Below are 1,153,433 nucleotides of genomic sequence, written 5' to 3'. Positions count from 1 at the left end.
CATGGAGCCCTCAACTAATGCCTGTTGAAAATAGGAGCAAACACCCATACAAAAACACTGAGTCCAACTAGAACCCAGAAGCAGATGGAGAGGACAAGGCCATGCGGTAGAAGTACATAGAGACAGTTTACCTGAACAAGGAGGAGCTAAGGGCCACTAGACTGATAGCTGGGAAGCCAACAGGGGACTGACTCGGACCCCCCTGAATATGGGTCTCAGCCAGAAGGTCTGAGCAGTCTAAGAGACCTCAGACAGTGGAGCCAGGATGTATCCCTGGTGCACAAAAGGACTTTGCAAACATATCCCCCATGGAGGGATAACTGCCTTATTTTAGAGATAGGAGAGAAGCCCTAGTCCCTACTTCACAGGACCTGTCAGATCTACATGACCCCAACTGGATGGCATTCCCCTACATATGGTATTGTGGTGGGGGGTTGGGAGGGGAGGGTGTTTAGAGTGCATGTGAGAGGGCAGAGAGGGTAAAAGGGAGGGAAAGAGGGAGGGAGGGCTGGAGGGGAGGGAGGGAAGGAGGGAGGGAGGAAGAGGGAACTGGGATCGACATGTAAAATAATAAATTAAATTTAAAAAATGCTTTGACTCCAAAATTTAAGTTGAAGAACAAGTTACTGGGGAAAAGGATTTCTATTTTTGTTTCCACAGAAAATGAAAAGATGTGGATTCCTTCCAGACTAATGTGGTTTGATCATGCCAGACCGCCTGAAACAGAGTACAAGCTGATTCTACATTCCAAACAGCTGGACAAAACAGCCCTACAGACTACACCTAGGATATCTGAATCTTCTTCGAATTCCCCCAAGACAGCGCCCCTTACCAGCAGGAAGTAGTTTGGAAAGAACGACGCCCAAATTCCCAAATATTGTGTATAAATGTTTGTTTTCATTTAATTGGACTTTGTTATATAAAATTAAATAAAAATTATATTTAAAAACCCTGTCTTATAAAAGGAAAAGAAAACAATAAAAATAAAAGAAATAGACTAATAAAAAAGCCATGCAAAGATGCAAAATACACAAAGAGTCTGGGTACTCTATGGTATGTGTTGTCTTTGAATTGTTTGACAACTGAGAAGTGCTATCACCAACAGCTAAAATACACTTGATTATCAATGCTGCTGAATTAATCCATCTACATATTTTTTAAATGCTTTGACTTCAAAATTTAAATCTAAGGATGTGTTAGTTTGGAAAAGATTTTATTTGTGTTTCCACAGAAAATGAAAATCTGTGGATTCCTTTCAGACTAACATGGTTTGATTAAGCAAGACCCCCTGAAACAGCGTCCCAGATGGTCCAACAACAAAATATTTGGGACAAGGCAGCCTTTCAGAGTACAGCCAGGATTTCTACATCTTCTTATGATCCCCATGACAGCGACCTCTACCAGAAGGAAGCAGTTTGGAAAGAAAGGCACACAAATTCCCAAATATTGTTTATAAATGTTTGTTTTCTTTTAAGTGGGGTGGATATAAATGGTTAATAACCACAACAAATCTTTTTAAAGGTAAAAAGGGGATTATGGTATAGATATCAATGCTTTGTTTTGAAATGAATTTTCATTTATTGATACAATTTAAGGTCAATTTTGTGAAATGTTTATATCTCCTCTTGTTTAGGTATTGTGTTTACATAGCTCATTTAGAAATGTAATGTATAATTTAACATTCATTATAGATAGTTACCTGTAATAGTCAAAACTTAAAGTTATGTTAGTTAGGTTTTCCAGAGATGTATTTGAGATAATAGACATTCTTCAAACATTTCAAAGACCCACAGAATATAGCATTTAAAATGGTTTAGAGCTTTTCTTAACAGTGAGGAACAACTGCTCCTGGCAACACCACCTGCATCAGAAAGAAAGAAGAAACATGTTATAATGTTTCCTTCCAATATGGCAAGAATAACCATTTGGGCAAGATACTGCTCTTGTCTGGACTGTTTGACTTTATGCTGTATAAACTGGACATGCAAAACCAACAGGAAACTGAGTTCTGATACAAGATGGACATTGCTACAGGCTTCCTGCTTCATGGAAGTAGAGTCTGCCAGACACTCTGCAGTACACAGAGAAAAGTTACTGACAAACTGACAATACAGATGGACAGTTTAAAGTTTCCTGCTTTGCTGAGGAGTCTGCCAGACACACTATGTCCTATAGGCTGAAGATGAAACATTACAGAAGAACTTCGGGTGACTGACCAGGCAGTGAGTTGTCTCTGTCATTTCTAGAGTTTATATATTATCCTTCTGTAGTCTTTGAAGGAGTTGAAACAGTTAGTTATGGTTAAAGTTTTCCTTAGTTAGGATTAAAAATAAATTATGTATAAGATTTTCCACTCACAGAGATAGGATAGATGATAGAATATTTTCTTTAAAAAGTACTAAATGTTAATGGACTAAATATTGTTAACTGGTTCTTATTTGATAACTGTTTTGTTATATATTTTCTATGTTAAGGTTGAAACCCTTCTTTTAATTTTAGACAGAAAAGAGTATATGATGGGAGATGTCATTCTAGAACTATGTTTCTCTTAATGGATAATGAGTAAAGTCCTGTTGACCAATAGGAAAGCAATATAGGTGGGACTAGGAGACTAGGAGGAGAGAGGAAGTAGTAGGGAGGATATCCAAGTTGGAGGACAGACAGAGAAGAATACCAGCCCCACTCTCTGGTAAGACAAAACCATGTGGAAGTACTTAGATTAGTAGAAATGGGTTAATAATTAAGACAGGGGAGCTGATAATAAATTAGTAACTGGCCAACAGAATTATATCTAATACAGAGTCTCTGCATATTATTTGGTGCTGGCACAGCAGTGTGCCAGTCCAACAGGGAAAACATACTCATAACAAAGTAACAAATAGCCTGGCAACATATGCCCATTGTTGCAAAAATAACAGGAACATCATAGAAATTATCAACCACATCTTGATTGTCCGTAAGACCTATTCCACAAATGAAAACCATACTTGGTACTATTATTAGTCCCCAAACCTCTTGATAGACTAGTTCTAGTTTCTAGTTGAAAACATATTATTCTGTTAAATGGAAAGTTTTAAGAAGACTCCTAATAACAAATACCCATATATAATAAATTTTTACCCATATATGGAAGCCTGATAATTTTATTCCTAGAGATTATGCATCTCTCAACCCTCAGAGAAGCAATTTTTTTTGCAATAGATAATGATTAACACAGAATTCCATAATTAGCCAAGATTCAGAGGCTGAAATGCTTATCCCTACGTGGTACCATGGCTTCTTTTCTCACTTCTCAGGGATTGACATGGAAGAGGGGATGGGAATAGTGTAAAAGACATTGGTATTAGATGACTACACAGCAAGGCAGCTGCACAGATGAATTTAAAGCACAATTCACAAGATCTGTCCAATCCCAATCCAGACTCACTCCCAGTGATGAGAGGAGTTGTGCAGAAAGTCTAATCACTATTCAAGGAGCTATTGGCAAATAATATCCACTGGAAGTGGAAAATTAAGTTTTTCTAAGTCTATAGTCTCTGAAAGTCCACCACACTCCAGTGATAACTTACACAATAGAATATTTGGGTAACAAGAATCTATTTTAATGGGTAACAAGAAAATGACATGAAGTTGAGTGAGTAGAGAGAAGTTGGATCTGGGAAGAGTTTCTGAGAGGGAGATTGAATAGAATCAAAATCAAAACACTTTGAAATTCTAAAATTATCAATAAAAATATTTTTTGTTATTGTTTTGGTTTTTCAAGACAGCATTTCTCTGGGTAGTTTGGGAGCTTATCCTTGTACTCACTCTGTAGTTCCATTTGACCTGGAAACAAAAGTAGAAATCCTTTTTCCCAGTAACCTGTCCTTAGACTTAAATTTTAATGTCAAAGCATTTTAAAAATATATAAATTGAGTTACTCCAGCAGCATTTCTTTTAACAGTCGTTGTTATTTCCTCTGCAGTCAAACCATACAATAACAATATAATATCGTTCCGTGTCCAGATTTTCTCTGTGATTTTCATCTTTATGTGGCTTTTTATTACTCTCTTTATTCTACTTCTATTTTTTTTTTTTTTGAGACAGGTTTCTCTGTGTAACTAATATCTGCCCTGGAATTAACTCTGTATTCCAGGTTTACTTTGAAATCACAGAAATCTGCTTGCCTCTGTCTCCTCAGTGCTAGATTTAAAGGTGTGTGCCACCACACCCAGTTACTCCTTTTTATTATTCTTTTGTAAAACATTGTATCCTGTTTATTTCTCTCTCCCAAGCCTACTTATATTTTAAAACACACTGTCAACCTTTAGAGGTTTTTCTTAATCTGAATCTGTCTTTACTGTAAATCTTTATCTTTTTGTAGCCACCTGTCTTTTATCTGGTAAACAACAATATTGCTAAAATGAAAGTCATAGCTGTATTAGCCACTGTCTATCAAAGATGGCAGCGGGTACTTTTACTGCCAGACCTGAGAGCTGTGTTCACTGCCTTGGTCTATGCTGCCATCCAGCAGCATGTTGCCAGCTTGGAGATGTGGTAACTATCATTGCCAGCTCTTGTACACACCAATAAATTCTTATCAGAGCTCTTTAAAAGCCTTGAGGTTTTTTGCCTCTTATGGTGAGTCAGGAAACCTCCCTTAAAGGAGCCACACAAATTTCTGTTTCTCTCTAGTAAAACAGAGAAAAAAAAAAAATGCTGCTACCAATAAGTCTTGCTTGTCTTTGTTCTTTTGTTTCTAAAACCCTTTCTTAAGCTTTTCTTAAATTTTAAGTTGAAGTTCTTATTAGTCATGTTGAAGGTGTCATTATGCTATGAGTAAGGTTTTTCTGTCAGCCTGGACCCATTCCATGCCAGCCCCAAATAACACACAGAGATGCTGTATTAGATATAATTTTATTGGCCTGTTACTATCATTTCTTATTAGCTAGTGCTGTCTAAATTATTAACCCATTTCTATTAATCCAAGTACTTCCACGTGGTCTTATAATACTGGAGAGAGGGGCTGGCATTCTTCTTTCTCCCTCCTCCATCTCGAATCTCCTCCCTACTACTTCCTCTCTCCTCCTTGTCTCCTAGTACCATCTATCTTCCTTTCCTATTGGTCATCGGTGTTTTATTCATTAACCAATAAGAGAAACATATTTACAGAATGACAGCTCCCATCATTACTGACATTTTAGGTTTTACAGCTCAGTTAGATTGATGGTTACTTCTTTCTCTTGTAGCATGCATGGTACCTTCCAGCACTATGAAAGCTAGCCAAGAGGGATGTAGCTTCCATGCATGTACCAGTTTAATTTCATAATGTTCTATGTCTTATAAATACCCCACCTTGAAAGGGACCAATACTGTCCCATCATAGCCTATGACTCAGTTATGCAGCATCTTCCCTGACAGGTCTTACATTCAAGATCTGGAGAGTAACATATACAACCTCACTGGTCAATAATTCTGAAAGAGGCCATTTACCCCTAGAAGTTGCACTGTTCCTCCATTTTAACTCTCTCTCTCTCTCTCTCTCTCTCTCTATATATATATATATATATATATATATATATATATGTCCTTCTGCAGTATTAGGCATCCATATGACATGCTCAAATGTCACAGATGGTTAGTGTCATATATTCCTCTCTATATCTCTCCTACTACCCTGCCCTCCCCTCTTATACATCAATTTATCCCTTTCCATTCCATTAGTTCCCCTTTAATTGTTTATACCAGGTTGTTCTATTTTCCCCCTTTGAAAGACCTCATGTAAGATTTTAATTAGTGGGCACCAGAACCATTAGTTTTCCTTTCTGTATTTTTATTTGATATATGCCCTATTCTTATTTCTTCACTTTTATCTTTACTAACACTTTCCAAGTTTAAGAATATTTTTGAATCAGAAGTGAATAACTTGAAATATACAACATTTTTAGACACATGAGATACATTGTCTCTGTAAACTTTAGTGACTTTGTTAGTTTAATAGTAGAAAAGATAAAATCTTATTCCTTGTTGTCTTTGAAGCAACCAACCAGCTGTTACTTATTCACACCCTTTGCTTTGTTTAAAGTTATGACCAGAAAGCACCATCTGGACTCCAGGCCTTTTTGCTTCTACCTAATATTTGAAAGGTAGAAGTCATACCCTTAGTTTTATCTGGCCTTATGTTTTATAGTATTATGTTTTTCTGAGCAACTGGGAAAAAAGGTTAATATGCCTTTTATTTCATACTTTAAGTGTAATCTCTGTCATTTTCTACTTATTACTTTCGGTAGCAGAAGTTCACTCCCTGAGCAGTGTAATAACAATCACATTGTTAACTCTTGAAGTGAAATCACCAAATTTAACTCTTGTATCCTTTCAAAATTTCTTCAAATGTAGGAAATTATTCAAAATGTTATTCTTCTTTGCAAATGAATTATTATCATTTCACAAAACTCTGATTTGCTTCTGGTAAAAGTATTTTCATTAACTATAGAATCTCATTAGGTGGAAATCCATGGATCGATGTTTAACTTTGAAAAAATTTTTACTTTGTTTTATTTCTTTTTGCCCAATGTGCAGTGGCACTTTCTCAAAGACATCTCAGATTATTTTCTCATTCTCTCTAAATAAGCTGCTATAGTAATTATTTAATATATATATATATATATATATATATATATATATATATATACCTTTGGTCATTGCATGATACATTCACTAACTTACTTGTACAATTCTTGCCTTTTAAATGTAGAGGAAGAAGCTACTACAGAGCAATGTGAGCTGCTCCTCAGCTCCATATATGCAGTTCTTTTTAGTTCCTTAAAAACTTCTTTAAAAATGGTTTCAAAGGGTTAGAGTTCATGATGGCAGAGTCATGGAAGGAACATGTAAGATATGACTTCCTTATCTTGATTAGAAAGTTGTAGGAAGAGAAAGAAAGAGGGTGGGGAGAGGGAGAACACTGAGAATGGCATGAGTCTTTTGAAACTGTAAAGACAGTTATCAATGACACATTACTCCAACATGGCCACACCTTCTAATCATTCTCAAACAATTCCACCATCTGTGGACCAAGGATTGAAATATATGAACATATGGAAGGCACTTTCATTCATACTACCACATTAGTACATAATTCTTCATCCTGTTTTAGTCACTGTTTTCTTGCTATGAAGAGACACCACAAACAAGGGAACTCTTATAAGCAAAACATTTAATTGGAGGTGGTGTGTTTGCTTACAGTTTCAGGGGCTTAATCCATTATCAACATGGCAGGGAATATGAAAGCATGCAGGCATGATGTGGAGAAGTAGCTAAGAGCTATGTTCTAATAAATAGGCAGAAAGGAATAACAAGAGAGAGAAAAATGAAGGAAGGGGGAAGGAGAGAGGGAGAGAAGGGCAAAGGAAGGAAGGAAGGAAGGAAGGAAGGAAGGAAGGAAGGACCCACCTTGTGTGACTTTTGAATCCAAAAGCCCATGCTCGGTGACAAACTTCCTCCAACAAGGCAGCATCTACTCCAGCAAAGCCACACCTCAAATCCTTCTCAAGTAGTGCAACTCCATGATGATTAAGAATTCAAATATATGAGCCTTTGGGAGCCATTTTTATTCAGGCCAGTATGGTCTCCTTTCAGTTCTATATTGAAAGACATTGTAAATATTCAGAATGATGTAAATAGCCTGTCAAAATGCTCCCAAAGTCTTCATATCTTCCCAGCAGTTCCAAGAGTCCCTCTGGCTCCACAAATTTGTTAAAGGTGGCACCATGAGTCCATATATATATATATATATATATATATATATATATATATATGTATATGTATATACATGTATATGCATATATATATGTATATTTGGTGGTTGTTGATATTGAACAACATAGTATATTCATTGGCCACTTTATCATTTATTTTGAATTACCCATTATCCTATTCTTATTGTGTGTCAAATATTTTATAACTTATGTAGATGGTGTTCATTATCCTAATTTTTTCTTGCAACCATTTGCTTATCACTTAATTTCTCATGTGTTTATAGAATATCTCTAAGGTTTGCATTTCTATTCTCAGCTGTGCTTCTGATGGGAAAATTAATAAGGCCACTTTTCTCATGGGCCTCATGTGTAAGTATATTTCCTAGGCAATAGTCAAGACTCAGCACAGTACAGTGAAGTCTCATACTACTGAGAATGATGGAGAAGATAAAATACCAGGTTTGGAGACATAAAAATAGTATGTCTCTGGAGGCTTGTGAATTCTACCTTTGAAATGATTAAACTCAATCTCTCTTTATCATGGCTCATTGACTCTGTTTATTGGCTAACAGTTGATCCCCAATTCACTAAAGTTGGAGGAAATACTAACAACAAATGTTGCTTTATGTTCCTTTACTATTCCTGAGAGATACTTCATGTGTTGAAACACATAAATTTCATAACACACTTAAGTTTCTTAAGTCTATACTATATATTCCTAGGGACAGATAAATATCTTAATCATTTAAAAAATGCCTTTAGTACCAATGAAATAGCTCAGCAAATAAGAACATTTGTCAACAACCTTGATCCTGTTGACCTGAGGGCAGTCACCAAGATCTACTCATAAAGTTGAAGGAGATAATCAACTCAACTGTCTTCTCAATTTCATATGCATGCTATGTCAAATATATGTTCAGACAAAGACAACAGAGTCAGGGAAAATTATGTCTAGAATGGTTAACCACTACTTGAGAATTTGAATAAATTTCCTTAGTTTTTTTCAGGACTAAATTTTCACATCTCTAAAATAAGATTTACTTGGTATTGTATGTTTTGAGTGAAATCAACATGTAATATCTGATATTAATTACTTTTAAAAATAAAAACACAAAAAAAACAAGAAAGAAAAAAGAAAATAGTGTGTGAGGATGTTCTAAACACATGATGTGTATGTTGGTAAATAGAACTTGATTCTCTTGCCTTTGGGTTGGATATGAATCTCACATTCTTTGCAAGTGACTCAGTGGTCAGAAGCAGAACAACTTGAGATACAGGTGACCCTTATGTGGAATAATTATCACCATCAAGGTTCTTTATTATTTTTTCACTGACAAAGCTTTTTATTTTTGAAATTTCTCTCATAAAATTGTTCTCAGTACCAGTCGTTAAGGAATGTAAGACAACAAGCCCTTTATCATCACATATTCAGAAACCTTAGGCAGCATTCCTCAGTTTCTAACCATGTTGAAAAACTTCTCTGTGAACAGAATGGATGAATTTCTTTTTATACAACATAATTTCTTTATTAAATCTTGGGGAATTTCATACTGTGTACCCCAAATCCCCTCACGCCCTCTTCTCCCCACTGCAGGGGCTCCCCAAATGAAATATAAAGAGAAGTCAAGAAAATACAAAATAAGCAAACACAAACAGAAAACAAAACAAAACAAAAACCCTATTTATGCCTCCTTCATTTTACCTCTCCAACACCATTTCATTCAACCTGGTACCTTTTGGAACCATAGTATGTCACATAGCATGCCCTTTTGTCCATTCAGTATTACTCATTGCAATGAGTCATCAATGGATCCTCAATGAAATTTCTTTCATTTATCCCAAAGCCACCCTGAGACATGAAACCCTGCAGTTATTGTTCCACAGGACCAGTCCCTTTAGAAAAGCCAACAGGTCCCTACATGGCATAGGTGTTAAGGTGGGCCTACTAGGCCCAGGTAATGGCATGGATGGTAGTTAAGCTGGTCAGTCCAGGCCACCAGGGACCCTCTCCTCAAATGAGGGGCAGAACCCACCCCGCAATGCACATGCCATCAATGTCAGTACACTTCTACCTATGGTGAGCTCAGCATGGCTCTCTGATACCATCATGCATGATTCCCAAGGCCCCATGTAGCAGCATGGGCCACAAACATCAACACAGTCCCCAGCTTCAGCAGGACCAGAGACTCGGACATGGCCCTCAGCAACAACTTGGAACCAGATGACACCTTGGTTCTAAGAGGAGGTATAGGACACTGAGATCAGGGTGGCTTTGGTTGTGACACAGCTCCTGGACACTGAGAAGGCCAAAGGTTGTGGCCCACTTGAAGACTGTGGATAGTGTCTGATGAGAACTTGCTTATTAATATTAGCAGCAAGGAATAAAACCTAAAACTCTATCCAATGCTACTATTTCTAGCAAAAGGCTCCTCTGCCACCCACCTAATTATATTAAATACAGAAAAAATTAAGTAAATATTTTAATTAATTTTTCCAGATAATTGCAATTAAGTAGTTCACACTTAGAAAAAGAAATCTTAGAAACGATGTGAATCTTAGAAACAAAACTACACACACACACACACACACACACACACACACACACACACACATATATATATATATATATATCAGACCCAGTTCTCTCTCCCTCCCTCTTGCCCTCTCTCTCACCTTCTCATGCCCCCCATCCACCTTCCCCTCCCTCTCCCCCCTACTCCATATGTATGGTGATGCCTTCCAGGAGGGGTCATCTAAATCAGTCAAGTCATTGGGAGTAGGGACTAGGACTTCTCTCCTTTTTCTAGGTTAAGGGAGTATCCCTTTATGGGGGATGTGCCCCCAAAGTCTTTTCGTGCATTGGGAATACATCCTGGTTCCACTGTCTGAGGTCACTTAGACTGCCCAGGACTTCTAGCTGAGACCCATGTTCAGGGGGTCTGAGTCAGTCCCATGCTGGATTACCAACTATCAGTTTGGGGGTCCCTTATCTCCTCCTTATTCAGGTCAGCTATATCTATGTGTTTCTGCAGCCTGGTCTTGTCCTCCCTCTCTGCATCTGGATTTTAGTTTAGCTCAGTATTTAGTTGTGTGTGTCTACTTCTGCTTCCTTCAGCTACTAGATGAGGGTTCCATGATGGTGGATAAGTTAGTTGTGGATCTCATTATTAGGGAAGGGCATTTATGTTAGCCTTTCCACTGTTGCTCAAATTGTTAGTAGGGGTCAGTCTTGTAGGTATCTGGACATTTCTCTAGGTTCAGTTTTCTTTTCAAACCTCTAATGGCTCCCTCTTTTATGGTCTCTCTCCCTCTCTCTCTCTCTCTCTCTCTCCCATCTTGTTTGTTCCTCCCCTGAATCAATCATCCTAGTCCCAGGTGCTTTCCTCTCCTCCTCTTCTCTTTCTCCTAGTTCCTTCTCCACTCACTGCCCACCCCCCAATCCCCATGTGCTCTGTAGATCTTGTCTCTTTCCCCTTCTGTGAGGGACCATATATGAATCTTTTAGAATCATCCTTTTATCCTAGTTTCTCTGGATATGTAAATCATAGATTGGTAATCCCTCACTCTGTATATAAAATCCATATATGAGGAAGTACCATGTTCCTCTTTTTGTGACTGGGTTACTTCACTCGGGATGGTTTCTTCAAAATCCATCCACTTGCATGCAAATTTTAAGATTCCACTTTTTTCTGCAAAGTAGTATTTCATTGTGTAGATGTATCACATCTTTATTTTTTAATTAAATAAAAGCTAAGAGTATGGACTGTGATCAATATTCAGAGTATTACTGTTCTCATAAGTGCCTGAAGTTTCAAACAGAGAATTTGTAATAGAAAAGGGAGATAGACTACACTGAAATAAAAGAAAAAGAGTGTGGGGCTTTGGGCTTTGTCTGAACTGTTCTCATAGAGTTATTCAGAGCATAGAAATGTCACCTGGAAAGACTTGTACTTTCTTTTCAACACTCACTAAAACAAAGTTGTATTTTTGCAAAATTTTCTAGCATCTTCAAATATACCTACATTTGATTTCAGATTGAACAAAACATATTTTAAAGAGAGAAGAAGCTCAAAAGAATTTCACTTTATTTTGAATGAACAAAGAGAACAATGTGTAAAGAAGCCAGTGACTATGATCACAAAGGAGAACAAAGGTTTTTAATTTATCATGTCAAACTGCAGGTTGAAAAGAGCCCTGAAATTATAAGCTAGACAAGGAAGTAAGAAATCTTTTTTTTTAAATGAATTATGTGATTCTCTGTTTTATTTTCCACTGCCAAAAACAAGAGCAACAGGTCTCAGAGGGGGGAAAAATACAAAACAAAACAAAACAAAACAAAAAAACAACCAGGCAATTAGTATTCTTCTGAAAGATTCATTTAGCATAATTATATCCTATTCATTTCAATTTCTAAACTTCTCATGATAAGGAAATATGCTCATGAGTGACAGAGCCAAAACTCTAGGAGTCAATAGCTTACCCTTCATGTGTGTTTTAGCATCTTTGTTGCTGTGCCGAACACATGACTGAACAAGCTGACAGGAGGAATTTTTTTTTTTTGACTGACTATGTCCCAAGTTTTCATCTGTCATAGTGGAGAGAGCATGAGCGAACAGAGGGCCATTAATATTATGATGGCCAGGGAGAACAAAAGGGAATTTTCACCTCAGCATAGAGAGAGGCAGAGAAAGATTTAGGAAGAGGCCAGGTTACAATCCCAGCATATGCTTTCCAGAAAAATGCCTTTTTTCCAACTAGAACTCACTTTCTTATTTCCATCACTTCCAGAAAAATGTGACCCTATGATGAAGCTATTATGTATATTACAATGCAAAGAAACAACTACTTTTCAAAATCTCATCAGCTGCTAACAAAACCCTCAAAACTTGAGCCTATCTGAGACATAGTATATTTAAACCCTAGCAGAATGAAACCACTGATCATAGTGAAATGTAAAAAGCTGAGTCACATTTCCTTAATAACAGCAACAGGATAGAATTGTTCCTAAGTACTCCCTAACAATACACTTTTGGTTTTTCTTTTTTCTTTGTTTTTTTCCCTGCTCACTGATGAGAAAAAGAAAACAGAATTTATACATGAAAGAACAATGCTAGCTGTTTCATTTGTTGACTACTATATTTCCTGCTGATAAAGATGATTGCTATGAATGACTAATGAGACATTAAGAGTCTGAAGTGCAAGAACAAAATACAAGATATGTGTCTCTTCTTTTGTAAGTACTTGGATTTAGCAACTGAGAGAAATGAAACTGATCTTTATTTATTTATTGTTTTTTAGTTCTACATGGTTTTCTACTTCAAAAAGTGGCCCTCTTTCTCTGAAGGTAGATGAAAATTCTTCTGCTATGTGATAAATTCACCTAAAATGCCAGCTATAACCTCTGGCATGTCTCATTTCATTTAGATGGATAACTGAGACTTTTTGATTGATGTTTATTTTTTTTTTCATTTACAGCACATGGCTAAAGTGAATGAATGTCTTGATTCTAAAAAAAAAAATAAGATTTAAGATTTTTTTTGCCTCAGTTGATACCTAGCTTACACATTTATGTTCTTTGTCCATGCTTATGGGAGTTAAGATGTCTGTGAATTCCTCTAAATTGAAAGCTGAGTATTTATGTGAAAGAGACTATTTAGGGCTTATGATTAAGAAATATTGTAGACCTTTTGTCAATGTCATAATGTATTAGAGCAAATTCTGGCCCATCATGCTGTAAAGAAGTCAGAGCCTTCAAGCTGACTTTATGATTTAATAACAACTATCAGGATTATGACAGACCAGAGGTAATGCTCCACTCACAACTTCAAACTTTAATGATTTATCATAGAAGACAAGAGACCCCTGGATCTGAGACCAATGAAAGCATGACAGCAATCTCTGGAGACAAAGCGTCATTGAAACATTCTAGTACTATGGGTGTCATAGGAAAATCTGTTGTGTACAAGACAATAGTAGTGAATGAGGCAGGTTGAGTAGCTTAGATGGTAGAGAACATCCTGGGACCAATTGCAGAGAATTCACAAAAATGTGTTCTATATATAACTTAGGGTAGAAATATTTACACTGTGGCATTTGTACCAGCAACATAAATGTCCCCTGGGAACTTGTTAGAAAGGCTATTTTTCTCTTTATCTCAGGCTTGTAGAACCAGAAAAAAAAAAAGAAAAAGGGAAAAATACAACCTAGCAATCTGTGTTTTAACAAGCCTCTGGAAGATCCAGTATGCACTGAAGTGTTAGAATCATTAAAAAGACCATGCAAGAGCCAGGATTCATAAACAAAAGAACTGTGATCCTGTTACTGCTTCATACAATGTTATCATTGCTAAAATAATTTTCTAGCCATAGGTTGAGAATTATGTAAGATACTCATTGATACTGTTTCTTAATTCAAAAACTACTAATTGAACTGATTAATTCTAATAGTATATATGCACAAGAAGTAGCATTGAATGAAGGGACTATGTGCCTTGAAATACCAAAAAAAGCAGCAAAATCTCCCCGAGAACTTAGAATCCACCATGGCAAAGGAAGCAGATAAAGTAAAAGCAGACTTTTTGCTCCCTCAAATCTAATTCCTAGCCACATTCCCAAGTCTGCAACTAGACATCTCTTGGAGCCTCCCCCATACTAATCTCCAGTAAACCTGAAAGATGTTCTCTCCCAACCATTCCTTCTTACATTCAACACATTGTCTCAGCCCCAAACTTTAGCAGGTACATATGTAAGAGAAGTAAGCAGGCTAAGTGAAAATTTTCCTCTCCCCCTCCATTCCCACAAAATTATTTCCCTAATCTCATCCTCGGCTTGTAAATAACCTTCTGTGTAGTGCATCTTAATTCTGTAGCACATTCACAGAGGACTAACTAAGCAAGTCCTGTTGGAATACCCTGTTTTCACCTCACATGAAGCCTCTCCACTGTCACCATCCAATCCCAAGTCTCCGGTGGCAATAGCCAGAAACATGTTATACCTGGAGAAAATACACACAATGGTATCATTAGAAACTGAAAAGGTTTTTGTGAAAATCCAACACCCCTTCATGATTGAGAGATTAGAGGTACTAGGGATAAATCCCAATACAAGAAAGGTAGTTTATAACAAACCTACAGCAAATATAAACATGATTGGAGGTAAACTTAAAGCAATTTTCCTAAAATCAGACACAAGAAAAGATAGTACACTCTTTTAATACCTATTTAATATAGTACTTAGCTGAAGAAATAAGACAGCTAAATATCAAGAGGATACAAATTGGTAAGGAAGAATTCAAAGTATATTTATTTGTAAATGACATGATAATACACATAAGTGCCCCAAAAATTATTTGCCAGAAAAATCCTGAAGCTGATAAACACCTTCAGTAAAGTAGTTGGATGCAAAATTAACTCATAAAAATCAATAGACTGGATATATACAAATAGCAAATGGTCTGATCTGAGAAAGAAATCATGGAAACAATACCTTTCACAATATCCTCAAATAATATGAAATATCTTGAGGTATTTCTAAGCAAGTAAGTGAAAGACTTCTATGATAAAAACTTAAGTAATTATAAAAGAAATTGAAGAAGATATCAGAAGATAAAAATATCTCTCATGCTCAGGAATGGGAAGAATATATATATAGTAGAAAGAGCCATCATACCAAAAGTAATCTACATATTCAATGTAATCCCCATCAAAATTCCAACACATCTATTCACAGATAACACAAGGACAATCATCAGTTTCATATGGAAACACACACACACACACACACACACACACACAAAACAAACATACCAAAAGGAAACAGGATAGCTAAAATAATCCTGAATAATTAAAGAACTTCTGGAGGCGTTATCATCCTCTATTTCAATTTACACTACAAAGCTATAGCAATAAAAACACAAATCAGACACATGAAACAATTGAATTAGGTTGAAGACATAGCCACAAATCCACACACCTCTGGATACCTGATTTTTGATAAAGAAGCCAGAAATAAATACTGGATAAATGAAAGCTCCTTCAACAAAAGGTGCTTGTCAAATTGTATGTCTGCACATAGAAGAATGCAAATGATACTTATCAACGTGCACAAAACTCAACTCCAACTATATGTAAGAATTCAATGTAAAACCAGACACATTGGCATTGAACTATTTCTGAACAGAACACTGATAGTACAAGCACTAGGATCAATTTTAATAAATGGGACTTCAGGAAACTGAATAGGTTCTGTAAGGCAAAGGAAAATTTCATTTAGTCAAAGTGCCAGCCTACACAATAAGAAATGCTTTCTATCAACTCCCTATCTGAAAAAGGACTAACAACCAAAATATATAAATATCTTAAGAAACAATATATATAGAAAACAAATAATTCAATTAAAACTAGGGTACAGATCTAAGCAGAGAATTTTCAACAGGAAAAAGTCAAAACACACAAAAATTATTTAACATTCTTAGTCTTCAGGAAAATGCAAATAAAAACTACTTTGCGAGTTTATCTTACACTTCTTGGAATGGCTAAGATCAACAAAACAAGTTACAGTTCATGCTGGAGGGATGTGGAGCAAGAAGAATAATCACCCATTATTGATGGGAATGCAAACTTGTACAGCCAGTAAGGAAAGCTGCATGTTACTTCTTCAGAAAGATGGGAATCAATCTACATCAGTATCCAGCTATATCAGTCTTGGGCACACACCGAAAGGATCCTACCACAGACATGTTTGCTTTGTTCATTGCTGCTCTATTTATGATATCCAGAAGCTGGAAGCAACCAAAATGTCCTGCAACAAAAAAGTGAATGAAAAAATTGTGGTACATTTACATAATATTACTCCTCACCAAAGTAGGAAATTTTAAACTGTCTACCTGTATTGGCAGTTTGTCAGTCATTTTTATCTGTGTCCTGTAGACTGTCTGGCAGACTCTTTCATGAATCAGGAACCTGTAGCACTGTCTATCTTGTTTCAACAGTCATTTTTCTATGGGTCCTGCATGTCCAGTTTATGTAGCATAAAGTCAAACAGTCCAGACAAGAGCAGTATCTTGCACAAATGGCTAGTCTTGCCATATTGAAAGCAAACTCCATGATGAATTTCTTTAATGTCCATATTCCTTTTTAACACAGGTGGTGTTCTTATTAGCAATGTTGAATGTGCCATTTGTTAAGAGTATGTTTTTGTTTTTTGCCTGCCAGTCTGGTCCTCCAGCCACACCAGCCCCAAATAACACACAGAGACATTGTATTAGATATATGTTGTTGGCCAGTTACTAGTTTTTCTTATTGGCTACCTCTATCTTAAATATTAACCCATTTCTATTAATCTAAGTATTTCCATGTGGTCTTATTTTACCAGCGATAGGTCTGTCTACTTATCTTACTAGAGAGACAGGCTGGAATTCTGCTCTGCCAGTCCTACATCTTGAATCACCTTCCAACTACTTCCTCTCTACTCCTTGTCTCCTAGTCCCACCTATCTTGCTTTCCTGTTGGCCAATAGTGCTTTATTTATTAACTGATATGAGAAACATATTTACAGAATGACATCTCCCATCACTATGCAATTCACAGAAGCACAGAGGGTAGGTATGAAGTCATTAATGTGTCTAGAGGGAACAGATAGATCTCCTTAAGAAAGAGAAATGGAATATATATGGATGAAATGTGGTGCTAGAATGGTAGGATCAACTGGAGTGAGGGGTAAACTGGATTATTAGAGGGATACTGAGAGAGACAACTAAAATTAAAGGGCATTTGAAAGGTAGTATGGAAACCCAACAAAGAACACACTTCTTAAGTATGTAAATTTTAAGGCAAGCTAAATGAAATTACCAAACAATTTTAGGAGACTGAGCCTCAACTGGCCTTCTCTTAATACCAAAGCTTCCAGTACTGAGATGGGGTTATATCTAATTGAGTTTTTGGCCAAAGGGATCCCATGGATATCCCCAAACTATAGTTTGTTCTCTACAATCTTTTATCAAGGCCCTATCACTAAATATACCTACATAACTCATTGAATGTGGTTATATCAAGCTGATGCCTTCATAGAGTCTTCACCCCTATGGTCAAGAGAACCATAAATACCAAGCCAGTGAGTGAGTAACCCTTTTTGATCATGAAATTGTGTTGTGTACAAAACTTGTGAGAGTAATCAACCATATTTGATTTGACTTAAGGCCCACTCTAAAATATGACCTGATATTGTTTGAGTTACCAAACACCTGAGATTGGTAGCCTAGGGACTGAGGGTAAAACCAAATATTACAGGTCTAAAAAAAGAAGAAAGAAATAAACTTCTAATGATATTCTGCCATATGCATACATTAATGAAACTTCCATCTGCAGTAGTTGGCAACAAATGTACAAACCCACAGTCAGACATGCTGAGAGAGAGAGATAGAGAGAGACAGAGACAGAGAGAGTGAGAGTGAGAGAGAGAGAATTTGGATCATACAGCCCCAATGGTATGTCTCCATCAAAAACCCTCCCTCAGAAGTTAAGGGAACCCATGGAAAAGAATGTTTAGAATGTGGAAGAGCCAGAGGGGATAGAGCACAGCAAAAGGAACACCCTCAGAAAGCAATATGAGACAAGGCAGCATGCACAGGACCTGCAGAGATCTGAACCAGGGCCTATGCATTTAAAGTATAGCTTCCAGATTACTGTTTTTATGAAATTCCTGAGAGTATGACTGAGTAGATCTCTTATTCTTATAATTTTTCACTCTTTTGTCTTATCCAAGTATGTTTTATCTTATCATATTTTATTTTGTATTATTTGAAGAAAAGGAAGGAAGCAAGAAAGAAAGCGATGAAGAAAGGGAGGAAGGAAGGGAGGGAGGGAGGGAGGTATGGAGGAAGAAAGGAAGTAGGAAAGAAGGAAGGAATGAAGAAAAGAAGACATAGCCACTATGGTAAAGGTTAAGACAATAACTTTCATTTATGCCTCCTGGGAGAGAAAAAAATAAGTTTTTTCCAATGGAATGAAAGTGGATGTATCCACCACTCCAGGATGGGCCTCATGTTCATGAACAGTTGACCCATATATAATGATCTCCACATATTGTACCTGTGTGTGTTTTGATTTGCTTACATTTTATGTTTGGTTTTCTTTTTTCTTTTTTTGATTTTTGGTTTTGGGTAGTGATTTATCTAGTTTTATTATTTTGGAAGGGTTGCTGTATTGTGTTTTGTTTGTTTTTGAGAAAGAACGTAAAATTTTGTGCATTGGGTAAGGGACAAGAGAGGATCTGGAAGCCTTGGGTGAGGGAAAGAATATAATCAAACTATATTTAAATTTAAAAAGTATTATATAAAATATGCAATAAAATAATTTTACAATAAAGCTTTAAAAAGCACTAACATTTAAAATTAGTTTTGAAATATCAAAAATTAACTTAATGGTCATAATATAATGTAGAATGTTTTTCCTCACACTTAATAAAACATCAGCCTCACCTAAGATTCATTTTCTTAAAATATCTTAGAAGAATTCATCCCTGAAACCAATTAGACTGGGTACTCCAGGAAATGTGACATCATTATGTAACTTACTAGTGAAAAATATTTGATAATGAATGTATTATTAAAATATAAGGAAGCATCATTTACCAAATTTCATTATGGATATTTTCTTTAGTGAAATTGAAATTTTAGATATAATATGATCATGTTGTAGATATGAAGTTCCAAACCATTACTTCCTAGAATTATTTTCAAATTAAATACAACTACTTTATATGAAGATAAGTCCTTAGCAATTTTAGAAATATTTCTTGATTCTTATATCTAGCATAAATGTTGTTAATTTAATAGTGTATTCACATAGCTCCCATCAGCATTTCTAAACATAAAATCTAGAGACACAATTTCTGCAGAGTAGAGTAAACTAACAATATTTTTAGAACTTTTTTTTCATACAAGTTGCTCTAAGATAAAGTAAGGAAGCAAGAAAGAATGTAAACCTTAGATTATAAAGAACGGGTTCATTTTCTAAAAAAGATGTTAATGTCTTAGATAATTTATAGTATTTGACAAATTATCTTTTACAATATAAGAAATTTAATGTTTTAGGAGCCTTCTTACATTTGCAAAATAGAACACCATTGTGGATATACGAATATCCACAATTTGTATGCTTCAATTTTTAATTCTTTGTAGTAGATTCACAGATGTGTGCACTCTTATATAGGATTATTAACTGAACATTCCTGATTCAGCATTCTTTATCTCAGGTCAATGATCTACTGCCAAGAATACACTAAGTGGCAATTACACTACCAGAGTTGACAGAAGTACTTCATTATGATCATGAGTTTAAAGAACAGTGGTTACAATGTGTAGCTGTCAGCTGTTATTGTCTCACCCAGTCTGACAGTCAGCTGGCACTAGTTGATGGATGGAGGAAGACATGTACCGCAAATGGGGATTTTCTTGACAATTGTGATCTATAGACACGCCTATGGAGCATTTTCTTGATGTCTGATTGTCTGATTAATGTATATGGACCTTGTTTATTGTGAGTAGTGCCACTCCTAGGTAGGTAGTTTCAGATTGTTTAAGAAAGTTTCCTGAACAAGGAAGCAAACTAGTTAGCAGTATTCCTCTAAGATTCCTGCCTCTGATTCTTCTTATGCTCCTGCCCTGGCTTCCCTCCATGATCTGAAATCATAAGCCTAATAAACTGTTTCCTCCTTTAAGTCATTAAGTCATGTGGTTAGATTGTGCTGAATAGTTTTGTTTTTTTGTTTGTTTGTTTGTTTTTGTTTTTTTTGTTTTTGTTTTTTTTACAACTTGATGTAAGCTGAAGTCAATGGTGAGGAGGAGGACCGCTATAGGCAAGACTATAGGGCATCTTCTTAGTGATTGATGTTGGAGAACCCAGCCCATTGTAGGTGCAGTCACTTTTGGGCTGATCGTCTTGGGTTCTATAAGAAAAAAGGCTGAGAAATCCATGAGAAACAAGACAGTAAGAAGTACACTTACATGGCCTCAACACCAACTCCTACACCCCTGCCCTGCTTGAATTACACATGAGTAGAAGAATAAGCCAAATTCTTTCTTCTCCAATTTTCTTTTTATCATGATGTTTCATCAAAGAAACAATAGCAACAAAAGCAGTATTTTCTCATAGTAACAGATAATACTAGGACAAATCTGTGGTGGTTTGAATAAAAATGACTCGTGTATTTGAAGGCTTATTCATTGGGGAATGGCAGCACTTAAGAAGATTAAGAAGTATGGCTTTCTCTTTCTTTTCTTTTTTTTTTTTTTTTTTTTTTTTTTTTTTGAGTAGGTATGGCCTTGTTGGAGGAAATATGTCACCAAGTGTAGGTTTTGAGGTTTCAAAAGCCCAAGCCAGTCCCAGTGACTCTCTCTATTTCTGTTTTCTGTGGATCCAAATTTGGAACTCTTTTCATGTATTCCTTCATGCTGCTACACTCCTTCCATGATCTTCCATGATGACGATGGACTGAACTTCTGAAACTTTAAGTAAGCTTCAATTAAATGTTTTCATTTATAAGAATTGTCATGGTTATGGGGTCTCTTCACAGTAATAGAATATTAACCATTACAAAATCATAAACAAAAATAATAGGAAAAAACAGGCTAAAAGAAATAATGTATATTTGGTACAAAGTAAAGATAATGTTAAATATTAAAAAAAATCAGTATTTTTTTTTCAATTTTAATAGCCTGAGTACCTCAATTTAAAATTTGAAGATTAGTTAGGAGACTATATTAACAAGCCTAACTCAATATTTTTCCACAGAGTTAAAATATATTACAAACTTTAAAAACAAGTTTAAAGTTGAAATAAAAATGTTAATACTGGTCTATAATCCTAAAAATTTAGTTTTGAACTTCTAGTCATATACCAAGTAAAGTGAACTCTAAATAAGACAGCTTTTAAAAGAAAAGGAGGAAATTCTGCAGTGATAGTGAATATTACTAGTATTAGATTATTTTTAAAACTGTGAACTTCTTTGAAATTAGTATTGAAGTAAAAATAACAAACCACAAGAAAACTAAAATAAAGATCAGCCTGAAAGTTTTTGATAAAAATGGAGAAAGGATAGTGATTTACCTGTTGGCCTAGCACATATTTTTCATTTTAGACATTGCTTTAGCTTAAAATACTGCACTCAAGGATACAGAAGAAAGTACAATGGTTCTTTTCTTTACAACTTTGAAAGAATAGGGCAATGGGGCTGAAAATCAGCTGACAGAATGCATCTCCAGAAAAAAATGCATCACCAGAAGCAAATGAACTGGTAGTGATGGTTCCTTGTGCCTGTAATTCCAGCACTAGTGATCATGGTAAGGATAAGGGATATATGCGGGGTGGGGGGGAGTTAAATGGCATCCTTGCCTACAGAGTTTAAAGCCAGACTGAGCTACTTAAGATCCCATTTCAGGAGATTTTTATTCATTTCCCCTTCTCTGGGGGAATATGTATGTCTCTCTTACGGTTTTCTTTGTTCTGTTTTAGGGTTCTCTGGCATTGTTGATTGTAGACTGGTAATCATTTGCTCTATGTCTAATATCAATATATGATTGAGTAAATACCATGTTTTTCTTTCTGTGACTGAGTTATCTCACTCAGGATGATTTCTTCTAGTTCTATCAATTGGCCTGCGAATTTCAAGACTCCATTCTATTTTTTTTTTCTACTGAGAAGTACTCTCTTGTGTAAATGGTTCCACATTTTTCCCACATTTTCTCCATCCATTCTTCAGTTGAGGGGCATCTAGGTTGCTTCCAGGTTCTGACTATTAAAAATAATGATGTTATGAACATAGTTGAAAAGATGTCCTTATTGTTTGAATGTGCATCTTTTGGGCATATGCCTAAGAGTGGGATTGCTTCATCTTGTGGTGGAGTGATTCCCATTTTCCCGAGGAACCACCATACTGATTTCCAAAGTGGCTGTACAAGTCAATCAGTGGATGAGTGTTCATCTATCTCCACATTCTCTCCAGTATAAAATGTCATTGATGTTATTGATTGATTTTAGCCATTCTATCAGGAGCAAGATTGATGACTACCTTATATTCCATCCTAGAGCCTTCATCCAGTAGCTGATTGAAGCAGAAGCAGATACCCACAACTAATCACTGAGCTGAACTCCTGGAATCCAGTTTCAGAGAGGAAGGAGTAATGAGCAAAGTGGTTAAGACCAGGCTAGGGAAACCTGTAATGAGTAGGTTTGTTTTCCTGGCAGCCTGGTCCCACTTCAATGCCAGCACCAAATAACACACAGAGACAATGTATTAGATAAAATGCTGTTGGCCAGTTACTAGCTTCTTATCAGCTAGCTCTGTCTTAAATATTAACACATTTCTATTAATCTAAGTATTTCCAAGTGGTCTAGTCTTACCGGAGAGAGGGGCTTGCGTGTTTCTCTCTCCATCCTCTATATTCAATCTCCTAACTACTACTTCTGGAATTCTCCTTGTATTCTGGTCCCAAATATCTTCCTTTCTTATTGGCCAATAGAGCTTTATTCATTAACTAATAAAAAAAAATATTTACAGAATGACATCTCCCATCACCTCCTCTTTTCTGTCTAAAATATAAAGAAAGGTTTTAACCTTAACATAGCAAAATATACCATACATTAGTTATCAAATAAGAATCACAGTAAACAATATTTAGTCTGTTAACATTTAGTAAGATTTAAAGAAAATATTCTATTATCTATCCTATCTTTGAGAGTCTAAAGTCATATAGGTAACTTTTCTTTAATCCTAACTAAGGAAATCTATAACCATAACTATCTGTCTTCAACTTCATCAAAGAACACAGAAGGGTAATATATAAACTATAGAGATGACAAAGACATCTTGCCTGGTCAGTCATCCAAAGTTCTTCTGTAATGTTCCATCTTCAGCCCATAGGCCATAGTGTGTCTCACTGACTCCTCAGCAAAGCAGGAAACTTTAAACTGTCTACCTGTATTGGCAGTTTGTCAGTCACTTTTCTCTGTGTCCTTTAAACTGTATGGTAGAGTCTTCTTCCATTAAGCAGGAACTCTGTAGCAATGTCCATCTTGAATCACTTTTTTATGGGTCCTGAATATCCAGTTTTTACAGCATAAAGTCAAACAGTCCAGACAAGTGCAGTCTTGCCATTTTGGAGGTAAACTTTAGAACGCGTTTCTTAGATGACCATCTTCCTTTCTGACGTACGTGGTGTTGCCAGGAGCATTTATGTCTCACTGTCAAGAAAAACCCTCAACCATTTTAAATGCCACATTCTGTAGGCCTTTGAAGGGTTTGAAGAATGCTTATTTTTCTCAAATACATCTCTGTATATCTAGAAATCCTAACTAACTTAACTGTAAGTTTGGCTATTTTAGGTAACTATCTATGATCTGTGTTAAATTATATGTTACATTTCTAAATGAGCTATATAAACACAATAGCTTCACAAGAGAAATATAAATATCACAAAGTTGACCTTAAATTTGTATCATAAACGACAGTTCATTCCAAAACAAAGTAATCACACACACACACACACACACACACATATATATGTGTAATGGGGGATTGTATATATATATACAATCCCCCATTACCATTAAGGAGACTGGTTGTGGTCATTAACCATTTATAACCAATCCCATTTAAATGAAAACAAACATATATAGACATTATTTGGGAATTTGGGCATCGTTTTTTCCAAACTGCTTCCTGCTGGTAGAGGACGCTATCATGGGGATCAAAAGAAGACACAGAAATCTTGGCTATAGTCGCAAATGTTTTGAATGTTTGATCACCTGGGACTCTGTTTCAGGGGGTCTGGCTTTATCAAACCACGTTAGTCTAGAAGAAATCCACAGCATTTCATTTTCTGTGGAAACAAAAATAGAAATCCTTTTCCCCAGTAACCTGTCTTAGATTTAAATTTTGGAGTCAACACATTTTTAAAATATATACATTGAATTAATCCAGCAGCTTTTTTTTAAAAGTTGTTATTTCTTCAGCAGTCAAACAATTTAAAGACAACAGAATAATGTATAGTATCCATATTCTTTTTTTGCTTCCCATCTTTAAGTGTTTTTTTTTTATTACTCTATTTCTTTTATTTTTTCATTTTTTTGAGACAGAGTTTCTCTGTGTAACTTTTATCTGTCTTGGAATTAACTCTGTATACCAGGTTTACTTTGAAATCACAGATATCTGCTTGCCTCTGTCTCTCGAGTGCTTGGATTAAAGGCATGTACCACCACACCCAGCTACTCTCCTTCTTTTTAAAACTATTTTATTCTTTTTCTCTCCCAAGCCTATTTATATTTTAAAATACACTGTGAACCTTTAATAGTTTTTCTTATTCTTAATCTGTCTTTAGTGTTAATCTTTAGCTTTTTCTGGCCACGAGTCTTTGGCAGATAAACAACAACATTGCTAAAATGAAAGTCATAGTTGTTTCTGCTCTGGTTTATCCAAGATGGCTGCCAGTACTTTTATCGCCAGAACTGAGAGCTGTGCTCACTGCCTTGGTCTATGCTGCCATCCAGCAGCATGCTGCTGGCTTGGAGATGTGGTCACTGCCATTGCCAGCTCTTGTATACATGATTCAGTTGTAAGCAGAGTTCTTTAAAGCCTTGTGGTTTTTTGCAGGTTATGCTGAGTTAGGAAATCCCCCTTAAAGGAGCTGCACAAGTCTCTGCTTGTCTCTAGCAAAACAGAGTACAACCAAATTAAAAGAAAAAAAAAATTCTCCTATCAAGAAGGCTTGCTTGTCTCTGTTCTTTTGTTTCTAAAACTCCTTTTTAAGCTTTTGTTAAGTTTTGAGTGGAAGTTCTCAAGTCCGCTTTCGGTGCCATTATGTTAAGAGTAGGTTTTTCCCTATTGGTCTGGTCCCACTACCATGCCAGATTAACACATAGAGACATTGTATTAGATACAATGCTGTTGGCCAGTTACTATTTATATTAATCTAAGTTTTTCCATATGGTCTCATCTTACCAGAGAGAGGGGCTGGCGTTCTTCTATCTCCATCCTCCATGTTCAATCTCCTCCCTACTACTTCCGGAATCCTCCTTGTCTCCTAGTCCTGCCTATCTTCCTTTCCTATTGGCCAGCAGTCCTTTTCTCATTAACCAATAAGAGAAACATGTTTACAGAATGAAATCTCCCATCAGAAACCCTCAAAAACCACTGACCTGAACTAGGGGGAGCTCATGGATCCCAGACTAATATCTGGGAAATGAATAGAGTACAGACCCAGACCCCTTGTGTATGGTTGTCAGTTAGCAGGCCTGGAATGTCTATGGGACCTCTGGTAGTGAATCAGTATTTATTGATAGTGTACAAATGGACTTTGGGAGCCCATTCCCTATAGAGGGATACTCACTCAGCCTAGGTACATGGGAAAGAGCCTGGGCCCTGCCCCAAATGATGTGACAGACTTTGATGAGTAAAAAAGCGATGGGAGTTGGGGTAGTTGGGGAGTATGGAAGGATGGGGGAAAGAGGGAACTGGTATTGACATGTAAAACAAGATTGTTTTTAATTTATATTTAAAATGAAGGAAAGAAGGGTAGAACCTGTCTAATAAAAAACAGGGGACTTTACTACCTCACAAAACTTTCTTTATGCTGAGATATAAATGGTAATTATTTATTTTTGTGTCAATTTTTTGTACAATGGAATTCTATTATTTCATTTATTTATGGGCACAGTGTAATACTTTGGTATATTTATACTATGTATTATGATCACCTTATCAGAAAAAAGGAACTATTATGTCTCCTGAAACAGAAATTGCTTAAAATGCTTTATTTTAGTTCTGTATGTAACATCTAACAATCTACCATTTACTTAGCATTGATGGCATTTATCAAAACTCCTTTTGTTTATTCTACCCTATCTTTCTAGCATCTAATGATATCTATTCCATTCTGTCATTGTATTCAGGAATAGGCCACTTAAATTAATAATTCCAGGTCTGTGTTACCACAACTGCAGGAATAGAGCATGGGTAATAAAATGTGCTAAATTTATACAAGGAAATATTATTCAGCTGTTAAAAATGAAAATATGAAATTTGCAGATAAATGGATAGAGCTAGAGAAAGTTGTTCTGAAATAAGCAACCCATTTCCCTAAACACAAATATTATATCTATTCATTTACATGCATATGTTAATTTTTAAGCCTTCAACAGTTGTGTTACAATCCATACTACCACAGAGGTCAGGTATAGAATAAGGTATTGGGGGAAGGAAAAGATCTCCCAATGAAGGGAAATAGAATGTTCGTTTAGCAGAGTAATGGGGTGGGGATGGGAACTAGAGTAGGAGAATTAAATTGGTACTGGGGATAGAAGAGGGGGGAAAGTGAGGTAATATGGGAGGGACACCTAACACTAAGGCCATTTGAGGAATCATATAGAAACATACTAATGCAGAAGCATTTTAAAAATATATATGCATATATGAAAAAATCTAAAAGGAGTTACCAAGTAGCAAGTAGAAAATGGCACAACCAAGTATCTTTACCATCATAAGAAAAGTCCAACTCTGTGAATGCCTTATGTCCAGTTGAGTCATTGTCAAAGGAGTTCCATGAAAAGCCCCAAACAACTCAAGTTATCTTCATAAATTTTTCATTAGTCTCTATTTTGATTGGAGTAATTAGGTATCTTATTGAACATTGATAGATTGAGTTGGTGCTTAAAAAGCTTCTTTATCTTCATGGTACTGGAAAGTACTGTGCACACTACCAGAGGGAAAAAGTAACCACTGACCCAGCTACAAACATTTTATTATACAACAGTGACTTGTCTGCACAATACATTGCTGATGAGAGATGCGATTCTGTAAATATGTTTCTCATACTGGTTTAATGAATAAAACACTGTTGGCCAAAAGGAATGCAAGATGGGCAGGACTAGGAGACAAGGAGGAAAGAGGAAGTAGTAAGGAGGGTAAAGATGGAGAGTCTGGAGAAAGCAGAATGCCAGCCGGCTCCCTGGTAAGAGAAATGCACAGATCAACAGAAATGGGTTAATACTTAAGACAGAGCTAGCTGATAAGAAACAAGTACCTGGCCAAAAGAATTATATCAAATACAGAGTCTCTGTGTATTAATTGGGGCTGGCACGGCAGAGGGCTGAAAAACGATGTATCTAGCTACAAAGAGATGTATTTGAGATAGGCATTCTTCAAACCTTTCAAAGACCTACAGATATGGCATTCAAAATGCTTTAGGGTTTTTCTTGATAGTGAGACATAACTGCTCCTGGCAACTCCACCTGCCTCAGAAAGGAAGATGGACCTTGAAGAAATGCGTTATGGAGTTTGTTTTCAATATGGCAAGACTAGCCATTTGGACAAGATACTGCTCTTGTCTGGACTGTTTGACTTATGCTGTATAAACTGGACATGCAGGACCCATAGAAAAGTGATTGCTGATTCAAGATGGACATTGCTACAGAGTTCTTGCTTCATGGAAGAGTCTGCCAGATAGTCTGCAGGACACAGAGAAAAGTGACTGACATACTCCCAAGACAAGAAGACAGTTTAAAGTTTCCTACTTTGCAAAAGAGTCTGCCAAACACACTATGGCCTATGGGCTGAAGATGGAAGATTACAAAAGAACTTCGGGTGACCAGGCAGAGAGTTGTCTCTGTCATTTCTAGAGCTTATATATTACCCTTCAGTGCTCTTTGAAGGAGTTGAAGGCAGATAGTTATGATTATAGTTTTCCTTAGTTAAGATTAAAGATAAGTTACATACAGGACTTTAGACTCACAAAGATAGAATAGATGATGGAATTTTTCTTAAATCTTGATAAATGTTAATGGACTAAATATTGTTAACTGTGATTCTTATTGGATAACTGTTATGTTGTATATTTTGCTATGTTAAGGTTAAAACCCTTCTTTTTATTTAGACAGAAAAGAGGAGATGATGGGAGATGCGATTCTGTAAATATGTTTCTCATACTGGTTTAATGAATAAAGCACTGTTGGCCAATAGGAAAGCAAGATAGTTGGGACTAGGAGACAAGGAGGAAAGAGGAAGTAGTAAGGCAGGTCAAGATGGAGAGTCTGGAGAAAGTAGAATGCCAGCCGGCTCCCCGGTAAGAGAAATACATAGATCAGCAGAAATGGTTTCATACTTAAGACAGAGCTAGCCGACAAGAAACAAGTACCTGGCCAACAGAATTATATCAAATAAAGAGTCTCAGTGTATTATTTGGGGCTGGCGCAGCAGCAGGACAAGACCAGGCAGTGGGCAAAAAACCTTACTCCTTACACATTGCTTCAGTAGTGTCACAAATGTCATGGGAGATAATAAATATTCTCCTATTGCATTAAAGGGACACATCTTGTGATGGAACCCACACCTGACACTGCTCAGTTCATCAACCATTATATCTTCTGTTGATTCTCCCATAGTGAGTTTCACCATAATTTGTTATTATGTACATATATTAAAACCCTAAGCTTGTTTAATTCACAAAACTATTTAAAACTTGGTCTATCTATATCGGGTCTGCTTCTTTCTTAGAAAGCTGTCTTGGCATGTAGCAACACCTTTATCTCTCATTCATCATAACTTATTTTCATCAATATTTAGTACTCTCTTTACAGTGAATCTCTAAATCATCACCTTTTTTACTTATCTACCATATCTCATCTTCCTGTATTTAACTCCTAGATAAATATTTTATGTCTTTTATGGCATTAAAAATACTCCAATAAATTAATTAGATTGCCTTTGTGGAATTTTGTATATATAATACCAATTTAGTTTACTCATATTAAATTATTCAATATCCATGACACTTTTTGAAACACATATAAGGCTACTTACATTTTTTTTATTGCAGGTACTAATAGGTATATAAAGGCAGCATGCACTGGTTTTACATTATTTTAAAATGAGTATGCCTGAATTATTTGAAGCAGATCAAACATTGAAACTACACATACCTTCAATTGCAACTTTGCTGAACTTACTTTCTTTCCCATCAAAAAAACCTCAGGAAAGAACCCAAAAATGAAGTAATGATTAATATCATATGTAGATTTAGTTGGCAGATTTTTTAATCACATTTTAAATAACTGTTGAAAGATTTTGAAAAATATATCAACCATGGTGTTATTTAGATATATACTAATATATCCTGGATAAAAGGCTGAAACTTAAAGTGTATTTAGAAACTTATTTGTGTCTGAATATCTGTAATTGCTCTATGATGAGTGTGAGATAGTTAGTTAAAACTCTTCATTGAAAATCTGTATCATTTATTGACAGCATTCTGTAGCATCTAATGTTATTTGATGTTTAAAAATTTAATGCAGAGCATGACTCAGGTCATTTGAAGACTTCTACTTTTCTCCTGGGTTAGCTTTGTTTAACATCTGTCAAAATCACTGAGGCTTAGACATCAAATGCAGATGCCAGTGCTTAATAGCACTTTAAAAATAAGAGTGATTTTTTAAAGCATAAATTTGTTTAATTAGGCCTCTGAATGTCTAGTGGCAAAACCACTGATCTTTTGATCCTTCTGTTGATGGCTTACTTCTTCTTAAAGTAACTAAGAAAAAAAAAATGGCCACATAATTATTTGGCTATATTCCAGTGAATGCATTTTCAAAAACTAGAATATTGACTTTTATTTCCACTCCTCTGGGTGGTAATAGAATTTGTAGCAGTTGAGAAATGTGCTATATTTCTGTCATTCAGGACTTTCCTGTCATTTTTGTTATTTAAACTCTAGTAAGGAAAGTGACTATGGCCGTTCTTTTTGCAACTGCAAAAATATGTTCGCTCTTCTCTGTCTCTTGTACATAGTTCTATTTTAGCTTTCCTATTTTTTCTTTTCTATCATGCTTCCCATGCCAAAAAAAGCAGAAATAAAAATGAAAAGCAGTGGGTGCATGCAGAGTATACCCTCAACACTCAAGCTGCCTTCCACGTGTCCCTTGCTAGTGAATTTTATGCACGAAAAACTCAGTCTGTTGCACATCTGTCCTCAGTTTTACCCATACCCTCACGCTTATCTCCCATGTAGCTGCAGTTCATCAAGCCTCTTGAGCAGGTTCAGCACAAAAGTGGACTGTTACCTCAAGCCAGAAAATGATTTTTTTTTCAATTGCTATCTGCTGATAAAGGAATTTTCGGGCTTTCAACCTTACATTATTTACGTACTACACAGACCATAGTATTAAGGATGAGATAATAAATTCTTTAGCTTTAAAGTAACAAAATAAAAAGGCTATGGGATTTCACTAATAATTTCTTATGACAAAGGGCAATAACTTCCAGAAAGAAAAGGAAAGCTAAAAGTCTGTTACTGAATAAAACTTAATTTTGAAAAGATGGTATTAATATAATGTTTAACCATGTATTTAATATTGCTTAAATTGATGCTTTAGACCCTATAGACTTAACTAAAATATATATAAATTTAAGCCAAGACTACCAGTCATACTGTGTTTTTATTACAGGTCAATTATATACTGATTATAAAATTTTACATTAATACTAAATATTGCAATAGAGTAGCAGAAGATACCAGATAATAAAAAATAAAACTTGAGCTTAAATAATGCCAACATATTAAAATCCTTTTAACTCTAGAGAAAGAAAAGTTGAAATAGATTAATTTTAGATATTAAGAAACAAACACAGTATTAGAAATAATGCTGCTATAAACATAGTTGAACAGATGTCCTTGTTGTATAAATGTGCAACTTTTGGGTATATGCCTAAGAGTGGAATTGCTGGGTCTTGTAGTAGCCTGATTCCCATTTTACTGACCAACCTCCATACTGACTTTCAATGTGGCTGTAGGAGTTTGCACTCCCATCAGGAGTGGGGGAGTATACCCCTTTCTCCACATTCTCTCCAGTATAAACTGTCTTCAGTGTTTTTGATTTTAGCATTCTGACAGGAGTAAGATGTTATCTCAGTTGTTTTTATTTGCATTTCCCTGATGGCTGAGGATGTTGAGCACTTTCTTAAGTGCCCTTCAGCCATTTTTGATCCATCTATTGAGAATTCTCTATTTAGTTCTGTACCCAAGATTTTAATTGGGTTATTTGGTGTTTTTGTCATTCACTCTTATATGAATTTTAGACATAGAGCAAAGGATTACCAGTCTACAATGCACACCACCAGAAAAGCTAGGAAACAAGAAGGATTTTAAGAGAGACATACATGTCTCCTGGAGAAGGGGAAAGGGACAAGCTAATTGGGAGCATGGAGGAAGGTGAGAAGAAGTTAGGATGAAGAGTAGGGGACAAGTGAGCATGAAGGAGCAGGAGGATATTGAGTCAGAGAAAGAATAGAAGAGATAAAGAAAAAAGATACCATAATAGAGGGAGCCATGATAGGTTTTAAAAGATATCTGACACCGAGGAAATGTCCAGAGATCTACAAGAATGACCCCAAATAGCAATATAAGCAATAGTGGAGATTCTAACTTAAATGTTCTTCCCTGATAAATAGATTTTTAACTGCCTTATATGCCATCCTAGAGCCTTCATCTAGTAGCTGATGGAGGCAGAGGCAGACACCCACAGCTAAACAATGAGCAGAACTCTTGGAATCTAGTTGTAGACAGGGAAAATTGGTGAGCAAAGAGTTCAAGACCAGGCTGAGAAACCCACAGAAACTGCTGACCTGTACATGAGGGAGCTCTGAATTCCAGTCTGATAGCTGGGAAAACAGCATAGGACCTACCCAGACACACTGAATGTGGATTTTAGTTAGGAAGCCTGGGAAGCCTATAGAGCCTCTGGTAGTGGATCAGCATTTATCCAGAGTATATGAATGGAGTTTCCACATAAAGGGATATTTCCTGAGCCTAGACACATGGAGGAGGGCCTGGGCCCCGATCCAAATGATATTACAGACTTAGAATACTCCCCATGGAAGGGCTCACCCTCCTTGTGGAGCAGAAAGGTGATGGGATAGGCTTTGCTGGGTGGGGGTATAGGGCAGGACAGGCTGATGTGGAAACTGGGATTGACATGTAAAACAAGCATGTTTCAAAATTAAACAAACAAGCATATATATATATATATATATATATATATATATATATATATATATATTACTCAGCCAGGTATGGAGATTAAAAGAAAAGCTATACTCCTACGACTGGAGAAATGAAGGCAGAGGATCAAAAAAGTCATTCTTAGATAAATCCTAACTTAAGGCTAGGCTGAGATACGTGATACACCCCCTTCTCCAGTCTCAAAACAGCAACAACAAGAAGAAACAGTCATATTAAATTATATTTTCATAATAGTAACTCTAACACTTGTCATAAACATCACTGTGTATCCTTATATATGAGTTAAAATTGCTTTTAAGTTACAAAGAACCAATGAACTTTTGGATTAATGATGACTCAAAGGACTATGCTTTAACATGTACATATATAGATAACTTCACACATTATTTCATATAGTAAACTATGTCACCAGAGTTCCTCTTAATTCTAGAAAGAAAAGTCTAGTTTAACCATGAGGGCCATATCCAAATGTCCATTTATTAGAGTCATTTATTGTATGTGAGGTGGGTGCATGGCATGGCATGTATGTAAAAGTCAGAATTCAATTTTTAGGACTCAGTTCTTTCCTTATACCATGTAGGTTCAGTATAATCAAGCTCAGTTCATTGAATTTGGGAAGTGAATCCCTTAACTTGATGAGTAAGCTTATCAGCCTAAGGTAGTTTTTGACTCTAGAAGATACATAGTTGTTTTATTCCATCTACATTTATATACATTTTCACTTGTAGCCATTATTCAGATTTTTTCACAACCTACCCACTTGTTTTTGCTTGTAACTTCTGCCAGAATGACATACAGAATCTCAGTGACAGACAACATATTTTAACCCCCCCCACACACACACGTGTTTCAAGCTATATATATTACATATACAGTAAAATATGAGATGACTTCACAAATCAAACACACTATCAACAGGGATATTGACAACAAAACAATATTTACTTATCAGAAATACACAAAAGTTACCAGGAACCCAAAAATGTGTTTTTGAGTATGGATGAGGAGTAGAGTGGGCAAAGTCACTGGAATTTAATTAAAAGGAAGGAACATCAGATGAATTCTTCTGCCCGGTGTTAGAAGGCAGTTTTATTCTTGCTTTGAAATTTAGATGAGAACATATAGAATGAATCCATGTTTTAAAATTATTCAGGAACATATATACTATGGTCAAGATATTTTAGCAACAATCCAATAACAAAAATATTCTAAATATATGGTAGGTTGGTGTCAGAAGCGGAATTTACCTGGGTTTTGCCCCCAGGCGGCATAAGCCGCCCCCCCTCCCCCACCTTCCCCAACGGGCAGGGTTTAACCAGGTGGACTCACCACAGCTTTGGGACATTTGCCTCTTCCTTACTGCAAAGGAGATCTTTGCCGCTAAAGCAGACCTGAGAAGGCACTTACAGCTTAACATTTTTTGCCCATTTCCGCACGGGACTTTGCATTCGCGCAGAGCCTCTGGGCGGCACCCGCCCGGCGGCACCCGCCTGGCGGCACCCACCCGGCGGCACCCGCCCGGCGGCACCCGCCCGGCTTGCACGCGTTTCGTCTTGTGTTACAAGTAACTCCAAAAGTCCCCTTTTAACAAAATTCTGCTTGCCATAGTTTGTTAAGAACTTTTTACAGGAACCGGGATCAGACGAGCCTGGGCGGCTAGGCGCTATTTGATGACACACCTCCAGGCGTAGCTACCACAAGCGGAGATATACAACTAAAAGCATCAAAGTTCCAGGACAGCAGAATTACACCTAAGGTAATTGTAACATCCTTTGCAATTTAAGCTGATATAAAATCTGAGATAAATTGTTCTATAACTATGGCAGATAATTTTACTATGCAGAACTTTAGGAATTATTTTACTTCATATGTAGAAGGGATTTTAGCAGAAGAAACTTATGACTGGACCAATATATACTTTTATTTTGTAATAGCAATGGGTTTCATCATTAACATGATATTCTTAAAGAAATGGTTTGAGATTACAGCAAACAATAAGGAACTTGTACAAACCATGGGAGACTTAGTAACAAAGATTCGAAACATTGAAAATGATAGAATTCAAAGCATAGAGACAAGGATTCAAAACATTGAAAATGATGGAATTCAAAGCATAGAGACAAAGATTCGAAACATTGAAAATGATAGAATTCAAAGCATAGAAAATATAGAAAGAAAGATTCAGAATATTGAAGATGGCGTTGGCGAGCTGAAAGGTATAATTTGTTTAATGTCAGATACTTCAATAACCAGAACAGAAACAATGCAATGCATTAACAAACTAGCAGAAACAGCCCACTCCTGGTCGGAGGAAGCTACTAATAAGTTTAAAAAACTGGAACATCAGATAGAAAGACTAGATGACAGAATCTCTTCCATGTCTGAGGATAATGGCAAGCTAGCAGATAGAACATTGTTTCTGGAAGGCAGTTTACACGCCATTCAGATAATATCTAAGGATGATAAGATTAAAAACATGGAATCATTTGTAGTTGGAGAAAGTAAGAAACTGACTGATACAATGAAGTCTCTAGAAAGTTATTTGATTCAAGAAGTTCAGACACTCAAAGAAACAATGGTGAATAGATTTCAGGCTTTAGAAGACCTTCAGTCTGATACATCAGAAGAAGAACTACAGGTAATAGGGCATGAAAAAGATTTAAAATTTTCCACACCATTTAGGATCAGGGGAGCTTTCCCTGTATCTATTCATGAAAAGCCAGCAACGAAGAAACATCCAAAAGGTGTCGTTGCATATCAGTGGGAACCAATACGTATGAAAGATTTAAAAGGTATAAAGGAAGCAGTAGTCTCTTATGGCATGCATTCACCTTATGTGAAGCAATTAGTAGAATCATGGGCATGGAATAACAAGGTAACCCCTAAGGATTGGGATCAATTAATATCAGCTGTCCTTGAAAGCGCCTCTCAAATAGAATGGAGGGCTTTATGGAGAGAGGAAGCAAAAGCTCTTGAACTTCAGGGCTTAAAGAAAGGGTATAAAGCTCCCCAAGATAAAATTCTTGGTGAGGGTCTCTATGCTGACCCAGAAACCCAAGCTGCCTATGATGAACACATCTTGTCTCTATGCAGTACAGCAGCTTTGAATGCTTGGGATAAGGTTCATGAATTAGGAGAGAGAATAGAACCTTATACCAAGATAAAGCAAGGACCTAGAGAACGTTTTAGTATCTTTTTAGAAAGATTATCTAGGGCAGTACAATTAGAGATAGCAGACATAGATGCTAGGCGAATACTCATAGAATCTTTAGCTTATACGAATGCGAATCCTCAATGCAAACAGGTGCTTTGGCCTTTAAAAATGCGATCAGCACCCTTGGATGAATGGGTCCTATATACAGGCAACATTGAGTATAATGACAATAAGACTGAAGCATGGATAGGAGAAGCCATATCTAAAGGTCAGAGAAGATATCAAGATAACAGAGTTCCTTACTATGGTGACTTAGAAGCTTGGGTAGGAGAAGCCATCCCCAAAGGTTTGAAAAGATATCATAATGTCAGATGTTATAACTGTGGTAAGATAGGACATCTAAAAAGAAATTGTAGGCAAAGCTTCCCTAGAAGTAACACCCCCAGGAATGAATCAAACAGAAGGCCTCAGCCTTCTGGGTTATGTAGAAGGTGTGGCAAAGGCAGACACTGGACAAATGAGTGTAGATCGACCAGAGACAAGCAAGGAAACCCTTTACCATCGGGAAACTCCTTGGGGGCCTCTCGAAGGCCCCCACATCACAGGTGGTTCGAACATTCCCAGTCACAGTGGAAGACAATCTCCCACAGGACAATTAGAAAATTCTGTGCCTATTATAAAAACTCATACTGCTCTGGATGAGGAACTAGTGACGGAAGTTGAATCAAACATGACAGAAGGAAATGAAAAACGTATATTTTGGCAAACTGCTATAAATAGTCATAGGCCTAGATTGATAGTTAAGATGAATAATAGACTGTTTGAGGGTCTGGTGGACACTGGAGCTGATGTAACTATCATATCTAATAAATCTTGGCCTCAAAGATGGCCCCTGCATGAGGTAAATGTTCAATTCTTAGGGATTGGAACCCTGGCTCAGGTAAAACAAAGCACGAGATGGATTGACTGTATAGGACCAGAAGGACAGAGAGGGAGGTTGAGACCATATGTGGCTGATGTAGTGATAAATTTATGGGGTCGTGATCTATTACAGCAATGGAATACACAGATTAACATTCCTCCTGTATTAGATAGGAACCATAGACGACCTCATGATTGTGGAAAGAATACTGTTAAGTACTATACAAGACAGAGACCAAATATCCAGGCAGTACAAAAACAAAATACAAATGCTGAACAAACAGAGGAACCAAAAGCCCTACCTTTAAAATGGCTAACAGAGGAACCTGTCTGGGTAGGACAATGGCCTATGACCTCTGAGAAGTTAGAAGCTTTAGAAAGCCTGGTTCAGGAACAGCTAAATGCTGGACATATTGAGGAATCAACCAGCCCTTGGAATTCTCCTGTATTTGTGATCAAAAAGAAATCTGGTAAATGGAGAATGCTTACAGACCTGAGAGCCATCAATAAAGTTATCCAGCCAATGGGCTCTCTACAGCCTGGAATGCCCTTGCCTTCTTTGATACCCAAAGAATGGCCTATTATAGTTATTGATTTAAAGGATTGCTTCTTCACTATACCTTTACAAGAACAAGACAAAGAGAAATTTGCCTTCACGGTACCTAATTATAATAATTCTCAACCGGTGAAGAGATATCAATGGAAGGTTTTGCCACAGGGAATGCTAAATAGCCCCACCCTGTGCCAATATTTCGTACAAAAGCCGTTAGAAATAATTCGTAAACAGTTTCCACAATCCATAATCTATCATTACATGGATGATATATTGTTAGCTGACTCTAAAGGAGAAATATTAGAAAAAATGTTTGAGAAAGTAAAGGAAGTTTTACCTCGCTGGGGATTACAAATTGCACCTGAAAAAATACAAAAAGGAGAGTCTATCAACTACTTAGGATATAAAATAGGTCTACAGAAAATTAGACCACAAAAAGTACAGATCAGAAGAGATCGCTACCAGACTCTTAATGATCTTCAAAAATTACTAGGAGAGATTTCTCAACTGCAAACCATAATTGGAGTAGAAGGGCATGATTTGAAAAACTTGAAAATGGCCCTAAAAGGAGATAAGGACTTGAATAGTCCACGAATACTATCAGCTGAAGCTGAGAAGGAATTAGAATGGGTAGAAAAGAGGATACTAGAAGCACATGTGGACCGTGTGGATCCAAACCTAGACTGTATTCTGGTTATATTACCATCTAGAGAATATCCTTCAGGGATTTTGATGCAGAGAGAAGATATCATATTAGAATGGATATTCCTACCACATAAACAGAATAAAAAACTGAAAACATATATAGAAAAGATCTCTGACTTGATTATAAAAGGTAAATTAAGACTTCGTCAGCTAATAGGAAGGGACCCAGCAGAAATTATAGTACCTTTAACTAATGAGGAAATTTCTTCCTTATGGAAAGATAACGAATATTGGCAGAGAGCTTGCAGTAACTTTTTGGGAACAATTAGCAACAACTATCCCAAAACTGAGAGAATCAAATTCATAAAGAAAACGATTTGGATTCTTCCACGCATTGTAAGAAAAACACCTATTTCTGGAGTTCATACATTCTACACTGATGCAAATAAATCAGGTAAGGCAGGATATAAATCAGGAAATATTAGTAAAGTGGTTCAAAGCCCTTACAATTCTGTACAAAAGGCAGAATTGTATGCCATTCTCATGGTACTTATGGATTTTAAAGAACCCCTCAATATAGTTACTGACTCTCAATACGCAGAGAGAGTCGTTTTACACATTGAGACTGCAGAATTTATTCCTGACAATACAGAATTAACTTCATTGTTTATACAGTTACAAGATACTATCAGAAAGAGGACTCATCCTATATATATAACACACATCAGATCCCATACGGGTCTGCCAGGTCCTCTAGCACAAGGCAATGATGAAATTGATCGTTTATTGATAGGAAGTGTGCTAGAAGCCTCAGAGTTTCATAAGAAACACCACGTGAACAGCAAAGGTTTAAAAAAGGATTTTTCTATCACTTGGGAACAAGCCAAGGAAATAGTAAGGAAATGTCCTACTTGCTCATTCTATAACCAAACTCCTTTACCACCAGGCAGTAACCCTAAAGGTATAAATAGGAATGAAATATGGCAAATGGATGTGTTTCATTTTGCAGAATTTGGAAAATTAAAATATGTACATCACACTATAGATACATTTTCAGGGTTTCAGTGGGCTACTGCTCTGAGCTCTGAAAAGGCTGATTCTGTTATAACGCACCTTTTAGAGGTAATGGCCATTATGGGCATACCTGCACAAATAAAAACTGACAATGCTCCAGCATATGTCTCCAGCAAATTGAAACAGTTTTTTGAGTATTACAAGATAAAGCACATAACTGGTATACCACACAATCCTACAGGACAAGCAGTGGTTGAGAGATCCAATCGTACTTTAAAAGAAATGCTCCATAAACAGGCAGGAGGAACCAAAACACCCAAACACAGATTACATAATGCTTTATTAACATTAAACTTTCTTAATGCTGATGAAAAAGGAAAAACAGCTGCAGAAAGACACTGGACAATAGAAAAAACTTCTGAACTAAATCAGCCAGTGTATTTCAAGGATGTACTGACCTCAGAATGGAAAGCAGGATATGTGTTACGTTGGGGTAGGGGTTTTGCATTTGTATCTACAGGAGAAGAAAAACTATGGATACCATCTAAGTTAATCAAGATCCGAGTTGAACAAGAGAAGCATCTTAATGAAGAGAAATGACAAGTCATCCAACAAACTAGGTCCTATGAGGTGTGCGGAGGCCTCTCAAAGGTAGGGGAAGTGTTCTGTTCTTGTTTTTACAGGAAAACAGAGAAAACCTATCATCAAACAGCCAAAAGACACTGAACATGTAGGTGCCTACAGAAGAGAAGACAGCTCTTCAGAAACAATCACTTAAGGAAGCAGCACTGAAAGGAATCTGATATATGGTAAAAAAAAAAAAAAAAAAAAAAAATTTAATTGTAGTAAACTATTTCTATATAGAAATCTATTTCTCTCTATTATCTAGTATTCCTGAAGTCCCAAATTTTGTAAACCAATGCTGGCTTTGGAGTTGGATTTGGCTTTCCTTCTCTAAATTCAAGCATGTTGTTAAGATTAAATTCATGGTTTCTGCCTTAAATCAAGAAGCCAATTGGTGTAAGGCAGAAGAAACAAAATCTGGGGACTCATATCTTATGCAATTTTCTCTCTGAAATCCTAATTTTCTCACATATTTTTAATGCTTATTGTTGTCTTTCCCTAATGCATACCTTAAAACTTGAAAATTTTACTTTAATATTGATGTGTAACTTTTCCACAAGGAATAATAACGATTCCTAACAGCAGTCTTTGAACTTTCCGGAAAGAAGATGGGGCCCCACATCATCATTTCCACTTGACTCATCCTGATGCATCAGAACTACAAACATCACCCTAAAACCGGTTTGAGACTGTTTTGCTCGAGACAACTCATGACTAGCTAGCTGTAATGGTGCACCTTTTTATTACACCCTGGCCAGTTTCAAATAGAACTACAGTCAAGAATTTTCTGCCACACAGTGACTAACTACATATGTCACAGCCAGTTCTGTTGAGAAATTTGGTTGCTAAAAATTTTCTTCCTACAGGATCCATTGGAGCAATCATCGTCCCATTTCAGCAGGAAGTAATCTTAATATGACTACGCCCCCTTTCCCTACCCTTGGAAATTTGGGATAATAGTCATCGTCTTTGGGTTGGTTTTAGTTATTTGGGATTGGGTGATGCTTACACTCGGGTTTATCTTTTAGACAGGAATAGGGAATGGTGGGTAAAGGTATGGTTTAGATGGGATATAAGTAGATTAGCCTATTTCCTTGAGAATTTGAGTTTGAATGAGATAGTATTTTACAGCTTACATTGTTATGCATTCCTATGTGGTAAGCTATGTAAAATTAAGTTTATATTTTGTTATATTGTGTTAAATGTTTCCACTTATAATATTTATGCACATTATTTTTTACCATATTCTATGTATGTATACTTTTCTTGTGTTCAAGACATTTTGTATATTGATACAATTTGGGATATTTATCTTGCTGCCCTTTATAGTTCTACCTCTTGTCTTGACACTTATACTCTACCTCTATTTTAGGGATTTACATGTAGGTATATGTAAATAGTTATATTGTTTAAGTATTTGTTCCTGCTTTACTCAGGAAAGTTTTAATCAGTCTTTTTAGCTAAGTTCCCGAGTATTATAGATTATCTTCACTCACATTTCCTGTACCTATGAGATTAGTCAGATATAGATGCTTAATCTTCAATCCTTCATAGACATGCAGAACATGGCATTTAAATGTTTTAATATTAGTACTCCTTTGACATGAGACACTGTTGCTCCTGACAGCACCGTGCATTTTCCCGAAAATATGTTGGACACTGTTGTTGCTCCTGCTGGAGTTCAATCTCGCCTCAGCTAATGGCCTGTTGGGCATAGAATTGCCCCCACCTTGACCACTGATTTGGACATGCAGTCCTATGTGCTTGCAGGAGACAAATATAGAAGACTGCTTGACCTTGCCAAGTCAGGGTAAGACAGCCATTCTATTTCCCTGCTGTTGTTGTGGTCTGTCAAGTTCTCTTGGCCTTAGCCAAATCTGGGTGTACCAACGTCGCTGTGAGACCTAGGGTGACTGTTCAGGTGGCTTGCTGTTTCTGTCCTTGCTGCACCGTTTTGGAAGTTGTCCATCCGCATTTCCTGTCTACTCTAGTATTGTTATTTTCCTTCTCAGGTCTTGATGAGGTTGAAGATTAAACTATCACAACTATTATTCTCTCTTCCTAGTTAGATATATTAGGTACTAGACTTACGTTTTCCAGCTTAGGACAACTCTATTGTAAACTCCATTATGCCCTCACCCTAGGACTAGATATGTAGGTCATTTTGTTCTCGATTTTCCTTTTCTTAGAGCACACTTGTTATTCACTGTTTTGTATATAGTTTTGTATTAAGCCTAAATCTTTTCTTTAGACTAAAAGGGGAATTGTAGTGAGGTAGTCCTTCTGTAGCACTGACCACGCCCATTGGGGGGTGGAGCGATGGGCGGAGGTGACCTGAGGAAGGAGGTCGGAGGGGGCCAGGAAGGCGCTCTCTTTCTGGCGTGACTCGGACAGGAGAGGATCGGGTTGAATTTCCTGGTGTTCATCTGTCTAGGTTGTAAGTTATTTCTCCCTGAATAAACATCTATTCGGCCTATTTGTTTATCCTGACCCTTATTTACCGCAATAGCCATTATTCAGATTTTTTCACAACCTACCCACTTGTTTTTGCTTGTAACTTCTGCCAGAATGACAGACATACAGAATCTCAGTGACAGACAACATATTTTACCCCCCCCCACACACACACGTGTTTCAAGCTATATATATTACATATACAGTAAAATATGAGATGACTTCACAAATCAAACACACTATCAACAGGGATATTGACAACAAAACAATATTTACTTATCAGAAATACACAAAAGTTACCAGGAACCCAAAAATGTGTTTTTGAGTATGGATGAGGAGTAGAGTGGGCAAAGTCACTGGAATTTAATTAAAAGGAAGGAACATCAGATGAATTCTTCTGCCCGGTGTTAGAAGGCAGTTTTATTCTTGCTTTGAAATTTAGATGAGAACATATAGAATGAATCCATGTTTTAAAATTATTCAGGAACATATATACTATGGTCAAGATATTTTAGCAACAATCCAATAACAAAAATATTCTAAATATATGGTAGGTTGGCTTTATGCAACCCTACTCTACAGCACAGCAAGATCTTTATAAATATATCCTTGACACTGATGCCCACATTGGAAGAGAAGAGTACATTCAGACCCTAATAATTACACTGTTACCAACCTAAGGTTTGAATATGAAATGTCCCCTAAAAGTCTCCATTATTGTGTGTAATATACATGACGCAGCAATGTTTAGAAGTAGTGTGTGAAGAGAGAGAATGGGACACAGGGGCCTTGACTCCATTAATTTGTTGATTAATTGATGGGTTCATAATTTAATAGGCAGTGATAGAAACTTAAAATGTGGATTCTAGTTGAAGAGAGTGGGTTTTTGACAATGAACATTTAAAGACTATATACTGTCCTTAGCTCTTTCTTCCTTCTATTTTGCTTGCTGGAATAAATGTCACTACTTATCATAGAAGCATGTTGTTAGAGCCATTCCACATTGTGTATGGCCGGTTCTCCTGTGACCTCAAAAGATATGCACTTAGTGTTGCCTGGAAGTCACATTTTTGTCCTCTAAATGTAGAATTTAATTAACCTTCATAAGACATAAGCAAGCCTGCAGTTTTCCATATTCCAAATGCATTTTAATTATTCATAATCACTTTAAGGTAGTAAGTTAATTTATATGGAAAACTGAGTGCTGGGGATGCTTGTCCTGAGACTGGGGTAATGTTCACCTTTGTTGCATGGAGCACATATGTATGATTGAAGAGTTGATAAAACTTCAGGTTACTGTATCCAGACAGCAGGCCCATGATGTTAATTATGGGCCAGCATCTTACATTTGGGGACAATAATTCAACTGATCAATTGCCTGAACTACTATTAAGTTTGAATCACAAGTGAAAAAACATAGGCCAACACCAATTCTCACATCTCATTCAGAAGAGATTAAAAACTTATTATAAGTGATATTTAAAAATTGAATTTATAGGCATTGATTTCCCCTTTAAGGTTTTATATTATTGAACTACCAAAGCTATATGCACAAAATGTAATTTCTTAATCTACGAATTCAAGGACAATTTCCCAGGGAAACCTCAGAATGAATACAAATGATATAATGCCTAACTGCACAGACACAATTTTAAGATAAACTTAACTTTGGCATAGTTGATGTACATACTATTTCAAATTGAATATGCTTTTTATACCTATGAAGCAAAAGTTTAAATTTTTATATATATAAATTTATTCCTTCCAAGATAACATAGAATGAACACTTTAAAATGTCATGGTTCAGCCCTAATTTCTAATGGCATTATATCAGAAAAGTCTTTATATAGACAAATCTAAATAAAATATTAAAATTTGGGTCTTAATATGATAGGAGTGATGATACTATAAGAGTTAAAAAAGCCTCATGTCTATCTCATTTTCCCTTCCTTTCCATGATGAGTAATATTATTTTATGATTTATTATATTTATTTATGCTGTGGAACATTTGTTTAATGATGTGTTGCATTTTTTATATTGCATTTGTTTAATCCTGTGAAACTGTTGATGTGTAGCATTCTTTTATATTGCATTTGTTTAATTATGTGACACTGTGTTTCTCTGCCTTTCTGGAACACCTGATGGTCTAATAAAGAGCTGAACAGCCTACAAGATAGGAGAAAGGCTAGGTGGGGCTAGAAGGAAGAGATAATGAATAAAGGAGGAAAAGAGATGAAAATAGATAAGGAACTAGAGAAGGAAAAGAGAAAGATGTTAGAGGCTAGCCCCCAGCAACATAGCCAGCCATGGAATAATAATGAAAGTAAGACATACAGATGTAAGAAAAGGAAAAAGCCCAGAGATAAAAGGTAGACAAGATAATTTAAGTTAGGAAAAGGTGTTTGCAAATAAGCCAAGCTAAGTCTGGGCATTCATAGGTAATAATAAGCCCCCTCTCACCTCGTGTGTGTGTGTGTGTGTGTGTGTGTGTGTGTGTGTGTGTTTACTTGGCAGCTGGGAGGCAAGTACCCCCAAAAGAGAAATGAGACAAAAAGTAGAAAAACAACCCATGTTTCTCTTCCATTCTCTTATTTTTTTTATTCTTCCCCTACCTTTTCCTTTTTTTATTCTTTGATTACTAATCTGTTTCCTTTTCCTCCCCTATACTTCATTCTTCTCCCCTTCCCCTCCCTGTCTCTTCATTTCTCTTTCCTTCATCTCCACTTTCTTTTCTCTTCCTCTCCCTTGTCTTCCCCTTACCTCCATAATTCTCCCCCTCCCCTGTCCTTTACTTCAAGTATGTTCTTTTTCTCCCACCCTCCTCCAATTCTCTCCCTGTAATTTTCTGTCTTCATACATAGATGAACAAAAGACACAAGAATATACAATTTTGAAAGTGTCCAAACCATAAGCCAGTAAGAAATCTGTCTAAAAGTTATCACTGATAGGGCCTTTATCCTGAATGGTCAGCCTCTGAAGCCAATGAAAATAAAAGATGTGCTGTCTGTACCATGCTTTCTGTGGTTTGTATGGAAGCATGAAAAGACAGGCAAAGAAGATGCAGGTTATTTTCCTTGCCTTAAATCTCACAGCAATCCCAAATATTTAAGAAAATTTATTTTTCATTACCATAAAATCCACAAATCTTTTTGATGTCATTGCCTTTTCTCAACCACATGTCAAACTGCTACGTATAGCTATACCTATGACCAACATATTCATTCCAGAATCCTGGCATAGAGAAAACCCTATCATAGGCATTCTACATCTTGTGATAGATGGACAAAAATTGTGAGAAACAACCAGTTTCTTTAAGTTTCATGTTGAAATTACACACTCTACTTCTCTATATGTCACTGTCAAAGTAAGCAATAAGATTACTCTTTATATCTAGTGGCTGAATTTTAATGGAGGATAGTTCTTGTACTGGGGAATGGAACAAACCTTCAACTAGCATGCCAAAGAAGCAAATGAAACAAAAGGCTCTCAGTAAGGGCAGTAACAGTACCAGCTAAAGTCAAATCAAACTTCCTATATATGCTCACATACAAGAGATTATTAAATATATGTAGGAATATTATAGTCTTATAAAAGAATGAAGGGTATAATCACAAAGTGATATGATGACAGAAACATGTGATGGGGATGTCCTTCTGTATATATGTTTCTTCTATTGGTTGATGAATACTGTTGACCAATAAGACAGGATGATAGTCAGGGTAAAAAGACAAGGAGAATTCTGGGAAAGGTGGGCAGGGGGAGCCTGCCAAAGTCAGTTGCCATGTAGACAACAGAGGAGTAGCAGGTCTGGACCCTTTTTTGTTAAGACCATGAGGAAATACATATATTGATAGAAATGGGTTAATAATTAAGACAGAGCTAGCCAATAAGAAGCCCTAGTCATCAGCCAATGGTTGTATAACTAATATAGCACCTGTGTGTTTCTTTGAGGCTGAAAATAGTGGCAGGATCTGGCAGGACAAAAAAAAAAAAAAAAAAAAAAAAAAAAAAAAAAACTGGCAACACATATGAGAGGGAAAATAAAGTTCTTACCTCCCAAAAGTAATGTCCATGTCATTTGTGTATCAAAAGAAATCCAAGAAGAGGTACACCCAACTCCTCATTTGTGTGAATGAAAACAAATAGAATTAATCACATATTATCTGGAGATGGATTTGGGATAAGATGGAAATAACATGAGAGATGAGAGATAAGATGTTTAAAATGATAAACAGGGATAAAATCTCTAGCAAATGTGAATTATTATATGATTTCATGAGCATTAAAATACTTTTGGAGACCTAAAAATAAGTTAATATTTTAAAGAAGCAATAAGTAAATTTACATTGTATGCAAATAGTAAATTTAAAAGTTGTTAAAAAAAAGTAGCAAAGAAGGGGTGTGAAATAGTTACAAATGAATTAACCTATCAACTTTGGCCAAAACATTCAATTATGAGCTTCCAATATTAATTCAAAAGGAACTATATACAAGCATTGTGCTGTAGTCAGAAATTTTCTTCACAAGGGTGTAGATCAATAGTTGGAAATCTATTAGTATTAAGCAAATAATTGACTATATTTGGCTCATAAAATGAAAAAATACTCAAAGACAAAAGTAACCCTGAAATATTACATGAGGTTCAATTACCATGGTTTAAATGCTTAGCTTAAAATATATGTGAAGAGGCAAATGTAGGTAAGAATGTGAATTTATTCATACATATTCTCTAGGTCTGTCTTGCAACAGAGCTTTCAAAGAGTAAGCTTGCCTTGATACTAAATATCATTTATTGGCAATATTGAGGGAGTCTTGAAGAAATGGATGATGATAGGACATGGGACAGAACAAAAAAGATGATGCTATCAGAATGTAAGTATCAGAAAAGCTTTCTGGGAGAAAAAGAGGGCCAACTTAAAGAACTTCAAAATGGTAAAAATACAGAAGTGGATGTGGCAATGTAGTATTAATATTATGGGGAATAATATAAATGAGTTCATGATTACCTACAATTGATGGATTAAGCAATTAAATGTCGAGAAACATATTTTTTATGGAAATCCAAGTAATAAATTTTGAAAAATAAATCTTTATTACATTATCACAGTAAGAGATATAGATAAAATATCAGTAAAATATACTAAAATTAGTTAAAACACTACCATGAAAAATGGAGTGTTGTTGAAGTCGGTCAGACAAGTAGTTCTCACTTTTTAGTGAGAATAGGAAGACATCACCTAAAACAGAAGATCAAAATCATCATTGTGCTAAAAATATTACTCACATTTTTGTGCCCTTGAAAGAACAGATTTAGGAGAGAAAAACATTTTGTATGTGAAATTCTTGACAAAGATACACAGTTTCAATCCTATCCTGAGAAAACATCAGACATTCTCCAATTGAGGAGTGATCTACATAGTAAAATCCAACAGTGTTAAGGTTACAAAATAAAGTAAGACAAAGAACTATGGAAAGGAATTTGATAATGGGATTTAGAGGAGATATGACAACTAAATGCATGGTGTCTGACAGAGGAAGTGCCAACAGCACTATACTCACTGCTTCATGATGCGAAGTCTTCCAGACACCATACAAGTATTTATGTAATCACACATCTTCCAATGAAATTATAAATAATGTATTTACCTTCACATGTTAACTTCTTTTTGCCTAATTCGTGACATCAAAATTGTTTTATTCTTATACTGCAAAATTATTTTCTTTCAGATCATATTTATTTATTTATTACTAATTTTTTGATTTTTTCAAGTCAGGGGTTCTCTGTGCAATAGCCCTAGCTGTCCTGGAACTAGCTCTGCAGATCAGGCTGGCCTTAAACACACAGAGCTACACCTGCCTCTGCCTCTCAAGTTCTGGTATTAAAGATATGTACCACATAAGATCTGCTTCTTTCAAATCATTTATAAGGTATTTATTTTGTTAATTTTCCTTTCTCCAAAAAATTGCATTTGCATACACACTCTTGGAATAACCATCAGTTTCTGTTATATTTATAGGCAGAGTCTCTTTTTGAGTAGTCATTGTTTTTCTTTTGAATTATCTCTGCAAATTTTCTTATAATGCTGCTTCAGTTATGAGTTTGTCTCTACCACATCATCAAAATTGTTCTTTACAAAGTAGCATAGACTTGATATTCTCAATCAATAGCTATCATAATGCTTGACATAACAGAAATCAAGGTGATCTCCTTTACTTAAGTTTATTCTTCTTTTTCTCTATTTATGGTTGAACACTTTTTTAATTTTTATTTTATATATCCATACCAGTTCTCTCCTTCCCTCCTTCCCTCTATCCATCCCCCTACCTCCATTCTTATTCCCCTGTCCCCCACCCTACCATGTTCCCCAACCACCCTCCACTCACACTACTCACACCACTCCCCCCACTCCACATGTAGGGTGATGCCTACCAGAAGGCGTCATCTAAATCTGTCAAGTCATTTGGAGTACAGGCTAGGACATCCATGGAATACCCCTCCACGGGGAATGTGGTCCCAAAGTCCTTTTGTGCACCAGGGATATATCCTGATTCCACTGTCTGAGGTCACTTAGACTGCCCAGGCCTTCTAGCTGAGACCCATGTTCAGGGGTTCTGAGTCAGTCCCATACTTGATTACCAGATATCAGTCTGGGGGTCCATTGGCTCCTCCTTGTTCAGGTCAGCTGTCTCTATATGTTTCTGTAGCCTGGTATTGTCCTCCCTCTCTGCATCTAGATTTCAGTTTGGCTCAGTGTTTAGTTGTGGGTGTCTGTTTCTGTTTCCATCAGCTACTAAATGAGGGCTCTATGATGGTGGATAAGTTAATTGTTGATCTCATTATTAGAGAAGGGCATTTAGGGTAGCCTTTCCACTGTCACTCAAAATGTTAGTTGGGGTAAGTCTTGTAGGTTTCTAGACCTTTCTTTAGGTTCAGTTGTACCTTCAAACCTATAGTGGCTCCATCTTTTTCCTAGTCCAATGTGCTTTCCTCTCCTCCCCTTCTATTCCCCTAGTTGCTTCTCCACTCACTGACCCCCACTACCAATATTCTCTGGAGATCTTGTACCTTTTCCTTTCTGTGAGGAAACTTACATGAAACTCTTAGAATCCTCTTTGTATTCTAGTTTCTCTGGCGGTGTAAATTACAGGCTGGTGATCCTTTGCTTTACGTATAAAATCCATATATGAGCGAGTACACACCATGTTCCTCTTTTTGTGACTGGGTTACCTGGTTAATGATGGTTTCTTCAAGTTCCATCCACTTGCCTTTGAATTTGAAGATTCCATTGTTCCCCCCCACCCCCTGCAGAGTAGTATTCCATTGTGTAAATGTGCCACATCTTCTTTATCCATTCTTCAGTTGAGAGGCATCTAGGTTTCTTCCAGGTTCTTGCTATTCAAATAATGCTTCTATGAACATAGTTCAACAGATGTCTTTGTTGCATGAATATGGATCATTCAGTTAAATGCATAAGAAGGGGACTGCTTGGTCCTATGGTAGTCCCATTTTCCTGAAAAACGCCATACTGATGTCCAAAATGGCTGTACAAGTTTGCACTCCCACCAGCAGTGGATGGGTATCCCCTTTCTCCACGTCCTCAACAGCATAAGTTGTCATTGGTGTTTCCAATTTTAGCCATTCTGGCAGGTGTAAGATGGTATCTCAGAGTTGTTTTGATTTGCATTCCCTGATAGCAAAGGATATTGAGTACATTACATTCTTAAGTGTCTTTCAGCCTTTTTGATTTCCTCTATTGAAAGTTCTCTATTCAGTTCTGTACCCCATTTTTTAATAGGGTATTTTGGTGTTTTGTTGACTGTCAGTTGTAGGATTGGTAAAGATCTTTTCCCAGTCTGTGGGTTGCTGTTTGGTCTTGTCAACTGTGTCCTTTGTCTTACAGATGCTTCTCAGTTTGAGGAGGTCCCATTTATTAACTGTTGATCTCAGTGACTGTGCTAATGGAGTTATGTTGAGGAAGCAGTCTCCTGTATGATTTTGTTTCAGGCTACCTCCCACTTAGTCTTCTAAGAGTTTCAGTGTGGCTGGTTTTATGTTGAGGTCTTTGATCTATTTGGACTTAAGTTTTGTGCATGGTGATAGACATGGGTCTACCTGCAGTCTTCTAAACATCATTATCCAGTTGTTCCAGCACCATTTGTTGAAGATGCTTTCCTCCTCCCATTGTATACTTTTAGCTGTTTTGTCAAAAATCTGGTGTTCATAGGTGTGTATGGGTTAATGTCAGGATTTTCGACTTCATTTCATTGGTCTACCTGTCAATTTTTGTGCCAACACCAGGCTGTTTTCAGAACTATAGCTCTGTAGTAGAGCTTAAAGTTGGAGATGGTGAAGCCTACTAAAGTTCCTTAATTGTGCAAGGTTATTTTGGATATCCTTGTTCTTTTATTTGTCTATATAAAGTTGATCATTTTCTTTTAGTTGATCATTTTATTTTCAAGGTCAGTGAAAACTGTGCTGGCATTTTAATGGTGATTGCATTGAATCTGTAGATTGCTTTTGGCTATATTGCCACTTTTACTGTTTATCCTACCTTTCCAAGAGCATGGGAGATCTTTCCATTTTCTGGTATCTTCTTTAATTTCTTTCTTTAAAGACACAACGTTTTTATTATATAGGTCTTTCACTTGTTTGGTAAGCATTACCCCAAGATATTTTATGTTGTTTGTGGCTATTGTAAATGGTGATGTTTCTCTGATTTCTTTCTCAGCCCCGTGTTGTTATCTCTGTATAGTAGGGCTACTGATTTTTTTTTTTTTTTTGAGTTTATCTTCTATCCTGCTAATTTGCTGAAGGTGTTTATCAGCTGTATGAGTTAGGGTTATTCTTCTTGTGCCACTGTAGTCACCCTTGAGAGTTCCACTGCCTAGCCATTGAATCTCCTCTTTTCTCTGTCTCATGTTATTGGTGGTCTCTTTATGCTTCAAATTTTTAGATTTCATATACAATTTAATAGCTAAATATGTATCTCTACTTTGAAACATTCTCTTGAATTTTAGTCCTATGTACTTCCCAACTACATGTTTGATGTTATGGATGTCAAGAAGCTATCTGAATGTCAGAATGCCTATCATCCAAAACTGATTCATGTGCTGGTTCTCTGATTGCAGCGGGGGAATTACTCCTTTCATCTTTCCTTCTCCTCATACTGTGTGGTAAACATGGAAGAGAAGTCTCATCTACAGAGATTTGTTGGATTCATTATGTAATGTCATTATTTATTTTTATTATAATATCTGATTATATTTTATTTATTTATAATATTTATTATATTTATACTATTATAATATTTATTATAATATTATAATATCTCCAGGAGAGAGAGGAGGTGTGATAAATACACAGGGAGGAACTTCAAGGAAGCAGTCCCAACTGAGCCTTTAGTGAAATGAGAGAGAAAACAATAATATGGGCAGATTCTTTTAGCTCTACAAGAATAAAATGTAAAATGTCAGTTATGAAAGGGCTTTGCTTTGTAGTACAACATCACTAAGATATGGTAAAATGAAAACACAAATGGGGACTTGTTTCATAAAGCATCCTAACCACACTGATACTCAGGCATATGCTAACAGTCTCTCTAGGAAAGTCTTCACAAAATATAAAGTTTAAATATGTATGGTATATACCTTAAATCCAGTCTAGCAGGTGACCAAACTCAGCTCTCTCAAAACCTCTATTGTAGGAAATTAAGTCTAGAAAAGCTAGAACCCCTCTGCATACCCTGCCCCTACTTTTCCATATCTGGCATGTCCTTATGCAGAGTAAAGATAAATTAACCTTTTAATTGTTAGTCTAATTGCATGACATTTGTTGAAAAAAAAGCAAAAATTCTCAAGTGATACAAATTTCTTAAACATCTTAAAGTATTAATACTTTATCTCAGATTCCATAAATTTCCTATTTGTTCTAATAAATTTGGTATTTTTCTGAGTAAATAAGTCTAGATCTCCATATTAGAAAATATTTACCATATATCTTCAGGACCCTATGTGGAATTCTGTATGAGAGTGATACCCATGGGTTCATATTTTATTCCTTGACCAGTAGGGAGTGGCACAATTTGAAAAGGATTAAGAGGTACTGCCTTAATGTGGGAAGTTGTCATTGAGGGCAGGTTTTGTGGTTTCAAAAGTCCAAGCCAGGTCCAATATTTCTCTCTTCCTACTGACTGTGGAACTGAATATAGAACTCTGCTAATTCTCCTGCATATCTGACTCTGTGCTTTTATGCTTCCTGACATGACAAAAATAGACTAAACCTCTGAACTATACACTAGCCTCAATTAATTAAATGCATTCTTTTATAAGTTGTCATGGTCATAGTATCTCTTCCTATCAATAGAACAATGACTAAGACACCCTCCCTCTTTTTCAAGTACTTGATGAAGACTGAATCTTCAGACTTAAATCTTCAACAATTCTAGCTAAGTACTTGCCTATTAACCTTGGGTCACAATGGAAGATGGACATCAAAGAAACTCATTATGGAGTTTACTCCCAATATGGCAAGAGTAGCCACTTGCTCAAGAAAAGCTCTTGTCTGGACTGTTTGACTTTATAGTGTATAAAATGTACATACAGGACCCACAGAAAAGTGACTGTGGAAACAAGATTGACATTGCTGCAGGGTTTCTGCTTCAAGGAAGAGTCTGCCAGACTTTCTTGAGGACAGAGAGAAAAGTGACTGACAAACTGCCAGCACAGATGAGCAGTTTAAAATTTCCTGTTTTGCTGAGGATTCTGCACAATGGCCTATGGTCCAAATATAGAACATTACAGAAGAACTTTGGGTGACTGAACAGGAAACCAGTAGTCTCTGTTAATTCTAGAGTTTATATTATCCTTCATTGGTCTTTGATGGAGTTGAGGACTGATAGTCATGGTTATATTTTTCCTTAGTTAGGATTAAAAATAAATCCCATATAGTACTTTAGACTCATAAATATAGGATATCTTTAATTCCTTATAATTCTAATGGCCTGAATACTGTTAACTATAGTTCTTATTTGATAACAGTTTTGTTATGTATTTTAATGTTAAAGTTAAAGCACTTCTTTTAATTTAGACAGAAAAGAGGAGATGATGAGAGATGTCATTCTGTAAATGTGTTCCTCTTATTGGTTAATGGATAATACACTGTTGGCCAATAGGGAAGCAAGATAGGTGGGACTACAAGAGGTGTAGGATTCTGGGAAATGTAGGACAGGGTCACAATGTAAACCCAGGAGGAGAGGATGTGTGAATCTGGCATTCTCTGTAAGATAAGACCATGTAGAAATGCATATATCAATAATTATGGGTTAACAATATAGACAGAGATAGCCAATAAGAAACCCTCGACATTGGTCAATAGCATTATAATTAATACTATGTCTCTGTATATTATTTGGGGGCAGAGTAGGACCAGGCTGGTAGGAAAGTGCTTGTAACAGTTTATGTTGATGGTATTTATTTAAAGTTGCTTCTCCATTTGCTCTTGAACATAAAAATAATGATGTCCAGGGAGATATATATATATATATATATATATATATATATATATATATATAATATTCTGTCGGGAAATTATCATAGTATATAGAAGATGGTCAGTCAATAAATAGCTGTGTAATCAATGAACAAGTGAAACAAAAATCAGTTCTATGTCAGTAGAAAAGATAAGTTTTATCTCAACTTTCTTTGCATCTTAAAAATAATGACATTTTATAGGTAATAAGTATTGTATTCACAGGGATAATAGTAGTTTTCTGTTCAAAATAATGTGCTTTTCTGAAGCAATTTAATGTTTTGTTAGGCAAAATATATGTGATAGTTAAAGGATAAAATTAAAAGTAAAATTGACCACTAGTTTCCAATGTTTTCACCATTGTTATTTTTACTGAAATTTTGTTTTCAATGTACACACATGGATCAAAAATATCACCCTCAAATGAGAAGATTAGTTCAAGATCACACTTGGGCATGGCATGGTGGTGTATCCTGTATTCCTGGCACTCTGAAAACTGAAGGTGGGAGATCTTGAGCTCCAGATCAGACCCTGTCCCAAAAAAACAAACAAACAAAAGACAGTTTAAGTACTTCCTAATTAGTGTTCTAATTTTCTGCAGCAATTAGAATTAGTGACAGAGTTTTATGTCTTTCTTTTTATTTACGTGTGTGTGTGTGTGTGTGTGTGTGTGTATGTACATGCTTATGGAAATCAAACACATTGGGTTCTCCATATCTGTCACTTCTTGAGCAATATGACTTCTTAAGAGCTGAGTCATCTCCCCATCATGTAATTAGACATTTTAAGCAATCGGGGGTAAGCAATTTTCATGTAGTTTACAAGGCTGTAATGTAAAATGATGGTGTTAGCAAGGCTGATTTCTTCTATAACTCTGGAGGAGATCCTTTTTGTCTCTTCACCTTTGAAGTTCTTGGTTTTTGTGATTCTGTCTCCACAGCCTCGTGTTTTTTGTTTTGTTTTGTTTTGTTTCATTTTTTTTTTTTGTTCCCAAGTGGCTTTCTCTTCTCCCTCTCTCTTATCTCTGTTAAGCACTTATTTTTAAAACTTATTAAAATGTCCAATGAGAATTCACCCTAAAATGCTTAACTTAGTTTTACTTATGAAGGACCTTTAAGCAGATAGTTCCAATCCTTGGGTTCAGGTATTAGGTTAGCATGTCCATCAGCTATACACACTGTGAGTGTGTATAAACATTGTGGATATAATTAGAAGTTTTTTTCCTAACATTTCTTTTCTGTGATCCTATCAATTCTGCCTCTCACTTGCCATAATTTTATGTATATGTGAAGACCACCAACATTGTCCCACTATACTATTTCTTGCCTTCAAATATACTTGATGATAGACAAATGATCCAAACCACAAAAAAGCTTTTAAGCCTGGAAGTAAAGATTTACATTTTATGTTGTAATGCACTTTAGTATTAGTGGTAATCATTTCAATTATTTTCTTAAGGTACTTAAAGTTTTCTCAAAGTATGATGAATGTACTTAGGCTGAAGACATGTCTAAATGTATAAAGGAGTCTGTAAAAATTGAAGCAAATGCCAATTTAATATGTGAAGCTGGGCACTTGGCAAAAAGGCTGTGACAATGTATGTACTGAAGATGAAAGACTGCTCACTGGGTAGCAGTTTTAATGAACTGACCCAGTGTATAAAAAGATAATTAGAGTCATAATTATATAGCAGTAATTCATACTTGAAATTACATGTGGATACCCTACAGTAAAATTCTAGAATTACTGCTTGGATCAATATAACCCTTAAATGAATATAAATGCTCACTATTTTTGTGAAGACAAGAGACCAGACCACCTCCCTATCTTTTCTTACAGGCAATGCTGACTGAGAGGAATGCTGTGAGGGTGACCATATTTGGTTCTGTAAAAGAGATTTTTTTTTCATAGCAGCTGAGCTAAAGGTGGAAATCCTTGTTACCTCCTATGACTTCATCCCTGTGGAAATAGTTTAAGTACCCAATGAGATATCTTTAAACTTAGTTATAATATTTTTTTTAAATTCTTCTTGACATGGTAGCACAGCAAAGCACAGTACTACCATAATTGCAGATTTGGTAGGTAGAGATAAGAAGATAAGGCATTCAAGGTCATCCTTGCCTACACAGAATTCAAGGTCAGCCTGTGCGCTTGGAAATTATTCAAATTCCCTACCACCTTATGTATTTCCATAGAAAAGATTACCTTAGAAGAAAGTAGGACTCTGAGTTCCCCTAAAATCTCTTATATTTGGTATAAAGCTCACTACGACACCAGAGAATACAGGAAAGGATCCCACAGAAGATGCATGTGTCACTGGAGTGGGCAATCTACTAGCAATTTAATGGGTGGAAATAATTTGTTTTATCCCAATAAATATATGGAAATATTATTTTTCTTTAAAAGTTTACTTCAGTCTGAAACAACTGGTAGTTCCTTGAACTGATCAACTTGAACTGTGGCACCAGAAAAGCACAAGTGGTTTGAACAGCAAACATTTATCACAGTGTAGGAATAATGTCAGGTTCTTCTTTCTAGCTTAAAGAATGCATCGAATTGTACTCTATGTCACACACAGGAAGGCAGAGTAGACCTGGAGAGAGAGAGGAGAGGAGGAAGTGGAGAGGAGGAAGACTTGGGGGGGGGTTGGATAGAAAGTAGTGATTTGTGATCTCTCTACATAAAAATAGTCTCATTCAGTTTCAAGTTTCTATCCAACAAAGCGATATAAAGTACTTGCACTCATTAAATCTTATCACACAAAGGGTTTAAGATGTTGCCAACATTGGAAGCACACAGATTCTCTTCATTACTTCAATTTTGTGTTCTATCCTTTAATCCATTTTGAGATACATCATTTAATTGTTATATGTGTACATGTGTGTAAGTCCATGCACCTCTGCTTGTGTGTGCAGGCGCAGGTGCAGGTGCTGGTGCACATATGCACTTGTGTGTAAAGGCCAGAGGGTGAATTTGCTTGTTGTTTCCTAGGCACTGCCAAACTTTCTTTCCTTCCTTCCTTCCTTCCTTCCTTCCTTCCTTCCATCCTTCTTTTCTCCCTTCATTCCATCCTTCCATCCTTCCTTCCTTCTTTCTTTCCTTCCTTCCTCCTTCCTTAATTTCTCATCCTTTCTTTTGTTCTTTTTTTTCTTCTTTTTGACAGTGTCATTCAATGAACTGGAACTCAACTCTTAATCTAGATGACCTGGCTATCTAGCCCAGGGATTCCCTGATGATAATTCATCAATGTAGGGATTATGAAAGCACACAAACATGCATAACTTTAAAAAGTGGAATCAATGCTCAACTCAACTTCCCACAATAGAAAGGTTAGCACTCTACCTACTGAGTGCTACATTACCAGACAGATAAATGATTTCCTCATGAAATTGATACTCACGGATGTCTAGTCTATGAATCTGCTCATACAAGAACCCTTCATTAGTTTATTTACATCTCATGTCATGCTTATAAATTCATGATTGATTAATTTATTGTACACAAACTGCATGCATGGATATTGTAATAACCCCAATTCATGGTGGCTAAGGACAACTCCATTTTGTGCTAGGTACTCATTTTGAATTCCTAAAAGATAAAATTCCTGGCAAATTTACCCTCCCTGGGGAGCAGAAAGGGGATAGGATGAGGGTTGAGAAGGGGACAAGGGAGGAGGTAAGGGTAAGGGTACTTGGATTGGCATGTAAAACAACCTTATTTCAAATTTAAATTTAAAAATATTATCATTAAAAAGTAAATACAAATTAATCAAAAATAAAAACTTAGTGGCAACTCTAACTCCTTTTCCCCCTCCCTAAAATTGTAAAACGGCAATGATTTAATTAACATTTTGCTCTGGCTTTTGTAAACCCACTTATCACTGTGTACCAGGGAGTGAAATACCTTCTTTATGGACATATACAGGGGGGAGAGAGATAGATCCTCACAGCTAAGGGGAATAAAAGCAGTTTCTTACTAGACTACACACACATTCTACATAAATGAAATGATTGTAGTGCCTCCATTTAAAAATCTTACCTCTAACTTCTCCATAACATGCCTTCAATTTGGTTGTCACCCTCCTAGAAGTTATCAATAAATTCATGGAATTATAATTTTAATAAAATCTGTGGTCTTTTTCTGGTGGATTTGAACTCCATAACATCTTAATGCAAAAAACAAGGTCTCTAGACTTAAATAATGCCCAATGGCACATGTCACATGTCTGAAACTGTGACTCTAGCATTGATCCCAAGTTACCTGATCTCCCAACCTAGCTTCCTTTGGGTCATGATAGAATTGTTTTGAAGCATACCATTCAAATTTGTTCTTCATCTCCATCTTTGTGTTATATTGCTTTGTTCCCCCTAAACTGTCTCCCTTTATTTTTGTACAAATGAACTTTCTATAGCATACTTGATTCCTTTGCCAAGTGTTATGTGTTCCTTATGCTGGAGAGGACATAAAGCTCTCTTTGTTACTGTAATAGCTGACAGAAAACCAAGGAGGAGTAACTGAGAGATGTGAATGACAAAGAGGAAAGGCCTAGGAAGAAAGGTGTTACAGGCAAATGAAATATCCACAGGACAGGGAAGGAAATGCAGTGACTCTGTTCCTTGTTTCTAGTTCCTTAACGGGGGCATCACACTGGGTCTCAAGTGCACTGAGCCTGTGACAGTGAATGAGGTGAAGCTAAGTTTGCTTTCTGAAAGGCAACTACTATGAGGAATATGTCTTAAGGTGGGACAGCTGTAGATCTCATGGCAGGGGGACAAACATGCCATTGGGTAGAACTTAAATGGGAAGTGGGGAGAGGGAAGAGAAAGAAAAAGAAAGACAGAGAGAGCATGAGAGAGGAGAGACAGAGAGATAAACAGAGATCAGTCTACTTCCTCAGAGAGATGGTGGAAACAAGAGTAGAAGTGGGCAGAACTTGCTTCTTAAAGGGAGCTCTACACCAGCATACAGAGCCAGGGTACTGCCTGCCATGCACAGAGGGAAGAAACACTGTGTCAGGTCCCCAAGGGGTAGATCCAGGTTTGCCAGGATTATTGCAATTATTTCATTTCATTTGCACAAGATCTTCACTGCATTGACACAGAAAGTGTCAAGAGCCAAGCAAGCAAACAAGAACTGTGTCAGGTCCCCAAGGGGCAGAGCCAAGCTTGACAGGATTATTACAACTACTCCATTTCATTTGGCAAAGTTCTTCACTACATTGACACAGAAAATATCGAGGGCCAAGTGAGCAACCAAACATGGCTTTTTCTACTTCAAATATTACTCACATTTCTAGAGCAGCATTACAGCTATTCTGTAGACTTTAAATTTCTTTACTACATGGAAATAACAACTGTTAAAAGAAATACTCATGGATTAATTCAATTTATATTTTTTTTAAAAAGGCTTTGACTTCAAAATTTAAGTTCAAGGACAGGTTACTGGGGAAAAGAATTTCTATTTTAGTTTCCATAGAAAACAAAAAGCTGTGGGTTCCTTTCAGACTAACATGGTTTAATCAAGCCCTACCCCCTGAAATAGCAGTGTCCCAGGTGATCAAACATTCAAATCAGTTGGGACAAGGCAGCCTTACACACTACAGCCAAGATTAATGCACCTTCTTAGGATCCCCATGATAGTGCCCCCTACCAGCAGGAAGCAGTTTGGAAAGAATGATGCCCAAATTCCCAAATATTGTCTGTAATTGTTTGTTTTCATTTAAATGGGGTTGGTTATAAGTGGTTGATTACCACAACCAATCTTTTTGAAGGTAAAAAGGGGATTATGGTATAGATACTAATGCTTTGATTTGGAATGGATTTTCATTTATTGATACAATTTAAGGTCAATATTGTGATGTATAATTCTTCTCTTGTTTAGATGTTGTGTTTATATACCCCATTTAGAGATGTAATGTATAAATTAGTACACATTATAGATAGTAACCTTTGATAGTCAAAACTTAGAGTTAAGTTAGTTATGTTTTCAAGATATATTTGGAATGGATATGCATTCTTCAGAGCTTTTAAAGACCTACAGAATATGGCATTTAAAATGGTTTAAGTTTTTTGTTTGTTTGTTTTGTTTTGTTTTGTTTTTTAACAATGAGGCACAACTGCTCCTGGCAATGCCAACTGCAACAGAAAGGAAGATGGACCTTCAAGAAACACGTTAAGGAATTTGCTTTCAATATGGTAAGACTAGCCATTTGGACAAGGTACTGCTCTTGTCAGGACTGTTTGACTTTGTGTGTATAATTTTAACATGCAGGACCTACAGAAAAGTGACTGCTGATACAAGATGGACATGGCTACAGTGTTCTTGCTTCATGGAAAAGTCTGCCAGACACTCTGAAGGACATAGAGAAAAATTACTGACAAACTGCCAATACAAGAAGGCAGTTTAAACTTTCCTGTTTTGCTGAAGGGTCTCCAGATACACTATGGCCTTTGGGCTGAAGATGGAACATTACAGAAGAACGTCGGGTGACTGACCAGGCAGTGAGTTGTCTCTGTCATTTCTAGAGTTTATATACTATCCTTCTGTGGTCTTTGAAGGAGTTGAAGACAGATGGTTATGATTACAGTTTTTTTTAGTTAAGATTAAAGAGAAGTTATATATAGGACTTTAGACTCACAAAGATAGGATAGATAATAAAATGTTTTCTTTAAATCTTGCTAAATGTTAATGAACTAAATATTGTTAATTGTGATTCTTGTTTGATAACTGTTGAGTGATATATGTTGCTATGCTAAGGTTAAAACCCTTCTTTTTATTTAGACAGAAATGAGGAGATGATGGGAGATGTCATTCTGTAAATATGTTTCTATTACTGGTTAATGAATAAAGCACTGTTGGCCAATAGGAAAGAAAGATGGATGGAACTAGGAGGAGAGAGGAAGTAGTAGGGAGGAGATCCAAGATGGAGGATGGAGAGAAGAATGCCAGCCCTTTCTCCTGTAAGATAAGACCATGTGAAAATACTTAAATTAATATAAATGAGATAATATTTAAGACGGAGATAGCCGATAAGAAACTAGTAAGTGGCCAACAACATTATATCACATACAGAGTCTCTGTGTGCTATTTGGAGTGGCATGGTGGTGGAACCAGACTGGCCAGCAGGAAAAACTTTACTTATAACTGTATGATGCTTAAATCTTTGTAATGTCCATTTAAATAAAGACACAACCTTATGGCACTCGGTTCTGCAAGCTATAAAACCTTGAACCTCCTGCCAGGATAGTTTATAAATTGTGATTCATCTTGTAGACCCCTTTAGCAATCTTTGGTGTTAAACTGGTCCTCTCAACATCAGTGCCTTTCCAGCCTCCTTTGCACCCTTCAATTAGAAAAGGGCTACAGGGATTTCTTTGAGTTTTACTGTTCCACCTGTGCTACTGGAGAGTCTCCAGAAAGGGTCTTTTGATCTGCTGCTTAGCAGAGTGGGATGGGCAAAATCTTAGCATTTTAATCTTCATTCCCTATGTCAGTGAAAATAATCATTCTTTCTCATAATTCAAAGAGGCTAAAGGCTCAGCAGGTTTCAATTCATTATATTTTATCTGATGGATGAACATCTTCAAAGCAGAAATTGAACTCTGGGAAAATGAAAATTCGGGTAGTTGAGCCAGACAATAAAACAGAAGAACCCCAAACTAACTGCCAGTGCTCTTCTGTTTGACGCCAGAATATCACAACCAGAACTACAAAGTACTTTTCATTATCTTTCTTTAAAATGATTCTGTACTATTACTGAACATGTTATTCTCAAACATTTTTCTAAAAGTTTAATAGGCATAAAGAAAAAATTGTACAAATTCAGGGTAAACTCTGATTTTAAAAAGAAACTTTAAAAAGAATCAAGTTAGATTAAGAATGAATTCAGTGACTAAGGGGGTTAAAATGATTTATTTGAATATAATGTCAGGAACAGGGCAAATGAAGACAGAAAAATCATGTTTATGTTGAAGAGTTTCCTTTTGAGAAAGAACACACAATTTTTGAATATAAATAAAAAAACTGCAGAAGTATTTTGTGAGAAATCTGAAAAGATGTGAAATATACATTGGTTAAATTGGCAGTGGAAAATGATTTAGATACAAAAGAAATGGGTGACAAGATAAGTAGGACAGTGAAGATTCCAAGAAAATGAATGACAAAGTAATACTCCCGGAAGAAATGAGATATCACTGAAGTTCCCTAAATGAACATACAGGTATATTTAGAATTTCTTATTCTATCTGAAGCAGACATGAATCACAATCTCATAGAAATCATTTGAAGAGTAGCTGGTCTGCTGCTATTAGTATGGATAATGTAGGCTGTTCTCAATTTCTGCTAACAAAGATTGTTTGTTAGTAAAATTGGTAAAGTAGGAATTAAAGATATAATGACCAAATAGGTGGCATTTACTGATATTAACATTTTGCTTATCAATGGTTTAAAAAAGGTAACACATATTACCTTCATTAAAATTGCATATCAATAATTCAATGATTAGAACAACTATTATACTATTTTATATATATATATGTATGTATTTTAGAATAATTTTAAATTTATAGAAAATAGTAAATAGAAGAGGATGTATCCATATGTTCCTGCTAACATATGACATGAGTATAATTAGTACATACACTATTCAGGAAGAAAGGAAGGGAAGGAGTAATGTAATAAGACTGAGAAATATAGAAATTATGAAGAATTTGCTCATTTTGTCAGCAAAGGTGAAAATACTAGGGTTTGTATTCTGGTACCTGAAAATCCAAGAAAGCAATGTATTTCTACTTCAAAATTTATGCTAGGATAGTTAGCAAAAATAAGTGCAGGGCATGATCAGTGTTCCATTTTGAAAATCTCCAGACATACATGTTTATAATTTATCTTAACTAATATCTTTTCTAGTTTCCAAATTATTGCATGCCAGAGTGTTGGGGGTATAAGAGGTAATCAGGTTAAGTTAATTTACTGGTTCAAATTGAAGAATATTTTACAATGGATTATGGCCATTATTTAGATATTTCTTTTTAAAAAATTGAATATTTTGAGCCCTTTAATTTGGCTTCTGGTTTTTTTTTTTTTTTTTTTTTTTTTTTTTGTTTTGTTTTTGTTTTTGTTTTTTCTTCAGACTCCCCACATTTCACTTTCTTATGTCTGGTCTAGTAACTGAACACTCATCTCTATAAATGAATATGAAATGGATCCAAATATCTGACAAAAGAAACATTAACATGGAATAAACTTATTTCCTCTCATAGTTTAAAGGGATGAAGTCCATCATGGAGGGAAAAGCAAAATTCAAGGAATTCTGTCTGTAAGGTGTAACTCATGACTGGATTCCTCACTTTAGCTGCTTGCTAGTGAATGCCTGGACATGTTAATATTTTGGTGGCTACATGATATCTCCCAAGTGGCTTCCCTCTGTGTTCTCTCTCCAGAAATCTCCTCTTTTGATAGACCTGCCTATATTTCCTACCTGGCAACTGGCCAATTGGTGTTTTATTCTTAAACCAATAAGAGAAACATACCAGGTCAATTCCCATCACTTCCTCTTTTCTGTCTAAAAAAGGAAGTTTTTAACTTTAACATAGGAAAATATATATATAACAAAACAATTATCAAATAAGGACTATAGGTAAAAATATACAGTTCATTTATATTTGGAAAAAATTAAAGAAAATACTATGACTTCTATCCTATCTTTGTGAATACTAAGTTTTATATTTAATATCTTTTATCATAATTAAAGAAAAGCATAACCATAACTCTCTGTTTTCAACTCCATCAAAGAACTCAGAAGGATAATATATAATCTATAGACTTAGGAGATATATATTGCTGACTGGATAATCAAACAAAGTTCCTCCGTAATGTTAGAGCATCCCTCTTTAGCTTATAGGCCTAGAGTGTTTAGGAGACTTCTCAGCAAAGCAAAAAATCTGAAATTGTCCTTCCTGTATTGGAAGTTTGTCAGTCATTTTTGTGTGTTCTGCTTAATATTTGGCAGATTCTTCCATGAAGCAGGAACCCCAAAGGACTATCCCATTTTGGTTTGGCAAGTTCAACAGTCACTTTCCTGTAGGTCCTGCATGTCTAGTTTGAACAGCATTCTGTCAAGCATTCCAGGCAAGAGCAATTTTTGTCCATATGAGTATGCCTTCCATGTTGAAGGCACATTCCATAACAAGTTTCTTTGATGTCCATCTTCCTCTCTGAGATACTTGGTGTTGCCAGGAGTAGTTGTGTCTCATTAATATGAAAAACAACAATAAGCCATTTTAAATGCCATATTCTGTAGGTATATGAAAGGTTTTGAGGATTACCTATCCATTTGAACTATATCTCGGTATATCTAGAAAACTTAACTTACATAACAATAAATTTTGACTATTATAGGTTAATGTCTATAATAAGTATTTAATTTAATATTACATTTTAAAATGAACTGCATAAACACAATACCTAAACAAGAGTAGCAATATACTTATAGAAAACTTGACCTTAAATTTGTATCAATCCATATCATGGTATTCATTTCTATCTCATATTCTCTTTTTTTTTGTTGTTGTTCAGAAAGACATTGCTGGTGATCATTAACCATTCTAAGTGACCCCATTTAAATGTATGCAAAAGTGAGTAGTACATTTATAAACAATATTTGGAAATGTGGGCATGATTTTCTCCAAACTGCTTGCTTCTGTTTGGGAGTACTGTTAATCACAAGGAGATCCTGAGAAAACCCAGAAACATGGCCAAATCCTGGCTGTATCAACTCATCTGCTTTGGATGTTGGATCACCTGGGCCACTGCTTCAGGGGGTCTTGTGTGATCAAGACTGGAAGAAATCAACAGATTTTCATCTTCTGTGGAAACAAAAGCAGAACATCCTTTACAAAGCAACATGTCTTTAGACTTAAATTTAGAATTCGTCCAGAATTATTTATAAGCAAACATATTTTTGCAGCTGTTGTTCTTTCCTCAGCAATCAATCAATTTGAAGACAACACAATAACATACAGTATCCAGGCTCTCTGTATATTTTCTATCTTTGGGTAGCTTTTTGTTGTTACTCTTTCTTTCTTTCTTTTCTTATTCTTCTATTTTTTTTCTCACTCTGTAGACCATTCTGGCCTTGAATTCCCAATGATCCTACTGTCCTTACTTCCCCAGTGCTGGGATTAAAGGCATGTGCTACTACACCCAGCTACTCTATTTCCTTTTTAAGGAAATTACTCTCCCAAGCCTATGTATATTTTTTAAACATATTGTAAACCATTTAGAGATTTTTCTTCATCTGAATCAGTCTTTACTGTATAGCTCTATCTTTTTATGACCACATGAATCTTTAATCTTTTAAACATCATGGCTACAATTAAGGGGGAGACTTTGGCTCTTGGGTCCAATAAGTTAGGCTTAATAACTTGGCTGAGGTACATTTGCCACCTCTTACTCCTTTAGAGGCTACTTAGTATCTCCCCTGTAGCTTCTCTTTGTGTTCCTCTCCCCAGAATTCTCCTCTTCTGGTAGCTCTGCCTATACTTCCTGATGACTACTGACCAGTCAGTGTTTTATTTATCAATCAATAAGAGAAACTTATAAAGAAGGACATCGCCTATCAACGCAGTCCTAGGTTGTGTGCAGTCCTTGGTTGAGTGAAGTCATGGATTCAGTGAAGTCCTGGGTTTAGTGGAGTCCTAGGTTCTCTACAGTCCTGGGTTCTCAGTGAAGTCCAATGTTCAGTATAGTCCTATTAAAGTCGTCTCACATGTAGGTACTATCTTCTCAGACACTCTCTGCACAGGCTTCCTATTTTCAAATTAATTTTATTTTCACTGCTGGTGCCTTTAATGGTTAGTATTCTTCCTGAAGAGACTTTGTCCATTGTCCTTGTCAAAGTCCATCACTGTTTTTTTCTTTGTTTGTTTTGGTTTTGTTTTATGGCAATCTTTCATTGGATAATTGTAGGGATGTTTTCCAACTTCAATCACAAGTTTAATCATATTCAAGGTCCTTTCCTTTCCAATCTGTACAGTTTGGTTTTCTTTCCTTTTTACCTCTTTGTACTTGACATTCTGCTAAAAGCAGCAAGCAGTGACCATGTCAACATAAGGATGTTATTCATGTCTTAAGATTTCCTCTGCCAAACAATTTAGTCCATTGTTTTCAGGGAAATTATGTTCAGATACACTATACAAAATTAAAATATGCCCATCCTTTTTTTTCAGAATATAAAATAGTCTCAATCTCAATATAGTCTCTGTTTTCAAGAACTTAAGAGTCACCCTGCATTCATACCACTACAAGGTTTTCCACACTCAGCTAGCTTATTTATATTACACTCTGATAATAGCATGATATTTATTTCATAGCCCATAGCTCCAGATTATTCCACATTCCTCTTGCAAACTTATTCTAGAATTTTGCAAATGTTATGGTCAGGCTTATTCCTAAAACCAATTTCTATTTTAACTTCTTTTCCTACTAACTGAAATAAATATCAGCAGTGACTGACAGAAGCAGCTCATGGTGTAAGAGGATAATTGATGAGAGATGCCATTCTGTAAATACGTTTCTCTTATTGGTTAATGAATAAAGCCCTGTTGGCCAATAGGAAAGCAAGATAAGTGGGGACAAGGAAGTAGAAGAAAATTCAAGATGTGGGGATTTGAGAAGAAAGTCTGGACCTTCTCTCTGGTAAGATAAGACCACATGAAAACACTTAGATTAATAGAAATGGATTAATATTTAAGAGAGAAATGGCCAATAAGAAACTCTATATATATAATACAGCATCTCTTTGTGTTATTTGGGGCTGACTCGGCTCTGGGACCAGGCTGGAGGGAAAACTGCCCCTAACAGATAATCTCCATGGTTTAGGGAAAGGTTTGGCAAATGAATCTGTATCTGGCAATAGAACCTAAGGACTGGGATCCCTCACATTTGAGCAGACTAGGAAGCAGAGAGTCTGGGCCAGAGTTGAGCTATGTTAGAACATTCACCCACAGAGTCTTCATGTCCAAAATATTCTCAAAGCAGATTTACCAGCCAGACATTTGGTGTTCAAACACATGGGTCCATTGAAACATTAAACACTCAGGCCACCTTAACAAATTTCTATCAGCTTTCATATTTGTGCACATTTGTTCAATATCAAACTAAACATGAATTTATAGTAAAGATTCCTTATTTTAATTCATTGTATGGATCTATATGGCCATTTCCCCGTGTCTCTCTGTAACATTCAGCTCAAAGCTGTAGAAATTTTGGCTCTCAAAACAATAACTTATGGAATCATCCTGGGTATCCACAGATGGATGAGTAGATAAGGGGAACATAGTTTATATTCAGAGAGAAATTAAATTCAGCCATAATGAGTTACAAAATTATGTCATTTGTAGGGAAATGAATGCAACTGGCAATGATCATGCTAGACAAATTCAAGCAGACTCAATAAGGCAAATATAAATTGTAGATAAAAACAAAAGAACATGAAAGTAAAAGGAAACAGTGGGGACAATGAGATAAAGATGAGGAATTATGGGGTGAATATGATCAAAGTACGTAATATGCTGCCAGTGCTCTGAAGGTATCTCTATGATATTCTCTGTGATAACCCAATGAAGTTCTAGTAGGACAAACAAATAATGTTTTATCCAATTCTACCTCTGCTATGGCTGCTGATTCCTAATTTGCACCTGGACTCTCAAAATTCATTAAAAATCACATTTAAAATTTTTGGTGTATGGGCATTGTATTCACAACAATCCATATTGCTTCTTTTAAACCCCCTCCAGGCGTTCTCCCAACTCTATCTCAAAGTCATGGCCTGTTTTTCTCGAAATATTTTTGTTATACACACACACACACACACACACACACACACTTATATATACATACATACATACATACATACATACATACATACACCCATCTAAGTAAATTTTGTGCTGCCAGACTGTATGTTTTTAATACTATTAACTTGGTATTGGAAAAAAAATTAGGGGATTGAGACAATAAAGTACTTGCCGGAAAAGTAGAATCATCTGAGCTTATCTCCAAGAAATCTTTGAAAAGCCAGATGTCAGCACACCTGTTATCCCACCCTGGAAAACAGAGATGTGGTTGTTCTATCCAAATCAGTACAACCTACTTTGAGTGAGAGATCCTGCCTTTAAAAACAAAGAAAATCAAAAACAAAACAACTATAAACAAAACACATCTCTAGTTGCAAGATATCTGATGCACTCTTTTGAGCTCATTGGTATCAGTCATGCATGTAGTGCACATACATACATACAGGCAAGACACTCATCCATGTAAAATAACAAACAAATACAAAGCAAATAAAAAGAATACAGAAGTTAGAATAAATGTGAAAGACACCTGACACTGACATTTCAAAACTGACATTCTACAAATTCATGGGAGAACACCCACATATCCACTTACACAAGACATTCATATCACAACACATGTGTATCCACACACAGTTATACACAGGAATTGAAAATATTTTATTATATTATTCAAAGTTATAGCAGGAAGATCAGAATAATGACTCATATGGGCTTAAAGAAAGATAGAACCAGACGTTTTGTGAAGTACTCTGACATTATTGTTTTTAAAGTAGTACTAAAATACCTAAAGTAAGCAAGAATCCAAAAAATTCTAAGCCACAATGAGCTGAGTAAGGCATGGTGTAAAAGTAGATAGATGAAGCAAAGGAGAACATAGCAATGAGGCTGGAAATAAGCAAACAAATTGGGATAGGTTAACAAATGAGTTTCAAGTTCAAAAAATAAGTAGACAAAATTGCATCTCTACCACTTCTCTCCCTCTGTCCTTATGTATGTGGAAAAGTACTCACTTTCAAAAACAGAAGAGACTTACGAAAAAGCCAAAGCTTGGAAGAAACAGAACTTCAAGCAAAACTAGATATGAAGTCATCATTAAACAAATAAAACCACCTCTGCTTGCCATGTGAATATACTTCACTTATATCTTCATGTGTAAGTGGAAAGCTAATTTTATTGACACAAGAATAACACTATGAGAAACAGGATGTTTGAAATGACCATGCTCAATGCTAAATGAAGTATGAATAATATCAATCAACATTCAATTAACAAAATATATCATATTCCATAAGGTTTTCTGATTGTCATAGCTCAATAGGATCTATAATTTAACATATAACATGTTCACCGCACAGAGCATTATTTGATATACCAAGTACTAAATAATTTACTCAAAATTACTTCAAATAATTTTTGAAGTCCAAAGAAGATATCACCCAAATCAAGAATGAAGTGAACAAACAAAATTGTGAAAATGTAAAAAAAGGTGAATTTAAGTCAAACCGAGTTAGTGTAATCAGAGGATTTTTCAAGAAAACCTGTTTAAGGTTCTTCTACCACTTCTGTAGTTATAATGAAGCTCATTAAAATAAATATTTGATAATGCATAAATGAATAAAGATGAAATGAATAAATGAATGGAAAAGGAACATAAATATTAAATGGTGAAAATGAAATTAATAATTCTCTTGATAAATCAGCTTCTCTTCACTTGAGTTTTCTAGGCTTCTATACAGAAAAATGCCATCTAAAATGGTCATTTTGAATGGATAATTGCAAAGAATTTCTCTGGAAAATGAATTTACTTACACATAAGTATGTATACTTATGAGTATAAACAAGATAATCAACATACTCTAAATGTACATTCTTATTATAGTTAAATAATATGTCCACTATGTTAGCAAACCCCATTTGTCTGTTCATAATTTTTTGAGATGGTGATTTACTTATGTTTCTGAGATTAGGAGACAATTTCCTTCAAGTGCTTTCTTCTGAGGACATAAAACTTAACAGTTTGTTTCACTGCTTCTACTCTCATTCTTATCTATAATGAACACTTCCCATTATCCCCTGTATAGATTGTTTGGTTTAGGTTTAAAAAGAAAATGCTATATTGATAGCAATCATGCTATGTTGTATGGCCCAAAACAAGAGAATGATTGCTGTCTGCCTTTTAAGTGCCTCCAATTTTATTTTTATCTATAAGTAAATGTCTTATAGGGGAGTTATTTAAATCCAATAATACATTTCTTTGTTACAATGAGGGTCAGTGACAGATATTATTGGGAAATGGGGCTCACTATATTTTATAAGAAGATGCATGTAGTATCTGGAGAGAAATGTCATCACTTGTTAATTTGATGAGTGAAGTTCAGACTCTGCTCATATGCACAGATAGGCCTGGGCTGTGGTTAGAAAAGCTGTCATTTAGAGCTGTAGTGAAAGCTTCTATATCCAAATAAATGCATAATCATAATTTTCAAAATTCTATATTGACACACTGATCTTTGTGCATTTTATAACCCATTTTACATAACTACACTGTCTACCAAATACCCACTATCTTCAGGAATTCTGCTGGGATCACACAAAAGATCACCACAGATTGGCCTATTGATCATTTATCTTTTATCTTAGAAGGAAGGCATAGGGAGAATCATTAGATTCTCACTTGAGTATCCAGTTGAATACAATTCTACCCCAATTGTAAGTAATATTGGGGTGGGGCTAGAGAATATGGATGGAGATGAAAAAGTGGAGTGGGTCTCAGATATCCAGCCATTAGGAAAGCATCACATAACTTGGTACAGACTTCCCATTTTGGTTACTTTAAGGTTCCCCATCTTTACTCCTGCCCACAACTCCTCACACACTTTTCTGCAAGATTCCAAGACTCACTGATTACCCAGATGAAATTGTGGGGAGCTTCCAGGGATTGTCTTTGGTATGTTAGCAGAAGACAGTTTTTATGATTCTCCCTGGGAAGGAATTTGAGCAACACATATTTAGTGATAATTATAGCTTTATTTTTAATATCACTTACACTGTTATTATATAACCAAATACAAGTGGTGTATTTTTTTAAACTAAGCAACTTAGTTAAAAGGCAACCTTGTCCTTCTGCTAGGTGTGCAATTGGCTCATGGCACAATTGCTGAAATATTTTTATGATTTGTCTCTCTGTGTTCCAATTTCAAAACCATCAACATATTTTAAAGGGTTATTTATTTGTTTCATAAACTATTAGTCCTTTATCCAGTAACTGGTGGAAATAAATGCAGTAGTCCACAACCAAACATTAAGACAATCTCAGGAAAACCTGCTAACGAGAATAGGGAAGGATTGTAGCAGCCAGAGGTATAAAACACATCAAAAGAATACCCACAGAAACAACTAACCTGGCTCATAGAAACTCAGAGCCTGAAGCAACAGCTAGGGTGTATCCATGACACTGACCTGGGCCCTTGACATGTATATGACAGTTGTTTAGCTTGGTCTATTTGTGAGACTCCTAACAATGGAGCAGAGTCTGTCAATAATGCTTTTAAGACTAATGTTATTAATACTGGATTGTCATGCATAGCAAAAATACAACTCACATGCTTAGTCTTACTGCAACTTAACATGCCATGTTTTATTGATACCCATGGGAGACCTACTCCTTTCTGAACATGCATAGAGTAGAGGAAGGAGGAACTAGAAGGAGAAGAAAAAGGGGGAAAAGCTGTTGGGATGTAAAATAAGTAAATTGATTAAATAAAAATTTGTATTTCTTTTAGTTACTAATTTCCTATTAAATACATTCAGAGATATAGTTATCATATATTGGCTAAAATTCGTGGTAATAAAATCTAATATCTTAGAACACTAATTCCTCCCCTGAATAACCACTGTATTCCAAAGACTTTAGATATTTTTGCTATTTCTGAGACATGCTCTCTGGTATCCCAGACTGGCCTCAAATCTCTGTGTAGCTGAAAACTTAGCTTGAGTTCCTGATCCACCTGCCTCCAACTCTGAATGAATGAAGTTATGAACACAAACCACTAATTGTTTATGTAATATTGGACTCAAAGCCAGGGTATTCTGAATACTAGGCAAGCCCTCTCTCATTGAGCCATACTTCTCACTCCATTTCCAACACTCCTGTAACTGCATATGTGTGTACCAGGCTTATTTCTCTGCTTATATATTATCATATTTAAAGAATAAAAGAATAGTGTTATACTATATTACTTACCATTATGTTATAGTATACACTGATATCTTTTGATTTTATGACTTTGATTGGTATTTCCTTCTAAATATTTATAAATTGTATGAGTTTGTTGTAATGTTTAGAAATTAAAGTCTGTTTAGATTTTTGTTTGCTGAACATGTTAATTCTACTAATTTTTGAGGTGGGAACCAAACACAGCTAGAAAGGATGATCTCTTTAAGAAACAGTACTAGGAAAATTTGTGTTTCTATGTGCAAAAGAATAAAATTGGATCTTTATTTTTTTTTATGCAGATAGAGTATTTTTTATTTAATTTTATATAACAAAGTCCAATTAAATGAAAACAAACATTTATACACAATATTTGGGAATTTGGGCGTCGTTCTTTCCAAACTACTTCCTGCTGGTAAGGGGCGCTGTCTTGGGGGATTCGAAGAAGATTCAGATATCCTAGCTGTAGTCTGTAGGGCTGTTTTGTCCAGCTGTTTGGAATGTAGGATCAGCTTGTACTCTGTTTCAGGCGGTCTGGTGTGATCAAACCACATTAGTCTGGAAGGAATCCACATCTTTTCATTTTCTGTGGAAACAAAAATAGAAATACTTTTCCCCAGTAACTTGTTCTTCAACTTAAATTTTGGAGTCAAAGCGTTTTTTTTTTTTTTTTTTTATTATTTTACATGTCGATCCCAGTTCCCTCTCCCTCCCTCCCTCCCTCCCCCCAAGCTCTCCCTCCCTCCTTCCCTCACTTTTGCCCTCTCTACCCTCTCCCATGCACTCTAAACACCCTCCCCTCCCAACCCCCCACCCCAATACAATATGTAGGGGAATGCCATCCAGTTGGGGTCATGTAGATCTGACAGGTCCTGTGAAGTAGAGACTAGGGCTTCTCTCCTATCTCTAGAATAAGAAGTTATCCCTCCATGGGGGATATGTTTGCAAAGTCCTTTTGTGCACCAGGGATACATCCTGGCTCCACTGTCTGAGGTCTCTTAGGCTGCTCAGACCTTCTGGCTGAGACCCCTATTCAGGGGGGTCCGAGTCAGACCCCTGTTGGCTTCCCAGCTATCAGTCTAGTGGCCCTTAGCTCCTCCTTGTTCAGGTAAGCTGTCTCTATGTACTTCTACCGCATGGTCTTGTCCTCTCCATCTGCTTCTGGGTTCTAGTTTGACTCAGTGTTTATGTATGGGTGTTTGCTCCTGTTTTCAACAGGCATTAGTTGAGGACTCCATGGAGAAGTTAGTTGTTGATCTCACTCTCAGGGAAGGGCATTTATGATAGCCTTTCCACGTAAGCTGAGATTGTTAGTTGGGAACAGTCTTGTAGTTCCCACGACCTTTCTTTGTGTTCAACTTTATCTTCAAACCAATATTGGCTCCCTCTTTTATGTTCTCTCTCTCTGTCTCTGTCTCTCTCTCTCTTTCCTATTTTCCATTCCTAACCAGGCTCAATCCTCCTGGTCGCACATGCCTTCCTCTCCTCCCTCTCATTTTCTCCTACTTCTCTCCCCATTAGCTGTCCTCCCCCACTATACCTGAGGTCTGGGGGACTTGTCCCTTCCCAGTTCTGTGAGGGACTTTATATGAATCTCTTAGAATACACCTTGTATCCTGGTTCCTCTGGTGATGTGAATTATAGGCTGGTGATCATTTGATCTAGTTCTAAAATCCATATATGAGTGAGTACATACTGTGTTCCTCTTTTTGTGACTGGGTTACCTCATTCAGGATGGTTTCTTCAAGTGCCATCCAATTGCCTGCGAATTTCAAGATACCATTACTTTTTTCTGCAGAGTAGTATTCCATTGTGTAGATGTGCCACATCTTCATTAACCATTCTTCAATTGAAGGGCATCTAGGTTGCTTCCAGGTTCTTGCTATTACAAATAGTGCTGCTATGAACATAGTTGAACAGATGTCTTTGTTGCATTGATGTGAATCCTTTGGGTATATGCCTAAGAGGGGGATTGCCGGGTCCTGTGGTAAACTAATTCCCATTTTCCTGAGGAACCGCCATACTGATCTCCAAAGTGGCTGTATGAGTTTGCACTCCCACCAGCAGTGGAGGAGTGTTCCACATTCTCCACATCCTCTCCAACATAAGTCATCACTGGTGTTTCTAATTTTAGCCATTCTGGCAGGGGTAAGATGGTATCTCAAAGTTGTTTTGATTTGCATTTCCCTGTTAGCTAAGGATGTGGAGCATTTTCTTAAGTGTCTTTCAGCCTTTTTGATTTCCTCCATTGAGAATTCTTTCTTCAGTTCTGTACCCCATTTTTTAATAGGGTTATTTGGTGTTTTGTTGACTAGTTTCTTGAGTTCTTTGTATATTTTGGAGATCAGACCTTTGTCGGATATAGGATTAGTGAAAATCTTTTCCCAGTCAGTGGGCTGCCGTTTGGTCTTGTCAACTGTGTCCTTTGCCTTACAGAAGCTTCTAAGTGTGAAGAGGTCCCATTTATTAATTGTTTCTTTCAGTGTCTGTGCCCCTGGAGTTATGTTCAAGAAGCGGTCTCCTATACCAATTTGTTCAAGGGTACCTCCTACTTTCTCTTCTAAGAGGTTCAATGTGGCTGGATTGATGTTGAGGTCACTTAAATAGACCTATAACCCGAAATGAAATAGAAGCAGTCATCGAAAGCCTTCCAACGAAAAAAAGTCCAGGGCCAGATGGATTCAGTGCAGAATTCTACCAGACATTCAAGGAAGAACTAATACCACTACTCCTCAAACTGTTCCACAAGATAGAAACAGAAGGTTTATTGCCAATCTCTTTTTATGAGGCCACAATAACTTTGGTACCCAAACCTCACAAAGACACAACTAAGAAAGAAAACTACAGACCAATATCCCTGATGAACATCGATGCAAAAATACTCAATAAAATAATGGCAAACCGAATTCAAAAATACATCAGAGAAATCATCCACCATGATCAAGTAGGCTTCATACCTGGATTGCAGGGATGGTTTAACATACGAAAATCTATCAACGTGATCCACCATATAAACAAACGGAAAAAGAAAAACCATATGATTATCTCCCTAGATGCAGAAAAAGCCTTCGATAAAATTCAACACCCTTTCATGATAAAGGTATTAGAGAGGTCAGGGATAACAGGAACATACCTAAACATAATAAGAGCAATATACAGCAAACCAACTGCCAACATCAAACTGAATGGAGAGAAACTTAAGCCAATTCCTCTAAAATCAGGAACAAGACAAGGCTGTCCTCTCTCTCCATATCTCTTCAATATCGTACTAGATGTTCTAGCTAATGCTATAAGACAACAAAAGGAGATCAAGGGCATCCAAATTGGAAAGGAAGAAGTCAAACTGTCTCTCTTTGCAGATGATATGATAGTTTACATAAGCGACCCAATAAACTCTACCAGGGAACTCCTACAGCTGATAAACACCTTCAGCAAACTAGCAGGATACAAGATAAACTCAAAAAAATCAGTAGCCCTATTTTTTTCAGACGACAAAGAGGCAGAGAAAGAAATCAGAGAAACATCACCCTTTACAATAGCCACAAGCAACATAAAGTATCTTGGTGTAACGCTTACCAAACAAGTAAAAGATCTATATAATAAGAACTTTGTGACTCTAAAGAAAGAAATTAAAGAAGATACCAGAAAATGGAAAGACCTCCCATGCTCTTGGATAGGTAGGATAAACATAGTAAAAATGGCAATCTTACCAAAAGCAATCTACAGATTCAATGCAATCCCCATTAAAATCCCACCACAATTCTTTACCGACCTTGAAAGGATAATAATCAACTTTATATGGAAAAACAAAAGACCCAGGATAGCCAAAACAACCCTATACAATAAAAGAACATCAGGAGGCATCACCATTCCTGACTTTAAGCTCTACTACAGAGCTATAGTTCTGAAAACAGCCTGGTATTGGCATAAAAATAGACAGGTAGACCAATGGAATCGAATTGAAAATCCTGATATTAATCCACGCACCTATGAACACCTGATTTTCGACAAAACAGCTAAAATTATACAATGGGGCAAAGACAGCATCTTCAACAAATGGTGCTGGCACAATTGGATGAGGGTGTGTAGAAGACTGCAGATAGACCCATGTCTGTCGCCATGCACAAAACTCAAGTCCAAATGGATCAAAGACCTCAACATCAATCCAGCCACATTGGATCTTTATTTTTTACAAATAAAAAATATCAACTCAAAATGGATAAAAGACTCAAACTTGAGATCTGAATATATAAAACTCCTGCAATAGAATACCACAAGAATTTCCTTGACATTGACCATGGCAATGAGTTATTGTTTTAGATAATTCAACAAAACCTTAGGCTACAAAGTTAAAATAAATACATGAGACCACATCACATTAAGAAATGTCTGAATAGGACAGTAGTTGATCATGGAAATGCAATGGCAGCTTACAGTGTGGGAAATACACACCAGGGATTTTGAAGAAATGAATACATTTTGTAAAATATTTCAATACATTAGCTTCGGGAAAGTTGATGATCACAACATTTATAGTCTCTCTATATTTTTACCATTTTTTCAGTGCCAAGTAAGTTTGGATATGCACTAATTTAAAATATTTATATATTCATGAGCTTTTATTAAAATAAAGGGGTATTTCTTAGGGCTAATAATATTTTTCCCTCATCTACTTCAAATACTTGTAAGATTTAGTGGTGAAAGTGTGCATAGTAGTCCACACACATACACACACACATACACACACATACACACACACACACACACACAAACAAACCACATAGTTTTGACCATTAGGACTTTTTTAATCATTTGAGTACATACACACACACACACACACACACACACACACACACACACACACTGACACACACATATACACATGACTTCTGGCAGCTGAGAGTAAATATATATATTTTTGGGGGCTCATTATGATTTTTGACCCAAAAATATATATTAATAATGGACTTACTGAAAACTGTGTCGATCTGGCTGAGTTACAATAAGCCACTGCAAGTACAATTCACTATTTCTTTACAAGTGAGGAATCCAATCCATCTAAAAATTATTTTTTTAAGTTCTATATTTCTAGCACTCTGATAGCATTTACCATTGTTGAATCAATCATGGAATTATAATACTTTATACTTAAAAATATTTCCTTCTGTAGAACATTTTTCCTCATTCTACTTATTTTTAAGATGTTTATGTTCATAATAATATAAAAGTTTATGAATTATATATATTTCTACCTTATAACACCTTTAAATCTATTTTATATAAAAAACAATATTTATTAGTAAACTTACTAGAGTTTTTCAGTTTTAATTGGATGAGTAAGAACTTGTAGCAGTGCTATTCAGACACAAAGATAAATAGGTGTCAGGAGGATACTCCTAAAGATACAGTGACTGGTTCAGCTGTGGATCAGTATGAAAAGGGAGTGTGTTCTCAACATGAATCATTCGGACTACTCCCTGAATGGTGGATGTTAATTGATTTAGAGTTTCACCTCATATAATTTAATTGGAGAAAGATAAAATTCATTAAATTTCAGTATGGCAATATGACTAACAGACTACTGGTAGAAAAACAAGTCAACCAAACAATGTCAGATAGTTACTACCCTGGGACATTACATTTTCCCAAAGCTAGTGAATTCTGCTTAGATATTGCCTAAGACAGCATGAACACAGCAACTCTTATAAAAGAAAGCATTTAATTTGGACTCACTTGGTGTTTTAGAGGTTTTGCCTATTGCTATCATGTAAGCAAACACAGTACAGGAGAAGTAGCTGAGAGTTTTATATAGGATCTGGAGTCAGGAAGAAGAGAGACACTGTGCCTGTCTACCTCAATGCCTATCCCCAATAGCACACTTCCTCCAACAAGGCCACACCTCCTAATCCTTTCAAATAGTGTCAATTCCTAAGCATTCAAATACAAAAACATATGGGGGCCATTCTTATTCTAGTTACCACATTCTACTCCCTGTCCCACATAGGATTTCAATGCAAAAAATAAATGCTATCCAAGTTCAAAAGTCCCATTGTCTATCACAGTCTCAACAAGGTTTAAAATTCCAAAGTTTAAAATGTCTTCTGAGACTCATGGCAATATCTTGACTGTAACACCGTGTAAAATCAAATTGAAAAGGCAGATCATATAATTCCAACATGCACCAAATAAACATTGCCATTCCAAACTTGATTAAAGGAAGTACAATAAAGAAATGCTGGGCCAAAGCAAGACTGGAAAACAGGTGTATATTCTTCAAACTCTGCACCTCTCATGTCTAATGTCAAAAAAAAAAAAAAAAAAAAAAATTCTTCAAATCTCCAACTCCCTTTGGCATTGTTGGCAACAGCACATGTCTCTTTCTTGGGCTTGTTCCATACTCAGTGGCAGTTCTTGTTAAACATCCTGTGACTCTGCCATCCCCAACATCTTGGGGTCTCTAAGGCAATCTAGGCTTCACCAACACTACTTCTCACAGTCAATTCCCTAAAACTTCATGGTGGAACACCAGTGATATCCTGACATTAGGGTATTTCTTTAGCCATAGAGATTTATTCCATGTTTCCTTGTCTCAAGCTGCCAAGTTCTGTTGGTGCTGGGATAGGGAATGTTCCCCTTGTTCAATTACATGTGCATCAACTTCATCATTCCATTGGTTTCTTTCACTGCTTAATGTTTTTTTTCATTCCTTTCATGACTTGAAATCTTACTTGGCTGGAGTCTTGCCCTAACATATCTAATCCCCTTACTTCATTTAACATCAGGCTTTTACTTCTACTCCCCTTATTTCATTTAACATCAGGCTTTTACTTCTACTCCCCTTATTTCATTTAACATCAGGCTTTTACTTAAAGTTTTTATCTCTTTGAACCCTGGTCTTAATCCATTACACTTCTTGGTGCTCTTCTATTCCTCCAACTCCTTATGATTACTTGCTCCGCCTTCTCCTTTTCATAGGAAATCTGTGTAACAGTTACCACTAATAACCATACAACACAATTATAATAGTAGGCTGTCTTGAAATCTTGTATTCCAACAACATTAATCCAATACTGATTGATTTCTGGGCCACTTCTAATATTCTTCTCTGAAACTTCTTGAACTGGACTGTCAATCTACATTCTTGTCAACACCATCTTCCTCACTCCTGATAGTGTGGCCCATTAAGCCCTGCTTAAAGCATTCAAGGTCCTTGAGTTCACACCCTTTCAAAAACATTATCAACATTATCACAGCAATACTCCACTCCCTGTTATCAATCTCTATCTTGGTCTTAGTTATTGTTCTATTGCTGTGAAGGTACCAGGGCCTTGACAGTTCTTATAAAGGAAAGCATTTAGTTGGAGCTTGCTTACAGTTTTAGAGGCTTAGTTCATTGTCATCATAGCAGGGAGCATGATGGTATGTATCTTACTGGAGAAGTAGCTGAGAGTTCTATATCTAGATTCACAGACACCAAGAAAAGAAAGCCACTGGTTGTGGTTTAGGCTTTTGAAAATCAAGGCATACCCCAATGACACACTTCCTCCAGTAAGAACACACATCCTAATCCTTTCAATTATATTAGCCTGTGGGGCCTGTTCTTATTCAAACTACTATAGAGGTTGCTATAGTAATGTGAGTTCCAGTGCTTACTTACTTACTGAACCAAGGTCATCTGATAGAGCCTATAAGAAATGTAACCAGTCTGGGATGGAGGGGCTCTAATAAAACTGAGGCTGACAAGTTTATTGGAAGCAATCAGACTTTTTATGCCCTCATCAAACAGAATACAATGATAGTTGCCAGGATCAATATATTGGTAGTTGCCAAGATACATTGTTATTTGCAAGTTATACAGGGTATACAAGATTAATGCCTAAGAGGGAGCACAGAGAAACATGGGTGTTCTGAATGTTTCTGTGCCTGAGGTAGTTCCTCAATTTCTCAGAATCTGAAAGGCATACATGCCCAAGGAACCACAGACTCTAACCTGAAAAACCTATAATGCATGCCTCTCAATACAGCTAGGCCAGGCCAACTCCATAATTCCCTGCATAGTAATTTATAATCAAGAGATTCTACTGCTGTCATATGTTTCTGTCTTACTCTTGAATCCATGTTCTCACATTTTCTGTGTCATGGCAGCCTTCAGTAAACAAATCTACTTCTTCCATCAACTAAAACAATGGTTAGGGAGATGGCTCTCACCTTCACATACTTGACTTGGCATCTGTATCCACACACAATAATTAATACCACAATTAATAATAATTTTAAGAATTCTCTTAAATGTCATATCTGAAAAAGAAAATAGATTTTTTGAAATACTAAACATCTGGGTTAATTTCAATTTCTTAGAAAATATACACTGATTTAGGAAGAAAATGATGGCTTAGAATGGAACAACCTATTTGTACTGAACTTTCCAGAATCCAAAGTTCATTTTTTCTGTGAGTCTCTGTTGTTGGGATGGACATGAGTATATCCACAAGCAGTACAGGCTTTGTTTGACATCTTCAATAAGTGCTGAGGACACTTGTGAATTTTTACTCTTGGTTGTTAGAATGTAATATATATATATATATATATATATGTGAATCTCATAAACCTCAGTAAGCCTAAAGAATTCTGTACTGAATTGAAGCATTACTCCTTGTAAGTAGCTTAATCTCTTGGGAAAGATTGTGTTTCATTTAAAATGAAATCAGAGTAGAAAAGGATAAAAATCTGTAATTCTGTGGATCCCAATTAAATATGTAAATAAATAATACAAAGAAACTGAAATAAAACCACAGTGATAGTTCCTTCTTAAACCTTTTAAAGTACTGGTCTAAAATGGACAGGGAAACTTTTGTTATACCCCCTCAAAATATACTATTATGGAATTGCAACTTTTTTAGCTATTGATTTCTAAGATTGTTTAGGCACAATTTCACAGTAAATTATGTCTCACTTGACCAAAGAGTATAGTACTCTGACTCAGTACTGTAGACAAAAGCTTAACACAATGACTGAGGAAATCAATACCTCTCTCTCCACAATAATGGCTCAGCTATGAGCAGCAGGATGGCAGTGTAGTACATTAGCTAACATGTGACAGAAATGAGGAATGAACTGGCTGGAGATGTCTCATGAACTTGAGTGATGTGAAAGTGCATAAAAGTGTATGCTATCTTGATATTTGTGAAACTGTCCCCATAACAGAGTGAGGACTGCTATTTTTGACAACTTTAATTATATTGTTTATTTTTGTTTTGCTTTGACTGTGCTAAGGTAGTACCCAGAGATAGGACATACAAGATCCGAGCTTCGGCTTGTTTGTTTTTCAGCTAATAAAGTGTGCTGAATAGGAGCAAATTGTCTAACAAAGGTAAATTATTCTTATTACTACCAGCCTGCTACCCCCTTCTGTGAATTCAATAAAGCTGATTTTTTTCTAAAAGTAAATACAAATAATTATTTTTGAAATGAACATCTAGTTAATGTATTAAATAATAATTTAACTATAATTACATGGCCTTACTATAAAAGTTTAAGCTTCTTATATTCTCAAATACCAATATAAATTTCTTCTATTAAATAAATATATTATTTGAGAACAATTTTAGAGAAAACATAATACATTATTAGTGGAAATTGTGAACTACAGTATTTTTAAAAAATAGCCAATTTGTAGATGTGAGTGACACAATGGAATCTGGTCAGTTTTTTAAAAATAGTTTTTAAGCCTAAAGTCCATTGTAGATACCCAAGATGTCCTGTTTTACATTCTGAGTTAAAACTATTGTGGAAGAATGACACTAGGTATCATTTCCTTTGTCTTTACAAGTTTGTTTGATTTATAGGACAAGCTTCAGTTGAATACAAGGCCTCTCTTTGTTATAAAAATTTCATTATTGCATATATTTCAAGTCAAACTTGTGTAATATTTTTACTTGTCAATTTTCTTCAAATAAAATTTATTTCATAGCATCCAAATAGAAAGCTTCACTTACATAAGAAGAAACATTTGACTATCATATGGTTAATGAAGAGAAGGCTGATTTTAGTTTAGTAGTTTGGTTCAAAATGTCCCAGAGTCCTTAGAGAACTCCTTTCCTTGTGGATTATTTTACCAGTAATATAGGTTTAGATATGAATATATAACACTGATATTGATTATAATGACAAAGTTGCTGAAAATGCTGTCTGTGGTGATATGTTATAAAGGTCAGACAATCATGATATACTCCTTTAATTCCAGCAATCATACTGGCAGACCATATAGACATGCAGAGGTGGCATATACCTTTAATCCCAGCACTCAGGAGCAAGGCAGATGGATCTTTCTGAATTCAAGGCCACATTGACCTACAGAACAGAAAGTAATAGAGCTCATGCCTTTAATCTAAGCACTAGGGATGTGGAGACAGGAGTGATATGGGAGGGCAGAAAAATAAATATGAAAAGGAGGATACAGGAATGGAGAATTTTTGTCTCTGAGGATTTCTGGAGAAGATTACCATTTCAGCTTGGTAGAAGTAAGATATACTGGCTTGACTGCTTTGCTTTTCTGACTTCAGCTTTAAGCTTGAACCCCATTATCTGTTTCTGGGTTACAGCTCATGTTACAGCTGTCTCTTTGTATTTCATTATAATGTAATTTTCTTTAAGTAAATGCAGAGGTTTTATAATTGGGCCTCTTTGAATTTCCTGCGTGGATTCTTCCTGTCGGAAAACTTGGCCTAACTTCATATTTCAGTGATTTCACTTGTTAGTTCATCCACAGCTATTTCATAATCTACCTCTAACCTCAGGCAATGCATGTAACTCCCCCATAAATTTGTACAATGAAATGCATACTTATATGATAGACTACTGTGATCCCAGTATAAAACAGCATTTAGAATGACACAACATTCAGGAAGCCTTACATCTTAACTCTCCCTATAGCTCAATTTCAATACTACTTTTTCTATAGAATTCAGTCCAAGTCTCCAGGCCCTATATCACTTTGAAACCTTCAGGAAATTACTATATGGCAGGATAGAATCTTCCCAAACATAATTTAAATGTTTATTTTCAAGTCGTATTTGGTCAAGTTGAATGTAATCTCTTAACAAATAAATCTGTTTTGTTCTTTGCTTGATGTTTGATTGGGTACACTGTATCTTTTATAATAATATTCTTACCACTATAGCTAATAATATTTACTGCCATCCAAATGCATCTAACCTCTCCTTAGTACATACTTTCATGTTATTGCTCTGCCCATATTATTTTTTCCTGATAATAATATAGTTTTATTTTTACACATGAGTAAGAACATGTTTATAACATTTTATTTAGCCACTCTTTCATTGATGAACCATATGTACTGCCTATTATGAGTATCACAATAATAAGAAAATGAATAAATATTTTATAGAAATAAAAATAATTCACATGAATAGATACTGTTGGAAAGAGGAAATTTGAGTGGTATACAAAATGATGAAACAAAAACTCAAAATTTTTAGTCACCAGGGATAAGTATATCAACATTAATACCAAAAGGTAGGTTATCTACCCCATTTAGAAAGTTTTTTTTTTTTTTTACATATTGATACCAGTTCCCTCTCCCTCCCTCTCTCTGTCCCTCTTTTCCTCTCTCCCCCTTCACATGCACTCCAATCACCCTCTTCTTCCATCCCTACACAAACACTCCACATGTAGGGTGATGCCATCCAAGAGGGGTCATCTAAATCTGTCAAGTTATTTGAAGTAGCGACTAGGGGCACATCCCCCATGGAGGGATACTCTCTTAACCTAGAGACAGAAGTTCTAGTCAGTACTTTATATATTTTTTTTAATCATTATAACCACATTGATGTGGCTTTTGTGTTTATATCTATTTTACCAATAGGATTGGTAACAGATTTGGGAAGACTGAGTCATTTGAGCAATATCAAATAATCACCACCAGCAACTATAAAAGATCAGAGTATCCATAACACTCCACAGCATAGGTCACAATACTTTTGGTTGAAACTATACCTTCCTGATACCAAATATAGGCTCTTTATTGGCTATTATCCTTGCTGTCCAGCCATTCTGTCCTAATTTTCTTCTAGTTGGTGTATAGCACACAATACCCACTACTGCCAGGGAGACAGGTGGTGATAGGTTATAATTTGAGGTGAACTTTATGCATAATTTAGGCAATTTCTTTTCTTTCCAATTAAAACATAAAAGGTAAATGGACTATGTGAAATTAGTTACATGTAAATGTTTTGTTGGATTTTTCTGATAAGTTTATGATTTTTATTTTATGAGTATTTATCTTATTCATATCTGTGCACCACACTTGTGCAATGTTCATGGAATTCAGAAGATGGCATTAAATATTCCAGAACTGGAATTTCACATGTTTGTTATCTGCCATATGAGTTTATTATAAAAATAATGAAAATTAAGGAATTTAAACTGGACAATTATTTTTACTCTACTTCTATAATCATCAGCTACATCTCCCAGCACAAAAGACAGAGATTCTTGTTACGCAAAGACAAAAGAACCATGAGACTTAGGTCTTTAGGGACCTCCTTCCTGTGTATTCATTTGTGAGGTAAAGCATTTTGTATATGATTCAGAAGAATTCTCCAGAGCTGATTTTGGCTCATGATTTCATCTATCAGCTCCTTGATATTTACTTATCTAAAATAGTATTGATTGAATTTATTTTAACGGTAAGTAAAACAGGAATATAGGGAAAATATAACCAAAGACTTAAATAAAAGTGTATGACATATGGATGCAAATGATAATAGCAACACTGTCATAAATGAATATACTTTTCACGTGCATCATAAATATTACAAGTTAGATATGCAGGGTTATTAATTGTATTTGCTTATCTATCTAGTGAATACTTATTCATAAAACTGTATCCACATACAGGTGGCTTCTCCATAGATAGATATTAACTATGGTTAATCAGCTTTTATCATTAATGAATTGTCTGAGATAATTTACTTCCAAATAAAACAAGTTATTTTTTTTCACAATTTTAGATGCTTCTGTCTAAAACTTGTGGATCTTTTTCTTTGGATCTGAGGTAGAATGTCAGAAACAAATGCTCATCTTATCAGTCATGTAGTGAAGAGAGAAAGAAGACAAGGCAGAGAAAGGGTTTCCAATATCTATGATTGACAAACTTCTCAGGATTACCTGCTCAACGAAGTTCGGGAGAACGATAAATTGATATATGGACCATTGGAGGGGATAAGACATCCAAAACATGCATCTGCCTATTGTTACTTCTGGAGTCTAAGTGACTTCAACCAGACTCCTGCCCTAGACACCACATAAATTGCATCATCACTGCAATCCTAGGCATTCTCCAAGTTTCCCTGGGAAGCTACTCGGTCTTGTGAATCTCTATTTTGCCTGCATTCTCACATTAAACATTTTGTGCAGTAGACTGGGGCTGATCTTGCCCTCACCTCAAAGTAGAAGTAAGAAAATACCAGGAAAATTAAAGAGAATAACCTTCCCTGTTTCCTATATTATCTGAATATCCTCAGTGAAAAATCTATTTTTATTTTTTTCTTCTGGAATGAAATACCAATATGAAAGTGCTCTAATTTAGTTCATGCACAAAGATGAAAGAAAATGAATATTTATGTCCTTCTTTACTTAGGAGCTGAAGCATTTTGGCAGCTGCTCAATTTACTAGATAGGCTGTTAGAATAGTCACCTGACTCAGCACTTTCATTCAGGTACAGGGTTGCCTAATGTTCCTGGCCTCCTGCCGTAATGTGGATGCATAAGTGGGTAATTCAATGGATATACCAGTTATTTTGTCATCAAGAACAGGCTCCATACTGACTTGAAGTCATTTCCTTAATTATAATTTCTCCCTTCTCTCTTATATATGATCCTTAAATTAAAACTGACTGTCTTCCCTTAGTTCATAGCAGGCCTCATGCAGGCCTTTAAGTAGATAGGAAGAATAAAACAGATGTTAAATTTGTTCCTCACCTAGAATACAAGTAATACAAACAACATGATTAGCCTAGAAAAAGTTGTCAATTGCATTTACAACAATCCTGTTTTTTTCTAATATTATTATTGATTACTATTCATTGCTATAAAAAATTCTCATCTATTACATTAATATCACATTGTTATTTATCACATGACCTGGAAAATTAAGCAGCATAGTCCATCAATTTATATTATAAACATTTTATGTATATTTTTATATTTCACACTGTGTATGAAGTTGGGTATATATATGAGTTCATATGCAGAAGCCAGAGGAGGAAGTAAGTGTTTTCCATTATTAATTCTCAATTAAGCAATACAAGAAGCATTTCTCATTGAACTTAGAAAACAGTTTGCCATCCAGGATCTTGGCTACTAAGCACTTGAATTCTTCATGTTGTTTTCACCACCACCCACACTGTAGATTTGAGGCTATGGCTGAATTTTAAAAGGGTGCTGGAGATTTGATTTTATGTCCTGTTTATACAGCAGATAGTCTCACCTAGCAGCCATCACCCAAGTCCTATTATATGTTTCTAATAACTTAAGAATTTCCTGATACTAGCTGAGAAAGAAATCAGAGAAACACCACTTTTTACAATAGCCATAGACAACATAAATTATATTGTGATAATGCTAATAAAACAAATAAAAGGCCTTTATAATAAGAACTTTGAGTCTTTAAAGAATGAAATTAAAGGAAATACCAGAAAATGGAAAGATCTCCCATGCTCTTGGGTAGGTAGGATCAACATAGTAAAAAGGGCAATTTTGCCAAAAGCAATCTACAGATTCAATGTAATCCCCATCAAAATCCCAGCACAATTCTTAGACCTTGAAAGACCAATACTCAACTTTATGTGGAAAAACAAAACACCCAGGGTAGCCAATACAACCCTGTACAATAAAGGAACTTCTGGAGACATCACTATTCCTGACTTCAAGCTGTATTATAGAGCTATAATCCTGAAAACAGCTTAGTATCTGGGCAAAAATAGAGAGGAAGGCCAATGGAATTGAAAACACTGATATTAACTCACACACCTATGAACACCTGACTTTTGACACAGCAGCTAAAATTATACAATGGAAAAAAGAAAGCACTTTCAAAAAATGGTGCTGGCATAACGGGAAGCTGTTGTTGAAGACTGAAGATAGATTCATACCAATAGCCATGTACAAAACTTAAGTCCAAATAGACCAACGTAAGTCCAGCCACACTGAATCTTTTAGAAGAGAAAGTGAGAGGTACCCTGGAATGAGTTGATACAGGAAACCACTTCCTGAACAAAACACCATTATCACAGACACTAAGATCAACAATTAATAAATGGTACATCCTGAAATTGAAAAGCTTCTGTAAGGCAAAGGACACAGTCAACAACAACAACAAAAAAAAAAAAAAAAAAAAAAAAAAAAAAAAAACCAGCAGACCAGACCACAGAATCAGAAAAGATATTTACCAGTGTCATATCTGACAGAGGGCTGATTTCCAAAATATACAAAGAACACAAGAAGCTACTTACTAAAACATCAAATAATCCAAATAAAATGTGAGGTACAGAACTGAATAGGGAAATCTCAATAGAGGAATCTAAAATGGTTGAAAGACACGTAAGAAAGTACTCATCATCCTTAGCCATCAGGGAAATGCAAATCAAAATCATTCTGAGACACTATCTTACACCTATCAGAATGGCTAAAATAAAATAAAACAAACAAACAAACAAAACAAAGATAAAAGATAGTTTATGTTAAAGAGAAAGTAGAGAAAGGGGTTCACTCCTTCACTGCTGGTGTGTGTGCAAACTCATACAGCCACTTTGGAAATCAATATGGTGGTTCCTCAGGAGAATGGGAATCAGTCTACCATAAGATCCAGAAATTCCACTCTTAGGCAAATACCCAAAAGATGCACATTCATACAAGGTTGTCTGTTCACCTATGTTCAAAGTAGAATTGTAATAGCCACTATATGGAAGCAATATAAGTGCCCCTCAACTGAAGAATGGATGGAGAAAATGTGGTACATTTACACAATGGAGTACTATTCAGTGGAAAATAAACAAACAAAAACCATGGAATCTTGAAATTTGCAGGAAAATGGATGGAACTAGAAGAAACCATCCTGAGTAAGGTAACCCAGTCACAAAACGACAAACATAGTTTATACTCACTCATATATGAATTTTAAACATAGAGCAAAAGATTACCAGCCTACAATCAACAATGCCAGAAAAGCTAAGAAACACTGAGGTCCCTAAAGAGACATACATGGTCTCCCAGAGAAGAGGAAAGGGACAAGATCTCCTGAGCAAATTGGGAGCATGGGGAGAGGGTGTTAGAGAAATAGAAGGGGAGTAGAGGAGAGGAGGTCATGAGGGAGCAGGACAATTGAGTCATATAAAGAATAGAGGGGAATAAGAAAATAGCATAATAGAGGGAGCCATTATAGGTATAATGAGAAATATGGCACTAGGGAAGTTTCCAGGGTTCTAAAAGGATGACCCCCAAATAACAGTCTAAACTATAGTGGAGAGGTTACCTTAAATACCCTTCCATGATAATGAGATTGATGACAACCTTATATGCCATCCTAGAGCCTTCATCCAACAGCTGAACTGAACTCTTGGAATCCAGCAGAGAGGGAGAAGTGATGAGCAACGGAGTCAAGACCAGGCTAGAGAAACCTACAGAAACAGCTGACCTGAACAAGGAGCAGCTCATGGATCCTAGTCTGATAGCTGGGAAACCAGCGTAGAAGCAATCCAGACCTGAAAGTGGGTGTTACTTAGGAGGACTGTGCAGTATGTGACCTCTGGTTGTGGATCAGTGTTTATCCCTAGTATACAAATAGACTTTGGGAGCCCATTCCACATAGAGGTATACTCTCTCAGCCTAGACATATGGAGGGAGGGCTAGGCTGTGTCCCAAATGATATGACAGACTTTGAAGATTCCACCATAGAAGACCTCAACGTACCTGGGGAGCAGAATGGGGATGGGATGAAGGTCAGGAGGAAGCCAGTGGAGGAGGGGAGGGAGAGAGAACTGGGATTGACATGTAAAACAACCTTTTTGCCAATTTAAATTTAAAGAAATTATCAAAAAGTAATTTCCTGATAGTAATTTCTTTTTATTATTATTTTACATGTCCATCCCAGTTCCATCTCCCTTCCTTCTTCCCTTCCTCCTTCCCTCCCTCCTTCTCCCCCTTCACATGCACCCTGACCACCCTCCCCTCCCATCCTCCCACCCCAATTCCACATGTAGGGCAATGCCTTCCAGGTGGGGTCATGTAAATCTGTGAAGTCATTTGAAGTAGGGACCAGGACTTCTCTCCTATCTCTAGGTTAAGGGAGATCTTCCCTCCATGGAAGATGTGTCCACAAGGTCTTTTGTGCACCAGGAATACATCCTGGTTCCACTTTCTGAGGTCCCTTAGACTGCTCAGTCCTTCAAGCTGAGACCCATATTCAGGGGGTCTGAGTCAGTCCCATACTGGAATTCCAGCTATCTGTCTGGGGGTTCCTTAGCTCCTCCTTGTTCAGGTCATTTGTCTCTATGTGTTTCTGCAACCTGGTCATGTCCTCTCCCTCTGCATCTGGATTCTAGTTCGATTCAGTGTTTAGGTATGGGTGTTTGCTTCTGTTTCCAACAGGTAATAGATGAGGGCTCCATGATGGTGGATAAGTTAGCTGTTGATCTCACTAGAAGTCCTTATGTACCTATTCCACATTATTTTTAGTGCAGGGTTCAATTAACCCAGAAACAAAATAGTGTCCTGTTTGTAAAGAACATTCAAAAAGTCTGTTTCTTGTGTCATTTCTTACGAATTTATGTTGTGGCTCTACAAGCTTAGAATTGCCTCTTCCCTGTACATTTCTTTTACAGGAATGTACTTTTGATGTTCTATATAACTATGCACACTCAAGAGGTCCTCTAATTTTGAAAAAAAAACACAAGTTTTTTTCATTTATCACCTTATTACTGTATTCCAAGAGAGAATATAATATACAAAATTGGTCACCTGATGGATAGGGAATATAGGAGACTCTAGGATATATTTTCTTTTCTGGTTGAAGACCTCTGACTTATTTTTGTTCCAGTTTCTGAGAAAACACGATGATCAAGGATACTTCCAGAAGAAAATGTTTTATTTTGTGTTCAGAGTTCCAGAGGGTTAGAGCATAGTAGTATATAAGTAGGTATTGCACTGGAACAGTAGCTTAAAGCTCAAAACTTGATACACGAATATGAGTCAACGAGAACTGTGAATGGTGTGACCTTTTTTGAAATCTTAGCATCCACTATCTCTGACACTCTCAAACTCACACTTCCTAATCCTTCCCAAACAGTTCCCCCAGCTGGACATCAAACATTTATATATTTGAGCCTATGAGAGCAATCCTCATTCTAACCATCACATTTCTAAAAAGCTATCAAGTGGGCATCTGAAAACACAAAAATGCTGGATGAAGAGGTCTCCATCCATAATGTTTTCCAAGATAAGGAGAAGACCTTTAATTAGCAAGGAAGCAGGCTTGTTAATAACTTCCATGTGTATATGACCTAGACTATGTAACTAGTTATACGATAGCTCTGGATAAGGGGTAAAGATGATTAATTAATGACTCTAGTCAAACTCTCTCAAATTTTAGGTAGTAAGAAGTGGAAAATTCATGTCTCTTTGTGAGAGCTTTGAGAGGCCCCTCTGCTTTTTGTGTCAGTTGCTGGTGGGAGAGAGTATTAAGAGGGGTGTGAAAATACTTTTGTGTCAGTTCCTGCAGGGATAAGGATCCAGTATGGTTAGATCTACTATAGGCCACCGATTTTCTCCTTGAAAATGTAATAATTTCTTAAGTAATGTAAATAGTGCATCAGTCTTGCAGAGATACATTGGCACTTGTGATTTACTTAAGTCAAGGACTTAGTGTCTCACTGGCTATATTTATTGTTTCCCTTTATCCTTAGAGCTTCCCTTGCAGTTGAATACACCCCTTTTTCATTCCAGCATACTTTAACTGTCAGAAATAATTGTTACCAATTTAAATTTAAACTTTCTTATTCCTGTGACTCCAGATGTTGGCTTCATTTAGAGGCCAAATTTAATAAACTCACTACTGCTAAGCTATAGCATGGAACATGAATTTTTTTGTGGTAATCCTAATGCTTTTCCTTTACTCAAAAAGGTATGCATTTATAAAGTTTTTCCAATGATGTTAATTATCAACTTTATAAATTTTGAGTAAAATTGTATAAACAGACCATTTAAATCATAGTTTTAAGATAAGAAAATATTTCTAAACTTTCAGAAAGATTGCTTTCATTTCACCTACAGAAAGCCATCCTGCTCTTAGAAAAGCATGGAATAATCTATACCTGTAAATTCTATTAGCTAAATGCCCAGTTGAATCCTGTCTTGACTTTGCAGGTTTCAGGGAGTCTGGTTGGCAGTCATCCTGCTCATATTCTAAGAATTTTCCAATAAAGCTATGATTGCTGGTAATCTGTATTTCCTCTGGTCACCGAGTGGCTGAGGTTCTGTTTCCCAATTCTCTGAACTCTTCCTTCTTACAATTTAGATATTTGTCCTTACCATAAAAATGGAATTCCTCCACTTCATCTTGTACATAGTATTGACTTGTCAGTTCATCAGTGATTTAGTTCGCAGGAACATTAACGTGATCCAAATATGAATTTTAATATTTTCATCTAAACATCTGTCCAGTGCTTTTTCATTTTTCCTTCATTGTCACTCTCATCTTTATTGCTATGAATAGAAGTGCACTTTATTGTACATGTGCATGTTTGTGTGTGTGTGTACACATGTGAGTTGTTTTTTTTTTTTTTTTTTGCAGGGAAATATATAGGGGTGTGTGTGTGTGTGTGTGTGTGTGTGTGTATGCACATATGGGCGTGTGTTTAGCTCAGTGGCTGACATCTGAGCCTTCAATCATCTTCTTGAATTTTTGAGATATTGTCTCTCAGTGAACTTAGAACATGCTAATTGCCTATACTAGTGGCCAGGAAGCTCTAAATATCCTCTTGTTCACATCATCTCCAATTCCCTACCTACATTCATGTTAGATATTGAAAGTGTGTGTGTGTTTGTGTGTGTGTGTGTGTGTGTGTGTGTGTGTGTGTGTGTGTATGCACTTGGTATCCAAAATCAGGACTTCCTATTTGTTCAACTCCCTTCCTCTTCCAGTGCTTTCACTTTTATTTTTATACATAGTACTTTTTAAAATTTTTACTTTATTTTCCTATTTTAATTTAATTTAAATTTGAAACGAAGTTGTTTCACATGTCAATCCCACTTCCCTCACCCTCCCATACTACCTTATCACCCCCTCCAATCCCCAGTCCATCCTCTTTCTGCCTCCCAGGGAAGGTGATGCCTTCCATGGGGAGCCTTCAAAGTCTGTCATATCATTTGAGGCAGGGACTAGGCCCTCCCCCATGTGTCTAGGCTGAATAAGTAACCCTCTATGTGGGATGGGCTCACAAAGGCCATTCATATACTAGTGGTAAATAGTGATCCATTATCAAAGGCCCCATAGACTGTCTACTCCTCCTAAATAACACCCACAAGCAGGAGATCTGAGTATGTACTATGCTGGCTTTGCAGCTATCTGACTGGGGTGTATGTTCTTCTCCAGCCAGGTCTTGACCTCACCATGAAAAGGCCAAACCTAAGAACAGGTATGGAAGAAGGTGAAGAAAGCGCTTTTACTTTTAACCTTTACAGTTCTTGAGTGTTCTTTAGACAGGAAGCCTGTGCCCATTCACCTTTGAAGAAACTCATAGGTAGGTAGCTGCCCTGGATTGTCTCTCCATCCTGTTGGTGGCTAAAATACCATCTAAACAGTTTCTTGCATGAATGAGAGATTTGCCAATGGCTCTACTTATAAGAGAGGATTTAAAGTTGAACGTTAAGGTTGAACTCCGAGTTGTTTGGGGAGGGAGAGGAACTTATTGTACCTCATTTCGTAATACCAGAATCCAATATCTCACATTTCCTCCACCCCTGCAGCATGATTTCTAGTTTTACACTGGCAGGTGCTGCAGTTTCTTTGAGCCTGCTGCACAACTAATTTTCACCTCTTCAAACCAGCCAACTCCCAAAATAACATCAGCTTCAAAATATGGCCTCTATTTGCCTGGACATTTTAATGTGCATCTTAAAATTCAGAATAATATTGTTATTCTCATGCTGGTTGATAAACAACAAAAATCAAACACCCACAAACCTTTCTTTGAATTGAAGTAGAAATGTTTTGGGTATACTCACTTGGCATTTCTTTATATTCATATTTATGGACACATGATATTATTTGAATTTGTGCTCTCTAAGTTCATTTTAAATGTATGCCAACTTATAATGTTTTCTGAGATTTAAGAAGTATTATTTAAGGAAATTAGATACATATCTAACATTTTTTTTCAAAAAGATCAGTAGCTGGATTGAAGAATAAAATATTAGCAGTTAGTATATTTGATAACATTTTTAAAAGCCTTGTGATTTATGTCTATAGTCTGGATTTGAGATTAGCAGAACAAATTTGATCTAGAACTCTAAAGGAATTTCTTAGATGTGCTAGCCCCATGTCTGATGGCAATAACAAGACTTTAAAATAACAACCTTTTGTGAAGGCATTGTAAGACATTCTATTCATTTTTTTTCTGTTGTTAGGGTTTTATTGTCCTGATTCAGAGTTTGTGGATTCTTTCGTCTAGAAGAAAACTGCTTGATGGCCCAATTTTGAAATCTAATTGCATTTTCTTGTGCCAGTAGCATAGTCATTATTATTCGTATCACTCAGAGCTGTTTCATTATCTGATAAGAAAAAATATTCCTCATACTTAACTTTCAATTGTCAATTTTGCTTATTTATGTTCTCAGCAGGCATTATCTTCACTTCCTGCAAATGGGAATTCATTTTTTCCATAAGATAGTTACCATTCTTCTAATTTATCTGCCTTGATTACTTAATATTGACACTTCTGGTTCTTATTTGTCTGTTACTTTTATTATTTTAATTACTTTGTACATGACCTAAGGGGTTCTGACATTTCTGATAGTTAATAAGTGCAGCAAAGAAAAGTCAGCCAAATGAACTGAAATATTAATAGTATCCAGCCTCAAGAGTTCCTGAAATTGAAAAGATGACACCTTTATTGGGTTTATTCATATTTAAATGAGAAAAAACATCATACTAAAGATTCAAAATGTACCTAGTATTCACCCATGTACCATGCTATAACTATTTATAGAACACATAAGGGATTTCTGTGGTGATGTATTTTCTTTAGCCAAAAGAGCAACAATGGAGAAGGAGCAGAAAAGGAACCAGAAGTTCATGTATGTCTGAAATACCAGCTTGGAAAAAGATCAACTAGTCAAGTCAGTAGCAGTTATATCTTCCCTTTTGGTAAAGGGTGATGCGATAACAATCACTGAAAGGTACAATGTACTCTCTGGAAGAGACATGTGATAATAAAACAACAATTAACTCCATGGGCTGCATCTGTTTTTAACTACAACACTGCTTCCTGAAATCATAACTATACCACAGTCTCTATATATTATATTACAAGTATAAAAATCAAAACAAAACCATTGTATAACATCAGAACACACTTTTCTAACACATATGTAGGTATTGGGTTGGAAAGTCAAAAAAGAAAACAAATACAATGTTGGCTATGCAAAATCACAGAAGGAAAAACTATTTTCAAGCACACAGACTCACACAATTCAGTTATAGGACCTTTATTAAGATTTACTTTTATTTTTTGCATGTCTATGTGTTTGTGTGTGTGTACGTGTGTGTGCTTCTGTGCTCATTCAAGTCTCTTTGTGCAGGTGCCTACAAGGAGCAGAAGTGGGTGCTGGATTACTGGGAGCTGTAGTTAAGGGCAGTTGTGAGCCTAATGACATGGGCAGTAATAGAAACATGACTCTGAAACAGCAGTAAGAACTCTACAGCCTGGAACTATGATTGTTTATCATTATGCATTTGCTATTGGCTTATACTTGTATACTTTAATTTTAATAAAACATTTTGTAAGTTTTTGGTTTTGAAGTTCAGTCTTGATGTTGTAGCCTGGACAATCTTTTATGACACATTGTAGCTCAGGCTCACCTAACAACAGTAAGTGACTTCTGTCTTCACTCTCTCAGTTGGCTGAATTAGAGGCAGTTGGTACCATACCCCACCATTCATTTCTGTACTTTGTGACACTCTTAGTGTAACTTTTAGTGGAAATTTTTTTTAACGTTTCAAAAGAACCATGAGATTTCCTTAGAGTACATTAAGACAAAAGATATGAAAAAATAATTAATTCAGTTTGTTGAACTGACAACAAAATCAATCCATTTTCTAAAAGGTGAATTTATAGATAGACATATGGAATTATAAAAAACTTGTTGTAGAATATGTGTGTGTGTGTGTGTGTGTGTGTATCATATATATTATTTGGTGCTATATAGTCATAACTCAAAAATGGTTTTTATATTAAAATACTATATTTTACATATTTTATATAGAAGACAATTGATGTTTTAGCAAGAAATATTTTCTTCTGTTACAATTAATGACTTGATATCAAGGTAAAAACTTTCATCAAACTTATCTTAGTTTTCTAAGCTATTTGTCCAAATTTTTCAGTAATCTAATAAGCTTGCATCTACCACTTAAATTTAGTTTCTAGTCTTAGATTTAATGTGGAATCTAGAAATACAGGTATTAAATTATCTTCTGATATGCACAGACATAATATATGCTGTCCCACGCTACCATCTCGCCAGCAAGAATGACGCGGCACACTCAGGATCCTTCTGCAGTAAAGCTTTAATGCATCTTGAGAGGGAGAGCATAAGCTTACAGAGCGGAGACCCCAAACATCCAAAACCCAACCCTTATATAGGTTTACAACCTTCGCCTCGGATGTGTCACCTCCTGATTGGCTGCAGCCCATCAGCCCATATGACACCACAGGAGAGGCAGAGGCCAAGGGAGGGAAAATCACCCTTCACCTGTGCACTGACTTGTTTACTCTCAACGCCAGCCAGAGGCAGGCGCCATCTTGTAATGGAGAATGCCGGGATGGCTCCCTACAATATGCGGGTAAGTGTAACACAGGTAAATGTGTTATGGTTTAGTTCTTGTATTCAAGAAACACTAAAGGACAATTGACTAATGTAGAGATACAGAGCTGACTTAAGATCCAGACTCCTCTTGAGTCAAGTGAGGTGAGAGTTGGGATATAAACGCTTAGCATACCAAACATAGATGGAAGCATACTTACTCTATTTGTGTTTCAATATTCTGCCAGAATTTGGTCTTGAAGATAAGGAAGAAGCTCATGAGTTCAATGAACTGTGCTCCACTGTTCTGCTTACTGAGGAAATGTTTGTGGCGATATTCTTCTTTAAATACAACAGAGACATTGTATAATACTGAAGAGACATCTCATGTTTCTTTATGAGGTCTGAGGGTGGTGAGATTATGAGATAACTGTCTAATCTTACATATGAAAGTTCTGCAAAATAAAATGCCTCATGCAGTTGTCCCTGCCCTCTGTGTCCTGATTTATGTGATACTGCTACCCATAGTTCCCAACACTCCAGATGTTGATGGACTAACACATGACTTCACTTCACAGTGTATAGTATGCTTTACTTATTCCTTCCAGTGCATTATTTTGACACGAATAATGACTTTGAAAGTGGACATTTCAGATATGATACAAAATAAAGAGATGATTTATACTTTGATAATATCAGTTTTCAAACTGATAAAATATAGTGATGTGAAGGTCAAAATGGTTTGCAATTTAAAATGGAATACTGTCTAAGGAGTGATACATGATTCCTCAGGTTGTGAGATTACAGAGTAAGAAATCTGTGATTTCAGTTGGCTGTAAGTTTGGTTAGTATGACTACCTACCTCTGTCCAGTATAAGTATTGTAATTATTCTATGAACACTAATAAGCCAGAGCCTTATTAGCAGACTAGGAACAGGGACACTGCTGAGTCAGTTATTCATTTTACAAATTTATGAATTACCTGTTCTGTATTAATATGATAATAAAAAAGACAGGTATGTCTCTCCTAATTTGTCAAGTAGTGGCAGGCAATAAATTAACAAAATTTTTTATGGAATCTGTCAAATTCAATTGCTGCATTTAATAACAATTTGTTACAACCATCATAAATGAACTCAGTGTGATCTATGCTTTGTATTCCCTTCAATATGGTGTAGGTTCCAGCTAGGAGTCCATGGTGACACACTAAGAGGCCTCTTTAAAAAGTTAAAAACCTTTCTCTTCTCTACATTAGTGATCCATTGTTCTGAGTGACTGAGTGACAGTGTTCTGACAGTGTCTGCAAGCACAGAAGCCAGCTATTTGATACATTGCATCTAGCAAAGTCATCTACCTTGGAACCTTATTTGTAAGAAAGGAGGTGGAGATGAAAATATAAAATGATAAATGAAACATGAAAACTGCCTCTTGGATCTTTGGTGATAGAGTGAAAGAGACCTGTACTGGTGCCATTTAATGACAGTTCAGCAATTTGGATCTGGCCGCATTCATTCCTAATTTAATGAGTGTATCTTCTATGATACAATGAGTTTTAAAATCTCTGCTGGAAATTTTTAGTATTTCTCCTTAAATTACTAACTAAAAGTCTATAACCTGCCTGTCCTCTGCCGATAGTGAAAAAATAGTTGCATACATGTCATGCTTGAATAAGAATTCTGTAAACAATTTAGACTGCTTTGAATAGTTTCATAAATTGTTACATCAAAGCTTGGGAAATAGAAGAAAATCTGTACATCTCTATTGCTTTTGCCCCATGTGAAGGCACACACACACACACACACACACACACACACACACACATATTTAAAAAGGAGCAACTATGTCAACACTAGCACTTCCGTACCCATTCAACTTCCCCATTTGAGTTTGCACATCACTGGCCCCCATCTCATCCTTTATCCAGTTGGTTGATCCTTTAGCATTGCTTGTATTTATATTAGCCATCTGATATGTTGAAAGACAGGGTACAGTGAGCAAAAAGTAGCCGTTAACCATATAGCAGAGATCAGGGAAGAATACTTATAATTCCAACAACTAAAATAAGTAAAGAGTGTTCAAAAATCAGATATACCATATAATCACAAGAATACTTTATTATTAAAATGCTACAGCTCAAAGTTCTCTAGAAAAAAAATAACACATTATTCAAGGATGCGGGACATTCAACTTGTGACATACAGTTTAAGAATATAATACCTTATATACAATACATACTGTCAAGTTCATACCATGTAATTATTTGTCATAGCAATTATACTAATTATGATGGGTATAATTTTAAATCAAAATATAAACTATGCCTAAAATGGAAGATACAGATTTGTTCCATTTCTTTGAAAAGTGAATATGTTTGTGTGTAGTACATAATATAGCATAATATAATTATTCAAATTTGTATTTGGAAAATATTGGAAAAAGCAGAGCATGTAAAGGGATAGGAGAGATCCTAATGTCATTGTACCTGAAAGAAATGACCCATGACTCTGCATGCTATAACTGAAAGAAATATGTACTGAGTCATCAAGAAATTTTTAATATAATTGTTTTTAAAAAGTATAGTTTCAACTTATTTTATAACTTTTATTACTCATAGTCAAAATGGTTGGAGTCATCAGTTGTTCATAAAAGCTGTTTTCCTCCCAGAATAAAAGTTTTCAGCCTCTTTTCCTTTGGTAATCACTTATAAGTTAATTACATTTTGATCAAGAATATTGAAAAAATGGCATATTTTTTCAAAATGAATTGTCTTATTTTAAAACCATCCACATGAGTTAATGAAATGACTCAGTGGATGAAGGCATTTGTTGCCAAACCAGATGACTTGAATTCAATCCCTGGGATCTGCAGGAGAAAGGGGAGAACTGACTCCCAAAAGTTGTCCCTCGAAACCAAACACACATACACATAAAAGTAAATGACTGTAAAATGATTTAATTAGCCACTTTGAGCTCCCTCCGGCAAGATCCCTGACCCCCCAAAGCACCTCTGATATAGAAAGAAGCCTCAGCTGGAGAGTTCCAGTTTCCAGAGAGATCCCAATATCCTGCAAAAGCTTCCCAAGTTACAGCTCAGCCTTTGTCTTCTTCCATGAGCCATTAGCTAGAGGTGAGTCTGGGCCCTATTGGGGCAGCTTCTCCCCTATAACCTCTCCCATCCCCCCCCACGAAATCCCTGGGTTGGCCCCTGATCCCACTGTTCCTGTTTCCTGTCCCCATCGAGAGCACCCTTGGAGCTCTGATACACCCACACCCTTCCCAACAGCAAGTCTGACCCTCCTACCCTGTACCCTACCCTGCAAACTGTTCTGCCTCTCCGGTTGAGCACTGGGACAGAGGGTGGAGCCAACAGTCCACTCTACTTTGGAGACTTCTCCAAAGCAACTCTGAACAAAGGAGCCGTGCGTATTCATGGGGAACCACCCATAATGTCCAACTGCTTGGTCCCTGACCCCATTACAGTCCTCTAGTGGAGTCCTTGACCCCTCCCGGAGTTCTGCCTATCCCTGTGGGTCCACTCTGAGTTTCCGCCTGCAAGATCCCTGACCCAAAAGCAGGGCCTCAGCTAAAGAAAGAGGCCTCAGCTGGAGAGTTCCGGTTTCCAGTGAGATCCGACTATCCTGCAAAACCTTCCCAAGTTACAGCTCAGCCTTTGTCTTCTTCTGACAGCCATTGGCTACAGCCATTAGCTAGAGGCATCTTCCACTGGATCCTCAGCCCTGACCAAATCCCAGGGTCCCTGACTGTGGAGAGACCTCCTATAGAGCTTGGACCACCCAGAGCTACAGATATTGAATCTATGACCCATATAAGCCCAACAGGGCAGTACCATAGAAAGAGGGGGAGACCCCACCAACACCTACTGGAAGAAGCTATGGGAAGACAACAACACAAGAAAATACCTAACAACAAAAAGAAAAGCATGCCACCACCAGAATCTAGGGAATCTACACCAACTACAAAGGAACACAAAACAAAGCAGAGGAAGCAGAAGGGAACAACTAAAAAATTACATTCATAAAAATGATAGAGGTCCTGAAAGAAGATGTGAGAAAATCCCTTAAAGAAATGAAGAAAAAAAGAAAAAAAAAAGTGGAAGAAATGAACAAATTCCTTAAGGAAAGTAAAGAAAGTCCAGAAAACCAAGAAAAAACAATTAAGCAGGAAAAGAAACAGTTCAAGACTGAAATAGAGAAAATAAAGGCAACACAAACCGAAGGAATGCTGGAAATAGAAAAACTGGGCAAAAAATCTGGAACTACAAACGCAAGCATAACCAACAGAATTCAAGAAATGGAAGAGAGAATCTCAGGCACAGAAGATAAACTAGAAGAAATAGATTCATCGACAAAAGAAAACCATAAATCTAACAAATCCTTAACACAAAACATCCAGGAAATTTGGGACACCGTGAAAAGGCCAAACCTAAGAATAATAGGCATGGAGGAAGGTGAGGAAGCCCTGCTCAAAGATGCCAAAAACATTTTTCAACAATATCATGTAGGAAAATGTTCCAAATCTGAAGAAGGACATGCCCATGAAAGTACAAGAAGCATACTGAAGTACAAATAGGCTGGACCAAAGAAAAAAGACTTCTTGACATATAATAATCAAAACACCTAGCATACAGAATAAAGAAAGAATATTAAGAGCAGTGAAAGAAAAAGGGCAGGTAACATATAAAGGCAGACCTATCAAAATTACATCTGACTTCTCCTTGGAAACACTCAAGGCCAGAAGGTTCTGGATAGATGTTCTACAAGTATTAAGAGAACACGGATGCCAGCCTAGGCTACTATATCCAACAAAACTCTCAATCACTATAGATGGAGAAAACAATGTATTTAATGACAAAAGCAGATTTTCCCAATACTTATCTACAAATCTAGCCCTACAGAACATATTAGAAGGAAAACTCCAACCCAAGGAAGGTAACTATGTCCACAAAAAATGTAGGCAAGAGATAATCCATCTACACCAGAATTCAAGGGTAAACCAGGACAAATATATTCACAATACCACTGCCAACAAAAACCTAAAACAAACAAGCATCAACAATCAATGGTCCTTACTCACCCTCAACATTAATGGTCCTAAATCACCTATAAAAAGACACAGGCTAACAGAATGTATACGAAGAAAGAATCCATCCTTCTGCTACATAGAAGAAACACATCTAAGCTTCAAAGATAGACATTACCTCAGGGTAAAGGGTTGGAAAAAGATTTTCCAATCAAATGGAACCAAGAAGCAAGCAGGAATGGCTATCCTAATATCTAACAAGTTAGACTTCAAACCAAAGTTAATCAAAAGAGGTAAAGAGAGTCATTTCGTATTCATAGCAGGAGAAATCCATCAACACAAAGTCTCAGTTCTGAACATCTATGCCCCTAATACAAAGGCACCGACATTCGTAAAAGAAACACTACTAAAACTCAAAGCTCATATAAAACTCACACACAGAGTGGGAGACTTCAATATGCCACTGTGAACACTAGACAGGACCACAAATCAGAAACCCCACAAAGAAAAAAATAGAACTAACAGAAGTTATGTCTCAACTGGGGTTAACAGACATCTATAGAACATTCCATCCAAAGACAAAAGAATATACCTTCTTTTTGCTCCACATGAAACCTTCTCTAAAATTGACCACATACTAGGTGACATAACAAATCTCAACAGATACAAGAGAATAGGAACAGTCCCCTGTATCTTATCGGACCCCCATGCTTTAAAATTGGAATTCAACATCAACACAAACAGCAGAAAACCTGTAAACTCATGGAAAATGAACAATGTGCAATTGCACCACACCTGGGTCAAAGAAGTAATAAAGAAAGAAATTAAAGACTTTCTAATATTCAACGAGAATAAGGACACAATATACTGGAACTTATGGGGCACCTTGAAAACAGTGCTACGAAGGAAGTTCATTGCACTAAGAGCCCATATCAAGAAAACAGAGGGTAGTCCCATAAGAGAATTAACAGCACAGCTGAAAGCCTTAGAACAGAGAGAAGCAAACTCACCCCTTAGGAGTAGATGCCAGGAAATAATCAACTTGAGGGATGATATCAAAAAAATAGAAACCAGGAAAACAATACAAAAATCAATGCAACGAAGAGTTGGTTTTTTTGAGAAAATCAACAAGATAGAAAAACCTTTATCCAAATTAATGAAAAAGCAGAGGGAGAACATGCAAATTGACAAAATCAGAAATGAAAAGGGGAACATAGCAACGGACATAGAGGAAATACAGACAATTTTCAGGTCATACTTTGAAAATTTGTATTCCACAATAATTGAAAATTCATAGGAAATGGATAAATTTCTGGATAATTATCACTACCAAAATTAAATCAAGATCAGACAAAAACTTAAATAGGCCTATAACCTGCAATGAAATAGAAGCAGTCATCGAAAGCCTTCCAACCAAAAAAAGTTCAGGACCAGATGGATTCAGTGCAGAAGTCTACCAGACATTCAAGGAAGAAGTAATACCACTATGCCTCAAACTGTTCCACAAAATAGAAATAGAATGTTCATTGCCAAACTCTTTTTATAATGCCACAATAACCTTGGTACCCAAGCCTCACAAAGACACAACTAAGAAAGAAAAGTACAGACAAATATCCCTGATGAACATCGATGCAAAAATACTCAATAAAATAGTGGCAAACCAAATTCAAGAATATATCTCAGAAATCATCCACCATGAAAAGTAGGCTTCATCCCTGGATTGCAGGAATGGTTTAACATACGACAGTCTGTCAATGTGATCCACCATATAAACATACTGAAAAAGAAAACCCATATGATCATCTCCCTAGATGCTGAAAAACCTTTGACATAATTCAACAAACTTTCATGATAAAGATCTTGGAGAGATAAGGGATAACAGCAACATACCTAAACACAATAAGAGCAATATACAGCAAACCAACTTCCAACATCAAACTGAATGGAGAGAAACATAAGGCAATTCCTCTAAAATCAGGAAAAAGCAAGGATAACCTCTCTCTCCATATCTCTTCAATATCATACTGGAAGTTCTAGCTAAAGCTATAAGACAACAAAAGGTGATCAAGGGGATCCAAATTAGAAAGGATGAAGTGAAACTGCCTCAATATGCAGCTGATACGATAGTTTACATACTCAACGAATAAACTCTACCAGGGAATTCCTACAGCTGATAAACATCTTCAGCAAACTAGCAGCATACAAGATAAACTCAAAAATATCAGTAGCCCTAATTTTTTCACATGACAAAGAGACAATGAAAGAAATCAGAGAAAAATCACCCTTTACAATAGCCACAAGCAACATAAAGTATCTTGGAGTAACGCTAACCAAACAAGTAAAAGACCTATATAATAAGAACTTTATGTCTCTAAAGAAAGAAATTAAAGAAGATACCAGAAAATGGAAAGATCTCACATGCTCGTGGATAGGTAGGATAAAGATAGTAAAAATGGGCAATCTTGCTAAAAGCAATCTACAGATTCAATGCAATCCCCATTAAAATCCCACCACAATTCTTCACTTACCTAGACAGATAATAATCAACTTTATATGGAAAAACAAAAGAACCAGGATAACCAAAACAACCCTATACATTAAAAGAACTTCAGGAGGCATGACCATTCCTGATGTTAAGCTCTACTACAGAGCTATAGTTCTGAAAACAGCCTGGTATTGGCATAAAAATAGACAGGTAGACCAATGGAATCGAATTGAAAATCCTGATATTAACCCACACACCTATGAACACCTGATTTTCGACAAAACAGTTAAAATTATACAATGGGGCAAGAAAGCATCTTCAACAAATGGTGCTAGCACAATTGGATGAGGGTGTGTAGAAGACTGCAGATAGACCCATGTCTGTCACCATGCACAAAACTCAAGTCCAAATGGATCAAAGAGCTCAACATCAATCCAGCCACAGTGAACCTCTTAGAAGAGAAAGTAGGAGATACCCTTGAACAGATTGGTATAGGAGACAGACACTGAGAGCATCAATTTATAAGTGGGACCTCTTCAAACCTTGAAGCTTCTGTAAGGCAAAGGACACAGTTGACAAGACCAAAGGCAGCCCAGAGACTGGGAAAAGATCTTCACCAATTTATATCTGACAAAAGGCTGATCTCCAAAATAAACAAAGAACTCAAAAAATTAGTCAACACAACACCAAATAAAACTATTAAGAAATGGAGTACCAAACTGAAGAAAGAATTCTCAATAGAGGAAATCAAAAAGGCTGAATGACAATTAAGAAATTGTTCCACATCCTTAGCTATCAGGGAAATGCAAATCAAAACAACTTTGAGATACCATTTTATTCCTGCCAGAATGGCTAAAATTAGAAACACAATGATACCCATGTTGGAGAGGATGTGGAGAAAGGGGAACACTCTTACAGTGCTGGTGGGAGTGCAAACTCATATAGCCATTTTGGAGATCAGTATGTTTCCTCCGGAAAATGGGAATTACTTTACCACAGGACCAGACAATCCCCCTCTTAGACATATACCCAAAGGATCCACATCCATGCATCAAAGACAATTTTTCAACTATGTTCATAGCAGCACTATTTGTAATAGCAAGAACCTGGAAGCAACCTAGACGCCCCTCAATTGAAGAATGGATAATGAAGATGTGGCATATCTACACAATGGAATACTACTCTGCAGAAAAAATAATGGTAATTTGAAATTCGCAGGCAAGTGGATGACACTTGAAGAAACCATCCTGAATGAGGTAACCCAGTCTCAAAAAGAGGAACATAGTATCTACTCACTAATATATGGATTTTAGACCTACAGCAAAGGATCACCAGCCTATAATTCCACACCAGTAGAGGAACTAGGATACAAGGTATATTCTAACAGATTCATATAAAGTCCCTCACAGAAAGGGGAAGGGACAAGTCCCCCAGAGCACAGGGGAAGTGATGGGGCAGCAAACGGAGAGAGAAGTAGGAGAAAATGAGGGAGAGGAAAGGAAAGCAAGTGCGACCAGTAAGATTGAGCCCGGTTAGGAATAGAAGACAGAAGAGAGAGAGAGAGAGAGAATAAAAGAGGGAGCAGGGAGCCAGTATTGGTTTGAAGATAAAACTGAACACAAAGAAAGGTCTAGAGAACTACAAGACTGCCTGCTGCCAACTAACAATTTGAGCTTCCATGGAAAGGCTACCTTAAATGCTTTTCCTGGGTTGTGAAATCAACAACCAACTTATCCATGATGCCCTCATCTAATGACTGTTGGAAACAGGAGCAAACACCTATACATGAACACTGAGTTGAACTAGATAGAACCCAGATGCAGATGGAGAGGACAAGGTTAGGCAGCAGAAACAAATGGAGACTGCTTACCTGAGCAAGGAGGAGCTAAAGGTCCCCAGACTGATAGGTGGTAGCCAGAATGGGACTCACTCACGCCCCCCCCACCCCGAATATGAGTCTCAGTCAGAAGGACTGTGCAGTCCAAGGGACCTCAGACAGTGGAGCCAGGAAGTATCCCTGGTGCACAAAAGGACCTTGCTAACACATCCCCCATGGAGGCATATCTGCCTTAACCTCCGGACAGGAGAGACGCACTAGACCCTACTTCTCATGACCTGTCAGATCTACATGACCCCAACTGGATGACATTCCCCTACATATGGAATTGGGGTGGGGGATGGGCATGAAGTGTGTTTAGGGTGCATGTGAGAGGGCAGAGAGCTTAAAAGTGAGGGAGGGAGGAAGGGAGGAAGGGAGGAAGAGAGAGGGAACTGGGAACGACATGTAAAAAAAAAATACACTGACTCAAAAATTTAAGTTGAAGGACAAGTTACTGTGGAAAAGGGTTTATATTTTTGTTTCCACAGAAAATGAAAAGCTGTGGATTTTTTTCCAGACTAATGTGGTTTGATCAAGCCAAACCTCCTGAAACAGAGTACCAAGTTATCCAACATTCAAAACATGTGGACAAAGCAGCCTTACAGACTACAACCAGGATTTCTGCATCTTCTTAGAATCCCCCATGACAGGCCCCTTACCAGCGGGAAGTAGTTTGGAAAGAACGATGCCCAAATTCCCAAATACTGTCTATAAATTTTTGTTTTCCTTTAAATGGAGTTGGTTATAAAAATAAATAAATAATGTCTAGAGAACTACAAGACTGCTCCCAACTAACAATTTGAGCTTCCTTGGAAAGGCTATCATAAATGCCCTTCCCTGAGAGTGAGATCAACAACTTACTTATCTATGGAGCCCTCAACTAATGCCTGTTGGAAACAGGATCAAACACCCATACATAAACACATAGTCGAACTAGAACCCAGATGCAGATGGAGAGGACAAGACCAGGCAGCAGAAACACATAGAGACAGCTTACCTGAACAAGGAGGAGCTAACGGCCACTAGACTGATACCTGGGAAGCCAGCATGGGACTGACTCAGGCCCCCCTGAATATGGGTCTCAGCCAGAAGGACTGAGCAGTCTAAGGGACCTCAGACAGTGGAGCCAGGATGTATCCCTGGTGCACAAAAGGACTTTGGGAACACATCCCCCATGGAGGGATAACTGCCTTAATCTAGAGACAAGAGAGAAGCCATAGTCCCTACTTCACATCAGCTGTCAGTTCTACATGACCCCAACTGGATGGCATTCCCCTACATATGGAATTGGGGTGGGGTGATGGGAGAGGAGGGTAGTTAGAGTGCATGTGAGAGGGCAGGGAGGGTAAAAGGGAGGGAAGGAGGGAAGGAGAGAGGGAGGAAGAGGGAACTGGGATCGACATGTAAAATAATAAATTAAATTAAAAAAAATGCTTTGACTCCAAAATTTATGTTGAAGGACAAGTTACTGGGGAAAAGGATTTATATTTTTGTTTCCACAGAAAATGAAAAGATGTGGATTCCTTCCAGACTAATGTGGTTTGATCAAGCCAGACTGCCTGAAACAGAGTACAAGATGATCCTACATTAAAAACAGCTGGACAAAGCAGCCTTACAGACTACAGCCAGGATTTCTGAGTCTTCTGCGAATCCCCCATGACAGTGCCCCTTACCAACAGGATGTAGTTTGGAAAGAACAAAGCCCAAATTCCCAAATATTGTCTATAAATGTTTGTTTTCATTTAAATGGACTTTGTTATATAAAATAAATTAAAAAATTAATTAATTAATTAATTAATTAAAATAAAGACATAAACAGCTTGCATAAATATTTGTAACCTAGCATGTTAGTACATATATGACATGTATATAGTATAATGTACAAATGTATATTTGATATATAAATATAATATATGTTATGTATAAAATATATAAGTATTTTTGATGCAATATATATTTAGTAATTGTATTATAGATATGTTACTTGATGGTTGTTTTTTCAGTGTTTTTCCTTTAAGTTCTGCTAAATTGCTCTTACTTAGTTTGCCATATAGAGACCAGTTTGGATGAAAACAGAGGTAGAGAGGATCTGGCAGTAATTGTATTATATGAAAAAAATTGTACATAAAAAGAATTAGGTACTTCCATTTTCACAAAATCTGAAGAGTTGTCACTAGAAAATCATTCTCTTCACTTTGTTAATGGCCCATCCATGAATTCTATATTGTCTCATATTAATGTCAATACCCAGGCACCAGATGTTAGGTTTTGTTTGTGTATTTTTCTGTTTATTCCTCTTAGTCATTTTTCTTTATAGGTTATCTAGCATTCTTATGAAGAATATGCAGCAATATTTTAAATTCTTTCTAACAACTTTCACTCCAACAGGAGACGTTAACCTTTTAAAATTTATTGTAACTTCCAATAAAAATAATTTTTCACCATCACAAAGTTTGAGAGTCTCTTTGGTTTTATTTTACTGTTTGTGATAATTTCAATTTCTACTTGCTTCCTTTATTTGGAAATTAAATAACTAATATTCATTTCTGTTCTCTTTTTTTTTTTTTTCACAGAGTGGCTCTCTTTGTGGCATTCATCTACTATTGACCTACTGTCCTATACTATATGCTTATTAGAATTAAGAATGTAATAACTCAACTTTAGAAGAGGTCATCTATTAATTATTTATAATTTTCAACTAAAATATAATTAAATCATTCTACCCTTACTTCTCCTTTCTCCTATCCCTTCCATGACTCACCTCTTTTACTTCTCAGTTTCATGCCTCTTCATCTTTAATTATTGTTGTTACATATTATGTAAATGAGTAAAATAAACCTGCTGAGTTTTCTTTAGTGTTGCTTACATGTGTGTTTTCAGAGCTGATGTATTGTATAAACCATTAGGGAGACTGTCTCTGGAGAAGATGAATTCTTCATCTCTCAGCATTCATTAATTATCTGTAGCTTTTCATCTAGGAGCCGAGTCTCATCATATGTCCCCTTTTCAAGTTGGCCTGTCTATTGGTGTTGTCATGGGTCAGGTCTTATTTACTCAGCTGTTCTGTTGAGGTATCATAAGTGTAGCTTCCTTTTCATTTATAGGTGACAAAATCTTCAAGCAGACTTTGTGGTCCTCTGCTATCACAATCTCCCTGCCCATTCTTCTGTTATGTCCTCTGAGCCTTAGGTGAGCAGTTGGTGGAATTATTTGGGAAGGATATGGGTTATGGCCTTGTTGGATTATGCCTGTCACTGGCAGCTTTGTTTTGGTTTCACAAGTTTATATCAGTCCATTTAGCACTCTACGTCTCATGCATTTGGATCAAAATATAGCTGTAGAAACCAAACAAATCACTTTTTTCTAGTTGCCTTTGTTTTGGTGACTTATCACAATAGAAAAGTAACAGAGACACTTGCATACCAGGCCCTATTACAGCTCTAGGCATCATAGAACTACTCCTCCCCTCGGCAGCTTCTGTAGCTATAGCACTTTCTGATGCTATAGAGTGAGTCCTGTGCTAGGAGACTTGTGGGTTGGATCCAAATGGAGTTCTTTTTGTTCTGTGCATAAAATTTATGGTGTCTTCAACAATAAAGACTTGCCTTCAACTTCTGGGAGGCAATCATATATTATCCAATAGTAAGTATAATCTGGTTCTTTTACTTCCTTAGGCTTCATGTCCAAAATGGAATTAAGTTCATCAACTTTGTGACATATGGCACCCAAACTACATACTGAATAAGCTCATTTATCTGATAGCCCATTCCACCTTCATTTTGCATTCCAAGAAAATGAAGCTCAGGTAAATTAACACCAAATATTGTGATCTTGAAAGATGTGATATACTGAACTTTGAGAGAACTTAAATTCAGGCCCCACCAACCATCTCAGACTGCTAAAAAATGTCTGTAATCCATAGTCTATGATGCCTCTAGCCTTGACTGCACTCAAACTAATATGGAAACAGCTACATACAGATACAGAAATATACATAAATAAAATATTAGAAAACATTAAAATTATCATCCTGCTGTCACAGATACTAATGTTTTAACCTACAGTTGCTTTTTTTTTTTTTTTTTCCAGTTGGACAAGTGTTCAGGATATTAGACTTTACCCATTTAAAAACAAAAGGAAAATTTAATTAAAATAGTTTTAAAAGATAACAAATCCAGACATGGTGGTGCATACCTTTAATCATGGCATTCAGAAGGCAGACATGGGCAGATCTCTGTGAGTTTGAGACCAGTCTGATTGAAATAGTGATACCTTTTTTAAAGAACCAGGTAACTGGATATCACCATTACATACTGATCCTCATTCTGTAGAGATGGTTATGCTACCTACTCATTCCCTTGTGCTTTTTTCTTAGCTGTTAGCTGTCCAAATGTCATTGAAACTTTCTACCACCCATTTTTAAGGTATGTATTTGCTTTTAAAAATGTTTTTATTTTTTACTCTTGAAGAAATCACACCCTTTAAATCTATAAGTTCTATATTATTATGGTTCACCCCAATTACTTTTTAGCTCAGATGTTCCTGTTTATTCAATATGAAAAAAATATCTATCTAAGTATTGTGAAGAGTCCTTAAAAATTCAATTAACTTTCTTTAATGTATTTTATGTATCTATGACATCAAAGAGCCACATTACTGCAAATTAGTTTTGATGATAGCCTTTTTTACAGCCATTATTTATAGGACAAGAAGAAGTCAATTTCAATTTTGTTTGTATGTTGCAGTGAATTGCTGTTCTTAAATTTTAAAAGTAATAATTAATATGTAAATACATAAGTGAACACAGGTAGAGGAAATAGCTAAAGACTTATTTCTAAATATTCTATGCCAGTAAGACAATGAATGCATAACAGTTCCCATCCATTTGGCATCATTACAGGGATGCCATTGAGTATACGAATATTTTATCAATTTTATCTTAAACACATATAGTACTTTTGAGATTCATAAACAAAAGTAAGAAAATTACTCCTATCATAGCATAGTGCACATCTTCCAGGCCCATAAACACTGGCAACTTTGGCATCTATATTCCTTCAATTTCATTTATTATACAAGTAGAAAAACTAAATCATTTGGTGGGGGCTTTAAAAAGATTTGGAGTATCTGGATATGGACTGGAATGCTTTAATCATCAGTAGTGACAGGGTTTGACTTAAAAGTATAGAAAAGGCCACGTCTTGCATTTCTAGAAATGTTACATTGATTTTTCTGACACCTGAATAATACTAACTTCATCACACCTTTGGCAGAATGTGTGTTAAAGAAGTCAGACATTTTTTTGTCTGATTGCTTTAAGTTATTTTTAATAAAAACAGAAAACTTGAGTGCTGAAAGGGCCAGTGGTTTGGTGTCAGTCCACTGTGAAATATGCAGGTCTTCTCGGAGATATTGGCACTAGAAACAAGGATAAGGTACACATTTCCTGGTATCTAAAGGGTGTGAAAGGAATTGTGGAAATTGAGTTTTGAGAGACGGGTAGAACACATGGGTGATTTATCATCCCAACTATCTTTCACCTCCACTTGAAACAATGAATCTAAAAGGCAATCTGTCTTTGTCTGGGAGAGGAAGAATATGGTGATTTAACACACAATACAATAGACAGGGATAGCTGTGCCATTGGTCAAGAGTAGTTGAAGGAGAAATGAGTTCTATTCATGGCAAACCTATCTGGGGATTCACAGTTGTCAGTAATTCCAGCAACTTCATTTTCAGTAATGTACACTCATGTACCCATACCCACACACAAACTCAACCATAGGCATACATTTAAAAATTAAATCTTAAAAGCATAGTTCATGGAGATTTGCTAATTTCTGTTAAAAAAAGAAAAAGCTTACTAGATTAGGTTGGAGTGTATCTCTCTAATCTCATGACGCAAGAGACAGAGGCAGGGGAAGACCTATGAATTTTAGGCCAAATTGAGGTCAGCATAAGAAAACTGATAACAGAGAGGGAGAAAAGAATCTGGAAAGAAGGCAGGGGATCCCTTCCAAGAAAATTTACTTTTGTTATATATGTAAATACATGAAGCTATGCGAGTATGTGACACTGTCACTCACAATCCCACAATTATCCTGCTTAATAATAGAGATGATTTGAGTCACTGAGCATCGGGTGTCATTGGGCAGGTGTCTATGTGTCTGTGTATATGTGTGTCTATGTCAAGACAATGCTTGACTTGTCTCAGACAGCACTTTTTTATTGAAACATTTTTGTATTTTTATTTACATACCAAAACCAGTTCTCCCTCCCTCTTTCCCTTTCTCCCACACTCTCATGCCCCCTGACCACCCTCTCCTCCTAGTCCCCCCCAACTCCGCATGTAGGGTGATGCCTTCCAGGAGGGGACATCTACATCTGTTGAGTGATTTGGAATACAGACTAGGCCTCTCTTCTGTCTCTACTTAAAGGGAGTATCCCTCCATTTCCTGGTTCCACTGCCCGAGGTCACTTAGACTGCCCAGGCCTTCTAGCTGAAAGCCATGTTCAGGGGTTCTGAGTCAGTTTCATGCTGGATTCCAAGCTATTAGTTTGGGGGCCATTAGCTCCTCCTTGTTCAGGTCAGCTATCTATAAGTAATTATGCAGCCTTTCTTATCCTCAATTTCTGTATCTGGATTCCAGTTCAGCTCAGTTTCTGGTTGTGGGTCTCTACTTCTTTTTCCATCAGCTACTACATGAGGGCTCCTTGATGGTAGATAAGTTAGGCGTCGATCTCATTATCTGGAAAGGGTATTTACAATAGTCTTTCTACTGTTGCGCAAATTGTTAGTTGGGGTTGGTCTTATAGGTCTCTGGACATTTCTCTAGGTTCAGTTTTCTTTTCAAATCTATAATGGTTACCTCCTATTTGCTCTCTCTCTCTCTCTCTCTCTATATATATATATATATATATATATATATATATATATATATATCTTTCTGTCTCTCTCTCTCTCTCTCTATCTCTCTCTATCTATACCTCCCCTGACTCAAACATCCTAGTCCTACATAATTTCCTGTCTTCCCCTTCACTTTATCCTAGTTGCCTCTCCACTCATTACCCCCCCACACACACACTTAGTTTAGGCTCAGGAGATCTTTTCCCTTCCTCCTTCTGTGAGAGCCCTTATATGATCTCTTAGAATCCTTCTTTTATCCTAGCTTCTCTGGTGGTGTTAATTATAGGTTGGTGATCCTTTCCTCTATGTCTAAAGTCCATATATGAGTGAGTACATACTATGTTCCTCTTTTTTGCGAATGGATTACCTCATTCAGTATGGTTTCTTCAAGTTTAATCTACTTTCCTGAGAATTTCAAGATTACATTGAATTTTCCCCACAGGTATTCCATTGTGTATAAGTGCCACATATTCTTTACTCATTTTTCAGTTGAGGGACATCTAGTTTGCTTCCAGGTTCTTGCTATTAAAAATAATGCTTCCACAAACATAGTTAAACACATGTCTTTGTTGCTTGGATGTGGATCATTTGGATATATGCCTAAGAGGGGGATTGCTGGATCCTGTGGTAGACTAATTCCCATTTTCCTGAGGAACCACCATACCGATCTCCAAAACAGCTGTACAAGTTTGCACTCCCACCAACAGTGGAGGTGTGTTCCCCTTTCTCCACATCCTCTCCAGCATAAGTTGTCATTGGTGTTTCTAATTTTAGCTATTCTGGCAAGAGTAAGATGGTATCTCCAAGTTGTTTTGATACATAAGGCTGTTGAGCACTCTAAGTGTCTTTTAGCCTTTTGATATACTCTATGGAGAATTCTGTATTAAGTTCTGTACTCCATTTTTTAATAGGGTTATTCGCTGTTTTGTAGATTAGTTTCTTGAGTACTTTGTATATTTTAGAGATCAGCCCTCTTTCAGATGTAGGATGGGAAAAGGTATTTTCCCATTCTGTGGGCTGTTTTGTCTTGTCAACTGTGTCCTTTGCCTTACAGAAGCTTCTCATTTATTGATTGTCCATCTAGTGTCTGTGCTACTGGAGATATGTTCATGAAGCAGTCTCCTGTACCAATATATAATGTTCAACGGTACCTCCCACTTTCTCTTCTATGAGTTTCAGTGTGGCAGGATTTATGTTGAGGGCTTTGATCAATTTGGACTTGACTTTTGGGTATGGCAGTAGACATGGGTCTATATGCAGTCTTCTACACACTATCATCCAGTTGTGTCTGTACTATTTGTTGAAATGCCTTCTTCCTCACATTGTATACTTTTAGATGTTTTGTTAAAAATCAGGTGTTCATAGGTGTCTAGGTTAATGTCAGAAATTTTGATTTGATTCCATTTGTCTGCTTGTCTATTTTTGTGCCAATACCAAGCTGTTTTCAGGACTATAGCCCTGCAGTAGAGAATAAGTCAGGTATGCTGATGACTCCTGATGTTCCTTTATTGTACAGGGTTACTTTGGCTATCCTGGGTCTTTTGTTTTTCCATATAAAGTTGATTATTATCCTTTCAAGGACAGTGATGAATTGTGCTGGTATTTTAATGGGTATTCCACTGAATCTGTAGATTGCTTTTGGCAAGATTGCCATTTTTACTATATTTATCCTACCTATCAAAGAATGGGAAATTTTTCCATTTTCTGGTATCTTCTTTAATTTCTTTCTTTAAAGGCACAAAGTTCTTGCTATATGGGTCTTTCACTTGTTTGGCAAGTGTTACCCCAAGATATTTTATTGCTTGTGGCTATTGTAAAGGGTGATGTTTCTCTGATTTCTTTCTCAGTCCCTTTGTCATCTGTATATAGTAGGGCTACTGATTTTTTTTTTTTTTTAGTTTATCTTGTATCCTGCTAGTTTGTTGATGGTGTTTATCAGCTGTAGGAGTTCCTTGGTAGAGTTTTTTGGGTCGCTTATGAAAACTATCATATCATCTGAAAATAGTGAAAGTTTGATTTCTTCCTTTCCGATTTATATCCCCTTGACTGCCTTTTGTTGCCTTGTAGCTTTTGCTAGAACTTCAAATACAATATTGAAGAGACATGGAGAGAGAGGACAGCCTTGTCTTGTTCCTGATTTTAATGGAATTGCCTTAAGCTTCTTTCCATTCAGTTTATGTTGGATGTTGTTTTGCTGTATATTGCTTTTATTATGCTTAGGTATATTCCTGTTATCTCTGATGTCTCCAAGATCTTTATCATGAAATGGTGTTGAATTTTGTAAATGGCTTTCTCAGGACCTAGGGAGTGTTTTATTCTTTTTCAGTTTGTTTATATGGTGGATCACATTGATAGATTTTTGTATGTTAAAATATCCCTGCAACCCAGGGATGAAGCCTACTTGATCATGATAGATGTGTTCTTGGATTCAGTTTGCCAGTATTTTATTGAGTATTTTTGCATCAATGTTCATGAGGGTTATTGATTTCTAGTGTTCTTTCTTAGTTGTGTCTTTGTATGGCTTTGGTACCAACATGATGATGGCTTCGTAAAAAGAGTTTGGTAATAAATCTACTGTTTCTATTGTGTGGAAAAATTTGAGGAGTATTGGTATTAGTTCTTCCTTGAACTTCTGATAGAATTCTGCACTGTAGCCATTTAATCCTGAGCTTTATTCAGCTGAGAAGTTTTTGATGACTGTTTCTATTTCATTAGGGGTTATAGGTCTATTAAAGTTCTTTATCTGTTCTTGATTTAATTTTGTATGTGACATTTATCCAGAATTTTGTCCATTTCTTTGAATTTTCTAATTTTGTGGACTACAGGTTTTCAAAGTATGAGCTGAAAATTGTCTGGATTTCCTCAGTGTCCATTGTTATGTCCCCATTTTGTTTCTGATTTTGATAATTTGCATATTCTCTATTTGCTTTTGAGCTAGTTTGGATAAAGGTTTGTCTTCCTATTGATTTTCTCAAAAAACCAACTCTTGGTTGCATTGATTCTTTTTACTTTTTTACTGTTTTCTTGGTATCTACTTTGATTTCAGCCTTCAAATTGATTATTTCTTATTTCCTGGCATCTATTCCTGAAGGGTGAGTTTGCTAGTTTGTGTTCTTTTTTTTTTTTTTTTTTTAACTTTTCTTTAAATTTACTTTATGTAACCCAGTCCATTTAAATGAAAACAAATATTTATAGACAATATTGGGGATTTTGGGTGTCGTTCTTTCCAAATTACTTCTTGCTGGTAAGGGGCACTGTCATGGGGAATTCGAAGGAAATTCAAAAATCCTGGCTGTAGTCTGTAAGGCTGCTTTGTCCACCTGTTTTGAATGTTGGATCATCTGGTACTCCGTTTCAGGTTGTCTGGCTTGATCAAACCACATTAGTCTGGAAGGAATCCACAGCTTTTCATTTTCTGTGGAAACAAAAATATAAATCCTTTACTGCAATAACTTGTCCTAGAACTTAAATTTTTGAGTCAGAGCATTTCTTTTTATTTAATTTATTATTTTACATGCCGATCCCAGCTCACTGTCCCTCCTTCCCTCCCTCGCTCACTTTTGCACTCTCTGCCCTCTAACATGTACACTAAACACACTGCTCTCCCACCCACCCCCCAATTCCATACATAGAGGAATGCCATCCAGTTGGGGTCATGTAGATCTGACAACTCATGTGGAGTAGGGACTAGAGCTTCTCTCCAGTCTCTAGGTTAATGTGGTTATCCCTCCATGGGGGATGTGTTCCTAAGGTCCTTTTGTGCACAAGGGATACTTCCTGGCTCTACTGTCTGAGGTCCCTTAGACTGATCAGCCCTTCTGGCTGAGACCCATATTCAGGGAGGCATGAGTCAGTGCCATGCTGGCTTCCCAGCTATCAGTCTGGAGGCCCGTTAGCTCCTCCTTGTTCAGGTAAGCTGTCTCTATGTGTTTCTGCCCCCTGGTCTTGTCCTGTCAATCTTCATCTGGGGTCTACTTCCACTCAGTGTTTAGGTATGGGTATTTGCTCCTGTTCCCAACAGGCATTAGATGGATAAGTTAGTTGTTGGATAAGTTAGTTGTTGATGTCACTATCCGGGAAGGGCATTTAACATAGCCTTTACACGGAAGTGCAAATTGTTAGTTGACTGCAGTCTTGTAGTTCTCTAGACCTTTCTTTTGTTCAATTTTATGTTCAAATCAATATTGGCTCCCTCTTTTATGTTGTCCCTCTCTCTCTCCTTTATTCTATTCCTAACTAGGCTAAATCTTCCTGGTCGCACTTCCCGTTCATTTTCTCCTACTTCTCTCTCCATCTGCTGCTCCCCCACTTCCCCTGTGCTCTGGGGGGGGGGAACTTGTCCCTTCCCGGTACTGTGAGGGACTTTATATGAATCTCTTAGAATATACCTTGTATCCTAGTTCATCTGGTGGTGTGAACTATACGCTAGTGATCCATTGATCTAGGTCTAAAATGCATATATGAGTGAGTACATACTATGTTCCTGCTTTTGTGACTGGGTTAACTCATTCAGGATGGTTTATTCAAGTGCCATCCACTTGCCTGCGAATTTCGAGATACCATTATTTTTTTTCTGCAGAGTAGTATTCCATTGTGTAGATGTGCCACATCTTTATCCATTCTTCAATTGAGGGCCATCTAGGTTACTTCCAGGTACTTGCTATTACAAATAGTGCTGATAAAACATAGTTGAGAAGATGTCTTTGTTGCATGAATGTGGATCAATTGGGTATATGCCTAAGAGGGGGATTGCTGGGTCGTGTGATAACTAATTCCCATTTTCCTAAGGAACCACCATACTGATCTCCAAAATGGCTGTATGAGTTTGTACTCCCACCAGCAGTAGAAGAGTGTTACCCTTTCTCCACATCCTCTCCAACATGAGTCATCATTGATGTTTCTAATTTTAGCCATTCTGGCAGGAGTAAGATGGTATCTCAAAGTTGTTTTGATTTGCATTTCCCTGATAGCTAAGGATGTGGAGCACTTTCCTAAGTGTCTTTCAGCATTTTTGATTACCTCTATTGAGAATTCTTTCTTCAGTTCTGTATCCCAATTTTTAATAGAGTTATTTGGGTTTTTATATATATATATATATATATATATATATATTTATTTATTTTTTTATTTAATTTTATATAACAAAGTCCAATTACATGAAAACAAACATTTATACACAATATTTGGGAATTTGGGCGTCGTTCTTTCCAAACTACTTCCTGCTGGTAAGGGACGCTGTCTTGGGGGATTCGAAGAAGATTCAGATATCCTAGCTGTAGTCTGTAGGGCTGTTTTGTCCAGCTGTTTGGAATGTAGGATCAGCTTGTACTCTGTTTCAGGCGGTCTGGCGTGATCAAACCACATTAGTCTGGTAGTCTGGAAGGAATCCACATCTTTTCATTTTCTGTGGAAACAAAAATAGAAATCCTTTTCCCCAGTAACTTGTTCTTCAACTTAAATTTTGGAGTCAAAGCGTTTTTTTTTTTTTTTTTTTTTTTTTTTTTTGATTTATTATTTTACATGTCGATCCCAGTTCCCTCTCCCTCCCTCCCTCCCTCCCCTCCAGCCCTCCCTCTCTCCTTCCCTCCCTTTTGCCCTCTCTGCCCTCTCACATGCACTCTAAACACCCTCCCCTCACAACCCCCCACCACAATACCATATGTAGGGGAATGCCATCCAGTTGGGGTCAGGTAGATCTGACAAGTCCTGTGAAGTAGGGACTAGGGCTTCTCTCCTATCTCTAGAATAAGGCAGTTATCCCTCCATGGGGCATATGTTTGCAAAGTCCTTTTGTGCACCAGGGATACATCCTGGCTCCACTGTCTGAGGTCTCTCAGACTGCTCAGACCTTCTGGCTGAGACCCATATTCAGGGGGGTCTGAGTCAGTCCCCTGTTTGCTTCCCAGCTATCAGTCTAGTGGCCGTTAGCTCCTCCTTGTTCAGGTAAGCTGTCTCTATGTACTTCTACCACATGGTCTTGTCCTCTCCATCTGCTTCGGTGTTTTAGTTCGACTCAGTATTTATGTATGGGTGTTTGCTCCTATTTTCAACAGGCATTAGTTGAGGACTCCATGGAGAAGTTAGTTGTTGATCTCACTCTCCGGGAAGGGCATTTATGATAGTTATTTGGTTTTTTGTTGACTAATTTTTTTGAGTTCTTTGTTTATTTTGGAGATCAACCCTTTGTCGGATTTAGGATTGGTGAAAATGTTTTCCCAGTCTGTGGGCTGCCTGTGGGCTGCCTTTTGGTCTGTCTGACTGTGTCCTTTGCCTTACAGAAGCTTCTAAGTTTAAAGAGGTCCCATTTATTAATTGTTTCTCTCAGTATCTATGCCCCTGGAGTTAGGTTCAAGAAGCAGTCTCCTATACCAATTTGTCAAGGGTACCTCCTACTTTCTCTTCTACGAGGTTCAATGTGGCTGGATTGATGTTGAGGTCTTTGATCCATTTTGACTTGAGTTTTGTGCATATTGACAGACATGGGTCTATCTGTAGTTTTCTACACACCCTCATCCAATTGTGACAGCACCATTTGTTGAAGATGCTGTCTTCACTCCATTGTATAATTTTAGCTGTTTTGTCGAAAATCAGGTGTTCATAGGTGTGTGGGTTAATATCAGGATTTTCAATTCGATTCCTTTGGTCTACCTGTCTATTTTTGTGCCAACACCAGGCTGTTTTCAGAACTATACCTCTGTAGTAGAGCTTAAAGTCAGGAATGGTGTTGCCTCCTGAAGTTATTTTATTGTATAGGATTGTTTTGTTTATCCTGGTTCTTTTGTTTTTCCATACAAAGTTGATTATTATCCTTTCAAGGTAAGTGAAGAATTATGGTGGGATTTTAATGGAGATTGCATTAAAAGTGTAGATTGCTTTTGGTAAGATTGCAATTTTTACTATGTTTATCTCACCTAACCAAGAGCATGTGAGATCTTTCCATTTTCTAGTATCTTCTTTTATTTCTGTCTTTAGAGCCACAAAGTTCTTATTATATAGGTCTTTTACTTGTTTGGTTAGCGTTACCCCAAGATACTTTATGTTGCTTGTGGCTATTGTAATGGGTGATGTTTCTCTGATTTCTTTCTCTGTCTCTTTGACATCTGAAAAAAGTAGGGCTACTGGTTTTTTTGAATTTATCTTGTATCCTGCTAGTTTGCTATTGGCAGTTGGTTTGTTGTATATTGCTCTTATTATGTTTACGTATGTTCCTGCTATATCTGATCTCTCCAAGACCATTATCATGACAGGGTGTTGAATTTTGTCGAAGACTTTTCCAACATCTAGGTAGATACTCATATGGTTTTTCTTTTTCAGTTTGTTTATATGGTGGATCACGTTGATAGATTGTCATATGTTATACCATCCCTGCATTTCAGGGATGAAGCCTACTTGGTCATGGTGGATGATTTCTCTGATGTATTCTTGAATTCGGTTTGCCAGTATTTTGAGTATTTTTGCATCAATGTTCATCAGGGATATTGGTTTGCAGTTTTCTTTCTTAATTGTGTCTTTGTGAGGCTTGGGTACCAAGGTGATTGAGGACTCATAAAAAGAGTTTGGCAATGAACCTTCTATTTCTATTTTGTAGAACAGTTTGAGGAGTAATGGTATTAGTTCTTCTTTGAATGTTTGGTAGAATTCTGCACTGAATTCATCTGGACCTGAACTTTTTTTTGTTGGAAGGCTTTCGATGACTGCTTCTATTTCACTGCAGGTTATAGGTCTATTTAACTTGTTTGTCTGTTCTTGATTTAATTTTGGTGATAGTTATCCAGAAATTTGTCCATTTCTTTTGAATTTTCAATTTTTTTAGAATACATGTTTTCAAGGTATGAACTACAAATTGTCTGTATTTCCTCTGTATCCATTGTTATTTTCTCCTTTTCGTTTCTGATTTTGTTAATTTGCATTTTCTCTCTCTGCTTTTTCATTAGTTTGGGTAAAAGTTTGTCTATCTTGTTGATTTTCTCAAAAAAAAAATTCTTCATTGCATTGATTTTTTTGTATTGTTTTCCTTGTTTCTATTTTATTGATTTCATCCCTCAAGTTGATTATTTCCTGGCATCTATTCCTATGGGGTGAGGTGGCTTCTCTCTGTTCTAAGGCTTTCAGTTGTGCTGTTAACTCTCTTATGTGACTATCCTCTGTTTTCTTCATATGGCACTTAGTGCAATGAACTTCCCTCGTAGCACTGCTTTCAAGCTGTCCCATAAGTTCAGGTATGTTGTGTCCTCATTCTCATTGAATATTAGAAAGTCCTTAATTTCTTTCTTTATTTCTTCTTTGACCCAGGAATTGTGCAATTGCACATTGTTCAGTTTTCATGAGTTTGCAGGATTTTTTCTATTTGTGTTGTTGTTGAATTCCAATTTTAAAGCATGGTGGTCCAATAAGATACAGGGGGACTATTCCTATTCTCTTGTATCTGTTGAGGTTTGTTATGCCACCTAGTATGTGGTCGATTTTTAAGAAGGTTCCATGTGGAACAAAGAAGAAGGTATATTCTTTTGTCTTTGGATGGATTGTTCTATACATGTCTGTTAATCCCAGTTGAGACATAACTTCTGTTAGTTCTTTTGTTTCTTTGTGGGGTTTCTGATTTGTGGTCCTGTCTAGTGTTGACAGTGGTGTATAAAGTCTCCCACTCTAAGTGTGTGAGTTTTTATATGAGCTTTAAGTTTTAGTAGTGTTTCTTTTACAAATGTGGGTGCCTTTGTATTAGGGGCATAGATGTTCAGAACTGAGACTTTGTGTTGATGGATTTCTCCTGCAATGAATATGAAATAACCATCTTTATCTCTTTTGATTAATTTTGCTTTGAATTCTAACTTGTTAGAAATTAGGATAGCCATGCCTGCTTTCTTCTTGGTTCCATTTGATTGAAAAATCTTTTCCCAACCCTTTACCCTGAGGTAATGTCTATCTTTGAAGCTTAGATTGTTTCTTGTAGGGGAGAGGCTGTCCCACTTGGTCCCAGACTCCTCTAGCCAATGGCTGGTGGAAGAGGACAAAGGCTGAGCTGATAATTGGGAAGATTTGCAGGATAGTGGGATCTCACTGGAAACTGTGACTTTCTAGTTGAGGCCTCTTTCTTTAGCAGACAGTGCTTCTTTGTGTTCTAAGGCTTTCAATTATGCTGTTAATTCTCTAATGGGATTATCTTCTGTTTTCTACATGTGGATACTTAATGTAATGAAGTACCCTCATAACACTACTTTTAAGGTATCTTATAATGTCTGGTATGTTGTGTCCTCATTCTCGGTGAATTTTAGTAAGTCCTTAATTTCTTTCTTTATTTCTTCATTGACCCAGGTATGGTGCAATTGTGCATTGTTCAGTTTCTATGAGTTTATAGTTTCTGCAGTTTTTGTTCTTGTTGAATTCCAATATTAAAGCATGGTGGTCTGATAAGATACAAGGGACATTCCAATATATATATTTTTTAATCTCTTGAGGGTTTTTATGTCGCTTAGTATGTGGTCAATATTAGAGAAGGTTCCATGTGGAACAGAGAAGAAGTTATATTTTGTTTTGTTTAGATAATGGGAGATGTCATTCTGTATATGTTTCTCATACTGGTTAATAATAAAACACTGTTGGCCAATAGGAAAGGAAGATAGGAGGGACTAGGAAACGATGAGGAAATAGGAAGTGGTAAAGAGGAGCCAAGAGGGAGAGTGGGGAGTATGCTGGCCGGCTCCCTGGTAAGAGAAATACATAGATCAACAGAAATGGGTTAATACTTAAGACAGAGCTAGCTGATAAGAAACTAGTACTGGGCTAACAGATTATATCATATACAGAGTCTCTGTGTGCTATTTGGGGCTGGTTTGGCAGCGGGACAAGACCAGTGGTGGTGGGTGGAAAAACCGTACTTCTTACATTTAGATAGAATGTTCTATAGCTATCTGTTAAACCCAATTGAGACATAACTTCTGTTAGTTCTTTTATTTCTTTGTTAAGTTTCTGACTAGTGGTAGTGGTCCTATCTAGCGGTGAGAGTTAGGTGTTGAAGTCTCCCACTATGAGTGCATGAGGTTTTATGTGCCCTTTAAGTTTTAGTAGTGTTTCTTTTATGAATGTGGGTGCTTTTGTATTTGGGGCATAGATGTTCAGAATTAAAACTTTGGGCTGATGGATTTCTTCTGTGATGGATGCAAAATGACCATCTTTATTTCTTTTGATTGATTCTGGCTTGAAGTCTAACTTGTTAGATATTAGGATAGCCATGCCTGCTTGCTTCTTGGGTACATTTGATTGGAAAATCTTGTCCTAACCCTTTACCCTGAGGTAATGTCTGTCTGTGAAGCTTAGATGTGTTTCTTGTATGCAGCAGAAGGATGGATTCTGTCTTCATATCCATTCTGTTAGCCTGTCTCTTTTTATAGGTGAGTTAAGACTATTAATGTTGAGGGTGAGTAAGGACCATTGATTTTTAATGCTTGTTTTTTTTAGATTTGTTGTTGGTGGTAGTGTGAATATATTTGCCTTGCTTTACCCTTGGGTTCTGAGGAACTGGGATTATCTATTGTCTGTGTCTTTGTGAGCCTAGTTAACTTCCTTGGGTTTGAGTTTTCATTGCAGAACCATCTTAGTGCGGGATTTTTAGATATGTATTGTGAAAAATCACTTTGTCTTTAAATATATTGTTTTATCTATCTATAGTGATTGAGAGTTTTGATGGTTATAGTAGCCGGGCTTACATCTGTGGACACTTTTACTTGTAGAACATCTATCCAGGACCTTCTGGCCTTGAGAGTTTCTATGGAGAAGTCTGGTGTAATTTTGATAGGTCTGTTTTTATATGTTACCTGGACTTTTCCCTTTACTGCTCTTAATATTCTTTCTTTATTCTGTTTGTGATGTGTTTTTATTATTATGTGTCTAGGGTTCTTTTTCTTTGGTCCTGTCTATTTGGTATTCCCTATGCTACTTGTACTTTCATGGGCATGCCCTTCTTCAGATTAGGAAAGTTTTCTTCAGTGATTTTGTTGAATATGTTTTCTGCACCTTTGACTTGGTGCTTTCTTCTATGCCTATTATTCTTAGGTTTGATCTTTTCATGGTGTCCCACGATTTCTGGATGTTTTGTGTTGAGGATTTGTTGGCTTTATGGTTTTCTCTGGTCGATGAATCTATTTCCTCTAATTTATCTTCAGTACCTGAGATTCTCTCTTCTATCACTTGTATTCTGTTGGTTATGCTTGTGGTTTTAGTTCCCGATCATTTGACCAGTTTTTTCTATGTCCAGCATTCCTTTAGCTTCTGTTTTCTTTATTTTCTCTATTTCAGTTTTCAAATCTTGAACTGTTTCCTTCACCTGTTTAATTGTTTTTTCTTGGCTTTCCTTACTTTCTTTATGAGTTTGTTTCCTAGATTCTGGTGGTGTCATGCTTGTTTTTCTGTTGTTAGATGTTTTCTTATATTGCTGTCTTCCCATTGCTTCTTCCAGTGCATGCAGGTGGGTTGGCTCTCTCTCTTTGCTACTTCCCCAGTGGGCTTACTTTGGTCAGAATTTCAATGGCTGTAGGTCTGGGTGTCCAAGCTCTTTAGGAGTTCTCTCCTCAGGCAGGGCCCCTACAATGAGGGTCAAAGATCAGACTCCAGAAGAGGTCCAGTGATGGGGGTCAATGATCCAGCAGGTAGGGACTCAGAATTTTCCTGCGGGACATGGGCCTCAGAACTCTGGCAGAGGACTAGAGGTTGGTGTCAGAGATCAGGCTGGCAGGGATTCAGGGTGGTCCTGTGTGGAAAGGTAGGTCTTGTGTGCTCAGAGGAGCTGTAGGAAGTTCCCCAAAGGAGTTGACAATGTTGGATCTGCCCTCTGTTCCAGTACTCCACCAGAGTAGTGGGACAGTGGGCAGGGTATGGCACATGGTGAGGGAAGGCAGGTTCTTCAGGTGGGGGGGCATTATCAGAACACCAGGAGTGCTTTTGCTAGGGACAGGAACACAGGGGGGAGTGAGATTTGTGGCCAATCCAGGGATTTCTCTTGGAAGGGTGTGGGGGGGTGGATTTAACCCAAAGTGGTCCCAGACTCACCTCAAGCAGATGCCCAGTGATGGGGGTCAAAGATCTGGCAGGCAGGGACTAAGCACGTTCCCGTGTGGATAGGTGGATCTCTGGCTGTGACCTGGAGCTCCAGCAGAGGACTGGAGGGCATTGGGGGCCACATCTTAGGCAGGCAGTGATTCCCCAGACAACTTTTTTTGTAGTTTAAGTTCTTGATCAATAAAAAGGTACATAAATATGAAAACCATAGATATTAGAGAAGGGATAAGATAAAAAATAATTTCATAAATAAACTATGAAACTCTTTATAGAAAAAATAATAACAGTGTATCAGGGAAGTTCACTTTAACAAACACAAAGGCAGTGATGACATAAGTAAAAATGAATGTGCAACACCTAAAGGAAATGATGGGGCTGCTTGAAAATCCATCTATCACTTCCCTTTTTAATGCAGTAACAAAGTGAAACAAGCAATTAAATACCCTTGTATTCATGTGTTTTCTTTATTTATTGAAAAATTATACTAATATTTCATTTCTAATATAATTAATGTAATTTAATGAATATAATGCTTATGTAATAATAAAATAATATGATTCCTAGATTATATGATGTTAATACAATTATTAATTTAACTTCTCTGATTATTTTAAACACATTAAACACAAGAGATTCATTTATTCTGGATAGTTAAGAATATTTACCATTCTCTATGATTTTGATAAAAAAAATTACATGTCTACACTACAACCAATGCATAATACTGTTGAGCACATTCTTGGGGAACATATTACCAATTACCCAAACAAGGAATGGAGCTTTCGAGTCAGCAGGTTTCTTAGCAGATAATGTTGAAACAATTGTATTCAGAGTTGCCTCTGGGCACATCAATTATTCAAGTGAACATCTCTCATATCTTCCATTAGAAATAGGGATGGGTATACATGATATCTAAGTTATAAAATCCTGCCTTTCATTATTTGTATTTAATCTGCAGTATGCTTACATATTTAATAAAACACATGCAGGTTCTTTGTGCTTGGGAGAATTGACAATCTTAATTTGTCTCTGTTTTCCCTAAATCCTCTCCATTGTCTGACACCTCCACGGTAGTCTTTTATACCAGGTCTGGCTAGGCTTCCTATTTGAAAAAAAAACATTATTTTTTAATTAAAATATTTTTATGTGTAGTGATGTTTTTCCAGGATGTATATCTATGGACCATGTTCATTAGTCTCTTAGAATTGGAGTTCCATACCGTTGTAAGCTACCATTTGCATGCTTGAAATCAAACTTGGCTTCTTTGGAAGAACAGCCATTGTTCTTAACTATTTAGCCTTTTCTCTAGCCCCTGCCTGGCTAACACTGAGTGTACTAAAGCATTGGGTATAATTTTGTTATAGATTTTAAAAAGGATATCACTACTAGCAATCAAATAATGGGTGAAATGATATTTCAAATAAATGCATTCATGATTCCTAGCAAAACTTAAATACTAATTAGGAATAAAAGAATACTATATTAAATATTCTGTACTATCTCTCAGTATGAGTAGTTGGATCAGACTAGATTCCATTTGCCTAACAAACGCCGGACATATACTCAGTCGACTTCAGAAGTCTGTAGACAGAGATTCTTCCTGGTCCCACAGCCCCAAGTAAACACACAGAGAGTTATATTAAATATGAACTGTTTGGGTAACTGCTAGGCTTCTAAATGGCTAGCTCTCTTTTAATTATTAACCAGTTTCTATTAAACTATGCATTGAGACAAAGCTGTGGCTTACCCATAATGTGGCATGTTACTCCTTCTGAAGCATGGCATCTCCCTAGTGACATCTCTCTGCCTCTTCTCTTCAGAATTCACCTGATCTGGTAACCCTTACTATACTTCCTGCCTGGCTACTGGCCAATCAGTATTTTATACATCAATCAATAAGACAGACATATATACAGAAGGACATCCTCCATGAGGAATTAGAGTTTTAAAGATTTTCTCCCTATTTTCAGAAAATGCATTTATCAAAAAGAAAAGAGCATTTGTAATTCATCATCATTACTTAGTAAAGAAAGTGTATTAATTGTCAGAGACTGTTTCCACAAAGAAACTCCAAAGCAGATGGAGTTTGTAGAAATTGAAGTACAAAGTTGAAATGTCAACAGAATATCACACAGATCATTAAGTGACAACCTCTGTGATTCAGCAGTCACCTTTGGCCAGAGGCTATATCATTCCAGGTTCTGATCTCTGTGTTACCATGTGACAATCTTACTACAAGCAAATGGTTTGGGAACTATCTTATTTCAGTGTGTCCTCATTTTACTTATTTACTTAGTTAAGAAAAATTAATTATTTGAATGGAGATCACAAGGACCTGGGACTCAAGAGGAATCCAAATTAAAATACTGTCAACATTATCAACAGAATTACATCCTGGCTGGACAATCTCACTAATCCACTGATTTTTGAAAAACAATAAATCCTCCACTTTTGTATCTATGCATTGGGTTCATTTATTCCACATCAATAATTGATATAGAAAAGCGCTGAGATTGTGTGGGTACATTTTAAAGAAGTAGATTAGTTGACTTTCAGTTATCTGGGATGAATAGGGTTATCTCCAAAGGTGTCCAGCAGAGGTCACTGTCTCAAATGTAGGCATTTCTCTATCTTCTCATCACTTTTCAATTAGACATTCTTTTCTTTTAGCACAGTTCATCAGGTTGTTTAATGTGAGACATGAAAATCTAATATATCAGGTTTATAAACTTAGTAAATTTAATTCATGTGTATTGTTATTTGGATAGATAACACAGTAAAACCTGTTGTTAATTTATAAGGTGATTTATGATAGGACAGAGCAATTAATTTTTATGTTAACAATAATAATAATAATAATTCTATGTAGTGATTCCATATAGCTGTATATTAGCTTTACTTAATGATGGAAATATAAAAGAGCATAATGCATTCATAGTACATGTATTTCTGTATACACTATAGAAAAAAACTCCAATTTACATACAATGGTAATAAGATAATGAACAAATGAAATGTATCTTAATGTGGAAAAGATCCACTAAAATATCTTATTTTAAATGACATATGTTGAAAAGAAGTTGAAAGCCATCTTCCTATAAATAAATAAATAAAACTTCTAATTGTATTCCCCAAGATTTGGGTTTATCTGTAACTATTGAGACAGTATAATTACTTACTTTTCAATTGTTTTCATATGAATTATTTTTTAGAAGAAATATGTATTACCAAATGGTATATTTTTATCTGTTTTCTTCCTCGATTCTAAAGAATGTTTAAAGCTCTTGTTGCTTGGCTGGTTTTATTGAGCATACCACAGGGGGCAGTAAACACAAACATAAAGTATATGTTTTGAATTGGACATAGAAGACTGCCCTGGCTTCTATTGAAACTACAGTGTTTCATGCCAAAGGCCTTATTTGAAACAAAAGGAAAAGTTATGATCACCTAAATAAGGCAAAAAAAAAAAAAAAAAAAAAAAAAAAAAAAAAAAAAGTACAGAAGGTGTACTGTTTACTAATGGAGAGATAGCTCAGCGCTGTCCATTATAGACTCATGAAAATATTTGCTGTAAGTATTCGCAGGATAGAAGGAATAGTGTGAAATGAATAATAAGTCAACAATTTTCTAATGTCATAAACTATAAAGAATAATATTGATATAAATGATTTGTAAATGTATATCTCTGCAGAATACTCTGTGACACTTTATCCCTTTTCATCTTGAACTTTCAGTGATAATTCTCATTTCATGGAGTATTCCATATTTTCATTTTATTGTAAACTTGCTGTATTAGAAGGTAACAAAGAGGAATAGTCACAAAAGGCTAACTGTTTAGAGGAATAAAATTCCTAAAGTTAATTTTGCACTAGATATTTTAAAAATGTTTTCAATAAAAATTACATAATTACAGAATTGCATAACTGACATTTATCCCCTGCACTTACTTCTAGTACCCTCCCTCCAAACCATTCTATGTCCCCCTACTTTCAAGTTGATAGCCTGTTTTTCTTTATTATTATTGTTACACACGCAAATATACACACACATATTTATATCGGTTCATGTTTATAAAATATGTTTCCAGATGATTTTTTTTGTTTTTGTTAGATGTTTCTCTAAACACTAGTATTATATTTATCCCCTTCATTACTCTCTCCAATACTCTACATATTAACAAGGCTCACATACTAGAAGTTGAAAGAACTTTTAACTTACTCCCATTGGAAATAATTATTCACTAATAGTAAACTCTAAAACTCTTACATACACATGTGTTCTAGGCACCTAAATAATAGAACTTTTTAACCAGAAACTAGAAACTCTTATCCAAATATATGTTCTGAACATATATTGTCAGGGGAAAAAATTGTAAACTCTACAGAAGTTTCAGAGGAAAGAAACAGTAAAGATCCACTCTGATAGCTTGGAAACCAGCACAGGCCCTACCCAGGACCCTGAATATGGGTGTTAGTTAGGAGGACTGGGAAGTCTATGGGGCCTCTAGTAATGGATCCATATTTATCCCTAGTATATGAACAGCCTAGACACATGGGGGGAGGCCTAAACGCTATCTAATGATATGACAGATTTTGAGGATCCCCAATGGAAGGCTTCACCCTCCCTGGGGAGAAGAAAGGGGATGGGATAGGTGTTGGGATGGGGGCAGGAGAGGATGGGAGGGAGAGGTAACTGGAATTGATATATAAAACAAGCTTCTTTAAATTTAAATTGAAAATATTATCATACAAATTAAAAAAAAAAAAGATCTACTCTGGTTCTATCTTCCATTGTGTTTTGTCAGGTTACATTGGATGTAGTTAGTCTGCTTTGAATCAAATAGAGTCAACAAAATGATCCACCAGATCTTGGTATCTTGTTAAACACAGATTCTAATAATAATCATATAAGGTCTTCTTTATGACTCATTTTGATATTTATTTACAACTCAGTTCTTAACACTATTTCATGACTTTATACTTTACTTCTGTAATCCTCTTTGTTTTATTGGAGTTGATCTTGGAGATAGACAATGACAATTTTCTTTTTCCTTGCCTATACATCCATCATGCTTACTGGGATACATAAGAGATTTAAAATTATTTTATCTATGTATACCAATTTTATGAGCAAAATAATTGCTTCTTAAAATAAAATTATAAAGACAAATTGTTATTAATAAATGTCAAAGTTAATTACATTAAAATTTCTACTGTTCTTGAAAATATATTAAATATTAACTTATAAATAATACAATGTAGCATTCAAAATCAGCATGCTGCCAGAAAAAAATAACTGGTACTGAGCCTTATTCACACTAAATGTAGTTTTAAATAGACATATGCACAAATATAATTGCAATATGGCTTAATTTACATAAAATTTCAGATGAAAATTATACACACTCATAAATGTGTACATTATATACCTTTAAATATACACATTATATAACTATGCATATACATATATGTATACACACATAGATAAAATACCTCCAAAAATCACAAATTTTAATACAGGAGAAAAAAGAAAAATGATACTTTATTAATACATGTCATGATACAGCTTATAGTCATGATATTTGAGAACTGATCTTATAATTTGTTTTTCTCTTCTGTGCTTATATGATTCTACCCAAACAATACTTATTGAAAATTCCTGCTGTTATAGGCTTAAACTTTTTTAAACACTTAGACATAGTCATCTTTCCAGTTCTATACAAGAAACATAGGGATGTTTGTGACAGTACTACTCAGGCTTATGGGTGTATATAGCAATGAACGGCACCATAAAAGCTGTTCATAAAAGCATGGTTATGGTCTCAGGGTGAACCCTAAGGGTTGCTTCTTGACAAGTCAGGGTTTCTGAGTTAGGTACTATTGGCTGGTTGCCTGGCTGTGCTTAGAGCTACTCAGTGTTATTTCAAATAACAAACTTGAATTTCAAGTTCTGGTCCTAGTATTTACCAGAAGAGAAAGAACAAAGTAGGTGGTAGCACTGTCTGTTTCGGGTTTGTACAAATTCCACTGTGTTCCTGATGTATTACATTGATGGTGTTTTGTTTACCCCCATTCATACTACAGTTCCTCTTGGTACTTCAGAATTTATGGGAAGATCATAAAAAATGCATGGGATGAATCAGTATCAGTACTCTGATGCCCATTAGTTTTCCTTCATCCTGAATGTTCATCTAAGTTACTTATCAATCTGTTTGAGTGGGTTTTCTCTGCATTTGACTTAATTCCTATCTATTCCCTATGGATATTTGTTTTATAGTGCTGCCCTACAGTCTGTACAATGGCTACCAGACTTGATTTTCCTGTTTATATTATTAACTATTTCCACGTTTTTATAACTCAAGCAATTCCTCAAAGAGGTAGGATTTCTGTGTTTCTTTCTTTGGTATCTTCTTGTCTACATACACATTAACTAGCCAGACAGGCAGATAGATAATTAGATACAAAACAAAATAAATTATAATTACATATGATCAATCAATGGATCATAGACAAATAAGAAAATACATCAAAGAATTGTTACCGTAGATAGATATACTGATATATATATTAGGGTTACAAATGTTACATATGGTAGTTGCAGATTTAAATGTCAGTTCCTTTATCCTACTTTAATAACAAGTTCACAATCATATATTACCTCTTTACAGAAAGAGTTTTGATGCTATAGAATTCTAGAAACTAGCCATCTAATTTGTAGTTGTTCTGTTTATTCTTCTGGAAAAGTTCCAGTACTCTGTGGAGAATATTCTCCAGAAGATCCTTCCATTTGAAAGTTTATATTAGAGTTTTATTGTAGAAGCTTTCCCAGAAGTTCATTAAGTTCAAGGGTCCTCCTGGAGTGCTTTCACATGGAAGCTGCATTCCAGCTCATTTTACAGTCTCCCAAATGCAAGAGAGACATTATGACCTCTTTGTAGGAGTGAGGGTGTCTCTCATTGTGTGTCTTCAATAGGTGATACACTAAACATTTCAATAAGTTGTCTGCTATGCTAATTATACATGGAATATGAATGTGGAAAACATTTTGAGCCTATCCAAAGCACCTTAACTAAACATGCTTCTTTGTTCCATACTTCTTCTATCTTAAGTGCTCAAATCATTTTTCAGTAATTGAAGACAGACAAATTATATAATATCAAACTTTCCAAAATGATTGATTAGCTCCTCTAAGTAGGACCACATGTTTAATTGCTTTATTCTCTGTAAACTACTTCCTATGTATATATCTTAACCCTTGTTAACTTCAGCTTCCTAACTGCCATATTGAATTTTTAAATGAGGCTTATATTATGTAATGTTTTCCATGATTGATGTAAACATGTTGAATGATACAAGAGGGCGTGTGAATCCCTGAGGACATTGTCTGCTTGGCATATGTTAATACTTAAACTCTTGCTTTTTAATTGCTTGACATTTTAAAAGGCATTCATTCATAAATGCACTAGTAGTACACATATGACATTTATCTGTCATCTACCATCTTTGCTTTTAATACCTGTATTTATAAATATAAATTTGGTATTGAAAAATAACATATTCAGAAAAGTAAACCACAAATAAGCAATGAAAGTGACTTCTTTCTCTTAATAAACCCAAGATCTTACAAAAGTTTAATTTTGCAATTTAAAATTGTTGGTTATTGTAGTATTTAATTCACCAAGGAAAGTTTATCCAGGAAAGGTATGATATGTTATAATTTGAGGTAGAGTAATCAGAGGAGTGTCTTCAAATGCAGCCTGTATGACCTACAACACTGTAAGAAGGTCCACTTGAATACTATCTTACTTGCCTTTCCAGTTTCAATGACAAAAATAACATAACAAAGGCAAGTTAGGAGAGAGATGGTTTATTCTACTTCATAGTTCCAAGGTAAAGACCATCATAAGTGGGAAGTCTTAGCAGGGAAGACACAGTAGCAGGAGTGCAACAGAGGTGAACTCATTATATCCATTATTAGAAATAGAGAACAGTAATGCATACATGCCTGTGTTTAGATTTGATTTCTTTATACACATTCTAGGACACATCCCAAGAAATGCTGCAACTCAAATTGAAGGGAAGTCTTCCCATATCAGTTTTAAGTTAACACAATTAAGAAAATCCTAATTAACACAATTCCTTGTTAGTATTTTTAGCCAGGATCTCCCTGAACACATAAGACTTCCACAAATTTAAATCAGCTCAAATGGCATCATGAATGAGAATTCATCAATTTCTGCCCCTATTTGATGAGGTGTCAGCAATTGATGCCTACGGGAATAGGAAAAGTCATTTTTGTTCAGGAATGAGGGTTTGGGGAGGTTACACATGCTTCAGTCAAGGTTAACCCAACATCCTTGCATAGACAAGCAGCAATACATGTACTTAGTGGATAAAAAGAGAGAAAAAAAGAGAATGAATGAAATTGGTAGTAGAAAGTTGTGTGGTCTATAGGGATGAAATTGAATTGTGACCATGGAGGTAGATCTGATGCAAACAGATTCTAAATGTATGAATACAAAGTCTAGTATTTAAAATATTGAAAACCCATCACAAAACAAAAGGAAAATATATTTAAATGGTGGAAAATAAAGTAAAAAGGAAACACTTAGTAAGTTATACCCTATAATCATATTTTCATTGTGTATGCATTCAAATTAGTGTGTATGAGAAAGAAGGGCACAAAGAAAAGTGCATATAAGGTAAGAAGAACTTGCAGGCACCACCCTATATCGGGCTTTCTTTTAGTCCATCAATCAGCTCTCAAATTATGACACAGAGACTTCTTATTAGTTATGAATGTTCAGCCTTATCTCACAGTTGTCCTATTATCTCTTATAACTTAACATGTTTCTCTTGATCTATGTTTTGCTTTGGAGCATTTTACCTTTCTTTCATTTTAAATATCTTATTTGCACTATGTCTCCTGTTTGTCTGTTGGGTAGCTGCCCAGCTTCTGGCCCCAGGCATGTCATTCTCTTTCTCCCTAGTTCTCAACTCCTCAAAATTAAATTTTTCCTTCTATTTATTTTCTTTCTGCTCTCCATCCCTGCCAATCCTTCTCCTGTCTAAGTATTGTCCATTCAGCTTTTTTATTAGAACAATTAGGTACCAAAGGATGGCAAGGTGAAACAGCAACAAATTTTTACATAATTAAATAAATGCAGTAGAAACAAAGGTAAAAAATGTTTACATCAATAAAGTTTGCATAAAAATGTAATACACCTTTACATATTTAAAGCAATATCCTGCAGTATAAACAAATGTAACATTTCTTTGCATAGTTAAAATAATACTTCAGACTTCATTGACTCCCTATGGGAAGCCTCACCCTCTCTGAGGAATGGAAGGGACAGTGAGGTAGTGGGAATGCGGAGAGAGCAAAAGCAGTGGGAGGAGTGGGAGCTTGGATTGGTATCTAGAATGATAAAATATAGTTTTAAAATAAAACAAATGATAGAAGACATATATTCCACAACACAACCCCAGTTAGATAGAGTCTCCTAAGTCTATTTCCAATGGAATGAGTCCCATTAGTGGAGGCAATCAATGCACTCAGGTCCCTCTTCCAATAACAACTCAGGAAACCATTCTCCTCCCCATTTCACTACAAAGGACACAGAGCTTCAAAAAGTGAACTGTCTACAGAGCATCTGGGATTCATACTGAAATCAGAGGCCACATTCTCTCCACAGCCTCATTCTGCCTTCCCCTGAAAAGCAAGAACTCCTGGGCAAAGTACACACCTTAGTTTTGCTATGCTATGTTCTGCTGTCACCTGGGACAGTGACCTGCTAGCATATCTTCATGGAATTTTGTTGAAAGAGTCAAATGAATGGCAGAAGAAAAAAGTTTGATGGAAATAAGGTCAATACTTTAAAGGCCTTTTAATTCTGCACACATACAATTCTGAAAGTTCAAAATTATGACATTTGATATTGGACAAAATATATTTCTCCTAGAAATAGCTACAAAAATATGTAAGGGAAAGAATCCTATCTTAGCTTTCTCTTCTTCTCCAAGTAGTTTCTGAGTTGATGAGTAGGTTTATATCAAGGGTCAAATGGAACCATGCACATAGAGTTACATAGTTTACTTTTGGGTCAGTATATGAAGGATTTCTAGATACCAATGTACTCTCTCTCTCTCTTTTGCTCTCTCCATATATATATATATATATATATATATATATATATATATATTCTAAATATATCTTGGAAAATTAGTGTGGGGCTGGTGAGATGGCTCATAGGTTAAGAGCATTGGCTGTTCTTCCAGAAAGCCTAGGTTTGATTCCAGGAGGACACATAGCCCCTCATTTCTCCAGTTCCAGGGGATCCAACATCCTCTTCTGGTCTTTGGGCAACAGGCATACATGTTGTGCCTAGACACATTTGAATGTATAACACGCATACCTACAAGTGAAAGAAATTTTAAAACTTACTATAAACTGCATATATAACAACAAATAAACAAATGTGGATGCTATTTTTCCATTAATTAAACCAAAATAATGCATTTTATATCTATCTTTTATATAAATGTATACAGATAAGAACTGTAAAAACTAAGTCTAGGGAAGTTCAACAAATTCAGTTATCAGGAGAATTAAGAGTATTCTGTTGTTAATGTTACCTAATCTCTAGGTTCAGAACTGTGAACTAAGAGTTTGACTTTGATAAGGATAAAAGGAAGACTGAAGTCTAGTGAAAATTCAATAAATGGTATTTATTACTTTTTTAATAATATGTCAAATGAATATTTTTTCTTATATTGAAAATAAAATTTCACTTACCCCTCCTCCTCCCAGTTCTTACTCCCCATCCCGTCATGTAAGGCAAACAGGCATCCAAGGAATAGTAAGAAATTAAAATATGATAGATAAAAATCAAAAAAATTGAGATATGACAAAACAACTGAACAAGGAAAAGACCCAAAGACAAAACAAAAGAAACACATACAAGCACAGAGATAACGTTGTTACAAACAGGAATCCTAAAAATTCCAAACCAAGAGCAATAATATATATGAAAAGGACCTGTAGAGTAAAGGCATATTATTTATATTTATCAATACATTTTTATATATGAAAGAAGATATATGTTGCATACATATGCTATCTTTCAGATGTTTTATATAAACTAATCCAGAATAAGAAAACAAGCTCTGCAGAGGCTGAATGTTTTTCTTTCATTTCAACCTGCCATACCAACAAATACACACACACACACACAGAGAGAGAGAGAGAGAGAGAGAGAGAGAGAGAGATTTCCTTCAGACAAACCCTGAGAGTGAGCCCAAGAGATTTCCTGCTTAATTCTTTGCCAAACAAAACCTCTAGACTTTTCTAATTCATTCCTGTATACACCCAAGAGGCAGAATTGCCTGGCAAGCACTGCCTGTGGTCTGTAAACCATGCTGACCTACAAAGCATAAAGCAAGCCTGGATCTTTCAAGGATTCTATCAAAGGTTTTATATATAACACAGGCTCAGAATGAAGCAGAAAATTCAGCATGGTCGATGGATAAACCTCATGTTTTCACAGTCAAAATGTGTCAATACCTCTTTCTCCAGTGTCAGGAAGAGAGAATAAAGAAGGTCGTGTCAAGTACAGCTTTGTGAATGTGTGCAGGACAAAGTAATCCAAACAGTCCAATTATATGAGAAATAAATTCAAGTAGCAAAAATGCAAAGATGCCCTTGACTTCATGACCACATATGTGATGACTTGGACTTAGTATGCAGCCGGTTCTCACTTTTTCTGTCAGGATCCCACTGTAGTACACTCCAGTGTTATCTTCCATGTGCTGACATGCAGTCATCTTGATATCAGGTCTTCTTTAATGCTGGGCCTCGTGAGAGTGAAAGAGGCTTCTCTGCTCTCCTGTTGTCTTCAAAGTTGTCTTCCCTAGAAAGCCACACTGGGAATTATTTTCAAGTTCTTTTCTTTACAAATACTCATCAATTGCTTTTTTTCAAAATGTCAGCTTTTTGCCTCAAGCTTTTTTTCTTATTGGCTGTCAGCTTCTGAAAAGAATATGGGAAGTGCACTTAATACCACAGTTACCTACAAAATCCCCAAGGTCAGACAGGATCAGATTCAATGTCTTAAACTTTCAGGATGGCAACTCTCTTGGCTCACATGCTAAATACAAAAACAAAGTGCTTGACTGACTTGATGGCGCAAGGAAGCAAAGGCATCAAGTAAAGACATAAGACAAAAGAGCTCCTTAGAACCAGAAGTCACTGTTTGGAAACAAGACTCCGGGCTGTGTGCCGGTGACACCTCCAAACAGGAGTTAACTAGATATTAGACATCCAAGGGCTATCTCACATTGAGTCATAAGATTGGAGCTATAGCAAATCATGAAAGAACATACAAGCATTAGGAGTCAGATGATTCCTTAATTATGAAAAGAGTGTTACTCTTTGTATATATTAAACATAGCAACAAATTCCTATTGAGCTAATCCATTATTGAATATTATCAATAGATCAAAAATCTGAAGGAGTATTCTGCTCTTCAACTAACCTAAAAACAGTTGTCATTTTGCTGAGGTCCAGGTATTGTTCTTTGATCTATGAAGATTATTAATAGTTGAAACAGACAGGTACCTAAGGCACTGGACTAAGATATACTACAGTTATATCTTACTAAAACTGAATTTTTGAGTTTTTTTTTTTTGTTTTTTTTCTTTTTTGTTTATTTTGTGAGAACTAGACTTGTAGTAACAAGGCAAAAGACTCAATTCCATATCATATCCATCATTTCTAATCCCACATCCATATTTCCAACCAAATTTTGAATTTCTACTCTGCAAAACTATTGTGCTTACTGCCCTCATGGGCAACTGTACAGGGGATCATTGCTAAGAGTTACATAACTGTATGATACTGAGTTATCTTTACAGATGTATAACTAGATATTCCTGTCTTTTTCATCCACCCTCCAGTAAAGAGATAAGTACCAGGGGATCCTTCAGCCCACCTATCCCTCTTTATATGCCTGACATGAATCTGCCACACTATTCCTGCCACTGAATCCCCCAGAAGGAAGTGAAGGCAGAAGAAAACATCCACCCCCTGATTTCATTTCTGTCTTGCCCCTCCAACCTTCAGTAGAGTACAGAGGGACAGAATCCACCTGTACCCACTGGAAGAAGAGATGGAAAGACAGCAGTATAAAAACACACCCAAATACAGAAAGACTTATATGACATCACAAGAGTAATGAGATTCCATACCAGCAAGACATAAACATCCCAATGCAGTTGAATCAGAAGAGAATGACCATAAAACAAATTCATAAAAATAATAGTGGCCCCAAAAGAGGATATGAGAAAATTCCTAAAAGAAATGGAAGAAAAATCAAACCAAAAAAATGAATGAAATAAGAAAATCTCTTAAAGATAACAAGGCCAAGAAAAAGCAATCAAGCAGACGAAGGAATCAATGCAAACTGTTAAGAAGTGAAAACTGAAATAGTGACAATAAAGGAAACACAATCTGAGGGAATGCTGGAAATAGAAAAGTTGGGCAAAGGATCAGGTACTACAGATACAAGTATAACCAACAGAATTCAATAGATGGAATACCAAGTGTCAGATGTTGAAGATACACAAGGAAAAGTAGATTCATCAATCAAATAAAATTTTAATTTGGACAAATCCCTAACACAAAATATCCAGGAAATATAGGATACTATGAAAAGGTAAAACCTAAGAATGATAGGTATAGAATTAGATGAACAGACCCAGCTTAAAGGTTCAGGAAACATATTTAACAAACTCATATAAGAAAAATTCCCCAACCTAAAAAAAGATATGCTTATGAAAGTACCAGAAGCTTACAGAACACCAAATACACTGGAACACCAAAAAAAAGTACCCTTGCCACATAAGAATAAAAATACCAAACACAAACATACAGAATAAAGAAAGAATATGAAAAGCAGCAAAGGAAAAAGGCCATATAAAGGAAGACTATCAGAATTATACCTGACCTCTCCAAGGAAACTCTGAAAGCCAGAAGTTCTTGGATAGATGTTTTACAAACACTATTAAACCACGGATGCCAGCCAAGACTTACCCAGCAAACCTCAGAATCACTATACATGGAGAAAACAAGATATTCCATGACAAAACCAGATTTATACAATACATATCAGCAAAATCAGCCCTACGGAAAGTTCTGCAAGGAAAACTACAACCCAAGAAAGTAAACTACACTCACAAAAGCATAGGCAATAGATAACCCCAAAGGAAAAACCAGGGTAAGCCTACATACAATACAACCACCAAAACAAATTCAAAACTAAAAAGAATTAACAATCAATGGTCCTTAATTCTCTTAATATTAATGATCTTACCTTACCTATAAAAAGACACAGGCTAACAGAATGGATAGGAAGACAGAATCCATTTTTCTGCTGCAAGAAACTTCAAGGACAGACACTAGCTCAGAAAGAGCTGGGAAAAGATTTCCCAATCAAATGGACTCAAAAAAACAAGCTGGAGTAGCTATTCTAATAAAGGACAAAGTCTCAATTCTGAACATCTATGCTACAAATCCCACATTCATAAATGAAAAATGACTAAAACTCAAATCAAACATAAAACCTCACATACTTATAGTGAGAGAATAAGATACCTCACTCTCACCACTAGACAGGACAACCAGACAAAGCTTAAAAAGGTAACAAAAGAACTAGCAGAAGTTATGAAACAATTGGGTTTAACAGATATCTATAGAACATTCCATTCAAACACAAAAGAATATATCTTCTTCTCAGCTCCACATGAAACCTCCTCTAAAATGAATAATGTACACAGCAACATAGCAAACCTCAACAGATTAAAAAAGAAAGAAAGAAAAACAGAAAAGAAATTGGAATAACCCCCTGTATCATACCAGACCACCATGCTTTGAAGTGTAAATTCAACACAAATTGCAGAAAGCCACAAATTCAGGGAAAAGGAACAATTCATAATTGAACCATTTATTTCTTCAAGGAAGAAATAAAGAAAGAAATTAAAGACTTTGTAGAATTCAATGAGAATGATGAAACAACATACCCAAATTTATGGGACATATTATCCTAAAGAAAGTTCATAGCACAAAGTGCCCCCATGAAGAAATTAGAAAATAGTCACATTAGAGAATTAATAGCATAATTGAAAGCACTAGAACAAAAAGAAGCAAACTCACCCCAGAGAAATAGATGCCAGAAAATAATCAATCAAATTGAGGGCTGAAATAATAAAGTATGGGGGAAAAATACAAAGATTCAATGTAAAAAAGAGTTGAAAGAGTTGGTTCTTCCAGGAAATCAACAAGATAGAAAAACATTTATCCAAACTAACAAAAAGTAGAAAGAGAACATACAAATTAGGGAAACCAGAAATGAAAAGGGGATATAACAATAGACACTGAAGAAATCCAGAGAATCGTCAAATCATACTTTAAAACCTGTACTCAAAATTTTCGAAAACTTAAAGGAAATGAACAATTTTCTGGACAGATATCACTTCCCAAAATCAAGCCAAGAACAGATAAGCAATTTACAGAGATATATAACATCTAATAAAATAGAAATAGTCATCAAAATCTTCCAAACAAAAAAGTTCAGGGCCAAATGGCCTCACTAGAGATTTCTACCAGAAATTCAAAGAACAACTAATACTAATACTCCTCAAATGTTCCACACAATAGAAGCAGAAGGGTTATTGCCAAATTTTCATTTCAAGGCTATGATTGCTTTGTTACCCAAGCCACACAATGACACAACTAAGAAATGAAACTACAAATCAATATCCCTCATGAACATTGACGCAAAAATACCTAATAAAATACTGACAGAAGAAACTCAATAACATATCAGATAAAACATCCATGACCAAGTAGGTTTCATCTCAGGGATGCAGGGATGATTCTACATACAAAAATCCATTAGTGTAATCTACCATATTAAAAAAAAATAACTGAAAAAGAAAAACAATATCATCATCTCACTAGATACAGAAAAAAAAACCTTTGACAAAATTCAATACCACTCTCTTCAATATTACACTTGAAGATCTAGCTGGAGCAATGAGAAAATAAAAGGAGATCAAGGGAACACAAATTAGAAAGGAAGAACTCAAATTTGCACTGTTTGAAGATGATATGATATTTTACATAAGTGGCCCAAAACCTCAACAAGAAGATCCTACAGCTAATAAATACTTTCAGCAAAGTGGCAGGATACAAGATAAACTAAAAAAAACTAGATGTGGGCATGTAAATGACTACAGATAAATCCATATCTATTGTCATGCACAAAATGTAAGTGCCAATGGATCAAAGACCTCAACATAAACTGAGATTCACTGAGCTGCTTAGAAGAGAAAGAGTAAGGTACCCTTGAATGAATTGGTACAGGAGACAGCTTCCTTAACAAAACACCAGTAACACAGGCAGTGAGATCAACAATAATAAATGGGACCTTTTGAAACTGAGAAGTTTCTGTAAGGCAAAGACACAGTAAACAAGACAAATCCACAGCTCACAGAATGGGGAAAATCTTCATCAACCTCATATCTGAAAGAGTGCTGATCACCAAACTCAAGAAGCTAGTCAACAAAACACCAAATAATCCAATTACAAATTAGGGTACAGAACTTAGAATCTCAACAGATAAATCTGAAATGGTTGAAAGATTTTTATGTGCTTACCATCCTTATCCATCAGGGAAATGCAAATCTAAACAACTCTGAGACATCTTACTCATGACAGAATGGCTAAAATCAAAAACTCCAATAACAGTTAATGCTGGAGAAGATGTGGAAAAAGGGGAATACTTCTCAACTGCTGGTGTTAGTGCAAACTTAACAAGCCACTATAGAAATCAGGATGGTGGTTCCTCAGAAAAAATGGGAATCATTCGACCATAAGAGCCAGCAATCCTACTCTTGGACATATACCCAAAAGATACAAATTAATGCAACAAGGACCTCTCTTCAACTATATTCACAGCAGCAGTATTTTATGCCCTCCCCCAATAATGAGATTGATAACTACCCTATATGTCACGCTAGATTCCCTCATCTAGTAGCTAATGGAAACAGAAGCTAAACACTGAGCAGAATCCCTGGAATTCAGTTGCTGAAAAGGAGAAGTGATGAACATAGGGATCAAGACCAGGCTAGAGAAACCCACAGAAACAGATGACCTGAACAAGGGGGAGCTCATGAACCCAGACTGATGGCTGAGAAGCCAGCACAGGATCGACCCAGATTTCCTGAACACTGGTCTCAGTGAGTAGGCCTGAACAGTTTATGGGACCTCTGGCAGTGTTACCTGGATGTGTCCTTAGTGCACGAAAGGACTTCAGTAGTCCATTCCCTATGAAGGCAGAATATTCCCTTAACATAGAGACACAGGGAAACCCTAGGCTCTACCCCAAATGACTTCTTAGATTTTGATGTTCCCTCATGGAAGACCTTACCCTCCCTGGGGAGTTGATGGTAGATGCCATTCTGTAAATATGTTTCTCTTATTGGTTAATGAATAAAGCCCTGTTGGCCAATAAGAAAGCAAGATAGGCAGGACTGGGAGACAATGAGGATTCTGGGAGTTGTAGTAAGGAAGAGTAAAGGTGTAGGGACTTGAGGAAGAGGTCCTGATGCTCCAGTAATATAAGACCACATGGAATTACTTATGATTAATAGAAATGGGTTAATATTTAAGACAGAGCTAGTCCATAAGAAAAGCATCTCTGTGTGTTATTTGAGGCTGATGGGGCTCTGGGACCAGGCTATTAGAAAAATTGCTCACAGCAAAATGGTGCCTGTAATGTGATACTAAGTACTTCTACTTAAAACTTGACAAAAGCTTTAAAAGAGATTTTAGAAACAAAAAGGACAAAGACAAGCAAGGTTTCTTGGTGGCATCATTTTTCTGGGTTGGACTCTGTTTTGCTAGAGACAGAGACTTGCACAGCTCTATTAAGGGAGGATTCCTGACTCAGCATAAGAAGAAAAAACAAAATAAAATGCAGGGCTTTTAAGAAGCCCAGCTAACAATTGAGTGGTGTGTACAAGAACTGACAGTGGTAGTGATCCTATCTCCAAGCCAGCAGCATGGTGCTTGAAGGCAGCAAAGAATAATCTATGAGCATAGCTCTCAGTGCTGGCAGTATAAGTACACCTGCCATCTTGGATAGAACTTGGCTAGTACGGCTGTGGCTTTCGTTTTAACAATGTTGTTTAGCAGATAAAAGACTCCTGGCCAGACAAAGATAAATATTTACAGTAAAACAGTAAAGATAGATTCATATTAAGGAAAAAAAAACCTCTAAAGGTTTTCAGTGTGTTTTAACATACACATAAGCTTGGAAGAGAAAAATCAAACAGGATAAGGTTGCATAAAGAAACATAGAAAGAAAGAGAGTAGCTGGGTGTGGTGGCACTCACCTTTAATTCCAGCACACAGGATGCAAAGGCTAGCACATCTCTGTGATTTCCAAATGAACCTGGTATACAGAGTTAATTCCAGGACAAGCAAAAGTTACACACAGAATGCCTGTCTCAATAAATGGAAAAAAAAAACTAGAAAAAAAATGGAAAATACACAGATTCAGGATACTGTATGCTATTGTGTTGTCTTTAAATTGCTCAGTTGCTAAGGAAGGACTAACTGCTAAAACACACTTGATTGTCAATGCTGCTGAACTATTCCAATTTATATGTTTTAAAAATGCTTTGACTTCAGAATTTAAGTATAAGGATAGGTTACTGGGGAAAAGAATTTCTATTTTTGTTTCCACAGAAAATGAAAAGCTATGGATTCCTTCCAGATTAACATGGTTTGATCAAGCAAGACCCCCTGAAACAATGTCCCAGGTGATCCAACATTCAAAACAGCTGGGACAAGGCAAACTTACAGACCACTACAACCAGTATTTCTGCTTCTTCTTAGGATCCCCAAGACAGTGTGCCATAAAAGCAGGAAGCAGTTTGAAAAGTACAGTGCCAAAATTCCCAAATATGGTTTGTAAATGTTTATTTTTATTTAAATGGAATCAGTTATAAAAGGGATTATAAATTAGAAATGAATACTTTGTTTTGGAATCTATTTTCATTTATTGATAAAAATTAAGGTCAATTTTGTGATAAGTATATTTTTCCTCTTGTTTAGGTGTTGTGTTTATATAGCCCATTTAAAATGTAATGTATAATTTAGTACAGATTAAAGATAGTTACCTATAATGCTCAAAACTTACAGTTAACTTAGTTATGTTTTCCAGATATACAGAAATGTATTTCAAATGGATAGGCATTCTTCAAACCTTTCAAAGACTGACAGAATATGGCATTTATAATGGGTTAGAGATTTTCTTAACAGTGAGATACAATTACTACTGGCAATACCACCTGAGTCAGAAAGGAAGGTGAACATTGAAGAAACTCATTATGAAGCTTACTTCCAAGATGGCAAGACTAACCATTTGGGCAAGATACTGCTCTTTTCTGGACTTTTTGACTTTATGATGTATAAACTGGATATGCAGGACCTACAGAGAAGTGACTAGTGAAACAAAATAGGCATTGCTGTAAGGTTCCTGCTTTATCGAAGAGTCTGCCAGACATTCTGCAGGACACAGAGAAAGGTGACAGACAAACTGCCAACAGAGTTGGGACAGTTTGAAATTTCCTGCTTTGCTGAGAAGTCTGCCAGGCACACTATGGCCTATAGGCTGAAGATGGAACATTACAGAAGAACTTCGGGTGCCTGACCAGGCAGTGAGCTGTCTCTTTAATTTCTAGAGTTTATATATTATCTTTCTGTGGTCTTTGAGGGAGTTGAAGACAAATAGTTATGGTTATAGTTTTCCTTAGTTAGGATAAAAAATAAGTTGCATATAAGACTTTAGACTCATAAAGATAGGACAGATGATAAAATACTTTCTTTACAACTTGCTAAATGTTAATGGACTAAATATTGCTAACTATAGTTCTTATTTGATAACTGTTTTGTGATCAAGACAGTTTACTAACATTACTTTATTATGTTAAAGTTAAAACCCTTCTTTTTATTTAATATTTAATATTTAAGACAGATCTAACCAATAATAAACACTAGTAACAGGACAACATCTTTATCTCTAATACAGCATCTCTGTTTTTTTATTTGTGGCTGATGTGGCTCTGGTACCAGGCTGGTGGGAAAAATGCTTGTAACAAGGAGTGGGTTGTGGATGGGATAGGATGGGTCAGTGTGGGTTATGGGAGTATGCGATTGAGACAGAATTGAGATTGATATGTAAAATAAGAAAAAATATTTAAAATAAAAGACACCCAAATAGGATGAGATATGTAACTTTATGTGAGTGTATAGGTATGTTATAACTATTTGTAACTACATCATTCTATATAATTATTATATTACTATGCTATGTTATGCTAGATATTATGATCATGTTTTTGTATTTGTAAAATGTATGTAGTCATATAAATCTATATGCAAATTCTACACATTGCAATTGTGTTTTTGAAAACCTTTAAGATTAAATTGTCAGTCTATATTTTGCTATGTCCTTGTAATTCATAAAATTCTAGGACTCATGAAGGCAAGAGCAATACAAATTTTCTTCGGTATAATATTGTTGTGCTTTGAAATGCATGCCCAACCCTGTAATTCCAAATGGATAAACTTTGCTTCTGCATTCTAATATCTCCAAGTAGTTTTGAATTTGGTGGCTTAGTAATTCCATTTCTAGTGTTACATGTGAGTGAGGTCAATTCTCCTCAATCTCACATCCATAGAACAATTTGAAATTTTAAATGTAGAAAAGATATGAGAATGAAATATAACTAATGGAATATGAAAATGTAAGGTCACTCTTTCTATTAGATGTATTTTTCCTGGAATTTGTTCTGTAACTATACTACATATGTTTACATGAAATAAATATTAATATTATTCTTAATATGTTTACTTCACTTCTCAGTTTTTGCATTTAATTCAATAACTATCAATATGGTAATCATAACAGGAAAAATATCTCTGGGAATCTCAACCATTTAATTTTCATATTTTAATTGTACATGTAGGAGTGATTTTTTCGGTATATATGTCTGCTTATTATTTTCATGCCAGCTGCCAAAAATGGGGGTCTTTGGATCCCCAGGACCTGGAGTTATAGATAGCTGTGAGCTATGATGTAGGTACTTGGAAACAAACTTGGGTCTTCTGTAAAAGCCACTGTTCTCAGATACTTAGACCAATTTTGAACTTCCAGTCGCCAACTCTAGTAATCTTTAAGAATGTAAGGTATTTTCCAACCCAAAAATTTGACAGTATTTATATTATGTAATAGTATATTATATGTTTTATCACAAAGGTCCCTAAAATATTGGCCAAGTTACCCATCAAATCCATGTTTTTATGCATTTAAGAGGTCAATAAACCACAAGAAGCATCTGACACCAATGTCCATACTGGAAGCATGTACTCAACAACTTGCAGGTAACAAAGGAACCATGAACAATCTGACAGATAATGGAAGAGGAAATATGTTGGAGAGACTGTTGGCTCAGAAACAGAAGCAAAACAGACAGTGAGCAGAGTTTCTTTTTTTCTGAGAACCATGGATGCTGAAAACACTGAACATTAGTTGCTATAGTTTATAGATGTAGCTTTGTTAGAAGAGTACCACCTAGCATACATGGAATGCATCTCTAGAATTTCATATGTTAGGTATAGTGGAACATGCCCATTCTTATAATGTATTAAAGGTAGAAACAGGAGAACTATCTTTTGCTATGCAGGGAGACAAAGGCCAACTGGGATATACAAGACACAATGTACTGTTATTTTGTGGAAACTGGCTTTGGGTCAATCTGACTGTGTGACCACTGGGACCATCACTTTTCTGATTCCATACTCTTATATGTCCAGGAATTAGGACTCAGAATTTTTCTTTGTATACTCTGCTTCTTTTAATTCCTACTTAGTGAACAGAACTAGTCAGCTGGCCTTGAACACAAATTTAGAGTTCTATGATTCTTCTTGTTTCTGTTAAGTTATGCACACACACACACACACACACACACACACACACACACACACGCACACACACATGCATGCACACAAACCTATGTATTTATTACAAGTATATATGTCAAATTATTATATACAGAAATTACACGTTAAGTCAAACAAATATATATTCCATATATATTAAGACACATATTTATATATTACATGTATGTTAAGTCACACACATATACATATATATGTATGCTTCAAGCTGCAAACATCTCTCACTGAATTGACTGAGGAAGAAAAGTACTATTAACTGCAACAACCATAATTCAATTGCAATCTAAAGTTTGTTTCTCAGTCAGAGAACTGCTTAGATTACCTTTGACTGGAGACAGGGCTTATGTTTTTTCCCTTTGTCCATCTGTCATTGTCCCTCCTTATGTAAGTTGTAAGTGCTTCTGATCTCTCCTATAATTTAGCAGGAAACCAATATCAAAATATCCACAGTACACAAATAGTTTAAGAAATGCTTCCATGGAATACCATTGTGGAAGGGCTGGAGATTTTTTGGTTTAGTTTCTCTTTAATGACAACTCTCATTACATGGAGAGAGCATGGTCTTAAACTATTACACATACTTTTTTCACAACCTGATCCTAAGGTCCTATTCTATAGCATATTTGGGTTCTTTTGAACTTTTAAAAAGTGACTCCAATGGCAGGGGTTTGAACCCACTGGGAAGGAGATTTGCTTAGCATGCACTAACTTCATAAACTGGAAATAGTAGTTTGTGAAAGAAGCAGGAAATATCATCTTGGTCTTAATACTACCATTTTGACTTCAGACTCTGTTTTATCTGTAGGGTGAAATGAAGCTCATCTTCCCATGCCATAGGGAATCTGTGAAATTCCCAATGGCTGATCAGCATCCTCCCCAAAGTATACAAATAATCTTTCTGCATCTTTAGATCTCAATAAATATCATGGTTCTTCCTAACAACAAAAAGAACAAAGTTGATTGGTTGGACTAAAAGGTTTACATTTAATTCAGTTGACAATGACAGAACACACAAGAAAATTCATTATCTTTGTTTTCTGATTGATGAACATTGTAATCATAACTTGGGAACTAATATTTGTGAATTTTATGCTTATAAACCTGCCTTCTGCTCATGTTTACCACGAGGAAAAAGGTTCCTGAGTCCTTGTCCTGCAGCCCTGATAAATCAATGACTTGCTTATGTGGAGATTTATTACAATGTTTGGAAACCGTAAGCATTGTCTCTCTCCTTCCTCATGGTGCACAACAGAGTAGGTGTAACAGTTCACACTGGTAAATTCAACATTGAAGAGGTGGAGATAGGAGGTCAGAAGTTCAAGGTTATCAATCAAAGTTATGTTCAATTCAGTAACAGGTTATGTGCCAGTCTGTGATATAGTTGATTCAAGAGAGGACAAAAAAAAAAAAAAAAAAAAAAAAAAAAAGCAACTCCTTCCTACAAACTGAATATTCTATGACAAGTTCCATATTGCTTACTCTGCATTTATATACTTTTGACCTCCCAGGAGATCCCAGGAGAATATCACTATGTACGATGATCCAGTTCTATAATCTGGAGACATAAAAGTTTATCTGTGTGAAGTGAGAACCTGACCTGGGAGGGAGATTGAAATAATGATGGCTCTTTCCAAATAAATCTCCTGTTTCTTCTTCATATTCAATCCTGCCACTAAGGTCACATAATTAAAATCTAATGATATCTTGTTTAAAATTTTATGAGTACTTCCTTTGAATTAAAGCATCTATTATAGATGAATACCTTAATCTAAACTTTCCAACTTAAGGCCCTGTTGAACAGGTTGGTAATGAGCTTACTTTATTTGAAAAATAGTGATTTCCCTGTATATGGCATCTTTAACATTAAATATCTTTGATATTACATATAAGAAAATTTTACATATGACCACATTATACATCATCAGAGACATGTGTAGGTATATACATCCATACATGTACACCAAAAGATTATCAGAATCTGTAACTTAATTCACACTGTATCTTTCATAACTTTTCATTATGACATTACACTTCTCAACTCCCCCCGCCCCGTTCTTTTAGTTCCTACTCCATTTAGACATTATTTTAGCTCTAAGCCAAACATTAAGATAAAACATCTCAATTGGTACAGATTATGTATTTTTTGCACATGTATGTGGAAATTTGATGTGGATAAAATACACTTGAGGTTATTGATATTTCCATTTAGAGTTGATTACTATAGAGCTTAGATATCAGACTAAAATATTATTCAACACACTGAGTTGAGGAACCTATCTTTAAGTTGAGTGGGAAAGAAATGTGTGCAATTTTTTTCAATAATGAACACAATCTTAGTCATTTTCTCAATATTTACATACAGTTAGGGTTATATTTTAAACATCTAGTAAATGTGCTTGTGTTCTTAAATAATCATAAGTTCTATTTAAATGTCTTGATGATGTCATCCCAAGAGCAAAGCGTTAACACACACATGCGCGCGCGTGTGCGCGCGCACACACACACACACACCCCTTTTAAACACAAGAAAGATGGGGTTGTCTTAAGCCAGAAACAGGCTCTCAAAAGAAATAAGACATGTTGGCAAGTTTCTTCCAAACTTCAAGCTTCCATAAAAAAAAAAAAAAAAAAAAAAAAAAAAAAAGGCTATATGTAAGCAACTCAGTTTCAAATGATTGATACTCTAGAAAGTTGACATATAAACATAAGGAAAAACTGCCATGGACCCTTACTACATAAATGTATGAAATTTTTCTTCACATAATCAGTTGAAGAATCAATCGTGAAACTAGAATAGAAATTATGGTAGAGGACACTATCCTCCCTCCTCAATTTTCTATAAACTGTGGCCAGATCTTCAAGGGTCACTTGTTTCAGGACCTCTTTGGACATAAGAGATACTGCAGAGAATCATGTATTTACCACTTTCCAGAAGCATCTAGGCCACCAAATCACCTAGCCTCGGGTTTGCCAGGTCTGTAATGAGTGTTTTAACAAGCCACCCCACTTCACTGAAACTAAATAGGTGTCAGTAGCAGAATTAGTGTAGTAAGATGGCACATGCCAGCTACCCCTCAGCTGCAGTGGTGCCCCAAAATAGAATGTGGACTTCAGTATTAACCAGCAGTAACAAAAAAAAAAAAAACAGCAATAATGGAACACTAAGTTAAGTTTAGGGCTCATATAGCTTAGAGATCACCTACATTTCAGTGAAAAACTGAACAAACTAAGAAGGGAAGACTTCCATCTCAACTGACAATAGCAATTAACTGATGTGACCAATGAGGTGACAAAATTTTAAGATTACAATGATCTTAAAGCAGCTATCATAAAAAAATGCCTTATGAGGCATTATGAACACAACACAAACATGTGGGAATACAGAAAATCTCAGTCAATAAATAAAAGATATGAAGAGCCTAAGGAAACTTTTAGAAATACAAAAATCAATAACTGAGAATAAAACTCAAAGCACTGGCTCAGCAACAGGAAGAATGGCACAGAAGAAACAATGAAGGTATAAGCAGACGAGCAGAAAAATAAAGAGAATACAGGGGAAAAGAGTAAAACAAAACAGATCCCAGAAGAGCTGGAGGACTTTAAATAAACTGCCCAAACTCTATTGACATCTACAAGAAGAGAAAAGTGATACGTATTCAAAACATGAAGCTTTAGCTTTACATAGCTACCAAAAAAATCCCCACTATCAGCTGCCATTAGTCTTAGACCTGCCTTCACCCAACTGGAGAGGTGACTGCAGGGCCTACTCCTACCCACCTATCTCTACTCTACTGGTCCACTCTGAGTTCCCACCAGCAACATCCTTGACCCACAAAGCAGAGCTTCTGCTAAAGAAAGAGGCTAAAGAAAGAGTGCCAGTGTCCAGTGAGATCAGACTATCCAGTAAAACTTCCCAAGTTTCAGCTCAGCCTTTTTCCCTTTATGCCTGCTATTGGCTAGAGCCATTGGCTAGTGGCATCTTCTACTGGATCCTCAGTCCTGACCTCATCCCTGGGTCCCTGTGTGTGGAGAGACATCCTATAGTGCTTGGACCACACAGAGCTACAGATATTGAATATCAGACCCATATAAGCCCACTGGGAAAGTACCATACACAGAGGGGGAGACCTCATCAACACTTAGTCGAAGAAGCTGTGGGAAGACGGCAATACAACAAAACACCTAACAACAAAAATACAAGCATGACACCATCAGAATGGAACTAGAATGGAACACAACAACAAAGCAGAGGAAACAGAAGGGAATGACTTAAAAATTACCATCATAAACTATAACCATAGAGGCCCTCAAAGAACATGTGAGAAAATCCCTTAAGGAGATGGAGGAAAAAACAAACAAAAGAGTGGAAGAAATGAACAAATTCCTTACAGAAAGTAAAGAAAGTACAGAAAGCCAAGAAAAAACAATTAAGCAGGTGAAGGAAACGGTTCAAGACCTGAAAACTGAAATAGAGAAAATAAAGGCAACACAAACCAAAGTAATGCTGGAAATAGAAAAACTGGGCAAAAATCAGGAACTACAGATGCAAGCATAGCCAACAGAATTCAAGAGATAGAAGAGAGAAACTGGGGCACACAAGATAAATTAGAAGAAATAGATACATCGACCAAACAAAGTCATAAATCCAACAAATGCTTTACACAAAACATCCAGGAAATGTGGAACACCATGAAAAGCCTAAACCTAAAATAATAGGCATAGAGGAAGGTGAGGAAGCCCCGATCAAAGGTGCTGAAAACATATTCAACAAAATCATAGAGGAAAACTTTCAAATTTGAAGAATGACAAGCCCATGAAAGTACAAGGAGCATGCTGAACCCCAAATAGGCTGGACCAAAAGAAAAAAAAACCCTTGACATATAATAATGAAAACAACTACCATAAAGAATAAAGAAAGAATATTAAGAGCAGTGAAGGAAAAAGGACAGGTAACATATAATGGCAGAACTATCATGTTACACGTGAATTCTCCATGGAAACCCTCAAGGACAGAAGGTCATGGTTTGATGTTCTACAGTATTAAGAGAACACTTATGCCAGTATAGGCTACTATATCCAGCAAAATTCTCAATCACTATACATGGAGAAAACAACATATTTAATGAAAAAAACAGATTTTCCCAATATGTATCTACAAATCCAGCCCTACAGAAAATATTGGAAGGAAAACTCCAACCCAAGGAAGGTAACTACACCCACAAAAACGTAGGCAACAGATAATCAAACTACACCAGAAACAAACGGTAAAGCAGAACTAATATATTCACAATGCCACTGACAACAGCAAACCTAAAACAAATAAGCATCAACAAGCAATGGTCTTTACTCAACATCAACATTAATTGTATTAACTCACCTATAAAAAGACACAGGGTAACAGAATGGATACAAAGACAGAATCCATCCTTCTGCTGCATACAAGAAACACATCTAAGCTTCAAAGATAGACATTACCTTAGGGTAAAAGGTTGGGGAAAGATTTTACAACCAAATGGAAATAAGAAGCCAGCAGTCATAGCTATCCGAATATCTAACAAGTTAGACTTCAAACCACAATTAATCAAAAGACGGTCATTTTGTATTCATCACAGGAGAAATCCATCACCACAAAGTCTCAGTTCTGAACATCTATGCCCCTAATACAAAGGCACCCACATTTGTGAAAGAAACTCTAATAAAACTCAAAGCTCATATAAAACCACACACACACTTATAGTGGAAGACATGAATACACCACTCTCACAACTAGACAGGACCACAAATCAGAAACTCAACAAAGAAAAAAAGAACTAACAGAAGTTTTGTCTCAAGTGGGGTTAACAGACATCTATAGAACATTCCAACCAAAGACAAAAGAATACCTTCTTCTTTGCTCCACATGGAACCTTCTCTAAAATCGACCACATACTAGGTGGCATAACAAACCGCAACAGATACAAGAGAATAGGAATTGTTGCCCTGTATCTTATCAGACCACCATGCTTTAAAATTGGAATTCAACAACACAAATAGCAGAAAACCTGTAAACACATGGAAACTGAACAATGTGCAATTGCACCACACCTGGGTTAAAGAAGAAATAAAGAAAGAAATTAAGGACTTTATAATATTCAAGGAGAATGAGGACACAACATACACGAACGTATGGGAAACCTTGAAAGCAGTGCTACGAGGGAAGTTCATTGCACTAAGTACCCATATGAACAAAACAGAGGATAGTCACATAAGAGAATCTACAGCACAACTGTAAGCCTTAGAACAGAGAAAGCATATTCACCCCATAAGAGTAGATGCCAGGAAAAATCAACTTGAGTGCTGAAATCAACAAAATAGAAACCAGGAAAACAATAAAAAAATCAATGAAACAAAGAGTTGGTTTTTTGAGAAAATTAACAAGATAGACAAACCTTTATCCAAATTAACTAAAAATTAGGGAGAAAATGTGAATTAACAAAATCAGAAATGAAAAGGGTAACATAACAATGGACACAGAGGAAATCCAGTCAATTTTCAAGTAATACTTTGAAAATCTGTATTCCACAAAAAATGAAAATTCAAAGGAAATGAACAAATTTCTGGATAAATATCACTTCCCCCCCCAAAAAAAATTTAATACACTTATAACCTGCAATGAAACAGAAGCAGTCATCAAAAGCCTTCCAACTAATAAAAGTCCAGGGCCAGATATATTCAGTGCAGAATTCTAGCAGACATTCAAGGAAGAACTAATATCACTTCTCCTCAAACTGTTCCACAAAATAGAAACAGAAGGCTCATTGGCAAACCCTTTTTATGAGGCCACAATAACCTTGGTACCTGAACCTCACAAAGACACAACTAAGAAAGAACACTACAGACCAATATCCCTGATGAACTTCGATGCAAAAATACTCAATAAAATACTGGCAAACCAAATTCAAGAATACATCAGAGAAATCATCCACCATGACCAAGTAGGCTTCATCCCTGAATTCAGGGATGGTTCAACACATGAAATCTATCAATGTGATCCATCATATAAACAAACAGAAAAAGAAAAACCATATGATTATCTCCCTAGATGCTGAAAATGCATTCAACAAAATCAAAACCCTTTCATGATAAATGTCTTGGAGAGATCAGAGATATCAGGAACATACCTAAACATAATAAGAACAATATACAGCAAAAAAAAAAAAAAAAAAAAAAAAAAAAACTGCCAACATCAAACTGAATGAAGAGAAAATTTAGCCAATTCCTCTAAAATCAGGAATAAGATAAGGCTTCCGTCTCTCTCCATATCTCTTCAATATCATACTAGAAGTTATAGCTAATGCTATAAGACAACAAGAGGAGATCGAGGGGATCCAAATTGGAAAGGAAGAAATCAAACTGTCTCTATTTGCAGATGATATGATAGTTTAAATAAGTGAGCCAATAAACTCTACCAGGGAACTCCTACAGCTGATAAATACCTTCGGCAATCTAGCAGGATACAAGAAAACTCAATAGAATCAATAGCCCTACTTTTTGCAGATGACAAAGAGACAGAGAATTAAACCAGAGAAACGTTACCCTTTACAATAGCCACAAGCAACATAAAATATCTTGGGGTAACACTTACCAAACAAGTAAAAGACTTATATAATAAGAACTTTGTGGCTGTAAATAAATAAATAAATAAAAATACCAGAAAATGGAAGATCTCCCATGCTCTTGGATAGGTAGGATAAACATAGTAAAAATGGCAATCTTGCCAAAAGCAATCTACAGATTCAATGCAATCCCTATTAAAATCCCACCACACTTCTTCATTGACCATGAAAAGATATTTATCAACTTTATATGGAAAAACAAAAAACCCAAGGTAGCCAAAGAACTTCAGGAGGCATCACCATTCCTGACTTTTAGCTCTACTACAGAGCTATAGTTCTGAAAACAGAGTGGTATTGGCATAAAAATAGACAGGTAGACCAATGGTATCGATTTGAAAATCCTGATATTAACCCACACATCTAGGAACACTTAATTTTTGACAAAACAGGGAATATTATACAATGGGGTAAGGAAAGCATCTTCAACAAATGGTGCTGGCACAATTACATGGGGGTGTGTGTAGAAGACTGCAGATAGACCGATTTCTGTTGCCATGAACAAAACTCAAGTCCAAATGGATGAAAGACCTCAACATCAATCCTGCCAAATTGAACCTCTTAGAAGAGAAAGTAGGCGGAACCCTTGAACAAACTGGTATAGGAGACTGCTTCCTGAACCTAACTCCAGGGGCACAGACACTGAGAGATATAATTAATAAATGGGATCTCTTCAAAGTTAGAAGCTTCTGTAAGGCAAAGGACACAGTGGACAAGACCAAAAGGCAGCCCACAGACTGGAAAAACATTTTAAGCAATCCTATATCTAACAAAGGGCTGATCTCCAAAATAAGCAAAGAACTCAAGAAACTAGTCAACAAAAAAATAAATAACCCTATTAAAAAATGAAGTACGGAACTGAAGAAAGAATTCTCAATAGAGGAAATCAAATAGGCTGAAAGACACTTAAGAAAGTACTCCACATCCTTAGCTATCAGGGAAATGCAAGTCCAAACAACTTTGAGATACCATCTTACTCCTGCCAGAATGGCTAAAATTAGAAACACCAATGATGACTCATGTTGGAGAGGATGTAGAGAAATGGGAAAACACCTCCACTGCTAGTAGGAGTGCAAACTTGTACAGCCATTTTGGAGAACAGTATTGTGGTTCCTCAGGAAAATGGGAATTAGTCTATCACTGGACCAGGCAATCCCCATCTTAGGCATATACCCAAATGATCCATATCTATGCAACAAAGACAGCTGTTCAACTATGTTCATAGCAGCACTATTTGTACTAGCAAGTACCTGGAAGTAACCTAGATGGCCCTCAATTGAAAAATAGATAATGAAGATGTGTCAAATCTATACAATGGAATAATACTCTGCAGAAAAAAAAATGGTATCTTGAAATTCGCAGGCAAGTGGATGGCACTTGAAGAAACCATCCTGAATGAGGTAGCCCAGTCACAAAAATAGGAACATATTATGTACTCACCCATATATGGATTTTAGACCAAATCAAAGGATCACTAGCCTATAGTTCACACCACCAGAGGAACTATGATACAAGCTGTATTCTAAGAGATTCATAAAAAGTCCCCCACAGAAGCAAGAAGGGACAGGTCCCCCAGAGCCCAGTGGAAGCCGGGGGGGGGGGTCACGGCATGGAGAGAGAAGTAGGAGAAAATGAACAGGAGGAAAGGAAAACAAGTGCGACCAGGAAGATTAAGCCCATTTAGTAATAGAAGAAAGGAGAGAGAGAGTGAGAGAGAGAAAACATAAAAGAGGGAGCCAATGTTGGTTTGAAGATAAAATTGAACACAAAGAAAGGTCTAAAGAACTACAAGACTGCTGCCAACTAACAATTTGAGCTTCCATGGAAAGGCAACCATAAATGCCCTTCCGGATAGTGAGATCAGCAAGTAAAATATCCATGGAGCTCTCTTCTAATGCCTGTTGGAAACATGAGCAAACACCCATATGTAAACTCTGCATTGAATTAGAACCGAAATGCAGATGATGAGGAGAAGACCAGGTGGCAGAAACACATAGGGACAGCTTACCTGAACAAGGAGGAGCTAACGGGCCACCAGACTGATAGCTGGGAAGCCATCATGGGACTGACTCAGGCCCCCCTGAATATGGGTCTCAACCAGAAGGACTGAGCAGTCTAAAGGACCTCAGACAGTGGAGCGAGGATGTATCCCTGGTGCACAAAAGGACCTTGTGAACACATCTTCCATGGAGTCATAACTGCTTTAACCTAGAGACAGGAGAGAAGCCCTAGTCCCTACCTGTCAGATCTACATGACCCCAACTGGATGGCATTCCCCTACACATGGATTTGGGGTGGGAGGATGTGAGGGGAGGGTGGTTAGAGTGTATGTGAGAGGGCAGAGAGGGTAAAAGGGAGGGAAGGAGGGAGAGAGGGAGTGGGGGGAGTGAGAGGGAACTGGGATCGACATGTAAAATATAAATTAAATAAAAAGAAATGCTTTGACTACAAAATTTATGTTCAAGGATAAGTTACAGGGGAAACAGATTTCTATTTTTGTTCCCACAGAAAATGAAAAGATGTGGATTCCTTCTAGACTAATGTGGTTTGATCAAGCCAGACCACCTGAAACAGAGTACCAGGTGATCCTACCTTTAAAACAGCTAGATAAAGCAGCCTTACAGACTATAGCCAGAATTTCTGCATCTTCTTATAATCCCCCATGTCAGTGCCTCTTACCAGCAGGAAGTAGTTTGGAAAGAACGATGCCCAAATTCCCAAATATTGTCTATAAATGCTTGTTTTCATTTCAATGGACTTGTTTATATAAAATAAATTAATTAATTAAAAAATTTAAAAAAATACATTGAACACCTGAAAGACTAATATAACACCCCCAGAGTCTAGAGATTCTACCCTAGCAAGACCTGAACAACCCAATGCAGATGAAACAGAAGAGAAAGTCCTTAAAAGCAACTTTATGAAGATGATACAGGCCCTCAAAGAGGAAATGAGAAAATCCATTAAAGAAAAGGAAGAAAAAAATCTAACCAAAAAATGTAAGAAATAAAAAATTACCCTAAAGAAAACATACAAACAAACCAAAAAAAAAAAAAAACAAGTGATGGAAACAACTCAATACTTGAAGACTGAAATAGAGACAATAAATAAAACACAGACTGAGAGAATGATGGAAATAGGAAAGGTAGGTAAATCATCTAGAACTTCAGATGCAAGGATAACCAACAGAATACAAGAGTTGGAAAAGCAAATCTCAGGTGTTGAAGATACACTAGGAGAAATAGATTCATTGATCAAATAAAATCTTAAGCCCAACAAATCCCTAACTAAAATATCCAGGAAATATAGGACACTGTGAACAAATAAAACCTAAGAATAGTAGGTATAGAAGAAGGTGAACAAACCCAGCTTAAAGATGCAGGAAACATATTCAACAAATTCATATGAGAAAACTTCTCTAACCTAAAGAAAGACATGCCTATGAAAGTACAGGAAGCTTACAGAATATGAAATACACTGGACAACATAAAAGTCTTCTTTCCACATAATAATCAAAACACCAAGCACAAGGAATAGTGAAAGAATATTAAAAGCAGCGAAGGAAAAAGTCCAGGTAACATATAAAGGCAGAGCTATCAAAATTAAACCTGACTTCTCAATGGAAACTCTGAAAGCCAGAAGTCCTGGATAGATGTTCTACAAGCACTAAGAGACCACGAATGCCTGTCCAGACTACTATAGAATGCAAAGTTTTCAATCACTATAGATGGAGAAAACAAAATATTTCATGACAAAACCAGGTTTAAATAATACATATGCATAAAACCAGCCCTACAGAAAGTTCTGGAAGGAAAACTCCAACCAAAGGAAATTAACTACACTCACAAAAATACAGTCATTAGATAAACCCACTTTACCAAAAGACAAAAGGTGGTATCCACACACAATACCACCATCACCAACAAATTTAAAACAAACAAGAATCAATAATCAATGGTGATTAATGTACCTCAATATTAATGGTCTCAACTCACATAAAAATACACAGGCTATCAGAATGGGTACAAAGACATAATCCATCCTTCTTCTGCATACAAGTAACATACCTCAACTTCAAAGACAGATGCTACCTCAGCAAAAATTTTCCAACCAAATGGACCTAAGAAACAAGTTGGTGGTGTGTTCCTAATATCTAATATTTTAGACCTCAAACTAAAATTAATCAAACGACATGAAGAAGAACATTACATATCTGCCTCAAAATAAATCCATCAATATGAAGTATCAATTCTAAACAAATATGCCTCAAATACAAAGACATCTACACTCATAAAAGAAACATTATTACCACTCAAATCACAAATAAAGTCCCACTTATAGTGGAATATTTCAACATCCCATTCTCACCACTGGACAGGACTACCAGTCAGGATCTTAACAAATAAAGAAAGTAAGGGAAATTATGACCCAATTGTGTTTAACAGACATCTATAGAAATTTAATCCAAAACCAAAAGAATACACCTTCTTCTCAGCACCACATGGAACCTTCCCTAAAATGCAGCATATACTAACCAACAAAGCAAACATCAAGAGATACCAAAAATTGGAATAATCCCCTGTAGCTTATTTGATCACAATAGTTTAAAGCTAGAATTAAACAACATATATTGCAGACATCCAACAATTTCATGCAAGCTGAATAATATTCAATAGGATAACTCCTGCTGAAACAAGAAAAAATAAAGTGAAGACTTCCTAGAATTCAATGAAAATGAAGGCACAACATACCCAAACTTATGGGACATTTTGAATGCAGTGCAAGAGGAAAGTTCATAGCACTAAGGGCCCACATGAGGAAACTGCAGATTTTTTACACTAGAGACTTAACAGCACACCTGAAGTCTCTAGAACAAAAAGAAGTAAACTCACATAAGAGGAGTAGATGCCAGGAAATAACCAAATTAAGGACTAAAATCAATAAAGTAGAATCAAAGAATCCAGGTAAATGAATCAATGAAAAAAAAAAAAAAGAGTTGGTTCAAAAAATCAACAAGATAGACAAACTTTTATCCATGCTAACCAAAAGGCAGAGGGAAAAAAAACATGCAAATTAACAAAATCAGAAATGAAGAGGGGACATAATGATGGACAGTGAGGAAATCCAGAGAAGCATCAGGTTATACTTTGAAAATGTTTATTCTAAAAAACTAGAAAATTTAATGGAAATGGATAATTTTCTGGGTAGCTGTCACTTATTTATTGAAATTAAATCAAGAACAGATAAGCAATTTAAATAGACCTATAACTCCTAATGAAATAGAAGCAGAAGCAGTCATTAAAATTCTCCCAACCAAAAAAAAAAAAAAAAATCCCAGGGCCAGATGTTTCCAGTATAGAATTCTACTAGAAATTCAAAAAGATAGCAAAACAATCCAGTACAATAATGAAACTTCCAGAAGCATCACTTTTCTTGCCTTCTAGCATTATTACAGCAGCTATATTAATGAACCCAGCTTGGTATTGCCACAAAAACAGGCTGGTAGACCAATAGAATCAGATTGGATACCCTAATATTAAACCACATGTTTGGATTAGTCTTTGTGTGGCTGCAATCCCAGCAACCCGAGTGTCCCAGGACTGTACCCGAGTCGGGGAGTATGGATGAGGAAAAGGCTAGCTATAGACAATAAAGAAAATACACAGAGGCAGAATAAAGTTCAGGAGGGCAGATCAGTCAATACTGAAATGCCAAGAGTTTATTTTTCACTAGTCTTATATACCTTATCCAAAAAGGGGAATATAGTTTCATGTATAAAGAACAAACAAACTTTTCTTCCTCACTTATTCTAAGGATTCAGTAACTACACCTTTGCTGCAACTTCTTGTTCCCTAGCCTTGAGAGTCAGGAGTAGCCACACCTCAGATTCAACTTCTCTTTCCCTAGACTTCAGTGTCAAGTAGCCACACCTCAGATTCAGGTCTGTTGTTATTTAGACTAAGACAGCCAATCATCCTACTGCAGCCACACCTTCGCTCTTTAGGTATTATGACTCTCTGAGGACACTTTTGAACTCTCTGTCCATGTGCCAAGATGGAGTGCAACTATCTTTATGGACACCCATACCCACACACCTGTAAACACCCAATTTTTGACAAATAACCTAAAATTATGCAATGGAAAAAGAAAGCATCAACAACAAATGGTGTTGGCATAAATGGATGCTGACATGTAGAAGATTGCAGATAGATCCATATCTATTGTCATGCATAAAACTTAAGGCCAAATGGATCAAAGACCTCAACATAAATCCAGTCCCAATGAACCACTTAGAAGAATGGGAGTTAACCTTAAACAAATTGGTACAGCAGAGCACTTCACTTAATAATGGGACTTCCTGAAACTGAGATGCTTCTGTAAGTCAAAGAACACAGTCAATAAGACAAAATGGCAGCCTACCAATTGGAAAAAGATTTTTACCAACTCCACATCTTTCAGAGGGCTGATTTTCAAAATATACAAAAAACTCTAGAAACTAGTCACCAAAACACCAAAACTACAATTAAAAAGTGGGATACAGAACTCACCCTGGCATGCCAGACCATCAACAGCCATCCCTCCTCTCAGTCTTGTCCCTCTTAGGCCCTCTGCTTGAGGTGAGTGTTTGTCTAGCTCAGGCCCAACACCCCCACTTTCTCTTGGGAACTTTCTGTGTCAGCTTTTTGTATAATGTGCCCAAACCACCACCCCGGACCATCTGGAGTCTACCTTCACCCCAATCTTGGACCCCATATTCCCTCTGCTTGAGAATTCCAAGAAAGCTTGGACCACCCAGAGATACTGACCGCAAAGTCCTGCCCACCTATACCCATCAAGAAAGAAGAGAGAGACCTCACCTGCACCCACTGGAAAAGGGATGGAAAGAAGGCAGTACAAGAACACATTCAACAATAGCAATATGATACCACCAGAATACAAGGAGTGTACAACAAGAAACATGAATGCAGATGAAGCAGAAGACAATGACCTTAAAAACAACATTGTAAAATGTTGGAGGCCCTCAAAGAGGATATGAGAAAATCCTTTAGAGAAATGAAAGAAAAAAAACATTGGAAGAAACACAGAAAAATACAAATCAAAAATTGCAAGAATCTCTTGTAGAAAGCCAGAGGAAAAAATACCAAAAAGATGAAGGAAACAATTCAAACACTTCAACATCTGGAAACTAAAATAGAGAGAATAAAGAAAACACAAACTGAGGGAATGTTGAAAAGAGAAAAGGTGGTAAATGATCTAGAACTACAGATGCAAGAATAACCAAGAGAATACAAGAGAAGGAAGAAAGAATGTCAGGTGCTGAAGATAAGCTAAAGGAAATAGAATTATCGATCAAATAAAATCTTAAATCCAACAAATACTTAACACAAAATATCCAGGAAATGAAGGACACTGTGAAAAGACCAAACCCAAGAATGATAGGTATAGAAGAAGGCAAAGAAGCCCAGCTCAAAGGTGCAGAAAGCATATTCAACAAAATCATAGAAGAAAACTTTTCCAACCTGAAGAAGAGCATGCCTATGAAAAGACAAAAAGCTTGCTGGACACCAAATAGACTGGACCAAAAAGAAAAGTCCTCTTGCCACATAATATCAAAACACCAAGCATAAACAATAAGAAAGAATATAAAGATCAACAAAGAAAAATTGCCAAGTAACATATAAAGGCAGACCTATCAGAACTACATCTGACTTCTCCTTGGAAATGCTGAAAGCCAGAAGGTCCTGGATAGATAGTCTATAAACAATAAGATATAAAAGATGCCAACCCAGACTAATATCTAGAAAAACTCTCACTATAGAAGGAGAAAAAAAAAAGATATTCCATGACAAAACCAGATTTACACAATACATATCCACAAATCCTACAGAAAGATCTGGAAGGAAAACTCCAACCAAAGAAGTTAACTATACTAAGCAAAACCAAAACAAACCAATAATAAAAAAAAACAATGGTCTTTAATTTCCCTCAATATTAATGGTCTTAGTCTGCTTATAAAAAGACATATGTTCATATGTTAACAGAATGGATATGAAGACAAAGATAAAACCCATTATTCAAATACAGACACTACGTAAGAGTAAAGAGCTGGGAAATGGTTTTACAATTGAATGGATCCAAGAAACAAGTGGATGTAGCTATACTAATATCTAACGAATTAGAATTCAAACTAAAAATCAATCAAAAGAGATAAAGATGGTCATTTCATATTCTTCACAGGAAAATTAATAAAGGACAAATTCTCAATTCTGAACATCTATGACCCAAATATAAAGGTACCCAAATTTGTACAAGAAACATAACTAAAACTCAAATCCCACATAAAACCTCACACACTTATAATGAGATGTCAACACCCTGCTCTCACCATTAGTCAGGACTACTGAACAGAAACTTAACAAAGAAACAAAAGAACTAAAAGAAGTTATGATCCAACTGGGTCTAACAGACACCTACAGAACATTCCATCCAAACACAAAAGAATATACCTTATTCTCAGCATCACATGGAACCTTCTCTAACCACAAAATCAGCAACATAGCAAACCTCTACAGATACAAAAAAAAAATCAGAATAGCCCCCTGTATTTTGTCAGACCAGCAGGTTTTAAAGTTAGAATTCAACAACAACACAAATTGCAGAAACCCTACAACTCATGGAAACTTAACAATGTGGAAATGCACAATTCCTGGGTCAAGGAATAAATAAAGAAATAAATGACTTCCTAGAATTCAATGAGGATGAAGAAACATATCCAATCTCATGGGACACCTTGAAAGCAGTACTAAGAGGAAAGTTCATTGCACTAAGTGCCTACATTGAAAAAAAAAAAGGAGAATAGTGACATTAGATAATTAACATCATAAAAGAAATATCTAGAATAAAAAGGAGCAAACTCAACCTGAAGAAGGGAGGAGTAGATGCTAGGAAATAATCAAATTGAGGGCTGAAATCAATAAAGTAGAAAAAAAAAGAAAAGAAAATAATACAAAGTATCAATGTAGCAAAGAGTTGGTTCTTCCAGAAAATCAACAAGAGAGACAAACCTTTTTCCAAACTAACAAAAAGCAGAGAGGGAACAAAAATTAGCAAAATCAGAAATGAAAAGAGGGAAATAACAACAGACACTGAGGAAATCCACAGAATCTTCAGGTCAAACTTTGAAAACCTGTACTCAAAATATGTTCAAAAATTTGAAAAAGCAGACAAAAATTTGGATTATTATCACTTAACAAAATTAAATCAAGAACAGGCAAGAAATATAAACAGATCTATAACCCCTAATGAAATAGAAGCAGTCATCAAAAGTCTCACAAAAAAAAAAAAAAAAATATCCAGGGCCAGATGGCTTCAGTGCAGAATTCCACCAGAAAATCAAAGTACAGTTAATAACAACACTCCTCAAAGTGTTCCACACATCAGAAACAGAAGGGTCATTGCCATACTCTTTTTTCAAGGCTACAATTACCTTGTTACACAAGTCACACAAAGACACAACTCAGAAAGAAATACAGACCAATATCCCTCATGAACATTGATGCAAAAATACTCAGTAAAATACTGGTAAATCAAACCCAAGAACACATCAGAGAAATCATCCACCATGACCAAGTGAACATTAGATCACAATGTAGGGATGGTTCTACATAAAAATGTCTATCAGTGTAATATACCATATAAACAAACTGAAAAAGAAAAACCACATGATCATCTCACAAGATGCTGAAAAAGCCTTTAACAAAATCTCACACCTCTTCATGATAAAGGTCTTGAATGAGATCAGAGATAACAGGAACATAACTAAACATAACAAAAGCAATATAAATTAAACAAATAGCCAACATCAAACTAAATTGAGAGAAACACAAAGTGATTCCTCGAAAATCACGAATACAAGGCTGTCCATTCTCTCCATATATCTTCAATATTGCACTTGAAGGTCTAGCTAGAGCAATGAGACAAGAAAAAGAGATCAAGTGGATACAAATAGGAAAGGAAGAGGTCAAACTTTCGCTACATGCAGATGATATGATAGTCTACATAAGTGACCCAAAAACTCCAACAAGGAACTCCTATAGCTGATAAAACTCCTTCAGCAAAGTGGCAGGATACAAGATCAACCCAATCAATCAATCAATCAATCAATAAATCATTAGCCCGACTATATACAGACAATAATTGGGCTGAGAAAGAAATCATAGAAATATCACCCTTTACAATAGCCACAAACAAAATAAAATATCTTGGGGCAATGCTAACCAAACAAGTGAAAGACCTGTATAGCACAGAGTTTGAGTCTTCAAGAAAGAAAGTAGATACTAGAAAATAGAAAGATCTTCCATGGTCATTGATAGGCAGAATCAACATAGTAAAAATGGCAATCTTGCCAAAAGCAATCTACAGATTCAATGCAATCCCCATCAAAATCACAGCACAATTCTTCACAGACCTTGAAAGGACAATAGTCAAATCTATATGTCAAAACAAAAGACTCAGGGTGGCCAGAACAACCTGTACAATAAAGGAACCTAAGGAGGCATCACCATCTCTGACTTCAAGTTCCACTGTAGAGTGATAGTCCTAAAAACAGTTTAGTATTGGCACAAAAATAGACAGGTAGACCAATGGAATCAAATTGAAAATCTTGATGTTGACTTATACACCTACCAACACCTGATTTTTTACAAAGCATCTAAAATTTTACTATGGAGAAAGAAAGCATCTTCAACAAATGGTACTGGCATAAGTGGATGCTGGCATGTACAAGAGTGCAGATAGATTGATATCTAGTTTCATTCACAAAACTTAAGTCCCAATGAATCAAAGGCCGCAACATAAATCCAGACACACAGAATGTCTTAGAAGAGAAAGTGGGAGCTACCCTTGGATGAATTGGTACAGAAGACTGCTTCCTGTAGCACAGACAGTTAGATCGACAACTAATAAATAGGTCCTCCTAAAACTGAGAAGCTTCTGTAAGGCAAAGGACATAGTCAACAAAACAGCAGCCTACAGAATGGGAAAATATCTTCACCGGCCCCATATCTGACAGAGAGATGATCTCCAAAGTATACAAAGAATTCAAGAAGCTAGTCAACCAAACACCAAATAATCCAATTAGAAAGTGGGGTACAGAACTAGAGAATTCTCAATAGTGGAATCTAAAATGGCTGAAAGACACTTAAGAAAGTGCACAAAATCCTTAGCTGTCAGGGAAATGCAAATCAAAACAAATCTGAGATGCCATCTTACACTACTCAGTATGGCTAAAATGAAAACACCAATGACAGGTTATGCTGGAGAAGATTTAGAGAAAGTAAAATACTCCCCTACTCCTCTTAGGCATGCAAACTTAAACAGTAACTTTGGAAATCAGCATGGCAGTTCCTCCAGAAAATGGGAATCAGTCTACCACAAGACCAGTCAATTCCACTCTTAGGCATATACCCAAAAACTGCAAATTCATGCAACAAAGATATCTGTCCAACTATATTCATAGCAGTACTTTTTTTTGCAATAGCTAGATCCTGGAAGCAACCTAGATGCCCCTCAAGTAAGAATGGATTGGATTGAGTAAATATGGTACATTTACACAAGTGAGTACTACTTATTGAAAAACCAAACAAACAAAAAAAAAAAACAAAAACAAAAACAAACCTTGAAATTCTCAGGCAAATGGATGGAACTAGAAGAAACAGTCCTGAGTGAGGGAACCCAGTCACAAAAGGACAAATTTCGTATGCACTCACTCATATATGGATTTTAGACATAGAGCAAAGGATCACCACCCTACAATAAATACTGCCAGAGTAGCTGGGAAACAAGGAGGACCAAAAGAGAGACATATATGACCCCTCACAGAAGGAGAAAAGACAGGATCTCTTGAGCAAATTGGGAGCAGGGCAGGGAAGGAGAGGTAGTTGAGAATAAAAGGGGTAGAAAAGGAGGGGAGAGGAGAAGGTGAGGTTTCAGGAAGAATGAATCATGGGAAGAATGGAGAAGAACAAGATAGGAGATACCACATTAGAGGGATCTATTATAGGTTTAAAGAGAAATCTCGCACCAGGGAAATGTCCAGCGACCTACAAGAATGACCCCCAAATTACAATCTAACCTATAGTGGAGAGGCAGCCTCAAATGTCCTTCCCCAATAATAAGATTGGTGACTCCCTGTAGCCAATGGAAGCAGAAGCAGACGCCCACTGATAAACACTGAGTCGAACTCATAGGGTCCAGTTGCAGAGAGAAAAATGATGAGCAAAGAGTTCAATACCAGACTGGAGAAACCGACAGGAAGAGCTGATCTGAACAAGGGGGCCACCAGCATAAGACTGACCCAGATCCCCTGAATGTGGATCTCAGTTAGTAGGACATGGCTATCTATAGTACCTCTGTCAATGGACCCAGGATGTATCTTTGTGCAGGAACAGACTTCAGGAGCAAGTTCCACATGGAGAGATACTCCCTTAGTTTGGAGACATGAGAGAGTGCCTAGACCCTACTCCAAGAGACTAGACAGACTCTGATGATCCCTCATGAAGGGGTATGGGATGTGATGGGAGGTTATTTGGGAGTCAAGAGAGGATGTGATAGAGAGATAGTGAACTGGGATTGATATGTAAATTAAGAAAAAATATATTCAATTAAAACAAGAGAGAGAATAAAAAGGAAAATATTCAAGTGTCAAGAGCAAGAGCTGATAAGATAACTAAAATAATTGAATATAAATTCCCAGCAGGGTCTAATGTTTCAGAATGCTACCAGGAAATTAAATCATATTCTTCTCAAGTATCTATGAAACATATGCCAAGGCAGTATATATCCTGATCTTTCCTTTCATTCTCTCTCTCTCTTTATATGTATAGTTAATATATTAAATATATTAACAATACACATAAGCACACACACACACACACACACACATATATAATATGATAGCATGTATATATAATATATATATATATATATATGAAATCATCTACTATATAGTCATAAATAATGATGAGGAAATTATCAAGTCTCCTTGTTTATTATAGAATGAAACCACAAGTAAATAACAGAAACTTTTTTTCTTTTATTTATATTTATTTATTTAATTTTTACTTTACAGGTTGATCCCAGTTCCCTCTCCCTCCCTCACTCCCTGACTCTTACCCTCTCTACAACCTCACATCCACCCTGAACACTCTCCCCTCCCATCCCACCACCCCAATGCCACATGTAGGGCAATGCCATCCAGGTAGGGTCATATAGATATTTCAAGTCATTTGAAGTAGAGACTAGGACTCCTCTCCTGTCTCTAGGTTAAGGCAGTATCCCTCCATGGGGGATGTGTCCACAAGGTCCTTTTGTGCACCAGGAATACATCCTGGTGCCACTGTCTGAGGTCCCTTAGCCTGCTCAGTCCTTCTAGCTAAGACCCATATACAGGGGGTCTGAGGTAGTCCCATGCTAGATTTCCAGCTATCAGTGGGGGGGCCATTAGCTTCTCCTTGTTCAGGTCAGCTGTCTCTATGTGTTTCCACAACAAGGTCTTGTCCTCTCCCTCTGCATCTGGATTCTAGTTTGATTCAGTATTTAGGTATGGGTGTTTACTTCTGCTTCCAACAGGTACTAGATGAGGGCTCCATGATGGTGGATAAGATACTTGTTGATCTCACTATCCAGGAAGGGCATTTATCATAGCCTTCCCACTGTTGCTCAACTTGTCAGTTGGTGGCAGTCTTCTAGGTCTCTAGACATTTCTTTAGGTTAAGTTTTCTCTTCAAACCAATAAAGGTTTCCCATTTTATGTTCTCTCTCTCTGTCTCTCTCTCTGTCTCTCTGTCTCTCTCTCTCTGTCTCTCTCTCTCTCTCTCTCTCTCTGTCCCTCTCTCCAGCCCTCTATTTCTACCCAAACTCAATCATCCTAGTCGTTTGTGCTCTCTTCACCTCCCCTTCTCTTTTTCCCATTTCTTTCCTATTCACTGACCTCCACACTTCCCATGTACTCTTGAGGACTTGTCCCTTCCCCCTTCTGTGAGGGACTCTATATGAATCTCTTAGAATATACCTTGTATCCTAGTTCCTCTGGTGGTGTGAATTATAGGCTGGTGATCCTTTGCTCTAGGTCTAAACTCCATATATGAGCAAGTAATACAATGTTCCTCTTTTTGTGACTGGGCTACCTCATTCAGGATGGTTTTTTCAAGTGCCATCCACATGCCTTTGAATTTCAAGACACCATTATTTTTATGCACAGTAGTAATCCATTGTGTAGATGTACCACATCTTCCTTATCCATTCTTCAATTGAGGGACATCTAGGTTGCTTCCAGTTTCTTGCTATTACAAATAGTGCTGCTATGAACATAGTTGAACATATGCATTTGTTGCATGGATATGGATTATTTGGGTATATGCCTAAGAGGGGGACTGCCTGTTCCTGAGGTAAACTAATTCCCATTTTCCTGACAAACAGCCATACTGATCTCCAAATTGTCTATACAAGTTTGCACTCCCACCAGCAGTGGAGGAGTGTTCCCCTTTCTCCACATCCTCTCCAGCATAAGTTGTCATTGGTGTTTCTAATTTTAGCCAATCTGACAGGAGTAAGATGGTATCTCAAAGTTGTTTTGATTTGCATTTCACTGATAACTAAAGATGTTGAGTACTTTTCTTAAGTGTCTTTCAGCCTTTTTTATGTCCTCTATTGAGAATTCTTTCTTCAGTACTGCACCCCATTTTTAATAGGGTTATTTGGTGTTTTGTTGACTAGTTTCTTGAGTTCTTTGTATATTTTGGAGATCAGCCCTTTATCAGATGTAGGATTGGTGAAAATCTTTACCCATTCTGTGGGCTGCTATTTGGTCTTGTTCGCTGTGTCTTTTGCCTTACAGAAGCTTCTAAGTTTGAAGAGGTCCCATTTGTTAATTGTTTCTCTCAGTGCCTTGCTCCTGGACTTATGTTCAGGAAGCAGTCTCCTATACCAATTTGTTCAAGGGTACCTCCTACTTTCGCTTCTAAGAGGTTCAATTTGGCAGGATTGATGTTGAGGTCTTTGATCCATTTGGACTTGAGTTTTGTGCATGGCGACAGACATGGGTCTATCTGCAGTTTTCTACACACCCTCATCCAATCGTGCCAGCACCATTTATTGAAGATGCCTTCCTCGCCCCATTGTATTCTGTTAGCGGTTTGTCAAAACCATGTGTGGGTTAATATCAGGATATTTCATTCGATTCCATTGGTCTACTTGTCTATTTTTATACCTATTCCAGGCTGTTTTCAGGGCTATAGCTCTGTAGTAGAGCTGAAAGTCAGGAATGGTGATGCCTCCTGAATTTCTTTTATTGTACAGGGTTGTTTTGGCTATCCTGGGTCTTTTGTTTTTCCATATAAAGTTGATTATTATCCTTACAAGGTCAGTGAAGAATTGTGGTGGGATTTTAATGGGGATTGCATTGAATCTGTAGATTGCTTTTAGAAAGATTTCCATTTTCAATATATTTATCCTACCTATCCAAGAGCATGGAAGATCTTTCTCTTTTCTGGTATCTTCTTTAATTTCATTCTTTAGAACCACAAAGTTTTTATTATATAGGTCTTTCACTTGTTTAGTAACTGTTACCCCAAGATGCTTTATGTTGATTGTGGCTATTGTAAACGGTGATGTTTCTCTGACTTCTTTCTCAGCCTCTTTGTCATCTGAATAAAGTACGACTACTGATTATTTGAATTTATCTTGTATCCTAGTTTGCTGAAGGTGTTTATCAGCTGTAGGAGTTCCCTTGTTGAGTTTTTTGGGTCACTTATGGAAACTACTATAACGTCTGCAATTAGTCAAAGATTAACATCTTCCCTTCCAATTTGGATCACCTTGATCTACTTTTGTTGCCTAATAGCTTTAGCTAGAACTTCAATAACAATATTGAGGATATATATATAGAGAGAGGGTAGCGTTGTTTTGTTACTGATTTTAGAGGAATCACCTTAAACTTCTCTCCATTCAGTTTGATGTTGGCAGTTGGTTTGCTGTATATTGCTCTTATTATGTTTAGGTATGTTCCTGTTATCACTGACCTCTCACCTTTATCATGAAAGGGTGTTGAATTTTGTCAAAGGCTTTTTCAGCATCTAGGGAGATGATCGTGTGTTTTTTCTTTTTCTGTTTGTGTATATAGTGGATCACATTGATCAATTTTTATATGATAAACAATCTCTGCAACCAAATGATGAAGCCTACTTGTTCATGGTGGATGATTTCTCTGATGTATTCTTGGATTATGTTTGCCAGTATTTTACTGAGTACTTTTGCTTCAATGTTCATCAGGGATATTGGTCTGTAGTTTTCTTTCTTAGTTGTGTCTTTGTGTGGTTTGGTTAACAAGGTGATTGTAGATTCATAGAAAGAGTTTGGTAATGACCCTTCTGTTTCTATTGTGTGGAACAATTTGAGGAGCTTGGGTATTTGCTCTTCCTTGAATTTCTGGTAGAATTCTGCACTAAAGCCATCCGGCCATGGCTTATTTTGTTTGAAAGGCTTTCAACGACTGCCTATCAGTCATCGAAATATACGTATAGGGGTTACTGGTATATTTAAGTTGTTTGTCTGTTCTTGATTTAATTTGGGTAAGTGAAAGTTATCAGAAAATTTGCTCATTTTCTTTGAATTTCCATTTTTTTTTTTTTTGGAATACAGGCTTTCAAAGTATGATCTGAAAATTGTCTGTATTTCCTCTGTGTCCATTATTATGTTCCCCTTTTCATTTCTGATTTTGTTAATTTGACTGTCCTCTCTCTCTGCCTTTTCATTAGTTTGAATAAAGGTTTGTCTATCTTGATTTTCTCGAAAAACCAACTCATTGTTGCATTGATTTTTTGTTTTGTTTTTCTGATTTCTATTTTGTTGATTTCAGCCCTCAAGTTGATTATTTCCTGGCATCTACTCCTATGGGGTGAGTTTGCTTCTCTCTGCTCTAAGGTTTTAGTTTTGCTGTTAATTCTCTTATGTGACTATCCTCTGTCTTTTTCATATGGGAACTTAGTGCAATGAACTTCCCTCATAACACTGCTTTCTAGGTGTCCCATGAGTTGTGGTATGTTGTGTCCTCATTGAATTTTAGAAAGTCCTTAATTTCTTTCTTCCTTTTTTTTTTTTTTTTTGACACAAGTGTGGTGCAATTGCACATTGTTCAGTTACCATGAGTTTGCAGGTTTTCTGTTATTTGTGTTGTTGAATTCCAATTTTAAAGCATGGTGGTCTGATAAGACACAGGGGACTAATCCTATTCTCTTGTATCTGTTGAAGTTTGTTATGCCACCTAGTATGTGGTCTATTTTAGAGAAGGTACCATGTGGAGCAGAGAAGAAGTTATATTCTTTGTGTTTGGATAGAATGTTATATAGATGTCTTTTAAACCCAGTTGAGTAATAAGTCCTGTTAGTAATCTTGTTGCTTTGTTGAGTTTCTGATTGGTGGTCCTGTCTAGTTGTGAGAGTGAAGTATTGAAGTCTCCCTGTATAAGTGTGTGTGGTTTTATATTAGCTTTGAGTTTAGTAGTGTTTCTTTTACGAATGTGTGTGACTTTGTATTGGGGACATAGATGTTCAGAACTGAGACTTTGTGTTGATGGATTTGTCCTGCGATGAATATGAAATGACTGTCTTCATCTCTTTTAATTAATTTTGGTTTGAAGTCTAACTTGTTAGATATTAGGATAGTCACAACTACTTACTTCTTGGGTCCATTTGATTGGAAGATCTTTTCCATATCCTGTACCCTGAGGTCATGTCTAACTTTGAAGATTAGATGTGTTTCTTGTATTCAGCAGAAGGATGAATTCTGTCTTTGTATTCATTCTGTTAGCCTGTGTCTTTTTATAGGTGAGTTAAGACCATTAATGTTGAGGGTGATTAAGGACCATTGATTGTTGATGCATGTTTGTTTTCAATTTGTTGTTAGCTGTTCTATTGTGAATGTATTTGTCCTGCTTTACCCTTGCTTTCTGGTATAATGAGATTATATGTTGCCTACATTTTTGTGGGTGTAGTTAACTTCCTTGGGTTGGAGATTTTTATTTCAATACTTTCTGTAGTGCTGGATTTGTAGATACATATTGAGAAAATCTGGTTTTGTCATTAAATATCTTGTTTTCTCCACCTATAGAGATCGAGAGTTTTGCTGGGTATAATATCCTGGGCTGCCATCTGTCGACTCTTAGTACTTGTAGAACTTCTATCTAGGACCTTCTGGCCTTGAATGTGTCCATGAAATAATCTGGTATAATTTTGATAGGTCTGCCTTTATATGATACCTGTCCTTTTTCCTTTGCTCCTCTCAATATTCTTTCTTTATTCAGTATGGTAGGTGTTTTGATTATTATATGTGCAGGGGTCTTTTTTTATGGTCCACCCTATTTGGTGTTTGGTATGCTTCTTGTATTTTCATGGGCATGTCCTTCTTTAGATAGGGAAAGTTTTCCTCAATGATTTTGTTGAATATGTTTTTGGCACCTTTGAGCTGGGCTTCCTCACCTTCCACTATGCCTATTATTCCAAGGTTTGGCCTTTTCATTGTGTCCCACATTTCCTGGATGTTTCATGGTAAGTATTTGTTGGATTTATGATTTTCTTTGATTGATTAATTTATTTCCTCTAGTTTATATTCCCTGCTTGAGATTCTCTTTCCATCTCTTGAATTCTGTTGGCTATGCTTGTGTCTGTAGTTTCCAATCATTTGACCAGTTTTTCTATTTCCAGCATTCCTTTGGTTTGTTTTGTCTTTATTTTCTCTATTTCAGTTTTCAAGTATTGAACAGTTTCCTGTTTAATTGTTTTTCTTGGCTTTCTGTACTTTCTTTACTTTCCTTAAGAAATTTGTTCATTTTTTTCACTCTTTGTTTTTTCATATATATATATATATATATATATATATATATATATATATATATAGTCCATTTAAATGAAAACACACATTTATAGACAATATTTGGGATTTTGGGCATCATTCTTTCCAAAATACTTCCTGCTGGTAAGGGGCGCTGTCTTGGGGGATTCGAAGAAGATTCAGATATCCTAGCTGTAGTCTGTAGGGCTGTTTTGTCCAGCTGTTTGGAATGTAGGATCAGCTTGTACTCTGTTTCAGGCGGTCTGGCGTGATCAAACCACATTAGTCTGGAAGGAATCCACATCTTTTCATTTTCTGTGGAAACAAAAATAGAAATCCTTTTCCCCAGTAACTTGTTCTTCAACTTAAATTTTGGAGTCAAAGCGTTTTTTTTTTTTGTTTGTTTGTTTTTTTTAATTTATTATTTTACATGTTGATCCCAATTCCCACTCTCTCCCTCCCTCGCTTCTTCCCTCCATCCCTCCCTTTTACCTTCTCTGCCCTCTCACATGCACTCTAAATACCCTCCCCTTATACCCCACCTCAATTCCATATGTAGGGAAATGCCATCCAGTTGGGGTCATGCAGATCTGACTGGTCAATTGAACTAGGGACTAGGTCTTCTCTTCTGGCTCTAGGTTAAGTCAGTTATCCCTCCATGGGGGATGTGTTCACAATGTCCTTTTGTGCACCAGAGATACATCCTGGCTCCACTGTCTGAGGTCACTTATACTGATCACTCCTTCTGGCTGAATCCCATATTCAGGGGGACCCAAGTCAGTGCCAAGCTGGCTTCCAGATATCAGTCTGGTGACCCGTTAGCTCCTCCTTGTTCAGGTAAGCTGTCTCTGTGTGTTTCTGCCACCTTGTCTTTTCCTCTCCATCTGCATCTTGGTTCTAGTGCAACTCAGTGTTTATGTATGGGTGTTTGTTCCTGTTGCCAACAGACATTAGTTGAGGGCTCCAAGGATAAGTTAGTTGTTGATCTCACTCTCCAGGAAGGGAATTTACTGTAGCCTTTCCACAGAAGCTCAAATTGTTAGTTGACAGCAGGCTTGTAATTCTCTAGACCTTTCTTTGTGTTCAATCTTATCTTCAAACCAATATTGGCTCCCTCTTTTATGTTCTCTCTCTCTCTTTCTCACTCTCTCTCTCTCTCTCTCTCTCTCTCTCTCTCTCTCTCTCTCTCTCTCTCCTGTCTTCTATTCCTAACAGGGCTCAATCTTCCTGGTCACACGTGTTTTCCTTTCCTCCCCCTCATTTTCTCCTACCTCTCTCTCCATTCACTGCCCACCCCCACTTCTTCTGTGCTCTGGGACTTGTCCCTTCCTGGTTCTATGGGGGAATTTATATAAATCTCTTACAATACACCTTGTATCCTAGTTCCTCTGGTGGTGTGAATTATAAGCTGGTGATCATTTGCTTTATGTCTAAAATCCATATATGATTCCTCTTTTTGTGTTCCTCTTTTTATGACGGGGTTACCTCATTCAGGATGGTTTCTTCAAGTGCCATCCACTTGCCTGCTAATTTCAAGATGCCATTATTTTTTTTCTACAGAGTAGTATTCCATTGTGTAGATTTGCCACACCTTCATTAACTGTTCTTCAATTGTGGGGCATCTAAGTTGCTTCCAGGTTCTTGTTATTACAAATAGTGCTGCTATGAACATAGTTGAGCAGATGCCTTTGTTGCATGGATGTGGATAATTTGGGTATATGTGTAAGAGGGGGATTTTTTAAATAGGGCTATTTGGTGTTTTGTTGACTAGTTTCTTGAGTTCTTTGTATATTTTGGAGATCAGCCCTTTGTCAGATATAGGATTAGTGAAAATCTTTTCCCAGTCTGTGGGCTGCCATTTGATCTTGTTCCCTGTGTCCTTTGCCTTACTGTAGCTTCTAAGTATGAAAAGGTCCCATTTATTAATTGTTTCTCTCAGTGTTTGTGCCCCTGGAGTTAGGATCAGGAAGAAGTCTTTTATACCAATTTGTTCAAGGGTACCTCCTACTTTCTCTTCTAAGATGTTCAATGTGGCTGGATTGATGTTGAGGTCTTTGATCTATTTGGACTTGAGTTTTGTGCATGGTAACAGTCATGGGTCTATCTGTAGTCTTCTACACACCCTCATCCAATTGTGCTAGCACCCATTTGTTGAAGATGCTGTCCTTGCCCCATTGTATAATTTTAGCTGTTGTGTCAAAAATCAGGTGTTCATAGGTGTGTGGGTTAATGTCAGGATTTTCACTTCAATTCCATTGGTCTACCTGTCTATTTTTTTGCCAATACCAGCCTGTTTTCAGAACTATAGCTCTGTAGTAGAGCTTAAAGTCAGGAATAGTGATGCCTCCTGAAGTTCTTTTATTGTGTAGGGTTGTTTTGGCTATCCTGGGTTTTTTGTTTTTCCATATAAAGTTGATTATTTTCCTTTCAAGGTCAGTGAAAAATTGTGGTGGGATTTTAATGGGGATTGCATTGAATATGTAGATTGCTTTTTGGCAAGATTGCCATTTTTACCTTGTTTTTCCTACCTATCCAACCAAGATTATGGGAGATCTTTCCATTTTCTGGTATCTTGTTTAATTTCTTTCTTTAGAGCCATAAAGTTCTTATTATACAGGTCTTTTACTTGGCCAGTTAGAGAAAAGAGAATCAGGTAATCAGGTGATTAATTAGTCTTCTTCATCTTGCCTGAACTTGTGTCCTTTCACTCTTTTCCATCCTGGAATCAAGTGTCTATACTATTGGGTGAACTCTTCATTATCTCAGTCTTTAATGTGTATGTTTTATTTATCAGAGACATTTTCTATTACTTATAACCAAAATCACTGATTAGTAAATCACAGAGAAGAAATGGTTATTGGGTCTATTGATGAAAAAAAATTCTTCTAAAGCTAAGGAAAACAATTTTGTCAGCTAATGACTCATAATGAAGGATTTTCTAATTGAATTATCAAACCTTCTCCCCTGGAATAAAGTTTTTTTCAAAAACAAGACTATATAAAATGGACTTGCACCTATTTTGGAACAATGAGAAAAAAAAAGAGGAATAACAAAACAATGGAGTTCATTGGCTATTTTTAACAATTGCAAAGATGAAATTGGCTAGCTCAAAACAGTAAATTCCTAGTACACAGCCTGAAATCACGATTTTTTTTCTGTAATCATGTTAAAGCAACATTTGTGGGTCTGCAAGACCCAGGAATCCAATGCAAGAACTAAGCTTACATAGTCTGCCAATTTTTTATACCCACTGAACTCAGATAATTACCAAGTCTCTTATGGGATAGTTAGGACCTTTGATCAGAATAGGGCTTGAACTGAAAAACTGGTATCAGACATAAATTGAAAGAATTATAAGACATTGTGTATCCACATGCTCATGCCATAATTCTGCCATTTGACACAGTCTTTCATTTCCTTGATGAAAAATTTCCTTTCTTATATTAATTATTAAATTTTAAAGAGTTGATTATTATCTTAATTTTTGCCTTTTACCCATTCAGTTATGCATAGTATAAGCATTTTATCAACTTAATTTGTAGACATGAAAACATGTGGAACGCTTCAGATAATTCTGTTCATTCAAATACCTAAAATGTATTCAATTTATTCATTGCTTTCAGTTGAAATATGTTAGTATGAGACATAGATATTCAGTTTATATAAATAAACTATAAAGTTTATCTTTCATTGATGAGCTTCTCTTTTATATGTTCTCAACAATGACCCATAAAATCAGGCACAATGAAGTAAGAATGCTTTTAAACTGTATTAATAGTTGTTGATTTTGTTTTTTCTGTTGGTGGTAGTATGAATGTACATTTAGTATTATAAACTGGCTGAAATATTCAATTGAACTTGACTCCCTTATAAGAGACAAAGCAGTATTTATCATGAGATGAAGATGGTCATCATGATAATCTAATGCTCTGAGTTCATTTGTCAGTTAACTGGTTAGTGTTTCTTAAAACATGTTTAAAATAATCTGAAGCTTCGATTATTAAAGATAGACAAGGTTTCAGAAGAATTACAAATTATCAATATATATGCCAAATATATATCTAAACTGATAATGTTTCAACTTCAACATTATCCAGGCTTAAGATTATAGACAGGAGAAGAGATAATTAAAAGTTTATTTAATGATACAGGCTGATGTGCCTTTTGCCAACTGCAATATGTTACCACCATGAAAGATACTGGGTTACATTGGAAAGAAGATGACTATGAAATTCAGTAGCCAGAGTGTGAAATGGCAACATCATTTAAGCCAATTTAGGTAACTAGAATTAAGTTTTAGTAGATTCTTCTCTGAGAAGGGAATCTAATGGAGTTGGCACATGAAAAGAAATTTATGAAAGGCCAGACGTGATCATCATGCTGAAACATTGCTGACAGTCATTCTAATTCCCACATCTGTATGAATTTTTGAATAAAATTACTTAGAACCAAGAAAATTTGAACCAATTGAGAAAGAGTATGATATTATGTTCAATAATTAAATCAATAAATTATCAGATATAGAATTCCAGTGTGATTCCCCTTCAGACAGGATAAATGATAACAGTATTTGGTGCACTGGGTATTTGAACACTTCTCTTTAATATCATCGTAATGCAAGAGTTTCAAGTTAAAATAGGTTTAGGCAATAATTTTATAGGATTTAGAGAAATCCACATTGGTTCTATGAACATTATTTAAGGATGCATTAGTTTGTTTGAAATATTTTATATAAATTATCAAGTAAAGTCCCAGTTGCTATCAATAAATAAATAATATCATGTTTATTTATCTTAAAACATTAAAGGCATGAGCCAGGTGATGGTGGCACATATCTTTAATCTCAGCACTCAGGAGGCAGAGACAGGTGTATCCCTATGAGTTTGAGACCAGCCTGGTCTACAGAACAATTTCCATGACAGGCTCCAAAGCTACACAGAGAAACCCTTTCTCAAAAAACAAAAAACAAAAAAACAACAACAAAAAAAGAAAGAAAGAAAGAAAGAAAGAAGGGAAAGAGAGAAAAATTTAAAGATATGAAAGACATGAAATGGTGAATCTTACTGCTTACTGACTATTTTAATTATTTACTCCTTGGACTGAATACAAAATTTAGGTGTGCTATGAAAAGTGGTATGACATTAGAATTTTTACAGTAATCATAAAGTAAATTTGATTGGGAAACTGTCATGCTAGGATTTGTTTCCATTTTCAGACCACTCCAGATATATATTTCACAGATTTTGATATAGAAAAGATAAATATTTTGCCAGGCATCATGTATTTCCCAGAATCAGACTGGTTACACATTTTTTTATATTGTCTTAATGTTGTTTCTAACCTTCAGGTCAGATCTAGAGATAATTAATTATATATAATTTTATAGTGTATTATAGGATTTCTTCTTCAGTTTCCTTTCTATTGCTATGATAAAGACACCTTCAAAAATAACATGGAAAGAAAAGGCTTTATTTCATTTCTACTTCCCCATCACAGTCCATCATGAAAGAAGTCAAGGCAGGAACTTGCTAATAGGGAGGTAGGACCTGAAGCAAAGACTATTGAGGAGAGCTACTTGTTCCCATGACTTACTCAGTTTGCCCAGAGATGGCACTATCCATAATGGATAGGGCCTTCCCACACCAACCATTTAAAAGATCCATAGACTTGCATGCAGACCAATCTGATGGAGGCATTTTCTGAACTGAGGTTTTTTTCTTCCCAGGTGATATGGTGATATAAACTTGTGTCTAATTATCATAAAAAAACACTAGCCAATACAGTTTTCTACATTAACTTCTTCATTATTATGGGAAAACCAAAGTAGTTTATGCTGGATGTGTCCTATATGGCTCAATGTGGTCTTCATGGAGGAGATCAAGCTCTATCAAAATGTAGGGTTGCAACTGAATTCCAGGAATTCAGCTCACTGTTTAGGTGTGGATATCTGCTTCTGTTCCCATCAGTTACTAGATGAGGGCTCTATTATGGAAGATAAGTTAGTTATCAATCTCATTATCAGGGAAGGACATTTAGCAAGGCTAGGCTACAGAAACCCACAGAGACAGCTGACCTGAACAAGGGGAGCTAATGGACCCCCAGACTGATAGCTGGGAAACCAGCATTGAACCAACTCAAACCACCTGAATATGGGTCTCAGTTAGAAGGCCTGGGCAGTCTAAGGGACCTCTGACAGTGAAACCAGGCTGTATCCCTGGTGCATGAAAGGACTCTGGGAACACATTCCTCATGGAGGGATACTCCCTTAGCCTAGAGGCATGAGGGAGGGCCTAATTCCTACTCCAAATGACTTAATACTTTGATGATCTTTCCTGGAAGGCATCAAGAGGAATGGCATAGAAGGGGGCTCAGGGTGGCATGAGAGAGAGGGAGGAAGAGGGAACTGGGATGTATATGTAAAATAAGAAAAAATAATTTAAAAAAAAATTAGGATTGCAAAAGAAAAATCAAACATGTTACACTGAGAATTTTTGAAGATCAGTTTCACATACTCAAAGAATAACTGCTATTTTTACTTCTGTTCCTGGTTTAATTTTAGAAGGAATGACATCATTGTATTTTAGTTAAAAAGCCATACTTTGAGTGCGTGCTGGTAACTTGCACCTAACTGATATGGGCTATCTTATGCAAGCATCCGTAATGCAGGCAATTCTTCATTTCTTTCTTGAAATGAGTGTAGTTCTCCTGGCAATATTATTCCAACACATAAGTCTCATCCTGGGAGAGAAGTAATACAGTCAACCCTTAACAATGATTTATTTTTAAAGACTTCAGTTTGGGCTTTTTTTATTTTCTTTTAATTTAGAAGTGATATTATTTCACATATCAATCTCCATTCCCTCTCCCTCGCATCCTCTCACACCCCCACCAATCCCCAACCCACTCCCAAACCACTCCCCAAGGGTAGTGAGGCCTTACATTGGGAACCCTTAATCAGAGCACAATATTTGCATCTAATGTAAATACTGTATTGCCAAAGCTTCAAGAAAGTGTGTTCCTAATCTGAAGCAAATAGAAATTTTTTTAGGAAGTGAAAGAGTCTTCTCCCCTAGTCTCCAAATTGGCATTATTTACTGGGCTAGTGAATGATTGGGCCAGAGATATCAGGGAAAGGCCTGTGTGATCAAGCTTAAAACTGAGCTGCCATTCAGGCCCAGATCCAGTTCTTTGACTCAGTACACCACATCTAATCTAACTGCAAGATGATGCAGTGAGTGGAAATCTAGTCCTGCAGACCCAGATGTCATTACTGAATAGGACCAGTCCTAGACTCAGTGATCAGTCTTTATGGATGTAGCCATAGCTGGCTTGCTTTTCTGAGAGAGAGAAAGCACAGGGCAGTGGTGCTATAGGTAGCATAAAAACAAAAGATTGAACCCAGGGAGCTTTGAGGCAGCAGAGAGAGAGGACTGGGAGGTGTGCAGCAGTCAGAAGTTGCATGGACCCTGCCTCCAGATGTTCTACCTATCCACAGGATCACACTGATTCTAGGCAACAGCAGTATACTCAAGCTGAATCTCAATAACAGCCCAATATTTATTTGTGTTGCATCTAAATGCAGGAACCTAGCAACAAGAAATAACTCATTACAAAAAAATATTTGCATGTAAAGTTGCTCTGTATCTACAATATCACTATGATGAACAAATATGACATGGAGAGATGGGAAAGATGGAGGAACTAAACAGTGAGTGAGTGGTGGAAGGAGGTATAAGTGGAGATGTGATGGTATGACAGTGGTGATATGAGTGGAGGGGTTGTGCACATTGGTCATGAAGTTGCTGAGTAAGGTTGACACTGTGGTATACAACGGCCTAGAAATTGCGCTCCAACCCAGGCCCAAAAAACTTTGTCCAGTTGCATGATCATAAAAATGACAGGATGTCCAAGATGAAGAAGGATTCATTTTCTGGATTGGACTGCCTCAAAAGATGTCTTTGGACTAGGCTGTCCCTGCAGGTCACTTTTGTAATCAATGATCTGCTGACACAGGCATGTTGAAGCCAAAAGATCATGGGGATGTTTGTGGTGTTACAGCAACAGGGAGGCAGGTTGATGCTCCTACCTCTAGGGACCATATTGATATGAGTGGCCTGTGCTGTCACCAGAGACCATGGTAACTTCCAGGCTTATACTGCCACCCAAGGCCATATCTGGGTCTATAATCCTACTGATGATGGGGTCTCTGTTAATATCTATGGCCTGTGTAACCACTGAAGGACATGGATGTTCATGGCCTAGGGTGCCCAATGCATTTATGGTGATATCTATAGGTCATGCTGCTTCCAGAGACCATATTGATATGAGTGGCCTGCGTTAGTACCTGGAGCCATGCTGATGCCTGGGGTTTGTGCTACTGCAGAGAGCTGTGTATAAAGTGTAAACGATTTGAAAGGCATTAAAAGATAATTTGATAATGCAAATTAGAATAGAAATAAATTATGCATAATATTTTGAATTCAAAAAGATAGCATAGATAATGGTGTATTTTCTCTGCATTTGTTAAATGCAAATGAACTAGACATTATTGACAAACTTATTGCCTTTATATATTGTATATGCTGTTTTTCTTATTATATATAATTTTTCTTTTCTTAGTTGTAGCATTCTTTTTGTATTAGACAAAAGGGGTATTGTGGCTATATATTATTTATAATTTATTAAAGCTTGTCTGGGGATTCAGAAAGCAAAGCTATCCACAAAGCAGTGGTGATACACGCCTTTAATCCCAGCAGCCATACTATCTATCCATGCAGTAGTAGCACATACCTTATTCCCATGACTCAGTATTAAGAGGTAGATGGAGCTCTGTTCGCTCAAGGCCACACTGACTATACCAAATTGATCCAGTCTTGAAAGAAACAGTATACACAAAGGTGATCTTAGCACCTGGGACCACACGACTTTAATGCTATCACTGAGAAGAAATAGGACTATTATGGCTGGGCGAAGAAATGAATAAAAAGCTGGAGGTGACAGGAACCTCTAAGGATTTCTGGAGACAGGATTGCCATTTCAGCTGGATAGAGGTAAGGTCTGCTAGCTTGGTTGCTTTGCTATTTTGATCTCCAGTGGTTTTAATAAATCAAAAACAATATATCACCACATGTTTGATCAGGCTCCACTGAGTATATGGGCAACACAAATTAGATTTGCGTTTTGGGATGCTTGTTTTTTTTTCTTTTTCTTTTGCTCTTTTGGAGAAGGGATGTCTCTCAGGTGGGATAGTATATCTGGAAAGCTTGGGAATTGAGGATGTTGTGGGTTCATACCATGAAGTTCTCTAATAAACCATAAAATGGGAAAATAAAAGATACTAGGGAAGAAAATTCTGAGCAGACATAATGGACCCAGGCAATACAAGCTACACTGATGACAGCCAGAAGCAATCTCAAATGTAGGGTAGTACTGTTAACCATTGGGAGTATCCTAAAGAAGATAATACTTGAACTCCATTGAATGCTGGAGGAAGTAAAACATTTATTTTCTTTTCTAAAAAAGCCACTGGGTTTAGATTTATGTCTATGCCCATCATGCTTCTGCCAGCCTTGTAATTTATAGATTCACTAAATGTTTTTATATGCCATCCATTTTATAGGTAAATATTTCTTAGGAGACTGTTTAAATTACTATTACAGTAAACAAGATCATTCTCAGTGAGAGAAAAATACATGTTCTTTTCTTCAAAAGCCATACCTTTGTATGGAACCAAAGGATACTATCAGAAAAGTTTTTTCATGATTAAAACAAATGTTCTAAATGACAAAATCTTGTTTTACACAGTCAAAATTTATCTCCATTGATTATAAATTAAAAGGGTGGGCAGTAGTCATTTTGAAGCAGGTTCCTAGTTACCCATACCCAAATATTCCACACTTCTGTGTAATTCATTTCCCTCAAATATGGGCTAGATATAAGATTTTAATAAACAGAATATAGTAAACTTATAAGACAACATGTTAACAAAGTTAATCATACACTGTGGCTTTAGTCTTGCTAATGACTATTTCTCCACCACATACTACAGATAAAGAGCTGTGTGTCATAGTGGGGTCATCACTTTTGTGGTGCCCATATGGAAATGAATTAAAACTTTCTTTCCATATTAATACATTGCCATATGAAGAACTTAATTCTGTTACCTAAGTAGTTATTACAAAAGTGTTTTCTCTGCTAGAGGCTACAAATGAGATTATAGCCTAGAACCTTCTGAGTTACAGCCTTTACAGATCCTTAGAAGGAAGACTCAATTAACATGTGCCTAAAATCCTGTGCCACTTGGAAACATAGCTGTTGTTGCTAAGTTCTAGGGTTTTAAATCTTTGTTAGTAGACAACTAACAAAGTACCGCAAAGAGATGGTGTCATTATATACAGCAATGAACATTGGCACAATTATTATTTCATCATACTTTAGAAAGAACAGAAAAATATTTATGTTTGTTTCAGATGAAATGAAAGGTCATAAATACTATGGTAGTCAGAAAGGATTTGGCTCCCAAAAAAAAGTGGTACTATTATGAGGTATGGCCTTGTTGGAGTAGGTCTGGTCTTATTGGAGGAAGTATATCATTTGGGGAACGGGTTGCAAGCTTTGAAGTCTTATATATGTTCAAGTCAGGCTCAGTGAGACAGTTCATTTCCTGCTGCACACACAAGATTGTAGAGCTCTCAGCTACCATCCAGCAGCATGTCTACTTGTATGATGCTATGTCACAATAATAAGGGACTGAATATCTAAACTGTAAACTACCAACAGAAAAGTTAAATAAGACAAATACCAACATTATAAATCCCATGATATATGATAAATTATCTCAAGTGTGACTTGTAAAACATGTGAGGTAAAACAATGTCATCTAACCATATCTCTCGTACCAAAACAGCTATATTTTACATTTTCATAGGCAACACTGCTTTTATTTTCTCCTGACTACTGCCATAGATTGGTGCTACATTGTTTTAAATATTTCACACCCCTAGTCCTTTCTCTCTCTTTCTGTGTGTGTGTGTGTGTGTGTGTGTGTTTGTATTTGTGTTTGTGTATTCCTTTTTCATACGTAATGTGTGTGTAGTATCATGTCATCTTCTGAAGTCATCTTAATAACCATATGAAATTTATTCCTATGATACTTTAAAAGGTAATGATTGATAAGTTTGTGATTTTCTTATAACAATCTGAGTTGTCTAAGTAGTATAGACATGATGCTAGACCTTAATTTAGAATCTAATACTTTTTTTCTGTAAGAGTTGAGGAAAATCTCACAAGAAGGATGTGGCATGTTGTTGCTCTAACAGTTCTAAACTACACCCCTCACTGTGTCCTTTACAACATGAATTACATGGTGTCAAGAAGTTAACATGTATTTGTTATGCTACAGCCTAGCTGGACTAATTTTGCTATGGAAAATGACATTGTTATATTGCGGTTAAATAAAACAAATAGGCCAAATAAATGTTTATTCAGGGAGAAATAACGTACAACATAGACAGATTAATACTAGCAAGTTCCACCGGAACCTCTCCTCTCCACGACCCGCCAAAAAGAGAGCGTTCCCCGGTTCTTCCTCTGATCTCTTTCCACAGGTCACTTCCACCCATGGTTCCACCCCACAATGGGCATGGTCAGTGCCGCAGAAGGAGACAAAGTAACTATCTCACTACAATTCCCCTTTTAGTCTAAAGAAAAGATTTGGGCTTGATACAAAACTATATACAAACCAGTGAATAACAAGTGTGCTCTAAGAAAAGGAAAATCGAGAACAAAATGACCTACATTTCTAGTCCTAGGGTAAAGGCATAAGGGAGTTTACAAAAGAGTTGCTCTAAGCTGGAAAACATAAGTCTAGTACCTAATATTTCTAACTAGGAAGAGAGAATAATAGTTGTGATAGTTTAATCTTCAACCCGACCTGAGAAGGAAAATAACGATACTACAGTAGACAGGAAATGCGGATGGACAACTTCCAAAAGGTGCAGCAAGGACAGAAACAGCAAGCCACCTGGACAGTCACCCTAGGTCTCACAGCAACGTTGGTACACCTAGTTTTGGCTAAGGCCAAGAGAACTTGACAGACCACAACAACAGCAGGGAGATAGAATGGCTGTCTTACCCTGACTTGGCAAGGTCCAGCAGTCTTCTATATTTGTCTCCTGCAAGCACATAGGACTGCATGTCCAAATCAGTGGTCAAGGTGGGGGCAATTCTTTGATCAACAGGCCATTAGCTGAGGCGAGATTGAACTCCAGCAGGAGCAACAACAGTGTCCAACATATTTTCGGGAAAGTGTACGGTGCTGTGAGGAGCAACAGTGTCTCATGTCAACGCAATACTAATATTAAAACATTTAAATGCCATGTTCTGCATGTCTGTGAAGTGATTGAAGATTAAGCATCTATATCTGACTAATCTCATAGGTACAAGAAACATGAGTGAAGATATTCTGTAATACTCAGGAACTTAGCTAAAAAACTGATTAAAACTTCCCTGAGTAAAACAGGAATACTTAAACAATATAACTATATACATATACATACATATAAATCCCTAAATTAGAGGTAGAGTAGAAATGTCAAGACAAGAGGTAGAACTATAAAGGGCAGCATGATAAATATCCAAAATTGTATCAATATACAAAATGTCTTGAATACAAGAAAAGTATACATACACAGAATATGGCAAGAATACATGTGCATAAATTGTATAAATATACGAAATGACTTAAACATAAGTAATAATATACATACATAGAATATGGTAAAAATAATGGGCATAAAACATCATAAGTGGAAAGATTTCACACAATATAACAAAATATAAACTTAATTTTACATAGCTTACCACATATAAGAATATATAACAATGTAAGCTGTAAAGTACTATTATCTCACTCTTACTCAAATTCACAAGAAAATAGGCTAATCTACCTATATCCCATCTAAACCATACCTTTCCCAACCATACCCTATTCCTGTCTAAAAGATAAACCCGAGTGTAAGCATCGCCTTCCATATACAACCCTAAATGACTAAAACCAATCCAAAGAAGATGACTATTATCCCAAAATTCCAAGGGTAGGGAAAAGGGGCATCGTTATCTTAAGGTTACTTCCTGCTGAAATGGGATGACCATTGCTCCATGGGATCCTGCAGGAAGAAAACTTTTAGTAACCAAATTTCACAACAGAACTTACTGTGACATATGTAGCTAGTCACTGTGTGGCAGAAAATGCTTGACTGCAGTTTTATTTGAAACACTGGCCAGGGTGTAATAAGAAGGTGCACCATTACAGCTAGCTAGTCATGAGTTGTCTCAAGCAAAACAGTCTCAAACCAGTTTTTTGTGATGTTTGTAGTCCAGATGCATCAGGTTGAGTCAAATGGAAACGATGACATGGGTCACATTTCCTTTGAGAGAGTTCAGAGATTGCTGTTAGGAATTGTTATTATTCCTTGAGGAAAAGTTAAACATCAATATTAAAACAAAAATTACAAGTTTTAAGGTATGCATAAGGTATGCAAAAATAAGCATTAAAATTTATGTGAGAAAATTATGATTTCAGAGATAACACTGCATATAAGAAATGAGTCCCCAGATTTTGTTTTCTTCTGCCTTACACCAATTGGCTTCTTGATTTAAGGCAGAAACCATGAATTTGATCTTAAAAATATGCTTGAATTTAGTGATGGAAAGCCAAATCAAACTATAAGCCAGCATTGGTGTACATGAATTAGGACTTCTGGAATACTAGATAGTAGAAATCAATTTCTGTATAGAAATAGTTTACTAGAATTAAATATTTTTTACCATATAAGAGATTGTGCTTCATTAAGTGATTGTTTCTGGAGAGCTGTCTTCTTTTCTGTAAGTGCCTACATGTTCAGTGTTTTTTGACTGTTTGAAGATAGGTTTTCTCTGTTTTCCTGTAAAAACAACAGAACACTTCCCCTACCTTTGAGAGGTCTCCGCACATCTCCTGTGACCTAATTTGTTGGATGACTTGTCATTTCTCTTCATTAAGATGTTTCTCTTGTTCAACTCAGATCTTAATTAACTTAGATGGTATCCATAGTTTTTCTTCTCCTGTAGATACAAATGCAAAATCCCTATCCTAACATAACATATATCCTGCTTTCCATTCTGAGGTCAATACATCCTTGAAGTACACTGGCTGATTTAGTTCAGAAGTTTTTCTATTGTCCAGTGTCTTTCTGCAGCTGTTTTTCCTTTTTCATCATCATTAAGAAAGTTTAATGTTAATAAAGCATTATATAATCTGTGTTTGGATGTTTTGGTTCCTCCTGCCTGTTTATGGAGCATTTCTTTAAAGTACTATTGGATCTCTCAATGACTGCTTGTCCTGTAGGATTGTGTGGTATACCAGTTATGTGCTTTATGTTATAATACTCAAAAAACTGTTTCAATTTGCTGGAGACATATGCTGGAGCATTGTCAGTTTTTATTTGTGCAAGTATGCACATAATGGCCATTACCTCTAATAGGTGTGTGATAACAGAATTAGCCTTTTCAGAGCTCAGAGCAGTGGCCCATTGAAACCCTGAAAATGTATCTATAGTGTGATGTACATATTTTAATTTTCCAAATTCTGCAACATGAAACATATCCATTTGCCATATTTCATTCCTATTTATACCTTTAGGGTTACTGCCTAGTTGTAAAGGAGTTTGGTTATAGAATGAGCAAGTAGGACATTTCCTTACTATTTCCTTGGCTTGTTCGCAAGTGATAGAAAAATCCTTTTTAAGCCTTTGCTGTTCACGTGGTGTTTCTTATGAAATTTTGAGGCTTCTAGCATATTTCCTATCAATAAATGATCAATTTCATCATTGCCTCATGCTAGAGGACCTGGCAGACCCATATGAGATTTGATGTATATTATATATATATAGGATGAGTCCTCTTTCTGATAGTATCTTGTAACTGTATAAACAAAGAAGTTAATTCTGTATTGACAGGAATAAATTCTGCAGTCTCAATGTGTAAGACAACTCTCTCTGTGTATTGAGAGTCAATAACTATATTGAGGGATTCTGTAAAGTCCATAAGTACCACGAGAATGGCATAAAATTCTGCCTTTTGCACAGAATTGTAAGGGCTTTGAACCACTTTGCTAATATTTCCTAATTTATATCCTGCCTTACCTGATTTATTTGCATCAGTGTAGAATGTATGAACTCCAGAAATAGGTGTTTTTCTTACAATGCAGGGAAGGATCCAAATCGTTTTCTTTATGAATTTGATTCTCTCAGTTTTGGGATAATTGTTGCTAATAATTGACAAAAAGTTACTGCAAGCTCTCTGCCAATATTCATTATCTTTCCATAAGGAAGAAATTTCCTCATTAGTTAAAGGTACTATAATTTCTGCTGGGTCCCTTCTTGTTAGGTGACGAAGTCTTAATTTACCTTTTATAATCAAGTCAGAGATTTTTCTATATATGTTTTTAGTTTTTTATTCTGTTCATGTGGTAGGAATATCCATTCTAATACGATATCATCTCTCTGCATCAAAATCCCTGAGGGATATTCTCTAGATGGTAATATAACCAGAATACAGTCTAGGTTTGGATCCACATGGTCCACATGTGCTTCTAATATCCTCTTTTCTACCCATTCTAATTCCATTTCAGCTTCAGCTGATAGTATTCGTGAACTATTCAAGTCCTTGTCTCCTTTTAGGGACATGTTCAAGTTTTTCAAATCATGCCCTTCTACTCCAATAATGATTTGCAGTTGAGAAATCTCTCCCAGTAATTTTTGAAGATCATTAAGTGTCTGGTAACGATCTCTCCTGATCTATACTTTTTGTGGTCTAATTTTCTGTAGACCTATTTTGTATCCTAAGTAATTGATAGACTCTCCTTTTTTTTTTTTTTTTTTTTTTTTTTTTTTTCAGGTGCAATTTGTAATCCCCAGCAAGGTAAAACTTCCTTTACTTTCTCAAACATTTTTTCTAATATTTCTCCTTTACAGTCAGCTAACAATATATTTTCCATGTAATGATAGATTATGGATTGGGGAAACTGTTAACAAAGTATTCCTAGTGGATTTTGTACAAAATATTGGCACAGTGTGGGGCTATTTAGCATTCCCTGTGGCAAAACCTTCCATTGATATCTCTTCACCAGTTGAGAATTATTGTAATTCTGTACCATGATGGCAAATTTCTCTTTATCTTGTTTTTGTAAAGGTGTAGTGAAGAAGCAAGCCTTTTAATCAATAACTATAGTAGTCCATTCTTTGGGTATCAAAGAAGGCAAGGGAATTCCAGGCTCTAGAGAGCCCATTGGCTGGATAACTTGATTGATGGCTCTCAGGTCTGTAAGCATTCTCCATTTACCAGATTTCTTCTTGATCACAAATACAGGAGAATTCCAAGGGCTGGTTGATTCCTCAACATGTCCAGCATTTAGCTGTTCCTGAACCAGGCTTTCTAAAGCTTCTAACTTCTCAGAGGTCATAGGCCATTGTCCTACCCAGACAGGTTCCTCTGTCAGCCATTTTAAAGGTAGGGCTTTTAGTTCCTCTGTTTGTTCAGCACTTGTATTCTGTTTTTGTACAGCCTGGATATTTGGTCTCTGTCTTGTATAGTACTTAACAGTATTCTTTCCACAATCATGAGGTCGTTTATGGTTCCTATCTAATACTGGAGGAATGTTAATCTGTGTATTCCATTGCTGTAATAGATCACAACCCCATAAATTTATCACAACATCAGCCACATATGGTCTCAAACTTCCTCTCTGTCCTTCTGGTCCTATACATTCAATCCATCTCGTGCTCTGTGTTACCTGAGACAGGGTTCCAATCCCTAAGAATTGAACATTTACCTCAAGCAGGGGCCATCTTTGAGGCCAAGATTTATTAGATATGATAGTTACATCCGCCCCATGTCAAGTAACCCTTCAAACAGTCTATTTTTCACCTTAACTATCAATCTAGACCTTTGACTATTTATAGCGGTTTGCCAAAATATACATTTTTTTATTTCCTTCTGTCATGTTTGATTCAACTTCTGTCACTAGTTTGTCATCTAGAACAGTATGAGTTTTTATAATAGGCACAGAATTTTATAATTGTCCTGTGGGAGATTGTCTTCCACTGTGACTTGGAATGTTTGGACCACCTTTGACATGGGGGCCTTCGAGAGGCCCCCCCCAAGGAATTTCCCAATGGTAAAGGGTTTCCTTGCTTGTCTCTAGTCGATCTATACTCATTTGTCCAATGTCTGCCTTTGCCACACCTTCTACATAACCCAGAAGGCTGAGGCCTTCTGTTTGATTCATTCCTGGGAATGTTATTTCTAGGGAAGCTTTGCCTACAATTTCTTTTTAGATGTCCTATCTTACCACAGTTATAACATCTGACATGTTGATATCTCTTCAAACCTTTGGGGATGGCTTCTCCTACCCAAGCTTCTAAGTCACCATAGTTAAGAACTCTGTTATCTTGATGTTTTCTCAGACCTTTAGATATGGCTTCTCCTACCCATGTTTCAGTCTTATTGTCATTATACTCAATGTTGCCTGTATATAGGACCCATTCATCCAAGGGGGCCAGGACACGTTATTCCCACTTTGTCTCTGTTTGAGCTCTATTACTATCATTTGGGATAGTCTATTATTAGGTATTATAAGCCATCTCAACCAAAAAAACAGAACTGGTAGAACACCTAAAGTATTCTTCAGCAACTCTACCACAATAAATGTATATGTAACTTCTTCAATCTGACTCACTCAACTTAAGCTCAAATAACTCAAATAAGATTTATAAGAAATATAAAAGATTGTTATTTGAAGTTATTCAACTTTGGAATGGTTTGTTGTAAAATAGTAGCTGTAAAAAACAATGATATTTAGTATGAAAAAAAATATTCTTAGTGTATTGATGTCCTCACTAAATAATCAAACAACTCTGTGGTCCCTCAGTTTTAAGATTACAAATGAAAAATTTGAATTTTGACATTCTGTTTAAAAAATCTGACTTTTCAAATAGCCTGTTTTATGTGAGTAAAATATAATTATATTTCAAAAATCAAGCCAAATTTTTTATATTTTTCATATAAGTCTTTTTTGATTGGCATAACAGAATGCATAAACATTTAGTCCATCTAATATATAAATGTCATTAGTTGGCAATATTTATTACATGCTTATTTTTTGTCAGGCTCTCTACTTAGTCTTGCTTCTCATTTTTAATCTTTGGTGATACCCAATCTGTGCTTACTACAGGAAATTCATATATACTCAAGATGTAGTTTAATTAAGGATGAACCAACAGAGCATGGGTTTTCTCACACTTCTTCAGAGTCAGTTTGTAGAATGCCAATACCCAGAGCTGTTATATCATTTAACAGTGGCCACTTCAGCAGCAGCTGCAAAACAGATCAGGAAGGGTATAGTATCAAAATCAATAGCAGGACTCTTCCACAGGGATGTCTGCCAGGAACAGCTGTGCAGAACAGCTGAAGATGTCATATTTCCTGTAACTAGAGTTATAGATGGTTGGGAACTGACTTCTAGGAGAGCAACAAGTGCTCTTACCCTCTGAGATATTTCTCTAACCCCTTATAGTTATTCTCAATGATCTTCAGGATTATCTATGGACCATGTCTAAACATGAATAACAGTGAGCTTGATTCCTATAGTTTGAGATTTACCAGGTCTGCATTTAGTTTCAGAAATTTGTACTTTTGATAACCACCTTTTCAGCTTCATGGGCAGACAAGATTGGTTAACAGTGTTTTAGATGCTTAGGTGGAAGAAAACCCCCATATTGTTTTATATGAGGCAGCAAGAAAACATGTAGCTCAACAGCAAGTTTTCAAGACTGACTCAGCCCAGCCAGATGTGCTAGCAAACGAGGAAGTAGCAGTTGTATGTCAAAAGGGAAGCAAAAAAAGCCAGTATGTACTCAAGAGAATTACTATCTAGTAGGCAAATTAAGCATGTAAATACCTTATAACAAAATGATATGCAAGTTATATTCATTAGTGATAAACTCTATGTCACAAATAATGTACCTGTCATCATGAAAGAAAGACAAAAAACACTTTCCTTTTAGAGAATTTAACCAAGAAAGATCCTGCTACAGACCACAGAATAATGCACTGAGAGTTCAGGGCATACTTCAGGGGCCTTCCCATCAAAGATGCATATCTCATAGAGATATAGACCTCATTTAGCAAGACTAAAGGAATATTGTCACCAAAAGTGCATGGATGGAAATAACTTATTTAGCAAGGGGAAAGAATTTACCTTCTTTTGAATGTGTTAACCTGTCCTTAGTGCAGACTTTTTTGCATGAATACCTCTTTCCCTCACATTACAGCTTGGGAATTCTTCCCACATCACTACAGTGTGTTGTTATGTGGATGATATGAAAGATAACTTTTCATTTAGCTATATAAAATTTGATATTTAGAATATATACTGGGCCATGCCTCATAACTGGATCAATTTGTCCCACAGAACTGTGGATGCTTAACAGCATGCCATGTTCTCTTGCTCAGACTATTGCACACAATTAGATGACTTTCACCCCAGAGTAATTTCAAACAAGATTAAAGACTTTTTGTAAAAGGAAAACTTTACAGTTTCTACAACGTCAGAGTCACAGATGTCTACCAAGAAAAGCAAGCTAATTCATCACTGGCTAGTCTACTAACAATAGACCTGTCTCAAAGTTGTCATTGGACACTGTGCTCTTCCATATCTGGTCATTGTTTTGCTCCTGTGGTCTTAAACCCATGTGTTGCCATGGCAAATGGCTTAGCTCCTTAGCACTTGCTCTAGGAATGTAATTTTGACCAATGAGAGAAATTCTATTATCACTTCAATGCTTTTGAAAAAGAACAGTTTTTAGAATAGAAGAGTTAGAACTAGCATAGGGAAGTTTGAAGTAGGACTGCATTATTAGGGTAGAAAAAGAACAAAATGAAAAGGACATGTATTTGAATCCATGTGTATTTTTTGCTGATGCTGAGTTTCCAGTTTTCTAAGTTAGAGAGAAATTTGTAGACGGGAAATGTTGACCTATCATTTCTATTTGGATATTATTGAGAATGTTGTGGGATAGTGGGTCTAATATATGGAAGATGCTTAACTTTCACTAAATTATTAAATTAACAATGATCAAGATTATGGTTGTTTGTTATGTGACCTATCAACTCAATCCTAAATAAAATTATCATAATGTACATAGTTAAAAAAAAGAGCACATGAAATAAATATCATGACCCTCAGATTGTGAGTGAAGTTACTATAAAAATCTTTTATGCCTCCCTTTGCTCCTGAGAAGTATTTCACCTTTCAACCCCTGGGTAGGGGATGGACAGGTCTCTTACCATTTACAGCATTCCAGATTTAAATTCTCTACTTCATTCTTCCTGTGCCTTTGTCCCCTGCCCACCTGGTGTATGATTCCAAATCATTGTCTATTTTGCTAATCTGTTTGTCCCTGTGTCTATGTTTATTCATGCCTGCTTCAGTCTGTGTGAATTTGTGTCTTTGTGTCTGTCCATTTTGTCTTTCTGAGGAGTAGTGTGACTCTGTGAATGTATATCTTATGACTGTGCATGTATCATTAGCTAACAATGAACTCTCTGTATTTACTGAATAATATAGAAGGTACCACACTGGAAGGAATGGGATATTTGCAGAAATATTCCCCCACATTGTTCAAGGAATTAAGTCACTGGCTCTAATTGGTAGAATTGAAGCAATTAACAAACATCATTTTTTAGCAGCTAATACCCACAAATGGTTGTCTATTTTATTTTATTTTATGATAGATTTTAGGAAGTTATTTTCAATTTCTGTATTGCTGATTTCCTAAATTTTTCTGGGTCATAGGCATGTAATAATACACAATTTAAGATTACAGCTAAGCATTCCTTGAGGTTGTTAAAGTTGATTACCTGGAAAATCCAAGGTAAGTAAGATTGGTTATTACATTGTTCCAAATAAAGACAGATTAAACAAGCAGTTTGAGTACAAAATACACTAGCACCCTTAAATCTTAAATGACCTTAGGGTGTTTTATTTATTCTCACTGGTAGGTCCAGTCTTTTAGAATAGAAGAAATATTTTAATAATACTGCATGGCCACACTCTGGAGTAGACTGTTATATCAAAAGATTAAAAGAGTGGAAGGGAATTAGAGAAGGAATCATCAAATTTCCAGGGTGTAGAGGTCAAGGATGACATCAATAGTCCTGGGTTTTGAAGGATGATTAAGTATGGAAGGCATTTCAGGTGGAAGGAACCATATGTGCAAAAATGTAAACAGAAAAAGGCTATTCGAGTGTATGGTTAAAACAAGTTCACAGTACACAGCATTAGCAAGAGAGAAGGAATATAAAAACCAAACAAAATGAAGACAGATAATGAAATAGCTTCTATTCTTAAACTACAAAATCTGGAGATTATCCAAAATTCCATGAAAATTCAATTAAGCTATACAAATATTTCTTAGAAGAAAATGAACTATCAGATACAATTGAAGGACTATTCTATATTTAATGCAATATATGTGCCCTATGACTATAAGTGTAAGCAACAAACTACATCATCTTTTTAATATTCATATATTAAATCTAGAACATCTAAGAAGATGAATATTGGAGGAGGTACTTGGGAGAGATAATCAGGTTTAGAGGAACCATGATAAGATTAACATCTCTAAAGGGAGAGATAACACAGATCATTTTGTTCTCTGCCCTAGGAGGACATAGTCAGGAATTATAATAAGAAAATCAGGCATAGGATCCACATTAACCATTATCACTGTGATGATTGAAACAAGCAAGCAAAAACACCCAAGTATTTTTTGTTTAATTCGCCAAATTTATGGCAATTTGTTAATAGTAATATCAAATAGCAGAAGAGATTGTTTTTCTTATATCTCATTCTGTGAAATAAATAAAAAAGCAAGGGTAGGAGCCAGAGAAATAAGAAAATGAGAATTCCCTGATCAAGGCTGTCAGGGTTGATGAAGCCTATTACTGTTATCTATCTGATTATATTTGCTATGACATCATATTGAAAGTTTCAAAAAAAGACTACTACTGTTTCCCTACCACTCAATATGATTCATGGGTAAGTGTATCATATGAATAATATGGACACAGATGTGAAAATACTATTATATCAGAGGGCAGGTAAATGGCAAACAGAAAAGCCGCCATAGTCAGGAATTAAGATGGAGAAGCAATAGAAATGAATACTGTTAGGATTAGGTAGGTTATTATTAGGTAGGTTTAATTACTCTTCCATGAGACACACAATAACTGTAAAATACCTATCACACTCTCATTTCTTATATTCTCTCCATTCTTTCACAGACCTTCTCATTTAAGGGCTATTTCTATGCATACAGTATTCCCAGTGTCAAGATTCATGAGGTCAGATGTGAAGATGAATTTGTTGGTTAAGCTGTTCTCTCTTAAGGGCAAGAGGCTTAATCATATATTTTTTTTCTTGGTTCTGACCTTGTCTTGTCTCGAAATGAATCAATGAGTCAAGCTAGGAATGATAAATCATGAATAAATGATTTATGTGTTGCTTGATCAAATATGATAGATTGTATGGATGCTTGACTATTACTGCATATAAAGATTTATATAATATACATATGACTGTGGATTGATGAAGGAATTGATAGTTTTCTCCAAGGATAAAAATCTAGTGTCACATGGTAAATGTTATTCATAGTGGGATAGTCTTGGATAGAATAATGATAGCATAGTGTCAACAGAATGTGATATTTTCAAATAATGAATATATTAATTTCCATACTCTTCATCATTTCTTTCCTTGTTTTTTTTATCACCACTGTCATCATCATTGTCACCATCAACATTTTCATTCTTTGTCTCTGTCTTTTCTCTGTGATTCAGGTTTTTTTTTAATTAGATCAAAGTACTATCAACAATAATTCCAATCCTTTTAGACATAGTTACTGTCTTCCATCTTCTCATGAATCTGTGTTCTTAGGCACACACACACACACACACACACACACACACACACTTGCATATGCAATGAATTGATAAAAAAAAAAAGAGGTGTTATTTTGGCAAATTGGTTCATGTGTCCTTGAGAATTGAGAAGCCTCTGTAACTTCAGTCAGCAAACTGAATCTAACAATAGCTGAACATCTCAGTTCCACTGTGAGATCTCAGACACTGAGATCAGTGTTCCAGCTCAAATATGGCCAGGAGAAAAAGATTAAGGCCAGATTTTTGTGTTCTTCTGTGACTTGTACGGTAGGATGAAGTCTACCACATTTGCTTTACACAGTCCATGACTGACATTGTAATGCAGTTACATCATATGTTCATTAACAGCAATGTGTGTCTGTATCTGATGAATGGGAAACATCTTTAGATATCTCTTATTTCACAAATATATTTGAAATAATATTTCAGTATGATTTATAGTAGGTGAGATTTCTAGTAGATGTTGTGACCTTTAATGTGTATAGACTGGTGGCAAGTGTAGTCAAGAAATTTGAGTTTGTAAAAATGTCAATACCACAGTTATTTATACTGTCTTGTGAGCACAGTATAGATAACTATGCTCTTGAGAGCATGAATTTTGCCCATGTGTGATAGTTAGTATTGACTGTCAACCTGACAGGCTCTAAAATTACCCAAAACAAAACCCCCTGAGCATGTGTGTGAGGCAGTGTTTAAATTGATATAAAAAAATGAACATTATGTGCAGGCAAAACTGTTACATAGCCTGGAGTTGTGGACCGAATAAAAAGGAAGCAGAGAACTGAGCACCAGTACCAGCATCCATCAATCTCTGCTTCCTGACAGTGGCTTCAGTATAATTATTTGTTGCCTACTCCTGACACCAGTCCTTCCAGACCTGATATGCCATAACCTAGTCTTGTGAGCCAAAATAAACAATTTCTCCATTTATGTTGCTTTTGAACAGATATTTTAACAAAGCAACAACAAAGTAACCTAATATACCATGCATCCCTGGTAAGGTAAATCTGGAAAATTTTCCTAACAAAAGGTTATTTAGCCACTTCTTACCTAAGGAGGCAGATAATACACATTTAGGGGCAGATATTAACACAAACAATTTGATGCTGTAGATTTTTATGTTCAGTTCTTTGGCCTTTGCTTTTGATCACCATTGTTCTCTTTTATAATTTCTCCATTTTCCTCTACTCTGCAAACTCTTAGAGTTCTGTATTTTCTAATGACTCTTCTGATCCACCAACAAATCTTTGGCTTTCTTTCATTTGTTTGGTTTTTCTCTAATTACTTTTTTTTTTTTTTTTTGCCAATATTGGAAATTCAGCATTGTTATGGAAGATTAAGTATATCTGCTCTTTGGGATGGAAAGCTAGCTACATGATTTCTTGAATTTTCAGCATTCATGTCATGGTACTTTGGACAAATTCTTGTTTTTGTGTTCTTCTTAGAAATTGGTGCAGAGCCTGATGTTTTTGATTTTAGCCATTCTGAGAGGAGTAAGATGGTACCTCAGAGTTGTTTTGATTTGCATTTCCCTGATGGCTAAGCACTTTCTAAAGTGTCTTTCAGCCATTTTAGATTCCTCAATTGAGAATTCTCTATTTATTTCTGTACTCCACTTTTTAATTTGATTATTTGGTATTTTGGTAACTAGCTTCTTGAGTTCTTTGTAGGGAAATGTCCAGAGATTTGCAAGGATGACCCCAACTAACAATCTAAGTAATAGAGGAGAGGCTACATTAAATGCCCTTCCCCAATAATGAGATTGATAACTACTTTTATGCCATACTAGAGCCTTCATCTAGTAGCTGATGGAAGAAGAAGCAGACACCCACAGCTAAACTGAGCTGAACTCTTGGAATCCATTTGCAGACAGGGAGGAGTGATGAGCAAATGGGTCAAGACGCTGAAGAAACACATAGAAACTGCTGACCTGAACAAGTGGGAGCTCATGGACTTCAGGCTGATAATTGGGAAACCACCACAGTTAGTTGGGAGGACTGAGTAGTATATGAGGCTCTGGTAGTGGATTAGTATTTATCCCTAGTATACAAATGGACTTTAGGAGCCCATTACACATAGAGGGTTACTCCCTCAGTCTAGACATATGGGGGAGGGTCTTGTCTCTGCTCCAAATGGAAGGCCCCACACTCCTTTGGAAGCAGAAAAGCAATTGAATGGGGGTTGGTGGAGTGACCAGGGAAGGACATGAGGGTGGGGGAAACTGGGATGGATATAAAAGACAAGCTGGTTTCAAATTTAAATTTTAAAACTTATATAAGAAATAAATTGGTGCAAAGTTTTGAGTACAACATTCTATTTTGTCATTCAAGAAAATATCTAGATCATCACCTCTCCTTCCCTGATCTATACACCTATGAATGTAATATGATGACAATAACACGTTTAATGAGCATATTATATTTATTCTAATATAGGTTAAATTAATTAAACACACTAGATCATTTCTTTTTCTTTTTGCAGACCTGCTAGGCTTGGGGTTCTACAATGTTTACTTGTTAAATTGAACCTTTTATTCACTTGACCATACCAATCTTTAAAATTTGAGTTGCTACTCAACTTACTATCAGAGCTTCTCCTTGCACTAGTAGTTAAAAATATTCCCCAAATTTAAAACAATATTTCTGATTACTTCTGGCTTTATTTGCTGTTGCATATTTAAGTTGTGTATTCTGTTAGATAAGTAGGCATAAAACAATTATATTTCATTACTTTAGGTAAGTATTTAGAATATATAAAAACTAATTATTACAGTCATTTATTCATTCAATATCTCTTCATTGAACACTATGCTGTTTAGATTTATGTTGTCATTTTGGTTTTGTGAACCTGACAATAAACTAGAGTCACCTGGGAAGAAGAAACTTCAATTATAAATATGTTCTAGAAGATAGACCTATAGGCAAGTGGCTTCAATGTCATTATCTTTTTTAATGATAATGGATGTCTTCATGTTGCTTTAGGTATAATGTTGTGCAAAAAAATAGTGGTTTGTTTCTAGTCCTTTGTATATGATATTCTTTTATAATCTTACATTTGGTCTGAACTCCAGGAGTTCTGCAAAGTTACTTGCTGTCCATGGTGTTTCATTCAGTATAAAGTAAGGGGGAAACAAACATTTTGATTTGTCCTCAGTTTAAGAAGAAATAATTATTTTTCTACAAAAGATTTGAGACATAGATATTTGAATATTTTATTCATAGAGATATTTCATCTGAAAATAAGAGATTAAATATAGCATTGATTTGTTCCTTAAATGAGTCAACTAACTGATGAAAATAGAAGGTAAAAAAATCACAGAAATGCATGCAATAGAATAGTGCATCATGGATATTTTCCACGTTTCTTATTTTTGTTTTTCAGACATGGTCTCACTGTGTTGTCCAAACCATCATGATAAAGTCCATATTTTCAAAGTAGAATGTACAGTGCTTTCCAAGGAATAGATGTAGAAGCACCTATTTATGAGGATAAAAGTCATATTGGTGAAGAAATTAAAGTAGCATGAAAGAATTTCCTTCTCATTCTATACCTTGCAGCATCTCTTTCAGGAAGAGGAAAACCAATAATGATTAGACTGTCATGGAAGGGAAAGCTTTCTGTGAACACACATATATGATGAGTATTCTGTATTTTTCCTCTTGTTTCTTCAGGAGAGATTATATCATCAAATGGACTGCTCCCAGCAACTACTATTACATATTCTTAGATAACTAATTGAGTCTATCCATCTACCTATCCAATATAGATCTAGATTTGTGAGGAACAAAATGATGATTAAATGAAAGGTTTATATCCAAGTCGGAATAAATCACACATAAAAAGTAAAATTATATTTACCATGAAAATCCCTAGTAGAAAAGTTCAAGTATCTATGAAAATCAAACTAAATAAATAAATAAATAATGATATTTGACATTTTTCATGGTAAAATTTTTACATAAAGGAAATTTTAACTGCAATCTAACAATGAACAGAAACTAGAAAACAGGGAAGAGAGTACTTATGGCTCTGAGAACATGTGAGGAATGTCACAGAGAAGCTTCACATGATAGATCCCATAGGTTCTTGTGCTTGAATACTTAGACCGTAATAACTAAAACTGTGTGGTAAAGATTAGGAGCTGTAGCCTTGTTGGAAAAGAGGTGTCATTGGGAAAGGGTTTTGAGGTTTCCATAATCTCAGAGTGTCTCTTTTCTCTGTTACTTGCTTGTCAATCAAGATGTCATCTATCAGCTGTTACATTGTTCTGCTTTCATAGACTCTACCCTCTAAGACAATTAAGTGTTTTCTTTATGTTATTGCCTTGGTCATGGTATTTTATCACAGCAATAGAAAAGTGATGAGGAGAGTGGGAAAATGGGGATGCTTAGCCAAAAAGAAAATATCATTGAGACTGCACGGCAAACCAGAAATGAATATAGGGCCAAAAATCCAGAAGATGGCACAGGACATGTATTGAGTTAATGAGACATAGAAGTATGGTTAAAGAACAGTTTTCTGTGAAACTTGGAAGATTACATTGACTTTTTTTTTTTTTTAAGTGGTGCTTCTATGCAATTACAGCCTTTTTAAGGAATATATTGTGGGTTTATTTTTGAAATTCAATTGCATTTTGTTCTACCTTTTTGAGTTTTATTTAGGTTTATCTCCTCTCAGTGATTTTTAAAGTGCCACAGCTTGTTTATGTAGACAAATCATTCCCTCAGTTGTGCAGATCAGCGAGACCTTAAAGTGACTCAATACTCTTGAGTTATCCTAGATTAGATGTTCCCCCACCTGCTCCTCTTCAACTGCCATTTTCTTCTCCTTTTCTGTCTTCAAACTCTTAGCTGATATTTTCCTTATGAGACATTAGTTTTAAACAGTTTGATGTCATTTGACAGACTTAAATACTCATTGAACTACAGTCACAGGCTTAGACTAAGTCCATGGGAATTAAACTAAACCTCATGTTCATTTGGAGATCAAACTCTTAACTAGTATTTATGCAGCATGTCCACGGTATGATAATGTTCTCTTTCTTAGCATTTCTCATAATTTCAGACTCATGGTAGAATCAACAGACCCCAGCAGACCCAAAGTAGCAGATTCAGAGTGACAGAGGATGCCCTCTGGCTTGCCTCATGAAACTTTTCCAAAGCAGAAGTGACAAAATTCCATATTTAATGTTCATTATTCACAATGCTACAAGCAGTAGAAGCTTTATGCTTTAAAAAAATATTTATCACTATATGTTAGTTTTAGTATATGTTAATTCACCCCCCCCCCCAATGAATCTCCTTTGAATCAGGGAGGGAACAAATCAGATAAGGCTGCATCAGCTGGGAAATGTAGCTTTAAAAAACTCCAGTCATTTAAAAGAGCTGTTAGGTCTCCTAAGAGCCTTTGCTTGAATGATTGACATTGTTTTTGTCATTCTGGACTAAAAAAATGAATCTGTTCTCTGGTAGAGGCAGCTCAGTCCTTCCAAGTGTTGGGATAAACAAGCATTTGTGAAAGAATTCTCATCAAAAGGTGGAGAAATTGCATGAAGGATTTTCTCCTAACACTAGATTTCTAAATATGGCTAGCAATATTTTTTTTTTCATTTCTTCTGTGTTCACATGATGAATTCCATTGAAGTTTCTCGGTATTTAACAATGTTGAGAGTGACCGTGACATCAGTAATAAAATACTAGCCCATGCTTCTGTATATCCAAACAAGTGTCTATTCAACACTGATGCAGAGATGACATATCTTTCTGATAAAGCTACAAACATACACAGAACAACAGTGACCCCAAATATGACATTTAAGTATATTAGTCACATACAAATGTATATAGCCAATTTTATGTAAACCCTGTAAGCTAGAGCCTGATAAGCAATGATCAATGCCTAGAGAATTACTGAGTGACTAAGATAGAGGGGGGAGGGAGGAAGGGCCAGTAAGAGGGGGGGTGCTATTAATAAGAGAAACACAGAGGAAGGAATGAGACAGAGAGCAGAGAGAGGGGGTGTGACAGAGAGAGGAAGAGAAGGGATAAAGAGAAGGAAAGGCAGGAATGGAGGGAGAAAGAGGGAAGGGGAAGCAGGGAAGAAGGGAGGTAGGGAGAGAGAAAGAAAGAGAAGAGAAAGAGAGAGAGAAAGACAGAGAGAAAAGGATGGAGACAGAGAGAGCATAATGTATCAAACACACTCATACATACCTTTGTTGCCCAAGGAACAACACATACATCACAGATGAATGAAACATACTGTTGGTGCCTAGGGATAGCTGGGCCTATGGAGAAAAGCAACTGGCATTTTTCTGTGAGTCTTGGAGGAAATATGAAATCTGGGGCTCTGTCCAAGGAGAAAAGAAAGGAAGATGCTCCAACATAACAAGCTCTTAGAGGAGTCAGATTTTGTGTATAAGCTGTTTTTGAGCACTGTAATACTTTTGACAGTCTCAGGATACAGCTGCCCTCATTCTTGTTTTTCTGCTGAGTATGACTATCATCCTGATTCTTCTACCTCTCCCTCCTAAGTATGGGATTAGAGATATGTACCACTACTGATAAACACCCTAGGACACAAACTAATTTTTAGTTCACTTCCATTATTTAATATTTAAATTAAATGAGATAATTTTAAAGTTTCACACTTTAGGTTTTTCTGGCTCCTTCCTGCCAACTTCCTTTTCCTTTTCATAAATTTTCTTTTCAAATATTTTATTTTTTTTGTGTTGTTGTTTTTATTTATTTATTTATTGATTTTTTTTAATATAACCAAGTCCATTTAAATGAAAACAAAAATTTATAGACAAATATTTGGGAATTTGGGCATTGTTCTTTCCAAACTACTTTCTGCTGGTAAGGGGAGCTGTCATGGGGGATTTGCAGAAGATTCAGAAATCCTGGCTGTAGTCTGTAAGGCTGCTTTGTCCAGGTGTTTTGAATGTAGGATCACCTTGTACTCTGTTTCAGATGGTCTGGCTTGATCAAACCACATTAGTCTGGAAGGAATCCACATCTTTTCATTTTCTGTGGAAAGAAAAATATAAATCCTTTTCCCCAGTAACTTGTCCTTCAACATAAATTTTCGAGTTAAAGCATTTTTTTAATTTAATTTATTATTTTACATGTGATCCCAGTTCCCTCTCCCTACCTCTCTCCTTCCCCCTCCTTCCATCCCTCCCTCCCTCCTTCCTTCCCTCCCTTTTACCCTCTCTGCCCTCTCACATGCACTCTAACCACCCTTCCCTCCCATCCCCCCAACCCAATTCCAAATGTAGTGGAATGCCATCCAGTTGGGGTCATGTAGCTCTGACAGGTCATGTGAAGTAGGAACTAGGGCTTCTCTCCTGTCTCTAGATGAAGGCAGTTATCCCTCCATGGGGGATGTGTTGACAAGCTCCTTTTGTGCACCAGGGATACATCCTGGCTCCACTGTCTGAGGTCCCTTACACTGCTCAGTCCTTCTGGCTGAGACCCATATTCAGGGGGGCCTGAGTCAGTCACATGCTGGCTACCCAGCTATCAGTCTAGTGGCCATTAGCTCCTCCTTGTTCAGGTAAGCTGTCTGTATGTGCTTCTGCCACATGGTTTTGTCCTCTCCATCTGCATCTGGGTTCTAGTTCGACTCAGTGTTTATGTATGGGTGTTTGATCCTGTTTCCAACAGACATTAGTTGAGGGCTCCATGGATAAGTTAGTTGTTGATCTCACTCTATGGGAAGGGCATTTATGATAGCCTTTCCACGGAAGCTCAAATTGTTAGTAGGCAGCAGGCTTGTAGTACTCTAGACCTTTCTTTGTGTTCAGTTTTATCTTCAAACCAATATTGGCTCCCTCTTTTATTTTCTCTCTCTCTGTCTCTGTCTCTTTCTCTCTCTTTCCTGTCTTCTATTCCTAACTAGTCTCAGTCTTCCTGGTCGCACATGTTTTCCTTTCCTCCCCCTTATTTTCTCCTACTTCTCTCTCCATTCGCTGCCCCCCCCACTTCCCATGAGCTCTGGGGGACTTGTCCCTGCCCAGTTCTGTGAGGGACTTTATATGAATCTCTTAGAATACACCTTGTATCCTAGTTCCTCTGGTGGTGTGAATTATAGGCTGGTGATCCTTTGATCTAGGTCTAAAATCCATATATGAGTGAGTACATACTGTGTTCCTCTTTTTCTGACTGGGTTACCTCATTCAGGATGGTTTCTTCAAGTGCCATCCACTTGCATGCAAAATTCAAGATACCATTATTTTTTTCTGGAGAGTAGTATTTCATTGTGTAGATGTGCCACATCTTCATTAACCATTCTTCAATTGAGGGGCATCTAGGTTGATTCCAGGTTCTTGCTATTACAAATAGTGCTGCTATGAACATAGTTGAACAAATGTCTTTGTTGCATGGATGTGAATCCTTTGGGTATATGCCTAAGAGGGGGATTGCTGGGTCTTGTGGTAAAATAATTCCCATTTTCCTGAGGAACTGCCATACTGATCTCCAAAATGGCTCAGCAATTAAAGGCTAGGCTCTCTGATGTATTCTTGAATTTGGTTTGCCAGTATTTTATTGAGTATTTTTGCATAGATGTTCATCTGACATATTGGTCTGTAGTTTTCTTTCTTAGTTGTGTCTTTGTGAGCCTTGGGTACAAGGTTATTGTGGCTTCATAAAAAAAGAGTTTGGCAATGATCCTTCAATTTCTAGTTTGTGGAACAGTTTGAGGAGTTGGTATTAGTTCTTCCTTGAATGTCTGATAGATTTCTGCATTGAATCCATCTGGCCATGGACTTTTTTTGGTTGGAAGGCTTTCGATGACTGCTTCTATTTCATTGCGGGTTATAGGTTATTTAAGTTGTTTGTCTTTTCATGATTTAATTTTTGTAAGTGATAGTTATCTAGAAATTTGTCCATTTCAATTGAATTTTCAATTATTGTGGAATACAGATTTTCAAAGTATGACCTTAAAATTATCTGGATTTCCTCTCTGTCTTTTGTTATGTTCCCATTTTTGTTTCTGATTTTGTTAATTTGCATGTTCTCTCTCTGCTTTTTTGTTAGTTTGGATAAAGGTTGGTCAATCTTGTTGATAGTCTCAAAAAACCAACTCTTTGTGGCATTTATTTTTTGTATTGTTTTCCTGGTTTCTATTTTGTTGATTTCAGCCCTCAAGTTGATTATTTCCTGGCATCTACTCTTACGGGGTGAATTCATTTCTCTCTTTCTAAGGCTTTCAGTTGCACTGTTAATTCTCTTATGTGACTATCTTCTGTTTTCTTCATATGGGCACTTAGTGCAATGAACTTCCCTCGTAGCACTGCTTTCAAGGTGTCCCATAAGTTCACGTGTGTTGTGTCCTCTTGTAGTGAGATAGTCCATCTGTGGCACTGAACACGCCCATTGAGGGGGTGGAGCCATGGGTGGAGTGACCTGTGGAAGGTGGGAGGGGAGCCAGGAAAGGCTCTCTTTTTGGTGTGACTGGGACAGGAGAGGATCAGGTTGAATTTCCTGGTGTTCATCTGTCTAGGTTGTAAGTTATTTCTCCCTGAATAAACATTTATTTGGCCTATTTGTTTATCCTGATCCTTATTTAACCGCGTTATCTGGTGTCAGAAGTGCTGATTTACCTGGGTTTCACACAGGCAGCAGAAGCCGCCTCCCCTCCCCCACCTTCCCCAAAGGGCAGGGTTTAACCAGGTGGACTCAACACAGCTTTGGGACATTTGCCTCTTCCTTACTGCAAAGGAGATCTTTGCCACTAAAGCAGACCTGAAGGCACTCACCGCTTAACGTTTTTGCCCATTTCCGCACAGGACTTTGCATTTGCGCAGAGCCACTTGGCGGCACCCTCCCTGCTTGCGCGTTTCCTCTTGTGTTTCAAGTAATTCCAAAAGTCCCCTTTTAACAAAATTTTGCTTGCCATAGTTTGTTAAGAGCTATTCTACAGGGACCGGAATCAGAAGGATTGTCCGCTGCTAGACAATATTTGGCGGCACACTTCTAGGCCGAACCAGGATCAGACAGGCCTTGGCGGCTAGGCGCTATTTGGTGGCACACCTCCAGGTGTAACTACCACAAGCTGAGATCTACAACTAAAAGCATCAAAGTTCAAGGACAGCAGAATTACACCTAAGGTAATTGTAACATCCTTTGCAATTTAAGCTGATATAAAATCTGAGATCAATTGTTCCATAACTATGGCAGATAATTTTACAATACAGAACTTTAAGAATTATTTTACTTCATATGTAGAAGTGATCTTAGCAGAAGAAACTTATGACTGGACCAATATGTACTTTTATTTTGTAATAGAAATGTGTTTCATCATTAACATGATATTCTTAAAGAAATGGTTTGAGATTACAGCAAACAATAAGTAACTTCTACAAACCATAGGAGACTTAGTAACAAGGATTCAAAATATTGAAAATGATAGAATTCAAAGCATAGAGACAAGGATTCAATACATTGAAAATGATAGAATTCAAAGCATAGAAAGTATAGAAAGAAAGGTTCAGAATATTGAAGATGGCATTGGAGAGCTGACAGGTAGAATTTGTTTCATGTCAGATACCTCAATAACTATAACAGAAACAATACAATGCATTAACAAACTAGCAGAAACAGCTCGTTCCTGGTCAGAAGAAGCTACTAATAAGTTTAAAAAACTGAAACATCAGATAGAAAGACTAGATGACAGAATCTCTTCCATGTCTGAGGATAATGGCAAGCTAGCAGATAGAACATTGTTTCTGGAAGGCAGTTTACACGCCATTCAGATAATATTTAAGGATGATAATATTAAAAACATGGAATCATTTGTAGTTGGAGAAAGTAAGAAACTGACTGATGCAATGAAGTCTCTAGAAAGTTATTTGATTCAAGAAGTTCAGACACTGAAAGAAACAATGGTGAATAGATTTCAGGCTTTAGAAGACCTTCAGTCTGATACATCAGAAGAAGAACTACAGGTAACAGGGCATGAAAAAGATTGAAAATTTCCCACACCATTTAGGGTCAGGGGAGCTTTCCCTGTATCTATTCATGAAAAGCCAGCAACGAAGAAACATCCAAAAGGTGTCGTTCCATATCAGTGGGAACCAATAAGTATGAAAGATTTAAAAGTTATAAAGGAAGCAGTAGTCTCTTATGGCATGCACTCTCCTTATGTGAAGCAATTAGTAGAGTCATGGGCATGGAATAACAAGGTAACCCCTAAGGATTGGGATCAATTAATATCAGCTGTCCTTGAAAGCTCCTCTCAATTAGAATGGAGGGCTTTATGGAGAGAAGAAGCAAAAGCTCTTGAACTTCAGGGCTTAAAGAATGGTTATAAAGCTCCCCAAGATAAAATTCTTAGTGAGGGTCTCTATGCTGACCCAGAAGCCCAAGCTGCCTATGATGAACATATCTTGTCTCTATGCAGTACAGCAGCTTTGAATGTTTGGGATAAGGTTCATGAATTAGGAGAGAGGATAGAACCCTATACCAAGATAAGGCAAGGAACTAGAGAACGTTTTAGTATCTTTGTAGAAAGATTATCTAGTAAAATTAGACATAACAGACATAGATGCTAGGCAAATACTCATAGAATCTTTAGCTTATGCGAATGTGAATCCTCAATGCAAGCAGGTGCTTTGGCCTTTAAAAATGCGATGAGCACCCTTGGATGAATGGGTCCTATATACAGGCAACATTGAGTATAATAACAATAAGATTGAAGCATGGGTAGGAGAAGCCATATCTAAAGGTCAGAGAAGATATCAAAATAACAGAGTTCCTTACTATGGTGACTTAGAAGCTTGGGTAGGAGAAGCCATCCACAAAGTCTTGAAGAGATATCAACATGTCAGATGTTATAACTGTGGTAAGATAGGACATCTAAAAAGAAATTGTAGGCAAAGCTTCCCTAGAAATAACATTCCCAGGAATGAATCAAACGGAAGGCCTCAGCCTTCTGGGTTATGTAGAAGGTGTAGCAAAGGCAGACACTGAACAAATGCGTGTAGATCCACCAGAGACAAGCAAGGAAACCTTTTACCATCGGGAAACTCCTTGGGGGGCCTCTCGAAGGCCCCCACATCACAGGTGGTTCGAACATTCCCAGTCACAGTGGAAGACAATCTCCCACAGGACAATTATAAAATTCTGTGCCTATTATAAAAACTCATACTGCTCTAGATGACAAACTAGTGACAGAAGTTGAATCAAACATGACAGAAGGAAATAAAAAAATGTATATTTTGGCAAACCGCTATAAATAGTCAAAGGCCTAGATTGATAGTTAAGATGAATTATAGACTGTTTGAGGGTATCCTGGTCACCTGGGCTGATGTAACTATCATATCTAATAAATCTTGGCTGCAAAGATGGCCCCTGCATGAGGTAAATGTTCAATTCTTAGGGATTGGAACCCTGTCTCAGGTAAAACAAGCACGAGATGGAGTGAATGTATAGGACCAGAAGGACAGAGAGGGAGGTTGAGACCATATGTGGCTGATGTAGTGATAAATTTATGGGGTTGTGATCTATTACAGCAATGGAATACACAGATTAACATTCCTCCAGTATTAGATAGGAACCATAAACGACCTCATGATTGTGGAAAGAATACTGTTAAGTACTATACAAGACAGAGACCAAATATCCAGGCTGTACAAAAACAGAATACAAGTGCTGAACAAACAGAGGAACTAAAAGCCCTACCTTTAAAATGGCTAACAGAGGAACCTGTCTGGGTAGGACAATGGCCTATGACCTCTGAGAAGTTAGAAGCTTTAGAAAGCCTGGTTCAGGAACAGCTAAATGCTGGACATATTGAGGAATCAACCAGCCTTTGGAATTCTCCTGTATTTGTGATCAAAAAGAAATCTGGTAACTGGAGAATGCTTACAGACCTGAGAGCCATCAATCAAGTTATCCAGCCAATGGGCTCTCTAGAGCCTGGAATCCCCTTGCCTTCTTTGATACCCAAAGAATGGCCTATTATAGTTATTGATTTAAAGGCTTGCTTCTTCACTATACCTTTACAAGAACAAGATAAAGAGAAATTTGCATTCATGGTACCTAATTACAATAATTCTCAACCGGTGAAGAGATATCAATGGAAGGTTTTGCCACAGGGAATGCTAAATAGCCCCAACCTGTGCCAATATTTCATACAAAAACCATTAGAAATAATTCATAAACAGTTTCCACAATCCATAATCTATCATTACATGGATGATATATTGTTAGCTGACTCTAAAGGAGAAATATTAGAAAAAATGTTTGAGAAGGTAAAGGAAGTTTTACCTTGCTGGAGATTACAAATTGCACCTGAAAAAATACAAAAAAGGAGAAAGGAAGAAGTCAAACTGTCTCTATTTGCAGATGATATGATAGTTTACATAAGTGACCCAATAAACTCTAAGAGGGAACTCCTACAGCTGATAAACACCTTCAGCAAACTAGCAGGATACAAGATAAACTCAAAAAAAAAAAAAAAAAACAGTAGCCCTACTTTTTTCAGATGACAAAGAGGCAGAGAAAGAAATCAGAGAAACATCACCCTTTACAATAGCCACAAGCAACATAAAGTATCTTGGTGTAATGCTTACAAAACAAGTAAAAGACCTATATAATAAGAATTTTGTGACTCTAAAGAAAGAAATTAAAGAAGATACCAGAAAATAGAAAGATCTCCCATGCTCTTGGTTAGGTAGGATTAACATAGTAAAAATGGCAATCTTACCAAAAGCAATCTACAGATTCAATGCAATCCCCATTAAAATCCCACCACAATTCTTCACCAACCTTGAAAGGATTATAATCAACTTCATATGGAAAAACAAAAGAGCCAGGATAGCCAAAACAACCCTATACAATAAAAGAACTTCAGGAGGCATTACGATTCCTGACTTTAAGCTCTACTACAGAGGTATAGTTCTGAAAACAGCCTGGTATTGGCATAAAAATAGACAGGTAGACCAATGGAATCGAATTGAAAATCCTGATATTAATCCATGCACCTATGAACGCCTGATTTTTGACAAAACAGCTAAAATTATACAATGGGGCAAGGACAGCATCTTCAACAAATGGTGCTGGCACAATTGGTTGAGGGTGTGTAGAAGACTGAAGATAGACCCATGTCTGTCAACATGCACAAAACTCAAGTCCAAATGGATCAAAGACCTTAACATCAATCCAGCCACATTGAACTTCTTAGAAGAGAAAGTAGGAGGTACCCTTGAACAAATTGGTATAGGAGACCGCTTCTTGAAAATAACTCCAGGGGCACAGACACTGAAAGAAACAATTAATAAATGGGACCTTTTCAAACTTAGAAGCTTCTGTAAGGCAAAGGACACAGTCGACAAGACCAAAAGGCAGTCTAATGGCCTGTTGGGCAAAGAATTGCCCCCACCTTGACCACTGATTTGGACATGCAGTCCTATGTGCTTCCAGGATTCATATATAGAAGACTGCTTGACCTTGCCAAGTCAGGGTAAGACAGCCATTCTACCTCCCTGCTGTTGTTGTGGTCTGTCAAATTCTCTTGGCCTTAGCCAAATCTGGGTGTACCAACGTGGCTGTGAGACCTAGGGTGACTGTTCAGGTGGCTTGCTGTTTCTGTCCTTGCTGCACCTTTTGGAAGTTGTCCATCCGCATTTCCTGTCTACTCTAGTATTGTTAATTTCCTTCTCATGTCTTGATGAGGTTGAAGATTAAACTATCACAACTATTATTCTCTCTTCCTAGTTAGAAATATTAGGTACTAGACTTACGTTTTCCAGCTTAGGACAACTCTATTGTAAACTCCATTGCCCTCACCCTAGGACTAGATATGTAGGTCATTTTGTTCTCGATTTTCCTTTTCTTAGAGCACACGTGTTATTCACTGTTTTGTATATAGTTTTGTATTAAGCCTAAATCTTTTCTTTAGACTAAAAGGGGAATTGTAATGAGATAGTCCCTCTGTGGTACTGACGACGCCCATTGGGGTGGAGCCGTGGGCGGAGTGACCTGTGGAAGGAGGTCGGAGGGGAGCCAGGAAAGGCTCTCTTTCTGGTGTGACTCGGACAGGAGAGGATTGGGTTGAATTTCCTGGTGTTCATCTGTCTAGGTTGTAAGTTATTTCTCCCTGAATAAACATCTATTTGGCCTATTTGTTTATCCTGGTCTTTATTTAACCACGTTATCCTCATTCTCGTTGAATATTAGAAAGTCCTTAATTTCTTTCTTTATTTCTTCTTTGACCCAGGTGTGGTACAATTGTTCAGTTTCCATGAGTTTGCAGGATTTCTGCTATATGTGTTGTTGTTGAATTCATATTTTAAATTTGTGTTGTTGTTGAATTCATATTTTAAAGCATGGTGGTCCGATTAGAAACAGGGGAATATTCCTATTCTCTTGTATCTATTGAGGTTTGTTATGTCACCTAGTATGTGGTCGATTTTAGAGAAGGTTCCATGTGGAGCAGAGAAGAAGGTATATTCTTTTGTCTTTGGATGGAATGTTCTATAGACGTCTGTTAACCCCAGTTGAGACGTAACTTCTTTTAATTCTTTTGTTTCTTGGTTGAGTTTCTGATTTGTGGTCCTGTCTAGTGTTGAGAGCGGTGTATTGAATTCTCCCACTATAAGTGTGTGAGGTTTTATATGAGCTTTGAGTTTTAGTAGTGTTTCTTTTATAAATGTGGGTGCCTTTGTATTAAGGACATAGATGTTCAGACCTGAGACTTTGTGTTGATGGATTTCTCCTGCGATGAAATGACCATCTTCATCTCTTTTGACTAATTTTGGTTTGAAGTCTAACTTGTTAGATATTAGGATAGCTATGCCTGCTTGTTTCTTATTTCCATTTGATTGGAAAAATCTTTTCCCAACCCTTTACCCTGAGGTAATGTCTATCTTTGAAGATTAGATGTGTTTCTTTTATGCAGCAGAAGGTTGGATTCTGTCTTCGTATCCATTCTGTTAGCCTGTGGCTTTTTATGGGTGAGTTAAGACCATTAATGTTGAGGGTTAGTAAGGACCATTGATTGTTGATGCTTGTTTGATTTAGGTTTGTTGTTATATATATATATTAGCTCTGCTTTACCCTTGGTTTCTGGTATAGTTGGATTATCTGTTGTCTACATTTTTGTGGGCATAGTTACCTTCCTTAGGTTGGAGTTTTCCTTCCAATACTTTCGGTAGGGCTGGATTTGTAGATACGTATTGGGAAAATCTGGTTTTGGCATTAAATATCTTATTTTCTCCATCTATAGTGATTGAGAGTTTTGTTGGATATAGTAGCCTAGGCTGGCATCTGTGTTCTCTTAATACTTTTAGAACATCTATCCAGGACCTTCTGGCCTTGAGTGTTCCATGGAGAAGTCAGGTGTAATTTTGATAGGTCTGCCTTTATATGTTACCTGTCCTTTTTCCTTCACTGCTCTTAATATTCTTTCTTTATTCTGAATGCTAGGTGTTGTGATTATTATATGTCGAGTGGTCTTTTTTCTTTGTTCCAGCCTATTTGGGGTTTGGTATGCTTCTTGTACTTTCAGTGGGCATGTCCTTCTTCAGATTTGGAAAGTTTTCCTTGATGATTTTGTTGAATATGTTTTCGGCACCTTTGAGCTGGGCTTCCTCATCTTCCTCTATGCCTATTATTCTTAGGTTTAGCCTTTTCATGGTGTCCCACATTTCCTGGATGTTTTGTGTTAAGGATTTGTTGGATTTATGATTTTCTTTGGTCGATGATTCTATTTCTTCTAGTTTATCTTCTGCGCCTGAGATTCTCTCTTCCATCTCTTGAATTCTATTGGTTATGCTTGTGTCTGTAGTTGCCGATTTTTTGCCCAGTTTTTCTATTTCCAGCATTCCTTCAGTTTGTGTTGCCTTTATTTTCTCTATTTCAGTTTTCAAGTCTTGAACTGTTTCCTTTACCTGGTAATTGTTTTTTTCTTGGCTTTCTGTACTTTCCTTAAGGAATTTGTTCATTTCTTCCACTTTTTTGTTTGTTTTTTTTTTTTCCCCTCCATTGATTTAAGGGATTTTCTCACATCTTCTTTGAGGGCCTCTATCATTTTTATAATGGTAATTTTTAAGTTGTTCCCTTCTGCTTCCTCTGCTTTGTTGTTGTGTTCTGTTCCAATTGTTGTAGATTCCTTAGATTCTGTTGGTGTCATGCTTGTCTTTCTGTTGTTAGGCGTTTTCTTGTATTGCCTTCTTCCCATAGCTTCTTCCAGTAGGTGTTGGTGGGGTCTCCCCCTCTCTCTATGGTTCTTCCCTGGTGGGCTTATATGGGTCTGATATTCAATATCTGTAGCTCTGTGTGGTCCAAGCTCTCTAGGAGGTTTCTCCACAGGCAGGGACCCAGGGATGGGTTCATGGATGAGGGTCCAGGAGAAGATGCCAGCAGGTACTCACAGTGGTACTCACAGATAGGCGGATGTCTGAGAGGGGCCCAGGACTCCATCAGAGGACTGGAGGTTGGGTCAGAGAACAAGCAGGTGGAAATTACGGGTGGTTCCACATGGATAGTCAGGTCTCCTTTGTTCAGAGTTGCTCTGAGAAGTCTCCGAAGTAGGGTGGACTGTTGGCTCCACCCTCTGTCAACCAGTCCCAACCAGAGCATCAGGACAGTGGGTAGGGTAGGGCACAGGGTAGCGGGGCAGGCTTGCGGTGAGGATAGGTGGGGTGTATCAGAGCTCCAAGTGTGCTCTCGATGGGGACAGGAGACAGGAGCAGCAGGATCATGGGCCAACCCAGGGAGTTTGGGCAGAGGGGGGCAGAGATGTTAGGGGACAGGCAGCCCCTATTGGGCCAAGACTCACCTCTGGCCAATAGCTGGTGGAAGAGGACAAGGGCTAAGCTGAAACATGCGAAGGTTTTTCAGGATAGTCGGATCTCAAAGGAAACTGGAACTCTCCAGCTGAGGCCTCTTTCTTTAGCAGAGGCCCAGATTTGGGGGTCAAGGATCTTGCCTGCAGGAACTCAGAGAGGACCTGCAGACATAGGCAGATCTCTGTGAGGGGCCCGTGGCTCCAGCAGATGACTAGAGGTGGGGTCAAACACCAAGCAGGTGGAAATTAAGGGTGGTCCCATGTGGATAGTCAGGTCTCCTTTGTTTAGAGTTGCTCCGAGAAGTGTCCTAAGTAGGGTGGACTGTTGGCTCCACCCTCTGTCCCAGTGCTCAACCAGAATGGCAGAACCTTGGGTAGGGTAGGGAACAAGGTAGGGTGGCAGGCTTGTGGTGGGGATGGGTGGGGGTGTATCAGAGCTCCAAGTTTGCTCTCCATGGGGACAGGAGACAGGAGCAGCCTCAAATATTTTTTATTTTTAATATTTATTTATTTATTGGAGGATGTCTTGTAGACCAGGCTGGTCTTGAATTCATAGACTTCCACCTGCTTCTGATGCCCAAGTTCTGGGATTAAAGGCCTGGGCCACCAATGCCCGACCAAATATTTTATTTTAATTAATATATGTACTTCATTTATATAATTTGTTTCCCCTCTACCCTCTTCTGTTTCACCCTTCTTGCTACTCTTTCTGAAAATTATGACTGCTTTTCTCCTTGCTGAATCGACTTAGTATGTCTCCCATGTTTACATCTTCTGGTATCACTATTTGACAATTAGTTAAGGTCTCATTCCAGGAAAAAACTAATTCCCGCTCTCTGTAATCATTAACTCTTTGGAATTCTTCATGTGGAGATGGGGCCATATCTGATTTCTTGTATCCACATTGGATGTCAACAGTTGTCAGTGTTCTAGTCTTGTTTATGTAATTGTATTGTTGAGATGCCATTGGCCCAGATTCTCTGTAATGTAGAGAAGGCAGTCTCAGTAGTAGTGCAAATACTCTGGTGACCGCAACCATTTTGCTACCTTTTCCACAAATGCCCTAGGTATAGCAGTAGCATCTATATTTATAAATTGGGTCTGAGCACCATACAAGCAGTTGATTTGTACATTTTTGCTACAAGCTTCAAGATCAAGATCACACAGTAATTATACAGCCTTCATATCATGAGATCACTTAGAAGAAATAGGGATTATTTGACAGATAAAACCAGTACAAAGTTGTACCTGATTTATAATGAATGAATTGACTGTTTCTTGCTGTAGATTATTCCTGTAGCTTATTCCTTTGTGTAACAAACTTGGGGTTTATTTCCCTCAGTTAAGCACCATGTGATCATTTACTGAGGACAAATTTCTCCCATGCATTTGGAGTTTTACTGACTTCACTCCCTTGCTATGTGTAAATGCCTGTTCTCCATTAACAGGTCCTAGTTTACTGATTATACTCCTTTGCTATGTGTGAGACCTGTTTCCCACTATCATGTCCATGTTCCCCTCTCCATTGTAATAGCTAGACAGAAACAGAGAAACTGAACAGTAATTTGTATATAAGAAGACGTCTAATTTTTTTTTTTTATTTTGTATTCTCCACTTTGATGAATGTATTTACCATCTGTAGGAATTTTTAGTGGAGTCTTCACAGCTTTCTAAGTATTTAATCATAGCATACACAACAAAGATACTTTAACCACTTCCTTTTGTAAAGAGTAAGGTTTTTCCCCACTGCTGGTCTGGTCCTGCTGCCACGCCAACCCCAAATAATGCACAGAGATTCTGTATTTGATATAACTGCTGGCCAGTTACTTGTTTCTTATCGTGAAAAGCACAAACCTAAGAATAATAGGCATAGAGGAAGGTAAAGAAGCCCAGCTCAAAGGTGCAGAAAACATATTCAACAAAATCATTGAAGAAAACTTTCCCAATATGAAGAAGGGCATACCCATGAAAGTACAAGAAGCATACCGAACACAAAATATACTGGACCAAAGAAAAAAGACCCCTCGACACATAATAATCAAAACACATAACAAACAGAATAAAGAAAGAATATTAAGAGCAGGGAAGGAAAAAGGATGGGTAACATATAAAGGCAAATGGGAATCAGTTTACCACAGGTCCCAGGAATCCTCCTCTTAGGCATATACTTAGACACCCTGAACATGGGTCTCAGCTAGAAGGACTGAGCAGTCTAAGGTACCTCAGACAGTGGAATCAGGATGTATTCGGGATGCAGAAAAGGACTTTGTGGGCACATCCCATCACCCATGGAGGGATACTCCCTTAACCTAGAGACAGGAATGAAGTCCCAGTCCCTGCTCCAAATGACTTGACAGATTTAGATGACATCTCCTGGAGGGCATCAACCTACATGTGGAGTGGGGGGGGGGGATGGGAGGAGAGGGCAGTCAGGATGCATGTGAAGGGGAAGGGAGGGAAATAGTGAGGAAGGGAGGTAGGGAGAGCAAACTGGGATCAATATCTAAACTAAAAATAAATATAAAAAATATTAAAACAAACCAACAAACAGATAACATTATCACTGTACTGTGTTGTTCTCATCATTCTGTGTTTTAAATACCATATGTCTCTTTTTGGTGCATCTATGTATAAGACTGTAATATCCTATCATTGGATATTTCTTTATGTACAAAATGTCACTCCACTCACTCCTTATCTTTTCTGATAAGTTTATGTTTGAAATATTTCTCTCGGATATTAGAAATGCTAGGCCTATTTTTTTTTTTTTTAGTTCTGTTTTCTTAGAATAATTTTCCCCTTTTACCCAAAGGTGGTGTCTATTGGTCTATTTTTAGTTATGTGGTACACTTCTTGGTTGCAGTAAACATATGTGTCATTATTATTAAGAAATATTATTGAAAATGTATATTAATTCTTATCATTTTCTGCTTTTGGCATTATATTAGACATAGTTGATTTGTTGTTGTAAAGATTTTTTTGCACATTTTTGAGCATGTTTAACCTACCCTTCATATCTTAGTATTAATTCAATAACATTTTGTAGAGCTGTCTTATGGTCATAAATCCTCAAATCTGTCTCTACCATGGAACTTTTCCTTTCTCTTTTAATTATGACTGATGGTTTTGCTGATTAAAATAATCTAGGCTGGCAATTTTAGTTTATTGAACATTTGTTCAATACCTTCTGGATTTTGTGGTCTGAAATAAAAATTAACAAATGATGAATCTGGTATTATTTTGATGGCCCTGTCTTCGTATGTGACTTTATTTTTCTCTCTTTTTCTTTTCAATATTTTTTATTCTCTAAACTTACTGCTTTGACAGATATTAGATATGGGTATTTATTTCCAGGTCCTGTCGTTATAGAGTTCTTTATGCTTTATGGAGCTTCATTTCTTTTAAATTATGGAAGTTTTCTTCTCATGGGGTTCCTATGCCTTTGATTTGTATCTCTTTCATGCAAATGATTTGAACACATAATATTCATAGGTTTCAGCATTTTATAGTTTTCCAGACATTTTTCTATTTTATTAATTTATTATTTTGATAATTTACTTGTTTATTTTTTAGATTTGATGTTTCTCTACGTCTGATTCTCTCTTTTCCACTTGACCAAGTATATTTGGTAATGCTTTCCTTTATTTTTAGTTGAAATTCATGAATTTTTCATTTCAAGTTTTATTTCATGTTGACTTTCCTTCTGTTTTCATTTCAAGCTAAATGGAGTTTGTAATTTCAGGAGCATACCTTTTGTAAATTTAGAAAATTCTCATAGGTAATGTTATGGAGTGTGGAAGAGGTGTTCAGAATTTTTCCTCAGGTAATGAGTACTGATGGAATTTGCATTGTGAATCTCAGATCCATTCCAGAAGAAGCATGGCTAGCATGGAGTTGGGGCTGGGTATGTCCAAGACAGTTTTGAACTCATGGTCCTTAGGCATGTCATAGGTGGGTTAGAGTAGGTCTAGTATTACTCCCTGTAGGAGGAGAGTCTTTGGGTCTCCAGGATAGATAGAGTTGAAGTCATGAATCTAGTATAGAACCTTCCTGAAAAAGAGGTACTCAAAGTGGAGCAAGGAACATGAAATTAATGACTTTTGAATGCTGCTTTTGCATTTTGCTACTTTGATGAATGATTTTGTCACCTAGAGAAATTTCCTGTTGAAGACTTAGTGGTCATTTATTAATACAAAAAAAAAAAAAAAAAAAAAAAAAAAAAACATATCATCTGTGGATCAGGGCATTTTAATTCATCCTTTCTTATTTGTACCACCTTATCTCAATATGAAATAAATAATTTAATCAGGGTCATAATCTATTTACATGAGATGAGTAATTAAAAAATCTCCCAACTATGAAAAGCCCAGGATGAGATTAATTCTGTGAAGAATTCAAAGATGAGCTAATACCAATATTTGTTATATCAGTCAGTTAAATAGCAAGTGAAGGAACATTTCTAAATTGTTATGACAAAGGTAGTTCACCCTCATACAAAAACCAAACAAAACCCAAGGAAATATAAAATTATAGGTCAGTAAGTATTACTGATGAACATAGATTAACAAGTTCTTATAAAAATATAAACAATATTCAAGAATATGTCAAAGTGAGTACCTACCATGATTAAGTAGGCTAGCTTAATCCCAGAGATGGTTTAGTATGTATAAATCAGTAAATGTAATTCACTACACAAATGAACTAATGAACTAAAGGACAACAATCACATGATCATGCCATAAGCCTTTGTTAAAATTTCAACATCCCTTCATGTTGTCTTGAAAAATGTAATCACACCCAACTGTTCTTTGTACAATATCTATCTGTATGATTTTCACAGTTATATTTTATTAGTTTCTCATCTATAGCATGAAATAATAAAATCTATTGTGCGAGCAACTCTAAAGATTAAAAGATACCATTAATATCTTCCTATGTTTCATAATGTTACACAGTGGTAAAAACCTAGCAAACAACATCCACAGTGCAGCAGAACACTGCATAAAGAAATTTACCCTAATAAAACCATATGGAAGTCCAGTGAAGCCACCGTGTTGCCTTCCACATATATCTGCTCTGCTCAGTGTTCAATACTCTTCGCTACTATTGCTAAATCAAAATGTGAAACTGGCTGAAGAACTAGAAACGCACACTGTGTTGGACATGTGTATAACACTTGGGCTAAAATAGGCACTTGCTTCATGTTTAGTGAATAAGTGACTAAATGGATGGAATTTGCTAGAGAATGTAAAAAGGTATCATTCTCTAGGTAGTAAATTATTTGCAGCATTTTACAAAGTGTTGTTTGAAGAAGCAAATATTTTCTGTGTTTAAAGGGGTACAGGTTCTTTAACTTGATCTTAGAATGTATTCGACACTGGAAACATGAAATGGTATAATATGAAAACAGAGAAAGTTCAAGCTAAGGCTAGAAAGCAAAGGATAATAAAAGTCTAAGAGGACTCCCCCCCCCATAAGGACAATGGGGTACCAGGTTTGATGTGGGAATCATTATGAAAAGGTATCTCACTAAAAAAAAAAAAAATTAAAAAATTTAAAATACTGTATGTAACAAAAGCAGACATAATGAATTTGCTCCTGTGTTTTCTACATTTTATTTTTAAAATTTATTTTAAAAAGGATAATGTCATTATATATATTCATTGCATTTATAAATCATAACATGTTATTTTAAAAATGCTTTCATTTAATAGTCCTACATTTTTAATTATGTACAAATATTTAAGTAATGAAATACAAAGTATTCAGTCATTCTTAATGGATTTGGCTATCAATCCATTTTATCACTGTAAATCACATCATATTGAATAATTTGTAATTACACAAAGTGGTATATACTCAATTGAGATCACACTTGGAAAACATGCAAAATCCATTCAGTTTTATATGGACATTCACACATAGACATTCAATCATATATAGTAATTGTAAAATGCAGACATATACCTTATAAACTACTGTTATTAAAAATCAAGGCAGACCAAATGACTTTAGCATTCTCTAAGCAATGAAGTTTATCAGTCTCAGAAGATAATAATGTTATCTTGAACAAAAGCTAAAGAAACAGTTAGGTTCAGCTTATTAATGGGCATACCTCATAAAGAAGTGATTATTTTTAATTATAGTACATTTATTTGGAAAAACAGCATTTAGATTTTCTCCCAAATGGAACTATAAGTTGTATCCTGATGATTTGAATTTGTAATTCTAAGATTATATCTTTTGATATTATAGCACTGGCAAATATTTTTTACAAAATTTATCCATTTAAAAGTTGTTTAATTACATATACCATTTTAAAGCTAAAAATACTAATTACTTGTAGATATGAATATTGAAATTCTATGTAAAAAATATTAACAAAATGTCATGCAATCTTCTTGGTGTCTATAAAACAAATTAGAACTTCAGAGTGCCCTACGAAGCTTTTTGAATCTTGAAATATTTTTTCAAATTAGCAAGTTAAAATGTATGTGATATATTTGCTATTAAACCTTCTGTTTGCAGTATACACACTCAATCACCTAATAGAGTTTGGCTTATCCACTAAATGGAATTATTTATAACATTCTTGGAATATAACTATATGAGTTATACTTAACCATCTGGATATTTTGCTTCTTGAGGACAAGCTGCAATGGTATAGTGAAATATTTTGTTTGTTTTTATATTTGACTTCCCCTATACAAAAATGTAAAATCATACTTATAAATTAGTTGTGTTTTGTTCTAACTTTCAAAGTAAGGTTCATTAGTAGTATATAAAATTTGCTATTATTAATATTAATAAATTTTCACTGTATGTACAGATAACACATTCTCAAATGGCTAAGAAATCCCAAAGGTAAAACCCAGGTATTAACCTTCTGCATAGCCACACATTGAAAATATATGTAATCTCTTGAAGGAGCTATAAAGTTTTAGTTACTGAAAAGCATAGATAATTAAATAATTATACATTTTGATGAAAAAATAGATGCAGCCCATTAAAATAGGGACTCGGATTCAATGTCTTCAATGAAGTTCTATACAGATGCCAAGTCTGCAGTTTAATTACAACAAAAGACCCCTATCGACATTAATGCAGCATAATCATTCATAATAACGATTGCATATTAATCTCCTGAGCTTGCAGAACTATGGCCCATGACATATGGCATAGGACAGGCACCTGTGTGTGTGTGTGTGTTTTTTTTTTTGTGACTGAGGTTGTGCATATTAATTAGACCCGAGAAAAATGTCTGTTTTCCTCTGAGAATAGCTACTCCAGTGCTTATTGGCTTAAGCTATCAAAAGAACAAGAATGAATACTGTTAGGCTTTGTGTAGTCATTAGAGATTTCTCTGGGTGCAGGCAGCCAATGAATGGCTTGTGGTGTAATTTTTGATTGAATCCTGGAAATACTCAAGCAGAACAGTCATGTGTTTCTTTGGCTTTGGTGAGTGGTTTAATACCTCAATATCACCACTTTATTTATTGCAAGCTTTGTAATTGTATATCCAAACACATAACAATATAACCAGAAACATTACAACGAGAGTCCCTAAATCTGCCTCAGTTTATGCCTTTACTTTTAAAATCCTGATCCAGTTTTGATCTGAGGTTATAAATACCTTTAAGGAACATATCACATTAGCTAGGTGATGGTGGCACATGCCTTTATTCCCAGCACTCGGGAGGCAGAAGCAAGCAGATCTCTGTGAGGTTAAGGCAAGTGCCTCTTCTACAAAGCTACACAGAGAAACCCTGTCTCAAAAAATAAAACAAACCTAAAATAACAAAAAAGAAAAAAGAAACATGTCCCCTCACAGTAAGCCAGGTTATGGGATTCTTAACCTCTTTATGCTAAAGGCACTTTTATTGTACATCTTTGGATGATAATGGAAAGGTATTATGGAGTAAAACTCTGAATGGTTTACAGATGCATTTATGTTGAATAGATGAATTCTAAAACCACTAATGCAGAAAGGAGATGTCTAATACCATTTCTAGAGTTTATCTAGAGAGAAAATACAACATATTTCTGCATGGACATGGTGATGGCCAGCAGTATTCTACATTACAACTTTCAATTCTTCATATCTATGTCACTTCTTATTCAAAATTCAATAAAACAAATCCTTTAAACTAGAAGATATTCACACTTAATATAGTACTTTGAACTCTGAAATGCTTTTTCACATTTCAGAAGAGCAAACTCTATTGAGCCATTTTCTTTTAAGTTAGCAGTTTAAACTCATGGGGCAGATCTGCATTTGTTAGCATAGCTAGACAAATAACATGTGTTTCTTTTCCCATCCCTAGGCTATATTCTCAGTCCTGTATTGAAACATGCTAGAGAGTAATTTATTAGAAAATGGAAGATCATCTCCCTTCTTATCAATATATGTATTGGCAGTTAATGGCTAAAGCATACCTCAGTAACATATTAAACCAATGAGATGAGAAGGCAAAGTAGAATACTCAGATAAAACTTAACTTACTCAGGAATTAATTTCTCATACTATGGAGTGTCTGAGAGGATCTTTATTAGCTAAGTCTACAATTTATCCTGCAAACAACCTTTTTTAAAAATTTCAGCAAGATAGTAACAGATGTTTCATTTGTGTGATGCTTATCTTTCTAGCTAACAAACCTTCTACATTCTATGTATTTATTTAAGAAGTTGATTGTTTGGAGTTTTGAAGTCCAATATATAGCCATTGCCCAACACTGTTGTTCTCTCAGTGACATATTAGACATTTAGAAGAGGATATTAAGAGATTAGTGGATTCAGGTTTGGAATTCCAACCTGAAGCCTAGTTGTTCTGATAGTATATAACTGCTTGCTTAGTTTTCCTGTTTTTCTCAATGTTTTAAACTTACACAGGCATATCATTACTTGGGTTGACTACAGCCACTGAAGATTATGTATACTGCTTTTTTACTATTTTGCAATTATTGTGAAGTGGCTCCCATCCAAGGCTATTTATTGATGAACTAGCTAAGGCTGTTCATATGTGGGAAGCATATAGTGAAATGTTGTATCACATTATGTTTTCAAATCAAAAGAATTATGTTCCTTGCAGTGCCTGGTGTAAGGGATGCCACATTGACATTACAGGTTTCTTCTGGAAAGAAAAAGTAAATTTTAAAAATATTAATCTGAGAACTCTGAACATGTCTCATTAAACACATTCCTTCATTCTTAAATGAATTGTTGTATATAGTTAACTAGAAAAAGAAACCAGAAGTAAAGCATGTCTAGACCAGTGCCTGCCATAGCCGGCATAGATGTTAGCTACTTCTGGTACTTTTATTGATAAAACAGGTCAACCTTTGTATTATTACACTTTGCTCGGGGTTTATTTTGTTCATGTGTGAATATGTACAATGCCTCTACAGATCAGGTGGGGACATTGGATCCCTTAGTGCTGGACTTTACAGGAATTTGTGACTTTCCTAAAATAGGTGCTGGAGAGTGAATTCAGGTCCTCCTGTTTGAGTTGCAAATGTTCCCATCTTCTGAGCCATTTCTACAGCTGCTTGTTTGGAGTTTTAATGATGGAATTTTCAAACTCTTTGGGATCCCTCATCAATGTGACTTTTTTTATATTTTCATAGGCTTTCAAGAGTTGTTTTAGGATAAAAGATTGATATAGATTAGAAATTACTAAAATAGATAATATGGCATCATAGAATAGACACTCTCAAAAACCTTTACTCAAATGTAACATTTCAAAAATCACTGATATAGATGGTAAAAGTTCCCAGCTAACATGTCCCTACAATAACATTCCACTCAGCATCTTCTTTCATGACCTCCTTAAACTTCAAATTCTAGGTTCAGATTATCTGGGAACATTTTGTCAAGTACAATCAAAGTGTGAGCTTGCCTGGCATTAAAATCATGTACCCTGCCCACAGCAGTATCTGACTTGGGGGCTGGTTTTAAAGAATACACTAGAAAGGTCATCTATAATAAAGACAGTGCACACTGGACAAGAAAGTCAGGAAGCTTAAAAATCTAAGCAGTTTTAGCCACTCTGAATGAATGTCTATGTACATGTTTCTATATCATCTGTCTTCAGGTGCTACTGCATGTAATTGGGATAGTGGTGATTTTATGATTAAAGGGGAGATCCTCAACCTTAGTCTAGACTGTCAATTGGGCTCCCTTTTCTCTCTAATACTGGGACAATAATTATGGATATACTGCTTAGATACAAATTCACAGGACATAATGTTCACTTTTTCATGGAAAATGGATTGTGTACATTTTTTTACCTCCTGGGAACAATGCTATATGAAGTATATTGAGAAGTAGTTGATACCTAGATGTCTCAGTATTATTTTGAAAATACTACTGGTTCACCTACCACCTGCCATTACCTTGTTCAGTAATACCTTTACTTTGGAATTCTGGGGGAATTTAATATGCAATGTATCTGAAGAAGTCTTGAGGTAATCATGTCATACCTGTAATTCTATGACACAAATCTCAGAGCTCAGTGAAAACAAAAATGTGGAGCAGCATCTGTAGGATTCACAGATACACTGTGTTTTAAATGTAATTTAATCTTTTCATGTGCTCTCTTAAATGGTCTCATAAAATAGGTATCGAAGGGTTAACTATGATTTTCAAAGAACAAATTCAATATATTTAGAAGGAATACAGGACTCATGTGTGATTAGATTTACCTATGCACAAAATCTTTAAATAAAAAATCTAGAAGACAGTGATTGTCCTCAATGCTTTTTTTGAATTTTTGTACTAAAACAAGTTAGGGTTTTGATCTAAGATGATAATCCACCAAATGAAAAGTATTTTGTCATTCACACAAATAACTGCATGACCTTGGACTTGGTGATGAACGCCCCTGAGAAAAGATTTGATTCTCTGGCAGTATAAGCATTCTGTCTCCCTTTACATGCTAATATCTGCATATGATGGGAAAGAAGCAGCAACAGGATAGCAATGCCCAGACCCATATGCTGCCTTACCATATGCACTCAAACAGGTACAATTAAAATAATTACATTAAATAAGTACATTTTAAAAATACAATATAGTTTCATTTCTCCTATGAAAGTGTATGTACACAGGCACTTCAGAGACTACATATTTCTGCTGGAATTGTCTAGGTATTTATCCCATTTCTCTGGTTCTAGCACACAAATATTACAAATTCTGGGAAGAGCTGATGCTTCTAAATCACTAAGTCAATGATGATTCGTTCTTTTCACTCAATTCTAGCTTTCTCTTTAACTCACCTTACTTTTATGTCCATCCAAAAGTAAAGACTGAAACACACATAGGTAGCCTCAGAATTTCCTTGGCATGTGTAATGCCAATTGTTTCAGGATTGAAATTGGCAGGTAATGTCATAAGAAATATTCTGGTGGTCTATTCCCAAGGCCAAACTGCATTTCTCAATACAAGAAAAATAGTTTTTAAACAAGTGTGTTTAAAATGTAGGCTAAAAGTTTTGCTTGTCTATAACAAGGAGGAATTTTTTAGTTTGAAGGGACTATGGATTGTGGATCTCTTGAATGAAAGTGCTAAATACAAAGTCTGTCTCTTACATGATAGATTTTTTTTTAACAAGTGGCATGCCTATTTACTGTTTTTATCTTTGTCACTGTGATGGATAACAAAGGTAGAAGTATTAAATTTTTTCCTGCATTTATAGTATTTGTTGACAAAAACAAACATCTCTTTTATAGTAAGGTTTGTTTAGCCAATCATATAAAACATTAAGATGCATTTGAAGAAAATTTTAGCTTTTAAAATACAAACTGTGCTATTTTTCCGTTGAAGTTATATAGGCTTCTGTTAAAACCATTTTATAACAAGAGGTTGTAGGAAAGATGTAAGGGGGAGGAGCAGACATTAGCCTATTCCCTGTTTCTGTCATTACATCAGAAACAAGAGAAAGTAAAGTAAAAACTGTGCTCTTCCTTGTCAAATGTACAGCATTGCTAAAGTTCACGTAACATCAACTGAACCAATTTAAGGTTTTCAAAACTTGTTGTCTCAGGAAAAATTTGCATTTAAATTGCTCTATCCAGTTTCTTGGGGGTTCTTCCCCTTGGAATGTTTATGGCTCTTTTTTTCATTAGTGCTTACAAAATACAACTTCATAACCAGTGCATTACTACATCTAGCTGTGTCAAGAAGAGGAAATTCATTTTCAAATAGAAACATTCAAAGTGGATCAGGGTATCAATTACTCATTCAAAACGCATTATTTCTTCATATTGAAGAGTTAATAGAAAAGTTGTCTCAAACCTCATCAGGTCTCCATGTCTGACATAGAAGTTCAGCCACTGGAGATTTCACAAGTGAGAATGCTGACATTCCTCCACATTCCACATGTCCATAGTGGTGAGGATGTCAAGAACATCTTAACCCTCCCACCAGATTTTTTTTATTTATAAAAATACAGCATATTTCTCTATAATAGATGATTGCTGTTACATACTGAAGTTGGGATATAAGAAAATACTTAATATATGCAAAATGTCCTTTCTCATGTAAATTTAAAATTAGGTACACAAACACACACACACACACACACACACACACACACACACACACACACACACAAAACAAAAACCAACCCAACAAACACAAGCAAAAAATAAAACAGAGACATTTCTGTGTAATAGTAAACAAACTTTAAAAAATGAAAAATACTGAGTATTTTCTCAGTTCTTTTCAACCAAGACATTCTCAAACACATCCAATCCTGCTTTAAAAGAAACTTGAGCTGAATTAATGCTATTTAGCACATCAGAGAGGGCCTCTTGAAAGGTTTCATTGGATGCCAGCGGACTGCAGTGCTCCCAAGCCTCCTTGAGAATGGAAAACTGGATTGTCTTCCCATCAAGGTGGTACAGGATATTTCTAAAAGAAACATGAAATAGTAAATGTTTATTCACAACTATCAAAACTTTATCAGAAATAGTGTAATAAAGCAAATAATGTCTGCAAAATAATGAAGAAATTATAAATAATACAGCATTACTATTTTTCAACACATAATGAGTGAATGCATAGAGATGTGGTTCATGGGTAGGATCAGAGGTCATCAGGCAGTATATGTTTCCTGATTGAAGCATGAAATGCTGAGGCATATCATAAAGGGGATTTCCAAAAATTTGATTGAGATTCTTGCTAAGCTTCTAGATCTAATTACCAGGAAATATAGAGGATAGAGTTGTTAAATGATAGCACAGTGTATCTTAGCACATTGTTGAGTATGGAAAAATGAGTCAGTATATTATACAAATAAAAAGAACTGGTAAAGCATGAACCTATAGCAGAGTGTTACTGGGCCTTATTTTATCAACACAATGGGCTAGAGAATGCTTTGCCAAAGTAGCTACCCCATGCATCCTTGGCCTCCAGGAGTAGATAACAGTGGCTTCCTTGTAGTAATGGTTAGATTTTAGACTTTTTTTTTTAAGCTTACTTGCCACAGCTCCCAAGAGAGTCTTACTGAGGGCTTATCTCATTCAGGCTAATCTATGGTCATATCTGTGGAGAACTGTTTCCATTGTGTCTATTGATGTGGGAAGACCCATCCTTCTATTGAAGTCAGCATTCCTAGACTGAGGTACTGCAAGTTTCTGTCACCTTGATCAGTCAGTCATGAATATTAATCAAGAATTCTGACATAAATCCTTTCTGCCTAGTATTGCTTTTTTATCAGCGTATGTTATTACAGAAATGCAACTGAAACTAGGACTCCATTATTTATAAGAAACAGCAATATCTTAAGGCTTTCACATAGTATTCCTACTAGAGCAAAAATGACTCCAACTGCAAATAAAAAGTGTACACTTTGCTTTAAAGTGATTTTAATGGAGAGTGGATACTGGAATTATAGACAGTACATGGAGAATCAAATTGATTGTGAGTAAATAACTGTTGAAGCTGAATAATGGAATTATACTATTCTCTTTCATTTCACGTGTGGTTGACCTCTAGAATATACCTTTACAGTTTTGAAGTGTGTAATTAAACAGTGTCATGTAACCTATCCAGATGCTTGAGGAAAAAAAAATTGAGTATGGTATGGTATGTCTAATAGTCCTTCATTCATCAGTAGATAAAGGTATTTAGGCAGAATGTTATACTACTTAACATAGCTTAACACTGGATTTTTTTTATAACACAGGTGTAATACTACAGTGAGCTACCCCCATAGGTATTTCTTATCAAGAAAAAGAGACTAAACTTATTGTTTTCAAGAGGAACCCAATGCAAGTTTCTAAACATGAGAGAATGGGGTTAGTTTTTATTTTTAAACCAGCACTGGACAGAAAGACCACTGAGACAGAAAATTGATAAAATCACAAGTTGATAGTTTAGTTTGAGAAGTTAGAAAGATGGCTATTGCATGGCATTTACTTATATTTCTCCCTGGCATTAAGTCCACAATGATAAAGAATGAGATTGTTACTTTCTTGTTTGTTCATGCTTCTCTGCCTCTGCTTTCCGGAACTTCCAAATACATATTTGTGGTGGGTACTAAGATTTGAATTCTACACAACCCCATATAAAATCTGAAAAATTGTATTTTCTTGGCATGAAGAGCTCTTCTCTAATATTGGCTACACCTTCTTTCTCTTCTATTGCTTGGCCATATCCTCCAAGGATATATTATGATGTTGCTGCCATACACTACATGGTAAAGAATTTTTATACTCTTTTAAGGTTGACTCAGTTAACAAGAGAAATGTCTTAGTTATGGTTTTCATTGCTAAGACAAAACACCATGACAATATACAACTTTGGCAATAAAGAATTTGTTGCATTTACACTTCTATATCATGGTTCATCATTGAAGGAAGTCAAGTCAGGAACCTGAAAGAAGAAGCTGAATCAGAGTCCATGAAAAATGCTGCTTTAAGGTTTGATGGCCATGACTTGTTCCGCCTGCAGGCTAATAACTTCAAGAGCACAGGCACAGGGGTGGCACCACCAGCAGTGAGTTGGGCCTTCCTATATCAATCAACCAAGAAAATGTATAATAGATAGGATTATCTACATGCCTGTCCAATAGAGGCATTTTCCTGATTAGGATTCTCTCTTCCCAGGTGAGCATAGCTTGAATCAAGTTGCAGTAAAATCTGTCCAGCACAGGAGGCCTTCAGTTTTCCTGGCTTGAACATAGTTCAGAGGAATCTACTGACTATACTACTGCTACTGTAATTCAATTGTTTTTCATTCTAAACTTTAAGAGACTACCTTTTTATTATTATAGAGAATGTTCAGATAATTATGAGTACATAGTAGGCTTAAATTAAAATCTGATTTCAGTTTTCAAAATTATCATATGACAGCTCTATTCTGTTTTTGAGGAATCTCTACTGGTTTCCTAAGTGGCCGGAGAAATGTATATTCCCCAAAGCAACATATAAGCATCTCTTTCTCCTCATCCTGTCAACATCTGTTATTTTCTTGATTTTTAATTAGCTGACAAAATAATAAATAGTTTTCCTTCTGGGGTTTTCATACTATTTTGAGTTAACTTCTTCCTCCTTGGCACTCCCCCCCTCTTTGCTGTTCCCTTTATTCTTCTCTTTGAAGCCCCCTTTTCTCCAGTACAATGAGCCCATTTCCTGCCTTTACTAATATTGAGTCCCACCTGGACCCGTATAGTTCACAGTTACATTTCATGGTCCGCATATGACATAGTAACTATGATATTTGTCCTATCAGGGCCTGGATTACTTCACTTAATATAATACTTTCTAGTTCCAACCATTTTCTTACAAACGTTGTGATTTCATTTTTATCTATACCTTATTCAAGGGGTATTGTAAACATGTGGCACATTTTCTCTATTGATCTTTAAATAAGTAGCCTGGCTGATTCTGTGTCCTTGCTATTGTGAAAAGAATACTGATAAACATGGAAGTTGAATTATCTCTGTAGAAGCATGTATACCCAATGGGTTTACAGATGGGCTATCTGGTAATATTTTGCTTTGTTCAGTTGTTTGATTGAGACCTCCACATTGACTTAATTAGTTGACATTTCTACTAATATTTAATAAGGGTTTTCTTCTTCTCATCTTCACCAGAATTTGTGCTGTTTTCTTAAATGATAGATATTTAAAATAAGATGAGACAGAAACTCACAATTTAATTATGATTGTATGGTTTGAACACTTTAAAACTATTTATTAGCCATCTACATTTTATCTTTTGAGAACTGTCTGTGTATTTCACTGATTCATTTGTTGATTATGTGTGTATATATATTTTTCAGTTCATCATATATCTGATATATTAACCTCTTAACTGAAATATAGTTAAGATTTTCTCCCATTCTATAAGCAATTGACAGCTTTTTTTTTTTTTTTTTTTTTTTTTTTTGCTATGCAGAGCCTTTTAAATTAATGTAATCCCATTAGAGTCTATTGGGTTTCTTTCCTTGCTATTGGGTTCAATTCAGTAATGTGTTGCCCCTAATACAAATTGAAGTATTTCTAGTTCTGGCAGTCTTGCTAAATAAACTTGATTCTCGATCTTGTTTTAATCTGTGTTTCCCTATGGGTGAAGTATTTTGAATATTTGCTTAATTTCCTGGTATTCACCCTAAATGTGTGTAGGACATCAAAGTAAACACATAGAAGTTAGAGAATGAGTAGGATTAATGGAACCTGTGAAGATAGGAAGATGACTGCAGTTAAATTACAGGATACTAGAATGAAATGCCTTTATGAACTGCATTACTATTTATAACCAACCCTCTAAAGTTAAAAAGAGAAAAAAGTTATTTGAGTGATAAACAACTCCATATTCAATACCCTTGGATATTATGCCTTTGTGAAGCAAACATAACATCATATCAGTTAAATACAACAGTGTAAGCAAAACATTCTAGATGATACTGTATTTGGATTCAAGATTTAATTTTTTTTTTTTTTGCATGGGCAAACTATTCTAGATAGACTTAGATGACCATTGCAAAGTGGCAAATGAACTTTGAGACATGTTTCAGCAAGAGCTCACCTAGTGGACAAGATCTCTCCAGTTCCCTGAAGCACAGAGGAGCAGCACAAACTACCTATGGCAATGGGAACAGTTCTCCTGCCTCATAACCCAGCCTGGTGTCCTGAAATACATAATATTACCCCACACTGGCTACAGATCTTTGATACAGATGGAAAACATGTTATATTATCACGTTCAAAATATATGACAGTGAGTCTAATTAAGCCCCAAGACATCAGACTGCCTTGGTCTAAGATGCAGTGGACCCATTTCCAGGAGTAGTAAATCCTCTACAAGAAAATTTAACTTTTTCTTTTCTCACAGGTTTTGAAATTACAATGGAGCCCACCCAAGGCAGTAGAAAAAGGGATAGTGAAGGACAGGGAGTTATCACTTAGTGGTGACTAAGATACAATTAGATGGGAACAAGAATATTCATATGCTGTATCAGTGACACGGCCATAACAAGTGTCTTACTTAGGGTTTTCATTTCTTTGAAGAGACATCATCACCAGGAAACAGAAAGTGAATTGTCTCACTGTCCATGGCTTCAGCATATATGAAATCTCAAAGTATGCCTCTACAATGACATACTTCTTGCAACAAGACCATACCTTCTTTAACAAAGCCACATCTCCTAACAGTGCCACATCCCTTGGGGACCATTTTCATTCAGACCACCACATTCCACTTCCTGCCCTCCAAATGCTTGTAGCCATATCATAATGCAAAAGTGTACTGAGTCCAACTTCTAAATCCCCATGGTCTATAACAGTCTCAAACCTACTTAAAAATCTGAAGTTCAAAGTGTCTTCTGAGATTCTTACAATCTCTTAATTCTAATATCTTGTAAAATCACAATCAAATAGTAGATAATACACTTCCAACATGTAATGGCACAGGATAGGCATTACCATTACAACTTGAAGGGAAGAGAGCCCAGTGAAGGAATACTGGACCAAAGCAAACCCCAAACCAGCTGGGCAAACTCCAAACTCTGCATCTCTCTGTCTGATGCCTGATGTTGGATCTCCAACTACTTTGAGCTTTGTTGACTACAACATGTTTCTTTCCCTTGGGCTGGTTCTACTCCCTGTTAGCAGCTTTCTTTGGCAGGTATCCCACAACTCTTGCAAGTCCAAAATCTCAGGTTCTCTGTAGTGGCAAATTGTTCTTCCAATATATCTGTGGTACTGGTCTTAGGATATGCTTTTGGTGTGTAGACATTATCCCTTATAAAGAGGAGAGTTCTAGCTCTCTGGTCTCAACATAATATATGGCATCATCCTGTACCTACAGGGACAAAAGGCCACAGCTGTTATTTACCTTAAGTGTGTGAGTGTGCCCCAAATAACTGCTATTCTTTCATTCAGGCATTCATGTACCTTCTTAATCTGTCATCAGGTCTCCAAGGCAATCTAGGTTTCACTTTCAAAGCTGTACACAATGGCCTATCTAAGATCACACATGGCTAGTGGCAGGCTTTTCTTAGTCACAGGGAAAAATTCTATAATAAGCCTTTTCTGTATTGTCTAAAGCTTGAACCAGCTGGCTGAAGACATCAAGTTATGCTGCTTGCTGGAGTTGGAATATGGCCCCTTGCTAAATTACATCTTCAACAAAATTCTGTTGTCAGTGGTTGTCTTCACTGGCTAAGGTTGGCTGTCCTGACTCTCAATCTGTAGACAAGACTGACATCAAACTTGGAAGTTTGCCTTCCTCTGTCACATTCTTCACCAAAATATCACAAGAATGACCTGTAGGCAACATACTAAAATTTTTTTCCTCTAAAACCTCTCAAGCCAGGCCCCAAATTCAAATCACAATTACCACCACTGTCTTCCATGATCCTACTGGTATGGTCCATTAATCAATGCTTACAGATTTCCCCTGCTTTCCTAACACAAAGTACCAATGTCCAAATTCATCTAAAACAAAACCATGAAAAGCACATTACAACAATACTCCAGTCCCTCGTACTGACTTTTGTCTTAGCAAGGCTGTCTATTGCTGTAAAGAGTCACCGTGATTACAGCAACTTTTTTAAAATTTAGTTTTATTTTATTTATCTTTTTTTTAATTTTAAATACCAGCCACAATTTCCCTTCCTACTTCTCCTCCTACCTCCTTTCTACCCATCTTCACTTCTCAGAAAGGGTAAGACCTCCCACAGAAGTCAACAAAGCATGGCATATCAAATTGAGGCAGGACAGAGCTCCTCCCCCATGCATCAAGGTTGAGCAAAGCATATCATTATAGGGAATAGATTCCAAAATGTCACTCATGTACCAGGGACAGGTCCTGGTCCCACTGCTGGGGCTCCACAAACAGATCAAGTACCTACATGCAGATAACTTTCTTATAAAGGAAAATTTTAATTGGGCCTGGGTTGCAGTTTCAGAGCTTTAGTCAATCATCTTCATGGTGGAATGCAGGCAGAAATGGTGCTGAAGGAGATGAGAGCTCTGCATCTGATCTGCAGGAAGCCAAGGCAATTTTGTGCTACAGGGAGTCTAGCTTGAACATTAAGAGACCTGAAAGCCCACTCCTATCATGACAAATGTCCTAAAACAAGGCTACATCTACTCCATAAAACCATACCTTCTAATAGTGTGGCTTCCTATGGAGCCATTTTCTTTTAACCTACCACAGCAAATCTCTCAAAAAGCTGCAGGATAAGATTGTGAACCTGTTTACCATTAAGAGTTAATAAATGTTTGAGGTTTTAAATGTGTGTAGGTTAATTAATATACTATAAACCTAGGAAATATTTTTACTGTCATATATAAATATATATTTACATATACACAGACAAACAAACACACACACACACACACACACACAATTTTGGGCTCATTGTGAGGGGCATTACACATATCACAATGCAAGCATGAAGATGAGATGAAATGTGGCATTTAATTCTCTTCTTCCACTATACTATGTGTATTCTACAGATCAAATTTAGGTCCACTGGTCTTTATCCACTGAACCATCATTGTAGCCCAATATTAACAGATATTATCCAATGGTTTAAAACTTTGTGAATTTAAAATAAAAACAAATAATTACTGAAGCAGCTTAACTGAGGTTCCTTAAAAATAAATTTTCTTAACTAAAAAGGAGACCAATACTGGACAAAATCCAACACCCCTTCATGATAAAGGTCTTGAAGAAATAACAGATAACAAGAACATAACTAAACATAATAAAAGTAATATACAGTAAACCAGTAGCCAACATCAAACTGAATGGACAGAAGATTAAGGCAATTCCTCTAAAATCAGGAACAAGACAAGGCTGCCCACTCATTCCATATCTCTTTAATATTGTACTTGAAGTTCTAGCTAAAGCAATAAGACAACATAAGGAGATCAAGAGGATACAAATTGGAGAGGAAAATTTCAAACTGTCACTATTTGCAGATGATATGATAGTTTGTATAAGTGACTGAAAAACTCTACCAAGGAACTCCTACAGCTGAAAAACACCTTCATCAAAGTGGCAGGATACAAGATAAATTAAGAAGAAAAAGTCAGTAGCCCTACTATATACAGACAATAATTGGGCTGAGAAAGAAATCAGAGAAACATCAACCTTTACAATAGCCACAAACACCAAAAAATATCTTGGGGTAATGCCTACCAAACAAGTGAATGTAATGAGTAGGTTCTTCTGCCGGCCACTGGTCTTGTCCCACCACCGCACCAGCCCCAAATACCACACTAAGACTCTGTATTTGATATAATGCTGTTGGCCAGTTATTTGTTTCTTATTGGCTAGTTCTGTTAATCTAAGTACTTCCATCAATCCAGACCCCGTGCATGTGGGTCTCTGTTAGAAGTCCTTGGCAGTTATGGGACCTCTGACTGCGAAACCAAGATGTTTCCATGGTGCAGGAGAGGAATGTGGGAGCACATTCCACATGGTGGGATACTCCCTTAACCTTAAGACAGGAGGGAAGGACTAGGCCCTACTCCAAATGACTTGACTGATTTTGATGGTCCCACCTGGAAGGCCTCATACTCCCTTTAGGAGCCAGGTTGGGAGTTGGTGGGTATGGCAGGATGGGAGGGAAAGGGAACTAGTATCAATATGTAAAATAAGAAAAAAATTTAAAAGAAAAAAATTAGTAGGTGTTGAACCACACTTAGTTGAGAGAGAGAGAGAGAGAGAGAGAGAGAGAGAGAGAGAGAGAGAGAGACCCATGGAGGGGGAAAAAGAAAAAAAGAAAAACCATTAATCCAGAAGTAAAGACCCAAATAAGGGATATTCTGTGCTACTGGAATTATGTTCAGGAAACGGTCTTCTATACCAGTTTGTTCAAGGGTACCTTCTACTTTCTCTTCTAAGAATATATCCTTTAATGTGATTGAGAAAGAGTCTCTCTATAACAGAGCTCATTGAGTTGTCAACAGAGATAAACATGTCTGCACACAAAGAATCTTCTGTGAATCCAAATAGGGAGAGAGAAGGTAGACCAAGCTTTTAGTGACTCTTAGAATCCCATACTTGGACTAGAAGCTGAAGTTGCTGAGCACTCTCCTTGCTTTCATGTCTTTAGTCATGCATTTTTACTCTCATTTTAATCGATGCAATTTTCTTTCCATCTTACTTACAAGTGTATAGATTCACAACCTACATGTCAAGATGTACACAACTGCATTGCTTTCCTATTTGGAACCATCTATGTTTCCATTTTGAATGCCATAGATAGGATCTGTCACTCTCTGTAATGGATAATATTGATTGCACACTTAGCAGGATCTAGGTGACAATTCTAGTTGAAAAACCTATGAAATGGTTTCTAGATTAGGTTACCAAGCATTCAAACATATCAAAGACTTTCTAGACTGAATAAATTGAGAGGGTAAAAATGACCTTTTCTGTGGCCAGCACCATTCCACGGCCTGGAGTATCAGTCTGAATTAAAAAGAAGAGAGTGAGCGCAGCACGACATATATTGTTTTCTGTTTTCTGACTATAGACAAAATGTGACTTCCCCACCACAATGGACAACTCTAAAACTGTAAGACAAAAAGGAGTCCCTTCCCATTTTGAGATTGCTTCTTCTCAAGTGTTTTTTTTTTTTTATAGGAAGGAGATAAGAGCTAATAAATCTGTCAAGAACAATATTATTTGAATACCCCATAGGCTCATGATAATTAGTAGGCATATTTTTCTTTACATTTCATAGCCCATATGTTCACAATTTTTCTTTTACGTCTTTTTAGGTGCTTCCTTTACTTTTGATAGTCAATAATACTCGGGCCAATGGAACCTAAAATATATGAGCATTTATCTTCACATATATTCAAATATAATGAGAAAAATGTGAATTATTTTTTTGAGGAAGTTTGTTCTAAATACAATAGTTCACAGTTTAGGTATATCTATTTAAATAAATAAGTCATTCAACCAATATTATTAGATTTGCTCATTCTACTCAGCAGCCCATACTAAACTTCTAAGATGAGTTTTAGGTACTATGTTAGATATTAAGGGTACCAAAATAAGTTTGCTGATACCAAGCACTAAATGGACAACTTTATATGTCATTTTAATTTTTTGGTGTTTTTATAATAGTTTAAATTATTATGGGGGAGATAATTAGTCAAATTAATCAATTTCAAAGTTATTTAAGGTATAGATATACTTTGTTATGAATTTAAATAATTATTTTTAAAACACTGTTCTGGATTCAAAGTGTTGTGAGACTCTTTGATACCAACTGTGTTATTTAAGATAAGCACTTCAAAATCATCAGGAAATTGTAATATTTGCCTAATTGTTTTAGAAGGAAAGTACACACCAAGTATAGTGATTGACAGAAAAGCTGTGTACACTGTTATCAAGTGTTTCAAATATATACATTTTAATGCACAAGCATTCTAGTGCAAAATCACTCACAAACTAGAGAATTAATTTTTTATTTCAAGTCAATTTTCTTATAGTGTTTCTTAATGAGTAAATGTGCTGACAATTATTGATGTGTTACTCTGTTGCTATATTTATTGGGTTCAGGAATAAATTTTCTGCAGTGAAAATGGACGTCATCTGTAAAGATTTACTTAGTCTACATGACATCCTACATTCAGTCCCTACTACTGGGAGCAGGAAAAATAAAAGCATTTCCTTTTAATCTGAAGATATGAGTGTATAAACAATTTATTGTGCCAGTATTTTGAAGTACTTGTTTACTATGTGTAAGTCATTAGGACAGCCATGCAATTTATAAAATACTTAAGTAAAATACCTGATTTTTTGTAACCATGAAAATTTTTTCAAAATGTTAATTATGAAATAGACAACTTTTAATTGATTCTGTAAAATTAGAATATGAAAACAAACTCAAAATTTACATAACAACATAAATGTCATTTTAGACTTTGAAAACTCTAAATGAAGAGCCTCATCCATCTACAGGCCAAGAAAATCAGAGGGTGAAAGTGTTCTCAAAACTACTAAAACACAATATCTATGTGGTTATGACAATAGGAAATAGGCATGTTCAGATTAATAATATATTCATGCAGTTTTTTATGTGTACAGTATACCTGTAGTTTCATGTTTGACGCAATATTTTATAGAAGTATGAAAAGATAATCAGAACCAGGGAAGAAGAAAAGAAACAAAGGAAGGAAACTGTCATAGTTTGAGTAAGATCCTCCTGAATAAAAATCCGGGTGATGACACTTATTTGTGAAAACCCATATTGTCCCTACTGCATAAATTCCCACTCTCGTATGACACTACTGCTCTCTCAGTATTGCCTCTCCCAACAAGACTCTTGATCTGTAACTCACAGGCATAATCTGACACTACCTTGTTTTATTTAACTACTCATTGCAACAACGAAATGCAAGAAATGACAATTTAAAAGTACCATTTATTTTGCCTCACATTTTACATGAAATATCATGGTGGCAGAATTGTAAGATGACTAGTCTTACTACATCTCATTTGGGAAGGCATTAAGATGGATTCCTGAACATTTCACTCCTTCCTCTTTGAGGCAGTTTGAGACTGCAGCCCATAAAATTTTGAAGGACACATTTAGGGATGATTTTCTCAACTCATTTACTGATTAAGGAAATTTCTATATTAAAAGAAATGCTCTCATAGTCATAACTAGAAGCTTGCCTCCTAAGTGATTCTAGATTTTCGTAAACTGGTGATCAATATTAACCATCATATACCTCAAATAGTTGCCTTTGACTTTTAAGGTTTTATGTCATAAGAATATTTTAGCCTATATTTTATGACTATTGTCTTAGACTTGTGTTACTCTGGTAAAAAACTTTGAACAAAAGAAACTGGTGGGGATGGCGGTGAATTTATTTCTTCTTAAAGTTTATATTACATCATCTAAGGATGTCAGTGCAGAACCATGTGTTAGTTTGAATGAGAATGGCTATAGATCTACAGGCTCACATGTTTAAATACTTTGTCCCAACTGGTGACGATGTTTCAGAAGGATTAAGAGGTATGCCATTTTAAAAGAGGTGTACCACTTTTAAATGGTGGTCAATTTACAGCCTCAAAATGCTGTCACCATTCCAAATGTTAATATAAAATACTCCCACACCCCCTTACCAACAAATGCTTTTCCTGCTTTCATGCTTTTTCTCTACGAGAATGAACTCTAACCATCAGAAACCATTATCCCAATAAAATGCTTTCTTATAAAGTTGCTTTCATCATGGTGTTTTGTCAGAGCAATAGAAAAGTAATCAATCCTGTAGACAGGAACTGATGCACAGGTCATAGAATAGCATTCATTATGGTTTGTTCCTCATGACTTGCTCAGTTTGCTTTCTTATAGCACCTAGGATCAAAACCTCAGAATGGTACTGCCCATAGTGAACTGGAACTTCCCACATCTTCAATAAAGAAAAAGCACCAAAGGGTTGCCCATGGGCCAATCTCATAAAAGCATATTTTCAATTGTGGCCCTTTCTTCCAAAGTGACCTTAGCTTGTGTCAAGGTATCAAGGTGACATAAAGCTAGACAGCACACCTGTCTTCTAATAAAGGTACAAAGCAGCTGAATGTATTTGCTTATTGTGGGGGAGAAGACAGAAACTGCTTGTGACTGTATTCCAAAGATTTCCTTCATTGAGAAGGAAGTTCTGTATCTAGACTTTGAAAATCATTTCAAAACAGCAACGCACAGATTTTTAAATTTTATTTCAACAATGTTCTTTATAGAATCATCCTTCATATTGCTCCTCTAATATAGAGAACTTTTCTGCTTTATGCTCAGTGTTCGTGCTCTATAATATTATCACAGAGGTTATTAAATTTAGTGTGAATTGGAACATCCTGAGACACTTCAAATTGCTTAGTGGGATAGGGTGATGGCTCACTGCTAAACTCTTGTGATGCAAGCTTGAGGATCCAAGTTCAGATCCTGAAGACTCTTGAAATTCCTGGGTGGGCACAATAGCCCGGTTGTGATCCAGTTTCAGATTTCTGGGATGGGGATTTCCAGAACCAGCTGGCTTGCTAGACTAGCAATGTCTACATGCTCTGGATTTTACTGAGACTGTGCTTAGATAAGGTGGAATAGACATTATAGAAAATTCTGGACTTTGAGAATCCAGCCACACAGATACCCATAATCACCCACACATACGCATACGCATATACATACACATGTACAATACACACATACACAAGGGTAAAAACATCTGCTGAAAAGATGTAAACACAGCAAATTCTAGATGCCTTGTGTGACTCCATAGTTTTTTTTTTTTTTTGTCTTCTGTTCTATATATTAACTATACCATGACACATACTTCCCAGGTCCTCAGTGAGTTCTGCATTTAGCAAGAGATCTTGTTTTTGTCCCCAAGCCACTTTTCCCAAAGAAATGTTTAATTATATAGAATGCTTGATTTAATTAACACTTAAAAACAGTAACATTAAATATTCAGGAAATAATGATTCCATCAATGTGACCCTGAATGTTTTGGAAGAGTAATAAAGAGTAGTAACTGATACATGAAGTATCACTGAATTATATTTGAAAAGACAAATGGGAAGATTGCTGGAAAAGGAAGGGAGATAGTAGAAGACAAAGGACAAAGCAGCTTTCAGATTGCTTTGCAAGTGCCCATTTTTTTGTGCTAGAGTGAGGAACTGGAAACTAGAATGCTTAGGATCATGTATTACCCATGCGATTTATACAACTAAAGAGATTTGGAGTTGTAATTCTCTGAATAATACCTAGAGAAAGGTCCAAAATACCATTGGCAAATGTTTAGTTAAACTACTCTTTCAAACATCTTAACATCTACTGATTAAGTCTGTGCTGGATTTGCAAAGAATGTTAACCTTCTCAACAAGATGTAACTTCATCTTGAATTCTAGTGTAAGAGGGTCATGGATTGACAGTCTATGTGCAAGGTAAATTAGACACTGTTTGGGTAACCAAAGGAAAAGAGGGTAGTATTTTCTAGATTTCTGTATACAGACTCTGCTTCACTACGATCCACTAGTCCATCTTCTTGGTAACCAGCCATGGGTTTCTCAGTTAATTGGCTATATTATGCAAATTATCAAAATGAGTGAGAAATTCATAATGATTTTTTTCTATAAATCAGTTGGTACCACTCCATTGACTTCTTCTAAATTTTATATAGTAAGTCCTTTGTCTATTCTACTTATAAAATATGAATTCATTAAATAACTGCTGAAATTTTCTTTTACTAATTGTACTAGACTGTGTTTTTCTTTTTAAAGAAATGACCCAATTTGTTCTTAACTAACTTAAACTAAAAATAATTAAAATTTACATATATTTTATTTAATAACTATATTTTAGGTATGTTTAGAAATCATTTTGCAAGATCTAAGTGTCACTATCTAAAAGTTTTATTGCTATTGACTTTTACAATTAATGCTTTTCTCTTTGTCTACAGTCTTATTTCTGGAATTTTAACATTTAATTACACAAAAAATAATAATAATGCGATTGCCTCTGAGTTGTTCCCTTTGGAACTATAGAATTAAGTTGAGAGGAAAGATGTTCATGCATTCTTTGAAATACCCATGCTGGCACATGTGAACTTGATATTTGTTCCATACTCAGTGAAAGTTCTGTCAGACATATTAATCTGATATCCTCAAACCAATACCATTCAGTGACTTGTGAGGTACACAAAGATCAGTACCTCTTGAAGCAGAATATGTCCTTAGCCCAAATCAGACAGTGGCAGGGAATCTGCAAGATGATTTTACAGTCTTACTAAACATAGGACAATGTCATATATGTAATATTTAAGATACAGAATTTTGGTATTTTTAGGACTTGGAGAAGACAAATTCAAAAACATTTGCATTTTGGTAGGAACAAAAGAAAGCATATAGTTGCTCTGAATCACAAAAATAAATGGAGAAAAATTTAAATGTATATATTTTTTGAGTTTCTCTACTCACCTCCAGAAACAGAAATATTTTCTTTATTTTTCTTATGGATTTTGAAAATTGTTTTTCAATTCCCAGATGCAGATGAGGAAGAGTTATAACCAAAGCTATTGCTATTATTCTACAGTTCTGAATAAATAAAATCTTTGAGGACAACAAGCTCCACACACTTTACCCTCCTGTGGTTTTATGAGCACATAAAGCATCAGCTCAGAGAAGACTTATGCATGAGAGCATGTGGAAACTATTTCTTATTCATTCTTGCTATTTTTGTTGTTATTGCTTGCATATACATTTATACATTTTAAGATATGTACATGTATGTGTACTTATTCATGGTTACCTGTTCAGATTCAATACACATATTTGTCATACAGGTATGTGTATGCAAGTATACAAGAATAGATGCATATATATATATATACATATATGAACATATGCATATACATATATGTTCATATATGTATATATATGGTGTTTGAATGTCACTTCAATAAGCTATAAGACATTTTATGTCTCCTTTCCCAAATCCAATATCTGAAGTAAAAACTGATATTGTAGTGTAAATTACTGAAGACAAAAGTTTCTTTCCCACCAAACCCTTCAACCATAAATAAGCACACAAAAACATATTAAGTATTAAACTATTGGCTGAAGGCTAGGGCTTCTTCCTGGCTAGCTCTCTTTCTCTTAATTTTAACAGATAACTACTAATCTATTTATTATTACATAGCCTTATCTTTCCAGAGAACACCTGGCACATCCCATCTTCCCAGTTTCTACATGGCATCTTTCAGCAGAGCCTCTTTGCCTCTCTCCCCAGCATTCTTCTTGTCTTATATCCCTGCCTATACTTTCTGCCTAGCTATTATTCAATTAGTATTTTATCCATCAACCAATAAGAGAAACATATATAAAGAAGGAGACACCCTCATCATCTTTTTGTAGATTAAAGTTTCTGTCCCACTAGGCCTAGCCACTCTTCAGTCCCAAATAAGCACACAGACACATATTAATTAGTAAACTGATGGCTGATGGCTAGGGCTTCTTACTGGCTAGCTTTCTTTTAATTATTAACTCATTAATACTAATCTATGTATTTCTACATGGCCTTTTCTTACCACAGAGCACCTGGCATCTCTCGGTGACCTCCTTCCTCTCTTGCCAGGATTCTCCTCATCTCCTAGCCCCACCTAGCTTTCTGCCAATATTGGGCAGCCAGTGTTTTATTCATCAACCAGAAAGAGAAGCACATATAAAGAAGGACTCCCCCAATCAAAGAAAAGTGTTAGATAGTAATGAAAATAACAATGAAAATCAATAAAAATAAACATATTATTCTGTTCTGAGTGACAAAAAACTGATTATGTTGATAGTTTCTGGTCACCAATGAAATATGTGAATTCACAAAACTAGATATGAGAGTTGTAGTACAAACTGTATAAATACTTATTCTCAGATCCTCATAGTTTATTTTCCATTCTAAGGGCAATCTTCAGATCTTAACTTTAAATATGTTTCTTAAATTAATAATAATTTCTTAACAGACACAATTATAGTAGTTACCCTACCACATTAAATACCACAGGAGTCAACTGTTCCCCTCAATTGTAAGCTTTGTATTATATAAGACCCCTTTCAAGCTTCTCCCTAGTGTGTTAGGGCAATATAAAATGGAAAAATTTGAGAACAAATATGAATTTGAAATTATTAGTAGGAAAAAAGGGCTAGTTACTAAGTTCTATGCCACAAAACCATGTCCATTGAGTGTAAACACATGTTCTTTCCTATACAAAGATGTGGCTTACCCCGAAAAACTATATCCCTCACAGAAGCAGGCTATTTAGAGGGCTTTGTTTTGAGCTAGAAAATGCGTGAAACATAATAGAAAACAGAAAGACCTTTGATTTTACCTGTTCTAGAATGCAGGGTAGATAATATTTCTGTATGAAAGGTGCTCCCTTTGTACAAGAAGGAAAATTCTTCTTATCAGCCACACAGGAATAGAGGCCAAACTAAAATCTGTTAAACTGCTCTTGGCAGCTAATCAAAAATTTCCTAGTCACTTTCACAAAATTGACTGTCATAAGCCAATCTTGTTGTTCTCATGATTGTTTTTCTCAATATACTGTTTTTGATGTGTTTTGTTTTGTTTTGTTCAATGCAATATGGAAGTTCTTTGCATTAACTTTGACTCTATATTTCCTTTTTCAACACCTCCATGAAGGTCTATGAAATTTTAATACATAAAATGTTTTTCCTTTTTTTTTTTTTTTTGTTTTTTTTTTTTTTTTGTTTTAGTTTGTCTTAGGCAAATTTAAACTTAGGTCCATGCAGAAACCTTTCTAGGTGTAGAAATAAATCTATATCCTCTGCACCTATAAAGCAAGCCTTCAAACTGATGTCTTACTACCAGGTCCTCACCCCATAAATTTGCCTATTACAGCTAATGTAACCTAGTACTTCTTTCAGTCCCTTGAGAAATAGGAAACATTTACTCCTACTGCCTTCAGTGGTTGCAATGGCTAACTGAGCTATAACATGCACATTACTTAGCATGATGCTTGGCATGTACAAAAATGTTCTTTAACATTACTTGTTGTTCTAATATTTGGGGATTTCTCTTTCACAGACATGCACCTTCCACCTCCCTTCACTTCAAAATGACTATGACTTATTACTTCTGGATCATACAATGACTTCTCTTGAACCAAAAATCTTTCATTCAGATATTCTAAGGGAACAAAAGAGCACTTCCATGATCTTGGCAAGATACAACCTGTTCCATTCGCATAGAACCACACATCCTTTCATATGTGACCATAACAACAATAGAAAGGGATACCTCATCCCTTACCAGACTTCACTCTGCTCGTTTAATGCTGCATATTTTCTGTATAAAATATAATGACCAAATATTTATAATGTCCAGTTTAAGCCCCATAACAAATGTCGCCTTGTCCTCTATTCAACCAATAATTCAACTCTATTAAATAACTTCAGATTTTTCTTCTAAAGGCAAATGTTGGCATTTTATCATGGAATAGAAAATTTACAAAGAATTTTGGCATCTTTAAAATGTGTATGCAATTTTAATTTAAAATGTGTATGATGGGGCATGTCCTTCTGTATATAAGTTTCTCTTATTGGTTGATGAATATAAAACTGTTTGGCCAATAGAGGCAGGAAGATAGGCGGGCTGGGAAACAAGGAGATTTCTTGGAAAGGTTGGCAGAGGGAGACTGCAAAAAGATACCATGTGGCAGAGGAAGGAGGAACAGGTCCAGGCCCTTCTCCAGTAAGCCAAGAAGAGGTGAATATACTTAGATTAATAGAAATGGGTTAACAATTAAGACAGAACTAGCCAATAAGAAGACCTAGCCATTGGGCAACCTTTTAATAATTAATATAGCATCTGTGCATTTATTTGGGGCTCACAAGTATTTGTGGGACCTGGTGGGAAAGAAAACTCCAGGAACATGTGTATGAAATTCTAAACAATGAGACTTCTGATTACTACTGATATGTACTGTACTCCTGGATATGCACAGTTGGTTAAAATGTTGATATATGCAATAGTTAAAACACTGAGGTAAATTTTCATCCTAAGAATGCATCTTGAGGTTCACATACAAACTAATAACAGTAGATGATTTTGTGCAATATTAAAGGTTCAGTGGTAATTATGTGAAATTTTCCTTTTGACCTAGAATATAACCACTGATTCTTAGAAAAGTACGGAGCAAACATCTGGCTTATGCTCTGGATGAAAAAGAATGAGGCTGACATGCTTCTGGTAGGAACCTATCTACTTATGATAAAGTTGACAGAGTTCTCCTCAGTGGACAATAATGGGTTGATAATATCATCACAGCACTGACCATTTTGTAACTCTTAATTGCCACTTGCCTATCTATAGCTAGAGATCCTCAAGATCAGATTGTTTGTTTTTCACAGTACGTGCCCCCAGCTTTCCATTAAGGAAATACCAAAGAAGTCTCATAAAATACTTTAATTTTGGAAGTTATTTACCATTTATATTCTGAGCATTTTGCATATTTATCTCACATAATCTTCTAAACAACTCAATATGAGGATCACTGGCATATATATTTTTTTTTTTATAGAAAAGGAAACCAGGGCAGACTAATTGCTGTATCCAATAGCCATGTCCTTTGCCCATCATAGTAAAATTTGGCAATGCTCATGGCTTAAATTGTTTTCATTTCAATATGTTCTGTTTATACACTTATATTACAATATCCCAACAAGTACAGAACTGGAACTCTTGCTGGAAAGACTGAAAAGCTGCCAATAGAAACAAGCACAGCAATCCTTTGTCAAACAGCCAAAGTAGAACCCATCTTAAACTCTTAATAATTCACAATTTCGTCTATAAAGAAACGGAAAATGTATTTTCTCCTCACTATGTGACAATATAGTGTTGGCTTAACAGTAAGGTTAGAGATACTTGCCTGAGGCTGTTTTCCAGCAAAAATGTGGTTTATCTTGAGTGTTAAACATTTGCCCACTCATCCTCAAATCATAAAATCTGTACCTTGCTACATAACAATATGAACTTGAACCAGGAGAAAATTTTCATGCTGGTACAGGCATTGTTCTGAGAGCAAGTAAGAGAAAAGGAGAGGAGGAAGATGAAGAAGGGAAGAGAGGTTATTGGACTCATGTGGCCTACATATATGTGCTTTCCATCTCTGGTTCTAGTACCTTCCTCACAGGTATCTGTCTGCCTTGCCTGTTCTGATGAAGAAGAAGTAAGTAGCATCATTAATTGGGATTTTAAGTACATTTTGTGCTTCTATACCAGAGCATGACTACCAAAATGATTAAGAAAGACAATGAATTAAATACTGACAGTTTTTCTAAGCAGCCAACAATCAAATAGCTTCCTCTACCAAAGATTTTTTTACAGCATCATAACAGGGCAGTGAGCATCACAAAGCCAAATAGTAGATAAAACAGGACATGAAGAATGTATGATAAATAGAACTAGTTTTTTTTTAACAATGCCTCAATACAAACCCAATCCCTTGAGAAAGGTAGGAATCCATTCATTTTTTTAATTTATTTTTTTCTAATTTACATATCAACCCCAGTTTCTCCTCCCTCCCCTTCTCTCACCACTGAGCATCCCAATTCCTACCCATCCACTTCTCAGAGGGAGTAAGGCCATCCTTGGGGAGTCAACAATCTGGCATACCAAGGTGAGGCAGAAACAAGCCCCTCTGCCCTGTGTCAAGATTAAGCAATGTATCCTACCATAGGGAATGGGCTCCAAAAAGCCAGTTCATGCATATATCCATCCCCTAACCACTGCAAGCCCCCAAGACAGATCAAGCTATGTAACTATCACCCTCATTCAGAGGGTATAGTTAAGACCCATGTAGATTCCCCAGACGTCATTACATAATTGCTAAGCTTCCACTAGCTTGGGTCAGCTTTCTCTGTGGTTTTCCCCATCATGGTCTTGACATTCCCCTTGTTCATATGATCCGTACTTCCTCTCTTCAACTGAACTCCAGGAGTTTAGCTCAGTGTTTGGCTGTAGTCACTGCATGTGTTTCCATCAGTTACTGGATGTAAGTTCCATGATGACAATAAGGGTAGTCACTAATTTGATTAAAGTGGTAAGGCTATTCAGACACTCTCTCCACTATTGCTAGGAGCCTTAAATGGTGTCATCCTTGGGGATTCTTGAGAAATTTTAGAGAACATTTTTCTCCAATACCATGATGACTCACTCTATCAATATATTTCTTTTATTACTTTCTGTTCTGTCCCTCCCCCAACTCAGTCTTCTTGATCCCTCATGTTCCCATCCCTATCTCCTCCATTCTACCTCCTCTCCCAGTTTACTCAGGGCCCTCCATGTGTGTCCATCTTAGGGTTTCCCTTTTGGCTTGGCTTCTCCGGGGTTATGGATTGTAGCCTGGTTATCCTTTGTTTTACCTCTAATTTCCCCTTATGTGTGAATACATACTATGTTTTTCTTTCTGAGTCTGGGTTACCTCACTAGGGATTGTTTGTTATAGTTCCATCCAAGGAATCATTTATAATCATAGATTTTCCTGACTTAATCTGTTCTTAAATTTGCACACTCCAGCACAATCCTAGTGGAAAACAAATTTCAATATAAAATTTGGAGAAGACATTGTAATCATATCAAATATTTTAGGAAATATTTTGAATAGCATATCTTAAACAAAACTAGAATATAAACTAAATCTTTGTAATGTTGATTTTGGAAGTAAAAATGCTTCATAATTTAAAAAATAGAATAAGTAGTTCAAATGTAAAAATTTCCTAATAGTAAACAATGAAGAGCAGATAGCCAATTTGTTCACTCTACTGACAATGAAAGAGATGGTTTCCAAACAAGACTAGATTAATAAATATATGTTAGTGACAAAGAGAAAACCATAGATTAGAATGTTACCAAAAGGAAAAGAGAGCTATAACAATGGCTGAAGGGATGACAGAGAGCTCAAGATCAAAGAGCATGGCTTGGGTTTGAGATATGAAGGACTGTACATGGGCCTTAGTGCAGAGTGTTTGCAAAGTGAAAATCATAGCAGAAGTCAGAGCTCTTTATGAATGCACACTTGTGCAGGTAGGATGATTATAAACACCGATGAGAAAATCCAGAAGAAATATCTGAAAAACAGATAAAATCAGGCTAGCTTTGGAAAGGATGCCTTTTTTCTTAATCTTAATTTCTTTATTGTGTGTGTGTGTGTGTGTGTGTGTGTGTGTGTGTGTGTGTGAGTGTGTGTGTGTGTGTGAGTGTGTGTGTGTGCACGCATGCACATGCACGCACACTCAGACGTGTGTGTGTGTGTGTGTGTGCATCTGTGTGTGTGCACGTATGTGTGAATGCATGTGTGTGGTGTATATTTTAGCATGCTTGCATATGAAGGCCAGACATAAATGTCAGTTGTCTGCCTCACTTACTCTCTGGTTTTATTCTTGAGACCAAGTCTCTCACTGAATTGGAGCTTGTCAATTCAGCAGTGCTGGTTGGAGAAGGCACTCTAGGGTTATCCTGTTTTCACCTCTTTGTTGCTGGGATTGCAGACACTCTGCTATTCCTGCCTTTTTACATAGATGCTGGGTATCTCACTTCAGGTCCTCAACTTTATTGACTCAGAAATCCCCTCAAAACCAGAAAAAAAAATATCATTTTTTTAGCCATAGAAAAACAGGACAATAAGATACACATATTATATAATTAAACACAAGCAAGAAGACAAATGTCTACTATGCAAGCTTTCTTAAAATATTCTAAACTTCATTTCAGTACTTGCTTGATGTTATTCACTCAGAACCCAGGTATGTGATATTCTGCCTAATTTGTGCTCCTATCTCTCCAGGCCTCATTCTCAAGATGGTGATGCACTCTGACTTTTCATTAGACTTTTATGGCAGCATCATATGATGACATTGGAACATATTTCTCTACATCTTTCTGATTGGGTACCTGAAATCATTTCACCTAATTTGCAGACTTCAATGAATGCAGACTAGTAGATTCTGCAAATTAGCAGAAGACTATGAACAAAATTTCATCCAGCTCTGAACTTGGTATGTAGAACAAAATAGGAATAGTACTGTTAACAACCTTAGTGGAACCATAAGCAAAGCAAATAGCCAATGTTTTTGTCATACTCCAGGAAAAAACATAAGATGACTTCAGAAGTTAAAAAGTTATATGGGGACTATTATATACAATCCAATTAGCATCAAAACAAATGATTTCAACTAAAATAGATTTATGTTATGCAAGGACAAATGAAATAAAGTGACTATATCATATTGGGTAATAAGTACTTTGATATTATTCATTTGTTTCATCTTGTTTGAAGTAGCACATACTAATTATTAAAAATGCTAATGTTCATTTTTTCTTTTCAAGAATATCTGTTCTGTATTTGGCATCCACCATTGATGGGAGATGTCATTCTGTAAATATGTTCCTCATACTGATTAATGAAAAATCACTGTTGGCCAATAGGAAAGCAAGATAGGTGGGAGAAGGAGACTAGAAAGAAAGAGGTAGTAGTAGGGAGGAGACCCAAGAGAGAGAGAAGAACGCCAGCCCCTCTCAAGGGTAAGATAAGTCTACATAGAAGTACTTAGATGAATAGAAATGGGTTAATATTTAAAACAAAGCCAACCAATTAGAAACTATTAATAGGCTAACAGCATTTATATTTAATACAGCATCTCTGTGTGTTATTTGGGACTGGCTTGGCACTGCCCAGTGGCAGTGACCACATCTCCAAGCCAGCAACATGCTGCTGGATGGCAGCAAGGGCCAAGGCAGTGAGCACAGCTCTCAGTTCTGGCGATAAAAGTACCGGCAGCCATCTTGGATAAACCAGAGCAGAAACAACTATGACTTTCATTTTAGCAATGTTGTTGTTTACCAGATAAAAGACTGGTGGCCACAATAAGATAAAGCTTTACAGTAAAGACAGATTCAGATTAAGAAAAACCTCTAAAGGTTTACAGTGTATTTTAAAATATACGTAGGCTTGGGAGAGGAAAAGAAACAGGATAAAATGGTTTTCTTTAAAAAAAAAAAAAAAAAAAAAAAAAAGACAATTGAAACATATTAGCAGGATGCGATGGCACACACCTTACATTCTAGCACTTGGGAGGCAGAGGTAAGCAGATCTCTGTGATTTCAAAATAAACCTGGTATACAGAGTTAACTCCAGGATACATAAAAGTTACACCGAGAAACTCAAAACATGAAAAAATAGAAGTAAAAGAAATAGAGTAATAAAAAAGCCACGTAAAGACGGAAGGCACAGAGAAACTTTGGATATTATATGCTGTTCTGTTATCTTTAAATTATTTGACTGCTGAGGAAATAACAACTGTTAAAAGAAATGCTGCTGTATTAATTCAATTTATATATTTTAAAAATGCCTTGACTCAAAAATTTAAGTCTAAGGAAAAGTTACTGGGGAAAAGAATTTATATGTTTGTTTACACAGAAAATGAAAACCTGTGGATTCCTTCCTAACATGATTTGATCAAGCAAGACCCCCTGAAACAGCGTCCCATTCAAAACAGTTGACACAGGGCAGCCTTGCAAACTACAGCCAAGATTTCTGTGTCTTCTTAGGATTCTTATGATAACACCACCTACCAGCAGGAAGAAGTTTGTAAAGAACGATGCCCAGATTCCCGAATATTGTTTATAAATCTTTGTTTTCACTTATATGGGATTGGTTAAAAACGGTTAATGATCACAACCAATATCTTTAAAGGTAAAAGGGGATTATGGTATACATATGAATACTTTGTTTTGGAATGGATTTTCATTTATTGATACAAATTAAGGTCAATTTTGTGACATGTATATTTCTCCTCTTGTTTAGGTATTGTGTTTAATAGTTAAAATTTAGTTATGTGAGTTAGGTTTTCTAGATACACAGAGATGTATTTGAGATGGATAGGCACTCTTCAAACCTTTCAAAGACCTACAGAATATGGTATGTAAACTGGTTTAGGGTTTTTCTTAACAATGAAGCACAACTGCTCCTGGCAACACCACCTGTAAGAAAGGAAGGTAGACATCAAAGAAACTCAATATGCTTTCAATATGGCAAGACTAACCATTTGGGCAAGATACTGTTCTTGTCTAGACTGTTTAACTTGGTGTTATATAAAGTAGCCATGCAGGACCCACAGGAAAGTAACTGCTGATGCAAGATGGAGATTGCTACGGGGTTCCTGCTTCATGGAAGAGACTGTCAGTCTGCAAAGCACAAAGAAAAGTGACTGACAGACTGCTATACAGGTGGACAGTTTAAAGTTTCCCGCTTTGCTGAAGTGTCTGCCAGACACACTATGGACTATAGGCCAAAGAAGGAACATTACAGAAGAACTTCGGGTGACAGACGAGGCAGTGAGTTGTCTCTGTCATTTCTAGAGTTTATATATTATACTTCTGTAGTCTTTGATGTAGTTGAAGACAGATAGTCATGGTTATAATTTTCCTTAGTTAGGATCAAAGATAAATTACATTTAGGTCTTTAGACGCACAAAGATGGGATTGATGATAAAATATTTTCTTTAAATCTTGCTAAATGTTAATGAACTAAATATTGTTAACTGTGATTCTTATTTGATAACTGTTGTGGGATATATGTTGCTATGCTAAGGTTAAAGCCCTTCTTTTTATTTTAGACAGAAAAGAAGGGTTGATAGGAAATGTCATTCTGTAAATATGTTTCTGGTTTTGGTTAATGAATAAAGCACTGTTGGCCAATAGGAAAGCAAGATAGGTGGGAGTAGGAGACTAGGAGGAAAGAGGAAGTAGTTGGGAGGAGAGAAAAGATGGAGGATTACAGGGTAGAATGCCAGCCCCACTTCCCGGTAAGATGAGACCACATGGAAGCACTTAGATTAATAGAAATGGTTTCATAATTAAGACAGAGCTAGCTGTTAAGGGACTAGTAACTGTCCTATAGATTTATATCTAATACAGAGTCTCTGTGTGTTATTTGGGGCTGGCTAGGCAGTGGGACCAGGCCAGCAGAAAAAAAAAAAAAAACTACTCATAACACACCATCATAAACAAAGGTATCTTTGTCCACTCTAATTAGTGGGGACAAAGACCATTGTCATTTTACTTTTATGTTTATAATTAGCATGGAATTTGGCATTTCCATTTGAAATTATCACACATGCTATGTGTTCCTTGGCTTTTCCTTTTGTTCGCTTCCATCATCCGCCAGTATTTTACCTTTCCATTCTGATGTCACCACAACTATTTATTACTTTCTACATATCCTACCTTTAAACTTATTTTTCCATTCTCATGGTCTCTGTTTCTAGATAATGATCCATACTTAAAATACTCCAATATAAATATACATACATAAAAATAGAAGCCAGCATGCACAAATGAGAAAGGATGTAATTTGTCTTTTTTTAGTAAGGATACCGCACTTAGTATAATATTTCCAGGACCATGTATTTGTCTCGCAATCTCATTTTTATCTATGAATAAAATTACATTATTCATATTTACCACATTTTCATTATTCAATCTTACCCCTCAAAAAATAAAAAAAAAAAAATGAAACAAACAAACAAAAAAAAAAAAAAGCCTCAGGTTGTGTTACTAGGCTCTTGGAATATTCTTGATTTGAATCAGTATTAATCAGTTATGTATCTCACCTATAAAAATGCATTGGGTTTAGAGAAACATTTAAAGCAACACTAACCTGAATAAGTAGTTAATGGTTGTTGGATGTGCAATTTAAAATTCCCTAGATGCCACACAAATTTAAGTTAAAAAAATCGCATGAAGCCATTATATTGTACTCCATTCAGGACTATTATTCCTTTATCATTAGTCAAAGTAAAATTCTAGTGTGCTGTTTTTGAGTGTGTCATCATCATTTAATAATAAATCTCCTATCCATTTGTATTCTGCTTTTATCAACTACATTTGATTAAGTATGTTTCAAATTGTAAATGGATGCTGTTAATGATTACCATGTTGAGCAGCACACATCCAGAAATTCAGATTATGCACACAAGCATTTTTTACATTGAACAATTAAAAGAGGTCTATAAAAAGAAAATCTTTCTAAAATTAACCATTTTTTCCACACGAGAAACTAATGGATCAAGATTTCTTCATTTATTTGTAATGCAAAGCTCTACATAGGCATCTTATAATGGATGAGGAGGAAGCCAAACATTTAAATAATAACAATTAAAATTTTTCTTGACCTTTACTTTAAGAAGGAGGGAGAGAGGAAGGGAGGGAAGGAGGGAGGGAAGGAAGAAAGGAGGGAGGGAGAGGGAACTGGGATTGACTTGTAAAATAATAAATTAAATTTAAAAAAAAAAATGTTTTGACTCCAAAATTTAAGTTCAAGGACAAGTTACTAGGGGAAAGGATTTCTATTTTTGTTTCCACAGAAAATGAAAAGATGTGGATTTCTTCCAGACTAATATGGTTTGATCAAGCCAGACCACCTGAAACAGAGTACAAGGTGATCCTACATTCAAAACAGCTGGACAAAGCAGCCTTACAGACTACAGCCAGGATTTCTGAATCTTCTTCGAATCCACCATGGCAGCACCCCTTACCAGCAGGAAGTAGTTTGGAAAGAACAACGCCCAAATTCCCAAATATTGTCTATAAATGTTTGTTTTCATTTAAATGGACTTGGTTATATAAAATAAAAAAAATGAAAAAAGTGTATATGAGTATAATATTAAATCTGAAATGTTTTTCTTTAAAAAATATTATTTATTTATGTACATGTTTAGTACTTGATTAACCTCCTACTCTTATCTTCCTGTTTGCACTTCCTAAACAGGGAGGGCACAATAAGCTGCATATGCTATATGGGAGAAAAACATTTGTATGATTGGCCTCACAATATCAGCTTTCTTAATATATTGACAAAATCCATGTTAAAACATGGCTTTTCTCTCAGTAGTAAACACATGGTACTTATGCTCATTTTTTTTATTTATTAACTCATAATATGTGCACACTTGAGAGAAAATCAGGTACAGTGCTTGCAAGTCTGTAGTGAGATACTCCTTCTGTAGCACTGACCATGCCCATTGGGGGGTGGAGCCATGGGCGGAAGTGACCTGTGGAAGGAGGTCGGAGGGGGCCAGGAAGGCGCTCTCTTTCTGGCGTGACTGGGACAGGAGAGGATCGGGTTGAATTTCCTGGTGTTCATCTGTCTAGGTTGTAAGTTATTTCTCCCTGAATAAACATCTATTCGGCCTATTTGTTTATCCTGATCCTTATTTACCGCAATATCTGGTGTCAGAAGATTTTCCCTTTCTTAGAGCACACTTGTTATTCACTGTTTTGTATATAGTTTTGTATTAAGCCTAAATCTTTTCTTTAGACTAAAAGGGGAATTGTAGTGAGATAGTCCTTCTGTAGCACTGACCACGCCCATTGGGGGTGGAGCCATGGGCGGAAGTGACCTGTGGAAGGAGGTCGGAGGGGGCCAGGAAGGCGCTCTCTTTCTGGCGTGACTCGGACAGGAGAGGATCGGGTTGAATTTCCTGGTGTTCATCTGTCTAGGTTGTATTTCTCCCTGAATAAACATCTATTCGGCCTATTTGTTTATCCTGATCCTTATTTACCACAATACAAGTCTCCTACACTAAGGTCTCAACCAACTAAAGTCCTTTGACAAACATTTATTGCTAATTATTATCCAGTGATGAACACAGCTGAAGTAAAACAACACTTAAAATTCCACTCTCCTTAACCAGCAAAGGTGAACTGAAGTAGGAGTGAGTTCATTTATACATCCCAGCTTACTCTAAGCAATTAAACTAAAACAAGGAAATGAATATGCAAATAACTGTCACTTCACTCAGCACACTGCCCCTTTAGAAGGGCCAAGTAATATTGAAGAGTGAAGACAAGGATGAATAGTTACTATGTACTCGAAACAATGTTATCAATTAGAGATAAAAACTACAAATAAGTTCCTCTTATTAACCAGAGGCTATCTCTCCTGGCCTGGTAATGCCCTTAAAAGGATATAATGTTATATTATACAGAAGTAAAGGAGTTAATGTGAGAAGTGGATAGAGATATTAGTGACAGAGCAACACCAAGGGATGCTGGCAGTGACAGGCATGGATTCTCCTTGGAGCTTCCAGAGAGAATACCTTATTGACAACTGAGAGCAGATGATGGGAGATGTCATTAGTATATGTTTCTCATACTGGTTAATGAGAAAAGCACTGTTGGCCAATAGAAAAAGAAGATAGGAGGGACTAGGAGACAAGGAGGAAAGAGGAAGAAGTAAGGAGGAGTCAGGATAGAGGGTCTGGAGAGAGCAGGATGCCAGCTCTCGGTAAGATAAGACCACGTGGAAATACATAGATTAATAGGAATGGGTTAGTAATTAAGACAGAGCTAGCTGATAAGAAACTAGTAACAGGCCAACAGAATTGTATTTGTTATTTGGGGCTGGCGCAGCGGCAGGATAAGACCGGTGGCAGGCAGAAAAATCCATACTCCTTACAAGCAGAATTTGGTTCTGCAGCTCTATGAGAAAATACATCTCTCTGGCTTTAAACCATTGGATTTGTTGCAATTTGTTATGAAAGCCATAATAAATGAATATATTCAGTTTATGCCACATATATATATTATATGTATGTATACATCTGTATATACCCACACACATATATACGTATATACATATAAATATATATCAAAATTTTCTAGCATAAGCCAAATGATCTGTGGAAAATGCTTGGTATACTTATTCAGAGGAAGTTAAATTTACATAGACATTTTTAAAAAATATCTTAATATTGTAATATCCCAACTTTACTTAGGGCAAGACATTTAACCCCCTTTATAGATGCCTAAGAACAAAGATAGTTTTCTAGGCATACTTGCAAATAAGTCACAATAAAAAAAAAATCATCATAGCTAGTAACTAAACAATTACAAGAATACTGTTGAATAAAATTGTCAGAACCCCTTTTCTGGCTTTGAGGCAGCACCATTATCCTAAGAGCTTGTGATCAAAATGTTGGTATACTCTGATGCCATGACAGTTTCATGGTGTCTGAGAAGCTTACCGTGTAATAGATGAATAGTTTAAACCCTGTTCAAACACTAGACAAGGTAGAAATTTACGTCCTGTGGGACAGAATATGATACCTTAAAATTTCATTATAATACTGTAGTGGATAAACAATTTAAATCTTGTAAATTCTTTATTTTTGAAATTTTCTATTTAATATTTCAGTCTAGGATGGATACAGTTTATAAAGTCATAAAAAGCCAATCTTTGGACATAAGGTTTATATTAATGAGATGAGATGAATAAAACTTATTCCGAACTAATCTAACTTGTATATAAATTATAATGATTTAAGTTTGGATTCTATAACCTTCTCAGATATTAGGACCTATGATTTGTAGAACTGAATGCAAAAAAAAAAAAAAAAAAAAAAAAAAAATAGGCCAACAGTTTGTGAAATGAAACAGCATTGTTCTTTGTCCTCTAAATGTGAATCTAGGAGTGTAATCTGTCTACTTTTAATTTGTAATATTCAAAGTCCAAAATTATTTTCTAGTTGACTGTTTGACATTTTCATTTAGAAGGAAAAGCAGACACTATGAATTTAGCTTTAAAAAACATTTATTTCTCTTTTTGTCAACCCCTTTTGATTAAATAATATAGTATAGAAAAAAAGAAAGGCCTTGGAAACAAGAAATCACACAGGAAGTATATTTAATGAACATATTTTATTAGCTCTTAAATAATTTTTTATACAATTACACTGAATTAGCTTTTCTTACAGATGCCCTGGTGAAGCATAGGTAAACTTTGATAGAAAATGGGACCTAGTATGATGAGCAGTAACAAGGGATACTGTTTAATCGAGAATATCTGAAAGCTATTCCTACCTAATTTTTGGCCATAATTCCTCCAATTTCATAGCTAGAACAAGGAGTCAATTACCATTTGCATGCAATTATTTCTGGATGGCAAGGCTATTTTTATCTATATTGGAGGTAGCCAAAAATAATCAGTCAAATGCAAGCAAAATTTCTTCCAAACTCTATTTAATAACCTTAAAAATAGAGACCTTAGCCTGTCAAACAGAAAATACAAGTTGAGATAAGAATCTCTTTTTACAGACTCTTTTTGTCCACATTATACCTGCTAAAATATATTGTCCTTCCAGAAATCTGGTTACTGTTCATTTACATCATATTTCCACCCAGTGATTCAATCCAGCACTAATTTTGTAGATTTTTGTTTCCAAATAATTAAAAATGCAACTTTTTCTGTTTTACTTTCTAGCAAATTAACTCTATGGTGGTTAATTTTCTGTTTTACGTAAGTTAAGCTATGCAGCATAATCATGTGATCAAGCATTCATCTCAGTGTCACTATGGAGGAATGCTATAGATGAATTATATCTACAACCAATTGACTTAAGCAAAGGAGAATTCCCTCAATATTCATTTAGGGTGTCATGTACTCAATCAGTTATGGGCCCTAACAGAGGGAGGAAGGGATGTAAGGAGGAAGAGAAGAAAAGAGTATGGAGAGAGGGAGGGAATGAGAGGGAACACCTACCTAACTCAATTTCCAAAATGGCAGTATAGATTTTTGACCTCAAAATTGTAAGTTTTCAACTGCCTACATTACAGATCTCTATATCTGCTTACCTGTCTGTCTCTCTGTGCATCTTTGTTTTCTTGTTTTGTTTTTATTTTGATTTGTTTGTTTGTTGTTCTGAGACACTGTTTCTCTGTGTGCCCTGACTATACCAGAACATGCTCTGTTCCAGTTTGCATTTTCGTTGATACCCATAGATTTAAAATAAAAATTTTAATCTCTTTCTTTCATTTCCTGTATAATCATTCCATCACACAGTAGTCACAAACATATAGATAGATTCAGTGGAAGATGACTTAGTATGTTAATATGATCAAAATTTCATACCACTGTAATTAACACCTAATTTCCTCTTACTGGTCTCTAGTTAACTTCCTAATTTCTAATTTCATCCAACATTCCAGTACCAAATCAACTTGGCCACCTTAAAAGAAAAAGAAACTGCTTTTTTCCATTTAAGACAATCTTTAATCCTTGTAATGACATAGTCTTTAGGTCCCTGACTACTCATTTTTTATTTCTAGAAGACAAAATACAGGAGGTAGCCTTGAGCTCTGTGTGTCTGTTTCTTCTCTGTGTGTCTGGTTCTTCTCTGTGCAAGGCAGGTTTGATAGTGGCAGACATTCTGTATTTGCTGAATAACCATCAGTAATGGGCATCACTAGTAAACTCAGGTAAATTTCATAAAGCAAAGGCTGAGATTTTTTTTACCTCATAGATATAAAAATGTGTTTTAAAATGTCAACACAGAGGAATACTTCAGAAAAAAAAGTCACAAAAGCCAAGGCATGTAGTGAGATATCCATCCTACCCACACCTATTGCACTGACCATCCCCATTGGTGACATGGAGACAGGTACAGGCATGACCTGGGAGGACTAGGTCTAGGATCCTAGACCATAGATCTCTTGCACATTGGTGGAAGACAGAGAGCATTCAGAGGCATTCTTGGTACAGGAACTTGTTGGTGGTCATCTGTTGTTTCTGGTGTAAATAAATTCTCCCGAATAAACATCTATCAGCCTATTGTTTTCCCAGATTCTTATTTATACAAGCTACAGAGGTATTGATGTCACAGTACAAAGTATGAATACCTTTTGTATGTATATGACATTAAATACATTATAGTTGTCTTTTGTGGTTATTTAAAAATATTATCTCACTTCCCTGTATATGTTTCCTACAAACTGGTCATAGATTTGATATAAAATTATGATTCATTATTACTTTCTTAAGTGTCATTTAGCCATTTTGAATTCCTCTATGGAAATTACTCTATTCAGTTCTATACCCCACTTTTTAATAGGGTTATTTGGTGTGTTGGTGACTATCTTCTTGAGTTTTCTTTATATTTTGAAGATCAGTCCCCTGTCAGATGTGGGGCTGGTGAAGATTATTTCCCAGTCTGTTGGCTGCCATTTGGTCTTGTCGACTGTGTCCTTTGCCTTACAGAATCTTCTCAGTTTCAGGAGGGCCCATTTATTAATTGTCGATCTCTGTGTCTGTGCTACTGGTGTTGTTTTCAGAAAGTAGTCTCCTGTACCCACAGCTAAACACTGATCTGAATCCAGGAATCCAGTTGCACAGGGTGGGGGGTGATAAGAAAAATAGTCTAAACCAGGCTACAGAAACCCACAGAGACAGATGACCTGAACAAGGAGGAGCTAATGAACCCCTGAACTGATAGCTGGGAAACCAGCATTGTACCAACTCAGACTCCATGAACATGGGTCTCAGAAGACCTGGAAAGCCTAAGGAACCCCTGACAGTAGAACAAGGATGTATCCCTGGTACATGAAAGGACTTTGGGAGTACATTCCTCATGGAGGGATACTCCCTTAGCCTAGAGGCAGGAGGGAGGGCCTAGACCCTACTCCAGTTGACTTTATAGATATTGATAATCCCTCCTGGAAGCATCACACTCAGTGGGGAGAATGGGACTGGAGGAGTGGTCGGGGGACATGGGAGGGAGAGGGAAATGGGATTAATATATAAAATAAGTAAAAAATAATATATATATATAAAGTTTTAATAAAGATTAATTATTACTTAACTTTTGCCATTTATAATCCCTAATATCATTGTAGAAATTTTTAATTTTCTGACCCAAAGACCTCCTTTTAATAATGGGGATAACAGTGAACTAAATGAATGACAGATCATTAACAAATTTTTCACTGTGAATCTCAATTAAACACTATATCATACATATGCACCATGAAAGAAATCTAGTTCCTTGAAGGCAGAAAAGAAAATGAACAGCATGAAAAAAGAGGTAATTTACTGATTTCATCAAAGCACTTTTAAAGATATACAGTATAATTTGGAAAGCTTAAGAAGAAATGTGACTGTGTAATTTAGCAACATTCAGACAACTAGGTGGCAGAAAGAAATTCATGGAAATTCTCAAAAACACTTAGAACACATCATGTCTGTGTGGAAGATTCCTTTCAGCTCTAGTAGTCTTTGACACCATGAAGTAGTCATATAGATCTAGCATATGCAATATATAAGATAACTAATTCTACTGAGGTTAGTTCTAAATTCTATACATCTCACTGAGCATCTATACAGTTAAATGGCTTCTGAAGCTTCACCTAGGATTTTACACTTACACTATCATTTTTTGTTCTCTTATGAGAAAAGTGTTTCAGTGGCTTCCTTAAATTAGCTTTGTGGGGATTTTACTTGATATAGTGATCTTATGAATTTAATAACTTAAGCCCATGCATGAAAGATTTATTTGTACAGAGAAAGCACAGACTTTATGTTTTCACACATGTGTTGGTCTGATCGTGCTAGGTAGTGACTTTTCATATGGTAGGCTGAAGAAATGCTAGCATGATGGAAGATGTCCTTCTCTATACATGTTTCTCTTATTGGTTAATGAATAAAACATTGTTTGCTCAATAGAAGCAGGAAGATAGGCAGCTGGAAATGAGAATATTGGTAAAGGTAAGCAGAGAGAAGTGTTTTGAGGAGATTCCATGTAGCCATCAAAGGAGTAACAGGTCCAGGCATTCCCTACTAAGACAATAGCACATGGAAATACATAGATTTGTACAAATGGATTAATAATTAAGAGAGAGCTAGCCAATAAGAATCCCTAACCATTGGCTAACAACCTTATAATTAATATAACATCCATATGTTTAATTTGGGGCCAAATAGCAGTGGAACCAGGTTGGATAGAAATGTTCAGTTGTCCTAACATCCTTTTATGCACAATTCAGTGTTTTTAGGATTATATTCATTATATGTCAAATTATATATTACATATTATATAGTGCACTATAAATATTTTCCTAATTACCCTGTGAACATGATTATAATTTAATAGAGTACATTTTTATTAGTATAAGCTTGGGGTGTTGGCTCTGAGGAACAGACTACATATTCATTACATCCATGAATAGGAACCACTCATCAGTTGCTTCAGGTGCCCAGAGAAAAAGGAAAGAGCATCTATATCTCTTTCCTAGCTAAAGTAGCTCATGTAAACTTTAATCCAAATTTAGAATTACACTGATTATGGGAACAGAAACAAATATATGCTTTGCAGAATCAAGCCTACAGCTCATCTTTTCCATGTCTGATGTATCACTATGATGTCCTTGCTACATATTGTTGTATATGGTATGAAGATTAATTTAGATCTTCATCAAGATAATTATTTTGCAGTAATGTATCTTAAAGGAATAGAAAAATAATTCACACTTAAAAAAACACTGACTGAATATTAGATAGATCCCAGTGTATCTTACTAATTGGTGAAAAATAATATATGCCCAGAGAAGGTAGATGACTGTTCCTTGGATGACTTAGTTGATGGTGTACAGGTGGCACGGCCTATGGATCAGTTCTTCTTTTGTGATGTTCTTTATATTTTATATTATTTTTATAAAAAGGTATCCAACTGTAATGAATATTTCTAGGAAATAAACGTTGCTTCAGTTTAAGATTCATGGAAATGTAAAGTGATAAGGTCATTCTTTGGGTAAGATGATTTGACAGATTCAGAACCATGGAGATTATATATTTTCCAGCACCAGAAACAGAGTCAGAACCCTCAGATGCATACCTGTGATAGTTACTGTTGGAGGATGGACACAAGTGTCTAAGGGATTTCAGACAACATTAGACTTTATGAACACAAATATCTATCTAAAATTATCATTGACTTCTGAACAAACTATTGATAAATTGAGTCAAGTGTATGTAGCACTGTCTTTTAGAAAGCAGGGTGTTTTTTGTTGTAACAACCCAGTTTCCAAGCCTACTTCTGCTTTATAAAGTTGTGTCTTCCATATAAAGAAAATAATACAAGTAAATAGATTAGATTACTAAAAGGCTTACAGATAATATATGAAAAAATGACCACCATGATGCCTTTTTAAAGTTGCATTTGCTTTGACACAATTTGCAATTATTACTACTCATAATATTATTTAACACATAAAGACATGTTGGACTTTAATACATTTTTTTAGAGAAATAACTATAGGCTATACAAGAGAGATTATAATGATTATATCCTCAGAATGATTGTATCTACGCTTGCAAATCTGACAACAATATTGTTATTACTTGAAGTAGAAAGAAACAACAAATTTAAAAAGAGGTGTTTTTAATAAACCCAAACTTAGTATACACAGGATCCCTAGTCTGGTACTACCAGAGATAAACTAAATTGTGTAGAACTGACTGCTTAGGGAAATAAAAACATTTTGTTTGCTGTGCTGAACTCCAAACACAATAACTTAAAAAAGTCTTTTGCAAAATAAGAGGTAAAAGAAAATTGGAACAGATGCATTACAAGTAGATGATATATCACGTCTGTTATCAATACTGATGACTCTTGATGGTCACTATTGAGGTCTCAAAGCTGAGCACAATGCCTGCATGTAGTACATGGCCAATTAATAATGATAAATGAATAAGTAAGTGTATATAGAGCAGCCTAATCTTTCAAAAATACTAGAATAGCTTTCCAACCCTGACACAACATTCTTCAACACAAAGAAACACATACATGTAGACAGACAGTTGATAGACAGACAGACATGACAAACATTTCTTGTTTAAAAAAGAACTAGAGTATGTGATATGAAATTGTTAATCAACCAAAATCTATGGCAGCACTGTGATATTGAAACCCCAAAGTCACTTCATCAAAAGTGCTTCTTAGTAGCATTTTACAATGGAGGAAGCAGCAGCACAGGATGTTAGGAACATGAATTTTAATTTGGTCATGCTGTAGATTATGACCTTGATAAAGTCCCAATACTTGTCCTTAGTTCCCCTGCTACTAAAACAGAAACCTTCCTATTTAAAAGTGGTTGAATGTTGGAATGCTTCTTGTTTATCATCTAGAGAAGAAATTTGTGCATGTTTTATAGATATAGAGACTGAGTTGCAGGACATACACACAATATGTATGGTCTCCTATAGAAAATGAAGATCTTGATTCCCCTCAACAGCCCTTCACAGAGAAAGACTATGGTTATTTCTTCCATCATACAGTAGAAGAAATGTTATTACATGTGCAAACATGCACGCACACACACACACACACACACACACACACACACACACACACTTTTTTTAAGCACTGAGGGTCATCCAAGGACTTGCAATTGATAAATAAGCATCTACCATTGAGCTCAAGCAAAAAAATGGAAAGAAAAACTAGTTCTGAGACCTATTAGACTCCAGTCAGTGGACATGCACTGAATACACAAATCAGTAAAGCAGTCATGATTCCAAGTTGTGGAAGGTCTACAAAACAGAAATTGTCCTCATATATTTTGCTTTTAATTATCAAAGTAATTTCTCAGATACTAAGTTATTATCTTATAAGATTGTTGTTCAGGAAGGATAAAAAATCTTTCCTAACTATGTAACTGCCTGATATATGTAGAAGTTCTATGTCAGTTTCATGCAGGTCTCATGGGTGTTGGTTCAGACTCTGTGAGATCTCATGAGCTTGATGTACTTGTTAGATTCCTAACAATGAGATCAGGGGCTGACCCTAACACTTTGGCTGGCTATTCAGAACCTGTTCTTCATACTTGATTGCCTTGCCCATCCTTAATATAAGGGGAGGTACTTAGTCTTACTACAACTTGATATCCTATGCTTTGGTAGTATCCATGGGATGCCTGGTCCTTTCTAAACAGAAGCAGAACAGGAATGGTTTGAGGTTGGTAATAGGGAATAAGAAAAGGAATAAGAGGAGAGGAGGAAGGGGAAACAAATCAGGATGCAAAATGAATAAATTAATTAAATCTAAAAATTTAAAAAGATATATGAAAACAAATAAAATCTTTCCTAAGTTTGTACGGTGAAAGAAACAAAAATTCTACCTAGAATTTAGAACCAAGAGTCCATTATTTTAACCACTAATTTACTCTATGTTGCAAAGGTAAATAAGATTAGACAGGACCTCATGTAAAAAGATTCAAAGTGTGTGAGAGGTATGGTGCCTCTTATAGCATGACTTAGCATGCTATATAACAGAATCAGCTCTTTCTCCTTCACAGTCTCAGAGTAACATAAAACATGAGTGTCATGTCAGTACATCTAACAATAATCTACCTCAATGAGCATATAATCTGTTTCACACCAACCACTAAAAACAATCTTACATGACCACTTCTGTGCATTCATAATTCCCTAACTTACGATTAAATCCTGAGAAACCATAATATACACATGAAAGAATTTTTATTCATCATAGAATCAGTCACACAGATTAATGGCACCATTTATGACAATCACTTTTTTGTTTTCCAGCATCCCAATAGACTCTATACTCCAAATGACATGAACATGTAGAAAACAGATGAGTTAGTCTTTGAAAATGAAGCTAAAGAACTGTGGGTAAACACTAAGAATAAGAAGCCAGCATAGAAAGTGGTATAATGGAGACATTTTTCAAAGTTTTTTACTGGGTTCTGGTGAAGGCTAGAACATAATATTTTATTCATTAGTTGAGGCTGTTTTCAAATTTAAGATGAAATATTATGTTAAACTATTGTGAAGTAGGAAATACGATTTTCTCTTTTGTAATACATCTATCAGTTTCTGCCTCAGTTTCCTTTATGTCTGTATTTTGGTAGTAGCACATGGGAGTAATTACAATAACAACGAAATTAGAATATACTGAGAACAACAAAAAGAAGCCAGAGTAAGTGCTTGTATAAAGTAATCCTTGAAAACTGACATTTTTAAAGGTTTGATGAAAGTCCATGTAGTGTGTGTGAAAGTTTCTGTCACATTAAGATACTTTGTTTTAGTATAAACAAAAGAAATAAATAAAATTGAATTTGGATAGTATATTAATTTTGTTTATCTTAAATACAGAAGCTGTTTTTATTATCTTAGAGAGATAAAATAAAATATGCAAATGATAAATCATTATAAATCACATTATTACATGTATTCAGAAAGTATAAAAGGAACCTCTAAATTGATATACATTATAAAATTTTTAGTACATGAGACAGGCTACCAAATTTTGGAAATTTTATATTGAGCCTATGGTTTAACTCTCTATTCATGCACTGATCTTTTAGTTCTCGTAGTATTATTAAAATACTTTAAAAGAATATTGGTAATCCTTAATCAGTTATTTTTCATAATCTAAAAAAATCATAGGAAGATATAATTAATGACAAGAGAAACAATGATGGGATTTTATTCTCACTTATGTCACCTACATTTCAATAGCAGAAAAGTAGTCATTACCACAATTAGAAAGATAATAATAGGTTTTACTATTACTTACAAAACTAACTCTACTTAAAACACCATGACATGATGGCAATTTAGAAATGTTGGGCGACTTGTATTCTATACATGATAAAGTTCTTGAAATTCTCCAAAGTAAGTATTTACCGTGAGTGTGCAGCTTGAGCATGAGTGTGGGTGTCTGTCTGTAAGTAGGTTTTACATCATTCCGCATAATGTCATTTCTTCCTTGCCTAGATAGAAATGAGTGCTAATGTTTTTTTTTTTCACAGAAAAGTTGGGGAAGTTGTATGTTTGAAAAGCACTTTTAATGGATTGCTTGCTCTGTTTACTCTTGGTTCAAGGCAAAAGCATCTTGACATTTACACTGCTATTTTCCTGCTATCAAGGATGCACATGAAAATCATCATGCCTTGGGCTTAGCTTAAAATGGTCTTCTGAACTTGCACAAATCCATTCTATCTAGCTCCAAAAGAAATCCTTTCTTATGAACTTGTGGCAACATTACTAATAAGAACACAAAGCTCGTAATATACACATGTATACAAGCACAAACATACTTTCCCTTAATTAACAATTGGCCTGCTTGGGTCCCAAGGATTGAACTTGGCAAATGCCTTTAATTACCTTGTCAAAGCTATATTTCTTTTACAGATGACTCTTTTCTTATAATTCAATACATCTTGTAGAATTAGAAGATGTTTACTTTAATTAATAACCATTTCTACCTGGAAGGTAACATTAGATACCAGCTTATACTTGTGTCACTGTCAATTTTCCATACTCTTAAAATAAAATAAGAACAATGTTGGACTTCTAGTTCTCCTTTACAGTAAGTTTGCTATGCTTTGACAAAATTTCCCTTTGAACACAGTAGAGCAGTCACTGTGTGTGTTTGTCTGTGTGTGTGTGTGTGTGTGTGTGTGTGTGTGTGTGTGTATGTATGTGCATGTCTGTATACTCACACACATATCAGAACAGAAACATTTGACTCCAGTTCCCTTTATCACTGTGATACTTTGAACAAAAGCAACCAGAGTACAGCGCACTATAACTGGGGAAAGTCAGAGAAGAGAACTTGAGGATTGCTTGCTATTTCATAAAGTATTAACTTTGATTGGGGAACTCATAGCCCAGGAAGTACAGAAGAAATTGGAGGATGCTGTTTATCAACTAGTCTGCTATGGCTCATGCTTAGCTATCTTTCTTATACAGCCCCAGAGCAACAGACTAGGTACCATCCATCATAGGATAGGTGTTCCTTGGAAGAAAGACTTAGCTAACTGCATCTATGAAGAGCATTTTTAAAACTCCCGATTTTCTACTTGTAAAGTTTGAAAATTTAAGATATTTATGTGTCAGTGAAGTGTAGTTAAGTCATTTAAAATCAAGTAAATGACAAGAGTTAGTGTTCTCCCATTGTTAAGACTATGTAGGCTTGTGTTAGGTGAGAGAAAAGGGAAATAAGAAAAATGCCATAGCAGCAGCAACATACTCTTAATATGCAGTAACAGGGACAAAGAAGAAATCTTCACAAGATCTGCTAAAATAATATAGGAATGATAAATTCATAAGATACTAAACTTCAATCACAAAAATTGCTAGCAGCATTTTTTCACTGGGTAGGTTTGTCACTGCAGTAACTGTTAGATTTTGGAGTGCTGTTCAGTTTATTTATAATTTCTTTAAGAGTATGCAATTTAAAATCTCCTTGAAATGTCCTTCTTTTTCTTTCTTTCTTTCTTTCTTTTCTTTTTTTTTTTTTTTCTTGAGATGTGACTCATTCAGCTGACAGGAAATTAACAAATGTTTGTTAAGAGAAAAGACTATTTAAAAATATAATTGAAAGATAGATATCACTTCAGTGATTCTGAGGGATAAAGAATTTTTTGTGCCACTTAATAATAAAGTAATTCTCCTCTAGTGGTAAGTGGAAAGAAAGCAATGGAGATGCAAATACTATTTAAGTGTCTAATACACACATAATTATGATATAATATTACTTTCATTTTTGGAACTTGTTTTTTGTTTGTTTGTTTGTTTGAAACATGGTTTCTCTGTGCTCTGGAAGCTGTCCTGGAACTAGTTCTTGTAGACCAGTCTGGCATTGAACTCACAGATCTACCTGCCTCTGCCTCCCAAGTGCATTTTGGAACTTTTACAGAATTATAAAGTCAATATATTTATCATACTTTGACTTAATTTCAGAGAACTTTTTTTCTATTTTTAACATCTCTTGTAGAGTTGCTAGTTAGAGAAGCAAAACTGGTGTTCAGAAATGCTTAGCTTCCCCTAAGACATGCAAGCATAAAAAGACAATTCTCTTTTTGCCAGCTCAGCTCCTTCCACATGAATGTTTTATAGGTTCTACCTGAACAAGTTAGTAACAACCAGCACAATGCAATATTAAATGCAAATTGTACAACAAAGTAGCTAAGATAATTGAATTGAGAAATATATACTTTAAACAAAGAATGCTAAAACTGATAATTTGTGCAGATATAAAGAGATTAAATATATGATGCCAAACCTTTTACATTTCAAAAAGATGAACATAAAGTGGTTAGCATACTTAAGTCTAAAACACAAAATTGTAAAATCCATAGGATGCTTCACAAAAGAAGAAGGAATCTAGGTAACATTGACTTTCATACCCAAATTTTGGAGTCCACATAGTAGTAGCACAATATATGAAGGATAAATTTATAAGCTACAATTCATTAATATTAAAACCAAAAGACACTTTTATGAAAAGGAGACAAACACAAACTATGAGGAAATCTTTCCCAAACAGTTACCTGACAGAAGACTGGCCTGTTAATTTGAATGTAAGTTGTCCCCATAAGTCAAAGGGAATGATAGTATTGGCACCTGTGGCTTTGTTGGGTTAGGCATGGCATAATTGAAGAAAGTGTATCACTATGAAGTCAGGCTTTGAGGTCTCATGGGCGCTCAAGCCGTACCCAATATTTCAAATCATTTCCTGTTGCCTGTGGGATCAAGATGTAGCCCCTTTCTATTCTCAGCTTTTTCCTCAGCACCATGTCTAACAATACATCACCATATTCCATGTTGTTCTTTATAAACGCTGCATTGGTCATGATGTCTCTTCACAGCAATGGAACCCCTAACAGATCTTGGTACCAGCAACTGAGATATTGCTGTCATAGGCCTGACCATGCTTTTGATTGAAGGAATATGAACCTACTGTGGATTATAAGGTAAAGCATTTGAACATTTTATGTGCTCCTTAATAGGCCATCCTTGTAGGAACCTAGAAGGCAGTGGTGCTGAGTGGGATTTAAACTGTGTGTTCCCCAATAAAAGGTTTCAGAGGAGAAGAATGTTAGTATGTGGCCCAGACACTAGTCTTGTGATATTTTGGTGAAGAGTGTGGCTAATTTTTGCTCTTGTTTGAAATATCTACCTGAGGCTAAAGTGAAGAGCTTTGGGTTAATTCCATTGGCAGAGGAAATCTCAAAACAGGTTAGTATAGACTCTGTGTGGTTGTTGATGTTAACTCTAAAGAAGATTTATAATGAAAAGGAGTAAAGTGAGCAAAGAAAAATATAAAATGTACAATTTGAGGAGAAAAGGAGCACCAGAAAGTAGAATGGAACTAACTTCTTTGTGCAAGGACATAAACAGAATTTCTTTGAAATAAAGGAAGCAGTGACCTCAGACAAGATCCCATCCAGCTAAGATTCCAACCTGTAAAAAGAAATTAAAATAAAGCTTAAAGCCAGATTTCATGGTTCATGTATTTAATCCTAGTACTCAAAAATCTAAGGTCAATTTGGATCTACAGAGCATGTTCCAGGACAGCCAAGCTTAGGCATTAAAGAAAACCATGGAAATCAGAAAATTGGTGAAGGTGTAATTGAATAAGGGGGATATGTACCAGCCCCAGTAAGCCCCAGAACTTGGCAGTTTTGGCCAAATGTTTTTGGCTTTAGCGTCAAGGAGCAGCTAAGGAAAGCCACTGAGGCCAATCATGTGTCAGAGGTGCCTCTGAATGGTAGCCTAGAAAGGCCATTGTATGAAGCTGTCAAGGTAAAGCCTGGATTGCCTGGGAGATCCCAAGATGTTGAAAATTCCAGAGCCATGCAATACCTACCAAGGAGAGCTGCTAACAGGGAGTAGGACCAGCTCAAGATAAAAATTGTGTTGCCATCAACAAAGCCCAAGGCAGTTGGAGCACTTTCACATAAGACATGGAAATGCAGAGTTTACAGCTTGCCCAGCTGGTTTTGTGTTTTCTTTGGTCTAGTATTTTACTATGCACCCTTCCCTGCATTTTGGAATGGTAATGCATATCCTGTAATATTATATTTTGGAAATGTGGTCTGCTTTTTTATTTTTATTTTATAGGGTATTGCATTACTAAGTTTTATGAATTCTTTTATATTTTGGATACCAGTTGTCTTAGTGTTTCTATTACTGTGAAGAGACAATATGATCATGGCAAGTCTTCTAAAGGAAAAATATTTAATTGGGTGGCTCACAGTTTTAGGGGTTTAGTCCATTATCATCATGGTGGACATGATGGTATGCAGGCAGAAATGGTGCTGATATTGAGAAGACCCTACCTCTTGATCCCATAGACAACAGGAAGAGGTCTGAGAGACTAGGCACAGTTACTTAAACATAGTTACTTCACAGCCCACCTTCACAGTGCCATACTTCTTCCAAGAAGGCCATACTTACTCTACAAAACCACACCTCCCAATAGTACCATTTCTTATGAACTTATGGGAGCCAATTACATTCAAACTACCACATTTTACCCCCTGACCCACCATAAGCTTATAATACCACAGTGTAAAATGCATTTAGTCAAACTTCAAAAGGCCCATGGTCTATCACAGTAACAACAATGTTTTACAGTATAGCATTCAAAGTTTCTTCTGAGATTCATACAATCTCTAACAAGAAGTGTAACAACTTAGTTTTGAAATTAGGTGAAAGAGCTGAACAGACATCTCATTTTAGAGAGCACAGGTGAGAAGTTACCATAGCAAAGTGCTGTCACCAACACATGCCATCATGGAATTGCAAATTCAAATAGTAGAACCAATGTGTACCTTATTCCCAGGCCACCAACTGTAAATGTAGGTGAAGTGAGAGGTAACAGAAGCACCATGCTATGTACTGTTGAAAATGCAAGATGGTACAGCCACTTTGGAGGATAGTTTCTTTCAAAATTATAAATAGACTTTACCATATGACCAGCATATAAACTAAGGACAAACATGGTAAGCATACATTTAATTAGCAACTATAGTCAAACTTTGGTAAATGCTAAAATATTGAACCTTAGCCATTGAGTTCTAAAGTCTATTATATGAACTAGAATACTGTAATAACATTTGGACTTATATTACTTCAATACAGATATGCTGTGATAATTATTATGAGTAGAAACTCATTTTTATTTGTTTTAGTAAAAGACAAATGCTTGCTTTTCTTGTCAAAATACATGATGAAATAAATTGATTCTATGAATATTGTTGAAAGAGTAAGAAGAATCATGTCATATATGCAAGCCAGCTAACTACACATTGCAAGAATGTTAAGAAGGGAATGCATTCTTCATGTAGAAATAGGCCTAATTAAATGGGTCACCAAACATGATTACCTGATAAAGACATATGAAATAATTCTGTCAGTAATATGGTTGGATTTTCTTTAAGTAATTACTTGTGTGCACTATCTTTATATTTTACCAAATCATCTTGTTCTTTCTTCTTTCTAGCCCTGCTCTAGATTACTATCAGAGAAAGTGGTTTTTACTTGAAGTGTCTGCTAAGTTTCAGGGACTTAGAAAACACAGGGAGCATATATAAGGCAATTATATTATGGAAAAAATATAAGTAGTGTCCTTTTTTTCTAATGTCTCATGATCCAGAGTTATAGGGATAGGAGAAATTACATGAAGATTTAATCCACATATGAATTTCAGTTTCAAACTCACAAAGCTACCTTTGTTTCCATCTGTTATCTCATTTAGCAGATGCAGAAATTAAGATGTCAGTGAGGATAATTTCAGGTTATGAAGTTTGATATCAAACACCATTCAAATTCCATGCTCACTTAACAGTCATAACCCATGTTTTAATATGTACAGTGATATAAGACTACTGCTATAAAAGCTGTCATAATCTTTGGGGAGCAGTAATTTTTGAAACTCTCATATGAAACTAAGATTTCTATACATTTGTATCGATTGTTTTTGATATTATTTTTCATTATATTTTAAAAACTTATTTTTTAAATATTTTTCTTATTTTACATATTTATTCCAGTGCCCTCTACCTCCCAACCTTCCATTCCTTCCCCCAGATTACCCTCTGTCCCATTCCAAATCCACTCTCCAAAATGGTGAGGCCTTCCAGAAGGGATCATCAAAATTCGTCAAGTCATTTGGGGTAGAGTCTAGGCCCTCCCTTCTGTCTTTAGGCTAAGGAAGTATCCCTCCATGGGGAATGTACTCACAAAGGCCTTTGAGTACCTTTCATGAAACATCCTGGTTCTACTGTCAGAGGTCCCATAGACTGCCCAGGCCTTCTAATTGAGACCAAGGTTCAGGGGGTCTGAGTTGGTCCTATGCTAGTTTCCCAGCTATCAGTCTGGGTGTCCATGAGCTTCCCCTTGTTTAGATCAGCTGTCTCTGGGGGTTTCCGTAGCCTGGTCTTGACCCCTTTGCTCATTACTCCTCCTTGTCTTCAATTGGATTCCAGGAGTTTGGCTCAGTGTTTAGCTGTGGGTGTCTGCTTCTATTTCTATCAGCTATTGGATGAAGGCCCATGTTCAAGTATTTGTGACTGGGTTACATCACTCAAAATGGTTTCTTCCAGATCCATCCATTTGCCTGTAAACTTCTTTTTCTTTCTTTCTTAATTTCTTTCTTTCATTCTTTTTTTTTTTTTTTTTTTGATATTTTATTTTTTTTTTCTCATTTTACATATCGATCCCAGGTCCCCCTCCCTCCTACTCTCCCATTCCTCCCTCCAGGCCACCTCCACCCCTGTCCCATTCTCCATCCACTCCTCAGGGAGGCTGAGGCCTTCCATGAGGGATATGTTTGTATCAATTATTGATGCCTTGCTTTAATTGGTTATACATGTTATCTATAGCAATTCTAATCATGAAACGAGACAGTAGACAAAGGGAAGCCAGGAAGAAGTTTGGCAGTAGGTCAGTTCAGCACATAACTTTTTCATAAGGAGTAATTAGTTAAACATTTAAGTATTACTTATAAATGCAAAAATATACAACATGCATATATAAGATGTATGTACATATGAATGTACTATTAAATTATCATTTCCACACACATTATATAATACATATGTAATACATATAATATATTACACAGAAAGTCAATTAAATGAATCAATTATGTAAAATATTTAAAATATTTAAATTGTTTCACTGCCATCTTCCATTAATTTACTTTCTACTTTGATTACATCCTAAACAAAAGCATAGTCCACTTGTTTTAGTCACTGAGCCCAAAGCATACTTATATGTCTACAAAACCATTGTCTACATGTTTCATGAGCACTACTATGACTCACCAACTAAACTGTCCCTGCTCTCTCTGTCATTTCAAAATCCACTGAAGTTGCATGGTACTAGAATATTAAATGTATTCAATACTGTCATAAATTATAGGCACTGGAATTGAGTCCAGTGCTGTAGACATGTTTTTATTGGGAAAAAATCTGCTGGGTCTATTTTCGGACACACTCAAGAAAGCATATTTCTCACTATGGAAGCTTTGACTGCACACTTTTCCATTAATGATATATTGATATCAATACAAGATATTTTGTCATATTCTGCATTCCATTCCATATTGATTCATTGGAACTTTGCTTTGGATAATGATTCTCATCTTCATATTCTATCTCTAACTATTTTATTGTTTTGTTTTCAAAATAGATTATATATGCTTATAATTTATTTGGATCAAACTTATCAGCTATTCTTTTCTCTCTTATGTTTCTTCCATCCTTTCCCTACTTTTCCTTTCAAGTCATGTTTGTTCACTCTCACTTGTGTGCACTCTTCTTAAATATCTTAAAGTAGTGTTTCTTTTAAATATCTCTTCAACATACTATGAAAGTGAAGTTAAGGTTTAGAGGGAAAGACAGAAATGTGGAGGTTTATTTCCTACCTATAAAATCCAGGTGGCACCTGTTCTACCAGGAAGTTCTTCTCCAAGTCTTGCAGGATGTCATTCAGCATTCGGACACGACTGGCAGCTCTCTCCTTTGGGTCATTAGCAGGCCGCATCTCATCTGACTGGAAGAGTTCAGCACTCTCCCTCAGACGTGATGCCTTGGCAAGCAGGTAAGGGACACTGGGTTCACCACCTGGTGAAGATAAATGAGCCTGTTTTAGGAGAAATTTTAATCAAATGAGCCAAGCATATGTATTTTCATCTAGTCTAGTTTATAAATCAGATTGATCCCTTGATGGGAGATGTCATTCTGTATATGCTTTTCATTTTGGTTAATGAATAAAGCACTGTTGGCCAATAGGAAAGGAAGACAGGAGGGACTAGGAGACAAGGAGGAAAGAGGAAGTAGGAAGGAAGAGCCAAAATGGAGAGTCACCATACTCCTTACAATCCCTGATGAAAGAGTGGCCTGTCACCAATAGTTCTTTCTGTTTTCTTCCCAAACAAAGGTTTATATGGTTCAATTAAACTCTGATAACATTTTTTTCTACCACACTGTAAAATTTATATTATACACACACACACACACACACACACACACACACACACACACACATATATATATATATATATATATATATATTACTTAAGTGATTGGCTACTCACTAATTATAGAAGGTAGGTATTGTTGCTTGGTTATATAACCAACACTATATTAAGCTTCGTAAGCAATTATATTAATTAATAATTACCAAAAGCTATTAAAGCTATTAATTAAATCATTTAAAATTTACCAAACTTTAGAGCACAAATTAGATTTGTGAGCCCCTTGCTTATGGAGAGATTCTCTCTCATCCTAGTTACATGGGGGAGGACCTAGGTCCTGCCCCACATGATGTGACAGACTTTGATAATCCCTCATGGGAGGCCACTCTCTCCGATGAGTGGATGGGGGCTGGAAAAGGAAGTTTGTGGAGGGAATGGGAGGATGGGAGGAAGAGGGAACTAGGATTGGTATGTAAAATCAGATTGTTTTCAATTTACATAAAACCTAATTTTAAAAATATTACCAAGTTTCATTTTACAGAAAATGGGACTAATTAAGGCTCACAATTAAGATAACATATCATTAAGTAAGTATCAGAGTTAAATTGGATCCTTTATCTTGCTGGTTCAACATTCCAGGCTTTTAACCATAGTATACCTGCATCCAAAGAAAAAAATATAAAGGATAGAATCATGGTGATGCATACCTGCCTTGCCAGAATTTGAGAGGTGGAATTAGATGGATCTTGAACTCAAGGGCATTCTTGGTGACAAGGAGAATATGAGTCAACCAAGGCCACATGAGACACCATCAAAAGAGATAAATAAAAAGGAAAGAAAAGAATGTCTTTTCTTATGATGGGATGGCACTTGTATGCATTGAGCCTCTATTGTCATTAGTAGAATTTTTAATAACATTTTTGACTTTACAGTATACTAGAAATTGTCACATGTGTTTCTACATTAGCTTTGTTTGTTTCTCAGAATACAGTCATTTTTCTTATTACCCATTTTTTGAGCAATAATTCTTTAAATGTCTTTTTTCTCAGATAGAAAGGGATGAGAGTAGGAAAGGCAATGGGAGTGAATACAATCAAGTTATAAGCATATATAAAATGGTCAAATAATCATTTTATTCTATTTAATAAAGGGGGAGGGAAAGCAAAGAACACATTGTAGAAATGTCTCTCCTTCTACCTGTATACCTTGGGTATATAACACAATCATCAGGCTAGTAAACAATTGCCTTAACTTGCTGAGCCATTACATTGACCTAAATTGTAAATAGATTAAAACAGAAATAATTCATTGTTTACAGTGTATGAAAACATCAAAGATGACTTAAAAGAAGTATCTGAACTAAACATAAAACCTCTTACATATTGTATATTTACAATATACAGTATAGAATATACTGTATATTTACAATTTACAGTATAGAAGAAATAATGGAACAGAAAATAATGTTTAGAACCTTGCTCACAAATAATGATATGGTTCATTCAACTGAAAGAGTCACCATGTTTGAACACTTATGTATCAGTGTGCATTCTATGTTGATTAATTCTTGTTTGATTTCATGGCACATCATGAGGATAGGATTTTATTCATTTTGAAAATCAAATCCCAAATACTTTAGTGAAATTTTAGGATGACATGACTTTTCTTACATTATAATGATTCACCAAAGCTAGTAAAAGCTCAGACTATCTTTGCAAAAAAGAAGAAATGGGATTGATAAGGCACATTAGAAGTCACTGAAATTGAATGAGCAAAGAAAAAAAAAATAAAACAAGTTTGACATCTTTGATGTTCTTCCACATAAGAAAGAAAACTCCTTTCTGATCCACCATCCACTGCAGAATTCAAGGAATTACTACAGAATCAACTGAGACAAACACTACCACTCCCTTTATTTAGCTTTAAGTGAATTTATCTTTTATGGTACTGCAGGTGCAGTGAACAGACAGCTTCCAGAACTACTTAGTTTCAGAACACACAAAAAAAAAAAAAAAAAAAAAAGAAAGAAAGAAAGAAAGAAAGAAAGAAAGAAAGAAAACAGAGTGACAACATGCCTTATATATAGGAAGGCATTACTTCCAGAGTTGAAATTCAGGGATTGAGAAGCAGCTCCCTTGTAATGCTCACACAATCTTTTCAATGTATAAATTATGCTTCAAGGAACTTTAGCAGCCATCTCCCTCTCAATCTATTAGAGCTTGTTACTACCTTTTAATCAATCCCAGAAAGAAATGTTCCAATTTCTCTCTCTGAAATTTTGTTGAACCCAGATGAAGTAATCCTTCATGATTTTTGAATCTGCATGAGGATGTTAGATGTATCACATAAAGACAGTTGGCTATTTAGTTGAAGTCATTTTGCTGGTACCTAAAATTGCACCAGATGTGTCATTTAATGAGGGAACTACAAGATTAGCTAGGATTATAGAATTCAAACACAGATAATATTTTTATCTCTATCTGATTTTTGTCTCTGTTTCTAAGGTGAAAAGAAACTCATAAAGGAAAATACAATGTTGTTTGTCTCCACATATCTTAGTGCTAGAGTAATAGCTATTCTACCACAATCATTTAGTTAAAAACTTTTTTGAATGTTCAGTATAAGGTAATGTCTGTGAAATATAATGATGCATTCATTACACAATGATTATAAAATAATTCAGGGATATGTTTGGTGTATAACAATCACCTATGATATTATATCATTTATATACTATATATAAATGAATTATAACTGAAAATATAGAAACTTAGAATGAGAAGAAAATATCAGTTAAGTTATACAAAGTTAAATCAAAATATTCCCTGAAGATCTTCTATAAACACTTCAAAATTCAATCAAGAGCTAAAATGTCACAGAATACAAGATTTCTGGAGGCTGTTATCAGCTCACATGTAAAGATACTATCCCTCCCTCTCTCCCTCCCTCCCTCATTCTCTTTTACCCACTCTGCCCTCTAACATGCACACTAACCACCCTCCCCAATTCCATATGTAGGACAATGCCATCCAGTTGGGGTCATGTAGATCTGACAGGTCATGTGAAGTAGGGACGAGGAATTCTCTCCTGTCCCTAGGTAAAGGCAGTTATGCCTCCATGGGGGATGTGTTTTACAAGGTCCGTTTGTGCACCAGGGATACATCCTCACTCCACTATCTGAGGTCCCTTAGACTGCTCAGTCATTCTGGCTGAAACCCATATTCAGGGGGGCCTGAGTCAGTCCCACGCTCGATTCCCAGGTATCAGTCTGGGGGCCCATTAGCTCCTCCTTCTTTAGGTCAGCTGTTTCTTTGTGTTTCTGGAGCCTATTCTTGTCCTCTTGATCTGCATCTGAGTTCTAGTTACACTCAGTGTTTATGTATGGGTGTTTGCTCCTGTTTCCAACAGGTTTTGGATGAGGGCTCCATGGATAATTTAGTTGTTGATCTCAATATCTGGAAAGGGCATTTATGGTAGCCTTTCCACGGATGCTCAAATTGTTAGTTGTCATCAGGCTTGTAGTTATCTAGACCTTTCAGAGGGTTCCATTTTCTTTTGAAACAAATATTGGCTCCTTCTTTTATGTTCTCTCTCTGTCTCTCTGTGTCTGTGTCTGTGTCTGTGTCTGTGTCTCTGTCTCTCTCTCTCTCTCTCTCTCTCTCTCTCTCTCTCTCTCTCTCTCTCTCTAGTCTTCTATTCCTAACTGGACTCAATCTTCCTAGTCAAATGTGTTTTGCTCTCCTCCCCCTGGCTTTCTCCTACTTCTCTCTCCATTACTGCCCCCCACTACCTCTATTCTCTGGGGGACTTGTTCCTTCCCGCTTCTGTGAGGGCCTTTATATGACACTCTTAGAATACAACTTGTATCCTAGTTCCTCTGGTGGTATAAATTATAGGTTGGTGATCCTTTGCTGTAGGTATAAAATCCATATGTGAGTGAGTACATATGATGATCCTCTTTTTTGACTGGGTTACCTCATTCAGGATGTTTTCTTCAAGTACCATCCACTTGCCTATGAATTTCAAGATACCATTATTTTTTTCTGCAGAGTAGTATTCCATTGTGTAGATTTGCCACATCTTCATTATCCATTCTTCAATTGAGGGGCATCTAGGTTGGTTCAAGGCTCTTGCTATTACAAATAGTGCTGCTATGAACATAGTTGAACAGATGTCTTTGTTGCATGGATGTGGATCATTTGGGTATATGCCTAAGAGGGGGATTGCAGGGTCCTGTGGTAAAGTAATTCCCATTTTCCTGAGGAACCGCCATACTGATCTCCAAAATGGCTGCATGAGTTTGCACTCCCACCAGCAGTGCAGGAGCATTCCCCTTTCTGCACATCCTCTCCAGCATGAGTCATCATTGGTGTTTCTAATTTTAGCCATTCTGGAAGGAGTAAGATGGTATCCCAAAATTGTTTTGATTTGCACATCCCTGATAACTAGGGATGTTGAGCACTCTCTTAAATGTCTTTCAGCCTTTTTGATTTCTTCTATTGAGAATTCTTTCTTCAGTTCTGTACCCAATTTTTCATAGGGTTATTTGGTGTTTTGTTCATTAGTTTCTTGAGTTCTTTGTATATTTTATAGATCAGCCCTTTGTCAGTTATAGGATTGGTGAAAATCTTTTCCAAGTCTGTGGGCTACCGTTTGGTCTTGTCCACTGTTTCCTCTGCCTTACAGAAGCTTGTAAGTTTGAAGAGGTCCCATTTATTAATTGTTGCTCACAGTGTCTGTGCCCCTGGAGTTATGTTCAGGAAGTAGTCTCCTATACCAATTTTTTCAAAGGTACCTCCTACTTTCTCTTCTAAGAAGTTCAATGTGGCTGGATTGATGTTGAGGTCTTTGATCCATTTGGCCTTGAGTTTTGTGCATGGTGACAGACAAGGATCTATCTGCAGTCTTCTACACACCCTCATCCAATTGTGCCAGCACCATTTGTTGAAGATGCTGTCCTCACCCCATTGTATAATTTCAGCTGTTTTGGTGAAAATCAGGAGTTCATAGGTGTGTGGGTTAATATCAGGATTTTCAATTCAATTCCATTGGACTACCTGTCTATTTTTGGGCCAACACCAGGCTGTTTTCAGAACTATACCTCTGTAGTAGAGCTTAAAGTCAGGAATAGTGATGACTCCTGAAGTTCTTTTATTGTATAGGGTTGTTTTGGCTATTCTGGGATTTTGTTTTTTCATATAAAGTTGATTATTATCCTTTCAAGGTCATTGAAGAATTGTGGTCGGATTTTAATGGGGAGTGCATTGAATCTGTTGATTGCTTGTGGCAAGATTGCCATTTTTACTGGTTATCCTACCTATCCAAGAGCATGGGAAATCTTCCCATTTTCTGGTATCTTCTTTAATTTCTTTCTTTAGAGCCACAAAGTTCTTATTATATAAGTCTTTTACTTGTTTGGTAAGCGTTAAACCAAGATAACTTTATGTTGCTTGTGGCTATTGTAAAGGGTAATGTTTCTCTGATTTCATTCTCTGTCTCTTTGTCCTCTGAAAAGAGTAGGGCTACTAATTTTTTTGAGTTTATCTTGTGTGCTGCTAGTGTGCTGAAAGTGTTTATCAGCTGTAGGAGTTCCCTGGTAGAGTTTATTGGGTCACTTATGTAAACTGTCATATTGTCTGCAAATAGAGAAAGTTTGGATCTAATCTGGATCCACTTGATCTCCTTTTGTTGTCTTATAGCTTTAGCTAGAACTTACAGTATGATATTGAAGAGATATGGACAGAGAGGGCAGCCTTATGTTGTTCCTGATTTTAGAAAAATTGGCTTAAGTTTCTCTCCATTAAGGTTGATGTTGGCCGTTGGTTTACTGTATTTTTCTCTTATTATGTTTAGGTATGTTCCTGTTATCCCTGACCTCTCTAAGACCTTTAGCATGAAAGGGTGTTGAGTTTTGTCAACGGCTTTTTCAGCATCTAGGGAGGTAATCATATGGTTTTTCTCTTTCAGTTTGTTTATATGGTGGATCACGCTGATAGGTTTTCGTATGTTAAACCATCCCTGCAATCCAGGGATGAAGCCTACTTGGTCATGGTGGATGATTCAGTTTGCCAATATCTTATTGAGTATTTTTACATCAATATTCATCAGGGATATTGGTTTCTAGTTTTCTTTATTAGTTATGTCTTTGTGAGGCTTGGGTACCAAGGTCATTGTGGCCTCATAAAAAGAGTTTGGCAATGAACCTTCTGTTTCTATTTTGTGAAACAGTTTTAGGAGTATTGGTATTAGTTCTTCCTTGAATATCTGTTAGAATTCTGCCCTGAATCCATCTGGCCCTGGACTTTTTTTAGTTGGAAATCTTTCCATGACTGCTTCTTTTTCATTGCACGTTATAGGTCTATTTAAGTAGTTTGTCTGTTCTTGATTTAATTTTTGTGATAATTATCCAGAATTTTGTCCATTTCCTTTGAATTTTCATTTTTTGTGGAATACAGGTTTTCAATGTATGACCTGAAAATTGTCTGGATTTTCTCTATGTCCCTAGTTATGTTCCCCTTTTCGTTTCTGATTTTGTTAATTTGCATGTTCTCTCTCTAATTTTTCGTTAGTTTGGATAAAGGTTTGTCTATCTTGTTGATTTTCTCAAAAAACCAACTCTTCGTTGCATTGATTTTTTGTATTGTTTTCCTGGTTTCTATTTGTTTGATTTCAGCCCTCAAGTTGATTATTTCCTGGCATCTACTCCTGCGGGGTGAGTTTGCTTCTCTCTGTTCTAAGGCTTTAAGTTGAGCTGTTAATTCTCTTATGTGACTATCCTCTGTTTTCTTCATCTGTGCACTTAGTGCAAAGAACTTCCCTCGTAGCACTGCTTTCAAGGTGTCCCATAAGTTTGGGTATGTTGTGTCCTCATTCTCGTTGAATATTAGAAAGTCCTTAATTTATTTCTTTATATGTTCTTTAACCCAGGTTTGGTGCAATTGCACATTGTTCAGTTTCCATGAGTTTGCAGGTTTTCTGATATTTGTGTTGTTGTTGAATTCTAATTTTAAAGCATGGTGGTCTGATAAGGTACAGGGTATTATTCCTATTCTCTTGTATCTGTTGAGGTTTGTTATGCCACCTAGTATGTGGTCGATTTTAGAGAAGGTTTCATGTAGAACAGAGAAGGTATATTCTTTTGTCTTTGGATGGAATGTTCTATAGATTTCTGTTAAACCCAGTTGAGACATAATGTCTGTTAGTTATTTTGTTTCTTTGTTGAGTTTCTGATTTGTGGTCCTGTCTAGTGTTGAGAGTGGTGTATTGAAGTGGGAGGTTTTATATAAGCTTTGAGTTTTAGTAAAGTTTCTTTTACGAATGTGGGTGCCTTTGTATTAGGGGCATAGCTGTTCAGAACTGAGACTTTGTATGATGGATTTTTCCTGCGATGAATACAAAATGACTGTCTTCATCTCTTTTGATTAACTTTGGTTTGAAGTCTAACTTGTAAGATATTATGCTAGCCATGCCTGCTTGCTTCTTGGTTCCATTTGATTGGAAAATCTTTTTCCAACCCTTTACCCTGAGGTAATGTCTGTCTTTGAAGCTTATATGTGTTTCTTGTATGCAGCAGAAGGATGGATTCTATCTTCCTATCCATTCTATCTTAAGCAACAATATTGATGTGTTCCTACAGCTCTTCTGCACAAGACAAACTCTCCCCACTAAGATCTTCTGCAAATATAGACAAATATTACCTTATAGCATCTTTCCCTACCTGGAGTATGGCTCCAGAGGCAGTGGCAGTGCTGTATTGTAGACCTAAAGGTGCATTGAGAGCTGGTAAATATAAAGGCAAGCCTAACTTATGAGTGATTAAATGCACTTATCTATGCAAGGCATACAACCTATTTAAGATCATTTTCAAATTAAATCTAATCTTTGCATCTCAAGAATACAGCTCTTGACTCATGTCACACAGCAGGAGGCAAACAACACAGTATATGGAAATCTTTGCATAGTGACTTCAGGACTGCTCAGATATTTCAGAACTTATTCCTCATGAAGATTCTTTATTTATGGTTTCTCACATACCTTCCTTAGTAGTTCAGAAGCTACAATACATGACGCATTTCTATGCACATATGCCATCAAGATCCAAAATCAACTATAGCACTGGCATCAACCACTAAGTCTACACTTGTTCTGACATGACAACACCTAGGTCTATACAAGACACCCACCAGCCTAAACTACATCATAGCTTAATGAAGTGTTAAACCACTGTGCCTTTGCATGCCTTGAAAACTGACAATTTTAAAGACTGATTTTTACTTTCTAGTTTTATATTTTCTTAGGGTTTCATAGTCCAAAAAGTTTTAGATACTAGCTCATTTGCATCTATATGATTTGATTCTATTTTGCAGCTGTAGTTTTCAAACGTCCACTGCATTTCCTTTTAAGTTATGGGGGAAATTACTGGTTGTACTCAAACACAACACAAACACTACATTTTTACATAAAACAAGCACAACCTTTCTCATTTACTAGCATTTCTCAGGAGCCATTGCTGTATCCACAAGCTTATCACAGCTTTAAAGGTACTAACAGTTGCATTACCACTGCTTAGAACTCTTTGATGTAAAACACAAAAATAGAATGATGTGCTTGGTGTAATACAGTGGTTAAAAGCATAATAGGAGATTATTTGAAAGAAAATATATGCTACTTAATATCATCTTAAAAATATCTCATAGCTACATTAAAGAGAAGAAAAGAAATTGCCAATATGATGTCAGCCAAGAGAATAATAGCTCTTTATTATGCTACATTTTCTATTCCTCACGCTGTCTTCTTCAGTAGGAACCACAATGTATCATCTCAGTTGGTTCCTTAAGAAGCACTCAAGTAAAGAAAGATGTGTGGGAGTTAAATTAATAATAATGCTCCAGGTGATCCAGACCTGATTTTACATTTCATATCGAAATATATATTATTTGAAGATGACTAATATAGAAGACCATGAGTAACTACAACTAAAGTGAATGCAAAAAAGATCTCCTTGGCAAAAAGATATTTGGGGAAAGTTTAGACACTGGCCACATTTTAAAAAGTAGTTTGGTATTATATTCTTAAATGCAAAACTTATGTAATAGTCCCGGGAGCCAGGACATGCTTCATTCAGAAGAACTTTAACACTCCTGAATAAGTGTATGTTCGGTGATCTCTCCCTCTGCCACTGCATAGATTGAGCTCTGAGCCCAAAAGTGAATAGAATTGTCTATGTCCCCAAAGCTACATGAATGCACTTCCCTAAACACTGCATGGAGTGAAGACTTCCCTTGTGTATAGATATAAATTAAAAAGGTCCCCAACAGGCTCATGTATTTAAAAGTTTAGTCCCTATTTGGTGGTGAGATGGTGAAACTTTGAGGGGATAGAGCCTTGCTCGAAAAGATACACCACTGGGAATGGGCATTGAGAGTTGAGTCTGCCCACTTCCAGTTCAGTCTCTCTGCCTTCTGTCTGTGGTTGAAGAGATGATCTCTCAGATCTGTCTCTGGCTGCCTGTTGCCATGCCTCTTCACAATCATGCACCTCTCTCTCCCTCTGTAACCTTAAGCCAAAATAACTCTTTCTTCTATAAGTTGCCTTGGTGATCATGTTTTATAGTAACAGAAAAATAATCTCCTTACATTATGTGGAGTGAGCTCTGCCCCCATCTCTGACTGCCTGGTTTAGAAAATAAATCATGAACTCTTTATGTAATTCACTGATGCTTCACTAGGCAAAGGAGTATAGATCTGACTATTGACATCTTTGGAAGAAAGAGCTACAGCTTTCTGTCCTTTTTAAATAATATATTTATTTTTGTGAATATGAATTTTTTTCATATAGGAATGTGTACCACATAAGTCCCAGACTCCACTGGAGCCCAGAAGAGGATATCAGATTCCCTAAAACTGGAGATACAGAGAGTTTTGAGCTATCATGTGGCTTCTGAGAACTGAACCTGAGTTCTCTGCAATAGCTGCAGTACTCTTAAACACTGAGATGCCCCTACGACTCCTAAAGCATTCTGAAATGAAGAATATTCTTGTACTGTAGATTTTTTTTTTTGCATCATTATCCACTGCAGGTAGAAATTTGAAGCTGTAAATTTAAAGGTATATGTGAGTTTAGTTTTACACAGGCTAATTCAAAATATGAAAAAAATAAAAACAAGGTTTAAATAAAATTGCTGAACATGAGGGCATGCACTTAAATTCTTTTACAAATAAAGGTAAGAATTACTTATGAGCTTGTTGCTGGAGAAAAAAGCTAGAGCCTTGAAAAGACAGGTTAAGCAAACAAACAAAATTATCAACATTATTAAAACTTACCATTGATGCAAACTATATAGAGTAATAGATTGAGTTTTTGTAACTTCATGGTTATGGGATTTTGATTAAAAATACATTTTGTTTTTTTTTAATATAATAGACAGTTATCATAGTGGGAAAGTAAGAGAATAAGTGGTCAGCATTAGGCTGTACTCACTGACTCCTCATCTCTGAACTGCAGTCAAAAGCAGATGAAGCACAAATCTGAGTGGGGCCTGAGGGAGGAAAGCTTGATCAAAGAGATGATTGCCTAACAGTAAATTATGCAACAAGAGAGGAACAAAAGTAAACACATAATTCCAAGGAATATGACAAAACCAATGTTCACAGAGTATCAAGTAAATGGCAATATTTGAAAAGCAAGCAGAGTTAGTGATTTCCAAGAAACACCATGGAGAAGAAAACTCGAGCTTGACAGGCCAATGCTAACAGTATAAAATTGGATCAGATTCTGTTCTTGGACCTGTACTCTCCCAAATATTTCATTAGTTTAGGTGTCATTATTGATACGTGAACCATATTCTTTAATGTAGTCATATAGTCAAAATTAATGTGTAGGTAGAGTGAAAATTAAGGCTAAATCTATTTTTAGAAATATTTTCAACCCTTTTGGTTGATTGGAGGAACCCTCTGTGAAATACTTATCGCATAAAGAAGCTGTTTTCAGACATCCCTGCTATGAACATACTACTGGAGGTCTATCACCATCTAAAAGGTCCATGGAAAGAAAGTAAAATTTATGTTTGGAATCATTAGAACTTAGACTGTCAAGGACTTTAAATCTAGCTCACAGAACTAGGTGAGCAGGGATATGGCTCCCCATGTATCATCCAGTCCTGAGTTGACACGGATAGTAATTAAAACCAAGATGGAGAATGATGGGCTTAGAACAGGAATCATGTAATTTGTTCAGCATATAACTTAATTTTGCCAATTAGGAAATTCATTTTATAGTACTTAGGAAGAAAATTAAACACATTATATGGTTTTCAATTGCTTGTGACATTTAAAAATTGAATCTACAAATATAGCAGGACTCTAAATCCTGGTCTCTCTGTACCATCACCTTGAAAATTACGCCCTCTTCCCAAATTCAGCAAAGATACCAATGAACTATCAAAGCTAATAACAACAAAAAATGGTCCATCAAATCAGCATTGTCACTTATTCAAGCAAAAGGGGAAAAGCTGCCAAAAAGTATTTAAATTTGTGAGACAATCCAAAGGTGGCAACAAGCCACAGTGCTCAAAATTGTATTTCCTACTAGGTCTGGCTTGCACTAAATAAATGTGTACATAGCCAGATCAAATGGTAATTACTTCTGCTTATTTGGGCTCATGCAATTTTTACAATAACTTTAAGTAAACATCCAGGCTTCTGACAAGAAAAAAAAAATGAGCATCACAACTCCATATCATTAATTGTTGTAAAGTGCAGTTTTATATCTTAAAATTTAGTGGAAATGAGAAACAGTAACTGATTGAGATTATTAGTTACTCATTCTCTAGTCTGTTTGCTGGTTTCCCACCTATAACCCTACTTTACTGTTCATTTGCTTGATGTCTACCCCAACTCTAACAATCTAGTGTCATTACTTTCTAGGAGAATCTTTTTGACCTATTATTCTTAATCTGGGGAAAATATATGAATCATGGAAGGGCTTGTCTTAGAAGCACAAGGAATTGAGTTCAATCCCTAGTTCCCATGTGAAAAGCAAAATGTGTTGGCAAAGGCTTAGAAATGTGCTGTTGTGGCGCCAGAGGCAGGCAGATCCTGGGCTAAGTGGTCATTCATCTTAGCCTAATAGCTTTATCCCAGGATACTGAGACACATAGGCAGTGCTTGAGGACAATGGAAGAGCAGCATACCTTGCCGTTTGGTCTCCAAACAAGTGCATATGTGTGTACACACACGTGTATTAAAGCACACAAAAGCACATCTGAAGTATATCATTTACTTTATCAGTCACTATTTCCACTCCATTTCCCCATGCCATGGATAAATATTTATTCATTTTCTATTTTGTCTTTGGCATTGACCAAATATTAAAAGCCAAGGTCAGTCACTTTCAAGAAAGACGCAGTAAATCAACTCAAACAAATTATTCGCTAGTAAATGATCCTTCTTTCTGATGCTTGTGGGAACAGTGGAAAATGTTTGGCTGTGACCATAAACTAGTGTCATAAATAAACAAGATGGCCAATTGTCAAGGGGTAAAAATTACGGCACTGAAAATGCAATTGGCTTTCAGGGACCTTAGTTCTCATAGTGCTCACACTGAAGAGAAACAGTATTTTATAGTTCAGCCTTGAAGGTCACTTTTTCTTTTCCTTTACTATAATTTAAAACTTGAAACTAATCACTGATACCTGTCATAACAAAATAAGAAATAAATCATCAATTTAAGCTTGTATCAAGCAATGAAATATGTGTTTCATTTAATACACTACAGAAACTATTTAGTACAGAGAAGTGTCTAGCATTGTTGGTAAACTTTGTTACTTATTTAGGTATTGACATCATAGTCATATTTATACATTAACATCTTGAAGTAATATGTATTGTAAATACAGCTATAGTCAATATGATAGGAACTGAAAGATCCATTCAAGTTATCAAGCAATTAACATATCATTTTTAAGTTAAGATGCCTAAAATACCAAAAGGGAAAAACCAAAGTCTATGTTGAAGGCTATGAGCCACAGCTCTTTGAACAAATAATTAGACAGAAGACATTAAAGGAAAGTTAAACCTATGTTTGTTACAGTTTATTTTATTCTCATTGGGATTTTAATATTGGCAACTCTAAAATTGTATCTCAAAATTCTGAAGCAAAGGAACATGGTGGTACCTAAGGAGTTTCACATGAGATGTACAATAATAAAAATAGCTAAGAGTGAAAGGCAAAGTTCTTCAGCTGCAGGAGAGGCAGCCTAGCAAAACAGAAGTCCAGTGTTCCTGGCTGATCACACACAAAACCTAGGATCTCACGGAAAATTCTGTTTTTAACAGTAGTATTTGATTTCAAATGGAAATACACAACAACCAGCATTTCGTCTCTTACTAGTAATTTTTCTTGCTATAATGGCATGTTCCTGAATAGAGAGGGCTATTAACTTGGGGCAAATGTAAAGTGTTTTCATCTTTACACATTTATTTATTTTGTGGATGTAAATGCATAGCCATTCATGTCCCTTGGAGTGTGTGTGGAAGTCCCAAGATATTTTGTGGGAGAAGGTTCTCTGCTAGCATGTGAGTATTGTGTTGGTTTAAACAATCCATAGGAGCCTCAGAGTGCTCAGGATATGTCAGTGTTGCATTTAGGAAAAGAAATTAATAAAGCATTTCTCCATGTCATTTAACCAAGATCAAAAGCAGATTTCAATTCTCTCTTTCTCTTCCTATGTATTCTGTCATTTCTGTATGTCTTTTGTAGGAGAATGAATCTATGTTTGCCTGAATTCTATCTTGTGAATGTGTTTTTTTCCTGGCTGTGTCTGTCACTAACAAAGAGCTTTGCTCTCTCATTACTGAACAGCACTGAAAGATTCAACATGAGGAAGGCATTGTACAGCAACCTTTAATGGAGTTTACAAGGTTGAGGTGACTGACTCCAACTGACTACATCCATCCCCAAAATTAAACAGTACTAAAAATACTGTTACCAAATGATTTACATATGCTGTATCCAACATGTATGGGGATATTCATTTATCAAGGCCATTTTTTCTTACAAATGGTTTTAAGCAACTATTTACACACATACTCATGCATTGCTCTGTAGGTCAGAAGCATGGAAGAGCATATAATTTATGATTTCAGCCATGCATTACCTTAGGTTGTAAAAGGTGATAATACAATAAATCTAAAGCAAGAAAGCTCAGTTGTTTTCTTAAAGATAGGTAAAACAACCTAAGAACACAGGGTAACAGCCTTATACCTTAAGTGACCTCAAAATATATACTAACTTTGGAAAGCTTTGGTTTCAGGTGTGGGGCAGGGATAGGGCTCAGGCCCTCAGCATTTTTTTCTATTAAGCCATCTCATTGACTTTCAGTGTAATTTATTGCCATCCTGTTCTAAGGTAAGCCTGGCACTGCTCTGATTCCATTGCCTCTCTATCTGCTCAGATCTGGATTATATTGCCTCTCTTGTCCTGTCTATGACTGGGCCCCAGGAAGTAAAATGGAAGATTTCTAATCACTTCCCACTCATTGAACAATAAAATCTCCTTCTGAATTAATGTTTGTCTAACTTCTTAACAACTTAGGTTTCAGTTAATGAAGTGCAAGAACAGGACAGTCTCTGTGATCCTCTTTATTCTTTGCCTTAAAGAGGAATACAAAGAATTGTCTGACTTACCTCTCAGAGCACTGATAAGACCTTTTCACTGCTATCTCCCCCATGCTGGGAGCTAGGAAACTTCTTATCTCTGGCTATATGAATGTAGCTACCTAGAGAACAAACTGAAGCACCCGGATTGTTTAAGAGTATAAAGTTAGCATTAAGTCACACTCCAACATTCAAGCTTCCTCATGACTGTTTATTCTTTATTAAACTCCAGATCTAAAAGTAAGTATCATTCTCCACTTTCCTGAATCTCAAGTACATAAGATTCTTGTTTACAAACTATTTATGTGAAATAAATGTATTTGTGTCAGTTTTGCTCTGAGTCTAACCATCATGCTAAGGAAAAGGATGATTAATTCTATCCACATATACATCTTCATCTGAAGATATAAAAATTGTATAATTATGCTTTATTATCTCCTTTACAATATATATTTATTAAGTCACACATTCTATCTGGGAGCTCAAAGATATATAAGGAATTGTCACACTTTCATAGATCTCTCATCTTTATCCCTACACAATTACAATATTCTTTATGAATAAAGACACTGGAAAAGATCTTACATGACCATGTTTAGCATCTACCGTGGTTTCGTCCTTCTTTACACTTTAGAGATATATTTTCTACTACCACTTTTGTCTGGATGTCTGTGTTCTCTTGCTATCCATGTGCTGTGATCCTAATTCTAATGCAATTATTACCTGTCTGGTTCTTAGGAAAAGGGCTAGGTTATCAGTCCAGAATTCTCAAGTATGAGATAAACACCCTCATAAAAGAGGCCAATATACCTCTCATCATTCTTCTGTTTTGTGAGATTAGAGAAAATCACCAGCATCTGGGGACCATGATGCTGAGGCTGAATATGCAGGGCTTGGATCTTGGTCTTCTCAGTCCTGGGCACTATGAGCAATGAATCCCAGTTGTTGATCTAGTCTGTAGCTTTTGTTACTTTGTCCCAATGGGCCAATGCCCACTTAAACACAGCAAAGCCATCAAACTGAAGGTATCTGTCCTTCACGAATATTAGGCCGTAATGAATTCTTTCTTTCCCTTATGAACAAATTTTGCCTTCCAAAAGACCATTAACATCAAAACAATAAATATGCCAACCTTCCTGTCTAATACCACATGTCCTTGGATGGTTCCTATCTGCCCACTCTCCTTTAAATCCCTCTAACTGTTCTTTCAAACAAACCATTGTTCTAAGCTGTGTTTTTGTGGAAGTCACATTAACACCCAATATCCACCTAGTAGTGAATGTTTTCTTGAAGTTTGAGCAGCATGGAACAACCTGATATCTCTTCCTCTTCCTCCCCCCTCTAGTCTCATGACATATGCATGCCATACATATTCAGTGAATTTTTAAGTTAGTTAATGAATGATTTTAGGCAACCCTGTGAAGTACCGGGGGGGGGGGGTTCATTATAAATAATTTGTAATGCTACTTCTCTTGGGAGAAAGATGGGAATTAAATTGAAAGGGATCTTTGTTTACTTACCAAAACTAGCTTAATATTAATGACTGTCACTATGAATAGTAGTTCTTTTTGAGCCCTAGAAATACCCTATATTGAAAAAATATTAGAAACTGTTTTATATTAATAAACCACTAGGCCTAGTTGAAGGTATTTTAAAATAAACTCAATTGTTTAAAAACTAACCAAACAAAATATAAAAATGTTTTGTTAGCACTTATGTTTTTATTTCCATAATTTTTTTAACCTTTTAAAATGTAACTCTATATTGTTTTCTTTTAGATTTTTTGATCATAGTTTTAACTCAGAAAGAAATTTGTTTAGAATTCTTTTATACAATGTTGGCATTTTCAAGTACACAACTTGAGATTCTCTCTCATGCATGATACTTTACAGATAGACAAGGATTTCATAATGTAAAAAGCCTCCTCTTTTCTTCTCTGAAAGTTTAAAGTACTATCTTCGAGACCAACAAAATTTTATAGAGGATAAAGTTTAGATGCTAAGAAAAACAGCTTCAAGATCAAATGAAACAGATTTTTTTAAAAGCGAAAATTCTTAGAGAAAGGTTATTATTCATAGAACTATTTATTTTCTGTACCTGCTGTATGCTTATTTTGTAAAATGCCATGTGCTTCACTACCCCGTTTCTGAGCTCCAAATATTCTAGAAATAGCAAATGTGAAAGAGAAACAGAGTGGCACGGGTAGCCATAGCAACCTGGGAGTGATGCAAGTCTGGTGGGAGCAGGGAAGAAGAGAACTACACAGATAAACAAGATTAGGTAAAAAAAAAAAAAAAAAGCTAGCAAATCATTGCTTTCATCCAGTGTAATAACAAATTCATAGTAAATAAACAAACTTGGATAATTGTCTGAGGAAGTTTGATTTCACTTTTAAAAAATGTCTTTAATTCCAAGTTATTGGAAATCTTTGTCTTTGGAACTACTTTGTCATTAGAGGACACTTTAAGTACTGCAGTTAAAACACCGGTTTACTCTTCAGTTGAGCAGTTTCTTTCACTGACTTGTTAAAGATTTGCTAGCAGATTATGCAACTCAGAAAGAGGATGACAACCTTAATCATAATCTCCATTTGTATTTAGTGAATATAACACAGGAAGAGAGTGACAACCTTAATCTTCTTTTTAATCACAATCTCTCTCTTTGTATTTAGTTGATGAAGACAAGCAAGAATGCAGTTGGAAAGGTGGGAGTCTGAATTCTGCAAGATTGTTTATGTGGGAAGGGCTGAGATGGAAACTATGGAACTGATCCTCTGGTTGCCTCACGGCTGCCTTTAACATGAGCCAGAAATTTGGTCCACATCCCTTAGGCACCAGTCCCAAAGGAGAAACTTGGGATTCTATCTTGTGTGGAATAAATGTGTTGGGTACACTGCTGGGGAAAATTGGATCCCGAAACTGCTAGCTCACAATGAATCTGTAAATAGTAACAAAAGCTCTGAACTGAGATTCAAGTCTCTTTGATGAAATAGTGCCCACACTCTTCCACTCTGTGATACATTGCTTTCTGTCATACAAAGTCTATCTCATTTCTGTCAGCAGGGTGGCTTACACACTTTTCAAATGTCCTTATTTTCCCCTCAGAGGATCAGAGCCATAGCATTGATACTAATTTTCAGAAAATGGATACTTTATCTAGTCCTTGTTGGAAGTATTTTAAGTCTTTTTTCACTCATTGAAATTAAAACAATTTAAAGAAAAATTACCTTTAAGACTGTTTTGAACTCCTAAGGCTATATCAAGGGCATTGAAGGGCAGAACAGGTTCACTGGCAATTTGTAAAATTACTTCTCCTGAGAGCTGAAATGAAAAACAATAATAATAATAATTTGTAGCATTCAGTAATTAATAATTGCCATTTATTTATTTATTTATTAGATATTTCAAATTTTATTATATGCCCACAGCAATAATCAAATGAAACAAATTCAGTTTTCTAAAACTCCCTTTCCTTTCAAATTCTTTTTGAGTTTATGTCTCTGTAAAGAACAAAAAAAGGCTAGATATCTTTTTCATATCAAAGGATAATAGGAAGACACAATAGCCCATTCTTTTTTGAGCTAAAATGTAGAGTAGTTAGAGTTTAAAACAATTCTTTATGTTCAAAACAGGATCAAACATTGTAAAAAAAAAATAGCAAAAAAATCTGATTATTGAAATTAAATAAAAGACCTCCAGACACAGTTAACACTTGCACCATTGTTGTTTTTCATTTAATGAATAACCAACCTGATATATTTCTTTTACCCTTAGGTATACCTTTCTTGATGCTTAACTTTATTCCTAGCAATGTTTCTGAAATTTATCAAAGCTGATGTTCTCTCTTCTCTCTCTCTTCTCTACACACACACACACGTATATATATATATATATATATATATATATATATATATATATATGTATATGTATATACATACACACACACACACATACACACACACACACACACACACATACATTTCTAGAATACACCTTAAATTTAATTTAAAATTTTTTGAAAAATCTCTACATGGAATCCCTCAAGAGCATGCTGGGGCTTGATTATGTTCATGCCCTACACTCTGCTTTAAAGATGTATTTGAAAACTGACCCATGTGACACACCAGAATTAATGTGTGCTGGTCACATTCTGCTAGTCATCTGTATACACAACCATCACAGAACCTTAAAACTGCCAGAAAATGCCATGGCTATATCTCTTTCTCCATCTTAAATGATATTCTATGTTCTCCAGGGCTACACACATGTCCCTATGTCTCCTATGACCCTGAATCCAAGCATAGAGGGAAACATGACTGTGTTGGTATTATAAATGTTCTAGGCATTATGGATAGTTATAAAAACTATAAATGGAAATCAGAGCATTAGCTTGAGTCAGGACAGAAACAGAAACCAGGTAAACAGGATTTGAATATATATATATATATTCAGCATCATATCCTATAAGTTAAAAAGTAGTATTACCCCATTGTTCACACAATTCATTTTATGGTAAGAATGCAGTTCAATCTGTTCTGTTCAGGCTTGATAAAAATATGTTTCTGAGAAATAAAGAGGAGAGATTGTTATCTCATTGAGGTATTTTATTCCCAAATATAGCAATGGATTTTCCCCAATGGCCAAGATATCTTTGCGGATTTGATCGCCAGCGTATCTCTTGTAAATGCTGTGGGGAGCTACCTGCTGATCACACTGTGCTTTAGGAACAGAAAATTGCTTATAGCAGGTTAACAGGAATCACCCTTGTACTCTACCTGTCCTGTCCAAACCGTGCACTGAACACCAATATTTGGAAATACATTGTTTGTACAAGAAAAATTTAAGGGTTGTTAGGAAATAGGAAGGCCCTTTTCTCCAATCTGCACTGTATAATAGGAACTATAGAACAGACAGGCTTTGTTGATGCTTTTGGTATCTGGAAGCTTCACTTTACAAAAGATTCAAATGAAAGTGGCTGGGGAGGAAAAAGGTGACTGTGTTGCTACAGAACATTGTTTTGTTCTCTTTTTAAAAGAGTTCATTTGGCAGTACCAATAGCTGGAAAGTATACCAGCCACCCTGCTACACCTTTGAAAAAAACCTGGCAAGCAAGAGTGGGATTTGAAGGCACCTGGTCCCTGATAGATGCTAAACTAGTCTCTTTTGTGGCTTACTAGGCAAGAGGGAGAGTTGTATGCTCAGTGTCATGTAAGGAAGGTGAGCTGTGCTGTCAGCCTTCCTCAGACACAAAAGTACAAGTCTCCCTGATGCTTAAGTGAGGCTTTTGTTTTTATTTTACCTACTACACTTCATTATAAGGAAATTCATAATTCTGCAGTAAGCAGAATTAAAAGTCATTTCTATGATTTAAAGGACCCACACTGATAAAATATTAAAAAGCAATGGTAAGAGCTAAAATACCAATGATCAAATTTTATCAAAAAATTTCTGGAAGCACAGCATGTGCTTCCACTCACTTCTCACCACAGCAGCTCAGCAGAGCAGCTGTGTATATGGAAGAATCTTACAAAGGCCTTTTAATTGATTATTTGTAAAGAATTAGAAGAAGACTCTAAATCTCTTTGCCTGTACTACTATTTGTAATATGTACATATGCTTCCTGACTTAAATATATCTGTTTCTTTTAATATTTGCAGGTACTTGCCACATCTTCACCTCCTAGGCAGTGGTGACACATAGAGCCCCAGGTGGTATTGTCTGACATATTGTCCATGTGGGTATTTGGGGAAGTAAATCTATAATTCATTTGTATGTGCAAAGGGGCTACTGGAAGGTAATTAAGGTTATGTTTGGTGCTGAGAGTGGCCCCAATAAAGGAATAAATAACAGAGAATAGGATGATTGAAGTTTGCTTGTTCATCACGACCTCACTACCCAGGAAGGGTGGAGATTCTCACCTGACCCTGGTTCCTTGCTATTGAACACTTCAGCCTTCAAAGCCATGAGCTAAGTAAACTTCTATTGTTCACAAGTTTCCCTCAGTGTGGTGATCTGTTAGCAATGTAAAGTATATTAAGATATCGCAGTGTGCATGATTAGTAGAGGGTAATTGTGAGATTCCACAGAATAACTAGGCACAGGGATGTAGTGACATTCAGTGGTTTGCTGTCATGGAGGCTGAGGCCCTTTTCCTGGCCCCCACAAGGTGGTGGTTCAAAATCACCTGCAACTCCAGCTTCAAAGGATTTAAGGCCATTTATAGCATCCTTGCTCACTGCACTGGTGTACACATATCCTCACCACACCCATGACAGCACTAAAGACCAAGCACATAATCTAATCTGCCTTTATGACCCACAAAATGGCTCAGGAGTAAAAGTACTTGCTATGAAAATCTGATGATATGGCCTGAGTTCAATTCCTAGCTATCATGATGGAAGCAAATAGATGAATACTAAGAGTTGTATTCTGACCTCTACATATATGTCATAGGACAATAGACCCACATATGGTATAAACACAAACACAGGCATACACATGCGCGCGCACACACACAGAGATAAATAAGTCCATACATGGTCCCAGGACCATCCATCCCTTCTTTAAGGCTATCTTAACTCTGATTAGAAGATGAAGAATGAAAAAAAATAAAAAAAAAACTTATGTATGAAATAAAGAATATTTTAAATATGTAAAATGAGTTATTGAATACTATCTTTCCTCCTTCACTAAAAAAAGTGATGTTAATAATTAATGTTCTGGAATTACTAACTTTAGTCAACATTCAACATCCAAAGATAAATCCACAAAACAGCATCTTTCAAATTATAAGGAGAATAGAAACAAATTGCACTCATTCCATATATACGCTTGTCTGTTTTCATGCTGAAATAGATTTTGTCATATTTAAAAGTTCACAGGAGTATAGAAGAACATAAGAGAGCAGGAAGATTGAGTCGGGGAGGAATAGAGGAGATCAAGAAAGGAGATGCCATAATAGAGGGAGCCATTACAGGTATAAAGAGAAATCTGGCCCAAGGGAAATGTCCAGAGACCTACAAGGATGACCCCAACTAACAATCTGAGCAATAGGGGAAAGTCTACCTTAAATGTCCTTCCCTGATAATGAGATAGATAACTACCTTATATGCCATCCTAGAGCCTTCATCCAGTAGATAATGAAAACAGAAGCACAGCTAAACACTAAGCCGAAATCCTGGAATCCAGTTTCAGAGAGGGAAGAGTGATGAGCAAAAACGCCAAGAACAGGATGGAGAAACCAACATAAACAGCTGACCTGAACAAGGTGAGCTGTATGGACCCCAGACTGATAGCCGGAAAGCCAGCATAGGACCGGCCAACCACCCTGAATGTGGGTCTCAGTTAGAAGCCTTGGGCAGTCTATGGGACCTCTGACACTGGAACCAGGATATATCCCTGGTATGTGAAAGAACTTCAGGAGCACATTCCCCATGGAGGGATGTAGTGAGGTAGTCCTTCTGTAGCACTGACCACGCCCATTGGGGGGTGGAGCGATGGGCGGAGGTGACCTGAGGAAGGAGGTCGGAGGGGGCCAGGAAGGCGCTCTCTTTCTGGCGTGACTCGGACAGGAGAGGATCGGGTTGAATTTCCTGGTGTTCATCTGTCTAGGTTGTAAGTTATTTCTCCCTGAATAAACATCTATTCGGCCTATTTGTTTATCCTGACCCTTATTTACCGCAATATCTGGTGTCAGAAGTGGGATTTACCTGGGTTTTGCCCCCAGGCGGCAGAAGCCGCCCCCCCCTCCCCCACCTTCCCCAACGGGCAGGGTTTAACCAGGTGGACTCACCACAGCTTTGGGACATTTGCCTCTTCCTTACTGCAAAGGAGATCTTTGCCGCTAAAGCAGACCTGAGAAGGCACTTACCACTTAACATTTTTTGCCCATTTCCGCACGGGACTTTGCATTCGCGCAGAGCCTCTCGGCGGCACCCGCCCGGCCGGCACCCGCCTGGCGGCACCCACCCGGCGGCACCCGCCCGGCGGCACCCGCCCGGCTTGCACGCGTTTCGTCTTGTGTTACAAGTAACTCCAAAAGTCCCCTTTTAACAAAATTCTGCTTGCCATAGTTTGTTAAGAACTTTTTACAGGAACCGGGATCAGACGAGCCTGGGCGGCTAGGCGCTATTTGATGACACACCTCCAGGCGTAGCTACCACAAGCTGAGATCTACAACTAAAAGCATCAAAGTTCCAGGACAGCAGAATTACACCTAAGGTAATTGTAACATCCTTTGCAATTTAAGCTGATATAAAATCTGAGATAAATTGTTCTATAACTATGGCAGATAATTTTACTATGCAGAACTTTAGGAATTATTTTACTTCATATGTAGAAGGGATTTTAGCAGAAGAAACTTATGACTGGACCAATATATACTTTTATTTTGTAATAGCAATGGGTTTCATCATTAACATGATATTCTTAAAGAAATGGTTTGAGATTACAGCAAACAATAAGGAACTTGTACAAACCATGGGAGACTTAGTAACAAAGATTCGAAACATTGAAAATGATAGAATTCAAAGCATAGAGACAAGGATTCAAAACATTGAAAATGATGGAATTCAAAGCATAGAGACAAAGATTCGAAACATTGAAAATGATAGAATTCAAAGCATAGAAAATATAGAAAGAAAGATTCAGAATATTGAAGATGGCGTTGGCGAGCTGAAAGGTATAATTTGTTTAATGTCAGATACTTCAATAACCAGAACAGAAACAATGCAATGCATTAACAAACTAGCAGAAACAGCCCACTCCTGGTCGGAGGAAGCTACTAATAAGTTTAAAAAACTGGAACATCAGATAGAAAGACTAGATGACAGAATCTCTTCCATGTCTGAGGATAATGGCAAGCTAGCAGATAGAACATTGTTTCTGGAAGGCAGTTTACACGCCATTCAGATAATATCTAAGGATGATAAGATTAAAAACATGGAATCATTTGTAGTTGGAGAAAGTAAGAAACTGACTGATACAATGAAGTCTCTAGAAAGTTATTTGATTCAAGAAGTTCAGACACTCAAAGAAACAATGGTGAATAGATTTCAGGCTTTAGAAGACCTTCAGTCTGATACATCAGAAGAAGAACTACAGGTAACAGGGCATGAAAAAGATTTAAAATTTTCCACACCATTTAGGGTCAGGGAGCTTTCCCTGTATCTATTCATGAAAAGCCAGCAACGAAGAAACATCCAAAAGGTGTCGTTGCATATCAGTGGGAACCAATACGTATGAAAGATTTAAAAGGTATAAAGGAAGCAGTAGTCTCTTATGGCATGCACTCACCTTATGTGAAGCAATTAGTAGAATCATGGGCATGGAATAACAAGGTAACCCCTAAGGATTGGGATCAATTAATATCAGCTGTCCTTGAAAGCGCCTCTCAAATAGAATGGAGGGCTTTATGGAGAGAGGAAGCAAAAGCTCTTGAACTTCAGGGCTTAAAGAAAGGGTATAAAGCTCCCCAAGATAAAATTCTTGGTGAGGGTCTCTATGCTGACCCAGAAACCCAAGCTGCCTATGATGAACACATCTTGTCTCTATGCAGTACAGCAGCTTTGAATGCTTGGGATAAGGTTCATGAATTAGGAGAGAGGATAGAACCTTATACCAAGATAAAGCAAGGACCTAGAGAACGTTTTAGTATCTTTTTAGAAAGATTATCTAGGGCAGTACAATTAGAGATAGCAGACATAGATGCTAGGCGAATACTCATAGAATCTTTAGCTTATACGAATGCGAATCCTCAATGCAAACAGGTGCTTTGGCCTTTAAAAATGCGATCAGCACCCTTGGATGAATGGGTCCTATATACAGGCAACATTGAGTATAATGACAATAAGACTGAAGCATGGATAGGAGAAGCCATATCTAAAGGTCAGAGAAGATATCAAGATAACAGAGTTCCTTACTATGGTGACTTAGAAGCTTGGGTAGGAGAAGCCATCCCCAAAGGTTTGAAAAGATATCATAATGTCAGATGTTATAACTGTGGTAAGATAGGACATCTAAAAAGAAATTGTAGGCAAAGCTTCCCTAGAAGTAACATCCCCAGGAATGAATCAAACAGAAGGCCTCAGCCTCCTGGGTTATGTAGAAGGTGTGGCAAAGGCAGACACTGGACAAATGAGTGTAGATCGACCAGAGACAAGCAAGGAAACCCTTTACCATCGGGAAACTCCTTGGGGGGCCTCTCGAAGGCCCCCACGTCACAGGTGGTTCGAACATTCCCAGTCACAGTGGAAGACAATCTCCCACAGGACAATTAGAAAATTCTGTGCCTATTATAAAAACTCATACTGCTCTGGATGACGAACTAGTGACGGAAGTTGAATCAAACATGACAGAAGGAAATGAAAAACGTATATTTTGGCAAACTGCTATAAATAGTCATAGGCCTAGATTGATAGTTAAGATGAATAATAGACTGTTTGAGGGTCTGGTGGACACTGGAGCTGATGTAACTATCATATCTAATAAATCTTGGCCTCAAAGATGGCCCCTGCATGAGGTAAATGTTCAATTCTTAGGGATTGGAACCCTGGCTCAGGTAAAACAAAGCACGAGATGGATTGACTGTATAGGACCAGAAGGACAGAGAGGGAGGTTGAGACCATATGTGGCTGATGTAGTGATAAATTTATGGGGTCGTGATCTATTACAGCAATGGAATACACAGATTAACATTCCTCCTGTATTAGATAGGGACCATAGACGACCTCATGATTGTGGAAAGAATACTGTTAAGTACTATACAAGACAGAGACCAAATATCCAGGCAGTACAAAAACAAAATACAAATGCTGAACAAACAGAGGAACCAAAAGCCCTACCTTTAAAATGGCTAACAGAGGAACCTGTCTGGGTAGGACAATGGCCTATGACCTCTGAGAAGTTAGAAGCTTTAGAAAGCCTGGTTCAGGAACAGCTAAATGCTGGACATATTGAGGAATCAACCAGCCCTTGGAATTCTCCTGTATTTGTGATCAAAAAGAAATCTGGTAAATGGAGAATGCTTACAGACCTGAGAGCCATCAATAAAGTTATCCAGCCAATGGGCTCTCTACAGCCTGGAATGCCCTTGCCTTCTTTGATACCCAAAGAATGGCCTATTATAGTTATTGATTTAAAGGATTGCTTCTTCACTATACCTTTACAAGAACAAGACAAAGAGAAATTTGCCTTCACGGTACCTAATTATAACAATTCTCAACCGGTGAAGAGATATCAATGGAAGGTTTTGCCACAGGGAATGCTAAATAGCCCCACCCTGTGCCAATATTTCGTACAAAAGCCGTTAGAAATAATTCGTAAACAGTTTCCACAATCCATAATCTATCATTACATGGATGATATATTGTTAGCTGACTCTAAAGGAGAAATATTAGAAAAAATGTTTGAGAAAGTAAAGGAAGTTTTACCTCGCTGGGGATTACAAATTGCACCTGAAAAAATACAAAAAGGAGAGTCTATCAACTACTTAGGATATAAAATAGGTCTACAGAAAATTAGACCACAAAAAGTACAGATCAGAAGAGATCGCTACCAGACTCTTAATGATCTTCAAAAATTACTAGGAGAGATTTCTCAACTGCAAACCATAATTGGAGTAGAAGGGCATGATTTGAAAAACTTGAAAATGGCCCTAAAAGGAGATAAGGACTTGAATAGTCCACGAATACTATCAGCTGAAGCTGAGAAGGAATTAGAATGGGTAGAAAAGAGGATACTAGAAGCACATGTGGACCGTGTGGATCCAAACCTAGACTGTATTCTGGTTATATTACCATCTAGAGAATATCCTTCAGGGATTTTGATGCAGAGAGAAGATATCATATTAGAATGGATATTCCTACCACATAAACAGAATAAAAAACTGAAAACATATATAGAAAAGATCTCTGACTTGATTATAAAAGGTAAATTAAGACTTCGTCAGCTAATAGGAAGGGACCCAGCAGAAATTATAGTACCTTTAACTAATGAGGAAATTTCTTCCTTATGGAAAGATAACGAATATTGGCAGAGAGCTTGCAGTAACTTTTTGGGAACAATTAGCAACAACTATCCCAAAACTGAGAGAATCAAATTCATAAAGAAAACGATTTGGATTCTTCCACGCATTGTAAGAAAAACACCTATTTCTGGAGTTCATACATTCTACACTGATGCAAATAAATCAGGTAAGGCAGGATATAAATCAGGAAATATTAGTAAAGTGGTTCAAAGCCCTTACAATTCTGTACAAAAGGCAGAATTGTATGCCATTCTCATGGTACTTATGGATTTTAAAGAACCCCTCAATATAGTTACTGACTCTCAATATGCAGAGAGAGTCGTTTTACACATTGAGACTGCAGAATTTATTCCTGACAATACAGAATTAACTTCATTGTTCATACAGTTACAAGATACTATCAGAAAGAGGACTCATCCTATATATATAACACACATCAGATCCCATACGGGTCTGCCAGGTCCTCTAGCACAAGGCAATGATGAAATTGATCGTTTATTGATAGGAAGTGTGCTAGAAGCCTCAGAGTTTCATAAGAAACACCACGTGAACAGCAAAGGTTTAAAAAAGGATTTTTCTATCACTTGGGAACAAGCCAAGGAAATAGTAAGGAAATGTCCTACTTGCTCATTATATAACCAAACTCCTTTACCACCAGGCAGTAACCCTAAAGGTATAAATAGGAATGAAATATGGCAAATGGATGTGTTTCATTTTGCAGAATTTGGAAAATTAAAATATGTACATCACACTATAGATACATTTTCAGGGTTTCAGTGGGCTACTGCTCTGAGCTCTGAAAAGGCTGATTCTGTTATAACGCACCTTTTAGAGGTAATGGCCATTATGGGCATACCTGCACAAATAAAAACTGACAATGCTCCAGCATATGTCTCCAGCAAATTGAAACAGTTTTTTGAGTATTACAAGATAAAGCACATAACTGGTATACCACACAATCCTACAGGACAAGCAGTGGTTGAGAGATCCAATCGTACTTTAAAAGAAATGCTCCATAAACAGGCAGGAGGAACCAAAACACCCAAACACAGATTACATAATGCTTTATTAACATTAAACTTTCTTAATGCTGATGAAAAAGGAAAAACAGCTGCAGAAAGACACTGGACAATAGAAAAAACTTCTGAACTAAATCAGCCAGTGTATTTCAAGGATGTACTGACCTCAGAATGGAAAGCAGGATATGTGTTACGTTGGGGTAGGGGTTTTGCATTTGTATCTACAGGAGAAGAAAAACTATGGATACCATCTAAGTTAATCAAGATCCGAGTTGAACAAGAGAAGCATCTTAATGAAGAGAAATGACAAGTCATCCAACAAACTAGGTCCTATGAGGTGTGCGGAGGCCTCTCAAAGGTAGGGGAAGTGTTCTGTTCTTGTTTTTACAGGAAAACAGAGAAAACCTATCATCAAACAGCCAAAAGACACTGAACATGTAGGTGCCTACAGAAGAGAAGACAGCTCTTCAGAAACAATCACTTAAGGAAGCAGAATCTGATATATGGTAAAAAAAAAAAAAAAAAAAAAAAAAAAAATTTAATTGTAGTAAACTATTTCTATATAGAAATCTATTTCTCTCTATTATCTAGTATTCCTGAAGTCCCAAATTTTGTAAACCAATGCTGGCTTTGGAGTTGGATTTGGCTTTCCTTCTCTAAATTCAAGCATGTTGTTAAGATTAAATTCATGGTTTCTGCCTTAAATCAAGAAGCCAATTGGTGTAAGGCAGAAGAAACAAAATCTGGGGACTCATATCTTATGCAATTTTCTCTCTGAAATCCTAATTTTCTCACATACTTTTAATGCTTATTGTTGTCTTTCCCTAATGCATACCTTAAAACTTGAAAATTTTACTTTAATATTGATGTGTAACTTTTCCACAAGGAATAATAACGATTCCTAACAGCAGTCTTTGAACTTTCCGGAAAGAAGATGGGGCCCCACATCATCATTTCCACTTGACTCAACCTGATGCATCGGAACTACAAACATCACCCTAAAACCGGTTTGAGACTGTTTTGCTCGAGACAACTCATGACTAGCTAGCTGTAATGGTGCACCTTTTTATTACACCCTGGCCAGTTTCAAATAGAACTACAGTCAAGAATTTTCTGCCACACAGTGACTAACTACATATGTCACAGCCAGTTCTGTTGAGAAATTTGGTTGCTAAAAATTTTCTTCCTACAGGATCCATTGGAGCAATCATCGTCCCATTTCAGCAGGAAGTAATCTTAATATGACTACGCCCCCTTTCCCTACCCTTGGAAATTTGGGATAATAGTCATCGTCTTTGGGTTGGTTTTAGTTATTTGGGATTGGGTGATGCTTACACTCGGGTTTATCTTTTAGACAGGAATAGGGAATGGTGGGTAAAGGTATGGTTTAGATGGGATATAAGTAGATTAGCCTATTTCCTTGAGAATTTGAGTTTGAATGAGATAGTATTTTACAGCTTACATTGTTATGCATTCCTATGTGGTAAGCTATGTAAAATTAAGTTTATATTTTGTTATATTGTGTTAAATGTTTCCACTTATAATATTTATGCACATTATTTTTTACCATATTCTATGTATGTATACTTTTCTTGTGTTCAAGACATTTTGTATATTGATACAATTTGGGATATTTATCTTGCTGCCCTTTATAGTTCTACCTCTTGTCTTGACACTTATACTCTACCTCTATTTTAGGGATTTACATGTAGGTATATGTAAATAGTTATATTGTTTAAGTATTTGTTCCTGCTTTACTCAGGAAAGTTTTAATCAGTCTTTTTAGCTAAGTTCCCGAGTATTATAGATTATCTTCACTCACATTTCCTGTACCTATGAGATTAGTCAGATATAGATGCTTAATCTTCAATCCTTCATAGACATGCAGAACATGGCATTTAAATGTTTTAATATTAGTACTCCTTTGACATGAGACACTGTTGCTCCTGACAGCACCGTGCATTTTCCCGAAAATATGTTGGACACTGTTGTTGCTCCTGCTGGAGTTCAATCTCGCCTCAGCTAATGGCCTGTTGGGCATAGAATTGCCCCCACCTTGACCACTGATTTGGACATGCAGTCCTATGTGCTTGCAGGAGACAAATATAGAAGACTGCTTGACCTTGCCAAGTCAGGGTAAGACAGCCATTCTATTTCCCTGCTGTTGTTGTGGTCTGTCAAGTTCTCTTGGCCTTAGCCAAATCTGGGTGTACCAACGTCGCTGTGAGACCTAGGGTGACTGTTCAGGTGGCTTGCTGTTTCTGTCCTTGCTGCACCGTTTTGGAAGTTGTCCATCCGCATTTCCTGTCTACTCTAGTATTGTTATTTTCCTTCTCAGGTCTTGATGAGGTTGAAGATTAAACTATCACAACTATTATTCTCTCTTCCTAGTTAGATATATTAGGTACTAGACTTACGTTTTCCAGCTTAGGACAACTCTATTGTAAACTCCATTATGCCCTCACCCTAGGACTAGATATGTAGGTCATTTTGTTCTCGATTTTCCTTTTCTTAGAGCACACTTGTTATTCACTGTTTTGTATATAGTTTTGTATTAAGCCTAAATCTTTTCTTTAGACTAAAAGGGGAATTGTAGTGAGGTAGTCCTTCTGTAGCACTGACCACGCCCATTGGGGGGGTGGAGCGATGGGCGGAGGTGACCTGAGGAAGGAGGTCGGAGGGGGCCAGGAAGGCGCTCTCTTTCTGGCGTGACTCGGACAGGAGAGGATCGGGTTGAATTTCCTGGTGTTCATCTGTCTAGGTTGTAAGTTATTTCTCCCTGAATAAACATCTATTCGGCCTATTTGTTTATCCTGACCCTTATTTACCGCAATAGAGGGATACATCCTTAGCCTAGGACAGGAGGAAGGGCCTAGACCCTACCCCAAATGACTTGACAGATTTTGATGATCCCTCCTGGAAGGCCTCACCCTCCCAGTGTTATGGATGGGGAATGAGATGGGGAAGGGGGCTCAGGAGCATGGGAGGATGGAAGGAAGAGGGAATTGGGATCGATGATATGTAAAATAAAAAAATATAAAATAAGATAAAATAAAAAAATTCAAAGGAGTACTTTAAGTAACTTTAATATAGGGACTATACATATAGATTCTATAATTATGAATCATTATCACAAAATATAGATGTATATCTGGATTTATGAGCCCATGTTACATATTAATGTACATATTCATACACATGCTTTTATTAGTTACTAAATGATACAACTATCCCCATATTACCATTTATTATTGTATTTTAATTTTCTGAATTTCACTAAATTCTTTCTCTTGCTTATTACAGAAGTGTGAAAAAGAAAACAAAACAAAATATTAAACAGCAATTTTTCTTCAAGTTTTTAATACCTAGAAAATAGAGCTCTGTTTCTCCCTTTAATTGATCATTGTATTCACTGGTCAATGGTGGCCATATTTGTAAAACAACTTTCGAGCTGATTCAGTAGTAAATGAAAACACAATACAATAGTTTCACTAAAACAAACTCATGAATCTATGATGCAAATTTTACTTATTTTCAGGCCAAGACAATTATAGACCATTGTTGGGCTTGTTCAATTGTGTACATTCATATTAATGTGAACACAGTTCATATCGTATCTATCATTATGGAGTTCTTTTTATGTATTTGGTCAAATTTATAATGCAGTAGAACTTTAGAATAACAGCTGCAATTTAGGGATAATCATAGCAATCTTGCTTTTTAGGTCAGTGAGATACATATAGAGGAAACAGAGACTGTGGGGGTCACTGAGTCATATGGACATGGTGTGACATGTGGTTGAGTAAATAAACCATGAGCTAAGATATATTGATGTTTCTTCCCAATGTTACATTTACCATTTTTTGGGTTGTAGAACAAAGCTAAAATCTATCAACTAAATAAGTCATGATACTTTTACAACATTAGGAAACAATGCACTGGTTACATTTTAGTAAGAATAACCTCTAGCTTCCTAGGAAGCACCACATTTTACTTTTTACCACACCATGTAAGCATGGTACATGAAATATGGATTTGGGACTCAGGAAAATAAAGAAGAATGGCCAAGTGTATAAATTGAAAGAAGTATATAAAGCATAAATGGGAGTGAGGATGTAGCACTGTTGGTAGAGTGCTTGCCTCACATACTCAAAGCTCTGGGTTCAATTCCAAGTATCACATTAACAGAGTGTGGTGGATTGTAATTGCAATTATAAGACAAGGAAGTAGAAGAGATATGATCAGGAGTTCAAGGTGAGCCTAGGATACATGAAACACTATTTAAAAAAAAAAAAGAATAAAGAAAAGAAAGAATGAGAAAGAAGAAAAATATAGAAAGACTAATGTTAACAACATAAAAAAGAAAAGCAAAAAGTGGTACAAATATTTAAGAGCAGAATGTAGAATTAAAACTAAGGCATAGCAATAGACTTCACAAGAGCAATTTGGATGGCTTTCAACTGCCAGTATTGAAGTACCCTGATTCCTTATTCTCATTCATGTTATTTTATGTCAGAAACCTCCCAATTGGGTGGTAAGCTTAAAATTAAAATGATATTAGGATAAACAATCAAGTACTCCTGTAACCTATACAGAAACTGGGAAATGAACTCCAAACGACTAGACCTGACCCCATTCACACAAGCCAGAATGTAAAGGGGAGAAATCTAGAAACTTGGAAGTCATTCCAATCCTTGCCACTGGGTTCTTTTGTGGAATGACGTTGAAGGGATACTTAGCAAGTCTTCCCAAAGGCCAGTGCATACCTGTTACACATATGAAAGTCAATAGAAGGAAAAGAGAAAGATAAAATAATTGCTGTAGAAATCCCTACCACCTGAAGGTTCAATAATATCAGAATACTTCAGATGTACTGGTAGTCTCCAGAGGAGTCACCTGTGAGCAAATGATTTTGAAATCACTGAAGATTTCCAAAATAATTCCTTAGGGGAACACTGATGGGAGATGTCATTCCGAAAATATATTTCTTGTATTGGTTAATGAATAAAGCACTGTTGACCAACAGGAAAGGAAGATAGGCGGGACTAGGAGACAAGGAGGATTCCGGAAGGAGTGGGGGGGGGGAGATCCAAGATGGAGGACGGAGAGAAGAATGCCAGCCCCTCTCTCTGGTAAGATAAGGCCAATTGGAAGCACTTAGATTAAAAGAAATGGGTTAATATTTAAGACAGAGCTAGCTGATAAGAAACTAGTAACTGGCCTACAGCTTTATATCAAATACAGAGTCTCTGTGTATTATTTGGGGCTGGTGTGGCGATGGGTCTAGACCAGCAGGAAAAACCTACTCATAACAGAACATTAATTTAAAATTTTATATAATTTAAAAAAGATTCTTAGTATAGGGTATACATGGAATATCTGACTTCAATGGACATGTGGCTAATATTAAGAACTCCTAGTGAGCTGTTGTCTGGCAATGAGCTACCTACAGGAAAAGTATGTATGAAGTCAAACAATGATATCACTCAGGATGAGTGTGCTAGGGCACCTGGCAGTGAGACCATGAGAGCTACATATGTCTTTGGTGGAAACCAATTCTTACTCCATAGTGTCCTCAGGGAACAGATGCTCCCATCTTTACTGACCACCACAGTTGTCAGAATCTGAGCAAGGATTCCAGGACATTTAGTTGAGAATAGAAAATTCTGCCCACTGCAGAGTTGTTGCAATGATAGAGCACAATGTTCTCTGGCCCTTTAGGTTGGTGGGTGAAAAGAAAGAAGGCATTTAAAAAGTATGAGTGCACACAAATTTGAATTGATTATAATCCTTACTGGAGAAAAATTAAAAACCCTTAAAAAAACAGGTGCTTCAGAAACATCTGCATTTAAGAAGTGAGGCTGCTGGGAATTGACTGCCCATCACACAGTGGAATAAGATTGCTCTATGTAGATGCTACAGCTTCCCTTTTTCCATAGTATCCTTTGCACTAGTGCTGGTTGTGGTGGCGCTCGCCAGTAGGGAATGCCGAAGAAGTAAATGAAAGAGGATCTTGAGTTCAAGTCAGCTTGAGCAAAATTTCTTCTTTTGTACTGGAACTTCCCATGGCTTAAAAAAAGCCTCAGATTGAGCAAAGAGTTTAATATTTAGGAATGTAATATAAAAATCAATTATTTCCTTCATTTCAAGACCACAAGTATGAGAAATCTACTATTTTGTCTACATCCAGGCCTTTGCTTTTGTCAGTGATTGTCATCTGCTTTCTGCCACTAAAGTATAGTGGAAAAAAATATAATTGCAGACCATCAGCTTGGAAACAATCCGGTTTATTTTTTGGTATCTATGTGATTTTCGAAAGTGTAAGAATTGGATTTGAATTTGCTAATTATGCTGTTTGCAGATGAGCCTAATGTGTTAATATTTCCTGGTGCACTAGAAAGAGAAACACCAAGACCCAAGCTTTTCTATTTTCACTCTCAAGCACTATATTTTCTGGCCAATAAATATCTTTATTATGTTTCATTAATAACTAACTTCAACATAATATTAGCAATAATATTTAAATCTAACATTTTAGAGCTCTTCCATTATGTTAGACAATATTCGAAATTCTTTACATCAGTTAATAAATTTAAATCACACAATAGCATTATTACATTTTGCAGAGGAGAAAACTTAGGTATTACACAACTAATTAACTATCTCAAGGCCATTTAGGTAGTACATGGTCATTTTGAGATGTGACTGAAAGCATTTTGGCCACAGATCCCAGACTCCAATTTTAAGACCAATTAGCAGATTATTCCTCATTTTTTATTATTAACAATTCAAGAATACAAGTGGCTACTGACACAGTATGTACTTAACCAAAAGATATGATTCTAAGGAATAACCATGGACTTACTACACCCATAAAAAATGATTAAAATAAAGTCTTGAGTAGGTCACTCTATCAGAAGCATAATTTGTATGCTTGTCAGTACTAATTTTAATGGATATAGATTCTGGACTATTCAGGAATTTATGAAATAAAGTAATTTCCCTTGAGGCTGATAAATAAAGATTGTTTTTACTTCAATTTCATCGAAAGGTATAATGTTGGTTACAAAGCCATTAGATAATCATATAACCTGGAAGAACAAGAATAAGAAAAGAGAATGAAGTCAGTACCTGGGGACCATGTCTTTTTAGAAGACTACAAGTTAGCACTCCAACTTTAACATGTTGAAAAAAGCTCAGGGAAATGCTTCTAATAACTAATAGAGCTATTGTACAAATGATTATCAGTGGTCAGCTACCCATACTCTTCCATGCTACTGGAGGACATTGCTATTACTAAGCCAGCATTCATTCATCACCAGCTATATGCTGAATTCCTGAGGCTATTGAAATGATGCTCATGAAAGCAGATAGTTATTGGCTATGCTTTTCAGCTAAAACCTTTCACAAGGCACTGTGAAAAGGTTTACAAGGGTACTTGCTCATCAGAATCATAACATGCTTCCATGTGAAAAGGTCTTCTGTGAGAAAGGTACCACCCCAAGCTTGGGCTCAAAGGGGGGGAGGGGAAAGGAGTAAACTGGTTGAAAAGCAATTCTCCCTACAACACATAAACTTCCTCATTTAGGTTATTATATTTACATTTTTAAAACCATTTTCGTGTTTATTTAGCATACATGTGTTGAAAGTATGAAGGAAAGTCATGGTTTGGGAGAAATAGCTATCCATCCCTATCACTACCACTAAGAGAAATCAAGTTCTCTGTGGTTGCACAAGTCACCAGAGCTGAGCATTGGCAAACAAAAGGCATTGAGATATTGTCATTGTGTCTTTATTGCACCAAGAACTCCATCAATTATCCAAGTCAAAAGCAAAAGAGGGCTGACATAGCAGCATCTACCAATTCTAATTCAACATGTGTCAAGTATACTAGATACAGGAATACAGAAGTGACAATGATTTCCAATGGACAACCCTCTCTTATAGCTTAACAATGCTACTATCAATACATGCAAAATAATGTTGTTTTTTAATATAATAAAACTTTCTTAGTCAAGAATAAAGACAGTATTAGTCTGTGGCACCCAACAAATGATTTTTTGACAATAATGACTTTAATCATGTTCAAAGACAAATCTTTACTGTATTAATTATTTTAAATGTTGCTATACAAAAACCTGGTAAAAGTAACTTTAGGAAGAAAGGAATTATTTTGCCTAATATATTGAAAGTATATAGTCAATAATGTTGGAGACTTATGGTTGCAGGTCCTAAAAAAGGGTACTGAATAAATTGTACCAACAGTTAAGAGGCATAGAGAGAGAAAAATGCTGGTACTCATGGCATATTCTTAATTTGATTCAGTCCAGGACTACAGTCAAGTGCCATCCAATAGGAGTGGTCTCTTACTTTCTCAAGATAATCCCTCTAGGCATTCTTAGTACTAATTTAGGAATTCTCACTTTCATGGGCAGAGGTCTGTTTCTTTGATAATTCTATAGCCTGTCAAATTGACAGCCAATATTATCACATTGAGCTAATTGGCCAATGCTACTTTTTTCATATTAGTTGCTCATATAATTATTTCTCTTATATATTTTCAGTGAAAGCCACCAGAAACTAAGCCCCTATTGTTTTAATGTAGATTGGATATCAGGTGAAATTTTGTTCTAGAAATAATGTGTTATAATAATTAAATAATGACATCTTTTCATCACAGAAGCAATAGGGGTATTAGAGAAGGAGGATAATATATGAGTGGTAAAGAAAGAGTATTGTTCCTTTGAACTAACTGCATTTACCTATAGAGTCTTCAGATTTAAATAATGGTCAAAATATATGTGATCTGGAAGGTATGCTATTACATTGCTAATGCAGTTTCTTTTTCTTTCTGACTTTAAATACAATACATGCTGTTGTAGACTGCTTCCTACAGAGTGCGACTTGGCATTTTAAAAATAGTGAAAGAAACACACAGGCTTCATAACTTTTGATGTGCGATTATATTCATAACAAGTTTCCTCTAGCAACTTTCTGGGGAGCAGACACTATTATTCAGTAGAATCTGAGGTATACACATGTAAATAAGGAGCTGAAGACAGAGTGCACTGACATGCTCAGGCATTCTGGGGCTATCTTTGTTATGTTTCATGTGTTACTTAGAAAGACTGGATTGAGCCAGCACTGAGCTTCTTTAAAGATCTTGATTATCCACAGAGAGTTACAGAGTTGGAAACGAAAGTTCACCAATTAGCCACTCTCACAGAAGCAAGTCATTTGAACAATTTATTTATTGTAGGGTAATCCTGTAATTCATTTCAACATTATCATTTATCATATATATACATATATATGTATATATGTGTATGTGTATATGTATATGTATATATATACATATATATGACACCTTAGAAAACAATTCTAACAGTCCTAGTGTTCAAGGGTTCTGGTTAGTGCTAGAGAACTATGATTTGAATACATGCCACATAAATATGAGAACCTGAATTCAGATCCTCAGACCTAAAGTAAAAGGTTCAATAATAGTTCACATCAGCAATCTTAATGCTCTTACAGAAAAATTGGAGGTAGACACATGGAAATACCTGAAAGTTCCTGCATTAGCCAGAAAGGATTTTGTAGTACACTGGCAAGTAACAATGAGATCTTGCCTTATAGATGGTAGAAAGCAAGGATGAACTCACAAGGTTGCCCTTCAAACTCTACACATGCCTCTGCCATACCACATGTACAGGGGCACATACATACAGATGTATACACACACACACACACACACATACGAGTGATGGATTAGATGGAAAAACATAAAGCAGTTACTATTGTGAACCAGTTATAAAAGAAAAATAAAAGGACAAATGCCTTACTCAAGAGAGCAACCATCCCAGAACCCTGAGAGATTCTACTTCCATTAGGCTTTCGAAAAAAGGTAACATTTCAAGAGGCTAGAGCAACAAGAATGTTCTAATAAAAGGAAGGGACAAATACAAATGCTGATTTCCACTTTTGTAGGCAAAGGAATCCTTTACAGAAGAAAAGGCATGTGGGCAGAAGACCAGAACTCTCTTTGTCAGTCACCTCAGTGGAGTAGAAGAGCATTTCAGATATACTGCAGTGGCTTGACAAGTCAGTTAGAATTTGTAATGGGACACCATGGGATTTCTAACAAATTTACCTGGAAGCTAGCTCTCACCATTCTATGTAAGATGGCAAAGAAAATCTTCATTTGGAAAGATGGAGTAAACTCTGCTCATGCTTTCTGAAAATCAATACCCCATACCTCCATGATACCACCATCAGCAACCTTTACATTATGTAAATAAAACTTTTTAAAAATACAACAGCCATTGATGTTCAGTGTGTGGATTTAATGCGTAACCTCCCTCCTATGACTTTGTTAAGACCTTACTATCTCAAGTACTCACAATATCCTCAGACGAATTCACCACATGGTTGGTTATCAATGAGGACTGAGAAGACTGGGAGGCTTTGCTGCTGATAGAAGTCATATAAAGGTCTGATGAATATGACTACTTTCTAGAAATGGAGGAATGGTAGCCAAGTACTAGGGCTCATACAAATCAAGATCCTTATGTAGCTCTTACTTGAGACAACCTGAACACTAATTAGAACTCTACTGTCCATAAGAAAATTCATCTGGGTTCAAATGAAACCTGTGTCTCACAACCAAGGATCAGATGGTGAATACCTGCTCACACATTTTTGAGCAGACTTTCAATTTCTCAGTATTCGGTGAGATCTTAGCAATTTTAGATCTTTAGATGAATTAGTTGTACTCCCCTGAATATCACTGGATTATGAGGTTCCTCCCTTCATAATATACAATGCAACACTGATTCTATTTTAAAAATAACCTGGCACATCTCTGTTTCTGTTATGTGAGGGAGATGGAGGAAAGGAACAAGAGTTATGACTCAAACCTGGGATGTAGGGCCAGGAAGAAAGAAGTTCAAGGTTACTCTCACCTACAGGCAAGTTTGATGGTAGCCTAGAATAGACGTGTATCTGTTTCAAAAATAAAATTGGATATACTCCACCCCCAATCCAGCCCTCCCTGTGACTATTTGACAGAAACAACAACTTTCCTTTGAGATTCACTAAATCCCAGTCCACTGCCAACTACAGACCCTCTAGCCTACCCACCTGTTGTAGAAAAACAAGGATAACACCACTGCTCCTCTGGTACAACCACAACCCATTCTGGTTCCTTCTCAATTGCTTTCCAGGGTTCTTGGTCTCCTTCCAGTCCCTCTCCTTCTCTTGGGACTGTCTATTAAGACTAACTGTGTTCCTGACAGCTGCCTAACTTTGACTTATCATTATCCTAATCCACATTGATACCAAGCAACAGACAACAGTGATAATGAAAACTTGTTGACCAAGCTTCTGAAGATACCAGACTTCAACCAAATATTTCATTGGGATTATGAAGGGCTGATTGCATTTCATCTTGTACAAACATGCCAAATTATAAAAAGCAGTGAGTGTAACAATATAGTGAGGACTATAAAAGGTTTGGTAAGTGACAGTAAGGTATCTGAACTCTGTATTGAATATTGGAATGCATGAATGAAGCTATTGGACATCTAGCATCAGAAGAACTTGCAAAATTTTTCAAAAACTTAAATCCCTAAGCATGACTGTCTCAGACAGAAGAGAATCTAAGGTGATATGAGTAAACAGTGTTCAGAAAACATCTATCATTTCATAACAAACATCTTGGTTGGGGCTGGATTTAGTTGGTAGGTCCCTGCTGCCACCCAGAATCCCCTGCCTTATACTCACTAAACATCATGAGCCAGCATGCCTATGGTTTTAACACTTGGGAGACAGAAGCAGGAGGAAGATAAATAAGTTCAGGATCATTTATGTCTTCAGGGAGTTTAAGGTCAATCTGGACTTACATGAGACACTGACTCAAGAAAATAAATGAATGAATAAATAAATAAATAAACAAATAAAGCATCACTAATGATCGATGGCAGCCAGTAAGGGAGCAGGCTTTTCGAGCCAGTTTCTGTATTTGTGTGTTTCATATACACCACCGATCATCTTTTGGGAGTCAGTTCTCTCCTTCTACCATATTGATCCAGAGATTCAGACTCTTGCTGTCCATCTTGGAGGCAGCACTTCAAACAAAAGAGCCATCTATCTGCTTAAAAGCTACATTTTGAATATTTATATTCAAAACTCTGAAAATATAAATCTTATGTTATCTAACTTTACCTTTAAAGTATAAACACAAATTAGGTGCCATGCTCATTTATGTGGACATAAATAAAAAATACAAGTCATGAGACAATTTCATGATTAACAAAAGCTGATCAAATTAAGTGCTAATTTGAAAATGTCCAAAAATGTGTCCAGTAACAGACACCTAGTTTCTTCATTTATGGTACTATTTAGAAGAAAGTAGAAGCTAAAGTAGGTATTTTCAGTGATGTGTTTTATTTTTTTCATTCATATATCATAAGTTGCTAACTATGTCTCTTTTTTCAAAGGCAACAAGGAACCCAGTGTGCATCTATTCAACTTATTCAGAAGCTTGGAGACACCTCTAAGTGATGTACTCTTCTGATCTAAGTCACTTACTAAGGAAGATTAAGAGGTGTCTGGTATAAATAACTTCATCCTTATTTTAATTTTTCCAGTTTTTTTATTTCATTTTATATCCAACCACAGTTTATTCCTCTCAACTTTCTTCCCCTCCCCTCTCAATCCCCTAGCTCACCCCCAGTCCACTCCTCCTCATGGGTAAGTGTTCCCATGAGGAGTCAACCTAGTTTGGTGCAATAGGTTGGGACAGGGCCTGGCCCCTCTCCTATGCATTAAGGCTGAGCATAACATCCGACCATAGAGAATGGATTCCAGCAATCTAGTTCATGTACCAGGTTTGTATCTTGGTCCTACTGCCCGAGTCCCTCTGATAGTTCAAGCTTCACAACTGTCTCCTACATATGGACAGCCTAGTTCAGTTGTCCCTTTTATCCTTATTTTTAGTGAAAGATTAATTTCTTCAAATATACTTTTACGGAATATATAATATAAATACATGTTTATAAGTAACAAAACTACTTTATAGGGGCACAAATAATGAGAGAAGTTTTCCTGTTGTTTGATCTCATCATCTCAATTTGCAGATAAAGAAATGGGAGTTGCAACTTGAAATCACTTTCCTAGCATCCACAGAGCTTTTCAGGGACAGGCCAGTAGTAGAATTAAAATTCATAATACATTGTTTTTACACCAACAAAATGCTACCAAGAGAATCTAAATTGCTCAACTGCACATGTTCTTGTTTATGTATACATTATAAAAATATGAATAATGCAAACTTTGGTGAACACAAATATGAGACTATGAGATTGTAATTTCAGGTGTGTGTGTGTATGTGTGTGTGCTGGCCAAAGTACAACTCCAGGATTGGCTTAGAGATCATTAATTATGCTAGACTGTCCTGATACAGAAGCCTTTGGTTCCTCTAGTTTCTGTCTCCCCAACATCAGACAATAAGCACATGACATAAAATCTTGATTTTTACATTGTTCCTATATATGGAATTAAGGTTCTTCTGTAAGTGCTTTATACACTGAAGCACCTGAACCATGCCCCTATCCTGCATTTAAAAACTTAATGCAACAAAAATAATCTCTAGGACTCACTACTGTCTTGCTTCTGTAGAGTAGGAAGACAATCCTCCTAAGACCCCCCAACTAGCCTCATCCAGGTAGATTCTGCTATCCACACAAACCACCACATCTCCCATTGTTTGTCCTACACCAGGTTAGGCTTAATTCCCCTCTGCTGACAAAACAATAGTGTGTAAAATCCTACATTATAATTTGTGATCCTTGTTTTACATGAATGTTTGTTGGTCATATAGCTAGAAATGATGTATATTCCTATTTATCCTTTTTATTCCTTAATGATTTTGTCCTCAAATTAGACCACGCTCCAAGCTGGGCCTTGATAAACCTACTGCTTATGATTTTGATCATGATATATTGGTTTCTACTAGTTAGTATTCTCACTTCAGTCTCTTAATTTTTAAATTTTCAATATTTTAAGAAATGTAAAGTTACTAATGTATTTGTGATGGGAGATGTCATTCTGTACATATGTTTCTCTTATTTGTTAATGATAAAGCACTGTTGACCAATAGGAAAGCAAGATAGGTGGAAAGAGGAGACAAGGAGGAGAGAGGAAGTAGGAGGGAGGAGTGAGCATGTAGAGATTGGAGACAGCAGAATGCCGGCCTGGATTAATATTTAAGACAGAGCTGGCCGATAAGAAATTAGTAACTGGCCAACAGAATTATATCTAATACAGAGTCTCTGTGTGTTAATTGGGGCTGGCACCACGGTGGGTCCAGGCTGACAGGAAAAACCTTACTCATAACATATTTGCATTATCCTATTCTTTTGTCTTTTCTCCTGATTAATTTTCTCCTTTATATTAAAGATTTTTTCCTTTGTCTTTATTTTCCCTTTCTCTTTACACTTAAGAATTACATTTTAAGGTGTTGATGAGGTGGCTTAGCAACTTAGAGCAGTGACTGCTCTTACAGAGAATACAGATTCAATTCCAAGCATTCTCATAGAAGCTTGTGTGTTGTAACTCTATTTGAACATATCCAATACCCTCTTTTGACTTCCTCTAGCACCAGGCACATGCCCAGACACACAAGAGGCAAACCACCCCTACACATAAAAAAGTGCATTTTATTTTATTGTTATTTTGATGAACATATTTGAGAATAGCACTGCTTGCTAATTGATTAATCATGGACACATCCATTTCCCAGCCATGCAAGTCAACAGGGTCATAAAGTTTTCTTCCTTTCCCTTCATTTTCTAGGATGTTAAACCGAATTTTGTTCTTCTTGTTAGTTGGATTTGAAGTCAGTTACCACTTAGACTTACACATGAGCTAACAGTTTTTATTTGTCTGCACTGTGCTTTTTCCCTATGTCTTCCTATAGAATTTGATTTCCTTCTTTGTGAATATGCTGAATATCTCTGTGCCAACTTGACACAAACTAGAGTTATCTGAAAGGAGGGAACATCAATTGAGAAAATGTATCCATTAAGATCAAGCTGAAAGATGTTTTCTTAATTAATGATTGATGGGGGAAGGTTCAGCCCACTATGGGTGGTGCCATACCTGGCCTGGTAGTCCTGGGTTTTGTAAGAAAGCAGACTGAACAAGCCGTGGAAAACAAGCCAGTAAACAGCACTCTTCCATGGTCTCTGCATCAACTCCTGCCTCTAGATTCTTGCCCTGTTTAAGTTCCTTCCCTGACTTCCCTCAATGACAACTTGGAAGGTAAGCCAAATAAACTAACTCTTTCATCTTCAACTTGCTTTTGGTCATGGTGTTTCATTGAAGCAGTTGTAGCTCTAGCAATACAGTAGACCATATTTATTTCAGTTAAGCATGTAAGTATGAACTTACATTAGCCTTTCTCTAATAATATTATTTTTACTTAAGATATTCTATTTCTGTGTATGTATGTGTGCATCACATACAGACAGGTACTGGCTGGAACCAGAAGAGGGTATTGGATACCATGGAATTGGAGTTAGAGGCAGTTTGAATTTACAGATAAATGTGTGGTGAATCCACTCCATGCTCTCTCTTAGAGCAGAAGCTTTCTTAGCTGCTGAGTGAACATTCCAGCTCCTCTTTCTCACATTTAGATACTGTAGATGAGCATACAATTCTAAGTTGACAGTTATCCTTCTTTAAGACTTTGAAATTATTCCTTTCTATTTGGCTCTATTTTGTTGCTAGTGAGAAAGCTTTGGATATGGCTTAGTTAACATTTTGCAGTTGCTCCACTTCTAAGGACAGTTTCAGTTTCAACAACACTATTTAGAAGTAGATTTAATTTTTTACAAATTCCACTTATGATTTGATAATAAAAACAAAATTGAGAAAGCTACATAAATAAATGAGTACTTAAGAGTACTCATTGCTCATACACAGGACCTGACTAATTTCTAGCATCCAAATCTTGCTGTTCACAACTTCCTATAACTCCAGTTCCAGGACATCCAATGCTATTTGCTGGTGTCTGTGGGCATTAATGCACGCGCGCGCGCGCACACACACACACACACACACACACACACACACACACACACACACAATTATATTTTCTGATATTGCTAGGAAACAATCATCACACTTTTAAAGTAATTTAGAATGAAATGGTTCATGTAATACAGTTCTCATTTATTAATCTCTTTAGTTTTATGAACTCACTCTACAATTTTTTCTGAATTACTTCTTCAGATTTAATTTCAGCTAAGAAATGATCTACCAAGATATTAATATATATATACATATGTAAAATATGTGTATATATACATTATATAATATAGTGTATGCATATACTTTATATATAATATATTGTATTGTGTATGATATATAATTATAAAAATATTTATGACACATTTACATATCATTTACATTATACATAGACACATGCATATACTTTTTAATCACTCATTGAGTTTTTGTTTTCACTGTTTATATTATTTCCAGAGGTGCATCATTATTTTTAGAATACTGTTTTTATCATTATGATGTATTATTTTATTGTTTTCTCCAATATTTACGTTTTCCTATAATAATTTCTAAAAATTTGTATAGCTTAATTTTGAGATGTTAGATAGATACCAAATGTTATATAAGCTTATCTGGGTGGATCTATTTTAACTCTTAGTCATAGGTATTTATGTATGTCCGTGGGTATCTATAAATTCACAAGTGTGGTTTTAAAAAATAAAAAGGACTGGAGATGGGCCAGTAAGATGAATTCATAGGTAAACTAGTTTACACTAGTCCTAACAACCTGAGTTTAATTTCCAGGGCCCACATGATTGAAAAAGAGAAGAGACTCCTGAAAGTTGTCTTCTCATTTCTAATTTGATGCTGAAGACCTTTTCTAATACACAATAAATAAATGAAATTGAAAAATTAATGAAGTGAGAATAGTATGTTCTATATTGTGACTTCCTAAAATTCATATATTGAAACTATACCCCACAAGGAAATAATTTTAAAATATTAGGATGTAAAAGCTTTTGGTTGTGTTACAATGCAATTAGTGTCCCCATAAAAGGACAAAATAGATAATCCCACAAACCATATGAGGAGATACAGAAGAAATTGCTTGAAGTGGTGTATGTGTGTGTGTGTGTGTGTGTGTGTGTGTGTGTGTATGTGTGTGTGTGTGTGTTTACATACATGTCATGATGGTTTGAATGAAAATGCCCAGAGAAAGTGGCACTCTTAAGAGATATGGCCTTGTTAGAGCAGGTCTGGTTTTGCTGGAGGAAGTGTATCTTTGGGGGCAGGCTTTGAGGTTTCAGAAGCTAAAGCCAGCCCCAGTTTCATTCAGTTTTCCTTTCCTGCTGCCTTTCATTCAGAATATAGAACTCTCAGCTTTTTCTCCAACATCATGTCTACCTATGTGCTGCCATGCTTAATGCCATTACAATAATGAGCTAAACCTCTGAATTGTAAGCCAGCCTCAATTAAATGCTATATATTATGAGTTGTGTGGTCATGCTGTCTCTTTACATCAATAGAACACTGACTAAGACATGTGGGATGCTAGGAATCCAACCCAGTGCCTTGCATATTGTAGGCACGTCATCTATCAGTATGCCCACACACAGCCATCACAGCCCAATGTTTGAATCCTGAATCATCTCTCATCAGACATGAAATCTATTAGTGGCTAATCTTGGTTACTTAGCTTCTAGGACTGAAACATAATTTTTTTAAATGTTACTGTATCACCCAGTTCATGACATTATAATAGGCCTCATAGATGAAGATAGGAATAAAGTTCAACATGGCACTACATATAAAGGAGGTGGAAGGCTTGAAGATGCTGGCTGGTTAGTAAACACAATGGTGAGTCAACGTTTAAAACATAATAAAACATGAACTCTTCTGTCTCAAACGGCATAAAGAACAAAAGAAAAATCACCTTGAAAACATTCAAAAAGAATGCTGTAAATCAGCTTGCATCTGTTTATACCACACATAATACAACCCAAGCTTTGCTTTATGTCGTTAACACAGAGAAACTCTCATCGGGAATGTAAATACAGATCTAGATGTCCCACAGTTGGTATCAGGATGCAAGCATGCCTTATTTCTGCTTCCAGTGTTGCTTTATTAGCTGTCTTGAGCAATTCTATACATAATATCTAGAATGTTCTTCCCTTCTCTGAATTATAAATTAGGTCATGTCACATGTATTTTAAAACTCTGTTTTACTGTAGCACTCAAATAGCCACACAGCACTCTGGAAACCAATAGGAATCTGTTCTCCAAACCCACCAAGCCTCTGTTTCCCGTTACTTGTATTTCCCACACTTTCTAAGACTTTTCATATTGTTGTGAATTTGCATGTTCTTTTATCACTCACAAGAATGCAGATGTTTCATTTGTCTGCATATTGGACACTTTAGGATCCTCTATGACCAAATGCCTTCTGAAAGGTCTCAACACATAGTGCTATCACATTGGTATATAGGTTTCAGTCAATTATTCTGGAGGACACAAATATTCAGAGCATTTCAGTTTGCAATCAAGAATGTTGTTATAATGATGTAAGAAGAGAAAGGGCTGCAGGGTCTGCCACTGGCTCACAAGTGCTGTCCTTCAGAATTGTCCTAAGCAGTAGCATTAAAAGTACTCTCTTATATTTTGGTTATGAGCCTAGTTTTAATGGGTGAGCCATCTCATGATGTACTATATTAGAGAATAATAATAAAAAAGAAAGAAAAACTATTCTCATTTCCCTGACCTCTGTAAAATGTCCTTGAAAAGCAGAGGCTTCCTATAGCAGCAGTCTCCTCAGAAAGATGACTTCAATGACATTTTCTTCCTTTTGTCTTGTGTGTTCTATCACTTTTATTCCATGTAGCTTGAAGAGTGTTACCAAATGCCAGTGCCAAGGAAGCTCTTAGATTTCCTACCCTCCAAATCCATGAGTCAAAAGACTTTAATCGTTTAAAATTTGCCCATTTCAACAGCAACTGATTAAACCATGGTGAAGAAACTTTTTTGTTTCAGGTCTGTCCAACCAGCAATTTAAGGACACCTTATAGCCAAAGATGGCAATGAATTTGGCCAACACAAAACCACAAGCTTACTTAAAATAATATGAGTGGGTGCTTCTTTTTGCCATTTCTCTTTTTGTCACTTATTGTGCCTTTCTGAAGCATGAATTTAGTAAATAATTTATTTCACTGGATCCAAATGTTGGAGACTCTGGGTGGACCCGTGGCTTTTTCATGGTTTCCTCAGAAATCTACAGAGTATCTGGCATAGTAACTTTCAACATAATGTTATAGAACTAAGCTTTTCACAAGACAGGCAAGCATCAATTAGCTATGTAAGGAAGCATAGTAGGAACAAATGTGCCTAGCTATAAAACTGCTAGTAAACTAATTAGCATCATTGGCCTCTTTGTTTCTGGATTCAAGACCATTACAATATTTTTGGCAACTTACTTTTGTATGCCTCAAAACTCAGGTGACTCTGATTTTCTAAGAGCCGCAAAAGGGCTCTTTCCTAACTGTTCTTTGTAATTTGTTTCCCTTCATCATTTTAATGTTCCTGCATCAAAATTCTGATTTTCTCCCAATAGGAAGATGCACAGTCTACAGCTTAATCATTTATCAATCCCCTTGGGAGAGATTACAGGAAAGACAAGAGTATGCATTACATTCCATGTGAATTAATAACACAAATATAACTTTGTCAATTTCAGTGAATTGACATGGAAGAATGAGTTTAAGTTAAACCTTTCAATAGTTTGTATACTTTCTGGTGCTTTGTTGGAGTTCTGAGGTCAATTTCAGTGCTTTAAGCATGGTAGGCATGCATCCTATCACTGAGTTGTATATACAGCCAAGCTTTTACATATTTATAATTTGATAATTTAATAATAGTAAATAACTACTGCTTTTATTTACATGTACCTTCTGATGTAGGCAAAATGCATTTTTATATTTATTCTACAAAAGCCCATCATGTCTCTATAAATTCAGATCATGTATCTATAAAATATTTACAGACTTTATCATCATGACAAATAGATTTTATCATAAGATTCTCTTGGTGGAAATAAATAGTGCAACTTTTAAAGAAGTAAACCTTTTGTGCATGCATATTTCTTTAGAATGAAAGACATTTGGGTAATGTTTCTCACTATATTTCATCACTGCCAGAAATAAATGTACACTGAAATAGGATTTGGGATAGATTTAAAAATAAAACTATCCTCTATTCTCAGAATGTGAAATCTTTCTGTCCTTGACAGCAAGTAAGTATATAACATTTTAACACATAATCCTTTATTTCTCCTTATAACTAATCACTCTACTTCTTTTCCTGGATAAAATATAAACAAGAGCAAAAAAATCAAAGAACCCAGATAAATGACATGCACTTTATTTTTAAAAAGGAAATGTTAGAGTTAAATGGGCTTTGTATGACAGGAAATAGTTCATCTCTATATATGCTGTACTGTGTGACTTTTAAAGCTTTTCTCTATTTACAAGACTCAGTAGCATACATGGCTTACCTTTGAATATAAATAGAAAATCTTTAAATCCACCAGCCACATTAAATCACAAACTGATTAATGCATAATTTAATCACCTTTAAAATTCCCACATTGATTTGGAATTTGAACCATTACCATGCAAACTATCTTCAAAAATTTTAGAAGATAAAATAGATTCTTAGAATGATGACTCAAAGTGGGATTCTGATAAATATTTCTCTAATCACTCGCCATTATTAAAATGCAGTTGATTTAATTGAACCTGTAGAAGAGATTGCATTTGCTAATCAAATCTCATCTGTAGATGCTTATTATTCAAAGAAAGCCATATGTATTTTCATGCATGCCTAATTAAAATAACACATACAATCTTGAATGTCATTCCTGCTATTGATTACTGCAAAATGATTATCATCTTTCTATCATGTTCCAAACAGAGTGAATATTTTCCTTTTAGAATTAAGTAAATACAAATTTGAGGATATTAATGCCTGTATCAATAGTCTACTAAATATTGTATTTGGCTATCAGATATAAACATTAAAATTCAACATTTGGGTAGAATTTGTGAAGAAATTAACAGAAACACTGAAAATAATTCTGGTTAATAGCCATTCTTGAACATGGAAAGTAATTGAATATGAATCTTGCATAATCAAATGCATATACCCAAAGCCTTTTTAGCAAGTGCCACTAGAAAAGCATGTTTTTGAAAAGTATATCTGAGCCCAGGCCCTGTCCCAAATGATATGACAGACTTTGAAGACTTTCCATGGAAGGACACACCCTCCTTGGAGAGCAGAATGGGGATGTGCTGGGGTTTGGTGAGGGTGATAGGGGAGGATAGGAGGGTGAGAGAACTGGGATTGACATAGAAAACAACCTTGTTTCAAATTTAAATTAAAAAGGAAAAAAGGAAAAAATAAAAGTGTATCTGAGATACACACACACACACACACACATATATAAATATATAAATAAATATATATATATATATATAAGTGATGTATAAAAATCTCTTAAATGTATGTACAATTTTTAAATATCCTGAAATTACACGTGAAAACACATACACATACATACGTACACACACACACACATATATATACATACGTATCATTCTGCATACATAATATTTGACCTTATATACATATGTGGTATATTTTCCATACATATGTATATATGTAAAATACATGCAATAGAAAATAATCTAGTCTCACAAACTAAAACATTTAAAATAAAGTAATACTTGTCAGATTTTTATGCTAATATCTCATCATCTTAGATAGAAGCAGGTTTCATGCTGGTATAATTTCATGATCACCATCTTCAATCTGACCTTTTTACATGTCAATTTTGACCACTTACTCCTTTTCATCTGTTTTCAAAAGGAACTATTTCCATGATATTAGGTTTACAAGTGTATATACTATTCTTTCGTATTTTCCTGCCCCCCTCTCCTTTCAATATAAAAATAATATGCCTTGAAAACAGGTCTCATCTCTTTCCCTTAGACTCTTTCTTTTTTGTAGCTCTGCATGTAATAGCTATCAGTTATCTATCTCACACTTCACTTGAACATTCCTTCCTTCTCTGTCATATAACTACTAAAACATATTTAGGCCTCCCCCTAATTAAAAAAACAAATGATGGATAATAAAGCAACAATTTTATGTGAAAGAGTGAGCAGAGTTAATTCCTTTTTTCTCATCCATAATCTTACTAGGCTCTACACTCTTGAAAATATTCTTACAGCCATGGCTGTACCTCAAAATAGTGCACTATCATATACCATCACTAGTTTGGAAAAGAATATGATTGCCTGTGTTCCTCTAAACCTGATAATCCCTTAGGAGACCCTGGGAATACATATAGAAGTTGAGTTAGACTTCTATAACTGCTAGCTATTAACTGTTTTTGAGTTTCATTTGTAAATCATTTAATTCGAAATGCTAACATTTCCCTGAACAATTTCTCTAAGTAATTCTATTTAGAACTGTCGTTTCAAATAATATACAGACATAAAAAGTACCAGGTCAATTACTTCAAGCCAAATCCTATATCTTCATGTTAACATGAGTACATAACTGCCTGATAGAGATGTCCACTGGCACTGAAGGCCTGAAATAATCAGAAAACTACATCCATAATTAAATGCTTGATTTCACTTTTTGCACATTTAATCCACATTGCCTTGCTAATTATCTCTGTTCACTTAACTGTAATATTTACAGATACCTCATCCCCATCCCTAGACTTGAGTGAACTTTGTTTTATTCCCGATTTTATTGCATCCAAGGGACATGCATAGTGAAGTGACACACTATGCCATATAGTTACTTCTGGAAACCAACAAATTGAAACTACAATTATATAAAAATACTTTAAAGTATGGACTATACTATTGAGTTAACTATCATCCTAAGGAACATTATGTGGGGTATTTTGTATTTTCATGTTGTCCTGGGTGTGACAAAAGAATGTCAGTTGGCCCCAGTGAGACTAGAGGCCCTTGTAGAGGATTTGTTACCTCATTAGAGTTTTTCTTGAATAAAAGTTATTCCATGGACTCATATTTTTCAGTGTCAAAGTTAAACTTGACTAGACTATAAATCCTTCAGGAAACAATTTTAAAATTGGGCTATAGGCACTCATTTACAGTGGGTGAGGCTGAGAGAACCACAAAGCCATATGTTTACATCACCTATTTCTGTACTTTCTCCTTGGCTCCAGTCTTTTTTTATTCATTCATTATATAGGTTTGAACAGATTTTAAAAAGTAACAGAGGGCTGGAGAGATGGCTTGAGAGATGACTCAACCATTAAAGGCTAGGCTCACGACAAAAATTTAAGGGTAGCAGGCATGTTTCAAAGAATTCAAACCTAACTATCTCTTCACTTTTTATTTCTGACTCTAAATAGCTATAGAAGAGAGTGTATTACAGATGTTTATTACGTACTTTAGTCAGTTTTTAATGAACATGTAACAAGTTTACTACCAACTGTTATAAATGTGGCATGGGGGGGGGGTGGAACCTGTGGTGGGTGAGGGACAAAGACACTAAGCAGAATTTATGTGAGAAGTTTTAATGGAAAGGGAAGGGAGTGAAGAAAGAGAAGCTAGAGGAGGGAAAGTAGAGAAAGAAAGGGAGAAAGGCAGAGACAGAGACAGAAAAAAAGGAGAAAGGACTTTTCCTGTCTCCCCCTTAGGAGGAACAGTGAGGAAAGAGAGGGCAGAGCTCATCTCTTAAAAGGGACCTTTGTATCTGCTTCAGGCAATATAGTGACTTAGCAGCCCTGGCATGGCCAGGGTTCTCCCTGAGTGCTTCCAGCCAGGTGAAGGGGCAGGCCAGAAAAATGCCTGAATCCTAACCCCAACTTTGATATCTATCATTCGTGCTACCACCACTAACTTTTGCTGGAACATAGCTATATCCATTCCCTGATATATTGTGTATTAGCTCTACTGCCAGTAGTGTTTGATTATTGTAGTAAACATGATCTACAAAGAAAAAATATTGATAATCTAAGCCTGATCTAGATCAATGCCTCTAGTCTTTTAATAAATTTAAATATTACTATCATTTTTAATGATCAAAAATCATGAAAACTTTGCTTCCTTTGTGCCATAATATCTTATCTCATCACTTCTGACCAATAAAAAACTATAGCAATGAGGTTTTCGTTCCACTACATAGTGCTATACACATATAGTCAAATAACAAATACTGTTTATTTTACCAACAAAAACTGTATATAATGTAAGCTGACAAACTGAACATGATTTTGAGTAAGAGGCTTACAGAAAATGTTTGATTGTTTCTATAAAATCTATCCCACTTTTCACCTTTGATCAATAAACCTACTCTAGAAATAATAGGAATTCCTCACTCACATTTTTTCTCCCAAGATCCCATTCCTTTTTTTTTAATTGTTTCCTGCTGAAACAATTCTAATCACATCTGTAAATAAGGAGGAATCAAGTCACCAATATTCATCCATTTCCAATAAGAATGGGATCTTGTGATGGGACACACTTCATGGTGGGGCTTACCCTCTCCATGGAGCAGATGGGAGGAGGAGGAACGTGGTGGAAATGGGAGGAGAGCAGGGCAGGGGAACTGGGACTAGAATATAAAAAATAAATTAATAAGAAAAGACTGTTTGGTGATGGAATGAAGTGTAATTTATTCAGTAGCAGGTAAAACAAACTAAGCATATTACAGTGGGTATTGAAAAGCAAACCAGTGGATTCCCTGGTTTGATCAGTCACTTTCCATTCAGCTTTCCTAGGTAAATTTCTTCTCAGAGTTAAATGCATGATACGAGGCTTTACTGCTTAGACTCAATTCATCCTCTCCCAGAGTATTTTATTTTCTGATATTAATCTCACTGGCACATATTTAGCTAGTATATGGGGGTTGGAATTACCTGAAATAGACAGAAAGGTTGCTGTTTCCAATTCTCTCACTACTGAGAACATCTAGAGTCTTAACAGATTGGATTCTAAAATTAGGAACATTTTGGTAGCATATATAAGAACCTCACACAGACTGGAAACAAATTCTATTATAAGTCTTACAATGGGCTATAACTGTGGTGCAAAGATCACATTTTTGGGTATTTTAATATACTGCTATCTTTTTTCTTTTTATTCAGGTATTCTTTGTTATTCTCTAACTTTGTGGGCAGCAGTTCTGTTTCAGGTCCTTTCATGTGTACCATAAAACATAGTGACTCTACCACAGTCTGCTTTAAGACACTTTCATTAAATGACTTGACAAGAAAAGTAAAATCAACACTTTTAAGAGAATGTTCTTTGAAAGATACTCTAGGGTGAGCCCTGCAGACTCATGGGCCAGAGTTCCTTTTAAGGATACACAGGCAGATTTCCATCTTTGAATCACACTGTCCTCTGAATGTTTTATGACCTACACAGGCAGAAGACCAAAATCTTTAGCTCTGGACTTCTATAAATGACTAGTAGCACAGATTTCAAGATTAGCCTCGTATTTCTTTTCATTAGTGTAGCTTTATAAGACCATTTGTTATCTGGCTAAATGTTAGAACCAGCATGTTTGACTTGTTCATAATTTATTTTCTCAAGTAAAGAACTGCTGAGAAAATCATAAATAAACGTTGGGAGTTTAGAGATTCTGAAATATTTAGCTGATCCATTAGTTCTCATGGCAGACTAAGTCCGTTTTTCAGAAAGTTAAAATTTGGATAAATTAGTGCTGTAACCATCTATTCTCTAAGAGTAGAAACAGAATTCATTTAGTTTTACAGAACATAACAGGAAAGTAAGTAGCTACTGTTACCTAAATACAAAAGGTAACTCAATTACAATGCCATTAAGCATATGTTTGAACAAAATGTAAGACAAATAGATATGTTTCACGAAAAGCTGTAATTAAGAATTACTTCATTGTCTTTTAGCAGTAAACACAGTCATGATGGCCACACTTAACCTTCTGTAGAATGATCAGTCTGCTCTTGCTGGGTTTTAATTTTTCTTGACAGATGTAACATGGTGGAATCATAACCAATTATTCATTTGGTGCAATTTTTGTCTTGTGTTTTGTGTCAAGGGAAGCTGTGACATTTCTGGGTAAATGTATATGGAATCAGTTTCTGGTTTGTATGGGCATATTGGCATGCAAGAGCTGTGTATCTGTAGACAGAGAAAGAATACACAAATAGAGAATGACCAGAGGATTACTAAAGTAGAACTCTGGGGGCCAAAGATGTAACTCATAAGTTTCAAGTTTGTGTTGCTCTTGCAAAGGACTCAGATTGGGTTCCCAGCTCCTATGTTAGGTGGTTCACAACTCTCCAAGGGGATCCAACACGTCTGGCCTCCATTTGCACATACCCACACACAGATATGTACATATAATTTAAACTTAAAAAAATAAAACATAGACTTATGATCAGCAACAACAACAATGACTTATGCAGCTATCAAGAGAAAGCAAGCAGACTCTCAAAAATTGGCTAATAGCATCGTAACTTTCTACGCCCTAGTTCCAATAAAAAAATATATGTTCTCTGGCCTTCTTAAGATGCTCTTGTTTTGCCTATCTTGCCCATAGCTTACTAAAATCTTTAGGCCACAACAAACATGTATGCCTTTTATTTTTCCTAAATATCTATTAAAATATTTTATCTGCCTTTGAGTCTCCACCAAAGCAAGCTGTAGTGACAAGCCCCCCAGTGAAAGCTTTGGATGGACAGCCTTTATTTGTCATTTGAGTGCTCTTTATTTTGTTATATTCTTTACCAATATTCTATCAAGTTATATCATCCTAAGACTCTACTGTGCCTTCTTTTTGTATATTTGACTGATTGTTAGACTGACAAAACATGTATCAGGTTCTAACACCAGTAAACACTATTTTTCTTATATACTTTTCTAAGATAAATATAAAAGACAATTCTGTAAGGAATTGTCCTGCTTGCCTTGATTGGTGTGGGAAGGAAGGTCTTTGCCTCTAGTATTTTGGTCTATGCCCAAAAAAAATGACGTATTTGGAGGACGAAGATCTTGCCTTTTCCTCACCTAGAAGTGCCTCATGCGAAAGTGTTGATTTGCACTGTTGTTATTACTGATCCTGACACATTCCCTGATAGCAGTATTTCCAAGCTTTCATCCCAGAATAGGGACCAACAATTCCCCAAGAACTGAGGTTCCACTACCAGAATAGGACTATTACAACAGCCAGCCTGTGGACTAAGTAATTAAAAGAGAAAGTCATTATGCCCCAGTGAAAGAAGCACCCAGACTAAAGGACGAACTCGAGGTTCTCAGCTTCTCAGTACCTTATAGCTCACTTAATAAGTTCACATACACAAACATATGCAAATCACAAATACACATACAGACACAAATATACACATATACATACATATTCACTCCCTTAATTCTGCCCATGTAATTATATGTAATATGTAATATATATATATAATATATTATATATACTATATATTATATAATATATATATTTTATATATATAATTATTTAAACTAGAATTAAATTATATATGGATATCTAAACAAAAGTAACTTCAGAAGGCATGAGGAAAGACTGGTGTTTATTTTCCAACATTTTCAATTCTATCTTCATTTGTTAAGTCAAGAGCGTAGACCACTCTGCAGGGTAGCTATAAAATCTCATGATCCCTTACTTTCTCCTAACAGACTTCATAAAGCCTCCTGTAAATATTTTGTATCATATAATTTCTGGCTTTTCAAATGTCATGTATATGGAAAATCTCACATTTATTGCAAAGACTAAAAAGAACTTTAACACAAGCATCTTGCAGCAGCGGTTTTGGAACAAGCTCTAACCTTTGTGGCTCAGCTTTGAATGCCTCAGTAAAAGGAACAGCTGACTTCTAATTACAGTTTCTGTAGTTGTCTTTCCTCCTAAATATGCAAGCTTTGTGATCTTCAGTCTCATTGTACAAGATAACGGAGATCTTTCTGTTCTCTCATCATCCTCCTGACCCTTTTCATTTTAGTCTTTTCAGGTGTCTCAATTTCGTTATGCAAAATCATACTGCTTGGAAGTTTTTCAAATACAACCTTCTTTTTAACATACAACCAACCTAAATTTAGATAGATGAAATTCCAACTCATGATATTTATAATCAAAGTCTCCACAGGTACCTTTAGTACAAGAGTACAGGGATTGCAAATTCAGAGGAAGTAAATTCTTTTGGGTACAATTACTATGACAAATTTTATGTTAAAGAAAAGACTTCAAAAAATAACCTAGATGTCACAAAAATCCACTATTTCTGGCATTTTAGGTGAACTATGGGAAATGCCTTAGGCACTCCATTAACTCTTTGGATGGCTTGTCCTCTGACATTACAAGTATACCATTGTTTAAAATGTCTTGAAAGTAGGTTTTAAAGGATTTGACATTTACCAATAATTTATGAGTCCCTATTATAATAATGACTAAGCTGAGGATAAAATCATATGATGCATTTACAGTATATGAAAATATATTTCCTACAGTCAGTAACAAATACATGTTCACTGATACATGTTTTTATCTCTCTGTGTTTGCATATGCACACATGTACATATACTCATACATAAACATACACACACAGAGATGTCTGCTGTTTCATAAGTACTAGAATAGACCTTATTGTCATAGGCCAATGTGAAGGAGAATTATTCTCATGGCAGATAAATTTCAGTCCAGCAGTAGCCATGAAGGGTAGATGGTTAGAGAACCACAGGTACCTGTGCACTGTGTAGAGTCTCAGCAGGAAGCTTCATACATATTCTTCAATGAATATATGGCATCCTACTCATTCTAAGAGAAAGACCAACAAGCTAAGAGCAGCTGAGTGTTTATGATGTATGTTAACACCCTCAAGACAAAGAGATACACCAGCAAACAATTTATTTTTTGTGATAGTTAATTCTCAGTCTATCATGATCTAGAATCATATAGATTCCAAAATTCAGTGTGTTTTCTTGAGGAGTTTTCTATATTGGGTTAATTTGCTGCCAAGACCCACTTAAATTGTAATTTTATAAAGCAGCACAAGAGAGAAAGATGCCATGCAATAGAGTCCACATGGAGAGGTTTTTATTAGGGGAAAATGATTGGGAAAAGCAGGGAAGTGAAGGGGAAGATCAGCCTCTGGAGACAAGAGCAGTGGAAAAGAAGAAGGAAGTGGAGTAATAGGGGAGAAAGAGACAGAGAGACAGTCAGAGAAGCAGAGAGGGAGCGACAGACACAGACAGGCAGACAGACAGACAGAGATGGGAGGTAAGCAGGGACATTTTAAAAGGAAATGTAGCTCTTTGTGGCTGCAGCTTAGGGCATATGCTGTCAGAACCCCAAGGACAGATGCCTGTGGCACCATTCAATTGGCTGGAGTCCAGGACTAAACAAAAAGGAGAAAGGGATTTGAACACAGTACTTCTATTCTGTGGATGCAATGAGAATAACTGCCTAAATTGCAAGATTATCCTGTCTGTGTTCTTTCTTATTTTATTTTGAGACAGGGTTTCTCTGTCTAAGAGTCCTGGCTATCCTGGAATTCATCTTATAGACCAGACTGTCATTGAACTCACAGAGATCTGCCTGGCTCTGCTTCCCCAGTGCTAGGATCAAAGACTTGTGCCATCATGCCCAGCTGCACTGTGTTCTTAGGCTGCAAATCAAAACCACCCCTTTGCTCCTTCAGTTGTTTCATTATGCCTTTTGTCACAGCAAGGAGAAAAGTAATGAATACTTTATTTGTCCTTCATCCCTTGCTACCTACCCTTTATACGAATAGCAGTGGAAATTTTCTCTTCTGGATAATTTTTCCCAAATTTGGATATTAACCCTCAAATCACTTGTTATGTTATTATACTGAACGCTGCATCTTCACCTCTCTTCAGGGACACAAAGCTGCTTAGGGAGGGTCTGTGTGACTATGTCTGACTCCTTCTCTACTCAAAGTGCCAGACAGAGTGCTTTCCATATGGTAGGTGCACATTGATACATGTTTTGGAATGTCTGTGGCCATGCTTTCTTAACTAAAAAGAAAAGAAAACAAGCAGTTTTTCCAAGGATGTTGGGCATGATCTGGGTCTTTACCAGGTTGTTGTAAAGCATGTTGCTACAGTTAGACATGCATAGTAAGGATCAAAAATGACAGGGTAGCACCAAGGCATTTGCTTCCTCTTTAGAATCCCCAGTGAGATGACCAGTTGTTTTCAACCTCGTGTGTGTGTGTGTATGTGTGTGTGTGTGTATCACATTTTATTGCCATTTTAGTTTCAGTGGTGCCAGGATAATTACTACTAATAAATATACTACCACCTATGGAGTCATAGGTACTGACCTTATTGATTTTAATGAGACCGTAACTGTTTATTCCTCAAAGGATAGATCACAAAATATCTCCTGGATACCAAAGCCTAATTGCAGAAGCATCGTGGAATTTAAAAAGGAAATGATTTAAATGATTTATACCATTTATTCAGTAAGGTTGCCTAATTTAAGATATGGATTTCACTAGTTACAGCATCTTTGATTCTAAAAGGAGAAACTACACTGGTTGCCCCTGTGCAGACAAAGAGCATGACAATTGTTCACAGCTCAGCATATGCTTAAGCATTACTGTGAAAATCCCTACAACAAATGCTGAAAAGTAGCTTCGACAACAAAACTGCAATGTGGACTCTACAATTTGAGAGTGTTTGGATGGAAGATGTAGGAAAACAGCAAAGGCCTTATTCAAAGTCTTGCTGGAAATCATGGGGTATGTATAATTGAAAAAAAATCACTGTACCTAAAATTGCAAGTGTGTGTTGTAGAAAAATGCCCAATTATCCCAGGGATTGGAGTTTTTCAGGTATCTCTGTATGTCACCACAAGCACATAAAATTACATGATGCCAGCACAGAAAGGCAAGCAGCAGCAACACTGAACCTTCTCCTTAAGGACTGAGCTTGACGTCTAATTTTATGTTGGCCAATTGCATTGTTGGAAGTTCCCAGAAGCTTCACCACCAGGCCACTTAGAGGGCCTACAGGTTGATTAAAAGGCTTACCTTACCTTCAGTTCTGGTCTGTTTTGTTTAGATTTCTATCCATGTGTGTTTCTGTTTTGTGTTCCTTGTGTGTTTATGGGTTTGAGTAGAGGTACCATAGTGTGTGTGTGTGTGTGTGTGTGTGTGTGTGTGTGTGTGTGTGTGTGTGTAAGGGGCAGGGAATAACCTCAGGTCAGAGAGGGTGTGGGGCAACTCCATCTTGAACCTTAAGACAATCTTTTGTTGGTGACTCCTTCATAAAACAGGTGAGCTCACAAACTTCAAGTGAACATCCTGCCTTTTTCCAATCTTACCACAAGAGGCTGGGACTGCACACACCAAGCTCACATTTACAAGTGTTCTGGGAATAATAAATGAGGTTTTCATGATCGTCTGGCAGAGCAGTCCACTGAACTATCTCCCATCCTAATTTCTGGTTTCATCTTTTTAGAGATAAGATTGGTGAGGTGGAATATTATAGAGGGTCATTACCTGAAAAAAGAATGTGGTAAGAGAGAAGAACTCACAGATGACACAAAAAGAGACTGCCTAAAGCCGGAATTCCACTTTCTAATTTTAATACAGACACTGTAAAGGCTCCCAGGGGATCTTTCTCCTCATCTCAGTACTGATTCTTACCTGACCTCCACAAAACCATCATTGCATTGTGAATAGAAAACATAGAGAAACTTATGGGCTGGGAGTACCTGCATCATTTGTTGGTGATGACTCTTGCCCTAAACTACTTTTCAAGAGGCAGACTAAAATGAACATCTCCAACCTACATAGCATATTCTTTTATCACTCTGTGATATCTTTACTCTAAAAATTAGATATGATTTGGTGGTACAACTTTATGTATACTTTGTGATATAACAAATTTTAGGCATGTTTTCAGTGATAGGAGTAAAATCAGTCCATTATTTTACAAGCTGCTGATTGCTTTTAAAACTCAGCAAAGAACACAACTAGGCTAATGGGCAAGTGTATACTGCACCACATTTTTGTGTGTGTTTGGAAGAATATTTGGAAAATTGGGGAATAAACAAATTATTGTTTATTCATAAAAGATGTGAGTTGAATTTTCTTTATATCAATAAGAGGACTTCAAGACATATTTCTGTTCATTTTTATACATACATGCTTTTAATGTTGCATTTATTAATTTTATGACAACAGGCATCTCTAAGATAGGAGACTATGATATAATACTGTTTATTAAATGGAGTTATTAAGTAATCGGTACAACTTCTCACGATGTTACATCATGTGCAGAATATTCAGGTTTGTAAGTATTAGAAATAAAAGACAATATATACACATTCTTAATGTGTAATATACTAAACATACATAGTTCAGTATGTTTATAAAATTACTGTGGCTATTACACTCAATGTACATTTTCTTGACAATGAGCTTAATTTTACAGCTATTTTAGTATTTTAATTACATAAGCATGTATACTAAACAAATGTGGACTGCAGAAGGAAAGAAATAGAAAAAGTTTAGAAGATATTTGTGTTCTTCACAAGCTTTTACAGCAAGCTTAGTTTCTTAACAGAATGATTAGTTCCAAACATTGTTTGCACATGATTTTGTGCACTAGTCAGTCTGAAAGTTTCTTTTATAGATCTGCAATTTAATGGAAACAGAATGTAAATCTGTAGACTTTAAATGACAACTTTGTTTCTGATAAGCATAAAGGACAAAACATTTGGAACAAAATTAAGTGTGAAGAAATACTTGCCCAGAGCCATGTAAATTCCTTAACAGACTTTTTTCTAGTTATCTCTGAGTTAAAACTTCTGTGGTTGAGAATGAGAAATAGACACTAAAAACTAGTATAATATCTGAGTTTCATGTAACATGATGTTTATTTCCTTTTGGTTTAATTTTGAAAGTAAATTGCCTCTGTATTTTTATTTTATCCTTTTGCATGTAGATGTTGTAACAACATATCTCATGTCATTTCTGAGACAAGGCGGATGGTGCACACAGAAGGACAGCTGATTTCTTTGTGCTCATTTACAATTTACGTTTAAAGACAGTGATGACTGAAGCAAGAATCAGAATGACTTTATGGCTACACCTGCTGAAAACCTGCAGTCTATTAACTTGATTTCAAATTTATTCCTAATTCACTTTATAATAGGTTATCAATATCCTGACATTCTACTGAGTCTCTTTAGTTATTTATTTCTGATTTAGTGTGTGTGTGTGTGTGTGTGTGTGTGTGTGTGTGTGTGTGAGTGTGTGTGTGTGTGTGTGTGTGTGTGTGTGTGTGTGTGTGTGTGATTTTGTTTGGAAATAGTTACATTTGAAATCCACAATTGTTGCTTTGAAGCTATATATGAAAATATATTTTAAAGGGGGTATCTGTAGAACTTGTTGTTGCTTTGGGGATTCAGGATCACTGTTTCTGTTTGCTTTGGGATATCTAATCTAGCACACTGTAGGGAAGGTGGCAATGCAGGCACTACTGTGGACAAATGGACACTTCTTATGGGACTGCCATATCTCACATTCCTTTAAGTCTTGCTGATCATTCAATGCCAACAACTTACTGATCAACAACTATAGTGAATTTCCCAAGACAATATCATCTTATAATCAATGATTTCTCCATTCCTCATTAAACTATTGACAGCCTATTGAGATTACTATAACTGGCATAGCTTGATATTTTAGGTGCATGAGGAGGGGTTCATAGCATAAATCAAGACAATGGACTGTGCTCTCATGTGACACCATTAGGAGTAAGCTCCTCCTTTTCATCTCTCTTTGTTTCTTTGAACAGAATAAAGTTTAATATTGAAAAACTGCTGCAGAACATACACAAGAAAAAAAGTCTTTTTGTGTTACTGGTTTAGCATCTGACTTGAAGGGGCTTCTCTCTAATTCATGAGTGACACTGAAGATATAGGAGTCTATTAAAAAACAATATCTAGTATAACAGAGAGATGCTGGAAGTACTAATGATGAAGGGGAGAAAATTAAATTGTTGCTGCCAGTGCTTTTTTATTTCCTTTTGGAACAATTAGAAAAGAAATACAAATTTGTGATACAAAATTGACAATAAACTTTTAAGTTTTGGAAATTCAATATTGTTTTAAAAAATAGGACAAACAGAACAATATTTTGGAAGTATCTTTATGCACCAAATTATTATTTTCTTAGGACATGAATGTCAATCAGGACAAAGCCTTTGTGTGTGTGTTTGCATGTGTCTCTGTCTACGTAGAGGTGTTTTTGTATCAGTGTTTATAGACATATATCTACAGAGAACATGTTATAGCTTTAACTAATTTATATATATATATATATATACATATTTTACAAAAATGTAATTGAGACACATTGTAAGACCTATGACAGTCTACAAATGTAATAAAAAATACACAGAAAAACATAAAGTATGCAATATCTACATGTAAAAACCTTTAAGATCAAAGTGAAATCTTAAATGTGATGATGTACCGTCTTTCAGAAAGTAAGATTAACAGTAACACCCATTCCCTCTTAACAACAAAATTTCCTTCATTACCAATACAACTGATGGAAGACTTATTTTGCTTGTTTTAGTAGCTACATGTGCTAGATTTAAGTTTGTTAACAGGTCTTAGAATGGCAGCATCCATGTAAGGGAGATAAGTACTCGGCATGCGCGGCACTATCTTCTGTGAGTACCTGTGGGAGGTAATGCCTGTACTTTACTTCTACAGAAACCTGGAGGAGACTGAAAAGGAGGAGCAGACAGCTGCTGAGAAAGCTTGACCAAGGAGGAATTCCGGAGCTGCTCAGTCAGAGGTGGCCAACTAGATTGAGGGTGTGCAGGTGCCCTCTGTACCCATCCAGCAGTTTCCTACTGACGACTGGAGTGCCCAGCCAGCCACTGAGGTTTGGTCAGCAGCTCCCCCAGCCAGGCCACTAAGTGGGTTGGAAGTACCACTGAGTGGTCCTGAGCTACTCTGCAGACACTAAGCAAAGTGAAAAAAAGATGGAAGGAAAATAAAGTTCCCACAAGCTATATAAAAAAAAATCAAACAAACAAACAAACAAAAAGTGAGTTAGGAAAGGTGGCCTCTGCCTTTAATCCCAGCACTCATGAGACAGAGGTAGCTGGATCTTTGTGAATTGGAGGACAGACTGAATTACAGAATGAGTTCCAGGACAGCCAAGGCAACACAGGGAAGCCCTGTCTCGAAAAACAAAATAAAACAAGACAAAAAAAATCTATATAAATAAAAATAAAAATGATCAGGATAAATGCAATATTTTAGACAGATAAAATATAATGTATTAAATGATAAGCTAGCATCTGATTACCAAATTAAGTCTGATACCACTAAAAGTAAAGGTATTGTCTTGAAAAATAATTTCTATTATTGAGTATTCTAGACAGTTATTTGTTTTTCAATTTGATATCCTTTAGAAATCAGAAAGTTAAAGAGAAACAAAGAGAGTGGAGCAAGATAAGAGCATGGAACAGTCTGTTAATAAGCAGTCTGTTTCTCAGCAAGGTGAACTTGTACCCTGGTTTAGAACTTCACAACAGTAAAATGGTACTCAGTAACCTGAGAAAAAGATGCTGTGTTCTGAATTCTCTATCATTGACAACTGGATGAGAGGGCCAGAATTACATAGCTAAGATCTACAGATCTCAAAAGCATTTTGTGAATTTTTTACATTTCAGCGAGTTAAACATTCAATCCCTTCACTTGCTAAAAATCTCAAAACATTAGATGATTTCCTACCAAATTTACAATCTGTATTTTCCACAACAGCTGTAATGAAAGGGCACTGATGGCCTCAAGCCATGGAGACCACAATGAAATCTGATAATTCTTTGAATTTTCTCACTCAAAGATTTTCATGGTGTAGAGATTTAAAACAAAACAATTTCATTCAAAATAAACATTTTATTTTGTTTATGCCTTTTCTAACTATTTAGAATCCACAGGGGTTGGGGGATACCACTGTGGTATCTGGATAGTTTGATTCAATTTGGTTTGAATCTTAATATTGTGTATGAAGATGTCATCAGGCATCAAAACTCCTACGACCACCCATTCCCTCATATGTTCAATGCAGATATTAATATGTATTACAGAATTATACTAAAGATTAAATACAGTGATGCATGCAATGGACCTAATTCATAGCAGTAACTCAATAAGTGTAATTCTTGCCATGTGATTCAAGTACAAGCATAAAGGCACTTTGCAGATCAATAAATGGCTTTCACAAACATGAGGGTAAGGAGCTTGAAAAATTGCTGACATAAGAGAACTGACACAGAGGCATTTAAGATCTCATAGAAAAAACAGAGTTTGAGGGCAAGGGTAATGAGAAAACACATAAAATATTTCTGTACTATTTTTTCATGAAACCAAAACAATAAAAAGGGCTTATTCAATAAAATGATTCAAATGACATTTTACACACTCCAAATTATTAATGTAATTAATTCCATTTATCATTCCTCCCTTGCAGAAATTCAAAAAAGATTCTCAGACATCTGTTGTCTAAAGTTTTAGAGGCTCACAGTAAGATGTGGCCTCCAGTCAGCCCATTCCCCATATCAAGGGTTCAGCTTTGTACATTATTGTGGACTTGCTGCATTATTGGATTCATTATTCAGTGTTCTTTATCCCTCTTTTAGACCTTGCTACATGCATGAAGCAATACTATTGGATAACATGAGATAAGACAAAAGCAAAAGCCAGTGACAATTTGGGATAGTGTTTTATTAAGATACTTAGCCAACCAATAGCTCTTTCCCAAAGTTTTCTGTGGTGGATTTTAGATGCTGATCTATTCCAGCCCTTACACAATGTGTCTGACCTTCTTCAAGTGGAAAGGATTATAAGGTTGTAGTGCAAAGGACATTCAGCACCCTGGTGGTATATATTTTACATACCTCATTCACAGATCCACTTTTATTTAGGCCCAATCTAAGGGATTTGTGAGTCACTCACAATAGGAATTTCAAAATAAAATCTCCTCTGATACCACAAGAGACTACAGAGTCAAATATTTTGTGCATATAAGTGTCATCAACATATCTTTATATATTTTGTACAAACATTATACTAAGCAAAGCCTCAGTATATTGAAGTATTATATTATACTTGCCCATTCTCCTAAAAGCACTTCAAAATGTTTATGCAAAATGTAATTAGTGTTGTGCTATAGCTAAGAGGGTTATAGGTTGGGGCTATAACTAAATCATAACTAAGCTATAGCTCTTGCCTCCCATGTGTTAGTCCATGTGTTCAATCTTTACTCCTCAGTAAAATACACACTACATATGTGTTTGTATACATGTGTGCATGGACATTGTGAGTGTGTGTGTGTGTGTGTGTATAGTGTGTGCGTGAGTGTTGGCATGCATATGTGTGTGTTTGGATTCGTGTGTGTGTGTGTGTGTGTGTGTGTGTGTGTGTGTATGGGTGTGTGGGTGTTGGCTTGCATGTGTGTGTGTTTGGATTCATGTGTGGGGGGGCATACGTGTGTGTGTTTGGTTTCGTGTGTGTGTGTGTGTGTGTGTGTGTGTGTGTGTGTGTGTGTTGGCCCATGTGCATGTACTTTTAATGCAAGCACCTAGTATCCTGGTCCTTCTAACCAGGGCTGCATAGTGAGATCATAGCTAAATTGAATGGGTAGGTCTTACCAGGCTCAATCATGAAAGTTTCACCTGACAGATATTTGAAGATGCTGTTCACCTACATCAAGGCTCACTGCCCAGTTAGCACACTGCAGTATCCCAGGAGACTTACAACAAAAGACTCGGACCAATGGCTGGTGACATTTTGCATTATTGTCTTCTTAGACCAAATACTTTTTTATAGATTCATATTTTCTTTTAGATTTGGGCCAGAGATCCTTTTTACCTGCCTCACTTACAGAAGGTGGAGATGGAGAAAATAGTTTGAAAATATTTCCCTCTAAGTAAATATAGGTTCTTTCAGACTCAGAATCATTTACCCACCCATCACTCTATTCCAACACTTATAGAGCTGTCCAAGCCTTTGGTCCTGGGCTCCCTCTGCAGTTAGATGACCCCATGCCTATGCTGATCTATGTAACCCTCACCTGTAAACCATCCCTTGAGAATGAAGAGTCAGCATTTTGTCATTTCATGCCCTTGCAGATAAGTTGGTGAAGGGTAAATGATTCCTTGTTGCCTTGTTGCTTCCTGTGCCTGGCTTTTCAAATGCTGACAGTCTGGCTATATGATCTCAACTACTTGGAGATCTTGAGGATGTGTTGTCAGGAATGTCTATTATAGTGCTTAATGCACATATTCTTTTTAAAGATAAAATAGGTAGGTAATTTTTCAAATGGATTTCTAATAGTGTGGAAACATAAAAATATCAAGAAATATGGAGAAAACTGTTACTGGGGCCAATTTCATAGCACCAGCACAGATAGTCATTAATTTTTCATTCTAAGCTAAACAGAATCCTCATTATTGCATTATTCTCCTTCACTTAGTTTGATGGAAGATAAGACCCTAACTTTACAGAGTTTGTTTTTGATTCCTAGACAAAGTACTAACTGTCACTTTAAGAATCCCTCTTAACCCTTCAGAATTCTGTGCAAGAAATAGTTAGGTTGCACTTAGAAAAAGTTCAGGCTCTAGACTCAGTACCCTAACTCTTCCTTGTCAGTTCCCCAACTCAGGACTGGTCAGTATTCTAACGGAGCTTCCCACTGCAGATCACTGTTGCTTAGAGTAATTACATCAACTCTCTTTAGAATATTTTGTAGCCTAAAGCTACAAAACACATTAACACTTTACACATTAACAGCACATTTGGTCAGTCTTTGACACCATGCCATGCTACATCTACTTATGTTATTGTATGCAAAGTGTTTGGAAATTCCCAGTTTTGAAATGCCTATAAATTCTATTCAGTGGAAAATTTCATTAATTGATAATGACATGTCATTTTTAAATAATTTGTCTATTCAGTTATCACCTATACTGTTGACCAAACATTATTTTAGATTACTCAGTATTATTTTCCAAGAGACATTCACCACTTATGCATAACAAATTGTTACTTTGAAAGTTTAATACATTTTTTTTACTTTGCTTAGAGTGAATCATTTGTCTATGACAATTACCTTTTTTCACACCTCATAACCATGTATTTTATGCATGACTCAATACCTAAAGTCTGTTTTCTCCTTAAGTTTTCCTATGATTTTTGAAAATTTTTATTTGAAAAACCAGACAGGTCAAAATGCCCATGACAATAATTTTAGGATAAAAAAAAACTATATAACAACTTTGTTACAAAATCAGTCACCAGACACACACTAAATTTATCAAAGGAGGTTATTGAAGCTGTAAAGCACCTGACTGACAGTTACTGGGAATATCAACCACAGGCTTTTATTGTAAAGAGAATGAAGTGCTCTTCCAGAATTTACAAGTGACTCCAAAACTCTGAAATACTGCAGTTACAGTCATAAGTTGGGTTAAACATCAGATTTTATATAGAGAGAAAATGAAGAACCAAACTTAATCATTATGAATTCAAATAAACTATAGTAATGTATAATTTTATTAGAGTATTTTTTTTACCACTTGTTTTATTTTGACCTCCCTCTGAAATTGGCCATCCTACAAGTGAAGACATATTTAATCACAATATTTTGCAAATAGTGATGGGAAAACAGATCTTTTTAAACTTTAAAAAAGTAAATATTACAAGGATAGCCTCTTAGACTGGTTATATAAATCTTCAAGATAGAAATAATATAAACCTAAGTTTAAATGCATTACTTAGCTAAAGTTAGATTTTAATAGTGTGCTTTAAATAGAACACACACACACACACACACACACACAGCAGGGAAGTTTCATTAAAACATATAATTAAAATTTCAATTTACTTGCATATTGTTAAATTTAATTAACCTTCCCATTTTAAATATATAAATATTTTAGTGGCTGATAGCCAATTGAAAATTTATGTTCTGCAAAGAAATTTCACCAGTGTCTCTTTACAATTTATAAAGTTAGCTTTACTTAAAAGTTTGAAATTAAGGAATAAAGTTATTACTAAGATAATTGATAATACACTTTGATTTTAAAGAATGCATACAATTATTTAATTTGTTCAATGTTACTTAGCAGTGGCTACACTTCTATTCCTGCAACTGCTGTTAATTTATTGTAACATGATCTGATGAAAGCAACTTTTGCCTCTCTTCTGTAAGACTCATGAACAATATAGACTGGCTAACCTAGCCAGTGAACTGCAGGGCTCACCCCTTCCTACTTCCTAGATTTGCTGGTACAGATGTGCATCCCATTGCTGTACAACACCCCAAGACAAGGCAAGCACTTTAGTCACCTAGTGATTTCATCAGCTAAGTTAAAAAAAATAAAAATATTTTAATAGTATGTCTTTATTTCTCAGAGTTAAGTTTTTCATTGCTAATACCCAAGACATTAAGTTCTCTATGCAATTCTTTCTACTCAAAGTTTATTATTTTCCTTTTCACTATATGGGCATTTTCTTTTCCAGTCTGTACTTATAATCTATTTAACTGAATAAAAAATGCATATTTTAAATCCCACAACAATTTATCTTAAAAAAATTCTATTCTAAATTTTGTCTTCTTTTTTCATAATTTTTTCATAATTGTCTTCACATTATGACTTTTTTATTCTTACCTAATGTTTTCTTGAGTAAATATTACTTGTAGTGATTCCTTTCTGAATTTAACAGTCAAAATGTCCTAGGTGCCACACCCCCTAGTGGAAAGTTGTGAATTTTTGATTTTATGTTCCTGTCTTGGAAAAACTCAACACTAAGGAAATAAATAACTTGGTTTAAGGATTAAGTTTATGGTAAAACACAATTATACATAAGTATGTATTAAAGACTTTGCAATGAAAATTCCTGTGTTTCAGACAAAAAAATACTTTAGTTGTTCACTTGTCCACTTACTATGATGTTAATTGTATCCCAATTAAATTCTAATAATTACAAAGTGTGGTGGTGGCTTTGAATTGCACCAGATACTTAGAAATACTCTAAGAAATATGGAAAAGGTGTTCCCATGAGCCACAGTAAATGTATGAAAGCATTTAAAATAAATACTCAGGGTAATGATTCTTCACTCATTTTGCAAATATTGGGTATATATCTAAATATATTATCATATGCAATAATTAAATTATAATATTTTGAAAATATAACATTTGAAGTATAAATATATTTACATAAGTATAAAATGCATTGTTTGGACACTTCTTATAAAATAAAGCACAATGCCTCTGGCAGAAAAACAAAAGAAAAGCAATGAAGAGAAACTGGAAAAATGGTGTCCAGTGAGCAAAGGGATTTGGGTCTAGGTTTTGTATTTCACTTATAACATACAAGGTTCAGCAGTACAATAACCTTTATCTTCAGTTAAGAGGCATCTCATAATAGGACTAATGGGAGCATGTTTGTAAAGGTTAATATTACTTTTAACTGGAGAGAATCCAGCATCATAAATGTAATCACACCTCCAGGGTCAGTTGCAAAATATTATCTAATTGAGTTTTATCCTGGGCTTTCAGTCCTGGACTGAATAAGAAAAAAAACACATATTGAAGGCAATCAGCTCTTTCTTGGGTTCCTAAGTGCAAATGCAATGTGACCAAGTGCCTCATGCTTCTGCCACTCTGATGGGTTGTACCTTGAATGTGAGTTAAAATAAATCCTACCTCCTTGAGTTTTTGTAATGCATTTTGTTACAGTAATGAGACAAGTAACTCATGCATCCATTGATCTGGGACAACACTTAAATAATATTTTGAAAAATGTATCAAATTAATGAAGAGTTTACTTTCCCCTGAAATGGTATATATTTTTATTTCCATTTTCTTCAGATGTTTTAATATCTATATGTCCTTCTATTGCATAGACCACTGGTTTTCAACCAGTGTGTTACAATATTTGGGGGGGGTCACATATCAGATATCTTGCATGATTCGTACACTAGCAAAATTATAGTTATTATGTAGCAATAAAATAATTTTATGGTTGGGGGTCACCATAACATGAAGAACTGTATTAAAGGGTCACAGCATTACAAAAGCTAAGAACAACTATATTAGACCATGAGTTTCTCTAACAAAGACACTTTGAATCTTCAATGCCCAGCAGTTTCTAGAGCAGAAATAAGTCAAGGGACATGCATATTTCTTTAGAGTTTTCAACAAGGAGAGAAACTTTGCATTTACACACATGACATTTCACAGTCAAAATCACAATTGAACGTTGCTCATTCCCTACGGAGGGATACTCTCTCAGCCTAGATACATGGGGGGAGGTCCTTGGTCTTGCCCCAAATGATGTGACAGACTTTGATGATCCCCTATGGGAGGCCTCCCTGAGGAATGGATAGGAGTGGGATGGGGAGATTTGGGGGGGATGGGAGAGTAGGAGGAAGAGGGAACTGGGATAGGTAAGTAAAATAAGAATGTTTGTAATTTAAATAAAAAATTTAAAAAACAAGATAAATGGTAGAAGTAATGCAGCTCAAAACTCTTTCTGAGGCTGACCCGGAAGGCCTCTGCCTTTACCTCCTACTGTGTTTTCAACTGCCAAATGTTACCACAAGGGCCTGGCATGCAATAGCCTTTCTATTGCATTCAGGAAAGCTCCAGCATTCAGGAAAGCAGAGAAGGTAACAAAAGACCTTTTTACACTTCAAAACATTTTTAATAAGTTAAATATCAACTGTAGGCAAAATTGTGTTACTTGTTAAAATGCCCTATTTTGAAACATGTATTTGTTGAACATACACACATATGCTCACACACAAACAGAAGCATACACATGTGTATGTACAAAGTCATAACTCTATAGACTATAGATGGGGGCACACTCCTTAACAATTAAAACAATGTTGCCATTTAATCCTTTGGTAGTCCATCCTTCACATCTTAAAAGTTTCCCACAACATCCCTGACAGGCTCAGTCTTCTCCTCAATCCAATTTAACTATGAATATGTAAAGACAGATGAAGACTGCCTACTCAGGTAAAGTTGTGTGCTGAAGCAGTTATGAGAGTAATTCAAGCAGAAAAATTTCCTACTGCAGACGACATGTTTTCTTAAACTATTCATTTTGGCCATTTATAATAATTAAATCCATTAACTTGTTCTTCACTCTGCTTTCTATGAAGAAAAACTGGTTTCTATTAAAAATAAGACCACAACTCATCTAAAATATTTTCTAGTCTACAAAATATTCTGATTGCTTTAAAACATATTCACATGTGTAGGAAACTGCATATTCTTCACAACTACGCATGAGTCACTGAGATCAGCAGAGAAGACAGGAAGATAGATAATCAATAAACCACAGATTATGTTGCTTTACTCAAACTTACTCATATTTGATTTTCTTACGAAAATCATTTATAGATACAATTGTCTTTAAATCTGTGGAGACGATTACTCTGCATTTTATAATAGTGATCACTTTCATAATTATTGAATATAATTTTTAGTGGCTGTTCAATATTGGTTTCGTGGTCTCTTTCTTTCTCTGTGTGTGTATGTGTGTGTGTGCTCACGTTGGTCTACAGCAGACTGTTCAAAGATCCTCATTTTAGTATTCTGATGTATTCATCTATCACTAGCCATTTGGTTTCTATATTTTTCAGAGTTTATTTAATCATAACTTGCCGTGGAATTGTCACCATGGCCAGAAGAATGGCAACAGGCAGGCAGACATGATGATTTAAAACAGCTGAGAGTCTTATAACCTGATCAGCATGCAGTAAGAAGTCACAGTAGACATGACTTGGCCATCTGAGACTTCCAAAGAAGCCTTCTAATGCCACATTTCTTCCCACAAGGCCATACCTACACCAACAAGGCCATACCTCCTAATGGTGCCACACCCTATAGGCTTATAGGAGTATTGTCTATTCAAAATAATACAGTATGTATGTATGTGTGTTATGTGCAAGTAAATGCAGGTGATTGTGTTGGCCAAAGAAATCAAATGCCCCACAGCTGGAATTACATACAGTTATGAACTATAAGGTGTGGATTTGTGAACCAAACTAAAGTGCCTTGTAAGAACAGTACATATTTGAGTTTGGGCCTGTTTCTTGCATGTCCCCCAGGGCCCTTCTCAGAGCCTAGTGAGGACAGGGGACTGCTTTAGGGGAGCCCACTGAGGTGGATCAACCATCCAGAGTCTGCCAGTGTCCTAGTCACACCTACACCTAAGGAAGGAGCACACCTTCTGGTTGCCTGCTCAAGGCATTTTGAGGACTGGGGACTGCATGTGGGGGAGCCTAAGGGACCCATCTAGAGATGCCAGTGGCCTAGTCCCACCTCTACACACTGGAGGAGTCCCACCACCACCCTCTGGAAGAGGATAGTCACTGGAGTATCAGACCTTCTTATACCCACCAGAAGAAAACCTTGGTCCTGAACTCACTTAGAGAAGGAGATACACCAGTGGTATACACTGGAGAAGGGATGGGTAGACTACAGTATAAAAACACAGTAAACAACAGAAAGATCAATATGATACCACCAGAGTCTAGGGACTCCACACCAGCAAGACCTGAACATCCCAACACAATGAAACAGAAGAGAACTACCCTAAAAAAAATTTATGATGATAGAGACCCTCAAAGAGTTAATGAAAATATCCCGTAAGGAAATGGAAGAAAAAACAAACAAAAAAATTCAAGAAATGGAGGAAAAGACAAACCAAAAATTGCAAGAAACAATTCAAATAATGCAAGGCTTGAAAACTGAAATAAAGACCAAAGGGGGAAAAAAAGAAAGGAAGGAAGGAAGGAAGGAAGGAAAGAAAGAAAGGGAAAGGAAATGAAAAGTAAAATAACATAGTATGAGGGAATGCTGGAAATAGAAAAACTAGGCAAATGAACAGGAAGTACAGATGCAAGCATAAGCAACTGTATAAAAGGGATGGAAGAGAGACTCTCAGGCATGAAATACACTAGGAGAAATAGATTCATCAATGAAAGAAAATCTTGAGTCCAGCAAATCCCTGACACAAAATATCCAGGAAATATGAGACACTGTGAAAATGCCAAACCTAAGAATAATGGGTATAGTGGAAGGTGAAGAAACCCAACTCAAAAGTACAGAAAATATATTCAACAAAATCATAGGAAAAACAACCTTTGCAAACTAAAGAAAGACATGCCAATGAAAGCACAAGAAGCTTACAGAACAACAAATAGAATGGACCATGAAAAATAAAGTCCCCTTGCAAAATAATTATCAAAATGCCAAACATACAGAATAAAGAAAGAATATTAAGAGCAGCAAAGGAAAAAGGCCAAGTAACATAAATGCAAACCAATCAGAATTACACCTGACTTCTCCATTGAAATTATGAAGGCCAGATGGTCCTGGATAGATATTCTTCCAACAATAAGAGATCACGATGCCAACCCAGGCTACTATACCCAGCAAAGGTTTCAATCACTACAGATGGAGAAACCAAGATATTCTATGACAAAACCAGATTTAAACAATACTCATCAACTAATCCAGCCATACAAAATGTTCAGGAAGAAAAACTCCAACCCAAGGAAGTCCAAAGTACACCCACATAAACATATGCAATAGATAATCCCACTTTACCAAAAGCTAATAGAAAAATGGGGGGAGAGCACACATAATATCAACACCACCAACAAACAAGAACTAACAATCAATGCTCAGTAATATCCCTTAATATTAATTGTCATAACTCACCTATAAATAGACACAGACTAATAGAATGGATATGACTTCAGAATACCTATCCATCTCAAATACATCTTGAAAACCTAACTACCTTAACTCTAGGTTTTGACTATCATAGGTAACTATTTCTAATATGTACTTAATTATACATTTTAAATGATTTATGAACACAATACCTAAATAAGAGGAGAAATATACATATCACAGAATTGACCTTAAATTGTATCAATAAATGGAAATCCATTCCAAAACAAAGTATTCATATCTATACCATAATCCCCTTTTTACCTTTAAAGAGACTGGTATTGGTCATTAAACATTTATAACCAACCCCATTTAAGTGAAAACAAACATTTATAAACAATATTTGGGAATTAGCCAAAACAACCCTGAACAATAAAGGAATTTCAGGAGGCATCACCATCCCTGACTTCAAACCCTACTGTAGAGATATAGTCCTGAAAACAGTTTGGTCTTACCACAAAATAGACAGTAGACCAATGGAATCTAATCGAAAATCCTGATATTAAGCCACATATCTACAAATACCTGGTTTTTGACAAAACAGCTAAAATTGAACAATGGAAAAGAGAAAGCATCTTCAAGAAATTGTGCTGGCATAAATAGATGCTGATCTGTAGAAGACTGCAGATAGACCCATGTCTATCATCATGCACAAGACCTAAGTCCAAATGGATCCAAGACCTCATCATAAATCTAGCCACACTGAACCTCTTGGATCAGAAAGTGGAAGGTATCCTTGAATTAATTGGTTCAGGAGAGTGCTTCCTGAATAAAACACAAGCATAGACATTGAGATCCACAATTAATCAGTGGGATCTCTTGAAACTGAGAAGCTTCTGTAAAGCAAAGGACACAGTAACAAGACAAAATGGCAGCCCACAGAGTGGGAAAAAGTCTTCACCAATCCCACATCTGACAGAGGACTTATCTCCAAAATATATAAAAAACTCAAGATACTAGTTACCAAAACACAAAATAATCCAATTAAAAAATGGGGTAGAGAACTGAATAGAGATTTCTCATAGAGAAATCCAAAATGGCTGGAAGACACTTAAGAAAGTGCTCAACATCCTTAGCCATCAGGGAGGGAACTGCTAATCAAGGCCACTCTGATATACCATTGTACTCCTGTCAGAAACACCAATGACAGTTCATGCTGAAGAGGATGTAGAGAGAGGGAAACACTCCTCCACTGCTGATGAAAATGTAAATGTATACAGCCATTTTGGAGTATGGCTGGTGATTCATCAAGAAAAGGAGAACCAGTCTAACACAACACCCAGCAATTCCACACTTAGGCATATATCCAAATGGCACACAACCGATGCAACAAGGACATTCAACTATGTTCAAGCAGCATTATTTGTAACAGCCATAAACTGGAAGCAACCTAGATGCCCCTCAACTGAAGAATGGATAAAGAAGATGTGATATATTTACACAATTTACACTATTCAGCAGAAAAAAAAAAAAAAACAAAAAGAAACCAATAATGGAATCTTGAAATTCACAGGAAAATGGATAGAACTAGAAGAACCATACTCAGTGAGGTAGCCCAATCCAATAAAGAGGAACATGATATGTACTCACTCATTTATGGATTTTAGACATAGAAGAAATGATCACCAGCAGACAATTCATACCACCAGAGAAGCTAGGATACAAGGAGGACCCTAAGAGATTCATACAAGGTCCCCCACAAAAGGGGAAAGGTACAACATCTCCTGAGCATTTTGGGAGCAGGGGCGGGGGGGGGGCATGGACAAGGAGTTAGGAGAAAGTGAAGGGGTGGGGAGAAGGGGAGAAGGGGAGAGGGGTAGAAGGGGGGAAGGGGAGAAGGGGAGAGGAGAACATGAGGGGCCAGGAAGATTGAGTGAGGGGATGAATAGACAAGAACAAGAAAAGGGATACCATAACAAAGGGAGCTACTATAACTTTGAAGAGAAAACTGACACTAGGGAAATGTCCAGAAACCTACAAGGATGACCCTAACTAATAATCTGAGCAATAGTGGAGAGGTTACCTTAAATGCCCTTTCCTGATAATGAGATTGATAGCTAACTTATATGCCACCCTAGAGACCTCATGTAGTAGCTGATGGAAGCAGAAGCTAAACAGAGCCAAACTCCGGGAATCCAGTTCAAGAGAGGGAGGAGTGATGAGCAAAGTTATGAAGACCAGTCTACAGAAACCCAGAGACCGCTGAGCTGAACAAGGCGGAGCACATGGACTCCTGACTGATAGTTGGGAAACCAGCATTAGATGGACCCAAACCCCCTGAAAATTGGTCTCAGTTAGAAGGCTTAGGCAGTCTGTGGGACCTCTGACAGGGGAACCATGATGTATCCCTGGTGCATGAAAGGACTTTGGGAGCACATTCTTCATGGAGGGGTATTCCTCCTCCTAGGAGGAGGGCCCAGATCCTACTCCAAATGACTTGACAGATTTTGATGATCCCTCCTGGAAGGCCTTACACTCCCTGTAGAGTGGGTGCGAAATGGGATGAGAGGGGGTTTGTTGGGAGCATAGGATGATGGGAGGGAAAGGAAACTGGGGTTGATATGTAAAATAAGGAAAAATACTAAAAAATTAAAGGTAATGATAACAGCAGTGGTAAGTGTTGAATCTATTTCAGTAAAAACAATTAAATTATCAAACATTTGGAAAGCACCACTATATCTACATGGTATAAATTATAGGATATATATTATTATATATATATATATATATATATATATATATATATATATATATATATATAATAAGTAAACATTGGCAATCAGAGCTTGAGCATCTGAGGAGAATATGATGAGGCTTGTTTTAGCATTTTGTTTCATTTTTGAGAAAAGAGGTATCCTGCCTGATCATGTGAATAAGATGATCTAGCACCTGAACAAGGGGAATAACACATCAACTATAACTGTGTATGTAACACTGGGCACCAGAGTCCAGGCTTTATTCATGCTAAGCAACACTTTTTCAAATGAATACATTACCAACCTCACAACTATTTTTAAAAACTTAAAAAAAAACAGGAACTTGGTGAGTATAACCTAAAATTTAAACATGTAGCAAATACCACAATAAATACAACCTCCCAAAATTCGTTGGAACTTTTGTAGTAACACGTTAATTTAGTACCTTGAAATTTAATACATGTTATAATAATATGAAAGTAAATATATGAAGTGTAACATGAGAAAATCTTCAGTAAACTTAAGTTTTGATCTTTGTGTTGTTGGAAAATGTGATGATAAGACACAAGACAACTTGAGGAAGACAGGTCCATAAAGGAAGACATTAATTGATGAGAGAACTTGTATGTCGAGTCTGCTCATGCCTCTCCCCTGCTATCCTTAAACCTGAGTATCATGTAATTTAGTTGGAAAAAAATAATTTAAATTATCTTAGTAATTGTGCCTAATTTACCCAACAATAAAAGTTACTAATAATTTAAATCCAGTTGAAACATATACTCTAATTTTAGCCTTCAAAGTCTACTCTTCCAATTAAACATGGCTATATCCATACAAAGACCTTGATGAACTAATTAAAAAACACATTCTTATTTATTAATAATACAGTGGGAAGATGTTTTATGAATAATATATTTATCCACCTGCTTCATTTGAAACCATCTAGCTTACCCTGGTTTGAAAGGAATGTCTATTAAGTCCCAAGTAATGCTTCTGTGATGTGATGTGAGAAAGAGTGAACTCTTAATCTTAGAAAGGGCAACTGCACACAGACCTGCCTGCTTAAAGGATTGAGTGGGTAAGACCAAGTGAGATGATATTGATAGAACAGGTTTAACTGGACATAAAGTAGAGAGCAAAAAGGTGTTACATAGGCGAGAACCCAGTAGGATCAGATAAAAACTGCATGTGAAAGAATAATCCTCGAGAGGGTGGAACCAGTAGTCTACACTAGTTCGGAGACTTCTCTGAGCAACTCTGAATGCAGGAGACCTGCCTATCCACGCAGGACCATCCGTAATTTCCACCTGCTTGGTATCTGACCCCCACCTCCAGTCCTCTGCTGGATTCCCAGGCCGTGCTAGCGATCCCCATATTTCTGCAGATCCCCTCTGAGTTCTTGCCCAAGCAGGGCCACTGCTAAAGAAAGAGGCCTAAGGTGGAGAGTGCCAGATCCCAGTGAGATCTAACTATCAGTGCAGAAACATCCGGAGTATCAGCCCAGCCTTTGTCTTCTTCCTCCAGCCATTGGCTAGAGGTGAGTCTGAGTCCCATTGGGGCAGCCTCTCCCCTAAACCCCCCCCCCGAAACTCCCTGGGTTGGCCCCGGATCCCCCTGCTCCTGTGTCCTGTCCCCATCAAGAGCTGCCTTGGAGCACTGATACACTCCCACCCATCCCCACCGCAAGCCTGCCCCTCCCTACCCTGTGCCCTACCCTGCACACTGTCCCACTGCTCTGGTTTAGCAGTGGGACAGAGGGTGGAACCAACAGTCCACACTACTTGGGGGAGTTCTCTGAACAACTCTGAACACAGGAGACCTGCCTATCCAGGCAGGACCACCCATAATTACCACCTGCTTGGTCTCTGACTCCCATCTACAGTACTCTGCTGGAGTCCTGGGCCCCTCCTAGAGATCCGCCTATCTCTGCTGGACTACTCTGAGTTCCCGCTGGCATCTTCTCCTGGATCCTCATCCCTGACCCCATCCCCGGGTCCCTGTCTGTGGAGAGACCTCCTAGAGAGCTTGGACCACCCAGAGCAAAAGATATTGAACCTCTGACCCAGATAAGCCCACTGAGGAAGTACCATAGAGAGAGGGGAAGACCCCAACAACACATAATGGAAGAAACTATGGGAAGACAGCAATACAAGAAAACACCTAACAACACAAAGACAAGCATAAAACCACCAGAATCTAGGGAATCTACCCCAACTAGAACAGAACACAACAACAAAGCAGAGGAAACAGAAGGGAACGACTTAAAAATTACCTTCATAAAAATGATAGAGGCCTGAGTCCACCCTACTTCGGAGACTTCTCAGAGAAACTCTGAACAAAGGAGACCTGCCTATCCATGCGGGACCACCTGTAATTTCCACCTGCTTGTTCTCTGACCCCACCACCAGTCCTCTGCTGGAGTCCCGGGCCCCTACCAGAGATCTGCCTATCTCTGCACATCCACTCTGAGTTCCGCAAGTAAGATCGTTGACCCCCAAAGCAGGGCATCTGCTAAAGAAAGAGGCCTCACCTGGAGAGTCCCAGTTTCCAGTGAGATCCAACTATCCTGCAAAAACTTCCCAAGTTTCAGCTCAGCCTTTGTCCTCTTCCACCAGCCAATGGCTAAAGGTAAGTCGGCCCAATTTGGGCGGCCTCACCTACAACAACCCCCCTCCCAGAACTCCCTAGGTTGGCCCCTGATCCCGCTGCTCCTGTGTCTTGTCCCCATCGAGAGCACTCTTGGAGTGCCCCCACCCATACCCACCGTGAGCCTGCCCCTCCTAAACTGTGCCCTACCCTGCCTACTGTTTTGCCACTCTGGTTGAGCACTGGAACAGAGGGTAAAGCCAACAGTCCACCCTACTTCAGACACTTCTCAGAGCAATGCTGAACAAAGGAGACCTGCCTATCCATGAAGGACCACCCAGAATGTCCACCTGCTTGGTTTCTGACCCCACCTCCAGTCCTCTGCTGGAGACCCGGGCCCTTACCACAGATCCGCCTATCTCTGCAGGTCCACTCTGAGTTCCTGCCGGCAAGATCCTTGACCCCTAAAGCAGGGCCTCTGCTAAAGAAAGAGGCCTCAGCTGGTGAGTGCCAGTTTCCAGTAAGATCAGACTATCCTGCAGAAACTTCCCAAGTTTCAGCTCAGCCTTTGTCCTCTTTGGCCACCCATTGGCTAGAGCCAAAGGCTATTGGCATCTTCTACAGGATCCTCAGCCCTGACCCCATCACAGGCTCCCTGTCTGTGAGAGACGACCTATAGAGCTTGGAACACCCAGAGCTACAGATATTGAATCTCTGACCCACATAAGCCCACCGGGGAAGTACCATAGAGAGAGGGGGAGACCCCACCAACATCTACTGGAAGAAGATAAGGGAAGACAGCAATACAAGAAAACACCAAACAACAGAAAGACAAGAATGACACAACCAGAATCTAGGGAATCTACACCAACTAGAACAGAACACAACAACAAAGCAGAGGAAGCAGAAGGGAACGACGGAAAAATTACCATCATAAAAATGATAGAGGCCCTAAAAGAAGGTGTGAGAAAAATCCCTTAAAGAAATGGAGGAAAAAACAAACAAAAAAGTGGAAGAAATGAACAAATTGCTTAAGGAAAGTACAGAAAGTACAGAAAGCCAAGAAAAAAAACAGTTAAGCAGGTGAAGGAAATGGTTCAAGACTTGAAAACTGAAATAGAGAAAATAAAGGCAACACAAACCAACAGAATGCTAGAAATAAAAACCTGGGCAAATATCGGAAACTACAGACGCAAGCATAATAAACAGAATTAAGACATGGAAGAGAGAATCTCAGGCACAAAAGATAAACTAGAAGAAATAGATTCATCGACCAAAGAAAATCTTAAATCCAACAAATACTTAACATAAAACATCCAGGAAATGTGGGACACTGTGAAAAGGCCAAACCTAAGAATAATAGGCATACAGGAAGGAAAGAAGCCCAGCTCAAAGGTGCCGAAAACATATTCAACAAAATCATTGAGGTAAACTTTCCAAACCTGAAGAAGGACATGCCCATGAAAGTACAAGAAGCATACCAAACCCAAAATAGGCTGGACCATAGAAAAAAGACCCCTAGACATATAATAATCAAAGCACTTAGCATGCAGAATAAAGAAAGAATATTAAGAGCAGCGAAGAAAAAAGGACAGGTAACACATAAGGGCAGACCTATCAAAATTAGACCTGACTTCTCCATGGAAACCCTCAAGGCCAGAAGGTCCTGGATAGATGTTCTAGAAGTATTAAGAGAACACGGATGCCAGCCTAGGCTACTGTATCCAGCAAAACTCCTAATCACTATAGATGGAGAAAACAATGTATTTAATGACAAAACCAGATTTTCCCAATATGTATCTACAAATCCAGCCCTACAGAAAGTACTGGAAGGAAAACTCCAACCCAGGAATGTAACTACGCCAAAAAAAATGTAGGCAACAGATAACCCAACTACACCAGAAACCAAGGGTAAAGCAGAGCAAATATATTCACAATACCACTGCCAACAACAAACCTAAATCAAACAGGCATCAACAATCAATGGTCCTTACTCACCCTCAACATTAATCTTCTTAACTCACCTATAAAAAGACACAGGCTAACAGAATGGATACGAAGACAGAATCCATCCTTCTGCTGCATACAAGAAACACATCTAAGCTTCAAAGATAGACATTACCTCAGGGTAAAGGATTGGAAAAAGACTTTCCAATCAAATAGAACCAAGAAGCAAGCAGGCATGGCTATCATAATATCTAAAAAGTTAGACTTCAAACCAAAATTAATCAAAAGAGATGAAGATGGTTATTTCGTATTTGTCACAGGAGAAATGCATCAACACAAAGTCTCAGTTCTGAACATCTATGCTCCTAATACAAAGGTACCCACATTCCTAAAAGAAATGCTACTAAAACTTAAAGCCCATATAAAACCTCACACACTTATAGTGGGAGACTTTAATACACCACTTTCAACATTAGACAGGACCACAAATCAGAAACTCAACAAAGAAACAAAAGAACTAACAGAAGTTATGTCTCAACTGGGGTTAACACACATCTATAAAACATTTCGTCCAAACACAAAAGAATATAACTTCTTCTCTGCTCTACATGGAAGCTTCTCTTAAATCGAACACATACTAGGTGGCATAACAAACCTCAACAGATACAAGAGAATAGGAATAGTCCCCTGTACCTTATCAGACCACCATGCTTTAAAATTGGAATTCGACAACAACACAAATAGCAGAAAACATGCAAACTCATGGAAACTAAACAATGTGCAATTGCAGCACACTAAGGTCAAAGAAAAAATAAATAAATAAATTAAGGACTTTCTAATATTCAACGAGAATGAGGACACAACATACCTGAACTTTTGGGATACCTTGAAAGCAGTACTACGAGGGAAGTTCATTGCACTAAGTGCCCATATGAAGAAAACAGAAGATAGTCACATAAGAGAATTAACAGCAAAAATGAAAGCCTTAGAACAGAGAAAACTGAACTCATCCCGTAGGAGTAGACACCAGGAAATAATCAACTTGAGGGATGAAATCAACAAAATAGAAACAAGGAAAACAATACAAAAAAATCAATAAAACGAAGAGCTGGTTTTTTTGAAATAATCAACAAGATAGACAAACCTTCATTCAAATTAATGAAAAAGCAGAGAGAGGACATGCAAATTAAAAAAATCAGAAATGAAAAGGGGAACATAACAACAGACACAGAGGAAATCCACACAATTTTCAGGTCATACTTTGAAAATCTGTATTCCACAAAAATTGAAAATTCAAAGGAAATGGAAAAATTTCTGGATAACTATCACTTACCAAAATTAAATCAATAACACACAAACAAATTAAATAGGCCTATAACCCTCAATGAAATAGAAATAGTCATCGAAAGCCTTCCAACCAAAGAAAGTCCAAGGCCAGATGGATTCAATGCAGAATTCTATCAGATATTCAAGGAAGAACTAATACCACTACTCTTCAAACTGTTCCACAAGATAGAAACAGAGGGTACATTGCCAAACGCTTTTTATGAGGCCACAATAACCTTGGTACCCAAGCCTCACGAAGACACAACTAAGAAAGAAAACTACTGACCAATATCCCTAATGAACATCGATGCAAAAATACTCAATAAAATATTGCAAATAGAATTCAAGAATACATCAGAGAAATCATCCAACATGACCAAGTAGGGTTCATCCCTGGAATGCAGGGATGGTTTTAACATATGAAAATCTATCAACATGATCCACCATATAAACAAACTGAAAAAGAGAAACCATATGATTATCTTCCAAGATGCTGAAAAAGCCTTCGACAAAATTCAACACCCTTTCATGATAAAGGTCTTAGAGAGATCATGGATAACAGGAACACATAGTTCTGAAAACAGCCTGGTATTGGCCCAAAAATAGACAGGTAGACCTGTCGAATTGAAAATCCTGACATTAACCCACATACCTATGAACTCCTGATTTTTGTCAAAACAGCTGAAATTATACAATGGGGCAAGGACAGAATCTTCAACAAATGGTGCTGGCACAATTGGATGAGGGTGTGTAGAAGACTGCAGATAGACCCATCTCTGTCACCATGCAAAAAAATTCAAGTCTGAATGGATCAAAGACCTCAACATCAATCCAGCCACATTAAACCTCTTAGAAGAGAAAGTAGGAGGTATCCTTGAACAAATTGGTATAGGAGACTGCTTCTTGAACATAACTCCAGAGGCACAGACACTAAGAGCAACAATTAATAAATGGGACCTCTTCAAACTTAGAAGCTTCTGTAAGGCAGAGGAAACAGTGTACAAGACCAAACGACAGCCCACAGACTGGGAAAAGATTTTCACCAATCCTATATCCGACAAATGGCTGATCTCCAAAATATACAAAGAACTCAAAATAATAGTCAACAAAACACCCCTATTAAAAACTGAGGTACAGAACTGAAGAAAGAATTCTCAATAGAGGAAATCAAAAAGGCTGAAAAACACTTAATAAAGTGCTCAACATCCTTAGCTACCAGGGAAATGCAAATCAAAACAACTTTGAGATACCATCTTTCTCCTGTCAGAATTGCTAAAATTAGAAACATCAATGACAACTCACACTGGAGAACATGTGGAGAAAGGGGAACACTCCTCCACTGCTGGTGGGAGTGCAAACTCATACAGCCATTTTGGAGAGCTCTATGGCGGTTCCTCAGGAAAATGGGAATTAGTTTACCACAGTACCCTGCAATCCCCCTCTTAGGCATATACCAACATGATCCACATCCATGCAACAAAGACATGTGTTCAACTATGTTCATAGCAGCACTGTTTGTAATAGCAAGAAACTGGAAACAACCTAGATGCCCCTCAATTGAAGAATGGATAATGAAGATGTGGCACATCTACACAATGGAATACTACTTGCAGAAAAAAAAATAATGGTATCTTGAAATTCGTAGGCAAGTGGATGGCTCTTGAAGAAACCATCTTGAATGAGGTAACCCAGTCACAAAAAATAGGAACATAGTATGCACTTTTTTATCTATGGATTTTAGGCCTAGAGCAAAGGATCACCAGCCTATAATTCACACCACCAGAGGAACTAGGATACAAGATGTATTCTAAGAGATTTATATAAAGTCCCTCACAGATGCAGGAAGGGACAATTCCCCCAGAGCACAGGAGAAGTGGGGGTGGGGCAGTGAATGGAGAGAGAAGTAGGAGAAAGCAAGGGGGAGGATAGGAAAACACATGCAACTAGGAAGATTGAGTCAGGGTAGGAATAGAAGACAGGAGAGAGAGAGGGAGAGAGAGAGAGAGAGAGAGAGAGAGAGAGAGAGAGAGAGAGAGAGAGAGAGAGAGAAAGAACATAAGAAGGAGCCAATATTGGTTTGAAGAGGAAATTGAAACCAAAGAAAGGTCTAGAGAACTACAAGACTTCCACCAACTAACAGTATGAGCTTCCATGAAAGGCTACCATAAATGCCCTTCCCAGAGATTGAGATCAACAACTAACTTATCCATGGAGCCCTCATCTAATGCCTGTTGGAAACAGGAGCAAACACCCATAACTAAACACTGAGTCAAACTAGAACCCAGATGCAGATGGAGAAGACAAGACCAGGTGGCAGAAACACATAGAGTCAGCTGACCTGAACAAGGAGGAGCTAATGGACCCCCAGACTGATAGCTGGGAATCCAGCATGGGACTGACCCTGAATGTGGGTCTCAGCCAAAAGGACTGAGCAGTCTAAGGGACCTCAGACAGTGGAACCAGCAAGTATCCCTGGTGCAGAAAAGGACCTTGCGAACACATCCTCCATGGAGGGATAACTGCCTTAACCTAGAGACAGGAGAGAAGCCCTAATTCCTACTTCAAATGACCTGTCAGATCTACATGAGCCCAACTGGATGGCATTCCCCTACATATGGAATTGGGGTGGGGAGATGGAAGGGGAGTGTTGTTAAGGTGCATGTGAGAGAGCACAGAGAGAAAAAGTGAGGGAGGGTGGAAGGGAGGAAGGAAAGGAGGGAGGGAGGGAGAGGGAACTTGGATTGACATGTAAAATAATAAATTAAAATAAAAAAATGAATAATCCTCAAAAACTACTAACTTGCTCAGAAATGACTGAGATTTACCTGTCAGTATAATGAAAGTAGAAGCTTACAAGTAAATTTAAAATTTTAAGAAATTCTGTAACCTACATAGTTTGCACATCAGAGAAAATATGTTTCCAAACCACCGTGCTAGTTTTGTAAGACTACCATTACTTTTTTTTTATGAAATCTAGGTGTATCACAATGATGTTGGCATTACTAATTTATATACAGTTTGATTAATAAATCCTTCTTGTGCCACTAAAGAATAAAAATAAAAGATTTACAAAGGGGTATTTGGAGACCCATGTCATCTTGATTGGGATTATATTTCCCTCTCTGTTGTTCTACTTCAAACCTCTTTACAAATCCTTAGTGACTCTTTTCATTTACTAGCTGTGTCTTCTGAGGTTCAGCTTCTATAATGAGGTTAAGCAATTCACTTTGTCTCTGTTCTTCTAAAGCCGAAAGAGAAGCTGAACCCAGCGCCTCTTACTCCTCCTGTACCTGCCAAATATAAGCAGCCTTGATGAGTGGAGTTTTCATTAACCAACGCTAGTTGTTAGTTCTCTCAGTGGAGGCCACAGGATGAGAGGAACAGCTTCTGCTCAATAGTCAACTACCTCTACAGAAAACTAGCAGAGTAAATGCAAGTATTTGTGTGCATTGCTCATCATCAGGCATTAGCGAAGCAGTTACTCTCTGATAGGGTTAAGGTGGAAACATACTTCTGGCTGTTTCAACTAAGTGATAAAAGTGCAGCACAATTTTTAGAAATGATTAACTCTTGACTCCAATTCAAGTTTCAGTTCGACAGAATTTTCTTCCCTCAGCAGCTTGTTCTTCAGGGGTCAGTAATTAAAGCTGTGTTTAAATACTGAGCTATAGTGCTACAAAAAGTGGGAAACAATGTCTTCAATAAAAAAGAAATCACAGATTAAAAGTTTACTGTTGTGAGATTCCCTTCTTTTAAAACATAAAGAGAAATGCATACTGCATAATGAGAAAATTAAGACAAAGCAACATTTTTGTGTAATGAAATTTAAAGAAATTCTAACATTTCTTTATTCAACAATTAACTCCAGTTAAATAAAAAGGTTATATTTAAAATAATTAAAACTTGTCATTGGGCAAGATGGTCCAGGGGTTGTTTGTCTGTAATTCCAGCAGAAAGAAAGCAGGGATAGGATACCTATTGGGTCTTTCTGGCCATCATATCAGACAATTAATGAGCTTCAATTCAGTGAGTGGCCTGGTCTCAAATATTAAGCAATTGAGTAAGGTACTAAACTCAGCTCTGACTTCCACATGAATGGGCATACCTATGAATGTCATACACACATATGTAACTCTTCATACAAGTACATACAATTAAATACATAAACAGACAAATAAGAATAACAATTATTGACATCCCAGACCACACCTCTGGTGGAAGCATCCTACTTCATCAAAGCCAAGAACATCATCCTGACCAAGACATCATGCTACCTCCCTGAAAACAAAGCAGAAGCCATATCAGAAGACAAACACATCACCAGAACTCCAGACAGCAACTTGGGCAGCAATCCCCTGATGGACCAGAGACCATCCAGGCCATTCTAAATCCAGCTCCCAACTTTGGCAGAGACCCTCTCCACAAGCACAGGTGTGCCCCCACCCCAGCCAGAAGAACAGAGAGGAAACAGAAACACAGGAAGAAAACACCCATCCAATAAAGAGAAATGCAGAAATTGGCATCTAAACCTATAATTACTCCGAATCCAGATGTCTAAATATAAGAACACAAACAACAACAGCCAGGGCAATATGTCACTACCAGTGCATTGCCATCCCACTACAGCAATCCCTAAATATTCGAAAACAGCTAAAGCACAAGAAAAAAAAAAAAAACTTGAAACTAACTTTATGTGGATGATAGAGGACCTTAAAAGTTAATGATTACATCCCTTAAACAAATCATTAAAAATTCAGTAAAAATTTTTTTTGCCAGAAATCAATAAATCCCTTAAAGAATGTAAAGGAAGCCACCCCACCCCACACCCCCAAAAAAAAGAAAGGAAAGAAAAGAAAAGCAAACATTTGAAGGAAACAAAATTCTGTAACACTTGAAAGTGAAAATAGAAGCAATAAAGAAATACAAACTGAGAGAATTGTGAAAATGGAAAAATCTAGGTAACTGAACAGGAATTTCAGATGCGAGTATCATCAACAGGATACAAGAGATGGAAGAGAGGATCTCAGCATTGAAAATACAACAGAAGAAATTTTTCATTTTCTTAATTTCATTTTCCATTACAACCACAGTCCTTCCTCCCACCAATCCTTCCAAAACTTCTCACTCCACCCCCCAACCGGCCACCCATCTACTCCTTCCACAGGATAAGAGCTCCATTGGGGCTCCAACAAACTCTGGCCCATCAAGTGGTGGCAGGACCACACACCTCCCCACCTCTGCTGCACCAAAGTCAAGCATGGCAACCCAACATAGAGAATAGGCTCCAACAAGCCAACTCATGCCCCAGGGATAGATACTAGTCCTTCTGTCAGGGGCTTCTCAGATAGACCCAGCTAAACAATTGTCTCCACGTGCAGAGGGCCTAGTTCTGTCCCATGGAGGCTCCAAGGCTATTGCTCTAGAGTTTGTGAGTTCTCACGAGTTTGGTAATAAATTAGACATGTTCCCCCAACAAATTATCTTTTATTCTAATTATTAAAGAATTTATTTATATATTCTTAGAAATTTTATAACCCTTTAAACTTTCTTTCTGGAACAGATTGTACACCTGAGGCACTGATGTCTGGGTTCAGACTTTGATTCCTAGTCATTAACTCTTTGGTCCAAAAAAGAAACCCAGTCAAACAGCTGAATATGTACTGTGAACTCCCAAATCTTCCATTATGTCTGCAGATAACAATAGATACTGTATGTTCACACTAACAAAACAAACCGCAAATTGAGGAAAAAGAGCAGCTATTCATATCTTAAAGAAAATCAATATGTTAAATACATCCAAAGAAATCCCATTGTTGGAACAATCATACATTTTTTTCCAGCAATGCAGATGGTTTATTCATGGATTCAAATTTCAGATAAATCCAGAAAAACATTGTTATGAAGATATTTTAATTTTCTCCAAATAAAGGATTCTCCAAGCACCACAAAATAAATAGATAAATAAAAGAAAGGATAAAATTATGTGCCATGAACTTACATAAGAAGTTAACAATATTAAAATTGTTCTATAATTGAATTAAATGTAGCTAGTAATCTAAAAACTTTTCTTTTGAGTTTATTTTCTGGAAACAGGGAAGCTCTCACTAGTATATCTAATATTTTCAGATGTATTGTACATAAATAACAATGTTTGTATAAAAAGTAAACAAATTAAAACCAAACTGACACTGTTTCCACCATTCTGGGTCATTTCTATGGCTATTTCCATTTGACAATGGTGAAGAAAAAGCAAACTCACTCCCCATAATGTCGTTTGGGAAAACCTGTGTATCTTACAGGAATTAAAAATTGTTAAAGGGGGAAAATTAATGTTCTAGAAACCTACTTAAATATTATTATTTGTTACTTGAATACAACACAAGACTGATAATGAAATGATTTGCCATAAAATTTTGTAAATACTGAAAAGCTGATGAGAAATGAACAGTGCCCACTGCACTGCAAACTTGTGTGTTGGCTGTTGTTACTGCATGTCATTTTATTGACTCAAACCTTTGCTAACAGTGAACATGGTGCTTCAAACAACAGACTGAGCTGAATCACTGCAATGAGTCATGCCTTTAAATGGAGGCATTTGGAAAGTATTCACATATATCATTCTGCCACCCTAAACAGCATTTTAGATTCTTTCTGTTGAGCAGCTATGTTTAGAAACATTCCCAAAATAGGTAGAAAATCTAGCCAGGCAGTGGTGGTGCTTGCCTTTAATCTCAGAGTAGGTGAAACTCTCTGAGTTCAAGGCCAACCTTGTCGGCAAAATGAGTACCAGGACAGTCAGAGCTATACAGAGAATCCCTGTTCATAAAACAAATCAAAATAAAACAAACAAAAAACCAAAGCAAAGGAAGGAAGGAACAAAGAAAGAAGAAAAAGAAAATCTATCTCATTATTGCTAGTGGTCTATATACTTTCCCAGATTGAACAATACTGTAATTATCAGATTTTCACTGTATATCCATGTTAAAAAATTAGTAACAAAACTAAAGCTACTTTTTACTTCTTTGATTCATAATTTGAATAAAAGTGGATGAACATCAAGGTGTTACTCTAAAGAAGAGGACTTTGCAAGATGAAACAACAAATGTGTCCTTCACATATCCCATGTCACAGTGATGGATATGGCCTAGCAAGAAATGCACCTTTGGAGATTGTGTGCTGCAGCGTTATAACTACAACAAACTGTCATGTAATTCCACAGTCAGTCATCATCAGGATGTATGTTTACGTGAAAATTTAACCTAATAATAATTGAAAACTGATATAACTCGTAGCTTAAATACGCTGCACACTTTTCATTATCTACGTTGTTCTCATGACTGAAAGGTATGTATAACAGTAGATTTGCTTTGTTTTAATGATGGCTAATGGACAGAAGGACATGCTATACTCTAAAATCTTATTGAAACTACAAATGCTAAGCTTCTGTCCCTTGTTGTCTACACAAATATAAGAACTGTAAAACATGTTGCAATTATTGGGGGAGTTGTCATCTGAACCGGATCTAGAATGTAGAGACAAACATCTGGGCATTGTTGTGAGAGTTATTCTGGATTAGCTTAACATTGGTGGGAACACACACCCTAGCTGCTGGACTGAATAAAACACGAGACAAGAAGCAGCATTCATCTCCCTCTGCTCCCTCTGCAATGTGACCAGCTCCTTCCTCTTATTGCCATAAGGGACTGTACCCGGGAACTGTGAGCTAGAATCATCCTTGCGGATGCACACTGGAACTGTGATCCAGAGTCATCCCTGTGGACTGTAGACTGGAACTGTGTGCCAGAGTTAACCATGCAGATTGTACCCTGGAACTGTGAGCCAGACACATCACTGAGGACTATGAGCTAGGATCATTCCTGCAAAAAAAAAAAAAAAGCTGCTTTTGCCAGTTTATTTTGTTATGGTGAAATTCCTGACACAGAATAAGCATGTAAGTAATAATTCCTGTTAACAAATGTTGACTATCATAAGCCAGAAAATTTATATCTGAAAAAAGAATATCAAACCATGAACACACACACACACACACACACACACACACACACACACACACACACACACACACACAAAACAAAAAAACAAAAAAAATGGTGTTCTTACTACACAGAAGCCTTTTGTGGTCACTATATCAAATGGAAAAATGAGGCAAGCAACCTTGTTGTTTTGTCTAAGGTAAATGCTTTTTGGGGGAGTATAAATACTGCTGACCCTGCTACTAAAGTGATGCATGACAAGGAGAAATTATCTTTGCAAAGAGGAGAGGAATCATAGAAATCTTACTAAGACTCTGGCACACAAACAATGTAAAGTAAAAAGAATGACTTGACATTTACTTCTCTTTCCATTCCCTAATGTTTCCTTGCACTGAATGATGTTTGCTATTCATTCTGAACCCACTTAGACAAGAGAGTCAGCTCACTCACATGTGGTGTGGTTGCAGTTATTAAGCAGACTCATTTTTGTTGTTGAAAATGAAAAATCTGAAAATACAGTAAGAGCCAACTGTAATATGGAGTTACATTGCAATGCTGTTCTTAAAGTCATCATAATATAGTGAACAATATCTCATAAAAAAGATTGGTGGCCACAACACACAACTTATCAAACACCCAATGGCTTTCCTTCTGATAGCTCCACAGGCCAAACTTCAAGAATATTAGGACATTGTAGTAACTCAGCGGCTATGAAAGTTCATTGTAAAGAATATGAGTGCAACAATGATGAAAACAATCTGTTTTCTCCATCCCTCTGGTAACTATTAGAATAATAGTTTCCAACAAGATATTGCCTATTGTGCAAGAAAATAATTCCTTCGGAGGAATTATAATATTGCACGTCAAAGGAGAATGTGGCATTGAAGTAATGTTATTGTCTCAGTATGTGCAATAAGAAGTGCAGTTTTATACTGTATGTTGAAAAGTCCAGCATGTAGTTGATGTCTGATGAATCAATCTAAGGATAAATATCTCTTATTATTAAGAATTATATCTAGGTAGAAATCACGGTAAATTTCAAGGGCATTAAAAACAAACAACAAAAAAATACCAAGAATTAGAAAGATGTTTTAAATGGCTCTTCCTGACAGATCACGGGTAGAGGAAAAGCATATTCTCCATCAAACTTCATCCTAGCTTATCTGGTACAAACAGCTGTCTAATTTTGTGTATCTATGGCTACCAAAGAACCTCACAAAAAACTCTGTCGATTTTCTCACTTTCAGTTCAGTGGCTTCTATTGCATGCACATTGGTTAGGACAGTGTCTCACTATGATCACAGTTGCACAGCCCCCTTCCCTGACTATTCTACAGACTTAAGGGGGTAATAAAACACAGTAGATTCATTGAAATTGGAATATTTGTCAGTGTGCATCTTTTCTTGGGTATTTATCTTAGAAAATATTTGGACTGTAAAATACTTGAATTGAAGCCTTTCAAGTAAGAAATGTGTCCCCTTAAGTTCTTTTCCTTGGTTCTACCTGGTTAATAGACTATCTGGTCCACAAACATCTTACACACAGGCAGCACTTGAAAAATTGAAAATTGGTAATTTACCATAACATTTGACATATTGTTTCCCCAAATATCCTCAATACTAAATATGTACGTGTAAATTCCAAAGACATTATGGGAAAATAGCCACATTAATGTGTTCAAATAGTATTTGCATTAATGTGTTCAAAAAGTATTAAGATTTTTATCTAATGTATCTCTAGACTTCAGTTTCCTAAACCCACATGGAAACAAGGGAGATGATAATATAATTACAACATTTATATATACCTTTACTTTCTATATAATCTGTTCGGTCCATATAATGTTGCTTTTATGTGTTTTCAGAAATGATGGTTTGCCACTGGACAGCCAATTGGCATGCTCCCCTCCAGGGAGGACCACCTCTCCCACTCCCAGATTTACTCAGCTGCCTATAGTTCTTTGTGTCAGGTTGAGGCTGATGGATTTTCTCTAATGCAGTTTGGCATTTTTGCTATTGTCTTCTTTGTTCTTATAACACGCACTTAGCTATGATATTATAAAAGCTTGTCTATATGACAAGAATTAAAAGTTCCAGAAGTATGATCAAACAAATACTTAAAAATATCACATTCACCAGGATTGTACATAGTCATATTACAGGGATTGATTCTACTGTCTACAAAGCTAAGATCAAGAAAAAATAAATAAATAAAATTAACTCTTTCAACAGGCTCATAATGACATGTTCCATTTAATGTTCACATTAAAACCTTTTCAGGTTAATTTGGTGTCTGCATATGACCAAATTTTCAGGACGTAGATGTTTTAAGACTTATTTGTATTTTTAGTCAAGGGGACATACATGCCCCTTTGTGGATATGTGCATATGAGGACAAACACCTGTGGATGAGCCTGAGGTTACAGGCAATAGAAGTATAAGCTGAGAACTGAATTCATGTCTTTAAAAAAGAAGCAAATACTCATAATTGATAAATCATCTCTCCAGAACCAGGTTTTGAAGTCTTTAATTAAAATATTTCTAAGACCTAAGAGAAGCTTCTTTGAAAAATATCAAAACAATGATAGGATAGAGTTAATGAGTTTACTTAATCAAGTATCACAAAATATCCAATGGATGAATCCAGGAACTTAGTTCTAATTTTTTCCCTTTTTTTTTTTTTTTTTTTTTTTTTTTTATTTTTTTTTTTATTTTCTGTCATGAAAAACCAGGAGAATGCATTACACTCTGCCCAGACTCATTCCAACTCTGCAGTTTACCTACTGGGCTTATTTTATGAAGTAGTAACATGTGAAACATGTGAGCGTCACACAAGGCAGTCCTCCATTGTGGAAGGAAGTCGTGGATGGCAGACACCTAAATTATATCCTTAGCACTTCCAGGGGCCAGAGTGACTACCATGAAAAATTTATTTTCTATTTTCCAAATTCCTGTTTCCTTATCTATAAAACTGGCATATTATCACCTGTCCATCTCAAGTGTTAATGTAGGGGTGGCAAATGTTTGGAAATTACACACTAAGCTTTACTTTTTCCACCACTAAGGATTGAAAACACAGGCTCAAAATCATTAAGATGTTTTCATAATAATAACTCAGAATTTATATTATTATTTAATTGTGATGGAAACAAAAACAATCAGCTTACAATATATATTCCCATGTATTTAGCATAACCCCCTAAGGATATTGTTCCATCAAGACAATCACTTTTAAAAATATTTATCTATGTATTAACTACTTATCCCTCATTATATTTGGATGCTGTTATATTAATTTTAATGTTTGGATATCGGTAAGCAATTGTGAAATTGTGGCCTTGTAATAGTTGTTCTGTCACCTTGCATGTAATTGTGGTCACCCTAATCTCATTTTGTACAGTAAGCTTCCAATTCCATTGAGTTTATATCATGAACTTGATGGATGAGCTAGACTGTTGTGTCTGCTTGAGCAGGTGTGAGATAAATTACTGGGAAGGCTATGATCTTTGGGCAAATTACTCTCCTTGACTACAATATATATCGATGAGATGTGTCAGGGCTCATATACACACTTGTCAATTGCATTACACAGGTGATGAAAATACAAGATAAGGGACCATCCAAATGAAGAGGAAGAAATTTATTGTGTCATAGGAAATTAGTGAGAGACCCATCATCCTAAACTAGATATATGATAGAATAAAACGTTTCATAGATTTTGATAAGGAAAAAAAGTTCAAGCCACTTAGTCAAATATACATAATTATATGTCTCCTCTTCATTTTAGATTAGTTTCACTTAATACAAATGAAAGTGAACATGATAATTTAGGATTTTATGTGGGAACAATCAGGGAAAGGACTATAACTTAATATCAATAAGTTTTGACTACTCATTCAAATTAAGAGTCCTTTCATATTGATTTTTCTTTAATGCAAAAATGTTGCTGTGTGAAAAGAGTCTATGCATATATGAATATTTTACATAGTATCTTGTTTGCAGATGTCCAACCTGTATGCACAGGCACAAATATATATTCTATGTCTAATATGTACAGGGTTAAACATATCTACACAGCAATAAGAATATCCTCTATGCCTTACATATAGGTGACAAAATCAAGACTCAAAATGACTTCCCTAATGATGCTTTATTATTTTTATAAAATATCTGTATTTTTCTGATTATTAATGAAAACATAAATTAAGACCAAGCACATACTCAAGAATCTCCATCCATAGAAGCACAATAAAATGAAGAATATAGCCAGTAATGCTGAGTAATTCTGTGTATCACCAAACTGACTCCAGCCAACACTGTACTCTCAACAGCCCAAAACAAGACAGATCACTCTTCATTCATTAGCCTAGGCTAGTTAGGACTACTGAGGTACAGTAGAGTCACAAAGACAAACTATTGACAAGCATGAAGGCTTTGAAAAGAAATTTGAAACTACCGTAAGATATAGTAACACACTGACAATAGGAACAATACTCTAAATTACCCAACAATGTATCTTTCTTTTGTGATTGTTCTTGCTAAGAAAATTCCCTATCTCCAGTTGTGTCTCACACAGTTAAACATTATTCATAAAACATCAATGATCAAACTTGTCCAAGAGGAAGCACATGTTTTCTCAAAAACATATCCCATGGGCTAGCAAGATAGCTCAATAGGTAACAGGTTTACCCACAGTGCCTGACAACCTGAACATCATCTGTAGAACCCATACAGTAAAAAAAAAAAAAAAGAAAGGAACAGTTTTATACCAGTTTTCCTCTGTATGTATGCATATAACCACCCATGAATGCATGCATATTTCATGGTGTATTCATGGGTAGGGTGGGCACATGCACACATACTTACATAATTGAAATCAATCCTTTAGTAAATGTACATATTACTTACATATACATATGCAATATATACATATATAAATAATATGGGCCAATATTCAGACAAAAATAAAACCCCATTTGCTTATATATTTTGGAAATTAAGTAGTTTTTTAATATATATATATATATATCTCACCTACCCAAATGAACAACTTCAGAGTTGAAAACCCTCTCAGAGTTTGATAGGGAACAGGAAGGAAGAATAGACCTTAGAGTGCAGAAAGCCTCCTCTAGCCGACCCAGGCATCATCAAGGGAGGGGCACAGCCGCAACTGAGGCCCAGATACCATCACAACCATAAGCAGTGCAAAGAGGTAGTCACCCTGCAGCTGCCTGCCACTGGTACCAAGCCAACTTCAACCATCAGCAGTGGCCCAAGCAGTCCCAACTGTGCTGCCTGCCTTTGGGGATAAGATAATCTCAATGAAAACATGTGAATAATACAGTGTTTCAGTGTATCTCTAACCATGGAACCCATTGTGATAGCTGGGGAACCAGCATAAGACTGAACCAGGCCCCCTGGGCATGGGTATCAGCTGGAGGTCCTGAGAAGTCCATGGGAGACCTCTTGCCTTAGAACCAGTATTTATCTCTAGTGCACAGATGGGCTTTGGGAGCTCATTCCTTATGGAGGAATACTCTCTCAGCCTAGATACATGGGGGAAGTGCTTAGGTCATTCCCCAAGTGATGTGGCAGACTTTGTTGATTCCCCATGGGAGGCCTTACCCTCCCTGAGGAGTGGATGGGGATGGGATGAGGAGATGCTAGGGGGTTGGAAGAACAGGAAGGAGAAGAAACTAGGATTGGTATGATAAATAAGATTGTTTTTTAATTTAAATAAAAATTCATTAAAAATGGTTCACTGTAAGTAATGAATCTAGTTTCATCAAGGGGATGACAAAAGGAAGAAATATTTGTGCACTAAACCACCATAACAACAATACCAGGAAGTACCTTCCACAGGGTAGATGGAAACATAATGGAGTTTGAGGTCGTTATAAAAAGAAACTCCTGCAGAGGCAGCAAATGTCACAGGCCCTGGTAGAAACCAATTTCCAGGTGGCCAATATGCAGCCAGCTATAGCCTTTAGAGACAATAATCTAATCATGTCATTGTCAGGATCCTCCACATATTTTCCAGAGTGGAGAAGAAAATAATGAATGGGAGAATGCTCTTAAAGCTTTGCCCAACAACACAGGCCTTGAAGCATGGGAGGTTTCCACTCTACTGTGTGTGAGACCCTCAGGTCATAGACCACAGTATTACAGACCTCCCATGTAGGGGAAGGAGAAGGACAATGCTAACAGACAGGGTACAAGGGAACAAGGCAGACCAGTGAAACGTGATATGTATCAGTATTACAGAACTGAATTTCATAGAGATACTTATCTCCAAAGTCTCCAATAGAGGACCCCAAGGAAGAGGACAAGGGGAACCAAGAAGACACAAAAGGTCAGCTGATACCTCAGTGCCAGCGGTGCTGTAACTTCAAATACAAGAGTACATTAAACCACAAGAGGACAAAGAGACAAATGCAGCAGGTCAAAGGCTGAGTGCATTGGAATGAATAGATGCTAGCATACTGTCTTTACTGCCATCTGCTTTTTCATCCAGCAAGAAGAAATAAAATGAACAAAGATTGGAGCTGAAGACCCCAAGTCTATATAACACATGGTTTTATTTTACATAAAGATGTTTCTTTTGTATAATGCCAAATGTAGCATTTTTGTTTCTTAAGCTTGTTATTTTTTTTCTCAGGATGTCTATAAAGGTTTTTAAATTATTTCATGTTCAGTCAAGTTGAGATTATATAAACTTCATTTCTAGTTGGTAATAAGAGCTTACAATCTTTTCAAAATAGTCAAAAAACTACCATTATCTATAAATAGAAGTCTAAATAATGAATAAATGAATCAATACAAGGCTTTCTCAGTATATATAAATCAAAAGTATCAAATTAAATAACAATTATATTTTTAAAAAGAAATACTCTTTATTACATTTATATAAAAATTCTCCTGTATTGAATGTTTCACAAATTTTGGATAATTTAAAGAGGTGAATTTTACTTTAATTCTATGATATTCTTTTTTATGGCAAAGGAATGATAACTTTACATAATTATTGCTGAATTTTACAGGAAAGACTTTGAAAATCTTGAAAGAATGAGCCCAAGTGAGCATATGAGAATGGTTCAGATGAACAACAGTTTGCCTTTACAAATAAAGTTGATCAGAGATGCAACTAAAGTGAACCACTATTGTATATTGTGATTGAAGTTATTAGTCTTGTCTGCCCTTCTCTCAGGGATAGATAGATCACACATATAAAGGCAGAATGAAATACCCTTTTCATACACTTGTTACAGTTCTATTATATTTTGCCCTATTTTTGTATTGCTGAAAATCAAGAGTGGTGTAACTTTTTATCATATATTATATACTGAAATAAAGATACATTTTTGACATATTTTAGAAAAGTATATTCTCATTTAACTGTTTATCTTTTCAGTAAAGATCAATAGTGTGTGCTGTCTTGATTCATAAGAACACTAGACATAGTTTAAATCTTTCTCTGCTAGGGCTGGGATCTAAACAAGTATACTCCAAAATTCATGTTAAATCTACTTTTTAAGTGAAATAATGTGAATAGGTGCAGCATTTAGCAGGTTTCCTGGAGGAAGGAGCCCACATAATTGAATCTAGTTTCTCTATGCAAGATGCCAAAGGCAGCTTGCTCATCTCTCCCACCAGATAAAACAAACAAACAAACAAACAAACAAACAGCCAAACAAACATATAAAAATTAAGGGAGGCAGGGAACCCTCAGCTCTGTCAAAGCAGAAACCAGAGCAACTGCTGGGCCTTGATCCTGGTTTTTCAAGCTTCACAGATTATAAGCAGTCTACTTCTGAGGTATTTTGTTTTCTTAGTTGGAGAAGTACTGAGCTGAAATGTGAATTCAGTTTCTGGAACAATTTCATGAAACCTAGTAGTGAAAAAACAAAGAACCCAAACAGCACATCAGGATGTCTCCTGCATATCTGTCTTGTGAGTTGGGTGTGATGTTGTGATCTAAGATAATATTAAACTGTACAAAATGATGAGTTCATCTGATTTATTTCTAAAAATAAGACTGAACCTTCTACGACAGACCTTAGTAGTAAAATTCTTAATTTAATCAAGTCAATTGTACAAAGTGGAATGTTTGCTTTTTTGAATTGCAAAATATTGATTTTATTAGTGAGGACTGCTGATGTTCATTCTGTTTGCTTTTTAGTGATTCAACATTTCAGTAAGTCAAAAGCAAGCGAGGAGAGTCACGGGTTTTTGAGGAAGCACAAAACAGACTGCAGTGTTGCTATTGATTACTAAGAAACAATGAGCTGCTTGCAGAGTGTGCTGGATAGAATTGTGGATGAGATAATCTACATCCAAAACCCTGAACAAAAAGTAAGGGTGGAGGGTCAGAGCAGTGAAGAGGATAATACAAATGTATGCATGAAACTGTGTGCCTAGTTATTAAAGTTTGTACCTTACTCTTTGTATTTATAATCAAACTCTGTGAAAGACATCACTGCTTTTAACAGTAATAATGAACATAAATATTGATTAAACTTTTACTATATATGAGACGTCAGATCTTCAGAACAACCCAAATTGTTGTTAGTATTATATAAGCAGAATTTTCCTGTCCAGACCACATGCTCCCAAATAACTGGTAGCCACTTCCCAGATAACTGACTCGGAGACATAATATGAAGTGTAAATGTTTGGTTGATAGCTCAGGCTTGGTACAAGAAAACTCTTAAATTTAAATTAACCCATATTTCTTATCTACACTTTGCCATACTGCTTATGGATTGTCATCCCATTTTGCACACATCCTCTTTCTCAGTAGCTGGCTGGTATCTCTCTGACTTCTCCCTTCTTATCCCAACATCCTTAGTTTAGTGGTTCTGCCTATACTTCCTACCTGGCTACTGGCCTATCAGCATTTTATTAAACCTATTCTAGTGAAAAATATTTACACTGTACAAGAGGATTATTCCACAGTAATAGTATCATCTACTTATAGAAATACAAGAATGAATTTGATGTTAAATTCCCTTATATGACATGTGTTTGCAGGACTTAGAATTCAAGATCACATATGTTCAGAACTTTACTGTACAGTCATCTTCGTTCTTGTTGTGAATCCACAATCTAGCAGAGCATGTGTGTGATGGGTTGGAGGAATTCTTTGTGCTCATGTGCATGCATACATTTGTGATGTGCTTGTCTATTTGTGCACCTCTGCAACAGCTTACCTAGTACATTTTGTCACATACATTAATAAAAATATTATGAGAGGTTTTAAAAATAATTCCATGGGTCACGTTTAAAATCATTGCTCTGGTAATTTATTATTAAATGAAGACAGTGTGCAACTTTAAATAATATTTTCAAATTACAATGAATTTTCAACATTAATGTTAACTGCATGTATAAAATAAATTTCTTGTTTTATGTATCTTTTAAATGTTTATATACTGAAAAATATATGCCTTTAACATACATAAATCAAGAAAATGTATTGCTGAATTCTATTAACTTTTGATTATATGTTGTTATACATTTTACAAGGAAGAAAAGCTAGTCAATTTCTATTCTTATTCATTTTTTTATGTATTAATCTAATAAGTTTTTCTATGGTTCTCAATACCAGTTAACCCCAATCTCTAGAAGTGTATCTAAGGGAGCATAAGAGATTCATTCCTCGCTCAAAAAAATTATATACTATTCTTAATGACCAAAACATTAAAGTGTAAGGTCATATTCCTACAAGACAGAGAATTCACTACTACAGAATAATATACTACATTTGGGAAAGTCTCTTGAGAACTCAACAATATTACATGGTGACATTTCATTTGTATGGCATGACCAATAGCAACCACTGACAACGATTACACAATCCATAGTAAAGGCAGCAAGCATAGAATAAATACAAGAAAATATGTCTTTAAGGTTATAATACAGGATAAGATGTTGATTTCACTCAATTTAGCAGTCCAACTACAGAGAGCAATTTTATAAGCCAAGACATTGAAACATATGTGATCTACCACTTTTCTCTAGGAGTCACCCTTTCCTTCAGAAAATGAGTAACATTTCTTTCAAACACACCCATTAGATAGAGCTCTTTGATCAAGATTATAACCTGACAACAGGGGTAAGCAAAGTAACTCTAATATCTTTATTAAAAAAAAACTAAATATTCTTTTCTGAGTCTTTGTCAGTATCGATTATTCATAAAGTAGAATCTTTACTTCTTGCAATAAAATACTGTCCTTATGTTTAGTGTCTGCATTCTACAAACTAGATGAATATGATAATTAAAACATAAAAATTCTATACTTTTAAAATTGTATGTTATTTTGATTTTAATTTCTCTCATAATTATATTTGGAGATCTATTTTGTGTTTTAATTTACACCCTAATGAATTAACCTTCAAAGTCCATAGGTTCTTAGAATCACATTATCATTTAATCCTCTGAACAATTACAAAAATTGTTCATTCAAATATATCATGTCCTAAACAAGTATTTATAATCCAATAATTATAATGAAATTCATCATAAGTAAAAGAAGGTCAGACTAACTGAATATTATATACTTTCACACTTAAGCTAATTCTCTGAAGTCAAGATGAAATAGTAATTCAGATGACCTTTACTAAATTATTCAATATGTGAGCTTTTATTTTCAGTGTGTAGAATGACAAATCAGTATTTGTTCCTTAGGAATACTGGGAAAAGGTATATGAAAATGATTCAAGATTGCTCCTAGTGTCCTGCACCTCATACTGTACCAGCACCCTGTTGGTGCTGGTGTTGGATAGGCATGACTGCCATAATGTTGGCAAGAATACATTCATTTAAAATGTTAACTCTTTTATCATATAGAAAGTGGAATGGCAATCACATCAGAGCAAACATTTGCTAATTTAAGAACAAATTGACTAAAGAGTGATCGTATTGGATGTGCTACGATTTCTCCTAGGCTACTTAATTTTCATATTCTTCTGGTAAAGTATAAAAAGTCTATTTATATATTTAGTAATTCTCTAAAAATATGTTTATATTTTTAAAAAATTATGTGTTTTGTGTTACATCCTCAACAAAATTAAACTATCAGACTAAATGTTTTTACTTGTGATGTCTCATCTAACTATTAGAAAGATTAGATACTATCCATTGCAGTGAAGTCTGTATAAGTACACTTTTTTAGGGATATTTATTCTCAGAAATTTAAAATATAAATTAATTATACCTTAATTTCATGGAAATTTCTGCTTTGCAGAAACTGTTCGTTCACTTCAATTGAGAAGTGAGTTTATTCAGAGTTAGATGTTAAAAAAAAAACTATACATTTTTTATAAATGTATCTCAAGTGATCCTAAGACGGATGTCTGAATTTTACTTATACTGTAGAACATTGTGACTATATCTGACTGAAAAATACCCGTGGACAGTGTCCCTGACAAAGAGAATTCTCAAATATTATTTAGACTGGGAGAGATAGAGCAAGCATAATGAATAGTTAATGTTTACTAGTAGGCCTTCTTAGAGTTGACCTCTGATATGATAGTAATATGCTTTGAGGCTTTGTACAGACTGTTGTGTAACAAACTTCCCTGGCAATATACAATGCACATATCTACTCATCCCAGACAGAGAGGTAAGGACAGACCAAAATATGGGTGCTACCCAAGTCCAACTTGGATAACCAATGAATTTTATTGGGGTTCCTTACAGGAGTATGGGGGGCACTACTTCCAGGAGCATAAATGACTCAAAGACACCACAGTTTCCACAGAGACAACTCACAAAGCTGGGAAGCTGGAGCACACTGCACAGCCTCTAGGCAGCTCAAAAAGTTCCTTCGAGGTGCTTCGGTAAGTCTACATTTCTTTTAGGCAGCTTGGCTATATTCTGTTTCTTTCAGGCAGCTGGTCTGCTCTTAGAGTCTTCTTTGCAGCTCAGCTTTCTTCAGTCTGAGTGGAACCTTCAGCTTTTATCATTTAATGTGGTAGCAGGAGCCTGGCAAAATCTGCTCAGTTTCAGAGACTTTCCTGAATCTGTCTTGACTTGTTTACCTTCAGCTCTAGGTGCTTCACTGTATGATACATGTTTAAGTCTCTTAGGCAACTGTCACATAACACAGATGTCTCCAAATAGTCATTTCAAATTCTGAACATTAGATACCTCTATCCATAAAAGAATGGATAGCATGCACAATTCCTCAGACCCTTTCCTTGTCACACAGCTGTCAGCAGTGAAATATGTAAGAAGCACAAGGACTGTTTGCTTTCCTATGCTACAGGCTTACTTGTAGAGGTGTCGTAATTGTTGTTCAATTGCTGTGAGTAGATACCAAAATGAAGACAACTTGTTTTTTTAAAAAAATAATAATTTAATTGGTGGTTTGCTTATACTTTCAAAGGGTGAATCCAAGTCTATCATGGTGGGGAGCATAGCACTGGAGGTGTATTACGTTTGATCTGTAAGCCTGAGATTAGGCATCAGGAGATTGTTCCTGCTATGGTCCTTTGAAACCTCAAAGCCCACCTACAGTGTTTCACCACCTACAACAAGGCCTGTAGCTCCTAATCCTTCTCAAACAGTTCCACCAGCTGGAAAACAAACCTTAAAATACATGAGTAAGTAGAGAATAAATCAAACCACCACAAATGATTCCAACAAATCCCTGAAATACAAGTCAGAAAATCATGGCAGTCTATATTAACATGGGGGACACAGAGAAGACTCACTGGCTAAGAATTTGTACTGTTCTTATAAAGGACCTCAATTTAGTTACTAGCACCCACATTCAGTCTCTCACAAATGCTCGTAGCTCAAGCACTAGGGTATCTATTGAGGTCTTTGGACAATATTGGGCACTGTTGGTAAATGCACAAAATCTCACTTAAATACACATGTTTATGTATAATTAAAATAAAAATCACAAAAAAATAAAGTAACAGGAAGACCCCATCTGACACTTTGAAGTATTCTGTGGAAAATTCTTAAAAAGTGCAATTCAGAAAACATTATTTCCTAATATTTCACTATGGAGTACTACAGATTATTGAGGTAGGCCAAAATCTTAATCTGAATGGATTATAATAAATACAAGAATGATCATCTAGTGATTTTCCAAAGCACTTTTAGCCATAACTAAGCACAGGCCATGCAATTAAGACTTAAATCACACATGTGCACTTCATTGATTAGAAGGAAATAAACAGAAGCATTATAATAGCTATGATTTTTAAATTTTTTGGTAAACTCTAGGTAATGTTCTTCTCTACAGATACTTTTCCTATTGGCCCATGAGACAGGATGGTAGGTGGGACTAGGAGATAAGGAGGATTCTGAGAGGTGTAGAAGAGAGAGCAGTCAACATATAGGATGCCAGACTTTACTGGGTAAGCCACATCCTTGTGGCAATACATAGATTGATAGAAATTAAGACAGAGCTAGCCAATAAGAAACCCAAGCCAATAGCCAACAGCTTTATAACTAATATAGTGTCTGTGTGTTTCATTTGGGGTTGACATGTCTGAGGGACCAGGCTAGTGGGAAAGAGTGCCCATTACAATACAAGGTAACATAGGCAAATATGTAATATGAATATTAATATATATATATATATATATATATATATATATAGTAGTACAGTAAGATGCCTACTTTCTTCTTAGTCTCAGCCAACCCTTTCATCTCCCAACTATAAAAATGGGATAAGTGTGATCATGAACTTCCTTACCAGTGTGGTTATTAATGAGTATAGTGTTTTATGCAAAACTATAATCACCTGTTCCTTTGAGCTAAGACTCCAAAGGTTTATATAAATCTTTTCTAACAGATATTTCTGTAATGTAATTGAAAGACAAAAAAAGTAAAGTTAAAGAAACCCTTCACTTGAAATGAAGGACAGACTAACCTGGAAAGCTAACCCAGACCAATATCTGTTCCTTGGAATTTGCTAACTTCCCCTCACAAGGCCCTGAGATAACAAGATACCAAGAATTCACACTGCCCCTCCTTTCTTGTGAGTCAGCATGTGGTGAATAGGGTCCTTAAGAAACAAAGTGATAACTGTACCTCTGGTTTGCCCAGGCAAGATTAATTAGCACACTCTGAGACCCTAAGGTCTGTTGACCCTAATAGGGAGACCATCTGGCCTCAAAGGGTCATGTAATCAATGGACAGAGGGTCCAACCCCCTCCCTAAGCTTGTGGGTTTTGCCTTTAAAAACACCTGCACTGGAGGGGTGGGGGGAAAGGCTGCCTCTCTCTAGCCTGCCTGCTGGAGGAGCCTGTTTGCTCAAACATTTCCTGTTCATTAAAGCCGCGTGGGAATAAATTGTAAATTTCTAGATAATTTGATTTATACATAGTCATTGTTCTATTCTGTCCTGAGAACGGTTGTATTTGAGGTGTAGAGAGACTGACCACATTTGTTAAATGTATAGGAAACCAAGTAAAAGAATAAATTGTAAATTTCTAGATAATTTGATTTATAGATAGTATAGACAAGCAATAGCAAAATACCATCAAACTGGCTGTGTAAAACAACCATTCATAAACTGATGAAAGCCTATTAAAGAAGTTAGTTTAAGTTTCTCAGGGAGTTACAGGCAGATCAGAGAGTCTGCTTTGGAAAGGCTGCCAAGTAAAACAACAAATAGGAACAGATACAGATAGCACATTGTATCCATGAGAAACCCACAAGAGATAGGTTAAGTTCCCAACTGAGCTTGAGTGTGAAGGATGCACACCAATCCTGCCTACAGAGCAAGTTTTTGGTGTATTCAAGCCTCACACTCCAATTTACACATATAATGTATACTTATTCTCTAAGAAAATATATGTTTACATGACCGTCTAATGAGGGGTGTGTCTTTGTGCTCACTGGGATTGTGAGGAAGATAGAAGTCTAGGTCTATGCACACACTTGCCATTATATCTGAAATATACCTCTAAAATGAATCTCAGATGTTTTAATTAGTTTTTCATTTTTAAAGAAAAGTTAAGATCAATGCTAGGGGAAGCCAAGAATACATAGAGTAAAATGAGATGCATAATGCAATTTATGCAAAGAGAATTGGTATTTTGTTGTTGTTCTCAAATGCATTCAGGATAGTTTCTCATGGGAAAGGGGAACAAAACAGCCATCTTTGCTATCCCAATGAGGACTAAACAAAAACTGCCAGTCTTTTAAAGAAGTTCCTCACTCATTTAGGCTCACTGATGAAATAATATACAATCATTCTACCATCTTCTTTTCTCTTCGTTGCCTCCTCCATATCAAGTCCATTTTAGTATATTAAGCGATGATTAAGAGAGATTTTATTGTTCATGCCACTGAGAAGTCATTGAAAATAGCTAACTCTTTCAAAATGCCCTAGAGAGAAGTTACATCATTTTCTTCAATTTGTTACTGAAGAAATAGTGTTGTTCAAAGACAAAGAAAATTAATTTCCTATTGAAATTGTAGATGTGGTGGCTATCACAAATCATGAACTATGATATAAATCAAGTAACTGATATTACGTAGAAAACACTGCAGTCAATGATCAGCTGAAGCTGTTCTCCCACAGGGCCAGCTACTTTCTTCATTCTGTTTATTTAGCTTTGATTTGTGCATGGCATACAAAACTCACTGAGCAAAAAACAGCCATGAGCCATAAAAAAACAGTCAATCATTTATGTGATATTTCACCAGGAGGATTTCTGTTTAATATTTCATACACTTTTAAGCTAGTGCTAAGCAAAATTATGTATTAAATACAAATACTTAATATTAAGAAATAATTAGGAAACATATCTTAAATGTGTTTATGATGGCAAGGTTACTCTATTTTCCTATAATTTTAAGGCATGGATTTGCCTTAAATTGTTGTAGTGAAAACACTTGTATAAATTCACAGTGGTTATTTGGATCTCTATTTGTTTATAGTTTCTCTAAGCCCCAAGTGACTTGTGCTGCCCTATGTATAAATGATAGGAATCTTCAGAGTCCTTTTTTTCTCTGGATTAGCTGTGATAAAAACTCTCTAGGATGAAGTAGAGTGAAATCAAGGAAACAGTTCCCCACAAAGGCTCATGTTTATAGATTGTATCATTTAATCATTAAAGACAGTACCTTGGTTAAAGTTCACAGCCTTTAATAAGAACACTTAAAGCATGCCGCAAATACTGGACATGAATTGCCTCCTCTTGTAGGCTTACATAAAAGGATATACAGATTCTAAATAATGACATGACGTTTTATTATTAATTGTGAAAGCTTGGTCTTAGCTTAGGCTTCTTCCAATAGCTCTTATCATTTAAATTAAACCATTTATTTTAATCTGTATTCTGGTGCATGACTAGTTACCTCATCACTTTATACTGCCCATGCTGCTTCTGTAAGGATGGAAAAATACAGCCTAACTCTCCAATGACCCCAGGAAGCTAGAAGTTTAAAAGCCCTAAATACCTTAAATTCCAAACCCAGTCCCCTGGCAGTAAGTAGTCAAAAGGTCACATTCTTTGCTGTTTATGACAGGACCACCCAGGAGCCTGCACCAATGCAGACCTATAGAAAACTGATGGTTCTGTAAAGCAGGGGTTTGAATGGTTTAAATTCATTAGCCAGCACTAATGCAGGCTCTGGATGCTATGAAATGATTGGTTTAAAATGTGTGGGCCTTGTTGTAACCCTATAAATGCTGTCTCAATTCTGTACTCAGGGTCCTTAGTCCTCTACCCCTGTGTGGTGCATGACTGTGGACCCCAGTGCACTTGGAATATAAAAGACCTCATGCTTTTACATCAAGACAGCTTCTTGTGAGTGATTTGGGGTGTTGCCTTTCCTGAGTGGAAGCATGAAGGTCCATGCTCTGCAGGTCTTTCACTTCCCCTGAGCCTGGCTGGTGACACTGCCTTTTTCTTCCCAGACTACTCTCTCTGCCCTAAAGTCCCCTGCCTAGCTATTGGCCATTCAGCTTATTATTACACCATTCACAGCAATTCATTTTTATACAGTGTAAAACTATCCCACAACATTTTTATTTTCCCTTTTATTATTTAATATTTTTTTTCTTATTTTACATATTGACCCCAGTTCCCTCTCCCTCCCATCCTCCCATGCCCCCCCACAGGTCCCCCTTAATCCCAACCCCCAATCTTTCCCCAGGGAGGGTGAGGCCATCCATGAGGGATCATCAAAGTATGTCAAGATATACTTGTATGTCCTAGATCCTCCATGTCTTTAGGCTAAGAGAGTATCCCTCCATGGGGAATGGGCTCCCAAAGTCCGTTCCTGAACTAGGAATACATCCTGTTTCCACTGTCAGAGGTACCATAGACTTCCCAGGCCTCCTAACTGACACCCACATTCAGGAGATCTGGGTCGGTCTTATGCTGGTTTCCCAGCTGAAAAGTTATTTATTGAGGTCCTTGTATGTACTAAAATGAGAACTCCTTAACTTTGATGAGTTGGTAATCTTCAACCACAGAATGAAAATTCATTAAGCTCAAGGTACTGTGAATTCAAATTAGTGAAATTGAAAGACCCACAGAACAGTGGGCCCTCAGGCGCCAACTCAGGAACGGCGCCCCTCCCCCAAATCATTCATGAGAAGCAGTCTTGATGCAAAAACATGAGGTCTTTTATATTCCAAGTGCACTGGGGTCCACAGCCATATTCCACGTGGGGTAGAGGACTGGGGAACCCTGGGTACAGGATTGATTCAGCTTTTATAGGGTTACAACAAAGCCCGCATATCATAAGCCAATCATCTCATAGCATCCAGTGCAGTGAGGACCAATCATTTTGAACGATCCAAGCCCACACTTAGCCCAGGAAGTCTGCTTTTGCATGAGCTTCTGGGTGGGGTGACAAGGCTCATTTCCTGTGTTCACTCACAGGTGCTGTTGTAAACAGTCAAGAATGTGACCTTTTGCCTACCCACTGCTAGGAGACAGGGTCTGGGATTTAAACATCTAGCTTCCTGTGGTCAGTGGAGAGTTAGGCTAAATTTTCCCATCCTTACATTGGTATGAATTGTAATAAAAATAATAGCTGTGCATATTGTTATCATTTTTGAAAAAACAAGTGCCAGAGATTGCCAGCCTTTTTAAAAAATAGCCCATTGAGTTAGAAAATTGCTACCTTCAGTCCCAATCAGCCTTCTACCCCTCCCTTCCCCCAACTTCCTGACAGAGTTTGGGGCTTACAGAAATGCTATTAAGTTACATATGCAGTTAGGGTATTCAGCAACTCCCAAGACCTTTTCCCCTGCTAACAGCCTGCTTATTTCTACATACATTTCCTCTTAGCTGATATCCTGCTCACCTTCAGGGACCTATGACTAAGAACATACTGTGGTTCAGTTACCAGGGAATAACCTCCCCCATCTGAATCCTCTCCTTACCAAGCTTCCCTTGCCCTAACCACTGTATAACATGCTTGAGAAAAAAAAAAAAAAGGAAGAAGAAAGAAAGAAAGAAAGAAAGAAAGAAAGGAAGGAAGGAAGGAAGGAAGGAGAAGAAAGGAAGGAAGGAAGGAAGAAAGAAAGGAAGGAAGGAAGGAAGGAAGGAAGGAAGGAAGGAAGAAAGAAATGCAGCTTGATCAGAAAGACTGTTTTGCTGAAGGTTTCTCCTGTCCTTCATTCCAAGTCCTTTGGGGTTCAGGCCCTCATTGCTGCCCTGTTGGCCAGGACAAACAAGAAAATATAGTCTTCCTAATTCAATAGGATATGAGCTATGGTACAGCTATTACTAGTAAAAGTATATTAGTAATCCTTATAAGTTCCATAATGAGAAATAACACCATAAGCACAAAGGAATTAGGAAACTGAGATAACTTCACTCAGGCAGTGTGAAGTAGACCAGAGAAGGTTGTGAACCATCACACCTCAACTCTCTGATTCATTAAGTCCCCTTTTATAGTGCATCAGTGAGCAATCTGGATAACTTGGGAGGGTCTTTGACAAGGATTGAAATGTTTCCTGGAAAGAAATAATAAAAATGTAAGTGTGTATAGATGAGGGGTGAGGGTGATTAAGATAAAGTACTCTTTCTCTGTAAAGAGAGATGTCACAAGTCATCTGAGGAAAAAAATAAAAGAGAGAAGACAAACAGGAATCTACTCAAATATTGCTTAAACCATTTGAGGAAATATATCTCTTATGCAAGGATGTATTAATTTTTTCCTATATTTTCTATGGGTTAGCACATGTGCTGTGGTAGTCAAGGTTACAGGACCACTTGTATGACTCAGTTGTTTCCTTCCCTGATATGAGCCTAGAAATCAAACTCAGGTTATCAGAGTTGGCATCAAGCACCTTTCCCTGCTGAGACATCTGGGATCACAAGAGAGCTAACATTTTAACATTTGAGATGTTTATTCAACACGAATTTCCTGCATGACCTGTATACAATGCTAGGCTTAGGCCTTTCTCTTTGCTTTTGTTGGTTTGCTAGTTATGGTTTTGATGTGTGTGTGTGTGTGTGTGTGTGTGTGTGTGTGTACATGTGTGCACATGTATTTTTGATATGCTCTCTCTTTTTTCAGGTACTCTTAAGATAAAACCCAGGATGGACTGAGACTCTTCATAATTCTCCTGCCACCAGTCTCACAGGTATGAGCCACTATGCTAACATGATGACCTTAAATAAATTCATAAGCCAACACTTTCATTCTGACCATTTCTAGAATACTCCCGCCATCTCCTCTATTCATTAGCTGCATTGTGAGATTTCAGTTCATATCTCATAGGTGCCAAAGCTCACCTCAAAGTATCTCTGCTTTCTATGTCTATAAATATCTGTCTTTTCTGCCCAGAGCAAGACAGTTGAGAAGTAGCCTATTTTGTCGGGTTTCTTTTATTTAGTTTCTGAAGTTCATCCATATTCAGACATATATCAAACTTTCATAGTTTTCGATTACTGTCCAGTTCTAAGCTGAATGAACATGCTATGTTTTATTGGACAGAAATCTTGTTAATTTGAGACATAGGCCAATTTTGATTAATGTTACTTTGACTATTTGGTTTCATATGTTTTCTGTGAACATACTTCTAATTTTTCTGACATGTATTCTTAGGAGTAGAGTTGTTAGGTCACAGGAGAACCCAGCTTTGAAGAAACTGGTGAACTTATACCTAAATTAATTGTGCCAAATTACATTGAAAGAGATTTACTTTTTATTTTAAAGTTAAATATATAAAAATCTATGTATTTTAAAGATAGTAAACATTCTAAACTTTAGGTCATGAACACTAGGATAGTCTAAGGTTGTATTTTCACCACAAATTCATATGTTAATATGTTAATAAGTACACTTTGCTGCCAGTGTACCTACATTAGCAGATGGGGCTTTTAGGGAAGTGATAAAAATTAAATGAGATCATAAGTTGGTTCCTGATTTGATAGGATTTGGGTTTTATGAGCACAGACACCTGAACATAATGCTGTCTCCCCTCCAGACTGCCCATCTATGCACACCCTCTGATAAAAGCCTCTGCAGTGATTTGGTAAGAACAAAGTCTTCTGGTAGCCCAGGGCAGACTCCACCTGAAACTTCATCTCCTTGCCTACTAATCTTGAGCAGCAGCAAGAGGAGTTGCAATAAAATGAATGTCTAGCATTTAAGCCATCCACCCTGTTACCCAATTTAGAAGAAGAGTAACTTATATACTAACATGATAAAATGACAGGAAAGGGGGAGTGATGTATTCTTCATCAGTTCTGATAAGGCAAGTGGAGGATTAGAATCTTAAACTTCCTCTAAATTGCAACTTTTTTGTTTTTGTTTTTGTCAGATTTTTTACTCCACTAAAATATTGTTAGTGTAAAGGAAAATTATCAGTATGGGGTTGAAGACTTCATGCTAGAATCCAGTGAGGAGTTAAAATACTAAAAAAAACAAATTTCTGATGCCAGATCTATAGTTGTGGTCCATCTGCATATTTTTTTTTATAAATTATCTTGTTCTTGCAGGCATCCAACTAACTAATTATGTGCAAACAATAAGAATCAAGCTGTTGCCAAAAGAGTTAGCTCTGTAGCCAATAGCAACTGCTTTTGGCTGGGAAGTTCTGCTAAAACACTTAGTTTTTATTGCTGAATTAAATATGTGTGCCTAGTCTGCAATAGGGACAGCTAAAGACATGAAGAGAACTAGAAGAAAAAGAGACCTTAGGCAAAGTGTTTGATTCTTCTTATCAGAAAACATAAAGGCTTACCGTTATTATTTTGGAGGTTGAGTTTATAAAGAGAAATGGAATATTTTTCCTTTTTCAATTTGTACTGCACTTATCAGCTGCAATAAGGCTTAGTGATGATATTTCAGCAATAGAAGGTATAGGATCTAAAGAAAGGTCTCTGGAGGGTACATTTTTTTGGGCTTGATATTAGAGAGTTTCATTAAAAGAGCTAGTGAAAATAAGGATTCTGTTTGGTAGCATTTTATGGCTAAGAATAAAAGGGTGTGTGTGTGTGTGTGTGTGTGTGTGTGTGTGTGTGTGTGTGTGTGTGTATTCAGAAGTAACATTTTCTTCATAGTTCAATGAGAATGTGAATGTGGAAGAAAACAAAAAAAAATGACCTGAATTTTAGGATGATTCATTTGAATTATTTCCAAGAAGAACACAATGGTTTAGAACTATTATTAAGTTTGTATATTTTCAATATAAACCATATTTAGCTTTTAACAATGTTTTACATAGTGGGCACAACCTTGCAACAGACCTTTACACATACTATACCCTGTTATTTTATTTAATCAGTTAATCAATATCTCCTCAAGAATACTATTTCTCTAATTTTATGGCTAGAATATTCTTTAACATGAGAAAAGTGAGGCACAATTAAAAAGAGAACGTGGCACTCAATCTGTACCTACAACATAGTAAATGTGGCAAAAACAGCATGACTATGAAATACAACCTACTGTTAGCATCCACAATTGAACTCCCGACTCAGCTCCATGATTCCACTGTGCTATTTCTCTGAAAAGTACTTAAAGTGAAAATACTCGATATTTTGTTAAGTGAACTGGGATATGACAAGCTATTATATGAGGCAAAATGGAAAGAGGAAGCATGGCTTCAGTTGAATGTTATTACAAAGCTCTACTGGGGCACACCAGATCCAGACCAAATCAGAGTTTGTAAAGTAATTGCTTTGCCTTCCAATTGCCTGAAGGGAAATCCATAGACAATAAACACAGACTGCTAACAAGCACAAGAAATGAGAGCTCATGGCTGGAGAGTTCTGCTTTGCTATGATGCCACAGTAACTGTCAAGAGTTACTCCATGAGCACAAATCTGAGTGCTGCAAGATCTCTCTCTCTCTCTCTCTCTCTCTCTCTCTCTCTCTCTGTGTGTGTGTGTGTGTGTGTGTGTGTGTGTGTGTGTGTGTGTTCTCACATTTACAAAGGGCTCTGGGTGCAAAGACCATCACAAACATTTCTGACTAACTGACTTCCAAAGACTATGGTGTCTGCTTTATCATAAGGTGATACAGACAGACCACTCAGGCTACACTCTCAAGTCTTCTAAATATATTCTTCAAACTTGTAGCAAACAAATAATTGTAGTCACATATTTAAAGTTAATTCACTCATACTGGAAATTTGGAAGAGCAAAGAAAGGGGGATGAAAGAGGAGACTATGAAAGAATAGTAGAGAGGTGAATTTGATCCAACTACATTCTCTGCATGTATAATCATGTCATAACAAATCCCTTACCTTTGCCCAACAACTGTAATTGAATAGAACAGGTGAAATAACAGGAGAATGAATAATCTCAGTTTAGCTATGAATAGAATAGCATACACACTTATATTTAATATAGCAGAACTCTGAACTAAACTAGATTGGTATATACTTCTATCACTTCACAAGAGATTTGCTTTTCAGATGAGGTAATTCTGTAAGAATGGAGGCTCCTTCATAACACATGGCCTGAACTTCACTTTTTACCTTTCACTGAGTCTCAGGAAAAGTTAACCTCTGGATTTAAAATAAATTCAAATTTTGCGATAGTATTGATTCTCAACTTGACTGGATCTAGAAACATGAAGGAGACAAGCTTCCAGCATGTCTATGCAGTCAGTGTGCAGATTAGGCTAGCCTTTATGCTCATCAATGAAGGGTCATCTACAGGTTAGTAAAGTACCTGAGTCACCTTAAGGGTGGGTGACATAATTCCATGGGCTAAAATCCCAGACTGAGAAAGATGAGAGCCAACATTCATTGTTCTTTGACTACTGATGGGGCATACACTGTGACCAGCTGGCTTCCTGCTCTCACCACTGTGTCTTCCCAAACAAGAGAGAATGTATGTGCTCAAACAGTAAGCCACATATGTCTTCTTTTATAAAGTTGCTATTCTCAAGTATTTTGTCACAAAAATGGTAAAAGTAATGACTACAAGTACCAATTTTTATATTGAATAGTGAAAAGTTCAGCATAACAATTTTAAAGATTTTAATGAGGACTTTATAAAACTAAATACATAGTTCTTGAAAGTTATCATGTAATGTATTGATATACAGGATGTAACAATTAAAACTAAGATTACTATTTCATACTTCATATGAATTAAATGTTGAATAGTAAATATTCATTTCATAAATATATGTGTGTCCATTTTCAAATAGTTTATCTCCTTCAGCAAAGACTGCTTTAGTAAGATAATAGAAGCACACATTTCAGGAATTAAAGAAGACCAAAATACTTCACATAGCATAAACCTATGGCTAAATATCAGAAGCTTAATACACTAACTTTGCTCTAGACACAAAAATTCCTTGTTTCAGGGTATCTCTTGTAAAGTTGTTCAAAGATACAAGAATTGGTACATCAGCTCTCTATAGCATCTGCTACAAAGTTTTAAAAACTTTAGTTAAGCCAATTCATACAATCTAATATACTTTAATATCTTTGATTATTTTTTCCTTACTGGAATTGAAAGTTCCTGAAAAATCACTATATGGAATATTTTGCTTCTATATATGTATTAAGATGCTAATAACGATCCATAGTAATGAATGTTAATGTAATATATACACTGAGCCATAAAGGGAGCTTCACTTTACATTAGCAGTTCCCAAATGTAAAAACAACTCTACTTGGTGAAAACTTTAATGAGCATCTTGACTTCCCAGCTTTTCCTGTTCTGTATTAATGGAGTAAAATTTCAAAATTTTTGTGATTATATTTTATTGTGATTTTAGTAACTAATTTTTAAAAATTCTTTGTTAATGAGGCAAAACCAAGCAATGCTATTTGTTTTATTGTCTGGATACAAGAGAAATATAACTGTAGGAGAGAGCTAATATGCTTTTACTCTCATCAAATGACAAATCTTAGATGTGCTGATGATATGAAAATCAGATAAAACACATCCCTGGTAGAATATAATGTCACCTGGACATTATCAATGTAATGTTACAGAGCAAACTGCACTTAAAAATCAGTGCAATCTGGTTACTAATACCAGGGTGCTATAGAGATAAATAGAAACTCATTAACTGAACCCACAAATATGAAGGTTAAATAATGTGAGGACAAATTTCCTGCTTGCTTTAACAGATCAGAATTATGATGACATAGATAGATAGACAGATAGATAGATGGTGGATACATACATATATATATATATATGTATGTGTGTGTGTATGTATGGATGGATAGATAGATATAGACAGAGAGATAGAAGATAAACGATAGCTGGAAATATAGATAGATAGATAGATAGATAGATAGATAGATAGATAGACAGACAGATATAGAGACAGACATATTAACATCTGAAAATACTTCACAGGAGGTTTAACTAGTTCCAAGACAGCCTCCAAAACCACAGAGAAACCCTGTCTCATAAAAAACAAAACACAAACAAACAAACAAACAAAAACCCTAAATCTATCATAGAGCCAAATATTGTATCTCGGTATGGATACATTAGCCGCCAGAACCATATATATACAAAATATCTGAAAAAAAGTAAATATATTGTATGTGTTAGATAATGTTTAATTTTTGAAGAAAGATAATGTTGACTACTAGAGAATATATGTTAATTATGTAAGTATTAATTACAGTAATTAATATACTGAAAGTGAGGCTTTAGAAATGCTAGAATTCCATTCTGACAACAGAAATATCACTGTACTATTTCTGAAAGCTAAAAAAAGGTGTGAGATAAAGCACACCAATGTCAGGAGAGGCAAGGAAAAATATGAATTCTTCCAATTTGTTTATCTTTACATATATATTAATTTTAAGCCAAGCCTCAATTTAAGACATTAAAAAGTAAGTGCCAATTTGACTGGGCTTTCTCTTTTGTTCATCTTTCTAAGTTTTAATTTTTTAGTCATTGTCAAACCATTGAGCCAATTACTTCTCAGTCATGACATCTCTACTGTCAGGTACTATTTATGGCCTAATGGAAATCAATACAAGTAGTATTAACTTACAGACCCATCTCTCTCTCTCTTTTTTTTTTTTTTCTTGAGATCTTCTCATTCTTTCTTGGGATCATGCTTTCCTTCATAAACACTTTGAAACACTATGAGTTGAAAATTACATCGTCCCACAATGATGATATTATAAAGTTGCACTATATATGCACTTCAAATATATCCCTTTTTTCTATTTCTCTTATTACTAATTCATCTGTGTATAAGCACAAAACTCTTTTACCCCTTACCCAAAGTAAGAATTCCTATCAGGTTGTTCTTGGTCCCTTATCAAGTTTTACCTTAGGAATATCTTGATGTTTTTACTTTGTATCTATGATAGTATTCTCTTTATAGGCTTATATGAGGATAAAATGAGAATACATGTATGAATAATAAATATTAATTCTTTCCTCATTTTATTTTAATAGAATAGAAAAGACATTTAGAAAAGACATTTATAAATTTGTTTCCTCAAAATTAAGTGGGAATAAATTTTTGTAAATGGCTGTCATTTTTGTTTTTGTCACAATTCTATGTCATCTTTGACCCATTACTGATTTTTTTATAATAGTAGCCTTTCTTCATTATTGTGTTTAGCATGTAACCCAACTGTAGACTCAGTCCTACTATTAATTGACAGATTAAATATGACCTACAAAAGTTCAGAGAATATCTTGCTAAAAAGCAAAACCAAACAACAAATCCAAGCAATATCTTTCTTCTTTGTTTTACAATGATTTATTACTTTAAACTATCTGACATAAAATTACATTTTTTTATATTCTGAAATAACTCTTCCCCTAGACTCAGCAGCACTCTTTCATGTATTACTTCTTGCTTCCACATTCCTAGATCCTGACTGGAACCTGTCTTCTGTATCAGTCTGTACTGTGTCCTTCTGCCAGTTCATACCTGTGTTAGCAAGATTACTAATCACTTCATACAGACACTGTGGATACTTGATCTTCCCTAGATCATTCTAGCAAGTCAAAAATTTATCAGACACCCTCATGAAATCCAGGTACTCTGATGCATTTTCAAGATCTTCACAGAAAGCATTTCATAAAATATTACAAAATAGAAATAAGTGAATGTATGCATAAAACAATTCAGTTGATAAAACACAAAAAGTGTTCCCGGCGCTGCATATTAAGAAAATAAAATAGAGCAATGTGTGAGGGTTAGAAGGGAGGTAAAGAAAAAATCTTAACTCAAAACTTTAAAATTTCACAATGCATAATGATGCTTTTAGAAAATTGCTGTAAGCTGAAGCCAGTTTGTAGAGGTAAAGCAGAGAGTAAACAGGTCTAACCTTTTGCTAGAAGCTTACACAGGTTCTGACACTCATTACTTAATGTGACTCAAACCTGCAGGTACATTAAAGAAAACATGACACTTTTTAATGAAGCTGAATGAGGGATAAAATGCTTGCTGATGAGATCAACTGAGAGAGATTCTGGTCATTAACAGGACAGATGGGAAATCTCATTCCAGAAACTGTGAGCCTTGAGCTAAAAAATATAGTACTTGAAAAATCACAATTTGCTACAAAGCTCCTGCACATTCCAAAAAGTGAAGTTAGGACTCTTAGTTTCTTGGTGCTGGGGATCAAAGGGAAGGTCCTTCACATTGTGAAGTGTACAAAGATGGACAAAAGTAAGAGCCACCATCAGAAATAACTAAATATATGTGTTCCTGTATACTTAAGCATATTAAAGTTTTCAAAAGATAATTTTATACTGTGTGTGGGTTTCTTTTGGTTTGTTTGTTGGATGGAAGATTACAGAAATTCAGGTGACTGACAAGGCAAGATGTCTCTGTCATTTCTAGAGTTTATATATTATCCTTCTGTGGTCTTTGAAGGAGTTGAAGACAGATAGTTTTGGTATAGTTTTCCTTAGTTAGGCTTAAAGATAAGATACATATAGGACTTTATACTCACAACTATATGACAGAATAGTTTCTTTTAATCTTGCTAAATGTTAATGGACTAAATATTGTTAACTGTGATTCTTACTTGATAACTGTTGTGTTATATATTTTGCTATGCTAAGGTTAAAACCCTTCTTTTTGTTTTAGACAGAAAAGAGGAGATGATGGGAGATGTCATTATGTATATATGTTTCTCATACTGATTAATGAATAAAGCACTGTTGGCCAATAGGAAAGGAAGATAGGAGGGACTAGGAGACAAGGAGGGTAAAGAGGAAGTAGTAAGTAGGAGCCAAGATGGAGAGTCGGGAGAAAGCAGAATGCCGGCCGGCTCCCCCGGTAAGAGAAATACATAGATCAGCAGAAATGGGTTAATACTTAAGACAGAGCTAGCCGATAAGAAACTAGTACCAGGCCAACAGAATTATATCTAATACAGAGTCTCAGTGTGTTAATTGGGGCTGGCGCGGCAGAGGGACCAGACCGGCTGCGGGCAGAAAAACCCTACTCCTTACAGTATTGTTTAGCCTTTTGTTAGTTTGACTTCAGGAGTCTTTTTATTGTGGGCTTTATGACAGAAGGCCCAGATTTGCTCCTGACTTTTTTATTTTGCTGAATTGCCCTGTCATGTGTAGCATTTGAAATCAGTCACATCTGGTAGAAGTCAGCAGCATCAGTGTTTCCTTCACTGACTATATTTCATCTGGGCTGTATTTGAGATCTTTACTCATATCCTTGAAAGAAGCAGCTGAGTAATCTCTCCTGGTATTGTGCTGGCCTCCATTTTAGCTGTCTGTGCAATGATTCTCTCCTTCATACTTGTCTGTGCTTCTCATCCTCTGGGATTTTGAGCACCTGCAGGCATGCCTTGAGAACTGAGGCTAGGGGACCAAGGAGAGACAGGGATTGGAGTTCTTGATGGCTTTGCCAGCCTTTCATGGACAGAATAGTAAGCTTTTTCATGTCACTGTAGTAAAAGACATTGACAGTAGAAATTAGGGTCTGAAACCTAGGGCCTCATGCATGTGAGGCAAGTACTCTCTCTGAGAGCTACTGTCCTAGCCTGTAGTGTGAATCTTAAAGGCAAACTGATGGGATGGCAGGTTTCTTTTAGTAATAGTGTAGCTAGTAGTATGATTAAGAATTACTTTATGCGGCTACACACAAAGTCTTGTGTACAGAACTTTCCTGATAGTTGAAAGTTCTGTAGATGACACGGTGTGTAAATTTTTTGTATATATTTACTTATTTTAAAAGTGAAATATTTAAAATTTAATTATAATATAAGGGCTTCTATATCAGAAAATCTTAGTTTATAGTATTTATAAAAGTCATAATCATGTAATCTAGGATTTCAACCAAAAGAATACAATATCTTCTGGCAATAGCTAAAATTTAAGGTATAAGGTCAGGGGTAGAGAGACAGCTCAACAGTCAAGGATAATTACTGCTATTGCTGAGGACATGAATTCTGTTCCCAGCACCCACATCTGGCAACTCATAACTGTATCTCTAGATCCAGATGTTTGGCAACCTCTTCTGGCATACTGTATTCATGTGTCTTCATGTGTATGTACACACACACATACACACACACACACACACACACACACACACACACACACACAATTTTAAAAATACAACTCATCTTCTTTAGACAACATGGGATAAAAGGCACCATGCCCATGCTCTCTGATGACAACTTGGAATCAAATAGTTGACAACAAAATTAAATGACTAACTTCAGGGATTTTTTTCAACAGTTAGAACTTGGTTTTCCCCCTGGGTCCTGGAAGAATTTAACTGACACAATGTCTGCTCATTTCTTTATAAATAACAAGAGTATTCTTTGCTAAAAATAAAAAAAAAAAAAAAAAAAAAGTAAAATAAAAAAAGATTGGAAAGTCATGGTGGAAAGGAATAACAGAATACATTTTTTCTCTCCACTCTCTGAAAATTTATCAGTTACTACAATTAGAAAACATCTCTATGAAAAATGCATGAGCTGATGACCAGAAGTTTGGCCTAAAGTTTACTGTATTTTTGTTGAAAAATATCTATGTTTCAATATAATAAATATGCTTTTAATATAAAATGTTTTATTTCCTCATGGATCTTATCAACTATTGAAGTGCACCATGTATATTTATGTTGCCAAAGCTACCTTCTTCTTCACCATGGTATACATTTCTCCTATCTTTTTTCTATCATTTACTTTTTAACTTTGTTGTAAACATCTGAGTATTGACTAGAATTTCTCTAAGCTCATAGTTTCTCTTTTTCTGCATGTGTTAGATGTGTTTATGAATACATGTTTACATATGTGTGAGCACATGTTTCTATGTGGGTGCATAAGAAAGTGCCAGGTCAATGCTGGGAATCATTCCCTTAAGAGCCATCCTCAGTCACTATTCATCTGATGTACTGAGTCAAGCTCTTGCAAATGAACTGAGAGTTCACTGATGTGGCTAGCACTGATTAGCCATCTTTCTCTTAGAAGCTCATGTCTGCCTTCCAAGCCAGGAATTACAGCCAGGTAGTCAGTCCCATTTGGCATTTATGTGTATTCTAGAGATCAGAATCCCAATTCCCATACTTATACAGAGGTCACATAGAATAGATGAAACATTTCCACAATGCTAAATTTTAATACATAAATCTCAAGTATTTTACAAAAGTACACATATTCAACTGCCAAACTGAATGACAGTATTTTTGATTTCAGCTATGACCATAACATAATGGGATTCATTATTTTATATGCAACTAGAAGTACAAGATAAATCTAAAGAAATACCACAAAACCTGATGTACATAGCCACATAATCTCACATTTGTAACACTGATATGTGTTAACATTTTTGTTGTTTGTTTTGTTTTTTTCCAATAGGTAGCCCTGATCATCCTGAAACTTGCTCTGTAGATCAGGCCGGCCTTGAGTGCATTAACACTTTCATAACAACTTTTATGTTTTGAAATACACTGAATTTTTATCAATGTCTAATATTGTGAATGAAAGTTACCACTCAGAAAGTGGTTTTAATTCTTTTGGTTAATGCATGGGCTTTAGAAACTCATGACATCAGTGACACTTCTTAAATTAATCATTCCTCAGAGCTTCAAGGCCTCCTTTCACTTATGAGCATTTTAGAGCCAGTTTTCTCATGGCTCTCCACCTTTATTTTATTTGTTTGTTTGTTTGTTTGTTTGTTTTTTGAGGCAAGTTCTTTCAACCAAACACAGAACTCACCCAAACACAGAACTCACCCAAACAATTAGTCTCACTTTCCCATTTCTCTGTATACTATCTCTACCTCCTAGGGTAGGAATTAGGACCTCATATTTATACCACAAGTGTTTAACTATTGAAACATGTCTTTATCCAAAGAAATCAAATCCTTGTGTTGGGAAATATATTTGAAAATGGTCCTTCCCTTGGTTTAATAATGTTGTATCAGTTATACAGTATAGCATAATATCACAGATAAGAGTCAAGTGTATATGAGAACACCTTTCCCTATAGAGGAATTTAACTTGTCAACAGTCAATACAGAGAAACACAGATATAAAATTATAACACATAACAAATCCAAAGCAATATTTGAAGCATTAATAAAATATGTCAATTATAGATTTACCACTTACATACATTTATAGAATTCCTGTATTTCATTGAACAAGATTATGTATAAGTACTGAATGCCATTCTCATATGTACAGTTTTGATGGCTTTAAAATGGATTATCATATTCCTTATTTTTTTTAAAGCCACTAATATACCAATTGCAATTTTTGAATGACTTTGGCATATGGCTATGATTATTCATCAATAATGTATTTTCAAAGGCAAGCCTTTACTATATGAATTTCTATTAATTGATGTAAGGCCAATATAATTTCAATTAGTAACAACCTACAGTTTGATTTTCTAAAAGGAAAAGGATATATTAGTAAACAAACACCAACTAGGCCAAAAAAATATTGTTTCTCTATGATAACATATATTTAAGAGTGGTGATATATTGTTTATGATTTACTAAATCTTGTCTGAGGATTCAGAAAGCAGTTATGATACACACCTTTAATCCAAGCAACCATAGGGCTAAGCAATGGTGGTACACACCTTTAATCCCAGGAGAAAGGCAGATGGATCTCTGAGTCCAAGACTAAACTGGTCTATGGGAGAGTAAATCAGAGCTCAAGCCTTCAATCCCAGGATTTAAGAGACATAACATGTAGAGGCATTCAGTCTGAGATTAGTCACTAGCCATGTTAAGGAGAGTGTAGCAGTCTGGTGAATCTGAAGAGCAGTGAAGTCAGGAGTGGTCTGAGGTTCATCCCTTTGGTCTTAGCTGAGAAAGAGGTAAGAGCTAGTGCACGACTGGTTTGCTTTTCTGATATTCAGCTTGAAGTTTGAACACCAGTATATGTCTCTGAGTCTTTTATCAAGTTACATTTAAGCACAGTATTGGTTAATGTCTTAGAATTATATATTGGTCAAATCTAAAAAATGGTCTATATTATCATACAATATAGTACATTCTATATTAAATTACTGATGAAAATAACTTATAAAATTTAGCATTTAAATGATGACCATATCCCAGGATAACAAAAACCTGCAATTTGATTAATTTCTACAGAATTTCAAGATCATGTTCAATTACACAGAAATAAAGTTCAGTTCACAAAACAAAACAACAAAAATTGTTATGAAATTTAGAGACCCTAGTGGCAGAGGTAGATTGTTGGCAAGGAATAAATCTGGAGGAGGTAACAATGAATGTCTGTGCCACTAATTAGTTCCTAATACACAAGCTTCTATGTGTGCACATATGGTCAGCTACTCCTTCAATCACCTATGAGACAATGGGACCTGCTTTCAGGACACTGAACTACGAAGATTAAAGTCTATTATTCCAGATTCCAAGAGGCTGCTCAGGTCATCCTGATATGTTGCATTATATTAGATTTTTTTCTTAATAACTAGATACTGCCTGGAGCTATTAAATCTCTTTATTATACAAGTTTGCTTCAACAGCATTTTTTGAAAAGGACCTTACTTCCTTGGGTCCATCTTTTATGCACTGGTTACTATGCTCTCTGTCAGCATACTTCTAGGTGACTTTGAGAATGACATTTTCCAAGACTGGTGTGAAAACACATGAAATCATCTTCAGTGTAAATGAGAAATGTGGAATAGAAAATAGAAAATCACTTTCAATTTCTTGGTAGAGTCTCAAAATAAGAAACACATATATTCACAAAATGAAATTATCACCAAGTGTTACTATACTCAATGGGCTAAAGTTTCCTGAATTAGATGTAAAAACTTCCTGTAATACATTTATTGTGCTTCAAAGTTGCCAGATTAAAATCATATATATTTAAATTGTGTCACCATATAGCTTCCTTCTGTGATTTACATTGCTCGTATGCCAATATTTTGCTACAGACACAGGTTAAAATCACTATTTTTCTTTTTGTTCATTTAAAGCAGATTTTCTCAACTTTATGCATTTGTGTGTATACATTTATATACACATGAGGGGATTTGTGGGCCCAAAAGATGTTGGGTACCCTTGAAAGAAAGTTATACGTGGTTATGAGTAGCAATCATACTCAGATTCTGCTGCAAAAAAAAGCAGTAAAAGATCTAAAACACTAGGTTATATTTATAACTGAGTAAAATATACAGAGGTAACTTTCTACTTTCATACTTCATAATGCAGTAATAACTTTTAACACACTGTAGCATTGATCATAACATCTATGTTAATAATTAACTTTTTTAATAAAGCAAATTCAATGTTGATACAGTTCATACAATAATCACCTTTTAGGTAATAAAATCAAAACAAGAAAAACGTTATCTAAGACATTGCTTTAGAAACTATAACATTTTTACAGTATAATGAAAAACAATAAATTAAACTCTCTATATAAAAACATTATAGCTACAATGCAATCTCCAATTTCAGTAATGGAAGACATTGAGTTTAATTATACATTTGTGAAAAAAACATACCTATAATATTTTGTTCTCAAAGCATAAAAGGTTATTTTTTATAAACTACCATCTCCCTTGAGTATCTCCAAACCCAGGTTTCTTTACAATGTGCAATTTCTCCATTGGAAATACATCCCTGGGATACTATAGTGCATGCCATAAAACATACATGGAGTACAACTCTCTACAGAGACATTCTTGCATCTAGTACAACTAAGTTCATACAACATGGGAAAAATGAGTTTTATATAAAACCTTTTAATCCGTAGATTTAGAATGACTTCAAATATATACATGGAAGTATAAATGGGGATGAAAATATAAGTGGGAGTATAAATATCTTTACACTTTATTTTCTAACATGAATATTCACAATTTATCCAAAAAATTCAACACCAACATTAGAGTACTTTGTGAAAATGTTGCTATTTACTCTTTCAGACTAGAAATGACAGTTCGGTTTTGTGTTGGTTTTAATACACTCACAAAAACTTTATTAGTTTCAAGAGTGAAACATGCTTTTGAAGTGTAACATAACAAACAAAAATTTAAAGAAATAATTAAGTCACCCATGATATCATAAGACTGTAATCCCAGAACTCAGAGACTGAGCAAGAACTACCAATTACAGGCCAGTCTGGGCTATTCATCTAGACCATCTTCGAAAGAACAGGAAAATTAAGATTTGATCTCTAAGAACACATTTACATTTCAATATCACATATTTAGTATAGTCTCTTAAGATATTTGTCAATGTTGTGGTAATTATTTTAATCACAACAGTAACTGGTAGCCATAGGGAATTAACATCAACCTGAAATGGTTAAAAATTGATGTTAATCAAATGATTTTCAACATTAGTGAAATTTCACTATTTTTTCACATTACTAAAGCTTAAATTAAAAGATATCTGTGAATTAAGATAAAAATGTTACTATATTTTCTGAATGCAAATTATGTAGGAATTATTAATCTTGAATTGTAGGTTGTATCCAAACATCTGAAATGATTTCACTGAGACACTTCTTCAGTAAGAAGAAATAATCAGTATTCCAACTACCTCTTTGTGTGATATTGTCATCTAAAAGCTTTTACAAAAGATCATATTTAGACATTATTGAAGATAAAGAAAAAAGTAATTTCAAAAAAATTTTTCTGAAGATCCTGTTTTCATACCTGATATGCTGCAATATTTGATTCCAAAACTAATATTAGATGTCCTATAATAATATTAGATGTTCCAAAATAATAGTAGATATTCTATAATAATATTATATATCCTATAATAATATTAGACATACTATAGCGATATAAGATAACCTCTAATAATATTAGACATTCCATAATAATATCACATTTTTTACAATAATTAAACCAACTGGGTAGACAATGCTGCCCACAAAGACCATAAACTGGAACTCACTTAATATAACAGGCTGGTCTTGTTGATGATCATTTTTAAGGTAGTTCCTCAAAAGTGGCATTATTTTTTACAATATGTATCATTGCATTTCACACATTGTCACCAACATCTAATTTAAATCACCTTCAAGGAATCTCAGGATACTGGAGGTGAATTCCTTAAATTCTTTATAAGAACTTTGCTGGGGAATGATTGTGGTCTGTTCTCTTTCCTCATGCTGTGAATGCACAGTACATAAACCAAGCTGGGTCTTTCCTCCTCTGCTTCTGTTTCTACCACATTTTAGCCACATCATTATTTCTTTTCTTTGGCATGTGAAATTAAAATCATTTACAAATGTATCCTTCAAACAAACTATTGTCAGCTAACAGAAATGCCTAGGTAGTTAATAACAACTTGTGAGATTATTTGTTGAAGCTTCAGAAACTGAACAAGAAAATTTGTAAGTGTAGAAGGAGAAAGGAGATTATTCAAAATATAAATACATGATGATTTCTATAGGCTTACTAAACGATAAAGCAGCTGGGATTCATACTAGTATTTATTTATGCTTTCTTCTTTAATGGAATTAGTTTGGATTTTATGATGACTAAAAATCATAAATGCAATTTGTAAGATAATATTGTAGTGAGAGTAGAAATAAAACCTCTTCATTACCCATTTCAGCATGTATTGCCCTTCAGCAACTTCACATAGCTGACAGCTGAAGCCATGATGGATTACTCATTTTGACATCAATACTAAGTCTCATTCATTACTTTCTTAGGTCCTGTGCTTTATATCAAAAAGAAAAATGCCAAGAAAGATTCAGAGAGAAAAAAGCCTTAGAGGACAACATTGAAAACCTGCATTCAAAGACTAAATTCACATAACATATATGGAGATAGCCTGTTTATTTTAAAATGTGGCTAAAGGCAGAAAAGGACCAATTATAAATTGTTAACTTTTTTTTCTTTTGGTTTTTAACTATGTAGATATGAAAGTACAATTATGTTCTTTAGCAAAGGTCTAAAATGCAAACAGTTACTCTCTGGGAGATGGTAATCAATTGCTTTATGGGTATTAATACACCATTATTTGTTATGTCAGGACTGTATGAAAGTCAGCTCTGGCTGAAGAACTTAAGACATGAACCTTGAAAACTGCAGTTACATACAGTACCTTGAAAATTTTCAATAGTGGCTAATGTTTCATCTTTGACTATTCATGTTAAACTGTTAAACGACAATATTAAAAGCCACTACTAATCAGGCTTTGCAATTTATATGACTTCTCCTGTCTCTCGATAACATTTTGTCATGGTTAGTGAAATATATATATATATATAATCTGTTTCTTAATTCAGATGACTATTATTTTCATACTGTCATGCTGCTACAAGGAATTTTAAACTATGATACACAGTAATCAAAGCACTTATTGTTACAATATCCTAGTAACTCCATTCTTTAAAAATTACAATTTATACTTAATTATCACATATTGAACATATTAGCAACATTCACTTAATTAGCTTCTCTTCATTTTTTCCATGTTTATTAAAGATAAATGATAACTAGATACATAGAAAGACAACAATGAGATGCTATTCTTTTGGCCCTTACATACAATTACAACTCAGAAAACACAGGCAAATAATCTTCTTTAAACAAGTTAGCTCTTTAAGTTTTAATATTTAGATTTGCACATATTGAATTTATTGAGAAAATACTAAAATCATTCCTTTGGGTCTCAAATTCCTAGTGAGGATAGATAGCATGAATCTATTACTTTTTGTGTTAATAATAAAACAAAATTCAATTGTAAAATATTAAGATCTGCTAGGTATAATAAAACAAAATTTTTTCTATACTTCCAAACTAAGCATTACAGTTAAAAAATCTATATTTACTAAATGTTTTTGTTTTTAATGGTGATGATCAAAAAACTGGATGCTTGACTGGATGTTAATCAAGTCACATAATATTAAATGTTTCCTTGCACAGCTCCACATTACTGCAACTATTTAGTTAAGACTGAATTCAGCAGTATACTTTTTTCCTTTGGTCTATGTTTGCAATGGGAATGCAGGAACTCTGAAGATTTTGGCAGAATATTTACATTGGATAAGATATAGAGTTGTGAAAACTTTCTGCATTTTTTTGCTTAGGATTATTTTAAGGCTAGGAAATCTCTCCAATATTCCTTTAATGGTCTAATGAAATGCATGCTTGGCAGCAAATATACATTTGAAAACACATGTAGGACATAATGGAAGAAATCTGTGTCATTTTCTAATGGTTTCTTACCTCAGTATACCATGGACTACTGAACATTTGTAAGGATTCAAGTTGTGCTTATGAACCCTTGTTTACTCACCCATATGCTGTGGAATATTCCTGTACACTGTGTAAATTATGCTATGGCTGGTATAATAAAGACACTGACTGACCAACAGTCAGGCAGGATATGGTTAGGCAGAAAAGCCAAACTGAGAAAGATGGGGAAAAGAAGACAGGGTCAATGGAATTGCCAGTCAGTTTCCTAACAATCAGGACATGTAAAAAAAAAAAAAAAAAAAAAAAATGAGGTAACAAGGTTTTAACCACATGGCAAAACATAGATAGAAATATGGGTTAATTTAAATGTAAGAGTTAGCTAGTAATGAGCCTGAGCTATTGTTCAATCATTAGTTATTAATATAAGCCTCTGGATGATTATTTGGAAAAGGCTATGGGGTAGCACAGGACAGAGAAACCTCTGTTTATAGCCATCTCTTCCTAAAATGCTCTTAGAAGTAGTAGTTGCTATGTTTAGTAAAACTCTTAGCTACTGAGATTCAACATACATTCATGCTCTAAATTAAGGCCAAGCACTTAAGGTACTGAAGATTTCATCAGCTATACTATTTTGTTATATATCGGATATCAATTCAGTCTCAAGCAGCCCTTTCACAAATTTTCTTGATTTCTCTAATCAGGAGAGAGCAAGAAATATAGAAAAATAATATTATTCCATCATTTTATAATCCTCTAATTATTTGCTTAAAAATAACAAATAAATGCAGACTAAACACCCAGATTTTTAAATAAATATCTACATACAGGTTCATATAAATAGATAAAGATGTAGCTAGGTATCCATTAAGATTCTACACCTTCATTTGTACATGTATATATAAGCATTTGTGTAAGATATATATATATATATATATATATATATATATACACACACACACATACATATATATGTATACACACATATTATCTCACTTTCAAAAATACAGCTAATATTTTAAATGCTGAGGAAGCACTTGGTGGTAACTTTTCTTTGGTCATATATAAATAATATTGTACAATAAGAAGATGAAAATATCAAAATTGAATTCAGGTAATTGGAGTTGATTATTAAGGAAAACATGATAAATACTTAGCTTAGAGCTTAGAAGAATTTTATCTAGATTGTTATTCCAAGTTAACTGATTTTTACAGTTTCAATAATGAATTTAGGTAGTTCTTAAATATAGAGATAGATACAAATCCCAGGTTCCCATTTCTGACCTTATTCTATGGCCACATGACAAGGCTAGTTCATTTTACCACACTTCTTTTTTTTTTTTTTTTTAAGGAGATAAAAAGTCTATCACTTTTTGTTAAGATTTAAGGATGAACACATTATTCTAGTAAGCATATATAAATATGGATTATTTTAATGGCACTGCAATATCAATATATACTGAAAACACTATCCTGAAGAGGCAGGCTGTGACAGGTTAGATAAATAATTGGTAAATGTAAAACTTCATAGAACAACATTTGATATCACAAACAATAAATTTATTTTCTCCATACTTGAAAACTTAGTTTTCTTCAGATAATAAAATTATGACTAAAAATACACAGCAGAAACATTCCTTATAAATACAATTCATTACCTAATAGAGCAAGCCCTTCTTTTACTGAAACTAGATTGTGCAATAAGCAGGGTACTAAGGTGGCTCAGAGGACATGAGCATCAAAACCAGGATGAAGACACATATGGCAAAAAAAAAAAAAAAAAAAAAAAAAAAGACTAAGTTACCATTTACTCTCCACAAGTACACAATGATACCTATGCATCCCCATGTCACATACACATATGCACACAAATTAAATAATTAAAAGTTGAATAAGTAAAGAAATCAAGAAACATCACCCTTTAAATAGCAACAAACAACATAAAATATCTTGAGGTAATACTAACCAAACGAGTGAAAGACCTATATAGCAAGAACTTTGTGTCTTTAAGGAAAGAAATTAAAGAAGATACCAGAAAATGGAAAAATCTCCCATGCTCTTGGATAGGTAGGATCAATATAGTAAAAAAATGGCAATCCTGTCCAAAGCAATCTACAGATTCAATGCAATCCTTATCAAAATCCCAGCACAATTCTTCACTAAAATTGAAAGCACAATACTCAACTTTATATGGAAAAAAAAAGACCAAGGATAGCAAAAAATGCCCTTTAAAATAAAGGAACTTCAGGGGGTATCACCATCCCTGGACTTCATACTCTACTCTAAAGCTATAGTCCTGAACACAGCTTGGTACTGACACAAAAATAGACAGGTAGATGAATGGAACCATATTGAAACCTGATATTAACCCACATACCTACAAACACCTGCTTTTTGACAAAACAGCTAAAGTTATGCATTAGAACAAAGAAAGCATCTCAACAAATGGTGCTTGCACACTGGATGAGGGTGTGTAGAAGACTGCAGATAGACCCACATCTAAAGCCATGCACAAAACTTAAGTCCCAATGGATCAAAAAACTCAACCTAAATCCAGCCACACTGAATGTCTTAGTAGACAAAGTGGGAGGTATCCTTGAACAAATTGGCACAGGAGACCACTTCCTGAACATAACACCAGTACCACAAACACTGAGGTCAACAATTAATAAATGGGACCTCCTGAAACTGAGAAGCAATGTAAAGCAAAGGACACAGTTGACAAGACCAAATGGCAGCCTACAGACTGGGAAAAGATCTTCACCAAACCCACATCTGACAGAGGACTGACCTCCAAAATATACAAAGAAATCGAGAAACTAGTCACCAAAACACCGACTAACCCTATTAAAAAGTGGGGTACAGAAGTGAATAGAAATTTCTCAATAGAGGAATTCAAAATGTCTGAAAGCCACATAAGAAAGTGCTCAACATCCTTAGCCATCAGGGAAATGCAAATCAAAACAACTCTGAGGTTCTATCTTACTCCTGTCAGAATGGCTAAAATTAGAAACACCAATGGCAGCTTATGCTGGAGATGATGTGGAAAAGAGGGAACACTCCTCCACTACTGGAGGGAATACAAACTTGTACAGCCATTTTGGAGATTAATATAGCAGTTCCTCAGAAAAATGGAATCATTCTACCACAGGACCCGGTAATTACACTCTTGGCATATACCGAAATGATCCACATCCTTGCAATAAAGGCATCTGTTCAACTGTGTTCATAGCTGCATTATTTGTAATAAAAGAATCTGGAAACAACCTAGATGCCCCTCAACTGCAGAATGGATAGAAAAGATGTGGTACATTTACACAATAGAATACTATTCAGCGGATAAAAACAATGAATCTTGAAATTTGCAAGCAAATGGATGGAACTTAAGAGGTCATCCTGAGTGAGGTAACCTAGTCACAAAAAGAGCAACATTGTATGGACTCACTCTTATATTGATTTTAGACATAGAGCAAAGGATCGCCAGCCTATAATTCAAACCCCTAGAGAAACTAGGATACAAGGAGGAACCTAAGAGATTCATACAAAGTCCCTAACAGAAGGGAAAAGAAACAAGTTCTTCTGAGCATATTGGGAGTGGGAGTGGGGAGCAGTGAGTGGAGAGGGAGTTAGTGTAAGGATGGAAAAATACAGCCTAACTCTCCACTGACCCCAGGAAGCTAGAAGCTTAAAAATACTAAATACCTTATGTTCCAGACCCCGCTCTCAGCCAGTAAGTAGGCAAATGATCACATTCTTTGCTGTCTACGACAGGGCCTGTGAGTACGTGAGAACAGGAAATGAGCTTTGTCACCCCACCCAGGAGCCAGCGCAAATGCCTACCCATGGGGCTATAGAAAACTGATTGGTCTACAAAGCACGGGCTTGTAGGGTTTAAATTGTTTCATCTGCACCACACGGGCTCTGGATGCTATGAGGTGATTGGTTTAAGATGTGCAGGCTTTGTTGTAACACTATAAAAGCCGTCTCAATCCTGTACTCAGGGTCCTCAGTCCTCTACCCATGTGTAGTCTATGACTGTGGACCCCAGTGCACTTGGAATATAAAAGACCTCATGCTTTTACATCAAGACTGATTCTTGTGAGTGACTTGGGGTGTCACCTTTCCAGAGTGGATGCATGAAGTTCCACGCTCTGTGGGTCTTTCATTAGGAGAAAGAGAAGGGTAGAAGAGGAGAACATGCGGGACCAGGAAGAATGAGTCAGGGGATGAACTGTCACTGGTTTCCAAAAAAAAAAAAAAAAAAAAAAAAAAAAAAAAGGAAGAAAACCATAATAGAGGGAGCCATTATAGATTTGAAGAAAAAACGGACTCTAGAAAACTGACTCTAGAGAAATTTCCAGAGACCTACAAGGATGACTCCAACTAACAATCTAGGCAACAGTGGAGATAATGAGATTGATAACTACCTTATATTCTATCATAGAGCCCTCAGATGGTAGCTGATGGAAATAGAAGCAGATACAGCTAAACACTGTGCTGAACTCCTGGGATTCAGTTGAAGAAAGGGAGGAGTGAGGAAGAAAGTGGTCAAGACCAGGCTTCAGAAACCTATAGACAGCTGACCTGAACAAGGGGAAGTTCATACAGGCCAGACTAATAGCTAGAAAACCAGCATTGGGCCAACTCAGACCCCCTGAACATGGGTCTCAATTAGAAGGCCTGGGCAGTCTATGGGACCTCTGCCAGTGGAACCAGGATGTATCCCTGATGCCCGAAAGGAATTTGGAAACATTCTCCATGGAGGGATACTTCTTAGCCTAGAGGCAGGAGGGAGGGCCCAGACTCTACTCCAAATGATTTGAAAGATTTTGATTATCCCTCTTCAAAGGCATCACCCTCCCTGTGGATTAGGGGGAGTTGGATGGAAGGGAGGGTCAGGGAGCATGGGAGGGTGGGATGGAGAGGGAACTGGGATCAAGAGGTAAAATAAGGGAAAAATATATATGTATTATGTATATTAAGTACATATGTATATAAATATATAATTCATTAAGTAAACATATTAAAACAAAACCTTGGACATAAAAGTTAGACAACTTAGTTTGTAATCATGTGAAGACAAATAAAAGACAAACTTAATTTCAGATTAAGGGCAAATACTAATACTAATTGTTTTCTTAAGGATATATATATGTATATATATATATAAATTCTGAGTCACTAGCTATGTTTGGGATGATTTTTCCTGTGCCACCCTCATTCCTACTTAGAAAAGCATTCTCCTGATTGATTCTCCTCTAAAACAAAGTAACAATGACATAAAAGAACATTTTCTCATTGTAAGTTCACATTTCATTCTCACCTTAGTAATGGCTTCATGGAGGTTGAAAGATGGATCAACTTCTTCCATTTTTGTTGCATGTTTAGGAAAAATGGCTTCAGAGAGAAAACTTGGACCCTGTGACAAATAGAAGAGAAAGCCTTCATTGATTTTTGTCTCTGAGTACTTTTACTGGATTCTCTTTAAAGATGTACAAATGTCTAGAATGCTTTAAGGTTTTTGTTGATTCTGAACTTCATCTGGCTGATCTATTATCCATCCCAGAATCTTTGTACATTAAGATGAGTAGAATTCTATTACTTTTAACATTTTATATACTCACAAAATAGTGTTTTCTCACCAAAAGATAACTTTTTAGAGTCCTCAAATATTTACACTATCTATAGTTTATATATACAAATATAAGGGAGATGTTTAGACTACAAAATCACTATTGAAATTCTCTTTCCTATTTCTAAATGTTGCGTGTTTATGGCTGGGAGACTAAAATGTTTCTGATGAACATGACTAGCCATAAAATAATAGAAAAATGGGCAGGTTATGGTATTTTAGATATAATGATGACATCATTAAAACAATAAGGTACAGATAGAAATCAAATGTCTTTATGCCTTTATGCCCAAAAGTAATTAAACCTACCTCAAAACTCAGTGTTTAATTGAATTAAATGAATTAAAAATAGTTCAAATACTTCATTTTTATTTCTAGTATAACCAAGGATTGGGATTCGGGATGATGTAGAATATTGACATTGTTTCTATCTACATCAGTGTTGTTGGAGTCATCAATATATAATTAACATTCTTTAAGTATTTTTTCTTAGTGTGTAAATAACATCTCAATTCAGGAACCTGAAGAAGAGTCAAGCCGGAAGCCTCCATGTGAACTTGGCATAAGCTAAAGTCATCTGAGAGGTGGGAACCACAAATAAGAAAATGCTTCCATAAGGGCATTATCTTAGTTAATGATTGATAGGGGATGACCCAGTCTGTTGTAGGTGGTGCTATCCCTGAGCATTTGGTCCTGTATTCTGTAAGAAAGCAGACTGAGGAAGCCATGAAGAGCAATCCACTAAGCAACATCCCTCCCTGGCCTCTGCATCTTCTTCCTCACTGCTTGGTTTTATGGAACTGTGAGAAAAATAATTCTTTCCCTCCCAAGTTGCTTTATGTCATGGTGTTTCATCACAGCAGTAGAAACCCTAACTAAGACAAGTTGGTTCTAGCATAATGGGATATTGTGACAGATCCAATCATGTAGTTTTGGGGAGAATTATAGGAAGACTTTGGAAATTTGGGCAAGAAAAGACTTTGAGTGTTCAGAATAATGATCTGTACTGTAGGAGCATAGTTTGGGTTTCAGAAAGATGTTTAAAAACTACCAGGGCCACTTGATTTTTGTTTGTTTGTTTGTTTGTTTTTTCAAATAAGATACTGTGGTTTTAGTTAGCTGGGCCTGAAGAATAAGCTGTGACTAAGAAAATACCAGAACTAATAAGGATAAACCTCTGCTTTGCTGGGATACTTGATGCTGGTTGGCTGAAGCTAAGAAATTAGGTGTGATTAAGAAGAAAGCAGCATCACTGTGGTGAAATTAGGGGAGTGTTTCCTGAAACCACACAGAAGCTATGTTTCAGAGGCAGCCAAGGTTGTACTTCACACTGGCAGCTGAACTTGGTAGTAGAAGAGTCATCAAGGTGACACTGATTTTGGAGGCATGAAGGCAGCTCAGGCTTGGAACTGTGAGAGGCCAGAAGAGGACATTGGTGAAGATACAGCCTCAGTAGCAGTTGAAGACCCAGGATTGAAGGAGTCATGAAGAAAAGTTGAGGCTTGGCACCATGAAAAGTATCCAGGATAGGCTCTTGGTGTTAGCGCAGGCCAGTTGAAGCAGAAGACTCCAGCATTTTACAAATGCCCTAACATGAGATGACCACCAAGGACAGCAGTAGCAATGGAGTGATGCGTGCCTGAACTTAGAGGAAAACTGAGTGTATACAGGGGATACAGTTGAAGATGTGACCCAAACATTTTGGAGGAGCATGAAGAGTTATGAGTTAATCCCTCAAACTGAACATTGCCTTATTTACACCTGGTTTGCCTTGATTTTATTGTGACTGTGTCCTTGTTCTTCCCTCTTAAAAGAAGAAAGTATTTAACCTAATTTTGATTTCTATGAGAGCACACATTTGAGAGATTTGTAACTTTTAAAAGTAAATTTGGATTTTTAAAGAGATTGAATATTTTAAAGATACTGAACTTCTAATGTGTTTAAATTAGTAGAGTGTAGGACTGTTAATTTTTATTTATGTTTTTAATGTGAGATTTGTTTTTTGTTTTTTGTTTTTTTGTTTGTTTGTTTTTCTGTGTGTTGATGCAGGGTCTTTCTGTGTAGCCATGGCTGTCCTGGAACAGGCTATGTAGACCAGACTGGCCTCAACAGTAGCTGGAAACTCAGCATGTTTGTTACATCTAGAATAGAGGTAAATCTGAATCTAAATTGATACAAGTACAATGATTCATTTATTTTATTTAGTATAAGTTGATAATTCATTTTTCTTCCTCTTTCCATTTCCTCATTCCTTCTCCTTTCTCCTTACTCATCTCTTTTCTTTCCCCAAATATTCATCTTTGTGCTTTCATGTCTCTCCAAAATGAAAGCCTGAAATACTTTGTCTCTATTTATTCCTTAATCTCTCCTTGCTCCTTCTTTCTTCTGCATTGCTTCCTTTCCCATTGTAATCCATGTCATCTCTCTCTCAATCTCTCTCCTCTCTCTCTCTCTCTCTCTCTCTCTCTCTCTCTCACACACACACACACACACACACACACAAAACACACACAAACACCATGTACCATGTATTTACAGAACCTAACATAAAATAAGGAAAAGATTACAAAAGCACTTTGTAAAACCTTCAATTCTGTTTATTATAGGTTATATTTATTTAATAATATTTTGTCACTGTAGGTGAAGGGAAGTGACTATGTTGTTAAAATTTGGAGATTCTATCAGGAAAGTTTCAGACACAGACTAGTGATCATCAGAATTTTTCTAATATCTGTAGAGGACTTCAGTTTTCTCTAGTATTCTATAATCATTTAATATGTAGCAGTATTTCTTTAGCTCTATTGTTTAAGTCCATGATTTGACTAACCTATTCTTCATGTGTGTAGGGCCCTGCATAGATGGACCCCTAACAAACCTTGAGCAAGCCTGAAGCTTTCCCTGGAGTTGTTATTGCTACTCTTCCTGTTTGGCTAACACACATCTGCTGAGGTGGAGCTAAGCCTGAAAACCCTGTTATTTTCCACTGTGCTGTAAGTCAGTATATAAGCCCACTCCATTCCCCCTCAATAAATGGCATTTGGCATTCAGCATTTGGCATTCCAACATTGGCGTTTAGCGAATGACCACCTGTCTTGTCTCCTATTTCAATCTCTTGGCCTTCGCCTGATTCATGGATCATAGTGCTGTCACTACATGTGGAAGTCCCACCGAGATTGGGATAAAAGGATCACCTAAGAGATCAGCCTCCAAGGCTGGATGGCAAAGTAAGTGAATGAGGGTGTATTGAAGAATGGGTGCCAGTAAATCTAAGGAAATTTTCAATGGGAAGTTAGTGGCCCTATTGAAAAGACAGGGCACCGGGATTAAAACACGACAGTTAAAGAATACATTGCCATATTAGAAAAACATAGTCCCTAGCTTCTGCACTCTGGAAGCTTCAATATCCCTGATTAGGAACAGGTAAAAAGCGATCTGCCAACATTTCCCTTTGGCATCTAGTTAAAGATGTGCTCCTGAACAACAATGTTAAAGTAAAAGAACAAATAGCAGAGATGAATAGGACTGTTGAGGAAATACAAAAGATAGACAAGTTCTCCTTCAGTTGGAAAATGCAATCCAACATCAACAAATATGCTGTATTGACCATACAGAACAATGGGAGGCTTATGTGCTTCACACAGCACTGTCCAACTTCTACCTTATGTTATGGTTTCACATATCTGTTTCCCCAGCCAAGTGTATGGAAAAATCAATGCATTCTGCCAGAAACTGTTTTAAGACCTCCTTATAGGAAAAAAGAAAGGTGACATAGATGAATTTATTGAGATTTGTTCAGATGTTAGATGCTCATAATTCAAGGGTTAACTATAACAGCTGTATTATAAGAGATTTCAGTTAAGGATGTTTTATTTCATCAAACTAATCTTGGCCTAGAGAAAAGGAAGGCTGAAAGAGATATATATATGTATGTTCTGTATGTATGGTGTGGCCACACAAACGTGTGTAGGAAGTATGATTATGAATGTGTGAATCCTAACAAAAGATACTATTTGAATTGCTTGGGATATAGAAAAAAAAAAAAACCAAAAAACAAAAACATCAGGTCAGTGTCTTAATTGGAGGGCTTGGCAATCTGTGTCTCCCACAGCTGGCCTCCAGAGCAGGTCAGTGGGAAGTAGCCAAAGCCAGCATGGTCTGAGAGCCAAAGGAATCTGTATGGATGATTGGATATCCTTTAGCAAAGAAGTGGGTACTGCTATGGCTTCAGAATGTAGCACTCAGCTTCTTAAATGGTCAGCTGATGAAGGACATAGAGGCCTTTTGTGTTATGAATTTTGTGTTAAGTCATATGCCTGTAAATCTTTGGAGGAAGAGATGTGCTTCAGGCCATGGGAGTGGCCCCTACTACTGAACCTGTTAAAAATATGCAAGCTGACCAAAGTTATGTCTAAGGAAGAGGACTGGGTTAGTTCCTCCAAGTTGACCCTCATTCTGTTGCATCCAAAAAGTTAATTATCAAAAGAGCCTGAGTTTGCTCTGGGTTGGGAAATTTTCCTTAGGAGCGATTACTGCAGCTCAGCCTGTTCCCATTCCTATCACCTGGAAAACTGATAACCCAGTCTGGGTGGAGCAATGGCCCTTATCTATTGAGAAATTACAGGCTGTACCATTTGCTGAACTAGTTGCAGTACAAATTAGCCCTTCAACATTATTATGATGAGACCTTTAACTTATACACTGATAGTAAACATGTGAATTTGTCCCCTTAGAAACTGTTGCCTATTTTATACAAGAACACTTACTAGCCATACAAAGCCTACTATGGAGGAGCTTTCATCCAATTTTTGTAGGACATCTCTGAGCACATTCAGATTTTCCCGGCCTTTTAAGTGAAGGAAATGTCATTGCTGATTTTAATACTAAAACAGATAATGCCATCATGATGATGAGAGAGTCTGGTTATAAAGCAGCTTGCAAAGCTCATACAACCTTCTACCTTAATGCAAGGTAGCTTAAATTCCATTTTAAAATTTCTAGAGACCAAACTATTAATATAGTTAAGAATTGTCCCCTATGTGCAGAGTTATTACCTGTTCCACGCTCAGAGTGTCACACCTAATGATATCTGGCACATGGATGTTAAGCATGTTCTTTTCTTTAACCAACTAGAATTTGTTCATGTATCTGTAGATACCCATTCTCATCTCATATTTGCATCTGCCCATACTGGCTTAAGAATGTTAAGAGCCATTGTTTGCAAGCCTTTGATTATATGGAGGTGCCCAGACAATTCAAAAGTGATAACGGCCCTGCTTATACTAGTCAGGCTCCTTTTGCAATTTTTTTTTTTTAATCTCACAAAAGACAGGCTTCCCTTATAATCCTGGTGGAGAGTGCACACCAAACAATTAAAACCTATCTTCATAAAACAAAAAAAGGGAATGTACAGGGTCTCCTCATAATCACCTTTCACTTTTCCTTTGTATTTAAAATTTTTTAACTATTGATGATGATGCTCGATCTGTGGCTGACAGGTATTGACACCCTCGGTTATCTTACTATGGATCAGTTATGTGGAAGAAGGTCACTACTGGACAATGGTGTGGCCCCTACCCATTTCTAGTGTGGCCCCAAGGGCTTGTTTGTGTCTTTCCACAAGATGCAGAGTACCCTGTTTGGGTGTCTGAGCTTGTGGTTCAACATATGGGGAGGGACCATGATTGTAGCAGCCATCAAGAAGGTCCAATGGTCCTCAATGGATAATAACAGGATTTTCCAGTTTTCTTACCCCTGCCCCTCTCCCCCTCCAGAGTTGTCATTGGTACTCTTCTTGTTTTGGTAACACACATCTGGTGGGGATGAGCTAAGCCTAAAAGTCCTGTTATTATCCACTGTGCTATAAGTCGGTATATAAACCCACTCTATCCTCTCAATAAACCGCATTTGGCATTCCGACATTGCCGTTGAACGAATGACCCGGAACAAATCTTAGCACAGGTGCTACACATGTGCATATTATTCTTAGCCTGTGGTTGGTTTTCTTCTACTTTTGAACAAAAATATGTGTTAGTTTGATAAGCTGACCTGTTAGGACCAATAAAGAGGGGTCTGCTTCATCTCAAGATCAGGGAGTTTAAAATTGTCCTTAGTAAGTTATAAGACCTAAAGGTCTAAAGCTTGGCTGTTGCAGGATGCTTCAGTCTTGGTAGCAGATGTCTTTATCTAAATAACAATAGTCTTGGGATCAGGTGTGTTTACCAAATGCCTGGTGTATCAAGGAAAGTAATTATGTTTGCTCCTTCTATTATACATGAAAATAGAAGCCTTTTTGGATTGTCCCCACTTTTGGTTGGGTACTTAAGAATGTTAAAGAATAAACTAAGGACCTACCTACCCTTTCTCAATCCATTCTCCCCCTCGCTGGTACTAACCTGACAAGTGACTGCAGCCCCACAAATACAGCTTCCCACACTGACCACAAAGTTTGTTTTTAACAGAAATCCTGAGGAGTTTGTTTGTCAACAATTTATTACACTGTTTCTGCAACGTTTTCCCTCATTTGTGAGTTTTCTATACCAATGAACCATTTTCTCATTAAAGTTGCTAAATCTTTGTTCAATTCATTAAATGTCTCAGTCTGACTGATCATCCACAACTTTAAATGCAAACATTTCCCCATTAGGAAACTCAGATCAACATCTAACAAACAAGATGCATACAAAAATATCTCATAAGAAGGAAATGGGTATTCAAGGAAAGCATGTGTTTGATCATTGTCTCTGATTAAAATCTCACTTTTCTTTGTAGCCAAAGGCTCTATAGTTCTAAACCTTAAATTATGGAAAAATGCCTTTGCAAAATGAATTATGTGTATAATTTTGCTTTTAAAAAGTCTTACTCTTAATGTTTGAAAACAATTTCCATAGATAGCAAGGTATTTGAGGGGAAGTTGGATGGAATAAGTCATATTTCCTAGTGTTTTCAAGGGGGGGGGGCACATACTGATGTGTTTGTGGGGAGAAAGAGAGGGATGTAGTAAGTCATGAGACATAAAGCACACTTTTGCAGTCAGCAGATAAAGAACAAGTGAATAACCCACTACAATGGTGTAGCAGACATCTATAATTCCAGCATTCCTGTAGTGAGATGGGTGACAGAGGCAGGAGGTCCTATTGTTCACAGGTCACCTAGCCTGTGATGCTCACAGATAAGCAACGAAGTCCATCACCCAAGGTTGTTTTCTGATGTCCAAACTTGTAAAAGCAGTGCATGATTCCACACCCACACAGAAATATAAGGAGATTTATTTCAAAGAAAAATAAAATTAACAGATCATAGGCTTAAAAGGGAAGAAATTAAAGTTAAAAAAAGCAGAATTTCAGGAAACATAATTTCATGGAGAATTGGTAAGACAAAGTGTTAAAAGAGACCCAAGATTTAAATAAAGTGGAAGACAGTGTCGGTGTTTGCACAGAAGAGGAAAACATCCGAAGATCCTGTGTTAGTTTATAGCACTCATGGAACTTACAATATTTGAAATCACTTCTGCAATACAATATTTTGCATGATTTTTTTCTGACGTGATTATTTGTTATTATTTTAAACACAGGATCAGTGAAGAGGAACTCAGCAGCAGCCTTCCATGTGTGCCCCCAATGGGTTGGTAATTAGAATGCAAGACCTTGAGTGGAAAAGAGAGCTGCAATGCCCCCACATACTTGCACTACTGTTCCGGGCTTCTAGTCTCATGTTGATCATCACTAGGTTTATTATGCACATATGTCTATGAAGTAAGAGCTGCTTCTACCCATTCTTACAAATGAGAGCTAATGAGTTTCTGAATCCAGCCTGACTGCATACTATAAATAATTGGCAGAACTGGATAGCAACTGTGGTATATCTGGGTCCACAGCCTATACTTTGATTCCAACCCCATGCTGCATCCCCACTGAAAAGTTTCTCAAAAACCAAGGTTCTGTGAACCAAACAAGGATGACTGTTCCAGTTTCTGTGTCATTTCTCCTGTCAGTCTTAGTGAACATCTATTAAGTTATGCAAACACTACGAATGACTTCAAGGCTATAGTTAAAGACTTCTTCCTTAGAGAAAGAAAACGGAATCCAAATGTGCTGCACACATCCTTCATTGCAATATTCTCTCTGCAATCAAGATACACATCAATATATAAATTAAATATATGGAATTATAACATGTATAGCCTTTGAATGGCACTGACATTCATTATGTTCTGACAGAGGGAAGAGGTAATTATAGCCATAATTTTTGAAGCATAATGTTCTCATTGCTCCTCAATATAAAAAAGATGTGAGATAATGCTGAGTTTAAATAAAAGGGTAACCATCCAAGGGTCAAATGTGGAACAATATTGGCATATTATTTCCTGAATACACTCATTATTTTATACATTTTAATTATATTTCCAGGTTCTATGAAATTCTATACATAGTACTGGCATAACTGAAAATACCCAGCCTAACTTTATAGGCCCAGTCCTGTTGATTTAGTATTCTAATTTCAGTTCTAGGAAGGACACTAAAATTTTTAATCTACATTAAATACATGAAATAAAAAATAGGCTCCTCAAATGACTACATGGTCTTACAGATTCACAAAACACAATCCTAAAGATCTGTTGTGTGTCACCTGGGTCTGTGTATACTCAGTACACATTTTGGAATTTTTGAGATGTTTTTGTGATCAGGGAAGAACACACACACACACACACGCATATGTGTGTGTAGGAGACTAGAGTAAAGTGAAGATGCTTTCTAGTGAAATAACAATCAGAAACAATGAAGCTGAAGTTGCTATGTACTGATACCTACTAGGCCTATGCTGTAAAAAACTGGTGATTTCTGTATTTCTGCATGGTTAGGATTTTCTGGGGAAAATTTACTGGAACTCAGATTAAGAGATAGCCCTAGGAAAATTATGATGAATGAATACAAGTGAAATAAACCTAAGGAATTTTTTTTTTATTACTGAGAATTTGTAATTATTCTCCAAGGGTGCATGAGCAGCAGAGGCCTGGAAACTGAGACAATATTATTATACTACCAGCACCACACAACTTATATAACATTGTGCTCTAAATGCTACTTGTCATAGGTCTGTCCCTTCTTTCCTAAAAAGAATAAGTTTTACAATCTCTTAAAATTTTAATAATTCCAATTAAATCTAGCAAATTTGTATCATGTACTGTGTTGATAAAATACTTTCATAGAAAAATACACTTTATATTTAAAATTCCTTCAAGCTAATCTCTCATATATGGCTATCTTTGTTCATCCCTTAATCATGTACCTGTTACTTTTTAATTGCAATGCTATAGATTAAATCTAGGGATTGTCACATATGCTGTAAGCATATCCCACAGCCATCTTGAGGATCTCTCCACTACCTCCCTAACCCCAAAGCCCCAAAGCCCTGGTATAGGACCATCCTGGACCTTCATCTGTCATAACACCAAACTTTTCCAATGTTCTTCTTCCTTTTCTTTTTTTTCTTAAAGGAGATTTGTTTTGTTTATTTTTAATTTTTTATAAAAATTTTTATTTAAATTAGAATCAATATTGTTTTACATGTCAATGCCAGTTCCCTCTCCCTCCCCTCCTCCCCTGTCTCCCACCAACTCTCAGTCTCATCCCCTTTCTGCTTCCCAGAGAGGGTGAAGCCTTCCATGGGGGAATCATTAAAGTCTGTCATATCATTTGGAGCAGGACCTAGGCACGCCCCTGTTTGTCTAGGCTGAGAGAGTAACCCTCTATGTGGAATGGGCTCCCAATGTCTGTTTGTACATTAGAGATAAATACTGAGCCACTACTAGAGGCCTCACAGATTGCCCATTCCTCCTAACTGACACTCAAGTTCAGCAGGCTGGGTCTGTCCTATACCTGTTTTCCACATATCAGTTTGGGGTCCATGAGCTCCCCCTTCTTCAGGTCAGATGTTTTTGTGTGTTTCTACAGCCTGGCCTTGAACCCTCTGCTTCCTAATCCTTTTATATACAGGATTTTCCTGCAATCTCCCTAATCCTCTAATATATTGCACCTCCCAACTACTTCCCCAGCTCTCTCTCTGTGTTTACATTTACCTTTTATTTTGACTCAAAACACCTTCTTAAACCCATGTCTGTCTTGAATTTATGATCCTATTCCTGTTTCAGTCTTTTGAGTAGATGGATTTACAAACATTCAATTCTAACACCAGAATTTATATCTGCTTTTATTAATTTTTTAAAATTTAAATTAAAAACAGCCTTATTTTATATATCAATCCTAGTTCCCTCTCCCTCCTAATCTCCCATGTCCCTCACCAACCACCCCCAATCCTATCCCCTTTTTGCTCTTCAGGGAGGGTGAGGCCTTCCATGTTTATCTTAAGCATTATACACACTTCATTGGTAAAAAGTATTCTATTTTGTTCTTACATCACTTTTTGTCAGACATCAGGATCTCAGTCTGTAACCCTGACCAATCTAAAACTTTCATCAATACTTCCTGCCTCTCTTAGTGCTGGGATTACAGGCATCTGCCACTGTACCTAATATCAATTGATGGAATCATCTGATCCATAACAAAAAGAGAGGATAGAACAAAACACTAACCCGGACTGTGTTTTCATAAATCAAAGTGCATTATAACCAAGAACTGTTCTTTTTCCTGCCTTTTGGTGTTACAGTATTCTTTTATCATATCAAAATTTGAGAATAGATTGCAGATCAGTTTTCTTTTTTGTCAGAGCATCCTTAATTGGGACATTTGAATCTACTACTCTACGTAAGTACAGGTGTTTTATATTTTCATTCATTTTATTTTCCCCCAAATTAAAGGCTGCAAAGTTCTGATTAAATCCTCCAGGACCATTTAAGTAAGGTCTAGAGATGAAAACAATAATTTTTATGTGTTTATTAAAAACCTCTATGATTCGCTATACTTATGTCAGAGCTAAATTTCCATCCTTCATCTGTGCCATATATATAGCCACATGCAACCCTAAATCCATATGAAACTCTACTGAATGAGTAGTACAGACTCAGAAAATTTATAGGCAATTTCATGGTTTCAAAAAAATAAAAATAAGCAAACAGCATTACAGAATCTTTCCTACTGAAGCAATAGCAGCATGGCCAAATCTCAAGGCAATATAGATTTGCTGGTTAGTAAGAGGCTCAACAGAATTTCTAATATATATGCTAAGTACTATGTAGAAGGTCAGTTCACCCCAAAACTTAAATAGAACTTAGGTGAACAAAGACATCTTTTCACTTAAGCCACAGAGATTAACATTTAAATAATAGTTTCATCTAAAAATAAACACTAAGAGCCAGCCTGATACTCAGTTTGCACCAGTCCTACTGACCTGAATTCAATGGGATCTGTAATACAAAATGAGAGAACCAGCTCCCACAAGTGACATTTACACACACACACACACACACACACACACACACACACACACACACACACATGCATCCCCACATATAGGAATTAGGAAGCAAATGTAAATTTTAAAATAAATACTAAGCATACTTATTTTTTTGGAGATCATAGCATGGTTATTTTCTATGAAATAGTTCATTGTACAGCCCTTGATAATTGCTGGAGTATAAACGGTATCTCTTTACTTAACAGATAGCTTACAAAATACAGTATCTGAGATTATGTCTGTCTATTCAGGGAAGACAAATTTTTGTATTATGAATAATATGCTTCAGATCACACAACAAATGTTAGCTCAATTAATGTTAATAAGTTCCCATGAAGCAAATATTATCCCCATTTGAAGATAAATCATAGCAAAATAAATTTAAATAGAAGTAGTAAACTAAGGAATGAACCTAGAAACTCTGTACTTTTAAACATTATAAAATATATTGAATCCCTCCCCTTCACTGAAAGGGTAAAGTTGACATTAACCACATCCCTAACCAGAGAAGCTATCCCTATCTGACATCTGCTTTCAAAGGAAAATGAGTTTGCTCTTATATTTTTGGTTGTGAACATGGCCTATTATACCTGATCCACCTCACCATACCAACTTTTAAATCTATATTTTTAACCTCATCGTGTTTTTAATTGAACTTATTTGTCATGTTACTGTTAAAGGTTTTTGGGGGCTAAGAGGCAGGTTGGTCTAAAGGCCCCGGGGTTGATACTAGTAGACACATGTTACCTAGCAATCATTCAAAACTCCAGGTCCAGAGAATCTGACACCTTCTCTCTACATCTAAGGATACCAGGCATACACTGGTATGTATAAATACATGCAAGCAAAAACACACATATGCATAAAAATAATTCTTTTTTAAAGAAATGCTTTCTAAATAAGATCTTACTATGGGAACAAAAATGCTATTTTTAAGTCTTCCTGTTATCAAGTTAATCAACAGAAAACTTGTATCAATTCATGAAATAAACAAATACTTCTTCAAATCTTCAATAATACAAAAAAAGGAAGAAAGGAATAAAAGAAATAAGGAAGAAAAGAAGGGAGGAAGGAAGGAAGGAAGGAAATAGGAAAACAAGAAAGAAAGAAAAGCTTGTTTTTGCCAGTGGAGTTCCACTGGGAGTATAAAACACAATCAAGGTTTGGGCCCCATTCACAGCAGTAGCTGACCAACACAAAACAAACTCAGTGTATTTTTTGTAGACTTTTTGTCTCTTACTGCTTTGTTTAGAGTTTTTTTGGTCTTACTATTACTTTTTGTATAGTTTTAATAAATATTATGATTTCCATTTTTGTTTTGTTTTCATGGGTTGGAGGGAGGTGAAGAGGAATTGAGTGGAGTTAGGAGACTAAACTCCATGGTTGGAATATATTGTAAGGAAAGAAAATTCAATTATAAACTATAAAATGCAATGTATGTAAAATATAGAATATAAATTCTAAGACATTATTAATGTATGCACTTTTGAAAATCCTTTCAAATAAGAAAAAACTCTTCATTTCATGTGTATAAAAAACATTGTAATATAAGAATTTCATATATTTGAAACTTTTTTTATCTGCCATCTTTAAATTTATGTCAAATAATCTGTCAATAAATTTCAAAAGAGAACTCTGAATCTAGAATTAATATATTGTGGTTCCATCCTGGAATTTCTGACTTAGACTACATAGATATATCTCTAGTGTCTCATAACTTCAGCTATTGAGAGGTTAAATGCATTCTCTGTTTTCTAAATACCTTCTCTCTTTTGGGAGAAAAAATGTTCTACTAAATATCAGAGATAGCAAATAATGACTATAAAGTGATATAACAAAAAGTCCCATCATCATACACTAGGATAATAGATAGCTTAGAGATGATGGTGATTTAACTCTGGGGACATGTTAATCAAAAGTAGCTCAAGAACTTTGGTGAGCAGTAAGCTGCAGGGCTCATACATGGCATGGCATCAGAATTTCTTGTGCCCCTGAGATGTTTAATTTACACAAATTAATTGTAAGACAGTTGCAAGAAAAACCCATATTCTAAGATCTCATAGTAGAAAGATGTTTTTTAGATGATGAGGATACCAAACTTTGACATGGACTTTTGTAAAATTTGGTGTCTTGAAAGGCCTCAAGTTAATTTAACAACATTTTCAGAGGTCAAAGCCTGTTAGCCTCCTGAAAAGCTTTCTGTTCAACAGTCACTCTGTACTTTCCTCAAGGATTTACTTAATCAACTGTAGAAAAATTAAGGGATTTGGAGGTCTTAAAGTTAAAGGCAAAAAAATCTCAACATGAGCCCGAGAAGAAACAAATGCATTATTCAAAACCAGGAAGTCATTTCTTGCCTTTCAGTCTTTCATCAAGAAATAGCAAAGTATTACTTTGATAGGATTGACTCTTGTTCCTTAATCTGGGTGAAAATATCCTGGGAAATTTAGCTTGGAACATAGCCTATCTGAGTGTTTCCATTTAGGATATAATTTTGAAATTATTTACCCTTTGTTATCAAATAGTAATTCAATGTAGGCATTAATTGTTGCAAAATCAAAGAAGAAAATTTGGAAACAACTCCTTCTAACCCCTATATTGTCTTATCATATATTCCACCTACTGGTATTTCATTTAGCATATGAATAACTTCACATTGCTAGTATAAAGAATCCCTAGAAATATTAAATATTTATGTTTCATCTTCTACTTACAAAAGGCTACATGAAGTTCTGTTTTTTGTGTAGTCTAAGGACTGTAGGGAAATTCAATTTCAAGGAGCAAGAATGATTTCTAGAAAGTGTTACAGTTGGAGCAATGGTTTCCTTTAGCTTAATGTATTCATTTCAATCATTCTTTCCATTTGAGAATCAATAAAGACAATAAATTAATTCTGTAAGAGTTTAAAACAAAACAAAAATATCACATTTAGTTGAATAACTAGATATTAAAGGAAATAGAGACTGTTTTAGTCCCAATAGAGAGAATTTACACAGCTACATCTGCCTTTAAAGACCATATTTAGTGCTACATCCAGGATTTATAGTCTCCAATGTAGAACCAAATATTTCCTTTATCAATTAAAAAGCAAAGAATTTGTATTCTGAACCACATGCATCTAATTGATTTCTGATATTACCTATGCTTTAATTCAGTGATATCAAAATCATTTAAGAATAATCAGCTGTCTCCATTTTCTCCAGTCCTGGTAAGAGTGAAATCAAAAGGGCATCAATGATCTACTGTTCAAACAATGGGACAGTTCTGATTAAATGTCCATTGAATATGGAACTTTTAGACTTAAAACAAATTACCTCCATTTTCTATTTAATTTGGATCCAATTTCCTGCTGCCCTAAGGTATCTCAATAGTAATTAATTGATTTATGAATCAATGGATGAGACATCTACAATGGGGAAAAATTGAAGAAATAAATTGGGAGGAAACTTTCTTTTTTTATTTGTGAATAACATGTTAGAAATGGCTGAATTCTTTTTCAATGTGTCTGTGTGTGTGTGTGTTGTGTGTGTGTGTGTGTGTGTGTTTTAATTTAGTATATTTCACATTCATCAGTTATTTTTAGAAGAATTCAATTTTTATTTCATCTGAGATTACTCATCATGTGCCTTTGGAAAGAGTGTTAATTGAAGTTCTTTAACATATTATACAATTACTGATTAGCCTTTTTGCTGATAGAATGACAAAACCTGAAAGACTCCCATTCTCACCATCTTCTTAAAATAATCAGCATGGTACAGTAGCTTCAAGAAGAATTTTGGCCTGACTTTGAACTCTTACTCTGTTACTTGCAATGGAAGAGCCACCAGACAGGTTAGCTCACAGTTTCTCATGTGTAATGTTGTAGTTGTGATCCAGACATCTCAGAATCACGGTATGTGTTATACTTACATACTAATATCTTGGCTTATTTAAGTATTACAACAAAAATATCAGGAACATTATTAAATTAGATTGAATAATAAAGTAAAATTAATAGAACACTTGTAATGGTAACTGTTGTATAAATGCTTTTACTTATTATGAGATGAAGTCTGTCAACCCAATTCATAGAATGACTTTAACCATATGCATATTTATGCTATTGTTTGAATAGATTAAATTTTTATCAAAATTTCATGTTATCAAAAGTCCTACATGAGAACAGTAGCTTTTCCTTACTCAAAAATACTGAAAATATCATGGAGGAACTTTATGTTATTTAAGGCCTAAAACTGTTGAAATAGTAAAGAACAGTGATTCACTGACAAACCAGTAATCAATAACTTCTAAGGTTTTGTTACTAACATATCATATCCTTCTGTATATATTTTGATGTAAGCATGATTGTCTGTAAAATCCATCAGCATATTTATGGCTGCTTTGACTAGTTAGAGTACATCTTCCTCCTCCATTACTACTCCTTATAAACCTTTCCAAAATCTATACTCTTGGTCAAGGAGGACAAGCTTGCTCAGTAGAGGAGTCCCGGCTTTTTTTAAGGGTATATGAGTTGTTGTTCTCTCCTGTGAGAACCTCCAAATAGTGTCTAAGACAATGCTTATTGAGCTACAGATCAGTACATGTACATGTTCAAATAAAAATTAAGGCCAGGCATTGGTTTTGTAAAGCAGACAAATTGGAAGATAAACATGAACTATATGAACAAACAATCACATTCATAAATAAGAGGGGGGATGTTATTTATTTAAGGACACATCACCTTAAATATACATGTCCTTCTGCATGTGTGTGTAGAATGGATTTGTCATTGTTAACATTTTTTTATTTGTGTTTATAACACAGAAAACATGCAGTCTGTCAGTATGTGCATGATTTTGTTCATGTGAGGAGATATATATCTTATGTAAAAGTAAGTAATTAAGTAAATAGTCATATAAGAGAGTTCATAAGTAATTTGCAACAATTAAAGAAAAGGGGGCCATGATTTTGAAAAAGAACAAAAGGATATAGTAAGTTTGGAGGTAAGGAGAAGAATGTGAAAATATTTTAACTATATTATAATCTCAAAATGTAAATATATAAATTGATTTTTTTAGCATAATCAAAGGAAAGGAGCATACGGCCAGCAAATGAGAAAAGGAGAATTGCAGGCAGATGACTGTCTTGCTTTGAAGCTAGCTTCACTTTTTTTGATGTTAATCGACTAAAATGCTTAGGTTGGGCAATAGCAAGGACATGAAGCAACTGAGGTCACATAGACTCTAAACGCAATACCATGGGATTTGGACCATACTTCACCATAATTAAGAGAAACTATTAAGACTTTGAACAAGGGATTAGGAAGACACATTAGATTGTTTCAGTGGCACCTCAACTCTTGCCCTGAATGATTATATGCACTATGCAGGATTATAGTACTATATTGAATGATACATACAAACTTACCTTAAAATATCAAAAACTCTTAGCCATATATATTTATCACTTTTATAGCATGGGTCTGTTCCACAATATCATTATAAAATGTTATTTTTATAGTTCTATGTGCTGGAAAATATACTTGTACAACAAAGCTGTTTCAACCATGAACAAGCCATATTTGATTTAAAAATTGTCAAATTACCATTACAGCTCAGCCATGCAAACCATCAGGAGCAAAATGTGCAGATAAAATGTTTACAACCAAAGTCTTCACACATGAATTTTTCAGAAAACAAAACTCTTTTCCTATTTTATCCAGACTGCAGAAACAAAATTTTGTTTACACAGTTGCATTTGGTAATGTCTAAAACATATAATTCAGTTGAACAATGATTATTTTAGCCTTTATACATATAATTATCCCTCTTCTATAATGATATACTATCAGACTGTGTATTGTTCACAAAACAATTCTCATTTCTTAATTGATCAAAAAAGCCGGAAAAATTCTGCTTATATAGTGTAGAGCTCTATAATTTTTGTCTCTAAATTAAGCAAACTATTTTATATTTAAGCCTCTAACACAGTAAATGGATATTGGTAAAACACAGAACCATGATCTTATGAACAAATTTTTATATATAATATGCATATTGTTAGTGTATACTAACACATATATATTGTCTTACATTAGGATATTCAGGAATGAAAACAGTATTAGAAATATGGAAGGCTGACTTTACAAGTCAAAAGTTGAATAACAAGAGAATTTACCTGTAATAGGACCCTAGTTATTGGAATAGCCAGTGAAAGTTTTTTAAAGCCTTGTTGGGAGACAAGTGCTGACTCTCATGACAATACTACTATCTTTACATATCCCTGTCTTCCAAAACAGTTCATCAAAATTGTAGCTATTCACACCATGGAAATGGCTAGTGATTTTTAGCAGGAAGGGAAGGGTTGGTAAGTAAAATATTTGGCCTAACAACTTCTACTCAGCTCTCTCTGCAGAACTGTGGTTTTTGTTCATCACCTAGTTTATGCACTTTAATGAGGGCAAAGAAAAGCTGAGCATAATATATATATGAGATCTGAGAAAGTACTTTAACCACATCCTCCAAATGAAAGAAGCATGTGCACAGTTGCAAATAGTCACATCATGCATATGTAAAGTGAAAGATAAGAAGGATCAATTGGAATGGAGTTGATATATTCAACAGAGTTAATGCCAGAGATAGATAGCATTAAATATTAGTGCATTTATTTGCTGATTGTATAAAGATATATATACACCTTCTTCATTCAAAATTTTTCTTTTGCTGCATTTAATGGACTCATTCTAAATTTTAAATAGAGATCTTTATGTTAATAAATCTTGTACATGTCTACTTGTTCATAGTCTCACTACATCTAGGATTCACTACTTATCATTCATCATTTGATCAATTACCCTGGGTAGGTCAGTTGAATTGTGACAATCTATCTTATTGTAGGGTTCTATCCTTTTTCAAGCTACCCTTCTCAGAAAATATTTCTTTTCATGTTGGGGGACTTTGTTCTAGCTGTCTAAAACAAGAAGTTAGGTCAATACAGAAGCCAGACTTAGTGCCATCAGTAGAACTACAACACAAAGGATTTGGTGTCCTCATGACTATGCGTATTAAGTCAGGGGCAGTGGAGATTGGCTCCTATCAGCCTGCATTTTGCTTTGAAAATATTTTAGAAATAAAAATAATGTCACAACACAAACTAAGAATAATATAAGGGTATCATGACTGTGTTCATTAGGATACCAACTAAGGGATCAGTTTATATGTTGTATAGCACAGATAAACAGTAAAAGTGAGAAATGATCATTTTTGTTTCCCTTCATCTGGAGCCATTCTAAAACCTATTATATTGTAAATTCAATCCATGATTAAAGGATTCTTTACTAAACTGCACACTCCTACACAATTGTTCTAAAAATATATAAAAGGTTGTCTCATTTTGAATTCAAGTTATATGCCAAAGGCCATGGAAGCATGAAGGAGAAAGAAGTACTGGGAAAGAAGATAAAAAGAAATGCAGAAGGAAAATATGACTTATGCCTGCACTGCAGGCATTCACTGTGAAGAGCAGTATTTCCTTCCAATAAATAATGCATTCAGCGTGAGACTCTGTTTGCCCACGAATTGCTTGTGAGAATTAATATATTTTTGGAATTTTTTATTATAAAAACATGTATTTAGAAATAACAACTAATATATCTTATTTAAAGAATTAAAGGGAAGAAAACTTGATTGCAACTACCACAACTTTATAAAATATGTGTGTGTGCATCTGTGTATTCAGGTATATATAAACACATGAAAAAGAGATGTTGAAGGTGTGCATGTTCCTCTATCATACTCCACCTTATTTTTTGAGGCAGAGACTCTCACTGAACATGGAGCTTATTAGTTGGCTAGGGTAACTGGCTAATATTCTCTCTGAAAGCTTCTATGTCAGTGCTGAGATTACAGGCACTGCCACTGACCTAGCTTTTTTACTTTGGTTCTAAGGATCTGGAATCAGGTCTTCTCTATACCTACTGATATATCTCCCTTATCCTACAAAATGTTTTTTTGTTTGTTTTGTTTTGTTTTACAATTTTTAATGTTGAAATTATAATTTTAACTTCTTTTCCTTGCCTGTCCTCCTTCTAAATCTTCATATGTATCCACCCCCTCAGATATGTATATTATAACCACTTCAGTATATAAAATGTTATTTGTATAAATATTTTCAGAGCTGACCATTAGATATTGGACAACATTGGTTTGCTCTTCCAGGGGGAGGGCAGGTTATCCCATTCCTAGCTTTCCTCAGTTGTCTGTAGTTCTTTGTGAAGGATTGGGCCCTCATGGGCTTTTCCCCTGTCTGTGTTTACATGCTCATTGGTGATATTAATGTTCAGTTTATATTTGGGCAGTTATGTTGGTGAGACTTAATGATACAGGTTCTGATATTTCTAAGAAACATAATCTCACAGCATACTCACTAATCCTCCAGGCCCTAACACTGTTCCTACCTCCTGGTCTGTGTTGTTTCTTGAGCCTTTGGTTTAAGAGTGTTGCATATCTAGTTCATATCCCACAATCATAAATGGGAGAATGTAGCTTCTATTAAATAAATAAAATGTACATGTGAAGGACTCTGATAGCCAAGGGAAGCAAAAGAAAGAATATAGATGACAGATATTTTACTTTTACTGCAACTTCAACAGCACAAAAATGATGATGAGAAAATTATACAATACATTGATGGGTATAACATTTCTATTCATCTTTTTGTATTATTATTTTTTACCATTTTTTTCTGCTGCCTCTGTATTATATTTAAAAATGTGCTAGCTTGGTAACTTTTGTGGCCTTCCGTTCTTCACATTTGTAAGGCAGGGAAGAATTCTTAAGGAAAACAAAGTATGGTATTTTATTTTCCTATAAGTTTTGGGGTATTGCTAGACACAGACAATAAGACTTTTCCATATGTACATTCTTGGGAGAGTGATATTGAAATTAAGAGCAAGAAATAAAAAAGCAGGTGAAATTAAGATTTCCCTTATTCCTATCAGTAAAGTGAAGGTCTATTGAGAAAAGCACGCAGCTGTCTGAAGCCTCAAAATGATAAACAAACAAACAAATAAATAAATAAGTTTTAGGATAATTTATGAAGTTGATAGAAATTAAGTTACGTTTGGAAAATTTGGGGGAGTACAATGTTGTAGGATATTCGAGAAAACTATGTAAAGATGTGTCACTTTTTACCTTGCTTGTCTAAGGCACTTGATTTGTTTAGTGAAGAGCTGAATGTCCAATAGTTAGGCAGTAAAGGATATGTGGGACTTCCAGGGAGAGAAAGGCAGACCTCAGAGGTTTATGGATCTATGCATGTGGGAGATGGCAGTGAGATGCAGAGCATGTCAGACATAAAGGATGAAAGAGATTTAAAAAGGCACATGGCAGAATATAGATTAACAAAAACCAGTTCATTTAGGCTATAAAAGGTAGTGGGACAAGTCTAAGCCAAAGCCCAGTTTTTATAATTAATAAATAAGTGACTCTGTCATTATTTGGGGATTGGCCTTTTCAAAAGAAAGTGACAATAAAGACTAACTGCAGCGCAGAATGTATATAAATTTCTTACAGTAAAAATGCAATATCTTAGTTACTTTGGTAAATAGTTGGAGAACCCAGCTCTGCCTATGATTTTAGAAGGGATCTAATTAATGAATTTACGAATTTATGAATTTATGAATGAATGCTATTTGTGCATCTTTTGGTGTGTGGGTAAATAACAAGTTCTTTAGTGAACTGACCTCAAATTTGTCTAGAACAATAAATATCTCTGTGGCAATAGCGTTAGTCATTTATCCCATTGACTCTGCAAATATTTTAAGAGCAAAAAAAAAAAAAAAAAAGTAACAAAAATTTCAGGCATGAAACTTATATCATTTATTGCTGTGAACTCAGAACTTGCCCTAAATTGTAGTGTACCCTGTGCTCCTGACATAGATGTTGTATTCAGTCACTCTATCAAAATACAGTGTAGCATTTTTTATTAAGCCCAGCATCACAGACCTAAAAGTAACTAAATAACTGTTTGGAGAAAGAAAGTACTGGATAAATGCATTAAATTAACAAAGTTTTAAAAAGTATGTTTAGAATGTTCCTTTATATACAATATCTTAACATTTAAGATAATGCTGCTAATTGTAAATAATTTCATTTTTAAAATTATAGAATATGGTCACAAATAAATTTTATAATTAGTATGCTCTAAAGAGCAGAGCAGGCATCTAAAATAGTTTTTAAACAATTAGACAGTATTTTAGCATGTGAGATGAAAAGACTGTCTTTCATGTAGCTAGCTATATGCCCAAGTTTGTCTTTCCTGAAATGAAAATTCATAAAAACAATCTTTTGTTCAACAAAGATTTTTTTCTGTATTATAATTAGAAATGCAGATGGGAGGCTTAAATTGGGCATTGGATGACAGGAGGAGAGACATTTGCTTTGGAATTGTTGAAAGCAATTTCAAGCTCATATCCTTTTAAATGAAACAAGGTCCATTTTTCACAGATTATCCAATGGCTCATGGCCTGTTCATTGGTTCAGATTTGGTTAAATCTAAAACTTATTTTTGGGATGAAAGGCTGGTGAAGAGAAAACACTGGTAAGAGAGGCTACAGGTTAATAAGTGCATTGTAAGCTCACAAAGGTTAACATGTTGAAGGCTTTCAAAACTCTCCAAATCTCATCTTATAATATCAATGGTAATTTCCACCATGAAAAGATAGAAGAGCTTCTATTCAGTAAGTTTTCATATTATGTAAGATATTCATTAAAATATATATTTTGAATGTATATGTCATAAAATTATAATGATATATTACATGTGTGTGTACATATGCTTCTCTGGACTTTTTTGTCAATATATACAAGTAGGAACTTTATATATATTTTTAATTTAATTTTTATTATGAATATATGTTTGCACGCACGTGCATATATTGGTGGATATGCATATATTGGAATCCCTGGACTGAAGTAACAGATGTCTGTAAGCCATTTGATGTGGCTTTTGGAACCAAGCCTGTTAGGGTCTGCAAGATCCTACAAGACCAGCATCCACATATGCTATTAGCAAGAGCATTTAATTCCTTGAGAAAATAAGTTCCAGCACTCAAGGGTCAGCCATTTGACACAAAGACAAAATGGTGACCCCCAAAAGAAGCTTGCAGGCTCCTTTTATACACAGCTAAAGGAATCATAGACACACTTAAGTCATTCTATTTATGATTGGCTTAAGCAAGCACCAGTTATATTAGTACATTTCTGAATAGCTAGAGCTAACATGGGTAGCTATGGCTGCAATTTTAACATCTTTGGACATGTTTGGAGGAGTCCCAGATCTGTCCCTATTTTGCCAGTGCCTTGAGGTAATGCTGGGGCTGGCTTAGGCTTATTATGTGCTGGATGCCCTCCTTGTTCTTGCTTCCAGGGGCAGTGCTGATTGATTTTCCTTTGTGGGCTTCCTCAGAAACTACTTGCCTGGCTTTAGGAAGCAGGAACTGGTCTCTAGTCTTTGACTGGGTTATTAGGAGCCTGCCATAGCATTTGCTTGCTTGACCCTCTCAAAGCCCAAGTCTTTTGCTAAACCAGCAAGTGCTCTTAAGTGCTATGCCATCATTTCAGCCTCACTTTTTACAGAATTTAACATAGGCAGAAATATTGATGTCATTAAAATTATGTACAATTTGGCTTATGTTTTCAATTTTTTTGATATGTAGGTATTTTGATTCATCAGATTTAAAACCTAGGATGTGATTTTGTTCCGCACTTACATAATTCCCATGGGCTTAATAGTTGTAGTCACAAAATAATTAAATAATATAGTTCAGATTCACATAACATTACTTAGAAGTCACTGCCCCAAGCTGTTTCTGTATCATGCTGAATTTTAAATGTTATAGGTTAGTATCATCACCACACAAGCACCACTGTGTGGCAGGGGTGTGTGGCCCTAATTCTTTTGGCTGATTTTGAAACCCCTTTCCTCATAGTGGGTTCCCTTGCCTAGCCCTAATATGAGGGTTTGTGCCTAGTCTTATTGAAAATTCCTATGCCATGTTCAGTTGCCACCCCTGGGAAGACTCTTCTTTTCTGAAGCAAAAGAGAGAGAAAGTGGAACTGGGGAAGAGGGGAGGTGGGGGAGAATAGGAGGAGGGGCGTCAAGGAAGGCTTGATTGTATGAGAGGAGACAAAAAAGAGGAAAAAAAGCAACAACAACACACAAAGTACCACTGTGCTTAAACATTGTCTACATTATTACACATCTGGTCTGTGTGAAAAATCACTCTACCTTGTTAACAAGGAAATCAGAGCATTGCAAAAAATACAACTCCATATTTTCTCCGTTTTTCACAATGGTACTCAGAGCTCCTCCTTTTCATAAGCAAGGAAAAACAATCACAAAGGCATACAGGAGAACAAGAGAAGCATGTTGCTGAAAATAGGGGCTTGTGTTAATTATTTTATTTCCCTAATTTCCACGGAGCAATTTGACTGAACTGCTTTTGCTATTTTAATTGCCAAATTTCTGAGATCCTGCTCCAGCCCAGTTCAGAACCTGAGATGGGGAAGGGGCATGAGAACAAAGAAAAGTCTGATCCCCAGATGAGTTTCATACAAGTGGTGGCCCTGAATAGCTTGTGTTATCTTTATTTATACTTCAAAACAAAACAAAACAAAACAAAAACAAAAACATGTTTTTCTAACTCCCCATCACCACCCAAGTGTCAACCTCAGGCCAAAACAATCATTTGTTTTTCCATCTTTTAAATTAAAACAACTTTTAAACCCAAAACAATACACATTATTTTGCTAGCTTGGCTAAATATGGAACCAAACACATCCTGTCTTTAGAAACCTAAAATGTTTCTTGACATAGGCACACAATCTCAAGAACAACAATATTGCTCAAAACTTAGCAAAGCCTATTTACAAAAATTGGGTTCATTTAACATAAGCTGCTTGTATATAATTAACTTGGATTTCTCCAACTGTTCCCTTGACCTACAAAAGGGTCCTGAACATCTAAGCCTCTCTATAAAGGGAGACCTTTGAAAAGGCACTCCTTTTCTATCATGCCACATCATTCTTAATGTTTTCTCCCCTAACTGGGAGATGTAGTTAATATCCCCTGTGTTGCTTCCTCATTTGGGCCTGTCAGCTCTGAATCAGAATAGTTCTCAGGGTCTGAAGTGACAGCTGGTGTTTTGAGAAAAGAAACCTGAGAAGTATTTGTTCCCTCTGGGAATCATTATATCTGTACCATGAATAATGGACAAAGTGCAACTAAAAGCTGCTGAGAGAATCATCAGCATTACAAGAGAGAGGGGAGAGTACAAGACACACAGTTCCAGTAGTATTCTGTTCTGCCCCAATATCCACTGGTTCTTGTTCACTGAGAAATCATCTCCATGTGTCTTGCCTCTTGAAACCCTCTTAGACAAGCATTCATATGCTGATCGAAAACTAGGCCACATGACTCCAACACTAAATCAATTGCTCCTAATATCTCTCCCCCTCCTTTCTCTTTCTTTACCCCTCCTCTCCCTCCTTTTCTTTCTTCTTTTGTCTAGAAAATATCATAACAAGCTGTTTACTCAATGTACACCATCAGAACAGCCATTTGTCTTAATTCAATCTCTGATGATGCTTTACCATTTTTCTGAATCATATGCTAATACTATTAGTTGTATACTTCAAGGATAGATTTAAATTAAACATAAAATAAATGATGTTAAAAGCTTATTTTCATAGTTCAAACATTAATTATCAGCACTATTCTTAATTTGTTTATATTAATAATTTTAAAAATTACTTTCTAGCTAGGTTCCATCAATTACTGATTATATCACAATATTTCTGTACATTAAACTTGATGATTTAATATCTCTATTCTCCTGTTATCTCAAATCACTTATACTTTTATATTAATGAGATCACTATTACTTATGATTTACTATGAATTAATAGCTTATGTATAAGGCTATTCTAAAGTTTAAAAGCCATAAAATATGTATTATTTTTTTTTATTATTATTCACTACAAGACTGAATAGGCTATGAGGATCATATATGTTTCTCCACATTGACTATGGGATGTCTTCAAAATGCAGTTCATATAGAAATGCCCATTGATAGATCAGTGCCACATCACCTGCCAGATCTCCACATCTCTCATTGTTCAAAATCCAGATACCTTCTTGTCAGTTTCCTACTTGATCATTCTTTAGTTTTGTTTTAGTTTTCAATTTAAAGTAATTTTCTAAGAAAGCATACATAGAGGTAAACTTTCTGAGCCTCAGTAAAGGTTATTATTCTCAAAATTGATTAATAAATTGACTAGATTAGAGTTCAGAGTTTCAATAAACATGTTATAGGCAAAGCCAGTTTTGTGCTAACATCCTTACTGCTTGATGAAGAATCTGACATCACTTTTAACCTCCATATATGCTGTGCATGCAGGCTGGTTTTGTATGTTGACTTGGTGCAAGCTAGAGTCATCAGAGGAAGGAGCCTTCATGAGATCCATGTGTAAGGTATTTTCTCATTTAATGATCAATGTGGGAGGGTCCAAAGTAGGGGGGGTACCATCTTTGGGCTGCTGATACTGAGTTCTATAAGTAAGCAGGCTGAGTAAACCATGGGAAAGCAGCTATTAGAAGCGCCCCTCCATAGTCTCTGCATCAGCTCCTGCCTCAAGGATCCTGTCCAGTTTGAGTTCCTGCCCTGATTTCTTTCAGTGATGAACAGCAAGGGTGATATGTATGCTTAATAAATGCTTTCCTTTCCAACTTGCTTTTTATTCATGGTGTTTTTATTATAGCATTAGAATTCCTAACTAAGACACTATGCTTAGTTGCTTTATTTTATTATTTTGGCTAATTTTTTATCCTTCCTTGGTTTTAATTTATGTGTATTGTAATATGTAATATATAATACATTATAACAGAGCAATTTAATAATAACTTATTAGGATAGCTTGATTGAACAATGACTTTTTTCCTTGGTTTTCAGGAAAGAAAATCCTTTGCCTATATCGTGAGATATTAAGTGTGTACTTGTATTTTCTCATCTCACAAAATTTTTTAGTACTGGCTTAATGTAGTGTATATAAACTAATCTATATACTTATGTTGCTTCTTTGGAGTAGGACAGATATTTTCAAAGAGTTAGCTTGGTAGAATAGTATGTTAACTCATTAACATTTACTAAATACATTAGTTGTGAAATTAGCATGGTAGACATATAACTAAATAAAAGTTTTTCCTGCTAAGAATAAACATAGACTAGGGACATCCACTATTCTAGTATTCAACAACGTTCTGGAGGTTTCAGAATATAGGGAACAAGCAACATAAAGTCATAGAGTAGGTCAGGCAGGTAAACAAATAAAAGGATGGCACCTATGTGTGAGGGTTGAGAAGCTGAACATTCATGAAGTACAACTTGGCAGCAGGGTGCGCAAGACTTGGTCAATCATGTCCAAATCTATCAAGTAGTGACTAAGCTAAGGGAGTATTTTGAAAAGCAATCTGAAGTCAGGTGTCTGACTTCATAGTCCTCAATATTACTTACATAGATTGTAAAAGATATTTAAACTTTCCAGGAAATAAATGAATTAATATGTAATACACTGTTTGTTACAATACCAAGTCTATGTTAATCACTCCATTAGTGTTAAAGTGTTAAAGGTTTGTTATTATCATTATGGCCACTCAATATGTGGAATCCTGCCCCAGAGGCTAAAAGTCTATCAGTAATCTGACAGCATAGATTTAGTAAAAATTACTGTCATAAGCTTTCAAATGCACATAGAACATCATATATAAAAATTCTTCATAAATACTACTAAATACTGTATATTATAATATATGTCACTATAAGTTCAGTAATTTTTGCCAATCTAACTTCTTTCAGAAACATTGTGGATTAAGTGTTAGATTACTATCATGTTATCATGTCCACTCTCTAGCACTAAGGATATAAGAATAATATTACTCTCAGTAGTAACAATACCTTTGCCATTAAAGGTCTTCATGTTGAATAACACAACCCAAACAATCAATTTCAGTGCAATTGTGTTCCAACATGTAAAACATTGAACATTAATCTTATCAGTGTCAATAAGTAGCTCAGCTGAATGGCTGTCCAGGGGAATATTTAAGAGCACAACTCATGTGGAGTAATGTGCTAAGTGGATTAGCATAGCCTGCTAGAGGGAATGACCCTTAGTGCATCGAGAAGGATGTAGTCACTTATTCAGTGAGGAAGAGCAGTAAATGTATGGAAAATCCTCTGAGGGCTGAGTATTAGGGAAATCTCTCAGCAGCACCTGGCCATTGTTGCTGACTTTGTGCTTAACCATGTAAAGACCTGTGGGAATAAGGGAAACTTCTATTGTCTGAGTCATAGCATTCTTCCTAGATCTGTTATTCAAAAGACGTCAATAATTTATCTATCTTTATCCTGATAATTGTACCCTATATATTGTAGTTTAGACAATTATTAAAAATTGGTTTGAGATCAATACTTGAAATCGACTGTTTTTATTTAAAAATATAATTATCTAAGTCGTTTTACATTTTCTCGTGATTTTATACAAATGAGTATAAATGCATAATTTACATATATTAGACATTGCATATTTGAGAACCTCACACAATGCGTTTTGATCATATTCACCACTTCCCTAATACACAAAGGTCCCTCCAAACCCATAAAACATTTTCTTACCATTCGTCACTTCTCCTTCCTCCTCCTCTTTCTTCTCTTTCATCTCACTTTCCTTATAATAAACATGGTAAAGACCTTGCTTACCAGCCCATTCCTTATGACAACTTTCTTTCCTATCATTTCCCATCTATCAATTTAGACTACAGGATCACACAGAAGAAAAATAAATTTAAGTCCAAATGTGTTTTCCAATTTCAGTAATTTTTTGTATGGTTGCTTGTTTTAAGACAGGGTTTCTCTGTGTAGCTTTGGCTGTTCTAAAATAGTAATTTTTAAAGTCTTTCATTAGAAAGAACATAAACTACCATAGCTTAACAATCATCTATGCATTTTAGCTGTTTTTATATGTTCCCTATTACTTTTAATTAAATCACCTTAAATAATGTGTCATATTTAAAAACATATAATATGAAGCATATATATATATATGAATATACACTTAGATATACACATATATGAAAACAATATATATTTATATAAAAAGGAAGAACTAAGCTAATTCTTGAGTTCCTAAAGGCTATGCTTCAAAACATACAGGTATATATTTTATAAAATAATGACAAAGTTTTACTTACTCAGGGACTGTGCAAAGCTCTGTGTAATACAGAGATTCTTGATTTAGCAATATGTGAAGATAATTTTGATTGCATAACTAGAGGAGAAGGATCTGCATGCTGGCATGCTGCAGAGAGCAGAGACCCTACTAAGCATCCTCCAAAGCCTCAAGGGATCCTCCACCATCAATGTCTGTGTATTGAAGTAGGGGACCTTTAGTGCAATACTCACCATAACCTTGATAGGCATCAGTACTACTGTACCCCATAAATGAGGAAAATACAGTTTCAAGAATCATCATCAAATACTTCAAGTTTAGAAGAAATAAGTTGGGACCCAAATCGAGGTAGTTACATTCCTTCTTGTTAAAGGTTTGAAATAGATTCTGTGGCTCTAATTCTTTTCAGACATATTCTTTCAATATTGAGTGTGGGAATCAATAGAGACAGGTTAAATCCCTACATTTCTGTCCATTTTAGAGTTTTCCCTACCAGTTAAGGAAATGTAGTTCTCAAATAAGAGCGCAAATAGCTGACTTGTTGATAAGTAAACACACGTCTGAATTTAAGTTTCTTGTGCCCTTCCCTTTCACAGAGATGGAGAAGTTGTTTGAGGAGTGCTAATGAGAACTGAAAGTTCCCTTCAAGGAGTTGTGCATAGCTCAGAAGAAATAAGTCATTATGTATTCTCTCTAAGAGAATACAGTCTCAACCTGTCAAGTCCCTAAACTCTTCTACATATATTACATATAAATGCCATCTTTTACAAACCTCTTTCCATTTTTTTTCCTCCTAAATTAGCTTAGTGGGCCATGGTAAAACAGTATCTTGATCTAGGCTGTGAAAAATGTGACAGGTAATTTCTCTACTTCTTCTTGCCTGTAGTTAAACCTGACTGAAGATATGGAAAACAATTTTTATGACTTAGGTGGTAAAAATAAATGTTCTGTAAGCCACTCAGAGGTAGGTTCTGGACAGCCAGCATAAAATATTGCATAGTGAATTTATATATGCCAATAAATAATTTTTAAAACTGGAAAGATTTCATACTAATGTACACTATAGCATTTTCCTAAAACAAATTGATAATGTTTGTAATAATCTCAATGTACCTGTCATGTTGCTAGAGACCATACTACTCAACATTTTAAGTGTTCTGTCTGGACATGCTCAAAAGATAAATAGCTTTAAAAAAAAAGGGGTGTGCTAACTTAAAATTATTCATATTGTAAATGAGATAGTAGCATACATATAATGTCATAGTCATAATATTATGTCTCTATACTGTATACAGGAATATCTCCTATGAGAGCCTACAGCTTCAAGTTAAATGAAACTTCTCTCTAAGATGGTAAAATTTAGCTACATTATTTTATTATGGCCATGATTAAACTGAACTATGATGAGCAAGCCAGCATCTGAAATCACAGCTAATTGGGATTCTATTTTCTATTATTGATGACCACAAAGCAATATTGTACAGCAATGTGATTAGACAATCACCCAGATTAATGACTCCAGATAACTGGGACATAACTAGAACACAAAGTTGTGTAGCTTGTCAACTAGCAGTGTTTCCATATTTGATCAGAGCCTCCAGAAATAACTGAAACAGTTATTATAATCAATACACACTGAAAATCTGCTATCAAGTGTTCTGAATCTATATTAATAGTGTGTAAAAGGAATTGGAGAAACTGAAGATACACTGATCATCTCAATTGAACTTATGTGAATGGAAGAAGAGCAACATTATCAAGTCAGAGCCTGCAAACCATTCACATGATCTTGTATTGTTATGGTGTGAACTGGGGTCTCATAAAATACTTGAAGATTTCACTCCTAATATCATAAATATGATTTTGGGAAAGGATCATGTTAAAATGATCAAGATGAGATTTCAAAAAAGCTTTTCCATGCAATGACTAACAGTTTATAAAAATAGGAATTTTGAACACTAAGGCAGGCATAAAGAATTCCTTATGAGTATTGAAATTATTCTTTTACAGACCTTGTTGAGGTTAAAGAAGTAACTCTTTCAGCGAAGAAAGGTTCAGTTCCCATTACCTACCAGGTAGCTCTCAACTCTCTGCAACTCCAGTTTCAGATCTGACATCCTTTTCTTTTTTCTTTTTTTTTTTTTTTTTTTTTTTTTTTTCTTTTTTGCTTCAACTAACACTGTATGGCTACAGTACATGGAAATACCTACAGGCAGACAAAATACACAAACACACACACACACACAAACACACACACACACACACATATATATATATTTAAAAGAGAGAGAAATCCTTTGCCATTGAGCTATGACCCGCTCTTGACAATTTATTTGTTTATGTTAATGCTGTAGTACTCTAATGAGAGTATAATTCCTTTGTGCTCTGTGGATTATATAATGTATTTATCTGTTCTGAAATCACAGCTTGGTCTTTGCACAGTTTGTACTCAATTAAATTTAATTGATAGAATTACTAATTTTAAAAAAACTTATTAAGTTGCTTCCATGTTACCATAACTCACAGGCTCCTTTGATTGTTTCCCTCTCTGGATTTTTTCCTCAAATAAAACTAGTGTGATGCTTTTGGAAAAGCTGTGAGCCTACGAGTCTGCTGCTTCTCTTCCTGGTTGAAAATTGTGAGTTGATTGTAAAAGGGTTCCACTGTAGACACCCAAAACTTAGGTTGTTTCCAAGGCTATACATTACTCTCCACAAACTGATGGTAAGTCTGTGTTTCTAAAGACAACACTTAACATATCTTAACTGAATATGGAGAATCTACTGAAGAGAATACTTATGTATCTCATTGGCCAAAATGAAGTAAAGCTAGTGCTTTCCTGTAGCCTTCAGTCTTCCTGGTTTGTTTGTTTGTTTTTAAAAGGGAAAGCAAGGGTGTGGATTTCGTAGGAGAGGAAGTGGGGAAGTAGGGAGGTGAAGAAGTGGGGAGTTAGAGAAGTGGGTAAGTGAGGATATTTGAGAAAAGATGGGGAAAGGTAAATTGTGATTGTATATTGTATACATCACTTTAATAAAAAAGGGGAAATATTGGGGAATATTAAAAGCTAAGAAAACTACCTCATGGAACCCAATAAATAATACAGTTTAGGTTATAAAAAAATCTCAAACATAAAACCCAATGACTTTTAAAAGGAAATGTATATAACAGATTCTATAAATTCCTCTTTTTGGGTTACAAACATTAGAAAGCATTCTTGGAAATTCTGTTGTGAGAAGATTACAAATGCCTTGTTGTCTTAATTTCAAATGTTTCTTAAGCAAGTTATTTTTAATGTGATTTGAATCGTAAAATATTATGTTAAATATAACTTATCACTATTCAATATATTTATTCCACATATGAAAACATAGATATAATTCAATAATTAAACAAATGAAACCATAATACCATGAAAAGAATTAGGTGTGAGACTCTATCTACAATTTAACCTATCAACTAACCTAACCTACCAATATAGAAGTGGCATTTTTTTTCTCAAAAAAAGAAAAGAAAAGAAAAAAAAAAAAGGAGAAAAAAAAAAAACCCTCAGAGAATGATGGAGTGTACTGTGGTGTAAGTCTATTTTTTTTTTGTTGCCATACAGGTTAATCTTAGTGTGGAGACAGCAGGCACTGTTTTGAAGGAGTGGCGGCCCACTACTTGGTAGCATTAATCATGTCTGCTATTTCCTAACAACCTGAACCCTTGTCCCTATGCACAAACATATACCTTTTTCAGCTTTAACAGCAAATAGCTGTAATTTTAGAATTGTGCCCTTGAAATCATTAACTCTGACTTATATACACTTTAACACTGATTCATTTCATTGAAACTTTTCTCACACCTTCTTGGGAAGTGGTATGACCTTGTTGAAGGAGCTCTCTGCTCATATTCCTCAGAGTAGTTTGAAACAGTAAAGAAGGACTTTCATAATGCAAGTTCTGACACCTGTCAAGCTGCATGTCACGCATTTCGCATTTTTCTTCTTCAACACTCAAATGTTTCAAAGCTTCTTGTGACTCACTTTAAAAATGTATGTATGCAGAAAAATGTATGCCTTAAATATAGATACTTTCCCAATGTCTTCATTAGATCAATTATAGATTCATAACTTGTTATAGTTATTTTCAAATAAAACTATGCCATATCATTTATATTTTTACCCTGGTAAGAATATTCAAAGTTATCATTAAATACTAATATATTCAGAAAAGCAGGTAAAAAAAAATAGGTCAGGAAAAGGTTTGTCTAAATGCAAGTGAATAATAAGGGTGGCTTTGAGTCACACTCTGAAAGAACAGTACAGGCAAACCCAATATCCAACAGGAGAATAATTACATTAATTGTGATAACACACACACACACACACACAATCATTATGTTTTAAAATATAATAAAGACTCTCTTTAATGTCATTTAAAATAAATGTGATTGATACATGTACATGACCAAAACAGAATAAAAAATAAATTGTGGGTGAAGGGAAGAATGGAAGGAAGGAGAAAAGAAGGAATTAGGGATGAGAGGCGAGGTCAAAGAATGTAAATACATAGTAACTCTCTTTAAAATAGATAAAAATGAGTTTCATCCTTTGATTTCACAAATGCGATGAGTAAAGAATAGAACTTACATTTTGTTTTATTTTGCACATACAATCCTTCATGACTATCTTTTTCTCAATATATATAACTTAAAATGTTGTGGCTATGGATCTAATATAAAAAGACTGAAGTATAGAAGTAGAATTGTTACCTAGTATTCTCTAATTTCTTTATTAGCTTTGGCTTAGACCTTAATATTCCCATTAAGATTTGAACGTGAAAATTCTAATAGCAAGAACAACCAAAGATGTCTCTTGCCTCAAAATATTTACCATAAATATTTACACCATCATGATATCGACACTGTTCACACAGGACTGCAGTATCTGTCAAGATCTCTCTACTGTAGTTGAGAACAATGAGTCTGCTCTTGATGTTTGCTTGCATAGGCTCTGTTTATGGTTTACTTAATCATTACTTTATTTCACGTTTTGCTAAATGAATCCTTCCTTTCAAACTGACTTCCCAAATACTGTGTTTCTGTGTCTGAAGACTCTACATTTTGAAGCAACATTTAGTTCTAAACTTAATATTTTTGAAAAAGTTTGAATTGTTTGAAGCTATGATGTGCTGGAGTAAACAGTTTAAAACCTAAAGTCACACTAGGCCACATCTTTAAATGGCAGAGGAAGGCAATAGCTAGATGAATGAAATTGCCCTTTACAGAAAAATAGATATAACTGGAGATAATCATGGTAAGCAAAATTAAGCCATTCTCACTCAGAAAGACAAATATCTTATGTTTTTCTCTCTTGCTATTCCAATGTTTCATGGAAATTCATAGAACCATGAATGTAAATATGACATGACAATAGAAGTTAAATTGTCTGGGATAAAAAATAAAAGGACTATTAGGAGAGTTAAGAAAGAGTAATTGGAAAACATAAAATGTACAGTGTCTAGATAAATAAAAATATCCTTATTTAAATTATACTACAGAAACTGAATATAAAAAATTTAAAATATATGTTACTCTTTAAAAAGAAAAAAATGACTTCTCATCAACTGGCTCAAGTTTCTAGGTTTCATAATATCAATTCTATGGCTGCAAACCCAAGGCATCTAAGGAGGTTAATTCTCTTCCTGTACATGCTGACACTTAGGTTCTGGAATGCAGGCTTTACTTTTTTTCTTTTATTTTTGAGATTATAATATAATTCCAATATTCCCCCTTCCTTTTTCTTCTATCAATCTCTCTCATATATTATTCCTTGCTCTTTTTCATGTTCATGTATATTTGTACGTATTTTCCTAAATACATAAGTATACCTATTCAGTCTCTATACTATTACATGTATGTATGCTTTTAGGGCTGATCAATTGTTATTAATATTGTTCTTTCAGGAAGACCATGTCTCCTGTTCTCATCATTCCTTTTTTGCCTGTTCAGTTTATTGCTATTGAATTTGGTTAGCTCCAGAGGAGCAATATATGCTTTTTAAAGAAAGGTTTCCATATTTTTAATATTAAATCAATATGGACAGATGTGTTCCTTCAGAGTCAAGTCTTTCTATCATCAGCATCTATCTTCCCTGTGATCTAGACTCAGTATTCCCAACTATGTGGTCCTGTCTTCCATAACCACCCACTACTTGCTGTGTTGTGTGCTTTTATTTTATTCAAATCTCAGGTGTGGGTCAGTATCAGTTATTTACATGGGGGCATAGGTTTGTGTTATGGGTTATGACCAGAGAACAAAGTGGGATGTATACATATGTATCCAGGGTCCTGTATCATATGAGATAGAGCCTGGGGTGGGTAGAAAAAGCAGACAGAGGTTAGAATATAGTCTGGATCATGGAGTCATCTCGTATGTTTCTATTCCTTTGTGAAGTATAAGTATAAGAAAGAATTTGAAAATATCTAATTTTCAAGTGTCATCTCCTCATTTATATTCAATGGATATATGTCAAGGCTAAAAGAAAGAACATATTTTATTTGACAGATATTTTTATTTTGATATGTGCATTTAAATACTGAGCACTTAACCATATACCAAATAGTCCTCCATATTTATCTTTCCTCCTACCAGGAGATGGTGCCGTCTATGAAGAAGGGAGCAAGACCAAACCTTCACCTGTGAATAAACATAAAATGGAAACTGTAGTTTGGAGCCAACTAAACATAATGGAAGATGAGCAGAATTGGAGCATTGCAAACTAAAAACTAAAGAAAGAATGTAAAGAAGCATACTGAGTGAGAATAAATGTATAGAAAAAAATAGAATTGAACTAATGAGGTGAGAGATGGAAAGTGAGTGGGAAAGGAAACTAGACAAAAGATATAACCCATAAAACATGAGCTTATAGCAGAGTGGCTACAGCCAGCCACACTGGGCAGACAATAGGGAGAAAGAATGTTGTTAATTCATTATTTAGTTAACTTACTTATAGACAGGATTGCACTAGATAGTGAAGACTTGGCAAGAATTTGCAAGACTACTGTATTAGGCTGATAAATGCTAGGTTTACAATTTTGTGACAACAGAATGGGCTTACACTCAACTCTTGTTTATTTTGTAAGTGGTCTGTGTTTTTTGTGTATACATGAACACATGTGCATACAAGGCTCTGAGTAACCATGGTTGTGGAGATCAGGGGTCATTTTCAGGTATATACCTCAAACTCATGTGCACATTATTTTTGAGAAAGTTTCTCACTGAACCCTTGAGTTTGATGATTTGGGGGTAGGTTGGCCAGTCTTTAGTTCCAGATTTGATTACCTCTGCTCTCCAGATCTGGGATTACAAACTTGTATTGGAAAGCAACCTTTTGCATTGTTATTTAGAATATGAATTATGAATTTTCATCTAGAGGCTTGCTTGGCAAGCACTTTACCAGCGAAGCCATCTTTTTTTTTTTTTTTTTTTTTTTTTTTTATTAATCTTGTTTTTTGTTCTTTGAGGATTTTATTGACATATATAATGTGTTTTGATCAACTCCATCCCTCATTTGCTCCCCTCTAATTCATTCTTTAACCCTTATCCTTCACTCTTCATCCCAGCTTTATTTGCTCTTTCATTTATAAAACCAAATAAATGTAGGGCCATTCATGGACCACCAAGGCACCTTGAGCAAGTCTGAAGCTTTTGGCTGGCACATCTCCCCCTCCCCACGACTTGTTGGTATTATTCCTGTTTTGCTAACACACATCTGCTGGGGAGGAGTTAAGTCTAAAAACTTTTACTCTTGACCTTGTTGTTTTCCACAGTGCTGTGAGTCAGTATATAAACCCACTCCTTCCCCTCAATAAATGGCATTCAGCATTCCAGCATTCCTCTTGAAGGAATGACCCACTGTTTTGTCTCTTAATTCAATCTCTAGGCATTTGCCTAGTGGAACAGATTGTAGTTTGGGCACTACAACCAAGTGAAACTGGCTGGAGAGGTTCGTCAGATGTTAAGAGCACTGGCTGCTCTTCCAGGAGACTATGGTTTGGAATGCAGAACCCACACGGTGGCTCACAGCTGTGTATAACTCCACTTCTGGGGATCCATGACTATTTCTGGCCTCTGTGGTAACTGGAAAGTCATACAGTCAAAATGCCCATTCACACAAAATAATATTTTTTAAAAATTAAAAAACAAAAGTCCACAATCTACTTAGTGCTGCCTACTACCTCAGGGTGTAGTAGATAAGTTAGAAAATAAATGTCTTCAGCTAATTTAATAGATTTCATAGATATAACAAGTTACATTTTTGTTGCTAAAGAATAATAATTCCAAGTTTTATGGTTCAGTGATCAGTGCCTCCCTAAAAGTCAATAAATCAGTTATTTTTACCTATTATTTCTTCACAAGGAACTGGTCATGCAAACATGAACTCACAACCCCAGCATTATGTTCCTGTTAGAGCAGCTTCTGGTCTTATCTTGACCATGTGATTTCTCTAAAATCATGAAGTAGTAGGAGTCTTCAAGTCATTGGTAACCAGTGGGCCACCTGACCTGGCAAGGTGGCCACTGTACAGAGACAAACTAACCTCAATTTAACTTCAACATTTTGTCAAGAGCATGTCTCTCAGCATCACCACTACAAATTTGTTCTTAATTGCATCTGTCCCGGTTAGTTTTATGATAACTTGACACAAGCTAGAGTTATCTGGGAAGAGGGAAGGGGCCTCAGTTGAGAAAATGCCCCCACAAGATCAGCCTGTAGTGAATTTTTTTGATTGATCATTTGCATGGCTGAGCTCATTATGGATATGACCATCCTGGGTGGTGGTCGAGTGAGCAAGCCACTTTAGGTATTAATCACAGGTCCCCAACCTGCTTGAGTTCCTGGTGTGCTTTTCCTGTGATGAGCTACACAATGAAATAAATGCTTCTGTCCCCAAGCTGCTTTTTCTAATTCTATCTTATCATAGCAATAGAAACCGTAAAGGCTTTGCTTCTGAGACTTCATAAGAAGAGCAAGATTATTTCATGTTAAAGTGAATTATATGCAATGACTTTAAATTTGTGCTTTGAAAACATGTCTTCTGTCATATTTTCAATGATTTCTAGCTCACTTAAATTACAAAATACAATGTAAATGCATATAGTTTTGCAATGTACTTTGGAATATTGAGAAGAAAAGTGTATATATGATATATATATATATCATATATACAGATACATCTTTAAAATAGCCTTGTGATTCATGGTTGAATTTTCAAATGCCAGTCACAATTATTACAGACTTGAATATATCTTCCATAAATTAGAAGTTTCCTCAAAATAGGAAGTATTGTGAAATTTATAAACCTCAGAGAAGAGTCATGAATAAATAAAGATAAAGCAACTATGAAAATATTGAAAGATTGGAAGTGATCACTCTCCAACATATACATAGAGTTTATCTTTCTTTTTCTACTTCTCAATACTACATAAACATTCAACTCTTTAGAATTACAGTGTACTTCACTGATAAGAGAAAATTGGGTCAGAATAATTTCAAGGCTAAAACTACTGACAAGAGACTGCAGAAATCAAAATGCTTACAAATGCTTTGTTCTATTTCAGCAGAATTCTCTCTATTCATTTAAAATCACAGAGACAGTCGCACCATGAAAGGAGACCAAAGACAACTGGTTCTCTCCTGATACTTACACAGATATAAGAACTTCCACAGGGGAGCCACAGAGATCTGTATAAACCAAGTGGCCTTGACTTTCATCTAATGTTTTTGAATACTTATGAGATTTTATAAATGTGACTTCCTTTGTAGTTTTACAAAAAAAATACTTATCAGGAAAGAGGGTACAAAATTATAAATTCTATGAAGTAGACTTGGAAGATCTGCAATTAAAGATTAGTTAAAGTTTGGTTTAGGCAAGCCTAGTTTACAGAATGAGCTCCAGGACAGCCAAGGCTACACAGAGAAACCCTACTCAAAAACAAACAAACAAACACATAATAATAATAATAGTAATAATAATAATAATAATAATAATAATAATAATAATAAACAGATTACAAGCAAACAAACAAAAAACTATGCTAAAGTTTTGGCATTTGAGAGTCTGGATATTTGTCCACCTCTTGCCACTGTCATCACAGCTGCTATGCCCAGATATGGACTCCCCTCTGTAGTGTATGATTGGAACATATGGAGAGCAAAACAGCTTTTAAGATTTTAATTGTATGTTTAAAAAGCATCTTAATTGTTTTCCCAAATGATTTTAGTTCTAAAAATATTTGCTTCATGGAAATGTGCCATTAACACAGGAATTAGACAAGAAATTAACTCAGAAATGAAACTAGGAAATATGCAAGGAATGATGACAGTGTCTAAAGCTATGGGCGTCATGTGCACGCACAGTGACTGTGAGTCTCATGGTCATGTACAGTCCTGTGAGCCTTGTGTGCACGCACAGTGACTGTGAGCCTCTTGCATAAGTCCAGTCACTGTGAACCTTGTGCGTATGCACAGTCATTGAGAAATGGGCTACCCACCAGTACCATCATGACATCTTTATTTTCAAAATATATGAAGCAGAAAAGTTGGTGTTTGATTTTAGCATGTTTTCTATTTACTTTTATTGGAGTCTGGCTGAATTCATTCTCCCTCCCCCTTTTGCCTTTCTTTGTTTCCCCTCCCATTGCTATACTCCTTTCTCTTCATCCCCCTTCTGCATTCATGCTTCATGCATATACATAAATGCCATTTCATATATGTAAATATAAGACACACAAATGAAAAAAAAGTTAGTTGTCCTTCTATGTTCAAGTGATTTCCTTTAATATAATGATCTCAAGGTATATCCATGTTCCACCATCATTATTTTATTCATCTTTATTGCAAACAAAATTACACTGAATGCATATCAATCATGTATTTACATGATATCTACTTGTTTATGTATCTATCATCTATAATCATACTTTCTTTATCCACTCACTTGTTAATGGAATCTCAGACTGATTCAATAATTTGAATATTGGGGCAAATGCTATAATAACATGAATGCTATTGTATAGTTATCTTGGAGCATATTGGATTAGAGTCTTTCAGGACCATATCCAGAAGTGATCTGGTTCAACATCTAGTTTTGTTTATTTTAAGAAATTTTCTATTGATCTGGAATAATTTCTATTTCCACTGACAGTATTTAAGGGTTGTCTTTTCTCCACATTTTCATCAGCATTTGTTATTTTCTTAAGAACTGCTTGTCTCATTTTCAGTTTCTTTTTTCAGGGTTTTATACTACATATTGTAGAAGGATTTCCATTTACTGGATGTGCTTATTCACAGGTAGTTTTGAAATTGTTCTGAATAGAATTACTTTCTTCATTTTTTCTTCCATTAGTTATTATTATATAGAAAAGCTACTAATTTTAATGTGTTTATTTTGTATCCTGCTACTTTGTTGAAAGTGTTTTCCAGCTCTGGTCATCTTTAGGTCTCTATGTAGAGGATAAGATCATCAACAAATATGGATGATTTAAAGTCTTCCTTTACTATTTGCATCAATTACTTGAAATATACACTTGGGAAGTTTAGAATTAAATAATTGACTCCATTTCACAATGGGACATAGCATTAAATAAGTTGGTAATATCCATTCATACCATAATAAAGATTATTGCTTCATATTACCCATTTATAATGTTGTTTAACTTTCAAAATTGTTAAGAAGCCCCTACATTTTTTTTCAGTAAACATAAGTAGGAAAATATCAGGCATCATACTATCATGGTGGAGTATGGAGATAGTGAGAGATGGAGACACTTAAGAAATGGTACAAGTGGCCAGGTGGTAGTCAATCAATCATTTTTCTTTTTCTTTTCTGCCATGTTCAGATAAACTTCATTTTTTTATTTCATCTTTTTTTATTATTATTTTACATACCAATCCCAGTTCTCCTTCCCTCCTCTTCTCCCATTCCCCACCTTCCTCCTTTCCACCCCTATCCACTCCTCAGGGGAGATAAAACTTGTCTTGAGTCATCAAAGGGTGGCATACGAAGTTGAAGCAGAACCAACCTCCCTATCACCCCAAGTATCACTGCTGAGCAAGGTATCCCTCAATAGGAAATGGGCTCCAAAAAGCCAGTTCATTCACCTGGGACAAGTCCTGGTCCCACTGTCAGGAGCCCCCAGAATAGATCAAGCCAGATAACTGTCACCCACATTCAGAGGGCCTAGTTAGGTCCCACACAGTTTCCCCAGCTGTCTGTCTAGACTCTGTGATACTTAGAACTTGGGAGGTTAAGGAAAGAAGCTCACTGTGTTTGAGGCACCCTGGTCTATGGAGTGAGTTTCAGCACAGCCAGGGCTATGAAGATAAATCCTGTCTTGAAAAGGCAAATAATAATAAACAGAAAGAGAAAGGAAGAAAGGAAGGAAGAAAAGAAGAACGGACAAACAGACGGAAGGAAGGAAGGAAAAGAAAGAAAAATAAGTAGTGCAAGTGTATGTGATTGATAATGGGTGGAAATCTTGTGACTCAATACTGAGTTCAAAGGTTTTGCCTTTGAATTAATTGGTGACATCACTTAAGTTACTTAAGTACTCTATGCTAGGTTTTGTCAACTTTAAAGAAAGTAGGGTTATTAACAAATTCTTCATAGCTGTTATCTATAAATAGAAGACATAAATATGACAGCATAGGTAAAATAATTAGAAGACAACAATGTCTGGTACAGTGTTATAATGAGTGATTTAGAAATATATTTTTGGTATTATTTTGGCTCTATTAATGAATTCTTCATAGAGACTTTTCTTAGCTAATAGGATTAGTGCTCACTTTTTATGGGTTAATTAATTAGAAGCTGGATCAAATAATAAAAAAATGAATGTGTAAATGTTATCTTTTATAGGCTGTGAGTGTATACTTACCAGGCAATATTTTGACATGATATTTTTATAAAATCAGAGTATTTAAATACATCTGTGAGGCACACAGCTTAGAATGCATCTAATTATGTCTAATTTCCCTCAAATTTTAGAGTTACTTCTTTCTTTTCATGTTCCTTTTTTTTTGTTGTTATTGTTGTTACTCAGTCACTTTTTATACTGATATCAATAGAGATCTGTTAAGTAAGTTTCCCATGCTCATGTTTTACAAATTTAAACAAAACTACCTTATGGAATTTGAAGTGCATATGTAATATAGACATCAGGCAAGCATTGTCCTGCATCTGAGTGGACACAACATGCCAAGGTTCAGGCAATATTACACGTGAGACTTGTCTTAGCTTCTTTTCCTGTTGCCATGATACAATATCTGAGAAAATGAGCTCCTGGAAACAGGGTTTAGTTTTGTTAGCTCACAGTTCACAGTACTGTAATAATAGGATGTAACAGTGGCAGGAATTTGAAGCAGTTGGTCACATCATATCTGCAATCAAGGATCATAGAATACTAATCACATACTGTCATTCCACTTACTCTGTCAAGAAGCCTGTGCAGAGCTAAGTTGGGTGCTCCTAATCTCAATAAACATAATCAAGAAAATATCCTTTGGGCATACCCAGAGACCCATATCCTAAGTGATTCTAACCATCAAGCTGAGAGTTCCCACTAACCATGACAGTGAGTGTCCAGGATCTCTGAACTTTGGTCATTATGCTTTAAAGGAATCAGGAACCAAAATTGTCAGCTAACCCTGCTCTAAGATCACTTTTATTTTACTTGATTTGTTTTCTTGTATAATTTTCTAATTTTCCTAGAATATGATTACATGGAGGAAGGAAAACTTTCCTCTATATTTTATATGTGTTGAACTTCTGGCATACTGCCAATGTTATAAAACATACATAAAATTGCTAATTAGAAAATTTCACAAAGTTAAGATAACATATACCTAGACAAATCATGTGAGACTTGCCATGTATTCTGAAGTTTAATATGGCAATCCATTGCAGGACCTACCATTAAGCCTATGTTAAGGTTGTTATAAAACTTCCTCATAACAGGTTGGGCATTGTCCAGCTCCACAAAAATAGCACTGGAGTTAAAACATAGTGTCTGTGATACAGGTTTTGATCTGATGATGACAGTCATCCAGAATACATGTTCTCATTTAGAATTCAAAAAAAAAAAAAAAAAATAGGTCAAGCTGTGTATCAGTATGGGAAAACTGTCCTCCTTGTTGCAGCCTTTTCAAAATATTAAGCAAATTGAAGCATGACTTTTGAATTATCTATTTGAGTCTTAAAATTCTCTCTATTCTTTGTTTTTCTTTCTCTCCATATCTGTCACATATTTCAATTTCTTATGTTTATTCCTCAGGCTCTTGGAAGCATGCAGCAATTTTAATAGCTCTCCCTGTGTGACAGCCATTTCATAGATTGTACAATCAAAGCTTTGCAGCCTGCTCTGGAACTGTTGATTTGTTGATTGGGGTTTAACCTCCTCTTGTTGATTGGGGTTTAACCTCCTCTTCCAAAGAAATGTCTCTACAAGGCAGACTTTTCTATAGAGCCTCAGTATATGACAGTGTTATATTTTCTACTTCATGTTGTTTGTCAGGTGAGTGGGATGGTAATATACAGAGATAACCAGAAAAGACATATATAGGTTTATACTGAATCATAGCTCATACCCTTGAATGAGGTAAAGTTGAACACTTGTCATACATTATATAAAACAAAGTAGGCCAGCTTTGGGAAGACAGCTTCCCCAGCCAGCATTCTTCCAGTCCAGAGACTTCTTGTCTCCCTGAGATATGAACTCTTTCAAACTGACAGCAACATAACATCCTTTTTTCCTCTCACTTCTACACTTTATGCAGAAACTATGAGAAGTTCATTAACATGAACCTAGATTCCATGGTGAAATTTTAAAATGCAAAACAATCACAATTATTCTTAATTATATAATTTTTTTTCTTTAATTATATGTATTTTTATTTTCATGTGCGTATTCAGGTTTGTGTACAGGATTGTATGTATTAATGCATGTGTACATCTATGCATGTACATACATGTGGAAGCCACAAGATCAACATTATGTATCATCATTCAGAAATAATTCACTGTATTTTGAGACAGACTCTTTCAATGAGACTTGGGAATTCACTGGATTAAGCAAGGCTGGCTGTACAGCGAACCCTAGAGGTACTTCTGTCTCTGCCTATTCAGTGTTCACACTACCACACTCCTATTTTAATTTGAATATGAATGTCACCCAGGTCCCAATGCTTGACAGCAAACAGTATGCCTAAGAAATAGCTCCTCACTGCTTGATTGATTTCCAAAATTTTCAGTTATTTCCATTATCATATGATAGTTAATTAATTAATAATAGTATTAATATATAGAGTTATATGAATATATATTATGTCCATTCTAATTAAAATATAGTATTAATATTATATTATTCATAAAAGCAAAAGTTATAGTGGAGGAGGATCCTTAGTACCTGTATATGGTTAGTAGACACAGTTGGAGAATCGTCTCTTAATGAAACAAGTATGATGGGAAAATAACAATACCATCTATTTTGATGTGATAGTATAAGTGGGTTTCCTACAATAAGTTATGATTATGGATAATTATCTAAAATTAAAGAATCCTTTCTTTTTTGTTTCCAATGGTGACATTTAAATCAAAAAGGATTAAAAAAAATCACTTATTGACACTGTAAAAGCAATTAGTTATTGGGATGAATTGCTTCCATCAGATGGTCCAAAATTCCAGTAGAACATACACAAAAAGAGATGCCGTGGTTTTGATTATTGAAGTCGGGAATTTTGAACTGACTTTTGAATGGCAATTATTTGCCAAGCTAACAATGCCATGACTATGTTCAAAACAGAAAATTGAGTGAAAGAATGATTAGTAATTTATGTAACAACATTGCTCTTCTGATCAGAATAAAGCAAAAATATGCAAATTCATATCCTCATTCAAATATGCATGCATTTAACTACTGCATGTGAGGCTATATGCAAAAGCAAATTCTCAGCTTTGCGCCACAAGTTTTACTCATTGTTAAAGTTCATACATGCACATATGTATACTATTTTGTATATTGACTTAAGAACCAGATTGTTAATAAACTCATTTAGCTTTTAAAGAAAATATATTTCCCTATGCCTTTGATGCTTTCATGTCTGTCTCTGTCTTACTAGATGCTGAAACAATAATGTCATGACTCTCACTAGTTAAAAGCCATGATACTCTCTTAGATCATTAATATCTAAATGTTAAGTCCTGAATTATGGCAGTATATTGGTCTTAAAATGGAGTGTTTCAAGCGGAAGAGGAAGGAGTATAAGGAGAAGTGGAATGAGTAAACAGCTTTAATCTGTGCTATAAAGTTTGGTGAGCATAAATGATCCTCTGATTCACCAAGAACAGTAGGCCCTCTGACATACCTTGCAGAGTCTAATTATACTGATCTAGAACAAAAATTATGTCAGACAGGTGGTAAGTGACAGAAGCAATGTGCGTGGACTACCATTTGTTATAAATACTACACCCTTAATTGGAAAGCATCTGTCTTTTCATTTCCTTTGTGGCAACCTCTACTTTCGATTTAACTGTGCAGGATGCTCCTCCTAACAGGTGCAACAGTGTTTATGAATTTAAAAACCTTATTTAAATGAAGCCAAAAACCAAAGATGTTTCCATTAATAGGCAGTATCTTATAAGAAAGAATCATAATACCTTTTGGCAAATATGTTGATTCCTGTGCATTTGGGAGCTTTAGTTACTGGAATGCTAAAGATTTAAAGGAAAGACAAAGATGAATGGTGCATTAAACAATTACAGGTGATGTATTTGAATCCACAGAAACTAGGAAGAAAAGGTTTACCCAAGAATATGGATAATGTGAAACATTTCACATACATATTTGTCAACTGTTACATTTAATTAAAAGCCAAATTAATAATGTCTTATGTATGTAACAAACTACACATTTGCAATAGCTTACTTTTCTAAAATTTAATTTTTTACACAGTTTAATTGTTGTAGATAAATGTAAAGAGGTCCCATGTATATCAGCTAACTATTGTCACTTTGGGAAGTTAACTATAGTTGAATAAGTGGTGATTTTCTGAAACAAACAATAAATTTTAAGTTGCATGCTGATTTTTGTAGCATGATGAATTCCAACATGATATTATTCCAACCTTTTCAAAATGTGAATAGGCTTTAACCTAGTGGATCCATGTTTTCCATGAAACTGTCCTTGTAGTGATTTAATTATCAGGTGTTAGGATTGCCCACCCTGTTACTGAAGTACATGTGTTCATGCAATCCCTTCTTATTTCATATAAATCCACAATGGCAATAGTGGCAATCACAGCATTTTTGAAACTGTAGGTTGCTGTAATTATTCTAGTTTACAGCTCAGCATTGTTGATCTTTACCTGTGTTTGGTTAAGAATTCATCTTTATTTTAGGCATATTCATTTATTTCCTTCACAGATTTAAAGGTATCACTGTCTATAAAAACAGGAAAAGTACAGAACAGTTTATGGTGGTGGAAATATATGCTAGAGATTCCTTACATGGCAGCAGGAGAGAAAGCAAAAATGAGGATAGACACAGGTACAAATACCAACCTGCGCCTACTGTGCCAATCAAACCAGGCCTTCTAAGGACAATGCAGCCTTCATTAAGCTGTCATAAGCTGGGGTACAACTGTTAAAAACATGAGCCTCTATGGAAAATTTTAAATTCCAATGATAGTAGTGGTAAGTGTAATTTTTGTACCAATTTTCTTTACCTACATAGAGGAAAAGTGCCAGAGGCACAGACACACATGGAACTTGAGAAATGTCAAGACACAGGGCTTCTGATTTCCAACCCTCTGGTAACTTCTCTAAAGACAACATATGGAAATTAAAATATGGAGTCAGGCAAATTCGTGATAAGTCTCTAATTTCCTTGACTACTTTATTAATTGGCGTAGTAAAATGTAAAATATTTTAATATCCTACAAAAAGCTTTTCAATATTTAAAAATCCTCTTAATAACTGTGTACAAATACTTATGATAGGGTAACATAGAAAGTAAAGGTTAATATCTGTTCTTTATAGAGCTTACACAAAATTATCTCATCATAAGAAATCCCATTTTGCTAGGGACAAATCTATTTTTAAAACTTCTCCCCACTAAATCAGCATAAACAAGGTCATTTGTCATTAAAGCATGGGGGACTCTTTACTAATTACTTGTGTAGAAACAAATATGGTAACAATTGATTTGGAAGACAAGAGTTAGGTATTCTCAGCACTGTTGGGTCCTTTAGAATAAACCCATTCTGTAGGAGAGACATTGGCTTCCAGAGTTTCCCATTGATGACAGCATTCCCTGGAGGCTTCATTGCTCCTCATTACCAGTCTACTTCCTCTCATCACATTCTCCAGCTGACTATCCTCAGACTACTCTGTTTCCTTTAACAATGAATAGCTCTTACTTCATGCACTGATTTGTGCATCCAAGTTGTCTGGAAATACTCCTTAATCTATGGATTCTAAATCCTGACAAGAAACCATGCTAATTGCTGTGGTTACTTGTTGGTAGTTGATGGGGCCTTAGCATGAGCACAGCATTAACTAACCTCTGCAAAAAATAAACAAAGGGAGAGAGAGAGAGAGAGAGAGAGAGAGAGAGAGAGAAGAAGAATAAGAAAAAAAGTTCAACTTGTCCATAAACTTATTGGAGCACAATTACATTCCCAGTAGCCTTCCCTTTAAGAAAAACAGAATCCTTCTGAAACTTAACCCCTTCCAGAAGCCATCAACTGCAAATAGCTACACTTCAGCATCCTTATCAGATTTTTTTTTTTACAAGTTATCTTTGGTGGCTTTCTAAGCTGTTACTTTTTTACTTCTATAGCCCTCCCTTTTTCTCAATGTTGAGTCTGCAGTCATCTATACCATGGCAAAACTAGCTTTCTTGTCCTTTACAATCAGTGGAAGCACAGACTGTGGAATTACACATGGTCCCTGGATACAATGGATTTTACTCAAGACCTCAGTGTGATCTCTGGTAGCAGTACAGACCATAAACATCAACAAGGCCCTCAACTGTTGCAAGGGCCATGGACACCATCAAAGCCCTTAGTGGCAGCAGAGGCCAAGGGCAAAATATGGTTCAGGTGTTAGTGCAGGTCACCAATTTATTAATGTGCATATACTGAGTTTGTGCAACAGAACCAGCATATCTACATGTGTGTTCATTTTTTTAAAAATATTGTGCATGTAGCAGGAGAAATGGTTGGCAAAAAGCACCTGCCTCATAAGCCTGATGAGATTGCTCAGTCCCAGATTCTACTTCAAAGGAGTGAATCTAGTGTTGAAATGTCTCCTCGAATTCTTCATGCCTGCTGTGACAAGTAACCCTCTATGACTTACAAGCAACAACAAAAATAAAATTTAAATATATGCTTAAAGATGGTGGATGAAAACCTTAACTAAGCAAGTAAATCTATTACTCTACATTACCAAAGAGTTAGTATTTCCACAGTAGGATTCTCCTGGAGGTTTTTGTCTCTATGAGTTTAAATGGATAATGGTCACTACCTCCAACAAACAAGAGTGTGTAATGAGAGCCATGGATACATACAACACTAAACACTGTAAGTCTGCTGGAATTGAGAAACTACATAGCTGGAGATAGGTATATATAAACATAACTTAAACTCTGTTTTCTTGATATATCTATATTTAAGGACCATAGTATATTTCACTCTATTTTGTAGTCCGTATGTTGTCAGTGGCCTGAAACAAGATGCTTCAGAACCTCTCACAAACATATGAACAATGTGTTCAAGAAGTTTTAGATTTACCCAGAAGCAGTTTGCTGATTCTCAGAAATAGTGAAGGACTCAGATCCATACCATAGAGAAACAAGGTTAATGAAGATGAATCATGCTTTCATGTTATACTTTGGGGAAAAGGTTTTCAGGCATGCAAACTATTGACAAACTTGGAGAACTAATTCACAAGAATCACATTAACACTGAGCACACTAAATGCATTTCGCCTTGAGCAAGGAGAGGAAGGTCTTCTGCACAGGCCATGTGTTTCTGTGAACACTGAAGACTGCAGTTGTTTTGATGTTAATTCAACAACTGATGTTTCTTGTTGTGAAGCTCTCTGTGAAAATGTGACAGTGTAAATCTTTCTAAATTGAATTGAATGCTCTTTAAAGCTCATGTTTTCAAACACAGTTTCAAATTTCTGGATAACAAGATTATTCCACAATAAAGCTCCTTCCTATAGTGACCTATTTGGTATGAAAGATGACTATGAAGGTATATTAAAATCAAATCTGCACATCTGCTACATTGTATGTGAGTACTTTCCAAGTTTAGAAACAATTACCTCTAATGCTTTGATGTCCTCATAAGCAAACTGTACAGTTGGAACTCCAAGATGGTTGATGAAATAATCAGCATCACCTTGTATCTGTACAGAGCTGACATTGGTTCCTGGGCACTGAGCTCTTCTGGAACAGTTGAATTTACTTTTCTGAAAAACACAGTTTAAATATTGTTAATATTAACATGTATGTCACAGAAAATTTAGAAGTCAATGTCACTCAAAATGTGGCCCAAGGATCATAGAATCAATCTGTCAATGAACTACATGTTTAAAATGCAAGTGATTAGACTTCACTGTGTTTCCTTTGATGGGACCATTTGGAGGTAGAGGCAGGAATCTGTTCTCCAGTTCTTGCATAAACTCCTGAAACTCAAAGAGGTATGAGTCAGGTTAAGGCAGATGAAGGTGAATCCTGTTCCTAGGCACTGGGTACACACACACACACACACACACACACACACACACACACACACACACACACACACTGTTTTAAATCACTGTTGAAATCATTGGTAGAGGTCATAATAAAATTTTTAGCTTTGTATTCTCAGCCCTCCTGACATTAATTTTTCATGTAAGAAAAAATCTTGTGGATTGAGCCATTTGACTTCTTAATTTGTAGCCATTGGACTCTTTCTCTCTTGCTCCCTGAAATGATTTGAAGAAAATGTCTATGAGTCAAACAGCCAGCTGAGTTAGCCTTATTCCAGTACCAGTCTTGTTGAAAACTTCAAGGATGCTTCCAGACAATTATGCAAAAGATGGAAGTTGTCTGACCTGGCTCTCCTAAGCACAGCCTCAGCTAGGGCTGACTTTTGATCACAAACTTCAAAGAATCATTTCCACCTTGACCAGAAGCAGAACAGTTTCCTGGTACAAGGATGACTCAGACTGGTAATAAGATGACAGATAGTGATTGATTCAAAATACAAGCCTTAGTGACTATGATTGTTGTAATTGGCCCAATAGTTAGTATTGGTTCAAACTTAATGTCCAAATGACTGTGATTGGTCCAAACACTCCCATTTACCATCAGCTTAACAGGATACTGAAGCTCCCTGAGTGAGTCATCTGGGAGATACTATGCTGAGCTGTGCCTCAACTGAGTTGCTTAGGCCTATTAGTTTCTCTACAGTAGTCTTTTCTTGACTGTTTTAAGTAATATGAGCTGAGATGAGCTCCTGAAGAAAAATGCATCAGAAACCCTACAGGGCAATAGTGAGGGGATGGTAAAGATTATTACAGTGCCTGCTGGCAAGCTGAAATGGCATTTGTCTCAGCTAACTGATATAGGTATCCTGATCAGAGACATGACACCATAAGTTCAAATACTGGCTGGTGCCCTTTGGACCTGGTGACACTATGGTACAAGGCTCCAAAATAGCCCAACTCATACACTGTACAATGTTCCAAGCATCAGACTTTCACTTCAAACTCAGAGTATCAGCAAACCATTATTTGATTGCTACAGATCAAACTGGAGATTCCATCTGGTCACCAGTATTCTGTCCACAGCAAATGCCTATGTGTGAATGGTAATAACTATACATTTATCTAGTAATTCAAGGACTACTAGTTCCAACCCCTGCAGATAAGACCCTTGAGCTTGACTATATGACAGTGCTCTGGAAATCTCTTGGTGTGCCTGGCCTGTAAGTTTACCTCTTTAGTTCTTTATAGACTTTTATCAGTTCACTTCCATGTCTTCCTTCATTTCAGATATCATTTTTCTCTTCCTTCCCACTCCTGCTTCTCTGAATATGTTTAGGTATCATGTTCAGAACATTTGTTTACCTATACAAAGATTTGTTGAATTTTTAATTATTTAAGGATGTGTTGCTGTTTTACCTTGCCTGCCAAAGGCACCTGATTGGTCTGCTAAAATGCTAGAGGATCAAAAGTGAGGGAAAATGTATAGGTAAAACTTTCAGGCAGGGAGAATAAATAGAAGGGGAAATTTAGACTCAAGAAGAATGACAAGGAGACAATAGTGAGATGCCAGGGGCCAGTTTGACAGACATGGAGGAAGCATAAAGGTAGGATACAGATTGAAATGGAGGTAAAATGCCCAGAGGCAAAACATAGATGAACCAAAACAGATTAAATTAAGTTAAAGGAGCTAGTGGGACAAATCTAAGCTAAGACCGAACATTCATTATTAATAACAAGTCTCCATATCCTTATTTGGGACATGGTTGGTAGCCCAAAGAAAATTCCAACGATAGTACCATGTTTTCAAGTATCAAGCTCTTTAAATTTATTTTTTTTTGTGGGGGGGACAGGGTTTTTCTGTGTAGCTTTGTAGACCAGGCTGGCCTAAAAATCACAGAGATCTGCCTGCCTCTGGCTCCAAAGTGCTGGGATTAAAGGCATGTGCCACCATTGCCCAATTTTAATATGTCTTGTTAGTTTATATTTTATGACCATTAAAGATTAACTAGTAGATATTAATCCATTTGATTTTTAAATGTATCTGTATTTTATATGTTTTGGCATTCTTGCTATATTGTTAGTTTCTTTTCTTTTTTTCTCTTTAGTGGCACAGGAGCAAAACCCTCAAGATTAGGCTGCTCCAGAAGCTGATTTCCATATTAAATCGGAACAAATACTGAAACCAATATTTGTTCACTGTTAACATAGAAAGAAAAGAAACATAAAAACACAAAGTGCTGACTGCCCTCAAAATCAGTGACTCCTCAACTTCTGAATTCAAAGATGATACTGCAGATAAAATGATGGGTGAAGATTTTAACATTGCACTAGTAAAAATGATCATGAGTCTCAAAGAGGATACAAATAAGGAAATGAATTCAAGTTAGGATACGAAGAAGAGTATCAACAACACAGATAAAAATCTCAGAAACGTGGGTGCATTAATAAGAAATATGCATGAAAAACTCAACAGCATATAAGAAAAGTTCATTATGGAAAAAATTGGAAGAGAATAAAGAAATAAAGAAATGTTGGAAATAAAAAGTAATTCAAAGGATCAAACATAAATGATGTTGGAAAGAAGAGCCAATCACCCTTGACCAAAAAGAAGAAAGATCAAATATGTAGAAAAAATTTTAGAACATAAAACATTCAAATATATATAAAGAGAACAAATGGAGAGTGTCTGTGACTGTATTCTAGCAGAAGTTTTCTTAGTATGGGTAAAACCCTGAATGTGATATCCAGCATCACATCCGTCTACATGTTGGCACATGGTAATCCCAGCACCTGGATTGTAGAGGAAGGAAGATCAGAAATCAAGGCTGTTCTGAACTATGTACCGTTTAAGGGAAGCTGAGGCTACATAGACATCTGTCTCAAAAAGAAAGAAAGAAAGAAAGAAAGAAAAAGGAAGGAAGGAAGGAAGAAAAAGGAAGGAAGGAAGGAAGAAAGGAAGAAAGAGAAAGAAATAACATAATGGGATATATGATCAAGCTACCAAAAATTCATGGGATAATATAGAAGATAATGTAAAAACTTATGGCATACAGAACCTGCTAAATAAAACAATTACTTGAAATTTCCCAAATTTACAGAAAGGAATGGATATCTTAACATATGACATTCAAAATCCCATCTAGACATGACTATGTTTCCATGACATATTACAGTTAAATGTCAAAAATACAAAGCAAGTAACACCATTAAGAGCTGTAAGTAAAAAGCACCAACTTACCTATTTAGGTAAACATGTCAGCATAACATAGATCTCTTATGTAATGTTAAAATCCAAGATAATATGAATTATATATTTCAAATACTGTAAGTACATGCCAACCCAGAATGCTAAATCCAGATGACCTGTCTTTTAAACTTGACAAAAAATAATATTCCAAGACAAACAAAAACTAAGAGAGTTCATGACAACCAAGCCAGCAATACAGAAAAAAATGTGGCAGGGCCAATCATGGGAGCACAGAAAGAAAAATATTTCTGGAGAGGAACATGCAAACCAAGATGATTTGGAAGGAGTTCAACAGGTCTAACACACTAAACCAACCAATTCCAATGTAAACATCAGGGAAACAAAAGCATTAACCCAACCAATTAGAAAAACAACTGTCTACATTTTGAGGATTACTAAACACCTCTTAACCATTAGCTTGAGTGTAGTAAAAAAAAAAAAAAAAAAAAAAAAAAAAAAAAAGGATTTATTGAATGGAATGAAACCAAAATATATGCCTATTGTTCACACACACACACACACACACACACACACGGGGAGAGAGGGGGTGTTTCAGGAGTAAAGACCTCCATAGACAATTAAATGATAGAAAATAATATATTAGGTAAATAAAACTTAAAAATGACCTGTCAAAACTATTCTTATACTATATACTGTATAGCTAAAGTTAGTCAGAAATAAAACCACTACAACTGAAATGAAAAATTGCTCAAGAAGCTCTAACAAGGCCAGTGAAATGGCTCAGCATGTAAAGGAACTTATCAAGCATGGTAACATGAACTTGATCTATATAATTCCCATGAAGGGAGAAGAAAACTGACTTCTATAAATTATACTATGAATTTCATGGATGAACTATGGCATGTCAACAACCACACACATAAACACACATGCACACACAGATAGATAAAAATACCCTTTGAAAAGATGATCTAACATGTTTATATACATATGAGTGGTATCTAATTTTATAAAACAAATATGGATTAAAATCCAGATAATTTATGAAGATCAGGGATGGCAAAGAGGGGTCTTTGAACGCATTCCAGTGAAATCCAAGGGATCATTTAGGATACTTTGAAAATTTATCTTTATTTACACTGGAACATTTAGAAGAAATGGATTTATTCAAAGACACATATGACCTACAGAATTTGTATCAATAAGATACCAACACCTTCAAACCTTCAAAACACATAGAAAGAAATGAGATTGAAATAGTAACAGCCCTCTCTCTCTCGCTCTCTCTTTCTCTGTCTCTCACCCACCCACCCACCCCCCCCCCCCACACACACACACACACAAAGCCAATGACTAGAAAACACTTTAAAAAAACATCTAATACCAATATTTATACAGTTATTGTAAAGAATAGAAAGGGCAGCCACATTGCCAGCCTTTGATGCTTTCTTTGCCACAACAGCAAAGCCTGATCAACACACACAAAACCAAATGACAAAATGTATCACAAATTACATAGCATGACCAAGGTGTTTTCCCATGAATTTTAAGGCTAAATTAACATGCATAAATCAACAAATGTAAAAGAACACAACATATATTTAAGAATAGAAATTGCATGAATATTTTAGTAGACAAAGAAATTTACTTCAACACCACTGACTATAGTGACCTTAGTAGTAAAGTTGTACTCATTGTATAAACCACTATAAGTAGGACAAGACCTGTGCAACCTGACATGCTTCATCGACATAATCAATCAAAAGACTTGTTAAATATATATAGTATAAGTAAAAATAATAAATTAACATTAAATATAAATTGAATAAATGTAATCAATTAAAAGACACTGGGTATGTTAGCACACACCGATAATCCTAACTCTCATGGATAATCTATTATTATCAATTATTCCATGTTTTCAACTGTAGTCATAGATATACCTAATGTTTCACTACTAATCAGATTTTCTCAGGATTTAACAGAAAAAAAAATCTTTTCAACTAAATGCAATCTATTCTAATGAAAAGCCACCATGAGTGTTTATAAGCACAGCACAGTTTTAGATTAAGTTATGTACAAATGTCATGGCTGATGAAGGTCTTTTGAGTTACAAGCACAAGAGTGTTTTACTACACAATGTCTTCATAGCAACCTCTTTCTCTTTACAGATATAATTTGCTGAAGTAGGAGGGGATACTTCAGTTCTCATTCCTGGTACTATTAGCCCCTTAAAGATTCTGTATCAACCTGGGATATTTGAAGCATGATATTAAATAGTCTCAAAGATATATTTCAAAGGACCAAGTGTAGCAGATGATACAATGCAAATTAACTATCATGCTAAAACTCCTGTGTTTCTTTTTGCTAAATGCCTAATTAATTAAATATCTGCCATTATTTAAGCAGTACCACCATCTATGCCTTTTCAAGACAGCAACTGACCCTACACAGAACCAATGAAAATACAAATGTGCTTGAATTTCATCTTGCATATTTTATTCTCAAAGTCCATCCCAAATCTCAGTTGTTCTCCTTAAATTGAAAGATGGATTCTCTAACAAAAATGAATTCTATTGATCAATAATTGACAATTTAAACTATATTTTAAACATCTATTAAAGAAATAATTTTTAAATGAAGCTAAACATTGATGGTCCTTTAATAAAATGTTTTGTTTTCATTTCCCATATAAGTACCTAAAATTTTAGAAACAACTGGTTCCAATCAACTCTTACATTTTCCTTTCTGAAAATTACTCTTTTATCATCATTCTTTCATTTTTAAGGTAATTCTTTTTGAAAATTGTACTGATTCTCTTCTGTCTTTCTAATACTGTATGTTCAGTGTGTTCTTTTACATGTACTTTTAATTTAAAGATTTGTCATTTTATTTCTGTATATGGTTATGTGCATGAGAGTGCAGTATTTGCACAGGCCAGAAAAAGGTATCATCTCCTGGACCAGTGGTTACAGGAGTTGGGAGCTACTGATGGCATCAGTACTGTTAACTGATGTTGTGTTCTCTAGATGAACAATAACTGGCCTCTTAGACATCCAGACATCCCTCTAGACTTCTAGAAGCCTTGTGCTTATATCTGTATTATTACTTATATATTTCCTGTTTCAGACAATCCCAAAAGACCATGATCCTACTTTCAATGTTACCCTCTTCAAAGCAGCATCTTTCTCTTAACCTGGATGATCTCATCAATTTATTATTTTTAATTTGCATTTTTGTAGAGTTAATGTAAAGATAAAATTGACACCTCTGTCATGTATAAACTCATTTTGTAAATCAGCTATGATTGACACTGGCCATTACTGAGAAGTGTTTTAAAATTACCCTGTCAGGGTGATGGTCAATAAATTACATGTTAAACATGTATTGTTAACAGAGAAGAGGTAAGATGCATTGGTAGATCCAAAGGTCTTTGGGACTGTAGCTGACAGCACTAAACTCTTGGAAAAACTCATCCAAACCTGAGAGCTGCAGGTAGTGAGCAAAGTTCCTCAGAAATCTACCTCAGACTTTGGCCACCTACTAAGATAAACCTTTACTCCGCCATATTTCACCACGTTCTCCATATTATCTCTGTTTTCTTTCTTCTCTGCTCAGCACCCTTTTTTTTAAACTTTACTATCCTGCTTCAGCCAGGTATAAGAAAGTATTTACTCCCACTGAAAATGTGTGTATCTGTGTTCTAATGTGTTTGTTTTGAAGGAACTTTAGAGCAGAGTGGCACAACAAGACTCTGAAATGTCAGGTTAGATATTTTCTTCTTCCATGCTGGTTCATTTTGGGATCTCATTTAAAAACAGATCATTTCTATCAAAGTCACATTCACTAACACTTCATTAATCATCACTTTAAAGCCAAGTCTATGACTGCAGGTTTAGTTTAGTTGCCATATAAAAATGATTCCAACCCTATCACCAACAGACACAAACAACAACAGCAAAGACAAAAGAAAAAAAGAAAAAAGGAAGGAAAGAAGGAAGGAAAAAGATAAAGAAAAAAACCTAACTAACCCAAATTCATAGATCATATGCTAAATCACATTTCTGCTAAATTCTGTTCTACAAATAGCAATTTAGTGGATTGCAGCTGATCTATACCAAGTAGTAGACTGGAATAGACTGAATCCTCATAAGCACTATGAATGAGAGGAGAGTAAAACGAAATGTTTTCTTTGTTTTACAGGAAGTTAAACACCCTGGGAGATGGAAGGTTACTAGTAAATTTGTGCAGGTCAATTAACTTTTTAAATTTATTTACATGGTTGAGTAAATTCTTATTAAGTATTTTATCTGAGGGGTTCAAAATGATCTAATGTTTGATAACAAGCATTTTTATTCCAGTTCATAAAACAAGCAAGTTCAGGCAACAACTGTATCTGTCAGTTGTTTAATTTCCATGCAAGTCTGCTGACAACCTGAAATGACATCACCATCCCAATCTTCAAAAGCCACAAGGCAAAATCATATATGTGAAGTATATACCAATTAAATTAGAATTCATATTAATTGAGAATACACTGACAAGTATTTTTAAATACTTTAAAATTTGTATTTATCTATTCCTTTTCCATACATGTGTATATTTTGTTATATCTCAATCCTTATCTCAGACTTGTCCCAATTTCCTCCCCACAAATCTCCCACCGAATTTCATGTTCTTGATAGCAAGACTGATATAGATATATGATATAGGTATAGATATATATATAAATTATATTATTTGTATATATATACACACATATATATAGGCATAATTACTGTTGTGAGAATATTTTTAAAACAAGCAAATCGATACCAATGAGACTAGAAGAGAGGAGATGTTACTAGTAGACCAAAGACCTAAAAGGCTTCCATCTCAAATGCAGTTTGCTGTCTCATTTTATACCCTAAAACAAGAAGGTGGGGAGGGCTAGCATGCAAGATCTTACAGAAGTATATATGACAGTCAGCAGGTTCTTAAGGGCAATGACCTCATAGTTTCAGCTATTTCTCTGGGTCACTCTGTTCTACATAGCCTTTAAAGTCATAATTGGCACATAATCAGTGAAAGCAATGCTTTAAGTAAATCACTAAATAAATAAAGTGCAAGTATTTAATAACTAATCTTTTCTACAATGCTTTTACTTCAATATCATATGTTGAAAGATCTTAATCCTGCTCTGCTAGCTCATACTTACTGTAACAAGACTTGGGGTGCTGAGGAGGGAAGATCCACAACATTGTGCTGATAGTTTGGATCACATGGTGAGTTCTGAGTCATCCTGCACTACAGTGTAAAATCAAAATCAACTTTTACACACTTTTAAGGAACGTATTTATGTTTAACAGCTCAAGTGCTATATTTCTCTCATATTCTACTATCTCTGAATGAATAAACACTCATGTACTAGTCAAAGGAAATCTAACTTGACTATTTGTACAAGCAAATTACATTTAAAAGGTAATAATTACACCCTCTAAATTAGTATTAAGTTAAATCTACATTTTCATTTCAGTGTTCTCTTCTAATCACAGATGGATAGAGTAAATCCATCCCACTGGTTTACCTGAATTTGAGGCATAGCAATTTCCCCACTGCAAATCCTGATGCTTACTGTAGTGAGAATAACTTCTCACTACAAACACTATGCCTGTGTCACTAACTGTAGACTATGTGTGCCAACCTAAATAGACTACTACAAGCCTAAATAAATGGTTCATTTTTGAGTCTACCTGTGAGAGTGGTCTTCGATGAGATTAATATTTGAGGAAAGCAAGCCCTCATCCAGTCAAATGAAGCCTGAATGGAGTGAGCAGGGAGATCCTCTTGTGAGCCAGAGGCAGTTGTATTCTTGCCTGTGCACGGTTATATACATGTATGCATTAGTCTTGACAACAGTAAATGCATGGCAGAAATTGGATAGATGAAGCAATAGAAAGTCTCTTTTAGTGGATCTGGAGGTTGATAAAGCCAACCAAGTACTGCCATGGTTAATGAGGCTAAGGATTGGTTAGAGAGTGTTGTTCTCTTGTGTCTTCAAGTAGTAGAGAACAGATAGACTATGTCTATAGCTCTTTTAATGTATGTCAGTTCCATTCATTATGGCTCAACCCTCACTTCAAAGTTCCCTCCCTATGTGGTGGTGCTGCTTTCAAATCCTTGAACATTGGGGATTCCATATATAAGAGGGAAAGCAGGAACTATCTTCATAGATTCTTTGGAATATCCTGAAGTGTCCATGCCAGCCTATTTAGCCACAAAAGAAGGAATGATTTCTTCTGGTTATAAGCAAAGTGTCATTTGACTACCAAGAAACCAACTTGTCTTTAAGTTTAATAATGTACTTCAAATAATGTACTGAATGATAGCTACTCCAATGTCTTTGCTTCTTTGAAAGGTCCTCATCAAGCTTGATGCCAGTCACTCTTCTGCTAAACTTATTTCTTCATAAGTTGCAAACTTAACCTAGGTAAGCAAAGCTCAGAGCCTTTCCTTAATACTTAGTTGTAATAGTACAACTAAGTAAAAGAAAGAGTTTACTGAAAACATATGATATATCTCACCATGCTGTTCACTGGCTAGCACAATAGCTCCATGCACACTCTCCCTGGATAATGTCCCCACAGGATCTCTAATGACCAGAACAGAATAAAGATTTTATGTCTCTGTGAAGGATAACCACTCTGGCCTCACACGTTGTTCCATGCTGAAAAACTGGCTGACATAACATAACTTCAGCTATTATTTCACCAGCCTTCTTGAGCTCTGTCTTAAATAGCTTCCCCAGCCTCCCAGGCAGTGCTATTTTAAATAATATGGTGTCAGCACTTCCGTGATAGATAACAGCTGCCAAGCATTTAAAAAAAAAAAAATAGCTAAAAAACCTAACTGGCTTTCAAATAAACACTGTCTCATGCTGCAAATATTTTTAATGAAATATTTAAACAAAATTCTTCTCCAGATGAAACAATTTAGTAACTTCTCTTAAAAAAAAAAAAAAAAAAAAAAAAACATTTGGAAGACAATCCCAGAAAGATGAAACAACTGAAAATGTTTTACATATATTTAGAAGTACCAACAGGATATAGAGAAAAGTTTGTTATTCTGTGTATCCTCAAATTGCTGGGCAGTTGTAAATCACATGGGTATTCTAAGGTTTCACAGGGGTAATTCATTAAATTTTGGGAGGACACAGGGAGAAAAGGCAGGGGAAAAAAGGCAAGCAGAAGGCAAAGATGTGGACAGCATAGTACCACAAATTATAATTTCAAGCAAGTGAAGCAGAAAGTGATAAACCCGACAGAGGAAAGCATCATCAGCGGGAATATGTCTAAATCTGACAGATGGAGGGACGGCCTCAGAGGTTTAAAGCCCTACATACAACGAATGGCTGGCAAAGAATGAGCTCTATTGATGGGAAACCAGCAGAGACTGGCCAGCCTCTGCTGTGACTAGGGAATATTCAAGAACACTAAGCAACAGAAATTGAAAGGATAATAATCAACTTTATATGGAAAAACAAAAGACCCAGGATAGCCAAAACAAACCTGTACAATAAAAGAACTTCAGGAGGCATCACAACTTTAAGCTCTACTATAGAGCTATGGTCGTGAAAACAGCCTGGCATTGGCACAAAAATAGACAAGTAGACCAATTGAACCGAACCAAAAATCCTGATAGTAATCCACACACCTACAAATACCTGATTTTTGACAAAACCTCTAAAAGTATTGGGAGAGGAAAGCATCTTCAACAAATGGTGCTGACACAACTGTGTGATGATGAGTAGAAGACTGCAGATAGACCCATGTCTGTTGCCATGCACAAAACCCAAGTCCAAACAGATCAAAGACCTCAACATCAATCCAGCCACACTGAACTTCTTAAAAGAGAAAGTAGGAGATACCCTTGAGCAAATTGTTATAGGAGACCGCTTCCTAAACATAATGCCAGTAGCACAGACACTGAGATCAACAATTAATAAATGGAACCTGCTCAAACTTAGAAGCTTCTGTAAGACAAAGGACACAGTGGACAAAACCAAATGGCAGCCCACAGACTGGGAAAAGATTTCACTAATTCTACATCTGACAAAGGGCTGATCTCCAAAATATACAAAGAACTCAAAAAACTAGTCAACAAAACACCAAATAACCCAATTACAAATGGGGTACAAAACTGAAGAGAGAATTCTTAATAGAGGAAATAAAAATGGCTGAAAGACACTTAAGAAAGTGATCAACATCCTTAGCTATCAGGGAAATGCAAATCAAAACAACTTTGATATATCATCTTACTCCTGCCAGAATGGATAAAAGTAGAAACAACAATGACAACTTATGCTGGAAAGGATGTGGAGAAAGGAGAACACTCCTCCACTGCTGGTGGGAGTGCAAACTCACACAGCTATTTTGGAGATCATCATGGCAGTTCCTCAGGAAAATGGGAATTAGTTTACTACAGGAACCGGCAATCCCCTCTTAGGCATATACCCGAATGCTCCATATCCATGCAACAATGACAGGTGCTCAACTATGTTCATAGCAGGATTATTTGTAATAGCAAGAACCTGGAAGCAATTAGATGCCTCTCAACTGAAGAATGGATAAAGAAGATGTGGCACATCTACACTTATGGAATACTACTCTGCAGAAAAAAATAATGGAATCTTAAAATTCGCAGGCAAAAAAAAAAAAAAAAAAAAAAAAAACATCCTGAATAAGGTAACCCCTACACAAAAATAGGAACATAGTGTGTACTCACTCATATATGGATTTTAGGCCTAGAGCAAAGGATCACCAGAGTAACTAGGATACATGGTAGATTCTAAGAGATTCCCTCATATAAGTTCCTTCACAGAAGGGGGAAGGGACAAGTCCCCCAGAACACATGGGAAATGGGGGGGTGAGTGGAGAGGGAACTAGGACAAAAAGTAGGGGAGGAGAGGAAAGCACACGGGACTAGGTAGCATGAGTCAGGGGAGGAATAAAAGACAGAAAAGTAAGAGAGAGAGAGAGCATAAAAGAGGGAGCCATTATAGGTTTGAAGAGAAAACTGAAACTAAAGAAATGTCTAGAGACCTACAATCCCACACCAACAATTTGAGCAATTTGAGCAACGTGGAAAGGCTACCATAAATGCCCTTCCCTGATAATGAGATCAACAACTAACTTATCCACCATCATGGAGCCCTCATCTAGTACCTGTTGGAAACAGAAGCAAATACCCACAAGTAAACACTGAGTTGAACTAAATCCAGATGCAGAGAGAGAGGATAGGAACAGGTTGTGAAACATAGAGACAGCTGACTTGAACAAGGAGGAGCTAAGGGGCCTCCAATTTGATAGCTGGGAATCCAGCATGGGACGGACTCAGGCCCCCTGAACATGGGTCTTAGTCAGAAGGCCTGAGCAGTCCAAGGGACCTCAGACAGTGCAACCAGGAAGTATTCCTGGTACATAAAAGGACCTTGTGGGCACATCCCCCATGGAAGAATACTCCCTTAACCTATTCACAGGAGAGAAGTCCTAGTAACTACTTCAAATGACTTGAAAGATTTAGATGACACTTCCTGGTTGGCATCACACTACATGTGGAGTGGGGAGGGTGGATGAGAGGGGAGGGTGGTTGGGGTGCATTGGGTGGGGAGAGAGAAGAAAAAAGGGTAGGAGGGAGGGAGAGGGAACAGGGATCGGAGAGGGAACAGGGATCAATATGTAAAATAAAAATAAATAAATAAATAAATAAATAAAAAAGAACACTAAGCACAGGAAATGCCCTCATGCTAATCTGAGCCCTGCCCAACAGGGGAATCATTCATCCTTTGGGTATCTTTAACTGAGAAACACTCCTGTCTTGGCTCTAAAACATAACACTTCATATCCTGTATTAGCACTGTAATATATTTTGTAATTTTTTCTATTTCTAATACATGTTTCTGAAGGCTGTTTCTTTTAGTATAGGCAAGTAAAATAACATATACAAAGTTTGAAAATGCGACATCAGTCCTGCCACACAGTTGTTTTCCAATAGAAAGAAACTATAATAAAGAGAATAGAGTAAGTCCAAGAAATACTGAGAAATACCTGAACCCTCTGTCAAAGGTGCTACAGGGCGCTTGAGTTTGACTGGGGTAATTTCCTATATAAAAACAATCCTGAAAAGTGTTCTCTTAACTCTTTTTCCTGGAAAGAAATTGTTTCCCAAGTAATCCCCAATGGGCTGTTCTGGGAGTTAGCCAGTATGAGCAAGGCATACTGCTAGACATGGGTGTTGAAGGGAAATGGTGTGGAGTGGTCTAGCAAAGCCAGGGTCCCTGAGGGTAATACAGATAAGGTTCATGGTTTGCACTTTTAGTAAGTTTAATCTTTTCAGATTTGCATTTTAAAAAATCATTAGGGTCTCTTTTTAGGAATGTGTCTATATGGCATTACCACATCCTACAGCATTGAGCTACCAAATGGGAATAAACCTTCTAACATAAAAGCAATGTGTGTCCTCCTGAGAGAGTTGAGAGGAGTGCATTTTACTCTGCAGACACAGCCTGTGGAGTACTCACACAGGGTTATAGACTAGCATTGCTGCTGAAGTAACCAAGGCAAACAGCATCTTCAGTAAATCTCTTTATACAATTATTCTTCCTTTCTTCCAAGGTACAGAATATTCACCCTGAGAAAGCAAAGACTTTTCATTGCAGTTTTCTCATTTAAATTCTCATCTTAAAAATTGGAAGGATATCTATAGAACTTTTTTGGTTGATGTTATTTTGTTTATTTATTTTTTTGTTTGTTTTTACATCCCTACTAAAGTTTCTCATTCATCCTCTCCTCCCAGTTCCCCCTTCCCACCCTCCTTCACACATCCCAGACATTCCTGTTCCTCTGTTACTGTTCAGATAAGGCTGGCCTACCATGTATATAAGCCAGCCATGCTATATGAAGTTGTAGTGAGACTAGGAAAATCCTCTTTTATTAAGGCAGGATGAGGTAATCCAGTGAGGAAAGGGGTGCAAGAAACCCCCAGTATAGTGAGTGATATTTTGTTTGCAATGTGACAAATAAAACTTGCCTAAAGATCAGAAGTCAGAGGTAAGCCACTAGTTACCCACACACCTAGTTAAGAGCTAAGCTACTACTTAGATGAACATATAAGCCATTAGTTAGCCATAGAGGACAGGTAGTGGTGGCCACCCCTTTAATCCCAGCACTCAAGAGTCAGAGCAGATAGATTTCTGTGAGTTCAAGGCCACCCTGGGTTACATAAGAATGAATCAGTCTAAAAGAGAAACAGAGCTCATACCTTTGATCTCAGCACTAGAGAGGAATATAAGGCAGGAGCTCAGTGTAGTCTGAGGTTTAGTGTAGAGCAAAGCTGTCTGCAGTCACGCTGAAGACAGGATCACCCTCTTTAGTCTGAGCCTTGGTAGAAGTAAAAACTCTCTAGTGACTGGCTGCTTTGCTTTTCTGATATCCAGCTTGAACCCCAGTATTTGTCTCTGGGTTTTTATTGTTTTTGCTTGCATTCAGCAACAATGGAGCCAGAAAATTTTAATAAATAAGGATTTCACATCTGCTATGTGCCAGGTGTTTTCATACATAGTACTGCTATAATATAATTTTAGGGAAGAATTAATTATCATTGCCAAAAACTAACTGCTAAGAAAGATAAAGATCATTTGTGCTGAATGAGGCTATGGAGGCTAAATCATAGTTTCTCTATCATAGTTTCTTTCCTTTAATACTATACAGTTTCAAAGCTTTAGAAAGAAAAAAAAGCAGTCTCTATGCTTGGCATTCAGTGAAAACATTTGAATTTTAAATGTACCATCAGTAACAGTTCCATGAATATATCTAGGATTACATCCTTCCAGTGTATAGTTTTATTACATGAAATGCAACTCATGTTTAACTATTGTTTTTAAGTTGGGGTGTTTCGTTGTTTCTGTTTTGTTTTTAAATTGCCTCACCCTTTAAGTGATTTATACTTTATACCAGACCTTGGTCTACATAGCTTTCTGTTTTATAGTTCTTTTAAGAGAATAGGACATTTCAGTTGACTGACATTCCTTGGGAATCTGGCCCCTAGTCCTGCTTTCTTATTTGCCTATTTTTTTTTTCTCCTCCCATTCTTCTGCCTCTTGTCTCTTATAGTGACTTTATTTTTTGTGTGGACTTGTGTCACCAGAAAAAAATGTAGGATGTGGGTTATTACTTCTTTCTGTGTGAAAGTTGTATTGTGCTGATGACATTAATATAAAGGCTTATAGCTCTCAAGTCTACTGCTCAACCACACTTAAAAATAATTCGTTTTCCTACAATGAATAGTGATGGATTTGAAGACTCAGCTGTCCAAGACACAGAAAATCAGTAACAAATGTAGGCTTAGTCTTAAACAAGTCACTTATACCACCCCTTCAAAGGCTCAGAAAACATTTTGTAAGAGGAGTTATAAAGTATGTTCAGAGTTTGAAAGTAGGATGAAGGGCTATGAACCACCATTTCCTAGAAATAATACAGCTACTGTGATCTCACAACAACTGTAATTTACCCCTGCTAGGGCCACTGAAGTCCAGCCTTATCAACAATCAGTCAAGCCGTGATTTGTGTTTGTGGTAGACAGTGGAGGGACACAGGACCTTATATTCACCTCTGTACTACAAATAGGCTGGAAGGGTGGGAGCCAAGCAACCTCCAAAGACTAGCTCCAAAACTTCAGTTACAAAGATGTCCTTGGTTATCCTTGCTAGGTCACAATAGAAAAAAAAATGCACATGGGAAAAAAAAAACATAAAAAAAGGAAAGAGATTTCTAGGAGAGAAGAGGGAGAGTGTAGTAACTAGAAAAGCTGGAGGGGGAGGGGGCAGAGGATGATCAATATGCAAAAACTGAACCTAAGAATAATAGGAATATGAGAAGGATAAAGGTCCCAGCTCAAAGGCCCCAATTTTTTTTAACAAAATCATAGGAGAAATTTTTCCTAACCTAAAGAAGGACCTACTTATAAAGACACAAGAAGCATACAGAACACCAAATAGATTAGACTAGAAAAGAATATCCCTTTGCCACATGATAATCAAAATACTAAACATACAGAACAAAGAAAGACTATTAAAACATTCAAGGATAAAAAAACAAGATACATATAAATGTAGACTTATTAGAATTGCACCTGACTCTTCAAAGGAGACTCTTAAAGCCTGGAAAGAAGTCCTGCAGATTCTGAGACATAACAGATGCCAGCCCAGACTATAATACCTCCATTACCGGTAAGTGTGAAAACTTGTATAGCCACTCTAGAAATCAGAAATCCTCAGAAAATTGAGAATTGATCTACATAAGACCCAGTAATACTATTCTTGGGCTCAAAGAATGGTCCATCTTGCTACCAGGGCATTTGCTCAACCATGTTCACTGCAGTTTTATTCATACTAGCTAAAAAATGAAAACAACATAGATGTCCATCAACCAAAAAATGGATAAACAAAATGTAGTCAATTTACACAATGGAGTATTACTTAGCTGTTAAAAGCAATGAAAATGTGAAATTCATAGGCAAATGGGTGGAACTAGAGAAGATAGCCTTGAGTGAGGTAACCCAGACCCAGAAAGACAAACATGGTATAAGTGGACATTAGCTGTTAAGTAAATGATAATTGTATTTCAATCTACATACACAAAGACAATGAGGTTGTTAAAGGAGGATGCATGGATTTTCTTTGGAAGGGGAATTAGAAATAGATTTTACAGGTAGACTAGGGCCAGCGTGGATGGGGACAGAATAGATGGGGTGGGTTGGTGGGGGATGGAGAGAGACTACTGGGAAAGATGACTGAAATTGGGGAATATAAAAACCTAGCTCAGTGGAAACTTGCTGAAATCCATAAGAGTGACTCCAGTGAAGTCTCTTCTCAAAGTGGCCATTCTCTATAGCCAGGCAAAGTTCCTAACAGTGGGACTGGGAAATCAACCCAGCCACAAAATCTTTTATCTGTCCCACCTGCAAGGTATGCTGGGGGAATGGTGGCACAGAATAGCCGACTCATTACAGGGCCAACTAGAAGCCCATGTCATGAGATGGAGCCCATTCCTGACACTGCTTTCCTTATGACCAGACCAGAGACAAGACTGTCCAGAAACCCAGGATAGAACCAAACAAGACTGGCAGGAAAAAAAAAATGGTCAATGAAATGATTCCGAGTGATATTCTGCTATACTCATAAGTTGGTGCTTAGCTCAATATTCATTAGAGGGCTTTTATCTGCAACTGATGGGACAGGATGTAGGAACTCACAGCCAAAAACTGGGCATAGCCAGGGAAACCACAAAGAAAAGAAGGAAGAAAGATTGTAGCAACCTGATGGGTTGAGAACATTATGAGAGCCAACCCACAAAATCAACTAGGCAAGGCTCACAGAAATAGAAATGACAAATATGAGTCTGCATGGGTCTGAGTAGGTCTTTTAACAAGCAGTTTTCCAGCCAGCCTGGTCCCAGAGCCTCATTAGTCCACAATAATACACAGAGATGATGTATTAGATATAAAGCTGTTGGCCAGTTACTAGTATTTCTTATTGGCTAGCTCTGTATTTAATATTAACCCATTTCTATTAATCTAAGTGTTTCACATGATCTTGGCTTACCGGAGAGAAGGTCCAGACTGCTTCTATCTCAAGTCTCTACATCTTGAATCTCTCTACTACATCTCCCAGAATCCTCCTTGTCTCCTGGTTCTGCCTATCTTGCTTTCCTATTTGCCAACAGTGCTTTATTTATTAATCAATAAGAGAAAGATTTATACAGAATGGCATCTCCCATCAAGGTCCTCTACATATATCTTATTGTTATGTAGCTTGGTATTCTCTTGGCACTCCCAAAAATGGGAGTAGCATAGTGTCTGACTCATTTGGCTGAGTTAGGGACAATTTTCCTCCTACTGGGTTGCCTTAATCAGCATTGATATGAGGGGTTTTGACCAATCTTATTGTATATTATTAGGCATGTTTAGTGGATATCTCTGAGAGGCATGCCCTGGTTTTTGTTTTGTTTTGTTTTGTTTTGTTTTGTTTGTTTTAAAGAAATTGATCTGGGAGAGAAGGGTGGTGGGAAGGTGAGAGTACTGGAAGGAAGAGAAACTGACATTGGGAAGAATAAGGTTTAAAAAGAAGAAAGTAGTAACTGATGACAGATAAACAAAACACATTTAGGTCCAGATACCTTACAGTTTTGAAAGAGCTTTATGTTCCTTACAGCGTTAATTTAAGTAATATTTCATTTTCTACAAAGGATGCAACATAGATAATTGTTATGAGCATGTTTTCATGCTGTCCTGGTCCCACAGCCGCGCCAGCCCCAAATAACACACAGAGATGCTGTATTAACTATAATGCTGTTGGCCTGTTACTAGCATTTCTTACTGGCTAGCTCTGTCTTAAATATTAACTCATTTATATCAATCTAAGTATCTCCACGTGGTCTTATTTTACCAGAGAGAAGATCCAGAGTTCCTTCCCTAAAGTCCCTACATATTGAATCCTCCTTGTCTCTTACTCCTGCATATCTTGCTTTCTTATTGGCCAACAGTGCTTTATTCATTAACCAATAAGAGAAACATATTTACAGAATGACATCTCCCATCAGATAATCATTTGGGATTTTCCTTGTTACATCAGCATGACATTTTACAATGATTCTAAATATAATGATTTCTGGCTTAGTTAGGATTACTAATGATATAATGAAACATCATGACCAAAAGCAAGTTGGGTAAGAAACTTACTCCACATAAATGTTCCCCACTGAAGAAATTCAAAACAGGAATTAAACAGAGCTTGAACCTGGAGGCAGGAGTTGATACAGAGGCCGTGGAGGGATATTAATGAATGACTTGCTTTTCATGGATTGCTCAGCCTGCTTCCTCACAGAACCCAGGACCATCAGCATGGGAAAGACAGCACTTAAAATGGGCTAGGCCCTCCCATATTAATCACTAATAAATGCCCTACAGTCTTGCCTACAGTCTGATCTTATGTTCTAGAAACTTCTCTCAGGATTGTGGGATTTTGTAGCTTTGGTGTTTGTTTACTCATTACTCTATTCCCATGCCTTATTTTCTGTATATCATTTGATAGCCACTTTTGGATTCATTATTGATCCTTATTAACTATTATCTATTTCTCTCATCATGTATGTACTTCACTGACTCTGTAGACCAGATTTTACATAATACCACTGGCACAAAGGAGGACTTGCCAAATATTTATTCAATTAATATTGAATGATTACATTGTAATTGAGACATTCAAAATTAAGAATAAATGTAATTTAAAAAGACAAGTAGAAAACTCAAGTTTATTATATAAAGGAATTTTGTGATTAAAACAATTAACTATTATTAACAACCTCAAACAGCCTCAAGTTTAAAAACAAGGAACAGTCCCAAGGACAAGAATCAGTTTCAGTTTTACTTTTTGAAGTAAACACAATATAACAAAGTCAAACATTTATGAAAATTCAAATCAATACATTGAAGATATGTTCTTTAGTTCAGGAAGTACAAGAAGCAGAAGGCTGGTGATTTAACTGAGATATAGAGCATTTGCAAGACAGTAGCAAAGTTGTGTTTAATAGCCAGCATGCCTACATAAATGATCAATTGTTTTGTGTGGCTGGAAGATACCCAATATAAAGATGATATCCATGTGGAAACACTTGGAGACATAGAAGAAGCTGCAGCTTACCACATTGTCACAAAGAAGAAAAAGGATTACAAAGACATTTAGCAGAAACATATTTTAGAGAAATTTTTAAACATCTTAGTCTTTGTTACTTTTAAGAGAATAGATCTCCTTCTGTTACTACTGAAGGCCATGAGAATGCCCAGGGTCTGATTTGTCATATGTGGTCATGTTGGTATCCAAAGACTTTAATACCACTGGAACCATATAGATCTCAGTGCCCTGCATTGCCACCTGGAACCGTAGAGTCATCTGCACCTGAGCTGCAGCCTAGGGGCATGTTGTTTCTGGGGTCTTACTGTCGCTGAGGTCTACATTGTTGCCCATGACCAGCCACCAAAGGCCCTTAGGATGCCCCTGTTCTTGGCTGCCCCCGGGGGCCATGTTGGAGTCAGATTACCTGGCTATTGCTGGACCTGTTTCAAACTGAGAGACCTGTGCTGCCACACAGGGCCATGGTGACAACCAGGCCCACAATGATCCTGCTGGCCAAGTCTGGGTGTATCTATGGTCCTGATGCACTGGGGGCTGTGTTGATATTCATTGTATGTGGTAACACAGTGGCCCAAGCAAACCCTATTGATCTGGTTTCCCTTCAGTGGCCTGGGAAGAGCTACTTTCCCCTCATCAGAGAGCTTATCTGGCCTCTCACCTGTCCAGGGATAGCACACCCAAATGACTCTGTCAGAGAGGAGCTGGCCTGGATCCCCATATGAGAGTTGTCCCCTTTATAACTTTCCCAAATTGGGAGACCTAACTCCACCCCTACCATATGTGTGAGAGAGTGTGTTCTACCACACATGTGAGGGTGTTCATCCTAGCAGCCAAGACTAAACAACTCAGCTACCACCCAGGCATACATTCAGACTTGGAATTGGCAATCCCCAGCATCTACCCCATCTATGACCTACTAGAGCATGTGAAGACTGTCCTTACAAAGTCATATCCTTGGGTGACTTGGGGCAACAACAGGATATCCTACAGGAGTTTAGGTACTGGTCAAGTATTGATGGTGTACCAGAAGCCAGAGGCCTTGATCCTGATCCACAACACATTACCAATGAACATTTGCAAGTAGAGCTGTTTGGACAAAAGATACACTACATGAAAAATGCCAGATCCTAATGCCAGTAAGATGACTGAAGATGTAATAGAGTCAGGAAAGATGGAGGATGGAAATGGATTTTGCTGCTTTGTTGTTTGCTTTTATTTTTATTTTATTTTTTGATTGTTTGGTTTTGTTTTGTGTTATTGTTTGTTTTAATATTCTTATTTGTGTTTTATATTTTTATTATTGTTTTAAAATTTTTCCTTTAGAAAGACACTACAAGGGTAAAAGGTAGGTTCAGAAGGATTTGGAAATTAGTGGGACAGAAGCTATGAAATTGCTAAAAACTCAATAAAAAAAATGTTTTAAAAAGGTGAAAAATCTAAGAGGGTGAGGGGAGAGAATAGAACACTAAACTCCCCTAATGTTAATATTTTGACTTACAGCCAGAAAGCACAAGGCATGTATGAATAGTGCCTGGACCCTCACATAATATGATGCTTTATTAGTTACAGAACTTTCCAAGAACCAAATGGAGAGCAGCAGTCCAGGAGACCCCCAGCATTTCTAGACTGGTTTCTACAAACTCCTATTTAGCAATTAATGCATTACATCACATGATCTTGGTGACAGACAAATTATCTCTGTTTACTTTCCAGGACTTAACGAGCTCAGAATATACAAAGTGAGCTGTCAGCACAAGCTGAACCAATAGTTATTCATATTTAAGCAGGGACAGTTAGCATTTAGTGAATTACCCACAACTCCTTTGTTCACAGGGAATGTTTTGGAAGGCATGGAATAAAAGTAAATTTTAAATGCTGAGTACTAACATTGAATTAGTGGCATTTGATTCAGTCTATAAATGTTTGTTAAAGTGGAAAAAGTGTATAGTGATCACAATTTTGTCACCAGCAGTATGGCTTAAAGTATGTCCACATGAATTTAAATGGGACTATATTGAATCTCCTCCTTATTCTCATCCAAATAAAGCAATTGATGCTATAAAATTCTACTGTACCATAGGTATATGCATAAATCTTCACGTCCATAATAAAATTCTAAACTATTGTATTCATCAGTACATTCTTCCAATGTAATAAATGGTATAAACATTTAACATAAATAAGAGATACTAATATATCATGTGGAATATGTTTCACACCTTATATTTTTATTAAATATTTGTCTAATAACATCACTGTAAGACCTATATAAAGAACACACAGATTAATGTAACATTTCTTTTAAAACTTACAAGAAGGGGAAAAAAATCGGGATTTGAAAGGCACACAATTTGAAAGATCTCTCCATGATATAAAAGTGTAGCTGTATATTATAACATGAAATAGATGTCTAACATATTAAAATACCCGTACTAGTAATAGATAATTTAGCTAGGAGAATTGCATCTTGTCATTTGCAAACTGCTAAAAATTTTCATGTAAAATTTAGTATTCTATCTTTCTTTTCACCAGAGGCTTTAAAGACAAGGGGGAAAAGGTGAAAACATGAAGACATTGTGGTTTAGGGAATTATTGATCTCTTGAAAAATCTTAAAGGAATAAAGACATTGTATTCCACTGATTATTATTAGTACTTCATTACTCAACTTAAGAAATATCTTGCTTACAACAATTTTAATGTCTAGTTAAGAGGTTGTCATAAACTATTATTTCTGTAGTACATATTATGTAGTACATATATATATAATTTTAAATGATATTGAAGCCTTACATCATTTATTATCAGTGAGCATAAGTTCTAAGCCACTTAGTTGATGATAGACTTTCCAGAGTAATAGAACTGATAGTGTATTTTTCCTACATAAAAATATAAAGCAAAGTTTAGTAAATAAATTAGGGATAGTAAAATATCGATATTAAGTACTAAAAAAGAACTGTAATCATATGCTATAAAATTTTATAAAAAAGTGAGTCTGGTTTTTCATGGTCTTGTCTTCTCTCAAAATATCATACTGCACATTTGATTTCACTGGTAAGGAGTTACCCATAACTTCACTTCACATATTAAATTGCCAGTGTGGCTGCTCTTGCATTTGGGCCATAATAAGAGCAGATATTTAAACAATAACAAAAACAACTAAACCTTATTATGTTGCAGTAGTCACCCTGAATACCATGATAGCTACTAAGTGACTACACCAGCAGGTATCACACAAAACCAAGGTGGGAAAAGGATGAGTCTTATTTCAAAACAAGGAAGGTACATTTGTGTGTCAAGAGATCCTGTAGTGTTTTTCAGAATAGTTGGAAATGTAAAGCTTAACAATTATTCATTTCTGGAATATTCTTTTTTCATATTTTCATGCCATAGTGGCCTTTGCATAACTTAAGTCATGGAATATGAATTTAAGCAAGTGTGCAGACTACCAAACATTTAGTTTTTAAGTTAAAAATTGTGAACCATAACTCAAGACTATAAAAATACATGGCTGTAAAATGTGATATCCATAGGTCACCTGTGTTCACAGACTCCTTTAAACCCAGAATTTGGGAAGTAGAATAGAGTCACCCATCCTAAAATGCATTGCAAATTTGAGTCCAACCGTGGCTACATGAGACCCTATTATTATTATGATAATAAAAATTGAGTATTGAACAAATTAAGTTATATGTAAAAGAGGGAAATATATCATTTGAAGAGGGTCTTAAATTCTGTATGACTGATATCTTCATCTTCTTAAAAATGGTAGTACCATATGCCTCAGCTTTCCATGCCTGGCCTTATACCTAAGGGACTCTGAGTCTTACCAAAAATAGAGATATTTCCATGTCCTTGTTTACTGCTGCTCAATTCACAGTAGTCATGAAATAGATAGAAACAGCTTAAAGATACATCAGTAGATAATGAGGAAAATGAGTTTTACACAGTGGGATTTTATTTAGTCATGAAGAAAAACCAAAACATGACATTTTGTGGAAAATTAATGGAACTGGAAATTATTAAAAGCAGTGACCCAGACTTAGAAAGGGAAAGATAATAATTTCACTCAGATATAGATTATAAATTTAAATTTCTATGTATGCACGTAACAGGGAGCTTTTTACAGAAGGGGTAGAGAGAAAAATGGAATAATGAACATGTAACTTGAAAGCAGAATGAGGGTTACTGGGACCTGAAGGAAGGGGGGACAGGGATGACAGAGGGGAGTGAGAGAGAAGAGTACTGTTTTGAACAAGTGTATGTGAAAGTGCCGTTAGTGAAAGCCATCACTTTGAATACCACTTAAATAAATACATTTAAAATTAAATGAAAAGTCTCCTGCTTTTCCAATTGTAACAGCCTTTTAATGTAGATAATTGGCTGAAAGCGAGGATTATTGTCAAGAAATGGTGGATGACACCGTATTTCTATATGTGCCTATCCTCTTGCCACAGATTCTCACCCTGCAGCACTGACAGACAAGTTGTAGACCTCTGTATCAAGTTCAAATTTCTAAGAATCTCATGTAGATGTTGATTTCCTCTTTGCTGTGACAACATACCTGATCATACCAACTTAAGAGAGGAAAGGTTGATTTCAGCTTAGACTTCACAGGTGTTTTGTGCAACATAGAATAGAGACTCTGGCAGAAGTCAAGAGAGATTGTTCTTCACATTCATCCATAGTCACAATGCAGAGGGAAGAATGCTGGTGCTTCCCTTCCTTCCCTTTTTATTCAGCCCATCATCCATCCTAGGGAATGTTGCTTACAACATTTCAAGTGTGTCTTTCCACTTTATTAACCTAATTTGTAAACTCTCATATATATATATATATATATATATATATATATATATGTATATGTATATGTATATATATATATATATATATAAACTCTCATATATATATATATATGTAAACTCAGGGGATTGTTCCCTTTGCAATTCTAAATTCAGTCAAACTGACAATGTGGATTGATAATCATACTTCACTGCTGGTGTTTCTTGATTTTTCAGTTTGATAATGGAATCATAAAAAAATTCTTTAAATTTAAACTCATTCACAAAATGGGCATGTTGGGTATTCAATTACTCAATGGTCTTTGTGTGCATATGTTCATACACACACACACACACACACACACACACACACACACACACACACACACTAGATTCTGATTAAGACCTTTCAAATGTCCAGCTTCTAATTATCCCAAGCCTCACTTCCTCAGTAATACCCCTTCTGAGGCAGCTCGTAATATCTTGCTGTTCTCTCTTCTGCAATGATGCCCTGTCTTTGAGCCAATCTCCTGTCTGTATTTCTTCCAAACCAAGTGCTATAGGTCCAATGCTTTAGAAATTTATGAACCTCCCCTTCAAGCAGCACAAACTAGAGACTTCTTATGAGCATTCAACATAGGTTGCCCTCCAACATTGCCCTTAAGCCCTCCAACCACAAATACTGGTTTAGAAACCACAGAATGGCTGAATATGCTTCCTAATTCTCTCTTATTGCTTACAATAGAATACTGAATTCCAGAATTTCTGCGCTGAATATGCTTTCTAGTTCTCTCTTATTGCTTACAATAGAATACTGAATTCCAGAATTTCTGCCACACAGATTTAGAACTCAAGTAGTCATCCCACCCTGTAACAACATAGTCTACACAATAAGGAATTCAATGGCACTTGATAGCCTTAGCTATTTTTATTTTGCTCTTGAAGAATCTTAGCCAGAGTTCTCACCTCTGTAAAGGCCCATAAACAACATAGGACATCTTCCTCCTATTGGTACTACTACTTTTGTTGTTGTTATTAGAATCATCCTACAGCCAAAGTAAAATGTTATTCTCATTTTACTTTTCCAATTCTTTTCATCCTGAAGATGAGTGTTGTGAAATGTTACTTTAACTAGATAAAGATATTTTAAGTTTGTTTATGTTGTAGAATATGACTTTAATTATGTAAATATGTTTTATATTTGTTTATGAATTATTTGTTTAATTATGTAAAGAAGTGTTGCTGTTTTACCTTGCCTGCCTAAGGCACCTGATTTGTCTAATAAAAAACTGAACACCCAATAGCAAAGAAGTAGAGGGATAGGCAAGGTTGTTGGGCAGAGCAGGAGGAATCTAGGTTCAAGAGAACAGGGAGAAGGAAATATAGGAGAAAGAGAGTGAGATACTAGGGTCCTATCGCGGTTAAATAAGGATCAGGATAAACAAATAGGCGGAATAGATGTTTATTCAGGGAGAAATAACTTACAACCTAGACAGATGAACACCAGGAAATTCCACCTGATACTCTCCTGTCCAAGGCCAGCCAGCAAGAGAGCTTTTCCCGGCTCTTCCTCCGACCTCCTTCCACAGGTCACTTCCGCCCATGGCTCCACCCCCAATGGGTGTGGTCATTGCCACAGAAGGACAATCTCACTACGGGGCCAGCAGCAAGAAACAGAATAGGACACATAGAATGAAAGAAAGGTTAAAAGCCCAGAGGCAAAATGTAGATGAAGAGAAACAGGTTAATTTAAGATAAAAGAGCTAGTATGACAAGCATAAGATAAGGATGAACATTTGTAACTGATATCAAGTCTTTGTGTCACAGTTTGGGAGCTGGTTGGTTGGCTGCTCAGCTTGCTACAAGGAAGATTTAATATAATTGAATGACTATATTAATATATCTATCATATTTTCCAAATTATCTCGAATAATTTTTAAAATATATCATTTTAAACTGTATGTTGGTGGCACACACCTTTAATCCCAGCACTGGGAGGAAGAGGCAGGCAGATCTCTATGAGGGCACCCTGGTCTACAGAGCTAGTTCCAGGACAGACTCCAATACAGAGAAACCCTGTCTTAAAAAAAAAAAAAAAAAAAAAAAAAAAAATGTATTTTTTTTCTTACCCAAAATGACAACTATTTATTAGCTTATCTCATTCATTATGTAGCTTATGGATTGAACTCACAGAAACAAAACTTAGGATTTAAATCCTGTTTCCTAATATGTCAGCTAGAGAACATGGCTCAGTAATTAAAACCACTTCTTGTTTTTGCAGAAGAATCTAGTTTGGTTCCCATCACCCACCTATAACTCCAATTCTAGGGGCTCCAATGCCCTTGGACAGCTTCAATGGGCATATATAGCTAAACTGGTACACAAAAATAAAAATAAGTAATTTTTTAAAATTCAAAATCCACAAAGCTAGCTATATCTTATTATATTTAAACAATACCTAAATAGGATAGTTTATAGAAAATTTCCAAATTTATACAATAAAAAATATTTTTCCACTATAAAATGTTATATGTACATTGCTAATATATAATGAAAACCCTGGTTATTCAATGAACTTAAAAGTACTTCAAAGGGGCTGTTATGCCCAAAGTCCAGGGTTCGTTCAATGTCTGAAATTCTGTGATGTAGTGTGAAAATAAGCACCCAGGCCTGTCCAAATCTAGCCTAAAATGGGAACAGAAACCTCTTGTGACACTTTAATTACTTGGGGCAATCCTATGTGAGAATTTGCTCTATGTAAATAATTAGAGGAGTGAGACTGATTTTCAGGAGTCAAATGTAGGAGTTTCTTGTGTCTGGACCAGTAACTTTCAGCTGAGGTTGATGCCCAATCTCCTGATTAGTAACAGGAACTAGGACTGACTAAGCAATCAGGGGAGTAAAGGAAAAGATTTGAGGATTTTCCAAAAGGAGATAGCAGGAAGACTCTGGGTAAATTTATATGCTATGAATTTGATTGAACCCCTAAGACTGATGTAAGAAATAACCAGTGTTCAAATACAGATGTTGAAACTATGCAAGGAACAAGGTGCTGAGGTCAGTGGAATATAGCTTTATTAAATAAATCTCTATTGTTTTCATTGATTAATCCAACTTGAAAAATAAATCACCAATTGGGAAAAAAAAAAGTGAAGCCACAGAGATATTATTACTGTCATAAAATGGGAAGTGGGAAGTGCTGTGTTAAGTTTTAGATTTCATAGGTAACTGCATGAATTACTTGTCAAAGACTTGATACAAGTTGTGTTCAACCATAAAGGTCTCTTCAAATAAGATGTGTTACCTCTGAAAAATAAGCATTGCCTAAAACAGAAATAAAATGACAGCTATGAATTGACAAAACAAACCTTTACTTTTGACTCTCTTGTCAAATATAGAAATATAGGCCAATATTATTATTTAACAAAGGAAAATGATAAAATGTAAAACCAAGTGATTATCACAGAGAGCATTTAAAAATTTTCAGTAACCTGGGGAAAAAGGATTTCTATTTTTGTTTCCACAGAAAATGAAAAGCTGTGGATTCCTTCCAGACTAATGTGGTTTGATCAAGAGAATACCAGGTGATCCTTCATTCAAAACAGCTGGACAAAGCAACCTTGCCAGGATTTCTGCATGTTCTTAGAATCCCCCATGACAGCGCCCCTTACCAGCAGAAAGTAGTTTGGAAAGAATGACGCCCAAATTCCCAAATATTGTTTATAAATGTTTGTTTTCATTTAAATGGACTTATTATAAAAAATAAATAAATAAAAAGAAAAAAAGAGTAACTAAAAATAAAAAAATTAAAAAAAAATTCAGTAACCATTTGAAACATGGTATAAAATTTTATTAATAGTAGGAGGTACCCTTGAACAAATTGGTATAGGAGACCGCTTCTTGAACATAACTCCAGGGGCACAGACACTGAAAGAAACAATTAATAAATGGGACCTCTTCAAACTTAGAAGCTTCTGTAAGGCAAAGGACACAGTTGACAAGACCAAACGGCAGCCCACTGACTGGGAAAAGATTTTCACTAATCCTATATCCGACAAAGGGCTGATCTCCAAAATATACAAAGAACTCAAGAAACTAGTCAACAAAACACCAAATAACCCTATTAAAAATGGGGTACAGAACTGAAGAAAGAATTCTCAATGGAGGAAATCAAAAAGGCTGAAAGACACTTAAGAAAATGCTCCACATCCTTAGCTATCAGGGAAATGCAAATCAAAACAACTTTGAGATACCATCTTACCCCTGCCAGAATGGCTAAAATTAGAAACACCAGTGATGACTTATGTTGGAGAGGATGTGGAGAAAGTGGAACACTCCTCCACTGCTGGTGGGAGTGCAAACTCATACAGCCACTTTGGAGATCAGTATGGCGGTTCCTCAGGAAAATGGGAATTAGTTTACCACAGGACCCGGCAATCCCCCTCTTAGGCATATACCCAAAGGATTCACATCAATGCAACAAAGACATCTGTTCAACTATGTTCATAGCAGCACTATTTGTAATAGCAAGAACCTGGAAGCAACCTAGATGCCCTTCAATTGAAGAATGGTTAATGAAGATGTGGCACATCTACACAATGGAATACTACTCTGCAGAAAAAAATAATGGTATCTTGAAATTCGCAGGCAAGTGGATGGCACTTGAAGAAACCATCCTGAATGAGGTAACCCAGTCACAAAAAGAGGAACACAGTATGTACTCACTCATATATGGATTTTAGACCTAGATCAAATGATCACCAGCCTATAATTCACATCACCAGAGGAACTAGGATACAAGTTGTATTCTAAGAGATTCATATAAAGTCCCTCACAGAACTGGGAAGGGACAAGTCCCCCAGACCTCAGGTATAGTGGGGGAGGACAGCTAATGGAGAGAGAAGTAGGAGAAAATGAGAGGGAGGAGAGGAAGGCATGTGTGACCAGGAGGATTGAGCCTGGTTAGGAATGGAAAATAGGAAAGAGAGAGAGAGACAGAGACAGAGAGAGAGAACATAAAAGAGGGAGCCAATATTGGTTTGAAGATAAAGTTGAACACAAAGAAAGGTCGAGGGAACTACAAGACTGCTCCCAACTAACAATCTCAGCTTCCGTGGAAAGGCTATCATAAATGCCCTTCCCGGAGAGTGAGATCAACAACTAACTTCTCCATGGAGTCCTCAACTAATGCCTGTTGAAAACAGGAGCAAACACCCATACATAAACACTGAGTCAAACTAGAACCCAGAAGCAGATGGAGAGGACAAGACCATGCGGTAGAAGTACATAGAGACAGCTTACCTGAACAAGGAGGAGTTAAGGGCCACTAGACTGATAGCTGGGAAGCCAATAGGGGTCTGACTCGGACCCCCCTGAATATGGGTCTCAGCCAGAAGGTCTGAGCAGCCTAAGAGACCTCAGACAGTGGAGCCAGGATGTATCCCTGGTGCACAAAAGGACTTTGCAAACATATCCCCCATGGAGGGATAACTGCCTTATTCTAGAGATAGGAGAGAAGCCCTAGTCCCTACTTCACAGGACCTGTCAGATCTACATGACCCCAACTGGATAGCATTCCCCTACATATTGTATTGTGGTGGGGGGTTGGGAGGGGAGGGTGTTTAGAGTGCATGGGAGAGGGTAGAGAGGACAAAAGGGAGGGAAGGAGTGAGGGAGGGCTTGGGGGGAGGGAGGGAGGGAGGGAGAGGGAACTGGGATCGACATGTAAAATAAAAAAAAAAAAAAAAAAAAAAAAAAAAACGCTTTGACTCCAAAATTTAAGTTGAAGAACAAGTTACTGGGGAAAAGTATTTCTATTTTTGTTTCCACAGAAAATGAAAAGATGTGGATTCCTTCCAGACTAATGTGGTTTGATCACACCAGACCGCCTGAAACAGAGTACAAGCTGATCCTACATTCCAAACAGCTGGACAAAACAGCCCTACAGACTACAGCTAGGATATCTGAATCTTCTTCGAATCCCCCAAGACAGCGCCCCTTACCAGCAGGAAGTAGTTTGGAAAGAACGACGCCCAAATTCCCAAATATTGTGTATAAATGTTTGTTTTCATTTAATTGGACTTTGTTATATAAAATTAAATAAAAAATACTCTATATGCATAAAAAAAAAATAGTCACCATATGGTCTGTTGGGAAAATGTTACATATTTAATTTTGGTATAAGAAATAGGTTTATTTAAATTTGTAGCATTATTAAATGACACTTTCAATTTAGTATTCTGCCTCCATCATTTGTCAGCTCTATGATTTGGAGAGAATATGTAAAATATCTGACATCTCTAATTGATACAAGGAGATTAATTAATAACAGTATCTAATTAATAACAGATATATTAGGTAATAACAGATATAATTCTCTGTGGTAATTTCAGGGTTGTAATGGATATAAATTAAATAGCTCATAAGGCAAATCAAGAATCATTTTGTGCCCCTCGAATTTTAATTATTAAAAGAAGGACCCTCCATTAAGATCACATGTAGATCTTACACAGAATCCAAGCAGGGTACCTAGCATCCACATAACACTATATAAACATTCACCTGTAACTGCAGCTTCAGGGCATCCAATGCATTCTCCTGAACCCTGAAGGCATTGTCATTCATGCGGTACACATACATATCCTCAACACATACATTCAACACACACAGACACACACACACACAATTTTAAAATAATATTGGTCAAGTGGTACACAATTCTTTCTTTCACAAGAATTCATTATTTTACTACAAAAGGAAAAAGAAAAACATGATTTGGCGCTTCAAATGGCTCACCATAGTCCATAAAGCTTCCTGTTAATAATTCATTGCATTCAGCATTGCGTCCTGGAGAAATATTTTTATATTGTTTTAAATAGTGTCTTTCTATGGTACACAGACTAGCCTACAATTGACCATCTGTATTGAGGTGATTGGAAAGCCTAATATGGAAGTAGTGATGAATATCTCCCTTCATATGGCAAAAACTCAACTGCTCCAGTGACTTTGGGAGAGACTCCCTCATCCATTATGCTGTGCTAGTAAACTCTTAGTGCTTAGTATACCAACCTCCATTCTCTTTTGGCCCCTTCAGTTAAATCTTTCTGTGACTTACTACAATTTATCCCATCTCTGTATTATCTATCTCCTTTGCCAAATCACCAGCAACATGACAGTCGGTGTCTATATTACTTCTCTGTTCATACCTTGTTTGTATTGTACATAAAAAGTACATAGTAAAACTTTGTTAAATTCTCTGCTTAAATATCAAGCAAATGAACTATTTTATGCACAGATCTTTTAGGCTTTAATTGATCTGGAACAACACTATTCTTGCTCATGTAACTCACTCTTTTTCAGTTTGTTTCAGCTTTTATTAAACCAAGTCATAGATTGCAGTAGCATTTTCATGTAATTTATGAATTGAGTAATATCAGCATCAAAACACATGATAATAAATATTTAACAGATATCAATTCAAAATGCTTTACATGCCAGATATATTTCCAGCAGCTTATCTCTTATTAAACAACCAAAGAAATAACAACATTATTCAAGTTTAAACTTGTCTATAGACACTGCTGTACTGTGCAATAACATGGGAAGCAACAGAACAAGCCCACACAGACAGTGTAGAAACCATTAATTTCTTGACAACGCTGAAAGTGTTTCTACTCCTGAGTGTCTGGTTTAGAATTTTACCATATAAAGAGTTGGTTATAAATTTAATGCACTCTCACATACTTTAAAACTAACTTCACCGAGGTCTTCTACTGTGTAGATGATTAGCTAACCCAGCACTGCTTGGATCATTGTATTTGGATTAGGGGATTTCCTTTTAATGCTAGATGCTAGCTGCTTGTATTATTAGCTGGATTCCAGCTGGGTAAGTTTATAGGAATCATGTAAACTCTTTGATCCTGTTTCTCTTTCTGGCAAATGAACATAAAAGACCTGTTTTGTTTTCTCTCAACTAAAGAACCCAGTTGTCTACCAAAACTTCTTAATACTAGTGGCTATATAAATGCTTCAGGATAATATGGCTATTAATACTATTATTACTATGTTCATAAGAAAGCCATCCTACTTGGCTGGAGAGCTGGCTCAGCAGTTAACAGCTCTTGCTGCTCTTGTGGTATTCCTGTGTTCAATACCCAGGCATCCACATAGGGGCTCACAAACATAGCTAACTCCATGTCTCAGAGATCCAATGCCCTATCCTAGCCTTAAAGGGTACCACACACACACATCACATAGGTTGCACATACATTCATATACACAAAGCTCTCATACATTTAAAATAAAATAAAATCTATATTTAAAAAAGAAAGCCATGATTCTCAAAAGAATCTTCACAGAGATATATGGTTTACTTATGTATTAATATTTTTGGAGAGAGGCTTTCCAGAGACAATGGCTGAATGGGTAAATAATAGATAATTTCGCCTGTCCAAAATCCAGTGGTTATCAATGTTCCTAATGCTGTGCCCTTTAAGACAATTCCTCATGTTGTAGTGACCTCCAGCTATAATAGTATTCCATTGCTAATCCATAAATGTAATGTTGCTACTTTTATGAATTCTAATATAAATATCTGATATGGAGGATATCTGGTATGTGACCCTGGTAAAAGTGTCATTCAGCCCCTAAAGAGTTCAATCATAGGTTGAGAATTGCTGGAACAGACAAAACAATTTGTGTTCACAAAACAGAGCATGGGTCATGATGATTCGTCAAAGAGAATACTGGTTCTACAGGGAGAATATGGAATATGATATGGAAGGGAAATGAAAAGTAGGGCTTATGGGTACAAGAAGAAGAAGAAAGAAAAGTAGGAGACCTGGTGAAAAGAGAAAGGACATGAAAAAAGGGTTATCCTATAGGTGGGTGTTTAAGGTAATTCTAATACTTCCAATTCAACTTTGGAAACTAATAAGAAGCGTATAATGACCCTTACAGAAAGGATGCCATAACCCATCATACAATAATTAGAGTGCTTGAATAATATAACATCTACTTATGGGAAAAGAGGGAAGAAAAGATTTTATTTAAAAAGTTATGTTTGAGAATTATGTCCAACACATATGCTTTCTTTGATTCTCATGACTTTCAGCTGACACCATAAGATGTTGGATCAAGAAAATTCATAGGAAGATACCAATAAATCAATGTTAACTTTTGCATTAGGCAAACTCTATATAGTTTCACATGAAGATGAATAATTTGTTTAATTATGGCAAAGAACAGGCTTATGGAGATTACACTGAAGACCCTATGCTCTGTCTTACAACCCTACATTTGTAGTCTACTCAAAGTACAAATCTTCTTTGCATTGTTGGACATTCTCTGAGCCCTGTGCCCACCCCTTTATGCATGGTTTACCAGAACTACACATTCATACACATACACCACATACCACAGCTCTACTCAGTGTGCACATAATCTTTCATGATGTGAAAAAAATAGTAATCACAAAGAACTGCCCTGTCCTAGGTGTCTCTGCTGTTCTCGGCAGGCATCCTTCCTAGTGTTTGCCTCTTTCAGATTTCATGTGCTCTTTCTCTTTTCAGAGATGAAATGCTCCCCATTTCCATGACCTAAGCAAAATCACCTCATTAATGATCCAGTTAATTTGTGCTTAATACTCCAAACCATATTAGTATCTTCCTCTGACCCCCCACATTTTAAATGTATGCATATAATTCATATCAATACATAATAATAAATATATGTTTATTTAACTACATTGATTCTAATAAATGTGGGTTTTGCTTAATCTAAAGATCAGAAATACTTGGACTACTCACTGAAACATATGAAAGGGGTTTGAGGCTAAAGCACTAGTCAATAAGGAGGAGAGGGAAGGCAGACAGAATGTGTCATCTCTGTAAGAATATATGTGAAACAGAGAATGACTTCTCTATGGAAATTAAATATTCCATAAGATATGGGTGAAATTAAGCACATACAGGCAATTCTCTGGTGGTAGAAAGAAAGGAGAAGATTAAAGCAATATTACAAGAGACGTTAAATGATGCTAGGATGAACAACCGTAGAGGATAGAATGCAGGAGATACTACAATAGGAATTTTTAATTGCTACTGTACTATTATGCATATTCCTTAGATTGGTCACTTTTAATGGCTCACAAGAAAAATAAGACATTTATGGGACTACAAAGATCACAAGTTACTTGAAGTGACATAAAACACTTTGCAGTTAAAATATTTATATCACATTTGGAGAGAATTCACAAATTTTAGACACTGGCTATGTAAATGTGGAAATTAAAAATATTTTTAGTGTGTGTTCTTTTTCTGGTAAAATATAAATTCATCTGTCAGTCCATAGGACACCATGTCCACTTATATCATTATAACTTTAGAGTTGTAAAACAATCTTTCTTTCATCAGGAAAAGAGAGCCCCTGTAAAGGGTAATAGGTCCAAGAAGTTATTCATTAAGAATATTCTACTCTTTAGTTGTGACCTAAAGCTTTGCTTTAGATTAGAGATTACTAACAATGGATGGTTTTTTGTTTTGTCTTGTTTTCACAAAAAGAGTACCAATGAACATAAATATTGACCATAGTGGTTTTAATAAGAAAAAAAGCACAAAACAATTAACTATTATAACATGTACTTCATTGTACTCTTTGTAAATTAAAAAGAAAAAAAATTCATCTTAAGTCATATTTGGCTATTAGCGGGTTTGTTGTTTTTGTTGTTCCAATTTTGTTTGTTTGTAAATTGAACAGGAGTTGGCATTCAAGAGACAGAAGTAGAATTTTGAAGAGATCTACTAGTGTTCCTTGTTAATCGGATGGCCTAAGTTCCTCTTTCCAGCCCCGAAAGCTTGTTCTCTTCTTACCATCTAAAAACATGGCAGCCACCAATCCTCATCTTTCATATTCTCTTGCTTTTTCCTTAGTATTGGGGTAAATTTCATTTCTAAACATATAATCTTTCTTAGAATTAAAAGTTGATACTGAAATTGAAGGTTACTCCTTTAAGGGTTGTCCCTGTTTATATGGCATAGGTATGCATTTACCTTCCATTCAATGTTAAGATTTTACAGATTTCTTCACCCACTTCTCACATCATAGTAACCAGCAAAGTCTGGGTACTCTGCTCTCAAATAACATCTCCCTAGCTCAGAGGTATGACCCCATTTCAAACCACTGCCATGTTTATAAAAAAAAAAAAAACTAAAAAAAGAGGAACAAAAGTGTTAATGTTTTATATTCCATTTTAAGTTCAATGATTGCAAACAAATCACTGAGGCTGGGAAGTCTGATCAGCAGTTAATATCACTGGGTGCTCTTTTGGCACCCATAGGGATGTAAGGTTGCTCCCAATTCTCTACTCCAGTTCTAAGGTATCCAATTCCCTGATTTGACCTCTGTGAGCAGCAGACACACCTGTAATATGGATACATACATGTGGCTAACCACTTATACACATACACAAGATAAAAAAAAAATTAGTGAAATCATTGATGGACTATTATGTGAAATTGAAATGCAAATGTTAACATTAAAGAACACTGCAATATAAGATTACAAACCAACCACAGTCAAAAAGTATAATCAAAGAATATCTAATAGCTAGCATCTGGTATCATCCACATGTTACTTAACCAGGCACTAGCTAATATCTAATGTAGGTATCATTCATGTGTTAGTTAGCAGGGCATTTCGACGGAGTTCTCTCTTTTTTTTTTTCCTTCCTTTTTCTTTTCTTCAGAAATTTCCATCCATTGTTGATATCTATCATCTATTTCATGTTCTACTTTCACAAGATGAGTTAATGGAGATTAATGCCAATGATATGATTCTGATTAAGCTTTTAAAAACTTCAATAAATGGGTCACTGAAAACCATTGTATATTCAGCTTGACTTTCTGACAACTCACTTTTCCAATTTAAACTTACTTTTAATTCCTTAATTATATGTATATTTGTATATGAAGAAAGCATCAAGCACATATAGAAGCTAATAAACAGACAACGCCAACATGATCAGATTTCAAACATTTACCTTTACCAATATGATTTTCTTCTAACACTATATGTGCTGTGCATATTCCTTTGGATCTTTAAAATCAAGAGGCAAAGACTAAACATGTTAGCCATCACTACTCTTTTATAACCTCACTGTGGATGATGTATCTTCTTTAGAAAAACATGTCAAGATCAGCCACTTTGAGAATCACAAAATTTTCTAATGAGTCTATTTTTTCATGATTTTGTATCTTTTAAGTTAGCCCTAATTGATTCCTAATTTAAGATTTTGATATATTGTATTTCTAACATTGTTACCACACTTTGAATGTTAAATAATGTTGTCATTTATGTAAACACAATTACTGAATCATAGTTGTAAGAGTAAGTTTAAAACATGAATGCATTTTAAAACTGTCCTATGCTTTTGTGGTCATAAATAAAAATCCACATTCTAAGAATCCATTGCTATTCTTCTCACGCATATTCAATAAACAAAACAAAATCACTATAGCTATGGTGGTATAATAAATTGGCAATTTTATAAGCTGTCTTCTCTATATTACTGATTCATTTTAATGTGTACAATATATATTTGAAAAGCAGTGATATTCAAAGTAATATGTGGGTTGGGTTCAGACAGATCTTATTTTGGCCTTACTTGTCTTAAATTTGCAACTAAAGTTTATAACCATTAGCAAGCTATGTACTCTCTCTGAGTCTGTCTCCTCATCTGTGAAAGAACGTTGAGTGCCCAATTCATGAGGTTTTTTTTTTTTTGTTTGTTTGTTTGTTTGTTTTTTTGTTTTTACAGAGACAAGAGTGCCAATCACTTCAACTATTATCTGAATCTGCACAGTCACCCAATAAATACAATGCATTATTTCTGATAAAAAATAATAATAAGTCTAGTAAGCAGCAGACAATTTTTTAAAATATTCTACAGTCCAGGCTTCTCTGTACATACTCATACACATGTCCATCAATAAAGTGTATTAGTTTATCATTTACATATTAACAATTGACAATGTGTTTACTTTGTGCTGGAAGTAAAATTTTGCATGTTTATCAGCATCAGTCTTCATGACCCTCTCCAACTAAATGAATATTGTTTGCATAGACAGAATATGAAAACTGATAGTCATAGGCTACGTATTTGATTATGTTCAGAAAAGTTCTTAATGGCTACTGCAGAGTTTAGATCAAATTTCCCTTGCAACTTATTTTCAACATATTCCAACATATTTTCCCAAATACTATTTTATTGACTAAGTAGGATTTAATGAAACAAATAATTGTTTAAAAGCCTGCATGATAATCATAAATCTCAACATGATTGCCTAAATATGAGTTGAACAAAGATGTCAGCAATAGACATGTTAACATGAACTAGGAAAGCCCAAGAGACCTCAGCCCTACACAGAGAACTACAGCAAACTAAGGAAAGCCGAGAGCAGGAGAAATGGTCTTGCCCAGGGAAGTACACACAAACTAGTTAGTTCTATACCAAGTAGTCAGCCCTGAAAACATACATACAAATAACATTATAAAGACTAAGCCACCTGTATCATGTGTTTGGGGATATGTATGTATATAATAACAACTAATGAAAAAAGAGGCATGAATTTGAAAGAGAGCAAGGAGGGGTACACAACGAATATGGAGATAGAAACAGAAGATAAAAATAATATAGTTCTATTACAATCTTAAAACATAAAAGAAATAAGTTGAAAATCCTGCTATAATATTTGTTAGATTAGTGTCTACTAACTTTTCACTTTTCTTCTATGTATTCTTTATATGTACCCTGTTGTTATTTTTTTATTTTGTTTTGTTTTTTACAAATCATGAAACTAGAATTTAGTTTGTTTTCATTTAAATGGACTTGGTTATATAAAGTAAATAAATAAATAATAAGTGTAGTTTGTTCAAAACTTCATTTATATATATGATTGTGAAGAGTGTGAAATGCTTAGATTTTGTCACCAAATAAGTCTGGGTTATGATACCAGGTTTGCCACCTGCTGATGCCATCAAACTTCAGTAGGGCTCAAGGTGGCTCTACACAAGTAAATACATTTCTCATAAGTTTAGGGAATAAGATGAAAAATATGTAAGTATTTAACACACTGTACTTACTGATATTTTATGGAAATATAAAAAACCTTAGGACTAAGGAGAATAAAAACTGATTTCTAGTGACCTGTTTAAGTAAGACTCAGGCAGCTCCATTTTCTAACTTTAAAGTGCATGTTATTTTATATGAAAAGAGTCCATTTTCCTCCTGTTCATCCTTTAGTATTATTGAAGAGGTAATTTAACTTCACATAACACTCCATCCTCCTCTGTAGGAGTATTAGTGGATTTACAACCACTGATGGAGAATGGGCAGAGGTGGAATTTCAATCCGAGGCATATAGTATGTGACTAGTTCCATGTGGGTAGGGTAGATAAAAGGCCTTATAAGCATGGAGTTTGTCCCTTCGGTCTACCATGTGCTCTCTGCTAAGCAGACTCAGAATAAAATCTGTCATTCAGAGTAGCAGGGAAATAAAGAAGGATGTAGTTACCCCAGGACACAAGAATGCATGCAAAAGAAGAGGCAGAGAAAACTGTCAGATGTTAGGCTGTTTCACCAAAAAATGAGTCCTTGATCTAAACACTTTTTCATCAGCTTAGCTAATTTATAACCTATTATAACCTAAGAAATATTTACATAGAAAAATTTTGAAAAAAAATATGAAACAGTGAATGCTTTGTACAGGATTTAATTATTCTGCCTGTATTGCACAACACTAATATGACTGGGTGAGACTGCACTCCTATGGTTCTACATGTCTAATAACTTGCCCAATTCAGGCTTTCTGAAGTAAAATGCCTAGGTCAGGGTGTAACCTTCCTTTGGTCAAAAGTGCTTATCTCCCCCATCCCAAATACTTTCTGGAAAATGCTCTTATAATATGGACAAAGTCCTTACAATGTGGGCATTTTTTCATTTTTTTGGATTTTGTGATATGAATGTACAGCTCAAAACTACTGCAACCACTGTGTTACTATCTAGAACACTTACAATAAAAACAATTAAAAACAAAGACAATTGACTGATAATGAAAACAATGTGCGTCAAAGTGTCTCCTAGCCTCTCTGCTTCAATACTAGTGTATCTGCTTTATCACTTAATCAGTATGTTCACCAGGCTTTCTGTCACGTGCAAAAATCTAAAGAAAAGCAAAGCTGGAAAAAAACCAGCCATGGTAGCATGTGTCTGTAACACCAGTATTCTGGATTCTCAGGAAGTAGAGCCAAGCTGGGATACACACTTCACCCAGACTCAAAACAAATGAAGAAAATCAAAACCCAAATGATTGCCCAGGATGAGAAAGGTCCTGGTCTCAATCAATAACACTGAGAAGGACTGAGAAGGGCAACATTGGAAATGTAAGGAAGATTGGTTCTTGGCAACTGGCACAAAGGTGAGAGCTTTCATGTTTCTTCCAACTGGGGCTAGAGAAATAATTCAGGGGTTAAGAATACATACTGCTTTGGAGAAGAGCCAGGGTTCTGGTCCAGTACTTAATCTGAGTGGCACACAGCCACCTATAACTCTACAAGTTCCTTCACTCACACATGCACATACATTGGACTAAAAATAATAAGTTAATATTGAGAATCCACAGAAATCCTATTATAGTGTAAGAAATAAGTTTTGGATGAATTTCATGTTCTATATTTCATATTTGTCATATTTGATAGAAATTTATGGAATAAGAGAAGGATTAGTGATTTTTCTGTTCCCATACTCCATAAATAAACTCACATAAGCAACTTGTAGTTGAAGCCTCCTTTTCTTAAATTCATTTAATTCTGATTTCTATTTTAAACAAATAGTTTAGAGGTTACTACTATCATAGACAATAATGCTACACATGTCATTCAAGGCATTGTAAAGGCCTGTAGGTTTGGTATTTCAACAGTGCTGAATATAAACATCTTAACTTTTTCCAGCTTTGTATTACTCTCTGAAGTATATAGAAGAACATATTTGACTGAATGTGCCTGGATACTTTGAAAATTAATATATTGTTTAGAATAAAATATAATTTCATCAGTTCCCCCCTTCCCTTTTCTACCTCCAAACCTTCCCATGCAAGTAACAATCCCTCCTTCTCTCTTTTAAATCATGGCCTCATTTTCTTTAATGATATTACACACACATACACACATATACATATATACACACACACCTAAATATATAAACACAACCTGCTCTGTCCTTACAGTGTTATTTTCACTCAGAGCTGACTATTTGCTACTAATAACCAACTGGGATGTTCAACTTTGGGAAAACTAGTACTTCTCCTCTCAGCATTATGCGATTACAAGTAATGCTTTGTCTAAGGCTGAGGTTCCATGAGCATTCCCCTTTTCATATATGCATGTCTATTGGTGTCCTCCTTGTGCAGGTTTTGGTTATCAGCTCTCTAAGTGCACTTAAGGGCCATTCAAAAAGAGGGAAATCATACCTGGTACTAGAAACTTTGTCAACTACCCCAGAGCCAAGAAGTTCATGGGTCTATGAAAAGAATCTACATCTTCCACTTTGTTGTGCACTTCTACCCACTGCTACCATCTTACTAGACCAGTGGGAAGGAAAACTTTTCTAGAAACACCAAGCAAGTCATTTCTAAACAAATATAAGGTGAGAATGGAGAGAGTGAACTCTTTCAATAGGAATTCCTAGTACAGAGAAAAATAAATGTATATCTCTATAAAACTAGTCTATTCGTGTTATGAAGATCTGAACTTTGACTTCCAGAATAAATATTTCAATCAGCTAGTTGTATGTCTTGACACTAGGTGACTAGCCATCAATTTGAGTACAACTTTAGGAGCTCATTCTGCCAACTCTGACAATTCTGCTCAGTCTCTGCCAAAGAGTAGAGTTTGATTTACTTATAGTCTCCTGTGGTAAGAGTATTTGGTTGAGCCATCTAAATCCTAGGCAAATACAACATTCAAACCTTAACCTGTATATTCATTTATCAGTCACAGTCACAATGTTGGATGAAGGGTGTCATGTGCATGAAGACAAAGGGTATGCCGTATCTGAACACAAGCTGAAGTCTTTAATGCTTTGTAACTGAAGTTCTAATCATTGCCCTTGAAGGGTCAACAGTAAGCCAAGCCCAGGTCTTCTGTCATTCTAGTGACATTTCTTCAACCTCAAGTACCTCCTTCTTCCTGAGTGGCCCACTTGGGATTTTCCCTCCAGTACAGCTCAGAAGAGAAAACTTTGACTCTCTCCCCTTTGGGGTTTCTGGTACTTCTCTTTTCAGAGAAAAGGAACAGACAATGGGAAATACCGAACTTGAAAACAACCAGGAAGTTCTGGGAAAGTGTTAATGAGCCTGGGCCTGGAGAACAGTCCTCTTTTGTTATGCTAATGAAGGCAGGACAATGGGGTTAGTGGGTTAATAGTAAACTTTCCTCAATTGTGTTCCTGCACAGGCTGAAAAGATGGCTCCTCAATTATGAGTACTTTTTTTTTTTTCTGAGGACACAGGTTCAATTTCCAATTTGGCAGCTCTCAAACTGTCTTTAACTACAGTTCCAGGGTATCTAATGCCCTCTGCTGACCTCAGGAGTAGATACATAGACATATATGCAGGCAAAAATCCACACACATAAAACTATAAAATAAAAGTAATTTAAGGAAAGTAAGTATTGTTCCTGAATTTTCTAAGGCCGGTAGTTTCTAATGGCCCTAGAATCAGGATGCTGCTTCCATGACCCCCCGGGTCATTTATAGTTAGATCCCCAAATGCAAACACACAAACACATTTTGAACTATAGACATTATATAAAAAGGAAACAAATGGTCTTCATATTCTACTTGATATTTAAATTTGTGAACTGAAGTTTCCAAAAGGGAAAAAAATGTCACAGCTGTGTAACTAAAACTGTAGTGTGTGTAGAGAGGTGGAATGTTAATCCACCAGAATCAAATTCCCTTGGGCTACTTTAGCCCTAAATTGGCATTTATCAAAAACCCACCTTTGTGCTTGAGGTAACATTCTTGAACTATCTGATAACATTCTTTTGGGATTTTAAACAGACTTGTTTCTTGCATCAGAACAAAGCTAAGAATATCATCAGAAAATATTTGAAGTATACATGTACCTATCTGATATTCCTGCTGATTAATTTTTTAAATTGCCTTAATTTATTATTCTCTTAATTCTGTTACTATGAAATTTTTTTATGAAACTGTTATCACATTGGAACATGGTATGTGGGAGAACCTGAACCTGATATCCCTGGCTATCATCAAGTAGATTTTGTTCATACATTGCCCTCATTAAAACAATACCAACACAACATAAATTAATCAGTGATGACTTTTCAACTCTTTTTGAGGTACTAAAAATGGTGTTGATAGGAAACTGCCCACGTTTCAAAACCAAGTTCATTCCACTTTCAACGATGCAATCACTAAAGGCAAATGTGACAGGTTTCTACTGCCACCAGGGTTGGCTCTCTCTGTCTCTGCCTGTCTGTCTGTCTGTCTGTCTGTCTGTCTCTCTCTCTCTTTCTCTCCATAATGTCTGTCTGGCTATGGGTTTCTGTATGTGTTCCCATCTGCTGCACGAGCAAGGTTATCTTGGTGGCTGAACAAGACACTGATCTGTGAATAAATATGTCAGAATGTCTGTTTGGGGGTATGATTTTTTTGCAGCATTCCTTGGCCTTAATCAAAAAGGAGCTTTTCTACAAAACCCTTTCTATCTATAGCAAGTAGATAGAATAATGACTACCAATTCCTTTTTTTAGTCCTTTAACAGGAAAATAAAAATTGGTTTCAGTCATCATTCATCATCTACACTCCAAGGAGACTGCAACATACAGAAGCAGTTACAAATGGGTGAGGGTGATATTCACTGAAAGACCTAAAAAGTAATGTTAATGATGGACTAACCTAGAAACCAATATCTGTTCCTTGGAATTTGCTAGCTTCCTCTCACAAGGCCCTGAGATAAGAATTCACACTGCCCCTCCTTTCCTGTGAGTCAACAGGTGGTAAATAGGGTCAAGAGATAGCTATAACTCTGGTTTGCCCAGACAAGATTAATTAACACACCTGAAGCCCTAAGGTCTGCTGACCCTAATAGCGAGACCATCCGGCCTCCAAGGGTCACCCAAGGGTCACATACTCAATGGACAGAGGGTCCCACCCCCTCCCTAAACTTGTGGGTTTGCCTTTAAAAACACCTGGGCCCAAGGGAGGGGGCTTCTCCCTAGCCTGCATGCTGAAGGAGCCCGTTTGTGCAAACGTTTCCTGTTCATTAAAGCCTCTTGTGTTTTGCAGCAACTGGACTGGACATTGTGTTCTTGGGGTATCGACCGAACCTGGAAGACTCCTCATTCTGAGGGTCTTAAATTCACCATTCTGATAAACTGAAACTTACTGAAACATGCACTGGTCATTTTCTATTCTTTTGTATTTTACCAAATGCATTTACTACTTTAGAAGTAGCCCCACTAAATAATTCCCAGATTAACATCCGAATAGTGTCCTCATTTTGAAAGTGGCTGACAGACTTTCAAGGCAGAATTTGTGAAGTGTACATTATTACAGGTATTCTTAGTCTATACCATTTTTGATAAATATTAAAATCTATTAGAATTCTTGGAAATAATGTCTTTGCTCCCAGACAAAGCTGATTTGGGTTGGCTTTGACATTCCTGTGAAGATATTCTAAAGATAAACTGTGATTGTCTTGCAAAATTAATCAGAATAAATGATCAATTCATTACCATTAGAATGTATGGTATTAATTGTGAAAGATAAACTTCTGTAAGGAGAAACAAAGTTAGGTTTCTTAAAATCCTGTTACAAGGAAAACATTTGAGTATAATCCCATACCTCAAGACTGCTCATTAGCATAATAGATGAAGGCCTTAAGAAGCAGCTAATTAAAGTATCTCATCAGGGGCCAGTGAAACAACTCAGAGATAAAAGGCATTTGCCTGTCATGCCAAGCCTGGATTTGATTCTCAGGACTCACCTGCTGAAGCAGAGATTGAGTTTTGGAAGTTCTCCCAGCCACATCCACACTGAGGTGTAGGTGTAGCAGCACAGGAGAGAGAGAGGAAGAGAAAGGGTGTGAAAGTGAGAGATTACCTAGAGGCAAAGACTTCCCTTCTGAAGTCCACAATATGGTTTATGTTTTCCAATCAAAAGTATTCAACATATATTTCTCAGTATATACAATGTGTCAGCCAAGATGAAAGCTCCCAACAAATACATTATAATGGTCAGTAAATAAATATATGAATAAAATTTTATTTAATACAATGACCATTCATAAGAAAATAAATCTATGACATAGGAATAAAGTGGATTTTAGCTTAAAAATTTTAATGACTTGATCAATACTTTGATTTTTCTTTTTATGGGCACTGTGGAGGTTCAATGTAACATTGATATCAGGCTCTTAAGGAGGATATTAAATAATACAGCATAAAAGCTTTATTACTTTTATTACTAATATTTTCTGTGGCTTGTATTAAAAACATCTAATGTCAACTATGTTCTTCTTCTCTGTATATATTTTCTAGAGCTGCTGTGAATATTTAGAAAACAGGGAATTTACATCAACACTGGCCCATCATTATGTTCTAGAGGCTAGAAAGCTAGTTAACTTTAATTTCCCCAGCCTGTATAAACATAGAAATAGTCCAGACCTCTTGTTGGGCCCTTATATTTCTCTGTGTCCAAGTTCTCTGCATACAGGGAAACAATAGTCATTTGGTCAGGGCCCACTTTAATTCAAGAGAACATTATCTTGACACTATTTGCAGAGATTCTTTCCACAAAAAGAACCATTCTTGGAAGTTAGGATTGGAACGCATCTTCCTGGATGACACAAGTCCTTCCATAAACTCTACCTATGGGCTGGAAATCCCATTTGATACAAAATAAAGCATGGTACTCTGGGAAAAAAGAACTAATCAAATGGAATATAGATTGAAGCACTAAAGCCACTTATTTAGGAAATGGTATAAAGTATGCAAAACTATATTAGCTAAAGCATTATTTCAAAGATACATCAGAATATCTATTTCACTTATATGAAAACAGTATTATATTTTATTTAGATTATGAAAATATCATAGTCACACAGAAATAAAAATGTGTTAAAAATAAGCCGGGCATTGGTGGTACATGCCTTTAATCCCAACACTTGGAGGTAGAGGCAGGTGGTTCTCTGTGAGTTCCAGGCCAACCTGGTCTACAGGACAGGCTCCAAAACAATACAGAACCCCCCCCAAAAAAAAAGTGTTAAAAATGGAAATCTCAACCCCAGCAATCAGGAGGCAGAAGCAGGGTCTACAACAGCTAGTTCCAGGATAGCCTCCAAAGCCACAGAGAAACCCTTTTTGAAGAAGAAGAAGGAGAAGAAGGAGAAGAAGGAGAAGAAGAAGAAGGAGAAGAAGAAGAAGGAGAAGAAGAAGAAGAAGAAGAAGAAGAAGAAGAAGAAGAAGAAGAAGAAGAAGAAGAAGAAGAAGAAGAAAGGAAATCTCAAGAATTCTGGAGACAACAAAACTATGGGAGATATTTTATGTCATATTCCCATATATCCTTCAGACATAGCAGGACAGCTTTTTAAGGGAGAAGAAGTTCATTCTGGTCAAGTGGATAAAATCTTGGATTGGGGAGCCTTATTTCTAAATAGCCAAAACCAAAAACATTAATCAACTAGTCAACATGTTAATGAAATAAGCAGATAACTGTGCTTGCAATAAGAAACAGTGCTTACACCCCAGCTGCCAGTACCATCCCTATACTCTGCCTAGTCTAAAACTATTCTCTTTCGCTTTTGTTGCTTTTGGGTTTTTTTTTTTTTTTTTTGTCTCTTCTAGATGTTGAGAACCTGAATCTGTCTTTTCACTTATTGGGCTTTTCTTACTCTTTCTCTAAAGCCCCCTCCCTGCTGTGTGACATCCATGCCTGATTAACTTAAATAACATATCCCTTTTTCTTCTCTATAATCCAGCTCTGGGGAGCTGCCTGATTTACAGTTTGCCCACCCTGAGATTTTTTTTTAAAAAAAATGTTAATAAAATTGTCCTTCAAACATTCTCTATTTTTTAATTTTTCAATCTGCAAAGAAAATGAACCAGTTCCTGTTGATATCCTGGCATGAAGCTGACCAAGTCCCCTGACACCTGGCAGGAAATGCACACCAGTATCCAGGCAGATACTTAAACAGCTTAAAGGGCCCTTTGTTGCATGGCTACATCATTCATTACAAGGCTTTGTAAGGACTGTCTGCAAGTACAAGCTTTCTGTTTTAAGTGAGCACCTCCCACCTGTTTGCCCCCTTTCCCCTTCCCTATCCTTTTTCCAACTCTGTTCTGGGTTGGCCAACACCTACCCCTTCTTTTGCTCCCTTTCCCCAAAAACTCCACATGGGGTTTTATTAAATTTTGTGGTTTGTGCTTCATTGCCTACAGCTTCAGCAATCTCTAGGTGGCATCATCTTTAGATATGAGGGCATTTAGTTTAGATTATTTCCATAGATTTGAAATGTCAGTATTGTCAAACTGGTTATATTTAAACATTTTTGCTCAAGAGCTTAATCAATGTAGTCTAGAATATATGGAAGACAGTATTAATCTTTTCTTTGATAGCCACCATCACTTTCTCTCAAACAGCAATGGTTTTCATTATATTTTATATTAGAATGTAATTCCCATTTCTCTGCCATGGGGAATTTTTGATGAAATGTTTGGCTTTTGTTTGCTTTCTTTTCATTTGACACAATGGTAAACAGAAAGAAAAAAATTAGTTCTTCTTGACCTATCTACCTGTGTCCTTTTCTAATATTTCCTATTTGTCTTTGCCTTTTAACCTATGATGAAACATGTAGTTCTGGGCTCCTTATCTTGATTACTTCTAGTGGATTTCAGTTTACACAGTTTACTACATTGCTCCACTTCTTATGGATATATTTGTCATCTAAAGAATTCGATTCTTTAGATTTCCAGAAAGTTTTCCTGAGATGGAGTGACAAGTGTAATAAAACAGAGTAACAATTTTGTGTTGTTGCTTTGCTGAATGGGCTGAAATAAACCACTTCTTTAAATTGTTTTTGTCAGGAATTTTATCACAACAACAGGAAAAGAAATTAAGATTATTAGTAACTTAGATTCTTATCCTTAGTGAAGTATAACTGGCTTTTGTCACTTTTATTATTGTTTCTTTGTTTGCCTAGGTTGGCTTCAAAAATCTCTATTCATCCCAGGATAACCTTGAACTTCCAATACTCCTGATGTTGGCATTACAGTAATGTGCCACCAACTTTTCCTAGCTAAGAATCACCATTTATAGATTAGATTCAAAGAACACCTTCAGGAAAACATCACTTATTAAAATTATATTTGTTAACTTTCAAACACAGGAGATTCCTATTTAACATAAAGTACCAGGACCTGGCCTCCAGGCTTTCCTAGCATCCCTCAGTCCCTAGCTATTACAGGATGTGGCTGGCATACTTTATCTTCTACTCTGAACTTTCCAGTCCAGTGGCTGGGCAGCCCTATACTCAGAGGTTCTTTCCTTTATAATCCAGACATTTTGATTACCCACCCTTTTTGTACCTTTGACCTCCTGGCTGCTGCACCTGGTTCCCTCTCTCCTCTTCCTCTTTCCTTGTCCATCTCCCCACAGGAGCCACTTCAGTCTGTGCATGTCCACTCTGGACTTTCCCAGATGTTCCTGCTTCTACCTACTTCTCCCTGCTTCTACCTGCTTCTCCCTTTTATCTACAATAAACTTCCTTCTCCACCATACCTAGGAGCAGTCATGTCCTTTTTATTTCTTTTCCTCCCCTTCATTCAATACTATGAACCTATGTCTATGTAAATTGAATAATGTTTGACCATTTTCTACTTCTCTCCGTGCTAACTGGACCTCACTTGTTTATTTGACTCTCCATTCTTTGCTCCTACGCCTTGCTTCTGTGTAAACTCCATAGGTAGTGTCCTCCCTGACTTGTATTTCTTCTTTTTACCTTTGCCAGTCTTGCTGTTGCAAATACAACAGTTCTGTATTGTCCTGAAACAAAATCTTGCTCTATAGTCATTTATTTCTGCATCACTACTACCTTATCCTCCACCCTGAAGACAGGATTACACAGAAGCTGTGGGGAAATGAGCAAAAAGAAAGGAACCCAAAACTCAGCTGCTTCCTGAGAGCTGGCAGAGTGCAGTTGGAGAGTTTACTACTGAGATAAAGATATATAAAATGGGGGCAAAGAATTTACTATCAAATAGAAAAAAAAAAGTATGAAAATGTGCAAATCCATGCATTTTAGAGAAATCACATTCTCTTTCATGATGTTTTAGTTAATGGCTTATGAATGCTGATTTTTCAACATTAGTGTTAATGTTCATATACTGGGAAATGTAACTTAAATCTTCAAGTAATGAATAGACATATATGCAAATAGAAGTATATGAAAGAAAAAAAGTAACTTTAAGTATTTAAGAAATTATTGACTTACAAGCATTAAATTATCATACTGCAGTTACATTAATCTTACCATGACCCCACACAACTGAAAGTGTTCTATCTTGTTTCTATAAAAGCATGACATGGAGGTCACTTGTAAAGTCTCATACTCAATGCATATGGAAGACATAGTAAGTTACCTGTTCAATGAAATCCATATAGATTGAACTTGAGTTGGTTTCTTGCTCTCAGCTGGTACTTAAGCTTAGCTTTGTTTCTCTAATTTACATTTTTGATCCCTTATCTCCTCATAAATGCAAGTACCTATGTGATCACCTGTTATAGATTTCTATGCTAACCCTTACATGTGACCCTTTGACTTTTCGAGCACAAAGTCTATAACTGTTGAATGCTAATGCCCATCTCCTTGAAGCCCTGGGGAATCAGGGTGCTGTCTATTGTAGTAACTGAAAGCGTGCACATGCTTACAGTATATCTTTTCCACTGGGGGAAAAAGCAATATTTAATTTCTACACACATGTAAACAGCTTACATCAAATGCTTTTTTTGTGATCATGTTTAAAATAAGTCGAGTTTCTCCACAGTGCTGCTCATCATGCATAAAATTAAATATATTTTACCATAATAAACAAAGCACGGACAAATGCAAATATTTCAACCAGAAAAATCACTCTTAGCAATGATCAAGGGCCCATTAGTCCTGACCTTTCTTGTAGCTGACACAGAGTTATTGAGCACTTGAAAGTATAGTATAGCTAATTGAATTTTATACCTTATTTAATTTTCATTGATTTAAGTTCACCCTTAAAATATTCACATGGCTAGTTGCTATATTGTTGAGCAACTCAGGTATTATAATGGTTAATGTTAACTATCAACTTTATAGAATCTTGATAGAGTCACTAGGAAAGAAGTCTCTAAGGGGATTTTTCTGGATTAACATGGCTTATGGTTGTAAACGAGGAGGATTGTCTTACTGGCTTTATTTGGTGTGGAATGGCTTGTCTAATTGCAGCCAGAATCATTCTCTGGGCCAGAGATGAATACAATGGAAAGAGTAAATTGAACATAGGTTTTCACAGTTTCCTTCTTGCTATTGGATATATGGCCACCTTCTTCAAAATACTTCTGTCTTGACTTCTCACCATAAAATGTAAGTTAAAATAGCTGCCTTCTGCCTCAAGATTTGTTGGTCAGAATATCAGGTCCAAAAGAAACTCAGGGCAAATGGTTAATTGTAGTGCTTATCAATATACCAAAGCTTATACTGGCCCTCCTGACTTTATCAACATAGCAAATACCTGTTACAAAGTCCATGTTGGCATCCTGGCTTCTCTCAGCTCTTCTCACTCATCCTGCTACCCTAAACTTCTCCAGTTCATGGCCTTTCCTTCTTTTAGTTCGTGCTGCAGCAGGAGCCTGCCTCTGATGCAAGTCTTCACCTGTCCCCAGGTGCCTTTCCATCATTAGCATGTGACATGTGCGCACTTTATTTTCTTTTTATCTCAAGCACTATGCCTGCCACACTGAATATGTTCCATTAATAATGTTTATTAAATTTATAAGAGAATATATTAAAATTGCACATGGCAAGGTACAGACCAGGTACAGCTCTTTCTCTCTCTCTTTCTCTCTCTCTTTCTCTCCCTTCTCTCTCTCTGTCTCTCTCTCTGTCTCTCTCTGTCTCTCTCTTCTCCTTTTCTCTTTCCTTTCTTCTCCCTCTTGTCTCCTTCCTGTTTGTTCTCTGTCTGTCTGCCTGCCTGCATTACTCATGTCCTCACTTTAACAATACTCTAACATGCCTTTTGCTCTCTCTCCTCTCCCCCAACAAACCTCTTGCACTAACTCTATTGTGCATAGTGTGTTTGCTTGGTGACACCCCTTGGCAGGGCCCAAAATGTAACCACTATGCCTTTCTTTTCCTTTTTTATCGTTACACCTTCCCCTAGCTTCTCATTCTTATATAACTGCCATTTTGGCTATTGGCTCTTTTAGTTTTCTTGGCTCTCTCTTATTCCTCCTAGCCACTTCCCTCTTGGCTCTCTTTGCATTCTTAGCTCTCTTGGTCCTGGCCCTCTTGTCCCTTTCTCTTCTTTGTTTTCTTTCTCTTCCTTCTCTGTACTACCCTGCCCCCTTACCCGTGACCTGGTTCAGACTATTGTTCATATTCAGTATTCAGCCCACTACTTTCTCGCCCTGCTATGGACTCATCCATATGCCTCTGACTGTACTGTCCCTCATATCTACAATAAAAACCTTTTCTTCAACATTGGAGTGGTCTGGTAATTTCCTTACTTTATATATCTGATGCCCAAACCCTCACTTTATACTTAGAGATGTTCATTACAGCAGAAGGAGCAGAAATAGAGACACATATACGCTGTTTTTTTGTTTTGTTTTGTTTTGTTTTTTTGTTTTCAATCTAAAGGCCTGTCCTGGCACACTGAATACATCCATTAATAATGTTTATTAAATTTGAGAATGAATTATAATTGCACACTTTTTGGTTAAGTTTTCAATCTTCACACACAATCTCTGAAATAATAAGCATGTAGAAACTAGGGCAGAACGTTGATCTCAGAACTGTATATTCAATAATTAATAAACACATATATATTTTATTGTAGCTCCCTGTAGAGCTGCTTTAGAGTGTGACCTTTCTACCATTGCAATGCACACTGGGAAATCTGAACAATAGGTGAACTCTACAAACTGGACAATAGCACTTCAACTCTGAATTTGAAAGAATGGAGAAACAGTGACTGTTGAACAGAAAACAAACAACAATAGAAACAAAGACAGAGTGTTCACCTCTTCTGGCCACCACCCCTTATCTACTAGGCAGACTTCTCAAAGGAGATGCATGAGAATCAGGCACTCTATTTTTAAAAGCCATGACAGCCAGCAGATAATATCTTATTTGGAAGACTACTGGTCTCAAGAAAATCACAAAGTAGTTTTGCCATCCCTAGTGACATTTTTCAGCACATTTACACCTTCAATTCTCACTTGTTCTTTTGTGCTCTGCCTTTCCAATTATAAAAATAATAGCAATAAAGCAGATTCCTTACCACTGTAGTTATTTTTTCTCATTGTTTAAAGAGTACTAAGTTGTTTGATATTTTTTGGGTTTTTTTTTTTAAGTTTTGTCTTTTCCTTATAGTACTGTAAGTAGGGAGACTGAACATGGCAGTATTTTAATCCTAGCACTTGAGAGGCAGAGTTGAGCAGATCTTTATGAGTTCAAAGCCAGCCTGATGTACATAGACAACTCTTGGCATTCCAGGGCTACTTTGTGACACCCCATCTCAAACAAACAAAATCCTTTAAGTGGGAGAAATAAGAGATTTTTGGAAAAGTTAACAATACTACATAGATGAATTGAAACTAAAACATAATTATTTTAAAATTCATTTTTTTCTTATTAAGTTGATGATACCATTGAACCTACATAACAGCTTCAACTTTGACACAGGATAATTAACATTTAACAACAGAACTAATTTGTTCATGAAAATTCCCTCAAACCTTAAAGAAACTGTTTTAAAGTGATTAGTAGATGGGACTCACTGATAGAAACTTGAAACATACTAAGTTGAAAAACTGAGGTGAAATATTGATTATAAAAATGAGTCATACCCTAGATTACTGACATTTATAATTTATTGCTATATTTTTCATTAGTTTTACAGAAGTTCAGTCTATCCTTGAAGAATTTGGTATACTTATGGCTCTGGCAGTGTGCCTGATCTGAAGCAAGTTACAAATGACTTCATTCCTTGGTTTGTCTCAGTTTGTAATTTGATTAAATTGTGAGATGGTAATGAGTAGGGGTTCTCCCTCTCTATTAGTTCTCAACAGCTGTCAAAAAGGCGTCCAGTGGATTAGTATTGTTTTTACAAAATGCCCAACTTTTTCTCAGTGATGGAGACTGGAGCTTCCAGGCCAGTGTGTTTCTGGCTTGAATCTGTGGAGGGCTTTCTTTTTGCCTTCTATGTGAAAAGAGTACCTTCCTGTTTGTCCCCTGCTGCCTCTCCTCTGTTTACACACATTCCTGTGACCCCTTTGTGAGTTCATAATTCTCCTCATTAGGTATAAGAGAGGCCCAATCTAAAGAACCCCAAAACTTAACAGCTTCCTAAACAGTTCTATCTCCAAATACATTTCTATTTTAAAGCATAGGAGTGGGTTAGGGTGTCCAACACATGTTTCCTGATAAAGTACAAGTTAGCCTTGAACAACTACTCTTAGTTCTAAGAGACTAGATCATACAATTGAGTCATCTAACCATGTGCCTATGAGAGATGTTATTATCAACAGTGATAATATTAGCTACTTTTCTCCTTTCTGTGAATGGATTTTCATTTATTGATACAAATTTAAGTTCAATTTTGTCGTATGTATATTTCTCCTCTTATTTAGGTATTGTGTTTTTATAGCTCATTTAAAAATGTAATGTATAATTTAATACAGATTATAGATAGTTACCTATAATAGTCAAAACTTATAGTTAAGTTAGTTAAGATTTCTAGATATACAGACATGTATTTAAGATGAATAGGTAGTCTTCAAACCTTTCAAAGACCTACAGAATATGGCATTTAAAATGGTTTAAGGTTTTCATGACAATGAAACATAATTGCTCTTGACAACACCACCTATATCAGAAAAGAAGATGGACATTAAAAAAACTCATTATAGAGTTTACTTCCAATATGACAAGACTAGCCATTTGGACAATATACTGCTCTTGTCTGGACTATTTAACTTTATGCTGTATAAACTGAACATGCAGGAACCACAAAAAAGTAACTACTGATTCAAGATGGACATTGCTACAGGGTTCCTGCTTCATGAAAGAGTCTGCCAGACAGTCTGCAGGATACAGAGAAAAATGACTGACATACTGCCAATACAAGAGGACAGTTTAAACTTTCCTGCTTTGCTGAAGAGTCTGCCAAACACACTATGGCCTATGGGCTAAAGATAAAAGATTACAAAAGAACTTCGGGTGACCAGGCAGTGAGTTGTCTCTGTCATTTCTAGAGCTTATATATTATCCTTCTGTGGTCTTTAAAGACATTAAAGACAAATAATTTGGTTATAGTTTTCCTTAGTTAGTATTAAAGATAAATTACATATAGGACTTTAGACTCACAAATATAGGATAGATGATAAAATAGTTTCTTTTAATCTTACTAAATGTTAACGAACTAATTGTTAACTATGATTCTTATGTGATAACTGTTGTGTTATATATTTTACTATGTCAAGGTTAAAACCCTTCTTTTTATTTAGACAGAAAAGAGGAGATGATGGGAGATGCCATTATGCATATATGTTTCTCATACTGGTTAATGAATAAAGCACTGTTGGCCAATAGGAAAGCAAGATAGGCAGGACTAGGAGACAAGGAGGAAAGAGAAAGTAGTAAGGAGGGGTCAAAATATAGAGTCTGGAGAGAACAGAACCGCCATTCCTTCGCTCTCGGTAAGACCACGTGGAAATACATAGTAATGGGTTAATAATTAAGATAGAGCTAGCCGATAAGAAACTAGTGACAGGCCAACAAGATTATATCAAATACAGAGTCTCTGTGTGTTAATTGGGGCTGGTGCGGTAGTGGGACAAGACCGGTGGCGGGCAGAAAAACCCATAATCCTTACAAGAGTTGCTGCAAATCAAGTCAGTTAATATTGAACTGATTGAAATTGAACAAATTGAAAATTATAAAACATTATGCATTCTAAGTTTTCAAAAAGAAATGACTCACAAGTGCTTGGTACAACTGAACCAGCAGGTGGTAATATTTTCTTGAGAGACTTGCAGACATATTCAGACTACTCTAGGACTAGGCTTATACTAATCATGACATCATCCATGTATGTAGGAATGAACAAAGCTGAGACACAGGAAGAATCACATATTCTGATGCATATACTCATCTATACGTTAATTAATAAGGTAACTCAATACTGAAAAACATTTTCCATATTATTACTAGATCTAACAGGACATAGACTTATAATTATAGGAGGTTCTAATTACTACAGTAGAATCCATATTAAAGAAGCAATTCATTTCATATTAGGGTAATTTGTAATAAAGATGTCAGGAAAGACCTCATGAACCATCTGACACTTGTAGGAGATGATAGCAATTTTGGAAAGAATGAGAGAGACATAAACAATGGAGCCATGACTGACATTATCAAAGGGAAAGAATATTCCAGGACTTGTATATCAATAATGCAAGGTTGAGACAAGGAAACCTGGGTAGAAAGAGGTCTGTTAGGAAACCTGGGGATGCCTAATACTAAGTTCTGGACAACTGTGTAGATTTAAGACACAAACAAATATTATGATACAGGAGATAGGTATTATAGTATGAGAACAGGTAAATCACAGTGAGTCTGTTCTTTAATCCAATCAAATTCCCAAATTCATAAAAATATCAACATGTGAACGAACAGACCCAAAAAAGAATAATTAAGTGCTTGCCTACCATGCATTCATCCAAGGGTTCTAATCATAACCTGAAATAGGAGGCATTTTTTTATAGTAATGCAGATAAACAGAGAATCTTTTATTTAAGGAAGAGCAAGAAACTTTGAGGTAATATTCATGGAAGATGGTAGTAAGCTTACTAAGAAAGGTATGGGGGATGAAAGCTAGTTGGCAGAAGCATGAGAAAATTGTCATTTATATATGTCCAATGTGAAAGGGTGGCAGCAATAAAATTTAACTATATTTTGGGTTAGATGAATGGATGGTCAAATATAGATGGATAGACTAGATCTTGATGATTGATAAAAAGGATGGATATTAATTTAATAGAAATTAGAGATCTTGCATATATTCAAGAGTGAAATAGACACTAAGGAGAGAGGTTCATGTGCCTTCTGGGGTATCATAGGATATAACAGGAACATGCAGATAGAATATAAAGAACATGGAGAAAGAGATATCTGAGTATTAATCCATGCATTTGTGAAAGACGTAAGAGAGCAAAGGACGTGTTTAAATCAATATAGGGAGAAGACAAGACATGGATGTGAAGTAGGTAGGGAAGTCAGCAATATCATAAAGGGTAAAAGAGATTTCCATCAGTCTTAATGCTTAAGAGCAGGAAAAGACACTTGGATGTGAAAATCTATTACGTCTCTTAGCCCTTGTGGAAGCCAAAAGGTCTACATTGACCTTTTTTCTTTTGATATGGAGGTGATTTCTACACTGGATCTAAAGTGCCAATTAGTGTGGGAGGAGGAAATGGACATCTCTTTATCAGTGTCCAGAGGAGGAGAGCTGATAAAGGAGGCAGGATTTTTAAGAATGGCACAACTGAAAGAATTTTCCCGATGTTATTCTTGTGTTCATGGGTAATGTCTTTCTTTTCCATGTGAACAGGAAAAATAATGAGTTTTTATATCTGATAGGAAGATCTTTGATGAGTAATGATACAGATGGAGAGGTATACATTGCTAAATACATACAGTTTCTACAAACATAGTGTCCTCAGTGCTATAATCATGAAAGAGCCCACTATACAGTCTCATGAACAGCTCTCATCCACATGAAGAAGGCAGGGCCCAAAGAGATTTGGAACATCTTCCAACAATTACTTAAAATGTGAATAACATAATTCAGAGAATTTAAATAACATAAATGTTTATGCAGTTAGTATATAATGATGGAATGCATTTAAATAGCCTGAGATTATATCTTACAAGCTTCAAATGAACTGAACTGATGTGGTGGTTTGAAACAAACCGAAAGACAGTGGCACTATTAAGAGATATGGCCTTATTGGAGCAAGTGTGGTTTTGCTGGAAGAAGTGTGTTACTGTAGAGGCAGACTTTGAGGTCTCTTATATGCTCAAGACACCACCCAGTGTTTCTGTTCACTTCCTGTTGTCTTCAAGATGTAGGACTCACAGCTACTTCTCCAACACCATGTCTGCCTGCATGCCATCATGTCTCACTATGATGATAAGGAACTAAACCTCTGAAAATGTAAGCCACCCCATTAAATATTTTCCTTCATAAGAGCTGCCATGGTCATCGTGTCTCTTCGCAACAATAGAAACCCTAACTATGACAGCTGCCAAAGAGAGAATTGCACTCCACATTTTGTCTATTTTTGCCTATACCTTTTACACTCTTAAGCATATTTTTTTTCTGTCACAACATTAAATCCAGTGCATTATTGCTGAGAGGAATTAAAATCTACTAAAGAAGTAGAAAAGTTTACATTTTTTCAATCAATATTTGAACATGATTTTTCATAGCCAATATCAGGTATATTTCCCAGGGGGCTGATAACATATTTATCTTTAAATTTATTAGATCAAACATTTAGAGAATGAAAGTTGATAGTTCCTAAATGTTGTATGATATTATCTAAAATGAACATAAATTGCATGAACCTTCAAGTTTTCATGCATTATACAGTGTGTCCTTCGGAAATTACTTCTATACCAATAAAATGAAGCATTCAAGGATGATACATGCTCAGAGCATAAAAGTTAGAAGTGTTTACACCATTCACACTTCTGAAGATAAATTGACAGATCTGCCAAGGTACTGCTGCAATGCCAAAATCATATCTGTGACTTTTTTCCATTTCACCTGAGCAAAAAAGCAATGAGGTAACTCTGTTAAATGATTCTTTAAGTGCAACAGCTCATAACTTCAGTGCCTGAGGCAAGAGGTAAGACAGAAAAGCATTGAAAGTAGTCAATGGAATTCTTGAGTTAAAAATGACCTGAAGCCTGATGAGGTCTGTTGAAGATTTTGCATTTCTAAGTGCTCTTGGGATGATTCCAGTCACTAGAACCAGAGAGAGGAGGGAGCAGTCGTAAGTGGGCCTTCATACTTTAAAAAGTTCAATGATGCATGCCTTCAGAATTTGATTCTAAATTAATAGGCTATATTTTTTAAATACTTTCACAGATTAGATACCGCTCATAGTTTTAGCTCCACTCCTCAGACTTTGTACTCCCTCTGTCTTTCCATTTTCCTCTCTGATAGATAGAGGTTAATTACCCTTCTGGCCAGGACAAAGTCTTCTTGCATACGTTTTCTAACATGCATTCCAGCTCTTTTACTACTGGAAAGCTTTCTCTTTCAAATACAAATTCACAGGTCACTTAAACCTCAAGTAGTCTTCCTAAATTAAAGTGAAAGATAACAGAAAACTGGATGACAGTATCATATAGACTCCATCATCCTCTTCCAAGATCTGTGTTCTCTTTATGCTTTGCCATTCCATAACAACACAGAATTATTACTTCCTCTCATAATTTTGTGGGTTGACTGTGTTCAGTGTGAGATTTCCAACCAGGGACTCTCGAATTGTTTGTTTTTAAATTGTGGTTGTCCCTTGCATGAGAAGTAATCTGTGTACACATGTGCAATCTTTCATTTTTGCACTCATGCAGGCTATTCCATTGATTGTCTATGCTTTTTCTCAAATATGGCATTTCTTTGCAAATGAATGCTGTGATGGTTAATCAGAGCTTCAAATTGGCAGGATCATTGGGGAGAGAGTTCTCTGGACATGCCAGTCTAGATTAGCTTAACTAAAGTAGGAAGAGCACCTTAGTTATATTGGTGGCAGCACTCAATCTGCTAGGATCATAGACTTCAAAAAAGGATAAATCTAGCAGGGTACCAGCATTCATCCCACTTTGCTTCGTGACTTTGGATAAATATCCACACCGAAAAAATGTGGGGGTGGTCATACAGAATACACACATAGAGATAAACACATAGAAATAATTAAGTCAGTGTACTGTACAGGTGTGTGAATGACAGTTCTTGCTCACACATGCACGCATGCGTGTGTGCGCGCACACACACACACACACACACACACACACACACACAGATGTGAAATCCTGAGATCTGTTACCAGCAACCAGGTAATATGGAGAGCTGACTTGTAATCCTGGTTCATGTTCAAATGTCTGAGAAACAAGAGAGCTGTTAAATCCTATAGCTCTGAGAGCTGATAGGCATGAAATCCAAGAGGAATCAAAATTTAAGTTAAACTCAGAAAGGAATAGACCAACACCCTGGGCCTAAGCAGCCAGGTGTGAGGTGCTCTCTCTTGAATAGGGTTGGGTCAGCCTCTCTCTTGAGTTCAGCTTGTCAGATGATCTGATGAGACAATATATCTTACACAGAACAATGTGCTTCAGTGACTTTATGATTCTTCTGGAAACACCTTCACTCACCATATATCTGGGCATGTTTTGGTCTGGTCAAACAAACATAATATTACATTATATGGCTAGATATTTGGTATATTGGCCTGGGATCTATGGTCATTCTCCTTTCATTGTTTTTTTTTTTTTTTTTTTTTTAAAAAACACCTTACCATAAGATTGTTTTTAACTTGCAGTTGTCACTGACTTGTTACAGATTTATATGAGTAATCACACACACATTCATGTGTTTATTTTCACATGTATGGGTATTCAAGGGTATTCGGAGGAAAACATCTATAAGCAACCTTGACATTGCAGGAGCTATTCACTTTGGTTCTTTGAATCAGGGTCTCTCCCTGGAGACTGGGCACACTGAACAGAACAGGCTAGGCAGTGAGCCCAGGAATCCTTCTGTCTCTGCGTCTTCAGAAAAAAGCAAGCATTTACCAACTGAGTGATTTCCCCAGTCCTGATTTGTTGCAGATATCCCCCAAATGTCACTCCTCCTTCTTAATTCCCACAAGGCTTTTGCTCTAAGGAACAACTTTCTTCTTTGAATTCTTAACACTGAATTTTAATGCTATTATTTGACTCTGAGTGTTTTCTTATACAAACAATTGTTCCTTTTCTTAAAGGTACTAAAGTTTATTGTTCCCAAAACTATCTGTCTATTTATTTGATTTATCACTTATGTATCTACTATGTATTTACTTATGGTTTGTTTATTGTTTTGTTTTGTTTTTGAGATATGGTTTCACTGTGTAACTCTGACTGTCCTGTAACTTACTAGGTATACACAGCTGCCCTTGAATTCATATAAATTCATTTGCCTTCTGAGTGATTAAAGGTATATGCTACAAGACTTGGATTCATTTTTTTTATACTTTCCATTCTTTTCTGTTTCAAAAATGCTCCAAATTTCAAACTTTTCTGAAATAATTTTTAGACAGATTTTCAAGTTTGACATAGCCTTGGATGATTATTAATTTTACTCTCAAACTTGCTATTGTTATTCCCTTTACATGCTTACTTCTTATCACCTTCCTAGGATCCAGATATTTGTGAGATAGAAACCTATTTATTGTGTATCTTCTAGATTCTAAATTTAAGAACATGTTTCTCCCTGATCACCAGTCGAAGGGATTCAAACATGTCTTCCCTAATCTCTAGCTTTGAATCTGACTACCTAACCTAAGCCAATCCATTGCAATTATCTGCTACACTATATAAAACATGTGGATAAGATGTCCCCTTTTATTGGAAATTTCCAGTTCCCAGATAATGCAATTTTGGAAGTACAAAGCGACATCTTCACTACTACATATATGGAGCCTCTCTGAAGTTGAAACTCTTGGGAAGAAAGTAAATCTAAGAAATAGTAAGAGACAAGATTGCTTTGATTCAAATATATGAACCAATACATTTTGATTTTGTTATGTGAGTATGAGTTGGCTTTCTATCACTTGTGATCTGTGGAGTCCTGACTGATGCTTCTGCTGTTACATTTCATTGCTGTTTCTGATCCAATCCCTGTTGATTCACCCCTATAAAACTCTCTTCTGAGTATCATTATAGCTACCACCTAACTCAAAACTTCATCATCTGTCATCTGCAGTAAAGCGAGAGCCACTCACTTACACAGCTTCATTTCCCAGTCAAAATCAATATTCACTGTTGCTAAGACTATCTTTCTAAATTATAGTTTTGATGTTGTCAAACTGCTTTGCTTGTTATCATTCAAGGCCATTCACTGTCTTTCTGTATTACAAGAGAGGATGTTTCTCAACCCACTAATGTTTATTTACCAGATGTAGTGCTTAAGACCACTGACTCTGGAACCAGATTGTCAAATTTAAAGTCAGAATTCATCACTGCATAGGCACATAAATAATCACATTTCTTCCCTCCACCCTCATTTTCCCCACCTGCAGAATCAGCATAGAAATAGCACTTACTGCAAAAGATTGCTATGATAATTAAAATAATCAGATTTGCTATGATACAGTGATAAATGCTAGTTCAAATATAATGAAACTCGGAGGCTTGATTAACTTGGTTTGTGTTATTCTGGTGACCATGCTGTAAGGAAAAGCTCCCATTTGAGACTCACTGCATGAGGGAAGCTTGTCTCTGATCTTAACAACTATTCCTAATTCAGTGCCACTTAAAATACTTTGTTCTTGTCCAACATTACTATTTTTCTTTGCTACAAATATGAAATACTATCCATACTTCAATGCTTTACTTAAATGTTGCCTCATTGAAGTAACTGTTATGGGTTAGTCAAGTCAAAAATGAAATTCATTCCCACCTTCCAATGAAACAAATTTCTCCCATTATGGGTTATCTGGACTTTACTGGTGTCATACTTATTTTGCATTGTCTTCAGAGTCCTCATTATTCTATGAGGTGGATGAATGATGCTTATTGAGTTACCACATTGCACCTAACATAGGTCCTTACACAAGGTAGACATTCTGTATTAATTTTACAGTTGTTATAGTTGATTGCCATACATCTATAAGATGATAGTGCTAGAAGGAAGCAAGAGGAATGTATCACACTGATATTAAAATTGGACTATAAGGAAGAAATGTTACCATATCAGAAACCTTAAGAGGGATTTGAATTAACAGACATCATAGATGACCCAATCAGACCTCACTCAGAGGAGAGCTGTGTACCATAAAGAAGGAAAGACAGCACTGGCCAGAAGTAAAATTAAATCAAGTCAAGCATGCTTTCAAAGGAATGACTAACTTCATAACAAAGCAATTAATATGTGAGATGGAATAATTTGGGCAGTAACTGGTGATGTAGGTATCTGTGATTAGTTAGTGAAACACACCCATCTGGAAACAGACTCAAGGAAAATTATCCTGTCTAAAAATGGACATAAAGCATGAAAGCAGATAGGGGCTTGTTTGGTATCAGAAAGGGGGCAGTGTGAGTCAAGAGGGGATCCTGGGATAACTCTGACCAATCAATATGATAGATATGTGTGAAAATAATGAAGATCATTATTTTATAGATACAGGCAAATAAAAACAATGATAAAAAAATCTCTATATATAATTATCCTGTCAATTCCTCTTTATTTATTTGTGGATTTTTCTTTATATTTTTGAGACAGAATTTTATTACATAGCCAGACTAGTATCAAATTTATTTCCTCCTCTCTTAGCTTCATGAAGGCTAGCAGTACAGATGTGGAATATCATTACTGGCTTCCTTCCTTTGCAATCCTAGATCCCTTGTATCATTTCCACAAGGAGATTGCCAAGATAATATTCTCATTAGAAGAGAAAAAAAATTAGCAGGAAAACAAAAGAACTAAGATGTTAAAAATATGACAAGGATAACAAAAACCAGAGACCTCAAACCAGACCAATTGCAATGAATACTTTGCAAGTAATAATTTATTGACTAAAGGCCCATGTAACTCACTGTGTCACACTATAGCTTACACATTGAGATCCTTTCTTTCTTTCTTCCTTCCTTACTTCCTTCCTTTCTTCATTTTCTCTCCCTCTTTTTCTTTTAAAAAGAAAAAGGGCTGGAGGCTGCAAGGTTAGAGGATAAATAGGAAATGGCAGGGAGATGAGTGGGATCCAGATACATGATGTAAAATCCACAAAGAATCAGTAACAATTTAACATTGAGAAAATGTAAAAAATGGGACAGAGAACAGAATTTACAAATGAATTTAAATACAGTGATTTAGTACATCAGTTTTAATAAAGTTTGACCAGTTTCTAATGACAGTTTTCTATAATTTTCATGATTACTAAAGCATTCACTGAGAGACTCTCTTAACAGAAAAACTGTTAAGGATTTCATTGTTCCAACTTGCAATCACAACATAAATGCCTGGTGAAATTACACTAGATATATGGATATATTATTAGTGAATTAATACACTATTAAGTGTTAGAAAACAACAAAGGAAATTGAGATAAGAGGATGTCTATCTATCGTAAGGATTCTTGGAATTATACAAAGTCCTCCAGGGTTCCTGCGATTCTATCATATATTACAATATGTGTTTCCAATGATACCTGGTTTCCATCGGAGATGGTTTTACAATAAATTATAAAGAATTTCATTATTATCATCTAATGTCTCTTTATTGAAAGCATATGGAAAGGTGAACGTAACTTAAAATTCCTAAGATGGCAAATTATGGCACATAATTATTGAAAAGAAAATTCCTACATTAAATTAAATATAAAACAATGCTCAGTACCTCTGTAGTACATTTGGCCATGACTTTATTAATTTGTGAGAGTGACCACACTTCTGACCTCATTTTAACTAAATTATCTCTTTAGTGACTAAATCTCCCTATGCAGTCATATTGTATTATAATATGAGGTACTGTTGGTTAGGCTTCTAATATGTAAATCTGAGGGCAAGACAGCTTAATCCATAATAATTATGTAAAGAATTTATTGATGGTAAGTTCCTTCCTTATAATACTACTTAGATAAAAAATAATGCAAAATACAACTATATACATTATTGTAAGGGGGAAAGTTCAAGTCTTTAGTTACATAATCTCTTAACAATCACCAAGAAACAGGCAGGAGTACAAAAACTGGTATTAACTTTGGATTAGTTGAAATCAAAATTTACTTTGTCAGTTTTCTTAATGTGGATATAAATAAACTTTAAGATTATTGCACCAATTATACGGTAAGACAGCATTGTTAGCAGAAAGGGAACCTAGATTGGTAGCAGTCCGTGCTATATTCTGTGTGTATGTATGGTTGAAACAGTGTCATTCTAGAATCCAAGCAGGTTTCTAACTCACAGTCCTCTGACCACAGCCTCCTTAGTATAGGTTATAGGTATGCAGCGTTGACTGTCAATGGCTTCACTTCAGGTTCATAAAATTTCCTTGGACACGGATAGCACCAATTTGCTTTACTGTTAAAATATTTTCAATTTGTATTCAGAAATAATACAAAGACAATTTTTCATAGCTCATCTGATGAGATCTCCCCGTATTGTCAAAATTATGTGGACCTAGAAATTCTACTCTTGGAATTAACAACCTATTTCTCTTGGATGTGATGACTCAATTATAGGGCTTTATTGGTACATTGTTAGTTGGACTTACAAAATAGAATGACCTAAAGTCCGTCAGTAAGCAACACATTAATACCTATATTAGACCCACATTCTATGAAACTATATACCCAAAAAAGAAATATTAAATTTGTATTGATAAACAAAATTACTCATATTTTATTTTAGTGAAAATGAAAGTAAAATTGAGAATTTATATCTGATAAACACACAAATATTTATGTTTTTAAAATTTCTAAAAGTGAGGCACAATATAAAGAATATGATGGAGACATGGGAAGGCAAAGAGCCCCTCATGTTAGAGAGTGGCAGAAGCCTCTCGCCATTTAGAGGCACAAATTTCAGTACAGTACTCATGGATTGTGAAGGTTGTAGAGAAAGGGATAATTCCACTTACATATATCATTGTTAAAGTGGCAGGGACTAGGTTGATCCCAGAAAGTATATTACATAATTCCTTTCCTGGACATTGCCTGAGAATCACAAACAAGACAATGAATTTGTTTGCAATAATGACAACATATCTTCTAGCTTCTTTGTGCTCTAATCAATTGTTATCTTTGTCTGATGTCCTCAGAACCACCCAATGATCCCATAAGGTCCCCTAGTACCATTACAAGTGGTACTAAAATAATATACATATATATATATATATATATATATATATATTAATTATATATGATTAGTGCAAAGATATGGAGAACAGCTCTTGTTAGAGATGCTAACAATGCTCTTGGTTGTATTCCATTCCCTTTCCCAGAACCCTTTCCTTCTCTAAGCCCTCTTACTTAAAATGTTTTTAAAACATACACTGAGTACTAATCTAGCCTTGAAGGTCTTTCTGTGTCAAAGGTAAAAACTCCAGATTAGAGGGATTTCCCACAAGTTTAGTTTTTCCTAATAGAATAGACTAAGAAATATGTTCTATTCTATTGGGAAAAACAATACTTTTCCAAAGAGGGTATATATGGTTTCACTGGACCTAGAGAACTCTACACTTGGATTTTTGTTTCTATATAGTTTAAAATATTTGGGTCAGAAGACATGTAACCTAGAATGTCTAATTTGGAGAGAAAATTATGCAGAAATTTGATCTGTGGTCATCACCATTTATGTGCTAGAGATAACATAAGACAAAAATGTCTATCTTCATTGTGGACATCTCATTATATTAAGATTCAGCTACCAAGAGTTTCATCATTTGAAAAACTTGCAATTACAATTTCCAATTTCATGGCATTAATTCCATGAACAGTGCTGGGTACCTAGCACTGGATCTAGAATGTTTGCTTCACCTCAGTGATGTTCTTTTCCTCGTGAAGCAACTTTGTTGCTTTTCTAAAATTCAAATAGTAAAAAATTAAATTGCAGGTGTCTTAAAGTTCTTACTTGTGAAGTTACCTACAGCTTAAAATAACCTTATTAGAACAGTTCATGTAAAAAGTAGAATATTGTGTTGGGTGTTTCATTCAATTTCAAAACAAAAATTTGGTATGTGTCAGTGGTTAAGAGAATCATCTAAGAGCATGGAGGCACACAGCCTTGTAATTTCTTCCCTAGGGAGGAGGAAGGGGATTAGAAGCCTCTACTCCACATCTAGTTTAAGTTCAATTTGAGCTCAGAGACCTTGTCTCAAAGACAATAAAAAAAAAAAGAAAAGAAAAGAAAAGAAAAAGAAAAAGAAAAAATGGAATTCTAGTTTCTTAATTTGATTGACTAACATTGCAATAACAGAACATGACCAAATTACATGAATACTTGTTCAAATAATGGGTGTTTATATATAGGGGAGCAGAGCTAATTTAAATATTGAAGGACTTCTATGTTTCAAACATTTGAAGTAGACTTCATCCTTATGTGTCTAGGCAAATTTTCACAATAAACATGCAATACAGACATTCCCAAAGCATCTTTTATAGATGAGAAAACAAAAACCAGACTTGAAAATACCAAGTGGTTTGTCAGGGTTATGAGAGTCTATTTTTTTAAAAGTAGCATTTAATAACAGGATTCTGTGGAAAGTGCAGAATGAAAAACATTGTGTTTCTTCTACCCTATTAAGAATTTTTCAATTCAGGTTTTAATGATGAAGCAAAGCTATAATATTCTTGATCTGAATTTAAGAAATGGATATTATCACTGGTAACTCCATGGTCTGGTTATGATAAAGCAATGTGTATTAGTTATTAACAGGGAAGCAACACCAATTTTAGGATTTTTAAATATAATTCCTCTAATAGAACTATCTGCTATTCATTCCAATATTAATAAGTAGTAAAAATAGAAATCTATTACCAGGAGTTCACCAGATATCTACAGTGTTCAAGTAAGTGAATTTATTGAATTCAAAGAATTTCAATTCTCTCAAATTACATTAAAAGTTTTTTCCCAGTATTACAGAACTTTATAAACTCAACAGTACTTAGATAAAATTAAACTTCAAGAAAACAACTTATTTTAAATCTGGTAGTCGATCCATCAGTTTTGTTGAACTTTAAAGATTCTCAAAAACTTATTGCACATATGATGATCTTTGAACTAGTTTCAATTTTTTCAAGCCACAGCTCTCATGAAATTTAGAGATGAAGAACAACGCATAGGTTAGGTTATACAGCATCCTCTAAAAAACACAATAAGTTCAAATGGCAAGGCAACTTGGTGAAGAAGTTTCTCTATTATAGAATGGAGGTTGTGAATTTTCAATCCATATAGAACAGCATTTGCACACATACAAACACACACACATACACACACACACACACACACACACACACACACAATGACTTTATACACTAGTAGGAAAGCATTTTCAGTATTTTTACTCAGTTCGTAGAACTTGATTAGGAATTTGTATGAGTGGTGGTTGGAGAGAAGGTTCACAGTATGAGAGCAAATACTGATCTGATAGATGACACAAATTCTTTTCCCAGGGTGCATGTCAGGTGACTCACAAACAATTCTATCTCTAGGTTACCTGGACTCATAGATCCTTCCCCTAACTTATACTTATAATTCACATAATTAAAATCACAAAAATATTTTTAAAGATGAGTTCTTGGAAAGTGAAGTAAGATCAAAGTATGGAAATAGAGGCTGTCATTCAGAGACAATGACTTTGAACTGTACAGCCCATGATGGAAAAAGCTTTAGAAGTCTTCATCCCTTGCTGTCCACCCAACAGTTGTCTATAGGGCATAAATGTTAAGCCAAATGCCAAGGTTGGAGTGATGGCTCAGCATTTATCCTGTGTCCAGCAACCACATGATGACCTACAACCATTTCTAACTCCATTTCTTTGCAATATGAACCCTCTTCTAGGCTCTGAGGGCACTGGCCTTGTGTGTAGTACACATACACACATACAGAGAATATACAAAGAAAAAAATCTAAAACTATAAAAGTTTAAAAAGAGTCCCATTGTTTAAAAAATTTAAAAGTGAGAGGATAGAACCTTATCCCAATGATACAAGCATATGGCCAAGGTCAAGCACAAATATTTAAAATTTATGTATTTATTTTTTTTACATCTGGTTCACATTTTATACTTCCTCCTCTCCTCCAAGTCTCTTCTCCTACCACCCCTCTGCCTCTCTAACACCATCACCCATCCTCCATTTTTATCCAGAAAAGGTTCCCATGGATGCAGATATAACATGGCATATCAATTTGTAGTAAGACTAAGCACTTCACCAGAAGGCTGGGCAAGACAACCCAGTATGAGGAATAGGATCCCAAAAGCAAGAGATAGTCCCTACTTCCACTGTTAGGGGGAGTCCCACAACAAGATCAAGCCACACAACTGTCACATATATGCAGAGAATCCTAAACACAGAAAGACAAAAATGGTATGTACTCACATATAAGTGGATATTAGCTATTACGTAAAGGATAGCCATGCCATAATTCACAGAAACAGAGAGGCTAGGTAAAAAGCAATGTTCAAGGAAGACACTTGGATCTCCCTAGTAAGGGAAAATAGAGGAAATTTTATGGGTAGACTGGGGACAAGTGGGAATAGGAAGCACAAACACTTCTAAACAGGTGTAAAACACAGTAGAGAAGAAATAGCCATCCAGCTGTTTGGAAGACAGAACTTTTATGTTCCTAAATATTCTATGCTACTCAGCATTAAGTGAATGCTGTCCATTAAAAAACCAGGGATTTCCAAGTGTTTGCCAGAATGTAGTGGATGAAAATTAAAAGAATACAAACCATTTTCTATACATTATACTGGGAATAATCTATGATTTGTGCCTGGGCCTGTGCCATTTTTGATTTTTAACAGTTATCTATTGTGTCTAGCCATTTCAAAAATAAGGGTATCCTTCTAATTAAAATAACATTGGAAATCATCCTTCTAATAGGATAGGTATTTACACAATACTCAATTTAAGAAAAATATGTGCTAACCTTTAAATTTATTATTGTGACAAACTGCACATTATGTAAACATGTGAGAGATGAATGTCTTTCTTGAAATTACTTCATAAGTACACATAGCTTACAAAGAGACCTAAAATATACAAGAGACAAAGTTTTAGGGGAGTGATTAAAATCAGTAAAATTGTAGGAAAGCCTACTTAAGATATTTTTATCCTGAAAAAGGACAAAATTATTAGAAATTTAATTAAATGTAATTTCTAGTGAAATTTGAATTTCTGCATGATGGGAGGATTTACAGAAGCTTTTATCATTTACTACATGCCACTGTGTCTGTTTTACACAAGGAGTGACAGGACAATTTATTGATTAAAAGCCAGTCCAAATTTGGGCTTCTTGGATTTATATCTCCTATTAACATGGACATTGTGATTATAAGCAATTATTCAATACTTAAATTATATTTTATCATCTGCAGTCCAGCTTATAACAATGTATTTATACGTTTTTAGTGATAGTTTATTAAGGGTGAATACAGCATACATTTATGTAACATAAAGATATAATCCATATAAAGTGGTCAGCATTTTATAAAATATACAAAGCTAAAGGCATTGCAGAATAGAAAATTTAAAGTGACACTGTCACATGTCTGGATTATAAGGAGTGTACATTAATTTGTTAATTAAAAATCAGTTATATAGGCCTTCCCCTTATCCTTGGCCCTGGGGGGGGGGCACTGCTCGGGGTAAACCAGAGCACAGATCCAACATCCTCTCCATCTCCTTGGAACTTCCTGGTTCTGCTCTGCACATACTGGACTACCTCTCCATGCAGAAGTATCTTGAGCCTACCCTCACCAGATCTTTGGGCTCCTTTGCCTACCCTCTGCCTGAGTTGAGTCTGAGACATGCCCATGCCACCTGCCACGCCCCTCCTTTCCTGGGAACTACCCAGGTTAGCTACGAATCCCCCCTACATCATTGGCCTGAGTAGTCCAGTCCTGGTACTCTGGACCATTCACCACCCAGAGCCTGCCTTCCCTTCATCCTTGGCCCTGATGGGCTCACTGCTCAGGGTAAGCATTTCACCAGAGCATGGATCCAGCACCCCCTCCATCTTCTTGGAACTTACTGGGTCATCTCAATGCATACTGGACCCACCTATCAACAAGGGAACATTTTGAGCCGCCTTCACCTGACCTTTGGGCTTCTGCTCCTGCCTTCTGCCTGAATGCTTGAGATCATCCTAAGCCTGCCTTCCTTAATTCATTGGCCCTGCTGTGGCCTCTGCTTAAGAGACCTGTGAGAGAGCTCTGGTCATCCACAGTTATTGACGTTGAACTCCTGACCCAACTACACCCACCAGGAGAGCAAAGTAGAGAGAGATAAACTTTACCTGCACCCACTGAAAGAAGTGATGGGAAGATGGCAATATAAGAAAACACCCAACAATAGAAATACCATTATGACAACACCAGGATCTGGGGACTCTACACCTACTAGACCTGAACACACCAAAGCAGATGAAGCAGAAGAGAACAACTTAAACAAATAACTTCATAAAAATGATAGAGGCCCTCAAAGATGATATGAGAAAACCCCTTAAAGAAATATAAGAAAACCAAACCAAACAAAAAATTGGAAGAAATAGAGGAAAATAGCTAAGCAAAACAAACAAACAAACAAACAAATAAATAATGCAACAAATGAATAAATGTCTTAAAGAAAGCAAGGAAAGACAAGAAAAAGTAATCAAAGAGATGAAGGAAATAATTCAAACAGTTCAAGACCTGAAAACTGAAATAGAGACAATATAGAAAACACAAACTGAGGGAATGCTGGAAATAAAAATACTGGAAAAATGAACCTGAACTACAGATACAAGCATAAACAACAGAATATGAGAGATCAAAGAGAGAATCTCAGGCACTGAAGGTAAACTAGAGGAAATAGATTTATTGACCAAAGAAAATATTAAATTCAACAAATCCTTAACACAAAATATCCAGGAAATGTGAGACACCGTGAAAAGGTCAAACTTAAGAATAATAGGCATAGAAGAAGGCAAAGAAGCCCAGCACAAAGATGCAGAGAACATATTCAACAAAATCATTGAAAAAGACTTTCATAATCAGAAGAAGGACATGCCTCTGCATACCAAACACTAAATAGACGGCACATAATAATCAAATCACCTAACATACAGAATGAAGAAAGAATATTAAGAACAATGAAGGAAAAAGGCCAGGTAACATATAAAGGCAGACCTATCAAAATTACACCTGACTTCTCCAAGGAAATTCTGAAGGCCAGAATGTAATGGATAAATGTTCTACAAATAATGAGTCCACGGATGCTAGCCCAGGCTACTATACCCAGCAAAACTCTCAATTGTTATAGACAGAGAAAACAAGATATTCAATGACAAAGCTTGATTTTCACAATACATATCCAAAAACCAAGCTCTACAGAAAGTTCTGGAAGGAAAACTCCAACACAAGGAAGTTATATCCACTCACAAAGACATAGGCAATAGATAATCAGTCTTTACCAGAACCCAAAATAAAAACCAGGGAAAATACACTCACAATATCACTGCCAACAGCAAATCTAAAACAAACAAGAATTAAAAAATCAATCATCCTTACTATATCTCGGTATCTCAATATTAATTGTCTTAACTCACATTAAAAAAGACAGAGGTTAAGGGAATAGATACTAAGAGAGAATCCCTCCTTCTGCTGCATACAAGAAACACATCTAAACTTCAAAGACAGACACTACCTGAGAGTAAAGTGTTAGGAAAAGATCTTCCAATAAAATGGACCCAAGAAGCAAGCAGATGTGGCTATCATAGTATCTAACAAGTTAGACTTCAAACTAAAATCAATCAAAACAGATGAAGATGGTCATTTCATATTCATCACAGGAGAAATCCATCAGCACAAAGTCTCAGTTCTGAACATCTATGACCCAAATACAAAGGCACCCACATTTGTAAAAGAAATGCTACTAAAACTCAAACCTCATATAAAACCTCACAAACTTATAGTGGGAGACTTCAACACCCCACTCTCACTGCTAGACAGGATCACCAGTCAAAAACTAAACAAAGAAAGAAAACAACTAATGGAAGTTATTTCCCAATTGGGTTTAACAGACATCTATAGAGCATTCCATCTAAACACAAAAGAATATACCTTCTTCTTTGTTCCACATAGAACCTTCTCTAAAATTGACACATACTCTGAAGCACAACAAACAGATACCAAAAAAAAAAAAAAAAAAATTAGAATAGCCCCCTGTATCATATCAGACCACCAATCTTTAAAGTTGGAATTCAACAACACAGATTGAAGAAAACCTACAAACTCAAGGAAAGTGAACAATTCACAATTGCACCAATCCTGGGTCAAGGAAGAAGTAAAGAGTGAAAGGAAAAACTTCCTAGAATCCAACAAGAATGAAGGCACAACATACCCAACCTTATGGAACATTTTGAAAGCAGTGATATGAGGAAATTTCTTTGCACTAAGTACCTATATGAAGAAAATGGAGGCTAGTCACATAAAACAATTAACAGCACAAATTAAAGCCCTAGAACAAAGGAGCAAACTTAAGCTGGAGGAGTAGTTGCTAGGAAATAATCAATTTGAATGGCTGAAGTCAATAAGGTAGGAACTAGGAAAACAATATAAAAAGTCAAGTAACAAAGAGTTGTTTTTTTGAAAAAAATCAACAGGATAAACAAAGCCTTTTCCAAACTAACCAAAAAACAAAGAGAAAACATGCAAATTAGCAAATTCAGAAATGAAAAATGGGACATAACAATGGACACTGAAGATATCCAGAGACTCCAGGTCCACAACATTTGAAAATTCAAAGGAAATGGACAAATTTCTGGATAGTGATCACGTATAAAAATTAAATCAAGAATAGATAAGCAATTTAAATAGACCTATAACCCCTAATGAAATAGAAGCAGTCATCAAAAGCCTCCCAACCAAAAAAAAAAAAAAAAAAAAAAAAAAAAATCCCAGGGAGTGATGGCTTCAGTGAAGAAATCTACCAGAAATTCAAGAAAAAGGTAATACCAAAACTCCTCAAATTTTTCCACACAATAGAAACAGAAGGTTCATTGTCAAACTCTTTTTACATGGCTACAATTACCTTGGTACCAAAGCCACACAAAGACACAACTAAGAAAGAGAACTACAGACCAAAATCCACAATGAACATTGATGCAAAAATACTCAATAAAATACTTGAAAATTGAATCCAAGAACACATCAGAGTAATCATCCATCTTGACCAAGTAGGCTTCATCCCAGGGATACAGGGATGGTTCAACACCTGAAAATCTATCAATGGAATACACCATATAAACAAACTGAAAAAGAAAAATCATGTGATCATTTCACTAGATGCTGAAAAAGCAGTTGACAAAATCCAACACCCTTTTAGGATAAAGGTGTTAGAGAGATCAGGATAACAGGAACACAATAAAAGAAATATACAGTAAGCCAACAGCCAACAAAAAACTAAATGGAGAGAATTTTAAGGCAACTCCTTTAATATCAGGAACAAGACAAGGCTGTCCACTCTCTCCAAATCTCTTCAATATTGTACATGAAGTTCTAGCTAGAGAAATAAGACAACAAAAGATCAAAGGGATACAAATTGGAAAGGAAGGAAGTCAAACTTTCACTATTTGCAGATGATATGATAGTTTACATAAATGACCCAAAAAACTCTACCAGAGAACTCCTAGACTGATAAACACCTTCAGCAAAGTGGCAGGATACAAGTTTAACGAAAAAAAAAAAAAAAAAAAAAAAAACCAGTAACCCTACTAACCCTACTATAAACAAACAATAAAGGGGCTGAGAAGGAAATCAGAGAATTATCACTCTTTACAATAGTCATAAACAATATAACATTTCTTATGGTAATGCTACGCAAACAAGTTAAAGGCCTATATATCAAGACTTTTGCATCTATAATGAAAGAAATTAAAGATACCAGAAAATGGAAAGATCTCCCATGCTCTTGGATAGGTAGGATCTACATAATAAAAATGGCAATCTTGCCAAAAGCAATCCACGTATTCAATGCAATCCTAGTCAAAATCCCAGTTCAATTCTTCACTGACCTTGAAAGGATAATACTCAACTTTACATGGAAAAGCAAAAGACCCAGGATAGCAAAAACAACTCTATAAAATAAATTCAGGACGTATCACTATCCCTGACTTCAAGCTCTACTATAGAGCTATAGTCCTGAAAAAAGCTTTGTATTGGCACAAAAATAGGCAGGTACACCAAAGGAATCGAATCAAAAATCCTGATGTTAACACACACACACACACACACACACACACACACACACACACCTACGAAAACATGATTTTTGACAAAACAGCTAAAATTATACAATGGAAGGAGGAAAGGATCTTCAACAACTGGTGCTGGCACAGCTGGATGATGGTGTGTACAAGACTGAAGTTAGTTCCATGTCTATCACCATGATCAAAACTTAAGTCCTAATGGAACAAGACTTCAACACAAAATCCAGCCACACTGAAACTCTTAGAAGAGTAAGTGGCAGGTACCCTTGACACAATTGGTACAGGAGATTGCTTCTTAGATATAATACCAGTAGCCCAGACACTGAGAACAACAATTAATAAATGTGACCTCCTAAAACTGAGAAGCTTCTATAAGGCAAAGGACACAGTTGACAAGACAAAATGGCAGCAAGTGTGTTGAAAAATATCTTTGCCAACCCCACATCTGACAGAGGGCTGATCTCCAAAATATAAAAAGAACTCAAGAAACTAGTCAACAAAACACCAAGTAATCATATTAAAAAGTGGGGTACAGAACTGAATAGAGAATTATCAATAGGGGAATCCAAAATGGCTGAAAGACACTTAAGAAGGGGTTCAGCATCCTTATCCATCAGGGAAATACAAATCAAAACAACTCTGAGAAACCATCTTACTCCTGTCAGAATGGCTAAAATCAGAAACACCAAAGATAACTTATGCTGGAGAGGATGTGGAGTAAGCGGAACACTCCTGCTCTGCTGGTGGGAGTGCAAATGTGTGCAGCTATTTTGGGTCTACCACAGCCCCCTACCAATTCATCTTGTAGGCATATACCCAAATGATCCACATCCACGCAACAAAAATCATCTGTTCAGCTATGTTCATAGCAGCATTATTTGTAATAGCAAGAAACTGGAAGCAACCTAGATGCCCCTAAACTGAAGAATGGAAAAAGAAGATGTGGTACATTTACATATCGGAATACTTCTCAGCAGAAAAAAACAATGGAATCTTGAAACTCACAGGCAAATGACTGTAACTTGAAGAAACCATCCTGAGTGAAGTGACCCTGTCAGAAAAAGAGTAACAGGGTATGGACTCACTCATATATGGATTTTGGATATAGAAGAAATGATTACCAGCCTATAATTCACACCGGCAGAGAAGCTTGTATATAAGGTGGACCCTAAGAGAGTCATACAAGGTCCCCCACAGAAGGGGAAAGGGACAAGATCTCCTGAGCATTTTGGGAGTAGGGAGGGGCAGTGAGTCGAGAGGGAGTTAGGAGAAAGAGAAGGGGAGGAGAGTAGAACATGTCTGACCAGGAAGATTGATCAGGGGACAAATAGAGCAAGAAAACAGATATCATAATTGGTGGAGCCATTATAGATTTGTAGAGAAAATCGACTCTAGAAAAATGTCCAGAGACCCACAAGGATGAATGACCCCAACTAACAAACTGAGCAACAGTGGAGAGTCTACCTTATATGCCCTTCCCTGATAATGATAACTAATTTATATGCCATCCTAGAACCTTCAATATAGTAGCTATTGGAAAGAGCAGACACTCCCGCTAAACACTGAGCTGAACTCCTGGAATCCAGTTGCAGAGAGGGAGGAGTGATAAGCAATGGATTCAAGACCAGGCAATAGAAACCCACAGAGATGGCTAACCTGAACACGGGGGAGCTCATGGACCCCCAGACTGATAGCTGGGAAACCAGTATTGGACCAACTCAGATCCCCTGAACATGGGTCTCAGTTAGAAGGCCTGGGCAGTCTAAGGGACCTCTGACAATGGATATAGGATCTATTCCTGGTGCACATCAGGACTTTGGGGGCACATTCCTCATGGAGGGATACTACCTTATCCAAGAGATATGAGGGAGGACAAAGACTCTATTCCAAATGACTTGACAGATTTTCGTGATCCCTCCTGGAAGGCCTCACCTTCTTTGTGGAGTGGGTAGGGAATTGCATGGTAGGAGGGTTATGGGCATTGGAGGATAAGAGGGAGAGGGAACTGGTATTGATATGTAAAATTAGAAATAATAATAATAATTCAAATTAACACTTATATATGATAATGTAAATATTGAAGGGAAAATATTACACAAAAGATAGCATGTGCATGCTCAAATTTTTGATATCATAAGAAGACATAAGTTAAAAGAAAGGATAGGGTTAAGCAAGAATAATTCCTAGTTTTAATTGTCTACTTGACATAATGTCCCTTAGCGACTAGAAAGGAAATTTAGACAGGTGTGAAATAATGCTTTCCCCCTAAGCCTACAAACAAAACTCAGTCTGCAGACTCCATTGTAAAAGGAAGAAAACCAATTTTGAAACTAGTCTCTCTCTCTCTCTCTCTCTCTCTCTCTCTCTCTCTCTCTCTCTAATTCTCATCTCTTAATCCTGCTATCTTCCTTCCTCTGCTGCCCAAACAGTGTTTTATACATCTATCAATAAGAGAAACGTATACAGAAGGACATCCCCTATTCACTATCTCTGGTATGAATTTGTGGGGTAAGTATTTTACCATGCTGTATAACCATCTTTTGATTGTTAATTAACTTTAACTTCTTTTGTTTTCGTATATTTTAGTTGTATTTACTCTTGTGAGTATATTTTCATGCTTTTTCCTGTTTATAGGTTTGTCTTATATACATTTCTAACATAAGTAAACTTTTTTAAAATATCATCTTTTCTGTGTTGTATTTTCTTTGTTTTAATTACATTTTAAAATTTTAGAGTTGAGAGTCTGTAATGATTTTCAATTTTATTTTCTGTGCATGACTGTTTCCCTGCTTACATGTCTGCATTACATTCCTATAGTGCCTGAAGAGTACAAAAGAGTCAAATGCATTCTCCTGAAACTAGATTTAGAGATGTTTCAAAGCTGTCTTGTGGATACTGAGAATTGAACTCCTGTGTCAGGAAGAGCAGCCCTTGTTCTTAAACACTGAGCCTTTTCTGCAGCCCAATTACCTATTTTAAGAGTTAATTTATGGAACTACCTTGCACTTCCCAAGAAGACTTCCCTTGTTTCATGGTTTTATTTACATGACCTTTGCTTTGTTGAGGAGTAGAATTATTAGCCCTGGATGCTTTGCTATATGCAAAAACCTCTAAAGCAAACAAAACAGAAGAGGCAGAGAAAAAATGCCATTCCAGGTAGCCATGTTCCTCATGAGGAAGGTAGTGGTCCTGGAGAAATATCCCTTTCAGTACTGACAACCTCCTTATTGTGGTCATCTGGCTTCTATACTAGTGATCCACATGATTTTGCTCTTGTAAGTGTAATGTGGAAAGCAGCTAGGATTTATCTATATTGGAAGTTCTGATCAGGATAACTATGAATGAGGTTGAGAAGATGATCAGTGGTGAACAATATGCCTAATGTGGACAACTGAGATTTCAATTCACAGCACCAAATAAACTAATTTTAAACATTAAAAATAAGGAAATAAACATGGAAAATGAGAAAACTATTTGTCAATGACTATTTTATAATAAGCCTAAGGATCGATGTTTTGATGTTTTCTCGTATAGAGGTCACATGTGTCAACTATGAATGAAAGGCAATATTTACACCTCTCAATAAAGTTATGTAGTACTCACAGAAGAACACAAAGAATTAGACTGATATAACTTGTTTAATGTAGGTAGTAAAGAGGTGTTTTCAAAAGAATTTCTAGAGTAAAATTTTCTTTTGAGTTTTGAGATGAGAAAATGTTTCCTCTTAATGTAGAATAATGCTGTTTATTTCTTATAGTTGAGCTCTACATCAAAAGTTTCCACTTCCATAGCATCTTTTAGTTCAGCATGATTGGCTGCAATTGCCTTTCATTCTTTAGTGTGTAGAGTAGTCAATCAGGCATCTGTGGAAAGTGATAAATGAAGCCCTTGAAGTTGAATTTGTAGCTTTGAGAGATGGAATACTTTTCATTTGCATTCATACTTTCTGTCTTTGTGCTACAGCATCTGACATAGAAAAGAACAGTATTAAGACACTTGGAATATAAAATGCTTTCAGGTAAGATGGTAAATTCCATTGAAAGAAAGAGCTGAAATTCACATATTTGTGACAGTATGAGTGCCTGCTACTTATGCCAACATGCCAATGCCTGGCAAGGAAAGAATATACTGAGAAAAGCCTGTTAACCATTTGTTTAAAGCAACCTCAGGCATGACAGTGATGCTCACATTAATTAAAACATATAAGTGTACATGTATGCATGGACAGATGTAGACTACATAGGTCTTGAATTTCTTAATTATTTGTACATATATGTAACTGTAAAAAACACTTTGGAGCTGGAAAATGTCTCAGTGGGGAAGGGGACTTGAAATCAGACATAATCACTTAAATTCAACACCCAGGCCCACATGAAGACAAAGTAGGTTCCCATATTAAAAACAATAATGAAGCTAAAATCACTAGGACTACTATGAAATATCAAAACAAAAACAAAAACAAAACACAAAACACACACACACACACAAAACTACTGTATGATAAGAATAGCACCGGATTACCTTTGTTTTAAAAACCATGCACCAAATAATGAGGGAGACAAAGCATAAAGTATACATCTCTCTCCACCAAGTGAAACCCCCAGTGACAGAAATAGGCAACCTCTAATTGAGTTCTTAGCCAAAGGAGCTTCATGGAAAGACCCAAACAACTCAGTCTACTGGCAAAGTTAGTTCTTCTCCATGAACCTATGGTAAGGCCCTATTGCTTAAGACAATACCTATATGTCTCACTGAACACAGGCCAGCCCAGCTGATGCCTAATAAGTCTTTACCCCCTACTATTGAGTGGTCATGGTACTGGAAGGTACTTTACACTCTACTAGGGGAAAGGGAAATAGCAACCCAATCACAAACCTTTCAATGGACAATGGTGACCTGCCTACATGATACTCTGGTACAATAGTGACATAGAAGTTGTAGGAGTCACCAACAACAATCTGAGTTGATTGAAAGCCCACTCCATGAGACAAAACCCATGTCAGATTCTGCTGAGGTCACAAGGTACCTGAGACAATATAGGTAATGGACCTAGGGGAAAATCAAATGTTATTGTCAACTAAAGAAAGATGGCAATAAAATGACTCCCAATGATGTTCTGCTGTAGCCATATATTAGTGTCTGGTTTGACCATCATCAGACAACAAATTCTACTGTAGCAGATGAGAACTAATACAGAAATTCACAAGTGAAGCAATGTGCAGAAAATGAGACACTTTAGAACACTGATTCTTAAATGAGAAGTCTCCATCAAACCACTAACCTCAGGGCTCCAGGAACTATGATAAAGAGGAAACAGGTGTAGGAACCTGAGGGGATGATGACACAATGTAACAGTGTCTTCCAGATGCAATAGGACTGATGCACATATGAACTCACAGAAACTGAGGTAGCATGCACAGGATAGGCCTAGTTCCAAGTCAGATGGGATCCCAGCACTGAGAGGGGAATGTGGGCACAAGCTTCCATGCCTAATCAGAAAGCTAATTCTAATTAATGACTACTTGTAAGAGGAAACTTAGATTTCACTAGTAGACTCTCACTGGGTGTACAAACCATACTGAAGGGCAAGTCCCACACCCAGCAATAGAAGGCCAACACAAGATAAATTCAATGATATATAAAGATAGGTTTTAGTCTTATATTGCTTTGTTTGGACATTTTATTTAACCATATTGGTTCACTGCTTGTGTATTATGGATTAAAATTTTGTGGTTTTTGTTTGTTTGTGATTCTTGTGTATTCTCTTTTCTTTCTTTCTTTTTTGTCTGTTTTTTGTTTTGTTTTGTTTTTCCTAAAGAGGGTGAAATAATGTATGAAGTTGAACAATAAAGAAAGTGGAGAGGATCTGGGAGAAGCAATAACAAAACGGTGTCAGAACAAATATTGAAAACAAAAATTGTAAAGTAAGTCCTGGTGCTGCTTAGGTCATAGATGACTCTTGAGGATACTGTTCTAAAAGAAATAAAGCAGACACAGACACAAAAAATTCTATATGTAGATGTGTCTGTGTGTGTGTAATGAAGAATTTAAATACTAGTACATAATATGAGAGATATACTTAAAGATAACACATTGTTTCTCATATTTTTCACATATTAGAAGACTATACCTAGTGTTGCCACAAAGCAAATAAATTGTTAACTTGGCATACACAATACAAATAAAATACCATTTTTGAATACATGACTAGAATCTAGATTATATAAATTTATTTATTTTGAAAATATAGTCATGCCTTTCTTGCCATTAAACATATTATAGCTGTATAGATATACTAATAGTAAAATGTCATATACAGTGGGCTGATAACTGTAGTGTAATAACATTATTTGTGGTTTAATTTCTTTTTTCAGTTTCTTATACTTAATGAAAAAAAATCATGATTCAGTAAATATAAGTATTTTCTTTCTAGGAAAGAAACTTGACAGTTGTTTCTCTATGCAGCCACATACTTAGACTATTTTTGAGTTCAGATTCTCATAAAAGCAAGATTAACCATGCTAGAGGTCTGATAAAAGAGAAAATATTTGCTGATATAAAAATGTGTACAACTTTAGGAACATATACTAGGATCAAGAATGATCAATGGGACATATTTATTACTTTTAGCTCAATACCATCCCACGCAAATCCAGATTTCTCCAACTCACTGTGAAGCAACACAATTGTTTGTTTTCCTGCATGTCATTGCTACTTAGCAGTTTTTAAGAGCATGCTACAGTTTTAATCAAGAGACAGCATTAAGACACTTACTTTTGGGGTACAAGATTCCCCTTATATGTTACCACCTTAAAAAGTGGAATTGTTTTTCAGTTTACTGGCACAAATGTTATCATTATATTATTTTTCTCTTCTCTTCTGTAGAAAATACATACTAATTATTATTGAAACTATTAAAGTAGTGGGCACATAAGAAAAGACATAGTCAAAGTTGTAAAATCTATTGTGTTCATCACATTTCCCTAGTATGTGATGGTTATTTTTATCTGTTAACATGACAGAATCAAAACAATGTAGGAGAAGAGCCTCCATACACACCTTAGGGATTAGAAAGATGAGGTTAACTGAAGACTCCATATCTAATTACAAGATGGGACTGGTTCTGACACTGGCTAATACAAAACTAGTCTCCTCACACTTGCTGTCATGACTTCTCTCCATTACTGTGTTTCCACTAAACCCTTCTCTTTTTAAACTATGCATTGGTCATACTATTTTATCTCAATGACAAGAGAAGACACTAATAGGATCTATCAAGTTCAAACAGGTATTTGTGGAATAAGTAGCATTAGCTTGGAATAGTGGTAAAATTTATTCCTCTGGTTTTTATCATTACAAAATACTTAAAATATCTTCATAACGGTGGCACCTTTAATCCCAGCAATCAGGATGTAGAGGCAGGAGGATCTCTGTGAGTTCGAGGCCAGTCGGTCTACAGAGCAAGCTCCAGGACAGGATCCAAATCCACACAGAGAAACCCTGTCTAGAAAAAACAAACAAATAAACAACAAAACAATAAGTCTTGGTGCTAAAAATATTGTGTACTTTTAAGAGGTAAGTTTATAAATAAAGAGGAAAGCATACAAATATGTATTATTACTTAGGACAAGTTTGCTCTTTAAGAATGATTATATGTAATTATATTTGTAAATATTTAAATTTTATAAATCTTTTAAAGCTAAAAATTAATCTATGTTGTAAGTTAACATTATATAATCACAGAAAGATATGAATAAAAGATAAAGAAGCATGTATATATTTTTAAGTAATCCTCAAGTTCATAGACCAAGATTTTAACAGCAATTTAAGTTCTTATTTATTCATTTCCTATTGCATATTCAAAATGTGTGCTTTTCAGGGCCAGCAAGATGATTCAGCATTGTGGGCTGAATACTGGTGTTCAATCCTCGGGACCCACATGATACAAGGAAAATACCAACACTATACACACATGCACACAAACATATATAACAACAATAAAAAACTATGTAGTTCTTATATAGCATAAATAACTAACAAAATACTTCCTTCTTCTTAAGTAGTACATGATAACACTTTATCATATTTCTTTTTGTTTTCTTTTAATCAAATGACAAAGATTCAATATAACAGTTTTTTAAAATCTAAACTGAACATTGCACATTTAAACAATTGCCAGAACTGATGAAGTTGCCAGCACCCAGTCACTACTAGAAGACACCCTTAATTTGTGTTAACCCAGAAATGCCATTTTAGCTCTCATTACTAAATACTGAAAACTATTTCTGTAGACAATTCATTTGGTAATGTTGACTTCACAGAATACTGGCACAGCTCAACCACATTGTGGCAGGATGGAAGCAGGATGCCTGTGTCTGAGAACTCACTTACTCTGACACTACTTAGGCTCACCATGAACTATGTATTTTCCCATGGAGAACAAAGCACATATAGAGATCACAAAAGAAGAGTAAAACAAGCACCATTTGAAACAAACAGGAATATATTTTTGAAAATTTCATTATAACTGTACATAGAGAAAGTATTTATACATAGCTCATTGGAAACCCTGTTTGTCTCAGACTTTTGAAATTGTTCTTGGTCCCCAACAAAATGAACACTTTAAGTAGGTGTTTTCATATGCTCTTGGTTATGACACATGTATTTGTTAAGTGTTTGAGAGTTTTTGGCTTGTGCATGATGAAAAGAATCATATTTTAAAAATAAAACAAAACAAAGCCGTCTTGATTACTAGTACCAGTTGTTAACCACAATTTTCCTTGAGACATTATCATATATAAAAGACATTTCCTGAATCCAACAATGTCACACTCACAATTGAAATTCATAATGACCCAATTCTATATTTACTGAGCATGTATCACAAATGAGGTATTGTGTTTAGTGTTATGGAATGAATAAGGAAAAGCCCCATTTTCCTTAGCCTTGAGATACTTTTTGATTGTCACATGAAATGTTCTGTGTGCCTCGCAGCAGATTGGGAAGGAAACTATGTAGGAATATCTAAGAAAATGAGCTTAGAAAGCAGAGAGATGATTGTCTGCAATGACCTACAATAACCATAAAATTAAATTATTTTCAGTACATTATACTTATAAGGCAAGATATAATACTTAATCATTTTAGAACTGTTGCCACAAATGGGTATGTAGTAAACAGTTTTATGTTTACCTTACACTATTATGAAAATTAAATTATCACAGCTCCTCATTCCCCCAAATTTTAGCTAATTACATCTTCACGTTTAAGGATATAGGAAAACATTTTCTCCATCATTGGGCTTGGTTTTATTGTCTCATTTTTCCTCGTTTCCAGGAGTAATATAAGCTAATGATGTCCATTGTAATTATTTCAATGCTTTAGGCTAATTAAAAAGTTTTCAAATACTTTTTATCATAGCCTCATGTAAAAAAATGAAATGCTACTAACAGTCATGTTATTAAACTGTCAATAATTTCATCTTGGATTATCTTTACAAGAGTTTGTTGAACTCCAAGGAGGGACTGGGACGCAGGTTAGTGGAGGTAATTTGGGTATGAAAATATCACACTGTTGTGTAGTGATTGTTCCAAACTGGACCTCTAACTGGAATTATCTCCTTAGTAGTCTTTTTTTTTTCTTTCAGTATGAAATCTGGAAAATTTCTGAGTTTTAGATGTCAATTCCCAATTTGTTGTAGAAGTCATTTTTTCCTACTACCACTTTGCCAAATGATATCAGTGCTTTCATACAATACTTTTAGGACCTGAAGAAATAAGTAAGAATTAGGTCATTCATAGAAATATATAGAAAAGATTTTTGCTATTCCTCATGATTTCTTTGACCCATGGAATTTCATTGTAGAGAGGTTAGTATTAGTCCATTTGTAGTTTAATTCTTTCTACTTTGCTATTCACATTAGATTAATTTTATCTCTGATCATTTTGCACTTTACTTCAATGTAAAGTGTGGAGAGATGCCTCATCTTTGGGACACAAGTAGAATGTTTCCTCCTGAGAACTCTCAAGTTTGTGTCAGGCAATTGACATCCTTGGTAGCAGAAATATGAACAGAAATTCCTGTTTATGAACAGCAGTAGACATTTCAATTCTCCAGACCCTCCCCAGACCCTGGATGAAAAAAAATATATTTTATCAACTGAAATGTCAGGACAACCTTCTCACATTTGAGGATAGATAGTTTTCTGTTTCAGATACTTCAAAATAATGCCTTGGATTTGATGTTAACTTTTGGTATATTTCTGCTCTTGAGTAAATATATACCCTAAAGGGAAGAAAACTCAGATGTGATGTAGGAGTTCAAATTATAGCCAGGAATCAAATCTGACCTGAGGCCTACTATTCAATTTCTTTTTAAATTTAATTAACTTCAAGTTTTGTCAGCGGATGCTTCCTGTGGTATGAGAGAGCAGTACTTCTAGAGGCATGATGGCTCACAGAGCCAGACAACTATTTGGCTATCCCATGATATTTTCTGACCCCTGTTCCCCAGTAAATATGGCTATTTCATATAGGACACATCTGTAAATGGTTTCTTGTTTTACTCAAGTAAATATATATATTCATCAGTCATTTTATTAGATGCCCAAATATATATTGCAGAGACATTTTATGCAAGTATATGTATTATATATAATAATTATCATAAAATAATTCATAATGATTTAGATTTACATATACTTAGGTAGATTTAAATACACAGTTTGTCAAATTATGATAAAAATACTATTGGTCAAGGGTTATCTTGTTAAATTATCGATCGATGAGTATCTCAAAAAAACAATAAGGATCATGAACTCTGTTTTGCAATTTATTTTACAAATCTGTTGCTTTAATATGTAGTGAGATATCTACCCTGCCCACACCTATTGTACTGATCACACCCATTTGGGCATGGGTACAAGTGTGGGTGAAGTCTAGGTCTGGGTCCTGACCCAGATACTCTCCCTTACTACCAGGTCAGAGATGAGAGAAGATAGGACATCCTTGGAGCGGGAACCCGTGGTGTTCATCTGTTTCTTGTGTAAGTAAATTCTTCCCCAAATATACCACAATCAGCCTGTATTGTGTCCCAGAATCTTATTACCAGCTTTATCTGGTGTCAGGAGTGGGGTATAGAATTTTCACAGGTTTCACCCGCTGGTTGTCTATGCGGCCACTGCCAATCCCCCCATGTTGCTCGTAAGTGGCCCCAGACTCGTGCTTGTTTCTTTCCCAGTGGAGGTTCAATGAGCGACTCACAGGTACTCAAACACTCTTAGTTTCTGGAGGGCTACTTTCCTGTTAGTGCTGGCAGCTTGGCAAGAACGATTTGATTTCTGATTCACACATAACAGCAGCACAGACTATTCCCGCACTTCCTAAGGCTTGCTGGCTCAGTGGGTCCCTGCAATTAGTGCAAGCCTTGCCTTTCTCCTTTTCGGACAAAATTTCACTCAATTTGAATTTTCTGAAAGTTTTGCTTAGAATTTATTGGATCTAACAGATTAGGAGCAATTCAATATAAAAAGATCTACCGTGGATGCTGTTCAGTGGTACACCTACCCCACCTGTTGGCCAAATATAGTTACTACAAGTTAAGAACAAGTGAAACTACAACTTTGAGAATAAAAGAATTCTGGTTTCTATTTAAAGTAAGTATTGCATTCTCTGCATTTTAAGTTAACAATAATAAATGAGATTAACTATGCTATAGCAGTGGTACATAATCTCCCAATGCAGGGCTTTAGGAAACTTTTTGTTTCCAAATAGATGGGATTTTAGAAGAGCAGTATGTTCTACCCACAATATACATATTATTGATAATAGCGATTAGTGTCATAATCCATATAATATCCTTAAAGAAAGGGTTTGAGAATAGAGCAAAGAATAAGGAATTTGTACGAACCATACAAATTTTAGAAAAGCATATTCAGAATGTTGAAAATGGCATCGGACATCTGACAAACAGAATGCAAAACATAGAACACTTAGTAAAAAGGATTCAGAATATTGAAAATAAAAGTGGAGATATGACAGGCAGAATAAAAAAAACATGGAACATAACAATAACCAACTAGAAGGTGAAATGTGTTCCATTTCTGCTGCTGCCTCAAGGACCAAAATAGAAACAGTGCAAGATAACATGAACATACTAGCAGAAAAAGCTCATTCATTGTTTGATGACTTGATAATAAGATAAAAAAATGGAGTGTCAGATGGAAAAAACTGACAGAATATGTTCCATATCTGAGGATAATGGTAAGCTAGCAGACAGAACATTGTTTCTGGAAGGAAGTTTATATGCCATTCAGATAATATCTGAGGATGAGAATATTAATGCATAGAATCATTTGTAGTTGAAGAAAACAAGAAACTGATTCAATGAAGTCTTTGGAAATTTATGTAGCTCACGAAGTTCAAACACTCAGAGAAATAATTGTGAATAGAATTCAGGCATTAGAAGACCTTAAATCTGATACACCAGAAGAAAAGAAACAAGTAATAGGCCAAGATGGAGACTTAAAGTTTCCTACACTCTTCAGGGTCTGTCTGGGAAGACTACATAAGGTCATTATTCAATTACCTATGGCTTTCTGTGTAGATGTTACTGAAAAACCAGCAACGAAAACACACCAGAAAGGCTCCATTCCATATCAGTGGGAAGATATAAAGGAAGCAGTAGTCTCTTATGGAATGCACTCACCATATGTGAAGTAATTAGTAGAGTCATGGGCAAGGAATAATAGAGTGATACCTAAGTATTGGGATCAATTAAATATCATCTGTCATTGAAAATTCATCTCAAATAAAATGGAAGGTTTTGTGGAACTAAAAGTTCTTGAACTTCAGGGCTTAAAGGAAGGTTATAAAGCTCCATAAGATAAGATTCTTGGTGAGAGTCTTTATGCAGATCCATAAACTCAAGGTGCATACGATGAACACATCTTGTCTCTATGTAGCAAGGCAGCTCTGAATATTTGGGATAAGGTTCATGAACGAGGAATAGGATAGAATAGGAATAGGATAGAATCTTATACCAAGGTGAGGCAGGATCTGAGAGAATGCTTTAGCACATTTCTTCAAATATTGTATAGAACCATACAATTAGAGGTAGCACACCCAGAATCTAGGTGAATACTCATGGAATCCTTAGCTTATACCAAGGTGAGGCAGGATCTGAGAGAATGCTTTAGCACTTTTCTTCAAATATTGTATAGAACCATACAATTAGAGGTAGCACACCCAGAATCTAGGTGAATACTCATGGAATCCTTAGCTTATGAGAATTAAAATCCACAATGCAAACAGCACCGTTGGATGAATGGGTCCTATATACAGCCTACATTGAGTATAATAACAATGACCCTGAAGCTTGGGTAGGAGAAGTGATATCCAAAAGTTTGAGAAGATATCAAAATACCAAATGTTTTAATTGTGGTAGAATAGGATATCTAAGAAGACATTGTAGGCAAAGCATTCCTAGAAATAACACTCTTTTTGGAATGAATCAAACAGAAGGCCTCAACCTTCTGGATTATGTAGAAGATGTGGCAAAGTCAACACTGTACCAATGAATGTAGATCAACCAGAGACAAGCAAGGAAACCCTTTACAATTGGGAGACTCCTTGGGGGGCCTTTTAAAGGCACCCAGGTCAAAAGTGGTCTGATCATTCTCCATCAATGTAGAGGACAATCTTCCCCAGGACAATTAAAACAAAATCTAGTGCCCATTATAAAAAAAAAATATCTCTGGACGGTAAATTAACTATGGAGGATGGATGAAAAATAAATGGAGGAAACAAAAAACGTATATTTTGGCAAAGTTCTATAAATAATCAAAGGCCTAAATTAAGAGTAAGGATGAATAACAGAGTGGTTAAGGGGATTCTTGACACAGTCACTGATGTGACCATTGTAATGAATAAATCTTGGCTTCCAAGATGGCCCCTACAAGAGGTAAATATTCAACTCTTAGAGATTGGAACCCTATCTCAGGTAAAATAGAGCATGAGATGGATTGAATGTATAAGAGGAGAAGTACAGAGAGGAAGGTTGAGACCACATATGGCTGATATAACAATAAATTTATGGGGTCATGATCTATTGCAGCAATGGAATACACAAATGAATATTCCTCCAATATTAGATACAAATAATAAACCAACTCATGGTTATAGAAAAATACATAAGGCACTGTACAAGACAGACACCAACTATTCACACTATACAAAAACAGGATACAAGTGCCAAACTAACAGAGGAACAAAAAGTCCTACCCTTAAAGTGGCTAACAGATGAACCTGTCTGGGTAGAGTAATAGCCTGTGACTTCTGAGAAGCTAGGGGCTTTAGAAAAGCTAAATGCTAGACATATTGAATAATCTTCCAGACATATTGAAGAATATATACTTTGGAATTCTTCTGTATGTGTTATTTAAAAGAAATCTGGTAAGTGGAGAATGCTTATATATGTGAGAGCCATCAACAAAGTAATCCAGCCAATGGGCTTTCTATAGCCTGGAATGCCTTTGCCTTCTCTGATACCAAAAGAGTGACCTACCACAGTTATTGATTTAAAAGATTGTGTCTTCATTACAACATGACAAGAAAAAAAATAAGGAAAAATTTGCCTTCACTTTGCCTAATTGCAATAATTCCCACAGAGAATGCTAAATAGCCCACCTTGTGCCTATATTTTTGTGCAAAAAACCTTTGGAAATAATTCGTAAACAGTTTCCACAATCCATAATTTAACATTGCATGGATGGTATATTGTTGACTGACTCTAAAGAAGAAATATTAGAAAAATGTTTGAGGAGGTAAAGGAAGTTTTACCTCAAAGGGATTACAAATTGTCTCCAAAAAATATATAAACAGGAGATTCTATCAACTACTTAGAATACAACTGGTCTACAGAATATTAGACCAGAAAAAGTATGGATCAGGAGAGATCGTTGCCTGAGTCCATAATGATCTTCAAATATTACTACGAGAGATTTCTCAACTGCTGACCATTACTGGAGTAGAAGGTCATAATTTGAACAATGTAAAAACAACCCTAAATGGAGATAAGGACTTAAATAGTCCATGAATACTATCAGCTGAAGCTGAAAAGGATTTAGAATGGGTAGAAAAGAGAATATTAGAAGCACATGTGTACCATGTGGATACAAAATTAGACTGTATTCTGGTTATATTACCATCCAGAGAATATCCTTCAGGAATTTTGATGCAGAGGGAAGATATCATATTAGAATGGATATTTATACCACATAAACACAATAAAAATAAAAAACTTACATAGAAAAGATCTCTGACTTGATTTTAAAAGGTAAACTAAGATATTAAAAGATAAACTTCATCAATTGACAGGAAGGGACCCACAGAAATTAAAGTACCTTTAACTAATGAGGAAATTTCCTCTTTATGAAAAAATAATGAATATTGGTATAGAGCTTGGAGTAAATTTTTGGGAATGATTAGCAACAATTATCTTGAAAGTGAGAGAATTAAATTCATAAAAAAACTATTTGGATTCTTCAATGCATTGTAAGAAAAACACCAATTTCTGGAGTCACTACATTATATACTGATGCAAACAAATCAGGTAAGGCAGGACATAAGTCAGGAAATATAAGTAAAGTAGTTCAAAGCCCTTATAACTCCATACAAAAGGCAGACTTATATGTCATTTTCATAGTACTTATGGATTTTGCCAATATACTTACTGACTATCAATATTCAGAGAGTTGTTTTACACATGGAGACAGATGAATTTATTCCTGATGATACAGAATTAACTTCATTGTTTATACAATTATGATAAACAATCAGGAATAGTACTCATTGTGTGTGTGTGTGTGTGTGTGTGTGTGTATGTATCACATATCAGATCCCATACAGGTTTGCCAGGTCCTCTAACACAAGGCAATGATGAAATTGATCAGTTATTAATAGGAAATGTGCTGGAGACTTCATAATTTCACAAAAAAAACCACCATGTGAATAGCGAAAGATTAAAAAAAAGGATTTTCCTTTACTTGGCAACTAGCTAAGGAAATAGTGAAAAAAAAAAATGTCCTACTTGTTCAATAACCAACTCCTTTATCAGCAGGTAGTAATTCTAAAGGTATATACCAGAATGAAATCTGGCAAATAGATGTGTTTCACTTAACAGAATTTGGAAAATTGAAATATTTGTACCATGCTATAGGTATGGTACAAACTCAGGGTTTCAATGAGATACTTCACTGATCTCTGAAAAGGCTAATTCTGTTATCACACACCTACTAGAGGTAATGCCATTATGGGTATACCTACACAAATAAAAACTGACAATGCTCCAGCATATGTCTGTGGCAAATTGAAACAGTTATTTAAATATTATAACATAAAGCACATAACTGATGTATCACACAGTCCTACAGGACAAGCAGTAGTTGAGAAATGTAATCATACTTTAAAGGAAATGCTCTAGAAACAGGCAGGTTGAACCAAGAACCCCAAACAGAGATTACATAATGCCTTACTAACATTAAACTTTCTTAATGCTAATGAGAAAGGAAAAACAGCAGCAGAAAGACACTGGACAAAAGAAAAAACTTATGAAGTAAATTAGCAAGTGTACTTCAAGGATGAATTGACCTCAGTTATGATGGGGTACAGGTTTCACCTTTGTACCTACAGGAGAAGAAAAGCAATGGATACCATTTATGTTGATCAAGATCTGATTTGAACAAGAGAAACCTCTTAATGAGGAGAAATGATGAGTCATCCACCAAGGTACTTCCCATAAGTTGTATGGAGAACTCTCAAAGGTAGGGGAAGTGTTCTATTCTTGTCTTTAAAGAAAACAAAAAACACCCATCTTCAAAAGGTCAAAAGACACCGAGTGTAGGTACCTGAAGAAAAGAAAATAGCTATCCAGAAATAACCATCAAACAAAGAAGAATCTGACTTATGCTACCAATATCTAATTCTGGGGAACTATATATGAAAATCTAATTTTCTTTACTCCTTAGTATTCTTTTAGTCCCAATTCATGTAAACCAAAGCTGGCTTTGGATTGTTTTGGCTCTCCTCCTCAAGCATGTTATTAAAATGGAATTCAGAGTTTCTGTCTTATATCAAGAAGTGAATTGGTGTAATACAAATGAAAACAAAATCTAGGGATTGTCATTTGTCTAAACTTGGTTTTCTCTTTGAAATCCGAATTTCCCTCATACTTATTTTCATCCTTATTTTGCCTTTACCAATATGTATACCTATAAAAGTTGAAATTTTTTGTGTTGATATTAATTCTTAAGTTTTTCACAAGGAACAATTACAATTGCTAACAACAGCCCTTGAAATCTCTGGAAAGAAGATGGAGCCACACTTCATCGATTCCAATTGATTCAATCTGATGCATCTGGTCTACAAACATCACCCTAAAACTGGTTTGGGACTATAATGCTCGAGACAACTCCAGACTAGCTAGCTGAAATGGTGCACCTTCTTTTTACACCCTGCCCCGATCCCCAGATAAGAATTTCAGTCAAGCATTTCCTGCCACGCTGGAAATGTTACATCTAGTTCCCTCAAGAAATCTTGTTGCCTTAATTTTTTTTTCCTACAGGATCCTATTTCAGCAAGAAGTAACCTTAAGAAAACAATGCCCCCTTTCCCTACTGTTGGCATTAGAGATAATTACACCTGCATAGGGTTGTTTTTAAGTTGCTTAGGGTTGGGTATGGAAGGTGATGTTCAGACTTGGGTATCTCTTTTAAATATATATGTTATGGTTAGGCAGGGATATAGGGATATGGTTAGGATGGGATATAGGTAGATTAATATATCTTTGTGTGTGTTATCTTAGTAATTATTAGTTGTATACAACTTACATTGTTATAGAATCTTATATGTTGTAACTTATATAAAATTAAGTTTGTAATCCTTTCTTGGATAATTTGCATATTATATTTTGCCATATTATGAAAGATCTTTCTATTACGATGTTTTGTGCACAAATATCTATATCATATACTATGAATGTATATTTTTACATATGTTTAAGATATTTTGTGTATTGATACATTTGAGGCTATATTTTATCATGTAGCACTATATAGCTCTACATCTAGTCAAGACGTTTCAATTCTATCTCATATATATATATATATAGTTTTATATGTATATATATAGTTTTATATGTATATATATAGCATATATGTATATATATACATATATAGTACATATATGTATATACGTATATATATATTTAAAACTATATATATATATAAATAGTTATATAGCTAAAATTATTGTCCTTGGTAAATTATTTTGGGAAGTTTCAGCCATTTATACAGCTATGTTCCTGGATATTACAAATTATCATCACCCATGTTTCTTATACCTATGAAATTAGTCAGACATAGATCTTCAAACACTTCATAGACCTGCAGAACATGGGATTTAAGTGTTTTAATATTAGTACTCAGTGACATGAGACAAAATTGCTCCTGACAGCACCAAGCTATTCCCAAGCAAATATTGGGCACTGATGTCACTCATGGAATCCATTCTCTCCTTGGCTAGTGACCTCTTGGGCAAAGAACAACCCCTACCTCAACCACTGACTTTGGACATGCTATCCTATTATGCTTGTGGGAGACAAACATAGAATACTTCTGAAACTTGCCAAGTCAGGATAAGACAGCTTTTTTATCTCCTTGCTTCTTTTTGGTCAGTATGATACTCTAGGCCTTAACCAAAGCTGGTTGCCCCAACGTTTGTGTGAGATTGTAGGTGACTATCCAAGTTGCCTGCTGTTTCTGTCTTTGCTGCATCTTGTGGAAGCTGCTCGCTGGCACTTCCTACCTACTCTAGTATTGTTATCCTCCCTCTCAGGTCTTTGAAGAGGTTGAAGATTAGTCACAATTATTGTTCTCTCTCTTCCTAGATAGAAATATTAGGTATAAGACTTAACATCCTAGCTTAGGACATCTCCGTAGTAATAACTGTTATGCCATCACCCTAGGACTGGATTTGTAGTTCTTGCCATTTGCTCTTGTTACCTCACTGACAATGGGCCTTAAGTGTATATGTTCTTACTTTTCCTTCTCCTATAGCATATTTACTGTTCTTGTATATATTATGTATCAAGCCTAAATCTTTTCTTTAGACTAAAAGAGGATTTTTAGTGCTATATCTACCCCACCTGCACCTGTTGTACTGACCATACCCATTAAGGCATAGGGACAGGTGTGGGTGTGACTCAGATGCTCTCACTTCAGAACACATCCTTGGAGTGGGAACCGTGGCAGTTACCTGTTTCTTGTGTAAGTGAATTCTCCCGGAATAAGCCTGCCTGTATTGTGTCCCAGAATCTTATTACCTACTTTATTAATATATTAGGAAATAAATGGATAAACAGAGGACATTCTCCAAGGATTTTTTTCACACAACTGAGACTTCCATGAGATGTTTTTAAAGGATAATAACCACAAATTGACACATTTCAGCATAACAGATGAAAGGTTAAGAAAGACACAAAACTGGTAAGACAGACCAGTTACTTAAATGAGTCACATTTGTGACATGAATTACATTAGTCACGAAAGCACATGAAGCAGCCCTCTACAATGAGGTAATAAGGCAGTGATAACAATAGCTGAGGCAAAAATAATGAGAAACAGAGAGAAAAACATTCTTCTTTTCAATCCCTTCACAGATCCCCCTGAGTGAAATCCACTTGGTGAATGTTAACCTTTTCTTCTTTTTTTGAGGAAGTAGTACTAATTTGATACCAGGGGAGATTTTTATTATCTAGCCACAATGGTTTTATTCTATTCAGAAAGAAAATGTGTAAATTAGACTCAGAGAACATTTTCATTCCCATTTCAGGGTTTTTAAATTTCTATTAAGGGAAATCAACATATTCGCTTACTTGTCTAATATATGATATTTGAATAATGTTCACTCATCTTTTGTATAGTGTATTTCTTTACATAAATATTGTCAAGATAAATTTATTTTACTTTTTTCCTTAGGAAAAAGTCAGCATAGTTAATAAGAACCTGGTAACTGAGGGCAAACTCACTGGTCTATTCTCTAGCTCTTTCAGTGTGAAGTTGAGTCTATGAAATTATTCTTCTTCTAAAGGGTTTACCTTACACACATGAATAAGATGAAACACCATGCTCTTTGGATCTTAAGAGATATTTAGGGGTTAAGAGCAATAGCTGGTCTTACAGAAGACCTGGGTTCAGTCCCTAGAACCTTTCATCCAGAGGCTCACAACTGTTTACAACTACAGCTCTGAGGGATCTGGTACCCAACCTGTACATATGTGGTGCTTATGCAGACACACACACACACACACACACACACATACAACACACACTTTTAAAACTGCACCATAAGATTATATTTAGAATCTTAAGCCGATTCACTCTTGTTCCTCAATCCCCTTTCAGTCCTTGAAAGGTTGGCAAAAGAATTCATAGACTGTATCAAACATTCAAAGGAATGTTTTGATATAGAATTAAAAGTTGACATGTTTCAATGTAGAATGACGTTATAGAGACAAGTGAACATCTAAGGTATTTGTGCTACTAAACATCACATTGCATCTTTCTAATAGTGTCAGTGTTATCATATTATCATTCTTGGCCTTTCCATTTCAGCAGGGTTTGCCTTGGTTAGGCCTATTTGTAGTCTTACTTAAATTGATATCTGCCTTTCCCAGAATATAAACTTATTTGATAGAATAACTCAGTAAATTATGAAAGAAATAAGTAAACAATTTTAAAACACACATTTTTAACAATCCTAGAATTGCCAGAAATTCTACACCTTGTCAAGATTTATTTTTTATAACCATAGTGGATAAGTTTTCTTCTAATAAATACATTGTCTCTAGTAAATTTTTCATCAAAATGCATCTGAAGTATGATTGTTTAATCATGTTTTATGTGTATATAAGAAGATACTGAACAAATGATTTTGAAAAATAATAAAGATGTGTGGATTGGACTGCAGAAGATGGTTTATCATTAGGACTCACAAGGCTAATTTTCATGTTGAAAAAGGAGCCTCTCAGGCCCTTTTGTGATACAAGGCTTCTGTGAATATATTGAAGAAAGTAATAGAAGTTAGAAGCATATAGACAAAATCTTCCCCTGATTCCATGGGCAGTGCTTTGTAGTAGGTAATTTAAATCTAAGAAGCTTAGCAGTCTTAAGCTTTTTTTCCCTGTAAGCTAACATAAGTTTGCAGAACCTCCTATCTTTGTCACTGAATTGGATTCAAAAATATATCATTGAAGAAAGTAGGTTACTATTATTCTGTGTCCCTAAGAGACTAATATTCCAGGGAAGAGTGAGCAGCAGTTGAAACCCATGATATCAGGGTCAAGAACCTGTAGCTAGACAGGTCATAGGTCCGAGGGGAGAGACTACTCATATTATTCTGCTAATATTAAACTGACTTCTAGTGGTTTGTCACTCTTCCCTTAGATTATGAATAACACAACCTTCATTAGAGAAGTTTCTTTTTTCAGTAGATAATGACAAACATTGAGATCCACACCTGATCAAGGTGTATAGAAAAGAGACTGCAGATTTCTAGCATTAAGAGGACCTCTCTAATGCATGCCCTCCACACAAGGTGTAGGAGTCATGAGTGAAGAGGGAGTAGAACATTAAAAGAGCCTTAGATGGATGGCTATAAGGAAACCATTTTATAGATACAGCAGGAAAGTGGAAAAAGTTAATTCATGGCAGTTGACACAATATACACAAGATCTGTGACAAATTCATGTCACACAAAATTCCAGCATGAAGAGGGGGACGAGGCATGGCATCCCAGCAAAGAAGCTATTGAGAATTGCTGGATGCTGAGAGAGGATAGTCAGTTTTCTTTAAGGATGAAACTACTGTGGTGGGTAGAAAAGATTTCAGTGAAGTCTAAATACTGTCTCTGTAAACTTCCAAGAACTAATAAAAATGAGCAAAAAGCAAAAGAAATTTAACTGCATAAAGTTTAAAATGAGACCAGGTGTATAAATGTAGATTTTTAAAACTATCAAATTTCTTCTCACTCATGAAGCTAGTTTATCTGAGAGAAGAAAGAAGCACCGTCTGCTTGGGTTACTATACCAGATACCATAGGCACACATAGATAAAGCTCGATGTAGTTATTTTTCACTTATTCTGGAGGCTGAGACCCATCAGAACTGCTATGCTTTCTGCTCACAGATGTCCTCACAGTCTCCTCTTTCAATGGAGGAGGGAGAAGTGAGATAGAGAAGAGAGAAGGAGAACCCTTTGGTTTCTTTTTCTAATCCCATTTTAGGAGTCTCTCCATCTCTAATCTGCTTCACTCCCACAAGGCACACCTTCTCACACTGGCAGACTAGACACCAAGAAATCTGAATTCATGATTTGGGTAACAAAGTTAGTCCATAATAGTATTAATACTACTGTGCCAGTATCACAGCTTGAAAAAACCTAAAGGATATTATATCTTTGGTCAAATACCCCAAGGCCGGTTTCATCACTTTCTCTTAGCATGTGAGGATACACAATTATGGCCATTTGGGTGCTATGCTTACTTCCCATTTGTAGCCAATGTAGTTGGATGAGAAAGAATTATCCACAGCAAGTACAATTTGACTTTTTCCCTGGAGCTCTTCTGCACACTCAGAGAACATACAGGCAACAGCAACATCTCCATATTACAAACTGCAAAGAAATCATGATTACCTACCCATGGCATTGGTCAATATTGCTAATTCAAACAATGTAACTTGCTGTTAATATATTTGCTAATTATATAGCATCTCCCACAATTGGCATCACAGATTCTATTCTAATCAACATCTAAATAATACACACACATACACACACACACACACACACACACACACATGAAAATATGAATACACACATATACACGTTTTGTGTTCTGTGAAAATGACTGTGTTACTGTGTATTTTGCTTTTATTGGGCTCAGTGTGAAATGTGATTTAATTTTTTTGTTTGCTACATGTTTTACAAATGATTTGACATTATCAGGCTCTTATTTTCTTCACCAATAAAGGATTTGACTAATGTTCTTTTCTAAAAACAAATATCAACAATAATTGACTACATAGCATCCTCAATTTGGAATATGAACTATCAATACAGTAGCATTTTAGTGGCAACGATAACATGCTTAAAATTTATCTTGTAGAGAAAATTAGTAACTTGCACAGTGTTTGAAAATAATTATGTCATTTAAGGTAATTTTCAAAAATACATGTTTTCAGTGATTTGAAAGTATTAGTCTGGTATAATTCTTCTCAAATAGAGTGTAAACTGTCTCCACAATGTGCATATTTCATAAATGTAGCTATGTTTTTCTTCTAAGTATGTTTTCCTGGTTAACAAACTTCAAAACTGACAGCAAACATATCACCATTATTCATAGTAAAGGACTTTTATCTGTATAGTATTCTGCTACATTCAGCCTTCATCCAAGTCAAGTATTTGGCTTAGAGTCATCCTTTTGAGGCATCTTTTCACTCCTGAGTACATCTCTTTGCTTTTGAGATCCAGCTGGTCATGATTTCACTCTACTCTCATGATGCTGAAAAGAGGGGGCTAACTAAATTTAATTTACATATGTATCTGTATGTTTGATCTCTGGTGAGAGACAAACCTTTCTGAAAAACTGAACTTAACCTGTGCTATCTGAAAGCTGTCATGTTTATAGGACAAACTCAAGTAATATACAGGCACATACATTCTTAGTAAATACTTGCTTTATCTTGTGTTTCTTAGCAAAATAAGTCTATAATATGACCAAAACATCATGCTGGGAATTTCAACTACACCTAAACAGATATTCAGTTATCTTTTCCCCAAACAGGAACCACTACTCTCAATAGAGGACACATGTATTTGAATTAATAATCCTTTGAATCAAGCCTTGAAATATCATATTCACTAAAAACTAAAATTATTGCCTTTTATTTATTTATCTACCTAACACTCTATTGTGTGTTTATGTTTGTATACTCAAATGTGCTTAAACACACGTGTGTGTGTGTGTGTGTGTGTGTGTTGTGTATAAACATGTCATTCTGTACTGGTGACAACCAGAGGACAAATTTCAAGAGTCAGGTCTCTTGCACCATTGTTCAGATCAAATTCAAGACATTAGGCTTGGTGACCAGGACTTTTATCTGCTGAGATATCCCACTGAACCTCAGAATGTATTTTTAATAACCATGACAAGCAAGCATAACTGGAATACCAAAAATAAGTTTTGATGAATTAAGTCAAATGAAACCATGAAATGAATTTGATCAATATACATATTTTGAAATGGTGGTTCAAGAGACACTATATGTGAAATTAGCTGGATGACATGCATTGAAAGGAAGGAAAAACAGTAAAATCGAAAACAGGAAAAAAATGGGGTCAATAGTTTGAAGTGTTTTCTACTCTTCCACAGAACCCGAATTCAGGTCCCAGCACCTGATTGCTCCAAACTTCTTATAACTACAAGTGCCTCTTGTGGTCTGTTAAGCCACCACACACACAGAAAACACACACATACACATACATAGAGAGAGATGGGAAGAGAGAGAGAGAGAGAGAGAGAGAAAGATAGAGAGAGTGGTTTTTCATAAATATTACCCTCAACTAATATTAATCCTTCTGTATGTGTGTATATCGCACAATGATTTTTATGCAGTTTTGAAATTCTGCCTACAAATTTTAAGGAACAGTGGCCAAACATTATAGACTTATTCAACTGTATGCCCCATCTATAAGATATTATTGAAATGAACATATAAGAAGCTCAGAAATAAAGCTTCATTTACTATGCCTGATAAGATACTGAATAAACCTACATAATGCCCAGGAAAAAAGTACATATCGTATGCCAGTTTCTTCTTTTTGCTTAATAAAATTTTCTATGCTGCCTCAGAGCAAAACTCAATTAAATAATGAGTCTTTATCATGTTTTGTAAACTGAAGTGATTGCTAATCTCAAATAACGAAACAGGTTAGTGAAACCATAGGCAAAAATAAACTACTTTTTACCGAGGCAGTGAGTCTGTAAGAACAAGACCTTAAAAAAAGTCAGTGTGTTTTAAATCTGATCAAAAGAGTTATTGAGCCATCTCTGAACACATGCATGTGAAAACTGATATAAACTCTAAAAGGTCTTCTCTAAGAGATCTGGATGGTATTGCTTTATGATATGTTTTTGAATGGCACTAAAGGATCCAAGACTATATTGCAGACCATGGCCTTCTCTGCCAGTTGTACATTTCCTAAGTGACTTAAAAAGCTTTTGGCTAAATAAACTCTATGTCTGGAATCTATAGTTACTTTGGAATCTAGTAATTTTGTGACTTTTTTCTCTTCAGATACATTCAGTGATTGGAACTGTAATGCAGACAGCAGACTCTTGAAAACCTCAGATTCAAGTAGCCTCCTTTGCAAACTGAAGAATTCACTGAATATAAAATTACAGTAATTTTAGAAGACTTAGAATGTAATGATTGCTTTAACATTCCTGCTGAGATTTTCTTGATGTTGGCTAATATGTGTCTTTTAGATAAGTATATTTTAGTTCCTTTAATTTTTTTTCTTATTGAAAATGAATAACTTTTAAGATTTTTTTTCACCATCAGTATTTCACGTTTAACCTCGGGGCTTTTATAGCAAAAGCGTTTATACTTCCAAGCAAGAGATGGAACTTTTTGAAGATAATACTTTTAGGAATTATTATTGGATAGATATATAGGAATTTTTGTTTCTGTCTAATTGCATGCCAATCCAGAAGTAAATGCTAGATTCTTTTTGTCACAAATTAGCTCTATTAGTATTATAAATGGAATGGTAGGAAAGAGTTTCTATTGAGTAGTTTCTTTCACAAGTGATAATGTTTTCAAAGTTGTCCAACATGATGCCTGTCAATACATTATTATTTTCTATAGTTGTCTTGCAACCTGCTTTGATTAGAACATACATTATTTATGCATTTCATGTTGATGGAGATTTGACTTTTGTGGTAAGGAACATGTTCTTATAGGCCTTGGTACAGACATATTATCATTTATTTGGAGGGATACTTAACTCTTGGATTTTGTGCAATGTATATGATACATGGTTTGATTCATGGTAAATCATTCTTTGCAAATTACTGGACACTTTTAAAAAACTTCGGTGGATGATAAAATACTTAGTGGCTCCATTACCTATAAGATACAGATAACCATTTGGATATCATCTATGGTATCATATATCTGTGCATATATATGTGGTATGTGCACCATTTACATTCACCAAAATACATTCCTTATAATATACATTTTATACACATTATATTCACATGTAATGTGCTTTTGTTAATCAAAACAATTTTTAATATCAGGAAATATTTTTGATATTTCTGTATAAGAAGTAGGCCTGACTGTTTACATAAAGATATGTCTTGACACAAGGCCTTGTGTGCTTCAAGAAGATAATCTTTGAGCCTTCAGAATATTTATTTATGGCAATAATACTTCCATGTTAAGGGCATAGGTGTAAACTCTTAGATTGCAGATGGAAGCAATTAGAATTCTATACAGTGTCTTGATGAGATCTGATGCCTGACAAGAATTTTGGAGCTACCTTAGGTTGGGCTGAGACAATGAGAAAATTCCTGTGTGTTTGTCAATTAGAATAACTTTTCCCTTCCCATACTGTTTGTTTTTTTTTAAGGTTAAAATTTCTCTCACTGCCCTATCCCACCTTTCAGTGTTTACTGCCTGGTATTTCAGGCATTATTCTTTGACCTCACCGTTTGGCTTCCAGATCCAGAAACCATTGTCTTATACTCACTCTATGGTCTGTTAGTATTCTCTCATTTATTCAATTTCCTGGCATATACAAAATATAAGTGAACTGGTAGTTTATCTACTATTCTATAAAATTCCATACTTGAAAATAATTGAGAAAAGACTAGTAATGCAATATTGTGATATTATATAATAATATTATTTTACTCAGAAATTTCATGCTTTGGAATTTAGTCTATGAAATGTTAGATATGTATGTAGGTCAACTCCTACTCACTAGTCTGGAAAGATGACAATCTTCTGTATAATAGCTAAAATGTTTCCAAATAGTTATGCAGGTTGATGTTTTGGACATATGCTCCCTCTCTTCAAGACTGTGATACCTGATCAGTAGTATGTCACAACTTGAAGTCAACTACTACCTCTCAAAAATGGTGTGAACCATATCAGATCTTCTATAAGTTACTTACCTCTACTGCCTATCTTTCGAATACAGTGAAATTAATTTGTCAGACACTTCTCTGGATGCAAAAATCTCAGACTGTAACAATACTTAGGGCTTTGACTACACAAAGCATGACCTTTCACATTCAAGTAGGTTCAGTCACTATGGAGTGGGTAACTTGAGTACAACACATTTACCTTCCCACTTAAAACTATAATCTAATTTGACTTTCCACAGAGTCTGACTTTAATTTACTTCATTTGTTGGACTTTAATAAATTGGGAGGTCAGTCTGATTTGTGGTTTTTGTACCTTGTACACTGAAGGCATTTGCTATGACATTTGTATACTTAATTATTTTAAAACCTTTAAGCGTTGTGGTCTCAGAAAGAAATTAATTTTCTTTGACGTTATACACTGAAATCAAACACTGATCAGGCCTTATTTTGCAATGTGAAAACAACTTTACCACTTGCTGGGCCCAAATCTTCCACATATACATGCTTGGGACTGGGACTAGAGATTTAACAGGAGAGCAGTCATATGATGGGATTGTCGGGTATGTGTTTGCTAGTGATGGGGGGATGTCACTTGCCTCAGGGTATTTCAAGAGGCAGAATATGGGGACTATTTTCCTACATATAATCACTGACACAGCATAGTTCAAAACTTAGTAACTCTGACAGTGGCTTTGTGATCACAGCACTTTAGCAGAATATATAGTCACAGTATTTAGAAAGATATCTTCTTAAATCTCAAGATTTCTGATTGAACCAAAAAGGAAGGATTTTATGGCTCTGCTTCAGATGATATGACAGACTTTAAAGACTCCACATGGAAGGCCTCACCCTCCCTCGGGAGAAGAAAGGAGTTGGTGGGGGAAACTGTCAGTGATTGATTATAGGGTACTTTTAATTTAAAAGATTCAATTTTTTTCTTCAACTAAGAGTAAAATAATATTGAGAGTTTGAAAATGACTGTTCTATAATATACAGTTATTCTGCATTAATTCCAATTTATAGTATAAAATTCAAATGACAAATATCTTTATGGATTTTATAGTAATATTCTACTTTGTTATAGATGATACAATGGCTTATAATTCTCAGAATATGAAATGAATTAATGAATATTAGTAAAACTTGCTTAAACTTTCTGAAGACTGACTATATATAGCTTGAAAAATATACTACTTTATTTCATGTCTGACAAAAATTCATTTAAAACAATTGATCAATACACTTCATTTTATCCCAAATCTTCAAATAAATAATTTAGATTTTTTTTTTTTGGTAAAATAAAGGGTGCCATAGGTTCTGCCTTTGGTGCTGTGAGTCTAAACTCCAATTTTCTATATATAATCCTCAGTAAAGCAATGGCCATTTCAGTTTTGCCCATTTCCATCCTTCTAAAGAGATTTTATTTTGTTCCTCTGTGTTTCTTTATTGGTTTGAGTATGTTTGTGTAATACTTTCAGAGGCTGGGAGAGTGGGTCTCATGCCATAGCACTAGTCTTACTGGAGGTTGTGAACTGCCTTAGGTGAGTGGTAGGAACTGTACCTGACCTCTATTAGAACAACAGATACTGCTAGCTGTCAGCCACTGAGGTTTTCTGCATCTTAATCCATTTTGTTTTAATCATTATTGTTACCATTAATAACATCTACTTCTGGGTGAATGGTTATTACAAATAATTGCCTAGGGCTTCCTACCATGTTTATGTGCCCACGCAGCCTCAGAGAGCATAAACATCAATACAGTCCTTAAAATTTTCATGGTTTCTTATATTTCATCAACTGTTAGCATATACGTCTTACAATGTAAGAACCAGAATTTTCTAAGCCATGGTGTAAATAATGAATATGGTTAGCCTTGTAAGCAATAGAACAGAAAAAGACAATCTCCCTTATGTACTATGAAAGATAACCAACCAAACAAATACAAACAGAAGATGGATTATGAATGATTTGTTATACAAATAAATATAGGTGGAAGAAGTCACATTCAAAAATGTTTAATCTCTTTCCCAATATGAAAACAATGTTTGTGTACCTGAGTGTAATTCTGCCTATCTGAGAATCATCCTTAGGCCAAAATGAAATTGTTTCTCAATACCTTAGAGATACATAGAATATTGCTATCATGTTCCACAGGAAAACTAATTTGTCAAGGCTAAACTGTGTTCTAGTGTTTATTTTCATCATCTGTACCTTAAAATTATAATTTGAAACTCAAGAATGAGCTAGCTTTGTTAAAGTGGGATTGGGGTCATGTCCAAGACACTTACGGCTATGCATTTGCAGGTGAAATTTCTGATCCAAAGGAAAGAGAATCTATCTCAAAGTGCAAGAAGCAGATACTGAGTGATGTTTCTGAAAAAGTGAATTTGCTTGAAAACTCAAATTATAGACTTTATCATTTAAGGGAGTTTATTAGCAAAGTTAGAGCATTTAACCCTTGCTTGGGTTAAATACCTGTAGCTCAATAATGTTTACTTAAAGAAGTTGCTTTCTCTGTGGTCATTTTGGGAGATGGGCTGCAATTAGAAAAAACAAACAAACAAACAAAAAAGAGGCGCTTTAGAGAGAAAGACACCATGCTACAGAACTTGGGTAGAGGGACTTTTTTTTCTTTTTTATGGTTTTCTAAATATTATTTCATACACTCACACACACATATTAATTATTGTTTGTTATTTTACATATCGATCCCAATTCCCTCTTCCTCCCTTACCTCCTGACCCCCCCTCCCATCCAATTCCCCTTCCTCCTCCACAGGGAGGGTAATGCCTTCTAGGAGGGATCATCAAAATCTGTCAAGTCATTTGGAGTCTAGACCCTCCTGTGGAGGGGCTTTCTATTGGGGGAAAGTGAATGAAAAACAGGTAGAGGAGAAAGAGGAGACTAGCCTCTGGGGGTAGGAGTGGCAAAAGAGAGGAGAGAGGTAGAGAGGCAGGGAGAGAGAGAGAGAGAGGCAGAGAAACAATGAAAGAGAAAGATGAGAGGTGGGCAAGGCACTTTTAAAAGGGAAAGTAGTGAATGTGCATAGGTGGTGCTCTTAGTGGCTGCAGCTGAGGGCATATCCAGTCATAACCTCAAGGACAGGCCAACAGAATACTAACAGGGGAGAATCTGCTTTTTAAAATATTTTATCTTAGTTTTAAAGAGTATTTTTATTATTTTTTGAGAATTTAAGACAGTATATTTGAACAGGTTCATCTCTCCTCCAGGTCCTCCCACAGCTCTCTTCCCATACATTCTAATCTAACTTTGAGGTTTCTATTTTTTGCCTATACACCAATTCCAATTTGTATTGCCAAACTATATGGGGAGTGGAGCCTGCCCTGGCATGTGGCTGATCTGTCATAGGTCACACCGTTAAGGAAAAGTAATTCTCCTTTTCAAAAAAGTGTCAAATGCCAGTAGCTCCTACCTAAGCTGTGGTAGGATTTCTTCCATTGTGCCTAAAAGATAATGCCTCTGAATGAGATAGGTTAGGAGCAGGCTGTATCACTTCATTACTCACTGAGCCTTTTGATTGAGAGCAACTTCTTTCAAAACACAATGGGGAATTTGCATATTGAATTATTTAATCATTTATTTAACATTATCAATGATTTTTTCATGTTTCTGTAAATCAAATAATTTTATTCAAGAAAAAGGCGTAACTATCAAATCAAAGTCAAAATTTCTTTATCACCAGAGACTGAACATGAGAAGCAGCAATAATAAGGAAAAATACCAAGAGACATTTAATTCGCCTCAGAGTTATACCTGGAAAGAGTGATTTTCTTTACTTTTTTTGTAGCAAAAAACATAAGTTAATTAATTTAGCCATAGAAGTATAAAATATTCAGGTTCTTAGATATAACCATCATAGCTATAAATGTGGGGTAAATGGTAAACTGATATTATGTTTTTTTTCAAACATGTAAGATAATTGATATGCAGATGGGGAAAATAAATCACAAGAAATCCTTAGAGTGAATTTCATTAGAAAAAATGGGAACATGTGTTGAGTTTCATTAATGACTGTAGTTGAACACAGTCATAGAACCTGCCAAAAAAGCTGGTTTACTAACTTGTGAACTAAATGAACAGCTAGCTGTTCTTTGAAGTCCTGCCAAGCTAATGTCCAGGATAGTGATAAAAACCCACAAACAACAAATTACTCATCTTACACCATTTTAACATTGGGACATTGATTATTATTGTGTGAATAAATTCAAGCATTATTAGTTAATAATTGCAATTGTGTGGGTTTCTCTTTAGCTACACAATTCAAACATTTAAATAAGCTGTCTTGTGAATCTCAAGTATCTAAGACTTCCTTATGTATCTAGATTTAAATAAAAAGTGATTTACATATTGTCAGTGTACACTGAACAGGAAACCTTGTAAGAAGAGTAATAAACTTGAGAGACTGCTAGTTCTTAATACAGAGTGAAGGTTTGTAAACCTAGGAGATATAATCCTGCCAATACAATTACATTCTGTAATGGAAGACTTTATTGAAATAGTAAATTAGTGTAAAAAGGGATTTAAATCAGTATATTAGCTTGTATGGTCATTTCAGTTGACTTGTAGTAGAAGTCACATAAAAAAAAATAAATTAAGTAGAACCCATTGACTAGTATTATAATTCATGAGTATCAAGAAAGTGAAGATAATTTTTCTCATCAATAAACTGAATAAAATAGAAAATAAAATACAGTCTTGAAATACAAGTATATAGAAGTATATTTTATGCAAATTTACTTTTCTCTTTTATGGCAAGGATAATAAAAACCAAAGTTCATTTCGGTACGTCAATTATAATTATTAAGAGCAGAGTGAGAAACAACAAAGATTATATGGTAGTTCTCCCATCACAATTCCTATAATCTTGCACTAGTAAAAAATATCCACATGTTAAATTAAAGTGTGATACATGAAAATCGTTTAGCAAAGTCACATAGCAATAACTTTCCTTAGTGTGTTACCAAGGTGCGTGGATAATCATGCTTGCCCAAACACTGAATGACCTCATGTGTTTTTATATCCATTGCTGTCCACAGTTGTTAGACAGTGACCACTTGTAAGACCTGTATGGAAAATATGTCAGAAAAACCCAATAAAATCAGGACATTTAAAGACAGTATAACAAACACATCCAAAAGCATGAATGGCTTAACTGGATGAGTAGAAGAGTATAGGCACATGTACAAAATTTATTAAGTCCTTGCTGGCTAGGTGTGCCTCAACTAGACTCAAGCTACAGTCAGTATGAAAGAGAGATCTTCAACTGAGAGTATATCCCAATCAAACTGTTTTATGGGCAAGCCTATGGTGCACTTTCTTGATTGATGACAGATGTAGGAGGTTCCAGACCACTGTGGGCAGTACCACCTCTAGGTAGTTGGCCCTGAGTTGCCTAAGAAAGCAAACTGAGTAAGCCATGAGAGCAAAGCCACTATGTGATGTTCCTCCATGGCCTTTGCTTCAGTAGCTGTACCCAGGGTCCTACATTGAGTTCCTGTCCTCGGTTCCCTCAGTGAAGGACTTATAAGATGAAAGATGAAATAAACGCTTTCCTCCTACAAGTTGATTTGTTGATGGTGTTTTATCATAACTTGAGAAACCTTAAATAAGGCAAATGTCACATGCTTCTCATTAGGACTTTGATTCAGTTAGATTGAACACATTTCAAATGCTATAGGAATAACTATATAGGGTTTCTCTTAATGAACTGGTAGGTTTTCAGTTAGGAAAAATTACTACAATGTTTCAAAATATTGGCATGCTAAATATTACCCTGTTTAATAAACTTTTATTTAAAATTAAGCTGTTACATCATCATGCAGACATGTAAAATGTCAAATAGTGATAGAAAATAGCAAAACTTGAAAAGTAGTATTTTCTCTTTTAAGAGATGCCTGATATCACACTGGAGCTTACCAATAGGGACCTATACATTTAAGATATACAACACATCTGAGGATGGTTGCATGGTATTTATTGGGTTTTGGATTGGGTAACATTGTATTGTGAAATAAATATCCTCAGTATGTAGTTAGGTTTCAATGTGGCTCTCAAATTTTCATGTTTGTTACTGAAAGATGTATAGCATCATTTCTTCATTAGGAATCTTTTAGTGATATCTCATTATGAGGTCTTGTTTTCATGATAGTACCTCAAGGTAATACGTTTATTACCATAGAACTTTAAAGATTAACCATTGGGTATAACCCTGGACTATGACTAATTATTAAATATCAGCACATTAGAACATCAATCCAACAAAAACTGCTAATAAATGCCTCTAATATTTTTAAGTCAGATTTCTGATAAGTGGAGTATTTGAACTAATACCTCACAGGATTTATTTTGACTCCTTGAAAACTATGGCATGAACAGGTAAGAGGAACAATATGTACAGTGAATTAAGAGGGTGACTAACATAACAGATGGATAAAACACTATAAGCAGCACCCTTAGATTAAGACAGGAAGTAAAAAAGGACAGTAATATAGCTAATTAGAAAACAAACTAGTTGTTTGGTATCACAGGACTTGACTTACATGACTGATTGAGCTTTGAGTGGGACTTGAAGTCCGTTCATATTTCATTCCACTGTCCTATAATGCATGTGTTGGACTTCAACCAATACCATTGCCTTTTTCCTGTGAATTCTGCTGCAGTGTATATCATACTGATATCTTGCTCTAGCTGTTATTGCATACTTTATGTTTCTGGAGAATAGGGGAATTTCATTTGTTCATTTTGTTCTGTAACACTTAAAGCAAATTCATACACAACTTCGGTTCTCTATGAATACCTATCCAGTGAGGAGCTGACCGGGAGATGGGGGATTGTAAAGTATTCCTGCCTACTTCTAGGCCCAATGCACAAAAGAATCTGTGATTTGATATACATGCACTGCATATCATAGTGGAAAACTTTAGTTCTTACTTTTCTTTTGCTGTAAAGAGATAACCTGACCAAGGCAACTTATAAAATAAGGTATGTAATTGAGGGGATATTTACAGTTTTAGTGGGTGAATCCCTGACCATCATAGCTGGTAGCACAGCAGAAGGCAGGCTGGCATGACTCTGAAGAAGTAGCTGAAAACTTATATCTACTCCATAAGCATGAGATAGAGACAAAGTTAATCGAATGGTATGAGTTTCAGAAACCTCAAAACCCACCCTCAGTGATACACATCCTCCAGCTAAGCCAGACCTTCTCCAAGCCCACACCTCCAAATCCTTCCCAAACAATTTCGAAAACTGTGGACCAAGCATTCAAATGTATGAGTCGTTTCAATTCAAAACACCACACCTTATGTATAAAAATGCAAATTGAATTCCAAAGAGCTTATAAACCTGAACAAGCTCTATGAAGTTTTTGTAAAACTTTGCCTGTGCTTTGCAGTTTCATAGTATTAATGTGGTCACTTAGTTTTCATTAGACTCTCCAGCTTCTGTCAAATAATCAAAACTACTGTGTAGGTTGAATATGGCTAGATTAACTACATTGATATGCACAAGTGCCTCAGGCTTTCCCCAAATAAATCCATCAAATAAGTTTTGAGACATACAGAACACTGACTAATATATGGATGATTATTTTTTTCTTTTTATTGGGGCAAAATCAATACATTATGTGATCTATGAAAGATGATTGCAAAACCTGAGAGAGAACTATAAAGAGACATATAAGATATGCACTTTTGTATTGTATGCTAGTGTTTTTTTACTCCATCTTAGCAGCAATGCAGTAAGCTGTTTTATATGAAGTCAGATGTGTTCATCAACTAAGGCCTCTGACGTGTCTATGTTCTATTGTGCATTTAGATTTTACACTAATTCATTCAGAAGAACTAAGTGAATATAGATACATATACACAAATACATATACATGCAGTGCATATTTAAATGTTTGTGAATGACAGAATAGAAAAGCATTCTTAATATTAGTAGTAGGCTAATTTAAATTCACTTTGTCATATATAAAAATGTTCTGAAACAATAATGCAATTTAAACAAGATCCAAAAAAATTAAAAAACAAACAAACAAACTTAGTTATGTTAACCATTGCTAAAACTTACATGAAAACACCAAATGATGCTTCCATCCCAAAAATTGGTCCTGACATGAGGGTTCTTGTATGTCCAGACCTTGATGTTGGCACTATAACTAGTACAACTGCTTTAGGGAACTTATTGCTTGTGTCAGCTGTATTTATCATGTGTCTTCCCTGTGGTATACATTTCTTGTTCTATATAAACAGCTCAAAAGAAACAGTGTCATTATTCTGTTAACACTCAGAAGTCTCCAGGAGTGGTGTACAACTAGAAAGTGAAGGTAATGATCAAAATTTGTACTTGAATTTTTGGTTAACTTATATGTTAGCATTTAATATTTCAGTGTATTTTGCTAACATTTTTATATAATTGTACAGGTTCTTCATGCCTATTAAGTATACATTCTCACTGCCATTGTAAGTTACTTCACTTCAGTTTCATCTGATGAATTGAGGCAGTGAATATGCAAAAGAGAGAGATAATCAATGGTTTGAAAATATATAATGAATGTCTTAAAATGTTTGGGGACTCAAAAATATTACTCTCTGAGTTTTAGAATAAGATTTTCAAGCTCTAAAACTTATACCAATTTCAAGTGATGTGATCACTTTTGAATTTGTTAAATTAGAAGCCCAAAAAGGAGCAAAAAAGCACATTCAACACAGGAGGAGAAAAATCAGAAAAAAATAGCTGACCAAGAGACTCGGTTCTTGTCTCTGGTTCATGTTTGATTGCTAAGTCATTGATAGACTATAGATTTTCTGGAAAACAAATTAATTTGTCATTATTATGACTTCCAAAATGTAATACTTTTATGCACATTAATAAACACATTAATCAAAGTAAATTTAATTTTCTTTCAATATGATTCTAGTTCATTTTCATACAAGGTTGGTATATAAGTAATTTCAATATAGAAACAAAAAAATTTCTCTCCTAAATAAAAGGAGGGGTGGATCTTGACATGAAACATTTATTATTTATATACCTCCTTCCTCCTATATAAATGGCTGCACATACTAAAAGTTTCTAAGTTTATCTTATGAAAATATTTAAAGAAAATTTTAACTTACTTTGTTTTATTAATTAAATGTGTTCTTCAAAAGGTTTGGCATGTATTTAGCATGCTACATTCAGCTTATTCTCTTCCCATACTTTATTAACACAGAAAACCACAACAGGTCAAAGTGCAAAGAGTGTTTTTGAAGTTTTCAGCCATAGATGAAATATCAAAAACACAACCCACCACCACTGCAATAAAGCGCAGGGAACATTGTGGAACAGGGTTGGAAATGTAGTCAGATGAAGGAATTGTGGAAGACCAAGGGAAAATTATGTTCTGGAAATGACAGTAACTCTGCCCTCATAACCTACAGATACTGTCATTGCCTGCACAAGTTCTGTATCCAATCAAGCCAGTCAACATAGGAAGAAATAAGGTGCTACTGATGGATAAGGGAGAGTCAACGTTCTTTAAGGTTATTGCTTCTTGGTTGATTTATCATGCTGTAGTTGATAGCTACACAGGTATATGGAAAGCAAAAGTTACAGTCAGTGTGTTAAGAAAAAATAAAATAAATAAGAGGCCATAGAGTATAGAGAAGTGAATTAAGAGAATAGGAAGTACCAGGGAGAAGTTAAAGTGATGAGTCAGTGGTAAATATTATCAAAAAACATTGTATGCATGTATGAAATTCTTTTTTTCACTTTTTAAAATTTAAAGCAGAAACAATCTTATTTTACATATCAATCCCAGTTCCCTCTTCCTCCCATTCTTCCACTCCCCCCTCAAGTGACCCCAAAACCCATCCCCTTTCTGCTTTCCAGGGAGGGTGAGGCCTTCCATGAGGGATCCTCAAAGTCTATCACATTATTTCAAGCAGGGCTTGAAATGTGTTTAAGCTGAGAGAGAGTATCTCTCTATGGGGAATGGGCTCCTAAAGTCCATTCATACCATAGGAATATATATTATATTTAAAGTTAAAATAATAATAAATATAATTTAAAATATAAAGAGAAAAAAAGTACATTTACCTAAGTTAGTCCTACAGTTGAATGTCTTATTGTCAATCTCTACATATGCACAATAAAAGAATACCAACAAATGAAGTTCTTTCTCAGTATCTGGGCTGTGTCCTGGCCACCTATTTATTTAGAAATATCTGAACATAGAAAAATATACAGCTGGTTTCCTTTGATGGACTTCTCGTGAGTCTTATAAAGAAGCCATATAGAATTCATGGCATGCAGACTAGGGTACAGCTGATCATAAATGTGCACATTTTTCCATTTGCTCTTTTTTCATTGTCTTTCTTCAGTATGTGACATATGGAAAGTCAATGAAAAATTATCAAACTAGAAAATATTTGTGAAAGTCATAAAGTATCCTATTGCTTTTTATTTTAGTCAAGAATTATGGTGATGAAGTACACTTGATCTCTATTTAGTTCATTTGCTCTGGTATGCACTTAAAGCCCTGTGGCCATGAGAAAGGCCATGTTCAGCATATGCCACAGAGATTGGGCTAGGCAGAAACTGCACCTCAGTGATGGTGTTGCTATCTTCATACAGAGAACCAGCATGGCCAACTTCATGTTCAGTAAATGTTATGATAATATAAGTGGGAGATCAACAAAGGAAAAAAATGTCTGCTAAATTACTGAGTTATGTGAGAAATGATTATTAGTGGTAAGATGTGATAAACTTTACTGTTCACAGCACTTTCTTAAAAAATAAACTTTTCCTCTTCCACAATGATTTTCACAAATCTCTTCACTTTTGTTCATATTTCCATGTCTCATTATTCAGCCTGACCTAGCTTCATAGCCACAGTTCTGCTTCAGTCTCTCAAGTGCTGGTATTACAGGCATGTGCCATCATAACCATCCTCGTACTTTACAAATATATGTATTGCTGAACTGCTGGCTGCCTTTAGTAATGGCCTTGATGCTGTTTAAAAAAGTAGGACAGGCCCAAAATTTACTAAAGTGCAAACCAGTGGAAGTAATGCCAAATTAAGCATAGAAATGGCACAAATATAAATTAGGAATGTAAGATCTAAATTTCAAGTAAACTTACTTTTTACTGCACCTATAACAGAATAACTAATAATTTCTTATGAATATACACATAAATAATATTAGGTAAAGAATTCCATAGTATGGTAAATTTTAGGGTGATTGATAAATAAAACAAAAGCTAGCTGAGTTGGCACAAATTTATAATCTCAGCACTTGGTGGCAGAGGCAGAGGCATCATAAGTTATGGGTCAACTTGGTCTTCAACATGAACTCTAGACTGTTCAGTGCTACATGTAGAAATTCCTTTTCCAAAAAACCAAGCAGACAACTAAACAAACAAACTGGTGCAATGACAGAAGCTCTTTAAAAAACTTACAGATCATTTTATGAACACTTAAGTGAAATAAATCAAGAAACATTAACTTAGACAAGTATGCAGTCTTGAGCATTTATTTCCCACATGTGGTCCATCTTACCTCTAGAACCAGTTGTTGGAGAGAAGGAGATGCTACTGGATGCAGACTGGTGTTGCCACGGACAGGACTATGGAGGCTAATATAAGCTACAGCATTGTTTTGTAGAATCTTTGTGAAATCCTGAAATAAAAATTACAAAAGTTTTACCGTGGGGGTAATTAAGATAATATGTTCTGCCTTATTAGGACAATACACACTTTGATGTTAAAATATAACTCTTTTTTTTGTATGTATACTTCCTCCAATTAGACTGCTGCTAAGGTAGTACTTATACAAAGTAATAATTTTAAGAGAAAAGGCTGAAATGTAAGTATAATGTTCAGTACAATTACATAACACAGATTAGGAATTTTTTTCAGTGGTGGTGCCTAATGTTATAGTTATTGAATTAGAGAACATAATTGGTGAGTTTCACTGGTTAGGGCTAACAGATTTTTTCCTGTGAATCAGTAAGCTAATTTACAGCAATAAACTCTTATTTTGAGGAAATTTGGACAAATAAGAACTGTGAACCTGAAGATATTACCTTTTAAAAACCATTATGAATACTGCATGTACTAATGGAATGAAATGACTCATCAGCATGGTATTACATTGATGACCCCTGCCCAGCTGTATTAAAGATATCTGATCCCACAATGTGAGAAGAAAAATCAGAGGTATTTACATCCTTGACGTATCTCTACTTAATGTTGCAAATTCATCTTCAGATTGAGAGATGAATAATTATTTAAAAGTAATTCATCTTTCAAATGAACACATGAGTAATTAAAAACACTTTAGTAGTTTCACATATAATGTGGTAATAGTTGTCAATTATTACTTAAAATCTATAAAAACAACTCTTATAACAAATGAACGCATAGACCTTCCTATTTCAGTTAATGTGGCTTCCACAAGCACCACAGGAGACAGTCAGTCACATACTTGAGAAATCTAATCTCCGAGAAGTCAAGCTTTTAAAAATAACATGTCTATGACAGAAAAAATTAGAATTCTTATTTCCTTACTCCAAAATTTGTAATATTTCCAGAGGGACATGTGAAAAAATATTCTTCATATAAGGAATGGTGCTCTAAAAGATCCTATTTTATGAAACGCCATATTTCCCACAGGGATCAATGTTGGTGCTCAGTCCATTCTCTATTACTTGCATGGCTACAATTGCCACTTACAAGTTATTGAGCAACTTTGCTTAATCCTGTTAACCTCAACAGAGTTTCCAGGGGTTTCTGTAAAAGCAAAATTATAGAGAGTAAGATGGAACATGAACCAAGCTTTTTCTTGCTCACCTCCACTCAGGATCACTATAAATGAAAGTGTCTCTTTATCAGGAGGCACAGATTTCCTAATAGTCAATGGAATGAACAACCAAGGGTCTATGCTTCCCTTCACATGGATGGTATTGAAATGTTTTTGTGGGGTACAACAGTGCAATATATTATATAGAAAATTACAGATTTTTTTATTAGCCAATGGTGAACTATGAAACCCTTGATCTTTATATTACTTATGTCTTTGTCCATCTACTAATTTAAGAGTTCAGAAGATAACTAAATTTGTATTTTTGCTCAGCTTCACACACACACACACACACACAAACACAAGAGCAATCTACATATATACTTCTATTTAATTAAATATAAATACATCTCTCAATATATTTACAGCTAATTGAAATAGAATGATATCACTTTCCCTCCCCCAGGCCCTCCTTCCACTTTTCCTCACTCTAAACCTTCTATGATCCTAATCATTTCATTTTTAAGTTGATAATTGAGTTTTTATTATTGCTATATTCATATACATGTATATATATATGAACAAGTATATAAATACATCCCACTGACTCTATTTTTGTTGTTTGTTTGTATACAAGTAAGTTTTCAATTATTTTGAACTCATGTACAATAGCAGTTTTTATATTTGGTCTCTGTTGAAAAGTAACAGAATTGTCAAAAGGAACAATAAAATCAAAAAGTACTTTAAATAAATTAATATTTTATGAGTCACAAAATATTTATGTGTTCAAAAATTTGTTTCCAAACATGCAAATCCATATTTATTTAATTTTATCCTTTGATGACTGACAGCTAAATACTTGCAAGGAATTTTTGCAATAAAATTCTCTGTGAATTTGAGTTTAAGATATGTAACTTAGGAAATAATGTAATAAAAATCTATTTTATGGATGTGGTTTGAACATATTTATTAATTAAATATTAATATAAATTATTTGTGGAAGTTGTAGACATAGGGGAACTTGTTTAAAAACAGCCCATTCCACATAGAGGGATACTCTCTCAGCCTAGACACATAGGGGAGGGACTAGGCCTTGCTTCAAATGATATGACAGACTTTGCAGATTCTCCATGGAAGAACTCACCCTCCTTTGGTAGCAGAAGGGAAATGGATTGAAGGTTGTGGGGACAGGGTGGAGGGTATGGTAACGGAATTGCGATTAACATGTAAAACAAGCTCATTTAGAATTTAAATAAAAAAAATTTAAAAAGAATTACAAAAAAAGATGTTTTCTTAACATTTATTAGAAAATTGAATCAGTCTCATTGATTTATAATTAGTGAAACAGTACAAACCCATCAACATGCAAAAGCTGTTTTTAAATTGTTTTAGTGATCTTGAAGCCATGGAATAAACTTTAAAATTTTGTTTCAAGGGCTATTGTTTTTCTCCTGGAATTAAAAAGTTTCTCAGACAAAGAAATGTCTTCATTGGAAGAAAATACACACATTTTGAAATAGAATCTTCTCACCACTCACTTGAATACCCTGAAATAATCTCACCTGAGGACTTTGGGAGTCTTGCTTAGGTTACTTACATGAGTGAACATTTTCTCAGCTTTAAGATTATTTCCCTTTCTAAAAGTACATGATGGAGTCGTTCTTTTTTTTTAAGAATATTTTTATTTCATGTGTATTGTCCTCTAAGTAGAATTGTAATTACCAAGTAAACACTACTACAACTGATTTGCAGGTAGTAGGTCTCAGAGTAATGGACCAAGATAAGTTTTTGATCACATAGAACCCACAAAGGAATAACTCAAATTTCCTCTTATCAATTAGAAGATAGGAAGTCCTTTTGATGAGTTTATTATTTTCTTTGCCTTCAACAATATTAGACTATAACATCTGGAAAATAAAAGAATGGAAGATAAAAGGAAATAAAATAAAATAATTATAGTTAATGAATATATTTCACCTCTCCCCATTCATAGGAGCCAATATTGCCCCAGGTCGTTCCTCCCCAAGAACAGAAAACAATAGTACGTTCTGGTCTCCATCCTTTCTTCACTCTTAACATCAAGGCTTGGATAAATGCTGTGATTATTGCAGTACTGCTGGCCCATTCTTGTCCATTATAATTGTATCCAGCATGGTGGTTACTGCCAACTATAATATACCGGTCTGGAAATAGAATAAAATAAGAACTATTAAAACAAAATGTAAACCTAACAATGATTTTAATGACATTTACATAAGCCTATTGCATAAGTAAGCAACAATTAAGCCAAATTGTTCTGGTAATTAATAGCACTTTAACATTTTCCACCCCTTTCTTGGTTCATACATCTGGGTATATCAATGCAGGAGCAGCTTAAAGTAAATTATGAATCTACAGCTTAGTTCCATATTACTGTCCTCTGCAACATGAATATTAATTAATGAAGTCTACAAATATTTCACAATGAAACTCTTATCTATCATTTTTCCAGCACCATGATGGGAAGTGCACAGCAAACAATGTGGTGAGTGTTTGTTGAATAGCAATGAGCTATTAATACATCTGAAAAGAAGTGTCTTGGGAGCTGTGTACGTTAAAAATTTGTTAGTCAAGTACAGATTTGTAAAAAGAATAGGTATTTAAGGATCTACTTGTAGTTTCAATTTAAATTTCTAACCCTTCTCCATTCTCTAAAGGAAAATAAAATTCACCACCATCAATACAGAACTACCGATAATTTAATTTTCACATATTTTATTTCATGTGTTCACACACAGTTCATTTGATGTTCCTATAGAAAATTTTCCACAATTCATAGATGTTATTTTTTCAGTGTATTTCACTGACTATTCACATCACTAAAATAGGATCAAATTACAGCTCCAGAGATTTCTCCTGTTTTTGTTATTTTGTTTTTGTTTGTTTGTTGTTTTGTTTTGTTTGGTCAGTGCATGTTATTTATAACAGCAACAGAGTTCACTCTATTTGATCAAATAACAAAATGCATTTATGAAAGAACATTCTCATCATTGTTTGATTATGAGCTGTTCCATGTAACTATACAGGCAGGGGTCAGCAAGCACGTACAGTGGATATAAGCACTGTGACCTTAGTTTGATTCTGGGACCCACATGGTAAAAGGTGAGACATGACACCTGTAAATTGTCCTTTGACTTCCATATCTTACTAGTAGTTGCCTTAAATAATTATGCACACAAGAAATATAAGTATCAATGTAATTTTTTGAAAAGTATGCTATCTTTGAAGGAATCTGTATTGGAGTTCATATTTACCAAACAACTGATTTTATGGCACCTGGGAGTTTATTTAAACTATCTGTGCCTTTTAGATTTTAACCTCTCTATTTTAAACAATGACAACTAATGGATACTTCAGTCCATCAATTAAATTACTTTATTATTTATAAGCCACTTTGAACAGTATTTGACATAAAGTAGGCCCTACATCTATATGGATCAAATGGATTATCCTTGACTAGAGTAGGACAAAGATTGCTTCTAAAAAAATTTAATGGTATAGAATCACTTAAATTTTTAATACTGAAATGAAACCAGTGTGGATTTAAATTTTTTACCGCTATCATAAACTGTACTTAATGGGATATAGGGCTATATACAATGTTATATGACTGTATATTCAAATACTAAATGTATGGGTATTTTTCCCTCATATCCCAGAAATGTATGAACATTCTGCTTGAGATGAACTGTACCCTTAATAAATTAACCAATGTATGTCTCTGGATTTTATCATCAATAATTAAGAAATCTCATGCACAAGCAAACTTTTTAACTTTTTATATGGAATTCATATTAAGCAATATTTGAGAACTTTTGCATGCAAAACTTCTTTTGGTAGATTAAAATTCCATTAGCATGAATCTGGTGTACTTTTTATACATACAAATATGTTTTCTTGTGGTGAGTTACCAATGGAATAGTGATAATAAATATTCTCATAGTTCAATTGGATGTGTTTATAGTTAAAGCCACTGAAATAGGTAAAATACACTCACATAGAGTCCCAAGTTAATTTGTGTCTGTGTCTAAGGATGCTGTGATGACAAGTTATACAATAAAGGAACCAGAGAGAATAAATACATTGCATGAAAATTTTAAAGTTGGCTGTCAAGGAATAGAGAAGTAAAACTTCATTTCAAAATTCTCTGGGTCAGCAATTAGGTCATTTTAAGCAGTGACATAGAGAAAAATAATTCTCCAAAGAGAGTTGTTTAAGTGTCCAAGTCTTATCCACAGAAGTGGTTTGAGTGTAGTAAAATCTTAATGGTGCTCTGAGAATAGCAGATTGTAAGTTAAAGTGCTTAGCACACATGAGCAATAAGATCAGTCCCTGGAACCTGTGATGGAAGGAAAGTAGTAATTCTGGAAAGTTGTCCTCTGATGCCCACCATGGCACTGCTGTGCCCATTCTGTCTCTCACACACATACTTAATAAATGAATGTTTAATGAAATAGAAACTGCAGTAAACTTCATGGGCTCTCATGGCCATTCAGTGATTTGGGATACAGCCTTATGAAGAGACAGAGTGTGCTGGTGTTAGTCTATTAACTGATATTCCATCAACAGTTCATAAGAAGGTGTAAGTTATTTAGCATCTAAGCAGACACAATTTCCATAAAAAAAACTTTCAAAGCACATAGACATTGGGAGAACCAAGAGTGGACAATATATTCAGGCTGGGGCAGAGATTCACATTAGAAACTTTTGTTTGGAGATAAAAACTTGATTTTTTTCAACAAGTGCATCATTAAAACCTATGATATTTTCTTTAAAGTATTTGTCATTGAATTTTCCATAGATTCATGGAAATAAAATAAAAATATTCCCTTTTGATTTTCATCTCTATTTAACAAACACAAACTCTCCCTTTGTCTCCTTTCTTGGCCTTAAACACACCCTGCCTGCCATTGCTTAGATTTGTTGAGATGTGGTAGGAAAGAAAGGAAAACATATTTCAATCTTTCATATCAATCCATTCCTTTAGTCATCTAAACCTATAGTTACATATAAAGTAGGATACTTAACTCCATGTAAAAATTATTATTGGACATAGAACAGTTCGGTCATTTCACGTGAATTAGGAACTAGATTATAACTACTTAATCCAACTTACCTGGTGATGTCAAGCCTTTTAGATATCCAACAACATTAAATACTGCTTTAAATTCTGTGACTGTCTGCACTTGCAAATGTATAGTTCTTTTTTCTGAAAAAAAAATTAAAAACACATGTACTGTTGTGTTTCCTTCAAAACATTGTTTATCTAATATCATCAGTAAAATAATTCCACATGATTCACCTTTTCCTGATAAAGTTACATTTATTTTTTTTTGCTGTTGCCAAATATTAAGACTATTTTATGGATTTCTCTTGCTATTGTCACTTTGATACAGCTGCCAGCTTCCTGCTCTGAAAACTGTGAAGAGACAAGCCTGAATCTTATGTTTTTTCCAGTGCGGGGTTTAACATAAGAATACACAGGAAACCACTGGGTGAATTAGGAAAGTTATAGCTTGCAAAAGAGGGTAAAACAGACAGATACGATTATTTCTGTGAATATTAATAATTTTCTGTCTTCAGAACATGAGCGTAAGAAAAGCACACAATTTCTCTGTGTGACTCATTGTTATATCAGCATTGAAAACTGTACATAAAATACAAGTATTATCCCTAATGCCTATTGTCATATAATACATTCTATTTTCATAGATTATATAATAAATATCTACTAATTTCTCCACCTTTTTGTTTTTATTGATGTTTTGTTTGCATGTGTTTTGTTGTCCATGTGTGTGCATAGAGGTCAAAAGAAGAGATTAAATCTTTTGGGGGCAAGAGTGGGTAATTGAGGATGGTTATTTTGTATGGTTTAACTTAGAAAGCACTTTCTTGGGACTGGCACTATGGCCAAGCAGTATCTTTCTAGACTGATGATCTGAGTTACATACCTGGGATCCACATTGTAGAAGGAGAGCTCAGAAAGATGTCCTATAACCTCATGCATGTAACATGGTTCTTACATGCCATGTTAAGTAAATAAATAAGGGTAATAAATTATTTTAAGAAGGTTAAAAGACTTCTTTATTCTAATTACATGTAATTCACATGTTCTTCAAATATTTGAAACACTGAGACTTGAATTTTTTTTTTTTAAGTTGATATCATTGATCCAGGTCTTTAACTATGGAAAGTAAATTTTTATTATATAATTTATTGTGTAGTTTGTCTTACTGAAGCAGCTATCATATAGATTTCTAATATATATGGGTCATTTTTAGCTTTACTGTTGTGTTTCAGTTTAACATTTATTAAGCTGATCTAATCAGCATATCATCACTATACAGTTACTTCCTGAATTTGATTGTATTGATGGACTATACTTTCAAATGAACTTTAATGCTAACTTTTTAAGTTTCATGTATTTGGTTTTGATTTTGCTTTTTTCCCCTTTAGGATTACAAGGCACCCATAGACGTATCTGAGGAAATAATAATCATTCTTTAGTATACAAATGTCGTATATTTCCTGGTTGATTTCACTTGTCTTTATGTCTGTCAACAAAGTTTTATATTTTCTCCTCAACAGTTTTGTATAACTATTATTGCATTTATTTTTATTGTTTTGTATATATTTTTCTAACAACTTATATTACAGACAAGAACATCATTTATTTTTATACTTTTGATTTATAATGTAAGATTTTACTAATCTTCAATATGTCATAGTAGTTCATCCATAGGGTTCTTTTTTATAAATATATAATTTTAAAATTGATTTTTATGAATTCCCCAGTCTTTTAATGTCCTCTACCCTTGTAGCCTCTTCCCTGTTCAAAGAAAATAAAAATAGAAATACAAATTTTAAAGCAATTACTTTATTCATCCAGCTTTTCTGCTTCTCCATCACTTATTCAATTGTTGTAGTGGTTTTGGGAGCTGCAGTATGTCATACCATATACCTTTTGCCAAAGCAGCTTTCCTTACAAATGTTTATTGCAATGAGCCATTGGTCTGGTTCAAGGTCTCTGGTCTGTACTACACTGAACCCTCAGTGAGACTCTTTTTGGATATTCTGCCATTGCCCTGTTTCTTTGAGATCCTAGTTCCACAAAACTAGTCCCTTGAGGCACTCCAGGAAATCAATGATGGAGTAGATGTTGTGGTGGGCCAACTCAAAGCCCTGTATATGGGCCTGGATAGTAAGCCCAGACTTCCACTAGGACCACCCCCCAACCCTCCACCCTCTGCAGGAGCATGGCCAACTCTCCCTTGTCCTTGCCTTGGGACCAACTCTCCCAGGGCCATAGAGGTGCAGAGCCAGCTCAGCAAGATTCTTGAATGTCAACATGGCCTCAGGTGGCAGGCCAGACCATGGGCATCTTTGTGGCTTTTGATGGTAACACAGATCACAGACATCAACAAAGATGCAGTAGAACCATGGATCCATACATGGTCTTTGGTAGCAGCACCAGCCTGGACATTATCATGGCTTTTGGTGTCAGTGTATGCCTCTCACATCAACCTGTTCCTCACCTGCTGTCACATTTCTGATACTGCCTCCCTCCACAGCACCTGACTTGCTTTGTTTCTCTTTCTCTCCCATCTCTATATTATGTACTTGCTCATTGTAGTGGTGCTCATTCTATCTGGCCCACACAGCATGGTGACATGCTGGGCCTGTCGTCTCTCAATCACTAGGGTTTTTGATGTTGGTAGTTTTCCCTTTCATATGTATATGCATGAGTGTCTATTTGTGCACATATATGTAAATATGAGTACACTTGTATGTGTGCACATGTGGAAAACAGAGGTTGACATATGGTATCTTTTTCTAGTGTTCTCTTATTTATTAATTTTTTTGTATGTGTCTGAGGCATGTGCTCATGCTTGTGCATACGTGTGTGTGTATGTGTGTGTGTGTGTGTGTTTATGTGTGTGTATGTATATGTGCATCTGAGTATTTGTCTGTGCATGTTCTCACATTTGTGTGTACCTGAATGTGGAGGCCTGATATTGATATCAGGAATCCATCTTGATTACTACCTATCCTATTCATTGAGGCCAGATCTGTCAGTTGAGCCCATAGCTACATGATGTGTCTGGTTTCACCACCCAGTTTGGTTTGTAGATTCAAAAAAATGGGACTTCAAAAAAACTGGAACATTGATACACCCAATCAGCTTTTACTTGGCTTCTGGGAACACAAACTTCATTCTTCACACTCATATGGTAAGTGTTTGGTCACTGAACTATCTATCCAGCCCTCTTTTCATGGCTGAGTCATCTGTTCAGCCTCCTTTTGCCTTCTGACAAGGTCTCTCACTTAACCTCTAGTACACCAACTATCTAGATAGGCTGGCAAGCAAGACCAAGGGGTCTGCCTATCTCTGCCTCCTAAGACTGAGATCACATATATTCGCCCACTGAGCCATCTGATTAACCTTGCTTACTGCTAGTAACCTATCATTTTGCCCTAGAGTCCATGAAGAGAGAAATGGGCAAAAACATTGTTGTTTTATCTTTGCCTTTTATTATTAACTTAAACAGATTTTTTTTTAACATTTTATCTCTTATAACATTCTTGATATATGTTTCTGGGAAATTCCTTTTATCAAATTAAGAAATTCACTTCTATTGTTATTTTGCTAAGAGGTTTTCCCACAAGCAGAAGTTGAGTCATAGATGAAGAGAGCTGGAAGCTTTTCATTTCACAGTGTTTGCAGATATGTGCATTTCTGGAATGCGCTGTACATTGTCAAGATATGCATTACACTTGGTGATAGTTTCACTCACAAAATGCATATACACACATTAAGTATTTATTAAGCAACTTTATATCTAATTTTACTGGATTACTTTGATATGTGGATTACACAAACTTCCAAATACTTTAGGCATCTTTCTTCCTCTTACAGATTCTATTAGATTATGAAAAATGCAGAATATCACTTGCACAAAAGGTAGGATTAAAATATGAAATTTTACTTTGTCTTTATTACTATTGTATTAAATGGAATAATTCACCTCAAATTTTATGTACTGGTTTTATTAACATAATTTATTCATTTAAGTGATTTACTCACTAATTTTTAATTTTCTTATGATTTATTTATTCTTTTAAATTTCATTTTACATTCCAACCACAAATCTTTCTCCTACTCCTCCTCTTATCTACCCTTAACTCCCCCAGAGCCCACCCCTAGTCCAAACCTCATGGGTAATGGCTCTAATGTGCAGTTTACAAAGTCTTACCCAATAAGTTTGGGCAATGCCAAGACCCTCTCCTATGCATTAAGTCTATTCAAATTGTTTATCTGTCTTGATATAATTTTGGTATGTGGAACCTGTCCAGAAAACTGTCCATTTATTTTAAATTTCCCAATTTTAGTACAGGTTTTATTGAATGATCTGATGACTCTGTGGATTTCCTCAGTGTCTGTTGCTATGTCCCTCATTTCATTTCTGATTTTGTTAATTTGGATATTCTATCTCTGCCTTTTGGTTAATTTGGATAAAGTTTAGTCTATCTTATTGATTTTTTTTCAAAGAAACAACTCTTTGTTTCATTGATTATTTCTATTGTTCTCCTAGTTTCTATTTTATTGATTTAAGGGCTCAATATGGTTGTTTTAGCAATGCTATAAGATTTTTATGTATTAAGTCTATAAACTTTAGATATTGCTGTATCTGTGTGTGTGTGTGTGTGTGTGTGTGTGTGTGTGTGTGTGTATGTGAAGGTGAGCATACATGTATACATGAATATGGAGACCAGAGAATAACCTCAGTAGCTCTGGTATTGTTTCTCAGGAGCTCTCAATTTATATTTGACGCAGGATCTCTGAATGAGCACGAACTTATGAAGGAAGTTAGTCTAGCTGGCCAGAGAGCTTTAGGAACAAATTTTCTCTGCCTTCCCAGCACTGGTATAACCAGGCACTTCTTCACTTGGCTTTGCTACATGGTTTCCTGGAACAGAATTTGGATTCATATGCCTTTGCTACAAATACTTTATCAAATAAACCATCTCTCCACTTTCCAAAATGTTGTACATTTCCTATGAACTAAGTCTGTAAGATTTTTTTCTAAAACTTTCTCCTTTATAACTCAGCTAAATATTAATGTCTTGCCTTTAGTTTAAATTATTCTAGAATTTCCACACAACTGTTGTTCCCACTATGAGTAGTAGCTCTGCCAGACAGTTGCTCATTCAGTTTCTTGAAGTCAGAAACATAATTTGACATTAATACATCAATTCACCCAATTAGCACAAAGTGAGGTAAACACTGAAGGCCATTGCTCTATTTATACCATAGTCTTTCTGCTAACAAAATGACTGTTTTAAAGACCCAACTGTGGACCAAATAATGAAACAGCCACACAGCAAGATGGTATACTTTGTCTAATTATTTATAATCTGATATGTATATGTCATGATGCATATCAATATGTTACTCTGTATCTATATTTGAAAGTATACACGTACAGTCTATTTTCTTCCAAACACTACCATGGTCGTGCTTTAAATTTTAGTAATAAATCTCTGTAAAATTTTTGATAAACTGACATTCTAACGTTCCATTTGCCAGTGCTGCCATTACTAAAGTAAACCACTCACTGTTGAGGCAAAGTGCCCATTTCACAGCAGCAACAATAGACAAAGAATAGTTTAGCTCTCTACAGCACGATCTATAGTAGAAATTAGAGAAGGCAACAAAAGAAGCCCAAGTGGAGAGATGGTTTAGAAGATAATGATAAATATATTGATGTACAAAATTGAAACGATTATTTAGAAACATTAATACAATATGTGTGAACACAAATAGGACACATGGATATACACAATGGCTCCACAGAGCAGACACTGTGAGGAATGAGAGTTTCTCAAGTGGGACAGAGATCAGGTTAGTCAGGCCTCGCCATGCCTGCAGGGCTGAAGCTCTCTTGCAGAGATTTCAACATACTTTCTTTCTCTGGTATTTATTTTCTCTTCCAAATCTCCAGAGATGGTTGTATTAAAACCCAAGGATATTTTCTCTTCCTCGAACAGCATCTAATAACAGTGAATCCCTTGATACTAGAACTTCTTACTGTACTGACTGAAAAAGGAGGGGTTTTAAAAGTTTAGTAACTCCTGGAGAAATTAACTCTTAGCCAATTTACTCAGGAAGGTGTAGATTGAGTCCTTACCATAAGCTGTGTCCTCTCATAAGTCACAGGATAGTAAAATTTCACATCTAAGGCAATAGGTACTCAGATACCAGGGGTACATGCACAATTAAAGATGACTCAAAGAACAGCTAATGACACCCACAAAGTAGCCACATGATGCCAATATAAACAATGTAACTAAACACAGAAGAAAGTCATCAGAACACATTAACAATGAGGAACAAATCTAAAATCATTAAGTAATTATTAAATAAAATAGAATAATTCTAAAAAAACACGCAAAAAGACAGACTAGGTAATATATTATATGGTTCTGAGTAAAGAATGGGTACAAAGCTTTGACATTAACACTGAGAATACTTCCAGAAACATAAGAAGCTATAGAGACAGGGACTATGCAAATACAAACATAAGATACAATGAATAAAATGGGATCTTTGAAAATAATATCAGAGACAATACATAAAGTGAAAGGCAAATGGAGAAAATGATTGAAATTTTTCTAGAATTAAGGAAAACACACATGCATATAAGAGTAAAATGAGCTAAGAAAGAAAACATAAGAATTCCTAGAGTGAAAAAATATAGTCTCTGGAGACACACACAGGAACAGCAGGTGGGACAGGCAGTGAGAGACAGACACAGAGGCAGAGGAAGGCAGAGGTAGACAGAGAATGAGAAAGAAAACAAGTATCAAGGGATTAATGCAATGAGCAAAGTCAAGGAAGCACACTGAGAACACAGGTGTATATAAGAGTTAAAGAAAATGTGGTCGTTTAAAATTGCAGTCTGAGTAGAGTATTCTATTTGCTTCTGTGGAGTATGGGCAGGCAGAATATAGATGTAGGAAGAGTTCCTAATAAACAGTGTTGGGCATGTCTGACCACTTGGGGTAAGAAGGATATCCTTTGGACACAGGAGGAGCAACTCCAACTTATTGCATACAGATTAAATGATTCCATTTCTTAGTACATGCAATATCATGAGAAGCAGACATCTGTCATAGAAAGGACTTACATGACATGGGAAAAAGTTGGAAATAGATACATCACTTGTAGATGGGTACATAATTAGAAAAATGCATTGAGTTGTTAGGTACATCAGTGTATTGATATATTTCATGTATTTGCGTTAAAATATAATATTAATAATAATAAATTCTAAGCCTTATTCCTTGAGTGGTATTGGGAAGAAGTTTCCTAAAGCCATATAGGCAATGCACAGGTTTTACTTTCTAGATAAATGTTTGTGGTCTCTCTTAAAGAAACTTGTTTTTCTTTTTCTTTTCTTTATTTCTTCCTTCCTTTTTTTCTTCTTTTCCTCCTTTCTTCAATTTTTTTTAAAGAAATAGCTGTCAACAAAGTTGAGGTAGGAGAAGTACCAGATTGTTTTGAAAATATTACGGTTCCAGAAACTAGGAAAATGATCAAAAAAAAAAAAAATGAGGACTTGGGGAGGACACAGAATCCAGGCTAAGGTTGCATTGCTAGACAAGGTTTGATAACTGCAGTTTCAAGGAAAAATAAAGTGTTTACACGGTGAATTTTATAAAAGAAAACACATTAAGTTGTAAGGAAAATCATAGAAAGATAGAAAAAATTGAGAAGGAGTGATTTAAAGAGTATATCTGATGAATGTGCATGTGTGTATATAATTATCACAAATTAAAAAGTTGGGAAAATAAAAATAATATTTCCTTATATGTACATTAAGAAGAATTCAATTTTAAAAGTGTATTAAAAGAGGTGATTGAAAAGAAAATCATGGGAGCTGGGTGAGTTACTGCATGATCCATATAGTCCCAGGACCTGGGAAGAAGAAGTAGATAGGAAAGTGTTCAAGAGCATCCTGGCTCACACAGTGAGCTCAAGAACAGCTTGTGATAATACCACAGTCTTCCTTAGGGCTGGGTCCTGCTGCTTTATCAAAGCCAAATGTGAGCCCTGGAAACACATGTATGACTAGATTAAACAGCTTGTATTCATGTGTACATTCATTTATACAAGCAAGTAACAAGGATGGCTCAAGATGAGAAGGCTGTGAATGTGAGAGGGATGTGTAGGAGGGTAGGTGGGGAATGGGGAAATGATAGCACTGTATTTTTCCTAAATAAAAAATGGCACTGGGAATATGGCTTAGTGATAGATGTACTTCTGCTTAACACAGAGGATACAAGTCAATATACAGAACAAAAAGTAATGAATTAAAACTAAATGACAGTGAAAAAGGGAAAGCTGTTATTTTTTAAACAACTTTCAAAATTTTCAAAGAATTAATAATCAAATCCAACAAATAGAATTCAATAAATATTGATTTAAACAAGTCAGTATGTTTTAGATAACCAAGACAATCAAATTTAAAGTAAATACTAGATAATATTCAAGATTTCTGGCTGATTGTGTTAAGTCTGATCATTATCACAATTGCGGGTCTTTTATGTCCTTCTTTTGTAGAACATCTATTCAAGCATTCAGTGAAGTCTTCTCTGAAATTCCCTTGGGGAACCTTTAGTGACAGGAGCTGCATGGTGGTAAGATGTCAGAGTGGAAGCTAAAACAAATCTATCTTAAGTTGTGTGTTTGCTTCATGGGTTCATTTAAATGGTTGTTTCTGCACTTGTGTATGTGGCAAATTTTCATAATAAAATTGCTAAGCTATCCACAGAAAAATGTAGTGTTACATTATAACTTATTAAATTAGGAAAATGAATCCTATCAATATTAATGTTTACAAATAAATTGCAAGCAAATTAAAAAAATCTTCACAGTTCAGTGAAATTTTACATATAATTAAGCAATGTTAGCAGTAATTGGGTCAGAGCTCTAACAATAGTGAAGACTAATTGGTAGAAGTAATAAGAATAATGGTAAGACGAATACATCAGTTAAGACTAGGTCTGAAAAAGAAAAGTTGAAAAAGGTGACTTTAATGAAGAAAACAACTGAAGTAGTTGTTCCACTGGTAGAACAAAATGGCATCCTGTATCATTTGGAAGATGCAATGAGAAAGGAACATCAATACTATTGTCAAAATTCATGTTCTGAAAGAATTAATTGAAAAGTTGCAGACAGGGCAATAGGAAGACAGTAAAAAGAACAGATCTGAGCAACACATGAGCCTGGTTTGAGCTTTCTGCAATTAGGACATTATTGAAATGACTGACTCAGTTGAATTGTGTCAGTAGAGTGTGTAGCAGAAGGATGTCAGTAGTTATAACGGCTGTATTGTTTATTGTGGGAGGGTTCAGATGTGGGTGCAGATGTAGTTTGTTTTTGAATAGTTAAGAGAAAACACTTTTGATTTAGTTTCAAGCTTTCATTAATATTAATTTTATTTCAAAATGTTAAAACAAAAACCTCACAATGTGGAATGAGGACATGTTTGAGAACATTGAGCTGCAATTTATTATATAAATACTTGGTTCACACTTACATGTTGATGTCCCCACATTTCAACTTGTTTTACCAAACAGAGTCTGTCTTTCATGTTGCAAAATAACAGCTTTAAAATATGACATCAGAAGTTGAAAAGATTTCAATGAGATAGAGATTTGGTTCACTCAGAAATATTTGTATTCAAATAAGGTGAGGTGAGTCACAGTCGAGAGACATGAATGAGACTTCCTCTCATTATTCCTTAATTTCATCAAGTTGGAAGAAATAAGTTCTATAAATGTGTATTCCAGAGACAACAGTCTATTGCATTCCTGCCATTGTTAATGTCAACTGGTTCTAAATCTGCCTGAAAGCACTAAAAATTGTTTATTTATGGTTTAACCAAATTAGCAAATATTTCAAAAATAACTCAAGCCATCGACAGAAATTTTGAGAATAATGCTTGTTGTCAGCTTTGAGTTTACTTCATAATAATTAAACTTCTCTTGTATTCAAAGACATAGTTCTTCCGTATTCTAATTTTAATAGAAATCTTGCCCATTCTCTATGCTTGAGAATTCTTATATGAGAGTTTTAAGTACACTTTTTTCTACAATTGTGGTATTGGTGCTTGTGTGTGTGTGTGTGTGTGTGTGTGTGTGTGTTCAATTTTCCTATATTCATTGGGGATTAAAGGTTGTTATAAATTCATGTTTTCAATAATTGGTGTTCTATAATCTTGCAACATCTTTTTTAAAATGTCAATTATTTACACTAAACCTTTAATATTAACAATATTAATGGATATGCTATTTAAGTAGTACATTTTAATAAGAAATGTATCTCACCCTATTTCTAGTATACACATACACATATTCACACATGCATTTATATATACAGAGGTGTATGCATTTGAAAAATTATAAATTTTCCCTTCTGTGTAAGTAAGGAGCCATTTTCATGAATATAAGTATCATAAAAGGAAGAAAACTTTTATTTTTTTTTGTAATAGTGAAATTTGAGGAAATTGATTAATTTCCAGTATCATTCTACCAAACTTCTACAAGTCAAAAATCACAGGACCAATCAGAAAACTAATCTTCTGGAAAATTGCCTGATGTACACAGTTCCCATTTGTCAATCAGATCTATCGTTCACTCCTTGACCATGCTAGTGATCCAGGAGAATGCCTTCTGTGAACCACATCATTCTGGCTCCCAGAATTGTTGGATTCAGTTAGGTTATAGGAAATGGAAGGCTTCAACAATGATCAGTAGGCTGTGGATATGAAAGATTAGAGGGTTAATTTTCTGTCACCCTCTTTGGCTAGTTGCCTGCTGGCAAAGACTGTATTGCTTAACCAAAAGCCACAGCTTCTCTCTTTTAGCTCAGAGTCTTGTTAATCCTTGTAACTATCCTCATTTTTCTTACCTGTGTGGATTTAGAAAAGTAGTTACTACCCCAGGTTAATTGATAACAGCACAGATGTATCTATTCTGTTTGGCTCTGTATTACATCTTGTATATGGTTCATTGGCTAAATGGTCATAGAGTGCATATTTTAAGTATTTTATTTACTTTTATAATGTCACCTTATATTCTTTATCAATTAATATTAGTATAAACACAAACACATGTGTTTATATTGCTAAGACATGAATACACAGAAAGAAGATTTCCTTTACTAGTAATATGGTATCCTGGGATAATAAACTAAATTTCTCAAGGAAAAAATAATTTTCAATGATAAAATTTTAACAGGAGTACTGAGAAATAGCAAACATTATGGCATTATTAAGTCAAAATTTATCTGAACACAGGCAAACTATATATTGGCTCTATCTTGAAACTCAAAGAATTTGATGAATCTGAGACAACTTTTCTGACAGCGCTATGAGGTGTAAAGCTTCTGAACTCTTCAGGCAGACATCTTAAAGACTGAGGTTGTAATGTTATCAGGTGTCCTCTACCACATTTTAATTTGCTGTTTGAGTATACTGTTGTGAAACTTCCTCCTGGTTGGTGAGCTGAGCTGCAAAGGTGTTATGCTAAAGGATGGATAATGAAGTTAAGAATGGAGCCCCTTTTCTACTTTAAAGGGTTCATTTTAATGAATGAAAATAATGACTCTTCCTTTAGGAAGCAGGTGTTACAGAGGCTGACTTCTTACACTCAGGATATGACATAAACAGTCCTCATGAAGTAGAAAAGGAATAAAGGGTTCCAAGGGAGAAATTACTATAGTAATCCAAAAGAACACAAGTTCTTATATACTTAAGGAAAAATATAAAGATAAATCTAAACGTGAAAATTAAAAATGTGGTCCAGACAGAAACACCAAATTAAACTCAGAACAAAGACATAGGAAATATACCGAATGTATTGTACCAAATGCTCCAGTTCAAGTCAAAACACTGCATTTGAAATATAAGTTATTTGATATATTGAGATACATTGAAACAAAGATAAAGATTTAGAAAAATTAAAAGTGAAACTTTTCAAAGTAGGAAAAACAAACAAAACAACAACAACAAAAAATCTTAGACTAAATAATTATCAAGCTAAACACAATTGAAGGCATGTGTTGCTATTCAGAAATAATGCCATTTTATTCTATGAGTGGCTCTCCTAGTCACTAAGAAGTTTGGATTGTAACACCTAAGAAGTGAGCTTAAAACATATAAGGAAAAAATTAACACCATTGACAAATAACACTCATCATGGGTGGTTTTTGTTGTTTTTGCTGTTTTACAGATAAGATATAGAATATTTGAATAGCCTACAAGAGAAATTTAGTCTAAATGCAATATGTTGAATACCGCCTGTAAAGTACTGGATGCACACTCATTTGAAATACCTGTAGGGCATATATCAGAATCTGAAGTACAAGGGAAACCTCAAAAAATTGAAATATAGAAGCAAAGAATAAACAGTGCTTTCTAATGAATTTTAAAGTATTCATCCTGGCCACAGAAATTTCATATCTTAGTGTTTAGCAGCATGTAAGAACTAGAACCTGAGAGAACGACTGAGACCACTTCAACCTGACAGAAGCCTCATTAACTTGTGAAGGAAGGGTCAGTGTTGGCACAGGAACTTAGGATGAGAAGCTATGGGGCCTTCAAAGCTTAGACATGCAAACATACAAGATAGTTTCAAACAGCTGTGAAAAGAACAATAACAAAGACTGTTGTAAAATAGCAGGATGTAAAAACAGAAAGAGCAAGGTATTTTCAGTTGGCTGTAACTTTGTAAATTACAACATCTGTCCATTGTGAAAATCAGATCATCAAAATAGATGGCATATGTTGTATTAGATTTTATCACTTATATAAACTCCAAAGTTTAGTTGGAGCTTCTGTAATCTGTAAAGAGTAGAGAAATGCTTAAAGACAATAAGATAAGAATGCAAGAAAGCTAAAAATTGACAAAAATAACACTGAAATATTGGATAGTACTGAAAATGATTTTGCCTGAAAGTGTGCATCTCAGATTGCTTTCAGTGTTTCACAAACAAAAACATATGCTGAATCATTTTTAATAACTAACTGATGGAATGGAACACAGGGAACTTGAGAAGTTCAAGGCAAATGATAGTTCTGTCACCCTGGGTAAGCCCTACTTTCACTCCCCAGGAAACAGGTCTGACTCTACTGTCTGTGGACTTAGGACAATAGGTCTCACACCTGTGTTCTGTATTTCTGATCCTTCATGAACAGTCCTTCAAAGTGAATTCTGAAACTCTTTTTCCTTTTATCCAAGGACTTCAGACTGGCAGCTCATGAATGCTGATCTTTAGTTCCACAGCTTACTCTGTCTTAGCTCGCAGCCCACACTCCTAGGTGTACTGTGCAATTGGCTGGAGAGAATTCAGAAAATTGGGTGTCACTGCTAGGAGTACAGCAACAACTGCTAACATGCAGCCTTGCAGCCTTCATTTCTGGCCAGACATGTCTTTCCTAATGTAACCTAGCATATTGATTCTATCCATATGTATGCTATGTAGAACATTGTACACAACTACATTCATTTTTTCCATATGTATGTTGTATAGAGCTATGTGCATAAACACATCGACTCTTCCTATATGTACGCCATGTAGAGCACAAGCACAATGATTTTACCCATATGTATGCTGTATAGAGTTATATAAACAAACTGAAATGATATCCATTTTTTTCCTGCATATTTTCTTTCATACTGATGACTATAAACAATTAACCTAAGGCACGGATAAGAGCTTCTGACAGTCCATGTGTGTTCATTATGTACTGCTTTTGGAAGACAATAGAACTAGCAGGAAGTGAGCTTGGTGACAGCAAGGTTGATAGCTAGAGAAGCATGCCTGGAAGAGAGGCACCTAGAACCTCCTCCATCTGCATTCATAAGCAACTGTCTCAGAAAGAATCCTCAATTATTTAACATTGCAGAACCAATGTACCAAGGCAAACTGAGCATAAACTAAACCTTATCACTATTAGAAAAATAAAAAAATCCTGCTTTTTTTTCAAATATTTCCATTTCATGTATTGGAAAAGTGATTACTAACACACCAACCCTATTGCAAAACACATTCATATTTTTTCTTATGAAAAATAGCCTACACACACACTTCAAAATACCAACCTAAAGAGAATATGAATAAATGTTTCAATGAAAACTATGAAATAACAAATAGTTGAATGAAATAATGAAACAATTTATAATACAAGTTCTTAGTTTTGAATTCTAATTGTGTTTGGTTTTTGTTTAGTGTGTCTATTTGTTTATTAGATTTGTGTTTTACATAGTTTGTGCAATAAAATTTTCTTCATTGGTAAGTTTGATACTGCAAAAAAACAAATATTACCCCTTTAAATATTAAAGTAATCAAGTTTATCAATTTCCTCCTTTAAGGATGATGTATTTATATTTTCTACATAAGTTATATTAATTTGTTTTATAGTTTGTCACTTCAATATTTTCATTGTATTCACAATTCTTAAACATGATCTCAAATTAATATCTGACACTAATATTTCTATGTTCCTACTGAACTTCAAGTGATATGACTGAGAACATATTATATTAGTAGACAGGCTCTCCAAAGAAAGTCCAAACAAAGCAAATCCGGGGTATCTAATCATTTAATCAGTCTATTTTGTTTCTGTTTAGGCAAAGACAGTTATTCTGGCTCTTTGGATTGCTTCTCTTGGGAGTTTCCACAGTATGCCCTGACTTCCTCCTTATATATTTGGTACCTCTTTCTCGAGTGCTAGCATGACTTTTTGCAACTTTTATCATGTGTTTCATCATTACCAATTAGATAGCTTTTGCTTATAAGTAACTGAGAAATAAACACAAATGTATTACATTTCAAAGGAAATATATTCACTTGCATTTATGGCCAGCTCAATGAATTTAGCTTTAGATATGACTGCTTCACCTAGTGGTTAAGAGTCCCTCTGTCTATTTTGACCATTTCTTGTAACCACCATTTCTGTCTCCATATAGATCTTTCTCCTTTATTCAGCTAACTCTACTCACCTTTGGCTCCATTAGCCATCACTATACATTAACATAGTCCCAGAGTGAAGCAGAATCCAGAGTTACCTCTTTTTTTCATTTTCTCCTAGTGTTAAAATGGGTCATTGCTCAAAAAAAATCAGAAAATGAATAAATCTTGGTTTTGTGTACTGAGATAGGCTTTATAAGATAGAGTAGTTATGGGGAATGCCCTTCTGTATATATGTTCTTCTTAGTGTTGATGAATAAAACACTGTTTGGCCAATAGCCAGTAGAGGTAGACAGATAGGTAGGGCTAGGAGATGAGGAGAATTCTGACAGAGAATTCAGAGAGAGAGAGAGAGAGAGAGAGATGCCATGTAGCTACTGAAGGAGAAATAGCTTCAGACATTTTCTGGTAAGCCAAAACTATGTGAAAATACTTTGATTTATAGAAATAGGTTAATAAATTAGACAGAGTAAGACAATAAGAAGCCCAAGCCATCGACCAACAGTTTTTTTAAAATAATATAGCATTTGTGTGCTTATTTGGGGCTGAAGTGAGGGACAACACAGTAACAAAATCAGTAGGCAAGAGCCAATCAGGCCCATCTATAGAGTATATAGAACAACTCTCAAACACACCTAACACATTGCTGTAAAATGTTGCAAATATCAAAAACATGAAGGGTAAAGATATTGATAAAGCATCTGTAATGGAGGAACTTGGCTGCATTGCCTAGACTTTGGAAAATCCTGATTCATTTACTGCCTGGAATATATAAGAATCTGTTTTGTGAAAAATGAAAGCATCACAAAACAACAAATTCTCTAAGTTTAAGTACATTTGAGTTTTTCTAAAACACAAAAACAATTACTACATGAGAAAACTTTATATGACACAATTCCTTAGCATATCATTCATGATGTTTTCTTGACACTGGAATTGTAATGCTTCAGCACTCAATCTCTAATTTCCTTCCAGGCTTCATACATGCTGTATGTATCTTCATATTATAGGTGTAGCTAGAGGACATTATTTCATGTTGTTAAGACATTTTATTGTCAAGAAGGCAATTGATATCATCATTTGATAAGAGGCTCGCTAATATACACAGCAGTTTGTGGTTTACAAATGTGCTGGGGCTTATATCCACCTTTGATTCTCACAAATGTGTGGCTTTACCATGCTTCTATAGACACAAGCATGGGGCCTTTACTGCAGAAGTGAGATGGGGCATTATGATATTACCACAGGAAATAACCAATTCTGTAAAAAGTGGATAGTTGCTGAAATGCATAAAGGGCTCTACTCATCACTGAATTAACAAGTTCAGGGCAGCAGAGATGGCTCAGCAGCAGGAATGCCAGACTCCAAGATGAGGAGATTTGTCCTAGGACTCACCTGCTAGAAGAAGTTAAGTGATTCACAAAGTTTTTTCTTTTTTATCTATACGTATGCTGTGGAATATGTTCCCACATGCATGCACACACGTGTACACACACATACACACTAAAAAGTTCATGTCTCTAACATCCAGCATTCTTGACTTTGGAAATGCTTTCTTCAAAACATATTTTAATGCTTTTGTTGTTCGAAGAAAAAGAGATGATGTAAAATTGTGGTAGTGGATAGAGCTTTAGATCTAGACACACAAACCCGAAGGACTGAAGTCTTAGTTCACAGTAGTGAGAGAACTTTAACAACATGTAGAAGCCATTTCTTCTTCAGAACTGTAATGATGAAGCTGAAGGCCAAAGAAATATGCAGCCCATGATATTCATCTCACCACAGGTATCTTAACTGCTTCAGTTTTATCCTGCAAAATCCAACAAGGCCTGACAAACTGCTCCATAGAAGGAGAAGCATCTCCCAGGCAATGATGCGTATAGACAGAGGGATTTTTTTTTAGTCAATTCAAGGAATTAGGCTTTAATGCTTTATATTAAAGTCTTCATACCCCTGAAGCTGTTGCTATTCACTGACTCTTGGCAGGCAGTGTGACTGCCAGAGCCGATGCTATCCACTGAAACCTGGCAGGCAGTGAGCCTTCCAAAGCTGAACCTGTAAAGACATGCTAAGTGATTTCCATGCATGTAAAAATGCGTTATTTGTGAATCTCCTTTTCTTTGGAACAATCTAAACTCCTGGTTATCCTCCTTTAAAAAAAACATCTCACCGTCATTAAGTTTTTAAATTTTAATTATAATCATCTTTCAAACTCATCCCTATAGGAACATAGAATGGGACAGATCCCTGCCTATCACAAATCAGTAGTTTTGAAATGAATAATTATAGACCTTTCAATTCAAGAGATTAACAAAAAAATATGACCAATGTTCTTAAAGTATTCACAAGATATAAAGAAATACAAGTTATCTTACCATTATATGGGAGTTCTAGAGGGCTACAGGCATCATTATCCATTCTCAGTTTTGGCAAACCAATGAGTTTTTTAGCAAAGGACGCAGAGATGGGCTGCACTAACAGGGATGTGAGGTTTGGACGGCTCTGTCTAAAGCTTCCATCTGTATGCAAAAGAGAAAAGGTCCAAATCCTTAGCAAACAGAAACTGAAAATAATCATAGACAAGTTCTTTGTAATCAAGTGTATGCATTTTGGGTAGTAAGTCTATATTTGTTTGTTTATTTACTCATATTCAACTTCTTAAAATGACTTGAAACACTAAAATTATTTAGTCTGAATAATATTATATTCCTCCATCAACAACATACACAGACATTTACCACCAGTTCTACCCCTATGACTCTCTAATGTAACAAGAAAGGAATGGAGACACAGAAGTGAATGGGATCCAAGACAGCAGAGGGGGGCTGGATAGTACGCATTGAAATATAATTAATAAGCAGGTAAAATAGAGAGTGGATCCCAGAGATCAGAACTGAAGTTATGATGAGGAGATAGGAAGTAATGTGGCTTATAGCACAGAATTCAGAAGGTCAAGAACTGGAAGTTCCTACAAGCTTTGACAGGCTAAAGAATGGGGAGCCTCTGAAACAACATGTGAAGAAGACTCCTATACGCACAGTCAGTTGTGTGACCCTTCATTGTGCTAAGTGGGAAGTAGGGACACAGAAGAGGGAGGTTTAAGATGATGATGAAATTACCATGTTAAACAGGATACTGTTAGGATGTCTGAGAATTCACATGGTTAACTCTGTGTCCTTCAGGCAGCAGAACATTTGGTAGCAGCATGTATGAGTAGACCAGTAGAAATTATTTTCTAAAACCAATGAAAATCTGAATGGCACTGATAAAAACAACTTGTCCAAGAACTCTCACACCTAAGCTCATGGTCAATGAATATTACCTACATCCCAAACTATAATCAACTAAAATTTTCCATTCTTGAGAATGACCTCTCAGCCAAAGGCATACACACAGAAGAGGGAAGATGTGAGCAGAGGTCAAGGGGCTGAGGAGAACCTACTGAACAACAGAATGAATGGGGATACATACAATATGTGAGCCAAAGTCTCCAGTAAACACACACAGTAAGATTGGAGGTAGGATTTAAACATTTCCCAGACATACAGGAAAATGAGTATTATCTGGAGATACTACTTGGCTATAACAGGACTACAGGTTGTATAAAAAGGAAATGCAACAGTACAGTATGAATAAGGGTGGTATAATCATAATCAACATATGCATAAAAATGTATTTCAGGACAATGGAGACAAGGAAAAAATCTTGGAATGGTATATATGAGACACGAAGGTAAATGCTGATGATGCAGAATGATAAGTTGGTGAGAATCATGAGTGAAAATAAAATATGGTGCTGGGAAGATGGCCTCAGAAAGGAAATCCAAGCCCTGCAAATACAATAACCTGAATTAGTTCCCCAGAGTCCCCATGTTAAAGGGCAGGGATGTGCTGGTATTGTGGCATACAATTGGAATCACACAGAGACAGGAGAATTACTCTAGGCAGCCTTAGCTAATTCACAAGTTCCAGGCAACCCATGAGAGACTCCATTTGTAACCAAACAAAAATTATGAAAGTACCTAAGAAACATCATCCAAGGATGCTAAAAAGCTTCCATACACATGCACATGTGCAAGCTCACCTCACACAAACATGTGCACCTATACATGCATACAGTCATTGAATAATAAAAATGATGTAACTCTAACATATGCACGAGTAAGAAGGAAACCATAAAACATGGGAGACTAGGAAAAAATGACAAGCCAATTAATTATGTACTTGGGAGAGATCAAGAGAAGGAGACAGGAAGGAGTGGAGCAAGGTAATTTTAGGAAGTAAATCCTCTCACAAATATTTGGATAAGTAATGAGCTACATTTGTCTATAATTTTAATAAAATACACATCAAACAAAACTGATACGACAAAATAATTATGACAATGTAAAGCATACTCAGAGAACAGTGGAGGAGACAATAAAGCAAATGTGCTCAAGCAAACAAGAAAATACTTGTTAAGACTATTTTATTGCCTGAGAAAAGGAATTCACAGTTGAATGCCGACAGTTACATTTTAGAATGCGGAACGATAATTTTCAGAACTTCTATTAGGGAAATGATTCCTGGAGGTTTACTTGGAATTTAATTTGATATATCTGCAAGTGGTACAGGCTTCCATGATTCTCGTAACCAAGTTTCAGGAGGCAAATTACACATGAGAAAATTTGTTTGTGAACCACTTTTTTAAATTTATCATGTGGATAACCACATGACAAAATATTATACTTTGTTTAAGGCTATAGCTGTCATAAAAGCTGAGGTTTTGAGCTTTGTCATTGAAGCACAAGGCTGGTCTTGGGTGTCTGTTACTAGTGTATACCATTGTGTGACAGTGAATTTTGACCAAAAAGTACTTTATTGCTCCTTGACTGTTTCATGTCAAAGACCATGGCAAGATGTATAATTTGCATTGCCCAGGGTGAAGTGACAAATATGACTGATAGCTGGAAAAGCAGGATGAGTTTTGATATGGCAGCATAGTGTAAATGAAGTGGGGGACCTTTCACAAAGGACACTCTGAGACTGCACAGGTCATATGCTCACAAGCCAGGACATGCACAGTTCACAGACATGATGTTAGGAATCATGTAGCCTGTTGAGTCAATGTGATGGTTATATTCATGTTTCATGAAGTTGCTTTCAGCCAATACTGATCACTCAGTCCTCTTCTGCTCCATCCTGTACAGTAGGACAAGGCAGCTCACAAATCATAGCAAACACAAATCATACCTAGGTGGCTGCAACATCTTTAAACATAGTAATGTTTTACATTTGAAATTTCTACACATTATGTAAATATATTGATGACTTCCATCCATCACTACCTCCCTTCAACTTCCCAGTATCCCATTCTCCTAGCTTCATGTTCTTTTAAATTTTACTTTCATTTTAAAATCCCTATAGTGATATTCCTGTGCATGCTGCTTTCATATTATTTTCATTTACCTAGTGATGTTTTTTTTCTTGTGATTTTTCAAATTTGTTTTTGTTGAGTGTGTGTGTGTGTGTGTGTATGTGTGTGTATGTATGTATATACATACACACACATACACACACACACACATATATATATATATAACATTCTGCATACACTCACTCTATCATCTTTTTTTTTTCCCTCTTATGTCCCCCTTATTTTGTGAGAAAATGTCTCTTAATCACCTGTAATTTTCCAAGCAGACAAGGCTTAGCTGAAAGAAAGCTTCAGGGGTCCCAATCTTTAGGTCACAACATCCAGGACTTAATCTGACATTTTATATGCATTTTCACCTTTCAGCTCACTCCCTTTTGTTTACAAGGCAAATGCTGCCTTATATTCCTGAAAAGGTAAAATCTGTGATTGCAAAGTTGTCATGGATGTCAGGAATTGGTATATTTTCAATAGCAAAAATAACTTCTTAAGGTTATGAATGATGTAATGCCTACCATATGCAAAGTAATCTTAAGCCTTGGGGTGCCAATATTCACTCATCGTTTTCTAACATCCAGTTTGTCCCTCTGTGCATTCTGTGATCTACATATACTATGAATTGATTTAAGCCATTAATTTCGTGAAACCCATTCTGAGGTCATCACACATGTCTAAGGTACTCACTTTCTGCAAAGTCCAAATTGAAGTCACTTCCTACAGCAAGTTTTCACTGGTAATTATCCCAGCTCTAACTCTGCATGGTTTTAGCCTGTTTTCAGTTTTAGTTAATATAATCACTAAATGAAATCATTTCCCTTTTCCTGTTAAAATATGACAAATGGTGCCAAACATCTTGTCAAGTGTTCAATAATTTGAGAAAGACAAATGACTCAACAATTGTTTGAAAATATTGTCTTTCTGGGTCTCAAATAAAATTGTGTATATATTCTCTCACATTTTGATCATGCTTTATTTATAGCAAGATGTCACCTCCCAAGCAGACACAGTAAATAAATTTCTAAAGCCCATTTGTTCCCATTAACTCACTAGTTAATCATGGTTTAAAGCAATCATTGGTAGATGAAAGCATTTCAATAAATAAATCATATTTAAATATATTTATCAGCTAATAAAAAAATCAATACTCAACTTCTGTTTGTCTCTGAGATGCTCTATCAAGCACACAAAACAATGGATTTAAAAGTTAACTACAAGGGAACCTTAAGCCTAAATTGAACATCCCTAAGCCTTTGATGGTATTTGTGCTGCATGACTAATAGGCTCACATTAGTTTGGAAATATCCTAAGTAATTGGTTCATTAGCTTTTCACTTTCACCTTAATGAAAATTTGACAAACAGTTCACCTCTGAGAGTAGCTACTATCTTTGCAGGACACTTTGGCTTAATTATATTCACAAGCTATGTTTTAAAAATCTGTTTTATTAAAGAACTGAAGAATCTCATTTTCTTATATATTAAGAATTTTTGAATGCAACTAAACATGTATACCACTTCACTTAGTTATATTTTAAAGCACAATTATGAACTATAGGAATCTATTATGCATGATACAAAATTAAGTGGGTCATGTGCAAAGACACAATAGGTAATACGTAAGAAATATGTGGCAGTATTTTCTGTGGTGTTAGCTTCTGTTTCCTGACCTGCATTGTCTACCTTCAATAACAAATAACATAAGCCTTTAGTGCAGCTGACAGGCAGCTGCCTTTCTTTTCTGTATATTTTGTTATATAAAGAGGAAGGAAAATATACAGGATTCTGTTACTAGTAATTCTACCTGTGACAAATGCCACATGTCTATAAAATGAGAATTTGAATAAACAAGATGCTAAGTTTCACTCTGTCTTGACTCATAGTTGGAGTGTAGCAAGGATGCAATTTTACTATGATAATATTATTACTCTGGAGCTGGGGTGATGGCTCAGTAGTTAAGGGCACATCTTGCTGTCAAAGAGAACCTGAATTCAGGTCCCAGGACTCACATAGAATACTTCACATCTACCCCTAAGAAGTTCTCAGAGAATCTGACACATTTTCTTTGGTTTTTTAGGTACATGACCTCAAAGATGCACATTCCCACACATAGCCATACAAATACACACATTCTTAAATTTGTTAATAAAAATAAATACTTTAGAGAGTCAACACATACAACGTGCTTTGCCTAAACCATCAATGCCTTTGATGTGTTGACTTACTGAAGAAAAGGCCCATTACTTCAGACAGTGAAGCCTGAAGACTGAAGTAAAAAATGAAAGAAATGAAGGTAAAATTGCTATGTAACTGTGAATATCTAGTTCAATATTGTATTACATCTTTTCAAACTGATAATGTCCACTCAGTTACATCAGGTTATGGATACAAAGGAAACATTCGTATCAATGCTCTCTCTCTCTCTCTTTCTCTCTCTTAATCTCTCTCTCTCTCTCTCTCTCTCTCTCTCTCTCTTTGTGTGTGTGTGTGTGTAGTAATAGTAGTAGTAGTAGTACTAGTAGTAGTAGTAGTAGTAGTAATAGTAGTAGTAGTATAATGATTTTTTACTCTTTTTGCTCTTTTAGGGTTCTATTACCCAGATCCCAAGTAAAACATACCCAGAATCTTATTATTATTTATGAATGCCCATCCTTAGCTTTGATTGTTGCTAGCCAGCCCTTCTTAAGTTTTATTATCCCACCTATATTTTGCCTCTGGACCTTTTCCTTTTCTTGCTTCTATATAACTTACTTTCACTCTTACTCCATAGCCTGCTGGGTGGCTAAATGGCTGCCCCTGATGTCCTCATCTTTTTGTTCTCTCTTGCACTTCCCTCCTTTCCTCCTTTTACTCAGTTCTCCTCCTATTTATATTCTTTGCCTTCCAGACTGCCTATCCTTGCTCCTGCCCTGTGATTAGACACTAAACATTTTATTAGGGCCATCAGGTGTTTTAGAAAGGCATAGAATCACAGCCTCACATTGTGAAATAAATGATGCATAGACAAAAGTCACACATCTTAAAATAATATTCTACCACATGTGTGTATTTGTATTTGAAAGAGATAGTGAGAGAAAGTGTGAGGTAAGACTTAGGTCTGACTCAACTATCAACACGTACAACAAAAGCCAGTTATTCAAAAAGAAATATCAGTCTCTGGGGGTCACAACATGAGGTACTGAGAGAGTAAGAAATGTGTTGGTTAAGTAAAATACAGGACCCATACGGGTTAACAGTTTCTGCAGTTGAGAGGACTATGTGACTCCTGCATCTATTTCATCTAACTCTCCCTTCATATCTCTGTCCTTCCATCCCTCTCCATCTTTATTTCTCATGGTCCTTCTTAGACATCCAATCTAAGCATATATCCCTTCATTCCACTTTAAAGCCACTGGACAAGCAACAACCGCATGATCCAGGCACTAATCACAAATGGAGAACATCATGCCCTACCCTCCAGAATCTATTATCTGACAAAATCACTAACATGGCTTGTGCCACATCATACAGAAATTGACTTAATGTGATATGTAGTTTTGTATTTTTACACAATACAATTTACTTAATCTAACAGCAACAAAAATATAAAAAGTGGCACAATGAAGATGAACACTTCATTTGATCCTTTCCTCACATCAATGCAAATAACACTAAAGTAATCAAATAAAAGAAGTGGTTATACATCTGCTGTCCCAGAAGGCTATGCATATGTTGCCACAGAAGGCTATGCATCTGCTGTCCCAAAAGGCTATGCAGCTGCTGTCCCAGTATAACTGATATCCTTCCTTTTGAAAACTACCACCTTGACTGATACCAAACCATTAACCAAGTAGCACAACCATGTTTTCATTTTTACTTGAGCCCACTAAATTCACAGTTTTTTTTTTTCTGAAATGACCAGAACAGTAAATCAGCTAGTCATTTTGTCATCCTTATGAATATAGCCAAGACTTCATTTTTCTCAGTATTGTGTAAACCACTATTGTAAATATCACTAATTCTCCAGGAGCCAGTCAAAGTCAACACTGGGTTGTTTAGATTATTATTAAAAATGAAAATACTTAACATGGTTCATGTTCCTTTATATAGCTCTCTGTCTCTCTTTCTCTCTCTCTCTCTCACACACACACAATACATATATAAAGATTTTTCAATCATAAATGGCTTTTATTATTGGTATTCATACTTCATATTTCTTTAATTTTGCAAGATATTTTCCTTTCAAACAAATATAGATTTTAGTTTATAGAAGTTCCTGACAATAAAATAATGAAAATGTACATGTCACTCATAAGAAAAATTTGTCTTCATTCTCTGACTCTCACAGAAACCTTTGATTACTCAGAATACTAAACTGAATATATTAATACCTCACTTTATTCTTATCACACAGTGTGTAGAATCCCTGGGGCACATTCATGGTTGTGCATGTGAGAATGAACACATTACTTGGATGCTCTGTAGATATTTTTGGATGAATGGTTGTATTGATATCCAACTGAATGAGTATGTTGTAGACTCTTATAGATTCATGATTTGATTTGGTTAACTATCCTTTAATCAAAAGTATGTTGTCATGTTCTTACTCCTTAATCAAAGCTTGTAAAATCAGCCATAGTTATTCAGTTACTAAGGGAATAGAAAGAAACATGTACATTTGTTAACCAAAATTTAACAAATATTGTGATGTTCAACAACATGAAAAGTTCCCAGACCCATAAGTAAAACCTAATATTGCCATTTTCCTAATGCATATCATTTCATAATATTATCTAAATACTTATTCTTAAACACAAAGATACATGCAGCACTCACTCTTCATCAAAGGATATTAGTTTTGCCACAGATAGAGATTATTACAGAAATCCTCAACTATTCAAGACACAATCATAAGTTACTTGGAATGCCCAACCCTATTTGATGCAACTCTTGCTTTTAAGAGGGGCTGTAAAATTCATATGAACCAGGTATCATTCCATGCACCCATGGAATAATGATAATATGGTTGCCTTTGTAAGACTAGCATAATACTACCAATTTTTCATTCAGATGTGTACAGGGAGATTCCATGTGGTCTAGTATAGATGAAAAGCTACAGAGGTGGCCAAAAACTCCAGAGAGAGAGAGAATCAGTTCATTTCAGGCATGATTTCTTGTATACGTTGTGCAATCTCAACTGCTCAGTTTAGGATACATGCACATATATGTAATACTATGTTGACACATTATGTTGCATATACCTATATTGATATACCACACCACAAACACACACACACACACACATTCAGACAATAATAATAATAATTAAAGTAAAGAATGAATTTGGGAGGGAATGAGTATGAAAGAGTTATATGGGAGAAAGGTTGACAGACATAGTACACATGTTTGAAGTTCTCAAAAATAAAACTTTTAAAAACCAATAATAACAAAAACCATCAAAAATATAACCTCAATGGAAAGAAACAATGGAATCTTAAAATTTTCAGGTAAATGGATAGAACTAGAAGAAACCATCCTAGTGAGATAACCCAGTCACAAAGAGACAAACATGGTATGTACTCACTCATATATGGATTTTAGACATAGAGCAAGGGATTGCCAGCTTATAATCCACACTGCCAAAGAAGCTAGGAAACAAGGAGGACCCTAAGAGAGACATACTTAGTCCCCTGGAGAATGGGAAAGGGACAAGATCTCCTGAACAAACTGGTTGCATGGTGGGGGAGGGAGTTAGGAGTAATAGTAGGGGAATAGTAGGAGTAATAGTAGGGGAATAGTAGGGGAGAGGAGAACATGAGAGAGCAGGAAGATTGAGTCAGGGGAAAAATAGAGGAAAGCAAGAAAAGATATATCATAATAGAGGGAGTCATTATAGATTTAAGAAGAATCTGATGTTAGGGAAGTGCCCAGAGATCTGCAAGGATGAACCCAGCTATCAATCTAAGAAATATTGGAGAGGCTACCTTTAATTCTCTTCCATGATAATGAAATTGACTGCATTATATGCCATCCTAAAACTTTCATCTAGTAGCTGATAGAAGCAGGAGCAGACAGTCACAGCTAAACACTGAATTGAACTCCTGGAATCCAGTTGGACACAGGGAGGAGTGATAAGCAAAGGGGTCAAGACCAGTCTGGAGAAATCTACAGAAACAACTGAAATGAACAAGGGGGAGTTTTGGATCCCAGACTGATAGCTGGGAAACCAGTATAGGACTGACTCAGACCTCCTGAATGTAGGTGTTAGTTAGAAGGACTGAGCAGTATATGGAGCAATTGGTAGCTGATCAGTATTTATCCCTAGTATACGAATGGACTTTGGGAGCCCAATTCACATAGAGGGATACTCTCTCAGCCTAGACACATGGGGGAGGGCCTAGGCTCTGTTCCAAATGATATGACACACTTGGAAGATCCCCCATGGAATACCTCACCCTTCTTAGGGAGCAGAAAGAGGAGGGAATAGGGGGTTTGTGGGGGCAATGAAAGATGAAAGTAACAGGAGACAATGAATCATATTGATGTTACAATGGGTTAAAAAAAAACTATATATACAAGAAAAATTCAGTTGAAGAAGCTGAAGAAATTGCTCAGTGCTTAGCAGCACTGATTGCACTTCCAGATAACCCAGATTAGATTTCTCAGCATCCACACAGAAGCTCATAATCTTTCAATTAAAGAACATAGGACATCATCTTCTATCTTCTAGCCTCCACAGGCATGACATGCAGATGGTGCGTGCAAACACACACACACACACACACAAGGAGAGAGAGAGACAGAGACAGAGATAGACAGAGAGATGCAAAAGACTCATATGTTCAAAAAACTGAAATATGTATTGAGGGTCTTTCTTTCTAATTAACAAGTTTACAAGTATTTGTGATAAAAATGAAATTGACTTAAAAAGAACAAGACAACTTTTCTGATGATTAAATGTATTGTTTGTATTGTTTTTGTGTTTAGACATACAAACTTGATGTTTATATCGGTAAAGTAAAATTATTTCTGGGCCAAGTAAGATAATATATAAATTAAAACTACTCCATTAAGTCAAACAAATAGGCTAACATATGTGCAAAACTGTCACTGCTAAGACCAGGGAATTTCATGGTTCTTATTCTTGTAGTAAAAGTTTGATGACTGTCCTGTGAAACAAGGTGTTAAACTAGAGTTTTTTTACTATATGTCATGGTTCATATTTTAACTGTAATGTTAGTTGACATATGATATATGATATGCCCTATCATTTACAGAATTAGATTATATTTTCCTGCATATTTTCAGATATCCAGTTATTTGAAACACATTAATATAATCACTTCAAGACAAAGATAAATCCTGTATTTTCACTAGCGATGTTCTCTTCAAAGCATTTAAAAAGTCTGGTCCTTTCTCCTGAAGAAACGGAGCTACATCCTGTATTTTTACTTACAATGTCTTTTGTTAAAGCATTTAAACAGTATGGCTCTTTCTCCTGAGGAAACAGTTCTTTTCAGTAAAGCATTTTTATCTCACTGAATAAATTATAAATTTGTCACTCTGTGTGAAATTTGGGTTGTGTAATAGCAAAGACACTATTGTGATACTGACAGATGTTTTCTTATTTCTATTTCAGAGGAATAGCGGGCTACTTTAGAGCTATTCTCTACTTTATACAATACTAAAAATTCTGTATTCATCATTTGTTTGTACTAAGACTATTTCGTTCCTAAAGTATTCACAAAATATTAGCATTTGGAAACAACCATGAAAAACAAGTAGACAAACTATCAAGTTTGCGCTCTACTTCAAGGGGAGTAGTCTTGATTCACAACTGGAATAATTGACCATCTGCACATTATGGGTACCAAATGTAAAGCAGTCCCCTGTAGAGGCTTTCCCCTGAGAAGCCACTCATTTCGGACTTGAAGGGTATAAACACTGGGCTGATTTGTAAATTCTCTTCTTTCAGAAAGAGCGTGTTTTGCATTTTTTTAAATGACAGTAAATAAATTATGTTTTGCTTGCTTAATTTGTTATAGTTGTGGAGGTTTCCAGCCATTAATTTGCAATAACAATTTTCACACCAGAATGCAATGAGAATATATTATTTTATGAGCCTGGTAGTATGAGTGGGCAGAATAGTTATTATTTTGATATTTACATGTTGGTAAAGTTTCTTAATAACAAGTGTATAAGGGAACTAATGTTTGAATCCCTGGTAAAAATATCAGAATAATAAACTATCAGATGTTAAGTATTTCTTAGATATCCACAGTCTCATCAATATTTTCCATTTTGACATGGTAATATTCAACACAGAGGAGACACCAGCTGATGGTCTGGAGTGCCATCTGGCATTTACCCTGACCCAAGAGTCATTCTGGAGGATGTTTTGTGAATTTTTCTGGGTTTCAAAATCATAATGGTATTCTTGAAATGAACTTAACAGTAATATTTCCTGCCTTGACAATGAAGGAGATAGTCTCATCTACTTGCTTATTAATGTATGTTTCAGAGTTAGAATGAGATTGTGAAAGACTTCATGGGGATTTTATCATTCATATAATAATGTGACTAAAATATGTTGTACTGTTAATTACACATAGAATAATGACTCATTTGCTATGGTCATGGTTACATTCAGGGAAGACACATTCAAAGGAAAAATGACATTTTAAAGATCCATGGAAATAAACCATAGAATGACCATTAAGACTAACTAAGGCTCCTAGTAATAATAGAGAGGATACCCGAACTATCCTACCCTTGTAACCAGATTGATGAACACCCTGACTATCACCAACTATCATCATAGAGCCCTTATCCACTAATTGATGTAACCATACACAGAGATCCATAAACAACAGTCAGGCCAAGATCAAGGAATCTGATCAAAGAGAGAGAGAGAGAGAGAGAGAGAGAGAGAGAGAGAGAGAGAGAGAGAGAGAGAGGAGGATATATATGTTCAAGGGAGGTCAAGATCATGATGGAGAAATCCACAGAGAGAGCTGAGCCAAGCTTGTGGGAATTCATGAACTCTAGACCTACAACTGTGGAGACTCCAGGAACCGAATTAGGACCTCTGTATGTGGGAGACAGTTGTGAAGCTTGAACTAGCTGTGAGGCTCCTAGCAGTAGACCACGATACAAACCTGGTACATGAGCTAAGTTATTGGAGTCCATTCCTAAGGATAGGATGCCATGCTCAGTAGCATTAGGAAGGTGATATTATCCTGGTACATGAGCTTACTTTTCGAAGCCCACTCCCCATGATGGAATGACATGCTCAGCCTTAATGTATAGAAGAGGGGCCAGGCCCTGCCCCAACCTATTGTGCCAGACTATGTTGATTCCTCATGTGAGTCCTTACCTGTGAGGTTTAGTGGATTAGGTGTGAGCTAGGGGGAGATGACAGGGAGGTGGTAGGAGGTGAGAAGGGGTGGGAAGAGGAGAGCTATGATTGGAATGTAAAATGAAATAAAAAATAAAAATAAGTCCATCTAAATGTCATATTCTATTACTAATTATTTTTTTGAGTACATAAATATGATACTATTCTTACAAAAGTATTTATAGTGTAACCAATGCAATGAGACTCAAAATAAGACAAAAGATTAGTAAAATATAATGGGAACACATTATTTTATGAGACTACATTAAAAACTATTAATTTTGTTTATCTTATTAATAATGTATATTTTCCAATGCATTGAAAGACTACCTCCTTAAAAATGTCTTCCTTGAAGTTAGAACAAAGGTTTCAATGGCACAGTTGGAACTATGACTATGCCTACTGTAGTATTAGTATACTAGTCACTCTGACAGTAAACTACACTATTGTTAAATGGTAGCAAAGATATCTTCAGCAACTGTGTTCAGCACTTCAAACAGCACATGAAAGGCAAACTTTTGAAACTGTGTGATATTATGCAACTTGAATCTAATTCAATAAAATTTAAATTGCTCTCAACTTTCTTTTTAGTTTCTTTGTATAATTTTATAAGAACTCAAAAATATGTCCCATCTTATTCACAGATAAAAGTCTTTATTTATTTTTCTTTTTACTTTTAGACATCACACTGTTTCTTTCATTCTTAGAAGAAACAGGGATTGCTGAGGCCCTTAAATAAGTGAGGAAATTTAAAATCTTACTCCAGAGTAAGAATAGACCCATGAGAAAAATAAAAACGGGAGCAAGTACCCCATGCATGGTAAAATGTTGCTTGTCAGAGCACAGTGCCACATAGTAACTTTGTTGTCTCTTCATGGGGAATAAGGCTTCTACAAAGCAAATCTTAGATCACTGCTCATTAGCTCCATCTGTTATAGAATAATTCTGGCTTTTACAGTCCTATTTCAAACTATCAGAAGAATAAGTTAACTAGAGAGCAGATGATTATGGAGAAATAAATCATATATTCAATGAAGTGTGATACAAAATAAAGAAGCCAAAGGGTGTACTCGTAGTCCAGTTCACCTTCAAGGTAGCACATACATTACAGGCTAAAACTTGACTTGCAGTGTCCTTGCTGTGGAGTAATCTTGTGTTGAACATCAGTAATAGGGGAACTCTATAAGACTTTGAAAGGGCAAGTAGCACTACAGAAATGGATTTCAGACATTTTGTAGGAGTGATATATAGAAGAGAGTAAAATCAGAATAGGGACCTTGGTGTATTGCATACACATTCTCCTTCTATGATATACATATATGTATATAATCACATGTATACATATACACACAAATATTTTGTGTATGCAATTTAAAAGCCACTGCTAATTGTTCTATTATAATCATCATATGTTATTATATATTATAAATAAGGGACTCTATGTCTTAGAAATCCTTGAATACCTCTCCAAATAAATATTCTCTTAAACTGCAAATTTAACACTTTTTCACCATACTGCCCAGAAGTTATTTTCATTTTGAGGAAAACCTTACATCTGCATGAGATTAGGAATAGAAAGGTAAAAGTTAAAAGAAGTATCTATGGTAAGCAGGTTGCAGTTACTAACAAAATATTCTATACAATTAACTTATAGAATGAGAAAAGATGCTTTGACTCACATATTTGGAGGTTCGAAATCATGGTCCACTGACCATGTTATTGTCAGTGTATAGCATGGACACAAGTTCAAAAACGTACATCTCTTGAGCAGGAAGCAAAAAAGATCACAAAGCTCTTCAATACTGCATACCAGGACAGAAAGTTCTCTGATTTGGTTTCTTAGATCCCAAGAGCACATTCTATGGACCAAGCTTTACACACAGTGGTCTTTGTATGATATTTCACATTTAAACTTAAAAAAGATTTATGACACATGCCTCACAAGGGAAAATTGGCAGTAACACAAACACTGAAAAAGGGGGTAGTACTGAGGTTGATAGAATACACAAGCAAGATCCTAATCCTGGAGATTCGCATAAACAAAAATCCATCAGTAAAATGATTGTAATAAAAAAATTGTGACAGAGAGAATGAAGGATTGATATATTTTAAATAAATACATTTGATATTTAACTTCATTGGTTAATTGCACCTCTAGAAATAGATGTCATTTTCTTCAAAAATGGTCAAAATTTCAAGATAAATAGGAAAAGGCTAAGGAAATGCCAGCCAATTTGCGTGAAAAATCAAGAAATCTAATTATATATCTATATCTATCTGTCTGTCTGTCTGTCTGTCTGAGTGTGTGTGTGTGTGTGTGTGTGTGTGTGTGTGTGTGTGTGGTTTTCATGCAGGGGTTCTTTGTGTAACAGCTCTGGCTGTCCTGGGATATGCTTTGTAGACCAGATTTGTCTAAAGCTTACAGAGATCTACTGTCCATGCTCCCCAAGTGCTTGGGTTAAAGGTGTGTGCTACAACTACCTTGAAGAAATCTAATATTTTCAATGGCATTAAATATGTAAGTAATGAAATGACCCACAATTTGAAGTAGGTAAAAGCTACTTGAAGGCATGAATATCAAGTGCATTCCTTCTTGCCAGTGTAGGGAACGTTATTTGTGTTACTCTGGAAATTTGTCAATATATAATGTAATAACATGAGATTGTTTTTAATCATATGCATGAGTCACATACCCTTGACCATCAATTACAAGAATATATGGAAAAGGGTGTGATGTGTTTAGCAAAAAACAAATTTATTTCAGAGAGTATTAGAGAAGATATTCCTTTACGACTATTTTTCCTTCTAAAACATTAGAAATCTAGGTAACTAACTGTTAAATTTAAGAGTATTTCAATGATATTTAAGGCTAGATTCAAGCTTGGAGAATTTAGAAATAGGTATTAAATTGCATTTTTAATTTTTGACAAAATGCTTTCTGGGTAACTTCAAAGTTGAATTTGAATTCTAGGTTCTTTCCAGATCCTGAAAGGAGTGGTGTACAGGGATGCTTGGATAAGGTTGGCACCTTTGGTTCACAAAACCAGTAAAATATTTAAATTAAATTTCATAAGATGTGGAAGAAAGGTAAGAAGAAAGGTTTGAAGCTGACAGGCATGAGGTAACATTATTTTGTGTGTGTGTGTGTGTGTGTGTGTGTGTGTGTGTGTGTGTGTGTGTGTGTTATGGTTTTTCTATGATGTCTAATGACTTAAAGCCAAATAGAATTGAGATGGTTATTGGCATGGCTCTTTCTGTCCAGCCTATGGAATGTTATTGATATGATGTGAATTGTTGGGCACTGTTTCTGACAATAGGTGTATAACTTTTTATCACCTGAATTGATGCCATGATGTCGTTTGCCTACAGGAATCTTTTCTAAGATTCACTCTTCATCGACATCATCATTACCTTCTCCATCATCACTCTCAAATGAATGTTCTGGCATTAAAGTTACCAAAAACCAGACAGTTGACTGAGAGTTCTTACCAAGAATTATCCATGTGTTTAATTTTAAAATCTCACAAAATGTTCAACTCAGTAGATTACCAACTCTTAACAGCCAATATGATTAGCTTTCATATATTTTCTCAATATTACAAGGAAAAACTCTTCTTATTTATTTTCTAATAACAGATATGTGATATAATACTGTGATCAATAAACTGTTTCCTTTATTCTGTATCATATAGTCTTAGGTTATAACTTTGCTTATTGGTAGTATGAGGAAGACAGAAAAATTATAAAGATATAGGGTTCACAGGAAATAATCATTGCATCTATCCATGTATAATTTTTTTCTGATATCAGTATTCTTAACTTTTTAGTTCCCACACTGAAGTTGTTTACCTCTACTGCATTTTATTTTACTTTTATTCTAAAAATGATAATACAATATTAAATTTCTCCCTTTCTTTCCCTCTCTCAAAACTGTCTTATATACCCTTCTTTGCTTTATCTCAAATTCATACCCTCTATCTTCCTGCATTTTAGAAAATGACACCAGCTTAAAGCCTATTGTCCAAGTTGTAAATGTCTATATCACACTTGATTTAAGATTTTTCTGAATTCTTTACAATCAAATTCTATTTTCTAAAGGCTGATGGGATCTTTCTACTTCTGTCTGCCTCCAAGCAAACAAAAATTTATTTCTATGTTCTCTTCCGATTTTCATTGTCAACATAACATAGACTTAACTCCTTTAAAACCAAGGACCTGTTGGGCCTGACTTCTAAGACTGAGTTTGCTGGTGTGCCTTCAGACCTGAACTCTGCAGGGACATCACTGAGATGACATTCCTCCAAAGAGCAGCAACTCCTTTCCTAACAGACTGTGGTCTTTTGACTCATGAGTCTGCCATTTTCATTTTATTTTCTGAAAGTCAGGATTATGAAAAGTTTTTAAACAATATGCTTACCTGAGCCGGCAAGCATTGTTCTAAACTTTCCCCATTCGGAGCATTATACTAAGAGTTGGGAATTCTTGTATAGTGTTAATGATTGTCTGCTCACAATCTTCCATAAATCCTATGGTTGTTAATGAAACGTGTATTTATAATAATAATGGATACAATTTGCCTTGGGAAAAAGAGAATCACCTGAAACATGTTTTTAAAATTACAGGCATTCCCATAAGCTTATATGTTAAATATGAAGGTATTTTTACGATAAGCTACCTAGGTATTTCAGAGCAGTTTGTGGCTTTTCTACACTGTTTATCAATCTCAAGTATGAACAACAAATTAAACATAAGAATGATCAAATGACTTCTGGGATTAAACTAACATAAACTAGTCTATCAAGTTTCGTATCAGTATTAACAAAACCAGTACTGTTGTGTCTTAATGACAGAAACAACATTTATCTTGGGGGGAAAAAGGTAGGACAACCCCAGTTAGAATGTCTAGAATCAGTAAAACAACTAACAGTAAATTATGGTAAAGATGTGGTGAAAGAGAAACAGTCATTAACTGTTGGTGAGCTGCAATCTGGTGCAGCCACTATGTATGATGGTGTTTTGTTTATGATCTAACAAATAAAGCTTGCCTGAAGATTAGCATCCAGAGCTAGACGCACTAGGTAGCCATAAAGGCCAGGCGGTGGTGACATACACCTTTAATCCCAGTACTTGGAAGAGAAAGGCAGATGGTTCTCTGTTAGTTCAAGGCCACCCTAACCTACAAGAAATTTATCCAGTATAAAAGAGAAACAGAGCCAAGAAGAGGTGCCTTGCACTCATAATCTCAGTACTTGGGAGTTACAAGACTTTAATCCCAGCACTAAGGAGGTGGACACAGGAAGGGATGTGGCTTGGGCAGAGAGGAATATAAGGCAGGAAGAACTAGGAGCTCATTGTAGTCTGAGGAGAGTCGTCTGAGGACAGGATCGCCCCCTTGGTCTGAGCATTGGCTGGCCAATTCAGCTTTTACCCCCTGATAGCTGACACCCAGTTATTTTATTATTAAGACCAAAGAGAATGTTGTTGACTATTCAAAAGATAAAACTAAATCTACCCTGTTACCCAACTATACACTTCCTTGGCATATGTCAAAGGGCTTGAAATCCCATTCTGCAGAAAGACCACTTACTCAGTAATGTTCATTGCTGCTCTATTCACAGTAACTATAGATGAATGGATAGTGCAACTGTGGTACATATACACATTGGAATACCATTCTGCTGTAAAGAAAATGAAATCATGAAAAGATAAATGGATGGACCTAGAAGAGATTATACTGAGTGAGGTAACTCAGACATGGAAAGACAGCTGATAAATATTCTCTATCATCTGTAATCCTAACTTCAGTTCCCCAAGTGTGAGTTTATAACATGGTGTAAAATGCAATGTGGTGGCTATTCTTGGTTGTCATCTTTCTATATACATCTGGAATTAACTAAAACCCCAATGACTAGGCACATATCTGTAGGATTTTTTATTTGGAAGTGGAAAGACCCATTTGTATTCTGCACCTTTGAGTTGGGAACATCCATCTAATCTGGGACAAGGCAACTCTCTGTCTTTCCCTGCTGGATCTGGCCCAAGCTCCAGCTCTTAAAAAATACATTCTTTCATTGCACTATAGCCAATGTCTTCAGAATTCTGGCATATACTGAAGACCAGCGAAGACATCCAGTATCATGGACTGAACAGCTAATGGATTTTTCGAACTTCCATTGATAGGCAGCCATTGTTAGGTTAGCTGGAATATAATACATAAGCCATTCTAAAATTCCCTTTATGCATACATATATGGAGAGAGAAGGGGAGAGAGAGTTTTATGCTATATGTTCTGCTTTTTTAGAAACCCTAACTATTCCATGGAAATAACATAAAAATATCAAGGGATCACAGAGAAGTTGATAGAAATGGGAATGCAGTATAAATAATAGATATGAAGGGAGAAAGGTAAACATGGTCAGGAACTCTCTGATAATAGAGGATGTAAAAAGGTCAATACAGACAGAGAGGAAGGGATGAGGAACAAATAACAAGGATGGTTGATGAAGCATCAAGGATTATTTTATATTTTATCTATTGTTTAATGTTTATCAAAATTATATATTACACATACACACTTATGTGTAAGTGTAGCTATCACCCTTTAAGTTTCTCTTTACAACAAATGAAGAATATCACAGAAAACCACTTTGGACACAATGAGTCATGGGAAGCTCAACCCAGTGGGCCCACAAACAGCACAGTTCCTGAATCAATGGATCAGGGAAGATTGTGGAAGAAAGAGCTGAATGGTTATAATACCAGAGGACAATGGGCTGTGCATAGAGTTTGTCTCCTAGAAACTGGGAAGCTATATATATGCTAATGTGAGAGGGGAAATCTCAGAGGCCCACTGCTAGACAAAACTATAGGCCACCAATGATTTTTGCAAGAGGGAATATTAGCTTTATTGAGGAATGAGACCCCTACTTGGTTATACAGTACAAAGTAGTCATCCTGGAACACATACACAAACTCAGCATGTTGTCTTTCTGTATCTATTTATTTATATGTAATGATAATAGCCAAAAAAAGGAGAGATAATCAATTTGATAGGGTGTGGAGGGCATAGGAAGGTATGGAGGGAGGAAAGAGAAATTGTGAAATTATGAATTGTTTCAATTAAAATAAATAAAAATTTGAAAACAAGGGCAGAGGGTCTCTTTTCCTTATAATATTTACTTCAGAAAACATGTGGTTGTGAATATTTTCTTTATTTTTTAAGCATAAAATATGCTTTCACAACTTTTCATTAGCTTTGCAATTAAAGAAGAGAATATTCTTTAATCATCCCAGGAGATAATTTATTTTGCATGCAAAGCAGAATATCATGCCCATGTTTTGAGAATGTGTAGAAGGACTGAAAGACAAAGGCAAGCAGGTCCCTGACTCTATGTTGCAAAGAAACCTCTTTGTCATGAAGATATGAGCAAAAGATTTTCCCTAAAGATAAGGCAATTAGGAAACAGTGGTGGCCACTCCAATTTCCAGGAAAATTTGGAACAAAGTATGGGTGACAAATGTTGTCTTCAAGAGCTCCTGTTTGAGGACTCTTTTTATTTATTTTGAACAAAGTTATGTAATTAGATTGTACCAGCTCAGCTATACAAAATGGTGCTTTTTCTAGTTTTTCTCTTCATATCTTTATTGTATAGCCCACATGTGCATGATTATTCCTTAAGGATAATAGTTTCTCCCTCTTCCATCTGCAACAAGGATGATTTCTAGGTTGACAAGGAGTATTGCTTTAAGGTATATTTCTGTAATTAGTGGCAGCTTTCTGCAACATTATTTTGCCCCCTGGAATGTGATACAGAGTGGGCAGATACTGTGGTTTAGTCCTGCTCTTCTGACACTGCTTTATCTTTTTATGCATTGGACATTCCTAGGACATGAACAGTTTTATTGTTTGTGTGCTAATTAATAAACATGACAGCCTTCACCCTGAAACCCATGCTTGGAAAAGAATTGTTTAATGTATTTACAAAATGCATTTTTTTTGTTGTGTCATTACCACCTTACAATGTTAATAAATGACATGTGTCTTTAAGATTTATTCACATCTTGAAGACATATTTCACCTAGATTCAATTCTGCAAGTGTGTATGTAGTGGAGGTAGGTATAAATAGAGAGAATGTGTGTATGAATATGTGAGGGAGTGTGTGTGTATGTGTAGTGTGCACATGTGTGTGTGTATGTGTAGTAGTAGTACACCTAGAAACCAGGTCAGGTGTCCTGCTCTATTACTGTGAGTCTCAGTTCCTTAGGACAGAGGCTCCCAGTAACCCTGGAGCTAGAGTGTTGGCTAGCAAATCCTAGTGACCCTCCTCTCTACACACTACTCCCTAGCTTGGGGTTACAGGTGTTCACAGACAAACCTAGTTTTATATATGGGTTCTTAGATATGAACCCCTGTCTTCTTGCCTGTGTACCAAGTACCTAGATGGAAAATTAAAACAAATTACCAAACTCCTCACACTTCACAAGCCCTAATTTGATAGGACAGGATAGAGGTAGTGAATTAATTACTTCACTCATTGTCACAACACTATATCTCACAATAAGCAACCCAAGGAAGAAGAAATGCTTATCTTGATTCATTTTTTAGAAGGCACAGTCCATCTTAGCAAGGAATATATGACAGTAGAGGTGGCTTACAGCTGTGGCAGGATGAACTAGCTCACATGTATAGTGGACCATGAAGCAAAGAAAGGAGAATGTCATCAGTCTGGCTGTCTTACTTTCCTTGCTTTATCTTCAGTCTGGGATTATACCACGTAACAGTGCTGCCCACATTTAGGGTTGGCTTTCCTCCCTCAGTTAAACTTTTATAGAAATGTCCTGTCAGAGATTCCCAGAGGTGTGCCATTCAGGTGGTTTCAAATCACATCAAGGTAAAACTAAAGATTATCCACTGAAAATTTTATTCCTGTTGTAAATATATTTCGTGGCACTGTACCTTCTGTGGGGAAAATAAAAATAAAGGCAAGGCCAATGTAACTTGCTAGTTAGTAAACAAAACACCTTTATCTACTATACTGGCTGATGACCAGAGTCATCAGAGAGGAAAGAACCTCTGTTGAGAAAATGCATACACAAGAGCATTTTCCTCAATTAGTAATCGATGTGGAAGGGCCTATGTCATGGTGGGTTATGCCATCTCTGGGCTGATAGACATGGCTTCTATAAAAAAAAAAAAAAAGCTGGCTGAACAGTACAGGGAAAATAAGCCAGTAATCAACTCGCCTCGATGGCCTGTCTTCTTTGAGTTCCTGTTCTGGCTTCCTTCAGTGATGAACATCAATGCTGATGTGTAAGCCAAATAAAACCTTTCCTCCCAACTTGCCTTTTTTTCATAGTGTTTTGCTGCAGGAATAGGAATTCTAACTAAGACATCTACCTTAGACACATATCTTTTGTGGGAGTGAAATGCATGCCGGAACTGTGCATGCATTCAAACAAGTGTGCGTGTGTATGAAATAATTTGAAAATCACTCCCTAAAATGTAAAATACTTATGTAAATAAAGCTATAATTACAACAAAGTGGAGACACTGAATTTTATCACATATCCATTTTACAAATGTTACATATAACATTATTCACTACTTACAAACTTAAATATGATCAGAATACTTTTACTGTTAAAGATAACAAAAATCCCTGACATTTTATATAGAAGTTGTAATATGTAATATTATAGAAGTATGTAATAACAAAAGCTTTCTACCAATTTTATTGCCAATTAGATTTAACCCCTGGTCCCTGTTTTGACATTATTTTGTCAAGGAAATAATTTGCTGTATTAAAACATAAAATAGCCTTTCCTCTGGCGGCAGCCATCAGGTGAGCCAAGATGGGCGCATACAAATACATCCAGGAGCTATGGTGGAAGAAGCAGTCCGAAGTGATGCACTTTCTGCTGAAGGTCCGGTGCTGGCAATTGGCAATACTGCCAGCTCTCTGCGCTGCACAGGGCTCCCCGCCCCACCCGGCCCGATAAAGCGCGAAGGCTGGGGTACAAGGCCAAGCAAGGTTATGTCTTATATTGGAATCGAGTCCGCCGTGGTGGAGGCAAACGCCCAGTTCCTAAGGGTGCAACTTACAGCAAGCCTGTCCATCATGGTGTTAACCAGCTAAAGTTTACCTGAAGCCTTCAGTCTCTTGCTGAGGAGATTGCTGGCCATCATTGTGGAGCTTTAAGAGTCCTCAATTCTTACTGGGTTCTTACTTATACTGGGTATAAGTTTTTTGAGGTTATACTCATTGATCCATTCCATAAAGCTATCAGAAGGAACCCTGACACGCAGTGGATCACCAAACTATTCCACAAGCACAGAGAGATGCCTGGGCTGACATCTGCTGACAGCAAGAGCCGTGGCCTTGGAAAGGGCCACAAGTTCTACCACACTATTGGCGGCTCTCGTCGTGCAGCCTGGAGAAGGCGCAACACTCTGCAGCTCCACCGTTACCGCTAATATATGCAATGTTTGTAAAATTTCATACCCAATAAACAATTTAGGACAGTTGAAAAAAGACATAAAATAACTTTATAATGATCATGCACTTCAGGCACCAATGTGTAATCCAAAATGGAAATGCCCAACATTATCACGTTCTTTAGGATTAGTCTTAGAACAAAAATTACTACAATATCACTTTTAAACAATTATCTTTTAAAGAAATGTCTCCAATAATCTTTTTAAAACTTGATTACAATGGCTATTAAAAGAAAGTTTTAAAATTAGAATTCATTACTTTTATGTTCCAAAGTTAAAATAAATCTTGTTCTAAATGTATACTTAACATCATGTTTAATTTTAATAAATATAGGCAAGCCTGGAACATTCAACATTTTATAGGAAAATATCATGATTGTTCAACATGTTCTAGTCTATCTTTATCCTTGATTTCTTTTAAAAAAAATTTATACACGAAATTAGCTAAAGTCTTCAAAGGACATCATCCAAGCTATTCACTTTCCAGTGGTTGTAAGGAGTGTGGTGTTTAGTGGTAGCTGTTTGTGAGGTGTTAGAATAGTGCTAGCCTTTGAGAATATCTGAGAAGGATTATTTTGATTAAGTTAATCTATATAGAAAAGTGTTTCTTATATTTAGGTGGAACATTTCCTTGATCAGGATCCTAGGTTGTGTAAAACGTGGACAATGAGTCCAGTCGAACCATTAATTTATCCCTGATTCCTGATTGTCTTTTCAAACCGTAGCTGCCATTGCATTTTCCACCATGCTGGACTGTAGCCTCAAAATATGAGCCAGAATAAACCCCTTCTTTATTAAATTACCTAACTCAAGATATTTTATCACAGCAACAGGAAAAAGTAACTAAGTAGAGAGAAACATTCTAAATTCAAAAGAGCTGTGTCACAACATGGTAAAAGAGCCAAAGGAGTCAAGAATCGCAAAAGCCTCTTAAAAAACCAATATGCTTTCATTGTAATTAAACTATGGAGATCTCTGGACTTGTATATATCCTGGTACTTTTACCTTCACAAAGCCATGCAGATTTTGACAATTAGCCTTGTTTGAAAATTTCTAAGATTTCAGTGTTTGCATTGAGGTTTAGAATGTCAACCCCAAACTTGAGTTCCCATTCAGAATTTCAGATACAATTTTCGTTATTTGGGCATATGCCCTATCTTAGACTTTTATGGTGATTTTGGCAAAGGTCTAGTAGTTTTATTGTAACTGCTTGTTCATTGATATTCTTTTTTTTTTTTTTTTTTTTTTTTTTTTTTTTTTGACCTTTTCTTGGAAAAGAAAGAATTAGTTCTTCCATGAAGCATGGTGAGGTTCCCCTATTGCCTAAGTACCTCAGCTACAAACAGTTTTTATTTTCCTCCCATACTTTTACAAGTCACAAACAGATTGAATTTTCTTTAAAAAATGCTTATAACCAAAGCACCATGTAAAATATGAAGCAATAATTTAAACATTCATATAAAGGATGAGAGAGAAAATAAACTAAGACAACATAATTTTGCATTCTAATTGTTACAGGTCTGCTGCAGAAGACACTTAGATCAGAAGGAATGTTCCCAAATAACAGTATGTTCAGAGTAGCCTAAGCTGTGCTACAAGATAAAATAGCTGAATAACTTTTTTCAGGAATATTTCAATACAATTTCTCAAAAAGTATTTATTTTAATTTTATATGCATGTGTGTTGTTCCTTCATGTATTCACATACTACCTGTGTGCCTTGTGCCCACAGATGCCTTGACGAATGTACCAGATCTCCTATAACTGGAGTTTGGACAGTTTTAAGCCACTATGTATGTGAGTGCTGGGAACTGGCTGGTCTCTTCTGCAAGAAAAGTAATGCTCGTAACTGATGATTGAAATATCCAGCCCACAGATCACTTTTAATTTTACATGCTTGGAAGTTTTTGTAAATTTTTGTTCTGTTTTGACTTTTGATAAACAAAAATACAGGAAATACAACTAAATTATTGAAAAGCTTACCAAACTGATACATTTTAAGGAATAATGTAATGCAGTTCATTGCTCAGGAGTTTGTGCAAAAATTCAAGCACTTTTACATCTCAAATAGACTATAAAACTGAAATAATTTGAGTACCCCAACTGATCTATTGTAGAATCCCTGCCTTGTCAAAGTAATACCCAACACAGTGGAAAATCAGCCTACTGATTTCACCATCCTTTTCCTTTTCAATTATCTAAGCTCTTCACTTTGAAAATCACAGTCATTGACCCCACAGTTTTTATATACCAACCCCAATAGGCTATTGTTTACAATTACTTCTAGATTCAAAATGAGGGCTGGCATGACATCTTCCACAGGTGCTGAGGAACTGAACAAGGCAATGTTATATTTTATTTATACTTATTTTATATGTTGCATTACTCAGAGCAGGGACATGGTGCTGGCCATGAATCTACCAAAATTCCTGTTTATTGGAGCATAAGAGAAGGATACAAGCATCCAATATACTATAGAAATTTGAGCCAGACACATACTACTTCTAAAAGGACTTACATTGAATCCAATAAGCATGCAGTCAAAATAACCTGATGAAAATGAAACATGCCTGTTTTGTGTTCAGCTGAATAACTCAGCAGATGTTTCAAATAAGAAAACAAACGTGTGTTAATCTATCCAATAAAGGACTTCTTGCCTTGAGGCAGCATGATGAAATCCAACAATCAGCAGGCAGAAATAACTTCAATGTTTTTGTTAAAGCTTTCAAATTATGAAAAGTAGTTTTATATCTTTATTTCAAGAGCGTTTCTTGATGCTTTTTCCTCACTTCCATGTCAACTTTTGCTCTCCAGATAACTTAAAACTAGCCCTAAACTCAGGCAAGTGCAGAGATCTAGGTACCTTTCTCCCTCCCCTCCACCCCTTCCTGTTCAGTTACATTACTTTACTACAACTCTGACTGTTGCCAGCATGTATCAAGGAATATGTTAAGGCTAATTTGCAGCTTTTTGCAGGCATGCAAAATATACAGGAAATACTTTGGCACAGCTAGCTTTCTGTCCTTGTTTTCCTAACCACGGTATTTATAGGTTTTTGTCATTCTTGATAGCAAATGAAATAAAGTGTCTTACATATTAAGGTATCATTTATTTGTATCAGAGTGATAAAATATCTTTATAAAGGATTGATTTTTAACCTTATTTTATGTGTGTTCTTGTCTTTATTATGAATTCTATTAAAAATGTTTACAGCATAGTGTTGATGATCCAGAGCTTATATGGGGGTATGTGGGGGACTAATTGGTTTATGCCCCAGAAATTCAAATCAGTTATAATTTCTGAATTGGCTTTTTAAAACTCATTATCCTATGATGTACAAGTTGATGCATCTTAACAGTATTAACTGAACTTAATCATTTTTTAATTACTTGATTGAATCATACATTCTAGTTGACAACATTATGATGATGAGTATTCAATGAAAAATTTTTCTTCCAGGACTATTATTGAATTAATCATTTATAGCTGATGATTAATGCTGTTAATTATGTCCACTTTCAGAATTAGTTCAATGATTGTTTACTCTGAAATGTCTGAGTAATGGATTAGAATAGACACATATTATTTTATATTGCCTGGTCATGTCATACATAAGGAGTAAGCATTGAATGTGTATTGCATATTTCACAAGCCTATGATTTGTGCTTACTCTATAGATATCTTATGTTTTTTATTTTCCTTTTACATTAGGCTGTTGGTTTTCAACCCAAACTTATAAATGGATTTGTAAAGAAACTTATAAATATAACCTAATATACTAAAGGGTTTAGTGTTCCACAAAGTCCAATTGAGCAATGGGTGATTCTGTGACATTATGTTTCTTGAGCCTTTTAAGTTTCAAAGATAATATTCTATAGCAATAATTAGCATAATTATCTCCATGGCTCAGCTTCATATTGGTGTTCACATTCACACATTATTATCCACAGACTTCATGTATCATAGTATCAAAAACCTGTTTTGACACATTTTAACACACAAGTAATTTATTCTCTCAAGTGTATAATTGGTCCTATTATTATGGAGTGATGTAACACGAACTACTAGATTGGACTTACCATTTCCATGCCAGCAAAAATTTGTTATTGTAGTTATACAAATTGTTGTTATACACATTGTATCTGTAGCATTTTCCTACAATAAATATTTCAAAAGGGTAAAGGCCTTATTTCTCTTTAATGTCAGAAGTATTGTTAGCACAATTCTTACAAAAACTTTGTCATTTGGTGACAATAACAAAAGCTCAAAGTTGCTTAAAGCAATTAGCTGGGTTTTCATGACACTATTTCAAGTGAGGAATTATTGATAAACTCATTAGAAATAGCAGTCTTCAGAGAATAGATGATGTTCTCCTAGTAAATAATTTTCTTTGTCTAATTATGAACAGTAGTGCTTACATATTTCTAAATGAATCACCATTTTGTATTTTGCTTTTAGTCATGATAAAACACTTTATATCTTACTCAATGCCAAAGTAGTGAGTGACTTTTGTTCCTCTTTTTTTTTTGTTTGTTTGTTTTTGTTTTTGTTTTTCAACACATGGTTTCTGTGTAGTTTTGAAGCCTCTCCTGGAACTAGCTCTTGTAGACAAGCCTGGCCTCGAACTCACAAAGAGCCACCTGCCAATGCCTGCAGTGCTGCAATTAAAGGCATGTGCTACCATCTCCTGGCACCTGGCACCTGTTTTTTGTTGTTGTTTTACTTTTTGGCTGTTAGTAAACCATGAGGGCATCTTTTGAAGGTGAGACTTTGCACATATTCATATATTTGTTGAATCTATGTTCAGCTGAAATGATTGTACTATGTAACATCTTTATACTACTGATTTCACCCTGTCTTGTATTTGGCTTTGTGAAAGGGCTGTTTTTATAGTATGTTTTATTTTACTTATTTTTATTTTGAAGGTTATAATATAATACAATAATTTTTTCCTTGCATTTCCTCTCTCTCAACCTCCCAGATGCTCCTCCCTACTCTCCTTCAAATCCATGGCCTTATTGTCCACTAATTGCTTTTGTGTGCACATATGTATATGCAAATGCAGATAAATTACTCAGTGTATCCTTCCCTAACCATATAATGCTAACATATGTATGTTTTCAGGCCTCAACATTTGGCACTGGACCACCTCCCCAGGAATCTCTCCCACACATTTAAAAGAAGTTATGTTCTCTTTAATTTTCTATTATATTATGCTTTATGGCTTGATAAATTGTAATTGATATCTCTGTTATGCTGTTTAGCATTTATATGTGATGTTTGTTAGTTATTTGTATTTCTGGCTGTGTTGATATTAACCCTTTATACATAAATGGTGTTTGAGTTGTTTCACTTTTTTTAGCAATGTCACATTCTATATTCTTTCCTTTTTATTACCTTCAAAAGTGCATGCATGTGTAAAGAGGGATTCATAGACATATTTTACACAGAGATAGAGGGGAAAGTTCAAGAGTAAAAGTCAAGGTTATTGTATAGCTCTAACCCCATCAGAAATCTTCTCCTACAAAGTGATTTCCTCTGATCCATTTATATATATATATATATATATATGTATATATATATATATAAATTTAAATTTGAAACAAGCTTGTTTTACATATCAATCCCAGTTCCCTCACCCTCCTGTCCTCCCTTGATCCCTGCCCCCCCCAGCCCTCATCCCATCCCCTATCTGCTCCTCCTAAGGGAGGGTGAGACCTTCCATGGTGATCTTCAAAGTGTCATATCATTTGGAGCAGGGCCTAGGCTCTCCCCCATGTGTCTAGGCTAAGAGAGTATACCTCTATGTGAAATGGGCTCCCAAATTCCATTCATATAGTAGAGATAAATACTGTTTCATGCAGTCTTAACATTTATTCTAATTCTACTCTGAGTGTCCAAAGGAGGCTGACTAATAATTTTCCCACTCACACTTTTTCCAACTTTTGTTTCATGTTCAAAGGAACTGTAAGCACCATCCCATGGCTCCCTACAGTGTTCTTATCTTGCAGTTTTGTAGTTCCTTTACCTAAACGATTTTGATCTTTGGTCTACACTAAGGCCAAAGTCAGGAATGTGTCTTTTTCTTATTTACTTTTAATTATCACAGTTTTAAGAACATGATTTTAATGCACTCCAAAATTAACTTTTGTATTTGAATTGAATTTTGAAATCATTTGTACTAAAGTTTAGCCTGATTTATTAACGTCATAACAAAGAGTTGTACTTTTAAGTTTGGAAAATAACTTACTTTGAGAATATTAATTTTATTTTAAAAGATAAATAAGTGTATTGCTCAAAAATATAAACAAAGCATACTAAAGTATTTCAGGTTATGTAGTCATTAATAATTATACATGTGTTAACATGAGCAAATAGAGTTAAAAGAAGATACCAAATCCACATGATCATAAATACATTTCAGCCATCACAAACTAAGAACTTATGTGGTAAAATACATGAGTGGCTGACATTCTTATGGCCTTAATCTGTTACTCATTGTTGAGAAGCATTCTGATTCTTTGTGTTCTCTGTCCAATATGTACAAATGAGCCTATGGCTGCTAACAGACCTGGCCAGCTATAGTTATTGATGAGGCATATTACCCTGATTATTTCCTGTGAAACAAATGTATGATGTTGAGCAGTTTTGTAGGCTCCCTAGCTTCAAACCATAACTCATAAGTCACGGCTGGTAAAAATGACCCAGGAAATGGCAAACACAATGTTAACCTGCTTGTAGCTGGGACTGTGTGTACTAACCGTTTGCTTCACCCTAGCTTTTCTGTGAGTTTTCAGTTCATTTTAAAATACAATTGGAGATATTAATTTTGCTCTGTATATATCCACTTTCTAAGACCTCTATGATAGCTTACCTGGTAGCAAGGGTTTTGGGGATTGCTTGCATCATAGCAATTTCTAAATGATAAATTCATTTCAGATATTGATCACATAAGTACCATTTCCACATAATAAATGTTTAAAATATTTTAATTAAAAAGAATTCATGTTGTTTCTAAGCATAAAAGTAATTTGAATTTGACACAATATCCAAATGCTTGTATCCATAAGTAAACTTTAAAAAGATGTCATTTATTTTTTTTAATGAGAGGCAAGTGTGCACACTTATAAAGAGATAGCTTGTTTATTTTCTCTCTGTTTAGATACTTATCTCAGTATTCATTTGACCCTTATGTAATGATTAAACTGACTCCTTAATGAGAATGTTCACAATACCATCTGGGATTTTATTTTTATATTTTTATATTTTATAATGATAGTGCTGAAATTTGGTTTTTAAAAATAGCTGTTATTTTGTAAGACTAGCTAGTGTCTGAGAATGACCTCCATCCTAATTATACAAAGAAAAACTACCACATGACTTGGCGAAATTGTTCTGTGGTGTAGTACTATTTTCCCTCTTTTATACACACCATTTACTGAAAATATTCTTATACTAAATTCTAGTACCAAGTGTTTCTCAATACAACAACAGGATATGAACTATACAAATTTTCTCTAAGAAAAAAGAGAAAATTGGTGACATTTTGTGTATATTTTATAATTTAAATATGTCACTTTTTATATAATATAAATGGACAAAAATTATAAAATATGTGTGTAATATTCACACATACACATGCACATATCTGTATGGAAAGGGGCATAGAAGACTTACAATACTTTTTATATAACTCAGGTGAATATTTTTTCAGAAATCAACATAAATATACCAGCTGATCTAATTAAATACAAATAACAGGCCAACTTTATGTCAAACAACTTCTAAAAGTATTGATTCTGATCGAGACAGTTCTCCTTTGTGGAAGCATTCAGAAGAACCCTGCTGTCTGAAGTACTATGTAGAACATTCTAGCATTTTAATTTAGAGAAATATGTTAATTCATTACTTTCATTACTTAACTCTAGTCTTTCAACATGTGGGATATGGAGACCAAACTTTGGCTTCTTTCTTAAACCTTCTTAGAGCTAATACATAGTGAGTCACTGTGGTTCTGACAATGTACATTTCTGCTATTAAAACTATAAAATAACAAGTTAGTCTCTGATACAACTCAGTTGTTTGGGAAATAGTTCATTATCAAAGAAAAAACATTTTTTTTTCTGAATTTGTACAGTCTTTTAACATAAAATGGATTTTCATAGTCCTGTTTCCTTACTTTTCTGTATAATCAACAGGTGATGCAAAGATGAGAGTAATTCTCTTCAATCTCTCATCTTTATATGTCTATACATCATCTGTATACAGTTTGTTTCAGGTAGGAGAATCACCAATTCCATCCCTTACTCTCATATTTTTACTTCTTTTGCCAAGTGAGACATTCCATCTGCACCTATATCTTCACTTTTCATAAAAATGGAGTTGACTCATTTCTAACAGCCTGTTGTTTACTTTCTCCTTTGAACTTCAGTACACTATATACAGCAGAATACATCTCTTTTACTGCATACTGAAAATTATCACTGTTCTTAACTAAGCAAATGAAGAGAAGAATCACAGGCAGCTACTCTCTACATAGTTTCTCCTTAGTGCATTGTCCCCCCTTTTTACCTTTGACTATCTGACATAAGATGGGGTCACATATGTAGAAAAGAAGGTCACTATCAGTCCAGTTTATTAGATAAGGCAGATACTATTTATTGATACCATCTACTGATTTAAATCCTGACCATTTCTTCTTTTGAGGAAACTATCAATCCTGAACTATTGATGGAAACTTTCTTAGTTTTACTACCTGCTCTTTTAATGTCTTCAAAAATGGAGCCATGATAACTGTTTTTGAACTATATGATCTTTATAACATCTCAAAAGTTTCTTATTGTACTATGTTCAAGACCAGAGTCCTGAAAATGACATATGAACACTGTGACATTATTTTTTTCAAAGATCATCATGTTCTTCCCCAAGTTCTCCATACAAGATAAAAGACATTTATTTTCTAAAAACTATTTTTTATGAGATTTTGTATCTGAATATTATGTATTTTGATCACAGTCATTCCACTTACAACCCCTCTTAGATTTCCAATCTTCCCAATTAAACAACCTCTTCAATGTACCCTACTGAGTACAATTAGTGATGCACACATATGCATCAACCAGGGCATACCCCTACTTCTGCGTGCACAAATTAATAGGGGCCATACCCATGACTATGTGGAAGCAGCCATCAACTACCAATAGATTCTCACTTGAGGTTTTAGTCTTATGAGCACCTAACCTATTCATGCATGGATTTTGATTGACTTAGTTCAGTGCAGATTAATAACACTTCCTTAGTTTCCTCCATTCTAGCATGATTTTTTTCTTCATAGCATTGCAATGCATGAGTCATGGTTTCCATCTAGAAGTCCTATAAGTTCACTAGTTAGGCTAACATTTGTTTCAAAGACTACTAATTATTTCAGAGCAAAGTCTTCTGTGATTTTTGCCTGTGCTTAGGTCAGAACCTAATTCTATAGGCAAATTATATCATATATTAAAATTCTGCATCTACATTAAGAAATTCTTAGAGTAACCATCTTGCCTTCCAGACTGAAAGCTCTAAGAGAAAAGATAGCATGTATTTTTGCTTGCTATGGTTTTTCCAGCTTTAACAGAATGGCTGGCACATGTGGCTAGTTCCTAAACATTTGTTGAATAAAAGAGTAAGTCAGTATAGCTGAAGATTCTGCATTCTGTCAACTTTCTGCTACAGCATTTGCTGCCTCATAGTTCTCTGTGCTTGTTCCTGATGGACTAAATCTCTGCCATCTGTGGTCTTTAAATATAATGAGGGAACATTTGAAAGGTATACCCAAGTTTTAAGGAATGTTTTCATGAAAATTGTATGTGGATCTATGTGGTGTGATAAATCCTCATCAAAATATGCTGTCTGAGGGCCCTGTAATTAACATGCTCAGTCAACAATGTGATTGTTACAAAGGGAAATCAAATCCTATTTGGAGCATGTTTACTTGAAAGCTATCACATTTGAGGAAGGTAAAAGGAGTATGTAGAAATGCTTTTAAGAAATGTAACATAATTTGCATTTCCCTGATGGCTAGAGATGTTGAGCAACTATTTAAATGCCTTTTGGCCATTTGAGATTCCTCTATTGAGAATTCTCTATTTAGATCTGTACCCGACTTTTTAATTGGATTATTTGGTGTTTTGGTGACTAGCTTCTTGAGTTCTTTGTATATTTTGGAGATCAGCCCTATGTCTAATGTGGGGTTGGTGAATTTCTGTTCCCATTCTGTATGTTGCTATTATGTCTTATTGATTGTGTCCTTTACCTTACAGAAATTTCTCAGTTTCACGAGGTCCATAAATGTCAATCTCAGTTTCTGTGCTATGTTCAGGCAGTGATCTCCTGTGCTAAATCTTTCAAGGGTCCTTTCTACTTTCTCTTCAAGAGGCTCAGTGTGGTTGAATTTATGTTGAGGTCTTTGATTCATTTGGACTTAAGTTTTGTGCATAGCAACGGATATGAATCTATCTGCAATCTTCTACATGTCAGCATCCAGTTATGCCAGTACTGTTTGTTTGTTAAAGATGCTTTCCTCGTTCCATTGTATAATTTTAGCTTCTATCAAAAAACAGATGTTCATAGGTGTGTGGATTAATATTAGGGTCTTCAATTAAATTCCATTGGTCCATCTGTTTTCATGCCAACCAGGCTGTTTTCATTATTATAGCTATATAGTAGAGCTTGAAGTCAGGGATGGTGATGCATCCTGAAATTCCTTTATTTTACAGGGTTGTTTTGGCTATCCTGGGTCTTTTGGTTTTCCAAATAACTCCGAGATACCATCTTATACCTGTCAGAATGCTTAAACAACAAAAAACAAACAAACAAACAAAAAACCCAACAACAATAACAAAAACAAAAAAACAACAAAGGCAGTTTATACTGGAGAGGATGTGGAGAAAGGGGCAAACTACTCCATTGCTTATGGGAATGCAAACTTATTCAGCCATTTTGGAGATCAGTATGATGGTTCCTCTGCAAACTGGGAATCAGTCTACCTCAAGATCTAGTAATTTCACTCTTAATCTTATAACCAAAGAATGAATATTGTACCACAAGGACATATGTTCACCTATGTTCACCACAGCATTATTTGTTATACCAGAACCTGGAAGCAACCTAGATGCCACTCTACCAAAGAATGGATAAAGAAAATATGGTACATTTACACAGTGGGGTACTACTCAGTAGGAAAAAAAAAATCTTGAAATTCGCAGGGAAACAGATGGAAGTAGAAGAAACCATCCTGAATGAGGTATGTACTAACTTAAAAGTGAATATTTGACATAGAGCAAAGAATAACCAGACAATCTACAATCTCAGAGAAGCTAGGAAACAAGGAGGACACAAAGAGAGACATACGTGGACCCCCTAGAAGGGGAAAGGGACAAGATCTCCTGAGTAAATTGGGAGCACTGTGGAGGGGTAGAAAGAGGTAGGAGAAAGAGGCAGAGAGAAGGGAGGGAGGATAATATGAGGAATCAGGAAAGTTCTAGAGAGGGAAGAACAGAGAAGGAGAACAAGGAAAGAGATACTTTAAGAGAGGGAGCTGTTATGGGCTCAAAGAGAAAGCTGGCACTAGGGAAATCTTCAGAGATCCACAAGGATGACCTCAACTAAGAATATAAGCAATAGTGTGAAAAGGCTACCTTAAATGCTTTTCCCCTATAATGACATTGATGACCATCTTAAATGCCATCATAGAGCCTTTATCCAGTAGCTGGTAGAAGCAGAAACAGAGATTCACAGCTGAGCTGTACTTGAATATGAGGGAGGAGTGATGAGCAAAGGTATCAAGTCCATGCTGGGGAAACTCATAGAAACAGCTGACCTGAGCAAGTGGGAGCTCACAGATGACAGTTTAAGACTGAACCAGGTCCTGTGAATTTGGGTTTCACAGGGGGAGGGGGTCTTTGGCAATCTATGGGGTTTCTGACAGAAGAATCACCCTGAGGAGTGGCTTGAGGGTGGGATGGGAAGATGGTGGGGGGAATGGGAGGAATGGGAGGACAGGAGGGAGAAGGAACTGGGATTGGAATATAAAATAAGATTTTCTTCCACTTAAATAAAAAATAATTTAAAAAATAGGACATAAAAGGACAGGAAAAATAAACTAGCTATTATGATCCAATAATGGTTTTCCTCATTGCTGTGACTTTTTAGCTATATGAATGTGACATATGAATGCCAGGTAAAACAGGCCTAAGTGTTTCCCCAGTTGTCAACTTCACCTAGCAAAGGTTTTACAATATTCCTACAAAGATGTCTGGAATCATTAATGCATCGATTTGGAAGTACGATGCTGGGTCCCTCACATTCACCTTTCAGTAGTACTTCTGAAAATTCCTTTTGAAATATGAATCTGACTCTTAAAACTTCCAGTTATAGTTTTGTCTTATATTTTGTATTTTCCCAATAAAGGGCAAGTAAAAAAGTCTTTAAAATCATTTTGTCAGTAATTTTTCCTGCCACTTTACATGATTAAATTATGCTTAAAAACAAGAAAAAGAATTGCATTCACATAATGTTGGCAAAAATGCATTCATAGCTCATGAATATTTACATTTTTATAACTTAAAATTATGGTAAGTAAACTAAGAAATTTCTAGTCTTTCAGAAATAGTTGACTTTTTTAACATGGTGAAGTTGTTAAGGAAAGAAAGTTTTGTATGAGTATTTAAAGTACAATATAGCTTGGTTATGAAGAGGACTATTTATGTAACTTAAAATTATGATAAGTAAGAAACTTCTAAGCTATACAAAATAGTTGACTTTTTTAACGTGATGAGGCTGCTATGATAAGAAACAAAGTTTTCCATGATTAAAGAAAATATATTAAATCTTGATTGTGAGTAATAGAGGACTGTAGGATCTGAATGAGTAATTGCTGAATGAACATGTGTTGTTGACAGCCATAGTTATGTCAAAACCTTAGCCACAGACCCACAATAAAATGGCAAAGCCTTCCTTTCAGAGATGAGGTTCAGAGGGATAGAAAAACATTCCTCTAGTCCCTGTGAGGATGTTGATAGAATGTGCCGGAAATTTCCTCCATAGCTTTCTCTGCCCATCCGTCCTCACCATTTATGATCTGGAGATGGCTCCTTTACAGACTGCCCCTGCAGAGATTAGCTGAATATACCTCTTTGTCCAGCTGTAAACCATAAACTCTGTCTCCTTGCTTATCTGCATGTAATAAATGAATTGTATGAAATAACTTCATACCATTGTTCAACCTATGTAACAAACAATCGGAACTCCCATGGCAATGAAATTTCTCCATCACAGAGTCCCTCCCTTGGCCCAGCTTCTGTATGCCCATGTGTTTGTCCTTTCTTCAGCTCCTTGCTGCACCAGTCAGGTGTGCCTGGAGCCATGCTCAATGTAGCACTGGAGTCAATAATTAATATTTAATCATTCTGTGACAAAGAATCTGTTATGGAATTCACTTGAATGTAAATTTAACCACTGTATATATATGAAAAAATTCATATTTATGATATGTGAATCTCTGAAAGTCACTTGATCAAGAATTACTCAAAATTCACTTGACTGAAGAATTACTCTAAAGGTTGACTGTAATTAATATATAATTAAACAATATATATCATTCATAAATGATAAATTTATAAGGAAATTGTAGTTATGTAGCTTGGCATTTAGTTCTAATACATGGTTCTCTTTTTCATTACAGAGAAAAGTACAATCATTGTATATAATTATCAATAATTCAATAGTTGTGACATCTAGAGAACTAATAAAATCTGCATTTAAAATTAAATAACTAGAGTTGAAATTTTGGAAGAAAAAAACTTACAAATCACATGGTTTGTTATGTGAGAAAATAGAATATTATAAAATAGGAAAGCTAACATATAATAGGTATAAAATTAAATTTATTTTGCATGACAATCATGGACCTATCTATAAATAAAACATGAGAATACAAATGTGTTTTATATATGTATATGTAAGTCAGACTACTAAGCTTCTAGATAAACTTAGCAACCTGTTGACCAGGATTTTCCAGATCCTTTTATTTACTTGCCTGTCTAACTCCTGTTCCCCCCACATAATTCTTTCTTCCAGATATAAAGTGGTTCTTGAAAGTAATTGTTTCTAACTCAAGTTTCAGAAATTCCACTCTTAGACTTATACCCAAAAGATGCACATTCATACAAGGACATCTGTTCAGCTATGTTCACAGCAGCATTATTTGTAATAGCCAGAACCTGGAAGCAACCTAAATGCCCCTCAACTGAATAAGTGATAGAGAAAATGTACATTTACACAATGGGTACTATTCAGTGGAAAAACAAAAGCAAAAAACAAACAAACAAAAATGGAATCTTGAAATTTTCAGGCAAAAGAATGGGACTTGAAGAAATTATCATGAGGTAACACAGTCACAAAATGACAAACATGGTATGTACTCACTCATTTATGGCTTTTAGACATAGAGCAAAAGATTACCTGTCTACAATCCATACCTCCAGAAAAGCTCACAAACAAGAAAGGCTTTAAGAGAGACATACATGGTCCCCTGGATCAGGAGAAAGGAACAAGATCTCCCAAGTAAATTGGGAGAATGGGGCATGGTGAGAGGTGTTTAGGGAGAAGAAAAGGGGAGGGGAGAGGAGGGCATGAGGGAGCGGAAGATTGAATCACAAAAGGAATAGAGGAGAATAAGAAAAGAGATAAAATAATAGAGGGATCCATTATAGGTTTTCGGAGAAATCTGGCACTAGGAAAATGTCCAGAGATCTACAAAGATGACCCCAGCTAACAATCTAAGCAATAGTGGAGAGGCTACCTTACATGTCCTTCCCCAATAATAAGATTGATGACTACCTTGTATGCCATCCTAGAGCCTTCATCTAGTAGATGATGGAAGCAGAAGCGGACACCCACACCTAAACACTGAGCCAAACTCTTGGAATCCAGTTGCAGACAGGGAGGAGTGATGAGCAAAATGGTCAAGACCAGCCTGGAGAAACCCACAGAAACTGCTGACCTGAACAAAAGGCAGCTCGTGGATTCCAGTCTGATAGATGGGAAAACAGTATAGGACTGAAGCAGATTCCCTGATTATGGTGTTAGTAGGGAGGACTAGGCAGTCTATGGGGTCTCTGGTAGTGGAACAGTACTTATTCCTACTATACGAATGGATTTTGGGAGCCCATTCTACATAGACTGATACTCTCTCAGCCTAGACATATTGGGGATGATCTGGGCATTGCTCCAAATGATATGACAGACTTTAAAGATCCCCCATGGAAGGCCTCACCCTCCTTGGGGAGCAGAAAGGGGATGGGACTGGGGTTTATGGGGGGAACAGGAGTGGATGAGAGGGTGCTGGAACTGAGAATGATATGTACAACAATCTTGTTTCTAATTTAAATAAAAAAATATATAAAAAGAGAAAAAAATAATTGTTTTAAATAGTGGTGGAAAGGAAGAAAATTATATTTTAAAATAAAGAGTATATGGATAATAACATTTATTTTTGTCCAAATATATACACTAAACTAATCTATTTTAACATGTGGTTGTTTCTATGATTATTTTAAAGTTGTATTATTCAATTTTTTCTTGAACATCAAGTATATTCTAAAATTTTTAATGTTTGAAATTCTTTCCAAATGTTTCTTTGTGTAGACTGAATCTTTTAGTACTTTAAAATAGGCCAAGGGAAAGTCTAGACAAAAATTAATAGAAGTGATGATTTTAAGTTGTAAAGATTTATATATTTAATGTCTTTCAAAAATACTTTGATATACAGGTTATTGAACATATTTATAAATGGAATGTGAATTTTTTGACCTGTTTATATTACATAAAGTTGAAATCAATCTAATATTGATGGTTTACCTATTTATCCATGATTTTGTTGTAAGAATATTTAAGAAGTATTTTTTAAATTAAATTTGAAGATATATATTATTTTCAACTATGGCTATTGGCAGCATACCAAAAATGCTCTCCAAGTCAAGCTGAAATGCTGTGCCCTTTTACAACACCTCTTTTTCCCCAACCTCCCCTCTCTAACACAATGGTTCTCAACCTTCCTAATGATGCAACCCTTTATTACAGTTCCTCCTATTTTAGTGACCCCAACCATAAGATTATTTTCAATACTACTTCATAACTGTAATTTCTTACTGTCTGAATCATAATGTAAGTATCTGATATGGATGATATCTGATATGGGATACCATAAAAGCATTGGTCAACCCTAAAGAGGGTGAGACCATCTGGACAAGAGCCACAGAAATATAGCCTTACCACTTTATATCTACACATTTTTTATTTGATTTTACATTATACATATAAGTGAAGTCAAAGAGTATTGTTTGAGAAAATTCATCAATTGGAAATCATTCAAATAACATTCAATGATGAAATATTTACTACATGAATTAAACCTAGAGAGATGACTCAGCTGTTAAAAGCACTGGCTGTTTCCAGAGGTTCTGTCTTCAATTCCCAGTACCCACATGATGGCTCACAACCACCTGTAATGAGATTTGGCTCCCGCTTCTGGCATGCAGGCATATACATTCAGACTGAACAGTGTATACAAAATAAATAAATAAATATTTAAAAAAGGGAATCATTCATGTAATTCAATGATCAATTAAATACTGTGTGAATTAAAACTCTTAATAAAACACTGCAAAATCATTTTAAGTTAGGATGTTATTAATATTTATTAATATTTATTCACAATTATTTATATGTTAAGCATCTTTTAAAAGATTTTAATTATGATTCTCAAAATTGCGACAGGAAATCAATGGAACTATTGCCTCTTCCTCCATACTTAACTGAAGAAAAACTTTCCTAGAAATTGAGTTGAAATGTAAATGAATAGAAGAGATGCACTTTTAAAATACACATAATGAACTTTTCAATATAGAAACATAGTTTTGCATCCTTCTGAGGGTTTCTTTTGGGCAGAGTTTAGGCAAAAATCAAATTGACAGAATATAAGAAGATTAGAGATTTTTGTTTTAAATCAGCTTTGTCACATCACATGCCTAATAGACGCTAAGAATGTAGCAATCAACTTGGTATTACTTTTCAGCCCACAGCATAACATAATCTTAATATAGACAAACAAGAGAAAATAATAATTCATCATAGAATTTAGAAAATACTCAGAGAATTAGTTGAAATATTTTACCAAATGCAAGGGTGTCTGTGTATATGCTTTTCCTCTGATAATTCTCCAGCTACTGATCCAAAAGGTAAAGGTAACCTCTCCCATCTCTCCTCCCTTTCCACTACTTCTAACTATCTGTGTCACGGTGGCTATTCTGCTTTCCTGTTCTATATTATCTTTGTACATATTGTGTATGGGCTGTGACCATAGAAGATAAGCCATATCCCAGCATTGGGGGGCTTACTGTGGCAATACAGCTTCAGTGTCTACTGCTGTTTAATAGGTACTTATCATACAAACCAATGTGAATAAACTGTAGTCTCAAATATTCTGTAGTTTGAGAATGAACACTAAGAGAAAACTCAAGCTTATTTTGCAAATTTAAATGGTGGGCTTATGTATAATATAATGAATCAGAATATTGTTATAAATTCTATATAAGGTGACCTTAATGTAATACAAGCTAGTTTTCTCATTGTTCTAACAAAATGTCTGACAAGAAGCAACCTCAAGAAGAAGGTTAGATTTGGACTTAAGGTTTGAAAGATTTTCTATTATCACCAAGGGGAAACATGGCAGAATTCATGGGTACTTTTGACTGGGACTCTTCCTGTCTAAATAGATCAAGTAGCAGAAAGAGGGGAACCCTTTTATTCTGCTAAGGTCTCAGATCTCAGGGATGTAACTGCCTACAACTGTGGTAGAGTTTCCTTCCTCAGTTAATCCTTCCAGACATATCCAGAAATATGCCTCCTAGAGAATTTAAAATGTATTCATATTGGCAATGAGGAGTAATCATCACCATGTACAAGAAACTCCTTTTGTAATTTATTATGTATCTCGTTGAATGACATCACTTAATTATTATAACTATTCATTATACTGATTGGTAAAAAGGTATTATAAAATAAACTGCCATACAGGTAAAATTATAAGTCAGGAATGGAAGTGACCACACAAAAGAGAAATGGCAAAATTACCCTGTTTGTACAAAGTACTTACATTTGGAGTTTCAGTATTAAAGAATGTGACTTTATACTCCATATGTATATTTGTTGCTTAAACTACAATGAATCAAAATCTGTATATTTATGATTGATGGTAAAATTAATATATGCAGGATAATCTAGGATTTATGAGATTGTATAGATCATAATAACAAGTCATAACTTTTGAAATTCATTTCTATTTCAAGTCATTTACTTTGTCAGGTGAAATTGTAAAAGGCAAGAAAAAATAAAATGTTTTCCTGGAAAATCATTTTATTGAAATGTAAATTTGAGTGATAAATTATTCTTAAAATATATGATGTTCCCAGAATTTTGTGTTGTCAAAGCAATTTATCCTGCCACATGGGAATAGTAAAGTGCTGATGGACCTGAACATATAAGACCATATTCCACTTGGTTCAGATATAAGTTAAGTAAAATTCATTTGCAAGTGTAATGTGGGATTTTTTTTCCAGTAGTTTACAAGATCAGGGAATAATCATTTTGCAGCCTACATTTCTCTGAGTTGGAATATCTCCTGCTATTTTTCTTCATTGAAGATTATATTCCACATGGTATGAATTTAATCTACACGTCATAGTAAATGCAATGCTAAATGTGCAACATTAGCAGATTATGTGTGCCGTCAATCAATGTATGGTTTCTGTGTTTCTCTATGATTCATTACTCTAATGCGATGTTCTTGTAAGGAATTACAAGCCTTTTGAAACTAATCTTCTGTGGAAAGCTATGGCTACTAGGTGTTTCTGACTACATATGGGGTGGAAGTTATTGCGATATTAAGTTGTAAGCTGTGAATATGCAGGATCTGCCAGGAATCCTACATCCCTGAGGAGAATAGAGGCAATAGCACAATTCTGGATTACATGAGTTTCTGCAAGCTCAATAGGTCCAGAAACATTGCCTAATGTTGCCACTATACTCTAAATATCATGTTTCAGCAGAAATGGCTTCCAGTAACCATGTGAGGAATTGTGTCTTGATTTAACTCATGTTAGATCCAGAACTCAAATCAAGATATTTTTATTAATAGCTTCTATACTCTCTCAACACATTGCAAAAACATATAAAGAAATGGATAGGCACACAAAAGTTTAAACAAGATAATGAGTGCCAGTAATTTGTAAATTTATAAGCTTTTCACACATTACTATCATCCACAAGTACTTGACTAATGTTGGATACAAGATAAACAATATATAAGTGCTTCTGTATAAAATATGTGAAATGTAAATAATTAATGAATAAACAGGACAGCCTACAATTAAGAACTAATTCTAAAATTGTACAAGTCTAGGAATTCTTCATGTCCTTACATGAGTGTCAACTTTTCTTCAGTATATTAATGATACATAATGAGAAAGTTAAAATTACTCTTCTCAAGCAAACAATGGTATTTTAATCTGAAATCTCAGAATGTGGAAGACTGCAACAGTAGGATCACTGGGAGTTTAAGACGGCCCTCATAAATATAGTAAGTTCCATGCTACCCTGGGCCACAGGCTGTTCTTCTGTGTCTAACTCTAAATATCTTGGGTCAATCTTTGAAAACAATGAATATACTTACTTATTTCTATTTTTATAAACACAATTATTCTCTAGAATTTTAAATAAAATGTAAACAATATAGCAAGTATAGAAATATTATATTTAGTCATCAATGCAATATTCATTTCCCAACAAAAGATGTATTTTAATATCGAGAACTTTAATGCTATTATTTGATTTGTTTAGGAATATCTGCATGATATATCACTAAATGAGTGAATTGAAGCCAAAATACCAGCTTGACCTGACATTGTGTGGGGACCAAATAAAATAATCTACCAGATTTTATAAACAAGAACTGGGGCAAGTATCAGGGGACATTCTTTTCTATATGTCTGTGTTGACAGTTTCAAAAGAAAGACTCTGAAACTAGAAAATGTCTTACCGCAGGTCAGGCAGGAAGGGGGCCTTTAATGGATGTTAAAGAATGAGTGAGAATAAAGCAAATAAGAAATAGCCAAGATGCTCACCTGAAGGAGGTGACAGCTGTGTGCCATTTTTGTTATTGTTTGTTTGTTTGTTTGTTTGTTTGTTTGTTTGTTTTTACCCTGTTAATGGTAGTCAGGATTGAATCAGATGCAAATATCAAATATGTGAGAACACAAAACCAAGTGAAAAAGTAACCTAGCATCTAGCATATAAGGTAAGCATATGGGAGTGGGAGCTCATTTATTCTTTCACAAGTATGACTGTGTGGTTCTTTGCCTGGCTAGATATAGGAACATTATGTTGAGCTTTGCTCAAATTACTCATCAAGCATTATACCTCAGTGATCAACTTTATCATAAAGGATTGGGTATGAAGGATAGGGGTGTAAGATAGGGAAACAATTTATGTGGAGATAGAGGAGGATACACAGAACCATATCGTAAAGGAGTTAATAGAAGATGCTCAAATCCAATTCTGTGAAATGACATGAGCTCTCATTAAACTCAACTTATAGTGTGAACATGTTGAAAACATGCTGAAGAGAAACAAAGTGACATCCCTGGAGACTGGACACGCATGTAAAAGTGTGGCTGAAAATATTTAGGTAATTTTATTTATATAATTGGAGACTGTGTTATATAAAGGTGTTGATAGGAAGCAAGATTCATAAAAGGTCCCTTTCTTACTAGGTTGTATATCCCGGTCATTGCAGTGAGCAGCTAGCAGCCATTAAGATACAGCAGCCTGACAGTTACAATGATCATCTGAAAGCCCTTTAATTCAGTATAGGAGGAAGTAGCATCAAAAGGACAGAAGAAAATGTCCTTATTTGGTTCGAACAATTGCTTTGAAGAAATCAGTTCATTTCCATGTTGCAAGGATGCATTGCTTTCTTGAAAAGTAATCATCTGTCACACCTAATTTTTGTTCAGTTTATTTTTACTGGTTTGATGTGTTTCTTTTATGTAATGTGTTACTTGCATATGGTTTAATGATTTTTACATGGTTCCAATTCAGAGTTTCAAATGGCACATTCCTAGAGGTTAAAGGTTAATTTTTATCTGAAGACTTTAAATACAGAACTACAACAGACAGAGGACTGATTTCTAAAATATACAAAGAACTCAAGAAACTAGTCACAAAAATACCACATAACCCTATTTAAAAATGGGGTACAGAAGTGCAGAGAGAATTTTCAATAGAGTAAACCAAAAAGGCTGAAAGACAGTTAAGAAAGTGCTCAATATCCTTAGCCATCAGGGAAATGTAAATCAAAACAACTCTGAGATACCATCTCACTCCTGCCAGAATGGCTAAAATTAGAAACACCAATGACTACTCATGCTGGAGAGGATGTGGAGAAAGGGGAACACTCCTCCACTGCTGGTGGGAGTGCAAACTTGTACAGCCATTTTGGAGATCAGTATGACGGTTCCTCAGGAATATGGGAATCAGTCTATCCCAGGACTCAGCAATTCCCCTCTTAGGCATATGGCCAAATAATCCAAATCCATGCAACAAAGACATCTGTTCAACTGTGGTTGTAGCAACATTATTTGTAATAGCAAGAACCTGGAAGCAACCTATATGCCCATCAATTAAAGAATGGATAAAGAAGATGTGACACATTTATACAATGGATTACTACTCTGTGGAAAATAAAACAATGGAATCTTGAAATTTGGAGGCAAATGGATGGAACTTGAAGAAACCATCCTGAATGAGGTAACCCAGCCACAAAAAGAGGAACATGGTATGTACTCGCTCATATATGAATTTTAGACATAGAGCTAAGAATCACCAGCCTATGATTCACACCACCAGAGAAACTAGGATACAAGGAGGATTCTAAGAGAGTCATACAAGGTCCCTCACAGAAGGGGAAAGGAACAAGATCTCCTGAATATATTGGGAGTGTGGTGGGGTGGGGGAGTGAGTGGAGAGGGAGCTAGCAGAAAGAGAAGGGGAGGAGAGGAAAACACATGGGATTAGGATGATTGAGTCAGGAAGAATAGAAAAGGGAGAGAGAGGGAGAGAGAGAGAAAAAAAGAGAGAGAGATCATAAAAGAGGGACCCATTATAGGTTTGAAGAGAAAACTGCCTCTAGAGAAATGTCCAGAGACCTACAATATTGACCCCAACTAACAATTTGAGCAACAGTGGAAATGCTACTATAATAATGAGATTGATGACTAACTTATCCACCATTATAGAGCCCTCCTCATCTAGTAGCTTATGGAAACAGAAGCAGACACCCACAGTTTAACACTGAGCCGAACTGGAATCCAAATGCCAAGAGTGAGGACAAGACCAGGCTACAGAACCCCACAGAGACAGCTGACCAGAACAAGGGGGAGCTAATGGTCCCCCAAACTGATAGCTGAGAAATTAGCATTGGACCGACTCACACTCCCTGAACATGGGTCTCAGTTAGAAGGCCTGGGCATTCATTCTAAGGGACCTCTGACAGTGGAACCAGGATGTATCCCTGGTGCACCAAAGGATTTAGGGAGCATATTACCCATGGAGGGATACTCCCTTAACCTAGAGGAAGGAGGGAGGACCTAGTCCCTACTCCAAATTACTTGACAAATTTTGTTGATTTCTTCTGGAAGGCCCCACCCTCTCTTTACAGCGGGGATGGGATGGGAGGGTGGTTGGGAGGCATGGCAGGGAGAGAGGAAGAGAGGGAGGGAGGGAGGGAGAAGGAACTGGAATCTACATGTAAAATAAGAAAATAAAGAAATAAATAAAAGACTTTAAATACATAAAAAGATACTGTGTGTTTTACTTGTACATTTTAAGTCAAATTAATCAAAGATGAAAATTACAAATACCCAGAGTGAGTGGTGGCTCATGCCTTTAATCTTAACATTATGCAGGTGAAAGCAAGAGATAGGATTAAGGTCATCTTGAGCTGCATAGAATTCCAGGCTAATCTGGGTTATACAAGATCCCATCATTAAAAATGAATAAATATATAAGTAAATGAAAAACAAAACAAAACTATAATATGAACCCATCAAATAAAATAAAATAAAAACATTGAAAGCATATATTATAATATGCCTGTCAAAGCACAATAACCAAATAAGAGCTATACACATGATGAAAAAACAATAGACAATATAAAAGTAGCTGTGTTGCCAATGAGCACTAATGACTCATAGTATTCTTATATGATTTAGTTCATTTTGTTACCATATTTTAGATGGCATTATTGCCTTATATAAGCAAATATTATATACAAACCAGTAATGTAAAATTATCAAACCTAAATGGAAGTGGACAATTCAGTTCCTGACTTTTGTTTACTTATATCTATCCATATAAAACATTTAACTCATAGGGTATTCAGCCTCCTAGAGACTCAGACTGCTGCAAAGATCTGGAGACTTCCAGTAGAAAACTCGCCTTACTCTGTCATTGTGTAAGTGTGTGTCAATGTGGGAAAAGGCAACTGCCAATAAATCAGTCTGCATCTGCTTCCAGTGTGGTATTCTGTTGGAATGAACAGAGCTTCAGAAATTTGTGACAAAGATGAACACAGCACAGCCTAGTTTCTAAGGCTACAGAAATAATACACAGTATAACTAATAGCACATAACTTGTATCCCAATCTGGTTCCTCTTTCTTCATATATTATTCAAAATACAGTTAATGTAAAGTTGGTGTAACAGATCACTAGGTTTTCTTTTTATGTAACAACTCTAAAGCCTTCAGAGAAACTAGATTGTCATCGATCTGTTAGAATTCCAAAGAAGGAAGAGAGTACAACTCAGTTAGTACAATGCTTGCTTCTTATACAGAGTCCCTGGTTGAACTCTCAAGACTATATAAAATCTGTATGATGTTATAATCCAATTCTGAATGTGGAGGCATGGAGCAATAGACATTTATAAGGTACTATTGACTGAGAAAAATGCAACTAGCTTGGATAACATGGTAACTTTTCAGGAAGGAAAGAAGGAGGGATGGAGAGACAGAGGGAGATACAAAGCGAGAGAGAGTGAGGGAGAGGTTAAGGAAGGAAGGATGTATGTAATGAAGGAAAGAGGGAAAGGAATGAAGGAGAGAAAGGAAGAGGAGAGAAGAAGAATAAAAAAGAAAGGAAGGAGAGAGAAACAGAAGGCAGGAAGAAGGTAATTCAAAGAAAAATGTATTATTTTTCTTTCCCTTGGGAGAAGCAAAGAGCATTTTGGCCTACTGATTCTTAGATATCTTCCAAAATAGTTTGAGAAATGATATTCTGGTACATTTTCTAAAAATATATAAGGCACATGTGCATAGGACAAAATTAACTATCACTTAAATAGTGTCAAGATTATGATAAACCAAAAGCATTTTTATAGGCTGATAGTTTTCTTCTTGGAAACAAATATTAGAAGAGAAGGATAAAAGTACAGCAACAACAGACAACTGGTATAAATTGAGTATAGGCAAACCAGAGTATTGCATCAACAGTAAAGTTCCAATTTGGTCATTCCTATATAGTATATAAAATGATGACCTTATTATCATGACATATATGATATATTCTTCATGATTTAGGGTAAAATCTGCACTTTATTCATAGATGATTATATTAATTTACACCGGCAAGAAGTATGTGTATTTAACAGTGATCACAACAGGATTAATAAAATAAAACTCACATATTTCAGTATTTCATGAGTCTAAGTAAAACAATCATTTATGTACTATTATTCAAACTCTTTAGCAGACAGTTCATTAGAGTATGTGTTATATCCTTGTCATTATAGGCAAAGCCAGCACAATGTAGTTGTTTCTTTTTAGGGTACTACTTCTCAATGGTAAAACCCCACCACCAAAACCAAACAAATTATGACAGAATTAAATCTAGAAAAACAAAATTGGCTTTATTTCCTCTTTCATGACTTTTGCTTATGAGTTGCATTCAATCCTCACTCATCTTTGAATATTTAGCCTTTCTTGTCCTCTTTTTTTTTTGTGTTATATTTAACTCTTGATATCTATATATGGCTTGAGCATATATATATGCTCAAGCCATATCCAGTGGAATTGTTCACTTCCTGTGGCCTGCAAATCAAGATGATGTAGTATTCTCAGCTCCTTTTTCAGCACCATGTTTTCTGTCTTGACAATAATGGACTAAACCAACGAACTGTATGTAATACAGTCCCAGTTAAAGGTTTTTATTTTTTGGAACTGCTGTGGTCATGGTATCTCTTCACAGCAACAGAAACCTTAACGAAGACAGATGGTCAAAGAAAGTCATTTAATCTTCCTGGGCCTTATCCTTAAATGAACACAAAATAGTATAAAGGTGCTAATGGTTAATTTTTAAAATCATTGAACCTTTGCTTCGTAATGAACAAAGAAAGCTACATTTTACTCAATATTTCTATGATAAAGAGTTTAAATTACATAGTGGTTCCACTAATACTCTGAAGTTCTTTCACAAATCAACTAGTAATAACTTGACCATTGCAACTAAAGCAGTAAACCCTGTCTTTGTTGAGTCCTACTATCTCTTTATATTTGGGTAACTACTTCTCACTTTGAGACTTTTACAAGCAATCAGATTTCTCATCCTTTGTTTGTTTATTTATTTGGTGGGGACCAAGTAATACTGATTTTCCTTTTCTTGATTATCCAGATATTTTTCCCTCCTTTCAGAGATTGCCTCATGTCAAGAATTCCCCCAGTGGGAATTCTTACAACTTCCCTGTCCATCTTTCTTTGCCTCCTCTAATTACCTCTATTATTTTTAAAGTTCATGTTACTTTATTATTTTAAAAAGATCTTCTTATCATTTTTCACTTGGCATAATGACATATACTCTTTGTGTTCTTATTTAAGGTAATTGTGATATGTTAATGGTGACTGAATTTTGTAATCTACTGAATAATCTTCTTGGGATATCATGTTGGAAAACTTCAGCATGACCTAAGAAGATACTTTCTTTCTTTTTTCTTTCTTTCTTTCTTTCTTTCTTTCTTTCTTTCTTTCTTCCTTCCTTCCTTTATTCCTTTCTTTGTTTCCTTCTTTCTTTCTTTTGTGTTTGTTTGGTTTTTTTTGTTTGTTTGTTTTTTGAGACAGGGTTAATCTCTATTGCTTTGGAGCCTGTCCTGGAACCAGGATGGCCTCAAACTCACAGAGATCTTCCTGCCTCTGCCTCCTGAGTGCTTGGATTAAAGACGTGCTCCACCAATGCCCAGCTAAGAAGACATTTTCTTACCACTTATTCATTAATATAAATATATGTATATATATATATATATATTTATATATTCAAGATAGAATCATTTCATCATTATAAACTGGGTTTTCAAGTCTTTGTTTAAAATTGCATGCATTATAGCACGTGCTTTAAGTTTACATTTTTAAAAAATAACAAATTCAATTTTGAATGATTAATGCTTTCATTACTGTATGATGTTCTATAAGAAGTTTTTGCATTGTAATATTTTCTTGTTAATAACAATTATATCTTCCACACAAAACTGGGAGTAAATACAGCAGAAGGCATTACAATGTCTTTCATTAAGTGAAAGGAAATCATACCCTATGTTTAACACATTTCATAGGGGCATCCTTGGGTTATATTCAACAAACATAGCCAAAGATAGCTATTTGTATACAGCTGGAGAGTACCATGAGTTTTCACAATTCATAGTGGAACATTGTGGGTAAAGTGTTTGAATGGTCACTTACTAATATTCCTAATAACTGAAGTTCCAAGTCACTTACTAATATTCCTAATAACTGAAGTTCCAAGTTAACTCACTCATTTTGATGTCTGGACAGGGCACTGAGGTCTGCAAACAGACAATCTTTGTGTACGTGGAGGCCCAAAGCCATATCTGACCAGAAGGAATAGCAAATACAAAAGAAACAAGAAAACATGTTCTGCGATTATCACAATGTCTCTCAAATAACACCATTTTTTCCTGAGAATTCAAATTTTGTGAGCACTTTATCTTGAAATTTAAATGTATCTTTCAATAATAGGTTCTATTTTAAAATTCAACATTATTTCAAACTCATTTTAATTTTAGTTTTTCTCTTTTGTTAGGGATATAAAATAAAATACATATTTATATACTATTGTTGTATTTTAAAATATAATTTACAAAATAGTCTGTATTAATAAGACATAATGATGGTAATTTTTTATTATTCATATTTCCTGTATACATTTTTTAGAAAGAGAAGGTTTATTTTTTTAGTTTTTTTGAAAGGGTACGAAACAATCTTTAGCCTAAACTGTAGTCAGTAAGACAGTTTTGGTAACCACACAAAATAAAACATTCTTATATGTCCTCTAAGCAAATCATTCCAAAGAAACAAATTATCATCACACTTCACTATGCCATATGAAACTTTAATGACCCCATGACAGGTGTGGAATTTAGTGCTATTTCACTTCTATTTAAAAAAAAAAGAAAGAAACATTATTATGAAAAATGCCCAATGAGCTATCTAATTCACAGAATAGCACAGTAAACCTTCCGTACTGATCACCCAGTTTTGAAACTCATCCATTTGTGGGATTGTATTTTTAAACATCCCATACAACTGAATGAATTTAATGATGCTATATATAATTTTTTATTTAAATATTTCAGAGTGTGTCTTTAAATAAGGACTGTTTGTATCATACTATAAAATCTTAACATAACCCAACAACAGTACCAAGTATTTTGTTCAACTATTAGACATGAAACTTTTGATTGACAATTCATCACTTGCCTCTTTTATTAGACAATCCCCTCCTGCCTGTTATTGCTTGGGATTCGTTTTAAACAAAATAATGAGTCATTTTGTAGAGCTTGTGGTTGTATGGCAATTTTGCTGCCCTTTTTCGGGCATCATTAAAAATCTTCACTCAGCCTTTGTCTTTCCTGTTAGGGTAAAAATATAGACTCCTGATTTAACTAGATTCAACATGTTGACAACATCTTAGTTATAGTATGAGAGTCTATTGACAGGCACAGTGTTGTTCCCTTGTCCTCTTCCTTCCTTTTCTTCCATTCCCCATCAGAGTCAGTTGCTGTTCATTGCCTGGAATTACCACTTCATCATATTATATAATCATAATCATTTAATTAATTCATTTTACTTGCTATGATAGATAAACTACATCTATTTAAAAAATAAACATCCTTGAGCCTCATTTTCTTTTTTTTTATGGAAACTCAAGTTTATTGATTATTACTCCTTATTTATCTTCATTGAGTGTGTTGAATTTGGTCTGTAGAAACCTCCAAATATAGCAATAAGTTTGAGTTTCAGTAATGATAAACTTGGGGACACTTCATTTTTTGAACAAGAGAAGTTCATTAAATTTAGTTTTCTTAGGATAAAATAAGTTATTAAGATATTGTATATGGCTGAAAACTAATATAATAAGGAAGACACCATGGGAAATCATGCCAAGTACTATTGATGAAAAATGAATAGGATCTCAAATGTATATCCCAGTTTAATTGAAATGGGTTTTGGCACAATGTAAGACTTAGTAATAATAGACATTGCTGTATATCATGTTCATTTCCTAAAGTGTTCAGGAGATATGGATTGAGAGATATCAAACACACAGATATTGTGTAACATCATTTTGAAATAAATGAGTAATATACTTCAGAAAATAGATTGATCTACTGAAAAACAATCATGTAAATAAAATCACAATATTGCAAGTAACCACCACCAGTTCTGATGTATGAGCATCTTAGTGGCTCCAAGGCTGGATACTGTGCTTAGGACTCCAAATTAACAAAGCACACATAGCCAGATTTTGCTTCTCATAAAATTTCTACACTGATCATAATCTTTAAGTACTTTTAGCAATACTGTGGCTACCATTAGAACTGCTTTAATGGAATAGCTTTTTAAAAAACCAATCCAGTATCCACTTGATTCTAACCTCTATCACTGTCAGCATAAAGTCACCCTATAATGTATTTACTATTGGTGTAAATTTAAAGACACGCCCTTCAAATTTCCTGATTTTAATAGTGAACTCTAAGCACAGAATTTCTTTTATTTAATAAAATACCATGCTGTCCTGATGGATCTTCTATTTCATTTCTACTTAATGGTATTTTTTAATCACCGTGTTCATTAGGATACCCATCTTGGAACCATAAACACACTCCATGAAATGTTTCAGGGGACAGATTACCAATGTTCTAATTAAAATGCCTGTTGACCATAAGCTTATTAGAGTAGCAGCATTTTAAGCATAGTACAGACACTGTGAAATTATAAATTACTGGAATTAAAGATGTGGTACCATTGGAATTTTATCAGGCTGCATAAAGTATTTTAACATTAAGTCAAATTATTATTGGGTGAGACTTGTTTCATCAGAATATCATTTACAAATTCTCTAGTTACTAATAAATACCATATACAGCAGTGAGATATTGGATTCAAGAAGGGATTAAACACTGTTCTCTGAACCACATTTTCATCTTAATCTGTTTCTTCATCGCCTTCCTTCTGTCTCCTTCCCCTTCTCTTTCTCTTTTTTTCCATCCTTTGTATTCTCTAGTTTTGTAGACAAAACAGTGAGTTATAATGTTATCTGATTAAAATAAGCAAAGTTAAAACTTTCATCTAAATAATTCAAGTGGACTTCTTTTCTAGGCTTGAACTGTTCTTTCTTCTGTGGTGGAGGTCATGGATAATTATAAGAATAAGAAGAAATAAAGGAACGAATTATCCTTTATCTGTATATTTGTACATGAAATGGGCACATTTATTTCCTTTGTGAATGCTTTTTAAAAGGTCTGGGAACTAGGAAAATGCACAATAGAAGGGCAGCTTGGGATCCAAGGTTCAGGTGAAGCAGAAGTCTTTATTAGTGATGCTAATCACTGCCCCTAGAGGAGGAAAATCAAGCAAAAAGCAACAAAACAAGTGAGCAAGAAAACAAAACAGCAAAAATCCCTACAATGACAAAAACTGCTTCTTACAAAATACTATGAAGAGGTTGGTGAGGTAGGCAGATAAATCATTCCAGCACTCAAGATGCAGCAGAATGATCTACATTTCAAGGACAGCCTGAGCTACTTAGCAAGTTTGTAGCCAGTCTGAGATAATCCCTTGTACTTGAAGTAATAAGAAGTAAACAATAGGAATAATATGTGCTTGAACTCAGGAACAAAGGCTTGACAGAGTTTCAGAGCAGATGATCCTATGGAGAAAGGAATTACAATACTGAGTATAACATACAAATTAAAATTTGAACTTAGGGATAAATTTAAGAAAATCCTGATGAAGTTAGTGTTAATGTACAGAAAAGTCACAGATACTTAAGTAAATGGTATGTGGACATATACCAGCTGACATAGCACAAAGTCAAACTTCAAGTATAAAACCTGAGGACCAATCTTCACTTTCTTCCTTCCATCTTTTATTTGTTCCTTCTCATTTTCCAGTCTTTCTCCATTCTTTCAAGCCTCCCTTCTTGTTTCCTGCTTCTTCTTACACCCGTAATAATATCAATAACCATATTTGAATAATAACTATGTGAAAACTAAACTAGAAAGTGATTTTAGTTTTCCTAAATACCTCACATAATATTGATTGATTTTATCTGAACATGGTCAAAGTTGGCTAAAGAAACCCTACGTTTAAAAGGTTATCACAATTGAAAGAGTAAACAGAAGAAATTTAATGAAATGTATATTTCAGTTAGGCAACAAGGTATGAAAGATAATATGCTGAATACATGAAAATAAGTATTTTTAATATTCTGTACTTAAGTTACAAAATTGACAGTATAGGCAATAAAATCATGGTTTGATAATAACTGATTTGAAAGAAAATAATCCCTCAACATGATAGTACCTATCACTTTATAGATTAGTCTGGAGGTGCTTAGGCCAGACCTTGTGTTTCTTCAATTTTACCCTTACTTTGAGAATATAATATTTATATTCTATAGTAATTCAAATGTTTATATTAATGACAGAGATGATATTAGTTCCCAGGGTGATACAAATGTAGAGAAATTGACTTGACTTGCTCTTATTGATTTATAATTGTAAGGCACATTAAGGAGCATGTCAGGTCTGATATACATTACTTTTCTGAGAATAACTGAACTTTTCTTTTGTCAGAAACAAAGAGAAAAACATGGCAAGACTATGATTATTAGTTAAAAATGAACTGTTTGACCTAGGTACAGATCTTGTACAATTTAGCAATTCAATATGTGGAAGGACATCTTCATCAGCTTCACAAATCACATGAATCAGGAAATTTCATTGATAATTTGCTGTCTATAAAGCATTCTCTGATGATATTGAATACTAATTTAATATTTTATGTGTATGTGTGTGAATGTATGTGTGTCCTTTCCCCTCTTATTTCTTTCCCCAGAAGCACCAGTTACTTTCATTTGAAAGAATATTTTCAAGTTGATAGTCATTGAGGACAGAAATGCTTATCCCTGGTTCTTTTGAGAATACAACCTGTTATGTCTGTTAGTATTTCCTATCTTATTTCACATCACCTTGAATAAATTAAGGTTGAAAACCTGGTATAAGAAATCACTGGTATCCTGGTTGTTGTTATGGTGGAGGGTAATGAAGTTTTTGTCTTTTAGAAAAGAATAATGCAATGTGCTCAATTGTTAACTGGAAAACAGGGGAAACACCAAGACTCTTTGGAACCCTTCACAGTATGTAGAACAGGATTACTGTATTTAAACACAGTGCAGTCTTCATGTAATGACTAGCAACTTAAGTCTTGGCAAATCTGAGATAAATCACTCGACAACACAAATGCAATCCATACTCTGCAGAATCACACTTCCTGACTTGCACACAGTGACTAAATCTTGCCTCTAGCTATAGTTCCTAATTGATCACATGAATTAGTCTATCAGTATATTGTTTAGTTCAGTTCCCTAATATGAGTTTGAAGATTTCGCTCCTATGTCCAGGAGTGATACTGATTCAAGATTTCCTTTTTCATAGCATACCTGAAGGAATACTCACTTCTTTTCCTAACCTACTTAATTATGTCCCTCTAATCCTTGCACTTTTTACTTATTTGAAAGTTCCTTTTTCATTTAAATACAGTTCCCCCTCCTTCCCCTGCTCATGCTCACTCTCACCTTCCACCCCCTGCCCAACCCCCACCCTATTCAACTCACTAGTTTATCTCCAACCCCAGGAAAGGTTAACCCTGCAGGCAATCATTTCATACTGGGAACAAAGCCTTTCCTTTGCAAACCTCAGCACCAGCAGTATCTCTTCAGAACCCCAGAGAATTAAACTAGTAATAGGAGTCCAGCCTGCCAGGAGACCCCCATGGTTTCCTTCTTCTATGTATTACTGGAACAATTTCCTTTGTGGGTTCCTATATCTACTGTTTTCCTATTAACACTAAACAAAAATTAAATTCCTGCCTGCCCTCCCCACTCTTATGCCCTCCTTTTTTGTCTTCTTCCCTCTTATCCTTCCTCTCTCTCCCTCTCCTTCTACCCCTACCTCCTCACTATGCCTATTTCCCCTCCCATTTCTCTTGCTCTTTCTTTCTTCCCCCTTCATTCCTTTCCTACTATCCCGCCCTCCTTCACTCCTTCTTTCTCCCACATTTTCTTTCTTTTTATTCCTATTGCACATCAGATATCAGGTTCCCATGCCTAGATTGTGAGGAATTCTGGAGGCAGTACTCTGGGTAAGATACCAGTATCTGTTGTGTTATCCTTTTGTAACAGTTTTAGAAATAAAGCTGGAGAAGGTCGGGGATGGTCCGAGTGGGGGTCGCAAGATAAGGGACCACATGGGAGAGCATAGAAGGCTTCATATCACCATTAGAAGGCAAGAGAGGCCAAGGGAATAACAAGCCAGGCAGAGGGAGCTTAAGTGAGAAGTTTATTTAGAAAGGGGAGTGAGGTAGAAGGGAAGAGACATAGAGGAGCCAGAAACAGAAAAGAGGGAGAGAGAGAGATAAAGATCTATTTCAAATTAACAAAATATTTGCACCACCCAGTCCTTCCTGTAAACTGTTTACAAAGGTTAAGCTTCTATTACAAAAGGGAATTTTCCTCTACTTCTTTGTCCTTTACTGGTGTAAATCTAACCTACCAAGTTAAAATCAGTTATAGTCAGGCTGGAGGGCTCTAAGTAAAACATCTCTCATAGCCTCTCGGCTTGGATCCAGTTTTCCAGACAGATTAATTACTTACAGGGATGAAGCCTTGCCTAGCCATCTATGTGCTTAAGGCAAGTAACTAAAGATAAATTTTGAGTGAGAAGTTTATTTAGAAAGTGGAGTGAGGGGGAAAGGAAAATAAAGGAAACAGAGGCACTGGGAACAGACTAGAAGAGAGAAACCAAAGAGAGAGAGAGGGAGAGCAAAAAGAGCATAAGTGGGGGCGGGGGGGAGTCTGTCTTTTAAAGGGACCTTTTATACCTGCCTGCAGACTAGTATTCATGAAACTATGGGCTGACCAGAATACTTCCTGAGTGCATTCTGCCAGGTGACAGGGGATGGCCAGCATAACACCAAATCCTTACATGTGTCCTTTTCTAGCTTTGAGAGCAGGCTGCTGCTAGCCTTACAAAATTAATTTGCAAGCAATATTTCATGGTGGTTAATGGTGATTGTCAAAGTGATGGCATTTGGAATTGCTTTGGAAATAAACCACTGGCGATGTCTGTAACGGACTGTCTAGATTTAGTTAATTTATGTAGAAACACATGCCCTGGCTATGGGCAGTTCATCTTGTACAGTGTGTTGGGTGCTTCTGAAAGAGCACCCACATCTCCTGTAATTACTTATACTGTGTACATTTTTCACAGCAGTTCATTGTCTTTAACCTCTAAACAACTGATGATTAGGGCAATGAGGTGATGACATTTTCCTTTTGAATTGTCATAGTTCAGAACTGTCCCTTCATTCAAGAAATAGTTCTGAATTGCTACTATATGTCATAGAGTAGGGATATAGAAGTAAACCAAAATAAATCACTATCTTATCAAATCACTAGAGATAAACTTTCAATGAATATTTGGGTAAAAGAGGAATGAATGGGAATAAGGACTTGAACCACATAAAAATATGTAAAAGAACTATTACATTTAAAATAAAATTTAATAGCAGGTTTTACATAATTTATAATTAAGAATTAAGAAAATTAAAAATATTTTAGTTGATATATGCATATTAAGATTTTAATAAATTAATTTCATTATGGAATATTCAAAACATCATTGTAACTTTAATTAATCCAATTTAACATAAGACAGGAAGGATTTAGGCCACTAAAATGAAAGTAATCCCCTGGAGGGAAAACAAATGTCTTGAATAATCTTCATAATTGAATTTATAGCTCCTTTAAAATAACAAAACATACAATGAGAGGGTACATTCTGTGCTTAGCTCTAACATAATCTAGATGTAGTTATGAACTCATAAATATCCTATTAAAATTAATGATAGCACTCAACAATTTAATGCAATATGAAAACCCCTGGTTAATTCAGCATTCATTTCACAGGGATACCTACTGTCTGGAATGAAAATCGGGAAGTACAATTTGAGAAATGAGATTTTTGTAACTTTAAGATGCTGGTAATTATTCTCCAAACTTGGCATTCCCTCTCCAGCTAGACTTGCTGGCCACAGAGTTCCTGTGATCCTTCTGTCCAGACCCTAATATTAGACAAAGTCATTATCATGCCTAGTTTTTCAAATGGTGCTGGGGATTCAACTTCAGTCCTCATGTTTGTACTGCAAGTACTTTGCTGATTGAGCCATCTGCCTAGCTCCTGTGCAATTAGTTTCTGATTATATGCAGTTTTTAGAGGTCAGATATATATATGAAGAACTGTATTAATATGATTTGTAGAGAACATCAAAGTCCTGCAAAATACCAAAAAAATTTTTATGACAGAATGGAAGTTAAAAATATTTTGGAAATATTTGGTTAAATAAAATTCAAGTTCTTAACTTATTGAATACATCTTTGGAGGTATATTGTCTTCATATCAATTCTCAAGAAGAAAAAAAAGTCTAATTTTTCATGTTGCTAAAAATAATTTCTAACTTAACTAAAATTTACACATACCTATTAGATATCACTGATCATCTGTAGAATGTAGAAGGAAATAGAATTGAATAAGAATCTTTTATAATATTAATTCTGTCTTCTAAATATAAACATTGAATTGAGCAGATGTGGATTATTTTGGTTTATATATTAATCAGAAAACTTATTTTAAAGTGACAAACAGCAAATATTGTGGAAGGGTATACATTTTTGTCATATCTACTCTACTCAGTCATTGAATATTAAAAAATATATAGGTCAGATGGGGATGCAACTCAAGTTAACGGACTTGCTTTGTACAAACAAAGCTCTGTTTGATCCCAACAATGTATAAAGCCTAGAATCCCAGAACTTAGAACAAAGCGGCAAAGAGGTGAACACTTCCAGGCCATCCTCAGCTATATCGCAAGTTCAAGGCCATCATGGGATACATGAGACCCTGTCTTAAAATAAAATAAAATAACAGCAAATATCATAATAAATCTATAGATTATAATTATATTAAAGATTTTCTCTACAATTTAATTTTGTGTGCATATGATGTGTGCAGCTGTGCAAGTCATCTGATAATGAGGGTACATAAATCCCACAGGGTATGTTGTGGTCAGGAACAATTTTGAGTGCTAATCCTCCCTTCCACCTTGTCTAAGTTAACAGTGCTTCTGTCAGAATGACTGCGGAACTTCCAGGGATTTGCCTGGAGTTGGCTTCATTCTTGTCATTGGAGCTCTAGAATTAGATACATGCTGCCATGTCTGGCTCTGCTTGTGTTCTCCTAATCTGAATTTAGGTCCTCATGATTGCATGGCAAGTACTTCACTGAGTGGGCCATCTCTCCAGCACCAAAAAATCTTAGTTTTCAACAAAAAGGAAGTGGATCAGAATTTCAAGTGTCTGTTCAAACAACACAAACACGATTACAATGTTAAAAAAGAAATGTATTTGTTAAATTTGAATATATATATATATATATATACATATATATATACCTTTTAAAAATTAACTATTATTTAGTCATTGTGCATATTTCTATCTGAGAAATGATATTGAGAGGAAAAGAAAATCAATTATTGTTCAATTCATATTTTACTCTCTCTCTCTCTTTTATTTTTTTCCGCTTGGTTTTGGAGACAGGGTTTCTCTGTGTAGACCAAGCTGGCCTTGAACTCTCAGTGATCCTCTGCCTCTCCCTCTGCCTCTCCCTCTGCCTCTCCCTCTGCCTCTCCCTCCGCCTCTCCTTCCGCCTCTGCCTCTGCCTCTGCCTCTGCCTCTCTGCCTCTGCCTCTCTGCCTCTGCCTCTCTGCCTCTGCCTCTCTGCCTCTGCCTCTCTGCCTCTGCCTCTGCCTCTGCCTCTGCCTCTGCCTCTGCCTCTGCCTCTGCCTCTGCCTCCTGAGTGCTGGGATTAAAGGCATGCATCATCACCACCACCGGCTCAATTCATATTTTAACCTAACTAAAAGTTTTTCAATCTTAGAATTGCTCATTGTGTCATTTATCTACAAATACAAATCATTTGCTTTTCTGGTTTTTATTTTGGGGGGAATTCAGAGAAAAACAGACGTCAAACTTATATATTAAATGTTATTCTCTAAACTTGTTGAATAAAGGTTGAAGAATTTCTATTACTTTTACAAAATATATTTTTTTAAGATCCAGAATGATTGCTATATATAAATGTTTATTTGGTGTGAACATTTGTGCCTCAGACCAACAACATGGGTTTATCCTTCAAACTCTTCAATTTCTAAGCAAGTATGAAATAGTGTCCTGCTGTCTTATGAACTATTTGAAAAGATTTCTTCATGTCTGACTTCACTTGTTTATCTATTTTTAGCTAGGATTCTTTCCTTGAACCATGCTCAGTGCTTCTCCAAACAGCATGCTTTTATCTGGGAAGGTAGAAAAATATAACAGAACTTCAGTTCTCCAAGGCGCTCCCCTCCTGTGGTACTGATGGCTTAAATTAAGAGCTTCCTCTGAAATGCTTAAGATTCTTTATCAAAGATAGGACAAGACACAGCAGTTTGCCCAGAAAGGCAAGTAAGGAGTATGGTAGTAAGTGGGTTAATATGAAAACTAGGGCACAGAACAGTATCTGTCAAAGGACAGCAAGCCCATGGAACTGACAGGTGGCACTGAAACTCTGGCCACCAGCAATATGCTGCCCTTCCTGCAGCTACCCTCCCAGGCCAACCCCGCTCAGACTTTTGACCCCAAAACTAGACTTGTGTTACAAGAAATTCACACATGGTTATTCTTTGAATACTACCCCAGCCTAATTTTACAAATCAATATCATTCTAGGACAAAAGTTAGAAATTATTAAATTTTAACCATTTAAAGAAGATCAACCATGTTTTTGGAAACTCTTACTACAAAAAGAACTAAACACTGTCCTAATCAGAGCTCTATGATATTGCCCTGATACTTAGCAAATGTTCTGTTAAGGAACTGAAATGAATTTTCATTATAAGCAATTAAACACATTTAATGAGTTACTAGAAATGGGTAATTTCCATTTTAGATGATCATTAAACACCTGAAATAAATATGAATTTTTATTTGACAAAAACATTGTGAATACTCACATAGTTGAGAAATGATTAGATATGCAATACAAATTTTTAGAAAAGAAAAGACATTTATAAATTTGTTAGTAAATTTATATCAGAGTAAATAATAGACCCAGGCAAGCCTCCTACTGCTTCTTTACTAAATGAACACATTTTCAAAATGCTTGCTAAAAATTTTGTTTTCACCTATAGATTAATGTTGCTCTCAATCTTTATTGGTGTATTTTTCTATTTGCAGTGGATAATGGCCTATGTAGAAATTTGTAACTAGTCAAAATTCTGAGACTAAATGACATTTACTGCTGAGCAACCCAACCAATATTCTGGAAAGATTGATGAGGTGGGGATGGAAAGAATGGACCAGCCAGAGGATGGCAGGGAGTGGGAAACTGTCTCCTGGGCATGACAGTGCTATGGACCTCTTCAACTCACAGCAGAGGTAGCAACCTGTGAAATATGTGCATTATGTCATCAACTTTGTCATTGACGAGAAGAGGCTCAGAAGGCCCCAGCACTACCTGGAAGCTATAAGCAGTCATGGGTGTTGGAGGAGTAGTTGTATTGCTCTGTGGTGGAGGCACTGCTAAAAGGACACCCTTACTTTATGCTGGTGAAGTTAACCCTAACTGAATCAGATGAGTACAAAAGAGAGTTATGAAAGTAGCAGGCATAGTTACTGGGAGAAGAGGGGTCCTTTGGGAGGGGAAAGGAAATAAGGATAATGGGGAATTATCTCAAAGTATGCTGAGTATGTTCATATATAAAAACACATATGTACATATATATGAACTTGTAAAGAATAAATATATTTTAAATAATGAATACATTTCAAAAAACAAGAAATGCTAAGTTCATGTTATTAAATTTATGTATATAGGAGGAAATATATAATTTTTGCTGTGTTTTGAACTGAATTTTGAACATTAAAACAAAGTTGAATACATTTACAAAAAATACAAGCATTATTGTTTTAAATTAAAATCTATAAAAATAACTTTAAAGCTGAAATAAATTTAAGAACCTATTTAAAAAATTTTCCATTCCTATAATTATGTTTATAAAAATAGATAGTAAAGTATGTTTTATTTTTCTAATCTGAAGTAAAAGATACTAGCAAACTATACAATAGAATAAAACATTTTCCGGTTGCTTTTTATAATTCTTGGCATTTTTCATAATATTAGACATGAGGTATATTTTGATATATATGTTTTATATAGAAAAAAGATGTTAGAAGTTTAAGACATAGTGCTTAAAATTTCCTCAATGAGATTATACCCTATTCAGTTTCCTGGCACAGTTTCTATATTCTGTAAATGGAAAATGTGTCTGGCCACAGACATGACATCAACAGTGTCACAAACATCTAAAGCTCTGAAATCACACTGTATCAAAGGCTGCATGGATTGTGCAACTACAATGAAAGAACTGACTTCTACAACATGGTATAGTCATGACCCACTTTAAAAGACTTTATATTTCTCTCCTCTCTCTTTCCCAGGGACATTCTGCTGAGAGCTTGCAAGGAAGCCATAGTGAGAATGTTGACATTTTTCTCACATGATATCTATTACATGTGTTTGCCTTTGTGCGTGTGCGTGCCTGAGTGTGTGTGTGTGTGTGTGTGTGTGTGTGTGTGTGTGTGTGGTTGGTATTGGAACTAATCCTTTGTCATTCTCCAATTTATTTGTTGAGACATGGCCTGCTACAAACCTGACACTCCTCTCAATTTCAGCTAGGCTGGCTAGGCGATAAGTTCTGGGTACACCTATATATGCCCCCAAGGGTTGGGATTCCTGGCATGGATAGTTACCCCCAACTTTTTTTTTTTTTTTTTTTTTTGAGTTGTGGAAGTTATAACAGGCCATCTTGTTTCACACCAACTACTCTTATCTACTGAACCATATTTCAGCGCCTCTGTGATCTGTAGGCAATAATATCGGGGAAGAAAACCTCAATAATAATGTTCTATTTGCATGTCTATTCTGAAAAATAAATGCAGCAGCAGAACAACTCTATACCAGATTATCTGGTGTAAGAACACACTGAAGAAGCACAAAGAAATCCTGACAATACATATCATCAGTTCATTTATATGACAGTAGGATGGTAGGAAAAAGCAGGAATATGGTTATACATAGGCTCATTGTAGGGCAGATAGGAAGGGAGAGAAGCAAAGGATTGTGGTCATAGGTTTCCTTAAAGTAGAAACATGTTGAAATCAGTAATTGTGAACAATTTAGTATCTTCATAAATGGGACATCTTGCTTCAGCCTGATTTTTTTCCTCAGCATTTTTAATTCACTTATATTCTTGCATGTTTATTAATTTGTTACTGGTAATGGCTGGTATTCCACTTTACTCATAAAGGATATTTTTCCAGTATTCCCTGTTCTTTTTATTAACTGATATTTTGACTGTTTCTAATTAGAGCTGCTATTATCAATTAAGTTAATCTAATTTGCATATCAATTGCCTTTAAAAGTAAGATTTTTATTTGTCTTGGAAAATATTTAAAACTTCTAGACTAAAGATGAAATATCTGACAATATAAATGATTTCCTGGCAACTGACTTAGTGGAAACAGACATAAGATACCTTTTGGAATGTTAGACAAGTTCCATACCTTCTGCGATGTTTCTCAGCTGTTTACATCTGTTATTTCAACAAGCATCATATTTAAAAATGGGCACATTTAACTGTGTCAACATCTCCCTAAAATAAATACAGGTTACGGCATTCCCAGGTTGTTTTTTTTTCAAGAGGAAATATTTCAATACTTTGTCAGGATACATCTTTAATTTGAGCCATGAATTTAGCCAAGATAATTCTCAATCTCTCCACATTACCTAAATAAAATTGTAGAAATTGTAGCCCAAAAGGAGGAATTGCTGCTGTTCAACGAGGCAAGATGTTCTTCCCAGCTTCTATCACTTTAAAGGTACTTTCAGGAAGAGCTTTCATCTTGGAAAGGTTGTGATGTTCATCTTTAAAAACTCCAAATAAATACTCATGGATGTTGTGATTGCCTTATGCCTGGGAAAAGGAGAGTTATCCAGGATCTTATAACTACTAACATTCTTATAGTTTAAGGTGACAAAATATGTCTCATTGAACATTTATTTTTCCCACCTTAAAAATAATATATTGAGTATGGCCATATGCCAATGTCCAAAAATTTTCTGATGAAACTACGTTTTAGATAAAATGAAATATATGAAATAGAAATTGCTGGGTAACAATTTAAGGAAGGACTCTAAAAGATTCATCATTTTCAGTGGGCATGTGCCTGTTTCTTTTCTCTAAATCAAAGCTGTAACTTCAGTTTCCACTCAAAACATTAAAGAAAAGCTAGACATTGGGTATAATCTTTGTGATACTCAATGAATGGCAAGCCTTCTACTTTTTTTTAGAAAGGAAAAATAACCCCCTGCTCAATTTAGGAAATCCCACTATTAGTTGACTTCTTTACATGCAGAAAATCTCTCTCTCTCTCTCTCTCTCTCTCTATCTCTATCTCTCTCTCTATCTATCTATCTCTCAGACACACACACACACACACACACACACACACACACACATTCACCTCTAAATAGATACTGAGATATTTATTTTGACTTCAGAAGACCCAGATTGAGCAAGCCAAGGATTATATAGGTGTTTGAACAATACACTGCACAATTTTATGATGAAGCCTTCAGAATATGAATGGGCTTGCTAAAAATATGGCAACCTTTGAAATTGAGGCAGTTGAGTGAAGCCTGCAGGGCAACATGTCAGCCATGTTTAATGAGATCTGCCTATGAAGCTGGGGGAAGAAATTATGTGAGCTAATTCCTAAGGGTAATTCCTGTATATTCTAAGATACAGTGGCTGAACTCATTTTTAATTAACTTTATTTACTTATTTTGTGAGATGGCAGGGATGTGGCCTAAGGAAATAGAACTATGTTACCATCCTATGGTAATATTTCTTCTGAAAATTATTAGTGAACTAGAGGAATGTTCTTATGAATAAAGTTTTGCTAAAGGTCGCAGACAACTTCTGGGGATTACTTATCTTAAAAGATGGATGATAGCCATTTTAACTGGCGCTGAAAAGTTTTTAAGAATTTAAGTACAGAAAAGTGTTTTCCTTCTAAACATTACCATCTGTAATGTTAGCTTATGGTTTATCTGGAATTCTAAACCCAGCATTCTATGAAGCATTAAAATCTTAAAGTTAAATATAGAAAAAAGTAAAAATAATCTACTGCATATGATTGAAACTATTGTTACTTGAAATTTTTGTTAGTCTTTTCTAACATAAATTGTTATTTTAGAGAAACTATGCCTACACTTTCAGTTTGGCAAAAACTGGATTCTAATTTTCAATGGATGATTTTGTCAGACACTTTGATGATCATGGACACAACAGTATTATAGCATCTGCTGCTTAGGAATGAGGGTTCTATGCTTGCTTTCAGTTGAAAGCTATGAGGTCTTCAAAAGTCAACAAACTTGCTGCTTTAAGTTCTCAGCCTCTCTGAACTTGTTGGCTTGCCTTCACTGTATATTTAATGAAACAATGTGAGAATGCCAAATCATTACAGAATTAAGACCTATATGCTGAAGTTCTTTATGATAGAAATGTCACAGGACAACTGACTGCAGTTGGAATTAGGATGCTGTTTAGATACTATTAAGTACAGTACTCCCAGTCTTCTTCAGAGGCCAGAGGAGATTGTGAGTACAGTGTGATCAGAATCATAGCTGTTGGCTCTCTGGGTCACTTCTCAGCTAGGGTTTTATGGCTCAGAAATTCAATGTGTAAAAGAAAGTTTCCACTATTTCATTACCTTTCATTAAGATCTTTCAAAGTACTTTGTTTTATAAAAATTTTTGTTTTAAGTACAGGTAAGAATGATGGAAAATGCTGTCATTATTTGTTCTTTTTTATAGTTAATCAGACAGATGGGTTTCCAGAGACATAGATGGGATCATCTAACGCAAAACCATATTCTTTCCACTTTTCCACTTTGTTCAGGGTTTTGTGGTAAGCTATGACTATATATATATATATATATATATATATATATATATATATATATATAGTCTCCATCCTTTCATACTTTGATTACATTTGCTTTGTCTAGTGACAACATGTTCAGACAAGCAGAGCTCAGACAATATGTAACAATATTCAATTCAATTTTAACACAGCACTCCTCAATTTCACATCTGTGATAGATGGACTGACCCAAATATTTTCAGGAACTTAAGGACAACTTTACACCATCTTTCAGAGATGGGAGGTAGGGATGCCTATCCCCATAGAGTATCTCAGCAACAAGACAGTCAATAAATGTTTATTAAAATTTAGCACATGCTCATATAGGAGTTCAGGAGGAAGAGGTATGCTTTGCTAATAGTGCTCTCAGAATACTTCCCTCACATTCTCTGAAGGTTGTGAAGCATGAGGTATTTATTTAACACACCTATCAGAAACAGTACCAATATTTCCAGTATCTCAGTTCTCAAACAGAGCATACTACAAAGATTGATATGGGCAGATACTGTGCTGCATTAATGTTTCTATGAGCCTCATATCTATATAGATAAATAGATGTATATACATGTATGTGTGTATTTATATAGTTCCCATATATAATATGTATACATTATATGTATAAATGTATGTTATTATCTATCTACACTTCATCTATCTACTCAGCATTCATAACTATATACCTACTATAATAGTAACACATAGACATCTGTTCTCTCTCTACAGAGAAACACAAGCACACACACAAACACACAAACACACACACACACACACACACACACACGGTGTAATAAACCACAAATTGAACTTATTACACTTGTTCTAGGTAAAAAACCACAGGAGCCACAGTCACTGTATAATTATCAATTCTATGTTTTTCTTCTTACAATAGTCTAAATGATGATATGTAAGCAAACAAGTCAGCCATTCAATTGTCCCAGAGTGAATTTTTGACTTGTAACTGGGGTGTATCACACAGAGTATTTCTATTTTACACACAGTTTTCTTTTAGGAACTGTTTAAAAAGTGTTTCACTGCACAGTATCAGATTTTCAAGCAATAATGTTTTTTTCTCCATACCAGATGGGGTCACATCGATCTAAATGATAAATTCCTTTTAAAAATTAACAGTTTTATTTTCTTCTTTATAAAACATGTCTCTTTTACTTCTACTAATTTATGATCTGCCCTTTGAGGACGCCCTACACTTGTTTTATTTCTACTGCCATGTTATTCAAACTTGGTTAAATGCTGAGCTCTCTTTGCTCTCTTGGACAGGAAAGAAGACACCATTAACTTAGATCAGGGAGGAACAGGTCAGTAAGTAGGCTGTGGAGGATTCAGGCTTGGGGCTCAGCTGCAATGTACATAGAAATAATTTCCTTCACTGTAGGCAATTTTGACTGGGAGGAATGTTGCAGTGTTTGAGTCATCTGAACAATAATTTAAAGACAATGGATCTTGTAATGTCACCCCCAAGTTTACAATCCAAGATAACATATGTTCTAAGATATTGTATGAATTTCTCAGCTACCTGTATCTGCTACAGAGTTTGCACTAGTTCTCTGTAGTCCCTTTACCTGCCTCCAAATTCCCTTTCTTTGGGTTTTGATTTTTACTTCAGTTCCTAAATAAGATTATATTTTTGCCTTGTTTTATATATGGAATAAACACATAGGTTCTGATCTTAACAACAAAGGAATGAGGAAGACTCATTTCCTAAGAAAAGGATAATACAAGGGGGCGGGGAAAGGAAAAAGGGAACAGGAGATTTTTTTTGAACTAGTAAACCTAATTCAGGGTGGTCAAACAAGGCTTCACCAATTTCAAATAATTAACTACACTCTTTGTGTGTTTTTATAAGTTTATTTTCTTTAAGTAATTTTAATTTTCACTTACTTTTCATCCCAATTTTAGTTTCACCTCTCTCTCTCCTCCAAGTCCTTCCCCCTGTATCCCATCTGTCCCCCTTGCCTTCTATTCCTCCTCCACCCCACTTGAATCACAGATAGAAACAAACACTGATAATTGCTCTGATGCACAAAGAATCAAAGAGAAACATGAGTTTGTGTTAATACTGAGCAGACTGACATCAAAAGTCTAACTAATGTTACACTATCATCAACATTGGGCTACAGATTTTGATAGAGAATCTTAAAATGCATGATTTTACTTACCTACTTTTATTTTGTGAATTCATTTAGATGGTTTTCAAAGGAGTGTCAAAATTAAAATTCAGCAATATTCTAACTTAGCATATGAAAAATTTGTTAGATCCTTTTAAGTTAATGCTCTTATAATATGGTAACTATAAAAAATTGTGGCAAATATTATGTTAATTTCAGGATAAGATGAATTACATTATATTTGAAAAATAACAATTACAAAGAAAATTAAGATTGAATAATTTTATGTTATGATTCACACATACTCAGGTATGTATTATTTGAACACTGTAAAATTATTGTTTATACTAATGAAACTTAATAGAAAGGGGAAGAATGAAGGGCAGAAACCCAGGTGGAAAGACTCATGTTCTAATGGAGAAAACTCTACAGGAAAATCATCTTTTTCCTTCTAGTCAGGTATTAACTAATTACATTTACAATTATCTATTCTAAAATATAAAGTTCATGTAGTATTTGTCATGAATGGTGGTGAATGCAGTTAATCTCAGTACTCAAGAAGTAGGAAGATCTCCTTGCATTCCAGGTTAGTCGCAACTACATTGTGAGTCTCTGCCTAAAAACAACCAAAAACATACAAATGCATTGCTTTGAAAGTATACCGAAAACTGGGAAAGCTATATTTATAATAATGTAGAAATATATACATATAATATAATAATATAGAAAAGAGCGGAACATTTGTTAAACCATACATGATGCCATTGTATGTTAGAGTTCATCAGAATGCCTGTGAATCAAAGGAATGAAAACTACAACTAAATGAAAGGATTAAAAGACAAAAACAAAATGGAGATATATGCAAACAAACAAGCAAATTGAGATAGAGAGTGGAATAAAAACAGAAGTCATGCAAACCAACTAAGGCAAGAAGATTTCAAGATTTCAAGAGAGGGTCGATGAAGTGCCCACCACACACTGGTTTTGTGACTAAGTATGGTCCAAAGATGAACACTTAAGGAGGTACTTGGGTTGCTGGTGACATCAGGGGAGGAAGCTGAAATAGTCAACAGGAATTTGGAACTGGGATATTTGGTACCTTTCCTTTGTTGAAGCCTCTGGGCAGGTGGGGTTTAGAAAGACAGGAAAAGGGCTTTGTAGGCTGCACAAGGCTGAGCCAGATGTCCAACTGAATACTCACAAAAGAAGTATGGAATTAGATTATAAACTCTTACTAACTTGTGACCAATGCCTGTACCATAATAAAGACAAAATACTAAATACAGATTAACTGAAAACTTGGGAAACAGCTTAAATGATGAGAAAGGTAGCTGAGGCGGGATTGCATTGAATGTGAAGGACAGACTGTAAGGATTCAGGCATTATGCTGACCCTACCCCTTGACAACTGGCAGGGTATGCACACCAGCATTCAGGCAGATGCTTAGACAGCTCAGAGGGCCCTGTGTTGCATTGGCTACCTTATGTGTTATGTGGCTGTGTGGCTGTGTAAGGACTCTGTACACATGTACAAGCTTTCGCTTTTAAGCACGTTCCATTTCTGCCCCCACTCCTTTCCCTTTCCCTTTCCCTTTCCTGTTCCCCATCATCTCTGTTCCCTGTTGGCCAACATCTACCCCTCCCTTTGCTCCCTTTCCCAATAAAGTTCAAGTGTGTTTTGTTGAGTTTTGTGGTTTGTGTTTCACAGCCCACAGGTACAGCAAAACAACAACACAGACAATTGGAATGTGGAGGACAAACAAATTTTCTCCTTTTTAAAGGAGATCACAGAGTTTCAGCATAAGAATAGTATTTAGAAATACAGGTAAATAACAAGGAATAGGAGTAAACAGTTCTAGCTGATTCCATTTAGAATGCAGGCGAGGGAATTCAGACAGCTGAGAGACAACTTGCTTACTTCTGCTCTGCCTACTCACCTCTGCATCTTGCATTTCCTTTCCCAACCTTTCATCTTTTCCTGCTTTCTTGTCCTAAAATTTCTAGAACAAATTCATTTCTTATCTATGAAGGGCTACTGAAGCCAAAACTAACCAGTAAAAAAAATCCTGTCATACTTAGTGATGAGGTACAATCTGTGTGATTCTTTTATGTAAGAACTGTATTTTCTCATTTCATAGGAATTATGTAAAATGAAGAGAATTGTCATAATTCCACAAGTTTTTTGTTGAGATTTTTCACTAACATATTAAAGACACATAGAATGAGTAAATGACTATTTTATTCATGAGGTTAATCAAATTGTGTCCTTCATTTATTAATTCTTTCTGTTTTCATGAGGTAGGTAATGCATGTGAATTCACTGAAAGTGAATTCAACTTACTCTCACTCATTATCCCATCCCCAGCTATGTTTAGTGCCACGAAGTGGCTCTCCATCATTGTCACTGGAGCTGTTGTTTTAATTAAAATGGAGAGTCATGGTATAGTTTTCAGAGATAGTCTTGGAAAAATATCATTAATTCAAGAGGCTGTTTGCCTTTGGCAAGATGCAATGCCTCTCAGAGGTCATTAGTTTTCTGGGAGGTCATGCAGCAAGCTACATAATTATTAACTAATTATCATAAGGAATGATTACATATTGGAAATAATTGAATATTTAAGAATAATGAGATTAACTGGCAGTTAGAGGTTCCTACTAGGTGATTGTACAAGAAATGCTGGTGTCCACTTACTGCTTGTGAAGAGCATTAGAACAGAGAAATTAAATCTGCATTGACAACAGGTTAGTCATGATGTTAGCAGTGCTGGCAAAGTTCATTTGCAAGTGCTGAGGCAGCCAATGAAGACAATGCAGAGCCCCGATGGGAATGTTTCAAGTTCACTGTGGCAGTTTTGGCAGATGTTTATGTCATCTCCTATTATTTAAATTGTTGGGACTCCTGTTCTTCCTGGAACAGTCATCATAAATGGACAGCCTTTTGTGTTTGTTAGTTTTGGTTATTCGAGACAGAGTTTCTTCATGTAGCTTTGAAGCCTGTCCTGTAACTCACTTTGAAGACCAGGCTGGCCTCAAAAATCACAGAGATCCATCTACCTCTGCCTCCTAAGTGCTGGGATTAAAGGTGTGTGCCACCACTGTCTTGAATAAATGGGCAGTCCTAAAACACTTTCTTCAGGTGTTCCGACTTCGGGAGGATGAAGGTGTTTCTTCTTATGCCATTCATTATCCTTTTAAACATGTAAGTAGAAGGTGGTGACACTCAGCACACATGAGTGGCTGAAAATGGGAGAAAAGGAGTGTGAAGGAAGGTCAGCCTAAACCTATTTATGTGAAAAATCTGAAAGGAGATCGTAGAGTTTATAAACTAATGAAAAAATAAACTTAAACTTTCGAAAAATGTTAAAATAATGAAAAAAGTGATAATCTCACTGAAGTCACAAGATAACCACTGAAGGTTCGAATGTAACAATATGTAAGCACTGTTAGATGTTTCGTGTGTGTGTGTGTGTGTGTGTGTGTGTGTGTGTGTTCATGCATGTGTGTGTGTGTGTGTGTGTGTGCGTGCACACACACACACATGCATATTTATGGACATGTATAGGGGCCAGAAGCCAATTCTTTGTTATTATGAGACACTATTACTTTGACCCAAACTGCACTGATACTGCTAAAATGGCAAAGGTAATTATTCAGAATCTTATTATCTCCCCCCACACACACCGCACTGGGATTTGAGGTTCATGCCACAACACATGACTATTACATGGGTGTGGGATGTAATTCCCACATTGTACAGCAAACACTTTACTGACTTAGACATCTTCCCAAGCCTGGGTGCAAATTTTGCTAGTTTTTGAAGACACATTAGGCTATTGTTTTAAAAATAGAATAGTTTGGAATAAAATGTCATCCTAGTCCAGTTATTCAACTAGATTCCACAAGGTGGTTATTATTTATGGGTCTAAAAATAATAAGTTGAATAAATATAAACATACATAATTATTTAAGGAAATCCAAAAGAATATAATAAGAACAAATTCTGAACCAATGTAATAAAGTAGAAAATGTAAAGAGAAAAATTACTGCTTGTCAAAACTAAAAACATACTTGTAATAAAACTGAATGCATATTCAGGACAGCAAGTGAGCTAAGAAGTTGCAATCCTATACTATAACATTTAAAAAGCTATTTTTTATGTTGCTTAGTTATATGAACTTTAAAAAACAATTTTTTTAACTATTTAGTTTATTTGGGATTTTTGGATGCACTTCAGATCCTAATGTTCTTCATGAGACAAAATCTAATCCAAGCCCTTCTGCTGGCTCCAAGCCAGCTTGCTTTAGTTGAGTGCTTTGTGGCTATTGAGCTCTGTTCTATGTCATCAACTCTCCTGGTGGTGACAGTTCACTGCTGATAGGAGCTTACCCATGTCCCCTCTGAGTACCTTTGCAAAAAAAAAGCTTAGCACAGTCTATTCAAAACCTGAACTCTGCATTTCTCATACAACCATATAATTATCAATATTTGATATAAAGAGAATGTAAAATATCTCTTTGTCTATACTTATTTACATTGACAGAATCTAAAGTGCAACTCAGAACTGTGTGGTATTCCATGTGTGGTAAGTGCTACAGTATGAAAGATATACCAGAAGGAATGTCACCATGTTTGTAAGCTAGCTATGGACTATTCCCATTAGAATTCATATCAAAGTATGTAATCAATAGTGCAAAGGATAAAAGCTTGGAACACTTTTTTTCAATTAGGAAGTATTTTCTCTTCAATTATACATTTTAGTAGATGTCTGAGTAATCTAATCCTTATGCTGATGGAAAATAGAAAAGTATTGTTATAGGAATGATGGCAAGAGTGTGTCTGATTTTTCTGTAAAGAAATACTTTTATCTGATAATCTTGTGTGTTTTCATGAAAAGTGAAACCAATTTAATATGACTTGAGCCTAAATAATACAGCAGCATAGATTGTCATTCTCCCTCAATTGATCTTTGTGGCCTATTCCTTGGTGTAGGTTGCATTTCTCATTTTTCAAAGAGTAAGGGGAATATGGATTCCAGGTGGATAGAACATGTCTATTAAAGTAAGCCAAGTGAAATAAAAAATATCACAGAAGGGATATAAAAATGTTTAAAGGGAAATTTTTCACTTTAAAAGAGAACTTTCCATCACTCACTGAAAGTAAAAAGGAAATGACTGACCAGAAAGAGTCATGGCTTGAAAATAACTTAAGCTAAAGGACTCCAGTTAACATGGGGGATACGAGCACAGCCTATGTGCTCTTTCCTGTGGAAAGAAGAATGGTAATAGTAGTAGGAATAGTGATGGAGGAGGGGAAGGAACAGGAGGGGAGGAAGAGGGAGTTACTTCAGAGCTTCTTGACAGCTGAACAAATAAAGGTCCAATAGAATAAGTTTAAGGACTCCAAATCCACAAGTAAGCAATAGCTCACCCCGTTACAGGACTTCACCATATGTCACATGTAAGTCACATTTACCATGACAGTTTGAAACCTTCCTCAGAACTCTACTTTCATCTTATGTTCTTACAATGATACCAATTATAACCTCTGAAGAAACACGTCATGGCTCTCTGTTTTCTTTGAATACCAATGAAACTATCTTCTCTTTTGGCACAGAATACTCCTCTCACACAATTGACATTCCTTAAATCAAGCAGCTGACATCCTGAAATATTTGTCATTTAAAATCTTTATATATATATTATTAATATCCTTTTAGCCCCATTCCTGACATGAACAAATTATTGAAGGAAAGATATAGTTGATCTCTTATGTTGTACTTTTTTTCTTATACTGTTCACTAGTCCTTTTCTAAATATATCATTTGTTACCTTGGTGTCACTAAGGTTTTATACTGCTTCTTTATCTGGGCATTTTTTAAATGTCATTTTAAAACTGGAACCTGGCTTAGTAGGTAGAGAATGAAGACTTGAGTTTGGATTCCTGCAACCAATTTAAATTTGGGCATTGTAGCACATATTTATGACCAGTGACCTTACCCAGAGATGGAAGCAAGAGACCTGGAAAATACCCAGAGGACTGGGGGGTTAGATATCTGGCCTATACAGTAGCAAGCAAGAGACTATTTCAAACAAGATGGAATGCAAAGACCAAAACCTAATGTTGTTCTCTGCCCTCCACATGTATGTACTGGCAAAAGCATACTTATGCTCCACATAGGGATTTAAGCATACATGCACACACATGAACAAATGAAACTGTACAACAAAGTAATAGAGATAAAGACTGGAATGTGAACATAGGACATCAGAACAGGAAGATCTGTAATGATATGCAAGGTTATGAGTGATATAGAATCATGGTTGTAATATAGAAATAATTTAATAGGTAGGCAAACTGCATATATTTCTTATGTATAATGCCAAACTGTTAGCTATTAGGCAATTCCAAATGACAGAATTTCCGTATGATTCTTGGTTATTACCGAGATGCGCATTTCATAGTTTTAGTTTTGATACATAGATTTCATAGACACAGAATTTATTTTATATGCTAACAATTTTGACAATATCTGTTGAGAGGAAAATGTGCTATATTTGAAAACTAGATTTGAAGGCACTAGACTAGATTCTTCAAAATAAAGTGATTGTGAGATTTCAAATCTTGTTTCTTTCAATACTGCTTGCCCATAGATCAATAAAATGTAAATTTTCTTGGAAATGCTTTATCTATGACACTCAATAACAGAACAGCAGAGGGAATAGCAAGAAGGCAACTCAATTACCCAGCGGCATCTGTTCTTAGTGAACCACAAGTACAAAAGACCTCAACCTTCTCATCATCCAAATACTTTAAAGCTACAACAACCTAGATACTGTCCATGTAGAAAAATAATATTTTGTAGGTAAATTTTTAGGGAAATTTCAATAATTTGGGGATCAGAAAATACACAAAGCATAAGTGTTAAATCAATAGTAAAATTATACTTTGAACTTTATAAAGTTAATAAAAATAGCATCATATGATTTAATTGGAATTAAAACATAAAAGTATTTCCAAGAAACAATAATATAGGACCATGCCTAATTGCACACACCACACAGGTACACAGAGACACACATAGAAACACACTTTCACACACATACATGCACACAGATAATTCAATGACATTTTTACCTAACTAAAATACATTATTTTTTCTTGAATTTTCCTGTTATATCTTTCTTCTCTTGTTTCCTGGTTGTTGACCACTTTTCTTTGTCCAATCTTACTCCAAAATATGAATGTGAATTTCCCTGTTTTTTTAAATGTATTCTTGCTGTGATATTGTTTATAGAGATTTCTTTAGTTTATCTCTCAAGGCTCTGAAGCTTTCAGGGAGATATACTTTGTGTTTGACTCCAAGGGAAATACACGAATATTTGGTAGCTCTTAACTAACAAGATAAGAAATGTGAAGCATTATTTTAAGCCTACCTTAACTCTGGGCTAAATGAGCTCAACTGAAGATTTTGGGGTAGTACGTTTCACATATTGTATCTGGGTATATTTTCATTATGGTAATCTGAGCAGTCAACTGTATTATTTTATTTAAGACATTTCGCTAACTACAGTTTTATATCTTATCACTTCTTCATGACCCCACATATTTGCAAACTGAGAAGAATGTTCGAGTGTATGTTCTTTTTATGAATGAAAGTTCAAATAACAGCAGTTGCCCTTGTTTCAACTTCAACTCCCAGATAGTAAACAAAACAAAATAAGCAATAACAAATCAGATAAAATGTTTTGTTTTTTCTGATTCCCTTTTGTCATATAGGATCTCTTTAAAACACACCTACTTTTCCAAGAAGGATTCTCTCCATTTCCATCTCCACCCCTACAGGGAGGAGGGACTTGGTCCCACCTTAATTTGATATACCAGACCTTGTTAACTCTGCAAGAAAAGCTTTAACCCCTCAGAAGACAGGATGTCAGGGGTAGGGTGGTGGAGGTGGAGGGGAAGGGAAGAGAGGAGGGAGGGGAACTGGGGCTAGATTGTAAAATTAAAAGAAAATTAAGTAAAAATTGCAAAAAAAAAAAAAAAAAAGAAAAGAAAGAAAGAAAGAAAAAAAGAAAGAAAGAAGAAGATTCACATAACATACTGCCTTCTGAAGAGCCCTGTCCCAGAGTGCTCCAGGCTGCTGCCACTTATTTAGGGACTATAAATGTGTCCATAGAAGGCTATTAAATTTCTGTTAAGGCAGCCAGATGCTTGAAGAGGAGAAAGATGGAGAAGTCAGTGACTTTCAAGTAGAGGACCCTCTGCTGTGCTTCTTAGGCCATGAAATGTGTACCTTGCATGGGACTCCTCTGAACTTTCTCTCTCTCCCTCTCTCTCAGATTCTCAACCATTAGAAAATTATATTAAATTTTTTTTAATTTATTATTTTATTTTAAGTCTTATTTTAAGTCTTATTTTAAGTATCAATCCCAGTTCCTTCTTTCTCCCATCCTCCCATGCCCCCACCGATGCTCCTTCCCATTCCACCTCCAATCCACTTCCCAGGGAGAGTGAGGCCTTCCAGGGGAGATCATCGAAGTCTGTCACATCATTTGGGGCAGGGCCTAGGCCCTCCTCTATGTATCTAGGCTGAGAGAGTATCCCTACATGGGGGAATAGGCTCCCAAAGTCCATTCATGCACTAGATACTGATATCAGCCTACAATACATACCCCCAGAGAAGCTGGGAAACAAGGAGGATGTTAAGAGAAACATACAATGGTCCCCTGGAACAGGGGAAAGAGACAAGAACTTCTGAACAAATTGGGAGCATGGACAAGGGAAGAGGGAAGTAGGAGAAAGCAGAGGGAAGAAGAGGAGGTGGGGAGGAGAACATGAGGGATCAGGAAGATTAAGTTGGGGGAAGAATAGAGTTGAGCAAGAAAAGAGACACCATAATATCTAAGCAATAGTGGAGAGATTACCATAAATGGCCTTCCTTTAATTGAGATTGATGACTACATTATATGACATCCTAGAGACTTCATCCAGTAGCTGATGGAAGCAGAAACAGTTTCACAGCTAAGCACTGAGATAAACTCCTGGAATCCAGTTATGGAGAGGGAAGAGTGATAAGCAAAGGGGTCAAGGCCGTGATGGGGAAACCCACAGAAACTGCTGATCTGAATAAGTGGGAGCTGATGGACCCCAGCCAGACAGCTGGGTAAGCAGCATGGGACTGAACCAGGCCCCCTGAACTTTCTCTCTGAGGACAAAGCGCTACTGTCCACTGTGCCCCTCCATTAAGGTTGGGGCCACTATATGTTAGGACTGAATTTGGTTTGTATTTTTTCTTTGTGGCTTTCTTTTTTAAACATGTATTGATTTAATTGCCTTATATTTTACTACATTTTTAAAGTGAAAATATACAATAATCAAAAAAAAAAAAAACAAAAAAATATAGAAATAAAAAAGAAGGAAAAAAACAAGGTAGGGTAACCTACTAAAATGAGGGAGAAAGATGTTTCTTAAGGTATTTGTTTTTGATTGAAAACATTATTAATTATTAGCAGGGTTATTCTTGTATTTTTTTAATCAAAATTTGGATTTTAACTAGAAAGTATGAGAAACAAAACACATGCCTTTAGTACCTCCTGGGAAGTAATAAATATAAGTAAAGTTCAGGCACTGTTAACTAGGTCTTTCTAAAAGCAAAAGAAACTTATATATCTCTCAAATCCAACTTTTGATTATATAAGCAACATTGTGGCAACCATTAAAAATACAGAGACAAAACCCAGATTATCCTAGTCCTCATGTGCCTGTGTAATAGAGCCAGGAATTTCTCCATATACTAAAAATAGATCTAGGAACTTCTCTATTTCTCAGTCATATTAGGCTTGATAACCAGACTCTCCTGAATCATAGAGGAAGGGAGTGTGTCAATACTTTGTTGCCATTCACACCTGACTCCAGACTCACCAGACTAATGACACAGCTTGAACAAAAGAGTATATATCTACTATGGTACATAAAGGGTGAGTTTGAGAGTTCCTAATCTTCAAATCACTATACTTCAATCTACACAAACATATTTTAAATCACATTTGTTAACATCCTTAAACACACACACACACACACACACACACACACACAGAGAGAGAGAGAGAGAGAGAGAGAGAGAGAGAGAGAGACCACAAAGGAAAAGAAGTTTGAAGCAAGTGATGTGTTTTGATTTTTTTTGTTTGTTTGTTTCAGAAAGCAAAGAAGTTAAGAGAAGTATTCTGCACGGAGACGTCATGCTCATTAGTAGGTTTCAATGCCTCATATTCATACAATTATTGCTAAACATCTTGGTTCAACAGCATCCTCCAGCCTCTACCACAGTTAAGATTACACTATTTACTTCTTTTGTAGATTTTGATCAGGAAATTGTTTGTTCCATGAAGATTCTCTTTCTTATTCTGTGATGATGGGGGCCATTCTATTTTTATTCATCTGTGTATATCTATAGCCAACAATACAACTAACCCATGGGACTATTAAAACAACAGAATTAAGTGCTATGGATGTGATGCAGAGAAAACTATATTTTAATCCTAATTGGGAAAATCCAGAGTGGTCTTTTAGGTATGTATGGCTATGTAAACAACATTACAATCAGTCATTCCATAACTCACATAACTCAAGTGAAGAAATAGTGAAGGACATAATTGTGTACCACCAGCACATATGAATGTGACCTTGCTTAGACAGAATCATTCCAGATGTAATTATGATATAAGAAATACACATCAATCTGCCCGTGAGTCGTAACATGAGAAGAGATATAAAGCAAACTCACATGTTAAAGGAAAATGGATATAATACCATGGACAAAAAATTTTTAAAAAAAGGAAGTGACAAGGTCAGGCCAGGGTCATTGCACCTTACACACAGTCACCACAGGATAGGAAGTTCTAAGGACCAACTCTTCTGTGGTGTTTTCAAGCAACAAGGCTCTCACATTGACTTTGGAGATGGCTACTCAAAGTGTAAAAGAACATACTCCTAGTGTTTTAAGAAATTAAACATGTGATCATTTGTTATAGGAAACTCATAAAAAGGCCTATAGTCCTTTACTAATATCCCAGTTTAAATAAAGTACTTCGTGGCATAAGGAAATGCATTTTGGATTTAGAACTAACATGGGGTAGGGTGATGGCTCAGCAGGTAGGATTGCTCACTTCCACATCCAAGAACTGGATTTCAATTCCTGGAAGCTACCTTGTGGTAGGAAAAGAACTCCAGGACAAAGCCACAGCATACACTATGTGTGAGTACATACGTACATGCGCATGCATGTTTACACACACACACACAGAGAGAGAGAGAGAGAGAGAGAGAGAGCATTGAAAATGTTTGAAAACCTGTTAGGAGACCATCGAGTTTGTTTCTTTCCTGAGTGTTTCCTTAACCAATTTCAATTCTTTAATAAAGCATTGATATGAGAACAGGATCAAACAAAGTGGCTCCCGTTAGCTCCATTGCCACCATCCTTGTCACACTGGAGAGGATTATCTCCTATTGTGCTGTTAAGTATAGCTCTCTTCTTTCCCACTGGAGCTTAGCAGTATTATTATGGAGTATATATTCACAAAAACAAAAGCACTTCCCCCTGCCCAGTGCATAATATGGACTCACATGGGGATCACCTAGTACATTTAGTCTTTAATATCTCCTTTAAATGGATAATCAATAGCCAATTCATGCCACATCAGGTCTTTGTATAAACCATAAAACAGTACCTTGCTTTCCCAGCTGTAGATCTTGGCCTAGCTAATTGGAAGGAGATTGGACATCTGTGACCTATTTGGTTAAAGCCTCACTAGACTAAAGGGAGAACTGTCAGCATTATCTGATGAGAACTGAAAATTCAAGCTAAGATAACTTTGCTAGCTCTGAGTCCCTAGCTTTGTGGTCAGCCCAATGTGCTGTCCATATTTCAGGCTGTCCAGTCACAAGCTATTTCACGAGAGGATACAATGTGCCTGATTCTTAGCTCCTTTTCTGTAAATGTTCTTGAAATCTCTCTAAAACCACTAAGTATGATGTTCCCCTTCCAGACCTATGCTGAGCAGAAGCTCAGCACTGCTTCTGGCCCCTAAGGGATGCTAAGGAAAGAGCTTCCGCTCCTGATACAATGTTTCATTATGAAGCACTGGTTCAACTCTCAAAGCCAGTTAAGTTACTTGTATGTGTGAACTTAAAGGACAGTAAACACATATTGTACTTCTAACACGCTGTTTAAAAGATCAAGCTTGCCATTTAACCCCAAACTACCCTTCTTATCTGCAGTTTCTGTATCTGTGGAATGAAAAGGATCCTTCAGACTCTTTGTAGTTCTAACACTGTATGACTTCAACTGTAGTGGGAAAACTAAAAGTTGTTACCATTCTTTCTGTCATTGTTTCTCAAAGTTGTTGAACCATTTTGACAGATTTTTTTATTTTTATGAAACGTTTGTGCACACTGCTAGAATGGTTAATAGTAAAAGGAAACTCACTTGTTGGTGTCACTTTTTGTAAGTAGGCATTGCTATAACAAAAAAATAAAACATAAAGGAAACCCCACAAATTGGTGTTACATGGTTGGGGTTCTGAAATTATCTATAAATAAACATAATTAAAAATTTAAAAGTCCAAGTTATAATTCTGACAGATTTTAATATCCCTTGTGGTGTTACTGGTCTCAGTAAGACACTGGGACACTAGTCACACCTATTGTCCCTACTTCCAGGTAAGTCAGGAAAGAAACTGATGTGGCAACACTCCATAGCTATCAGATAAATGATGCAAATGAAACTACAAGCACATAACTGTTAGTTTTCAAATTGAGACAAATGGTTGAGGTGCCTATTTTACATTATTGCCAGATTCTCCCCACATCTCACAGTATCTGTTACAGATCCAGGTCCCTCCTGGCTGGCATACTTTACCCCTACCATAAACTTCTCTAGCCCATGGACTGGGCTGTCCTTCCCCCAGCTGCCCTTCCCATACTAACCACTACTTTTGTTACCCCTCCTCTCTTTGGGCATCTTGACAGCTGCACCTCTTCCCTTCTCTTCCTTTTTTTCTCTCCCCTTCTCACTTCAGTCCACCTCAATGTCCACATAGCTTTCTTTTTCTAAAAATTTAACTGCCATGCTGTACTGTTAGAGCAGTTTGGAAAGTCAGATCCTTCTCTGGAATCCTGACACATAATCTGATATACAGTCTCATCTCATCAGAACTGAATGCATGGGCAGGGTTCTTCCTAGTTACATTTGCTATTTCAAGGAAATATCACATTTTTATTGAACAGGTTACTTACAAGTTACCATCTTTTATAACAAACTGGTGTGAGGCACATAAAAGTTGCCCTTAATATTTTGCTGTTTTGTGTCTTTCTTGAAGACTGTGTAAGGAGAGGTACATGGGAAACTTTATCTCTAGACTTCACATTTTTAATAGTAATAAAATTAAACAAGGAGATTTTCAAGTTTGCTCAGACTTCATTACCAAATAACACAGATAAATGGCATGAATAGAAGTCCATGTACCTATTGTTATACAAGTTAGAGTACAGGATCAAGGTGTCTGCATAGTTAGTTTCTTGAATTTCTTCAAATTTCTCACTCCTAGGCTTCTAAGATGGCCATGTTTCTCCTTGTTGTTGCATCTACCTCTCTCCAAATTTGTCTGAATTCTAATTATTTTTGTAAAATGTATTCTTTTCATCGTTTTAGAGGCAGGGTCTCATGTGCATACCCATGCTGTCCTTGAACTCACTATGTACCTGGGGTTGTATTTGAACCTCTGATTCTCCTGTTTATGCCTTGAGAGTACTAATCTTCACTTATTAGGAAAAAGATTGTGATGGATAGAATCATATACAAATGCCTCCCTGTAAATCACTCATTTCTGTCCCCAAAAAGATGTAATTATAATCTCAAAAAAAGAGAAGAAAGTAATAGCATTCTGATATACTATGGTCTCATACTTCAAAATACAAACTTTAGAGAAGTACATTCCTGACCAGAACATCTATCATCGTTGTTTCACCTAGGTTCCAGGGACAAACATGAGGGGGAATCTTTGGCTTGAATCTAAACAGTCACCATGGTACCCAGTAAATGCATAATGTTTCAGTTAATTATTCATATTAGTTTGTTTTCTTTAAATAAGATTGCTGATAGGTTTGTATATTATTTAGTTATTCTGCACATAAAGGCATTACTTGTTTTGCTTCATTCTCCTGTAGTCTGCAACAATATCCCCATGCCAAGTATCACCATGAGTAAAGGTTCTGAGTATGAATTTGGGCCATGCTTACCCTGCTAAAATCTATTATGGATTCCAAAAACTTGCTTGGAATATTGATATGACTGGGTATTCAGTTGACCATGACTTCATACCTTCATGGTAACAATTTAAGTGTGTGTGTGGAACAAATGAAATTTTTGTAAGATATATTCTAGAAATAATTGTCTAAAACATATTTTGTTTTTGGCCTATTCCTCAAAAGAGTGCACATGTGTATTGCCTTAAAATTGTCACTTCAACATCTTTTCCCGAAGGCGATAGCATTTTCTATTCTGTCTCTGAAAGGGAGGGTGGTGGTGAATCACCTAAGGGAGTGGTTAGAGAAGGCTAAGAATTTGGTTTTAATTTGTATTGGAAAAAAACAAAGCTTTGAATATGGCTGGCAGTGGGCTGTTACAGATCATGCTGAGTGAAGGATTAGTTGAAATACAGAGTATTTCCACACATTAGACTTCACTAAAAATTCAATTATAAATCTAATTACGACTTTAATTGTTAAACAATCAACCAGATTACTTTCCAGTGTGAAGTGTTTTGCTTCCTGCTGACTCATGAACAGGTGCACTGTGCAGGTGAGAGCTCTTCTGTAACCACGTGACCTCACCAGCATACCCTTTGCATACTTCCTGCATTACTTTTGATATCACACCTTAGACCACAGAATGTGAAAAGCTTGCCACTTAACTGTGCATCTCCATGCAGTTAGAAAAGAATAATGACAGATGGTTTGTGTCCAGGAGAAGGGCAGGACTTGTATGCCAGCAATACCAAGGTAGAATTTGTTGAATTAACCCACATAACAATTCATTCAAAATTGTTACTTAGACTTCATTGTTTCTGAAGATTTGAAAATGTGTCATAATCACAATAAGGGGTTTGTTTACATTTTTGTTTCCTAAAAATTGTAAGAAATGTTTTTGACAATTTTATCAAGTCAAAAGCTACAGTAAATTCTAAAAGTTGGAGAGACAGAAAGGGAGAGATGTCTGGAGAGCCCCTTACCCAACTGATAGCAAGCTTGGTGTGTATCCTCAGATGGGGGTGTACATGGTTAGTGTATATCAACAGATGGGAGTGTGCAAGGTTGGTGTGTATCATCAGATGGGGGTGTGCATATGCAGACAAACAACTAACTTTGCAAATATACAGGTGGCATCCATTCCCATGGAAAGAAAGTTCATTGCCTTACTTTCCAGCAAAGCTAATTTCATATGGGAAACAACTATAAACATCTAGCTTTTGATTTACTACAAAAAATGGCTCACATTCTTACACCTGAGGAGTCTAATACTTAACTGTTTTACTCCCAAAAATAAGTTCTGTAAATTTCCAAAGATGATTTAATCTTTCAGTTCTCTCTGCAAATTTAAACTGAGAGGTAGTTGATTGTCAAAACAAAGTAGAACACACTTTTTCAACCAGGATATACTTTCAGAGGAAATTGTATGGAGCTGAAATTTACAATCCTAGCAGTCTGAAGCAAATGCAATAACATTTTAAAATAACATTACAAGATTTATTTTAACATATTTAAAATGCAAAAACTCTTCTGAGAATTCTGGAAATGGAAATGTTTATTTTAGAAGCACTCAGCCATGTTTTTGTTCAACACTAATCCATAAAAGGTTTCAGGAACTGTACTTAACATGTGGTTCATACTGTAAGCTTTATAAATGCAACTTTCAAATAATTCCAGGGGTTTAAAACATTAAAAGATATCAAGTTATCTTGCCTGTTATCAAGACAGTGGAGAAACAGGCTTTTGGATAGCCTGAAACACACACTTGCACAAAAAAGGGTAATTATAGCCATACATTCTGTAGCATCCTAGGTAAAGGCAATCCCCTATTTATGTAAATCATTTTCCATAGCCACATTGACTGCCATGTGTTTGGAATGTGGCTAGTATGACTACATTTAAGTGTCATTTCATTTTAATTGCTTTAAATGTAAAGCTTAAGAAACAGACATAGCTTGTGGCTAACAAACTGAACATCATAGTCCTGCACTTTCCATTGCCAAGGAAGAGATCAATCATTTCCCTGTGGTACATACAATGGTGCTCCTTCTGAATGCTCTATTCTGCTGCCTCAGCCTCTCAAGAGAGCATACCTGGGCAACTACAGTGAGTGTTAGCAGCATCCATCCCCTACTTGTGGGGTTTCAGTCCTTCAGCCTGTTAGGTACTGTTTTTGTTGGCTTAGTGGCTACCCTCAAGTCTATCATAATTTCATTAATTGTCTGTGCCCCACAGTCATCACCCTACAGTGAGCATATTGCTGCTCAGGCCATGGCAGCCACTGCTGCTACCAAATGTAGTTTTTAACCAAGTCTCTGTCCTTCTATTTGTGAATAAAGACTCAGGAATAAGATATTGGGGTGAAACCCTGCTACTTCAGAGAGCCTGAGAAGGAACTAGCTAACCTTCCTTTTTCGGCTAGGGACCCAGCAAGAGTGTTTCTCTCCAGCATCCCAAATTAAAGATACCTCCAAACTCTGAGTCCTTCTCTACTCCTTCCTGTGAGTCTCTCTATCCATATTCCTGGTACTCAATACTCTCCATGGTTAATTCCTGTCAACTAGATGCTGGCTCCACCCCCGGTCCAAGGTTGATTTTATAAACACTGTTTCTGGTTTAACATTGAAACCAAATATCCCACAAGAGTCAGAGTTTTCCTTAGTTAGAAAAGGCTTGCTATTACTGTCAATCATTCTTTAGGAAGGCTCACCCCCAATGATGGCCAGGGAGGAAAAAAATTTAAGTTGAAACTATGAATCATTTATTTTGAAAGTGAGTTTGGGTCCTTGGGAGCATTTGCTATGGATCCCCCATTTCTGCCTTCTTGTGGGTGATTTCTGTGTTACTAGAATTCTCATTGGCAGAATATCTTACTTCTGCCCTTTTTTGTATTTGAATAATGAAAGAGGCTGTGCCTAACCACCTCACCCAATGACTTGGGTTTGTGTGTGTGTGTGTGTGTTTGTGTGTGTGTGTGAGAGAGAGAGTGTGTGTGTGTGTGTGTGTGTTTGTTTGTGAGAGAGAGAGGGGGGGAGATTGATTCTGCTTGATTGTGGGTGTTATGACATATATGGTATGGTTGGAATATGAAGTCCCACAAAAGCTTGTATTTCTGTTTGGGAAGAATGTTAAAGAAGGGCTGAGCTGACAAAGTAGTTCACTAAAGATAGCCTTTGAAAGTAATGGCACAGACTGATATGAGGAGTCTTGCCACGTGCTCCTGCCACCTGTAATTGGGCAGCTATTGGGATGTCTCCATCATCATGAAAGTCTGAAATCTTTGAAACCTGTAAGTCAAAACGAGTCCTTCCTTTCCATTCTTTCAGGTATTTTGTCAAAACACTGCTAAAACTCTGACTCACAGTATGGGCCTCAGCACACCTTCACTGAGTCCCATGGTGTTTCGTATTTTATATTTAAAATTTATCCTCAAACAGGTTCATTGTTAAGCTAAATCCCAGGTTTTCTGCATTAAATTCAATTGTTTTTGTTAATGCCTTATACTCTTGAATATAAATTATATGATGGATACATTATCTTAGAGAAGTAGCCCCAGGTTAAAAATTAGACAATATGTGACTTTGTGTTGTTATTATTATGCTTATTTGTTCATTTTTAATCTATATCAGTTTACTAATTAAGAATGTGGAGCTATTAAAGTTTATTCCATTTATGACACTATTAAAAGAATTGGAGAAATTCTTAGCTATTATGACTGCTTGCTTCTCATCCAGAAGTCTTGATCTGTGTAGCACCAGCTTCAGTAGATACAGTACCTCTTATCTCTGAGGGTTCCTGAACTGTGTCTATATACTCCTCCCCAACACATTTGCACATAATTTAAAATAATAGCATATTTGTAAATTTAAAAAGAGACCATTGAATGTAAAACTAAAATTACCATGAAGTTTAAGAATTTTCATTTAAACAGCTTATTACATCTATTATGTAGAAATGTATTTGAACATCTGTTTATAAACAATATACTTTTAAAATATTTCATTTTTATCTCATGTGTATTAATGGATGTCTCTGTGAACATGTGTGCAGGTATCCAAGGAGGACAAGGAAGGATGATGAAGTTCTAGGAAATGAGGTTATATAGGTGACAGGGAGCCACCAGAGGTGGGTCGAAACCACACTCAAGTCCTTTAGAATAATACCAGGTGCTCTTAAATAAAGGATCAGGAGAAACAAATAGGGTGAATAGATGTTTATTCAGGGAGAAATAATTTACAACATAGACAGATGAACACCAGCAGGTTCCTGGTCCCAAGGATGCCTCCGGATGTACTCCTGTCCCTGTGCTGCAAGCAATTAGAGCTCTCCAAGCCCTCTCCTCAGACTTAGTTCCCCCAGGTAATGTCTGACCCTGTCTCCACCCCAATGGGCGTGGTCTATGCCACAGGTGTGGACAAGGTGAATATCTCACTACAGACCCTTCTCTGAGTAGAGTTTTTATTGCCCTAAGAGCTCACCATTGATTTCTATGGAAACATTGGTTCTTAAGCAAAACAAACGACTCTATCGACCTGGTACTTGTTGAAAGTTAAGCATTCCCAGTGTAGCATTGAACAATACCCTGAGTGACAAATACACCAAGAAGCACACAGTTCTGTACAACATAACCACTCAAAGGGATTCTTTGTAGGCTGCACACTTAGATATTTTAGCAATCAATAAAATGTTTTCCTGCATAAGACCATGAAAACTTAAGTTCACAAATTATTTTCCAAAACAAAATCTTGTTTCGAAAGTAATATATGAACTTAAATAATATGAATTTTTAATATTTGTTGAATTAAACTTGCAGGAAAAAATCAGTGCTTAACGATAGTTCTCCTTAAAGTAGTTATAAGAATGGAGTTTGATAATACTTCTTATACCTTGGAAGACACTGGAACATACACTATCAGTCAGTTACAGTGGAATAGAAAGAAAGCAGACAATTTCTGTGCTTCCCCAACCAAGTGACAATGCATTCCATGCTGTGAATATCTAACACTTTGCTTTGACAACTAGGCAGATATTTATATTTTCTGGTATTCTAGTCAGGGAATAGCTCCACATTGTCTCGGGTAATTTAGCACCTACTCAAGTCAGTCTTCAGACATTTGTCCAAATAACTGGACCAAGGACACCTGCTGAAGCCTTGTCACATTCACAGTGACCATCTAATATGTACAGTTCTGGCTGGCAGGAGTGGCGCTGAGCAGATAGTACGTAAACACACAGACCCACTGAATTGTAACTATGGGAATATTAACTAAACTGTATCCTCTGACATATTTCAGAAGAGTCAAACCACTGAAAAGACCTTCCTCTCAAGAATTTAAAACAAAGAGAAAAGGGATTAAAGGATTGTCAAAAGCACAGAGACACAGGTAGGGCATTAAAAAGATGGAGTTCTGGAAATACAGTTTATAGATATTTAATATTAAATTAGGTAAAAGGAACAACTTCAATTCCCATGAACTAGTACTCAAAAATTTTGATACACAGTTATTTGAAAGCAACAATAAAATTAAATTAAAATGTAAAATTCAAAAGAGAGAGCAGTAAAGTAAATGCATGGGTAGAAAATATTTCTTACTGTAGGAACTATATTGTTAAATTTCAGACAGACTTAATTCTTTGAGAAAGGGGAAAGGTTTTTAAATTATGGTTGAATAAAGAAGAAATGAGTCCCATGTGTAGTAGAATATTATTTTAAAGTGTATGACTTTTGTGTATGCTCTATTTCCTTAATTCTGTGAAGCTGTGATCCTTTGCCTGTCTAAAGCACCTGATGAGCTAGATGGCCAATAGTGAGACAGGAGCAAGGATCTGCAGGGCTGGTAGGCAGAGAATATAAAAGTAGATAGGAAGGAGACCAAGAGAACAAAGAGAGGAGGATATCAGGGACCTTCCACCCAGCCACCCAGCCACCCAGCCACCCAGCCACCCAGCCACCCAGCCACCCAGCCACCCAGCCACCCAGCCACCCAGCCACCCAGCCACCCAGCCACCCAGCCACCCAGCCACCCAGCCACCCAGCCACCCAGCCACCCAGCCACCCAGCCACCCAGCCACCCAGCCACCCAGCCACCCAGCCACCCAGCCACCCAGCCACCCAGCCACCCAGCCACCCAGCCACCCAGCCAGCTATGGAGTAATTAGAAAAGTAAGAAATATAGAAGTAAGAAAGATAAAAGCCAAGAGGCAAAAATGTAGATGGGATAATTTAAGAAAACTAGGCTAGAAACAAGGCAAACTAGAGCTGGAAATTCATAACTAAGAATAAGCCTCCATGTATGACTCATTTGGGAGCTGGGCAACGGTCCCTCAAAGAGTAAAGAGTGATTTAAAAAATTACAAAAATATAGTGGCGGACCATCATGGTGCTTGGCTATCCGTATATTGAGCCTGACAAAGCTGAGAAAAAGGATATGGCTTCTCTAAGAGTTTCAGTGAGCTCTTGAGCACCTAGTTTGTTAAGTAGAAATAAAAATCGAAGTAAAAATGCCTGTCATAGTGCAAGCATTGGCATTCTAGAACTCTAGGAAGGTTGAAGGCAGTTCTTGGTAAGATGAACCTCTGAGCATGACATGAACTTTAGGCTTGTCTCTCACCAACTATGATGCAGCCAGAGCCATCTGAGAGCTGTGTTGAGTATACAGGTGAAGCTTATCATTCTAAAGTTTGCTTCTGTGGTCAGAAAAAGGCTAAGAAATATGCAGTAAAAGAGGTCCATATTGGGGGGAAAAACCATAAAACAAAACAATACAAAAAAATCCCCTCTAAACAGGTTCTAGTCTGTTTTACAATGTGTGTAGGCTTAAAAAGAAAGAAAATGGGTATAGGCAGTCATAGGAAGAAATAAGTAGACTAAAAATAATAAAGTCTTTAAAAGACAGTAAGTGTGAAAGAAAAAATAGTCACTGAAAGATGGGAAATACTCAGGGAGTCTGGATCCTTTATAGTATTTTATTGATTTTTTTTTATTGCTGAAAAGCAAAGGGCAGCTGCTAAGAGACCTGAAATTTAAAGAGGGACTGTTAAAATAAACCGGCCTAGATATTTAAGACTGCCTTAACTTTAAAAACTCAAAAAAATATATTTGACAAATGGAAATCAAAAAAGCTTTGGAGAAGTGTTTTGTGGATTTGTTCCAGGTTGATCTAGTTTGATCAAGAAAGACCACCTGGATCTTGACAGGTGCTATATATCAACAAAGGTTATGCATTGTTTTCCCAGGACTTGGCCACTATATTAAATTTTCTCTCTAGGACCCTAAAGCTGCTTTATACATATTCAGCAGGTAGCCATCTAGAGAAAACTATGCCCACATTACCAAGAGGAAAGGGGGTGCAGATGGTTTTTGGCTATGATTTGGGTAATGGATGTTTGTTATGATTTATGGTAATATTAGAATATAGGACAAAAGCACAATTATTAATCTCAGATATTTTTCCTTGGCATGGTTTAAGGTATATGGATATAAATTCAAAGTGAACTTTGTTACAGTATATGTTTTTGCTCTTCTTTAAAGGACTTCGGCATATTTATACATATTTAAGGTAATTTTTGTTACAACACATTGTGTATATGTTTCTATTCTTATTTAAAGGATTTTTTTATATTGATAAAATTTAAGGTTATTTTTGTTACAACATATTATGTACATGTTTCTGCACTTATTTAAGGTGTTATAGCTATGCAGCTCATTAAAAACAATGTAAGGTATTATAGTTTTAAAAGCTATTATTATGAACAATTTAGGATAATCAACAAACTTGGGTCAGTAGATAGTCATTTATAATCAAATTTGTAGATCTGTTATGTATGCTTTCCAGATCATATAGGGATATAGTTTAGATAGATGGATTGTATTTAAAACTTTCAAAGACCTACAGGATATGGCATTTAAAATGTTTTATTGATTTATGAATTTTCATGATGATCAGACACATCTGATCCTGGCAGCACCAATTTACTCAGGAGATGGTGGGCATCAAAGAAACTACTTATGGAGTTTGCTTTCACTGTAGCAAGGTTAGCCATTTGGGTAAGAACCAGCTCTTGCCTGAACTGCTTGACTGTATATCATATAAACTGGATATGCAAGTTCTACAAGAAATTGACCACTGAACTTTGCCAAAACAAAGTTGGATAGTCATTCAGGGTTCCTGCTTCACAGAAGAAACTTCCAGACACACTTGCAGGATACAAAGGAAAGTGACTGACAAACTGTAAAAATAGACAGGACAGTCTTTCAAGTTTCCTGCTTCACTGAAAAGTCTGTGAGATACTATGAGCCTGTAGGCTAAAGATGGATGCCCAAATATTGCAGAGGAACTTTGGGTGGTTGTCCATGTAGTCAGAAGTCTCTCTCATTTCTAGAGTTGTTGGAAGTTGTTTGCAGTTCACTTTTTCTTTACTTAACTAATATATCCTTCTGGGACCTTGGATGGAGTTGACTGTATAGGTATAATTGAAGTTTTCATTAGATATGATAGAAAATAAATTAGGTTTAAAACTTTTGACTAACTAAGATAGATAATGCATTATTTTCTTTGAATATGTTAATTGCAAATGGACAGAATATTGTAAATTAATTCTTTTTGTTGTATATAGTTTTACTATGTTAAAGTTAAAAACTCTTTAGACAGAAAAGGAGAAATGTGGTAGAATATTGTTTTAAGTAGTGTGACCTTGTTTATTCTGCATCTGTCTAACTCTGTGACACCGTGGTTCTTTTTATTTATTTATTTTTTTTTTATTTTACATGTGGATCCCAGTTCCCCCTCCCTCCTTCTCTCTCTCCCTCCCTTCTTCTATCTTACCCTCTCTCCCTCCTCACATGCACCCTGACCACCCTCCCTTCCCATACCCCCACACCCATTCCACATGTAGGGCTATGCCATCCAGGTAGGGTCATGTAAATCTGTCAAGTCATTTGAAGTAGGGACTAGGACTTCTCTCATGTCTCTATAGAGACAGCTGACCTAAATAAGGAGGAACAAACAGGCCTCCCAGACTGATAGCTGGGAATCCAGCATGAGACTGACTCAGACCCCCTGAATATGGGTCTCAGCTAGAAGGGATGAGAAGTCTAAGGGACCTCAGACAGTGGAACCAGGATGTATTGTGGACACATCCCTCATGGAGGGATACTCCCTTAACCTAGAAGCTATGGTTCTTTATCTATCTAAAACCCCTGGTGGTCTAATGAAGAGCTGAATGGCCAATAGCAAAGATAGGTGGGGCTGGCAGGCCAAGAGTATAAATAGGAGATAGGCACAAGGAAAGGAGAGCAAGACAACAAGGAGAGGATATCAGGGGCCAGCCATGTAGCCACTCACCCAGTATTGAATAAGATGGAAAGTCAGAAATACAGAAATAACATAAAAGCCCAGAGGCAAAAACGTAGACAAGATAATTTCAGTTAAGAAAAGCTGGCTAGAAACAAGCCAAGATAGGGCCAGACATTCATAACTAAGAATAAGTGTCCATGTGTGATTCATTTGCAAGATGGTTGGTGAAGAACCCCAAAATTGTAATGAGTAAAAAATAAAATACCATAACAATATCCACTTCCTACTTTGCTGGCATGTACCTATCCTATAGCTTTCTGGTTCCTTTTGTTTGGCTCTATTTAGCTAATTAGCTATTAAGTAATGTTATACCAAGCACAACTAGGTATAATAGGTCATTGATGTCATAATTATGTTCAGTTATTGTGAATAGGAGCTAAAAATGTGTACATAGTGTAAGTTAAACCCATGGACATATTTCATTCCTACAAAGTGACAAGAAAACAAATAACAAAATAAAACTTTGACAAGCTAAGATAACTCTTGAAATTTGATAAATTCTATTTTCTGGGTGTTGGCATTTGTTTTGTTACTGTTGCTGTTGTTTATTTCATTTTAATACAAGCTCATAAGGTACATCCCAGGTGGGCCTCAAATGCACTATATAGCTACAGATGACTAAATTCTTGAACATGTGTCTCAGTCTCCAAATTTCTGGCATTACAGTCAGGTACCACCATGAGCAATCCAAAGAAATTAGCATAGTATATTACAACACTCATTGGTTATATATTAAATAAAAAATTAAACTGTTGCTATCAATAGCATTGAAATTTGAGTGATAGAAGATCTATGAGAAGTCTTACCACACACTGAAAAAGAAAAACATATATATTCTGTGAAAAACTCATCCTGCATATGTACTTTCACTGGTTTTTGTTTGTTTGTTTGCTTGCTTTTGTTTTTTTTTTTTTTTTTTTTGGTCTGGGTTTTTTTTTTTCTTTTTTTTTTTTTTTTAGACAGCAATCATTCTATTATAGTTAAAGATAAACTCAGGGACAATGCCATCCAAGGCATCAACCATGTTACAGGAGTTATTTACTCAGCAACATTGACTTTGTATTGGTAGCCTGCTGAGAGCAGGAACTGGACTATAAATTCAGGATGCCATGTCAGAATCCTGACTGATAGAGACAGGGCAAATATGAAAGGCCCAGATACTGAAGGAACAGTAGCAAGAGGTTACACAGTTCAGAGCACTGGCCCCGCTGGTCCAATTTAGACTAGGAAGTGGAAGTACGATAAACCTTTTTAGCCCAGTGCTCCTCAAGCTTAAGTTGCTTCAGAATCACCAGCAGAGTATGTTTGAATATAGATGTATGGCTCCCTTCTTCAAAGTTCCCATTTCAGTCTGACTTGGAAGTCAAGATTTTCCATTTCCTTAAAACTACCCTGTGAGAGACATACTAGAGCAGCATAATCTTCTTTTTACTGTCAAGAAAATAAAGCTCAAAGAAACCGCCATGCTGAAAGTATCCAAAAGATTGCTTTTGTTAAAGTGATGGCTCCAAGACATTATTTGCTGAATTACACGGGAAACTGCAGTTTCAAAACTATTTCTTCCCTGATCTGATTCAATAATATTGAGGAACGACTTGACTAGGCAATGAGGCTTAGGAAGTAGCAATTCCTTAAAAGGAATCCCCATGTCTCATTCAAGCAATTCATTTGAGATTTTTTTTGGAGTAAAACTTCCACAGTCTTGACTTAATAAACACCCACTTGAAGTGATGTAAATATTGCACTTTGGGATGCCAGAAGAGTGTTATTTATTTTCAAGGGCTCTAGGGCCATGCTGAACATTTGGAGGTCACAGGACAATTTGTGATAGTAAATTTCCCCTCCACCAAAGGGATTCTAGGAATTGGAAACTGAGGACAGAATTTGGTGGTAAGCTCCTTATTCTATATGCTTTCTAATTGGACCTGACAAAGAATGTTTGAGGTGATGAAAACATCCTCAATTAAATATCCATTGAATTACAAAATGTCTCTATTAGCATTTTAATTTATTCAAATTTTCTGGAAAATATTCAATTGGGCTAAAAAGTATTAGGGAATATGCAGACAGAACAAGACTAGTAAAACAGTAGCCATTGATAAAACTAGACATATGACAGAGTAGTCACTAGACTATTCAATTTAATTTACAAACATAATAAATAAAACCACAAAAAATAACTTCTAGGGTTTTTCTTTGTTCTATCCTACTTCTTTTGAGCTTAATCACCTTTTTTTTTTTATTATAACAGAATTCGTAATCATTGAGAAATGGTTTTAAACTAGTTCTTCCAGTAGTCATTCCCTTGACAGTATTGAAGAATACCAAATCAAGTACTTGTTTTAGTTTGTCTGTTGTTTTCTGTATAAACTATTATTTGTATATTTACAAATCTATGACTTGAAGACCATACCCCAAAGAACAAAATACTGGTAGATTATTACATTAGAAACAACACAAACAAAAAACAACAGTGAAACCCGAAACTGTAAGACAAAGAAACTGAGCAAATTTAGAGAGAAAAAAATACCTGTGTTGGAACCACAAATGTAAACCACTGCATTCACTATCTTTCCCATTCCTTTCTGTGATATTGAGGTTTTCATGAAAAAAAAAAAAAGGGACACACCCTTCCCAATAGCATTATACTTGCAAAAGAAATTTTCATTTAGTATCTATTTAATGGACATTGAGAAACAATACATAATGCTGTACATGTTTAGATCTAGCAAGTCCAACACATAATGGTATGGTTAATAGTTATACAGTGGTTCAACCTTGTGAGAATATAGGCAGCAATTTCTAGCACTATCGGAAATTGTGTTCTAAGCTGAGAGGTGTTGGTGGATATTTGATCACACATTGAACACGTAGTTCATATTTTCATTAACTAAATACAATTAACCTTGGATCAGGAGGAGTATTTAGCCACTAGTTGACAGAAAGTAATCATAGAGCATCAGAAGGCATCTGGAAAAGATAGATGAACTGGAAGTAGTAAGGAAAGATTTGAAGTGGCATTGTCTTTTGTTTTGTTTTGGCTGAGAAGAGAGAAGTTTAGCTAGTTGATCCTGGACCTCTCTGAGTTAGTAGGTTTTCACCTCAGCCTTTGAATATTTAGTCTTGTTAAAAATACAGTGATAGAGTCCCTGGGTTGGACCCTGATCCTGCTGCTCCTGTCTCCTGTCCCCATCGAGAGCACCCTTAGAGCTCTGATACACCCCCACCCATCCCCACCACGAGCCTGCCCCCCCCCACCTTGTGCCCTACCCTACCCACGGTCCTGCCACTCTGGTTGAGCACTGGGACAGAGGGTGTAGCCAACAGTCCACCCTTCTTTGGAGACTTCTCAGAGCAACTCTGAGACCTGACTATCCACGAGGGACCACCCGTAATTTCCAACTATTTGGTCTCTGACCCCACCTCCAGTCCTCTGCTGGAGGCGTGGGCCCCTCCCAGAGATCCGCCTATCTCTGCAGGACCACTGTGAGTTCCTGCTGGCATCTTCTACTGGATTCTCATTCTTGACCCCATCCCTGGGTCCCTGTCTGCAGAGAGACCTCCTAGAGAGCTTGGACCACAGAGAGCTACAGATATTGAATCTCAGACCCACATAAGCCCACCGGGGAAGTACCATAAAGAGAGGGGGAGACCCCACCAACACCTACTGGAAGAAGCTATGAGAAGAAGGCAATACAAGAAAACACCTGACAACAGAAAGACAAGCATGACACCACCAGAATCTAGGGAATCTACACCATCTAGAATGAAACACAACAACAAAGCAGAGGAAGAAGAAGGGAACGACTTAAAATTATCATCATAAAAATGATAGAGACCCTCAAAGAAGATGTGAGAAAGCCCTTAAAGAAATGGAGAAAAAAACAAACAAAAAAGTGGAAGAAATGAACAAATTCCTTAAGGAACTTACAGAAAGCCAAGAAAAAACAATTAAGCAGGTGAAGGAAACAGTTCAAGACTTGAAAACTAAAATGGAGACAGTAAAGGCAACACAAACCGAAGGAATGCTGGAAGTTAAAATACTGGGCAAAAAATCAGGAACTACAGACACAAGCATAACCAACAGAATTCAAGAGATGGAAGAGAGAATCTCAGGCGTAGAAGATAAACTAGAAGGAATAGATTCATCGACCAAAGAAAATCATAAATCCAACAAATCCTTAACACAAAACATCCAGGAAATGTGAGACACCATGAAAAGGCCAAACTTAAGAATAATAGGCATAGAGGAAGGTGAGGAAGCCCAGCTTAAAGGTGCCGAAAACATATTCAACAAAATCATCAAGGAAAACTTTCCAAATCTGAAGAAGGACATGCCCATGAAAGTACAAGAAGCATACCAAACCCCAAATAGGCAGGGCCAAAGGAAAAAGACCCCTTGACATATAATAATCAAAACACCTAGCATACAGAATAAAGAAAGAATATTAAGAGCAGCGAATGAAAAAGGACAGGTAACATATAAAGGCAGACCTATCAAAATTACACCTGACTTCTCCATGGAAACCCTCAAGGCCAGAAGGTCCTGGATAGATGTTCTAAAAGTATTAAGAGAACACGGATGCCAGCCTAGGCTACTATATCCAGCAAAACTCTCAATCACTATAGATGGAGAAAACAAGATATTTAATAACAAAACCAGATTTTCCCAATACGTATCTACAAATCCAGCCCTACAGAAAGTATAGGAAGGAAAACTCCAACCCAAGGAAGGTAACTACACCGACAAAAATGTAGGCAACAGATAATCCAACTTCACCAGAAACCAAGGTTAAAGCAGAACTAATATATTCACAATACCACTGCCAACAACAAACCTAATTCAAACAAGCATCAACAATCAATGGTCCTTACTTACCCTCAACATTAATGCTCTTAACTCACCTATAAAAAGACACAGGCTAACAGAATGGATACGAAGACAGAATCCATCCTTCTGCTGCATACAAGAAACACATCTAAGCTTCAAAGATAGACATTACCTCAGGGTAAAGGGTTGGGAAAAGATTTTCCAATCAAATGGAAATAAGAAGCAAGCAGGTGTAGCTATCCTAATATCTAACAAGTTAGACTTCAAACCAAAATTAGTCAAAAGAGATGAAGACAGTCATTTCATATTCATTGCAGGAGAAATCCATCAACACAAAGTCTAAGTTCTGAACATCTATGCCCCTAATGCAAAGTCACCCACATTCATAAAAGAAACACTACTAAAACTCAAAGCTCATATAAAACCTCACACACTTATAGTGGGAGACTTCAATACACCACTTTCAACACTAGACACCACAAATCAGAAACTCAATGAAGAAACAAAAGAATTAACAGAAGTTATGTTTCAACTGGGGTTAACAGACATCTATAGAACATTCCATCCAAAGACAAAAGAATATACCTTCTTCTCTGCTCCACATGGAACCTTCTCTAAAATCGACCACATACTAGGTGACATAACAAACCTCAACAGATACAAGAGAATAGGCATAGTCCCTGTATCTTATTGGACCACCATGCTTTAAAATTGGAATTCAACAACAACACAAATAGCAGAAAACTTGCAAACACATGGAAACTGAACAACGTGCAATTGCAGCACACTAGGCTTCAAAGAATAAATAAATAAAAAAAATTAAGGACTTTCTAATATTCAACAAGAATGAGGACAAAACATACCTGAACTTATGGGACACCTTGAAAGCAGTGCTATGAGGGAAGTACATTGCACTAAGTGCCCATATGAAGAAAACAGAGGATAGTCACATAAGAGAATTAACAGCCCAACTGAAAGCCTTAGAACAGAGAGAAGCGAATTCACCCTGTAGGAGTAGACACCAGGAAATAATCAACTTGAGGGCTGAAATCAACAAAATAGAAACCAGGAAAACAATACAAAAAAATAAATGCAACGAAGAGTTGGTTTTTTGAGAAAATCAACAAGATAGACAAACCTTTATCCAAATTAACGAAAAAGCACAGAAAGAACATGCAAATTAACAAAATCAGAAATGAAAAGGGGAACATAACAACAGACACAGAGGAAATCCAGACAATTTTCAGGTCATACTTTGAAAATCTGTATTCCACACAAATTGAAAATTCAAAGGAAATGGACAAGTTTCTGGATAACTATCACTTACCAAAATTAAATCAAGAACAGACAAACAACTTAAATAGACCTATAACCGCAATGAAATAGAAGCAGTCATCGAAAGCCTTCCAACCAATAAAAGTCCAGGGCCAGATGGATTCAGCGCAGAATTCTACCAGACATTCAAGGAAGAACTAATACCACTACTCCTCAAACTGTTCCACAAGATAGAAACAGAAGGTTCATTGCCAAACTCTTTTTATGAGGCCACAATAACCTTGGTACCCAAGCCTCACAAAGACACAACTAAGAAACAAAACTACATACCAATATCCCTGATGAACATCGATGCAAAAATACTCAATAAAATACTGGCAAACCTAATTCAAGAATACATCAGAGCAATCATCTACCATGACCAAGTAGGATTCATCCCTGGAATGCAGGGATGGTTTAACATACGAAAATCTATCAATGTGATCCACCATATAAACAAACAGAAAAAGAAAAACCATATGATTAACTCCCTAGATGCGGAAAAAGCCTTCAACAAAATTCAACACCCTTTCATGATAAAGGTCTTGAAGAGGTCAGGGATAACAGGAACATACCTAAACATAATAAGAACAATATACAGCAAACCAACTACCAACATCAAAATGAATTGAAAGAAACTTTACCCAATCCCTCTAAAATCAGGAACAAGATAAGGCTGCCCTCTCTCTCCATATCTCTTCAATATCATTCTAGCTAATGCTATAAGACAACAAAAGGAGATCAAGGGGATCCAAATTGGAAAGGAAGAAGTCAAACTGTCTCTATTTGCAGATGATATGATAGTTTCCATAAGCGACCCAATAAACTCTACCAGGGAACTCCTACAGCTGATAAACACCTTCAGCAAACTAGCAGGATACAAGATAAACTCAAAAAAATCAGTAGCCCTCCTTTTTTTCAGACAACAAAGGGACACATCCCCCATGGAGGGATACCTGCCTTAATCTAGAGACAGGAGAGAAGCCCTTGTCCCTACTTCACATGACCTGTCAGACCTACATGACCCCTACTGGATGACATTCCCCTCATATGGAATTGGGGTGGGGGGATGGGAGGGTAGTTAGTGTGCATGTGAGAGGGCAGAGAGGGTAAAAGAGAGGGAAGGAGGGAGGGAGGAAGGGAGGGATTAAGGGAGTTTGGGAGGTATGGAGGGAGGAAGGGAGGGAGGGAGAGGGAACTGGGATTGACATGTGAAATAATAAATTAAATTAAAAAAAAAAATGCTTTGACTCCAAAATTTACGTTGAAGGACAAATTACTGGGGAAAAGGATTTCTATTTTTGTTTCCACAGAAAATGAAAAGATGTGGATTCCTTCCAGACTAATGTGGTTTGATCAAGCCAGACTGCCTGAAACAGAGTATGAGATGATCCTACATTCAAAACAGCTGGACAAAGCAGACTGACAGACTAAAGCCAGGATTTCTGAATCTTCTTGAATCCCCCATGACAGTGCCCCTTACCAGCAAGAAGTAGTTTGGAAAGAACAATGCCCAAATTCCCAAATATTGTCTAAAAATATTTGTTTTCATTTAAATGGACTTGGTTATATAAAATAAATAAATAAAATATATAGAAACTCAAAAAAAAAATACAGTGATAGAGATTTAGTTAAAGCTACCTTAATGGCAGTGACAGAACTGGTGCCTGTAGGTAGGTAATTCCCACCAGGCTGTGGCCTAAGGGGCTGGTGCACTGCTAGAGAATCAGGCTGGCAACTGCAGTCTCAATTTATGCCTGAAAGAGCAGTGTATTAAGGCACAGCCACTGTGCCAAGGTTAAAACAACAGCGTAGTGGCTTATACGTGTAATTCAAAGGTTTAAGTGGCAGAGATAGGAGAGGATGACTACCACAATATGAGTCTAACCCATATAACACAGAAAGTTCGAGGACAGTCTCAAGCTACAGAGTGAGGCCCTGTCTCAAAGCCAACATACATTCTAAAGGAATGACAGAAATCTCAAATCACTTGACAAATGATCCTGTCAATTACAGCAAATGGCAATCATTGGAAATCCTCAGATTTTGGTGGCAATGGTTAAAAAAGAATATTTAAAGTCTTTTATCACTGCTATACATGGTGATTAAAAAAAAAAACAAAAAAACCTGACAGCATGCAAAACTAAAGAGCCAATAGCATCATGGGAACTGATACTAGTACATAGGACTAAGATTAGACAATACTGAGTGAAAGGAATGCTGATTCTGTAATACGTTGGCAATATTTTAAGCTTAAGTTATTTCACTATTGAACAGAAAAAGCATTCTGAGATAACTTAATACTTTGCCCAGCCTTTTGCTAGATAGGTCTGAACTCTGCATTTGTAAAATAACCAAAGACAAAAACCTTATTTACCTTATAAACTAATCAATAATATAATATGTTTGCTGTCTGTCAATAGCATACATTATTGAAATGACAACTGATTATAGTTTTCTAGAAATGCTTTATTCCAACAGATTGGCAGTACGCACATTTGATAAAGTTTTCACTTAAAAAACCATGGCACACTTAGAAATATTTACTTTACTATATATTGGCTAAATTAGATATCATACACTTACAAATCATGTTTGTATGAGGCTGAGGCTTATAAAAACAAGCTTACCAAGACTGGGGTACCCAGGTGTAGAAGGATCTCCTCCTGGATTCAGTGTCACCATAAAGGTCTCAGAGCTAAGATCTTCAGACGTTGGTACATCACAAGGGTCAGTGTAGAGAAGAGCACCTCCAAACCCAGCCTTTTCCAATAAGGAAAGCTAAATAGGGTAAATAGGTTAAGGCATTATACACATTAGATATTCACATATTATTGCTTTCTTATTGTAGGCAAATGAAATAATTCATAATTCTTACAACATTTTTTTAAAAAGCTACTTTATTATATAAATAATATATCAAGAGGATATAAAATGTTATTTAACCAATTTATTACAAATAATATTTAATTTTATACTGAAATAAATACCTATTCAGATAAAATTCTGTATAATTATATTTTGTGAAATGAGCTTTCACTGAACTCAATCCTTCTGCAGGACCTTTGTACAAGCATTTGTTTCCATCTAAAACAGTCTTCTCTAAGTCTTCTTTTTCTTAAGTCTCTCTCTCTCTCTCTCCTTCCCTCCCTCCCTCCCTCTCTTTCTTACTTTCTCTGAGAGGCTTAGCTGAGTGCTCTATCAAACTGATACCCATGCTCTCCTAAGCCCTGTGGTTGTTAATAGCTATACTGAGTGTATTTGTCTGTGTTTCCAACATATGATAAGCTATCTAATTTATCACATCTTACCATTAGCCTAAAAGATCCAGAAAATCACATTAACAAAAGATGCCTTACTCAAGATACCATTATCATACTAACCACACAAATGTGTGGCAACTAAACATAAGGGAAACTGTCTAGAGTGAGGCAATGTGCCTCTCTTGGCATTGAATTCAGGTGCTGTCTGTCACAATGCCTGGCATGTAGATGATGCTAAATGAATGAGTCCTGCAGACTGATTACATGAGGCCTCGGCTTCACATAATTCTGAGCTGACTTTGTAATGCAGGCAGGTTCAACTTAGCAAGCAACAGCTTGCTTTTTAATTATTTTATTTTTTTAAACTTTCCTTTTATTTATTCTTTGTGTCTTTCACATTATGCATCTCAATCCCATTCTTCTTCCCATCCATTTTTATCTATGCTCTGCCATTGCATCCTTCCCCACTCCCTTCAAAATAAAAGAGAAAGAAAAGAAAATTAGAAAAGACAACTGCCCTCATGGAAGCAGTGAAGTGATGCAGTGAGTTATGCAGTATACTCTATACTCTTTAGTCCATACATCTTCACTTGCAAGTATTCATTGCAAAGAGTCATTTGTCTAGTTTGTGGCCTCTAGTTTCTGCTACACTACCGTTGCCCTCTGTTATGGAAATCCTTTAGCTTTGGGTCTGCAGCACTGGTTCCTTCATGAGCGTCAGCAGATCACAGGTGGGTGGATGTTGGTGTGGGCCAACTCTTAACCCTGGTTCTGTTCCTAGATAGTTGTAAGATTGGTCAGCCAGCCAGCTCTCCAGGGTGAGCTCTCCAGATTTGCTTCAGCTATTTTACCTTTTGCTTCAAAGGGCAAAGAACTGGCCAGTTCTTCTGCTCTCATGCCCTCAGGGCCAGCTTACCCACATCTACACCAGTTCTGTGTTGCCAAGGTGAGGTTCAGTATCTACTCTCCCCAGTGCTGCAGCTAGGGAGGGAAGGGTCAGCTTTCCCACTCTTAGCACAACAGGGCCCGCTCCCCCAGCTGTCACTGGTAGCAATGGGGGTGTCACTCCCTCACTCTCACCACCGTATGGTAGAAGAGTGGTTGGACCAATTATCCCAAGTTCACATTCTTGGGGCTGGTTCACCTGCAACTCTGGCAAGATCCACTTCTAAAGCGTATCTTTGGGAAGGGAAGATATACCTTTAATCTGGGTCACACTTTCTGGTGTCAATCTATAGAAAGGACAGTGAGGAAGGAAGCTTTCCATCTTTACTTGATTATTTTGCATTTAGCTGACAAGTCCATTCCTTCACTGGCATTAGAGCCTACTTATTTGGAATTCCAGTGTATAATGAAGACCAGCTGAGACATCAGCTTCATGGATTACACACTATTTGATTCTTGAACTCTCCATTTGTAGACAGCCATTGGTGGATGGAATAGTTTCACCACAGACGACAAGACATTCTAGTAAACAAGTGCGTGCATATTCTACAAGTTCTGTTTCTCTAGAAAACCCCTACTAATACAGTGAGTTCCACTAAGGTGTATTCCCTATTTTTAAACAAATAAATTGCAATTTCATTACAACTAAGGCATATGTGAGTATAGTCATCCCCTTCATATGTCTTTCTGTGGTTTCGATTCTTACTTTGTCTATATCTGTCTCTATTTCTCTGTCCCCTCCACCAAATTTCTACTCATCATCTTCCTTCTCCATCCCTCTGTTTGTTATTCTCCCTCCTTCCTTTCCCATTTCTCTCTCTTTACCTTTTCTTAGTGTTCTGGCCATGCTTTGTGACTGAAGAGATAGCTGAGAGGCATAACGCTTAAGTAGGATATGCAAGGCTCTGGGTTCATTTGCACTGAAAAAAGCAAGTTTATTCAGAATAGTACCCTCTTAGACTGCAATGTTTATTGAACCTTTTGCTTGAAAGTTATTTTACTAAAAAGCAATATATGCCTATTGTTAATTTTCATTAATTTATTTAAATTTTGTGTACTAAGCTATAATCCCTTTTATAAAAAATATAAAGAATCATACTTTTCTGCAGCTTATTAACTATAATGAAGCAGTGCGGAAAACTGAATACTCTTTTCTCAGGTAGATTGCTTCCCTGAGTCTTTAAGGTACAACACTTATGTGTACTGGCTTTCTCTTCTATCCTCCTTTGTAATTGTTGGCCTTGTGGCAAGAACTTCTGTGTTGTTAAATTTGGTCTCAAGTGTCATCTGTAGCTTGCATTCAGTAGCTTAATTCAGTAACTCTTAATTTCATGAATTATTTACTGGTGTATTTCCAAAGCAGTTGGCAGTAAAGGAGGCAATTTCCAAAATAAAGCCATGTATTAATACATCTGAGTGCACTAAATCACACAGAAACTGGTCCTATGCATATTGACGCAGCATTGTGAACATTCTAAGAGTCAGTTTAGCTAAAATGTTGAAAAAAACCTACTGCTAAATGACATATATATATATATGTATATATATGTGTGCGTGTGTGTGTGTATATATATGTGCCTATATATGCATATGTATGTATATGCATGTATGTATGCATATGATGTCAACTTGCCAACTTGACATAAACAAGAGACATCCAGGAAGGGGAAATTGCCTCAATCAGTATAGTTTGTAGGCATTACTATGAAACATTTTCCTGATTAATAATTTATGGGAGAGAGTCTAGAACATTGTGGGTGATATTCACCTTGGGCAGATGGTGAATTGAACAATAAAGAACTAAACAAGCCATGAGGGATAAGCCTGTAAGCACTGTTCCTCCATAGATTCTGCATATTTCTTGTCACCAGGTTTGTGTTTGAGCTCCTACCTTCACTGTTTCAGTGATGGAATGATACCATCAAGTGTAAGCTGAACAAATCTTTTTCTTCCACAAGTTAGCTTTGATAAGTGTTTTATAAAAACAACAGAAAATGTGTAGGATATGAAGAGATTATTATAAGTATTATATATTTATTAGTATTAATAAATGCAGTAAGAGCAATCTAGTATAAAGGGGTGAAAGCAGATAGGCTTATGCCATCTCTTTTTGGTGCAGGAAGACTGCCCATTGTCAAAGGTGAGAGTATTTAGCACTGTTCAGCAACATTTGCATCTAGGACAACTTTAGTCTGTGGATAATAACTGTATTAGCTGTATAATTCCTGAAACTAGGAGTCAATTGTTACATTACAATTTCCTACTTGGTTCTCGTCATGATGCTGCTAAACATACTGAAGTGGTTTATAGATTGGAGAGTCCAAGCAGACACAGTACACACTGTGCAAGAAACTGGTGATAAAGCAGATGACAAGAAGAAAAGTAATGCTTAATGCAGACCCTGGTCATCCACATTCCCTTTAGCTAGACTAGCTCATACTTTTTCTTTGAAAGGGTTTCTATTACTTGCAAGTAAATCCACATCAATCAACAGAAATTCAAAAGTGAATTATGATGCCCATTTTGACATCATGAAAATATGACAGCTTACGTGACCTGTCTCCTTGGTTTCATCATTTAGAAAATGTACAAATTGAACTACATTTTCCTCAAATATGTTTTCTTGTCCAAATTAAAAAACATGTAGTCTAACCGAATGATCTTAAGATGTCAACCAAGACTTAATTATTATTTTAAGCAGGTGTCTATTGTTTAACAAGGACATTTTCTCAGGAACTGCTGATAGGCAAATTTACTATTGTGCAAACTCTGCTCACACAAACTGGGATAGTCTATGTGGTCCAAGTATGTCATGACCACAGTTGAAAGAAACACACACACACATACACACACACACACACACACACACACACACACACTACATGTTGTCATATTTCAATTTTTCATCTAAAGCTATATATGCTGACACTTGCCTGTAATACTAGTACCTGGAGATTGTACAGAAAATTCAGTTCATGATCCACACCAGTTACATAAAGAGTTCAAAGCTATCCTGTGATACGTGAGTCCCTATCTCAACAATTAAACCCTAATGCCAACAAATTTACTTTTTAACCATTGGCCAGAAATGTATTCTCCAAAAATAATGATTTTTTCTGATTAAAAATATTTATAAATAATGTAGTTTTATTATTTGTTTTCTCAGAATATATTGTACTGGTATCTAATTTTGTATTACTCTCACATTAGATGTAGGTAATATTAAAGTAGTATCATTTTAATGTATTAAAACATCTGTGAGCAAGCAGACACATCCTTTCATTTCATTCAGATATAGATTGATATTACATTGTGCAATGCTAATTTTGTTTTAAAGCTTATTCATAACATTTATTCTCTAAACTTCAGGGCTTATTGGCACAGGGACTATTTATTATGTAATCATGTAAAGCTAAAGAAACACTGTTTTAATGGAACTAGCAACATTATGTTTATCATTGGAACATTTTTACTACTCTAAATGCTTCAATAAGTAGTCTGTTTCAAGAAGAAAACTTAGATGCTGTACAAATTTATTAAATGTGTTCATTCAAATTGCCTACACTGGTAAGTGCTAACTTTTCCAAACTTAATATCTCTGTCTATCTATCTGACAATATGCTTTCAATGAAAATAGGAATAATAAAACCAACTTCCTTTTCACATAATTTGACCTTTAAAAAAAAAAAAAACCACAAAGAGCCCATTGTACTAGATGTTGCTAAATACTTTGACCTGTGATCTTTATTGTAAAGTGATAACACAAGTCATCTACTTCAAAATTCTTGACTGACTTTCACCATATCTCCTTATGACTAATGGTCCAGACATGGCAATTAGACTAGTCACTCTAAAGAAATTCTTTAGCTGTCCCAACACACATTCAAGTTGGTATACAAGTTTTCTTAGTTACTTTTCATATTGTGATTAAATATACCAAAGAAAGCTAATTAGGAAGAAGGACTTAGTTTTATTAATAATTTCAAGGTTATAGTTCATCATTGTTGAGAAATAACAGATTAGGAACTAAATGCAGCTGGTCACAAGGCATGATAAATCAAGAAGCAGACAGTGGTAAATGCATGTGCTCAGCTCATTTTCTCCTTGCTGTACAGAAAAGAGCACAAGCCAGGGAAGGGTCCCACCCACAGTGGGCTGGCATTTCCTAATTAATTATCTTAATCAGAATAATCTTTCATAGGCATGCTCAGAGTCCTGTCTGCAACTTAATTTTAATTCTAAGTTTATACTCAAGAGAAAAGATCATCACATGTTAATGATGAACCCCTGCCACCACAGTACAGGAACTCAAATTTTAAAGTATGTATAGTGTCAGTAATATTTTATTTTGTTTTTCCGTCTAATAATTAAAATGTGTTTGGGGAAAACTTTAGCAATAACAAATTTTAACCAATGTGAAAGGGGATCCCTACAGCTTCAAGTTATTTACTTAGTTCCTAGTGGAGTGAGTGGCAAAAAGTGACTTTTCTACTGTTCCTGAACATCTGTATGTTTTAGTGTACTAATCAACTAATGAATGACTGAATGAATAAATGTTTCATATGTATCTATAGTTTATATAGCAAAGGTATCCCACATAAATGTTATTTTGTTTTGTTGTCCACACAGTAGGAATGAGAAGCTCATACAATAAATTTTGTTGTGAAATTCACAGATACTGTTACAGTGTGATTCTAAATTATAAGCTAGATTATTTTTAAATTTTGGGAATCAAAACATTTTATTAAGTGTGTTATGTTCTCTATCATCCTTTAAAATACAAATTAAAATTAGTTTTATGTTGTTCTGATTTCCATTCTGTCATTGAAGAGGAGAGACAGAGAGTTGGTGATTTGCCTAGAAGGCTTTGATATCATGATTTTTGTCTTCCTGACAAGGTCTTATATGTGAATATATTAGGCCATTTCAAGGTTGCTGATCCCACACATCATATCATGAGCCACATTTACACATTTCTCATTGTATAGAGTATGCTACCAATTGCCAAATAATCATATGCCAAGTGGCAGTACCAGTTCTGTGGTCAAATATCAGAGTATCACAAAGACTTTACAAGATTTAAGCTTCCCAGGAATTTTACCGTCAACATAGGTGTCCATTGCTGTAAACAGGTTGAATCTGGGTACTGAGTGAGTACATAAGTTTAGACAACCAGGGAAAATCAGACAAAAAATTCAAATCCACAGTAAAAGAAAAGGAGTCTCAATTGGTTTCTGGTCCTTCTTATACTTCTGTTCCTACTTTCAACTGAGTAGCTTTCATTGTCCAGTTGTTATTTTCTCTATATAAGCCATTGCTCCAGTATCTAGTAAGAAATTATTGAGTTCAGCAGCTGAGTTCAGCCATCCTCATGAATTGTCAACTAATCCTTTAGGACTGAAATGTGCTAGCCTTGTCTTTTGGTTTTGCTTGCACAAAATTCAAGGCACATCAAAGGCTGATGATTCTGTTTTCCACACTTGCACAGCCTTGCTATAGCACTAGCAATTGTATTAGGCCTTTGTAGATATGACAGCTCTTTGAGATCTCATAGGGAAAGCATGAGGATAATATAGAAAGACTGTAAGTCAACAGATAGACTTGCTCTTCCCAGATGAGTAGGGGTCCCTCCATACTCACATATTGAAATCCTCAAAGTCAGTACACATTAATATTCAACTACTATTGGAGGTAGAACATTTGAACAAGGTCATTAATATTCAAACAGGACAAATGAGTGAACAGTAGTCCCAAAAGGTACTCCTTACAATGTAGGAGTGAAAAAGTTACATAGTTACCAAAGTATTTGCTGCATAGTTTTGAGGACCTGATCTGCTCAACCCAAATGAAAAAGCTAGATGTGGTGACATATGCATTTGTTTATAATCCCAGTGCCTCTGAGGAGGATCCATTTTGATTCCTAAGGTTCAGTGGCCAGCCACTTAGTTTACTGGGAGAGCCTTCAGCCATGTAGAGACCTTCCACAAAATACCTAAGGGAGCACACCCTGGGCACAAACACACACACACACACACACACACACACACACACACACACACACACACACACATGCACACCAATTATCAGAAGATAGGAATACAGGAAAATGGGAGAAAACTGAAAACTAAGAAGAGAAAGCTCAGAAACATTCTAAAACTATATCAATACTTCAATATGCAAATTTCTGAGAATTTCTGTTCTTTGCCTAACCCAACCTGTAGCATGTTGTTATAGCAACCTAATGAAAAAATAGCATACCCACATAAGGAAGCATCAAGTAAGCTCTGACAAAGATTCAGGAACACAGATGTAGTTACCATCTTCTGAGTCAGGTTGATAAATCACCATGTGTTTATTACACATCTGCTGTAGGACAGGTACTGATTTTAAGTCATTCTTTGATTTATAGTCCGATCATTTAATATCATTCATTTGAATTCTCATTATATAGCGGCTAAATCTGTGGCTATTGAAGGCTTGGCAAAAGGACTCTTGTTGGGGATTGAACAGTACTTTCCCAAGTTCAACTCTGGGCATTTTTCTATTGTAGTGCATCTTTGTTTTCTAGATTAATATCAGCTTGATACAAGTTAGTGTCATTTGGAAGAGGGAATATCAAATCGAGAAACTATATGTACTTGATTGGCCTCTGAAAAAGCCTTTGGGGAATTTTCTTGATTTTTAACTAAATTAGATGGGCCCAGCTCACTGTGGTTGATGACACCCATAAGCTGATGGTCTTGGTGCTATAAGAAAGCAGGCTGAGCAAGCCATGGAAAGGAAGCTAGTTAGCAGCACTCCTCTATGGCCTGTGCACCAACTCCTGCCTTGACTTCCATGGATGACACACTACAACTATAAGCTATAATAAACACTCTTCTCCCCAAGTTGATTTAGGTCTTGTTCTCAAGCCATAGAAACCCCAACTAAGACAATGTTTTCTTATCAGTAATATAGTCACCCTTTATATAGACATTGGCTGAAGGGTGAGTTTATAAAATGCAAATGGCTCCTACTGTGACTTGTTTTCTAGGAAGATGCTTCTGTTAATACTGTAAGAATTGCATGTCTGTCTGTTTAGATTGTTAAAATAAACCAACCAGATTTCATGAGGGTTCTATTGTGGGAATTAATAAATATTAAGAGAATGCACTAAGATATTTTGTAAACTGACCATAGTATTTTAAATCATGTATCCTAGCTGGGTACAGTAATGCATGCCTCTAATATCAGTCACTCATCGGTCGTGGAGACAGAAGGACACCCTCAATCACATAGTAAAAAAACTCAGATTGGGCTACATGAGACCCTGTCTGCAAATACTAAATAATGGATGTATGCCTTCAATCACAGCACTCAGGAGGCAAAGGCAGAATCTTGACCAGCGGGGCTCCATGGTGAAACCCCATCTCAATCAAAGCAAAACAAAAATATACATAACACAGGAAACCAGCAATTAATAAAATAATCTAGTATAAATAAAATAACCAAAATCTTATACTACATAATACATTTTAGTAGATGAAAAACTAAAAATAATATAAATAATGTAAGCCACTTTGTTAAACACTTATTTTCACCTCAATAACTTACAGCTCACATTTTATTACAGAAATTCCTGTGACTGTTATTCCCACTAGCAGGCATGCATTTGGCCTTTACTTGTGTATTGTATTGGAAAGATGACACTAAATAGTGCTGTAGAATCTTGCTTTCTTTGCTATGTTTCAGAAATAAACACACTTTTTTTGTTATCTAGAAAAAGACTATTAAAGCAAGACAATTTACTGCAATCAGACAAAATGTACCCAAGGATGATCATAGCATTCTTCTTAGAAATCACTCTGTACCTTAACGTGTGATTTCAAATTGCTGTACGTGATGTATAAAGAGTTACTTCAACAACCCTAGTGACATTAATAAGAAGCGCCTTCACTTTTTATAGGGGAGATACGCTGGAGGGAAAGTTAATCTTACTGCAAAGGTCTGAAACAAAAGTTTCCAATTTGTATTATCACAATTGAAGAAAAGGGAGAAAGGGAGGAAGAAATAATGATAGGGGAAAGGGAAGCATCAAGGAGGTATCCCTTGGTATTTATGCTTTATCTTGTGATAAAAGAATATCACACTACAGCTTCAAGTTAACCTGGATTACTCATATTGCAAAATGAAGCAAACATGGCATAAAAATTACCAGGTCAAGACCACTCTATTATTAGCAGATTTCAGACTATAAAAATTTTCCTTAAAATTTACTCTTTGTATCTTTCCTTTCCTACATCCACATTGCTGCTAGATAATTAGAAAGTAATAATATGAATTCAAATTTTACTATTTAAAAATAAACAGGTTTTGACAACGTTTGCAATATTTGTTGCATAGAAAAATTCCACTAAAAAAGATGTTCCTTTCAGCCTTCTTTGCTAAAATGGTCAATGAAATAACAAAACTAAAGGTCATTTGCCTGTCGCAATTTACTGGTGTGATTTTATCCCTCACAGATAATACAGTGGAGGGATGGCACATTTTAACAGCTGCATGCATTTTTTTCCATCTAAGGACATGGTTTGTTTTTTAAGCAATGTAAAGCAATTTGAAAAGAAATAGAAAGGAGTATGGACCATATGTATACAGACTGCATCCTAAAATAAACATATTTAGTATATTGACAGCCATTTTTAATGCTTATGTTTGTGTGGGAGAGAGGATGGGACAGGAAGTAGGGGACTCGAGCTTGTCTTGTAGATGGGCATGCATGTGTACATCCTAGATTAGATAATTGTCTAGTTCAGTTAAAAAAAAATAAGAGAAAAATTACAGGGTCTGTCTACATTTAGTGCTTGACAATTTACACTTGGCTCTTCAGATTATATTCTAACAATGTTCTTCCTTAAATGTGCACTTTAAAGACAGGAGGAATGTGAAGAATTGAGGGGTTGTACCTAACAAGAATGAAATGTCTTCCTTCTGCTTTTACCTTTCCCCTCTCTGTAACGGGCTCGCAGCTCCCATTTCTCTGGTTAGATTACCTGTATCCTGCTCCTTCTCTTTATTCTTCCCTACCATCTATCTTGGGAATGGTCTTGTTTTCCTTGCCTTGTTTTTGCAGGTATTTGGGGGATATGTAGTTATGTTTGAAGAGGTGAAGTTCTAAGCCTCCCAAATTTTACTCATTTAAATTATCTTCTGAATATTTTGATGTATATGAGTGAACATTCAGTATTGTTATTTAGTTTGCTTATAAAAAGTCTCTTTTATAGCTGAAATACTAAAGATAATTCTAAATATTCATATACTGAAAAGGCCTACTTCATTAGTTAATATATATATATATATATATATATATATATTATTTGATATGTAATCTTCTTGATTTTAACATTACAGATCTTATGAAGATAAAAGGCATGGTGTTTTCCTACCAGTCACAAAAAAATAACAAGGTCAAGGGGAGTATTTGACTGAAGGACTTATAGTCTATACAATTTTATCTGATATATGAACTACATTTTCCCCTCTTTAGTTATTTTAGTGGTAATAACTGATAAGGAAGGGGAAAAGAAGTTGATAATTAATGGGAATGCCAAGAAAGAGGAAGAAGAAGAAAAAAGAAACTGTTATTATAAGAAAACTTGTCCAGTGATAAAAGTGACAAGAGTATATGGTGATTTTTCCAAAAGAGATGTTCACATGGGAGTGCTTTTTCACCATGACCCATATGTATCAGGCCATGTCTGCTTCTCATTCTATGTGAAATCAGAAAAGCCACATATCCCAATTCTTCCAAACCACTTGATATCGCAAACCATATTAACTAAGAAATCTAACAATCTGCTACTTACATCAGTTTATATATTTTAAAACAAGTGTAATGTTTTCTCATTTTCTCTTCACAAATAGTGAAATACTATTTGAATTGATTTTTTTTTATTTTCTCTAATTTTAAAAATGTTGATTACCAAAAATGGTTTTTATCTTCTCTCAAAATTAGTGTATATAATTTTACAGAAGGAGGAAGACCTAAGCAGTTAAAGGATATATTTTATTTTCAATGACTTCACACAGACATAGCTACAAAATTATCTGTAAGTTCTTCAATTTGTAATCTCCAAGTGAACTAACTTCCTGTAAGGAAGTGTCAGAGCAAGACGGCGTCCACATCCCCCTTTGTGCTATCACTAGTAAAAAAGATTAACAGTTGCTGCAGAGTCAGAATCTGTCTCTGCCATTTACAGCTCACCTGTCATTGCCTTTGCCATACTATCTGACCGGAACTGACAAGTGGAACATGTTTCCTGAACAGAAGTGTTAGACTTTCCACTTTCTTGACCTAAAAAAGCTTTTGACGTTTTAGGCATGCAGATTCCTTTCATAGTGAAGGGAACAGGTATTTCCATGAATTGTTTTTCATTCACATAGAAAATATTATTTTAAAAACTAAATGACCAAAGATCGATTTGATCCTGATGTTCCCTTTGATGATAAAATGAGCTGTTAAATTAACCTACTTCATTTTCCATCACAAGTGTGCAAGGACACAGTCTAAATTATTATTTGAATAGAATAAGCCATCTATCACAAATCTGCTATCCCTACCATTACTCTGGTCAAGTCTGTATTACGTTAGAATTCTAGAGAGAGATCATACTCAGTTTAATGTCTAGGTGCAAAAAGTGAAGAGAGAATATACCACAGACAACCTCAACAGCATTTTCTAAAGAAAATTTGAACCAACAAGAAACAGCTAAGAAATGTTCACAAGTCATGGAACAGATCAACTGATTTTGTGGCTCAGTTCTTTCCTTGTGAGACTATCACAATGGAAAATATTAATATCTCTTCCTTCTGTGCCAAGAGAATAGTTTCTTAGGTGGAAATATCTATCCCACAAGAATGCATGTAAACTGCATTAAAATGAGAATATTTAAGAATATGATGTCTCATCGAACATATCTTTTATGCCTGTTCATCTGTAGACACTTTAGACACTAACATGTGCATCAGATAGGAATAAGAATTACATTGTCTTTGTTTCAATTGAGTAAGTGTAGCTCATGTTGTGATAACAGTTACATTTGAATTTGAAAATAATTTGTTATAGAACAGCAGTGTATGTAAATGGAAACTTCTGAAATAGAACATTGTGAGATGTTTAAATATAAACTACTCATTCTCTACACTAAGTTCCAGAAACTTAATACAAATTAAGTGAATGCTTTGTAGCTAGATCGTACTTAGCAGGGCTAAGAAATTCATAATGTTCAGTTCCAATTAAAAAAAGAAATTGAATTGCATTTCCCTGGAAACAAGGGCAGATCAGACTCAATCAGCTTTACTTAATTTATTTAAGAAAAAATAATTGAATTGCTCACAAAGACAAAATGCATACATTGTTAAAGAAATGTATGCTTCCAAGCCTTTCATAACATATATGTTCAAACTGATGGTTATAAATCCTATGTATGTTTTAAGATTATCAAACAGCTGGAGGCAATTGCTCACATTGTACCCACAGTCAAGTAACAAAAAGATTTGAATGAAGCTGCTTAGCCAGTGTCCTCATGTCCCATGAAATAGTGTTCAGGAAGTCGCAAACTGTGCACTGTGGCTGTAAGGTGACCAGCTACCACCACCTCTTGACTGTGGATTCATGTTGTCAGTTGCCACAAGCCTTTGACTGAGGGTGTATTGTAACCAGCTGCCACCAGGTCTTGACACATCACACTGCCACAGCCTTTGACCATAGGTGAATTGTGACCAGCTGCCACCAACTCTTGAAACTTTAACTTCTTCCCCATGAAGAACTGATTCCTCAAATTGCGAACCACAACAAACCTTTTCTCCCTTTAATTGCCTTTGTTAGGTTGTTTTATCACAGTGAAAAGAAAAATAATTTAGTTAAATAATAAAATTAATGTATCCTTCAATGATTTTTAGCATGGATAAAACTACCCCTCCTCTGCCATAAATACCAATGACACTTTTGAATACAGTGGAGCCTATACTTAGATACAAATTCATCGTTTGTGTACTTCATGCATATTTTACCTAGGAAATAAATTGATATTTTTTAAATTAGGAGGGCAGACTGAATTGCCACGATTTTATTTTTCACTATTCTTACATACTTTAACCAAAAAAGGAACATGGTAACATGTATATGGAGCAAACAGATTCTACTTTGCTTTTTCTCTAAGGGTTCTGTAACCACACCTTAGATTTAATTTCTTGTTTCCTGGCCTTGAGGGTCAGGAAAAACCACACTTCAGACGAGGTCTATTGTTATTTAAAACAAGACAGCTAAGGCCAAATTCAAAGATCCTACTATAGCCACACCTTTGATCTTTAAGTCTTAAGACTTGCTAAGCACAGTTTTAAACTCTCTGCCCTAGAGCCAAGATGGAGTGGAGCCATCTTATAGGCACCTACAAATTCCCCCTTCTTAATATAATTAACTAAAGCCAGTGCTTGTGCTACAGGACAGATGACTGTCTCTGTCTCAGGTTGTCTTCTTCCATCTTCCTGCCTTAACTGTCATCAAAACAAACATTCTGTAGTATTTGACCTCTCTTAGTTTGCCTGGAGGCAAAAAGACCTTACCTGTCCCTGACTATCAGTCTCTGTAATAAAAAAAAACATTAGGGAGTGGTGCATAGCTAGATGCCACAGACCTCTAAGCTAACTTTTCAACAAGAGTTCACAAGCAAGTTTGATAATCCTAAACAATGCATATGTTTTCATGGCTACAGCAACTTCTGAAAAAGGAAAAGATTGGTCAGGATAAAATGTTTTTTAAATTAGTCTGGAATGTCCAGAGTGGCTTTTGCTGTAAAATTGATAGTTTTCAACATATTGGAGGCAGACATACAAAAATAAGTAGAAAGGGAATTATTAAATAGAAAATAATGAAATAAAAACCAAAGTGAAAGCAAAGCACATCATTTTAAATTTGTAGGTTTGAAAAATATTTTCACAGTCATCTATATGCAAACATGAAAAATAGAACAATTTCCTCAGAGCTGGTGACCAAGTTAAAAATTTCAGCATACAGAGAAATGAAATATTTGTAAGGTCAGACCATTTCTCTAGACTCCAGTCAATGAAAATGCCCAACAGACCGGCATATAGCAATGCACCTGTTGAGCAAAGCCTCCAGGACAAAAGTTGTCACTTTACTTACAAGCTGAAAAGCAGGTAGCAATGGAAAAGTCTTTTAATAAAGCCATCAATAGGCGGGAACAATATCAAGCTAATATAGAGGTTTGTGGAGACATGTGTCTCCGTTGCAAAAGTGGAAACTGCCAAGAGGAGTCTTGTAAAAGATTTGAATAGACAGTTGCAATGGAAGCATATTATGGCCCAAAACTTTGGAACACATAGCTATCTGTAACATTTACATAGGCAGAGAAAAACCAAGCAGACAAATTTCTTTTGTACTTTGTCATTTGAAGACAGGAGGGTTTCAAGCTAACATGTTCATTGGTAGAAACCCTGACTTCTGACATGTTAGAGATTGACTGTCAAGTGAAAAGAGTTGTTCAGATGCAAAGAACTCACTTTGAGCAATAATCCCCTCAGATTTCTCTTTTACTTCCTTTGCATTTCAAAATATAATGGTATTTTTATTATTAGAATAACAACTCACATTTCTTAAATTTGTGAAAAGTAAAATAAATTGAGAAAATCACATTATGTTTGGGTTGTTTAGTTTTCTCTCTGTTTCTCTATGGAGTATAGAGAGAGGGTCTAGTTCTAGCAATGTCCTTCATATTGCCATCAAAGAACCACACAGGTATTTGGCTATAAAGGAAAGCACCAGAGAACACCACAGCCCACTACACTGCTGTTCCATTAGAGCCATAACTATGTCCAGCAGGAAAAAGAAACGCCCAGGCATAGGTCACATGTGAAGTTAAGTGAATGAGAAGTCACACCGTTCAGACTTAGAGAACTTTTCACAGAAATGGCTACAACTGTGGTGTCTAAAGTGTGAGAAAAATTAATCTGATACATTAATATTTTCAGTCTTCCTTAGCAGTGTGATTACTAAGGAAAATCTCAAAAAAATGGAAAAGACTGCAAAAGCATTGTTTATTGATTTGTGCAGTGCATATGTGTTGTGTATTTGGATGGTATGGGGATATATTGAGTACATGTGGCAGAGGACACCAACTGTTATGCTCTAACATCCCCAGTGCAATAGAAGACTGACTACGATAGGGAGAGTCTGAGAAAATTACAATAATTCAATTTCTTTCTAAAATCTTATATAACCATGATCGTTACCAAATAAATATTCACAGCAGATATTAATATATATTAGGAATTAAAATCAAGAAAAAAGATTAAGAGATGGGACATAGGAAATGATAACTTGGTAATATTCTTACCATTCACTGGGTGCAAATTTACAAACCTCACTATGTGTGAAGTCAAGTTCCAAAAGCCTTAAAACTGTGTGATTATGTATGTGGCATACGTATTTTGATGCTATTTTATCCACCGAAATGAGGACCACTTAGTAAATGAATGCCTAAACTCTGACGAGATCAGCAGCAAAAAGATGGCTGTTATTAATCACACTTTAAAAGCTGGCTTTGGGAACAAATTTTAAGTATCTTGTCACAACTTGTCACAATTCCAAAACTGTAAACCTAATAAGAATTATGTCTGTATGCAAAACCTGTATGCCATCCAATTGGCCAATAGGCCAACAAAGCAAGGCCTACATGTTGTCTGTAAATTAAGTATAAATGTACAGACAACAAAACAAACAAAACTTTCACCCGATGTGCTCTGCAAATTATTCAAGGCACCTATCATTCTCTTTTTTGTCCTCATTAATTTTCTTAGTATGTTCAATAATTTAACTAAAATCTACAATACAACACTTCATATTGCCTTTTATTCTTCATATATATGAACATGAAAGTATATGTTTGTATGTTTTCATATCTATATAAGTATTTATATAGTGTCACAGAAGGCACATATTCACATAATGGATAAGTTAATATTTGTTATTAAAGTTAATCCAAGTATATAATCAATGTAATGCCCAGGGCTTGTGCACTTTCTCCCATATGCTACTATTTTTAGTAGTTAAAGTAAAATTACATACTCAACATTTCAGAATTATATTTTTCCTTTCAACAATACACTTTTTAATTCACAAAAACTGTACATGGGAATGAATAAATATATACTTTGTGTTTCCTTTTATTTTCTAACTATTGAAATATTTCCAAACATTTACTTTTCTGAAGAGTGACTACTAATTCATAATTATTATTTCTTCCTGTTAAATATTATGGGATTTTTCTGTTCATCTTATTTTTATTTTTTAGATTATAATATAATTACAGAATTTTTTCTCTTCTTGTTTTCCATGTAAAACTTCTCATATACCCCGGTACTCTCTTTTAAATTTATGCTCTCATTTCTCATTATGAGATACAATTATGTAAACATATATACATATGTATTTCCAAATGTATCCCACTCAGTCTCTACAATGTTATTTGTGTATATGCTCATCCATCATCAAGGAAACTTTTCTTTGGAACAAATGGAGAGCACCATAGATTATAAAAACCAGTCAAAATGCAGAGTTGTGGAGCCTAATCTCATTACATACATTTACAGAACTCTCCTGCATGTAATAATTTTCAAAATTCATTAAGTCCTGACTGGACTTTATTAATTATGTTGAACAAACAATAGTACATATTAATGGTCTCATATGTATGTTAGAAAAACAAATGTAACTAACATATGTAAGTTAGAAAAACAAATATCTTCCTTTGATTTATTGTTGTCCGTCATTCACATAAACATAATTAATTTAATTAACCCTAATTTCTGACTTTTAAATGCTATATTAAGAAGAACAAATTTCAATGCTTCAAATAGTGTAGTAGTAAATGTCATGGGGCAGTAGAAATATACTAAATAGGAATTAAATATATGATAACTTTGAGTCCTTAAATAATTATTCATATTTAAAAATGAAAGTGTAATTTTTTTATATTTCTTAATTCAGGACTGATAAGTGATTTCTATAGTTCATGATCAAGTTTCTGTGATTTCTCTTATTTGTGAATTAAACTGTGCTTCTGGTTTCTGACTAGCTGTTGACCAGTCTCAAGAGTACATTTAATGGTGTTACCAACTGAAAAACTGAGTCAATTGTAGATTTCCACCCATCTTGTATTTTTATCTCAATTCATATTCCTAGCAAGCAGATTCCAACACTCAGACTGAAGAAGCATCAATATTACTGAGAACTTTATAAAATTATATCCAGTGATGAATGATAGTTAGCTCTTGAAGTCATTTACTCCTAAAAAAGGAGGAGGATAATTTCTCCAGTAGACTTTCCTTATTCACAGTTTTGGGGTTTACATTAGTAGTCATCAATCTTACTCAAATTCTATATTTAATAAGTACTTTTTCCTTCTTTATTTGTTTGTCCATTCTCATCACATCAATAGATAAAAATAATGGCTATTTGAATATACTGTAACATTCACATACATATGCAGTGAATTAAAAATGCATAGCAGGGAAATTGGAATTAATAACACTTCAAGAATATAAAACAGAAGTCAGCTACATGGAATTTGTGGCAGAATACTTAAGATTTTTCTTATATACTGTGCTGATGGATATACAATGCTGTCATTACTTTGACAGAACTGACACACTTTCAGAGTAAATAGAAAGTAATGTTACTCATTTGTTTGAACTTAAAAATGGTTCAATAAATAACTGTGGTGATAGACTAAAGAATATGAAAAATATCCAAGAAAAAAATTAAATAGCTTATACTACATTAAGACATAAACTACTCTACAAAAGCATGCTTTATAAATATAAATGAAATCTGATCACTCACAATCTAAAATGTTGTCTTGTTTACATGCAGGTGATGTGACATTATCTAATTTAGAAAAATCAAAAATAAAAATAGTAAATACATATTTGAGGGATGGGGTCTGAAATTCCCTGAAATCTGAAATGCAGCCAATAAGAACAGAAATAGGAAAGTTGGAGTGAGAAATAAGGAGTCCCAGAATAGTGTAAGGATTTGAGCAACTCGAAAGACTGAAATATTTGTTTTAACTTTTTTTTATAAACAGTGAAATTTTTAATTTTTTATTTTACATATTGATCCCAGTTCCCCCTCCTTCCCTCTTTCCCTCTCCCACCCTCTCCTGCCCCCCCCACTGACCACCATCCCCTCTCATCCCTCCCCACTCCACATGTAGGGTGATGCCCTTGAGGAGGGGTCATCTACATCATTTGGAGTAGGGACTAGGACTTTTCTCCTGTCTCTAGGTTAAGGGAGTATCACTCCATGGGGGATGCACTCCCAAAATCTTTTTGTGCACCAGGAATATATCCTGGTTCCATTATTAGAGGCTCCATAGACTGCTCAGGCATTCTAGCTGAGACCCATGTTCAAGGTGGGTCTGAGTCAGTCCCATGCTGGATTCCCAGCTATCAGTCTAGGGTCCCATTAGCCCCTCTTTGTTCAGGTCAGCTGTCTATATTTGTTTCTTCAGTCTGGTCTTGTCCTCCCTCTCTGCATGGTTAGCTGTGGGTGTTTGCTTCTGTTTCCATCACCTACTAGATGAGGGCTCAAAGATGGTGGATAAGTTAGTCGTCAATCTCATTATCAGGAAAGGACATTTATGGTAGTCATTGCACTGTTGCTCAAATTGTTAGTTGGGGTCAGTCTTGTAGGTCTCCTGACATTTCTCTAGGTTCAGTTTTCTCTTCAAAACTATAATGGCTCCCTCTGTTATGCTCTCTCTCTCTCTCTCTCTCTCTCTCTCTCTCTCTCTCTCCTCTCATCAATTCCTCCCCTTACTCAATGTTCCTAGTCCAACGTGTTTTATCCCTTCCCTTTCTCTTTCTCCTAATTCCCTCTCCACTCACACCCCCCCCTTCCCATGTGCTCTGGCGATCTTTTCCCTTTCCTCTTCTGTGAGGGAACTTGTATGAATCTCTTAGAATCCTCCTTGTATCCTAGCCAAAATAATCCTGTACAATAAAGGAACTTCAGGAGGCATCATCATCCCCAAATTTAAGCTCTACTACAGAGCTATACTCCTGAAAACAGCCTGGTAATGGCACAGAAATAGACAGGTATACCAATGAAATCAAATTGAAAACCCTGATATTAACCCACATGAACACCTGATTTTTGACAAAACAGCTGAAAGTATTGAATGGGAGAAGGAAAGTATCTTCAACAAATGGTGCTGGCATAACTGGATCATGGTGTGTAGAAGACTGAAGATACCCTATGTCTTTGCCACATACAATCCTCAAGTCCAAATGGATCAAAGACGTCAACATAAATCCAGCCATACTGAACCACTTAGAAGAGAAAGTGGGAGGTACCCTTGAACAAATTGGTACAAGAGACCAAATACTGAACATATCTCCAGTAGTACAGACACTGATATTGACAATTAATAAATGACATCTCCTCAAACTTAGAAGCTTCTGTAAGGCAAAGGACACAGTTGAAAAGACCAAATGGCAGCCCACAGATTGGGAAAAATAGTTCAGGCATTATTCTCAGAACTGGGAAACAACAATTAGCAATTAGCTTGCAATTATTTCCAGCCAGTTTTCAGGGAAATAATAGATTCATAGTATTAACATCCTTTTAAAATGAATTTGGTATATATAACTCCTCCAAAAACTAACAGACATAAATTTGCATTATTAGAAATGTGTCCTACAAACAAAAATACAACAAAGTGAACTCTACAAGTGGATATATTACCATAAATTTTACAATGTTATCACCAGACTGCAATAATATAACTAACACAATAAGGTTAGTTAATAGAAAATATGAATTATCAATGGATAGTGAGTAATATAGTGTAATAATGTATTGTAAGATGTAGAAGAGTTAACAAAATTGGAGATAATGTGTTAAGGTGCCAACCCAACAATTAGTTTATAAATGCTATCTTCTGAAGTAGTTCACCAACTGTACCTAGAAAACAAGTTTTTTTTTCCCAGTGAAAATTCATATTCTCTATTAGTATTTTGCTCAGATTACTCCAGTTAGTTATTTGTTTAGTAGATCACCACAGTAAAAATAGTTTGGAGTATAGTGTTGAAAGTGCCCTTACTTACTGACTTTCTTCAGTAAGCCATTGCTTTTTAACAGTCTGGGCATCCTGTAAATTTTCAGAAATCAATGAATTAGACTTTGAGGGATTCCTGCCAGTGCCAATGTCTTGGAGGCTGTGTCACAAAACAGTGAGAGGCATCCCTTAAACCCTGGAAGAAGATGGGTTTCTGCTTCTCATGCAAAATAATGCAGCTGGTCAGACAGTGTTACAAGTGGACTGTGCAGCTGTTTCAATGGTTTGTAAGCATTAAAGAGTTTAAATGAATGATAGGAATGCTTTGACTCCATAACACATGCAAATCCAACTTTTTTGAGATCCAGATTAGGAAGCTTGATTCAGAACCACCTTTGCTGAGCCTTGCATTTAAATTCCTGCATGTTGTGTATAGCTAATAAAGAGCTATTACTGGCATCTGTACAATAGAACTAGTGTTTTGGAATTGCACCTTCCACTATTTAATGTGGCATTTCTCCTCCTGAACTTTCATTTAATATCTAAAACATAAAATAAGCATCCAGGAATAAAATTTCCCACACAATTCCAATGAAGCCATGATGGAAGACCATTGTCATATACACACAGGGGGAAGTAGATCAGCTCTAGGCATATCATCATAGTCATATGAAAGATTTCACCATATAATGAAAGCAGTCATGAAGATGTGATCACAGTTTAGTTGAGCAAATAAGAAAGAAATTCAACAAAAAAAATAGAGGCTAAAGACGGATTCTGTGGTAACTGACTCTAGAGTAAGTCTCAAAGCTTTTCCTCACTATAGAAGTGTGTTCAAGGCAGAAGACACATAATTTCATGGACATAGCAGAGAGAATATCATTATTTGACTTGAGAATTATAATCAGTTGGATTTTGAATGATGATGAAGATGTAGAGAAGAATGAAGACAGGTCATAGACTCAAAATATAGAAATCTTTATATCTTCAGGGTTACAATTTGTCTCAAATGTGTTTCTGCATCATATAAGAATATATGTGTGTTTAATAGAAATAATAAATTCTAGTTTTTTATTGAACAGTGGAGGTTTTCTTATTCATTATGGTTTTATAATAGTATGTGTATACATATTCAAGTGTATGAAGAGTGTGTGCAAGTCAATGTATCCATGTGTGTGCCTATGCATGTGATTGGAGGCTGAGAAGGGTGTTTTGTTTATCACTCTCTACCTTATATTTCAATGTTGTCTCTTTACTAAATTGTAGTTCATCAACTGACCAGAATGGTTGGCCCATGAGCAACAGGGCTCTGGCTAATTCTGTCCACACTTAGCATTTTATATAGATGTTGGAAATTTGAAATTATGTCTTCATGCTTACACAGAAAACACTTTGCTGAGCCATCTATTATATATATTTTAGGCATAAATAGAAGAACAGGCTCAAAGTGTCAAAATAATGATAAGGAGATGGAAACTAGGTTTACCTGAACAGTATAACTATGTAGATACAGTAACACAGCACACTGTTGGAGACTAAATGCATATTATCTCCATATCCCCATTATTTGTTCACTCTTTGACTGATGACCATAAGTACTAGGTGAAATCTTCTGCTTCTGGTTCGTGTGTTCCCCACCTTGGTGAACCATATCCAACATGAACAGTAAGCCAAAATTAAACCTCCATCCCTTAAGTTACTCACTATCAAGTTTTTTAGAATAATAAAAAAATAACTAAAATATACACAGTACTGGATAAATGTTTATCTGTGTATTAAAACAAATAAAAGTTATTAATCAAAATGTTCTAAAATTTTCTAGATATATGAATGGCTGTACCTGATGTTTAGCATGAAAGCCTCACTGTCACTTCATATTTTCAGAACCACTGTGACAGCCACACAGAGTATGTGTCAATCCAGGAAAATCAGGGGCAGGGAAAGTTGTTCTTGAGAAGCAGTAATAGCATAGAAGATTAAAGACGTGTTAAAAGTTGCAAGCTTTAGCAATTTTCTGAATGAGGGCACTGAGGGAGAATCAAGGGAAGTGTATTGATTTGTAACTTGTGGAAAGAGGTGTGTTACTCTGCTGCTCCCAGAGACAAATGAATACTGAAGGGGAAAGGGAGCCAGAATTGCAATGAACTCTGTGTTAGCCTGCCTTTGTAATGGCTCAGTGGAGCTGTCCAGCACTCATTGGTCTGAGCTGTGATGGGAAACATCATTTGGTCAACTTTGCTATAAAGTCAATACAAGCCGCTTGTTTAATAGAACAAGGCTGAAACATTTATGGACTGCACATGATCCATTAATTTCTCCAAAGGCTCTTATCTAAATCATGCATTCTGAAAATACATGCTTAAGTTGACAGTGACTGATGCACTTCACTTGATTCTGGATATTCTCATGTTCAAGTGCTCTTACAGAAGACCATGAGCAAAGCTCCTTTATTATGTATCCAAATAGTAAAAAGGGTTCAATAAGTTTAATTTTTACTGCTTAACACCCAGGTACGGTTAAGATTTGAAACAGGTTTCAAATGCTTAAAGACAGGAAAAAAAAAAAAAAAAAAAAAAAAAGGAAAAAGATTGAAATTCAGTGGCCAACAAGTAATCCTCCATGCCTCTTCTTGAAATATGCAGGGACTTGATGCACCTACTGCTCCATTGGATATGTCCTAGATCTGGAGGGAACTTCCACAGGACAATATCTACACATGCTTCCTCAAATCCCTGGCTAGATTTTCATGTTCCTGAACACTTTCCTTTCTTGTCTATCATTTGCTACAACATATTTGGCCTCACCTATTATAGGTAATCTGCCTGTCATAGAATGCTTTTGTACTAGAATGTCTTTATGACATCATTTCTTTTCGTGATGTGGAGAGCAAACAGTTATAACTTTCAGGTCTCAGACTGAACTTTCAGTTCTAAGAAATATATTAGATAAGTATGACATAGCATTGGACCGCTATAACAAAATGCCACAAATTGGGTTGCTTATAAACAATAGAAAAGTTAGCACAGTCTGGAGTCTAGGAAGGCCAATAAAACATGTTACATAGTTTCCTCCTTCACTTTTCTCCCCCCCACTTCTTTAACATTATCACATTCCTCCCTTTCATATTCATGTTTTCTTTTTCCTTGATATTCTTACACACACACACACACACACACACACACACACACACAAGAGAGAAGGGCAACAGGATGGGGGAGAAAGAGAGGGAAGGGCAAGGAGGGAGGGAGGGAGAGAGAGAGACAGAGACATAGAGAAAGAGCAAGAGAGAGAGAGAGAGAGAAAGAGAACTTCCTCAGTTTATTTAGTGCTATTTGTGTTTATATGATTTCTGGGACTGGTTTCTATGTCATGTTCAGTGTATTTGTTATTTAAAAGATATTGTATTATTTAAATCTGTAAACTTTTATAGCAATTTGTATTACACAGTTAATAAGCTGTGATAAAGCTTGGATCTATTAGTCAGCAGAAGCCAAGCAATTAGACAGCAATAAAACTGATCTTAGGCCTAGAGAGTAGGCTCAGTGTTTATTATTAAATTTGCAATCCTCCTATACTGTGGTGGAGATTATTTATGTAAAATAAGCTAGGATCTTGAAAATACTGCTTCTTTCCTGACTTGAAAATGTCCACAATTATAATAAATTGAGATTGTGAACCCTCCAGGCCTGTGCTCAGCTTGCATTTCATTGATCAATGAACAGCTGTTTGACTGAATTATTAGATCCTTGACAATGAAACTGGTAAACCTCATAATCCCTTGAGTGTAGCAACAATTTCTTCAGTCTGAACTGACAATCCTATGACTGACCATATATTTAAAGAGGTGTAGTTTTTAATCTGCCAGTGGCAGACAGTAGTGAAAATGTTATCCATAGGGTGAACCAAAGAGTTAAGGATTTCATAGATAGGATAAACCAAGATTTTTAAAACATGGAAGTTCAAAAACGCAATTTCCCCAGAACCAACCTTTCTATCATTCAAAATGTATATATATTTTAAGGCTGCCACAGAGATAATTGTAAGTTCCTGACCTATAGATATAAATCAGGATAGAACCTTGAAGATTTTGGGAAACAGGTATGTGGAACATTTTTTTTTTTAAGTCTAAACTGGTATAAAAGAGGCTGAAGAGATGACTCTGGTTATGAGCATGCATAGCCCTTCAGCTTGTTGAGCTATCTATGTAACCTGAAGATTTTTGGTTTTACATAGTTGTTAATTTTAAATTAAAATGTTATGTACATTTGCCCCTGTGAAAAACTCAAGTAAGTTTATGTTTGGTGCTTTAATTAAATGATGAAGACATCAAGAAGAGAAGTACTTAATAGAAAATTTGTATACCTTTCATAATTCTTTAAGCAATTACTTGCAAGGTTAGTATTAAAAGTATGTTGGAGAACTGTAATGCAACCTAGATAATTTAAAAATTGTATATACCCGTGTGAGACAGTAAATGACTTGATATTAATATTTTAAGACCTGTATGAACAATATTTTCTATAAACTGCTTTTGGTGTATTTGTAGACACTGCTTCCCTACGTATCTCTGACCATCCAGGAACTCATTAAGTACACCAGTTTGACTTTGAAATTAGAGATTTACCTGCCTCTGCCTTCTGAGAATTGGGACTAAAGTTGCAATTCTGCCAGATTTTGGCCTGCTTTTCCCACAACATATCATTTCATTCACATCTTTACGTTAAGGATGTCTGCACCAGGTAATCCAGCAGGTACTCAAGACCCATTCTGTTTCTAGAAGACTTCCCATGTGTCACTTACCTAAAGCAGTTTATAATAAATTTTTTGTTTCTCTGGTATTTTGTGCATGACATGTTACTTTGTTAAACAATTAAGCTATGTTCTGTTTTAATTATTAACAACTTAATAACATATGCAACCTCATGAGTAGTTAGGTATATATTACTTGGAATAAATTAATTAGCCAATTAAAATTTTATATTCACGTATAAAATTAAACATGTAATTAATTAGTTGGTGAAGTTTATTTTTAAGTAAATAAATATTGTCAGATAAAGCTAATTTTCATTCTTATTGAAATATACAAATGAATAATAAAAAATAGTGATAGAGAAAATTCTAATTTAGATCATATTGATTATTGCTGGAATATGACTTTATTTGGAAGAGATTACAAGAAGCACTCATAAATACATGAAAAATTTGTCAACTACACAACTTAGCATTTGAAACAGCTGTTAGTTTGGGATCCAGATGTATTCATGGTCTTTTATTTTTCCTACTTAATTACTATTTTACAGACTTTATTTTTGGTAACAAAAATAAAGAGCAGCAATGGTCTACAGGAAAAAAATCTACAGGGAAATGATAAGATATCTTGTGGTACTATTATATACCTGCTTATATGTTGATCCATGTTAAAAAAAAAGATTAGTAATATTGTCCAAAAATATATTTTATTTGTTCCCAAATAAATTAGTGCTTTATGACAACAGCTCAAGACCTTTTATGTTCAAATTGAAAGTTCATTTTCTTCCATTAGAAATAAAGTATAACAGGGAAATCCGGACAGTGGATAAATGATTGTTCATTTTTCCTACCTTTATCTCCCTATGTATCTCTATAAATTTTATAGATATACAATTTATACGTAGTAAACCCACAAGTTTTTTAGAACATATATCAATCAATTTGAAAAATACAACTGTGTCTTTTGTCAAGATGAGGCTTATTTCTGTCTTTCTGCTTCTATGTACCTTTTCCTTCACAAGCCCCCTATCCACCAAAGCACTTATAAACCACATTGTAAATGTGACTAGACAGCCCTGAACTTTCGGTATGCGATTGTCTGGGCTGAAAGTGCTTGTAGACACAGCCTATTGTCAAGCATAATGGTAATGTTGCCCTTTTACTGAAGCAATAACATTCCATTTTATCAAGAGCTACAATTTGTTTATCATTTGCTGACTGATTTGCAGGTTGTGGCTAGCTTTGGGTTTACATGTAAAAGTTATAATGAACATTCATGGGATAAATTTTGAGTCAATGTTTGATTTAATTTTTCTTAAATATGAACTACAAACTCAGGATTTTTTAATATGGTACTGTGGTGATTTGAATGTAATTGGCACCCAAAAGCTCCTGGGGAGTGGTACTATTAGGAGATGGGTGTGGCCTTGCTGAAGGAAGTGATTCACTGTGGGGGTGCGCTTTGAGGGCTCTTATATGCTCAAGACATGCTCAGTGTTTCAAACCACTTTCTGTGCATCGTGGATTAAGATGTATCCCTTGCACCATTTTCAGGTTATTCTCCTGCATCATGTCTGTCTGCATGCTACGATGTCCTGCCATGATGATAATGGACTAAACCTCTGAAACTGTAAGTCATCTAACTAAATAATTCCCTTATAAGAGTTGCTGTGGTTATGGTGTCTCTTCACAACAATAGAAACTCTAACTATGTCTACTGACACAAGTACCTTCAAGAAATTGCCAAACTCTTTTTGAAATTTGTAACATTTTCCACTTACTTGGCAGCTTGTGATTCACTGTTTTTTAATGCTAAACGAAGTTGTAGGGTTATTCAATGGTTTGTCTTTTCTTATTTTATTTTTTTTCATTTAATGGTTTTATATTTGAAAGGATTTCTTGTTATTTGTAATGTTAATTCACATAGTCCTATGGGAGGCATATTCTATGTGTAAGCCCTTGTCATGTTTCAGTGTCAATGCTGTTTCCTCAGTTTGCAGCTCCTTATGTGTGTGTGTGTGTGTGTGTGTGTGTGTGTGTGTGTGTGTGTGTGTGTAATTCTGTAGTTGAGACCCAGGGCCATGCCTTGCTTTTCTCATGCTCTGTAACTACAATCTTCCAACACATCCTTTTACATTGCATATGTCCTTTGCATAGCAAGTAATTTTGTTTCCCTTACAATTTAGTATTTAATTTTCTCTTTGGTTTATGTGTGTATGTCCTACCAAAAAGAGGTTTTCATATGATTTTATAAAATATATTTGATAGCAATATTTTATAATTTATTTTCCATCAATTTGGGGGGGTATGGTGCAAATTTGGGTCAAAATTTCTTCTTTTGCACCTCTTTGAACATATACTGATCATGAGTGTGTACTCATTTCTAGACTCTATCTGCTATAGTTCTGTCCTTAATCTAATGTCAGAGAATTTTATTGTTATCACTTTGTAGGAATCTTAAAATTAGTAGATAAAAACAATTCCTATTTCAGTTTACTATTAATGTGCCACCTTAAATTGAAACAAAAGAATATTTTTGTTCCTTATAATTTGGTTTTCTTGACACTATTTTAGATAAAAGTGAAAAATCTTATATCAAATTTACTAAAGCTTCATATACTCATTACTTAGAAATACACCAAATGTATTTTCCATAACATTACAACTTATATTATTTCAAGCCAAACTCATCTTGTCCTGCTGACTTTCAGCATACCTGTAGATCAGCAGTTTTGCCTTTTCTGCCCTCACACAGAGGTTTTTTTTTTTTTTTTTTTTTTTTTTTTTAATCAAATGACAGTAGACATCATTGAGAGCTACACAGTTGTTCTACTCTCATGTGCTTAGGAGCCTTCACTGACTTGCTTTGCCAAAAGTGGATCTTGGATTCCTTCACAGAAATTACAGGGTTTACATCTAGACATATTTAGTGGTCATAGGGAACAAACTGAGCTAACATGGTAAGTGATAGGTACTCTGCTAAATCTTATCTACTCTGCGGAACCCTGAATGATATACCATGTATGTTTTGGGTATATGTGGAATGCTTATCAATAATGAAATATAATTTGCTTCTCAATTCATTCCCAATTTTAGAAACATCCTCAAGAAAACAGTTGTATCATTTCCGTGAAAATGGCACACATTTCATGTGTTGCGTCCCCTGGCATTTACTAATTTTTAGCTGCTGGCTGATTTGAACATTCATCGCCTCCTGCTTATGGAGCTTTTAAAGCCAAGCTTACTATGAGTGTATATAAAGAGGAGGAGGGTAATCAAGTCTTTTTCCTCATTCAAATGTATCATCTTAATACTAAGGGAAAGGAAGAATGACCTGCCTTAGCCCTGATCTTTTGTTTGCTATTTTCAATAATAAATATGTTTAAATCAAGGCTTACGCGGAGGAAATAAATGGTTATAAAATCGTGAAAATATTGGAAGAACTAGAAAGAAGGGTTATAGAGCCTGGCCGAAGAAGGTGTACTGCCTTTTCAATGACACAAGGTTCAAATTCCTCTCAGGGAACATATAGATGAATGTGGGGGCTGCTTCCCAAAACCTGCTCTAAATTGCAGGTATTCCTTTTCTGTACATTTAAATGGAGAAGAAGACAACTTTTATCCATCAATTCTGATTCATTAACAAAGAATGAAGAAAAATTCCTGCCCACACAATTTTCTAAAATCTCCACAAATTTTTATAGCAACTTGCTCTAACATTCTAGGATATGCCTATCTAGTCTGTGATGGATTTCATAACCACATGCTTTTCATGTCTGGGAGCAGCTTGTTCTATCAATCTTTATTCATGTTGCTTACATATAATAATATATAGAAGATTTTTTTCAGAGATTTGTGTAAAATTCGGAACCTTCTTTTATTACATCACCCTTCCTGACATTATCACTCTAGATCACTCTCTACTCTCCAAATTTCAGGAAGCAATAAAATGCCATGTAATATCTTCTGCCATAAAACATGCACAGATGGCTTGAACTGGAAATTAAAGTGAGACATAATATATAGTTGTATATCCATAATACATTCAAGCTAAAGATTTACGATGTGTTTAACCAAAATGGGAGGTTAAACAAAAAAACACCCCTCTTATATTTTTAATTAAGGTATATTTTTAATCAAAAGCATTAGCATTCTGTACTAGAGATTAAAATGAAAGCAGGCATAAAAATCTACACTTAACAGGCTCAGCTTTCTGACATCATTATCAAGCACTGTAAATTCTTTAACTTGGTAGGTAGTTAGGTTTTCTTTCCCTGAGCTGTGGCTATAATATTTTAATAAAAATGGCTATAGTAACAATTATATTAATAAATCTCTTTTGTTCCCCTGGGGCTTCATATAAATGAATTAAACCTGAGGGGTACCCTTTCTTGTGACTTTCAGGTGTACTTATTGGTAGTTATGTCTGGTAATCTTTGTGTGTCTCTTATAAGCATGATATAAAGAACTGAAGAATACACTCTGTGAAATTTTGCAAAATGTATGGCCATTTTATCTGGAATACAAACTTGTTGAACAATACAGCACAGCAAAACAAAACCACATTCTTACATCTACAGAATTATTTTTAAAATGATATAGCATGGATAAGTAAATATTTTGATTTAGTTCATACATTGGTGGAATCATTAGATGTGAAATTTCTACATTTTGTATGTAAATTTAACCATTTGCTATAAGGTGAATTTGCAATAATTAATGACTGTGAGACTCAGTTTATTAGTCTGTGATTTGAAGTTCATATTTTCTTAAAAATAAAGGAGTAGCATGTTGACAGCGAGGTGAAATATTACTCTTAAGTGTAGGAAAATTCAAAGTCACACTCTTTTCTTGCTTGAGAAAGAGAATAATATATTATCTTGAAGTATTCACTCACTTTCATTTCACAGAAAAATCTTTAGGTGAATATGAATATATACAGATGAATAAATGTACTTGTAGATGATTCTTTAAAGGTCATAGGTTGAACATGATTGTAGATGAAAAATACTTGATTTCATGGCTTAGAACATTAATGTGATCTTTAGTTCACTGTTTATTACGTCATGCTAATTGCTACTTAAAATTGAAGAATAAAATAATTTTATATGAGGTGAAGAATGAGAGAGAGAGAGGTGAGACAACCCAGATCACTTGGAGTCAGAGGGTGCAGCTAGACACTAGTTAACCATATAGGTTTTTACGTCTGTACAGAAAGACATGAAGTGATAAGGCAGGTTTCTGAAAGAATCCAGGTTCTTAGGTTCTTTTGGGCTGAGGAAGAAGAGAGGAAGGAAGCAACTGGTAACTGCTCCTTGTTTTCTGATCTTTCATGTCCATACCTCAATATTTGACTCCTGATCATCCAAAACTCTTAGATAAGATACACACTTTCAGCAAAGTGGCATATCACAACATAAACACTCAAAGATTGATAGCCTTTCTATATACCCTTGACACACACAATAAAAAAAAATTCAGGAAACAATTCCACTCATGATACACACACACACACACACACACACACACACACACACACACACCAAGTAAAATAACTGGAATAAACCAAAGACCTGATACTCTGAAATCAGTACAAGAAAAAGTAGGGCAGTGTATTTCAACTTATACACACAGAAACAAGACACCAGAAGCATGGAAAATGTGACCACCAATCATCAATGGGAGATAATGAAGCTAAACTGCTTCTGTGTAACAAGGAACATTGTGAAGGGAGTGGATAATAGGCTCAAGATTGAGAGAAAATCATTTCCCAGATAGAGGAACAGTGTGTAAAATATACAACAATAAGAAAATAAATAACGCAAATCAAAATTGGGCTATGGAGCTAAGTAATTTCTATAAAGGAAGTAAATGACTAGGAAACACTTTTGTGAGTTCTCAATATCCTTAGCCATTAGGGAATGGAAATTAAAATAACTTTTGAATTTTCTTCTCACCACAGTTGATATCATCATCATTATGAACTCAAAAAACAAAGACTGGTGATGTGATTATGGGAGGGGACTCATATACTAATGGGAGAAGTGTAAATCAGTCTGGAAATTCCTGAAAAAGTAGAAGTAGATTACCACACACCTTAGTGATCCCACTCTGGTATGTAGTGAAAGGACTTCATATCGTTCTGTGCTGCTCTACTCATAAAATCAGAAAATGGAGGCAACCGAGGACCACCAAAGCTATAGGCATAACGTGGAGGATATGGGAAAGTAGAAACCTGGGATGAGGCCTTTAGGGAACATGTTAATGAAGAGTGGATGTCCAATTTAGGTAAAATAAACATATAAAGGTAGAACACTGGCTGTAGGAATGCTTGAGCAGGGAAGGGTACATGTTATAGGGGGATTAGGGATGGAAAAGAGGACTGATTCAAAGAAAGAATGTGTGAAGATCCACAAGGACAACTGTGTGACAAGACAAAAGAATAATCAGAAAAATAGTAGGTTACATGTAAAATTGAAGAAAAGGAGCAAATGCCTAGCATAGACAGTGCAAGTAGGGATAGAGGCACAAGTATCAGTCAGAGTTCAGGATAGTGGGGGAGCTAAGCAATAATACCACTGTATAAAGAAGCCATATGGAAAACCACAGTTAGTTATGCAAATTGAAAACACAATTTTAAAAGAAAACATAATTCATACTCTGGTTGGAGAGACAACATTTCTCTCAAAAATATATGGGTTATTAGATGAAAATTGCAGATAACTTCCTATGAGTTACTGGTCAGAGAAGCCTTAAAGATCCCCAATATAGCACAAGCTACTGTCATTACCTTTGGTTGCTCACAATAGCTACATGGTAAGAATTTATTGATGTAGACACCAACACTTCGGTTGTAGAATATAGAGACGTCAATCTTAAAATGAATAGGAAACATCTTGCCTGACGCCTAGATTTCCTAGTGTTGGAAGGTACTGTTCAGGCCCCCTGGGGCAAAAAGACCATGATCTACCAACACTGATCCTGCCTGTTAAGACAGCTCTAGTAGTACCACAGTGATTACTTAATTAACTAAGTACTTTCACAGTGGATATGATACCTGCTCCACAGGAGGAAATTTTATTCTTGGTGCTATAATCCGGTTGTAAATTTCATGGCTGATGATGTCAAAAGGCCTAGAGTATAAACTACTATTGTTATTGTGCTAAATGGTTACACTGTCCATTTGCTATCTGAATAGTTGTGTTTACACTTAAATAAACCTGAGCTGCTTCCAATGTTTTTCAAAGAAGCTTCATTTTATGGTAGACAACAGTCAACAGCATAGCATAGAAAAGGTAGATGCTTTCCAAGCTCATCCCTTAGTGAGCAGCTGTCAGCAGCTGATAGTTTTGGAAGACAGAGAGAACCATTCTTTTTAGAAAAGTAGGCCAATGATTAGACTCCCATGCTCTGGTGGATGGCCTACATCCTAAGGAATGTGCAGAATTAAGTTGATCATATAAATAAATAAGAACATGAAGTTAATTGGAAGGAGACATGATAGGAGAAAAATGGAGAAGTTTTGGCAGGGAAATGGGGGAGCATATATAATCATATTTCATTGTATATATGTATATAATTCCCAAGAATAAATTTTAAAAATTCAAAGGTTAACTTAAATGTGACGTATGAAATATGCACTTTAGTTACATAACTCAATAGTATTAATGAAATCATTGATATCCTGTTTCTTTGGAGATGTCAGCTGATGAGGAAAAAAACGCATGATTTTCAAATATTTCCAGATACAATTATTTTCATTAAAAATCAGTGTTTGGGGGAGGTGGCTTAGTAGTTCTCTGTGCGTACTTCATGTGGAAGGGCTGAATTTTGTTCTCAGCACCTATGTCAGGCAGAGCAGAACTCTTGTAACTCTAGATCCAGAGTGGTCTGTCAGCTTTAGTCTCAGAACCTGCGCATGTATGTATGTATATCCTCCCCTATGCCTCTCTCTCTCTCTCTCTCTCTCTCTGTCTGTCTCTTGCTCTCTCTCTCTCTCTTGCTCTCTCTCTCTTTTCTCTGTCTGTCTCTCACACACACATTCACACACACACACACTTGCTCAATTCATGGGAACATCTATAACCACACATATACACATCACACAAATTAACATACAAAAATATATTAAACTGTATTTTGGGGAGAAAAGGAAGAACCAGGGCCAACATATGCTAGCAGATGTGTGGCTCACAACCCTTCATATTTATCAGATATCAAATACTGCAGGATGAAAAAGTCATATGTAGCTGTGATCAAGTAAATCACTAGAAGCCAATTTCACATTAAGATGATAAACGTGGCTATTAACAGAAATCAGGGGCTGTAGTAATCAGATCATCTGGCTTAATTAATTTTAGCTGTGTCACAAAGATTCCTTGAGACTGGAATGGTGTTGTAAGACAGGAGGAGTACATTTCAAACATTTTGTTTTATGTCTCCTGTGTGTTCAACGTGAAATAAGCAGTGCTGTGGTGATAGGATTAACTGCTCTTGCAGCTTGTGTCTTAGATTATATTCAGGAAATCTACATAAAAATCCATTGGTAGGTGGTTTCTCTTTCAATCTGAATCATAAAAATTAAGACAATAACTGTCACCATAAAATGAAATGTAATCAATCAATTTTATACTGATAAAGATAACTGCAGGCTTTAAACAGAGGAAAACAATTGAAGCCCAAGGCTCAATTGCAGGGTATCTGTACTCCACACTTGTTAAAATTATATCAGTGAAGATAAGAAATGGGGCTTCCTGTAATACTAGTACAAAGCAAGAGGAATTATGTAAGGACTAGTGCAGAGGCAATGTAAACTCTAATGAAAACAATTCATCCATCTATAAGGCTTTCACTTTATGCTAAACGTAACACTCAATGAGAGAGTAAACTCATTATCTAATTAACATACATAACATTTATTTTTATTTCTTTGAATAGATGCATTCCCAGAATAGACTGTGTGAAAGTACAGTTTCACTGAAATTGCTTAAATGAACTGAGTATGTTAATCAGTGCTAGGGCCTCTAATTACACAAAGAGACTACTTCTTAATCTCTTGGATCACACACCATCATTCATATAAACATGAACTTCCTTATTTTGGGTGGGTGAAGTAGATGTAGTACCAGTGACTAAAGTGGTATAAAAAGACATGTACATGGCTATTTTACAATGTCTACTGAACATGCTTCTACACTTAGAGAAATGACAAAGATTAGAAATTAAAGCAAACATATAAGTAAACAAATTAGAAAAGATGAGACATCTTTCTTTGGAAGCTCAAAGACTGAGAAAATTACTTATATTTTGTTATTGTTGTAATGTAAATTTGAATATTGAATATAAAATATATCTATACTTAAGACTATGTTTTATAATAGAAGAGGATCTAATTTTTCAATCTATGAAAACACTTTCATGGCCTGGGGATTATTTTTAATATCCTACACTGCCTTCTTTATTTACATTTAACAGGCAACAAGTAACTTACTTCATTCTTTTTTTTTTAAGATTTACAGATGCCATTTGTATCTATTCAATTTTTTTAATAAATTTTAAAATTCGTGAATCTAATATCTAAATCTAATAATGTATAGCTAGAAAAGACTAGATTGATGCTTTCATGTATCATTGAAGATTAACTCAGTAATTTTCTCTTTATTGTTTTCTATTGTTTCCTTTAACAAAATGTCTTATTATGTCACAGTTATGATGTGCACTCTCAACTCAAGCCACTGACATTCTTCTATAACTGAAATCTGATGAAATTTTCTTAGAATTGTGGCATATTAGAACAAGAAGCAAATGCATTTATAATGAGTCTACAACCTAGGAGGGGGAATGGTTATCAATTCATTAAGAACTCCTTTGTTCATACTTACATTTTAAAAGTATGTCTTAATAAAAAGGAAACAAATACATCATCAACTATTTATCTCAAACATGTCTAAGGCTTACTTAACACAATAAAATCTTTCCAAAATTTTAAATTATTAATTAAAAAGCATTTCTCTATGCAATGTTTTTAATAGCCAGTTAAATCTACATAATGGTGGAAGATGTTCACAGTCTCCCAGCAAGCATATTGAACATTCTACAGGAATTTCTCAAATCCTTACCATAATTCATGAATCTACCCACTTTTGATTATGTGATGATGAGAATGCAACCTAAGATGATTACGATGAAAGATTTGTACATATTTTCAAGTTACAGATTCTTCTTATTCAAGGTAATATTTAGTAGCAACACTCTGATGAAAAACTTAGTGAGAACTTTTGTTTACTAATAAAATAACTCAAAAATTCAAAGGTGCCATGATTCACCAGGTACTGGGGTGCATCACTATTCTGACAAAAAATCAATTTGTATGAAGAGTGATTTATGCTAAAATGACCACAGTTAATCCATTCATTGATGATTTACTATTCTTTTCAGGAAGAATATCAAGAGACACTCTTTTATCTATTAGTCAAGTTGAATTTTGAAAAGCTAATTTGGGAAGTCCAAGCCCCCTGATTAGTATGCCTGACTGAGTAAGAGCAAAGATGACTGAAAGACTCTCCACACAAAGAGTTGTGTTGAAATGGAGAGGTTTTCTTGAAAGTTCTCAATCAGCTCCCATGCAAGAAGGACAAGCTCAATTGATGCTAATTGCCAGAACCATTTCCATGCCCTGATTCTATTTCCTCCTCAATTAATGCAGCTAGAAATTTTTGTTTTAAGAATTCAACAGAAACACGAGAATCACAGATGAACTCCCATATACTCATGTTTATACAGTTCCTTTATCATTTCCTATTCTTCTCATCCTGAAGCATTTAAAAGTAACTTGAATACTTATTTGTTCATTTGTGAAGAATGATGACTAAGATCACAACACTAAAAAGGACTGAGAAAAGCCATTTAAATGTTCTTGAACACTAGTAAATTCATAAATTGCAGATCAGAATATGCTGGGTATGGAAGGCTAGCCTTGCTGTCCCATAGTGGATCGGACAGTGTTAGTAAAGTCAATTCATTTGGACTCTGGAGCATTATTCATTGATCAGTAGTAACCATCCTAGTAAAGGTTTTGAGAAAATAAAGAATGTCTATTGGAGATAATGAATCTAGAGAAAAGCTGCAACAACACACAGGTACTTTTCAAATTACTTACTTTATATCTTGGAAGCTAGGTTGCAATTACAGCATGAAGAATACTTTTCTAGTACGATGAGCACTAGTCAGCAGGGGTAAAGGCTCTATGTAGGCACTCGCTCAAATTTTGTTTCCAGTATGCTGTGTAGGTGTAGGTTCAGGAATAGAACCTTACAATCAGTTTGTGGAGAGCAACCAATTGCCTGGCCAATAGCTTGGCTTGCTTGGAAGTTCCCATATTTTCTTTTGGCTAACAATGACGTTAGATATAACCCATTCCTCAAAGTAGAGTCTTCATTTGGTGATGAGAGATGTCCTGTTGGGTCTCCATCTTCCTCCCCCCATCATCATTCCATTTGTACAAGATTCATATATATATTTAAGGAAGCTTCTATGCTGATGCAACTCAAGCTACATACAATGAGCACATCTTGTCCCTATGCCACACAGCAATCTTGAATGCTTGGGACAAAATTCAAGAACCATGGAAAATAATTTAGTCATATATTATGGTTATACAAGGCCCAAAAGAAACTTTAAGTGACTTTTTGCAAAGATTGGCAAAAGCTGTACAAATAGGGGTAGCAGATCCAGAAGCTAGACAAGTACTCATTGAATCTCTAGCTTTTGAAAATGCTAATTTAGAGTGCAAAAAAGGTGCTTGGGCCCTTAAGTATCAGATAAGCAACATTGGATGAATGGATCCTGCACACAGCCATTATTGAGTCTTTGGACTATAACACTGAAGCTTGGGTAGGAGACCCAATACCAAACGCTTTTACTTGTGTTAGAATAGTTGTTCTTAGAAGAAATTGTAGACAAGGCAATCCTAGACATAATGTTTCTTCTTAGAATAATCCAAATAGAAGGCCCAAACCTTCAGGATTATGTAGAAGATGCAACAAATGTTGACATTGGAGTAATGAATGTAGGTAGACAAGAGACAAACAAGATACCAAAAACAGTAGCTGTAAACCTTGCCAAGACAAGGCAGTCCAGTCCTTCAGATTACTCTGGTTCACAGAAATGTCTGACAGATGTGCTAAGCCTATACACTGCAGGTAGATGCCCCAACATTGCAAAGCAATTTTGGGTGACTGTCCAGGAAGCCAGCTGTTCTGGTCATTTCTTACATTTTCTGGAAGTAGCTTGCTTGCACTTTCTGTTTACTCAGTTGATATAATTTTCTTCTCAGGTCTCTGACGGAGTTGAAAACTAAATAGAATAGTTATATTTTATAATTACCACACTCAGTAAAGAAACTCACTATAGATGTGTTCAGTTTAATAGGTTTGAAAGACATTAAAAGATAATTTTATAATGCAAATTAGAATAGAAAGTAAATTAGGTACAAGACTTTGGACTCATCAAGATAGAATAGATAATGGAGTATTTTCCCTGAATTCATCTAATGCTAATGGACTAAACATTGTTAATGTACTTACTGCCTGCATATATTGTATATACTGAATGCACTTATTGTATATAATTTTTCTTAGGTATAACAATTTTTGAATTTTAGACAAAAAAGGGGGAATGTGTAGAGATATTTTACTTGTACAAAAAAAGCCTGTCTGAAGGTCAGAGAATGCAGCTTACCACTAGTTAACCATAGAGGTCTGTACATACAGGCAGGAAGTAAGAGAGCTTGTCAGAAATAGGATATAAGCATGGAGAAACAGGAATTCTCTCTTGTCTGCTGAGACACTAGGAGGTGTGGTGGTGGTTTGATCCTTCTCTCTGATCTCTCAGCCTTTTCCTTTTTATCTGACTTTGGGTTTTTATTATTTAGACCAACTAAGAACTCCTCTCTACTCTTCTACTCTATGAGATTTCCATACAATCCCTTAAAGAGCCCTTAGTTTTAACTGTTTCTCCCTATATTCCCTCCCCCACTTCTATCTTTTTTTCTCCCTTTCCACTTGTTTCTTTTCCCCCTAAGGAAAGGGAAAAAAAAGTGTGGATATGGGCGAGAGGACAGGTTAGTAAGATCTGGAAGAAACATATTCAGAAAATATGGAAGAATAATTTCAATAAAAGAAAAAGAAAATAGCAAGTATTGTTCAACATCCTAAAAATTCATGATAAAAGTTAATCATTGTCATAACATTCTCACTACTTTATTAAAAGAAAAAGCAAATACACTATTCTCAAAATTAAAATGTAACAATAAAATGACTCCTATTGACATTTGTTTTATTGGTAGATCAATGTCATGCTCAGCCAGTTCCTCTTGCAGTAGATGAGAACAAATACAGAGACCCACATTCAGACATTATGCAGTCAATGAGAGACCTTGGAACAACCAACAGTCTTCAAGTCCCTCCCTTCAGGTTTCGGGGAACCCACACACAAGGAGTCGGAAAGAGTGTAAGAACCAGAGAGGATGGAGGACTCCAAGAAAACAAGGGCTTCTAAGTCAACATTTTTAAGCTAATAAAAATTCAGAGCCTGAGGCAGTTTTCACAGAGCCTTCAGAGAGATCTGCACCAGTGCCTCTGCATATATATATATATATATGTATATATATATATATATATATTTATCTATATATTTATATCTATATCTATATCTATACACATGTATACATATATGTATGTATTGGTGTTTGTGTAAGTATGTATATATGTATTTATAAGTATATATTTATATATGTGTGTAAGTGTGTGTGTGTGTATATATATATATATATACATACATATATATATATATATATATATATATATATATATATATATTCCAGTTTAGTGTGTTTCTGAAATTTTTGTGTCTGTGAACAAGTAGTCTCTGAATCTTTCTCCTGAGTTCTTTTCCCTCTAATTTTTTGTCTTGTCCAACATGGATGTGATAAGTTTTGTTTTCACTTATTATATTTTCTTTGTTTATATTTTCATTATTTTTCCTTAAAAGTCTCTTTGTTTGCTAATGAGAGACAGAAAGTGAGTTGATCCAGATCAGAGGGGCAGAGGAACTGGGATATATTATCTATTATAATTGTAATATTTTATATAAGAAAAAATGTATTTTAAATAAAGGGAAATAGAAAAATTCCACCAAGAATAAAAGAAAAATATCTTAAAGTCCCAAAAATAAAATATAATAAAATAGATCATACTATTCTGCTTTATATGAAAGCTTAGAGAGTTTAGAGCCAGAGAAAATAAATATAAATATGTATATTTAGTAAGACACTAGAAATGTTTTAAATGTAGATAACAATAAGACTTTTAGTGAATTGCCACTCAAATTAAAATGTACATATTCAAATTTCAATTTGTTTGTATTAAAAGTTCTATTTTTAATTTCTTTATAAATTCTTTGACTTTAACTCTAAAGTGCTTTACTTCCAAATAATAAGAATTGACAAATAATTCTAAATATTTAAAAAATATTTAGAAACTTGATATTTTCAGTGTTCTTAAAGCATGATTGCATTTTACCAGAATCCAAAATGTCTGGTAGTTATATCTCTGGTTTATTTAACAACTGATAGCTATCTATCCAGGAATGTTGAAACCAACAAATCATTACTATCAAAGCATACAGAATATCTTTACATACAAACATGTGGGAAGTTAATGAGGGCTCATTTATCCCACTGTATTTGGTATTCTATGTAAAACATTTGCATTACATATCTGAGGGGAAGGGTAAGATGAGCTCTTCTGGAAGCTATATAAAATTTCCCAGTAAGATAATATTTATGTATTTACAATTGTATAACAATACTTCTTGGCTTTGAAAGAATTAACTCTAATTGGTCTAACAGTGTAAATTTTAGCAAATTCTATTTTTGTACAAAGGAATTTTGAGTTAAAATAAGAATATAAAATTGTGCCTAAATTTTGGTGCCATTAAGAATGTAAGTCAAGGCAGACTATTTAATTGTTCTATTTATGTCAGGCGGCAATATTTGCATATGCCTTTTAACTTAGCACTTGTAGGAAGAGATAGGCAGATTTCTGTAAGTTTGAGGCCAGTCTTGTCTACAGAGCTAGTTCCAGCAAAGCCAGGGCAATGCAAAGAAAGTCTGTATTCTACTTCTAATAGAAGAGAAGTAAGGTTAAAACCTTATATGACAGATATTTTGTATCCATAATACTATGCCAGCAACTATTTTTGCTATTAATTCATCATAAGCCTGCCATTATTGAGGCAAATATATGCTGGGACAGTTGTTGTTTGGGGTAATAACTGTGACATGCAAGTCTTCAAGAATTCACTCTTAAACATCATGCAATTATAAATATTATATGAGGAAGTCTATTCTACAACTTCATAAAGTTAATCCCTGAGAATTACAAATGCCTTATAAGTACTCATCTCATGTACAGACTGATATGCTTATGCATATAAGTTCTAGGCTGAAAGGTATGTTGATAATTTAAATAATCTATATAAGTCTAGCAATGTAGAGTAGAAAGAAAATTATAACTAAAAATGGAAAAGCTGAAAGTTTTACTTAAGGATTTGCTAATATTATTTCCTTAATCATAAATGGTAGTTTAAATTTATCTAACTTCATTTTGTAGAAAAAAGAAACTATTTAAATTTTTTACTTTTTTCTATGGTAAAATGTATAATTATTTTAATAAATATCTGAATCATTAGTAATCTGTTCTAAAGTTTAGCCAGATAATATTGAAATAATTATTAATTTATTATTAATTTAAGTAAATAAAAAAGAAATTTATATATTCAGTGAGGTTACCAGGTATAATCTAAATGCAATATGAGAAAAAATACAAAATAATATTTATGTGTAAACAATAAAAATGTAAATGTAGCAAATGAAGTTATTTTGTCTCTATTAAAAACTTTTAAAATATTCATTATTCAAACAAAAAAGATGGTTGCATTCTTAAATATAACATACACAGGCCATAAAACTTTCTGGATAGTTTTTGTATAAACAGAGTGTATGTGTATTTTTAGTTAAAGAATAGTTATTGAAAACATATGAATTTGATAAATTCATTTGTATGTTAACAATTACTAATTAAAATATTAGAGATCATTTCAAAGTTTAAGTAGACTATTTTGTGGTGTGTTAGTAGTTTATATTACTTATTAAATGGTAATTTGTTGTAAAATTTGAATTCCAGTAAAGTTTAGGTACAGTACACCAGGTAGCTTTTATTTTTATTACATTTTTATCATTTAAAACAATTATTGAATTGAAATATCATTTTTATTTGTTGGTCATTGACTTCTAAACATGAGACGTTCCCTGCTTTGGGTGATATAACACAGTGTTACTCCACTGGAAAACCTGTTTTTCCCTCCCAGAAGTTGTAAGTGACAATTCAGTTGCTAGCCATTCATTCATTCATTCATTCATTCATTCATTCATTTAAAAATATATAACATGATGAAATATAAAATAAAGCAAAAACTATACATTGAGGTTGTGCAGAATATACTCACAGAAAGAAAATAACCCAAGATAAGGCACCAGAATCGGAGGCCCACTCATTTGCTCATTCAGGTATCCCATAAACACACTAAACTGGAAACCATAATATGTATGCAGAGGCCTGTTGCAAACTAGGACAGACCCTGTGTATATGCTACCTCATTCGCTGTGAGTTCATATGAAATTTGCTCATGTTGGTATAGAGGGCCTTTGTTTCTTATCCTCCACCCCATCTGACTATTAAATTCTCTATGTCTCCTCTTTTTCAGGATGCCCTCATCTCTGAGGGAGAGACTTGATGTAGATATTATTATTGAGAGATAAGTGTTCTAAGGTTCCTCACTCTATGTGTAATGTCTGGCTGTAGATCGCCGTACTTTTTCCTGTCTGTTGCAGGAGGCAGCTTCTTTGACAACAGTTGAACAAAACATAGATCTGTGAGTAGAGCAGAATATCATTACGAGTCACTTTATCACTACAGTTTTTTCTCTCCATTTATTTATTTATATATTGTTTGATCAGCACTATTCAGTTTTGCCCTAGAATGCTAGACTAGCTAGTCTCCCGTTTTTGGTCACTAAAGTTGTTGTTGGTATAGGTCCTATTTGTGGAGTGGGCTTTAAGTCAATCAGTTATTGGTTGGTTACTTCCATAAGCTTTTTGCCACAACTGCCTTAGCATATCTTGCAGATAGTACACCATTGCAGATGGCTTGGAGTTTATGTTTCACTTCTGACAGCTTGCAGATTATCTTCCTGTACAAATGATGCTGGAACATAGGGGTGAAAGCTCCATGTAGGCGCCAGCTGAACATCACCATGATCAATGGGTTATAAAGGTGTTGTCTTCAAAAATGGGCCTTTGCTATAGAGCAACCTATATTCTTGTCAACAACCTGAGTTGTAGGGTGATTGATGTGGGGCCTTTTGGGGAAAGAACTCAATTGATGTAACCCAATTCTTTATTGGAATTTTCTTTTGTGGGCAAGAGATGGCCAGTTTAGACTGTCTCTCCCATTATTTGGAAATTTAATTTACCAAATATTTTAACATGTTTCTACTATATCATATTTCCATATTATTTCTCAAATACTCCTTATTTTTAGATGCATCTCCTCACATTCCATCCCACAACCCCCTTGATCCTCCCATTTCAGTCCCCAATCATCCACAACCTATTTTATTTCCCTTTCCTAATAAGATCTATCTGGTTTTTTCTAGTCACTTACTATATACCTATGCTCTGTGGTTCTATAGATTATATCTTGGTTATCATTGGCTTAACACTTAATATCCATATATAAGTGAATATATACCATGTTAGTCTTTCATGCATTTTACATGCATTTTCCTGTAAAATTCATGATGTCCTTTTGTTTAATGGCTGGATATATAATACTCCATTGCATAAATATCCCACATTTTCCTTATCTCTTCTTCCACTGAAGGACAAGTTTACTCTCCTTTCTCTTTACTTTCCCTCTTCCCTCACCAGTTCACTTACTCTCTCCCCCTTTCCTTCCCTGTCCCTTCTATTCTCCCTCCCTTTCTTCTCTATCCCTCTTTCCATTTCCTCCTGCTTCTCTGTCCACTTTCTTTCTTTTTTGTTCATAGTGTTAAAAACAGGCATGCTTAACATTTTATAGTGAAAAATAAAATTTTCAGTCCCTACATGTTACAAAGTGAGTATGAATACATGTAAATAATTGTGCTTAGTATCTAACATAAGAGGTATCAAAACAAAATCAACCCTAACTTGTGATGCTACTTGTTATGATTTTATAGTTTTGTGATGATTCAATAACTAATGAAAATAAAATAAAGATATGAGTAATCTTATACCTACATGGTTATCTAAACATAAACATAGATAAGACTTCTAAATTATGCAGTTAATTCTAGGCAAATTATGAGGCTTTGTAGACGTACTTGCATTTAGTTCCAATACAAAAAAATTTACATATTTGGAAAGACATATACATTCACTTACTTTAATGTTTTTTCAATTGAACATTTTTATTGATTATATATGAATTTCACATCATGCATCTTCATCTGATGCATCTCCTCACCCCTTACTATCCACCCTCTATCATTGCAATCTATCCTCGGGAAAATAAGCAAAATAAAATTTTAAAATGTAGAAAAGGGAAAAAGAAAAAGGAAAAGAAAAATCTCATCATGCAAGCTATTGTGTGACACAGCCAGTCATACTGTATACCCTTTATTCCATATGTAACTACTCGCAAGTGTTCATTACAATTTGTCAGGGTTAAGAACTCTGGTTTCTGCTATACTATCTATACTGGGCCCTCACCAGCACTCTTCTTGAATACTGTGCTCTTATTTTTCTGTATCATGGAGATCCTGAAACCTTGCACCAGTAGTACTGGCCCCTTCATCTGCTCCAGCTGATCACAGATGGGATGGATGTTGGGATGGGCCAACTCATGGCTCTGGATCTTGGTCTAGATGGTTGCTGGATTGGTCACCCTGACAGCTCTCCCCTGTCCTCACCACCAGGGTGAGCTCTACAGCACTGTCTGGCTAGCTTACACAATGCAGTAAGCAGCAGGGGTGGATCAGTTCTCTCCCTCTCAGGTCCTTGGACCGGCTTGCCCACACCACCACGGCCAGCTCTGTTGTGCAGGTGAGATGTAGGGACCACTCTGCAGAGACCTGCAACTGGTGAGAGGCAGAGCCAGTTGTCCTGTTCTCATGACCTCAGGGCCAGGTGTCTCACCTGCCATAGGATACAGAGGGCTGGGGGAGATTCTCTCCCTTGCCCGTGCCACCATAGGGCAAATAAAGAGCAGGGCCAGATCTCTCATGCCTATATTTTCTGGAGCAGGTCACCTGCACTCTTGTCAACTGGTTCAGCTCTACTGTGTTGCCAAGACAAGATGTAGGACCCACTCTCCCAAATATTGCAGCTGGTGAAGGACAGGGTCAGCTCTCACCTACTGTGCATGACAAGTAGTAAAGGGGAGGACATATTTCCCTCACTATCACCAGTTCTTGACAGATGAGGAGTGCATAGTCAGATCTCCCACTCTCAGGATGTCAAAGCAGATTCATCTTCATACTTTCCAGGAGGCTAAGCACTGCTGTCCTGCCCAGGTGAGGTACAGGGGCTGTTCTCTTGAGTGTTGCAGCAGGTGAGGGGCAGGTTCAGCTCTTCAATTCTCATAATCTAGGAGCCAGCTCTCTGGCCTACCACAGGCAGTGAGGGGGCAAAAGGTCAGGGGAGGTATCTCTTCTCTGCCCATGCTGCTACATGGCGTGAGAGACAAGTAGTGTGACTAGCTCTCTCATGAACACAAATGCCCCTGCTAGTCAGTACCACTATTCTGTCCTTGTGAAATGCAGGGGCTGCTGACTTCAGTGCTGGAACTGGTGTACTTTCTCCTTTGTGTTGTAGCAAGTAAAGGGTTGGCCCAACGCTGAGCACGCCTCTGATAAAAACAGGAGTACCAGACATCAACACAGATAGATCATGAATGCAGCAGGGCCATGGGCTCAGACATGGCCTTTGGCAGTAACTCAAGTCCAGATATCACCATGGTCTCATGTGGCAAGCAGGCCATTTAATTAAGCCCACTTCTCACTGCCTTGGGATCTGCCTCTCTCCACAAGATATGAACTATTCTGGGTCTTTCTATCTTTTACACTATATATGCCATATATGTGCTCAAGCTAATAGAGTTTGTATACTTTGAGTCTTGTGGCACCAGACAGGCCTCAGTTTTCTCTTCCAGGCCTGGAACTGAGACCCCCCAGATCAGCATGTGAACCTTTGTCTCCCACTCAGTCTTGTAGGTACCAGGCAGGTTCCCAATTCCTCTTCCAGGCCCAGGGCAGAGAGCCCCGGACCATCATTACTTTTAAATTACATTTATTTAATGTGCATGTGTTCTTGTATGTGTTTCTGTGGCACATTGTATGGAATGGTGTACATGCCAAGGTCAGAGGACAAGTGGAAGTTGGTTTTCATCTCCTAGTATGCAAGTTCTAGGAATCAAACTCAGGTGATGTGATTATTCTTGGCCACCAGTTCCTTTATCCACAGGACCATCTTGTTGCCCCTCTAAAGTAACTTTCTTAGAGACTGAACACACAGTTCAACATATTTTTATAAGTCAAAATACAGTTTGTAGATATATTTGTCTGAATAATTTAGAAATGTAGCTAAAGCTAATGTAAGAGGGAAATTTTAGATCAATGCAGATTACTTATCTTTCAAATGAGTTAGACTCTCATTTTCTTATTTTGTATTTACTGCTGACCATGTTTTCTATGAGAAATGAAAGCATTCTGGAATCTTATAATTACAAATTATGGAGGCACTGTTCTCTTATAATTACTTCTGAGGATTGAGTGTGAAGTGCCCCATTATATTATTCAGTGAACAAAGTACATCTTTTCCAAGGAGTAAGATAATGTTTGTCTTTTATTTTTCTTCACTAAATAAAGCAAAGATTGCTTTGAGGTAAAAGAGAAGCAAGTTTGTCTTTAAATGCAGAATCACTATAAACTCACCAATGATATCATTTAAATACAATTGTCCAAAATTGTTCTAAAATTACCAACCAAACAGTCTAGCTTGATGTAATGGGGAAGAGACAATATTTTGAAAGTTTCAATAGGAAAATGGGTTTATTCACTTTCTTACCTTGTCAGCTCTATTTGCCCAAAAGCACTTAAATTTTAGTGGGACTCATTGCTGCATACTCTACACCCATCAGACATATTTTAGAACTAAACTATTTCATTGATTAGAGGGGCATTAGACCCCAAAACAATGGGGGTTCTTGCCATTGTTCTTGGTTATTCTCCAGAACTAAATAAGACCCTTATTGCTGAAGGTACTGTACACCTTGTTTCATGTCATAGGAAAATCAAGCTGGGACTTCTCTAGGAGCTTCCTGTCTGCACTCTGACTTTTGTAATGAGGGAAGATGTTAAGAAGGTTGATGGGAGAGAATGTCAGCAAAAGATTTAATCAGCTGTGATTTCCACAAACAATACTAATTTGTCAGGCAAGGTATAGACACTTATATATTAGTGGTAAGAATCAATTGATTTTAGTCTCAATTCATAAGAGGGACACCATGTCCAGAACTGTATAGTCAAAAGCTCATTGGAAGGAAGGTAATAGGGCACTCAATTCTGTTATATAGTTATACTGACTTGCATCAAATCACCTGGTAAATATGCTGTTATGCCTAGAGAGTACTTGACAAGACCTTCTCCTTCAAAACTAAGGGACTATTGTAGCAGAGGAGGTGGAAAGGAAGGAGAGAGCTAGGAAAACATGAAAAAGACTGTGAAATGCATGTTCTGAGAAATACAGTCATGGGAAACACAAATCCTCAACAACTAAAGATGACTACACTTGGTCTGTACAGAAATGGTTCTACAAACAGGCAGGGATGGGTGGAGGAAAGGTCCAGAGAGCCAAACTCATCACTACTGCAATATATTTGATGGCTGAATTTGGAGAAAGGGGCCATTGAATTCAATGGTGTGCCCATTGGTGCCCTTACTAGGCTCCAGTGGATATTCCAAATAAAGTGGTCATATAGATGGCCTGGATAAACTAAACTAAATTGGTAAGAAAACAAAACCAAGCATCATGAATCTAGGAAAAGTATAGGAGGTGAAAATAAGTTGATGAAGGGAGAGAAAAGAGAGCTGTAGATCAATTGTCTAGAATGTATTATATATACATAATTTATTATTATTATATATTTTACTATTTTAAGATTTAAACATATTTTTATCATTTTTTTCCACTCTCTCAAACCCTTCCAGGTCTGTTCTCCCTCCATACCAACCCACCATTAAGTTCTTTCTCAGAAAGCAAGTAAAACATACTAAAACAACAAAATATACCACCCCCAAAAAACCTGCATACTGTAACCAAATAAAGGGACAAAGAAAAACTGTGGAGTCCATTGTATATTGGTCAATTACCACACCTTAACATAAGGCCTGTTCCGGAGTAGTTGATAATATCCAGTGTTACTTTACTGGAAAATAAAAAACAAAACTGATTTTCCTCTCCCAGTAACTGTAAGTGGCAGTTCAGTTGTTAACCTTTACCCTAGATGCAGGGATTTCATTCATTCATTTAATAATGTTTTTAAGTTTAACAAAACTTAATGAAAATCCCATCACATCAAGTTAGGAAAATACAAATCAACTGACAGAAAAGAAACCCCCCACAAAAAAGCACATGTGGGAATTCAATAAAATACTATACTGAAAGTCATATTATATTATATTATATTATATTATATTATATTATATTATATTATATTATATGCATAGAGAACCTGGTACAGGTCCATGCAGGCGTTGTGCTTGCTGCTTCAGTCTCAATGGGTTCATAGGAGCTTTATTCATACTGATTCAGAGGGCCTGGTTTTCTAGGTGTCCTCAAACCCCTCTGGGTCTTACACTCTTTCTAAATTAACTTAATCTTTTAAAAAGTATAGAAAAGGAAATAAGATTTACTTTTTAGTCTTTGTCCAATGTACAATCTATTTTTTGCTATTACATAGTAAACACATCCACATTTTTTTGGGGGGGGGAATAACAATGAAAACAAAAATAAAAATTATACCATTTCTGATGATCTTCCTGCACATGAAGTGGCCTCTTTGGGCCTCGGACTGTTATGAGTGCATGAGTGCAATGGCCACCTGGTAGATGGTAGCATTTCACAACTTCCCTCCTCAACCTTGCCTCTTACACCCTTCTGCTCGTTCCCTGATCATTGGGGCTAGTGAAGGTTAATATTTCCTTTAATTTTGAGGGAAGTTTCCATGTGGCATAAGCAAAGATATTTGAGGAAAATGATATCTAGGAGAAATGAAACAATATAGACCTCACAAATATATGAAAAATAGCAAATCATGTCCATATACTTCATGGAAATTCATTTTCAATATGTAGTGTTTGTCAGGACTTTTAGATGCCTGACTAGAGAATTTCTTAATGCTCTTCCATTTGTCTAGAAGATTTGAAAACCTCAGACTTCATTACCTATTAGAGATATATACTGCTGGTGATTTGTAAGCATTTATTTTCTATCTTCATTTTTTTTAATAGAACCTTAGTTAATTTTTTGAATCTAATTATTTTGAATTTGAAGCAGTTTAAAATTCAAATAACATAAAGTTCTGTTTAAAAATTCCTCCTTAAAGTACAGAATATATTCCACAAATATAAACATAGAAAAATTGTTTTTCCCTCTAATTTCAGACACAGTCTCACCAGATGTTTATCCATTTAACCACTATCTCTAGGCCTAAGTGGCAGTGAACTACAAAGTGTTCAGTTTCATGTGAGTAGAACATTCCTTTCAGGAGGGAGATTGGAGACTCATGGGACTCAGGCCAGACAAAACTTTTTGTAATTCTAGGAATGCTGAACCTTGCAGAATTCATCACACCTCCCCAAAAGGGTAGGAAGCAGTTTCCAACTGCTGAGTGAGAAGATCACTGATATGTCAAGTTGCCTATGTGTTAGCTGTGTTATCCACAACTCATTTATTTGCTAAGTTAGACTTAGGTATATTTGTAACTTCGACCTGTTGTAGGTTTCCTTTTTGCCATGAGTTGAGATATGAGTTGTATCTCCCAAGGAAAGTCTTTCATGCAACATACACTGATCAAATATCATGCAGAAATATATTGCCATCCAAGGGTAAACGTATTAATCATGTGCTTTTCATTTTTCCTATTATATAACATGTTTTATCAGATAGATAAGAATAGTTCATTATTAACAATATAAAGAATCATTAAGATACTTAAATCTTTAAAATTGTCATTTTAAATATAAAATGCATATGAGAAAACATTAGTAACTCACTTGATGACAGTGATAGAAACGTGATATCTGATGGGAGATGGCATTCTGTATATGTTTCTCATACTGGTTAATAAATAAAGCACGGTTGGCCGATAGGAAAGAATGATAAGAGGGACTAGGAGACAAGGAGGAAAGAGGAAGTAGTAAGGAGGAGTCAAGATGGAGAGTCTGGAGAAAGCAGAATGCCGGCTGGCTCCCCGGTAAGAGAAATACATAGATCAGCAGAAATGGGTTAATAATTAAGGCAGAGCTAGCTGATAAGAAACTAGTACCTGACCAACAGCATCATATAAAATACAGAGTCTCTGTGTGTTAATAGGCCTGGCGCGGTGGCAGGATAAGACCAGTGGTGGGAGGAAAAACCTTACTCCTTACAGATATCCACTATTCCATTTATAAGAATAGCAATAGGATTTGTAAATATTAAGTGTAGTTTTACAATGCTAAAATGACATAGCTAATTAAGTGACATGTTCACTTATAATTTGCTCCATATAGGATTTTATCCTTCATGTGAGGGTTATTGTGTAAGGACTTAGACTCTAGTGTTAATTCTATTCATTATAACTTGTTTAATTTTATAATTTATAGAGTACACATTCTTTATTATTAAATTTAATGAAATGGCCATACGAACAAGTAAAATGCTTTATAGTATTTTATTTAAAAAGTTCCACATTAAAATGCATTTTAGTAAGCTGAGAATTTATGAAGGTCTCAGGTCACATACTGCCACTGACAGCACTCTGTCTCCTTCACGATTCATCAAAGCAAACCTTAGGCAAAGCTGATGGTATCAAAGATACCTCATCCCAGATAGATGTGTTAGTTCATATTTTAAGTTTCAGAATAAAAGATAAAAGTGGGCACATATATGCTTTATAGAATTGGTTGACTCAGAGCATAAAAAGGAATTACCCACCCATTAACCATACAAACTATAACACACATCAAACAAGAAAGTGTATTTCTGATCCTCTATATGAACAGCAACTTCTGTCCACAGCTGAGCCCTCACTCCAGACTCAATTTGAAATTTTAATGATATTTTCTCTTATAAAATACACAATTGCATAGATTCAGGCAAGCATAAAGTTACAAAAACTAGCCTAAGTCACATTTTGTAGTTGGTACAATTAACCTATCAGTCTCATATATATCAACTGTGTTACTTTCTTCCCACTTCCATTTAAAATTATACATTCAGACCATCTATATGAATGTGGAATAATTTTTAGTATTTGATTGTGTGAGTGTACCACTGTTGATATTTTGTTATTTTATTAAGTATGGTTGTATTTATCATCTTTTTTCCTTTAGAGTACATTGATTGAGCACAGCTATGCATGATCTAACTCTGTTTTAACTATGAGCACACCCTTAAAAGATAATGAAAAATAAGAACAGAGATTCTCCTCCTTCCTTCCTTCCTTCCTTCCTTTCTTTCTGAAGTAAGGTCTTACTCTGAAGCCTTGGCTGGCCTGGGCCAAGTAGACCAGTCTAGCTTAAAACTCAGAGAGATCAACATATCTCTGCCTCCTGAATGCTGAGACTAAAGGAATGTGTTACTATACTTTCTTATTAGACCATCTAACATTTTCATGGAAATTTGGGGGGAGGTGAGGATTAGCAAAAGCGTTAAAATCAGATGAGAAAAAGTCTAATATATCTTAAGAACAAGGGCTTCCTGTGACATAACCATTCTTTCTAAACAGAAATAGAAAATGAAGTAGTAACAAGCAGCCCTGGCTACATTTTGTGCTAAATATTTATCCACTATTTAGTTTAAACTGCTTTAATTATATAAATGCATCTTGTTGATAATTGTTAATAAACTTCAATTTAAATAAAAATAAATATAATTCTACATTTCCTTAGAAATATTTTAATAAGATTTTTTAGGACAGGCAATAACTGTGAAGTTACAGAGTTTACACAATTAATCACAAAGAGTATAAGACAGTTAGGTTCTAATCCAAAAGGATGGATGCACATGAAAATTAGCCAGTTTTGACAACAGATTGCAATATTCATGCATGTTATGAGATGAGGTAGTTCCAGTTCTCTTTCTCAACATTTTAGATGTGGACTTTTATATGGGTGTGTTCCTTGATTAGAGCTCACATATTCATCAATCCCATTGATTTCTTTCCATAAAGATCTTAATTTGTTCTCTTTTGGAAATTATATTTCTTATAATTCTTTCTCTGTTTCACACACATGTGAGTACAAGCACATTCACATTCATGCACTCTTTCTTTTCATAGTTTCAAAAGCACCAACCACAACAGCATGAAGAAATTCATTTATCACCAAATAAGAACCTTTTCACTAACCTTATAGAGCAGTGGTAATTTTCCTAATTTCAGGAGTGCAATTTGATTTGTTGTATTTTTTAATTTTGTAATTCTTTTAAAATCATCTGCAGTTCCATAACTCACATCGATAACATCAGCCTGAAGGAGGAAAAATATAAAGAAAAGTAAAACCTTTTAGTGAGAATAATATCAGTTACCCAGTCTTTTGTAGTGACTCAAATCTTCAAAGTCTACCAATCTCGGCCTAACTTTAACTCTCTAAATGACCAGAGATGATGCCACTTATTACAATGATGAAGCTTAATTGTCACTTCAGTTCCATGTTCACTAAAGACTGAAAAACCATCAAGACAATTTTTGTAGACTCATATTTCATGAATAATTTTAAAAATATCAAAGAATTAATATTTTAAGACCAATAAGAATCATAATAATAGTCATACCAAAAATCAGGCTTGCAATTCAACAAGTCATTATTTATTATTATTAACAATTACAAAGTCCTCTATGAATAATTGTGTAAAATTTTTCAATTTCTTTATATAAGCAGTTATTGACAATTAATTATGTCATCCCACCAAAATTATGGCATTTTAGTCTTGAAAATGTGGTACCAAATAACTACTTATGCCACAATTCAACCACACCTTACCTCTATATTCAAGTAAAATATTTATGAATATGTGAAACCCCTATCAATAGTCCTGGTTCCTGTTTTTCTTTTTGCAAAATTATGAACTACAAGACCCCCCAAAAGGCATTCCAAGCAGACAGGATGATTTTTTTCTTTTCTTTTCTTTCTCATGAATAAATTTTATTGGCTTATGGACTAAGACCTATATAACTATACTTTACTATCTACATTTAGCTCTAAAATAAATTTATTTTTCATTCTTTTTTTTATTTAGTAATTTTTCTTATTTTACATGTCAATCCTCTCATGTTCCCATAGACTGACCCTCTATCCCATCCCCCATCCACTCCCAAGGGAGGTTAAGGCCTTCCATGAGGGATCATCAAAGTCTCTCAAGTCATTTGAGGTAGGGACTAGTCCCTCCTTTGTGTCTCCCCTCACTTCATGGGGAATGGACTCCCAAAGTCTGTTCCTTCACTAGGGATACATCCGTGATCCATTGTCAGAGATCTCATAGACTTCCCAGTCCTCCTAACTAACACCCACATTCAGGGAGTCTGGGTTGGACTCTGCTGGTTTCCCAGCTATCAGTCTTGGGTCCATGAGCTCCCCCTTGTTAAGGTCAGCTGTTTCTGTGGAGTCCTCCAGCCTGTTCTTGCCGCCTTTTCTCATCATTTCTCCCTCTCTGTAACTAGATTCCAGGAGTTTGGCTTAGTGTTTAGCTGTGGGTATCTGCTTCTGCTTCCATCAGCTATTGGATGAGGTCACATATTCATCTTTTTGTGACTGGGTTACCTCACTCAGGATGGTTTCTTGCAGTTCCATCCATTTGCCCTCAAATTTCAAGATTCCATTGTGTTTTTCCACTGAGTAGTACTCCATTGCGCAAATGTACCACATTTTTTCATCCATTGTTCAGTTGAGGGACATCTAGGTTGCTTCCTGGCTCAGTTATGCTTTCTATAACTTTTGTTATTAAAATAATTATTGTTGTGGGTTCTAATGTTTATGTAATACAAAATTTATTCCTTCAAGTTACACTTGCCATAGACATGATGATGAAAGGACTCAATGAACAGAGAAATGTAGAGGGGAAATTCAGACCTCTTAGCTAAATCTAAGGTACTTCATCTGGCATTACAAAACCAGCATCCCTAGATGATCGATTTGCAAAGGATTCTGTTTCAAGAACTCGTAAGTACTATATATGATGAAAAGGCAGAAATCAGTGGACACATGCCACTCTTTGATTCCATTTTCATACCACAAAATCTGTGATTAGAGCCAGGCAATGGTGTAACTCCCAGCTGACAACTCCTCTTACTGCAATTAATGTATCCAATATAGTTTCCCACAGGCATGACTAATGGATCATCTATCTACTAGATACATTCAGATTAAGTCAAGCTGACAACATTAACCATCACTTTTAGCTATCACATTTATCAACATCTTCAAAACTTGGCTAGCACATTAAGATCCATTTCAAACCTTACCTATCAGATAAAATGTATTTCAATGTTGCACAATGTGAACTTTAACTATTTTTTTCCCAAATAATCTATGTCTGCCTCTGTTAAAATAATTCATTGGCTGTCTCTATGTGTGTGTGTGTATGTATGTATATGTATATGCACGACTATTTGTGTTTGTGTGTATATGCATAGTTTCAATTTCTACTACTCTGAAACTTCCTGTTGAGGGCACATTGCACATCATTTTCTCCAATTTATCAGCATGCCATGTCAGCTGCTGGGATTTGTACTTAATTATGCAATATCAGAAAAGCTAAGTTACACATTCAAGTGAATTTGTCAGGACCTAATTGTTTAAACCCTTCCGTTAGAATGTGTTTTCACTAAAATATTCTTCCTATTTAATATAACTTTTTGAGTTTACTGATGCTATTACTATATAAATAGTTGTTGATCTATGATCTTAAGGAACTGTTTAAATAAATGATCACATATTATTAATGAGTGTACTGCAAAAAGAAGAAAATTTGTATTTTTCATTTCAATTTAGTAAGGTATACACTAATTATTTGAGATTCAATGACAGCACCTAGAAATTGACTATTACTCTATTGGTCATATTAATGAATATATTTGTCATATTTAAAAATGGTTGAGCGAAAACATTAGAGCTACAGTGGTAGATTTTGTTCATATACACATCCAAACACACACACACACACACACACACACACACACACAAACACACACACACCCATTATCTATATAAAATGTATGGCAATTATAAAATATCAATCTTGAATATTACATTATTAGAAATTATAGATAGCTTGCATAATCCAATAAAAGTTCAATCAGTTCCTCACTTCACCTCATATAAAATACATGTCAGTGGGGGAATTTTGGCATGCAAGATATTTTATTTTATTTTCACAACAATGTTCCTCAGCACAGACGAAACTATTCAAATCTTTTTTTTAACTTAAGTATGATAATTACAATATTTACAGTATTTTAGTTCTTGATGACTTGAGGGTTTGACAAAAATGCATATAGTCTTTGAAGATGTCTCTGAGAATAATATTTCTGAAAGTCTTTCCTATTTACCTTTAAGAAAATTGAAAATCATAGCTGCAAAATATGTTGAATTATTCTGACACACATATATAATGCTATGATAAAGTACCAAGCTATTTCTTTCCACATGTGTTCATTGCTACAGTGATACTCTTCTGAATGCATTTCTACTGTCATGTTAGAAAAAAAGGTCATTCACTAGACCATCAAGGACACTCTATTTTATGCACTAAACTAGAAATGAATTCAAATCTTACATATATTTTTTGAATGAAGAACAAAGAACTTAAAACAACAACTGAAAAGAAACAACATATATTATTCCATGTTAAAATGAAATCATTTTCTAGGTTTATAACAATATTGGTCCATATTGATATAGCTGAGAAGAAATTGGACACACTACAAAAATGAATGCTTCTGGTAAAGTATTTGAGAAGAAATCAGCAATGAGATATTTTCAAAGCTTGGATTTGATACATGGTGGAATCACACTCCCTACCACAAGATTTCTGTAGTATTAATGAGATTCCCATGAGTTGAAATAGTTGTTAAAAAGTCATAGAAGCCAGAAAGCAAGTCTTCCTGTGTAGTGAGTATTCTAAAATAGTAAGATAATTAAATAAATTTTGGAACAACATGATGTATCTATGACTTGCTAAAAGTGTCCCAATTTTATTGTGAAGAAAAGTTTTCCTTAAAATGTTAAGCTTTTGTGTTGTTAATCAGACATGCTAGGGAAAAACAACAATAGCCAAAATCATACTTGAAAAAATCTATGTGTCATAAACCATATGTATTGCCCATCTCAGATATCAAGTCATTTTTTCTGCCTCTTCTGGATAAAGTGAAATTCAGAAGGAAAGGAGTGGCACAAACTCTCTGGAGTCATCTCCAGAGTCTCCAGAGCAAGATAGGTGTTTAACAACTGGATCCCACTAGTGAAGAAAAAAAAAATCATGGTGCTGTCTGCTTAAACAGCACCTTTCAGTCTGCAGAACAAAGATTCTGTGTAAAATTACATTTTCCCAAGGGTTAGTGGAAAGTGCTTGATGTATATGAATGAAGTACTGAATTCAGGTCCAGCCTGTATCCTTAGTGCTGAGAAAACAAACGATAATTTCTACAGTGTTGTGTTACTAAAGGTAGATAAATTTCTGAGCTGTAGGTTCAATGAGGGACACTGCATGAAAAAAAAAATTGGGCAAATGTCAGAAGATAACTGACATCAGCCTGTGGCCTCCACATGGGTTTTCAAAGAACAAGAGTACTCCTCCCACACAGACATCCACCACATATTTCCCTAACACACACACACCACACACACACACACACACACACACACACACACACACACATACACACTACACACACACACACAGATAACTTGAAGAATTTTTTTCTTATTAGTTACTTAATACATGTTAGAGAGAAGCAAGGTACATATTACACTAATTAAAAACAAGAACATTAAACTAATCAAAATATTTAAAATTTATTTATATCATTTATTAAATATACATCTCAAATATGCACAAAACAAATGTAAAGGAAGTATATTTCCAAAAAGAATAGCTAATTTTCTAATTTCTATTCTGTTTTATTCTCTGTAAGTCAATATTACAGTAGTTAGAAATAAATATTGAGTCTATATCAATTATCTCAAAGTTAATTTTTACAGAAATTTAAAATTATATTTAGTAGACTTAGTTATGCCAGATGGCTATATTACAATCCATTAAAATTGACAAACTATATAGTTTCTGAAAAAAAAAAAAAACAGTTGAATTTCTGATGTGCTTCCATTCCTGTTTGTGTAAAAACCATACAACAGTATAGTGTGGATTTGTAATGAAACATATATTTTGATATATACATGTACTGATGAGGATAAACAGGAATTCATCAATCATGCAGTGGCCATGGTCATCCTATTCTCTTTAGAAAGAGTATATGAAGACAACAAAACAAGGGAATGCAAAAATGGAGTGTGTGTGCATGTGTGTGTGTGTGTGTGTGTGTGTGTGTGTGTGTGTGTGTTGTGTGTGTGTGTATAAACAAAATAGCATATTAGTGGGAAGCAGGTATATGGAGATGAATGATATGTTTGTGTTTGTAATCAGAAATGAAGTGAGAAATTCCTTATGGGTCGAAGCAAGGAAAAAAATTAGACATCACATAGACCTTTTTCAGTTATAGAAAAATTTACAACTGCTAAAACCCTTTCCATAAGAGCTATTTCTATTAAAACATTCCACATGGTCATACTCTCCTAAACATTGTATAATTATTACCTTCTAAAACCTTGGTGAAAGTTCAAAGAGACAGACTCCTTGCCTTATCTTCATTTTATATCCAAGGAAATTGAAGCATCAAATTAATGACAGCAAGAGACTGAACCAAGACACAATCCCCACCTTCATATAGAAGTTGGATATTTGAGTTTTATGTTTTGCTCTGTCTCTTCACATCTGTGACATTGGATATCTTAATGACATCCCTAAATTAGGTTCAATCGGGGACATAAGGTTTTGACAAGTTTTAGTCATACCTATTCAGAAAGTCTGAAAAACCATTTAAAACAATCAAGTATAGTAACCTAGTCAGAGATGTGTCTCTTGACACTCTGTCAGTAATGGTTGTTGTTATCTGTCAATTTGAAGATTCTAGCATGACCAGGGAGATGGGTCTTTGGGGCATGCCTATTATGGAATTACCTTGATTACATTAATTGATATGGCTAGGCCCATTCCCCATTGATGGGAAGCCTAAACTCCATAGAATTAAGAGCATGAGCTGAGCACTGGCATGAATGTTTTCATGCTTCTCTGATCCCTGTTGAAGATGCAGTTTCTGTCCCTCTTGGTCTCACAGCCATATAGCCCCAAATAAACACACAGAGTCTTACATTAATGATAAACTGTTTGGGCAATGGCTCAGGATTCTTATTGTCCAGTTGTCTCTTAATTATTAACCCATAATCATTAAACTATGTATTGCCACAAGTCTGTGGCTTACCCATAACACTCTGGCATGCTGCCTCTTGGCGGCTACATTGTGTCTCCCCCTGGAAACTGTTCCCTGCCTTTCCTCTTCCCAGAATTCTCCTACTCTAGTAGCTCTGACTATACAGTTTGCCTGGCTACTGGCCAATCAGCACTTATTTATCAAATCAATAAAATATATATTAACAGCATACAGAAGGACATTCCCCATCACATGTTTATATTTCAATATAACTAGGAGATCTTGACTTACCCACCATGATAAGAGGAAAAATAGGAAATAGTTTATGAAAGTTCAAAGAAGGAAGTAACATAAAAATAACAATTTCTTTTTAAACAGTATGGTTTATATTAGCCTAGTTTCTGAAGATACAGAGGCAAATAATTTGCAAAACATTTCTTTCATGCAGTTTTATCACTACTCCTCTAAGAGCAGTTTTCCTATTGGGTAGATTCTTGGACTACCAGGGTCTCAGCTTTCTTCATTGTTACTGTGACCTTTGCTGAATAGCATAGGCAAGGCCCTTGAGAAGTATTGCTAAATTCCAAGTATGTCCTGTTATATAACTGAGATTCAATAGCTAAATTCTAAATGACTTACTCCCTGTGACCACATTAGAAAATAAGGAATAACAAATTAATAACCACAGGGTGCTTTATTGAATTAATGGTGTTTGCTAATTAAGGTAAGGATATTGAAGGAATTGGAAATTCATTTGGAAGACTTTTTCTGAAATACCATATAGTGAACATGCCATAATTTTCCTTTTAAAAGCAACTGCAAGCTGGGTGTTGGTGGTGCATGCCTTTAATCCCAGCACTTGGGAGGCAAAGGCAGGTGGATCTCTATGAGTTGATGCCAGCTTGGTCTATAGAGCTAGTTCCAGGACAGGCTCCAAAACAATACAGAGAAACCCTGTCTTGAACTTCCCCAACCCCCACCCCCAGAAAAAAAAAAAAAAAAAAAAAAAAAAAAGCAACTCCAGTGGTTTGGAATAATGCAAGAAGTGCTGTATTTTTTCACCTAACTCTCTAATTCTGAAAACATCTAAGTTTTATAATTTACTGGTAGTAGATATTACTATAAACAATTATGCTTACACATTCAGTTATTTAGAAATGAAGATATAGTTAACATTTCCAAGACAATCAGACTTATCTTTGCAAGTAATAGCCTTTAAATCAAACAAACCTCTAAAACATAGTAAAAATTTCCACCAAATCTTATGACAGCAATGGTCATTTATTATGTCATTATAAATAAGACAGGGCACCGAGATTTCTGTCTTTAATTTCAGCACACAGGGAGAGGAAAACTGATGTCAGCCAGGGTTCCATAAAGAGATCATGTCTCAAAAAAAAAAAAAAAAATCTTTAGATACAAAGGTAGTCAAATTTAAATGTACATATTTGCATATGTATACTCACTTGAATAGTGAACACATCATCTGAAACCAGAAACAGAAGGCCATATTTGCCTAAGGGATAACATGTCAAATTTTTAGATGAGAAACAGTCACATGTAGCTGTGTTCTCATTCATTTATCTTTGACTTGTATATTGTTTATGATTACTAAAACTTGGAACCCACAAAAGAAAAAAAAAAAAAAACAAGTAAAATGCTGAACAATATGATTGTCACCATTACAGAGCTGTTCCAATGCCACATTGTTATATTGGTGATATAAAAGCTTCAATAATACACTTCTGTTCTTGTCCTCCTGGCCCCCCCAGAGTTCTGCTATTTTTATCTACAACAAAAACCAAGTACAACCAAGTCCAGGCAGTTTTTTTTGTTTGTTTGTTTTGTTTTGTTTTTCTATTTTCAAGTATGGAAGAATTAAACAGAGTATGAATTATGGAAACTATTTTTAATAGTGATATTTTTTTCTCTGTAAGACTTTCCAGCTAAATATTTGACATTGTGTTCAGATTCATGTGTTAGACTACTGTGTCATGAGAGAAATACATAAAAACAAGCCATACTCATAATGCCCAATTTAATATAACAGATCACTCTGCTTTCACAAATAAAATATTTCATCTCTACATTACTTAAGTCCTCAAGTTATAGTGTTTTACATTTTATTTATAATTTCAAGGGTATTTTTCTAGTTATCAGTATTTACAGTGGTAAACAGAAATTTGGAAGATTATGTTCACACAGCATCATAAATATAATAAATCTAAATTTTAAAAATCTTATGATAACATTTTGATATTTTTTAACTTCTTTATATAAATATATGTACTTTCTTCCATATAAAAATAATTATTATTGTTAATTGATTAATTCCATGTACCAAATACTCTCATGTCTTTAGGATTTCTACCCTACAACAATCATGTAGGTTACTATCATTTTTCCCCATGACAACATGAGCAAGGCCCTAAAGTATTGGGAGACTCAATGATTCCCCATTTGTACAATTGACAGGATAGACTTGAGTTCTTCTGTCTGTGGAGTGGAGCTGTAATAAATATGTCAATAACAATATATCTTATGTTTTTCATGTGAGCCTAGCCTTTAACGGCTGAGCCATCTCTCCAGTCCATTGACATGTAAAATAAGTAAATAAAATAAAAAAGAAGAAAAAAAATAAGTTATGCACAGGCAATTTGTTGCTCAAAATAAGCCTCCCTATCACATTGTATTCCTTGGACTGTCTCTTGGGCAAAGATGAAAACTTTACAGAAGGAGAAAAAACTATATCCCCAAAATGCATGGGTCTGTGAACCCTGCATCAAATCCAGAATATAGTAGAGACGTTTATTAAATATTAATTAATTTCTTTTTTCTGAGTCAGCCTACTTTGAAGTTAGACCAAAGTAATGATTTCACAGGAATTAGCTAAAAGCCGTATTTTCTGTAGATAAAATTAATTACCTGTGGCCAAATCTCATGTCCAGTGTTTCTGTTCCTGTAATATTATTGTTGCTATTTTTATTTTAGTAAAACATAACTATCTTTTTATTCCCTGATGCTAAACACATATGTGCTAAATTATTTATATATCCATTTTAATATGTATTTTGCATCTGACAAAGCAACTCTCCACAGGACCCTTTTACTGACCTACCTGTCATTATTAAGGGGTAAACAATGTCACCTTTCTAGTACACAATGAATTACAAAGAATTTGCAAAGTGCATCATCCATCACACTGGCACTAAGTAGGTTTGCAGAGTAGATATCAGATATCTCAAATGCTCTTTAGACTGTTACCAGGAAGCACAAATTGGAAGCTTATACAAACAGTCCTATGATGAATGGGCATGACAGCTCTTCAAAGTAAAGGGGAGCTACTCCTCTGCAAATCACCTTGTCAAAATCAAAAGTTGTGGGGAGCTTCACTGGCAGCCCAAATAGAATAATTTAAAAACTTATTAATGTTACTGCCTCATAGAAATTCATGAACACAGAATGTACTCAAAATAAGAACAGACTTATATCTGAATCAGCAGCAGCCACTCAAGATTTATTCAACTTGGGGAATGGTCAGAGATACAAAAAAAATCATCTCTTCCCTATAATCTGTTCTGTATGAATTTCAATGTAACAACAAACCCATAGAACATAAATGTAGAGTGTATGCATATGTGCTGTATGCACATACAATAGCTAGGATTGTTTTTATTTTGAATATCCTAGTCATATCATTTTAGTTTTAAAATATTTCAGATACATATTTCTTCATGCATCTATTTAAGTACTATGGGTAATGAATTTGTTTTATTCACTATTAACATAGCTATTCTTAATGTTTTCTTTATAGTCACAAGACTAACTTTTTTTAAATTTAAAGTCTTCAAATAAGATTTGTTTTATTGTAACTGCATTTAGTTCCTTTGTTGGAGCTAAATATTTCAAAAAGGGACATTCTATATCTGCTCTCATCTTTGATTTTTCCTTTTTAGTAATTGGTTTGTTAATATTTTACAAACTTATTTACTAAAATTGGCAGCTTAAGTATATGTAAAATGATGAAATGATCTCAAGTAAACATTATAGACTTTGGTAAATTTCATAAATGTTCTGGAAAGATGAATTTATTATATGAAACAACAAAACTATTTCACACATATCACTGGTCAGAAAAAGATATGTACAATATTCTGAGATATCTGGAGTCAGGTCTATAAAATTTACAGTCTAACAGTATTCCAGTCATCATACAGGACCAGGTTAAAGGAATACAGCTTTTCAAGATTACCAGGAATAATAAATCATTAATATTTGCTGGGAGAAACTGAAAACCAAGCAGGTAGGAGTCCAAAGACTTACTAAATTCTTTGTGTTGTTTTGTTGTTGTACCTGGAGTTTGAGTATATTTGGGGGTGGGGAGCTGGGAAGGGATAATCAGAATGTACTAAATACAAACAGAAAAATTGAGGAAGGAGAAGATGTGTTCCTTGTAAATGTTTTGAGTCTAAGACAAAATAGATTGACTAATTTTTCATGCATTGACCTAAGCTCAGAGCTTCTTAGCCAAGGCAAAGGTGTTGACTGCTTTCTTTTGTCTTCACTGATATAAAAATATATTTCCATTATTTTCAGAAAAAGTATGTTTATCAAATCAAATGATGACTTCTATGCTAAAAGTATTGCATACATTTGACATTAAATTAAATCTAATTGGTATTAAAACTCTTTAAGTTTGCACTGGTTATATGCAATTCTGCTAAAAGGTGAGAAACAATACAAAATAGAATCCTTTTGACCATGTAGTATATATGCATTCCCTATACACCTCAGCAATCCCAAAATAAAAGTTAAATAAAAAAAATACATGTTTGCAATGTAACAAACCTTGGTTATTCTATTGTTTTAAGGGCTTTTACATAGTAGCTTTAAATTGCTTAAAAGTCCCATGTTTTCCTTGTAGTTTATTACAAATGGGACCTCCTAAAACTGAGAAGTTTCTGTAAGGCAAAGGACACAGTCAACAAGACAAAACGGCAGCCCACATAATGGAAAAAGATATTCCCCAACCCTACCTCTGAAAGATGTCTGATTTCCAAATATACAAAGAACCCAATAAGCTAGCCACCAAAATACCAGTAATCCAATTAAAACATGGGGTACAGAACTAAGTATAAAATTCTCAATACAGGCATCCAAAATGGCTGAAAGACACTTAAGAATGTGTTCAATATCCTTAGCCATCAGAGAAATGCAAATCAACACAACTCTGAGATACCATCTCACCTGTCAGAATGGCTAAAATCAAAAACACAAATTATAGTTTATGCTGGAGAATATGCAAAGAAAGGGGAACACTCCTCCACTGCTGGTGGAAGGGCAAACTTCTTCAGCCACTTTGGAAATCAGTATGGTGGTTCCTCAGGAAATTAAGAATCAGTCTATCTTAAAATCCAGGAATTCCACTCTTAGTCATATACCCAAAGAATGTACAAGTATACAACAAGGACATTTGTTCAACTATGTTCATATCAGTATTGTTTGTAATAGCCAGAACCTGGAAGCAACCTAGATGCCCCTCAACTGAAGAATGGTTAAAAAATATGGTAGATTTATACAATGGAGTATTACTCAGTGGAAAATGAACACTATGAAATCTTGAAATTCACAGGCAAATGAATGGAACTAGAGGAAGCCAATCTGAATGATGTAACCCAGTCACAAAAAGACAATACAGTATGTACTTACACATAAAAGGATATTAGACATAAAACAAAGCATTACCAGCCTACAATCCGCACCTCCAGAGAAGCTAGGAAACAAAGAGTACACTAAAAGAGACATATATGGCCTCCCAGAGAAGGGGAAAGGAACAAAATCTCCTGAGCAAATTGAGAGCATGTGGAGATGGGAGAGGGATTTAGGAGAAGGAGAAGAGGAAAAAAAAAAAGGAGGGAAGAAGAAGACAGGGACCAGGAGTATGGAGTTGATGGAAGAATAGAGGATTGCAAGAAAAGAGATAGCTTAATAGAAGGAGTCATTATAGGTTTAAAGAGAAATCTGACACTAGGGAAATGTCCAAAGATATAGTAGGATGACCCCAACAAGAATCTAAGCAATAGGGGACTGGCTATCTTAAATTCCCTTCCCCTATAATGAGACTGATGGCTACCTTGTATGCCATCCTAGCGCCTTCATTCAGTTACTGATGGAAGCAGAAGCAGAGATCTACATCTAAGCACTGAGCCAGAATCCTAGAATCCAGTCATAGAGAGGGAAGAGTGATAAGCAAAGGAGTCAAGACCATGTTGGGGAAACTCACAGAAACAACTGACCTGAACAAGGGAGATCTCCTGGACCCCAGACTGACAGCTTGGAAACCAGCATAGGATGGAACCAGGGCCCCTGCAAATGTGTGACAATTAGGAGGCCTGGGCTGTTTATGGGGCCCCTGGTAATGCAACAGAATTTATACCTAGTGTACGAATGGACTCTGGGAGCCCTCTTCTCATAGAAGGATACTCTCTCAGGCTAGACAGACAGGGGAGGGCCTACGCCCTGCCCCACATGATGTGACAGATTTTGGTGATCCCCCATTGAAGGCTTCACCCTTTCTATGAAGCAGAAGAGAGATGTGATGGGGCTTGGTGGGGGCATAGTCGAATGGGAGGGAGAGGGAACTGGGATTGATATATAAAATACAATTTTTTCTAATTTATATAAATTAAAAAGGGAACTGAAGAAGAAAAAAATACTAAAAATAAAATACAAAAAAAGATTTTAAATGTGTACATAAAAATAAAAATATATCACAACTTCATCTGCATTCAAATGGACAATTTACAATTTTAGAAAAGGACTAATATTCGAGTTAGAACAGCTACTATATAGAGAAAAATATACCATTTCTAACTTGTATACTGTGTGTACTCTGTGCCATGCATTGTTCCACAGGATTCACTTAGATTAGTTATTTTAATTTTTATGGTGGTCCTCAAGTGGAAGAATAGTGATGCTTTATACAAAGCTAAGAAGCTCAGCATCATATGACAGGAAGAGAACATTGGGTAACTACAGTGTGAGTTTAAATCACTCATTTGGGTCTAGAAATTTTGTTCTGAACTAGAATGCCAAAAGAAGTATCAAAGCTAGATAACCCTGAAAGGTGCAGGAATAATCCACACATGGCTCCCCTTCACACATTTGCCATCATGAATGCAGGAATGCTGCATTTCAAATCCAAATATGTGAATAATAACATCAATTTTCTTCTTCATTTCTTATGTGCATAAACAATCTCATAGAAATTCTTGCCATTTCTGTTTTCTCCTTATATATCAACATATTCAAATTTGCCTCTTCAATCTATAAATGAGATTCTCTTGAAATATATGGGCTGAGAAAAATGTGAATAACTCAGTTGCACCTTCAACACCTTTGAATTAAATTCGTCTAACATGTTTTCACTTTCAAAATTTGACAAGTAAAGATTCAGACACTTCCCCTCTTCCTTGATTGCTGGCACTGCTACACGGAATATATTTAATGGCTACTTTTGTATTCTGCACCTTGCCAGTTAGTTCAATTTAGATGAAAGCTGTTGTTTTCTAATTCCATTTCAGTGAAAATGACAGAGACAAATGGTCAAATTACCTGGAGAGTTCCTTTGGCAGAATAGGCTGCATATGATGAGAGAAGATCTTGGCTATGGTCTTTTCTGGCCTCTTCCCTACAAGGTTGGCCATCAGGAAAAAAGCATTGGCCAGTGCTACTCACAGTGATGGTGCCTGGAGATGGCCCAGGGAAATCCAGCAACACTGAGTAGTTCATGAGCTGTGTATCTTCTAAGCCCAATGCAGTCCAGTGAGTCTTAATCTTCTTTGAAATTTCCATGTCATCTTTACTTTTATAGAGTTGTACCAAATTTCTGAAAATAGTTAAAACGACATTTAAGAATAAAGGAAATCTTTGCAATTTAGATATATGCCTGTTCATATGTGAGCAATTATTAATAGATTTTATGGGCTGTTGAAAGACAAATGTGATAACATCTGACCTTAACAGATTTACAGAGTTGGTAGAACTGAGGTGAGTGAAAGGGATCATATTAAACCAAAGCAGGGTGGATTTATTTTTCTATTATGACTACAAGGAATTATGAATTCCAACTAGTGCTTTATGACTTGTGATTATTCTGTCAAGATTAACAAAATATGTTCATAATCAGTCCCCATACTAGATATGATGTTAATTGAGCTAGCTTTTATTATGGTTAATATGTTTACCTATAAGAATATTGAATAATCTACAATTCCTAATATTTAAAACACAGCTCTGTTCTGTCCCTCTACCACACTGAAAGTTTAAGTCTGGCTTTTAAATGCCCCTACAAGGCTCATTTGTTCGATTGCTTGTTTCTTAGAGGTACAGGATATTAAGAAACTTCAGGATTTTGGTGCCACTTATGATGGTTCTTAAAGGGGATCATCCTCATATTTTATGGCATAGCTCTTTGCTTCTTTATTGATCAAGAGATCTAAAAAAGCCATGTTTCAAATCTACCATAGAATCAAACCTTTGTGTCACCATGCCTTCCTCAACATAACTGACTCTATCCTCTGAAATTGTGAAACAAGATTAATTTCTATTTTGAATTGCTGTTGTCCCATATTTAATCACAGGGAGGGAAAGATATATAATGCATTAGCATTGAAATAACCCTTTCATTCCAATGTTGTGATTGTGGATGGCAATAAAATGGCATTAGTTTTTAATATTATTGCTCAGTTTTGAATGTCTGAATCAGTTCCCTCAAATTGGTACTTTGAAGTACAAAGTTCAAATCATGAAGTGGAAATTAGGGGGGCTGCTTAGATCACAGGTAAAAATTACTCATTAATGCTATTAGCACTCAAATTAAAGAGGTGAGATGGAAAATTACACATTTCTTACCATATAAAAGACAGAGCTAGAAGGAACCATCTGTATGGAAGCTGGTCCCTCCCAAAGATTGTAGAAACATAGATCTTTGATTTCTCAGGTCTAAAACTTAAAAAAACAAATTTCTAGTATTTGTAAATAGCCTGTTCCAGGGTATCTTGTTATAGCCACTTGGATGGACTATGATAAATATCAAATTATATATATATATATATATATATATGCCTAAATTATTCACTTCAATTACTTCTGCCACAGAGTAATGCTAATTTTTCTACCACCTGATTCCTCTAAGACATCATTAATTATGAAACATTTCATACATTTTGCTTTTTGGTAAAAGTTATGAAACAAGACCCCTCCCCCGCCTGAACTACTTGGATTGGCCCCTGATCCTGCTGCTCCTGTCTCCTGTCCCCATCGAGGGCACCCTTGGAGCTCTGATACACCCCCACCCATCCCCACCGCCAGTCTACCCCCCCTACCCTGTGCCCTACCCCACCTACGGTCCTGCCACTCTGGTTGAGCACTGGGACAGAGGGTGGAGCCAACAGTCCACCCTACTTCGGAGACTTCTCAGAACAAAGGAGACCTGACTATCCATGCAGGGCCACCTGTAATTTCCACCGGCTTGGTCTCTGACCCCGCCTCCGGGCCTCTGCTGGAGTCCCGGCCCCTCCCAGAGATCCGCCTATCTCTGCAGGTCCCAGAGTTCCGGGAGGCAAGATCCTTGAACCCCAAATCCGGGCCCCTGCCAAAGAACTAGGTCTCAGTGGGAGAGCACCAGTTTCCAGTGAGATCCCACTACCCTGCAAAACCTTCTCAAGTTCCAGCCTAGCCCTCGTCCTCTTCCACCGGGCATTGGCCAGAGCTATTGGCCAGAGCTATTGGCCAGAGGACCACTGTGAATACCTGCTGGTATCTTCTTCTGGATCCTCATCCTTGACCCCATCCCTGGATCCCTGTCTGCAGTGAAACCTCCTAGAGAGCTGAGACCACACAGAGCTACAGATATTGAATCTCAGATCCACATAAGCCCATAGGGGACGTACCATAGAGAGAGGGAAGAGACACCACCAAAACCTACTGGAAGAAGCTATGGGAAGAAGGCAATACAAGAGAACACCTAACAGAAAGACAAACATAACACCACCAGAATCTAGGGAATCTACACCAACTAGAATGGAACACAACAAAAAGCAGAGGAAGCAGAAGGGTACGACTTAAAAATCACCATCATAAAAATGATAGAGGCCCTCAAAGAAGACGTGAGAAAATCCCTTAAAGAAATGGAGGAAAAAACAAACAAAAAAGTGGAAGAAATGAACAAATTCCTTAAGGAAAGTACAGAAAGCCAAGAAAAAACAATTAACCAGGTGAAGGAAACGGTTCAAGACTTGAAAACTGAAATTGAGAAAATAAAGGCAACACAAACAGAAGGAAGGCTGGAAATTGAAAAGCTGGGCAAAAAATCAGAAACCACGGACACAAGCATAACCAATAGAATTCAAGAGATGGAAGAGAGAATCTCAGGCGCAGAAGATAAACTAGAAGAAATAGATTCATCGACCAAAAATCATAAATCCAACAAATCCTTAACACAAAACATCCAGGAAATGTGGGACACCATGAAAAGGCCAAACCTAAGAATAATAGGCATAGACGAAGGTGAGGAAGCCCAGCTCAAAGGTACTGAAAACATATTCAACAAAATCATTGAGGAAAACTTTCCAAATCTGAAGAAGGACATGCCCATGAAAGTACAAGAAGCATAACGAACCCCAAATAGGCTGGACCAAAGAATAAAGATCCCTCGACATATAATAATCAAAACACCTAGCATACAGAATAAAGAAAGAATATTAAGAGCAGCGAAGGAAAAAGGACAGGTAACATATAAAGGCAGACCTATCAAAATTACACCTGACTTCTCCATGGAAATCCTCAAGGCCAGAAGGTCCTGGATAGGTGTTCTAAAAGTATTAAGAGAACATGGATGCCAGCCTAGGCTACTATATCCAGCAAAACTCTCAATCAATATAGATGGAGAGAACAAGATATTTAATGACAAAACCAGATTTTCCCAATATGTATCTACAAATCCAGCCCTACAGAAAGTATTGGAAGGAAAACTCCAACCCAAGGAAGGTAACAATGCCCACAAAAATGTAGGCAACAGATAATCCAACTACACCAGAAACCTAGGGTGAAGCAGAACAAATATACTCACAATACCACTGCCAACAACAAACCTAAATCAAACGAGCATCAACAATCAATGGACCTTACTCACCCTCAACATTAATGGTCTTAACTCACCTTTAAAAAGACACAGGCTAACAGAATGGATACGAAGACAGAATCCATCCTTCTGCTGCATACAAGAAATACATCTTAGCTCCAAAGAAAGACATTACCTCAGGGTAAAGGGTTGGGAAAAGATTTTCCAATCAAATGGAAATAAGAAGCAAGCAGGCATAGCTATCCTAATATCTAACAAGTTAGACTTCAAACCAAAATTAGTCAAAAGAGATGAAGACGGTCATTTTATATTCATCTCAGGAGAAATCCATCAACACAAAGTCTCAATTCTGAACATCTATGCCCCTAATACAAAGTCACCCACATTCGTAAAAGAAACACTACTAAAACTCAAAGCTCATATAAAACCTCACACACTTATAGTTGGAGACTTCAATACACCACTCTCAACACTAGACAGGACCACAAATCAGAAACTCAACAAAGAAACAAAAGAATTAACAGAAGTTATGTCTCAACTGGGGTTAACAGACATCTATAGAACATTCCATCCAAAGACAAAAGAATATACCTTCTTCTCTGCTCCACATGGAACCTTCTCTAAAATCGACCACATACTAGGAGACATAACAAACCTCAACAAATACAAGAGAATAGGAATAGTCCCCTGTATCTTATCGGACCACCATGCTTTAAAATTGGAATTCAACAACAACACAAATACCAGAATACCTGCAAACTCATGGAAACTTAACAATGTGCAATTACACCACTCCTGGGTCAAAGAAGAAATAAAGAAAGAAATTAAAGATTTTCTAATATTCAGCGAGAATGAGGATACAACATACCCGAACTTATGGGATACCTTGAAAGCAGTGCTACGAGGGAAGTTCATTGCACTAAGTGTTCATATAAAGAAAACAGAAGATAGTCACATAAAAGAATTAACAACCCAACTGAAAACCTTAGAACAGAGAGAAGCGAATTCACACTGCAGGAGTAGATGCCAGGAAATAATCAACTTGAGGGCTGAAATCAACAAAATAGAAACCAGGAAAACAATACAAAAAATCAATGCAACAAAGAGTTGGTTTTTTGAGAAAATCAACAAGATAGACAAACCTTTATCCAAATTAACGAAAAAGCAGAGACAGAACATTCAAATTAACAAAATCAGAAACGAAATGGGGAACATAACAACAGACACAGAGGAAATCCAGACAATTTTCAGGTCATACTTTGAAAATCTGTATTCCACACAAATTGAAAATTCAAAGGAAATGGTCAAGTTTCTGGATAGCTATCACTTACCAAAATTAAATCAAGAACAGAGAAACAACTTAAATAGACCTATAACCCACAATGAAATAGAAGCAGTCATCGAAAGCCTTCCAACCAAAAAAAATCCAGGGCCAGATGGATTCAGCACAGAATTCTACCAGACATTCAAGGAAGAACTAATACCACTACTCCTCAAACTGTTCCACAAGATAGAAAGAGAAGGTTTATTGCCAAACTCTTTTTATGAGGCCACAATAACTTTGGTACCCAAACCTCACAAAGACACAACTAAGAAACAAAACTAAGACCAATATCCCTGATGAACATCGATGCAAAAATACTCAATAAAATACTGGCAAACCGAATTCAAGAATACATCAGAGAAATCATCCACCATGATCAAGTAGGCTTCATCCCTGGATTGCAGGGATGGTTCAACATTCGAAAATCTATCAACGTGATCCACCATATAAACAAACTGAAAAAGAAAAACCATATGATTATCTCCCTAGATGCGGAAAAAGCCTTCGAAAAAACCCTTTCATGATAAAGGTATTAGAGAGGTCAGGGATAACAGGAACATACCTAAACATAATAAGAGCAATATACAGCAAACCAACTGCCAACATCAAACTGAATGGAGAGAAACTTAAGCCAATTCCTATAAAATCAGGAACAAGACAAGGCTGTCTCTCTCTATATATATCTCTTCAATATCATACTAGAAATTCTAGCTAATGCTATAAGACAACAAAAGGGATCAAGGAGATCCAAATTGGAAAGAAAGAAGTCAAACTGTCTCTATTTGCAGATGATATGATAGTTTCCATAAGTGACCCAATAAACTCTACCAGGGAACTCCTACAGCTGATAAACACCTTCAGCAAACTAGCAGGATACAAGATAAACTCAAAAAAATCAGTAGCCCTATTTTTTTCAGACGACAAAGAGGCAGAGAAAGAAATCAGAGAAACATTACCCTTTACAATAGCCACAAGCAACATAAAGTATCTTGGTGTAACGCTTACCAAACAAGTAAAAGACCTATATAATAAGAACTTTGTGACTCTAAAGAAAGAAATTAAAGAAGATACCAGGAAATGGAAAGATCTCCCATGCTCTTGCATAGGTAGGATAAACAGTAAAAATGGCAATCTTGCCAAGGGCAATCTACAGATTCAATGCAATCCCCATTAAAATCCCACCACAATTCTTCACTTACCATGAAAGGATAATAATCAACTTTATATGGAAAAACAAAAGACCCAGGATAGCCAAAATAACCCTATACAATAAAAGAATATCAGGAGGCATCACCATTCCTGACTTTAAGCTCTACTACAGAGATATAGTTCTGAAAACAGCCTGGTATTGGCATAAAAATAGACAGGTAGACTAATGGAATCGAATTGAAAATCCTGATATTAATCCACGCACCTATGAACACCTGATTTTTGACAAAACAGCTAAAATTATACAATGGGGCAAAGACAGCATCTTCAACAAATGGTGCTGGCACAATTGGATGAGGATGTGTAGAAGACTGCAGATAGACCCATGTCTGTCGCCATGCACAAAACTCAAGTCCAAATGGATCAAAGACCTCATCATCAATCCAGCCACATTGAACCTCTTAGAAGAGAAAGTAGGAGGTACCCTTGAACAAATTGGTATAGGAGACTGCTTCTTGAACATAACCCCAGGGGCACAGACACTGAAAGAAACAATTAATAAATGGGACCTCTTCAAACTTAGAAGCTTCTGTAAGGCAAAGGACACAGTTGACAAGACCATAAGGCAGCCCACTGACTGGGAAAAGATTTTCACTAATACTATCTCCGACAAAGGGCTGATCTCCAAAATACACAAAGAACTCGGGAAACTAGTCAACAAAACACCATATAACACTATTAGAAAATGGGGTACAGAACTGAAGAAAGAATTCTCAATGGAGGAAATCAAAAAGGCTGAAAGACACTTAAGAAAATGCTCCACATCCTTAGCTATCAGGGAAATGCAAATCAAAACACTTTGAGATACCATCTTACCCCTGCCAGAATGGCTAAAATTAGAAACACCAGTGATGACTTATGTTGGAGAGGATGTGGAGAAAGTGGAACACTCCTCCACTGCTGGTGGTAGTGCAAACTCATATAGCCATTTTGGAGATCAGTATGGCGGTTCCTCAGGAAAATGGGAATTAGTTTACCACAGGACCCGGCAATCCCCCTCTTAGGCATATACCCAAAGGATTCAGATCCATGCTACAAAGACATCTGTTCAACTATGTTCATAGCAGCACTATTTGTAATAGCAAGAACCTGGAAGCAACCTAGATGCCCCTCAATTGAAGAATGGTTAATGAAGATATGGCACATCTACACAATGGAATACTACTCTGCAGAAAAAAATAATGGTATCTTGAAATTTGCAGGCAAGTAGATGGCACCTGAAGAAACCATCCTGAATGAGGTAACCCGGTCATAAAAAGAGGAACACAGTATGTACTCACTCATATATGGATTTTAGAACTAGATCAAATGATCACCAACCTATAATTCACATCACCAGAGGAACTAGGATACAAGGTGTATTCTAAGAGATTCATATAAAGTCCCTCACAGAACTGGGAAGGGACAAGTCCCCCCAGAGCTCAGGTGAAGTGGGGGAGGACAGCGAATGGAGAGAGAAGTAGGAGAAAATGAGGGGGAGGAGAGGAAGGCATGTGCGACCAGGAGGATTCAGCCTGGTTAAGAATGGAAGATAGGAAAGAGAGAGAGACAGAGACAGAGAGAGAGAACATAAAAGAGGGAGCCAATATTGGTTTGAAGATAAAGTTGAACACAAAGAAAGGTCGAGGGAACTACAAGACTGCTCCCAACTAACAATCTCAGCTTCCGTGGAAAGGCTATCATAAATGCCCTTCCCGGAGAGTGAGATCAACAACTAACTTCTCCATGGAGCTCTCAACTAATGCCTGTTGAAAATAGGAGCAAACACCCATACATAAACACTGAGTCGAACTAGAACCCAGAAGCAGATGGAGAGGACAAGACCATGCGGTAGAAGCACATAGAGACATCTTACCTGAACAAGGAGGAGCTAAGGGCCACTAGACTGATAGCTGGGAAGCCAGCAGGGGACTGACTCGGGCCCCCCTGAATATGGGTCTCAGCCAGAAGGTCTGAGCAGTCTAAGAGACCTCAGACAGTGGAGCCAGGATGTATCCCTGGTGCACAAAAGGACTTTGCAAACATATCTCCCATGGAGGGATAACTGCCTTATTCTAGAGACAGGAAAGAAGCCCTAGTCCCTACTTCACAGGACTTGTCAGATCTACATGACCCCAACTGGATGGCATTCCCCTACATATGGTGGGGGGATGGGAGGGGAGGGTGTTTAGAGTGCATGTGAGAGGGCAGAGAGGGTAAAAGGGAGGGAAGGAGGGAGGAAGGGCTGGAGAGGAGGGAGGGAGGGAGGGAGAGGGAACTGGGATCGACATGTAAAATAATAAATTTTAAAAAAAAATGCTCTGACTCCAAAATTTAACTTGAAGAACAAGTTACTGGGGAAAAGGATTTCTATTTTTGTTTCCACAGAAAATGAAAAGATGTGGATTCCTTCCAAACTAATGTGGTTTGATCACGCCAGACCGCCAGAAACAGAGTACAAGCTGATCCTACATTCAAAACAGCTGGACAAAATAGCCCTACAGACTACAGCTAGGATATCTGAATCTTCTTCGAATCCCCCAAGACAGCGCCCCTTACCAGCAGGAAGTAGTTTGGAAAGAACGACGCCCAAATTCCCAAATATTGTGTATAAATGTTTGTTTTCATTTAATTGGACTTTGTTATATAAAATTAAATAAAAAAAATTATATATATAAAAAAAGATTGTGAGGTCAGACACAAAATTGCTTGATGTCCATTAAAAAGCAAACCATAAAAAAAAAGTTATGGAACAAGCAAATGGATATTTTATTACCTCTTCTCCTAACATTTTAATTTTTACTTTAAATTTTGAGTTATTATGTACACAGTGTCCTTCAGAAAATATTTAGTGCCGTACTTAATAAAAAAGCAATCATAGTTGATTTCATAAATGGGTTGAAAAGTTCTTCCTATTGTCCCAATTGCTGAAATGTTCTTTGAAAGAATATTGAACTTTATCACACATCCTGATATGTTCATGAAAGCAATCATAAGATCTATTAAATAAATAACAGAGTACACCAAAAGAATTTCTCCCATGTAAAATCAAACTCTATTAATAATAGGATAAATTAGAGTTTTTAGATATTTTGTAATTTTTACTCGTAATTTTAAAAGCAATGTGGTATTAGTAGTAGTGTTCCTGTCAGGCATATTTTCTGTTTAATTTTGGTAAGAAATTATACAAACCTCAAAGATAGCAAGTCTTTTCTTTTGATTCCTTCTCTGAGAGAGATCAAATAAGATTAGAATATTTGAAGAATATTATCTTTAAACTAAAAATGGTCTGTAATTGATGTCTTATTATGGAAGAACTATGACCTGATTGAGCAATAGCTTTAATACTATATGATTTTTTTTGCTTCTTCTTTGAACCCCAGGCCTTTCATCATTCCCTGTCCCACTACCTATTCATTCTCAGGGTTACAGGCCTTGGCTCATAATTTGTACAACACTTTTCCCTATATTTCATTTCCTTCTTATTTTGTACACTTATTGGTCAGCTTAACATTATGATCTTTTCAAAAGAATCCATTGCAACATGCAATCATATGAACACATATTTGTATGAAGCATAATTGTATTTTTAGAATATCAGTTCAAAACACTGGCAAATAAGATCATTCAATGAGAAAGAGCCCTTATCACTACGCCTAATGGCTTGAGTTTGATCCTAAGACCTACAAGATAGAAGGAAAAAACAAAGTCTTACTTGTTATCTTAACTAAATGTCAAGGACACACACACACAATAACATTTAGAAAATACTACATCAAATAAACAAACAATGCATTGATTACTTGCAATTAATTTGCTTTTTTTCTAATAATTTATTATTCTTTCCACAATATCTAAGGAAAAGTCTCCAGAAAAAGTAGTAAGGTTTATGACTTAGTATATTTCTTCCGTAAACCATGGTGTTGATGTTTTCTTAGAATTTTAACTGTCCATTATTTTATCCATTAAACATTAAAAATTTTAAATCTACTATACTATACTTGCAGGCTGAGTTTAATTGAATACAAGGGCATCTTTAGAGCAATCTGAGCAATAGCAATTCATTAACATAAAATAGGCATCCTCATTGATGCTGTCAAAGCTTACAGATGCACATAAATTACAGGTTTGCCAAAGGACTAGTTTGGGTTCAGTGAGAGACCTTGTTTCAAACATTCAATTGGAAAGAGATGAGTGAAACATATAACAGTGACCATTGGGGTCTATGTACTAGCATACAAGAGCACACACCACACAAACACACACACACACACACACACACACACACAGATACTGGAACACCATTATTCATAAATATTCATAAATAGTGTATAACACCCAAAAGAGTTGAGCTCTTTCTGTTTGATTTTCCTGTTTTAAAAGCTGCCCTAACTCATCCTTTTTTTGAAATTTGCACAAACTTTGTTTAGCTTTATTCCTCCAAGACTCATATCTAAAGAATGTAGTGCTTCAGAAAATGGTTCTTACATTCAAATTATGGAAGGTAATCTACAAAATGGCAATACCCTATATTGTTTGGGGGAATCTCTTAGACTCCCCTGAAAAACAACTTGAAAGTGGGCTTTGTATGCTTGTTCTCTTATCTGTAGTTATTGTTACATAGTCTGTAGCTATTGGAAGCCATCTTCAGCTCACGTGATATAGTTTCATTTACATTATTTACATATGTACGCACATTTAAATACAAACAATAATAATTTTCCTTGTGTTTCTTCAAGCACTCTTGATGCTTTTTTTTAACTTCCTCCTCTCCCTGTTTTCTTCCCTATCCTCTCACCAAATGAAGTACCCCAACATTTTCTCCAGTACCCTTAAATAGTAGTATCTTTGTCATACTAGCCTACTCTCTATACTCTCCCATCTACAACATAATACCATGCCCCCCATTTTAGTTTCTTTATTTCTGTGGCTACTACAATTTATATACTCACACAAAGATTTGGAACTAGGATCCTCAAATAAGAGAGAACAAGAAGCTTTTGTCTTTGTAATTCTGGATTGCTTCTCTTGGTATAATATCTTTTAGTGACCTGGAATCCCTCCATTGGGAACATTCATTGTTTTGGGTCTCATATTATCAAGAGATGCTATACAAACTGCCAAGACACAGGAAAAATAAGCAGTTCTACAATGTAGGAAAGCCTATGAACCACTGCAATGATCTGATCATAAATATATCCTCAGTGATGGAATATTGGCACCTTTATATTTGAGACAACCAATGGCACCCTAATTTATTTTTTTCCATGTCTATGTATATTTTAAAACACACTGTAAAACCTTTAGTGGTTTTTCTTAATGTGAATCTGTCTTTACTGACTGTCCAGGTAGCTTGCTGTTTCTGTCCTCGCTGCACCTTTTGGAAGTTGCCCATCTGCACTTCTTGTCTACCCTAGTTTCATTATTTTCCTTCTCAGGTATTGATGAGGTTGAAGATTAAACTATTACAACTATTATTCTCTCTTCCTAGTTAGATATATTAGGTACTAAACTTAAGTTTTCCAGCTTAGGACAACTCTATTATAAACTCTGTTATGCCTTCACCCTAGGACTAGATATGTAGGTCATTTTGATCTCGATTTTCCTTTTCTTAGAGAACACTTGTTATTCACTTTTTGTATATAGTTTTGTATCAAGCCTAAATCTTTTCTTTAGACTAAAAGGGGTATTGTAGTGGGATATTCACTTTGTCTCCTTCTGTGGCACTGACTACGCCCATTGGTGGGTGGAGCCAGGGGCAGAAGTGACCTGTGAAAGGAGGTCTGAGGAGGAGCCTGGGAATGCTCTCTTGCTGGCAGAATGTGGAGAGGATACAGTGGAATTTGCTGGTGTTCATCTTTCTAGGTTGTAATTTATTTCTCCCTGAATAAACTTCTATTAGGCCTATTTGCTTATCCTGATCCTTATTTAACTGCAATATCTGAATAAGACCAGCATAATTATAATACTAATTTATATGCCTAAGTAGACATGGAAAATGCCACATGGTCAATGCTCATTGCTTGCTAAGGAGAATCAGTTTTTTCCATTGACAAGCTCCCATTTAGCCTGTATAAACTCAAGTGGTCAAACCTAGACACATGTATATATTAGAAAAACTAAAAGCTATATATACTTCTGTGCACACATGTGTATCTGAGAGTGTGCATGTACATAGAACAATAATTAAGAAATTATAAAATTGGGAGGTATGGAATATGGGGAGAGTTGGAAGGAGAGAATGATGTTGATGTAGTGTTCATGTGTGAGCTTCCCAGAATAAAACATCAAAAATAGCCATAACTTACACTATGTCTATCATATAAAATCTTGGTTAATTTTTTTGTGGTGTAAGAATTCACTAAAAGCTATCTTGTGAAATCAAATAAGCTTTAAATTAAATGAATTTAAGTTATATAAATCCTTATAATTTTTTCATTTAAATATACAGCAGTCAATGTTTCATTGATATGATTGGTTTTTTGAGGGATTCTGTTTATGGTCTAAAACTCCCTAGTATGTGAACATGGCTATATTTATTTGCAACTTTCCACATTTTTAAATCTTTCTTTCTTTGCAGTAAATGATTTGTGAGATGTGGTAAACATTTCTGTTATAATGAAACAGGTTTCTATGTTAAGCCAGAAATGTTATTAAGGAATTAACTGCTACAATATCAATTTGCTAATTGAGAAACTTGCAAAAACAGAAGTGTGTTACTCCAAACCACAAGGTATTTATTTGTGGGAAAGTTTTACTCTGACTTAATTTTTAAAATAAGAGTTTCCATGGGCCAGTAGTTCTGGCAGGTAGCATAATGAACTGTCATGGCTGAGACTTGAATTTGGAATTAACTTTGGCGTTAATGTTCCGTTGGCCAACAGGGACTTGATATGGAAGGATTTTGGCTTTGCTAGACAAAATTCTGTTTATATCAATGTTCAACACCTGCTACTAGATGAGCCACTGAGCAACGCTGATGTCAGAATGGGAGGAATTGGTGCATGCGGTATTCGTAGTTCCAGGGTGACTGCCAAGAATATACTCTAAGTGAATGGGCAAAGAAATATCTCAGGAATGATCCCCGTATTGCACAGGAGGAAAAGTAGCACATTTACTAGTATCCACTAGTATTTTCTTATGTGTGTATATAGAAGAACAAATGCTCACATTTATTGATATTATACATATATTAAAAAGCCAAAAGTTGGGCTACAGATATAACTCAAATAGTAAAATGTTTGCTTTGCAAACTAGAGTTCAATTTTCTAAAATCATGTTAACTGAGTGCTATGGTACCACATACCTATAATCTCACTGTTGGGATGAATAGACAGGTGAGCTCCTGACTAAAGAGAGAGCCTGCTTCAAATTATGAAGTGGATAATACCAACACCTCAGGAACAGTCAAAGCTAAGGAGTTCTAAGTACTGCACAGTAGGGGAGTACTTCCTTAGGGTGCACAAAGCCCTGGGTTTGGTACCAGCATGGAAAGTAAGTTAAATGTTATGGTATCTTAGAGAGGGCTCCTAGTTATGAGAATATGCCACGGGAAAATTAAAATACCATTTCAAGGGCACAATATACCAGTTTTACAGATTGAGAATGGGCAAAACTGAAACTGATTATATATTGCATGAAAAAATAGTGTAGAAGTGGATTCTCTGAGGGATCTTGCTCTCCTGCTTTTGATGGAGTACACTGCATAAAGCAATTTGCTGTTCAAGTGCCAAAAGGCATGCTGATGGGCTATCTTGAAACTCAACAAGTACTTGTTTGATTTGTATATTGATGTCAAACAAATTCTTTAATATAGAAAAACAAACTGGATTTTAGAATACAGAACACACTGAAATATGACATCCTACAAAGACATCCATTATTCCATATGCTTAAAAAATTCAGTGTTCCAACTCTCATCTATTACCCACAATGTACAGAAGACAACTTCATAGTTGGCCATTACCAAATGCATATTTTCAAGTGGAAAACATAATGGAATGTCATATTATTTTGCATTTAAAAATATAGAAAGAAGAAATGTGCATAAGTGACATAAAGGCATCATGACTACTGAAGTGTGAAGGGCTTTATCAACCCTTTCTGAGAAGCTTATTCTCAATGTTAATAGAGTTTTAATTCTGAACTTCTTGATGTTTACGGAGCACATCATGCCATTTGTTTCTTTTCTCATTAAATTATTTTAAATCATATGAAAGAAATCTAAAGGCAAATTCCAAAAATGAACAAACTGATCTTTGTATTAGGCACTACAGGTCTTCAATTCAGTTTGCTTCTTTCTGTGGTGCAATGACATAAATTCATCAAGTACACAAACTCACAGAGTCTTTTGATTAAATCACAAACTACGCAGTTAACTCTACATGTGTGCATATATATATATATATATATATATATATATATATATATATATACATAACCACAATTTTTTCCATTCATCTGGTTTCTGGACATCTATGCTGATTCCATTTTCTGGCTCTTATCATAATATATATGGATGAACAAATATTGAGTCCTTTGGTACACACTCAAATTTTTCCTGAATGTGTCCACATATGTGTAAGAATATTTGGATGTGTTTGTACATGTGACAGTGAGAGTATCTCAGTGGTGTGGCAGTGACACTAATTCAAACACATATGAAGTATAATATATTCTAAGGATGAAAAGAAACAGATGTATTAGGGCCAACAAGGACATGTGATGCTTACTGTCTAGCAGAGTATGTCAGGACTGTCTTAAATTCTTCAGTTTACAGCCTCAAGTAATTTGTTGTCATTGGTAACTGGAAGCATGTTTTTAATATTAACCTCAACCATATTTTATCAAAATATAGCCAATGTATATCTAGTGTCTGTCATCTATTGTGTGGTGGAAATTGCTAAAAAGGTAAAGAGGACAGACAGATCTCTCACCTGGGGACAGGTTTCTAAACATATAGAGGCCAAACTGAATGCACAGGAAATGCAAGTCAACAGCCAAAGTTGAATGTTTGACAAATTTCTTTCCATAATTGGTAGAATAAATGAGAACAAGAAGTAGATTACTAAAATATAATTTTTACATATTTACAATTCAATATATATTGCTTAGTTTGTCTAACGATTATAAAAGTGTCAAATATTTTTATACACTACCTCATACCAGACTACAAAACAAGTCATGCTGATTTAAAACACACTGAAATCACATAGACTACATTGTCTCAAAACAGAGTTTATATGATCATTATTATGTTAATGCTATGCTGTTTTGATGACTTGAAATTTGTAATGTGGTTTTAAGGCCTAAAGTATAATACTGCTTTTTAATTTGGCTATATTAAATATGATATGAGGTTTGTGTCTCATTATAGATTTCCATCCCAAATATTATAATTACTTCTTGTCTTCTTATTAAGTTTCATTATTTTTATTTCATATATTTTTATCATATTGTTTTATCTCTCCCAAGTCATCCAATATCTTTTCTTCCTCCCTATCCACTGAAATTCACATTCTTTCTCTTTCTTAAAATATAAAACTAAATAAAGAAAGAAGAATTAAAACAAAACAAAGCATATATCTCCAAGTTATAATAAATGCATGCAAACAACAAATTATGGAGTATATTTTGTATTGGTCAGTTATTCCTGAGCATGAGACTTCCACTAAAATGTTCTATTGCAGAGAACTGATTTACCCTCTCCAAAGAAGTATCAGTTCCAAGAAAATTCTTTATTATGGATTTCTGCCCACATCCCTTTTCCTTGCTGAGATTCTGTCTATTATGAATGTGTAAGTTTTATGTGTTACCATGGTCTCTATGAGTTCATATGCACATCAGCCCTGTTGATAAACACTATTTTTACATTATATTATCTACTTACTTACCCTTATTAGTGTTCTTAGTAACCCTAGTCCCAAATTTATAAATGTAGGAATTGGAAAGTATTATCAGTCCTGCCACATTTTTTGGTAATTATCTGCAATTGTTATTAAATAATGTATGTTTAATAAAACCAAAAGGTTTAATTAAACCTACATTAATGTAAGTTATTTCCTAAACTGTGTAACAGAAATAACAATTGTTTGGGGGAAAAGTGAGATCGATCAAAATTGAATTATTTTTTTAATATTAACAAGTCAGATACATTTGGATAGATGAGAGAATGTTGAATCAAGATTTGTAACTTCTAAAATTGGTCATCTTTTTTCATGACTAGATTAATATAATTTCTTGTCACAATAAAAGTCAAAAAATAATTTTATAAATCAAATAAGAATCCAGCAGTACATTTGTGACAGATTATTGGCAGCCTAGAAAATTTATTTAAGTTATCTTTGGGAAGGATGGTTACAAATTGCCACTCAAATTATTCATCCATTAATTATCCACTGAAATGTCACTATGCCATAGGAACTAATAGAAAAGTAATCATTCAATTTAGGGATAATTAGTCCTGCATGTATTCCAGGAAGACATTCATTAGCACTGACCCTCCCTATGAGAGTAGACCAATACTTAAAGGCCTACTTTTATACTATACACAGTGATTTTAATCATTTTAATCATAATCAAACTCAAAAATGAAAAATTATTTTTATTCAACGGCATGAGTATGCATTGTGTTGTATTACAACGCCAAACAAGGCAAATTGGTAAAGTAAATATGTAGAAAGTGTGTTATGCTAACAATAGGAGGGCATGAAATTACCTATATTGACTTCTGACAGGGCTAGGGGATTGAACTTGCAGAATTCCTGAGTAAATGGTGTACAAAGAAGCATTAAGTCATAGCCGTTCTGTAAAATGTATAAAGGTCCTGGTGATGACAAGTTTAAGACTACACATTATGATGCTGTCTAGATTTCCATGGATAGAGAAAATTATGACCAACCCTTACCACTTGTTCCAGCCTACAGAAACAGTATGTTAGAAGAAAACTGATCCCCCCTGAATTTCCTTCTGTCAGCCACATATGCCATGGTACAACCTCTACAATGGTTTAAAAAAAAGTGGCACTATGGCAAGTAATGACCTTACTGAAATAAGAGGGCCTTGTTGGAGAAAATATAGCACTGTGGGAGTATGCTTTGAGGTCTCCTATGCTGAAACTAAATCAAATTCACTTCCTGTTACCTGCCAATCAAGATGTAGAACTCTCAGCTCCTTCTGTAGCACCATGCTTGCCTACACTCCACTATGATAATAATGGACTAAATCTCTGAAGCAGTAAACAAGCCCCAATTAAATATTTTCCTTTATAAATGTTGCTGTGGATGTTATTGCTTAACAACAATTAACACACTATCCAAGACATGCTCACCCACACACAAAATACATGTTTTTAATTCTTTGTTTTGCTTTTTAAAGATAATATAACATGTATAACTACAGATAGCAGGGTCCTACCAGGTTTGCTTACATTCATGTACCATGTATATTGGGTGCAGGTATAGGAAAGAGGTGTATGTTGGAAAGTTCCAGTGGAAGGGGAAACAAATGAAGCACGAGACTTGTGATTGAAGTAATAGCATTAGGCTAAAGATGTTCTATTAACATGGGGGAAAAATTGAGCTTGTTTTGATAACATTTCTCCTTTCACTGATAAACATGATTCAGTAATAAAAGTAGTTTGAAAAATATTCACACAATCTTGAAAAGTAGCTATTATTAAAATTTGGAGACAAAAAAATTGGCAAACAGCAGAGTTGAATTAGTGATTTTCATAAATGTTGATATAATGATTGATTTAGAAGTCAACATTTTGACACTACATACAGATAATCAAGTGACTACAGTTGAGGTAAAAGAGAATCAAAATAGGTAAGACTTTCTCTAAATGCTGTACAGCCAGCCCTCAATATGAGAATTTGAAGTGTTTAGAAATACAAACACATACTCAAGTAGTTACATTGTTTAAATACTTATTTTATTTTTTTAAGTATGTTCATGTGTATGTGTTGGGGTATAAGTGTACGTGCTCAATAAGACCAGAAGAGAGTCAAATTCCCTGAAACTGAAGTCAGGGGCATTTGTGAACTGCTCATCAGAGGTTCTGGAAAGGAACCTCCATTCCTTTCTAAGAGTAGCAAGTATTCTTAACCATGAGCCAACTTCCCATCCCTCCTCCATGCTCACCTCAATTACACTTTGTTATGTTAGCTACATATTTTATAGTTGACAGTTTAGTGAAATTCAGCAAAAGTAGTTCAAGTATTATTTTTACTGTATTTCCTATTTCTATAGTTCTATCATAGAAGAGTATGTTTGCATCTAGTGAAGACTGTATAAGAAAAAAAAATAGTCTTTTGATGTCATCCTACTTTTTTTTTTTATTTCACAGGATCAGCAAGGAAGACTGATGATGAACACTACTATAACTTACCTAAAGCTGAGACAGGATATAAATAGATCCATCAAAACTAAGTAGCTGACATTTGTACAAAACATGCAATTAATCCAAAGGTTTATGGCCTTTTTTTTTCCAAAAAGTACTTCTCAAAGAATTTCAAGCTCATCCTGAAAGCCAGCACAATTCAAGGGTCTGTTTTCCATAAAATGTGTCTAATTTTCCATTATTTTTATGTGCTATAAATGGAATACACTAGTCAGATAAAAATACATTCAGATGACTAACTGTAATAAAGTAAATTTCTAAACATGGAAACAGTGCATCCCCTTAAAATATCTTAGTTCTTATTTTGAAAACTAGTTAAGAAAAAATAAGCATGTTGGCTTACATAGATTATATAGTTCTGATAACAGGATACAATTCAGAATTTCAACATTTTCTGTTTTTTGATAAAAAATATTCAGTCCCTAATCAATGACTTAGGGATGAAGGGAATAACTATTCATTTTCAGACATTCATACACATGCATGTCACACTTGTGCATATACACTCAAATGCAAACTCACACATATTATAAATATAAACACTTATAAGTTAATACCTAAACAAACAAATGAGGCTTAGATGCAGACTAGTGATGGAGATTGGCAGTGGATTTGAGGACCTATGTCCAAAGTTATTTTCCATTTTAGTTGTTTAACACTCTGGAGTTCTCCTTTACTTAATTGGAAGAAAATGAAGATAACAGTTCCATGCATATCAGTTGCTGTGATTAGATGAAATAATTCTCAATCAAATCACATCAAAGGTACTTCAGGTCACACTCTGCTTTCTATGTCACTTCAGTGTGTTTATACACTTACTCACCTAGAATATACATAGTAGGCTCAAAAGCATACTTCTATGAGGAGTATATATAAGCTTTCAGTACTAGTGAGATTTTTTGTTGCTGGTGGCGGTTATTAGATATTTGCTATCTATCTCCTGAAGAAGTAGCATTTAATTATTCATTACCAGATATGGTTGCTTCTTACATGAAAGGATTCCTGTGGTTTAACTGACAGCTGAGTTACTATGACAACTTGCTTGATTTGTAGAGACTATTACACACAGCAGTGGACATACAATGTTGATTTACAACCACTAGCTTTCTGTCTCCTTCACTGTGAGGGAAAAAAAATTAAAAGTATTTTGTTTTAGCCAGTCTCAAACTCCATTTGAAAATATACCTTATTTATTCTTTGAGAACTTCATACATTTTAAAAATATATCATGGTCTAACATCTTTATTTATATTCAGAATATTGAGCTATTTTCTTCAATGTAGCTAATTGTATGTGGTCAGGAGAGTGTTGTATCCTATTAATCAAATTAAAATATGATTTAAACATGGCAGACCATTTTGTTTTTGTTTTTCCTTATGTTCATAGGTAACAAAGTATCAGAATGTAGCTCATTCTTTCACTACCTTATGGCCCGGTTAATCAGCTATTTTCCCCCTATTATATACATAGGTAGTTCCCTAGTGTGAAGATATCCTATGAAACACTAGAAATATGCTGCACTGATTTACTTTTGTGATGGACTTAGACCCTACATAGTACTTTTGTTACCAAGAGCAAACTGTAATACCTTGAGGCTGATGCATTCTGTCTCCTAAACCTTTACTATGATTACTTTTTATAGGAGAGCAACATATGTTTTAAATTACTTTAAAATGAAATGAAGAGTAAAATAACTCTGAAACAGTTACCTAATAGATCACTAAATTGTGTCAAATACACTGATAAAAGTAAAACACTTTCAACACACAGCTTACTCATTGTGTTTGAAGAGAACCTTCTGGGTAAGTGAACAACCAAACTTTCCCTCAGCACCAGTATACAGGCGTTACAAAAGAGGATCCAAAATTCTGGAGTTTTGCAAATATATCACTTTGCATAATTAAAGGTTTTTAAATATGGCGGATCAAACAACATATTAATATAAAACATGCTTTTAAAGGTAACCCATATAGATGTCTAAAAAGACTATTCTATTCTAGGTTCAGTTAATAATGTCAGCACTTGATCAAAAACAATCATTGATATTCTTCTTGGATTACCACCTTTTTCTTTTGAAGGAAAGTTGGGGTTTACTAAAGGTATTTAATATATTAGTATAGATGCAAGCAAAAAGAGGGGACTTGGAGAGACATGATGAGTGCACTTTAACATGCATATGGGATGAATTGGAGGGAATTGGAGGGAAGGGAGAAGAGTAGAGAGAAGAGAGACAGAGATTCCAATTGTTACTCATTTTCAACTTCCTGAACTAACCTTGAGAAATTCAAATTCTTATTTTTTTTTTTTTTATCTCCTTATTCCTCAAGGACTCTTTTGAGCATGCGCATGATAAAGGCTCTGGAAATTCTTGCTTATATGTGTTTTTTCTAGGTAGCTTCAGGAGATTAAATAAAATCTGTGTTACTACCCCCACTACAATCTAAAGAGCTTTACTGGAATAAATTGCTCTATTTCAAAGTTCTAATCCCTTGATACAATTAAGGCATTTCTACACTGGTTAAGAATGCTAAAAGCTAATTGGCATTTTTGTTTTAAATGTTATATTTAACTTCCTGTGAATAAAGTTTTACAACTTAGAAAAATTAATTCTACTGAAACACCATCAGAAAAGGTATTTTGAAAAATGTGAATGAATAAATAAATACATAGATCATTAGATGATTGATAGATGCTGTTTAGCCTTTATGAATACAGTAATTCTAAAGGCATCTAATTTGCAAAATAAGCATTTCAGTATTTGTCGGTTTAAGGTATCTAAATATTATTTTTTAAAATTATGTGGTGGTGATGGTGGTGGTTCATGTGTGTGTGTGTTCAGGTGCTTACAAAGGCCAGAAAAGGGCACAAGGTCCCCTGGAACCTATAGTGAGAGGCCATGTGAGTGTCAGGAACCAAACCCAAGTAATGCCCTTTGTATGCTCATCCTTCTCACCAACCCCCAATAGTTTTCTTTAATTCTCTCTTTCCCTCACTCTGTCCTGCTTCCTACCCACCCACCCCCACATACACACTGCTCTTTCTTCTCTCTCTTCTGCTGCTCCTGTCTCTAGAGGCTAGACTTACCCTTATCCTATCCCCTTTTAATGATTCCTTTCCCTTAAAAGAAAACAAAAAGAAGGAGAAAAGAGAGAAAGAGAGAAGGAAAGAAGAGAAAAGAAAGAACCAGGGTTGATCAAAATATGACACTATAGTCTGTTCGCAGGTTCACCATTCAGATTTGTTCATGTTTATAATTTTTAGAAATGCTGCTTTAAATTTAAATACTAATTTTAGAATTGCTTTACTTTCCTTAAGACAGATGTCACAATACTTACCCAGACTGGCCTCAAACTCATATTCCTGTCACTTATTAATGTTATAGAATTTGTTCTTGTGTCTGTAAGAGAAAAATATTGCCCCATCTGATATTGTTTCTTCTGTGGAGAAATAAATGTGAATGTGTTCCTAATTTATTATATTCAGCTACTTCATCAAACTCTTTGTATTGCTTAGAATCAGTCTGTTGCCTTAAGTACACATTATCATCAGTAAACTGCCACTTGCTCTTATTCTTTCACAGGTTTGTAATGATTATTTTTCTAAAGAACTTAAAGTTAGTATCATTTGTTTTTATGTAGATTTTGAGTTTATTTTTTTAAATTGAGTTTCTGGTCTTATCTTTTTACTGATCATCATAGTGAATTCACCTCATTCCCTTCTCTTTATCTTGGAATTTTATCAAGCTTGGTCATGACATTTTATCAAAAGTCTGTTCTATGAATTTTGATGTGACTTCCTCTGCGACCATCTGAAGTCATGAACCATAGCACTAATTCTATTGGTTCTGGAGAGTGCACTGTCTGAGACAGTAAGATTGACATTTTGATAAGCTGCAGGGTGTGATCTGTGGGACTTTCCTTTCTCCTTAGCTGTTTCTATGTATTTGTGAGAAACAATGATTCCCATATCTTTTCTCCCATGGTCATCAGATAAACAATGCATAACTTTTAAAGATTTTATATTCTCTCTCTCTCTCTCTCTCTCTCTCTCTCTCTCTCTGTGTGTGTGTGTGTGTGTGTGTGTGTATGTATGTATGTATGTATGTACATATATGACAACTGGTTTGTTGTGATGAAGGCATTAATTTTTTGGAGCTGGTGTTTTGGGTTGTTTTATAAGACTGTTGAGAACATAGGTCCTCTGTAAGAGTATTACATGTTCTTAACCATCTTGAGCCATCATTCCAGCCATCTATGTAAAAATTTAATGTATCCTATGTCCTGGTATAGTTACAATAATAGTGGCAGTCTATGTATGTATGTATGTATGTATGTATGTATGTATGTATGTATATTCATGTGTGTGGAAGAGAACAAGGATGGGAAAGCAAAAGAGAAGGGACAAAGCCAGAGAGAGAGAGAAAAAAATGAGAGATCAAGTGAAAAAGGGGTGCATGAATGTGTGAAATGGGAATTTAGCACAACCTCTGGTGCCATTTCTTTGATGCTCCCTCCCTTGTCTTTGATGCATGGTCTCTCCCTGTCTCCCTGGAACATGGACTCAATTATTTGAATAGGCCTGCTGAACAAGGAGCTTCATGAATATGTTTATCTGTCTTTCTTTCACTGTAATATAAATTCCCATTACCACATCCAGATTTTTTTGTGTGAGACTTATAGCAACCCAGCTCAAGCTCACCTTGTGTTTGTTCTCCAAGCTCTTTATGGCCTAAGATTCCATAAAATAATGGTATTTGAATGTGTAGTCTAATATAGCTGTAAGAGAATCTTTTCATTTGGAAAATCTCAAAACATATTTTCCAATCTCTATTTGCAAATCCAAACTATTTAATTTGTTATGTTTGAGTAATTTTTATACTTATAAGAACTCATCCATTCCCCCTAGAATTTAAATGTGCTGCCTTAGCTTTATGCTGATTAAATATTTGCATTTTAGTGCTGCATTTTACTACATCTTTGATCCTTGCCAATATCACTTACCACATTTTTTTTAATCTTAGCAATCTTCACCCTCATTCTTTCCTAAGGTACATTTTCAACAAATTAAACTGAAGTTACACTTTCACAATAAAAGCATATATATTCTGTTAAATACAACATGTGCCATTTATTATAAAGTCCCCCCTACTGGTTAATTGAAGTTTATTTTGTAATTTATTTAATTTGTTTAAATGAATAGTGCAAGCTTTTACTTATCTGCTTTTACTTTGTAATAGTGGCATACCCAAGTCTCTGATTGCCCTGCATATAAACCCTTTCTATACCTCACAACTTCTGTAAAATAATTCCTTTAGTTAAATCAGGATAATTATAATGTCAGTCTTAGTGTCACTCAGTAGGAAACATATTCAAATCCATGCACTTTGTGAGGTTCTAGTTGTAAATATTTGCTTGAAGTATTTGGTACTTTCATACATGAAGGTTGGATAACAACATTTCTAAAATTCAGAACCATCTTTTTGTAACCAAGTACCTGACTGCTTTTCCTAAGTGTGCCTTCAACATTTGAAAATGTATATTCTCTACTTTAAAATAATACCTTTTCATGCATATTTTCAGTGAAAATTCCTGTTGTAAATATTTTCAGGTTAAACTCTTAGAACATTTCCTGTGAAGGATTTTTCTACTGTTAATCTTTATAAGTGAAGAACAACCCCTTCTTTTTCAGTTATCTGCAGGACCAATGAGATGGTTCAGTGTGTAAAGTTCCTGACACCAAGCTTGATTACCTGATTTCAGTCCCTGGGACCTACACAGTGGAAGGAGAGAACCAACTCCTACAATTTGTCTTTGACCTTCACACATATACTAAATCATACTTACATACCTTCCCCATTTCCACAGAGTGGGATTGGTTATTGAACTCAGGCTGTTAGGCCTGTGTGCGAGCATCTCTATATGGTGAGCCATTTCACTGGCCCTAATCCATAGATTAATTATACTTTACTCTTGATTTCTTTGATTTTTGCCTTTTGGATTACACACATATTATACTCAGTTCCAATTTTTTAAGATACCTTTCCCATGATATTATACAACACTAAAATTTAAACCCACAGTATCATTACAAATAAAGATTTCTTTAATGTTCAAATTTTCATCTAAATATACAAGACTCAAAACTTCAAATGTTTTCATTTTGTATGATTTCAGCTCAAAACACTTGATTCTGACTTGATGAAGTGAATTCAAAGAGGAAATCATCAGGAAAATTTTGTCACATTCTCTAGACACTGCCTATAATACAGATATCAAATATCAGTCAACTCAATTAAAAGAGCTCAATAGTTAACTCAGGAGTCCATTTAACTTTTAACAGAGGCTCACATGTTATAAAAACTTGGAATGGAAAGTGACTAATTTATAAGATAATTGACCCATGTAATCAATCATTCTTTATTACTCAGCGTGACTAAAAAACATACAAATACAGATTATATTAGATTATAGTATTTATTCTTAAAATAAGCAAATTTGAAGAAAATGTTCATATCATTGAACACATTTTTGCTCTGTGGTTTGCCATGGTTAATTCATCTATATTCTACTGAATTTGGTCCTGAGCTAAAACATACAGTGCACAAAGGATACTTTTTTAAGAAGATACTAAGAAAACTGGACATTAATATGGAAGATAAAACTATCTCCTACATTTTAGTGCATACAAATGCAACTCAAAATAGACCAACCACCGGAAAAATATCAATGTCCAGAATACATAAAAATGGCAAAGTGCACAGTTTCTATTTTAAATGAACACTTGTATAGGACATAAAAACAGAAAGAAGGTAATGCGAGACAACAAAGATATTTAAAGGGAGAAATTGAGTGAAAAGAGAGAGTAATGGAATTTGCAGTGATTAAGAGAATAAAAAACAGTGGAGAGAGTGGAAAGTAGGAAAATATTTATAGTAAATTGTGGCATGTATGTATATATGTAATTGACAAACTGAAACCTACTCCTTTGAATGATAAATAAAATCTAAAAATTAAAGCACATAGAATTCAATGCCAACCAAGTAAAGAAATAGTCAATATGTTTGGCCATCAGTGAAAAGCAAAGCAGAACCAAATGAATTATTACCATATCCTATTCAAAATGCCTATAATTAAAAGGAAATAATACATTGTAAAGCTGTTGAGAAAGAGAGAGGAAAAGCCTACGCTGATAGTGGGGTTTACAACTTCTGTTTTTCAGAGTTGGTCTGAAAGAATATATTATTACTTGTGGACTCTGCATTTGTGGCCACCGTAGTTGTCAGCATGAAACTGGTAAAACAGAGCTTAAAAATGAGATGGACTAAAGTCTCATACAATATCCAGCTTTATTTAGAGCATCAGACAGTTTGTATTCGGAGACTATTTCGAGGGATAAGCAAGGTCAAATGAGCAAAGGTACATGAGTTTTGGCTGCATACAGTCAAGAAGACAACCAGTGCTTGAAAAACATCATCTGAGTAATAATAGTAGCTGATGGGTTCTCTGAAGTAAGCTCACTCCTATCATTATATCTGGGAGAGGACAAAGCACAACCCATGTTATGAAGACACTGAAGTTACTGGATTATTGTCTTTTTTACTTACAGTTTTCTCACAAGCTCTCAAAATTATCTTCACACAGCTTCATTTATGGACATGTTCCAACAGGCATTGAACTTACATACTTTATGTTTTCTTTTTATTATCACCAATATCTTTTATAACTCCTGAAAAAAATGTGGTAGATATATACATTCCATCCTAAAAAACTAAAATAAAAATTCCAATTTTAACTTGATTTTATAATAGACATGTTTTCTTTAAAGCTGTTTATGCTAATTCACCTCATCCATATGATGCACTGAAGATAGAGAAAGGAGATCAGACACAAAACAAAATAAACACTCCTTCCTTCATTTAAACAAAGCTTTTGCTCTTTAAGTCAGGAAAGAAAACTCTTTATGATTTTGTAGTTACTGGAAAAATATTCAAAGACAAAGTAAAAACTTTACTACAAGTTGTCTGTCACTAAGGCAATACCAAATTTTCCAGCCTGCAAGTCAACCTGTGTCTGGACTAACTTTACCAATAGTTGAAGGATAAAATGGTGTTCAAAACACAAAAGATGGAGTTCAAGATGCAAAAGTGGCTAGTAACTATTCTGCAGATAGCTTTAAATGTTTTTACCCTAATGTATGTCACAATTTTGCATATTATTTACTTTCTCTTTATATAAGTAGGTTATAGGATGTTAAAAAAGGAAATGATTGATGTCAATCATGCTACCTCTCAAACAGCCTGAAAAGATTAGCAGACCTAAGCTAGGAAAGACATTATTCTAACTTTTCCCCGATCTACCACCAAGGATAGCAGACAGCATTCCCAAATGGATAGTGTCTTCATACCCTGAGGCTAATTAACCAAGCATACAAAAATCACTTCTCCTTGGATCATTGGGAAAGAAATATCAGTGTGTGAAATGGAACAGTCATCTTGCCAATGAAGTATGTAAAATATTCCAGAACCCACTTGCTCAGTCAGCATTAAAGAGCCACCTACCCTCCAGTCTTGTTCTTACTCTAAAAGGGGAAACTCATGATTTATAAATGATGAAAGGAAAGACTGCCAGGGCTTTTCTCTTTCACATCCCTTCTAAAAGAAATAGCTGTCTAGAAAGAGGCCTTGGCTGGAGATTATCATCCCTTCCTCACTCTTGAGAGGATAGAAGCTTGCCATCTGTAAGTCCTGCTACCTTACGGAGAATTACATAACCCAAAGAGGTCACAGCATAGTAACTAACAGTACATACTCGAAGCTATAAACTGTTGTGTTCAAATCCTTACTTCTGACACATTCAATTTTATAAATTTCTAGACCTTCATTTTTGTATGAAAATAAAGAGTATCAATATTATTAGACCTGTCATGAGACCTAAATGAGATAACATTGTAAGTAACTTTAACACATTAATAGCCTGATGAGAAATAACTGCCCAAAGCAGGCACATAATCTTTGAGAAAAAATAGATAAATGTGTTTTTTTCTGTTTAACTACTCATTTCTTCCACATTTTCCAAAGACCTATTTTATTATTTTTGTAGGCATATGTCCACATGTATGCATGCATACGTGTATACATGTATAATCCTGGGAGTGTTCCTTGATAGCTCTGTACTTTACAGATTGCTACAAAGTCTTACAGTTGTACCCAGAACTTACTGGTATACACAGTTGAGACACCCTACCTCCTCCTTTGGAGAACTTCAATGACAAGATGGTTGTCATGACCGCTTGACATGCACATGAGTGCTGGGGATCTGGATTATAACCCTGATGGTTGTGTGGTATAATCTTCATCCACTTAGCTGTTCCTTTTAGCCCAAGAAATGTTTTTTAGTAACTCATTTTCATTAACTATCTAGCTCTACAAGGGAAATCTGTTTACATGAGAAGGAGACACAAACAGATGGTGAGAGGCATACAAAAGGAAATTAGGCTACAAAGTTTAGAGTAGATAGGTATTTAAAGTAGAATTCAGGAAAAAGGTAACCTGTTCTGTTTGTAAAGAAACAATAAAGAGAAGATGTTAGATTACCTTTCAAACTTGTTATCATAGTATATTGTTTTTCATAGGTAGACTCTGAAGCTGAAAAGTTTAATTACAGCACAAAACACAGGATATTCTGAATGAACAGAATAATAAAATAATAAATAGTATATTTTCTTTTAACAACAATTTCCATAGGAATAAATTACTGCTTAATAAACATGCAGAAATTCATTAAGTATTTTGGACATAGGTTTACTGTGGATGGGTAGGGAAGACTTAGAAACATGAATCTGTAAGCATAGCAAGCTAACATACATTGCTAAAAACAACTATGGAATATTTTTTCTTTGTCAGATACATATTTTTCAGTGCATTTTAGTACTTGCTATGGAGTCCACACCTGACACCAGGTGGCAGGCAGAGACTAGATCTACAGATTGATTATGTGATCTCACACCTCAGGGGATACTGAGATGGGAGTATGCAGTTTATTCTGCAGAGAACTTTGACATTCTAACAGCAATCAAGACAGTGTGTTCTAGAGACAACAATTGAATGTTATGGGAAGATGAGAAACATAGCCTGAATTCTGAGCAATAGGAGATGGGGGTTTTGAGAAGATTTGGAAGAAGGGGTTGTTTTCCTTGCTGTTTTAAAGCATTCATAGAAATTAGACTGGGAAAAGACATTGGGGGAAGGACACCATGCGTGTAATTGAATGGCTTGAGTGAGGTGCTAGTGAGGTGATCTGTTGAGAAATCAAATCAAATAGATAATGCTGGGCCAGATGCAAGTTAACTTTGAGAAGCGATAGATACATTCAGGAGCTAGGATCTGGGGTGGTTTTGGAGAAATGAACAGTGTAGATGAAGTAAGAAGGAAAGAGTTTCTCAGTCATAACTCCTAAATGAAATGTTGAAATCCTTAATATTAGCAATATCAAATGTGAATGGTAGGAGCCTGTGGTAAGACATACTGAGGTCATAGATGGTCAATGGCTTTCATGGCACACTGGATGTGGTCTAGTTGGCATATACTCTTCTGTTTTAACCTTTTGACCCACTCTCCACCAGAGCAGACATAGAGGTGGAAGAAACTGAGCCTAATGTTTCAGAAATTAGATACAGAGAAATCATGAGAGAGATGATAACAGTTGAGCATTAGGGTTTCTTTTACTATGCTCTACAATTTTACGAAAAAAAAAAAGAAAATAAATTTCCATATTTATAGATTATACAAAAATAATCTCTCTTGTTTCATTTTAACATACTAATTAAATTATATTTTCCATCTGAGTAATAGTTTAATTGCTTCATGGAAAAGAGATTTCTTTTTAACCTATTTAAAAGGATTTCATCCTATTGGATTCATGAATTGTCAATGATTTTGTTCTGAAATTGTATTTGGGAAAATCAATGTCTCTTAGGCTAAAGCCAGGTTCACAGTTGTGGACCATTAAAAGCATAAATATTTCAAATGTTGAAAGCCCAGGGGGTCATTTTGAATAATAAGTGAAGAAGCTAAGCATGGCAAATGTGCAAACAACTTCATGTAGCTAGGAGCTGGCAAATGGCTGTGAAGGAATTTCAGATGGTTAGAAAGAGCATCAAAGCTATTGTGGGATGGAACTAGGACAACTGAGCAATGTGCATTGGACTTGAGGAAGCAAGAAACTGAATTTTTATTCATATTATTACTTTCCTGCTATTCTGTGTTAGTTTTCTAGAGGTTCCTGGAAATATCAACCTTACTTCATTTGGATGAAGAAGAAGAAGAAGAAGGAGGAGGAGGAGGAGGAGGAGGAGGAGGAGGAGAAGAAGAAGAAGAAGAAAATATATTTTTCCCCAGATATAAAACACATTTAAGGAACCATGGTCCTAAATAAATAAGAATATGGTTGTGTTTATCAAAGAACTAGAAAAGTTCAGAGGTAACAGAGAAATGGAGAATCTTATAAGGATAAGGGAAGAAACCAGAGATATCACAGCATGTAGGAAGTAGCCCTTACTCATTCTTTAGTCAATATAGTTTACACATATTTAGTGGTGTTTACAGTATTTTTGTAACTGTGTAAGCAGATGGAGCTTCAGTAGTGAATAAGCACACATTTCCTTCACTTGGTGGGTTTGTATTTAATATAGACTTTCAGAACATTCAGGAAGGTTATATGTCACAGCAACAAAACAAGTTCTTGAGCATGTAGACTCTTTTTTTTTTTTAACCTTCAAACATGTCTACAGTGCAACTTGTCTCCTGCTAGATGAAGCATAAACACAGAAAACCACACTCAGCCCTTGCTGATTCCATGTCTGTATCATTCAGTAAAAAATTTAGCAGGGGCCTTTGTACTTTGGCAACAGGCATCTCCAATTCATCTTCTGATAGAACCAGATATTAGAGCATCTATGTGCCAACAAGTTCTTCTGGACACATACAAGACAGCTGCAGAGCATCTAAAATGAAGTTTTACCTAAGACTGGTGAAAGTGTCCTTTTTATCATGTCACTAAAACCCAGCTGTGCATTCAAACTGAGTGTCTCATTCTTCTGAGCTTGCAAGTAGTAACAAATCATATTTTTCAGATGCATGTATCACTTTGCCCAGTTTGTATCTGGACACTACCTAATTACTAATCTCATTGTGTTGATCACACATAAAAGTGTTGATAACTTTATGAAAAACTCCTAGTTTGGGAAGGTATTGCTCTTTACAATTAAAAGTTTGAGAAATTTTTTATGGTATTAGTATTGAGATGTTTCCTGTCATTATCAAGATTTTCAGTAAAAGAGCTGTAAACAGGCTCTCTTGTTGGATTTTATTTCCCAAATAACACCTGTAGTTTTATAACACATAAGATTTACTTATTGGTTACATTAAAATATAATTTTATAATTTGGTTGTAAATTCATGTTATATATATGTGAAATATTATGCATACATACTGTGGATTTCTGTGGCAGCTATAGATTAGGAAGTATGAAATGGAAGGTAAGAATTTTAAAAATTAACATTATTTAGAGGAAGAAATGAAGACCTTTTCACTATATTAAGGTCTGTAACTAAGAAAACTATCAATTTCTCAGAATTGAAAATTCATCTTTAATATCAGTTTGTACATAGTACTAGCTCAAAGTGAGAGGTGAGGGAGAACTCTACCAGTGTTATTCAAACATGTCCTAATAATGACCTGCTATTAATCTATGACTAGATGGAGGGTTAGAAAGCAAAATTTGATTTTTTTCTATTAAATTCATAGTATTTTTATTCATGCTGGATCAAATTTTAAAAGCACTAATGAAGGGTTGGGATATAACTCAGTAAGGTGTTTGCTACCCAAGTATGTGGACCTGTACTCAGGTCCCAGCACCAATGGAAAAAGCCTGGTAATACTTGCATGTAATCCCATCTCTGGGAAAGAGGAGACCAGCATATTTCTGTGCTTGGTGGACAGGCAGTCAGGGATCACAGTGAACATCAAGTTCAGTGAGAGACCCTATCTCCCAAGTAAGCTGAAAGACTATGGAATGAGACATCCCACATTGACTTCTAGCCTCCACATAACCTGTAACCTTGCTACAACACAATATCTTTTCAATAAAGAAATAAAAAATAAATACTGTTAATGATTAAAAGTCAAATAACTTCAGCCAAACCAGCTCACTGCTCTGTACCTCAGAATGCCAGACCATGTATCTATATAAAATAAGTGTATGTGTATATGCACATAAAGTGTAAGTAAATTTATTACATAATATTATTCAGAATGGATAATGATCAACATATCTTTCAGCTTACAGATATGAGCTTACATAACTTCCTTTACAAAGTATATTTATGGTAAATATTTCATAAATCAAAAGAAGGGGCACATTTCAATTGACTAGAGTAACATGCAGCGGTATGGAAAAGTGGGGAATCTGGAAGATACTTGGATCTGGAGGACACAAAGAAGAAAAATTCAGTTCTCAGACATGAAAATTCAAGAGACTGGTGGAGAAGCCAGTACATATATCATGTATGATCTGAAAGAATAACTTGTCTAGGAAAGAGTATGTTCTTTAAATACATGAAGGCATGGCTATTACTTTATTGCAAATGAAAATGTAAGTTCACATCAAAAACATCATGGATTCATCTCTAACATTCTGAGGAGATACTAGTACATTTTTCATATCTGCCTTTAAATACATTTACTTTTGGTAGAAGCTACTAGCATTACAGACTCATACAAATATTGGCAAGAATTAACATTTTGTGTGATGACTATACCCTAGGACTTGTGTAGTGTAATTTCTAAATGTATCTCATTGAATCTTTCATTAAATCTCTAAGAAAGTCACATTCATCTTTACTCTGCAGATGAGGAAACTGAGACATTTCATGACCAATGTCACACTATCATAGCACATGGTTACTCATTCCAGGACTAAGAGGTTTGCTAACTTTAAAAAGGGGTCCTGCTGTGCATTGATTCATCCTATTAGCCTTAAGAAATGAGGTCCATTTACATGGTCAGTGGAAAATGGAAATTAAAGTAAGAATTATGGTAACATGTAAATGGGGATGCAGAGATGGCTCAGTTGGTAAAGGCACTTTCCACCAAGCCTAAGGATGATTTGCAGAAGAACCCATATGATGGAGGAAAATCCTTAATCTCTAAAACCTCACCTCTGACCTCTGCACATACACATTGGCATGAGGAGAACTCCACAGAAACACAGGAGAACAAGAGGGAATATATAAAAATGTAATAAGGTTTCTTTAATTGAAGAATTGTTTTTCCTACAGCATTTATGTACTATTAGAGGGATGTGGGATGTGTCCAGCACAGTCTGAGAGTGGGCATAGCAAAGCCAGTAGGAACAAGGGTAAGCAAAGCAGTGTGAGGGCAACCTCAGAACTTAGTCTTGTGATGAATTGTTTCCTCTGAAAAGAATATGAGCACTTTTAGGAAAGGAGGCCCCCTCTATTGCCCACCGTTTAATCCACAGTACCTACTATGATGACAGGATATCACAAATAAAGATAAATACTTTTAATAAAGGACATCACTATACATTTTTAATATATGTGTATCTACAAATGAAAGTTTATTAATTTCAGAGAAGGCAAACTATATCCAACATAAAGCAGGTCTGCAATCAGATTCATTTGTTTAAAATATAAACCAGGCAAAAACAAACATATTCTGTAAAGAAACAAAGAGACATACAAAAAAAAATGTAGTATTCTCCATTTTCCTTACAGTTCTCCCTCATTCCTTCAGCCTTTAAATATCTGTGTGTTCCTCGGTTTTGTCTTTCGGGCCTTTCTACTGTGTGTTCTTAAGTCATATTATAAAGGCTCACACACAGTTCATCAGTTAAGTCTGCACTCATCATTTTTAATCTATTTTTAATTTTGAGAGGATAATATAATCACAATATTTCTCCTTTCCTTGTACTACTACAGATGAGCAGATATTGCTACATTTACTTCTACATATTCATATTGTTAAGAAATAAATAGTACGGGGATTGAAAAATGGTAAGTTGAGCAAAATTTTATACTTGTACAATGGTAGTTTCATAATTTTTAACATTGTTATTCAAAAATTTTCATTAATGAATAATTTAATATGCTTACAATTGTTTGAGCTTATATATGTGGCTGACCATTTATCAGTTAAATAAGAAAATTTTTGTCTATTGTTTCTCTTTTGTTTCTTTTTACTTTTTTAGTCAGCATCTCACTATATAGCCCTGGATAGCCTAGAAATTGCCTGTGTCCACATCATGCTCTAACAGAGATTCTTGAATGTATGTATGAAAAATAAGGTATATTAATTGAACCATGTATAATGTCATGATTTTTAGAAAATGACCTCATCTACTCCTTGTATTTCTGATTATTAGGGAGCTCATAGGACCAACCCAGGCACCCTGAATGTGGGTTTTAGTTAGGAGGACTGGGCAGTCTATGGGGCCTCTGGTAATGGATCAGTATTTGTTCCAGGTATACAAATGGACTTTGAGAGCCCATTCCACATAGGGCTACTCTCTCAACCTAGAAACATGGGAGAGGGCATAGGCCCTGCTCCAATTGATAACACAGACTTTGGAGATTCCCCATGGAAGGCCTCACCCTCCCTGTGGAGCAGAAAGGTGATGGGATGGGGGTTTGTGGGGGGCACAGGGGAGAAGGGGAGAGTGAGGGAACTGGGATTGACATGTAAAAAACAAGCTTGTTTCAAATTTAAATAGAAAAATTATCATAAAAACAAAAAACAATTCTTTTTAAAAGAACTCACATATTTAATACAAATTGCCCATGTAGATCTCAATACTTATAGAGGCAAATGTGTTTTCATATACTCAAGGTGATATTATAACTTGGATATATTTTTATAAATAGTACGTGTGCATTTCAGCAGCCTACCTTTCCTAAAAAGTTAATGTGACAGATTGCTGTAATTTTCAGATTGCTAAATACTTCTGTCAAATCCCTGAAGGCATTTTCAGAATTTAGTTCTTGGGTTTGTTGGAATGATTTCCAAGCACTCTCTTTTGGGAGGGATGAGGTGAGCAACAGCTTGAAACTATGATTCATCCTTTGAGTTTCTGTCAAATACTCTCAGGAAGAAGAAAATGACTAATCACTTACTAAAAATGGCAGCAGATGCCATAAGCAAAATTTCATTCAACCTGTTAACTTTGGTTCTGGTATAAAAACCATCTAATCAAAAGTCTAAGCTTAAAAATGACATCATTTCTTAAAAAATAACCAATGTTTCCAAATCATGAGGGTATGGATGTTAGGCTTAATGTTTTAATTTATTTTTGTATGTTTTTGTTTTGAGACAAGGTTTTATTGCATAACTCTAGTTGTCTTGGATCTCAGTATGTAGATATGTTGGTCTTTATCTCAAAGAAAGCTTAGATTCGATACTTTATGAAAGTTCTTGTAGCAACTTTCTTTAATTCTTCAGCTTACATATGTCTATATGAATATGTAGGCCATGTTGTTCTATGCTACAAGAAAGAGCTAACAGCATGTTAAAAAGAAAGTAAGTATCCTAATTTCTAACAGGCCTAATGGCATTATTCTAACCATATCAAATACCATGAAATTGTGACTAATATATTAATGTTTTTATATAACTTGTTCAATATTAAGTTCTTTTAAATATATTGTTGCACTGTGTCCCCAGGCATTTCTGTATAGAATAAAATAGATTTGAGAAACAACATATAAACTTTGTAATTCAAAGTAGATACCCATGGAGGTATTTCTTTCATTTGGTATTTTGGAGACTTTGAGCTCTATACTGGCAGTAGACAGAGACTATATAAAGGATCAGGATACATTACTAAATTGCAGCAAAGAGGAGACATGATGGCAAGATTGCATCTTATCTTCCCTGTACATAGGAAGCAGAAGGCAGTAACTGTGTGTAATAGTCACTGTTTGTGTAAGATATTCAGAAAGTACATTTTGATTGTTTAATTATAAGGCTAATGTGGAAGTGGCTATTGTCCCCCACTTTAAATGCATAACTGCCCAGGTAGAGTAATAATTGCATTTCTTTCTATCCCTCTTTTATGTCTGTTACCTAACAGAACTCTGTGAGGTTATATGTTCCCTTTCTACCAAGAGAGCCAGGCTCAGAGAGGACAAACACATTGATAAAGGACATATAAGTAACTGATAGATATACCATCTCTCAGACGTCTGGCTTTTAATCCAATTGCAGCTTTTGCCTGCTGCACAGTGCAGATAAAATATATAAAATTCATGAATTTCATTTGGCTCAAAAATATTAAAAATATAAGTAGAATAGTACCTCTTACTTAAAATCCAGGGATATGTATGCAGTTAGAAAAGGAATCTTGTGGTGTCTTTGTCTGGTGTCTTAAAGACAGAGTCTACTCTTCAAAGTTTCTTACAATTATAAAATGTATTTAATAATCTATTGGTTATAGCTGCAGTCAAAATTTATTGATATCATTATAGAAACAACAAATTGTGCTGAGTAATACTAAAAATAGCTAACTTTGGATTGATAATGGTGTTCTAATGTGTTATATTTTTTCATGTGCCTTTCCCATGAGAATGAGTCCCTGATCATTGTAGTGAATTGACTCTTCACAATTTCAAAGCATTCCATCAAAACCAGAGTATCTCTGTGACCACCATATTCTAGATTGCTGCTATATTACTGCTCAGATGTAAACCTTAAATGCTGAAAAGCTTTTTAAAAGGCAAAATATTTCCACCAATCCCCAAGCACTTGATTGTATTCAATTTTGATCAGGGAATGTGAACTACATGGTTAGCTTCTTTAAAAACGTTATTTGATATACAATTTGATGTGAAATACAAGGGATCTGACCATGGAGCTACTCATGCAAGGTTCAGCATTCCTGCAGGGCAATTCTCTGGGCCAGCTCAGGTGCCAAGCCAAGATAGGTTATAAGGACACTTAAGAACATTCTGTGCAGGATTCACACCCTCTGAAAGCAGTAATTGCTTTCCATTTATTGTGCAAGTACCATTCTGGCCCTTAGCTAAATTGAGAAGTCTATGTAGAGAAATCCTCATAGCATTTTTTGTTAAGATCTGTTTACAATTTTTCTGTTGTTTTATGGTAGAAGTTTGAGCATTATTGCAACAATCCTGCCACCAGGTACTGTAGGATAAAACTGGTGGATCTCTATTCTGTTAAAATTAATGGCAGTGAGAGTTCATAATATTCAGTAGCATGTGTGAGAATAAAGAGCAATTTTTACTGTGAGGAACTAATTTTTGTTGACCCAGAATTAGCAGTTCAGTTTGGTGCATTAACCTATATTGGCAAAAAGTATGTTTGCACTGATATCACAGTCAAATGCATATTAACTGAAGAAAATATTGAAAAGACAAAAGTGGTAGGGATGAGTGAGCTATGCAATAATATGTGAGATAAAATCATTTAACACTTCACACAGGGACTGTGTCTGTTTGCTCCTCGAGGGCAAGAGTTGTACCAACTTATCTTCAACCCCCTCTATTCTATTTACAGCTCAGCACAGTACTTGAAGATAATATGAAAATCAAACCTTGCAGAGCAGACTCACCCTACTTGTCAGTTTGTCTTCTATTCCTCATGGGCTAACTGATAGCCCTAACAAAATTTATCATTAGTAGTTACTGTGGTGGTTAGTATAGAACAGCCTCCATAGGCTCATTTACTTGAATGCTTAGTCACCAGGGATTGGAATTCTTTGAAAAGATTAGAAAGATTGAAAGTGGTTTTTCTGAAGGAAGTTATGTCACTGTGCTTGGTTTCAAAAGCTCTGATCAGGTCTAGTCTCTCTGCCTGATGCTTGTGGATAAGAATATAGCTCTCATCTACTGCTCCAATACCATGTGTGAGACCATTCTTCTTATCATAATGATAATTAACTATGCCTTCAAACTGTAAGCTTTCTTTTATAAGAGTTTCAATTGTCATGGTGTCTCTTCACAGTGATAGAAAGAACAATGACTAAGACAATTACTATACTCACAACATTTAAATATATATATATATATATGTGTGTGTGTGTGTGTGTGTGTGTGTGTGTGTGTGTGTATGTGTGTATCCTTGGGAGTTGGGAAATGCCAGTTAAAACTGCTATGAGGTTTCATACTACCACAGTCAGAATGATTAAAATCAAGGAAAAAAACTGACACCAAATGCTGGTGAGTATGTGGAGGAAGGGAAGGGGAAACCTCATTAAGTGATGGTGGGATTGCATACTCAAGCAGCCCCTCTAGACAACAGTGTGAAACATTCTTTAAAAAGATAAAATGAGCTAGCAATAACAGCCATATGACTTTTTTATCATGTACCCAAAGAACTCTATCCTTCTGCACAGAAATTTGCTCAGCCATGTTCATTTTTACTCTATTTGTAATAGCTCCTGAATGGAAGCAACCAGAATATCTTCAACTGGTTAATAGCTAATAAAAATGTGATCTATATATACAATGGAATTTTATTCAGCTGTAAAGAAAACTGAAATAATGAAATATATAGGAAATTTGATAGAATTATCAAATATTATACTGAGTTAACCCAGACCTAGAAAAGAAGACAAACACCACATTCTTTCTCTTATTTGTGAATTATAAATCCAAATATTTAGATATCAGCATGTAATTGGAGTCACTACAGTGATGAGAGATGTCATTCTGTATATGTTTCTCATACTGGTTAATAATAAAGTACTGTTGGCCAATAGGAAAGGAAGATAGGAGGGACTAGGAGACAAGGAGGAAATAGGAAGTAGTAAGGAGGAGTCAAGATGGAAACTCTGAAGAAAGCAGTATGCCGCCGGCTCCCCGGTAAGAGAAATACATAGATCAGCAGAAATGGGTTAATAATTAAGGCAGAGCTAGCCGATAAGAAACAAGTAACCGGGCCAACAGCATTGTATCAAATACAGAGTCTCTGTGTGTTAATTGGGGCTGGCGCGGCGGCAGGACAAGACCAGGCGGCGGCAGGCGGAAAACCCGTACACATTACACTACAGAAATAGGAAAATGAAAAGTAACTATGACTTGGGATATGGAGAGTAGAAGCTCTAGAAAGGGGAATAATAGAACACAGAAACTATGAAGGCCTAACACTGAAGAAGAGGAGAAGGTAGGATTGGATGATCCAGAGGAACAGGAGGTCTGCTGTAAGAATGTGTCTTCTCTCTAGGACAGAAAAAAAAAAAAAAAAACTGTATCCATGAATTCTCAAGAACATGGTTGTCTAAACAAGACAGTCGACAAGACAGTATGAATGGGGAATAGCTTAAAAGACCTCTGTTTTAGTCTATAGATGAAGTCACAGATAATTAATGACTCCTGAGAGGTCCATGGAGTTACACATCTCTTTATATAATCTGTGTTTTATGTGAAATATCTAGTATTATAAACTGGTTAACACAAAAGTTTTACCTAGTGCTATTATCTACGTGGGTAACTGATAGTAGAAGAATAAATTTTGTCTATCAGTGCTTTCCCAGAGCCATTTGAAATGGGGACATGCCTGGGGATCTGAAGCTATCACCTGATATATAGAATCAGAACTGACTTAGATTAGAAGTTACCCATCCATTGTTTGATGCTGAAAAAAGATTGCTTGCTTCATGTAGTATGTAGTGGGAAAAATACCACATATCACTGACATCTGTTCACTCCATTGTGAGAATATATGAAAAAACATGAGATATTGTATTTTGTCTCCAAATGTAAGTTAGGCTTGGACATGTGAGGAAAGTCTTGCTAAGAGTTCAAGATTGGTTTCCATAATCCAGACAATCAAGGAAGAGAAATATCTTGATATATATATATATATATATATATATATATATATATATACATATATATATATGAATATATATTCATATGTATATGAATATATATTCATTCATTCAAAGGCAAGACTACTATATAATGAAGACTGACAGTAAAATTAAAGTAATTTTCATCACTTTAGAACTTTCTGTTCATTTCCTCATCATTTGCAATATGTCAGACATCACTCAAATGGTCAAATATTTAAACTAATGCCTATATTATGCCATTCAATCTTACTGACTGAATTCTTCAGCAGTTAAGTAATTAGGTTAAAAAGGGACAAAGACAGCTTGCAGGGTATGAAAATTGGACATATTTTCCCAAATTCAACACAGAAAGAGTGCTGAACCATTACTTCAAACTTGAACATTTATAATTTAAAATGAACAACAATATATTTAAAACTAGTTTTAAATGCTGAATTAGTAATGCACATATGTGAACAGTAACAACAAGAAAGTTTGAAAGGCTTATTTAGAAACATTTATTTACTTTTATTTAACACACACAAGACTATAGAAATGTATATCACAGTTCTAGTTTTAAAATAGATTAGTAATGCATAATCATTATTTTCTGTCCACTTCAAAACTATTACTCAGTTGTCAGTGGATCTCTGACACACAGACATCTCCTGAGCATGGAGGGATGAGAGAAAGGACAAAAGGAGTTGAATCAAGAAGCAAAGACATTGCCTGCATAAGAAGAGAGGGGTAGACATCAATACAAGATAATCCAGGCAACAAGGAGGACCCAAAATGGAAGACATGGATCACCCCGAGAAATTAGATAATATCTACATGGCAAACTGGGGGTAGGGAGTGGTAAGGGTAAGGTGAGAGGGATGAGAACAGAAGGGAACAAGATAGCCTAGGTGGGGAGGGACTCAGTGGAAGAGCAATGAAAAAGATGTCTTAATATAAAGAGCCACTAGGTGGGGAGGGACTCAGTGGAAGAGCAATGAAAAAGATATCTTAATTGAGAGAGCCACTATGGGCTTAGGGAGAAAAATGGTGCTAGAGTAACTCACAAGAACCCACAGGAGCATCCCAACAAGACTCCTGGCAACAAAGAGGATGCCCAAAGTGGCCTTCTTCTATAATGAGATTGATGAATACTCCAACTATCATCATAGAACACTTATCCAATAATTGATGGAACCAGATGCAGACATCCACAACCAAGAACCATACTGAGCTCCAGGAATCCAGGTGAAGAGAGGGAGGAGGGGACATATGAGCAAGGGAGTTCAAGATCATAATGGAAAAATCTACAGAGATAGCTGAATCAGGTTATGGAAACTCATGAACTCTAGACCTACAACTGTGGAGACTCCAGTGGACCAAACTAGGCCCTCCATGTGTGGGAGACAATTCAGAAGCTTGAACTAGCTGTGGGGGCCCCTGGTAGTAGGACCACAACACAAACCTGGTACATGAGCTAGCTTGTTGGAGTCCATTCCTTTTGTAAGATGCTATGTGGCAGTAGTACCACAATATAATTCTGGTACTTGAGCTACCCTGTTGGAGATCCTGCCCTAGGGTGGGATGCCATGCTCAGTCTTCATGCATGGGAAATGGGTCAGTCCTCCCCTAGCTATTGTACCAGACTATGTTGACTCCTCATGGAAGTTGTTAGCCATAAGCAGGAATGGACAGGAGGTAGGCTATGGGGATTAAGGGAGGGTGTGAGAAGGTGAGGATTGTGGGAGGAGGCAAGGAGAGGTGGTATTAAGGGGTGAGAGGAAGAACTGTGGAAAGTAAAATGAAATAAAAAAATAAAAAAAATGGGGAAAAAATAACTACAACTCAATAGTTCCCGCAAGTCATTACTATGTTAAGGAGGTAAATAGTTCAGCAGTGGACTGCTTGCCAGCCATGAATAGGCCATGGCTTGGTCTATAGCATGGGAAGTTATGATAATCATTATGACTCATGAACACTTAGGTATATATCTAAGTAGTACTATTCTGTTTAAATAATTATATCATGCTATAATACATACCGATTTCTGCATAGATGGTTTTCATTAATTTTTATGCTTATAAAATTTGTCTTTTTTAATATTAAAATATTAGTGCATTTTCACTATCATTATGCAAACACACACAAACTTACCCATTTCACTAAAAAGAGAAATCTAAACTTTCCCTCTGTTAACCACATGCTAACATTATTTTAGAAGTCCCTTGTGCATATGTGGATAACTATGGTGGGTAAAGACCAGAAACAGAATTGCTGAGTTATGAGTTTGAATATCTGTAGCTGAACAAATAGTGTCAATTAGTTGCCACTATTTATCAGGATGAATGGAAACATATGTCTCATAAGTACACTGCTTATTAAGATTTAACATATATATATATATATATATATATATTAATTGCTTCTGTGTTCTTTCTCTGCCCTGTGTCAAATTTTCTTTCTCTCAGAGACATAAAGGGGAATAATCGTGTACTTAAGCAAATTCCCTGGGTTTTCAAAAACTCTTCTGAGTTTATCTACTCATATCCTTTATCATTGAAATAACCACAGATAAAAGGAGCACAAGTCTTAAACAAGCAACCAAAGTATATAACCTGTCACAGAGTAATTAAATTTAAAAAATAGTTATTATTGACTGCACAATTACTTGCTAAGCACAGTATAGGTAATTAATGCACCCAATTATTTTTAATTTTTAAATAATACTGACATTTAAATAATACTGTGAGTATTATTATCTTTGCTTTTTTCAAGAAAAAAATCTGAAGATAAATAAGAAGTTTATGTACTTGCATGAAGCAACATGGAAACAGATTGCTAACATTCACATTAAATTGGTCAACTCTCAAAGCCAGGCATTCTTTGCTGTATACTAACAGTCAGCAGAAGGAGAAAACTCTGAAGTGATCAGTAACCTGAAACCTGAAAATTTGGGCTTAAGTATCAAATTTGTGAAAGCAGCTTTGATTAATTACACGTTTTAAGAATTTTGGACATACTCATGAAACATTCCAACTTCATGTGTTACTTAATTTTGGGATTTATTTTTTTTAGCAATGCTAGGACTTTGATAGAAATCATAAGCAGAATGGTTAAATATGTTTTCATTTACTGTCAATGGTACTAAATTGTAATAGTACTTGAAAGCTACAATACAGTGATGTCAGATTTCCTTATACATGCTATGAATATATGTTTGCCTTATCGGTTGATGAATAAAGCTGTATTGGCCAGCGGATAGGCAGGATGTACACAGGCAGGAAGTATAGGCAGAGATACCAGACTAGGAAAATTCTGGGAAGAGGAACACAAAGAATGAGTTGGGAGAGAGATGCCACATTAGCTACTGGGAAGATAAGACATCCGATCATTCCCCAGTAAGCCAAGACTAAGTGGATATACGCAGATTAATAGAAATGGATTAATAATTAAGAGAGAGTGCTAGACAATAAGAAGCCTTAGCCACAAGCCAAACAGTTTATAATTTATGTAAGTCTCTGTGTATTTATTTGGGAATAAAACCCTGCAGGATTGAGTGGCACAGAAACTTCTGCCTACAAGTGATGCCCAAACATTTGGCAAGAATTTCCATGTAAAACCAGATGAAAGCTTTAAAAAAGCTTTAGAGCACACAGAAATAGAGCTACACTGGGCTTCCAAGTCTCACAGTTTCATGCAGGTCATGGCACAGAAATGCTATGGCAGTCTGGCTTGAGCACAGCATAGTGGATCCCTGCTGTGGTACCAGAGGTGTTCTTCAAGCCACACAGCATGCTGCTGAATGGCAGAATTAGTTTTTACTCATCCATACAAAAAAGGTTTATGGGCACCGTGTAACAAGCTGCTTGATTTCAGCATAGACTGAGTCAATGTGGTAAGCTCAGCTCCCAGACCTGGTGGTAAATTAACCCCACCAAGTTGGAAAGCCTAACTAGATGGAATCATCAGCCAAAAGCTCAACTTTAATTCAAGCCATGCAGTTTAGCAGATTAAAGACTGTTGTGGGTTTGTTTTGTTCCATGTGATTCTGCAGCTTCAGCTCCAAATGAACACACATACACTATATTAGTTATAAAACTGTTGGCCAAAGCAGAGATGCCATACTGCCAAAGGAATAACATTACAGGTAATTCATAGCCTAGTGGCAATACATAGATTAACAGATATGGGCCAATAATTGTAGGGAGCCATCCCGGCATTCTCCATTACAAGATGGTGCCTGCATCCAGCTGGCGTTGAGAGTAAACAAGTCAGTGCGCAGGTGCAGGGTGATTTTCCCTCCCTTGGCCTCTGCCTCTCCCGTGGTGTCATATGGGCCGATGGGCTGCAGCAATCAGGAGGTGACACGTCCGAGGCGAAGGTTGTAAACCTATATAAGAGTTGGGTTTTGGATGTTTGGGGTCTCCTCTCTGTAAGCTTATGCTCTCCCTCTCAAGATGCATTAAAGCTTTACTGCAGAAGGATCCTGAGTGTGCCGCGTCGTTCTTGCTGGCGAGACGGTAGCGCGGGACAAATAATTAAGACATAACTACCCAATAAGAAACCCTAATCATCGACCCTAATCAATTATAATTGATATAAGTCATTCTGTGTTTATTTGGGGCTGAGAAGGGCAGCAGATTCCAGTGGGACAAGAGAAAACCTACAGCAACAAAAGACTCATGTGGTCAGAAAAAGATAGAAATATACAATAAATAATGATTCAGATGAAGAAAAACCTCTAAAGGGTTTACAATGCATTTAAAAAAATATATTTAGGCTTTAGAGAGACAAGAAAAAGGATAGAGAATGTACTTTAAAAAGAAATGGAGTATCTGGGTGTGGTGGCACACAGCTTTAATCACAGAATTCTGAAGGCTGAGGCAGACAGATCTTTGTGATTACAAGCCAGCCTGGTCGGCAGAGTGAGTTCAAGTTCAGCCAAAGTTACACAGAGAAATACTGTCTCAAAAAAACAAATAATTAAAGTAAAAGAAACAGAGTTAAAAAAATAGCCACATAAAGATGTAAAATACACAGAGAGTTTGGTTACTGCATGTTATTGTGTTGTCTCTGAGTTGTTTTACTACTGAGGTAGGAGCTACAGTTGCTAAAAGACATTTGATCATAAATGCTGCTGGATTAATCAAACCTGTACATTTTTAATAATGCCTTGACTTCAAAATGTAAGTCTAAGGACATGTTACTTTAAAAAAAGAGGTTCTGCCTTTTTTCCACAGAAGATGAAAAGTTGTGGATTCTTTCCAGATTAATATTGTTTGATCAAACAAGACACCATGAAACAGTGGCCCAATTGATCCCATATCCAAAACACCTGAGATGATGCAGCCTCAGACTACAGCAAGAATTAATCCAGGGTTCTTAATTTTCTCAGGATTCTCATGGAATTGACAGTGCCCCAAACAACAGAATGCACTTTGGAAAGAACTAGACTCATATTCCCAAATATCACTTATATATATTTGTTTTCATTTAAAAGGGGATTAGTTATAAATGGTTAATGATCACAGTCAATCTCTTTCTAAAATAATGGAATATAACATAGAAATGAATACTTTGCAGTAGTATGGGTCCTGGTTTATTGATACAAATTAAAGGTCAATTTTGTTATATGTATTTTCCCACTCTTGTTTAGGTCTTGTGTTTATACAGCTGCTTTAAAAATGTAATGTATAATTAAATACAGATTTAGTCACCTATAATAGGCAAAACTTACAGTTATGTTAGTTACTTTTTTAGATATAAAGAGATATACTTCAAATGGTTATGTATTCTTCAAAAGCTTTCAAACACCTGTAGAATATGGCATTTAAAATTTCTATTGGGTTTTTCATGATGAGACACAATTGCTCCTGGAAACAACAACTATGTCAGAGAAGAAGAGGGCATTGAAGAAACTCATTATGGAGTTTGCCTTTAACATGGCAGGGATAACCATTTGGACAGGAAACTGGTCTTGCCTGGACTGCTGCCAAAGTAGATAAGCAGATTGTAAAGAAAAATGACTACTGGACTTGGCCAAGGGACAGCATGGACTTCCAAGGTTCTTGCTTCATCAAAAAGTCTGCCAGACATTCTTGGCCTATAGGCTGAGGCAGGATGCCCCAAATTTACAGATGAACTTTGGGTGACTATTCAGTCAGTGAGATGTTTCTGTCAATTCTAGAGTTTGTATATAATCCTTCTGAAGTCTTTGATGGAAGTGAAGACAGATATTTATGATTATGGTTACATAAAAATGTTAGACTCAGAATGATGATAGATTTTTTTTTAATTTTGGCAAATGTTAATGGACTAAATATTGTTTATTGTAGTTCTTTCTTGATAATTGTTTTCTTGTATATAATTTTGTTCTGCTAATGTTGAAACCTTCCTTTTTATTTAGATAGTAAAGAAGAGATGATGGATGTCTTTCTCTATGCTGTGAATATATGTTTCTCTTATTGATTCATGAATAAAGCTTTTTCAGCCAATGCACAAGCAGGATGTAGCCAGGCAGGGAGTATAGCCAGGGATACAAGACTAGGATAATGCTGGGAAGTGGAATGCAGAGAATGAGTTGAGAGAGATGCCATATAGCTACTGGGAAGCTAGGATTCCAAGATATTCTGTGGTAAGCTAATATCACATGGAGATACATAGATTAATACAAATGGAGTTAATAATTAATAGAGAGGTAACAAATAAGAAGTCTTAGCCATCAGCCAAACAGTTTTTGATTTATGTAAGCCTCTTTGTGTTTATTTGGGACTAAAAGGCTATAGGATCAAGCAGTACACAAACCTCCATACACAACAGAGACAACAGAGGACAACAAATTTAAGTACTGACATGTGTATGTATTTTTTCACATGAATGTATGTGATGTTCATACATATATGTATGTGTGTTTCTGAAGGCATGGATGACATTGTGTGGGTATATATGTACATGTGTTTCAGTGCATAAAGTAGTCTGAGGTTGAGGTGTAGATTTGGATTTCTTTAAACAAAGAACTAGTTGATATGATTAATCTTGCTAGTCACCTTGCTCTGCTTATGCTATGCCTCCATTTTCCAAGTCAAGAATTACAGGCCTGCACAGCATTTACCTAAGTATCCAAACTTAATCCTCTTGCTCATGCATCAGATCCATCAACTGCAAAAGCCATATCATCCCTCTCACCCTTAATGGGAAAACAATTGCTCTGTAAGTCAGCACTGTGAGGCCTCTTTAACAGTAGTGTAAAGAAAACAATTCTAGGCCTCTTTAAATGAATTAAATCAAACAATACATTTTTCTACAAATTTTGTTCTGTCAAGTGGTATGTGCAATTCACAGAGAATTTTAGAAATTTGCACTAGGGAAATAATGAGATTAGAAGGTCAATGAACACCCTCAGAACATTGGAGAGCACAAACCATGAGATAAGATGCCTCTTAAGGAGTGACAGTTGTAGATATTTGTGCATTCAGATGCACAACTTCCTGTTAACACAAATTTCTACAGAGCCTGAAAAACATAGAAAAGTGTTTGTATTTTAATAATTATTGTGGTTTAATAAGGATAAGGATAACAAATAAGCCGAAAAGATGTTTATTCAGGGAGAAATAACTTATAACCTAGACAGATGAACACCAGCAATTCCCACCAGATGCTCTCCTCGCCGCATCCTGCCAGCAAGAGAGCCTTCCCTGGCTCTTCCTCAGACCTCCTTCCACAGATCACTTCTGCCCCTGGCTTCACCCCCCCCCCCCCACCATGGTCATGGTCAGTGCCACAGAAGGAGACAAAGTGAATATCCCAATAAAAATAATGGGCATGCAGACATCAAAGTTACACTCTCAAAATTAGTTTCTTGTGTTGTTGATTAAGCTCACATATCAAGTATTTGCTTAGTATATACAAGGCTATAGGCTTAATCCTCAGGGCTAAAACATAAAATTTGGATTCTTTGTCATACTATGGAGAAATATAGTTGATATATTTCAAGTCCCATGGTTCATCCACACATTAAGATATTGTGGGACACAAAAATCACTCAAAATGGAAGTATTAAAGTATTGTAGGCAGTTATAGTATAGTGATCAGTATAAGTCCCTTCCAAAATGGATGTCTTTTTCAAAAGAAACAAAATTCAGTGGGTATGACCTGATGAACATAGATGCAAAACTACTCAGCAAAATATCAGCAACCTGAATTTGATCCACATATGAAGCTCTTTCACCGAAAGATGAATTAACATGTGTAAATATGTAAATGTGGTAGATCTCAGCATCAGCAGGACAGACAGAAAGATGAACATCTAAGCAGACATGAAGAATTTGATAAAATACAAAATCTCTTCACACACATACACACATACATCATATACACCGACAGCTAATATATCAAAAATAAAATATATTAAAAGTTTTCCTCTAATTTGATCCAGGATATGAAGTGAGACAAGAATACCTTCCCTCACTAAAGTAGTATTAGAACAATCAAGAGAGAGAAATATAAAAAACAAACAAATGTTCATTCTCAAGTTCTACAGAAAAACAATTGTTAGCATGTCTTAAAATAACTACTTTAAAAAGAAATTAGAGAACAGCTTCAGTTAAAATTGAAATAAAATTAAGATTATTACTTACAAAGAGCAGGATGCAAAGATCTATAAATATAAAACTAATACATTGATGAAATATATGAAAATATAAAAGAAATGTAAATTGAGCTTATGTTCCTAGATGGGGTTAGTTAATACTATGAAAATATCCATGCTATTCAAAGGGGTCTGTACTGGTAGTTTTATGTCAACTTGACAAAAGCTATAGTAATCTGAAAGTAGGGAACCTCAATTGAGAAAATTCCTCAGTAAGACCCAGGTGTAGGACAATTTCTTAATTTCTAATTGATTGAGGTTGCCCAGCCCATTGTGGGTAGTGCCATCTTTGGGATGGTGTCCTTATTTGAAGAAAAAATCAGGCTGAGCAAGCCATGGGGAGCAAGAGAGTATTCAACAATCATCAATGACCTTTAATCATCTCCTTTCTCCAAGTTCTTTCCTTGTTTGAGTTCCTGTTCTAAATCCCATGATGAACTATAATATGATAGTGAAAGTCAAATAAACCCTTTCTTTCCCAAATTTCGGTGGTCATGGTGTTTCCTCAAAGCAAAAGCAACCCTAACTGGAACAAGTTGACACCAGAATAGTGAGGTATTGCTGTGATAGACTTCGCCACATTATTTGGGGGAGAACTATGCAAGAACTTTGGGATCTTGAGCTAGAAAAGCCATTAAGTGTTGAGAGCTTAATGCACTATAGATGTTTGGGAGATAAGAATATTGAGAGGAGGACAAACAATGGATGCCTGACTTGTACAGATTCAGAGGGAAGCAAAGACAACACCAGACCTTTTTGTGTAAAGGATCTGTAGTGTCTGATCAGCTGGAGCTGAAGAATCAGCTATGATTAACAAGAAACAAAGCAGCACTAAAATAAAAGCTTTGCATTGCTGGGATGATGCTGGCAGCTATGGCTGAAGATTAAGAAGACATGAATTAAATGAACTTTTTGGGAAGTGTTTACTTAGTCAACACACACAAGCTGAGTTCCAGAAATGGCCAAAGTTTGTAACTCCTGTCAGCAGACTAATTTTATAGTGAAAGAGTTACCTACATGGTACTAATATTGAAGTCATGAAAGGTGTCATGGAAAACAGCTAAAACTTGGTGTCGTGAGATGTCAAGAGAGGTCATTGATCAAAGAGATGTCCATTTGCAAGAAGGGACATGGGCAATTTTTAAGATGGCCATATGGTGAGATGACCAATAAGGGCAACAGCAGGCATAGAGTAGAGTAATTCTGAGAATAAAAGACAATCTCTGTGTGTAGCATAGACAGAAACAGAGAAGTGACCCAAGTCCTTTCATAGAAAACTAAAGTGTTGTGAGTGCATCCCAGACATTGTATTTGGTTTTACTTCGGTTTGATTGTGAGTGTGTCTTGGTTCTATCCTCTTGAAATAAGAAAATATTTACTTAATTTTTTATATTATAGGAGCCTACAGTTGAATGACTGAATTTTAATACTTTGAATTTTTAAAAGCGATTGAATTTATAAGCATTTGAATTTTTTTATTCTTTTAAAAAATGTTTTAAATTTAAATTTGAAATAAGTTTGTTTTACATGTCAATCCCAGTTCCCTCACTCTCCCCTCCTTCCCTGTCCACCTACCAACCCCTGCCCATCCCCTTTTTGCTTCACAGGGAGGGTGAGGCCTTCCATGGAGAAAAAGACTCTAAGACTTGTAAATGTTGCAATGTTAATATTTTAATGTTGATAATAATGTGTAATCCTGGGAAAGAACAAGAAAAAAAGGGGGGATTATGATTTAACAGTGATGTGTTTGTGGATCAGGTTTACAAGGGATCAATTGTACTTTCTAGTTTTATATCAATTTGACACAACATAGAGTTGTGTCAAATGGCTCCATAAGATCCAGTTGTAAGGCATTTTCTTAATTAGTATTGTTGCCATCCTTTGACTGGTAGTTCTAGTGTCTATCTACAAGAAAGCCTGGTGAGTAAGCCATGACAAGCATCCAGTAAACAGCACTGCACTTTGGCTTCTGCATAAGCTTCCACCTCCAGATTCCTGCCTTGAATTCCTAGACTGATGAACAATGATATGGAAGTGTAAGTCAAATAAATCCTTTCCTCCCCATGTATTTTGGTTATGTAATTTGATCACAGCAAGTGTAACCCTAAATAAGGCAGGATTCATAGATTCAACTCAATCTCTCTTGAAATAGAAAAGTGTCCTAAAATCCTTAGGAAACAAGGACTTCCTGTAGTTCTTAAGAGGAAGAACAAAACTGAGTCATCGCATGACCTGGCTCTAAAAGCTGTAGTAATGAGAACAGACAACACAGCTTTAAAGCAGACCAAATGACTTCTGGGGGAAAGAAAGTGGGTGTCAGTAACAAACCTACAAAATCTGCCATCATCAGACTTGTACAAAGTTGCTAAGACACTGAAATGGAGAAATCTCTAGGGAATAAATGCTCTTGGGAAATGGATTGTACACATGACCAGAGACCAAGAGTAGTACTTTTGACTCCCAGTTATCGAAAGACTGGAAAATGGAGACCTATCAAGTGAACCAGTGCAATAAACTATTTACGAGATCTACATATGGCACTAAATGACTGTACACACACACAAGACTTTGGAAACGAAGGCAGGAGGGTTAGGTAGTCAAGGTATGCCTTACCTATGTAGTGATGTTGATGCTACTCAGAAATGTATTAGACCCTGTCTCAAAAAACAAACTTAAGCAAACATGCCCCCTGACACATGTTGGAGTACTACTAAATCGCCAGAAATTCTCACCTAGTTTTAATTCTTTCGTACAAAGTAGAAAATAGCTTGGTATATTCTTGAAGAAGCAGAGGTCACTGGAAAAGAGATGTATGGATTTTTGTGGATGTATGGATATTTTAAAATGTGGGCACCAAGGTTGTGAACACCTGCAGTCTTAGCATGGAGGAAGGCCGAGGGAAGCATGGATAATACAGAGAGCCCATGTGACAAAAAAGTCCACAAAAATCATAGATTATTTCAATTAACACTTGTATTCATATTACTTTAGTATTAAAACCCAAAGACATTGATTTAAGGTAAGTAGAAAAGTTTTTTTTAACTGATTTTAACAAATTAGGTCAGCTACTGAAGCCAATTTTTGGAATGATTTAATTCTAGATATTAAATATAAAGTTTATTTTAAAGAAAAATAAGGGGGTCTAAAGGGGTCTGCTCCTTCAAATGAAGGCTTTCTAATGATCTATCATTCTAATATCAAAATTTTTCTTTGCTTTAGAGATAACTATGTAAGTGAAATAGTCTATCAGGTGTTAGGACAGCTACGTTTAAGTTCTAGTTGTACTGTTCTTTAACTGTCAGTGGAGGTCAGCAATTAAATTTGTAAAAGTTTGATATGCACAACAGTCACAGGGCCTATAGGCACGTGACTAAATGGTATTTACTTGTAAATAAAAATATATGTATCCTACAGCCTCCTGATATACCTAAATTATATTGGTATTTTTGACAATAATAGCTTGCCTATTTACTCTTTTTATTACTTAAGAAATGCAGCTAAAATATTCCATTGTGTTTGGTTCCAAAAGACATTCTTATTTTGTATTTAATCTTTATCCCCTCAATTCTATGTTTTTATTCCTTCTTGCTTTTTCTTTACAGCCTTTCACATCCTGCAATGATGTATTCCTTGTCATTTTCTGTATTGCCAGTTTGGAAATGCCCTAGAGTTTTTCATCATAGAGCTTCAGCCAGATTTTGATGATAGCTTTTTTATAGATGAAGGCTATTTCATTGATTTGTTGCATGTTGCATAGGAATGGATACCTGGAGACACATATATGTAAATCTCCTAGTACCACTTACAGTTGCAGATAGTGGCTCACACAACTTAACATCACCTTAATCTTTGCAGTTAAGAATATTTCTAAATTTCTCCTTGATATGAGTGAGTTCTTCAAATTTTATTCTTACATGTTTAATGCTTTTGCAACTTAATAATGCTTTGGCTTGATAGAACTGTTCTGGAAAATCTACTAACAATTTTAACTCCATTTTCATTTTATAATGCATTATCATACTTTTTAAAATAATTTAAATTCAATTTGTGTTTCACAAAGTACATGGAATTGATTAATTACTAACCTTAATTTCTCTTTTTCTATGCATAAGAGAAAAGGGAACTACTGAATTACAACTTAAAACTATTTTGTTGTTAGTTATCTCTGTGTCTACTATACTGCATGAGAAATACATTGATTATCGCACAGGGATTTTCTGCTAGCTTTAAAGAATAAAACATTGTATCACTTACATAACATGTTTCTTAAATACTTTATACAATGGAAATGCTCTATAACATAGAGTTAAAGGATAAATTTCTATTATATAATAAATGCAGTTATAAAATTGATTTGCTAGAACAGAAAGATTTCTTTAAACTTGTACCTTCTACATTGTAATGATATTTTTTTTTCTTTTTGTTATTTTTTTTCAAGACATGAGTTCTCTGTATTGCTTTGGAGCCAGTCCTGGAACTAGCTCTGTAGACCAGGATGGCCTCGAACTCAGAGATTCACCTGCCTCTGCCTCCTCAGTGCTGGGATTAAAGGTGTGTGCCATCACCTGGCTTTGTAATGACAATTTTATTTGATTTTCTGACTACTGTTAGACATATCTACATGAAAGAAATAGTTGGTGATTTATAGACAGAAACTCACATGCAACTATGATCATTAGAATAATATTAATAATATCTTGTGTTATAAAATAAATATTTGGACAAATAAGTATTTAAGTTTTATATGTTAATGTGAGGATTTCATTTAAAAATGTATTCTGTGATTCATGTTTGGAATTTAGTATGAAATTATAGGGGTTTAAAATTGATTAATTAGCATGATTTGAACTATGAAAATACATAAAAGCTGAAAGGTATCATAACAAAAACAATTACCATTAGGTTGATGTTGTAAATAATACTAAATTTTCATGTTCATTATTTCTTTTATTTTACTAGTTTCCTTTAAAATATTATTTCAGATAATTATATTATTTAAGATATTATATATAGTGAGAATAGTAATTTCAAATTCTCTTTCTTTCATGGTATAATATCCTTGACCTTTTCAAGACAATAATACTACCTCTCAGAATTACAGTTATGTCAGGTACTATTACTTTGTATTTTGCATATTCTCTTATATTTCACAAAAGTGCATCATGGATAAGTTGTGTGGATTAAAAATCAAAATGTGGTCAATAAGGAGACAGGATAGAGGAGTGACTATCAGTCCCAGCAGGATTATAATGTCCTGCTCTAGCTAAGTAAATAGCAGAGATCTCCCATTAAAGAAAATATGTAAGTAGATTTAAATTCCCTGATTTCCAACTTAGAGGTATTTCTGGTTTATTTCACTGTCTTCTAAAAGTAATTGTGTATATCTCATTTGTCACATGTACTTTAGTCTTCTGAACAGATATAATATACATGAAGAAATACTATTGTGCCAGTAAACAAAGGAGGCATTGGCAATGGGGAAATTTACATATTTCTCCACTAATTTATTTATTCTTTTAGGAAATACATATTGCTTATCCTCTGTGCTAGCCACTGATCAAACCAACATTTCCTTATTTGTCTCTCTTATCTTTTTGTTATTTTATCTTCATTATCATCTGTATGCAAATTATTGAGTACATGATTTGTTCATAGCTTCAATTTTAAAATGAGTTCAACTAAAATGGATAACCACATTAATTAAGTCTGTTCATGATTTTCATAGGAAATTTTAAATATATTTTCAACAGTGGTTTCATGCAGCCTGGAAAATATGGTCTTCATTGGTAATCAACCTCTTTTAAAAATTCTCCAAAAGTGTATTTGCTACAAAACTGTCATGAGTTGACATTCAGAAGTTAGGCATCTGCTCAGTAGGCTAGAATGGAAATGTATCTAATGAGATTTACCCCTGCTGTATTTGTTACAGTTTGGTTAAAGTCTTAGTTTCTTTCCCTTTCGCTGTGACATTTACACTGACAGAAGCCACTATAAGAAGAAAGATTTCGCTCATAGTACAGTCCATTATAGCAGTGAAGTCACAGCACTGGGCATTTGAACCTGCCACATATCATCCATAATTAAGAAACAGAGAGATGAGCTCCTGTGATCAGCTGTGTTAATCCTTTTTGTATAGTCTAGGAACTAACTGTACATATCTTTCTACTTCCTTTAGCTTAATCCCTTTGCACATTCCAGAGGTCAAACAGTCCTTCACAAATATGCCTGTGGGATTGTCCCTTAGGTGATCTCAGGTTCTGTCAAGTTGACAACACTAATCATCCAAAGGAAGTTACTTTTAGATTGAATTTCATTCACTTTCATAACAAATGGTTATTTTATGAAACAGAAAAATCTAATATGTGTATAAATTATAAAAGAATTGTGTGTTTGGGGTTTGCTTTGAGGAAACAAATAGAATTCAATATATTCTAGACTGAATGAAATATGAAACTTCCAAATTGAGTATTGCCTGTAGCTCTAGGGGTAGGGCACTATAATATTTCTACCATACATATGAAGCTCTTCATTCCTTAGTGTGCTAAAGTAGCACACATATCTGTAATTACTAATTACAAAATTTGAATTATATAATTAATTTAAAAATTAGTAACTTCTTACTTACATATCACTTTTTCATTATTCAAATATTGTGAGGAAATATGTAACCACCAGGATCAGCAGAGTAAGAGTACACTAGAGGCAAGAAGGGAATCTGATTCAACACAACTCAATAGCCAGTGTTGAGTCATACTTCTAGACTCTGACACCAGGCAGTTTATTTAAGCCTACTTAAGTTTGGAAAACAATTCTTGTAACACAATTCCTTGTATCCAAGGAGGCATAATTAATCAAACTCATCACAAAGTGCATTCTACTTGTTCCATGATAATTCTACAGATATGCTACCTGTATTATCTTAAGGGCCTAGGGGAAGATCTGGTGTAGTCTTGGTCATACAGATAGAGTAGATGTCATCTAGACTATTAGCCATCACAAGTCCTACTTGTGAGAGCTTGGTATGACATGGGTCTACAGATTTTATAAATTACCAGGCTCTTAACAACCTCCATTCCAGCCATCTGACTAGAGAAAGAGGATTTATCTCTCTCTTAGTGAAAAGACCATCATGTATGTTTAACATGCCTGATTTCCCTAGTACTTATCTGTGCATGCAAGGACCTTTGTTGTGCTCCCTAGAAAATACAAACAGTTGAAAGTATTCCTCAAGTTTGAGAGGTTGTGACTCTTTAGGGAAAATAAATAAATCTGACAAAGTGGTCACAGCCTTCCTTCTGACTTACATATTCTTAATGGTAAAATATCAACCAAGTTGTGAATACAAAAAAACAAAACTTCATAGTAGGGAAAGAACAAAGTAGGAGACATAATACAGGAACTTCAAATAACTTCAAAAGCAATCTGCATTTCCAATGAACTTTGTTACTATTTGTACGTTTTTAACTTCAGGACCTTATTGCTTCCTATTCCCCCACACATATTTTGATGCTGTAATCGAAGATCATTAGAAGTTGTGAAACTAAGCAATACATTTTTTTTTTGCAGTTCTCTCAAATAAAACAATTACATACTAGAGCATTTAGAAACAGTCTAATGAGATTTTAAAAATAAGTCATCTGATGGCTGAGGACTGAACTGAATGGTAGAGTAAGCATGCACAAGAACATGGTGCAATCCCCAACACTGGCAAACTTACAAACAAAACTGTCTAAGTAGATTTTTCTTTATACACCATGTCTAATACACTGTTTATGTTTCATAGTTTCTCCCAAGTTATAAGTACATTGATTACCAATAATGCTACATTATATTTTCTTGGACACTTAAAATTATTTTCTCCAGCACATGTTTGAGTTTATGTCTGTTTATGCATTCCAGTGTGTGGGGGTGCTCTGTATGTACATTTCCCGACCAAAGCTTCGCCTTGGGTGTCGTCTCAATTATTTTCTCCTTTAAACATTGAGAAAGGTTTCTCACTTAAATGTGGAGATCACATTTGGTTTATCTTTTACACAACTAGTTGCAGAGTCCCCTCACTCTACCACTAGAGTATAGTGACTACAGGTGTGCCAACAGTTATGCCTGCCACTTTTTAAAAACAACATGTATTAGGTCTTTGAGAGAATACAAGGTGTTTTGATTATAGTTACATCTTTCCCCAAATATTCCCAGATACAATCCCCTTCCCTAACCACCCAAATTTATTTTTTTATTTTTATACACTTCAAGACAATTTTGTGCTATGCAAATATTCTTAGATGATTGGGGTTCCCCTAGAGCCTACTCATCTCACAAGGAACCACTTGCTTAGAGAACCGAGTCTTTTCTTAGCAGCTAAGAATTGCTGCTCTGTGACTAGGTGTGAGATTTCATGTCTTACTCCCAATTCCATTCTAAGACAAGCTTACACAAGTTTTTTTCATGTTGTCTCAACAACTGTTAAGTTCCTATGTGCAGCTGTTCTGGTAAATCCTGAAGATACTGTTTCCTTGCAGTCATTCACCACCTCTAGCTTTTATACTCCAACTTTACTTCCATAATAATCTCTCTTGGAAGGAGATGTTGAAGTATGCATATTCCAATTAGGGCTGGCCATGCTGCAGTCACTGATTCTCTGCCTCTTAGCCAGTTATGTACCACTGTATAATCACCATCTACTGCAAACAGAAGCTTCTCTGATGAATATAAAGAGATGATTTTGTGCTATGGGTAATAAGAAGTCATTAGGAATTACTTTAATACTGTGTCCATTACAAGAATGAGAGTAGGGGGTATTGCCTTGGGGACTGTATCCTGTCTAACCATTGGTTCCAATCCAATCACACAAAATAGTTACTTATTTCCATTACATTCATACCATTGTTACATAATTAAGCATATCCTTATTATTGAAGCCCACATATACCATAGCTGGTGATGGTTAATGATTAGTTTTTTTTTTTTTTTCTGGTGCCCCAGACTGCAATTCTCATACCTAAAAATGCTTAGCCCCTTGCTCACCAAGAAATCTCACCAGCCCAACATTTTAAAGTTTTGTTCATGAACATTAAAATGTCTTATCTTATTTTGAACAATCTCAGAGTAACTGTCAATATATTATGTGGTGGTTTGAAAGAAAATGTTCTCTGAAGAAACAGCAAGGTTGGGAGCTATGGCCTTGTTGGAGGAAGTATGGGAGTGGGCTTGGAGGTATCTTTTGCTCAAGTTTACTCAGTGTTACAGTCAGCTTCCTGTCACCTGCAAGAAGTACGACACTCAGCTTCCTCTCTACCATACTACATCTGCCTGCACACTGCTGTGCTCCCCATCATGATGATAATGGACTGAACCTCTGAAACTAAAATTAATCCACCCCAATTAAATGTGTTTTTTTTTTGTTTGTTTGTTTGTTTGGTTTGGTTTGTTTTTTTTTTTAATTTTATTTATTTATTTATTTGTAAGTGTTGCCATGGTCATGGTGTCTCTTCAGAGCAATAGTAAACCTTAACACATTTTAATAGCATAGCACTTAAACTCTGAACTTGGAATATAATTCCTTAATTTTCATTTAACTTTGGTCCATGAATTGTATGTGGTTATGGTTTTGTGCACAGTATTATACTTTAATGTTATGTTGCCAATCATCTTTAAAAATTATAATCTAGAATATAATACATTTCAATGGTTCTGAAATTTCAATAATACAACTATACTTTTATACACATTTATTCTACAGACAAATGTACTACAAGTATGGTCACATTTGCATCCACTGACTTATATTGTGCTGCAAATTATTGAACAATTCATTTTAAAAGGATTTTATAAAAAGTAAACCAATGTTTTATTGGGCTCCAAATAAATCAAATTTTTGTGCTCACGACTACATGTGCTGCCATCTGAAGTTATTTATATGCCTACTTTGTTGTCTTAAAGAAATAATTTTAGTTACTGGTTAAACTTATAATCAATGGGAAAGGAGTTAAAACATTTTCATTGTTTGAGAATCTATATATCTGTAATTATTTAAATATTTCATTGTATTTGTCATGTTGCTGGGAAAATTTTAAATAAGAGCATTATACTGCCAACACAAGTAGTAAAAAGTAATTTTCTTGTACCTACAAAAATACAACAAAGATAAAAATAATAAAATGTGTGATGTAACATATTTGGCCTCATTTTGTTTTACTGGACTGAAGGTAATGAACGGTATTTTTTAACATGAAGGAAATAAAATAAAAATAAAATACATACTTACATACTTTAGAATTTTTTTAAAAAAGCAACAGTGTTTGTTACTCAAAATTTAGACAAAATTCAACTGTACAAATACTAAATATTTATGTAGCTTCATCCCGTTAAACTTATTGTAAAACACTTTGGTAATATTGTGGAATAGCTGTGGTTGCTTGAATAAAAGTAAGCCCCATCCCCAGAGACTAAGGGATTTGAAGGTTGGTTACTAGGGAATGGCACTATTTGACTAGGATTAGGAGGTGTTGCCTTGGTAGAGTAAGTGTGTCATTGGGGGTGGGCTTTGGGCTTTCAAATGCAAAAACCAGGCCCAGTGTCACTCCCTCTTCCTTTTGCCTTGGATTTGGATGTAGAACTCTCAGCTCCATCTCCAACATCATGTCTACCTGCATGCCTCAATGGTTCCCACCATTACAATAATATGTAATAATGGGGTAAACCTCTGAAGCTGTAAGTTAGCCTCAATTAAATGTTTTTGTTTGTAAAAGTTGCTATGGTCATGCTGTCTCTTCATAGCAATTTAACATCAAATAAGGCGATAGTTAAATGGATAAATGGACATTGACAATAATAATAAAGACCATATTAACTTGTATTTTTAATAATTTGCTTTTTCTTTCGGCTTTATTTTTCATGGTATCATTGAAATTTCATGGTTATTCAAAATAAATGATATCTGCTCAAAATTCTAAGCAAAAAATTGTAGGTTTTCTATAGGAAGCCATGCCAGGTAAACATGTGGGGGCCAAATCATCTGCTACTTTCATACTGTAGCATACTTAACACTTTATTGGGTGAGACCTCTGAATCGGTAAACTTCGCATTTGACTTTGTATTTTATTTTGAGTTATGACATCTCTAACAGGATTTTTACCTGTAAATTCTCCAGGTTAGACTTAAAGCTGTTGATAATTAAAACAACTAAGTATACAAGGATAATGTGAATATATATATATGTATATATATATATATGTGTGTGTGTGTGTGTGTGTGTGTGTATACATATATATGCACAAACACACCTGTGTGTATACACACACACACACACACACACACGCGCGCGCGCACATATATATATATATATATATATATATATATATATATATATATATGTGCGCGTGTGTGCATAGGACAGAGAAAAATAGCCCTCTGTCATTGTCTTCCTTATTCCTTTGTCACAGGGTTTCTTACTGAATCTGAAACCCCATCTTTAAAAGTTACGATGACTTACCAGGAAGCTTCTGGAAACGCACATACCATGTACAATATCGTGTGTGTATTGCTGATGTCAACTTGAGTCCTCATGTTTGTTTTTAAGTGTTCTTACAGAGCCATTTTGAATATGCAGCTTTGTTTTTATGTCATGCAGTCTAGTCAAGGAGGACCTTACTCTTCTGACTTCTGAAACTAGATTGCTTCCTAATTGATTCATGATCTTGTACTTCCTATTTCCCAAACTATCTTCTATTTACAGTTACTTGACCCAAACTACTTTGCCTTTTAAATTATTCTCAAAATACCATAATCAACTGTACTTTTAAATTTGCTATTTATGAATTTCATATCTTGCCTTACACTGGTGAATGCATGCAGATTTTTAAAACTCATTTTGTGGTGTTCTGGAGAGTCTCAGCCGCTATGAGTGTGCACTGCTCTTGCAAGGAACCTGAGTTTGGTTCCTAGCACTGATAACAGGTGGCTAACAAACATCTGAAACTCCAGTGCTCACGGATCTGATTCTCCCTTCTTAGCCCCACAAACACCAGGCAAGCACATGGTGCACATAAACGTAGCCAGATACTTATGAGCACATAAAACAAGCACATCTTTAAATTTTTAATTTTATTTCTATCCATGATATGTCCAGCTCTTCTTGCTGTTCAGCAATTTATCATATAGTTTAGAACTACTGAGCTGTCATTTGATTACTTCAACTTCAGTTAGCACAATTATCTGTTCTGTTTTTTAGCCAGTGACATATTTCTGTCATGTGCTCACTCAATGTGATGTTATTTTCTAAACATATACAAATCACCATTTAAACATTCAGATGCCACATTGGGCAGAACAGCGGTAGATCATAAAAAATTCTGCTTTATTTGCAATACCTATCCTCAAGTTTTATCTATGCTTGTCATCTTTTTGTATCCCAGAAGTTATTTATGCCTTAGCAAATATACATTATGATATGTTATTCATCAGGAAATTGTTTTGAAAAGACAACATTCTATTTTGATGGCATAAGGGACAATTCTGATAAAGCCCATTTTCATTGTAAACTAGTTTATTGGAATCTGTGCATCTTGTACTGAATGTTATTTTATGGGTAAAATAATTGTAAATATATCTCCTATGGCCATAGATTTGTAAGAACTATAACTCTTTATTGCTTACTGCATAAGAAAATGCCATTAAGGAAACTTACATACTCTTTATTTAATGAATTGCATCTTGTCATGGAATGCACAATAATCAATTATAATGTGATGTAAGGAACATTTGAGTTTATTGCATATAATATAAATATTTTTCAGAAGGCTGGCTGAAGGTCCTGAGTAAAATCATAGGACAGAGTTCAGACTCTGGCCTACCAATATGTTTCCAGTTAAGTCAGAAATTGTCACAGAAGATTCTAGAATATGATTCATGGAAACAGAATAAGGTCTTTATAAATTACCTACACCCTGTTCTCTGGAAGTTGTGAATATGTTACATTACATGATATGAGATTATGAAACAGTGGTTACATAAAGGATTTTGACAAAGAGATTTTTTTTATTTATTTTATATAACCAAGTCCATTTAAATGAAAACAAACATTTATAGACAATATTTGGGAATTTGGGCGTCGTTCTTTCCAAACTACTTCCTGCTAGTAAGGGGCGCTGTCATGGGAGATTCGAAGAAAAATCAGAAATCCTGGCTGTAGTCTTTAAGGCTGCTTTGTCCAGCTGTTGACAAAGAGATTTTATCCCAGATAATCTGGGTAGCTCTTCCCCTATTTCTTTGCCCCTTGTTTTTCTTTTGAGACAGAGGAAGATAGAGTCAGGGAAAGATGTAAAGATGGAATACTGCAGAAGAAAGAGAGAATGGAGAGGCAGAGAAGAAGGAAGAAAGGAGAGGGGGAATGAGGGAGGGAGTGAGGGAATGAGTGAGAGAGGGTAGGAAGAGAAAGGGAAGGGTAAGAAGGACAGAAAATTGTGTATTGTTATACATATAACATGAGCATGGAGTAAGCAAATATAAGAGAAGATTCCTTAGGCTCTACGACTACTGAAAATTATTTCCTAGAGAAATGTCATATCACACCTCAGGTTCTCAGAATGGCATCTGTAGCATAAAGAAATCTGTTCGTGTTCCTTAAGATTTAAAAAAAAAAATTCCCTTTAGTATTGTGTTTTTTTCTTTTCTTTTTTTTTTTTTTTTTTTTTTTTCTAGTGCTCTCGTTGCCTGGAAACCTCTAGTTTAAAAACTCTACTTAAAAATCTTTATAGCTGCATGCAGGCCCCATTGATATGGGCTGCCTCCAGAAAGAATTTAGTCTCAGCTACTATCACTATTACCCAGATTTTCAATGAGTTGCAAGGATTCCAAAGTCCATTAAACACATGTTTATCTTTATATTTACTGTGGTTTACTTTGTTGCATCTCAGATTGTTTAGCTTGGTATACGCTGATTCATAATCAGAAGGAACACAGTAAAGAGTAGCTTAAGCCTTTAAAACCTGTTTTTGACAGTCAGTATTTCCCACAGGGTGGCTTATTTATATAACTCGGCTTTGTTTGTGTGCAAGTGTATTCACTGACAGAACCAAATGCATATTTATGCACATTTAAATATCTGCAATTGCATTGATTTTTACATAGCAGCTTTTTGAGGCTCATTTAGCAGGCCATAAGGTGTTTGTTTATAAGTGCTGATGAGGAACCAGGAAAAAATGTAGCTGTAACAGAAAAAATGAAAATATTTAGCTTGTAGTTAACATGCAGTAAATGACAAAGAATATACTGGTTTATATAAGTGAAATTTACTAAGCTATAATTATTCTCTGAAAATGGAATGGAAATTGATAATTTACAGTTGTTTAACTAAAAAGGTCAGCACCAAATGAATGTCAGTTGTCCATACTTATGATAGAAAAATGTCTAATGTATTCACATACTGTTTCAATACCTTGCAACATAGTTGTAGCGAGAACCTACTATTTTTATTAGAGCTTTAACCAGAGTGTTTTTTTCATCATTCTATGCAATATTGGAAAATCTATCACCATGAATTTATAGGAAAAAAAGAAAACACAGAGCTTCAGATTGTTAGTTATATAGTGAGGTAAATCTTCAATTGATCCTACAGAGTGAAGTTTTAGCTTTGTTCACCAACAGCCTGTCTATGTCTTTGTGATAATAAATATAGAAAATTCAAATATTTATCATGTAAAGAGAACTGTTTCAATGACCCATTTCCTCATAGATATTAATACAATATTTTAGTTTATATTTCAACATATAACTAATTATCACCAGTATCAATATTGTCTCACATGGCAGGCAGTCTCAAAACCCCTCATCCTCTACACAGCTTCTTTATGGTAAATTCTACACTTCCTTACAAAAACCTTAGATACAGGGACGTTGCTTAGTTGCCCAATGTCAAAAAGAAGGATATAGAAATGGGCATGATCTTAGTATCTTGGATGCTAATCTTTTGTGAATAAGTACGGTAGATTGATGTATGAAGTTGAAGGAGCTCAGTTTTGGTACACAACCAAATATTTAGCCCTCATGAACTTGGAGATATGTATGCATCATTAGGATTTTTATATAATAGTATTTAGATGACAAACAAAAAGGAGGCAGACTATTTGGGTCTGTTTATTTTTTTTTCTCCCTGACAGTGTAGAAAAAAACAATAACAAATCCCAGCACAACACCAATAAAGTAAGAAATGTAAATGAAAACCATACTGAGTCATCACCACAGGCCAGTAGGAATGTTATCATTTTTACTACAAGCAGAATAACTAATGCTGGTGAGTTCATAGAATAAAGTGAAGCCCTGCTTGCAGATGGTAATAATATCAATTAGTAGAGAAATTGTGAAGAACAGCATGGAGGTTCCTCATAAAAAACAAATAGAAAAACTGACCCATGGTATGATTCAGTAGACACACTCCAGACTAAGACTAGCACTCAATAAAAAATAAAATAAAATAAATGAATAGGGCAAAAAGACCTCAACACCTACATATTCACTGCAGCGTTTCACACAATAGATAAGAAATGGGATCAGTTAAGTGAGCAAGGGAAGGAATGCTAACATTTGCATTTAGCTAAGCAGATCTCAAATCTCTATGGTAAATACAGTTGTGTGTTTACACATGTATGTGTGTCAGTGTCCATGTCTGTGTCTATCTGTGTATTCCTTTCTCGTTTTTCATCTAATTTTGCCAACTGAATTTGGACCTAAATAGTTTGGCAAAAATGGCTAGCCCATATTCTCTAGGAATCTACTTGTTTATGTTCACCAGCATAGACACATGTGGTTCTACTTGCTTTTTATTTGTTTTTATTAAGGGTGGTGAGACTCTAAGCTAGGGGCCGCAAGTTTGCATGGCAGGTGAAACTGCAGATATAGCTAAATCAGTAAAATATTCATTCTACACAAAATCATGGCTGCTTTCTGTTGCTATAGAAGAGCTGAATGTTTCAACAGATTATGGTCCCCACAGCTCATATGACCTAATACTTACTTCTTTCTTTATGACAAAAGTTTTCAGACGCCTGGACAAAAGGCTGTAAGATTTAGTAAAAGAAACAGCTTCAGTATCCTAGATCAAAAATAGTAGGCGATTTTGACACAAATCATCAGATCTAAGACATATGTAAGAAATGTAGCTGAAATATTAATAAGTGATGAAATGTGAATTAAGGGTGAAAGTAGGGTAGGAGATTCTATAAACTAAAGCCAGATGACAACTTTGACACTGTGAATAGGAAATTAAATTTTGTCTTTAAATTGTGTGAAGGATGAAATGCTGTGAGTCTAAAGACTATAAGAACTTTTTCAACTATTTGTATGCAAGTGTTTCTGTGTATTTACGGGAGGCTATATATAGGAATGCAGTTGCCCAAGGAGCACAGGATATCAGAACACTTAGAACTATAGTTTCAAGAGGTTGTGAGCTACCAAAATAGTTGTACAGAATCAAATTTGCATCCCCTGGATGGTTAAGCAATCATAGTTACCTATATTTCCCCATACCTGAGTGAGAAAAATTTAATTCATAGAACAACTCCAATATCAGCAGAGATACAAATAAAGCAATGAAAATAAGGATATTTTACAGGATTTGTGGTTATATAGGCTGAAGAAAGAGATATAAAGCCAGTAAAAAGTCCAAGGGAAATGGCTAGTGGTAATGAAAACCTTGAAAGTGGTTGGTGGTGGGTGACAATATCAAAATGTATAGAATGTCTTAATAAACAAAAAGGTGACATAAATGCTGATGAATGTTTGTGTTCTAATTAGTTGAGAGGAAAGGATATTTGCAATTATTTTATCTGGAGCATACAGATAGAACACATTTGAAGACAGCAAGGAAAGTGTAGAAAATACATAGAAATAAAGAAGTCAGCAAACCACCTGGGAGCTAATAAAAGCTTGGTGATGGTGAAAAGCATGGAGAGGTACGAGGGAGACAAAGCATACTGAGTCTGCATATTCTGTATTGGAAAGAATAACCATTAGAGAGACCAATGCAGAAAGGGGCAGGACACAAAAAGTATGGCTTTCACAGGTAGACAGAGAACTATGATCAATAGAGGATACAGAATAGTCAATAATACTGTTTTCATTTGACTTTTTCTACATATTTTGTTTGTTTATAGTTCAGTAAATCAGTTACACAGTAGTTGAATACAGAGAGTCAATCATGTTGAACTACACTGGTGTGGTTTCTAAAACCTACTAGAGAATGACCCCAAAGTCTGTTAATTCTTAAAACTAGAAAAATAGATTGGAGGAAGCCTTACAGTTCCAATACATTGTTATCACTTCTCCATTGTAAGAACAGTTTTTTCCCACTTCATTTTGCCAAATACAGAGTAACCAACATTACTAAGTCTATTAGTTTATAAGTAAAACTTCAGTTATAGAATTTGACACCACAAAAATAACCATTATGAAAACATATGCATCTTTGTCTATACACTGCTATTTATACATACATTAATGTGTAATGGTAAGACTACTATCTCTTCCTTTAGCCATTTTGGTTACATGAGTTTACTCTTATGAACATGTATTTATTTTGGTCATAAAAAACAATAAATATCTTAGAACTGAAAATAATATTAAACTGGATTGATTTCTAAAAATAAAATGCTTCTGCATTGTAACAGAAGCAATCTTTTAACATCCCTGGAAGCATGTGAACCTACATTGTGTTTGCTTAACAAACTTCAATAAAAGTAGACTTTTGGCAAAATGCTAAGGTCAGAACCTGTTTCACATTCAAATTTCCGCATCATTGAAAGCAGAATCTTGCAGCCTCTCCTCTAGAACAAACACTGCCTTTGCTCTTTCTTGTGTACATTCATGAGTCACTGAATTCACATCCCCAGTGTGAGCAGCTGCCCCTCTGGTACTCAACCAAAGCTGTACAAATGAAAAGGTGCAATGAAGCACAGAAAGAAAACTATGTAGCTCTTTCACAGGGGTCCAAATAGATGGATGGAAAATTAAATCAATTGACAATATAATAGAACATAAAAAATAAATCAATCTCAGTGCTTTGTGTCCATGGCTCCCTGTACTAGTTAGGTATGGATGTAAAACCAAGCAAACAAGTAAATGAAAGGCCATACATCTCCCATGCTTTCTACACATGGTGTAATATTATGATTTAGTTTCATAGTGTTATTCACTTCTCTCCTCATTTCAGTTCTTGGTAACACCTATATTTTGCTTAGCTCTGCCAAGCACCTTAAAGACTTGATATTTCTGCCTCCTTTCCATCCAGCAGAAGGAATCTCTCTCTTTCTGTCTCTCTCTGTCTTTGTCTCTCTCTGTCTTGCTCTCTTTCTCTTTCTCTTTTTTTTTCTCTTTCTCTTTCTCTCTCTTTCTCATACACACACACACACACACACACACACACACACACACACACACACACACAATGCTCTTGAAGGGGAAAGGTTCAGTAATTATCTTTCTGAACAATTTCTGTACTGTTTACTCTTTCTAGTCATTTAACCTTCTCCAATAGATGGTGTAATCATACATCAAGCTTTATTAAAATGCAACATAAGCTTTCTCCTGCCATGGAAATAAGCATAGGCAACAATAGAAAAATACAAATGATATTGATCAAGTCATAGAAGGTATTTATGACAGACCTACTTTCCCAAGTCCTGAGGCATGAAAAGGCCTATGACACTTATTTTGCCATTGCTTTATTGAACACCATTATTTGCATGCTTGATGGATCATAGCTGATAAGTTAGTATTTATGTGTTCAGTGTTAAATAGACTGAAAATCTGTGTTTAATTTTATATTTATATTTACTTTATATTTCTTGAAAAATAATAAAAGATCAGTCGACAAGCAAGAAAGAGTAAAATCAATCAAGGTATGTTTGTATATCATTTTGACAAAGCATTTTTTGAAAATGAAACCAGCTCAGTCACTTAAATAACATGGTATATTAACTTGCCCTTAAGTGCTGGTTTCTGGCAAGATTTTTTCAAGAGTTTACACACTGTGAGCATGTAATGAGCTTTAAATTCATAATATACACTCAATGGTTACAAATAACTTTAATCAGATATGAATGAAACAGTGATGTAGTCAGTCAAAAATGAAGAGAAAACCTCCACTAGAATTTTTTAGAGTTCACTGACTAAGACTAACTTGAGAATGAAGTCTTTATTGTTGTGCTTATTCATGTAGAGCCCACAACCATGCTGGAGTTGAAGGAGGGGATATATAGAATAATTAAAAGGTGGGCTCTCATTAGAATTTTTTAAAAAGTCAAATAATTTTAGCTAAAGAAACAGGTACTATAACATCATACTTGAAAGGGAAATGAGTGGGGTTTTGTCCCAGATTCAATTTTTATTTTACAGCAAATCTGTGTGAACATTTAATGAGACCCTAGAATTAGAATGAGGTGTTCAACAACTTCAATATAATAGCAGAAACCACACAGCAATGGAAACTGAAAAAGCTTAGAAAATTACACAGTGAGATCCTAATTGCTGTGACTATGCTAAAAATAAAAGACAAAATGGCTCCTCAAAAAAATCTGCACCTAGCTATGACACTATGAAAGAGTACTGCATGAAGGCAGGGTTACAAAGAAGAGAGGCCTTTGGAAAGGGCAGCAGTTAGACTTCACGGCATTATATTAAGTGCAGATATTCAGGTTGTCACAGTATACAAAAGCATTTCAATTTTCCTAATCATCATGGCAATACTTGCTGTGTGATTAGGGACAGGATGGTAGCAAATGAGTTCTCTGCACTTGCTATGAAAGTCTAGACAAAAGAATTTATATTCAAAGTACATTAGACAAATGTGAACATATGTAATGCCTAGTTTTGATTGTTAAGCTGACAGATTCTAGTTACCCAAGGAAAGGCCTCTGCATAGGCATGGAGGAGATCATGTACAATGTTAAGTCCTTCTCATTTTAGGTGGCTGCATTCCCTGGTAGGGAACTCTGAATTGTATATAACTGACTAAGCAAATTGATTACTGGCATACATATTTCCATCACTGATTATGGCTGCTCTGCTACCACCTCCCTCAAGCTTCTGTGGCTATAACATCATTGCTGCCACAGAATGTAACCTGGAACTTTAGACAAAGTAAATCCATGACTCCATAAATTACCAAGGTATTTTATTACAGAAAAATAAAAAGAAACTAAGATATTATGACTCATTATATGCCATACTAGCATCTTTATTTGGGAAGTTGATGTGTAATGAATCGTTTATCTGAAAGACAGACCCTGCCTCTATTACTGAAGAGGGATTTTCATGACCTTGTTACTCCAACCCTATTCCAGTACTGTTCCATCCTGAGAATTTGTCTTTGGTGGAAGGCATCCTTTTTTCTATTGTCCTCTTTCCATAAGCTATTTGGCGGCATAGCCAGCAATGTCATACTAATGAAATGATCAATGATGTCCACTCTTTTCTTTGCATAATTTCATTTGCCCCATTCCCATCTTTAAATACCTTTAGTCAAATCTTCAGACTGACTATTTGAATAGCATAAAAACTCTCTTACTTTTTTCATTCTTTAATATGACTTAGCCACAGTCAATTTCTGCCACTCACACATAAGAATCTGAACACTCCCAGTCTTATGGACTCTACTAATTGCTTTAAGAGCCACAGAGAATAGACATCAGCGAATCACTAACCCAAAGTGATCCTAGTAGCATGGACGTTTCCTTTCTATCTTTCTTTCTTGCTTTCCTCCCTTCCTTTCTTCCACCCTTCCTTCCTCCTTTCCTTGTGGTTATAATAGAACTGAATTTCTACATTTTTACTTGTAGATTTGTGAAGGTTTTAACACATATTTGATGTAATTCAATTAATTTAGTAAGAACTCAACAAAATTGCCATTTGAACTTGTTTTTATTTTATTAAAATAACTTTCCTTAATTTGCAAATGTTTTAATATCATGGGCTATTTTTTGATGAAATAGCAGAAGATACAAGTTCCAAATTAGCATGAATTACTGTCTAAGTTCCATCCTTGCCTTTAAAAACATGCTCTCAGCTTTAAGAACCTTACAGAATAATAACTTTTGTCACAACAAATATGCATTATTAGAGTGATGAAAAATTATATATTGCCTCTCTGTGCACATATAACCATGTAGTCAAGTAAATGAGATCCAAACATTGTTGAAGTATTGTTTCTGTAGTAAAGATGAACAGGATTTTTCTCATGATTTTCCCAAAAATATTGCCTAGCAACGTTTAATTAGCATTCAAACTTTTTAATTTAAATTAACATTGTATTACATATTATAAATAAGTAGTGCTATATTGGATATTGTGAAACAAATTAGAATTAAAGTATGTACAAGGACATGCATCCATGTAATTTTCATTGTAACAATAAAATGCCATGGGCTTTATGGACTCACTGAGAAGCCTGATCTTGAAGCAATGTTGTTCCTCATTCCCCTCAGACCCAAATGTATCAAGCATTCTCCAAAACCCCTTGTCTTAGGCCTTGGCTTTGACAAGGAGAGATGAGAACATTCTAGGAGTAAAAACACTGTGCCCTTGAGAACAGCTACAAAGTGAAGCATTTCTAATAGGTGCTACTATGCTTGTCCATTAACCCCCCCACCCCCTCAAAAAAATGTCTGCAGTTGGAAATAGAAGTCAAAAGTTCAGTGATGAGAAACTTATCCATAAAGGAAAAGCTCAGTCAAGTGTTCCAGCTGACATCCTCAATTTCTGCTGGATGTTGAGAGTGCCTATTTCGATGTCACCTTTCTGCTGTTATTTATTTATTTTCTCATTAGCCTCATTAGAGTGACAGTGATTACTATAAGACCCAAGCTAAATGCCTCAAGGAGCTTGACTACTTGATTTCCACTAGATGTTTTCTATCTATCTTATCTTTCACATAACTATTTCTCTATCTGTCTATATCCTTCATCATACTTTATTTTACCTTGGATTGCTATACTTCGTAAACTGACTTGAAAAACAAACATATGGCTCTTTCATCTAATTCTCCATATTATAGAAAAATCAGTTTAGTAAAAATGAAAATCCTTATACTTGATGAACTTGAACATCTGTCTAGTTTGACACCTGCCCAAAGCTTTTGACCCAGTTCTCCCAAAATACAAAGGAATGGCTATATACATAAATTCTCAAAACTGATAGAATTTGTTAAGAATTACTCTATTTTTTTTCAAGAGTACAACTGGTTGTCCAGTACAAAATGGTCAGCCCTGAAACCGTACATACAAGTAAAATTACTTAACTGGTTATTCTAAGGAATATATATTATATAATATATAAGTATTTGGCAACAATATCAGTGAGCATAGGAGTCTACAAATTGAAAAGAGACTTAAAAAGGATGATTTGGAGTGAGGAAAGCAAAGCGATAAATATAATTCTATTATAAAATATCTCAAAAATAAGAAAAAATAAAAATGATGTATATACACACACATACCCTCCCATGGACAACACCTCCTCTCCCACTCCCGGATTTCCTCAGTTGCCAATAATTACTTATAAAGGGTTGATCAATCATGGGCTTCTTTTTATCCACTGTGGCATGTCCACTGGTGTTAGCCTCATTAGCTCATGTTTGGGCAGTTACATGGGGAGACCTTATGTATTCAATTTCTAACATTACTAGGAGATGTTCTACCAGAGCAAAATCCCTGATTCTATGACTCATGCAGTCTTTCCTCCCCATCTTCTGAGATACAAATTTTTCCACTTTTTAAAAACCCTTGTGGAATTGGGGTGGGGGGATGGGACAGGAAGGGTGGTCAGGGTGCATGTGAGGGGGGAGAGAGGGTAAAAAGGAGGGAGAGGTAACTGGGATCGACATGTAAAATAAAATAATAATAATAATAATAATAATAATAATAATAAAAACCCTTAACAATAGACTACTACTCTGCTTGAATATTTTGGCCACTGTGCATAGCTGTGCTATATTCAAGCATGACTGCAATTCTATTAGAAATTATAGTTCTCATTCATTACACAAATGACAGCCAGTTTGGCTGCTTCTTTGCTATAAGGTTTTATTTCTAACAGTTCTTAAATTGAGTCTCACGTTTTTATTAAAGGTTTTCCTTAACATTTCTTACTACATTTTGCTGAGAACTTCACAGGTGTAAATGCTTATTGTGTTTCCCTATCTTTATGGATAATTGGATAAATACAAATAAAATCAGACCAGATACATCAGAACAGTTCAGCTGTCCATCATTTAAAGTAAAACAGTCAATTGAATTCCTGTGCATTTTGGCGAACCCAAAAATCACATTTCAATTAATATACATTTTTCTTTCTCTTAATTTGTCTCCCAAATTCTCAAAACAGATTTAAATGGCAGATGATAATGCTTTCACATGTTACTTATTATTTATATATGCTTCAAAAGTAACATAGAACTAACAGTGAAGGAAAAAAGATGTTCATTTGGAAGCCTATGGCAAAAGTGCATGTGACATTTTTAAGATACTTTCTTTAAAATGGTTAGTGATCAGCTCATTGGCAAGGTTAAGAATACAGGAATAACAGCAGTGGGCTACCTGGAAAAGTTGAAGCTTTTAAGTCTTCATAGTTTTGTACTAAATGCTTTATTTCTCAATGAGAAACATATTTTCATATGAAGTGACAAAATAAACTCACTGTTGTTTATATATTATATGTGTACACTTAAATTGTTTTACATATTGTGAATTTCTAAAGAAGTTATTTAGATGCATTTGGATCAAACTCACAAATTTTTAACATGGTCAGAATTTTCTCCATTTTTTATTAGTGGCTAATATAGGAAATGCATTGTTACTTCATATCCCCTGGTTTAGAATTATCATTTCAATACTTTTTATGAAAATTAGTAATAAAATAAATTTCATATTAACTTTTACTTGCTATAATAGAACAATAAATGGCATAAGGAAGATGAATAGTATACTTGTTGAGAAAGAAAAAGCCAAACCAACAATGATAGAAACAAACAATTATATATAGGCCAATAATCTGCATATGAGGCAAATATAAATAGGAAAAGTATGAAATCATTGTTAATTAAATCATAATAAAATGCATGACATCCTTTTTAGAGATAATAAATTAGAGTAAAGCTTCCTAATATTCAAAGAAAATGAAAATTCATTAATGTAAAAATATATTCCAGTTGAATTCCATGTATCATTGCATTTTCAGCCATTTCCCAGTGTCATGTCATCTAGTTCAGGTTTTTACTCAACTGACTGCAGAAAAGAAGCAACTGAAACAGAATTAAGTATAGGCCCTGTTCTTGTACCAACACAATTAATTCAGATGTTGCTGTACTTTATGATATTTATGGCTTGAAAACCAGTGATCTATTCCAAATTCCATTTTATAAATAACAAAATAGGTCTAAAGAAATATAAATTTCCCAAAATTAGTTATAGCAAAGCCTATGCCTATGGGACAATATGCAAGTCCTTCTGCTTCTCAAAACTGAACATGTATCTAACCTGTAGTATTAATCACTATTCTTGAATGTGGACTTGATTTTACTGCTCAGTTCCACTCCCTTCTTCTGATAGTCAAACACACTATCTTCATTTTACTTTACCCCACTTTCTGGTTTGTCCTGAAGACAAACTATATTTACTCCAAGATTTTGAAGTATACTTGGAATTCAGAATTCTTCAATCAATACAACATATCTTTTTCCTTCAAAAATGCACTAGATAGCCAGATATGGGCCAGTGTCTGTTTGTTCTGTCTGTTTGTTGTTCAGAATAGAGTGATATATATACTATACTAAGTAACATGAAGTACAGTGTTTCTGCTTTTGGCTTGAAATAGAAAACAATCTCATGCTGAGACACAATAGTTGGCTGTGTCACAGGATTTGGTCACAAGAACAATACCCTTTATGCTTTGTGATGCCCATTCATTCAGCTATGACACACAGAGCAAAAGAAGCAGCTAGAAGCTACAAGTTCCTTACATAGAATAGACACACAATGCAGAGAGAATAGTGAGAAGAGACTTCAATGTCTATTAAAATTCTTCCAAAATCAAAAGATTTGGGCAAAAGTACAACATTTTTAACTGGCAAATTGCTTGATAAATCTAAAAAGTAATATAGGCCCTTCTGTAACTTTTGGCATTTAAGGTAGGATGTTAGATGAAACTGCCTATTTTAATTTAAGAATTAGATTTGGATTAATCAAATGAATGGTACTTTGATAATATGTGACAGGATACATTCCACATGCCAATCAAATCCAATATCTTGTGGTACTTAGATATCTTAATCAGTTCCAAAAATTGCATCAAATTTTATTTGCCCTAATGATGGAAACTAAGAAATCAATATCACCTCCCAATTACACATGTAGGGAATAGAGATGATTTAATAATTCACAAATTTAAGAAGGTCACAACCTCCTTAACATGTTAATTTACAGTCATGATTCTGTGGGTGCACACATACTAAAAGACAGCTGCTTATCCTGTGATATCATTCTGGAAAGAGATTAAGGAAACTAGACCTCCAGATCAGGATGAGAGTCACCTACATTTTGTGATAAGAGGACAAGTTCAGTGGCTTATTTGATAATTTTACACATACAGACATAGCGAACATTAGTGAAACTCTAGTCATTTACATACCTATAATATCAAGATGTTTATTAACACTTCATGACTTTGATGTAATAACTTTGACTGATACTGTGTTTCCTTTTTATTTATGATAAAGCTAATGACTAATGACACTGAAAATATATACAGGATACAAAATTACAAGTCCAAAATTAAACAAAGATTTTACTCAAATTTAGCTTGAGCACTTGCCAATGTTGCCTTTTCTCCATTGCCTGCTTGTGCTAGATGATCTATTACCATTGATGGTGCATGGCAACTGGGGGGTAGGTGGTTTCAATGCACCTTTTTGTTTCAATGATCTAGTGTCACAATGTTGTAATAATTACTATTGCTATCATTAAGAAAGTTTCTCAGTGTTTAAAGTCTAATTATGTAGGTCAGGCTGGTTGCAAACTCTTTATGTACTCTTTGCTCAACTGTCCCTCTAGCATATGCCATCATACCTAGCTTCAAGAATCCTCTCTCTCTCTTCCTCTCTCTCTCTACATTTCTCTCTCTCTCTCTCTCTCTCTCTCTCTCTCTCACACACACACACACACACACACAAACACATTATTTAAGTAAGAGAAACATTTTTACAGAAATGTTCACATTATTTTAGGAAAATAATTTTTTAACAGTAAGGAGAAATATAGCATGAAAGAGGAAGGGAAAAAGAGGATTGCGGCAGGGATTCTAGAAGGGTAGGAGGGAGAGGAATGTGGCAGTGACAGTGGTTCTGGTAGGTGTAAATATTTTACTATGACCATCACAAAAGAATTCATTAACTCTTTATATTGAACACACATATACGGGTTTTAACAATTTAACCTAAAACCTTCATCTTTTCACCTGAAAACACTGATAGTTGAAGGGCATAACTTCTGTTTCTGTGACAGACTATCTGTGTTTTAGTATGTGATATGGTCAGTCACATGAGAAATTCTACATTCTGAATGCTGGGGGAGATGTAGTTCTGCAGAATATCTGGCTAGCATTTTATAAGACTATAATATACACCTGTTTTTATACTTCATCATTAGGTGTCATTTTAAACTATCACAAAAAGATTATTACACCAAATTCTAGTGGCCATATCAAATATAATTCAATATATAGTAGTGACACAGTTCATCTTCAAATGATGAACTTCATTCACTCAGAAAATTATTGACAGTGTTTCCATAGAGGTAGAAGAAATATTTAATGTTTGGTTTGAGCACAGGGATATTGAATCTATTGTACATTAGAATGGTGTTTTCATTCATATATATATATATATATATATATATATATATATATATATCATTACTCTTTGACAATTTCACACATATATTTAATTAATTTTAGTTTCCTTCAGTCCATAGTGTTTTTTTCATTTATTATCTACTGAAACATTTTACTCAGGTTTTGGAAGAGCTTCCAAATGCTAATGAAGTAATCATGTCTGACACCCAATTAAATAAAAAACAAACAAAAAAAGAGAATGAAACACCTATTTGACTGACACTCTGTTAGAGTCGCTTGCTATGCCTCCTTGAATATAAACTGATCTGAATTCAACCTTTACCTTAGATTTTTTTTATTAAATATTAATCACCAGGTTTATCTCTTAGAGCCTCAGTTTTGATATTCTTTATTTGAACTGCATGAGAAAATGTTTCTCATCAGGCATGGTGGAACACTCCTTTAATATCAGCACTCAGGAGGCACAGGCAGAAGTGTGTCTATGAGTGCAAGAACTACTGGTCTGCATAATGAAGTCCAGTACAGTCAGAACAACATAGAGAGACTCTCAAAAATTAAAAAAGAAAGACTGACAGAGAGGAGGAAGGAACGAAGGGAGGGAAGGAGGGAGGGAAGGACGGGATATCAGGAGGAAACGAGGGAGAAAGGAAGGAAGAAAGCAAGAAAGAAAGAAAGAAAAAAAGAAAGAAGAAAAAATTAAAAGAAAAGTTCTTAAAATGGTTTCTCTTAGAACTGAGTACACACTATTTCTTTTTAGAGAGCCTATTCAAAAGAAGCCATTGCTCTTATTGACTCTCTAGTGGTGCAATCATTGTGTTTGGGTGAGGCACCATGTTCTGCACCTTTTAAAAGCTTCTCCAGTAAGTCTACTGCATAACCAGAGGAACACTGCCTAGGTATTCCAAACTCAGCTCATTATTATTCAAGGAAATATACACTGTTTGTTAAAGCAGCTTAAGTTGTAACACCAGGATTTACCAAGGTATATTATAAGGCAAATTAAAAAGATGTCACAAATAGAAATAGAAATACAAAGTATCCACCATGCATCAAAGCAAAATGACCTCATTCCTAATGGAAAACTGTACTGAATCTTACTCTCCTATGCTGAAGGTGCTATAGCTTCATGCCAGTTAGCTTCACCTGGTCCTGTCACTGGAATTGAGAGCATCAGAGCAAATCATGCTAAGTAGGGAAGAAGGTGTCAAAGTGGCAGTTGCAGTGGCTATTACAGAGTGGACACCTGCTAGCTAAAGACACCTGTGAAGACTTTAGATTGGCAGCATATGTTGTACTTTGTACTGTTTTGAAGAGCTTTAAAAACCTGCTGATTCTCAGATTTTGCAGTCACAGAGATGAAGCTCAGGCACTCATTGTGTTATCACTTCTCCTGGAATGGAGGATGCTTGTCTAAGGTGTGCTTGAATAATCTTGGAAGTCATGTGTTTTTCATCAATCGTAACTTCCCTGAGTTAACAAGCCCTGAGAGACACCAGTGCTTTTTCACATACATTCAACTGTATGATCTGTTCTCCCCTAGTCATAATCCAAGCTTGATCTTAATCATTTAAGTATATTTTAATTATTTAAAGTTCCAGTATTTTGGTACACTGTACTGTGAAACACTGCAATTTCTCTCAGCTCTTTATCATGAGCAGTATGCAGACCTTTGATCTGACTGGTGTATTTTGCTTAATCCATCTTAATTTTGCATATCCAGACGGCTTAGGTGTCAAGAGACCTCATACATTATTCTTCATAACGAAAAATCACAGCAAACACAGTGACAGTTGCCAAGTTTGTCTCTCTTTCCAACTACTCACAGGCAACATAGAGGTTTAAAAATCTATGATGCTAACATCCTATGTTTTATGTGACACTTACGTACCACAACTGTTTTAAACATTTTACAAGCAATAATTCATTTAATTCTACTAATCCAGTAACAACATTTTCACTTAATATATAGATAAGGAATGAAAGGCACAGAGAGACAAAATAAATTCCTCTAGGTTACCTGGTAACAAGGCAGTAGATTATTTATCCTTTAAAATTTGAAAATCTGAGCTCTTAGGAGCTTTACTGTTCTCTCTAGAACGCTGGTTCTCAGCCTTCCTCATGCTGGGATCCTTCAGTATAATTCCTCAAGTTGTAGTGACCACCAACCATAAGAATATATCATCACAACTTTGTAACTGTAATTTTGCTACTGTTGTGAATTGCTATGTAGATATCTGATATGCTACCCCTAAAGGGTCATGACCCACAAGTTGAGAACCACTTCTTTAAACACATTAAGTTTTCCTGACAAATGCAAAGATACAACAAAGATGAAATTTGGGGTTTATACATATATCTGTTGATAAATGTGACAGAAACTCATTTTGAAGTCACTAAAGTCAGTCATTGTATGTCACCTGTGAGCCAGTAATTAGAAAAAGAAAGCTCCTTCCAAGAAGGGGAGATTTTGCATAACACCAAGCTAATTCCTCAAAAGAGTTAACATAAATTAAATGGATAATTCCGTTTGTTAAGAACAGAAATGTGAACTAATGTCCCCTTCCTGTTTCCATAATTGTAGGGAAAGCCTATTATTTTTTTTTTTTTTTGTTTTGCCCTTCTTTCTTCTTTCCTTTCTTTTCTTTTCTTTTTTCTTTTTCTTTTTTTTTCTTTTTTTTTTTTTTGCAGGTTTAATATAAGAGAGACCTCAATTAATAAAATGATCCCATAAGATATGTAGTTAAGATATATATGCACTGGGAGGGTACATCCCTCCACGGATAGTGGCAGCCTGAAGCAGGTGGTCCTTGGTGGTATAGAAACCTATGTGAATATGCCATGGCAATGAAAACAAGCAGGATTTATGCAAGGCCTCTGTTTCAGTTTCTCTCTAGTTTTTTTTTTTTTTTTTTTTTTTTTTACCTTAGCTTCCCTCCATGCTGAACTCTAACTTGCAAGCTGAAATCAACTATTTCCTTCCTAGTCTTGTTATATCACAGCAACAGAAGCCAAACTAAGATGGAAATTTACCTCTCTGTAGTTTCATAACTTGCTTTAAAATATCAACCAATAAATAAAATTCCCTTGAATAAATAGCCTCTGAAGGTCATTAAATAAATGACACCATTAACCTGTGAAAAATCAGCCAATCAACAGTGAACTCACTGCAGGACAGAAGGACAAAATTTACAAGCGGTCATGTTCTTATCTCGTCAGCCAATGATCTAAATAAGAAAGAATGTTGACTTAAGGCTAACATACTTATTTCTCATATTACTTTAAATGATTGACACGCAGGAGCAAGATAGATGGCTCAGCAGTCATGATTACTTGATACACGTGCAGAGAATCAAGGTTTTATTCCCAGTTCTCAAATGATGGCTCACAGCCACATATAATTCTCTTTCAATAGAATCCAACACTTTCTTCCGATCTCTTTAAGAACTAGGCGTTTATAGGATACACACACACACACACACAACCTTCCCACTCAGACAAATAAATAAGCCTAAAAGAAATTTCAAAATAAAAGTAATATATGAAATGACAATTTATTTCACTAAAGAATGCAAACAAAGAAGTGTCTAAGCATTCAAAGGTGAAGATAGCTGAACTAAAATGTACTTACATTACTTATGAGAGTTGGGTGTTAAGTTAGTCCAGGGCTGACCCTGAGAACCTATAGCAGAATGGCACCCCAGAAAAGGGCTTCATAAGTTACCAAAAATTAAATTGCGCTGCTTGTAGAAAGCTACATATCAGAGGACTCCCAAAAGGGCAATCTCACTATTAGACACAGTTCCTCCCTATGACTTTGTGTTAAGCAAGGAACCGTTATATGGTTCTAAGTAAGGCAGGACACTGAGTGAGAGTACTATATTAGATAGAGGGAGAATTTCCAACACTGATAAAACCAGGAGGAAATAGAAAGAGTGCTTCTCAGTTCTTCACTATAGGAGTGGAAAGATGGACCCTAAAAATGGGAAAACCTTTGCATTGGTTACTGTTCTAATCTCTTTAACCAAATATATAAAAGATGCAACTTTGGGGAAGATTTACTTTGGTTCATAATATCAAGCATGCCTGCATGCAGGGTGATTATAATGGGCTTGTTTACCTCTCAGTTGATCACAAAGTAGAACACAAAGTTGGGTGAGTAGGGAAGAATGGAGGTTTGGGAAGTACTTGAGAAAGGAGAAGAGATATTATCAAAATATACTGTCAGATAATTTAAAATATCATGATAGATTAAGTCAAAGAAGAAGGCAAAGAAGGAAAAGATGAAGAGGAGTAAGGTGGAGGAGAAGGGAGAGGAGGAGAGGGAGGAGCAGATGAGTGTTGACTGGGAAGCAGGGCTCTGGTATGATCCAAAGTCTCTCCACCAGTAACCTATTTGCAGCACATAGCTATCATAAAGGTTCCACTACTACCTGGGAAGAAGATGTTTTAATATGTGAGCCTAGGAGGATATTTCAGACTAAAACTTTTGAGATAAGGGTTAATTCAGCACAATATTAGATCTTCAAGAGATTAGTAAATGTGTCCTATTAAGTATTGTCAATATATGACAAATTTTAAACAGTAACCTGGAAAACTTCAGAAAAAAAGTACATACCTCAAGCTTGGAAAATAACTTTATAATTTTAAATATGTATTTTTAATTTATAAAAAAAATATCACTGCCTTGCTTGGGAACTGTCTGTAATTTCTTCTCAAAAAGGCAAGACTTGAAATCTCATTTAGATGTATTAGCATTTTACCTAAGGATGGACCAGAGTTATAAAATAATTGGTTAAGTGCTTGCCTCGCATTCATAAAGGATTGCATTTAACTCCTCAGTATTGCATGAGAGGGTGTCATGGAACATGCCTGTAATCAAAGAATCTGGAAGTAGATGCAAGAATATCAGAATATCTAGGGGATTATTAATAGTGAGTTCCAGGCCAGTCAGAGGTAAACTGTAAAAGGTGGTCTCAAAATAAAATCAAACCCAATAACAGGATGTAACGAATAGATTATGTCAACTTGACATAACCTATTGTCATCTGAGGAAGAAATTTCAATTAAAAAATTGCCTCCATAAGATTTGGTTATAGAAAAACCTATAATAGATTTCCTTAATTAAAAATTTATGGAGGAGGGTGCGATCAGTTCCTGGACTCTATAAGGAAGCAGTCTGAGCAAGCATGGGGAGCAAGCCAGTAAGCAGCTCCCCTCCATGGCCTCTGTGTCAGCTTCTGCCTCCAGGTTCCTGCCCTTACTGCTTTTGATAATAAACTGTTATAAGGAACTGGGAGCAAAATAAACCCTTTGCTTCCCAAGTTGGTTTTGGTGTTTTATCACGGCAATGATAACGTTAAATAACTCATAAAAGATCATTGAATACATGCCACTGTAAGGATTAATGAATATGTGTTATTTTTTTTTAAATGTCAGTGCATCACTTTTCTTCAATCACTCCCAGACATTTTATTTCAACATATCTTCATGTGGTGAGCAATATAGAACTAATTTCTCACATTCTTTTGCAGAAGAGAACCATGCATGGCATCCCTATTGTCTAGTAATACTATTTTATTGCCAAAATCAAAAGCATATGTTGATCTAGCTACCATCAGTGGGATATCATAATAAAGACACAATTTAATTATATTATCCTAGAAATCTTGATGAAGGCTGAGATATGGGTTACAAACTGCTAAATATTTTAATCACCTTATTTATATCATAATTTTGATGAAAAACTTCAGGAGCACTGCTGAAAACTTCATATAATTTAATTGTATGCAGAAAGCTTTAACTAAAGAAAACTCTCACAAAACGATACCCAGCTAACATAAAGCAGCATGGATTAATATCTGGGGAATCACAAGATGACTTAGGAGGTAAAGTCTCCTTCTGCCAAGATCATGGACCTGAGTTTGCTCGCTAAGCCACACATGGTGGGGAGAACTTACTCCTAAAGTTGTCCTTTGACCTCCATATTGAGTTGTGTCATATTCATACACACACATTTATGTACACACACTACAGCGCACACGCACATGACACACAATGACACACACAGAGCAAGAGACAGAACATTTCAGTATATAAATAAATTGATAGTGTATGTGTAGCTATAGATATTATAATGAAGATCTGATTCTTTTTTCTCTCTTTTTTAAAATTTAATTTTGATATAAGCTTGTTTTACATGTCAATCCCAGTTCCTTCTAGGTCCCCTACTCCCCTGCCACCCCAACCCCTATTGCATCCCAATTTTGCTCCCCAGGGAGGGTGAGGCCTTCCATGGAGGATATTAAAAGTCTGTCATATCATTTGGAGCAGGGCTTGAGCTCTCCCCCATGTGTCTAGACTGAGAGAGTATCTATCCCTCTATGTGGAATGGACTACCAAAGTCCATTCATATAGTAGGGATAAATACTGATCCACAGAGGTCCCATAGACTGCCCAGTCTTCCTAACTGTGGGTTTCTACAGCCTGGTCTTGACCCCTTTGCTCATCACTCATCCCTCTCTGAAACTGGATTCCAGGAGTTTGGCTCAATGTTTAGCTGAAGGTGTCTGTTTCTGCTTCCATCAGGTACTGGATGAAGGCATGAGGGTAGCATGAAATTTAGTCATCAATCTCATTATTGGGGAAGGCCATTTAAGGTAGCCTTTCCACTATTGCTTAGATTGTTAGTTGGTGTCATACTTATAGATCTCTGGACATTTTTCTAATGTCAGATTTCTCTTTAAACCTATAATGACTCCCTCTAATTTAGTATCTCTTTTCTTGCGCTTTATTTTTGCTCTAACTCAATCTTCCTGTTTCCTCATGCCCTCTTTTCCCTTTCTCTTCTCCCCATCTCTTTCTCTTAACTCCTTCTCCCCTTCCCATATGCTACCAATTTGCTGAGGAGATCATGTCCTTTTCTTCTTCTTTGGGAACATGCATGTCTCTCTTAGGATCTTTCTTGTTTCCTAGCTTTTCTGGTAGTGTGGATTGTAGGCTGGTAATCCTTTGCTCTATGTCTAAAATCCATTTATGAGTGAGTGAATACCATGTTTGTCTTTTTGTTACTGGGTTACCTTACTCAAAATGGTTTCTTCTAGTTCTATCCATTTGCCTGCAAATTTCAAGATTCCATTGATTGTTTCCCACTGTGCTCCATTGTGTAAATGTAACCACATTTTCCCCATTCATTCTTCAGTTGAGGTACAGTTGAGGTTCCCTGATTCTGGCTATTACAAATAATGATGATATTAACATAGTTAAACAAATGTTCTTCTTCTAAGAATGTATTTCTTTTGGATATATGCCTAAGAATAGAATTGATGGATCTTGTGGTTGACTGATTCCCATTTTCCTGAGAAATCACTATACTGATTTCCAAATTGGCTGGGCAAGTTTGCACTCCCACCAGCAGTGGAGGAGTGCTGTCCTTTCTCCACATCCTCTTTGATGTTTTTGATTTTAGACATTCTGACATGAGTAAGATGGTATTTCAGAGTTGTTTTGCTTTGCATTTCCCTGATCACTATGGATGTTGAGCACTTAAATTTCTTTCAGCTATTTTATATTCCTCTATTGAGAATTCTCTATTTAGTTCTGTATCCCACATTTATTTTTCCTTTTTTAAAACTTAAAATTAAACAAGGTTATATTACACATCAATCTCAGTTCTCTTGCCCTCCCATCCTCCCTTATAAGCCCCACAAAACCCCTGTCCATCCCCTTTCTGTTCCCAAGGAAGGGTGAGTTCTTCCAAGGGGAGTCTTCAAAGTCTGTCATATGTTTTGGGGTAGGGCCTAGGACCTCCTGCATGTGTCTAGGCTGAGAAAGTATCCCTCTATGTGGGATGGGCTTTTAATTGGATTCTTAAGACTAATAGAAAACAACTAGAGTAAATAATAATAATTAATAATAAAGTAAATTTGGAAAACTTGTTCGTTACTAACATTGTTCTATATTCCTCCTGAGAATTGTGTGGAACATCAAACTGCTAATATTTGTTATTTTATTGTACTTTTTTAAACTTATAATAACAACTATTTAATTTATGTACTTTGTTGTATGATATAGGAATGTCCTAGTTTAAAGTAAGGAAAGTTGCTTCAGAAACTTCATCTGTTCTGAAATAACAGTACAGTGCTCTGTGAATAGGTTTAAATATGTCTAAGAACATTATTTGCTCTTGGTATTGATTTGATTCTTGAATTTGAGCTGTGTATGTTTTTCGGTAAAGAATGTATGATAGCAGAGTCCTTGGGGATAGCACTAGCCACCCAGCTTCTGTCACAATTGGAGCCTTGGCCCTGTACCCACTGAGAGGACCCCACCAGTACCCACTGGAAGAAGAGATGGGAAGATCACAGTGTAAGAACACATCCAACTACAGAAAGGGAAATATGACAACACCAGAGTCTAGGGGTTCTACACCAGCATGATTAGAACATCCCAAAACAGACGAAGCAGAAGAAAATGGCCTTTAATAAAACTTTATAAAGATGATAGAGGCCCCCAAAAAGGAAATGAGAAAATCCCCTAAAGAAATTTAAGAAAAGGCAAACAAAGAAACAAACAAAAACAAGCAAAGAATTGGAGGAAAATTCAACAACTCCTTTACAGCAAAGCCAAGACAGAAGCAGAACTGAGACAGTTTTTATTGGGTTTACAACAAAGACCGCACATCATAAATCAATCATCTTATAGCATCAAGAGCCTGTGTGGTTCGGGCCAATCAATTCAAACCATTTTATAGTTTTTAGACCAAGCATTTTAAATCATCCAAGCCCGCGCTTTATAGACCAATCAGTTTTCTATAGCCCCAGAGGTCTGCATTTGCGCGGGCTCCTAGGTGGGGGCAGTTAGGATAGGTCACTGGGGTGGGGGTTTCACAAACAGTTTATCTAAGACAGTTCATTTCCTGTTTTCTTACTAGGCCAAGATTAAGTACTCAAGGGCCTGTCGTAAGTAGCAATAAATGAGAACTTTCGCCCCTATTTACTGGCAGAGGACTGGGTCTGGAATTTGAGATATTTAGGGTTTTTTAGATAATATTTCTAAACTTCTAGCTTTCTGGGGCCATTGGAGAGTTAGGCTATATTTTCTATCCTTTCAAAACAATTAAAACAGTTCAATACTTAAAAAAATAAAAGGGAATGCTGGAAATAGAAAAACTGGGTAAATGATCAGGAACTACAGCTACAAGCAACCAACAGAATACAAGAGATGGAAAAGAGAATCTCAGGTGTTGAAGATACACTAGAAGAAACTGATTCACTGACCAAAGAAAATGTTAAGTCCAAAAAATCTTTACCACAAAATAGCAAGGAAATATGGATGGGACAAGGTAAAAAGTCCAAACCTAAGAATAATAGGTATAGAAGAAGGCGAAGAAGCCTAACTCAAAAGTTTAGAAAACATATTCAAGAAAAGCTGAGAAAAAAAACTTTTCCAAGCTAAAAACAAACATGCCTATGAAAATACAAGAAACTTACAGACCACCGAATAGACTGAACCACAAAAAATCCTCTCACCACATAATAATATAGCAGCAAACATGCAGAAAAAAGAAAGAATATTAATGGCTGCAAAGAAAAAAGGCCAAGTAACATATAAAGCAGACCTATCAGAATTACACCGGACTTCTCCATGGAAACTCATGGATGCCAGCACACAGTACTATACCCAGCAAAACTTTCAACAATTATAGATGTAGAAAACAAGATATTCCATGTAAAAGTCAGATTTAAACAATACATACCCTCAAATCCAGGCCTACAGAAAGGACTGGAAGGAAAACTACAACCCAATGAAGTTAGCTACACTCACAAAAACACATACAATAGATAATCCCACATTAACAAGAGCCCCAAAAGGGAAACACAAAAATAATACCACTATCACCACCAAATCCAAAACAAACAAGAATCAACAATCAATGGTGATTAATATCACTTAATATCAATGGTCTTAATTCACCTATAAAAAGACATGGTACAAAGACAGAATTAGTACTTCTCTTGCATACAAGAAACATGCCTCAACTTCAAAGACAGATGTTACCTCAGAGTAAAGCTTTGGGAAAAGATTTACCATTGAAATGAACCTAAGAAACAAGCTGGAGTAGCTATGCTAATATCTAACAAAATAGACTTCAAGCTAAAATTAATCAAAAAAGATGAAGAAGGACATTCCTTATTCATCACAAAAAAAATCCATCAAGATGAAGTCTCAATTCTGAACATCTATGCCCCAAATTAAAAAAAAATTAATAAGAGAAACATTACTAAAATTCAAATCACACATAAAACCCACATGCTTTTAATGGAAGACTTCAACACCCTACTATTATCACTAGACAGGACTACCATACAGAAACTTAGCAAAGAAACAATGGTACTAACAGATGTTATGACTCAATTGGTTTTAATATACATCTATAGAGCCTTCCATTGAAACACAAAAGAATATGCCTTCTTCCCAGTGACACATGGAGCCTTCTCTAAAATTCACCACATACTGGGCATCAAAACAAATCTCAACAGATACAGGAAAATAACCCCCTGTATCTTATCGGGTCACCATGGGTTAAAGTTAGAATTCAACAACACAAATTTCAGAAACCCTGTAAATTCATAGAAATTGAGCAGTGGTACATTGCTTCATTCCTGGGTCAAGAAAGAAATAAAGAAATTGAATACTTCCTAGAATTCAATGAAAATGAAGGCACAACATACCCAAACATACAGGAAACTTTGAAAGCAGTAGTAGGAGAAAAGTTCATAGCACTAAATGTCCACATGAAGAAATTGGAGAATAGTCACATTAGAGAACTAAAGCACACATGAAAGCTCTACAACAAAAAGAAGCAAGCAAACTCACCAAGGAGGAGCAGACCAGAAAGTAATCAATTTAAGTGTTGAAATCAAGAAAGTAGAAACAAAGGAAACAATACAAAGAATCAATGAAACAAAAATTTGGTTCTTTGAGAAAATCAACAAGATAGAAAATCCTTTATATAACTAATCAAAAGGCAGAGAGAATATGCAAATTACTAAAATCAGAAATAAAAAGGTAGAAATAGCAATGGACACTGAGGAAATCCAGAGAATCATCAGGACATATTTTAAAAACCTGTACTCCACAAAATGGGAAAATTTTAAAGAAATGAACAATATTCTGGAAAGTATCACTTACCAAAATTACATGAAAATGCCACCATTAGCACAGACATTATGATGACAATTAATAAATGGGACCTCCTGAAACTAAGAAGCTACTGTAAGGTAAAAGACATAGTCAGTGAGACAAAACAGCAGCCCACAGAATGTTAAAATATCTTCACCAAACCCCCAGCTGACAGAGGGCTGATCTCCAAAATATACAAAGAAATCAAGAACCACAACACAAAATAACCCAATTAAAATGTGGAGTACCAAAATAAACAACTTTCAATAAGGGATTCCAAAATGACTGAAAGACACTTTAGAAAGAGCTCAGCATCCTTGGCCATAAAGGAAATGCAAATCAAAACAACTCTGAGATCCCGTCTCACATCTGTTAGAAAGGCTAAAATCAAAAACACCAGTGGCAGTTTATGCTGGAGTGGATGTAGAGAAAGGTGAACACTCCTCTACTACTGGCGGGAGTGCAAACTCTTACAGCAACTTTAGAAATCGAAAAGGCATTTTCTCCGGTAAATGGGAATCACTCTACCTCAAGATCCAGCAATTCTACTCTTAGACATATACCCAAAGGATGCACATTCATACAACAAGGACATCTGTTCAACTGTATTCAAAGCAGCATTACTTGTAATAGCCAGAACCTGAAAACAACCTAGATGCCCCTCAAGTAAAGAATGAATAAAGAAAATGTGGTACATTTACACAATGAAGTACTACTCCATGGTAAAATGGATGGAACTAGAAGAAGTCATTCACACATGCATGAAAACATCTTTTTTTTTTTTTTTTGGACAAAGAAGAAGCTAAATGTAGGCAATAAAAAAAAGAAAACATCTTCAACAAATCGTGCTGGGATAACTGGATGCTGACATGTAAAAGACTGCAGATAGATTCATACCTATCTCCATGTATAAAACTTAAGTCAAAAGGATCAAAGACATCAACATAAATCCAGCCACATTCAACCTCTAAGAAGAGAAACTGGGAAGTGGGAAGTACTCTTTAAAGAATTGGCACAGTAAACCACTTCCTGCCAAATGAGACTGAACAAGTAAAAGTAAACAAGCACCCCAAAATTTTTTCACTTTACAGAATAATAAACATTGCTGAATGCAAGAAAAAGCTACAATTAATGAGAAAAACATCTTTGGTAGAAGTACCAAATATATAGCTATGCATATCCATTATAGATTGGTGGGCTCCAATATCTAAAGTGACAGGACTTTGACACCCACTGTGGCTCACCTATCTAAAGCCCAATTGTGCCCACTGTTTCTCTCAAGACAGATGCTAAGTATGAGAAGCCACCTGTGTGAATGGAGATTCTCACTGTCTCCAGGCATCCATGCTTTAATTTGCACAAGAATCTAAAACTCATGGTGGAGAATTAAAGTGCTCAGATAGTGTATGTATCTTTTTTTTTTAAACGATGATTCACTGTTTAAACATATTTTGAATTTTTATTTCCATCTGGTAGAACATTCTTTTCCCTTCAGACACATCCTCCATCACTGGTTACATGTTTCTATTTAGAATTTTACTCATCCTTTTTATCTTCTTGGTCATAGAGGTATTAGAATACCTATGAACTGCAGGAAGGCAGTGACTGTATCCATTTCATGAACTGTTGTTTATTTGGCAATTACTAGAACACCCTGCATAGTGTAGGCTATCATTAACATCGGAAGGAATAAGGAATGTGAAAATCAGTTCAGGAAAGTCTTTTATTAAGACTCCCAACTTGAGTAGCAAAGGGATGTAAAATGTCAACTGCCCATCCTGATCATGAGTATATGCCTTTAAAAACTGTCCAATTAATTGTTGCAATAGTATTCAAATGCAGACAGACCACCTAACTGGTTATTATGGGACAAACTCATAAATGTCAGTTTCTGAATGTTAGAAGAAAAGGTTTCCAAAAAACCTCTAAATCATTACTTTTATGGGTGCATATGTCATATGAAATATTGCTCTAAAAGGCAAACAACAGGTAGATTCACTGGAACCTGTCAGATCCTTTTTAATAATAATCTTTCTAAGAGAGAGAAAAAAAAAAGGTAGAAAGGGAGAATTCACAAGAGTTGAGATAAACAAACCTAAGCCTGAAACCTTTTATTGGTACAAAATCTGATGGAATTGTTTGTGAGTGTTTGCAGAACAGAGTGTGAAATAGAGAGAGGTTCTTGTGGTCAACTTTTCTTGATAACAGGCTAGCCTCTGAATTTCTGTCACCTAGCCCAAAGCTTGTTGGACAGACACTTGTCAACAAGACATTTTCATCACATCTCCTGTGCTCCCTTGGAACATTTTGATAGCTTAAAACCACTTGATGATTCTCATACTCAATGATACATATGATCTAGAAATTTCATCTGTAAAACTGAGAAAGCACATTCTGTCAGAGAAGCACAAACGATTACCATGTTCTAATACATGAAGTAGTAGCATGGTAATAAGTGTACAACAACATCTCGCTTCTCTCAACATCATTATGGCTCTCCAGAAGTCAGCATCTGTGCTGCCAGATGTCTCTGTCAAACATGTAAGCAATGGGTTTGAACACTGTGCAAGCTGGGCTGGCATCCAATATTCTTTTAATGCTTCAGCAGAAGTGGGTGGCTGTCTGGAGTACATGATTTTAAGTAGCATGCCCCATTAATCCTGTTCCATCAAAGCTAAAAGTTTTCCACCGATAATGGGTTCTATATTAATTCAGGACCAAGCAACTACTTTAGTGCTAACAGATAGGAGTTAACAACACTAGTGTTCTCAATGATACACTGTTGTTTAAAATGGAAGGAATAATAACTATAATATTCAATGATACAATTAAAATGGATAACTAATTATAAATAAAAATGTGTTACTGTTTTGCAATTATAAATTAAAATATATTACTGTTTTGTTCACAAATAAATGACATCATGATATCAATGCACTAAACCAAATTATTTATACAAAAGGTAAGAGAATATTACTTCTTAAATAATAATTTAAATTTAGTTGGGATAATAGTAAAGCATGTTAGCATTATTATACATTCAAAATTACAAAAAAATAAGGTTTTGATAAAGATATATGCTGATTAATTAATTTGAGGCAATTCTTAACTTTTAATTAATAAACCTGTGATAGCTTAATTAAGATATTGTTGTCTTGAGTGAACTAGAAGTTGACAATCATACAAATAATAAGTATAAAATATATGTTTTGTTAACATTTAAAAACAGGTTTCATTTATTTAATTTAAAATTTACTTCAGTAGATATCGTTCAATATTTTTGAGACAATGTTATAGAAAAACAGCATATAGGATTTGCTCAGAAAAATGTTAAAAATCTAAACAATCTAAGAAACATAGGAAAATGAAGTAGAGGGAACAGACAAACTGTACATCTAACAAACAGAATACCCAAGGGACATCCAAAATGAGTAACAACAAGAAACTAAATAATTTGGTTTAAAAAATGGGCAATCAACTTAAACAGACTTTTTTCAAATGAGAACACAGAAATGGCAACTATGTCTAACCACTGTAGATGCACATATCAAACCACAATGCACTGTCATATCATTCAACTTAAAACAGTTATTAAAAGGACAAATATTTATACCACATTACTAGTATGTGGAAAACACACTTCACACAATGTTGAGTAGGGATATCAATTTGAAGTGTGAGTATAAAAAAAAAATGTGATTCCTCAAACTCTAAACAAAGAGCAACTACACTTACTGCAACCCCACAGAAATAACAGCATCTTTTTGAAGAGACATCTGCATTCCATAACCAATGCAGCACTTCTCACAAAGCCAACACACAGAAAAACATAGTGTACATCAACTGATGACTAGTTTTCAATTCAGGAGATACAGGAAAAGAATAAAATAAAGGAACATGCTAAGTTTTGAGCCTTTTTTCATTATTTTATTCAATTTCCTTCAAATGTTTGAGGCAAGTTATTCTGGACATTGTTAGTTACATGTGTTGCATACTCTGTTACATAAATTGAGAAAAAAATTCCTCTGAACCTCAGTTCATCTATTGTGCATAATCTTCCCTATTTCCATAACACTTAATTATTGTAAGTGGTCAGATATATACTGGTAGCCACACTAGAGTGTGGGACAGGGAAATCTCACAGAAAAACATGTAAAGCAAATTTAGATTGTTCACTCACTTTTCTATCAAAACTGTGAGGCAGAGTGATGTGACACAACTCACGTTTACTTCAGCCTAATAAACATTGTTTGCCAAGTTCCTTCCTTGGTTACTAAGTAGGCCAGAGGGATGCTTCACAATCTAACAGCTCCTGAAGCCAATTTTAGAGGAATTGAATTTGTTCCTCTATGATGATTATTTAAGATTCAACAGATACACAGGAATGAAATGTAAAATTCAAGACAATTTACAGTAATAAGCCTGCAGAGACAGTTCAACTGGCAAGATTTCTCACTATCCTACAAGGATTATGAATACTACTTATGACCAATATAGTGTGTCACATTTTCTACAAGGAGAATTCTGAATAAGGTGAAAACACAGAATCACATTAACCTAATTTGTATGCTACAAAAACATGTAAAAACTCTTTCTGGATCTGCAGGAGTCAGTCTGTGATTGATTCTGAAGACATATCTGAAATTTTTAAGTAAAAAGTTTCATGAATATACACTTCAAAAACTTGAAAATCCTTTGAACTTACAGGAAGAGTGTTCCAGAACATCGTACAAAGCTTTAAGTATTGTGGGTATCAAAACAAATACTAGCCACTTTTGCCAAATAATAAACTTTGCCCAAAATTAGCAGGAAGCATGGGTATTTACAGTAATAATAATAAAGCTAAATACTATATTAATCAAACTATTATACAATTCAAAATTTAGGTTGTCAACAAACTAACCAAGCATTGAACATTTTCTTAAGTTTAGCTCCTCCAGATTTCCTTACAGATTTATTTCTGAGACTAAATGAATGCATATACACAACTTACTTTCATTACATAATATATTTTGCTCTCCAAGCTCAAATACTGTTAAAAGTATTATTTCAGACCGTGTTGGGGAATATTATTTTAAGGTGTGCAACTTTTGTTTAAGCTGCGTTTGTTTAACTCTATGAAGCTGTGTTACTGTGCCTTTCTAAAATACGTGATGGCCTAATAAAGAGCAGAACAGCCAATAGCAAGGCAACAGTAAGGACAGGTGGGGCTGGTAGGCAGAGAATGAATAGAAAAAGAAACGAGGAAGGAGGAGCAAGAGAATAAAGAGAACTTCACGGGCCAGCCACCCAGCCACCCAACCAGCCATGCAGTATAGAAGAAAGACCAAAGCCCAGAGGGAAAAGGTAGATGAGTTAATTTAAGAAAATATACACAAGTGTTTTCTCCAGAGTGAATAAACATTGAGTATGAATAAAAGAAAAAAAGAAAAAGAAAAAAAAAAAGAAAAAGAAAAGCTGGTTAGCAACTAGTCAAGTTAAGGCTGACACTTATAATCAAGAATAAGCCTCAGTGTGTGTTTTATTTTGGAGCTGGGTTGCAGCCCCCCTAAAGAGCCACAAGAGTAAAACATCACACAAAAAGAAGGTGATTTTTTTTCTATGGTTAGGACCTGAAATTTTCTTCATTCATGGCTTGGTTTTCAATATACTGACATTGAGGTTTAGGCCCTATCAGCAGTGATGGTTGGGATCACTGGGGCGTTATCCTAGTCAATTGATTTACCCATTAATGGCAAATATATGGTAAATATGATAGTGTTGTACCATGTGAAGTATAAGGACCTAGTTTAGCTGGCCTCACCCCTCATCCTCCAACCCACCAGAATGCTGACCTGTCACTTGCCCTCCCCGTAATAGCAAACCCATGAACTATGCATGGGAGAGCTGGTGCCCCCCCATGGCAAAGCTGATGCCCCTTCAATATCCCACTATCACATTTGGGAAAGCTTGTTCCACCCCTCACCATGGGCATGGGAGAGCTGGCATCACCCCTCACCTGAGAACTGAGAAGAGTGGTCCTAGTAGCCAGGACTGACCAACTCGGCTACCATCCTGGAACATATTCATGGCTTTGAATGGGCACTCACCAAAATCTACCCCATCTATTACCTGCTGGGTAATAGATTACACATAACACAATGAAGATTTGCAAGTAGAGGTGTTTGAACAAAACATACATGATACATTTAGTACCACTAAGACTATTGAAGAGGTGTTGGAGAGGTGAGAAAAAGGGAGGAATGAAGTGGATATTTTTGTCTGTTTTCTTTTCATTAATATTCTTATTTTTTCAATTTTTATTTTATTTTTATTATGTCTTTTTAAGTTTTCCTTTGGGGGGAGAGGCTACAAGGGTAAAGAGAAAATATAGAGGGTCTAGGAAATAAATGGGATTTGGGGGCATGGTATGAAATTCCTAAAGAATCAATGAAAATTATGTTTCAAAATAAGTAATTAAAATTTTATTTGCACAACAAAGTAATAGATCAAATAAGAGAAGAAAGTAAAAAATAAAAATAGGGATGCTTTTGAAAACTAAGACATTTATTACCAGTTAGAAGATACGTTGCTGGCATTTCTTCTTTCCCACCAGGTCCCACAACCAATTCAGCCCCAAATAAGCACATAAAACTGATGGCAATGGCTCCTTACTGGCTAGCTCTGTCTTTATTATTAACACATTTCTATAAATCTAAATATTTTCACATGGTCTTATCTTATTGGACAATGCCCAGACCACATACTCCATCCTCCACTACATGGTGTCTCTTTCTGGTACCATTCCTTGCCTACCGCTCCCAGAATTCTCCTCGTCAACTAGTCCTGCCTATTTTCCTGCCTCTATTTGCCAAACCATGTTTTATTCATCAACAAATAAGAGAAACATATATACAGAATGACATCCCCCATCAAAAATGAAAAACTGTGTTGTTGAAAACATAATCTTGTATGCAGTAAAGAAGCAATAGCCTAATTTTAAAAAAATCTAAAAATTTGCAAATAATCTGAAATACATCAGCCAAGTTAAAGGTAACACCAAAGACAACTGATATTGGGACTGAACATGGAGAAAACTGAAACCTAATCCTTGAGAATAAATGTATGGGACTCTCTAAAATTACTGCAGAAAATGAATGGAATTAACTGCACTCAAAACTCACTCTGTGCCCCAGTAAGAATACATTTAGTCACAACAATAGGGACAACAGGGCTGCATCTACCTATAGAAGGTGTAGAGAAAAATTCCTGCTAATCTTCCTGTTTTCTCAGTGTAAAGAGATTTGGTATAGACTCTGCATCACTTGCAAAATCAGAAACACACACATGCCAGTTGAATAATATATGCCAGTTGAGCATGTGTTTGTGTGTGTTTCATACTTTGATACATTTGTGTTTTAGCACGCACCTCCTACTGGGTGGTCAGTCACAAATTATTGTCTTTTTGAAGCTTCTCCCTTACCTTAAATGAATGAACACTAACCTACACACCTGTGTAAATTCCACAATCTGGAATGTAGACTCAATTCTACCTTGTAGTAGTATCGTATGCTGGATGAGTCTTAGTTCACATACTCAAAAAGGAAACTGCTTTGTATCTTTCTTTAAACTTCAGAGTAAATAATGTAAAATGACATGTGAAGTTAGCCCAGGTCTCATTTTATTTTTCTTTGAAATTATTTTACCATTTTTTATTATTAGAAATTTTTTCTTACATGTTCCTTTACTTTTACCTAATCAGAATTTAGGATAACTTCCTTTAATTGTATTTTTATGGCAACATTGATGATTTTTTTTGTACAATAATATTTAGTACAGAAAATCATAATGGTTGCTGTAAGTCAGAAGCACAAGCTCTGCCTGGTATATTACATCCAGTTTGCTTATCAATATAACCCCTCATAACAGGCTATTGTCTAGTCGGTACCATTTAATGTAGTCACAAGTGAACGTATGACTACATTCTCCCTTACCACATAATCAGCCTCATATAAATACTATTTCACTAAGTGATTAATCTCACCAGTTTTATTATTGTTACTCCTTATTCATTGTTTGTTCTGCTTTTGACCCAAATACAAAGGGCACGAAAGTAATTTGCAACATTTCCTACTGTAAAAAAATGGAAGTTGAGAACAAATGCAGTCTTCAAATATGAAAACAGATATAATTTGATGATAGCGTCTGCTCTTTGTTTCAACTGAAAATAGGTTTAGAGGTAATGAATTTCAATTACAGAAAGAATGAGTGAGGTTAGAACTTGAACAAACTTCCTGAATATGAATAATAACATATGACACGATGCCTAAGGAGGACATATTAATCACACGTATGTAGCATTTAAAGGAATGTAGATGGAGAACTATGTGTTTGAATAGCAGAGGCACAGGAAATAAATTACCTAGTCTAGGCTTATGATTGCATGTTCCCATCCTCATCTGATAATGGAGGATTTTGCATCTCTATGAAAGATCATTTGAGTATATAAAACGAAGAAAAATATTTTCAGAACACACATTACAAAATAGAAAACACTCCAAACTTCTTTCTCAAAATGCATCACTTTGTTAGATATTAAATAAATAGGCAATATCAAATTTTTTATTGTTATCAAAACAGGGACAAATTTTAATGAGGAAGTATGTGCAATGACTTTCAATTATGTGAATTAGGCTGAGTATACATTTATATTCTTCTTTAATATCATACTTTATGAATTATAAATGTTTATTCAAAATATTTTCTTGAGAAATCCAATTTCCACCAAGAGACATTCTTGTCAAATAGCCTTGATTATCAAAAATGGAAAGGTTTGTTTTGTTTTTAATGTACCAGCACACAGAACTGATGGAGCAAAACAATATTTAATGGAAGCACAACACAACTAAATACTACTAAAAACCTACTTATACAACCTATGGAAATATTTATTATTAAAAATAGTAAAAGAGAAATAGGACTGACTTTCATATACTAAAAAAGTTAAAAATAAATTTCTTCTAAGCCTGAGTTGCCTTATCCTGTGTAATACTTTTAGAAACAAAGGCAAGCATAATACATAGCCCCAATTTAGACCTGTAAAATCCAAACTCACTTAGAAAACTAAGATTTTTTTGTACGTGGTACAAAACTGTTTCAACAAATTATTGTTGTTTTGCATTAATAACTCAATCAAAGGAGATGTGCTGGATTAAAAAATATGTTTTAACTTGGTTTGTGGTTTACATGGAACTTTAAGTCCACAATTGCATTTTGGCACAAATCAATATGATATGGCAATCTAAAATTATAAAATACCTTGGCTCAGTACAAATGTGATCCAAAAGGTTTTGAGCCAGAAATTTCAGTTCTTGAATTCTAGCTCATTTCCTGGGCCTGTATTGGCCCTTTTCAGTATCTATTCACTGGTGGCCTTTGTCTACAAATATCTTTAACCTCTTCCAGGGCAGATATGGAAGCAGTTTGCCCAGTTACCCTTTTTATTGCATCTCAATGTCTAAGTTTTCTCTGCTTTCTGCCACTTTCTTCATTCGTATATCCTGAACTTCCCTTCACTATTCATAATAAGCTAAATACTCTAGGAATGGTACTTTTCCTTGCTGGCAGACATTTACTTCATGTGGAGAAAAGAAAACTGCTTTCTTGTTGAGACACATTAATAAAGTAATAAATACCTTTTAAATTAATTGTATTTGTTATGGGTGTTTAGTCTGCATATATGCCTATATACCACATACATAATACTCCACAGAGGCCAGAAAAGGTTGTATTCTCAGAACTGGAGACATGGACAGTTGAGAGATACCACATTGGTTCTGTGAATCAAACCAAGCACCTATGGAGGAAATACTTGTGAGTAGAGTTACTTATAGAAGAATTACTTATATGGCTGAAAATGTAGCAATGTGTTGTATATACAACAATGCAGATGATAAATAAGTCATGACACATGTTAAGGGGAAATATCAATATATGGATTGTAGTAGGGTCATTGATGATATTTTTTATTTTCTATACTCATTCATTTTTACTATTGCCCCTCATGGGTAAATATTAGGCAATGGGCATTCATTTTCTTTAATTTATAAGACTTTTAAAAAAATGAAGAAGATTTGGGATGGAACTCTGGGCCTGGGAAGTGCTACATAAATGTACTATGCTATATCCCCAAACCTTAAGGGTGGATAAACTTACTATAGAGTCCCCACTTGTCTTTTCATATTGGAAAGTCAATTTCAATGATTGCTACCATTACCTACTCTTAGCACAATTTGAATTGTAGTTTACAGAGAGAACTCCATAAGTGAGCACTGACATTTGTCCATCAACATTGAATTTACAAATAAAATTCAATCATCAATTACTTTAAATCTCCTAAAGCTGATTTGGTGAATTGTTTTAAATAAGCATCCTCACTTGTATTCTACAGTTGAATTATACATAGCATCGCTGTGTCCTATCACTACAAGAACTGTCAATCACATTGGTCTCTTTAAAACATAGAGATCTGCTAACTAGTGTTTTCCTGTATCAGTTAGATTTTTAATTGATAATAGGCTTTAAAATAATTGTTCATATTTTAAAAATAGCCCTATTATAGAGAAATACTCATCTAGCATACTCAGAGAAAGACATATAAAAGAGCTTGTATTATTATTCTGTTCAAGGAAGTTGATGAAGCCGTGCATCATAATATCAGCAATAAGATGTGTTAAGGAGAAACAAGCTGGCATGGTTCTTTCTCTCCATCCCCCTCATGAAGTTGCCTAAGCATGTCACCAACCAATCCCTCAGCTGCCAACTATATCATCAATGTAACTGTTCTTCCTCCTGAGTAAAATCAATGATCATCACAGTTGAGCTGTCACCTTCTTGTTAAAGAGGAACACAGACACTTACACTAGACATACAGATGGCAAACACTACAAGATCATGACAATTGCCCTGGAGCACCCTGCTTTCCCCATGATAGGGTCAAATTCTAAGATCCACACCTGAGCTCTAATGCCTGTGTTCCTCCAGCCTCTCTGTTATCTGGGATTGAAGCTGTGTAACCTTGAACTCTTGAAATCTTGGGCTTCTGATTCTTGCAGTTTCCACTCCTGTGTTTCTGCTTAACCCTCCTATCTTCATCCTAAGCTTTGGTTCATTTTGATTAGGGAATGAGGAGACTCACTTTTCATCATCTGTCCTGTTTGTCAGAAGTCCATTCTCTATTATGTTTGAACTTAGGCTCTCCCAACAGTTTGCAGTTTCCCATGTCCTCACTCCAGAAAGAGTAACTCACTGCTCTAAGTCCCTACCTGGGTTCATTTTTAATATTTCTTTCTAGGGATGATTCTTATCAAGTTCCTAAAACTATTCTCAAAAAAACTGTCAAATTTTCTGGTATTTATCACCTAAACATATACTGCTTTTAATTATGACGCTAACCTTTCTCTAGACAATAGTTTGTGTGTATGAGTGTGTCATACATGTCATATGTCATAAAAATGCACATATGCACATGTGAAGCTAAAGACCAGTGCTTCTTTGGTCACTCTCCATCTTATTTTGGAGAAAAGGTCTCTCACTTAATCTGGAGCTCACCAACTTGGATAGATCAGCTGGGCAGTGAGCTCAGTCATTCCCTGTCTTTCTCTTGCTACCATGACCCATGATCAAAACAGATTACAAATATGTGTCACTGTACCCAGCTTTGACTTGAGTGCTGTGTATCTGAATCTGGGTCCTCATAACAGAGCTATCACCCCTTAGCTCCCAATATCAATTTTCTCTACCCCCATCACTAGTCCCTGCATCGTCCAGGATAATCTGCTTCACTGATAAAAAAAAAAATGTACATGATAGTTTCTAGGTTCTGTACACTTGTCTCTTGTTTACTAAATTTATGTTTTGAAATCTATACTTTTATTTTTACTCAGTATGGTTAAACTTATTAAGTACTGTTTTAACAATAAACCAATGGTAGCAAATCTCTACTTTCATTAATACAGTGTTAGTTACCTACAGCTAATTACCTACAAAACCTTGCTTTGAAGTTCTGTACTCATATGTTTGTGAACTCTATAATTCATTGAGAAGAGCTTAGGGATATTAGCAAAGGAAATTCAAGGATTTTTCCATTACTGTAAAAGGAAATATGTGTTCACATTCACCTTCCCAACACAATGATTTATCATTTCTTTGGCAAGTGTGTTAAATGATTCTGAAGTAAGCCTCTCACAGGAAATGATAATATTCATTTAGAATTCTCTCTGTTAACCTAGAATTAACTCTGTGGAAAACTACTCTTTAAAATTTTGTGTAGGGCTGGGGAAATAGCTCAGTGGTTAAGAGAACTGGCTGCTCTTCCAGAGGACCTGGGTTCAATTCACAGCACCCGCATGGCAATTCACAACTTTCTGTAACTCCAGTCACAGAGGTTCTGACACCCTTTCACAAGTATACATGGAAGCAAAATACCAATGCACATGAAAAGAAAATACAGTTTAAAAAACTTTGTGTAGCTTGTATCCATGATAATTTAAATAGTTCATTGATTTTTAAACAAAATTTCTGAACAAAATGAAATATATATGACTGATATAATGTTTTCAAAATGTAATAATTTATATCTTATAATTTGAAATAAAATGTTTCTGAACTAAGTAAATAATACTTTGTAGAAACTGAAGTATAATTTCTTTTTCTGAGGAAAATAAAAGGCATTTTAGAGTCAATTATCTGGGAGCCAAGGTAAAAAAATCTAGGCAGGCTTTTGTGGTTTCATCTAGTGTAATTGTGGTATGAAAGCATTTAAGAACAGTAAGGTACAATTTTGAATTCTGTTTGATATCCCCTCCAAATCTTCACAAGTATTATTATGAACTATTAAGAAAAATAGTTGTAATGCTTTTTGAAAACACAGTTTGGGGTTCAATACTCCTTGGATATCAGCATTGTTTGAAAGATTGTGAACAACAGTCACAAGACATACCAGATATATATGATCACTTAAAGAGCTGCTATCAGGTTCTGAGCTCCTAAGCACTCTCAGATGGAACCTGAAGGCAGACAGATAATCTTTAATACAGATGGGACAGGAAATATGCTTCATGTTCTAACAAGAGCAACTCACATGGAGTTTTCAGTTTAAGATAAAGCAAACAGAACATACTAAAAATAAGAGCCTGAAGAGATTTCTCAGTTGGAAAGTAATTCCATTATAAGCATGAAAGTCTGAATTGAGACCCTAGGGCCCATGTAAAAATCAGGAAATGGTGGTGAGCATACCCCAGTATTAGAGAGTGGAGACTGACACATTCCCAGAAGCCTATTGGCTGACTAACCTACCCAACTGGTGAGCTCTAGGCTCAGTGAGAGAATCAGTCTCCAATAAGGAAGAGTATTAAAGAGTAATAAAGGAAAATACTCTGCATTAAAAGCTGGCTCTTAGAATGGGACAGAGTAAAAGGGAGAAGAGAGAAAGAGAAGAAGAAGAAGAAGAAGAAGAAGAAGAAGAAGAAGAAGAAGAAGAAGAAGAAGAAGAAGAAGAAGAAGAAGGAAGAAGAAGAAGAAGAAGAAGAAGAAGAAGAAGAAGAAGAAGAGAAAAATGTTATTTTAAACAGTTGAGTATCGATGGGCCAATTAATCCCTTTGAAAATTAATTAATCTAGACTATTATGGAGATTTGTGTGCTAGATATTTGTGTATTGATTGCTAATACTTGAAAGCTTCACCAATTTATGCAAATGCATTTATTTCCATGATGAACCACTGAGGGAAAAAGAGATTTTACTTTTTTTCACTTACAATCAATCTGCCCATTAGTATACAGAATTCTTACACCAAGTATTTTTTTTTCAGAATGCAAACTACAATTCTTCATTTAGATGAATATATTTTCTGTTATCATGCTTTTTCAGTTAAAAGTTGGTTTTAAAAACACAGTTCTTCAGTTACTCTTTAAACATAGAACTGATAGGCTAATAAAATGACAGGGAAGCTTGATGTTAGTTATCATGCCCATTTGCACAGTTAGTGAGGCAGGCCTGCTGAGTCAAGAGACAGTAAAAGAAATCATGTCCCCTTTAACATGTACTTCACTCCTCTTAGGCTTATCCATTTTAATTCAGAATTTATTAGAAATTATTTTCCATTCAATCAGTCATGAATTTTATCTATTCTTAGTCTCTGTATTGTTCACATAGTCTTATTTGAATCTAATTTAATCAGTCTGTTCTACTTGTTCCCTGAAAGTGCACTGCTTAACATGAGCAATATTCCATTCCTGCATACCTACACATACACTCCCAATAAAAAGCACACAATCACATGCATACACACCACTCACAAATGCATACAGTATGAGTATATACACATGCACACATACATAAACATGTACTTGAACACACATTTACATATACCATTCAATACATTAGTTAGTTGAATATTTTATGCATCTCATGGGCATTTTAATAAAGATGGGTGAGATGTTTTTTACTTCCACCACCCTATTTTTCTCCTACCAGACTAGTTCCTTCCAAGCTTCTTTTGCTGGTTCCACTCCAATGGAAGCTGTGTGATCTTAAAATCCTAGGCAATTGTTGCATAGATCTAGTCAATTCATAGTGACTTCTTTCCTAATCACAATAAACCTAATAGATAGAAATACCAATAACACAGTGGCAATTCTATACTGCATATTTCTCTGCTGAGCTATACACTCAACATATATTCTTGAGTATCAAGTGGACAGAGTTGTCTTATCTCACATTCACCAGATTCTAGATTCTGCCTCTATGAATACTGTGCATTTGCATGCTTCATTAGTGTACAGGATTTTCATTCCTTTAGCCAGTTGGTCTTAACTATATCCATATTTTCTTTTACTCCTTTCATCTCACATTGCCAGCAGATAAACTTGCTAACATCAGAACATATGCAGAATCCAAGCTTTTCATAAGGATTCTACTTACACCTCCCTAGTCTGTCACTACCATCCACTATTCATATTATTTCAATTACTTTTCTGCTGACCAGCCTCCCCCATGCCCCAATAGGCTTCTCTAATATTCTCAAATCAAAATAATGAGTCTTAGAGCTTCATTCTGTTATCCAATATAAGAACCAGTGGGCATAGGTTGGTATTAGATTTAAGTAAAAATAATAAATTCTTTATTTATAATATCCACATTTCAATTGTCTAAAAGTCACATGCAGCTCAGTATAAGAAGTGGGCTGACAATTTCACATGAAAATAAAGAGGCAGTGAACAGTAGTTGCATCTGGACAGCTATGGATCATCTCTGTGAGGCACAGTTTGAAAGAGGAAAAAAACAAATAGAATTAACATTCATCCTGAAGCCAGGATTAGGAATTGAACATTTCTTAGAAAATTAGTATGAAATATTGAAATTGTTAAGAACATTGCCAACTTTTTCTTATAAAAAATTTCTGAAGCACTAACATCTAACAACATCACCAGCTTTAACAAGCCTTAACACATGCATTGAGCTGAATTAGGTATCAGCATCATCCTTCAAAGGTCTAAGCAGTTAGGAGGGGAAGAACAACCAAAAAAACAAAGCAAAAAAAAAAAAAAAAAAAAAAAAAAAAAAAACAATAACAACAACAAAACTCTCTATTTCTAGTTCCTGTGTTCCTTTTCTTTCTTTTGTGGGTTCTTCTCCTCTCCTCTCCTCTTTTCCTTCTCTTCTCTTCTCTTCTATTCTATTCTCTCCTCTCCTCTCCTTTCCTCCCCTCTCCTCCCCTCTCACCTCCTGTCCTCTTCTTCCATCACTCCTCTTCCCCTCCCCTCATCTTTCCTTCTCTTCTACTCCCCCTCCTCTACTCTCTGAAAACAAAACAAAAAGAAAGAGAGAGAGAGAGAGAGAGAGAGAGAGAAAGAAAGAGAGAGATGGAAAGAAAAAAGAAAGAAACAGAAAGAGTAAATGAGGGAGGGAGGGAGGGAGGAAGGAAGGAAGGAAGAGAAACCTTGTTGAGATTCATCCTCTTTGTCCTGGGCCTGTTACTATCCATAACAACTAGACATACTAGTTTCTAGAAATTCATACTAGTATGTCTAGAAATTTATACTATTTCTGAATTTCCCATATATATAGTTCTGGCAATATACTTCAATTAAGATAGTGTCCATGTTTTTTTTTTCTTTTCTATAATTTGTAGTGTAAGAAGCATATGTGGTAGGTAGAGTGGTCGTGGGGGAGAATGAAGAACAAGAGAGAAAGTTTGTTTTTGGAAGTTCCTCACAAGGCAAACTAAATCAAAGCAGGTGAGCCTTCACCCTTAGCTTGTTACTGCATTACTATTGTAGCAGCACTCAGGTAGTGGTTCTCAGAATTACACCCTGGAAAGATATTTAATACAGATGTCTTATTCCACGTACTCACTAGCTTTTAGAAAGATATGCTTAATGTAGTCTTTTTCTTCCCTTACCTTTAAGGAGTTTGAAAATAAACAAGACCTAAGTCAAAAATCAACTGTATCTCCACCATCATATAGGGTCATGGATCATAATTATATTTCATGCACCCAAACTTTCCTACCACATAAATCAACCCCATCACATGTTCTTCTTTTTCTTGATTGCAATGTTGAAATGGCTTTCAATCCATGTAAAGAATTGGCATGTATCCCATCCTCAAGCAATTGCAAATACAACTTTCATGGTGTTTTAAGCATAATTATGTAAAAAAGAAATTCCATGAAAGTAGGATTCATAAGTGTGTACTACCATTTTATTTTCTGAGACTGTGCCATTATAAAGCAGAGTGTCATTAGATTCCATACTAGTCGAGGAATGTGCAATTACTTTATTTTTATTCTTAATGTTTCAATGACTGGAATTGTGTTAGCACTGCAGTGGTAAGAAGAATGCAATGCACAGTTAACAGTCAAGAAAAGCAAGAGAACCTTTTCCCCATCTTTTTTTTTTTAAAACACAGAGTCCCTTCCAGTTGTTAGATAACTTCTGAAAAGAAACAAAAGTTAAGCTGTACAGTCACATTCACCAGAAGCCAATGGACAGACATAAAAATGACAGTGTTGAGTCTAGATATGTCTTGACCTGATAATGTTTAATGAAAGCAATTCTGGAGTAGGAAGGGTTCACAAGTAACAGATTACGTTAAAATAATAGAAGACTTTAGTCCCAACATGTAATAGATTCACCAGTGTTTTGCTATTTAATTTTGAGACAGTCTTGCTCTGCACTCTAGGTAATGTGAGGTTCTCAATTGCTAGGGAAAAAGATTTGTACCACATATCACATCAAGGTTTGATATTTTCATTAGAAACTGGAGCACCTTGGTCTCAACCCAAAAGAGCAATACATACTTACATTTAACTTCACAAACTGTTAGAGGAGGGCTGCCCAGTTATTCTTTATTGGCCCCTTAAGCTTGGGCTTGCCTTTGCCACATATATACACATGCCCAAGATTGAAAATGTTATGTTTTTAGAATGCTCAGCCCTAAAGGCAGCATATATACCAGCTCTAAATGGAATGTATAGACCACACACCCCTCCTAAGTTTTAGGGATCACTGTGGGAGAAAAGGACAGAAAGTGTAAGAGCCTGAGGCAGTGGAAGACTATAGGGAATCATCTGGACACAGCAGGGCAGATGCACATCTGAATTCACAGTGATTGTGACAGCATGTACAAAATTTGTGCATGCAAAATCCTAGCTCAGGTGTGGGGATTGGCCTGCCTAGCTGTGCAGCAATGGTTAGTTTTGGAGAGAGAGAGAGAGAAGGTGGCCTTTTAGAGTGCAGTCCCTAGTAATTTAATTATGTTCAGGTGGAAGAATAAATGGACAGCAGAAATTATCTTGTAGAATTTTAAAAGGATTCCCACCTCTAACCAGGGCACTCATGGCAAATGGTACCCATTGCAAAGCAAAAAAAAAAAAAAAAAAAAAACTTAAGTCTTCTCCAGTGAAGTATCACTTGGTGTATTAACCACTTTGGGGCACTCTTCATGCTCAAGACAAAAGACTAACACAAGACCACAATGATATTTCAATATACATTTTGTCTCATAAGACTTGGTTTGAGCAATTTTTTGTCCTATAGCTTCCACAGTTTGTTTTCTTATTTTGTTGTTTTAATGGTATTTTTGTATATTTACCTGTAATTTCATATCTTTTTATATTGTTGTTGTTTTGTGTTGTCTTTGTTTCTTTGCTGATTGCTTGATTTTTTTTTAAAGACAGAAAAAAAAGTATGGAGTTGGGTGCATAGAGGGCTGGGAAGGATCTGCGTGGTGTTTGGAATTGGAAAATCATGAACAAAGTATGTTATATAAAAACAATCTTTTTCGATAATTTTTAAGAGACAAAGAATTGTGTGGATAGGGAATAAGTGGGTCTGGGAAAAGTTGGTGGGCATGAATATGATCAAAACACATCCTTAATCAGGAGAGATCATTAAAACCAACTCCTATCTGTCTTTTGAATTATTTTGCTGCATGATCTAGTTATGACATTTCTTATCCTCCACCTTATAAGACAACAGAAAGCCAAGGCACTGGTATAGTAAGTTCAAAATTTGAAGCAGGAAATTGGGCACATGTCTATTCTCTGTTTAAAACTGGGGATAAGAACCTGAGATACCAGGTATAAGCAACTATCATGATGACCCAGCCATAATTCACTATGTCTCCAGACATGTGCAGGCATGTGGGCAAACCTATGTTAGTAAAGGAAAAGTCACTGCTCCATAATACTGTGTGAACTGACCCATTCTTAATATAGCTCTTCAGTGAGGTTAGAGAAAATCTTTAACTGGGGGTTGATTACTTTAAATTTTTCAAGAAATTATAAGATACAATTTGAAAACATGTGAAAAGTACAGGACTATAAGAGAAAACTAATATCTGTCTGTGATTTGACTGATGATTATTTTAGTGAATCAGTTTATAGATTTGTGAAAAGCTGATGAATGAAGATACCATTTGTTCCAGCATTGATTTTTAATTATCCTCAATTAGTCTTGCTCTGTTAGAAGACAAACGTTTTAAGGTTATATCTATGTAGCAAGAAAGCAAGAGTTCATTTAAACAGTTTTAACAACCAATGAGAAAACTTGGGATTTGTATGGAATTTGCAAAGAAAAAGAAGATACATGAAGTGGATTATAACACAGGTGTTAAAAATAGCTAAACTTTTCAGTGTGTGACAGCCATGTGAGCACAGCATAAGTGAACAGAATTGAAAATAGCAGCCCTATTATAGCAAAAGCCATTGTAACACACAATTATTAAAATTGATTAATACTTGGGCCAATGCAATTTCATTATCTCTGATCGATTACAAGTATTGCTCTTTAATGGCTTTCATTCTTGTCATTTCAGGTAGAGCTGCATGAATGCCGGCTTAGAGGACAACACACAGTTTTCTTCATGAGAACAAGACCTGGGATTTCATTGCAAGTTCCAAATGAATAAACTGCTAAATACACAAGACCACATGCTTCTTTACACTCTGTCTAGAAATATATACCTTTAGAAGACATTTAATAAAATTTAATGGTTTGAAGCCCAAGTAATATATCACATAGTGTTTTTTATCACACTATGGGTTATCACAGTGGGCATTACTTAAGAAAATAATTGCTAAGTTATTATAGCAAGGATGCAAACTCATGTGACCTAATACCATCTTTAGTTTAATTCATCCAATCTGGAAAAACCAAGTATCCTTGTTTATCTTCTGAAAAGGCACCAAATACCACTGGAACTATGTCAAAAGGACCCATAAAAGCCACATGCTGCTGGCTTCACATGCTCTCATTCCTCTAACAGCAGTGAAAGAAACAGTGGAAAGCATCACAACAGCTATTCTTCTTAGTGTTCTCTCATAATATCCATCCCTGTGCTGGTCCCATTCTTCCAAAATGCAGGCCTCATTAAGTGATTCCTCAATCTCTAGGTTACAAACAAACTAAATGGTTTACAATGGTATAAAATGACCCTTATGGCTACTTCACAGGACCTGTCAGATCTACATGACCCCAACTGGATGGCATTCCCCTACATACGGAATTGGGGTGGGGGGATGGAAGGGGAGGGTGTTTAGAGTGCATGTGAGAGGGCAGAGAGGGTAAAAGGGAGGGAAGGAGGTAGAGACGGATGGGGGGAGGGAGGGAGGGAGGGAGAGGGAACTGGGATCGACATGTAAAATAATAAATTAAATTAAAAAAATGCTTTGACTCCAAAATTTAAGTTGAAGGACAAGTTACTGGGGAAAAGGATTTCTATTTTTGTTTCCACAGAAAATGAAAAGATGTGTATTCCTTCCAGACTAATGTGGTTTGATCACGCCAGACCGCCTGAAACAGAGTACAAGCTGATCCTACATTCAAAACAGCCCTACAGACTACAGCCAGGATTTCTGAATCTTCTTTGAATCCCCCCAAGACAGCGCCCCTTACCAGCAGGAAGTAGTTTGGAAAGAATGACGCCCAAATCCCCAAATATTGTGTATAAATGTTTGTTTTCATTTAATTGGACTTTGTTATATAAAATTAAATAAAAAAAGAGGAAAAAAAATTAAAAATAAAAAAATAAATAAATAAATAAAATGACCCTTATGGTCTGACTGTTCTTTGGTTTCTTCTCTTTCTGTTCTACTTCCTTTCCCTTTTGACTTTCTTTCTCTCCAATAATACATCCTTGTCCTAAAGTAAGCTCACAATCCCAGTATGCTACTGTCCAGTTTCCCAGAGCCAAAGGCCATTTACCACATCTCAAATAAGCACATTCCTGAATATCTTATACCTGAAACAGTTTTACCTCTTTGTCTGAGTGGATCCTTCAAATCTTATTCAAGTTTGTATTTACCTACATATGTCTGTGACTCTTATTTCGAATCTTGCTATTAACTTATACTAAAGTAGTTTTCTAATTGTGACCATAGCATACTATATTCATTTTTATCATTTAATTAAACATCTTTGCTCATTTTTCCTGATATTTTTCCATATTTTTAAAGCAAGAATGTCATTCATGTATCTTTAAATTTCGTGTTACCCAATATCATTGCAAATACAATTTCAATAGCACCCACTAAGTAAGTGGAGAATATAATTTAAGGGTTTTGATTATTTGGTAGTAACTTTTAGAGTTTGCAATTTACATTTCTGTGTATTTGATTTGTGCATACAGAATATACTTAGTTACAGCAATCCTCCAGGTAAATCCACCATTAGGTGATTTTTCTGGTGTGTAAACATGAGAGCTTATACTTATATATACTGTCATAGCTTCACATCAGTGAGCAGTATAGACTCGGGGGAGCACCATGTTATATACACTCTATTGTTAGCAGAAATCTCATTATGTAGCACATGACTGTATTGTAATTGTGAAAATCCCCAGGCGTTACCTTAGAATGAGTAAGAATTTAATTTCTTGCTAGTTATTGACTAGCACATCGTCTCTAAAGAGGTGAAAATTGGAGCATGTTAAGAGCACACTGTATAAGAGTGATGGTATCTCTACCTGCACCACAGCCTTGAGTCTAAGAAGCCACAGAAAGAATCAATATGCTCAAAGCAGTAATCATGGGAGATAAATGGGCAGTGGGTGCCATTCTCCATCCATCATGACATCGTTAGAGCAGAAAAGAGCATTGGCCTGTAATCCATGCTGACAGTACTTGCTGATTCAGAACAAGGCTGCAGAAATTTGATAACTTGCACTTTTAAAATTGATTAAAAACTTTGATTTAGGCAATATAGAGTATTAAATGCAAGAGACACTCAAGTGAACCATTGCTTTCTCCTGTGCAAGCCAGAATGTACCATGTTCTGAGCAGTTTATTCATGATTTAACACGTTTTAAAATGCATTTTAATGTCATTTCCCTCACATGCTGTTCTCATTAAGCACATCATTTGGTGATACAAACTAGAAACTCATTATTATTCCTGGGATCATTTTATGTTATTTGTTATTTATTTATTTGACTATCTAATTGATCAAAACACTGGTACATTCAGTTAATGACACACAAAAGCTTTATTTTAAATCTGTTATGTGTCTATTGCCACTCTGGAGGTCTAGATCAAAAGTAAAGTTTCAGAATGCTGATAATCTTAAATATGACTTGACAAGAGGAAAATAAGCTGGTAGCTTGTGCAAGAAGTAATTTCAGTTTTTCACCTCTCCCTGCTGTAAAGATCTTGAGTCTCCCAAACCACATACCAGAAAATGCTTTCAAATGGGTCATTTATAGAGCAACAAAACATACAAAACAGGAGGAATTTAGACTTGTTGCCTAAGGATACACTTTTAGGCCACCACTATACTTATAGAATTGGCCTCAAAATATTGTTGAAATAAGCATATGGATCCAGATTAGATAATCAATGTAACAATTTGAAACAAACCAAAATGAAAAATATTGCTCTTCAGTATTGAATTGCCCAAGTTGAATTGCTATCACCAATGTGTAAGTTGATTTAGTAACGTTTTCATTGATCCTTTCTAATTATGTTTTTTAATGAAGATAAATTCTTTTCTTATATAAACACCATTATAATATTTTACTCTCCTTCTACTCTTCCCCCATTTCCCATCATTTTTGGATCTAAATCTTTCATTCTATGAGACAAAAAAGCATATATTCACTTTTTAAAATGCATCAGGTTTGATTTGAGCATTTTAGAACAGCAATATATTGATGGGTTGGCATGACTATGCCTAAATGGTTTGGGATTTATAACAGTTCCTGAAACTTCCTTCTGTTCTGACCATTTGCATCATCATCAGAGTATCATATGCCACAACTAGCTATTTGTTTTTCAGTTTAAAAATAACTTAATAAAAGTCAGAGTATAACACATTTTTATTTAAAAAGTAATACACACTTGATATAATATATTAGTTTAATTGGCCAAAGATTAAAAATATTATCCCAGACACTGACCCTGAGACATCCTAGAATTCTTTTTTCTCTTTACATATTAGCTTTATTAGATTTATCAGTTATGTCTCTTGTGGTACTTAACCCAAGTGGTTTAAATTACTGTCACATACCTGTGATTTTTTTTTTTTTAGAATGATAGCTCTTTGTGTATTACTAAGGTTTGGACATTCAACTTACACCTCTGGCTATGGTTTCTCTGTCTCTCACTACTTTCTTGAAACCAGAGTTCAGACTACAGTCTTCTGAAAATCTCATTCTTTAACTCAATAAGCATGATATGCACAAAGCAATGCTTAGTATATTAATGTGAAAAAAAAATGCCTCTACTGAGACTCTGTCAGTCTTTTCTGAAAATCACAAAGATACAGATTGACATTGATCAGTACTTTCAAAATATGTTAGTAGAATGATAATAATAATAATATTTCCCTCAGAAAGGTGGTCAGCTATTGAACAGATGAATACATCAATTTCCTTGAGAGGAACAAGAAGGCATACTTTCACTCCAGATTTTTTTAAGTGTGTGGGAGTGGGTGGGAGGTAATCACTGGTCTCAAAGCCCCATACCTAATACAACTACTGGCTTTGGGTGTCACCAAGCCCTCTTTTATAACTGGATGAAAATTACTCAAGTAGTAATTTACCATATTTGTCATTCACCCAAAGTTTTGGGTCCTCTGTTGATATTCATGAAACCAAAGTAGACTAACTTATGTCAAAGGTGTTGTAAAAGTTCAGATCTTTCATTCACAGATCTTAACAAATTATTATACAAAAGACTAGTAGGCACACCAAATTTGCAAAGCATGAAAACTTGAATTATTTGAGGTTGGTCAGAAGATTTTGATGGAATTTGAATATCATTTATGAATCATGTCTCTTACATTAATAGCTAGGTGTCCACTTAACCACAGAAATTCCTGTTGGAGGCTGTGGAATATACAGCGGATAACAGCTAGTGTTCATATATCAACCTGCCAGTGGTGTGATTCTCTGATGGAGGCCAATCCTGTCCAGGCAAGGCCTGCATAACCATCAACTTTGGAAACTGTTGCTCACCTTTGACAAAGCAGCGTGGTGTCTCCCCAATACCTGGAATGTAATGTGTAATCTCATGTAATGTGTATATGTATTCTCATAATTACATCTCAATTTTATGGGCACATATATCTATGGATAATGAAGAAGATGACTTTTTATTTCCTATATAAAACATATCATAGAACAGATTTCAATACTAGATCTAATTGTCCTCTGAGTACTGTGGACACTTAAAATTCTGCTTTGTTGCCTTTGATCAGACTAACTACACACAATTAGCTCACTTTTACCACAGAGAAACTTCAAAGTAGACTAAATATTTTTTGTAAAGAGATCATAAATTTAAAACTTCACAGATATGTACAAGGTCTGAGTCACAAGTGTCAAACCAAGGTTACTACAGAAAAGCACCCCTAAAAATAAGCATGCCAATTCATTGCTTGCAAGCCTAGCTCATAAAAGACCTACAGACACTGTGACACTGGATTATGATCACAGTGTTATTTGTGGAACCTTGAAACCATTATGTTAACATGACAAATCACTCAGCTACTTATCACATAACCTAGGAATGTGCTTTCGACCAAATGTTTCTTTGCTTCAAGCCCCACGTGGGAGAGTTTTCAGGATAGAGGAGAAGAAACTAGGAGAAATAGGAATTAGGACAGTAAAATTATAATGGAAGCAGAAGAATAATGAGATCTATTCAGAACAGATGGTATGAGAGAATTCATTCACCCTCAAATACCTTAACAAAAAAAAAGTTCTTTCACTTCCTATAGCATCCGATATGAACTGTGAAGAGGATCTTGAGTCTGTACCACAAAGGTCCATGATGCACTCCATTGCAAACCAATATTTGATATATACCGACTATTTGTTTATTATATAGAGGACATTTGCCTCTGTTTCTCAGACTGTCATTGTTTGCAATTTGGAGTTATCTTCTGAAAATGCATGTCTAGTCTTAGAGATTCCTTCTTGCATCACTTTATGAACTTAAACTCTAGTCATTACCTATTTCTAACAACCTCATGACAAAATCATCTATGAAATTATTTCAAATTACTTCCCAAGACTTAGTCATTTTACAAATGTAATGTTTCTGAATAATGCTTCCTTACTAGCAACATTGTTATTCCTCCCTCCACACCTTTGTGTATACTTTCTGAAAGTCAAACCACACATACATTAATTTATCTATTACTTTCTGGCTTTCATGGTACATTTCTGAAAGCTCCACTTCTCCTCTGCCTCTTTGCACACCCTTTTCCTAAACATCATTTCACATGTGGCACCCAATTTTACAATTATTTATAATTAAACTTATTTCTCATAAGATTATAAGTTGTTATGTGATGCATAACTTCGACTTTCTATATTTTGTACTTAACAGAAAAAGAATACTATTTCAGAAAGAGAATAATAACAGAAAAAGGAAGAAATTGCAAAGAACTATGAGCTGGAAATAGATCAACAGGAAGCTTTCAAGGGATGAAGGCCAATGAGAATCCATAAATAGCAAATGCCTGAAGAAATTTTTTTTTCAAAAAATAAGCGATGATAACAACTACCAATATTCCTCACACTCACTACTGAGTCTCTGAGACTCAGCTCTAGGTGAGTAAATGAACCAGTGTTAAGAGGGACATGAACAAGCCTTGTGATTGTAGCCTCTTAAGTGTTACTTTTTAGTAGGAATGTTTATTAAAACAATCTTGGAGAAATGGCTTGTTGCTTTTGCTGATAACCCACATTGAAGCTACAGCCATCTGGAATTTCAGTTCTATTCCATGCCCTCTGTGAACACTGTACACAGTAGTACACTGCAGGCAAACACCCATACACATAAAATCAAAGCAAGGGAAACAATGCAAACCCTTAAATTGGGGAAAGGCATGCCTCACAGAAGGGTGTGGTTTTGAACTGCTTTTACCTCTGCCCTAGTTTGCAATGTTAAGAATCATATTGGATTTTCTTAGTGCATGATATTTTATAATCATACAATATGAAAATTGAACATTATATAGGAATTTGGGTGTTATGTTCAAAATCAGAGAGAGGAAGCTTATTTAGATCTGGATAATGTAGTATACCAAATAACAAAGATGATATTGAGAGGAGAGCCCTGGAAAGGGCTTTTCTCAATAGGCGCAGAACAAAGAACTCAGGACCAAAATTAATAGGCTACAACATAAAACTCAATAGAATATATATGGTCTGTCCTAATGAAATACAGTAAATGTTTGTCCATCTTTATTATGTCTCCATACACAGTGGCAAGATACATTTTGAAATGTCAAATGAAATTAAAATATGCTATCTAGATATGCCTAAAGTAGTTACAAGGGAATAACTGGTGTTTTATTGAATTAACACATTTATAAAGTTAATAAATTAGAGTTCTTAAATCTATGTAGCAGGTTGAACTACAATATTGGTACAAAATGATCTTACAAGTTGTTCCCCACAGAATAGAGTCAATATGATGAAACCAGAGAAGAAAAAGCGAGAAACTCCCACACTTATTTTATTTTTATTGAGAGTAAAAACCACCTGCGCACATTTCTGTTCAGAGAAAATAGTTCAGTTTCATTTTTCTTCAATCAAAGACAGAAATATACTCTGAAGAATAAAACAGCTTCTTTTACTTATTATTTTACCAAATTTTGACTTGTATATTTGGGGACATGTTAAAGTTCTCTAGGTGATTTTTCAGAGTTTATAAAAAGGCAATTAGATTCTAAATCACAATTTTCTTTATTTCTTGTTCTGAGAGCTGCATATACTTCTGAGAAGTGAGCCATGAGGGGAAGACATTAGCTTGCCTTGTATTAGATAATAAAAAAGTTCCGCAAGGGATGAGTTCCATATAATGACAGTGTGAATATGAGGCTCATTTGGATTTAATTCATTGCTACATCATGTTGCACATGAAAGCAATTTTTAAGCAATAGGATTGCACTTCATTTTTAAAGGACCCAGACACAGCACAGAATAAGCTAGTGAAGACAGAAACTGATTTCCCAAATCAGACATAGAAAATTTAATTCGTTTGTCCAGTTATAATGAAAAGAAGGGAACTTCAATCTTTTTTAAGATAAGAATGTCACTTTGTAAATTTTGAAAGTTTAATTTTGCTTAGGCCATTGACTATATGTTAATGCCATGAACTAGAGAAAATGATTGCCTTGCATTAAATATTTTAAAACATTGGTAGACACAATATAATGTAACTTAAAATTGTATCCCTGTACAAGTTGAGTATTTATACATTAAAAAAGATAAAAATACATTAATTAATAAAATAAAGGTAATTATCAACATTTTTTTGGTATTAAGACTTTAGCCCAAAGTTTTATGCATGCTAGCCAAGAGCTTTACCATTAAGCTACAATGCTAGCTTCTACAATTTTATTTTTAGCCAGGAGGTTGTGGCATATGTCTTTAATCCCAAGACTCAAGAGGCAGAAGAAGGCAGGTCTCTGTGATTTCGAGGCCAGCCTGGTCTTCAGAGCAATTTACAGGACAGGCTCCAAAGCTATAAAGAGAAACACTGGTCAAAAACCCCACACCAATCAAATAAAATAAAATAATACATCAAAACAAAACAAAAAACTCTGTTTTAATAGGAACTTCCAATGTTGGTAGACTGCCCTTAAACTCATCATTTTTTTCTGCACCACTTTCTGAGTAACTAGATTACATTTGTTAATAACTACTCTTGATCAAGCATAAAATATTCAGTAACAATATTCAGTTTATTCCTAAGGGCTGAGTTTAAATTATTATAAAATTATATAGGATTTTTAACCCAATTAAATTATACTACTTCATTTAAGTTTCTAAAATCAGTATGGATTTTACATGTGTTCGTCAAAGAAACAAAATCAATGAGCATTGTAAGTGTGTGTGATGTTTTCTTCATCAGCTTTGTAGACTTGAACTGCCTACCAAATTTAACTTCTGTTCCATCTAGGAAGATCTGCTAGGGATTTTAGTAAATATGATAAAATAGTTTTCTTTGATAAACTTTGCATTATCTATTTTAATTATGTATATTCTATTACCTATAAAACATCTTTATAAGATTATAGAATATCTTTGACAGAAAATTTCTAGTATCTTGATTGATTTCTACAGCTTTGGACTTTCACCTTCTACCTTTCAAATGACTGCACCTGACACTTGAATCTTGGTTTTCTTAACTGTTAAAGAGAAAAGTATATTGTCAATCTCCACTTGTTGAACCTCTGCTTTACTCTAGGTAGTGTGATCATTGCTAGCATGCCTGTCCATTGAAGAAATATTTTTTCATCTACTTTTATTAAACCTGACTGATCATGTTTCTGTTTTTTTTTTTTTTCAATAGCTCAGATAAAACAGTGAATGGATATAAATAAACACATATTATAATCAGTCCATAAGAAAAAGTACAAGAAAAGTTTGACTACCTTAAAGTGAACTAAATACCAGGACTAACAAGTGAGTCAGGCTAGATCTTGATGAATAGGATAGAAATATCTCACTGACAATACAGCACCACTATGGTATACATGAAGAGTCCCAGGAAGAACAGGAAGATCATGAGATCATGACCATCCTGAGAGACACAACAATGCCCAGATTATTCTGTGTTGTATGGTAAGACTTGAGGGAGTGAGAAGAGTGAGGAAAAGAGACACAGGAGGAAGAAGAAGAGAAAGAAGAAGGAGAAGAAGAGAGAAAAAGAAATTGACCTTTCAAGATGAAACAGCAAGCCAGTAAAAGCTGATGCCTCCCCTAAAGCTCAGCTGGACTATAGTATGTAATATGAACAAAGTCCTCCAACTTAAAGAAAATCAGTTTTGGATACAGACTGTAAAATTATATGTAAAATGTATGAAAAAAGTCAAAAGAATATTTATTCATAAGTGAAGACAAATGGTCTTCACTTAAAATTTCACTAAGAAATGAACAATTAAAATGTTATTTGATTTTCCAACAACTAAAAGGATAATATACTGGAGAGGAAAGTTTATCAAGGGCATCCATATACTGGCCCTATCAACAAAAGATTTATTGAACCCCTATCTAGTATGATTCAATGCGTTAAATTTACTTTTCTCCCTCCACTATTGAAAGTAGTACAGTCCTAAGTAACTGAAATACACAAACTTTCAGGGGGTGGGGGGTACACACAACTGAAATGATATAAAAAAAAATGAGGAATGATAGAGCTATCACATACTATACCTTCTAAGCAGCCAGTATTGGAGCAATTCAAGTGGAGGGCATTGCAGGCAGAATCTCTGCTTTCAACAATCCTCACTTAGCTGAAGACTAGGTAGGACTTTAATTCCCATAAGCTCTGTGAGTTGAATCTGATTAGTTAAATATAGTAATGTCATTCTTCATTACTTTAAACAATTCTAAGTTAAGCAATGTTTTATCTAAAGTTCAGAGTAATGAGGTTCTGTACATAATTAAATTATCATATCCTATGTATTCCTTTTGTGATTAAATTTAAGATAATGTTTGATTGTATTGTGGGGAGCTCTATGGTAGAATATCTAATTAATTCCTTAGGAAGCCTTCATTTCTTTTTCTGGTAAATTCAGTTATCATTTGCATAGACTGACTTATGACACTACTTATATGTTTACACATTTTTTTAAAACTACAATAGCAGTGCCTTTATGCTTTCTTCATTTGTCATAACTTTCCTGCTATCATCTTCCATAATGCAGGATGTAAAAAAGAAAAAAAGTAAAGGGACAGAATGTGAAGATTGAAGAAAAATCAACCAAATATTAATGATATGGCTAAAAAGAGGAAGTGGAAAGAAAGCTCTGGATTGAGGGGAGCAGTGGAAAACAATAACAAGAATGGGCCTTTGTCAAAAAACTTGGTCACAGGAGAAATATGCCACTGCCACCAAACTATTTCTAGGTCTTTGATAATCCAGACATTGACCCATGAGTTTTCATGAAGGATTTTTCTGCTTTCATTTATAAATTAGCATGTGTAGTTTTGAATATTCTGGAGCAAGGTCAATGACTAATTTCACAATGAACAAGAGACTAATTTAGAACACAAAGAGGTTGGAATGATGAGTAACAGGAACGGTGACTGAGCACAGGTATGACAGTGAGTGACACTGTAACAATTAAGCTAGGGGCAGGGCTGAATTGAGAGATAGTAAGTTAGTAAAGCTCTTGACATTCTTGTTTCCTTTGGAGAGAGGAGCAAGACACTAGAAGAGGAATAAAACCAATATTCTTTCCCTAGATGTCTTGAACATAAACATCCTCCTTTAAGCTGATCATATTGGAAAGATCACAAAATGTCAGTTCAAACCAAATACAGGCTTCTAACACTTTGGGTTTCTGAGTCTTAAAGTGTATACAGCTATTAATGTTGCAGATGTAAATTCTGGCAAAGATATTTATCTTTCTAGAGAGAAAAGATTCTTTCAGATAATTTCACTTAAGTAAATTCTCATCATGTGGTCTAGCACAGAGCTTCCATTAGACTAAGACTGGCAAATCTTCCTTACTGTAGCTCTTACCATGAAGTAGGATCTGCAAATGTGTGAAACTAAAAGGTCTAAAGGAGATGTGAAACAATAATGAATAGTGCTATGATTCATAGGTACAGGAAAGAGAAAAAAAGCAAAGGAAGTCCTTAAATCATAGATATCTGACTAAAATGTTTTTGGTAAGGTTTACCTGGTATAAAGGGTACTATCTCATACACATAACAATAAATAAATAGCTGCTAAAATAAAATGAAAAGAGTAGAATGAAGAAGAAAAATAAAGGGTAGAGAGACAAGCCCAGCAGTTAAAATAACCCAAGTTCTAATGCCATTTCCTGACAGGTGGCTTACTTCCTCTTGAACTCCAGTTCTGGGGGATCTGATGCCATCTTCTGGTCTCTGTGAACTCTGCACTCACAGGCAGAAACCTATGACCAGACACATTTGTATTTACAGAATTAAAATATTTCTTAAAGAAAGAAGAATAAGTGTAAGAGGGAAGAATATGATTTTTGGAAATATATTTTGAAAAAATAAAAGAATTGATTTGAAAAATAGATTCCATTTTTATATTAAATAAAATAAATTACTAGGACAATAATATATCTAAACCCCACAGTTATTTATGATCCTGAGCAAGCTCTCAATCATCACCATAATGTTGAAGATACTTGTAGTATTTTCCAAAGTTTTTCAATAGTTAATCCCCATCTAAGGATGAAAATGTTTTACATACATTAATAAAGATGACTTCATAATGTAGCCTCACACATGTCTAACTAATGGTATTAAGAGTGAAATGACCATTCTTCCAAAAGCTATCTACAGGTGCAATGTAATCCTCATCAATATTCCAAACCAATTCTTTACAGAGCTTGAAGAGATAGTTTTCAACTTCATGTGGAAACATAAAAACCCAAAATAATAATGATAATAATGATAATAATAATAATAATCCTTCATAAAAAAGATCTGTTGTAAGTATCAAACCCCCAACCACAAATTGAGCCACAGACTTATACTAATAAAAACAGTATGGTATTGGCGTAGGACTAGACATGTTGATCAATGGAACTGAATTGAAGAGCCAGGCAGAATTACATACATAATGGACATCATATATTTTACAAAGATGACAGACACATTAGAAAAATGACAGCATCCTTTGTACAAATGCTGTAATCCAAATTTTATGGAAAATGAAGAATACAAATATATTACCCTACACACACACACACACACACACCAAAAAAAAAAAAAAAAAAAATCAAAAACCAAAAAAGAAAAAATAGGAAAAAAACCCTCAACTTCAAATAAATCAAAGACCTCAAAATAAGGCAAGATATTCTGAATCTGATAGTAGAGAAACTACATTCCAGTTTATGAAAAGAATTTTCTGACTAGGGCAGCAATAGCAATGCACTAAAACCAATAATTAATAACTATGAACTCCTGAAACAAAAACACTATCTTTTAAAGGACACCAGAATTCAGGGAAAGTCACGGGCTACAAAATGGGAAAAGATCTTTACCAACTATTCATACAATAGAATCATTAACGTTTAAGCCATTGGTATGTATGCTACAATCCACAGAAATTAAAAATAAAGGGCTAGGGCAAGGGTGGAGGATATGCCAGAGAAGGATAAATAGAATATAAAGTAATGGAGATAAGAGTTGAAGAGTGGAGTAAGTTTATAAAAGGAAGGTTATTGATGAGAGTGGTAAAAAGAGGTTATCCAGGGAGCAACAACTATAACTAAGGGCCATCTGAGAGGTATATGGAAACATACAACGTCAGAAGCTTCCTAAAGTATATACACATATGAAAGAAAAATAAATGGAATCACCATATAATTGAGGATGCAATGCCTCATCTAGACATCTTTGCCACCGAGGGAAATTTCCAGTGCCAGGAGTTGGTCATCTATCAAATTGAGACATAAGCAAAAGGGGCCCTATGAAACCCCTAAATAAGTCAGGCTATTGCCAAGGCTATTGATTACCATCCACAAATTGATATTGAAGCCCTACTACTGAAGATAATACTGACATACTTCATTTAATATGAAATTCAGCTGGTGCCTAACCAGACTCATCCCACTACTGACCAATGTTCATGGTACAGAGAGGTATTCTGCAAGCTAACAGAGAAGGAAATTAACCACCAGCCAAACTACAAATCCTGTGATTAACAAGGGAGACATACTTGCAAAACATGGTGATACAATAGTGGCACCAACATTGTGGGAGTAACCAACGACTCTCTGATTTAAGGCCTACTTCATAAGAGGGAAACAATGCTTGAGACTGTTTAGGTGTCAATGAATATTAGATTGGATAGGCCATGGACCTATAAGAAAAGAGAATACTACTGTTCTGCTAAAGGAACATAGCAATAAAATGACCCTTAGCAAAATCCTGTTATACCCATAGATGAGTGACTTTCTCAGCCATCATCCGAGAAACTTCCTCTTGCAGTAGATGGTAACTAGCAAAGAGATCTGCAACTGGACAATGTTCAGAGAGTGGAAGATTTTGGAAAATGTAGTCCTAAAAGGGATATGTTCATCAAACCCATTGTCTGAGAGCTCAGGAGACCATGTAGAAAAGAAAGCAGAAAGATTTTAAGAGCCATATGGGATATTCAACACCAAGGGAACAATGTCTTTCCAATACAAAGGGAAAATGCATATATAAACTCAAAAAATTACAACAGCATTCACAGGGCTCAGACAGGTCTAAGCCAAATAGGGTCCCAGTACATATAGGAAGAAGTGGACCTTCCCACACTAAATCTAGAAACTCTGTGCCATTGGCACCTGCATTCCAAAGTTTTTATTCCCCCAATGGAGTTTCATTAATTAATCTAGCAGTAGATGGCCAACATAAAATGAAATTAATGATAGTTTTATAGACTTATTTTTTTCTCATATTGCTTATATGAGCATTTTTAACCTAACAGGTCCTTTGCTTGTACATTTTGTATTATTATGGGTTGTGTGTTTGTGTCTTCATTTTTTCCTGTTTTTATTATGGTATATTTTATTTCTTATTGGAGAGAGAAAGAAAGGACATGGAGTTAGGGAGCAGAAGAGTGGAAAACTATCAAGGAGGAATTGGGAGAAGGGAAACCATGATTAAAATGTATTGTATTGTATTTAAAAGTGTGTGCATACACAAACGCGCGTATACACCCACACACACACACACACACACACACACACACACACACACACATAGTTTTAATATTGTCTCAGGCTAAATATCTTATTAAAATATACTTCTAAATAACATTGAAGCTCTCAACATACTTTTTTTTTTTTACTCTTGACTTATGATATTTATCTTAATTAACCATCTTATGCAATGAATAGGATCCAGGACCTCACACAGGATAGTAATGAATTCTATACTGAGCTGTAACACAAGCCACAGTTTCTGTTCTTATTTCACAGATTTTCACATGAACCTTCCTATACTTTGACACTAAAGGGCTTATCATTGAATTTCTTTCTTGCTGGTATTTTTACATTTACAGGGAGTCATCTAATCCTCAAGCATGATGGTTTTGTGTCAATTTTATATTAATGCCACACTGTCCTTCAGATCTTGACAGACACTTTCACAGTCCATAAACACCACAAGCATCACCACTTTTAAATGCTCGTTTTCTCTTCCTCAGTAGAGGTTTGGTCCATCTGTCACACCAGGATATCTCAGGTGGAAGTCAGACACTATGAGGCCCTTTAATGTTATGTCAATGGTAGATCATGAAATTTCACACCTCTTTAAAGATGTATTAACAATTACTAGTTATTGGAAGATATTTAGTTTATTTATTGCTATATCTATCAATCACTTTGCCAAGTTTTTGCTATTAACATGCTCCATTTATTCTCTTGTAATTCACTGGATTAAACTTGGTTCACTCAAGCTAGATTTGGGTAGAATTGACTCTTGTTTCTTCATGCATTGTCCTAGTTGGGTTGTGGAGAGTAGAAAGTTGCCCACATGTCTTTAGGAAAGTTCACACAAGGATGATTATCCTTTGGTCTATCAGCAAAATGATATGTTCAAACAATGGGCTTTGGACTGTATGTCTCCCATGAGAACAAGAAATGCAACCCAACAATAACCATGAAGTTATATTAAAACATGAGTTCTTATGGAACACTTAGATATCTCAACTACATGCATGATTCTGGAGTACAAGCTTTCTAGGTAACAATGTCTTTTTGTATTATTAAAAAACCTGGTAACTAGTTTTTTTTAATATATATATATATATTATATATATAATATATATATATATATATATATATATATATATATATATAATTTAGTTGGAAAATAAAACACACTCTCCTTCAAATTCCGTTGTGTGGAGATAAAATTCTTACTTAGTAATTAATATATTTAAAATTTTATTGCAAATTGGAAGCATGGGGGAGGTGTAAGGTGTATGGTTTTTCTGCCCGCTGCTGCTGGTCTTGACCCGCCACCGCACCAGCCCCAATTAACACACAGAGACTCTGTATTTGACCTAATTCTGTTGGCCTATTACTAGATTCTTATCGGCTAGCTCTGTCTTAATTATTAACCCATTTCTATGTATTTCCACATGGTCTTACCAGCGAGAGGTGGCTGGTGGTTCTATTCACTCCAGACTCTCCATCCTGACGCTCCTTCCTACTTCCTCTTTCCTCCTTGTTTCTTAGTCCCTCCTATCTAGTTTTCCTATTGGCCAACAGTGCTTTATTCATTAACCAGTATGAGAAACATATACAGAATGACATCTCCCATCATCTCCTCTTTTCTGTCTAAAATAAAAAGAAGGGTTTTAACCTTAACATAGCAAAATATATCACATAACAGTTATCAAATAAGAATCACAGTTAACACTATTTAGTCCATTAGCATTAAGCAAGATTTGAAGAAAATATTCCATCATCTATTTTATCATTGTGAGTCTAAAGTCCTATATGTAACTTATCTTTAAGCTTAACTAAGGAAAACTATATCCATAACTATCTGTCTTCAACTCCATCAAAGACCACAGAAATATAATACATAAACTCTTGAAATGACAGAGACATCTTGCCTTTTCAGTTCTTCTGTAATCTTCCGTCTTCAGCCCATAGGCCATAGTGTGTCTGTCAGACTCTTCAGCAAAGCAGGGAACTTGAAACTATCTTCTTGTATTGACAGTTTGTCAGTCACTTTTCTCTGTGTCCTGCAGACTGTCTGACAGACTCTTCCATTAAGCAGGAACTCTATAGCAATGTCCATCTTGAATCAGCAGTAACTTTTCTGTGGGTCCTGCATGTCCAGTTTATACAGCACAAAGTCAAACAGTCCAGACAAGAGCAGTATCTTGTCCAAATGGCTAGTCTTGCCATATTGGAGGCAAACTCCATAACACATTTCTTCCAGGTCCATCTTCCTTTCTAACGCAGGTGGCATTGCCAGGAGCAGTTATGTCTCACTGTCAAGAATATCCCTAAACCCTTTTAAATGCCATATTCTGTAGGTATTTGAAAGGTCTGAAGAATGCCTATCCATCTCAAATATATGTCTGTATATCTTGAAAACCTAGCTAACTTATCTCTAAGCTTTGACTATCATAGGTAATTATCTATAATCTGTACTACATTATACAATACATTTCTGAATGAACTATATAAACACAATACCTAAACAAAAGGAGAAATATACACATCACAAAATTGACCTTAAACTGTATCAATAAATGAAAATTCATTCCAAAACAAAGTATTCATATCTATATCAGGGAGGGGACTGGGAGTTAAGAGAAAGGGAAGAGGAGAAGAGGAGGGGAGAGGTGGACATGAGGGAGCATGAAGATTGAGTCAGGAGAAGAATAGATGAGAGCAAGAAAAGAGATACCTTAATAGAAGGAGCCACTACAGATTTAAAGAGAAATCTGACACTAGAGAAATATACAGAGACCTACAAGGATGACCCCAGCTAAGAATTTAAACAATAGTGAAAAGGCTACCTTACCTTAAATGGTCTTTCCCTATGACAAGATTGATGGCTACCTTGTATGTAATCCTAGAGCTTTCATCCTGTAGCTGATGGAAGCAGAAGCAGTCACCCACAACTAAACACTGACCTGAACTCCTAAAATCCAGTTGCAGAAAGGGAGGGGTGATGAGCAAAGGGGTCAAGACCATGCTAAGGAAACCCACAGAAACAGTTGACTTTAACAAGAGGGAACTCATGAACCCGAGACTGACAGCTGGGAAATCAGCATAGACCCGAACCAGGTCCACTGAATGTGCATATCAGTTATCAGGCCTGTGCAGTCTATGGGGCCTCTGGTAGTAGATCAGTATTTATCCCTAGTGTAAGAATGGACTTTAGAAGCCTACTCCCCATTGAGGGATACTCTCTAAGCCTAGATACATTGGGGAAGGTCTAGGCCTGCCCCAAAAGATGTGACAGACTTTGATGATACCCCATGGAAGGCCTCACCTTCCCTAGGTAGCAGAAAGGGTTTGGGATGGTTGGTCAGTGGGAAGGATGGGAGGATGGGAGGGAGAGAGAACTGGGATTGATATATAAAATAAGATTGTTTCTAATTTAATTATTTTTAAAAAAATTATCAGTTGTTTATTTGAAATAAGGATATTAGCAAGATTTTTAAAATATTTATAGTGCTAAATATAAACAAAACTAATAAGGTATAAAGAAAGAAAATATATGTGTAGCCTAGTTAGTAAATAAAGTGCAAGCAGGAAATTCCTCATGACTTCATAAAGACTTAACACTGACTAAGCCAAAGTAAGGGGGGAAATGTGTTTGAGGCTATAAAGTACACTGTGCTCATAAATTGAAAACTCACATGTAGCTTGCAGAGAATGTAATTATTATTAACATTAAAAAGAAATTAATCTCACATTTCCATTGCAGAAGTTACTTTTGCAACATAGCCTGGATGCCTTGGTGAAGTTATTACAGCCTTATACAGTTGTACTTTACGTGTTGTCTTTGAGAAATAGCATCCCTCGGCCTAATGCATCAACTTAGAAGACCTTCCTTCCCCTGCATTAGCTTCTGACACTTTTAGGAGAAATTTTTCAGACTCCTAGTCAGCCTCCCTTTAGATTCAGGTATGGGAAGAGCTGCTTGGACCCTGGGGGGAGCAGGAGGAATCTGGGATGCTCTGCTTATCAACATCTATAGGCTTGCTATTGTCTCCAGTTGAGGTTGCATCATGCCTGTACTTGTGTAAGCAGAACATTTCACTTTCCACCAGTTTACTTTCTTGGGTTTAATTGTGGCTTCATTTTGGGTAGCCTCACTATTCATTTCATAGGGGCTGACTATAGATGTAGTTTGGTCAATACCATGGATAGCACCCACGTAAGGCCCAGGCATGACTACAAGTGACCACTGAAGTATCAGTAGTGAGATGAAGAAAAGAGAATTACACCTAGGGCTTGATGGTCAACTAGCTGAATATATAAACACCAGCTTCAGAAAGAGATACACTGTCTCAAAAAGAAAGATATGACGATATTGACCTTTGGCCTTCATAAACCCTACACAACATATGGAGTAATACAAAACATTTGAGTACCCATTGCTTGAAATATTCAAGGATTTTCCTGATGTGTAGATCAGCTCATAACTGACACAATATTTCTTTATAAAATACAATTTTAACTTAATTCAATATAGAAAGTTTATATTAGGAAATATCATGGAAAGCTTTATCACCTGCCAATTACACTGTAAGGGATGCTTAAGCTGTGCATAGGAAATTTATTCCCATTTGTCAGTTAGACACGTGTTCAAGGAGAACATTAGAATTCATCAGCATTACTACATGTCATACATCGTCAATGTAAGTTTTCCTAGCAAGATCACTAGACATCTAGACATGCACACTTGCCAGCAACTCTGCAGTTGTAAATCATTGTGACCCACAAAGAACATTTTGGGAAAGCAGTACTGCTGGACACTTCCTATGTACAAATAACAAAAGGGCTGTTTGCTTCTCCTAAGTTCTTGGAAGATGATTTCCAGTTTCTTGTTTGTTTGTTTTTTCCTTCATCCATTTTACACTATATGTAAACTATGAGTCAATAACAAAACACAATTGTCATGTTATCATGTGATGTGTAACATTGGTACTCTCCCTAATAACTCAGATTGTCTTCCATAAGAGTAGCTTATTATAATTTGATTGAATAATCAAATGCATTCTGGCTCCATAGCTATGCAATAAGTCACCTTCAATAGTGAAAGTAGCTTTGGACTGTCTATTGATTGGCACCTAGTGTGTTGAAACAGGGAATACTTACTTGAAAGTTGAAGAATGCAAGGTATCAACAGCCCCTAGTGCCCCTCTGAGTAATTAATGGCAGTTATCTCATCCTATAAAGCATACATATATCAGTGTGGTGCCATTAAATTGTGGAACTATGTGACAAATATCCTAGTTTTTATTACCTGTATTTAAAATAGTCTTTGTAACTCCACATGGCCTAACACGATTTCTCAAAGGGAGAAAATGCATGGACTGGAGTCTTTTAGTTGCCATGATAGTTATGGTTACTATTATCAATTCATAATATCACATCATAAAATTATATTGCAGAACCATAAACCTGAAAATGTGTTTCCTTTCATAAGTTTCTATTCCAGTTATAAGTTGTGTCCACCCATCTGACAAATTTGCTTACCCCTCCAGTTCAATCTCTCTTCAGAGCAATACTTCCAAGAAATGCATCCCACCACCATCCATTTCTTTGCACCTACCTGAAGGATTTCTTAATATCTTCTGCTTTGATTGTCTTGAGAATATCCTTGTATAACTGAGGGTCATTTGATCTTGAAAGTGTGGTATCAGGAGGGCAGTCTGTGTGTGCATTATAACCTATTAGAATTCCAAAAATAAATAGAATGGTGGCTGTGCAAATTATTTTTAAAAGGTAGCAAAAGTTGCAGTGGTTGCTCTTTGGTGTAGATCTTGTGTAGTGAGTAGCATAGTCAGACTCTTCTTGAAGTCTCTGGAACCTTCCTTTGGGTGAAGTTGCTGGTTGAATGGAATCAAGGTGGAGGTCTAAAGTTTCTGAGTGCCCCAAGTTCTGAGTCTCAGCATTATCTGGTTGGAACTGGTCAAAGCCAGGCTCTTCCAGTTCCTTCTCCATATCCCACTCTAAATCAAGGGCAGTGGCTTGGATGTCATCATTGTCTAAGTACTGTGAGTGTCCTGAGGTTCTTAAATCTGCATTGACCTTCTGATAAGCCATCTTTTTACCTATGGAAATAAGAGAAAATTATACTGCAATAAAATAAGTAGTTTATTTTTAAGTTAATTAAAAAAACTTTTTAGTGCATAAAACTTTAATGATTAGTTAGTGTCTGAACAGATGGCTTAGGCATGTGTATTTCCAACATGAGGGCATATGTTCAGACACCAATACTCAGGCAAGAGAACTGACTGTGATAGTACAAACTCCTACAATCCTAGCACTGGGCAGACAGAAACATGGAATTCCTGGGGCTTGCTGAATAGGAATCTTTGAAAAATATACATGTCTAAGACCCTGTCTCAATAACAAGAGTGAGTGACAATGTCTGATGTTGAACCCTACCCTTCATATGCATGTGTATATATATATGCATGTACACTCCTTATATTTAGTAATTGTAATTTCTCTATAGAAAGCAACATTTAATAATCAATAATTTAATTATATTTCTCTGTTAAATATAGTAAAGAAAGAAGATATAAGCAGTAAAAGTTGAAAGTATTGGTAGAAATCCTATTTCAAAATCATTAAAAATCACACATACACAACCAATCTTTATAGTTTTGGAAACTGACAGGAGTACACAAATGTACCAGTGAAGTCAATATTAACCACATGTTTAGAAACCACTTTAAACAATTTATCTACAAATGCAATGAAGCAAAAATTTGATCTCTTAGAAGGAAAATTAATAAAAGACCTTAGGATGATTATATATGCTAGAGCTCCTTCGGGAAACATAAACCTAAGACAGAAAGAGGTAAGGCAATTTACACAACTGCATGAAGTAAAATACGGCATGTGCATACAGCCATGGTTGAAGAGAGGGGCTTGAAAATTTTAAGTTATCAGGTAGGAAGAAGGTCTTCCCAGGAACAATGACTTGGACTGGCATTGATCAGTGAAGATTAATTAAAACCCAGGTTGCCATGGATCCAAAGACCAAAACCTTTGCCAGCTTGGGAGGTCTTGGTTTCCTAACCTTGCAAGGGGCAGATGGAAGTTTTTCTCTCCCACAGTTTTGGATGGCTGTCCATTGTGTCCTGCAGAGAAGTTTTAGGATAGGTCAGCTAATGAACTGTAGGGGATCTCAGTTCTATAAGCTATTGGAGCATTATTGCTGCAGATTAAAAATATCTAGACTATTCACACTTAAATTCTGTATGCACTAGGATGCTATCTGGATGCCGAGGTTCTTTGCAATGCTTTATGGCATTTCTATATTTCTCAGTGGAAGGAATAATTTACAAAGCCTAACTGATACTTAGTAAGTTAATTCTTAATGGCAGTCATTAACAAATCAACATTAACAAAGATTAAAAACCAGGACATCATGAGAGAAGGTAGCATCAGCCACAGAATTCTGACATTTTTACATGTTGGCTAACAGACCCAAATAATAAAATGCTCTGAATTTTTAGGAATATTACACATTACTTAATAATCATGCACAACAAAAATATAATTCTATAATCCCCATATACTACTCTATCAAATAGGATTCATTCTTATCCAGAATTGACCCCAAGCAAGATGTGTCATTTATATCAGTCATTAGAAGAGGCAATGAAAGTAAAGATGGATGTGTTTTTATTCCTACAAGGGAAACAAGACAATCAATCTTTAGGGACAAATGCATACAAAATACAGAAGAACAGACAAAATGTGCTGAGTTGTTATGAATTTCAGATTTTTATTATTATTTTGTTAATACTATTTCATAATTCTTTGAGAATTTCATGTAATGTATTTTTTTATCTTATTTACCTGCTTACCCCAATTCCTTCTAAATCTACCCTTATATCCATACTCACCCAATTTTACTCTTGGATGAAGGGCTAACCCTAGAGCATGGTCCTATAAAGGGCAGGTTCATAGAGGCTTAAAGAAGCTGACTCACCTCTCCCTAGCATCTTTACTTGTTAATGAGTGCTCAGTTTGAAGCATCCACCTTCCACGACCCCATGCTGAGATGTTTGGCTGGCTGGAAAAAAATCTAGGTATTCTTCATGCTGTCACAACAGCTGTGAGTTCATATATGTGATAGCCTTTTTGTGTTCAGAAAACTGCTTTATTGCAGTCATATACAGCCCACAGATTTTACAGTCTTTATGTTTACTTCTCCTCCAAGATTCCTATGTCTTGGGGGAATAGCATGTGCTACAAGGTCCCAATTAGTGATAAACACTAAGGTAGTTTATTCTCTGTATTTTGACAAGTAGTGGGTTTCTTCTAATCACCATCCACTACAACAAGAAGCTTCGCTGATGAGAGTTGAGAGATGCACAAGTCATGAAACTTACTTTAATATGATGGTAATTTAGTAAATTGGTAGCAGTGGGTTCTCCCCTCAGGCATATGTATGACCTACCTAGGCACAGGTCCTTAGCTCCAATTATGTTGCCAGTTCTAGGTTCCAACTCAAATTTGAAATAACAAACATCAATTTTTTGTTATGTATTGTTTGTGTTGAATATTCAGATACATGTGTTTCTTTTGGAATATCCACAAAGGTCAGGAAACTTGTTGGAAACCACAAGGGAGGACTCTCAGGAGAGAGGAGATACAATATAACAGTATAAAGGGGTAAAGGGATGGGTAACAGAACTGTAAGGGTTAAATGGGGTGGATGTGGGAATAAAGGGTAAAGGAAATATTTATGATGTGGTAATGGACACAAATGACATTTTGAAATATCTGGAAATTTACTACTGTAGAAGATTACACATATACACATACACATATACATACACATACACATAAAGAATTTAAACCAAGTTACCCTATTCCAAAGGAACAACACCCCTAGTAGCCACCACAGTAGTCTAGCAAATACAAAACCCAGTGCCAATATAATTTCTCTGTAAGTTAGCAAGTAATGCCTCACAGAAACCAAGATATTACAGGTTATTGACATTACTCCTGGTGCACTTCTGCAACTAACAGTCACCCACACTGATTAAGACACCAAAGATGTAGGTCACAGAACAATGGAAATAATTTTTTAAAATGGATATTCTTTGGGTGAGAAAATGGCTCAGAACATAAGTATTTGATGATCTTACAAAGGATCCAGGTTCAGTTTTTAGAACACATTCATTTTGATGGATCTGACATACTCTTGTGGCATCCACACACACTTGACAGACATGAAGCATAGACAAATATTCAGGTAAATACTCATACATGATAGATTAATAAATAATTAATAACAAACAAATCTGAAAACATAGTAAACTCTTAATTGTTTTTGGCAGTTTTACCCAAAGCGGACAAATATGAACCAAGAACCAAGGCAGGAAAATATTGGACAGGCTCAAAAACCATGAACACACTTTACTTGCAGCTCTTAGAATGCAAAACTAGCCAGGGATGCAGCACATGCCAAAGATGCTGAGATAAAGCTAAGAAAGCGATCACTGAGAAAGGGGAAGGGATTCTCTCCATTTGTGGGTCCCATTTAATGAGTAAGCATAGCAACAGCATGAACTTAAGCTTATCTACTGCTTGCAGTTTTTATTAAAAGAATTTGAATCAATGTTTCTAGATTTATAGGCAAAAAGAATAAATGTAAAAGACTGAAGAAGCATAATGATTACATAATGTACCATAAATATCTAATTCTGTGGGACACTGCAAATAGTGGGAGATGGCTGTAAATTGGCCGCACATACATACTATGATTGGGTTTTGTTTGCTTAATTTAAATTAATATCACACTATGATATTAATGGTAAATTCCCCTATAGAGAGCATGAGGTTGCAACTTTGTGGAACCTCTGGATATGTGAACAAGACAGCAGTCATAGAGGCATGGATACACTAATTAAGATTATAGCCCTGCCTCACCTCAGCTCTCACTTTTTCCTCCTGATCCACAGAGATGTAAAGAGATATGCAGCAAGCTCCTACTGCCACAGAGACCTAACTGCAAGACTTCTCCATTTTGATGGATTATGTGTCCGTGAACAATGTACTAAAATAAATCATTCTCCCTTTAAGTTGTTTTTTGTCAGGTATTTGATCATAATAATAAGAAGAGAAACTTGTAAAGTCTGTATATCAAAACAAAAGTGTGATATATTAATCATAATCATGCAGTTGTTCCATGGTAGGTGGTAAAACATCAGGGATGGTGTCTTGTATGTTTTTCTTTCTCTCATTCCTTCATTATTGACTCCTTTCTAAACTAATTTTTTTCTGAGCTATTTAAGAAACCCCGTCATTTGTATAAAGATGTTTGTTTCTTTTGTGGCTCTGTGCTCACTTTCTGGTTTACTTACATCAAAATAGGCAGATAAAATGAATGACATATCAGGTTAGCGACAATTCTTTCAGACAGTTTAAGTGATGTTTGATGACGAAATAGAGGAAGACTCAAAATAATATTTTGTACGAATGGTATGTTTAACAAAATATACTAGGTAGTCTGGAAATTCCATAGATAGCTGAATGACAGCATATCAAAGTCCTAAATGGAATCCTTCATTCATACACTGGAAAGAGGACTTTGGGGGAAAAAATTCCTCTAAAATAATCCAACTTTTTATAAAATTATGACTACCAATTAGATGATAAACTAATGATTAATACCTCACAAACAAATTTATTTTAATGTATTTTATAAACTTCTATTTCTTATCACAATGGAAGTAATTCTTTCTTTAGTTAAAACATAAATAAGTTACTACTATTCTGGCATGACACAAGATTCACTACTTATTTTCTTCTGGCATTTTCATACTCATTTAGTTTTGTTAACATTTCTATCTTTTTTCCTCTAACTTCCTGGCTCATTTTCAATTTTCTCTCCTCCAGTCCAAAAATTTTTCTTTCCAGTTTCATCCCATAAGTGTTTAACACCCACCTCTCTCCCTCAAAACTTATTTGTGTATATTGTCTGTATATAGTTGTTTCGCAAATACAACTTTTTGAAGCATAACATGTACTTTGATTTATTTATATCCTCTGTCCTTCCCTTTCTCAACACTCTCCCTTTTGTACTTCCACATTATTTTTAATTTTTTTAGTCATATACAATTGATGAATTTGCTCTGCCATTGTATCATTGAAGTTATCCAGACTTCTCTCACATATTACTGAGTAAGAATCTCCTTCTGTCATCTGTCACCCCCCCCCAATGTTTTTTTTTTCTTTTAGTATAATGTAAGCATGGCTTGTCTCAATGAAGATTTGGCATAGGAGAGCTGTGAAAAAAATGTAATAATTGTAATTCTGACCTCTAATATAAACATTTAAAGGCATCTCTACAAATCATTTAAAACTGAACTGAAAGGATGAGAGCAAGTTTTCATCTCTAGCCTGACAATGGGCTTTCCATCACTTGCGGATCAGCAATTTAACGCTTTTCAAGCATCAAGCAGAGCCATCAATTAGGGTGTAAAGCAGATACACATATTAAGTCTTCACCATGATGGATGTCTGGCTGACATCCTCACTATCGCTTTTAGACTCATTACAAGCTAATCATTTTTCAGAAAACTCTTTCATCTGGTGAAACACCACCTGGGTCAAAGAATGGTGAAGCCACTTGAGATAATAAACATCAGAAACATTTCTGGAAAATTGTCAAGGAAATGAATATGTGATAGTATATATAATGGAAGATTTTAATCATTCATATGGAAAAACAATTATATTTATATGTATAAATATATGTATATATAAAATTTATTTTGTATATAAACTGATAAATATAAATGCAAATATGCATACATATATTAAATTTTAAAATTTCTTCTCTTACAGAAAAATATTAGGACCTTCTTACAGAATATAACATTGATGTATTTTCTCTAGCATCTTATATTCACTTAACACATATTCAATGAACCAAATAAAACAAAATTGAAAAGTAAACTCCAAATAACTAAAATTTTGAAATAAGTGCTGTTTTGATAAAATGTGATTTCTTTCCCCCAAAGGATGCACTTCTGTTTAAAATAAAATAGCTCTGCTCTGACAAGCAAGTAAATGACATATTTCCTTTAACTAATAATTTTGAATTCCAGAGTGAAATGAAAATTTTATATTACAAAGACAAACTATAAATATGCATTATGTTCATATAATTGCTACTTAAACTTCTTATATTTATATTACTGAGGTGTGTGATCCACTTAACCTATCATATCTTATGTCATATCACTTCAGTGGCTTAAAATTAGTAAAAACACAGAGACTTTAAACTGTTTACCACATGTCCTACTTTGATTTTATTGCTGTGCTAATGGCTATAACCAATAGCAATTTGGAAAGAAAGGGGCTTAATTTTCTTACTTGTTCTTAGTACATATATCACTATGGAAAGATGAGACAGGAGATCAAATAGAGCATGAACTGAGAAACAGATGCAGAGGTCATGGAGGAGTTCTGCATATTCGCTTGCTCAGCCTTCTTTCTTATAGAACCAAAGGGGCACCCAGCCCAACCCAGTGGTGGGAAGTAACAGGCAGTGGGCTGGGAGGGGCTCTCATATCAATCATTAATCAGGAAAATGTCCCACAATATTAGGTCAATATTAGGTAGGTATTTTCATAAGAGATTCCATTTTCCCAGCTATTTCAGTGGAGTTGAAAAAATAAAAAAGAAAATAGCCAGCACACTCATAAATCTCCCTGAAAAAAAAAATGCAGGGTGGTATAGATAAAGCCATAGAACTTATCACATTTCTTCTAGTATACATTTCAACAATATCCATGTTCTTTATATGGTATCATTTGATCATTTTTCAAAAATCTGTTTTAAGCTAAGTTAATACATTCTTTTGACTTCAACAAATCTTCTTTACTTAGATAAGATCTCATATTAACATTTTAGAATTCAGCTGCTAGAACACTTTTGATTTACACACACTTTTACTTCTATATAAAAAAAGGAGATATGAGTTGAATTAAAAATGTTTTTCAGGATAATATAAACTTAGGTCAATAAAAATAAATTTACAGAGCTTGCCATATGAATATGTGGTATGAGAACTTGGGTCCAGACATCTCCCACTTAAATCAAAGACAGACACCCAGCAGGGAGTTCCCTGTAACCCCAGCCCTGGTGATGCTGAGACACAGAATTTCTGGAGCTCAGTAACTAGTCACTCTTAGCTTACCAATGAAATTCAGGTCCTGTAACAGATAGAATATGGCAAAATAATGGGGAGGACAATGTAGGGAGACATCCAGCATCTACTTCTGATGCCCTCAATTGTACACATATGCATGTACAATACATGTGCATACAACTAAATGAACATGACTGTATATTACATACACATGTACACAAACATAATCATAAGGAAGTTTCATATACAGAACATAAAATATTTAAAAATAAACCAAATCGTTTAAATGCCATATCTCACATTCTTACTGACATTTAAAAACAAGGTAAATTACACAGATGTAAAAGAAGTAGTAATAAGTCTGAATTTTTCAAGTGTAGAATATAGTTTGTGGATGCTTCAGGTCTATTCTAACATAGTGGCTGGCTATCAAAACATTGAGTTTTAGATAAATATTTTTAAAATGTAGACAATACCTAATACATATTCTACTTAAGTATCAGATAATTATCTCTTATTGAATAATCACAAGGACAAAATTAGTATTTTAAAGACTTTTGTTGATTGTGGCCTGCATGTCTCTATGGGAATATGTGCCTGTAAATGTGGAAGAGGAGAGAATGGCTAGATTCCCTGGAGCTGGGGTTACAGGTAGGTGTGCTAGGAACTGAATTCAGGACTAATGTCTTCTGAAGCAAGTGATCTTAACTACTGATCTACACTTCCATTCCTACAAGGTGAGAGTCTACAATGTCAGTGTTCCACCTTTATAATTTTTCAGACTAACAGTATATATACTAAGACTATTTCAATTAAATCCTGAGTGCACTGTATAATTTAGGTTAACTCTTTAATATCTTTATGTCTAATCTGCATATACTTAAAACATAAGTAGTCATACTTTTAAGTGCATTGGATTTGCACTTAAAAAGTAAATGAGATATGTGTTTACAATACTGAAAACAGTCCAAATTTCTGCAACTGACTTACTGAGAAAAGTCAATATGTAAATTGCATAAACTCAAAGAAAAGAGAGCTATCTAGATGTGTCACTGTGATTGTTTTAATAAAAAGTAAGTGGCCAATAGCTAGGCAGGAGGTATAGCAGGGACTTCTACATAGAGAGAGCTCTGGGAAGAAGAAAGGTGGACTTACTAGTGAGATGGCGAAGAAACAGGATGCAGAGTGTAAAGGTAACCCAGCCACATAAAAGTACTTAGATTAGGACAGCCACAAACCATCTTTAGCCATTAGGGAAATGCAAATCAAACAACTCTGAGATACCATCTTACACCTGTCAGAACGGTCAAAAATACCAATGACAGTATATGCTGGAGAGGATGTGAAGAAAGGGGAATACTCCATTGCTGGTGGGAATGCAAACTTGAACAGTCACATTGGAAATTAGTATAGTTGTTTCACAGGAAAATGGTAATGAATCTACCTCAAGACCCAGCAATTCCACTCTTAGACATATACTCAAAGGCTGAAAATTCATACCACCAGGACATCTGTCCAACTATGTTCATAGCAACATTAATTGTAATAACCAGAACCTGGAAGCAATCTAGATTCCCCTTTATCAAAGAATGGAAAAACAAAACATGGTACATTTACACAATTACTCAGCGGTTAAAAAAAAAAAAATGGAATCTTCAAATTTACAGACAAGTGGATGGAACTTTAAGATCCATCCTGAGTTAGGTAACCCAGACACAGAAAGACAAGGATTGTTTGTATTCACTCATATATGGATATTAGACCTAAAGCAAAGGATAGCCAGCCTAAAATCCACAGCCCAAGAGAACCTAGGAAACAAGGAGGACCCTAAGAGAGACATACGTGGACTCCCTGAGAAGAGAAAAGGGATAAGATCTCCTAAGCAATTTGGGAGCATGTAGGAGAGGAGAGAGGAAGGAGAGGAGGGCAGAATGGGGGGGGGGGCAAAACATGAGAGATTGGGGGAAGAATAGAGGAAAGCATAGAAAGGGATGCCTTAATAGAGAAAGTCATTATGAAACCTGGCACTAGGGAAATTTCCAGGAATCCAAAAGGATGACCCCAACTAAGAATCTAAGCTTAAATGCCATTCCCCTATAATGAGAATGATGACTACCTTAATTGCCTTCATAAAGCCTTCATCTAGTAGCTGATGGAAGGAGAAGCAGGGATTCTCAGCTAAGCACTGAGCCAAACTCCTGGAATCCAGTCACAGAGAGGGAGAATTGATGAGCAAAGGGTTCAATATCATGTTGGGGGAAACCCTCAGAAACAGCTGATGTGAGCAAGTGGGAACACAGGGACCCCGGACTGTGTTCGGGAATCAGCAGAAGACTGAATCTAGCCCCCTGAATGTGGGGTTGTTAGGGGGTAGGGTGCTTGTGCAGTCTATGGGGTCTCTGGAAGTGGAACAGTATTTATCCCTAGTGCATGAATGAGCTTTGGGAGCCCATTCTCTATGGAGGGATACTCTAGATTCACAGGGAAGGGCCTAAGTCCTGCCCCAAATTATATGACAGAATTTGATATTCACCCATGGGAGGCCTCAACCTCCCTGATGAGTATTTGGGGGTAGGATGGGGAAAGGGTGGAGGGAGTGGAAGGACTGGAGGCAGAGGGAACTTGGATTGGCATGTAAAATAAAATTGTTTTTAATTTATATACAAATTAATTTTAAAAGTATATAGGTTTATATATATGGGTTAATTTAAGTTGTAAGAACTAGTTAGGAACAAGTCTAAGCTAAGGCAGAGCTTCCATAATTAATAATAAGTCTCTATGTCATTTTTTATGGGTTGGCAATCTAAAGAAAATTGTATTTACACAGAACATTAAAATTCAGCTCTAATGAAAATGAAACATGACCTTGTCTTATTAACAAGAACTTAGATATAATGAGGGATGGAGTCCTGGTCTCAAGGCCTTCCAGAGTGGGAAATGTCTTATAAATCATCAGTATGGTCCAAGTAGGTAAGAGAGATTTTTGGCTAATGTTTTATAAAAGTTACCATTTCTGGCTTACAACAACCATTTCTAAATCTACTACAGAGATGAGTTTATCTTTAGTCTGTTCATGGAAATATTATTTACAAATAGAAAAGAATTTCCTATAATGATAAGTACTTCCCTTTAATAGGTTCAAGAGTTAAATATATATATATATATATTCATAAACACACTACATATATTTATATATGCATGTGTTCATTATTATATATTATGATTGATTGCATGTGAGTATATTTATAATAGCTTGCTAATGATGACTGATTTGATTTGCTGACTTAGATGCTCCTAATAGTATTTTAACTCAATTTAGAAGATGCCTTGTTGGAATAGAAAGACATTCTGAAGCTTTCTTTGTTGTGAAAGTTATTTTACAAGTTGAATAAATAAATGGCTCTAGTAGATCAATTTAAAAGAATGAGGTAGACTCTCAATTTCTTGTTACAACCTATAATAGATTTTTTAAGTACAATGAAAAAGTATTGATAGTGTTTTCTGGAGCTTTGGATGCCAACTAGTTCATTGGTTCACAAGGACCAAGTAGAGGAAAAGGCATATCATGCTGCTTCTGCACTACTACTCAGTGAATTGTATTATCACTCAGGAATTACAGGATCTCAGCTTAAGAACTGAGGAATATTGACTGTTACGAACTTCTGTGGAAGAAGATCTACTCTTTTCTTTGAATGTGTGCCTGGCCGTTGGTAGATTTTTTTTTATTCTCTGGTGAGTAGCTCCATAGCTGTATACATATGGGCCTTGATGTGATGATAAAGTTGCAAATACGTAGCTTTGTTGGGCGCTCTCAAGTTGAGCCAGTAAGAAATCACTGTGAGCAACAGCTCTACCTTAAGGCATTTTTAAAGCAAAAGACCATCTGGGAGTGGGAACACGAGAGAGATAGAAATGTACAGACAGACCAGGGACAAAAGGAAGGAATAACACAGAGAGGGTGGTCTGGGGTCACAGGGGCCTTTAAAGGGCCATGTGTCTGTATGCAAATTAAATGCTTGGCACCTTGAGGCAGGGATATAAAGTGCTGCCACCTACACTGAAAAGCAGACCAGCCAGACCCCAAACCCACAACACTCACTAATAGGTCGAAGTCGATTGTAATTTTTTTATAAAGGACATCATGTTTGGCAAGGGCTTTGTTGGAGATTTGGTTAGAGTTGGACACAGGCGTATATGATCCTATTTCAGTGTACATATTTACGACATTCTCAATAAGTAAGAGAATGTTAAAAGAATATTCTTACTATTTCTGTTTTAATAGTAATGTTCTCTCATTGAAGTAGTAGTCTATTTTTTCATTAATTTTTTTAAAGTTAGAATTCAAAGTAAATGGGTTCCCTTGTAAAAATTTCAAACATATGTCTACTATATTTCTCAGCTTCCTCTCCATTATTCTTTTGCTCCTGCTCAACTACTCCCCCTTTTTTCTTTCTGTAAATAGCCATTTTTATTTCTTCTTTCATGCCATCTGTATACGTCCCTCTTTTACCTTAAGAGTATCCTCAATCTAAAATCACTAGACACAAAATTATCTGTATCAACCTATTTTATACAAATAAAGTCCATGTTTATGGCATGGATTTTTCTTACTGAAACCCTTAATGATATCAACTTGAGAGCAAGGTAGGCAAAAATGTAAAAAAAGTAATTCAGAACATGTTTCCCTGGTTAATTTCTCACTACAATGACATTAGTTTTCATTTGTAGTTTTGTCATGTGGCTTTAACCACGGCCACCATCTCTGGAAATGTACTGAGCCTCTTATTTAAATTCTTTCCTGTATAGCAACAACATATAATGAATGCTTTACTAAATGTATAAACTGTGTGCAAAGTCAAGGGAAATTATTTTCTTTGCTTTATGTTTTAGGGGGAAAATGGACAAAACCCACTCTAAAATGTGTAATAATACATTAAATTTAGGGAGACTAGATAATAAAGTTGGTGAGCATACAGCTGAAATTTTGAGTTACCCTGGTTCTTGCTAAATGGCATGTGAAAGAATGCTTAGAGGATGTCACACCAACAAGCTATAAATTGTAAAATGCACTCAAAACCATTTGAAAGAATACTGCTGTAATCCAGCTGGCATATGCAAATTTGTATTAAACTGCTTACATATGTATGACAATCTGCCAGTTCCCTGGAGGACTCACTCCCTTTTGGGGCATGTGTGGCATTGCAGTTTGTATAACATATCCTAACTGAAGGGGTAATTGAACCGACTACCCTGTAGTTAAAATAGGTTTTACATATCACAGGACATAACACAATTTAGAAATGGACAAAAGTAGAATTCATTAAAAGGAACCAAAAAAAATATAAAATGCCCTCTATAGGGTCTTAGATGAGTAGCTACATTAGTAAATAATTTAGTTTCTATCATTTGAGCTTAACTCAATAAGATCATAAACTCTTAATTTAGGACTATATAAATGTCTTTTGCCTCTCCCATGTATTATCTTCCACTTCTTCTAGGTGCTAATTTCAAATCATGAGCATTGAACTACTAAAGTGTATTCTTTTTGTATTTATTTATTTATTTATTATTTGCTTAACCTTCTTTCTTTTAGGTCCTGCTATCTTATTTATTCAGGACTTATATCTATGTTTCTTCAGAGTGTTTGACATGCTTTATGTTGGAAACATGCACACACACACACACAAAAAAAAAAACATGGACTAAATAATAAAGGAGTTGACATTTTAATGGCTTGGTTTAGAAAGCCACTGTAAGTAGATGTTAGGTGGCTGTAATCTTCAGTGAAGTCAAAGCAGAGTGAAGGGCTGTCGATTCAGTCTTCTCATGCAGAAGTTTGTCTACTGCATCTTCTCAAGCAGATATCCTCCTATGGGATCTTTTCTAGAAGAGATATCTAGTGGTCTTTAAACACTACACAACATGCAGGATCCCTTGCAGTCCTGAAACTAAGCAATATGTTACAAATCAAGAAGTCTACTGCCATTTTCTATTCCATATTATATTACACTGTTACGAGAAACTAACTCCACTCAACTGTAATATTCTCTGCTTCACTTGGGTGTCTGTTGTCTGCCCTGACTAGTATCTCAGGGATCTCTACCTTGGAGTTTCCACTGTGTGTGGCAGCCATCCAAGATTTTGGCAGCCATGAATTTGAGAGAGACTTGCTTCCAAGAGCAGTGTTATAAAGAAGCAGACCATAACTACTACTTTATGCTCTCAACATTTTCAAACTTCTCTTTCCTTCCGCTGTCCAGGACATAGCAAAACAATGTGGCTTAGAGCTTGGCAGTTACCACTCACATTCAGCCTATTATTGACCTGTTTTCAGTCCTTAAATCCCTCTATTCATCTTGTCCTCCTTCCTGCTATGTGTGGTTAGTACAGACTTGAGAGGGTTTTAAGGGTGTCAAGAGTTTAGCGCATCCACGCAATCATCACTTCACTCCTTGAGAGCTGCCAGAAGGAGTCTCTTGGTTTGAGAGATACACTGCAATCTTTTATCCTTTTAACTGGCATGAATGATCTTAAATTGTTGCTTTTTGATGGAAGCTTTGGATTTCAAGGGACAGCCAAAGATTTTATCTTCATAAGGCCACCAAAAACACTGTCTTTTATATTTCAAATATTTGTACTGGCTTACATTTATTTTTATAACTTTATTGTTTAAAAAGTATCAATAAACTTTTGCAGACTACAAATGTATTATTCTGAAATTTTTGTTGTAGGGTTTTCCAAAATTGTAATATGGAAGGACAATTTTAAGCCAAGTTTGTCAACCTTGTCTCTCAAAGTCAATACATTTTACTTACCAAACTGTTTTTTTCATACACATTCTAGGATTATATTAGGAAAAAGTTTTTGTTATAATTTTACCATGGTTATCTGCTAGGAAAAGGCATCTTAGAGGGAAGCAATTATACCATGTATTTATTTCTTGTGAAACTATGTCACATAGCAAACTGTGTCATACAAACCACTTCAAATCTAACTAGGAATATTCTGAAAACCAATTCTTTTTCTCAAAACTCAAAATAAGTGGGCAGTAGTGGTACATGCCTTTAATCCCAGTAGTTGGGAGGCAGACACAGGTAGATCTCTGTGAGTTCAAGGACAGGCTGGCATACAAGGCTAGTTCCAGGAAACAAGAAAGTCCAAACATAAAATTTATTGTTCAACTTTCAAGTTCTGGAACCACAAGGGATAAAATGGATTATTTAAACCAAAGCATGATGGTGAACGAAGAGATTAGTTGTAAATTAACATCTCTATGTGTGCTTTACATGCCTCATTGAGTACCAGAAGCACATCACCGGGAAAGGAGGCAACTTGACAAGATCCAGGCTGAACTGCTTTTGCAGAATTGTCTAAATAGGGATGGAGAGAAGGTTTAATGGCCAAAGGTACTTTTGTCAAACCTGATGAACTTATTTCCAGGTTCTAGATTTTAGAAAGAGAGAATTAACTCCAGAATTGTCCTCTGACTGTCATGGATACAGTATGACACACATAAAAGAAAACAATAAAAAATTTAAGCAATGAGAGAAAAATTAAACCACTCTGATTCTGTTAATTATGTCTTTTTATTTTGCAAATAAACATGCAAATATTGAAGTCAAGCAAGGATTTTTTTTCAATATTTTCTTCTAGGTCACATATTGATATAAAATGCAATTCTAAGAAAATTATCATTTTAGATTGAATAAAAATTGAATTCTTTCTGTAAATGACCTTTCTTCAAATATGGTAAAGTAGCAGCTGTTAACCTTTACAATAAAATGTGTGTTTTAACTTAAAAAATGAGAAATACTATAATCATAGATTATCATATCTGCTTGACAGTTTATATGAAAAATTAATTTCACCATGAAATTATATACATGAAGATTATGAGCTGAGAATAAATTAAAACTATCACACCATCTTATTAAAATGTGTATCAACCATGTGTTGCCTACATGTTGCTTATAAAAGGAAAGAATGGAACATTTAGTAATATAAAATATTAATTATTGATATGAAACTAAATGTCAGAGAAAAGGCACAATTTTACAATTTTCGCAAAGACATTGAGCAAAAATCACTTAACAGTTTCTACATATATGCCACCATTGAAAGGTACATTATTATGTTACAGCATGAAAATCTTAAAATCTTCACCTAGTACTTCAATTTTAAAATATCAGCATTTTAAGTAACATGAGCTTTGGCTTCCTTTCCATTACTTTGTTTCCACAGTCCTCTTTTGAATGAAAGCTTTTGCATTCCAGCTGCCTTTCATTCTTCATGATTTTAGTGCTGCTATCTCAGGAACCCACCAGGAAATAACACACCTGAGTAAATAAAGTTCATTACATTTTCCTAAAGATAATATACACTAAGCAATTCAAACAACGAAGAACCAGTTTTAAGTTATGAACTGAACCAAAGTTGATATTTTCTCCAATATCTCATACATATCAAATCTTACACATCCAAAGTAATAGTTAAACGTGACCTCTCGTTAACGGGCACTTGGCGTTGTAGTTTCTTACACTGTATGAACTAAAACTCCTTCTTCAAATATTTCTGTTCACAGTCCCTTCAGCAATGGAAATGCTTTAGGATTCTCACTCCCATCATGACCTCACAGACCTGACCTCTATAATGCTACCAAAAGAATCATATCATCCAAACTGTATCTTTAAAAGGTATTCTTGCATCAAATCTCCAAAAGTTTCTTCTCTGTAAAGATCAAACTCTTCGAGGCACCAAGAGTTTAAATATCTTATTGACTTAGAAAAGACCACAGGGGGGGGGTAGTAAGTCCAATATTCAGAAACAATATTTAGACATGTGAGAAACTTTAGCAGTCCAGACTAGACCAGTCACCAGCTGGTTATCATGGGGTGACACAGTTCATGCCATGTGATAAAAGCCACACCTTCTGAGTTTTGCTGAATTTCCTGTGCTAAGAATGAGATGTGACAAGATGGCTAATGGCAAATTTTTTTTAGTTATATTGTTCTAAACTAAATACCACATATCCTATTTGGCTAAAACACAAATCTGACTATTTGTTTTTAATATCCTACAACATAGGAGCTAGCTATGCAGTTCTACTGTTGATCACTTGCCTAGCTAGTACATTGCTCCTGGCCCAATCCCTAGAATATCACACACACACACACACACACACACACACACACACACACAAACACACACACATGCACTACGGTTATTTCATTATGCAAAAACAATAATTTCTGCACATTCCTTTATAAAAACATATTCATTTATTTATTCTGTGTGTCTTTTACATGATCTATCTTTAGCTCATTTATTTCCCTGTCCCTTTGAATCTGCCATTTGCCCCTATACACCTCCCAAATAAAACAAAATTTAAGAGAAAAAAAATAATGAAACAAAAATGGGAAAAACTTAAAAATTTCATTATGAAAGCTGCAGTGTGACAGTAAGTCACACCATTAACCCCTTTGACCATGTATCTTTACTTGCAAGTGTTCATTGCCAAGAATCATTGGTCTTTTTGCTGTCCTATGTTATGGAGATCCTGCAGGTTTGGGTCTGTAGATCAGATCCCTTCACATGCTGCAGAAGATGATAGATATGGTGGATGATGAAACAGGCTAATTCATAACTCTGGGTTATGATGTGTAATAAGAACAGCTTTCCCATACTTAGAACTTCAGAGCTGACTCACCCATACCTGCACTAACAGGGTTGGTTCTCCCACCCTTATGACCACAAGGACAGCTCTTCTACCTGCCTAAGATGTTGATGGGTTAGGGTTGGGTGGGGGTAACTTCCCTGCACATGCTGCCACAAAACAGATGGGTAATGGGGATAGTTCTCCCATACTCACAATTTTGGGGCTGTCTCACAAACACCTATAGTTATATTCTGTGAGATTTTAATGATAGGTGTCTCCTCTTAGTACCTAATTTTAAACACCTTGTAAGAACTTGTTACACTTGCTTTTTCTAAGCCTTATTTGTCCTCATGTCCTGTTTGGACTGTAGCTAATTCATTTATCCCTTCCCTGTTTGCAGTTTACCATAGTATCCAGTACCTAAGAATTGTATAGTAGATATGAAACTTCAAATATTCCCAGCATCTTAACAAGGTCATATACAATTATACAAATAATTGTAACAATTATTTAAGACATCTTAAACTTCAACAGTGGGTAGCAATATCCAATCTGTGTCTTTTTAAGAGTTAATTTATGGATAAATTAATGATAATTATTAGAGTAAACATCCTTATGTAACCATTATCATTTTAAATGACAAACTATTCAAAATTAGAGGGCTTCATTTAAAGTCTTGTCCCATAATTAGTACCTTGAACTCCAGAAAAATTTTTGGTTTTTTGTGTGTTGTTTTGTGTGTTTGTAAGAAACCCAAATGAAACAATTTCATAAATCTATGCTGTAGGCACTATTAAACAAAATTATACTGTTAATGATAGATTTTAATGACAATTAAAAACTGCTTCATCAAACTAAATTGAATGATCATTCATATGTATACACACCCAATGTTCCCAGTTCCTGAGCATCACAGGGTAAGAAAGCCACAAAGTGATTTGACACAACCAAACTTTCCCCATTTTCTTAAAAGGCATCAAATCTGCTTTGAGGAGCAAAATGAGATTGTCTGGCAATATGATTACAATAAAGACAATTGACAGGGGATGGTCAACACAAGAGCAGAATGAAAATGGAAGCAGGCTCAAGGAGAGATGGTGTATTGAAAAACTACCATGGGAATAACAACTTTCAATGCCATTTGAAACATTGTGATGTTGCCAACTACATATGCATTTTAGGCCTTGTGTTTGTGATGGGGGTAATATCCAGTTTAAAAATAAAATCAGGTCATTTATCTTGAAGTGAAATATGAAGGAATCAACAAAATAATATTAATTCAACTCTGCTCCTGCACATCATACACTTTAAAAGGAATATATCCAGAAAGGAATTCATTTAGTAATCCATAGAACAATCAAGACTGAAGTGCCTCAGATCATCTGCTGATGATATTTATTGCTTTTTGGCACTTTTTGCATATTTACCAAGGCTATGTAAAAAGAAAGTGATGCTTCTTATTTCTAGGCCAAAAACAGATGGTGTTACAGCAGGTAATAATTTAATTATATGGCTCCTAAAGATTGAACAAATTTTCCCAAAGAAAATAGAAATGCAAATCAAAAAAACTTTGAGATACCATCTTACCCCTGCCAGAATGGCTAAAATTAGAAACACCAGTGATGACTTATGTTGGAGAGGATGTGGAGAAAGTGGAACACTCCTCCACTGCTGGTGGGAGTGCAAACTCATACAGCCATTTTGGAGATCAGTATGGCAGTTCCTCAGAAAGATGGGAATTAGTTTACCACAGGACCCGGCAATCCCCCTCTTAGGCATATACCCAAAGGATTCACATCCATGCAACAAAGACATCTGTTCAACTATGTTCATAGCAGCACTGTTTGTAATAGCAAGAACCGGGAAGCAACCTAGATGCCCCTCAATTGAAGAATGGTTAATGAAGATGTGGCACATCTACACAATGGAATACTACTCTGCAGAAAAAATATAATGGTATCTTGAAATTCGCAGGCAAGTGGATGGCACTTGAAGAAACCATCCTGAATGAGGTAACCCCATCACAAAAAGAGGAACACAGTATGTACTCACTCATATATGGATTTTAGACCTAGAGCAAAGGATCACCAACCTATAATTCACATCACCAGAGGAACTAGGATACAAGGTGTTTTCTAAGAGATTCATATAAAGTCCCTCACAGAACTGGGAAGCGACAAGTCCCCCAGAGCTCAGGTGAAGTGGACGGGGGCAGCGAATAGAGAGAGAAGTAGGAGAAAATGAGGGGGAGGAAAGGAAAACATGTGCGACCAGGAAGATTGAGCCTGGTTAGGAATAGAAGACAGAAAAGAGAGAGAGAGAGAGAGACAGACAGACAGACAGACAGACAGAGACAGAGACAGAGAACATAAAAGAGGGAGCCAATATTGGTTTGATGATAAAATTGAACACAAAGAAAGGTCGAGAGAACTACAGGACTGCTCCCAACTAACAATTTGAGCTTCCGTGGAAAGGCTATCATAAATGCCCTTCCCGGAGAGTGAGATCAACAACTAACTTCTCCATGGAGCCCTCAACTAATTCCTGTTGGAAACAGGATCAAACACCCATACATAATCACTGAGTCAAACTAGAACCCAGATGCAGATGGAGAGGACAAGACCAGGTGGCAGAAACACATACTGACAGCTTACCTGAACAAGGAGGAGCTTACGGCTACTATACTGATAGCTGGGAAGTCAGCATGGGACTGACTCAGCCCCCCCCCCCCCCGAATACGGGTCTCAGCCAGAAGGACTGAGCAGTCTAAGAGACCTCAGACAGTGGAACCAGGATGTATCCCTGGTGCACAAAAGGATTTTGCGAACATATCCCCCATGGAGGGATAACTGCCTTGTTCTAGAGATAGGAGAGAAGCCCTAGTCCCTGCTTCACAGGACCTGTCAGATCTACATGACCCCAACTGGATGGCATTCCCCTACATATGGAATTGGGGTGGGGGGATGGGAGAGGAGGGTGGTTAGAGTGCATGTGGGAGGACAGAGAGGGTAAAAGGGAGGGAGGGAGGGAGGGAGGGAGGGAGGGAGGGAGGGAGGGAGGGAGAGGGAACTGGGATGGACAAGTAAAATAATAAATTAAATTAAAAAAAAAAATGCTTTGACTCCAAAATTTAAGTTGAAGGACAAGTTACTGGGGAAAAGGATTTCTATTTTTGTTTCCACAGAAAATGAAAAGCTGTGGATTCCTTCCAGACTAATGTGGTTTGATCATGCCAGACTGCCTGAAACAGAGTTCCAGGTGATCCTACATTCAAAACAGCTGGACAAAGTAGCCCTACAGACTACAGCCAGGATTTCTGAATCTTCTTGGAATCCCCCATGACAGCGCCCCTCACCAGCAGGAAGTAGTTTGGAAAGAACAACGCCCAAATTCCCAAATATTGTGTATAAATGTTTGTTTTCATTTAAATGGACTTTGTTTTATAAAATAAATTTAAAAAAAAAAGAAAATATTTTTAGTTTTTTTTTTAAATAGGAAAAAAAACAAATTAAGTTTTATTATTGTTAAGGGAGTAAAATTAAGGTTTAGTAATACCCTATACTTAGCAAAAAAATTGGCTCCTGTCTTTCCAAACAGGAGGCAAAGTTGTTTTGGGTATTGGTCAAGTCTTTTTTGTCTTCTATAGTACACAATTTCAAAATGAGGAATTTGGCAAAGTTATTCAAATATTTTCAGAAAACAACTAATTTTAAGAAAGACAAATTAGGGTTACAATACAAATCCTAGAGAAAACAGAATAGAAGCAAAATTTTGTACATATGGAACATCGTTTCTTATATCTATATTCTATTGTAGTTAAAGTTATGAGATCATTTTTAGGCACAATAACACATGAATTAAAAGTTTCATTATTAATAGAAAAAAAACAGTATTATTTCAGGCTAACCCAGGAAATATTGTGTACTTCAGTTTACAGCAGAAAAGAATATGAATCGCTACACTGCTACTCACTTATTGACTTTAGGCTAGGAAATAAATCTTTCTAAGATTCTTTTCCCAGATCATACAAATGCACTCAAATACAGTAAGTTATTGTACCTATTGGGACTCAATGATACTTTCTTATATCAGTTTCTGTCACTTATCATAACCCTTACAACAGAGAAATATTTCACAAATGTTTAATAATTAGCAGTACTAGATATGGTATTATAGATATTAAAATCCAAACAAATATGTAAAGGAATCCGTATAACAAAATCTTATTCCATGACAAAGAGTTTATCTAAGTAGAAGAACTCTTGGCTACCAAGCCAAAAGTCTTGGGTGCAATTACCAGCAGTTCAAAATAAAAGTTAGTATGTGAATATAGGCATAAGAATGTGCATATTATATGCATAGGCATATAAACTCTACTCTCCATACCTTAAGCACCAAATCTTAAATTAAAGTAAAACTATGAGGACTAAAGCAAACCATAAAGAGTGAAAGGATAAAAAAAAATGTTCTAATATTTATATTTGAAATAAAATATGTTACATAGCCTTATATTCCTTTTCTCAACAGTAATATTGTCTGAAATTGTTTGAGTGAGAGTGGAATGCAGTAAAAATTTCACCTTCTATGTTAAGATGCCCACTGATGTTACCATTGCTCTGGTCCTTCCTTTTAATCAAGACATTTCTAGAAGACCCTGTTGCACTACAAACTTCCTGATAGATTGGCTGCAACAGTTTTCCTACTCTTCTCTGCCATATTGTACCCTGAGCTGCAGCTACTGGCCTTGTGATGTAAATGCTTCTGTTAGGGTTGTACTGTTCATGACCTGTTATCTCTGCATTGTGTCCAGTTAGTTATGGCTTTCTATGATGGTCACAATTTGCTGCCTAGAGATGCTTCTTTGATGAAGGGAGGCAATGAGGATAAGATTTAGAAAGTAGTGAATTATTCTGGTCTATGAAAATTGTGGTAATGTGCTTATTTGTATTGTGTATGATTTTAGGGTAACATCAAACAACCTTGGTGCTACCTGTCCCTCATTCTCCTTCTGTATTGACCTTCCATCCTTTTTCCCAGTAGGGTCCCTCTCTCCATTATTTCATTTCCTATTTCATATCATCTGACCTGTAATTCTTTTGCAAGCCTACCCCCTAACACCCCTGGCAACCCTGTGACCACCTTTGCTCCCTTTATGCTTTCCTGGTTTCTGTAGTTACTCCATTTTGTTGACTCACATCTGAAGATTTAGAGTAGAAGCCTCCGAATGAACATGAGGCATATTTCTTTCTGGGTTCAGGTTATTTCACTTAATATAATCTTTTAAGTCCAAAAATATACCTGAAAATCTGATTTTTATTTCCATAGAAATAGTATTCCATATTACAGTTTCATTATTCATACATCTGTTGAAGGCTATTTTCTCACTATTATGAACAGGGAAGCTCTGAACATAGCTGAGAAAGTATCCAAGGGTTGGATGTTCATTCTGTTTAATATATGCACAAGAGTGATACAGCTGAATCCCATAGTTGATGGTGAAGTCCTTCTGTATATGTTTCTCTTATTACTTGGTGAATCAAATACTGTCCGGCCAGTGAGGCAGAAAGATAGGTGGGACTAGAATAAGGAAAATTCCGGGAAAGGTCGGCAGAGAGGGCCCGCCAGAACAGTCACCATGTAGCCACTGGCATGTAGCCACTGGGAGGATAAGATGTGCCAGGCACACAATATGTGATGGAAATTTGTAGATTTATAGAAATGGGTTAATAATTAACATAGAGATAGCCAATAAGAAGTTCTAGCCTCGGTAAACAGTTTTATAACTAGTACAGTGTCTGTTTGCTTATTTGGGGATCAAGCATGGTGGAAAGAACCTCTGCAACACATGGCAGATTTATTTTGTTTTGTGAGGATTCTCATTACTGATTTCCAGAATGACTGCACCAATTTACATTTCTAGCATTAGTGAATGAGTGTTTCTTTTTCCCTGCAACCTCACCAAAATTTGTTGTCAGTTTTGATTTTGGCCATTTTGACTTGGGTGCAATGAAATATCAGATTATCATTTCTAAAGATGATGAACAATTTTTGAGGTATTTCTTAGCCTTTTTTTTTTTTATTTCTTCCCTTAAGAACTTTCTGTTTAGATCCTTAGCCCTTCTTTTGAGTCATGCTTTCTTGACTCATTGTTTATTGGTTTCTTTGTATATTCTGCATGCTAATCCTCTGTCAGAATTATGCCTGGCAAAGATTCTCTCCATTCTGTAGGGATATAGAAAACAATAGATCTAATGACATTCTTTTCTATATGGACATTCAGTTTTCTAAGAACTATTATTTCTATTATTTGAAATGCTTTCTTTTCTCCAGTGTATGTTTTTTTTTCTTTAAACCTCTTTGTCAAATACCAGGTGGCTGTACTCCTGTTTGGTTCTTCCTTTGTTTCAAAGGTTTACATGTCTGATTTGGGTCAATTTTTTTTATTATCATAGCTGTACAATATATGTTGATATCTGGAATAGCAGTATTTCTATTGTTATTCTTTTTAGCTCAAGATTGCTTAGGTTAGCCTTGGTCTTTTGGTTACATATGAGTTTTAGGATTTTTTTTTTTCATATGAAAAATGTTGTAGGTATTTAGATTGGGATTGCATTGAATCTGCAAAATACTTTTGTAAGATGATCATTTTCTCAATATTAATTTTCTGATAATTGAACACAGGATACCTTTCCATTTTTAGTAAGTTTCTAAAATATCTTTTTTCAGAAATTTGAAGTTTTCTTAGAGAAGGCTTCCATCTTCAAAAGGTGTTTTCAATGAGAATAAAAGCTGACTTGAAAAGAGATGCTTGCAAAAAATCACTTAAAATTGTTAGGCAAACCTGCCCAACAAGAAGTAGAGAATTAGTATCTACAGAAATCAGTGTAATGATCTCCCATGATGAACAAGGGGAACAAGGGACATACAAGGTATCAACAGAAAAAGTCTGGATCAGTGTAACAAGAAATAAACACCTATGTACAAGGTGATAACTGTGGTTTCTTAGAGAACAAGCTGTCATGATATCCAAGTTCACACAATGATACAGGGCAAGAGTGAGCTGGTATGAGGGATATTATTGCAGTGAGAGAGGGTACGCATATAATCCATCATTAGCACCACTAGGGCTATTAACCATAACTGATTTTTTCTAATATATACAGAAACTTTAAAGTCCTAAGCCAAATACAACAGAATACAGTCTATGAAAAAAAAAATAAAGAAATGCACTATTTATGGCTATATACTTTATATGTAGCTATATTGTATACCACAGACATACTCTTTATGTACAATTGACTGCATTACTTTAGTAATGACATAATTAATCTTCAGAATTAAAATTATGTAAAATTGTATTAATGTGTATGTGGGTATTCCTGCGGTTTTGTATATGTATAAGTTCAGATGCATAAGTAAACCAGAGGAAAGCAATGGGTTCCCTTAAAACTAGAACAAGTGGTGGTTTGAGTTGCCTGATATTAGTTCTGGGGACTAGACTGTTGTCCTCTGCCAGAGCATCAAGCATTTTTAAGTGCAGCACAAATTTTCCAGCCCCTGTATTTAAATTTATATCATATGTATATACCTTGGGTCAATTTAAAACACCTGCATGCACTTTGACTCAATCTTTCCAGTCCTACATTAACAACATATATATGAACTTTCTTATTAGGATGAAGTATAAAATGGTAGAAAATCATTATTATACTTGTATCTCCAACCAAAAATTTCACTGGCTAATTGGTTGTTCTGCCCATTTTGAATACCATTGCTGGTGGTTGATGTCCCGCATGTGCAAGAACAAATGCAATAAATAAGAAAAAGTAGAAAAGTATTTCAAACATCAACCATTATCATCAACATTCAACAGTGCAGACCACACCTGCAAAAATATCACTACAACCAAAGTTATATATTATACTCTTTCTGGAACACCCCACAACATGGGATAAAGAGGTATCACTGTAGAAAAGAGTTCTTTAAGTACATGATCAAGTGTTGTAGTTAGACAATGTGATTGACCTACTTCTAGCGTTATAGAAATGACTATCTCAATATAGAGATAATCTTTTTTCATTTTCATTGTTGCTCTGTTCACAATATACAGGAAATAGAAGCAGCTTAGATGACCATCCACTGACAAATGGATAATTAAAATATGGTAATTTACACAACTGAATATTACTTGGATCTTAAAAATTAAATTGTGAAAGTCATAAGGAAATTGATGGATCTAGAAACATTCAAATAGGCAACCCAGGTCAAGAAAGATAAACATGTGGCAATTTACACAACTGACTATTACTTGGCTGTTAAATTAAAAATTATAATTCATGGGAATTGATAGATCTAGAAACATTAAATGAGGCAATCCAAGCCAAGAAAGATAAACATCAAGTGTCCACTAATTTGTGAATTTGAGCTTTGAATCTTCAGAGATGTGTTCATCTAGAATATTCATAGAGGTGAAGGAATTGCTAAGAGGTCACTAGAGGTTTTCAAGAGAGTTTAGATACAATGCAGTAGTATAAATGTTTAAAGGAACTAACCGAATAGCGAGATTTAAACTGAAGTGGGCCATGGGAGGACAGGTTAGAGGATGTAGTACACAAAGAGATAACTAATAGTAAGTAAGTTATTTCAAAAAGAGTCAATGAAAAATTGAATTCTGTAGAAATTTCAATATATGTACAGTTAAAATGGAATAACGCTTCATGCCATGAATATGACCCTACTAAGATATCACAAGATAACAAATAAAAAGAAGAGTGCCAGGAATGAGTTACTCTTTTGAAGTTGTTGATCAATGAGGTCATACGGATCTCCAAGCATCACAATTAACCATTACCAGTGCTTGTGGTTACCCTCTGGAACCTGACATTAAAACCTTAAAACTAATTGTGTCATAAAATATGGAAAATCAAATTGGTATGGACCACAGAACTTCATTCCAACTGGCTTGCTTTCATAATGATGGAAGGTGGTATCCATGATACCAGAGGAGAAAAATAATTGCCATTTTAACTGACTGGCCAGGCAAGACATACCTAGCTAGTGCTGAAATAGTGACATGAATGTTGTGGGAGAAACCTTCCACTTTCTGATAGAATTTAAATATTGTTACAAAAGATGAAACCTACCCATGGCATGATTATTTGATGAAAGTCAGTTGTAGCATGAGTCACAATTGATAAGGTATGTTATTATTCTTCTAAATGGACATAGAATAAACTGACCCCCCATGACTTATGGTTATAAATATAAATTATTGTATCCCCCAACCATCACCAGAATCTTCTATTTACAAAGTTTCATAGATAGTCAGAACAGAGAATAAAGGAATATATAAATGCTTATGCTTTTTTCTTAAGTTACTATGACAGAAATAAAACAGAATGTAATGCATAGTCCACATTTAATAAGCTCTGTACCAAGTGTAAGTTGGATAGGAAATAGAGGGTCACCAAGGAGCAGAGATCCATTCTGATCTGAAGATTCCATCTACAAAATAACTGATGTAGGATAATCCTCTTGTTCACTGTAAAGATTTGTTACGTGTATTGATTTAATGAAATGCTAATTGTTCAGTAGGAAGACAGGGAATATATTTGGGGCTATCAGACTGGGAGAATACAGGGAAGAGAAAAACGAAGAGATGTGGTCACCAGCCAGATTCAAACAAAGCAAGTTGAGGTGGCTTACTGAGAAAAGGTACCAAGCCATGTGACTAAACATAGACAACAATTACAGATTAATTTAAACTATAAAAGTTTGTTAGTAATAAGCCTGAGCAATTGTCCAAACAGTTTATCATTAATATAAGCCTCCGTGTGTTTATTTGAGACTGAATGACTGAAGGACGAGGTGAGATCAAATCCTGCCATCTACAATAAGAATCACCTAATTGTTACAATATATAAAATAACTTGAATTTTCACATACCATATAATAAATATCATCTGATATCATGATGTCTTTCTTGAAATCCAATTTTAGCAGTCAGTTACAGTTCTTCCTAGATAAGTTTTATTAAGAAAATAAGAAATGCTGATAGTAGTGTGACACTAGCTACTTCATGAACATACTTACTTTAGTTCCTTAATTGATAAAATAGACACTAATCATTTTATAGGATTAAGCTTAGAGTTATGATCAATTTAAGGCCTGAAAATTATACAGATTTCACAATTTTGGAGTAATTTATGACCTGAAGGTAAAAATTTGAGCTACATAAATGATAATATTCACAAAACAATACCTCATTATTTACCATAAAAGGAAAATACATGTTTTTAGAATATGTAAGAAATCATATAATCCCTGAACAATATTGTAGAATTCTATTATTTTTATTTTTATATTTTTAACAATTATGTTTAAAATTTTTATAATGTGTTTTGATTGTATTACTGTTCTTTCCCTCAACTCCCAAGTGCATCCCTACATGATTTAAATGGGTAATGTGTGTGTGTGTGTGTGCATGCATGTGCTTGTTTTTAAATTTTTTTCTGTACATTTTCTTATATTAGGGATTCTTCCTAGAGAATTTAGGGAAAAGCTTGCATATTTCTGTTACTTTACGTTCCTAGACTGACATGTAAGAAACTATTTTCCATAGCTGGTATCACAGCCCAAAAACTCAAAATCATTTTTATTTTACAGACTATTGTTGACTTATACATCATGCTTCCTATTAGATTCCCAGGTATTTGATATAGATATTTGTGAATATAGAAGGCAAAAAGATGGGGAATAAATACAGTTAGGGTTAACCAAGACAGAGTATTATTAAAAATGCCATAAGGAAATGTGTTATTTGTAAACTAATAGAAAAATAAAATAATACACTAAGACCTGTTCTATTTTTCAGTATTTCTATCTTGTACAACTTTATTGCAAAATTCACAAGCAACAAAAGGAAACAATGAATAAATTAGACTTCATCAGGAACACATATTGCTTCAAAGAATACCATCAAGAAAATGAAAAGGCAACTGCAGAATTGAAGAAAATGCTTTCAAATCATGTATGCAATATGGGACCTGCATTGAGAATATATAAGGAATGTTAACAACTCGAATTTTAAAAAGACAAATGATCCAATTCAAAAAGGATGAAGGCTCTAAGCAGACATTTTTCTAGAAAAGATTTACAAGATGCTATGCACATGGCAAGATGTAGCCATTAGTCTATAGAAAGATACAATTCTAGACAAAAAGGAAAAAAAAACAAAACAAAACATGTGCCACTTATTTTGGCAGCATTGTAAAAATACAGAAAAATAATTTTGAGTAAGAATGAAAAGAAGTTAGAGTTCATATACTACACTCTGAAATATAAAACAGGGTAGTTGCTTTCAAAATACTCTGACAGTTGAGAATTTTTCATGAAATTTATGCAATCCAACCATTTCATTCCTGGGTGTATTCCTAAGAGAAATAAAATCATATATGCAGAGGAAAACCTTTAATCAAATATTTGAGAGCAGCATCATTCTAGAAGACATAAAGTAGAAACAACCAAATATCATCAACTGATAAGATCATACATAAAATGTTTAATATACACCCAGTAGAATTCCTCCCAACAATAAAAATTCACTAAGGCTGGGTGCTGGCACACATGCCTTTAATCCTAGCACTTGGAAAATGGAAGCAAGGTGGATCTTTGTGAGTTCTAGGCCATCCTACTCTACAGATAAAGTTCCAGGTCAGGCTCCAATGCTATACAGAGAAACTCTGTCTCAGAAAACCAAGATAGATAGATAGATAGATAGATAGATAGATAGATAGATAGATAGATAGATACATAGATGAACTAAAAATTGTATGCCAAGACTATAAGAGCCAGAACACCAAACAGACTGTTTAGAAAATAATGTCAATTGAACATGACAGGTATGCTGCACTCAGTATACTCTCTTAATGGCTTTGGCTGCCTATACAACACTTGTGTAATATCAAACCAGGCAACATTCCAGCATGGATGTGCAAAGTGCTCACAAGGCAATCAGCTGCAACTTAGGGAAGGGAAATCCATTTTCATCAAGGAGGCAACCACTGGTGGAGAACCTGTGCTCCAGTAGTCAGCCCTACACTCACAAGCTCAGAGAAATACCAGTTGAACTTAAAATATTTCAGAAAAAAAAGAGGAAATGTATATGAATTTGAGAAGGAGGTGGGACTGGGAATCAGGAAGACTTGGAGACAGTGCTGAGAGATATGATAAAAATGCATTGTACTCATTTGCAAAATTCTCAAGGAACTTTTTTGAAGAATGGACACACATTTCAACATGGAAAATGTTGAAAATATTGGTCAAAGTGAAAAATAAATCCCTTACAAAAGATCCTATGTAACTATCCCTCTCTTTAGACACTGGGAATGGTTGATCCCAGGACCTCAGGCAAGTCCTTATATAAAATCCCATATTTTGTGCAAGATTCCACTCCTTTATTTGACTCTTTAAGTCATTAAATCATCTCCAGAGTATTTAGGTCTCTACTAAAATGTAAGTAATTGTCACACTGTGTTCTCCAGAGAAAATATTCAATGTAGTTAGTGCAGGAAACAAAAAGAAGATGAACCACATATAAACAATGGCGAGATCCTGAGATCTATGACACATGGGAAGCTTTGGATGAAAATGTTTCTATGTCATTTGATTAGCATACACTCAGCAGTGTTCAAAATATAATATAATATAATATAATATAATATAATATAATATAGACAGACAGATAGACAGATAAATGATAGACAGAAACAGACAATTGATGGGTAGATGATAGATGGATAGATAGGAGGATAGATTTCTTCTTAATTGTCCAGAATTTTTTTCTTATATTTTTATATGTATTTCGTTGACTTGCAGAATGCAAAGTTTTTAACAGGGTAACTGCTTCTATTAATACATATTCATATTTGGTTGAAATTACCTTTATAAAACATTCCCATGTGAATGACATTATCCTTGATTTTAATAATAACATTACAAAAGTTAACTATAACTAAAATAACTAAAATCTCCAGTTTATTGTGTTTTATATTGTAAAATACCCTTACAATATAATATACAGTTTTTTTTAGTTTCTAGCTTCCTTTAGTTCCCCACATATATTTTAGCATGGATCTTCTGAGCTAAAATGTTGCCTAAAGTCTATGGACAAATGCAGTATACGGCAGATGTTCTACATAATTCTACTACATTTTTCTACTGCTTTTCTGCTTTATCTTTTTTTTCAGATTTTTTAGAAACACACACACACACACACACACACACACACACACACACACACACACACGGTCATTCTCATGGAAGAAGAGCCAAATTTCCTTTTCTATGATCTTATACCTTTGAAGCTCAGAATGCTATATAAATTGAAAATAAATGGCTTTTTTTTTGCAAATTACTTAAAATACTTCATAAAATTTAACCTGAATGTTTGTGATCAAAACACCAGCCATCAGAACAGATCTTAATAACATCCATTTTACTGTACAGTATATCTGCCATTTGAAAACATTTTTTTAAAAAATTTGAACATGGCTTAATGAACCATTAATTTACCCTCTATTCAATAACCACTGATGCTCATGAAAAGACAAAGTCTTATGACAATGCACTTAATTATAGCCTTCAAGTTCTTACCTACTATTACATAGCACCATATGCCAATTATAAAAGTACTTTACATAATCCTGGGTGGCATGGACCACATGGCAAAAGTTGGTCTCTGGCACAATAGCACACATTCCCCCGCCAATACAGATACACATCTGCACAGTATCTTTGAGAATAAACAATACTTTTAAAGTATTTGCATTTGAGGCACTGATAAATGTTTCATATGTGTTCATGCTAAGTAATATTTTGATTATTATAGTACTTATTTGTTCTTAGTTATTTCTAGATACTGTTTAACAGCCTAAAATGAGAAACTCTAAAATAAACACTTGATGTAGTTAGATATCAAAATATGCCAATCCAAAATTCATTTACTTTAAAATTTGTTACTAGAAAGAGAAATTGGATAATTAACCTGTATCTTGAATAAACCTAATTCTACTAGGTGGACATGCTACTTTCCACTGCCCACTTTTGTCAGGCAAACTAACCCTAGCTGACACTATTTCCTACACCACATTCTTATTAGAGGGCTCCTCTAAAACTAAGTATATTTGGATGACACAACACACCTGTTTTAAGAGCTATTTTTTACATGCCCATTTGTCCATACAGTGAAGCAAAATTGCCCTAAGCCTGAATACACAGTCTGGCAGAAATAATTCCTACCCATTCTTCCCAGTGACTTTCATCTTCTGTTATGATGCATGCATATATATTTGAGGTGTACTTCTTTGTATTTTATTTTAATAATCAGGGAAAAGCAGGTACTCAGAACTAAGACAAAAAAATCCAAATACTTCATCTTTTAAATGTGAAGTGTTTTTAAGAAAACCTGGATTTAGTTTGTTTCCATATTCATTCTTGTTGTTATTATTGTTTTTAAATCAGGTTGATATATATATATGTATATATATATATATATATATATACATATATATATATCCAACTTGGTGTATGAAGACCAAGATGATAACTCTGTACTTTATAGTTTAAAGTGTAATGCACCTTACAGGTTTAGTATATTTTAGGATCATTTCTCAGATTTAGAGACAGCATTTTTGAAACCTTCACCACCTAACTTTTACTCTATGAATTTTCAGTGGCTTATTTGAAAATTGTTATGTATAATGAGTCCAGAACATATTATTGGGAAAGCTTTAAAAGTTACCACTGTGCTTAGACTATAAGTACTAAATCATCCCATTTTATCCTTTGTTTTTAGTAGGGTTATGATACAATTCTCCAAATTCAGTTCTGTTCATTAGTCAATACTTTGTCTTCTTTGAATATTCCAATTTCTTCTGACCTCCATTATCATTGTTATAGGGAATACTTAGTATAGGAAGAAGTGAAATGACCATTATTTCCACAAGAAATCTCTTGTAGTTGTCCTTGACATTATCATCCATCAACCTAACCTCTATCCATATTCCTTCCTTATTCATTCTATCTACATACAGTTTGGAAAAAAAGCATTAGATATATTATTTTATTTGCAATTACTCCATTGGGTAATTCTAAAAGGGTAATAATTTTTAACATAACTATAAAATAATTATATATTTATATTAATTACTAGTTATCTAATTTTGTTAATTGATATATGATGTATGATGGCATACATTTGTCATTATAGGACTCTGAATACAATTTCAACACTAGCCTCTGGTACTGAATAGTGAATTTCAGAACAGCAAGGGATTACACACACACACACACACACACACACACACACACACACACACACGAGAAACAAAAAAACAGGTTCTCATTATATGGATATTTAGAATCTTTCTGACTTAACCTCAGAAGTGTTGGGAATGCATATGTACACCACTACACCCAGCACATCTATGGTTTTGAATAAATTGTGTTTGATATACTTTAAATATAAAGGCTTGAAATTTAATTTATTTATTGTATAAAACTAATGCATCAATGGTTAACCAGAATGAAAAATTAAAAGTGCAATAAATAAATAAGTAAATAAATCTCATGGAAGGTTTTCTGGCAGTTTGAGAGAAACAGTAAAAAAAAAAAAAATAAAATAAAATGCACAGGTATTTGAGTAAAATTTACATGGACAAAGACAGAAATGGGAGGGCTTGTTTATTTGAAATTAATTCTGAGAAGGGATGAAGAGTTTTTTAATGATTGTCATTGCCCTCTAAAGACCTTCTTTTAAAGGGAATAATAAATTAATAAGAAAACAAAGAGTCAACATTATAACTATCCGTTTCCATTTAATTCTCTTCATAAATAACAGTGACCACAAACCCAGAAAGTAACCTGTATATAAAGCAGTCTGTGAAGGAATTTATTTGACATATATTTCCACAACTAGCTAAAACATACTCTATAATATTTTAGAATAGTTATAATTCCTGCCAAAAGCAAGAGTTGAAACAATAATACTTGAACATTTTCACTTCATATCAGACTAGTAATTGTATTATTACAATGAGCCTAGGAATAGGTTTAAATGTGATGCTGTAGGTAACCATGGTAAGTTCTGGTTACAATCCTTAAGGCTAGAGATGATTTTTAAAAAGAGAAATAGAAAGAAGCTCTATATTCCCACAAGAAGCCCCAAGCTTTAAGAACACCTCTCTAGCAGGAAGCTCTCTACTACAAGAGAGCTTAGCAAAGCTATATCTAAAATTACAAATGGTGAGTTTAGATTTCCAAAAAGCAATGTAAAAAAATTGAAACAGAGAAATAAATTCCACATATCAGACCACCAAGGACAATATCAACAGGCTATATATTTTGAAAGTCTTTTTGACATCTTGGCCAACAGCATAAAAGAGGGCTTCTTACATCTGATACTGATACTTTTATCAGGTGGTGATTGGTAAGTTCCTGTTGGCAAAGATACCATGCTTTTCAGAAACAGAGTCTGTGAGCTGGAATTGACCTGAATGTCTCCTTTCTGACAACTAGCTTTCATGGTACTAGAAGGTACCATACAAGATTCCAAAGGAGTGAGAAAAGTAGCAATCCTATTCAGTCATGCTACTGTAAACCCCATTAATGCCCAGAAGGACATGATAACCCAATGGTGAAGCAGTGACATGTTTACTTTGGTAGAAACCAATTACCTTTCTAATTGGAATTAAAATCCACTCAATGATTTAGCTGACTACTCAATGCTATTGAAGTCATGGATATTGGAATAGAACCTACAACCACTACTTTACTACATCAATATAATCTCTGACAACAATCTAAACATCTGTCCTCATACTCACAGGTAAGTGTTGTTTCGACCCTTCATAAAGGACATTTCTGCTTGCAACATACAGAGACCACTACAAACAAAAACAAAAACAGCCCATCTAATTGAAGAACTGTGGTGCCCAATCCCAATGGATGTATCTACAAGGCTCAGGCAACACTAAGATCAAGAAGATTGTTGTGAGATTGTGTTTCCTTGAAATATCAGAAGCTACACCTATAAAGTGCGACTAACATGACTGCCAAAATGTGAACTGACCAAGGCAAAACCTGTGAAAATGCCAAAGCAGATTTTGAAAAGTCCAAGTAGCCTCAGCCTTGCAAAAATAATTATAGGCAACTGAGAAATGCTGAGAGCAGAAAGAACACACAAATTGGTTATCCAATACCAAATGGTCAGCACTGAAAACATGCATACAAGTAACATTACACATACCAAACAGGCTATATTTAGGAAAGCTTGAAGAAAAAAAGGCCATGAATTTGACACAAAATGTTATAAGGGAGGATTTTAAGATAGGAAAGGGAAAAAAATGTAATTAAATGACAACCTTAGTAATAAAAGTTTAAAAATTAAAAATGAAAACAATAGCAATACACATTTGTATCTGTCTATAAAAAAGAGAGCCAAATCCAGAGAAGTATTATAAAGAAAGCTAAAACAATGCATATTGTGTTTTGTTTTACCAGTCTGTGGTACTGCTTGTGTGCTGTAGAGGCACACTCACTGAGCAAACATGAGCATGTGTCTGTGCATTTGCCCTATACTGCAGTATCACCCTTATAGCCTGAGAGGTTTCTTTCTTATTTCCTGTGATACCAAGAAAAGACAGCACACCCAGCACAGACAGTTTAGTGTTTAGACTCATCTTTGAGACAGGCTATAGCATTGTATCAGTTATTTTTTTGTCCACAATATTCTTCAACAGAATCTAGATGAATGGTTTACCAAATTCACAAACACTTAACAGGACAGCTAGGCTACTAAACACTTGCACCTTAATATACTTAAAATGCATTATATTGTTAGCAATAATGTCCTTCTGCTTTTCAAACAAAAATGCTATTAAAATTAGTAAACACTTCCAATTCACAGCATCTCTTAATCATGGTTTTTCGATCATCGAACATTTAAGTCATCACGATATTATGAGTTAATAACAATGGTATGTATTTGAGTTATGTCTTAATACTAGAAATGTAGAATTCACTGTATTATTACATAATTTTTCTCTGAGGGGTAGTGATTCACTTTAAACACATTAGCCAAACCAAATGTGCTACACTTTAATAATTATAATAGGATTATCAATTTTAAAAAGCCAGCCACTTTACTTCATCAATGAACTGTAACAATTTTATAAGAGTAAGAAAGCTTATCAGTTCAAGACACTTTAAGACAAGGCCAGTGCTTATAAAATTAATTTTTAATGATTTCTCCACCATCTGGGGATTCTCATTATATGCAATAAAAGCCAACCTAATAGTGCTTTAAAATTCCCTATTTTACTTAATCACAAAAGTCTAATGATTTTATGGTCACTGTCTATTAATACAAATTTACATATTTGGAAAAAATTAGAGAAAACGTTTTTGGAAACACACAGATTTATGCTACTTTTAAAATAGTGTTTTGGGAAAGCTGTCCCACTTCAAACAAATAAAGTCCAATTGGCAAGTGGGGAAGTGAGAGAATAAGAAGTCACCGGCAGTTTTCTTAAAGGTTGGTCTATTTTGGGAATTTTTCATAGCAAAGGCTAAGTGCATAATTTTCCAAAGTTACTTTGCCAATTTTCTGTAGCCCCTAATTGGTTGTTCACAATGCAAAAAAAAAAAAAAAGTTCAATGTTCATAAACCAAGATATTAATCTCTAGGACTATTTTATTCACAACACTTTGTACTTTCCATTTAAACATTAGTTTTTCCTCATGGTAGATGTGTTACTTGGGGTTTCTACAACTATAATGAAACAGTGTAACTAATAGACCTTGTAGAGGAATGGATTTATCTGACTTGCACATCTGGAGACACACTTAGGGAAGCTAAGGCAAGAACTCAAACTGGGCTGCAACCTAGAGGTAGGGTAACATGAAGCCTTGGAGGGATGCTGTTTACTGTTTTGCCCTTCCTGGCTTCCTCTGCCTACTTTCTTACAGCCCAAGGACATCACTACCTACAATGGGATGTATCCTCCCCTGCCAATCACTAATTAAGAAAATGTTTTATAGCCTTATCTGCTTAGAGTCCTGTCTTCTGGAGGCATTTGCTCAAGAGGGGTTCCTTCCTCTTGTGACTCTTGGCTTATGTCAAGGTGACCTGAAACTGCCCAGCAAAGAAACTAAATTTCTGAAGTAATCATTGCAAAGTCTTGATAACATGAAGTGATGTATTTACTAGTTTCCTTTCAGTTTTAGAGTATTCCAACCGAAAGCTCTTCAAAAATGTGTTGACAGGCAACACGATGCTGGAAAAATCATCCAGTTTCTCACAACTTTCACAAATACTTTCCCCACAATTTGAGTATAATATTCTCCAGGCTTTTGGTAAATAGAAAACAACACACACACACACACACACACACACACACACACACACACACACACACCTCTTTCATCTTATTAGTCTTCTACTTCTACAATTGTTTATATGTAGAATCTATCTAAAAATTTCAAGTACTTTATTGTCCTGATCAATTAGGGGTGCAAGAAGTGCAAGAATGCATTTCAATAATAAAGGGAGAATACTGGCATGTTGTGTTTTTATGTGAGTCCCCCTCAAAATGAAATAGCTGTTGGTAACATCATGTGCACAAACTGGGGATTCAGATGAAGTATGAGGATATCAAAGCTTACAAACAAATAAAACAGTTTGAGCCACTACTTGATGTTTATGAAAATTGACAAGATGTTCTCAAAGTTTCATTTAATTCTTTGATTTTAGTTAAATGACATCACAGCTCTAAAGAGAATCATTGACACTACTTTCTGGATGGCTAGGCCACCTACTGATGTTTTCACAGCTGCTGATTGATATTTTCAATAATGAAGAGTAAACTAGAATGGACTTTCTGGCAGATCAGGCTCTAACTGCACTAGTCTGTTTTCCAAACAAACCCCAGAATAGTGAGAGAGGCTGGACAGGGCAGAGGCACTCCAGGGTCCTGGGGTGGGAACAAGGAGCACTGAGCTTCTGTTCCCTGCCAGGACCATGCTTGGCAAGGCCAGCAAAGAACTTCCTCTAGGACTCTGGTCCTAGGACCTAAGGACTCTGGTACATCTGGAATTTAACAGTTCCCCTGTAAATCTGTGGGCAAATGTTATAGACTGTGAGATATGAAATGCTTTGCTTACTATTTGTGACATGTACCTTGCAAAACGGAACTGGAGCTGCTCTGAGCTCCCTGTAATTCTGCTGTCTGGTACTCTTTACTGACTTGTTTTCTCACTCCTAGTCCTCCCCCTTGGAATCCCAGCATGAAGCCAGGAAGAATTATTGGTCTTGCTCATGCTAGTATCTTCTAGGAAAGGTATCCTAACAAGAAAAGAAGCAATATTCCCTCACAGGAAAGAGAGGAGAGGAAGGAGGAAGGAGGAAGTGAGAGAGAAAGAGAGAAAGAGAGAGAGAGGAGGGAGAGGGGGAGGGAAAGAGGTGGGTGGAAGAGAGGAGAGAGAGGGGAGAGAGGGGAGAGACAGAGAGAGAGACAGAGACAGAGAGAGAGAGAGATTTTATTGCCACTAAGTGGTTTTCCCTCTTTTCCAGTCACAAGCATTTACATTCTGGTGACCCTTAATTCAACACATAAGCTTTTAGCAAACAGTTTATCCTTGATTCCCTGCAGAATGCTGGGCAGAACCCTGAAGAGGCAGCCTCTGCCTTCATGGGACTGCAATCTGATGCAGGGCTACTATAAAAAAAAAAAAAAATTGTGCGTCAATTGTGTGGCACAGATCTGATTGTTCAGGCCCAGTCAAGATTGGAGAGGCAGGAGAGTCTCTTCAGATAGGCTGGCCGGTAATGACAATGTCTCTCCCCTTCGTGGCTGTGATACAATTTTTTCTTTGTGACAGCAATAACCTATGTTTTCCTCTGAAAAGTGTGTATCCTGCCATGTGCTTCTCCTCCCACACACACAGCATGCCTCTATGATTATAGAATGGTCACTATTCAGGGATGTCACTTGTTCTCTGGAGTGCAACAAATAGACACTTGAGGAGCTGAGTGTAGTTGAACCTGATGGTGTAATTGTGTATTCTGCTCTCTGCTGTATTTGCCTTAGGTGGGCGCGGGTCTTACAGCTGTGCAAAAGTTCGTTGAACTTCTTGATTCAATCTCTATTTTTTGCTTGCTCACATAAAGAAAATGCAGAATCGGCCTTTAGCACACACTACATTATTGATAAAGAGGCAGGTTTATTCTGGTTCAGCAAATGTAGCTCATATGGGCACAACTCTCTGGATGTGATTCTGAAGCACACAGCCACTTTGGACTCTCATCTTTTTGTATGATGACCTTTGACAAGGATTGCAGCAAGCTGCCTTGGGACACCTCACCATATGCTGAGAAAGGGCTTCTGATACTAGACTTTTCATTCTTTGTTTCAAACATGAGTGTCTAAGGTGCCTTGAATTACCAGGCTTGCTTCTCTTCACATGTAGATGGGTAGAGTAGAATTGGGAGTCACTCATTTGAACTGGGATTTCCAGAGCCCCTGTGCCCTTTGAAATGTTTTAACAAGATCAGTGAGTCTGATTGCAAGTATGTAACAAATATCTCCTTCTCTTTTACAAAGTCTACAAGCAAGACCCAGTATGACTCTCCGAAAAGTGTCTTGTGATGGAATTTACATTCTAAGAAAAGATTATACCAAGGATATAATTTTCATTTTTGATGACTTATGAATGTCTCAGCAAAGAAGTCCTAATAGCAATAGAACAATGAGTCGTTTAACAACTACTGAAATTGGTCCTCAGAAAACCACAGTACACAGAGGATAAATAAGTTACATAGACCCTCAGTAGCAATGCTTTAGTTGGAGTCACATTTATTTTTCTGTGTGTGTGTGTGTGTGTGTGTGTCACTTGTTCTGGGTATTACCATTCATGTGGAGGTCTGAGTGTGATGTCTAGATGTTACTCTTTCACCTTAGTAATTGAGGCAAGCTCCCTTAAAGTCAAACCCAAAGCCTAAGAATATTTCTGCTTTCATTAGCCAGCTTGTTCTAGGACCCCTGTCTCTGCTTCTCAGACTGGAATTATAGGAGTAATGCCAGGACCTCCAAGCTACCATCAGAAAAGCTACTGTCCATCCTCTCTTAAAATAATAGTTTTGTTTATAGTATTATAATTACAAATGTCTTATAATTTCTTACTCTAGTGTTTATTATTTTTCTTTAAATGTTGCATGGATGTCATTAGTCAGTATGTGATTTTCCAATACATTTTTCAAACTTTATGTAATTAAATACTATTTTTAAAGCAACAAAAAGGTTTCTTCCACTTGTATTTTAGCTAGCTCAGCTGGAGCTTTACCACCCAATTTGCAGCAGAAAGGATTTACAAGCAGAGAGTTGTCACTGAAAGCCACAGACACTCCAGCAATGACACTTCAACACTTCTTCCTATGTACAATAGCACTGTCATCTCTGGTATGTACTGTTTCTCTTTAGATGTCCACTACTTCTGGCCCTAGCAGTCTCCCTGCTTACTCCCCACAAATGATTCCTGAACCTCAGATGTAGGAGGAGTGATATACACAATTATCTGGGGCTGAATACCCCACAGGCTCTTGTTTTCTATTTATTGACTGGTTTCATGCATATGCAGGAAACACTAAGTAGAACTCAGTGAGTTTAAGCATAGAGCACATAAATAGGTGAGGGAAAAGTCGTATGGAGGACACTGGAAGAAAGGAAGACAAGGAAATGAGGACGGATTTGACAAAACATAAAATGCACAAGTATGACGTTCTAAAACATTGATAAACATTGATAAATTAAAAAAATTAAAAACTTCTCTGCCTTTAGATGAGTGTTTTTCTTCCTTGTCTTTCCCTCTATGAACAGGGTGAGCAAGCCTCCTTTGCTGCCATGAAGTACTTTCTGCATGTCTCTCCACATCTTTGCCGCCACTCCCCCATCTGAAGATCCCATCTGCTCCAACAAGGGTAGATTGAAAAACAAGTGATGTGGTCTGAACTTAGAACCTAAACAAATGAATGTATAATCACTTAATATTTTAATAGTAAGTTTGAATGTTAACCAGAACTGTCTGAACTTACTGGGCATTTTGTCTGTCTGTTTCCTTAGTTTTCTCCTGGCCAATTTGCAGTCCTACCCACAACAATGCTCCTTTTCCTGCTGCATAGCATGCTTGGATCTTGCTTCCTAGTTGTATCGAAATCTTATGTGAAAATCAGAAACTTCAAGTCAAAGCATCTGGGGTGAACACCGGGGTGAACCTGGGTCAGGGTACATGGGACTTCTGACCAACATGCTGTTTTAAAAGCCAAAGAATTGGCTACTAAGTGACTGCTGACCTTTTGCAGTTATCACCCAGATTCAAGAATATCAAAATATTGGATTGCTCATCAGTGAAAAAACTATTTAAAAATAAAACATACTGACTCGAGTAAATTTGTGTATAGTTGCTTAATGTAGATGATTTCATTTAGAGATGTACTAAACCTCTTTAAATCTTGGGAAGGCAGCACTTTAAAACAATCTTTACTTTTCATCACTTGCTTCATCTTGTTTCCCTGCAGCTTAACTTTCTCAGTGCTTTACAGGGAAATTGTGCTGACAGATGAAAGCCAGACCTATCTCTTCTGCAGAAGACACTAGTCAGAACAAAACAACTCCAAAGAAAGAATGTAATTTTGACACAAAGTCAACTAAATACATTTTGTTAAATCATGGACTGAGATGAGGCTTATGAAATCAATGAAAAGTGTGGTTCAATTACAGCTATAGACAAATGGTTCAATCATACTTTCCTGCCCTAAATAATAAAAGTGCATTTATGGTTCCGATACTAGTGACTCATAACCACTACTTTGGGAGAAATAGATGGGCATCTCAAGTGTCATTCACAGTTGGATTCCCCTACCCTGAACACAGCAAAACATCCTGCCCTCCAAACAGGCTGGAGAGGCACTGATAACAATCGTTATTACAAGTTAAGTGGTGCCATAAACCCAACTTCAGATTTCTCTTCTCAGCATCCAGCAAATAAGTAGCTGAGCCAACAAATAAGATTACCATAGCATGAGAAAACATCAAGGCTTATGACCTTACATTTCTTTCTCCATCAATAAAAGTGTCAGAAAAGCAAACTACAAGGTTTGGGTTTTGTTTGTTTGCTTGCTTGCTTCTTCTTCTTGCAAGTTTTCTTCAAAACACAGTCACAATTATCAGTTACCCACTTCAGCAGTAAGGTGGCATTAAACTGGTTCAAAGCCGTATCGATTCTCCCATCACTCATAGGCAACTTAGACAGAATTCCTGTTTACCATAGTACCACAATGTTTTCACATTAAAAAGAAGAAAACAAAGATACCTTCCCACTTTTATTCTTAAATCTACCAAGAAATATGCAGACACCTTCGGCACATGTCTGCAGCCCATGTGCTACTCTGGTACATGCAGACACTTGTGGTTAAATCCCATCTGTCTGAATCAAGGCAGAGATATTTATATTTATCCAAGTGTGCCTATATAACTCCTTTAATGCAAAGCTTTAGAAGTTTCCAAAGCATGCATCAGCTCAGCTTGTGTGTTAACTTTGTAATTTAAAACTATTCTGTGCTATTGGCCAGATGGAACTAAATCAGTAATTTTCTTTCTTCTTATTGGGAAACAAATGAAGGGCAAGAGAGATTACTAGATATGCATGAGCCCAAGAAAAGGTATGATATAAAGACATCTCATGATTCAAATTAGACCACTGTTAACATCTTTCCTCATTCACACATTTTTTTTTATTACTATACTCCGAGCCACTGCAGTTCTTCTAACCTTTGACACAACCGCAGCTCCAAAAGAAAGATGTGGGATTGCATTTGAGCTGTGTGTATGTAAAAGAAGGCTCCACTGAAAAAACAACCAACACTTAGATACCAGTGGGTACCTGTAAGGGAATATTTTTTTTAAGAAAATTTTGATTTAAATGTGTTTTTCCATACTTTATTTTCACTAAATAATATTACCCACCAAAAAAGAAAGAAACCCCTTGCTCATAAACCCTGTTCCCTGCTGTTTAAAATAATTACTGACTTATGAAAAGACCATTAGCATTAGGGATGAAGTCTAATTCATTTAGGCTTCTCCTATTTATAATATTTTCTGGCATCTTAATGAGTGTTACTCCTCTAGGTTACTCTTTTCTTAAATACCTATTATTCTAATAATAAAAATAATAAAAATAAGTGACAACTCTGTAGTGAGATATTCACTTTGTCCACATCTATGGTACGCACATTAGGGAGACAGGATCAGAAGTGACCTGAGGAACTAGGTCTGAGAAGGAGCCCGAGAGGACTCTCTTGCTGGTGAGACTTGGGCAGGAGAGCATCCTGAGGCATCTCTGGGAACAGGAACCTGCTGGTGTTCATCTGTCTAGGTTGTAAGTTATTTCTCTCTGAATAAATATCTATTTGGTCTATTTGTTTATCCTGATTCTTCTTAAGCCACAATACAACTGCATAGCTACTTATAAAGTTACTGAAATAATGCACTTTTCTAAGGGATTTTCTCATTGGAGTTGCAATGAGCCTATTTTCTACTTGTCTGCTAGACTTTATGACCTATACTTTAAAGCTATAAGAATACATAAGTAATACCAATTGCAACACATGGATTTTAAAGATGATTTTGAGGGATGGAGAGGTGGCCCAGTACATAAAGCAGACATCTAAATTCAATGCCTGGATCCCATTAAGGCAGGAGAGAAGCAATCCTGAAAGTTGTCCTTTCACATCCACTTGTTCACCATGGATGGTGCAGGTGCACACATACACACACACACACACACACACACACACAGTACATTTAATGATAATTTTTTGATTTTTAGTCATATAAACTATGTAAATAGTAACAACAATAAGCATAAACTTTAACTTCAGGAAAGCAGAATATTATCAACACAATTGAAATTAGTCATTGTCCAGAGCAAAATAATCAATTGAAAATAATTAGACGAGTGCTCATCTGTCCAGTTTTGTATTTGCCACTGACGAGAATGAAGATATCCCAGGACCTTTTTTAAAGAATGAAGCTAAAGTAGAATCATGTCCATACTTGCAAAAATATCTCCCCCCACACATTACATACAAATGTTTATAATTAAAATGCTCATCTGGAATGAGATCTTAGTACATTTATCTATAAGTGTGGTTTTCTGTTCAGTTTGCCAGGCTGGGAAGAGATCATGTGTAATTAATATGTAATTATAAACTTTTAAGCTTTTGAAACTAAGTCAACATCTGTAAATGTGGCTCAAAGTTTATTGTTGTTATCTGCAACCACAAAATAAAAGCAAAACCAAATGTTACATAAAAAACAAAACAAAACCCATCTTCCTCCAGAAGGGAGAAAAGGAAGGCTTACAATATTTAAAGGAAGAAAATAAATAAATACATGTAGAAGCACATCAAAGAGTTTTGAAAGACTTCCTCCACAAATAAAATATTACTATTTTGCTAAAGATTAGCATTCATAATTGTTTCTTTGACAGAGTGTTTTAAAGTAGCATGAAAAATAGACCATGGGATAGCAACTCCATGGAAATTCGTCATTAGTCTCACAGATATGCACAGGTCTTTCTTAGTCAACACTGTCAGAAAGGAAGACAAGGCAAACCTAGCCTCATTCTTCACTGACTACTTGGTCAAAGAATAAAGGTGCAAAGACTGTTGAAGAGTAAAGGAACAGCTCTCTGAATCCAGGAAGGAACAGGAAGATCAGATGCCCTCCTTTGGTTTCAATATAAATCAAGAGTAAGTTAGAGATCTAGCAGAGCATGCCACAAGTCCTGATGGGCAGGGTATTTCTAGATTTTGGACTTCTACCTGAAAAGGTTGAAATGGGCTTTCAATGTCAGTATTTGGATGAAGACTTTCATTAGCTCATGTACAATGTTATATCTACTTGCCTCTGAAAACCAGCATCAGCTGATTTCCCAAATGACCTCTGCTTTTCTTGACTCAGAGTAACCAATTCCTCTTGATTAGACTCTGTCTTCCTCCTAAGTGATATCTATGGATTTCCTACTTTATCATTCCTCTTTCCAGTTTAAATGATAAAAATAAAAAGAAATAAAATAGGAAATAACAAGATTTCTGGCAGGTATGATCAAGGAGAAACCTCGTTGTTGATAAAAGGGAGAGCATAGCCAGTGGCAGAGACATCTGGAAGAGCCCAGAGTGGACATGACCCTGATGTGTGCTATGTGAGGAGATGGGGGGTGCATTGGGGAGGGGACAACAAGGACCAAGTGCAGCAGCCTAACATAGAGTAGACAAAGCAAAAACAAACAATAGCAACAAAACACAGGTAACCAATTATTTGGGTTATATAGGGAAGTCCAGTCCCTGGCCTGGAGAAGTTTAGATCGGGGTTGGGTATGCCAGCCAGAAGGAGCCTGTAACAGGTAGGGACTAAGAGATACTGAGAGAGCCTGGAGGCCATTGTCCACTTTGATATATAAAGCAGGCACCTCAGCCAGTTGCCCCAGGTTTAACAGTTAACACAGTATCTTCCTTTGGTAAGTATTCACTTTTCACTACCTTATTAAATTTTCTTTATTATGAGAGCTCACAGAAGTAGGTATGTTTATTTACCATGGTTGTGACTGCATTTTGTTTCTATGACTATCTGAGAATAATGATGTCTTCCTTCAGAGACTTACTCAGAACTCCCTGTGAGTCACCATTAGTCTTATGCATGGCATGCAACACTGGGTTTAACTATGGACAAATGACCAATTCATATTTGACTAATGAAATAAATGAATGGATGAATCACTGAATGCATGAAAACTTGATCTGAGTTGAAACATCTTTAAGTTGGTTGATTCTGTCTTGGAAAATTCTGAATTGACATATTTTATACAATGAGCATTTTTCATGATATAAACTAGTGTTTGTTAGAAAACGTCATTGAATAATAATTATTTTTTTTAGTAGTGAAGTATGGCCTTTAAAACAGAATTTCAGCAATTTAGTTTTGATAAGGATACCATTGCTCTAATCTTTCCTATTTAAGAATGTCTCAATAACTGCAACTTTAAGCAGTTTGTCCTCAGAGAATTTAGTCAGATACACTTAATTATGAAGCATATAGTGATTTCACTACTGTATCTGGCTAGTGCTCTACAAACACTGTTGACTAGTTTTGACAAGGAAGCTTGCCTGAATGCCAAACCTTATAGGCCTAGGGGTTAGGAAATTGTCAAACAGCCCATTGGTATGACAGCTGTGAATTCAATGGGGGACGACTTAGAGTCTCAATTAACAGTGGAAAGTCCTCTTTATGGACATCAGCAGCCAGTGCTCTGGATTCCCTTCCCTGTGCTGAGTGTAAGCAGTAATCTCAATGACCTTGACATCTGAATGCATGGAGTCATGGATTTGTTACATAGCCACCTAAGGCTCTCACTGCCTGAATCCAGCCAGCAGCCTAATTAAACAGCAAGCATTCCTGGAGGGGAATGTTAATGAGTCTCCTTGGCAGCCAGCAGTCTGTTCCCCAGATGGTGCAGGGGTTATAAATTGTCAATAGGGCAAGAGTAGTGAAGGAAGTCAAGAAAATACGGAAAGATGCTTACATCACTGGAACTTTCTCTCATAGATCTTCATGTTGAAGACCATTGGACAAGGAGATGAAACTAGAGGAAGGAATGCAAAAGCACTTTCTTTTTTTTTTTTTTTTTTTTTTTGCCTATAAGAGCACATCCAGGATGCTCTGGCTTTTCAAGTAGATCCTATGCATTGTGAATTGAATGTGGAGATCATTGTTATTTTTTTTTATTTTAAAACAATCTTTTCTTATTTTATATACCAATTCTAGTTCCCACTTCCACATGTCCTCTCACTCTCCCCACTTTGCCCCCACCCAACTCCTATCCATTACTCAGAGATGGAAAGGCTTCCCATGGGGAGTCAAGAAAGTCTCACATATCTGCTTGAGGCAGGATCAAGGCCCTCCCCCTATATGTAGGCTGAGAAAGATATCCCTCCAAGGATAATGGGCTCCAAAAAGCCAGTTCAAGCACTAGGAATAAATCTTGGTTCCACTGTCCAAGGCACACAACAGTCACCCACAATCAGATGGCCCAGTTCAGTCCCAAGCATGTTCCCCTGTTGTCAGTGAGCTCCTGATAGCTCAGGTCAGCTGTCTCTGTGGCTATCTGCAAAATGGTCTTGACCTGTTTGCTCTTATTATCACTACTCTCTCTCTTCTACTTGATTCTGGGAGCTTGGCTTAGAGCTTAGCTGTGGATCTCTGCCTCTTCCTCCATCAGTTGCTGAATAAAGTTTCTATGATGATAATTCAGGTTGTCATCAATCTGATTACAGGGGAAGGCCAGTTCAAATACCCTTTCCACTGATGCTTAGAGTTTTAGTTGGGGTCATCTTTGTTGATTCCTAGGAATTTCTTTATTGCCAGGGTCTCACTAGCCCTATAATGCTTCCTTCATCAAGATATCTCTTTCCTTGCTCTCCCTCTCTGTTCTTCTCATATCTAAAATGGCTAAGATCAAAAACACCAATGATAGCTTATGTTGGAGAGGATGAAGAATAAGGGAAACACTCCTTCACTGCTGGTAGGTGTGTAAATTGTATAACCACTTTAGAAATCAATATGGCAGTTTCTCAGAAAATTTGGAATCAATATACCTCAAGACCCAACAATACTACTCTTGGAAACATCCCCAAAAGATGCACTCTCATACCACAAGAAATTAGCTCAACTGTGTTCATAGCAGCATTATTCATAGTCGCCAGAATCTGGAAACAACCTATATGCCCTCAACCAAAGAACAGATAAAGAAAATGTGGTACACTCACACAATGGAGAGGTTAAAATCAATGACATCTTGAAACTTCAAAAAATGGATGGAACTATTAAAAAAAAATACTGAGTGAGGTAATCCAGTACAAACATAGTATGTATTCACACATAAGTGGATATTAGATATAAAGCAAAGGATAACCAGCCTATAATCCATGACCCCAGAGAAGCTAGGTAACAAGGAGAACGCTAAAATGGAATCATTATTTTAGATGGCAACATGATAAAAATGTTCCAGTGGTTTAAGTGGTACCCATTATATTTCAAAGGCTATCAGCCAATTGGGTTAACTTTAAATAAGATTGATGAGAAACAAACCCCTATGACCTTCAAGGCATGTTCTCCCTATTTTAGAATAGTGAGTTCCAAACAGCACACATTATCAATTTATCTGTTTTCTTTTAGTCTCTCTTAGACATTCAGTTGATCCTTAATTAATCTTGAAGTCAGTTGGATATCAGAAAGCCAAAGTAAATTCTTATTCTGTATTTCAAAAACCAATACAAAAGACCATCTGTAGTGAGACTACCCTATAGGTTTTCAGATCCTTGTGTCCGCCATTTATATAAAACTTTCTCCATGTATATGGATGACTTCTAAATGACAGACTATGGCAAAAGAAGTCATTTCTATAATTATATGGAACTGTGATCATCTCTTTCATAGATTATTAGAGGGATCAACTCCCTTACTGAACTACAGATGCAAGCAGGATAATATTGACTGTCTATAGAGGTCCATCATGGGAGAGGAAGCTGTCAGAAATACATGGTTTCAGGTCTGTAAACACAGAGCAATAATTTCTACCAATAATTATCTCAAGTAGACTGTGGGCTGCAGAAAGATACCCAGCTGACCTTGACAGTAGTTGGGTGAAAATCAGGACAGATTAGTCCTCTAATCTATGCCCATACTTAGACCCACAGAAATAGATTGAAGTTTGTGGTAAAAACAGCTTTAAGTATCAAACCCAAGGCTTAGCTTATATTACAAAATCTCTCAACCACTGGGCCCACCAATTTCTTGTTGTTCTACTTTTCATTCAATGAAAAGTTAAGTTCCTGGTCTTCAGACATCACCTTCATGCGTAGTAACTCTCTGATGAAGCTAACACAACCATATATAGGAAAATATTGAGACAATGAAATCCTGGGGCTGGAGCTGATTTCTTTTCAACCATAAATATCACATTTCTGTTGCTTGCCACACATTATGACACTAATTCAGACTTTAGTTTTGTTAATGGAGCTTGGGGGCACTTTTTCTCAAAAACCACATATCAGGCAAAAAGATAAAGTCTTCCTTATGTCAAGTCTTCACCAACCAATTCTGCTATTTTCCATGACATAAGCACTTGAAGGGTTCAAGGGGGTGCTCTGCATTAAGTATCTTATAGAGAGAGCTGCTGTGGAATGATTCTAACATGTGATCAAAAAGCATATGCTCTGACTGCCAATTATCAAAATACAGACATTACTTGCCTGTAGGTAGATTTCAAGGCACCCAAGTAAAAGACTCGATTTTGTTCATAAAGTGTAAACCTATAAATAAACAGACTGACATATAAATGTTCTCCAAGAAATACTGCCTCCAGCCTAAGTGGCACAACCATTTTCTTTTCTTTTTCTACTAAATTGCCTCTTTTGACTTTGCATAAAATCATTTTAGAAGTTAAATTTCTACTCTTGATGAATGAACAACTGATTGTAAGATGCCACAGCAAATGCCCTGTAATAAATATTACCTCACCATCTTTACTGAGTAAGATACAGGCTTTGGGGGCCCTTTCCAATATATTTTTGTGAATGTCGCAGTAAAGGAAATTTTATTTTGCTTTCTTCTACACAGCCATTTGTTTCCCTTTTTTCCTTTCCTCTGAAGGCATGAACTGCCAATTTTATTTTAACTCTATAAGACATTTTCTTAGACAATAATCCCTTTTTTGAACAAAAATTCTTTACTTGACATTTAATGCTGCTTTAGGGTCAAAGCAATACAGAGCCCAAATAGCACTGTATACAGCAGCCATGGAATAGGGATAGCATTTTTAGTTGCCTCGCTTTTCTAAAATATTGCAAAGCTACAGAAATTAAAAGTCCAAATCCCACCACAAAAGAAATATTAAACTGTTGGAGGAATATTCTAAAGGTCACATTATCTTAATGAAGTGCCACTTCCTGACAGCTTGCTTGTGACTTTGGAGTAATGTACTCCATTTACTGGGAAATACTCCTTGAAACCCATGCCCTCTGCTCTCTAGACAAAGACATTGGTAATTTTCCTAAAAGGTCACACATAAACGTGTTATTTAAAACTAGCCATTTGCCAGTTGTGAATATATATAAGAAATGCAAAAAGCAGATATAATATGAGAATAGACCATTTGTAAAATGTCAGACATTTTTCCACCTATATTTTAGTAATACGAAATTGTGTCAGTTAATCACATTCTTTGATCTCTATCACTTTATCAAAATGTTAAAGGGAAAATTCTACTGAAATTTCATTGTAACCCTTCTTACTATTCAATAAAACTAGAAAGTGAATTCTGGTAAATTTACAAAGTTAGCATTATATTTGTCTTATTTTAGTTTTTTACAGGGTATTTTAAATGTATGTGTATATTTTATGTTTCAATCCTAGAATGTGGCTCAGTGCTAGGTACAAAGCTGTTAATTTCATCTACAGTGCAATAAACCAAACATAAATGAAAATATGTAACACAAAACAAACATATATTGTTTCTTTCTGTTTTGTTTTACAAATTGGATTATAAAACACATAGTATTGTTAGAAAGCCAGAGGTATTTTGTTTGGTTTTGTTTAGTTGCTTTTTCTTTCTGTTTTTTAGTATTTTTGTTGTTCTTGTATTTATTTGTTTGTTGTAATGGCCAGGAAGTTTCATAGAACCACATCTTTCATTAAAGTCTACTTTCAGTAAATATTTGAGATATATTATTTTCACAGATGAGCAAACCAGAGAGTTTGTACTTACAAAATTTCATGGCTAAATAGTAATCACTGCTATATTGATAACAGAAAAAACATTTTATCATTTTACACAGTTCATTTACCTACATGAACCAATTAATTACAATTCCATTTTGTCAATTATTTTATCTTTAGGTGTTTTTGACTAAAATAAAATTACATCACTCCTATTCATTCATCCAACTCCTCCACTTACCTTCCTTCAAAATCCTCCCATGCCCCCATTCTCAAGTTGCTAAGTTGACAACCTTATTTTCATGCATGCAGATAATCACTATGGCAAATCTATTCATACTACCCAAAAATTTATGTACATAACACTATCTACAATGTACTCTCTTCACAGATACAAGATAAGTAAACCATAAATTTGTATGAAAGCACAAGTTTCAGCATATAAAGAAATGTTAAAAATGCATCTGGAGGCATCACACTTCCTAATTTCAAAGTTTATTACAAAGCTACAATAATCAAAATAGTATGCTGCTGGCTTAGAAACAGACACAAAATCAAACAGAACAGAATGAAGTATGCAGAAACAAATCTATACACATCTGAACAGTGAATTTCACAAGAGCACCCATAATATGCTGTGTGGAAAAGCTACTTTATTCAGCAATTAACATTTAAAATAGATATCCATATTCAGAAAGATGAACATCAACATTAAATATAAACAAATAGAATTTAAAAATTAAACAACTGAAATAATTGACAAAAAAGAACAAGCCATAAATCGAGGAGAGCTGTTTCCAAGTATACATCCCAAATATATTAATAATTCATAGAAATCTATGACAAAAATATCCCTGTTAAACACAGGCAAAGCATTAAATAGGCATATTCTTCCAAGAAGACATAAAAATGACCAACAGACATATTTTAAACTGTTCTGCACCACTAATCATCAGAAAAAAAATGGGAAAACCCAACCATGGCTTGTCAAGTTACACATGTAAAATAAATACTTGTTATTGAAATGTCATGGATGACATATGCTAAGAATGATGAGGATAGAATGTCTGTACAAACTATCAGTAGACTACAAACTGAGATGGCCTTGCTCTTAGTGAGAGACCTCTTCAGAAGAAAACACCCTCTTAAAACAAGGGAAAACAGAACAATAATGATCCAGAATGATCAGGTCTAACTGCACATCAAAGTGAAATATAATTAGTATATCGGAGACAATGCCTTCACTATGGCATTATGAACAATATAAGAAATGAAAAATAATTCAAATTGATTAATGGGTGAAGAAAATGTAGTATGCATCACAGTATTGTTAGGCATTTAGAAAGTCATGCAAGGTGTGGTGGTGCATATCTATAACCTCAGCACTCATCTGCAAAGGCATGTTGATCACTCAGAGTTCAAGGCCAGCCTAGTCTATATAGACAGTTCCATGCCAGCCAAGGCTGCACAGTCTTATCTCAAAAAGTAAAGACAGACTTTATTAACCCATAAAAAGGAAGGAAAATTTGACAGAGGAGTAAATGCAGAGGAGTAAAATTATAATTGTCTAGACACACAGGGTTGTATAAATGATGAGGGATTGGAATAAAAAGCAACAAACTTGTAACTAAAAGGTGAATAAGTTCTGGAAAGCTCAAGAACTTAATGGGGACCAGAATTCAAAGAATGTTTGTAGATGTGGAAATAGGAAATAATTAATCTTAATATTCTCAACACCGAGTAAAAGGAAGGGAAATATGAAAAGTGGTAGAAAAGCTGAATGGCTTGATTATGGAATAAATATGTCACAACACATTAGGAATATTTTCCTTTTTATTATCAGTTCTCGTGTACCTGAAAGCCTACAAGAACCCATACATTTCTGATAGTGTCATTCAGCCAAAGTCACAATGCCACTGTGAAAAATGATAAATAAATAAATATAAAACACATGCTTTTTTAAACTATAACTATGTATACTTCCCTTGGACCCACATCCTCCCAACCATAAACATTGGACCAGATTTATAATATCAAGTATGCACTGTCTCCCAAATTGCATGCACATGTTTAGTAGGAAAACATTTGCACATTACCCAGTTATGACACTATTGCACCAGTACAGTAGGCAGGCTTTCCTGGTGGGTCAGTATAGTACATATTGTCTGTAGCTAGGAAAGATCACTGATGAATTTTCTACCCTAGTGGCCTATATAGTGTTTTCCAAGGCCATGCTAGCATCTAGAAGAGCAGGAGATCTCAGCTAAGCTCCATATTGCTTTGTAAGGATGCTTCTCTTTTTATTTTTCTAGGATGCTTCCCTGGGTGTCAGCCAGGGGCAAAGCTTACCAGGAATTATTGAGTCAATGAGTAAAACTCTGGCTAAGATGCCATCTGCTGATCTTAGAATCCTGAAGACTGTAACCCTGTATGTAGTCACTGATTATGCTGAGATTGTGTAAAGAGAGGCTGCTGTGCAAAACTCCAGGACATTTCAGAAACCTCTTAGCTCCCAAGCAGAGAACTTTGAAATGGCTTCCTCCATCTCCACACATAAAATGCATAATTCCTTTCTAACCAACAGATCAGTGGTGCCAAAAGTATTAATTATACTGGAAATAAGTTAAGAGCCTTTAAAATAAGAAGTGCAACATGAAAGGCAGAGTCTTACACATGCTGTTGTTAATAATAATGAATTCCAGACACAAGTCCAAGAAAACACAGCATCAGCATTTGAAAGCTGAAAAGTGCCATACCCATGATATGCAAATATCCTTATGATAATGTATTATAAGCAAGAATTGCAGAATAGAAGGCTATGACATTAATTAAAAATAAAATAAAATAAAATCCTTCATGGCTGACAGAAAAATTAGGGCAGAAAAGAGTGCTCTAATGATATAGAGACATAAACGAATTTTATGTACAGCTCCTTCGTAAATGCCCAGGCACAATCATCTTCTGAGGACTCCATGGATGCATTCACTTACCTTGGAGATTCTACATAACTTCCTACAAAGTTAATTCTCAGGTTGATGTACACTCTTCCCAGAGGCAGGATGTTACACTTTGGACTTCTCTATAAAAGTATGGTAACTAATTTAATAAATAAGTGAGGTTCTATTTTATGAGGATTTTTAGTTTGCAAAGCATATTCATTATCTCACTTGATCCTTGAAGTAATATGCTATGGTGGATAGAAAAGACACTTGAAATGTTACAGAGGTATAAATGATGCTCAACTGGAAGCTGGGTAGAGTGGGTCAAGATCAGAGCATGTCTCCTAGTTACTGTCTGTCTTCACTCCACACTGGTTGAAAGAAGCAGCACCTATAACATTATACCACAGGACCAGAAGTATTTTAGGAAGCTAAATTTACATGTCTAGTACTTCTCAATATTGACTGCATATTTGGTGTTGGGCCTTTGAGTAAAATACTAAAAACACAAAGATTAAAGAAAGCAAAGCGCAGGGTTATATTTTCATGAAGCTTATGGGGCACTGCTAAAAATAGTAGTGAATTAATTCTGTAATTATTGAATTTCTGAAGTTTTGTATCTTGCAATACTTGGACTCTGAGCAATTAAAAGGTGCATGATAACACAAAAGTAGCTAAACAGGTAAGATTACAATTTAGGACTGGTTTTGTTGATTCTAGAATCTTTGAATCATACCATTTGGTGGCATATTGATGCGGATCTAGGGTCCATAAGAGAGATGTAGGCTGGGGTGGGAAGATGACTCAGTGAGTATAGTGGAACAACACCATGTAATAAGCCAGTCTGGTGGGGATATGCCTGAAATCCTACTGTTGAAAGGTAGAGACAATGTACCCTGAAGTTCATTGGCCAGCCCATCTAGTCAGTTGGTAAGTCCAGCTTTAGTGAGAGACCCTGTCTCAAAAACCTAAGGAGGGAAATGGAGGAAGCCACTTGCTAGTTACCTTTGGCTTTAAAGTGTGCATACACAGATGTTGCAACATGCCTATGCTGCCAGAAGTATGTATGCTATATGACTATCAAAAAGAAAAGTATGCCATGTTTTATAATATTTGTAAATATTTGTTTAAAGAAAAGAAAAAATAGTGGGAGAGATGGCTCAGCACTCAAGAGTCGTTATTGCTCTTGCAGGGTATTGAGTGTACTGACTGTGGTTACCTGCATTGACACTGGTGTGCCTACAAATATCTGTAATTCCAGCCCAAAATTTTATGTCTTCCTGTAGCCTCGAAGTGTACTAGCACATACATGGCACACATTCTCCAAAACATCACACTTGGGAGGATTGGGAATTGATGGCACACAGCCCTCTCTCTCCTGTTACCTTGCCTTCCAGAGATGATAATGAGACTTGACTCTTCTGCTGGGGCCTGCTGAGGCAGAAAGGCCTCAGTCTCTAGAGCATCTTTCCTTTGGATACAGCCCTAGCCTATGAAGTTGCTGGTGGCAATGGAGAAGCAGCCTTTCATCAAACTGTACCCCCACAGATGTCCCTATCACACAGTGACACATCACTTTTTATTTTGTTATCTTTGGGCATCTTGTTGGAGGAACTGGTTCACCCGGATGTTTCACTCTTTATATTAAATAATAAACTAAATCCAGAAAGGGCTTGTTTCTTGGTGGCTGAATCTTCCAGCATTGATTGAGATGACTGGGTGAAAAATAGGGCCAAGACATAAATGCCCTCCAGGGAACTTTGTCAGGAAAAAAATCATGGAATATATAAGCAAGAAAAGCTAGAAAACAGAACTTACAGGAGTAAGGGAAGCTGGAAGATTAAGCAGACTTTAAATGATGCATTTATCATCAGAATATTTGGGCAATATTTGCTATGACAAAAGAATATTTTTAAAGAAGTAATAAACTAAAACCACAGATTACAATGGCATGCCATGTGATGTCTCTATTTGTAAACAAAGGAAACAAACAAAAGCACAGGTTTGGAGCCAGCATTATGCTTTTGTTTGATATTCCCTAATATCTATGATTTTCATAAATGTTAATTGATAGGAATGGTGAGTACAAGTTCAGAAGACATACAAAGTAGGAAAGTATTGAAAGCTAATTTAGTGGCATACTGTTTCCAAATGAGACTCTTAATTTCTACTCAAATCGGAGAAATTTTTATCATTTCTCAATCAGAAATTAATAGTAAAATTCTTGATAACAGATTAAAAAAATCAATGCTAGGGCTATTGCTCAGGATTAGGGCCCTAGCCAACTATGAGGCAGGCCTGACTTTGATCTTTAATGTAGTTAAAGTTAAGATCAGTTAATTTACTCAAAATTCATTATATTCTCACTATGTGGATGTCACTGAAGTACACATAAGATATTATTAATTTTTACACAATACAAATTATGTAAATATATTGAAGGTAAAGATAATTTTATTCATTTTATTAAGCTTGTAATGGATTGACATTTTAAGTCATTTATTTAGTCTTCTATACACACTTTAAGCTATTTTTAAAATAATATTTATTTTTTGAATTTAAAAGTAATTTTAATATTTTAAAATAATATTTGTTGAAATATTGTAATGTCATTAATACCACATATTTTATGAATAGCCATACAGGATAATATATTATACTTTTTTTTGAGAAATTAGGGTAAAGATGCATAAGTGAAGAAGAAATAATGAAAAAATTATAAGAACCTTGGCAAATCTAGAGCCACTTGTTTTTTATACTTTTTAATACATTTCATATTTACTGCATTTATATACCTCTTACAAAGGAAATATATTTGCATTATTGTGCATCATAGAAGCAAGAGACACTCTGATAAGGGGATTTCTTGAGTTACCTCATCTGAAGGAGAGCTTGTCCTGTAGAGGTGCCTTGACCAGAATGCATCTAAACCACATTTCTGCTCAGCCCTCTCCACAAGAAGCTTATTAGCAGGATGGGTAACAACACTTTTCATCCTTTCACGTCTACATGACTATCTATTCTTCACTAATAAAAGTGACATTCCTTTGTGTTTAGCTGTCTTTGTTTCTGAATGTCCCTGCATCAAACAAATCTTTGGCTAAATAACACTATTTAACAGATAACTCTGGAGAACCAGTACCTAAGTGTTGTGAGCAATAAATCTTAAGATGGAAAAAGAATCAGAATTATAATGTCTCCTGTGGTGTAAACACATAAGAAATATATTTATATATAAAGCCAGATAGGTACTCCACAAATTCCATTAACTATGCAATGAGGCTATGTACAAATTCAGGAAATACATCAGCTTAGTAATAGTAAACTTAACTTTTATACCTCCTTACATAAGATCACCTAGGTTGCTATGCCTTATTTACATAGTTCCTCAAAATTTAAAACCTAATTGCACAAATTCTACACAGAGATAATTGCTACTCTTATCTCAAAGGAAGCAGTACCTAGCTGTTTTACTTCTTGGCTATGTCCTTTGTAACATTAGAGCTGTACTGGTGATTTAAACACTTGGTCTATAACTTTGGCTTCCATTTTATCATTGCTTGCCTGCATGATACACAATCTACATGATACAACTGTCAAACCAAGGGCTTATGTTCTAGGTAAATCATTCTCCATGTTATAAAATGCTTTTATAGGAACCAAGTTAAAGATTGAGAACACAACATTAGAAATATATTTTTAAGCTCCAGAAAAGGAATGAAAGTGTATGTGGGAAGTTAGAAACATGAGTACTAGTTATCACAGAAAACAATGGGACCATTTTCTTATGTTCCATGTTGTCTGAGAAAAGAGAAGCTATGATAAAACAAGTTGCAAAACAAGTGTGTAAATGAGCAAGGGACAGCCTACAGGGCCAGGTTAATTATCCCAGGGTCTAGTTATTAAGAAGATCATTAGGCAGCTTCTGAAACAGTTAGATGACAATGCTAAGCCACAGGCATCCCCAAGGTCTTACAGCACTGTAATATTTCAGGTGACAGGCAATACTTAAGAACACACCAACACTAAGCTCCTCAATTACAATCAATGTCAAGGTTTTACAACCAGAGGACTACTAATTTCGAACATACATTCACACTGCCTGGCAGAGCTTTTATGGAAAACAAGGGTTTAAAGCACCAGCAGCACAATGCTAAAGAACATTCTAAATCACAAAGAAAGTGTGTATTTTGGGATATTGGGTTGGCATAAAAAATTATATTTCTTTAAAAGGGAGGGGTTATTGTGTGACATTTCTGCACATACACAAACCTCAAAGGGACTGTGAGTGTGTACTCTCTCCTTACTTACAGCCTGTTTTACAGCAGGGAATTTCTATTTAAACTTCACTTTCCATATGATCACATTAATATACTTAGACCTGCACAGGTGCAGTGTTATGGTGCAGTGTTATTTCTTTAAATTCATTTATTTTTTTTTTACTCATTGTATCTTTGCTCACCTGTCAGTTTTTGGGGTTTTTAGTTTTTTTCACATTGATTTGCAAATTATGGCTTTGTGGCCTTTTGAATATCAGTGTATGCTCTTTAAACTTTGGACAATACAAACTTTGTTGAGGTTGGTTTACAAAGACAAAAAGTTGTACAAAAGGCACAAGATAATCCAGGCTGCAGCTAATGATGCTTAAACCACAGTTTCCAAGCCCTAACTAACTCATCCACTGCCCAGCTTTTGATTCTGTGGAGGAGAGCTGTCAGTCACAGGCTGTTGATGGGTAAGCTGGAAGTGTTTACAGCTCAAAATTACATGCACATTTTAATTTCAAATGTTCAATTTTTCAGGAGAAAGGTCCAAACAATCACCTACTTCTTGTATTTTTCTGATGATTATTGTTATTTCCTTTCTTTTATTCTGTTCTTCATTTATTAATTTATTTAGAAACAGGGTCTTGCTAATTATTTCCATACCTCATTCCTTATTTTGATTCTGTGTTAGGGAGTAATAACTGTCCTTACCCAGAAACTAAAAGATAGTCATATTTAAAGTGAGTAAAATATGATTTTAAATGAGGGGAAATATAAAATCACTGCTTTTGAGTACTTTATTCCCTATAGTAAGGGAATGGATTCAAAGTAGTTTTCCACCAAGGAATGAATGGATAAAGAAAACTTGGTCTATGTAAATAAAAAATTGATACTTTCAACTCTAAAGTAAGGTTTGCAAAAAAAAAAAGGAAGATTAAAAAGATGGATACACTCAGAATATATAATATTGAGCATGAAAACGTAATCTCAGGAAAACCATCCCAATATATTCCCAATATATTCTTCCTTATATAAGGAACTTAGATGTGTGTGTGTGTGTGTGTGTGTGTGTGTGTGTGTGTATAAACATATGTGTATCTGGTTATATTTAAAATCTAGAACATAGAATAAGAGGAAGTAAACCTTAGGTGATATGGGAGGAGGTGATTAGGGAGGAGGTGATGAGGGAATATTGAATGTGTGAATATAACTTGTAGTAGTTATAGAAACCAGGAAAGGAAAACAGAATCATTGCCAGAATAGAAGACTGGGGAGCAATGGAGAAGGTCCAAGTAGTTTGATCATTGGAATGGGACAGGGGAAGTCCACTGAGAAGGTGACAGCCTTAAAAAACAAACAAACAAACAAACAAACAACAACAAAATCATACATGGAATCATACTACTAACTCTACCTAAAAACAAAACAAAAAACAAAAACCCTCATAATGCAGGTAATTCTGGGTATAAAGAGCCGAAGGCTAACAAACAATAATCACAAGACCAGACATGAGACTCCCTGTTGCTATTGACCTTGGTTATTCTCACAAGTAGAAAGTAAGTTCTAATTGCTAAAGATACCATGCAGTTCAGAAACAGGGTCCAAGGAACCCGTAGCTGGAACTGATCTGAATGCTCCTTCCCTAGCTTTCTTGGCACTAGAATGAGGTATTCAAACTAGAAAGGAGAGATGCAACCAAGAGTTCTACCCAGCTATGATGCCTATGAATCAAAACAGTCACCAGCATCAGACAAATAGCCCTATGAATGTAGTAGTGGCATTCATACCTTGGTAGAATCAACATCCCTCTCTAATTGGACAAAAGAGTCACTCAACAAGAGGGATACTGTGTCTAGTACTGAAAATATAGTTAACACATTCAGCAACAATGGAATCATGGTTATTGAAGAAGAATCTACAACCATGAACTGATTAAAACAGTAAAACCCCTAAAAACAATGTATAAACATTTGTCCATTAACTACAGATAAGAATAGTCTTCATCTCTCACCAAGAAATTTCTCATTGCAACAGTTGGAGATCACTACAAACAAAGCAAAACAAAACAAAAAACAATCAAAATGCAGAGCTGTGGAGCTTAGTCCCAACAGATAAGCTGTGGAAGATACAAAATCCTTCCACAGCTGATGCACAGGGAACAAGGAGGATCAGGAGAAAAAAACAACACAAGAGCCATAGGGTCAGGGAGTTTGTTGTGAAATTGTGTCTCCTGGTAATATCAGAGTTTCACCAAAATGACTGCCTAAATGTGAGCTGAATAAGGATAATAACAATGAACATACTACACTGGATGGAGCATAGCCCATGAAGCCTCAACAGTTATAGGAAACCAAGGAAAATTGGCATCAGGAGAAGCAGTCTTCCCCAGAGAAGAGCATGCCACTTAGTTGTCCATTGCAAAATTGTCAGGCCTGAAAATATACATATATACACATAACATTATATAGAAACATATATCAAGCCATATGATATATATGAATATATTTAATTTAACTCTATCATCTATACCTGTACCTATATACAGTCTATCCATATATGCATGAAATAATAGTGAAGAAAACATCATGAATTTAAACAAGAGCAAGGAAGCACATATAGGAGAAATGTAATTAAATTATGATTTCAGTTTGAAATTGAGGATATGAAGCTAATATCTTTTCTAGTTCTAAGTTTGTAACAGACTTTCATTCTGAGGCAGTACATAAATGCTTATAAGTGCATCCCATCGTCAAAGTATAATATCTGATCTAACAATTTGAGCTTCCGTGGAAAGGCTATCATAAATGCCCTTCCCGGAGAGTGAGATCAACAACTAACTTATCCATGGAGCCCTCAACTAATGCCTGTTGGAAACAGGATAAAACACCCATACATAAACACTGAGTCGAACTAGAACCCAGATGCAGATGGAGAGGACAAGACCAGGCGGCAGAAACACATACAAAAAGCTTACCTGAACAAGTAGGAGCTAAGGGCCACTAGACTGATAGCTGGGAAGCCAGCATGGGACTGACTCAGGCCCCCCTGAATATGGGTCTCAGCCAGAATGACTGAGCAGTCTAAGGGACCTCAGACAGTGGAGCCAGGATGTATCCCTGGTGCACAAAAGGACTTTGTGAACACATCCCCCATGGAGGGATAACTGCCTTAATCTAGGGACAGGAGAGAAGCCCTAGTCCCTACTTCACATGACCTGTCAGATCTACATGACCCCAACTGGAAGGCATTCCCCTAAAAATGGAATTGGGGTGGGGGGATGGGAGAGGAGGGTGGTTAGAGTGCATGTGAGAGGGCAAAGAGGGTAAAAGGGAGGGAAGGAGGGAGGGAGAGGGAACTGGGATCCACATGTAAAATAATAAATTAAAAAAACAAATGCTTTGACTCCAAAATTTACGTTGAAGGACAAGTTACTGGGGGAAAGGATTTCTATTTTTGTTTCCACAGAAAATGAAAAGATGTGGATTCTTTCCAGACTAATGTGGTTTGATCAAGCCAGACAGCCTGAAACAGAGTACGAGGTGATCCTACATTCAAAACAGCTGGACAAAGCAGCCTTACAGACTACAGCCATTCTTCTTCGAATCCCCCATGACAGAGCCCCTTACCAGCAGGAAGTCGTTTGGAAAGAACAACACCCAAATTCCCAAATATTGTCTATAAATGTTTGTTTTCATTTAAATCGACTTTGTTATATAAAATAAATTAAAAAAAAAACTGAAAAAAAAAATCTGATCTAAACCTTGACACCTTCAGAATGGCTGTTCTAAATGCACAGAAGTTCATTGAGATGTACAGACTTTGGTCATTTTTGTTCATGATTTTTTAAATTCTATAAACTTTATGATAAAGTTTTAATTACAAATGTTGAAGGTATTTTCCTTTAATTGTATATTAAAAATAACTGGAAGATCTGACCTGAAACCTTAAAGAGCAACTATTTGCTATTTATAGCATTGAACATAGCCTGAATTATTGCCAAAGGAATAAAATTCTGCATGGCAACAAAGAAAATATTCTCTTATCGGTGCTTTTGATCAATTGCACATATCTTCTTTTTTATTTCCACCTATCAAAACTATAAAACCTTTTTAAAAATCATGTATGTTATATTGATGATATAAAGACAAAAAGCTGATACTATCGAACTTGGGAAGAAGCTACCTTAATGTTCATGACATTCTTATGTGGAATTCACCTGATACCACAGTTAATAGACTTTTGTTTTGACTTAAGGTCTTTTCAACTGAACAGATTGTATGCATAATAACATCACACATTTTTTGATTTTCTTTTTCTATAACAGTGATCATTTTTTTGTGTGTGTGGAATATGTGAAGCAATATCTGGGAATAGCCTTCATTCTGTATCTCTTTGCTTTGGGCTTGACTCCTGTGCAACTTCATTTCTCATTCATTAGTAGTGTTTCTAAATTGACACTACATGTGTCTACACCTGCTGTCACTGAGCAAATGAATGTTTGGTTCATGGAGAAGATGAGTGTATGATAGGTTTTTAAAGTGACTGTAAAATGAAATGTTAACGTTCTTTCCAAGGATGGCAATTGAGGAATTTTAAAAACACAAAAATCCAACCATAATATATAAATAGATGAGATAATACTATAGAAAGGAAGATTTTCATTGCCAATGTTGCTGTATGGAGAGGATATAGGGAATTTAGTGTTTCAGGGGACAGGAAGACAGTTCTAATATAGTTTGGGAAATTTCTAGTAACATTCAATTATTTTAATAACACTGCACTTAACTCTCTGCTGTATGTTCCCCAGGGCACTGCAGTCTCTTCCACTCCCTACTGTCAAACACTTCCCTTCATCCTTTAATTATTCTTGCTTGTGCATGAGGCCATAGCATTAGAGATCTCTGTGAGGCAATATTTTCTTGTTTACAAAGAAACACAAACATGTTTTCATCTGTAACAGTATAGTCTGCTTCCCACCATGTCAGTACTTTGAACTTTCTGGATGTAATTTCTGGATCTCTGCCCACTTGTGGCAAATGTTTATTTTCTCCTCATTTCACTGGACTCAGTACTCTAAAACCATGAAATTTACTTAAATTGCCTTAAGTTGGGTAAGGATGTAACCACTTGTTCCAGCACCCTGGAAGCAGATAGTAAATGAGGATTATTTAGTCACATGACATTCTGGAATACAGTAACAAATAAATAAATAAACAGACACAACACATAGGTGTGTATTTTTATTTAAATTGATGATGCATAAGGTTTTACATCCTGATTAAATTTCTAGAATCAAGTCTGTCTTTTTTCCTCAAAAATAGTGTTTAATGTTTGTTTGGTATTTTTTTGTATTTTTATAGCTAATCATAATTTATTAATAAAACTGACTATAATCCTAGAGAAAAAATAAAATTAAATAAAGATATAAACAGAAAGTCAGAGCTCATCAAAATCACTGGTATCTGTAATTTACTGAGGTCTGGAGCAAGAACAGAAGCAATAAAAATGTTGATGAAACTTGGAAGTCATTATAAAAATTGGATCAAGTCCTACCATACCACTTATAGTCATTCATATAAAATGAGCCAAAGTTCAGCCAAGGTAGAAGGATTTTGTAAGAAGAGATCCTACTATCTCCCTAGCTGTGGGTTATGATATCATCTTCTTTTGTTTTCTATCCATGTCTATGTATCTCTGAAGAACATAGACCCTGCTGTGAAGGGTAGTATTACCAGCTTCTTGAGAGACATCCTCTAACTCCATATTAATATAAAGGACATGTAGGGACAGTTATGAGTGACCAGGTACTACACTGCATTGTTTGAGGACTCTCTCCTACCACACACATTTTCTGCCATAAGAAAAAAAAAGTACAAAAGCTATTGTATGGGCTTGAGAATTCCCCCAAAGTAGAAAGGCTGCCTTCTCAATACTAGACCACACAAATGCAGTGAATACAAAAAGTACATTAGTGTCAATAAAGAATATGACATGGGAACTTATAGTCAGATGTAAACAAATTTGAATTAATGAAAAAGAAGGTGGTGTCAGAAAAAATGTATTTTTTTTTTAAAGAAAAACATGGAAATGTAATAGAAAACTGAAATTTCTACAGTCATTTATAAGAGAGAAAATTAGGGAAAAAAGCAAAATCTGAAAACTTTAATAGCTGAATGTAAAACACATATAACTACCAAAAAGTAAATCAGTAAGATGTTCAGAGAACTTCAAGAATATCAATGCCCCGAAGTCAGCAGCCTGGAGACACCACACCAATGCAGACTTTGAAGTTGACAAAGGCTGTCTGAGACAGGGTCACCTCTTGCTAGGTAGGGAATATCAGTTCCTATACAGAACTGATTGTTAACTTAGTAATGTACTTGTTAAAATGGCTGAACAATGATGAAAATCAAGGTGAAGGCTGATAAACACTGATTCACATTTTTCCCTAGATGTTTCTGAACATATATTTTCCTGGTCAAGAAATAATTTCCATTTCCATTTAACATTTTGGAAGTCATGCATTTTCTACATTAATAAAACTGTCTCAGTGACCTGAAGGAATATCCCGATGAATTCTGACAAGTGTCAGAAAACTACGAGAGTTTGCTGATAGCAGGGTGTCTCTGAAAATGCCTTTCACAGCCCCTGTGGAGCACGAATGGTTATATAGTTTTCATTGCTAAGGAAATGAACCTTAGATGGTTCATATAGCTCAGTGGTCACATGGTTAGTAGTGTTAGAGCAGGAATATGTAAATTTGACCAAACTTCTCAGCCATCCAATTCATTACCACTATATTTAGTTGCTTTTTTGATAGGTAACATTAGTCAATTTTACTAGTTACTGAAATGACGGGAAGGCACACATGAGAATACTTTTCCATGTGCCTGTTGTTCAGCTGTGTACATTAAAATGTCTTTAAATCACTGCTTTGCCTTTTAGTTATGATCAAAAACTCCTTTAAAAACCCTTTTACAACACAGATTTGCGTTCACAGTTTCTATTACCCACCAATTGAGTTCTTCTAGCACAATCTTGAAACAGAGTCACCATATTACAATTCAAGAATCAAAAGCAATCATTACCATCAATCAAAGTAGAAAAGCAGAACTTTGATTCTAACTCAGGGTTTGAAATGAAGCAATTTTGTCACCAAACTTAAATCAGACGTTAACAGATGCTTTTAGACACTGTTGTTTCCCTGGCTTTTATATCTGACTAATATGTTTACACAAGAAGTGATATTTGCATACCTGGAATGGGTGGAATATCTCCCTCTTGGGTCAGTGAGAGCCCATGAGACTCCATTGGATCCATGTCCAACAACAGAAGCTGATACCTTCTACTAGAGTATAATTTTGTCTACTTGTCAACACCTTATTACAAAGTAATACAACAAAACCATAATACTATTTGCGATCTCTTTTCTGCTAATATGCATTCCTCCTTCACTCTTCCTTAGATTTTCAAAAGGTTCATGCTTCCCTTGGCATCCATGTAAGCAGTATGAGCATAGTGAAAATTTTATTTTTCTTAAGCAAGTTGTGTGTTTTAATATTCATCTTCATATAGATTTTAGTGAAACTTGTTCATGACAAAGAAAAAGGGTGGTTTTGAAATTAACCTTTAGAATTTTATTAATATGACAGATGTCCTTATTTTAGGCTAATATGTACAAAATATCCACTTTACATATTTGACATCTTTTTTACTTATTAGTTATTTTCCATTTTAATTTTTAATATCCTGATGATTTTCAATAATTTAATTTTCTATTCTTGTATGCAAATAATAAGCATATTTATAACCAACCAGATATGGATCATATGCTACATAGTCCCTAGACAGTCCAAATTTTAACACATGAATACAATTAAAGGATGGAATATTTATCATTATATAATACCATATAAGATAATTTTTATATGCTAAACTGATGTTAAATATTTTAAATGTGTCCTATAGAATTCATACACTTGTTATTTATTTCAGCTTCATAAGCTCACATGTGAAAACTGGCATTATTGGCCTTTTATAGAAATGAAAGCACAAGGCAGACAAATACCTTATTTTATGTGACTCTGATCCAAAATAGCAGAAGCAAGTGTTTTCAGAATTTGGAGAATAGTTCAACAGCTCTATCACACTTCCACACTCTGTGACCTTTTGAGAGAAGGCTCAGAGTTTAATAGCACATACTGTTTTTGTAGTTCCTAACACCCATGCCTGGCAGCTTGTATCTATTTATTAACCCCAGTATCAGGGAAATCTGGTGCCTCTGGCTTTGAAGAGCACTTATACTCACGTGCACATACCCACACAGAGACAAACATATACACAGGTAAATTAAAACAAAACTAACAGTTAAATAAATTATTGCCAACCCCTTTGAACTGACGAAAGTAAATAATATCTGCAAGAACCTGGAACCAAATTACACAAATAATTCTAAAATCTTAGTCATGTCTTTCCACTGACCTTCAAACAGAAGGTGTCTTGTTTTCTTCACAATGGCTTGATCAAGGCTGAATGCATCTATAACCTTACATTTTCATGTCATTTTTATTGCTGATGTGTAGGAATTTTGTTGTCAGTCTTTTTATGGTGGGCAAGATTTTGCTGCTACTGAGTATATCTGTATGATTACATCTTAAAGTCTAGGACATTTTTTCGAAACAAAATTTGTTTGTATTGTAATACAATTATATTTATTCCTTCTGCCCACTTCATATACATTCCTCCATCATCCTTCCAACCTCTAGCTTCTTCTTTTACCAATTGTTATCACATGTTTATATGTGTATACATACATGTTTCTAAATAGAATGTCATCAATCCTTACAAGGTTCCTTGGATGTGTATTTCAAGACTGACCATTTGCTACTAGGAAACCAATTAGTTTATTTTTCCTTGGGGAGGCCCACCTTTCCTTGTTCCCAGCTTTACTCATTTGCCTATAGATTTTGGTGTTAGGTTGAGGCCTCATGGAGTTTTTCCTGTCTACTTTGGCCTGTCCATTAGTTTTCTCCTGTTTAGCTCACATTTGAGCAGTCCTGTTGGTAGACTTTCTGGGTATAGCTTCTGATGTTATTAGAAAACAGCAAACTCCCTGATCACTTGTCTCTTTCTATTCCCTCTTCTAGGTTTTAGCTCTATAATTAAGAAATCCCTATAGATATTTATATTTACTATATATATATATATTACATATTTTAAATAATTTTCACAGCTGGTTTTGTGAATTAATTTTACATAAGCTAGAGTCATCAGAAGAAGGAGTCTCAGTTGAGGAAATGCCTCAATGAGATCCATATGTAAGACATTTTCTCATTTAGTAATCAATGTGGGAGGCCCAGCCCATGGTGGGCTGCTGGTCCTAGGTTCTTTAAGAAAGCAGGCTGAACAAGCCATAGGAAGCAAACCAGTAATTAGCTCCCTTCCATGTTCTTTGCATCATCTCCTGTCTGCAGGATCCTGGACTGTTTGAATTTCTGTCCTGACTTTCTTCAGTGATGAACAGCAAGTGCAAGCCTAATAAGCGCTTTCCTCCTCAACTTGCATTATGGTCATGGTATTTTGTCACAACAATAGAAACACCAACTAAGACAATAATTACACTTCATATAATATTTCTTATATATTTTTTATGGCCAAGGAAAAGATGAACTAAAATCAGTTTCTTGGTTGCTGGTAAAGCATTTTATTTACACTAGATGTGTTCTTTCTTCTAATTCCTGCTATTTTATATTCCTTCTTATGGGATGATGTGATTTATTATATAGCAGATTTATATACCAGATAGTTTTCAGAAACAGTGAAGCATGCAATAAAACTAAATATAAATAAACAAGCAAAAAATATGTTAATATTTTCTTTACATAATTCACCTCAAAAAATACATTTTCATGAGAAGGACTGATTTGAGATCTTCCTTTCAGTTGATTGATTACAGTACAGTCTTTAACACACCCTACTTGTCTACCATCTTAACTTGCTTTATTTATAGAAATGTCCAGAAACAAGATATATATGCTTTGAAATTTACCCAGTTTTGAGTGTCATGGTGAGCTCATGTAATTTCTCACTATATCTTTCCTGAGATGTGAAGTTTTCCTTGTACAGAGCCTGGCCTTTGAATACTATGTGCCTGATTACTACTTGGTTCCATCTCAGCTGCCAGAACATTACATCATCTCATACCATCACAAAAAAAATGATTGAGTTACAACAATAACCAACTATGAGAGCACATTGACATAAATTTTATCATAATATTTTAATATTTTATTGCAATTTATTTAGGTTATAAGAATATGTGAGTAGGAGTAATTTAGCATACAGAGGGTTCAATGACATCACAGATTTAGACAATCCACTATGGGTCTTATATCATGTCCTCTGTGAGTACTTGAGAACTGCCATGTTATTTGCCTTATTTCAGGGTATTATATTATATACAGGGGAGTTCAGAATAGTATATCACCCACTGTTTCTAGTACTCTTTATAACTGGCTAATATGTGAGCAAGTATTAATATAATCTTTTTTAAAATGTCAAATAAACAAGATCATAGTGTTTATCTAAAGATAAATGGTAAAGAATAATGTTACTTACATATGAAAATGTCACAATAAAACACATTATTTCATACCCTACCTTAAAAACATAAGTAAAATAGATTAAATGACATTCATTTATTTAGGTCCTGTACATATTTTGATTGTGTAAAAAATCCCATTGTAAGAATTTCAGATAAAATAATGCATACAGCAATTTACCTACCAACCTAGCAGAGAAAGAAAACCATACCATGCTAACAGTCTGAAGCAACAGCAGGAAATCGTAGAACATTAAACAAAATCAACTTGAGGACCCTTCCTGAGTCTGCATATTGAGTACTGCTTGTTTCCCTAAGGTCTAGTTGAGTACAAAATCATAAACGCTCATTTAACATGAGGCCACAGGAAGATGTGTTTGAGCTGCTTGCCACTCAAAGACGAATTGCTGTTGATTCATCAGTATAGGCCTCATCCTTCTCCCTCAGCCAGACACACCTTTGGGAACTGATGGGCAGGATGTGCTGTCTAGTCATTGGCTAGGGATAGAATGAATAGTTACTGAGTCACAAAGATGCTCTAACTATTGACCCTGCTTTATTAAATCTGTTCTATTTAACACAGTTTAACCAGCAAAAGCTATAGGAAGGAACCACATCCTTAAGCTCTAATGATATAATTCTAAATGTTCAAATATTATGGAATTAGCTGAGAAGACATAAATAATAGGACATATACAACAATGTAAATTTCAAATATAAGCAAAATTAGTGCCTAGGTTTAGGTCATTATATAAGATGCTATTCACTGAATCAAGTAGTCAATTAAGTCTAAAATGTCTCTATTAGAACCCATAACTCCAGGTTTAGATATATTCTGTAATGGTTGCAAAATATTTATTGCTATCTCCAGGTCTAGTATGTTAAGTTTTACAATTTGTAGACTTTGCTATATTTAATATATCAATTAAAAGTGGGTGACTAAGCATCTGTTTTGAACAAGGTTTCCATACACATGTCACAGAGGTCTAAACAAATCCTGACCTATAGTTAGGAATAACTTTAAATTTACAGCTGAATTTGGAAAATAATACTGACTTCCAGAAATAGAAATGTCACCCTCCCCCCTTGGCAAAGATCAATGAAGCAACAGGAATAAAGGTAGTTTATTTGGAAATGAAAGGGTATGAGGTTGAAATTGAAAGTAATTTTCATTCAGGACATGTGACAGTCTTTTTTGTATACAACATAAATATGAACTGCTTTAAGAAAACTGGATAGACTTTTGCATTCTGTGGACACAATCTTCATAGTTCTTAAAATAATGTGTGAGTTTTTAAACCATGAGTCTGCTATCGTTAATATCTTGAAGCCTTTGAATATCAGAATTTTATCTTTTTTAAAATATCATTCTATTTCCCATGTTGTAACAAATTGTCAGATACTGTGTTCATTCAAGAAAAACAATGAAATCAACTATATCTTGTGAATCTATCTGAAGCCAGACATTAGATACACAATGGTTAATAAAGGAGGCTTGGCCTTTGCCCTTGTTCAGTTTCAAATCCTGTGTATAAAAATCAGAGAGGGCAGGAATTTCTGGAATGACTTCATCACATTTAGTCATAGCCCCTCGTCCTTTGAAGTCACAATTTTATCTCATAACTCCTTTTTACACTTTTCGATAATAAACTTTTTTCACCTTATAAAGATTCTTGGACACCCATCCAGTCACTGATAATCACACAACACAGCACACATTTCTTGCTCCTCTGTTTGCCCCTACAAGCCAAGGTTCAATGCTGCATAATCAGTATTTTGAAAATGTCATTACTTTTCTCTCTCTGTGTCTGAAGACACAGTGTGTTAAACTATCAAATTATTCTTCTATGAACTAGACTACCCAAAGGTGCAATATCTTTATGGAGACAGGCTGACCTGGAAGGGGACCTCAAAAGCAGATGAAGTATGAAAAGAATGTAATCTATAACACATAAAAGAGAAGCAAGCCAGTGATTTTGGATACTGAATTCAAGTCATCTTGCTATTCCCAGTGAAGGTACTGAAGTGCTTTGGAGAATTGTGACTGATAGCTCCCAGAATCAGAGTGAGACTTTGGAGTACAAGTTTAACAGAGTGTACAGCACTAGGAAGAGAAAAAACAAAGAAAGTCAGTAAAGGTGATGACAAAATAACTTAAGTGTGAATTTGAGTACCTAGAAATTAATGGTCCAAGAGATACCAGAAATCTAGAATTCCAGAAGTGTGAATCCAAAGATGAAATCACACCCATCAAGGACAGGAATCAATTTGGATTTAAGAAGGAATAAGTGGATCTAGACAACCATATATTTCTAAATAGAATTCACTACAGATTGGGAAACTTTATAGTGAAAACTTTGAAGATCCATTTGAAATGTTCTGAAGCAATGCAGGTGCTCCCTTAGGGAAAATCACCCTGAGTCCTCTTGTCAATAATAATGCTAATGTCTTTGACAAGTGTTAGAAAATAGAGAAGAAAATTCTTTGGGGATTTTTGGTTATGTTTGTTGAGGCTTTGTTGTTGTTGTTATCATTGTTGTTATTGTTTTATTGATTACCTCAAACCAGGAAGAACAAAACCCCACCAATCCTCCATGAGTCACTATACAAATGTCAATCAGAGCATTAAGAATCTGAAAGGTGGGTGGGTAGCCACAACATAAGTCTCTCAAAGTGCAATACTGTGCATTAGTCAGTGAACTAATATGCTCAGTCTCCTGTCCATTTGATCACCTGTAGTCAATGACACTCACTACAGAGAACACACTGTAATATATCTTCAAATGAATCTCTAAAGAGAGAGCTAGTTTACAATGCTTTGGAGACCACATACTAGTACTGCAAGTATAAACAGGTTTCCCGCCTACCCCACCCCAATGGCATCTTCTGGAAGCATCTACCTATAAACAGGCATAGACTGAAGACATTTTTTTTTCAACATGTAAGTTAAGAGACACGAGAAGAAAATGTTATGAGACACTAAGTAGTGTCTGAAGCTACAGAAGACACACTACTATTTTCAGAAATTGAATTGAGAAGCACAAATCAGTATCACAATTTCTTATACAAGGCATGGTTATGCTTAACAACTGCTTCACAGATCCATGGGGAAAAGAAGGAGAGAAGGAGCCAAACATGTTAATGAATGAAATCATATCACAAGGAATCTCAAGACTTAAGTCTGTACCATTTGGTCAGTTTTCTAATGGCTATAGCTTAATGATTCAATTAGTCTCATGGGAACTGGGTAAGCACATACTTAATGTTCTGTGTCATAGTACTGATAAGATCTTTTCAAATCCAGCACTAGTTGGAGATTATGAATAATTAAATCCAAAGTATTTTATTTTATAGTTCCCTATGAGTAAATAAATGGGTAAATAATTTTTGGTATTAAAACAAGTATAAGAAAGTAAATACATAGAATTATACTATCAAATATAATTTTGCCAATTGACTATACATTTCCCAAATTTGTTATCTAAGAAATGTAAACAGATTGAACTCTAACCTTTTGTAGGGTAGATACCATGTTAAGTACATGAAAAAAATATGACCTTGTATATCTTTCATGAATATCTCCTAGAGGCAATGGATACATTTAGTAAATACTAATATGGAGAACTAATGTATTTGGAAATTATTAACATGTGCTAATCATGGTATTGTTATAAATTAGAACTGGAGACATATGAAGACATACACCAAGAATAGTGGTTCTGATAGTGCCCTGTTCAAGCTGTGTTTTGTTTTGTTTTTAATATGCAAAGGGAAGTAGGAGTTAGTTTAGGCATTTTTAAAAAAGCATTGGATGGTTTGATATGAATACCTTTCAAAATAGAGTAAATCTCCACTGAGATTTTGAACTTTAGGCATTGAGCCTTTATGCTAATGCTTTCCTATGCATTATAGTGTATATAAGTCACTAGTTATTAAAGGCTATCTGGTAAGGGGTGTAGCACTGTTAAACTTAACCATGCCCCTCTGAATTGGAATTTTACTTAAATGTGAGGACCTGGATTAGTGTGTGTTACCTTTAATAATAACCAACCATAACAAAACTATACCTCAGCTGATATAAAATTTATACTTGGTACAATTTTATATACTCAGTAAATTGCATGTAAACAGAATTAAGTCTCCTTAGATACCCATATAGGTCAACAGTTAATAAGTATGAACAGTCTACTGTATTTGTGATTATTGAAAGAAAACCTGAAAGTATTTCTGGTATTTATAAACAAGTATCCATATAATTCTTGAATTAAGGGCTCTAGTTTCTTGGCAATATAATATAATGGAACTCTCAGGCCACAGCCTTCACTATCACTCAAGTATGGTAGTCAGGCACTTGTTAATTTGCCTGCTTCCAGAGGTGTCTGAAAATATGTAATAAAATCTCAAATATATAGCACTTTGTAAAAGGTGTGACCAGTTCACCTTGTATATATAACTGATGGATGTTTTATGTACTAATTTTGACATTGATATAAGAGCCATGCACACACAGGAGTACTCCCCTTACATCTTTACTGCAAATGGAAATATTGCCACAGACAGACAAGTTTGAGTCAGTATTAGAATGATTGATACATTTGAATATAAACATGGAAACCTCTTCTCCTAAAGGTGGCCTGGCTGCACTGGCTGCTGATATTGTTTTTGACAGGTTTTATGAGACCCTCAATCAGTGCTGACGGGCCACTTCTCATATACTCGCCAGTCTGATTTCTTGCAGTAATGAACTTCAGGCTCAGCTTAGTATGGAAAGAAATGAAACCCAGAAAATGCATGGGTCTCACAAGCTTCATGAAGGGTATGGTAAGCACTCTAACCCAATGCTCACAAGAACATTCTAATCCAATGCTCAAACCAACACTCTAACCCAATGCTCATTCTAGTTTCAACTGGAGTCTTCTTTCAGGTCTTGGAATCACATTATAATTTGAGAAAATTTTCAGACTAATGTATTCACAATCATTCAAATAGGCATATCACAGTGGACAACATTGGGTGATCTGTGTGCACACCATGTCAGGCTAACAGGTACTTTACATGCATAAATTTCCACAGCCTTTTTTTAAACTTCTACTAATAAACTTAGTTATGACTGTTTAAACAGATTAAATTCTGGGAATTCCACTTAGTACTTAGCCTAGGGCGAATGACTGACATCTGCCCCACAGCATGGTCATAGAGATCACAAAAGACCAGGTTAAGTATTTACTTTCATTTCTGCAACACAACACCCAGGAAACTGTGGCTGGTTATTTTACTAGTTTCAGTGCACAATATAGTCCTGTATGATACATAGTATAATATATAGAGAGATATAGATATTCTATATATAAGATATAGAGTATAGTTTACATGCTTCTGTAAATTAACATGTCTAAATCAGTTAAAATCATCCAAACTACTTTCTTGCCATGCTGATATATGTTATTATGGTATAACTTTCAAAAAGGGTACTTTAAGTGACAAAGATAACTCTGTTCATGAACAACAGCTAAATTTAATTTTGAAAATTATGATCTAGTAATGCTAAAACAATGCTAAAAAAATATTCTCATTTTATATGTATCCTTAACTAAATAAACATATATTGTATTTTTACTGTTGTTTTTTTAATGAAGAACACTTCAAAAAGACAAGAAATAAATTTTAGAGATAGTTTTAGAGATAACACAGCAAAGCAACACTGATTGTTATACTTATAATTTTCCCAGACATATTATTATGCAGAAATACATTCTTTCTACATAGAAAAATATTAAGTAATGTATCCTTCTAAATAGCTATGCTATTGTTAAATTGTTTTAATGGGCCTCGCAATACCTTGTTATATGGTTATGATATGTCCTTTATTAAAAAGTCTTATTGTGCAATGTATGAATAATTCACTTGAGTATTTTCATACTTTAAATATTGGATTCTAATTATTTTCTAGTGTATGTCCAGCTTTAAGAACCATAAGAACCATGTATGCCCCTATAGAAATAATTTATTAAAACTTCTTCACATTTTATCCATAAATAAAATATTCATGAAATACTCCTGTAGTCAAGCATTATTATTAACTAATTGGTAAACAAAATATTCATGAATGTGACTTAGTCATTTGTGAGTTATTTTCTCACAAATTTAAGGATATGCTCAATTTAAAATGGGGAATAGGTGAGGGATAACTATCCATGTGCCATCAAATATGTTCTAGACATGAAAACTGGAGTGAACAAAATGGGATGTGTAATCAGCAGTGGAAAGATAGATAAGCAACAAATCACAAGTGAGAGAGACCTTTAAAAGTACATAGGAGTGGGTAGAGGGAGCATTTTCATAAGATAATTTTAAGTTGGAATTTAAGGGCTATAAATAAGACACCTGGACAACATCAAATATATAAATAAGGAAGAACAAGAAAAACGAACTAAACAACTTCAATTATTATAAAAGTAAGATATGCAGAAATAGAAACTCAATACATCTGGGGCCCAGAGGAAAGAAAGATGACAAATGAGGTACAAGTCTTGAGGATGATAGTTGACATTGTAGATTATTTGAGTTAACTGCTACTTTTAATGTGCTATCTGATTATACTGTGAAAACTATAGACTGTGAATAAAATCACCCTTGCAACTGTTGGTGGAGCCAGCTAGCTACTAATTGAAAGGAGAGGTGTTTGTGTTAGAAAGGTGTTTAGATTAGAAGACTTTGGGACATCCTGTTCAACTCTTCCTTCAGCTTGTCTATGACCTTCCTCATTGGGGAAATAACAGGATTGCCTTTTATCTTAAAAATGTGTCATCCCAAAATGAAAGAGACTCACATTTATTATACCTTATGTAATTTCAATGCAAGGTTGTTCTTTGGGTGGTCAAATAAGGATTCCCTTCTGCTTATTCAAGTTTCGAAATATTAGTTACCTGGGGCTGTCCTAACTAAAAACCATGAAATGAAAGCTTTAAAATAATATCAATTCTTTTTTAATGCTGTAGAAGAAAAGACATCTAAAATTGAGATATTGATAAAGTTTATTCTTCATGTGGCCTATTTAGGAGATTCTACTGCACCAAAAGTTCATTGCATTACTTAGTGTGTAGCTGCATCTTTCCAATATCTCTCGATCACCATAGAACATTTAAAATCTATGTGGCTTTCTTACAAAAATTAAATCATTGGATTTAGATACCAGTCTAGTCTCTTCTGGACTCTTCTTAACTGTACCTATGACCCTATTTTAATACATGTCAGATTCTTATGCAGAACCAACATAGCTTTTAAAGATTACAATTTAGCTCATTATGATTGATGTGTTTAAAATATGAAATAGATTCTCATTAACTATTTCCATATGTGTTGTATACAGTTAAGCTTGACTGTTTGCAAAGTTTCTCAAGAAACCTATTTGGTTTTCTAATTTCTTTGGAACAAAGCATTATAGAATAATTAAAACTTTGAGACATTGAAAAGAATAGAACAGAAATGCATTATTGTATACTTTAAACACACTCTTAATATACATATAATAATTTAATTCAGTATACATTTTTCCAAATATAATTTGCAAATTATTTGTGTCTAAATAGTTTTTATTATTTATTCAATTTTAAGTTATGTTTCAAAAAGTTGATAGCTATAAATTATATGTCATAGAATAAATGGAACAAATAATGATCCTTAATAAACACACTTTACAATGTGTATTCTTTAAGTGTTCTAATATAATAGTGTAACGTAGTTTCACCTTAGTACTCTCCTCTAATATCTCTTGAGCATATCATACTTTAGGACCTCTGTTGTTCTCAAATACAACTTGGAACTTTCTTTTCTAAATGATAGACCCACAAAAACCTTGGAAATTTCTTATCTAAATGATAGATGAAGAAAACTCACACCCCCTGATGCAAAATGGAAGAGCTGTTAGAAATAACTGTAGATAACTCAATAAACTAACAAATCAACCAATAGTCCAGAACGGTACTACACTTTAGAAGAAACAAGAGCGGCCAACTTGAGCTCCATCAAATGTCACATCCTTTCCTCCACATATCTAAAGGTTTCTGCTTTTCCCCTGTAATTCATCACAGTTCCCCAAGACAAAGCAAAACTAATTTGCTCAGAAATTTGAGAAACAGTCAAAGGACCATGTGAACGAGACATGTCTTCCAGTTGTAGTCTCTCTTTCTCTTCAGTTTTTAAGGCTGTAAGATTACATTAGAATTATTTTAATTGCAACCAAGGAGAGAGTCTTCTTTACAAAGGTTAAGAAAATAGACTTCTTTATAAGTGTATTTGCCCATGATGTCTGATCATTGGGTGGAAAAGTAAGTTTACAAAAGAAGGAGAGATTGATTATGTACTAAATTATTGAGTAATCTAAGTTCCAAGAATATGGGCATTTTATTTTAAATAAAAATTAGTTAATGCTAAGAGCCAGGTGAGCTAGCCCACACCTGTAAGCCCAGCTCTCAGGAGACTAAGGCACAGGGCATGCAAGCTTGAAGTCAACCTGTGCTACACAATCTAACTTAGCTTCAAATAAAACACAAAGTTTTATTGAATGCCCTCCCTCTGTCTCTCTCTCCATATCTATATCTAAAGATTATAGATAGATAATAGATTTTAGATATATGATATATAGATATATAGATAATAGATAAATAGATAGACAGATTGATTTAAAATATTCTACCCTATGAGTTCATACATTATTCTACAGAGGTTTAAAAGAGGATAGTGTGTCAGTTAGGAATCCTGGGCAATCTATGGGGCCTCAGGTAGTGGATCAGTATTTATCCCTAGTATACGAATGGATTTTGGGGTTCTCTCAGGCTAGATACATGGGAGGGGGCCTAGGCCCTGCTCCAGATGATATTACAGACTTTAAAGATCCCTGATGGAAGGCCTCACCCTCCCTTGGGACCTGAAAGGGGATGGGATAGGAGGTTGGGAGGTGGACCAGGGAGAAGAGGAGGGAGAGGAAAGTGGGATTGACATGTAAAACAAGCTTGTTTGAAATTTAAATATTTTTTAAAAAGAGCCCAATATGTAACTTGTATGTAAAAAAATTGGTAGAAACACAGCATCTCACAGAATCAGATCCCTGAGCAACCATGTACTGAAAGAGTATTTTTAATTACTGATATTAAACCACCTCAATAGACAGAGTCCTTCTGGAACACAATAGACAACTTGCACAATGGCTAATAACAACAGAATTCAATTCCAGGCTATAGGATCTTTGCAGCAGCATACATTTGGCATTTTCTCAGTTGGTCAATATTATTTGATATGTACTGGTAAATAGATGGCTTTGCATAAAGTTTGTGTTTGTCTGTTTTCATGTTTTAAGCTCGGACTTCTTTACATTCAGACAGGAAGCAGAACTACTCACCAAAGCAGTATTATGAGAACATGGATACCAAAACTGATGCATTGAAGTCATATGCAAAGTTGTAAGATGGTAAGACTAGAGCAACTTACAAACATGTACTGAAGATGACAAGTGAAGTGAATGAGAAGTATGTTAAGTTTTCTGAAAGTGATTTTCATGCAACAAAAGGTCTTCTAATGTGCAGTAACCCATTTGGAGAGGTAGCATACTTGGTTTTCAACAAATAAAATTAAAGCTAAATCACTAGAGACACATCTGTTTCAGTTTAATTAAATTTAGGCTACAAATAGCCTTTGAGATCCTATCTTCATTTTTCTGAGGTTTTCAGTATGAAATAAAGATTAAAAGCAACACTGTTGACCAGGCTAAAACTACATGTTACATAAGATTACTTGATTAATAGTCCTGGAGGGGTAAATTAAGATTCCCCCTGTGACCTGGAGGAGTCCTATCTGATGAAAACACTCTCTGTGGTATCCTGATTTCCTGAGTGAGGTCTCTACTCCTAGAACATATGTAAAATGGTGGGATATAGTGGCACATATTTTAATCTCAGACTTCTTCTAATGAGATAAAGAGTAGAAATTGGAGAATCAGCCCAACACTTAAAGGCTAGCCTTCCTGGTGGCCTCTATAAGGCCAAAACAACAATGACCCTGTCTCAAACAAGATGAAATGATTGAACCAACTACCAAAAGTTGTCTCCTGGTGTTCATAAGTGTGCAATAGCATTTAGGTGACTCACAGACAAATATCATACAAGCATGCACACACACATGTATGGGCACACACACACACTAAATAATAATAAAAATTAAAAATTGAGCTATAAATACAAATAGAGCAAAGTCAGTACCACCCTTTGCCTTTGATGGAGGAAGGAATGAGTTCCCACTAGTTAAACATATTTCCCTTGAGTGATTAAAGACATGGATCTTCTGAAAACATTAGTAAACAAATTAATTTCTTAAGCAAAATTTATCACCATTTATTTTTTCTGTTTATTCTCGAAGCTACTTTCTAGTACAATATTTTAATATATAACCAATAAGTTGACTTCATATGAGACAAAACTCAAGAAATATTTCTCATGACATAAAAATAAATGTCATATTTAGGCAAACTTATAGGTTAATCAATATTGTATAGATTTCTTGATCTTAAATTACTGAATAACTGGTATGTATTCTGCCATTATTGTGTGTTAGTCAAATAATTTCAGTTATTAGTGAGGGTAGTTAACTTATGCTCCTAGCAATCATCATCACTATGAAGTGCATTCAGGGGTGGAGAGTTGGCTCAGCATTGGTTCCTCTTACTTGGAAACCAACATGGTGGTTTATAACCATCCCCAGATCCAGTCATAGGGATTCTGACACTGCCTTCTAACCTCCAAGAGCATCAGAAGTTCATTTGGTACACAAACATACATTCAGGCAAAATATGCATATGTATAAAATAAAAATAAATAAATTTAAAAATATTTTTAAAAGAAGTAAATATTAGCTACTCACTTTTCATATATAGGATGCATGCATGATTTTAACTTCTTCCAATATACAAAGTGTTTAACTTTAAGACAACCAAAATAGTTACTTGGGTTATGATACAAGGTATACCAAATCATGTAGGTTATTACTGATTGATGCTGTACTGTTTGTGTTCAGTGTGATATATTCACACACACACACACACACACACACACACACACACACACACACACCACTGTGTGTGGAGCTTTCTCCCTTTGGACAATGTTGTTACAAATAAACAAACAAACAAACAAATAAATAAATAAATACTATAATTATAGATACTGATAAGCACCAACAAAACGTGTTCCTTCCCCTCATGTCATTCCATCCTCTCAGTCAGTGCCCCTCAGAGAATGGTTCTGAGTACACATCACCAAATGTAAACATTTATTCAAAATGCACTCTTTGGTTTTAAACCAAGATTCAGAAACCACAGCATGAAACCTAACAAGGTAAGTTCTTCAGGTGGATCTGAAACAACTAAACCTTTAAACCACTGTGGCAATAAGAAGCCAAAGTTTAGCATTAGCATCTAGGAACAGATTTTGCATTATACATGAATATCATGCCCCTGAGTTTGCTTTACTTGGAAAATATATTTAGAGAATAAAATAAACATACATTATATTTAAGATGAAACAAAGAGACCATAAAATCCCCGTTCCTTCCTGAACTTAGTGTACTTAGTTTGCTTCTAGTTTAATGATAATGACTATTTATGAGGCATGAAAGCTACACAACCTTAGAAGTGTCTGAGAACTAAGAAGCTAGGTAGGTTGGAAGCCCAACCTTGGTTGGATCTGTCCTTGCTCCAACATTAAGTGTAGGCTCCCACAATGGGTACAGCTGTCATTAACACATGGGTCTTCTTTGAGAGGACAAGGGCTAGATTGTTCATTTACTTTATTTTCTCTAGTTAACCCAAGAACCTTCTGTTTGATTTCTTGGTTCCAAACTTCACCCAGAGGATCCTGTTGATGTCTCTGGGATTAGTTCTTTCTCCTTCATGGGCCAAAGACTGCTTCTTAATAATGTTCCTCACATTCCTTCCCAGCTTTCCTAGATCTCTAGCCACAGAGATCTTTATTCTTGTGGTCAGCTAGAATATTTTTGCCTCCACTAAAACAAAACATTGGACAGTGAGACTGTGGAATTGGGTTGACAGTACCTGAATTTGGATTGACAGCATTCATGTTAAAAACCCAAACAAACAAAATAAAAAAAAAACATAGTGGTGAGAAAAAGGAAGAAAGAGAAAGATTCTAGGATTCTGGTGGGGGGGCATCTACAGACCAGCTAGTGAGCTCTGGGTTTGTTTAAAAACTCTGTCTCAAAAAGTAAGGTGAAATGATCAAGGAACACCTGATGTCAATCAATTGGACTCCACATATATAAACATATATGGGTGAACATGCACCACTCCCACAGACCAGACTTTTCCCTAAATGCCTGTTTCCCTAATGCTTTTCTACCACCCAAAGGTAGGCTGTGCATCTGTTCTTTCTGAAGACTTTTTACTAGAGTTTGCCAGGCATTCTCTCCAGTCCCCTAGTTAGGATTTAAATCTACACAGTCTCTGGCTTTCACCTAGCTATTCTGGGACTACTAAACCTTCAATGTGTTACTTCTAAATTGAAAACTGATCCATTTATTAATTGCCCAGAAAATTACATGCACATAACTATTTTTTCTAATACAAAGAGTAACAATTTTAAGTGGCATACAACAAACAACAACAACAACAAAAACTAGGCACTTGTAGGACCTGAGAGGGTCCTACAATTTGCTGTTATAGGAATTTTAAAAATCTAGTTTTCTATAAATAATGTTGTAGGTATAATGTTATCATCTTTCCAATTGTGATAGTTGAAATAGAAAATTCCATAATGATTAAATTATGCCAAAACTCAAATTAATCTCAGGAATGAGTAGAGCTGCCCAGTCTATACAATGGTGGGAATGCCACAGTCAGATATTTATGATAGCTAAAAGTAAACAATTACATAAATATGTGTAGACAAGCTTTGCATTTTGTTAAATGTGAAGATTAGTAACAATTTTATCAAAGAACTTTTCAGTATTTCAGAAATGACATGCCATCTTTCCATAAAAATATCTGTTAAGTAGATTTGTGGTGCTTGTTGACAGCTCAAGGGCCCTGTGCACTTAGGGAGAAAATGGAATGGTTTCTTGATCTCCTACGGCTTTCTTCCATATACTTCTACTCATTGGAGATAAGTCCTGAAAATGAGAAGTAAAAAGAAAATAGAAGACCAAGAAGTATTTTCCTAGGTATAGTTGCTTTAGAAGCAGGTTGAAACGTTGTCATGAAAATCCTCGGAAAAGCAGAATTCTGTGTAGCACTGACAGAAAAGACACCAGGTCATTTTGCATGTTCAAACCACAGAGGCTGTTCACTAACCATCTACTGATTGTGTTTGTTTGTTTGTTTTAATTTATTTTTTAGAGATGGGGTTTCTCGGTAGCTTTAGAGCCTGTCCTGGAAGTCACTTTGTAGACAAGGCTAGCCATGAACCCACAGTGATCCACCTGCCTCTGTGTCCCAGGTGCTGGGATTAAAGGTGTGCGCAACCACCGTCTGGTGGCCTCTGCTGATTGTGAATGTATGCATTCTGAGTCCTTGCATTCAAGAAAGTTTGGTATAGCTACTGAAACAAGACTCGTCTGAAACAAAACATGATGGGGTAAGAAAAGACCACTTTACACCCATACTCCACGTGAGGCATCACAGATTGTGGGGGTAAAAGTGCCAGAGGTAGTGGAGGCCATTGCAGAGTGACTGAAGTCTAAGGAAGTTTCGGGAATGGCAACTTCAGGATGGACTCAGAGTGTTCAAGGGTTTTCAGGGTCCCTGAATAAAAGAAAGAGCACCGCAGCTGCAAACATTTATGAGCAGAGGTAAAGCCAGTCATACAGAGTGCTCAAGACCATGGCCACTGCACACCACACATCACAACTACAACAAATACTTCCAACTCTGTTGGAAACTTAGGCAACTGCTTTTAGCCAAATGCTACTGAAACACAACTCAACAGGATTCCAAATATTCTGAAGCTTTCTTATGCAGATATATTATTTCCAAATAAATCAAAAGACTTCAAGCCCAGAGCAAAAAAGAAATAGTTTGATTTCTTAAACTTAAAAAAACCTAAACAATTTTTATAAAGCCAAATAGTATATTTATTCTTCATATGATTTACAATGTATTCCATTCTCCCCAAATGGGGAGATACTGTAATAGGTGTCAACACACTGCAGTGTCCACCTGGAACATTTCCTAACAGGGAACTGTTTGCAGAAATATAACTCTTCCAAATTTACTAATCCTCTCTCACTTCTGCCTCCTTGTATTTTGCATTTGTTCATATTATAATCTAGTATTTTTGTTCATTCAATTAATGACAATTTACTAATCATCAAGTATGGTATCTGGAATTTGACACCCAACAGTATACCAAATATGAAACATCGTCCCAATATACACACAGAAGAAAGCAAGACAGGAGCAAGTGTAAGCCTAAGTAGACACAACTTATGAGGAGCAGCTGCAGCAGAACCATGGGACTTCCAAATCACAAATAACTTGATCCATGAAAGATAATCAGCAAAAATACATTGGCTAAAACAGAGCTACAAGGTCACATCCATGTAGGTTTCCATATTTTAGAACAGTGGAGAGCAGGAAAGTAGAGAAGTAATTTATATTTTAATAGATTCCAGAGCCATCTAATGAAACCAACTATTAAGCTTAAAATTAATGCTATTTTTATGTTTCTAAATGAATCTATCTAACAAACCAATGAAAGTAACTAGATCTAAATCCAGTTCTCCATTTGAGGTGATAAGGTATTTCTTGCATCTCCTGGTAGAAATTCATAATGCATCAAGTAATAACAGCCTCACATTAATGTTCATACTGAAAGACAACTGCGTCTGAAGCGGAAAGAGATGAACTAACATTTCAGGCACCTTCTTATTCTATTACATCACAACAAATTAAGGACATCCATCAGCATTCAAGAGCTTGATTCTTGGTTACCTAAAAATAGTTCACAAATACATGTTATTCACAAATAAATTCTTCCCATTTGGATACAGTTACCATTCTATTTTACTATGAGAATAATATGAGCAGTGGCTCTGATTAAGGTCTTGATCCATGAGTAACTGATTCACTCACTATAAAGGACATTATAGGACATACACCCTCTTCATTAAACTACAGTATTTATTCCAAGTATCTCTAATTAATGTCCCAATAAAGACTCCTGAAAATCATAGGTACAGTAGAGAAAGAAAATTCTAAAGATGAATCTTTACAGAAGAAATTTTTAAAAAGTTCACCTTTTCTGAATATAATTTTCTCCCTATTAGCTTCTGTCAGCCATTTAAATGTTAATAAAGTGAGGTTAATTTTGGAAAACTTTTACAGTGCCAGGTCAGTGGACCACAAAAAGAATACATATTACCTTTATGTTAAATTCCTACATATAAAGTAGACTGAATACCTTTATAAATTAAAGAGTAGGCTGGCCCTGCTCTTCACTATTAGAAAATGAACAGTAAATTTATCAGTTATAGAGGTGTATATACTTGTTTTTTAATATAATTGATCTCTTATAGTCCTTACAAAGTAATTCTCAGCCAGCTTGAATGCCAAACACATTAAGATTTGTGATAGTTCAGCATGTCTATCTGCTGAGAGATGCTTTTACTCCATCTCACAGTTGATAACATTTACTGCGGCTGACAAACACAATGTAATGATAGTACTGCAAAGTCCAGTGTAGTCATAACTCACATCTTTTGGGGTTTCTATTTCTTTCTAGAAGGAAATTTTCTTAACTAGTCTCTGTCACACTCAGTTTTGCATTTCTCTTTAATATTTCTCTGTTCCATTTGAATTTTAATACTGCTAGTTTTAAGACCTCCATTTGGCTCCCAGGAGAAGGGATAACTGCTATTGGTTCACATAGCCACTCAGCATATCATGTGGTTAAATTCAAATTCATTTCATGTCCTCCTCAGTCTCTCTACCATCAATATAATCTTTTTTTAGCTTAAATGAGGAATTTATTTTTTAAAAAAAGGGGGGAGTGAGGGAGAAGGAAGAGACATAGAGGCACCACGAACAGAAGAGAGAGGGGTATCTACGAACAGAAGAAGAGAGAGGGGTATCTGGTGGTTAATTGAAAGCAGGAGAGAGAGAGAGAGAGACAGCAAAAGAGCCAGTGTAGTCTTAACACACTTAAAAACAGATGTCCTGGGATCTGATACTTACAAAATTGGTTTTTTGATAGGTCAAACAATCTGAACGTTGTAGGAAAATGACTGAGATGGTATATTCTTCGAAAGTATAGTGGTTCGTTTTCCAAGACACCATGAATGCCAACTCAATAATTTTGTCATTTGCACTTTCTCAATATCAGGACAAACATTAAACAACATGCTAATGAGATTGTCAATGCTCATAAGAAACTTTCTATGTTCAAGGCATCAAATGAAGTTATCATTGTTTTTGTTACTGGTGATAGCTGGTTTTAGAATTTATTTGTTTTGTTATGCTTATAAAGACTTGCCCTGTTATTTGGCTTTAGATGACACAAATTCCCTATTTATTTCAGACTAGCCTCAAACTTGACATGGTCACTCTTGTCTGACACCCAGGGACTAAGATTACAGGTATATACCACTATAATACAGCTTAATTGCTTTTGTTTGTTTTAAATAATATTAACTAATATTTTAAGAATTGCATACAACATTCTTTGATCATAACTATCCCCTTCCCCCAACTGCTACCAGACCCATGCCAGCTCCTCTGCAACCCAAGTTCTTGTTTCCTTCATCACTGGACTTCATACTTAACATTCCACACAAGAAGGGAATTTGAAACTTGTTATAAAACATTATTTGTGCTCTGGTCCCTGTTCTTGCCTGAAAGAAGCTGGTTATTTATGAAGAGTATATTCAATAATCTGGAAATAATCTGGCTTGGCACAAATAAGGCAGAATCATTCCTTTGCTGCTTTTCAAGATGTATATCTAAAAGCATACTATAATTCACACAAAAAAACCATTGCCTTGTGATGAGATATTTAGATATATAAAGACAGATTCTTAGTTTTCATGTCATGGTTGACTAATATGTTTTGGATCAGTACACTTCTTCGGTTTCTAAATGGCAAATAATATTTTATGTTTAGAACATCACTTTTCACAAAACAACTTTTAAGAATATGAGAATTATTATTTTTGTCATAGAAAATTGGTACATATATTATTAAATTTTAGAAATAATCTGAATGAAAAGAGGAATATGAGCAAATTAAAACTCAGAAATAAAGTTCTTGTGTTAAACTGTGTGAAATATATGGTGAGTTAGTATGTGTGAGGCATAGTATAAAAATATATAAGATGTACTTTTTACCCAATGATAGATGCTATCTCTACCAAAATAATAAGGTCCATTATCTTGTGAGTTTACAATATTTACTATGATTTAAAATAGAAAAGAAGATAGTCTTACTTCATTGTTAGTAAACCTAAGAAATTGCATTGCTTCCAATCAACAAAGATTGTATCACAGAACTAAACTTACTTTTTTCTCAACACTATTCCACAATAATTGGAAAAATCTAATCTTCATGTCTGTCTATGAAGAGATGTAGGTCAAACTATAAAAGTTTAAAGAATACACACACATATACACACACATTCAGCCTAAGTCCTGATTGTCCTTTACTTCATTTCTCTTGTGTTCTTTGCTAATTTTCATCATAGTTGATACAATTTGCTAAATCATGCATCAAACTTTAACAGGCCAAGAAAATTAACTTTTCCAAAAGCTCATTTTGAGAAAAAGTAAATATATCATTAAAGTCATGGTATTACTATCAGTTAAAATAAAACACTGAATTGTAATTCATTTAATGATTTACATTTATTGAGGTCACTTTTAACGTTACTCTTTTTGTTTTGGAGTGACTCAGTCATGTCTCTAGGTGAGGATCTGGGGAAGATAAAGCCTGAAAGCACAGTGCTCCTCCAAGCACTTTTCTCCAGGCATTGTCTTGTCATATGCACAGAGACCATGTAGCTTTATTTATTCATGCACACAGAAATCTCATGGATAACAAGCTGAAAGCTAATATTCCTAAGCTTAATCTTAACTCAGAGCTATGATTATTAAATGTGTATTGTCTCAAATGAACAATAAGAATCTGCTCCACTGTCTCCAATCACTGTGTTTGCAAGGAGAAGTTTTTTCCTGGTCTGTTTCCACAAAGTCAGCTTTTAATTGCATATTCTCTTCTGAGGCCTTTCTCCTTCATCTCTCTTTTAACTTTCTGTTGTTTTGCATATAGGGTGCTAAGTGTTAGAATAGGATATGGGGCATATCTGATTGCACTGAATGGTGCCTAATGTTTTCATATAAAATATAAAACATATGCTGAGTAAAAGAATTAAGATACCTTAAAAGGGTATAATTTCATAAACACATGCCAACCTCCTCTCGCATCTTTTTACCTCTTAACTATTTCAAGGTCAACATGTGGTTTCTGAGATGAATATGATCAATTATCTGACACTCATATCACATTTTCTTAACTGTTTTAACTGGGAATTTAATTCAATTAATTATTTTTTATATTTCAAAATAATGTATTTAAATTTGTTTATGTAAAAAAGAATTTATATAAATCTAGGAGGTTGAAATTAATAGGTAATCTGTCATAATAAATACAAAGAAAATAAATACAAAGAATATGAAGCAATAATATTAAATAATTGACTGTTAAATTTTAACTCCACAAGTTTGTCTCTTGAAATTAAAGCTGTGCTGTTGGAACTTCATTCTGACACATACTGGCTACTCAATACAAAATCATATATTTTCATTTAGTAAATAATAGAATATTTTCTCTATGCAAAGACAAAGTGAAAGTATTCATTAATTTTTGTGCCTAATAATTCCATAAACCTAATTTCACAATTTTTTTATTCAATCTTTTGTCCACTTCAAAGTAAAAGGAGTTCATGTGAGGACCCACAGACACTGCTTGCTTGTATACAAGGCATAGGACAATGCCTATATACTCTCTCGCTGTAATATATTTTGATTTACTTCAACAGTACAGTTTCCGTGTTGATATACATCCTTCAACAGAACATTAGACTTCAAGTAATCACTTGTCACAGGTTGAAACAATGCTAACTACTGGCTTCCACATCCCCTTAGAACCAACTAAAATCTCATGTGAATAGCATCAGCTTTTAGTCTTGCTTACAAAACCTCCTCAAATATTGGAATAATGTTAAGAACCACATATTTAAGACAGCAGCAAAATATGTATTTTCCTACATAAGCATCTACACTCATGGGCAGTTTAAAAATATTTCCCTCTGTATGTAAATTTAGTTTTCCTCATTTCAGTGTTTAATTTATACAAGTCTTAATAATCTATGCTGATTTACAGCAAATAGCACATATTTATTTAAAGACTCATTCTCTAACTTTGTTTTATTAACAAAAATCTATAAAAACAATGTGGACTCTTTAAGTCCATCTAATGTTTTTAGAAGTAAAATTTTCAAAATTGATTTATGTTTTTCCTAAGAAACTCAAGGCTTCATTTTCTTAGTTTCTTTGTGTAGGGATTAGTAAAGGATAACATATGAAGTATTTACTATAAAACATAACAATAAAATGCATTTCAGACGTGACAGGAGGGCAGAGAAACTCACAGTATTGGGAACATGAGCTAATAATACAGTGAAAATATAATTTTCTTCAAAGAAATTAAGAAATATTTAATCTATAGCCTTGTTTCAGTAGGCCCAAAGTGGATCTGAGATCAAAGAGTGGTGTTTTTGAAAAGAATGTCATTCTGTATTCACAGAAATTTAATTTTGAGACATAAACTATAAGAAACATGATAAGGATAAAATTCTATCCTCGTGTAAATTTGTTTCCTGACAACAATATTTTTATTATCTGTACATAGAAAATAATAGCAATGTTATTAAATAAAGATACAAATAAATTTAGTATATTAGGACAACTGAAAAAGTTTAAAATATAATTAAAAACAATACTTAAGCAAGATGTTGCCATGTGGTGGTGGCAAACATCTTTAATTGCAGCACTCAGGAGGCAGAGGCAGAGACAGGTTGATATCTGAGTTCAATGCCAACATGGTCTGCAGAGTGAATATAGGATAGCCAAGACTATACAGAGAAACCAAAACTCAAAAAATTAAATTAATTAATTAATAAGATATATATATATATATATATATATATATATATATCTTTACTGAGTGTATAGTTTACTTCACTTTATTAGGCATTATGCACATCATTCCTGATTATTTTATTTTTGTATGCAACTATTGTAAGTCTTTTCATATACTATTTCCAAAGCAATTTTCCTGTTCTATATCTTATTCCATTTTGCCACCTACTCTGGCCTTGTTGTCTCACATTTACACTTTACTAAGGATCAAATTCTTGTACACCAAGTATATATATTTAAAAAAAAAACTGTTACCTTCTTGTGCTCTTTCTTGGTTTGCTAAAACTCATCTCCACAAACAAACAGCATAAATCTAATTTCCTCACTAGACTTTTCAATCTTTATATGATTTTTCCCAACAGATTGTTCTATTATTTTCATAAAACTTTCTTGAATTTACTGATTTGACAAAATTAGAACCATATTAAATTACCTTTTAAGAAATAGAGTATTGATTTTATTGATTTATTTCTATTTAGTTGTATGAGTGTTTTGTCTGCATATGTGTTTGTGTACCATGCATATTCTTGCTGCCTGTAGAAGTCAGAAAAGGGCATCACATTTCCTCTATCTGGAGGCTATGAGCTACCATTTAAGTGTTCAAAATTGAATCCAGGTGCTCTAGAAGATCAGCTAGTGCTCTTAACCACTGAGCCATTTTATTAAAATCCAGCCCAAATCCATGCCTTTCCTGACTAAGCTCTCAGAGAATGTGCTAGCTATCAGGGCACATGATGAGGAAATATGATCATAGAGTCTATATAATTAGTAGAGCTAAATTTCTCAAAACACTTCCTCATTTCCCCAAAGTCCATGACCTGAGCAAGTGGCTAAGGGTATTGCCATCACCACATGTTTAATGTCTCATTAATCAGTTGATGAAAATAAATCACATCAGGAAAATTTCTCAAATACTGCTACATCATTGATTAAAAGTATGTTCAATGAGGTTTTGTCTATTGCACTGTATTCCATTTGGTTGAATGTTTGGGAACAAGATATGCCATGTGTTTCTTAAACAAATGACCCTTTTATTTATTTATGAACACGACCTCTGGCAAGTGCATTCAACTTTGTCATGTATTTCAAATTTCTCAAATTCCTTCCAAGCAGGTGCTGTGAGACTTGTAGCTCAGTCATGATAGCTTACCATAAAAGTTTGGTATCAGCTTCTACTCCCCTTTGTTTCAGTGCCTTCCAAACTAGATGTGCATTGAAGCCTCTGAGGAATCTTTAGAGCAGACTGTGAAGCCTGACCCTCAGGATTTCTGCCTCTTTGGATTGGAGGTGAAGCCTGTATCTTTGCATTTCTGGCAGGTTCTGAGGCTATGCCAGTGCTAATGTTTACAGAACCATAGGTTATGAGTCACTGTCCAATTTGTGTTCAAAATAGTTACACCTTATCATTCGAGATTCCAAATGTGATAGACTAGTAACTCAGCTTGGATATAGTTGGAAGGTTGCTTACAAACATATCCAGACATTTTTGCTACCATTTGACCATTTCGTTTTATTGCTTCCTAGAGCATATCAGGAATGTGTGTGAGGTGTGAGTTTGGACATTAGGGAATGCCATACTTAAGAATTTTCCCAGGGTTCAGTGATGAGAATAGATTTGAATTTGGATATGTGCTGCCTAAATTCATGTTTTAAAATGCCATTGTATAATGATAAAAGCTGTTTGAGTTGCCATTAGTCTAATCACAATTCAGTAACATAAAGAACTTTGTGGTGGTCTTCTGGATAGGGCACTGCATTTCCATATGTGGAATGCCTCAGAGAGAAGACAAGACATCATTCTCCAATAGTGTATTCTACATTGGAGATATTTGGATGTAAGTAAAAGATTCAATACAAAATGATAACATCCATGACAACATTATACCTTAACACAATTCCAGCTTTAACACATATGACCATAAAAAGTAAAACTGAATATTCAATGTAACTGAATTGTACAGTTTGTTTCTGCTTAATAGAAAAACTAGATGAGGAACACCCACTTTAATTGTTGTCATTCCTTAGTGTTGCTGATAACACTCACTCAGCCATATTTAGCCATACTCAAATTAAGAGATGTTTAGCTTGTCATGGTAGCACTTACCTTTAATCCTAGCACTGGGGAGGCAGAGCCAGGCAGATCTCTGTGTTCAAGGCCAGATTGATCTACACAGCAAGGCCCAGGACAGCCAGAGCTACACCAAGAAACCAAGTCTGTCTCTGACTGAGAGGGAGGAGGGGGAAGAAGAGGGAGAAGGACAGAGAAATACTCACAAGAAAAACATGTACACCATGAAACTCTACATTATATCTCAGAGGTCTAAACACATACTATCATTTTAATAATAATGCCAAGACTTTTAGTGTTAAAAACTCCTAAATTTCATGATTTTTTTCAATAAAAAGTCTCATTGCCTAGACTTATGTAACATTAAATCTTTGCAGTAAACTTTTGAGGCACTGACAAAATCACACTTTTCTAAAGACATTTTGCAGATACTGAGGCTTTCTAGGACATGGTATGTTAGAGATGGAACCACACACTGCAGAGCCTCTGTAGTGTCTTCCCTTTGCTCCCCCTGCCATGCTGCTCTGTAACTTTCTTCCCTTGTCTCATTCTGTACTGAAAGGCAAAATCAAACAAGAACTCAATCTAGAAAAAAATTTACACAATTCTACCATTCAAATTTTTGATGAATACATAGATAAGGGACTTGAATAAAACATTATTTTGAAAATGAAATAAATTTTATGTTCTGAAAAGTACACTATAAATGAAGTATATATTCCTATAATCAGTAAATGATGGAGTTGTGAAAGACTTTTAAAACAAATTTTTTATTTCAATTTGAGTGTGTGTATGTGTGTGTGTGTGTGTGTGTGTGTGTGTGTGTTCACATGCATGCAAGTTCAAGGAAGTAAAAACAAACAACTTGTGAAAGTCATTTCTCTCTTATCATGTTGGACTGGGGACTGGAACTCAGGCATGTCATTCTCATTATGAGCCATCTCACTGCTCCTATTTCTTAGAATTTTTTGATAGCATGCCATATGAGCTTTTATTTGATGTTTAACTTTAACATTGCAGTGCTAGTTATTTTTATACCTTTTTAACGTCAACTTGACACAAGCTAATATCATTGAGAAGAGGGCAGATCAATTGAGAAAATAAGTCTCCATAAGATAGGGCTGTAGACAAGCCTATAATTTTCGTAATTAGAGATTGATCTCAGAGGGCTCAGTCCACTGTGGGTGGTGCTATTCCTGGGTTGGTGGTCCTGGGTTCTTTAAGGAAGAATGTTGCGAGAGCCATGCAGAACAAGCCAGTAAGCAGCATTTCTCTGTGGCCTCTGCTTCAGTTCCTGCCTCTAAATTCCTGCCCTGCTTGAGTTGCTGTCCTGACTTTAATGATGAACAGTGATATAGAAGCATAAACCCAATAAGCCCTCTCCACCCCAACTTGCTTTTTGGTCATGTTGTTTCATTGCAGCAATAGTAATTGTGACTAAGACAATGATGAACACAGAAATGTCTCCAGTAATATTCAAAACACTCATTACCTTTCTCCAATGCCTCTCTCAGTCTTTTCTTTGGGTGCTAAGACCAATCCCAGGAAGATTCCACACAATAGGCAAAGACTCTACCACTGTCACTTTCATATTTTTAAGACAAGGTCTTCATTTAGCTTGGCAGATACTCTAGCTAGTGATCATATTCTGATGTTCAATAAATCTTAATATTTTCCTGTCTTCAGTTCATAACTATGTTCTCAGTTAGACTAGTTTTACATGACCCAGTTTGATTCATCATGGTTGCTAGGGTTCAGGCCTGCTACAGAAACCATAAATACAGAAGAAAATGGAACAGCCCTTTACTTAATCCATTGGAGTTAAATAAAAACATTCAATTAATAAAGGGCATGGTTTTAAATTAAGCCGAAAATCACTGTAGATGTTATTGTGCCAAAACAATTTGTACAAAATTTGTTCATTACTCAGTAGTGGTTGCAATTGTGGAAAACTATGAAAAAAATTAGAAACAGATTAATTTTCTTGTGCTGAGATTCATCCACTAGCACATAAACACTTCTTGAAATCTTTAAACATTAACACCCAGGCATGATGCCACATTCCTTTTAAAACAGAACTCCAGAAGCAGAGGCCCATGCATGTTCTGTTCACTGGTTTTAATGGCTAGCCATAAGCTTGTTCCGTTGCTTTAATTCTCAGATTATTAAATAAAGACTAACCACAATATTTGTTATCTCTCTATCTTTCTACCTCAATATATGTTATTTAATGTAAATCAATCTGATCTCTAATGCATTTGTCTATAATGGAAAGCAATTTTATTTTTATCATATCATTTCATTTGCTTTTCTTACATATCTTTTAGGGCCCTAAGATCTCTAGTCTGTAGATGAACCTGAGCTTGGGAGGTCATAAAGTTATCTGAAGATGGTATGCATCATTAGAATTTAAGACTAACATTCTTGTTACTTTTAGGATGAAGATAGTTCTCAAAGTTGTTATCGACAAAATCCAGAAGGAAGACAATGTAGTAAAGGGAAAAGAAGAGGAAAAGAGTAGTGAAAGAAAATATGCTTTGTTCCTTTTTTCTTCCTCCATAATAGGAAAATATTTCCATCTGAAATACAGGAGGTATGATGGTTAACCTTGACAATCTTCTTGGTTTATTCAGAATCACATTAAGGGATGCAATTTTGAGCATGTTTGTAAGGGTGTGTCTATAGAGGTTTAACTGGCTGTAGAGGGAAGGCCCACCCTAAATTAAACATCATCATCTCCCAAAATGAATAAAAGGGTGGGTGTAGTACGAAAGCAATTTTACCATGAACATTCAATTTTCTGTGCTCCCTAATGAGTAAGAAGCTTGTCTCATGGTCTTGTCACCATGCTTTCTCTACCATGATGGATGATCTCTGAAAACCATGAGCCAAAACAAAAACTTCTTTCCTCACACTGTTTTGCTCAGCATGCCATCATAGACACAAAGACAGTAAACTGCACTGGCAAAAGGGTGGAGGCCTTATGAGCTATTTCAGAACTCCATGAATGTTTTCATTCCTGAGATACTTATCTACTCATACCCAAAAATAATGTGCTCAGAGTCACAATTCATTTATTTAGAACATGACTCAGAGTTGATATTGAGGTAATAGATGGAAGTGTTGTAGCTGATGTTTTAAATCACAGCTGCCTTTCAATTACAGCCTCAGGGCAAAGCAACAGTTTGGAAAACACAGAGAAATAAAGATTAAAGCAATAGATTAAAAAAAGAAGAACAGGAAAAATTGAATTACAATGTGACAAATAAGAACTGCTATAAGATATTCACTATGTAAAAAAACAAGGCTTGATTTTTAATTACATATTTTATATAACACATGTCAGTTTGTCACCATAAATCTTAATATTACAAAGAGTGGTGAGAAAATAAGTCAAATTTTCTTTTAATTACAATTGGATTTAGTGTAAACATAATGTACACTGCAAATACTGCTCATGTGTTGAGTGCTAGCATAGCATGGAGGAAGCCTTGGGTTTAGTATCTGAAATGCAGACAACCTCAGCATGGTGTTAGCATGTGTAAGGTCAGCACTCTTCTCAGCTGTTGGCCAAAAATTCAAGAGTTTAGAATCATCCATGCCTACTGATAACTTGGCTACATGATCATTCCCATAAGTAAACAGAATTAATTGCTCATTTGTCTCATTTGTTTGGGTATGGATTTATGTAACTTATGCTTATTCCCATGGGCAGGCAAGCAGGGCTGAAAGCACCTACAATGTGGTTTTTCAGAGAATCTGGAGAAGCATACTGAGCATATATGTTCACAGATGGTGTCCCTGTTCTCATGGTATATTATATGTATGGAAATGAAAGTAATATCTAAATAACAGAGGAAATCATGTATTCATGTTCACATCCCTTCAAACCTATCATATTAGTAAATAAGGCATAAAATTCTTCTCCAGTAACATCAGTGTGAAGCATAGAAAAATGGCTATAGGACAACCATCAAGTTAAGATCTTATGTTGTATTCTGTGCCATAAAATTTTAAAAAATGACATGGTGCCTTGTTATTTGACAATCACAGTATTTCATTTTGCATTTTGGGTCACAATTTAATTATTAATTATTTCCCCTCTAAAATTGTTGTTAACTGATGAAAATTGTATATATTATGGACACAATATAGACATTAAAGAATTGTTGACTAAAGCTAGTTGGCATGCTTATATGTAGTGACATGTAAAACCCACTCTTAACCATTTCAAGTACACATTGTCATTGCTTACTTTTCAGACACTAGGCAAAGGATCTCCAGAGCTTGTTCCACTACTTGGCTGAATCTGTGCTCTGTAAGAAACACCACCTCTTTTCTACCTGAGCATTCCTACTCCCAGCCATTATTAATAACCATTTGCCTCTACATCTATGACTTCAACTGTTTTTAGACTGCACACCTATGTGAGGTCATGAATAATCTGTCTCATGTTTGGACTCTTTCATAAAGCAGTTTCTCCTCCAAACCTCTGTTTTTCAACTTCCTTTAGGCATAGTAGTACACTGTAATATCTATAAAATTGTTTAGCTTCTCTTAACTTGCTTGGTTGAGTTCTAGAACAGAATGATTAATGAGATGTTTCAGGAGAGCTGTGGTGAGATATTTGCTCTCGACACAGCTGGGAAATGATGGAATATCCAAAGAAATTAAGTCACTATCTGATGGACAGACTCTCTGCAGTCACTTGGTATCCAGTAGTTCAGATGAACCAGGGCATTAAAAAAGGACATACTAAATATCTATTAATGGTTATATCTCTGTTGGGCTCGAAAAAAGAGTTAGATGTTTCTGGATTCTGTGGAAAATCAATCTGGCATACTAACAGTGATGTGCTATGCTTCATTGCAGGCTAAGTTGGTGGCATGTCATTTGGTGTATATACTTGGTGGTACTTTCCCTATAATGGAGAGTGACTTCTATTTCCTGACACCAAAGCAAATCCACCCAGCACACATTTACAGTGAGTAGGAATCACGCACTACCACAGATGAGCAGTCCTCTGTTTGCACAGTTGCTTTGTTAGATAAGGCAAACATAGAGGCTGTCCCATCATGTCACTCTTCTAGAAGCAGAAAACATACAAGACAAGCAAACTGGAAGTCCACCAAAACAAAGATTTTTTTTAAATGTATGCTCTTTTAAGTATGTGTCCAAAATTCATAATGTAATTTCAATACTGTTATTCAGTATCTAACATCACTTATAATGTAAGATCAACATCCTAGGAAGGGGTGCTGAGTCAGGAAGAAAATGAGTTTGAGGCCAGTATAACTTTTAGGGAGAGCCCATATCTCATAAAAAAAAAAAAGAAAGAAAGAAAAACATTCTTTATAAGTTATAGTACAAAACCTCAAGATAACTTTAAGAAAATATGGCTCATCAATTTGCAGAATCATTTGGAAAGTTAAAAAGGAAGTATTAATTGCAAAAAAGATTCTGCCTTGAATTAACCATGAAATTATAGGAATTCTTCTGTCTGTTGTACTTACACTCACAGCTGTTTTCTCTTGTTGCATAACCTATTACCACAAACTTAGCTACTTAAGACGAGACATGTTTATTCTCTCAACATTCCTGGATCAAACAATTGGGATTTGTTCAGGGGTTCACAAAGCTATAGTCAAGGTATTCATTATGATGATGTATTTGGATAAACAAATCTTCTTCGGAGCTCATTCAGCTTGTTAGCACTATTTTGTTCCATGTATGGTAGAGTTGTGGTCTCTCATTTTTTACTTGCTCTTTTGTGAGGATTAAGATGAGTAAGTACAATTTACACACAATCTCTCACCACAAGGCCATTAGAGTGAGACTCAGGCTATAATGCTAGCAGAAATCACCATAAATGGCATAATAGTAAAAGTTGAAATTCAACAGTTTCTGCAGCTTAAAGTCAAAAAATTCCATTTCTAAAAATAAATTAAAATTTTCTTTATTGACATTTATTTCTACTTCAAAGATTTTGTGAAACATGAAAATGAGCGGATAGTTTAACATATTACCCAATAAAATAATAAAAACATACCATATAAATAGATGCACTATCAATAGTTAGTTATAATCTATAAATAAATACACATTCATTAATAAATGGTGAATAAAATGTATAAACATATCAAATTCTTAAATTGTTGTGAGTTAAGTTAGCATATGCTTTAATCCCAGAACTCAGGAAGAAGAGGCTGATGGATCTCAGCAGTTCCAAGCCATTCTGGTCTAGAAAGCAACTTGTAGACTAGGCAAGGTTTCATTCATAGTAAGACCTTAGCTCAGAAAGAGAGAAAGAGAAAGAGAATGAGAGAGAGAGAGAGAGAGAGAGAGAGAGAGAGAGAGAGAGAGAGAGAGAGAGAGATTTCAGGTGTCCACCATGACTTTTCAGATCAGCATCTTGTTAAAGCTGGGTACAAATTATTAAAGACCCTGATGAGAGTGAGCAAAGACCCTGATGAGAGTGAGCAAACAATGAAGGTGGTCACTGTCCCATACATAAACACCCAAAGAACCTAGATTTAAAGAAATGTTAGCTTCCACAATTGCAAAAGTACAGTATGACACCTCTTGGCTTATCCAGGAAATTCTAGAGTTCTAACATGCATACATGCATGCCTTACATACAGTCAATATTATAATATGAACTTTTGTATGTTCAAGTGCAAAAAACTGTAAAAAAAATGCACAAAAACTCCTTAAAATTTTTGTATGATTTACACTTCCAGCATTGGAAAATTATACAGAAATAAAATATATAGCATAACTTTAGAAAAATTGCATTGACAACTGAAAATACCAGCGGGGGGGAATCTAAAACTAAAATCATATAAGAGTTCCTCAAAACAATAGATTGTAGGCAATTTCACACAGGTTGTCCATAAGAATTTGCCAGGTTTGAAGATCACTAACCATATTTCAAATTCATGCAATAACAGTATGTACTGCTCTTCTTGGTTGAGGTTGGGATGGTATGTATGGTTTTCCTCAGAGAATACACCCACATGGAATTGTTCTCACTGTGCCTTTTCCCCATCTACTCCATCCACACTCACCTACATCAACCTCAGCTACATAACAGTATGTACTGCTCTTCTTGGTTGAGGTTGGGATGGTATGTATGGTTTTCCTCAGAGAATACACCCACTGGAATTGTTCTCACTGTGCCTTTTCCCCATCTACTCCATCCACACTCACCTACATCACCCTCAGCTACATAACAGTATGTACTGCTCTTCTTGGTTGAGATTGGGATGGTATGTATGGTTTTTCTCAGAGAATACACCCACTGGAATTGTTCTCACTGTGCCTTTTCCCCATCTACTCCATCCACACTCACCTTCATCAACCTCAGCTGTAATAGCCTCTCAGACACAGGAAAACAATGGCTCAGAATTTTCCAGGCTTGCTCTGTCTAACATGGTACAGGGGCATAACAGTGGCCTGAAGCTTTGGGTACAATCTCTTGGCCCAAATCAGGCTAAACCTCCTTGCAGCTCTCTCTGGGATGCAGTTAAGCTGTATCCTAAGCACACCACCTGATTTATGTTCCCAACCAATACCTCAAGGCTGTTGCAGAACTCAGTGTTGAACTAGATACTCTGTGTTGAACTAAATCACATTAAGTAAAATGTCCTGCCATTACTAAAAAATCCAAAATGTCAGACCTAAGACCTTTCCTTCCTTCTGGTGATTGATCTAAAACTCCTCAGAAGCACCTCTAATCTGGTCTGAGGTGAACACTCTCTGAAGGGGCTTGTCACCATTCTTCCTGCCTGCATCCTTATTATGAAGCCACCCCCCGGGGATCTCACTAACAGAAATTGCTAAGTTTTGGTATTTCACCATTTCAAAGTACACCTTAGGAATATTTCTTTTAGGCTTATGCTCAAAATTGCTCAGTTAGCTTTCCTTTGGAATAATAGCAAAACCATTCTCTGACATGGAATTTCTTTCCTTATGATAGTTACTTTTCTTGGCCTATCCTCAATCTTCATACGCAATGGTGATATCTATCTCACTGTATGAGTGGATTCTGGCCACAGTGGAAGGGAAGATTGTAATCCAGGTCAGCCTGGCAGGAAGTGGCAGCAACGCAGTGTGGTTAGGAATGAAGTACACAGGGCTTTAGGATTTCTGTCCATCTGATGTTTAGGTACTTATTCTCCTCATAATATTTCACCAATAGTCATTGTTAAACTAATCTAATAATAGGAGCAGGAAAGTCTCCTCAGCTTGATGGAGCTATTGAGTCATTCACAGAACAAATGAGAACAAAACCCAGTATGTTGGTGTGCTGTCTCGTTCCCTGGCTCAATGCTATGACACTATCCCTATATTAAGGAAGGACAGATGGTAACCTCATGCTACCATCACTTTTGAAAGAAACTGGTGAATGGTTTCCTTTTAAAGGGCAACTAATTTATTAATACCAAACTTACTGTCAAGATATTTCTGTGATGTTCAAAATTACCAAACTTTCAAAAATGAACTCTATTTTGAAGCTCAAAGTATTCATTTTTAATAGAAAAAAAAAACTGCTGTAACCTGAACCATTTGGTCACGTTCCATACATTTCCAAGGAAAACACACTTCAAATTTTTTGCTTTTCTGCTTCCTCCTTGCCTCCCACCCCCTTGCCTTTTCTTTATTTCTTCACCAATCTTCACAGAAAATCCTTACCAATTGCAGAAACGATAAATGGTAAATCATAAATGAATTAATGTTCAAATGAGCAGCTATTGTCCTCTAAATTACTCAGTTACAAGGATCAGTACTGAAGATTACACACAATAAACGGTGGCATTATTTGTGCTTTGAGAGACATGATAACCAATGAATAAATTAACAGGCAAAGAAGAAACATAAATAAGGATGTTTTCTCCTAAATATGAAATATCTTCTCATACTATCCTGCCAGAGTCAACACTTTCAGAACCCATTCCTATTGTTGATGCTATAAACTTATATGCATAGCAGGAAGTTGCTGAGTACAAGTATGTAAAGCTATTTTAGCAATAATCCTAACTTTGTACATATGGGTGAGGGAAACATAAGGTACTGGATGCTACAGTGGTCTCTAGTCATGCTCCCAAGGCAATGCTGTATAAACAGCTTATATTGAAAAATAAACTAAGAATAACAACCAAAATCTATTTCGTGTATCTTCTCTTTTTTGTGATCAGTCATTTTGAGAAAACATCTGAAAATCTCTCTGGTAAGAGTAGGCAAATTACATTTGGAGGTAGGTATTTTAAGGAGGAAACTAAGATAATAGATGTGTCCTGGTCCTATAAATAATAGTGTCTCAAACAAGAAAAGACAAAGAGGCAAAGATTAAACAGAGCCAGACTGAGGGCCTAGACAAGGCATTCATTCTCAAGGAATGATCAGGCCTCAAGAAAAATGAACATGCTTGCAAAATGGACTCAGATTGCTAATCTCTAGATAATTATTTATATATTATATGTATATATACATAATAGTGCATGTATATTATATAAACCATATAAATAAATTAATGATTTTATATATTAGGTAACATATATTAATAAATAATATAATATATAGCTATATATTATATTTTGTAAAATAAAATATATGAAAATATTATATAAACACACACTGCATATATATTCCCCTGTGTGTGCTTTTATGTATGTGTTTGCATTTGCATGTGTGCATGTGTTGAATGCATGTGTCGATGCCTTTCAGGACCATAAAAGAGGGTAGGTTCCCTTAAACTGGATTTACAGGCAGTTGTGAGGCACCAGATTTGTTGCTAAAAGAACCAATCTTTACCTTTGTTCCATATCTCCAGCATGACATTGAAAGTATGCAAACCCATTCAATGTTATTGCAAAATAACAATGGCAGGTTTAATAGACATCAAATAATAACTTTTGAGCTTCATTATCTGTTTCCCCTGTAGAGGAATTAAATCACTAACTAACTGTTCCCGTCTAGCATCATAAACATGAAACCTGTAAGGGTAGGGAGATTAAGGGATAAAATTTTGATGCCCCCCAATGATGTGACAGACATTCATGATCTCTCATAGAAGTCCTCGCCTATTTTTATGGAGTAGAAGAGGGATGCGATGGAGGTCGGTGGGGGACATAGGAGAGAGGGAGGCAGAGGGGACTTGGATTGATACATAAAATAAGATTATTTCTTATTTAAATAAAAAAAATAAAAACACAGCTCCAAATGAGAGAAAGTGGAGTGATGGGGAATATAGTCTACCATGATCACACATTAGGATGAAGATGCAGATGTACCTCAACATTAGCAAATATATAGCCTACATGGGAATGTAGCTTGCAAGCTATATTGGTGATACTTATGCAAATATAAAACCACAGAGTTGAGTTGTTTGCTCGTGGAATCTACAATATATGTTTTTTTTTTTAACTGATAAAAAACAATGTGATCTAGCTTTATCAAGTTTTATTCTGACAAATGTACTCATCCTTCTTAGATGGTATTTACTCACATCTATTCAGAAGGATAAAATAAACCATCCAATTGGATAAGACACAAGTATGGAGCAGTGGACCTTTTGACTATACCTTACTTACTTTCTGCCCTTGCAATAAGTAGCTTTCTCTTTCCTCTTTCATTATTGGGGAAGACAAAGTTATAGCCTTATCTTTTGAGAGCTTTAATTTGGGCATTAGAGTTGAGTTGATATACAGAAGTTCAATAGAAGGAACAAATAAAGTTTTGTTATGGATTTTCTGTGATAAGAGATCTTCTCAATAGGTGAATACTGAGTTGGTCCAAGAGTGGCAAAATGTGCACATGAGATAGTGTAGTGGTGCTCAGGATAGGACCATTAATTGGAACAACTGACCATAATGATTAGGTTTTTGGGAACAACTTACCCATGTAAACATCCATCCTCTATTTCCCTATGGTGTTAGTGTGTGTCTCCTTATTCTTTGGTTTTAAGGAGCACAAAGATCAAAATATCACACCAAAATGACAAACTTTGGGGAGGCCTGTTCTTAATTCCTTCATGCCAATGAGCAAACACTCTTCTAGGTGCTGAGAATGACTGTGGATATGCCATATACAACAAAATCACTGCTTAAAGAGAATATGTTTGTAATTAGATCATGTTAACAAGATGTGTGTATACAACTAGAACATTTGGGATTTAAGTTTATTCTGAAGCAGCCCATTTTCAGATTTGTATACTCAAACATCCCACTGTCTCAAAGCAATTTTTGCTTCACAAAAACAATAACATTATTATGTGAATCTAGCAAGGGTGATTTAGAGAAGCCATAATCAACATGGGGATGTTTTTATACCTGTTTAATTATTATGCCCAGAAAATAGCAAGATTTTGGAGGGATTAGGAATGATTGAGGGAAGGGAAGAAAGCAAGAAAAGAGAGAGAACATGCTTGCAGAAGAAGGTCACCTTGAGTAGATTTAGAATAGTATAATGGTTTCCTTAGGCAGTAGTCTCTGCAGGAGTTTTCAGAGAGATTTACCTGAGATAGCAAGACTCACCATGCAGATGGTAGTGTTTTAGTCACTGTTCTATTGCTGTAAGGAGATACCATTACACAGCAACTTTTATAAAAGAAAGCATTGTATTGCTTGCTTGAAACTTTACAGATTGTACTGTATTAAGCCAGAGAGTATGGCCACAAGCATAGCACTGCAACAGTAGTTAAGATCATCTTGATCCACAGGCCACAGGAAGAGACAGAACTGAGCCTGTATGATGTTTTTGAAACCTCAAATCCCACCCCCAGTGATGCACTTCCTCCAACAAGGCCACACATCTTAATCCATTCAAGAACTGCTACTCCCTGGTGACAAAGGATTTGAATCTCATGAGCCTAAGGGGGGATAGGGGAGCAGTGATTCGTTCAAACCAAAAAAGCTGGTAACAACTCAGAAACAGCTATCATCAACAGAATAAAGGAAGGAAAAGACAGAAACCAGCTGATATTGTGGGACCCAAAGCAGCTTGGCTACAGTGCTGCCATGACAGCCTCAATAGAGACCAGCCAGAAAGTAGCCCTGAGGTTTGGTTTAATCTAAGGCAATACCTGACTCCAGGGAAAATCATAAATTGAGACCACGCAGGTACCACCCAGGAGCAGACCAATCAGCATCCAAGGGGAAAATTGTTGGAGCCATTGTAGATAGGATTACCAGATGTCCCTTAGCTTAGCACACACCCATTTGCTTTCACCAAGCTGACAAATGTCAGCCAATCAGGGGTCCTGAACATTAGAAATTCTATTACCCCAACTTCACCTATGATAAAAACCCGACTCCAACTGAGCTGGAGATTCACTGATCTTGTACCACTACATTGAACATACTTAGGGTCCAAGCTCAAGCTTGCATAAAGGTTCTTTGCTATGCATACTGATTTGGACTCCTAGCTGGTCTTGGAGGACTCTATGACTTATGCATTATTTTTTGGAGCATATCCTGGATCCCCCAAGTCCACTAGGACTGTGGCCTGTAGAGCCCCAGCCTCAGCCAGATGATAAGTTTTCTGTGTTTCATTTTTTTGTGTTTAATTCCGTGTCTTTCTTTTTGGATATCCTTCTACAAGTTTCATATACTCTATAGGGGAGAATGTAGATAGTCATAAAATCAATATTGACTAAAGTTTGATGTGGACTATGAAAAAACTCAGATAAATACTATACAAGGGAGACATAATTTAGGCAGGGTTTTCAGGACAGGTGATTTTTGAAAAGACTAAACTATATAATATGGAAAAGTGAATTTATTTTGACATAAGCAGGATATAAATAAAAATTTTGAAATTGCCCACATATCTCACATCTTTAATTACACTAGTGTGATCTATAATGCTTCTGGAATGCAAATTGGTAGACAAGGAAGACTTTTCTTTTTCCTTGTTTTCTTTTGGGGGGCAGATGGGTGGGTACTATGCTGAGACATCAATTTTTCAGTTGAATGGGTACTGTCCCATAAATGGCATTGAATGAATATTTGAGAAAGGGTTAAAGGTAATGAGACAAGATAAGTATGTATGATTTAGACTACTCCACAGCAGTCACTTAAATTAAGAGATTAGTACACTCATTAACCAGTCTAAAGAACCATTAGCAATGGCAAATAAAGAGAGTGAAAATAAGAATCAAGGAAAAACATATCACAATTAAATTAATGGAGTTTAGGAAGGACCCAGGAAAGTTCCCGAAGCTTCTGCTGCTCCTTTATAATGTCACGGATCTAATTTACCTCATTTATATTAATGAGGAGAGGATTGCACAACTATTAGCGTGATTGAAAATTACACTAATGCTCAGTAAATCTACCCCTAATTATTATGATGAATGAGAAATTGATCATCTTGGACCAGATTAACAACCTAAAGCAACGGCAACAGCAAAAGAGCTTTTTCTTGCAAACCCAAGTCTTTAGTCTTTTTTATTTAATGAAACCCTGAGCAATTTACTCCATAATGTTATATACTAATTCACTATAACCTCCCATTTACATAGATTTACATAGATTATATTTTCACATTTATGTATTTATTTGAAATAATTACTTCCAAGTGCATTAAAATGTGGTCTTATGATTGGCTTTTTTTCATGTTAATATTCCCACATGAAGCCAAGTAATAAAATCAGCCACATTTTGACTCTACCTGGTTTTAAGTCAACTCAAGTATTATCACCCTCAAAGAAAAACTATTCATCTTTGTAATCATTATAATTAACATACTGAAAACACAATTCTTTCCTATTTATTGAAATACTATGTTTGAAAGACTTCCTAGCTATGAAATAAATATCATGTACACCAAGATTATTTTAATTAGTTTAATATCCAATTTCTTTTTTAATAATAGATATAAGAGTTACTTTCAAAAGCCTCAGTTTCAAGTAGACATAGTCTTCAGACTTTGGTGAATAAAAATGTTTTCTTTTTGGTTACAGTTTATCTCATATCTTCTGCTTCTGATAGCTGTCCATTGAAATCATTGTATCAAGTGCTACATTCTTTAATGCAGTGGCTTAAGATGTGCTCTTTGATAACACAAGCAAAAAGATACTAGGGCTATTTCTCTAGGCACCAATAATAGCTTTCAATGTTGTATAATCCCATGTTAAAATAGCTTTTATTTCCTGAAAGAGTGGGTATATCTCAAACATTACTTACTATGTAATTAAGACCATCGGACCTTGGCTATGGAAACTCTAAAGTCTGAAGTACCTTCCGGTGAACTAGAGATTTAGAGTTTATAAATTAATTCACCAATATTTACTGAAGGTTTCCCTTGTGACAGGCTTTGCATTTTGGCTATGGTTTTAATATGGAAACACATCAAACATCTTTATTGTCTTGTAGACCTTGGTTTAGTTGAGAACAGGGAAACAGGAGAAGTTATTAAAAAAAAGAAGGAAGGAAGGAAGGAAGGAAGGAGAGGTAGAGAGTAGGGGAGAGTAAGAAAGTAGGAATGAAGGAAAGAAGGAAGGGAAGATAAACATTGGGAATATGTAACAGCAGAAGCAAGAAAATGTGGGGGAACAGGAACCGATTCCAGGGAACAAAGTCATTTTGATATTGGAGCTGCCAGACAGAACAGATTGGTTTGAAGAGTGTGGCATAAATGCTCTTCAACTTTAGAACTAAAGGGCCTCAAAAGCTAGTTGGGATAATAGCTGTTAAGGTTGTTGAACTTGTGTGACATATTTTAACCATTTATTTGATGTATATCCTTGAGTAAGTTATTAAACCCCTTTAGGCCTTGGTTTCCTCATCTGTAGACTGAAGAGATAATTGTCATAGGGCATTGTGTTTTAGAGTAAGATGGAATACTGAAAGTCAAGGTCAGAGATTTTTCTTTACAAATGTTCTATGTTCATCATGGTTAACTCTCTTGTTTCTATTGTACCAATAGTGGCAAGAATGCAAGGAATAATAATACTAGCTGTAATGAATTGTCTCTGGCTCAATTACACAATCTTTGGTGAATGCTCCAATTCACAACACACTAGAATGTTATAATTAAAGAATTTATACAGAGTAGTACAAATAAGTCAGTATATTTTACATGCTAAGAATGCTGATCTTGGCTAAGATCCCTGATTGGCTTGTAGTGATCTCCCCTTTCAAATAATGCTACATTATTCATGTTGGCTTTCTCTATTGTTTTGAACTCACTGCATACATGGTTGCTCTCTACATGGTCTCTCCCATATAAAGCCATGACTTCCTCACAGTGTTGTTCATAAAACTCAAGAACATGATAACAAAAGCTGTAATATCTTGATAAGTCTCTTCAGAGTTTCTGAAGTACTATACAACCTATCCAGTCCCTTCATGTAAACAAGACAAAGAAACACATAAACCATGGAAGAAGAGAAAGGTCAGTACATCTTAAGAGGACTATAGTGAAATTATAGTATGCATGACCACACACAGTGAAGAAACATCCAAAATAAGAGTTCTTCGTCATTTATTTTTGAAATCTATCACATAGTTATTTGATAGTATTCTTGTCACTAAACTTAATCTTTCTCCATATTGTTTGTTCATTTTATTTAAAATAATAAAGGAAACACTTGTGGGAGGTACCTCAAAGCAACAAGATCTAACTATTGTACTTACTCAGAAGTCAAAAATGTACTTGGTACTGTTCTGGTCTGAGGTCAGGAATGCCAGAAGTAAGCACTATCTGTCTTCTTGAAAGATGAAAACTACCTCCCTAAAAACTATAATTGATGGTATGATCAACAAAAATTCATGATACCACCAAATCTTAGGTGGGAAGCTTTGGAATTGGACTGCCATTGTCTCCCCCTTCTCTAGTTACTCACACTCAAATAGTACTGCTAAATCTACTTGTCCCCTTGATTATCTTCTAAGGCCGGAAAGACAGCAATAATGGAGGCCCCTTCCCTTTTATATCTCACTTTTTCTCAACTACTGATTTACTTTTAAGGTCTCAACTATTTAGGGGGAATGTTATAGAGATAATCTTAGATATTAATAGGCTTAGATGGCCTTCATGGTAAACTTTGGGTGGAACTTTTAGGGCTTTATCCAGTTCTACTAAATGGAAGGTACTTTCTTCTGATCAAAACAATTGAATCATCTCTGACAGTGTGTGGAGGCCTGATATTCTTATATGCTCTAAATATTAAAACATTACCTATACCATCTCCCTCTTTAAGAGTTTATAAGGTTATCCCTGCCAATCTAATCAGGAGAGAACCCACAAAATCTGATTAACCTATAGACTTGCTGAAGATATGGGAGGAAGGAAGGGTTATCACCTAAAGAGATAGTACATTATCCTCCTGAGAAGCCCCATTCCATGCAGCCACTTATAGAGCTTCCCTTATGGAACACAGCTGAGTCTGACCACTTTCTAACTCTAAAAGGAACTTTCTTTTCCTTGTTTCTATATCTTCTTCAGATAGTAACCAAAAGCCTAAGAATGCTTTCCTGCACATGCTGTACTTTCTCACTCTTTCTGTGTGTCCCCATCCTCTTCCACCACGTAGTTCCTTGCTGATCTCCAATATTGAACATGTCATATTCCCTGGACCCAAATACAAATGGCAACAATTTCTTCTTAGTCTCAACTTTCATCCTACTGAGATTTACAGCTTGACTATCATGTTCTTTTTCTTTCAAACTCTAGTAAAATAGACCTTGAGCTTCCTTTAAAGCAATTCTAATAGTTGGAAAAATAGCTCTTGTCCATATTCTTCGATAATATAAATATTAGCAGACTTAGCAGTTTCATTGAGTTTATTTAACTTCTGACTTTATTTCTCCCACCTTTCTTGATGTCCTTTTTTTACTGATCCTAGTATTCTTATGCTATATGTGTGTGTGTATACGTATACACATATATATGTATATGTACATATATATGCATGTATATCTGTATACATGTAAATATATATGCACTTAAATTATTATTTCAATAGGAATGGCTACAAAATCTTGATTTCCTAATATAATTTGCATACATAATCTTTAAAAATAAAATTCAGGTACAACTAGATATTAATTTATTTATGTTCACTTGGATATCTCAAAATTAATATGCATAGAATTTGACCACATTGTTGCCTTACTCTTTTGCTTTCCTTTTTCACTTAACTCTTACAATCAGCTAAATGAATATTTTGCTTGTCACTTTAAGTGTTTCTTCTTAAACACTTAAGTGTTTATTCTTACCTTCATATATCTTCCTAATGTGCCATAGTGCCCCCAGCTCACACTCTTCCACTATGAATGTTTTGAGGCTGTCATTCCATTTCTCTGCAAGAGTTTCCTTGTTGGTCTCCCTGAATCTTCCAATGCCCCTTTCTAATGAAGTTTCCACATAAACATCTTGGTAAGCATTCTCAACCACAAAGTATGCAGTAGGTTATATCCTGAAAGAATCTGTGGTGATACTCTGCTTGTACAAATAAAACTTGTCTGAAGGTCAGAGAATGGAGCTTGCCACTAAGTGCTAACCATAGAGGTCTGGAGGTTGCACAGACAGATAGATTGTGAACTAGCTGGGCAGGAACAGGATGTAAGCAGGGAGAAAAAGGAACTAGCTCTCTTGTCTGCTGAGATGTGGCAGGAGTTTGCTGTTATCTGATCTTCAGACAGGCTTTATTTGTACAAGCAAGATATCACCACAAGAATCTCATTGTTCCCCATGATTGAAGAAACGGGCTAAGATCATCTTATAGGCCTATGGAGCAAAAATCTAAGGACTTTTGTCTTTAAGACCAAAAGGAAACAATGAATATTTTCTGGTCCAAAGTTTAATTTATGCTAAAAGTGTTTTAAGAACTTTGATGCAGCACTAACAGGAAAAATCTGGGGAAGAAAATTTAGCTAGCTAATGACTGCCATACCCCAGGCACCTGGTAATTATGATCTAGTCCAAGAAAGTTATGGTTCCGCAAATGTGCTGAGTGCACTCACTTATATTTATGATCAAATGATCAAGACTCTCAAATGGGCACTCACAAATTCCAGACAATCACACTATACATTTTATAGGAAATTTATTTTTGTACTCTCCACATTAATGCTTATATTTCATTTCCTCTCTGCTGAAATCCCTAGTGCCTCTGTGTTAGCTAGTCCCCATTCTCTTCATTCTGAATTGCTGTGTTCACCTAATACCTCCGAGGGAAAGTAAGTTATGTTAGGAGAAATTGTCCCACCTTCCTTCCAGAAAAATCTACCACTCACCATGCATTACCTTGTAATTTCTGTGGAAACAACTCACTGATCTTCATTTTCTGTGGGTTCTTCTCCATTCTAAACCTAGCTTAAATCTCTCCATTATTCCAAGTTTTATTCTTATTATACTAAAGTATGTGACCATGTTACCACTCCTTAATAAAGCATCTTTTAGTTAACATCTCTACTTTTGCTACTCTTCTCTGAAGAAAATTATCAAATCACATACTTAGAAATGTCAATCTTCCTACATTAGCATGATGACATATAATTAATTTATATATTTTTTGGCATTAGCTTCACAAGGTATAGCCTTGTTTTCTGTAGAAAGCCTCTCAGGACACTATTTAATGAACCCTTTGCAGAGCTCACAGTATGTCAACTGACCTTCAGAGAATAGGTCATAGAAACCCCTTTAATCTCCCCCATTAGCTCTTGATTTCTCACTGTGTGGAAAGTCTGCATTGTTCAGACCAGTCTTGTGGAAAGAGATTGGTGGAAGAGAATGTGGCTTCCTGCTCACATGAAAGCTTCCAAATATATGCACCTTACCTGCTGCTGCTGTGATACCAAGCTAGAAAACAACCACTAGAAATTTTTTAATTTACCATCAAGAACTTATAAAACAACAAATGGCTATTGGGACTGACATTTGGGGTATTTTCTAAATGTGACATTGCACCTTCCATTTTCTTTTCCAATGAAAGTCATTATAGATTTTCAGTCATCACTCCAATAACATGTTCCTTGTTTTTGAATTGCTTAATAACTTAGTATCTCCTGGGAAGTGTTTATACAATTCTAATTAAAATAAGTATTACTGCTATTAGTAGATGTGATGGTAGGGATACATGGGTCATAGACATTGTCATGCTGTGAAGCTTTTGTTCTGTTTTGTTGTTCTTCTTTACCTCATAGTATTAGATATAAGCAATGGCTTCCTTCTTACTGAAATATACTACTCTTTCAGGCTACTTGGTATCATCTCCTCACTCATTCCAATAATGAATTATTCTGCTCTATCTATTAAATTTTTATACATTGAAATATTTGTGGCTTTGTCCTCTGCTGGCCTCTCTGCTTTGTTTACATGCTCTAAATTAATGACATTTTTTTCTCAGTAAATACCAGGATATATGTGTGTGTGTGTGTATGTGTGTGTGTGTGTGTGTGTGTGTGTGTGTGTGTGTGTGTCTGTGTGTATGTATGTATGTATGCATATATATATATATATGTATAATCATTATTCAATATACTAGATATTTTTCCAGTTCTGATCTCTCAGACTTTCTTATCAAAATCAGCATAAGAATATTGACTAGTATATTTAGCATGACTGAACAAAAACTCTTGATTTTCTAATATTTTCATTTTGTGTACCCTGCCACTAAAATATAATCCATATAAAAGAAAAGTAGTTTTTCATTGCAGCCATTATATGCTTAAAACAGTGAAGCATAATAACTATGCTAGACATTTATATTAATATCTATAAAGAATACATTAAACAATTTGAAATATGATGAGAATGCAAATAACCATTTTAAGTTCCATTAAATATATAAAGTTGTTTTTTCAAATGAAATAATAATAAGTGAAATAATAAAAGAAATAGCTTGGATGTTTTGTTCCATACTTAGGTACATTTTGATAGTTTTAACCTTTAAGTGTAATGTGTACTTATAAGTGCAATAAATTATTACCTTCATGTTTCTTTTAAACAACTAGAAAATATTATCAAAAAGTATTCTATTGTCTGTGTAGATATCCACCAAATCTAGGCAAATTCCAAAAGCATTACTATCTTAAACAAAGTTTTTGAACCACTATCTTTTCCAAAAATTATTTTTAAATATGTTTATTATTTGAGTAACATTTGTTGAATAGCTCGGGTGCCTAAGAGCTATTTAAAGACTACAAGACTACTAAGAGAAATAAGGTTGAATTCTTTTCTGCTTACAAGATCATACAAGAGATAGACATGAAACCAATTTTCATAGTGTCACATTGTCAGGGTCCATAAAGATGCCTCCAATTCATCTTAGCTCAAGGGCAGAGAGCTCAAAAACTGTCCTTAGTAAGTCATAAGACCTAAAGGTCTAAGGAATGGCTTCACTATGAAATTTGCTCTTGGCCTTAGATGTCTTACCTAAATAACAACAGACTTGGTCTGAGATGTGGTTACTCTTGACTCTCAAAGCTAGATAATGAGAAATTGAGTCTAAAGTGTGGTTACCAAATGCTTGGGTAATTAAGGAAGTCTGTTCCATGTACATAGTACCATGTTCCCTTTTTTGGTTGGGGAATTTAAGAATGATGAAGAATAAACTTCGGGCATTCAGTATTCATTGAATTATCCTCCAGACTCTATCCTGTGTCTCGTTTTCTTAGCGTCTTTACCTGCCGTTTCTCAATCCAGACTTCCCCTCTCAGGTATGAACCAGGCAAGTGGGCTGGATCTGACTTAAAGCCCCACAAAAACAGGTTACAACATCACACAAAGTTTGAAGGCATGCATGTGGGAGTTGATGTGTCAGGGCAATCATATAATAATGACAAAGAAGTCCACATATACATCGGAGATACAATATACCTCACCAAAATTGGTGCTGCTACTTAAAGACCTCCCCAGCCAAGTTAAAAATGCATTTACTTTAATCTTCAATTGTTTCTCAACCCCCTTTCCCACTCTAATAAGTCACTGATATAGACTCTAAATTTCACATATTTTCCATGCTAACACCCTTTACACAAATTCTTAAATACTTTTTTCGAATATAATACAATGTCACAAAAGTCTTTATATTAACTTTACAAATACGCACCATCAATTACTCTTTAAAGTAGGATCTTTGCTGAAGTCTAAGTTGCATAAACTTCCAATATAATTATTGATTCAAACCCAGTATGTTTTATTGACATTATCAGAATTACAGAAAGAGAGTATATTCATTCAAGGAAGGCTAATATGTGTTCTTGTTCATTCCGCTATAAAATAAATGATGTTCACATTTATAAAATATTGAATATTGAGTATCAGTTATCCTGTAACCAAGGAATGAGGTTTAAGCTCCCAGTTTAACACACAGAAACAATTATCTATGTAAAGTGACGGTCCAGCCTCAATAACCTTTTCAATAAACACATCCCACTTTTCCTTAATTTGCTAATGGATTCTCATCTACCTTACCCATTTCTTCTTTACATGTGAGACTTCCCAATTTTAAATTATACACAATAGTAAACCTTCTTCCACAGCAGACTATAAAATGTAGACCTTAAAAGCTTTCTGATATGAGTCTCTTTATTAGTTGTCCAATGCAGAGACATCAGTTTTGAAAATACATGTGTGTATATATACACCAAAAATGTACTCAGGAAGTTGTATTTACATATATTTGTATGTACATATACATACATATAATAATCAAAGAAATAATAATTATTAAAGAAATAGGATGCTATCAATTTGAGAATTTGGGGCCATGGAAATCCTTCAATGGAGAATTTCTGGAAAGAAGGGAAGTTAGGAAAGGGAGAAGGGAAGGTGATGTAATTTTACTTCAACTGTATATATTAAATTATTTTAAAGAAAAAAAAGGTGAATTAGTTAGGACTCTATTACTGCAATGAAACACAACAACCAAAAAGCAAGTTGGGGAGGAAGGGTTTTTTGGCTTACTTTCCCACATCACAGTTCATTATCAAAGAAAGGACAGGGATTAAAGTAGATCGGAGACCTGGAGGCAACAACTGATACAGAAGTCATGGAGGGGTACTGCTTACTAGTTTGTTCATCATGGATTGCTCAATCTGCTTTCTTATGGAACCGAGAGCCACCAGTCCAGGAATAGCAGCACCCACAATGTTATAGTCTCTCCATCACCAATAGCTAATTATTAAAATGCCTTACATGCTTGTATACAGTCTATCTTATGGTTGGTTGCATTTTATCAATTCTCCTTATTCTCTGATCACTCTAGTTTGTGCCAAGTTGATAAAAACTAATGAGTGCAAAAGAAAAATCATATGTTAGATAAATTAAAATGAATCATATACCTTTAAAAGTAACTAAAATATTATTTAGGTGTTAATACATGGATTCAAGACCTTTAGTTGGATGGTTGTGTAATTGGAATCTTACGAAACAGGATAGCCTAATGGAAACCCTGAGCTGGATGTCAACTGGCCTGCATGAAGAGGCTTTGCCCCAGACTCTGGAGAAACAGTGTATTTCACTTTGGATAAAGGGATCATTGCTAAATTTGCATATGCATATTTCTGAGCTAATTGTACCATCTTTTCTATAAATAAAAATACTGCTGCAAGCAAAGGAGAAGCTAAATGAGAACTTCTAAACAATTTTTGGTCAAAACTGAAAATAAATTTTATAAATGTTATTGTCATTTTCTTTCACTGTGGACCACAGTTTAAAACCAGAACCAGGCCTTAAGTTTATTCCCTAGAAGCTGTTGCCTCTCAGGAAGCCTTCTGAGAATCTGTTTCTAAATTCACTTACATAGCTTGGTTCCCTCTTCTCCACTATGCCCTTGACATTTAGCACATGGCAGACATGTAGCCCTGATGATCAGAGTGAGTACACGAAAAAGTCACAAGTTTCACATTGCTTTAGAATCTAATCTCAGAAGCCACTCATCATATTCCACTGTAGTGTAATTCGTGTGGTCAGATCAGACAATCAGAGGATTGTTACTCTGTCAGTGTTGTGAAAATGAGTTGCATGATGATCTGCAAAACATAAAACATTTTGTCTGGATCCTAATAAATCATCCATTTTACATGTGCAGCGTAATCATCACTATCAAATGGACACATATTGTGTAATGTCCTAGCTGCTAGATGGAGATGTCTGCCAGTTATCTTCTCATGGTTTTCAATGGGCAATAGTTTGCAGAATAATAATCTTAGCACTGACATCAATTATGGAACATGATTATGTTATTACTTTTCTGCTTCTTCTCATTGAAAGAATGTTGTGACAAGGAAAACAAAATCTACACTCTCTCTTCTAGTGAAAGCATGAAGCAACTTCACCTTTTTCCTGTTCAATGCTTAAGGAATTTAAAGAGAAAAGAAATTTTCTCCACTTCTCACTAAGTTTTTAATAGAATTGTCAATATGCAATTTTCTTTTTTTTAATTTTTAAAAACTTAAATTAGAAACAAGATTTTATTTTTAACATGTCAATCCAAGTTCCCTCTCCTTCTCCTCCTCCCCTGTCGCACACTGACCCCATATCCCATCAGCTTTCTGCTCCCCAGAGAAGGTGAGGCCTTCCAAGTGGGAATCTTCAAAGTTTGTCACATCATTTGGAGCAGGGCCTAGGCCCTCTCCCATGTGACTAGGCTGAGAGAGCATCCCTCTATTTGGAATGGGCTCCCAAAGTCCATTTGTACACTAGGGATAAGTACTCATCCACTACCAGAGGCCCCAGAGATTACTCATGCCTCCTAACAGAGACCCACGTTCAGAAGGTCTATACTGATTTCCCAGCTATCTGACTGGGGTCCATGAGTTGCCCCTTGTTCAGGTCAGCTGTCTCTGCTGGTTTCTCCAGCCTGGTCTTGACACCTTTGCTCATCACTCCTCTCTCTCTGCAACTGGATTCCAGCATGTAATTTTCCAATTTCTCTTGAAACTCCTGTCTATAATATGACATTTTAAGCAACATAAAATAAACTCATGGATTTTTATCTGAGTTTGCATATGTAGGCATTTTAAGTAGAGTTTCCATGCAAGAGTTTTTTTTTTCTTTCTTTTTTTTTTTTTTTGCAATTTTCTATTACATTTTCAATTACAACTTGCTTACTCCTATTGACTATTGATTTAGCCTCATCTGTTAAGTCCAGCTCAAGCATCACAGTAAATTTATTAATATCTTTATATTCATTTTATTTTCTTTATAATTTGCCTTTTTTTTGGTTAATTTTCATATAACCTCACCATTTTCAATTGCTGTTCACTGTAGATGCTGTTGGTTATCAGCATGGAAAGTTATCAGGAATGGAAAGTATGTCCTTATATCTTTAGTTAAGCTCTGCTTCATAGTTAATGGATTTGTCAGATAAGTTCACATTAAATTTCCCTCCATACTTTGCCAACATGCTTGATGTACCATTGAACGAGTTGCAACCCATATTTATAGGACTAAACACTGTTTTAGTGGTGAACTTCTGCAGATGGTTCTATTTCTTTATAAGGTAGGGTTACTCTCAGGTTGTTTGGAGAAATTGTCAGTGTTTTGTCCTATTGGTAGCCTCCAAGAATCTGTTAAATATTTTAGGACAGTAACTTTTAGAATAAAATAGTGTTGGATTGCTCAATATTATGAAGGATTACTTATTATCTTAGTCTCATTATCCACTAACTATATTATATCACAAATGCTTCTACATATGCAGTGTATATTTCTTGTAGTTTTTCCTTGGTTCTTTTATCCTGTTTTGTCACTGTTGCTGTTTGCTTGGTTGGTTGTTTTCTAAATAGACAGTGAAAGAATGGGCATGATCATGGGTTAGTAGGAAGGTGGGATTATTTGGAGAAATTGGGAAAAGGGAAACCATGATCAGATTATATTGCATGAAAAATTTTTTTCAATAAAAAGAATAATCCTTATTAGCATATTTCTTATAATTATTCACAAATTGTGGGAATAATTTCAAAAAACACACTGAAAACTCATTACTTCTTAGTCATATTAAATACAAGTTGATATTTCTTGATCAAATGGTACTTACTAATACTGCCACATTCAATGCATGAAAAATATAGTATAACAATGTTTTCAGAAAGTGATGAATCAGTTATTAAAAGACTATAGAACTGTACATGCTAACTCTCAATTATGAGGAGATAGTAATGCCTTTAGCAACCTTCTCCATGTTTTAGATTAGGAAACTGATAACAGAAACAGAGAGGTAATTTACAGAAAGTTTAAAATTTCATCATTATATCAGAGTATGTAAAATTTACTGCATTTGTGATTTTGTAGACACTCCTATATTACAATGAATAATCAAGGACAGAGTTAGTTTAGCTGTAGGAGCTTGTGTCTACTGCTTAAGAGTCCCACCTTCATAAACGGAACTTACACCTATTGCTGATTTGTTAGGTCAGTCACTTACAATAAGCAGCAACATTTAGGGACAATTAACCTTCAGCAAAAGTCAATAAATAGTGAATCATAAATTACCATGGGACACTTCACTAAGCTTAAGTGTGAATTTTAAAATAACATAAATAGCAAATGGGTCAGTAGGTAAAGACTTCTTGAGTAAGCCTGACTTTCAACCATGGAATTCCTGAAAAGAGAGTAGTAGAGAATTCTGTCTATGATGCTGTCCTTTGACCTCAATACACACACCATGTTATGCATGCCTACACAAATCTCTCTCTCTCTCTCTCTCTCTCTCTCTCTCTCACACACACACACACACACACACACACAAATAGTAATTACAATCATGACAACAAAATAAAATGAACTAACCACAGGATGTATTCTTAAGTCTTGCATTCAATTAATCACTTGGTCCTGGCAAATGATCACTGAAATATAGAATTTCAGTTCTAAGTACTTGTATAACTTTACCATGCACAAAGATAATCAATCACCATTTACGAAGCAACAGCTATACCTCTAGAAAATAAAGATGAACTCTTGGAGTTTTTGCTCAGATTTTCATTTTGTATAGCCATACTGCATACTTGAGTACCCTTGGCAGGAACCTCAATGAGTCACCTGGCAGAAGGGCTTACAATGTACCACATCCAGAGATTTTATCAAAGTTTGTGGATTCACCACTGCAATGTGCCTCTGTGATAGAATTCTTAGAAACAATCATTTGTGGTACATCTACTAAGGTTGTTTGCTTCAAACAGCAAGATGGCACAAAATAATCTGCTTTGTCTATATAATAACAAGCTCCAATATTAGGATCTGTTCCTACATAATTTAAAGGTCATTAAAATATCTATTTTCATTTAGTTTATGCTGTTACAAAGTCTCATGAATAGCTATCAGATGGTTTACCTATTACATCATAATGCCAGATGAGTACCTAACAGTATCCAATAAACACAAAAGCATGGACTGTTAGCCTTGTTTCTATAAACTAAAACTTTTGGGAATGGGATGTCACTAAGAACAGTACTAGGGGACAATGATTAAGCAAGTATTGTCACAGTTTCTTCCTGAACAGATGTCCACAAATTCATTTCACTATTTTTTGAAGTTGACTAATTGTTTTTCCAGCATCAAAACCCCAATAGGAGACTGAGTTATATTTCAAGTGCACACACTGGCACTTTGGCAATAATTACTTTTTGAAAAATAGTTATTGCATTAACAATTGATTGCACTGCTAGTTGCCTACAAATACCTCATAAAACAAAGAGAATATAAGCAATCACATTATCTACAAGCAACAACAGATATAATTAAACTTACTATAATGGTACAAGATAATCTTTTCCAACTTCTCACTGATTGAATGTAAGTAGTTCAACCACTGACGGAACCCATCAAGGATTAAAATTTACCCTAGATTTAACAAATGCATCATACTACTTACAATGCAAAAACAAAATGGAAGCAGGGACTTTGCTAAATAAAATATTTGCTGAGTAAAAGTAAAGTGGGATATTAATAGATTTGATATAAACATGGCATCAGTAAATGAAGCACTCCATCTAAATTTAAATAACAAATGATGTAATAGAGTCTTGATATCAAAGTATTGGTATTGCACTCTTTGAGTGACAGCTGGCAGTTCAGAGGACTTATGTGATTCACACTCAATGTGGATTAAAATCTGCTGTTTGAACACATTCATTAATTTATTTAGTGGGTAACAACTAAGCATCTATTATTTTCTAAGCATACTATTAATTTTTAGAAAGACAAATATTAAATTATCCAGAATTATCCAGAATAAAATAATAATTATATCTGTTAATAAACAGTTATTATAAACATTAAATGACCATTGAAAGGAATCTAGACACAACTCAAGGTTGAATGAAGAGCAAAGGTTCTATGGCTGGTATAAGCATGTGCTATGCTATGGGTAAAGGTGCTGTGTAAAAGGTGATGTACGGGATGAGAACATTTTTCCTGTCAGGAGGGAGGAGGAGGCCTCAAAGAAAGCTGTTAGCAGACAGCATTGGAAACAGCGGGAGACAGATGCTTGCCAAGGTTGATGTAGGTTTACAAATCAGGGTGTGAATTAATTACACAGAAATACAGTCCTGGACATCGTTTCTGATTCATTCTTCCCCTTTGATCCAACAGATATAAACTGATTTTCAAAGCAGCCTTTAGTCAGTCATTGAAATCCTTATTCTTCCACAAAGTCATTAAAATAAATTTACTAATCTGTAACCTCCTAAAAGTTAATATATTATTCATTTAAACACTTAAAAATAAATCAAAATGATATACTACACTGACAAACAAACTACTAAGGAGACAGGGTCCACAAATAAAATCAAGAAATGACTTCATCAAAATTTCCTTTTTTTTTCCCATTGTCCTTCCTTTTCCAACCCCTGTATGCTACCTTGAACATGATCTACATGATAAGTTCCCTTCTTAAACATTAGAATTCCTATTCTGACCAAGTCTCACAAGCAATAGGAACTTCCATCCACTCCTTACCCCAGGAATGGGCCCAGCTTCCAACAAACAGTTAAGAGGCAGAAGGGACTCCATTCCCTCACCCTGTGTTCTTTCCCTCCTATTCTAATACTGTTTGAAACACAGGTGAAATGTCCAGTGTCCCATGCAACAGCACTTAGAAATGCTGATACAGCTCAAGGCTAGAGTGTTTGCCTCTCATGAATAGGAACCAATGTTCTCTACTATTACTTATTTATGTCAAATTATTATTATTATTATTGACTATTATTCATTAGTTGCCATTATTTATTACTATTCCTACAACTATTATCATGAAGGAACAATTTACCATCAATTTATTATCATTCCTATGGCATAAATTGATGAATTAATAATGGTGGGGAATGAAACTAGTATATCAGTTCCTTTACTGGTGAAGAATAGCTTCCACAGCTACTGCCATTGCTGTTAGGAAGAGCCTATTACTGAAGATATCACATACTGATATGGAAGCCAATTCCCCAAGACCCAGCTCTCATTTCTTTGGAAGGTGATCTGCAAGCTGCCAAGGAACAAATGCTAGTAAGAGTCCTATCCACATGGGAAGCTGTGAACCATAGCCAACAGCAAAGAAGCTCTTCCAAGGTATCAGGGGCACACTTACACCTTTGGGATTTATAACTTGGGGGTTACCACAGCTGTGCAATTGGACTTAAAGCCTGTTCAATAGGAGAGAATACAAGCATGATACCTTAAATCTATCCAGGAACCCATGCCTGGAGAAGTTACAAACACTGCAAGAGGACCAGCCTGCTACTGTCGTTTTGTAAAATATAATTTTAACTACCTTCTAAATAAGTATTTTTATACCCATAGATATATGGCCATTGCCCCTCATTTTAAAAAAAAATTCATTCATTTTGCAGCAGAAGGAGGCTATTACAGATATTCACAACTGGCCAAAAAACCAGAAACTACATAACCTTAGATGTTCCAGCTCCAACTGAAACATCTGTAATAAACCAGATCATCTCAGGGATCATGGCAGAAGGGATCAGGAAAGAAACACTATAACAAGGACTGGGACAACTTCGGAAAGCTAATATCTTCTGCACACTGCCAGCTAGTTGTACTCTTGAGCTCTAAAAAACATGTTTGTAAACTACCTTCACAAGACCACAGCAATTGACCTTCCAACACTAGTGGAAGAAATTTTCACCAGGTTCCAGTCTATGATGAAGAGTTATAGGCAGATAAGGAAAACCCATTTTCTCCAGGTATAAGTCCCCCAGTAAATTATCCCATTCCAACTTTTCAGCCTTGAAAATGTAAACATATGGGAAACACAAATAGTACTCAGTAGATAGTATATACATGTGTAAATACATATGTACCAATATATAATTATACATGAAGAGATCATAAGTTAGGGTACATGTGAGGAGTTGGAAGGGAGAGCAAGTGGCATGAATGTTGTAAAGACATTTGGAAACACCAAAAATTAAATTTGAAAGAAAATTTAAATATCCAAAATACAGTATATTCAAGACTCAAGGTAATCTTTCAGCTGGGATCCTGTATTATTTTTTTAATCAAGTAAAAAAGGTTTTCAATTACATTTCATAAAAGCAACAAATCTATCCTTTGGATTACATTTAGATTCATTAAATATCTTTAAGAGGAGCCTTTTTAGGAAAGATACATAATATACTTTATTTAATAGATACAGAAATTTCAAGAGTCCCTCAAACACAATTGAAACTGGAAATTCAATAAACTATCCAGAAAGTGCAATTCCCAGCCCTTAAGAAAGAGGACCTTTAATTGTGTATATAAATGCTTTATGAGCCTCTCTAGCTATGTCTCTTAAGCTAACACAGGCTGTGGTGACAGAAGGATAATAGCAAATCATCAGGGTCATCGAATTTCCCATTCACATTTCACTAGCTTACTCTCCATGCCTATATCATCATAACATTTTAGCTCTATTCTTGGACCTGCTTTTCATAGTACTTAAATTTTTCTCAGAGGATTATTTATTGCGCACAATAAACTGCATTCTAATCCAGGAAAGAACATATACACCAGCATATATGCCTCCCACTGGATCTCTTCCAATGGATCCTATAAACATTCTCACTTAGGTTGCATTTTCATCACATTTCCCAACTAGACTAGTAGTAGAAATAAAGCTATAATTTCTGAAAAGTACTTATTACATCCATGTATGTGAGTGTGTGTGGAGGTCAAAGGACAAACTGTAGGAGTTCATTCATTTTCTTTTTCTTTCTTTTTTTTCCCCAGGGATTGAACTGAGGTTTACAGGATTTGTCACAATCCCCAGTCCTCAATGTTTCACATCAGGATTAGCCAAATTCTCCAGAGTGCTTGTTGGTTTTCCCAAGGGTACTCACATTTCTTGAGTAGAACCTGAAGCTAGAACCCAGCAGTGCACATGGAGAAAGAGCTGTGAAGAGGATATCAGATAATGGACTATAGTAATGGGGCCAAACTCCTCACCAGAGCACACTAAGGTACTGGGACCAGAGTTAAAATCAATCCACAGATTTTTCTATGCACTGTGAAGTAAAAGGGTTATGACTAATTTAGTTTATGCATTTTAACATTGTGAAACCTCATCAACACCAACTGAGGAAAATGCAAGAAGATATTAGATGTAAAAAATAAATAATTAGAAAGCAATTGAATATACTTATATGAAATTGCACAGCACTGAGGCACATGTGTAGTGTTATGAGTGGGATGTCATAGCATTCTCAAAGGAAAAGCTCACCACAGAGCCTAGAACATGCAAGACCAGTGTCCTGGTTGAAATCTCTAATGCTGAGACACTGGGCAATGCACACTATTCATCTACTATGTGTTATGTATTCATGCCTGCATCATCCCACCCTGCTCACCCAGTCAAACTTAGGCATGGTCTTTTGTATCAATTTACATCAAAATACTAAGAACTATCATGGAGACCCATAACTTCATTCAATTTGTTGATTATTTTTACTGCTGATTACTATGCTAAGTAGTAGGGAAGACAGAATATATATATATATATATATATATATATATATATATATATATATATATATGTTTTATAAGTATCTGTATGTCCACATAATTCTACCTGAATACAGTGTTTTTTATTCAGGAGGCAATATAGCATAAAAACTGGTATTGTAAGTTTGAAAGCAAGACCCTATTTAATTTGACTTTACCCCTTTTATTTATTTATTAAGTATATGACTCTCATACATTTTGGGACATTTTTGCTTCATGTTCTTCTTCTATAAAACTAAGATCATTATAATAATAGTAACTTCCCACAGAGCTATCATATGAGTTAAATATGAAAATGTATTTAACAGCGTCAATGAATATTACTTCCTACTTCCATGACTTCTCCTTGTTAATCTCCCTTAAGGAGATAACTCACCATTAATATGATGCATAATTTACCATCCTCATGGGGTGTAGGATACTTTGAGAGTGGAAGAGAATGTCAGACAAAGGATAGGAAGTTATCAGTTCACCTACAAGTGTATACTTGAACCATACCAAGAATTCAGTGACAGTTTTTGCACTCATCACCTAAGCTAGCCATCAGACACAACAGTACTTTACATGTACAGGTCAATCAAAATCCTGGTGCCACAAGTGATAATGATATCTTGGTTAAAATGACAACAAGGGCTCCAATTAAGACTGTTAAATTGGGTAGGGATACAAGGTCCTCTGAGACCTGTACTTGTCCCCTTTATCTCATTAATGTACTTCAGTTAAATCTGCCCTCCATTACCAGTGCATGTCTGCCTTCTCCACTATTATGCCCTCATCTCTACTGATAGATGTTTCCAAGTAAATGCCTTGCAGTGAGAGGTCATAATGTATTCAAAAAGAAACATTCTTAGATTTATTCTTCATTCATTTACTTCTGTGATAAACAGGAACTTCTGTCTCATACAATTCCTTTCTCAAATGGGGGACAGAAAAAGGTGATTTCAGCTATGGTGTGAAGATTGTGAATTAGGTCAGAATGCTTAATATTACAAGAGTTATGGAAGGAGATACCAATTTATTCATGCAACAAACAAGTATTGGGTATTTACTAGATCTTTGGTATTGGGTATTCAAATATAAATAAGAAGCCATTTTAAGTCTGTGGAGAAAGTTTTAACAACAGGATATAATGTACTTTCAGTGGCATACTAAATTGTCTTCAGGTTTTGTTTTGTTTTTGTTTTTTGGCACATAAAAGCAAATTGTACACATCCTTCTGTATGAAGGAATTACTGTCTAAAATTATTATTAACATAAAATAGCTTTTTAGATAAAAAAACTACTATCAACTCAAAGTAATATCAAAAACATCAAAGCTGAAACTTATAAAGGCTCTTAGCTTAGATCTTGATTTTGAAGAATACTCATTTAGTGTCCAGTCCAGTCTTTCTTCACAATAAAAAAACAAGATTCACTGTGGACAAAGTCATGTGTATGGTTTATATGGCAATATATAATCCTGGAAATATAGTTTATTTGTTAAATGACCTGATTGTAGCAAGCTGATAGGATTCTGTAAACAAATGTTATGATTTGTTATATCTTGTTATATCTATTAAACGTGGTAACAGCTTTCAGGTAATTTTACAAAGAGGCAGACTCCCAATAACTCCTTTCCAACTGGTGACTCCAGTTCTGTAGCTCTACCATCAGCTGAAGAATCTATATTCTCATCATGTAAGAGAGATTTGAGGGGCCCATCATACCAACCCTATGAAGTCCTGGGCTGCAAATACATTTCTTCTTCTTCTTCTTCTTCTTCTTCTTCTTCTTCTTCTTCTTCTTCTTCTTCTTCTTCTTCTTCCTCCTTTCAATCTTTTTGCTTGTTTGTTTTTGAGACAGGGGTTCTCTATATTGCTTTGGAGCCTGTCCTGGAACTTGCTCTGTAGACCAGGCTGGCCTCAAACTCACAGAGATGCACCTGCCTCTGCCTCCCAGGGATTAAAGGTATGGACCACCACTACTTGGCTTGGCTTAAATATAATAGTTTCTCATCTATGCAGAGTATTTTTTGCTACTTTTATTTTTTTTTGATATTGCCTGTGTTGTATTATTTTTTTTAACCCTTGAAAATTAGAAAAGTAAACATTCTTGATAATAGACCATATGAAAACAGCTCCAAAGTCAGGTTTAATCTGCTGTCTATTGATTGCAGAATTCTTGTCTTCCAAATGTTGGATATAAAAATATACTGCTAAACAATTTAAGAACTGCTTCTAGAAACCAAGATTCAAAATGTAGCTCAGGAATCCTGTGCTGGACATAGCTCCATTGTAAATGTTGCTCCATATTTCTGGGAAATAGTAAAGACATGTAGTCTTTGAAGTGTTCAGCTGCTGTTGCTAATGGTGACTTTTTGTTTTTGTGGGTTTTTTTTTAACCAAATCCTAAAGGTACAAACACTCATCAGTTGTCTACACTCAACTATTCAGGGAAGGGCACAGCTATAGTGCTGTTTCTTGGTGACAGTCCAATTGTTGTAGTGTTAGTCCGAACGCTAAGACAGAGGTGAAATTAAATCAGTCCACTACAGAAAATAGTAAGAGGTAATAATTGATGATTATGTCATTTGTATAGGACATTTTACTTTCTAATCATAGTTAAAACTTTCTCATTTTATATAATTTTAGAATATAACTTGCGAAATTGATCTTGCACCTAAAAAGAGGTGATACAAACAAAATCATCCTGACCTCTTGAAATTTGGAAGGCTAGTCATATGACAGAATTTACATTATATGACTTCTTGAAATTAGTTCAAAACAATAGGCAATGGTGCTTCCAGATGGCTCAATGAGGACAACTGTAGCTATAAACATGGAAATAACGAACCCCCACTAGTGTCATAAATAGGTCAAAATCCTTTCTTCCAAAGGAAAGGTACTAGGAAGTGGGACATTTGAAATGATTAGGCCATATAATAGAATCTTCCTACATAGTAACTATGATTTCATAAATGTGTCATAGGCAAGCGACACTTGCAGGTGAACTTAGTGAGATAGTGAGATAGCTAGCTGTTCCTGAAGTAGGAGCCCTTAAGCAGACACTGAGTGACTTACATTTATACTTTTTCTTCTCTAGAATTTTAGGACATAAATTTCAAATAGTCTAGGATAATGTGTGTGTGTGTGTGTGTGTGTGTGTGTGTGTGTGTGTGTGTGTGTGTGTGTATAGCATCTGAGGAGAAGAAGGCTAGAAAAGCACAGCAAATGACAACCTGACAGAGCAGGTAAGGATACAGCCTGAGCCAATAACAATGGACAAGCAAACACAGGAAAAGAGATGTCCCTAAATAACCCCAGGTCCTAGACAGAGAGATCCCTGACATCATGGGGGAAAGAAAACCATCTCTACTCTTTGCAGTACAAAGAAACTATGGACAAAAATGAGATTGTTTTTGTTTCTTATAATCAACCCATTTGAATATTACTGAAAAACATGAAGTGCAAAAACTGACTGAAGGTTTGAATTTCAGTAATGTAAAGATGTTAGAATACAGGTTCAGAGGCTAATACTACATGATGAATCAATTTTAACCCGAGAATAGTCAGCCATTCCTTGATCAATTCTGTGTTAGGACTAAAATCATGTTACTAATAGACGAAAAAGGCTTTGAAATCTATAGACTTAGCAGAGTACTAGCTTCCACCAACACAAAGCTAAGGATGTCGTTAGATAAGATCTTCTTATAAGAATGTCTCCCCCATCATGCTGTAACCACATCTCTATTTTATGCACAGTGTATTTAAAAATTGCTTTGATTTATGACTTTCTTTGTTCTGTAAGCATCCACAATGGAAATTGGGATTTAGAGTAAACTATGTCTGTGTTTCTAGGCCATGGTATTTCAATATAGCTTCAGAATAAGCTACATCTTACTCCATTTCAAGTGAAAGCTGTAATTTTTTTTAATGTGTCAAACAGTAGTTATTGCAATTACCTTAGTAACAAAAGAAACTAATATTTTGTAATATTGTTTCCAGTGATTCTTGACAAATTTTATTATAATTTGCAAAGCTATAATTCAACATGAGATTCAACAAAAAGATATTTGCAAGCATACCTCCAAAACAGCTTAGGCCATCATAGAATTGTTGTTATTTTATTTTTAAAATAATTAAATTTAACTGAGGCTTTATCTGGCAAAACACAACAGCATTCCAGCATTATATATCAACATCTTAGATATCTCATTTAATAAAATGGAAAAATGGAATTTTATGATATATTTACATCTATGCTGATATATACTGAATTTCATTTCTAAAATATAAGTTATTGTCCCAAAATAAAATATTTGATGTTGGAAGAGAAGACATCATAAATCTTTGAAATGATAACACACACACATATATGTTTATATGTATATATACATACATAGTATATATAAATTATGTATGTATATTGTATGCATATATATTAACATATCTATATATATGTTCTCTAAAATATGCTACAAATATATCTTTCATCTAGAAGAACAAGGAAAATATATACAAAAAATTTTAATGCTCCCATGGACACTTTTCAGGACTAATACAAGTGTAGATAGAAATCATTAACATCAGACCAGATACCATCCTCATTAGTGTATCGTATGCTGCTTATATCTGCCCTTGAAAGGAGGAATAGTTCTTGGGTAATTTTTAAAAATTCAAATTTTAATATGACCATTTCTAATCATAGTCTGCATTTAAGGAGGGTATTATTAATATTAGAAATAGTTCATATTCAGATTATTCCTACAAATTTGCTCAAAGTGAAACCATAAAAAAAGCGATCTCCACTGTGTTTCCCAGAAAGCCTTGCCAAATCTCCCTTGCAATGGCTGAGCTACCTGAACATGGAAATGTGTTTAAGGATTTTTTTAAATTACCTACTGAAAGAAGACAATGCTCAAAGTTGCTTTTAACCTACAACCTGATCAAAATAACTATAATATAGAATAATCAGCATCACTTAGAAGGGAAATTATACATTTGACCCTTCTGAAAACAATTGCACTGTAGATAAATAATAATGCTTTTACTGAGCAAATGGCAATTACCCCATTTAAGCACAGTTTTATATCAAGGATTATCAAATTGATAGCACTACTAATGGAGGTGAGGGCTAGGGATGTGAGGAATCTAGCCTCCCAGTGTTTGAATGCCTATTTCTCTTATACCAAGTAAATGGCTTTTTTTAAGTCGCTAAGTTGCAGTAGTAAATGAATTTATTTATGGATTATCCATATGCTCAATATCAATAGTAGAAGACTGCAAGAGCAAACAGAGCTTTCACTGTATTGCAAGGTATAGAATAGCAGAAACGGACTGATTCACATTTCTGTGAGCTGCATGGTCTACCCATACAACCTTTTACCCACCCAAACCCTCCCTTTTACTCTACCGTGTTCTTATACATTTCCTCTACTCTCATTATGTTTCTACAGATTTGTTTTATTTATCTATGCATATGTCTGTCTGTGTGTATGCCATAGAAGCCAGAAAAGAATGTCAGGCCCCTAGGTACTTGTGAGATACCTGATGCAGGTGCTGGGAGCCGAATCCAGGTCCTATGGAACAGCAGCGCTCCTGTATGGAGCCACTGAGACATTTATCTAGTCCTAGCTTTATTTTTCATTTTGGAATAATTTATTTCATATATGTATGAATTTTGTCCACATATTGTGTACCTTGTGTATGCCTGGTTCCTACACAAGTCAGGAAATGGCACTAGGGATCCCCAAGGACTGGAATTGTAGATGGTTATAAAGTGTCACATGGGTTCAGGGAACTGAACTCTGATCTTCAGCCAAAGCAACAAATGTTCTTCAGCACTGAACCAGTAATGTGTTCTATTTTTTAGTTCATTCAACAGAGGTACAAAACTGCAATTACACATTGCCTGAGATTAGTGAAAACAGGAATAAAAGCAGAGGTATTCCTTATTGTACCATGAGCAAGTGGCCTTACATATTTTAAAACTGACTGATGTTTACCCTCAAAATCACCTCACGAGTTGGGTGATCCCTACTAAGCAGACAAGCAAACACCAAACATTCATGCTACAACTTGCCCCAAGGCACAGCTATTCATCAGTGAAATAGACTCAAATCCAGGCCAGGTGACCTCTGCATCTGCCACATCTTCCACAGCTTCTAACTGCTAGAATTTTGTCACAAATATTAATTAAACTAGGATGCACATACATTAATCTGTTAAGTTAAAAAACAAACAATAACAATAATATTTCAATTTAATCCCAGCACTCAGAGGCAGAGGCAGATGGATCTTTGAGTTTGAGGCCAACCTTGTCAGTACAGTGAGTTCCAAAAGAGTCAGGACTATTATTACATAGAGAAACCCTGTCTCAAAAACAAAACAAAAAATAAAACAAAAAGGAAAAAAATTCTTGTGATGCTCTTCAAACCTGAGGAAGATTGGAAAAACCATATGTAGAACTTAGCCACAAAATGTGTATGTGCTGCTACTCAAATTTTCTACCTCATTGTGAGGAATAACTTGAGAGGAAAGGGAACACAAGCCCTCTGATAAAGGTTTCTACTTTCATTTTTCTGATGAATATAAGTCAACTCTCATTAGCTACAAATTTCATGAGTAAAAGACAGGGTCCTTCATTAAAACCATGCAGATCTGGGCAAGACCCACTTCCCTTATATGGCTTTTATTGCAGGTTATTTTTGGAAAACATCAAAGAATTCAGAAATCTACGCAGTTCAGACTTTTGATCCCTAGGGTCTCTCTCTGTCTCTGTCTTTGTCTCTGTCTCTGTATCTCTTTATCTTCCTCTCTTGTTATCTTATTCCCTCCTGTCTCCATTCCCCTTTTGGTCTATCAGTCAGTTGCTTCTCTTTGATTGGATGCAGGGTATCTTGTATGTTAGACACATTCTCCATCACTGAGCAACACTGGAGCTCGATTTCAGAAAATCATGTTTCTAATTGTATTCATTGGCCAAACATCATATGACAGCCAATTTAATAGCAAGGACAATGTAGCAGCAAACAGTGCCAAGTGAAGTACCAAGTAAAGGTGGCCTTTACAAACCCAGTAAAGTGTGTCATTTTTCTTATTTTAAATTAATTTACATTTAAATTAAAAACAGCTTATTTTACATACCAATACTAGTTCCATCCTCCCATCCCATCACACCCACAAGAACTCCCCAAGGAGGGTGAGGCCTCCTTTGGGCGAATATCAAAGTCTATCATATTATTTAGAGAAGGGATAAATACTGGTTCCACCGACAGAGACCCCATAAACTGCACAAGGCCCCAATTGATACCCATTTCAGGGGGATCAGTTCAATCTTATTCTGATTCTTTGCTGTCAGTCTGGGGTCCCTGAGCTCCCACTTGCTCAGGTCAGCTGTTTTTGTGGGTTTCCCCAGCATGGTCTTGACCCCTTTGTTCATCACAACCCCTTCTCTACAACTGGATTCCAGTAGCTCAGTGCTTGGCTGTGAATCTCTGCTTCTGTTTCCATCAGCTAATGGATAAAGGCTCTTTGATATCATTTTAGGTAGTAATCAATCTCATTATAGGGGAAGGGCATTTAAGGTAGACTCTCCACTATTGCTTAGATTCCTAGTTGGGATCATCCTTGTGGATCCCTGGAGATTTCTTTAGTGCCAGATTTCTCTTGAAGGCCTCTATTAAGGTAGCTTGTTCCTTGCTGTCCCTCTCTGTTCTTCGTCCAACTTGACCTTCCTGATCCGTCATGTTCTCCTCCTCCCGTTTCCCCTCCTCATTCTTCGCTGCTTCCAAAACATAATACCAGTAGCACAGACACTGAGATCAACAATTAATAAATGAATCTCCTGAAATTGAAAAACTTCTGTAAGGCAAAAGATACAGTCGGCAAGACAAAACAGCAGCAAACAGAATGAGAAAAGATCTTCACCAACCCCATCTCACAGAGGGTTGATATCTAATATATAAAAAGAACTCAAGAAGCTAGTCACAAAACACCAAATAATCAAATTTTAAAAATGGGGTACATATCTAAATAGAAAATTATTACTAAATGAATCTGAAATTGCCAAAGGGCACTTGCTCAGCATCCTTGACCATCAGGGAAATGCAAATCAAAACAACCCTGAGGTACCATGTTGCTCCTGTCAGAATGCCTAAAATGAAAAACACCAATGACAGTTTTTGCTGGAGAAGTTGTGGAGAAAGGGAACACTCCTCCATTGTTAGTGGGAGTGCAAATTTGTGCAGCCACTTTGGAAATCAATATTGGGGTTTCTCAGGGAAATGGAAATAAGTCCATCTCAAGATCCAGGAATTCCACTCTTAGGCATATATCCAAAGGATACAATTCATACCACATGGATATCTGTGCAACTATGTTCATAGTAGCATTATTTGTAATAGCCAGAAACTGGAAGCAAACTAGATGCCCCTTAAATGAAGAATGGATAAAGGAAATGCGCTACATTTATACAAAGTACTACTCAGCACAGGAGAAAAAAAAAATGAAATCTTGAAATTCGAAGGCAAATGAATGGAACTTGAAGAAACCATCCTAATTGAGGTAACCCAGATACAGAAAGAAAACACATGGCATGTACTCTCTCATAAGTGAATATTAGACATAGAACAAATGGTTACCTGCGTATAATCCACAACCCCAGAGAAGCTAGGAAACAAGGAGGACCCTAGGAGAGACAGACATACATGGAAACCTCAAAGATGTGGAAGGGGATAAAACCTCCTCAGTAAATAAACTTTTGGGATTAGTTATAAGTGATTAAATATGATGATAGCTTTTAATCAGACCCTGGTTTAATCTGGTTTAACTTACATTTCACAAATTATACAGACATCTATCAACAGCTACTACAGTTGAACTGCATGAAATTTCCAGTTATTTGCTGGCAAAACTCTAATTAGTAGAGCATATATTTTTATTTCACATACTCAATTAATATGTAAGTTAATATAAAATTAGTAAATATATATTATATATAAATGAATACTGTATTCAATTGTCATATGAACACATATACAGACATATATGTTCATATACATATATATGTGTACCATATATAACTTGTGTATTCATGCATATACATATATAGCTGTTTTTATGTTTCTCTTTCATATAGTGCATGGCATATCTATCGATATAAGACAAATACTTGTCCTGGCATAGAAATAACCTGAAATTTATAATAGTCATATAAATAAAATTTACTATTGAACATTACCAATAGTTTCTATAATACTAGTTTAGCTCTTTTTAATTAAATAGCTCACACATAAGCTAATGATTCCAATCCAGCCTTCAGACAGATCATAAGCCAGCAGGAGACCAGAAAGAGGCACTAACTACTATATTCTGGCAAGTTGCTTAGCAACTCTGCAACTGCAGATTTTTAGGCTCTTTATTTCAGCTAACAGATATTTATTGAATGCCCGCGTTTCCAAGAGACAGATACAAACAGCTGCATGAGGAGAATGTTCATTTTTATCATTTCTTTTCTTTTTTTTTTAACTCCTGGTTGTCTGCAGCTTCTTAATCTGTCTATATCTCTTGGAGAAAGGAAATGAAAGAGGTTGGCTTTGAAAACTAGCCTGATCATTTGGGAAGTCCTGTCTATTCTCATTTCCTCTAACTACTGAAAAATTTAAAAACTAGAGTTGGAAAAAGATAACAGTTTCCTTGTACTCCCTTTTCTTTTCCTCATAGTTCTTATTTTTCCATGTAAATGTGTGTGATAGGAATGTATGTGTGGATATATGTGGCTATACATGCATACATATGTGCCTATGTGGAAGATGGAGGGAGACTTGGGAAAGTTCCTTCACTCTACCTTATCACTGAGTAGAATCTTCAGGTTAAACAAGAGCTCATCAAAACAGCCAACCAAACCAGCCATTTACTCTAGTGATCCCCTGACTCTAATTTCTGAATGCTGAAATTATCAGCAGGCCTCCAGGCACATATGAGGTGTACAAGAATGGTACATCTTCATGCTTGCTATTTTCTGGCAGAGTCTTCCTCATACCATATCTTCTGTGTTCTTAGATAGCTCATACTCATCAAGTTGTGCTAGGCAATAGAAGTAAAATACTATCTTAGTAATTTTTTTTTTTTATTTTTCTGGAGCACTGATGTTCAGAAAGTACTGAGTGGGATGCTACTGGTGAAAGTCTCTTCATAAACTGGTGAGTTCTGACATCAGTAAAGACCTTAAACATGCCATGTCCATAAGTGGTACATATTTAATGATAATTTGACAGAATAATTACATATCTGTCCAATCTAATGATAAATGTTTGGGCATGTTGTTTATTGCTTTATTCTCTAAAGCATAATTTTTATGCTTTATGAAATTTCATTTGGAGGTACTATCCATGAAACACACTGCATTGCCTATGTTTAAATAATCTGAATAATTTGACCAGTGATTCATAACGTGAGCACTCATGACATTCTCACTATATCAAGGTAAAAAACATCCATCAGCACCAATATGTTTCCTTACAAACTATTGGCTCAGTACAACATATAATAAATGTGACTGCATCTCAATAAAACATGATTTCCAAATACAAGTAGTAGTATTGACTTTGTTCACGGCCCATGTTTAGTGGCTCTTTTCCATTTGGTCATTTCACTAATCATTAATAGCCATTTCACAAGAACATTAATATGATTTTGAAAATCAAATTAAGTGAAATCATGACAAAGTACACAATGAAAATTACTGGAAGTTTAGTCTAAATTCATATGTAACTTAAGTGTTGTTAGATCAATCTGACCAAGTAAGTGCTCCTTCACTGCCAGTTTTTATTGCCCATGATTTTAATTACTCATGATTAAATTTGGCATGAATATAAGTAACAAATTCCTGAAATAAGTAACTTGTAATTTTTCTATTATATTGTTAATATATGTAGTTATAATTATTCTGCTTTATTACTTTTAATTGTCACTAATATCTTTAACTGTCTAATTTATCTGTTAACTCTTATATGTGGTATGTCTATGTAGAAAATGCATACTTTTATTGGGGTAGGTATTATAGGATTGCATGAACCCACTAAGTGTCTTGGAATGATTATCACATGAGGAGAAATGAATTATTATAATAGCTTGTATTTTGTTTGGGAGATAATGTTACCTCAGACCTTTGGTTTATGTTCGGCTTTATCAAGTGATCTTTAGTTGTACATCTTGTGAGTAACCAAGAGTATTTCAGTATCAAAACACTTTGCTTTCTTACATATAAAGAATAGATACATTCAATAAAAGAAACTACACAAGGACTTTCATAATAAAATGTGTACTTGTAGTGGTATGTATTATGTTACAGATCCAAACAATGCTAGATCTAAACAGATCATGATCACTTTAAAGGGGTTGAGGTTATAGCTAAATTATCAAAGTACTTTCCATGAAAGCATGATGACATAAGTGTTGTTCCAGAACTCACACAAGAAGCTAGGTAAAGTAGGAAACTGTATCTAGGAACCCTTACTATTCTAGTCATGGAGAAATAGGGTCAGGCAGATCCCAAATCCCATAGGTTTAGTCCTAGAGAGACACCCTGTCTCAAAAGAGAGAGTGAACAACTCTGGAGAAATGATGCCTGAGATAGACTTCATGCACACACACACACACACACACACACACACACACACACACACACACACACACACACCTGCATTCCACATAAAAATGGTATGGAAAAATAATCTTCCAATATACATTTAGAATAACAAGGTAAATACCGTTAAAGTTAAATTTCCCTCCTGGAGTGGAGACACATAGAAAACCACAACTGGGGGCACCACAGCATCCTTACACATTGGAAAGACTGTATGCCTGTATGCAGGATGCCTCACTACAGCATCCTGACACAGTGGAAAGCAGTCAGTGTCACTATGGCATCACCGCAAAGATAAAAGCATACATACATGATACCTAACTTGGCTTTTCTCACTAAGTACCCTGAGTTGTGAAAAGTCAACACTCATCCTGGATTTAATAGAAAGCTGTTACTGATGTATTAATAAGATTTTAACCATGAGAACAATGTTTTACGGACAAAATAAGTCATTAATCATAACAACATTATGTTATGCAACATTGATTTTCTATATGTTGTTTTTGCAAAATGAATAATCACTTTCCTCTCACCATTATGGGAAATAAATGCAGAACAAGAAAACAACAATACCATGAAAATGATTCAAAATGCTCATGCACTTTTAAGAAACTGTGTTGGATCTATAAGTGGGTCTGGATTTTCATTAATCTTGTATAGAAAAACATATAAGAAAGCTAGAGCTAGTGTAGTAGTCCTCTAATTCTAGCTACTCCAGAGGCCAAAACAGGAGGATCACAAGTCCAGTCTCAGGAGAAACATAGGTTTTTCATGACCATGCTAAAAATATTAAGTGAAACCATGTTTCAAAATACAAAGTAAATGGAGCTTGAGGTACAGCTCGGGGTGGAGCACTTGTCTATTTATGAAGACCTGCATTCCATCTCTAGTATTTCTCCAAAGCTATACATTTCAAAACATAAAAAACAAAACACAAAAGGTCATAGGAAAGTATAAGAAGTGGTTATAAATCTAGAGACCTGTGTGGTATTATCACTAAGTTAAACTATAAAATAACTTCTTGTTAACTGATTTACATATAAGAAGAAATTGATTGCCTAAAATATTCATTAAATAAATTTAAAAGAAGTTTTAAAGTCACAGATGTGAATATGTAAAATATAGACTACAAAAGTTTCAATTTAAACACATTTGTCTAAATATTTCAAGCTAGAATCCACATATGTGAAAGAACATGCAAAGTGAGGTCTGCTCAAGATTGGCCATGTCACCATTTAATTATATAAGGGGAGATGACTTGCTCATGTGGTCTCACGACTCACTGAGAGACTATGGGCAATTAATGGGTGCTGTGGGGAGGGAAGTGCTTTTCTTCAGTGTACAGCTTCCAGTAAGTACCCCATATTCTAGTAAATAACCACCCCACAACAAAGTTCATGCCGGAAAACTTAGTTAAATTCAGTGGGTCATTTTTACAAAGAACATTAAATAGAAGGGTGTGATGTAGGAATTCTGCTTGTGGAAAGAAAGTTTCTGTAACAGAAGGATTAATGCAAGTATCTAAATTACCAAACTCAGTAAACACATGTTTAGGTTATCAAAGTATAAAACATCCAGGTGTTTTTTAATCTTCCATTTTATTGAAACTAGATTTCTTTTCATACCAATATCCTGATATCAGTGCCCCCTGTCCCCTCATCCTTCATGTGTATTCCTCAGTTGCACACTTGATCAAAGAGGATACCTTTCCCTGAGTAGACAAGGACTGGTCCTAGAAATAGGAGTAGCACACTGTCTTGCTAGTAGCTCCAAATAAGCTTTATAAAGTTTTTTTGTTTGTTTGTTTGTTTTATTTTGTTTTAAGAGACAGGTTTTCTCTGTGCAGTACCAGCTATCCTGCAACTCACTTTCTAGACCAGGCTGTGTCTGTCTGTTTTTTAAGAAAACTTTCTCCTGGTGTTACTTCCACCAGTCATGTTCACCATCATGCATGGGGTGTTGCACTTACAATGGGAGAATACAGAGCCTGAGACATAACAACCTACCACTGACAATGTGGGCATGGAATATACTGAGGTCTATTTTCATTTTCTTCTTAACTGGTAACAGTTGTGTTAAAAATGTCATAAACCAGCCTTTCACTAGGAACATTCTTGAAAGTGTGACAAACCTGACACTGGCTTGTAACAGCTCCCATAGAGCACTCAGGGAAGTACAAGATAGTCCCCTGTTAATGCAGACTTGGAGCCCCGCCACCCTAAGTGTTTGTTCAATCACAACATTAAACATGAAAATGAACAGCGCCCTTTGTTGGCTATCCAGCCTTCATGTGAACAGCTGCATCAAGTTAAAATTACAGGAAAATTTTTGAATATGCAGATCTCTTCAACTTGAGAAATATCCGAAGTTGAATGAGTGAAATGGAAAAAAAAAAAAAAAAAAAAAAAAAAAAAAAAAAAAAAGCAAAACTTCATGGTACTGTAGGCAGAACACTGCATTTACAGCAGTCATTTGAAACGCTACATCTGTTTCTTGCACAGTGCATAGAGTACACAGTAGGCATATTTCTTCATATAACCTGTCCCACTATAAAAGATGACAGGTAAAATTATCAGGATCATAAACAAAAGCATCAGTTTCTGCTGTAAAAAATACTCTTCCAATGTTAATTTGTATCTGTCTACTTGATAGCAGTATATTCCCTGGGGCAAGGAAGATATGCTTCTGGTTAAACAGTACTTCTGTGTAATTAAAATATGCATCACATGGTTGCACATAACCAATACTTTGACCTATGATACCATGAATTCAACAGAATAATACTTAAGTATTCATGATGGTAGTATTATTACTAAATAGGAAACTGAAAACAGCCAGGTGATGGTGGTGCATGCCTTTAATTCCAGCACTTGGGAGACAAAGGCAGATGGATCTCTGTGAGTTCCAGGCCAGCCTAGTGTACAAAGCAAGTTCTAGGAGAGCCTGAGCTCTTATACAGAGAAACAACCCTGTCTTGAGAAAAAGAAAGACAGAAGGAAGGAAGAAAGGAAGGAAGGAAGGAAGGAAGGAAGGAAGGAAGGAAGGAAGGAGAAACAAATAGAAACAACTCTTGATGCAAAGAGTTTCACAAACAGATCTTAAGGTTTTCAGGAAACTCAATTTACAGATTCAGATCTCCCTGGGAAGGGGAAATAGAAGAGATTTTTTTGAGTGGGCTGAAGGCCTGTGGGGATGGGAACATGATTGATCAGGCAGAGGTGGAGGCATGGACAGGGAGAATGATGAGGGGAACTGCTGGGGACATTCATTTCAGGGTTGGACAGAAGCCTGGCACAGGGGAATCTTCCAGGAGTCTATGAGGATAACCCCAGTTTAGACTCCTAGCAATAGTGGATAAGTATCCTAAACTAGCCATCCCTGTCCACCAGATTGGTGCTTAGCTCCATTCTCATCAGAGAGGCTTCACCAGCAAACAATGGAGGCAGAAACAAAGACCTACATCCAAACCTTAGGAAGAGACCCAAAATCCTGTGGAGGAGGAAGAGAAAGGAGTATAGGAGACAAAAGGCTCACACAACCAACTAACCTAGGCTTATATAGGGCCTAGCAGAGACTAAATTGACAACCATGGAGCTTGCATGAGACTGAACTAAGCACTCTGCATATATGAGACTCCTGACAGAGGGAACAAGTGCTGTCTCTGACTCTTTTATGGGCTTTTAGAACCCTACTCCTCACAATGGGTTTGCCATGATCAACCTTAATACATGGGAGGTGCTTACATTTACTACAACTTGATAAGCCATGTTGTGTACTCATGGGACACCTGTCCTTTTGGGGATAGAGATGGAAGAGGAGGGGAATGGGGTAAGCAATGGTAGCTGGAGGGAAATGGTTTGGAGGGACTTGGATAGAAAGATGGGAGGGGGCTACGTTCAGGATGTAAAATAAATGGATGAAAAATAAATAAATAAATGAAAATTAAGCATATACAAAAAAGAAAGTTACAGATAACAATAGAAAATATATTTATTAATTTCACATGTAATTAGTCTGAATCAATGAGCTATGAAATAGAATATATTTTAACAGAAGGTTAAGAAAGTATTTTATAGTAAAAATTGGTAAATCCTAATAGACACTAAGAGTGGGGGCAAAGATATTTTTCAGTAGCCATAGTACTAGTGAAAGAGGTAGGTTAGAACAAAATACACAAATCTGAATGGGTAGGTTGGATAAATTACTGATGAAAAATTGTGTCAGACACAAAGATTAGTGATTCCACTTTAATATGTTTATTTATCACAGTTTCAAAGCTCAGGAAACCTGTGTAATTTACACATTACTGATTGGAAAGATGCTAAATATATGCACACAAGACTGCAGACTCCTTAAAAAGATGTAAGTATTCAGTTACATCCTAGTTCTCAAAGTCAAATATTGTTCATTAAACGTATTGATCAGAATGAGCGCCCTGTTTTTCCATTCCTTGTTTTGCTACTGACAGCAAATATAATCCTACAATGTGGATGTTCTTTCTCCTTTACAAATGAAGGAGGCATCTGAATATAGCACAAGTATCTCTCAGCAATATTACATTTTCTATCTCAAATAACAAAAAGGACATCTCTATGAAAGAGAAATCATTAGTCAGGTTTGAACTAAAGTGTTATAGTTTTCCTAAAGTTTAACCATCATATTTATCCAAAGAATCAGATTTCAGAGGAATCTTTTGAAAAGGAATACTTCAGCTGACCTAAAATCTGTGAGTGCTGGGGCTGAAGAAATGGCTCAGCATTTTGGAACTGTTCTCACTGATGGCTTAGAGAACTTCTCCACACCCCTGATTCTGCAGCTTACTGCTGTTTATGATTCAAGCTCTAGAGTGTCCTAGACCCCTTCTGGCCTCTATGGACATCCAAAAACATATGAATATACACACATGGATGAAACACAAACACAGTTCTTTAAAATGTGTGTATGGTTATTGTCAACATCTAAAACTCATAGAAAAAGTTCACCATTTCCAAACTTGAGTATAATAATTGAGTGCTCCTGAGGTAATAAAGGTATTCCCAGAAATAACCTGAGGATTCATTTATAAGCATAGCTCATACAACAAACAGTAGCTTGAAGCAAAATAAAAAAAAAAAAAAAAAAAAAAACTCACTTCTGCTCTCAGGGATTCAAAATGTAAAATATATCTGTCCCAGGAGAGGAAACATGACTATCCAGCTAATGTTCCAAGGAATTCCCTCTTCAAAAAAAATAGTGTTATTAATCAGTAAAATTGTCCTTAATTAAAAAGACAAAGGCACATTAAAGTTCAGAAGAGTCAACCAACAGAAACCCCTGTGTATTATTAATTTTGAAGTAATGTTTTTTAAATAAGTTATATTAACAGTGATCTTGAATATGTTATTATAAGTCGTTGCCTCAAAATCCATGTAGGGTTAAAGTTTATATGAAATTCACAAAACACCATTAAAGAGGAACTCTACAAGTTTTTTTCCTCATAAACTATGTCAATGGACTATCTAAGTGGGAATCTAAAGAGAGCCCAACTATCAACATCTAGGTAAGAGGTCCAGAGAATTTATTCTAATATAACTAAATCTCAATATATTTAATTTCTCTTTTGATCACTTCTGCTTATATATTTCTGATACCAAGGCTTGGAAAGACAGAGGGAATGAGGTAAAACAACTAACATAAATATTCTGTTTGTAGATAAAGGCCATTAGCCAAGGCTCTTCTTTGGCCCTGCCTGTCCTACTGCCTTCATATGATATGGTATCGCTATGTTCATTCCTATAGAGAATGCATCCAATTCAGCTTCAGCACTTTCTTTGTTTGGAAGATCTGGTGTTACCTGGCTAATGATGTGCTACCAGTCTACCCTAACTGGTAATGCTTCAACTACCAGGGAGAAAGCAATGTAATATTCTGCTCTGGAAAAAGCAGCACCATAAGCTTCTCCACAGGCCTCCAACTAGGGCTGCCATTGCAGAACTGGATGTTTTCAAATTTTCTAATAAACTGTGAAGCTGTCATCAGTAGGCAAGTTTAGTACCATACAAAAATAAAAGCTCACCCTTAACAAACCTTTGCCAGCAATGGATCACATATTGGAGTTTTTTTTTGAATTCATGCCATCATCCCTATGTGAGAAAAGAATTCTGACTTTTTTTTTTTGGAGGATTTCACTGGCTGATTTTGAGCTCACAAAGATCTGCCTGAGTTCCAAGTAAAAGCACATAAGAAAGCACCACTCAGTACAAGTCATCTTATTTCAGGAACTAGAGATCTGGCTGGCTGACTCCTCACAACAGAGTCTGACTTCTGTAGGGATCTTCCTTTTCTTTATTAAAAAAAAAAATCTTGCAAGAACTTCCCATTCTTTTTCAAGAAGTAACCTCATGTTGTACAAAATGTTTTCTGTTTTCTAAATTTCCATAGCTTTATCTCCATTATGAGACACGGGCCAGTGAGTACAACAGGCATTCTCTGATTGCAAGCCCTCAAATCATGACACAAAGACGTATTATCAATTATTAATATTCAGCCTTATTTTATGCTTGTTCCTTTAGATCTTATTACTTACTTTAACCTGTTTCTATTAAGCTACCTTTTTTGTCAGGGCTTTTTACCTTTCTTTCATTCTGTATGTCATACTTTCCTGTTTCCTGTCTGTCTGTCTGTCTGTCTGTCTGTCTGTCTGTCTGTCTGTCTGTCTGTGTCTACCTGGCTGCCTGGCCTTAAGTTTGTCCTTCTCTTTCACCCTTATTCTCTTCTCTCTCTTGAGCCTAGATTCCTCCTACTACATATTCTCTCTTTCTGTAAGCATGGCCTATCCCTGGACTGCCTAGCTACTGGCCATTCAGCTTTTTATTATACCAAAACGGTGCTGTAGCCAGGCAAGGTATAACAAATATAACATATCTGTACATAGTTAAAGTAATATTCTGCAACATAGCAAATGCAATACATCTTTAAATAATTAAAGAAACAACACATGGGATACTTTAGTGTGTAAAGTACTTGTCCCCAGAATGCTGTCAACAGAATCTACTACAAGTGTTATACAAAATTCAACTTATTTCATATTAATAATGAACCTAACTTGCTCCTAGAATACTTCTCATATTATGGGTTGGAAATTAACACATAGAGATGTTAGTTGATTTCCTCTGGGTCTCAAAGCCTCTGAGTGTATGGTTCCAGACATCACAACAGGTGAAAGATTCTAAAACTCTACTCTTCATTGCATGCCATGTTACTTTTCATGAATGTATATTTTCCATCTTGATTTTTTTAAGACTGTAGGGTGGTTGCAGATCATCATATAAACATTGTACATGGTTTTTGGTAGGAGACAAACATGGACAATATGTATTAGAATTGATTTGGCTGCATAACCATCTTAATATAAGAAGCATATGTCTACTAAAAAGTATTCAACGACATAGCAAACATTTCACTAAACAAAATGCTTCTGTTTATTTCAAATATAAATGAAATTCGTGTGAAGGAGAATTTCAAATACTCCCTTTAATAGTGGCCATACCAGTTATTCTTTTTAGTTTACAATGTATTTTCCTTTTCAAAGATATCTATTCATATTACATTTTCATTTTTTCTCAGTTAAAGAAGGATTCACTCGAGAGGTGGACATGGTTTCCCATACCTGTAATCCTAGGACTCACAATGAAGGTCTGGGCAAGTCTATCTTTGGCTAGATGGAAAATAAGAATCTGCATTTTTTTTAAAGCAAACAAAGAGAAAACACTTATAATTTGTCCAAATAAATTTAAATAATGTAAACATATAAATAACAATAACTATATCTCTCATTCCTAGCAATAATTACTCAAAATTAGCCTCAATAAGTCAAGAACATTGCTTAGGAATTTTATTGAGAGTAAATATTTTTAATAGCAAGGGAATAAAAATATCAAGAGCAATAACTTCACACTTACACACATACTTATAGTCAAAGATATTACCTGAAAGGACTATTGAAAATAATCCATGATTCAAATAATAAAGGTGATGAAAACAAGAACGTTCCTGAGAATAATTTACAATTATTCTCAACACTAAAACCCAAAAACTATTGTTTTAAAACACACAGGAAGGAGACGAAGCAGCCAATGAAGCATTTGTCTTTTAAGTATGTGGACCTGAGTTCTATCCCAAAAATCCATCATAAAAACCGGGCAATGTGGCAAGGGTATATCATGTCATCTCAGTGCCGAGAATACAGACAAAAGGAGACTCGGAGTTTGTCATTCAGCGTGCTTAGTCTAATTTGGTTTAGTTGAACATCAAGTCCCAGTGAAAGATGCTTTTTCAGAAAAGAAGGTGGATGATACCTGAAGATGACACCTGATATTGTTCACTGGCCTCCACATATGTGTACACACATGCTCTGCACTGTTTATGAACTCATACAATGTACATACTCATAAATGAAATAAAACAAAAAGTACAAAGCAGACTTTTCATTCCTTTCACTAAAGTTCACTAATTCCTATTCTACTTAGTAAACTTCTGTAGTTAATATTTGATCACCATATAAAGAAAATTATTGTCATATTATTTACATAGGGGAAATAAGAAGACTTCTAAATTTCCAAGGCTAATCAATGGAATCTGACAAACTACAAAAAATGAAAAAGGGTTATATTACTATAATAAGTTTGAGATCATAATAAGTTTGGAAAATTCCCTTGCCTCTGACCTGTGTATTTATGCCTGTGAAAGAGCCATCAAGCTGACTGACTTCCTACTGTCCAGTCGACTCTGCTGGTGTCATCAGATTTCTGACTTACCTTTTCTAACTTTATATTATTTAATTGAATTTATCCAGTAATCTATAAAAATACATTAAAAATATTACATGATCTTTACAGATATCCCACCTAGTTATTCAGGGTATTTCTTTCTACTTAGTACAGACATTATGGTATAGATCACAGAACATTCTGGAGTGAGACTTCATGTGCTTTTCTCCACTTATTACTACTTACACAAATAAAGTACCATACTTCCATGTCATGCACAGTTCCCTTGATTTACAAATGTCATGACAGCATGCTCTCTAATAATCATTGTGCAGACACATAAAGCATGGACCTCTGTGCAAGTACACTTCTGAAAATGTGCACAAATTGAAGTTTTACATTCTTTATCTACAGTGGCATGCTTACAAAATTTTAGAAGACATTATCAAAAAGGACAAAAGAACATAGTATTTTATTCTATATCTATGCTTAGGTAGAGACTATATAATAAAGACATTTCTGTACAGTTTGAATGATTTCATTTCCTTATTTGAGAAGAACAGATAAATGACACCCCTTTAGATGTGGTAAGAAGCTATATGATCAGTGAAAGACTGAAAGATTTTAGAAATTCATTTTTCTAAACCCCTTTTCATTCCCAGAAACATTTTTCTGTAAATTTTCTTCCTCTGCTTTGGGTTACCTATGGTCCACTGCCATCTATTCTAAAATAAAACCATTCATAATTTTCCAAATTGTGCTCTGCTCTGGATAGTGGCCCACTTGGAGCATGAATTCCCCCTTTGTTCAGATAATTTCCACATGATCCATCTGTGAGTTAATAACCTAATAACCACATTGCATTTAGGGAGCCATGGATTTATTCATAAATTGAACCAAAGTAGTGATTTTTGCAGTTCAGATATTCTGAGGAGAAGCCAGAGAGTGCTTCCTGTAAATGGAAAGAAGAAAAATTGACAAAGGCAAAAACTAAAGACCATTCTGAAGTCATTAAGGTCATGGTGGGGACCAGGTTTCTGTCTAAAATTTTAAAGAAGGAAAAAGAAATCCATGCTATCTCCTGTTTAAAAGCATACAAGAAATGTCATATCTACAGTATGACTTTTGGTTTGTATTTAGATATACATTTCATTGAGGTAGAGGAGGCATTAATTTAAGTGTGTTGTGTGTGAATTTTGTATATAGCAGTTGATTCTATATTAGAATTTATTCAGGTATCTATTTGGGGTGTTAGAACACATCTTAGATCTAAAACCTTGTTACTGTATTTATTCTAAAAGATAGTATTCTAATTCTGCTTCTCTTTAAACATATAGATACTAAATTTAAGATCCATCAATGAACAAACATTGCAATATTCTTGGCCTGATGACTTTCATATCACAGTTCCTTATAGACATTTACACTACTTTTTATAAAAAAGAAAATGTTGCTACACTTATTATTTCAGTTTTTATAAACATATTTTAGTCTGACTAAGTAGAAAGTTTTTAAAATACTTGAAAAACTGTTCAGTGAGTCATTATATAAAATTCTATAATAGGAAAAGAATATACAAAATAAGAATATTTTATGAGAATTAAATAACTTACTATTAAATCAATCAAGCTAACTAGCTTAAATAAGCACATAATTTTCTTGACACATAGTCTTCTAGACATAGATGATATTTCATCTTCATTGTCAAATTGACTGGAGATTTGCAATCACAATGGAAACATGTCTATGGATTTGTCTATCTTTGTGTTTCCAGAGTGGTTTTTTGAGGAGTGTAAATCTATCCTGAATGTGGACCTTTCCCCAATGATCTGGGCACCAGATTAAACAAATGGAAGTAAGCAAGAAGCACCCTGAGAATCAGTTTTTACTAATCTTTGCCTGTGGGATGAACTTGTCACAAGAAGAGACCTCTCAGCTATGCTTCCCTTGCTGTGATAGATTGTGTTCTTTCTTGTATGGTTACTCAAAATTAATTCATTTACCTTAAGTTGCATCTCTCAGTCATTTTTGTCATAGGAGTGGGTAAAGTAACTAATATAACCTAACATTAGCTAACAGATAGGGTTGTAACATACCTGCAAAAATGGATACAATCCCTAACCCCTTCCCTTTCCACACAGTTAAAGCTCCACAACTTCCTTTTGGTAGCGTGTTCTTCACTCCTGAACCTGATTTAGTTTTATGACTTTGTTTGATAAAAAAGAGAATACCAGAGATGCTAGCACACCAGTTCTGAGGTCACATTTGTGAGAATGGAGAGTAATCACCCACAGGTGAGTATGTTTACTGCTTAGAGAGCATGAGCCTCTTCAGACTAAACATCTGCTGTGGAAACATTGAGTCCTATTTAAGAGAATCAACTATAACTGAATGGTAGCTCCTGGTGTTTGAGCTGATAAGAGCAGAACACCCTGAGTTCTTCAAGTCACTTGGGTTGGCTAAGACATACTACATTAAAATAACCACCCCATAAGGGCTTTTTTAAAAACTACTTATTTGTTGTTTCTATTTAGGGCAAAATGAAACTGAAGCACTTAAAAGTTAACTAATACCTCATATTTGTTCCCAAGAGTAAGTATAGAACTGAAATTACATGTCCTGCTTACTAATCATTTCTGTAATCATTTTGCCTTGGCTGCACTCAAATTTGAACCCCCAGCCACCCCGGTCGTAATTAGCCAAGCACCATGGATTGTAAGGACATTTGTGTGTGTGTGTGTGTGTGTGTGTGTGTGTGTGTGTGTGTGTGTGTGTTCTAATAGAAAGTCCTATCTCACAGATCTAATTATTCTTTCTTTATTCTTGCTTCTTGACACAGCCTGAATCATTCCCTTGATCAAATACATTAAATTATTACATCCAATTGAAACAAAACAATCTATTTTTATAATCACTTCCTAAACATTTTAAAGAGACATTTATTATATTTTATATACTTCCAAAGCATTCTTTAAAAACTCCCAATAATGTGCTTTTACATAGAAAAAGAATATGTGACAAAATCAAATTAGAATGGATACTTTAAAATATGGCTCTTAAAATGTAATAGCATATTTCCTTTCAATGTAAGTATTTAATATAAATTTACAATATAAAATAAGTATGGAAAAATTTTAATGCTGGTATTTTCCATTAAACTTTAAAGATTTATTTATAATTGTGTGTGTGTGTGTGTGTGTGTGTGTGTGTTTAAATATGTGCATAAAGTCGGGCACTGGTGGCACATGCCTTTAGTCCTAGCACTCAGGAAGCAGAGGAAAGCAGATCTTTGTGAGTTCGAGTGCAGCCTGGTCTACAGAGAAAGTTCTGGGACAGGCTCCAAAGCAGTAAAAGAAATCCTGTCGCAAAAAAAACATACAAAAATAAATAAATAAATAAATAAATAAATAAACAAATGAATAAATAAAATAGTAACTATGTGCATGAAAATGAGTGTGGGTCAGAAGCACTGGAGCCCCTGAACCTACAGTTGTGGATATGATTGCTAGGCACTGGACTTGGTCCTCTACTAGAGCAACACATATTCTTAACTGCTGAGCCACCTCTCCAAACCTCTTTTCAGTTTTAAAACACACAAATGAGATACCTGTTAATAGGGGAAAATAACCGGAAAGTCTTCCTTTCAGTAATATGCCAAGAACAAATTATTAGTTTTCAGATAACAGGTCTGCTTAAAAAACAAACAAACAAAAAACAAGCAACAATGCTCTACATGACTCAATGCTCTACTTGACTCACCACTAACCCTCAACCTTCCCAATTCAGCAATCGTTGGCACAGGGATTACAAGAATGAGCTACCACACTCAGCTTTATTTTACTTTTTATGTTCCCTATAACAGTAATTGACTTAAAAGAAGTGTAAGTGTAGATGAATGCAATTGTCTTTTTAATTAAACAACAATTTATAAGTCTCAAATAGTTCATCATATTTGATACAGGAAAGAGATCAAACAATAAAAAGTAGAAATTAATGAGATAATTACATGGTTTGCCTGCAACCAGGGTACTGTTGCATATTTTCTTTTACCTAAACAGATCTCAACATTCTACAGTACCTAAAGTGAAAATCAGAGGATATATTTTGTTCCTAGACCATGTTAGTAAAATGAAAGACTATCTTTAAAAATATGAAAGACGTAGTTTATCATATTCACATTCACTTTCAAGTTTTCATCCAGTATCATTGAACTGTAGTTTTGACTTAGCATTTTAATCATCCCTTTTCCGTGAATTTTATAATGTATTTTAGCCACAGTAAGCATGATGCATATGTTTTGCTTTTGATATTCTGGTATTTCTCATTATCAGGTTTCTGGTGAAATTCAAGGCTAGTAGAGAATAATAAATGAAGGAGATCTGAAGAATACAGAAATAATCTTTCTTTAAAGTGGACTATGTAAAAATTCAATCTCCTTTCCTCCCTATATAGAAATTATATTAATTTATATTTTGAAGGAAAATGGAAGTAATTGTTGAAATATTATTAAATAAAATTCTTAATTTTAAAAAGCTTTCAATATACAACAAAGAAAGTTTCAAATGAAAACTGTTGCCTGAAACCCTTCCCTGCTTCCAGAGAACAGGTAGACAAGGGTGGCCAAGAGGCTGAAACAATCCTGAGAATATTAAACATAACAAATATTTTGCATTCTTTCTCCCTCCTTTCTTCGGTTCTTCCCTCCTTGCTTCCTTCCTTCTTTCTCAAACAACCTCAGAACATAGCACATTATCCTGTCATTGATAGGACTATAGGAATGCATCACAATTCCCACATATTTCTTTAAGATTTACTTTGATTTTAGTTTTGTGTGTGTGTGTGTGTGTGTGTTTTCTGTCTGTCTGTGTGTCTGTCTGTGTGTCTCTGTGTTGGAATGCTATGTCCATGTGGGTGCCTGTGAGAGGGGGTCCAGAAAAATAAAGTCAGACTACAGGCAATTGTCAGCTACCTGATCTGCTTGGCCACCCAACTTGGGCCATGGTGAAGAGGCAAAAGTGCTCTTACTGGTGAGCCATGTCTTCAGTCACAAGACCCTTTGCTTTTAAAACTTAAATCTTTATTTTTAAAATTATTACAAGATGTTACATATAGGAAAGATAATAACCATAAGATTCAAATGTGAATTAGAACAAAATTCTGATAATTTTTTTTTCTTAAATTCCCTAAAATACTATATGCTATAACTCAAATTTTATTTGGTTGAAAGGACTGATTTGTTATTTTATGTATTGTCTAATAAAATGGTTTTCCTATGGTGATTTCTTAGGTGATAGTGGACCCTATAGGCTCTGTATTTGAATATTTGTTCCCCAGTTAGTAGAACTGTTTGGAAAGATTTAGGAGGTGTGGCTTTATGGGAGTAAGTATACCACTGGGCATGATATTAAAAGTTTAAAAAAACTCAACCCATTTCCAAGACTCTTTCTCTCTGCCTTCTAATTGTAGATCAAGAGTCTCAGTTGTTCCTAACTTTTGTCATTCTATCACCACTGGCCGTAAGCCTCTAAAACCATGTCCAGAATTAATGCTGGCTTTTGTAACTTTTCTTGTTTTGCTTCTTTATCAAAGCAATTGAAAAGTAACTAAGATAGCCTGAATATCTGAGGTATTGGCCAATATCATAACCCAGAGAACTTTCATTCAAACCTATTTCTGTCATTTTAACAGTGTGACAAAATTACCCTTTCTTTACAAATGTAGAGAAGAAAATCAGGTTCAGAAGATGTCTAACATTTTATCAGACTCTTACAGGATGGAGCAACCTCTGTCTGGAAGAATTTATTCACTAGGATAACACAGACAGCAATATGTACCATTGGGCTGGTTTATGAACAATAGAAAACACATACATACTAAGGAAAGTGAGAATTCATGTCTTTATCTCCTCAGCTTTACAATTAGAATATCTGCATTTACTATTTTGTTTTGGTATCTATCATCAAATTGTCTATACTAAGCTTAATATCAAGATCTTCTTAGCTTCCCAAGTAACTGGGATGACAGACACATGATGCTCACATTACATTTACAAATATTTCTACTTAATTGGTAAATTAGTAAGAATGCTAAATTATTAATATTGTATTAAATTTTGAAATTTTTAGAACTTGTCCAACACTATTAAAACTAGTAGAGTTCCATTTTTTTATTCAAGTCAATTAACCTTTAACTTTATTCATATCTTCACTTCACAAACATGCCAGTAACCAAATTGAAACTGTTAAATTACAACTTTTCATCAAAACTTCTACAGAAAACCTGTAGATCTGGAGGTAATCTCAGTGAGGTTGCCATAGCATGTGATATCCTATCTCTATTGCCTTAACAAGTTCAAACCCTTCACACCCATTCAGGTTCCAGATTTAATTCATTCTCATTTTCTACAGACCAGGAATAATGAACCTCCAATAAATTTATCTTTGATAAAATTGCAAAAACAAGTAATTATTTAAAGTATATTATTACTGAATTTCAGTTATGTGAGGAAAATTTTCTCTCCCAAGGAATTTCCTTGATATGAGAAGAATATGTGTTTTCTGGTCACCTGTGTTCTCTGAGTCATAGCCTGTTCAGACACTGCACATATCATTGCCTTTTATGCATCTCATGGAGACATTATTCATTTACTGAAAACTGGAGCTCAATAAGTAACTTTCTCAAAGTGTTATGAGGACAGAGTAAAACACATTACAGATTTAGGTCTGCCAGCTTCTTGACTCCATTCTTTTAGCCTCCAGATAATAATAAACATTCACTATCTATTATAACTTTCACAAGAGGTGTTTTGTTTTCACATTTGAGGCTGTTTCTACTAGCATAGCCTAGACTGCCCTTCAATTCATAATCTTTCTGACTCTACCTCCTGAGTGATGTCATTACAGATATGTACCACCATGAATAAAACCATTGAAAATTCTACTGCAATAAAATCCAGGAAAAAGTAGAACACACAATGGAATATATAGTATCTTGTTACTGAGATTATATAATCATTTTAAAATTATTTCTAAGATTGTAATTTCCTCACCTAGTCTTTACCCATCAACTGCTTTAGTTTTTTTAATCCTCACTATTGAGTGAGATGAGACCATTATCTTCTAATTCAATATATTTCAAATATTTTGGAAAACATTAAGAATGACAACCTTTAAATTATATTATGTAAAATCAGTGGTTTTTTTTTTTAACAATTTGGCATGAAAGAAAAATTAACTTACTTGGAAGTAGAAAAAGAAACATGGCACTTGTTAAGTACCAGTTATGATATAGCATTTCATGTGTTTTCATCTTCAAACCAAATTAATAAAATAATATCTTATCTCATTTAACAGATACAGAGCCAAGCTTCAGAGAAAGAGGCCTAAATATCAGAAAAAAACAGCAATCTACTCTAGAGACCACAATGGCCCAGTACTTCTCTGCAGTCTGTGTATCATGTAAATAACACTAGATACTGGGAATAAGACTAAGGAGTCAATGTTGACAGGAAGATATATGGTACTCCATGTGGTTCTTCCTACATAGTGCATACAGAATGAACTGATTTATTAAGAAGATTGTCTGAAGCATTTTCTTTTCATGAGAAGATGTTGAGGGATTATTGATCCACAAATAAAGCCAGAATATAAAATCTCAAGGAAGAAGACTTCAGAAACATCCTTTATGATAGGATTTAGGATGTGCCTTTCTTTTGAACAATATGGTTATTTGGCATTGTGGCAGTTGCTGAGACACAGTTAAAGAAACTCATGGAGAAAGTTCTTCCAAATCTACTCATACATGCAAGTCATTCCAAGTCCCATCAGGTAAAATGCACTGTTGATTGTGATATCTATTTCCAGACACTTTAAAATGTGCAGCATCTAGGAGCATTTATAACATACTATAGATTGGGAGGTATACACTAATTTTAAGAATTTTACATTTTGGAGATAGGCATCATTATATATGTCTGTGATCCCAGTACTCAAGAAGTTTAGGGAAGAAAACTGACACAAATTTGTGCTTACCCTGGTTTTAACAAATGATTACCAGTCCAGTCAGAGTTGTAAAATGTGAGAAACTTAATAAATAATATGTAAAATGTACAGATATACATCTGAGAAACAATGACATGCTATAGATATTAATGAATTTCTGTGTCAGACTTTACTGGTATATTCTGAAAAGGAAATAGAAAGACTGGCTTATTATGTCCCAACCATTACTAAATTCCAAATATTATCATAAATAAAAGTACCACACAGTGATGTGAAATTAATGAAATCCCAGCAGAAAGAATTATTATGGAACACCTACAACAAGAAGTTATCAGTGTATACTTCTAAGTTACTACTGAGCAAGAGTCAGACTGTCACCATCGTTCAGGCATTTTGAATTTTATTTTACCTAAGATAACTCTATCTTGCCCTTCATTCTTAGGAAAGCTGATATGCAAGAAACTACATAAAATTAACAAGGGCAAAAAAGCCCTGCAAAACTTACAAATAAATAGTAGTCAATATCATTTCACTTATTTGCAATCAATTGCCAAAGAAAGAAAACAGATGGAGAGTTATAGTTTCAATCGTGTGGCTCATACACTGTATTGGTTATCTAGGACTCCAGAGAAATATTTAGCTATGAGTATCTTAAGACATCCATGTATCAATAATTTGTAGAAGTTTGGAGAGCTTGTTTTTTCTTAATTCGTTCTGCACTCCGAAGGGGGGGGGGGGAAGCAGTTGCCTTAGCAACTGCAAGGTTACATTTTATCTGGAAACTGAAGAGCTTTTTGAAATAATAATAGTAATAACATACAGAATGTGTGCCTGTGCTGACTGCTATTTCATCTAGGTCAAATGCTGGTTTTAGTTGTCAAGTTGAGAACCAGCATTCTGACTCTCTTCCTGCTGTCCCACCTCAGGAGCTCTTCTGAAAGATGAGCCAGCGTCTGCATTTTTTCCTTTAAGCAAAATGAGAGAATTGCCAATACCAAATGTGAAAGCAAAGAAATAGTCAGAGAGGCTCCAGAGAGTGTAGTACATCACAGCTGACCTTCATTATTTCTAGGAGAAGAGAAATTGGTGGGGCAATTGACAATTGTTGTAACAGGAAAATAAACATCCTGTCAAGTGTCAGTGGCTAAAAAGTCAATTTTAAGCCCTAATGGAAGATAGCTGTAAGCCTGTCTGCAGGAGAATAGATTTTTCAGAAAGTACTACGCTAAAAACACATCTTAACAATTTAATTGAAAAAATCCCTTCCAAAGCTGAGGTGCTTGCAGCAACATTTCTGGGTCATATCAGAAACGACCCTTGTCAGGCACACGAATGGGACTTCAATGTCTGATGTACGGCTGGCTTTGAAAAGGAATATAGAATAAGGGAAATGAATATGTACAAAAAAGAAAGTAAAGTGAGGTCTTTTTCTTCTAGTTACAACTGAGTGAAATCTATATTGAAATAGTTTAACAAAAAAAAGATTATAAACTGTAGTAACCATCAATGTCTCCCAATAGTTGTGGTATCCTGCTGGACCTTCCCAGTGTCTCTCTCCAGGAAGGACCAGGAAAGCACAACTGGCTCTTCTTATTCTTCTATAGCTGAGAGATCATTCTCACCCACTGCCCAGTGTCAAGGTCTTGCTAGTCCTTGTTTCAATTTTTATTAGTTTCTATGGGGAGCTAAATTCAATTGTAGCTATTTAATTTGAAACCACAGACTATGGCTCTTTTAAGGCAAAAGTAAATGTGTGTGTGTGTGTGTGTGTGTGTGTGTGTGTGTGTGTGTGTGTGTGTGTGTATGTGTGTCTTCAAACTGATTATGTTTTATGCAGAAAGCATATGTCCAAAAGAAAAAAAGCAAGTTGTAGGGAAATTCCATTTCTATGGAACTTGATTTTTGTTTGTTTGTTTTTGAGACATGGGTTTTCATATCTCCTGTCTGTCCCAGACCTGCTTCCAGCTTCATAAGCCTCAGGACTACAGGACTATGGCAGTACACATGACTACATGACTTTGTGTGTGAGTGTGTGTATATATGTGTGCATATATGTTAGTGTGTGTGTGTGTGTGTGTGTGTGTGTGTGTTTGTGTTTCATTTTCCTTTTTTCTGTGTAAAGCATCCTCAGCCATAGCTTGTTCCTGGTGATGTTAAAGCCTTAAAAACATGAAAATGAACAAGATGCAAGTGTAGCTAAAAAATGTGTGCTGCGCTGTGTCTCTAATACTGCTAGTTAATCTGCTGAAAGCACTCAGTAACAAACCCCATGAATTAAACACCGAAGACTTAGACTACCTTTGGTACTGAATATTATATTATTGAATGGAACAAAATATGAAATGTCCAAATTTCAAGACAAAACCAAAGAAAACAAAAACAAAAGGAAGATAAAAGGGGTGCCACACAGGTCTAAGTGTAACGGGCTATTAAACTTGACTTTTCTGAGCAAGGAATGTTTCTAACATATTGATGTGTCTAATGTAAACTGAACAGAGGACTCTCAACATCCAGCATTCTCTACTACCTGCACTGTTATCCTCCCCAAACGGTGAGCCTGCATATGACTCCTTATCTTCATATGTGGAATTCCTTGCCTGGTGTTTCTAAGTCAGAAATTGCCAGGCCCTCCATTGAATCAATTTAATCTTCTGTTTTGTTTTCTTCACTGACCATCCCAAGTCCCGGAAGTAAGAATAAGCACTGCCATCTCTTCAGCTTGCCTTCATCACCTACATTTAGCAACTGAAATTTTCTTCATAAAGTCATGGTGCAATGGTAAATCTCAATGGTCAGCTAGATTGGTTTGAAATGACCTTGGTGACACACTTTGAGGTGTGTGCAAGAAACATCTCCAGAGAGGAGAAAAGACACATCCTGAATGTGGGCTCCAAAGTACCCAGGCTGTAGTCCAGGACTGAAGTCAAGATTGTGTGTTTTGGGTAAATTAACATAGACAACAACATTCCTCTTTCCACATCTCTGTGAGCAGCTCCCTTCCACTTGAGCCATCAACTTGTCCTTCCAGGATGAGCAATACCCCTCAAACTGTGAGCTGCAAAGTAATCTCGCTTCACTCAGCAGTGAGAAAAGTAAGCAATTTTAATGACAAGTATAAAACTTTCATGCAGCAAAGTTTGAAAAAGTATTTGAAAATAAGTACACATGTACAAAGTAGAATAATATGATAAAATGCTGTTTTAAATAATATAGGCTACTAGTTTTCCACTTGTTTCATTTTAGTGTGCAAAAGTTTTTCCAAAACTTTTGACTTTTTAATATAACATTTTATCCAAAATTTTTATAAAATAAGAAATATAAAGCTGTTAAAAACAATCCTTTACTTCTGGAGGAAAATCTTCCCAGATTAACTTAATAAAATGAAATGTGAGCTCTTTATTTCTGCTGTGCTTATTGCATTGCACTTTCTGAATATGTTAGCATAAATTGTGGGTGGTCATTACTTCCATTTGAATTTTACTGTATTTAAGGTGGAAAAATTTAACTTTACCTACTTAGTAAAAGACATTAACCATATGACTCTCAAAACAGTGTTTCCTGTGCCAGTGAATTTACAGATTAAAATAACAAAGATGCTATTTGCTATGTGTGAAACATGTACCTTTCTAGACAAACAAAAATATATGTGTCATTTACTTTCTTTTTTGATTGCATTTATAAATATAGTAATTAAAATTTGAGAGAAATAGATTTATTCAAAGGTTGAGCCCTAAAATTAATATAATCAAGTATTTGAAACAAAGATGACTAAAATCCTAGTACTTGGATGGAAGACTGGAGGAACATGAACTCAAGGCCTCAGTGATCGAGGAAATCTAAGTCTACAGGCCATCAGCATCAAAAAACAAAACAATAACAACCAAAAGAAAATGATAACCTTTGCTCCTAACCACTCCACAAGAAATAGTTTGCAAACTTCCAGAATATTAAAAATCTTCAGGTCTGTGAGCTGACTCAGCAGGTAATAGCCCTTGCTTGTGGCATGCATGCCCCACCCCACAGAATATATAAAAAGTGACTATTTGAAAAATATCTCTGTGAAAAAAGATTGACAAGAATTTGTACAAGCTGTTTTAAGTAATTTTTCGTTAGAATAACATTAGAACTTATCTGTCTCAAAGACTATTTTTAAAACTGCATATATAATTGTCATAGTAAAAACAAAAGTTGGGGTTAAAAGGAATGGTAAAATGATAGAGATAAGTACTAAGAATGAGAAATGAAACAGTAAGCAACTGAGCATCAGACAGCCAAGCTTGATGAAAAGCAGATGAAAGTAGTTTGGGCAAACTCTCATTTGCACCCATGATATTGTTCCAAATCCTCCTCCCCAGAAACAATAGGATACATTTTAAGAACACTTTCTAAAAGTGCCTCAACCATTTCTGATGGGAGACCTCTTTATGTCAATGTTACACAGAAAACTAGTTATACGGTAGCCAAGAAAAGATGGAGCCACATGTTAGATGCTGAATCTTCAGAGTGTTCATACCTATATGGTTAAACATCCATTAGCTGCAGATAACTTGTTCCAACTGTGACATAACCTAAGGAATCTGTGTGTTCAATCACACACGTGTACTAACAAAGGATCTACATGGTACTTTGAGCAAGAATAGTCCCCTTCACTCATATATTTGAACACCTGGGCCTCAGTAGGGAAGTTGTGAAAGATTAGGGTTTGTAGCCTTGGTGGAATAGGTATGTAACTAGGTCAGGCTTTAATGTTTCAAATGTCCACCATTTATGTTAGCTTTCTCTGACTCATACTTGCAGATCAAGATATAAGCTCATGCATACCTGTCTTCTGCCATGACCACTATGATGATCATGAATTGTAACGCACTGGAATCTCAGAGTAAAATTAAATGCTTTCTCTTATACATTGCCTTGGTCATTGTGTTCTGTCCTGGCAAAACAAAGTCACTGACAGTCTGATCTTCAAAAGACATGACATCATTATAAGATCATTTTTACAGTAGTTTTAAAATTTCCCCCTTTTATGGTGATCATTGGTGGAAATACCTTGAGCAGATTATCTTATCTCCCAAGAATTTGGGATAGAAAATGTGTCACATTACCTCATGAATAGGCCACTTCATAAATATTCTTAAAATATATTTAAGATCCATAACACAGATCCCTCTATGATATTCTCTATATGAGGCACCTTACTACAATTTATCATTGCTTAGCTTTCCTTCTGCTGCTTTTGCTATGTAATATCTATTAAAATTGACCATGACAAAAATGGAAATACATGCCCATATCACATCTATTTGTGATCACACATTAGATGAAGGCCTACTATACTAACAGTATTTTATCAACCATGACTGATATCTTGTGGCTACACATATAGCTACACTTAAGACTAGCCTGCATCCAGTCAGACTAGTAGAATGTGAGGTGGATCAGACACTTTTTGAATAGGCTTTATAAAGAGAGAATGAACATAAAAGAGGGAGCCATTATTGGTTTAAAGAGAAAACTGAACCTAAAGAAAGGTCTAGAGACCTAAAGACTGCTGCCAACTAACAATGTGAGCAACTGTAGAAAGGCTCTTCCAAGATAGTGAGATCAACAACTAACTTATCCACCGTCATGGATCTCTCATCTAGTACCTGTTGGAAGCAAACACCCATAACTAAACACTGAGTAGAACTAGAATGCAGATGCAGAGGGAGAGGACAAGACCAGGTTGCAGAAACACAAGAGACAGCTGACCTGAACAAGGAGGAGCTAACGGGCCCCCAAACTGATAGCTGGGAATCTAGCATGGGACTGACTCAGGCCTCCCTGAATATGGGTCTCAGCTAGAAGGTCTAAGGGACCTCAGACAGTGGAACCAGGATGTATACCTGGTGCACAAAAGGACCTTGCTGACACATCCTCCATGGAGTGTTACTCCCTTAACCTAGAGATAGGAGAGAAGTCCTAGTCCCTACTTAAATGACTTGACAGATTTACATGACCCCACCTGGCTGGCATTACCCTACATGTGGAATTGGGGTGGGGGAATGGGAAGGGAGGGTGGTCAGGGTGCATGTGAGTGAGGGAGAGAGGATAAGAGGGAGGGAGGGGGACCTGGGTTTGACATGTAAAATAATAACAATAATAATAAATATACTCTGTATTCCCAAAAGTAAGAGAAAGAATTTTGCATGTGTTCATGATAAATAAGTGTTTAACATTGGAGATGAATTTAATCTATATAAAGTGACTTCTTTTTCTTTATGCAAAAAAAAAGACATGCTGGATTTTAACAAAATGTCCTTACCATGCATTTTTCTGCAATTTTCTCAATGCTCTAGAGCATCATGTAGCCACTTTGATACTTGTCTTTATCTAAACATCAGTACCTTAACTTACATTTGTATTTTGAGGTCAGTGGATACTGCCACAACTTCATGAATTAATTGTCATGAAACAGAAACTTGTTAGTGTTCATTTCTCTAATTCTAATACATCAGTGAGTAACAATAAAAGAATGAATTAATAAAAACATAACCCTGGGAAATTCCACTCTTGTCTGCTTAGTGCAGGAAACAGACTTCATTGTAAGTCAGCCTTGCACTATTTTTGAAAGGAGGTTACTTTTCCATTGTCTAATAAGATCTTACTAAATATTATACCTGTTGGAAACTGGCATTCTGCTGAACCCACCTTCTAACAAGGATAGGACACACATCCCCTGCATGGCCATGTCATCACTACCTCTGCATCTGCATAGTGACTCATTATGTGTATGCAACCCCCCATTCTCATTCCCCTTTAAGCAACCCCCCCTTTCTCATGCCCCCTCACCTTTCTCTCTTCTACTCTAGTCTCTTCACTCTTCTCTTCTCTTCTGTTTCTTATGTCTCTATGCCTCTTTTACCTTCCCCTCATTTCCCCTTCTAAATAGACAAACTTCTCACTTAAGCTCTATCTGCCTGGCATGTTATTCCCTCTGCCTCAGTCACCCTCACCTAGGGGATCACCCAAGTGGGACCCCCTCCAGCTTTATCTTATAACTGTAACTATAACAAAAGAACAATACCCAGTTTGCTTTTCTCCCTTAGACTTGTCTGCATAGATGACTTCAAGTGCATCTACTCTGAACTAGTATCCCATGACTTACTAAGAAAAGATTAATTTCTATAGCCACAAGTTTTGTGGCACTATTGCTGAAGGATAGGCCAGGAAGCAGTGATGTGTGAAAAACACTGGCCAGTATGAAGTCTGTGTGATGTGCATCACTTCCCTTTGCTAACTTATAACCTTGAGCCTGAATCATCTTTGATTTACTTTTGGCCTTTGGGTATGAAAAGACTGGGGTATTTAGAACAAGACATTTAAACAAGAGATGAGAGTGATGCCCCTAACAGTACACAGTGATGAGACTGCTAACTCTCTGAGAGTTATTAAATGATGCCAAGTACAGTGAAGATATGTTCCAGAACCCCTCATATATTGATATAACTCAGCAGAAGGGGTGTTGTTGCTAAAGTGGTAGAAAGGACAGAATTATGTTTCAGGTCAGCCCTTTCCAACTAAGTTCCATCATTTTAAAAGAAATAATTGATGTAAAAATAGAAATGGATTAATGCTAGAAATGTATTCATTTGAACAACACTGGGATATAAGTCAACTATTAAAGTTTTTTTTTTTTTTTTTTTTGGTCAGGAAACTACACTGTGTCTTTTTCAATCTTCTTTGATCTTATTAACTTAAAAACAAATCTATCTATATAATCCTTACAAAATGCAATTGTATCCATGTGGTTGATTAATATCATTAATGATTTGTTCATGAAGGCTGGTAGCATAACACACATATGGATGTCATCATAGAAACCTTACATGTTGAAAACTTAGCCAAAGGATGCCTACAAGTGAGAAATATCCAATTAAGATTATCTTTTACAGAAGTTTTATCCAAACCTCAGTGTTTGTATGTATAATTATTTAGAATTATTTCTTTATATAAAGTGGATAGTGGATATGTGTGTGTGTGTGTGTGTGTGTGTGTGTGTGTGTGTGTGTGTGTTTGTGTTTTATAATATATATTCACAGAGAGAGAGATTTGGGGGTTTTCTAAGACAAATGAATAGCCTTTGTTTCCTAGGTATGCAAACCAATACCAAAGTGAGTTGTTTCTCATCTCTAACGGCTTTGTTACGTCACCTTCCACTGTCTAGTTGGTTTATGCTCAAAGAAGCAGTACAAAACTGCCCCAGTCTCAATTTAAGTGGTTGTTTCATTGTGGTTAGAATTCTCTTCTTTCTCAGTACCAAGCTTACTGTTACAAAAGTGCCTGACTCCAGTATTCTTAGCATCTCTTCATGTACTAGTGTTCTATAATGTCACCTAATTTTTCACTAAGGACTCTAAAGGTAATTCTAATTAAAATGAAGAAAGAGTAGAGATGAATTTCATGCTAATTATGGATGTGGGTGTCAGATACAAGAACTAGACATCAGTATTTATCCCTAGTATACGAATGGACTTTGGGAGCCCATTCCACATAGAGGGATACTCTCTCAGCTTAGACACATGGGAGAGGAATTAGACCCTGCTCCAAATGGTATGACAGACTTTGAAGACTCCCCATGGAAGGCCTCAACCTCCCTGGGGACCAGAAAAGGGATCAAATGGGGTTTGATGTGGGGGACAAGGGAGGAAAAGAGGGTGCAGGAACTGGGACTGACATGTAAAACAAGCTTGTTTCAGAAAAAAAAAATATCAAAGCAAAAAAAAAAAAAAGCAATTGTGACTCAAACTACTGTTAGCAACTATGAGTGTGAATCTGTCTCAAAAGGCATAAAGTATTTGGGTTAGAGATTTTTTCCCCCTAGTAACAACATTTTTATTTAAAAAAAGAATTTGAAGTAGTTTATAGTAACACCAACATCAGTTGAAGTAAAATTCTTTCAAAAATATGAGTGCTCACAAAGAAAATAAATTATGGTTCTAGAGTCTAAGCCTGGGTGATTCCTTCTGGATTACTGTCTGTAATTTTATCCACTGGTGTGTAAAGAAATGAATGTAGGGAGCTGTATCATTTGTTAAAGGAAGCAAAACTTCTGTTTCTGGTCTTTAATCAAGGAAGTATTGTTATTCTCTCCCACTTAAATACTTACAATCTATAAAGTTTATTATGATGACTTACATTTTTATTACATTCTTTCTGGTTTTGCCTTTAGTGGTCTTCCCATCTGATTATTTAGTCAAATAAGCCAGAATTGCTAGCAATGTGCCAAAGTATAGCTCTGCAGGAAATGGGTGGTCTGTGGTTCTTGCCTGCACAGATGACAATGTCTGCTTCCAGAATGACAAACTAACAGCAGCATATAGATTTCTGATCTTGAAAGTGGAGGAATTTGAGTCTCTGGCAATACTGACACCATTTTTTTTTAAATCCTGATAAATATGTTTTAAGTTCTTACGTTGCCCACATAAAGTATCCTGAATAACATTTTCACTACCATTTTAAAAAAGTACAGCATATGATTTTAATTTTTTTGGATAATCTAAAGGAATGAGTTCAAAGTTGTTCCTCCCTAAAGTGTTCTGTACTCACAAACCCCATCAGCTTTCATATATACATACATATATATGTATATATGAAACAATTGGGTTTAACAGGCATATAAAGGTTTTATACATTGTGAGTATAAGATACAAACCCTGTTTGAATCTTTATGTTTTCATTTAACACAATCATATACATGCATGCTTTTGTATATCTTCATTGGCACAAGAATGTGTGCACATATCTATTTATGTGCCATTTATCTTTAATTCATTATTTGAAGATGTGTAGAAGTGTTTTGCCTGAATGTATGCAAGAAAAGAGTACTGAAAACTTTGACTGGAGTCATGGAAGATTGTGTGGTGCCTGAAGGGGGCTGGGGACTGAACTCTGACTCTTGGTAAGAACAGCAATTGCTCTTAGCCCTGAGATACCTCTCCAGAAACTTAACAATCATTTTGATAACAAAATTATGTCCAATTAGTAAAATGTGAATGGACTCTAATTTAACTTTAGTCAATTATATCATTTTTAAGTCTAATCTATAGCAGAATAATGAACATATATTCATTTCCCAAAACTTTAGGAAAATGAAGTAAAAAAAAGAAACATGAAATAGACCCCAAGTGAAAACAAACAAATAAACAACAAAAAAAAAAAAAAACCAAGATTGTAAATGTCAATGGTGTTTGGAAAATGCTAGTAATGGATCATCCTGGCTATATTTTACTGGACCACTTAACTTTCCTTGCTAGTATTTGAGTTTGTTGTTTTTATCTCTTTAAAACATAAAATGTGACACTTCTTTGTGCCATAATTTGTATTAACTTGACAGCTGTCTGTGTGGAGATATACTAGTGCTCTTCTACTCCCAATATTTCTCTCTCTCTCTCTCTCTATATATATATATATATAGATAGATAGATAGATAGATAGATATAGATATAGATATATAAATTTGCCAAGTACCCACTCTTTATTAACTGAACAAATTACCCCATGCAGTATACAGTTTCACATTCCTCAGCATGTTAGCTGAAACCATGTTGACCTGACTCAAGTGAAAATGTTATAACGTTATAACACCTTGTAGACTTTTGGGCACATACTACTGATAATCTGATTCTGATTAAAAAATGTCAGTTTGTATTCTGCATTCCAGAGAAGTTGGCAAATATTTCTGCCATGCTAGCCATTTGAATCTCAGTCCTGTCCATCTGCCTATATTCCTTTGGTCAGAACTTAATTTTTTCATAGATAAGCTTCCCCCTTGCCCTGAAAATATCTTTTTATGTAAACTTCTTTTCCAGGTACTCTGTTAAACAGGAACCTTCCATTTCTTCTCTGGTACTGCCTCCTTGTTTCCAGATGGAAAATAGGTTGGTTTCCCTTAAATATCTGTTCAGAAATTTTGTATATAGAGGGGTTTTAGTGTCATTGTTTCATATTGAATTATTTGAAAAAATGGACTTCTATTATATATTAAGCTTTTAATCTCATTCATTAATTTTTTTAGCCTATCTTTATGAATCTCAGAAATTTAAAATTTATTTGAGTCAGGATATCTTTGCTTACAATTTCTTATGACTTTTGAATTTAAAACATACTTATGGGCTGTCAAAATGACTTAGCAAATAGTGTACCTTGATGATAATCCTGATGATTTTAGACTTTATTTATAATAAGGTTAAAATATATCAGAATACATAAGAAGAATATGTTGAAAAAATAATTATTTCCTTAGTAACTGTTATCTGAGTGAAATGAAATATATAAGACATGAATTTAAAATTGCATTAAAAAGATTTACTTGTCCTTTTCTGGGTTGATTTCTCAATCATCAGCTCCTCTGTTGTGTTTTGAAAAGAAACTTTTGACAATATATGCATTTCAAAAGTGTATAAATGGGTTATAATGTTTTTCCCTTTTTTTTCCCCTTGAGGTTTCCTTTAATGATCTTGTATTTCATAGGGAAAATGTGTTTGGTGGGAAATTATTATACACAAGCACGAATGATTTTACTTTATATCCTGCTTCCTACTAAACTTCAAAATATTTTCATTATCAATAGTAATAATTAGCATCCCAATATTTTTATTTTTTCTTTTGTTTGGAATATCTTTACAGCTTTAATATTAGATATAGCTTTTGTTTGCATTTTGATACAACAAAATTATTTTGTCATTGTAATACTAGAAAAGTTAATGTAAGTTTTCTCAACTAGTGGAACACATAGCACTAAGCCATTAATTATTGAGATTTATTTATTTTGGAACTCTCCTTGTATTTCTACATAGAATCATTGATAGTATTGGAATGCATACACAATATCTCTGGCGTCTAGATAGTACAATTTTCTTCATTTAAAAGTATTTTAAAGGGGCATATTCTTATGGTAATGTAATAAGTCAATTTCTTATTTGTAATTCTTCATTTCATTGACATAGTATCAGCTAAGAGAGGATCATAAAACACCACTAAAATTATTTACCTATTTATTTGTTTGTTTTATCACTTTGTAGGGGACAGTATATGTCACTGTGCATGTACCAAGGTCAAAGGAAAACTTGGAGTAATCAGTAATCACCTTTTACCATGTGAGGCTCGAACTGGCTAAGTTTAAGAATAGTCCTCAAGCAGAAAATACATAGATGTACATTTCAAATGGGGAAGACATCAACTTGTAAAGAAACCTCTTATCTCATGCTTGCTTAATGATTCACAGAAGCAAGATAAAGGTGGACCTAGTAAATGTATAACCACACAAAGCCATCTCAGGAGCACATAAACAAACACTACCTCAAGACTGTGTACATTCTCACAATGTGCTAGTGATAGGTAATATTTCCAACCATACTTTGATATTTTCCTGGCTAGTTACTCCTGGGTCGAGTAGCTTCAGCCCCAAAGGTCAATCTACTTACATTGCTACATTGCCCTTCTTTCCAAAATTCTCTGCCTTTACTCTCAACACATCTTCATTTTGAAAATACTTGTTTATATTATATTCATATGTATCTTTGGGTTTGTGTGCACATACAGGTGTGAGTGTCTGCAAAGGCCAGAAAGGGTGCTTAATTTCCTGGAGCTGGAGGCATAAGATGTTGTGAGCTGCCCTATAACGGTGCTAGAAATCATCTTCTGTGTGGGCAACAAGTACTCTTAATTATGCAGCCACCTCTCAAGATATACATACTCATTCTAACACACCCTATTAGTTATAATCACTCATTAAATGAGTGTTTAAGGGTCTCCATTTCAAAGTTGTTCAGCTCTACATACTATTGAATGCTCCATAATTTCAAATATACAGAAGGTAAATTAGTTTTCTTTGTTTTCTATATTCTGTTTTGCAAGCAAACATACTACCCACAATATTTCATTTTCATTATAGCAGTATTCTAGGTTGATCCCACTGATGGTATCTCAAAACAGGACTCAGGCTTTCCGGCATACCCAACTCAGGGCAGAAATACATGCTACACAAATCTCCATATATAACTTCTCTTCCTCGAAAGTACTAAGGGGAAATTTACAAACTGACATATGCATTCCCAGTCTCTTTAAAACTGTTTTTAAAACTCAGTTGTTTTGTTTATTTTAATCCAGAAAATAAAATCTTTTTTTAACCATTTTTGTTGTCTTCAAACTCTCATAAAACCCACTGATGTTCATCTTAGCTACTTGTAGATATTAAGAAGACAAAAAGAAAACAATTGAAAGAATTCATTGACTTCTTGGGAACATTCTTCCACAGAAATGGAAAGCAATTCAAGCTATCATGTCAATCATTAATACTAAGTTCCTTAGTGCACTGACTGTACAATGACATATTCTGAGCCATCTAGCTTGCAGTGTTAGACTGACCCTTTTCTTTCACAAGAAACAGTAAGTCAAGGCTGAGAAGTGAGAGAAACAAGAGTGAACACAGGACACCATTGCAGCAGGGCAATCACAGCAGTGATGAAATGATGGCCATGCGAGAAGAAGCAGGAAACTAGAGATAGGTGAAAGAACACCATGGCTAAAGGAAGATAGGTATTAGTCCCACATTCTTTGTCTATTCTTAAAAAGTCAAATATGAAACAAGTTTTATTATTTATTTATTTATTTATTTTGTTCTATGTATACCAACTTCAGTTCCCCTCCCCACTTCTCTTGACCCCAACTTCCCCCTTTCCCATCCTCCATCCACTCCTTTGAGGGGTTAAGGCCTCCCTTGGTATTCTGGCATGCCAAGTTGAGACAGCTACATTATTATTTACAAAAAAGGAGAAGGAGGTAGTTAAATATTTAAAACTATGTTTGGGTTACTTATGAAAATCCAATGTAACAAAAGCTAACTTAGTAATATCAATGGCATAAATGTTTAAAAAGACAGATTTCATTAAGTTTATGTTGGAATCATGGCAATTTTCCAAAGAGGAATGTGGTTTGAACCTTAACAAGAGTTATCAACTAGGCCACCAACTACTGTGCAAATTCTAACCTGTATTTAAATTGTTATGCAGGGGCTTCATATGATGCTAAAGAAGATACCTAGTGAAAATTCCAATAGTGCCCAATAATCCTTGGGAAAAATTGTAAGGATTCTGAAATCAAGCTGACAACACTGTAATAACTTGTGGCTCACAGCAAACCAAACAAATAATTCAGCTTAATTTATATGTTTATGTTGATGTTGTAAATATAATTCAAATAGCACCATAATAATAGAGCATCTTGAAATTTGTTACCAACAAAACAAAGCATATAATTATACACTTATGCTGGTTACCACTAGACAATAGAACAATGTAAGTACAGAATACAAATACTCAGAGAATATGTTTGGAAGCACTATGAAATAAGTTCTCCAAATGACCATGGTCAACACATCAGGTTCCCTGGAAGTAAGCTCTCTTTTACATTACATTATAAGTAAGTAAGTGCATTATGCCTCATGTGTGACATGGAAGCATTGACTACTAAAAAAAAAAAAAAAAAAAAAAAAAAAAAAAAAATATCTGAGAGGAAACTTTGAAAGATGTAGTTGAAAGTGTTTAAGAGACTTTAAGGGCAGAAAAGTCTGCATTTGAACTGAGGACCATTGAACTTACCAATAAACTTGTGTCTGTTTAGTTTTATGCCTATTTCACACAAGCTAGAGTCATTTCGGTAGAGTAATGTCAGTTGAGAAAATGTCCCAACAGATTGCCCTGTGAACAGGCCTGTAGAGCATTTTCTTGGCTAAGAATAGATGTGGGATAGCACAGCTCACTGTAAGCAATATCAGCTCTAAGACAGTGTTCCTGGATACTATATAAAAGCAGGCTGAACAAACCAGGAGGAGCATGCCAACACACAATATTCCTCCATGGGTTTTGCATCAGTTTCTGACCCCAAATTCCTGCTTTGAGTTCCTACCTGATTTCCTTAGATGATGTACTGGGATGTGGAGGTGTAAGCCAAAGTAAAACATTTTCTCTCCAAGCTCCTTTTGTTTACAACAACAACAACAAATTCAATGACATGTCACAGCTTTCTTTTATTAATAATAAACATTATGTTCTTTTAAAAATACTTTTGACATTATAGTATCACTATCTCATTTCGCCTTCCTTTTTCTCCTGTTAAGTCCTTTGATGTACCCTCATTCCTTGTTCTGTTTCACATTCATGGATTTCTTTTAACCTATTGGTTTTTTTGTTTGTTTGTTTTTTGGCTTTTTTTTTTAACTATCATTTTCTCACTGCAGCCTTCAATGAGATACTAAAACATCAATGTGATTCATATTCCTCCATAATATCATGATTCTAAATTCAGTGAGATGGTTAAGTAATAAAATATCAGTGAACAGAAGCTCAGTTATATTGAATTAGGAACTTCCTGAAATAAATGCCAAACCAACAATAGCATATAAAATGGAAGAACTCCTATTCAAATCTTAATCACATGGCAGGTACATGAAGAATCATGAATGGTACAGGGGAATCATCAAACACCACAGCTAGTGCTGCCATCACAAAGTTGTAGATTTGATGGTTTACAATTTTCAAAAGTTGGTTGCTCCCCACTCTCTTAAGTGAAGGGTGAGATGAAAAGGTAGCACTGCTGGATTTTAGGGAGGGATTTCTTCATCAAATTTTTTAAAACCTGTAAGGTTGCCAGCTCCCTGTATCCTCATAAAATATAGAGAAGGTAGGAGACGTGTCTTCAATCTTCTCATATAGACAGAACATTTTGTCCACCCAACAGTACATGTCAAAGTCCCTCCCCCAAAATATCATATGAGGAACTTGGGAGTTACGAGAGCATCTGTTCCTTACACCACTTGTGGGATTGGCACCTTCCTAAAAGAGGCAACATGGATGACATTTTTTTTATTAAGAGAATGCACTTACAAGATCCTAAGCAGGCAATAAAAACATATCTTTAAATAATGGATTAAATATGAACATAAATCCAATAAAATGGAATTTATTTAACAATTAAGAGTGCATGAGTAAAACTGATATCACTATGACAAGTGAGAAAAAAGAGCATAAGAAATTTTACATGAGGAAAATACTAAAGAAAAGAAATTTCTAAAGGAAATAACAGTAATTATAGTATTGGTAAAAAATAAACAGATCAAATTCATATAAATCATTTATAGTTTTAAATTTGAAGTAATGGAAAAAATACAGAAAGGGTTAAATGCAAAAAGACAAAAATAAAGGTCATCAAATTTTGTTGTAAAATAAAGGAGGCAAGTGAATTGAGGTACAAGTGGCACAATAAGTCTGGGCTGTCACTTAGAACAGAACGTGATATATATATATATCAACTTAATTCTACAAGAACAGCTCTGAAGCTCCACCTGGTATCTTTCTGTTGTTTCAATTTCTTTATTCCTAGGCCTAAAAAATTTTCACAACACCCATGCTCTGCCATTGTGAAGGTTATAAAGTTGAGACAGGCAATTCTTGGATGTGTGGGCTTTAATTTACTTTTATTTTTTCAGCAAAAAAAAAAAAAAAACAAAAACAAAAACAAACAACAAAAGCAAAAAAGTTTCTATTTGCTATGTTGTGACATCCAAAGTATTCCCAGACCTTAAACCTAAGAGATGCTGTGCAGGTGAGAAGGGTAGGATTCATGATGTCTTCATGATTGGTTCTATGCATTTTGCTTCTTTGCTGTGTTTTGTTTTTAATTATATATTTGTACATGTAGTAATCTTGAGCAACTATCGTAACAGTGTTGTGATGGCTCAGCAATGACTTATTTCTTGAGCTGCCAGGTAGAAAATTTTCCTGCCCTGTGGAATGTTATTGCCAAAATGAGAATGGAGACTGTCAAAGTTTCCTCTCTTTGTTATAGACCTGATTTTAGTATCCAAAACGCTTTTGTTGTTGTTTTTGTGGCTGAGGCCTGCCTTTCTGTCTGGGACTGCAAGTGAATTCTGTGATAAAATGTCCCCTGGTTCCCTGGTCATCTCTTTACACTGTGATGTGGGTATTGATACAGAGAACACATTAGCCAAGGCTTTCTCACACCCTGTGCATGAATTTGTGAACTACATTGTAATTTTACCTGCTGATGCTATCAGTCCAAAAACAAATTTTGAATAATTTTCTCTGTTCTGCCACCCCCCAAAAAATTACAGTCCTGTTCATTAAATGACACCCAAACCAAGTATTTTGTGATTCATTATGATGTTACATTTGATAAGTAGTAGAATACCTCTTCAGAAAAGGACAATAATCTTTTTAAAAATAATTCAATGTCTAACCCATCACCAGAAAGCACCACAGAGCACTTGGCTCATTCTGAACACTGAATATGAAGAGGAAGGTATTTGAAGAGTCATTGCAAATAGTCCTCATTTATTTCCACATCTCCATTGTAAAGATGAGTTTTTATTTTCTCAGATGATTGCATTTAATTTCATTTACAGGCTGGTCATTCAGTTTTCCAGAGCATGTACTCTTTAGAAAGCATTATAACCTGTGCTACATTAAGAAACAATGAGTTACATCTGCAGAAAGCTTCTCAGTGGCAGACATAATGTTCAGCATGACTCCCACTGAGCACACAGATGAAAATGGCCCATTCAACTTTTCATTTTGCACTATTTCAAAATACAAATATGGCAGCCTAACATGGAGTTCATTTCTTTGATTTTGTTTTCCAGCTCTATATATTAGCCACAGTTAGACCTCAAGTAGGATCTCATTACCCTGTCACTTCACATTGTTAAAGTCCCCTGTTCTTAGCATCTAGTTCAAACTTCTAAACCTACAAAGACCTTTCTCACCTACCCACTGCTTCCTCCTATATCATCCCTGTTCCCAACATGTCAGAATTTCTAACCACCATAATATTCTATGACCTCATCTCATGGGATTTCCTTTTAAAAGTAACTTAGTCTCTGCTTCATTCTCCTCATCTCAAGACCCCCATAAGATGATCCTCATGATTTGCTTTATAAAACTGATTAATACAAATATGTACTCTTAGTTATTGTCTGTCACATTCCCATTACATTGCATTAACTTGAAAACCCAAGAGGGAAATTTATGTTTTTCATCACTGTATTCATATATACAACAAATGATGTCCAAAAAACAGCTAGAAGAATGAATATAGAAATTACCATGTTCTTTCAAATTGAGTTGACTTCTACATCAGACCTCTACCTACATATGCATACACACAAGCATACACATTTGCAAGCAAATTTACAAACACACACACACACGCACACACACACACACACACACACACACACACACACACACACACACTGAGGGAAGGATGGAGAAAGAGGGAAAGAAACTTCTTAATATTTAGCTAAGTGGATTACAAGATTCACGAAGATTTTCAAATCACATCACACATCAATCATATACTCTTCTGTGTTTCACAAAAGAAATAGTGTCTAGTATTCAATCAGTGGCACATCCCACACAATCATCAAAATAACAATAAAGGTAGAAATCATGCTGTAAAAAACTCAGGCAAATTGTCAGGAAACAGGAACTATTAATGTAGGCTGCAACATCAAAACAAAGATAACTGAGGAGCACGAATGTGAAGAGTGTAGAGGAATTGATCAAATATCTCTCTGTCTGTTGTTTTCATAGTGTATTTGTCAGCATACATGCAACAGAAAGATAGCTGGGCAATGGGACCAGAAGCAATTGCCAATAACAAGGAAAGAACATGGATATCTATCAGAATCAGCTGAAGAGTAATTGAGGCTCTCCAATTTGGAATAACAGGGTAAATCTCCACCACTTATTTAGAAACATTTGCCTTTTCTAAACAGTCCATCCAATATATGTAAGAAACAAATGCAGCTTTCAAATGGAAACCAAATTTTCCAATCCAGAATAGAAAGAGTATGGTTATTCACTAGAGTATTGATAAAGTAACCATCGTCATTTTTCCTTTGCATTCTCACCATCTAGGATCTTTGACATATAAGACATCCCAAAGTAAGCCATTGTTTTCTTTTTAATAATTTTCGAAGGACATAGTGTTCGAAACATTATGTTGTTTCCATGTCAGTAACCACATCACTTTGATAAAGTTCTTCATAGAATTTTCAGGATTTTGTTTTTATTAGGGAGCCCCCACAGGAACAAAATGGAAGACTCTATATGTTATGAGACTGGGGGAAAATTTGAATGTTTTATTTGAATATATATAAAATGATATGGTTTCTATTAGACTGTCACATGATCCATGTTACTTTAAATACATGCAAATTCTTCCAAAAAGTCATTTAAAAAAAAGAGGGATGTCAGTCTCATGACTAAAACATTTCATGCAAGATAAATATGCACTATTACATAATTCAGTTATTTGCTTTACAGATCCTCATTAACCAGCTATCTTCTCTTAAAGCAGGGCATCTGAAATGAGGTATAAGGGAAAATTCTGAATGTTATATGGAACTCTATAATTATCATGTATTTGTTGAATGATCTTCTTTGTATTTGATTTCTGAAGAAATTCATGAGGCTACCAGTACTAAGAGATTTTGTAAAGCAGAAATGATTCTCTGAAAATGTACACTAGCCAGTAAAACAAAGACCCTCCCTTTACAGGTACAAAATTAAGCAGCTTTATGTCTATTGAAATAGTGAGCCACCGATGTAGCAAATAAGTAAATAGTTAACTGAGAAAACTTGCACTTTAAAGTTGTTTCTAAGTTTGACTAAAAATATGGAGGCAATTCTGACTTCATATGAATGATATCTTTCTTTATCTGTCTTTTACTTGTGGTATCAGTATTTCACCAACAACATCGAGGTTTGATAAAATTCCTGATCTCCACAGACTTCAGTTTACACTCTATATAGTTCAGACATATAATCATTATAAAATCCATAATATTATAAATTCCCAAGATAAACCCTTAAACTTAGCATTAAACAAATGGGAAATGGAGACTAAAATTGTAAATGCAAGTTGATGATCAGATAAATGATAGCCTGAACACCGACTGCCATTTCCAAAGATGCATTTACATGTTTACCTGTAACAAATCTTGATATTTAAGGATCTTAAGAGTAAGATCATCCTGTATTTTAGATGAAACATTAATCCAATATGAGATGCTCCTAGAAGAGATGTGGAAGGGAACATAAAGTCCTGTCCTTAGACAAGAAACTATTTGCAAGTATCTACAGGGGAGGGAAAACTCATTTTCTTCAATGGAGTGTCACTGGGTGTATCAACCACACTCCAGGGCAAGCCCCACACCCAATATGTGGTTGGCCAACACAAAACAGAGGCCAATGCCATGGCTGTTTCTTTTTTCTTCTTTTTTTTGGGGGGAGGGTGGGGGTGAGGGGTACAACTTTGTTTGGTTTTGTCTTCTCTCTTTCTTCCTTTAGATTGTTTGATTTTCACTTTAAATGGAGGTTTGGTTTTTTATGCTTCGTTCTTTGTTTTGATGAGCGAGAGGAGAATAGAGAGAATACAGTTGAATTTATAAAAAGATGGGAAGGATCTCAGAAGAATTGGGAGGGGATAGAAAATGATCCTAATATATCGAATGAAATTTTTTTCCACTAAATAAAAAGGAAAAAACCTCTCAGAATACAAGTGATGAGACAAAAAAGATATGTGATTCTGCTATGGAGATGTAAGGGCTAAGCAAGGACAAGGACCAAGATTGAAGGATATAATCCTAGGTGCACCAGAAGATTACCAGAAGCTATGAAACTATAACAAAGATACACAATATATTCTCACTCACAGCTTTCATAAGAACCCAACCATATCAAGCTTGTGATTTCAGAATTTGGGGCTCCAGAATTGAGAAATAAACAAATATCTGTTATTTGAAACAGGTCAAATTTGTTATTTGCTACAACAACAATAAAAAAATTAATATGTCTAACAAAGAAAATTGAACTTCAAGCATAATTGTTAAGAAAGTGAAGGAGCTCTCCCAAGTGGATATTTACCTGCGGAAAGAATAATGTAGGTAGAGGAAAACATAGTTGAAAAAGATAGCTAAAAGAAGTGTATAATATCAGGATATTCTAGAATACCTACTGTATGTACTGAATATAAGCTAGAAGGTAAAGAACAGGAATAGAGTAACTAGCTAGAAAACTCATGCAGCAAGAGGTGACCTCAATGGAAGTGTTGAGAAGCCATCAATATATGGATGCATCTGGAACTGAGCATTTCCCCACTGACTACATAAAAAATCTTGGGGGAAAGTTCTATTTGTTTAAAATATTAAGCTCTAGAGAATTCAATTGGTACAGAAGTATAGCAAATTTTGAATATTAGACTCTGAGACACTGTAACACTTATAAACTAAGCATGAGTAGCTGAAGTAACAAAAGCCACTGACAAAGGCAGATCAGCAACATGTGGGCAAAAGGAGGAATTCAAGAAGCTTAAGCCCTGTTTTTTTTTTTTTTTTGGTGGGGGGGTAAGTTTGGTCAGCAATGCCAACTGCAGCTCAGGGGTCAGTACTGAAAATCTACTAACAGATGTAGGTGCAGGAAGGGACCTATTCTCCCTGAGAAGAGCCATGCTGGTGAATGACTGAAGCAAATCTTGGGGAGAATGAACTTAGGATGAAATAGAAGAACTAAACAAAGACAATAATTTAAAGGAATTTTGTTACAGATAGGCATAAGATAAATATAACTCTGTTTTTTTGTTTTTGTATTTTTGAGTGTGTGGGTACCATCAGAAAATTGTGAATGTGAATTTTATGATTCTCTTAAAGAAATTATTCCTACAAAGTATAATACTAGATTTATAAAAATGAAATTCTATGAAATTTAAAAAGTCATATGAATAAGAAAATAATTTGCATTTCAAAATTATGAAAGAAACATAGAGCTAAGTGTGAAATATCAGAGAAATACTGAAAAGTTAAAATATACATTATAACCTACTACCTCTTTAAGTGTATATGTGTTAAAAGACAAGGTCATTGAAAATAAGAAATTGGTTTTCAGATTTTAGACAGGAGGACAACTTTATTGGAACGTGGGATTATGTTGAGAGCCTGCCTTTGGCAGGAATAAACAGTAACAAAATGGAATTCCCTTATCTTTGCAATTAAAAGTGTCTACAGAAAGGTGTTCTTTAATAAAGTAGATTTATTACACTTAATCTGAAAGTCACATTAACCAGAGAAATAACAAGTAACCACCAAAGGGAAAGTATTTGGTGAGAAAAGAAAACTAAAGCCCAAACCTCAAAGAATTCAGGGTTTGCAATACTCGGGGTTTTCCAGAGGAACATGCTCAAACTCAGGAAATGTTAGCACATTTGTTTAAATGGGACACAGATGTTTTCAAAGAATGATTCAGTAGGCTGCCAGATACAGATTATGAGAACTAACAAACAGAAAGACGATTTGTATGAAGAAAACTGCATTAATAGTACAAACCTTTCATCTTAGTTTCAGCTTTCCAATTAGTAATATTTTAATGTGGCAGTTTATAGTATTTAATTATATAACCATAGCATTTCTTTGAAGTACTTTATATAGGTTTATTTTTGAAGATATTTTAGCTTTTCAATATATTATGACTTAATTGTAGCAGAGTTTTAAAATTGGACATGAGACCAACTTTGATGGGCCCAGTGTATCATTCTGAGTTCTTAAATCCATGCCATGAAACACATTTTTACATAAAGCTATTATTTAAAACTTGGGCACTAATTTCAGAAGTGACAAAAAAATAACATAAGAATCCTCTTATGTCTAATGATTGGTAGTTCCAACTACGCTACACCTTGTCTGTTTACAAGAAATTCATTTTAAAAGAAAACTTTTTTTCTTATAACTACAAACTATGCTGTTCTTAAATTATGCAAATTTTACACTCAGCTAAAATCCCCATTTGTAGCTTTTAGCTGTAGTTCTTAATTCTTCACAGGATTCTCCTTAAGTATCTCACCTTTTTCCCACATCATATCTGTTTAAACTTAGACACTAAAAGTTATGACTCATCAATGGAAACTATGTACTTAAAATACTGAGTATAAATGGCACTCAAACCTGAAAAATAAAATCTGAAGTGTGCCAGAAGTCCACACTAGATGGACTCAGGATGTTGCTTTTTCTTTTATTGTTAGGACTTCGCAGGCCACAGGGGGATCTTCTCTGAATGCTGATGCCAGAGCTGAGAACAGAGAAAGAAGTGACATCTAACTAACTCTTATGTGTCAAATGTTGCTTTGAGCTTGAATCATTGTTAGCTGTATGAGTTGAGGTAGCAACCTTTGGAGGTAGAGTCTTTGTGGGGTAATTAGATTTTGATGAGCATGTGAAGGAGGGTGGAGCTCTCATAGGAAGAATAAACAACTTCACCACTGAAAGGACCCAAAGAGGTGCCATTGTCAAATCAGAAACAGAGATTCCCCCAATCTTATTCTGACAATGCCTTGATGGTGGCCTTCTCAAAACTGATATCTATGGCTTAAATCGCCAATTATAGGAGTCTGATATAGTAGCCCAAGTTTACTACTGCAGTACACAAGATGTCCCTTGTCCCAAGTATCTTCCATTCATCTCATCTCACAGAAGATTCCTAATAAAACACAATATCATGGAGGATAGCAGTGTATCAGTAACCCATTATATTGATTCTCAGTCTCTGGCATTCTAGGCAAGTTCCAGTGAATGGAGATAGACCCACAGCAATCAAAGACTAAAACCTCAGCTGTCTGCAAATCTTAATGGTCGTTTCAATATACCAGTATTTAAGAAAGACAGTACATGAGAGTTTGCAACCAAATTTCCTTCACATTGTACAATAAATCCCATCATTGCATATGTATTTCAGTTAGCTTACTAGGAAGAAATTTAACACATTATTTTATGGCAATGAATTATGATAAAGAACAGCAAAGAGGGGTGGAGAGTGGTTAGTCAGGAAATAAATGAAAGGCAGGAAACAGGAGGAAGAGTTAAAAAGAAATTAAAACCTTGAACATCAATGGTTCTTTTTTCTTTTAATGAAGCCAAAGAATAAGAAAACAAATCTTATCCTAATTCATAGAAAGAGAAACAAAATATTACTTAATGTGCTTTACATTATGCATGATTAAATTTCATGTAAATATCAATGTATATACTTTATTTCTTTCAAGAAACCCATATTTCTCTATTATTCAATTTTAGCTTATCGCTGTAATTTATTTAAAATATTTATATAAGCAGCTGCTTGGTATTATTTGTGATTTGGTGTGTATATTTGTGGATGTATAGATTAATGTGTATAGAATGGTGCATGGGCACCTATGTGTTCAGACATATGAGGCCAGACGTCAATGTCCAGGGTTATTCCTCAGTCTCTGTCCACTCTGCTTACTGAGACAGTTTCTCGTTGGCCCAGAACTCACAGTACATGCAAACTTACTGGCCACTAACCTATTGGAGCCCTTCTGTCTTCTCTTCCTGGGTTTACAACATGCACCACAATTCTTAGGATTTTCATACAGTGCTAGGGATCATATCCCCCTGATTATACCGTAAGTACTTACCTAACTGAGGTATCTTCCCCAAACTTAATATTTTTACTTTTCCTAGCAATATTTTTCTCTGTATGAGTCATACAGATATCTCTTTAACTTCCAGTTTAATGTTCTATGTAAGTGGAAAATGGGGAAGTAACAATTTAGTCTCCACTGGCCAGATATTACTTTGATTTGATATTGTTTTTAAATGTTGATCAAAATGTTCTAAATTCTTTCTTATTAAAACATTTATACTGGTAAATATTCTTTTATTAGAAATGGAAAGACAGTTATTTAAAAAAAATAATATCTCTGTGTTTGAGGAAAATCTACTAATATGCATTAATAGAAATAGTCGGGTGCCAGTGAATTATACAACTTCGAATATGAAAAAATTTTGGAACCATCTTAATGATAGTGGGATTATAAATGACTCTGAAAATACAATGTAATCTATATACCTTGTCTCTTATTAATGTACATGAATATAGATATTTTCATTCTGGGTTAATCCACTGGTAGTCCATGGATGGTATCTGAAAGCTCATATTCCTCTATGTATTTACTCAAATACTAGATGTGTATATAGTAAGCAAATATTTTATCTATCACCCACAATTTTCTTCTTTTAATTAGATAATTGCTAAATCCTAAAATGTGAGACCAATGCATTGGATTTATTTATTTTATTGCATTTTAGGTTAGACATTCTACAGAAAGCAGGTTGACACTAAAGACTAAAAGTGTTCTTTTTACATATTTTTTTATTTAAATTTGAAACCAACTTTTACATATCAATCTCATTCCTGCAGCATCCTCTCCTGTCATCCCCTGTTCTTCCCACCAACCCCAATCCCATCCCCTTTCTGCTCCCCAAGGAGGGTGAGGCCTTCCATGGGGACTTTTCAAAGTCTCTCATATCATTTGGAGCAGGGCCCAGGATGTCCCCCATGTGTCTAGGCTGAGGGAGTATACCACTATGTGGAATGGGCTCCCAGAGTCCATTCGAATTCTAAGGATAAATACTGATCCACTACCAGAGGCCCCATAGACTGCCAAGTCCTCCCAACTAATACCACATTCAGGGAATCTGGGTCGGTCCTATGCTGGTTTCCTAGTTATCAGATTGCAGTCCATGAGATTCCCCTTGTTCAGATTAGTTGGGCTGGAGAGATGGCTCAGCAGTTAAAGGCTAGGCTCACAAACCAAAATACAAGTGTTCTTAAAATGCATGCATTGGATGATGATGATTTTTTTTTTTTTTTTTTTTTTTTTTTGTGAATTAGGAATTTCCACAAGCCAGCCATTACTGCCCTCCCGGCAGTTGAGTAAGATATCTAGTTGTCAGAAAAGATCACATCATCCAAGACAGGTGCTCCTTGCTTCCAGTGATAGAAATAGGACACTTGTACTCAACGTATAAAAAAAGAAACTGTAGTAAAGTCCTTAGTTTATGCTTACTTCCTGTCAAGGTTATTTTTCTAACTTATGTGTTCATCTTCATGATGCTTTTACACAATTATAAATTGTCTTTACACCCAGAACCTCAATATGATCTCTTGAGGCCAATTCACGTCATAACATGCCATTTCCAAAAAATCCCTGCCCTGGTATCATATGTGTTTTGTCACCCTGAACATTCTTAGTTGCTTTACTGTATACCTGCTGCAATGCAACCTGTCAATTTGGCAGGCAAAGGGGCCAGGAAACCCCATGCTGCCTTCTTGTCCACTCTTCAAGTAATTTTAACTGAGCACATTATGTATAAGTAAGGGAGAGAGGACTGGAGAGGCATTGATATTTAGTTCTCATATAGAAGCAAAATCATTATGGAAGCCTAGTGTTTTCCACCAAAAAAACAAAAACCAAACAAACAAAAAAAGAAAAAAAGAAAAGAAAAAAAAAGAAAAAATCCTCATAAAATGTGGTTAACAGCTATAAAGTCTAATGTCAATAAGAAATGTATAAGTTACAAGCTGATACTTGGCATTCTCAAGACATTCTGGTCTTATCAATACACCTTTGTACAAGGGGGATATCTTATCCTAAATACTACTTTAATTTATTTGATCAGAAGATGAAGTAATTTCACTTACTCTATTTAAATGTTCCTCTCCCCTAACAGGATGTCTTGAATAAATACAACACTTAAACTTAGAGTTGTCACCTAAATTCCCAATACCAGCTCCCAATATATAGTAGACTATCCTACTTTTTTTAAAGTGCATATTTTAATATAATGCCTAAGTCCCATGATTACTTCTTGTTCAAATAACAAAAGTGGCAAAGGTCCACTGTTGTATGAAATCACACACACACGCACACGCACACGCACACACACACACACACACACACACACACACACACACACACACACACACACATTGGAGAAAGCTATATGTTTAAGAGGCAATCTTTGCTAAGAGATGTTTTGGACTGAAACAAAAATTAAATTTTAAGTATAAAAATGTTGCTTAAATATTGTAATGTGTAAAAAAATGCTCGGGACATATGTTTATGTAGACTGTATCTGTGATATGTGGTAAGATCCAGCAGATTCTGAATGACAGCTCTGAAACTCAAACACAGTGGATTCCCTAGTATGCAGCACACTTGCAATCTCAACACCTACAAAGCAAAAGCAGGACTGCAAGTTTGAAGTCAGCATCAGCTGTAAAGAAAAAAAAAAATCTGTCTTAACCGCCACACTGAAGGAAAGTGTACACTTGGTTCTCTTCTCTATCTCTATATTTCCTGGTTATCTAGCGGTGACAACTTGTTCCCACAATCATTCCCACCTGGATGAGCTCCTTTATCACAGATCTAAAGGCAATGAAATTAATCAGCCATGGCCTGAGACCTCAACATCTCCAAACTGAAATAAAACCAATGTAAATTTATTATTACATGTATTCTGTAAGAGGACAGAATATTGACCAACCCAATAGAAAATGTATTTGGTACCATTAGATTTATATATGAACCTACTTTTATAAAATGTTATAAACTTGTGTTTCCATTTCCTGGAAATGTCAGCTGAAGGATCCTAAACTTAATGATGAGCAACATTAATATATGAACAACAGATGTGGATTTGAGCCCACTTTATTATTTAATTCCTATATTACCTAAAAGAGACTTCTGTGGAAGGGAAAAAATAAAGGATCATTCTCATACAGTAGATGTGCCTATTAAATCTAGCCATATAAACTACTGTTTATATTAATCTCTATCTTTAATAAAAGTTCAGCTAGTACTAGCTATGTTTATTGTCATTCATAATCATAATCATTATCATTGGAGGTAAATGTCTGCTTAATCCTAGCAAAACAACAAAATGATTTAAGGATGAAAAATAGGGATTATCCACTTCTAAAATACAATCAGAAAGTTCATTGTATTTTATACAGTTTTATGAGATGTTTAAATCATGAGCTGGCATGGTTGGTTACACCTCAATTCTCAGCTCTTGAGTTATGAATTTGATGCCAACCTGGACTACATTAAATACAGGAAGGAGAGAGAGGAGAGGGGGATACATAGAAAGAGAGAGAAGAGAGAGAGAGAAAGAGCCAAAAAGGGCTTAGAAGTACATAAATATATTTTAAATGTTATTTTTTTCTTAGGTCTTCTTATTTCTATATTAAAACTGAAAAGATCATCAAAACTACCATTAGAGAATATTTTTGTGTAAAACAAGATGGATGATTCTTTTTGTTTTATGTTAGCTTTTATGAAACTGAGGGCTGACCCCAGGGTTTTGTTCATGCTGGATGAAAAAGAACCATTAAACCATACAGTTCTTCCTTAATATTTAGTTCTGAGACAAAGTCTCACTAGATTTCTTAGCCTGGCCTTGAACTCATTTTGTAGCTCATATAACTCCTGAACTGTGATTCTCTTGCCTCAGCTTTCAGGGCAATTGGGATCACAGGTGTGTACCACCAGACCTGCCAATGTAACTGATTTCTTAACTCAAATGTTTGTCTATTCTGCAGAAAGATGTTCAGACAGTATTTTTAAGCCAACATTTCAGTTCCTGAAATACATAACCACATATTTCTTGTGCACACTCTAACTTTGATTCCTTCGGAATTCTTCATTTTGAAGATATGTACAAATTCTCCTAGCTTGAGAACAAGAAAGAAAACACTTTCTGACATCAAATGCTGAAGATCAATAGTTATTTCACAAAGTTTATTGCATAATTAAAATAGGTAGCAGGAGTAATTTTCTCTTCAAACCCTAAGGCAAAGCCTAGAATTATTGACTGAGTCAGTGTTATGTGGTAGAACATTTTTTATTATGTTTATGGATAATATAAAAAAAAGTATGTCCTTTACATGTAATTTGTTAAGTTAGAAACACTGGGGAGGAAATACCCTTCATATCAGAAAAGCTTTCATTGTTTAAAAACCTCTTTAAGGCATATTTAGTAGAGACAAACCTATACTATTTAATAATTGTGTGTGGTCACCTAAATTTCAAAGTGAAGTTTAATGGTGAAAGTGTTCTTGAATTTAGTAGGATCCATTCATTTCAAACTACTTCTGCAGGGCTCTATCACCTCCAATGGAAATGCCAGAGATGTACACATGATGGAGATATTATAAGGTGATGAATGGACATGGGACAAGTGGTATCAGAATGAGTTCTAATAGAAAGTCCTGTGCACACTGACTGATACAAGGATCCCCGAAAAAGTAGGCACATCACCTATAAAATGGATATTCAAAAACCTTAATCTTTCTAGTAGTAAGATTCAATAGTTACTAATATTTTACATGCAAATAAATGTTAAATATTTCTAATATTTTTCTAGAGCACTAGAAAAGACATCATACAGTACAAACAGCAGAACTCATACAAAATGGGGAAGGTCTCCCTCTTTCTTCCATTTTATGGGAGCCCATCTTTGTGGGTCTATAGTCAGATCCAGCCAACTTACCCCTGGTTTGTACCTAAGAGGGGGAGTGTGGTTGATAAAGCACAAATGAAGACACTAAGAGAAAGACTGAGAAACAAGATAGAGTCAGGAGGGAAATCCAGTGAGTACTGAACACCCTGAGTTTTTTCTTCACCATTCTTAAATACCTTAACAAAAAAGGGGAACATGGTATCATGTATACAAAACAAACAGACTTTCTTCCTCAGTTTTCCAAAGATTCACTAAGCACACCTTAGATTCAATTTCTCATTATCTGGCTTTGAGGATCAAGAGTAACCACACCTTATACCAAATCTGTTGTTATTTAGATAAGGCACCCAAGGTCAAGATCAATATCCTATTGTAGCCACACCTTAAACATTTAGGTCTTATGACTTACTAGGGCCAGTTCTTGAACTATCTGACCTTGAGTCAAGAAGAATTGGAGCCATGTTTACGGGTCCTCATACATTTATTCCCAACAAAGATGAACAGAATCTCATCTATCTTCATACTATGGACTGATTCTCAGTCATGTCTGAAAGGAACAGAAATTATGTGGTCTTCATCTAAATGGACAGCATTGTCTACCTGCCAGCCATTGTGAAGGTATGAAAGCATATAGCCCAACTTGATCAAGCCTTCATTGCTGATCTCTGCAAATAACTCTATAGGACTACATATCCCAATAACCTGATCCATCATAAGTATCTCCTGTGTTCCATGATTATGACATGGATTCAGCTGCTCATTACTATGAGATACTGAAGACAAATTTGAAAATTAAAATAACAATGGTAAGGTTGACTGTGATGACATTGGAAAACAGCTAAATTATGTCCTAAGTACTGTGCATATCACCTCATTTTAATAATCACCCAATAAGGAATATGTGGTTAATATACACAAAATAAATAATTAAATAAATAAATTTTCCAGAAAACTAATGATTTGTCAGAGGTCAGGACCAGTTTCTTTGTGGCTGTATAATCATGTACAATTGATCCTAATAAATGATTTAATAGTGTTTTGATGCCTCAGTTATCTGGAATGTATTATATTCAGACAAAGCTCTCATATTTGTCTCCTCCAAAGAATCATATCTACCCTACACAACTCTTGTAGATCTTCTACTAGCTGGAGAACCAGTGGCAACACCAACAACTCAGCCTCTTGCTTTGTGCATTTTGAAGACCCCAAAGATTTGATTCTCTAACAGTTTGTCTAAGGGCCATTTGTTCCTCTTGGGGTCATTCATTTATCTTGTTTTTCCCACTTAGAGTGACAGCTCATCTCAGTTACCCCAGTCAGTACCACTGTAGACTAGAACTACAGTGAATGGGGAGGAATAGATTATCCAACTTTGAATTACAAATGACTATTTCAACTTCTCTGGAATAAAAACACACTATGCCATGTACTCATCTTAAAAAAAAAAAAAAAAAAAAAAAAAAAAAAAAAAACCTTAAAAAAAAAAAGAAGGTTCTTTCAATTTTAAGACAGTGTTTATTTCTCAATGCCACTTTAGTTAAGATTACTTTTTTTATTGATCATGATAAGTGCTGCTACTTTATGCTGAACTAATTTTCATGTTTGAATAAATGTGAATCATAGGACTAACACTAGGAATTTTATGTTTGCTTTTCTCTAAGCATGTTGGATGTATTCTTGTTAAAAACAGAGTGCTGGAGATGGTTCTATGCAAGAGAAATACTACAGTAAACATGCCAGATATGGTCTTTCATCACAGTATAAAAGTTTAATGCAGAAAATATACAATGAACAAAATTACATGAAAAGAAAATGACTCATGCTGAAACATTAAGAGAAATAATATCACACAGTGGTACAGAACCTGACAGCTTTAGCTTGGACACCTTGTCATTGTATCCCTGAGACACCACCTGGAAAATGAATGGCAGTTTAAAAAAAAAAAAAAAAAAAAAAAAGCAGTTTTTGAAGGTACAACCAGTACACACAGGTCTCAGCATGGAATTGGCCAGTTTTCTGTTTTGTTTGAAGACAAGAGAAGGCTAAGACAGTTTTGAGACTCAAATAAGCTTTGTACATTTAATTTCTGTCCTAAAGGGAATACAAACTAGTTCTTTCAACTTTAATGAGATTATACGTTTATACCAGTGCATATTTCATATAAAGAACACTTTTTTCCTAAAATATCCTATATTCTACATCTCAGTATTACTATAGATTGTCACTAAATTACATTAGAGTATTTGGATAAATGTAATTTATTAGTGACTGAATTTTACATAAAATTTTTTTTGTTTTATATTATGTAAAATAAGATTTTCTAATCTGTAAAAAAAAAAATGTTTTCCCAAAGGAACTTGTACAGGTAAAATACAAGATGCAATAGAATAAAAATATTGGGTATTTTAAACTGTACTGTTCTTATTAAATTTTCTTCTTTTATAACAAATTTCTATTTTTCATATGGAAAATAAAATGCTTTGAGGCAGCAGCATTGCCTCACTACATCTGAAGGTCGGGGGCCACTGACCTGCAAAACAATGCCAATCTTGTCTTCTGTGTTGCTGTTCTCTACCAGCCCTGCCCTACATATTTGCAGTCAACTTAAAACCCAACCAGAATTCCAGGACAATACATGACTCAAGTTGTAGTATGCTTTTTAACATTTAACTGATGGCTTTTTATATTCTAACTATGTGAAGACTTAAGTCATTCAGATTTTTAGATCTCAAATCCTTTTCCTTTTTCTTCTTCATTGCCTAAAATTAAAGCTGGATTTTTACTTAGATTAGGTAAATAGTCATATACTGAGTCACATCCCCAAACCAAGTCTATATTTGTCATTTATCAATTTGACTTGTTTTACTTTCTTGTTATCTTCATGTTTACAATATATTTGGAAATTATCTGTAATTTTTTTTCTGATAAATATATGTGAAGAACAGTCACTGTGTTTGGGATCTAGGTCAAGGTTGTGATATGAATTACATTGTACTTTTCCTGTTTCTCTAGCATTATTTTAATCATACTCAGGGTTGTCTAACAAATGCTTCTCTTTTACACAGACCCTTATCCTACTATTTATTGTCTGACCAAAAAAAAAATCTGTGGAACTCTGGAATCATTAGTACATTTTACAGCATCTCAATGCAAGGCATATTAAAACCAATTTTATGTTTCTGCTTAGGGGATTGAATGGAAACTTTTGAGTTACACAAGAGGTGTTTAGAATGTTCCAACATGTATTACATATACAGACTTAACTCCTCTTGTGGTAACAGCATGTGTCAAATGTCAGGCAAGTAAGTACTCCCCTACTGGTCTGCTTCCCCAGTACACATATATACTTTCTTACTTGTAGCTTGTGTCAAAACAACTTGCTGTTGTTTTAGATCTTCTGTTTTCGCAATAAGTGGAAGAGAGAATGAAACATCCAGAGATATATTTTTATATCTTCCTCCTCAAGGGGCTTTCAGTCTGAATGCCTATTGCATTAGGTTCACTGTTGATTACATTTTTCTCTTGGAATGTTTCAGCAGATAAGATTTTATGCATGTTCTTTAAATTACACTCATTTGTGAATGGTTGTAATAGAGCCTGAACTACACTGATCAGAGCTTTAGAGGGGAGGGGTAGCCTGCTTTTCAATATAAATTACTAAAGCATTTGTGAAAGCAACTTCTAAAGCATTTAACCGTGGAAAAGATTAAACATATCTCTCAGCAGAACAACCAAATAGCCCTGTCAAATAAAACTGTTTACACATCCTTTTTCTGAAGAAAGAATAGAAGTGCAGGGATTCAAGTGAAGCCCAGTGCCCAGTTATGTTTTCATCCCAATGACATTTTCCTTGCAAACGTGTCAGTTGCCCATTTTCCATTCACTTGTAAACCAGGTGTAATACTTTCTAATAATAAGCCAACAACATGCTTAGTTAATAATCCTTCCAAAATTAACTGTGATTAAAAAAAAAAAGAAGGTTGGCTCACAGTCCTACTCAATTATTTAAATGTGTTTAAACTCTTTCCAAAAGGCAGAGAATAGAACAGAATGTAATAATTATATGGTGTTTATACACATATAATCATCAGATTAATACTGCATCCTTTGTTCTACTCCTGAAAGAGAGGGAAGCAGATTCAAAGACAGAGAAACCCTTTTAAGCACATGAAAGAAAATTAATTGCATTATTATTGATAATAATGGTTAAGTGATCACAGCCTAGTATAGGTATATAGCACCTTTTCTTTGAAATTTTGCAGTGATTTTTACTGAAAGAATGCATTTTCTTTTAAAACATTCTTAGTGCCATAAACTATCATTTGAGTCAAAGTGGATACTGTGTCTTTCGCACAAGCTAAAAGTCCAGGAACATTATATTCTAAAGCATTTAAAAAAAAAAAAAATGGCTTTTCCCTCAACACTGGGTTTTAACTAAGTACCATATTATTAACAAATTTTACCTTGTGTTCCATTTAACATATTGCTTGTCAATCTATTTCAAATAAGGTCCAGATTCTATTTTCACTTAAAATGACCAGGGAATCTGAAGACAGCTCAATTTGGTTGATTTTGTTATGTCTTGTATTACACTTCAAATGGCATCCCACAATCTCATTTCCCTTCCCCAGGATTCTATACCTTGTTGCTCAGAACATCCTGAAGCCATTTTCACACATTCTTGCCTAGGGACGGCTTATTTAACTCAAATACATGTGGGATTTTAGTGATTCGCATTTTTAGTTGTTTCATTGTCTCCAAAGATGTTCAGTTCTGTTCTCAGGTAGGACTAGGAAGCAATAGAAAGTTTCAACTCCAAAGAGCTCTGATTTACCAATAAGTAAAACCTCTCATCTTCTAAGTATATCTGCTTTTCAATGTTTAAATCTACCTGTTATCTATCCACTAAGATAGATATCATCTGCCTATCTGCCTATCTTAATCCTCCAGAGCAGCAGGAACTTTTGTCATATGGCACCTGTCTTAATTTAAACTGTTGTTAAAAGTTTGCAAGCCAGCAAGGAACAGGAACCAACTGGACATCCTTCTTTGGGGCTTTAGAAACCTTCTAGGCACTCACAGGCATGGTTTCAATGATGAAGGCAGAGACACCTTCCCACCACACACAGTAAATGTACACACCAAACCAGTTCCGCAGGTCAGAGAATGCAGTCCTGCTACCCTCAGGCTGCACCTCCCAGCCACAGACTCCTAGGCACCTTTCTGCCTAGACTTCTTTGTTTTTCTTTTTCTAACTAGAAAGAAACAGCATTGTTTCTTAAAGCATGCCAGGAGAAGCACTCCATGGTTTTCAGATCACTTCTGGTTGAAAGGGAACTTCAACTGAATGTCTTAAAAGTAGCTGTGCAAACCATGTAGACAAGCAGAAACTCAAGACTGGGAGGTCGAGTCCCTTCATTGCCTGAGTCCAATACATTGTTTTCCAAGTCATATATACAAACCTAAGATATGTCACTATTGAAAGCACTTCAAAGTTTGGCTTTCATTATGGATTTGGAAAGTAAGTGCCTCTAGAAAATAATGCTCCAATTCTTCAATAAAACCACAGGCTCTGGATGGTTACAGTAGAGACCACGGTGAAAACAAGGACATTTTTCTTAATTTCATAGATTTCTGTTTGCTACTCCACTCAGCACATATACTGGACTCCATGTCTTCAGGTCTCCTCTGGCTGACACTTTTAGTGTTCCATAGCAGTTTTCCCTTTCCCCTGTCAGCCAGTTCTCTTATGGGGTGCTTGGAAAGACTCTGCTGTCTGCTATATAGAGCTGTCTTCCACAGGGCTCAGCCAATGCCTCCTAAGAACAGTGTCTTTGTTTTACTTCATCTTTTCTTCCCATATTAGCCCTATCCTTTTGTAGACTATAAATAATTGTTTCTTAGAACTACAGAACAAGGAGCAACACAGGCATAAAGGAGAGCTTTTATTCCTAGTTTCTGAAAGATGCACCCTTTTGTGGGGCAACTGGTAAACTCAGTATGTGTAGACGCAGTATATGTACACTCAGTATGTGCTGAGACAGTATGTGTAGCCTCACCATATGTAGACACAGTATGTGCAGACTCAGTATGTGTATTCTCAGTATGTGTAGACCCAGTATGTGTACCCTCAGTAATGTGTACACCCAGTATGTGTAGATTCAGTATTTGTAAACTCAGTATGATGTGTACACTCAGTATGTGCAGACTCAGTATGTGTATTCTCAGTATGTGTATTCTCAGTATGGGTAGGCTCAGTATGTGTAGCCTCAGTATTGAAAACTCAGTATGTGTATATTCAGTATGTGTAGAAGAGCACAGAGGAAACTCTCCACTAAGATCTCCTCTGACCTTGTGAGAGATCAGAACTCGGCAATATGTTTTAGTCTGTAATCTCCAGGGTGAGTTAATATGTCACACCCCTTACACGGAGACATGGAAATGCCTAACTAAGGATAAAGTCTGAGAAACTGCTTAGAAAAGAAGTTCAAAGGGGCTAAGATCTGAGGTACAAGTGGTTAAGCAAGGTCCATAAATTGAGTGATCACACATTCTTTATCTTCATAGGTTTTCTTGATCCATCTTGTTCGTTAATAAGATAGACAGAGAAGCAGAAATTTTAGCTCATTCATGGAAGAAAACAGGTATGGAGAATCCTGAACTACAGCACCGTTTAAGCAATTGAGAAGAGAGTTGCAGTTCATCCAGTCACCTGAACAATGGCTACCACTCATGCTCCAAACCAACAGGCAAATCTACACAATATGCACAATATGCAAGAAAAAGATTCTTCCGTTAATCAGCAAAGAAAGAACATGACTATTCTTTATGACCCACTATTTATATGTTATTCATAGTATGCATTCTGTCTTAACCAACATAGTTCACACTTGAATCCTAGGAATATTAAGAACTTCTATCATAAACTTCATACCTTAAATTCTCTGACTGGGTCACTCTGATATGGAGACTCAAAGAAACTACTTTTTTGTGTTTGGAAAGATAATTAAAATCCTTCATATTAAACAGAAGATAGAATTGGATTAACTTAACTATAAAAGCCCAGTTACCCATGCTGTTGAAATATTCAAGTTCAGTATCCCATGCTATTGAATTATGAAAGATCAATAGCACCTGGGCTTCAGCAACAAGAACATGTACAACTAGGTGCTTGGCTATGCTCTCTCTCTCTCTCTCTGTGTGTGTGTGTGTGTGTGTGTGTATGTATGTATGTATGTATGTGTGATTTATGGATATAATATACATGACCTATATATGTGCTATCATAAATATATATACTATTTCATGTATATATAAAATACTATGCTATATGTATAGCATACATATATAAATAAATATGTGTATATATTTATATATGAAATAGCAGAAAAAATGAAGAATCTAATATATGTCTAGCCCTTGACCTCAAGCTATTTTGTGCTGCTTCCATATAATGAAATAGGCTGGGAATTTCTAACTAGGACTACTTTACTACTCACAGTTCTGAAGAATAGGAAGTCCATGATAAACTGTCAACATCTGGCCTAGAAGCTCTTGCTTGTCTTCATATGGCAGAAGGTAGAAGAGTTGAACAGAACATCAGCTGTTCACAACAGCTGTTCTTACAGCTGCATTAACCTACTTAGGATAACTGAATGCTCATGGCACAAACACCTTCCAACAGGGACTGCCTTCTGTCACAGATACATTCCAACCAATGCATTTTGGCTATATTTTTATGCCATAGCACTCTCCATTTCTGCCTAGAGATGATCCATATCATCCAATATATTCTACATAAAAGTCTTCAGAAAATCATTCCTTTAAGGCACGTGTAAGAACTCCAGTAATAATAGTATAAGATCCTCAAAGACAAACACTTGTCACTCAGGTATGTATTTCATATGTGAAGAACAATATCTGAACATAATATTTCAAATAGAAAATGCCCATTTTCAAATAACTGGAGAGTTTTAATTTTTCTTTCTTTTCTTTCTTTTGAAACCGTGTTTCACACTGTAACTTAGTTTATTCTTGGACTCACTATATAGTGCAGGCTAGTATAAACTATGGCACACCTCCAACTTCAGCCCCCCAAGAGCTATGATTACAGATGTGAGTCACTGACCAGCTCAGAATTTGTTTAAATACATGCTGTTAGGTAAAAGACAAAAATTAATCATTAAAATACTTTTATTCTATATATTTTGATAATTTGAAGTTTAGTTTCAGATATAGGACTGGGTAAGGGCATTGACAATACAAAAATGTTAATATGTTATGTAAATGAAGACTAGGTTATATTTGATTCCATAGGTAGTAACGAAACTTAAACAAAAATAGCTTATCTTTATACACATTAAAAAAAAGATGGGAGATGTCATTATGTATATATGTTTCTCACACTGGTTAATGAATAAAGCACTGTTGGCCAATAGAAAAGGAAGATAGGAGGGACTAGAAGACAAGGAGGAAAAAGGAAGTAGTAAGGAGGAGTCAAGATGGCGAGTCTGGAGAGAACAAAACCGCCATTCCTCCACTCTTGGTAAGACCACGTGGAAATACATAGAAATGGGTTAATAATTAAGACAGAGCTAGCCAATAAGAAACAAGTAACTGGCCAACAGCATTATTTCAAATACAGAATCTCCGTGTTTTAATTGGGGCTGGTGCGACAGCGGGACAAGACCAGTGGCGGGTGGAAAACCTTACTCCTTACAAAATAGGGTAAAACAAAAGAAGATCCTTTGCTTCCCAATAACTCTTAACAGTGTCCGTTTATTTTAATATGAATCAAACTGAAATGGCAGCATGTCAGCATTCTGAGAAGGTAGGTCTGGGTTCTCTGTAGAACTGCAGAGGTGACAATGGAACTGAGATAGCATCAGGGCAAGACAGGGTGTGTTAGTGAAAAGTCTCTGAGGCTCACTGGAAGGAAAATTGACCCCTGTTAAACAGATCATGGGACACCCCAAGTTCAATGGGCTTACAGGGTTAAGAACATTGCTCCCTAGCATGAGCCACATCATTAAGCTGAATCAGGGCATTTCTCCTTTTAGGTCTAATCTGTACATGTTTTCCTGATGTATTCTTATTATAAATTTCTGAAAGTGGCATATTTTGTGTGTATATGACAGGATGTGTGTGTGTGTGTGTGTGTGTGTGTGTGTGTGTGTGTGTGTATAACGGGAAAATGGGAAAGCATACTCTGTCAGAAACAAAACATAAAAGTAAGAGAAAAAGGAAACAGCAGCAAACAACCTATACTCATGTTGTAGGACTCGACATACTGATTACTATACCCCATACAAAGAGATGGAAAGGCTATGAAAGAGATTTGTTTTGTCCTACATTTGTGTTCAACCTGTGAACTGTATCAGCATATACTACAAATGGCTATCAGATGCTAGCAGCAATATACATTTTATAGAGAATGCTTTCAAACTCCATGTGCCTCTCTCATACTTTCCCAAGGAATTGTAGTACTTAGTGTTAAGATATGTGTGTGTGTGTGCGTGTGCGTGTATGTGTGTGTGTGTGTGTGTGTGCGTGTATGTGTGCGTGTATGTGTGTGTGTGTGTGTGTGTGCGTGTATGTGTGCGTGTATGTGTGTGTGTGTGTGTGTGTGTGTGTGTATACATATATTTATATAGTGGTATATATTAGACACCTTGGTTAATAATATTAATACAAATAAATTATTCTCAAAAATATTCTAAGTGAGACTTTTTGGCAAATGAGCCTTTTAATCTTAATTTTTCCTCTTCAATTAGATTTATCATGTTTATATTAATTACAATTGCTTATTTTCTATTAATAGCATTTTATACCATATTTTAAAAGGTATTTTAGAAAAGATACAAAGATTTAAAAGATTCTATATTTCTTGACCAAATATAGTGAAGACCAATGAAACCAAAGAAAAATCAGTAATTTATATGTAAGTAGAATGATGCATTTTAACTATCAAGCAGGTATAAATCATTTGGGATTTTTTTTGTTGTTATTGCTCACAACTGTGTTATACTTCACAGATGTACATTCATTTTATTTTATTTCTGAGACATGGTTTCTCTGTGTAACAACCCTGGCTATCCTGGATCTCATTCAGTAGATCAGTCTGGCCTCAAATTTATAGAGATCTACATACTTCTGCCTCCTGAGTGCTGGGACTAAACACATGCACCACCACCCTGGCTATTTTGATTAGTTATTTTGAACGAAAATGTAATATTTTCCAATTTTTAGTGACATGTTACTTTCTATAATTTCACAAGAAAAACCCAAACAAAAGGAATTATCACATATATTTTAAAAATTACATCCTTACCTTATTTTATAAGGCTACTATATAATTTTCAAAGTAGAGTAATAGAAACAGTGTAAAAAATACTAAGAGAAATTTTTATTGATTTATTTCCTGAGAAAAAAAGCTTCACAAAAAGATAACTAAATATACAAAAATAAGGAAATGTGTTTGTTTCCAAGAAATGAAGCATGGCTGCCTAGTCTAGCCAAAATCAATAAAGCCAACCCTTCAAAGGGCAAAGGTATCTGATGAAGTAAGACATGTAAAATAAACCACTCCTCCGGTTGATAAGCTGGCACTCTGAGACAAGTTTTCTTCATGTAAAAACTGGAGTTACATTGATTACTAGGACACTAAATTGTAAACTTAAGTGATGACAGTGCTTGATTATAAACAAAACATCCACGTGTACACACAAAAATAAATATTCTGCCCTTGCCTGGGAAAGCCCACCTAAAAATCCTCTAGGATCCCAGTGCACCAAGCCTCTAACTTCACGGGGATTACAAGGCTTTATCTGCTTTTCACTATACTTGTGCTTCTCTGTTAAGGAGTGAGCACAGCAGCGACAACATCCAACTTCTCCAATAGTGACAATTCTCACCTCTCAACCCCATCCTCTGAAAAGCCTCAAAACACAAAGGCGACACATGCACAGAAACATGCGCATGCAGGCACAAGCACAGAGTTAACAACACTGCTGAAGGTTCTGATTGAGAACATTTCAAAGGCTGTTGGCACTTACCTTGCAAAGATGTGATAGGTAAACCAGATTCATTCTCTCCCATCTTACTCTTTCTTTGTGAAGGAGGCCCAGCAGTTTCGGGTTGTGTCAGCTACCCTGCAAGCCTTGTGACCTTCTGACTTGCTACAGTAATATTGTAACTGTACACTACCTGCTTTCTTCTGTGAATAATTACCATTCTGCTTCCTGAGTTACCTGGCCTTGCAGGACCTGTTTTACTATGAAGTGAGCTCACATGCTTTCTTGCAAACTCCTATTAATAAACTGCTTCACAACACAGGGCTTTGTTTCAGTTTTGATATTGACTTTTTTTCCCCTTGGGTGTTGGCGGTATTACTGCCATGGCATGGTTTAGAGGCTATTTTTCCTCTTCTGTCTTTTTTGTTGGATTTTTTTTTTTAGTGTTCTTACTCTGTTTCTCTTAGAGTCATATAATAAAAATGTAAGTACAGTATCTATTTTCTAAATAGAGGAAATTAACAGCATCAGAATCTGTGTTGTACACTTGGGTTAGTATATAAAATGGAGTATCATCTATATCAGAAAATTAGTATGGAGATCGAAAATAATGTATGACTCCATAAACACCTAATGGTGGATAATGAACATAAAATAAGGAAAACTTCCTCCTTCATCTTTCTTCTCCTCTTCCTCCTGTTTTTCGTTTGTTTGTTTTGCCTCGTATAGAAAAAGACACTAGCTATATTTATTCATTATTTTTCGATCACTTATCATCTGTTCATTTGTTGAATAAATGATCATACCATGTAGTCCATCTAGCCAGGAACTTGTACACTTCCTGCATGCTCTCCCAAGTTCTGGGATTTCAAAAATGCAGCACTACACAGGATCAAATAATGAGATTTACATAAATTCTTTCAGACTGAGTAAGTGTAGTGACATGCACCTTCAATCCCAGCACTCAGGAGGCAGAGGCAGATAGATCTCTCTGAGTTTGAGCTCAGCCTAGACTATGAGCAAGTTCCAGGACAGAAAAAGGTACATTGTAAAGTATAGAAAGAGAAGTTCATCCACTCTTAAAGGCCCTATCCCCATTTGTAGAGATTACTGATATTCACATATTTTTATAATAGAAAATAAGCTAACTGATAGTAACTGCTACACTAAAGGAAACTTCTAAAGGTAGTAACAATAGCTTGTTACACTAAACCCTGAATGGTATGGTGAACTCATCAAATACAATCAAAACTAAGCTATCAGAAATAACATTGTGTGAATCAGAAAAAATTGTTTATTATTTCCTATCTGGATGTTGTTTTCTTTTTATGTTATATCCCCTTTCCTCCCTGTCTTTATTTTTCTTCTTCTGTCATTCCTTCTTTGTAATTTAGTCACAGTGCCGTAACATGCTTTCCTAGAAAATGATTCCAGGGGAGTGCCTTTGTTCATGTCATAATGGACCATTGCTTTCTGCTGAGAATGTTTCTCTGAAAGCTCCTGCTTCAATTTCCTGCTGACTCCATGCCAGATAGCCTTGTTAAAGTAAAGAGGATGAAGGATTAAAATCTGCACACTTCCCCCAAGCAGTTGTTACTTAAAATATACTTCCTTCTAAAGTGAAATGGCTGCTGTCTTTCCTACAGAGACCAGATTTACCAATTGAGAAAAGGAGAGAGAAAAGAAATAAAGAGAGCAATATACACTAAACTTCTTGAGATAGGATTTTCAGGATGGTAGACTCAATGGGGAGGTACCTGCAAAAGAAAACATCCTAAGAGCATGATGAAAATAAGGCACCCAATTACCTTGGGGAATGAGGTGCCAATGACATCTTAGCAAATGTAAGAATGAATAAATGGACCAGGTGATGGTGGCATAGGCTTTGAATTCCAGCTCTCTGAAGACAGGATCAGGTAGATCTTTGAAGAACAAATAAAGATAGAGGCAATGTTGAATTTAACTGTTCTATCAAACACTTCTTTTCTAAAGCCTTCAATGTTTCTATATCCCAACTTATCATTTAACTTTAAAATGTCATTCTAAATATTAGTCAAGCCTACCTATGTCCCATCCTTCTTCCTCTCAGGATAGACTCCTAGAACATTTCTTACCTGTTGAGTTAGATCTTCCAGGTCTAACCTGTTTAATAAATGTTGATGGGGAAATAACTGAAAACTTTACTACATATTTCCTTTTTATTGAAATCTAATAATCAAGTTAAGAATATGTATATGTGAGATAATGGATTGAGAATTTTTTTAGTATTCCAGCTTATATCTTTTATACTGTTCTCTATATTACCAATTTTCTGGTTTGAGAGAACAGTTTATATCTTTAGGTTTCATAAAAACTCAGAAACTCATTTTGCTCAACATTGGTGATCAAATTAAAATTAACAGAGTCTGAATTTCATAATGTTGCTAAGTAAATTAACTGAGATTGAATTACTTCTATCACCACTGAAATAAAACAGTTAATTTTTTTTGATCAAAGACAAAAGTGTAAAATACATTGAGAACTTGGAAGCAATTTAAGTTACTAAAGTTGTTTTTGGTATTTTTAAAAATAAGTTATTGCTCTCTAAATGAAAGTAATTTTAAGAGATCACAAACCTGCACATGATTTTGAGGGTTTTTTCTTCTTTTTTAATAGAAATACAAAATCTGAAGTACTTTAGATGAGTTATTCACATTCTAGTTATCACTGTATGTAGAATCCTGGGACAGTGGTGAGACTTGGATTTCAATATGGCAGGAGCAGGCATGAGTCAGAGCAAGCAAAAACAAGGTAAATATTTAGATTGTCTTTGAGACAATCTAAGCTTTGGGTTTGATCAAAGAGAGAGAGAGAGAGAGAGAGAGAGAGAGAGAGAGAGAGAGAGAGAGAGAGAGAGAGAGAGAGCTCGGGCAGAGTAGGGTATTTCTAATAAATCCTCGTTAAATATTGTCTAGCTGATCTTTCAAAATATCCCTAGAGAAGGTGTTATCCAGTGAATAATCTGGTTCCTTAAAAATAAAAGCTTCAGTCTGGAGGTAATCTCAGGATGGGTGGTCTGACTATTGAGGCTCTGCTATTTCAGGAATCCAGGATGACTGAAGGTTTAGGAAAAGATTGGAAACTTGGGCACTCTTTGAGAACTCAGAATCTGTCTTTGCAAAAACTGATAACTGATGTGTTTTTCATATTTCTGTACCCTCAGCTTTGAAGGAGGATAGACCAGAGGAACATGACTGACCCAAAATAAAGAAAACAGGCTTTCAGCCCATTTCCAGTTTCTTTGGGAGCTTAGTATTCAAGTAATGAGGCAGTGCATAGCAGCATTTCTAATAACTGTTATAACTAGCCCTGGTTCTTCTATACTATTCCAGATTTATAACTATCTAGTAAATAGCCAGGTGATGCTTATGTGTGTATTCACACACACTCAGGTGCTGACAAAGATGAAACCCAGAGTGTATCACTGAAACATATCCCTAGCCTGGACACTAATAACTGAGGCTCTGTAGAGTCCATCCCAATGGATGAATGGCTAAGGAAAATGTGATCTATCCAAACAGACTCGTGTTTCATTGTATTGGAAACAAGATTAAAATTATGTCATTTTCAGAAAAGTGGAAATGCACCTAATCATCTCCTATGTGAAGTGATAAAAATCAGAATAAAGATGAATATACTATGGTTTTTCTCATAGGCAGGATCAAAGGCAACTCAAAGATGGAGAAGGAAATGGATTATTATGAAATAAGCTACACAAATTTAGTAATGGGGAAATATGGGGAGATGGAAGAAGTCTCCATGAAGGGGTAGAAGGACCCAAAGAGAACAGAAGAAGCCTTTGGGGAGCTACAATTCCATGTATGCACATTCACAACCAGATCAGGCTGCTCTTTTTGATCACCTGTTGAGCATCAGTTTGGTCAATCATATTGATATTTTATTTTCTGGATATTGCTGTCTTGTTTAATTTTATATTTAAAGGCCCATTACTTTAAACAGGATACAGGATAGAATCTGCATTTCTTAATATCATCCATAAGTCTTTACTTTTGCTTATAGTTGGACTTCATGAATGTAATTAAAATCATAATTGGATTTAGTTTTTTTTTTCCTTTTGTTCTTTATGTTGTCTCATTGGAAATTACTTTTAGAATTCAATTGTATTTATACAATTTTCTTCATAGCCAACATCCCTTCTGTTTCCCACGGCCTCTTTAATTTCTTCTATCTTAAACTACTTAGCTTTAAGGTAATATGAACTACCTCCAAGTAATGTATAATTTCATATATAACTAATTTAGAGACTTTCTTTTTTGCTTCTGTTCTGGGTGATACTGATAGCACATGTTTACTGAAACATATGCTGTAATGCGACATAATATGCTGCCATTGTTCTCACTTTAAGGGACACTTATATTTTGAGTACATTTAAATGGAAAGAAGCATTTTCTTATATTTAAAGAAATGTTCACTATTTTTCACTGTTTCTTCCTTTGTGTGGATGCAAGTTTAGTTTTCCTACTGCTTCAAAAGTACCCTTGAGTATTCCTGCTTGTTCCTGCCCACTGAGAAAGAATTGTCTCCGTGTTTGCTGTCTGCAAAAGTGTTTATTTAGCTTTCACTGTTGAAAGATACTTTCCCTGAATAGAATAGTTTCTCTCACTTGCTTTTCTTCCTTCCTTTTCCCTTTGTTCCCCTCTCTTCAGCGCTCCCTATTTATTTTATGTATTGTTCCATTGCTATTTAGTTTATTTTCTGGTAATCTTTAACATTTCTCATATTTAATCTTCTGGAAGTAAATAAAATCCCTTTGCTGTTTCAATTTATTTTGAGTGTCACTTGTTTTAACGAATTTCTTTCTGACTTGATTTGGTATATTTTGATTATGTCTATTATATTAAAATATTATATATTATTATATATGATATATATTAAAATAATTCTGCCCTTGATTTGATTTTTAGATTAAAACATTTTATCTCTCCTTCCCCATTTTTCTTTTCTTGTGGTGGTCTATAACAACATTATTATAGAAGATAGAAATAAATATGGGTACAGAGTAGGTCCTGATAACTCTAATGTGTTTTTAGTCTATTTTGTTTTAATTTGCAGAGCTATCATGCTGTTTTGTTGTTGTTGTTGTTTTGCAGTGTATAATATGATGCAAATATAGAATTTAAACTTCTGATAGATTCCTTTGATTTTTGTCTCATTATATTCATGTTTGTATTGACAACTAACTTATTGTCAAAAGCAAGTTTAAAGTGCATATCTGATATTACCATAACTCTGGGTCTGTTTCTACTATTTTTTTTTGGATTATGAATTTCAACTTTTTATAAAAATTATTCATGCCTGTATTTTTTTTTAACACAGGACATTATTAGTCTACATTTCTACACTGCTGAATGACAATATGTCATCTACAGGTTATTTGTGGATCAACTTGATTATTTTGAGAGTTGTTCTCTAGGACAAACATGGAGATATCATGGAAAAATAAGGATCGGGGAATACAGATAGGCTGAATAGATGTTTATTCAGGGAGAAATGACTTACAACAGAGACAGATGACTGCCAGCATGTTCCAGTCCCAAGGATGCCTCAAGATGCTATCTGTCTTCGACCAGGAAGCATGAGAGATCTCCAAGGCCACTGACCCAAGACTTAGTTCTCCTAGGTCTCCCTGCACCTGTCCCTATCCCACAATGGGCGTGGTCAGTGCAACAGGTATGGGCAGGGTAAATATCTCACTACATGGAGTCATCTGTATTCTAGGCAAGGTTTATTCATGACACTAAGTATATAATATAGGGGGAGCAGTACTCAATGTCCTGGACATTGAATGCTTTTTCTCCTTTTGGGAGAAACACAAATGAATTCCAGTCCTGGATAAACTAGCATAATCTAGTAGCATAGTCTATTTACCTTGCCTTTCTCAACAGCTTCTTGCACAATTTGTTACTATCATTCTTGGAAAATAATGGTTTTCATTAGGAATTTCCCAGAACTGCTCTGCATACTCATGGAACTTCTGGTGTTTCTGCTATCTTTTCTGCAGACAGCAGTGGCCAGCTTAGTCAGCTTATTCTCCATGACTTCACCTGGGCTATAAGTGGATCTCCTTCTGTTTATTGCATTCTAGAAACTGCCTCTAGGTAGAAAGCAGGGAGATTTTATGGCTTATCTAGCTTGATTCTCCTTTGTCAGAGATCACAGTCTGGACTATCTGTTGTTCAATATTGTAACCAGCTTTTGTGTACATTTTATTCCTCTGTCTGTAATTGTGTCAGAAGAAAATCCAAGAGATTTTTGTCTGTCTTTCCTCACCACAGCAGAGTGTTAACAACTGCTCTTGAGAGGATAGCAACATGCATTTACAATATTTAATGAAAGGCACAATATTTTTATACTTTCACTCGAAGAATTTTTAAATCAATGATATTTAAACATATACAAACTGATTAGATTTTGCTTTAAGAGTCATAAACTGGACATGAAAGAACAATCTGTGACATCAGCATTTAAGAAGCTAAAAAATAGAAGGATTAAGAGAGAGAGAGAGAGAGAGAGAGAGAGAGAGAGAGGCCAGCCTAGATTACATAATGTAAATGAAATTAAATGAATGGAGGGAGGAATGAAGGAAAGATAAGATAAAATAAAGGGAACTAAAGAAGGGGGAGAAGATAGAAGAAACCTAAATTTAGAAACATGCAGTGTGTACAGTCAGTGGAACATGTACAAGCCATTGTGAAATTACTAATAAGCCCAATTTAGAATTACTGTGTCTCCTATGAAAGATTCCTAGGGAAAAGGAAAGAGTAATGCTTCAGAAATCTATCACCATTAACTGATTAAATTCACTGTGTGACATGACCATAGGTTAGGGTGTCCCAAGAGAATGGCAGTAACAACATCAAAGATTACTGAACTCAGATAACTATGATAATTTTAAAGCTTAACATGCTGTAGTAATTAACAAAATGTGAGTTACAATAATAAAATAAACACTTGGTGTTAGGAAAACAGGATCAATGGGCTTGCATGCCAGGAGCGTTCCAGGAGCCTTTGTTTGTAAGAAAGAAATGTAAGATCAGCAAAGCAAAGTGCAGTAAAGTGGGGAGTGGTGGGACCAGAGGTTATCTAGATCATGTGTTGTCAGTTACAAAATGATATAATTTGTACCAGCTTATATAGAATAATTCATTGACTTAGAAAAAAGACTAACACATTCTGATGACGATGACAATGATGATGCTGATGAATGCATGTATAATTGATAACTAGAAAAGTAGAGGTCATGAATTTGAGATGAAGTTGTGAGGGGAATGGGAAGAAGTAGAAAGGAAGCAGAGAAAATCAGAGATTATGTAAATGTAGTACATTAAATTATTAAACAAAAATCTTAACTTAAGAAATAGTGCAACTGCTGTCTACATTGTAAAATGGTTGCTGATTATCTAATTTCTGCCTTGCACCTTTCTTGATGTTTGACACTTCTAAGTTATCTATTATTTTCATAATTTAGATGAAATATTTATTTACTGTTTTCAGAAACAAAAGATTCAATAGTTATGTATCCTATTTTTCTATTTACTTGGAAAAATTAGACAATAAAACCTCAAAAATCTCTGAAAAATACAAACAAAATTCTTATGACATGTTTATTACTCACGACTTCAATCTATAAAAAAAGGATTCTTAAGCTTTTCATGTTAGAAAATAAGCTTGCATAAAGAACAATTTTGTGTACATAAGTAATCAATCCAATCAATAAGAACATTGAGTTATGCAAAATTTCAGAAAAATTGAATAAAAGGTAGATGCAAAGTAAACTACACTATAATTAAAAGGCCATAGACTTTTATGTTCTAATGTGGGATGGAAAAAGGGGGATAAATAAATGTTATTTAGCAGATACTCCACAGCATGATTTTCATAAACCTGTTTTTTACAAAGAGTGATAGAACTGCCCTGGCAACCATGTTGGTTTGGCAGATTTGAGTTAAAAAGGCAGGGGGTAGGACACCTGCATTTCAGCTGTGGAAGCAAGCACACAGAAGCCAGCCGAGGAAAAGCTGGTGTTCTCTAGAGACCCGGAAGAATAAGAAAGTAAACTTGACATTTCTCACTCTTCATAAAGTAAACCAATATTATCTTCTTGTGGAAGACAGTTTAAAAATAATATAGACAAAGAAATGTGGACTTCATACAACAAATGACCCTAGTCTCACTGATACCCATGATTAACTTACAGTACATAGGATGTGGGGAAATTGAGAGAAGGGTATGGCAGACACAGATATAGCATTGATTTTGAATCTCGCTTTATTTCTTAAAATTTATTTACCAGTTTCAGTATGATACCCATTTTATGTGCTTCAGAACTAGAGAATGTGGACTCAGGTCTTCCACCTCACTCCTCCCATTGTGTTCTTCAGCAAGTCTGTTCACTTTCTGTGTCCTGGTTTTTCTTGTCTTTAAGATGGAGATAATGTCTGCATCTCCTTGCAAGGTTGAGGTGAAGCTTTAACATGGCTGTGCAGAGTCTCAACAGGGCAGACTTTTAGGAAACATTAACCATTGTGATGATTATTATTTTGTTCTATTGAAATTAGAAAGCATAGTGATACACAGGTTATGAAGGATTTTCCTCTTTCACAATGGTCTCTCTTTGTCTACAAATCCAAACATTTAAGTATTAGGTATATATATATGGCACACATATTTTGTACAGTTCTGAGGACTGAACCTGGGAATTTGCCTGTGTTAGGCAAACTCTAAATGGTTGAGATACATCCTCAACATTTCTTCCCTATATTATATATTTCATTATATAGGTTGTTTTTCATTAGATTCATGTACATGAAACACCAGCTTTGGTTCCCAAAGTGAAGCTCAGAATATCACACATAAATACAAAAGCTGTAAGCATATCTATCTTTATCTCAAGAATTCACTATAGAGCAGTTATTTCCATGCAAATAATTTGTAAATATAGATACAGAGAAGAAATGAGTAGAGGTTCTTAAAGTCAGTCATATAATTTGGAGCAGGCCCTAGGCCCTCCCCAATGTGTTTAGGCTGAGGGAGTGTCCCTCTATGTAGAATGGGCTCCCAGAGTCCATTCCTATATTAGGGATAAATACTGATCCAATACCAGAGGGCCGTTAGACTGTCCAGATAAAGGAAAGGGAGCACTTGCTGAAGAAACTGACCAACACTTAAAAGTTAGGAATGAGGAACTTTACCTGCAGTTTATGTAAACTCTAAATTTAAAAATTCATTTGCAAATAATGGAAGGCAAAAATGCATATTCTTGGTTTGTTTATGACATAGCTTAATGTTTAGAAAATCTCAGTGAATGGATTTTCAAAGTTAAGCCAGACATAGTAGACAGCATGGTGCCTTGAATTTTTTTAGAGTAATTCTGTTTCATGACAAAAGAGAATTTAGTTTACTAATGCAATTAAGGTAACTAAGCAGATTACCTGGGAATGGGGAGATTATTACTAGTATGATGATCTAATGTTGTATATTATTAGAAATCAAGGAAAAGATGAGGGGTCAGATGGTAAGAAAAAGACTGCATATCTTCCTTGGGTGTATGTTTTGAAGACAGAACAGCACATGGCAGGCCAACCAAAGTGATGTCCCTATGAGTTAAAAAGGCCCAAAGCAGTCCCCCTTGGACATCTGGAAAAAACCAAAGTGCTGCTGTATTCTGGACCTTAATGCAATCAGACTCAGGGTGTAATTCTGATGATTAGAATGTAATTCTGATGATTAGAATGGTAAGACAGAAACATTCCTGTTGCAGTGCATTCCAGCAGAAGAAATTTAGTTTAGCACAACAGGTGAATGACTGAAGAGAAATTATAACATAAGAAAGCAAAAGACTCCTCTTTCCTAAACAAGGAGGACATCATGAACATCATGACATCTGTCATGGTTTTTTTTTTTTTTTTAATTTCTGACAATTATACATATTTCATTTTATTTTTTATTTAATTTATTATTTTACATATCGATCCCAGTTCCCACTCCCTCCCTCCCTGTTACCCTCCCGGTCCCCTCATACGCACCCTGACCACCCTCCCCTCCTATCCCCCCACCCCAATTCCATATGTAGGGCAATGCCATCCAAGTGGGGTCATGTAGATCTGATAGGTCATTTGAAGTAGGGACTAGGACTTCTCTCCTGTCTCTAGGTTAAGGCAGTTATCCCTCCATGGAGGATGTGTTCGCAAGGTCCTTTTGTGCACCAGGGATACATCCTGGTTCCACTGTCTGAGGTTCCTTAGACTGCTCAGTCCTTCTGGCTGAGACCCATATTCAGGGGGGTCTGAGTGAGACCCATGCTGGCTTCCCAGCTATCAGTCTGAGGGCCCATTAGCTCATCCATGTTCAGGTCTGGATTCTAGTTCGACTCAGTGTTTAGGTATGGTGTTTGCTTCTGTTTCCGACAGTTATTAGATGAGGGCTCCATGGATAAGTTAGTTGTTGATCTCACTATCTGGGAAGGGCATTTATGGTAGCCTTTCCACGGTTGCTCAAATTGTTAGTTGGCGGCAGTCTTATAGGTCATGAGACTTTTCTTTCGGTTCAGTTTTCTCTTCAAACCAATAATGGCTCCCTCTTTTATGTTCTCTCTCTCTCTCTCTCTCTCTCTCTCTCTCTCTCTCTCTCTCTCTCTCTCTCTCTCTCTCTCTCTCCAGGCTCCTATTGCTACCCTGACTCAATCTTCCTCGTCACACATGCTTGCCTCTCTTTCTCCTACTTCTCCCTCCATTCACTGCTCCCCCCCCACTTCCTCTGGGCTCTGGGGGACTTGTCCCTTCCCCCTTCTGTGAGGGACTTTATATGAATTTCTTAGAATACACCTTGTATCCTAGTTGGTGTGAATTATAGGCTGGTGATCCTTTGTTCTAGGTCTAAACTCCATATATGAGTGAGTACATACTATGTTCCTCATGACTGGGTTAACGCATCATTCAGGATGGTTTCTTCAAGTGCCATCCTCTTGGCTGCGAATTTCAAGATTCCATTATTATTATTATTATTATTATTGCAGAGTAGTATTCCATTGTGTAGATGTGCCACATCGTTTTTATCCATTCTTCAGTTGAGGGGCATCTAGGTAGCTTCCAGGTTCTTGCTATTACAAATAATGCTGTTAGGAACATAGTTGAGCAGATATCTTTGTTGCATGGATGTGAATCCTTTGGGTATATGCCTAAGAGGGGGATTGCCGGGTCCTGTGGTAAACTTATTCCCATTTTCCTGAGGAACTACCATACTGATCTCCAAAATGGCTGTACAAGTTTGCACTCCCACAGTGCAGTGGAGTAGTGTTCCCATTTCTCCACATCCTCTCCAGCATGAGCTGTCATTGGTGTTTCTAATTTTAGCCATTCTGGCAGGAGTAAGATGGTATCTCAAAGTTGTTTTCATTTGCATTTCCCTGATAGCTAGGGATGTGGAGCATTTTCTTAAGTGTCTTTCAGCCTTTTTGATTTCCTCCATTGAGAATTCTTGCTTCAGTTCTGTACCCCATTTTTTAATAGGGTTATTTGGTGTTTTGTTGACTAGTTTCCCGAGTTCTTTGTGTATTTTGGAGATCAGCCCTTTGTCGGATATAGGATTGATGAAAATCTTTTCCCAGTCTGTGGGCTGCCGTTTGGTCTTGTCAACTGTGTCCTTTGCCTTACAGAAGCTTCTAAGTTTGAAGAGGTCCCATTTATTAATTGTTTCTTTCAGTGTCTGTGCCCCTGGAGTTATATTCAAGAAGCGGTCTCCTATACCAATTTGTTCAAGGGTACGTCCTACTTTTTCTTCTAAGAGGTTCAGTGTGGCTGGATTGATGTTGGGGTCTTTGATCCATTTGAACTTGAGTTTCGTGCATGGCGACAGACATGGGTCTACTTGCAGTCTTCTACACACCATCATCCAATTGTGCCAGCACCATTGGTTGAAGATGCTGTCCTAACCCCATTGTTTAATTTTAGCTGTTTTGTCGAAAATCAGATGTTCATAGGTGTGTGGGTTAACATCAGGACTTTCAATTTGATTCCATTGGTCTACCTGTCTATTTTTTTTTTTTTTTTTGTGCCAATACTAGGCTGTTTTCAGAACTAAAATTCAAAGGAAACGGACAAATTTCTGGATATCTATCACTTACCAAAATTAAATCAAGAACAGACAAACAACTTAAATAGAACTATAACCCGCAAAGAAAGAGAAGCAGTCATCTAAAGACTTCCAACCAAAAAAAGCGCAGGGCCAGATGGCTTCAGTGCATAATTCTACCAGACATTCACGGAAGAACTAATACCAATACTCCTCAAATTGTTCCACACAATAGAATCAGAAGGTTCATTGCCAAACTGTTTTTATGAAGCCACAATAACCTTTGTACCCAAGCCTCACAAAGACACAACTCAGAAAGACCAATATCCCTGAAAACATCTATGCAAAAATACTCAATAAAATACTGGCAAACTGAATCCAAGAAAACATCAGAGAAATCATCCACCATGACCAAGTAGGCTTCATTCCTGGATCGTAGGGATGGTTTAACATACGAAAAATCTAACAACACGATCCACCATATAAACAAACTAAAAAAGAAAAACCATATGATCATCTCCCTAGATGCTGAAAAAGCCTTCGACAAAATTCAACACCCTTTCATGATAAAGGTCTTGGAGAGGTCAGGGATAACAGGAACATACCTAACAATATACATCAAACCAACAGCCAATATCAAACTGAATGGAGAGAAGCTTAATGCGAATCCTCTAAAATCAGGAACAAGACAAGGCTGCCCTCTCTCATATCGCTTCAATATCGTACTTGAAGTTCTAGCTAAAACTATAAGACAACAAAAGGAGATCAAGTGGATCCAAATAGGAAAGGAAGAAGTCAAACTGTCTCTATTTGAAGATGATATGATAGTTTACATAAGGGACCCAATAAACTCTACCAGGGAACTCCTACAGCTGATTAACATTTTCAGCAAAATAGCAGGATACAAGATAAACTCAAAAAAATCAGTAGCCCTACTTTATTCAGACGACAAAGAGGCAGAGGAATATATCAGACAAACTTCACCCTTTACAATAGTTACAAACAACATAAAGTATCTTGGGGTAATGCTTACCAAACAAGTGAAATACCTATATAATAAGAAATTTGTGGCTCTAAAGAAAGAAATTAAAGAAGATACCAGATAATGGAAAGATCTCCCACCCATGCTCTTGGATAGGTATGTTAAACATAGTAAAAATGACTATCTTGCCAAGAGCAATCTACAGATTCAATGCAATCCTCATTAAAATCCCACCACAATTCTTCACTGACCTTGAAACTATAATAATCAACTTTATATGGAAAAACAAAAGACCCAGGATAGCAAAAAACAACCCTGTACAATAAAAGAACTTCAGGAGGCATTACCATCCCTGACTTTAAGCTCTACTACAGAGTTCTTAGCCAGTGACCAAATAAATGCATGGAGTTTAAAGGGCAAAGCAGAAAGCAGATAAATTTAATTTGTAGATATACCATGAAAAATTTCTGCTCATTTGACTAGTTATAATAAATATGTTCCCATTAACTCCTTAGTTTAAGTTAGAATTATTTATATCATGTGTGACATTTGTAAAGTCAAGGATTTTTATGACTAGGGCTTTAATCCCATCAGTAGATCCACACAGGGGACACGACAATGGTCTCTAAGTGCCACAGCCTTAGGAATAGAACAATGAGCTGTGCCTTTTGTCCAGGCCAAGAGGATTTTTTCCAACTAAAGTTAATTCTTAAATATTTCACTACTCTCTTCTCACTACTACTTTAAGCGGCTATATTTCTTTTTGTCATATCTTCTTTATATCTTTAAAATATTAGTTCTTTGCTCTTACATAGATGTCATTTTTAATAAATAAAATGCTCTACAAATGAAACACATTGTTTAATACACTAAAAAACTGAAATTCAAAAATGTTAATGAAGTTTTGAAGGTGAAAATGAAATGCAAACCTTAGTTTTTCTGACATCAATGCCCTATTATCATTCCTTCATTCATGTTTATGATAAATGAATATATTCTAAAACCTGTGATATTAACTGCTATCATTTAATTAAGTCTCATTATATTCAACACAATATACATAATCCTTGCTGTATTATCTCTCTTTTACAGATAACCCACAGAAAGTTCCTTATAATCTTATCTTTGATAGCACAAGCAATCTAACCAGTCAATCGAGATATTGGTAACATAGGACCATTTATCTCTACCATTCCTATCCTAGAGCTGAACACACAGTCTGAATATACATGCAGTCTGCTCAGATACAGATGATGTTCTCACTAAAGACACGAAAATAAAGCAGTAATCAAGGAGTAATAATGGTAGTAGGACTGTGTAGAAAGAGTGCAGAAAGGTGTTCAAAGAACTGAAGAGTGATCTGACAGGGGAAATGCAAGAGCAGGGTGTGCTTCCTAGAGGGACAGAGAGAGGCAAATACAGAAGAAAGTGGGAGGAGGGTAATAGCGAATAGCAGGGTACAAGTGACCTGATAAGAGTAATGGGAAAATGTTGACTTCTTTGGGAAGAGAGGGAGGTAAAAACAGGAAAAGGAAGGGGATATTTATAATAACAATATGAATGGTTGAAAGAGCCACACAGATTCATAGTATTACCTCTAGTAAAACAACAAAATGTCTGTAATGTATTTAATTCAATGCAGGTATGTGCACATATAGTCCTAATGAACTTTTCTCATCTGGGTTTTTGGTGTTCCATCCAAGCATAAAAGATTGCCTCATAAAAACACCAACACCAAGCTAACTACTAGTGAACTCTTGGATTTTGTAGGAGAATCTACAACCACTAATTTCCTAAATCAACATAATCTCTAACCACATCTATAAACATTTGTGCTTATACCCATAGATACATGTGGTCTTTACCTCTAATCAAGGAAGACGTTTTTTGTACAACAGATAGAGAAAACCACAACCAATCAAAATGCAAAGTTGTGAAGCCCCATCCCAGTGGATACATCTACAAAACATGCAGGCATGTAAGGCTCAGGGAGCATTGAATAAAAGGGGACAGAAAGAACTAAGGAGTGAGGTACCTTTCCTTGACAATGTGTCATGGAAGCTACACTCATAAAGTCTCAACAACATGAACAAGGATAACACACACCAAAGAATGTTTAAAAAGGAATGCAGAAAAGCCTCAAGTACTAAAGGCAACTGAGGAAAGCCGGAAGCAGAAGCGGTGGCCTTCCCCAGGGAAGAGCATGGTGATTTGTTATCCAGTGTCAAATGGTCAGTCCTGAAAGTGATACACACAAATAATATTACATGGACTGAACAGGATATATATATATATATATATATATATATATATATATATATATATGCATAAAACAAAAATTAGTGAGAAAAGAGGCCATGAATTTGAACGAGAGTGGAAATGGTAAAATGGTAAAGGAAAGAGAGAAATATAATTAAATTATACTCTCAAAAATAAACAATAATTTAAGAGTGAATCATAAATGTTCAAGAGCCAGAATGTGTAGTATGAGCAGATATTAAGAATAATTATTCTGTCATTTGAATCCTTAGATCAAGTTGAGAAGACTCACTCCCATCTTGGTAGGCAGCAGTCACCAGAGTGTGTAGGACAAGATGGCTAAGGAAAAGCAGTCTCACTCCTTGATCTCAGCTCTTGGATTCTGCATCATCAAACACTAGAATTTACTGCATTTTCCACATCAGGTAGCTGATATTGAGCCTCATGTTTCAGACCCAACATTACTCTATCCCTTTCTCTGGGCTCAAGCCTTAAGATGAAAATGAATTGCACTAGTGAGGAACATATTGTGAAACTTGCAAGACTCCATTATTGCCTGGGCAAATTCTCAGAATAAGTCACTTTTTACTAATGTCAGTATATTTACTCTTGGTTCTATTATTCTGAAGAACCCTGACTAACACACTAATTAAGAAGACTTAGAGGTAGAAATGAACTTGGACCTTTCATGAGATTGAAAAAAGGCCAGTGTGAATAAAGTTACTATTAAATTAAAATTAAAGAATGAGAATTGAGACAACATAAGATTTTAATTTGTTTTCTATTTAACCAAGTATTGCTCACAATGAAATTGATTTCCAAAGTTAATAGAAATTGTTAACCAACAGATCTTATTTCAGTAATGAATTATATGTGTCTAATAAACTGAATAACTTTCATTGTTCTCTGTTATCTATTTGGAGGAATAGCACAATTACAACAAAGCATAGCAGTGCAATATGATAGCTATCCCAATTTCAGGTTTAATCTTTCACAACACACCTGTCTACTAAAAGAGATTGCTTACTGAATTCACCCAAATTTACTGATTCATTTGGTCAGTGTTAGAGCATGACAAATAAACTGAGAGCCCACCCTGTCATGTTCCCTATGTGTTAAAAACCAATAAGATGCATGGTGTAAATTTTATAAATACCTACAAATATATGTCTAGAATTAATTAATATGTAATAATGAAGTAACCAGTCCTATCATCTAACATCTTGCAAAATTGATATTTACTGAATGTTTTGAAAACTTACTTTAGTTGATTAAATACTATAGTCAAGTGATATTTCTCAGAAATTTTGCAAAATACCCTTAAGATTCTATTCAACAGTGGAGAATGATATACACACATATGATTAGAAAGTCTTCTTTTGTGAATTATTAAAACTAAATTAAAAAATAATTACTTATATCTGCTTTTATATTAGAATATTAAATTCTGTACTCTGCTTTTTATAATAATTTTAATGTAAAACAAAATGAAAAAATTCAATATAGTTATATGCTACTACAGTTACAATATTGTATAAAGAGTAATCACTTTGTAAACCCAACTTGACTCAGATAATGACTTATTTAAATTAGTATGACTACTTTTCAGTCCCCTATTTCCTAAAGGTCATGAAAGGTTTAAAAACTGGAAGGATTAACCTAGCTCATAGATTTGTTATGTACTGATTGCTTCCTGAAAATGAAACAGACTCAGTTCATAATATGGCAATTCTTCAATTTTATTTTAGTTTCCCATGAGCATGGAAAAGCAATCCAAAGTTGGGATCTTTGAAGACAGGGTCTGTGACGGCAGGAGTGTAGAGCAGAAAGTTCTAGCTTCGGGATGATGTTAGTGTTTTGTTATTATTTTCCTTATTGGTTTTTTTTTTAATTTGAAGTATATGATTTTTTTTGCCTGTCTGTAAGTCTGTACTTACATATCTGTTCAGTATCCGAAGCCTTAAGAGAGTATTATATCGCTTGCGGCTATAGCTACACATGGTTATAAGCCACCATAGAGGTGAGGGAATAGAACCAGGGTCCTTATGAAAAGTAGTCAGTGTTCTTAACCATTGAGTCATCTCTCTAGCCCCAAGATGTTGCCAATGTTAATGTACTTCATTACCCTAAATTGGTAGATATAAAATTTGTTGACTAATGTGTTTTCATGCATTAAAATATTCTTGAAGCATTTGTATTTTAAGATATGCAGCTATATATTTGAGTTCAGTGGTCTTTTGCTAATTTTCCCTCGAGGAATACTGTAGCCGAATGCTCCAGTAAAGGCAATAAAACATTTATTTAAGAAGAATTTGAGCTGACAAAAATCCTTCAAGTGGAACATTTTAATTAGGGTTTCACAATGAGACAAACTAAAAGTTCATTTTTCTTTCTTATATTTTGTAAAATAATTTGCATTTGTGTTTAAAAATAGAAAGTAAGTCTAAACTGGGGAAGGACAACCCTGATTTTCAGTTACATGAATTCTGACAGCAGTAAATTCTTACAAAATTATGCATGTACACTTAAACTATTAACTGTTTTCACATACTTGGCAGCTTGAACAGAAGTTGCTTTTATAAAATACACCTAAGAGCACAATGGATTGAAGAGAGTTACAGGAAGATTCTGTGCCACTTTATGATTTTTGTTCTTTAATTTCTTTGCTTCTTTTTATTTATGAAAATTATATATCACCCTTCTAGGAAAGATCGTTCTATAAATCAAGGATGGTGGAAAGAAGGAACACAAAATTTGGATGGCCAGAAGTAAACAAAACCAGATCAAAGTTTCTGCACTTCCTCTACTCACCCTAGCACAACCAATATTTCTTCTGCGGAACTATGGGATAAGTATCTTTCTTAGAACATGACACATTTTCCATACCTTTATACCTGTGCACACATATTTTTCTATACTAGAGGTATGTATACCTACACATATCTCAATAAAACAACCACCACATATAGCATATGACAAGTCTTTCAAATCCAGCTTAGCCATATTCATTCCTCTGAGCTGTTTTTCATTGTCATTCTATATTCTCTCTTACTTTGCCATACTCTTCTAGCAGAGGTTACAAATATCTATCTATCTATCTTTGTTAGATTGTACATCTTGGCCAGAATATGGTGCTTTTTATACTAACTGATATTTTAATACTATCAGCCTTTCTCTAACCACAGATTTGTAGTTCTGCTGGAGAGGAGAAATGATCTGGTAATATTTTCACCAGAAAAACCAAGACATTTTTGAATGGAATTGCTCTTAGTAACTAGTCAAGATCATTGCCCTTCTTGTCTCAACAATTTAAGTTGCTCTAAATGCATTTTATTTGTTTCCCCATGTCTTCATATATGCATATGTATATGTGTGTACCTATACCTAGAATTACTCCACTATTTTTGTCATCCTAACATACACATTACTTGATTATGAAACCTCCAGGATATGGGAACTTTCCAGAGCATTTGAATATAATTTAATATTATGCTTGTCTCTATGACTGAATCATTATTAAACATGACTTCCTCATGTTCCCAAATGAACATTATCTATGCCAAATCCTTCTCAAATACCTGTTATCCTCTCCAGTTCTCTCTTTGGCTATTCTTCTGTTAATGTGTTAAACATGAAATGACTAAGAGATCCAGCCAGAAGTAAATCTATTGATGATTTACCATCTTGCTAATTCATTCATGAACAAACAAATGTGCCTCCCCAATATCTCCTGTTCTCATCTCCTTTCTGGATAACCAGGTTTTTACCCAGGATTTAACACAGAAGGTCATAAGAAGCTTCAGAAGTTCTCCCATAAGCTTTCAGAGTCCAGGGGTGAGTTCAGACTGCTTGATTGCCTCTAATTCCTTCAGGCTTAGCTTGGCTTCCTTTCAGCTGCTAGAGTTTCATTTGCTCAATCTGTTTGATAAGCCCACTAGGGAAAATCACGTATTACATCTTTACAGAAAGGAGAAATCTCATGGCTTTAAAATCTGTAATTAATTAAACTTTTCCCAGAATCCTTGAAAAGCATCATGCATGTTTTTCTTTTTAAACACTATTAAATAAAAATAATAGCAATCATTTTAATATTGATAATTGTGTGTCAAGTACTAAGAGAAATAACTAATGATTTTTTTCTATTATACCACTGAAGTTCAAGCCTGGTGATGTTATAATCCATATTTAGGTAAGTGAAGGTATTTACTCCTAAGGTGAAATATTGCCAAAAGGGACTAGTAATCAAAAATCTGAGTTGCTAACCTGTGTAAGTTTAATGCCAGTATTCACTGGTATTGCTCTACTTTACCAAGATTTTACCTTTATGCTTTCCAGTCCATATAAGGGGTAAAGCCTTAGGTAATATGGAAAGGTCATAACACAGATGGGAGAGGAGTTCACTGATCCATACTGTTCTGTGGGAGCCAATGATGGATGGTGGTAGTGGGGGTCATTGTTGTCAGTTACCCTCTTGTGAGTTCACCAGGCCCCAGTGGATAGTTCCACATCCATGGCTATGTGCACAGATGTCACAATCAAATCAAAAAGACATGAACATGGAAAAGGACCTTGAATGGAGGAAGATGCTTGAAAGGGGTGAGAAAAAGACAAAAGGGGATTAGATAAGAGTAAACAGAGTGTATTGTACACATGCATGAAATTGTCAATAATAAATTTCATTAATGAGAAAGTTCACCAGAAACTCATGCTTGACAGGAAATCTGAGAAGCAGAACCATTTTGGAACACTCCTTAGGACTGTACTTAGGGAAGAACATACAAGAGCCCCACCATTGGTACTGGCTTGATGATTTACCTAAGGGAGAACAGACAAAAGACCTTATCACTGATATTGAATATTTAGGCCAAAAAGGCTGAAGCAATGGATCTACTCATGGACTGAGATTCTTATAGTTGTGAAAAAAGAGCTTTCTGAAAATAATGCAAAGTTACAGATGAAAATTGATCATGAAAGTGGGTGTGTAGAGAATAGATGTCAGGTTTTTCAAAAGCTAACTTATACCACATGCATTACAATAATCAAAGGAATTCCATAATAGTTTATCAGTCATAAGTTGACTCAACAGCATACCTTTATAATGCACCCTTTCCCCTACAGTTTTGGCTGCACATTCCTGAATTGTCATATAGTCTATGATTTTGTATTATTAACTACAGAAAGCAGAAGAAAAAATTGACAATTTCTGTACAATTGAAATTGCTTTTTTATTAAAAGTATAAAAGTTTTAATTTTTACTTTCACAACTCACAGTGAAGAATGTCATCTAAAATGCTAGGACTATTGTAAAATTTGGGAAACCCTCTAGTTAGTTTCTTTTTTCTTTCAACCACAGATACACTCGGTATTTGGTTTATCACTACGATTTCACAAACTCACATTCAAAGAAGATTTATGAATTATAGCTTGCACAAATCCAATGAAAATGAAATCCAATATGTGGTTAGAATATAATTATATATGATTTACTGATGGCGTTTTACATGGATAAGAACATTGGCTAGAAAAGATTGCACTTAATCCTATGATCTGATCTGACATATTTTAATGAAGTGACTTCTAATGGCACATGGTAAAAACTCCTCTACCTTTATACTTCTCCTGTGTGACAGTTTATCCTGTGTTCATGTGGTGGATAAATCTCTTGCACACATTCTTTTCCATCACAAAAGAAAAACTAACAATTTTCAAATATCAAAGTATAGTATAATAACTTAAAATCATGTGAAAATTATGAGTTGCATACACACACACACAGCAACCCCCAAATGGAAGTAATTATTCTTTTTTAAGTTAGAATGGAATAGACTTGTTTTAATTAATTTAGTTTAAATATCTGTTTTTCTATTTATTTTTTTCAAAAAAAAAGGAGAACAGAAATGAGAGCTGCAAAGTAACCTTCATAAATCTTATAGCTTCATACTAAGGGGTGTACAACTTGGTAGAAAAGAGACAGGAAAGAATTTCTTATTTTGGTTTTATAAAGAGCTTGCTAACAAGTATAAAACATTTATGAGCATAAGGATAACATTTAAATGGAGTAAGAAACTATGCTAGTCTAGAAAAGTGGCAGTTGTAGGCTCTTTTCTAAGGTCTGTAATTTCATGAGTTCTAGGAAGATGACTAAATTCCAGCACCATACCCTTCCCTTCCTGTTTGCCCCACTAACATGTGGACATGTCAGTTACTTGCATCTTTACATGTGTCTTGCCATACTGGTAATTTTTGTGGTTCATAGGTATTGCTGCTAGGTAGTAGTTTAATTGCTTCCCTCTCTTAGCACCTGGCAAAGTATTTTCTGGAATCACAAAAGCTAAACCACAGGAAAGCAGCTTTTAGGTCAGGTGCATATGGATTTAGAAACATAACAGAAACAGTCAAGAAAGATTGAAAGAGCCAAAATATGTGGACATCTGCTGTGTAATAATCTCTTCTAGAGATGGTTGTATAAATATGACCAGAAAACTCACAATATCAATAGGCATGATAACAAGGAAGGGTGAATAATTAATGGGATTCTACTTGAGGGCAAAGAAATATATGTAACTATTGACTGTGGACAGAAGGAAAATTAGCCTCCCCTTGAGATGAGTTGTTTACTTATTGGTTGTCCAATGCAGAGTGTACAGTCTTGAAACCACATATACAGCACCAACAAGAATGGATTCTGCAGGAGATTATCTATCTATCTATCTATCTATCTATCTATCTATCTATCGTCTATCTGTGCATATACATATATATGTATGTGTGTAACAACTATAAACAATGAAGAATAGGCTATCAACTTAAATATTGGGGCATGGACAAGGTACAAGAGAAGGTAGCTGGGTGAAGTTTGAAAACAGAGAAGTAAGTGGAAAAGTGATGTGCTTTTCTTTCAATTGAAAACATTACAAATATAAACATTAAAATAAATATGTAAAGCTTTGATGGAATGAAACATTAAATGAAAAAAATAGATGAGGACCATGATCTGGCCTGTTTGAAATTGAGAATAGTAAACTAAGAGCTGATACAGGGTCCTTTACTCACAGACTTCATCCTGCCAATCTTTTTTAGAATTATTATTATATATTTTTTATTTTTTATTATTTTACATATTGATCCCATTTATCTCTCCCTTCCATCCTCCCATACCCCCAAGCCCTCATCCCATTCCCCATCCCCTGGGTGGGTGAGGCCTTTCAGGAGGGGTCATCAAAATTATCAAAGTCAATGGGTTAGAGTTTAGGCTCTTCCTTGTGTCTCTAGGATAAAGAAGTATCTACATGGGGAATGTGCTCCTGAAGTCCTTTCATGCACCAGGGATATATCCTGGTTCCACTGTCAGAGGCCCCATAGACTTCCCTGGCCCTTCAACTAAGACCCAAGTTTTCAGTGGGTCGGGGTTGATCCTATGCTGGTTTCCCAGCTATCAGTCTGGGATCCATGAGCTCCCCTTGTTCAGGTCAGCTGTTTCTGTGGGTTTCTGCAGCCTGGTCTTGACCCCTTTGCTCATCACTTCTCCCTCACTGCAACTGGATTCCAGGAGTTCAGATCAGTATTTAGCTGTGGGTGTCTGCTTCTGTTTACATCAGCTACTGGATGAAGGCTCTAGGATGGCATATAAGGTAGTTGTCAATCTCAATATCAGTGAAGGGCATTTAAGGTAGCCTCTCTACTATTGCTCAGATTGTTATTTGGAGTCATCCTTGTCAGTAACTTGACATTTCCTTAGTGCCAGATTTCTCTTCAAACATATAATGGCTCCCTCAATTATGATGTCTCTTTTCTTGCTCTCATGTATTCCTCCCCCAACTCAATCTTCCTACTACCTCATGTTCTCCTCTACTTTTCTCTCCTCTTCTCTCCTCTTCTCCCCTTCTCTTTCTCCTAACTGGCTTTGCACTCATTGCCCCCCCTCCTGCAGGCTCACAATATACTCAGGAGAACTTGCCCCTTTCACCTTCTGTGGGAGTACCATGTATGTCTCTCTTAGGGTTTTCCTGGTATCCTAGCTTCTCTGGTGGTGTGAATTGTAAGCTGGTAATCCTTTGTTCTAATTCTAAAATCCATATATGAGAGAGTACATACCACGTTCATCTTTTTGTGACTGGGTTGCCTTACTCAGGGTGGTTTCTACTAGTTCTATTAATTTGCCCATGAATATATATATATATATATATATATATATATATATATATATATATATATATATTTTCTGCTGAGTAATACTCCAATGTGTAAATGTACCAAATTTTCTTTATCCATTTTTCAGTTGACTGGCATTTATGTTGCTTCCGGGTACTAGCTATTACAAATAATGCTGCTATGGACATAGTTGAACAGATATCTTTGTTGCATGGAATTTGTGTTTTTTTTGGGTATATGTCTAAGAGTGGAATCCTGTGGTAGACTGATTCCCATTTTCCTGAGGAACTACCATACTGATCTCCAAATTGGCTATACAAGTTTGTACTCCCACAAGCAGTGGAGAAATGTTCCCCTCTTTCCACATCATCTCCAGCATAAACTTGTCATTGCATCTTTAAAGAAAGAAATTAGATACCACAAAATTGAAAGATTTCCCATATCTTGGATAGGTAGAATCAACATAGTAAAAATAGCAATCTTGCTAATAGCAATCTACACATTCAACTCAATCCTCATCAAACTACCAGCATAATTCTTCACACACATTGAAAGGACATTACTCAACAAAAGTCCCAGGACAGCCAAAACAACACCGTACAATAGAGGAACTTCAGGAGGCATCACCATCACTTCAAGCTATTCTCCTGAAAACAACTTGGTATTGCAACAAAAATAGACAGATAGTCCAATGGAATACAGGTGAAAATCCCAAGATTAACCCACACACCTATGAACATCTGATTTTTGACAAAACAGCTAAAATTATATAACGGAAAGAGGAAAGTATTTTCAACAAATGGTGCTGGCATAACTGAATGCTGGTCTGTAGAAGACTGCATATAGATCCATGTCTATCACCATGCATAAAACTTAAGTCCAACTAGATCAAAGACTTCAATATAAATCCAGCCACACTGAACCTCTTAGATGAGAAAGTGGGAGGTACTCTTGAACAAATTGGTACAGGGACTGCTTCCTGAACATAACATTTGGAGCACAGACACTGATATCGACAATTAATAAATGGGACCTCCTGAAACTGGGAAGCTTCTATAAGGCAAAGGACACAATCAACATGACAAAATGGCAGCCCACAGAATGGGAAAAAAGATCTTCACCAACTCCATGTCTGACAAAGGACTGATTTCCAAAATATGCAAACAACTCAAGAAGCTAGTCACCAAAATACCAAATAATCCATTTAAAAAGTGGGGTACAGAATTGAATAGAGAATTCTCAATAGAGGAATCCAAAATGGCTGAAAGATGTTTAAGATAGTGTTCAGCATCTTTGTATCACGGAAATGCAAATCAAGGCAATTATGAGATACTATCTTACTCCTGTCAGAATGGCTAAAATCAGATAACCTTAAAGTAGGCACTTGTGAATGACCTCACCAGAGTTTCCTTAAGTGGAGTATCATCCAGATTATAGACAGTATTACTGGAGAATGCATGAAGAGATATCACAAGCCACTGGGTTAATGTGACAGCTTCCTGGTGCAACAGTTTTTCATTGATGTTATACGTAAGCAAACTCATTTTGATTGAAGTAAATCCAACAGCAAAAGCAGCATAACACAGATTTCTTAAATATAACATATATAGGACAAGGGCCATGGCTCAATGGGAAAAGGAATGTGCTGCCAGTCCTTGTGATCTAAGTTCTAACCCATTGAAACACAGATATAATGCCACAAATTGTCATCTGGCCTCCATACTGATGCTATGGCCTGCATGAGACACACCCACACCCACAAACACACACACACACACACACAAACACACACACACATCAAAAAACCCTGATGTATAAATGTTAAAAATCTTCATTCTTCCAAAGACATTTCATCTAAGCATAAGGCTAGGCCCCAAATAGAGGCAGGTATTTCACTCATGTCTGTAATAAACAAGAAGCAAGCACTACATTAAATTAATAAGTTCAGCTCTGGACAATAATTGGGGGCAGGGCTCACATACTGCTGAAGGAGTATGTGAGTACCTTACAGCTACTGGGAATTGTACCTGTCCTTCTATTCTTATCTGTGAAGATAAAAATCAATCTAAGTGAGTTTTATTAAACAACTCAGTGTTCTTGTCCTTTTAAAGGGCATTGTTGGGTAAAGATGGATGAGTGAGTATATAGGTTGCATTCATTCAGAGCATGCATCCTTGGACTGACAGCAGACAAATCAATGGCTAATCCCAAATAGCTATCAGATGAAGAAAGCCAAGGGGACTGTTTTGCTAAGACTAAAATGTAGGTAGAATTTTCTGTGGAACAAAGTGAGTATAGAAATACCGAGAAATATTTCTTCATTGACAGTTAACCTGTATATATCATAATCTGAAAAGAAATTTGTTTTCTGGTAATTTTATTTTTAAAAGATCAGCATGCTCGAGAGCCAGAAAATAATTGTGAAATTCTGGTCACACAAAGGACATCCACAAGATAATGACACTAAATAAATACCTCTTTTCATTTCTTACCTTATCATTTTGTTTTGAGATTTCCTAGAATTTTTTGCTTATGGATCACATTTTTGGTTTCTTGCTGTCCATTTTATCTTTAGAGCTTACAGCATATTAATCATAGTGGCTTCCAACTGTATTATTTTAAATAATAGTGGAGTCCACAAAAAGAACAGTCATTGTTCAAAGGTGTTGATCTTTCCTCAGTAGGCTGCTGAGTATAGCTGCTACGTCCTGAGTCCAATGTTCCCATTATATAAAAAATTTTATTATGATCAGCTTTTTAAATAAAACATGTTCATAATCAAAAAGGAAGGAAATGATAAACTGGTAAACTATATTTTTATTAGAGGCTAAAATCTGCTCATGAAATTAAAGACTTAAATGAATTACTCTACAGGGGATGATAAAATATTCAATCCTCTTATGAAAAGTATTTGTTTACTATTTTATTATTAAGCACTTCCCTAAATTTCTGCTTTAAAGTGTGTCTGACAAAGATCACACCATATTTTCACATGAAGCATTTGACAGAATATTTTTGAGCTACTTTAAAAAAACAATCAGTTTAGTAATTCAAAGGAATTATTAAGATTGCAAGTGATTTTGTCATTTGACTTATTTTTATGCGTAATCCAGTGAATCAACTTGTTCTACCTCCAAATACTCAATTTCATTTCCAAACAAAGAAAAGAAACCAAAGCCAGATTTCTTATTTCCCAGTCCCTCCCTGCAGTAAAATATCTAGAATTAAAGCATAATAAAACAAAATATTGCCACAACATTTTTCATTATCTATGATGGTTTTCTTTTCAAATATGATGAATTTGAGGGATGTTCCAATAAATAATCTACATCAAGTTAGAGGGGACTAACAAGCTGTGGTTAAGGTATATGTGACTGCACTGCTAATTGTGGGACTTATTCTAAGATAGTTGAATCCCTGGCTTAGAACAATATGTCATTTGAACAAGCAAAGACCTGGCAAGATCAATCAGGAAAGCAGTCATTACAAGACAAAATCAAGAATTTAATAAAGGCAGCCTACTGAGAACTCCATGACTGGTGAATTTCAGCCCCAGATTCTACAGTGCTAATTTAGATTTAAAGACATATACACATTTTCTCTATACATGTTGATTTCATAGCTCTCATGAGTACATAAATATAGGTCAGTAAAATGATTCAGCAGGCATAAGTGTTGTGCCTGAAGACTAACAACCTGAGTTTGAGCCCTAGATCATGTATGATAGAAGGAGAGACTGGACATTTTGATTTTATTTACCGCACACTCCAAGAGATAGAACACATACCTAACATTTGGGTGACCAGAGACTAGCTAGCCCTGGGACCTAGGGTGAAACAAAATACTACCTTTTTGTTTTAATGTAAGTATAAAATGACTCCTAATGACATTCTGCTACACTCACAGATCAATGCCTTGCTCAGACTTCATCAGATATGCTTTCTCATGTAGCAGATGGGAAGAAATGTAGAGACCAACAGCTAGACATTATGCAGAGAACGAGACACCTTAAAGCATTCAGCAATAAATGGGATATCCTGCTCAAATTCTTCCATTCAGAGTTCAGGAAATCTTACAGAAGAGGAGGAAGAAATAGTATAAAAGCCAGAGGAGATGGAGAACACCAAGAAAACAAGGCCCCCCTAACTCAACAGGATCAATGCACATGAATCCAAATACTGATGAAGCATGCACAGGGACTGCACAGGTCTGCTCCATATGGGGTCCTAGAGCTTAAGGGAAAAGGGGAGATGGGTCCCATCTCTAACCCAGAAGCCATGTCCAGTTGATAAAGAATCACAGATAAAATTTTAATTTTCTCCATGGGAGTCTCATTGCAGAAACAAATTTCTTTAAAGAGTAAGTTTCTTCAGGAGGCTTTTCTCTCCCAGTGTCCTCAACTCCTTTGGCTCCTACTATTTCTTCTCCCCCTTTTTGTGTGGCTCATGGGGGCTCACAGAGACTGAAGTGGCAACCGGGAACCCTGCAAGGGTCTGCATTATATCCTGTACATACATGCTATGGCTATTAGCTCAGTGTTTGAAGGTCCTGATAGTGTCCTGTCAGAATGGCTAAGACTGATAATGCAAGTGAGAGCTCTTCCTGAAGATGGTGTGTAGCAAGGGGAACACTCCTGGTGGGCATGCAAACTTGTACAGCCACTGTGGAAACAAATATGGCAGCTACATCAAGATCTAGCTATACCACTCTTGGGTTTATACCCAAAAGATATTCTATCCTATCACAGTGACACTTGTTTAACTATGTTTATAGTGGCTTTATTCACAATAGATAAAAACTGGAAATAAACTAGATGTACCTCAACTGAACAATGCATAAAGAAAATGTGGTACATTTACAAAATGGGGTATTACTCAGCTGTTAAAAACAATGACATCATGAAATATGCAAGAAAAATGGATGGAATTAGAAGAAGCAATCCTGAATGAGGCAACTCAGACCCAAATGACAAACATAACTACTCACTTGTAAGTAAGTATTACCTGTTACAAACTCAGAGAGGCTAGGAAACAAGAATAGCTCAATGAGGGACATATGAAGTTCCCTGGAAAGGTAAAATAAAATACATTATGTGTACCTGGACTGGGTGTGGTGGGGATAGGAACAGGGGGTGTCAGGTGGGTGAGGTATAGAAGAAGAGAGTACATGGAGAGACAACTGGAATCGGGGGGTCATTTGGGGGACAATGTGGAAAACTAGTGCACTGGAAACTCCCTGAAATCTATGAGGGTGACTCTAGCAAGGACTCCTAATAATGGAAGGTATAAAGTCTGAACTGGACAGTGGTAGGAAAGAGACACCAATCCAGCCATTTAACCTTTGAACTGCCCTGCCTGGAAGATGTACTACAGAGGTGATGGCTCTGAACTTGCGGGGCTGTCCAACCCATGACTGGTCAAACATGAGGTCCATGCCACTGAGAATGAGTTTATGCCTAACACTGCCTGGATGCTAGGATCCAAAAGAAGTATAATTCAGAGACATGGGGTAGAACTAAATACTACTGATTAATAAGTAATTAAATACATGTCAATGAAATGATTCCGAATGATATTCTGCAATACTCATAAATTGTTGTCTAGCCCAGTTATCAGAAAAGTGTACTCCAGCAACTGGTGGGAGCAGATGTAGCAACCCACAGCTATACTTTAGACAGAGCTCTAGAAATCCTGTGGAAGAGGGGAAGAAGAACTATGGGAGCCAGACTGGTTGAGGGCACTGGAATGCATACCACAGAATCAATAAGCTGTACTCATTCACAGAGACTGAAGTAGCAATCACAGGGCATGCATGGGTCTTCACTGAGTCCTCTGAATACATGCAGTGGATGTTTATCTTGGGGTTCTTGCAGAATTCCTAAGAGTGGGAGTTTGAGTGCCTCTCTCTCTCTTTCGTCTGCTCTTAGGACTCTCTTTCTCCTCCTGTGTTTCTTCACCTAGCCTTGATGTGGTTATTGTATCTTATTGTGCCTATGGTCTACTCTTTTTTTCCAGGGGGAGAAGGGGCAGGGATGGAGATCTGGGAGAGAGGAAAGATAGGGGAAATGGGAGTAGTTGAGGGAGTAGAATGTGTGTGTGGGATGAGAGAAGAATAAAAAAATAAGAAAACTAATAAATCTTTATAAGAAGAAGGAAAAAACAAAACAACAGACAGTAAGCTCCTAGCCCAGCAGCAAAGGCCAATAAAATCAAACTAATGCTATTATTGGAATTTCCTTTCTTATAATATCATGTCAGAGAATATATATATACATGAATACATATGTAGATATATAATATAATGTATATAATATATTGTATGTTATATGTAATTCAATATATTGTACATATTAATGAATGTATATATAATATATGCATGCATACATACATACATACATACATACATACATACATACATATGATTTTACCCTGCAGGTCCTGTGAATATATATTATGGCTTCCAGCTTAGTTATATTTTTTAATGGGATTCCTGAATATGTAAACAAGTGCCTCTATATCTGTTTCATGTGCTTTTTCTTGGGCTCTTTTCCTTCTGTTTATTTGTTTTGCCTTATTCTGATGTAGTAGTTTTTGTTTTAGCTTATTATTTTTTATTATATCATTATCCCTTACGAACCTGTTTGTTTTCTAATGAGAGATCCAGATAGGACGGGAGATGGTGAGTAACCAGGAGAAGTAGGAGGAGGAGGAACTCTAACCAGTATATATTAGGAAGAACAAGAAGGTATTTTCAATAAAAATATCCTCCCCTTAACAATTCTCAGAAAGAACATGTCACCAACATTTTGCTCTCAGTATTTTAACTCTAAAGCTATGAAAGGATGAATTTCTGTCATTTAAACAACCCAGTCAGTACATTTACTGTGGCACCTGTACTAAACTCACACTTTTCCTGGTTATATTTTGGTTATGTGGATGGTAGCTTGAGTGTATAGATTGAAGAGCTCAAGGATACTGCAAAATTTAAAGCATTTTTATTAGGTTGTTTCTCTCTTCAGCTCATAAGCTAAAGAAAATGCAGTTTTGTACTTTTTATTAAGGACCAGCATTGTAAAAATGTAACTCAGAAGTGGTAATACTATGGATTGCAATAGAAGAATATTACTGATATCACTGTAGCCTTGACAATAACAGAGGCAGGAGTGATAAGTAATAAAAATTAAGGCATACAATTTCTAATGTTGTGGGCAAGCTGGGTGCATCAATTTTTCTCTTTCTCTCTCTTTCTCTCTCTCTCTCTCTCTCTCTCACACACACACATACACACACACACCCACAAACACACACACCCACAAACACACACACACACAAACACACAAACATACACACACATATTTGAAACTTTCATCTTAAATATTTTGATGGTAGCACATCTAAATGACTTTGATAAACTAAAGCATATGATTGAGCTATAAAATAGATATCATTTTATGACTGACAATGGATGAAATGTTATTATCTTGTTAAGTTTCATTCTGAATGTGAGGTTCTACCTACACTGGACTAAGATACTGAAAAGAACACAAATTCCAACCAATTTTCGACGTCACTTGGAGAAATTAGTATACACTTGTGTGGTTTTGGGAATTTTTGATATGCCCATTGTTTGTTCCACTTTTGTTGTGTACATCAAATAACATCACAGGACTCCAATGGTAAATCCAGTCAGAATATATTCTTCCTATCCTGTCCTGAAAAATTAGTTCTCAGTATCTCTTCAGATCCAACTTTCCCTACATTCATCAAGCATCTGTTAGAAATTTCTCTAGTTCCAAGGATATAATGTGGTCAGAATGTGAGGCTGTTACACACGTTAGACACAGGATATCAATTGAGGAGATATGTGAACTTGAATTAAAGATGGAGAGTTCAATTTCTCCCTGTAATTAAACTTTTGGAAAATTTAAGATACCCAAAACCATTAATGTTATTTGGCCAGACTAACATCTAGCCTAAGATCTGTCAAAATGTATTTAAGAGAAGCAAACAGTTAGTAGGTAAACTCAGCAAGTGTCTATACATGTAGTCAATAGGCTAAAAACATTTCCCTCTCTTTGGTATTTTGTATTATGTGACTTCTTACAAACAATGTTGTTCCCCCAAAGTGGTGAGAACCACTCATTATAAAAACATGTGGATTTCTTCTCCCATTTATAAATATTTAGCTGCTGTGCAATGGTGGATATTCATCCGAGAGTGAGCATGATGGCTGGGACACATGGGGGCTTTCTGGGAGTTTGAGCTCTAACTCAGTCATGCCACTGTTGATGCCAGCTTAACACACCAAACTCAAATTCATTGTCTCTAATCAGCTAGTACGTTCTCATGAAGTACACTGTTATTCCTACTAAAAATGGCTGCTACAATATATCTTTTACATTTTCATTTATTTATTGTGTGTAGTGTGCAGTGATATGTACATGCAAGTCATGTGCTTAGTTCTCTCCTTCTACTCCAGATCCAAGGTTCTTTAAGCTTAGTAATAAAGATCCAGAGCTCTTGAGTATTGCACCCACAGATCAGTCTGTTGCTACAGTATTTCACTAGCCAAAAAAGAAATAAATACTCTGAGTTTTTTTTTCCCAAGCAAATGGAACCTACTAGACCTATTCTGACCAAGTGCTGCAACAAGTTGACTTCCCCTGACTTCTTGCCTGCTTCAGTTAGGCTTTCTATGACTGAGTTCTATAAAACGTATTTATTGTTCATCATGACAGCAAAAATTACTGACTCCCATTAGGTAAATGCTCAGGAAAGACAAATCAAGGTAATTTACATAAGTGGATAATATCTATGAGAAAAGCTCACAGAAATCTAGGGCTCAATAAATTGTGTATTTAAATACAATTTGCAAAACTATTTTGAATTATATAAGATGAAGATTTCAACTTTTTGGATGGAGTAAAGCAACATAGATATTTATTTATACATATATGACAATTGTTTTTACTTAAATATAAATACAAGTTTAGAACATTGATTGTAAAAGGCCTATCTGAAATAAATCCTGCTTTTGAACTTTTAATAAACAGAGCTACTTCTGCACTCAGTAAAACATTTTACTAAGAAAATAAAACTTTTAATAATAAAGGCATGAACATAGTGACTATGTTGTTTCTCCTGGATATTTCTGCCTGCTCAAGTTACTGTAACTGTTAAATAAAAGAAGTGATTTCACTAATGTGTGAGTCTGTGTATGATGCTGGAAGTTGAACTTGAAGACTTAAAATTATTACTGCTTTACTATGCTGCTTTCCATAATATAACTGTTTTACCACTGAACTATAAGCCAAGTATTCTACTAACTTCTTTAGTAATATGTCATCAGTTTCATGATGCACATATACCAACATTATATCACTCATATATTTCTCTATGTGAGACTAGTCTATAATTCAAATTGTGTTTTGCTTTGCCTTTTAATCAAGTAGCCACTGTGAATGCACTAAAAAACACAGGCTGGCCTCAAACTCATAGAAACCCTGCTTCGCCTCTAATGTTCTGGAACTGCAGGTGTGAGCCTTTCAATTACATTTTAAGTATGCTTAAATGTCGGTTGACATTTTGCATCCTTCTCATTCTTGCCTTGTATTAGCAGCTGCTTTTACCCTCATCACTCTAAAAGAAATAAACAATTGTGTACTACACTATAAGTGCTTAATTTCCTATGTGTAGTTTTGCTTAATGGTATTTTTAAACTATTTTTTACATTATGTAGAAAAAATTGTTTTCTATTTCATAAGTGATATGTCTTCTAAATTAAATAACTCATGGAAAAGAATATTGGTACACAAGAATTTTTATGGGTGGTTGTGTTTTCTTAGTACTGAAGATACTCAAAATATCAAATAACAAATTTGCCTCTGACAAAGGGGCAAAATTCTCAAACTCTTTAATTTTTCATATATATCATGTTAAATTCATTTACATAAATGACTTTATAAGCATTGAAAAGCAGTGGACAAAATATTATAAACCAAAAATCAACTTCATTTGAACATGTTACTAAGACTATATTGCCTTTTGCCACTGAGCACACATATGTATGCATTCACACACATATAACAATAAAAATAAAAGTGATAAACAAATATGTGCCAACTTCTATTAAGACGTATATATTTTTGTTATTTTAAAGAGAATATATCCTTTTGTGGCTGCTTCAATCTCAGTAAACACAATTACATTGAAAAGGAAATTAAAACAATGTCCACTATAAAACCAACATTCAAAACAGTATGAGAAACAAATTAAATATTTATTATTCAAGCCTGCTCTGCTCTGTTCATTTCTACTTCCAGCATTTGAGCAATTTGCATATACTTGCAAACAACACATTCTTAGAAGAAAGACATGATGAAGATATCCGTGTGGCCATGTTAAACAAGCAAATTATAAATGAAAAATATGTACAGAGAAAATTACATAAATAGTAAAAAAATATTTTAACACAAATCAAATTTTGTATGGAGTAAATATATCAGATAAAATTAGATGACTATTATATGTGTGCTTCAACTGGACATGGTTTAGTACACTATGAAAGTAAGACATAGAACCTAATAACAAATGTCGTTGACCTGACCAAGGAAGTCAGCAGTGTTTTGTTATGTTTGGTTTGGTTGGTTTTTCTTTCCTTCTGTTATATAGAAGCAGAAGTTGAATATATCAAACACTGACTTGTTGGTATTCATGTTGGAAAATATGAAGAATATAAAAATACTGAAATAAAAGATTGATTCTTGTCCATCCAATTAAACTGCCACTTCATAATGTGATAGCATGTGAACTAATAAAATTTCAAATTTTCAAGGATGAGCACTAAAATATACAATTCTATGCTGAATAAATGATTGCACATTCATTTGGGATTTGGAATTAATGTGTTCAACTTCAAGTTCTGTTACTTATTGTTTTGGGATTGTGTTGAGGATTGTGTTGGGATTATGTGTATCCAGTAATATATTACTGGAAACAATGGGGTTTCTTTTGACTTGTTTACCACATGACCATAAAGACACAGTCATCTGCTCTGATCATAGAGTGCCTACCAAAATACACAAGGAAACCATAATACAAAATAAAAAGAATACGTGAATCACAATTGTCAAACACAGAAGGATCTCTAAAGTCAGTGAAATGCAAAAGAGTCACATGCTCTTTCAACCCACCACTCTTGGTTGCAAATCTCACATGGGACATTATTATCTATACAACAGGAATTTTGAGTTTTGCTCTTTGCTCTTTGTGTAGTATTATTTCCACATCATACATTTCCCATATCTCTTGAGACTCACTGCCCTGGAGTCTTTGAATGCCAGCCCCCAGGAGACAGTATCCGGCTGTCATCTCTGTGCTTAGAACTCTGGGCAGAGTTCCCCTAGCACCAGGTGATTCTCACGTACACATTATCTCAGATTTTCATTTGTGTTCAAATTAAGGAGCTAGTTGACTGGATATTTCACTAACCTCATCTATCTAGGAAGTGATATCTAGTTTTCAGTGTAGATTATAATTTTAACAAAGTTCTTAAGGAACATTAATAAGTCAAATTTAAAATAAGTATATGGAAACTTCAAACAGTAGACTCAAGATGATAGGTAGCAATGTTAATCGTGAAACGTTCAATTAAAAAAAGCCTCCCAGGTATCATAAGCTAACAAAACAGCACTGAGAATTAATAAAGTTTATGTTTTCATTTCACCAGTGGCAGTAATATTGAGCCTCAATGAGCACTCCTTACTGAGACATTTGTCTGAGCCCACAACCTTGCCTGACCTTGCTCTATATCAGTAGGAAGCCCGATATCCTCCATGTGTCAAGGAACCCATCAGAAGTTAGCTGGAGTACTCTGGATGTGCTTCATAGCACCAGTGGATTGCAGAGGCTAGCAACCATCTTGGGAGGGCCTCTAAGTGTAGCAACCTCTGCAGCTTCAGTGGACCAAACAACACAAGACAGGTTGCACAGACCCGGAAGTGTACCAATCCTGAAACCGTTGTTATACAACTAGAGGACACCCCCCCCCAGACACTCCCCTTTCTCTACCCCAATCTATTCTCTGCCCCACTGCTACTCAAGGTCCTCCTGCTTCACCGGCTGTATCAAATTGACAGAGGAACCTAATTTAACTTGTAAAATTTGAGATTCTTTGCTTTTCCATCTGAAAAATAAAGTAAAAAACAAGACTGATGATGATCAGCACAACATAAAAAAAAAAAAAAAAGATTCCTTTCATTTATTTCCTTTCTGTTTTTTTTTATTAATATTCAAAGTAGTAAAGGGAAGGAAACAGGAAGAAAATGAATCTGTGATATTAAGAGAATTTAGAGTGCAGATCAAATCATATGATCAAAGAACATGCTAATATATTTACATTATATAAATATATTAAATATAAATTATTCAGACTTATTTTTATAAAAATATTTCAGGAAAATACTAGTGTTTTGGAATCCTCTGTGTATGCTTTCAACATAAATATCTTAGCATTGAATATTAAAATATAATTACAAAATGAATTTTCATCTTTGTCTCTTTTAAATACTTTTTAAAATTTTATTTGGGCACATGTATGTGTGTGTTTGTATGTGTGTTTATGTGTGTATGTACATGTACATGCAGGTCCCTGTAGAGGCCAGAAGAAGGCATGAGATCCCCTGTAGATAGAGTCAAGAGAGGTGTTCGTAGATAAATGAGGGTGCTAGGAACTGAGTTCAGGTCCGTTGCAAGAGCACCAAGAGATCTTAGCTGCTGATCCATCTTTCCTATCTGTTCATCCATTCTTGAGTCTATTTTATGTGTCCACTATTGTAGCAAAAATGAGTTTTTGGCAATCCAAACATGATCACATTCAGTCTTTCATATTCCCATGTTCCTCTCTTGTCCTCCTCATCTTCCCATTTCTTCCAAAGAACTCTCTTAGTCATATCTTATACATGCACACACACACACACACACACACACAGATTGTAGCTGAAAGAGAAACCATTATGAAATATATGTTATTCTGAACTCATAATATTTAAAGGCAATTTTAGAGATTGTGATAATAATCAATTTTACCTTTTTTCCTGTATCTCATCCCATCTAAATATTTTCACTAAATAATGTCCTCGGGACATATCACCAGGGCAACCTGTACAAAATTTGTTTCCATACTTTTCTTAAAACTATGAGATGAGAAGACTGAAAACTTGTGTTTGCTGTTTATCTTCAACACTTGGCAAATATTTACACCAAGATGAGGAACAACAATTATTCATTGAATATGAGGGCAGACAGAGAGAAATGCAGAATTCCCATGGTAACTTCCATTAAACAGGTATATTAAAAACTGGGAGTCTACTCTGCAAACAATAAAGCTGAATATATGAGAATGTTCTTTTAACAAAATATATGTTTAATAGGTATGACTTCAATCTTCAAAACTGAAAATTTATATGAAGAAAATTGAGAGAAGCCTGATCTCATCTTTGAATGTGAACTGAAGTATTTTTTAACTGTTGTCAAAAATATTCATAGTTGAAATTTTTCACTGGTGCCAAAGATAGGAATTTATATGTCTATTTTATAACACCAATCACAACCCATTAGTAAAAACAGAGATGTCACAGTAGAAGTGCAACACTTTTAGTGTCCTCTGTAACTATCCTGCTAAATTTCATTAAACATGTATTTTGAATATTATGAAGGGCTAGCATAAATATTATAGTATACTATATGAAATATAAAAAATGCCATATATTTCTCAGTTACTTTTCTATTGTAGTGAAAACACCATAAAATATGCAAAATATGTAGGGGAATGCCATCCAGTTGGGGTCATGTAGATCTGACAGGTCCTGTGAAGCAGGGACTAGGGCTTCTGTCCTGTCTCTAGACCAAGGCAGTTATCCCTCCATGGGGGATATGTTCGCAAAGTCCTTTTGTGCACCAGGGATACATCCTGGCTCCAATGTCTGAGGTCTCTTAGACTACTCAGTCCTTCTGGCTGAGACCCATATTCAGGGGGGCCTGAGTCAGTCCCATGCTGGCTTCCCAGCTATCTAGTGGCCGTTAGCTCCTCCTTGTTCAGGTAAGCTGTCTCTATGTGTTTCTGCCGCATGGTCTTGTCCTCTCCATCTGCATCTGGGTGTTAGTTAGACGCAGTGTTTATGTATGGGTGTTTGATCCTGTTATCAACAGGCATTAGTTGAGGGCTCCATGGAGAAGTTAGTTGTTGATCTCACTCTCCGGGAAGGGCATTTATGATAGCCTTTCCAGGGAACCTGAGATTGTTAGTTGGGAGCAGTCTTGTAGTTCTCTAGACCTTTCTTTGTGTTCAATTTTATCTTCAAACCAACATTGGCTCCCTCTTTTATGCTCTCTCTCTCTCTCTGTCTCTGTCTCTCTCTCTCTCTCTTTCCTATCTTCCATTCCTAACCAGGCTCAATCTTCCTGCTCGCACATGTTTTCCCTTCCTCCCCCACACCTTCTCCCACTTCTCTCTCCATTCGCTGCCCCCACCCCAACTTCACCTGAGCTCTGAGGGACCCGTCCCTTCCCAGTTCTGTGAGGGACTTTATATAAATCTCCTAGAATACACCCTGTATCCTAGTTCATCTAGTGATGTGAATTATCTGGTGATCATTTGATCTATGTCTAAAATACGTATATGAGTGAGTACATACTGTGTTCCTCTTTTTGTGACTGGGTTACCTCATTCAGGATGGTTTCTTCAAGTGCCATCCACTTGCCTGCGAATTTCAAGATACCATTATTTTTTTCTGCAGAGTAGTATTCCATTGTGTAGATGTGTCACAACTTCATTAACCATTCTTTAATTGAGGGGCATCTAGGTTGCTTCCAGGTTCTTGCTATTACAAATAGTGCTGCTATGAACATAGTTGAACAGATGTCTTTGTTGCATGGATGTGAATCCTTTGGGTATATGCCTAAGAGGGGGATTGCTGGGTCCTGTGGTAAACCAATTCCCATTTTTCTGAGGAACCGCCATACTGATCTCCAAAACCCCAACTGGATGGCATTCCCTACATATGGAATTGGGGTGGGGGGGATGGGAGGGGAGGGTGTTTGGAGTGCATGTGAGAGGGCAGAGAGGGTAAAAGGGAGGGAAGGAGGGATGGAAGGAGGGAGGGAGGAAAGGAGAGGGAACTGGGATCGACATGTAAAATAATAAATTAAATTAAAAAAAATGCTTTGACTCCAAAATTTAAGTTGAAGGACAAGTTACTGGGGAAAAGGATTTCTATTTGTGTTTCCACAGAAAATGAAAAAAATGTGGATTCCTTCCATACTAATGTGGTTTGATCATGCCAGACTGCCTGAAACAGAGTACAAGGTGATCCTACATTCACAACAGCTGGACAAAACAGCCCTACAGACTACAGCCAGGATATCTGAATCTTCTTTGAATCCCCCAAGACACTGCCCCTTACCAGCAGGAAGTAGTTTGGAGGGAACGACACCCAAATTCCCAAATATTGTGTATAAATGTTTGCTTTCATTTAATTGGACTTTGTTATATAAAATTAAATAAAATAATAATAAAAAATAAATGTAAATTCTAAAAAAAATGTGCAAAATATAAAAGAAAGTATTTGATTTGAGAGCAGATGATTTTAGTCTATGACCATCATGACAGAGAGCATTGCAGCAGGCAGGCAGGCATGGTGCTAGAACCACAGCTGATATCTTATATCTCACCTTGTAAAGTCAGAAGATAGTTAACTGGGAATGGCATGAATATTTTGAAACCACCTCAAAGCCACTCCCAGTGACACACCTCCTAATCCAGTTCTATCAACTGATCTCGCTCTCAATCTCTCTCTCTCTCTCTCTCTCTCTCTCTCTCTCTCTCTCTCTCTCTCTCTTTGTGTGTGTGTGTGTGTGTGTGTGTGTGTGTGTGTGTGTGTGTCCGTGTCTGTGTATTGGGGAAAAGTATTCAAATTTGTAAGCCAGTAAAGGCCATTCTCAGTCAAACCACTATAGCTTATCAATAAAGAACTATGGCAAATTCTTCTTTTGCACGTTTAGTGTTACCTTTTGTGATATAAATATTAATAAACAAATGTAGTTTCTACATATCAAAATCTTAGTTTTCTGATCATGAATAAATAAATGGAGGAAAACAAATCTACATTTAAATTTAGTACGTAGATACCCAGATATTGAAAATAGTTTTTCAACAACCCACTATACTTTTGTGCGAATAAAATGATGAAAGTGGTGAGGAGAGGAATTAGTAGGTAAGACTGAGTGCTATATGTGAATCCCAAGTACCCACATATATGAGCTACCCTCTCTAATCCAGAAGCTACTCCAATTGACAGTCATTTACAAAGAAAAGATTTTCTCCAGTGGAATCTAAGTGTATTAACCATTCATGAGCTAGACCCCGTGCTTAGCAGTAGATGATCTCAATGACATTTTTGTGTACTTTTTGTCTCATATTGATATATTTGTGCATTTTTTTGTGTCTTACTTGTCTTTTTTTCTGGAATACTGTGGTTTAATATTTTTATAATGTGTGTGTGTGTGTGTGTGTGTGTGTGTGTGTGTGTGTGTGTATTGTGTTTATTTTGCAGGCTCTTTGTTACTATTTTTCCTTAATTTGTTTTTGTTTGTGTATTTGTTTTCTAAAGAGAGAGCAAGAAAAAGGTATGAAGTTAGGTTGGTGGGGAGATGGTTGGGAAAATCTGGGAAGAGTTGGAAAGGGAAAAGCATATATATATATAAAAAATTAGTTCAATATAGGAAAATAAGTTAGAGAGGATAGAGTGTGATATTATTCTTATATAATAGTCTGGCTACTATTCCATACATACACACATATATACATCTCTCTCTCTTTTTCCCTCTCTTCTCTCTCTGTCTCTCACCATTGGAAAATACAAATATAATATTTTAAATCAAAATTTTAAATTTTGTAGTTTGCTCCAATAAGAATGCATAATATCTAACATTTGACAGTCCCCATTGAGAGCATGGCAAACTAAGGTAAACGTAAACACATCATTCCAGGAAAGAGCCATCATCTGTCTTTAGCCAATGACTGTCTAGGAATCTAAAATTCTATTCATTATTTTTTTATCCTTTAATTGCTCTCTGTCTCCCATCCCCATCCTTAATTAACAGGATTAAATACAAATGAAACATGTGTAAGATTGAAATCAAATGTTGAATTGGCTTGCTTGAGGCAATACTTCTAATACCAATACTGTAACTGGATTTTTCTTTTCTGCCACATGCCACTTAAATGTGGGTTGCAAGAATTTCCATGTAAAACCGGACAAAAGCTTAAAAAGAATTCTAAACACAAAAGGACAGAGGCAAGCATGGCTTCTTGGTAGCAGCATTTTCCCTTGTGGGCTCTGTTGCTAGAGACAAGCAGAGGCTTGCAGTTCATTTAAGTGATGTTTCCTGACTCAGCATTTGTAACAAAAACCACAAGCCTCTTTAAAGAGGCCCTGTGCTACCAAACAATTAAATGGTGTGTATGAGCAGCATGGTGTCTCTTTGTGGTCTCCCTCTAACTTTCCCTGAATTCTCATCTCCTAGTCCTGCCTATCTTCTTGCCTCTATTGGGCAAACAGTGTTTTATTCATCAACCAATAAGAGACACATATATAGAGAAGGCCACCCCCTACTCCCATCATAATACTCCTATAAGCAAGAAACAAATGAAACAAAAGAACTAGTTATTTTAAGTGATTGAACACTCATTGGACAGAAGGCAGCCAATTCCTTGATAAAACCTGCTCAATATTTTTAAACATCTCATAAAATCAAGGTTTTCAATATACTGTACTTAAAAGTATAAAAAAAAATCAAATACTGTAATGCATAACTTTTCACAGTTCTTAGGTTGCTCAGCAACTTTGGTTGCATTAATATAATTTATGTTAGGCATTTCTATGCTTTACTCTTTCTTATAAAAAGAAAGTCTTTGCTAAACAAAATAATTTCTTTGCACATTAAAGTAATAGTATTTTGAATTCAAGTGTCTTCTATCCCATACAAATCAAATCCCATACTAACATACTAACATAGAAGTATCTATGTGTCTTAGAGGGAAAAATCTTTTACAAAGTAATATAAACCTTGTTCTCAAGACAACTGAAGATCTTAGAAGGCATAGTTATTTGCACAAAGTTCTCTTTATGAGAGGGTTAACTAAGGTAAAAAATAATTTAACATAATTTGCAATCATTCTTAGAGTTCTATTTTTAATTATATGGAAAATTGCTAAATTTATATGAAGGACTTTTTGTAAAATAGACAAAGATTTTTAAATAGATTCACTCAGGAATATTTTACACCTTAAAGTAGTGAGAACTGCCAATTAATTGACAACATCTTTTGTTTAAAGGGCCTTTCACACACTATTCATGGTGGCTACTGTGTAGTATCTCTTGTAAAGTAATTACTTTTGGTTCAAAATAGTCAATAGGATATGCCATAATAGGACAGTATTAAGTGATCTGAAGTAATCCAATTCTAGGTTAAATTTATATAGTATGACTGATCTCTTAGTCTTCAGAAAGCTGTGTTAAAAAACAGTAAACACCATTACAATCACACACATACACCCACATACCCATGATATATCATATACACATATATGATAAAAAGGAATATTAACTGCATAACACAATCAAATAGCATTTATAATTTATGTGACATATTATATCAATAAAAAATACATTTTCTAGTTCATTAACACAAATCGTAACAAAACAGAACAATATTTCTCTAAAACCATATCCCACAACAATGAATGCTTACATTTTTAATGACATTATTCACTAGTAATCTCCTTGAAGGTCCATAGTTCTGATCTAAAACTTCATGTTTCAAAACACATGAACTATTCATTAAGGAGAGAGTGATCATTTTTATGTCATATAAAGTAACTCAAAACTTTAAGTAAAAAAGCATATATTGATATTGCTCATCAGTGTCAACTGCCACTCTGTTCACAGTAGCTAGGAAATGGAAACATTTAAATGAACTTCGGCTGATGAATGGATAATGAAGACATGCTATAAATACATAAAGGAGTACTTTTCACCTACAAAAAGAGAAGGCATTGTGAATCAGAGATGAAGAGTATTACAGAAACATGGAGTTCAATTTATGTTAGCCAGCTACTCCTGAGTGTTGGCTCAACCATGATCATTAGTATACTCAGTGACATTTCATGGAAAAATACTGGCTTTTCTGCTTGCAGCTATTAATTTTTGAGTAAATCTTATTTATGACAAGCTTATGACAATCCTATGGCCTCTGTCTCATTGGTGGGATTATAAGCATGTACCTTCTCTCATATGTGACTGATTCCAACTTTCAAACTTAAAAGTGGTTATCAGGAAAAAATGCATTACAGATCATTGAACGCGGAGGCAGCTTGTGGCGTTTGTGCGCTCTCGTCACCAGCACAGCCGGGCCAACCAGTAAGCAACCATGTCTAAGGGACATGAAGTTGATATTGATCTTGGAACCACCTACTCCTGCGTGGGTATCTTTCAGCATGGAAAGGTGGAGATAAATGCCAATGACCAGGGTAACCGAACCATGCCAAGCTATGTTGCTTTTACTGACACAGAACGACTAATTGCAATGAACTCCACAAACAAAGTTTTTGATGCCAAACGTCTGATCTGGAGTAGGCTTGATGATGCTATTGTTCAGTCTGACATGAAGCGCTGGTCCTTCATGGTGGTGAACGATGCAGGCAAGTCCAAGGTCCAAGTAGAGTACAAGGGAGAGGCAAAAAGTTTCTACCCAGAGGAGGTGTCCTCTATGGTCCTGACTAAGATGAAGGAAATTGCAGAAGCCTATCTTGGGAAGACTGGTACTAATGCTGTGTTCACACTGCCAGCCTATGGCAGTGATTCTCAGTGACAGGCAGCAAAAGATGCAGGAACCATTGCTGGCCTCAATGTGCTTCGAATTATCAATGTACCAATTGCTGTTACTATTGCTTATGGGCTAAATAAAAAGGTTGATGCTAAAAGGAATGTGCTGATTTTTCACTTGGGAGGTGGTACTTTTGATATGTCAATCCTCACTATTGAGAATGGAATTTTTGAAGTCAAATTAACAGCTGGAGACACCCACTTGGGTGGAGAAGACTTTGATAATAGAATGGTTAACCATTTCATTGCTGAGTTTAAGTGAAAGCACAAGAAGGATATCAGTGAGAGCAAGAGAGCTATCAGGTGTCTGCTTACTGCCTGTGAACTGGCAAAGCACACCATCTCCTTCAGCACCCAGGCCAGTATCGAGATTGGCTCTATGAGGGAATCGATTTCTATACCTCCATTACCTATTCTTGATTCCAAGAATTAAATGCTGATCTATTCAGAGGCACCCTGCATCCTGCAGAAAAGGCCCTTCGAGATGCTTAGCTAGACAAGTCACAGATTCATGACATTATACTGGTTGGCGGTTCTACCAGAATCCCCTAGATTCAGAAGCTCCTGCAAGACTTCTTCAGTGGAAAAGAACTGAATAAGAGCATTAACCCCAATGAAACTGTTGCATATGGTGCAGCTGTCCAGATGGCCATTCTATCTGGAGACAAGTCTGAGAATGTTTAGGGTTTGATGCTCTTGGATGTCACTCCTCTTTCTCTTGGTATTGAAACTTCTGGTGGAGGCATGACTGTCCTCATCAAGTGCAATACCACCATCCCTACCAAGCAGACACAGACTTTCACTACCTACTCCGACAATCAGCCTGGTGTGCTCATTCAGGTCTATGAAGGTGAAAGAGCCACGACCAAGGATAACAACCTGCTTGGGCAGTTTTAACTTACAGGCATATCTCCAGCACCGTGTGGTGTTCCACAGATTGAAGTCACTTTTCACATTGATGCCAATGGAATTCTCAATGACTCTGTTGTAGATAAGAGCACAGGCAAGGAGAACAAGATCAACATCACCAATGACAAGGGTCACTTGAGCAAGGAGAATATTGAACACATGGTCCAGGAAGCTGACAAGTACAAAGCTGAAAATGAGAAGCAGAAAGATAAGGTTTCCTCCAAGAATTCACTGGAGTCCTATGCTTTCAACATGAGAGCAACAAATGAAGATGAGAAACTTCAAAGCAAAATCAATGATATGGACAAACAGAAGATTTTAGACAAGGGTAATGGAATCATCAGTTGGCTGGATAAGAATCAGACTACAGAGAAGGAAGAATTTGAACACCAGCAGAAAGAACTGGAGAAAGTCTGCAATCCCAATACCAGAGTGCTGGTGCCATGCCTGGAGGAATGCCTGGGGTCTTCCCTGGTGGTAGAGCTCCTCTATCCGGTGGTGCTTCTTCGGGGCCTACCATTGAAGAGGTGGACTAAGTCAGCCCAAGTAGTGATGTAGCATTGTTCCACAGGGAAACATTTGAAGGACCCAAATTTAGTCACGTTTCATGGTAGTTTTTAAATTTAAATTGCTACAATAAATTACTGGGCATTCTCACTACTTGAACATGGACCATGTTCACAGAGAAAATAAATAAATAAAAAACATTGCACTTTATAAGCACTGTATCCTAAATGGAAAATGCAATGTCTAATAAGGTGGAAAATGGAATGTCTAATAAAAAATGCATTACAGATAAAAAACAACCTGTTTGGGGTTATCACATAAATCTATAATGTAATGGCATGTTACCCATGTCTAAGACTCTTAAGTTCTTGAGAAACAGAAATGTGCAATGGATGAAGCCACTTTGCTTTTAAAGATTTTTATTAGTATTGGAGAACATGCATACATGCAGTAAGATTCACATAGAGGTAAGGGATCAATTTCTAGGAAGTTATTCTCTCCTTCTACCATGTTGGTCTCAGGGATTGTATTCAGATTGTTAGTTTGGAAGCAAGCAGCTGTATCCACTGAGATGTCTTAGTAGCACCAGATTTCTTTGTAACAAGTTAGACTTGAGAAAAAGAAGAAAGTGGAAAATTATTAAGAATAGAGTTGAATGATACTACAGATCATATACCACATTCATAGTTAAGTTCCAAGTGTATTATCTAAGTGAGATATAAGGATAGTTGTTACAAAGAGCGGTGCTATCTTCAGAGCCATTGTGGGTAAAAATGGATCAAATATAAGGCTAGTGAGTTGCTATATAAGGTGGAAAAATCAACCATTTGTATGAGTAGCATACATAAGAATCATATCACAGAAACCAAAATGATAAATCAAAAACCCATTATAAACAGTAGACAAATTGTAGAGAGTCTTTACCTTTTACTCTGACACTAGAATTAGACAGTGGAAAAAGAATGACCATGCCATTTGTTGATAGGTAGCAGACTGTGTGGCCTTAAGTAGTAATACCTGGGTTAATGAATAAAGAATTGATGTGACCTACCATAGAAATATAGACATAAAGAGTAATCACATGTCATCCATTCAGCAAATATTATTAAACATTTTCTATATGTAAGGCACAAGATATTACAATGAACAGAACAGAGGCTTTTGTTCTCTAGGGAGTTTGCAAAGTCAAGATTACTATTTAATGTTTTTTTATATTCCTAGAGGATATAAGTTAGATACAGAAGATATCATACAATGTTCATAACACTAAAAGAAATTTAAGATAGATTTAAAACTTTTCTGCCTAAATTTGGTGACAGTATTTGGCCATAAGAATGCTATGTTAATGAGGAACTCTGAAGATTATTGCAAATATTCTTGTCTTACCTATTTTGGACTGTTTTAATAAAACATAAATGTGTTAGCTTATAGGAAATGAAAACTCTTTACGTAATTTAAGATCCTTGGAAGTCCAAGGTCGCAGCAGCTACATAGTTGGTGTGATCTAACTTGTTTATTGATTCACAGATTGTTCATTCTTTCTGTTGTCTTTACAGGCTCAGAGAGAAGAGGGAGCCTGGGTCCCCTTTATAATGTCACTGAGTTCATACACCAGTGCTTTCAAAGGTTGTTCCCAAGGCTATATTTACCAACAGAATCATATTAGGGTTTGATTTCAGTTTAGGAGTCTTGAAGAATATAAACTATAAAATCATAGAAGTTGTGAAGTAAAGGACAGACAAGAATATAGAATGTGGCCTAAGACAAGGTCCCGGTATCCCAAGTCTGAGATGGGTATTCACTTGGGGGATTTTCCAAGGAAAGAATTCAAAAAGCTTTATAAAACTTTATTAGATAACTTTACTGGTTTGAATAGGTATGGCTCCTGTAGGCTTATGTGTTTGGATGCTTGGCCCATAGGAAGTCCACAATTAGGAGTTATAGTCTTGTTGGAGTAGGTGTGGACTTGCTGGAGGAAGTGTATCACTGTGGTGGCAGGTTTTGGGCTCTCAGAAATTCAATACAGTCTCTGCCTACTTCCTAGGCATAAAAATGTAGAGCCCTCAGGTCCTTCTGCTCCATGTCTGCCTGCATGCTGCCCACATGACAATAATGGGCTAAACATCTGAAACTGTAAGCCAGCCCCAATTAGACGATTGTCCATGAGTTTCTGTGATCATAGTGTCTCTTCACAGCAATAGAAACCCTAAGACTGTAACACTTTGAAAATATTTATCTATAAAAGATGCAGTGGTGTCTACATGACTTTAAAGGCAAGGTCAATATGAAATGCAGTGGTATAATAATTCCTGTCAAGCAGGCTTCTCTTTTACAATTACCCATTCCTGCAGTAACTATTCCAAAGTTCGCAATCACTTGAAAACAAGATGAACAGTCAACATGTAGACTCAAATTTACTTTGTGTCTTTGCAGTACTTTTGTTTCTTTCTGTAAATTGTTTCAACAGCAACTAAAGGTAATTTATGAAAATACATAAGAATAATATACACTATAAATATAAAACTATAGCAAAATATATAAACATTATATAATGCAAAACTGCCAACATTATCTCAGTTTTAAAAATGACTTTGGCCTAAGTTTAAGTTACATATTATTATAAATGAAACACACTGGTGTAGAAAAATTATTTCTAAAACTAAATCAGATGATGAAGCACATATGTCATACATGATTTTCTCCAAAGAATCATTTTTTTCCTTAGCTCTGGGACTTTTGTCCATAGATTCCTGGCTATTGATACTATAAATAAGCAGGTGCAGATTTGTGAAAACATTTAGTTTCCTATAATGGCAATGATGGTTTCAGCAAAAATTTGAAAAACTCCAAGATGACACTCAGTATAAAGATTTGTTATAATCTATTTAAGACCTAATTCCTTTGTGAAGCTTGCTTTTATGTACAACATTGAATATACTCTACCTGCTTTCTGTGGTAGACTTAGAGGACTTATTCATTCTCAATCATTGTTCTAATTTTTGACTATTATATTCTTTAGAATACTCTTAAAATGATGAGCATGTCTATTACAATTTCAATCTATCAAATTCATATTAGATGAAGGCTAGATCTTAAAGTAGGGATTTTCAGAGTCGGGTTTTTGGGGAAGGGACAGGATTACAAGGGATAGAGCCTCATCAGTGGCTCAGTACTTGGGGAAAATATAGCTAAATGGACTATTAGAAGGTAGTATAAACTGCAAGAGGCAGAATGAAGTCTTTGGGGGATACACAGCCCTCTCTATTGTTCTCTCAGCTCTCTCTCTCTTTCTGCCTTCTGTACACTACTATGGAGTGGGCTGCTTCTACCTATTCCATAATCTTGGCCATGATTTTATTCCTCACCACAGACCCAGAAACAATGAAGCTCTATTACCATTGGCTGAAACAAAACACATATCCCACTAAGCTGACTCTTACAGATATTTTCTCCCATGGTGAAACCCTAAAACCAAGCCCTATAATTCTGATGCCAGTGATAGTCAGCATCACCACCGCTTTATTGGACATCCTGGAGGTCTGTATTTTGTTTACCTCAAACTGATAATGTTACAAACACAATAACTACACATACTCACTTGTCTTATTACTCTCCTGCATGGGGAAAATACTGTTCTCCCTAAATTTGGTTTGAATTCTAGGCTCAGTATTAATAGAGAGTTTATTGACTGAAACTCCTGTGGTTCTGAGTAAGTGTTCAAAAATTTGAAATATACTCCCCATAGGATGTTGAAGAAAGAGTCTTTCCACCAATCATGACCTGTTCTGAATTCATTCTCAGAGAAATTAGCAAAAATAACCCAGGTCTAGTCTCTTTTCTTTCTTCCTTCCTTCCTTTCTTCCTTCCTTCCTTCCTTCCTTCCTTTCTTTCTTTCCTCCTTCCTTTCTTTCTTTCTTTCTTTCCTCCTTCCTTCCTTTCTTTCTTTTTCTTTTCTTTCTTTCTTTTTGTTCTTTGAACTTTTTTGTATCTTAATAGAAAAATATCTTTTTGTGTTTACAGGATGTCTAGTACATGTCAGACCTCAACACTCTAAAGTAATTCTGACCCACTGAGCTGTGTCTTCACCAAGTTCATACCCTGATTTGTTCTCGTTATCAATTCTAGTGCAGACAAATACTTAAAATATGAAAGTTATTAGAAATCATATGAGGTCTCTGTACAACATATCAACGTGTGGGATGGTCACTGCCTTTATGAATCATAGACTAATTATTACCTAATGCTTATTAATATTTCCCTCTCCATTTATTTCAGAAAGTTCAGGCTTCAAAAATACAGTTAAGTCCAATTTCAACATGAAATAGAGACTCATAAGTACTGTTGTAGAATAATTCTTAGTTTGTAGTTTTGTTTATTGAGCTATTTTGAGTTACCTTAACTGAGAAAGCAGGAACTTACTTTAAATTATTTAGATCATGTGGGTTTCCCAATATAGCTTATTTATTCATTTGCACTGGTTGCCTTTTAATGCTAATGCACACTTATACTTTGCTGTTAGCACAACAATTGTAATAACAGTCTTTTTCCATCACTAATGAGTGCATGTTTATTGTGTCTGCTTTTTAAAGCTGCCTTGGTGTATCAGTTTTGCTCATGAGAATCTGTAATGAGCAGTGTTAATGTAGCCGTGATTCCCAAATCAGAGGCAGTGGACCTCTCTTGAGCTGTGAGTTCACTCATCTTCATTTATTTGAGGAACAGCACAAATTTTCAGAAGATTCTCAACAGTGGAAGGAAATTAGTTTGATCAGACACAAACCTAGATAAGTAGAGTCTTAATATAACAAAAATGTTGGCAAACATCAACATGTAGTGCTGTATAGAGGTTACTGCAAACTTACTATGTGAGCATCATGGAAAGTGGAATAGAATTGACTTTTCCTAAGGACACATCTTCTATTGCAGTAAGAAATGTCTGGCATAAAAAGATGGTTTTGATCTTCAATGTTGTACCATAATAGTCATTAACTTCAAGTCCTTTAGAAGTCTATATTTCCTTATTACCTTCAGTTCCTTTAGGGTCAACTAATAGTTGTTTTTCACTTAGATTTATGCAAGGGTAACTGTTTTAGTAGAAACCACTATTTTGGTTTCTTTTCTATTGATAAGACACCATGACAAAGGCAATATTTAAAAGGATGCATTTATTAAGGATGAACAGTTCCAGAGAGTTTAGAATGCATGACCATTGTGACAGGGAACATGGTGGCATATCACTGGATCAGTAGCTAAGGGTATACATCTTGATCCACAAACACTGGCAGAGAACTGACTTGGAATGGCAGGATGTTTTGAAAGCCCAAATCTTGCCCCTATTGACATACACACTCCAGCAAGGTCATACCTCCTAATCCTTCCCTTGAGTTTCCCTAACTGTATCAAAATATATGAGCATATGGAGCCATTCTCATTCAAACCACCACACTTACATTATTTTAAAGTGCTCAATTATTCATAATTCTTCAGAAAAAATATAAAATTCATAATACATAAAATACACTATCTTATATATATTATATATAGCTTATATATGCTTCACAATTATATCTATATATATATACATCTCTACCATTGCAATCATACATACACACACTCACATACAGAGAGAGAGAGAGAGAGAGAGAGAGAGAGAGGGAGGGAGGAAGAAAGATGAAATTTTATACCCTACCCTACTAATGTGGTGGTAGAAAGTCTTCACATGGGAAGATGGGAAATGAAAGAATTAAATAATTGCATAAGACAGTAAATCAAGATACACTGAAATGCATGATCACCTGTGCAAACAAGAAATTTAGACAATAATGTCTGTGTCACACAACAAGATCATTTATAAATCCAGAATTAGAGGGTTATTCACTGAGAAGGTCTCTGTGACAGTACAGTTAGCAGAGTGACAAGCTGTAAGATGCAGTAAGGAGATATTTTTGGTTAACCTTTGAGAGTCTGACTTTGAGTAGCTTATTTTAGGGTTATGTAAGCACAGCACAGTTTGAAAAAAACAAAAACAAAACGTGGTTTTGGGAAAAATTAACCCAACTATGTGCACATGACAAAACTTATTCTTTGTACAGTGTAAATGACATCTTCTATAAACACAAGGTTTATAGATTAAGTGGGAAGACAGACTCAAGATCTCAAGATAAGGGTTTGGGGAAGGAGAGTTATAAATTGATTGAGACAAACACATTGATATAGTTCTAGAGAAACATTTGGTATGGTCTGGACACACAGCACAAAGATCACAAGATTATTAACCATATTTTCTCCTTGCCTTCTGGCCAAAAAAGCAGGCTGAAAATCTCTCTCTTTGAAAAGGCAACCCCATGTCTTTAAGATCCCTGGATCCCATAGTGCTTATCTGTGAGCACATGGACCTACTTGCCTCCTACAATTCATGTTGAATAAAACTTCTCCACTTGATCATATGGAATTCATGTCCTTTGGTATACCATTCTCAATGTCACACCTTCAGAATAATGAATGCTCCAATATTTGCTCAAATTTCCTAATGACTTAATATTTAATGCTTCCTTTTCTTTGTTACCAACTTTACCTCTGACTTCAATGACTTCTACATTCACATCTTTAATTTGTCAAATAAAAGATGATCTCCTCCTTTCCAGCCCTGCTCACCAATGGTGTATTTGGTTGTAGTCATTGGGTCACAGTTAACTCTGTTTATATAAATACTGGTAGTGGTTTGAAAATTAGAGATAAAGAGACAGATGAAGTCATTTCAGAAGAAGCTGAGTTTCACTCCTCTTGATAGCAGGCTCCGTGTTCATATGTACACTCATTCCTGCCTATAGTTTCATAAAGGTCACACTCAGGCCTGGAATTATGGTTCAGTGCATAAAGTGCTCACCAGAGTTAAGAACTAAAATTCAGACCTCCAACACCATATAAATGTTGGTCAAATCGATGAACTCTAGGTTCAGCAATGAGACCCCATTTCAGAAAATAAAGTGACAAGTGAACAAAAACAATACCTGATGTCAACATCTGGCATCCATGTACACACAATACATATTCATGTGCACTAGTAAGACCTTCCCATATAATACACACATGCACATGCAAGTAAAATAATACTCTGGATTTAAAGCAGAAAACTATAGAGAGTTTTGTTAATTTTCAAGAATTTAAAACATTTCATGGTGAACTAGTCAGTCAAAATAATGTGCTTTGTTAAGATCACAGTTAGATGCATAGTAGAAAATCTAGTTTCTGTAATGTGGTTATAGAATGAATTATATAAGTTTTATCTGATCAAAGTAGCAAAGCACATGTGATAAACACAAAGCTGATATTGCTTCAAAGCCCCAACTTCCCAGTTTCAGCTCCACTCAACAGAACCATAAAACAATTATTAGGTTACTCTTCAGCATGGCTCTGTCAAAACAATGAATAAACCCAATAACTTGGCTTTAAAACATCCAGAAACATAAATAAAACAAGATGAATTTATGCAGTCTTGGCCATTGTGTTTTCATTACACTTTTAATGTTTTCCTGACTTGTGAAATATTTTGTCAGTTTGGAAGAAATATTACAAAAACTAACAACTTCATATCTCAAGAATTAGAATCCAACTATCATGCTAAATATGTTTTCTTTTTCACATTGTGATGGAAGTATCACATGGCTAGTCAAGCATTCGCTTTATATCAGAATGTCTGTAATACTCTTTAAAACATAATAGAGAAATAGATAATTTTGTGAATGTGTGGACTGGAGAAGAAAAACAGTGGTATTTCCTTATTGTTATTGTAGCTGCATTTTACTGAACCTTCAAAAGCATGATTTTTTTTAATTTTTTTGTGTATTTGAACATGTAGTACAAACACATAGTTGCATGTGTGTGTGTGCATGTGTGTGTGTGTGCGTGTGTGTGCGTGTGTGTGTAAATAAATCCAGGTGCATATGTACTTCACATAAGCATCTGAAGCTAAAATGTTGACAGAGAATATCTTCCTATCCAAGGGTCTCTCACTGAAAACAGTGTTCATCAAGTCATTAGACTTTCTGGATAATAAGCTCCAGTTCCTCTGGCTCTTCCCCAGTGATTCTACTAGTGGTGTTGTAGATATGTCTGTGAAATTGGTCTTTCATGTGGCTGCTAGGAAACAAACTTAGGTCCGCTTGCTTGTCGGAGACACCTCCCTAGACACTCATGCATCATAATTAACCTACTGAGATTTTACAAGTTTACAATTCAATTTTATGCCTGTTTTTTCGTAGTCAGTATAACTTATTTTTCCTACATTACTTTTGTCAGCAAAACATAGCCAAAAAAGGAAAATAAAATATCTCTTAAAAGAAAAAACAAGACAAGACACCTTAAATCTACTTTTTAGGGGACAAAGAAGGTTCTGGTTGAATACATCATATCTATTAATCATCCTTCTGATACAGGAATAAAGGTATCATCTTCTTGTTTTACAAAGCTTTTCACTAAGAGAGATATCATGTGAAAAAAATAATCAGATGGCAGCTTGATGCTAATTAAATAGTGTTCTGGACAATGTCCTGGCCTTTTGGTACCAGCTAACTAGCTAGACATTGCTACAAAGATAACACAGCTAATCATGTAATCCCTGTGCCATATAATCACCAACTGTGTAATATGCATTAAATCAGAAAAAGCATATTAACTGAGAACAGCCTGCAGTAATCCACTTGAAACACAGTGGTAAAGAGGTAATTAAGAAGAAAATATAGGTAAGAAATGGAGTATTCTCAGGACTTCTAAAACAACAACAACAACAGCAACAAATCAAAAACACTTTTGGAGTCCATTGAAAAATTCTTAGTATTTCAATGTCATGGCAAAGCCCTGAAGTGGCATTATAAATAATATGCCAGAAAATCAACATGGGTGCAATTTTATTTTACTTTCTCACAACCTGCACATTAGTAGCCAGTCTGCTGAATTGTAAGGCTATAAGTCGGAGTTGTTATGCATGGACACTCAGGCCCACATGGGGCCTTGACCTTTGGGATAGAACATGTCAGTCTCTGTAACTCTACAGAGAATCTTATACAAAGAGCAAATGAGAGGAAAAGAGAGAGAGAGAGAGAGAGAGAGAGAGAGAGAGAGAGAGAGAGAGAGGGAGGGAGGGAGAGAGGGGGGGAGATACAATAAAAGGGGGAGCCATTACAGGCTTGAAGAGAAAACTGACTCTAGAGAAATGTCCAGAAACCTACAAGATTGACCCCAACTAACAATTTGAGCAACAGTGGAAAAGGCTACCATAAATGCCCTTCCCTGACAATGAGGTTGATGACTAACTTATCCATCATCATAGAGCACTCATCTAGTAGTTAATGGAAACACTGAGCTGAACAGGAATACAGATGCAGAGAGGGAGGACAAGACCAGAAACCCACAGAGACAGCTGACCTGAACAAGGAGGAGCTAATGCCCCCCCCCCCAGACTGATAGCTGGGAATCCAGCATTGGACCGACTCAGACCCCCTAAACATAGGTCTCTGTTAGAAGGCCTGGGCAGTCTAAAGGACCTCTGACAGTGGAACCAGGATGTATCCCTTGTGCACAAAAGGACTTTGGCAGCATATTTCCCATGGAGGGATACTTCCTTAACCTAGAGGTAGGAGGGAGGGCCTAGTCCCTACTCCAAATGACTTGACAGATTTTGTTGACCCCTCCTGAAAGGCATCACCCTCCCTGTGGATTTGGGGGGTTGGGATGGGATGGTGGGGGGCATGGGAGGGAGGGAGACAAGAAAGGAAAGAGATGGAACTGGAATAAGAGCAAAAAAATTTAAAAAAAAAAAAGAAAGAAAGAAAAAAAAAAGAGCAAACAGATTCTTCCATCTTGACAAAGGAAAACTAGAAAGGTGAATAAACCAAACTGCTTATTTATATAATGAGCTGCCCATAATGTACCTAATACATGTGCATTTTGGATCTTTGCAAAGGTCACACAGAGGACCACACATACTCCACTTTGCAGAGGTCACGCAGAGGACCACACATACCCACAGAGTTTGTTGTGTGGTGTAGGGGTAAGATAATAAAGCAGGAATTTATCTTAGCATTCAGGATAAACAGTATCTACCTACAAACAGCCTTTTCACCTTGGAACAGCAAAGGAAAGTGTGTTTCTTCCCACATTCCTGTGCTGTGTAAACAGTACTCAATTAATCCCAGTAACACCCTGGTGAGTGTGATTAGGTGTTTGCAGTGATCTTCAAATGAAAATAACTGATGTTAATTTGTACAACATGTTTTTTCCCTTGGCAGTTTGGAGTTCCACACTACTTTGCGAATCCTTAACTCACATTAATCATTATAATTTCTCTATGAGGCATTGAAAACTACTGTTATAAGTATGATTGAAAATTTTCAAATGAGGAAGGAATTTTATTGTGCTTAAATCACTCATTTCAGAGCCTTCATATCAGATGAGAACTAAAAAAAAATTCTGTGCTTTTTTCCCTCTTTAGGGAACTCAAAACTGACTAGAAATTAAATTCTAAATTTTTCTGGGAGTGCAGATGTAGTTCAGTTAGCAAAGTTACCTAGCATATAATTTGTGTTTAATCCTTCATATTTTACAAACAGATATGTTTTAGCTATACTTTGTAATCCCATGGCTCAAAAGGTGGAGGCAGGAGAACCAAATATTGAAAGTCATCTTTAGCTACACATTAAGTTTCAGACTAGCCTTGGTTATGTGAGGCCTTGTCTCAAAATCAGTCAATCACTCAGTGAATGAATGAATCAATCAATAAATCAATCCTCAAATTTTATAATTAGAATGAAGAAAATTGGAAGGAAGTAATATGAGATTAAGGCTAATTATAAATGAGTAGACAACACCAGGCTCCTCGAAGTTCCTGGGCTCTGTGTTGGGAACCAGGCTTTCTAGTACTGCAGGCCTCCCCAGTTTTGTCATTTTCACTCTGTTTTTGGTTACTGATGTGGCTGCATAGCATCAGCCCTGGGATTTTCTTCCCTCCAATTCCAGACAACAGTTTCATAGATCTCCATAGTTTAAAGTCAGTGGAAAGTTTTTAAAAAGCAGGGCTAAGCTAAAAAAATTCTGATTCATGAAAATGGCTTTGTCTAGTTCTTTCTAAAACTTGTGTTTTTACAGTAGCATTCCCAGATGGCTTAGACAGCATTTAAGAATATTTGTAGGAAATGACCTAATCCAGTGAGTCTCCTATCCCCTTCCTTTGTACACCAACACATGCTTCTTTTTATTTTCCTTTTCTTTTCTTTTTCTGAAGCTGGAATTGGCAGAAGACAGGCATCTTACAATGCTACCTCAGCCTGGAGGGCACTGTGGTTACAGGCAAGAGCCAATACCTTTATCTGACTTCTTCTTAACACCCTCACATGCCATCCCAAACAACCTCAACAAGAGCTCTTTTGAGATGCTTTGACTCCAGTAAACTTACATGTCAACTATCTCATTAGTAGAACCTGCTGGTGACATGGATCAGAGAGTTAAGGCAGTTGCCACTGAGTCTGACAGTCCGATGTAAGTTTGATCCCTGGAAGCCACATGGTGGAATATTAGAATTGGCTCATATGAATTGTCCTGTGACCTCCACATTAGTGACATGGAATGGGCACAGAGTGTATCACAGCTATTGCTTATTTTATCTCTGGAAGAATTAAGTGTCTGTAATATGTTCAGTTTCAAAAGTTGTGAACTTATGGGTGGGGTACAAAGGATAGACATTTAGAAAATTCTTTTTATGCATTGACCAAAGGGAGGTCAAAATACTTGGTAAAATATTCAAAACATACACCCCAGACTTCTGGCAATTCTGGGGAATGGAGTGGTTTGTAGAACATGGCCCTTGATGTCAGGTGGCCTATGTCTAAGTCTTTTCTATAGAACAACCTGAGAAAGATAGTGTAGGAGTGTAATTTGATCACCAACAGGGAAGTTCATAATAATTTTAACTCAACTTCCATGACAACTGCCATCTCCTTCCAAACCTGACCGGCACCAACAGGTACACTGATTAATATGCATGCAGACAAAGAAGCTACACACATAATTTTTTAATTAGACAGTGTAAGCAAGGTAAAGGTTGTATTCTGGTGAATGTTATTTACCAAAGAAAACAACAACAATTAGTTTTGTATAAGAGTGGGACATAGTGGGGTGTTGTGGAATATTACTTTAACTATGTAAAAGTGTGTTGCAAATAGTTTTTCCAGCAGCCTGGACCCACTGCAGCGCCAGAAACAATTCACACACCAAGACTCTGTATTAGATATAATGCTGTTGGCCAGTTACTTGACTAACTCCATCTTAAGTATTAACCCATTTCTATTAATCTAAGTATTTCCACATGGTCTCATCTTACATGAGAGTGGGCTGGTGTTCTGCTTTCTCTAATCTCTCCATGTTGACTCCTCCCTACTACTTCACGAATCTTCCTTGTCTCCTAGTCCCATCTATTTTGATTTCCTATTGGACAACAGTGCTTTATTCATTAACCAGTATGAGAAACATATTTACATAATGACATCTCCCATTAAAAGTGTGTTATATTTGTTTATCCTGCATTTGTTTAATTTGGTAAGGATGTGATATTGTTTCACCTTGCCTGACTAAGGCTCCTGGTTGGTCTAAAAAAGTGTTGAATGGCTAATAGCTAGGAAGCAGGAAGAGTAGGTAGTAGGAGGAATGTAGGCAAAGGAGTAGAAAGAATAGAAAGAAGAGAGAATGAGGGAGAAAGAAAGGAAGACTCTATGGCCAGCCAAGTAGCCACCAGACATCAGGCAAAGAATAGGACATAAAGAATGAAATGTAAAAATAATTTCAAGGAAAAACTTAGATGAAAAGAAAAAAATTAAACTAAGTTATAAGGGCTAGTGGAACAAGCATGATCTGAGGCTGAGCATATGTAACTAATATTAAGTCTCTGCTTCATGATTTGAGAACTGGTTGGTGATCCAAAGCAAGCCTATTATCATGGGGCATGTTCATCAAGGCAATGGAGTGTGGAGTCGAGAGAATTAGGAGGTGAACCAACCTACTTTATATGAGAACCTACTTCAAAAGACCAAAAATTTAACCAAATCAATACAAATAAAAATCTTCTATCAACCCCTGCCATTCCATATATGTTAAAAACCTCTTCCAACTCTGCTCCATTAATTTGGGAGTCAGGATATAGATTAGTAGTAGAGCACTTGCATTGCATGTCTGAGGTTCTGGGTTCATTCCTAATGCTGCAAAAGTAAAATAAATCAAACAACAGTACCAGTTGAGATCTGAGTATAGAATGGTCCCAATCTAAGCCTTTGGATACACAAATAGGCAACAGAAAGACTAATCTTGGTATTGATGCATTTAACTTCCCCAAAACAGAGAAGTTAATAAAAAAGAGTGAACTATTGGGATAATATTTTTATACATTGTGTGAAAATGTGCTTTATCCTTCCTCATCCTCCTAAGGCATGTTCTGATTGGTTTAATAAAGAGCTGAATGGCTAATAGGTAGGCAAGAGAGAATAGGCAAGAATTCTAGGCAGAGACAGGAACTCTGGGAACGAATCTGAGGTGGGGGATTTGATAGCCAGATAGGGAGAAAGTCGACATGTGGTACTAAGGAGAGGTAACAAGCCACATGACAGAATGTAGATTGATATTAATGGGTTAATTTAGGTTTGAAGAGTTAGCTGGGAGCAACTAAGCTATGATGAATCTTTTCATAATTAATAAAAAGTGTCTGTGTTATTATTTGGGCGTGGGTAGTCCAAAGAAAGAACTGCTATAGTGGACAAAGTAACTACAACTGAAAATAAATCTCTATGGAGTACATCATAGTAAAGAAGCAAGAGTAAGACTAGTTGGGGCAAACAGAAAGAGTGTTATATTATATAGAAATGAAAGGGAGAACTTGGAATGGACACACTAAAATGCCCCCCCCATAGTGTGAAGACTAAAAAAATATGATGTGACTGGGTGGTGGTGACATGACTTTAATCCCAGCACTATGGAGGTAGAGGCAGCCTTGTCGACAGATTGAGTTACAGGATATCAGGGCTATTCAGAGAAACCTGTATTGAAAAACAACAAAAATTAAGATGCATATGAGCTATCCCAAGTATTATATTCAACAGAGGTTGACTTTGTAACCATTTTATAAATATATTAAAGAGTCCTGCAACATCTAGACTTGGAATAAAATATAATGTTTAGTGACTATATTTTATGAAGCTATTTCTCTTGTACAAGGGAATATTAACCTAGGCAGTGCTTACTCCACACATGGAGGAATTTTGTAGACAACTCTTCTTCAAAGGTCTCCAGAAGCTCTGATCTTATAATGATATAGTTGTTGCAAATCATTATCATTGGAGCATCTTTCCCCGGTAGCAGGTTGAAAAGACTCAAAAACCAATGACCTGCAGTTTGCACAACAACACTGATGCTCCTTAATAGGGATCTTAAGAAACAAAGGGGCTCAATAAGGTCTTTGAAATGGAAAGCATTAAAGCCTTGCAGAGATTTAAAGGAACAGTTCACTGGGATAAATCTGGTAGGGATTGACAGTTTATTGAGTCTATAAATGTACATAATTTGATCCCAGAAAAATCAAAGGATTGAAATCCTGCTGAAGCTCTGCAGAGTATCAGGCTTGGATAGGAATAGCTGTCATTCTTCAACACCTCATCTCAAGGATAACCCGTGAGGCTCATCATGTCAAGAAGCAATCCTCATCTTTATAACAGTGAAAGTAATAGCATAATATGAAAGAAGCCTAAAGGGAAACAAACCCACAGTCATAAGATACACACTAACAAACATTTCTGTCCAGCTAAGACCCTCAGGTGAGAAATTATACTACATTTTTATTCTACACTTCAGTCTAGCATTTTAAAAGCTATCAGTGCTGTAGATAATATAATATAATAAAAATATGTAAATGGAAAACAAAATTTTAACTCCATTAGATAGTGTTATTAAAAGTGTCTTTATCAGTGTTTGGCCATCTTTACATGAAAAAGTAAATGTGAATGTCATCCAAGAAAAGAGGAAAGTGAACCAAGAGAAATCAAATCTCATTATAATAAACACAGTATAATATATTTATTTAATTGTTTAATTTAAACATTATTACATATATTTAAAATAGTCATAATGTCTGCACCTATATTTAATAAATAGAGGCCTGTACTCAGATAATTCTCCAGACTTCTTTATTGTTTTGTATAAGCGTAAATATCAAAATTGTTTTCAAAATTCAGTCAAGTTCACAAAAGTGATCATGACAGTCAAAGTAAGTGAGATCACATTCATTAAAACAGGTCTACATATAAATGACTTTTGCACTCATTGTCTTTCAGTGAAACTATGTTTCTTTCAGGGAACAGGCTTAATTCAAATTTGGACACAAGGAAAAACAATGTTATTCTCTATTTTTGATCTAGTGCAATACTAGCTTGAATAAAAGCAAACCATGTGCATGGTGAACTGAAACCATTCAGAAGCAGTGGGCATGTACTTTCTGACATCCCAAAAGGCAGCTATAAATACATCTCAAGTTTTAATGATAATAAAAAGATAAATCTCAATGTATCTTCTGAGGTATAATGTCTTGTGTAAAGTAAAAGATAAATCCATGGCTATACTCAGTATGCCCAGCAATGAATTAGAGAAGCATTCACTCACAAAGACCTGTACAGTCTCTACTCACTACAGCTTGCCAGTGTACTGCTCTCCACTGTACATGCCATGCCTATCCCCACTGTCCCTCTATAGAAAACAATGACTGCCATCTGGGTGCTCTATAATTTTCCTCCTCAACACATTAAGTATTTGTCTCTTCACTTTTCTTTACTATTCTGTTTACTATTCTGTTTCCCATTCCTTAACCATCTGTTTTCTTTCACAATGACTTAATCTTACTCATCCATTAAGTCCTGCTTCAAATTCAACCCTCATCACTAGAATCTTATTTCAAATAACCCTAATGGTGGAGGAAGACATAGTCTCTGGGAAACTTATTTTTACTCCTCATCTTTACTGTGTTCAATATAAACGCTTACTAAGTAGTGGTTGTATAAATAAATATGGGCAACAGAAACTCAGAGGTTTAAGGTACCACTCAAACCATTTGGTCTGAATGAGACTCTAATACAAGAAAGCATTCCCCGTACCCCTGGCATTTGCACATTCTCACTTCTAAGGACAAGAAGTGGATATTTTATATACCAAATGTAAACATCCCAAAGCAGAACATGTAGAGATTAGTGCCAGGAACTGATGAAAATTTGGCTGAAACTTTTAAAGGTGAAAGCATCCCCTGTACACTTTCTTCCTCAGGCATATCTGAAATGTGATTGTCCTCTGTCATTGTAATTTAAATGGAACACCAGGGTCTGATTACATCTATGAAAATGATACCACATGCCTTTTGATAGATCTCAGGGTGTGGAATGCTATTTTAGCAAGTTTATTATCTTCTTGCATACTGAAATTTTAGTCTTTCTCAGACTGACACCAAATGCCCCTTTGAACTCTGAAAAAATATAGAATACTTGTTAGAGTATAATATCTAGAACAGTGACTATGTATATTCAGTGAACATTCAAAAATACAAGTTGTATATCTGTTGGTGTGATTATTATAGCATTGAGATACCAATAGTGTATAATTATTTTTTTTAAAAATATGTATGTTTGTCTCCATTAACACTGGTGTCTAACTTCATTATTTAAAAGTTGCTTCTGTCTAAAGCTGGACTGATTTTTCTTGTAGCCATCTGGCACTGTTGAATAAGAAAATAGATTGAAGAAGAATGAACTCTAAAACCGAGGGTTATATGCAATGCCAGGCTAACAGAGGAAGCACAGGCCAAGGGAAGAAGGATCCACACAGAAGAAACAGATAGTAAACATGTAGTAAAGATGACACCCTGACTAGGAAACTCTTTGCTATGATTTTATTCCTTCAATTGTCCAACATTTGAAAGATCTCTGTGCTAGTTAGTTTTATGTCAACTTGATCCAGTCTAGAGTCATCTGAAAGAAGGTAGCTCAATTGAGAAGACTCCTCCGTAACATCATTAGTGATTGATGAGAGAGGTCACAGTCCATTGTGGATGGGTGTCAACCCTGGGCTGGTGGTCCTATGTTCTATAAGAAAGCCATCTTAACAAGACACAAGGAACAAGCCAGTAAGCAGTATCCCTTCATGGCCCCATCAGCTCCAGGTACTTACCCTGTTTAAGTTCCTGTCCCAATTTCCTTCAATAATGGACTATGATGTGGAAGTGTTACCCATATAGACACTTTCCTCTCCAACTAGATTTTGGTCATGGTGCTTGATCACAGCAATAGAATTCTTAACTAAAATACCCTTTCACCAAGACAGAAAGAATAACATAAACGATCACCTCAGTATTCCTACCACACTACATAAGCAGCTTCCTTAGCTCTAAATAAAATTACAGCTCCAAAACTTTGACCCACTATTCTCTTCAAAAATGTACTTTGCATTAGTCTCAATCTGTTCATCAATTTAAGAGCTTAAAATCTAGGTTTATTTATAATTCTTATGTGTCAGAAGAAAAAAAATTCACTAAATGGAAAAGTATTTCATAAGTTGTTTTTAAATATACCATCTGTACTTTTGTTATGCTATAAAATACGTATATATTTTTAGTTCAGAAAACTCAACTCTGGTTACAGTGGTTGGCATTGTATAGAATCATGGTTTTTATTTTGCTGTTACTACACTGGTTGTGATATCACTAGGAAGTCACCCAGTAGTTCTAGGTCAATTTCCATATGCTCTTTGCTATAATAAGAATGTCTTTGTGGGAGCTATAAGAGGAGACCGAACACTCCTTTACTGAATGCCCAAAAGTAATATTTGCAAGCTGTAGATAGGTCTGCTAATCATCAGCCTCTGTTGAGCTCCCCTGTGTGCATGGGTTCTTATTTTATGAAATTTGACCCAATAGAAGGAAGTGAAACCCTCTACCTTCAAAAGCTGCTGATGGAAAGTGGTGAATATGCAGTGGTGGCATATATAAAATTCAACATTCTTATTTGCATATGCAAATGGATGAAGCATTTCCAATAAGTGTGTATTTTAACCAGAAATTTATCTATAGAAATTACACACTTGTATCATTTCTTAAAGAAAGACAACAGGGTTCCAAGAAGTGTGATTGGTTAGGAGACAAATTTTACATCCTTTTGTACCACCAGGCTTCTAGCAGGAGCCACCTTTTTCTCAGGATAGCCCTGCCAATGACTTACCAGAGAAGGTAGCTGTGCAAGATGCTTGCAGAGCCTACCACAGGTCAGTCTTTGCTCTGAAGTTTCTACTAGGAAAACCTGTATTGTGGCTACATCACAGTAATTATATTTTTTTCCATGGGTAATTATCAGAAGTTTACCAACAGATTTTTGAAAAGATACATTTTTTTTCATGAAAATCACCTTACAGCACATAGCTTTTACAGTTTATTTATATTTTTATAGCATTAAAATTAACGGGCTACTGCTACATGCTACACTGTAGCTAAACATTGAAAACCTATGACAAGCCAAACAAGCCAGTCTTAAACACATTGTTTAAAAAGATGTACTATTAGTCCAACTTTTTATCAAATATTTGGAATAAGTAAATCTGTAGAGACAGAAAGTAGAGAAGTGGCTGCAAGAGACAGAGGTAGAGAATTAATAATGATGACTACTAATGGGTATGAGGATTTTGGAAGAGGTGGTGGTAGTTTGAATAATAATATGGTCCTCATAGGCTCTTGTATTTGAATCTTTAGGGATTGACATTAGGAGGTATGGCTTTGTTGGGAAAGGTGTGGCATTGGAGGAAGCAAGTCAGTAGAGGTAGACTTCAGGAGTTCAAGTGTCCAAGCAAGGCCTGTGATTTCTCTCTCTCCCTGTATCCTGCCAATCTAGATGTAGAACCCTGACTTAACTTCTCACCATCATGTCTGCCTTCATGCTGCCGTGCTTCCTGTGATTGTGATAATGAAATAAACCTCTGATTTGTAAGCCAGACCCAGATAAATGTTTTCTTTATTTAGAATTGCAATTGTAAAAGTGTCTTTTCATAGCAATAGGGCACTGACTATGATGGGGTAGTAAGAAAAATGCTCTAAAATTGAATGCAGTAATGGCACCATAGCCTTACTATAGCCACAAGGTTTAACCACAACAAATGGAAACAAAATACATAAGAAGTACATGAATATCTTTTGTTAATAAATTTACATGAGCAAAACCATTAAAGCATTTAAAAATACACTCTGACAAATCAGGCTCCTCGAGTTGTCTGCCTTGTGAGAGAAGTACATGGTTATGGTAAAAGGACAGTTTTAACCTTAAAACTACAACTGTCATATGACTACAACACCAACAGATTATAAGTTGCCTTAAAAAATATTTGGACACTTGACTCCCCAGTAAGACATAAGTTTAGGCATCTAACAGCCTTGCTTCTAAGTCTACCAAAACAGTGGAGAAAAAGGACCCAAGAGAATGACAGAATTCTTATATGGAATTTATTGAACTGGCAATGGTCTACACAGGTATCACAGATTATGCCCAGGATTGTTTCTACTGCCTATAATTTTATATAAGAAGGCCATTTGTAGGTCAAAGTGATTCTAACACTAATATGGCCACATGCTAGATTTAGAGTTAGGAATAGAGGAGATAGGACAGTGAGTAATATACAAAGGGGGATGATGAGGAAATAGCTCTTGAGGAACTCCTAATTTCACACAAGGAAAGAAATCATCTTTACTGCCTTTACTCATCAAACAAGCACAAATATGTATTGACAAAGGGACAATAAAACTGGAGAACAGAATATCAAACTTTCCACGATAAACAGACATCTGTATGCATCACACATTCCATTTGGTCTTCCAGTCCCCATCACACTAGAAGCATCTGCTTAATATAGTGAACGATAACAGATGAATTTCAAAAGGTATGCTCCTTTTAAAACATTTGGTCATATAAATGCTTTACAAATATTGACTAGAAAGTTTTGTTCTATCCATCTTCCCTAATTTCTCCCACATTTAACACCTAGATCTAGACATATTTGCTATTTGAAATAGGTACTAGTTGCCTAGATTCTCTAAAAATGTAACTAGCAGTTGCAAAGTATATACAAAAATTAGCAAAAACATATGTTAGTATGTGTACTCAAACTATCAGATGAAATGCTCACTGCTATCCTGAAGTCACATACATAGTCAAGAGATGTGAAAGGAGTATTCTGAATGATTATCTGTGCAGCCTTGGGAAGCAATTTCAAGCTTAGTCTCCTAGTCACATATTCAAATATTTCTGTTGCCTTCTATGGTAAAATCTGTTCACATTGTAATGTTGAATGTAGTTTCTATCTACCAATTATCTAATAAAAGAGGGAAACCTCCTTCAATGTGTGGGAGATAGATTTTCTGCCCAGAGTACAATTCTGTAACCAGCACCGGAGTTCCTTTGGATTCTCTCTGGTCTCTATTGTCAGTTGACCTCCAAGGACCAATCATGTTTATACTCAATCTCTGTCCTTCATAACTTCTTGCATTGCTGTAATCACACAGATATCATGTGCCTCTTGCATACCTCCCCTGTGTCTCAGCACTATAAAGACTACTCCTAAACTTGTGCTATCCTCCCCATCCATGTCTAGCCACTTCTATCACATCAGTTCCTCCTTAAATAAATACACTCCTCACCATTTGGCCCTGCCCAGATACTGTCCTTTGATTTCTAACTCTTTTCACACCTTTTGGAGTTATTTTTAGAACAAGGAAAATATTCCTTGGTTTTACCCAAACCACTGTTAGAATCTTTTAGCACTTTACATTTACGTAATATTTATTCCAACAATTTTATGTAGTTATTTTCATCTATTTATTCCCAGTGTTCCCAGATTCACCTGAAACTACACAGACCATAGACCACTTTGTATCTGCCTGTACCTACTAATGCAAGATGGAGGAATTCTTGTCTGGTCAGATTTTTATGGGTTAAGTCTTGCAGGTATTACTATCTATTGTTTCATTTCATTCTCTCAGAATAAAACTAGCAGTTAAACAATCAAAATTGCTTATTTTACTCAATCAATAATAGTCTCTTCTACTTAGATCAGTGTGATTAACAGCCCTACACTTTCAAATCACATTTCTCTAAATTCATTCTTTAAGGAAAACACCAATTAGTTTCCTATTATAGGCAATTTAAAAATATGCACACTAATTAACATGCTCTCTACTTAATTTGAATCTACAATTATTCAAAAGAAAACTGCAATGAAAATCATGAGGATAATACATTTCTATTTCTTTAATGCAGTGATAAATTATTTGTGAAAAAACATGAATACATATTTTCATTCTCTAGTGATGAATTAGAAACAGCAGAGCAACAAAACTCAATGGCATGAAAATAAAACAGGAAAAAGAGTGGAAATTTCAGGGAAATAGAATTAATCTACTTTATTACTGTGTTTTGGGAACTTTGTATTAGCCAATGTTTCAGGAAATGTGGATCAACTTTTATAAATATAAAACTAAAAGATGCTGGGACCCATTCCATCTCCATACTTGTAAAGTATGAAAGATGTGTCTTTGTGTCAGTCATGTAAGAAACACCTGGTTACCTATGTTAAATTATGAATATCATTATCTGTATGAATTCATGAAGAAATTATCATTCCCTAATGTCCCTAACCCTCTTTGTTGCCATGAGAATATATTTGTACCTTTGAAATATCTCTGGAAATTTCCACATTAGACACTCTTGTTTTGTACTACCCTTGCTGGTATATTTTAATTAATGAGATAGTGATATAGGTCTCCTACCATCAGATACAAACTGATTAAGTTTCTGTGCAGGATGAAAGCTCTGAAATTTATTCAAGGACAACAACCCTACAATCGGGTTAGCATCCATGTCTTTTGGTTCATTTTGCCCACCCTCTAGCTATTGGCCATTATTAGAAACAACCAGTGTCTCTCTGAACTCTAAACAAGCTGTGCCCATGCACCCCATTATATTTCCATACATCACTTTCTTCTCTTCTTTACTCAGTAACATGTCCCTCACACTTTGGTATATGTTGTATTGAACATTAATTTGCACTCAGGAGAAACTCAAGTTCCATGAGTGACCAAAGTGTCACAAACATCAAGAAACTCAATAAATCAAATTACATAAGTTATAAATTAATTCTGAATTAGATATGGCCAAATAGAAATGTAATAGTGTTGTAAACTTCTAACATAAAGATTATGATTTCAAATATACTTTGGAAAATTTTGGCAAAGTGAGTACTAAAACTTGTTAGAATATAATTTAAAGTACCTATAAACAAGAGAAATGAACATTATTTATTTAATAATGTAACATATATTCTTTAATATGAAATACTTGCTGGATTATGTTAACACTTTGAATTGCATTTTTACTAATATATTAAATCAAGTAATCTTGAAAAAATTACTGATTCTACATACACACTGATGAAAAGCTACAGAATGTCCCAAAAAGAAAACACTATTTTCTGCTTTCCATACTATTGGCCCATGCTCCTCTCTCCAGCTGAATGTCTCCATGCCACTGACTGGTGGGAGTCAGGATCACACTTATTCTTCTATCACCTGTTGAATCTCATTCCAAACTGGCAGCAGTTTGGGTGCAGATGAAGCCTGCTATCAGGTTTCTTTCTCCTTTATTTTTAAGACAGAGTGGTAACATAACCCAGATATGTACATTATTTGACCTTTTTTCTCTGATACTACCTTATGTCTTTGTGTGTGACCGAGAACTCTGATTTTGCTAAATACATATGTAGACAGAAGATGAAGCAACTCACTTCTTATATTAAATATGAGTTAATAGAAAAAATAATCATTGATATGTTATTAAAAGGTAGCTAACTAATATTTTATATTGAAGATTTATAAAAAGCATAAAAATCTCTGATAAAACATATCAAAGTCCATAACCTACAAAATTACTGGCAAAACAAAATATTTTAGCTTTTACAGTATAGAATATCTTGGATAAAAACATTAATAATTTAAAAATAATTTTAAGGAATTAATAAAATAAAAAAATTAAGTATAGGAATTCAGAGAAATATATAGTTGGCCTGATGTAAATCACTTGAAAACACAACTTAGAAACACCTAAACTCTCAGAAATTTTTGTAGGAAGAAAAATATAATAATGGATAATACTGAATTTTTAAATATTTCTCTTTCTTTCTTTCCTTTGTTTGTTTGCTTGTTTTCTTTTTTGTGACAGGGTTTCTCTGTATTGTTTTGGAGCCTGTCCAGGCTGGCCTTGAACTCACAGAGATCTGCCTACCTCTGTCTCTGGAGTGCTAGTACTGGGGTTAAAGACATGTGCCACCAATACCTGGATAGATATTTTTAAGTTGTATCAGAATGTACATCAGGTTTTTAACTATGAAAGTAAATGTATAATGAAATAAAAGCAAAATGTTTCAGGAAATAGTATAAATTAAAATACAACTGGTTGACTTTTAGTAATCTAGACATTTACCCACTGAAATGTACTGAAAAACATTAAGAAAAATGGAATAAGACTTATGTCAGTAATAATACTTTATAAAACTAGTTTTTGTATGGATTTGGACTCAGCCTCATTTAAGCATTGGAAGCAGGAAAATCTTTGTTCCTCAGCTGTTGCAAGTTAAAGCATGTCTGAATTTTTATAACTTCAACTAGATGAACAACAAAGTCAGTCAGCTGGTGACAACTTGACACTGAGTTTGCCTGAAAGAAGTGTAATGTAGTTGCATCTTAAACCCATATTTAAACAACATAGGGCCCCCACTAAAGCTATGGAAACCAAGCAAGGCAATAAAGAAATAATGTATCTAGGAATAATATGAAAATATTATTTCCCAAAACCTACACAAGGAATCAAATTGGTCATTAGAAAATCTTTCATATACTTAGCTCCATTTACTTTATACTAAGCTCAAAAATACACCAGTCATTAAACCTCAGATTTAAAGAAAAACACAAAAGAAAGATAAGACAACCTCTTGGGAAAGTTTAATGAAATCAAAGCAATAACACTAGTTTAGAAAATGTCTCATTTTACTAATAAAGAAGACTGGAAAAAGAATAATGGAAAAATGTTAAGTAATATTGAATGGAGTAATAACTTAAAGTTTTAATCATGTGGTATCACATCAATGTGATAAAATACTTGACTCCAATTTATTTTTTATATTATATATAAATATATGTTATATGTATAGCTATATATATATATGTATGTATATACATACATATATATAGCAAGAAATGGATAGGAAGTAACATTTCCTGTTAAAGAGATCAGATTACTTTTGATCAGCTAGTATTTTTTTCAACATTTAACCATATTCTTATTTTACTCATGTCATGGACAATTGATTGAACACTGTATTTTGATGACACTCTGGAGAAATGTCTAACTTTATAGGACTTATTCCAAGCACAGATAGATAATCTGTTACTGGTTAATATTTCTATTTATAAATGAAAGAATGAGGACAAGGTAAATGCCGCTTGCCAAGGCCATCAGCAATAACTAGCATTGAATGGCTATGTGCAAGTTCAAGTATTGCTTTATTTCATTTAGAACCTCATTTTCTTTACTGCTAAACTGTACTACTGCCTTCTAACAACATTGTAATGCACTGAAAATCATATTCTTATTTATAAAATAGTTCATGATTTATCACAGTAAAACTATCAGGAAAATATATCCCACCAACACAGTTTATAATCCTTCAACTCAAAGAAATCTTAGAAGAATTTTTAAAAAATATTTTAATGTTTATGGAGGTTTTGCCTAGAAATATGTCTGTGTGCCCCCTGTACTTCTGGTGCTCACAGGGAACATGGAGGGCATCAGATCCCCTTGATCTAGAATTAAACATAGCTATAAGCCACCATGTAGGAAAGGGGAATAAATTTAAGTGTCTGGAAAAGCATCCAGTGGTCTCAACTGATGAGATATATTTCCAGTCCTATATTACAGAACTTTGCTACTAAAGAAAAGTAATAATATCCGAGTAATGGTTTCTGTGGACTCTGGAAAGTCTTTGTATACCTCCAACTTGTTTGGGCAATTGTTTTCTAGGACTGACACGTGGCCATTTAAAGTCACTGACTAGTACTGAGGTCTTGCTGGTTGATATCTTTAATCTGGAATACTTTGAACCAGATTGCTTCAGAATCAGAGAATCTTCTGAGCATGTCCTAGCTTTAATCATAAACATGTTACAGCCTATGCCTATTCTTCCAGTATATGCAAACCACAGCACAGGTCTTCACTAGACATTATAGCATCAGTGGTCTCTGGGTGTCAAGAGTCACTCTTGGGCACTGCATGTAGCACGGTGCATTGTATGAGTACTACGATACTGTTGGTCTATACTAGACTTCTAGAAGGGCATTGTCCAGAGATGGTGAGGTTTCTAGCACATCATTGGAGGGAGCAACAAGAGCAACTACACAAGAGCTGTTCCAGGAGTTGTGCAGTGCATAAATGCACATCTGTCCATATAAGTCCTGCCAGGCCTTACATAGTGGAGGGATTTCTGCCTGTTCTGTGGTACTACTTCATGACATGTAACTTGTGCTAGAAGGTAAGCTCTCAAAAGATAGATTCCCTGATACATGCCAAGAACAAAGACTATTGAAAACAGACACTCAATACACAGTTGGTAAACAAATGGTTCTAAAGGAGAATTCAGCATATTGAGAAAACTGACCTAGCTGGTGCTCATATAAAATAAAAAGGCAATAATAGAGGCACTAGTAGTGGCCTAAGTAGAATAGAGCTTGCTAAGACTACATTGAAGAAGCTGTCCTTTCCTATTAAATTAGAAATAAATCCACAGCTTTTATCAACAGTAAATGCACACATGGCTTCCTGTTTACTGTGTTTGATGTCATGTCTGACTTTTACCACAAAAGACTCTAAGAGTCACACACACACACACACACACACACACACACACACACACACACACACACACACACACAAATAAATGTTGAGGATCTAGAACTAGGTGTAGATCAACAATGCTTGCAGTTTTAAGAAAAAGCTGAACAGCAGCAACTGTAGGTTTGAATACAGCTGAATCCATCTACACATGGGATAAACCCAAATGAATGTACACACTGACTATCAACATCGGCATAGAGTAAGGAAGGAGGTGACATACAGATATTCCCAGAAAAGACAGAATGAGCTTCCTTAAATCTTTACCTTCAGTGAATTCTTAGCCTGATAGTTTGAGAAAACTTCAGAACTTTTCAAAGAGTTGAGAGATGAGCATCCGATATGGTCCTGAGTCTTACTCCCACAGTGAAAGTAAGGTTGCTCTCCTAGGATTTTCTGTCTAATCCCCAACAATGCTGGCAGCTGTAACATACTTAGAGCTGGGTGTACAATAATAGGGGCAGGTGGCTTTCTCTTTCCTCTGATTACTTTCCTTGCTGGCAACACTATAAGGTGAGGATATCACATTTCTCTTTCTCAGACAGTTGTCGTATGGTGTGAAAATTCAAGTGATAGAAAATAATGTAAACAATTTCTCCTGTAATCATTTTGTCAAAAGATGGCATTCTGCTGAAGTATATAAAGCCAATGCTATCTGCAAAGATGCCCTAAATATTGCATTCAAAAATAAATAACAAGGAGGCACCCTGAAAGACAGTGAACTTAAGCAGTACTGTCATCAGTAACATAGAGAAGCTACACATAGAACAGGCACTTGTTCTTGTCTTTCTCTTTCTATTACTGCACTGAAATGAGCAAGTTTCTGAGCATTTCAGAACTACAGGAAACTCTATTTTCTAATGCTGTGTAGGTGAATGCAGGTGAGAAGGATGATCCAGAGGGTGACAGGCTAAGAGAGGTGCTATGATTGGTTCAGCAGCACCTCAGAGTACAAAACTTAGCATTTTCCTGCACTGTTGCTAATGAAACGTGTTCTAACCAGACTAAGATTACACTATGAGTTCAAGTACTTCACAAAAATTAATGCTGTTCTCATTTTAGCTATATAAATAACCATGCCATCTGTCATAGAATCTAAAATTTGGGAGCTTCAGAAATAAATGTGAATGATACACACATGCATGTATGTGTGTCTTATGTAGTCCATATTAAGCCATTTGTTTTGGTTTTATTTTCCTGGTCATTAAATTCTCCTTTCTATTATTTCCATGCTGTGAAGCAAACAGACAGGAACAGAAACAAAGGTAATAAGATGTTTTCTGTACTTGTATAAATTCCAAGCTGTCCATGAAAAAGTGTGCTTATATTTGCATTAGATTATATTTCAGCACACAAATAAATTCCTCAAATTTGGCTCTAGGTTTAATCTAGTTAGCTGGGTATGGCGGTACACATCTGTAATGTCAGCTCTTGGACATCAGGGCAAGAGACTCACTGTGTGAGGGCAACTCCAGCTTCATAGAAAGTCCCTATCTCTCTGTCGCATATGAATATGTGTGTTTAAATAAATAAATATGTGCGTGTGTAAATATATATATATATGTGTGTGTGTGTGTGTGTGTGTAAAGAGTGTGTGTAAGCTTGTGTATGTGTATGTGAGTGTGAGAGAGAAAAAGATTGAGATTTAGGTCATTTCATGTCTGCCATATCTATGAAATCAAAGGTCTTATTATTTTCTTTTATTTCTCAAGCTGCTGTTTTAGTCACATGTCCTAATTTCCATGTAACATAAATGGCACCAGCAGCTCATTTTATTAATGACTAATGCTTCTGTAAGTCTGGCTTTGTGAGTTCTGCCTTGAGCTTCTCACAGATTTAACCTCTGGCTTCTTTGTGTTTCCTTCTATGACTCCAGAAAAGGAAGCTACACACAGTGGGCACAAACACTGTACATGTTCAAACTATGAAAAGAGCCAGTAGTTTTGTAATTCTACCTATGGTTAAACACTAGGTAAACAACGATATCCAAGAGCATGCTGGATCAAATCATTAAGGCTTGTTGTCCATTTCCTCTATTTCAGCCTCAGTTTTTACAGGGGAGTGGGTAATTGAGGAAAGAATCTTAATTCCCAATCATTTCAAAGGATCATGACTCTCAAACTTTTGTGGATTTTTAACATTTTCCGTTTTATTTTTCAACCAGATGAAAGGGGAAAAAAACAACTGATGCATAGACCTTTAAAAATCCAATTTCAACCTATTTTCACCCTACAATCATCATCTCTAACATTTCATGGCTATTTTTCATTTTCTACCCCATTAACACTAGATACATTGCACTGATATTCGTCTGCTGCAGTCAGGAAGGAGTCTGTGATGAATGCCACTTCTACATTTTTCCCTTTTAATAATTTGCTTCAGTGCATAAAACTCCATGATTTCATGTTATTAATCATCAAATTCATATACCCCTATGAACAGAATTAGAAACGTAAATTCAACAGTATATTCAGGGTGTAGTAAAATCTGCAGATAATTTGGAACATTTAATTTCATGACATCATAACATAGATCAGCCTAATATATTAGTAAGATGCTTCATAATAGCATCAAATATGTTTCCAAATACTAGAAATCCAAACAGGTATGAAGGCATCATTATTGATTAATTGTGCCATGGTTTTGGAAACCTGCTTGTTGCATCAAGCAGCTTCATTATCCCAACTAATATGCTAAATGCAAAGTTATAAACTCTGTGTTACAATGAGGTAGCATGATTATCAGGGGGGCAGTTTTTTAAAATATAATAATTTTATATTTAAAGGATGCCATTAAGATTATCCCACTGTTGGCAATTTCATAAAAAATACTACAATGAGTATTTGTTATTAAAAGTACAAACCCCTTTAATTTCGTTTTTTCAACAGCAAGTTTCCAAATCCTCAGAGCTCTAACTCTAAAACTCCCTGGGAGACTGACTCTGTGACCCATTAGGCACCTCAAAGATTATGTAACATTTTGATGTTTGAAATATTTCTCTCTGAATGCTTTCTTCTCTTACATATCTGGGATTGATCTAATTATAAGCAAGGAATAAAGAGACAGCAGTTTAATCAGTTGTTCTATGTCATTTTGTTTAAGATAGCTACACGGTAACATGTATATAAGAATGCTGAGCCAAATTTAAGGGTAAATCACTTCTACCATTGTGTGACTTAGGCCAAATTAGTACATTCCATCTCAAAGGTTGCAAATTGGTTTGTAAAGAGGAAGAAAATAATGGTGAAATATTATTATGTAGTACTTGACTTACATTATTTAATTTTTACAAATACTATTAGCTTTCATTTTATAAAAATGTAATGTAATGTTTAGATTGTTAAAACATACTGGTAGCACAATAACAGTTTATATATTTTCAAATCCACTATTCTGCCCAAAGTCTGAGCTAGAATGATTTCTGTATTTTGAAGGAGAACATGTGGCTATGAATTATGGCAATGTCTGAGAATTAAGATTCACTACCCTAAGCAAAACTGACTACTAAGGCAGACTTGTAGACAATCTTCATTTTGAACTGAAATATATTTTCTTTACTACAAATTAGCTATAGACCCAGCTAATTGCATCGACACATGACTAATTGGTAGGTTGTTATGCAAGCAGTTACTGGATGTGTACATTTAAATGATATTTATTTCAAGTGTATTTATTGTACCAAGAATTAAAATTTGGCTCAAAGGATCAGGAAAATAAGTTGAACTACTGGTATATCAAGCTTTGATGAATGACCATAAGTGAACAAAGAATGAATAAATTCTTTGTTTGTGACATATTATCTGCAATAATGTAAAAATACCTAAATAGTTCTAGGGTGTCTACTTCCTTCTCTTCTGTTTTCTGAAAAGGGAAACTAAGAACCAAACGTCACAGTTTTACAAATATCACAAATATAGGCTTCATTTCATGGGGTCATGTAGCCAACAAAACTGTGTGCATGAAATTGTAAAGCCCTGAACAACCATTTGGAAATCTAAATTAAAAAAAAAAATGACTAGGCAGTATTGTTATGGTCACAGAAGAATAAACCCTCAGCATTTAAATACTATGTAAATATAAAGAAAGATGTTCAGCACCTAATCATGTTTAGAAAAGTATTTTGTTTCAAAAGCTTGTAATGATAGATTTTAAATTTTTTTAACTATATGATTTGTCAGGTCCCAAAGAAACTCATGACAAATGGCTAATTTTATCTGTTTTTGCATACCAAAGACACACTGACCTCTAGGTTCATTCAATGTGGCTCCTTTACGCTCTTCTTATCCAGTCTCTTGCTATAAATGACTCTAGCTCAAGGGCTTAGCTTCCCTTGCCCTAGCTTCTTTGAATCCTATAAAAATCCTATTTTGGCCATGCATCTCTTTGTTCTCTTGCCTCCCTCTCTCTGCTCTTGTCCTTCTCACTCTTCCCTTCTCTTCTCTCATGGCCCAGTTCAGTCTGGAGCCTTCCAGATGTCTTGGCTATATTCTTCTTCATAACTATAATAAAGTCATTCTCCTAAACCATACCTTAGACCAGAATTTTGTTCATTCATTCTTCATTCATTCTCCTTCCTTCTGACATAGTGCCTTCTCTTTCACTGGCTACACTGCAAATGCAGGCGTGCATGCACACACACACACACACACACACACACACACACACACACGCACACGCACGGACACACACCAGGATGTTTTAGTTATAAAATATTGACTTATAAATTATTTTATTACAATATGTTTCCTACTACCATTTCATTGTAAATATCATCACAGTGTGTGCATTTTCTAATTATTATATTGAATATTAGATGTTTTTTAAATGACAAGTGTATCTTTCAGAGTAATGGATATCAAGCCACTTACATATGTGCATTATTTCTCTATAATGAGATTCAAAATAAAGAAGAATGTATGTGAAGTGTATGATTATTTCTTCGGGGCACTTTGCTGTCTTTTTCTTAAAAAAAATATAATTAAATAAATAAACAAATAGAATAACAATAGTATTCCCTGTTTTTCAATGTGGAGATATATTTCTTATAGATATAATGCACTGTTATAAGAAGATCTTACTGTTCCCCGAGTCTGAGGAAACTGTCAGGCATGCTTTTCCTTCCCATTTAAAAATATGAATGCCTCTAACAAGAAAAAGTTTAAAAGAAAAAATATAACTAGGACAACATAACAGAGTGCAGAACAAATGTGCATTGTTCTGCTTGTTATGTCAAAGGAAAACTTATTTCCAAGCAGTGGTGGCTGCTACTGTACATACCATTTCAGCTCCAGCTATTCCAAGATTCCAGTATGAAGTTCCCTCCTGATCATGTACACAGAAGCTACAGACACAGCAAGAGCCTGGCCCAGGCCAGGCAGTACCCACCCAGCTGTAACAAAGCCATGCTAACTCTTTGCAATGATGTTATTTCAGATGAGTAACTAAACTCTCTGCCACAAAGAAATCTAAAACCAAATAAAAAAATATCATGCAGTCTGTGGCTCACCTATCTGTGGGAGCCGGCACTCTGTTGTATAGATGTATCATATCTCTCAATGAAGGAATTGAAACAGTATATGCAATATTGGCTGATCTGGAAATTTTACCATCTTTTTATATTTCCTACAAATCAGTACAAAGCTTCTTCATGAGAATATGTTTTTACAAATCAGAAGGGTGATGGCTTATGGTAGCATTCAACACTTCAACAAGGAGATTGGGGGAATAGAATGGTGTGGCCTAGGGAGAAGGTTTCATGTAAACAAAATCACCACCTGCCTGAATCTGTTTTACAGGGGATTAGGAGGATTGTATAAGGTGAATATATTATTTTCTATATAATGTAAAATATTAGCTAAATGGAGTTTTAATTACTGAATTTTTTTTGTATTTCAAAATGTCTAGATTTCATAACACAGAACAACAAATATCTTTCTAAATTTGGTTTACAGTGTTCTAAATTTATGTAGAAAGATATATTTTTTTAAAGATAATATTTATGTAGTACCATGAAAAGGGGGAAAGCAACCCATAGACTTACCATGCTATGATTCTTATACACCACTACACCAGAGTGGCATTATAATCCTAATTGTACAGTAGTGGCACTCATAACTTTATGGTAACCAACAGTTTGGTAATTAGACTAAGGACCTGTTCAGCTAGAAAGAAACTATTTAGGATCAGTGTAGATCTTGAAGAGGAACTTACAACCATTAATTCAGAAAACCCAGAACAACTACTGACTACAGTCAAAATATTTGTCTTTTTATACACAGATATGTGTAGATCCTACTTCTGATCAAGGAACTTCTATTTATAACATAGAGAGGCTACTAGAGAAGAATACAACCAGTTGTATATATAGTCAAAATATAGAGTTGAGGGGCCCCATCACAGTGGATACATTTATAAAACATTTCTCATACCTAAGGCTCAGGGAATACTGAGGAAGAGGAGATGGGAAGATGATTAAAAATGAGAGGATTGGGGAGTTTGCTGTGAGATGTGCCTCCTAGCAAAGTCAAAAGCAGTAACCTCAAAGACTCACCATCATGACTGCATGAACATGAGCTAAACATGGACAATGAAAAGAGATATGCTCAAGGGGACAGGGAAAGCCAACAAAGCCTCAACTCTACACAAAGAACTACAGTAAAATACTGAATGTTGAGAGGGAGAGAAATAATCTTCCCCAGAAAAGAATACACCAACCGGTTATTCAGTCCCAAATGATCAGTTCTGAATATGCACATACAAGTAACACTGTGCAGAATGAGAAATACAATTATGAGAATATGATTTTCTCATTCTGTATACAGTTATTTGTATGTACAGAAATTATTAATGAAACAAATAATTAATGAAACAACACATAATTAATGAAATAAAGAGGACATGAAAGAGCAATAGGAGGGTTAAAGGGAAGGAAAAGGAAGAAGAAAATATAATCATAATGTAAATTCAAAAAGATAAAAGAAGAAAAAAGATAATATTTACTAACTTAAGAATATTATTCAGTCAGTGAAGTGTACAAGCATTAATGCATGAGTCTGATTCTCAACACCATGTAAAAAAGTTGGAAATGGAATGCATTTATAATCTTAGCATTTGTGAAGTGGGGATACAAGGCTGCCTAGGTGGCAATTTCCCAAGGTAGAAAGACTATGTATCACAGAACAAGGTAGAAAATGATGATGTTGACCTTTGGCCTTAAGGAAAAGAGGCATCTACATTATATGCATGTGTTTGACATACATGTAAGAGAAACTAATGAGCTATAAACCATGAAACTGTGTGAGACACTTAATTCTTGCTTCTATTATGTACTCCTTTTCCCTGAGAAGTACCCTAAAACACTTTAAGCAAAAAACTCAAGCATATGAATAGCTGAATTATACAAATTAACAAGAAAACATACTGTGTTCAAACCTCCATGGGTATGAAATGAGAATTCTGCCTCTTAATAGCAAATAAATGTGCATCTGTGTTTTTCATATAAATAGTGAAGGAGTATGTGAGCTCCTATCCTCTATGAATGTCCACTTAAAATACTCAAATTATTCCAGGTAACCATTGAAAGTAATAGAACAGCACTGAGAAAGCACAAAGCAATGCAAACAGCTTCCAACATAGACAAATAATTGTGGTAGCATAAATGTAAAGCAGATTTGTCTAGTTAATATTAAATTTCAGGAGAAAAAATTGTGTTCTTTATACTTGCAAAATAAAAAGATATGAGAGTGAACTTACTTCAGTTCTAACCTCGTGGCTGATTTGATGGCATAATTATTTGCATTTGTATTTTCCTCAGATCTTTCATAAAAATAGAGGCATTTGCTGAGTGAGAAAAGTTCTGATAAAACCTAGCAGAAAACAAGTAATCTCATTGAAAAATGTTTAAATCTGCTTCTTTAAAACTAAATGATACTGTGAACTCAAGGTCTAACTGAGCCCTAAGTGTCAGCTCCATTTTATGTAGTTTTGGCATGTGTGTTTGTGT

At 35.6% G+C, this 1,153,433-nt stretch overlaps 1 protein-coding gene and 2 pseudogenes across 1 annotated transcript; 2 read left to right on the top strand and 1 right to left on the bottom strand.

Annotated features, from left to right (window-relative positions):
- Positions 1-226,386: 226,386 nt before the first annotated feature.
- On the bottom strand, positions 226,387-886,040 carry Naaladl2 (N-acetylated alpha-linked acidic dipeptidase like 2). The gene is made up of 14 exons (XM_051185714.1): positions 885,986-886,040; positions 884,507-885,008; positions 759,197-759,470; positions 745,448-745,567; positions 693,236-693,386; positions 592,910-593,053; positions 575,613-575,705; positions 572,435-572,640; positions 569,216-569,335; positions 455,668-455,814; positions 406,322-406,417; positions 291,670-291,763; positions 273,238-273,436; positions 226,387-226,585 (listed from the first exon to the last, which is right to left on the bottom strand). Exons 1-14 carry the CDS (start codon positions 886,038-886,040, stop codon positions 226,387-226,389), a joined length of 2,400 nt encoding a protein of 799 aa, XP_051041671.1.
- On the top strand, positions 615,144-615,839 carry LOC127223370 (60S ribosomal protein L15-like; annotated as a pseudogene).
- Positions 886,041-1,117,500: 231,460 nt separating the features above from the next.
- Positions 1,117,501-1,119,415, top strand: LOC127223199 (heat shock cognate 71 kDa protein-like; annotated as a pseudogene).
- The last annotated feature ends 34,018 nt before the right edge of the window (positions 1,119,416-1,153,433 follow it).

Source organism: Phodopus roborovskii, unplaced genomic scaffold (genome assembly GCF_943737965.1).
Source record: "Phodopus roborovskii unplaced genomic scaffold, PHOROB, whole genome shotgun sequence".
Taxonomy (NCBI): Eukaryota; Metazoa; Chordata; class Mammalia; order Rodentia; family Cricetidae; genus Phodopus; species Phodopus roborovskii.
This window is presented reverse-complemented; position numbering and strand designations above follow the sequence as displayed.

What these genes read in the sequence shown, in the direction of transcription:
- Naaladl2 (XM_051185714.1), bottom strand. Translation starts at nt 886,040, where the DNA reads ATGGACAGCCATCCAAAACTGTGGGAGAGAAAAACTTCCATCTGCCCC. An exon ending in GATATTAAGAAATCCTTCAG is followed by an intron (nt 759,471 to 884,506) that starts GTAGGTGCAAAG and finishes AACTATTTTCAG; the next exon opens with AAATTTGGTACAACTCTATA. An exon ending in TCCAACAACTGGTTCTAGAG is followed by an intron (nt 455,815 to 569,215) that starts GTAAGATGGACC and finishes TGTGTTTTTCAG; the next exon opens with AAAAGTAAATTCAACTGTTC.